Genomic DNA, 968,907 nt, shown 5'->3' with positions numbered 1-968,907 from the left:
TGGAAAAATAAGTATTATTTTTTTACCTCCAGTTTTTTAACTAACTTCCTTGATGTTTCATGTGAAAATAGTCTAAATATCAAAACAACTTCAGGTTATACATCATTATACAGTAATAGTTAAACACTAAATAAAAATGTCAACAAACAAACAAAGTACCTACAAATTATCTGACATAATTAAAATTGCTAAATTAATTAAAATTAATTTTCTCTTTAAAAAGTTACTAATTGTACAATAATAATCATCACTCATAATCCTCTTTCTTAATTCAGTTGTTATCTATTTGAATTGCAGGTTATTGACCTGTGTTTACCTCTTGAAAACTATTCTTCCTCCTTAGAAACAATCACTTCAATTCAATTTTTAGTTTGTCTTTACACAACGTAATCAACTCTTTATTGAATTTCCTCTACCTCTTCTTTCAATATTTACATCATAAATTTCTTTAGTGACAATTCCACTTGGAATTCTCTATAAGAACCAAATCCATCTTAATCTAGCTGGTTCAATTCTCTAAATTTTGGTGTGGTAATCTCTTTTAGTGTTTTAAATCTTCTCTTGCAGCATTTTATTCTTGACATCTTTTTTTCTTTCCTACTATATTTCTTAAATACTACATCTCAATCCTTTGCATTTTACTTTCTTCTCTATTTAACTCACGACTTATGAAAATTATCTGCTTCTATTTCTTAGTAATTCCTAATCTCTAATTTAACTAACACTTTGATGAAATCCTCCTGTATCTGCCCTATATTACTAATTTTCTGTAGGATATTTCCATCCTCAGACATTTCATAATCTAAATATCAAAAACTTTCATCAATTTTTAGTAAAATTGTTAAAATTACTAGAAATATAAAACTAATTCTAATTAATCTGTCAAACTCTTCCCAGTGGATTGGGAACCCAGCTTCAGGTAATGAAGCACATCTACTGGTTGTCGAGACCTTCAGCGCAATGAACTTTACAAAACAACTGTATTGTTTTGCTTTCATTTTTTAAACTTAACATTGTCTAATTCTTTAGTATAATAAAATATGATTATACATTTATTTATAAGGCTGTATGTTGGAGTATTTAATCTTTAATAATAACAATTCTGTGGTAATGTAATCACAGTGTTACAGTCTACTAAAGACCAATAAGTAACTATTAGGTTACAAGTTTCAGTGAATCACAATGAAGACCAGTGAAACTTTAACTGAATCCATTACCATTGTATTAAGGAGGAAATGGAAGCTTGTGTGATATTCATGATTTCAGAGCTGTTATTTAATCAATTATGCTCTTTTTCATAATAGCATTTTCAGTTCACATTATGTATACACTTTCTTCATAATAAAGCAACTTGTTTGAAAGGAAATGAAATACAACACCCTGTTTCGATACTTAAGATCATAGAATGTGTTAGAAACTTTTTTTGAGTAATATAGTTTTTTTGCTTCCTTGTATGAAGTAAAGGAAGTACTATAACCATTAAAGATTCTGGTTTTCACATTGCAACAGAAATATCCATTTTGACCATCCCTGAATCCATTTTGACTAGTTTCGGCATGATGTCTGTATGTACATATGTATCTCACCTAACTCAAAAATGATTAAACATAGAATGTTGAAATTTGGTATTTAGGACTGTTGTAACATCTAGTTGTGCACCTTCCCTTTTGATTGCGCAATCAAATGGGCCAAAAATGGGCAAAAAGCTCAAAATCCAAAACATCTGGATTTTGAACGTTTTCTTAACTGCAGTAAAAATCTCCCTTGTTGAGAGATTTTTAATGATATAACATAAGTTGTACTTAGTTTCATTGGTTCCAGAGTTATAGCCAAGTAAAATTTTAATTAATGAACTATTTGGATCTTACAAGGGGAATGCACATTGGTTCAAATCTGACTTCATACACTTATTTTTTTAACTTTTTTTTTTAATTTAAATATATTAATTTATCAGTAATTATTAACCTCTGGTTGTAAAAAAAATTTAACAATAAATAATAATTCAATAATAACAATCAAAAAAATATGAAAAAAAAATCAGAAATTATTAGTGAAGTAAAATTTTATGTACTTTTCATTTTAATTCAAAAATTGTTACAATTGGAGGTTAAATTATTAATAAATCAATATACTTAAATAAAAAAAAGTTAAAAATGATATTTGCATATGAAGCTGGATTCAAACCGATGTGTGCATGGTTACGCATATGACACGTTTTCACTTACACCACCTATCTACTTGAGCGACATGAAACAAAATTAATATATAAACTAATATAAAATACTGATACGAATACCACAAAAAAATTTGATGCAATGTGGTGTCCACCATAATGTAACTGTGTGTCTGTCCACTTTATTAAAGAATTGGAGGATCGTATCTCACTTTCAAATGAAATAAGTTTAAATGAAGTGCAGCAAAAAATGTGTATATGTAATTTAATAGGCAGGCATACAATGAAGTCACATCCGTGACTACGGGTGACACATCCAAATCAGATTTTTTTATTTATTTTAAGTGCATTAAAAAGTTATAAATTTCATACATGTTTCAGACATTATTACCATAATTCTTACGCAAATATGGCTGTGACAGAAAATGCTAAACTTACTGATAGTTGTACATTAACAAACTTCATATGTGCAAATATAAAATAATCATACTTATGGATTGACATGTGTAATATATAATGAATTTGTATTTTACACCAAAATGCTGCACCTGCTTCATACCAGTAAATATGCGTGTATGAATACCGATTATTATTATTATAACTGTGCTAAACGTACTCTTCGACTGGAATGTTATGATGATGATACTTCAATATACACACATACCAAAATTAATGGAACTAAACTAATCGAAATATATTCGATGAACTTAGTTTTATTTGACAACGAATACTTCAATACTTTTTAAACTGTATAAAATAAACATTATTTAATTTAAGTGTTATTTTCAAATTTTTATTCATGGTATTTAATGTCGTCTACAGATCGTTTGACTCAGTTCAAATTTGTTTGAATGAGTAAAAAAAATTCTTTTTTGATTCATGCCAAAGAAGTATAACTTCTTACGTGTGTACATAAGTCACACAAACTTTTTTTTGTGATAATTTCAATTATTAAAAAGTACTCTTCATGTTAGATATTTGGTATGTTATCTGATTGTTGGAAGTTAATTCAAAGAGCTAATGCTTATAATTAATAACATTTACCACTATATTAACTCTAAAATTTGCCTAATATATATTTTTATCCAATTAGAGAAGTTTGTTATAAAATCACCTGGGCTAGTCTACATTATAAAAGAAAGTAGTATCAAAAATACATGCATTATTAAAATACTTATGTTATAACACATTAGCAATTCAGTTATAAGAAATATTACAGGAGTATAATTATGCTAAAGTATATTTGGATTGATCACTAAGTTAGTTTTTCATGTAGAATATGATATAAATTTAATTAAGAATTGAAATCAGTAAGAAATAGGCACCTTTATAAGGCCTGTTTAGAGTGTTAGAATTTCGTGAAAATTTTATTTACCATCATTTTCACCACATTTTTCTGAATTTTGATGGCTAGATAACCTTTGTAATACCAATAGTAAAAGACAGAGAAATCAAACTAATAAATAATTTAAAATATTGGTATCAGAATAACAACAGTAACAAAAGAGTAAAACAGTGGAATAGATGAGTTAATGAAGAATCAGTGTTTAAAGAGCCACTGAGCCAACTATACTATTTTTCTACACTAGCACAGTAGTATTGAACTAGGTTTCTCATTAATAATAGTTTTTGTAAAATAAAAACAAAATGCACATTCATTAAAAACTAAAAACTAGTTAAATTTTTTTTTATTGATGTGTTTTTCTAATTACTGATAATGCGAAAGTATTTTTCTTAGAATGGACACCAAATTAATTAATCTAGAAAAATGTGTTTTCTAATGCTGTACAACAATTTTTATCAGGAAGTTATCAAAATAAAATAAGCCTTACTTTTTATAAGAAAATGATATTTCGTTATTCTTAAATCATGATGTAATGTCCATGTCGATTTAGATTACTTATATGGAAATGAAATTTATATATACACTTGGTGAATTTAATTAATTCTTGGAGAAGAAAAAGGTAACAACCGAATAACAATTTTACCTCACTATATAAAAGGAATAAGTGTGAAATCTATCCAATAGAGATCATAGTAAAAATCACAACCAATACAATCACAAATATGTATAAAAATCATAACATATATCTGTATGCTTTCTGTTAAAGTAATGACTTAACATTTTTGGTATATGTCAACCTACTAAAAGGGCAATAACAATAGGTAATCTCAATTATATTAAAACCAATTTTAAAATGTTATAAGGCATTGAAAAGTGATTTCTTTCAATACATATAAGTGATCTCCAATAATTCATACTTATATTTAAAAATTGCTTAAAATATCACTTTTAAGAACTGTAATTCATAAAGAAACAAAATGAAGATTAAGGCAGGAGCGAAGCAACATACTTGATTTCCATTTATTGGAATAAAGGCTAGCTGATCTCTTTGGTTGCTTACTTAATAATAATTCTGACAGCACAATAATTTCTAAAGTTAATTTTATTCCTCAATGTGGTTTCATGACAAATTCTGTGTGATTTTAAAAACAAAACAACATGTTTTCATCTGTTATTGATAATATACATATATGTATGAATATACAGCTCCAGTTCCTTTCCCACTTGAGGAATGAAAGAAGAAGATGGAATTAATAATAAATTAATATATTTTGACAATAAACACGAAAACTGTTTAGTTTACCAGACAGAATTTGCTGTATATTGATACAAATAATAAACATTATTGAAAATAGAAATTTAAAAAAATAAGATACTGGAGTAGTAAGTAAAACATGAGAATGTTTTTGTGATAATGTAAACATTATTTTACATTTTGCATTCAAAACCATAAAGATTACTTTAAAAAAAAGAAGAAATATTATACAAAGTTTTACACTTTTAATCACTAAAAGAAAAATAAGAAATTAGTGGACAAGTGAAGCTGTTGTAAATGAAGAAAGAGATAATTTTTTTTATTAATAATCATTTAATAAACACCCAACAAATAAATGCAAGCAACATTCCAATGATAAAATTTTACAAACAACACATTTATTGCTCTTTCAACTTAACACTTCTTTACATTATTGTACAAATATAAAAACAAAATTACTTCATTGGCACTTCTAAATCAACAGCAAATGTTAGCCTAAAAATTATAACAACTTAGGATATTAAAAATATCCTTTTTATTAAAAAAAATCCTTTTTACTAAAAAAAAAGATGTCTTTGGAACATGTAATAAACACATCAAAACATTCTACAAAAAAAATCTGTATTAGAGACAGTAATAATATATCTATTTATCCTTATATTCTTCCACAATAAACCGCATTAAAATTATTATATTAAAAAGCATCACTCTATACAAATTAAGCTAATAAAAATTTTAAAATTCATTTTTTATGGTATTCAAATTTTGTTGTTGTTAGTTAAGTTAGTATACACTAATTTAAAGTATCTAAATTAATTGCTTGTCATTAAATATCACAGATGAACCATTATTTTATACATAATATTAATATAAACTTTACACAAACAACTGGTGTTAATTTCCCTCACATGCACATTCAATTAGGTACGTTATGTATTTATTTATATATTTATTTATAACCATTTTATTATTAATAAGTAGAACACTTTTTTCCAGGATTCATTTTTGATCCAACAGGGCAATTGAATGCTTCTGAAAAGGCTTGAGAATTCATCATTATACCATTCACCCTGTGAAAATAAAGTATAGTTTATTATTTATATATAATAAAAACTTTAAATTTATTATTTAATGAAATTTCATGAATTCAAACTTCATGATGCATACCCAGCCACCTTTGACAGAATAATCACTGAAATTTTCAAAATTGAAAAATTTAGCAACACTTATTCACCAACCTTAAATTATATATGTTTTAGAACAAGTGAAAATCATTGAACTACATTTCTGAACTGGTGATATGAGAAGCATTGATCTATAATTATATTTTAAATTCTATTAATATAAATCACCTAGTACAGAATATTGAGATAAGACATATCTTATTTTGTACTAGGTGGTTTATATTAATAGAAATTAAATATAATTTAAGAGTACAGAGGAATAATATGGATCTTAAAAAGATTAATTTCAGTAAAATAATTATCACAAATAATTATCACTGTTTGGGAGATATATTGTGTTTGCTGAAAGTCTTTATGTGCTTCTTTGAAACCTTAGGATTTGCTTCATGAAAAAAATGAAATTAAAACTTCTTTACCTTCTCTTTAGTAGTAAAGTTGAAAAATAACTATTAGAAAGATTGTGTAAAATATTATAAATATAAAAATGTTAACTGAATTTTGCTATGTTGTGACAGTAGGGAATAATTCAACAAACAGCCTATTTGACAAGTAACCTCGGACCCCTCAATAATTCAACAAACAACTTAAATTATCATATCACCAAAAAAGAAAAGACATGGTGTGACAAATAAGTGAAGCTGTTTGACTACCTTTTTTTTTAATTAGCCAGAAAAAAGGTAGAAATATATATTTAATTACTCATCTTTACAACTTTTTATAAAGACTAATGAGCATTTTTGTAGTGATTACTTTTTCAGGTGAGTTTGTTTTAAAACCATTTAAAAATTATTATTTAATCATAGAATAGAATAGAATAGACATTTGTAAATGATACTTGAAGATATACTGCAGTGTTGTAGCAATCATTTCTGTAAGTGATTTACTTTTTTCATTATTAAGGATACGTTTATATAACTAATTTAGAAATACTCTGTATAAATCTACACATATTTATCAGTTAACCTAGTAAAGTTAAGTTAAATAAAACCAGTAAAGTTTTAAATACAAGTTATTAAAAATAATTTTAATAATAATTTGAAGTGGAAAGGTATCGTAGAATGAAACGCCCTACCTTTTGGTGGGGCTTAGCATCCGATTTATAACTGTATATTGAACTCAGTAAAGAAAGCCAATGAGAATAATTCACTCCATACTTTCCAAATTAAGCCTAATCCTAACAAGAATATAAATTTGCAGAAGTGATTGGTATCTCATTGTCAGGTTGTCAACTGTTTGGTTTTGGTAACTAATAAAGAAACAATTTTACTTACCTTTTCTTTTCGCACTTCATTTTTTGTTGTAAATAATTCTATTTATTGTTTTTTTATCACATCACTGATGCATACATTAATGTAATGTAATTACATACATTATGTGTAGTTAAACAAATGTAATCACATCTGTACAAATCAAAATAGAATACATGCAAAGCTTATTTGCTTCTTATATCTTTTTTAGTATAATGTTTTTATTCAGTCTGTGTGATAGCCATAGTAAATGAGTAAACAATGGATCTTTCATAATTTCTAAAAGATTATGAATGATACAGATAGTTTTATTCTGTATATAATGAAACTATGACAAAATTGTAGGGGAAAAAACAGTACACCTTTTATGAATAGTTTGACTATTCAATAATAGTCAAATTATTCAATAAAAGGTAATCAATCTGACCACAATAAAAGGTAATAATCTGATCACCATCTATCTAATTGCCTGATTTAACTCCAATGGATTTCTTTGTATGGAGTTAAATTAAAGACAGAGTGTTTGTTTCTCCGTTTCCAGAAAATGTTGACGAGCTATGAAATAAGTAAATATTGATAAGACATTTAGGGTTCCAGAAACAAAGGAACCAACTGTATAATCTAAAGGGATGGTAAAAGTCATGCTTTTGTACTCTTGCTTGGTACGGTCAAGGCCTTGCCGCTTAGTGTGTACAAACCTGCTATGGTTTACAAGTAAAACATGTCTATGATTTAACACAAAACCATTTTGTGTTATTTAATCATACCTAAATGATTGTTACTTTTGTTTAGTAGATGTGTTTAGGAATTCTAAGTAATTTAAACTCACACTTAATATCATTTTTCATTGCCATCTACTGGTAAGCACATTAGTAAATCAACAAAAATCTTTTGGTTTCCAAATTTATTGAAATTTGTAGAATCTAAGTAGTAATGAAGAAAACAATTTTGAAAACATTAAAGAAGAAAACAATGATTCAGATTTGTACAGTCTAGTAAGCTCTTCTAATATCACAAGGTGAGCTAAGTAATTTAAAGTAAAAGTATCTAAACTTGTAAAAAATAAAGTTCAAAATTTCAAGACTGCAAAGCTGGAATTTCATTCAAATAAATTAAGAAGTTTTGGGCTTTTGAAGTCATGGGTAAAACAATGATTTGCAGAAGAAAGTTACTTAGTTTTCTAGCCGAATATTAATGGATAATTTTTCACGTATGGTAAATTTATAAAGCGAGGAGTGATGTCTTTTCAGTGATTCCACCAAGTATAATTAACAAGAGGTTTTCTTTGTAGTAGTAACAAGTATTTGCATACTAATTCTTTAGATTATTCATTCCTCTAGTAAAAAAAATCATCATAAGAAACTGGAATTGATTAGAAATTTAAGATTTAAGAAAGGATTTTCATAAATTCACAAAGAATAAAAATTAAATGTTCAATTCTCTCTTGAGTAATTAAGAAATTTGTGATAATTTTCTAGATTAAATAAATCTTAAAATTAATTACCAGGATATCATGTGGAATGTTTCTTAACACAGTTATAGGATATAATAATACCTGAATCTATTTTCTTCATTCACTCCAGCACTTTTTACTCAAAATATTGGAGACGATCTTTATTTGATGAACATTACTTATGGTTGAAAATATTTCAGTAATAGAAAACATTATAAAGGTAAATTCAGTTTAAATGCTAGAAGATTACTGTAGAACTAAGGTTCATGATGTACATCATGCTACGTATACAAAGGAAATCATCAGTTGAGAAGTTTTAGTGTATCAATTCTTACATAGAATTTTAATGTATTACTTTTTAAATTATGAGTTTTATAGCCATAAAAATTCTGTAATTTTCTGATTTTACATTTAACTGTACAAAAATTCATTACACAAAAAGGCACCACACTTAGATAAACATTAATTTTATCTAACATTGAAATTGATGTCAAAATTAAAATTCAGGTAAACTCCTTTTTTCCAAGATATTTTTTGATGATGTTTTTATATACATTATTCTGTCCCTCCATGGGTCTCTGTACAACATTAATCAAATGTTTATATACACTAATTTTATTGCATTTCATAGAAACATATGAAATGCTTAAAAAGATTGCACTTATCAATCTTAAATATAAATCTAATAGATGATTTCATGATTATTTTTATATAATTTACTTCATTAGAGACCTCACTTTAAAAATTCTTCAGTTACTTGGTCAACATACATTCTACCCAGATCTATTAATGTACGGTCTACTGTAGTTTGTTGATATTTTTAGTTGGTTGAAAATGTAAAATTTGGTTTCGAATTAAACCTGGTTTCATACTGGATGGAATCTAGAATATTAAAGACCACAATTTTTTGTGATATTCATAGTAAAAAAAAAAAAAAAAAAGGTCTGTTGGCTACTAGTATGTCTATCTAGTTATGTTGAGAAACTTTTCATTTGATACATCCTTAATGATTAATTCTTTCTATCAAGTTTCCTCTCTGTTATGAGCAATTCAATCTAGAAATTATTCAGACTACTGAACAAAAATATTTTGTTCTAGATTTCTTACCGTTCAGGTGCTGGAGTGTGGAAGTCCTTTTCTACTAATACAATGTAGTCTTCGGGTGACATATCTGTACAGTATACCTAAAAAAAATCAATGAGTAAAATAAAAATTAAATTAAATTCAAAGAAGCAAACAACAAAAAAATTGTGCCCATTTTTTTTAACAAAAACTAATTCTGCTGCAAGAATCAGTTTTCTTTTTCTAATTAATGTAATTCAGTTACCCAACACTTGATGAGAAAAAGGACTAATTTACTTTATTAACTAAAGTAATTTGATTAAAATATTGAGCAGTATTGATAGTATCTTCTCAAGAGTGTATTAACACTTTTATTTCATTAGATGAATTGTTACAATTGGTTTAAAGAATTGAACTTAACTTTCAATTAATCAGTACACTTGAACAATGTTTACGTGCTTCAAAATTTTGATAAACCAAAGCGGCCTCCTCTAGTAAGATTTAAAAAGCAAATCTTTGAGATTTTCAAGTAGAATTGTTATACACTTGTATTTTTACAAGTTAGTAAATTTAAGAATGAATGAAGACTAAAGTAAAAAAAATAATTACTTGTTACACAGTAGATCTTTCTCATTTTGCACTGAGTTAAAAATTAAGCTCTACAATGAAACTAAATTAATAACTTGGAATTGTTGGTTGTAATTGATTATAAAATGTTAGGTGGGGCTAACAACTACTTTATTAGTAATTAATTAAGAACTGTTTCCAGGGTTATCAGGTATTAATCACGAATTGATGACTGTAAAAATTGTACTTCCATTACATCATCACATAAAATTATAACAAAATGGATTCAGAAACAAATGTTGGGCTTAAAGATGGAGTAAAATTTTTAAGATGTCAACTTATAATTCATATAGTTAGTGCGTAACCATTAAATGATAGACTCAAAGCGGTATATATTAGGATTATAAAGGAGACCATGCGACTTGATGGAAATTTCCTCTTTACTACATTTTTCTATCCTTGTCAGTTAAAAATACCAATTTGAAAGAAAAGTTGTTGTACGTATATAATTCTGCCTAATAGCAAAGAATCTTACTGTAACATTTAATAAGAAATGAAAAATGCATTTGGCCATTACTGCATCAGAAACACATGCTTGTTATTGCATCAGAAAAAGTAAACAGATTAAATGATAAAATCTCAAGCTAAAACAAGACTTGCTTCATTTGGTCAATTAATTTAACAAATTTGACTTATATCCACCAAAAGGTTAAAATAATTTTTGTTTATTTAAGAAAAACCTACTCTTTTTCTGCTGTAATGAAGTAGGGAAATTAGGATAATTAGTAAACAATCTTAATTTTTTTCCCCCCTATTACTTTGACTTTCATGCATGTATAACATGTGAATGTTTTAATTGTTTTTAGATATTCTTGGGAAGAATATCAATATATTAGGTGCTTCAAACATAAAATAGAATGCCTAAAACAAGGCTATAATGACAGGATGTTCAATTAGGAATAATATTTAGAGAGATTTGTCGCCCAACTTATGCGCTGCCCTTTTATGAAGCTACCTATAGTTATAATCCTCTTGTTAAACTTACTTATTTAGAAATAGAACAGGTTCAATAAAAAAGCTGGAAACATTAGGTTAGGTTAGTGACATTCAATTTTTTTAATAAGGTAACATATATGTAATGAAACATGTTTTGCTCTTCCTCAAAATGGCAAGAACAGGTTCAGGTTTTTCTGAAGAATACCCTGATCCATCTCCAATATATTACCATGGTGAAGTACAGTGTCTGAATGAATAATATAACAATGAGCTAGACTATCACTAGAGCAATTACAGAACACTCTTCAAAAGGAGTATGAAAGTGTTGAGTTAAAAAGTAACTAAGCTAGTGATAATAAAAAGTACAATTTATCAAATTAAATAAACTTTATGAATTATAATCTGAAAATTAAAACAAAAAATGAAAAGCTTTACAACTAAGTCAGATAATATTAACTAGTAATTAGTATGTGTTACTGAAAAATTCATTACAATAACTGAATTTAATTGTTATATACTACTTACATCAGATTAACTAACATACCTGAGCAGCATGAAGAAAAAATAATTGTTCAGGCTTTAAATTCAGTCCAGGAAGCCTTGGATCACGATGGTTGTCTTGAAGTCGTTGCCAAGTTTCAAATGCAACTTCTAAACCACTAACATCAGCCATATTTTCATTACGTGTTACATTCCAATCAAACTGCAATAAAACATTTAATGGTAGAATTTAAATATTAAGTAATAGAAGTTTAGAGTTACAAGTTAATTTAATGCAGTTTTGCTATATTTTACTTTCAAATTTTTTTTTCTGTGGGCTTAATTAAAAGATGTTGTATACTTCATAAAACAGTGCATTCAGATTGAAAACATCCCACAGATGAAAGAGATCTAAAACAACCTACAGGAAATGATATAGTAAGTAATGTTTGAGCTTTGTAATCAATTCTAGTAGAGTGATTTATGCAGTAGTTTATTTATTACTATTTTATCTCGTATGAACTATTGACTTTCAATAATGACATATCTCTTTCGTACATCAATATATTTTTATAAGAAAAAAGTGATTACCATTTTATTTAGTTTTTAAAACCATCAAAATATTTCTTCAAAAGCCTATACAAAGTTTTATTAGATTTATGATGTAGTAGTAAGCATCAGTTTGTTTTCTTCTACAAGTCAAGAATTAATTTTTAAATCTTAAAAACTTCAGTGATTTTTTATTAGTTATGACTACAGATAATTTTTCTGTATGTATATATAAATGAAATAATATGTCGAACTAAAGATGACAAAAAATTTCATAACTAGCTTTTGCAGACAATGTAGCCATACTAGTAGACAATGAGATACTAGTAAACAAATAGGCATTCTCAATGAATGTGCTGGAAAAGTTGGCTTACAAATTTCCTTCTAAAAAAACTGATTTCATCTGCTTGAAACTGTCCTTAAATGTCCAATTATTAAAAAATACGATGTCTGTATTAAAAAATATGGTGGAATTAGAAGAGCTGTACTTTAAATACCTAGGCAAACCTACAGGGAGAGAGAAAACAGCACAGAATATTCACTTACAAAAACTCTACGCCAACGAGAAAGTCTACGGGAAAACCCACAACATCTACCACAAAAAAAGTTAGTCCATACACACAAAAATCTGGCCTATAATGTGGTAGTCAAACCTGAAACTTTGTGTGCCAGCAAAACCCTCACATTTCACAGAAAAGACAAACTAAAAAAAATTTTGAAAGAAGAATGCGAAATTATGAGAAAGATTCTTGGCCTGGAAAGATCAGAAAATGGCTACAGATTAAAATTGTGGGAAACAACCAAAATACTATTTAATCTTGCAGTAGACATCTGAAGAAGAAGATTACAGTTTTACAGACACATTCACAGACTCCCAACAACAAGGCTCACTCACAAAATTCTGACTTACATATTTACATATTGAAAACCATCCCCTGAATCCAACAAGTCAAAAAGGACCTAGGAAAAGCTCAGACAAATTTGTTGATAATTTTAGACAAAAAATCGTACAGACAAAAGATTGGGAAATGGAAAGTACAGTCAGAGAAAGAAATCTCAAAGAGAACAAGAACAAAGTGGACAGAAGAAAGAGAACCCATGAAGAGAAAATGAGAACCACTTGGAAATGCAGAAAATTGGATTATAATAGCTTTGCATGATCCACCTGGGTCCAATGGCAAATAATAGTAATAATAAATAAAATACTTACAATGAATAAAAGATGTTTATTTAATCTTAATATATATATATATATATATATATATATATATATATATATATATATACTTTTTTTTAACGAGTGAAAATAGCTAAGGCTAGAGGTATAATTCATTATGTTGCAAGAGTCCTTATAAGACAAAAACTAAAGCGGTCTACTAAGGCAATAACTATTTCTGTTAAATTAGGAGATTTTATTTTGTTAAACTGTTAAGTTTTATTTAACTTTAATGTTATTTATAGATGGATAAAAGGTGACTTGGTAAGTTGAACAAATTACTAATGCTTTGAATGAATATTAATGTTTGTGAATAATAATATTAGTTAAAAGTACCTGTTCACAATGCAGAGATTTGCACCTCTTCACGATGCAGAGATTAAGGAGGGAAGAGAACTGAAAGATCAGTGAGAAACGATAAACTGTACATGTTACAGAAAAACTGGTTGAGAAGAGAATGATGGGTGAAATAGTGAGACGTTAGAAGATATAAAGAAGGTACCTAATATTAAAAATGATTAAGTTGGAGGGAAGTAAAAAAAGAACAAGCTAGTAGAACATCCAACATACGTGGAGAGCTGCTGTTATGTGAAAACCTATCTGTTTGATAAAACTTCAAAAAAGAAAAAGAAAATACAAAACAAAAGTTGCAAATAATCTTCTTACCTGAACATCAACAGGTGTACCAAGAAATGTGACCTTTCTATGAAAGGCTTCACCATATTGTTTAGCAACACACTCTAATCTAGCTTCTAGTCTTAGCCGAGTGTTTAAAGTCATCCATGGGTCACGTTCACCATTCACACCATAACCTGCTCCAGTTAAATCGAACCCATGAAGAATTTCATGGCTAAAAATTAATCCTATTGTACCATACTGAACATACAATGGCATATCTGTTCTGAAATAAGACTGTGTCAATACTGCCAGTGGAATAACTGCAAAAAGAATTAATTAAGACCATTAATTAAGACCAGTTTAAAATATTGTTAATTGTAAAATCTATAATATATAGAGTGATTCCAAATTGTTCAGCAATCTCTTGGGAAATAATTCTATAACAAAAAAAAGAAAAAAGTTCATAATTATAAACATAGGTAAGAAAACAGTTTCTGCTTTCTCTGTAAAATTAAACCATACTAAAATATTTGGGGTACAAATCGCAATAATCTAGTAATTAAATACCAAATGTACGATATCTTAAAATTTTATTCTATTTTCATTTATTCACAGTACTATTATTATTAATATTCTAATTCCTTGGTAATATTTAAAATATATATCATATTCAAATTTTACATAAATAAAAATCATATTATGGTAATATAGGGTATTATATTATGTAACTAAGTTATGGGAAGGATATTGCTAACTTTATTTTGTTTAGTCAAACTAGGTAAGCAAGTTTCTTAATACAATTCAAATAAAAATGTTGATTGAAGATGTGAAGAGACCAAAAATGGTTAAAAAACTATGCTAAGAACCAAATACATAAAGAGATGCCAAAGCTTAAAATATTTAGTACAGCCAATCTGAAATATAAGTAATAAAATATTTTCATTTTTTTTACCTATGCTATTCAGAGTGACTTCATAAAAGGCATTAACAACAAAAGGGTACGCCCACCTGAAACAAAATAATAATATACAGAGAATAAAATAACATTTAAACTGTAGATAAGTAATTTAAATATTTTGTTAGTAACATATTTAAATGAATTTTAAATATACATGTTATGTACTTTGTTTTTCAGGAAATAGATATTTTACCAAAATCTATGAAATCTAAGGAAGATAAATTTCAATCTTTTGGCACAAAAGAATGAAATCTTAAATTTAATAATTATGTATTCCACAAACATAACTATTATGTTTAAACATAATATAAATCTTTAATATTTAAACATTTAAATAGAATTCACAGTTTTGAATTGTAGGACATGCAAGATGCAATCCTTCTACTAATCTAAATACTTACATATACAACATTTGAAAGATTTGGGTGGCAATAATTACATTGTATAATTTAAAAATATTTTTTTTTTTTTTCTTATATAATTAAATGAAATTCTGATAATAATAAATTATAAAGATAACAATTTAAACATATCAAACATTCACTGAATAAATCCAGTAATTCAGTAATAATATTTTTAATAATTAATATCTGCAATATAATTAATTTTAGATATAGCTTTATTTCAGTTAGAGTTTTATGGCTAACTACATGAACATTCATGTGTTATTAACACATGAACTTTGACAACAATGTCATTAGCTAGAATGAATAAACTCATTGTATGTATCCACAACTATAACCAACCAAAGACCTGGTTTGGTAAGATTATATGCCAAGAAAGATTTTATTCACTCGTGTGGGAATTACAGCTATTAAATTTCTATGTGGTAGATTTGCACAACCTGTGAACCAGAGAATTATTGTATAAGGAAATAAATGGAGTTACAACTTACAAAAAAAAAATAACCCTAAGCACACAACAGAGAGAAAAAAATGTCAAACGGAGTCCACTGAAAAATCATAACAGAAAATTCTCAATCTTTTATAGGCAACCTGTGATTTTAATATATACTATTTAAATTAGTATGTATAAAATATGAAATAACAGAATGGTGCTTACCTTTTATTATAAAAGTTATAAACATTTATTAAAATATTTTTATTTTGTCTTCAGTTATTTGACTGGTTTGATGCAGCTCTCCAAGATTCCCTATCTAGTGCTAGTCGTTTCATTTCAGTATACCCCTACATCCTACATCCCAAACAATTTGTTTTACATATTCCAAACGTGGCCTGCCTACACAATTTTTTCCTTCTACCTGTCCTTCCAATATTAAAGCGACTATTCCAGGATGCCTTAGTGTGTGGCCTATAAGTCTGTCTCTTCTTTTAACTATATTTTTCCAAATGTTTCATTCTTAATGCATTTGCCGCAATACCTCTTCATTTGTCACTTTATCCACCCATCTGATTTTTAACATTCTCCTATAGCACCACATTTCAAAAGCTTCTAATCTTTTCTTCTCAGATACTCCGATTGTCCAAGCTTCACTTCCATATAAAGCGACACTCCAAACATATACATTCAAACATTTTTTCCTGACATTTAAATTAATTTTTGATGTTAACAAATAATATTTCTGACTGAAGGCTCGTTTCGCTTGTGCTATTCGGCATTTTATATCGCTCCTGCTTCGTCCATCTTTAGTAATTCTACTTCCCAAATAACAAAATTCTTCTACCTCCATAATCTTTTCTCCTCCTATTTTCACATTCATTGGTCCATCTTTGTTATTTCTAATACATTTCATTACTTTTGTTTTGTATTTGTTTATTTTCATGCGATAGTTCTTGCGTAGGACTTCATCTATCCTATTCATTGTTTCTTCTAAATCCTTTTTACTCTTGGCTAGAATTGCTATATCATCAGCAAATCGTAGCATCTTTATCTTTTCACCTTGTACTGTTACCACAAATCTAAATTGTTCTTTAACAATCATTAACTGTTAGTTCCATGTAAAGATTAAAAAGTAACGGGGATAGGGAACATCCTTGTCGGACTCCCTTTCTTATTACGGCTTCTTTCTTATGTTCTTCAATTATTACTGTTGTTGTTTGGTTCCTTTACATGTTAGCAATTGTTCTTCTATCTCTGTATTTGAACCCTAATTTTTTTAAAATGCTGAACATTTTATTCCAGTCTACGTTATCGAATGCCTTTTCTAGGTCTATAAACGCCAAGTTTGTTGGTTTGTTTTTCTTTAATCTTTCTTCTACTATTAATCTGAGGCCTAAAATTGCTTCCCTTGTCCCTATACTTTTCCTGAAACCAAATTGGTCTTCTCCTAACACTTCTTCCACTCTCCTCTCAATTCTTCTGTATAGAATTCTAGTTAAGATTTTTGATGCATGACTAGTTAAACTAATTGTTCTGTATTCTTCACATTTATCTGCCCCTGTTTTCTTTGGTATCATGACTATAACACTTTTTTTGAAGTCTGACGGAACTTCCCCTTTTTCATAAATATTACACACCAGCTTGTATAATCTATCAATCGCTTCCTCAACTGCACTACGCAGTAATTCTACAGGTATTCCGTCTATTCCAGGAGCCTTTCTGCCATTTAAATCTTTTAATGCTCTCTTAAATTCAGATCTCAGTATTGTTTCTCCCATTTCATCCTCCTCAACTTCCTCTTCAGCATCCGTGACACCATTTTCTAATTCATTTCCTCCGTATAACTCTTCAATATATTCCACCCATCTATCGACTTTACCTTTCGTATTACATATTGGTGTACAATCTTTGTTTAACACATTATTAGATTTTAATTTATGTACCCCAAAATTTTCCTTAACTTTCCTGTATGCTCCGTCTATTTTACCAATGTTCATTTTCTTTCCACTTCTGAACACTTTTCTTTCGCTAGTTTGCACTTCCTGTTTATAGCATTTCTTAATTGCCGATAGTTCCTTTTACTTTCTTCATCACTAGCATTCTTATATTTTCTACGTTCATCCATCAGCTGCAATATATCGTCTGAAACCCAAGGTTTTCTACCAGTTCTCATTGTTCCGCCTAAGTTCGCTTCTGCTGATTTAATAATTTCCTTTATAACATTCTTCCATTCTTCTTCTACATTTTCTACCTTATCTTTTTTACTCAGACCTCTTGCGATGTCCTCTTCAAAAATCTTCTTTACCTCCTCTTCCTCAAGCTTCTCTAAATTCCACCGATTCATCTGACACCTTTTCTTCAGGTTTTTAAATCCCAATTTACATTTCATTATCACCAAATTATGGTCGCTATCAATGTCTGCTGCAGGGTAAGTTTTGCAGTCAACGAGTTGATTCCTAAATCTTTGCTTAACCATGATATAATCTATCTGATACCTTGCAGTATCGCCTGGATTTTTCCAAGTGTATATTCTTCTATTATGATTTTTAAATTGGGTGTTGGCAATTACTAAATTATACTTTGTGCAAAACTCTATAAGTCTGTCCCCTCTTTCATTCCTTTTGCCCAGCCCGTATTCACCTACTATATTTCCTTCCTTGCCCTTTCCAATGCTTGCATTCCAATCTCCAACTATTATTAAATTTTCATTTCCTTTTACGTGTTTAATTGCTTCATCAATCTCTTCGTATACACACTCTACCTCATCATCATCATGGGCGCTTGTAGTCATATAGATGTTAACAATCGTTGTCGGTTTAGGTTTTGATTTTATCCTTATTACAATGATTCTATTGATATGCGTTTTGAAATATTCTACTCTCTTCCCTATCTTCTTGTTCATTATGAAACCTACTCCTGCCTGCCCATTATTTGAAGCTGAGTTTATTATTCTAAAATCACCTGACCAAAAGTCGCCTTCCTCTTCCCACCGAACCTCACTAATTCCTATTACATCCACATTTATCCTATCCATTTCTCTTTTTAAATTTTCCAGCCTACCAACCTTTTTTAAACTTCTAACATTCCACACTCCGACTCGTAGAATGTTATTTTTTAATTTTCTGGTGACCCCCTCCTTAGTAGTCCCCACCCGGAGATCCGAACGGGGGACTAGTTTACCTCCGGAATATTTTACCAAGGAAGGTGCCTCCATCATTGCTATATGAAAATGCAGAGAGCCACATTTTCTTGGAAAAAAAGCAGCTGTAGTTTTCCACTGCTTTCAGCTGCGCAGTACTCACAGGATTGAGTGATGTTGATATGGCCGTTGATAAGTCGTCCTGACTCACGCCCCTAACATCTACTGAAAGAGCTCGTGCCCTCTTTCAGGAATCATTCCTTAGTCTGGCTCTCAACAGATACCTCTCCGATATGGTTGCACCTTCGGTCCAGCTACTCTGTATCACTGAGTACTCAAGCCCCCTCACCAACGGCAAGGTCTCATGATTCATTGAGGAGGTTATTAAAATAAACATGTTAAAAAAGTATTAAAATTTTACATCATAATACATAAAATATTTCAAACTGTGAATGTTGCCAAGAAGAAGGCTTAATATATCATTGAAAGGAAAGACTGTAGAACATGTAAAGTCATTTAAGTATTTGGGATGTTTGTTGATTGGAACAACAGTGGTACAGAGAAAATTTAAATGCAGAATACCTTAGGAGAAAAAGTTTTTGAAAAAGTAAAAAGGTTCTTTACTTCAGGAAAGATTTCAGATTCCAGCTGAATCAAGATGTCAAATGATTTAAATAATGAATGCTTGGCTGCCAAATAATCTGCCAATGGTTTCCAAAGTTTATCAAATGCTTGTGGAAGTGTGTGATCATATGTGTGTATGGAATATGGATGCTTGGAATTTAGGAAGAGATACACTTCAATATTTTTGAAATGTAGTTGTGGAATAGAATGAAGAGAAAATGAAATATAATGACAAAAACAGAAATAAGGAAGTATTGTGAAAAGAGGAGATGACCAGAATTTGATGAAGATAAGAAAGATAACATTTATTTATTATCTCAAGTAAATTTATTTATTTAAAAATAAATTTTATTGTACATATATAGCTGACTTTTATATTCTTAAGTAATATATTTTTTTAAATATTCGAACCTGATAAATATTTACGTTTTTTACTGTAATTTTTTTCATTTTGAAACCATGTCCAAGATATTATTTTCAGATTACAGTCACTTCAAAGTCATCTCATGTCAACGTCATTTCAGATCTATGAAGTGGCTGTGTTATTTTACTGTGAATTGAAATAATTAAAAATCAGATTGATGAAATTCTTTATAATTTTTATTTTTCTTCCCAAACTGAAGATTAAATCCAACACCATTCACCCTTGCATAAGTCTTAGGTTTCAGTCTTCTCATTGAATTGTTGTGTAAAGAAATAGTGTGTGACTATTTTTTATTACTTTCACATTGATCTACATGAAAAATATATTCAAAATATCAAACCTATCTCTTCTTAAAACAAAATTCATACTTTCAGATTTTGTTAATTTTTTTATTTAGTTTACACTGCTGAAAATAAATTTTTGTATGTTAAAATTTTTAATGCCTTATGGTAAATAAAATGATCTTGAAAAAAGGTTTCATTTTTGAAAATCTGTTTTAGTTTTATCTTATGAAGAATTAAAAGGAGGAATGAAAAAATCATTCTCCATTGTGAAGAGATAATCAAAAATCTTATTGAACCTAAAAAGTTTTTTTAGTTTTGCTTCACAGAAATACTATAAACTATTACAATATTCTGCAGAATAAAGTAGTGTGAAAGAGAGCAACAGATAGGAAAGTGATTCTTGGAGAAAGGATGTTGGGTTCCTTGACATCTATAAATTTATTGCAAAGTTACAGTAAACAAAGTTAAAATAGCTATGACATGAGAATGACTGACATCTATTTAAATTGGGTAGGAAGAATAAAAAAAGAGCTAGTGAAAGCTTTGAGAACAATCATCAGAAAACCAGACATGCTAGATCAATTAAATCTATTGTAAAGTAAATCTATTATACTTTGACGATTTAATGCTTTGTTATAAAATTTATCTATAATAAAGATTTATTTATTTACTTGTAAATGAAGTGTGGGCAATTACATTTTCTTCTTCTTTGATGAATCTTATAGTAGTTACAATATTTTATTACTTAAAAATACTTTTATGTTTTTAACACTTTTAAATTTGTAATCCTAAAATTAATGTAAAAATAATCAAGTTATAAGAGATTGTTAAGTTACATATAACTATAACATTACATAAGAACAAGATATTCTGTATATTACAAAAGATATTTATTATTAATATTATTAAATTACATCTTTGGTAAAGATTAACTATGGTAGGCATGAAATAAGAAATAAAAAAAAGTAATAATAAAATTAAATACTAACTTTCGATCTGATGGAGCTTGTGTGTGGAAATCAATTGTGAAAGTTCGTAACTGACGATATCTTCTGATAACATTATGGAAGAAATCATTTTGATCCACAGTAATCTGTAAATAATAAATAATTTGACTAAATAAGCACAATTAAAACTCTTGTAAACATTGGTCAAAGACTTAGAATATATTCTTTTTGATAGGGTCTAGCTGAATAGTTAAACAATTTAGTTTGTTACTTCCACTTGAACCACAATTCCAGGAATTGGATGTTTTAGAAAAGCTAAAACGAGTTCTTAAATTACACTTTATTTTCTGAGGTAAAAGTATTTTTTTGTTATGCAACATGAAATTAAATGGATTAATGTAAAACTGATGATCAATATTGCTGGGTAAAATTACTCAGAAATATTACTTGAAGTTATTTTTTGTATTGAGACATGAAGCTATACTCTGAATGAGGTTTTACACCATCTACCATTTATTTTGTCTGTATTTAATTCTTCCCTTTTCTGGTAACCGTGGTTGTAGGTCAGACCCTCAATGGGTGAGGTTCATGCAGATGATGCAGAGACTGTTAGAGATGGTGCATCCTTCAGGGTGACCTTGTGAGATACAACTGTTCATGGACCTGACTTAAAGACTACGTATGTGTTTTCTCTTCACAGGCTGTACAATTAATTTAATGTCTGCAGGCTTCAAACTGCAGACATTAAATATGGGTAAATTAATAATTTCCAAAATATAAATAAAACATAAAATTGAAGTCTTAAGTAGTATTGAAATAATAAGTGATTCGCATATCAGAAATAAAGCTCAGCTTTAGTGATTCCTTTATTAAAAAAATAATTAATATCAATAAATTTATAAACATTATTTTAAACAAATTGCTGCATTAATAACTAGCATTACATAAAAAATTTTATAATGAAAAATTAAACTGTGAAAAAGTAATTATACAAATGAGTTAATCAGATTTTTCACAATAATTTTTTTTTTAAATAATAATTTTAATAATAATTTAATTAATAATAATAATAATAATAATAATAATAATAATTTAATTTAATAATAATTTTTTTTTAATAATAATAATTTTATTCCTGGTTGGAGCTAAAAGGAATACCATGATTTTTTTTTAATTTATGGTCAATGATTTAGGGATTAGAAACGGAACACAATTCTTTAAAAGTTTTTCATCACTTAAGACTAGCATCCCGAAAAATGTAAATAACCACGTAAAGGAATAAGTATTTGTAATGACCAGACTAAAAATTTTTAATTTATTTCTACATCCAAGATTTTTTAAAAATTAATTTTTTGTCATAAAAATTTTGTAATTGGATTACAATGCTAATGTGATATCACATATCTTTTTCATACTGTCGGCTAATCTGAATGCCAAATTAATTTTTTTTTTTAGTTGAGCAGTCAATTTTAACTTTCATTTAATTGATAGACTCATAATGTCAAGAAAACAAGACATAAAAATTGTAATAAAGAGACAATAACTTGCTGGGAATGAGAATAGAAATGTTAAAATAAAATTATCCTACCTTTTTTCGCTGTATGTATTTCAAGATTAAAAAATAATAATTTTCTACATTGCATACACAACAACTAAAACTAATATACATAAAAAATTATTCCTTTAGCACATGTCCTAGGGAATAGTATCCTCCAAATGATTATTTTTTAATACAACATGGATTCTGGCACATAAGAATTCTCTATTCTTAGTATCTTCTTTTATTACCTTTAGTACTTAATTTCTTTTTCTGTTTAGTTCCCAGAACCACCGTAAGGTATTACTTCAGAGGATGCATGAGGATATGTATGAATGTAAATGTAGTCTTTACAGTCTCAGGCTGACCATTCCTGAGATGTGTGGTTAATTGTAACCCAACCACCAAAGAACACTGCAATCCACAATCTAGAATTCAAATCCATATAAAAGTAACTGCCTTTACTAAGATTTGAACCTTATAACTGTATCGTTTAGTAGTGTAGACCTTTAGTATTGTACCAGCATTAGTATATGCCTTGGGATTGTAGTACCTCAATGGAAGCTGAGATATTCTATGTTCTGATGCATCTGATTGTAAAAGTATTTTTTAACACACTTCAGTTCTTCTGTAAGGTTGTTTGTTTTTGAAGAATTTAATAAATTTTTTTTAAATTTATTATTGTTCTTATTATAGAGCTTTAAGATGCGAATTTTAATAAGTTATTATAGCTTGATGAAGAAGAAGAGATGAGGGTCATTTACAAAACATTCAGATTATGGTAGTGAATTTTAACCAGAGGCAAGTGAACCAATTATAGATTCAAATCTATACCAAAACAGAGGTGTAAAAAATAAAAAATAGTATAAGTAAAGAAGTTTAAGCTTTGAATCAAGCCAACTGTGACCACTGAAATGAGGTTTGAGATTCATTAATTATTACTTGGATAAAAGAATTATAGTGAAATTTAATGAGAAAAAATGAAAGAGGGGGATTAGAAGTATAGAAATTATGGATCATAAATCTGTGTACTTATAGAATTGCTACATTTAATTGGCATAAAAAGGTGAAAATCATCAAAATGTATTACAGTTGTGAGTAAATGATGGATCTGTTATGATTATTATTAAACTATAATACACATAGTTAGAAAAACAGTCATAAAATTTCAGAGATATTAAATCAATAACAGATAAAAGTGTTTTTAGAGAGTTAGTAAATTTTTGTAATTGAATGATAACAATAGATCAAAAGCTTGAATCACTTTGAAACAATTTTACCGCTATTCAAAAAAAAAAAATATGGTTAAATATTGGCTTATGAATTGATACTTAATTGATTTCATAATTCATTATTGTACAATTTCTATTTTTATAAATAAATAAAAAATACGTTATAAAAATACAAAATAATGAATATATAAAACAATAATGACAAAAAATTAAAATATAATAGAAAATGTATATGAAAAACAGAACATTTGTACACAAGCACAAGTTCTTATACATGTTGTAGGTGAATTGAAAAATCAGGCTTATTGCAATGCATCTGGCTAACTGGAAAATTACTGGCTAATTAAAAATCAAAAATATAATCTAACCAAATTTAACTTACGCTTGCTTCGCTCGCTAGTTAGATTAGCAAGTGAAGCAAGTGTAGGTTAACTAAGGTTAGAATTGTATTTACAATTATAAGCATAAATGTAAATATATTTCATTTTCCAATTGGCTGGATGCACTTCAATAAGCCTGATTTTTCAATTCGCCTATGACTTATATATATACACGAGGTGTGACAATACAGTAATGAGACTGATGTGAAAAAAATGTTGCTTACCGTTTTAGTCATGTTTAGTGTTGTCTCCTTCAAAGTAGTTCCCCTCTGATTGCACACATTTATTCCAGCACTTCTGCCATTGATGGTAACATTTCTGGAACTCGTCTTCTGTAATATCCTTCAAGACCCTCGTCACAGCTTTTTGAACATCTTGTGTTGTTTGAAAATGGTGTCCCTTGACCGCCATTTTGACTCTTGGAAATAGAAAAAAGTCGCACGGAGCGATATCTGTTGAATAAGGTGGCTGTGGTAGTACTGAAATTTGTTTTGAGGTTAAAAATTGTTGTACTGACAGAGCACTATGGGATGGCGCATTTTCGTGATGCAGAATCCAATTATCAGCAAAGTTGGCACGGACACGAAGAACTCGTTTACGAAGTCTTTCTAAAATTTCTTTGTAGAAATATTGGTTAACTGTTTGTCCAGGAGGCATCCACTCTTTATGAACAATTCCCTTGGAATCGAAGAAGCACACAAGCATGCATTTCACTTTTGACTTTGACATGCGAGCTTTTTTTGATCTGGGTGATCCCTTTGGCGTTTTGTCTCTGGATCGTATTGAAAAAACCAACCTTCATCACCAGTGATAACACGGCTCAACAAATCTGGATTGATTTCCGTTTGCTCTAACAAATCGGCTTCCACATTTTTCGTGTTTCTCGCTGTTGTGTGAGATTTTTGGGGAACATTTTTGCACAAATCTTTCTCATACCAAGATCTTCAGTTAATATTAGACGAACCGTTTCTCGATTGATGCTGAATTCTTCTGCAATCATTTTCACGGATAATCTTCGATCAGATCGTACGATTTCACGCACCCTGGTCAAGTTGACATCTGTCCGTGAGGTTGATGGTCGTCCACTGCGGTCTTCATCTTCAACATTCGTTCTGCCTTCACTAAAAATTTTATGCCACCGAAAAACTTGAGCTCTTGACATAACCTCCTCTCCAAAAGCCTTCTGAAGTTTACCATAAGTTGTCGTCGCGTTTTCACCCGATTTAACGCAAAAATTAATGGCATATCGTTGCGCAATATTTTGCGGCTTCATTTCTGTGACGAGAGACACAAGCACGTGTTCACTTATTACAGCACAACTCACGAGTGAGCAGTTGCATCAATGTGCCGCTTGGACTAGAAGTAGCTTATAGACCAAGGTCAAAGATGGTGTGCCTACGCAAGCTGCAGGATTGCCACATCTTGCAAAGAAAAATCAGTCTCATTACTTTATTGTCGCACCTCGTAAATATATGGGACAGGCATACTACTCTGTGGCACATGCTGATATTAAAATAAAAGCTAATGCTTGTTCAAGGATAGTAAAATAAAACATGTGTGGTAGGATTATATAACAAATTGTTATAGGCATTAGGCATCAACCCTTTTACATACTCATATAGAATAACTAGCAATTTCAACAATATTAATTTATTATTGAACCATTTTATCACGTTACTATTATATATTCTTCCCCATAAGATTGAAGACTTTTCATATGGGATTTTTTAGCTTGTGTAAAATCCCATATGTGACAATTTTCAAGTTCAAGAACTTAAATATCACCAGTCTGTTACCAGGGCCAACCCTAGTGTTTTTGCCACTGTAAGCATACCCAAAAATGCCACCTCCTAAGCTTCAAAGAAACTTAAAATTTAAAAAAAAAACACAGGATTATAAAAGAACCATGTTAACCAGAAAAATTACATATAATTGAATTAAGACAATAATACTAATACAGATTTATGGAAAATTATTTTATTGAAAATAAAATGTTTAATGAGCTAATGACAATGAACTTACAAACTAAAACTAAAACCTTCTATTTTCAGAGATAATTTAAATATACTTTTAAAATATTAAACAAAACTAGTACAATAATATTATTATTGTGCACTAATAAATAGTAAATAATATTATTTTCTAGATTCAAGTAATTGAAATATATGTTTGTAGGTTGCGTTTATTTTTATTTTTTTTTGGAAACTTAATTAAAAAACAAAACAAAATAATAAATATTAAATAATCAAAAACAAGAAATTCAAAAAATAAATAATTAAAATAACCATAAAAACTATTTAAATAAAAAATTCTAAAACCTGTCATACATTTCCTTTATGAATTTTGATCTCCAATGTTGTTTAATATACAAATAAAAATTTAACATAATCTGTATTATTGGGAGACGTAAAGTTTTACTTACTGTTACTAAATGGAACATTTTTATTTTAGATCTTATGAATGTATGTAAATTGTATATCCTCATAACTTGGTTTACTGTGTCTGAAACATCTCATGAAACAAATTTGAATAAAAGAATATCTCAAAAGGATAAAATCTAACAGTGAAACAGGACAAAATCAAAATAAAACCATATTTTATTTATTTCTTGTAGATCATTGCTGTTAACAGATCTTGGAGCTCTTACATTTCAAATGAGTTTTTACATGGAACTGATAGAGCCACTTAAAATAAATTAAACAATTTAAAAAAAATAATAATCCTGTTAATTATTTGCCATAAATATTCTAGTGAAATCAAGCTAACAAATAAGAACTACCAAGGACATTTATAAAACTATAAGAACTACCAAGGACATTTATAAAACTAATATAAATTCAGCGCATTTATTTTAACCAAATTTTTATTTTACAAAGTTTTGACCACACTCACTCACATCCTGTAGAAGACCATCAAGAAACGTTTGATTCCATAAATGTGGCCATGTCATAAAATGTCCACGTAAAGCTGATAATTTTTTTAATGCTGCAGTTCTAGTTTCTCCATCCATCCAAGACAAATTTTCAATTCTTTTTTGCAATGTATCTTTTAGTTTTGCAAACATTTTTTTCACCTGTAAATTTACAATTTGTTAGTTTTCATTAATAATGTAGTACAAAATAAATTATTTTTATATAATTTAAAATCAGAATTTTAACGTTAAAAGAAAGCAACTATTAAAGAAAAATTCATATAAAATTGGCATTATTTATTAAGAAAAGGGACCACTAATGATTTAAAAAAGAACTAGTCTTAAAATATTAGTAAGGTTTTTTGTAGTTCAAATTTCATACTTTAAAATTTCTGATTTTAAAAAAGTTAATCTAATCCTATTTTTGAATCAGAATTATCGTACTGTAAGAAAACTAAGCACTTTTTTGAAAATGCAAAATTACACATGAACAAACAATTGAATATACATGATAATTTTTACTAAATTTTCAAAATCTAACAAAATAACTAAATTTTTAAAACATACCTAACTTTGTTCAAAACAAAGGGCAAAATTGGATTTTGCACTTAAAAGAGCACAACAGTTTACAATCCTGTTTTGGACAAAAATATTTTACAATACTTTTTCTCAACAATGAGAAAAAGAGCTAGATGGTTAGGCAAATAACAGAAAACAAAAAATTTTATGAGCAAAAAGTTTGTAACAAATGAAATAAGAAAGATACAAACTGTAACATCATATTATATATATATATATATATATATATATATATATATATATATATATATATATATATATATATATTTCAGGTCTGAGTCTTTGTAAAGGCAGTTGCTTTTATATGAACTTGATTGCTAGATTGTGGATACTGGTTTTCTGTGGTGATTGTGTTTCAATTACCCAGGAGTGGATAACTTGAATCTGTTCCAAACCACATATTTACTGATACATTTACATTGCAGCTACATCAGATTTGGCAAGCTGGTAGTGGTAATTGCATTTGCCTATACATACCACCCAGACTGAGCAGTAAAAAAAAAAAATAAATAAATAAAAAAAAAATTTATGTATATATATTGAGGCTGATATAAAGGTTTATAAGCATTTATGGTATTGGTATCAGGTTGATCGGTATTTGTTGTAGTTCATTGTTTTTACACCACTATGAACATTCATAAAAAAATTGTGAAAAATATATGAATTGCCATAAAACTAAACATGTGAATAAATATGACTTATGATATTTCGAAACATGATCTTAATTGTTGGAGCTAATTTATTTACATGTAAAAAATAATGAACTAAATTTTGTTTTTGAGTGGTAGTTTTATGAATCACATGTTATACATTTTTATACTATTTTTAAAAAAAACTAACACAAAGAAAGTTTTGTGGTGAATTCTAATTTGTTATTTGTGAAAATTTTAAATGAATATAAAACTTCATGAAAATTCAATGTTAACATTTTTTACATTTCCTTTTACTGCTTAGTTACTTGAAAATCTTATATCATAACCTTGAGGATAGAAAACTGTTTATTTTTATGCTAATACCTAGGTAAGTTTAATTTCATACTGACTACAGATATTAATTTAACAACAGATATTAATTTAACAAGATAAAAGTCTATCACTACTTCTAGTAACAAATTCTGTTTATAAGCTAAAAAACAAATAAATTTTATAATCAATATCTGTACATGAATATAATACATCAAATATTTACTCATTTAATCAATATTTAGCTCTGCAGGTAGATAAATGCTTAATATTTCTAATCTAATTATAAAACATCTATGAAAATTTCTGTCTCTAATTTATAACTGAAAATAGCATTCTTTTGAAAATTCTTTCATCATTTGAAAAATATTACTCATAAACAAATAAATGTTTTACAGTAGATGTGATGATATATTTCTACCTTTTTTTCATGAGCAAACAATAACCAATTTGTCAGCTTTAAAATAAAGATTGTAGGGTTAAATTGCTCTGAGAGAGTTAAAAAGTCAACTACGTGACTTTATATTCACATAAATTGTATTAATACTACTGCTTAGTCACTCTAACTCTCTGATACTGTTAGTTACTCAAAAGAACTTAATATTTTAATTACCACTATATAATTTTTAATTGAGAGAAACCTCAATAAAGTAAAAAAGTAGTTTTCAAAAAAAAATTCTTTAATCTTTTCATAAAAATTCTTTTTTACCATCATAGGTATCTATAGCCATCATAGGTAATCTCTTCATAAGTTCTGGCCCTAGATAAGATGATTTGATTCAATTTGCTTCTTATTAAACTAGTTGAAAATTTAAATTGTTTGGGATTACTAAACATGCTTAACATGTTACTAAAAATGTTCAATTCCTATCTGCTCAGATATTTTCTGTAAATTCATGTTACTTTATATGAACTGTTAAATAAACTTGATGATTAGCCTTAATTTGCTTAATAAAATGCATTCATTCAATTTTTATTTATTCAAGCCTCCAACTTAAGCTATTGGGATATAAGTTTAACAGAGAAGTGTTTTTTTTTTACATTTTGTTTATACTGCATGGTCTAATAAATAAAGCATTTAATCTAAATAATGGTTCTGTTTGGGACAATTTAATGCTTTACAGGTTCTTCAAAAAGTCACAAGACAGTATTGAGAAATAATATCCAACATTAAAAGAACCTTAATGAGAAAGAAACAGTGAGATAGCCTTCCACGTTAATTGGTATTTCCACTAGGCTATAAATATCAAATGCTATCAATCACCAATTTTCAGTTATACATGTTGTCTACAAATATAAAAAAAAACTATGCCTTCACATGTGCTCCATTAACTTTCTAAATTTTCCTCTCATACAAATGTACTTCACACATAGGTGTATAAATAATAATGTTTCTAACATTACAAACTTTGAGTAATAAAATAAATATAAAAAATTACTTTTTTTTTGTATAAATTATTTTTTAAAAAAGATTAATGATAACTTACTCTATTATTAAGATGTTGAAGGAGTTGTGGAGAATATTGAGTAATATAAAGAGCACTGACAGCTTTACTGAACACGCTAACTGTAACTCTTGTACAAAATCCTGGTCTATTATTATCACTCATTGTAGAATTAACAAGCTCATGCAGTATATCAGTTGCATATACTAATAACAATGAGTTATGTACCACTCTGTAAATAAAGAAGTGCAACATTTTTATTAAGGAATGTAACTGAGAAATGCATTTTAAATTTACTTACTAGTATTAAGAATGAACAGAATTCAATGGATACACATAATGATTTTGATTACAATATATGTAATTATATATATATATATATACATTTTTCTAGATGTATTTCCAAAAAAAAAAAAATCATTAATGTTTTTTTATTTCTTTAATCATAAGATTATAAAAAAATCATAGAATTTAAATTAAATTTAAAAGCTGTCAGTTTTCAATAAAGTATTATGTCCCTATACAAAATACCTGTATAAAGTTGGAATAGTGGAGAAAACTGATTACTAAAGTAATATCTATTTTAAAAAAAGTATGAAATATTGATGGAAAGTATATTAATGGAAATAACATCTGTCTGTCGAAGCAACAGTCCTCAATGACTAATAATTTTAATAAACTACTAATACTTGATTTAGGCCCTAGTACAAACTTATGGTTTGTAGCAATTAAAAGAAGTTAAAGGAATGCTACTTGCTCATTTACAACAAAAAAAATTGAAATTTTTTTTTTGAAAACTGCCACAGTAAAAAATTTGATCTCCAAAGAAGTTCAACACTTCTGTCTAAAATGTTCATTTTATATTTTAACATTTTTTCCCCACTTAACCTGCTCTCAGCAGAGGTACCAATATAAAAGCAATAAAATTGTACCACCATGTTTGCCTTGACCATTAGTATTGTCTGCTGCTGATGTAACAGCAAAATTAAAAAAACAAAACAATTCAAAAAAATGTTTAATTTACAAGTCACATGGTACAAACTGCTGCAATGCTTAATAAATGTTTCTTTGGGGGGAAAACTCTAATATTCTAGGTACTGTGAATAAAGGACAAAAATTATAAACTTCCTACAGTTCTCATTCATAAAAGCTGGATTAAGTTCTTGATTGTTTTTTTATTTGTATTTAAAAATTATGTACTTTATATCATTACAATTATTTTGTATCATGCATTTATTAAACTTCTGATTAAGTTTCATGAAAATTTTAACCAGATGAAATATCTCTAAGAGATGATCAATATTACTTGAGTGAAGTTCAATACAGTTAATTTTGCATGTAACGTTTCAAGATAAATATGAGTAGCAAGAAATGTGATAACAGAGTAACTTTAAATAGTACATTAAAACAACAAATAAATATATATTATTATTAACAAATTAACAGATAGTAGAATTTTTAATACAACCAACTACTGTTATTACATTTAATAGGGTCTTATATTTCTTTCATGAAACTACTAATAACAACTTAAAAAAAGTGTTCATTTATTCCAACATATTATTGCAACAATCTCTTGTTAAATAACAATATATGAGGAAATGATATTGTTCACTGTTTCCCCAGTAAATATTGGTTCTTACCTAATTAAATGTTAAATTAATCAGAGGTACATTTACTTCCAAGATTTGAAAAAAACAAATTTATTAGCAGCCGTTATTCTTTTTTTTACATTAATCTCAACAAAATACAACGTAGGAAACAAACATCCATGTGAAGTGAAATAAAAGTCTGGTACAGCATAATCATGCCTTATTACCTTTCTTGGTTACATAATATAGTGACTAGTTTGCTGTTGTTCCAGTAATTTGTTAATATAAATTTCAATTGTTATGTGCTTTATAAAATTTTATTAATCTAAATATACATATAACTTGCTTATTACATTTTTTCATAATATTCACCGACTAAATGTACATACATTTACTATAAATGCACATAATTTATTGTTCAGTATGTATTTCTCAAAAGAGTGGTGACAGCATACAGAGTTTTTATTTGTATTTTCATTATATTTCATTAGTTTTAATTCTATTAGACGATTAGATGTAAAATTAATATTTTTAAAATTACGATTACTAATTTTGTATCTTTCTAATAAAACCTACTCTAAAAAAAATAACTGAGAGAAATAAAAACTGAAGCGAATAAAAATTTTATGATAACATGGAAGGTGCATCATTTTGTTAAAAAAATATAAATTTGGCAAGCCAGTATATAAATTACATAAAATTATAATATTTTACCTTCAGAATAACTGTAAAGAATACACAACCTTTGAACAACAGGTAAACTGTAAGTTAATTGTAAGTAAAACTGTTGTATCATTTAAATATAGAGTGAAATCCTACCAAGTGATTTGTAAAATGAATAAATAATATACTTCTAAGCAATTACTTCAACTAAAGTTAATGGTACCCAGTAAAATTTTACATCCTTAAGAAAAAGAATTCTTGTTCTTTGGTTAATAAAAACAATAATGAAAACTCAGTCCTTTATATTATAATCAGTCTAATATAATTTTTTTTAAATATGTACATAATTGCAATAACTGACTTATGCCAATTTATCAAAACTACTAAAGTATCTGCGCACCTGTTACCTTGTCTGAAAGCGACTTAGAAGTTGACCTAAATTGTGCATATATGTTGGAGCCATTACATATATTGTGTCACTTGCTGTTATATTAGTTGAAAAGACATGTTCCAATAATGGCTTCCACTGGACCTACAACAAAAATCTACTGTCTAATTTCAAATAATTAATAACATTAAAATATCCAAAACTATAAATCTGGAAACAGAAAAAGTGGTTTTTCCTTGAAGTAAGTCCAAATTCCTTCCAAGTGAAGGAAAATTAATTGTAAATATATGAAGCTGAACAAACGAAAGTTAATCAAAAAGGTAAATCAAAAAGGGTTTCTTCCAGATATCTTTTCATGAGAATAAAACAGATGTTAAAGTGGATATTGAAAAAAAATAATAACAAAAACTGTACTAATGGTACTAAAAAGTAAAAGAAAATTTTGTTTTCTAGAAAATTACTTTTAAAAAATTTTCTATTTATGTATGAAAAAAGAAAAGTGTGGGGTTCACTCTCAAATGCAATCATTTTATAATTAGGCTGTGCCCCATGCATTTGTTTTTAGTCATGCATAAATAGAAAAATTTTTTAAATGTAATTTTCTTGAAAGTAATTTTTTTTTTTAATAATTTTAAATAATAATAACAATTATATAATTAATAATAATAATTAAATTTAATAATTAATAAATTTTTTTTAATAATAATTTAAAAAAAATTTCTTAAAAACAAAATTCTTTTTTACTTTTTATTACCATTATTTTGTTTTTGTTATTTTTATTATTATTTCTTTTTTAAGTAAAGCATGTTAAACAATTTTTTTTTGTCATAATTAAATGAAATTATAAAGTTTTACAAAAAACCATTTACATGCAGTTTATTCTATATTATAACCTGGATAATTAGTTTTCTTTATTGTAAATGATACCAGTTATTTTATAACCAAATCAGAAGATTAGTATACAGAAATTGTAGAAGGTAAATTTACATTAGTTACATTAAAATTCGCTTCAACAACCACCTGATTCTATTCATACTGAATCAACAATCAATCAAAATCAATCAGATTGATAGCTATATCTTATCAATTCAGTTTCCTTCCTCAAGATGTTGCTATTGTTTTATATATATAAAATATAAAATTATATAAAAATAATAATAAATATATTAATAATATAAATAATAATAATATTAATATATAATAATATTAATAAATAATAATATATTTTTTGTTTTATAAAAATATATAAAATTAACAATGGAATATTATACTGTCACCCGACTTACATTGATGTGTAAAATTTCACCATAGTATGATGTTGGTAAATGAGTTTAATAAGGTTGCAAGATTTGAGGACATAGTTGAAACATTATAATTTAAAGAAAAGTGTGTAAAAACTAGGACATTGTAAATACAAAATAAATTCAAGTCTTCCAATAGATTTTTTGACCACTACCATTAGCTCAAAAACTTTTCAATTCTAGCTTGATATTTATATTTCAATTTTATTTAAAAATTACTCCTTTTATTATATTTTAATGATTAAATAATAAGATACTCACAAAATTATAGGATTTTTGAAGTTGAGTTAAGTTAAGGTATTCATAAGAATCATCTCTTTGCAAACGATTAGCAAGTTCTTTTGCTCTTGGATATAACTGAAAAAAAAAAAATATATATATATATAAATGCATCGATAAAATTCATGTCACTACATTTGTTACAAATCATTTGTTTAGTAACATACTATAACAAATTAATTACTAAAGAACTATGGCAAATACACTTTATTAAACAAATAAATCCTTTTTTAAGAAATACAGGTCTGAAATTTTGATAAACATGTGTTATACTATCATACAAACAGCTTTTGTTTTTGACTTAAGCAAGCTTTTAAAATTGAACATACTTGCAACCAAACAGTATACATTAACATCCTCCTTCTACAACAAACGTTTTCTTTGCATGTTGACATTTTAACAATATAAGCAGTATAAAATTGCCTTCATATAATGAAAAAGAGACCATCCAAATATAAAATCACTGTTACAGTCCTATCTGAAAAATCATAATATAGAAATGATAACATTCATAAATTGCTTATAACCTTTTTAAAGTACATCCCTCAGTAAACCATATTATGATATTGTATAAACTGAAAGACAGTTTCAGTTGAATGTGTAATAAATAAGTTTTTAAACACATATTATTACAGAAAAAATAATTCTGATAATAAATTTGAGTCCTCATTTATTTTGACTGATAGGATACATAAACTCATCTACAATAAAAATTTGAAGAATTCATTTGGCGTATGCTGTATTGTACACTGATAATGATCAAAACATACTACAAAGTACATACTACAAGCTCCTGCTTATGATTACAGGAGTTATATTTTTATATAATCTCAAAAATTAAAAATTACTGTATATGTGTTTTCTGTATGTAATTTTCACTTGAGTGAGCAACTTACTGTAACAGAGTATTAAGATGGCATTTTGTTTATATTAAAAACCAACCAATTTATTATCTCAAAAGAGGAGAAATATCTTGATACATTATAAGTCAAAAACATTTTTTTTTTAATCTTTCAAACAAACCAAACAGGATTACAACATAAAAATGTTTTTGAAAGTTTAAATAGTGGAGAAACAAACTCTGAATACAAAAATGTATTCAAAAATAGAAGTGAGCAAAAAAAAATCAACATATAATATTTTAATGAAAAGTAGTAATATAAGTACTGGTACTGAAGGTAATATTTCAAGTGTACAACTACTTACACCAGCTGTATTTGTATGATTAAACATTTTATTCAAAATAATAAATTCAAAACAAAATTCCTGTAAGAAACAAGTAACTTGTTTTAATATAATTTATTTATATGAAAAACATTAATAATTACGAATATTTTAGTATAATAATGCAGTTTTTTTCAGGTGGCTAATAAATCTGATGTTTAATTGATTCAACATAAATTTGCAAAATATAGGATGCAATAAATAATTATCACCACTAAATAAAGAAAACCTCTTTTTATTTTAATAATTTTTTTTTTAAGACAAGATACTCAATTTCATTATGTGGAGGCATGATTGCATAAGTATTTAAATTATTATTATCAATTGGAAATCTTCATGTATATTGGTAGTAAGTAGTACAATATCCAAACACTGGTACTCAGATAAGAAGCCTCCTAAGTTTATCTTCAAATTATGAAGATGCATAATTTATTTCATTGCATTACTTTAGTTGTGAATGGGGTGATTTTCAGAGACAGAAAGGGTAAAATATTTACATGAAAAAATTCAATTTGTTGGGAAAAAATAAAGATTCATTCAAGTAAATCTTTCAAGTCTGCTGAAAATTTCTACTGATGGACAGTGAAGATCTAAAATCAATAATAATCTTCAAAAAATAATAGCTTACTTTAGTACAATCTTTTTTTAATATTTTTTTTTTACATTAATTAATTTCTCTGCCCTTCAATTTAATTAACTAAGAATATTTTAATTATGTTAATTACTAATAAATAAAACTGTTCAAACTTAATTAACTTTTTATAATGATGATTGCTGGCAAACTTTTTTTAAAATATTCTGTATACATTTAAAGAAATCAAGATATTTAGTGCTGAATATTTTATTCTTCTTTAAGCTTTAAGCTGTTTTATTTAAAAAAAGTGGTTTTATTTATCCTTTTTCCTTTGAAGAACTAAAGTTTACATTTAAATATAAGAAAAATTATTTTTGACTTATTTTTTATTTAATCTATTTTTAATAGTTTAAATTAGTAACTTATAATATTTTTATTTTTTAAAAAAAGAACATGAGTATATAAACTTTTCATTTTTAGATTGTACAAATTTGTTAATATAATTCATTTCATTAATTTATTTATTCCAGCTTAAATTCTATACAGCAAAAGTATTTTCTATATAGAGAATTCTTCTTTATTTTTTTTTTAACCAAGCTATTAGCATTGGTATCCCTTCTTACTCTAATCTTTCCTTTATAGAAATACATATATATGCTGTAACATCTTTTAACATATATTTTGCAGTAGCAGTTTTATGTACAACCCAGAAAATAGCTAAAAACTATTACATTTAAATTTGAATGTATTTTCTACATGATTTATAAACCACACTACAGAATGACTGCAAATTCATGTACCTATGTAACAGAGATGGAGGGCAACTATATAGCTTAAGGCAGATATTTTCAAAAAACATAAATCATTATTGCACTTGGAACTGTCACTAAGGTTGTTTAAATTTTTTCGTTCTAAGGGAATGAATTTTCAGTCATGTTACAGACTGTAATTCTACCTGGATGGTAAACAGACAGGATAAAGTAGAATTAAGTTTAGTCTTCTTCCCTAAACAAAATATTGTCTTTCTCTGTTTTCAAATCTAAAATATATTTTTACTGTTAACAGGTACCTGCATTCTTATATGCTTTCTTCTTGTACTGCATAGTACAAATACTTATATTTGTAGTATAATAATATATGCAATTATTATTATTATTTTTGATTAAGATTAACATTATAATGTATAATTTTGCTTATAAATTTAAAAAAAAAAAAATCTGATGACACATCAGACTTTCCCATCCCGCGGATTTTTTCTGATGTACGGCTTACAAACACAACTTAGTATAAATTATTTATCATTTTATTTAAAGGTAATATTTCTTGTTTATTTAATTCAATGATTCTAACTAAAGCACGTACGCATATTGTACTTTATTTGCACAGATGTGGCAGTACTAACAGCCACTTTAAATACTTTTTATGCTTTAAATATTATTCATTTATTAAATGCTATTGCTAACCTGTAATGTCACAACATAGCAGATGGCTACAACAGCTGTACTTCAGTGCTACACTAGAGCTCCTTGTGGTAACAGGGGAATACTATTGACACAGTATACTCACTTAGGCACTAGTTTATTAAGAGAATTTTATGGGGTGGGGATGTGATTTTACAAAAAAGTATTTTTGCAGATATTATTGTTAATTAATTGTTAACAAATGTGCCTAAGAAAAATAAGACCTTAGTTAGGCAAAATCTTGAGATACGAGGGCGACCTTGCTCTACAGCCTCACCCCTTTGAGCTTTTTTAAGTTGATAATTTAATGACATCAATGCTCCATATAAAGAAATAATCTGACCAAGTTTGATAAAAATTGGTTCAGCAGTTCTGCAGATATAAAGTGATTTAGAGTGTGATAGCACACACACACACACACACACACACGCACACACACACACACACACACACATACACACACACACACTCATACACGCACACACACACACACACACACACATACACACACACACACACACACACACACACACACACACACACACACACACACACACACACACACACACACACACACACACACACACACACACACACACACACACACACACACACATGAACATCTGGAAAATTTCCATTTGGTTTTTGCATTTCTTAGGTGTCAAAATGTCAAGCTCTGTTGTAAACTGCATATGCCCAAATTGAACCTACTACAATTTTCCCTTCTACAGCTATAGCTCTGCTAAACAGGAAAGTAAAAATGTATTATTTTTTATATTCATATGTTGTCTGAAGACATTTCATTTAGTTTTGATCACTACAATGCATTTCATAGCGTGTACTTCAACAGTACTAACTACATCTGAGTTTATTGATAAAAATATCTACTGTTAAAATCATAATAAAAAAATAAATATTATGTGTATTAACTGAAATTAAACCAACAAAACAGTAACAAATAAGCAAACTTAAAAAGGTTGCACAAGTAATCAACTTTTGTGGAATCTCGTATCATCATTTGGTATGCAATTCTATAATTACATCAGTCAATTATTATTAAAAAACTTAAATTTTAGACAAACTTAAATAATTACTATTTATAATGTAAAAAATTTATTATGACGAACACAACTCCATTGGAAGGATGTAAATTTAAAATGTCATACTTTCTTTTGTTTGTAAACAATAAAGACAAAAATATCCTATCTTACATGACGGAAGTGTCGCCTTTTTCTCTTCTTATTGGTGCTAGTTTTTTTAAGTTTACTTATCTGTTATTGTATTTTGATGGTTAAATTTCAGTTAAAATTGAATTTAATTAATACAGTGGTCAACATGTTGAATTATATGAATTTAGAAAAAAAAAAAAATATATATATATATATATATATTTTTTTTTTTCCCAGATAGATATATGTACAAAACAAATAAACATCTAAACATCATTTATAATGCTTGCCAGCACAAATATATTCACTACAAAATACAGATCTGATTACGTACAACTCATCATTAATCTTATGTGACTTTTTAGTGAGTATTAACACTATTCATACATTTAAAAGTGATAAATTTATGAAAATCTTCTCTCTCTTTAATGTTTTATCTCAATAAATCTTTTTCATAGCTGTGGATCAAGTACTCTTCATAAATCTGAGATGCTTCTTTTTAAAACCATTTTTTATAATCTACAAGGGTGACCTAAAATCAGCTTGTGGTACAGGTTTTTCTTTTAGACGTTGAAAAGTTGATACAGGAAGGTTTTGGTTCTATACATTATTTACTTTGAAATACTTCCAAAAGAATCAAGCAGTACAGCTTTCATTTTGCATGACTATATATTTATATATTTATTTTAATTTTACCACATGAGTGTTCCATATTACCAATTTTGGAAACTCTTTGTATATCATGTACATAAATAAAAACATTAAAATAAATAAAAAATGTCATAACTTTTTAATTACTGAAGGGAGATTTATTAAGTTTAGAGAAGGTTTGTTATATTAATATATTTGTTCTATTTTACATGCTATTGAGGAAGTGGTGTTATGAGGAAATTCTTTATGCTTACAATACAGTCTATTATTTTTACTTAAAAAATTACCTTGCTTAATAAAGAAGCAAACAGAAGAATATTATGCGCTTCCTTGGTTTTTTGTTCTCCAGCCATTGTAGCCGGCAAGAATTTCTGGACAAGTCCTTCCATAGTCAAAAGACGCCGTTCTTCTGAACTATCCTGCACAGATCTGAGGAGCTTTACATTTATTATCATTAAACAGTCAATATTTAAATTATAAATATTACACAGAATATAATGGATCAATTTTGATCGGTTTTATTTTCAATGAAATTTTAAATAATTAGGCAGATTTACTTCATAGTAAATTACAGACTGAAACTGTACAATAGAACATACAAATTTAAAGAATAGCTATTAATTCATAACTTGCTTCACTTAATACAAAAGTTATATTTTTATTTGTTTAAAGGGATGTATATTGGCACATTATTTATTTTTAAAAAAATGCTTGAACATGTTAGATAACTTATTTAACTAATACAGCAAAATTAACAGAATATTTAAATAAAGTATATCAAATTATTGAAATTAATATATATCTGTATAGCACCCAAATTAAATATTTTCATACCATTGTAGGTATGTTAAAACAAATGAAAATTACACCTATACCCAAATATAAACTTCATTCCTGAGAATGCTTAAATACTGAATAAATTATAAAAGATGTAGGTAAAGTTTTATTTACACAGTATAATACTATTTTCAAGTTGTCTTAAGCAACGATAACTGAAAAAAAAAAACAGTCTAATTTTATATTATCACTTAATTCCATAAATAATAATTAACTTACATTATAATTAACAAAAACTTATGAAATTAAAAATTAATTAAATAATTAATTAAAATTAATTGTATATATTATTATTCCAAATTGTACGGCATTCTCTTGGAAGATGATTCTATAGCCAAAAATAAGAAAAAAGTTCATATAGGTCAGAAAACGGGTTTCGCTCCCTCTCTGAAATTATACCGTTAAAAAGATTTTTGGAACTCAAATCGTGGGGGGAGGGGTAAATTTGGTTCTTTCTTATAGTTTTTGATCTAAGAAACTGAATAAAAGTAGTCCCAGACCTCTACCTTACTTATAGTTCAGTAAATGGCGAAAAAGTTCGATTTTTGAAGAAAATTAGTATAGTTACTAAAATTAGTATAGGGAAGTACATGGGGTTGTAGATAAGAGTAAGTATAACTTGTTTATATCCGACTGGACAAAATTTTCGCTAATGGCAGCCGTTCAAAGGTAGTAAAATTCGATATTTCAATTTTGTAGGCAAGGTTAACTTCCTAGGCGAAAAAGTACTGATAAAAGTTATGGGTATATGCAATACCTATAATTTAAGTCCTTAAAAGTTGAATTTCGTTAATTAATTACTGCAGAAAAGCCGAAAAACCGTTAAAAATGGCACAAAAGCCAATATTTATTGCTAAAATAATCTTTTTACTAATTTTACTGTTTTCCTAGAGCTAACTTTTAAAATTTAACTTTGGAATTCCAAGGGCTAACTTTTAAAACAATAAAAATAATAAAAAGATTATTTTAGAAATAAATATTGGCTTTGAAAAGTGGCCATTTTTAACGGTTTTCGGCTTTTTTGCAGTAACTAATTAACGGAATTCAACATTTAAGGGCTTAAAATTATAGTTACTGCATATACCCACAACTTTTATCAGAAATTTTTCGCCTAGGAATTTTACCTTGCCTACAAAATTGAAAAAAACCATCTTCACCACCTTTGAACGGCCACCATTTTGTCCATTTAGCGAAAATTTTATCCAGTCGCATATAAACAAGTTATACTTACCCTAATCTACAACCCCATATACTTCCTTAAACTCTAAATTTATTAGTAAAAAAAATTCCTGTTGACTGGACTATTAGATTTTAAGAAAAACGGAATAAAACACGAAAAAGTGTTTTGTCGGAAATTCAACTTTTTTAGATGTGGATAAAATAACATTGTTAATTTACCAATAAACAAATGAAAATTTCTAGTTAAGATTGTAGAAAATTTAATTCTGGGAAAGTTGATGTAAATAACATTTATTAAAATTAAACACAAATTTTAGAAGTTCAATTTTAATTGGAAACAAAACACACAAACTGGATCGGAAAAGTGATACGAATTTAAACAGAACAATTTTCGAACAACATAATGTAAATGAAAACAAATAGAAAACTTATCAATAACAGAATAAAAGAATAAAAAATAAATTTAAAAATCACATTCTATCAGATTTTTTTTTTAAATTATGTTTTAGAAGGACGTCTTTCAAATTTATTTTTTATAATTTTTTGCATTTGTATGTAAATTGTTCTGTTTAAAATTGCAACACTTTTCCAATCCAGTTTGTGTGTTCTGTTTCAAATTAAAATTGAACTTCTTAATTGGTGTTTAATTTAAATAGACGTTATTTACATCAGTTTTCGCAGAATTAAATATCTGTACAAAATTAACAAGAAATTTTTATTTGTTTATTAATAAAATAACAAAGTTATTTTATTCCAAACCTAAAAAAGTATATTTCATGAAAAATCGTTTTCATGTTTATCCTGCTTTTTATTAAAACCTAGATAATGTAGAGGTCTGGAACCGCTTTCATTAGATTTGTTAGATCAAGACACAAGGAAAAACCAAATTTACTACTCGATTTATACCCCAAGAATTTTTGTACGGTGTAATTTCACAGAGGGAGCAGAAAACAGGGCTAAATGTTCCGCTAGCCGAAACTCGTTAACGGACCGTTTTCTGATCTAAATATGAACTTTTTCTTTTATTTTTGGCTATAGAATCATCTCCCCAGAGATTTCCGTGCAATTTGAAATCACCTGTATATATATATATATATATATATATATAATTACTAACCGTTAAATAAAAATGAGCAGCAGTCTATTACTGAAGAAAAACCTTTATAAAGCATGAACATACATCTTTTTTAATAAGATTTTTTAATATATAAATTGTTTGCAGATTGATAGACCTGCCACAAAAATATTAAAAAAAATTGAGAAGTATCTTAATACACGTACTTTACTTTAAAAGTACAACAGTTACAAATTTGAGATACAGGACATTTATTTAAATCTCATGAAAAATAATCCTTCAAAATTTGAAAAATTCTTGTATAGATTTTTCAATTTATATCAGGTAAAGTAAGGGCTTTGTTATCAGAGTTCTAAGGACAGGTTATTTTAAGGATATTTTCACTTGAAGAACACCAATAAAATATGAAAAACGCTCCTTCAAAAGATAATACTTTGAAATTTAATCAAATTAAAATAAAATTCAATGAAATTTTGAAGATTATAGAAAATAAAAATAACAGAACAAATTTTCAAAATACAATACAGCACACTATTTAGATATAAAAATATAATAAATAATGTACATCATAATAAAATTAAAATACATTTTCTTAAAAATAATTTCTATACATAAATCTGATAATATATATGTATATATATATATATATATATATATATATATAATCTATTTTAAATAATATATTATACACATAAATAATAAATAGCAAATATTCTTGTACCTTCACAACATAGATTAATGTTTGCATTACACTGTACAAACTAAGTTAAAAGTGTGAAGTGCAAGTAAACTTTAATGTAACTAAATACATTATGAGAATAAAGACACCACTACTTACAAAAACACTTTTAAAAGCGACACAGAAAAAAAAATCAATTTCTCAGAAAGATAAACTGCATAAGTAATACAAAAATAAACAAATAACGGCGAATAAATTATATATAAAAAAAGAAATCTAGAGTTCCTTAAAAAAAAAGGAAAATTTAGAATAAAACGTTGTATAAAATTGACAAGCCCAAAAAAACCTTTCAAATAACATCGCTGAAACATTTTTAAATGTGTTAAAAACTGAAGAGGTTAAATTTTAATGTATATTTTATGAAAATCTGATTGTATTTTTCTCTGATTTTATTCACCAACTTGGCTCTATACAATATTTCACTTAATATTAAATAATAATCAAGGACTTACTAAACTGTTATTAATTGGTAATTAAAGAATAAATACAGACATATTTTATTTGTTTTCCATAAAGATAAACAATACGCTTATTAGTACTAATTATTATTATTATTTTTTTATTTTTTAGTAATGTTGATGTACATCCTAGGAAACAAATATAGTTAATTGAAAAGTGAGTACAAAAAATACATTGCCAAAATTTAAACAAACATCAACCTTCAAAACAAAAATTTCTCACTTTAAAACAACATCTTTCTTCCATTTTAATTACCTTGCCTTTGATGAATATCATTAGTTAATTTATTATGAACTAGCTTAAGTAACCCTTTACTAAAAATATTTCGACAAAGAAATCCCATCTTAATAAAACAAGGAAAATCTTCTTCAGAGATTGTTAATAAGTGGAAATTAAATTATAATTTAATCACGACATTTAACCCTCTTAATGGTGGTTTTATGGGAAATTTTTGAAATATGGGAGTAAAAATTTTTCTGGTATGGGAAGAGTAAATATTTTGGATAAAAGTCTGGAAGAAGATTCAATGATTTTGAAAAATCGGATTGCATCCAATTTTACTTCTCTTTGACAATGAGTTAGGGAAATTCCTTTTAAGAGGTAGCTTATTATTTAATGAAAGCATCCCTGCGAGAATTTAGGTTTCTGGCAGTTCCAGTTTTAGGATTCATTATCAAATCTTTTTTTAATTCAACTTTTTAGGAACTTAATCAAAATAATTTTGTTTTTAAGACCTCATTAAGAATTCCAAATTTATTTCTCTCTTACCCACTTTGAAAATCAGAAAATCATTGAATAAATGAGGTCTTTCTCGCACACACACACATCATTTATCACACGGAGGTCCCGGGTTCGAATCTCGATCAAACATGGCATTTTTCATACGCTATAAGATTTCCATTTCATATTGTCTCGGCACAAGCTTCGAGCTTATGTAATAATTAATCATCAAAAATGAAATAAAAAATACATATATATATATATATATATATATAATTATATAATAATATAATATATAATATAATATAATAATATAATTATAATAATATTATAATATATAATATAATATATATATATATATATATATATATATATATATAAAACGTGCGCGCGCAAACAAATAACCTTATCTATTGAAAACGTATAGCTAAAGAAAAATCAAATTTCGTGTAACATAAATAAATAAATTTTATTGTTCATCTAAGCTACTGAGTATTATTACATAGAAAATTCATATTTCATTTATTACCTAAAAATGTAATATAAAACTTAAAAGAGATATTGCTTACTAGTTTGAAACTTATTCAAATATTATGAATGGAATCTTTAATTTGTTATACATAGAAAAGCGGACTGTAAGTTAATTAATCGTTGAGAAGTTTTATCTTTGTTCATTATACATTATTAAAAAAAGGGGAAAATGTAGTTTTATATTACCTTTTTTTTCCTGTTTAGCCCGGAAATCACCATCAGGTATTACTTCAGAGGATGATTGAAGATGATTTGTATGAGTGTAGTTTTCTACAGTCTCAGGTCGACGATTTCTGAGATGTGTGGTTAATTGAAACCCAACCACCAAAGAACACCGGTATCCACGATCTAGTATTCAAAACCGTGTAAAAGTAACTGCCTTTACTATGATTTGAACGTTGTAACTCAGCTGATTTGCGGAGACGCGTTCACCACTAGACCAACCCTGTGGGCTGTATAACGTTTTTTTATTTTCTTCTCCTCTGGGCCGGATCCTGCAGTTAAGTATTACACAGTCCAGGTGAGTATTCTTTACTCTAACGGGCTTTCACGTTCGGCCCGCCGGTCGGATTTCACTTGCGCCCACCTCAAACCCCCAGAGTAGGATCCACCGGGCTCGGCTATGCCGTCCCTAGGTCCCCATTCCAGGAGCCGGGAAATATTACGTATACGTATTTAGGCCGGTTTATTTTCACTTTCACACTTTATCTTAAGGCCTTTTTAAAATGAGCTCAAATTGTATCAAAACGTTACATGTCCTCGACAAACAGAAAAACTATACAACCTGTTTGTAAGATCTAGCTAAGATAATTTTTTTCGATTTTCCGGTTAGGATGTTCTTATTTTAGTTTCCAATATGTATAGATAAATTATAAATTCCTTTGTAAGATAAATTAATTTCTTAAAAATCCGCTTTTGTTCCAACAATGTAAGAAATTAATATTTCATATTACGTTCATTTCCCTTATTTGCTTGGGTGCGACAAAAAATCATTATTTTATCCGTATTCATTACATCGGAACTGATTACTAATTATAAGGATGACGGATGAAATTCAATTAATTTATCAATGAAAGTATTTTATTATTTAAGCGAGCCTAAACACAAAAGCCTATTGTTCATAAAGAAAGACGCTGACTAAATAATAGTCAATTGAAAGAATCTATACGTTGCTGAAATTTTAATGCGTTATATTAATAAATATTTTAAAATAAATTTCTCTAGTTTTCATAAAATTCCTAATGCCGAAAAATTTCTGAAATATACTAATCGTCATAATCAGTTATATATTTGTATATAGAAAACCATTGAATGAAACAGTTTTTACATTAATTTAGTATAGACCATAAAAATAATATGAATGTAAAAAGAAGAAAGTTTAAGTAAGGTAGAATTTTTTTTTAATAAAGACTAATAAAATTACTTACACGGCACATAAAGCTCGCTATGAGTTTCTTTTTAATCTCCTGGACCACCGTTAGATAAGAGGAATGAAAATTTTTTTAGCGTGTGAAAATGCCATGCCATACCGGGATTCGAATCCGGGACTTTCGGATGAAAGGCCGAGATGCTACCACGGTCTCGTACGCTAAAGAAAAAGTGCAAGTGGACCAAAAATACTTTGGAAGGTGTGGATTTGATCAAAGTTTAAAAATTATCTACTTTTTAACATTTTAAAATGCTTTTTAATTTATTTAAACTTTTAATAATAATATTACAATAAAGTTTCGTCATACTTCATCTCCAGCCTCAAAAAAGAAATTTCAGGTAAATTTTTACTGGTTTTACATTTTTCAGTGGAATGTTGTTTATTTTCTTGCATTCAAATAGTAAAAGGAGAAAAATCAAAAAGATTTATTGGAAGGTGATTTTCGTGATGGAGAGAAAAAACTATCGGTTTTTTAATAATTTTTTACATATCATTATTTTTCCACTATATTAGAATAAATAACACAGATCAACAAAAAAAAAAAAAAAAATTGGAACCGAGATAAAAGTAGGTGAATTAAAATGTATTTTTTAAGTTGAATCTTAAAATGAAATCAGTTTTTCGTCATCACCCTCAGATTTTTAGTTATGACCTTTTAAAATATTGAGAAACTTCTTAAACATAAAATACAAAAATAATAATAACAGTTACAATTAAAATTCCTACTTTTATTTTTTCAGACATTTAAATTTATTTTTTTCTTATTTTCCTTTTGTGTTCAGTGAAATCTTCTCTTTTATCATCCAGCAGTAGTCACTTATCATAGATGCATCCCACTGTCTTGATAATGTTGTTCCATTAGTAATATATCTTGGTGGGACTGGATATTTAAAGCCAACTCCACTTTATCTAATACTTTTACAAAATGCTTCATCAGGCCTAGTTTTATGTGTAGAGGTGGTAAAATAACATGATCTGCTTCAACAAGGGAATTGTAGACATTTTCCTATCTTGGGATAAACTGATTTCTTTTTGTTCAGTCTTTAACTGCATAGTATTTATCTGTAGCCTGAGTATCCCACAAACACAAGAAACACATATATTTTGTAAAGCTACTTTGGAGCCGGAGAAGAAGTCCCTACCTCTTTCAGGTCAGCAATGATTCGCCATGAGTATTCATCATACATAATAGCTTTTAATATTTTTGAGATACTTTCAAATGTTTCTTTCATTCCTACAGCATATGTTACCGGTATAGAAGAAAACTTATTCGAGATACGCAACAACATTGCCTTTAAGCTTCTTTTTGATGAATCTATAAATAAACCTCAATTATGAATAATAACATATTCAATGTCCAGTTCAGACATTAATCCTCTAACATCATGGCAGGAACAAAGTAAACAATCTCTTCTGAAGCATTTCAGTAAATATTCGTTTTGATTTATATATACTGAAATGTTAGTGTCCTTGTATAATAAATTCCATTCTTTAAGACATGAACCTAGGAGTTTTGCATGTTGTTTCGAGAAATATAAATCACCAATTAGGTTGCTCAGTTCTGCTTGTGTGATGAGGTTAGGTTCAGCATTTGATTCTTCTGGAATGTAATTAATATCTATTGAAGTTGAGGAGTCATCGGTTGAACCTTCTGGGGAATCAGAAATTTCTTTCCAAGAAGTTTGAACAATCAGAATCGGTAAATCAACACCATGAAATACTGGTCTCAAAGCTGAATGAACATTTGGGTATGCGATACCACTTTTATTGTTTGAATTGAAACCAATAATATTTATTAAGCAAATTAGCAGTCATCGTAATGGTTAGTAGGCTCTTGCCAAATCATAGGTATGTCAAATGGCAAATGCTCTTTTTTTCCTTTTAACCACTGGGTTAGTTTAACATAGCACTTGATGCATGCTATGTGTGGAGTGCAAGATTTATCTTGGTCTCCCAAGGGACAGTCAAAATGATGTAGTTTTCAGCAGATTCGATAATGTAATTCATTGACTTTTCATGGTGAACTCTCCGCGAATGTAACAAAAAATATTTGGAGAATTTTTATGAGTGATTTTTAGTCATTATAAAATTTAAAAAGTTTTAATGAATGAAAGTAAACTGAAATATTACAGAAATACTTTATTATAAAAATAATTAAGTTTTAATTTATAAATACTTAATTACTTAAAATACGAGTACTTCATAAAATTATTTTATCATGGATTGCAGTAAAACACAATGTGAAACACACCACATAAGCGCGCGCGCGCGCGCACACACACACACACACACACACACACACATGGCTTAAAAAATGTTGATGTTCAATAAAATAATATCAAAAGATGTTATTTTAACAACTTTTCATTGCTAAAATCTTTCACTAAATTTATGGCATCGCTTATGAAACAATCTTTATAATATGGTATGATAAGACCACTACAACAACTAAAGAACACAGCAAGTCATACCAAGAGTTGAATTCATACTGAAGAAAATTTCATCATGTTGAATTACTCAATACTTGACTCACTGTTACATATAAAATAGGTCTACAGCATGCATCACAATATAAATCAGATGTGAATAAGCAAACATTCAGATGTACTATCTTATTAGTATTGTTTGTTCCAGAAATGATGAAACAGATAAATTTAAGGGTTTTTTAACCTCCCTGACCACTGTTAGGTATTGCTTCACAGGATATAAGATGAATGATAATTTTTGTAGCGTGTGAAAATGCCATGCCAGACCGGGATTCGAACCTGGGACCTAATGATGAAAGGCCGAGACGCTACCACTCGCGCCACAGAGGCCATACTGGCCTCTGTGTTGTAACTTTATAACGTTTATAAAGTAACTTTATAACGGGGGGTTGTAACTTTATAACGTTTATAAAGTAACTTTATAACGGGGGGTTGTAACTTTATAACGTTACATAATGAATTGTTTTAGAATACATATTCAGATTCAGCATATAAAATACTATATAGAACACCTACTAATCCATTTTCAGTGTCGAATTTTGTGTTGACCGGTGTAATAAATGCCAGGAAAGTATAATAACAAAGTTGTTATACTTAAAAGCTTTTCGTATTACTTAAAAGAACGTATAAAAACAGCAATTAAAAAAACCAGTACGTTTCCACCAAGTATAATACAATATTACTTTTGCATTACTAAAACAGTGCCTTGGTAAGAATGAATATAAATTTCAAAATTTTATTGTATTTGTTAAAATCTCAAACCCATTCCATTGCCGTTCAGGCTGTAAGCATTAATTTAAATAATGAAAAGCTGTAATTTTATTGATTTGCATATAGTAAGATTGAAGCATCTAAATGTAACTTGTTGAAAATTAACATGATTCTTGTTTATGGTTTACTATATGTTAATTTATCTCGCAAAGAATCGATCATCAGAAAAAAATACAATAATTTCTATGGTTAAGAAATTGTTTCATCCAGCGTGTTAAACAAGTTTTAAAACTTTTATGTGTAAACAAGATATAACAATTTTATCCGCTAAATCACTGGTAATGATTCTAGGCTTTAAAATGTAAAACCGTCGTTTAAAGGGGCCCCGTAACGTATTTTTCTCAGTTTCTCGGGGTGTTTGTTTTTCTTTCCGGTACAGAAAGTCAATTTTCATATTAATTAACCAATGAAAACACACATTCACTATGGCAGATTACACTTAACATAAATCTCCCTGTAAGATTACTTCAGTAAAGATCCAATAACAATAGGAATGCCGATAAAAATTTTTCAATGTTGTTAAATCGCAATATTCCATAATTAAAACCAAAAATTTTGGTTTAGTTTTGTGTTCAAACTTTAAAAAGATGGCTTTTCTTTTTAATAACATTAAAATAAACCGAAGTCTATCTGGAAACAATGAAAACGACTATCAGCATATTATTAAATAATGAAAATCATGTGAACACAAAAACTATATGTTTTTCATCGTTAAGACCTATATGTAACAAACATCAATAACGCTAAAGGTTTAACGTGAAACCAGCAATACAATATCAACTTCCGTTAGTCACTAACAAAACGTAAAGCACTAAATTCAAATTATCTAAATGGTACAAATTTCTACATTAAAATATTTATAACACTAAAATTCTTTCATATTTTATGTAAATTTCTTACTAGGTAAAATAAAATCAGAAACAATTTTAAATATTATGTAATTAATTTTCAGAATAACAATATTAATAATTTTATTATGTACAGAATGGTAATCATGTGCCTCCTGTAGGACTGTGTATGTGCATATTAATAACTTCGGTTTCTGTAACCCGTCTATGTACTTCATTTTGAAAACTATCTAGATTAGGATTTTTAATGCTCACAAGAAAATATGTTTCCCTGTAGTAAAGTTAACGTCTAAAAATTTTTTCAGATTCCATTTCAGAAGTTTTATGCGTATAGAACTCTAGAACCTTCCGTGCTTCAGTATTTCTCTCTCTCTCTCTCTCTCTGTATGTTTGTGTGTGTGTTTGAATGCGTGCGCGCGGGCTCGCACACGCTTTCTTACGCGTGCTATTTCTCTTACTTTGTTTCTGGATGAAAATACTTCCTTACATTCGTAATTTTCTGTTTTTCTTAACTATTATTTGTTCATATGAATATTGACAAATTAGAGAAAGACTAACAAAAAAAGTTCCGCTAAAAAACATTTAATAAAATTAAAATCAAACAGATCACTGACATGTTAACTAATTCGAGTTACTTCATGATGTAATTGAACAAATAAACTGAAAAAATCCGATTCAATATAACCTGCAACTGACAACTAAAATTTATTTTATAATAACCTAAACCTCTGGAATAAACAATCCTCAGAAAAAATATATTTCAGTTATTGAACAGTTGTTTTTGCACATTTTTAACATTCCACAATAATATATAAGTTACCGCAATAAAAAACATTCGATTCTTTCTCAATCAATAATTGAACCACTGTTTCAGCGTATTAATTAACTGCACTAATAAGTAATTTTGGAACCATTTAAAATGATTACATTTTATTAATCATACTTACAACAGTTTTTTTATTTATTTATAATTTTTAATTTTATTAAATTACATCACTTTTTCTAAATAAAACCTATAAGCTGATTAACTTAACATATAATTCAGTACTTAGAAATATATTATCAAATAGTTTATTTTAATAAGAGAGACACGATATTTAATGTAAAAAAATCATTCCAGAAATTCGTTAATAATATAATTAAATTTTGAATATTTAATCAAAAAATTAATCTCCCTTGCTTTATGTAGAGATAATAAAAATAGCCTGCTATTTTTTTGGTGGGAAGAACAAATAAAAATTTTGTGCCTTTTTTGTAAAAATTTAACATTTTTACAAAAGTCTATAAAATATATTATATGATATAGAAATGGGAAATGGTACTCTAATTTAATAAAATTCTTAATTTAAATAACATTGTAATTGTTTTGTAACATTTCTAAACATTTGACCACATTACCAACGAAATTTTTCATAGTTCATAAAATTAATTATTGTAATTTATGTCACAGGCTGGCCAGTTTTTTTATCTAAATAAAAAGTTTTATAATGAAGTTATAAAATGTAGTTGAGATTTCGACTAACCCGAAATTTTATATTTGTTACCTTAGTTAAATTTTTTTTCTACGTGGAGGTATTTGCCTTCTTTACATAATTGATTACTTATAGAAATATACTCGTAATTATTTAAAAGTGATTTTGATATAAAAAATGTGTATTTTATTTTTCCAGTTACGATGCATATAACAACAGAAAAACACTGTTACTAAAGAAAAAATATATTATCTTTGAATTTTTGTATTTCTTTATGTTTTGAAGACGTTATGTATATATGTTAGCATATATTCACCAGATACATCACAAACATTTAACTTAGGTCATTAATCTGGGTTAAGAGAAGCTATGACACTTCTCCTAAGTTAGATTTTGTATTAGGGAAATTGATTCCGTTATTCCTTTAATTTAATAAAAAAGACACGAAAGAATATTTAAGGAATATATATTAAAAACTTTATTAAAATATATATAAAACTTTATTAATATATATTAAACTTTTTTTAAAAGTTTTATCTCGAAGAAGGACTTGTTTTAATTAAGATTTTATTTTAATTACATATCTTTTTTCTTATAGAATATAATATTACTTGCTACGTAAGCATAAATAAAATAATCCTTTTGAAAGATATTTGTAATAAAAATTTATAAAGCATATAAAACGTTTTGAGAATTATAAAATTTTCTAACACTTTTGAAATTTGTATTTACCATTTTAAGATAAAATAATAATATTTTACACAGATAATAGCTATGTATAAACAAAATTTACAATGCATTAACAACCTGTCAGATGGAGAATATGAAGCAGACCCTAAAAAAGATGAATTAATGTTACTGGAAATTACAGCCACTGAAAATTTGTATGAGAAGAGAATAGATCGAATAAAAAATCTGAATTATGAATAAATTAAAATTTAAATAAAAAATTATATTTATTTTATGAGATAAATATAATTTGTTTTTTGTTTACAAATATTTTATATTTGTATTATGACTGTAAACCATTAAAAAAAATTAACATTTCATGTAGCCTGACATTTGAACTGGTAAAACAAACAATATTTTTTACTATACTTTACAATATTAATTATAATTATTGTTTAAGACTAATTTTATTCTTTGATTAAAAAATTACTTTACCTTCAAATAAACATAAGCTCGACTTTCTTCCACAAATCTCCGATGGCGAATGTTTATGGAAGATGCATGACTAAAGAGTATCTATAACAAGAGAATTCATAATGGTAAAAAACATTAATATTAATAATGAGATTATTATTAAATATGCAGGTTTTTTAAGATTATGGAAGATTAAATACAATATTAAACATTAAAAAAAATTGATTAATGCAGTTGATTTTTACAAAATAATTATTTCGACAAACCTATCAAATAATAAAAATGGAATTATTGCATCTTATCTAATTCTTTTTATTTCTTTTATGATACTTAATAGTGTAATAAGAAAGGCATGATGCTGTACAATAACAGAAGAATGGTCTCAGAGACAAACCTTAAGTTTAAAGATGGAGTAAAATGAAAAGATGATGTATCTAATGCATATCCTCTGAAGGACAGACTGGAAATGGTAGGTGACATCATGATTATGTCATGTCAGGAATGAAGGGGAAATCTCGATTCAGTATGCATGGCATAGAGTTGAAAATTTCTCACGATCATATCTCTTCTTTATCTGAAGAAACATTACAGCTGCTGTTTTGAAATGGAAAATTTTGTAATAAATCTTTACACATAACTTATTATGCATAATAGTAACGCTTATAAATACAAAATTGAAAAAATGTTGGAAATCAGTTTGGCTACAACTGCGTTACAAACACACAAACAGATAAAATATTCTTGCGTATTTGAATGATAAATGTAGCATTTGTAATTATGTCATCCATAATCATATATAGCCAGATGTTATTCCAATAGTGAATGTATTTTCAGTAAAAAAAAATCAAGAAAATTACTTGGTAAACTTAGGGTAAAAAGTATTCCAAATTCCCATTATTCCAGAGGGCCTTAGATCACCCAATAGGGGTAGTCTATTAACAATTTTTTTTGCAACCCTGTTATTATTCTTATTAAACCTAGTCAAAAAAGTAATATATATTCCCGTATTCCAGAGGGTCTTGGGTCACGCTCAGAAGCAATCTCTTTATTTAATTTCTTTGCATTTTTTTGTTTATTAACAAAACATTATCTGCTACATCTCTCACAGAGATTGGTTTTTGTTGGCCTAACCAAATTTTAAGTAAAGTACTACTAGAAAATGTTAAAGTAAATAAAAGGTAAACTGATTTTTTTTAAAATTTCCCCTCAACTAAAAAGTTTCTCACTTATTTTAATTTTTAATTTTTTAAGTCGACGCCTTATTAAGAATTTATTGTTTTTAAATTTAAATTTAGCATAAATTTCAAAAGGTTGAAATAAAATAAAAAAGAGTTGAAAAATTATTTTTTTTTATAAGTATCAATTTTACTTTTTGTTTTATTGTTGAGGAAAATGGATATTGAACAGAAAATTAAACAAGTATCAACTAAGAGTACAAAAGTTTTTTTTTTTTAATTATATATTTTAACTATTAAAACTATAATAGAACTTACATAACAGCTTAATGCGTCCTGTCAAAAGGGCAACACCTAGTAGATTCACCTTCTTTACTAAGTAATGGATAGTACTATACTGCCTGTGCTATTGGTGTGGAAGTAAAGGTGAGGCAAAGAGTTGCGCTAGTACTTCTCTGTAATGCAGGACGGGAAATGCTTTTCTGGTGGTCTTGGCACTGATAAAGTAAATTCGATCTAGACAACTAGGAGTTCCTAGAACCAATTGGTTATCCAAGAGTGGTAGTTGAATGAGGGACTAAAAACCTGTCTCCGAGAAATATTTCTGGTTATGAAATCTAACATATAGCCTTGGATTGGAAACGGTATTAGAAATGGAAAAGAACATGATATAAGATTAAGACTTTGGAATGTGGGCAGTTTGTACAAATCAGGTGCACTGGGCAATCTGCTTGTCAAAGCAGAGAGATATAAAATAGATATTTTAGGTTTGATGGGTGGGTGATTATTTTTTGATGAAGAATAAGTACATCCTCATGTATGGCAGAGCAATCAGACATGTTTTTGTAATGGCTTTCCTCATACAAAGTAGTGCAAGGAAAAGTATAGAAGATGTAAAATATGTCAGTGATAGACTGTTACTTATGAAACTGAGAGGAAAGTTTAATTCTATATATATATATATATATATAATGAATGAAAGAAAGAAGAGAAAGAAAGAGAAAGAAAAGGAGGTGAAAGATAGTTTTTATAACCTAATGGACAGAACGTACAACACTGTTTCTAATTATATTATAAAGGTAATAGTTAGTGACATGAATGCAAACTGGAAAAGAAAGTATATACATATGAACCATTGGAAGCCATAGTGCCATGATGTGTCAAATGATAATGGCATAAGACTGAGGTACAGTCTTAGGACTGTACCTCAGTCAAAGGAAAAGTACCATGTTTCCAAATAAGACATTCATAAAAGAACATGGAAATTCCCTGAATCGAAAGCTGAAAACCAGATAGACAACACCACCTTAAATAAAAGATGGCAGAGCAATGTAATGGATGTGAGAGCATGTAGGGGCCTGGATATAGACTCGCTCCACTATCTTGTAGTTGTGAAATTGAGACAAAAAATAAAAACAATATAACTAAATGAAGAGAATGTGGAGGAAGATTTGACTTGAATAAGCTAAAAGAAAAAGAACAGTGTGAAGAATATTTCAAAACTTTTCAGGAAAAGTTTGAAGAACAGACAAATGTGGTAGATAATGGCAATGGTACTGATGTAGAGTCACATTGGTCGTGCATAAAATCAGTTATTAAAGTCAGTAATTAATCAGAAAAGACTTTAGGTGAGAAAAGAAGGTCTAAGAGAAATGGTTGGTTTGATAATGATTGTAAGGTATCACACGAGCAAAGAAAATTGAAACAAAATATTTTGTAGAGACAGAAGGAAGAGGATGCAGAGCTATAGAGACAACAAAGAAGGGACACAAAGGTTAGGGATTAGGATGAAGAAAACTGTCTTGAACAGACAGTTGGAGGGTATGGAAGGCAACAGCACTGCAAATAGAATAAGAAAATTTTACAACAATGTCAAGGTAAGGAAAAAAGGCTTTCAACTGAGGTCAAATATGATCTGAAGCCTCAAGACCATAATATTATTGACCAGTAAGGAGAACATTATGTACAGATGACTTCTAGAACCTGCTAAATAAAGACAATTTTGTAATAACCACTGAAACTGAATATCAAACGGTATTAGCAGAGGACAATGCACATAATTTAGGAGAGGTAGCCAAAGCATTAAGTCGGCTGAAGAGTAGCAGGTCGACCCCCGATTCAGACAACGTTTTTAGTGAACTTATTAAAAGTGAAGGAGGTACCCTAAAGAAGAGGGTATATGAACTTATAGTCTGTACCAAACAGTTCCAAAAGACAGGTGAAATGTGATATTGGTACCTACTCAGAAGAAAGATGCAAAAGATGATTGTAACAATTATAGAGGACTTTACTTAAAACTACTACAAAAATTCTCTCTGTCCTGATATTAAGGTGGTTGCTGCTGTATGCATAGGACAGGATTGGTGAATACCATGTTGATTTTAAGAAAAACTGATCAACAACTGACCAACTATTCATTATGCATCAGTTATAGGAAAAAAAGAGAAAAGAAGTCATGCTTATTATTTGTAGACTTTAAAAATGCCTTGACAACCTGATAAGAAGAAGGATGCGGAGTGAAGTGGTGAAGATGGGAGTGCCTAAGAAGCTGGTGGAGCTAACCAAATTGTGTATGAATTAGTAAATGAATAGAGTGCAAATCGAAGGAGAACTCTCAGAATCTTTTGAGATATTGAATGTTACAAAGCATGTTACAAGCATGTTATGTTGCAGTGTATGTACATTTATACTTAACTTGGGTCTAGAAAGTGTAGTAAATGGAATGCATCTAGAGGGAAATATTATCCTGTTGGCTTATGCCAATGATGTTGTTTTGATGGGTAATAATATTATGGAGGTGCACGTTGTTAAGTACACTGGAAAGCAGGGCCAGTGACATGGGCTTAGAGATAAATGACATGAAAAAAGTATACAGTGGTTAGTTAAAGAGGCTCTCACCCTATCAAGGTAACATTGAATGTGAATGTGTCACAGAGTTCAAATATCTTGGAGCCATAATAAACGAAAAAACAGAATAGAACAGAATATGAGGTTAACCACAGATTGTCGAATGCTGACAAAGGATTTTATGCAGGGAATACTATTTTCAAATCAAAGTTTATCTTTAGAAACTCCAAAATCAAAATATACCGCACTATAGTATAGCCAATACTAAAATATGGTTGTAAAACATGGGCTATAAAAACAGATGAACAGAAGTGCAAGGCTTTTGAGAATAAAGTGTGCTAAGGAAGATTTTTGGACCATTGCGTGATTAAGAGGCAGAACAGTGGCGTATAAGGAAAAAAAAAGAGCTGAGAGAGTTATACATGAAATCATCCGTTGTTCAGGTGGATTAAGGTTATGTGGACAGATTATGTACAAAGAGCAGATGAGGAGAGGTATATTAAGAAAGCTTTGCTCATATGAAGAGGCAGAAGAAGAGAAAGATAAAGAAGGAATGATGGAGTAAAGGGAATATTTGAGGAGATCAATGATCAGAATGGAGAGCGGGAGATGGTGTTTGGGGCTACAGAATGAAGGAAACAGGTGAAGGAAACCAAGACCAGAAAGGTTGGTGAAGACAGCAGAGGAGTAATAGCTTAATGTAGTGTAACAATAAATCACATATGTAGTAAATCAACAGAACAAATAAGTTACTCAAACATAGTAGAATAGTTGATAGTTTATTGGGGTCGACTGAGCTCATATTATCCCACTTATTATTTCAGGTAACCTATGCCTGAATAATCAGGAAGTCATTTAAAATTAAACAATGAAACTGTGATTTTGTTGCATATACAAATATTCATCCCAGTTAGAACTTACTTAAACCTTTTGTAACATAACCAATATATTAAGTTTTACAATATTTAGTATATTTACTGTTATTATTTTTTAACAATAAAAATATTTCCAAATAATACAAAATAAATTAATTTACTTAAAATGTGTACATTAAATAAAAATATTACCTATATGGATGGTAAAACAGGAAATAATACTAAAAAACTAATGATCAATTTGGTTTTATTACATTTTTGCCAATAAAGATAGAAAAATATTTTTTTTTTCAATTGGTTTATGAGCATTAAAAAATATTAATTATGTTTAAAAAATATGTTATTTTAAAAATTTGAAGCTTTTAAATATGATATTGTTTTATTTTAGCTATTTTATAAAGTATAATAGTAAAAATTTAAGTTGACTAATTTGATGATGTAATAAAAAATTAACTCTTCCGCTTTGAAAGACTTTTTATTTTCACATGAAGATAGAAATTCTGTACTGAAAACATCTGCTAATAAGTGATGTAAAAAGTCATAACAGTAGCAGGTATGAAATGATGTCATTTCTTACAGGTTGATGTTTACTATTATTAATATTTTTTTTTCTTTACTCTTGACATCAGAATCATGACTAGATTTTGTAATGGTCATGAACGGATAACCTATATTATTTCAGCTATATAAATTAACCCTATTTGTGTATTGCACCTTCTTTATGTATGTAAGAGTACACACACACACACACACACACACACACACACACACACACAGAGACACAGATACCTCATTTTATCTTTTAAGTATTCATTTAATGTATGTATGTAATTTGAATTTATTATATTTAGACTCATTTTACTTTACTTCCCTTTTACATTTAGATTGTACGATTTTGATAAAGCTTTATATTTCGCTCTAGGGTATTAACTGTACTGATACTGGTAAAGAGGTGCATGGTTTTAATAAGAACTACCAAATATAAATGTAATGTACAGACAATATTTCAAACAGCAATGAATTAATTAACATTGCTTGGTTTAATTTCGTGATATTATATGTATAATTGATATAAATCATATTATTAGTTTTAGTTGTAACAAAATGATTTATTTCTTTGATATAATGAATTCAGTTATCACATCAACTTAAAACTAATTAATTATCTATAACAATTCAAAAGGAATGCAGATTGTAATATTAATAATTAAAGGTTTAAGTTAACTATTACAGATAATTAATAGTTAAAGGAAAATCATTAAAAAATCTGTTTTCTTTATTAACTAAAGCATGCTAGTTAAAAGAACTGATATTATCTTAACCTTACTAACAATGTCTCTTCAGTGCTGTCTAATCTTTCTAATAGTTTATAATCTCTTAGATAAATTAGCATTTGAGCCATCTTATATACAAAGCATACATATAACACTAATTTCTGTGGTGAAGAGGTTGCATCTCAATCTTTCATCCAGAAAGCCTCTTGTTCACATTCTGGTTAGGTATAGCAATTTTCATACGCTACAAAATTTTAAGTTCTTATTCCATCCACAAGCCTTTAGATAATGATTAAATCATTAAAAAATTAGTGGAATAATCAGGATGTAATCAAATCTAAAGTCTATAAAAGTAGATTAATTCCAACTCAGAAGCTTCTCAATTTTTCTTGTCACAACCATTATTAAATAAATTTCTGAAATTTGTATTAACTAAAACAATTTCTAGTAATTTAATAAAATATTTATACTTTCAGAAACTGCAAACAATTAAAAAAAAAAAATTGATTTATTTTTTTTGTACATCATTGTCTTTCAATTTAAAAATACTGGTCAGCGAAATTATTTCTAAAAAAAAAAATATGTAATGACAAGGTTATATTAAGCAAAAACCCGTTAAAAAATATAATAGACTTAGTGTTTAAGAATTATCACACATTTTAATACTTACTCAAAGATATATACTTACGAGTTTTCCTTAAAGAAGATATTCTAATTCAATATTTTAATTTTCATTCCTAATGTATATATTAAAACCTATTCAACTTTGTGAGCCATAAGCAGCCTTATTGATAAATGAGATAAGGATGATATGTGTAAGATGTAAATGAGTTATATTCTTGTAGCTAAGTGAAGTCTATGTGGTTAACTGAACCCCAACCATCAACAAACATTGATATGCACTGTCTAGTATTCAAATTTATATAAAGATAACTTACCTTTACTAATATTTAAACTTCAGAACCTTTGACTTCAAAAATTAGCTGTTAAACAAGTGGTTTACGATGATTAGTATACCAATCTGGTCAGCTGGATCAATATAAATACCTTTTCTTTTGGTCATGTCTTAAAAGGTAAATAATCTCTAGCACTATATAAGGAAAAAACGACATCATTTTTCAAGGTTAGTGAAATGGAGCGCTGGGAAGACCTAGGAGGATGTATTTGATGGATAAAAATTTAAATAATACAAATTTAAAGGATGACTCATCAATTTTCAAAAAAAATTACAATGAAATTGTAAAACGTACGGAAAGAGTCTTGCAGATATCATTTCTTTTGCTCAAAAATTTCTGTAATATAAATAAAATTGTTTTTAACAAAACGATACTGATATCAAAAAAGATAAGACACTACATTTTTATTATCAAAATCTGTTATTAACTTAGAATTTTCTTTAAAATAAAATACATGTTAAATATATGTAATAGACAATAGATATAATAATAGATAATAAACAATGTTTAAGCGTTCCATATACTAAGAAAGAGAAGAAAAATTTGTTGCAAAACTCTTACCGGGCCGATTTCATTTATTAAACAATGAATAATACAAATTACATTTAGAGAAATAATACAATTCTTATGATTATTCATTGTTTAATAAATGAAATCGGGCCGGTAAGAGTTTGGTAACAAATTTTTCTTCTCTTTCTTAGTGTATGGAACGCTTAAACATTGTTTATTATCTATTATTGTATATCTATGGTCTATTACATATATTTAACATGTATTTTATTTTTTAAAGAAAATTCTAAATAAATAACAGATTTTGATAATAGAAATGTAGTGACTTTTCTTTTTTGATATCAGTATCGTTTTATTTATATTACAGAAATTTTTGTCTTTTGAGCGGAAGAAATGATATCTGCGAGACTCTTACCGTATGGTTTATAATTTCATTGTAATTTATCTTGGATAATAAATTTACATTACAAAATTAAAATAACTTCATCAAGTTCTGATTAAAAAGCGATAATAAGAATTAGATACACTGAATGGAATTACAAATACCAATTGCGCATAAACTATCGCATTTAAGTGAATAAATTAAATAATGGAAATGACAAAATTGCGTATTTATTTCTTAACAACGTTGAGTCTTTGTTAAGAGTTCTTGGTTATTGGTTTTTCTATTTTTCCACTCTTTTATTGATGTTAGGATGACGATATAAGAACTAATTCGCAAAGTGCCTTGGGAACGAGAATAATGATTTTATTTTAACTGCTGTTAACTCGTAAAACTACTCAGTAAAATGCTGAAACTTCATATTCAAAATAAAACATATTTTATATATATATATATATGTGTGTAAAAGTATATGTAAAAGTATATATATATATATATATATATATGGACACATATTCAAAATAAAATATACATTCATATCTAAAAGAAAATTTTACATATTGGAAATTAGATATGCTAGATTTCCTCGTAGGAAAAACAAATTTTTGTTTAATATAAATTGTAGGTAAACTTTTATATCTGAAAAATTTCGCAATTCATTTATATAACGTTTTCTACATGAATAAAAATTAAGGAAATAATGTGCTTAAAATACGTCATTTATCAAATTTTATGAATTTATATTGGTAAGCAAGGTGGTTTTGAAATCAGCAGTTTCATCTCTTATTGTATGGAGTAAAAGGAATTTCTTATTTAAAAAATAACGAAACATCCGATAATTCACCTGTAATAATTATTAATTAAAAATTTAACTCAAAAAGTCATTAAAAATTTCGATTCAAAAACATGTATTGAGTTGTCACTACTCAACAGATATTTTTAAAGTGAAATTTGTTGAAAATACTTTTTCAACAGTCTATTTTATTCTTTAAAATGTTGATAAATAAAGTTGTAATACTTTCCTGGCATTGGTTATTTACACTTATACAGCGGAAAAAAAATGACACGTGAAGAAAGTTGCCTAAGATTTATTTTTTGGTGTAGGGGTAATTTATAATGATGTTCTATTGTAAAATTAATATTATTATATGTTTAAATAAACCAAAAAGTTTATAAAATTTTAAGTCGGAATGTTTTATTTTTTCTGCTCCTCAACTCCAAAATCACCGTACAAGAAAATGTTTTTGATTTTTCTACGTTTACTATGTTAAATGAAAGAAACTAAAAAAAATCCGCTGAAAAATGTACAACCAATAAAAAGTTACCTAAATTTTTTTTTTTTTTTGAGGTGTAAAGGGGTGAATTATGATGAAAATTTACAATAATATTGTTTTTTCATGTTTAAATAAACCAAAAAACGTATTAAAAATTATTTAAAAAATCTACATTTTTAAACTTGATCAACTCTACCACCCAAAATATTGCCCAGAAAGTTTTTTTTCTGTCACTTGCACTACTACTATACCTAGGAAGACTACGACTAGGAGAAATATGCAATAAACAAAAAAAATAGATATTGTTTTAATTCTTGAGGAAGGAGGCAGTTATGGTAAAAATTAAAAAAAAAAAATAGTCAAATAAGCATGCACGCATGTACAGGTTTAATATAAAACGTATTATTATGTATTAATATAGTGTTAATAAATATGTATTAATATAAAGTGTATGCCGGCTTCCGTGACAGGAGTGGTAGCGTCTCGGCCTTTCACCCGTAGGTCCCGGGTTCGAATCCCGGTCAGGCATGACATTTTCACACACGCTACAAATCATTCATCTCATCCTCTGAAGCAATACTTAACTGTGGAACCGGAGGTTAAAAAAAAAAAAGAAGAAGAAAAGTGTATGTATTAGTTTAATATAAGGTGGGGTTATGTTTGCAAATTTTTGAGGAAATTGACCTCAGAAAACTATCTATCCCATCTCTAGGAGATACTAACCCCAAAGTTTTACGACAAATTGATCCATACATATGAGTCTCTGTACAAAATTTCATCAAAATTGGTGTATCCAGTCAAAAATTGTTTAGTTTCAAATATACCAACACATGTAAATATATAATATTAACAATTAATGAAACCCACCTTACCAGCACATTTATATGAACTCAAGTTCTTTCGGCTTACTTCAAAGCCATTATCAGGAGATAAAATTATTGCAATAAAGTTAAAAATTTAAACGATCACAGTTAAAATGTAAAACAGTCATGACTGTCCGGTCCTACCAGTATACTTCTTTTTTGTTAAGCTTCCGGAACCACCGTAAGGTGTAACTTCAGAAGATGAATGAAGAAGATGATATGTATGAATGTAAATGAAGTGTAGTCTTTTACAGTCCCAGGTCCAACTATTCCTAAGATGTGTAGTTAATTAAAACCTAACCACCAAAGAACACCGGTATCCGCGATCTAGTATCCAGATCCATTAAAAGTAACTGCCTTTACTAGGATTTGAAACGTAGAACTCTCGACCGGTATACTGAAGGAATAAACATCTACTCTGTGGATAAAATGAAATCAAACGGAACCATGTTATCAAAGAGATAATTATTAGATTAAATTACTACTTCTTCATATTTATATTTATTATGTTTTTAAATAATGATATATCGTCTTTAAAAAATGTTCGTTCATTAATTACATTTTTATTATTACAATATATGTGATATTTTTTTCAAATTATAAGTATTAAATATTTATAAGAAATATCTGATTTTCATCAAATTATTACGATTATATATATGACTGTATTCTAATATATGTTTGGTAAAGTTATTGTTTTCTGGTTTATTATTTTTAATGTTATTTATGTGCTCTTTTGCACGTGTGGAAAATTTCCGATTGGTCATAACTACGTATATCATGTCGCAATCCTCACAAACAGGACTGGATACTCCCTGTTTATCAAATTTGGTATCTTTATTATATGATTTTTTTTGTTAAAATTATTATTAATGTATTTAATTAATTTGTTATTAGTAGAATATGGAGGTGTTAATATATTATTGATTGTTGAAAGTAAGGAATCTTCTTCAAGAATCAATATTATAAACAACCATTTGGCTTGGCTGTGGGTGAACCGTTGTCGGCAATCTTGGCCGTTTTTAGAAGATACTTGTATCAACAAAATTCCGACTCAACATAATATACTATTGTATATACGTTATTTTGATATTATAATTATATAAAATGAAAATATTCAAAACGAATCAAATATAATATTAAATGAATTTAATAAAATTGATAAATACATAAAATTTATCATGAAAATAGAAAATGATAATGGTTTGAACTTTTTAGATAAAAAAATACATAATAAAATAGATAAAAAAATAAAAATAGAAATTTATCCTAGACTTTTGTTTTTTGTCTTCAGTCATTTGACTGGTTTGATGCAGCTCTCCAAGATTCCCTATCTAGTGCTAGTCGTTTCATTTCAGTATACCCTCTACATCCTGCATCACTAACAATTTGTTTTACATATTCCAAACATGGCCTGCCTACACAATTTTTTCCTTCTACCTGTCCTTCCAATATTAAAGCGACTATTCCAGGATACCTTAGTATGTGGCCTATAAGTCTGTCTCTTCTTTTAACTATATTTTTCCAAATGCTTCTTTTTGATGTAAACAAATTATATTTCTTACTGAAGGCTCGTTTAGCTTGTGCTATTCGGCATTTTATATCGCTCCTGCTTCGTCCATCTTTAGTAATTCTACTTCCCAAATAACAAAATTCTTCTAGCTCCATAATCTTTTCTCCTCCTATTTTCACATTCAGTGGTCTATCTTTGTTATTTCTACTACATTTCATTACTTTTGTTTTGTTCTTGTTTATTTTCATGCGATAGTTCTTACGTAGGACTTCATCTATGCCGTTCATTGTTTCTTCTAAATCCTTTTTACTCTCGGCTAGAATTACTACATCAGCAAATCGTAGCATCTTTATCTTTTAACCTTGTACTGTTACTCCGAATCTAAATTGTTCTTTAACATCATTAACTGCTAGTTCCATGTAAAGATTAAAAAGTAACGGTGATAGGGAACATCCTTGTCGGACTCCCTTTCTTATTACGGCTTCTTTCTTATGTTCTTCAATTGTTACTGTTGCTGTTTGGTTCATGTACATGTTAGCAATTGTTCTTCTATCTCTGTATTTGAACCCTAATTTTTTTAAAATGCTGAACATTTTATTCCAGTCAACGTTATCGAATGCCTTTTCTAGGTCTATAAACGCCAAGTAAGACACATTAAATAACATTAACTAATTACCATTCATTTCATGTTGGTCCCAAAAGATGGCCGTTTTTAATTCATTGTTATATAGGACCATAAAATACCTCAAACATTATAAAATTTCCTCAAATAAAGAAATAGAAATAATTAAAAACATTGCTGTTGCTAGCGGTTATAATGTCGGTACTATAAACAAATTATATAATAAAATAAATAATAAAATTAATTTAAATAACAATAAAAAATTATTACCTGAAAAAAAGGATAAAATATACATAAAAAGTGAATATACACCTTTTAGTTAAAAAATTGAAAAAAATATATAAAAAAATGGCTTAACACCTTCATATTCTGCTAATAAATTAATTAAATATATTAATAATAATTTTAATAAAAAATCATATAATAAAGACACCAAATTTGATAAACAGGGAGTATACACTCTTGTTTGTAAGGATTGAGATGATATACGTGGGAATGATCAATCGGAAATTTTCCACACGTAAGAGCACATAAATAGCATTAAAAATAATAAATCGGAAAACTCCAACTTTGCCAAACATATATGACCGTATTCATACATTATATGTATGAATACGGTCATACATATAATCATAATTTCATGAAAATCTTAGATATTTCTTATAAATATTATAATATTTTCAATTTGGAAAAATATCATATATACTGTAATAATAAAACTTTAATTAATGAACAAACAATTTTTTAAAAAGGATATATTATTTAAAAACATATTAAATATAAATATAAAGAAGTAATAATTTAATCTAATAATTATTTCTTTGATAACATGGTTCCGTTTGATTTTATTTTAATCCACCAGAGTACATATATATATTCCTTCAGTATACTGCTAGGACCGGACCGGACAGTCATGACTGTTTTACATTTTAACTGTGATCGTTTAAATTTTTAACTTTAATGCAATAATTTTATCTCCTGATGATGGCTGTCAAGTAAGCCGAAAGATCAGGAGTTCATAGCAATGAGCTGGTAAGGATGATTACATTAATTGTTAATATTATTTATTTAACATATCAGCGGTACCATGTTTGAAAAATTAACATGTAAATATGTTCCCTCCTCCGATGAGGAGGGAACATCACCTCCACTTTTTTCTTTTTTTGGGTCCCTGGGTTATGAAACATCGAGAAATGCTAAAAAACCATCACCCATTTTTTGAATGATTACCATATTTTCTTTCTTGCAGAATAGTTCTTACCTATGATGCCATTAAAATAAAAATACTTAGCTTCGGAGTAAGACAATGAACGTCTTTCCTTGTTTAATACTAACTGTACTAGTTTAATTTTAGTGTTATCGGTTCTTAAACTAACATTAAGCTATCTTTTTGGGGTGGTTTAATTAACACGTACTTGGGCTCTCTCTTTTTTCTGTTTAGCCTGCGAAACCACCGTACGGTATTACTTCAGAGGATGAATGAGGATGATATGTATAAAAATATATGAAGTGTAGTGCTATACAGTTTCACGTCGATAGACCGAATCACCAAAGAACACCGGTATCCACGATCTAGTATTCAAATCCGTATAAAAGTAACTAATTGCCTTTACTAGGATTTAAAACTTAGAACTATCGTCTCGACTTTGAAATCAGCTGATTTTCGGTGACGAGTTAACCACTAGACCTGCCCAGTCCAGTACTTGGCCTGGTGAAACTTAAATCCAACACAGTTATCTGTCCACATTTTCACTGTCAGAAACAAAGAATGTACCTATAGATCCTGATTAAATAATTCTGGGGAAAGTGTGTGTTCTACAGGCTGTCTAATTTATCATACGACTCGCATATTCATTCAGCAAGAAATAATTCAAAGTAAGGAAGAAATGAATAACCTAAAATAACATTTAAATTTTTGTAAAAACATAATTTCACACTAAACTACTAACCGTCCCTCTACTAGTTTATTGGCATCTTTCCAACTACCTCTTCTCTGAATCTAAACGCGTAAACACGATGTCTGCACTGTGAAATTTTAATAATAAAAATAATTGGAAAATTATCTCTATAAAATTAAAATAAATTCCACGAGTAAAACTACTGAATTGGCACAAGTAAACTATAAATTATCAACTTGTCCTAATCGTAATAAAAGTACTGAATGTCCTAATAGCTTCGAATTTTTAAATTTAAATTGGCCTAGTTATAAATAAATCTATCTCTTGATAGCTTTATCCTCATAAATAACTTTTAAGCAGGCTAACTAAAATTTATTGCCTTTCAACTTGTTTTCTGAGCTAGTATGTGTATACCAATACACATACTCCTCTATGTATGTTCCTCTATGCTACATTGAAGAAATAAATTTGGATATGCTTTTGCAGTAAGATTAAAGGTAATTCTAAATATACTATCCGTTTAACCTTTTTTATCTAACTGATAAGTATAAAATATGAACCTCTGCATCAAGAACACCGTATCATAAAACGATGCACGTAACGTTCAATTAAGCCAAAGTGAATCTTCTCAAAACATCTTCATCCCGTTCTTTTAAGTTATTGAGTTCTTTTAAGTATATACTGTGGTAGTATATCTGAAATGGTGCATGTAAAAATTTGATGAAGATTGGTAAAGTCGTTCTCGAGTCGCTCAGTTTAAGGTCAAACAAATATTTGAGAGAAGTAAATTAAAAGCGTGGTTCGTTAAGATGCTGCAAGTTGGAAAGTTGACGTTTCTTTTTCTGCAGTATCCATTGTTAGCAATATTTTTGGAGTAACTATTTTTTACGGATCAAAGGTTGGATTTTGTTGTAAACTTTTAGATTAGAATTAGTAGGTACTTTTTCAAAAGGAAAAAAAAAATAACAAAAAGACGACCTTGCCCAGAACTGCGCTAGAGGTTTTTAATTAATTTTTAATTTTATTTATTATTCCCATCTCGTTATTTAGATAACTGCAGGTATAATTATGTTAACAGTTTTTCAGACACTTCTTATTTTCTGACTATTGAAACCTCAAGTTATCTTTTTCTTTCTTTTGACCCCGATTAATAAATTTCTTCCCCTTTTTCCCAACGACTTCCGGCTATGTTTGAAAATCTGCATCAAACGTTTTCTCTTTCAGGCGATGAAATAGGTGAAAAATATTTGTAGTTTTGGTATCACGTGTAGATGACATTTTTTTCTATTGTTATTCAATGTGTAATTGATATAGTGTCATTCATCTGAAACTTTTCTGCGGCTAAAATTAATACTAATGATTTTTTACACACCGTCAGATAAAGTGATCAAAATGATGTTCTAAATTACTGTTCTTTAATCATCAATCGTAATAGTAAATTTTTTCCAGAAGAACTAAAAAAAGAGTTTTGAATGTTCTAGAAATCAAATTAATTTCCTGATTCTGTTTGAATTTCTTAATTATCTCTTGTTAAATTTTTCACCACAAACATTAATTAAAATAATAACGGTAAATTGAAAGATGAATGAACATAGGGAGGTTTACTTTGCTGCAGTGAAGGAAGCAACTTTATCGTTTAGCATGAACTGAAGTATCCAATCCGGTACCCAATCCTAAATTTCCTATGTTTAATTATCAGACGGGCACGAAAAGAACAGAGCCAGATTACCGTTTGTTTTTTCCTAGCGTGTTCATCAATGTAAACCATATACTTGTCGGAAATATTTCGAACAACTGTTATATATTATTCCTAGTGTGGTTAAAACTATTTGCCAGAAAATTTTATTATACAGGTGAAAATATTGGTGTAAAATACGGCGTAGTTGGAATATGATAGAAACACACAATAATATGCTAGCGTGCGAAGCTGCATCATTCAACGTATTTGTTTTCAGAATCGGGATCAGATAGAAGGATATATGTCTTTTCTGGTTGTATAATTTTTATGTCAATCTGTTAAGAATAAAATGCAACCGTAGGCTGGCTTGGAGTGATTCATTAAGACTGGCTTATAACTGGTTTAAATTAAAATATAAATTTTTCAGTCGGCGTACAACGTAGTTAGTTTAAATCGATATGTATCTTTGGTAGATTTTTGATTTCAACAAGAAAATAAAACACATAAGATAGTCTAAAAATGAACAAAAACTGACCTCAAATCTTTTACACTTTCATTTTGGGAATATCATATTTACAACCACAAATTCTACAATCGGAGATCCCGCGCCAAGGCTTTGAGGCTCTTTGCAACAAGAGGAGTTATTATTCCACCCGCAACTCCTACGGAAGCTTGTGTTATAGAGTAAGTACTCTTTCTTTTAAACAGTTAAATTAAAATTATAATATATAATGTGCTGTCGCTACAAATATCAGTAAAAAAATTCTATCCATTTCTTTTTGCTTTAGTTTTCTTTTCTCGATTAGACTTCGTTTCAATTTGCCAGAGGGAGATCTATTTTTTTTTTTTAGTTTAAAGATATTTGAAGACTCAAAGATGAAGAAACAAAAACTACTTAAAAAAATAGTGCTTACATTTGTAGTAGAGGCAAATAGTAAGAGAATAAAAGATCGAGCCCTGTGGCGCCTATTAAACTCTGGTGATTACATTAAAACCTCTTGCATTGAATGAAAAACTACATATACTGTATATGTGTCTGTAACAGGATATTACTCCCAGTAATTTCCAGGTTGAATGTTTTTTAATTTCTGACTTCCGTTTTTCTAAATTATTGTTAGATGTTCCAGAAAAAGTCCGGAGGAAATTAATTTCCGGACTTAATTTCCATAACTTCCTGTAGATCATCGACTCAGTCTATCATATACATAAGTGTATTTATATTTTCATTTCCATGCAAGAAATGAATTTTGAAAATATAGTAATTACATTTTCTGTAAAAGAAGGATATAATTTTGGTGTAATAACTTATATTTAATATTTTATACTTTACCGTTAGATAATAGAATATTTTACCTACGAAATTAAAATTATTTTGCAATTCAAATTAATTATAATATATGTAAAATTTCAGTCAGTGTATTTACATCACATAATGTAAAATTCTTCAGATTTACTTTTATTATTAAATGTCTTCCTAGTTGTATATATATATATATATATATATATATATATATATATATATATAAAACTTTCTTTTTTTTTAAATAAATAAATTTTTTTTTATAACGAAATTTCTCATGATATTTTTTACTCAACAGTGAATGTAATCAACTCGCGCAATATGTTTTATTTGTAATTTATCAAATAATACAAATTGAATCACAAGAAATGAAAAGGGATCATTACGAAAATTACAAAATTAAGATTTGGGAAAATACTCATTAAGAGAGCATGAAAAAATGTTTCTAGCTAAGAAATGGAAGATTAGAAATATATTTAAAGTTCATTAAGGCACATTTTGTAAAATTCTAATTATTAGCTGTAAAGTATTGAGATTATTTTCATTATACTCTACAGAACTATGATATTATTATTAAAAACACACGAATCATGATCCAAATAAAAGAGGTCCTTGTTTAAAATCAACAGTAAGCTATCGGAGAGTTTACATGTTTACATAAACTTTATTCATTATTTTCGCTAGTAGAATGAGCTCAGAAAGCGCCGGTACGTGAATCTCACTTTTTCACTCTTTTTCTCTCTCTCATACTCTCTCTCTCTCTCTCTCTCTATCTCTCTCTCTCTATATATATATATATATATATATATATATATACACGAGCATCCGTCGTATATGCTAGCATCCCGTCGTGGTTTTTCCATGGTTAGAGATCCAGTAGACATTCACCTATGTGTTTTGACGATTTAATTCCGCGATTGTATTACGTATTTCGGTGAAAATTGAATGTCTGGAATACAAATACTCTAAAGTTTGTAAATCGCTACAGAAATATGAATGTGACGATCATAAATGTGACGATGTTTTGATTTAATGATATTCAAGGCCATTTTGATGGCGTACAGTTCATCATTGTAGAACTAAATGTCAGTAATAGCCGGAAATGGGGAAAATTTGTTGTTCAACATTTGTTTATCTTTCTTCACCACTTTCAAGAATGAATTTCGGAAAATCTGTAAATTAGTTATTAGATATTTACTTGAAGATTACACACACCAAAAATCAAGCTGATATCTTCAATTGTTACTGAGAAATTAAAAGAAAATTAAAAATTAAAAGGAAGTAAAAATTTCATTTTTACTTCCTTTTAACCTTTTAACTCGGGATTTCACTAAGGCCTTTCATATTGTACCATTACAGCGTAAGAAGACCATGTATACAAATTTTCATCAATTTTTCTTTAGAGTAGTTTCTGATAGTTGTTGATTATGGATCAGTCACAATACGTTGTTTTATATATTTAGTATTAGCATTCATCCGGCGCGGCTTCCCTCGCGATATCATTACGATTCACCCGCATTATTTTTTTAAATTCCTAACTCATTTATTTATAAATAAAAATTATTTAATTAAGAATATTGATTATAGATTTTCATTAAATCCTGATAAAACGGTTAGGTAAAACAATTCATTAAAAATATAAAAGGAATAGGCAAACAACGAATTGTTGCCTAACGCTTAAATATATATAGCCTTGATTTAGAATATAGCAACTGAAAAGTGCTGTTTGAGATATTTTTATTTTAGGACTTAAACTAATAAACTACATTGGCAGTTTTTTGTGGTGCTAGAATGAATAAACTGGTAGGTGAACTTACTCTATATCAAACCACATAAAATTGTGAGCCGGGAGGAAGTTTGGCAAACTGGAATTCTGGCTGAGACAATTCCTGACCGGTCATGGGGTCTTTCATTTATACCTATGTGGACGAAGAAAAGCTGAAGACCTCTTTTGCTCCTACTATTGGGAGTTAGACACACCGAAACACGTGATATTCTGGTGCCATGATGGGACGAGGAATTTTTTTTTACTTTGGCGTAAGAACAGTTCATTCGCACTACCAATCCGTGGGTTTATCGATTAAGATGGCAATATCAAGATAAATACTGGATATGAGCTCTTTTAAAGTCGTCACTACAGTGCAGAGGCCTTCAGTGAACGAAATCTTTTCTACAGCTTCGGAATATTCTCATCCCTTATTCTAAGAAGTTTAGAAAAACTGGTCCGCAAAAACGAACCCTCTCAAGTGAATTCTTATATTGATCTCAATGATAGTTTGCGCATGTGAGGCAATAAATACGAAGTGGAAATGCACGCCTTAACCTCATCAGCACGAATTCCTTTTAGTGCTACTGGTAGAATTTGTCGAAAGTCTCCAGCCAATAGAATTGTAACCCCAACCATCATGCCCTGAAGAACGCTATTCAAAGCTTTGAGACCACCTTTGTGAGCCGTTGTCTCATCTCAAACAATGATGAATGAACAATTTGCAATCTCGTAAAACTTCGGCCATATTACTTTGATTCGAGATATAACAAAGCGGAGTTTCAGTGCAAGTAAGGTTAAGAGGTAGCTTGAGAAAAGCTTTAACTACATTTAAAAGAATTATTATTTACATTTTTTCAAAATGTACATGCAGGCTAATTTCCAAAGCGGAGCAGTAGCGTTTCTGCCTTTCAATCGGAGGATCTGGTTTGAGTCGTGGTCAGGCATGTCATTTTTTTACGCCGAACAAAAAATTCATTTCATTATCATTGACTTGCAAGTTTTACAGGGTGTCAGCTAGAAAAACGGAATAAAGGAGTTAATTACTGTTGGGCTTTCAAATCAATTAAAGATATTCAATATATCTATTCACTTCGAAGGAACAGATTGCAAATATTTAATTGTGTAAAATAATTTGGAAAGGGCGCTCCTTAACCGTTTTTTTTTCAAAATTATTTTTATATATTCTTTCAGGAACCAATTACGAAAAAAGCTCTTGGAAAGAACGCCAGGTAGGTAAATTAATTGAAAATTTTAAAAAACGTTTTTTTTATAAAACTAATGAATTAACCTTTGAAATGATGACCTTTTGAATGGCTATTTCTGCCAGTCGAACATTGGATATCGTAATTTGTTATGTATTCTAACTTCATTTTACTCGAAGAATGATAAATATTATATAATACTTCGTGGTTCCAACCCTTAGATACCCTTGGCTCAGGTCAGTAAAGGCGAGGTTTAAATAACTACTTATGAGAATCTAAGCAATTTTCAATTGACTACTCAGTAAGTTACAAGTAATGTTGAGTTAGTAAATAAGGAGTAAATATCTTTCTTAAATGTTCGATAAACAAAACTCTGTACCAAAACTTTTAAAAATTTAATCCTGAGAAAATCTTTGTAAATACAATTAATTTAAAGAAAAATTTTAACAAATTCCGTTTAAAAAATAAAACAGACAAACTTATTGAAAAAATTTAATTTTCAAACGAACCAAACATATTAAAAAAATAAAAATAAATAGAAATAATATTCATATAACTGCAGTAACAAAATTCAATCCAGGCAAATAAAGTGGCGTACTCATAATTAACCATTCCTGAGACGTAATATAATATAAATTATTAATTATTATAATATAAATTTCATAATATATAGATATTAAAGAGCAGAACAACAGAACAAAATACTATTTTATATATATTCTGATATACAAATTTCACTTTTAAGGTGCACGAAAATAATTTTGTTGGAGATAATTGTTTGTTATTGAATTTATACGGGTAAGAGCCGAACCTAAATGTGTAAAGACAACTTACGTTTTAATCTCTTACTTTTTAATGTTTTTTAAAAACAAAATCTAGGTAGATTTAAAAAAAAATTATCAATTCCACCAGATAGGTTACACTTTTTTAAACGTTCATCCTACTTTACATTAAATTATTTATTTAGACATCAACAACAGACGTAATGACATCTTTAAATGCATTAAAATGAATTGTGTAATTAATACATATTAAATCATTGTAGAATGAATACTGTGTAATTAATATCATACCTGATTGGTACTTCAACCTGGAATCTGCGAATGAAAAGCAATCGACGCTACCACTATGCCATGGTGATCGGCGGATAACAAAACTTGTAATTTCATAACAGTTAATATTATAGGTAGTATTATAGGTAGTTATAATATTAATATTATAAATAATAATAATTATTATTATTATTATTATTATTATTATTATTATTATTATTATTATTATTATTATTATTATTATTATTATTATTATTATTATTAATTATATTATTATTATTATTATTGTTGTTGTTATTATTCTCAGTAATTTTACTGGAATGCACGTTTTTTATTTCTAAATGTAATTAATTAATCATATATATTGTTATGATGATGTCATTGTGTATGTAGGCTTACCGATTGAGTTCATTATTAGCTAACATAGTATTTCAATTAGAATCAATGCCCACACCAACAAACAATTGTTTATTGGTTCGTACATCCAAGTAGTGGGTTAATAATAGCTTTAAGCCTATATACAATATTAAAGGGAGAATATATGCCGACCGGAACGTTGTGGATAATTTAGTTATTTACCTATTTAGAGAGGTACGTACATCATTGTCTCCACCTGAATAACTCTATTCAATTTATTATTCATACATAGTGAAAAGTTAGTTAATTTTTGTCAATACGTCTGCCCGTCGAAATTACAAATTTATATCCCCAGAATCAAATTTTTATATCTGGGATATAAAAACAGCAACCATAAAACGAACGGTTTAATATTTGAATTATATTTTTTTTAGAAATTTGTTTATTCTTCCTGTGATAATTGCAAACGATAGGGTATTTTACACTCTTCATCCTTTACGTCCTATAATAGCCAATTTCGTTTTTTTCTTACGGTGAAAAAACTTACGTTTTGATGTCGTGGAGAGTTAAAATTCATATTTTTCTTTAACAAGAAGAAAACGGTAAAAGGAAAACAATTCTGGAAGGCAGTAATATGTGGAAGTTTTTTAAAAAAAAAAGTCCTTTATAATCAAAATAAATTTTAGACTTATGGTAGAACATTTAAATTTTGCTGTTGGGGATATTTTTACTAGTCTGCACGTGATAGAAGGTTATGAATAATAAGTATATCAGGATAGATATGTTAGGTATGTTTAATGTTTCTCCTGTAAATCCAGAATGGTTAATCGATTTTAATGAAATAGGAATCCAACAAATTTAGCTCATTTCTGTGAAAGATAGTGGATAAATAAAAATAAATAATGTAAAAATTACCATAAAAAAATATATATAAAACAGAAAATAATTATATATTCTTTATTTTATCTAAAATATCCATCATCAACGTTCATATCAACTGGCTAAAATCACACACAGGTAATTAGAATTCTCCGCAAGGAATGTAATTATTGTAACAGAAAAACGTTTCTTCTAAAAAGCTCACTTAACTAAAAGTTGCATCGGATTATATGTATCACATTTTTTTAACACTAAGTAGAAATAGACAAAAAACCTGTTTCAAAAAACTCAAGATAGAATTTCTCACAAACTGAAAATCCATTTGATGAAGAACTACAGCAATCCTACAGATTGCTTTGTAGTATTCCGTATTTTGGATTTTTAACAAATAATTGATATTACATCGAACCCCCTGAGTTTTTCTGAAATTGTAGTATCAATATTCTCAGTAATATATTTCAACGAAAGTAGAATAGATTTGATTTAGCTTGAAGTTCTTTTTTTGAGATAAAGTTGGCGTCCACTTTATTCCTAGATATGTATAATGATTTACTACTACATATATACTTGTTAGCTTCTTATCTGTACGTCCTTACCAATTTCAAATAAAATTCTACGCTTGCGGATTTTTTAAAATTTATTCATACCACTATAATTATGATACTTGGAGCATTTATTGCAGTTAAAAAATAAAAGGCACTAACCCTCTAAAGGATACCATGATAAAGCATATATTTTAAATAAGAACTTCACCAAAATTACACATCATTTGGATTGCCTTGATGAGGCAGTTATTGGTGTAAAAATATTAACATTCCGATAATTGCATAAAAAATTGTGGCCTTTTAAGCACTTGCATTCACCTAAATATTTCAATATATTGAAACGTTATAAAAATATTGAAATTCTTTCATTTGAATTTTTTTTAGAATAAAAAATAAGAAAGCGAGAATTAGATAGAGGACTTGAAATTCATTTATTAAAACTTAACAAAGAATAATAGAAAATTATAAAGTGATGATGAATTTTTGCATCTTTAATAGTAACAATACTTTTTTCATTTGAGGGTATTAAATAATGTACTGGCTTAAAGACGATTTATTTTTATTGTAAGTGAAAAAGAAAACATGATCTTCACTAATCTACTATTAAATTTGTCTTAACAAACTAATTTATTTATTTATGAAGTCTTTCGTTTGAAAACATAGTTTGAATTTCTTTTTATCATAGTTATTTCATAAGCCCTGATATTATGGTTCGAATCTTGTTTTCAAAAAAAAAAAAAATCGGTCATCATTAATTGCTTTAGTTGTATAACCTATATTTTTAAGGAGTTCTTTAAAAAAAAGAAGAGGAGTTGTTAAACTATGCGACATTGTAGTGGATGATGTTTCTCCCCCAAATTGTCACCACGTTTTCATACAATCATTTGTTTACGCATCAAGCAGATAAGCAGCAAAACTTACAACTGGAAGGAAGTTCCACCCAACATGAAGATTGAATTTAGATCAGCAACATCCTTAATTAATTATTCTAAAACTGATCATACTTCTTCCTAACCAAAAAAATTGTGTTTAAATTTCTCTCTAACAAGATTCCCCACAAAACAAAATTTGACAAAGCAATAAAAAACTTACAAAGTTACATTTTTTCAATACTGACAATTTAGAATGTTTATATACTTACAGTTTATTGGTTTCAAACATAAGAATAACAAGACAAATCATTAGTTATTAATTTATTTTATTTTATTTATTGATTAATTATAGTCATTAATTATACGATTTTTTGGTGTTGTTGATCCCATTAGTAATCGAATTTTGAAAAAACCAAAAATTAATTTGTAAATAACGTTAAATCCAAAAATCAAATTGATATCTCTATTCGTTGCCAAGAATAGCGCAAAATTAATTTGTAATTTTCATCTTAATTCTTTAACTTTTTGGGTCGAGGATATTTTTTATATCTTTTACAAAGAAAAACTAACCTTTGTTCTAATAGTCTAAATAAAATACTGAAATTTGTGTCTTATTAATAAATTTCACGATATTTAATTACTATCCTTAATGTAGGATTGAAATTAACCCACCGGGTTGGCTGCTGAAGCAGGGTCCGTGAACGGCATAGCCGAGCCCGGTGTCCCTGGCCTTAGCGGTTAGAGGCAGAGGCAAGATGAAAATAAGGTAAAGATCCGGAACCGGTGAGCCGACCTGCCATTCCGGAGGTACTGCCGGTGGGGAGGCTCATTAAAATCGCAAGGACACTCCCCTGGGATGAGTGATTGATTGAGCCGGCCGAGGATCAGAAACTACAAAAAACCCACCGGGTTGGTCTAGTGGTAAACTCGTCGTCTGATTTCGAAGTCGAAGTTCTCAGGTTCAAATCCTAACAAGGGTAGTTGTCTTTGTTGGTTGGGTTTCAATTAATCCCACATCTCAGAAATGGTTGGCTTGAATTTGTTCAAGAATACACATTTACCTGTATAGTTACATTACACTGATAACTCGTTAATGACTTTAATCGCTAATGTGACTATAAATAAAAGTATTTAAAAAAGCTTAAAAAAAGGATTAAAATTATGAAAACTTTTTATTGGTTAATTAAAAAAGGTGGCAAAGTATTAATTGTATGACTTCTTCGTCTACGCCGGTCAAATCATGTTTACCAAAAAGAGAATTTTTAAAAATGTTGAAAAAATAAAGTGTAACTTTATGAAAATAATAAAAAGGTTTCTTCTCAATTTTGGGTCCGGAATATAATTTAAATGTTAAATCTACTTTAATTTTAACAGCCCTTTAAGTTATGAAGAAATATACAAAAAAATGTTTAATAATAAGAATTACAAGTTTGAATTAAAAAAACAATATATATTTTTTTAGAGATGAATAACTTTGAAGAAAAAGTTTTCTAAAATATCCATTTATATGTTAAGAAATTTGCTTGAGTAGTATTCTCTAATCTAACTTACCCTACTAGAAGCTAAAATAATAAAAAGAAGATTTACAAAAAAACTTTTTTGCATTCTAAGTCCAGGGTCTATAATTTAAAAAAAGGTTTAGACATTTCCTAATAGCTCTGCATATGAAATATAAAATTTCAAAAAGTTTTTAAAAAATATTTAAACCGAAGAAAGATGGACCAAAAGAACAAAAAACGTGTATTTCGATTTTAAGAGGTGGGGATTGATTTTTAAAAAAAATTGGATTTATATTTGCATCGTAAGTAACAAATTTGCTTTAATAAAAGTTTCCTCTAAAATTCCTCATAAGAAAATCTAAATTGGTTTTCACAATATCCCCCAGTCCCTGAACGAATTTTGAAAAAATAAGAAATTAATATGATCAATGCCAGAAATATTTTAACCAAATTTAAAGAAAATCAGTTGGGTCACTCCTGAGATATAAGGTCAAAAAAGTGTCACATACATATATACGTATGTTTTTTTTTTGTCTAGATGAATTAGTTGAACCCTAAATCGTAAAGATTTGCAAAAAACCTCATACCCCATCTTTGATACGATACCCACACTTTCTCTTTCAATATATCTATTCTGGCTATATTCCCCGGGAAAGTAATATATCTGAAATATTTTTATTATTATTTCGATAAGAAAATAAATTGGAAAGTATGACTAAACATATATTTTTGCTTTATCACCATGTACGGATATACAGTTTAATTTTTTGCTTTAAGCTGGTCAAGTTCATTAACTACACAGCTTATATTTACTTTCTTTCATGAGATAAGTTGGCATAATTTACCAAATATCGGTTGTAGTATGAATCAACATCTTCTGTTAATTTCAAATATTCTAATCGATTATTTTTCGAAATGAAATAATGAATCAAACCTGGAAAATATAAAAAGAATCTGAAAAATGAGTATAGTCCAATTTAGTTAATACATAATAGTTTCATTTCAGCTAACCTGTGTGGCTGAGAGTAGGTTGCGTCTCGGCAATTCGTGTGAGGTCCTGAGTTCGAATCCCAGTCAGACGTGACATGTTTTCATACGTTACTAATTTCACCGGATTAATAACTGTTGATGCCCACTCTTTCATAAGAAAAAAGGATCCATTTACTTAATAAAGCCATAGTATCTTTCATTCAGAGGATTCTTTTGTTATAAAGAAAAAGTAATTTTACTACAGCGATGTATTTCAGCCGCAGTGTGTTTTATTAATAAATTTCATTTCCCCCACTTGACCTTAACAAAAGTATTTAAATTATACAACTAGATTGGACTTTTGTTTCAGTAATTTAATTTAGGAAATTTATCTCTTATCTGTAGCATATTTATTTTTAATTTATTCTATGATTATTAAAATCTGACTTTTATGTATTAGTTGTGAAGCGGTAAATTTGTTTTAGGTTACGTATAAACCCTTAGACGTTAGTTTATTTCATTTGTGTTTATTTTATATTCTGACTTTTTTATTTAGTCGTTTTTTTTTATTTTCTTTTAGAAAGTTATTTTAAGATTATTGTTTAAAATTGAAATCTATTGCTTGAAATATTCTTTACAAATAACTCGAAGTAAAAGTATAAAATCGTAAAAATGCTACCGGAAAAATTCATATAAACATTTCTTTTATCTTTACATTATTAAAGCAAACTGATAGTAATCAGAAAGAAACTTAATTAAATTAAATGAATAACAAAATTTGATTAAAAAAAAGTATTTCTAAACACAGTTATAGAAAAGTTACTGCTAACGAGAAAAAATAATTATTTTTTTCATTTCAACTTCATTCAAGATAGAAACTTTTCTTTCGGAAGTAAACGTTACTCCTTATGAAATTTAGTTCATTAAATTTACTTTCTTTTTTTTTTAAATTAAGAAATAAAAAAATATTGCTGATGAATATTATTGTTTAAAAATTTCACAGTGAACTTGTTGGGCAGATAGTAAACCAATAACAATTTATTAAGACTACTAGAAAAAACTTTGTCAATTATATGTTAAGATAATATTTTACTTTAAAATAATAAATCCAAAAAAGAATGATGTAATCAGAGTCGAAACTATTTTGTTGTAGCGAAATATACCTTCCAAAAATCGGGCTTAAAAAGAAATTCTCTTGCAAATTTGCTCTAAATAATGCTCTCTGAACGTCTATTGAACGTAATTATTTAAGTTACTTTCAATGCAAGGCTTATTTCAAATTTAATTCCAACTTTTTTGTTACTTTTTGGAACTATTATGACCGTAATTATAAGACGCGAGCGCACACATACACGCACGCACACTCCCCCTCCCACAACACACACACACACACACATACATATATATTTTTTTTTTCTTCTGTTTTAGACGTAAAAAAATTTTTACGTTGTTGTAAATGCGTAAATTACTCGAAAAAAGGTCAAAAGTCCAATAACTTTAAAATTATAGTTAGCATTCTCTGACCTCTTATAAGGAGAAAGAGGAAAACTTGGCAGCAATATTGTGTGGTTTCGACATAAAATTCCATAGTTAAAAGATTAAGAGCACTTACATTAGAAGGGAAAGGAAAATAAAAATAAAAAATTAGAAAACTAATAAAGAAGGGATAAAATGCTTACAAAAGAAGGTCGAGTGGTCAAAAAGTTGGATGTTGACCAATACTTTTAAACGATCCTGTTATATATACACAGTATTTCGTAAACTGCTTAAACTTTTAAGCAGAGATAGATGCTAGGAATGGCTTGTAAATAATTCTCAACAATTGATTTTGCCGAAAAGAGGGTTTAAATGGTTTAAACCTGAATAAAACATAATTAAATATAAAATAACCATAATGATTTATTTTAAAAAATACAGAGTACCTTAAGGAATTAAAGAAAAAATAATTGATGTAGCTTGTATTAACCTTAGTTATTAATTTTCTTTTAAATTTGTTTTTTATATTGCACCCTCCGTAAAACACAATTATAATTCTAAAACTATGATATCTGAAAAAACACGTTTGAAATTTTTGAATTTATAAAATAATAAAAGAATTACCTTCATCATATATTTATTTCCGTAACATTTAACTATTATAATTATCTTATTTATTTCGATCACATTTAAGCTTAATTTATCAATGTTTTAACTATTTAAATAAAGCTTAATAAATAACTTTATTTTACTGAAATGAAATATCGTTTTTACTTATATAGATGTATTACTACAAGATTATAATATTTTTTCTTCTTTATAATCTACTTTCTGTTGATCTAAATCATAAAAAAACTTAATGCAGTAAGAAATATATTTTTTAAATTGAAGTTAACGGAAAATATAATTTTAAAACAATTTTAATTACAATAGTTTTTTATTATTTTACATGAAAAAACCATTTTCATTACAAAAAAATAATAATACAAAATAGTACTTAAATCTTTCTAATTGATTGTTTTACAATAATAAACATTTAAATAATTGTCTTAAAGTAAAAAAGTAATTTACAACTATTCTACTATTGTTTAAAAATAGTAGAATAGTTGTAAATTTTAACTGATGTTCTTTTTGTTTAATTGATGTTATATCTTCATTATTTTATAATACCGAAACAATAAATTTTTCTGAATATTTTACTTTAGTCGAATCTTCCGATTACTTTTCATATACTAAAAACTCTCAAAAAATATTGTCTTCTTTATACCTAACTATATATGTGTGTAAAGTTTAATAAAAAGCTATAAAATTAACTTACGTATGGCTTTACTCTCACAATATCTCCCTCTCAATTTCCCGATTGCTTCGGTGACTCGGAAGTAATTTAACATACTTAGGAGATACTGCTACTGTCGTAGAATATAACAAAACGGTTGAGCGACAACATTCTAGTAGAAAATACGACTAATACCTTCCTCCGCTATATTTTTCACTAAGCTCCTTTATGAGTGATTTAAAGTTATAATACATCTGGCAACATTGTTTTCCGTAAGACCAATGCTTTTTTTTAGGATTTGCAAATACTATACGAAAGGGAATAATCAAATAATTTTTTTTTTAAATATTTAAATTATAGATACTGTACTATTGATAATGAAAACTATCACTAGTAAACTATTTTCAATGTACAGAATGATATTAAATTATATGGAAACGGCTTCATATTTCAAAGCTAAGGGATAGTAGGAGTGTAGATCTTCGAAGTTACAAAAATTACTACTTTCTGGTTTGTTGGAAATTTTTGTCCGTCCTCTCGACTCCGCCATATTAAATCAACTATTTTTTTTTCAAACAGAAAGGTGGAGATGATACATGATTTTTAATATACAATTTCACGAAAGATAAAATGATATAACTTTTTTTCGATAAATGCCTTCTTTTTCAAGTTATAAGCAATCAAAATTGCCTAAACAAAAAATCGCAGTAGTAAAAGCCGAGGTAAAACAACCAGTAGTAAATTTTTATTTCCTATTATCTTCAGAGTTAAACATAATAACAAACTTTACATAGTTAATGATGGAATTAATGGCATAAATATTAATAATAATAGCCTTCATAATAATAATAATAATAATAAAAATAATACTACACAATAACTAATAATTTGGAACTGTACTATAAATTAAATGGCTAGGTCAAATGAATGTTTACTTTAATTTTCACAATATTCAGTTAAATTTGATCGGTCTTAAATTATTGAATTACCTAATCAATCCTGTAATTATGTAGATCCGTATTTATTTCTACCTCCTAGTATCCTTCAGTTTTGAAATAAGAAGTCGTTTCAATCTTTAAATACAGTAACACACTGTATTAGACAGTAAAAAAAAAAAACAAAAACCTTTAAAACCATTAGAAAAATATATACACAATATAAAGTAATTAATACGTAAGAATTATTCTAATCATACCATGTAAATATTTTTTTTAAAACTTCCGTTTCATAATCATCTAATAATTTTGAAAAAAGATCATAAATCTATTTAATTATGTTTATCAATTCATTTGTGCTTCAAAACTTGAGAAGGAATTAAGAAATTTATGCAGGTTTATAACAATTTAAAAAGTTTAAATTATTGAAAATAGTCTACTTTTAGGTAGATTTCATAAGAAAGCTACCTATATTAATGGGTACAATGATTCGACTTCCGGAAAATTTCCACATATCTTCGCGTTTTACATCCCCCAGATCACAAAACCAACGCAGTTTAAAAGCTTATATATACATTTATGTATATTTCACTTTCTTGTGGACACGATAACTGCCGTAATTTTGCGCCAATCATTTTTAAATTGATACATAAAATATAACCACGCAAAATCTCGGTCGAGTTCGTTAATGGACAAAATCGGACCATGGGGAGGTGGAAATGGGAGGGCTTTTTCGAAAAAAAAATCACAATAACATTCTTATTAATTAAAATATCGAATTCGTTTAAAGTTCCTGCTATTTTTTGGATAAGAACATAAAACTTATCAAAGTAAAATTTTTGGATATCACCAACCATTGGCCCAGGGGGTGGAAAAAATGAGGTTTCGAGGAAAAAAATCATACCTCCCTTTACAGGCACAGTATCGACTCTGTTTAAAGTGGTTGTTAGTCCCTTAAACATTACCTAAAACCTTTGTCTGAAACAATTTTTGATATGACCAACTCTTACGGCAACGGATGACTAAAATATTGCTGGAATTGTAAGAAGATGGGGCTTGTCGTATGCTAAACATATGAAACTTTTTTCACATGCAACCATTATCGTATTGAGTAAATTTGAAGTTTTTCTTTACTTTAAGGTGAAAATTATTTTTATAACCTATTTAGTATCGGTGAAATCTATCTTCGCCTGACGGCGTACCGAAAGGAATCTTTTATTTAACGTTTATTTAGTCAAGTAACTGGAGCAGGTACATCAGTCGTGTTGTACAGACAGTAGCAGTGTTATACAAAGTAAGTTTTTACCGATGTAAAATTACATTTAAGAGTTCAGCTGCAACGTTTAATTTAGGTCTAATTTGAGAAAATACTTAAAAAAGCCAATTTATCTCCGTTTTAATTAATATATCAGTAACCTTTAACGTTTTAAAAAAATCTGATGTGGATACCACATGCCTTCCTTGTACTCCTGTTAAATTAAATATACACATTCTTTTTAAAATGAAAAGTAAAGAAAATTTTATTTATTAATAACTTCTGATATTTTTTCATATTTTTTTCTGTTACTATTGACTTATTATTTATCATAAAAGTATTTTACAATCAGAGGTTAATAATTATTAATAAATCAATATATAAAATTGAAAAAAAAAAATTTTTTTTAAAAGTGATGAAGTCTGATTCGGATCGATGTGCCTTTCCCTTGTAAGATCCAAATATTTCATTAACTAAAATTTTATTTGGCTAAGTCTGGAACCAGTAAAACTGTACCACTTTTGATATTGTTGAAAAGCACTCAATGAGGGATTATTAATGCAGTTAAGAAAAAGTTAAAAATCCAGTTTTTTTGGATATTGGGATTTTTGGACACTTTTCGATCGGAATCAAAAGGGGAAGTACACAACTAGCTGTTACAACAGTCCTAAATCCAAAATTTCAACATCCTACGGCTAATCGTTTTTGAGTTATGCGAGATACATACGTACGTACGTACAAATGTCACCCCGAAATTAGTCAAAATGTATTCAGGTATGGCCAAAATGGATATTTCCGTAGAAATCTGATAACCGAAATTTTTCGCGATCACAATACTTTCTTTACTTCGGACGAGGAATTAATAAATTATACCCAGGTTCTTTTCTTAGCCCGAAAAGCGATAGTATAAAAACATTTTACCTTCCATGTTATTTTATTTTTAACTTACCGTAACTTTTAACCAGCAAGCAATCGTAGTGAAATGTATTATATAATACATATCACAATTAATTTTTTTTAAAAATCTGATAATATAAAATAACAAATTTAAAAATTTAATTTTCTTATATCCTAGACTTTATTCATATTTTTAAAGAAGATGTAAGAATGCAAGTATTCCCATGATATATGAAAGTCATCTCTTTCATACCTTAAGTCAATTTTACCGTAGACAATGCGCTCAGGGAATATCATGATCTTATTTCAATCCGAAATAACTTACGAACAAAAAGTGGTAGAAAAATATACTTTCTTCACTCAATTCATGTGGGAAATACAATAGTAGAAATGAAACCCAACAACTGCATAACTTTATTTTGAGATATATCTCTAGAAGTCATTTTTTTGTAGCAAGTAGCTTGACTGTATAAATTTCATTTCATTTCAATTTCAGTTTATCTTGCTTATAAAATATAACACATCAAACTTTATTATATATATATATATATATATATATATATATCTTTGATACCTTAAGCCAATTTTACCATGCGCTGCATTGTAAAATTGCGCTCAGGGAATTTCGTGATCTTATTTCAATCCGAAATAAGTTATGAACAAAAAGTGGTAGCAAAATATACTTTCTGCACTAAATTAATCTTGGAAATACATATGAAAAAAATCATAATAGAAATTTAATAAACAAATAATAAACTGCTGGAAGGAAAAAATGCAGTTTTCAGTTAATAATTAACTCATAATATTTACTTTCAGAGCTTTATTCTTAATTATAAATAGTATACATTTCTTAGTGTTATGTATAGTTGCTACATATTGGTGTGATAAGAACCATCATAAAAGATAACACTTAGCAGTAGTTTGGAAACAGGAATAATAAATTATTTTAGTTTTGCTAAATTCAATACGTCGTTCAACTCACACTGGAGATGAAAGTTATTTACACATCTCTGCACTTTCAATAAATTTGGGATGCAATCACACATATTTCTTAACAATAAAGGGACAAATTTTATTTTAGTTAGGGTAAGTGTATGTTTTGCCATCTCTTAAATATCGCTCTTAAAACGAACAAATTTTTATCTAGTGATTTATACACAAAGTTCCAGAAATCATCAGCAAAAAAAAAAACTTTAGATGTCTACTTTATAATAATTTTATCAAACATGGGCCGTTGGTAGGATTATACAATAAAAATAATTTATAAGAACCACTTACCAGCAACTTTTTATATATGTTCAAGTACTTTCGGATACCAAATCCATTTTCAGGAACTCAAAAAACGTTTATATTATTCTTAAAATAAAAAAACTAAAACTCATTCATAGTATGTAAATCGTTATGTAAAATGTACAACAGTGGTCGTCATTTTTTAAAACGTTATGTCGACTAGCGTCCTGTCACAATAAAATAACGGTGGAAACTTTTAATTTTAGTTTAGTTTGGAAATTAATAGTTTTAATTTTTTTTATTTTAAGAATAATATAAAAGTGTATTGAAATCCTGAAGATGGATTTCGTATCCGAAAGTACTTGAACGTACATAAAAAGTTGTTGGTAAGTGGTTTTTATAAATTATTATTATATCTACTTTATTAGATTAGGAAGTTAGGTTAGTAATAATCTAACAGTTATTTATTCCTGTATAGGCGAGAAACAAAATGGGATCAAGGATACTCCCCTGAACCAATCTGATACCAAACTGCCTAATTGAGCTAACTGTATCCGTAATTGTGAAATATTTCTCTTGTTATTACTTAAATATGAAATAAATCAAGGTGTCCTTTGAATCCAACAAAATAATTTTTTATCAGTAATTACTCCAATCAAAGTTCAAAGTACCAAAGTTTTTCGTCACATCAAAAAAAATAACAATATTTGTCTCATTACTTGTAGAAAGTTTAATTTCGTCACTCATACTGCAGAGTGCACAATATACGAGTATGTTTCGGTTTTCTAAACCGAATTCTGCATCCGGTATTATTCGATTAATATTACGTTCCAATATTGTAAGATGAGATGATTGTTCTTTGATTATTGTTAATAAATTTAAAACATGTATGGAACGATAATTAAAAAGGTCTGTAAAATCTTTTTCTTTATAAACATGTACAACTCTACCGACCTTGAACGCATCAGGAATTTTTTTTATTTAATAGACGAAAATTAATGACACTTAGGATTAAGTCAACATTATTTTTTACGAGAGAGTATGATTCCATGAATTCCAGGAGCGGATCCACTTCTGAAACACTTAACTATTACCCAAATAATATTTTTTTCCATTTACCGTATTTGTTAAAACACATTAATTAACTATAATTTTCTTTTTATTTTGTTTTCTTTCCAGTTTTCCTCTCCCTCACTTGACAACATCTTTTTGTAAAATCTCTTTATAATTCATAACCAGAAGTCTTTAAATGTAGCATTACTAGCATGTAAAAGTTAAGTTACAAAAATATGCTATTTTAAAATAAGCTACTAAAACCAGATTTTTTCGGCCCCCAGTCAACGTTACTGGTTTGATTTACTTCAGAATTCTTTTTTATTTTGTGTTCGCTCTACACAATTTTTTTTAATTTCAATTAATAAATTAAGTTATAAAAATTAATAAATAAATTCTAATAGAATTTAATAAATTAATGACGTAAATATTTAATAAATCCTAATTTGTAATAATATAAATTCAATTTTCTTTTCTAAAAGTAAACAAGATTTCCTTTTAGTATAAGACTTTCTTATATACCTACTTTCATTTGGTGTCCATCTGAAATCGTTCACTCCTTTGTAACTTTAAACCTAAACAAAAACTTTTTTCAAAACTGGGATTTTTCCTCTCTAATCATTAACTTTCCCAGTCACCATTAACTTCCTTTTTCACATATCATTATTTTCATTTTATTCTCACTTATTTTCAAATTAAATATCTTTCTTGTCAGAAAATCTTACCATTCATACTTCTTTAACTCATTTTTAGTTTCGGTTAAAAAAACACAATGTTCATAAGCGTTGTTTTGTTCAGGAAAAAAAACATTTATTTAACAACTATATTTTGTCTTTCAACTTTTCACTCCGCTCTCAAATTTTTCTTGTAATTTTTTTATTTTTATTTTGTGTACAGGTTGGACAGTAACAAGAGATAGACTGCAGTAAATATTTACCAAGCTGCTTTCTACAATGGACCTTGCCTTATTCCTATTTCTATCTAATGGAAACTTTATGATTTCTGTAAATTTCGAGTATCCAAATGTATGGAGACGAACTGTTTAACCCGATTTAATAAATTATAAGCAATAGAGAGTTAATTTACGAGGAAACAATCATCCTTTTTATTCAGAAAAATAGTTTATTAAACGTACATTTAAAGAAATGATAGAAACCTACACTGTCGTCCAATATATCACCCTCGGTTTACGCCCTCATACTATAGATTCACAACTATTGTTATTTTTTATTATAAGCAGTATATTTGGTAAATATTGCATTTTTAATAAAACACCTACTTGCATACTTTTATTTGGTGTCCATCTTACATAGTTCACTCTTTTGTAACTTTAAACCTAAACAAAAACGTTTTTCAAAACGTTTTCCTCTCTAATCATTAACTTTAAGTCTATACTAGCCTCTTCTTTTGAATTACGTAATTTAAGTCAGGTTCATATTACAGGAAATCTGTTTTAATAATTCAGTTCTTATTTAACTTTAAACATTTTATTAAAACTCACATAATATAAGACTTTTTCAGCATTTATAAATATCAGGTTTCATAACTTCTTTATTTTATTTCATCCTGCCTTTCAAAATTAAAAAAAATAAAATTACGAGTATTTCCCTTGTACATCAAGCATTGTGAAGTTCAAGTATTTTCCATTTTGTACGCTTTCCACTTAACGTTCTATGTCGATAAAAAATTATCTTTATCAGAATTTTGGGGGCGAGAAATGTCACATAAAGCGATCATTTTTGTCTTTAACTGTGTAACTCTTTTTTATTGAAATAGGATTGTGGTTCTTTTATTGAAATATTAAAAATGATAAATTTAAAAATATAGTTCCAAATACTGTTAACTTATTGCTTATAATAAACTAAAACTTTTTTAGTAAAAAAATAGAATGTTTTATTCATTAGTTATTCATAAAAACAACATAAGGATTCAACTAGTAACTACTTAAAGAAATAAGTAACATGTTACATTAAAAATTATCACTCTTTTCAAATTTCTGGAACAATTTTTATAGAAAAAATATTTTCAAACAGTAAACTGTAATATTTAATGTAATAGTTACTACGAAACTACAACTATGTAGTGACAATAGAGTAAATCGGTTTAGTCAATCCCGAGATACGAGTATAAAGCCAAACGCAGTGCGACACACATACTTACACACGCTCGAACACACATACATATATATACCTTTTTTGTTATAGATGAACTAGTTAGTCCCTAAACCTTAAATATTTGCAAAAAACCCGATACTTCATTTTTTACATGATTAACATACTTTCTCCTTCAATATTGCCAGGAAAGTAAAAGCAGAATTCTTTGAGTTTATGTTAATAGACATAATATCGTAGCAATCTACCGGTAAAAGGAAATAAATTTGAGTGATATGTTTGTCGACCTTTTTGAAATAGATCCAAAAATATTTTTCTTTATCTTATAAGTTAAAAATGTAAATGTAAAATTTCCCCCCCCCCCCTAATATGTACGTTGCAATTGTTCAAATAGTGAACAATAAGAAATTCCCCCCTCGCAGGCACAATGAGATGAGGATATATGTATGACATGTAAATGAGATTTAGTCTTGTACAGACTCAGGCTGACAGTTCCTGAGACGTATGGTTAATTGAATCCGAAACACTAAATTACACCGGTATTAACTGTCTCGTACTCAAATCCGTATAAAAGTGACTAACTTTTATTAGAAATTGAACCTCAGAACCTTCGACTTCGAAAATCAGCTGTTAAACAATCGATTTGCGACGAAGAGTTAACCGCTAGACCAGCCAGGCAGGCTATGTAGAATTTAAAGAAAAAAAAAAATTAATTAGCTATTTCTCTTAATTAGTGTTGTAAAACTGTTTATTACGTAAACGAAATCGGTTTGATACGATGTACAACAGCGTGAATACCCAGGTTTTAAGACTAATAATTACCCAAATAATACATGAAACTAGGTGAAATTAATGTGGGTAAAAACAAAAATCCATGTTTTAATGTGAGCTTAGTGCATTTTGTTTTTGGAGTTGTTTATTTGAAGTTTTGGAAAAATTTGGTTTGGTGCCTTGAAATCGCTTATACCAAAATGAAACGTAAAAATTTGAGTTTTATTTTATGTTTTAAGAATTCAATCGACATTTTACTTATTGATTCAATAAAATTGTAAATGAAACACTCTAAAGAAGTAACGGTTATTAATAACTATGTTTTCTATCAGTTTTTTTCTTTACATATACATAAAGTTTACATTCATGTGTTTGCTTTTATTGGTTAAATTACGGAACAGTATTAATAAAGTTAAAGTAATAAACAAATCTGCGGTACAAATAATACAAAACAACCCTGTTGAAATATGGAAACCATCAAAAATATTGTTCGTCGGGCAAAGTGCTGCATCCACTGTGGCGGAGGACATTTTAGGCAGTTTATTTAATTTTTTGTAAGTTGGTTTTATTGTTTGTTTTTCTATTTGTTATTTTTCTAAAGTATTTAATTATTATTTTTTTCTTAATATTGAAAAGTTTGTTTTGTTTAATCCTAGTTAAAATTTGCCACATTTTGATATGTATTATTTTTAATAAATTCTGAAACACTTACGTTAGTATTTAGTTACTCCATTTTACTCAGAACAAAATTTTCTACAAGTTTTGTTTAAAACTTCTATGATTTTATTACCTATTTAACAAAGTTACTCAAAATATAAAATAACTTATTGTCGACCCTAATCGTTTGCCGTTGACTCCAGATTAAAAAATACAGTTCTGGAATGTATTTTTTTCCTCTTTTTTCAGATCAGATTTCATATAAAACCACTATTTTTATCCTTTAATTTGGATCCCAAATTTCAGACTCTTAATTTTATCAAATGCGCAGAAATCAGAGTGAAATCTTTCGCCATCTGACACTCGCTAACGAAGCGTTTATGAACGTATTTTATGTGTACTTTCTTCTTTATTTTTAGTAGAGAACATCCTGTAAGGTTGTTACATTCTTCGTGAATCACTCTTTTTTTTTATCGTACATTACATTTTTACTCTTAATTATGAACATTTTTAATAGAAGTTTTATATTTTAATATAAAAAGACTAAAATTATTGAAAATAATTTAAAATAAAATAATAATAACACTGATAAAACAAAGTTTAAACATTTTTCATAATATTACGCGTTAAATCACTTGTAATATTACTTCTACTGAAAGATTTCAATAGAAAATTATTTGAAAAGTTTTTAAACAAGTTTTGTATGGTAGTGCTCTTAATTTTCTAAGTTGGAGTCATAAATTTAGCTTTTCCCCGTAGCTTTTAAATTTATTTAATCAAAATAAAAATAAAATTTATAGCTAATATTACACCACCGTAATAATGATCTAAAATTTCAAACTTTCTTTAAAATTATATAAAAGTAAATAAAAATTAATTATTATTATTATTATTTGTATATTATAAAGATAAAATGTATTGGAATTTTACAAAAATTAAAACCAAAATTTACTATTTTTGACAAAAAATTAAATAAATAATTTAATTGAAAATTATCACTATAAACTCATATTATTATTTTTAGCTTTTTTTATTTAATTATCTTTAAAATGAAAATATTTTAATTTTTTTTAAATTTTATTCTTAAGATGTACTTTGTAATATTAAAAAGGAAGTAATTTCAAATTAATTATGTTAAGAGATTAAATTAGCGTTTATTTTGCTAAGGCTTTATTAATAATTTTCACTAACAAAAATTATATTTTCTTCCAATTCAACGCAGAGGAAGTAATTTATTTTTTCTAAGGGAAAAGAGGTCCTGAGGATGAACAGTAAATTAAACCATAACAACATTAAATAGTAATTTAAAACCAATAAAAAATAAATTGAATTTTACTAAAATTCAATCTACAGAATTCTGATTATAAAGATAAGTGCTAAAAAAAGAAACTATAAAATTCTGAATAGTTTTTTAGAGTTATTAATAATCACATCTCTACTATAAAAACAGTGTTACTTCTATAAAATAGTATACAACTTCTTTTTCATTAATTTTATTATTAATGGAAGAAAATGAATACCGATATATTATTAAATCAATTGTAATATTATCCAAATAACCATGACAGCATTCTCCATTTCTTTTACTGTTTGTAATGTTAAATACGTGTAGGTAGCACGTAATTGGAGACTTAAAAGATCAAAGTAAATATCAGCGAGATAAAAACGTAAAACATTACGACACTAATTTTAGGTTCCACCCGGAGTTTCAACCGGAATTCTAACATAAGGTATGGAGGTGTTTTCGTAATACTTGTCATTTTTTATTTATTATTATGTACACGGTAATTTTGAAAATCACTACATAGCTTGGAAGATTGATCACAGTAACAAATAACTGAGAATAATGAAAAGAAGGTAGTTATTTCGCAGCTTTCGACATGTGATAAAGAATGTTTTTTCGTTTAATTTATTACATTAGAATGACACACATAATTTATATGAAATACATAACTGTAAAATGTTAATATTTCAACTGAAGAATGTAATAAAAATACCTACTCAAATTGACAGAAAAAAAGTTGCTTTATATGAGCGTAATGAATTTAATTGAACTGTAATCTCCTCTAACGAACAAACGTATTGTAACAAGATCGGTATAACGGACCTGAGTAACGGATTCCAGCCAATTAAGAAAAAAGCAGTAGAAAATATAATAATGGGAGGAATCCAGAAAGGGGCTAAAAGAAACCCTTTTAGTAAAGGTAACAGGTTCATTAAACAATCGTCTTTTGTAATACTGCCCACTGACACATCTAAACAGATGTTGTTTCGTAAGCAGATTTACCGGACCAGAGTAGAAATTTCATGAGAATGTGTGAGGCCGGACGATATTCTCACGCTTGAAGTCGGGTCCTGTCCTGCAGGTAAAGAAGATAGGAATACTCCAAGGAAGACTAGTTGAAATGAGTTCTGCGAAATAAGTCTAAGCGAGACGTTATGATATCAGCCTGCGAGGAGAGTTCTGCGAAACGTCAGCGAGAGTATTCTGCGAGAAGGTCAGTGAAGAAGCTAATTTCTAGGCGTACACGTTCGACGCGATTAGGGTGACGCTACATGTAATTCCAGAACATAAAAACAAGAAATGGTTCAGTGAGTTACTGTTAGATTACAAAAGAAAGAGATAATGTACTAAACTTAATTCATTAACTGTTAGGGTAGTTTTATTTGTGAACAGTAAAGTTATTTGCAGTAAAAGAACTTTATACTTGTCTTATCTACTATTTGTTAAGAGCTACTATTTGTTTTCTTTGTTATTGTTAATACAAGACTAGTGGTTAAAAGTGTTAAAACTAGCGGTCATGCAAATGTCTTTTTTCAATGGGACTGAATTCTGGTTTTCATTATTTATCTACATGTGAATAAATCCTAACGATTACTTTAAATTCTGTTTTGTATGTAATTTTTTTTTTTTTTTTTTGTTATTATTATTGTGGTTGTGATTACTGCGACTATTATTTGTTTATTATATACATTTGGTATTATTATTATCATTTGCTGTTGTCATCATTATTCTGATTATTATTGTGGTTGTGATTACTATTTTGGTTTTATTATTGTCGTTTACTTTTATTATTACTATTGTCATTATTATTATTGTTGTTATTATTATTACTATTATTAATTTGTCTTGTTTTACTAATGATTTTAAACCAAGAGTTTGTAATGATATAAACATTTTCAATTGTCAATCTCTCAATATCCTGATCGAGCCACGAACACGCGACAATATTAGGGCTGAATAACACGCGACAATATTAGCAACATAGGGCTGAGTAACACTTGCATTGCAATGAACTTGAAAATCTGGCATTAACAACATATTTGAGTCAGGAAACCACTTGATATCTTACTAAACACCAATAATCTTGGTATGGAATATTCTTTTATATTTTTAAGACGTGTATTAGAACGTGATTTTTACTTCACTGGAAATTGTACTTTTACCATGAACATATAGTTAAGTTAATTAGTCATAAAAACATACTGCAAATAGATAAATTAATACCATTGATATTTGATATGGATACCATTGATACCATTTGATATTTGCATTTTTATGAGAAAGATGAACTTAATGAAATGCTAGATCCTAGCCGAGAATTAAACCCGATTCCACTTATATAAAAACATTTACGTTGACCACCACACGTACTGGCTGGGAAAATTTTGATATATAACTATTAGCTGGTAATTTGGTGGTTATTAATACCGCAGTCCATTCAGAATTAATTGAATTTTTGTTTTGTTTCTGGAAAACGTGTAGTTTCCAGACGTATAATCATTTTAAATTAAAGTAATATCTTTACAAAATTAAAAAACGAAATTATCTCTTTTAGTTAAAATACATTTTAATAGGATAATACTGTATGACTACTAATTTCTTTTTAATTTTTTTTTTCGGTTTTATAGCGTCTGAAAATTGCCGATCCTGATCGGGATTTGAATTTAAGAATTTCAAAAAAAAGAATTTAAGAATTATAGAATCTCGAAAGGAACAGAAGCTTATGAAAAAGTGGAAAAAATCCTTTATATAAAAGATATTGTATACATATATATATATATTTATTTATAAGACATAATCTATAAAACCAATGTCATAAAATTTCAGTAAAAGGAGACAAAGAAGGAAAAATGTTTTGAGGCAATAGCTATAACAAAAACCTCCCCGGAAAGAAACTAAATCTAATAAAACAAACTGAATATAAATCAGGTCACTAGTTTTGAAGCCAGTAGAGTTCAACAGATAAATTCATATTTATTATGCCTTTTATACACGAGTACTTACAAATAATTTTTTTTTTTTTTTTTTTTTTTTTAGACCTCTAGAGTATCTAAATACTGTTTTAAAATTTAATAAAAAATAAGTAAATAATTTATATACAAAAGTATAATAATAAAAAAAAACGTGCATCGGTGCGTTTACACACGACGGAAGCGAAGCAATATTATTTGAATTATTAATGGTGTAAAATAACGTATACGCAATAGACACAAATGATAAATGTTTTTATTAATAAGAAATATGAACTAACAATGAAATATAGACCTCTCTCTCACACTCTCTCTCTATATATATATATACACACATACATTTCCCGAATAACCGTAATTTGTTAAATCGACAGTGTATAAGATACATGAAAAAATTAGCTTTCAACCTACTAACAACTAACAAACATCCCGTTTGAATTTTGAAAATCGGACGATTGTTTGCAAAAATATTATAAGAGAATCCCATTTCACCTCCCAAAACAGCGTCCCAGGAGCACTCAGTTTGTTACCAGTTGTTGGTGATGATTGGTCTGACCTCCCACGAGGTATTCACATAACTCATCACTCTAACCTCACACGCAGTCCCCCATGGGAAGCCCATTATTATTGTTAAACAGAAATTTTTTTAATTTATTTAATATTTTATTTAACGTAAAATTAATTCTATTATTTTTGTAATGTTATTCATTCCATTTATTATATTCATTCAGTTCAAACCCAGCTCACACAGGGATAGAAGCTCACTGTTCGCAGTTCATTAATTTAATTCATTAAAGTTTGTGTTTCAACCTTTAGGTGTGGGAATCAGCTAGCGCGTGACGCTTTTTCGTGACGCTCGTTTTTGTTTTTTTTTTCTCAGTTGACTCCTCATCCCCCAACCCTGCGTTAATAAGATTCGCTTCAAAAACTTAAATTTATTATACTTTAAAAATAACATATACTATTATAATATTAATTTACAATTTTATGAAAGTAGTTTATAATATTGTAATTTCTATTGCTTTTATAAAAAAGTTAAGTTTTTATAAAACTTACTTTTTCAAGATTATATTTTTGTCTGTAGATAATATAAATGTAAGCTGTAAATAATGATAAAACCCGTATTATGACTTAGATTACTATTTTGAAATATTTATTTGAAAATAATAGATCTTTTTCACGTAAAATTGGATAGTAAGGAAAAGATTATCTAGTTTTACATATTGGAGGAACTATGCAATATTTTAAGAGCAATTTTTTGCAGTCCTGTTACAAAGTGATATCTTACTGAATGTATACTGTGAATAAATTGTCAATATTTTGGTTCTTGAGATAAGTAGTGTTCGGCTCTGGTCAGTTTTTACCGAATTTTTCTCTAAAAGAAAAATTGTCACTCCTGCTCTTTGTGTTGGACTCTGCAGGATCACACATTACGGATTCTATGTAAAGTGCCAACATCACAGCTAAAGTATATTGTATTGGAAAACCAAAGGTTGTTTTTTACTAATATTGTATCTTACTTCGTATTAATTTAAATTCAATGATAATTCTTTTCTATAACTAACTGAGAAAGCTTGAATATTTAGATAATTCACTTTCAAATTATTTATGCAAAATATTAACAACATACCTTTATTTACCTTCACAGGAAATTTTTCCGTGTGTTAAACGATTTAATTTATTAACGAAGTATTATAAAAGATTTTTAAATGCTTTAGAAATTTTAAATCTCAACTATAGAATAATACTTAAATATATCTATATGTATATATTTTGCTATTTAATATTCTTCAGAAAAGATAAATACCTTTTAAACAAGACAGGTCAACGCTAGTAAAACAAATAATATCGTCATGTCGTTTATAAGTTAAACAACTTCATGTTTATAAAAAAAAATATGAACTTACTTTTATATAACAGATAAAACATTTTTTTTGTTTGTCAGACTAAACATGTATGTTTTTATTAAGATTCTACATATACTACATTAGTAAGATTTATTAAGATGTCACGAACTTTTGTATTCAAAGTTATAATTTCTTTTTAATGAAACCTTGCCGATATAACTTCATTACAACTCAACCAAATACTTTTTTTAATAAAATTAAATATCCTTTCTTGCAAATATAAAATTTTATGAACAATTTAGTTAAAAATCATTTAATTATATTAAACACAATTCTTCTATATTTAAATCTCTTTACCAGTAATTTAATTTTTTAAAAATAATAATAATTTTTTTATTTGTTTAAAACTTTTATAAATTAAATCCTCTTACGTTAATTTAAAATTAAAAAAGTAATAATAATATTTTATTCATTTAAAACTTTTTTTTTACTTGATAATATCGCCACATAAGTAAGCTTGAAGCTTTTGCGTGAGATATGGAAATGGAATTTTTTTGTAGCGTATGAAAAATGCCTGACCATGCCTGACCGGGATTCGAACCCGAGATCTCCGGATGAAAGGCCGAGACGCTACTACTCGCGCCACTTATTACTGTATTATTATTATTATTACTAGTAAATACGATTTATTTTTAATCTCTTTAATCTGGTAGTAATTTATTTAATAAAAAAATAAATTCCATTAATTAGAAACTGTATAATTAAAAAAAAATCCTTTCTTTCCTATAAATTATATTCAAAAGGTTTCACCATATACAAAGTCAAGAGAAGTTATGTGTAATTTCCGGAATCTGAGACAGCTAAATTTAGTTTACATACTTTCTAATGACCTGTATATCTGAAAACTGACCGCAAGAAACTATTTTGTTTGAGGCTTACCATGGAGACAGAAATTAAAGGTCCTAATGAACCTACTTCACATATGAACATCAAAGTTTAGTAACAGTAAATTATAAGTATATATATATATATATATATAAGTAGTCATTCTTGTAATTCACGTTCTGCTGGAATTCTTTGATAATTACATGACAGGAAGGGAATCTAATTGTTAAAATACCCCCTGACAAAACTGTCCACTCCAAAAGAAAAAAGCGAGTATAAATGGAAAAGTGACAGAAGTAACTTCTCTTTGCTATGCAACTGAATGTTATTGAATACCTCATAAAATAAACTATTAATTTAAATACTTTCTCTTCATATTGAACTCAAAATAGTAACTCTGAGAACACGAAATAAATTATTATCAGTTTTTTTAAAAATTCCCCCAATTTCTAATCCCACATTGAAAAATTTCTAGATTTCGTTGCTATAATTAGATTGCAAGAAATTTATCAGTTTAATTATGGACTACTTAATCAGGAAATAATATTTCAAAAGAAAGACAAAGACAAAGCAGATATGGTCTATTTACTAATTAAAAAAGACTTTCAGTTATCCGAATAACAGGAGTGGTTTGATTTTGGATAATGGAAAATTACTATTTATGAGAAATGAAATGTTAATTCATTAAAAAAAAATGTTTTGTCTGAGAAACCAATCCATTAAACGTACATATAAAAATATATAATATAGCTAAAAAAAGTAATAATTATGCCTATTTTAAATAGTTTACATAAATAATTACTTTTTAATGAGTAATTTTGTATAAAATCTCAAAGTTCTTACAGCTTCTAATAATTTTTCAGTTGATAAAATGATCTCTAGAAGAAAGTGCAGAACTGCAGGAGGAAGGAAAATAAATTGTATTAGTTTCGTGGTTGACAGTGTTTATTTTGGGAATACAAGATACGTACAATAAATGATGTCAAAATTAAAAGATAGTGTGGAAGAATTTGATATGAAAACGGATGTTAAGAAAACAAAAGAAGGTAAAATGAACAAATAAAACAATATAGACACTTAAGTATCATGTTAACAGAAAATTTCAAAAGTAACACAAAGAAATGGTTCTACATATTCAGATGGTTAGAATAGAAGAAGCGTTTTATGAAGTGTTATTTTTGGAGTTACTTATGTATGGTTGTGAAATAGGGACACTAAGATAAATACAAAAAGGAAAATTGAAAGTGTTTGAAACATGAACGTAGAGAAAGTTATAGTAAGGGAAGAAACAAAGTTAAAAATAAAGTAATAGTGTGGACAGTGTATATAAACAGAATCATTAATAGAAACATACGAGAGAAGAAGTATTAATTAAAAGAATTGCTAGAGGATCAGTTAAAGGACAAAAAAAGGAGAGGAGGTAAAAATTAAAAATTACAGTCGATGGTTGAAGCCGTTGCTTGATGAAAATCCATATTAACAAAAAAAATTTCAAAAGAAAATAAATATGTTATCTGATTTTCATACAATTATTTAAAAAAACCTCAACAGTTCTTTCGGTTTACAGTACCTTCCTCTGGTATTATAAACGGAATAATATTTTATTCTGTTTATAACACCTGAGAAAAGTACTTGTACTAAAACAGCTGTTACGGTTTATTTTAAAATAATTTTGTAAACATTAAATATCAAAATTATTTATTTTCTTTTTGATAATTGTTTGTTAAGATTTAAATACGATGTAAAAGGAAATTGGAGCTGTTGGATAAGTTACTCTAATCAAACCTTATCTGGAAATCGAGGAGAATGGAGACGGTTGTGATGCAAAGGATCTGCTTCAAGTTACTTAAATATATGATGATGAAAATATATGTTAAGAAAATGTATTTCTAAATAAACTATCTCTCTACAGGAACAGAAAACTTTAAAAAACCTTACACAAAGCACATATTAACAAAAATAAACAACAATAGGCGAAAGAAATCAAACCGCAATTAGACGGGAACTGTTTAAATACAATACAATAATCGATTAGGTTTAAGTTTAATATTGATTATAGTAGACTAAATATATTTCTGTATATTTGTTATAACAGACTACAAATGACCGGAAAGGGAAGCAAAACTGCTGTATATTAAAATTAACAAGGTGATTTGTTATGGAACGGGAAGACAAATCTGCTGTCAATAAAGAAATGACTCACCCCATTATCGGCAAAAATAAATTTAATATTCTGCTTCTATTCCTGTGGTGCAGTTTCGTAGAATACGGCTTATGTCTCCACGCTAAACTCTTGTTATTATTTTTGTTTATACTAGATGCAGTTGGTAAATACTGTATTTACTATGATTTCTTCCATCTTCTTGTGAATTATATAATTTAAAAAGTAAATTTTTCTTCTTTGGTCGTTTCGGATAATCGGACTTCAGATGAACGGGAACTAATATGTGTAATTTTAAGAATTATAAATTACGATATTTTACATCAGTATTATGACTGAGAATCACTGGCAACATATTTTTTAATTATATTTTATAAGATATCTAATATAAAATAAGTAAATTTAATTTTTACTTACATCATGATAAGCAAGTGGATAATGAAGAAGACGGCTAGTATGCGCAAATCTTCTTGGAAGATCTAGAAATATAACAAGTTTTGATCCGTTGTGAAGATCTCTCTCAACGTATGCATCAAACAATGGTGCCCCATTAACTCTTAATAAACGAGATAATAATGTACTTAAATCTTGTGGACCTTGTGAGCTAGGCGGTAAATAACCCCCAAGTTCATCCAGTAGTGTGAACACTAAGGAAACAAATACAGTTTATTTTTTTAATAAACAATTAATTCAGATTTAATAAATAATACACACAATTTATTATTATATATTATTGCTATGGTATGTATAATTAATTCCTTTCATAGGATGTGATTGACTCGAGAAGACTATCAGTTGTAAAAAATGTTGGTTTACAAGTGGGCAATCGGACACAACGAGACATACAGAATTTGCTCTCTATCTCTCTCTTTCTCTCTCTCTCTCTCTCACTCTCTCTCTCTATATATATATATATATATACACACACACACACACACACACACACACACACACACACACACAGTAGGACCCCGATAATTCGTCACCTTAATTCGTTTCATTCACTAATTCGTCACCCCTCTGGCAAATTTGTGATTTTTATTTCAGAGGTACAGTACTGATACACAAAAGTAAGTCAGATATTTTCTCGTAATTACTGTACTAATAAAAAATATTCTACCTGTTTATGCCTACAGCACAAAAATTTACTTAACTGCGACCGATGTTTTTATATGAGCCTATTGCAAGTTATGTTCAAATTACAGTAATTCCGAGAGAAAAGAACAGATAAAATTACTTTACATATCTCTTTCATTCATATAAACATTTTCATTTGGGCACTTTTATCTAAACAGTGTTTACATATTTCTTATACAGTATAGTACTTAATAAAAAATACTGTATTACGTCATTTCCTTTCCGTTTCTGAATATCATTACTGTAGTGAACTTTGCGATGTGTGAGTCAGTTTTTCGTATTAGTGTCGTACCTATTAGTTTACACTGCACTTACGAAGCAAAAATGCCTGGCAAACGTGAAAGTTATAAAGTTTAGAAGTGACAAAAACGTTTGAAATTCTCCAATGCCTGCGTAAGGATGAAAGTGCCGTTAAATTATCACAGGAGTTCGGAATCCCTCGTACGTCAGTAAACGATACTAAAAAAAATGCTGATAAAATAGAAGAAAACTTTTGAGTAAAACGGAAATTACTGACGGTGATGTAAAAACCAGAAAGAGAATGAAAACAGCAGAAATTGCTGAACTTGACAAGGCAGTGTACATTTGGTTTGCACAGAGTCTAGTCAAAGCTTACTTTTAAGTGACTCACTAATTATTGAGATAGCTCTTTAAATGAATGAACGAATAAGATTTTAATGCCAGCCAGGGTTGGTTAAATAGATTTAAAGCAAGGCACGGAATTTTTCAGCTTGCAATTGAGAGCGAAAAATTAGCAGGCGCTGACAGTCAGGTTGTATCTGAATATTGTGATAAATTTAGTTCCAAAATTAAAAGTCTTAAATTTGCGCAGGTGTATGACTGCGACGAAACGGGATTGTCTTGGAAGGCGCTTCCTAACAAAACCTTGGTATCTTCTTCCGAGAGCTCTGCTGTTGGATACAAAGTAAGGAAAGAATGCATCTCTATTCTTCTATGTTCTAACACAAGTGGTTGTCATCGACTTCCTCTATCTGTTATTGGCAAATGAAAAATCTCGAGAGTTTTTAAACATATAAATCGTGTCTTACCGGTGAAAATTTTTCGCAACGATGTACTTGGATGAGACAAGAAATTTTTAGCCAGTGACAAGTCAAATTTTATGTCAGCGACAAGTCCAAGACATATTAGAGAAAATAATTTACCAGAGGAGGCATTACCAGAGGAGGTAACGCTCCTTGCCATCCGGTCGACAAACTGGAAGCACTAGATGGCAATATAATCGCAGTATTTCTTCCAGCAAACACAAGCTGTTTATTCCAGCCTATGGACCAAGAGCTCAAAGTAAGTATGAAGCGATATTATTAAAAATTATTAATGCAAAATTTAATTTTTTGCTAAAATGAATTACAGGTAAAGATTTTTAGAAAGAGATATAATATATAAAGGATATAATATATAATATTGCTGACGCTTGTAGAATCCCGGAAAAAACGATGAAGTTGAACTGCAATAAACTGTGGCTTGACGAGCTACCAGAACCGGAAACTGAAGAAGAAAGTGCAGAAAAAAATTTGAAATCGAAATCCATTATTCCTGGTTTAAATGATGTTACAAATGAGGAGATAGAAGAATGGTAAAATTAGATGACACATATTTAGGCTACGAAATATTAAATGATGAAGAATTTGTTAATCATATTAAAAATAAATAAAATTTAAAGGAAGGTGCCGAAGATGAAGAATTCTATGACAATCCAGTGAATAAAATGAGCGGCAAAGAAGTTGTGGAGATGGATGCTGACGAAATGCATCGAATGGTATTTCGATCAAAAAGAAGTACAGGTGGCGAAGTTAATTGCTATGCGACAAGTTTGTCTATTCGCATTATACAAAGAAAGCAACGTTGAAGTGCAAAGAAAAATTACAAATTTCTTCAGAAAGTAAAATGAAGTGTAAATACGTAAATTTAAATACAGTACCTTTTAGGTTATAGGTTTTGTAAATAGAACTGCTTAAATAACAAAACATACGCCAACAATGTTCTGTAGTTACTTGCGTTAGTCTGACTTACGTATTATAATATTGTATGTGTAGTGATGTTTTTTTAAGTACAGTACAGTATAAACGTAATTTTTATAAAAAAAAAATTGTGTTTGTGAATGGTTTTTACCTACGTAAGTATATTACATGTGCTGTATAATAAAATACTAAATGTTCAGTAGAATACTGTAGTTAAATTTCAACAGTTTTCAGTCTTTTTATGACATGTTTAGTATCGGTGGGGGGGGGGGGTGATAATGATTAGGTCAATACAGCGTTAATTTTTATGTCACCCGACTTTTGTTGCACTATTCGGTAATTCATCATTTTTGTTAATTTATCACCCAATCGGTCTCAAAGGTGACGAATTATCGGGGTCCTACTTTATATATATGAATATTAACTTAAATGTAATTTATTTCAGTTTATTTTCCTCTTGATTAGATAGAATTAATTATAATAATTAGACATATTTTACTTAATAATATTATCTTTATTAATCCCTTGGGTAACTAATCAACTATACAAACCTATACATAAAATACACTACGTTTCACTTAGAATTCTCTAAGCTTCCTCAGGTGGCAACATACATACATCATACAAAATTCTCTTACATACTGTAGGTATGAAGAGTAGTTAATTTATAAGTTATAGTTGATTGGTTAACCCGAGAGATTAATAAAGATAATATTTTTAAGTAAAGTATATATATATTTTTTAAAGTATTTTTATTATATATATATATACACACCAATAAATTATTTTAAAAAATGAGGATAGAGTAATTGTTTTTATGTTGGAGATGGGTAGATCAAGGTCTAGCCTTAATAATTAAATTTTAATATATAATTCGTTTTGAGTTGTAATTAATTAATTACGTCGTACGTAAACACAAATGTAAACGTATCACTATAATTATACAACGTTCGAGAATGAAGGATACTATTTTAGGAGGTTATTTTTGAGTTAAAAGACCTTACGGACATCCTGTTCTGACGAATATAGGATGTAATGTAACTAAATGTAAACTGTGACGTTACAAACGAGGGATAAAACAACCTACTGATACCGACTAAACGAAGCTGCCATCAGATTCAACGGTGGGTAAAATTTCACACGACTCACTCGCTCGTTGAAAAGGTACACTCTGAACAGAAACATCTATTCACAAGAAGATTCAAAACTGCAAAAAGGATGTTCTACTAAAAGCAGTTAACTTACATTAATCGTTTTTTTTTTTTTTTTTTTTTTTTTTTTTTATTAAACTCAAATTTGTTAAATTAATGTAACATCAGATTTTTATTAATATTTTGATTTGAGAATATTTTTTAAATAACTGGTGGATAATACTGTCGTATTTTATTTAATTTAATTTACACGACTGACTCAAATTAAACATAATATATTAAAAATAAATTATAATTATGTATAAAAATTTGTAGAAACAAATTCGGGAGATAATAAAAAATGAACAAATCATTAAAAAAGTAAAAAATGTAAGTTTTTACCACTAATTTTCTTTTAAAGAAAGTAATAAAAAAGCAATATCTTTTATTATTGCTATTTATACAAAAGAAATTCGTTCCCTGAGAAAAAAAATTGAATTTTTATTGTGTACTCTCTAGTTACCACCAAATCAAAACCAAACTTAATTTTTTTTTTCCACCGTTTATTTATAGTTGCATCAATGATAATAGTCATTAGCGACTTAAATAAAACTAAATGATCATAAATAATTAAATAATAAACACCAAATATTGGATAAAAAACCTGAACATGAGTAACAATTGAGTAATAAATACTAGAACACCCCCACTAGTCAACTTTCACTGTGCACACAGTATTCCACAAGAAATCTCACGTAAGCAAAACCGCTAAATTAAGTTCTTTATCCCACTATCGCAGAAAAATCGCAACAGTCTTTTGATGTATTTCTTCCGGTTGAGTGAAGCCTACACATCTGAACCCAGGTTTAATTGTTGTCGAATAGACCCGCACATTGGGAAATTTATGAGAAAGTGATTTACAGACCATTTTACATTGCATTCCTCACTGTTCTGTTGAGCATAAGCAAATAGATAGGTTGGAATTAGCTTTGTGTGTCCAATCCTGAGCCGAGTTAGGATGATTTTGTTTCTTCTTTTGTTTGTTTGGGATAAAATTTTTCTCGAAGATGTTCACCCAGATGCCATTTAAGCCACGGGAGAACTTAACAGTTGGAACTTATTCCACGAGCACGTAGTTTGACACGGACTATTTTCATGAAATCGCCCTCACATGTTAATTCTAATCAAGAGGCCGTTTGTTCCTCTCACTTGGCAGCCTCATCAGCTCTTAAATTAGTTCTTACAATAATATAGAACAACTTCATTTCAATTCAGAGCCCTTTAACCAGTTAAGGTGAAGATGATATCGTCTGTATTTTCCTTTAATTAAATGCGAAAATGTTAATAAATTTTTTTTTTTACAAATGGGGTCAAGAAATTATATTTTTTATTATAAATGTATTCTATGTATAAATATCCAATAATAAACTAATTATTTAATTATTTTAAATAAATAAATTATAATAAAGTATTTTTAAATTAAAATGAACGACACAACATACTAAGACAATTATCGATACTGTTTCACAATTTGGTCGTAGGTTGTTATTACAAAATAATTCTAAAAAATAATATGATAAAAGAAAGCAACTCTGATTATGAATTCAAATATTACAGCGTATTATCTTGCAAAGATGTATTAAAAACAATAAAATTAAAAAAGATTACTTTCATTTGTGCACGTTTTTTTTTTAACTTTCTTACAACCGTATTATTCTACGGATAACATCCTGAAAATATGTCGTGTTTTTAATAACTACTACTTTTCCTTACGTACATAAAAGCTTAAATTTACAAATTTAAATTAAAGAAAAAATATTTGTGTGTATTATTAAAAACTATAATGTTTTATTAGGTAAATATATAACACAATAGATTTAATTAATAATCATTTCAAATTAATAAAATTAATTGCGATGTAAAATAACTTTTCTTAAAAATACAATTATTTACTGATAATATGATAATATGTTTAATATTAATTAAAGCTTCACGACTCACATTTTAAAGAACACATTCAATAAAATAAAACAAAAGATTGAAAGCTGAATTAGATCCAACGGTCTCAAATTAAATCCATTGAGAACAAAATTAATTAACGTCATAAACTGATGAAATTAATAAAATAGTCCACCAGAATTTTTAGGCTTCACATTAAATTAACTTAAAATAATCACCTTGTTAATCTCTTGCCACCCAATCCCTTTTTCTCACGTAACCCACGTTTCCAGAGATTGAAATATTAATCATTACCGGCCATTTATATATATATATACATATATTTAACAAAATCTGGACTAACTGACTCAATGTACCGCTCAAACACAATGTACAGCATACTAGGTAAGTGAATTTTGGATAGTTCATAGTTTTATAACGTAGGCACACACTAAAGTAAAATTTTGAAAACATCCGTCTATAAGGGAATGAAAAGAGAGAGAAAGTTTTTATGAAAATTCTCTAAAATCTCAGTAAAACAGAAGTTACAGTCGTGAAAATATTCATACTTCTTTAAAAATTAAAAAGTAAACATGTTTAAACATTTCTCAAAAATCCTATTTGGTGTTTGTAAAGGTGGAAGGTGGAAGGTGGAAGGTAATGTTTTTCACAAAAATCTTATATCTTAGTAATCGAAGATGTTCCAATCGTGAAAATTGATATTTAAACAATTCTTTTAAAATAAAATTATGCGTAATTCACAAGTTTTCAAAAATGTAATTTGTGGCTGGAAAAGGAGGAAGCAAATTTTTTCATGAAATTAAATAAAACTGAAGTTGTTTCAGCTGTAAAAATTGGTTTTTAAACTTTTCTTTGAAAACAGAAAGATATTTGTTTCACCACGTTTCAAAAATCCAATTTGGAATGGCAAGGAGAGGACTAAAATTTGTATATGCATTTTAAATCTCAACAATATATAATGAATAATGGTTGTATTATAGAAAACGACTCAGATTCACTTCCTTCATCGTTTTATGATTGAAATTTGATGCGAAATATTTTACTTTTTCGCCTAACTATGATTTAAACAAATCTAAATGCAGATACACTAATTTGCCAATATGTCGACCAAAACATCAATCTTTAAGTTATTATAGAATTTTAATAAATATCTAAAGTTTCTTTTAAAAAATTATTCAAGGTACAAATCCGAAATCCAACTGGATTTTTTGTAAACGTATATAACATCTTCTTCTTAAGAGAAACAGTGACCATTTTGAGATAAGATAGATCTATCACAAATACAAGAAATAATGATTTATTGTTGTATCTGAAGCATGAAGGCATTCTGAGTAGCACCAACATTGTTCACGATAAATTTATAATAACCTCTCACCAGTGTTGAGAAAAGAAAAAAATATAATTACGTATCACCATTTGATTTTCTGTGCGTGTTGTGTCCTTATTGTGCATAAATCAAATTTGTTCAACGTATAAAGGAGGAAAAAAATAAATTCATTATTATATATTTAATGTATATCTCGATTATTTAATTTATTCATTGGAAGACTAGTTTTATAGTTTTTATTTTTATTTTTAATGTATCATAAACATATTCATATTATACTATAAATACTTCATGTTTGGTTTATAAATTTTATTTTCCTTTTATAACGTGTTAATTTCTGACGATTCAAATGCTTATAGTGAACTATGCTTGGTTATTTAAAAAAATTAAAATGATAAATTAAACAATAAATAAGTAGAACTTACTTTTAAAAAATCTCGGTAAAATGAAAAAAAAAATAATTTCTTTAAATTTTGAAACATATTCAATTAATCCAATTATCAAAAACTCTTACTTACTTTTTCACCTTTAATAAATGAATATTAAGGAAACATTTAATAACTACTATTTTTTAAATCAGTTTTATTTGTTTTTTTCTATACAGTATTTTATTTTACATTATTTTATCATTCTTTGAATTTTAAATAAGGATAAGACAAAAAACTTAAAACTCAATTATTTTTCTTAAAAAATGTCATTAAAAACAATATAAAATTATTCTTAGTCACAAATAACGTCAACTAACATTAATAAAATTAAATTCAAGGAAATTTCGGATGGTCTGAAAATAAGATAAAGAAAAGTAAAAAGTTTACTTTCTCACTTAAATAAGTAAACTAAAAACAAAACTGGCATGCTGAGAAGCACAAAAAGAAACTTTTGTAAAGTGACAACCACGGAAAGTAAGGTAACTTCAAGTTTTCCCAAGAGATATTACCAGGAAGAAAATGAAAATACTATCTATATGTTCACATAGAAAATTCAAACGTATACATTTATACAAAGAAGAAAGAGAATTGTACGAGTATAACAGAAAAACGTATTTAAACTTTATTAAAACAGTTTATGTAGATTAGCTGGTCTCATGTGATGAAGCTTATTTTAAATACATTTTATTACATCAATTTAATGTGTCTAAGACAATCCCCGCTCACCCAAACAAAAGCTTCTTATAAGTTCTAGAATGCATAATACTGTTAAATGTATTTACAAACAAAGAGGAGTAAATAAAAATAAAATATAAGAAAGAATGAAGCTTTTTAAGAAGTAATAATGTTTAGCTAGCAGAACATTATTGCTGCGATAAAATTTTGAAATAAAATTGTGAATAAATGTATTAAAGATAAAGATTTTAAGTAGAAAATATTAAAAGACGCATAGGATCATATTTTTATCTCTTTCTTAAATTACGGGCCTTGCGTTGTAAATTTAAATTGCCTAGGAAGTTTTGTCAAATCCTGGGCAATAATTTATTTCTCCGCGGTGCTAATATTTTACATATTTTTTAAAACTGTTTTTCGATTTTTTTGTTTGTAGTGGTTGTATGTTTTTGTGTCTTAATAAATAGTTTAAGTTTTTTGTTTTGTATTTATTTTTACTATTTTAGTTTGTTTTGATTTTGTTTTTGAATTTCTACTTTAATTTTACATTTTGTTTTAATTTTTTTATTCTATTGTTTTTTGTACTTATATTTCGTGTTTTGTTTTCCGGGCGTTTTTGTTTAATTTTTAATTGTGAATTTTTAAAATTTAGTTTTGAAACATATACATCGTGTTTGGGCGATGATAACGCTGAAGCGTTTTTCGCCCAGAAAAACCAAATAAAAAAAAACACAGTAATAACTTCCCTGTGTTACTAATAGATAGCAATAGAAAAATTAGGTGAATAATACATTACATATAGCTGGCTAACGGTGTTCCGAGTAAATTCCTCGGTTATGCTTTTTTAAGTTTGACCTGTTTTCAACCTCAGGTCTCTAAACGGACTGGATTTTTCGGCTACCTGCAGGAAATGGAATAATAAACGATTTTGGAAATGGACTCATACCACTCTTAGAGCTGGCAATGTGGTGGCCAGGGTCAATGTTATTGCAGGTGTAACGGAGACCCTTCCGTTGTCCACATGCCCCCTGCGATGGCAAGCATGTAGCAATGGTGCCCATGTATGTCGGTGCATGGGAGCTCTGAAAGCTTCGGTGAGTAGGAGCCTGAAGTCAGTGCAGAGACCGCGCATCCGCTCTCTGCCAGGATATATGCCGGTTCCACCGGAGTACCGGATCAGACCTCCAAGGTTAGTAGCCCTGGAGTGGGGGTGTACCTCGGCGGCTAGCCTTGCTACTGAAGGGATCAACCGTTCATTAATATTGAACAATCAAACGTGGCAGAGGGTGCACGTGAACAGCCTCGTATAGAATCCTCCGATTCGCCACAAGCGAAGAGGAAAAAGAGCAAAGAGTGTGACAAAATCAAGAAAGATGCTGATAGAATCAGTAAAGACTTACGTAAAACCTTATTTGGCTATAGTGTACCAAAGCCAAGATTTTTAATTATTACAAAGGAGAATGGAAACTTCCAAAAAGTTAGTCCATTCTTAATCGCAAGAGAAATTACAAATTGTGCTGGTGGTCCCGTTAAAGAAATTCGAAAGACTTTTAATGGATTGCACGTCGAAACTATCAACGAAGTGCAAAGCCAGAAAGTCCAGGCGTTGAAGAAGATCGGTGAATTTGCGGTTTCTGTTCAACCGCATAGCACACTGAACTCATCCAGAGGAGTAGTTGTTTGTCGCGATCTTCTTAATTGTACAGAAGAAGAAATTGTACAAGAAATGTCGAGTCAGGGAGTGACTCAGTGTCGCAGACTAACCATGCGAAGAAATGGTGAAGTTGTTCCTTCGGCCTCGCATGTTTTAACATTTAATAGGCCGAATCTTCCTGAAAAGGTACGAGCTGGCATCCATCGGCTTGATGTACGAGAATTTATTTCGCAGCCGATGAGATGTTTTAAGTGTCAACGATTCGGACACACAGCAACTAGATGTGAAGCGCAGGAAATATGTATATGTGGAGGGAAAACACCTGAGGGTGACCCATGTAAAGACCCTCCAATCTGCGTTAACTGTAAAGGGCATCACAACTGTCGTTCCAGGAACTGCCCTACATACAAATTAGAAACAGCCATTCAGGAAGTTAAAACGCTTCAGAGGGTCAGTTATCCTGAAGCGAAGAAAATTGTTCATCAGCGTACACCACGACCATCGACTTCTTATGCAGAAGCAGCAGCTGCCCCTTCCACATCTAATATTAATGTGGAGCAGTTGCTTAACATGATGGCACCAAGTCTTGCGACAATGATTGAAAGAATCATTGATTCAAAGATTGAGTCGACTCATCAGAGAAAACAAAGTAAAGATGAGACGGCTCATCCCCGGACTGACGCCGTTGACATGAGAGACGCACCAGCACAGTTTAAATCACCAGCTAAACCTGCGATTATTGAGCCACCAACTGAAGTAAGAATAAAAAATCTTGACTTATCTAGCAAAGAGAAACGGATCACTCCGTCGTCTAGTCACAAGTTTAAAGAAATTGTCACAAGAAAATCTGAATCTGCGGAAATGGAGGTGCAACTTATTATAGAAAAAGCACCAGACGCAGATGAAATAAAACCTGTACCAATAGAGCCTCCAAAAGCACAAAGATCAGCTTCGGTGAGAGCATCTATTTCAGCTGGACCCAGTACTGCGGTAGAGATAGAGTCCAGCACATCCGCCGCGGAGACTGCATCGCTTAATAGTTTAGAATCCCTTAGCAAAGATGCTAACAGCACCGACGAAACTTACATCAATTACGTCAGCCGCAGAACGTCACTGGCATCCGAAATAGAGGAAGACGATGCCATGTCTGAGGCCTCAGATACGCTGTCATCAGAGGTTGAGGCCGTCAGAAGAATGGAAAAACGCAAGAAAGGATGGCCGAAAGGAAAGCCTAGAAAGTAATATTCTGGATTCGAAGTTAGAAGAACGTAAATTTTTGAACATTTTTGATTCATAAGAATGTGAATAATTGAACCTTTTTTTTCTCTTTTTTTTTGAAGTGGGATGGGGCTAATGACCAAAGTAGTCGATGCCCCTTAAAACCTCAAAAAAAAAAAAAAAATAATAATAATAATAATAATAACGTTATTCACGTTATTTATTTAAACAGAAATATTTAAAAAAAAAAAAATCAGTTGGGTCACTAAATGGAGAGAATAATTTTTTTACAAGTCGAACGGACTTTAAATTCAGTCCCTACAAAAAGAACTTGTATTCTTACTAAAATAATAAAAATAAAATAGAAGGTGATAATTATTTTTACACGACTGATTTCGGTACAAAAACAATAGAAACTTTTCTTTTTATTTTAAATTAAAATGTTCTGAAGATATTTCAAAAATATGATAATTAAATTAGATCAAATATTTACTTTTCAATCAATTCCATTCCGTGAGAATATAGCAAAATATAAATTTTCCTTTAAGAAAGAATAACTGTTTGTATTACTTTTACTATTTTAGCTACACTTATTTAATATTAATTTAACCTGAATGATTTTAGCCTTGGTAATGTAAGTATAATATTGCTAAGATTAGAAAAACGTACTTTACTATTACATCTTCTGTACTTTGGTTTATTGTATGATTATCTTTTTCCAAAATTTAATACTGAAACCAGACAGTATGAAATCAAATTGAATTACCAGCGTAAGTATAATAAAATTTTGTAGTTAAACGATCGGTCAACATTATAGAGATAAATAGAGAGGGAGCGGTAAAGTGTCACAACAAAGTGACGCTTTTCACTACTCGTCTCGGTATAATATAAACTAGATTGCCACGTACGTATATCACAATATTTACATATCCAAGTTACAAGTTTCTCCTCTCTTTAGAAAAGCCTTTCTCCCACTCTATTTCCGACATCTAGCCTTTCTCTAACCTATTTACTCCCTTACTCTTTAATTTACCGTAACATCAGGCTTAGCAACTCTTTATACAATTTTAAATCGTGTATTTTATACCCATTATTTCATTACTTTGTAGAAATTACTTTGCATATTTAATCGAATATGCTTTCAGCTTGATTAAACAAATGGAAAATTTTGTCCCTATTTTTTTTATATTTGTTCTGCCGTGAAGCACTTTCATAAATATTATTACATGCGCCATATATAAACTGCGTATATGATTTAACATTAAATATTATTTTATTAAAAAATTATCAATGCTTTATTAATAATTATATTCAAATCATTCAATTAACGTAAACTAAAAGGATGTTATTATTATACTATGTATTTATTCTTTTAGAAAAAAAAACTCATCTTTTCGAGGTATCATCAATTTTTTCTTAAAACAATGAATTTTAAAAATCGTATGTGTTAAGTAAATATTAAACAAAAAGTGATACGTATTTTAAAATAAAATCCCTTTAAGTAGCACATAATTATAAAAGAGGATTTCCTTTTAGCGGAATAGATATAGAGATATTAATTAGTCATTTTATATATTTTACGATATGCTTAAATCTTAATTAGATTGGAAATTTGAAGATGTAGTCCTTAGGTTATTACTTTTTAAAAAGAAGGAAAAAGCCAGGAATTGACAAAATTTCTAATAAATCTTATAATCCGACTTCATGAAAAGAATACTTCTTATCAAAAAAAAAAAAACAAAAAAAAAAAACAAATTTTGAGAGGTTGATTTTTGAAAAAAACGTTTTGAATTATTTATATATGCATTGTAGGTAACGACTTGATTTAATAAAGTTTTCTCTAAAATGCTCTAAAGAAAATCGAAATTGATTTTTTCGCGATATCCCCTTACCGAATTTTGAAAAAAAATAATTTGATCAATGCCCCATGTATGAGCCAATTTAGAAAAATTAATCCTGAGATATAAGGCCAAAAATAAGTACGACGCATACGATCATACGCACATGCATACACATATGTTGTTGTTTTTTTGTCTAGATGTACTGTACTGTACTCAGTTGAGTACTCACAGTGAAGATAAACAAACGTTGCGTTTGTGTGAGTGAGTTCGTCATGATTCTGCTGAGTCACGTCCCGTGTATCAGTGCCGATTTACAACGCGGCCATATCTATATACAACACTAGTCACATAGTAATCAAGTAGTTAAACGTTTATATAATGTTATGTCTTCTCAGTTTTATTAAAACCCTTGATCTCTTCATATGATCACTGTTTTGTTCTCGTATTCAATTTTTACGTTTCTATTACTTATATATTTACTCTGATGTTATTTGATATTATTATAATGACATTTTTTTAAGTTTATCGGAAACTGTAATCCTTGATTTGTCTATACGACATGAGTTATATCATTATTTTGACACCATGTCTGATACTGCCGATAATTCAGCTTGATTGAATGCACGATTATTGATATTCCCTCCGAATAAAAGGTCGTGAAAAAAGCCATTAAGTTGTGCGGAAAAATACATAATTTTTTTAAATGCTTTAAAAGCGAATTAAAGAGTAATACAATGACGTTGATTTCGGATATCGTTAATAAAACCGCTAACATAAATGGATGTTGTGCTGCCTAAGTATACAAAGTGATTCGCTAGTGTTAATCTAATAAGTTACGATCTCCTAAGAAAACAAAACCCTGCAGGTAAATTGAAAAATAGGTGATAATTTCTATAAAAACGGGATTTGTAAAAAAGGACTCGAATTTTATTTTCGAAACGAACTACTTACAATAGACAAAGTGTTACAAAGTTAATCCGTAAATGCTGATAACGACCTACCAAACTTCCGAAGAACAACTTTTTATAAATTTTAAAAAAGTATGAATTTGAAATACGAAAAACCGGGACCGAGAAAGTGTTTTAATTGACAGGGATAATATCATTATACGGCGAAGACATTTCTTTACTGAAATAAAAAAAATGAGGCAAGAAGGCCGTAGAACATATTATATGGATGAAACTTGGGTCAACGAAGGCCACACGAAAAGTTTCGTTTGGAAAGATAAAGCTGTGAGTTCGTCAAAAGAAGCTTTTCTGTGTGGCTTATCAACCGATATTAAGCCTTTATCCATCGGGTAAAAGTAAGTGTCATAATTGCGCATTTCGCCAGTGATGCCGAGTTTGTCAATGATCATCATTGGATTTTTGAATCTAAATCTACAGGAGACTATCATAACGAGATGAACGGCATGTCTTTTGAGAAATGCTTTAGCGACATGTTACCTCTTCTGGAAGATGATTCGGCTATAGTCTTAGTCAACGCCCCTTATTGTTCATGTAAAAAGGAAAAAAATTCCAGCGTGTCTTGAAAAAGAATGATATCGAAATGTTGGTTAGTCCAAAAGGTGTGATTTTTTAAGAGGATGAATTTAACTTTCAGTCATCGCAAAATATTTCGCGTATTTTCCGAATATTTAAAGGAAAACAGTATTTTCAATTTTATACACATTCAAAATAATTTTAATATGTGAAAAATTGATTAGTTAGCAAGATCCAGTGGTAAAACCGAACTTCGATAACCTCCCTCATTGTGAATACAACCCAGTTTGAGCTAACTTGGGACAAATTAAAAGTTACGTACAGCCAGAAAATACTACTTTTAAAATATATGATGTTAAAAATTTATACTTAAAAACCATCGATAAAACGGGCCAGCAGGAGTGGAAAAACTGTATAAAAAATTTAACGAATACTGTTCAACTAATTTGGCAACATAAACAATATTTTGGAAAATTACAATAAATAAATATTTTGTTTATATTTATCAGAACAAATGCGTTTCCTGAAGGATTAAATATTCTGATATCAGAATTTCCCTTTGAATAAATTTGTTTTTTATGATTAATTATTTGAAGAGTATTTTTGTGAAAAATTCTAATAAATAAGAAGAGATCAAGTTAATATAAAGAATGTTCTTTGTAAAAAATTTTAGAATTTTAAACAGGAACATACATTCATACGTTCTCTTATTTTCATAACCCAAAAACGGATCTCTTTAAAGGTACATGTATTTTAAATTGATCCGTAAATAAGATTACTATCCTGGTTATGATAAATTAATCCTAAAAAATTACGTAATAACGGTTCAAAGTGTCTCGCAAGATGCTAGTAAAAACAAATACAATTGGAGAAAATGAACTTTTTTTTATATAACAGCAATATCTTAAAAATTTAATTTAATTTTTTTTTTTAATTTTTGTGAAATTCTTCATCTTATATTAAAAAATGTTATATAAAAATAAAGATTTTAACTATTTCGCATAAGCAGAATTCTGTTTCTTAAATATTTTTATAACTCAAAACAAGATTTATAATAATAAACAGAATAAATTTAGAGCAAATAAACGCATATAATGAAATTTCAAATCTTCTGTTGTGAATTAATACAGCATCAAAAAAAATAATAAATAAATAAAACTGACATATTCTAAGTTTGTTTATTATGAACCTTTTGTATCACACGAATGTAATGACATGAATAATGTAAGCACAATATTACAATGTTAGAATAATAGTGTAATAATTTTTCAAGTTAATTTTCAAAGAAGCCTATTTTTCAGTCGAGATAAGGCAGCATGGGTAATCAAGTTCAACACGTTTATTCTCTCGACAACGTGACTTGAAATAATAAACAGTCTACACAATAAAATACGAAAAGTTATGATGTTTTTGTAGTAGATGCATCTTTTGTACATCTTACCTCACATATTTATAACAAAAGTAAAGTGTGCAATTACTTAGAGACTGTAGAATGTTGAAAAATATTAATGTTTTGATTGTAAAATGAATGAAAATTTCTAGAGAAAGGATGAGAAAAAGGTAAGAGATAAGAAAATAAGAGTAATAAAAAATCTATTCTCATATTTACGTTTCAATTTGTAAAGTTAACTAAATAAAAATTTATAAATCCATTTTCATATATACATATATATATATATATATATATATATATATATATATATATTGTAATACAGTTGAAATCCCTATCGTACATTTGACGTTATGTTTATTTCTATTTCAAACTGTAAAAAATTCATAGTCTCCATGTGTAAATCTCTCTGTATAAAAATACAAGATATTTTTTCCCAAGCAATTTATTCATCTTGCGTTAAAAATTAAAAATTCTTGTTTTAAAGCTTACATTTATTACTTCTAATGGAAATTATTAGCAATGGTAAAACATGCCACTGTAAAAAACCGGGATAAATTAATAGATATTAAGAAGCGAAAGAGTAGCTGAGAGTAACTGAAATAACACAGATTAATCACTTGAATCAGAAAACGGCTATAAAATTAAAGATGCTCAAACTGAGTCCTTTGATCTAGGAGATGGCGTCTACCTATTATCAAAATTCTCTAACATGTATGTTGAAAATATTATCAAAATTGCCCTAGAAGAAGAAAAAGAAATCAATGTACGGAATTGCATTAATTTTCGCAAATGAAAAAGTTTTTTATAGGAAAAAAACCAGTAAATACGACTCATGATTTTAAAATTAGAAGATGCTTTGATAGAATATGGAATGAAAATTAATTTACAAAAAAATGAAAATAGGAGATAATAAACCAATTATTATATGAACAAAAGGTAAAATGGAACAAGTTAAACCGTATAGATGTTTAGGAACCATGTTTAGTAAAAACAAAAAAAAAACAAGAATAGCAATGGTTAAGGATGAATTTAAATAAAAAGAAATAGTTCTAATTTTGTAAGGTGGAAATGAAGCGTTTTATGAAGTGAACTGTGTGGGTTTGAAACATGATACAAAGAAAAAAAGGAAAAAGTCAGAATGGAAGCACTCTAAATGTGATCACTAAGGAGATGGAAGAAGATGAATTGGACAAAAAAAAAGAAGAAAAATAAAGAAGTAATGAGGAGAACACCAATTACAGAAGAAATTAGAAAGAAGAGAATAAAATTCTTTGGCCACCTCTTGCGTTTGAAGGAATCAAGGAAAAGTAAACAACTCTTGGAAAGATTACTAAAGCTAAAAACGCAATCAGTCTGGCTCACTGAGGTGCTTGAAGACATCAAAGAAGCAGGCATTGCACTGCAAGATCTCAGAACAGGATCTGGGAATTATAACAACTTGCCCGGTGTTAAATTTGCAGAAAAGCCTAAAAAGAAAACGGGGACGGTTTGGACAGAGAAACGGAAAAGGGATTTTTCCAGGAAAATGAAAGAGTATTGGAAGATAAGAAAGACTAAACATAAATGACTAATTGGTCCTTCCGGGCCGTAACAAAAAAAAAAAAAAAAGGAGAGTAAATGAGAATAGAAGCTAATAAAAATTATTCAGAGTAGATAAAGCTAAGCGGTTGGAATATATCATGAGAGATGAAGGATTAATCTAAACAGTAAATATAAAGATCAGTAGAGTTCTGAAGGTTCAGAAAAGAGAAAAATATAAAATGACAATTGATCTAAATGGAAATGATGTAAATGGAATAATGACCGACTGAATGGGTCTAAGTGGGGGTGTTAGGAAATGATGCCTCTCACCGATACTATGCAACAGTTACATTGAAGATTATGAAATGGAATATATTAAAATAAAGGAAAGAAAGAATAATTATTGGAGGACGGAATATAAGACGCCTAAGGTTTGCTGATAATAGCCCTGGTGGAAGGAATGAAAGAGTATGGAATTTAAATATATTTAGGAAAGACTAAAATAAAAGAAACAATCGATAAAAAACATTTAGTGGTAAAAAAAATGACGGGAAAATAAAAAAAGTAAAAGAGTTACAAATGTTTGGGAACTATGGTGATAGAAGACTGACTGGAAGAGCGCAATGGAAATAAAACAAAGGATAGCGATAGCAAATGAAGCCTTCAGTAAGAAAAGAAAATTATTACGTAGTAGAAGACTTGATTTACAGTTAAGAAAGAGGTTAGGCAAAAGCTACGTATGAAATGTCTTCTAAGGAAATGAAACACGGACGATGAGAAAGAGGAAGAGGAACTGCAGTGAGATGTCGATATGGAGACGAATGGAAAAATTAAGATAGACGGATAAAGTTAGGAATGAGGAAATAAATGATAACGTCAGAAATGAGGAACAGGATTAAAAAGAAGAGCACTTATGCACAAAGTACAAAAAAACAGAAACTAGTTAGAATATATGGACACAAGAAATGGAATCTTAATAACCGGACTGGAAGGATAAATAAAAGGAGAAAGGAAGCGATGAAGAAGAATAAGAATGAAATTAAAAGATGATGTGAAGATAGTAAACTACAAGGAGACGAAAGAGAAGGCTTGGGACAGAAAGGATGGCGGAGCCGTATCAGGCAAAACACCAGATGATGATGACGATGAAATAGAAATGGAAGTTATCACGATCTTAAAAGTTTTTTTGGAAGCTGAAGAGAGTAGAAAATTGTGGAACAGGCAAATAACCAGACGGTATGATTATTGTAATTAGTTTTGTTATTATTAGTAAAATAAATAAAGAGATTACGTTTGTTTTATCTATATATATATAAAAGTTCAAGTTTTGCATACACAATGTTTAAATGCATTTATTTTATGTATTTTGTTTCATTGAATGTGGTAGCAAATTAACCGATTTCTGGTTTTTTACCTGTTTTCTGCTAGTTTGTATGTTTTTCTACTTATCATGGAATAGCGACTGAATTTATTTTAATATAGTATCCGAAATAAATTTACGGTAGCCCAGAATATAAAAACTAATGGAGCTACTTTAAATTATTTAAAATGTAAAATACCTCCCAGCCCCAACTAATATTTTTTTTCGGAGTTTTATTGTTCCTAGAGATTGCAATTATAATAATCAAAAAAATTATAATTTTCTTTTTATTAAGTGATTACATTACTTACATTAATTCTAAAAATGGAATCATTTATACAAAAAAATTTAACTCTCTCATCTAAATTAAAGCATTTATTACACTTTACCAGTATAATGAGTACAGTTTAAAAAAAAATAAATAAAACCTACGCATATTTTAAATGTGTGGAATCATATTAATAAAATTCTGCCTCCACAAGATCTTTCCGTAGCTGCATATTTTCACTGTTTCTAACTGCTCTGTCCTGAAAGAATTTAGAATCCTTTTCAAGATTAAATAATATATTTTATCATATATACATCAAGTTAAATACATTGTGTTTGTTCATTTGTACTGTACAATTACAAATTTAGTGTGATATTCATAGTAATAAAACTACATTAATGTATTGTTATACTATCATAATTTTTTATAGAATTTAGTGTCTTAATTTAATAATAATTAAGTGTATTGAATTCTAGGTTATTAAGTAAACACGAAAATCTAATAAGTAATGCGAAAATTCCTAGATTGTAACAAACCTGACTGAAAACACAAACAACCTTGGTCAAAGATTACAAAAAATAGAAAGTAAATCTTAAAATCTAAAATAAAGTCTAAACAAAATAATACCTAAAACATAAAATATGTTAAAACTCCAAATAATAACTCTAGAACACCCAACATTTTAACTATCTACGTTTCTCAAACCACGAGACTGAAATATTAAAACAGAAATCAAAGCTAGGATGCTGTCCTACAGCTGAAGACGTATTACATTGAATAAAATCTCTGCCCTACAAAACCAAATTAGGAGTTTAAAAGACAGCACTCCCAAAAATCAGCAGTGAAATATGAATAAAAAGGATGAACATCCAATAAAGGTGATTAAGATATGTTACTAGTTCGCTATAGTATATTATTTGAGACTTTACCAAACTTTTGACTTTTGATAAATTTCTTTTTTTCTTCAAATAAATCAGATTTTATTTTTTATTGGGATACCTTATTTACAAAACAAGTGCCTCCTTGACGGTCATCAGTCAGTTATGTTCATTATTCTAAAAATTGTGCTTGCGATATTGCTAATATAGAAAGACTATTTGCGACTGAATAAACTTTGCATACCAATTGGGATCGTCAGTCATTGTTTTTGTTTTCGCTTTATTGACTGAATTTCGTTGTATAGCCCAATAATTCAATACAGATTGAACGAGATGAACTATTCACAAAAATAATAGATTTAATTAGCAAACCAAAATAATACGACAACCAGTTTATATAACTCCAAGCTATGAGTTCTGTATTATTTTACTGAGGAAAAAACTGCTTTTAGACCTCTGAATAAAACCAACTCGGTTATCTATAGAGATCAATCTATGGGATTAGAACGTATGACCCACATCAATAGACGGCAATTTTGAACGGTCATGAAAATACCCTAGAGTACAGCAATACTGAAGAGTAGATAAGGGAAGATTTACGTCCTTATAGCCCCAACATTATTATACTTCAGTAAATATTTCTTCCACATTAAATAATAATTAAAAGATTACATAATGCTTTACTAAATAAAGAGATTCTTTAATATTTCTAAAACAAACAGTTCGCAAATCTAAAGATTTTATTCATTTACCCTTCTTCGTTAGAAGCTGTTATTCTAATAACTTTAGGTGAAGTAAAATAAATATCTATTTTGACAAATAAAAAAAGTAGAAACCAAAAGACATATCTTATTATTTTTATTATTATTAAAAAAACATCATTAAAATAATATAAACACAAAAATTTGGAATTAAGGAATCAATTTTTTCCACTCTTTTCGACATACATGTATTCATTTAAAAACGCAAATTTAACTTAAATTTTAGATTAACATAGTTTATTAACGATATGTGGTATTTGAATATAATTTTATTATATAATTATTCCAGATTTTATTGTATATCCAACAATGCATATTTTATTCAGACAATGTGTGTTTTCACAGAGGTAACAGAATCAAAAAAAGAAGGAAAGGAAAAAATTAAAAACCAATTTATCTTATATACATATATATATATATATATATATATATATATATATAATGAATGTTTGTCCCGTACGCGTTCCTATACCATTCATCCGATTGTGATGAAACTTTGGTAAGTTATTGTGCGCACGCACGCGAAGGTTTCTGAATTAGTTTGGACCCGTTAGGTGGCGCTGGAGTCGAGATATTTTGAAAAATTGCATTTTTACGTTCCGATTTGGTTATTATTCAGAATATACATTAGTTATGTGAAAAGAGAAATGTTTGCAAAAACAATACCCGCTAAGGTGTCGAGATATTTAGGAAAAAAATATATACTTTCTTCTTCAATATATATAAAAGGGAATGTTCGTATGTGTGTTCGCTATAGACTAAAAAAAACTACTGGATCAATTTACGTGCGGGAAAAGGAAAAAGCCGAAAAAGGTAGAAAGGGAAAAAGGGAAGAAAGGAAATACGGGAAAAGGAAATAAGGAAAAAAGGGAGGAAGGGAAAAGGGAGAAAGGAAAAATTTGGAAAAGGGAAAAATGGAAAAAGGGATAAAATGAAAGGTTAAATTTTGTTCCGTAATGTTCATTGTTATAATGTTTTATCATATTTTCAATTGTGTTCATTTAATTTATAGTATACACTCAAATCTAGCAATAGCGAAGCATATTCGGCTTTGCTAGTAATATTATATAAGATAAATAAATTTTGCTATAAAATTTAGTAGGAATAATACTCGATTTTTTTATTTTATAACATTATTTTGAAAATATTTTATTAAAATCACAATGCCTAAAAACGACAAAACTATAATTATATGTTATTTTTTAAAATCAATCGCGTCGTTTACGAGTTATTTAGCCTCAAACTAGAATTTATAAACTATCTGAATAGAGAATAGTTACGAGTTTCTCTGATAAAACGAGTAACTATTTCCATAAAATTGACATACTCTGATAGTTATATACCGGAATTTTCCTCATAAATAACAGAGGACACAAACCCTTTGATTGTAAGAGGACAATACGAATACGTTACCCCATACTACTAAACGTTACTACCGCAATGCAGCTGTCAACGTGACATTAACAAGAAGGAAAATAAGGAGACGTTATACAATACACACTGTAGGCTATAAATATTATCATTTGAGAAATACCTCTCATAGCCGTAAATAAACGCGTTATGGGTCTATATGGATACATTGTATGTATATGTATATATATATATATATATATATAGAGAGAGAGAGAGAGAGAGAGAGAGAGAGAGAGAGAGTGAGCGATAGAGAGAGAGAGAGCGAGTGAGAGGGTTGATAGGGTGAGGAAGAGTGAGAGAGAGAAAAAGAGGTTATTCAAACAAGTATTGATCTTATTTCTGAATAGAATATTGATTAGACAGCTAGACTATTAGATGTACAACAACATGGTTTCCACAAACCTCATCTTTTATGGTTTCTCTTTCTGATCTCTAAAACGCATGATATGAATCCCTGGGGAAGTTTGCAATTTAAAAGATAAAAAATTTAAAAGAAGCACTGAATAGATATACTAAAACATCTTATAATATGCGATGAACAGACATAACCAACAAACCAACACATTCAAGACAAGGACAATTAAGACGGGTTATTGTTATAAAAACAACGTTTTTTTATAAGTAAAAAAGGTATAATTTTTTTTAAAAATGCCACAGTGATTTACTTATTATTGCTAAGCTGGACCGCATTTTATAATGAAAAATGATTAGTTTTTTTTATAATAAACAAAACTAAATTCAAAATAAAACTAAAATTTTTCAGTTATATAAAAAATTGTGAATAAAAATTTAATTATAAAATGTAGTTTACGGATAAGGATATATTTCAAAACATTTATCCATAATTTTACTAGATAAATATGATAAAAAGTAATTCAATCAATCATATGACGAGTTATCAACTCGTTATGTGTATAACGATATTGTTATAGGTATAACGATATTTTTTTCATTTCTACAATCCACCTATAATCTCAACATTATATCAGAATTAAAATTAAAAAAAGTATGCAGCAAAAAAAGTTGGAATGTGGATGTTGAAAATCATATTTACGTATTATATATTAAGTTTATAATTACATATTATGTTAATTAACAAAGCATATAAAAATTGTTTTAAAAACAGTTAAAACACTTTGAGCTAAAAAAACGCAGTCAACCAATAAGAATTAAGAGTAAACAGTAAAGAAGTGTAAGATAAGAGCCAATAAAAAAAAGCAGGTTAACCGCTTTCCTCTGCTTTTTTCGTTCCCACTCTTTGTTCACCTTAATGTTGGAGAAATCAGACGACATCGTTATATTTATATATAAATTGATAGAATACAATAAAAAAGGTAACAATTTTTTAAAATCATTTCTGACATTTAGCCTATTTGTTATGAGAATTATTTTGCACAATATTCCTGAAACCTACGGATATACAGAACAGTTTTGTAAATTTGTTCATAAGCAGTTTCGTTTCTTGTTCATGTAATGACAAAAACTGTAATTTCTTACAACTTTAAATTGTCAAGCCAGAATATGTTGTTAATTAACGACTAACAAAAAATAAACGTGGCTGGCAAAAAAGACCGGAAATTGACGGTGACGAAATATATGTAACATATTAGGTCATTCCTGGAATAAATCAACCTACTTTCCTTCCTGGTAAAGCTTTAGTCATTACTAATTCTCCCTGCCCAACTGCTTGTTTAATAAATAAAAAATCTGATGTGGACACAACAGGACTTCCTTGTATGCTTATTAAATTGCATGTACACATTTTTTTAAAATAAAAAGTATATAAAATTTTATTTCATTAAAAAAACTTCTGATATTTTATCATACGTATTTTTATTGTTATTATTGAATAATTATTTATTGTATTTTTTTTTTTACAATCAGAGGTTAATAAATTATTAGTAAATTAATTTATTTAAATTAAGAAAAAAGTTAAAAAAGTAGATGAAGTCGGATTCGAACCGATGCGCCTTTCGCTTGTAAGAACCAAATATTTCATTTGGCTATAACTCTGGAAAAAATGAAAATAAGCACCACTTATGATATACCGTTGAAAAGCTCTCAATGAGAACTTATTATTGCAGTTAAAAAAAAGTTCAAAATCCAAAGTTTTTAGATTTTGGGCTTTTTTGGACACTTTTAGTCCAGTCGACTACAATCAAAAGGGAAGGTGCACAACTAGATGTTACAACAGTCCTAAATCCAAAATTTCAACATCCTACGGCTAAACTTTTTTGAGTTATGCGTGTACATACGTACAACGTACGTACAGACGTCACGCTGAATTTAGACAAAATTGATTCAGGGATGGTCAAAATTGATATTTCCGTTGAAATCTGAAAATCTGAATTTTTCGCGACCACAGTACTTCCTGTACTTCAAATAATGAACTAAAAATTTATTAAAATTTTTACTTTTGTTCACGATAACTGTATTCAAACAACTATTCGTTTCTTTTGTTTTTTCATGTCATAAAAGTAATACGAGTATATGATCATTACTTTTTTTATCTTAACTGAACAAAACGTGAACAACATGATTATTTGAATACAATTAGGATAAAAAAGGAAAAAAAGATTATTTTACCAAATTGAATTCTATACAATTTTTAAGTCACTTAACCTGCTTTTAAAAGTAGATCATACTGAATTTATACACGTAAACCTTTTTTTGCTTAATACTGATGTAAAGAAAGTGTTGTTTGTCGTGTTAGTATTCAGCTGTGAAGTTTAATATTGCTTTTAGTCAATGTACGTAGGAATTTTCCTTCTTGTGTTTTCAGAGTGAAATCAACTATTCCAGTACTTTATTTTGTGGGCTTTCGATAGTGCTGAATTACGAATTTGTTATTTTATACTCTTTCATGAAATTTTAATTTTAGTTATTTATACGTTGAAATTAATATTAATGTGTATTGTAATAATCTTCAGAAAAATAAACAAAAGAGCACAACAAAATGCATCAGCAAGCAATAATAAGTTCAGATTAGGAAAAGATTATCAAACATTAAAAATAAATTTGGGTATTAAAATTATAATTAAATGACTGCTAAAAAAGAAGATTATATATAATTAGGGTCTACGTATGTATATAAGATAGTTTCACCGCAGCAGCTCAACAGCCGAACCGATTTATATGAATGACCACGCATTGGAATCCTTACGTTACCGGGAGTGTAAAAGACTACAAAAATTTGTATATATATACATATATATATATATATATATATATATATATATATATATATCTTCCTCTATGAATCATGAGACCTTGCCGTTGGTGAGGGGGCTTGAGTGCTCAGCGATAAAGAGTAGCTAGACCGAAGGTGCAACCATATCGGAGAGGTATCTGTTGAGAGCTAGACTAAGGAATCATTCCTGAAAGAGGGCAGCAGCTCTTTCAGTAGTTGTTAGGGGCGTGAGTCAGGACGACTTATCAACATCACTCAGTCCTCTGAGTACTGCGCAGCTGAAAGCAATGGAAAACTACAGCTGCTTTTTTTCCAAGAAAATGTGGCTCTCTGCATTTTCATATAGCAATCATGGAGGCGCCTTCCTTGGTAAAATATTCCGGAGGTAAACTAGTCCCCTGTTCGGATCTCCGGGTGGGGACTACTAAGGAGGGGGTCACCAGAAAATTAAAAAATAACATTCTACGAGTCGGAGTGTGGAATGTTAGAAGTTTAAAAAAGGTTGGTAGGCTGGAAAATTTAAAAAGAGAAATGGATAGGATAAATGTGGATGTAGTAGGAATTAGTGAGGTTCGGTGGGAAGAGGAAGGAGACTTTTGGTCAGGTGATTTTAAAATAATTAAATCAGCTTCAAATAATGGGCAGGCAGGAGTAGGTTTCATAATGAACAAGAAAATAGGAAAGAAAGTAGAGTATTTCAAAACGCATTGCGATAGAATCATTGTAATAAGGATAAAATCAAAACCTAAACCGACAACGATTGTTAACGTCTGTATGCGTACAAGCGCCCATGATGATGATGAGGTAGAGTGTGTATACGATGAGATTGATGAAGCAATTAAACACGTAAAAGGAGATGAAAATTTAATAATAGTTGGAGATTGGAATGCAAGCACTGGAAAAAGCAAGGAAGGAAATATAGTGGGTGTATACGGGCCGGGCAAAAGGAATGAAAGAGGGGACCGACTTATAGAGTTTTGCACGAAGTATAATTTAGTAATTGCCAACACCCAATTTAAAAATCATAATAGAAGAATATACACTTGGAAAAAGCCAGGCGATACTGCAAGGTATCAGATAGATTATATCATGGTTAAGCAAAGATTTAGAAATCAACTCGTTGACTGCAAAACTTACCCTGGAGCAGACATTGATAGCGACCATAATTTGGTGATAATGAAATGTAGATTGGGGTTTAAGAACCTGAAGAAAAGGTGTCAGATGAATCGGTGGAATTTAGAGAAGCTTGAGGAAGAGGAGGTAAAGAAGATTTTTGAGGAGGACATCTCAAGAGGTCTGAGTAAAAAAGATAAGGTAGAAAATGTAGAAGAAGAATGGGAGAATGTTAGAAAGGAAATTCTTAAATCAGCAGAAGCAAACTTAGGCGGAATAAAGAGAACTGGTAGAAAACCTTGGGTTTCAGACGATATATTGCAGCTGATGGATGAACGTAGAAAATATAAGAATGCTAGTGATGAAGAAAGTAAAAGGAACTATCGGCAATTAAGAAATGCTATAAACAGGAAGTGCAAACTGGCAAAAGAAGAGTGGATTAAAGAAAAGTGTTCAGAAGTGGAAAGAGAAATGAACATTGGTAAAATAGACGGAGCATACAGGAAAGTGAAGGAAAATTTTGGTGTACATAAATTAAAATCTAATAATGTGTTAAACAAAGATGGTACACCAATATATAATACGAAAGGTAAAGTCGATAGATGGGTGGAATATATTGAAGAGTTATACGGAGGAAATGAATTAGTAAATGGTGTTATAGAGGAAGAAGAGGAAGTTGAGGAAGATGAAATGGGAGAAACAATACTGAGATCTGAATTTAAGAGAGCATTAAAGGATTTAAATGGCAGAAAGGCTCCTGGAATAGACGGAATACCTATAGAATTACTGCGCAGTGCAGGTGAGGAAGAGATTGATAGATTATACCAACTGGTGTGTAATATTTATGAAAAAGGGGAATTTCCGTCAGACTTCAAAAAGTGTTATAGTCATGATACCAAAGAAAGCAGGGGCAGATAAATGTGAAGAATACAGAACAATTAGTTTTAACTAGTCATGCATCAAAAATCTTAACTAGAATTCTATACAGAAGAATTGAGAGGAGAGTGGAAGAAGTGTTAGGAGAAGATCAATTTGGTTTCAGGAAAAGTATAGGGACAAGGGAAGCAATTTTAGGCCTCAGATTAATAGTAGAAGGAAGATTAAAGAAAAACAAACCAACATACTTGGCGTTTATAGACCTAGAAAAGGCATTCGATAACGTAGACTGGAATAAAATGTTCAGCATTTTAAAAAAATTAGGGTTCAAATACAGAGATAGAAGAACAATTGCTAACATGTACAGGAACCAAACAGCAACAGTAATAATAGAACAACATAAGAAAGAAGCCGTAATAAGAAAGGGAGTCCGACAAGGATGTTCCCTATCTCCGTTACTTTTTAATCTTTACATGGAACTAGCAGTTAATGATGTTAAAGAACAATTTAGATTCGGAGTAACAGTACAAGGTGAAAAGATAAAGATGCTACGATTTGCTGATTATATAGTAATTCTAGCCGAGAGTAAAAAGGATTTAGAAGAAACAATGAACGGCATAGATGAAGTCCTACGCAAGAACTATCGCATGAAAATAAACAAGAACAAAACAAAAGTAATGAAATGTAGTAGAAATAACAAAGATAGACCACTGAATGTGAAAATAGGAGGAGAAAAGATTATGGAGCTAGAAGAATTTTGTTATTTGGGAAGTAGAATTACTAAAGATGGACGAAGCAGGAGCGATATAAAATGCCGAATAGCACAAGCTAAACGAGCCTTCAGTAAGAAATATAATTTGTTTACATCAAAAAGAAGCATTTGGAAAAATATAGTTAAAAGAAGAGACAGACTTATAGGCCACATACTAAGGTATCCTGGAATAGTCGCTTTAATATTGGAAGGACGGGTAGAAGGAAAAAATTGTGTAGGCAGGCCACGTTTGGAATATGTAAAACAAATTGTTAGGGATGTAGGATGTAGAGGGTATACTGAAATCAAACGACTAGCACTAGATACTAGATAGGGAATCTTGGAGAGCTGCATCAAACCAGTCAAATGACTGAAAACAAAAAAAAAATATAAAATGTAGTAGTGGTGATTTGCCGATTGAAGAACAAACTATAAAGAACTGTTAACTGTGAGCCTCTATTACTGTATGAGCTGGGTTTGAACTGAATGATTCGAATTAATATTCCAAAAATAATAGAATTAAATCGTGCAAGACTAGACCAATCATCACCATCAACTAATAACAAATGGGATGCCCCTGGAACGCTGTTTTGGGAGGTGCAATGAGGTGCTCTTATAATACCTCTGCAAAAAATCGTCCGATTTTCAAAATTCAAACGGGGTATATGCTAGTGTAATACAAAATCACGATGGAACCAAACCAGAACAAAAAATTAACTGATATACTCAGACGTGGACCTTATTATTACATGACTGCTTAAAAAGGAGTGTAATATATTTAGGATGTATGTATGAATATTTTTCCCACGTAGCAGCTCAACGACTGAACTGATTTAGATGTATAACCCCACGTTGGAATCCTTACGTTACCAGGTGTGTCATAAGCTATATAAATAAATAAATAAATATATATATATATAAATAAATTAAAAATATTTGAATAAAAAAAAAAATTATATTTTACAAATATTATAAGAGGTGTGATCAAAAAATACGGTGAATAATTTTTTATTAAAAAAGTAATAAGGTTACATAGAATTCGATTTAATCTTCTTCAAAGTATTGTCCTTGGCTAGCAATGCACTTATCCCAACGTTGACTCCATGACTGGAGGCATTTCTGGAAGGCGTCTTTCAGCTGCTCGGTCGTGGCCCTCTCAATGTCAGCAATGGTGTAAAAACGTTTTCCTTTAAGCACAGTTTTAATTTTTGGGAAGAGCCAAAAGTCGCGTGGTGCTAAATCCGGTGAGTATGGCGGATGTGGACAGACAGGAACACTTTTTTCGGACAAAAACTCGCGAATGAGAAGCGAGGTGTGACACGGCGCGTTGTCGTGGTGAAGAAGGAAGCCATTGGTCCATTTTTCTGGTCGCTTTCTTCGTAAGTCGTTTCGCTTTGAACGGATCCGTACGAGATGTAGCTCTCGAATAGTCATTCGCCTGTTTGAACGAACCATTGTTTCCACTTTTTGCACATCTTCAACTATTTTTGAGGTTACTGGACGTCCTGCACGCTGCTCGTCTTCAACAGACTCATTTCAGTTTTTAAATCGGTCATACCCTTGTACACAGTCTTCAAAGTTACCACATTATCGCTTTACACCGATTCTAACATTTCGTGAGCTTCTTGGGCACTCTTTTACAACTTAAAACAAAACTTAATGGTAATGCGTTGTTCAAAATCCATGTTGCGCGACAGACACGATAAACACAACCTCACTCTAGCGGCTCTGGCAGCTGACTGGCAAGCTCGAACGTGTTACAACTTGTCCCTGCCAGTTGATCACGCTAATGGACAAATTACAGCATATGGATGTAGCGTCAGCAGTTGCCGCTAGAAAAATTCATTCACCGTATTTTTTGATCACACCTCGTATACAAAATTGTCACTCGCACGCTCTTTAATTCTCCTATATTAAAGAGCTACATTTGTCAGGAACGTCATTTTAAGCAGTTGTATTTTTCTAAGTATCGTTTTTGTGGTCTTGTTTTTATTGAATTACATAACTGTCTTGATTTACACATACTACTTAAGTTTTCACTTCCACTTAAGTACAGTAAGTCATATGTTAATTTAAAAATCAGGATTATTTCTTATTTAAAGTAACTATATTAACCTCCTTTCTTTTACTTTATAGTTAATGAAATTACTGTAATATTATACATTATTGGTGTTGACATGTTGAGTAATTTATCTTTTATATAAAATATATTTCAACCAATTTTAATTTCACGACTTTACAAAGTAAATTACGCGGTTGGTGTTAAAAAGAAAAAAGAGAGTTATGAAAAATAGCGTTATGTATTTCAAGTAATAATTTTTTAATTAAAATTCTTTTTATTATATTTATATTATTATTTTTAATATGAAAAAATGTATGAAGTCTGAAATAAATAGAATCGTTGACCGTAAAAACAACTGACATTAAATGCTACAAGAGACATAATTAATTTGTTGCTTATTTTACAAGAGTTCAATTTTATCTTAATTAAACACGTTTATTCGTATTTAAAAGAGCAGTATCTATATAAAATTTTGCATCCATCCACCTATTTTATTACAAATAAATTTAGAAGTGAATTGTTTTGTATTTCATATTTATTAAGGGTTGTCGTAGCTTGCTTGTTTTTAATACATGTTTATTCATTCATTCATTAATTTCCTTTACATCAAAATAAATTAATGACTGCAAACTCATGATTTATAAACTTGACTATAATAATAAACTTTTTAATTAATAATTTCTGTTTGTTTTCTCGTTATGTAGGCTTATGAAATATGAGAATTTTTATAAGAAGTTTACAAAATATTTAATATATTTTATACGTAGTAGAATTCCAAGATTAAAAAAAGTATGTTGTTTTTTTTCACTTAAATGTATTAGATTTCTTTACGCGCAAGAACCCTTTTACTTGTTATCGATAATTTGCAAAATTAACATTTCGAAAAAAATTGAATCGGCCAATCATAAACGGTCTATTAACCGTTTAAGACATTTAAACCGTTTATTAACATTTATTAACCGTTTGAATTTTTCAATACATCTGTTCACATTTGTGTGTTTTTAGTAGTTTGTGAAGTTAAAAAAAATTACAAATTATAGACAGTGAAAAAGGGAAATTTAAATTAAAGGGAAATTTAATTTATGGATATAGCAATAAGCTTAGAATTATGTACCACCTAACCGAAGTGATATAGCGAACGATGAAGCGGGAAAAATTCAATAAGCCATGAAAACGGAAAGCTTGAGTATATTTCCAAGATAGCATAAGCAAATTAGATTAATTCTTACTCTTATAATATACTCTTCTTTTATACGTACTATTATGGCACATGAATAATTTATTTTGTTGACGTCGGAAGTTACTTGGATCAATTAATAGAATACCAAGAAATCATCTCATCTTAAATTCATCGATAAGATGATTACAATGATTATTGAATTAAATACAGTATATTTTTGGGTACCTAAGTCATGTTAAGAGCGTGATTTAATCTGGGAAGGTATATTAATTTACAAAATACACGACTGTGGTCGAAAATTAACCCCCATGATTTACACGAAGCGAAAATTGGAGTCTGGTTCGGTGTGAGAAGAACACGGACTGTGGGCCCAATCTTTTTTTGAAAATATAGTTGAGTTATCGTTACTGTGTTGTTTTAATCAACTTTATTAGTCAGTTAACAGTAATGGAAATCAATCACGGATGGTTCCAATAAGATGGCGCCACAGTCCACCCAGCTAAAAGGTCAAAAATGTCCGGAAATCTCTTTAATGAACAAATCATTTCGAGGGGTTTCTGGCCTGCATGATCGCCCGATCTGACTCTCTCAGATACTTTACATGGGAGGAAGTGAAAAAAAAACCGTGTACTGCAACAGATCACGGACAATTGACGAACTAAAAACCTAATAAAGGCATACGTACAAGTCATTCCAGGATATTAACTGATTAAAGTGTTTAAAATAAATTGAAACGTGTGCAGTGATGTATTGATTTGGAGGAGATCTTTCTCAACACCTTTTTTAAACTATTCTAGCTACTGAATTATCCGTTTCTACATGATAATGAAATAAAAATACAAAGTAATAATTAAGAAAGTTTAGTCATTACACTTTCATAATTCCAGGACACAGCAACTTTCTCTTTATTGAGCAATACAATATGCACACAAACATGTTTTGACATTTTAAAATTAATTCTTAAAATTACATATGGATACGTTTGAAATATTCATTTAGCTTACTAAACACAACATTTGCCTTTTATTTTATTTTAATTCAATGATTTTCACAGAAATTATGTCGTACTCTTTATAATAAACAGTAATTATCAGGAAAAAATATATGTATGTATACATTTAAAAAATAAATACTAATATTACTGAGTATTTAAAATTCAATGAATAATTTTACCGTAGTCAATATATTTACAGATTTGTTTTGTAGTTGATCGGATTGACAGTGAAGGTTTTGAAAATTTGACGAATTCCTATAAACTTTTTAAACATACAATTTGAGAAAACCTCATATCAAATTAAAATGTAAAGTAAAAAAAGTCCATCTATTAACAGCCATTAACAATATTACCGGATAAAGTGTCTTTATGCGTTTACTCACTCATAAAGAACTGACAAAACAAATTCATAACATTAAGTATACTTTACAGCCTTTCTTTCTATTATAATTCAGCTGACTAACAATTAGTCTGCTTCATAATTTTATTTATTTTTTCAATAGGAAAGCAACATTTATTTTTTAATTCAACAATAAAAAATTTACGACCACCAAATACTTGTTTTTAAAACAGAAATTTATAAAAGAAGATATAACAAAATTAAGACAAAGTATTTTATATAAATTTTAAAATATCTACCGTATAGTATCATTTAAATGTCAGAAAATTTACGACTGCCACATATTGGTTTTTAAAGATAAAATGTAAAAATAACTACGTAAGAAGATGTGGGAGAATTTACATGAACTAGTTACAGATGCATTTTATTGAGTATCAGTAGTTTGCCGCTTGAATACATGATTACATGCACCATATGTTTGTGAACATAACAGAAGCAAATATCATCTATCTTTCACAAACTGGATAATAAATTACTCTAAAAAACAGATTTTGTTTACAAGGAAATTTTTTCTAAACAATATTTTTGTAAACTATAATTATAAATAAAAAAAATAAAACGTTTAAAAACCAACAATATTTTAAATATAATATAATAATAATAATAATAATAATAATAATATTTAAATATACAAAAAAAGTAACAAATTTCATTGATAAATTATTTTTTTTTATTTTAAACACCATTTTTCTTATTGAATTAGTGGCGTTCCAATCAAATTTTTATGAAAAAAATTTAGATAAAAATTATATCAAATTTTACTGCTTTCCAGATATACAATTTTAAATCCGTATAAATTCAAATATATATTTAAATAAAAATTAGCGAGAAAATTAAAAAAATAAAATTTAAGAAAATGTGAAGATATTTTAGAAGAATTTTCAACTGAATAAATATAAGAAAATACAACAAATGAACAGCTGACTCACATTCACGCAATACAGACAGAAATAGTAAAGAACGAAAAATAAATAATAAACCAAAATTTATTTATTTATTATATTTAGATTTATTTATTTAGGTCTAATGAAGACAGTAATAAAAATATAAAATGTAATATATATATATATATATATATATATATATATATGTAGTACGTACGTTGTCTTAATTTTGCTATATCTTCTTATATATTTTTTTCTTTAAAAATGGATATATATATATATATATATAAATTTGCAATACAATAAATAAATAAAAACTTGAAATATTGAATAAAAAAATTATTAAGCAGAATGATAAATGAGATATCATAATAGAAGAGATGTCTCGTCTTAGGGCGAACAAAAATTGATTTTAGTGAGGGCTTTGTTATTGTATACGATACGTTAACTCTGCACGTAAGGGTTCTTCGTAAAATAAAAAAAAAACGAAAATAAGTAAAATAAATATACTGTTATGTTATTTCAAGAGGAAAAAATGATATTAATACTGTTGAGGTAAATAAGAAGAATAAAGCCCATCAAAGCGAGTCTTAATTTCAACATTTCACCTGACAATAACATTTCTCGCCTGATAATATTACCAGAATATACCGAGTGTTTCTTTCCTTTATGACTACTCAGTGATTAGATTTCTCAATATTAATCACTCGTGTTCATTAAAATTAATTCTATATTATACCGTAGACATGTCCTAAAGCAGTGATTTCCAAACTGTGTGAGCCGAGGCGCCCCGGGGTTTCGCGGCCTCTTCACAGGAGCGCCGCGAAATATTGTAAAAGCTTCATAATTAGTTCAACCAAGACATTTATAATTATTTATTTAATACTAAAAAAGTAAAGAAATAGTTTTATTTATTTTTATTTCTTACTTACAAGTAGTAACATTTTCATTTAGGGTAGGGCGCCATGGAAAAAATTTAACTGAAAAAGGCGCCACGACTCGGGAAAGTTTGAGAACCACTGGCCTGTGTACTGGCATTAGTAGTGGTACATCATCATAATAATAATAATAATAATAATAATAATAATAATAATAATAATAATAATAATAATAATAATAATAATAATAAATAAATAAAAATACTTTAATTAATATTTCCCATTAATTTTACATCTAAAATTTTTATTAAAAACACATAAATACTTACTGGGTAATAACAGAGAAGTATCTCGTGCTCGAAGACAACTTTCGTAGAAATCTCCAAGTTTCTGAAATGGACCTGACGTAGCTTCTTGTAAAAGATCTGTAAAACAAACAAAAATAATTTTTATATTACGTAGCCTACGTTTAGTGATACAAAACTAAGTAAAACAAGATTTTATTTACTACCATAATATAGTATAACATTGACCACAAAGAAATATAAAATAAAATAAATTGATTTTCGTAAAATAATTAAAAATGTTGCCAAAATAATAATAATAATAATATATTTTATTTTTTATTTATTTCGTTCAATTTACATTTTTATCTCCTAAAATGACACAGCAGTTGGTCAGGGGTTTCCATATAATAATAAATACAGGGTTAAAACAAAAAACAGAAATTGTTCCAATAAAAAATAAAACAAAAATCATAACTTATGATCAATTAACATAAACAAAACAGACAAAAATTCTCCTTATCCTCATAAACATAAATATTGTGCTCTTCAGTTCTTTCCTTCATACTCCTTTAAATTAATTAAAAACTTAGCCAACAATTAAGAATGTCATCCTTCAACTTCTTCATAGAAACGAAATTTAATGTGCCCGCTGACAAATATGAGAAAATCTTTGGGACAAGATTTGACAACATACGATAGCCATACTTATTATGAGGCCGATGTAGAAAACAGCGTATGTTACGAGTTTCATAGTTCATATTCTTTATATTTATAAAATTTTGATGAGTAAAGAAGAGACAGACTTATAGGCCACATACTAAGGCATCCTGGAATATTCGCTTTAATATTGGAAGGACAGGTAGAAGGAAACAATTGTGTAGGCAGGCCACGTTTGGAATATGTAAAAAAAATTGTTAGGGATGTAGGATGTAGAGGGTATATTGAAATGAAAAGACTAGCACTAGATAGGGAATCTTGGAGAGCTTCATCAAATGACTGAAGACAAAAAAAAAAGAGAAAAAGTTATCCATAATAATATTTTGATACAGCAGACCTCTATGTGATAGACGTCTGCTGACTCTATAAAAATCTTGGTTATTTGTTGAAATATGTTTACTGTTATTGGCTTTTACAATAATTTTAATTACTTGTTTTTGAATGGAAAGGATTACATTTAAATTACAATCCTCAGAATCTCCCCAAGAAGTAATACCATATCTTAAGATTGAGTCAAATAATGTGTAATATAAAATTTTTAAAACATAATTAGTGAAACGAAACTGTAGATGATACATTTTGCACTGTACACTACGCAATCGAGCAGAAATAATAACACTAATTTGGTTAAACCAAGTAAAAAATTCATCAGTAATAATACCTTATAATTATAATAATAAGCCTAAATACTAATGCTCGGATTTATAAACTACTACAGGGTAATTGAAGGAAGGTGAATAATTTTTGCAAACAAATACAAGTATGTGTTTAAAAAAAAAAATAATAATAATATTAATAATTATATAATTAGTATGAATAAAACTATTATTATAATATAAGTGCTAAAGGAAGTAGACTGAATATTGGTTAGGGAGCAAAAAACAAAAAAAAAATATTGGAGAACAGAGAAAGAAATATAAGAGAGAAATTGGATAAATGCATCATTTATGATCCTGACAAAGTTACGTCGTTTTACAGGATCTTTGCTTACAATGAATCAAGCTTTATTCTAATGTAGAATATTATATTGATTTGTAGAAGCACATAAGTAATATAACGAAAACATAAATTAACTGACGATACAACAGAAAGGATATAACCAACAAATTAAAAAAAAATTAACTTTAAAAATAAAATATTTAATTTTTAAAAAAATAAACCCAATATAAGAAAGAAAGCACCACAGTTATGTTTATTCATGAACAAAATATATTTAATAAAAATACAGGAAGAGAGAACAAATAGAAAAAAAATCTTTCACTCAAAGAGCAAAAAAAACTTAAGAGAGAGAGAGATGTTGAGAACTGGATTCTTTTTGATGGAGAATTAATCTGTCCAGAAGAAGAAGAAGAAGAAAAAATAAGAAGGGGAAATCAGGAGAAAAAGGGATACAAATAAAAAGAGGTGTAGAGAAGAAATACGAAGAATACAAATAAAAACGAGGGAGCAGGAAACGGATAGGAAATATGAAAAAGAGGGAGAAAACAAAGAAGAAGAATAAGGAAGAGAAAGAGTAAAAAAGTTACAAAAAAAGTAAGTGAAAAAGAGTCAGGTTTCAAGTAAAGAAAGAAAAAGGAAAAAATGTAATTTCCTGATGAAAGAAAAATATTTTTAAATATGTAAATAAATTTAAAAAATTGGGCGTAGAAAAAACTTTTAAAATAAATATTTTAAAAGTTAGGTCAATTATAAATTCATCCTTTTTCTATGATGCTTATCAAAACCAACCAATCTCAATCACAAACAATAATAAAAAAAAAGTGAAGGGGTGTGGGATGAGAGTAAGAAAAAATGAGGTAAGGGAGGCAACTACCGGCAAAAAGAATCGATTGTTAGCTGAACTGAAAGGACGACTCCGAAAATTAATAAACTTTTTTTTATATTACTGATATTTATTTTTAGTGATTCTTACGCAGAAATTATGAGATTTCATGAAAAAGAGATATTAAGAAGTATAAAAACAGACTAAAATATCATTCATTCTTGAATTGATCTATTTTTTAAATCAAAACTTGGAAAGTTACGATACTTGAATTCGAATTATAGGTTACAAAATTAAAAATAATAAATAGATTAGAGCTGGATGGATATGATAGGAACTCGTAGATGGAAAGATGATCAGGATATCCTATTGTATTGCAAAATATTATTTTTGTAATAATTTTTAGGTCAAATAGTGTTTAATTAGTCAAAACAGCAAGATAACTACTTTACTTAGAATATAATCAGAACCCAAGTTTACTACAGTAAAAGATTAACAACAGTAGAAGATTAAGAGATAAATAAAATATATACTAATCAAACATAAAATGGGATATGAGAATTTAATATTAAAGGAAGACTGGATGTACGTTACAGTAAATAGAGGTTGGGACAATAGAAGTATAGTAAAATTTATAGAAAAAAAGAAAAAAAACATCAAAGAACTTGGGATTATACGTATAGCATTTTTAAGTATAAAGTAGTTGAGAAGACCCTGTTAAATATCAAACAGAAGGGAATACAATGGTAATTCCTTCATCATAATTCTTATGTAATTCATGATAAATTACGTAATACATTTTTTAAACGTAACACAATCACTAATTACGATCAATAATACAGTAATTATTAGAGAATTTTTGTTAACAATTAGTACGGCTGTTATCACCTAAAAATAACTTCAGTTTTTTTTTCTTCTTTTATTAAGTGTTCAAATAGAACAATCAAACTGCTCTGAAGAAAAAGAATTTTGAAGCCGAGTTTATCAGGAAGTTGCTATGGAAACCGATTCACGGTTGCCGTTGGTTGGTAAATTTCCTTTCAGTAGCAACCAATATCTCATAACTAATTCATTTCATTAGTTTCCACCTTCTCATGGGAATTCTTTACATAATATAGTAACATATAAATATATAACAAAAAATGTCTATTTAATGACGACAATTCGCTGATAGTTAATTTTTGAAAATTATTTTAGCTTTAAACAAATATTTAATCAAATAACTACAATTTTATCTTTGCTTATTCATCAAGTAAATGAAATGTAATAAAGAATTCAAGTAGTACAATAAAAACAAAGTCCAATGGGGAGATTTATTTAAAAAAATTATGTGTTTTTTAGTGAATTAAAATAGATTAAAAAGAAGTTACATGACGTTCTAACAACTTGCCAGTACAATCAATTCACATTATAGTAAATATAAAGAGAAAAAATGTAATAACTTAATACACTTTTAATGTAGAAAAACCATGAGTCAGTGACTGCTGCCACTTCCTATTAAAAGAAGTTTCTTTGTAATCTATTTCATGCTGGTTTAAAATTTCACAGAATGAAATACTTCTTTCTCGTTGTTTTTTACTTTTATTATTATTTATCTTCATCAAAGAAAACAAAAACTTCTTTCGTAAATTTATTTTATTTACAGAGGATGAAAGAATTTACATAAAATAAATTATAATACAACGTGAATTTAAGAATTTGAAAAAGCAGGAACCTTCTGAAATTTTCACACACTTTAATATTTATATCTCTCAATTTAATCCTGTTATAATTTTACAACTTTCTTTTCAATAAAAGTAAAGTTCAAAATCTATTGCAAATCAGCGCAAATCTAACGCTAGTTAAGGTATTGTAAAATATTATTAACCTCAAATGAAAATATTTTCAGTTATTTGAAATAAAAATTATTGATAAAAATAAAAAAAATTATCCCCTAAAAATTGGAAAATATTTCTTCAACAGTAAAATATTTTTTGAAAAAATAAAATAAATAATGGTGAAAACAAGTAGAACTACAATTTTTAGGGTGGAATAATATGCTTATCTTTGTGATAATGGGATTCTGGGATTTTTCTATCCTGATAATGCTTATTTAAAGAAATTTATGTTGTAAAATTAAAGGGTCAAGAGTTTAAAAATTTGATAAAATTTCAATTGTTACTTCCTTGTACGAAGTAAAGGAAGGTTTGTGATCGCGAAAAATTTTGGTTTCCAGATTTCAACGGAAATATCCATTTTGATCATCTCTGAATCTATTTTGACTAGTTTCGGTGTGACTTCAATACGTACGAGCGTATGTCTGTATGTATGTCGCATAACTCAAAAACGATTAGCGGTAGAATGTTGAAATTTAGGATTTAGAACTGTTGTAACATTTAGTTGTGCACCTCCCGTTTTGATTGCAATTGACTGGAAAAAATTGTCCAATAAAGCTCAAAATTAAAAAAAATTTGGATTTTGGACTTTTTGTTAACTGCAGTAATAAGCCCTCATTGAGAGCTTTTCTATAATCTATCTGATACTTTGCATCATCAGGCTTTTTCCATATGTACATTCTTCTATTATGATTTTTAAACCGGGTGTTGGCAATTACTAAACTGTACTTCGTGCAAAACTCAATAAGTCGGTCCACTTTTATTCCTTTTCCCTAGCCTGTATTCACCCACCTTTCTTTTCCTGCCTATTCCTGCCTTTTCCGATGCTTGCATTCCAATCTCTAACTATTATAAAATTTTCATCTCCCTTTTACATGATTAATTGCTTCGCCACTTTCTCCGTATACACACTCTATCTCATCATCATCATAGGCACTTGTAGGCGTATAGACATTAACAATCGTTGTCGGCTTAGGTTTTGATTTTATCCTGATTCAATCGCTAAGCTTTTTTAAATACTCTACTCTCTTCCCTACCATCTTAAAAGCGTCAAATAAAGAGCAGGCAGAATTAGGTTTCATATGAAACCTACTCCTGCCTGCCCATTATTTGATGATGAGTTATTCTAAAATCATCTGACCAAAAGTCGTTTTCCTCTTCCCACCGAACCTCGCTAATCCTACTACATCTACATTTAACCGATCCATTTCCCTCTTTAAATTTTCTAACCTACCAACCTTTTTTAAACTTCTAACATTCCACGCTCCGACTCGTAGAATGTTATTTTTTAATTTTCTGGTTAGTAGTCCCCAATCGGAGATTCGAACGGGGGACTGACTAGTTTACCTTCGGAATATTTTACTAAGGATGGCGCCTCCATCTTTGTTACAGAGAGCTACATTTTCCTGAGAAAAAAACAGATGTAGTTTTCCATTGCTTTCAGCTGTGCAGTACTCAGAAAATTGAGTGATGTTGAAATGGCCGTTTAAGTCCTCCTGACCTATGCACTTAACAACTACACAAAGAGCTGCTGCCCTCTTTCAGGAATTATTCCTTAGTCTGCCTCTTAACAGATACTTCTCAGATATCGTTGCACCTTCAATCCAGCTACTCTGTATCACTGAGCACTCAAGCCCCCCTCACCACGGCACGATCTCATGATTCATAGAGGAAGCTATATATAATAAGTGGTACTTATTTCACTGGTTCCAGAGTTATAGCCCAATAAAATTTTAATAATTGAAATATTTGGATCTTACAAGGAGAAGACACTCGATTCAAATCCGACTTCATCTCCTTTTTCTTAATTTAAATATATCGATTTATTAATAATTACTAACCCCTGTTTGTATGAAAATTTTTACAATTAAAATTCAAAAAATATCAGATATTATTAATGAAATAAAATTTTATGTATCTTCCATTTAAAAAAAAAGTATATATGTAATTTAATAGCCGTACAAGGAAGTAATGTGGTATACACATCAGAATTTTAGGAATAATAGGAATGTATTTAAAATTAAGATTTCAATCATTTATCAAAAGTAGCATTATTTAAAAAAAAAATAATAATAATACATGTAAATGTATTTAATATCCAAACAGTATCCCTTCAATAATAATATATGTATGATCGTGTATGCGCGTGCGCGCGCATGCGCACACATACGTGAACACATACACACGCGCGTATGTTTGTGTTCATATGAAAATTAAGATGCAAAATGTTTGTTGATAATATGGTAATTCTAGCTAATGGCACACAAACGTTTCGAAAAATTTTAACATCCCTGGAAGAAAAAATGAAATAGTACGGAATGACAATAAATATAGGAATAACTAAACTAGTGGAAGTAAACAACAAAGAGGATTTCGTGGTTAAGACAAGAGAAGGAAGGAAAGAATTACATAAATTTGGGTTCTATGGTGACAAAGGACTGGAAGAGCGCAACGGAAACAAAAGAAATGGTAGAGATGGCAAAGGAAGCCTTCAGTAAGAAGAGGAAATTACTATGTAGTATAAGTCTTAACTTAGAGTTACGGAAGAGGTTAACTAAATATTATCTACAGACTGTCCTGTTGAATAGAAGTAAAGCATGGACAATGAGAAAGAAGGAAAGGAATTGACTTTTGAGATGTGGAAATGGAGAAGGATGGAGAACACTGGACGGATAAAGTGAGGAATAAGAAAGTAATAAGCCAGGATTAAAGAAGAAGAGTATTATGCGGGAAGTGCACAAAAGAAAAAGAAACCTATTAAGACATGCGGTTAAAGGAAATGGAATTTTGAAAACTGTATTGTAAGAAACCGTAGAAGGAGAAAGACGTGAGGAAGAAGAAGGATGAAGTTAATAGATAAGGTGAAGTTTGCAAACTAAAAAGAGGCAGATGTTAATTAAAACAGCGTGGCATGAGGAACCTGCTAAGAGGCATAACACCGAATGATAATGACATGTACATATATCGTATATTTGAAAAATATTTTGATTATATATTTTTTTAAGAATAATATTTTTTAGCTCCATTTGTAGCGTTTAATTTTTAAATAATTTTTTGGGGTAGGAAAGATTATTTATTTTTTATTTTATGGTGGAATAATAGTTTTAGGAATTTATGATTATTATCAAAGAAATGAATTTTTTTATTAAAAAAAAAAATTAATTAATTAAAATAAAATTTATTAATTACTAGCTGTACCTGCCACGCTTCGCTGTGCCACATTGTGGTTGCATGAATGAGGAATGAGAATCAAAACAAACCATACGTTTCATAGAAGTTTAATTTTGCAATACTTGTGGATATACAATATTTTTTTGTTTTTCCACTGTCTACGTAGATATAAAGGCTATCTTGTTTGCCGACTCGGGAACACGCACATACAGTTGTCCATGTGAGAAGCAATCCGCATCTAAATCTAAACCACACAATTCTAAAGATTGACCTTGAGCTTTATTGATTGTGATTGCAAATGCCAATCGAATTGGGAATTGTAATCTTTTAAATTGAAATGGTGTATCGGTCGGGATCATGGGTATTCGAGGAATGCGGACATCTTCACCTTTGAAAGGCCCCGTTAAAATCGTTGCCTCCATTACGTTATTCATCAATTTCTTAACTGCAAGTCGCGTGCCGTTGCACAGTTTTGGCTGATTAATATTCCGCAACAGGATAATTGGCACATCTATTTTCAATTTTAATATGTGTGGTGGCATCCCTGGCAGATCAAGTGAGTTTAAAAATTCCGTTGGATAATTAACTACTTCATCTGCTTCCACAACGGTGTCTATCGACTTATATGTAATTTCCTCACTTTGAATCCTGGATTGAATAACATTATTAAGTTGATAGACATCTTTATTCTTTGCGGCAAGGATAGCTCGTTCACTGAGCCAATCGTGATTTCTATGATTAATTTGAATACTTTTTCGATCAGTTCTTCTTTCGATGTTACTAAATTACAAAAATTATCAGGAAATGATATTCGTCTAGACGTCTCATCGACTGGCAGCTGTCCGTTTCCAATGTCCAGTAACTGTCGTGAAAATACCTCAGCTGATGGATCATTCTGCAACTGGACACGCATATTCGTAGTCAACTGCAATGTACGTACGTGTCGCCACAGTGTTGAATATTTCAGAGAAGCATTTATTTCGTCTGCTGGTGTCGATCGAGAAATTACAGGCAATGTTTGCCTAAAATCTCCTGCTAGCAATATCAAAGCATTCCTGAATGGTTGAACGTTTCCACGCAAATCTCGTAACAATCGATCAAGAGCTTTAAGCGATTTTTTATGTGCCATCGTGCATTCATCCCAAACAATGAGTTTACATTTTTGTAATACTTTTCCCATACAAGATGCTTTGGAAATATTGCACGTGGGAGTCTCGATGATTTGCATGTTTAATGGCAACTTCAGAGCTGAATGCGCAGTCCTTCCACCTGGTAACAATATCGCAGCTATTCCAGACAAAGCAAGAGCTAAGGCTATATCATTTTTTGATCGAACTGTTGCTAGAATCAATCTAATGAGGAATGTTTTCCCAGTTCCTCCTGGCGCATCCAAGAAGAAGGTCCCCCCAACTCCATCAGTTATCATTTGCATTATGCAATCATAAATGCCTTTCTGTTCACGCGTTAATTTGGGAATGTTTGATTGGACATATGACTGAAGATCACCAATGTTGTAACTCTGTTCACGACGTAAATCTACATCAAATGAAGCAATCGCAGCTCGGATGGGTGCTGGCATTCCCAATTGACTAGAACTTTATTTGTATTAGCTAAGCATTTGTCTTAAATATTTATCAATGCTTCGTTGTAAATGCCTTCTGTAAATTCAGACAAAAGTGAATATTTAACATAACAAAGGATTTTTTGGTCATTATGTAGGGATATTATTTTATTTTCTGTGTATTTGGTTATTTCGACTTTTTTTGTTTGCATAGTCTTAAGTCTATCTGGGCTATAAGAAAGTTGGGTGTTTTAATTTATTTACTGTAAGTCATCCCTCTTGGTGGCTTTTCTTTTTGTTTTGGTGTTTTTTTTTTTTTTTTTAATAAAATACAGATGTTTTAGCTGTTAAATATATAATTCAAAATAATTGTTACAAAATCAGTTGTGATTTTGTTTACATTGACAACGGCCATACGGGCTCTTTGTGATTGGGCGTTGTGTTTGACAGCGGCCATCTTGCATTGATCTGATTGGTTTTCCTTTGTTTACATTTCCAAATTAAAAATAGATTGATAAATTTATTAAAAATAGATGAAAACAATCTTTGATGCGGGTTATATATCGTGCTAAAATTTGAGCTCAATCGGTGCAGAACATTTTGAGTTTTTGAAGCGTACACAAACGAACTTAACATTTTTATATATATAGATTTAAAAAAATTAATTAATAAAACTTATTAATTTAAATTTAATTTAAATAAATAAATTAATTTAAAAAAAATTATTTTTAACCTACGAATACGATTAAATCAAGAACTCTTTTTCTTTTCATTTTAGTTCCTTAAATTAAGCTGAATGTATTAATAGAATAATAGTATTAATAGCTTAATGTAACTCTTAAAAGTATTAATTAACAAACCATTTAATGTATTTTATGAATTTAAGTTCATTATAGACCGTTATTATAGAAATTAAGAAAATAATATTTTATTAATTTTTTTTTTTGATTACGTATTTTTCTATTTTATAATACAGTAAAACCCAAAGTTGTGGTTTTGATTTTTGTTTTATGATATAAATTTCAGTACGAATATTTAGGATCCAGTAATTTTAAAACAAAGAGAAATATAAAAATTGAGGTGGAGATCGTTTATTGATAGATAAAAAAACTCTTACCGAAAAATAAGCTTTAAAGCATTTTAATGTAATCTGTAACCTAAAAATACTTTTAAAAACTTAGAGCAGTCAACTTCATTTTAACCTTCTGTTTATATTTAAGGCTTACTGTTAAAATTGTTTAACTAAATAAAAGATGATGTATAAAAACCTAAAAATGTAAAATTAAAAAGAAAGATCAATCTTCAAGGCGATTGTAACATTTTCCAATAACCATTTCATTCACGTAATATCTAATATTAAAAATAATTTTAAAGATCGTAACGAAAATACAATTAAATAATTATTGTCATTGTAATGAATTTTATAGGTATACAGATTTAGATTTATATTAAGTTGGAATGAGTGAAACGTGCATGAATATTTACGATTTGGTAACACATGTTTTCTCCTACTAATCAATAAATCCAAACGTGTGTAGCGTGAATCTTTCAAGTTCGTGATCAATAAATCTTTTTTTTTACATAACCCGCATTTTAAATTTATACTTGCACATACAGATATAAAATTACATAAATTACACCATATTTAGCCTAAATATGTTGGGTGCTGTGTATATAATTACTATGTAGTGTGTTATTAAGCCCTTAATTTTGTTTCATGATTGCGTATCATAGCATATTTCGTATATATTATTTTCCAGAACGTAGTTTATTTCGCTTAAAATACAGAAAACTGTAAAATAATTTAAACTATTATTTATTTTTAACAGAATAATAATCTGATAAGATATCAGTAATTTATATCTGTAAGCAACTAAATAATTATAATATACGCTATTACACTATACAAATTTTCTATTGTGCATTGATTTAAATAAAATATTTAAGCAGGACCACATTTAAGTACTCGAGCAGAATAAATTCACTTTAAACCAAATGAAATATTGACTAAACATATTAAATCTCTCCGATGAAGAATTGGCAAAGTGGTATTACCTTAATAATTACTCAAAAATACACCCATCTTATTACTCATACATTATCAACGTGCTACCTTCGTACTCTGCACATTTCTGGATGAAAAAGAGAGATTTCTGTGAAATTTTCTCAAAAAAAAGTCTGAACACAGTTTTAAGTGGTTGTTTAACATCTGTGTTAAAAAAAATGAACTATTTCGATATATATTTTAATTGATTTAACAAAGAGGCTATTAGAAAAACTATAAGACTTTTCAGCTGAAGAAAAAAGAATAAAAACAAAAAAATAATGACCATGCGGGTTGGCGGAATTAAAGGAGGTTGGTGTTTGAGAATTTATAAGAGAAAATATTGGAAGATTTCTGAATCAAGATAAACACAGTTAAAACGAAAGCGATGAGAATTGAATTTGAGAAATTCAATGACTAACGGAAAAGTAGAGGAGATAAAAAACGGGATTTGTTTAACGAAAAGAAAAAAAATATTAGTAACAACAAAAAGGAATCCGATTGAATTGAGAAAGAATTTTTCCAATTTTTTTTGCACGAAATTCTATCGATCTGAATCATTGCACGATTGTAAAAGAAGAAAAGTCGCTTAATTTAACAGTTTTAAAATACAGTTGCGGGAAAAAATCGAGAAAGAAAATTGAATAAACAAAATACTAGGAAGCACTGAAAAAAATTGAAAAACAGAATTTGATGATGGTGATGAAGAGAAAAAAATCTGGACTTGGGGATATCCTACGAAGTAATTGTTTTCAGCGGAGAAAAAGTAGAAAAAAAAGAGAAAGGAAAAGACAGACCGAGGTACTTGCCAAAATAAAGAAGGAAATAAAAAATTATACTAAGGATAGTGTGAAAGTTTTGTTGAATCCTGCTGGAGGATAAAATTCAAAGAATATAGAATGTTTGACATTGTTCCTTTATGATTAAAGATATCTCTATCCCCAAGAAATTCTGGGCAGGATGGACGGGAATTTAATTTCTATCCAGTTATATCAACTGACATTAAAACAAAAAATACCTGCAATTGCCCGAGAATAAAAATTTCTTTGGTTAGGATTTTTGTTCGTTTATCTACTTTTTAAAATACTGTTTAATAAAAGAGTAGATAAAAAGGTCGTATAAAACGTAACGGTCCGTTTGTTTTTATTTCAACATAATACAAGCTGCTCATTCCCTTTGTAGATGTTTAAATGGAATGGCATTTCATGTAAACAAAGTTTTTCTAACAAAATAAAAGCAATAAAAAATTCAATCACAAATTATTAGCTTTAATGAAGTTGTCATTTGCTTTTAAACTTCTGTAGTTTAGGACTAATTAGTATTTTGATGAAAGCTGTAAATTACAGTTAGTAATTACGACAGAGATAGATAATTTTTCAACTGAAATTACTTTTTAGGATTATATTTGAAACTTAGCTATAAAATAAAATGTCAAACCGAAAAAAAATGAAAGCCTAATTGCCAATATTTTTGATGTCAATTATTTATATTTTAGCCACTATCCATACAGTTTTTTATAAAAGTAAACAAAAAGTTAAAAATCACGGTATTTGTTTTATTAATTTTTTTAAGGTTGTGCGTTTTTTTGGAATCAAGAAAAAATTGCTAGGTCGAGCAGTTTGTGTAACGAGTTCTTCAGTATAGGCTTTCTATTGAAATAAAAGAAGATTAATAAATTGACATTCTCCGTAGTGGAATGGTAACAGCTAAAATTTTCATCCAGGTTCCGGATTTGAATCCCGTTTAGACACGGCATTTTCCTCATTTAGCTTAAAAAACTTTCCTCACAGAAGCTTCCAGCTTACTTAATGAATTTTAATTATAAAAAAAATTACAAAGCGTAAGTAAATATAAAGAAGTGAAGTAACAAATTTTCCCGATAATTTGTTTCAATGCCATTTCAAATTCTTTTTGACTATCAAGGTTATGTGAATACCTCCCATTTTGTGAATAATAATATATGAACTATATATTTTGATTTTATTTCTTTCGGAAGAAATAAATATATATTTATCAGGATTCTATTAAACTTAATTTTTTTAAATAGGAAGGTGGATATGACACTTGATTTTGATTTAAAATTTTACAAAAAAAACAATGGTTAAGGCTTTTTCTGTTAATGCCTTAATTATCGAATTATATATATTCAAAGTTACAATGACGGAAAAATCGTGTTAATAATAGAACGAGGTAAAACGCGCTACAAGAAAATTTTTTTTTTTGCATATCACATCCATAACGCATCGTGACTCACTTGATAACTAAATCAAATTTTCTGATTAAAACTGCTAAAATTAGCAATTTTAATCAAAAACCATGATAATAAAAAAAAACATGATGGCCGCCATATCGGTTTAGGCCTACTTTTTGCAATAACTCTGTTGCTTGTCGTCGGATTTTTACGACTAAGTTGTAGTTTTGTTCACAAAAAAAAATGCTTCATAATTTTGTGATACAGTATAATTTGATAAAAATAATAATTTTTAAGATATTTAAGATTGAAAAATTAAAACGACCGTCATTTTGAAATTTGTCAACGAAGAGTATCGTTATTATTTTCCTATTAAAACATGCTGGTTTAAAATAAACTACAAAATTTAATTACGTTATTTCCATCCGTTGTTGAAAAATAATTTTTTTCTTAACAAACACAAAATGGCGGACAGACAGAAAAATATGCGTTTTCGGACCTATGTACATTGGATATTTTTTTTAAATATGTTAAGTAGAATCACTTCTTAGAGTTTGGCCTCACCTCCTCCTTAAAGAACACTTTGTATATATATATATATATATATATGTGTGTGTGTGTGTGTGTGTGTGTTCTTTATATAACATGTTTCATACAAATCAATTTTGGTAAGCGATTTATGAAACAAAACTTTTCAGATTAATCTAGGATTGCAGAAATAGCTTTTACATTATTTCTCCAAAACTTTTGTTCGTCACTTGAGATGAAATATACGTTAATTATTATGTATCTAATTAAGAAGTAGTGGAAAATATGCAAAATCATTTTTTTAAAGTTTCCTGATTTTTTTTTTATAAATCGAATTTGAAAAGTTTACTTTTATTCTTACCCAAGGAAGTTGACCAAACCCCAGTAAATTATAAAAAGAATACTTAAATTGTTTTTTTTTTTTTTTTTTTTATTGAAACGGAATTGATAATTAATTAAGTTAATTTTTAAATTCAAGTATGAGAAAACCTTTCAATTAACAAAAAAAAATGTAAATATGTTTATTAAAATTTCCTTTGGAAAACCGGTTAACAATAAATAAACTCTTTTCTTTTTTATTAAAACACCGGGTCAGATAAAACTTATTAGAGAAATTAAATTTAATCAAAACTTCTAAAAATTGTCTAAAGATTAAAAGGCGTTTTACATAACGAAGTGCTATCAGGTCAATCGAGTTAAACATTCAATCGAATATTAGATTACAACTGTATTTGATATCTTACAAATTTTTTATTTAACCTTACTTTTTTATTAACGGTATTTTGTTTTAAAGCAATAATTAGAGAATTACATCAACTAAATCAAAAATTATAATAATAATTATGGAAGAATAAATAACAATAATAATACAAAAATTCTCCATTTGGTAAGATTCATCATTTCGAGTTTTAATCTCAGGAAAAAAGTTTGTTTGGATTTGCAACTCTATTAATGACATGTCTGTGAGTGGATAAAGATAAAATATCATTACTAATAAATTATCAGTTAACATATACGAATTAAGTTTGTTTTTCAAGATTAGAAAAAAAAATTAAACAATTTTTTTTTCTTTTAAAATCAATACTTACGACGAATATCAGAATCAATACGGTCTTGCAAAGCAGTTAAAGCCTGATGTCTTCCCCAACCACCACAGGCATATTGATAAAAATCTTTACATGGATCTGTTGTCCGTGTGATAGCTGCTTCCACACGTTCTGCAGCACCTCTACAAGCAAGACTTTGACATGCCGATTCACTTCCTCCTCCACAGGAATCATCATCGTCCTGTAATAAGAAAAGTTTTAATTTTGAGTTATTACAAAATAAGAAATTATGAAAAAATTGTTTTGTAGGGATATAAATTTATAAAAAAATTAAATCTCGCTATTAAAAACCGAGTAGTGTTACTTATCTTTGACCGAGAAGTTACAGAGTACTTATAGCAAGGTTAAAAGTGAGGTTAAAGTAAGGTTTGATAGTAAGGTCTCCAACGTATAAGAGGAAAATAGCTTGTTAATGAAGTGATTATGAGTTAGCCGTTGAAGTTGGTTAAATCCTTAGAAGTGGAAATAATCATGATGTTAATGTGATGTTTGATGTATATTTGATTGGAAAAGGTCACCTGGAAGAATTTTTTTCTTATTGTAACGTCATAGCAACTTTACAATCTGTTCAGCAAGAGAACTGAAAAATAAGTAAGTATCTATTTGTACCAACATTAAGTAGCCACAGACCCAATGATTTGTGACTTAATAATAATAACGAAATAAAATAAATTAAATAGAAGAGTACCCCATAAGGTCACCTAATTAGAACGATAAATCCAATCAAGAATATTGTTTCTCATCAAACTTGAAAAATCACTGATTATGTTATCCAATAAATTGACTGCCATGTAATTTTGGTGCCGATCCAAACGATTTTGATATCGTAGGCTGGCCAGAGAGACTTCCTGTCGAATGGTTTGCAATTTAAAATCATTATATTTGAGGTTATTGCTTATGTACCAAGGTATGTATAGCATTTTTCGCAGTATTTTTGTCTGGTAGCGTTCAAGTATGTCAATATTGGAATTGCTTGATGTAGCCCACAATTCAAGCCCGTAAGTTAAGTTCAAAATGTGTTTATAAATTCATAATTTATTTTCTACTGAAAGCCGAGATCTATGTCATATTAGCCAGTACATACTTTTAAACCTGAGGTTCAACAGTATCCGCTTAGATTTGATATGTTTTAATGAGAAAACGTACCTCTAATAACAACAGCAGTATCGGCGTGTGCATACCGTGCTTTTTTGCATCCAAAAGCAAACTTTTCTCAATATTGTCAAGCGGGATATAAAAAATTTTAACGCGAATTAGTCCTTGTTGAATTATAAAAAACTGAAAGTCAGAATTCTACAGGGGAATATTGTAATTAAAAAATGTAATGAACGGCTTCCTTTAAACTACTCGTATAGAATTAAAGCAGTAAACATAATTGTATCTTTCCTAAACTGAAACATGTTAAAAAACATAATTAATTATAACTTAATACTGAAGAAATGATTTTAAAAAGTGATGAATAAAGTCCATAGGACGAATTAAAAGAGGTATTTGTAAAGTTCAGTACATTAAATCTCAGATAAAATTTTTTCAAGATATTTGAAATATTTAAAAATATTTTCACCAGACTACGGGAAATTAGCTAACAAGAAAGTATTTTATCTAAAATGCTATATGTTTATTTTTTAGTGTTTACTTTGATTGCAACGTAATCGGTCAATGAGATGAGGATAATATGTATGTCATGTAAATGAGTAGTCTTGTACAGACAGGCTGACCAATCGGGAGACGTCTGGTTAATTTAATCCCAACCACTAAAGTGCACCGATATCCACTAACGAGTATTAAAATCCGTGTAAAATCAACTAACTTTTACTAGGATTTGAACCTCGTCGGCCTCCGTGGCGCGAGTGGTAACGTCTCGGGCTTTCATCCGGAGGTCCCAGGTTCGAATCCCGGTCAGGCATGGAATTTTCACACATGCTACAAATCGTTCATCTCATCCTCTGAAGCAATACCTAACGGTGGTCCTGGAAGTAGAAAAAAAGAATTTGAACCTCAGACCCGCTTTTAAAAAGGAATAATTAATTATGAAAGCTATTTACAAATAGAAAAAACCCATAAAAAAAATTTCAGAAAAATTTTCTAGATAATGCTCTGAAATAGATGTACTAGTCTTTATTTTCAGGGAATATGTGTTTTATGAAAGTCATTTTTATTAATTCTAATATAACTTCGTTTATTCTTCAAAAATATTTTCTTAGTAATTAACATTTAAAAATTTTCCAACAAACGATCTTTTTAACCTTTTAGTATCCAACCTTTAATTTCATTTTCCTTGCGTCTATATAGTTCCTGAATTATTTTTCTTTATAGCTTTTTTTATAACAGCTTAGTATCGTAATTTATTATTTAACCCTTTTTCCTTTGATCTATGTTTTTTGTTTAGTTTTAACCTCGCTGTTTATAAATTATATGAATATGTAATTTATTAAATTATATATTTATAATATTAAAATACATTCATAACTTTTATTTATATATTATTATTTTTTTATTTTTTTTAATAAAAGTAAAATTCTAAGAAAAGTTGGAACGGAACAGAAAGTTATAGCAACAAAAATTTATAAAGCGTAAAATTTTTATAACGACATAAGAAGCCTGTAATAAATATTATTAGAGGAGAATGAAGTGAATATTTTAAATGAGAAGTTTAAGATAAAATAAAACATCAAAATCTTTATTGAAGAAGAAAGTTATTAGAGAATGATAGGTTGCGTTAAAAAGTTTGCTTAGGAGCAGTTAGGTGACGAAATGTTTTAAAGTGTTTCATTAAAGACTATAAAATCCTTTAATGGATATTTCCAACCTTATCCCCAATTCCTTTTTTTGTACAAAGTAAACATTTTTATAAAACTTAATTCGGTTCATGAAATCTTAAGTTTTTAAACGTTCAGTGAATAAGGTTGTAAAAATAAATGTATAAAAATAGATTACACGTTTACACATTATTTATATTTAGAAGAATTAAGATTCTAGAAAAATTATTAATAGAATATGTTTTTTCATCTGTTAAAGATGGAAATTTTCAATAAATCATAACTTTATGCATATGTTTTATAAACAGGATTTTTTTATTTAAAAAGGTATATACATGAAAGTTGTTATGGAATTAATTTACTGAATGATGTTTAATATAATAATTTATATACGCGGTAAATAAAAATCGACGGTCCAATATTATGTAACAAGTTTATTTCGCAATATAAAGTAAACGTTAAAAAACATACCGTTTGGTTTATGCCAACTGAAATACGTACAAGCAGAAATTAGGTTCAGAAATATAAGTTTACCAACTGTCTGTATTTGGTTTTAAGGAAGAAATGTATACCTAAAGAACGAACTAGATATTTTAATACTTTGCAAGTTCGATAATATTTTAGGTCATAATAATGTAACATTTTAGAATATTCCGCTAGTTAAAATGAAGTTTTTTTAAATGCTCTTCGCTTTATATAATTATAAATAATAATCAATAGTTAATAAAAATGGATAGTTAAACAGTCTTCATCATTAAATATAAAAATTAAAAATTAATACAATACATAAATAAAACAATAAAAATACCAAAACAGTTAACATTAAAAACTTACAAATGTTATATTCAAAATTTGTATTTTTTTTTTTTTTGTAACACTATTACATAATACAATTTATTTATTCGTCGATTTGTAATTATGCATAATTATAAACAAATTTTATTACTTCAGGCCATAAATATTATTACATTTATAGATATAAAATCAATCGTTTTTTACCCAGGGATATATAATTAAAGTTAGTAGACGGTAAGGGAAAATTTTTTAGCATATTAATGCTACCATGCCTGACACGGCGGGTTTGAACACAAGACTATACAGATAAAACGCAGTCACTACTTCATCAAGTAATCAGAAAAAGTAAACGTAAATATAAACTATAACATTATAAATTTAAATGTTTTGCATTATACTTCTATATTATCGGTTTCTTCATTATTTCTGATCAAATAAAACCCGTCACAGACTAGATATCATCGCATTGCTTTAGCAACTGCTATTCAAATAAAGAATAAAACTGAATTTTTTTTAATGATTATTTTTATTTATTTATTTTTTTACATTAAAATAAACGTTTGTCGGCTAAATCATTACATATAATGAACGTTTTTTTTTTATATGATTCAGATGTGAAATAGCATTTTTCGTGATAATCTTTGCGTTTTATACAAAACTGAAGCAATTAGTCTATTATCTCCATTTGTGTTTATCTGTTTATATGTCACGCAAGAATAGCAAAACCGATTTTAACGTTACAACAGGGTGAATTTATCTTCACTCTTTTTGAAATCTAGGCCGTCTTAAATTAAATATTTACATGGATTATTCCACTAACACTTCTGAAAGTAAACTGTTTTTCAGAATTAATTCGGTCAATGTAATTTTTACTAGGTAAGAATTAAAACATATTATATTTCAAAAAATATTTCCAAAGTTTTTTCAAAAGAAAACCTTTTCTTATAAATAACTTCTTTTAATTAGAAATAATATTTTTCTATTACCTATTTACTCAGGTTAGTTTTTAGAAAGACATTTTTAACGAAAAAGTGAAATAAAGTAAACTTTTTATTATTTTTGTAGGAATAATATTTTGTTATTGAATTTTAAGTTTTTCTTGACAAAAGTACTTTTTTTTTTATTTGCTCAATAAAATGTATTGTAGCAAAGGAGAATAAAAAAACTAACTTTCTTTTATTTGACATGATAGGCATCGACTGCTTTGATCGTTCTGACCTATGAGAATGGAATTTTTTGGGGTATAAAAAATGCCTTACCTGACTGGATTTGAACCCCGGATTTCCAGATGAAGGCTGAGACACTAACACTCCACTATGGAGATCGGCGAGAATCGGAGATCGAAAAAGAATTTTAAAAAGTAAAATAAAATTTGAATTTTTTATTTATTTTAAAGCAAGTGGATGAGTGAAAGAACTGTGAGAAAGATGCGGAAGATAAAGTTGTATAGGCCATAGAGTTAGACCAAGGGGAATGTTGAAGGAGAAATGTAAAGGAAAAGAAATGAAGTAGGTAGAGAGAATGGTGACAAAGGATGAAAATGAGGAAGAATGTAACAACAGATCTTTGATTCACTGCCCCACTCAATAACTTGGACAAGATAAAAAAGTAATCATACGAAAATCATCGGGTTTTTGGATCTTTAGTATTTGTGTATTCCTTAGACATAGACCTGTAAATTAAAAGTTTTGATTGTCATGGTAAAAATAAAAAAACGCTACTAAAATTTGATTAATCATAGCCAAAAAATCTGGAATCTCAAAACGATAAATCATTGAAGGTATAAAAAAATTCATTTTAAATTGCATAATCCATAAATTCTGTATTACTTCTACCTTTATAAGCTGTCGTTATTCTAAATTGAATTATTTATCAGAAAATGTCATAAGAAAATATAAATAATTAAAAATTGTGTAAATATGTACATTTACAATAAACTAACAATATCCCTTAAGATAACATATTATTCCTACAAGAAAAGATTTTTTAAATAACGAAATATTAAAATTTTTCTCTTTTACTACTCTATATCGGACCCATTTTCGTAAGTGTACAGAAGAAAAACATATAAAAGACCTGCGATCATTTCAAAGAGAGATATGAATGAAATGTATATGTGGGTTGTGAAATGTCTAAAATCAATATATTAATACAGTCGGTAACCATTTCAGCACGTAGGAAGACGAGAACGAGGTGAATGAATGCCTATGAAGCTTAATGGTTTTCGATGAGATTGACATATGAATGAGTTTTTTATGTTAGCGAACACGAATGCCCGGCTTTCCCCTATACCAATCATTTTGGTGTAAAAATTCTATCATTGCAAATACAATATTTTATTATATTTTATTATTAAATTCATAAATTAATGATATTACCACTTATCTTTTTTTAATATAAAATATTCCTACATCTAAAGCGAAATGAAATACATGGTGTAAAAAAAAAAATCGGCACGCCGGAAGGCGTAGGTAGATTTCACTGGTGCTAATAGGGGATAAATAATATTTCCGCCTTAAAGTTAAGAAAAACTTCAAATTTACTCAATACGAAAATGGTTGCATGTGAAAAAAAAAATCACATATTTAGCAAATAACAAGCCTCATCTTATAATTCCAGCAATATTTTGGTCATCCCTTGCCGTAACGGCTGATCATATCAAAAAATTGTTTCAGACAAAAGTTTTAGGTAATGTTTAGAGGACTAACGACTACTTTAAACCGATTCAACACTGTGCATATTAAGGGAGTTATGAAATTTTGTCTTCAAAACCCCATTTTTTCCATCCCCTGGGCCAACGGTTGGTGATATCAAAAACTTTTACTCACATAAGTTTTAGGCCCTTATCCAAAGAATAGCAGGAATTTTAAACGAATTCGAAATTTTACTTCATACGAATGTTATAGCGATATTTTGTTTTTTAGAAAAAGCCCCCCCCCCTCGGCATTTATATTAGAATTAGTTTATAATATTTTATAAACTCCCCATTTATATTAAATATTAGCTCCTCCCACCATTTATATTTAATATTAGTTTTTATTATCATCTAATATTTATACAATTATTAATTCAACAATCTTACCTGAAATATTAGAATAATAAATAATAATATCTAAATTATATTATATTATATTAAAATTATATTATAGATAGAATAAAAGTTCCTTTATTACTCTTTAAATAAATGTAAATCTTATATCTAACATTTTTTTTTTTTTTTTAATTATTGAGTTACCATCAACAAAATGACAACAAAAACGAATAATCAGATGTTTCATGAAATTTTATGTGGACACCACATGACTTACTTGTCCGCCTATTAAATTGCATATAAACCTTTTTTAAAAATGAAAAGTACACAAAATTTTGTAACATTATAACTTCTGATATTTGCTCAATTTTTATTTTTATTGTTATTGTTGAACTGTTATTCATCGTAAAAATTTTATTACAATGAGTGGTTAACAATTATTAATAAATCAATATATTTAAATTAAAAAAAAAAGTTATAAAAAAGGAGATGAAGTCTGATTCGAACCGATGTGCCTTCCCCTAAGATCCAAATATTTCATAAATTAAAATTTTATTTGGCTATAATTCTAGAACAAATGAAAATAAGTACCACTTATGATATCGTTGTAAAGCTCTCAATGAGGGCTTATTACTGCAGTTAAGAAAAAGTCCAAGATTCAAATGTTTTTGGATTTTGGGCTTTTTTGGACATTTTTTGTTCAGTCGATTGCAGTCAAAAGGGGAGGTCCACAACTAGATGTTACAACAGTCCTAAATTCAAAATTTCAACATCCTATGGCTAATATTTTTTTTAGTTATGCGAGATACATACGTACATACATACATACATACAGACGTCACGCCGAAACTAATCAAAATGAATTCAGGGCAGGTCAAAATGGATATTTCTGTTGAAATTTGAAAACCGAAACTTTTCGCAATCACAATACTTCCTTTACTTCGTACAAGGAAGGAAGTAAAAATAAATTATTAATATAAATTTCGCATATATATACGTATCGATATATATGCGATATATCGATATATAATAATACAATACGTATACACCTGACCACCACGAGACATGTACAAACGAATCAGGATTTTCCGGTAGTGATCGGAACATTTATACGCATACAAATGCCCTTTAGTAGGGTAGGATATATGGCTTTATGATGAAGATAAACGGGAAATCATTTTATTCCTCACTTTCTTTAATTATAGAATGCTTGTTTATTCTTGAGTGTTATTAGGCCGGTTTTCGGAGTAATTTTGTTTCTCATCTGATCATATAAAAATATTACGGTTCTGGTACTTAACAAAAAATACAATTTTTTCAAATAACGCCGTTTCATATAGGTTAAACTGAATTTATAATAGAATACGAGTATATAACGAGTACATACACGCATCGTAATAACTACAATAAAACAATGGCTTGCCGCATTTAATAAACTCTTTGATATGAATAGTTTAACCTCGCTTCCACATACCTGTATTATAAAATCGATTTCAAATTTCACACTACTCGTTCTATGTATTTCTCAATAATGAACAATGACCCTAAAAATCCCTATTGTTTTGCAAAATGAATTACGTACATAAAAATAGTATTTCATATTATTTTTTATTTATGTTCACAGAAATGTTCTTTACATATAAAATGAGTTGCTTGTGTGTGAACAATTCTAAACAATAAAAAATTACGTTGATCAATTTTAAAACAATCACAAAACATAACACAAAAGTAGGTGAATGAATTTTATAGCAAACCATCATTCTTGATTTTATTTCGTAAAATGATATATAGTTTACTTAAAACAATTCATTACAATGTGACAAGATTTATAGTTTTGGTACTTAAATATTTGGCACTGATCCAAGTTTATTGGACTTAACTTTTGTTATTTTATTGGTGAATGAGTATTTAAAATTAATAATTGTACATATTTGCAGTGTCGGTTGAAATATAATTAAATTAACCATTGTAAGGACGTTTCATAACGTTCTTCGGAGTTTCGAAAATTCATTAACAAAAATTATTTCACTCATAAGAATAAAACAAGTACTGTGCAAAAGAGTACTTCAAATAGTTTTTTCTACATATACTAGGCAGTTAGTAAACCATTTGCTCGCTAGGCGTCGACAGAGAAAATGGCTGCCACGGGAAGCGAGAAGTCGTTTTGTGTGTTAGAATTTCACTTGTCAAAGTCAGTAATTTCTGTGCAACGTGCATTTCTGTTGAAATTTCATAAGAAGCCACCAAGTGACAATTCAATTCGTGCATATATAAACAATTCAGTGAAACTGGTTGCTTGTGCAAGCGAAAATCAACTGGTCGTCCATCAACCTCAGAAGTGAATGTCGAACGTGTGCGTGCAAGTTTCATTTGCAGCCCATCAAAATCGACTGCGGCTGCAGGCAGAGAATTAGGAATTCCGAAAACAACAGTGTAGAGAGTTCTCCGTATTATGCAAACCGTACCATTTTCAATTAATCCAGCGTCCTTCTGATGGGGATAAAACACGTAGGCTCGATTTTTGTTTACAGTTACAGGAAAAGATGTTAGATAAAGATTTTCTAAACAAGATAATTTTCAGCAATGAAGCTACTTTCCATATTAGCGGCAAAGTAAACCGTCATAACGTGCGAGTTTGGGGAACTGAAAACCCACACGCTTATGTGGAACACGTTCGGGATTCTCCGAAAGTAAACGTTTCTTGTGCGATCTCTCGCGAGGCAGTGTATGGGCCGTTCTTTTTTATGGAAACGACAGTAACCGGCATGATATACCTGGATATGTTACAATTATGGCTTATGCCTCAGCTATTCAACGACTTCATTATCCAGCAAGATGGTTGTCCTGCCCATTTTCATAACGAGGTTCAACAGTATCTTAACACAACATTACCTCGGCGCTGAATAGGACGTGCGTCTGAAAAAGACCAATACATTATGCTGTGGCCACTAAGATCACCAGACCTCATGCCATGTGATTTCTTTCTCTGGGGTTACGTGAAAGATAAGGTATTTATCCCACCAATGCCGCACGATATCGCTGAGGTAAAGGATCGCATAATCAATGCAATCAACTCTATCGAAAATGATATGTTAGAACGAGTTTGGCAAGAGCTTGACTTTCGTGTTAATGTGTGCCGTGTCACCAGAGGAGCACATATTGAACATTTATAAACTTTAACAAAAACTGTTTGAGTCTCTGCATCACCTCGTACAACTTTCATTTAGGTAAGTGAAATACTTTTTTTGTACTGAATTTTTGTAACTCCTAAGAACATTATGAAACGCCCTTATATTTAAGGTGAAATATAAAGTATTAAAAAAAAGTATATATATATATATTTTTTTTATTAATTAATTCAGCTGTTCATAAGTGGACTTTACTTTTTTTATAATTAATATTATAACTTGTAAGTAGTGATTATGCTAGTGTATCTGAGGACTAGATATAATATCGAAACGCTTCATCATAATACACATATAATCAATGATCACATTAAATAAAAGCATGTAAGATATTTAATTTCCTTATGTGACTTGAATTTTATATTTTAAAAGTTTAGTAAAAACATAAAAAGCTTAAAACATGATATCTTAACATATAAGCCTAACGGCTCATTAATTAATTTTTTTTTTCGTTTTCAGAACAATTATTATATTAATACCGTAAGTGATTAAACTAAATTAAATAACACTGATATTAAATAAATCATAGAAATACATCATAAACAAATGAAAAAAGTTTCAAAAATTAAGCAAATGTTATTAAAAGAAAAGAGGAAATGAAGAGATGAATAACGTAAGTCAAATGGTATTCTTGAAAGTAACAAATCTGATAGCGAGAAAAAATATAAATATTTAGTTAAAAAAATTATATATGTATATATATCTTATTAATTATTTTATACCGATCATAATATTAAATGTTACCGAATTATGAAATCTAGAAAGAATGAAATTAAATATTTAGAAAAATTTGAAATGTAATTTTCAGATAAGGTGAAAGAAATTAAATGAACAGGATAAATAACTAATTACTTCCTTGTATGAAGTAAAGGAAGTATTGTGACCGCGAAATATTTCGGTTTCCAGATTTCAACGGATATATCCATTTTGACTAGTTTCAGCGTGACGTCCGTACGAATGTATCTCGCATAACTCAAAAACGATTAGCCGTAGGGTGAAATTTTGGATTTAAAATTGTTGAAACATCTAGTTGTGCACCTCCCGATTTTATAGCAATCGACTGAACCAATAGTGTCCAACAAAGCCCAAAATCCAGAAAAATTGGATTTTCGACTTTTTATTAACTGCAGTGATAAGCCCTCATTGAGAGCTTTTCAACAGTATAACATAAGTGGTACCTATTTTCATTGGTTCCAGAGTTATAGCCAAGTAAAAATTTAACTAATATAAAATAAATATTTGGACCTTAGAGAAGGCACATCGGTTCGATAAAATTTCATTTCCTTTTTTTTAATTTAAATATATTGATTTATAACAATTATTAACCTTTCATTGTAAAAAAAAGTTTTACGATGAATAATAATTCAATAACAAAAAAAAGAAAAAAAGAAGTTTTTAATAAAATAAAATTTTATGTACTTTTTATTTTAAAAAAAAATGCGTATATGTAATTTAATAGGCGTACAAGGAAGTCATGTGTTGTACACATCAGATTTTTTTTTAATAAATTGAAAGGAGGAAGAAATATATTACATGAAATTTTATCTGTATTACATAATTTAGAAATATTATAATTAATTAAAAATTTTGGTTTATTTCATGAAATTTTTGGCATTCTATCGGAGGTCCTGGGTTCGAATCTTAGTCAGTCATGGCATTTTTCATATGATAAAAAAATTTCTTTTCATATTCCCACGTATATGTATCTTTGAAAGCTTCCGTTGTGAATAATTTCATAAATAGAAAAAATAAATAAAAAATAATGGCAGGAAAGTATCACTTGGAAAAGTACCACTCAAACTGAAAAGAGGAAACGGTTTTCAAAAATTAATAACAAAAAAGAAGATGAATAGAAATACAAGCCAGAGAAGAATATATGGAATTTTAGTTGATCTGAAGAAAGAAGGAGATTACAAGTAAATGGAAAAACAGTGCAGTAAAGAAAGATAGGGAATGGTTTCATTGAAATTTGTCGTCGGACTGGTTTCAACAATCAGAATGGTAATATCAAGAATCTTCTTGCACTGCAGACCAATTTTCTATCTTTGCATTTTATCGTGTTCAAATAAATAGGATCTTATCCCTTACTTTAAATAGCTTTATAAAGAAGACATGTAATACAAATATTTATTTACATAACATGAATATTAATAAAGAAAACTTAGTAGGGTAATTCAATCAACAAAACTTGGTTAAACAGATGAGGTAGTCTTTCCATGAAATTTAAATTACGTTATAACCAACGATAAGTCGGAAATAACATACAAAATCTTACACTGAATATTAAACGAGTTGAAGTATATAGAGGACAGACTTCCTTTGAATCAAATCAAATTCACTTCTTCTTTTAAAAATAACAGGAATGGAACTAAATAATCCTGGAATATCCAAAATGTAATTTATTAAAAAAAATTAAATTTAAAAAAATAACAAGTTCCGAAAAAATGCCACGGATAGGATTTTTTCAATAAAAACTGAATTTTATAATACTAAGCATCTCTCCGACCAAGCTTTAAGACGTAACTGGAGATAGTATTTTAAAAAATCTGATGTGGACACATCATTTCTTTGTACGCCTATTAAATTACATAAACACATTTTTAAAAGTACATAAAATTTTATTTCACTAATAACAACTGATTTTTTTACATATTTTTTTTTATTGTTAATATTGAATTATTATTTATTGTAAAACTCTTTTTACAATCAGAAGTTAATAATTATTAATAAATCAATATATTTAAATTAAAAAAAAGAAATGAAATCGGATTCGAACCAATGTGCCTTCCCCTTGCAAGATCCAAATATTTCATTAATTAAATTTTTATTGGGTTATAACTCTGGAACCAATGAAAATAAATACCACATATGAAATATCGTTGAAAAGCTCTCAATGAAGGCTTACTGCTGCAGTCAAGAAAAAGTCCAAAATCCAAATGTCTCAAAATTGAAATCCCGCTTTATTTAGAGATCTGATTGTACATACATTTTTGGCCCACTCGATTGCAATCAAAAGGGTAGGTGTACAACTAAATGTTACAACAATCCTAAATCCAAAATTTCAACATCCGACGGCTAATCGTTTTTGAGTTATGCGAGATACATACGTACGTACAGACGTCACGGCGAAACTAGTCAAAATGGATTCAGGGATGGTCAAAATGAATATTTCCGTTGAAATCTGAAAACCGAAATTTTTCGCGATACAATACTTCCTTTACTTCGTAAAAGGATAAATAATATATTTTTTGGTAAATCTGTTTTTAGAAATATTATTATTCTGTGATTTTTTGAAAGCTGGTTATGACTGTTAAATATAAGTGTAAAGAGTATGCAATATAGTAAATATGAAGAGTTAGTAAATATTTTAGTTTAAAAATTTTTCAAATTAGTAACTGATTTATCATATAAACATATCAGCTGATACATTATGCTAAAACTCGTTTTCCTTTACCTTTCTTAAAATTTTTTACGGACTTTTCAAAGTATTACTTTTGGTCTCATGGTTTGTGTTGGGGGGGGGGGGTGAAAATTAATTTTCTTAAAGTTTTGAGATATAAGGAGTACGAAAATACCATTTACTTAAAATATAATTAATTTATATATATATAGGTTCAAAAAGATCAATTTCACTGAAATTTAGATTTGCTGTAGTAATGTATCTGAAGTTGTCCAAGTGAAAATTTGATGAAGATTGGTTGAGTCGTTCTTGAATTACGCTCAATTTAAGATCGAAAAAAATTCGGGGTCACGTTGATTGTGTAGTGGTGTATTTTTTATACACCCTAATGCAGTGAGTCACAGTGGATTTGAAACGACGCTTGTGCGTAGGGTCTACTAGTTAATCGAACGTATTTTATGCGTTGTACTCTGAAAAATTAATGGGTTTCTGACTGCGAAATAGTGAGGGCGTGGAAAACGACAAGTCGGTCTTCCTGTGCAGAACTGGACAGGAGTTTTTTTTTTAAATATTAATCTACAAATTTAGCAAAACTTAACAAAAATTTTTATAAATTCAAGAACTTACAAGCAAATAAGTAGTGGTAAACAAAAAAGTTACCATTAATTTAGTTGAACGTTTTAATTTCAGAAATAGAAAAAAACACATGTAGATCTTTTACTCATTATTAAGAGTATTAATACAAGATATTATTAAAGAATTATTATTTATTATAAAATCCAGTGACGTTATAAAAGCTATCCTATGTTTATTAATTATATATATACTTACCACAAAAAATAAAACAACACAAATAGTTGTACAATTAAAATTAACTTTTATTTTTTTTAACCTCCGGGTCCGCCGTTAGCTATTGCTTCTGAGGATGAGATGAGTGATTTATAGCATGTGTGAAAATGTGAAAATTAAAGCAAACTACAAGTATTAATTAATTTCCATAAAAAGTCATGTTTGTAATGTCGCAAATTCAAAGATTCATATATTAACTCTGATTCGCTAAGGTACAATTATGTAATAATATTAATCCTATTTATAAATTAGATGAAATGATAAAGCTAACATAAATCCATAATTATTCCTATTAGGTCTGTTAAACATAGACTCCGTATTCAAGGATAGCGCATAAATTCTGATGGGTTTAATTTATCTGTTAGACGTATATGCGTAGTGAATTATCCATTCATGACAAAATCTGTGTTCGCACGAATAGAAAGATGCTATATAGAAAAACGTATAGAAAGGTGGAAAGATTTAAAACAGAATCTAAATTTCCTAATTTTAAACTGCTCGAAATTACACATGTACACTCCCACGCACATACACAAATATATGTGTGCGCGCGTCCATGTAAAAGAGGTTTTTTACCGTAGTAGTCAATCAGATTTGTTTGTGGTACGCATCCTACACTCACTAATGTAATTATACCCGCTGTACACAAACTTTTATTTACTAATTATAAAAAATTAAAAATACTAACTTAATGAAGAAACATGAATTTTTTTCATAAAAAACAAGGTAAAGTGAAATATCATTGTCTGTAAAAAAAAGATAAATAAGAAAGAAAGAAAGAAAAAATAAATTAAAAAAAAGGAGAGAAGAAAACACAACAATATCTCGCCCTTGTCACAAAAGGATTATATTTTTGAACAAAAGAAAACTTTTTTGATTGTCTTCTTTTTACACAAAAGGCACTTCACTTTGTGTCTGTGTGTGTGTGTGTGTGTGTGCGCGCGCGCGCGTGTATGTGTGTGTTTGTGTGTTTGTGATAATTAAAAAAACAAAAAAACTTCAATGGGGAAAGTATATTAAAACTTATTAAAATTTATGACTGTATTAAAAACATATTAATTTGTTTTTTATAAACACCTTATGCCCACAATGTTGACAAATATGACAAGTCTTTTATTATAACAAAATACTGAAAACTAATAAACGTGTTATGTTTTAAGTTATCAATTTTATAAATTAATCAATTCATAGAAATATACAGTTTCCTATTAAAATAAACTGAAATATCAAGATGAACGTAAATATAAAGTAATATCCAGTTGCTAAAACATTTTAAAATAAATAAATAAATCTTAATTTCTTTTAAAATAAATATTGTATTTTAAGGTAGGCATATAATTCGTAATAATTTCTCTTTTTACTTGATGAATTAATTCACTACAGAAGCTTGTAAGTGGGAATATGAAAATTAAATTTTTGTAGCGCAAGAAAAATTCCTTACCTCACCGGGATTCGAACCCGTGACCCCCGGATAAAATGCCAAGGCGTTACCACTCCACCACGGATGTCAGCTATATATTTATAATCAAATATTTATTTATAATGAATCACATTATGGAAAATTTAAATAAAAAATAAATAATTTAATAAGTTGACTTTAAAAAAAGAAATAGAATGTACGGTTGGGATTTTGTTGAAAACAAATTAATTAAGATATATACAGTTATAGAAGAATAACGGGAAAGGAAAAAAACGTCACTTAGAAGTAATGCATGTTCCCGCAGTTATGTTATAAAACCTGTGATAGGTTTATAGGTAGAATGAAGTTTAGATGGTTGATTACATTTCTTGGTATATAAGAATATAGAATATATCCAGGATTGATTATCGATAGATCTTATATTACAAATAAGATCGATAGTGTGTAAGCAATTATCCCGGAGGTCAGACTAATACTTGATTACTTAGCTTCTGTAAAACAATTAATAAAAATTATTTACCCAAAAATATTTTTTTTTTTTTATCCAGTTCTGTACAGAGTAGGCCTGAGAGAAGAAAGGCCGAGTAATTCAATCACTTTCTAATAAAAATGCAATATTTTCATCTTTTCAATATGTAGCTATAAAGTGAGATACTAACCCTCAAAATGTACGCATTAGGTTAAAAATAAATCTTACTTTTATTTTAGATTTAATTCCATCATTTTATAGCAGTACGTTTTTAGAAACATCGTAATGAAACTTTAATGTTTATACTAACAATAAAAATGAAATAAACAACAATCAAAATGAAATATGAAATAGAAAATGTTTTAAAGAAGGTTAAAAATGATGAGTACAATAATAAAATAGTAGCAAAAAAAAGCTAACAGAAATTTATTACACTTTCAGTTTATCTCATTAGAAGCATACAACGTTACAGCAGACTAGAGTAAGAAAACGAGAAAAATAGAAAGAGATAAAAAAAGCGAGAAGAGTTTACCAAGTTAAGGGTGAAAGGAGGTTTATGAAGCTATAAGTCTAACAAATTTTATAAAATTACAGTAGGAAATGGAATGGAAAAGGGTAATACAAAATTCTTCCCTTCTTAATGACAGGAAAACTTTTAGATAGAGATGGTTTTAATCTAGGTATTTCTTTACATTTTATTTTTTTAATTTACTTATTTATTTTCTTACAAGATAATTAAAAAAAGACTGTTATGTTTTACATTACATTTTAGAATCTACATTTTATTTCTTCATTAGAAATTAATAGATGCTCTAAAGCAAACCATTACAAAGATTTATTCATTGGTCTGTAACTAAAACTGTAAATTTCCGCGGATAATATCATGAAATACAGGATCCATTTTAATAAATAAAGCAACTTTTCTAATTACAACTACATTCTCAATGGATATTATCCTTTCTTTTTCCTGTTTAGCCTCCGGTAATTACCTTTCAGACCCGGTGGGTCAATTGATATTATCCTACACAAAGCCTAACTCAGCATATATCTATATAATGAGAATCTATATGCTGCCTACTTTGTCGTATTTAAAAATTATTTTTATTCTGTAAGTTCAAAAATCAATTTGGAATGACAGAATGAATTCTGGAAAATTTGTTAGAATTGATTTTTTTTTTAACATTAAAAGAAAGAAACAAAATTTACAGGGAGAAAGGTTAGTTAAACAGTTAGGTCGCAAAATTGGAGAATTTTGATTTCTACCCATTATAACTTTTTTAATTTTATTTTTATTAATCATGGCCGGTTAGTATTGATATATAATTTATTTATATAATAGTTTCCACTTACCAACAATTTTTAATACTATGTTCGAGCGTTTTCGGATTAGTAATCCATTCTCAGGAACATTAATATGTTATAATTATTTACTTCTCATATTATTAATTGTACTAGTTTAAATTTTAAAAACAAAAATTATAAATATAACAATTGATCGTCAAAATATAAAATAATGTAAACGTTATCCGTCATGTCAGTATGAAGGTCTCAATTGTTATCTAAGTTATAATTTTTATTTTTTAAAATTCAGGTTAGTATAATTAATGACATGTGAAGTAAAAATTGTAATTATAACATATTAATTTCCCTGAGGATGGATTACTAATTCGAAAACGCTCGAAAATAGTATTAAAAATTGTTGGTAAGTGGAAACTATTATATAAATAAATTCCATCACTTTTTTGTCAATATATTTCGCGTTGTACATCTTATCATAATGTTAATATTTTTTTTATTTATTTATTTCTTTACAAACATTATAAGTTTTTTGTGACCAGTATGATTTAAAAATCATACCGGCTAGAGTACAATTTATTAAGCCACTTCAAAGTGTAAAAATATTTTTTATCAAATTAATCCTAATAAAATAATTAGTGCTAATTAAAATTAGTGCTCATAAATAATTCTGAATTGTGATCAGATTTAAATTCTACTACAATTCAACATTTAATATTTTCCCAAGTTGCTTCAATTTGTGTATGTGTGTGAAAATTATGAAATAATATTCTTCAAATATTATTTTAATATAGGTTTGTCAAGAAAGAATTTTTCAAGGAATATTTAAAAACTTCCGATTCATTTACTATATCATTTTCTTTGTCAATATTTTTTCTTCAGTTAATTATAATGTAAAAATATAAAAGAGTACGAGATGAGGGTGAACCAATCTCATTTTCGTCATAGGATCTGTATGAGTGTTATTAAAGGGATCAGGATGGTCAGTAATATGCTGTTTAAAAACTTAACCTAGTATGTATTTCTTCTTAAGAAACAAGAAATACAAATTCCTTTTCACCGCGACTGTGTAATTCACAGAATTGCCTATTCACTAACAAGAAAAACTGAGGTAAATTCTATATTCTTTTCATCCGATCAATCAGTCATGCCAAAATTAAATGGCGAGAAAAACGAAAGAAAACGGATTTAACTACGACTAAGGTTGCATGGCTGTTACATATGTCTTTTCGTCTGGAGAAGAGACAGCAGTACGGTCATAAATAGGCGCATAGTAGGCTGTGCGCATTGAACATGTGCGTGTTTTTACTTGCACCGCTGTTTGCCCCTTTTTCCTCATACTTTATTAGCAGGAAATGTTGTACACCTGTAATGTAGCTTTTACTAATTTAGACACCCAAACACTTAAAAAAAACTCAATCCAGGATAATGGAAATTAATAATTAAAACTGAATCACCAGAGAATTTTTTTAAGATAATATTCAAATTTAGTAATTGTAAGAAAGCCAAGAAAAAAAAAAGATAGTCTGTATAAATTAAATTAATACGTATTCATGGCCCCTTGCTGCTGAGGAGCGTTATTATTACAAAATAATATTACAAATTTTTAAAATATAAATATGTAACCTACATGTACATAGGTTAAAAAATAGGAAAAAACCTATTCCATTTCCATCACATCTCACCCCACAACTACGTTGTTTTTCTCTTTCCTTTCCTACCACAGATAAAATGCGTGCTCAAAACCTATTTCCAATCCATCCAGACGTTCTACTGGATGGATCAGCTGATCTTTTATTTCTGCTTGGAATGGCCCACAGATATGTCATCAAGCTCTATCAGACCTTCAAGTGATTTTCCAATGAGTAATAACCTCGGAAAGTTCCTCAATTAAATAATAATTGAAGTTTTTTTGGGGAATTTTCAGAGGAGACTCAAGGTTGAGGTTTGATGACGCTTAATGACATACCTGTTGATCATTTTGAGCAGAATAAAAAAATTAATCAACCAATCCGTCCAGTAGAACTTCCAGACGGACTAGAAATAAATTTTCAGCTCAATTTTTTTAATATATAAGATGGTTTATAAGTTACCAACTATTTCTCTGTGTCTTATGAGTTGTCTTTAAATAACAGCCGACTTGAATATATTTTTTAACTTTTAGAATAAATTACTTAGTATCTATGTAGCCTTTGTTACAGCTACTCGTACTTCTTAGTAAGATAATCCTGCCAATAAAGAGATTAAACAGTTTTCTTTTGTTTTTATAATAATAATAATAATAAAAGTAATTTATTTACCCTTTTAATAGGTGTCTGTCATCTTATAAAGGTAAACTGCAATACGGAGATGTACGATCTTTTTCAATTTTAAACACCATTAACGGCCAAAAACAATCAATATTAATGTTTCTTTAAGGATTTAAATTTTAAATAGCGACCTTTTAAAATTAAAAAAAAAGAAGAAATACAGAAATCATTTAAATGTCAGAAAAAAGGTTCAACGTATTGGGTTATTTTACACGATTAAATTAGTAGAAATATTTTATAAAAACTTTGACATAAATTTGGACTGTTTTTAATGATTAATCTCGTGTAATATATTTGCGAAAATCAATTATGGAAAAATAAATCACAATAAAAGTAGTTACCAAAATTTACGAATTTTAAAAAGAAAAAAAAATTGTGATTAATAATACGGGTTTAATAAAATATTTAAAATATTTTGTTAAAATATATTCAGAACGTAAACTACAAAAAATAAATGTAAAAACAAATTAAGCAGCTCTGAAAAACATTTCAATTGAGACGTAATATAAAAACTAATAACGCCATAAAAAATAGTAGAAACACATTTTTATTTTAGAGCTACTCATACCTACTCTTCGAGGATATAATCATAAATATATCGAATAGACTTTTCGTCGAAATATTATTCGAAGAAGATTTTAGAGTTGAGTAATGAATGTTGTAACGACTATTCCATTACATTACAAGTTAGAAAATGATTGATGATGACAGAAATACGACTTCGTTTGACAGATATGTACGGTAAACTATCAGACAGACAACATAATGGTGGTTCAGAAATATTAATAATGAAATCATTTTTTTCTTACATTTTTTATAAAATTTTACACATGTTAACTTACAATTAATTAAACTTTTCTAGAAATAAATGATTAAATATAAATTATACTATAATTTTTTTGTATTTTGTTTGATATTACTATTTTAACGAATCTCTTACCCTTTCGTTTAAGTAATAAACTCCAACTTTTGATTAGCGACGTTACAGTTACGCCATTTTTTTACAACTCGTAAATAGGATTTTACACTACCATATGTTCTAAACTCGATAGAACAGTCTTTTTAATAATTAAATTCATCGTAATATAAAACTAAAGATTTATACTACAATATTATGTGTAGGCCTACTATGGAAATAGAAAATTTATTTATATTTTAAAAGAAAAAAAGGAAAATTAAAAAATAGTTAAATTATTTTTTTTTCTATGCTAAAATATTTAAATAAATTATTTTTTAGCCTCCAGGACCACGGGGTATTGCTTCAGAGGAGGAGATGAAATGGCAATTTTGTAGTGCGTGAAAAGTTCCATGCTTGCTTGTAAAATATGTCGGCCTCCGTGGCATGAGTGATAGCATAGCATCTCAGCCTTTCATCCAGAGGTCCCGGGTTTGAATCCCGGTCGGGCGAATGGTATTTTCACACGCTAAAAAAAATTGTCATTTCATCTCATCCTCTGAAGCAATACCTAACGGTGGTCCGGAAACAAAACAAAAAATTACGTGCAAAAAATTGAAACCTAGATGACCGATTTGGTTTTTAAAAATCATCCATTTACATAAAAACTGCAAAAAAATATTTTTAAAAATTCTGGCGCAGTTCTGCGTAAAAAGACACTTTTTTTTATTTTATTTTGTAAAATATTTTTTTTTTATAAAATTTTTTGTGCAAGAAATAAAATGAGAAAATTAAAAGAAGTATAATTTTAAAAAAAAATTATTTAATAGTAAAATTAATTTTCTATATATTAGAAAATTAAATTCTTTTAACAGTAATTTGATGAAATAATTAAAAATAACGATGACAACGAATACAAAGTCAAATATGAGTACAAAAAATAGCCAACAAAGTCAAAATAACAAAGAGAATAAAAAAGTTAGAATAACAAAGTCAACATAATTTTAAATTGAGGTTATATTGTTATCAACCTTAAACTGAGAGTAACTGAAGAACGAACATACCAATCTTCATCAAATTTTTACATGCACTTCTTCAGACAAACTACTACAACATAGCTAAATTTCTATCCAATTTATCTATTAGTTTGAAGATTTTTGAGCCACAAAATTTTATCCGTGAATGGTATTTTTCTAATCCTTATATCAAAAACGTATAGAAAATTTAACTTCATCCCCCCTTTCCCACCAAAAAATTAGCTAAATAAATAATAAGGAAATAAACAGTACTTACGAAATACTGGAAATAAGTATTTCTAGCAGGTTGTTTTTTTAATAAGAGTAAAATAAAAAAACTACAAACAACCGCTGTCGAATTCCTTTTATTTCTTTTTTTTTTACTTTTAAGTAATTTTTTTATAAAAAGATTTCAGCGCAATCTTGTATTCCAGTTTATTTCAAATACCTTAAACAGCTTAGTTCTTTATTTCCACCCTTACGGCTATTTAACAACCACACTTCAACCCTTCTATTTAATCTTCATGAGTTGAATTACTTAAAAAAAATTGTTTCAACCTTTCTGTTTTAAAATAAAGATAGGTATTTTAGGGTACCTAGGAAATAAGAGGAAGTCCTTGAATATTTTTAGTTTCCTAAGGCTTCGGATTTAAAAAAAAAACAAAAGAATGATATTAAAAACACTGAAATTAAATGATTATATTTATTCGTTTGTAAGGTTAAGATAAGAACCTTATCTATGTTTAGTAAATTAAATTAAATTAAATGTAATTTTAATCACTTTAAATGTTTTAATTTTCCTGTAATGGAAAATCAGGAAAATTAATGGGAATGCATCCCAACTAAATGATGGTAGGGGGTGTTGTACAGATATCTCGTTTCATAGCATAACGAGACACAAAGGTAAAATCTGACAAGCTTTGTAAGCCGACACCTGTAAATTAACTGCTTATTAGAAACAAGAGATCTAAGAAATAAATTACTATGTTCCAAACTAATTGAATTATTTTACATTACTCTTCAGTAATCAGTTCTCACTGATTTGTAAGAGAAGAATTTTCGATAAAAATTTTAAATAAATTATTACTTTAAAGACTATATCATGTTCATTTTTAAAAAAAATTAAACGCGTAGTTTTTTATTTTTTATAATATTCATCATAACTATAAAAAAACCGGTTTAGTCTAGACGCATTGATTCTTGTTTAAAATTTCGAGAATATTTCCAAGATAAGTCATTTAAATTAAAACATTTTTGTTGCTTCAATATTAATATATTTATTTTAAACGAGATCATAGAAAATTATCTCAACATTTAAAAGAAATTGTTAACAAAAGTTTTTTTTATTTCTTTTATTTTTATTCTCACTTTCTTTTCTAAAATACATCCTCAACTTAGAAATACTGAAAACTTCCTTTTTCTAGGTTGTCGTTTTTTCTGTGAATATTTGTGAAAATGGTTTTACTTAACCTACGTTACAATGAGAGTAACCACAAATGCATCTTACGAGTTGTGCTGTTCTATCGTTTACAAAGACGTACTCAAATCGAGATAATCCTTAAGCTTTTCTATTTTTCCGCAAAAACAAAACGATATATTAGGAAAAGTTAAATAAAATAAACTTTAATAAACTAGTATATAAATAACTGTATTAAACAAAATTAACCACGATATAAGGATTCAATCTTGCATCTTTAGATTAAAATATTTATCATTTAATAACTTAGTTATACAGATTTCCTATCATAACATCTGTAATAAAGTTATTAGCTGTATTTAGATATACTGACCCTTCAGTGTAGCTTAATATTTTTATGTAGTACATAAGAGATTAATTATACAAGAAAATGAAGATATTAATACGAATAATATTTGTAACCACTTAGTAGTAGAGGCTTAGTGTACTTTTTGCTACTTTGTAGGCCTAGAATCTATTCCTGGCTAGATTCTGGTAATGGAAATTTATGAAAATTTCATTCCAGTTTTTTGGCAAGTATACACTTAAATTTCTCTATAAAATATAAATATTATAGAGATTGTAAAAATAAGTACAGACTGATTAACGAAGAATAAAATAAACTTTCAGGAGATGTTCTACTGGTGAAAATAAATAAAGTTCATATAAACATAGATTCGGGAAGGCTTCGTTAGCGAGTGTCGGCTGGAGAAATATAGCTCTGATTTCTGCCTCTTCGTAAAATTAAGCTTCCAAAATTTGTGTCCCAGTAATTACTGGGACACAAATAATTTTTTTAGTTTTTATGTTAAGTAGTGTTAAATACACTACTTTAACATAAAGTAGTGTATTTTTCGGTTCCAATATTTTGTGTTTTTCCCTGATTTTTCAAAAAATACTATAAATACAGTTATGAGACTACTTTTTTAAATTTTAAATTTACTCATTATTTTGGGTCCTGAGAATTTTTTTGAAGCCAAAATTTTCTAGCTTAATTTTACCATTTGCAGAAATCATGACGAAATGTTTCGCCATTTTTCGCGATATTCGTTAACGAAGCGTTTTTGAATTTGTAATTATATGAACTTCCACCAATGAAACATATTCTGCAAGTTTTCTACATTCATCGTGAATCATTCTGAACATAAGTTTATTTAGTCTAAAGATAATAAATAAATCACGAATCACAGAATGTTTTCTAAGTATTATATTAATTTCTCATTTCTTAGGTAAGTTATTTATTATTATAAATAGGCCTACTTTATACCCAATTTTAACTTATTAATTTTACTTGGTATTTTTATAAATGTAGCAAGCAAATTAATAAGGGACTAAGATATTATTAGCGTATATTGTATGCTAATAATGTAATTATAGCATATATATTACAAACTGAGAGCTTTTCCATTTTTCTACATTTATATAATGTTGCTGAATTTTATACTGTTCATTTTATTTTTTTTATATCACCTCGAGGCAAAGTGTAATGTTACTGGAAAGACTAAATAAAATATCAATTTCATATACGTTTCCCCGTTAAATAACTACCATTATCACATGAGCCATTTAACAGACAAGTTGCTGACAACAATGCATTTCGTGAAAATACAACAAAAGGTTGTTGTAAACGAACGAAAAAACGTTTCTAATGGAAAAAAGTATTTCAAAATAAAGTATATGAGAATAAAAATGACTGGAAGAGAATGTGAGTTACTCAATAGGGAAAAATTTCAATATTTAAATGTTTATATATAATTAAAACGAATAAAATCATGCAAAAACACGTATATAAGTGCGTATATATACGTGTGTGCCGTGTAGACGATTTCCGCTGAACTGGCCTAAAATAAAAATAAAACATATTGCATAGAAAAATATAGGAGTCTTAACTATCATACGATATGTAATCGTATAAACATTTTATATGAATTTATTCTTTATTACGACTTTTTGATTTAATAATTTAAAAAATTAGTTTAAACTATAATTTTATGAGTTACAATCACATACATCAACGTTTTTATTTTTATTTTTTTTGTTTTAACTTAAAAAAAATTATAAAACTAAATTTTTGAATGGAGTTTAAATAATATTACAAAAATGTTTAAAGATTTTTACTTTTTAGTTTTACATTAATCAAATTATTATCATACATAGCATGAGTTCATTATTTTTTTTAATCTGGATTTAAAACCCCACATAACAGTTTTGCAGATTTTGCAATTTTTTACACCCGCACCCTTAATTTACCCCCGTACGAGGGGATGTTTGCAAAACTAATCATAGAATATTGTACTGTCACCCGACCTTAGTAACTGTGCAAATTTTCGACTATCGGCGATGTCAGGAAGTATGTTAAATTAAGGATGTAAGATTTGAAAACAAATATATATAAAAAAAAATATTGTGAGTTAAAATAAAAAAAAGTTATGGTGTTTTCAGTAACACTACATTTTGTAAAGACTAAAAAAACCCTTGAGAATTTTTACAAAGTTCAACCCAATATGAAATAAAACTCATTTATTATCCCTTTTTTTTTATTCTTATTATTTTTTTATTGATTCAAATTAATCCTTCTACTACACAAGATACTACATCGAATTTCATGAATGAAGGTCAATAATTTATACTTCATATATAAATCTAAATAAACATCATTATAGATATAGGACATAATTTCTTAAAAACGATTTTAGTACTTTTGGACTCACGGGATCCGAAAAAAACAGCCGACAGAATATGTAAAATTCGGTACCGGTATCCCTTCAAAATAGCCCAAGACTAAATAGCGTATTCTTAAATAATTCAATACTACATGTTCAAACACAGATAAGCTCTGGTGGGGGTCGAAACGATAATTAGAAATTAAAAATAAATTGCTCGTTACTAATTTCTAAGGAAAACAGATTACGAGAAATCCTCGCAAAAAAAAGAAGTGGTTTAAATTTAAAACCAAACATAACCTACGCTCGCTAACCTCGTCTAATTTGCGTTAAGTATACAAATTTTATCGGGGCTTTTTTTGCCGGGCTATCTAGTCTTGGGCTATTTTAGAATAGGCTATTTTGACGGGCCACGGTAAAATTCAAAATGAGTCCTTTTTTATGACAGTGAGTTTTATTCATAAAGATACGAAGGTCCTTCGAAAAGTTCTCAGCCCAACAAAGAAAAACAAGATTTTTCAGAAATTTTTATTCCTTAACGTAGTCATATTTAGATCAATGATTTCCACCATTTTTAATGTCCTCGGTATAATGCGATTTGTCTAATTCTGTAAAATAAGCCATTATCTCAGCTTTGATCTTATCATTTGACGGGAATCTTCAACCATTCTCTTCGAGTAATATTTTTCAAGTATGGGAAGAGAAAGTAATCCCTAGGAGAAAATCCGGCACATATGGAAGCACTTCGAGACGTAGGTCATAGAGTTTGTAAAAACTTGAGGCGTGTGTGGAGACACATTATCTTGGTGAAAAAGAACGTTTTTCCTGCCATATGTGGATGTGGACTAAATCACACCTTCAATCAGTCCAGTAGTAAAGCATTGGAACTCCCCAGTGATGGTCCTGCCTTTTGCTAGATAGTTTATGAGCACGACACCACGAGAATTAAAAAAAAAAACACGTAGCCATAACTTTCTAGCAAATAGACCTTTTTCCTTCTTTGAAGCATATTCATCTGCTTCCACTCATTGCTTGGGCTTTGACGTGTAATGGTTGAATCCATGTTACAAAACATCGATGTATCTATTGTTACAAAACATCGAAAACATCGAGTGTTTTAATAAATCTAAACACCCTTGAGATGTGTTCAGTCGGATGCATTTTTGGTCGACCTTTAACAAACGTGATAAACATCGAAAAGAAAGGTTTTTCATATATAAAAAAACATCGTTTAAAGTGTAGTGGATAGGGTCTATGCAATTTTTACAGTGTGACCAAGCGTACCTTCAATCGGGGATCATTTAATACGGTATTGTGATTTATTGTGACGATTTCGTCAGTCGTAACGGTTTTTGAGTGTCCCGAGCGTTTAAATTCAGCAGCCCATTTTTTACCGTCGAAAATGAAAGGCAAGAATCCTTTAAAATGGAATCTAGCTCATTTTTTTATTTATTGATATTATAACTTTTAAAACAAAGTACTTTATAACAGCTCAAACTTCTATTTTATCCATTTTTAGAAAATTTCAAAAGTTTATTTTACTCGACCGCGATAAATCGAACTAAATCCACGAGTCTGAAATTTGGCTGCATCCCATCTAAAGAATCATACCTGGCAAATAACACAGTCATTTGGTCATACTTGCTCCATCTCTATGTCAGGTCGAAAACTTTTCGAACCATCCTGGTAAAGGTTTAGGTAGTTAGCTTAAAAAGTATTTATTTTGAACATAGTTATCGTTACTGAGAAGTTCCAAGTCTAATTCCCGATGGCTTGGTCTGTCACTTCATTAATCAAACACAAACTTCTGAGAAAATTATTCGGAACAAACGAAAAAAACCAATTGCATATTCCACTACATTTCAAATTATTTATATTTCGAAAATGCAAAATATTATTCTAAACATTTATTTAAATTTTATTAAAACTTATCACGGATTTAGAATATGCAATTACTGGATTTAATCATATTTCTGTCAGAATAAACTTTTACATTCTTAAAATAGTAATGAATCAGTGTATCATTTGAATTTCATAGTAGAATTAATTAAATCTTATAACTAGTTTACTGAGTCATAGTATAGTAGTTCAAGAAACTGTTTAATTCACTCTCTATAATACTGAACAAGATGTTCTAACGTCACAAACTTTGTGATATACTATAAGGCATCATTTTGAAAACTTTCTTCATTAGGGAGAATATATCGGTCTTTAGGCAAAGTAAACAGGCAGTAAATTTTAAAACACAAAATGTCTCCATCAAATGTTTTTTATAACGAATCCTTTTCTTCGTATTATATTACGTATAAATCGATATATAATGCATCGCTGAACTTAGAAAATCATACCCTATACATTTCTGAAGTTATTTATTGCTGTAAATTGTTAGAATAAAAAAAATATAGTAAATCTTATTTAATTATATAAAAAATTATTTTTAAAAATATAATTATACTATTTTAAAATTGTCGGATTATTATCTATTATTTGTATTTTTATAGTTTATAATACGTTAAATAAGACTAGCAAATATAAATACAATTTCGGTCTTTAAGAAAGAAATATTATTTAAGATATATTATGATATAGAACTGTAGGTAACAGGAAACCATTCCTTTCCTCCCATTCCTTACTATACCTGGCATGTTATCCTTGTTATTTAGAGAGCTTTGCAATTTCTTGGGAATGAATTATAACTAAAGTCAAATTATCTAAATGATTATCAAACCAATATATCTATCTGCTTATATATATTTAATTAATTAATTTTAAAAAAAAATAGTCTATTACGTTAACTTATTAACTTGAATAAAACTATTCAAGAAAATTGTTTTCAGGTTTAAGTCTGCTTAAAACTGATGGACCTGATGGATTCATGGATAATGATGATCTACATTAAGATAAGCAGCCAAATATTTCTAAATTTTTATACGTTTTTCCTGTTGGTTTGATACTAACACTAACATGATATAAGAAATAAAGAAAGATAAAATATTTTTCATGGTGTTTCCTTTAAATACAGAAACTCAAATATACGTATTTTCTTATATAAATGTTAACCGAGTCTATTTATTCAATCTGAATAAAAGGAAAATACTATTGTTATTTAAATAACATTATTTTAGAATGAATAAATAAAAGTCTGCTTCAGATAAAAAAAAAACAAAAACATTAGCGTAAAGATAACTTTCTTTTCATTCATTCTTTTACTTTTTTAGAGTTAACTGAATATTATTTTTATTAAATACTTAGTAGTTAACAATAGTAGACAGCTGTTGTTGAAACCATTTTATATTCTAATCTTTCTGATACTTATTATTCTGATACAGTTAACCTGTCAAAAACTGACATTTTTTCTACCTTCTATTTTATTAAAATATTTCCTTGTACTGTTTTTTTATACAAATAAATCTAATCAAAAAATTGTATTGTAACAATTTTTCTAGTTGATTTACTATATAGATTTCTGTTTTACAAATTGTTTAATAATATAATAAAACTTAATGTTTACTGATAATATCGGATTATTTATGAAAATTCTGATGATATAAAACTCCATCAAGAAATTACATTTAAAAATAGTAATAGAAAATCTTTCTTTATCAAGGGTGATTTTTTTTTGTAAAATTTTAAACGTACACCATATTTTTATACTTTCTAATTAAAAATAGTTTAACTTTTTTAACCATTTACAGAAACTATGTCAATGTAGATGGTAAGAATATTGTATCCACATCCCGAAGTAGATAAAATCACTGGAGTGAGATGAAAAGAGTAGAAAATTGTATATTAGTCGGGCTCGGTGCCAGCAAGGCAAAAAAATAAAAAATAAAAAAGGGTGTGTAAGTATTCTAAAGGAATTTTAAAAGCAAAGGGAATATATTTCATTCAGCATTTAAAAAATAGTTATCATTGAAACATAGATTCCAAATATAAAAACGTGCATTTTTTTAATATTTAAAAGAGAGCAATACTTAATAGGTCAACAAAATTAAAGGTCAATAAACTCTACTTGTTTTTTTTCTGGGACCAAATAGTTTTAGGAGATCGTTTTCATCCAGTTGAATATACTAGTGCATATCAGCATGTCAAGCCTATAAAAGCGACTGCATATCGTCCCGATTTACCGGTAATATTCAATTAATGTACGGTAATATTTACCGTACAATTGATACCATTACTCTGCTCACCAAATGGACAGGTTTTGTAATAAATATCATGCAGAATAATAAATTTTTATGGTAGCCATTGCTACACAAATGTGAAGTAAGTTTCTTAGATCTTAACCCACCAGGATTGGTCTAGTGGTGAACGCGTCTTCCCAAATCAGCTGATTTGGAAGTAGAGAGTCCCAGCGTTCAGTTCCTAGTAAAGTCAGTTCCTAGTTATTTTTACACGGATTTGAATACTAGATCGTAGATACCTGCGTTCTTTGGTGGTGGTTGGGTTTTAATTAAACCACACATTTCAAGAATGGTCGAACTGAGACTGTACAAGACTACACTTCATTTACACTCATACATATCACCCTCACTCATCCTCTGAAGTATTATGTGAACGGTAATTACCGGAGGCTAAACAGGAAAAAGAAGAAGTTTCTTACAGAGAAAATTAATTAATATTGCCTGAAAAATCTGGTAAACATCTAAGAAATAAGATTTTATTGATGTTTTTACTTCTTTAACTATTTTTATACTTGATATCTCATAAAATTAATTAAATAGCAAATATTTTTAAAACAATTCAAACTTACTGCTGACATTCAACAAGAAATGAAATCAAGAATTAAAATACTACTATCACTATGAGACACTGGAATAGTTTAAGCAGGGGTATGAGTTCTTTATTTAAAGAACGTATAAAGAAATAAAAAGAAAAGTAATAAATACGGGATCACTTAAAGTTGGAAAAATTAGCAGGTTAAATTAAGAGATAAAATTATTACGTTATTTAGAAGAGGTATCTAGAATATGTGGTTAGAAGTGTAGTGCGGATGGAACGATAAGGAACGAAAAAGAATCGATGATAAATTGATGCAACAAAGAACGTAGAAAAGACAATGTCATTAGACCGAGGAGCTCCAATTAGCTTCAGTATTGAAAATTCTTAATTCAATTAAGTCGTTCGTAAAAGAGTTTCTCTTTGTAGTTTTCGTTTATTAATACAACAGATGCACCTTGTTATATTCATCTTGCAGTTAAATTTGATCTTGACTGAACGCTTGTGTTTTGATGTAGTGTGACACAAATTCAAAATGGCAGCTAGAGATTGATTGTATTTTACCGTGTTGTATGACTAGTAACACAAATAATTACAAATAGTCCGTAAAAAATGTGAATTCTGTTTAGTTTATTGTTAAACTAATTTTTATTGTTTATTTAACTGGTTCATTTTAAGTTAATTTGTATCGGCTAAAATCATATCCCTTTTTGCTTTTCTCTATATTTTAAATTTTAATAAATCGATATACTGTTTAATTGCAATTTTATCTTTAACGTTCATAAATAATCATGTTTTATATTATTATTATTATTATTATTATTATTATTATTATTATTATTTTATGTTAATTATTGAGTATTATTCTTTTTTTAGTAGGTGAAAGGGAAGATTTGTATTACAAGATATAATTTTTCACTTCCTTTTTATAACTGGTTTGAAACTAACAAGTATAATTATATACTATTAAACATGTCTTTTAACGACTGTTTTAATTATCAAACCCTGTGTTCCGATTATTCTGTTGATTTTTTTAATAATTTATTAATCTTCTTTTTTTCGGTGAGTCAGAGGAACCTCATTTACGGGCGAAGTGTCGAACTCGCTAACTGATTCCGCAAAATGTCATTAAAAGTTCGTATGTGTGCCTGCGCCCTACCGATTAAACCTCCTGTCTCACCAACTCCCCTCCCGAGACTGGATCCGCAATTGAGCATTGCACAGCCCCGGGAGGTGCCTTTCAGCTCGGGGATCCAGAGTCACTGTGCATCATAACCCATCGCCCATCCACGCAAGCGTGGACGCATGATAGATCCGCAGGGAGCTGTCGATCACCCCCTAGCTCACAGGTCCTTTTCTTCAACTGATCATAGAACTTTACTACAACTTACTTTGTCTTCTTGATCAGTCCGCTTCCAGTGATCCGGATCTCGGTCTTCTTAGCTCAGGGGTACGAGAGTCCTCCCGCTTCCTCGCTGCCACCAACCCAAGCAAGCCCAGACGAATGACGACTCCACAAAGGGCTGTCTCCTATCATCAGTCCGCTTTACACAGTGAAATACCACATGCGAGGTGGACACCACCACCTCGCCACAGTATGAGCACCCCTCGTCATCGGCTCTCCTCCCTCCCGTACAGGTATGTTCTGAAAGTACCGTGGCCGGTCAGAATTTGGATGAGCCAATAGCTCAGCTCACCAAACCTCTTCCCAAGCCACGTCCTAACAATTGTTGAGTCCACCGGCCTTTTTGTGACATGTTCTACCTCATCTGCCTCTTATCCAACATCGTTTCGAAAGAGCCTCTTTGCCCCTCTCCGTTGTACACCCTTGTCCTGTGGCCCGCCAGTTGCTGCAGAGAAACTACACCAGCGATTACCAACGCAGCATCGGTTGAGACAGAGTTATAAGCCGTCGCAATCCACAGTGCAATTCGTCGTTGCAGCCTTCAAGAAAGTGGCGGTTACGCTCAACCTTCATGGCCCTGTGCCATACCGACACTCCGTAAAACAATACGAAGGGCACAACATGGGCGTAAAGCCGCCGCTTTGAAGTACCAATCCAGCCATAATAGTCAACTGAACCCGGACACTGTCTTCTCAGCTTTTTGGTACACCTCCTTTACATGCCTGGTAAATGACCGACGACCGTCCACCCATATAGCCAAATACTTGACAGCAGGCTAGAGATCCATCAGGTGGCTCCCAACATGAATGTTGGTCGGAAAAAGCTTTCTCCTTCCCGTTACTGCCACCGCCCCCGTACCTCTACCTAAGACTCCACACCTCCTATTGTCTCACGAGCTGTACTAGTTATCTCGTCTTCAGTCTTAGCTGAAGCTAAGCAAGACAAAGTCGTCTGCGAAAGCTGTCGGTGTGACCCCCAGAGGGAAACCCATGCTGAGCACCTTGTCATACACTAAGTTCCACAGATGAGGGCCCAGCACAGGCCCCTGGGGAACACCACACGTCACATTAAATCTTAGTATCTTCCTTCTGAGTACGAAAATCAGAGTTCTTTCGGCAAGATAGTTTTTAGCAAACCGCTGCAGGGATCGCTGGATCCCACTATCACTGAACTCAGCGAATATGGACCCCCATCGGAGAGAGTTGTACGCGTTTGTCACGTCTAAGGTGACCAGCACCGGAATACATCTAGTTTTTCAAGTGCCAGCCGCTGCTCGGTCAGTCTGGTCTACAATCATTCTCACCGCGTCCATCGGTCACCTCTTCTCCCAAAAGCCATATTGATTTTCATGGAATCCTCCATTGGCCTGAACGTCTTCTAGGATCCGGCTCGCAGTCATTCTAAGAACTTACAGAAATTATTTTTAAGGCTTATTGGGCGGTACGATCTAGGACCATCCACTGTTTTTTCTTCCACAACAACACCAACCTAGCTTCCTTCCACAAGGAAGGAATACACCCATTCATCAGAATAGTGTTCATGACGTGCAGGACCGCCACCAGGACCACATCTACCATAATGCTTACTAATTCTACAAGAATCTCATCTGCCCCGGAACTCTTACGAAGCCTCATCCTTCGTCCTGCGCGTAGCAGCTCCTTCATGTTAAAGGGTTCAATCTCCTTCACCTCCACAGAAAATACACAGAAAACGTTTTTCTAAATATTCCATCTACTTTTGCACACATAATCTACAAATCTATTAATGTTTAATAAAAACTTTAATTAAAAATTTTAAATAAAAGGTTACGATGTAAAAGTTCTAAAATATACACGCTACAGACTATGAACACAGTACATAGTATAGTAACCATACTACAACTATTTAAGTTCGAAACTAAATGTTTAAATAACTGAAACATCCATGTTTATCAGTGATTATTTATGATGTCAATTTAGTATCTTCTCTTTTTATAAAAAGTAAACGAAGTAAGACATTAAATTATGTCTCACCCTCTAAGGGACTTACTTAAAAAATATATTGCAAATTCTTTATTGTTAAAGTTAATTTAAAAAAAAATGTGTTTCGTATTTTTACAGAATATATTTAGTTGACAGAGGTATTTCAACGCATACATTATTAAATATTTTTCAGAGAATAACATCTATTTGCGGAGAATTTAGAACCATAAATTTAAACTTATTTTTTTAAATTATCTTTTATTTACTTTAATAAGGTGAAAAAAATGTTTTTTTTATTTATTTTTTTTTTATTATTTAATTTGTTTAAATTACTTTATTTAAAGCCAGTTTTATTTATGCAGTAAATATTAGAAAAAAAACAACAATTTTATGAAAAATTAAAATTCAAAATCATTAATCACAGAAAGTTTGAATAGGATTATTTAATATTTTTGGAGGTGCCGCTTAACAAAAACGGTATTATAATATACCTTTAACTTGTTAAGAAAGAATCTCTAAGAACAATTTCTTAGAATAAGAAATAAGGTACAAATAGATACACAACTTAAAAAAAAATCATTCTACATTACAAACTACTGGATATCCCCTCTTTTTGGAATAATTTTGCATGTTTATAGTTTTAAAATACATTTTAAGAAAAAATTTCATGTAATAATTATTGAAAGTTTTATTTTGGATCGAACAGATCTTGTAGGTTTATTTGGATGGGACAGGTTGTTTTTGGGAATAAAATATTTTTTCTGCGAGGGTATCTACGTCAAAAATTATTTTATGAGAATTTATTTTTGTTACAAAAGAACGGACATCAACAGTTATTAGTCATTAGCCCGTTGAAAATTGGTAGTTATGAAAAGATGCCAAGTTTGACCGAGATTCGAACCCGGAACCTCTGCATGAAATGGCGTAACGCTACCTACTCAGCCACGGAGGTCGACAATATAAAAATTTTATTTAAGTAGAAACTATCATAAAATGGTAAATTATTATTTGTTTCGGAATAATTAGAGGCAATTTAAGATAAAAATTTAAATAGAAAAAATTCTAGTTTTGGAAAACAGCATTAATTAAAGTAAATACTCTTCTTGTATAGTGTTTATATATGTAGAGTAGAAAATCTGATAAACCTCTACAGACCCGTGATCTGTTGCAAGAAATGCGAATTGTAACAGAAAGATCAATTCTGTTTTAAGTGGTTGAGAAACAACGAAATCGTTTAAATTAAGCAGCTTAATAAGTTATAAATTATTAAGAAGCTTATAAGTTTAATTAAAATGTTCTATAACGTAACTCTATTCACGGACCGTTACATGCATGATGTTAAAACGTCACATGATAGAAGTTTTTATACAGGTGTTAGTTAACTTATAGTGACAGAAAAAATATTTAAAAAAATATTATTTGTAGGTGAAAAATAATTTCCGTTGTAACTTGTTATACAGTATGAGCTTTTCCTACTAGAATTAGTAATTTCCTCCCCAACCACTTTGCCTTATTTAAGTTAATGGTCTGATGCACCTCGGCCACTCATGTCATTCTGCCTCTCCCACTTTAAACCACACAATTACATTATATTCTCTCTCTTTCGAATTGTAGCTCGGCAAATTGACCACAAATTCTCTAATCTTTCTCTCTTCCGCACTGTATAATAGTAAAAATTATTTTTACTTTACAGAAATTAAAATGACTTTATTAACTGTTAATGACTAATTGGTCTTCTGTTATAATAATGCTAACACTCAAAACTTCTTTACTTACTGTTCTACCGGGTAATTCTCACCGGGATCTTATCGTATGCTCTCATATTTCCACGTAAATATGAGAACAAAACTTATTCTTTCACTTACATCACTTATTCTTTCATGATTACAACAAAGCTCTTTTATAAAAATAAAAAATAATAATAAAAATTAGCGTATGTCTAATAACCATTATAATAAAATATCATCTTTAAAATCGTCAGCTTGGCTTAACCTAGTTAACAGCTAATACCAAAATTACTTGAATACCTGCAACTAAACACATATACAATACGAAAATTAAAAAATTATGAAGCGATTATTGCATAGTTATTATAATTATTTAGCCACAAAAAAAATAATTTATTTTTTATTAAGTACTTTTTTAATTAAGTTATTTTTACGATGAAGTGAAACAGGACAAAATTACTGAAAAAAATCCCGAACGTAAAACTACGACGCGAAGATGATAAAAAAAGGAAGATTTTTTCCATACATCGAGGTTTTAAAGTCCTTTTTAAATTTAGTCAATTTTTATATAGATATAACTTAATAATTTAAATTCTCTTATACTATTTCGGAAACAAAGACATGGTAGCACTTCGGAAACAAGAGCCGGTAGCCTCTCAGCTTTTCATTCGGAGGTACCGTGTTCGAATCCCTGTCAGGCATGGCATTTTACATATGCTACGAAACTCCATTTCCATATTCCACGCACAAGCTTTGAGCTTATATGGCGATATCAACAAACAAAAGAAAAAAAGATGTATATGTATATAACCGAAATTATACTACGTTGACGATGACTGATATTGTATCACGTTTCTGACACACGATAATTCATCAATAATTCAGTAATTCTGAAAATGTATTACCTGCACACAACATATTAACATAATCAGATTTTAAACAATCAATAGATAGCCGATCGATTTCAATATCCTATCATAAAGAGATAATTGGCCTCAAATTAAAAATAAAATTTACTAAAATTTGAATTATTTTATTTAATTTACTAGTATGTTGTAACAATATTCATTTACTATTACTTTTATACCATTTAAAATTAAAAGAAGACGAATATGTAATGGGTAAAGTAACAAGCTTAACTCGACAGCTGAATGGCACGAATCGGTTATTCCACATTACAGAAATATGATAATAAAATTTCCATCAAATCAAATTGTTTGACGGAATTTTATCAGCTGTCAGTGTTTTGTATACATATAAAATCAATAACCATAGCATTTTAACAATAGACTAAATATAAACAAAAGAAGTAGTTTCCGACTATTTTAGATAAAATATTTTGCGAATATAAAAGTATCTTATAAAATTCCATATCATATAAATCCTTAATACTAATGATATGATATATTTATATATTCGTGTTCAAATTTATAATATCTCAAAGAATTATTAAAAATGTAAAATTACTCCAATAAGAGATCAACAATTGACTAGAACTGTTTAGCTTACAAAAATGATTGATAATGTTTCTTGAAAATTTAATAGCCGTCTGAATTTTATCAGTATGAAAGACAGGCAAATTTATTTCATTTTTGTTAGAAGATTATTTCAAGTACTACGAGCAGTTAGGGAACTAGCGTCACGACAATATACTACTTACTTAAACAATGTAAACTTCTACGAGTAATAATTTCATCCTCTTAAATACACGTTTACTAATTTATCTTTCAAGTATGAGGGTAAAAGATTTTGACATACTGTTGACATTGTCAATATTTGTTTTTTTTTTATTTGTTAGACATTTTTATCATTAATATAAAAAGGTTTTTTTCTAAATAAGTCATTTCTTCCCAAATTTGATTTTCCACTTATTTACAACGAAAAATATAATTATTAACAAAATAACAGAATTATTAACAAAATCTCAATTTTCTTCAATAAAAAATGAAAATAAAATTTAGGTTTTGGCTTCCTTGTACAAAATAAAAGTATTGTGATCGAAAAAAATTTTGGTTTTCAGATTTCAACGAAAATATCCATTTTGACCATCCTTGAATCTATTTTGATTAGTTTCGGCGTGATGCACGTTCGTACGTACGTATTATCTCGCGTAACTAAAAAACGATTAGCCGTAGGATGTTGAAATTTTGGATTTAGGACTATCATAACATCTAGTTGTGCATCTCCCCTTTTGAAAATAAAAAAAAAAATTTGATTTTGAATTTTTTCTTAACTGCCGTAATAAGTCCTCATTGAGAGATTTTCAACGATATATAAGTGGTACTTATTTTCATTGGTTCTAGAGTTATAACCAAATAAAATTTTAATTAATGAATTATTTGGATCTTGCAAGGCACATCCGTTCGAATCAACTTCAAATCTTTTTTTAACTTTTTTTTTTTAATTTAAATATATTGATTTATTAATAATTATTAATCTGTGTAAAAAAATTTTTAAAATGAATAATAATTCAATAAAAAAAAAAGAGAAAATATTAGAAGTTATTAATGAAATAAAATTTTATGTACTCTTTAGTTTAATAAATATGTATATGAAATTTAATAGGCGTACAAGGAAGTCATGCAGTGTCCACATAAGAATCTTAATATTAAAATCCTTAACGTAAAGATTAAAAATTTATTGATTTTACTGTTATGTTTTAAAAATAACCACATTACTTTTAGATCCTATTGTTTGCATTTTAATTCAAATAAGAATAATTCTGTTAAACATTATAATAATAATTTTATAATAGATAGGATTTCTATTTCCTGAATGGAAATCAACTTAATATTCGCTAAACTGTAAAGCACGTCAGAATATTAAAACCACGTAGAGTAATCAGTTAAGTCTACAAGTCGATAATTCAAACTCAGCAGTGTAAGTGGTCCAATCAATTAAACAAACAAATCATATAACATTTTTTATTTTAGTCAACATGAATTTAATCATATGAATAGAAAAAAATTATTAATTTTAAAGTAAATCAATTTCTTTGATCTACAAGAAAATTTTTTATTAATGTTTTATTAAGTTAAATTAATGATCAAGTTTTTTATTATTTTACTATCCTGGTATCCATAGCTCTAGAGCTATGTAGCAGGAAGAAAATATGGTAATCAGAAAAAAAATTGTTTTTTTTTTGCATTTCTCAACGTTACATGATCCATTTGGGGGGAGAATCCCTCCCCACAAAAAAAAAGTATGGGGTAATGTTCGTACGTACGTATGTACGTGTGTTGGGATGTTTGAAGCTTAATAACATTTGAGTGGATAAACCGATTTTGATGAAATTCAGTCCAGAGACTTGTGTGTGTCGGGGGTAATATTTTGGTAAAAGTTTGGGGTCAATATCTCTAGTAGGTGGGGTAGATAGGTGGGGATAGGTAGGGTGTTTGTTTGATTTTTTACTAAGTTCAGTTCATGCGTACATGCGTCTTACCATAAAACAAAATTTTCCCCTAAGTTCCCCCTTCCCCAAAAATCGAAAAAGCTAATTTTTTATTTATTATATATTTAACAATTATTTTTTAAATGTCTTTATAGGCATAGTTGTACAAGAAATTCAATAATAACTTCTGAGACAATATTGAGAGTTGGGGAGCCGATAGAAGGTTTAAAAAATTAGATTTTAAAATTAAAAATAAATGGTTTATTTAAACTTTTAATATTATTAAAACATTAATTAATAAACTTGTACTAATAATTTTATAATAAAACTTAATTATAATTTATCCCTCACCACCTAAAAGAAATCGTAGGCTAAAATTGGTTGAACATTTTTAAGTAGATTTTCTTATTAATATCTTCCATTCAACATAGTAATCGTAGAAAAATCGAACACGTTATTGCAAAGCGATCTGGGGGGAGAAAAAATTTTAAAAAATTATTTTTTTTATTTTTTTTTGGTTTACTTAAACATGTAATGATAATTTAACGATAAAATTTCATCATAAACTAACCAATTCCAGGATAGTATAACTTTATTGTCAGATTTCTTTAGTCCATCTTAAGATTCCATTATCTCACAAGGCAAATTATAGTTCATCAGTAAGTATTTTTCAATTTTTGGCGAACACTTAATTTTGTTATACTTAAGGAACTGTGATCCAAGAAATGGGTACATCATCCATAATCATCCGGAGATCGGGTACCTTTGCCAAAGATAGAGAGAGACCTTATGAACAATTTAAAACCAGCTTAAACAAATTGCTTTTCTTTCAGACATTAAAGAGATTTCTGAAGCAAGGTTCTGGTTTACGTAAAGGGAAACCTCACCTATACTCAGACTCGTGGGACATGTAGAATTATCCAACTGAGCTACACAGACCCTTCGGCTCGATCCCAATTTGAGGATAATATATTTACTAACCTGAACAGAAATTATTAAAAAATAAAGTAGAACAAGAGAATTTCAATGATAGTACAATCATCAGGGAAAGCTTTTTAGGTCAAGTAATATCATTTTAACATAGAGAAATTCTATTTTTTTTTATTTAGACATTTATAGTCGAATGACATTTATTTTCCACCTTTACTGCAGACTATCCGACTACAGGCGAGGTTAATCTTCTTTTACGGATGACACAGCTGTTCTCGTTGTTGATGCCAGCCCTACTATAGCATCAATAGCCTACAATTTGAGTTGGAATTAATAAACAGGTGGTTAAGTACAAGAAGAATACGCGTTAACCATGTGAAATCGAAAAATGTGACATTCACGAATAGAAGAGAACTGCCCGCGAGTCCACCTTGATGACGTAATTCCACAATCTGAGAGTTTGAGGTACCTAGGTCTACACCTCGACCGTCACCTAACATGGAAAGTTCACGTAAGAAGGAAGTGAAGACAACTTGAGATAAGTTCACGGAAATGTACTATATCCGTGAACCGTGAAAGAAACTATATCCGTTTTCATTTGTCCTTGTCTCATAAGCTATTGGTATACTCAACAGTTCTAAAACCTATCTAGATACCTACGGGATCGAACTATGGTGTACTGCGAGCAGAAGTAATATCGAAATGATACAGCGGTTTCAGAATACGGTAGCTAGGTGTATAACAGAGGCTCCTTAAATTACAAGGAACAATGAGATCCAGAATTATTTAGGATTACGGTCCGTGCGGAAGGAGATACAACGATTTGGTTTAAGTGTCCCTAGAACTTCAGGTCTAGAAGGTCTTCAGACTTCGGTCTAGAACGTAGGTACGTTCTAAAGTGTCCTTGTAGAGTCTTAATATGTCGCTTAATATGTACATAACTCGGATCTGCATATTATTTATTATCTATTCGTTTTTTAATTTCAAATTGTTTTATATACTTTCCTTTTGTTTCACTGGTTCGTCTTTTTTTTTCTTAATTCTACTTATATTATTTTACTCTCTGTTGTTCTAGTTATGTTGAGTGACATTTAAAATTATTCATTTTATGAGCTTGTCATTGAAGGTTTTTTATAGTCGTGTGTAATTTTTGAGAAGCTTTACTGAGGACTCCTTATCATGTAATTTGGAATGCGGTCCAATTTACTAAAGGTTTATGTAATGTAACCGTTTGTAAATATGCTTTGAAACAATAACAAAATATACATATAGTCGATAAATTAATGATCAACATTATTACTTTTTGTACACCCTGTAACTCGAAAACTATAGAACCTTAAATTGACAGTTTTGCACACTCCTATAAACTAAAACTTTCATGAAAGGGGTCACTTTAAAAATTATAGTTAATAGATAAAATATTATTCTGCCTCCACTTTAAAAATGCAAGTGTACACTGTACTACTAAAGAGAAATAATTTTATAATACAATTTATACAAAATTCTGACTATAACAATATTATTTAACTTTTTTTTTATAGATGAATGAATTTAAGTAGAAATCGATATATTTCCATAACAGTGTCTTGATGGATAAATAACATTTATTATTCAGCTACATACCTACAATAGTATGTAGCTGAATAGAAGATAATAATTTTCTTTTCATAATCATTTTGAATGAAATGAAAAAAATGCACTCCTATTTAGGAATTGAATTCTATATGAATAAGAAGCCAGCATTCTAACTACTACATAAGCTTGCAGATCTAAAAAAAGTCTATTCATAGGATCTTAGTAATTTTGCATTTGAAATCTTATTTTCTTAGAGTTAAAATGTAAATCTGTTTCACTGTGAAAATTACAATTTTATACAGCATGAAAAGTTATTACATATAGTTTTTCATGTGGCAATGGCAATAAGAGTATAACCTATATTTATATAAAAAATTAAATTTTAAAATTAAAATCTTTTGATAGTTAAATTCTTACCATGAAATAAATTAATTTTAATTATCATGAAATTAAACTTAATTATTACCATGAGAAACTGGAATTTTTATGGGTAAATTTCTTTTAACTTAAAACATTATTGATACTTCACTGAGTTTCAACGCAGAAAAATTATACATACATGATGTTTTATCGTTTGAAGACGCCTCTGGTTTAAAAAAATTTAACTCCATCATACGAAAGGATTAATAACACCAATTTTTTTTTTTTATTACACTGTTTTTACTTATCATCCAAATCCGAACAAAATTTATGAAGTATTTTTATAGAACATTATTTTCATATTTCTGATAAAAATAGTGAAAATGAATGTTTGTGCAAAGTATTTAAAACGTATAAATAGTTAAATTACTATTGTTAATGAGAAAGGAACTAATGTAATCACAAGTAAATTCAAGTATATAAAGGTATGATAACGAAATGTAATACAATTTTTTTCTGATACTGGAGTATATTTTAAACAATTTTGAATAGTCCTTAGTATTTATTTATGAAGCTTTCTTATGTTTTGTTAAATCGTTTTACATGACCAAGTTTTTCATAGGTTCATAGGTTTTTCATAGGCTAATTTTAGAAAAACTAGCAACTATTATGAAGAAAGGAAAGCTCAAGTACGGTTAGAAAAAAGCAAGGTTGTAGTTTTTTAAATTTTTGTATAAAAATGTTGTAAAGGAATTTAAAGAAATGTTAAAAAGTTGATAAAAAAAATCAAAGGAACAAAAAACAAAATTTTTTTAAGGCATGATGGCAAAAAGTAGCGAATCTTAGCGAAAGATTTAATTTAAAAATAAAAAGCAAAGATAATATAATATGATAGTAACGAGAAATAATGAGTTAAATATTAAGTTACAATTTAACAGAAACCTAAGGAACAATTTTTATTTAGGTAGTGCATATAAAATATTTTTTTGAAAAAGTATAGCTTATGAACAGAAAGGAACTTTCTCACATCTAACGTATTAGATAGTTATTAGAAAAACCTTTTGTTAATATTTTACAAGAGAGTAGCATTTTATATCAGCAAAATACAATAGGAAAAAAATAAATGGTAAATAATAATAGGTATGTGAAGTATGTTTAAAAAATAATGAAATAAGTTGATAAACTTCTAAATGATGAGTTGTTGAAGTTCCAAAACGAGTTCAAAAAAAAATCCCTTTCGGTACGCCAGAAGGCAGAGGTAGTTTTCACAGGTGCTAAATAGGAGATAAAAAATACTTCCGCCTTAAAGTAAAGAAAAACTTCAAATTTACTCTTTTAAATAATATTTAAAGAATTAATGACCGCTTGAAACCGTTTCAATACGCTGCCTATTAAGGGAGGTATGAATTTTTTTGTCTTCAAAACCCCATTTTTTTCACCCCCTGGATCAACGGTTGGTGATATCAAAAACCTTTACTCATATAAGTTTAAGGACCTTATCCCAAGAATAGTAGGAATTTTAAACGAATTCGATATTTTATTTAATAAGGAAGTTATAACGATTTTTTTTTTCGAAAAAGCCCCCCCTCCATTTCCACTTCGATGGTCTAATTTTGGCCGTTAACGAACTCGAAAGAGATTTTGGAACAAGTTATTTTAAGGAAGAATTTGAAAGTGATTGGCACAAAACTACGGTAGTTATCGTGTCCACAAAAAAGTGAAATATATATATAAACTTTTGAGCTGACGGTGGTTTTGGGGTATGGGGATGTGAAACGCGAAGATATGTCGGAATTTTTCGGAAATCGAATCATGGTACCCAATACAATAGGTAGCTTTCTAATGAAATTTACCTAAAAAAAAAGAGAAGCCTGTGAAAAACTACAGTAAAGGTACATTGTTGGTAATAAATACTGGCACACAGGTTTAGCTAATTTATTAGTGAAAAGAGAATGGATGATAAAAGTTTTAAAGGAAGGCGAATAAAAAGTAAATTGAATGTATAGGATATTATAAATCCGTTGAGGTTAAAATGTAGTAAGGAATGAAGGAATAATTCAAAATCACGAATAGAATGTCAGTTTTCTTTTCATTTTATTTCCGTTTGTTATTTATATAATAGAATGTTTTACTTATCTAATGTCATACAGAAAATGGATGTCTGATCTGCGTCAGTGTAATATAACGTGTTCTATTTTATGATTAACTCATCACCTAAGTTCTAACCTTTTGAATGAGAGTATTATTCATTATTAATTAATACAAAAAAAAAAGATTTAAATATATTGCAATATAATAACACTTTTAATAACGAAAAATGTTTTGTTTTTTTTATAATAAATTATAATAAATCTTACCCTGAACTAAAAAGATATTTTGTATTTTTTTAGTAATAATATATTTTGTATTTTATTATTTATATTTTAAAGTGGCCACCTAAGTTAATGTTTCCTTTCAGTAGAATAGGACTAATAATAATTAAGAAAGAGGTTGCCGAGTCGTTAATTCAGCATACCCACACGCTGTAAAATGTAATTAAGTCTAAAAGGATTAAACTGAGGAGATTAAGTCATGAATTACATTTACCACACAATATTACTAATTTAATTGATAATCTTCCTTTCATCTTACGTAAAGTTTAAGTTAAATCTGTATAGAGTTATGATATTGAGCGAACCTTATAGTAATAATATCTTGAAAACTTTTAATTACCTTAGAGGGAAATTACTGTATAATAATAGAAAGAACAGAAGACCACGTTTTACAGATAAAATAAAATCTAATCTTAACCATTTTTGGTCTAATTTTTTTTAATTTAAGTAACTATCGATTAAACTTAGTAACTATTTCAAATAATTTATATCATGAAAGTTATTTGTATCATTTAATAGTAAATTAAGAGGATATATTAAGTCTAGTCAATAACTAGACATCTAATAATGATAAATTCTTCTTATTTTTATGAAAAAACAACTTCAAAATTCTCATCAAATAAAGCACTTCATGAATGAAAATGTTTTTTTTTTTTCACTACAGTAAATATGAAATTAATACTGATCTAGTTATATCAGTCAGATTTTCCAGTCGATATCTAGTCATCTATTAGTATTTAAGTTTTTATTTCCATTGATTTCAGCAGTTGCAATAATAAAGTGAAAACTGTTCAGCATTATTATAAAAAAAAGTTTTAATAGTACTGACACAAAATTATAAAAAATTACATGTTTGAAAATTGAATTTATCATGGAAGAACATCGTACATAATTTGTGTACATGAAAAGGTGGTATATTTTATTTTAAAAATTTTGTTATGGTTGACCTGATTTTTCTATTTAAAAACTGTCCTTAGAATAATTAATTGTAAATGAAAGCAATATAGTGGATATTTCATTTGTTTTGTTATTTTCAGCTTAAATAAGGGTAGAATAATAAAAATGAGTATGAATTTTTGAAAATATAAGCGCAAACTATAAGGAACAGCCGAAATTCATATGTTTTAAGTAGGATTTCCCATCACGGCTTCGCCGTGCTGAATGCTTATAGAACTTCAAAAGTCGGATATAATTTTTTAATAATTATTTTTGGGCTGTTGCTGTCAAAGTTAACGCTATTCAAAACTTGTTGGTAAAATTAAATGATTAGATAAAAAATTTGTTCACAAAATAAAATTTTTATTCAAATCAGGTAGTTGAAATGAAGTTGGAAAAGAACTAATTTACTCCAAGCACAGTAAACTCCAGAAGTTTCATTATCCCATATCTTTGTAATTTAAGTAGTTTGCACATTTTAATCATATTAACGTATGAATATTTTTCAAGTGCAGATAATCAATTTCAATGGGAATAATCAGAAAGCTGATTTGAGACCTTACATATTTCTTTCAAGGTTGAACTAGATTTTGAGCCGAGTGTATATGATGAATTTCAAATTTTTCCGACGGCTCAGCGTAAATTTATGTCGTCTACGATCTTAAATTTTAGCATCCCTTGAAGTTTTTGGAGTTCCTAAAACTTAGGAAGAAGAACAAGGCGGAAAATATTAGTACCAAACTGAAAGTCAATTATGTGTATGGTTTATCCTATGTAACTTCAAAGTACATAAAAATCTATGGATGCTACTTTATTAGCGTGAGGATGAGTTCTCGCGGGTTATTTAAGATTTGACAGTGATATTAACTTTATTCAGACATTCTGAAAAAGCCGATATTGATATCGAAATTCAATATTCCTCAAACTATAAAACTTTATTAAATCTAAAAATAGATCATTCCATTTAATTTTAGAATCATAATTTTTCTTTACATAAACTACAATAAAAATACAAATTAATATATTATAGACAATGATATTAAATTTAATAAATCATATAATTAATTACTTTCTGAAGAAGTCGATATTGACATAGACAACGATCAATCGATTAGACGACGGTATTAAATTTAGTAAAATTAGTTCTAGGTTATTTATTTATGATCTTTTTTATAATTTATATAGTAATGTGGTAGATGAAGTTTAAACTGGGGGTCATAAAAAATTCACAAATAAAATTTTTTAATTGGTTCAGTAGTCTTATTATCAGGTTACCAGAAAAAACAAAAAGATGTCTCTTTATGTGGTACTGAGATGAGAAATCTACCTATGCTTGGTAAAATAACTTCAAAATATGGTGATTAGATACGTTTTAATTAAGAAAATGTAACTCCTTGTAGTGCAGGAGTATTTTACGACAGTGAAACAAAGGTTTCTCATTACTGGGAACTGTTTGCTACCATGCAACAGGAACTTCTCTGCTATCGTAAAAAGGGAAAAATTTGCATTTATATATAAAACTTAATTTTAGGTAGAACTGATTGCCAACACTAGTTCTCGCTTTCTATTTATTGAAACATCAGTAAATAGAGTAAAATTAAAAAAAAAAAAATATTGTATTTAGCTACAAATTACAGGTGATGATCCATGAACTTTTCGTAGAAAAAATTCCTTAACGTTATCAAATCTTAGTTATCCAGTCGCAAGGCAAAGAAATTGCAAGGTATTGGACAGTGAACATATCTCCTGTGAATATAAGTACCTTACAAGCAATAAAACTGGCAAAGAAAAACAACCGTATTGATATGTACCAGTATATTCTAATACTCGTATTTCTACCAAAATCTATCAAAAGTAAGTAAAGCGTATATCACGATATAAAGAAACAAAATTTTTATTAAATTTTTCATATAGTTTGTAGAAAAGTTTTTTTAGAACTGTTTACGAATGTATTATATTTGTAATCCATGGTTTCTTTTTTTTAGTTTTTTAAACCTTTAAGTGAAGGAAATCTAAGTATTGTTGTATTAAATGATTTTATTAATTTAATGCATAAAAATTTATACAATAATTGGGATAAAGATAAAATTTTTTTGATTTGATTTTAAAAATAGTTTTTGGCTATCTGGATTACACTAATAAATAAATTGGACCTTCATAGTTTTAAAGTTGAATTGCGATGGAAAATTATAATCTAATCTTACTTAATTTTACTTGGTTATCTTAAATTCCAATTCTGAGTTTTCAATAATACCTTGTGGCATTTATGATAAATTAACAATTTTTTTTAATGATTATTAGAAGAAGCATTCTTCAATTTATTTTTGGTCTCTTCTATTTTTAAATTTCATTAATGAACATCTTCTCAGTATCAGACGAGTAAAATCAAATACTTTCCAATAGTATTCTAACTTTATATTAGTGACAAACAATTATGTAATTTATGTATGTATAATGAGTGAGAAGGTTTTCTGGAATGATGTATGATGGTTCAACGTTAATATATTTGAGACAAATACTCCAAAACAAATTTAATTTTATTTTTATCATCCATAATAAAACTACTTGTTCAGCTTTTAAATATTATTGATTAATATAAAATATAATTCAAAATAATTTTATTTGAATTATACTTATCCTATTAATTAATTAGTTAATCATTAAGAGCAATTAAGTTATATCATCATATTCAATGGTAAACCAATTGATATAGGATATTTTTTTAATTATCTTATTTTAAGTAGGTTATAATATATTAATTAGATAAAATGTAAGTTTTATGGAACTTCTTATTTTTACAGAATTTACTATCAATTCATAAAAACGTTATTCCTTGAAACGGCTTACACGGTAAAAGCAATTGATATCCTGACATAGTAAAAATAGGTCAGAATGTTAAATGTTTTTTTTTTTAGAGGTTTAAGCAAACGTATGTATCACAACACAAGGGTTTTTTTTTAACTTCTAAAATTTTTTTTATTTTTTAAGTAGGTATCCAAAATTGAAGCCGATAGATTTAGCCATTTACCTGGACATTTGACTGTTATTTAATGCTAAGTATTCAACGATAATTTAAAAGACCACGTATAAAAATTTCTTTGAAACATAAATATATTTTACAATTGTACTTCAACAATTGTTTTATTTTATACATGTTTTTAATATATAAAAAAATGATGCATGAAACAATTTGAAATAAAATTAAAAAATAAATAAGTATACATTATTTAATACACTTCATTTATGTGACTGGAATTCAAAGGAGATCACGCAACAATTAAATTGATGTAAAATAAATTGCTTAATAAACCTAGTTCCTATCTGTTTTAAGTCATTAAATCTGAAACAATTACATTAAATTAATGTATGTCAATACATTAGATTTATGAATTGTTTATAACAAGTTGATCATACCAATAACACAATTACTGTTTGTTTAGAATATATTTACGTATCTAATATAAAAAGACAAGTGTTTATAAAATCTATAAACTGTAGCTGAATGCAATAAAATGAATGAAAATATTATATACATATTAAGATATTCGCCTCAAACAACAAACAAAAAATTGTGAAAATAACTAATGAATTTTATTTGGCGGGGTGGGGGAGGCGAAAAACTTTTCACGTTATCATTGCCCGAAAAAAATATATAAAAAAACTAAAACTAGATTAAAACACCCGGATGTGATTTTGTATAGTAAACATATAAATATTTAAAAGAAACAATTAAAAAATAATTAAAAACTAAGCAACAGTAATATAAAAACACAGAATATTTGGGAAAGAGTCCATGACTAACTAAAAAAAACAAAATTAACATCCAGCATACGCCATATGATATACACAGACGATAAGGACCGTATAAATAATCACATTTTTTGAATCAAAATGCCCATCCTTTATAAACCGCGAGACATTCGATAACATCATTGCATTGTTCCCCAAATACTTCGCATATCGCCCCTAGTTTAAACTTGCGACGCAATGCCACATAACAGATACAATACACATGGATGTGGTGCACTGTTTGTTGGCAATCGCAGCGAGCACAAACGGGTGCATATGTTTGCGTCATCAGATATCCATAGTCATAGTGTGCTCTATTCGCAAACGGCAAATAATAACCTCCTCTCGACAATTATTTCTGCATGAGAAGCTCCACGGTGACTCAGTTTTCTTAATTGGACGAAATTTATTACAAGTACTAGCATCCCATTCACTTTGCCACTCATTATAAACTACCCTTTTCAGAAAACAGACAAGCTCGTTCGAAACAACAGGATTGGTGAAAGGAAGCTGGAAACAACTACAGCGCGCTCATTGCCTGAAATTCCAATATAGCTGGGGATCCAGAAGAAACTCACAGGTGAATTATGTTGTGAAATAACACACTGAATCTGACAGACAATAGGGTGTCTGGAATACATCTCACTAATCGCCCCTGTAAGGCACTCATGAAATCTGAGCAGGCAAAGTACACGTCGAAATGTTGGGCTAATAATAAGGCCTTATTAAGGCCTATTTAAGATCTAATTAATAGCACACTGTTTCGCAACAAAAGTACTAACGATGCTGGGAAGGCCAAACATGAATGTTCTGTTGCCAATCACAAAAGCACGACCAACAGAATTAACATTTTTAGAGCCATCCGTGCAAACTATAGCATCAGGATTCACGCTTCTTATAAGATTATGGAATTTTTCTCGTAATTTAATCAGATTTGTGTTCTTCTTTTCATAGGGACGAAAATCAAAGCAGTAATTTACTAGAGAAGGCCGTCAAGGGTGGTGGTAACATGGACCAACAGTAAGGATGGGGGATAATTTACCTTTAGTGCTAAGAAAAGGCGCTGAGCTCTGATGCCTAATGGAGCAGTAGATGATGGCCGTTCTTCATATCGATTAACATGCTGGTTAGATAATACCGCATCAAAGGTTGGATGATTTGGTTGCGCATTAATTCGAGCCAATAGGAGCATATTATTTGTTTTCATCTATTCCAAAGATATGGCTCACCATTGTCCACGTGCAGACTTACCACGGGGCTTGAGCGAAACACATCTGAAGCAAGACGGATAAATGAATGATGGACTGCACCAAGCATCTTTAAACCGGTGGCCCGTGCCGACGAATAAGCCACGCAGCAGTAGTCTAACGGGAATGGACCAGAGCTCGGTAGAAACGCAATATGTATATACGATCGGCACCCCAACGAGTATTAGATAGAACTCTCAGCATATCTAACATTTTTAGACATTTTATCTTAAGCTCCTTTAAATATGTTACTCAAGTCAGTCGTTGGTCAAATCACAATCCTAGAAATCTTACCTCCGTGCAGTATATGTTGTGTTTTGACGCAACCTCTCATCTTTAGCTAACGTTCAATATGCTACGTAAATTAAAAAAAAATCATCTACAAACAAAGCACACATAGTGGATTTTTGCACGCAGTTTGTTATACTATTTATGGCTACGGCAAACTAAGCAACATTTAGGACAATTCCTTGTAGTACTTCGATTTCTAGTATGAAACTTTCGGATTTCGTCGTTCCAACTCAAACTCGAAAGAACCGATTATTGAGAAAAGCTCTGATGAATGCAAGGAGATTCCCTTGTATACTCCATTCATGAACTATATTTAGGACTCCTCTTCTCCATTCCGTGTCTTACGCGTTTTGCAAATCGAAAAATACCGTAATGAGAGGTAAAAAGGCGTTTAGATTAATAGCTTCCAGGGTAACTACGTGATGAAGACATTCGTATGAATGTTTACCTACATAGCAATTAAGCATGGATCATAGGGGCAGAAGGTTAAAAAAAATAAATATATTTGAGAAGTGGTACTATCGACAGATGTTGACTATTACATGGAAGGAGAAAACCTTTGAGGAAGTGTTACGAAAGATTGATGAGGTGTCATATTTACGAAGCTTATTAAAGAAACGGCCGGACACTTGGATGGGGCATGTACTACTGCATAATAGTTTTTACACACCATAATAGAGGGCACATTTGAAGGAAACAATGTAAGAGATAGACCAAGACTAGGGTACATTGAAAAACCCGTACAGGATGTTGGATGTAAAAAATATATGGAAACAGAGAGATCAGCACCAGATGGAAATGCCTGGAAAAAGAAGACTGCTGAAAACCAATCCTAGGATTGATTACAATAAGAAGAGAAGAGAAGATTGTATATTACAGAAAAAAAATTACAGTTTATTATTAATATAAAATGTATGGAACAACAAATAGTTTGTCAAAGAGGTAATACGAATTAAATTACTAAAAGGTAATACAAAGAAGTAAATTACTAATCTATTAACTAAGAATGTAACATCTTCAAATTTACAACGTAAAAGCAAAATTTGTTTAAATTTTTCCGGTAATCGCAATAAATCGTATCTGTTCAGTTTGTCAACACGTCACAATTTTGACGTATTGATTTCACACAAAATTATTCAGATGGTCTCTATGTCATTGCTCGCATTTTTAGCGAATGGATTAATTATTTCCTTCATTGTAACAACCCAAATATCGTTTTATATAAATAAACTTTTATCCTTAGAAGTATTTTTTTAAACAGTAACGTTCCAGAATTTTAATATTACAGTGACTCGATTTACCCAAAAGTTTAACACCATATGTTTAGACCAGTTTCATTGGCTCCATACGGCCATCTTAAATTCACTTGAGATTTGAGATCGTTTCTCAAACATCTATTAAATACTTCTAACCGTCAAATCGAGTTTTTACTTTTTATTTTTATGTCTTTCTTCCAATGAGTCGACGATCCAGTTATACTCCGTGATTTATATAACTAATTTTTTTTTCTGAATAATTATTTATATGAATAATTTACTACATTATTCGATGATTTTTTTTTTTTTTATACAACATAATCTATTTAGTGAAAAGTACTTCACGAAAAGAAAGAAACACAATTATATTTTATTTCATTAAAAAAGAGAAACACTTAAAATGAGAAAATGTAAAAAGAAATAATACGAGTTAGATATGAAAACGCTTGATGAATAGCGACAGAAAAAAGGAAGGAAATTACAAAAAAAAGATAAAAAAGAAAAGGAAATAAAGAACTAAAATTTACAGTGATGAAGTGAGTATGAACTTAGATATTATACTAAAGAGAAATTGATCTACAATTTAAGCAATTTAAATGTATAGCATATAGTATCATCAGTTTAAATGTATCATACATATATTGTATATATTGATATGTATATTTTGTTGTGAGTATGTATATATATATATATATATATATATATATACAAAACATGTCGAGTAATTAATAATCTGCGTTTAGCAAAAGCTAATGAAAATAAATTTATGAAAATTTGTCTACACGATTTTCTTACGGTGTAAGTACATACTACGTAAAACATTTTCTGAAATTTTAATTTAAAGAGTTAAGATTTCACAGTAACAGTGAAAATTTTATTTTTTTAATTTCTCGGTAAAAATGAAGATATCAACTTCAATTTTGTTGTATGTATAATCTTCATGTGAATATCGAAAAAGCAGTTTCTAGATTATTCGAAATTCGACCTTGAAAAGGGTGAAGAAAGGTAAAAATATTTAAACAGCGATTGTAAATTTTCCTTATTTACGACTACACTAAACGAGATATTCACTAAATAGGGGCTTGTAAATACATTTGAGATAAATATATAAATATCATTTTCGGGTTTTTACGAATTACGATTTTTTTTAAGGGGTGCGAGGGTATACGGCTTGGCGGCTCAACCAACACAGTCATTACCATTGTTACTGTATAAGCGACGCGACTGGCTGCACATGCCTCCGGATACTTGATTAAAAAGCAAAATAAAAAAAATTAAAAGACTAAAATAAAAATTAGAAGCGAACTACGGTCATCTCCTAGTGGTACTTGTCGTGTAACGCTAAAAAACTGGGCACATTCATTTTTATCCGTAGGATGGACGGATAACCAGCTATAACTACTATTTTTAAGGTGAAGGCCGACTATTTCGAAACCGGTTTTCTTCAAATTACTCAAAGTTTCAGGTCATGTATTGACAAACTGTTGCTCTAAAGAAACTACAATGCACTGATAATTTTTTTTTTTAATTGAACAGGCTTTAACTTTTATGTATCATTATAATTTTCAAAGCATGAGTTTAATAAACACAGCGGGATCCAAAGGGCAGAAGGCTCTTCCCCTTGGCACTTCGCTCATTTGGCACTGGCTCACTTCGCTCGGAACGTATTCATAGCGGGAGTTTATTTTCTCCCTACTAATTGCAGAACCTTGGCAAATGTCCCTTACTGCAGTGTCTTTCTATTTTATCTAGCGGGTTATCATCTCTTTGTGGTGGTTATAGATTTTATTTGTTTTATTTTATTTATCGACGGATTTCGTGTTTGCGTTCCGGTCCAACTTCGCTCGGTTGAATAGCCCTTGATCACGACGGGAAACGCAAGAAACCAAACAGCGCGGTGAAGCCGTGATGGGTATGCTAGAAATGCATCAAAATAATTAATTAATTAATTTACTGCACAAAACTTTGCATAGAATATTTAAATGTTAATCGAGATTTGTTACCTTATACAATTATTCCCATTGTTAGAGATGGTGCGTGTCTTTTTCAAACAATTTCTCATCTCTCATGTTATACACAGCTATCGATGACCAAATGCGGGAAATAACTGTGTCACATGTGGTTGAGAATTGGGAGGAATTCTCAACTATAACGGAAAAAATTGGGGTCACAACAACTCAAGCTACATGAATATTTCGTTAAAATAATTGGGTAAATGATTTGATTAAATAATTTTTAATTATAAAAAAATAAATAAGTTTGTTATTAAAAAAATATTGCAGATGAAGCCGCATTAAAATCACGACGGGAAAACGCTAGTTTATATATAAAACAACATGTCGTAAGTGATTCATAATCAGCGTCCAACAAAAGCTGCTGAACATAAATTGATGAAATACGTAAACACGATCGTCTTAGGGTGTAAATGGATACTAAGAAAGAATTTTTTTAATTTTGAATTTAAAGAGTAAAATAGAATAACAGTGAAACTTATTAGTTTTAATTTCTCGGTAAAAAATGAAGATATCAGCTTGATTTTTGTTGTGTGTAATCTTCATGTGAATATCGGAAAAGAAATTTCTAGATTTTTGGAAATTCGACCTTGAAAGGAGTGAAGAAAGGTAAAAAATACTTGAACAATGGTTGCAAATTTTCCCCATTTACGATTGCACTAATACCAGATATTCACTAGATTGGGCCTTGCAAATACTCTTGAGATAAATATCTAAAAATCATTTTCGGGTTTTTTTCAAATTTCGATTTTTTAAGGGGTGCGCTGGTGTACGACGCGGCCGCTCAACCAACACAACCACTGTCTCTGTTATTGTGTGTGCGATGCGACTGGCTGCACCTACCTCTGGTTATAAATAAATAAAAATTGATCGCGACAGGAAAAGCAAGTAACCATATAGCGCGGGCAAAGCCGCAACGGGGATGATAGTGTATGCGCGTGTGTGTGTGTGTGTGTGTGTGTGTGTGTGTGTGTGTGTATATATAAAGGAAATACACCAGAAAAAAGATGAGCTGTTGATTTTACGCTTGTGTCAGATTATTATTAGACAGACGAATTTGGGTCAAACCAAAAGGAAAGATAAGTTGTAAAAATATGAAAACTATATAAAAAAAATTTTAGTAAAAAAAAAATAACCAAGTGGAACGTAAAATTGATAAAAATATTTAATTGTATAAATAATAAATTGAGGGTATTTAAAAAAGTTACCCTAATAAAAAAGAATTGATTGAAAGAAACAAGAAATAACCCCAATAGTTTAACTAATAAGTTACAATAAAATATTCAAACTAGACAACACACTTTGACTTTTTTTTTCTAACAATTATGACCCCAACAAAAAGTAATTATTTAAAGAAATAACCCAGACAAGAAAAACTTCATTGAAAAGTAAAAAAAAAAGAAAAATGTTTAATTTATTTAAAATTCAATATAAAGTCGACATGAAAAAAAAATTCAACAATTCACTAATCTTAATTAAATTAGCGTCTATTTCAAAACAACAAAATTCAAAAATATATTACTTGGTCTTTTTAATTATTTATTTATTATTCTTTTTAAATTAATTTTTACTTTCCTGGCATTATATCTCTAAAGCTATGCTGCAACAAGTTAAGTATGGTAATCAGGCTAAAAATGGAATATATTTTTATTTTCATTTCTCGACACTACATGACCCAGGAACACGAAAAAACAAAAAATGTGGAGGGTAATGTACGTACGTATATACGTGTGTTGGTGTGTTTGAAACTTAATAACGTTTGACTGGATATAACGATTTTGATGAAATTCGGCACAGACTCTTGTGTATGGGGAAATGTTTTGGTAAAAATTTGGGATCAATATCTCCAGGGAGTGGGGTAGATATTTTTGGGGTTATTTTTCTCAATACTTTTCAAACATAACCAACCCCTCTTTATACTAAGATCAGTACGAATGTGCATGCTTATCTTACCATTTAAAAAAAAAATTTTCCCAAAATTTCCCCTTTCCCAAAAATCGAATAACGGGGTCTTTGTATTTATTACATATGTTTTAACCGAGTTTAGTTTTATGTCTTCCTAGGCATAGTAGTAGTGCAGGTGACCCAAACAAATATTTTGGTGATAGGGAGGGGAGCCCATCCAAATTTAAAAATATGTTTTTTTTTGTTATTTACTTAAATTTTTTACAATAATATGACAATAAAATTTCATCGTAATTCATCCCACCCCGAAAAAATAAATTTCTGATAAATTTTTATTGGTTGTACATTTTTCAGTGAAACTTTTTTTAATTTATTCCATTTAATCCTAGTAAAGTTTAAAAATCAAAATATTTTCTTGGTAGGTAGAGGTGGGATCAATTTTACAATAAAACTTCATCATAAATTATCTCCAATCCCAAAAAAAGTATCTTAGGTAACGTTTTTCATTTTCATTATATTTCCACTATATAAGAATAAATAAACAATGCCAGGTAAATATTACAACTTTTTTTAAAAGTATAATTAAAAATATGTCAGTCTTATTTTTATTGAAAACAGGCTTAGGGCTTCAATAAATGCTACCTATACATTTATAAAGAAATGTTATAACATTATTAAAGCTAACATAATAAAAGTCATAACATTATAAATGTATAACGTTTAATTTAGGCTTAATAAATTATGCCTATTAAATATTAATTAGGATATTCATTAAAACAGAATATTCCCGTTAATGTGGTGTTTTTATTTCTAATCGGAAAATTCGATAAAACGATATTTAATGTTAGAAAATGACAAAAACAAATAATTTTTTATTCATCATAAATTTCGAATTAAAACGGTTAATTTTACTAAGGTTAGAGTTATATATATTTAAGTTCTATAAAATCTTTTTATTGATATTTGGTTACTGGATAACTTGAATTAAATAACATTATATTCCAGTAATCAAATAAGATTTAATTGAATTAAATAAGAATTAAATATTTCATACATAATAACCTGTATATTTTTATTCTTAGTTAAACAACGCTTGCTTTTCTATAAGTAAGAAAGTCATAAAAAGAGAAATATTTAAATCAAGTCAGAAGTTAAATACTCCTTTCTATTAAGTCACTTATAGTCCAGTATTTAACTGCCAATTCACCGAGACTATGTGAATGAATGAGAGTTGTATGATAATCCAGAAATATCCAAAATATTAGTCGAGAACTGTTAAAAGTTTTCCAGATCAGGATGTGTTCAAATTTATAACGCATGTAAATTTTTGTTAGGTTAAATATCCTTAATGGTTAATTTTTATTTTCAGTGTTAAGGTTTTTTAATTTAATTTTTTAATTTAAGTTATATTTTTTAGAACCAAAAAATGTTGTGCCAGCATTTGCGGTTATTCCTCAGGTTCAAGTTAATTTTTTTAGAATTTAGTCTTATTTGGTTTTAATATTTTGTATTTAGGTGAAATTTATATAATAATTTTTTTTTTCTATGTAAATTTGAATTTAAACCAGGATTAGATACCCTTTTATTCTTAATTAGTAATTTATTTCTAAGGTACTATATTTTTTATAATTGAAATTTAATAGATCTGGCGGTTTTTAAATCTTTTTAGAGGAACCTGTAATTTAAATGATATTCCACGATTTTTTGTACCTTTTTTTTTTCTTGTATATCTCTGTCGTTGAGTGTAATGAAAATTTATTTTCTTTTTCTTTTTAAAGATTTATGTTAGGTCAAGATGCAGTTATAAGAAGGTTATTATGGGTTACATTAATTTTTGTTTTTTGATTTTTTAATTTGATTAAATTTGAATTTGGATTTAGTAATTTTTTTTAATTAATTTTTTGAATTTTGCTCTTAATTATGTACATATCGCCCGTCACTCTCATAAATTGAGATAAGTCGTAACAAAGTAGATGTACTGGAAAGTGTATCTAGAATCAGATTTCGGTTTATTCTTATTTACAATAAGATTTTTTACTGTTCAATTCAGTTGAGTCTGATAGGTTTTTTTTTTTTTTTTTTTTTTTAAATTTTTTTTGTGTTTTTCTTTTTTTTATTTGATTTTTTTTTTTTAATTTAGTTAATTGTACAGTATTGGATAAATAAATTTTATTTTAGAATAATAATTTTTTTTAGTACCTTTTGTATCAGGGTTAATTAATTTTTTTAATTTATTTTTTTTCCCCGAATGGTGAAGATCTATCTTAATCTGTATTTTATTGTAGAATAATTATTTATAAGTTTGGGATTGTAGAAGTTTGGTATTTTATTGTAGAATAATTATTTATAAGTTTGGGATTGTTTCGATATGAAATTCATTTCTTTTTATATCTGGTTATCTGGTAAATTGATTTAATCGAGAATTTCTTTTTGTTAATTTTATTATTTTTTTTCATTTTGAAATTTTATATTAAGGTGGATAAGCTCTTTTTTTTATATAATTTATTTTTTTTCTTTTTCTTGTTGGATTAGAATCTTTCATCATTTAAAGTTCGTTGTAGATTAAATTTAATTTTTTTTTTATATTTATTTTTTTACTGGATTTTAATTAATTTTTTTATTTTTAATTATGATTAAATTAGTAGATTTAAAAATTTTATTTATGAATTAGGCAAAAAATAATTTCGCCTGTTTATCAAAAACATGTCCTTTTGTGATTTATTTAAGGTTTGGCCTGCTCAATGATTTAAATAGCCGCAGTATTTTGACTGTGCTAAGGTAGCATAATAATTAGTCTTTTAATTGAGGTCTGGAATGAAGGGTTTGACGAAAATTATACTTTATTTTTAAAATTTAATTTGAATTTTATTTTTAAGTTAAAAAGCTTACATTTAGGAGAGGGACGACAAGACCCTATAGATCTTTATTTTGTTTTTAATTTTTTTTTTTAGTTTATTTTTTAAATTTTTATGAATTAAATTTTGTTGGGGTGACAAATAAAATTTAAATCTTTATTTTTTTTTTACATTTTTTTATGTAGATTTGATCCTTTATTTTGATTAAAAGATTAAGATACCTTAGGGATAACAGCGTTATAAATCTGGAGAGTTCCTATTGATAGATTTGTTTGCGACCTCGATGTTGGATTAAAAGTTTCTGTGGGGTAGGTTTTACAGTTTTAGGTCTGTTCGACCTTTAAAATTTTACATGATCTGAGTTCAAGCCGGCGTGAGCCAGGTTGGTTTCTATCTTCTTTAAATTTATTCTAATTGGTACGAAAGGATTTTTGGTAACATAATAATTTATTTACTAATTTGGCAGATTTAAGTGCTTTAAATTTCGAATTTAATAATGTATTTTTACAGTTAGTAAATGTTTATTCTTAGTTCTTTTTTTTTATTTATTTTGATTCTTTTGGGTGTTGCTTTTTTTACTTTATTTGAACGCAGGATTTTAGGTTACACTCAATTTCGTAAGGGTCCTAATAAGGTTGGTCTATTTGGTTTATTACAGCCCTTTAGCCCTTTAGAGATGCTTTAAAGTTATTTAGAAGGGAATTTTATTTTCTTGTTTTTGGAAATTATTTAATTTATTTTTTGTACCTATTCTGGGTCTTTCTGTTTCTTTGATTTTTTGATTAATATTTCCTTTTAGTTTTAATTTTGTTGGATTTTCTTATTGTCTTTTTTTTTTTGTTGCAATTATTATTTAAGAACTAAAAACAATTAATGATTGGAAAGTAGAAGTGAAACAGACTGCATTAAAAGTGAAATAATTTTAATTTTAATAAGATTCGATCCATCGATCCTCATCATGAAAACGTAAACATATAACCGTTTTATTATTCTAAAAATTCAAGTTGTGGGTTTTTACTTATGTAAAAAATAAATGTATTTCTTCGTTTTTTATCTTTTATAAAAAGCAATATAATTTGATTAAATAATGTTAGGTCTCGTCCATTAGTACTAACAGCAATTGATTAAGAATTGAATAAGTAAAAAATTAAACAAAAATAGATACTTACAACTAGATGACAATCCTTAAATTTTTCTCCACTAGGAGCGCTACTGATAAGAAATAATACTGGAGATGCAACTAAAAGTGACATGACCAGTAGCATTGCAGCAGTTAACGAAGCTTTATGTACGCTATTATTTCCACGCAACCAGGCACATGGTAAACAACATAACCAGCTTCCAGCTTCTGGGAAAACCCCAGCTCCACCGCCACCAGCTGTTTCTACTTCAACTCCTTCGGGATGGTGATGATGATGATGATGATGAAACGAGTGATGATGTTTCTGATGCTGCTGCGATTGATTCGGTTGTTGTGACTGTTGTGTCTGTTGTTGTTGTTGGGATGCTGTTGGATTGCTGTTCTGTTGTGGTTGTGTTTGAGATTGAAACGATTGTTGCTTCTGCAAACGTTTCTGACCGCTTTCTTCCATAACGGCAAAAAACTGAAAGGAAAACATAGAATTAATAAGAATTATTATATGTTAAAGAAAAAATTATGAAATTTTTCCTAGTCGTTGAAAACATTATTATCCGTTAATAAGTGTAAACTGAAATCAGTTCGGTATCATCAAATTTTGAACCGACAAACGATTTTATTAAAATTTGTATTTGATTAACAAGAATCAATTCTTTTAGGTAGATTTCATAAAAAATTTACCTATTGTAATGGGTACCATGATTCGACTTCCAGAAAATTTCGACATATCTTCACGTTTCACATCCTCCAGACCCCAAAACCACCGTCAGTCTAAAAATTTATATTTACATATATATATATATATATATATATACACTGCGCTTTCTTGTGAACACGATAGCTGCCGTAACTTTGCGCCAATCACATTCAAATTGATACATAAAATATGACTCAAAATCTCGGTCGAGTTCGTTAATGGGAAAAATCGGATCATGGGGGTGGTGATGGGGGGTTTTTCGAAAAAAAATAAATATGGCTTTAACTTTCTTATTAAGTAAAACATCGGATTCGTTTAAAGTTCCTAATATTCTTTGGATAAGGGCCAAAGGGTGGAAAAAATGGGGTTTCAAGGACAAAAAAAATCATAGCTCCCTTAATAGGCATAGGAATCATAAGGAAATCTTGTTAAATATAGCAATAGTTTATAGTCTAATGAGAAAACTTAGTGTCCGTAAAACATGGAAAGTATTGTTTGATACGAGCTCGTACAATTCGAATTCGCCTACCCCTATTTTGCCCCGGTGAAATCTACCTCCGCCTTCCGACATGCCGAAAGGAATTTTTTATCATACAGATCCACGCCTTATAAATTGACAGAAAATACCATTTTACGCTGTTTTAGCTCTTTTGAACAATAATTTTAGCTTTGAATAACGATTTAAATACTATTTATGTAAATAATTTGTAAACTTAATAAATTATAAACTATACGGATTATAAATTATAACTTAATAATTATAAACTATACGGATAAATTATGAACTATACTTACTAAACTAAACTATGATTATAAACTATACTAATTATATATATATATATATATATTTTACATTAACTGATCGTTGAATCTCAATTTTCAGAAATTCTGAAAATTGATTGATATAATAATATTGATAAATATAAATATAATAAATAACATTAATTTAGTAATAATAATAATAATAATAATAATAATAATAATAATAATAATAATAATAATATTGTTATAATATATTAGTCCATAATTTGTTTTGGAAGATGTATCCTGTAAACCATACACTACAAAATTCATAATTAAAATTCCTACTGTAATAAGAATTTTATAATTTCTGTTTACGATTTCTGCAAAAAAGAAGAAAAGAAATTGCAGGAAACAATATTATTAAATTCTAGTAATGTAAGTAGGGCTTAAAATTTATCGCTTTCCCCGCGATAAAGTTGAAAATTATTTTTAATTTTTGCCGTCCGTAATTATTTTATTATCCAAAGAAATCTATTATTAAAAAACTCAAAAAGCAATATTTTGAGCTTTTGAAATTACCTTTTAAAAATCTTTCATTACCATTTAAAATCTTTCACCCACTTGATGAAGATTAAAAAACAGACATAAAAACCTGATAACGTATAACCTTGAGTTTAACTATAATAATTAGGGCATGACCTCTCCTGATCAAATTCTGATACACTTTTACGGATCCTTTTTGCTTAATATTTTAGTTTTGTTTTTTTATATTTAATTTAAGAAGATAATAATAAAACTACGACGTAAAAAAAAATTTTTGTTTAAAATATTTAATTTTTTTTTTTTTATTTCAGCTGATTATTACGAGTATTTAATTAACGTATCATATTGGTATCATTTATGATCCAATTAAATCTATAAATTCATTTACAGAAGTCTATAAAATAAATATATATTTTTTTAAATGTATAATTAAAAAAATATGTATATTAGTGGGTGTAAATAAAAAGGAAAAATGTACGTTATATTTATTTATTTTATATATTATATACAGAGGGAGAAAAAAGGTAGAGAAAGCTAGCTGACAATATACTGGCAACTGTTTTTAAGTACAAAAATATATTTTTTAAACAAACAATACTTCTAATCCATAGGGTTGGGGCGTTTTTTATTTTTACACCATTAATAAACGGAGGATACTTTAATGTTAGAGATATTTTTATATGAAAACGAGCCGAAGTCTTTTATTTGTTTTTTAATGTAAAATACTTTATACAATTTTTTTTTCACCGTTACACACAAAGTTATTCATCCCTGATCGAAATTGAATGCTTTATCCACTTTTTACAAATAAAAATAGAATCAAAGGAAATTATATTTAAACGAATCTGTAGCTCCTTCAATACTGTAACTACATTTTACGGCTTTTTTCTTTTTTATATAAAAATTGGAATTTTATAAAATTGTTATTTTTACTTGATATTTACTTAAAGAATATCAAATAATAATCTACCAGTACCTAATAGGAATTTTACGTAACAATATGTTAGACTTCTTTCTCTACGTTCAAAAGGTGAAACAATTTTTTTTTTTTAAAGTCATCATGCTTACGTAATTGATTGACAGATCTCAGTGATAAGAATGGTAAACAATTTTCAACTTGGACCCAATCTCATTTCCAGAAAATTTTAATTACCAACGTAAAGTTCATAAAACAGTCCAAATTAAAAAAAAATTACAAAGTATCAAATTTTACTGTAACAACCAAGAAAATAAAACAAAGAATTCGTGTAAAAAAAATAAGTGTAAAAAATGGATAAATTACAAATTAGAGAGAAGATAAAAGAAAATATCTATCTATAAAATAATCCCCAAATCTCGATTAAATTGATTACATCCCTAAGTACATGAGTTCTTTTTTTAATAAGGATTTAAAAATTTAATTATAATCGAACTAGAACGGTTCATTAGCGTTACTAAAAAAGAAGAAATAATAACCATAATCCTGCACTAATAAAACTGGAAATATGATAAAAGTTTAAAGACTATTTATTCATCTACCTACCAACTTTTATAACCAGATTGGTCGGTTATTTTATGTTACAATTTTAATGATTTAAAATTAATCTGAATTTCTTAATTAAATCTGTTATAAAAAAACAAACCATTCTCATTGCATTATCTGTGCAATTCATATCGATATTTTATAAATAAATAATTTTTCTATGATAATGACAATGTATTCGTACATGACTCGTCTACGCCTCAACATTTACAAGCAACAAGAGACCAATTGTTAAAATCGGTCTCTTATTACTTGTATCATTAACAACAAAATTAGAGTAAGTACGTCATAGTCTTTTATTTTCATTGTACAATTAAGAGTAATGTTTTTTAATTGAATAAATAATCTTGTAATTTTTTGTCTCAATGAATTGTTTTTGTTTATGGTTAAGTATGAAAAATGTTTAATAACACATTTAAAAAGCCTTTTTCTCACTGATGTTTGTAATTGTATTTATTATTAAATTTTCATTTAATTAAAGATTTTTAATTTTATTTACGAAATTTCATACAGAATTCCAGCAACTTCAGTGAATAAAAATATCAAAAATTTTACAATTTTATAGAAAAAACTACAAAAAAAAGGTGACAACGAAGTAATTATACTTCCCTGGCATTGGTTATTTATTCTTACATAGAAAAATATTACTTAATTATTTATATTATTTATAAAAACAATGACATGAAAAAGTTTAAAAAAGTTTTAAAAAATCGATATTTTTAAACTCTGATTGGCTCCCTCGTCCTCAATATTACCCTCTCAAGTTTTTTATGGGGGGGAGGCACTACTACTATGCTTAGGAAGACATAAAAATTTCGTTTAAGAATAATCCAATAAATAAAAAGACAGCTTTTTTTAGAAAAGGAGGAGACTTTGGGAGTAAATATTATTTTAATGGTAAGAAAATTTTTACACATGTTCTGAGCTTATTATAAAGTAAGGTTACATTTGAAAAGTTTGAGTAAACTGACCCCCAAAGAAACTAAACTATCTATTCTATCCCCTAGAAGTGTGAAGACATCTCCACACTTTGGAGACATCGACCCCAAACTTTTTAACAACAAATTGACCCATATGCACAAGTCTCTGTGCTAAAATCGGTTTAACCCGTTAAAAATTATTAAACTTTAAACGCTCTAACATACGTACATCGTACGTAAGTATGAATATTAACCCCCACTTTTTTTTTGTTCTTTGGTGTCCCTGGGTCATGAAACGTCGAGAAATGCTAAAAATCCCTTACTCTATTTTTTTTACTAATTAACATACTTTCCTTCTTACAGTTATAATCTCTAGATCTATGATGTCAGGAAAGTAGTATCATCCAATTTGGCGCTACCGCCATCCGACCTTAGAATTATAATAATTAATTCATTCTCTTAAAATCAACTATTTATATTAATTTCTGAAAATTAAAATTTTAAATGATTTTGATTTTTCACCTGTAACCTACATTTACAGATGTTAAAAGATTGAACCTCATTAGTTTTCTTTTCTAAAAAAAGATTAATTTAAATTACTTATATTAAATTATACAGGGAAAAGTAAAAAGCAATAAGTTTCAGTAGATGTGCTTCTTTTATTTTTTCAAATCGTAAAAAAATCTGATTAACAATGATAAAGAAAAATCAAGAAATGTATGCACTGTTTGATTAGTGAACAACATTCAAATTAAAGAATAAGGAGGCAGTAGAACTTAGGAATTTTATGAAATAATGATTCTACTCTTTTTCTGATGTTTTGTGTGAGAATGAAAGCAGTATTATACAGTCACTTTCTTTAGTAATAAAATAAAAATTTCCGTACAAAATCTTTACAAAGATTATGTCAAGCAAGAGACTTACACTTTATTTTTATCTGAAATAATTCATAATTATTAAATCTGAACATTTTGTATAGATCGCTAACGATCTTCTCTTACTTTGCTTGTTCCTGTAAATAAAATTAAAACATCTGTCACATGGTATTTGATGAGAAATGTGGTGATAATTCAGATTTAGCTATAAATTCTCTGTATCCCTAACCAGTATATAACAAATTTCAAATAAGAACACTATGCTAAAATGACTAGAGTTTTATTTCCGGTGAAGAGCGAAACGAGCGATAACCTACCCAATATAAAAATGTATGTAAGATAGCTGAAATATTTTTTACTTTTGAAAACTAATGTAAGGAATATTTTAAGGAAAATTATTCTACATAAGTATCATGAAATAAAAACCTCGTGTACTAAAATTTAAAGTAATATGAGATTGGATAAGAAATGCAGGTTAAACTCAAGAAATTATTCGTATTATGACGTTAAAATTATCCTATTTACATCTTAAAATTCATTGAGTTAGTTACTTGAATCAAATTTTTTTAGCCATTTAATCTTTAACCAGTTTTTTATACTTTTTCTCATTACTGATTTTTAACAGTTGTGTTTACTTGCATTTCCTTACTAATAAACTAACCCGATTAATTTAAACTTATTATATGATCTAATAGTAATGATTTATAAAACAGTCAAACATATAAGGTAAAATTTCATAAGAGGTTGTTTTATATCATCCGCGAAAATTCACTCAAATACACAACTTAAAATTACATTGTATGGGAAGACAAGCAAGCTTTTTAAAGCTTATTTTCCTTGTCATTCCTTGTGCCAAAAACTGTCGCGAGGAATTATGCCAAAACTAATAATTACCTGATTAAATGTCACTTTTTTGAAAAATTATGTAAGTAGCACAATAAATCCGGTAACACATTTAAAACAACATCCTACAGCTTACGTTCCCGAGATAATTACATAGGTCAAGTTACACCTCTGAATTGGATATTTTGAGAATTAAATTGAAAACAACAAACCGTTTCAAATAACAAGAATATCGATTGATATTAACACGCACAAATTGAAGTTTATTAACATTTTCAATTACATAAATATTCTAATTTTGTATATCTAAAACACGGGGGTTAAATATCAACAATGACCAAAAAAGTAGACGCTGAACAGCGAAATATCATAATAAATTTGGCTGCCGTGCCATAGTAAGCGTTGTTCGATTAGTATTTGTATGAGTTAATAAAAGTATTATTATCCATAATAACATTTGTGTAATTAATTATTTGAAACATTATACTCGTATATCACATAGCCTTATTTATAGAATTAATCAATTTTCATAAAATTAAGTATCAGTACAGTGATATATTTTTTTAACTTTTAAAGGTTTTATTTTACTTTGTTATCAAATACAGATTGATTTTACCATTAAGAATTATTGTCTGTCTACATCTTAAAAACCATTAATCATATTTACGTGAATATTTATTTGTAAAAAAACTAATGAGAAGGGATGATAAAACTATGTACGATTTTTTAAAATATGCCAGAGGCAGCGTGCCTTTCTTATTCAAAAACAATCTTTTGTCAGTTTTTCATTTATGTAATAACTAAAAAATTGTATATGAGTAATAATTAATGCGGACACAATTTGAAACAATATTTATTTTTAAAACTTTTATTAAACGCTAACTGAAATTCTAAAATTCTTATATAAATATATATATATTTTTTTTAACAAAACCAACTTCAAAAAATCTGCTCTAAAATCTAATATATCTAAAACTTAGAATTTATTACTATTTTTCCCCCTTGATATCGCCACATAAGTTTGAAGCTTGTATGTGGGATATAGAAATAAAATTTTGTAGCGTATGAAAAGTCCCATGCCTGACCGGGATTAGAACCCGAGTCCTCCGGATGAAAAGCTGAGATACAGGATGTCCCATATAAAACGCATCCCAACCTTATATTGGTAGGTATTGAAATAATAAAAAGGCATGAAAATGTAAATGTAATTTTTATTATTACCATCCATCACCTTACATTTAGAGTAAATGTTGGAAGTGGCCGCCATCTTCTTGAATACAAGCTTCAATTCTTTTTACAGCGTTTCTTGCAATCTTTTGTGTTCCTTGTTATTAACAGAACCAGTCTCTCTAAATTTTGCAACTAATTTTAATACTGATGTTTTGTTAGGAGCTGGTTTATCTGGGTACTTATGGCGAAACAAATCTTGCACTGCAACCACTGATTTCGTACCGAAGTACGACTCAACAATGAAAACACGTTCATCTAGCGAAAACACCATCTTGTCTCTAGCAATACACTGAAGTTATGATTGCATTGTTGTTACTATCGGTAGTGTTCTACTGCGTCTTCGCGATGTTCAGATGTTGGACGAGTCCATTTCAGTAACGAGTAAGGAAGTAAGCTTGAGTTTTGAAATTTCATGGATGAGTGATTGATGGGTTGCGTTTTATATGGGACACCCTGTACTATGATACCGCCACGCAGATCAGCGGAGTTTACTTAAATTTAAACTTCTGATCAGTCTGCAAAAACACTGTCTGTATAAGAAAGGCGGCTGGTAAAAAAAAGGAATGCAGAAAAATAATGTGAAGAGCCTGTTACAAGTGTTACTAAGGGTCTCTGAATTGTGGAAATATGTATTAGTTATTTAATGGGTTTTGATAAAAATAAGAAAATAAATTCAGCGAAACGACGTAACGAGAATGCTAAACGAGTATAAACTAAGAATAGTTTTTTTCTACAAAATACGAGAAAATATTCTTAGTGTGAAATTATTTATACAGTATCATTAAATTATTATACAGTATCAGAATGAGATCATTTTTTTATAACTAAGATATACAATAATCCCACTAGCCGATCAGGCTCGCTTCGCTCGCCAGAACGTCTAGCCAGGGAGCTCTGCCTCCTGGATCCTCAACGCGTTCGTATCCTCATGTTTGTGGCAATATTAAATGTTTTACAGAAATATTTTAACAAAAGAACTATTAGTGTGTAGAGAATATTTTTCTGAAGATTTCGGTGTTTTTATATTTAAAATAGGCTTAAGATATAGAATTTAATAATTTTAATAGAAATATAATGTTTAACGCTAGCCATATTGATAACAGGGAGTTGGTTTAGGGACGCCATCTAGTTCGTTTAGTATTATGTGTTCGTGTGAATTTTTGTTAGTTGCCAGTCCACCTGCTGCTATTGGCCCAGAGCGGACCGCGTGATGCGCCGGGTAGCTGCGCACAAACGACTCTCTTCTGCTAAATAAAAAATACTTTTCTTTACTGCTAAATATAATTAAATCCCTTTCTTTTATTAATGAGATTAAATAAATAAAATGAATGGAATGTATGTGGTCTGCACCAATAGCAGTAAAATAAAAATGTGAACACAAATGACAAATAAACCCACGCATTATCATTTTTTTAAAGAGTCCTAAACAATACTGATGGCAAAATAACGAAAAAATCATCAAACCATTCATGTAAGCATTATATTTTCCGTTAAAAAATGTTTCACTTCAGTTATTATGAAAAATTTTACAATGATACCGTTCCAAAGAATGTTCTTTATTGTAGTCTGTTAATTTTTTTTTCTTCATTTTTATCACTTTTTTCAAATTCAATCATAAAAAAAATGTTTAAAACTTTTTTAAAGTTTAAAAAAGTTATTTAAAAATAAAAGCTCTTGTATTTTTAAATAACTAACTTTGTTGTTAAATTGTAAGCGGTGACTCAGTTTTGGCTAGGTGAACAATTTTTTTCTTGTTTGTGACATATAAAAAAAAAATTGTGTGTAAATATTTCCTATGAAATAAAATCTTTTTCGACAACGTTTTGTTATAGATAGTAGATTATTATTTTTTTTAAGATAAAAAATTACAAACTATTTTGCAATATTTAAAAAGTTCTACATTTTAAAATTGCATAAATGCGCGTCAAAAATACAGAAAGGGCATAATAACTGCGTTTATATTAATATTTACGATTAATTATGTGTAGAACATTGTTAATCATATAAATACATAACTTCATTTTTTTTTTAAGTAGTGATTTTGTACATATTTGAAACGTGTGCCAAAAAGATGAAAGAAGAGCGTGTTTTAAGGGATTTGAAATGTGCTTGTAGAGACAAATTAAAACTATGAAATTGATAGAAAGAAAGAGGATAGAAAATTTGAAGAGAGTGAAGGTGGAAAGGAACATTATAAGGATTGTAAGGAAAAAGGATAAAATCTTGGTCCTGTCACATATTACGTAAAAGTTGTCTGCAGACGAAGGAAAAATGAAAACCAAGAGAGATAAGGGTTTGAGAATGATAACATACGTCAATGTAGGAAGAAGTTATAAAAAATGAAGGAAAATGCTCATAACTGAAAAATTATGGATTTCCACTTGACATCTGTCAGAAGATATTCACTGAAGAGAGAAAGAGAAAAAGAGAGAGAGAACTACATAACGCAAAATATTAATTAAACGGTTTGTGGTATATAAAGAATTCGATGTCAATAATTTCCCTGCAGCAATATATTTTCCCCTCGAAGGATAGAATGTGGAAAGATATTTAATAATTATTCTACCTATTAAACATGTACAAGATCCTTTGCCTAATATCTCTAACTAAATAACAAGCCGCGAGGTCTGAAAGTTGTATGTTTCTATAAAAGAATCTACGAGTACTTGGGAATTACCATGAACACAATCTAAGCTTAAAAATCAATAACGAAAAGAAAAGGAAGTAATCAAGTGTAATAAAATCGAAACTAATGATAGGATTACGTGATTTAGAGTTTTTAGATTATAAAACATCAGAGATTGTGTAATGGTAATGCAATTTAACTTCCAATCTTAGTAGTATGGTAGGAAAAGAAAAACAAATTACAGTGATTATTTTTTTTGTAAAGATTTATTCCAATATAAACATATGCTAGTATAGGACTGATTTCAAAATGAAATTTTTGGGCATATTTATTTTTAGTAGTGCAATTTAATAGTTAAAAGTGAACATCAGAAGTAAAATCAAAGCTACTAACAAAACAGTGTCCTCCAAAGTTTCTGAAAATTTAACCCATATCTACGTGGTAATGTCGAAAATGATTAATACTGTTATCAACCTTAATTCTTTTTTATTTATTTATTTATTTCCTTATCAAAACAAAAATAAATAACAAAAATGGTTTTCTGAATAATTTATTAAACAAATAAAAATGTATAATTTCTATTTGATATAATTAATTAATAATAAAATTTAAATGTTCTTTTTTGTGTGTTTTTGGTGGGCGAAAAACGCTTTGGCGTTATCATCGCCCGTAATAAAATATGATAAAAAAACTGCCTTAAAAACTAAAAAATTAAAAACTTACAACTAAAGTGTTTTTAAAAACACTTAAAATTAAGTCACAGCCGTAAAATATAAAATTGAAAATAATCTTAAAACTAAAAACGTAAAATTTAACTAAAATAAAAAAAGTTTTAAAAAAAATTCAAGAGGGGGTAAACAGTTCCTTTTCGGATAAGGGGAAGACTAGAAAATTAAGATAAAAACCTAATCTTAATTAAAAACTAAAATATTAAAAAGCTAAAACTTAACAATTAATAACATAAAATATCACTAAAAAACTTAAAACTAATATTACTAAAAAATAAATAAAACTACTATCACAGGTAAGAAACTTAAAAAGAAAAACAACTATGTATATACACAAAAACCAAATAAAAATGAATAAAATATAACGAGCTCCTAGAGGAGTCTAAAAAGCTCCTTCTCGGACAACAAAAGAAAATAAAAATTTAAAATCAAACACATTACAGTAAAAAAACACATACCACTATTAAAAGGTATGTAAAATACATACATCTAAGATATAAAAAGACCCGGTCCAAAACTTCCTTATCATTGCCCAGGATTTGACGAATGTTCCTGGGGAATTTAAATTTACGACGCAATGCCGCATAACAAATGCAATCCACAAGAATGTGGCGCACAGTCAACTGGAAGTTGCATCGTACGCATGTTGGTGCATTTACTTTTGAAATTAGACATTAGTGTGTGACTCTAGTATGGCCTAACCGCAATCGGCAAAGGACTACTTCCTCTCGATGGAGTTTTCTAAAAGACGACTCCCATGGCAACACAGTGTTTTTAATGTATCGGAGTTTATTATCCACTGTGGCAGTCCAGTCACCTTGCCACTTTTTTCGAAGAGCGTGTTTTACATAACTGCTAAAATCGCATGCAGTAACACGATTGGTGAAAGAAGGTTGACTACATGTGTCCCTAGAGCAGAATCTGCGCGTTCATTGCCCACAATTTCTACATGGCTAGGGATCCAGCAGAAGTTCACTTCTGTCTTCCGACGGTTCAATTGCGTTTTAAATTTCGAGAACAAACGGATATCTAAAATAAAAATTTTCCAAAGCTTGGAGTGCACTAAACGAGTCGCTACAATTGAGGATATGACGATATTTTGGGTTAACGATATTTAAAGCATTATTGATGGCGTACAGTTCTGCAGTAAATATACTTGTAACCTTAGGTAGACCAAACATATAGATTCTGCTATTAACAATAAATGCGCTTCCAACGGTATTATTCTGTTTCGATCCATCTGTGTATACTATTGCGTCTGGGTTTATTCTGGCAAGGATATGGTGAAACGTTTGCTGAAATACGATAGAAGGTGTTGATTGTTTCTTGTATATGGTGAGATCAAAAATAAAATTTATAAGGTTGATTCTCCACGGCGGATACGAACAGGGATACGTTGGAAAAATAGGAGGTATGTCTACATTTAAAAGCTGTAGTAACTGCCGGATACGTACACTCATAGGTGCAGTGGATCGTGGATGGTCCTCATATCTTTGTAAATTAGGATTGGCAAGATCTTCGGTAAAAGCCGGGTGATTCAGTTGCTCTTTAATACGGACAAAGTAAGATGCTGAAAATTGTCACGTCTATTCCAAAGTGATGGTTCACCGCACTCAACATATATGCTAGCGACAGGGCTTGATCTAAAAGCCCCTGTAGCAAGACGGAGAGAAGCGTGATGTACAGCACCTAACATTTTCAGCGCGGTATTACGAAGAGTAGGCGATGCAACCGTAATCTAAACGGGAACGAATTAAAGAATAATAAAATCGCAACATACATGGCCTATAGGCTCCCCAGTTAGTGTTGCTAATAACTCGCAGCATATCTAAAATTTTGGAACATTTTGTTTTTAGTTCTCTGATGTGTTTGACCCATGTAAGACGGTTGTCAAAAATCAAACCTAAAAACTTGATATCGGAAGTGATAGCAATTTTCTTTCCGTTGAGAAAATCTTGCGGCGTAGATGGGTTCCGCAAGCGAGAAAAGACTACACATTTTGTTTTCTCAAGTGAAAATGTGAAGCCGGTCATCTTGGACCAAGCTTCAATGCGAGATATTGTGTTCTATATTAGTCTCTGTGCTGTGGTTATTGAACGGGACGTAATATATACGGAAACATCATCAGCAAACAACGAACATGAAACAGGATGGGTGCACACAATCAGTAATAATGTTGATGGCTATAGCAAACAAGGTGGCACTTAATACACTTCGTTGAGGGACTCCATTCTCTCATTCTCTAAAGTGACGCTACTCGATAGAGAATCTCCAACACGAACACGAAAAGTTCGGTCATTTAAGAAACCTCTGATAAACTCAAGCATGTTGCCCTTTACTAGGGTAAACATACCCTTTACGAGGGTATTTAAGATATCATATCGCCAGGCCGTGTAGAACGCCCTCGTGATATCAAAGAAGATAGCGATGAGGCGCTGGCGTAGCAGGAAAGCGTTTTGAATAGCTGTTTCCAATGACACTAAATGGTCAATGGATGATCGTCCTTGTCGGAAACCACACTGCTCTGGAGATAAAAGGCCATTATTTTCTAAGTACCATGTAAGCCTGCGGTTCACCATTTTCTCCATTACTTTGCACAAGACACTTGTCAAGGATATAGGGCGGTAACTTGAAGAGCTTTCTTGTCTTTACCAGGTCTAAGCACTGGTATGACAATGGCTTCTGATCAGACCGAAGGGAAAACTTGTGAGGAGAATAAACCATTATAAACACACAATAGGTGTTGTAGCGCTGAATTTGGAAGGGTCGAGATCATACTGAGACGAATGTTGCCAGGATCACGGGAAGGTATCACGTAAGTTTTTAAGTGTGTGTGACAACTCGTTGAATGAAAATGGTACGTTTGATTCACCGACCAAATCACTAATGTTGAGCGGTAGTAATTCCGTCTGTATTTTGTACCTATGAAATTCGATACTGTATGATGAAGTGAGAAACACCAAACGGAAAGAATCTGCCAAGTTACTTCCCACTGCAGAAGATGATGTAAGGAGTTCTCCTTCATGAATAAGTCCGAGAATGGATTGTTTTGATGATCTGCAAGTTGTACGGATCTTCTTCCACACAGCAGACGTGAGAGTAGTGCGTGAGATGGTGTCCACGTATTTCCTCCATGACTTCCTATTCCTACTAGCATCCATGAATACTCGACGACATATCGCTCTAGCCTTACGGTATAAATCTAAGTAAGTATTCATTTGTACGCCACGGTTAAATTTGCGCAGTGCCTGTCGTTGATTGCTAATAGCGTTTCGGCAATCATTCCACCAAGGAACAGAATGACATCTTGGGTTTCCCGATGTTTGGCTGATATCTATCAGCCATTCTCAAGTATCATGGACGTAAAACAGGAAATTTGGTCAAGGATGTCTGAACCATCGTCATACTGTGATTGGAAGGCTTTATGGTATCCGTTCCAGTCCGCCTTTTCAACAATCCATCTCCGTGGCCTTCTTTTCACCTTGCTGTCGACAGACCGAAACCAATAATAATTGGTCTGTGATCACTGCCGTGAAAGTCATCACAAACAGACCAATTAAGATGAGGCAGTAAATTCGGTGAGCATAAGGAGAGGTTGATGTTAGATAATTTACCTGATGATAAAGACATGAATGTGTGTGTCCCATTATTCAGTAGACAAAGGTCAAAGTCTTGTCTCGCTCTATTTATCATATTTCCTCGAGAGGAGCAGAAAGGGTGAGCCCCAGGAAATATGGTGGGCATTGAAATCTACTACTATTAACGACGGGGATGGTATTTGCGTGAAGAGTATGAAATTTCTAGAGCGCTGAACTCAGAGTTCGGTAGAGATACAAATTGCATATATGCAATTTGAAGGGGATTTGAAGGGGACCTTTACTGCAACAGCAGGAATGAGGGTGGTTAGTGGGATCCTTGTGACCAACACCTCATTCTTCATGAAAGTAGCAATTCCACCACTCTCTCTACTGTCTACTAGACAGTCGCATCTCTCACAGAAATACCCTCTAAGTGTTATTGGATCTTGTTGTAGAATAAGTGTTTCCTGGAAGCACATGATTAATGGATCATGTGCGTGCGCCAATACTCTAATATCTTCAATGCGGGACCAAATACCTCTAGCATTCCAATGAATAATGTTCATAAAGGTAGTAAGATACAGAAATACAGATAAATATATGAAAAATTAGTTGTACGTGATTCGGTTTTTTTTGTATTTTTGATTTTTTAAAGAACTCCAATGCCCTGGGGTCGGGTGATTCTTGAACCATATCCTCCAGTATAAGGGGTGATGGAGGAGGATGTTTAGTAGAATGGGATGCCGCAGATGACATCCCAGAAGGGATGGTTACGTGGGTTCCCTTAACAGGGAGCTTATTAGATGGCTTACCGCCAGCTGTGATTATTCCTGCCCGTGCCGGTAAAACATTGGGAACAGGAACTTTCATAGGGATCCCACTGTTGGAATCACTAACAGCAACGATAGACTTTTTGTTCATCTTTGTCAGCTCTGAAATAGTGGCTGTTAGTGATGCAACTTGATCAGATAACATCTGTAGAAATATTTGTAGCTCATTGCAGGATCCGCAAGGCTGATTACTTAAATATGTAGGAGCTTGTTTTGATGTAGCGATAGCAAAAGATACGTCTGGTTTAACCAGGTTCTTTGAGTTAATAGTTTTTTTTTATATTCTCTGCGTGCCGCCGGAAAAGATAGTTTCCGGAAAAGATAGAATTGCCTTTTCTTACTTAAAAGTTGGGCAATCTCGGGAGCGAGCTGTATGTGAACCACTGCAATTAACACATTTTTCATATTCTTAGCAGTTAGCATCATTGCGGCCTTCCTTAGCACATCTACCACGGATCTCTGTTTTCGAGCAAGATGATGTAGTGTGACCGTACCCGTGGCATTTAAAACATCGTTGAGGGTTGGGAATGAAAGTTTATACTCAAACTGAAAGATAACCAGTTTTTATTTTTTCCGGTGAGACTGGAAGGTTGAAAGTCAGTATAAGAGAAGGTGTTGGTTCTTCCATTCCGTTTTGCCTTTTCATTATACCCTTCACTTCTACAACACCTTGAGCACAAAGCTCATCAGCTATTTCAGTGACATCTATATCCATAAGATCTCGGCAAAAGATTATCCCGCAACTAGTATTTAGGTTTTTGTGGCATTCCGCACTTATATTTATACTGCCCATATTACAGAGACGTAAGATAGATAGACTATGCTCATCATTAAATGTTTCAATCAGAATCGATCCGTCACGTAATTTTATGATGTTCTTCGGAGAACCGCTTGCACCTGTTATAACTTTGTTTATCAAGAAAGGTGCACACTTTGGAAGGAGCCACGTTTCTGATTATTTCGGTGAACAACGAATCGAATATTTTTAAATAAAATTCATGTCTAATGATTTGTAATTCTCTTCTGTAGTACTTTTATCCACGTCAGACAAAGCTGACCGAGGCCTCTTCACATGACTAGGTTTAATGTTTTTTTTCAGATGAACCAACAAGCATGATATTATTTGTATTTGGAACTGAAATTTTGGTTCCACGAGTACCGGTGATAAAACGGACCACTCCAGCAGAGCGCACGCGTACTGGAGCTAGAGATAAATAAAACTGGATTCGCCCTGATGCCCAGAAGACATCGTTCGAGACTCACTACGTAGATTCATTCACCCATCGGCACGATAGTTCCCTCCTTGGTTTACAGTTGCGTTTCATAAAATCAGCAAAGGGTGTTGTTGTGTAAGGGTATATGTTGCAATTTGTGTAGTATTCTTGGTGTAGTATATGTGTATAGTGTGAAGTGTTCTGCAGCTCAGTGTGTAGTGAGAAGAAGAGCTGCAGAAGCTAGGCCCGTGGGGACGCCAACCCCCAAAGTCTTAAAGAATAAGACTCCCCGTCGGGAACAAATATTTTTAGCATTTAAAAATTTATCATATACATCAGTTATAAAGGATTAAATTTACTCCTTCGTTTATAAAGTTCTGAAAAGGAATTAATATAACTATTTTTTTTTTTCAGAAATGAAGTAAAACCTTCTTCATGAGTGTTGTAAATTTTTCCTATTTTAATAACTACACCTTAAAGAGAAATTGAACAAATTTCTTCCAGGTAATTTAAAACGATAAAAAGTAAGAAAATTTTATACATGAAGGATTTTTTTCAGATGGGATGAAATACTCGTAAACGTTTGTAATAACATTTAAAAAAATTGTTTCCATTTTAGTAAATCCTAAAATATTTTAAGAAGAAATAACCGGAAGTTAGAAAAATTAATAAAAAAAAAATTTTCCTAAGGAGAGATTTTATTTTTTAAATATATAATAATTATTTCTAATTTTTTATAATATTATTTTTACATTATTTTTAACAAACTTAAAAGTAAAAAGCATATTTAATTAATATGCTCAAGTAATATTAGTAGGGTTCTGATTCTTTCAGGATATAATATCTTTTTATAAAACTTATCCACATTCGGATTTTCAAAAATTAATGGGAATCAATCGCTTTCATTTGCAAGCTAAAAATTATAGCTACAGATTAAATTTATTCTGGTGTATAAAGGAAATTAAAAATTCCAAAAGTACGAAACACACAACACACATCCAATACATGCACATGCCTGAAATACTATTTAGAATTATTTCATTATAATAATGATCTTTGAAATATTAACGAAAATTAATATTGCAAGGAATTTGTTTCCCTTTTCATAGATACGAATAATTTTTCCCCAATTATTTATTTAAAAATAACAAAGAGAAGAGTAATAATAAAAGGTGGAAGTGAAAAAAACAATATAAGAGCTTTAGGATAGTGGTTTTACTATTTAAGAAATATTTCTAAGGTTTGAGTTAATGAATAAAAGATAATGTTTAAAACGATTGTAAAAAAATATGAGAAAAATTAGGTTGAAAAATAAATATTTTAGGGAATTTAGAATTGTTATTAAATTCCTTAACAGTAGAAATCATGAAGGTAAACCTAAACAAAAAATATGAAGGTAAAGAAAACAAGAGCCAAAGACTAAAGAAAATATTTGGAAGAATGAATGTAAAAAGTATTAGTAGAACAGACCAGATGCAAAATATATTCTTAAATCTGATGTGGACACCGCATGATTTCCTTGTACGCTTATTAAATTACATATATTTTTTATTACCTTTTTTTTTATTATTGAATTAAATTATTATTTATTGTAAAAAGTTTTTACAATCGAAGGTTAAAAATTATTAATAAATCAAAATATTTAAATTAAAAAAAAAAACGGAAATAAAGTCGAATCGATGTTCCTTCCCCTTGTAAGATCCAAATATTTCATTAATTAAAATTTTATTGGGCTAAAACTCTGGAACCTAAGAAAATAAGCACCTCTTATATCTTGAAATCTCCTAATGAGGGCTTATTAGTGCAGTTAAGAAAATGTCCAAAATCGAAATTTTTTTGGATTTTGAGTTTTTTGGACACTTTTTGTCTAGTCGATTGCAATCAAAAGGGAAGGTGCACAACTACATGTTACAACACTCCTAAATCCAAAATTTCAACATTCTACGGGTAATCGTTTTTGTGTTATGCGAAATGCATACGTACGTATGCATCTCCCTGAGATACGTATGCATCCCTGAATTCGTAAATGGATTCAGGGATGGTCAAAATGGATATTTCCGTTGAAATCTGAAAACCGAGATTTTTTGCGATTGTAAAACTTCCTTGTAACATGAACAGCGCAACATAAAAAGATTAGCACTTTAATTATATAATAAAAAATATTTACGATTAAAATCATATTAGTTATCAAAAATATAATCACATGTATAATATTAAAATAAACATATGAAAATACTAATTAAATAGAATTACTTGATTTAATGAAAACTATTTAGTATGGAATACAAAAAATTCCGGGTATTTTTTAATTTAGTATTATTTCCAAAATTTAACGAAAGTGTAATATTGTTTCTGTAAAAAATCGTTTATTTTTAATAAATGGGTAGCAAATTGTTTAAATGTACGATAAATTATTAGAAATTAAAATAAGGCCATATTAATAATAAAATAATATTAACAATTACAAAGTGCCTTATTAATAAGTCCCTTTGTATTAAATAAATTTTTGGGGTGAATTAAATGAAAACAGTTCTGTTATCTTGATTGATAGACATGGGATATTGTGTTTTTTTTAATTATTTAATGAGATATGCGAGCATAGATTGTTATGATCATTTAGTCCGATTGGAAATTTTTAGTGTATGAAAAATGCCATGGCTGACCGGGATTCGAACCCACGACCTCCAGGTGAAAGACAGAGACGCTACCACTCGCGCCACGGAGGCTGATATTATTATTAATTAAGAATAAGTGGACTATTCAATTTACCAAAGTATACACAACCTAGCTATAAACGCGTCTCCCAGTAAATATTATTAATTTATTAGATATCGTCTACATTATTTATATTTATGGGCGTTTACAATGATTTGACTGCCTATTTTTGAATTTTGAAAACCCATTCCGAATTTTAGCGAGTATTCCAAGAGATGATATACTTCAGATGGGAAAATACAACATCATGAACGTTATGGGTAGGACAAACAGCCTGTTCCATTCCCATAAACTCGACCACTCAGTCTCACAACTGCTCCCTCCATCTCTTCCTCGGCCGTCCTATTTTTCCCATATCAACCGCTCATAATCCCACATAATCCTTTGAATCCTATTTTCATCCATCCCGTCTATATGACTCATCCACTCCTGCCTACGTTTTGCAATCACGCTTCCAATACTGTCGACTCCTAATTGCTGATGTATCGCACCGCTGCCGATATGATTCTTCAATGAATCACCCAACAGTCTACGCAAAAATTTCGTTTCCGTAAATTTAATTCTTCCACTTAGATGTAAAGTAAAAGTCTCAAAACCATACAAAAATGCCTGTACCTCCTTGTTTTGTAAAATTTAATAACTCTTTCCTTCCTTACTTTACCGACAAGAGTTCTTTTGCATGGTACCTAGTAGCTTCTGAAATCTAAGCAGCTTATTATCAGCCAATCTAATTTTAAAAAAGACAGATGGCAATCCAGATAATCAAATGCAGTTACTTGTTCTAATCTCATTGTTTACCACTACGCACGGGTTCCTCACCTACGAAGCCTCACCTTTTTCATCTTAGTAGATATCTGCAAATTGTATGGGTTTAATATGGAATGCAACTTAAACACTGCCAATTGCAAGTTTGCCATTGAATTTTCCAGAACCACTTGATCATCCGCAAACAGCATTGTGTCTAGTTAAACCATTAATCATAAAATGATCAAGTTTTTTGCCAATCCTCAACACTGTCAATGTATAAATTAAATAACGTAGGTGATAACACCTTTTAGGTGACACCCTTTTCTGACTCCTTGATTTATTTCACACATTCTTCTATTAACTTGATCACCCAACTTAACACCAATATGGGTGTTATAATAGAGACTTTGTCTCTATTACACACTTGTCTCTATTATACACTTGTCCTAATCAAGTGTTCTGGGACATCTTGCCATTTTAAAACTTCCTACAGTCTCAAACGAGACACCTTATCAAAAGCTTCTGTGTACTCAATAAAAGCTACTAACATTGGAATATTAAATTCACGGTGTTTTTCTATCAATCGTCCAAGTGCAAATACAAAGTCTATGTATAAGATCTTCCTCCGCGAAATCCATGTTGTTCCTCCTCTAACTTCATTTCCACAATACCTTTTAATCTATTATTATTATTATTTTAACATAAATTTTGTATCTGGCTTTCAACAAGCATCTAACTCCATAATCACAATCTTGCCTGTTGCCTCTCTTAAAAACAGCTATTACCAGAGATTCCGTTCAAGATTCCGGTACACTTCCCGACTTCCAGCAACCATTTAGAAGGAAAGTAATCTCATCATGAATCTCAATTGTGCATATTTCATCAACTCCATATTCATTTTTTTAGGCCCTTTGGCTTTCCTATTTCTGCAGCTCTTTAGTGTATTACTAAGCTCCTCCACTGTCAGACCATTAACATTTGTATCAATATGCATGTTTATGACATACCCTCTCATGAAGTTCATAAAAATTGAAAGTAATTTAACCATCTCTCTTCTGAAATTGGACTAACTTGTAAAGTATTCCTATTTCCTTGGTTCAAACAATTTAAAATTTTATATGTTTTCCCCTGCCTTCGTTAATGTTCAATATCACTCACAAATCGATCCCATTCCTGTCTTTTATATTTTCGTATTTCCTTCTTCACAATAGCCGATCTCCTGCTGTAATCATTACAATTTTCAGGTGATCTGTCCAGGAAATATCTTAAGTAGGCAGCCATTATTTCTTGCAGAAGAGTAGCTTCATTCCAGAACGGAGGGCTTTTCCTACTGCCCTTCTTCTTCCTTTTATCAAGAATTTCTGAAGCTGTCTTTAACAACATAGCTAACATCTCTTCCCATTCTCTATTAATATTACAATTACACGGCATAATGAAGATATTCATCCAACTTCCGCTTGTAATAGTTCCTAATACTTAAATCGTCAAGTAGATTAACTCTAAATGTTTCTTCAGAAATCGGTTATCTAAACGGTGGTCTTTTCCAAATACAAGATATTGCAATTTTTGACCATCAAAGAAGGTGATCAGTATTTTTTGTATCCACAAAAAATTCTTGTATCTTGAAAGGAAGGAAATAATTTACAATTCCATAACAATAATCCACCGATTCCCTCGTGCAACCCATGTATGTATATCCTTATTCGGAAAAAATATTCATGATCTTTAAAGAATTCATCGATACAAACAGCCTGCCCGTTAACATATACTGTCGTCTCTCCATGCCTTCCCATAATTCTGGCACCATTTTGTTGCCTATCCCGGCATTAAAATAACCCGAAATTACAAGGTAATCATTGGAGTTTATCTCAACCATTTTCGAATGAAAAATATTGTAAAACACCTTCAAATCACCTTCCTCTTCCCCTCCTTAGGTGAATAAATCCTAAAACCGTTATAAAACTGTGCCCCTACCTTTAAACGAACATAAATAAATATATAAAAGTGTATCATTAATAAAAAGATAGGAGTCAATATTTTTTTCTAAATTTTCTGTTTATCATTATGGCAACCCTTGCTGCAGCCTGCCACTCCACTATATATCAATGTAACATCTCCAATTTCTTTAGAACCTTTCAGTTTCTTGTTTGTCTCGCATATTACTGCAACAACCAGTCTAGCACTTCAAGCTCTCTCATAACCTCAACTTCCTTATTATTCAGACCACAAATTCCAAACTGCCAGGTTAAATTTATCTTTTTTCCAAAAATCTGCCCTCACTGCCGTTGGGAAAACAATTCCTCCTCTGCCTTTGAGCCCATTGATCCGATTTTTTGGTTTTTGTCTACCCTAAGTACATATTTCATATGAAAAAGTACATAAGTCATATGAAAAATGTCGGTGTATTGCCATAACAGGCAGAAGGGTACTAGACCCCATTGCTGTATTTATGAACGGTAATGTCACTGAGGAGGAAGAGGTTCTAACATCTGTAAGAGTGCCGAAAATATGGTGAGGAGTCTCAACATCATAATGTCAATGCAGAACGCCCCTAGGGCATCCAAGTGCAGACTGTTAACATCAACAATAATATCTTCACTCATGTATGCGGTACCTGTATGGCATCAGGCGATAGACATTGGTTGTAACAAGGAGAAACTTGTCAGAATACACAGGAGGATACTACTTGGCGTGGTGGCCGCTTATAGGACGGTGTCCTACCAAGCACTCTGTGTGCTTGCGGGGGTGCCACCGATCGATCTCATCGCGAAATACAGGGTTGAGAGGTCTAAGGGAAAAATAGAACAAAAGGCCAAAGAGGAAATCAATACTTTGTGGCAAGAAAAATGGACCAATGATGGTGTGGGTCGATGGACTAGGCGGCTCATCCCTGAGATTACACCGTAGGTAAGAAGAGGATACGGTGAAATGGACCATTACTTGACACAATTTTTCTGTAGACACGGTGTATTTAATTATTACTTAAATAAAATAGGCAGAAGGGAAGAAACAACCTGTATGTATTGTGACCAACATGACGATGCGGAGCACACCTTTTTCATGTGTGACAGGTGGGCCGTCTTGAGATTTAATCAGAACATCAATGGATTAACACCTGACAATATAGTGCAATTTATGACTAGCAGTGAATATAACTGGAACACAGTAGCAGATTATGTTAGGCAGATTCTAACCCAGAAATTTGTTGATGAAAGAAGCCAAGGATATTAGTATAGACTAGGGTAGGGAGGACAGCCTCAGCGGGGAGGGCCGACATGCCGAGGTGTATCGGTTCCAATGAACCGCTGAGGACTCCAGGGGCTCTAAGTTAGGAATATTGGAAAAGGAAGATCAGTGAAAAGACCCGACACCACGCCACGTCAAACCAGGTATGGCGTGGTGTCAGAAATGGGCAAATCTAAATAAGGAACTCTCAAAAGAGCTGAACCAGTGGGCCGACCTGCCATGCCGGACGTACAGCCGGTGGGTGGGGAGGCCAATTAGAGTCAAAAGACACTCCCCTGGGTGGCGTAATACCAAGTCGGTTCGGCCCAGCGGAGGTGAGAGAGAAAGAAAAAAAAAAGAAAAAAGTACATATTTTATTTCGCTAGTAACCTCCAACCGTCTGGTTGGCGAGCACACCCCATTTCCAGGGGCGGCAACCGATAACAAATCCAGTAATATCGACGGGGGTGGAATATGCATAAACATAATAAATATTTAATAACGATGACAAGTTTATCACATTATTGAGGCATTTCAAAGAAAACCAATTTGATCAACCCAAGAGAATCTTTTATCTAATAGAAAACCCCAAGATTTTGCACTGTGGGCAGTACAAATACTATCGTTATCATTAATGGGAATTCTAATCACACAATTAACAATGTTACGTCTTCCTTAGGGTACAACGCTACATGCACAAAACTATGCAATTTTACACATGTGGCGAGGTATTACCATAGTTCCTACTTCATCAGTAACAAATTGGAAATTGGAAATTTCTATTAAAAGTAAATAATAAAATTAAGAACCCTCTAAAAATAAAACTGTTTATAAAGTAACTGGTTGTTAAAACAATAAAATATTCTATTGATTTGTACACGTATGTTGGGTACCATATTGCCTATAACTAAATGATTCTAAATTATCTAATACGAGAAACCTCACTCAAGAATGACAAAATTTTCAAAAAATAAAATCCATACTCTTTTGCTAAGGAAATTGAAGTATTTTTTCTTTGCCCTCACAGTTTAAAAGAATATATTGCTGCAATTCAGCAAGTTAACCTATCTAAACTACCAGGCAAACAGCCCCCTAGCGACAACTTTACTTTGTTTACAACAAGCACTATAGAACCAGTTACCATAAAATCATTGCTGCAATAAATGTATCCTGTGGGAAATTTTTCATTAAAATCTTAAGTAACATTAATTTACAATTCATCTGTCTCCTATTCTCACTAGAAAAACGTGATTCTTAACACTAAAACAAAGTCGACTTTAAATTAATAAATTACATTTTTTTTAAACTTATTCAGTTCTTATCTTTTGACTTTATGAAAGTCAGAGCCAAATTAAAAAAAAAATCCCTTTCGGCACGTCGGAAGGCGCAGATAGATTTCACCGGTGCTAAGTAGGGCATAAAAATGATTTTCACCTTAAAGTTGCAAAAAACTTCAAATTTACTCATACAACAATCTTTGCATCTGAAAATATTTCCACATGTTTAGCATATGATAAGCCGCATCTTCTTACAATTTCAGCAACATTTTGGTCATCCCTTGTTGGTCATATCAAAAATTGTTTTAGACAATAGTTTTAATTAATGTTTAGAAGGCTAACGACTACTTTAAACCAATTCGAGACCGTACCTATTAAGGGAGCTATGATTCTTTTCTATCTTCAAAACCCCATTTTTTCATCGAATTTATTTAAATTTTTTGAATAATTATACGAGTCAAAAAAACAAAAAAAAAAATTATGTATACCTCAATATTAAGCTTTCCTTTTCTTTTTTGTAAAAAGCTTATACGCATGATACTTTTTTTCAATTTAAAACAGTTTTTTCTCGTATACAAGCGCACACATACAAACACACACCTATTCTTATACAGAAGTCTACAATGAATATTTAAAACTGTAATTAAGAACATAGGAAAAAATTATTTTCTACAATCAATAAAATAATATGAAATTAATTACATAAAAAGAGTCTTTTGAATAGAATTTTTTTTAAATAAAAGATATCTAATGAATTATATTTTAAAGTGTGCTTTATTTTGCTACAGAATTCATATCCAGGAATTATAAAACTGTAATACAATTCAACAAGATCTCAACATCAGCAACACTCATCGTATTCTCATTCAAATGTTAAAGAGAAAAGCTTTGTATGTGGTTATAATACGGAGTGGTTATGAAAATTTCAATGAAATATTGGATAAAAAAAAACTACATCAGTGCAAACGATGAAACAAAATTTGATGCTTATTATAAAAAAAAAAGAAAAAACAAGAAAATTCATTATTGTATAAATCAAGTTTAATAAAAACATATTCCATTTCTTTTAGCATTAGAAGATAAAATGTACATATTTAAAAAAAAATATTTATTAAAGAATACAATAAATACATCTTTCATATTAAAAGATAAATAGAGAAAAAAAATCATACCAGAGTATTTTGAAGTAGTTAGTAAACAAAATATAGATAGATCACAAATAGATTATATTCCGATTAAAAACAATAGTGAAAATAGTGTTCTTTCTAACTTTGACACAAAATAAAAAACTCACTTCATTTTTCTTATTGAGAGATATTTTGTATCAATTTATTAATATGATATAAGTTTACAATTGTAGAATATCGCTTTTATAAATCAAGACGGGATTTTCATAAAAAAAAGAAAAAAATCAAGTCTTATTTTCGGTACTTGAAACAAAATCCTATGAGGGTTCACAGTCTAAATTTTAAAACAATGAAAACTTTGTATAAAGATGTATGCGAAGCGATTATGCTTTACGCAGCACCTGTTTTAGCGAACAGAATGAGGTATAAAAGCTACCCCAATATTTCTGTTGAAGGTTCATCATCTTCTTTTACTTACTGTGACAAAGGGATGGAGGACTATTTCACGTGAGGCAGTACCAGTTTTGCGGGTGCTAAACCAATTGACGTCCTTGCGTCGGAACGTAGTTACGTTACGAATACGATGAAAAGAAGTCAGGTGAACTAACTGCGCAACGTATTCGGGAAATAAAGGAGGTAGGTTTTGGTATTTGGCAGGACAGGTAGGATAAGGTAGCAGATGGATGTTATACGCACGGTCTCTTTCCAGACGTAAGGACATCAGGAGTCACCTCGCGTATTTTCCAGAACCGGTATGTGACTCAGTTCATTTCGGGGCTTGACGCATTTCGGGACAATCTGGCTTAATTTGGCTTGGCTGACTCGGTCAGTCTCCTCAATGCTTAATATCGGATGATGCTTATCATATGCTGTAAGTCTGCTCAAAATACGAGTTTAGGCGTGCAGAGGTGATCAGGGAGCTTGAAGGTATTGTTTCGAGTCCGGATCTACCAGCTAACTGGAAAGTTAGAGATGAGTGGCGCACTATAGAAAGATTTTTAAGATTTTGGCGCTCGAATGGACTGCAGAAGGTGTTTGGTGTAGAATAGTAGTAGCCTGGGTGGCTAAAAACCTTTTTGAATGCTTTTCTGCCAGAGTAGACGCATTCGGCAATTGTGCCCGGTTGTTATTTGGTATGTTCGTGGGTTAATTGGTAATTTTAGTAACTTTAGTATGGTAGGTTAAAATTGCGAAGTTGCGAAAAACTTTTGAGGGTGTGAGATTAATGTTTTGTTGTAGTTCAATTTGAAAATTTTTATTGGTTATCAGTTTTTTTTTTAATTCGATTTAGGTAAGTTTCAAAAATATCTTTTGTTGATGAGTTTTAACAACGATTTTCACCGAAAATTTCCTTTTTGTTTTACTGTTTTAATTTTACGGTTTTTTGTTTTAATTTTTTTCAAAAACTAATCGTTTTTGAGTTATATGAGATACATACGTACGTACAGATATCACTCCGAAACTATTCAAAATGGATTCACGAATTGTCAAAATGGATATTTCCGTTGAAATCTAAAAAACCGAAATTTTTCGCGATCACAATACTTTACTTCGTAGAAGGAAGTAAAAGAAAATTTTGATTCAATGTGATGGACCCAAAAAGGTGGACAAAAATTTCAAACACACCACAAAGTAGTAATTTGCAACTGTGTAGATTCGCAATAGTTTCTACCTCCTACTCTCTTTCAATTTTGAAATATGAAGTCATACTTTAATATCACCTTGCACATCTGTAGTTAGTTCAAAGCAGTTAATTGATATAATTTAATGTATTGTTCTAATTGTTCAAGTAGTTAATAACATGCAAAATTAGTAAACGAATCTAACATCCAAATTATGAGTAATTATATACTTATAATTATGTTACCCCATAATTCATTCCACCTTTTCCAATACTTGCGTTCTTTGTTACCTCGTAAAACTGTTTCACAAAACTTCGTGACTAAAATATCTGTTTATTAAAATTTTTCCCATATAATGAATTATGCGGCGCTAAATTATAAATGTACTCTTTACTGGAAAAAAAGTTTATTATTTTACTTTTAATTACATTTTTAAAGTATAAATTATATTAGACTTTAAAATGAAATTTTATTTATAAAAAAATCCAAATCCTTCTTTCTGAATGAATCCGCTTCTCGCACAAGCGTTTTTATCGGGACACAGTACTTTTTCTGTACTCAATAGTGTGCACTAAAACCGGTCAATAAAAAGTAATAATATGTTCAATTTTCCTCGAGTTGTTTGATCAATTTTTTTCCGTAATAATTTACTTTTTCTTAAGTAATTACAGCGTACTACGTAAGAGTACTTGAGTTGCATTTCATAAAATATTTTATACTTTATTGATCAAACTGAATTCAATAATGTGGAACCGTTGGTAACTTTCCAAATGCTTGATCTGAACCAGAAGTAATATCAGTAGATTACTTTTGGTTCAGAGTACATTTTACTCGTAAACTTAATTGAGGAATTATATATAATCTCCAAATTTGATTCGATTATATTTCAATTTGCTCAACCTTATTATCTAAATAATTTGTTATTATTGCTTATTATGTTCATAAAATAAAAGGGAGAAATCCGCTTTTAGTGGAATCTAAAAAAAAAAAACAAATATAATCAGGAAAATAGTGTGTAAATAGCCTAACGCAGTGGAAGTGCTTGTCTTTTCTTTTAGAAAGATAAATATTGAAATGCTGCCAAACTAATCATATCGTATGATTTCGGTTTATTATTTCTGTATTCCTATTTGTTCAATTCCAACTAAAAATACATTCACACTTGATAATGTAGACTGTAACAGGGTTTGTACCTTTATTAAGAGTAAAACATATTTTTATTTTCACAAAAAGCAATTTTTTTTTTGATTAACGGACATTATAAAAGAATATTTTATAATATGTTACGCAATTTTTAATACTTGCTTTATAATTTATTGTAATTTTTTCACTAAAGATCATTTCTTGTAAAGCGAAATGCGTATAAAAATTATTATTAAAAAACAGCTACGATTATATATATATATATATATATCATATATATTTATATATATGATATATATATATATACACACATAAATGCGAAAGTTTTTCTGTTTCTTTATTTGTTTGTATCAGAATCACGTGAGAACCAACCGATCGATCTCTTTCAAGTTTTCAGGATAGATTCATGTTATTTCAATGAAGGCGTGTTATCTCACGCCATAGATCATCGAGAACCTAGTCCCCTTGTGAATGAAGTTGTGAATTAGATATTCAATAAAAAAAAATGAATTTATTTAATTCATTATTATACGAGGTATGGCTCATAAATAACGAGACTAATGTTGCTACAGAAGAACTGCGCATGCGCCAAATTCGTACCACCGACAGCTGTGTAGCATGAAGCCTTTTCTTTCGATTGTTGCCACTTCAGTTTCTGCAGGCATATTACTCTGGCCATGGTCTTCGTCTGGATAACATCTGTTTTTTTTATTTTGCCGAAAAAATGATAAATGTTTTATTAGAGCAAAGAATTGTCCTGAAATTTCATATGAAACTTGGAAAAACCGCTACTGAAACTTATCTTTTATTAAAAAAAAGTATATGGCAGTAAATTTGTATCACGTGTTCGGGTTTTTGAGAGGTTTAAGCGTTTCCAGGATGGCCGAGAAGACGTTGAAGATGATATTCGCCCGGGTCGCCCTTCCACGTCACAAACGAATAAAAATATTGAAAATATTGGCAATCTGATGCGATCTAACCGTCGGTCAACTATTCGTGCAATTGCTGAAATTGTAGGAATTGATAAAGAAAAAAATGACCCGAATTATGAAAGAACAAGTCATGAGTTCTTCATCAGGACAACTCACCGGCTCACACGACATTGTCTGTCAAGACATTTCTAGCCAAGTATAACAACCCAGTGTTAGACCATCCGCCTTATTCGACTGACCTAGCGCCATGTGACTTTCATCTGTTCCCCAAGGTCAAATCTGCATTAAAAGGAACAAGATTTTAAACCGTTGAAGCTGTGAAAGAAAAAGCGGTTGAAAGAGCGCGTCATGAAAGAGCTCATAGAAGAAGACTTCTAGCACCTTTTTGAACAATGGAAAATTCGCATGGACCGTTGTAGAATAGAGGAGGGGTGTATACTGAAGGGGATAATAAATAAATATGTATAAGTTTAAAATAAAATGTTTTACAGCATTGGTCTCGTTATTTAATAGCTACATCTCGCATTTCTGTCACCATGACAATGAGATAGGTTGTTAAGTTCTCCTTGTCAGTGGTATGTGTACTTTAGTTACCATATTTATTACTATTGTGTCTTTTGTAATTTTTTTTCAGGTTTATATAAAGCTTGAATACCTTAACTGTTATTTATCAGTATTAATCTCACAACCATGAGGGTAACGAACAATGCGGAGTCGACCTGAATTCTTGGAGTCCAGAGGGTGGAGCTCTTGGCTAATTGGCCGGGCGACCGAAACGACCTCCGACCGAATACTATATATATATATATATATATATATATATATAAAATTTAAAAAAGAGTCTATATTTATTTTTCCACTTTCCATAGTAGGAACGACATTAATCTTAATTACCTACGGATCATATCCCTACTTATCGTACTTAAAACAAATCCATACCAAATATAACTGTACTGTAGATTTTCATAAAACAATTCAATTTTCTGTAATAATTTGAAATATTGATAGCTCCGACTTCACTCCTCTGTTAACTGTATTTAAAAAAATAAAATTAGGAACGCTGCCCAGCTATTTTGATTAAAATTTATTCATCCTTGTTTTTAATATCAATTTACCTATTAATTTTTAAGAAAAAGATTAGAGAATCAAAATAACCTAATTACTTCATTAATTTTTTTTTTTTCATAAAAGTATAATAATTCAAATTTTCTCAGAGCTCTGTGACCATAAAACTACCTATTTATACAACGAATTGAATATGGAGTCAAAGATTAAATTGGCTTCGCTAACTGGAGCAACCGAAGTAAGTAATGGCTTGCATAAAATTTTATTATTTCTATAAAATGATTGCTTATTTATAAATTGCAAATACTAGCCTTTACCTTTGTTGAAAATCATGTTTTTTTTTTAATAGTAAGTAATCACATTTGTAATAGTTTAATGGAAATATTTTTATCAAGGGCCTAAAATATTTAAGAAGTGAATATTTCTTAATATTTTACGAGAGGCATTAAATACAACTGCTCCCAGACTGGTCATAAACCTTTGGGACATGAAGGCAAGCGATAAATTTTAATAACACTCCGACTTAAACTATCTATAAAAAATAAACATTGTTAGTTGTACTTAATCTCCTTTATGATAGTAGTAAATATTAATAAGTGACCTCTCGTCTATAAAGAGGATAATAATTACAGAGAAATGAATGAGGAATATCAAAAAATTGCTCAAGAAATGTTTTCGGTTAAAACTGAGCAGTTTCTGCAGATAAATATTTTTATTAATGATTTTACTAAAATGTCCTTTATGCAATGAAACGGCAAAACTTTCTTACCATAAGAGAGATGGCACCTTAAAATACTTCTAAATTGCTCTATAGCTTAAACTTGAATCACGGCCAAGAGATCAATTTAATATTTAAAATTCTGCAAAAACAAATGAGCAGTTAAGATGTGATGTTTTAACAGAAAGAAGGACACGTACAGTCAGCCTTAAATTTTTATGTACATTGATTCTTTAACTGTGAATATCTTCAATACATTACAATAAATAACACACAAACACACATGCACGCACTCACACGCAAAATGTATATATTTATTTAAATGAAACCTTTACAGTGTATAGTAACAATAAAATAGTACATGAACAGCCTTTTACGTGATAGAATATCATTACTTTTTTTAGGCAAAAGAAGAAGGAAAGAGAGTTACAGAGTGAGAAAGTGTGACAGAGCTGAAGAGCATCGATTGCTTTAACTCGTAACAGCTCCAGGGCGCTTCACTTTGGCTTCGTTCCTCAATCGACTACACTAGTAAGTTTAAAAAGAAAAGAAAGGGTGGTAGGTAACCTTACTTTGTTTTCTTGTCTTTTAATCCTGCTATGTGTTATAAAGGACATACTTTTCTACCTAAAACAGTCTTTAAACCTTACTTAAATTATCTTTTTTTTATACAACATACTGTATTTTTTTTTTAGTTAGAGCAATAACTTCTTTTTTCTTCTATATATACAAAAAATATATATATAAAATTAACTTAGTATATGATATAAAAAACGTATATAGTCATGTAGGAAAATTTAATAAAAACCTTGAATATATTTAACATTTAATTACAAATACAAAAAAATATTACCTGGAGAAATTAGCAAATAAAAAAAGATTGTTTTTTTTTTTAACTCCATCGTCAATAAAAATATGCTCTTAACTATATATAAACAAAATTGTTACGATTATTTTTAATTATTGTTTATATTTATTTGTTGTGATATGTGTACAAAAGGAAACACAGTCTTTTTAGAGCATATTTTATTCTCAGTATAAAAAATGTGCTTTACACAAACAGATCAAACGTTTTCCATCTGAGAGTCGCTTCTGTGTTATTTTTTTAATATAATACTTTACCTAAAGAAGGATGGATTGAGATATTTCAATAAATTTTCTACAAATACTTTAATAAAAAATTAATATTAAAAAAATTCTTAAAAAATATGAATAAATATGGAAATCTTGGGTTTTTAAATTATAAATCATAGCAGTGTCACTACTCAAAAAATATTATTAATAAAAAAAATTGTTACCTAAAATCTTAAATTATAAAAAAAGTAATTTTTAGGATATATAAAACAAAACAGAACAGCGCAATCTCTAGAAAAAATTAATCCATAATAAAGATAAGATAGTTTTATTTGATTCTATCACAATGGGGATCGATATAATGATGCTTTTTACTTTCTTGCACGAAATACAAGGAAGTACTGTAATCGTGAAAATTTTCAGTTTTCAGATTTCAACGGAAATATCCATTTTGACCATCCCTGAATCCATTTTAACTAGTTTCGGCGTGACGTCTGTACGTAAGAATGTATCTTGCATAACTCAAAACCGATTAGCCATAGAATGTTGAAATTTTGAATTTAGGACTGTTGTAACATCTAGTTGTACACCTTTCCTTTTGATTGCAATCGACTGGACCAAAAGGTCAAAAAAGCCCAAAATTCAAAAAATGTGGATTTTGGACTTTTTCTTAAGTGCAGTATAAGCTCTCATTTACAGATTATCAAAACGATAAATATCATAAATCGTACTTATTTTCATTGGTTCCAGTTATAGCTAAATAAAATTTTAATTAATGAAATAGTTGGATCTTACAAGAGGAAGGCACACTGGTTCGAATCCGTCTTCATTTCCTTTTTTTAAATTTAAATACATTGATTTATTAATAATTATCAATAATAAATTTAAACAAATATAAAAAATTATTTATTTTATATTTATTGATATTCAATTACAACAGTAAAAAAAAAAAAAAACAAAATAAAAAAAATCAGAAGTTATTAGTGGAATAAAATTTCATGTAAGTTTCATTTAAAAACAAAAGGTGTATATGTAATTTAATAGGCGTACAAAGAAGTCATGTGGTGTCTACATCAGATTTTTTAACATAGCAGAAAGTATGTTGAAATAAATCAGGAATTTTTTTCCATCTTTATTTTCTATTCCTAATGTGTACGTTGCAATCAGTTCAACTTGTGAACAATAAGCAACCTCATGGCCCAATGAGATGAAGATAACATGTAAATGTAGAATAGACTTGTACAGATTTAGGCCAACCATTTCTGAAACGTGTAGTTAATTAAACCTCAACCACTAAAGTTCACCGGTATCCACTGTCTAGTATTCAAATCCGTATAAAAGTAACCTACCATTACAAGAATCTGAACTTCATAACCTTCGATTTTGAAACTCATCATCAGACGATTTTTACCATTAGACAACAACCCGGTTGATCAAAACAGGATTTTGGAATTTTTTACATTTACAATTAAATATCTAAAATCTCTTTTCTTTTCTTCAGCACAATGATGTTTTAAATACCTATAATTGACATGAAGGACAGAAAGCCTGGAAGGAATTAATCCCTTTTATTCTGGCTGGCACTTTGTAACAACTATCGATGGATAATAATGAAATAATTTTTTTTAATACGTTAAAAAATGCGTTATATGACCTGCAAACGAACCCAGAACCTCCGAATGAAAAGTAGAGTTGCTGCCACTCCTTCACGAAGATCGGCATAGAATTTTACAGTGAAATTATCAGACATTATTAATAATTCATACAATATGCATTACTATCGATGATGTAGCTTGAAATTATACACCAACAGCGTTCGAAATAGATGACATTAATTTTTTCTTTACAAACTTTTAATAGTGTTAGAACTACTAGAATCAATTATTTAAGTTACAAAAGTAACTTTTTCCTACTACATAAGTTAAACTGGCAAATCAATATAAATTGGAACAGTATTGAAATATTGCTAGCAAGATCAATAAAACTGCAGGATAGAAGGCAGAACAAAGATATTCCAAGTGATATTAATAGAACTGTGACAGTGGGATTATATTTAATAAACGGTGAAGGCATGTAATATACGTTGCGGTAAGGATTACTTTAATAAGTTAGGTACGCTGCATTTCAATAATATCTGACATGCATATTCAGCAAACTACTTATTCGACGTAAAATACAGAAAAACATAACATAAAATCTACGAAATTTTAAAATATTTTCACAAAAAGGATGGATCAGCATAAAGATAAGGAGAAAATAGAATAATTATAATTTTTATAATAGCATTTCGTAAAAAAATATAAATACGCGTAATTATAAAATAAAATTAACAAACTGCATTAATAAATCTCAAAAATCGTCAATTTGTTTTCAATACAATTAACTTACTTTCCTGATGCGAGAATGTAACTCTACTACAGAAGATCTATAAGGATGATAATTCACTGTAACACGTCTCACGGTAGAAAAAGCTTTTCTTTCAAGAGTTATATCTTACGAACCCCTTTGAGGAAAAATTACCACGTTAAAACATAATCCTTTACTGTGTAACTTTTTACGTCCTTGTCACTTGTTACGCATAAATGTGTAACTTTTTTTCGCTTCTTTCCCCGGTAAAGCAATTTCATAGTTCTATAAGCTCATTAAGAAATTACGTAAAAAAGAAATTAGTATTATTGATAGATACTATGTTACCAAGTTTGATGTAAGCAATTTAGTTTAAAAAACTTAAGCAATAAAAAAAAGACAAATTATTACATGAAACATAGAAAAAATTTAATAAGACATCCTTTAATATAATTTTTCAAGTATAATAAACGTTAATATAATTGTAAACAATAAGTCTATAAATATTTTTTAACCGATTAAGATTCTCTTTATAAGAGAATTTGATCCGCATGAATTTTTTTATGTATGTTGAAATTTTACCCTCGACGAACGATAATTAAAGAATAACTTGATTTAAATAATCCTTTTTTATGCTGAGGAATCTCATTAAAAAGAATCGAACCGAGACTCTTGTTACAAGAACAGAATAGGAAAGAAGCTGGAATTATTTTTAACGAACACTTTGAAAATGGATGTTTTCGTGAGCCAAAAGGTGGCGTACAAAGTTATGAAACATTTCAATTAGACAAATAAAGGTAATTTAGAAAAGGCATTCAAGATAAAGAATGAATCAAATGTTACAGGAATTTCTGGTATAAGTAAGAAAATTATGAAGCAGATGAGGATAAATTTTTATGGTCATTAGGCCATAAACTTTTATGTTATTTTTAAAAAGTCTGACAACACATTTGTAATACTTTCCTGGCAATGAGCATTTATTTTTATATAGTAGAAAAATAATGATACAAATGAATATAAATCAGAAAAAGTTTAAAAAAGTTTAAAACATCAATGTTTTTAAATATTGATCGACTTTCCCACTCCTAATATTGACCCAAAGTATTTTTATTTTTTTTTGATAGGGTCACTTGTACTCTACTATGCCTAGAAAGACATTAAAAAATCGGTTAAAAAATTAGCTTTTTTCAATTTTTTGGGGAGGGGGAATTTTGAGGAAGATTTAAAAATTGGTAAGATAAGCATGCACGCATGTATAGAGCTTACTATAAAGTGCAGTTATGTTTGTAAACTTTTGGGAAAATTCACTCCAAAACCTCTGAGAATATTCAAAAATTTAAAGTACATAATTGACGTACTTCATCTAAAAGAAAATAGAGTGATTTCAGAAGTGGTACGTCATCAGTTGACGTGGTATGACACTAAAATTTAATAGCATTAAGAAGAGAGTATAATCTTGAATTCTCACTTATTATTCTTAGATTTTGATATATTCATTTAGTACAAATGTTCAAAATTTATAAAGCGGTAGGTACATCAATTATTATTGATACTGGAACAAAGTTTCTTGGCTCAAGAAACTTAAGCCAAGGTGTAACACGAGGATGCAGTTTGTCTCCGACCTGTTTAATATCTATCTAGACGACCTTATTAGGCAAGAGAACTCTAAGGATTGACCATTGTTCCGTTCCACGTCGAGCAGTTAGGTGCTGCGATCTAGTTGGTGCTGGCGCTAACCAGAGGTGAGGCTCATATTCTACGTTAGAGTCCCGCCCAGTGCGATCGCATTTTTCATTTCGTCCGGATGGACAATTAGTGTTAGTTATATTCTACGTAAGAATCCCGCACAGTGCGGTGGTGTTTTTATTTCAGTCCAAGGGGACTCATAGTTTCTTGATAACGTTCAAGTTCAATTATGACTAAAGTGTCATACATTCTTAAGTTTAATATAACTATTGTAATTCAATCAAAATGTCAAGGGTGACAAGAAATTAAACACAACGATTCAAGAAGAACATAGCGTTGCTTCATTTCATTATGTACCATCTCATCAAAAATATAGTCCATACTAGCTCTAAATTTTACCAACCATCTTTAAAAATAAATGATAGGTTGTCTTTTAATAGTATCTTATCTGTTAATAACCTAATTATAATCACTGACTCTGAAGAGAACTTACTAAAGTCCATTTTTCAGAATACTTTTAGAGTTTCTAATTTAATTACGTCTAGTTTAAAGATTAAACTTACGGTATTTTTAAGAAAAACCTTGACATCAAAAAAAAAATGTAATGTCTTAATTACTGAACGGATACAATTTTAAGTAAACTACTTACTTACTAATGGCTGCCGATTAAATTTTGATCGAGAGATTTTACAAAAAATATTGGTAATTTTCAAAGTTTATATGGAAAATTTACATGAACAAGAGGAAAAATGCTAATAAAGATACCTAGATATGATTTTAAAATGTCATAGGATTCCAATCCTCTTGTGCGGTAATGAAACGTAACTCTTTTGAGAAGAGTTAAACAAAAGTTAAAAGCAACAGAAATGCGTTTACGAAAAGTCAAAGATTGCAAAAGAGAAGAAAGGAGATTTATCATAGTCTCTTAAGTACACATATATCAAGTTTATCGTAAGTATGAGTTCACGAATTTGAAAATTGAGGTTGTGCATAGGAAATTCCAACTCTATGTAATATCATTTTATTTCAGATGTTTTACATGCGTTACAGTTATAGTGTGTGTTGTGACAGCCAGTATAAAGCAATAAATTAACGTATCCTTTTTTGCGGAAAGCAATACATTATGCACACAGAGTTTTCAGCATTCAGTAGTATCGGAAACTGATAAACATATGTGTCTGAAAATTTGTCTTTTTCAGTGTGTTTCCATTTTTTATATTTTATAAACAGAAATTCATATCTTAAAGATGGGGATTGAAATATTTTATTAATATTTGTCTTTCGTGTTAAATACGGTAAACAAATTTGGAATTTAAGGAAGTAATTTGCAAGTCTTTAAGGAAAGTGACGATAATCAAAAATTTTACATAAATTGATTGAACTACACTAATAAAAATAAAAAGGAGAAGGTGAATATTTTCCCAACGTAATCCGATGAAACCCGTTTGAAGGATTTAAATCAAATTAATCAATTTGATTTATCTGTAATCAATATTACAGAAGTAATATCATATTTATGGCAATAATAAAAAAATCTGCCAACTATTTTATTCACAAATTCCTTTTTTTGTCAATATAAGTATAAATATAGTAGTACTAGTAATAATAGTAGTAATACGAGTGCTATTTACAAGTACTCAACTTAATTCCTATATCCTTCATTTATTCGTTCGTGACAATCACCAACAATTCCATAATAGAATTATATTGTAATCAATCGGTTAGTTCTGTTGCACGAAGGAGTAAAATAATCTTTTGAATTAAAAAAGTTTCGTAATTTATTTTCTCCTTTCAATTCGTAATATTTCAATTTTTCCTTCTCCTCCATCAATGTACCTTTCACTTGTTTTTATTATAATTTGATTAAAACTTTAATAGGTTTTCTTTTCAGTATTTTATATTTAGTCCGATTAATAATAATGAGGATTTTCATTTAACTATTTAAAAAGATTCAAAAACATTTTAAATGTTTCATATTTTAAAATTACATTCGTCTTATAACGTAAAATCAATATGTGGTTTTTAATTACCTGTTTTTTTGATATAAATTAATTTTACTCGACTAGAATAACTATATTAAAGGAAAAAGTATGATGATCATGTTAAAAATGGGGTATCGGGTTTTTTTTTGGAAATCTTGACGTTTTAATTTTTCCAACGACTTCATCTACACAAAAAAAAAACATACGTATAAGCGTACGTAAATATGTATGTGTCGCACTGCTTTTGGTTTATTTATCAAAATTGAAAAACCTATTTTCTTCAAATTTGGCTAAAATATTTCTACAAATGGAGCGTTGATTATATTATTTTCTTTTATCTCCTTAACGGCGTAGGGTATATCGTGTAAAAACCAATTTTGTTTTTCTTTAGTCATTTTATAGAAAACTTTATTAAAGCATATCTGTTGCAAAAATTTGTTTTCAAAAAATTATACTTCACCTCTTAAAATTGGAATTAAATTTTTTCTTCTATCTCCCTTCAGTTTAAATATTTTTCAAAAATTTTTTGAAAGTTTTCACTAAATAAATAGAACGTCTACAGGAACGATTACTACAAGATATGTATAGGGTGTACATTTCAAGAAAAATGTCTAATTTTTTTTAACGACTTTTTGAAGAAAAGTGCGATATTACTATCGGTTGCACGATACAATTTTAAGGGGAGGGGGTAAAAATGAATTCTCTTTACTTTTTGAGATATGAGGAGTACGAAAATACCATTTTCTTAAAATCGGGTTTCTTTATTTAAATATAGGCCTATGTATAAAATTCTATGGTTCGAAAATTACGAAAAACTACTACATCAATTCCATTGAAATTTAGGTATGTTGTAGTAGTGTATCTGAAGTTGTGTATGTGAAAGAAAATTTGATGAAAATAGGTTGAGTCGTTCTTGAGTTACGCTCAATTTAAGGTGGAAAAAATGTGAGGTTATGTTGAATGGGTAGTGATGTATTTTACAAACGCGCTTATGCAGTGAGCCATAGTGATGAGCGTTGAAACTACTTTTATTTTAGTCTTTATTGAAGTGGATGTTAGATTTACGGAAAATTTACTTAATTTTTTTAAGCTTAACCCATATAGGAATATTTTTATATATAGGTTAATATTTTTTTTTTTTTAATCCCAATATATAGATTTATTAATAATTATTAACCTGTGATTCTAAAAAAAAAAATGTGTATATCTAATTTAATAGGCGTACAAGCAAGTTATGTGATGTCCACATTAGATTTTTTTTGTAGAGTGTTTAATATACTATATATATAATAATAATATTATATACAATCTGTAGTGTAAGCGAAATTAATTCATAAAAAAATTAATGTATTCATAAGATAATGTTTCTGTATTATGTCGTTTATTTTAGTTTTAAAGATGGCTATGACATTTTTAAAACTAAAAGTACTCCAATTTTTTAAATTGGAGTACTTTTCACTCAATTTGGTGTCGTTCATAATTTTTTTTATGGTATCACATGGAGAAATAGTAATTAAAACCATAAAATTATTTTTAATCTTTTGTAATGGTCTATAATACTATTAATTAATGGTTAAAGGAAATATCCGAAGAATTCATATATAAAGGTTTTGTATGTATATGTGTTTTTAGAGAATAAATAAGATGTATAGCATTCCCACATATGACTATATTTGAGCTTAAAATCAGAAAATGATAAAAAAAATTTCCAGATCAAGCTGAAAATTCAAACAAGAATTTTAATTTCAACAATCATCACTAATCCGAACGACACCAAATTGAGTGAAAAGTACTCCAATTTTAAAAATTGGTGTACTTTTAGTTTTAAAAATGTCATAGCCATCTTTAAAACTAAAATAAATTCCACGGCAAGCTTACTTGAAAAAGTAAGGAGTGAAATGGTTTCCTGTTGTCTTATTCTGTGAGTCAAATACGATGACCTATACTAAGTCCGCGGAAGTTAAATTTATAAACTCAGAACTTAGTTAAATTTCATTCTGTTCACGACAGAAATTGCGTGTAGAGTGAGCATTATTATTTTCAGAGAAAGCAATTCTTCAGTAGTATCTTTTATACCTTAGATGATTTACAAGCGTCATATTCCATAAAATGGATTGAGGTAGCAATCGTGAAACAAAAAATTCGTGTAACCCTTTTATATTGTGAATTAATAGATTATGTAGGACTAAACTACTTCTACAAAGTAAACGAAAACAAAATTAATAATACTTGATAAATAAACATTAATTTTGTTTTATATATTTGTATCTACGTTTATATAAAATTCATTAATCACAAGTTATTGACTTATATCAGGATAATAATAGTTTCAAGGCTTTCTATTAAAAAAAAAAAAATACTATATAACATCACTTAAATAAAACCTGCTTTATGTAATCATGAAAATATATCAATACCATATAGATGACTTTAACACATTTAGATTGATAGATTATTTATTAAATATTACAAAAAGTTTTAAAATCTTGCTTTATACTTTTTAGTCATACTTTAATCAAATCAATTATATTATAGTCATACTATAATACACTGCATGAGTTTAATTTAATTAGTAGTCTAATTTGGATTTCAAAAGATAATATCATATATTGAAATTTTATAATATATTTATAAAATATTAAACAAATATTCAATTAAACATTTACTATACAAATTAACGAAATAGTGAAGTTTTTGCATAGTAAAGTTTTTGTTTCATTTAGAAAACCGCCAGGAGCTGTTTGAATGGTACGGAGCCGAGTGAATCATCAGGAGCTGTCTCAACATACCACCCTCCAAAAATCATCTGTTTATATATATATACATATATACATATATATTTATATGAATAATGACGAAATGTTGTCAAATTTGAAACCACAAAAACTCCCACACCAAGTTTTTGTCATTTTTTTATGTCAAATGACTATCGGATTTGTCATCTGCGACCCCAAAAACCCCGCATAGCCGTGTTGCAGATTTTGCAGGTTTTTTTGTTTTTTACACCCACACCTTAATTTACCCCCGTACGGAGGGATATTTGCAAAAGTAACGGTGAAATATTGTATTGTCATCCGACCTTAGTAACAGTGTACAATTTCATCAATCGGCAATGTCAGGAAGTATGTTAAATTACGGATGCAAGATTCGAGGACAAACATGAATAAAAAACTTTTTGCGTTAAAGAAAAGCAAAAAAAAAGTAAAAATATGTAACATGCAAATTAATAGCTGTAATCTTTTTTTTTCTTTTTTAACTCTAACTGCAGACTTTTAGTCGCATAAAAATCTAACAAATTATATTTTAGTCGCAGTACAAAACTATAACAGGAATTAAATTAACGTAGATCTTGTTTACTGGTAGTTTTATGTTAATACCTTCACTAGTTGACTGTAATTGTATTTAATAAGTGAAGATAGAAAGTTAGAAGAGGTACTTAAATTTACCAGTAAGCTTAATTTTATTAGATTACCAGTTTTCTTAACTTTATCTAACATTAGTTTTAGTTCCTACGTTTATTTAAATTTAGTATTAACTTCATCAGATTATATGCGCCTGCAAGGGGTATATATCGTCATTGGCTATTTTATATTTTTAAATAAATAAAACTACTTTTACATATATTATATTATCACAATATTTAAAATATTGTGTGATTTATGTAATGCATATAAGAACAAGAATTCAATAAAAATGCTTTCTCTAAAAGTAACGATATACATTACTTTTTATATATTTTTTTCAACTTAAAGTAACGGCTGTTAGAACATTCTTCATAACTACCTAGTTGTGCCGAATGGTATAATTTAATATCATTTATTTCTGTAAATTGAATTTTATTCAAAAATAAATTTATTACAGTTTTTAATATGTGATTGACGATTGCAACTGTAAGTATTTGAGAATATTGAAATTACATAACAGATTTTTCAATCCAGGACGAGTTTGTCACGTCATATTTCAACGCAAGGTAATGTAATATAATACACTTATTAATTATGTGAATTCAACAGTATAAACGGAATTTATTATTATGATTTTCGTGTATTGGAAATATAATTTTGGAAATATCCTATCTATTAACTCCAGCCGTTTCCTTAAGAATAATTTTTAAAAAGATTTAAAGGTGGTTAACATTTAAAGGGGGTTATCTTTAAAAAATATTTTAATTGGTTAAGCGTAGGCATAAAGAATAGAAAGTTTGATTGGCTTGTACGACAAAAGAGGTTGATCCGGAACTTCATATTAAAAGGAATTCAGTAATTATAAATTTCACTTAGCGAGTGATATTCATGTTTTGCACTTAACACTTGTCATATGCCAGCGCATGGAGTGGACACTTACATGTTAATCATTTTCAAGATTGGGAAAGTATCTAATTTATTATTAAAACTTCAATCAATCAACTAGGCACTTTCACCGATCTTCAGTTAATAAGACATTTAATAAATTTATATATATAGTTGTTCTACATGTAGCGTTACGCATATTAACAGATCGGTTACCAAATTTTAATCTAGTGAAATTCCAAAAGTTAAGCATATCATTTATTTTTTGCTTAATTTTATATATAAATTTAACTCGCCTCTATTTTAATAATAATAAATTTAAATATTAATAGATATTTTTGTATTAAATATGTTACGCTAACCAATTTTTTTATCTATTTTGAGAATACAGTTTTTTACTTAATTACCAATTGCCCATATTATCTTAATATTAGATAATTTTTTTTTGCAAACTTGTCACAAGAAGAATATGGTAGTTCAGAACTGAATAAAATAACCGCATTTTGGGAAATTTGGCGTGCTGATATGTACTCTTAAACTGAGGTAACCCTTAAATTGCTTACCCACATTCGGAAGAGTGGGCCGCTTAGGTGTCCCACACTCGATTATTGGGCGGTGAATCCCACGTAGCTTCGGATTTTCGGGGGTAAAGTAAGACCGTAGTCCCGGTGGGGGATCCCTCCGGAGGTTCCTCACTAGAGGCAAGGCGTAAAGACTGGAGTCCCGGTGGGGGACGCCCTTGAGGTCTTAGAGGCGTGGCATATCACCAAAAGACCGAGTCCCGGCTGCCTAGGAAGAAAGGAGATAAAGTCTGATTCGAACCGATGTGACTTCCCCTTATAAGATTCAAATATTTCATTAATTAAAATTTTATTTGGCTATAACTCTGGAACCAATGAAAATAAGTACCACTTAGATATATCGTTGAAAAGCATTCAATGAGGGCTTGTTATTGCAATTAAGAAAAAGTCCAAAATCCAAATTTTTTTGAATTTTGGGCTTTTGGACACTTTAGGTTCAGTATATTGCAATAAAACGGGGAGGTGCACAATTATATGTTACAATAGTCTTAAATCCAACATTTCAAAATCCTACGGCTAATCGTTTATGAGTTATGCGAGATAAATACGTACGTACAGACGTAACGCCGATACTAGTAAAAATGGATTCTGGAATGGTCAAAATAAATATTTCCGTTAAAATCTGAAAACCGAGATTTTTCGCGATCACAATAATTCCTTTACTTCGTACAAAGGAGTAAAAATTAGACATCTTATCCACTATTCTTAAAATTATCCAAATACATAACCAGTGATATACCAGTATAAATGAATTATCTAATTAGTACAAGAATTTGACTTGTGAGCCCAGAAACAACAAAGGAAGAAAAAAACATCTTTTCCATTTTTGTAAAGGAAGTTATCCAACAACCACCTTTATTGAGGTTTGAATAACACCAAATATCATTAGAAAGTATGTTAGCTACTTAAAAGGTATTAAATTATGTGAAAAGATGTCCCTACTCTTTGAATAAAATTTTGAAATACGGAACCCGTATTGTCCGTGTCCTTCCTGCCCCCTAGACCGTTTATGAAAAAAAGGTATAACATCAATGCCCCATATACAGATTTCACGGTAACTAATTCTATCCAAATCGACCCATCTATCCTGAAGATACCAAGCAAAAAAACAGGACAACATACACTGTGGTATCTTACCGGAACATTTTGCTGCATTTATATTTTTTATTAGAAGGAATCATGAAACGTCAAGATCTGCAAAAACATGCGAAATTTTATCCGATTAGCATACTTTCTTTTATATAGTATACTATATATCTATATAACCGGGAAAGTAAGGATAAATTAACGATACTAATTGATTACTAAGCATTTATTATGAAACACAAAAGTAAGTATTTTAAACCAGGATTTTAGGATAAAAATAAATCTAAAAAATAAAAATATCTGTTGCAATTCTATGCAATTCTAATACAAGAAATAAATTTAGTTTAAAAATGTTTAAACCTCCAATCAATTAATTGCCCAACAATACTAATTGCACGCCTCTTTTAAAGGGTGGATAGTTAAAATTTGTTTTAAGAGGGATAAAGACAGTATGAACCTTAAACCAATCAAACAGATATCGTCGGCTCATGAATATTTAATATCCCATTACCAGTAATGAAGAATGAACCTTACTTGTTGAACTATCAAATGGGATCAATATTTACTAGCCTGTTGGAATTGTAAATGGGTTAATCCTTTTAAAAACTTTTCAATCTTAAGAAAAAAATTTAATTTAAAAAATTTAATTTAAGAAGGAGGATATCTCTTTCATTGATTTAAAGTTCATGGTGCCCTTATCTTTCTTGAGATGTGTTATTTGCTCTAATTATAAAAAATCTGTGCACTGAGTCTTGGAGGTTGGAATTGGAAATTTAATGGTTTTTCAAATTTTTAAATTAAATTTACGTCTTCTATTGGAATTGTTTAGAATGACAATAACATTTTTTTTTTATTTTTTATAAATTTTATTCTTATTCCAAAATCCTGTTTAAAACAATTTGTTATAGTCTTTTGTAAATTCAGTTGTCATGATCGGTTCACGGATTGCTTAGAAACTGATTATTCTACATATCTTTAACACTATAGCGTTCTTGATTGTGGTTAGTATGATGTTTTCTAGAATTTTCAATTTATTTACGTAGCCTTTGTGGTGATTTCTGTTACGGATATAACTATTGGTACTATCGTGTCTTGATTTTGTTTCCAGAGTTCCTTTAATCTTATATATTTTAAAATTTTCTTGACTTCCTTTTTCTGTAGGTAGGAATCGAATCGTAGGGACGGATAGTTCTATGAAGTAGGAGTTCTTATTCTTCTTATCTATTAAAGTAATGTAGGTATATTTCCAATAACAGTTTATTCGGTGAGTAGTGTTCTGTCACAGTATAGTTTTGCTGTTTCATCCTCTAGGATTGATTCTGGGGTGTATTTATAATATTAAATTTCTGTTGTAATTAAACGTAATTTGGTGCGATTTCCGGTGAATAATTTTTACACCTATATCATGTCTTTCTGTATAGTATGTGTTAGTATTTTACAACCTTCGCTTTTTTATTTATTTTCTTTTTTCATTTTTTGTTTTTATAATTTTTCTACTTTAAGTATTGATGATAATTTTTGAATAATCAAAATGATCATCTATGTTTAGATTTTAAGTAATTTTTTTTAATAAACTCTTTTTAAAAACTAATCTTCTTTGCCAATTTATTTTAAATAACCCTTTAATCATATCTCTTTGTATTTAGTAGCTTCACATATTTTAATATGTGAAGCTACTAAATATTAATTTTTAGTATTAGTTTTAATATTATTTTATGTATTTATTATTTTTAATTAATAAATTCCCTTTAAATACTTTAGGGTTATTTTTTTTAATAATTGTATATTTTATTAATTATTAATTAATAAATCACGGTTTTCCTTATCCATCAAGGCAAATGATGAGAGCAGTTCTAGTTTTTATTCATCGAGTAACAATTTTTTTTCATTCATGACTTGAATAATATAATAAATTGTTTTTTATCGATATGAAAAAAGAAGAATTTCTCTAATAAAACCCAATAAATTTGTTGATCAAAATTTATAATATTAGAAAGTGGCTAGTACTTTGAATTTCTTTAAATTTAATGTTTTGTTGAACTGCAAGGAAATAATCTGTGTTATTTAGAGATCTGAAGGTTGTCCACATTTATATTAAAAGTATATAAAATGAGCAAAAAAGTATTACACAAAATTATCAGAATATAGATAATGTGTGAGACTAATTATAAACAGTAATATATTGTTTAACAAAAATTTTGTCTAAGTAAATTATTCCACCAAATTAAACTAACAATGATAAAGTAAAAAAAAAATATAATTTTCCAGGAATGTAAAATATATTTGATACAAAAAATATTCCTGTTTTGGAAAATGTAATAGCCGGGTAAAATTTTATTTAATTAAAAAATACTTTTCCGGATTAATTAAAACTTTAATAAAATTAAAAAAACTTTTTTATAAAAAAAATAAAAAATTTCAAAAATTAATTAATTAGAACTTTTATTTTTAAGAAAAAAAAAGCTTTATATAATCAAGAATTTTATTTAAAACTAAATAAAATATTCATTCGTTTTTTTAGTTAATTTTTAAACAGAAGGAAAAACTGAAAACCCCATTAGTTAAAGCTTTGTTGTTTCTTTTCTCTAGCTTAATTCTAATACAATAATTAGATTTGGTCATGTTATAAAAAAGAGAAGGACGTAAAGCTTTGAATTTTACATGAGTTTATCCTACATTATTTAAAGTTTTAAACAACGAGCCCACACACACGTGCACGCGCACTCACATAGTCACACAAGCACACACATGCACAATATTTGAAGAGTTACGGGATGAAGGCGGAAAAGGGAGAGAAAGAGAAACAGATTTAACCACATTTCTCTTTGGTAGGTCAACTTATTCAGAAACCCCAACCCACTATAATATCCCCTGCATTTACTGTCATTCTACAAGCAAGCCAACATAAGAGAAATGTCCAACTCCATCTCTATACTATTGAACTAAGCCACTCCCCCAACCCTGGCGTCTATCAAGCATTCTCTGAGCTCTATCATTAATCAATTTGACCAATCCAGATTCCGCTATCAATTTTCTTCACAGCGAGAGGCTTTTCTGACTTAACTTTTAATTCTTAAAAAATGTAACTTTTCATCTATAGTGCTGAAAGTCATTTTTTTCTATCTAGTTACTTTTTTTTACAGAAAAATCCTTTTTCTATATTACTGTATATGATTTAAAAATATTTCTCTTATACATCACTGTAATACGTTTTTCTAAACGTTCAAAATAAAAATAAAAAAAAATATATATATATAATTTCCGCATTTATATTTCAGAAAATTATTATTATTATTACAAATAAATTATTTATTGTATTTGTATAAGAATGAGTGAATCACTATGTAACACGTTTCACGTGATATAGCGTTATTTAATCAGAACCCAACGGTCTAGTGGTGTACTTGTCATCACAAATCAGCTGATTTTGAAGTCGAGAGTTCTAAGGTTTAAATCCTAGTAAAGGTAGTAGTTACCTTTTATGCGGATTTGAATACTAGATCGTGGATACCGATGTTCTTTGGTGGTTGGGTCTCAATTAATCACACACCTCAGGAATGGCCTTCCTGAGACTGTACAAGACTTTATTTACATTCATACACATCATCCTTATTCATCCTCTGAAGTAATACCTTACGATGGTTCCGGAGGTTAAATAGAAAAGAAAAGAAAGGTATCATAACCCAAATCTTTAAAAATATGTTTTTAATTAATTTAACGATAAATAGTTATGTATATTATTATTTTTATTTTTCTTGATCTCTGCTTTTTGCGGTGAATCGGTTAGATTTTAGCAGGCAACTCAAAAACTAAATCTACGGAAGTGCTTACTTTTATTATTATAATTCCATTAAAAAGAAGTATACTAAATAATTAATGAAATAAAAAGAAATGTATGATTTTTATTGTTATAAAAATGTTTAACAGATACAAAATAAAAAAAAATTAAATTTCAAAAGGCAACCCCACATAATTAATTCTGGGACAATATATAATTCCTACAGTCTGCTTTTTAAAATTTGTGTTTTATAAATTCAACCATTTGTTTACAGAGATGGCCTCAGTTATGTGAGTGGTATAAAACGAATCTCTTCCCTTCCAACTCCCAATTACTATACTCAATTCAAAACTACACATGATCAGTCACGAATTAATGAAATTCGTGAGCCAAACGTTCAACCTAAATTTAACAAAATAAAAAAAATTTCAAATACGAATTTCAAAAAAAAAATAATTATTGACAAGTAATTTCAGATTTTATGATCAAAAGTAAAGCAAATATGAAAAATTTAACTTAAATAATTTTTAGACCTTCGGTTTCATATTATTAACATCTCGTTTAAAATTAAAGATATTTATTTAGAAATAAAAGGTCTATAAATTTTTTGAACACCTTGAACATTGAAAAAATTCTATTTAGATTTTACATTCATTTTTAAAATCAATTTTGATTTTACAAAGCAGTTTTAATTTTACTACATACAGCATATATTAAAAATATTCATCCGATTTCAAAAGACTTAATTTTTTAAACAGATAAACTTATAATCTTGCGGTAAATTAAAAAATACAAGTTTGAATATGTCATTTTTCTTAAAATTTTCACAAATGCTTATTATGTGTCTCCGGATTCACGGCATAGATTTATACGTTAGTTGAACTCATTCCACACTCGAGCGATCATGTCTGGCGTAACTGCAGCCGTTGCTGTAATTAATTTTCGTGCCAAATTTTTGAGTTCATCACAACTTCCTAGTAACATCTAAGGAACATTTCCCCGTAATACTGTTTTCCATAAAAAGGTACGGATCGTTAAACTTTCCTCGGGAAATGGCGCAGAAGATATTGACGTTTGGTGTGTCCTTCTCTCATGCTCGACTGTTACACGCAGCGGCTCTGTTTTCCATATCCTTACGTTTTAGTGGTTCACCTTTCCGAAGAAAAATAGCCTTGACACTGAATACTAATCGAAAAAGTATCATCTTCTTCTTTCTTGTCGAGGATAAATTCACAAAATTCCAGATGTCTATTACCTATACGGAGGGCTTGTACCAACTGAATTCTTTATGGTTAAAGGATTGAATCCGTTCCTCATATGACACGTCAGATACTCATATGAGAAACGGCTAGCTCTCGGCTGGCACGACGAATCGACTTTCCCGGGCTACGTACAAACCTGTATCGGATGCGCTCAACGTATTAGCCGACACACGGGAACGACCTGCTGATTTCCTTTATACATCCTGTTTCATGAAACTAGTGGTGTCAATGTTAAATATTCTGAGGATTAGGAGGTGCAGTGCAAGAGTACTGTCGACGAAAATCACGCTGAACAATCGTAACGGACCCTCGCAATTGTAGAAGCGGAGATCGCAGAATGCTTTCTGTTGTAAGTTGCCAAATTGTCATACACAGAATCGAGCACGTTATAAGGGAGGCACATACCGACAACAAAGTGAAACTCTTGAATCCCTCTTTTATATATTATATGATTCGTTCGTTAGCAGCAGATGATTGTGTACTTAAATCGTTTTTTAATCGGGTGAACGTTTTTGGTAAGACACAATAGTACACTTTTTTATTCTAACATTAAAGATATATATATATTTTAGAAACTGTAAAAAAATTTAAATTTATTCGTGATCGATGTAGTTTAAATTCGATAAATTTTGATGTATTAACGTTAACCAAACTGTTACTCAGTGACCTATTCTCATACTGCTGTACATTCTTAAAAAATTGATAATACATTTATAATATTTGCATTTTTTTTACCTACAGTTTCTTTACATTTTCACTATAAGTTTACCTGCAATACCTTACTTTACTGAAACCTGTTACAACAGCATCATCTCTAAAAAAAAAAAATTGATAAAGAAAATATTGCGGCGAGTAAAAAAATGGAAAAAAGATGTTAAGTAATGATGTATTTTTTCAGAGTAAAGAGATAAAAAAAGGAGCTGCCCTAATATTCCTGTCATTTGTGTCGCCTATTTAGAAGCTCTCTTTTTACAAAATAGTGGTAAGAGGAATATATAACCTATCAAATAATCTGTTGCTCTAATAGACAATGATTCACACACTTTACATAGTAGTGTCATGTGTCTAATATTTTAATCTAAAAAAAATCTATCTAACCTACATATTTAAATAAAAAGGTTTCAGGTCTTATTGGTTATAAAACCACAAATACTAGTTCAAGTATTTTTCAACCTATAATTATTAAGCTACAACTAACTTTACCATTAATAAAATTACATAATTCTCATATATTTACAATTTTATTTATTTTCTTATTAATTTTTCATACATTTATATTTTTTCTATAAATATTTTCTAATAAATTCATAATTAATCAATTTTTGTTAATTTTTAAACATTCATACCACATATTTTCATAACGAATAAGCTTCAGCAAATAAAAATTTTAATTACGTTAGGTATGGTGACCGTATAACCAATAAAATCGATGCTTTATTTTACATAGAAATGTAAAACATTACTATGTTTAATATTACATAAAAAAAATTTAATTTAAAACCGAATGCATGAGGCAACCATGTACATGCGGAAAAACTAAGAGATAAGAAAAATAAACTGATAGACGTTTGTCATAATTAACTAAATATCGACTATTATTTGCCAATGTATGCATTTTTGTGTAAATGCGCGCAATTAAAATGCCTATTTATTTACTATCTGGTATCCACGATTACATTTTAATAAAAATCTTGTTTTCTTACTAATCTACAGAGTTTAACATACATACACAAAACATTGGTAATTAATCTTAAGCTAAATTTAAGAAACGAACTCAGGACCTGAACTAAATACATAGTTTACTCTACCGCATAGCTACTGAGGTGACTACATTATTAATATCAAAATCTATGTAATCCTTTAATTCTAAATGATACATGTCTACATATGAACATTTCTAAGGACATATCGATTATCAGGATTAAATAAATAATAAGCTGTAAAAAACGGTTTTTAAAACAACATGCAAATAGAATAGTAAAATTAGTCTATTAAATTTTTTTTAAAAATGATGGAATTTGGATTGTTAGAAAAAATCTCATCAGCATATACGAAGGATTATTTTAACATATTTTACTAAAAATAAATATAAAACTGAAACTAAATATAAAATAAATATTAATAAAAATGATATATAACGCAAAATAAATGTATAGAACAACAAATAATTTAAACCAAACAAGTTGTTATACACACAATTTCTTTTTGTGCGCTTCAATTAAAGTGAATCATCTAATTCTATTCTGGTGTTAGTCTTATCGTTCTTAGTTAATGTTATATTCATAAGTTTCCTGTTTATTACTGTAATACCTGTGGAATCTCTTTATACTTTATCATAACAATTTAATTGAAATTCAATACTTATTTAAGTTTATATAAAAACCGAGAACTATGTTCTCGGTTTATTTAAAAGAGATGGAATAAAAGTTTCTATCACATTAATTCCAATAGAATTGCAAATAAAAAGACGCTCAAAGAACTTATAGAATAGAAACTTAAACTAAAAGCATATTTCGATTTTTATATAATAATCAGTAGTAAATAAAAAATAAATTAATAAAGTTATAAATAAATAAAAACTTATTTAAAAAATGTAAAATAAAAATAAATAAAATGAAAAAAGAACAGAAACGTAATTCATGATAACACTGATAAACATAATTTTTGTTTTCTAACATGCAATACATGATTTTAATCGGTTTTTTTGATGCTGAAAATGAATATGAACTCAGAATCCAACCAAAGTTTTTGTAAAATTTTTAAATTTTAATTAAAGGATTTGTTTCATTTTTCAACTTATAGTTAGCATTTTATGCTCCTATATTATTTTTTTTGTTAACTCAACTTTTATTTTTTAACTTTGATAACGTAATTTGTAAGCTATAAATAAACAATGCTAGACAAAGAATTAAATCATATCATAGTCAATATCATGATATCATATCTAATACTGAAGAGTGAGCCTTCATGGACAAGATTAATCATGTCAAACATGTAGCTGAAAACACAGCTGTGTTGTTTGTATTAAACACTGGATTTAGGAATGAATTAATTTTGTTCAGTCTATTGCTGTTTTAAGTTTGTTAACAGTGCAGTGTCATAATGTCTCGAAATTGTGTAAATGATGTGGATGCCTTTTGTTATACTCTGGTGAGTTTACCGTAAAATCAGATAGAAAAAACATTGCACCTTTAATTAAAAATGCATATCATTTATACCTTCAGTGTAAAAGTGGTGATCTGGATATGACGTGGGCTCCTCATATAGTATGCACTAATTGTTCTGGATATTTAAGAGAATGTCTGAAAGGTACACGGAAGGCTTTGCCATGTGGTGTACCTATGGTTTGGCGTGAACCAAAGGATCATGTAACCGATTGTTACTTTTGTTAACAAGTGTATCTTGAATTTCTAAAAATTCTAAACATACTGTAAAATATCCTTCATTGCAATCTGCAATCAGGCCTGTACCTCAAAGTGAAATTATTTCAGTTCCTGAGCCACCTATGAATATATGTTTCGAGAGCAGCGATGAAGAATCAGGCAGTATTGAAGAAGACAACAATGATTTTGATTTTGAATTATCTTCCAATAAGCAACATCTTACATCACAAGGTGAATTAAGTGACTTGGTTAGGGATTTAAATTTACCAAAAGTCATAGCTGGAACATATGTGGTGATTTGAAAGTTACAGCTATATTTTTAGGGATGTAGTTTGGCTATACTACATACATGTGTTTTCTTTGTGAATGGACAGCCAAGCTAAGTATAAATATTATGTCACCAAAGAGTGGAAGAAACGAGACAACTTAACTACAAATGGGAAAAAATATTATTCATGAGCCCTTAGTTGAACCCCAAAAAAATATGTTTACCTCCTTTCTATATCAAGCTAGGACTAATGAAAAATTTTGTAAAATCAATGAAGAAGGATGTCCCGGATTTTTGTACATTAGGCAGAAATTTCCGAATGTAAGTGAAGGAAAAATTAAAGAAAGAATATATGTTGGTCCTCAAATAAGAGAGTTGGTCAAAGATGATGTATTTAACTCAGTATTAAATAATGTAGAAAGTGCAGCTTGGGCTTCATTTAAAGAAGATTGCAAAACTTTTCTCGGCAAACGAAAATCCGATAATTACCACGATATTGTTAATCAACTTCTTACTTCATACAGTGCTATGGGATATAATATGTTTTTGAAAATACATTTCCTCAATTCACATCTGGATTTTTTCCGGACAACCTCAGAGACATAAGTGACGAACACGGTGAACATTTCCATCAAGACATTTCGGTGATAGAAAGGCGCTGTAAAGGGAAATGGAATACTAACATGGTAGCTAATTACTGTAGGACATTAATTCGGGATGTGACTGAGGCTATTTATAAAATAAAAGCATCTGCGAAATCATTCTAACAGAGGTATGGCCATGTAAAATTATACATTTTAGATTTTTTACGATATTTTCCTTTAATTTTTTTTGAAGCGTGATTTATTTAAAACTAAGGATGATAGAAAAATTTTATTTACAGATTTGTAATGTACCCAAAAAAGTAATTCAAGGAATGGTATCACACTTAAAGAAACATTAAAAAATTTTTTTTTTTTGTTTATCAGTATAATAATTCAATAAGTTAGGATAATGTGTTATTAACCAAGCAGTGGAGCAGAAACAAAGTAATTCTGTGACAAAATTCTCAGGAGTATACCGACAGTGCCATCACATGGAACGGGATTCGTAGTTGTTTATTTTTGTTTCCTACTCGCAAATATCGTTTTCTTTTTTTTTTTATAATTAACAATTTTGTGGAAAAAATGGCGTTTTTTTTAGTTTTTTCTTGTACAAGCAAAATTAATGGAGCAATCTGAATGCTGTAAAGGGTTGAATAAAGAAAATAAAAGTTTGAACAAAATGAGCTTTGGAACGACTCGATCTGACCATTAAAACCGGTAAAAATCTAAAAAAAACGGAAAAAAATCATCGTTTTTTCAAAAATTCACAATTTTGTCATTTTTCAAGTTGTAGCGCTGGCCCTTCTGATGTAAGTAGTGATTTATATGTTCTTTATTTGTACAACAGACAGGCGCTGTAGGATAAATAATTTTTGCACAATTGCAATTTAAATTTTTTAATGCACTATCTTGCCGCAGGACTGGATGCTCGGAAGGTAGTCAGATTTCAATTTTCCAAAAAAATTATGAAAGAAGAAATAAAATACTCAAAACGTATATTCTTATTTTGCGTTAAAATACAGGGGAATAGGTGAAAAATGTTCCCGAACATGACCAAAAACGGCCGAGCGCATGTAAGCAGTCGTGGTGGTAGGGGTCAATAATTAATTAGGAAGCCGCGCGCGCCGCACTTTTATTACTATGCGCATATGTGCTGCCCTCATCTGGTGTTGACTTTCCACTACTCGACTGCTTTCACGCGCTCGGCTGTTTTTGGTCATGTTCGGGAACATTTTTCACCTATTCCGCAGAATTTTAACGCAAAATAAGAATGTTCGTTTTGAAGTATTTTATTTCTTCTTTCATAATTTTTAACAGAAAATTAAGGAGAAGAAGAAAAAAAGAAGAGCTGTTAAAGTGGTTACGATGAAGAAAAAATACATCAATTATAATAAATGGAATAAAATACTTGTTTTACATTGTTTAAAATTATAAGCGAATCTTCATTTTCAAATAATTTTAAATCTTTATCACAGTTTTTCATATTTTTTTTAAAAAAATAAATAACTGATTTATTAATTATTTTGTTTATTAGAAAGATAACAAAAGGTAAAATTATTAAATAAAATAATATTTTAATCAAATCTTCTTTAAAAAAAAACCACAAAATTATTCACAACACAAAAGGAAAAGATTGAAAATGAAACCCGCTGTATGATGTCATAAATTTTTACACGCTATTCAGAAGAAGAGTATAGTGATAAAGAGATGAATAAAGAAATGAATAAAAAAGATTTCGTAATGTGATGTGATATAGCACTGATGTATGACAATTCTAAGTAGCTTAGTAACGATAAAATAAGATATTTTTGCACTAACAAGAAAAAAAATTCATTTTTTCAAACGGTTATAAATCATAACATGAATAAAATTTCTTTGGATGGAATCTAACTAGTGAAAAGGAAATGGGGAGAGTAACAAATAGGAGAAGAAATATCATTTGACTCCTTAGGGACTTAGGAATACAATACCTTTGAAAAAACCATGAAACGTTTGAAAAGAAAGTTCTCCGTAATTGATTTTTTTTCTACCATTGTAAATTTAATTTTTTTTCTTCTTTATAATCTAATTTCTACTAATTAATTGCTATATTGATTTAAAAATTCTTTAAATAAAAAGTTCAGTAAATTACTTAGGACCATAATTGATATCAAAATAGTATTCTATAATTTTTTATTATCAAAAGAAAAAATTTCCTTTCAACGAATGTAAAAAAAATCAGACCTTTACAAAACATCAGAGATACTACACATTAGGTAAATTTGATCGTAAAAAAATTAAACAAGTTCAGATAATACAATAGTGCATTGGAATGCTATTCGCCTATTAAATATTTTGTCCTGGTTCCACAAATTTCGCCCCTTTGAGTAAGGCTAGCTTCTAAATCGAATTTGTGTCTAACCATCATGGCCTATAAATCAGCAGTTCTTAAGCTAAAGATTTTTTTCGAATTAAATTAACAAATAATTACAACTATTTTAAATTTCCTGACATTATAGCTCTAGAGCTATGCTGCAAGAAGGAAAGTATGGTAATCGGTCAAAAACTGAAGTACGGGTTTTTCATTTCTCAACGTTTCATGATCCAGGGACTCCCCAAAAAAAAGAAGTGGAAGGTAATGTTTGTACGTTCATATGTACGTGCGTTGACGTGTTTGAATCTTAATAACTTTTTACTGGATAAACCGATTTTATATGAAATTTTGAACAAAAACTCTTGTGTATGGGGCAATTTGTTGGTCAAATTTTGAAAGCAATATCTCCAGGAGGTTTTGGAGATCAATTTTTGCAACATAACTCCACTTTATATTAAGCTCAATAAATTCGTGCATGGTTATCTTACCATTTTTTAAAAAGATTTGACCAAAAATTCCCCCTTCTCTAAAAATCGAAAAAACTATCTTTTTATTAAGTGCATATTTTTTAACCAATTTTTTCATGTATTTCTAGGTATAGCTTTTGTACAAGCGACCCAAAAAATACTTTGAGTTCAATATTGGGAGTGGGTAAACTGATCAAAGTTTAAAAATATCGATATTTTAAATTTTAAAAAGTTTTTTTGGTTTATTTTAACTTTTAGTAATATTGCGATAAAATATCATCATAATTCACCCTTCCCACCAAAAATAAATAAATCTTAGGTAACTTTTTATACATTTTTACATAACTTTTACAATACTTTTTAGTAATTTTTTTTTCCACTTATTGAAAAAATTCATAAAAAATCCAGACACATTACTATATGATATTTTCCAATTATATAAAGTAAAATAAAGTTTTTGTATACTTATGTACATATTTGGAAGGATTAGGGTGTTTGACTTTACCGGACAAAACCTCATCTACAAAATGGGGTCTTCAGTATTTGGCCTTCACGCAGAGCGACTCAAAGCAAATCACACAGAAACTAAGGACTTAGAAATCTAATTCACTACATCTTAAGGACTATTCAGCAACAAATGTTATAAAATCTTTAGGGCATCCTAGAAAATAGGTTAAAAAATAAGAAAAAAAGTGGATATTGAGTAACTGATATCTACTGAAGAAGGAAACATGAAAAAGCCATCCAAAGGAGATGATAAAAAAAAAAAAATTATGGTATGGATACTACGGTTAGCACCCAGGAAAAGAATAAATGGAGGGAAACCGAGGGCAGAGTAGCCAAAAGACCTAGAGCGGGTTCTTCGGAGGAGGAAGAAACCCCTCCTACTCTTGAGGAAATTACCTACAAATTAGGTAATGCAATCACACAATTGAGACACATGACTGGCAAGGGGAGTCAAATTGCAATCAAAGCCCATGAAAGGGAACTTAAAGAAATATATGAAGACTTAAAAAGACTGTGTGAAGAGAAAGCGGAGACATGTAATCAGACCACTCAGACTGAAGGTCATTACATGAAGGTCATAACAGCGAGATGTCGGACATTTTGGATGTTGATCTATCAGACGAGCAATTGATAGAGAGACTGCCCTCCAGATGGTCAAGGTGGGTGATGAACAGGATCACTCAGGTTAACGCAGCAAAACCTGGAGAGGGTAGTTGTCACTTTGTAGACTTGAATGGCATAAGACCAAACAGCATATATGCAGGAGCAACGCCTGGTGCAATGTTTCTTCAGGAATCAACGATACTCGAAGACAGTAAGGTCACAACAAATGGTACAAGATACACAGTCATCTATGACTCCAGTTGCGGGGATAAGGAAATGGCGTCACACGTACTTAAGGCACTAAGAAGAGTAGTGGGTAACTCTGAGTCTTCAGTTTTCGTGATACCAAATGGCCCTCCAGGCATTTTGATTAGGAAAATAGTAATATATATTTTAAGGAAGGGGAAGACCTTACTAAGGATGGTCCTCCCCAATCCAAGTGACAATGCGAGACCAAGATCCAGAACGGCGTCTGTAAGGCGAGGAACCCCACCGGTCACCGAGAGTAAAACCATTGTTGTACAAGCACAAGGGAAAACATACGTGGATCTATTAAAAACTATGAAAGAGAAAGTTAAAGTAGAGGAGGTTGAAGAAATTCTTTCTATAAGAAAGGGTAGAGATGAACAGCTAGAAGTTAGGGTAAGTGGAGTACAGAAGGCAGGGGAGTTTTCTGCAATGCTGAAGGATAGAGCAGGGGATCTTCAGGTCGATATACGTAACAAGGGAGACCATAGAACAGTTGTACACATTAAGGACATGCTTGGAGATACTACGGAAGGTGAGCTAAAAGAGGCAATTGAGAAGGTCCTAGGAACGGGTGAGAGATTTCAAATAACATCTATGAGAGACGAATACGGTAGTACCAAAAATGCTACAGTAATTACTACTCAACGCAGCGCAACAAAGTTAATAACAGCAAGACTGAGAGTAGGCTGGGTTTGCTGTAGGGCATATATCCGCATCGAAAACAAAAAATGTTACCGGTGCTGGAGCATGGGGCATGGTAGAAGAGAATGCAGGGGCCCTGACCGCACCAACTTATGTTTCAACTGTGGTAATACGGGGCATTTCATCAAAGACTGTAGGCAAGCAATGAAGTATCTCGATTGCAGAAGTACAGAACACAGAACTGGGAGTGTGAGCTGCAATAAACATAATGATTAAAATATTATTAAGTAATAATAATAGAAGCCTACTATCAGGAGACCTGACGCTGGAAATAGCCACAAGATACAATGAAGACTTTCTGGTGTCTACGGAGCCTAATGTGTATTCGGCTGCCAGAGGTCAATGGATACCCGACAGGAATGGGGCTGTGGCCATCAGAAGAATACTCGATAGAGTGGATTATAACTTGTACAGCAGAGAAGACGGAATAATAGCTATTGAATTAAGAGACACGATTATTGTGGGTACATACATCAGCCCCAATTGCACTATAGAGTTTTATCAAAACCAGATATTTAACCTACAGCAGATCATGACCAGATCGCGGAAAAGAGTGGTAGTGCTTGGAGATTTTAATTGTAAAACTACTGTAGTGGGTGCCAATTCTACAAATGCTAGAGGTAGAATTCTCGAGGACTTGTTGGAGGTTACGGGTGCGTGCTGTATAAATGATGGGGCTCCTACATACAGCGCAAGAGGTCACCAATCTACAATAGACCTGGTAATTGTGGATAGTAGGTTTAGAGCAGATACCGTCGAGTTTGCTGTCCTTACCGAAGAAACTGGTAGTGATCACAAGGCCGTATTGGTTAACATCAGAGATTGTCCAAGGCGGGTAAGGCAGGATAATATTATCTCTAGATTAACGGATTTCCAGATACACCGGGTGTCAAATAATGTGGCAAATAGGATTAGGGACTGTGAAAACATAGAACCGGAGAAATTTCAAGAAATAATCAAAGAGGAAATTGCTAACATACCGCAGTCCAGTAATAGATATCATCCGGTGTACTGGTGGACCAGAGAAATCGAAGACCAAATGAAAATCATGCAGCGTCACAAAAGAACTGCTCAGAGGTTGCGAGCAAGGAATAGTAACGATGAAGAAAGTCGACGTGCTGCCCAAGACTATAGACAGGCCAGGAAAAAGCTTAACTTTCTCATTAAGCAATCTAAGAGGAATAAATGGCAAGAGCTCTGTAACGAACTTGACACTGACCCTTGGGGGAAAGCTTTTAAGATAATTACCAAAAGGCTAGGTAGACAGGTGCCAACGTTGAGTAAGGAGGAAGCGGAACGACAAGTTAGGATTCTTTTCCCTAGACCTGAAAATCAGAATAGGGAAACAATTGTTTGTGAAGGTGGCAGATTCACAGAACAAGAGGTAAAGGAGGCCATTAAAAAGTTGAAAAACCGGAAAAGTCCAGGGCCGGATGGCATACCTGCAGCCATCATCAAGACTATAGCAGGAATAATACCCTGGGAAATTGTGGATCTGGCTAGTTATGGTCTACAGAACTGTAATTTTCCTGGCTGCTGGAAAGCAGCCAGGACGGTTTTTATACCCAAGGCGGGGGTAAATAATGGATATAGGCCGATTACTCTTATTAATAATATGGGAAAGGTGGTTGAGATGCTGATAGAAGGCAGGCTTAGGGCAGAGCTTGAGGAAAAGGGCTGTCTACATCCACAACAATATGGATTCAGAAAAGGCCGATCTACCATAAATGCCTTAGAGAAAGTTAAAAATTGGGCTTTAAATAGCAGGAGCGGTACCTGGAGGACCAGGAAAATCCCCCTAGTGATAATGCTGGACATTAGGAACGCGTTCGGATCAGTACCCTGGTCATCTATAATTGATGCATTGCATGAGATGCGAATAAGCGAATATCTAATAAATCAAGTTAATCACTATCTACATCAAAGGTTTCTTGAGATCAAAACTTTGGAAGGTAAGGCAGTTTTCCAGATGTTTGGTGGCGTTCCTCAAGGTTCTGTGTGGGCCCAACCTTGTTGAACATTTTTTATGACGCAGTCTTCAGACTGAATTATCCTGAAGGAGTTACTGCAATTGGCTATGCTGATGACATAGCAATCCTCGTTGAGGATAGGGATGTAGATAACTTAGAACGCAAAGCCAATCTGGCATTAGGAATTATAGATGAATGGTTACAAAGAAGCCAACTACAGATAGCCCCAGGGAAGTCCAGTTGTATTGCCCTTTCCGGCAGAAGACCTATTAGAGGTATAAATTTGAATATCAGAGGAGAGCCAATTATGCAAGTCAATGAGGCAAAATATCTGGGGGTCATACTCGATAAAAATTTGAGATTTAGCAGACACATTGATTGATATGTAGTAGGGTCACTCCAATGGTCAAAGCTCTGAGAGGACTCTTCCAGAACCATGGAACACCAAAAATAGAAACTAGGAACATACTAGGAACAAACTAGGAACTGAGGACATACAATTAGTATTAAACGGAATAAAGAAAAATTGAGAAGCGCGCATAGACTTGCACTGTTGAGGGTGGCCGCTAGTTACAGAACGGTGTCCTATGACGCGCTTTGCGTAATAACAGAGGTTCTACCAATAGACCTGCAGATTAAAAGCAGGATGCTTAGATATGAGGGACTACCACAAGACGAGATAGCGGCTCAATTGGAGCAAGAATGGCAGTTGGAATGGTCACGCTCAAGAGTCGGGGATTGGACTAGAAGAGTAATCCCTGATATAGGTAGGTGGTATGGAAGTAGACGCGGAAACGTTGACGTCTATATGACACGGTTATTATCGGGGCATGGATCTTTCGGGCAGTACCTAGCCAGAATTGGAAAAAGGGACACACCACAATGTGTTTATTGTGAGGAAACAGATAATGCGGAGCACACTATATTTGTATGTCCTAGATGGGCTGAAAACAGGAGGGTAATTATAACAAATCGATTAACACCGGATAATCTAATTAATTGGATGGTACAAAATCAAGAGAACTGGGACTGGTTCAGAAGGTTTGCTGGAGAGATCCTGAGAACTAAGGAAGAAGAAGGCGGTAGACTGTGATTAAGTTAAGTAGGGAAGGGTGGACAGTCTCTCCGTGGAGGGCCCGTATGCCCTGGTATGCGGGTTCCTGCGAAGGGGGAGAACTCCAGGGGAGATGGGAATAAAAGAAAAGACCGAGTCCCGGCCGGCGGTGTGTCTCCCTGCGGGCGTCTAGGCGCTTTGTGGGGTGGGTACCGTCGGTTAGAGGCATAGGCGTAAAGACCGAGACCCGGTTCCCAGCGGAGGGGCTGGGGGACGGCATCGCCGGATCTTGGCCCTAACGCGGGGAATTAGAGGCAGGCAAAAAATAAAACAAAAGATCCAAGACCGGGAGGCCAACCTGCCGTGCCGGATGTAAAGCCGGTGGGTGGGGGACGCCCCCTTTGAGTAGAAGGACACTCTCCCCGACTGAGTATACTTAAATGGATATCCGGTCGGGGAGAGTAGAGAAACAAAAAAAAAAAAAAAAAAAAAAGAGAGATGATAAGAATGCCTCTTACGAGTTAGGGTATCCATCCTACCAGGAATTCCTGTATAAGTCGAGCTCTTTCACCCAGGATATAAATCGTGGGTGACTTTGACGTGAGTTATTGTCACTATTGCAATAACGGCAATAATTCAGTTATTGTCATACTGTATTGTGGGAATTAAAATTCAGTGGGTTATTACCATTGATTTTCTGTACAACATTTTATATATCTGCTTCAACAAAATAAATTTCTTCAAACTACTAGAGCCATCAAATGAAACCAGGCTTAATCATCAAAAAGGAGAACTCATATTCAGTCATTATATGACATGTTAAACTATTCAATTCAACTATAATTATTTTTTTTTAAAGAGAGACACGGATTAGTATTGGTGTTAAAAACCAAACCTTATTACGTTTATCCGAGTTAAATCCAGTAAAACTCCTTGTTTTTACATTCTAAAAAATATCACGATAAATCAGATCAATTTTTTTTTTTTAATTCATACGCATCTCTTACACTATCAACTACATAAAAATTAATATCGGGGTGTAAAATAATATGCGTTATACATATTTCCATAGAGCAGGCATTTTCTCGAAAATAGCAGTTTTATTTTCTTTTTTCTTCAGTTGTTTTCTTGATACGGTAAACTGTATTAGCGTAAATATTGATTTCTTGAGATACATTCAGAAAGATAAAATCTGTAATAAAACGAATGATTGACTTTATTTTCCTATAAGATGGCCGATGTAACGTATAAATATATGTTCTATTTGAATATATGTATATATTCATAAAGTATATCTTTAGAATGTTTAACTAAACTATAGGCACTGTTAGATCAGGTTCTGGACTTGCCTGTAGTAGCCAGCACAAAAGTAGAAATGTCTTTTCTTCGTAGCCATCTACTTCTCCTTTGCCTAAAGCCTCTACTTATAAGTAGGAGAGGGAGTAAAATCATATTCTATTAATCTTCTCTTTATTTTATCAATTGTAAGCACCAGTGTATGTATTTATATGAAGAATTTTTACAGTAATCGTACAATTTCACGACCACAACTGCGACATTACTACAATCGTATTAGAAATAGGGAAGCCGATTTACTTGTCTCCAATAACAAATTACTAACCATTTATTAGAAAATATCATTAATTTTTTTTTTTAATTTCAAAACCCAAACTTTCTTCGTATTCCTACAACTCGAACAAATATTATTTTTTTTATAATGCCTGTTTTTGATTTTTTTTTTTTTTTTTTTTTTTTTTTTTAATTACTATAACTAGATTTTTTATCAATCTAAGTTTTTATCATTTATGTATCTTGGTTTCCTTTAAAGAATTTTTATTTATATTTGTATTGTTATATATTCAATTTTTTTTTTTCATAATTTACTTAGCAGTATTGGTATATATTATAAATAATTAATGTGGTTATACTAAAAAGATATTCCCATAAAAAAAAAATAAAAATCTTAATAATAATAATAATAACTTTTCTAAACAGAAATGTCAAAATAAAAATAAAAATTTAAGTTATTCTTTTATAATAAAGCCTAAGAATGCAAATAAATTAATACAATGCAAATTAGGGTACAGGTGGGCTATAAAATACATTCTTTACAGTAATAACATTCAGAAGGTATAAAAATTTTATGCACTCAAGTACTAGCCGTGTTTGCGCTCTTCCGGTGAACGCGCGCGTTCATTTAAAAAATATTATAATATTTTATATTATATTATTCGTTTTGTAAATCCTACAATTATTTGAATATTAGCGTGGTATTACGTAATTAAAAGAATAAAATAAATAAAAAATAAAACCAAAAATGTATAAAAATAATAAATTAGAAATGTATATTATGTATAATAAAATTTAATAAGTAAGAGATTATATACTTATAATTAAAATTAAATTAGTCGTAGAATGAATTCAGTTGAACTCTTCACCTTAGTTGATCCAGATAAGTGTTATTAATATGTGGAGTTGGATTACCAGCATAAGATTTACAAATTTTCATCCTATATACACAATAATTACTAATTATATTATTCGTAATTATCACATAATCTTTTCATAACATCACGATTTCCTTTATTTTATAAAAACTAACTTTAAAAATAAATTCTTAACAAAAAAGTTTTTTTTTTCAGTGTTATAAAATTAAATAACATCGTAAAAACTTCTCCGTGATTTAAGCGTTCCTTGGATGCCAACCAAGAATAATTGATTTCAAAAATGTGTGTGATTTATATGTGTCTAAGAATCACAACAGATGAGTACACAATATCCTGAGAATAGATAGACAATTTAATGGATTCTCAAGTAGAACATATATTCTACAAAAGACAAGTATTTAATTAAATTTTGAGTTCAATTAAACCAACAGATTTAAAAGCAGGAGGAAATTAATATTTTGTAATAATCAAGAATTCATGATTCTAATAAAGGAAAAATAAACATATTTATAATATTTTAATAAATCAACTAATCAGTAGCAGAACTAATTATTATTTTAAGGACCGAGAATTCAATGTACGTATATAAAAACTGTTTTAAGCTGATGACTTGTAAACACTAACATGAAAAGGTCGGCCTTATGTTAAATAGCTGATTAGCTGATATTGAAACTTTTTTTGTTTAAACAAATGTAAATATTTATGTAAACACACACACGCATATATATAAAACAGTAAAAAAAGATACAAATTTATTGAATATAAGATTGATATTTTACGTAAATTCATTAAGAAGGATTTACAGCTTAAACAAAATATTTCCCCCTCCACTAAAAAAAAAATTATGATTTAAAATACAAAGTAGAAATAGCAGTTGATGTTTATAATGTACTTTTGCTTTTAAGGAAAACATTTTGTAATAGTGAAAATATTTCACGTCGAATAAAAATATTTATACTAGATGTTTTTGTCTACGCGCTGCCCGTATTTCTTTATTTTTTTCTTATTAATAAAATATAGCTTTAATTATAATGAAAGTTTCATTGATAAAGAATGGTAATACATAATACCAAATATTTTTCTAACGGTAAAGATAGAGAAGTGACAAAATAATAATTAATAAATTATGTAACTGCTCGTAAAAATGTTTTTGAATATTTCAAATTTTGCATTACGCCGCTGATAAGTTACAGGTGATCAAAATAAAAATGTGAAAAAGATACTAATATGTTATAGAACTCATTAATAGCGTGTTAATTTGTATAGAATACGTTTAAATTACTTAAATAAAAATAAAAGATCACTTGAAAATTACATTTGAAAAATCTTCGAATGATTAAACGCATAATAACTATTTAATTAATTTTAATTAAATATCTTAAATGTTTTGATTCAATTCAAAATGCGCTACCAGAAACGAATAGCGGAAAACCTGCGCGCGTTGGTGGCGCCACTTACCTCTAGAACGTCTCAAAGAATCACCCTCATCACAGCGACGCCTGGGGCAGACTGAGCGTCCCGACGTCTCATCGATCCTATCGATGACAATAACACGCATGCTCAAAAATTTTCAGCTTCCATACTCATTGAAATAAAAGTTGCAATTTAATAAGGCGCTCGTCATTTAAGTAATAACGTCAATTATCTATTCTTGTTCGTTCTTAACATTTATTACTCAATAGTTGTTTTATACTGTGTTCTTCCGGTAATGAGTTTTTAGTTATCGTTAAGTAAATATTACTTCTTTTATTTTTTTTAATAAAGATTATAACTTTAGAATCAATTCCTTTTTAATTTTAATTAGAGAATTAGATTAAAATTTCTATATATTAATTTTTATTTTCAACAGAACTCGTTACATTTAACAACCTAATAATATAAAAACATTTTTTAAATTACCAAAACAGAAGCAACTTTTTTCAAACAGCTTTTGTTCTTGAAAAAAATTGTAAATTTTTTTTAAAGGAAACTGTTATATTAATTATTCCGTACGTAGAGGATTATGTAAAAATCGATTTTTTTCCAACATCATATATATATATATATAAGTAATATATGAAGAGCAACGTTTAAACTTTTTCGTTTATTTTTAATAATCACGAAAACTACCGAACCAATCATTACGAAATTTTCACTGCAGCTTTCTTATGATTCTCGAAATCTTTAACACAGCTTGAACCTCAAAAATTTCACTACTATATACATAAAAAAAAAATGAAAATAAATAAATAACCTAGAATTTTTTTTGCTAAATTTAATGTAGCTCACCGGGGTCTAGTGGTTAACTCGTCGCAAGCTAATTTTAACAGCTCGTTTAACAGCTAATTTTCGAAGCTGAAAGTTCTGAGGTCCAAATCCTAGTAAAAGTTAGTTGCTTTTATATGGATTTGAATATTAGACAGTAAATACCGGTATACTTTAGTGGTTGGTGTTGAATTAACCACAATTCTCAGGAATTGTCGGCCTAAGTCTGTACAAGACTACACTTCATTTAAATGACATACATATCATTCTCATCTCATTTGGTCATAGGGGAGCTGTTTATTGTTCACTAATTGAACAGTTTGCAACGTACACAGAAATATAAAAATAAAAAATTTAATGTGATTGTCTATATCAAAAGATATTGTCTTATCAAATGTGATTGTGCATATCGATCGTTGCCTATGTCAATATCGACTTCTTCAGAATATTATGTGTGTTTTATTAAATTTAATGACTGTCTACTCTGGCAACGTCTCGCAAGAACTCGTCCTCATGCAAGCAAATTAAAACACTGTAGATTTTTTGTATCCTGAATTAAGAAGTTTCATTAGGATAAGTCATAGACATAATTGTCATAAATTCTACTTTTTATTTAGTATTAACACTTTCGTAACGCCTTGGTCGGCGAGGTCACAGATAGCAAGAAGTAGGATTTATGTTCGCAGACAACGTCAATATACACCAGAGCGTTCTCAAAGACTTGAAGAACAACGTATACGCTCGACGCAAAACCGAGTTCAACCTTCGAGAATTACGATAGGTCTCAAATCAGCTTTTGATTATCATTCTAAAATTGGCTATCTGAATTTGAAAGTTATTCAAATAGATAACAGGATTAAAATATGTGACCGTTGCAATGGTTACTTACATAAAAAATGAAATAATGAAACTCTTGGACTTTGCTGAGCTGGGAGCAAAGTAGTTTTCGAACAACCTCAATATTTTACTGATTTCACTAAAAATGTTATTTTGGGAACACATCCTATATATAAACATTTCATTTTATCCGGTAAGTTGTGAACAGCGATAACTCTGAGAGCAACAGCCTACACATAATTGCTAATAACTATTCCAATTTTTGAAGTTCTATACGGTTATAAGCGCGGACGAAGCATCGATGGGGATATTAGTGTAAACTATATATATATACGAGGTGCGACAATAAAGTAATGAGACTGATATGAAAAAAAAAATGTTGCTCTTACCGTTTTAGTCATGTTTAGTGTTGTCTCCTTAAAGTAGTTCCCCTCTGATTGCACACACTTATTCAAGCGCTTCTGCCATTGATGGTAACATTTCTGGAACTCATCTTCTGTAATATCCTCTAAGACCCTCATCACAGCTTTTTGGACATCTTGTGTCGTTTGAAAATGGTGTCCCTTGACCGCCATTTTGACTCTTGGAAATAGAAAAAAGTCTCACGGAGCTATATCTGGTGAATAAGGTGGCTGTGGTAGTACCGAAATTTGTTTTGAGGTTAAAAATTGCTGTACTGACAGAGCAGTATGGGATGGCGCATTATCGTGATGCAGAATCCAATTATCAGCAATGTTGGCACGGACACGAAGAACTCGTTTACGAAGTCTTTCTAAAATTTCTTTGTAGAAATATCGGTTAACTGTTTGTCCTGGAGACACCCACTCTTTATGAACAATTCCCTTGGAATCGAAGAAGCACACAAGCATGCATTTCACTTTTGACTTTGACATGCGAGCTTTTATTGGTCTTGGTGATCCCTTTGAGCACCATTGTGAACTTTGGCGTTTTGTCTCTGGATCGTATTGAAAAAACCAACCTTCATCACCAGTGATAACACGACTCAACAAATCTGGATTGATTTTCGTTTGCTCTAACAGATTGGCTGCCACATTTTTCCGTGTTTCTCGCTATTGTTGTGTGAGATTTTTGGGGACCATTTTTGCACAAATCTTTCTCATTACTTTATTGTCGCACCTCGTATACATATATACATACATATGTTACACAAACACAAGAGCGCGCGCTGCATTTTTTGAGAATACCACTATTCACATAAGTCAACCCCCTCCGGAGAAAATAATAATGGTATCACTCATTGAGCTGAATATCACCTCAATTCTAGCAGGCTTTGTATTATAATACGCAACTTTATATTTGGCTCAGTGAAGAATTCAACAGGAAACCACTACTCTTCAGTTTACCTGGTTATCCCGGCATGGGAAGCTTTTCAGTCATAAGGATATCTATGTCATTTTTGTAAATGTCATTTTTTATATCTATATATATTTACATATAAAACAACATGTCATGAATGATTCATACTCAACGCTCACCAAAAACTTAAGAAGACAGATTCATGAAAATCTGTATATATATATATATATATATATATATATATATGTTCTTACGGTGTAAGTGTACATTAAGAAAGGATTTTTTGAAACTCCAAATTTAAAATGGAGTTAAAATGGAGTAAGAATGAAATTTTTTACAATTTATTTTTGTTTCTCGGTAACAAATGAAGATATCAACTTCATTTTTACGTGTGTAATTTTCATGTGAAATCTAAGAACAATTTCTAGGTTTTTGAAATTACGAGTTTAAAGGGTTAAAATTAATTTTTAATTATTTTTTTAAACCCAACTATTTTTTTTAATTTCTCGGTAAAAGATATCAATTAATTGATTTTTGGTGTGTGTAATATTCAGGTGAATATCTAAAAACCAATTTCTAGATTTTTGAAATTCAACCTTGAAATGAATAAAGAAAGGTAAAAACGTTTTGTAAAATGATTACAAATTTTCCCCATTTCTGATTATACTCAACGAGATATTCCCTAGATTTGGGCTTGCAAATACTCTTCAGATGAATATCTAAGAACCATTTTCGATTTTTTTTTGGATTTCGATTTTTTAAGGGATACGACAATGTTTGGCGCACGCGCCGCATCGTACACTATCGCTACAGCCATCGATTACTTGAAATTAATCAATAATGGTTGCACCTGCCTTCGATTACTTGACTAAAAAAAATTTTAAAAATGTTTTTCTTTTTAAATGAGAAACGAAGTACGGTCACCTCCTTCTGTCGGGACCTACTGCCTGCTGTCAATCCTCCTACTGTCCTTCTGTCGATCCTACTGTCGGTTCCTCCTACTGTTATCGGGTAAAGCTAAGAACCGCACAAAATACATTTTCATCCATACGAAGGAGGGTAATCAGCTATAACTAATATTTTAAGATGAAGGCCACCTATTCTGAAACCCGCATTCTTCAGAGCACTCATAGTTTCGGATCCTCTACTGACCAAACTGTTGCTCTGAAGAAATTACAATACACTGCTATTTTTTATAAACTGAACAGGATTTAATTTCTATTTAAAATAATTATTCTCACAGTTATAAGTTCAAGGAATACAGGGGGTCCAGGTGGCAGAGCCCCCTGGCTAGATGGAAGATTCCTGCTACAAATCCTCTGACCGTGAGGGGAAACACAAGTAGTCATATAGCGCGGGCGAAACCGCGATAATGATGTTCGTGTATATATGTATCTTACACGAGCAAGATACATATATACACGCTCTGCCACCTGGACCCCCTGGCTAGATGGAAGATTCCTGCTACACATCCTCTGACTGTGAGGGGAAACACAAGTAGTCATATAGCGTGGGCGAAACCGCGATAATGATGCTCATGTATATATGTATCTTTTGTTTTATTAAATATTCTTTTTTTATGAAATATTTATGAAAATATAATGAAGTGAATCCACCAAAAAAGAAATTGAAGTAAATAAAAAAATCCTTGAATTTATACGAAAATACCAAAAAAAAGTGAACTGAAAATATAGAAAATGTTCCTCCGAAAATATTTTTTAAACATTTAAAATAAAACTATTTTTTACCACTGATTTCGTGGTTCATTTGATACTATTTATTTTCATAAACCTGAAGAATTGGCAAAAAAAATTATTTAAATTAAATATTAAATTCAAAATTATTGTTAGTGTGATAATTTAAATTAAGGTTATCAGAAACTATCATAGGCTTGGTTTATTCGTTCTAGTGCACAAAGATATTTATTGGAATCAAATTTAAAAAATTTTTTAAATGGTTCAAAAAAATTAAAACTGTAGAATAAAAAAAAAACACAAAGAATTTATATTTTTATCAGTTTAATTTAGTTATTTTTAACTATAAACAACGAAAGACTGGACGATGTAATTTCATTTTAATTCATTTTATCAATCAGCAATTAAATTGTATCATTTAATGAAGTCTCACAAAGAATATATTTTACAGAGAATTTGACGGACCCATAGTAAAAATAGTAAATATTATGGCTTTAATATTTTTCCCACATATTTTTCAATTGAGATTTATTGTGAACATTATGCTCATATAAACTTCATAAAGAAAGGAGAAATCTATAAAGATTTAAAATATTTATATATAAAACTTACTCGTAGCGACTTTATAGTCATAGGACATAAGTCCAATGACTATAATTTGTATTTTTGTGGCCTCATTTATTGAAATAAGCCACAAAGAAATTGGCTCAGTAAATTTGGAGGTTGTAGAGTTTAACTAGACTGACAGACGAATACACATTCAAACAATGAAGATTCATGAATTATAAATCAGTCCCCAGGAAACAGATTTTTTCTTTTTTTCTAGTCGTCTCATATTCTATTCAGTTTTCTCTTTCTCTCTATCTCCCCATTGAGACTGGATACGCCCCTAATCGCATGAAATTGTGATTGATCTCAGGAAACTTATTATTATTCACACTACTGAATAAAAGTGATTAGTATAAAAAATAGTAGAAAATAAAAGTCACATTTTAAGTATTTCTAAAAAAAAGAATCAATTATGAACACTGTAATTAAATCATTATTCTATTCAAAAAATAGTCTAAGATAAGTCACTTAAGTCTAAGGATAAATTATATACATAAAAGAGCAAATTAAACGATAAAAAATAAACGCGTTGAAAATATATATTAATTATTTAAACACAAACTCATGAAGTAATGTTAAGGTAAATACATTAAATATAAAAAATTACTACAAAATAATTCCTAATTCAGTAATCGCTATTGAAAACTATTTTGAGCACATATTTACGTAAACACTGAACGGGATGCAAATTAATCGTGGTGGTTTTTTTGTTTTTTTAATTATTTTTTTCTTTTTTAAATTCGTCAACAGAGTTTTATTGCAATCGCAAAAAAATGTTTTAATTGTATTTTAAGTAAATTATCGGGAAATGTTTTCTAATGGTTGGGAAATTGATTAAAAATGGTAACAGAACCGTAATAAGACTCTTTCTCGTACGCCGAAGTATTGTGATGAATTATACGACAAGGTTCCATTGCCTAGTATAGTAAAATGGATATTGTTATTTTTATTTGACTTTCTTTAACTCAATGTTTTTTTTTCATGTTTGTCCTCAAATCTTGCATCCCTAATTTAACATACTTCCTGACAATGCCTGCTGATGAAATTTTACACAGTTACTAAGGTCGGGTGATAATGCAATATTACTTTTGTTTACATTCCCATTACTTTTGCAAACATCCCCCCGTACGAGGGTAAATTAAGGGTGCAGGTGTAATAATTTAGCATACTTCCTGACATTTCCTATTGATGAAATTTTGCAGTTACTAAGGTCAGCTGACAATACAATATTCCACCATTACTGTCGCAAACATCCCCCCGTACGGGGGTAAATTAAGGGTGCGAGTGTAAAAAATTACAAAACCTACAAAACGGCTATGTGGGGTTTTTGGGGTCGCAGATGACAAATCCGATAGCCGTTTGACATAAAAAAAGAAACAGCGAAAAAGGCGGTTAGAGAAAGCGGGGCAGAAGTATCTGGACAAAAAGAAGATAGATGTGAATAATGAAGCAAAGTGTGCAAGATTAGATTCACATAGCCAATACAAAGCACAATGAAGAGCTGCCGAATAAACAAAAGAACGTGCAGCTCAATTGACAATTCAAAGACAACGCCAATCACAATCCCGTGCAGCAAAGACCACATTTTGATTGAAAATTTGTTTGATATTTTATAAATATATTACAAATTTCAATATATGATGTTGTCTTTTGAAATTCAAATTAACCTACTAACTCATGCAGTATACGATAATAATTTGATTAAACTATGACTAAAAAGTATAAAGCAAGTTTTTAAAAATTTTTGTAATGTTATTTTAAGAATAAGATACTATTTTTTAGTAAAGACTGCGCGTCCGAAATACTAACATAAGGATAAGTTAACGCATTTAATTTTCTAAAGATAGCTCTAGAGGATTTATATTTATGGGCGGAAAAAGCTTAAAAGTTTATTTTAATCATATTCGTTTGATAGAATTTAGCAAAAAACATTAATTTATTAGTTACAAAGTATAGTCGACTCTCTCTCACTAATACATAAGTATATTTTCGCTGGCCTAGTTTTTATTTCGAATTAAATAGTAACTTAAGGTATTGCAGCATAATTGTACTCCTGGTAATCTAGAAGAATTGTGTTTTTAAATGATTTATAAAAATTTGTTGGGATAAATTAATCATAAAATAAAAATAATAAATAATACTTACTTGAAAGACAGAGTAGTATTAAGAACAATTAATTAATAAATATTCAACACTAACGAAACACTACAAAAAAGTATTTGAATCTATGTTTGCAACACAAAAAAAAACAAAAATTAATTTAAAAAATACACCATATCTTGAATGAAATTCCAATGTCTTGTATTTTATATTACTTTCCCGGCGAATATTACCAGAATAGGTACATTGAAAAGAAAGTACGGTGGTCGTGTCAAAAAAGGAATGTCGGTTTTTTCGAAAAAATTTACGTTTTAGGGTCCAAATAGTTCATCAAGACCAAAAACAACATATGTATGTATTATGTACGTACGTATGTACATACATACGTTATACGTATATACTGAATTACATTACAAACTATATATGTACGTACATTCATTATACCTCATGATTGACCAAACCGATTATATTCAAATTTGGCTCATATATATATATATATATATATATATATATATGTGTGTGTGTGTGTGTGTGTGTGTGTGTGTGTGTGTGTGTGTGGCATTGATTATATTTTTTTTTTTCAAAATTCCTTCAGGGTGTGGAGGATATTGCAAAAGCAAACAATTTCGATTTTCTTCAGAGGCATTTTAGAGGAAACTTCATTAAACCAAATTTGTTACCAACAATGCATGCATAAATAATAATCAAAAGGTGAGGGTTGATTTAAAAATAAATCAACCCTCACCTATCAAAATTTAATCATACTTCTTTTGCTCACTCTTCCTTCGGTTTAAATAATTTTCAAAAATTTGTTGAAAGTTTATACTTTATATATAGAATTATCAAGATACGCCTACAACTTTTTAAAATTATAGATGCCGATCTAAAATTTTAAAAAGAAAAAATATTTTTTTAATTTTATTTTTCTTATTTTATCCTTTATTGATTGGATTTAAAGAAAATTTTACTTATGAAAATTTGTTAAGCCTAACCTTTATTTGAATATTTTTAGAAAAGCTTTTCTTAAAAAAATATTTCCCATCTCTAAAAAATGCATATTTTTTTTTTATTTTTTCTCAACGCTTTTAATTTTTATTATTAATAGCCCGTAAAGTCAATACTTAGCCAGTTTTTTTTATATACATTAAAAAACACTAGTAGAAATGCCCTTTTTTTATTATTCTGTATTTTTCAAATTTTCTTATAAATTTCTTTTGTTATTTACTTATTTTAAATTTGTTTCCCTGCATCTGCTGATGATCAGTGCTTAGTAATTAAAACTCTTAGATCTTTATTTATTCATAAAGAGTTTTTTTTTAATTTTCTATTTATGAACTTACAAAAACATAACTTTTCACGTAACAAATTTTAATGTTTTATTTACTTTTTATTAAATTTAATCAAAACATGATCGATAAGAAAAATAATAAACAATAGTTATTAAGTTATTTAAGTTAAATTATTTATTATTTACTTAAATTAACTTATTTACTTTTTATAACATACTTATTAAGTCATAATTCATGTCAGTAGAATATCCGATAGATTTAACTCCTAAATCATCCTTAAAACTGCCGGAATGAAAATACTTATATACATACTTTATAAGAGAAAACAAATTAAAAATGTTTAACTAAATCCATAGTTATAAAAACCAAATTTGAATATAAAATCAAAAACAGTTAGGTAATTTTTTTTACTGAAAATCAAACACGAAGCTTATCAATTAAATTTCTGCATTGATAATCAATGTACCGATTACATTTTTCTCTTTACTCCCAACTCAGTGTACCGAATAAAGTTATTTTATGAATAGTTAGAACACGATACAACTACATTTTCATTCTGTGCATATACAAGAGTCAATATAACAGCATACTCATTACACACAACTACAGAAATAAATAAAAATAGAAACAAAGATAAACAAAACAAAAAATACATGACGTTAACATATATGTATAAAAAATAACTCGAGGAAAACATGTTACATTTAGTAATTTTGTGTTCAGTGTATTCTTTACAACAATAAACAAAACAAAATAAATAATTTCACAAAGTAGATGATCATTTAACAAACAAAATACCCCTGGGATACATAAAATAAACTATTTCCATCGCATAATATTCTACATCGTTCAAACAGGATGCAGTTTTAAACAAAGAGGTAATGATCACGTAAAACACTCCATAACAGCCAACAATTACTAATCACCTCAATGACACAAATCCACCAACGCTGACAAAAACCTTTAAATTCTATACACACATAAAAGTTATTAAACATATAAAAAACAAAAACACAAAATAAAACAAGAGATAAATATTAAAAATTTAAAAACACGACAGTCAAAACAAACATTGCTGACAAACGTTTCTGCTTAATATAAAATAATTAAAGAGCTTGATGGTGACAATTTTGTATATAGTATAACTCTTTTTAAATTTTTTTAAAAATTTATTTAAACATGTATATAGTTTATGACACTCTCGGTCAAAGATTCCAACGCGGAATCATAAATCTAACTCGGTTCAGCCGTTGAGCTGCTACGGTGAAAGAAACATACATACATACATATACCGTAAATACATACACTCCTTTTTGGGCAGTTGTGTAACAAGGATAAAATTCCAATGACCAAAGCCATATTTAATTTAAAAAGGTTCTAATAAATCACCGAAGAAAGAAAATACAAAAAAAGGAAAAAAATAGTGTGTAAAAATGTCAGCAATTATTTTTTTAATAATTAAAATGACTGTTTAAAAACTAATTTATTTATGTCAATATTTTAATATAACATTGATTTTATATTTCTTTAAAATTGTATGGTTATTTTTAATGGTAGGTTTTTAAATCCGTTAAAAAATTAATAATTCTGTGTGAAAAATTATACTTTCTGTAAACAACTTATAAAATATAATTTATCTGCGAAGCCGCAGTGAATTAAAAAAATAAAAAACAAAATGTAAGTTATGATGGTCAACAACAATTTCCATTTTTTTTTTAAATTTCATTATACAGGCGTTCGAAAAATGCTGTGTACTGGAATTACAGAAGTACTATGACATAATGTTTTTCGTTATTACTTTGTATTTTTATTTCATTATTTTAATGAAACAGATATTACAATAACTGGAATAGTTTGTAAAGGGTGCTGAAAATGACGTCTTCCAACATCAATGTAACTCTGCACACGTTTCAATTTTTCAAACACTTTAACCAGCTGATATACTGGAATGTCTCGTATGTATGCCGTAACTGCGGTTTTTATTTCGTCAATCGTGCGTGGTCTGTTCCGATACATTGCTTGTTTCGCTGTCCGCCACAGAAAGTAAACTGGAGGAGTCAGATCGGGCGATCATGTAGGCCATAAACCTCTCGAAATGATTAGTTCACCAAAGACATTTCGTAAAAACGTCATTGACCTGATAGCTGTGTGCGCTGTGACCAAACGTTGTTTATATATTTGATTTATTACAATTTTTTTAATTTGGGTGGGTGGAATGCAGGTGGATAGTGGATGGAAGGCGGGCGTATGGTGGGTGGATAATGAACGCTGAGTAGATGGATGGTGGGCGGTTAGTGGGTAAATTGTGGATGATTAGTAGGCGGTGGATGAGCGGTTAGTAGGCGATGGGCGGGTGGTTAGTGGATGGATATTAGGCGGAGGGGAATTCCTGAACAAATTTAAGATATTTATTATACGCATTGATTCATCATAACAAGACTCTCCGTTGTCAAGCACTTAAAATATTTAATAATGTACACGATTTTGTGAAGAAAGAAGCTATAAATTTAGAAACATAAGAAGATGACAAACATTTAATACGCATTCAAAAATGCGAAGAAAGAACCGCTGCAGCTGCAGCTTATGGGATTTCAAAATCATAAGTTCAAAAACTCGGAAAAGGAAAGCAGGATCTTCTCAAATCTAAATTACAGTTGTGTTCATTCAGCACACCAAAAAAGTATAAACAATATTCAAAACCAGTTAGTGGATAACACAGTTCAAGGCATTGTAAGATGGACAGTTAACGAGTTTCACGCAAAACATAATGTACTGCCTACATTAAATAAATTAAGCTAAGAACTTCAAAAGAGTGTTCAATTTAAAGGTTCTAGAACTCGTGAACGAGTTAGGCTTTGTGATGTAAAACTGACAAATCAGGAAACTTTTGATTGAAAAAGAAGACATCTGATGTAGGAGGATAGCATATTTAAGAAAAATGGCCGATTGCAGAAAAGAAAATTCTTCGATTGTTTATTTGGGCAAATAGCATATTTTAACGTCCCATTCGATGACAAAATCGTGGTCGGTTGCCCGTGATGCAGAAGTAAAAGTGCCAAATATTAAAGGTGATCGGTTAATTATAATCCACGGTGAAGGAGAAATGGGGTTCATTCCGAACGCGATGTAAACTTGGAAAATGAGTTCAAAAAGCGGTGACTATTACGGCAGCGTCAATAACAACAATTTTATGAAGTGGGTATCAGAAAAATTAATTCCTGGTCTCCCGCCCAGTCCGTGGTTGTTACCAATAATGTGCTACACCACAATTCACTTCTTGTGAATCCTCCGAATTCAAATGATACGAATAGTACCATGATTAATTAATTGGTTAGAAAAGAACAATATTCCGTTTAATAAAGCAATGTTAAAACCACAACTGTATAGAAATTCAAAAATGAAGTACCATTTTGATGATCTATTAAAATAAATTCGAGCATCATGTTCGGCGACTTCCACTTTACCATCCCGATTTAAATCCGATTAAGATGGTCAGCTCTGAAAAGATATGTTGGTAACATATAAAACATTATAACAATAAAACAAAATTTTTAATGTCAGATATTAAAAAATCCCTTTCGGCACGCCGGAACGCGGAGGTAGATTTCACCGGTGCTAAGTAGAGGATAAAAAATATTTCCACCTTAAAGTTAAGAGAAACTTCAAATTTACTCAATACGACAATGGCTGATTGAGAAAAAAGTTTCACATGTTTAGCATAAAAGTTCCATCTTCTTACAATTCCAGCAATATTTTGGACATCCCTTGCCGTAAGGGTTGGTCACATCAAAAATTGTTTCAGATAAAAGTTTTAGGTAATGTTTAGAGGACTAACGACCACTTTAAACTGATTCGATACTATGCCTATTAAGAGAGGTATGATTTTTTTTTATCTTAAAAACCCCATTTTTCCACCCCCTGGGACATCAAAAAACTTTATTTAAATAAGTTTTAGGACCTTATCCAAAGAATAGTATGAACTTTAACCGAATTCGATATTTTACTTAATAGCAATATTTTGTTTTTTCAAAAAGCTCACTCATTTCCACCCCTATGCCCATTCCATCCGATTTTGCCCGTTAACAAACTCAACCGAGATTTTCGGTCGTTATATTTTATGTATAAATTTGAAATTGATTGGCGCAATATTACGGCAGTTATCGTGTCCACAAGAAAGTGAAATAAATACGTGTGTGTATATATATATACATAAACTTTTGAACTGACGTTGGTTTTGGAGTCTAGGGGGTGTGAAACGCGAAGATATGTCGAAATTTTCTGAATCATGGTACTCATTACAAAAGGTATCTTTGTTATGAAATCTACCTAAAAATTAGTGGGGAAAAATGAATACCATATTGCAATCATAAATATTACTATTCACAGTCCCCCAACTGCATTTAAATATTTTCGTTGAACAAAATTTTCTTATCGATATAAGAAGACCTGATGAGAACATTAGGCAACCTTAAATGTCTGCTATTTTTGCAACATGAAAAATATATTCAAACAAATTAAAGTTGTCTGAAAGTTGATTAGCCACACATTATTTTATTTAATTAAATATTGCATGATGTTTAGTCTTTTATTTTCATACCTTGTTTTCTTTTCTTAGTTCGATTCATTGTTGTTTTTTTAGTTAAATTTTTTTATTTTTTTATTTTATGGCAGTGGTTTTTTTAATTTTTACAATTCTTTTTATTATTTAATACTTTTTAGTGACCATCGAGAAAAATTTACGATTGAAAACTTACTGATATAACGCATTCGACGTACTGAGCCATAGCTAAACTTACAGATTTCTCAAGAGATTGAGTTCTCGAGACTTTTTATCGCGCGGATCCAACAGCAACTATCCAAACAACTAATGGCTTTTGTATCCAAACAACTCTCTAGTTGCCTCACGCGACTAAGTGCTACGTAGGCCTAGTCCCTGGCAAAGATGTGAGTGCTCAGATCTACGACAGCTCTATCTAGGAAAGTTCCTTGTAGTTTATGCACTGACACAGCCCAGCACAATATTAGTAGCAGCAAACGCTGTTCCACTTTGCCCTGTTCCCTAAAGCATCAAATTCGACAATAGTGGGTTCAACCTGATGCCGACAGCATTACCTCTAATCGTACTGTCATCAAAATCTACAAGGACCGTTGTCCAAGGATTGTTGTGGTAGCTCGCCAGGCTTAAGCTGGTTTTGGCGTAACGCAGGCCACGCGATTTTTCTGAGTATATCGGTTAATTTTTGTTCAGGTTTAGTTCCATCGTAATTTTGTATTATATTAGCGAATGGATTCGGGGATGGTCAAAATGGATATTTTCGTTGAAATCTGAAAACCGAAATTTTTCGCGATCACAATACTTATTTCACTTCGTACAAGGAAGTAAAACATGTCTTGAAAAATCATCTTTAATGAGTGAATCTTCCAAAAACGTCCAGAATAACATTGAGTTTTACACTATATTAAATAGAGTAAGAAGCTAGTACAATCGCTTCTTGTAAATTCAGATCTGTTTCTTATTTTTATAGATGTGGTTTTGTGTGGAGTATTTTGAATTGACAGTATTGTATTCTGATAGACGTCTGAGATTAATAGAAGTTCTAATTTAGATTATTTTTCCTTGATAATCTTATTAATTGAAATAACTAGTAATGTTATTAATTGAAATAATGAAAACATGTATGTTCTTAAAACACAAAGTGTAGTAGAAAAACTCCTATCTTTACCGCTTGCTGAAATAGCTTTTTTTAATTTTGAATAACTGTATTGAAGAAAATGAAATAAAAAAATAATAATAAAATGATAATGGTCTGTTCTTAAATTTAATTATCAGTAATTTTTTTTAGTGAATACTATCAATTATCTGTTTTGCAACACTGATAAACCTGGTTATCTAAGACTAGCTTTTCTTTTGTTAACATGTATTAAAATCATTTAATCCAGCTTGTAAAAATACAATGTATACCTGAAAATAGTTTCACATGAATGAAATTGTTACTCTTATGATATATTAGTATGAATATTTTTATATGTTCTCAGATTTTCAACAAACTGGTCAATGTCATAATACATTAGCAATAAATACATTTTTTCATCATACAAATTAATAGTATATTACAATTATTTCAATTATATAAAAATTAAAAAATGAAATAACATTTTTAATAGTAAAATTTATATTATACGTCTTCGTAATTTGCTCCAATAAACAGTAGATGATTATCTACTTTTGGTATTTTAACTAACTCATACATTATCAATCTAATAATTGATTTAATCCTCACCAGCATTAAAATCAGAAGTTATAATACATCTGAACAACACTGGAAAGGTATTATAGGTGTAAAGTAATAGATTAGTACTTTTCTCTTTGAAATAATATGGCTGCTTGTTAATAAAGTATTTGATGATTAACTAAACATTTACAAACCATCCATTGACTACGTACTGATAAGCCATAGGATTGATAAGCATGAGTCAAGGATTAACTAATAATAATAATATTACAGTTCAAAACAACCTTACATAAATAACATTTAAAATTTAAGATATTATATGATTGTCAAAAAATATGTTGCACAGTAAATGTAATCTCATAATCTGATTATATCAGATCTATTCACTTGTTGTAACAGCTACGTTAAGATACATTATTAGAGGTTATACCAAACTTCTAACAAATTTTTCAATATAATCCATCCAAAAACCATTTTTTCAGTCTTAAGATTTTATAGTTTAACTTTCAATTATCCAAACTCTAAATTTGATGATCTCAAACTTTGAAGATCTCTAATTTGATTTTATATGTGACCTACACAATACCTTATCTTTTAAATAATACCCTGATTTTAGTGTAACTCCTGAACTACATGTAATACTAAGTAAGTAAAAATATATATTTGTTTATGAATGATTTATATTTGAGAAACACTTTCTAATATTTCTTAATGTCTTTAAGTTTATAATCAGAAAACAAGGATACTCTTATAAGTTGATAAGAAAAATGCGAAGGGAACAGGTAATATTACAAGTAACACATGTACTTTTATGAGCAGAACAAAGTATGTTTTGGAAGTTTCCTTTTGTACACTTTATTTATTGTTTATGAAACTGTTACAAAAGGTATTATAAAAAGATACTTATTTTCATTATAATTTTTATAATAGCAGTTTTATAAAATACAGTTACATAAAGTATTTAAATAGTTTTTAAAACAAGCATTCGTTACTGTAGTTCTCATTATACTGATATAGTTTGAATTAAAACTTTTGTCATTTAATCAGTGAACAATATTAAAATTTAAATTCAACATATCAAAATTACTCAAAGACGGGCATTATTGGATTTTAGATATCTCTCTCTCTCTCTCTGGTTTTACACTTTCATCTTAAAACAATAGTTTTAACAACTGATGAAAGTAAAATAATGTACACAATATTATGATGTTGGAGCTATACAATACTATGATTCAAGAAGTCTCCTTGTATTGTTCTAATTTGCTTTCCGCCCAGAAATTATTTCTGATGGCAACTTTGTTTTGTAGTTTACTTTTGTCTTCTTACATTTTTATGATTACTTACCCCGCTATACATATAATTATTTTTACACATGTAAGGAAGGTTGATTTGACCCGATAAATCAACCTATCAATCAATCTAGTAAAGCTAGACTTTACTAGATTGATGTCTTTGGTCAAGATATCAATTTTTTGACAAAATAATAATTTTGTGAATAGTAACTTAAAATGATTTATAGATGTTGAACATAAAACAATTAATTCCTTAAGAATGCAAAAAAAATCTTGAAACCACATTCTATGTGATAATAAAACTCAGATGAAAGGGTGACAATAGTTTTACATGCTTCAACATAAATATTAATGTTATCAGGATACAGATCATCATCAAGTATCTGAGTATTAATTTTTCACCGCCTACAATATATATATATATATATATTCATGAAGGTGAATGAAATATAAATAATAATTTTTTTAATAAATTTATTGATTAATAATATACAAAATTCTTACCTTCATCATTTCTCTATATAGTCTTCTGCACAATCAACATGCTTTTGCCAACAATTTGAAAGCTTGAATATTACTTGTTTATAAAAGGTTTTGAGGACGAGTCGTCAACCATTAGCACATGTACTCCTCGATGTCTTCGTTGATTTCAAATCATTCCTCTCCAAGCAATTCTTTCAAGGGTGCAAATAAAAAATAGTCACAGAGGTACAAATCTGGACTTTAGGGAGGGTGGTCAAGGGTTTCCCAGTGCATCTTTTCCAATTTTACCCTTGTCAAAATTGTAGTGTGTGTCCTGGCTTTGTTATGGAAAAGAATGACATATCTGATGGGCATACCCCATCTTTTGTTTCAGTATGTGGCTTTTGTTGACTGTAGCAGCTGGCAATAGTAAGCCACATTCACCATTTGTTAACTGTGGAGAAAATCAATGAGTAAAACTCCCCTTGAGTAAAAAAAAACATTGTAGTAAGAACTTTTCAGGCTGACAGATGGGTTTTGGCCTTTATACTTCCTTCGCCACTCCTTACTCACCATTTTTGACTCCAGAGTGTAATAATCCTGTGTCTCATCACATGTGACGATGAACTCAAAAAACCATCGCCCTTCTTGGCAAAATCGATTCAAAAGTCTCTCTCACAGATCTATAACCTCACCTCTTTTTGATTTTCGATGAACAACCTTGGAACCCACTGAACACTAATTTTTCTAAAGCTAACATGACCAGTGATAATGGATTGAGCACTACCATAGCTGACGTGATTTCTTCAATAGTGAACTGGCAATCACCTTTAATAAGCTCTTGAACGGCACGGATGTTGTCAGCCGTGAGACTTGATCTTGAGCTTAGATCATAACTTTCGTTTTCTACACTTTCTTGCCCACCCTTAAATTATGTGGCCCATGTATACACTCGGTTCTGGGACAAAGTAAGATCCCCAAACTATACCTTTAAACGAGTTAAAATTTCCGCGGATTTAACACCTTCATTAGTTAAAGACTTTATGATTACACGTTGCACAACAGACAATGGAACCTCTTGCTCACTCATGGCTGTACTGATGACAGAACAGAGCAAAGGAGCTAACCAAGCAGATTCCCCCTTTCTAACATACCAAACATTAACCCCCCATTCTGCCATCTAGCTCGGAACTGCTTGCTGCATAGAATAGTTAAAATTACCATTTGAATTTGATTCACCTTCATACATACAAAATTATATGTAAAATTTGTGAAATAGATGATCTAATATTATGTTATTAAATTATCTGAATTACTTTAACAATGTTTAAGTTTTAAAAAAATCTCTTCATTTAGTTCTAAATGTTGGATATTAATCCAATTTTCAAAAACAAATATATTAAATGTTTAAATCACCAATTTGGAGAAATTCTTGCATGCAGTCCCCTTATTCAACTGGTCTCAGATTTGACTCTTGGGAAAGGGATTTAGTATATTTCAATATCATAAATGATATTCACCTTGTACATTATCCAGTTTACATTAATTATATATGGTAATTAGATTAAACCAATAAAGTAATAAGTCTATTGCAATTGTGTAATTAATTAAATTATTAATTTTACAGGTTATTTTGATGACAGTTTAATATCTTCTTTACTGAGTGATAGGACAATATATTCTTCACCTCTGTTAATGTATGAAGTAGGTTTTCATTTTCATGCATTAAATTTTTGGTAACTATATATCTATTCAGTCACAAGCCATGTGATTGCCAGCAAAGAGTTAACTTTAATGTCAAACATATAACAATAGTAAAATATATATATATATATATATACAGTTATATATGTCTAACTGCAAAATTACAGATGTTATGTGACCCAATTCAATAATAGATATTTAAATAAATTTTTTTTAACAAATTTACTTTTCTAAAATTTTTGATACCTTAAATCTTATTAACTGTTGTAGTCACTGATTACTAAAACCCTACAGCGTGCAGTAATTCTACTGAAGATAAACTTCATAAACCTAATTTTCAATGCTAAATGAAAACTGATCAATCATATATGATTTTAACTATTTACTGTTCATCATTACTTCACATCATATTTGTTTTTGTTATTTTCCTAACCTGAGATATATCAGATATTGTAGAAAAATCTGGTTCGATAATACCATTTACTTCAGTTTTCTTACTTCTAAATTTAATTTTTCAAAATCTTATTATTTCACATCTATTGTACCACAATTTATTAAAGGAAAAGGAATTTCTTCATACAACCAAATTACAACTATGTTAGTAAAAATAATAGCTAGTAACTCTTCTATTAAACAGGATATGAAAATCTAAAATTAATTATTTACCTTAAACAATGAAAAATTTAAAAGTAACTCTGATAGTTACTTATATAACTGATAGTTAGCCACAGATAATTAATAAAATTCAATACAAATAATTCTATTATTCCATAAGATTGTGAATATGCGTCTCTTGCACCTAAGATTAATACACCTAAAATTTAATGTATAATTTTTTTTTATGTTTTTTTTTTATATTCTGCTATATATCTGCTACATATTTTTTATGTTATTATTATTAGTCCTAAAAAAAATTCTCTCAAGTTTTCCACGATGACTGTAATAGTGTGTGACCTATCTAAAACATTCATTAGCTCTAATTTATAAAATAAATCTAGATTTGCCTAAATAAAAACTAAATATACATAATTTTACAAAAAACGTCTAACATGAAACTGGGGTAGTATTTACTATAGTTTTAAAAGCTTTATAGTGCTATCAGCTGATAAGTAACAATTACTGTTACCTTTCTAATGTAAAATAGTAGCCAAGTCACTTAACTATAGTGCTGTACAGGAATCATTTTGTAATGGATTACTACAGTCAAATGTTTGTCTAACTTAAAAATACAAAAAGGTAACAGAAACTAGTAATATCTTCGGGCTTCTAGTATCTAAATAATTTTGCTGGTCACCACTTTTTTATGGTTTCCAGTTAATGCTACATTCTGACTAGATGACTGTGTAATGTAACACAACTAAATTAGTACAGAATCTATACAAGGAAAAGGTTCTGATAGTATATGACTATCACTTATTTAGTACTGGTTCATACACTCAGGATATGTATGACTTAATAAAATGGGGTTTGCATTATTAACACTTCTATCTTTACTTCTTTGAACGGTGACTTTACCTGTGTCAAGTTAATGTACAGTCAAGTACAGATTTGTATCTTTTATAAATCAAAATTTTATTTCCTAAATGTTCAAGATGATATAAAAATCCATAATGTTTTTTAATGAAATAACATGTCATATTTTCCAGGATAAAATGTTCATATTATTCTCAAAATTTCTAAGTAAGTTTCAAAGAGATTTTATTTATTAATTTGTAACTTTAAAAAAATATGCAAAAAATTTCCTTTCAGAAAAGTACAATTCAATAATCATTATGTGTAAGTAAATTTGCCAAAATATCAAATTTCAATTAAAAAAATAGACGATCCATTTTAACTTTATTATGACAATTTTTCAATAAAAAGAAAAAACCTTATTGTTTTTAAGTGTATGTCATTATACTTATTTACTTCTGAATAAAAAATACCTCTTTGAAATTCAATAAAATAAAAAGAAATTGCTTGGTTTTAAATCACATCAACAACTTCAACAATAAAAGATTTCTTGCCGACCTCCATGACCGAGTAGAATAGTGTCTCAGCATTTCATGCGGAGGTCCCAGGTTTGAATCCTGATCAGGCATGGTATGTTTTCATATGCTACCAATTTTCACTGAGGTATGACCGTAGCTGTTGATGCCCTGCTCTTTCATAACAAAAAAAATAAAAGATTTCTTGATACAAATTGACATTTTTAATATTCTTAATTTGATAAATAAGGGAAGATTTTTATTCCATTTTTCTAACATTTAAATGATGTTTTAGTGTCTTTGTTGACAACCTATCAATCAGAAAGAAAGATATTTCAAATATTTTTCAAGTAAAATATATCTGTTATATATATTAAATCATCTTTAAAAATAATAATTTTTTATTTTGTGGAATTTTCAGTATTAGCAAAAAAAAAAACAATTTGACTGATATCAACAACTCTAAATTCAAATCTGCTAAATTAATTTTTTTTTAGACTATAACTTACTACAAAATTTAGTACATTTGGGCAAATTTTAATGCAACAAACGGTTGGTGACATCAGTATTTTTTATTCAATCTTTTTTAATTAAAAAATAAAATGATATATTTACATAATATTTTACCAAAATTTTAAAATTGCAGTTATTTGAAATTTTAATATTTTGTGAACATATGCAGAGTGTTATAATATTCTATAAGTGTCAAGTGTATAAAATTAGATGTTTTGACCTAAGTATAAATGTAACAAAAATAACTACAATTACGATCAAATTGAAACTAAATATACATTTTACATACATTTATATGAAGTCATGAAGCCATGAAATGCAGAGTACTAAACTGAATTAGAGTTCACTGAAAACTAATTGAAAGTTCAGGATGTGTTTATTGGAGCTTTGATTCCCCCAATTACCAACAAACAAAACTCAGCTCACAATTCCCTTTTATAACTTTGAACGTAACTATACTACATCTATTAATGTACTAAAATTGAATTATTGTTCTAAACAAAAGAAATTTTTTTATTTGTTTTTAGTAATTAAAAAAGACATACAGGAATACTAAAACAAAAATTAAAATTTATATGGTAAAATACTTTTTCTACAGTAATTTTACAAAAATCTATCCAATTATAAAATAAGAATTTCTCTAATTAAAAGTTGCATTGACATTAAATTTCATTCAGTTTTCCCTTAAAGTTTATTTAAAGGAATTTAATTAAAGATACTTGATTAGTAATTTTTTTTTTTAAATTAAGAAAAAAGAGTACAAAAATAAAACATTTAAATAATCATCTAAATTTACACATAACTTTAAAATTTGTATTCCAAGTTTGTTTAATATAAGAGTTTGTAGAAAACCTTTCCACTTAATCATAGGATACTACAAATTAAAAGTGTTCTGATCTGGAAAAAAATGGTTCATTGAAGTTTTTAATTCAAAATATTTTGTAATAAGGCAAAAATTAGGAGTATTTCATAAAATAAAGCTAAGGCAAATGATAATTAACACAAATAAACGATTTTGTAGAACTAGGTCAACAACCAAAAAATATACTAAGAACAATGAAAAAAGTAAACAGTTAGAAATGGATTAAACATTTCTGTTGACCATAAGTTATTATTGAAATTCTGGTACGTTAACGACAAGTAATCTAACTGGGATTCCCTGAGGATAGAGATCTGAGAATGAAATTGTATCACACCTAAAACACGCAAACTATGGCTGAAAAAATAAAAGGTAAAACATGTTCCGGCAAAAAAAAAATAGTAATAATAATAATAATATAAGAGTGAAAAATATCCAAGGTAATAATATGGATAGATAATTTGTTTTCAGTGATAAACAACATGTGAACGAATACTAAATTTCCAAAATTATAGTTCAGGTATCTCCTGGGACAGAAAAATCTTCCTGTAATCTGCAATATAAAGAATATTCACAAGCTTGTATTTTAAATTTGATAATTAATTTCTACTTAATGGTCTAATATAAACTGGACATTTTAAAAATCAATTATCTGGAAAAGTTAAACAGTTATTCAACTATCATCAAGGCGTCAAACTGATTCAAACAATAAAGCAGTATTTACCTTAAACAGTAAATATATAACATAAATCAAAGCAAGAATTAAATTTACTAACCATGTATCTATATTTTTTAAATAGTTTTATTCAATATATTTTCATTTATTCTCTAAACAATTAATATTTACTCACCTTTATTTTATCTTTTAGCTATTGTTTATTCTTAAGTTAGTTTGTTACTTGTTTTCAAAGAGTTAATACCCTTTATTATACATAAAGGCAATATATGAGGTCAGTTCAGAAAATAACAGACCTTTTTAATTACACAGCATGGAGATCCTCAGTAACCAAATGTTCTTGGATTGTTGATATCTCGTTTAGTTTTTGTGTTATTGTTATTTGAGTGCAAGGATTTCTGGTGTTAGTAGCGATTTTTGTAATGTACAATTTTTTGATGATTGAACTTTTGTCTCAATTTCATCGTGATAAACCCAGCTTTCTCATCCCGTTATGATCCTTTGCATAAATGTTTCATCATTATTGGCTCTGTTTAAAAAGTTGTTAACAAACGTCCACTCTTCTTTCTACAGTTTGGTCAACAAATGAGGAACAACAAACTTTGCTGCGATTAGATGCATGTTCAATTTTTCAGTCAACGTCACGGCATGATCTAATTGTGATGCTAACCTCTTCTCCAAGTTCTCTGATGTCATTTGGGGATTTGCACACACCAGATCATTGATTTTCTGAATGCGGATGTCATCAGTTGAAGTCAAAGGCCTTCTTGGTCGAAGGCCATCTTCAATCATCTGAAAACCAATTTTAAATCATGAAAATCATTATAACATTACATATGACCCAGAGCATTGTCTTCTGGTTTTTGACGGGGTTGCCCTCATTGCATACGTTGACGATTTGGCAAGCTCATTGATGGGCCCACAAAAGATGTAGTGGAGGAAAAAGTGAATAGGGCCATAAGACAGATAAGCATGTGGTTGGCAACAAGTGGGCTATGACTCACTCCAAAAAATCGCAACTCGTGGTAGTGGCAGGCCGACATAAGATTAGAAGTATTCAAGTTACAGTCGATGGGGTTCGACTAGAAACAATGCCCTTTGTGAAATATCTTGGAGTATGGTTCGATCAAAATGGGCTATATAACTGGCACCTCAATAAAGTATGCAGTAAAGCAGAGCAAATCGTTAACGCTCTGAATAGACCAATGGGTACCAAATGGGAACCCAGAGCATATAAAAGAAAGCTTTTGATGATAGCAGTGACTTCTATATTCAGAGATGATCAAAATGGATATTTCTGTTGAAATCTGAAAACCAAAATTTTTTTGTAGTAACAATACTTTCTTTACGTCATACAAGGAAGTAAATACAGATATAAAAATATTATTACAGGATATTTTAAACATTATTGGAGAAGATGGGAAATAGTTTCTTTTTAAATCCTATATACACAGTTATGTTGACTGTAGTAATCAGAAAATGATCAAGAATCAATTTTAATAGTTTAATACAATTTTTTCTTCAGTTATAGCTGAACGAGAAATAGATTACCTTATAAGTGATTATGATTTCAATTTAATCTGATCTTTCAATTTTTAAAAATAAAACTTCTTTCAGTTTGTATTTTTTTTATCCTTATGACATAACTCTGTTTTTTGTAAAAATATTTTATTATCGTTTCTGTTATCCGAAGTCTGCGGTCATGAGAATTAATTAATTTTTGTATAGTTTTGTTTTTATTATCCGTTAACACATTTGTTAAATTATTTTCATTCTTTATAAAATAATTAAATTTTCTTCATATAATTTCTACTCTGTTTTTCATGAGTATTTCACCTAAACATCTGAGTAAAAGTTTACTTATAAAATAAATATTTACTAAAACATCTCTGGTAATTGGTGCAGTAATCTTTAAACCAGAAATATTAACTATAATTATTATTTTTTTATAAATTATCAGTCAAAAGATTAATCAAGAAAAATGAACTAATGATGTAAATAATAAATTAAGCGACTTATTATACTCTGTAGCATATTTGATGACAGCATGTAGCAAACCACTAAACATAGTATGTCACTTTTGAATATATTGTAATGACATCATTTTTTTTTATAATTTCCAGACAAAAAACTACCTCCACATAATTATTATAACATAAAAAACATCATAGTACAAAAAATTCACTGGCATCAGGGGTCAGTTTTAATAGAAATGGTAGTTGTGATAAGTTAGAAGAATTAATCTTCAAGATCAAACTCTTCACTTCAATCTAATAGATAACACTAAACACAGATTTGAGTAAGTTTTAAAATATTATTTTGTGTTCATGAAGCCCCAATAGTTATTCACACTTTATAGAATCCAGCCTTAAAAATTACACCTTTTTTGAAAAAAAATAAATCTTATAAAGCATTAACTGATAAAAGTTATTAACCACTAATAAATACCAACAGTGACCAATGACACTCTCATTTTCAAGATCCTCAATTCCAAAGACATCCCAGATAAGTTACCAACCTCTAAATAAAGTAAACTTATAGTAAAAACGCAGTTACTATTTATCATACTATTACAATATGTGAACAGAAAGTTTGACCCTCGCCAACTGCTGTGTCTATACTATATTCATTAGCTTATAGAGTGAAAAATAAACAAACGCTGAATGTGCGTGAGTGAGTTCATCATGATTCTGCTGAGTCACATCCCATGTGACTCAATCAGTGCCAATTCACTAGTCATCCATATCTATATACAATATAATCATTACTCAAATATTATCACCATATAATTAGTCATATAATAGTCATGTAATCAAACATTTGTATAATGTTACGTCTTCTCAGTTCTAGTAAAACCCTTGATCTTTTCATATGATGACTCTTTTGTTCTTGTGTTCAATTTTTGTATTTCTGTTACTTTACTTTAACATTATTTAAAATTAATATAATGCAATTTTTTTTTAATTTACTGTAACGTGAGCGTAGTGTATTCCTAGATTTGTGTCTATATGACTTAGTTATACCGTTATTTTGACGTGTCTGTATCAGACACGAATACAGATGAATCTGTATTCATCTGATAATAATGGACAATTATTGATGTCGCCTCTGAAAAAAGCCACATAAAAGGCCCTTAAGTCATGCAGAAAACACTTCATTCTAAATGCTTACAAAAGATAATTAGAGAGACCTTCAGCAACCATTTATTATTTCTTATTTCTATTCTTTTACTTAATTTAATTTACCCTTTCAGTAAGTAAATTAATGTAATTTACTAATGATCAATTATAAAGTTTATCTACAGTCATTTTTTTTTTATTTTAGCACCTTTCTTGCTAATAAACTTCATAGGTTGTTTTTATTTTAAGCAGAATAATGGGTACATAGTCTAAAGTTTTCCTTAAAAGATTCTCTGCACCTCACTCACTTACTGCTAAAATATCTCATTGCAATTTTTTTGCTGGAAATGCATTCTATCAAGAAGAATGTAAAGAAAACATTTTTAATTAAATTTTTTTTTGTTCTTTTCTAATTTTAAATGGAACATTTAGACTACATTGTTCTTTCATTCTAATAAAAGAACAAATTTTTCTCTGGAAAAAATTATAAACAAAACTATCTTAACATTATATTCATACTATTGCTATTTATCACCAAGCTTATACTAAGTTAATCTTTCAGAATAACTTGAAGCGAATGAGCTCAACAATTTGTGATAATGGTTACAGCTCATATGAGGTCTATTCTAAAATTGACTTCTGATTAATGCATGAAAAAGGTTTTTATGCGTAAGTCACCTACCTAATTGCATTACTTGTCGACATAGTTGCTACCTACAAATATTATTTAATTTCATTTGAAAACTCAGAAATTATAAAACATGTTTATCAAACACAACTGTACAATTATTAAGCATCACCAACTCCCTCTTCATTGTGCATAACTGTGCAACCTTCTTCTATCAGTGAGCACTTACAGTGGTGTCACTCATATCCAAAGAATATAACATAATCGTTGGTGGATCATGATAGCATTGTGTTCTAGTTGAACAAAACTAATACACATTTGGCGTGAACATCATAGCAGCTTCCATTTTTTTTTTGTCAAACACTGCTTTACCAGTACTTAACAGAGTGGATGATGTGCAGTACATAACAAAATTACAGATTACCAATGGATACTCAGAATGTACTGTACTGTTATGGTAACCAGTTTATTTTCGACAAGGAATAGGAAGAAGCATATTTTGGAATAGCACTTAAACAATTTGAAAGAATGCCTTTAACTAGACTGAAAATTCAATTTGATGAAAAGTCTCACATATAAATAAATCACTAATGGTTTATATTTATTTCATAACCTTACTAAAGAATGCTATTTATAAGGCCTACCTACATTTGACTTACTTCATAACAACTGTAACTTACATTGTAACAATAAACTGACCATCATTATTTATTTATCTCGTTTATCAATAATTCACACCTAAAATATTAGTATAAATGTAGACTATATTTCTAACAGAAGTATTTTTTGACTTGATCATTTATAAACAAAGTTTTCATTAACTGACATGCCATGTACCTGACCACTATTTGCCCTAATTGATGTAGAGTCTACAGAAAATATTTTTTTTTAAAAGCTTTAGTAATTAGTTTTTCTAAGCAATTTTTTTTTTTTTAATAATACATACCTTTTAATTTTAAAAAGTTCAAATGCATTAAAATTTGTAATAAAAGGTTTACTGTATTTGGGTCCTATTAAATTTTTTTAATGAAAACACTATTTACTGAACATGTATTACTTTAAATAAGCAAGGTAAGAGCTGTGAATGATTTCATCATTCTTCTCAATAAAATTCCATTTTTCTGTCTTTTTAATATCCTGAGCCTAAGGTACGCATCCGTGTGCATTCCTACAGATCTGCCACTGCTGTAAACAAACATATACCAAGATATTATCAATACTTTCTGTATTAAACAAAATTGTAGATTTTCAATAAGATTAAGAATAAATTATAATTAATTAAGTATATTATGAAACACGACAAAATAATTTTCTTTTAATATCTCTAATTACCATGCAATAAAAAAATTATAATTAGGAACAATAAAATTATATATGAAGATACTAGAGAATACTTCAAACTTTATTATAATTTATAATTTTATCAATAACAATCATTATGATTGTACTATAATACAATAAATATTTACTCACTATAATATTTATATATTTATATTATATATAATATATATATATAAGTACCTACACATTATGATAAGGTAACTTGCACCGTCACTGGTCCTTAGTTGGTAGTGCTTTTATGAGGCCTATTTACATTATTTAATTCACACAAGCACATATTATAATTATTATCATATAATATGTGAAGAATTGGTGAATATTTAAAACATATGTATATTATTAAGGACTGTATTTTTATATATATTTTTTTACATTTCTGAAAAATTTAAAAAAAGGGACACAAATATGAATAAATTGATTTTTATGGAAAAATTAAAATTAACTTTTATGAAAGCACACAAAACTTTGTATTTTTTAAATGCAATTAATAAGAAGAAATATTTAATTTTATACATAAAACAGATTTAAAACATTTATGATACTGCTTTTTCACTAAAAACCCTTTTTAAAAATTGTATCATACAAATACAGTGAAACCTCCTATTACACACACTATTGATTATAAAATAAATCCCTCTTAATATAGTAAAGTGATTTATTGCCTACATTTCATGATGTGTAATTCAATATCAGTAGTACTTCATCAATTCATAAAATGACACAGAATGTAAAAATATATAATGAAATTAATATCGAGTTAAATTGCAAAACATAACTGAAAGGTGTCTTACATTGCTTATAATGTAGCTAAGATGTAAAGAATAACTGTTAAACAATAAAAATATGATCCAGAGAACAACCTTGTTTGTTATATAGATTTATTTCTTCTACATAATTAATGAATTTCAATGAAAATTTTACCTAAATATTTGGTGAGAAATTGATACAAGAGCTAGAATTTTACTTTAATATATTCTCTAAAACAATTTAGACAAAGATGTATCTGAGATGGTTAGTTATGCATTCAAACCTCATTAAAATAAAAACTGAACTAAAAATGTGTGAAGAATGAATAAGTGTGAAGTATCAAATATTAATTATTGAAAATGATATGTCTATTATGTTTTTGTAATTTTATTTAAAAAAATTAAAATAGTATCTTGAGCATTAGTTATATAACTGAAAAATTTATTAAATACCTTTATTATTCATTAAAAGGAGAATTCACTGTAATAATAATAAATTTTATCATTAAAAATTTTGTAAGCAGTGATCAGTACAAGAAAACGTGTTTTCATTCTAGCCAGCTATAAAAATAAAATTATTTTTAATTTGTGCAGAAATTTGGACCCTCTGATTAGAAAGTAGTTAAAAGATTTTGTAAACAAACTAATCTTGGCGCCCGCACCATATCGTTTGTTTCTCCTAAGTTTATAATATTATTGTTATTAAATAAATCAATATATAAAATGAACAAAAAAATGTATTTTTAACAAAATTTAAATATTATTTATTTAAAATCATGTTATAGTCATTAAAAGGTAAGTTTTAGTGTATATAGATTATATAATAAGTTCATGCAATACCAGCTATCTACGTTTTCTATGTAAAAGAGACTTCTTATAAATTATTTACAGAAAAGTGAAATTTTAAAAATAAGTAATATATTTTATTTTAAAAACCAGTTTTTTTAATTTATTTTTAAATCTAAACATCAACTATTCTTAGACACAGAGCTACAATATCCTATTATATGTTGAGTGAGGGAAAGTCAGCTAGTATTTATAATTTTAATATATATTAATGTTAGCTATGTAAAACATACATCATATCTAATTTATTAAATTAGTACTGAAGAGTTTCAATTAAAAAAGGTTTATTAGGTAGAACACAGGAATATTAGAAAATATAAAATAATATTAAGTAGGACTAATAGATACATACATTATTATGAATCACAATGGCCGAAATTAAATATTTATTATTTTTTTTAAATTAACAAAATATTTAACAGAAAAAGTTAATAAAAATAATAACAGCATTTGTATAAATTTCAAGTATATAACATTAAAAAATAATTCAAAAAGAATTAATACAATTAATTTAACTAATTTTAAAATCAATTAAAATAATATAACTACACAATAATAAAAATAGTATTATTTTAACAACATAAAACACACTACAGTATTTTTATAAACAATGATGACACCAATAAAACTATTAATAACAATTTTATGTTTCATAAAATTATTCATCTATACTTTTTTTTAAGAAATATTATTAAATTATTTTTAAAAAAAAGTTTATTTTGTGCAAATACTGTATAAAAATAAATTTTCTATAAAAAAATGTTTAACACTGCATAATAAATGCAGGTAATACTTTTATTGGAAATTTTAATTTATATCCCATAATAAAAAAATAAATTAAAAATTCATACAAAAATGATTTATTTATATAAATATATATAAAAGAAAGTATATATTTTCTTGAATCTAACGCAAAATAAAAAATGAATAATAATAAATTCTCTTAAAAAGTTGTTATAATTAATATATATATATATATGTGCGGTAAACACAAGTATTAATTAAATGAATGAAATTTATGCAATAATTTTGTCCCTGAATTTGGTTTTTAAAACATTACATAAAATATAATGTTAAAATTATTAAAATTCATTTCATATAGTGCGATTGAAATGGAGATTTTTTTTTATATAAGTTGTTCTGGGATATTTTATAAGCAATGAAAACCTGGTATGTGACAATTCCACTTAAGACATGATATTAAACAAAATTTATGAGAGAAATTGAATGTTAACAAAAATCAGTTCAGGGTACATCAATGACCTTGAATACTCATGACATGTACCCTAATTTTTAAAACTGTTTTTTTTTTTAAATTTTCACATTAGATCCAAGAAAATACTATAATTTAAATAAATAATAACTACATTTCTAAAAAATAAATATTTTTTTATATTTAAATAAAATAAAAATAAATCAAGAAATGATAAAAAATGAATATCGATGTAAAAAAATATCTTGCCAATAGTGGTAAACATAAATAAAAAGTAATGATATACATGTGAACAGTTATTTTATATTGATGTATAACAAATCCTAAGTATTGATTGTATATATAAAACTAAATAGCATGAAGCAGTAAACCAGTGTATCACATTAGTAGAAACAGTTATAATAGCTATAAGATTAGCATTGTCAATGCAGACTGGGAAACATATGGAAAGATACTTGAAATATTTCTTCAAACTAAGGAAAAATTTTAATATTTTTTCATACCTCCACTTTCCGCATATCCATAATTGCAATAAGTTTCAAATTTCCTTATCATAGGTCCTTATTAATAGTATGGACTTACCATAAGTCCTTATTAATAGGACTTATTCAGTCCTATTAATAAGAACATAATAACATCATCAAAAAATTCCTCCCAACAGGTAATAATTAACATTTACTAGTATTGACAAGTTTTTTTTTCAAACAATATTGTAATAAAAAAATCAGTATGTGAGCATTTTAAACATAAGTATAATAAATAAATAATAAACATAGGTATAAAAGATATATTGTGAACATAAAAAAGCTTACAAAATAAAGTCTTAAAATTTAATTTAAAAATAATAATTTTGTTATAATAACAAACATAACTATTCAAAAACTAATAGTAAGCAAATATTAATGGTTTGATTAAAAATATTTGTTTAAAAAATAAATAATGTGTTTTAAATTTTAATGTACTATATGTATTTTTTTAAATTTATTTAGGATAATGATACATATGTTATTAATAAACTGAATGTATTAAAAGGGTCATTTTTTGTACATCTAAATTTAAGCTAAGTTTTGCAGGATATGTTTTTAGAATAATATGACAATTATTTAATTCTACTTATTTTATACTTTTTTAAATTTATGTGTATAAAATATTTAAATAAATATAGTACAATAATTTCAACACATTTATTTATGAAAAAAATTAGTTGTAGCTAAAATATATGTGATCACACTGTTTGACTATTAATTTTTATAATTTTCAATATAATTAAATTTTTTTATTTATTTATGTTTAAATTTCCTTCATACAAATGTACTTATAAATATATGATGGTATTATTCTAATACAAAGTTTCATTAAATTTATTTTATAGTCAAAATGTTAAAATTTTGATGTGTTTTGTATGAAATTTATTTTTATTTTTTTTTTAATATAAAATTAATAAAACAAATTATAATAAAATACAATTAATCAGTTTTAAATTGCATTTTATAGAAATAAAAATAAAATAAATATATTTCTTTTAATACATAGGCTAAGTTTAATATTATTTTTATGTTTATAAAATTATTTTTTTTTTGTTTAATAAAATATAGAAATAAAAAAATTTAGCAATCACAATGGAAATATTAAATTGTACTTTTTGTGATTAATAAATAGCCTATTTATTTATCTTAATACAAAAAATAAAATTTCATTGCATTCTTAAAATTTTATTTATCTACATCATTTTATATACTACCAAAGCTTTATAATAATTTTTAAATCCATAAATGCTGTCAAAACTAGAGTCATAATTTACACTTCAAAAGTATCAGACTGAATGGTCATTTGATCTTGAAAATGCTACCATTTACAAAAGCATTTGCATTACTGGCTAGGTGTTTTAAAATTAAAATATGTAGCAACACTCAAATGTTCCAAAAATGTACAAAAAAGAAAATGCTCATGCAAAATGACTAATGCAATTGCTGGAAAAAAATTAATACAGTAATATGTACTTTCACCACACAACAAACAACAGTAATTAATTAGCCAGGAGATTTATCAGTCCACAAAAATTTTTAAATGACACTATATTATATCATTAACTAAATTTGTAAATATAACATCATTTATTGTGAAAAGGATAAGAAATTTTATTTCATCATCAGTAAAAAAATGATGCTATTAGTAATCAATCACAGTAAACCTAATTGCTATTGGTGGAAACATTGGATTACAGAAGTCGAATTTGATTATAGAAGTAATTGGTTGACATCCATATCTGGAATAGCAAGAATGTTTATGAAGAGAAACAATTATTTAACTCAAGTTTATTTAATGAAATATCATAAATTATGAATTTGTCAGTTCAAGAAATATGAAAAATATCTTTCTAAACATACTAATAACACTCTAATCCTTCTATTGATATTAATAATACTACTACTACTACTAATATAATAATACAATCTAAACCACATAACAGTTTTCTTTCTTGATCACCAAATGTAGTTTACATGTAACTTTACCTCCAATATAATCTAGTTTAAACTTATTTTATAAATAAATATTATGCTGGATAAATTTATATCTATTCAAAATAGCATCGAGTATACCTACTTATTCTACGGCATTTATAGAATGGCAACATTTATATCTTTAACTGGGAGTTAGGATTATTCAATTCATTTTACAGACCATTAAAAATTTCCGAGAATGGTTAAATAGTTTTTGGATCAACAGATGGGAAAGTGAGATATATAATTACTGGTTCAAAAAAAAAAACAATTTTTGACATCTTGGGTAGATTTATAACTATCCATAAGTTACCATTTCACAAGGCCAACTCAAAAAAACTTTTATTGTAGAGATCCATGGAGTGTGAATGAAATTTGTGAAAAATGTAAATTACTATTTGTCATCTCTGTACAAAATATAGTCAGTCAAATGTCTGAAAAGTTCAACTCTCCTTTTGTTCACTTGCTACTTAATGAAAGCAAGATATGCATTATTAATTAACTAATTATTTTTTATTAATTAAGTTTCATGCAATTAATCAACATGAGTAATTACATAAGTTATTGACCAATGGAAATATTTATCAGATGTCGAAAACTATGCTCAGTCACTTGAGAAAGAAAATGTCTAAGTACTTATTGCTAGAATGCAATTAAATAACCTTTTACACAGAAGGAAGCATAAAAAAAGTTCACATCACCATCTGTTGTTTAGAGAAAAGACTTCACTTTGGACTAAACTGTAAGAATTTCTGAATGTAGGGAGAGAAGGCAACAATAGAGTAGTTGGACAGGTTTCTGGATTCCAATTAACCAATTTCTTTAGGTTTATTTAAAAACCAGTTTACAAAAGCAAGTCACAAATAGCACAAACTCATCCATTACCTATTTGGAGAGGTGTGGTAAATCTCAAGAGAGGCATTGTAGATTTTAGTGGAGCATTAATATAATTGATTAGCTAACTGTCAATGTGTGGAGGGAAAATACTTTACGTACTTTGTGTGAAAATATACAGGAAAGATTTGAACAGCTTAACTGCTTACCACATATTAGAGATCACATAATAACATGATAGATTAAATTTTAAAATAAAGGTATAAAAACAGCATGTTACAATATTTTTTAAAATTATACTTATTTTTAGTCAAGAAATGTTAAATACTTTGATTAAAATTTTCTAAATTAAAGAAATATCAACATATTTTGTTGAATGATTACTTTCATTTTGTTTTCCTGAATGTTTAGTATCCTGATTTAAAATTGTGAAGTAGGCTGCTGAAATTTTCACACATTTCACAGGTCATAAATTTTATTACAGGCTAGATAGTTATTCCTAATTTCACCATATATTTTTTCACTAAATTACACTTTAGACTTAGACATTACTTAATTGATGTTTTATATTTAAAATGAGTTGGCCTGATTTGCTCATCCCAAAAATACTCCATGGAATAAAGGGTAAATTTATCCATACATTAAAAATATGTTTTACTTTAGTTAGTATTTATAAAATGAAAAATTTTCAATTTTTGTCAGTTTTAAAGTTATTTAATGATTTGGAACTTTTAGGGATGCACTGTATAGAATGAAGCTGCAGATTTATAACCATTTTACAAACATGAGCAACATATTTTTATTTTTTTTTTATTTTCAACATTAGTTAGTTAGATAGTAGAAAATAAACAATGATAGTGTTATGAACAATCACTGAATATTCAACGAAAACTAACTTCTACTTCTAAGTAATTCATGTAAATAGGGTATGTTCCTTCAATATAGGATATGATATTAAAACTACAGTACTAAATACTATCAGACTGGGAAGTCAACTAAATTCCCAAATTCCAGAATAACATATGCTTCATTAAATTCTTCAAAAATGAAGATAAGTACGACATGCATTTAAAAAGAAACGTATAAATTAAATTAAAATTTGTAATCTAAAAAAATATTTACATTTCATAAAAGATTATTTTAATAACTAATTAATAAATTGATTTAATAAAACTATTATCTTGTAAAGTTCAATTTAATGATTTTGGAATTCTTACAATTAATAGCATTTATAATTACAACTAAATTTTCTTTTACATAAAATGATGTTTAATTAAAATAATTTTAGTGAGTGTAATTATTGTTTATCAACCTTAATATATAATACTGCAAAATAAAAATGTGAGGTGATATGCTGACCACATTTCATACCTAAACAATTACAGATGACATTTTTTTGATGCAGGTTGACAAAATTGTTTTTCCTGAAATTATTGTCTCATAAGACTTTTTATTTTCACATACTCTGTGCCAATTTAACTTATTAAAAGATAGCAAAAATAAAGTATTAAATTTTAATAAATCCTTCAAAAAATAATTTGAAATACATGTAACCTCTTTTAAAATACTTAACAATATTAAACATTTTGTATAAAAAATTGTTTAAAAAATATTCTTCAAAGAAACACTATCAACCCATCTTTGTACTTATTTATTTCCTGAGTTTTATATTAACAAAACAATTATCATTATCGTATAATAGTTTAGGTGCAAAATGTACACATACTAATTAACATTTGGAGAAAACTCAAATTAATCAGTATAAAACAAAACAGTTTTTGATTACGTAATTTTAGGCCCTTCACATTACGCTATCACAAACTGTTTTATTACATGTAGAATATTATTTCTGTATTTAACTTAAAACTAATAAAATATGCACTAATACAATTATTTTTAAATTGCATTGACTCTTAATTTCAATAGCAAAAATTTATTTGGGATAGATTTACTGTAAATTTTCCAGATCCTAGAAGGAAATCAAATTCAAGAACCTCAATGTTGAAAACAAGCACAATACTATGAGTAAAGTTTTGTGGTTAGTAATTTTTTTCCATTTTGAATAAGATTTTTTTTTAAAGACAGCTTGTTCTCAGTAATATTTTATAATAAAATTTTGAAATTTAAACACAACTTGATTTTTCACTTTTTAAGTAATGCACATAATTTCAGAATTTTATTCATAAAATACATGTATCATAACTTATTTATTTAAACCATAATTTTATAAATAATTTTGTCATGCAAAGAAAGAGAGATCCATTTTATCCAGAAAACACATTAAATGGAAATTTTATTTTAAAAAAAAATTCTACAGAAAAAATTCACAGTATTTGAAAATAGATAGAAAGAATTACAATTAAAATTTTAAAACTAATGCAATTAAACTCTGCAAAAAAATTACGAAAAACAAATTTATTTATAAAACTTGAGAAAGTTTATAAACGTACAAAACCTGGAAAAGGAATTAATTTCTTAATTATTAATAACTGATATTTCTTTATTAATTAATTATTATACACCATAATACAGTTGTGACACATTACCATGATATCTAATATACAAAATAATTTCATTTTGAAACAATGTACATTTAGTTAAAATGCATACTTTCTTCATATAGCATTTCATTGACAATCTTAAAAAAGTAATTAACCTGACAAAAAATGAGATAACTACAAACCTATGCTCAGTTTTTTCTAAATTTAATCCATCCAATTTTGTATAATTTTTCCTTATTTTATTATACTGATTCAGAACAAATTGTAAACGTCAATTAAAATTTAGCTGTTACTCTAATTAGTTTTAACCAAATTACATTCAATGAACCCCAAAAAATAAAATATTTATTATATGAACTAAATCAAATCTTAAGGGTCGTTGCATTACATGGACATTGCTATCACTTCTTTTTCTAATTATTTTTATATTATAAAATTTTTACTTTTCAAATGTTAACAATCAATTTTGGAAGCCAATATTCCTTAATACATCAAATTTTTTTTAAAGGGTCAGTGTTGAGGATGGTGTATTGTCATGTAGTAAAATTCAGGTTAATAACAAATCTGAATTAATGAAAGAAAAGTTTACTTGTTTTAGCATAATATATCATTGTAGCTGGCTTCCATGGCACGATTGGTAGCGTCTCGGCCTTTCATCCGGAGGTGCCAGGTTCAAATCCTGGTCAGGCATAGCATTTTCACACACACCAAAATCATTCATCTCATCCTCTAAAGCATGCCTAACAGTGGACCCAGAGGTTAAAAAAAAAACTAAAAATATCATTGTAATGAGCTCCTTGAGACGTATTTTTTTATATAATCCTACTTTCCTGTTTGATAAAATTGTATGAATGGTTTATCATTCATACAAGAAATGCTAAAATCTACCACAATCAATCCCAAAATTAATCCAGACACAAAATTTGATTCATTCTTTTGAATGATTTGCACACAATCATTTGTGTCCTGACACATGACTGAATACATTTTATCATGAGAATGTTCAACTAGTATCATCTTTGATTTGGAAAATCAAGTTTCATCAATTTTCACAACACATTATTTTCTTATAACGAAAAAAAAATGTTTGAAATGTATACATTTTGCATGAATTTTTGTCAACTGATAATTTGATTCCCATAAAGCTAGATTTTTTCCCACCTATACAGCTATTGCAATATGTAAAGCAAAATAAAAAATCACAACTTAATAACAAAACTCAAAAATGTAATATTAGAAGATGTAAATTAAATCAAATAATAACATAACCAAATTTGAATAACAAACACTTTTTTTGTGTTTGTTCTTCTGCTTATAAATACATAAATACTTAAGTATTGCTTAGTATTGTGTAACGTACTACATAATACTTAAGTCATACTTATATTTATACTTTTCATAATGGTACTGAAATTCATTTGAACAAAATCTAGTAGTAACTACACCTTTAACTTTATTTACTATTATTTTGAATATTTATTATTAAACAGTTCATATGTGATGATGTTAAAAAACTGCTTTAAAATATTTTTTTTCTTTAATTTATCTAGAATATTAATAATTTAAATAATAGAACTAAGATTTAGATTTTAATAGATTAGAATTAGAGTGAGATTTCATATTCTGTATAATACACATAGTGTTACAGTAACATTCCTCTATTACTAGTAAAAAGTATATATGTTTATAGAAATTGGTATTACTCAGCTAACAGATTAGATACTTAGCATCATATAGTGCAGTAGTCACCATAGCATTATCCACTAATCTATCATTTTTCTTCTTTTCATTTTTTATTTGCCTGTGACATCTTATAGACAGATAGCATCTTCAGTTCCTTATTGTATTTATCTATAATTGTTGCATTTTTTTTACATTGAGAAGGAAATATATATTTAATTAATTTATTTTGTTCATTTTAATATATTCTATAATAAATTACAATTGATAATGTTCAATGTAATTTGAAAAATTACCAGTTTTATTGAATTATATTATTTCTCAAATATCTTCTATAAAATTTTAATTTTTAAAAAAAGTTAAATAAAAAATTTCAAGCAAGGTATATTTCATTAGATTTAATATACTTCTAGCTATTAAAATTTAGTACTACCTTTTCTGAATATGACCATTTCTTCAGTTAATAATGTGTCATAAGATCAATCAAAAACTTGCACTGAAAATCAATGATTTATGGTTTATAAACTGTATTGTTAATGGTGTGTGGGTGTTATTCAATCTGCATATTCTTTTCATTTGTAAAATATTTTTCATATTTAAAAAAGCACTATAAAAGATTCTTTAAATTCTAATATTAATATTACAATAATAAAATAAAGTATATAACATAAGTTACAAAATCTATATTATTTATTTGGTTTCAAATTCTTTCAAGCTGTCTTCAACTTACTATTTAAAAAATTTATCAAATAAAAAATAGAAAGGATAACAAGTTAAAAGCAGAAATTACAAAAGCAGCTATATCATTTACCAATACCAATCTCTATGCAACAAAATCATGTCCTTTCCTCTAAAGAGTGTAGCAAGTGTGTGCGTAATTATGAACATATTCTTTGTTGATTAAGAGTATGTAACACTGTAATGATAATAAAGTTCAAATAAAATGTTAATTAAGTAGTGATTTATAAAAAAAAGTTTTCTAACAAAACAAAAGAATTTATAGATATATATGTATATATTTTATTTGATGTGATGTTAAAAAAAAGATAATATGTATTATATTGATATAATAAAAATAATAATATGTTATAAATCTAATCTCATTTAAATACACCTGAAACAATGTATATATAAAAACACATAACTTATAAAACATCAAATAATTGATGAACAGTTTTAGTACACATTATACTATTCTTTAAATTTTATTTCATAAATTTTCAGATATGAAAAATACATTTTTACCTTTAGATATTTTATTTAAATACAATATACTCTAAACAAAATGCACTCTAATTACTGATACATCATAATATCTATCACAGTTATCATTCCTTTGAAAAAGATTTACTATTTTATATATATATATATATATATATAATATTAATAATAATAATAATATTTATAAACTAATCTACTCTTCTACATTATTAAAACATAATTACAGAAAATTTTTTTACAATGATTAAATTACAAGATTTTTACTCGTTATCTTAACAAGACAATAAATAAATATGTACTGTATTTTAAGGTAGATAAAACTAAGAATGATATAAAAATGAGGTTTTTTTATTTTTCTTTGCAAATCATAGAAAACTCAGTAAAATTATGAAAAACCGTGTTTTTAAACAAGATGAACTAGTCAAAAAATTACAAACAATTTTATTGATATGGTTATATTTGTTATTAGCAAATAGAAAGCACATTATAGTTCATCAGTAGGCCGATTGCCTATCTAAAAATATTTATTACTGGAATATTGATAATTTTCCATCCCTATTACATTAATACATCAGTCATATAAGACTGTAATAATTTTTAATAAACAAAATACGTCCTCAATTTAAAAACAAGCAGTTAGTATAATTTTTTTTTTTTAAATCATGCAGGGAAGAAAATTAAAATCATCTACAATTTATACCCAATGATAGGGAATAACAATTACACCAATCTCAATCTATTTACCAAATAGTAATTTTTCATAAAATAATTTCAATTGCATTATTATTATTTAGTACTTTCTAACCAATGTTAAAATAATATATTTTGCACTTAATATGAGAGTTTATAAATTATGATAAAACACTTATAATAAAAAAATCATCAGAAATATTTTTAGCATAGATAATTTTAGTAATCATATTTAAAAGAAAAAGTCAAATGATCAAATAGTATTTTCTTTATTAACTGACCTGTTATGTTACATTGATATTTTTAAGTTAATATGTTGATGCAAGCAAATGAAGAAATTTTTAAAATTTATAAAGCATTTGGTAGTATTAAATGATAATTTTAGGAATTTACTTTCACCATTCACATTTTATTCCGTTCTTCATGCGCTTTTTTGACAATGGCAAGCTTTGAATGCGGATCAGACACTGGTAGTTCACTGTAAGGTGGCTCTCGGGTACCATGTAACATTAATGTCCACTCTTTGATAAAACCAGATTGAGGTACTTGAGAATTAAATGTAACCTACAACAAATTTATTTCAACAGTAATAACTAATTTATATTGCAATGTATTGGCTTTTAGTTTATTTATTAATTTTTTTTATAAAAGTATTGGTAAAAAGATACACTTACTAATGCTAGCTCTCAGACCTTATGCTAGTGATGTCATGTTTTTACTTTTCTTTATTAACATATAACATACATGAATGTATGTAATAGGACAATTTTAGAACATGTGCCATAAAAGAAATACAGTAAAATCTATGGAATAGCAAGTAACAGCCAAAAAATATATCTACTCTTTTTATTTATCCATAATTTAAAGAAGGCCTGACAAATGGTTTATACAACTCTAAATAATGACAAACTTTCATTTATACTGCTCTTACTAGAACCTTACATACGTATTGTATATAAATATAATATGATGAATTAGTTAACAGACACAACAGCAAGAAGTACAATACAATTAAAAAAAAGTTTTCATTTACTATGCTCAGTACAAACAAATTTCATCTGCATCAATGTTGTTTTGCAATGCTAGAAATGGGTGAGGCATAAACAAGCTGATAAGTTTTTAATTACAGTTGATCACCACATTGTTGTCGAGCACCAATTTTACAATGATTTCTGGATAGAACACTGTTAGGAATCCACCCGTAAAGTAATGGTCTATATCAAACCATGTGTTTGCCATAAATTTGATGTTAAAAGAAACTCCATTATAACCATTAATCTCAGAGATATTTAATATGCAAGAAGACCCTTCTAAAGACTCTTGTTATTGTGAGTTAAAAAATAAGATATTAAGAAGGGTCAGTGCATGATTTAAAACCATCATCTCGACGTTCTGTATCAATCTGTACATCTGAAAATCTAAACTGTGTACAAACAAGGTCAGCTTGATGCCATCCCATTCCACTTGGCATATCTTCTTGAAGTCTTTCTGTACAGTGAGTTAAAAATTCATTCAATAAAATTCAGGTTGATCATGAGTTAAAAGAGAGAGAAAGAAATAAAGCAACAAGTTAACTTTTGCAAATAGTTTTGGCATTGATGAAAAGAAATGTCAACGTGCTTGATTATCTGGTAAAATGTCTGATAAAGCCTATTTTCATTCAAACAATTTTGTAAATAAGCAAAACTGTTGCTATTGGATAGAAAAAATCCTTTGGGAATTACACTTAAAGTCATTAAAAAAATCAACCACACGATGTGCTGTGACTTTACTTCAAATTATATTGGAATTTTCTTTTCGAAACACACAGTGTTGTTTCTGTAATGATCAAAAGTATAGAAGCTACTGTAAAATGCTGGAAAATTTTTACTGGACCAATTTCTTGATTACATATCAATGGGTGAAAGGTGCATATTTTAGTTTCAACAAGATGAAGATATCAATCACTTACAGCCTCTAAATACTAGTTTATATTAAGAAGAATGTTTCCTAGGTTTCTTAATACTGTGACATCATCAGTTGGTTAACCAGATCTCTAAACAGTAAATCTTTCCTTTGGAGATATTTGAAACCCAAGGACTACAACACATTTCCAGCCAATGTCCATGAACTGAAGAAACACATTCATGAGGCCGTAGATGACATTCCACAGGACCTCTTACAAAGAATCATGTATTCTCTCCAGATTCATTAGAACACTGTGAAGAAAATGATGATGAACATTCAATGGTGAGCAAATAATGTTTTTTAAAAATTAAATTATAACAAGTTAAACTTCATTAAATTGAATACGAGGGACGATCAGAAAGTAAGTTACACCCCCTCTATGAAACAAACTTATACACATAAGAAAATTTTTTTTACTGAACAAAAAACTACATATTTTTATCTATTTTTCTACATAATCACCAAGATTTTCTAGACACTTTTCATACCTTGTGACAAGTTTTTCAGTTCCACTCTCATAAAAATTTCATTCAATTTTCTTCAGCCATTTAAGGGTTGTTATACACATTCAACAGAATATTGAAGAAAATTGACAAAAAATAAACTTAAAAAAATAAATACCTACTTATTTTAAAAAAAGTTCTTTTACAAATTAGTTTAACTGAAATAGAGTTGTTATTTTGTCTCTTCTGCTTTTTTTGTCTGGCAAGATAATTTTTAAATGTGAGAAATTAAACATCATGCTGCCTTGAAATCAGATCTCATTTTTTATTCCAATAAATTTTTTACAGATGCAACACATTTTATCACTTGTGTATAAGATGTAATCTTTGGAGATCTCAATTACTATAAACTTGAGTGTAAACTACTTTATTTTGTTATGTAGTGCCATATGTAAAATCTATAGGATCTCCACTTTTTTTTACACATGCTTGTTAACGTTAACACAGATCTGTTTGCTTCTACGTTGTAACTTAGACAACCAATGTACTGCATGGATAAATATCAATGTTACTTATGCTTTATACACAAGAAACTCTTGTCTATAAACCCTAAATTAAATCATAGAACAATCAGTACTAGAGGTAGTTTCACATTGATTTGATACACTACGTACTAATATTAATTTATAGCTAATGATGAATTTATGGCTGTAGCTGCTTAAAAAATAAGTCTAGTCTTCACTTTTATTTCAATAGCATTCCCTGCTATGGGAATTTTAAATTTGTATATGTTTTCATATGATGCAGAATAATATTCATATTAAGAATCATTTTAAAAAATAAATATTTTTTGCATTTGGTGTTAAATTAAATAATAAAATGTTACAGCTATAAAGTAATCTTAACAAAACAATGGATTTCTCTAATCAAATAGCAGCATCTCCACCTCCCTGGAAAGATTTCAGATTTAAATTCCACTCAGGTTTGGTATTTTTCATATATTAAAAATTTATTTTATCATCTCATGCTTCTTACAGTGAACATATCATTTAAATTAAAAATGTAATACAGAATATTTTACCTCAAGAGCCCAAGTTCCTTGTGGATATTCTCCCCAAGTATGTGTTGTCATAAATGGCCATTTTGTAAATCCATCCCGATGATCATCATCATTGACTCTCCTACTCAGAATCATGGATCTGTAATAAATAAATGTTCAACTTTGAAAAGAAATTCATCAAATTAGAAAATCGAAGATTTTTAAAATACTCGTATTAACAAGAAGAATCAGTTACACTTAACATCACATACATACTACAGGATGTAAAGAATAAAGAAAATGAATAATGGTGCCATAGAACAAATCCAAGGATTGAATAAGGTGATGTAAAAGACTGACAAGTGAAAGTAGGTTCATGGGAAAATCTTTAAAATGCTACATCTAATTGATCACATTTTAAGGGATTTAATGGTTTATTTATTTTGTTAGAAGAGGGTCATGGGGGATATCTACACAAGAGTATGATAACTGATGAGCGGTGTGAGTGTATATAGATAATAGATAGTTAACAGAAACTATGTACGTATAGATTTTAAGTAATAATTTGCCAACCTCCATGGCAGATATTAGCTTGTCTGACTTTCATTCAAAAGGTTCCGGGTTCGATTCCAGTCAGGTTTAGAATTATTCACAAGGTGAAAAATTCATTTCTCATTATAGAAAAAAAAGAGGAGAGTAGCAGCCATGATTGGGCATTAGCAAATAGTTAATTAAAATAAATAAATGGAATGAGTTTTTAACAACTTTTATATAAAGCCACAACTGCATTGAAATCACATAAATTGACGTTTATACAATGCACAGTTAAAACTTTGTTAATGACTATCACACACTACTGTAGTAATGCTATTAAAATTTCATGATACAGACTTGATGGAACAGAATTAACTCATAACCAGAGTTGTAATTTTATAACAGCCATAAGTTTTGATTTCCCACTTTTCCGTAACTTAGACAACAAATGTACTGCAGTTTGAAACAAAATTTTGAAATGTGCATGCCTAATTTGAAACAATGGGTGTCTGTGTAAAGGAAGAGTATAGAGGACCAAAAGGATCTGAAGAAAATATTGAACGTATCATGGAAGTTTTTCTGTGAAGTCCTAAAAAATCTATTGGGAAGGAAAGCCGCGAACTAGCAATAAAGTAATGACAGTGTAAATGTTTTAAGGAAATGCTTATATATGCATCCATAATGTTTACAGCTGTTATGCTTTCAGACTACTCTGTATACGCCAACTTCGCAATTGAATTGTTACAGCATGAATAATGACTTTATTGATCATATTGTACTTCGTGATGAGTCAAAATTTCATCTTAGTAGAAAATTAAAATGTTATTTGTGTTATCACCCTACTAGTATCTGAGGGGTCAGTAAATCCTCATGAACTCTTAAAATGTAAAAGGAACTTGACAAAATAAAAAATGTTTCCTACACAATATCACAACAGCAAGTTTACAAGCCATTCTTTTTCAATGAAGTGAGCCTACAAGATATTATTTATTTGGATGAGCTGTGTGCATAGCTCTTTCCTTAACAGCAAGATGGAGTGAAGAATTCTATTTGGCAATAATATGGTGCGCCTCCTGACTGGCAGAACTCTGTATGGGATTACAGAGTTGAATGACATTTTCCTCAACCACTAGATTGGTCAGCATGCACCCAATGACAGAGCTTGTTTGCAGTGACCTCCAAGATCACTCAATCTGACCCACATTATTTTTTTCCTTTGGAGTTTTATAAAGGATCTTGTGTATGTGCCTCCTCTGCCAATGATCTACCTGATTTGAGGTACAGAACTGAAGCACCTGTCACATTTATTATTCCAGACATGTTGGTTAAAGTATGGGACAAATTCTCCTTTCGAATGGCTTTGTGCAGCATAAAAATATGTGCTCACATTGAACACTTCTAGGGAAAAACTATTTAATAAGAATTACTCTTTCATTTTATTTTTGATTCAATACTGTAAATCAATATTAAGAGATATTAAATAACTTTAAACCCAGACATTCTTTTTTGTTCATCCTGATGGGAATCAAAGTAAAAAATTTAGCCATTCCTAACAAGATCTTTGACTGACCTTTGACTGATCTTAGACTGAATAGCTACTGGATAATAGCTGGGTTATTTTATTCTGTAATTTAATAACTATGTTTCAACAAACTGTAAAACCTAAATTTTAAACTCGCTATACATACTCTCATTATAGAGTTGCTAGATTTTTTCTCAAACTAATATATCGTCTCCGATGTTGACATCATTGCTATGAATTCTTTTATATTCTCACTGATTGATAATAAGTACAGAAAATAGAGAACACTGAATATGCTCAACAACAGTGAAACTCATTCATCAGTAAAAAACTAGTAAATGGTAAAGTAGCACACTAATTTTTATAAGTAAAAAAATAAAAATAGACCAAAGGAGACCTAATGAGAAAAATTTCAGCTTGCTTATGAAAACAAATGTGAATGCTGCTAATAAACATTAACTAACACACAAGTTTAGAATTTTGAGAACCCTTAAAGTTATTAAAGAATAAATAAAATGCAAAAAAATATTAAGTAAAATGGTGAATATATTTAAATAGGATTAAGAAATAATTACTGCATAGATGTATTTTTACAATTTGTAATTAAAAATCATATTCATTAAATATTTTATTAATAATTCAATTCATTATATTTTATTTAAATTTAAGTTAATTAAGATTTTTAATTTTAAATGTTATTAAATAAATCTGATACATTAAAAAAGGTTTTACTGTTTCTTGGTTAATCAGCAGAAATTTTATTTTTAATTAATTTTTAATCAATAAATTTATTAATCATATACTAACACAAAACTAAATTCAAAACATATTTTTATAGCAGCATATAATATATATATATATATATATACATGAGTATTAATTTTTTGAACATTTAAGAAGATCCACCACTATCTTATATTTAACAAAAAATTAAGTTTCTCTTTTATATTTATCGACTACCTTGGTCTATTATATAATTTTTGACAAACTGAAAGAACTTTAGCCATTCTCCCACACACATGTTAAAATATATTTGTTTGTTTATTTTTACAACTAAAGTACTTTCAATCTCTGGAAAATAATCATATTAAATATACTGGTTTACAAAAATTAAATTAAATTATATATAATATACACACACATAAATTTTATATATATATATATATATACACACATACACACACACACACACACACACACACACACACACACACACACACACACACACACACACACATTTTAATTTTTATTTTAATTTTACCATTAAAGTACAGTCATTACCGAGGATCCAGGATCTGTGAAAGTACTTCCATGGTAAAATTAAGGTAAGATAACATATATCTTATCTCAATATTCTGTACTAGGTGTGTTATATAATTAGAATTTAAAATACAATTTAACGGTACAGAGGAATAATATGAATAATAAAAAGATTAATTTCAGTAAAATATATGTATAAAATGCAGATAGAATGTAAACTGAGCATTGAATTATCAAAATAATATTCTACATTCAAACTTAATTGGAAAATAAACAACTCAAATTATAGATCGGCTTGAAGAATTAAAAGCATTTACACAGAAATGCTAATCAATTAGAAGATAATTAACTGTTTCACAATTCTGTCTACCCAACAGTAAACTGTTAAATAAACAATTTAATTTACAAGAATCCTGGTTAATTCTTGTTTTCTTCTGTCAGCTTGATTTTTTCTTACGTTTTTAATTAAGAAAAATGCTGACTTAATCCCTTTTAATTTCCTCTCATTCTCTCATTTTCTTGTCAAACGTACTTTATCTACCTCTTGTTTCCATTCAGTGCCAGCTGTTTTTTTTATTTATTTTTTTATAAGGACCATTTAAAGCTTTCTTTTTCTTTTGAATAGAATTTATCATTAATTTGGAAAATAATTAACCTGAGAAAGTGTTTATATGTGTCTAAATTTTCTTAGAAGGTAAACATTATTTATTACACCAATTGTCAGTTTTGCAAATTATTTTATCAGCACTACTCTAATCCATGTGTCTGGCCATAACAAATTCAAGATTAAACAGTAATAATTTCAGCAATCTCTAAATTCTAATTTAAAAAAAAAAAAAAAAAACATTTGTTTTTAGTGTAATTATAGAATTACCAACTGAACAAGTGGAATCCTGCAAAAAATGATTCTTGGTATTAATTTGGTAGTTTAACTGATCTGTTTATTGTGTTTTGGTTGTTTAAGTTTTCATTTAACATTAAATTCATTAGCACATTGGTCAACATGAAATATTGATGAATTATTTGATCTTCAAAAAATTATACACACACACACACACACACACACACACACACACATATATATATATATATATATATATATATGAGACTTACTTATGACACTGATTTAAGTATATGAAAAGATGAATATACCATATTCCTGATAAGAAAAACAAAGTCACAAATATGTTTACACTATCAAACTGTTACAGAAGTAGCTGTGCAAGAAAAAAAGGGCTGCCTGTGCTAGAAAAATGCCACGGCTTTCATTTGGAAGATTCTGGGTTTGAATCCTTGCATGGTATTTTTTGTATTCTAAGGTTTCATTTAACATCATGAAACTGTAAATGGGTGTTGGTCTTTTGTCTGTACAGTAAATAAATAAGGCAGTTCAAAACTTTTTATCAAATAGAAGTAGCCAAAACATTTGTTTTAGCATTTAGTTAAAATTATGGCTATTGGTTTAGTTATTTGTTCACTAATGTCAGTGTTTTAAACCTTTATTTTAACATTTTACAACTAAATATTTTTTAAGATTTTAGTCATGCCACAGCTATGGTCTTTACACATGGGCAATATAAACAAATGGCTGTGTGTAAAGTTTAGAAGTTACATAGCACTTTTTAAGCAAACAAAACATTGTAGTCAAACAAAACATTACTGTATTATGTTCACAGCAAATTAAACAATAACATTTGTGCATTTTCCTCATACTGTTAGTTATCATATCAAATAACTGAAAAGTTAATATGATAGAAATGTACAGATAGTTAATGGAATTGTGATCTACATGTATATCGGTGAGGTAGAGTTGATGTACTGTTACACTCATCAGTGAGATGACTTTCCTAGATCACCCTGTTGTTCTACCCATTCCTTTATCAATGATTTATTTGAATTCTAAATGACATTCACTTTTATATTTTTTTCTACAAATTTATACATTTTTACCATTAATCTAAGATTATTTCAAGAAAATGAGAAAAATATGGAGAAGCTACTGAAAAAAAATAAGCTTATTATTTTATATCTGTGTTTGTAGAAAATGGATGTGCATTAAATGAATCAAATAACTGAAAATTATAAATGTATTATTAAAAAGCTTTCACATCCACCTAAAATTTTTTGTCTTATTTCTATAACCTATTACTTTAAACTAAAATTTGTGTAAGTACGTTTAAGAAGTATTTTGTTACAAATAATAATTTTAAATACTATTGAAATTTATTTTACAATGGAATGTTTTTACCACCAATCAGAAGAGTGGAACATATTATAAAAACACACATAAGTAGAATTCAGGTCACCATGACGACATTATTGGCAATAAAAGTGATAATGTAACAAATATATTACAGATACAAGCCATCATTCTATAAATAATAAATATCCACTAAACATATTAAACTCACCATCATTCTCATAAATAAATGCAAACTTCTTTTTTTATGAACCATGGCACTTTGCATTAGGATAATTTAAGTTGTAATTATTATTATTTCTACCTTGGTGGTACTAAAAAAAAATATTACTAGCTTAATAAATTTTTAAAGAAATATAAATGTAACTTATCGTAATAAAGTAAGTAATTTTATAAATTTACCTGGTACCCATGGGTGATGTTAAAAATAGTTCTACATCTCCTCTTCTTGTGGCATTCAGTGTTATAACTGCCTGTACATGTTCCAAATAGTTTACTTGTGTTTCAGTACCTTGACACGCATTTGTTTTGATTTTCAACTGGACAGATCGACTGCTAGGAATTTCCCTGAAATAGTACAACTAATATAGTGTATTAACTTCACTTACATTATAAATGAAAGTGAACATTTTATATATAATTATTTATCATGATCTACCGGTACAACAGTTCAAATCCACAAAAAATTCTATCCAAAGTTTTATTCTGTCAATCTTCAAGATAAAACCATTAGTAAAAATTACTTTCATAATTTTTCAAGACAAGAAAAATATACAGTTTGTGAGTTAAAACAAAAATAGGTGGCTGTGAAGTTCAAGGGGGTTATAAAGAAATAAACATTCTTCTTAAGAGAGGATTATGTTATCCTTCATTTAAATATAAAATTACAATTATTAGTCAATACTGGAAGGACAGGTAGAAGGAAAAAATTGTGTAGGCAGGCCACGTTTGGAATATGTAAAAGAAATTGTTAGGGATGTAGGATGTAGGGGGTATACTGAAATGAAACGACTAGCACTAGATAGGGAATCTTGGAGAGCTGCATCAAATCAGTCAAATGACTGAAGACAAAAAAAAAAATTATTAGTCATCATGTGTATTAAAATACTCTTAAATAAAAATGTTAAGTAAAAAAAACTTTAAAAAATTTTTTTTGAATAAAATCAATAATTATATTGAATTCTATAACTGAACTTTTTGAAGGCAGTGTACAAATTGAAAACAAACAATACCATCAATTTATGAAATCTTAATTAGCTGGTAACTTCAAGTAATTGAAATTTAAAGACATACTAAAAATAGGATTTCCAACTGTTAAAATATACATTTTAAAGTTTCATTAGTTTTTCTTAATTTTATTTAAATTTTTTTAAATATACAATGTGATATATTTCACATGGTAAAATTTTTCATCCAGAAGCTTAATGCTTATAATATGAATTAATCTAATTCATATGTTTAATTTGTTTATTAGTTTATTCATATTATTTATCTAATATGAATTAGTTATACATATATTTAAAATATCAGTAGTCCTACAAAAAGATAATACCTATATGAAAAAAAGTTTCATACAAGAAACAAAAGGGTAAGAAATCTGTGTCTTGATAAAGAATTTAGAAGGATCTCAGATTCTTCTGAAAGTAAGACTGTTACTAACTAGACTAAAACCTTGTTTTTTGTAGTAAACAGTCCAACTCTCAATCTTCTTTAAGAGTGGTAAGTCTTCCACCATGTTGTGCAGTCTTGAACCCCAGCATTTCAAATGGTTTCATCCCTACTCAAAAAAATGTATTTCAACTATGAGTAACTTTTTGGGGTTGATGCAGGTAAATCATCTTTTTATTATCTGGAAGTAGTTGACAACAATACAAACAGTAAACTCTAGAACTTATTACTTAATAAACAAAATGGAAAAATTATGTAGCTGCTGAGTACAGCATTCATCCTTCACTGTTCATTTAATACAAAAATATAAAGAATGAAAGAATAAATATAATGATAAACAAAAAAGATAACATAAAGATATGAAGATTCTCAAGATATATTACATGAAATCTAATTTACCAAATATTGTACCAAACAACACATTTAACTGTAAACAGCAAAAATTTACAAATGGATGTTTATATTCTTTTTTAATTAATTTTAAATTTATTTTTTCTCAAAAACTTCAGAACAAATGTAACAAACTTTATTGTTACATTTAATTATATAATCTCTTTTGGTCTGTCATTACATAAGTTTAAATTTTAAATTAACATTGTCACTGACAGCCATGGACAAGCCAAAAACTATTATTAACATTCAAAACTTCAAGAAATGCAATGACATCATACCATTTAAATCTTCCTGAGAACCGGCCAAGCATCTATGCACACAAACATACACACAGATATTCTGTTTCATGCGTATAGATTGGAGAAACACTTTAACTTGAAGATAAAAACAAACAATTTAAAATATGAAATAATACGATTGAAAGAACAGTAGAAATATATTTTGTTTTTGGTAAGAATATAATAAACATGTTATGTGAATATTAGGTGTTCCTCTGTGTATGTACGTGTTTGTGTGTGGTTTTGTTCAAAATAACTGAATTCTATACATATAATGAGAAAAGTTTTCACTTATGTTATGTTTCTACCACTTACAATAATTATTACCAGAGCGGAAATATGTCAACTATGCTTTCATTGAAGTTATGGTATTCAAATAACTAAACATGAAGTCTATCGCACAGGATGCATGTGGTCAGGTAAGTTAAGTAAGTTGCTGTGATAGACAAAGTACATTTAATCTGTTTCCAACTATAGCAAACAGAATGAGAAGTACAACAAACTTCCATATCCTCTTGTCACTTGTAACAAAACTGTTATGCCACCTCTTATAATTAATCAAATGACATTTACTCTATATACAATTGTGTATAATGTAATGCTCAACAAAAATTAATTATCAGTAGGCATTTTCTATATGGCACAGATGAAAAGTAAACTGAATCACAATGAATAGAATACCTTTATTTAATTAACAATATTAACAAAATTTAATAGAATTTTTCAATTAAAATTTATAACTTATTTTTTGTACTGCCTACAGTTTTTTTGCACTTATATATTCTATTAGAGTACTGTCTCAAGAAGCGTTCAATTATGTTAAAAATCATTCAGTTTAATCCATTATTAAACTTGTTATTAAAATATAAACAATGTTTCATAATCAGACTAATAATTTCTTGTTCATAGGTTATATTTTTAATAAAATATAATATATATTTAATTTTCAAGTTTTTGTTTAGTAGAGGTATTCAATTTTTATCTACAAAAGATGGAAAATGATTTGGCTTATTGTATAAGCAACGTATCATCATGTAATGCAGTTGTTGATACATGTTTTTCAACCAGACACACACACTTCCAATTTAGTGTTCACTACAATTAAAGTTGAAGTGTTTCCATGGTTTATGTAATCATGGTTTTTTACAAGAAACATACTATGCTGGAAATAGTAAACTGATTAGTAAGTTAATTGATAGCCTAACGAAGAATCTAGATTCAAACAAGAATATGAGCAGTAACAGATTCTGTGTATAAAAAGAAAGAGATTCTGTGTATAAAAGATAGATTTTTTAATATTTTTATATTTTATGTTCACAATATAATGATAAGAATAGATAAGATAATAATTATAAGAACAGTGATGAGATAACAAAGATCATCATACATTACACTTATTCTGAGACAATTCAGTATCTCGTAGCTATAAGTAATATTATTAAACAACCCTGTTTCAATATTTATTCTATAATACAATATGGTATCACACTGTTTAATTTTAATTCACAAAAACTACCCTATCTTGCAAAAACTGATTCAGAAAAGAAAGTACAGATTTATTTTTAAATTAAAAAAAATAATTAATATTTTTATTTTTATTAATGCATTGAAAATTTTCAAATAGAAAGAGACAGAAGGATATAAACCTGAATCGATTGATGAAAGAAAGGCAACAGCAAAAGAAAAAATGAAAACCTTTTGAGAAAAGAAAAAGAGGTCAAAAGTATACAAACGTGATTCATAGTAGTTAAAACAAAAAGATAAAATGTACTGAAAGTGTATAATACAACTTTTAAAATAGAGTTGTTTTTAAAATTAAATTTTTGTGAAAGTGAACAAATTAATGATACCAATAAATAAATGTGGCGTACGGTTATTTTTACAAGCAGTATTCTATTATCATTTTTACATTGACATTCATATTAAACAAATGAAAGAATAACTTAAATAGCAATTTCATCTGGAAGTCCCAGATTCAAATCCTATTCAGCATAGCACTTTTCAAACACTACAAAATTTCCATTTTCATATTCCACACACAGTTTCGAGCTTACTTGGTGAATTAAATAAAAAAATAAAAAATATATATATATATATATTTATATACTTTATTTCACATACATACATATGTAAGCTAACCTAATGTTTTACCTGTTAATTATTTGACAGAATGTTGTGTAATGATGAAGGAATAAATATCAAAATTTGTCATTAACTAAAACAGTAATAAAATGTTTGAGATATTTATTTAAACTAGCAAAACTTCTAACCAGCAAACACGTTTTTTTACTACAATACTTTACATAGTTAGAGATTTCACAATATATTAACTACAAGGGCTATTTAGAAAGTTTTTGACCTGACAAAAAAATACAAGAGTTTCTTCTTTTTTTTCAATATAATCAACCATGCAATGTGATACATTTAATGCATCAACACTGTTCAACATTTAATACCCTCAGGATAATGTGATTTGTCATACTCTATAAAAGAAGTGGTTGGCTCAACTTCGACCTCATCATTTGAAGTGAATCTTGTCTGGGTAGCCATTTCTTCAGGATTGGGAAGAAAAGATAATCCCTGGGAGTCAAATTTCGTGAATATAAGTGCATGCAGAAGCACTTTAATGCATAGGTCATGGAGTTTTGCAGCAACAACTCGAAATATGTGTGCAGGTACAATATTATGATGAAAGAGCACTTTATTTTTTGATAAAATGTGGATGTTTAGGATGAGTAGCACCCTTCAATCGGTCCAGTAGTAAACCATAATACTTCCTGGTGATGGTCCTGTCTTTTTTCACGTACTCTAAGATCACCACATGACAAGAATCCCAAAAAACCATGGACTTTACCTGTAAATGGAATAGTTTTCATTCTCTTTGGCACACTTTCACCTGCTTTCACCCTGTTTAGACTGCTTGGTCTCAAGTGTATATTGATGAATCCATGATAACTTCTTAATATAAAATCTCAAAGAAACTTGGCAAAATTGCATTTAAATAAATCTAATCATCCTTGAGAAGTGAGTTCACTCATATACATTTTTGGTCGACTGTTAATAGATGTGGCACCCATTTATCTTTCACACCCAAAACATGTAAAATGTAGTGGACATGGTCTAGAGATGTATGAATGTCACCCAGCTCGTGTACCTTCCATTGGCGATCATATAAAATGACATTGATATTTTTGGTTTTTAGCAATTTTTGAGCATCCCAAGTGTTCATCATCATCTTGAATGGATGTTTAACCATGTTAATTTAAACCATGTTTAAATTCAATAGCCCACTTTTTTTTACCTTCAAAAACAAAGAGAAACAATCTTTTAAAGTGGAATCTAACTCTTTTTGTATGACCATCAGGGTTAAACCTTTTTACAACAAATTATTTTATAACGGATCAAACTTCAATCATCCATTTTTCAGAAAATGTCAAAATGTATTTGCTCGATCGCCACAAACAAGCAACTATATGTATTCATCTAAAACACTGCAATGCAACACACCCACTAAAGAATCATACTTGACAAATATTTAGCCAGTTTATCATAACTGCACTCTTCTCTGTGTCCAGTAGAGAAATTTCACAATAACCCTGGTATTTGCAATACACTTAGTTTTTGTGCACTAATAAATACTTTCACTTCTCTATATCAGGTTATTAAAAAGTCAAGTAACTAAATAGCAAACTTAAGAAAATACCAGTTCATAATTTATAAAATTATAATTGTCGAATAAAAATTTTGCAAAAGTACAGCACTTTTTACAACACAGCCAGAAAACAACACCACCTGGCTTATGAGACCTGCATAAAATGATTACTGAGGTCTTTTATTTAGACCCACAGTGTCTTTATTACAGGAAGTAACTTAAAACTGTAATTGGATAAATAATACCAAGAGATAGTCTTAAGTATTTCTAGATCCAAGTGTGTTGGGGCAAAAACAAGCACAGCTGTTTTTAAGTTCAAGCTATAACGCACAGATTGTTTTATTAGTCAAGAAATAGTAACCACTTGTTCCAGATGTCCAACCATCAAAGATGAAAGATTTTTAGATAGTTTTCCTGCTTAGTCATTTCAAAGAAATTTTTTAGACAGTGTTTTAAAAACTTTAAAATGTCAAATTTCCATCCATACCAGATTAATGTAAAACATACATTTCATGTGACTGAAACAAAAGCTTTCTATGTAAAAGTGATGGGCAGAAAGGATGTAGGGAGTTAATTCACTCATTAAAAATGTTATTTCTGTATTAAATAAATTTTATTTTACTGATGAAACTTGGTTGTACCTAAATGAATAATTAAGTAGGCAGAACAGTATCTTTGGAAAACACAAGGACTACATATCTGCCATTTACAACATTTGAAAATCAGGGCTTGGTGTATCATATGAAATTAGGTTTTTATGCAATTACTAATTCTATTTTTTTTCGTAGTGACAACAACATATGAACATTAACAAGAATTTATCATGGACTTCAGTGAAGCAGCTAATGCTGCTTCAAGCTGTCGTTTAAAATTTATTGACTGCTCTAGAAAATGGTCAGTTTCAGAACCTTTATTAGCTGCCTGGCTTGACAAAAAATTTGGTTTACAGATTTTAAGTGTAATTCACATGCAACTTCTTCTTCATTTTTGTCTTCATCTTCCAGAGTAGGTAAAGGATGTGTTATCAGCTCTTCAAGTTCTTCTTCTGCGATTTCTTCCTTGTCACAGTGCATCAGTTCCTGAACATCTGAAGCATCAATTTCAGTGAAACTTTACCTTGAATTTTACATGCTATTTGAAAGATATTGTTCACAATTTTATCAGCAATTTTGTTTTCTTAGTTTTTTCAGTTTTCATTTTTTTCTTAACAATGTTGGGCGCCACAGATTCTACCAGCATGCAATTGATAGCTGATGGTTTAATTCCATCAACTGACTCCTTAATGTTTGCATTGTAATCTGCAATGGTGCGATTTTTCCACCATTGACTCACAGTCAATGAATTATCCACCTCTGTTTCACTACTTATCAATCCACTGAAAGTATGCTGTAAATAATAGGCTTTGAAAGCAGCAGTGATCCCTGATTCATCCAAAGGTTGAATCAGAGGTAATGTGTTTGGTGGCAGAAATAACACTTCTACATTAGGGTGCAAAAATTTTACTTCTTCTGGATACCATGTAACATTATCAATTAAAAGAACTTTATATAGCAAAGATAAGTTCAACATGTTTCACAAAGAAATGAAACTACTCAATGAAAAGAGATGCTGTTACTCACGTTTTTTGGTTTGATTACCATAAAACTGGAAAATGATTTTTATTGTAATCTTTTAACACCCTTGACTTTAACGATTTGTAAACAAGACTTGGTTTCGGCATGATGTCACCAGTAGCACTGCAGCAAAACAAGACTGTCAGACAATCTTTAAATTTTTTATTACCTGGAGGTGATCTTCTCTTTTTTTAATAGAAAGGTTCATGAAGGCATCCTCTTCCAACATGAGCCTGCTTCATCTGCGTTAAAACCTTGATCCGCTAAACAAAAAGGTTATGCAGTTGTTCTGGAAATAAGCGCACTGCTTCATGGTCAGCTGATGCTGCTTCTTCATTTATGCTAACATTGTGCAGTGCAAGGAAAACCATTTCTTGAAGTTTTCAAGTCTTTGCTAGCCTTTACTAGCAGAAAACATAAATATATTGGCCCCACTTTCATTGTCAGATTTAACAAAGTGGTCATACAAATGTCATGTGCTTTTTGCCAAAAAAAAGTGTTCTAAGGTACTGAGAAGTAACTTTTTTTGCATAAATTCATAAATTCAAAGCTTTACCAGTCTTTTTAATGTTTGTGTCATGACATGCAGACAATGAGAACCCTTAATTGATTGAGAAGAACCTACCATTACTCTTGTTCGTAACTTTTTTCTTTATGTAATAAACAGTTGATTCATTAACATTAAACAGTTTTGCTACTGAAGCTATGCTTTCACCACTTTTCAGTTTATCAACAAGATTAACTTTCGTAATTAGAGGCATAACTTTTTGTTGTCTTTTCTTTTCGTTGTTTACTTTGGAGATTTTTGTTTAATAAAAACCAGAGACTTCGTAACAACTAAAAAAAATAACCGTGACATGTGTCTTGGAACTTACTAAAACTATGCATAAAAAAAATGTATCTGCTCAATATCACAGCTACAACTTGCTGGTTGGTTGTTTTTACTGTACGTACTGAACTTGAGAAAATGGCATAAATAGCCGACGTGCCAAGTGAATCAGTTTGCAGATGAATCAGCATTGGCACCAAGACTGTTAACAGCAATGGAGCAGTGGCTGGCAATGCCTTTATTGTCATAATTAGGCTACAGATAAAATAAACATTTATACAAAAATATACACATCACATAGGTGTTGTGTATATTTTTTTCATCTATTAGGTTCTACTATTGTTAAATAAATGTTTATTATTTAATAAACTATCCTGCTATGCTGATAACCTCTTCCCAAATACAGCTGAAAATATTGTTTTCAAATGATAAAAGTAGTACAGTAATAATAAAACATTTGTTAAATTCTGTACTAAATGTTAATTCTTAATCTATTAAGAATATCTTATCTTAATTATATCTTATCTTATATCTTATTATCTTAATTATATCTTATCTATTTGCACATATACAAGTAAATTTCACTCTTTAAAAAGATGGATGAAGCAAATGCGAATAAGTAAAACCATGAATGCCAAATCTGCAAACAGCAAGGGACTACTGTATTTTAGATTTATTCAAAGAAAATATGAATTGTTGAAAAATATGATAGAAAATCCTATAAAAAGTTGAGAAAGTGAAAAGAGATACTCAAAAATAATTTTTCACTATTAAAAATGAATGCTTTTAAATTATTAAGCTTTTAAACTTAAAAAGTTAGTTTAAGCCTTGACCCTCAAGAAAGCCTCAACCCGATCAATATGAGAAAACATATTAGAGTATTAATTAAACATGATAAGTACTTTCAGCATTTGTATTGTATGACTCATACTTCACCAATATAGCTCAGTTATCAAATTTTCAGTAGTAAATACATAATTTAAAAAAAAGGGAATACTCATGAACACTCCAGGGAAAATAAGAAACATTGTTATGTTTTTCATAGATTTTTTAAACAGACTTTTCACAGATGCTGCAATATATGACCATTTCCTGAGACTTCCTGGTAATTAAGTGTAGTACTAAGTTCCAGTTTTTCAGGCTGACATTTATACCATCTTAAGGTTGTTCACTGGATCTTAAGATTAATACAGTCAATCTCAATACAACTCCATAAATATTATAATTTTATACAATTAATAGATTATACATGTACATTCTTATTATTATTGATTAACAAGACCAATATAGTGAAAGGTGTTGCAGAAAAGTAATGCATCATTACTCCTAGAAATGTAGCCTTTAACATCCTCTTCATGTTGGTTAAAAACAATTGCTATGAGAATTATTTGCAGGCATTTTTGCTCTTCCATGCTACAACAGAGTGGAACCAGTCTTGGCACCAGGATATCAAGGCCCAATGGAAGCTGAAGCATTTGTGAAGGAAAAACTTTTCCCTGCATAAATCGTAGAACTTGTTCGTTTTAATTGCTTACTAGTGACCAGAATGATGGTTTTTGAGTGAGGCAATACACACGCACTCGAAAAATTTACAAAACTATTCAATTTGACAGACTCGGAGAAAAATACTCTGGGAATGGTGTTAAGTGACATAATGGAATGTTGCCGTTAAGCCTCTGTAAGACATCCTGCTGTAGCAGAAAGTTCACAAGAAAGGTTTTCCTTTTTCATTACCATTTTTGGATCTAACTGAAGACATCTTTACCAAATATTTGCTAAGGCAATGCAATTTGTAAAACTAGTCATGAGTCTCTCTGATCAGATTGCAAAAGACCTCATATGTGAGGTCTTTAAATGAAAAACTTCCACAACTTTTGACCTTGTTTTTCCAGGAGTGTGTACATTCCTGATCATATATGAAGGTTCAAGAAGTCACCAGTCGTAGAACTAAACGGGCTTAGTTAGATAGTCACTTCATAAGGATTACTCTTAATGGTTGAAATGACTTTGCAGACTGCAAAGCCTTTCCCTTATAAATAAATATGTTCATTTAATATTTTTTCAAACAAAAATGATTTCTCATTTAAACTTCAGTGGTCATTTTTTATACCTATATAAATAAAGAAACGCAGAATTTTCTATAAAAGTTGCTGGAAGTTATATAAGTTAATTATAATAAGCAAAGTAATTATAATATGTTGCTAAGAATTATATGATATCATTAAAAGCAAAATTAATCAAATTTAATCTTTATTTTTAAAACAATTATCATCTATTTAAAAAAAAAATGAATTTCAAAGTTTATTACCATTGAAGTTTTTAATTTCAAAGTTTTATTTTTGATTTAACTATGTTAGAAAAAAGTCACTTTTCAAAAACAACAAAACCAAAATATTGAAAGAGTATTCCAATTAAATACCTGATTTCATTAAAAAGCTATGATGAATGCATTAAAATTTAAACCATGTAGCTAGTTATTCTAAATAAAAACAAAGAGTTTAGTCATTCAGTAACACAGATAATTCAGAGAAAGCATATTGATAATCAATCATTCACTACAGACAAAACATTACATACAGATACATCTGCTACCTACTTAATAATAAATATGCATTTCAAATTGAAACACAAATGCTTACTACAATCCCCTTTTGTGATACAAAACAAAGCTAATAAAGCTCTTTGTAATCATTAGAATGCCAATTGTTGATGCGTAGAAGCATAAATCAAATTTACAATTTCACAGCTACAAACCAGAAACTTCTCTACAGTACTAAAGATGTTTGTTTTCATTGTGCTTTGTCGCTTTTCTCATATATTACTAATTTATGTAAATACGAATTACAAATAAACACATGGCTTTGTTAAAAGGAGTTTATTTAATATTTTATACATTATCTAACAATAATTAATGTACAACTCATACAACCACTTCCTTTCACTCATAAATGTGCATGTGCGTACAAACATACATCTTGCACCACCTCCACCATACAATCTATGTTTTAATTTCGTTTGTTGAATATATTATCTCCCTGAACAATTAAATATCTCATTCAAACTATAATCCATTAAATACAACTAATATGAATAGTTATGCATCATTATCATAACAAACTATATCAATACATAAACTTAAATGTATTTTATATATAGCTTAGATTAACTTAATTGTATTTTAGGGTTAAATTACTGGTAGTGTAACCTTTCATATTATGAGGATAACTGTTTGATCTTAAGATGTTTTACTCACAGTTAACTCCCCATTGTCAGTGATACTTCTATTGTATTCATTCTCATTGTAATTTTTATTAATGTTTAATAATCTTTACTTTGAAATCATATAATTTTTATGCTTCAAACACTTTTAATTTAGTCTATTGATCAAAACAATAACATAACATTTCTCTTACGGGTTGAAAAAGTGTACAGTAATGTATTGTTTTGGTGTAAATAGGATTATATTAATTTGCTGCTACACATTCTTCAACTGTTTTTCTTATGGTAAACATGCTTGTAAAGCATTTAGTACATAAGCAATACTAACTTCAATTAGTTTCTTTCAGTATAACAATTTATTGGATCAGTGAGGAAGATTACAGGGAAGAATTTTTATCCTTCTTCTTTAAAGCTCTGTTACGAGATGTTTGTAATAATGAAAATGGCTATGATATTTTTGGAATGACTTTTGTAATGTCAGGTCACCTAAGATTTTTTTGATTATGACAGCTAGCAGACATGAACATGCTCAGAATACCTTGTAGCACAAGTATCAATTTGTCCACATTTTTATTTTTTACTGTTTTAAATAATTATTACAAAATATTTTTTAATGTTTTCTCTTTGAATAATTAAGGAATAAATAAGGTCTATTTGGAATAGTAAAAGTTCTACATTATTAATGGAGAAGTAGTTAATTATAATTATAGACTTAATGCAAATGCCAGAAACATTCTACAGCATTACTGGAAGATTGTATTCAATCTAAAATAATGAATAAAAAACAAAATTGTGAATAATTTATTTCAAATATATATTTTTATTAGATTGTTTCTAATAAATTATGATCACAGTAATGAAAATAAAAGTTACGTGAACTATGAGAAGAGAAAAAATTCTTCAGCCCTAACTCTAGAAGTTTTTGCTGGTTCTACCTTTATTATCGAAAATAAAATATTTAAGTTATACTCTAATAATAGAGGATTTAATTTTTTTTAATATATTACGTGCATGTGCTCACACACACACACTATATATATATATATATATATATAACACATATCAACATAGTTAAAATAAAATTATAAGCCAAACATAACTTACGTAACATCCTGAACTGTACCGCCCTGACAATGGTATCTAGCTGGCACTGTTTTCCACTGTTTAGCAAGAGCTACCATTGCTCCAGCATCTAACACGCCAAATCCAAAAAGATGATTGAATTCCAAACCAACTCCATTCATTGTCCAATGAAATCGACCTTTGGCATCAAATAATGAATTTCTTTTTGATGTTAAAACAGTAAGATGTTGAACATCCCTCCATGACAGTTGAGGGCTGTAGACACAAAAATTATACATTTTATGAATACGATGTGTGTAAACATTTTTACAAATTACATTTTTTTTTTAAGTTTATTATAACTCTGTTATTTAAGTGAGCTGTTAATAAAAATAACTGTTTAGTTATTTTTCTTGTAATATTAAAGGAACTTGATCTTAATCTAGTTTATATTAAAACATATAGTGACTTTTAACACATTGGCGCAGTACTAGTTACGTATGTTCTGTATGAGTATTTAAGAAGAGAAGTCCTGTTCTTCTTTTGATTTCTGTGCAGCAGATGTATTTTTCAGCTAACCTCATTTATTTTTTTATGTCATACTTAAGATTAAAGTAATTCTTAATATTAAATTCTGATTTATTATTAAATTCATACTGGACCTGAATGAGCATCATTTGAATATAAAATTCACAGATAGTTTTATCAATGACTGACAGTATTAGAAAAGGCAAAGCTTACAGGATACAGGTGTCGTGTAATACATCAGTGGAAACACAAATTCTGAACAATTGGAATATGTATTCCACAAAAATTACATCCATTAAAAAGAATACCACAGAAAATATGTTACTTAGATTTGAGTGGCTACAATTAGTGTATTTATGTCAGGAATTCAGGTAATACTATTCTATGAATGATTGGAATCAGGATAAAATCACATGTCGAAAAGTAAATAAGTTTGCAGCCTACTTAAAGGCAATATTATCTTAAAATAAAAAGGTATTTTAGAAATATAATATATATCAAAAAATATGATCAGTACATTTTTCATATTATGTTTCATTTAGGTCTCCAATATGAAACTAAAAAAACTTATTTTCCCATGATATCTTAGCATTTATTACTTAAATGAAGAAAATTAGTTCATTACATTATTATTTGGGGACCATATAAAAGATATTAAATTGATTTAAGAAATGAGATGTCAGATTAATTTCTTTTAATCTTCATTGAAACTAAGATTATAAGAATTACATTATTATTTGGGGACCATATAAAAGATGTTAAATTGATTTAAGAAATGAGATGTCAGATTAATTTCTTTTAATCTTCATTGAAACTAAGATTATAAGAAATACCTCCCTCTCCGGAAGAAAAACAGTTTTCATCATTTATAGATTCAGTATGTTACCTAAAAGAATGGATATTGAAAAAAGTACTAAATAAAATTTTAGCAAGCTTTACAAAGAAAAATGTATTTAAATTCTGAAAAAATGTTCCATTCCCTAAAAAATTAAATCTTATATACAAATAATAATAACTTTATATTTTTAAAAGTAATAATAATATTCTAGATATCTTTTTTATTCTGTAGTAATATAGAGTAATAATTATATAAGATATTGTTATTTAATATTTTATGCATTCAATATGTAACATCTTATGATAGTGCAAAAAGTAAAATTACAATGTGTAATAAATTCCAGGCACTGACAGAATGATAAAAAGGACTGCTTGATATACAAAAAAAGCATGTTTTACAGCCAACCAGACCTTTTTCTCCTTTTTACTGGCCGAGCTTGACATATTTTAACATTCAGGACAGTCTGTTCGTTTATAGTGTGACCCAGTGGTTCATAACACTATCGTAAAATGTTTTACGATAGTATATTACGTACACTTTTTTATTTATTTATATATATATATATATATATATATATATATATGTGTGTGTGTGTGTGTGCATGTATTTCCCAAATTTTAGAATGCAAGGTATAATAAACATACTGACAATCAGAAATTAGCACTAAACAGTAAGCACTAGAAATCATCATCAAAGAATCAAATGAACAGTGGTGACCAATCTACTATAAGAAATGTAATTAATTCCGTATTTATTTCTGTAATTAATCCTATGTATCATTAAGTCTATACTTTATGAACTTCAAAAGATGGTACAGTATTATTCAAATTCAATTTATATTGTAGATTTATAATCAACTTATAGATGACATCAGATAATTTATACATTTTACTTCTCTTAACATTATACAAAATAATAATAATTAGACTAACTCAATAAAAATTAAATTTTGTATTAACATTTTTAAGCTAATAAAGATGTATGATATAAGAAATATATTTTACATCTACAAGAATACACTTTTTGCTAGTTTTGTTTTCCATGCAATTAAAATAGGGCTGATGAACAACAGAAAGCATGCACCTAGTTCATAAGACCCATGATATTTTATCAGGCAACTTATGTGTCTGTTTAACTCTGTTTACAGTAATACAGTCACCAGTCTATTTTTTAATGTGAAACCTGCACCCTTTTTTGTTAGTATCAAACCTGATGTACATAGCATCGGTATTATCCTGATACACCATACGATAATCTGATATTGCTGCTCAAATCTCACTGTAGATCATGGAAATTTTTTTAGTAAATACTGTTCACCCATCACTATTTCCAAATCTACTTAAAAAATTGTTTTCAGGCCTACAGTTAACATGAATTAATATATTAAAACAATGAAGAAAAACTGCTAAAACATTGATAAAAGAATTTTGAACAAATAAAAACCTTAAATTAAACCATTTACATTGTGCCAAATAAAATATAAATAACTATACTCCAGATTTCATAATTCTTAACAATTATATAAATTTAAAAAAACCCCAAAAAAAACAATTCTCTCATTAATATGCATATATTCATATTGTAGTTTATCCAAGATAGAAATAAAACAATCATTTAACTTCTGAATCCAGTGCCATGAACTTATAATGTAATGTAATTAAAAATATGTAAATATAAACCAAGTTATGCTGTACTATTTTTCTACTAGGAGATATCCATTATTATATCATCTATTATTAAACTTAAAATTTATGCAAAAGTTAAAGTTTGAAACCATTTCACTATTTTACACAACCCTAATAGTTCTTAAAAGTTTTATTAAAACTTTGTTTAGCATAAGCCAATATGTTTTACTATAATAAAAAACTTTTATATAAAAATATTCACACTTATCCTATACCATGAGTACAGATGTGGGAATTAAAAAATACAACAGAAGAAATGTTCTTGAGTGGCTATTTTCTATTTAATAACATTTTATATTATATTAAAGAAATAAAATAAAGCAATAAAATATATTAAATAGTACTTTAATGAAGTGAAACATTTAATGGCCCAATATAAAAGGATGCATTAACTTCCCTGTTGATTAATAGAAAGATCAATGGAAATTAAATAATTTCACTTCCATCTCTAAATGAACTGAACTTAAATACACAGTAAGATTTTGTGTTGAGAAAATAATAAATTTACGCACCTGCAGTTCATTATAAGAAATTATATTTGAAAGGTAAATTTTAAACAGAGTAAAATCTGATCAATGGAATTCTGGTTTTTCTAGCATTTTGTTTTACAGAATAAAATATTTAAATTCTAAAACAATCCCATATAAAACAATAATAGAAATGTCCAGTTATATTTTTAAAAGGAATAAATTCACTTTATGGAATCAATAACTGGATATTTTCTTCTTTTCTCTATTTAATAATATATTATAAGTAATATTACAAGATCACTGCCATTCTAAATAGAGTAATTCATGAACATGAGTTTACAGAAGTAATTCAGAAAGAAACTGTTCGTCCAGGATTCGCTTAAAAGTGATGTTGAATAAAAACTTTGATAATTAAATCCAGAATAACAGCAGTTTGGTAAACTACCATTTGAAGAATAAGAATTAGAAATCATGAAAAAACTTGAAGCACAAACTGAGGAAGAAAAATGAGAAGGAATTAATAATGACCAAGGTACCAACTCAAAAAATGATAAATGGTTATGAATTAAAAAATGTTATTAAATTCTAAAAAATTCAATAAATCTTGTGAAAAGTTTAAGTACAGTGCCAAAATTTCAATCAGTTTGATTTTTTATGAATTTTTTTTATAAGTTTTCATTAAGTTTCACAAAAAACAATCAAAGCTGAAGATTTGGCCAGTTTTTAATTGGTTAACATTTTTATTATCACCGCTTACTTATTTTTAGTGTTTATTTAACGTTTAAAAAAGCAATGTGGTAACCAGATAATTAAAGAATCACAATTATTTTAATACTACACAAGAAATTTATGAGGAATCTCATAAATCAAGGCTCAATCCAGGTCAACCTTGAGATATTCACAGGTTATTTTCATGCCAAAGCAATATAGTTTATATAGTGGCCTACTGAAGCAGTCAATCATTTTAAAAAAGAAAAAAATTGTTTAGATAAAAAATTCTATTGTAAGTTAATATGATAAATCAATATTGTCGTAAATGAAATTGTCCTTATTAAATATTAAACCAACTTTCACCAAAATGTTATAAATAAACAATATCAAAATCTGTTTCTAATATAACCCTCTTGTTTAATAATATAATTTTGTGTTTATGCCTGAACTTGATCTAATATACTTAATCTGAATTAGTTTCTGGATTAAAATGTATTATATATGGTAAATGTCCTAGCTGGTCTGATGGATGAACATTGTTGTTAAGTTTGTAATTAAACTTCATGTCATTAACAGCAGGTTTACAAAATTTACAGAATTAATTACAGTTATTTTCCTTTACCTTAATTAGAATATAAATCGGATCTTAAAATATTTATTGTGACAGTGGCTGCTGCTAACTGATAATAGTCAGATATGTATTTACTTGCAAAAAAAAAAAAATGTATATGAGTATGTGTGCGTATATGTATATAAATATATATATATATATATATATACATAACACAATTAACTAGCTACTATACTCTATTCCCTTAGAACAATAAATAGGTGTGTTGAATCCTACTAAATGCCTTCAAAGAAAGAATGACAACTAACTCCTTTATATTCTGTTTATCCTGGCTGGTATCTGTAACAGTTGATAATGGATGACAAAGAGATAAATTTTTTAAAGAAAGAAATAATAAAGATTTAACAGATATTTTTTTAAACTACAATCATGATTTACAAAAGGAAAAAGGAAAAGATAACCAAGGAAACACAGAGTTTGTCTGCATACTTTGTTAAAATAATATATACAAAGGGTAGTAAAAGAAAAGTTAGTAGCATTTGCCCAGATCATGTTTTACAGAGATATTTTTATCACTGCAACACTATTATACTTAAATTTCCCCAGCTGTAATAATTTTTTGAATCTGACAGGAACAGTTGATCCATTATTATTTACAAACATGTAGCATCAAATGCAAGTAGTGTCCAAATTAGAGGTCAATGCAGAGATTTATTTTCTGTGGCAAAGAAGTTTTAACCTACTGAAATTCATCTTAATTAGAATGAAGTATACTACAATGGTACAAATTGTTCAAAATTGACCGCACATATATTAAGGATTATTACTATCAGAAAAGGCCATCAACTTATAATAAATGGTAAATAAACATATTTTCATAAACATTCATTATACTGTCATTTTATATAACTGGAACTATTATACTGACTATCCCTCAAATATGTAGTATTATAAAATTTACAAAATTAGTTTTCCAACATACGTAATTTTTTTTTCTTCTATATTTAGAATTTTCATAAAGATCCTAGCTTCATCAGATCATTCAGGGAAATTATGTTAAAAAAATAGTTAAAATAATAGGTACTCTAAAAGTATTGAGCCTTTTGTGCATGAAGTAGCGTTAGCGTATTCTGGCAAAAGTCAAGGAAGACTGGGATGTCAGCAGTCACGACATCACCAGTGACCTAAACATCCATCTCCTGGCAACAAAATGAACTCGATGTTTGGGTGCCACAAGATCTGACTCAGAAAAATATAGTAGATTGAATTTCTAACTGCAAATCTCTACTGAAACGTAATGAAATCGAGCCATTTCTGAAGTGGTTGATCACAAGTGATAAAAAGTAGATAACCTACAACAACAATGTGTGAAAAAGACTGATCAAAGTGAGGAGAAACTTCACAGTCTGTGGCAAATCCCACACTGATGCCCAGGAAGGTTATGCTGTGCGTTTGGTGGGAATGGAAGCGCATCAGGCATCACAAGCTGCTACTACCAAGCAGAACGATAGACTCAGACCTGTACTGTTGACAATTAGCATGATTGCACCTAGCAATTCAAAAGAAATGGCCTGGACTGGTCAACAGAAAGGGTGTTCTATACCATGCTGACAACGCCATGCTGCATACATCTTTAACAATCTGTCTGAAAATGAGAGAAAAATAACAATAACAGTGATCTGAAGTGTGCTGCTAAAGAAGCTACGTTTTCATATCCACTGCTAGATACAAACTCAGTTTCAAAACGTTAGACTGCACATCTAAACTGGTTAAAAAGTTATATGACCCAAAGTTTTCATCTGCTAGAACCAAAACTGAGGAAATTATTGTTTTTTATATTAACGTTTTTTCACCATTTATATTTGATAATGTGTTGCGTTCCAACATTGGATAGCTCAAGAAGTGAAGTAAAACTTCTTCCGATTGTTGTAAAATATTTCAGTCTGAAGGAAAGAATTCAAGTTAAACTTTAAATTTTGATTAATTGTCAAGTGAACTGCTCAAATTTTGAATCAGTATCTTTTGCAGTGTGTGAAAAAATACAAACTTGAAAATTTGGTTTGTTATACTGCTGATACGCTAACAGTAATTTTGGTGGTGTTAGGAGAAAAGTTCAAAGTTCAGAAAAGTTCAAAGTGATTTAGATAGACCTATTTTAGGAACTGATTGTTCAGCACACATTGCACACAATTCAGTACAAATAGCATGTGATTCTCTACCCCTGGACATAAAAGTTATTGTTACAAAAATTTATAAATATTTTCATATACATGTACAGTAAGAGTAGTGAAACTTAAAGATTTCTGTGAATTTGTGGAAACAGATTACAGAAAAGTATTATCTCATAGCAGCACAAGATTCCTTAGTTTGTTACCTGCTATAGAAATTGTTTTTCCATTTTTGATGGAAAAAAATATGTCTTTAGACAAATGCCCAAAATTTTTACTTTATTTTTTTTTTAAATCTGGAAAGTGAACTGTTTTTAAAATTTTTATATAGTACTCTACAGTTATTTAATAATGTAGTTCTGAAATTGGAAGCTAATTCTATCAGAGCAACAGAAGCATTACAGACATATTCTGAATTAATTTGTCAACTTCAGGAAAGAAAAACCCACAAATTTATACCACCTTCTACCAAAGAGTTGCTGTACTCTCTAAAAGAAAATAATGATGTTCAGGAACAAAAATTCTTCTCAAATGTAGACAATTTTTATAATTCTAGTATCCAATATTTAGAGTTGTGGAGAACCAGTTTTGATAAAGTTAGTAAGTTTCAGTGGATAAATTTACAAACTGAAATTGTCTGGTCTGATTTAGAAGAGAGTACACAAGTTGTTAATGAAATTATAAAAGATTCCATAAATACCGATGACCTATTTGATGAATGTACATTGTTGAACCGGTTAATTAAAAACCAAAGGGTAGGTTGTGGTTCAAGTTCTGAAAACGTACCAGATACTATTGAAGAGAAGTGGAAAGCAATTTTTAACGTGTTTCAAAAGACTGATATTTCATGTTGCAATATTTCTAAAGTAGTTGAGTTTGCAATGTCTTTGCCTGGGACATCTACTCCAGTTGAGAGAGTTTCTTTTTTCAATTACAGGGAGCATTTGGTTTGCAGAAAGGGGAAGACTTTCAATATCTACTGTTAAACATCTGCTAAATATTAAAATTAATTCAGAACTTTCTTGTTGTGAATTTTATGATGTAATTAAAACAAGCAAACCATTTCTGAAAAAAGTCATGTCTAGTGAAAACTACAACTGAATAAATAAAGTTTAATATTTCAGTAAACTGTGAAGACTTTTCAATAATTTCAAAAGTATGTCCTGGGTTGGACCCAAAAAAAATATGTTAAGCCTAAATAGTGCACTTTTAAATTAATCTATTTAATTAATTTTTATGAGGTTTCCTTTGGAAACCACTCCTCCTCTTCACCCAACCTTAATGTTGAAGTATGTAAAATTCTTAAATTCTATTCCACGTCTCGAAGTTTTTTTGGACAGTTTATACTCAGCTTTGCACTTTTCCTTCTATTTTCTCTACAGGGTTCATCTTGTGCAACATCCAGCAACTGTCTGCCATCATCGTAGTAGTCCATTTTCCTTGATACCTCTTTTACGTTTCTTTTATGTCTGGATGAAATCTCTTCGCTAATGGCACCAAGATTTTCAAGAAAATAGTTCACATGTGAATTTAAGAAGTGAACCTTCAAACTCTGGGAACAGCCTAAATTGTTGTACTTCTGCAGCATATTCTCAACAATTGATTTGAAGTTTGGATCCTTTTTATTGCCCAGAAACTTGGTTACTTCACCTTTAAAGGCTTCTCAGGCTTCTTTATTCTACAACTTCCATTTTGTCTCTAAAACATTACAATCTTTAAAAGGTTTTCTAATGTCAGGACCAGTAAAGACACCCTCTTTTAGTTTGGGGGTTGATAAGACTGAAAATTTGTCACAGATGTACTTAAAACATTTACCTTCTTTTGGTAAGGCTCTGACAAATTGCTTCATCAAGCCTCACTTGATATGCAGAGTTGGAAGGAGAACTTTATTCAGATCTATGAGAGCTTTTCAGAGCACATTTTAGGTTCCAGGTTATAATGAAGCTCTTTTTGGCCAATCTTTTCTTATCAATTGATTTTCTCTGTCTTTGCTATCCCATTCTCAAAAAATACAAGGAAACTTCCGTCCAAGAAGCATCAATATTAATTATTTTGAGATTGCTGCATATTATCCATTTATGATTTTTGTATTTAATTTTATTGAGAACAAATTCCAAATTATTGTAACCCTCTTTTAAATGGAGAGAATCTCTTACAGCTATTGATGGAAACATATTCCCATTGTGAAGAAGCAAAACTCTGTGGCTTCTTTTGGACAATTCTATGAACAGTTTCCAATTAGTACTTTCATACAGAATGTTAAATCGAGTCAAAATTCCACGTATATCAGTGCAGAAAACTAATTCTCCTTTTTCTGAAAAGTATGGAAGAAATTCCTTTTTTCTGTATCCTCTTCTCTGGACTGTTGTGGAACATGAAAATGTGGGGTCAGCTGCTACCTGGTTCTTCTGTTTAAGCTTCGAACCAGCAATTCTGAATTTTCTTTGGTCAGATATAAGTCTTGAACCATATCATTTAGTTCAGACTGTGAATAAAGATCTGGTGCACAGCTACCTCCAGATTCGTACTACTTGATGTTATCTTCATTTAAATCACTTATGGAACTGTCAATTTCAGGTAATTTTTGTGGTGGAATTGGCACTGGTACGTCTGGACCATGAGGAACTGGATGTAAAGTGGATAGCATATTTGGATAGACGATTCTTTTTTTTTTCTTCAAATTGAAATCATAAACACATTGAATTAAAGTAGCAATTAATGTTGTGATTTTGTGGATCTCAACACCATTGGAACTCCAAGTCTGAACGCTTCTTGTTCACTCTTTGACCACCATCTAAGTCCTTTAATATATTGTAGCAAACATAGTGGGTACCCAAGTTTTGTGTTGATTTCCTACTTTCACTCTGAAATATTTGAAGTACACTTGTCAAACAAAACTTGTTATATTTCTTTTTTGTCTTTCCATTATTAACTCAACACCAATGTAAAAACAAAAAATCTGCAGAATTTTTATAGCCTCTTGAATCCATTTTGAAAACAGAAAGTTTGCTTTATGACCTGAAAATACACCACCTTTATGGCCTAAATATATTTTCCACAAACAAAAACACATTTGATCATTGAGGACGGAAAAGAACTCGATTTGCGCATGCTGATGGTTGAAACAGCATTAATAGTAGTTGTATGGTGCATGAGTGGTCCAGATAGCTGTCAATAAACATGCTACATCTTGTTAAATCTTGTCACAACCTGTTGGCCTAGCTGTCAACTCCATGCACTCACTGAACAATGGAGAGCCAACTCTCCCATCATTTCATAATCTTCAACTCCCCACTTGCTCCTCTCCAGACCACTCAACTGCTTAGCTATAGGAATGCATAAAGCCGAAAAGTTAATATATTATATTAATTTATTATTAAAAATAGTTTTATGTGTATTTTATAGTATCACATTTTCGCAATTTTTCAACTTTTTACAAATTTTGAAATTTCTTTACATATATTTTTTGAAAATTCAAATAATTCATTAACATATTCATATTGATCACTGTGCTAATATTTAATATTTGTAATTAATATGGTTAGTTTAACTTATATATTTACTGTGTTTTGTATATATATATATATATATATATATAAAACAAAACTAACCATATTAATTACAAGTATTAAATATTAGCACAGTGATCAATACGAGTATGTTAATGAGTTAATTGAATTTTCAAAAAATATATGTATATATTGCTTTTATATTTCATTGTTCTCTTGAATTGTCATCATAATATGTACAGTATTTATTTAAAAGCATCTTTTAAAAAGTGTCTATATACATATATATTTTTTACATATAAAATGCAGATATCAATGAGTTTCAATTTTTATTTACATTTTGAAATTTCAAGAATATAAGGTAAAAATATTTGTATATAAATAAGTTTTGTTAAATTAAAATAAATTTTGTGCAATATCTAAGAATATAAAGTATTCTTATATTCCACTCCACTGAGTGCAAAATTATTCTTATAGCTCAGAGCATTTATAAATAGATATGTATAAAGGTAGGGGCCAGAATATATATGAAATCAGAAAATTCTGAATGTGAAAAGTTATTGATTATTAATAATTGTATGCAATAAAATCTGAAGTTCAAATAACTTGAAATTTACCTGAAAAATTGCTGTGCAAGTAATAATGAAATTTAATTCATAAACATGTTTAACTCAATTTATCTCAGTCCAAACATTATCAGTGACAAAAAGAATTAAACTTAAAAAAATAATCTAAAATTCCTAAAAAAGTGGAAAATCAAAAGTTTACTCCTTTAATGCCTCTACTGTAGATGTTCATATAGCTGATTTTTATAATTTTATATTAATATATATGAAAATATATAAATATATATATGAGAAATAATCTACTAGCATAACAAAAACATTTCAAGTGAAATGTTTTTAATACTTTTAATACTGTTTAATACTTTTATTATCTGAAGACCAGTCAGGTTTAATGCAAGTTTAAAACTGTTACTATCGTTATTTCTTAAATTTCTCCTTATCCTTTTAAAGTTTATTCCTACTAAACCAACTGAATTGGTGATCAGTGATAAACTGATATTATAGATGTTCTGTGATGATGCTGTAGACCCTGGTTCACCCCAATTAAAGGTACAGTTATTTTTAACTGGTTTTCAATGTTCATGTTATCAATATATTCCAATTTCTGGGTGTCACTGCCTCTGTAATGGTTATCCTCTGAGACTGGAAAAGTCCAACTAAACGACTAATTTAGCTATCAACCATTTTTGAGGTAGAATAACCTTAAACAATTTTTTTATATGTAATAAAATATATTTTATATTTTACACGCAAATGTATATATAATATACATGCACAGAGAGAAAGACACACACACACACACAGAGAGAGAGAGAAAGAGAGTGTGAGAGAGAGAGAGAGAGAGTGTGTGAGAGAGAGAGAGAGAGAGAGAGAGAGAGTGAGCAAACCATAGAAATGTTTGTATGACAACTGTTTCAAATTTTACTTGCTTTTCAATGTTAAAGCTGAAACTGGCAACATAAATACCCTGCACTCCAGTAAGTAAATCACAAAAAAAAAATTCCAGTCAAAAATCTAGGACAAGAACACTTGCTTAAAATTTCAAAAAAAGAATCTGTAAAGTTGTTAAAAATTCTGTTTAGATAAATTTTAAATAAATTTAGAATTTTTTGCTAAAAATCTTCCTCAGATAGTAATCATAGAAAAGCTATTTTACATAAAGAGGAACAATAGAATCAAAATTATCAGAACAAAATGAAAAAGAAAACTCTTCAAACATTAAATGATATTTTTTTACATTTACTGAGCATATAAAAAGTTTCATCAAAAAAGTAAAAAGCTTAATTTTCTGTCCAGTATTTTTTTTCTGCTACATCTCAGGTTCATAGAGGTGAGTAAGTATAAATATATAAAAAAAAATTTGCCAAATGTGGAACATATTTCAAAGAAAAATAAAAAAAGATGCAGTTATTTTAGTTGTGTAAATGGGTTTGTTTATTAAAGTAAGTTCACTTCCTCCTTCATTCAAACAGGTTTTAAATTCATGCATAATCCTGTAAAAATGGAAAAACAAATACAATTTAAACATATAATGTAGTAATTTGATAATGCTCATAAACTAAAATAAAACAGCTTTTACTTCAGATTTTGCATAAAAAACAAAGCTAATGTGAAAATTTATACTAGCAAATCGTTACGAACAAACAACACTTTATTTATATACATATTTTACAGATGCAACTCCGTGATTTGAATTCATACTGCGTTAGTTAATTCATTAAGAAAAATGTATTTTTAATTGTGAAATTTTTGATAATAAATTATTATTGTATACATATATATATCAAGAACTGTCTATCCTATTTTGGTAAATGAAATATTTAAATAATATTAGCTGAATTTTATTCATACGATTTATTCAGCAACTCAAAATTTTGAATCATGAAAGATGACTATAAAATACAACCTGTGCTTAATTAAGATTTATACCTCACAATTTAATGGTTTGTTTGAAAATTTATTACAAAAACCCTTCCTTAAAGTTAAGAGAAACAGTGGTAAAAGGATTTCCAGATCAAACCAATGGTTTCTGAATTGTAAATGTATTTATTTATTAACAAACAAGCATATATTCTGATTAATAAAATACTCATAATGTTACTGTACTACTAACACAGTTTTTGGGCATCCAGTAGTCAGAATAGAGGTGTTCTCACCCTGTTTTAATTTTTTATACATACTAGTTTTCTAGATTTAAAACAAGAAGAAAAATAAATTATAAAATCTGGAAATAAATATTTTATAACATTCATTTTTCCCAAAAGAAAATAATGGAGAAATAAAAAAAATTGCATACACAAAAATATTATAAAAAGTAATATATTTTCAATCAATTTTCTACTTTTGGTAAAGCTGAATATTATTTTAAGCCACAAGAAAAATCAATAATTTAGTTTTTAATAGGAAACTGCAGTTGTTTGTTTGGTTTACTGAAAAAAAAAATACCACGTAGAAAAATAGAAAAACATATACACATCCATGTAAAGAAAAAAAAATTATTAAACAAAAAAAAAATTACTGCCTCACCGAAATAGTTCTTTTTAATAAATTTTGCAAATAAAATTATTTCTTTTTTACATTGACTTAAAATGTTTCCAACTTTATTGGGTTATCTAATTTCTAAGCATATTGTTTTCCTATTGTCAATACTTTACTACCATAATATGCTGAATACAAACATTACATATAAACATATGAGTATATATAACAATTTTTTTTTAAATCTTACAAAACCAAAAAAAGTATCTAATAGAAGCAAAATTTTAATTTTTTTTTTAGAATACAAAAAACTTATGACAAGAAATACTTACTTTGCTTCCAAAGCCAATGCAAATACTCCAGCTGCTTCTGGTGCAGCTGCTGATGTACCAGAATGTGTAGTTGTACATTTTCCATATAAATCAGTTGTAGCCTGCAAAAAAAATATAAATTAAGAAAATTTAATATAATTAAATACAGAAGAATAGGATAACAAAAATATTTTAAAATTATACAAAAGTATTAAGCCAACAAAAGTATATAATATATATAATAATGTATATACTATATATATTATGGTATATAGTATATTATATAAGTACATAATATCTTCTGAAACAATCATAGGCTTTTACGCAAGGCTAATACACTTTTTAGGATGAAACCAGAAACAAAGTAGGTCAGTTATTATTGTTAGATAAGGACAAGAGGAGTAAATTTATATATTAAGTAAATAATTTGTCGCTCACTCTTGCTAACAAGCTGAATTTGTTTTTATAAAATACTAGTTCAGTATTAAAAAATTATAAAGTAGTTAGTTAAAATACTTGGTTTTTATAAAACTAATATTCCATGATGTTTAACGTACATCATGGAAGAATCGTTGTGCAATGTATGTAAGCTGTTATAGCTATTGTTTAAAAATTTCAGGAGGATGATTTTAAATAAATAATCTATAATATCAGTTTATCACTGATCACTAATTCAGTTGGTTTAACAGGAATAAACTTTAAAAGGATAAGGAGAAATTTAAGAAATAACGATAGTAACAGTTTTAAACTTGCATTAAAACTGACTGGTCTTCAGATAATAAAAGGAAAATGTGTGTTCTCACGTTGTTTGATATTTTCTAAATAAGGACTTAGATATGTGTTCACTTGAAATGTTTTCGTTATGCTAGTAGATTATTACTTATATATATATTTACATATACATATATACATATTTATATATTTACATATATATATATTAATATAAAATTACAAAATTCAGCAATATGAACATCTACAGTAGAGGCATTAAATGAGTAAACATTTGATTTTCCACTTTTTTTAGGAATTTTAGATTATTTTTTAAAGTTTAATTCTTTTGGTCGCTGATAATGTTTGGACTGAGATAAATTGAGTTTAAAAAGTTTATGAATAAAATTTCATTATTACTTGCACAGCAATTTTTCAGGTAAATTTCATGTTATTTGAACTTCAGATTATATTGCGTACAGTTATTAATATTCAATAACTTTTCACATTCAGAATTTTCTGATTTCACATATATTCTGGCCCCTTCCTTTGAGGGAACTCTGCTATGCCCTCGACAAGGATATCTGGGGAGACGGCTACAAAATTGTAACCAAAAAAGTTTGGTAGGCGGCGTCTTCCCGTTCTCGACAGGGCAACGCTATTGAGTTACGCAGAGGCTCTCTTTCCTAGATGCGGCGAGACGAACCGCGAGGAAATAACTACCACTGACATCCAACGCGCACCACAGAAGAGCGCGTAGTGGTCAATTGTAATATCAAGCGGGGTAAGAACTTTAGCTTGGATGGCGCCCGCACATCGAAGTGGAGGGTCTTGTCTCATGTGGTGGTCTCGAAAGTACTGTATGGATTCCCAGTTGGGTCATTCGCGCTGCAGAGGGGTCAAACACGTACAATTCTTAGTCATATTGACAGAACTATCTCCCTTTGGGTATGCTGCGAGTACAGGACAAACTCAGGCGATTCCGGCAGAGTAGTGGCCGGACCTGCGCCCCTGGATCTCCTCGTTCGGTAGTGAGACGAGTTGTACAGGGGGAGTGAGTAAGGCGGATGCAGAGGCATCGCTTGTCTGCAGATGGTAGGAGAGATGGGATCAGTCAACAGACGACAGATGGATCCAAAGACAATCCCGGATCTCCAAAGATGGGTGTGCCGAAAACACGAGGTACTAGGGTACAAGTTGTCCCAGTCCCTTACCGGTCACAGATGTTTCAAGGCATACTTGTGCGCGCAGACGCTGAGATCCTTCGCGGATTGCGATTACTGTGGGGAGGAGGACACCGCGGAACACTCGGTGTTGCTGTGCCATCGGTTCCTGCAGAATAAGGAAGCATGCAACATCTAGAATAGGAGAATTCGGCGTGCTTACCCCAGAGAACATCATTGGGTCTATGCTACAGACCAAACGATCGTGGCACGCGATGTCCACTATGATCCCGACAAGTACAAGGCGTGGGACCAGCAATGGAGGGGCGGATAGAGGCAAGACATGGGGTGCTGTGATAATACCGTAAGGTGGGCCCCCCATCCCATGTTGCAGAGGCGGAGATGGTTTTAATGGGAAGGCTTGCAAGAGAGAGTCCCACGGATAGTACTATGGGGTATGAGACCACATGCTGCTTATAAAACGTTTCCTCTAGTCCAAAAAAACCATTAACAAATTATTCTGGAGAATTAATATTTTTATAAGAAAAATGTAATACCATTAATTGTGGAAGGATTATAATTAGAGTCTTTATAAACAAAAATATCAATTTGATTTCATAAAGTTTCAAATATAACGTCAATGTTATCTATCAGTAAAAGAATATTCCAATATACCTTTGTGCATCACTTAATTACTTTTTATTATTTTCTAATAGTTTTATTTATGATATTAGCAAATAAACAATGTGATACTAGATAACATAGTAACTAGTATCAAGGGATTAATAAAATGTTTAAAATAAAACGAATGTTCCTTCTCGCTACATAATATGACTGTTTAGTAAGGTTTAATGAATATTCATGAGTTTTTTACTCCTGGAATAACAATGAACAGTTGCAAATTTTCTTCAGCTTTTTACCGACAAGATTAAAAGTGTTTGCCAATAGAACCGCATACTTTTATCATTATTTATTCCATGGATTATAATTTTATTTATTATTTTAAGAAAAAAACAAACAAATACAGAATGTGTACAAAAAGAAATTTTGTTTACACTTCGTATATAGCAGTAATAGGATAAATAAAAAATTTATTACAATTAACTCAAGCTAAAATTTTTACAGTTTCAGAAATTAAAAAATTATTTTTTACGATCCCTTTTCACAATCAACAATATTTACCTATGACCAGGGTTTTTAATATGCGTTGCAATTTTTGAAACAAATTATCCTACATTAAATAATTTCTGAGACTTTCTTGCTATATAATAACCTGTGTATAATAACAACAAAAATAATAATAAGCTGCACATCATTCATTATAAGAGTTAAACATTTTGTAAACAAAATGCTGTTTTACCATAGGTTACATCGAAAAATATGCCTCATTATCTGATGTTAACAACTATTATAGTTCATTAGTTACTGTAGATGACTGCAATAATTTACATTCAACAATGAATTTAATATGATACAAACACATAAGATCATTCTGTAATTTTATACTCTATATTACATTGATTTACCATATAGAATTTTTACTTCCTTCTACGACGTAAAGAAAGTATTGTGATCGCAAAAAATTTCGATTTTCAGATTTCAACGGAAATATCCATTTTGACCATCCCTAAATCCATTTTGATTAGTTTCGGTGAGACGTCTGTATGTACGTATCTCACATAACTCAAAAACGATTAGCCGTAGGATGTTGAAACATTTAGGACTTCTGTAACATCTAGTTTTGCACTTCCCCTTTTGATTGCAATCGACTGAACCAAAAGTGTCCAAAAAAGCCCAAAAGCCCAAACAATTTGGATTTTGGAATTTTTCTTAACTGCAGTAATAAGCCCTCATTGAGAGCTTTTCAATGATATATCATAAGTGGTATTTGGATTTTGGAATTTTTCTTAACTGCAGTAATAAGCCCTCATTGAGAGCTTTTCAATGATATATCATAAGTGGTACTTATTTTCATTGGTTCCAGATTTATAACCAAATAAAATTTAAATTAATGAAATATTTGGAACTTTCAAGGGAAGGCACATCGGTTCGAATCGGACTTCATTTCCTTTTTTTTATTTTTATTTAAATAAATTGATTTATTAATAGTTATTAACTCGTGACAGTAACGAAATTTTTACAATAGATAATAATTCAATAATAACAATAAAAAAAAATATGAAAAAAGTCAGAAGTTATTAGTGAAATAGAATTTTATGCACTTTTAAAAATGTGTATATGTAATTTAATAGGCATTATTTCATATGTGCATATGTGCATTTCTGGTGAAACATCTGATTATTTAATATTAATTGAAAACTATAATTTAGAATCGTATTATTTTTGGATCTTCTAGTTTAATTTTATTTAATTATTCTGGAATTTCTTTTAATTTTATCCACATTAAAGTTAACTACAGAGTGACTGAAAAACAGAGCCTCTAAGAACAACATATACACTGAGGCATACAAGCTCAATATTTAATAAATTGCAAAAAATTCTTATCTTTCAGTTCATTACTCCTCTGATATTGTCGGACAATATTCTTCATAAGTCGGAGTTGATCATTATTTCGTTTATTTGTTTTTTGTTGTCAATCATTTAATCGCTCTTTGGTTTGATATAATTGTTCTGATCTTAATTTGTGTACACGTTCTTTAATTATCGGATTTTTTTTCTTTATATCCATCATCCTCTCTTAATCTTTTTATTCTTTCTTTGTTTTAACGTTTTCTTCCTCTTTATATTTATCATCTTCTCTTAATTTTTTATTATTTCCTTGTTCTTAACATTTTCTTCCTCTTCATATCTATCTCCTTGTCGTTTTTTTTGAGATATATTTCTTCATGTTATCTTTCTTTTTCCTGTATGATTGTTTCTTTTTCATTTTTGATTATTCACCAAATAATTCAATAATAAAAACTAAATATTTTACACCAAGGTCGAAATTAACAATTGTAACCAGTATACAGGAGTTCACTAAACGGAATAGTTTAATTATTATTAAATTTTATTTATACGACACACCAGAAATCTGAAAATTTTGTTAATCATCAACTCACGAAGATATAAATAATACTGATCTAGTAATACGAGTAATAAAGGGACTTTTACTCTATCCTAATATTTCATGTAAGATTGCTGAGTAATAATTGTATAAATATTTGATGTTAATAAAAACTAATATTTCAACATTTCAACAATTGTACAACAGTCCACTTTGTTAAAGAATTGGAGGATAGAATCTCACTTTCAAATGAAATAAGTTTAAATGAAGTGCAAAAAATAAGTGAATTTTAATTTAATAGGCGTACAAGGAAATCATGTGGTGTCCACATCAGGTTTTTATTATTAAAAGAAAACGTACTTGATCGCTCTTAAACTGAACTGAATTGCAAAGTAACATTTTATACAGATTTAAAGCAGTGTTCAACCAAGAAAAATAAGAACAACGTTTAGTGGAACAACCAATGGGATTTTCTTGAAAAACTTATGCCTAATTTTTACTAAATCAATTGAGAAAAAGATTTTGTTTAATAACAAAATTCTTGAAATCAGATACCATAATTAAAAAATATGTCATCTAATAAAGTATGAGCAGTTTATATTACGTTGGGTACATCTGGAAGTAACTGAACAGCTAGACAAGATTAGCCTGATTTCATCAGTCAAATATATGTAACTTCAAAAAAAAAAAAAATGGCTTAATTCCATAGATATTGGTAGATATACAGGTACGAAAGGACAGCTTTTTTTCAGGAACCCTCAAAACTTTAAAAACCTGCGGAAGGGACGATCGGACGTCACCACTTCCTCCTGTTTCAAAGCTAAAAAAACTGTCAAAATTAAAAAAATAATGTTTTTTTACTATCTGTAAATTTTTATTTTAAGTAGTACTTACTGATAAAGAGAAACGGTACTAAAATTTGTAGACATTTGCCACTAAGGTAATTTTTTTCTTTCATCGATAAATGTAATTTAGTAATTAAGACTGAACGATTGAGCACGGGAGTATATGTAAAAAATAAAAAAATAATTCCAACTACTAGCGGAATTCTCTCCCAGAATCTTTCACATGAAAATCTCTTTATATATAAATCACACACCACGTGGACAAGGTTTTTGTGTGGATAACTAATAAAAGTAACTATAATTTTTCAGAAAATATTATTCGAACTGATGAATTCATAAAGTTTCAAATTTAATGATTTTTTTTTAATTTTAATTGAAAAAGAAGTCGAATTTTGTTCCAGCTGTAACAAAACTTTTAACTTAATTAAAAACTTTTTGCTGATTACAATTGTAGACTACTGTATTTATTTAATTAAATGATTTTCTTTTCGTAAAGTAAATTTTCTTTGAACTCTGTTATTATTTCTTTGAATTCAATTAACACAATATTTATTCGATTTTTAAATTAAAAGAATACTTCAGATCAATTAGAAATGATCAGTTTTTATTATATAATTAATTTTTTAATGACCTTGTTTTTTCTTCGTTTTTTTTCTTTTAGAAATTTTCAAATGTAGGAGAAGGCAAGAGCCGTCAATTAAGAAATTGACTCATTTTTTTTCGCAAGGAAAAATTCTTATGGTGGTTCCTTCGTAAATTCTTCCAGATGTAACATCAGTCGAAAATTTTTTTAAATAAAAATTAAACGGTCATGTAGATTATTTAAAAATACCCTTTTCATACCAGTCAAAAATTTCTTTCAATAAATTATAAAAAATATAACTTACGTATAACGCCTGAAGACTGTTTAATTCAATGAGTTTAAATTGTTTTAATATAATTAATATGGTATTCAGTACAATAGTATTTGTAAATAATAATCTAGTTATTCGATAAAATAGATTGGCAGAATAAAAAAGAATACAGAAGGCAGCTTGATAATTTCGTTGCATCTACAATATATATTGGCGAGCGTATATAGAAATTTCACGTTTTTATTATTTTTAAACATGACTGTTTTATGAATTAAATATCGGGTAAATTTATTGGTAACTGATAATAAAACACAAACTTAAAAGCTTAGCTGCCGACCACAATGTCTTTATGCTTCACATAAAATAAAAATCTTTATTATTTATATATATTTAGATTTTTTGTGTTTGTACCGTAATTACGCAATATTGAATTGGTCAGCTGACGTTATTGTGATATTTAAATTATTATCATGCGAAACACGTTTCGAAAATTGGTAAAGAAAAAAGCCAATACTCAATGCACCCATTTCAGACATCAAGACTCATTCCAAACTATAATAGATCACTCTTGATTGTTAAGGGTTTTCTTTTATATTCAATTCTATTTTTAATCAACATTTCCTAACCTTTTCTATTTCCTGTAAATGTTTTTTGTTTTAATACAGGATTTATTTTTTTAAATAAAAATAAACTTAATAAAAATATAATACCTAGCTCATAAAACCTATTAAAAAGTAAAATATAGTATTTTTCTTTTAATTTCAATTTTAACTTTCAACTTTCAAATTTTTGCTTTAGTCAGTAAGGATTACTTAGACGTTAATGGTTGTTTGATTTTAGTTTGGTAATGAATTAAAAAACTAGTCGAAATTAAAAAAGAAAAATTGCATTATTTTTTATTTATTAATATTATTTTTTAAAGCGGCTTTGTTTCTTCAAAAGTTTGTTTTATTGTAAATAATCGTTTATTAATTTAATTATATGAAGAAGTACAAAAGGAGCGTATTCAATTCAACGTATTAAATTTACACAATGAAGAAGGTTGTAATTGAAAGGAGGTTGTTTCTCTCGGTGTGATTCTATGTGCACCTTCGCACAAGTTATACTTTGACAAAAGACTAAAATGGAATAAAAATATCGGTATTAAATGTGAAACATTTTGTAAGAGATTTAAACGACTATATCAACGAACATTTCTGTAAATTTAATTATATAAAATATCTTTTGTGACCTATTTGAAATTATGCGGGTCAAACATAGAGCTGTGTGTAAAATCATTATTTATTACACACTTCAGAAAAAAACTATGCAAAAAGCAAAACTGATTTATAAACCGATGTAAATCTAACAAAATTATTCATGATTACCTCTGCAAATCCTATTTCCATGACATATTCCTCAAATTATACTTTTTAGTCGTTTATTCTATCCATATTAATCCTCTAAGAAACTAACTAAAGTGACGACACGGTAGAGATTTTCAAATATGAAATAATAAGTATTCACCGCTAACAAAAAAATTAATCAAAAATACTCCGGAGATTTTCGTATGGTACTGTTTTCCACACATGGTCTTCCACATTAAACATCAATGTTATCATTCTCATAATTAGCGCATTAACCAGTTATTAATAAAAGCAATTGTGAATTTATTTTTAGGTAGATTTCATAAGAAAGCTACCTATTGTGATGGATACCATGATTCGACTTGAGAAAAATTTCTACATATCCGCTTTCACATCTCCCAGACCCCAAAACCACCGTCAGTTGAAAAGTTTATATATTTCACTTTCTTGTGGACACGATAACTGCCGTAATTTTGCGCCAATCACTTTCAAATTGATACATAAAATATAACGACCCAAAATCTCGGTCGAGTTGGTCACTGGGAAAAATCGGACCATGGGGATGGAAACGGGGAGGCTTTTTCTAAAAAACAAAATATCGCTGTAACTTTCTTAAATAAAATATCGAATTCGTTTAAAATTCTTACTATTCTTTTGATTAGAGACTAAAACTTACCTAAGCAAAATTTTTGATATCACCAACTATTAGCCCAGGGGATGAAAAAAATGGGGTTTCGAAGACAAAAGAAGTCATACGTCCCTTAATAGGCACAGTATCGAATCGGTTTAAAGTGGTCGTCAGTCCTTTGAACATTACCTAAAATCTTTGTCTGAAAAAATGTTTGTTATGACCAACCCTTACGACAAGGAAATATCAAAGTGTTACTGGAGTTGTAAGAAGATAGGGCTAGTATGCTAAACATGTGAAACTTTTTCACATGCAACCACAAGTCGTATTGAGTATTGAGTAAATTGAGTCGTAATGAGTAAATTTGAAGTTCTTCTTAACCTTTAAGGTGGAAATTATTTTTTATCCCCTTCTTAGCAGTGGTGAAATCTGCCTCCGCCTTCCGGTGTACCGAAAGGCGGAGGCAGATTTAATGGCATTTTAATTAAAATTCCATCGTGAATTCCTTGAATATAAAAGAACATCACTTTTCTACTTGTGGGATCTTCCAGTTTCTGGTGTAAAATCTTCTACTATTTTTATTACTATTTTTTTCCTTCTTCATTCTCTTATAAATGATTCGAAATTGTTATATTTACGGCTTACCAATCATTGCCGGTTTCCTCAGAGTCGCAAATATTTTTTAATTTTTCGCCGGCAGAAAATGAACGCAAACATTTTACCCAGTTCATTTTTACCAAATTGTTAAAAGTATAACCTGAACGCGCAATCAATCTTTATTCTACTCAACAGATTAAATGCTCAATTTCATCGAGACTACAAATACAGCAAAGTATGAATCACCGACAAACAGGCAATTACATTATTAATAACGGATGACTCAAATTTTATAGCTGATATGTAATACCACGATGTGTAATAAAATACCGGTATAGGTCTCTACTTGGAAATTCCTGCTTGTCACGCGCAGTTATAAATTTCATGACTAGACAAGAGTTGCGCGTCTCGTATGTAAGCAAATACGGTAATATTTACACACATACCCACATGATCCTAAATTTCAGAATTTTGCATTAAACTGTTCCTTAGAATAAATAAAAATTTTGTATATATATTTTTTTCAGTTTAGGCCACCTATTGACCGCTTGAACAATTTTGCATATGGTCTTTAACCTTTTTACTCCAGTAATTTCTCTTTTATGTTTTAAGTGAAGCAGTTTTCTTTTTTTCAGACCACACCATATTGACTTGTGTATTAGTTCTTGAGACTCACTGAAATTCTTGATTTTGTCTCGAAATGTATTCCGGTCTTGTGTTTTTTCATTGGTGATGTTTATTTCTTGCACATCTTCTACGTATTACATCTTTAGTGTACTACGTCAATTTTTAAGACAACGAAGTAGTTTCTTTTTTTGAAATCATCACTAAAGCCATAGTTTTTCCTTTCACGCTATTTATTTAAATTTAATTTAACATAAAAAATTAATAAAATTGATTAATATAGAGCTAGGATGTTTAGGTTACCGAGCGAAGCTAGCGAATGTTACGCTTAGTTAATTTATATCTATAATTATATACATCAAACGTTTGCGTTATTGTTAATATAATCATATTAGGATTTTTGTAAACATTTATTTATTATATAAATATAATTTAACCATACATAAGATACACTCGCTTCGTTCGCTAACTTTGAATGATTAACACAGTAATGTTTTGTGTATTTAAATAATAATAGCATTTTTTTTCAATTATTTTATTTATTATTTAAATAATCAAACCATTTGTTTTAATTAGTCGAGGTTAGCGAGCGAAGCGGGCGAATGTTACGTTTGGTTAATTTATATCTATAATTATAAACAGCAAAGTTTGAGTTATTGTTAAAATAATCATTATATCCCCACTTTTGTAAACATTTACATTTATTTCATTCAAATAATTTAAACAAATTTCAGCTACGCTCGCTTCGCTCGCTAACTTTGAATAGTTAAAATAGTAATGTTTTTAGTATTTAAATATAAAATGCATTGATTATTACAATTAATTTATTTATTATTTAAATAATGAAAACATTATTGTTAATTAGTCGAGGTTAGCGAGCAAATGTTACGTTTGGTTAATTTACATCTATAATTACAAACAGAAATGCTTATATTTTTAATATATAAAATATGTTAATGTATATGGTCGACGGGCTAATAAGTTAGTCCGTTGTATTTTTTTCAATTAAGCTGCTATTAGTTATAACAACTGGGGTAGACTAGTGGTTAACTCGTCATTGTACATCAAAGTCGAATCTTATAAGGTTCAAAGCTTATTAAAGGCAGTTACGGTTATTCGGATCTGAATACTAGATCGTGGATACCGGTGTTCTTTGGTGGTTGTCTATATATTTACCGGAGAAGTTACATTACACTGATAAACCGTTAAATCATTAATTGTTAATGCGATTATAAATATAAGTGTTTAAAGAAAAACAAAATTTGTTTAATTTTTGGAATCAATTGATCAGTGACATCAGAGTATATTTGATTATACAATACAAATAATAATCTTATATATATATATATATATATATATATATATATATATATAAATTAATGTTTGTTTGTTTGTCGTATGCGTTCCTATACCATTCATCCGATTGCGATGAAATTTTGATGAGTTGTTTTGCGAATACATAATCATTGTTAAATAGGTAATAAATAAATAAAAGTTTTCAAACAGGGCTTTTTTAGAATATGAATTTATTGTATTATTTTATTTAATTTCAATGTAAACTTAAATAATTTTACATTCTGATTCTATGTATTTTTTTTGACTTAATTTTTCAATTTATTTTTATGGTTTTTTTTATGTATCATACTACAAAAACACGTATTTTTATTTAGTTAAATATTTTATTTTAAATTAGTTCTTTTATTGATCATTCTATTATAATGATATGAACTCGCGGGTAGCGCTCAAGGCGTCTTTTGCTACTTGCGTCAAGGATAAATATGTTGAATAAAATTATATATGTAATTTTCAATTGACAATAAATAAAATGAAAAAAATAAATAAAAATAAGACTTGTAGAGAATTTTATTCAGAGAAAAATGGTACATAAATATAACTGCTCTAACACTCATTTAATCTTTCAAAAGGTATTAATAGATAGATATATTAAGTCGCTTTTCAAGGAAACCTTTTTAAAACCTCACTCGATAATCTGTAAAAAAGTTCTGATCTTTTGTCGTACAGATAGTATCGACCACCTTTTTTTTTGGAAATAAAATACAAACTTTTTTCACATGCAAAGCGATAACCTAGCATAAAAAAATGTACATGTATACAAACATTTGAAGAACAGTTATGGAAAATCTCAAATAAAAAATAATAATGAATTGTAGTTAAAAACAAACCAACGTTAAAAACGGGATTAAATAAAATACTATGAAATTGTTTTTTAAAGATGAATTTCTCTCTTCGTAATGAGCTCAACACTTGCGCGTTTGTGCGTGAGAATATTATGTGTCTTTCCTAAGTATAATACGTAATACAAAGAGGAATATTTATTGTACAGTACGTGACTAAAAACCACAACTAAATCGTAACAGAAAGGATAGAGAAAGAACAAAACTCTAATCGGCAGAGGACACGGAAAGGACGGTTCCAAGAAAAAAAAATTCGATAGGAGTTCTTATCAGGGTAAAACGAGAAAATGAGTGAACCAGAAAGGAAATAGCCAGACAATTCGGAGCTGATTCTAGGAAGAAAGTGAATAAAAGTGGCACAAGACACTCATATAAATAAATAGTAGTGAAGAATAGCAGTGGCCTACATCTACCGAGCGTTGTATAAAAGTTAAAAGGAACGGGAAGAAAAAGAAGCTGAAAAAAGAAGCCCCATAACTTCTGGATTGCGTTCACTATACCAAACTCAATTTAACGTGAACACCACACTAAGAGTCATTCTCAATCACTTACATGAAACAGGTAGTGGTGTAGTAAGAAGGGACAGTCTATTTTCTCTCTTTTTCCACTTAACTTCAGTTTCACCCACAATCAGAGTATTTCCCGATAAATGTTTCCGCCTAACACTGTCATTCTCTTATATCTTATCTTTCATTTAATAAAATGTGTCATTTATAAATTAAAAGCTCAAAATTAAATCATTTTCAAATTTACTGATGGTATTATAATCATGACATTTTTATGCAGTTCAAATTTTTTAAAGTTTTTTTATTTTTAAGCAGTCTAGGAAAATTATACATTTACAGTAGTTTTTAAATAAAAATAACAATAATAATATCGGTAGTTGGAAGACAAGTAATCGTGTAAATGACGCGCATAATACCACAACTCGTCAACTTTTACGAAAAATTCAAGTACGAGATATGTAACCACGTGATACTAAATACTACAAATCACGAAATTTATTTGTTAATATTGCACTCGTTTTCAAACCTTTCTGTTTATTTAATTCTATTATAAATAGTAATTTTTTATATTATTTTATTTTATTAAGAATTCTTTAGTTCTAAAATATATTGCTGGAGTAAAAACGAATAGCTGAGGATTTTTTAAAATAAGATTTTCATTAAGTTCATTATTTTATCTTAATAGGTTAGCGCATTTGCAAATTTAACACATTTAGCACTCTGTAACATCGGACCTCCGAAATTACAGAATACCAAATGCGCACAATCACACGTTTCATTGGCACATATTGATAAGATTACTTTACAATTGAAATGAACTAATTTAAAATATACTATAAAAAACATCTAATAGGTGGTGAAGACTAACAATCGGTTCTTCCCAATAAATAAATGGTTCTGCTACCATTTTGAAAACAAAAATTTTGTAAAAAATCTCTACGTCGTTCTGCCTAATAGCAAAGAACCTTAGTATTATTCCATAAAAACCGGGAAATGGATTTGGTCATAATCACCTTTAAAAGCACACACCAAATGAACCGCCAATAGAGTTAAAGAAGGGCTTCGGTTTGTTCGACCAAGTATTATACTCGTACTTACATCACTTACATCAAATATTAAATTACATTTACTTACAAACAAAGGTAATAATGATTAAAAATAAATTTATCAAAAACCGAAACTATCTAGTCATTTACGATGCGGGCACTGAACATTGTTCGTACTGTCTAAGGAAGGTTATGCAACGGCGTAACCAGTGGAGATACAACTTGCACAGCTCTCAGCAGCAGAGGCTTGGCGACGGAAATTTCCTCTCAGATTTTCCCTTACTGCCTAATAAATTTAGTGGATATAATAAATCCACGATTATATATTGAGTAGTGAATATATTAAATATACATATCATTTTTATCTGTATTTATAAAGTAATATTCATCCGACATGGTTTAATTGACTTAATTCGTGCGGGACCAAATCAAAACAACATGCTATTCTTTTTTTTACAAGTCGAAGGGATTTCAAATAATGCTAGGTTTTGCGTACAGGGTCATGAGATGTCTTCCGTTAAGCGACATGGAAGATAAATGGCGTTGTGCAAAGGCAAGTTGGAGCAATTCTGCTCGTTTAAAAGACAGTATGTGATTACAATCCACAGACTAAAATTGGAAGTAGTGTATATTTCCTGTACGCTTGGTTTATAGAATAACCAGTTTTTGAAAGAATTTGGTACGGCTAATGCTGTAACCGATTAAAAAAAAACTTTGTACGGGGACGTGTTACTCCGTAACCCAGTAATAACAGGCTGGAACTGTCTGAATGTGTAGATAAAGAAGAAAATACAATGTGGGGACGGTTTACTCAGTGGCAATGGGTGTTTGCAGAAATTTTCAGAGAAATAAAAGAAGTTTTCGTAAATACGGTTCTCAATCGAATAGTCACGTTACTAAGTGTTATAAAGAGAATCATTAAAACTGGAACAAACATAATTTCTGACAGTTGACGGAAGATAAATTTAGTCCACATGTTACAATTTTACGCATCAAACTGTTAATCACGCGATTAATTTTCGAGATTCAATTCCCAACGCGAATACAAATACAACGAAGAGTTTTTGAGCAGCAACGAAAAGACTGAATCACAAGGAAAATGACACATCGAGATCTACAATGGACTCCTATTTATGTGAATTCATATGGCCCCAACGTAACATCGACAGTGACCTGTTCGATCAAATTTTTCAGGGTATAGCCTTGTTGGCCTACACAACAGTGAATTTAAGTAAGACTTACTTTTTGCTATTACAATAGCAATTTAAGAAATACGTCCGCTTTCGAAATAAGACCCAAAATTCGTTTATCTTCGGACGATTCGTTAGTAATTATTAATGAAAATAGACAAAAACGTTCTGAAATTACAGCGTCACTAACATTTTAGCATTTTAAGGTTAACCCTTTAACCCGTTAATTATGTTGATGATTAATACCTTCTAACTGCGTGGATTATTTTGATAATTGACAGCCGATCGTGCTCTTGAATTTTAACTGCATGTATTTCACTTCATTTTCATGATACCAGAAGAAAGATTTCAATATAATTACATAACTTAACAGCGTAATACTACGGCAAAACGCGTTAAAGGGTTTATAATAAATAATTCTTTTATCACCTTAAAACCATAAACTCAAACAAGAAAATAGTTCATATATTACGCCAACACCGGGTGTAAACGGAAACAAAACTAAGCTCTATTACCAAATTTTTCTTCAGAAAAACTAAACTAAAATAAAAATATACAACAGGAACTCCGCAAATCTGTAAAAAATCACTAAAACGCTCGTATACGAAAATATAGCCAAGAAACTACAAACCAAATGTGTATGAAACTCAAACTACGGAACAGCTGAAAAATTTTGTTTCTTTCAGACTTCATTATTATTCATTGTATAATAGTAATTATAAAGATAAAATATTTTAAACCGTACTACATTTAGTCTAAGGTCTCTTAGTACAAATTGCAGTTGTTACATTGTAGAATCTGACGGCATGACATAATGCGTAATATTACGGCAAAATGCATTGGGATGCAATACGTAATAACACGGCAAAACGCGTTAAGGGGTTGAAATTGAAGATTAGTAAACACTTTACCTTCCTTTCAGTCATGTAAACCGCAGTTAAAATAGTGAAATAGAAAATATTATTTCTACATTGCAAAAAAATACTTTATGTAAGTATCTAATTATTATGCGATATCTACATTCAAAACAAATATTGAGAAATTACATTTTACTCGAAATCTTAAGGTAGGTACTAAGTTTGACAAAATAATACGTGTTCAAGTGAGTTTAAGTGTTTAAATCCATAACAGGGTTCAACTACTGTTTTATAAATAAGATACTACTGTATCTTTTTTACACACTTCATCTTAAACCGTCACTGATAGGATACGTACTGATTAAAAAAATACTTTAAATATTATTTAGTACACTTGAAATATACGTTACCATTTCAATTTACGGTATAGAGAACTCCATCATTACAAACCATATGGTTTTATAATGAAGTTTAACATGAAAACGTTTTTTGTACTTTTATCATTCTCCTAATGATTTTAGCAATTTTATTACCTTTAAGTATTTTCATACATACATTGCATTAAAAGATATCTTAAAGGATTTTAATAAATAAAATAACAATATTCACATATAAAGAGCAAAACAGTAGTAAAATTAATTTTCTAGATCATACTATTGTAAAAAAGGATAATAAATTACAATTTAAAATGAAACAAGTGTAATTATTCCTACTGAAGAAAACAATCAGTAGACTGAAACTCGTCCCACTTCAGCTATTTTATAAGTTTATTAAATAATAAAAATAATTTATCTAACGACAAACAAAAAGAAAATAAAGTAGAAGAAATAAAATAGAATCAGAAAACATTCACAACATAAATCATTACAAATTTGAAAAAAGTTGTTTCATAACAGTAAATATTTTTACTTCTTGGCATCACGGATTTAGAGCATTCGATCCAAGTGGGCGGTAACACCCCCTTTTGGGCGCTGGAGAACTTCAGAGGGGGCGGTAGAAGGCCCACAGAAAACTGGGGAGAAAGCACATCAGATTCATCCTTTATATTAATGTAAATGTAATTTTTCAATTGAAAGCTTTGTTTTAATTACTGTATTGTTATATTGAATATGCTCTCACTGTTGTTATCTAACTATATAGATACAACTGTAATTTTTTTGAAAGTAATTTTAATAAAAATACTTGATTATACATATGATTAAATATGCGTTTTAATTGCTCTCATTTAAAATGTAAGTTTCAACTTAGAAATAGGATATGCCACGTTAAAAACAATAATCGTAATTGCTGTTTTTAAAAGAGCATCTTAAAAACAGCAACTGCAATTATTAATTTTAACAGATGGTAAGTTTAAAAATTTTGGAGACGCTAGAAAAGTTTTGGTTCTCAATGTGGGCGTTGGGTGAAAAGGTTTGAGAATCAATGACCTAGAGTTGGAAGAAAAGTCAATCAGTCAAAAATGAGGTATGAGTTTTATGCATTTCTTGACGTTTTATGACCCAGAGACCCCAAAAAGAAAAAAAAAAGAATAGGGAGGTAATGTTCCTTACGTACATTTGTATGTATGTGAGTGAGTTGGCGTGTTTAATATTTAAAAACTATTCACTGAATAAACCGATTTCGATGAAATTTTATAGAGGGAACTGACTTGTGTATACGAAGTGCGACAATAAAGTAATGAGACTGATTTTTCTTTGCAAGATGTGGCAACCCTGCAGCTTGCGTAGGCACACCATTTTTGACCTTGGTCTATAAGCTACTTCTAGTCCAAGCGGGACATTGATGCAACTGCTCAGTCGTGAGTTGTGCTGTAATAAGTGAACACGTGTTTGTGTCTCTCGTCACAGAAATGTGGCATAAAATTTTTAGTGAAGGCAGAACGAATGTTGAAGATGAAGACCGCAGTGGACGACCATCAAGCTCACGGATAGATGTCAACTTAACCAGGGTGCGTGAAATTGTACGATCCGTGAAAATGATATTATCGTGATATTATCCGTGAAAATTATTGCAGAATAACTCAACATCGATAGAGAAACGGTTCGTCTAATATTAACTGAAGATCTTGGTACGGGAAATATTTGTGCAAAAATGGTCCCCAAAAATCTCACATAACAACAGCGAGAAACTCGGAAAAATGTGGCAGCCGATCTGTTAGAGTAAACGGAAATCAATCCAGATTTGTTGAGCCGTGTTATCACTGGTGATGAAGGTTGGTTTTTCAATACGATCCAGAGACAAAACGCCAAAGTTCGCAATGGTGCTCAAAGGGATCACCCAGACCAAAAAAAGCTCGCATGTCAAGAGTGAAATGCATGCTTGTGGGCTTCTTCGATTCCAAGGGAATTGTTCATAAAGAGTGGGTGCCTCCTGGACAAACAGCTAACCGATATTTCTACAAAGAAATTTTAGAAAGACTTCGTAAACGAGTTCTTCGTGTCCGTGCCAACATTGCTGATAATTGGATTCTGCATCACGATAATGCGCCATCCCATACTGCTCTATCAGAACAGCAATTTTTAGCCTCAAAACAAATTTCAGTACTACCACAGCCATTTTATTCACCAGATATCACTCCGTGCGACTTTTTTCTTTTTCCAAGAGTCAAAATGGCGGTCAAGGGACACCATTTTCAAACAACACAAGATTTACAAAGAGCTGTGACGAGGTACACAAACACGTGTTCACTTATTACAGCACAACTCACGACTGAGCAGTTGCATCAATGTGCCGCTTGGACTAGAAGTAGCTTATAGACCAAGGTCAAAGATGGTGTGCCTACGCAAGCTGCAGGGTTGCCACATCTTGCAAAGAAAAATCAGTCTCATTACTTTATTGTCGCACCTCGTATGAGGCATTGTGATGGTAAAAGTTTGGGGTCAATATCTCCAGGGAATGGGAGGGTTTTGTGGTGCTCAAGTTTTACAGAAATTTGTAAACGTAACCCCACTTTCAATTTTTTTTTTAAATTCCTCCCTTCCCCAAAAATCGAAAAAAACTATTGTTTTATTAATTGCATATTTTTTAATCGATTTTTTTTTTTAATGACTTCCTAGGCTAGTAGTAGTGCAAGCGACAAAAAAAAATACTTTGGGGACAAGAATTGCCCTTCAAAGTATTTTTTTTGTCAAAAACTTTCAACCAAGAGCCAATAAAAGTTGAAAAATATCAATTTTTAACTTAAAAACCTCTTTTTGGTTTGTTTTAACTGTATAATTTTATTACAAGTTTAAATAGTAAACTTTTATCAATAATATTGTAAAAAAATTTCATCATAATTCCCCCTCCACCACAAAAAAGAAATCTTATGTAACTTTTTATTGAATGTACATTTTTTAATGAAATTTCTTTTACTTTTTTCCATTTAACGTAGCAGACATAAATAGATAAAAAAATTATTATTGGAAGGTGATTTTGATGGCGGGGAGTAGAAAAAATGAAAAAGAAACTGATTTTTTTTAGGATAAGTTTACACCTTTAGATTTAAGCTTGGGATGAATGAAAAATATTGTACACAAAACAAAAATACATTCTCGTGAGGAATTGAATTAATTGTCCGCATTATGGATGCGGCTTAGCAACTTAAAGACAGTCCTGAAGAACTAAAAAAAACAACAAAATCAGTACAGAAGCGTGCCAAGAAATGTTTTGAAAACTGTAGTAATCTTTATTTTACAATTGTTATGTAATGTCCAGTTTTATTAAAATTTTTTAACAGTAATTTTGGGAACTATTTTATTTAATTTTTCAGGTCAAAGACAATAAGAAATCACAAATTCTGTCCTTTATTAACGTCCTTAAATCTTCAGTACCACCTCATTTCACTGGGATAGCTGAAATTCGAGCGAAATCTTTCAATAGACGTAACTCGCAAACGAAACATTTTAAGACATATGTACTTTTTCCATTATTTTCACGAGCAGAATAGGTTATGAACGTCCCGGGAGAACTTCGTGATACAATCTGTATAAATAATACAACAAAGTTTCAACTTGTAGAATAAAATTATTTTTTTTTAAATTAGCAATAATCGTATAAAGTATTAAAGAGTATTTTATTTTAAGGTTTTAGTATAATACTAAAACAGATCAAAAAAGATTTTTACTAAAAAAGTAAAATTTCTAATTTTATATCTAACATCATAATATCTTATTAAGAACATTAAAAACATTTGGTTACCAAAGACGTTTTCTAATCGGCCAAACCGCAAAAATTATGCTATGAAAAAGATGTGCAATATATTGTATGAGTTGACCGGAGAAGCCGGGAAGAAAGAAATTGGAATAAAAAATGAAATTCAATGCAAAATATATTCTTACCAGTAAAAATATGTAAATATAGAATAAAATAACAGAAAGGTTGAGATTGTACTAATGAAATTATATTTAGAATAATTCCTGAAATATGAAATTTCCAGTTGCATAAACACAAATAAGTTTCTTTATAAAATTCCAGCTTGGGCATGAACAAATATTCATTTATTTATTTTTTTTTTTCAGCATTTCATTACTGAATATACATATTTCATTAAAATCATCGCTTTTATATAAAAGTAAATGTTACTTTTTTCATCCAGTTATACGAAAAAAAATATATATACCGAGGAAATAAAATACATTAAATTCTTAAACGTTTTTTGTTACACATAAATTAATATATTTTATATAAGAGTTCTACACACTTTATACTTAATTCAATTAAACCTTTATACTTTAAAAAAAAATGTATACTTTATTCAAAAAAAAAAGTACATTCTATTGCGTGGTGAATTGCGATTAAAAATGAAAGATCAAGTCGCATATTTAAATCACAGAACAAACATGAATTTATTATTTATATAGAAATGTCCAAAATGCAAATGGAGTAAATTTTTTTTTCATTTATTTAATACTATTTTTTGTTTTTCATTTTTAAATACACATTTTTATACAGTATAAATATTGTGAATACTCCATTCATCTTTTCGTATGAAAATATATTATAGAATATCTTGTTAATGATTATTTCAATATAGCACAACTGAATTACCAGAAATTGAAATTCTAATTCTATTTATAATATTTATAGCATACGTTTGTAGGAATACAACCATACCCGCCATGAGTTTTAAATAAATGGCTATTGTTACTTCCATCCAACCAGAATTTATCATCTAAATAGACTGCATTTAACAAGTCAGTTGCAGCTTCATTATATTATCATAATCATCTGATTTTTTTTTTTTTTATTATAAAACCTATTTCATTTCAAAAAATAAATATGATGCCTTGTTATAAATTGTTATTCCACACTTATTCCTTAATTAATGTACTCATATTTTATTACGAATATTTTCATTAAAATAACATGAGCATATTGCAAAAATAAATCATATATACGAGTAATATATAGAAAACCAAATCCGCGTGAATAATTAATGTTTTCAGAATAAACTGTTTAGCAAATTGCATCCTACCAGCAGAATATAATTATTTATTAAAAATAATAGTTATAATAATTAATTATTAATTAATAATAGATTAATTAATTAATAAAAATTATTTAATAAAATTTATTAAAGGTGGTAAAATATGTATCTACAGTTTTAATACTTTGAATTGTGATTTTAATTATACATATCATATAATTAAACGTTGTTATTGAGAAGATAACTCTAAAAAAGCATTAAATAATAGTTAATAAACAAAACCAGTAAGTGGGAAAAATTAATTTTAATAAATTAATTAAGAATATTATTTTGTCTTCAGTCAAAATAATCATGGAAACTATTAAACGTTTTAACTTTTTTTTTAGTGTTTCAGTATTTTTTTAATTAAAAAAATTTGTAACTTTTTTAAAACAAATTAACTATTTAAAAGAATTTAATCATATATCGTTGACTACGAAAGGAAGGGGTAGTCTGTTCGGCTGGTACACATGTTTGTCTGTATCCTTATAATTTCAGATAAACTAATTTTCATAAAATATCAAACCTAACCTAACCCTCCAAGTTAGTCTAGTGGTTAAATTCGTCAACGCAAAATCAGCTGATTTTCGAAGTCGGGAATTCTACGGTTCGAGTTCCAGTAAAGACAGATGTTTTTATACGGATTTGAATGATAGACTGGGGATACCAGTGTTCTTAGGTGGTTGGGTTTCAATTAACCACACGTCTCAAGAATGGTCGACCTGAGTGTGTTGCAGACTACAAGTTTACCGTTGCATTTACACTTACATTGCACTACGTCAGGCAAGCCGATACCGGTAATTACATTTGCCTATATACACACATTCAGACCTGGCAGGAGCTAGAAAACTAGTTAAGAAATATAATAATACAGCAAACCTATTACTTTAAATTACGTTAATAACACTGGGTACGTAACGTTATGAAGAAAAGTATATACATATATATTTGTTGGAGATCATTACACAATAAGTATTCCAAATCCATTTGAAACTTAAGTAAGGTAACGGTATCAATTAAAATTTCTTGAAAACATGATTTCACAAAAATAAAGCTTAAAATATGATTATGATTTAGTTCATAATTATGTAATTGTATTTTTATTTTTTTTTCTAAATAAATCTTAAGGTTATTTACAAATATAACATGAATCTATCTATCTATCTATATATATATATATAGTTTTCATATATATATATATGAAAACTTTTCTCACCGTTCAGTCATAACATCAGAACGGTTTATCCGATTTTAATGAAACTCGTTGATCTGGTCTTAGTTGATTTCAAAATCTTGAAAGAGTATATACATTTTTTATAAATTAAAAAAAAAAAACAGAATCCTTCTTACTCATAATTTTTTCCCCCAATTTCCAATATCAATTAATTTACTAAATAAAAAAAATGATTTAATGAAAATTTGATTTTCATTAAATACTTAACTCCATTTTTTAAAGAATATATTCCATATACTTAGAATTCTTTTCATAAATCGTATGGCTGCCTTCATAATTATATTATCTCTTCTATCAAAGAGGAAAACAATACACTTAAAACGATATTAACCATAAAATGATGAGATTTATTAAATCGGGTTTCTGTAAAACGATATTGGTTATTGGCTTTACAAACAATAAATAATATTTTGAAAATTTTACAATTTTGAGAGAAAAAATTTGTTAAAATTCAAAATTGTTTTGAATATTCAAATTAAAAAAAAAATATTCTCTGAAACCTTATTTATGTTGTTCTTTTTTATTGTTCTTTTTACTTTGTATTTTGCCCAATACCATTATTAACTGTTATTTTAAAATAATTTTCCACGGCTTATTTTAGTTTATTTTGATTTTCAAATTAATTTTTTAAATATTTTCATTATTAATTTTACTAAACAATAGCATACGAATGTAATGTTTTTTTATTTTCATAATGTTTTTTTTTTTTTTGTAATCTACCTACAACACCAAGCTTTAGAAGGGAAAGTATTGTAATCGGTCCAATTTGGGTATATGCAGTTTTCACCGGATCTTGATGTTCTGACACCTAAGGAACCCAAGAAACACAAAAACCGGATGGAAATTTTCTGGATGTTCGTATGTACGTTGTATGTTCAGTGTAACCCTACACTGATATCTCCTTAAATCTAAATCCCCTTATATCTCCAGAACTACTCGACCGATTTTAACCAAACTTGGTCATATTATTTCTATATATGGGATATTGATTCCATTAAATTTTCAAGGTAAAAGGTCAAGAGGGTGAGACTGTAGAGGAAGGTCACCCTGATTTCACCTAATTAAGGTTTTATTTTTATTAGTTAAATTTATTAAGAATTCAAAAATAATATTTTCCAAAAAAGTCTTGAAAAATCGCATCCCCATCCCAAAATATTCTCTAAATAAACTAGCGGTTTAGTGGGTATACTGCGTTATTCATACCTCCTCTCACCACAAGAAGCGCTAGTGTAGACTGACGTACAGCTGCTGTAGTCTTCTGCTATGTTATGACGTCACAGGAGAGCGGTAAATTAAATATATAAATAAACAATATTTAAAGGGTAAAAAAGTATTTAAAGTGGCCGCTAGTACCACCACTCCCGCGCGAATAAAATACGGTATGCGCGCGCTTTAGTTAGAATCATTAAATTAAATAAACAAAAAATAATATATTTAAATAAAAGGATAAATATTTTTAATTTAATTGTGTGTGTATGTCGCGGCTTTATGTGAGACACGTAAGCCGTGCATCTGAAGAAAGCCGCGTGACGGGAAAGTCCTACAACTGTGTTGTCAGGTTTTTTAAACTATCTTTTCAAATTAAATAGATCTAAAATTATTATCTTTCTAATATAATAAAATCATACTAAAATATGAATTTGAAAATTTGTTTGTAACTTAATAACGGAAAAACAGCTTTGTTTGTCGTTAATCACGCAAAAAGCAGCACCGATTACGATAAATTTTTGTATCTTGTTCTTTTTTGAGACATATAAGCTACAAAAAATCTATATTTATGTTAATTTTTCGAAGAATGTGAGAAATTATTCAATTTAAAAGTTTTTAAAAACTTTATTAACCTGTGAAACGTGTAAATTTCTTCATTCAGCTAGTACTACAGTGCATGTATCTTTTTTTATTTTCTCTCTTTTTTGATTTAAATAATTTACCTTTTTTCTGAAAAAATTTTTATTTAACACACAGAGTTAGATTTAAACAATTTTGATTCTTTTTTACTATGAATTTAATAAATATAGGTTAATTTTTATCTGAATCATTTCTCGAATATGAGCAACTATTTTTGAGGGACGGAGGCGAAGGCGGTTGTTCAGTTGCATTCATTTTTTTTTTTTAAATTGGAAATATTTTAGAGAATGGTAGTAAGATTGAAACTTCGAAAAATAAGAAAAACTGATTAGGTTAATTTTTATAAACTGAGTTAATATAATATTTTGATATAGTTTTTTTTTCAAAATAAAATAATAAAATGAATATTCACTGATGAAAAAGTTAAAATTTTGTCTGCATACTAAGAGTGACAATGGAATTAACTTGTTTGTGTCATAAAATATTTATACTAAAACAAATGTCATAACAAATTCAGGTCATAAAATAACTTACTTTGACCCCCTTGAGAACTTCATTGTATATTTCAGACAAGTTATTATTTCCAGACAAGGTATTAGGTAATAAAGTATAAATTAAACTCCAAATAAGTACCAAAATAAACATTACATTCCGCTCCTGCAATTTACATTAGATATGCAATATAATTTAACTTAATTTCCTGAACAATCGCAGAAAAAGTTTTACATCGAAACAGACAAAAAAAAATCTATAAAAAAAATTGTATAAATGTTTAACAATAAAAAAAGAAAAGTGCTTAAACAAAACTCAGTCCAATATAAAAAGTTATTTTAATACCATCCTGACTTCACAGAGGAAGACATCCTCTATGTGTCGGTTTCGGTCACCTCGCCATTCCCTCAGTACCCAACCCTTATGGGCTTTACCAGAGGTCATCTTCAGTACCACGGCAATAACATCTTTCAGTCAAGCCTCAGCCAGGATGCCACCGATGCGAATGACACAAGCGACATTTCCGTCAGCGTACTACTAACTAATATAAACTCTAAACAAAACCTACATACCCAAGTTTCAAACAAGACTGAATGACTTTCTAAGAACGAAGGAAGTGAACTCTATCTACTCGAAAGGTAAAAATGAGTTCGACAAATCATAAAACGCAACACAAAAACAATAAAAAAACGGTCAAAATCCGTTTTATGCCCACAACGCTTCTGTAGTTATTTAGTTCTTAGATGACGCTACTGAAACGCTATATTGAAATAAGAAAATAAATAAATAAAATTATAAATATAATCTAACCAAACTTAACCATCATCACTTCGCTCGCTAATCTCCACTAGCTAGTCAAGGTTAGCGAGCGAAGCGAGCATATGTTAAGTTTGGTTAGATTTCATTTATCATCTTATAATCATTTATAATTTCATTTCATTTATAATAATTTTTTATTTCATTTATAATTTCGGTATTAATTAAATAAAAATAGTTTCATTTATTCTTACATTAAACCATTTATTCATTTTCAATATAACATTTCAGTGACGCTATCTAAGAACTAACTACAGAAGTATCGCCTGCGACATTAATACCATAAATCTGGTATAGCCTCCATAAAAAGGACATTTTCTCTACAGTGTAATATTAAAAAATAATATTAACCCCCACAATCTTTCTTTAACCATGTATTTTTTTTTACAGAAAACTACAATTGTTTGTTAAATTATTACTAACTCGAAAGATAAGTTGAATATTCCGTTTTTTAGAGCGATTTTTTTTTTTTAAAGTTAAAGAGATGAACTATAAGATCTGTCCTTTCAGGATATTATATTTTATTTTATTTGTGTTTTCTGTTGGGTTTTTACTTGTTTTTAAAGGAAATATATTCAGCTACGTCTGGTCTTCGATAAAATTTTTTTAATTATAGTAATGAATTCGGAGGCGTTCTCCTTCCATAAAACAGATTTTTTTAATTGATTTACCAGAACGAATGCGTTATTAATTTACGTTAGAAATTATTTGGGTGTTGGAAGTAGAAATTAATAGCAATTGGTGGCCGGATTACTCAGTCAGATCGGATGACCTAACAATACTATGAAAACCAAACGGTTAATTGTGGCTGAACCTGTCACATAATAAGATCTAACAAATGTGTATTCAAGACTTTTTTTTTTGGGGGGGGGGGGGATTTCATATACTATTATACTAAAGGTTAATTTAAAACTTTTAATAATTAGCAGCTGATAAAATTAGAATACAAATATGAACTAAAAATATGAAATACAAATATAATAATGAAAATAAAAAATGAAATAAAAATAAAATATAATATAATAAAAATACAAATATGAATATGAATATGAATATAAATACAATAATAATACTAAGAATCTTCGTACATAGACACCTAAAGATAAATAACCAATAGTATTAATTTTAATATTAATCGTTGATGTTACATTGAAGCGGCTACATGAGAATTACATTAAAATACCCCAACTACATAACAACAATCATATTTCAAATTCAGAGATATTATTACAAACTATATAGTCATATTTTATGTCAGACAGTACGGTTAAGAGATTATGACAATGTAACGTCTGCAATTTATAATGTTACATACGCGAAGCATTCGGATATGAAAAGCAATTCAATTGATTACAAGACTATAAACAGTTGAGACCAAGTGACATAATACGATGACAAATTATATAGAACGTAAGTAGCTTTATAAACTGATCTGCATAACATCATTTTAATGATAATGAAGAAATGTGTAAACATATGCAATTACAAGATATTTATAAGATGAAAAATGAGTACAATGTTTATCGGAGCATACAACATATTAAAACTTAAGATTGTATATTCAATCGTATCATTAATTGTTTTTTTTTTTTTGTAAAAAAATAGTTTTTTATAGAATATAACGTGAAAATATACTAACAAAGATAAGTAACACCATAAAATAATTATTGAATATGAGATTAAATGTTATAATTGTGTTAATTAACGGGAATTACGTCGAACCTGAATTTATTCTCTAATTCGGGGTGTGACGGAATAGTTTATATTTCAGTGGGTTCTCCTCACGCCACTCGATTCAGATTATAGAAAAATAAGCTTCTCTAGGAAGTATGAACCCATCCTTGTCTGGCTTTTATTTCTAAAGATAAATCAGGTTTGTCTCAAGATTTATGGTAATTAGCATAAGTATATCTGAGACAAGATATATTAAAATATTAAATAATATTAACAATTAATAAAATCCACCTTACCAGTACGTTGAGATAAGCTCTAGATGTTTCGGTTTACTTGAAAGCCATCATCAGGAGTTAAAAATATTACATTAAAATCAAAAATTAAAAAATTATAAGTTACAATGTATAAACAGTCATGACTGACCATCCTAGCAGTATACTGAAGGAATATACATGTACTTTGGTGGATTAAAAAAAAATCAAACGAAACCATGAAATCAAGGAGATTATTATTAGATTAAATTATTATTTTTGTATTTACGAGTATATTTTTAGTATATTTTTAAATAATATATCATCTTTAAATATTTTTAATTCATTAATTAAATGTTTATTATAACAGTAAATAGATATGTTTCTAAATTAAAAGCATTAAAATATTTATAAAAAATATCTAAGATTTTCATTAAATTATTATGATTGTATGTATGACCTTACTCTCTTATATATTTGGCCAACTTGGAGTTTCTGGATTTTTATTTTTAATGCTATTTATGTGATCCTTTGCACTTATTTGCGATTTTGCACAATTTCCGATTGGTCATATCAATCATTGGTATATCATGTTGCAATCCTCAGAAACAAGACTGTATACTTACTCTTTATTTATCAAATTTGTTATCATTATTAATGATTTTTTTTATTATAATTATTATTAATATATTTAATTAATTTATTATTAGTAGAATATGCAGGTGGCATGCCATTTCTTTTTTTCAATTTTTTGACTAACATGTGTATATTCAATTTTTATGTATATTTTATCTGGTAATAATTATGTATTGTTATTTATATTAATTTTATTATATAATTTGTTTATAGTACCAACATTATAACCGTCAGCAACATCCCAACCCAGTAGGGGAAGACACACGCATAGTGACGTTCCGGTCACAACCCCCCCCCCCCCGTTCTTTACCATGTTGGGCTTTAACGGGAGTCATCTATCGCCCTCTCACTTATTACATCTCATAGTAATAAGCCTGGCTTCGTTGGAGTGCCACCGATGTAAATGCCTCGGTAAACATTTGCATCGGTGATTTAATAATTCAGCTTATTGCCTTCGCTGAAGGCCTCGTCCGGACATCTTGAATGTCCTACATCGTATCCCTCTGAACTAGCTAACAGAGCTCGCGGATGCGCGAACGCCGCGCCTAGTTTTACTTGTTATGAGCCAATTTCGTAATTCGAGGCAAAATAAACACAACATACCACCAAACATGTTGATCGCAAAAACGAAATTTAGTCCTAGTTCCCTTAGTGAACTCAACTTAGTTCAAACCCAAGACTTAGGTTAAATTATGGACTCCGGCTGGTTCACTAGGAAGAGGCGGACAGTACTTCTACTCCCACTCGACTCCATCGCAGAGTCCCGACATTCACCACATAAACCATCGTCGAGATGCCGCTACACCTCACGGCTGTATGGTGTCGCACGCCCATCGGCAGTGCAGTCGCCATCCCGCCGTCAGTGTCGTTTGCTCAATCTAATCTGCCCTCGTCAAAACGCCGCTACACCTCACGGCTGAATGGCATTCCACGCCCATCGGCAGTGCAGTCGCCGTTCCGCCGACAGCTTTTACAATTGTAGTCACCTCTTATCTAACTAACCGTAGCTCACCGTTAGCAACAGCAATGCTTTTAATTATTTCTATTTCTTTATTTAAGGAAAATTGATCATGTTTGAAGTGCTTTATGGCTCAATGAATCAAAAACAGCCATCTTTGGGACCAAAGATGAAATGAATGGTAATTAATTATTGTGTTATTTAATGAATCTTTACAATATATTTCTAATTTTATTTTGTTATCTATTCTATTATTATGTGTTTTTAGATCTAAAAAGTTCAAGCAAATTTTATGTATATCAATTTTATTAAATTCATGTAATATTATATTTGATTCATTTTGAACATTTTCATTATATAAGATTTTTTTTTTCACCTCCGGAACTACCGTTCAGATATTGCTTCAGAGGATGAGATGAATGAAAAGTAGCGTGTGGAAAATGCCATGTGTGACCGGGATTCGCACCCGAGACCTCCGGGTGAAAGGTCGAAACGCTACTACTCGCGCCACGGAGATCAGCCTCATTATATAAGATTATTTATAAGTGTCATCAACATAACGTTTACACAATAGTATATTATGTCGAGTCAGACTTTTATTAATATAAATATCTTTTAAAAACTGCAAATATATCTCTGCCATAATTGCCGAATACGGTTCACCCATAACCAAGCCGAATGTTTGTTAATAATATTGATTGTTGAAAGTAAAATTGTTGTGAATGCAGTTAATTCACAACATATTTTAATCATATTAATTAATTCGTTTGTATGATATTTATTTATTTCATTATAGTTAAAATATTTTTTAACGACAGTTAAAGTTTTACTTATGTCTATATTAGAATACATATTACAGATATCTAACGACATGCATTTTGCATTATTGTTTCTGTTAATATAACGTAATATATCTATGATATTATAACCATTTTTTAAATTTTATGTGTTATTTAATTTATTTTTTTTAAATATTAGCTACAAATTTGATTAAAAAATATGTTGGTGAATTTGTAAAATGGTCTTACGGGTGTGTTAGTTTTATATATTTTTGGTAAAGTCTTCATAAAAGGCGCACAGTCATTAATATTTATTATTATTATTTTTTTTTCATCCGGTATAATATATTTAGATATATTTATTAAAGTTTTTGATTTTGTTTTATATATATTTGTGGGATTTTTAAGTTTAGTAAAATTATAATTTATAAATTTATTTGTTTTATCTATATAATTTGTTATATATTATATGATGACGGGTGTACCTGTTTTAATCAGCTTCTACTATGTGTGCTTTATCATTAATTAGTTTAGTTTTAACAATTTTTTGTGTTTCTTTGAATTCATATTATTTATATCGTCCTTTATGGATTTATTTTTTTATATCATAATTAATATTATTTATTAAAGTAGATATATTTTTTCTTATATCTTTGTCATGAATCTTATAAATGTTATCTGCAATATCAATTATTGTTTGTTTCGTTATGTATATTATTTATCTTGTTTAATATTATATTTATATGCATATGTTATCATATTTCCTTTAGTATACTGATAGGACCGGACAGTCGTGACTGTTTACACATTTTAACCTATGATTTCATAATTTTTTACTTTAACGTAATATTTTTAACTGATGATGGTGGATTTCAAGTAAGCCGAAAGATTTAGAGCTTATCTCAACGTGCTGGTAAGGTGGATTTTATTAATTGTTAATATTATTTAATTAATTAACATCAGCGGTACCATGTTCGAGAAATTAATATTAAAATATATTAAATATATATTTATTTTATTATATTAAAATATTTATTAATTCATCAGTAATAAACTGATCCGAACGAGGTAAAAATATTCCCAGCGGTTATAATTTGGAAGAGCGCCTACAACCTTAAAGGTTAGTCTTAGGAAGCTACTGCTTGTCACGTATCAATGGTTCACTTGTCACGTATCATTATGAACCATAAACTCCAGGAAAATTTTTATCCTTCAATTTTTTCTTGACTTGTTTAATTTCTGAAAGGATCTGATCATTTCTTTACGAGGCGTCTTTACTGAATTTAATGGAACCTGCGACGTCTTTTCACACTTGACATTGATTGGCTAGTTGTTGGCCTATTTCTACGATTGTCTGACTTTTGGTTCCTTTTTTTTAGTCGGGTGGCTATATAATAACTGAAATCTCTGTGTTTTTTTAAAAACTGATCGTTTTTTATCCCTGTTAAGTACCAAACTCTAATGTTGGGCTTATATCATCTTTATTCATTGAAGAAATTTCGGGGTTTATATAAGTTTTTTAATCTGTACGTTTCCCTCAGTACCATCACATTAATGAACATAACACGATCTACTCAACCAATTTATTTTACAACTAATTATGACATTTTGGTTATTTTCTTACGACAAAAATCGATTTCACTTCAATATATAAAGATCAAACTCATTTACTAATAACCACATCTTATTTCCTATATTTATATGAGTAGATGACTAGATAATTTAGGCTTTGATTAGATAATTTAATATGGCAAAAATATTCATAATAATCGATTAATCGAATCCTTTGAAAGTTTAAACGAATTACCTGATCAGGCGAATCGATTTATTCAGTGAAAGAGTTAATCAAACGAAGAGATAAATAAACAATGACGAAGTGTCAACTTTTCCATTTTACTTTTGCTCGTAATTTTTTTTTCTCGAATAACGATAGGTATTTTAATCAAACCTTTCACTTAAAGATAAGTTTTAATTAATAAAGGTTAAGAACAATTTTTTTATTAGATTTATAAAGACAAAATAAAAAAGTAATTTTGTTTAGTAAGAAATAAAGCTACATTAAAAAAAAAGTGAAAAGAGAAAACTTTTATATTAAAAATCTGATGTGGACATCATACGATTTCCTTGTACGGCTATTAAATTACATATACACATTTTTTGCTGCACTTCATTTACACTTATTTCATTTGAAAGTGAGATACGATCCTCCAGTTGTTTAATAAAGTGGACAATTACACAACTGCATTGTGGTGGACACCACATCGTATCACCTTTTTTTGTGGTGTCCGTATCAGCATTTTATATTAGTTTATATATTAATTTTGTTTCACGTCGCTCAAGCAGTTATTTGATGTAAGTGAGAACTTGTTGGATCCGTAACCATGCACACATCGGTTCGAATTCGACTTCATATAAATTTATTTTTTTTTACATTTAAAAATATTGATTTATTAATAATTTTAATATTAATTTAATAATAATAATATTAATTTATTAATAATAACCTCTGTAAAAAATGTTAAATAAAAATGAGAAGTCTATAAGATTTTATTTCCCTATTAACTACAAATTTAATTTTTTTTTTTTTAATTATTATTATTGAATTATTATTAAATTAATATATTTAAATTTAAAAAAAAGTTAGAAAAGTATATGTATGTGAAGTCTGACTGGAACCAATATAGCCTTCCCCTTGTAAGATCCAAATAATTCATTAATTGAAATTTCATTTGGCTATAACTCTGGAACCAATGAAAAATAAGTACCATTTATCGTTTAAAAGAGCTCAATGAGGGCTTATTACTGCAGTTAAGAAAAAGTTCAAAATTAAAAATTTGGATTTTGGGCTTTTTTGAACACTTCTGGTCCAGTCGATTGGAACAAAAAAAGGGAAGTGAACAACTAGGTGTTACAACAGTCCTAAATCAAAAATATCACCATCCTACGGATGCTAATCGTTTTTGAGTTATGCGAGATACATACATACATACATACGTAGGTACAGAAGTTACGCCGAAACTAGTAAAAATGGATTCAGGGATGGTCAAAATGGATATTTACGTTGAAATCTGAAAACCGAAATTATTCGCATTCACAGTATTTCCTTTACTTCGTACAAGGAAGTAAAAAAGAACGAAATTGTGAGCAATCATAGCGGATAAATACAATAAAAGATGAATGACTGACTACTATTCAACATAACAGAAGTAAATTTTTTCACGAAATAAAATATTAAAAAAAAAAAAAAAACAATAAATTACTTATTTTTTTACAGTCCTAAAATATTTACTAAAGAGAAAACTGTTAAAAATAGAAAACTTATTAACGTAGTTTATATTAATAAGCATTTTACGTGTGTTTTTCTGTGTATGTCACATTTGATGGCAATTATGAATTCATCAACAGTTTGTCGGTGGTATTAATCGGTAATCGTAAAGGAAAAAATAAATTAACTAGTATTATAATTTCCTGCCATTTGTTATTCATTCTTAAATAGTGGAAAAATAATTAATTATATTTAAAAAAACTTTCCTAATTTTTTTTTGTGTTGGGTTTTTGTGTTAATTTTATTGTAAAATTATTATTATATGTTTAAATAAACCAAAAGAAAATTTGAAAAATTAAAAAATCTATATTTTTAAACCTTAACCGGCTCTTTCACTCTCAATATTTTTCCAAAGTTTTTTTTTTGAGTCAGTTGCACAATTATTTTAAAAAATTCTGTTAAAAAATACATTATATATAAAAAAAATACCTTTTTCGTTTTTTTTTTTGGGAAAGGAACCAAACTTTTGGGATAAATTAAAAAAAAAAATGGTAATATAAGTATGCACGCATGTTCTGAACTTAATATAAAGCGAGGTTATGTTTGCAAACTTTTTAGAAAATTGACCCCCAAAAAACACGCACGTATGTACGAACATTACCCTCCTTTTTTGTTTTTGGGGGTTCCTGGATCATGAAAGGTCAAGAAATGTAAAAAAAAAAACCTATACCCTATTTTTTGACTAATAACCAGTTTTTCCTTCTTGCAGTATAATTCTGGAGCTGTGATGCCAGGAAAGTAATAGGTTCGATTCTCAGAAATGACTAAGATATTTTAAAATAAAATTATAGCGCTCTATTCCAAGTAATAAGATCAGAATATTTTTGTTTTCCTAAAAGTTGGTAGAATTTTCTAGAATATATTGAAAATGATCAGTATTTAGGTTATGAAAATATATATATAACACATTAATAAAATGCATAAATAAAAACTTACCACACCAGTGTTGGGATCTTTAGCGCCATTGCTAAACGTAGATGCGAGCGTCGATGAACAACTCTCATCGTAATGTGCATTCTGGCCATCATTAATTGCACTATTGATTGAAATGGTCCACATGCTAGCAGCGTAACCATCACAATTACAGTCATCATCTTCACCCCCATCACCACTTGCCCAAACATAAATGTTGCCCAACTTATTACGGCCCTGCAACAAATAAAAGAAGATAATTACTAATAAAAAAAAAAAAACATTTTTTTCAAAACAGGAACAGAAAAACAGAAATAATTGGAGTGAATTAACTGCAACAAGCTTTCTTTGTCTAAGATATACGACGTATTTTAAAACAACGCATTCCCTACAATATTTTTCCCCCAACAATAATTTGTAAAACATTTTTTGATTAAGTGATGCAGCGGAATTTTTAGTCTGAGGTATCTAAAAAGTACCGATTTTCATCACTCAATTTCTGAACAACTGCATTTTAGAAAAGTATTACAAAAGTAAATGTTTCATACTGCAGACTACATCTCCTTTCCATTACATAACAGTAAGAGTACCACTGACTGTCAATAAAAACACCGGTAAATAAAAAAATTTATTTTTTCAAAAAGAAACTTTGTTATTCGATTTATCAAAGTATATTTTTTTTAAATTTAAATTCTGGAAAATACAAATATTTCAGAGTAAAAATAGGGATGATTTTTTAAAGTTTAATGAGTGACCGATTAATTTTAATTAAAATAATAAGATTAAATAATTTTTAGAAAAAACTTTTAATGACAAATGCTGTTTGTTGCATCTGAAAAGAAAATGGCAGTGTGAAGGACTGCCACCCAACATTTGATTTGGTTTACCATGTTTTAAGGTTCTACACATCATTTTTTTGTAAATTGAAAATTGTTAATTTTATTAAATGTAATTAAATTTTGTAATTACATACTTTAAATGAAAAAATTGTAGTAACATTTTATTTTATCTAAAACAAACCAAACACTTTTCTGTAAAGTTTTATATCTTAAAATTCGTAAAATACGAATTCAGTAAGGAACATAATCTAAATTAAAATGAAATAGCGATTTCACCTTTATGATGAAATTCGTACTAAATATAACATTAATATTGTCGTTTTCATCCCTTCTCAAAATAAAAAAATTGTATAATCTGAAAAAAAACTTTTTCTAATGTGACGTTGCAGTCTGTTCAACTAGTGAACAATAAGCAATCCCCCCTGACGGCCGAAAGAGATGAAGATAATTAAATATGAATGACATGTAAATGAGGTACAGTCTTGAACAGACTCAGGCCAACAACTCCTGAAACGTGAGGTTAATTCTACCCCAACTATCAAAGTATAACCCACCGGGTTGGTCTAGTGGTGAACGCGTCTTCCCAAATCAGCTGATTTGGAAGTCGAGAGTTCCAGCGTTCAAGTCCTAGTAAAGCCAGCTATTTTTACACGGACTTGAATACTAGATCGTGGATACCGGTGTTCTTTGGTGGTTGGGTTTCAATTAACCACACATCTCAGGTATGGTCAAACTGAGACTGTACAAGACTACACTTCATTCACACTCATACATATCATCCTCATTCATCCACTGAAGTATTATCTAAACGGTAGTTACCGGAGGCTAAACACGAAAAAGAAAGAACCATCAAAGTATACTGTTTAGTATTCAAACCCGTATACAAAAGTAACTAATTTTTGCTACGATTTGAATCTCAGAACCTTTAACTTCGAAAATCAGCTGTTAAACAGCTTAATTTGATAAAGTGTAAATACCCTAATTTCCTATTGCGTCAAAAAATAAAAACATTAAACCGTATGAAGGTAAATATTTTTTCTTTAATAACGATTCAATGAAAAAAATTCTTACTTTTACTGCAAGCCAAATCAATTTTCTTAAATGTAGATTTTATATTGCAACAGATATCAGAAGAATTTTATGGCTGATAATTTTTTTTTTAAATATACTTTAGTGTTAATTCCTTATATTTCCTTTATTTTAATAACGAAGTTATAATACGTTAAAATTGGACTACCAAGAAAGAATGCGAAGAGAAAGTTACTTTTAATGAGCAATTATGTGTATTTTTTCAAGTTTCTCTTCAAATAGAATGAAATTTTCAACAAAAATAAGGAAAACAATTTTTTATGCGGTATTAATATATAATTTTATAATATTACATAAACTTTTGTAATATTTCGTAACGTATGCTGAAGATAATTTACTATATTCGAACACACCGGGTTGATCTAATGGTAAACGCGTCTTCGCAAATCAGCTGATTTCGAAATCGAGAGTTCTAAAGTTCAAATCCTAGTAAAGGCAGTTACTTTTATACGGATTTGAATACGAGATCGTAGATACCGGCGTTCTTTGTTAGCTGGTTTTGATTTTCAATTAACCACACATTTCAGAAATGATCGACCCTTAGACGGTACAAAACAACACTTCATGTACACTCATACATATCATCCTCATTCATCCTCTGAAGTAATAACTGACTAAACAGGCTAACAGCTAAACAGGAAAAAAATAATTTACTGTATTCGAAGTTACTTAAAAGCAATATAGAGAATAAATATTAATAGTAAAAAGTAGGACTATAAAAATATTAGAAAATAATGAAACATTTCATTACTTCATACGTAAAGCAGACAGACGAGGAAAAAATGCATAACAAATATTTTTAAATTAAAGATTATTACCGAATGAAAATTTGGAAAATTTAATGGAATCAAATAACACATTAACTTCTATTTAGAAAATAAAGTATTAAAATTAATCAAAAACTCATTTCAACAAATTATTTAATGTCATATTGGTTAACTCCCTAAAAGGGAGGTGATTAAAATTGTTTTTGCAGAATTTTCTAGATTATTCGTAGTTTGTTTCAGAATTATTTTGAAGTAAATAATAATTTTACTTATTCTCTTATAAATAATGAACTTTGTTTAATAGTACTGTTATACAAGAATTAAGAAGCATTCTATTTGTTAATATATAGAGTTATTTTAATATTTTCTGCGGCTGACAGAGTATTTTGTTCTAAATTATTATTAAAATAATAATAATTTTCATTGGTGATTACACATTACCTGTGATTGAGTCTCTTAGGGATCTGGGAATTATATTTGATAGAAATTTTAGTTTTGGCCAGCATCTTCAATTTGTTTTAAATGCATATAATAGGGAACTGGGCGTTATAAGACAAAAAATATTTTTGGAGTCTTGAAACAAAAAACTATTACGCCTACGGAAGAAGTCACCTTGAGTACACTATACAGGTCTGGACTCCGTTCACCAACTATATCGGATGCACCAGTTAAGAGTTACTGCAAAAAAGGTTTTTATGTATTTGTTTTTTAAGGTTATTAATGAATTCTGTACCCATAGTTTTACTATATCTCAGTTATGTTCAACATTAAACAATAGATTTTCAATTCAAACGTGAATTATTGCAATTATTAATGTTGTGTAAGGTTATTAATAATTTAATCGGCTGTTCGTCATTTTGAAAAGATTTGTATATTTTATGTGCCAAAGTTAACTAGAAGTAGATGTTTTCGTTTGTTATTCCCGGATCCTAAATCTTGCAGTATGCCAATTCCTCATTAAATTCTGATCTTAAACTGTTCAATATTGTGAGCTTAATTAACAGGAATATTGATCTGTTTAATGATAGTTTGTTTAAGTACAGACGTAGGTAGGTGGAAACCTATGCACTGATTTAGCTAGTTGTGTTTTTTTTCTTTAAGTGGGCCGTCCCAACATGTTTTTTAATATTTTTATTTATTTTCTTAGTTAATTTTTTTAAATTTGTTTTCATATATTATTTTTTCTGTAAATACTTTAGAGAGAAACTGCTGCAATTCTTCTAATGTTAAGAAGATATAATTGAGATGTATATTTTGAATATTGAAGGTCGTATTTGACTTTCATCTGTATTTACTAGTAAATAAATATGTAATCTATTCTAATTAATAATTTACCTTTACACATAATGTATTCTTTATTTTTAGTTTGTCTCAAAAATACAAAATCTTTTGTTTCTTAAAAATAAATTAGTATTAGTAATTTTTCTAGTATAATTAATCGCAAGATTTTCTTCATATTCTTTACTCAGATAAAATGAATAAAAAGATTTACAATTGAAATATTATAAAATAGCTGATCGTTCTGCCCAAATCTTCTGCCACAATTCTGTCGTCGCAAGTAAAACTCTAAAAACGGTAAGCATTAGATCGAACGAAATGGAAAAATGATAAATATATCTTTTGTATTACTTGTTAGTCGATGTTTTCAGTCTACCGATGTGAAATTAAAAAGTATTCTAAAATTACGAAGTTTAATTGTCGCGTGTTACATCATCTTGACAATATAAATATACTTAATTTAGGCTGTATACTTTTTCATATTTTAAATCGCCTTTTTTTTAATAAAGTCTTTGCTTAATTAGTTACTTCATAAAATAACGGTTTTTAATTAAAATTTAAAAAGATAAAAACATACATATGCAATATAAGCTCACACTTCTATTACTATAAGGATTATAGAAGAACAGCTGCAAAACCATATGAAGTATTGGGATTATATGCAATAAATTTCTCTTCGCTGTAAAATGAAGGTCATAAGAAAAATATAAATTTTTATACAGCAATAAAGTAGCGCCAATAATGTCACGTTAAACATCATCAAGAAAGCAATTGTGGTCAAGATCTGTCAGTAAAGAACTTTATAGCGAAATTATCCGGCCACAATATTTCTTAACTATTATTAGATAAACGCGCGCGGGCGCGCACATCAAAACCTCAAGGGCAAAAAAAATAACCGATGAAAAACACATAATTTTTGAATCAACAAAAAAAGAATTGTTAATTATTTCTCATTCGCCTTCATCATTTTTAAATCATAAATTATTACATAAACCCAGATTCACTAAATTTAAACCACTCGGTTATTTATCAGCCACATAAAGATTCACAATTAATTCGGAGTTTCTTCTTAGCTGAGAAAAATTTGCAAGAATATATCTTCACAAAAGAAAACATTTAATAAAAATTCTCGCAACCTTTATCCAAGTACATTTTTGTATAATTCAATAGTTATTTTCGGAGCTAATTTTATATATATTGCAAAAACACTTGTCTGAACCGTCATGTTTGCACGCGAAGCTTGCATAAAAATTCGTCGTAGAAACTTCTAGCTGCCATTTTAGCTCGAGGATTTATTATCAAAATTTAATTACGTCACAAAGTAGTCCAAAAGTAGTAAAAAGTTTCGAATATTTAAAAAAATTAATAATCTTCCTCGGAGATTAACAAATAAAACTAGACCAAGAAAAGTGAATTAAAATCGGTTAATATAGTCAGAAGTTACTGATCAACATAAAAGCATATTCTGATCGAAAATACTCGTATATACAACTTAAAAAACTATAAAATGCCTGAAAATTAAAAATAAAGAAAGAAAAATCAGACAATTATTAAAGATTTACTACAGTAAAATTTAAAATACTGAATCATTTTTTATCGAGGTTTGGAAATCGATTTTATTTATATTTTTAAAATTTTTTTTATTATATAAATATTTTATATTTTATTTAAGGTCTACCCTACAAAAAAAAGAAGCATTTTCTGAAGAAAAATTCTAAAAAAAAAGAGAAATATACATCGTAACAAATACGAGTACAATAAAATTAATAAAATGAAATAAGTAATTACTGAGGTAAAGCTATCCTATATAAAAAGCATGAGGTAAAGCTATCAGCAGTTTGGGAATATGTACTATTTTTTAAATTTCCCAACTAATTTTATATTTTTACGTTAAAAAAGTTTAAATACAAGGAACATTTAAGAAGATGTTTATAATAATTTTAATTTTTAATAAATTATATTCAAATTGTATCGGTAAACATGTAATTTTTTGGCTAAGAAACTTTCATAAATGTTATCAGAAAAATTTTCAACAGGAACAACAAAGGAAACTCTTTTAAATTTAAAATAGGAGGGAAATATTCTCATTTGATCGTGAATAAGGCTTAAACGTACATCAAAATAAACATATTACGAGAAGAATTTCGAATTATTTTTTTAAGTTGGTTAAAATATTCATATAATAAAAAAAAATGTGTTTTAGTTCCATTAAAAAAATTTACAGAAAATTAATTACAAAAAATAAAGTTTAACACTTTCGTAGATACACTTTACGTTAGCATCAGGAAAAAAATTATGAAGAGAATTTAGTTTTTTCTTATTTTATCAAAATAAATTGAAGGTGATGGAATTAGCTGATAGTATAAACTAACTGCACAATGAAGCGTTCAAAAAATAGAGAAAATAGAAACGTTTTCAAAAATGTTTAATAAATTTAAATAAAATTTATGTGCAGTAGAGGTTATGTTCTCTGTTATCGACCTTAAATTGATCGTAACTCAAGAACGATTCAATCAATCTTCATCAAATTGTCAAATGTACAACTTCAGGTACTCTAACACAACATATCCAAATTTCAATGAAATTGATCTAGTACTTTTGGAGAATTATGAACCACAAAATTTTATACACGAGTGTTATTTTGGAGACTTTTGAACTAAAAGATTGAATATATGAAAGGTATTTTCGTACTTCTCATACCTTAAAAAATAATAAAGACTTATTTTTAATCCCCAATTCCACCATGTAAAATGTAAAACTGCACATAAAATTTATGTGCAGTAGAGGTTATGTTCTCTGTTATCGACCTTAAATTGATCGTAACTCAAGAACGATTCAATCAATCATCATCAAATTGTCAAATGTACAACTTCAGGTACTCTAACACAACATATCCAAATTTCAATGAAATTGATCTAGTACTTTTGGAGAATTATGAACCACAAAATTTTATACACGAGTGTTATTTTGGAGACTTTTGAACTAAAAGATTGAATATATGAAAGGTATTTTCGTACTTCTCATACCTTAAAAAATAATAAAGACTTATTTTTAATCCCCAATTCCACCATGTGACCAAAAGAAATACTTCAAACTGAGGTTATGTCGTCTGTTTAAAACTTAAATTCAGGATCAACTCGACAAATCATTAACCTTTCACATGCACAACTTCAAATTCACTGCTACAGTGAATTTTAATTGCTCTAAACAGCTTTAAAGTTAATGGTATTTTCGTTCCTTCATACCTCACAACGTAAATAAAATTCATTTTCATCCCCAATTCTATCAAGAGATCGAAAGTAATACCATACTTTGCTTCGAAAAGTCTCTAAGAAACATGATAGAATTTTAAAAAACAAAAATGTTTAACATAATAACTACAAATAATAAATAAAGAAAAGTGTAATACAAAGATGTTAATTTAATTATATAATAGAATACAGAATAAAATAACGGTATACCAACAACGTTTGAACAATAAGTAATCAACAAACTAAATGCTACGAAGCTACAAATTTTAAGGAACTCGAATGAATAAACTAGTGAAAAATCTTATTATTTCATTTCACCACCAAATATTTGTAGTTTTTCTTCATAATATGTGGCAGTAAAGTTATGACAGCAGTTTGTAACCGTCACGACCAGTCAGTCTGTGTTGTTTCAGCTGTACTTGTAACTCTTCATCCCGTATGATGATACCAAAGGTTTTATTAACTTATTTCATACAAATGTAACGAAAAATGAATTACAAATTCCCTACTTCTAAACAACGATGAGAAGAAGTATCACTACATATCTTTATACAGTTCATATCTATAATATAATTAATGAAAATAATATAATTTTGTATTTCTCCGATAAATTGGTTTTAATTCCATAGACTAATTTTTTTTAATTTATCGATAGTTAAGAAAAATTATAAAATATATTGAATAAAACACTTTAAATAACAGAAAATAATTTACGTTTTTAAGTAAAATATATTTTCTCTGTCACACCGTTGACTACCGTGACGTAATAGTATAAGTGATTCTAATCGCAACTTAGGGTAGCGATTACAATCGCTTATTTGAAATGAATTTTATAGCGTGAAAAAAAACTTCAACTGACCGATATTTGATAATTTATTTTATTTTTTAAAAAAAAAGGAAGGTTCTGGATTCAAGTTCCAGTAAAAAAAATCAATTAATTTCTCATAAGCATCTGTAATTGGGGTTAATCTGTAATTAAAGAAAATTACTACGCAAATATTAATTTAAATAAATTATTTATACAAAATAAATGTTCCAAGAAAGATTTTTAAAAAAAACATACAAAGAACAATAAGAAAAAGAAAAACAACTGAACTACAAATCCAAAACTCATAATTGTACATATACAATATACACAGACTGTATCACGAATTTTTTCCGGGATTATCATAAACTATTCAACTTGTGAAAATTTAATGGGAAAAGTGCATATAAACATATGTCCTAAAATGCTTCGTTCGCGAATTACGGCTAGTGAAAGATTTCGCTAGGATTACATCTACCCCGGTGAAATGAGGTCGTACTGAAATTTTTAGGACGTTAATTAAGCCACAGAATTAATGATTTCTTATAATTTTAGACCTGAAAATCGAATAAAATACGTTTCACAACCGTTCTTCAGTACCTTTTTAGAGATCTTAGAGTGAAAAACAAAGAATTGGGGCAAGAAATCCTGTTTTTATGTTTGACGTAAATAACTTTGTTAAATGGGAAATAAATACATAAAACTTATAAAGAAAACTTGTATATAATTTAATTTTGAACAAAATGGTGTAAGATAAGTTGAATAAATAGAGAAAAGTTAGAAAAATTAGAATTTTATTTAGAAACAGTACATTACTACACTTGTTAGAAAAGAACATATTTAGTGTAAACAAAAACCTAACTCTTTTTTTGTGAAAAAACAAAATTTAATATTAAAAGTACTATTAAAAAATTTAAAAAAGATTAGAAATTACAAAATAAATTGTAAAATAAAAATTACTTAGATAACATATTTTTTATTAATTATAGAAGTACAATAAATTATTTGAAAAATTATTATTTCAAAGTTGGTAATAAAATAACAGCAGTTGATCAACAATGCTCAATAATGTATTAAAAATCATTCTATCAGATACATTAAGTAAATCGGATACTGTGAACGTGCCGTCGTTAGCAAAGATTTCTGTGAATTTTAACTTGATCGGTTTGTCGTTGAAGTAATGCGGTACTTATTTAGAAGAGTAACGTTGGTATGATATTCTTTTTGGGTATCTGTAATGGTTGGTCATGCTACAACTGCTGCAGAAGAATATGAAATACGTTTTCCGAATCGCAGGATTCCAGATCCCAAAACAGTAAGCGCGACTTTTCGCAATCTTCAGGAAACAGGCTTAATACCTAGTACTCGTACCAGCAACGAACGATCTCTCCAACACGTCGTGTTATCGATGAAATTATTATCGACGCAGTTCAGTGCATTGTAGGCGTCAGTATATGACGTCGTTTTTAGCAGAACGGAGTTTCGCATTCGATAGTTTGGAAACCACTTACACAAAATAAGTTTTATCCGCATTAGTAAACAATCAGTTCAACATCTATGCCCAGAAGACAGTCGCCTTCGTTTGGAGTTTTGCAACTAGTGGAATACAAATCGACAGCTCTACAAGTTTTTTTCTTTACCAACTAGGCAAATTTCACTCGAAATGGCGTCAAAAACTTACGCAATGAGCACAAATCGGCAGAAGTAAATCCTAGAAGGAAGGCATTTTTCTACACCGATTTAGCGTTAATGTATGGTGCGACTTATTCACAATCAACTGTTTAGACGTTAATATTACTTATGGTTTAAATGCTGAGGTATACTTGCACTTTCTTTAAGAATTGCCGCAGCTGCTTGAAGATGTTCCTCTGGCACAGAGGCACAAAGTATACTTCCAGCACGATGGCGCGCCTCCTCACGTTTCTTGTTTCATTTCCTCTCACTTAAATCACCATTTCCAAGAAAGATGGATCGGTCATGGAGGTCCACAATCGTGACCACCAAGCTCGCTTGTTCACCTTTACATTTTTGTGTCTTAGGATGGATGCAAAATATTGTATCCACAAAAAAATTCATTCTCGTGATGACTTGTCTACATTATGGATGCGGCTGACCAAATTAAGGACAGCCCTAAAGAACTAAAAACAGTACAGAAGCGTGCCAAGAAATTTATTAGAAATGGCAGGTTCATTTTTGAAAATTTAACCGTTGTACTTACTCTTAGTGTACTGTTTTTAATAAAATACTATTTTTTCTAACGTTTCTTGGTTTATTCAACTTATCTTACACCAGTTTGCTTAGAATTAAATTCTTTACAAGTTTTTTTTTTATATGTTTTATATGTTTATTACCCACTTAACAAAGTTATTGTTCGTCAAACATGAAAAAACAGTTTTTAACCCAATTTCTTGGTTTTAACTCTGACTTCTCAAAAACTACAGCAGAACGATTCTTAGACTCATTTTATTCGATTTTTTTAAAAGCCCGTAAGAAATCACTAATTCTCTTCTTAATTAACGTCCTAAAAATTTCAGTACGATCTCATTTAACCGGGGTAACTGAACTCCGAGCGAAATCTTTCACTAATCCAAACTTGCAAACGAAGCATTTTAGGACATATGAACTTTTTCCATTAAATGAGTAGATTAGGTTATGAAAGTTCCAGGAGTATTTCGTGATACACTCTGTATATGTATACATATATATATATATATATATATATATATATATATATATATATACATATACAGAGTGTATCACGAATATATATATATATATATATATGTATATATTTAGACCAGAAGACTAGATGTAAATTTTATACTTGAGATACATTCATGATATCAGAATTTGCAATGAAAATTTTATTTATTATTTATTTAAATAATAAAACACAAATTCGAGTACATCTTTACTGTGGTAATTAAGCTAAATCTCAGGCAGTAAAAGAATTCTATAGTCAAATAGACAAACAAGACGATAAAACAGTACGCTTTCTCAAAATATAACTATTTATTTTTTTTAGCAACGTGTCTCTGCACACGATGAATGGGAAAAAGTAATAAACTGCCTTTCATAAATTTTCTCAACTATCTCATATCATTTTCCCTCTCTCTCTCTCTCTCTCTCTCTCTATATATATATATATATATATAATAATTATTAAAAAATAATAATTATTATCCAATTCTTACATTTAAAAAAATAGAACAATGTAGTATTTGTTAAACTTTATGAGCCTAACCACGCCATTGTCATCTTACTGAAAGCAGGGAGATGACGGTTACATCCAGCACTAAAATATATGTCAGTATTTTAGTTTTGCTCGTAATTTACACAGAAACGTATTAACATAAAAAGATATACAATCATTTCTATTTTGCTTAAGCTGACAATTTTATATATATTTTTTTAAAGGAACAACTTTTATTTAATAACCCCGTTAAACTATTACGAACCTGATAATATTATTTTTAGAGTAAAGAAATAAAAATATTTTAGGTCAATTAGTTAAAAAAGAGGATAAAAACTAACTGAAGTTAAAAAACTCATTTCTAAGGGTGTATTTCACCCATGTTTTTAGGAAAATGGGTGCAACCTACTTGTTAAACAGAATTAGAAAAACTATCCTTATCATGATAAGGGCTTATTTAGAGAAAAACAACTTTTGAGGTTTCAAGTAAATGAAACAAAACTGTTCATCAAGTGGCGAAAAAATGCTTGGGCAACGGAAAAAGCTCCAGAACTGGTTACATTATATTCGAATTCTGGTTCAGTTAAAATAATTAAAAGTTTTAGATTGCTCTGGCAGGTCACGCGAATGGGGAACGAAAGAGTCGCTGGTAGGATTTTAGTTGGCAGACCTAATGGAATGAAACCATCGAGTATACCTAGACGATGATGGGAAGATATTAAGTATGATCAGGAGTAAATAGGATGTATAATTGGGTTGGGTTGACTGAAGATAGGGAGAATTAGCGGGTCTTTATAATTGCGGCTATGAATTTTGGAATTTCTGAGGCTTTGCAGTAAGTGAGTGGAAAAAGCAATTGAGAGTGAATTTAAAAAACATTTTCTAACGTTATGTTTTCGTATAGTATTGGCTTATTGGCAAGTTAAAATTCCTTGCATTAAAAAAACTTTTATGACGATCAATGTATTTAAAAATAGCGCAATGTTCCCCAACAACAATTTTTTTTTCAAAATGTAATAAATTCAAAATTTAATGAAAATCTATTTCAGGTTACTTTATTAAACCGTTAGTATGATAAAAATAGATACCACCACACATCCTTACACAAAAATTGCCCCTACTAAGTATAAACACCTACGAGTTTTTTAATAATTTCCTTTTACATTAATCGTCTGTAGATTACTTTTTTTCAGCCAGTCTTTATTTTACCTTCTACTGACTCAACAGCGATTTTTTAATCAACCTGTCTTGATATATCACAGCCAAATAACTTTCCTATTTTGAATTGTTCTGATTAACTTCTATTCTCGGTTCTCTCTTTTCATTACTTTTTCAATTTTTTCTCTTTCTCTTGACCACTTATACCCAAGCAATTTAAAACGTTGGAATATATAAACATTGGATAGAGGTATTATATTTTTACCCACAACAATAATATTTACCCCCCAGTTATACATTGTAGAGTTGAGATCGTAAATAATCACACCCAATAAATATATAGGTAAGTATTTTTATTAGTTACTCAAAAAAAAGAAGAAAATTAATGATCAACTCCTTCAATTACCTTATAGAAACTGAATAAAGAAAATTATCAATATATTACCTTTTTTTGTCGACAGAGAGCGGTATAGTAAAGAAATGAATAAAATGAGATAAGAAATCAAATAAACTCAAATTATTCTTCAATATTAATTTTTTTAATATAATGTTACAGATAGTAGAATATTTTTATTGATGATATATAAACTAAAATTTATTTTTAAACCAAATTAAAAAAAAAAAATGTATCGAAAAAATTAATGAAACATAAAATGTAAAATAAAACTTTCCTAGATTTATAACCAACTGAAATTTTTCAAAATTATATTGCGACAAGTTTTAATTTCAAAATAAATTAATTAAAAAATGCATGCTTTTTTTACGTTTCAGTATTCGTGAAAGTTTGAGCGACAAATATAAATATAAAAATTGTATGAGGGCGGAAGGTGGAGGAATATGTTTTTACTACATGACAAACCACTCAAGGGAAGTCATATTCGTATTTGAATAACTCACCCATACATACAGCTCTTTTATAATGCGTTATATATGAACTGAGAATATATTTAGACTATCATTCAGTTATAAAAACTACAGGGAATACTAAAATAGATAAAACTGTGATGAAAATTTTAATTGTTCTAGCAATATTCCATTTAAAAATTAAAAAAAAAGTTGTTTAATAATTCAGTTGATGGTGAACAATATTTATAACTTACTTTTGTATGATTATAATTATAATATACGTAAGACAGACACAATATCAAACCATTCATTCATAGTGTATAAGACTGCTATTAATATAAAGTAAAAGATACTTTATTATTTGGTGTTAATAAAGGATACTTAGAATAATGCAGTACATTTGCGATGTAAATGTTCATCAGTAAACAAATAACTGTTAGGGATTAGCTCCTAACCTCAACGTTACATTAAAAAAAAAAAACAACTTTAGAGTTCAAAGAAAAAAATAAAAATAAACTCATTTGAAACAAAACATTAATTAAAAACATCCTTTGTCAAGAACGGAAATTTCTTTCCTACCAATAAAAAATCCAGACCAATCGCTCTATTTTCCATTCCCGTTTCTACTATTATTAATGTTCAATCCCTTTTCAGTTGAAAATAAATGTGCGGACGGTACCTCTGAACTCGCTAAAAACGCTTATTACAGCCATCATATTATTATTCATTATAACAAAAAAATTGTTTATAATATTAGCTTAATGTACAGCGTAGGTGCAGAAATAGGTACCATTTCTTATGTTTTTTTATATTATTTTAATTTACTTGCCCACCGGGCTGGTCTAATGGTTTACTCGTTGTCGGAAATCACTTGTTTTAACAGTTTATTTTCTGTGAGTTCTGGGAATTCAGAAAATTTTGAGGTTCAAATCCTGTAAAAATTAGTTACTTTTATAGGATTTGAACACTATTCAGTGGATACCGATGTACTTTGGTGATTGGGCTTCAATTAACCACACGTCTCAAGAATGGTCGAATGGTCGGTCTGAGTCTGTACAAGACTATACCTCATTTACGTTTCATATATATATTCTCATCTCATTGAGCAGTGGGGTGCCTTGCTTACTGTTCACTAGTTGAATAGATTATACAACGTACACATTAGGAATAATTTTAATTTACTTAGCTGACGTACGTCAGCTTTCCATTACTTAAAACAACACTTTCAATAACATCTGCATTTTTTTAATGTTGTTTATTACAAATATTTTAGTTGTTTTACTACACATTATGCTAGTAATTTAACCAGAAATCCTAAAAAGGATTTTTGAAGGAGAACTGGAAAATAAGGGATTCTGTAAAAGTTCGAACAATTAGGTACAACACCACCACCACCATCTAGCCCAACCGCTTTCAAAATACATGATAAATTTGATCAGACTGCGTTCATCTGTAATGTGGGAAAGAGTGGTCTATCAGTCACCAATAATGAAATGTTATTGCTCAGGCCTTCGGGCTTCAAAGCCCGAAAAACTCATAGAACCACTGGTGAGTTGAGAATTGAACGCAGATCTTTATTTATCTGATGCAAAGTTAAGGTTCGAAAATGTCTCGGCCAAGATTAATGCTTCAATTGTTAGAGACTGATTCGAATCGTCGTTTACAACATTTTGAGGTATTTTTAAACGAAGAAAATGGTGGTTATTCGAAAAATTGTTTGGTCCGACGTAGCAAACTTTAAACTGTTCAGGGTCAGTTAACAAGCATATTTATGTCTTATTTAACAAAGATCCCGGGCGTATCAATTGAGAAGCAGCTGAATCAATCTGGTAAAGGAGTTCATGTAAAGGAATTGTGCGACCTCTCATTTGCAGTGCAACTTCAGACCAATACGTGTATCTTAAACAAGCTGAATACTGTAGTTTCATTTTCAACAAGGGGTTTCTATCAACTATACTCTAACTGTGCGGGACTTGATCACGAATTTCCCAACAGGTGAAAAAATCGGTGAAGATTAGTTGAATGTTCTCTGTAAGAACAGGAGATAGAACGCCTGATCTTATCGTAATAGATATTTTTCTTTTTTGGAGGTTATTAAAAATAAAGTATTTACAAGAAAACCACGACATGATTCAGTTCATTCGAAAAGCATGTCAAGACGTCGATGAAAACAAAGAACTTCGTAGAAAAGTATATGCTTGAACACAAAATCTAGAGTACAGGAGGGCGCGAATGACGACCGCACACAGCTTGAATACTCAAGAAATTGTTTTTAAATCGCAATTTCTAAATGAACCTTATTATACTTAAATTTTATTTACTTTTTATTTGCACGTAATCATTGATCAAGATTATTATTATTAAATTATGCCAATATAGCTTTTATACTGAAATATTCAATACTTTAAATATGTTTAAATGGTGTCAATTTTTTAATAAGTACATTTAAAAGAAAATCTCTTATATAGCAATCAATCTTGTAAAAACATTTGAAAATAAGTAACAATACTAAGAAATCATTATGTCTTACAACCAGTATTATACATACGCAACTTAGTACCATTTTTTCCACGGTACGCCTAATTCTTTCAATAAAAAAACAATTCCAACTTGTTTCCTTAATATTATTATTTTTTTTTTGTCTTGTTTAACCTCCGGGACCACCCGGAGGTTGCTTCAGAGGATGAGATGAACGATTTGTAGCGTGTGTGAAAATGCCTGACCGGGATTCGAACCCAGGACCTCCGGATGAAAGGCCGAGACGCTACTATTCGCGCCACGGTGGCCGGCAGCGAGTTTAGTATTCTAACTTCAGGTTAACATTCCCTCAATTCATTATCTTTTAAGAATATTAATTTCCAACAAATATTTTGTAAAAACAACCTTTATTTTTGATTTGTGTTTTTAATTAGACATTAGGGTGTTAAAACAAGATACTCGGCTAACATGAGAGCGTTAGATCTCATTAACACTGAGGTTTTTCGTATATCTATGGGTTTTCGTATAAATCGTAACAAAATAACAAAATAAAAGAATCATTCCGAAATAAAAATTAATATCATGATTTTACAGGTATTTTATGAACATAATTATCCTTTATGAAACGGAACATTCCCTATCTAAAGAGAAAAAGGTCTAAAATATTTAACTTATGGGCATAAAAACAACTGCTACGGGCATTTCTTAAGTAATAAAAGCAAGTTAAAAATTAAAAGTATATTACAGTATAAAAAATAAATTGAAAAAATAGATAAAGTAAAAGTCTAATTCATTAAGTCTAAAAGTTGAAAGAAAGACTATCAATTTTTAATAAAAGACTTATTTTTTTAATTAATATTTAAAAAAATATATTGAAACTATATATGTATTACGAAATGCATAATTAAAGATATCCTTACTTTTACCTCTAACATTTTAAGTGTTTTATACTGAAGTATCGCCATTTACTGTAAACACATACAACAGGAATAAGATTTAATTCGCTATATATTGTCAGATAAAGTACAATTACGGTGAACAATAATTAAGAGACGTAAAACAATAACTCGGTATTAAACAAATACTCAAGAAAAAATATTAACGCATTCCTTGAATTGTAAGAGTTTTATTACATTTACTAATAATACAATTTAAATTAAAAAAACTTTGTCGCAGTAGGTGCGCCAGAAGAGCGGATTCTCGGATTTAGTTAAGGAAGAAAGTTGCACTGCTGTAATGGTTTTTGAAAATAATACTGCTTTCGGTGTTTTTTATTTCATGTTACGTTAGTATCACGCATTCTTTTATAATACTGTTAAGATACTGTTGTATTGTTCCAATAAATACATTATACTTGTATATCTGTGTTTTTTCTTCTTCCTTTTCACATAATTGTTGAGTTGTAACCGCATCAATCGCTTAACACTGATACTTGCCAATAACCGACTCTGATACTTTTACCCACAATTTGTGTGGTTTTGAAGTCGTGCTCACAAAAAATAAAAGGTTCAAAATGACCCAAAACAATTAAAACTTCAAAAATGATTTTTTGGATCCAATCACTTTACTTCATACCACATCATAATTTAGATTATTGGGAAACTAAAGTACTATAGCGAAACTAACTCGCACCTGGCGGTGCTCGTAAAAATGTGATTTTTGAATTGGAATCATTGCCAAACCAGCTCGTACCTGGTGATGTTCACAAAAATTTAATTTTCGCTTTCTAACATGTCACTTTTCAAGTTAGGAAAAGCAAACCTGAAAAAGAAACTAAAAATAAAGTTTTTTTAACTTACTCTGGTTTCTGTGAAACGATTCGCTAAAAATTAATAGGGTGTTACTTCTACTAACTTCGGTTCCTATGAACCGATTCGTTTGAGAATCAATAGGACTCTATTCCCAATAGATTTAAATCAACCCACCATGATTTAATTTAAATCGGTTAAGATTTGCCTCCAGCAACACGGATGAAAAATTAAATGTATAAAAATAATGCAGAATTGTGTTCAGGAGACTTTAAAACGTTAAGAAAAGTGGGTTCCTCCTCCTCCCGAAAACCCCTTGATTAATCTATTCAGGGAAAGTAGCGATTCTACAGTTTCTTTGGAAATCCGCAAAAAATCTCTGAAAACAGTTTTCCAAAGTAAACAAAATTGTTTTTAAAAATAAAATTTATTTGTTCAATTTTGGTCATTTAATAATTTTTGATACGATGCCCACGCCAAATACTTCAAATGCTCAATCTGAATACGATGGAGCGGATTTCCGTTTGAAATTCCAAAATACTTACAACGAAATTTTGTTTTAAATCTTTTAATGGCCATCAAATGGTTTTTTCCAACCTTCAGTTTCAGCATGCAAATCACAGAACATGGCTTCAGGTAGAGTAACGTAGTGCGATAATTTCAAAATAATTTTTAATACAAGTCATTTACGACTATTCACTTTATATATATATATATTTCTTCTATCCGAGTGTATGTGACTGAACTCCTCCTAAACGGCTGGACTGATTTTGATGAAATTTTGTGTGTGTGATTAAGTTGATTCGAGAATGGTTTAGATTCACAACGTGATCCGATAGAAAATATTTTTTTAATTTATTTATTTATTTATGTGTTGTTGTTGTTGATCTTGGGATGGTTAAGGTTCACAACTGGATCCGGTAGGCAGCGCTGCAATCGCGTTTGGAATTGCACGCTTATTGAGAATATTATATTATTATTTATTGATTATTTAAATAAATAATTACGTTTAAATAATTATTACGTTTTAAAGAGTAATTAAAAAATATACATTGTGCAAATTTGTAAGGTGCAGTATTGAAGTGGGTATTTTACATTATTTTTCATGAATTTTAATGATGTATACACATGATTTCATTAACAATCAACTTAACCTAAAAATTTTAATTGTCAGTTCTCATCTGATTCTATGCAACTTATGAAGTATTGAACTGCTCTTTGAAATAAAAATGTAAGTTTGAAAAATAAATTATAACATTTATAAAATTAAAATATAAGTTACTTATAATAATTATAGTTAAAGTATATTTAAAAAATTTAAGTTATAATTTTTGTAGCTGATTAATTTTGTAAAAGAATTTCTAAAATTGTTTTTAATTTACTTACATAAAATTTGGTAAAATAGATGTTAAAACAAAGAATTAGAAAATAATTAAAAAATGAGAGAAATGATAAAAATTTTTACTAAAATTTTAACTACATTGCTTTTTTTTTACAGTACTTTAATTTTTTTTATTAATTGATTAATTAAGCTATCACAAGTTTATGAAACTTCAAAATTATTAAATAAAAAAAAAAAAATGTAGGAGGTACTTTTTTAGAATGATATTAAGAGAAAATTAGCAGTAATGTGGATTAAAATTTATTAATTACACTAATTATTAATTTTACGACGTACACGGCATACACAAATAGTCCATAACCGTCGGTTAAATAGAACTGCAGAAGATCAATTGACGGACAATGTAAATTTAAGAGACCAGGTTGTAAACGCAGGTGCAAATGAAAGTAGGGGCCATCACAATGAACGTCTTCGAGCTAAAGTATCGAGACAAAGAGAGGCACGTCAACGAGTCACCGACACACACAGAGCACATGGTCGACAGCGCGTGCAAGAACGTCGCGCATTGACACGTGGATCACTTCACCGTTTGCGTTCGAATATGAGCCGGAACTAGACTATTCTACACATGCACTAATTGTCATCGGCAATGTGGTCAAAGAATGCCAACACTGTCATGCATTTAAATACAAAGGTGAATCGGCCGGTCTTTGATGCGCATCGGAAAAGTTTCACTTCCACCATTGAATTCACAGCCAGAACCACTGAAAACACTATTGGTTGGAGCCACATCTCAATCGAAATTGTTTTTGCATAAAATTCGTAAATTCAATTCTTGCTTCCAAATGACAAAAATCGTTCAGAATGATGACGGTCGTAATTTTGAATCAATATTTAAGATTCAGGGCTAAGTGTATCATCAAATTGGTTCTTTGTTCTCAATGCCTGATTCCGATCCAAAATTTTTGCAAATCTACTTCATAGGCAATGAGGAGCAACAAATTAACACACGCTGCCGATACAACCACATCGAGCAGATGGAGGAGCGAGAAATAGTGGCAACTTTGAAAACGTTTTTGCGTTGGCAATTGCTTCATCAGGCGTTGCAGCGACATTGCTTGATGGTGGGCGGATTGCGCATTCAGCACTCAAGTTGCATTGAACATTCACACAAATCAAGACGCAATGTGTAACATAAAGAAGCATTCAGGCACGGTTGAAGTTTTGAGAAAATGCAAAATTATTATCTGGGATGAATGCACTATGACTTACAAGCATTCACTTGAAGCTCTCTATAGAACGCTGAAAGATCTCATAGGTCGAGTTGTGATAACTGTACGCGTGGTGGTTTCAGGTATTTTAAAAATATATATTTTTTTTTTACATATTTTTACATCAAAACGTTCCAAACAATTTATAGTTTATTTGACAATTTTTTTAATTTTTGGATTTATAATGTTTGAACAGGACAACGTCTGTCGGGTCCGCTAGTATATATATTCAATAGAAGAAGGACGATATAATAGCTCTAAAAAAAATAATAAAAGTAATTAAAAAATTCTTCTTTAAAAAAATATGATAAAAAAAGATAAAAAGTTTTTAATATTTAAATAAGTTTTCCTCTTTTTATATATTTTTGTTCTCCTGATCTATCTAGTACTGAAACTTATTCTTTAAGAAATATTTAGTCCTCTACAGATTAATTGTCTCTCTATAAAAAAATAAGAGTTTTACATTTACCTTAAACAATCAGCTTCACTAAAAATCAATTAATTCGTTTCTTTTGTGAATTAAGAGAACTCATGCGAGAGAAAACCCACAATTATTACAACCATAAAAAGGCATATATCGAGCAATACACAAACAAATTTCATTTTTATATACTCGTAAACATTTTACATACGAATTTTATTTTTTCAGGAAAATTGTAATTTAAAGAACATACTCATACATACTCATACATTTTATTTTTAAATAATAAATTATGAATATGAAATAATATTTAATATTTAACTTTGTATTTAATAATAATATGTTAACTCCACTGATTATAATCCATGTATATGATAATAAGAACCGCTCGGGGCTATATGAAAATTTATGTTGTGTAAGAAACGCGTTACTTAATGTTAGTTTAAACTACAGAAGGAGGTTTTCATCGAAAGTTTCAACATTCTCGATGTAGCATATTATAAAACACGTAAGGTTGTCAAAACTTTAATACCTTTAAAATAAATGTATGAGTTATTCATTCAAAAGTTACGTAATGAAATATTCATAACCTTTCAGCTATTGCATTAAAATAATAATAATGATAAATATGTAAATATTAACAAGTCATACGAATATTTAAATTATAAACCGTACTGAATAGCAATATAAAAAAAATTTGAATTTATTCTAATTTATTTCAGAATTACGATGTTATATGTTTTACATCAAGTAAATAATAATCAATGGTGGTATCTATAAAAGATCAATAGGTTATAAATGTGTTATTAGTAAGGCAAAATAAGACTATTTAACAAATATAAATTTTTACTAGAAATTCTAATTGTATTAAATATGCCTAATTGTAATAGAAAAAGGAAAAATTATAAGAACTTAATACCTTTAAGCTCTGTAAGAAAGTTTCTGTATTCCTATTAATTTAATTAAAGGTTCTCATTCATTTTTACAGCTGACGATGAAGAAAGAAAAAAAACAGGATTATATATTTTTTAAATAGCGGGTTTTACGCTTCTTGTAAACTGAGTATTGCGGAAACTATGTATAAGAGCATAGTTAAGGTACATGCGTATTTTATATCATTCATTTGTTACGACACAATATTTCATTTTTCTAAATTGATAAATCTGATGAATTAATTCAAATCCATTAAGAACAACTCAAATTTGTAAGCTAAGAGATGATTTCTAAAATTATGATGATATAATTGTAATATTTAGAACGCGTATCGCCAATGAAACTCTAAAATCAATCTTTTTACCCTCTGTAATTTTTTACGTTTTTCTTTACCCCTTCAAAAAGGAAAACTTTGTTAAGTCAGAACATTTGAAAAATCGAAATTTTTTATTCATTAAGTGCAACAATCTATCCAGTAACCAGGCTCATCGCTGGGCCTTTCAAACTAATGTTAGAAAATTTTAAATTTTCAACCTTGGTCTCAATTATTTAGTTAAAAAAAACCGCTAAGATTCACAAAAAATTTCCATTCCCTAAAAGTGAGCTGTTCAGCAGTACAATAATCGGACAGTTAGTTATATGAACGGCCGACTTAGAGCAACTAGTGATTTATGATTTAGTAAATTATGTACGGAATAATACAGTGATCATACCATTACGTATTAATAATAAAAAGTTAGAAAAGAGGTTCCACTTACATCCTAAAAAAAAATATTTTTCCTTACTCAAAGCCAATAAGAGAAAAAAATTAATTGAACTGACTGATATATGACTAATTTTCCAACTTTTTAAACAACTAAAAAGCGGAAACTGAGAATGTTAATTTATTACTGAGCAACGATAATTCGAGGTAATAGTTAATTAAGGGAGTTTAATCTCTTACAATAAAATCATTAGGTTTCTAATTTAGTTTTAGTTGAATGAAGAAATTTTACTTAGTTGTTAATTTAGCGTGTATTATTACAAAGCAAATTTTTATTGTAATGACGACTACAGTTTTAAAAAGGGCTTAACCGCGAATCTATAAATATTCTTTAGTTATTGAGTAAATATTTAATTTCTTCTTTCGGGAAACTGTATATAATTATAGCTATCTTGATTCTATAAGAATTAATTTTTTAGCGGGTGAAAAATTGCCAGGCTTGACCGGGATTCAAATCTAGAACTTTGAACATCCAGTCTGAAATGAATAGAACCTACCTTCTCAAAAGCATTTTGGAGTTAATAATCCAGTACAAAATCCGGAACTATTATATAATTAATATTACTGTAACGAAGAATTAATCAAAAAGTTTCAAATTTTTGAGTTACAAATAAAGAATATAATAATTATTTTAGAAGGACAAATATAAAATACATTTTAGGATGAATGTGTGCGTATATATATATATATATTTATATATATACTAGCAGAGCCGGCAATGCTTCGCTATTGCTAGATTTGAGTATATATATATTTATACATTAAATGAACACAACTGAAAGTTTGAAAAAACATTAACAAAATGAACATTACGGACTTCACAAAATTTAACCTTTTCTCTTTCTCCCTTTTTCCCCTTTCCCCATTTCCATTTTTACCTTATTCCCATTTCCAATTTTCCCCCTTTCCTCTCCCATTTTTCTTTTCCTTATTTCCCTTTCCCCTTTTTTCTCTTTCGTCCTTTCCGTTTCCTTTCCCCATTTTCCCTTTCTTCCCTTTTCCGATTTTACCCTTTTTTTCCGCGCGTAAATCGATCCAGTAATTTTTTAGTCTATAGCGGACACATACATCGGAGACATTGAAATGGAATCGTAAAATATTTGCGTGTAATCGTAAAGCAACACAGCGTGTGTTGCTTTTACGTCCGACAGATAGCACTGTTTTTCAAGGAAGCATGTTTTTACCTGTCACAGGTGTGACATCTTAGGTGTATAAATATTAATAGTAGGTATATTATAAAAACACGCGCGTATTCGAATGCAACGATACGTCAAAATTTCAAAGCAATCGGTGAAGAACTTTCGGAGATTTAAGATTTTGAAGAAACGAATACTTACATCTTTATTTATACAAGTTTCTTTTATTTATATAAGTTCTATTTACTTAATCTCATAGCTCTTTCAATTACTCATAGTATTATTAAGAAGTCTATAAAGCTGCATTATTTCTACTTTATACTTATTTATTTTCAAATTTATTTAACCTACTAGTAATTTTAGAAATTTCAAAAATCTTTTCATATATTTCGAATTTTCGCTTTAAAAGGAAAAACATCAATATTAACAGTGATTCAACAAATTTATTTATTTTTTAATTACTCTAAATTCATCCTTAAATTGTTTTATTGTTTTAACTATCTTTAAAAAATATAGAGTAATGCATTGTTAATTTCATACATTTCCATTAGAAACATTCATAGTTTAAATTAATTGCAGCTACTAATTAGATAATAGCACGCTGAATTACACCTTATTCTTGGCAAAATTCTTTTCACTTAATGTCACAGACTTTTCAATCGCTCACTGAATCATATCTCTAATTGAAATTATTTATAACGGTTTTTTTTTTAGTTAGAAAAGAAAAGTTAAATTCTGGCAATTATCTCATAGAAGAAAACGATAAATTCGGTAATACTTAAGTACAATTTGTGTATTTTATAACAAACACAAAGTAGTCGACCTTCGTATCAGAATGGCAGCATTTCAATTTTTTATTCAGAAGAATCTACGAAGATTCTTCTCATACATTCGAATCCCGGTTAAAGCCTGACCGACATTTATCGTACAGTACAAAATTCATTTTAATCATAAAAAAACATCGGTTTAATATTTGCTGGTATGAAATAATTACATTTAAAAAAAGACCATATCTTAACATAAGACATTCTGTATTAAACGACATTGACGTAAGTTTTCTTGAATAAAATTATAAAAGCGCTATAAAACACGTCAGTTTAAAAAGATCTAAAAGCTACAAAAAAAATTTCAGTAAAGGGTAAATGTGACTAATTTGTCAATAAAAAAATGAATATATTATTTTCTCCGTTAATAATATCAACTTCATTTACTTATGTTAAGTCATGCAGTTCAATTTCTCCTCTCGCGATCATCATTCTATATGTTATCAAAGGTGAACAAAATAAAACTGTAACCAATAGAAAATTATATTACAACATTAAATTGTTTGTAGTCTGTATGCAGACTTCAACAAATATAATATTGCTTATGTATACACAGATAAATAGTAGGAATTTATTTACTATTTACATTAACTCTTTAACTATTTACACGTAAAGTTTAGAATTGTTAGGGATAACCTAGGTATGTAAAACTTGTTTATTAATACTGAATAATTACAGATTTACGCTCTCATTTGAATAAATTGATGGATCATTATGATTTCGACAAATCAAACATTATATATAGCCTATTATTTGTGAATTTAAACTGGGTTTCTGTTATTTGTTAATAGCAAATTTATCTTAACTGTTTCCCCTGCTGAGTTGAGGTAATATAATAAATATGAAACGCATTGTTTCTCAACAGAAATGGGTAATTTAATTTGATTCTTTATACTGTCGGTTCCATCAAAGCATCAAAGGTAAAGTAGAACTATTATTTTTGCAATCTATGAGAGTAATCATGTTTAATATACATCCAGTCACTTAACAAGAAAATTGCAACATAGGTATTATTAATAATCAAAACGTACAATAATTACGTAGAAAAAAATTGAGAATAGAAAAACACACACACACACACACATATATATATATATATATATATATTTGTTGTGTGTTTTTCTATTGTTTTTATATATATACATATATTCCCTATCATCCTCGTCGCGGCTTCGGCCGCTCTATATGGTTGCTTCTGTTTCCTGTCGCGGTCAATTTTTTTTTTAATTTTATGTTTTTCAGTCAAGTAACCGGAGGTAGGTGCAGACAGTCGTGTCGCACATGTAGTATGCAGTTCAATTTCAACGGCTGTGTTGGTTGAGCCATTACGGTGTACACCATCCCATCCCGTAAAAAATCTAAATTCAAAAAAAACGTGAAATGGTTTTAAATATTTATCTGAAGAGTAATTGCAAGCCCAAATCTAATGAATATACAGTCGGAAATTGGGAAAATTTTCAATCATTGTTCAAAATATTTTTACTTTTTTCAGCTCTTTGAAGATTGAATATCAGAAATCTAGAATTGGGTTTTAGATATTCACATGAAGATTACACACGTCAAAAATAGAGCTGATATCTATATTTGTTACCGATAAATTAAAAAAATAAATAAATTTTCATCCTTTAAACTTGGAATTTCAAAAGATCCTTTCTTAGTGTACATTTATACCTAAAGGAGAACGTGTATACAAGTTTTCATCAATTTATCTTCCGCATTTTTTCTGGGCGTTGATTATGAATGACTCAATACATGTTATTTTTTATATAATTAATTTTTAAGCTATATAAATAGTAATTTAAAGATAAATGACTATTCTGATTTGTAATTTAATTAAAACTGTAGCTTTTTAACATTTTTTTTTTTTGACAATAGCATAGTTTTATTTATAAAAAAAGGTGTTTTAACACCAGCTACTGTACGCCTTATCCACTTTTAATTAAATGGACACACACATGCACACGCGTATGGTGATTAATTTTAACTTAAAAAATAAAATTTCCCAAAAATCATGACGGTAGAAAGCCAACTTTCTCTAAATCAGAAACAGTGTTTCAATTTTCTTTACCTAATTTTCGAAGAAATGTACGGCATTACTTTCGGTCGCATGCGTGAATGAGTGAAAATGAATTTTCTTTATGCTTTGAATTATGAGGAGTTGGAAAATACCATCCACTTAAATTGTGGTTTCCTTATTTACTTATAGGCCTATCTGTAAAATGTTGTAGCTCAAAAATCTCCAAAATTATTATATCAATCACATTGAAATTTAAATATGCTTTAGTAACGTAACTGAAGTTATGCATATGAAAATTTAATGAAGGTTGAGTCATTCTTGAGCTATGCTCAATTTAAGGTCGAAAAATTTAAATGGTGGAAGTTGGAAGCGTGGTTCGTTATGATGCTGCCTGCAAGTTGGAACGTTGATGTTTCTTTACCTGCAGCATCTACTGTTACCAATATTGTTCGGCATTACTCAAAAGGAAACAAAATATCGAAAACTCGGTCTTCTTGCGCAGAACTGCGCAAGAGCCTTTTTTATAAATATTAATAGTTAAATAATTTAATCTTCATACAATTTTGAACATGTTGAGAAAAAAAGATGTAAAATAAAAAAAAAGCTGCTAAAACTTTACAAAAATGAGATCCAAAGACCAATAACCCCAAATCATTTTGAATATTTGCTAAACAGCGATAATAAAGAGTAAATAAATTATATGTTATTAAATACATATTATGTATTATTAAATTATGTTGGAAAAAATTCAAAAAACATTTGCAGGCGATATCACAGCCTGAAATTGTTACAGAAGTTACAAAAGTTAAAGGTTATTTTTTTAAATTATTCAGGTTTAATTTTTATCAAAAGTGTATCCATCCGAAATCAAACAAAAGACGTAAAAAAAAATTAATATCATACTACGGAAATAGATAAGTTTTTAAAACTTATTAATCAACAACTAAATTAATATTATTACGTATTAAAAATTAATTTATAATATATGATCTTTTTTCTTTTGATTTTTCGTTGATTGATTGAAAGGAAATTTCGAACTATTTCTGTAACAAGAGATAAATATTAAAAATTAAAAAACATGACTGACAAAAAAACATTGCTGAGAAACATTCGTTGTTCTTTAATATAGTATAATTACTAGGACAGGATAATTAAAGAGCGTGCCGGTGACAATTACGTATACAGTATTTATATGTAGTATAATTTTTATCAAATTACTTAAATTTATTTAAACACACACATACACACACACACACACACACACACACACATATATATATATATATATATGTATATATATTCAGGTAGGCTATATATATCCAACAACACTCCCGGTAACATAAGGATTCCGATGCGGGGTCATACATCTAAATCGGTTCAGCCGTTGTGATGCTACGGTAGAAGAAACATACATACATACGCCCTAATACATTATATTCCTTTTTTGGACAGTCGTGTAAAAACTGTGTCTAATATTTCAATTTTAATTCATTTAAAATTACTTACTCTTATTACCGTATATGGATGGCGATGTATCTATTTAATGAAAATTGATATAGCCACTTTTAAATGAAACAGGCACAAATAAATATACCTTCTGCATACATAATCCGTCACTTGCATGTCGGAAAAAATAACTTTTTAATCTTTCCGTAGATATATTTATATAATTCAGTAAGGTAGCCTGAAATGTAGTTTTTTTATTTTAGTTGGGGTTCTTAAAAATATCTTTAAGTTCGATTTATAATTATATGTTTACTATATAAAAATAACGTAAAATTGTAGTTTATAGATTCATAAGTCTAATAAAAGTAAGAACTGCCAGTTCCAAATCCCTTTTGAAAGCCAATATCTGGGTTATCTTTATCACAAAATAAAATGTTATAACTGCAGAAAAATAGTTCCAGCGATTTACTTCAGTATAATACTATCAAGATTAAAAAATAAAGAAGATGGTGTAAGAGCAAAGGTTTTATAAATGAAAAAAGGTTACAAGATGTAGGCCAAGAAATAAGAACAATCGAAATAAAAGAGGTCATAAGAACGATAGAAAATACTGCAATCGAGTTAAATGGGATTGCATCCGATATCTGGGGAATAAAATACAATAGAAAAGCTTTAATTTTGGATTTTCATCCAATACTCAATATATTTACTATACTATCACTCTGGATTAGGATGCTTCCAGTGAGTGAATCATTCGTTTTTTTTTTAGAATAATAAAAAAATTTAAGTAAAATGAAATGTAAACCAAATAATATAATACGTTACTAAAACTGATATAGACATTAAATATTGAATAATCTGTTAAAAAAAAAATTATTTGTTTGAGAAAGTTTTTTTTTATATGTATACGACTTTAAATATATATATATAATCTCAAGTATATATATATATATATATATATATATATATATAGAAATAAAATATTACTTTATTATAATTCCAAACGGAATTAAAAATAAAGAAATAAAAAAAAAGAATTCTTCCGCAGTTCTACGCAAGATCAACTTTGCGTTACTTTATTTTGTTTGAAAAGGTGTAACAAGTCATTCTAATCTAAAATTTTATATAAAAAGAGAAGAATAATTAAACAGATTATTATTTTTTTTTTTTAATATTAAATTGTATTTTCTGATTATAACAAAATTAAATTAATTATAATCGTAATTTAATGAAGTTATAGGAAAAAAATATTTTATTTTATTATACAGTGTCCCACGAAGAAACTTCCATGACATGTTCTACTGGTGAAAATAATCAAAAAGATTCATAAAAAATAGGTCTGGAAACGTTTTATTTTCGAAAAAGGCTAGCTAAACATTTCGTCCGCATTTCAGCTCTTCGAATAAAACGATGCCCTACTGTAAATTTTTGGGATCCAAATGAAGCAATTAAGTTAGTGGTTGCTTATGTAGTTTAAGCTGGGAAATAAGATTAAATATGTCCCAGAACTGCAACTCCTGTAGTTTTTAAGATATCCGACGTAAAACACAAATTTCGGTGTCGAAAAACAAGTTATTTTTAGGTTTGCAGTAGAATAGCTTTGTTAAATTACTAATAAATGCGAAAGATTTAACAAAACTTGTAGAGAATTTAATTCCGAAAAAATTAATGCAAATATTGCCAATAAAAAGCAAAAAAAAAAAAAACTATTAAAAATCGGGTTTTATTGACGAAAACTAGATAAAAATTTTATTATACATCATAAAATCTATAAATCATTCAATTTAAAAACAACATATACTACACATAATAAAATCATAAATTTTATAAATAACAAGAATTCAAGTAAAATTTTAAATTCTAGCGACAAACATAATTTAGATAAGCATGGTGTATGTAGCTCAAAATAAGAGGATTGCCATTTGGAGTATATCGGTATGACTATCGTTCATTTTCTACCAAAGTCAAAGAATACATCAATTGTACATAATAAAGGGCTATAAAGATCGTTAAAATCTTGCAAGACATATCTTGGAAACTAAACATAGATATGATCCCGATAAATTTATGGAGGTATTAGATTATTCCAGTAATTTTTATAACTCTAGTAATCTTGAGAAATTTCACGTATTTAATACTAATGATAAATTAATTAACGAACAGATTCGATTCGAGGATGATATTTTGTACCTGCAAGTGGTAAACGACAATTGTTAGGTTGGCTAACTTGACTATCTGCCTTCCCCAGTCCACAATAATCATAACAAACAGTGACATATATACAAAAGAGACGTTATTTTTACTTTATTGACAATCACTTGCTATGAATTTTTTGATTGATTTTACTTATAAATTTTATTTATACTTCGTATTTTAATATTAATTTAAATGGATAATTATCCTCCTGAAGATGCTGAATAACTGAAAACATTAGAGGAAATATACTAACCGATTGGTAAGGTGATTTCAATATTATATTTAAATTATAATTTACCAACGGTCTCATGCTTAGAAATGTCAATATATATATATATACTTACATAAAATCATCTGTTGCATTGGTGGAACTCTACCTCCAATTGTGTTTAACTAACCTAATAAATAAAATATATATAATAATAAATAAATATATAATACGAAAGGTAAAGTCGATAGATGGGTGGAATATATTGACGAGTTATACGGAGGAAGACCTAGAAAAGGCATTCGATAACGTAGAATGGAATAAAATGTTCAGCATTTTAAAAAAATTAGGGTTCAAATACAGAGATAGAAGAACAATTACTAACATGTACAGGAACCAAACAGCAACAGTAACAATTGAAGAACATAAGAAAGAAGCCGTAATAAGAAAGGGAGTCCGACAAGGATGTTCCCTATCTCCGTTACTTTTTAATCTTTACATGGAACTAGCAGTAAATGATGTTAAAGAACAATTTAGATTCGGAGTAACAGTACAAGGTGAAAAGATAAAGATGCTACGATTTGCTGATGATACAGTAATTCTAGCCGAGAGTAAAAAGGATTTAGAAGAAACAATGAACGGCATAGATGAAGTCCTACGCAAGAACTATCGCATGAAAATAAACAAGAACAAAACAAAAGTAATGAAATGTAGTAGAAATAACAAAGATGAACCATTGAATGTGAAAATAGGAGAAGAAAAGATTATGGAGGTAGAAGAATTTTGTTATTTGGGAAGTAGAATTACTAAAGATGGACGAAGCAGGAGCGATATAAAATGCCGAATAGCACAAGCTAAACGAGCCTTCAGTAAGAAATATAATTTGTTTACATCAAAAATTAATTTAAATGTCAAGAAAAGATTTTTGAAAGTGTATGTTTGGAGTGTCGCTTTATATGGAAGTGAAACTTATCTGAGAAGAAAAGATTAGAAGCTTTTGAAATGTGGTGCTATAGGAGAATGTTAAAAATCAGATGGGTGGATGAAGTGACAAATGGAGAGGTATTGCGGCAAATAGATGAAGAAAGAAGCATTTGGAAAAATATAGTTAAAAGAAGAGATAGACTTATAGGCCACATACTAAGACATCCTGGAATAGTCGCTTTAATATTGGAAAAAACTTTAGAAGGAAAAAATTGTGTAGGCAGGCCACGTTTGGAATATGTAAAACAAATTGTTAGGGATGTAGGATGTAGAGGGTATAGTGAAATGAAACGACTAGCACTAGATAGGGGATCTTGGAGAGCTGCATCAAACCAGTCAAATGACTGAAGACAAAAAAAATAAAAAAAATAAATAAGTAAAAAAATACATAACGGTCAGGTAAGGTGGAGAATCATAAGAAATATGTTATCTGGAGAAGTTAACAATTTTAATGATTATATTTTAATTTGTAATGCCAACTATCAAAAGATAATGAAATATATACATTCAAATATATCTCCGTGGCAGAATGGTAGCGTCTCAGTCTTTCAAGTGGAAGTCCCAGGTTTGAATCCCGGTCAGGTATGACATTTTCATAAGCTAAAAAGTTGCCGTTTTATATTCCCACGCACAACTTTCAAGCTTATATGGAAAATTAATTATTAATAAAATAAGACAATAAATTCTTCATTAAAAGAGTTGAAACCACAGAATCTTAATTTTAAAATGTCTAAAGATAAATAACATTATCTGAACTTTTATTTTTTCCCTACAGATCTTTTTTCAACAAAATTCAAAATAATCGAGAAAATGAGAATTATTTTTTACCAAAAGAAGATATGAAGAAAAACAGTTCAATCCTGGTTCATTACTAAAAGAAAAAATTCCGTGCTTTTTTCTTTGAAAATGGTTCAGTTGTTTTTTAATCAACTTTTACAAATCAGAAATATTCCACAACCGGCAGGACATAACCGGAAAGAACAAAGACCGACCGCAAATATTTATTCACTGTCTAAAATAATAATGTATAAAGAAAATAATTTTTTCTAGAAAATATATCTTTTTATCCTATATAACATTAACTTAGATTAAAGGTAATGTGCTCTTACATACAACGTAGAAATTCTTAGCTACGAAATTAAGGATTAAAATCTGTATCTCATCGCTTAGTTTAAATTCGGTTTCTGCGGCATTCCTCTAGTTAAGACAAACACCACAATAAACCTTTATATCTAATCCACTGTAAGCAACTACCGTAATTAATTTCTCAGTAAATGTTTACAATACATTGCAGACACTTCAATTCCAAAATACAAAACTAAACAATTAACTATTTGCGTACCCTTAGTCTTGTTAGATTACAATTTCATAACCGTTGATATTATATTGCAGACATTATATTGCAGAACTCTATAAACATTCCAATTATAATCTATGATTCAAATTAATTTTTTTTTTCTTTTTTATTATAACGACGCAGCAACTTTACAATCTGTTCAGCAAGATAATTGAGCAATAAGTAAATAAGATCTATTTGAACTAACATTAAGTAGTCACAGACCCAATGGCTGGTGACTTAAAGATAACAACGAAACGAAAGAAATGAAATAGAAGAGCACTCCGTAAAACGAGACCATAAAATCACCTAACTGAAACGATAAGGCAAACCAAGAATATTGTTCCTCAGCGATCTTGAAAAATCACTGATCGTGTTTTTCAATAAATTGAATAATAATTCAATTACCAAATAATTCGGGTGCCGATCCATACGATTTTGATAACGTAGGCTGACCAGAGAAATTTCCTGCCGAACGGTTCGCAACTTAAGATCATTATACATGAGGCTATTGTTTATGTACCAGGGTATGTGTAGCATTTTTCGCAGTTTTTTGTCTCTTAAAAACTTGAACAAAAAAAATTAATTAATAAAAAAATATGTAAAAACAATTTTTAAACACCATTCTTAAATTAAACGCACTAAAAGGTAAAAAATAATTACAGGACGGTATCTCAGAATGGATTTGACAACAAGCTTTGATGATGACATGTAAGATTATGTAAAAGTCATACATTCAAATTAAAAATTTGATTTTTTTGCCAATTTCTCTTTATGCATGATGAATGGCCTAAAGAGTGGGGAATAAAGATTTGTACTTTGACATGAGCTCCTCATTCTTTACGCCATTTATCATGGATAAGAATAAATTGTCAAATACATCAAATTTTTAATTTGAAGCTATGACTTTCACATAATCTTACATATCACCATCAAAGCTTGTTGTCAAATCCATTCCGAGATACGTTCTAAAATAATGTTTTACCTTTTAGTGCGTTTAATTTAAGAGTGGTGTTTTAAAAACTTTTTTACATATTTTTATTTTTGTTTTCTACTTTTTAATGCATTTAATATGAGTGGTTTTTAAAAAGTTTATTTTTATATATTTTTTATTTTCTACTTTTAATCTTCATAAGTTTATACTTCACAGCTGCACTAGCGCACAGGTTTGAGCGATCTTTCGAAGTTTTCATGCCTCCCAATTTCCAATACCGCAGACAAGAGCGGCTTTAAAAGTTCATCTATCTTAAAATGTGTACACTCATATACACTTCAAACACCACAAATCTTAGGTTTCTAGGCTCACATATTAAAATTTCTCACGCATTCTACACTGAACCAGTCAGTAACGTCGATCAATACAAGAAAGAAAATTCCGGATTTCCAAACTCCAGCCATAATTTAACAAAAGTTGCGGGATATTTTTTTTCACCGTGCATGTGGTCGAGTGTTCAAGTTCTGTCGGCAGCAAAATTACTTTTTTGAAACTTTTTGAGTTTTTGCAATTTTAAGGTGGTTATAATCCTTATAATCTACGGGGGGGAAATGCGTAAGATGTGGTTAAACTTGAGAATTAGTTTGACAACCTTAAATTTTTCAGAACGGTATGGTATTTCGCTGTTTTTACAAAATATACGTTTTAGAACTTATGCTGATCCTATACCTTAACCAAAATTCCTCTGGGATTTTTTAAGTTTATCCCTTAAGTTTTAGGTAATAAAAAAAATTACAAGCATCTTTTTTAGCTAGTAAATTAATATGATTCCTTAAAGAAATAAAAAAGAAACTAAGTCTACAACGAAGATTTTAATACAATTGAACCAGGTGGAATTTTTTCATGACTACTCTTACAAAACACAACCACATTATTCAAAACACGAAATTCTCTTTAGTATTCATTTTAAATTCTTAAAAGAAAGCAGCAGATCTATGGAAAATAATTTTGGATGGAGGTTTTTTTATTTGTTTGAAGTGTATTTTCAATTATTTACCTATAGATTTTCCCTTTGAAGTAAGACATTCCATAAATGTATCTACAATTTAAAACATATCTAGAATGTGCCCATCAACAAGAGTAAAATAAAAACACAATTTAAAATGGAATCAATAGTCTGTACGAAAACATTAAAATGTTAAACAATTATCTAAGAAATCGAAATTATTGGTTTTGTGAAGGTTAAATTCTGGAAAATTTTGTTGTAATCTAATACAAACAATTTCATTTCTTCAATTAGAAAAAAAAATTGGAAAACACAAAATGGAATAAGTATCTCTGGAAAGTATTTAATATTAGAAAAGAGTGGAGGAAAGAATAGAACCTTGAGGAACACCAGTTTTAATTATAAAAATATTCATTTCATTCTCATTAAAATGTACGAATGTAAGGAAAGAAATATAATTAAAGAATTATATGTAATTACGTAAAAAATGTTATAATTATAACATTGTATTTTTAATAAGAGATCTTAATGTTATTGAGAAAGTTTTAACCCAAACCTTAGGATATAATCCTAATATAATCCACATCTCAAAAATATATGGTTGAGAAACATTGAAATTCTTTATATAAGCTTATTCAACTAGTAAGATCAACAAAGAAATAGTATAGAAGTTTTATAAATTTAATTAAGCTCCCATTCAAAACTATTGATATTTTATTTATACCTAATCAAAATCTCCTTCTTTCATAATATATTTGCGTTTTATCCCGCAATTGAAAACAATTACGTATTCAATCTTAAATTCTGAACATCTATTCACTTGTCTCAAAAAAATAATAAAATAGTTTTCGCAAACGTTGAAAAATGAATTTAGTCATATTTAAAATTTCATTGAAATATAATCTAATTTTTAATATTTTCATATTATTTGCACGAACGCTACGAACCGTCTTTGGAAGAAGAATTTTGCAATTTATAGTCTAACGGGTGGATATTACAAAAATATATAGCTGCATAAGCATTTACGAAAATTATTATTCGAAAATACTTCCCCATAAAAACATATAGTTAGGTTTTACGCGGGATCTCTAGTTCTTTTTGAGTAAAGTGTATGTTTTTCATTTTTTTTGAATTTAGCTAAAGATATTAAAAGGTAAATTTAAAATTTTAAAATCTTAAATATGTTTCCTGCAAAGAGGATGCTTTATTTAGAGCCCCTGCCCACTTTTTCGTCGAACTGTGTATATTTTTTTTCAAACAAACGATATATTAAATTAAAAATATGAAAAGAAAATAACTAAGGTAAATGCGAGACAAGTCATCGTAAATATTATTTGGAATTTTAAAACGGAGCTCTCTTTCTGGTCATGCCGAAAGGATTACTAATAACCGAAGGGATGTAGATGAATCGGTTATTATTTAATGAAAAAGCAAAAGTTGAAAAAAAGTGGGGTATTCTATTTTCTTAACGAATTAATTCTGCACGGAAGCTTACAAGAAGCTTGTATGGAAGCTTACAAGTAAGCTTGAAATACGGAAATGGAACTTTTTTAGCAAATGAAAATGCCACGCCTGACTGGGATTCGAACCCGGAACCCCCGGATGAAACGCCGAGATGCTACCAATCCGTCAGGGAGGTCGGCGGAATATTATTTATATTAGCCCAAAATAAATTTTTGAATGTATAAGGACAAAAAACAAAATTCTACTTTGTTTAATGTTAACGAAATAATATATATTACTAATGTATTAAAATTAGAATACAGAAAGGTTACGAAATTTAGAAGAGACAATACCGATCAGTCAAAAACCATCATCTGCTGGATGCTGGACTATAGTAGATATTTTATGGCCCACCTGTTTAGGCTTATGTGATGTTTCGAATTTGTATCTTTTTAATATTCTAAACTTTCTCTTTTTCATATTGATATTGGATATAATTTTAATATGATGTTATTATTTGATTTTAATATTGTTTTTAACAGTAATTCTAATTTCTGTTTTTTTGGGGTTTTTTTTGTATAAGATTATAATAATCATGTAAAATACTATTTAACATTATAATTGTGGCAATAAAATAAAGGTAATTAAAAAAAGGACAAATTATTAATTACTTTAATTTTTTATATTAAATGTACGTTAGCTAATTTGCTTATTATTACATTTTGAATTTAATATTTGTATTTGACTCTAATATTGACTCTCACATTAATTGTAACTTTCTATTCTTTGTTACATAAAATCATTACAGAATATTTTAATGTTTGCTCATTCTAAATGTAATTTGATTTTTTCATTCCTGTTGTTTATTAACATTTTACATAATATTATTTCTCATACTAAACGTAATATAAATTTTTTTTCCTATAAAATTACTAGATTATAATAATACTTTTAAATATTACAACATTATAATTATGACACTATCACAATAAAAGGTAAAGATAATTTCAAAGTTTATATGAATGTAATGTTTGTAGTTATATTATGACTTTGAAAAGATATATATGTAACGTATAAATTATTAATTATTTTAATTTTTAATATTACTAAATGTACGTTTGCTAATTTGTTTTTTCTCTCAAATAGCTTTTAAGCTAGAGAAATAGAATGTATTGCAACGTAAATAAAAAATAAATACTCCTACATAAATGTAGGAGTATATTTATAAAAGAAATTATTCAAAGGCGTATTGAATAAATCACCGCTTCCATTTATCATATTAAAATGATTATTTAATAATCGATGCATATAATGGATTATACATTTAAGTAATAGAAACTTCAACCCGTTTTAAAACCCACCAAAAATAATTCTATTAAATGTAATAAAATTCAAAACCCACTTAATAAATATTAATTTTCCATAATATCTTAATGAAAAAAAAAAAAATTCATTTCGAATATTTCTATTTATTTTAATAATATTATGTTATAAACTAAATATTTTTATAACTGGAATATATATTATGGTACATTATTTTATTTTGTATTTTATTACTGATATTTTATGATACCGTTAAAAATATTAAAATTTCCATTGATTAATAACCATTTGAAAACTCAATACAGATGTGTTTTTATGTTATTAAAAAAAAAAGATTGTTTATAATAATTGAAAACTCACCAAACTCTTACTCCTAAAAAGTTAAGAAATATAATTTTTCTGCTTGTCAAATTGACCCTCTTAGTTTATCAACAATGGAATCATCCTCTTAAATCAATTTTGACCGGTGCATTTGTAAAATTCATCCTTACATACTTCCAAAAAACTGTAATATTCAGTAAATACCAGCGGCTGTCTTTAACAAGGATATCCTGCCGAACACCGAAAAGACTTCAGAACTGATAATGACAAAAAAGCTCAATCTAATAAATAAAAATTTTTCGATTATTTTAAATGTTTTGTTCAGGAACCTTTTCAATATTTAGTGCTAAGAATGTCTGACGCGATTTCAGGAATTTCTATAAAATTTGAATGGAAGTTACTTAAATCAATACTCGACAATAACATAAAAATTAAATTAGAAATTATTTTGGAATAAATAAAAAAAAAAGCTGACAACAAAGTTGTAATACTCGTACTTTCTTGGCATAGGTATACTTTATTTAGTGGAAAAATGATACAAGAAAATAAACCACAAAAAATTTAAAAAATCGATATTTTTAAACCTTGATCGGCTCCTCACTCCCAACATTGCTCCCAAAGTATTTTATTTAGAGTCACTTGCACTACTTTTATGTCTAGAAGGGAATAAAGAGATATAATATGCAATAAATAAAAAAGATAGCTTTTTTCGATGTTTGCAAAATTTTGAGAAAATTGACCCTGAAAAACTATCTACCCCATGAAAATGCTGATCCCAAAATCTTACCAACAAATTTCCCCGTATATACGAGTCTCTGTACAAAATTTCATAAAAATCGGTTCATCCAGTCAAAATTACTAAGCTTTAAACACAACACACGTACATAGGTAAGAACATACCCCCACTTTTTTATGTTTCTGGGGCCATGAACCGTCGAGAAATAAAAAAACACTCACATCCCATTTTTTGACTGATTATCATATTTTCCTTGTTGCGGCATAGCTCTTGAGCTATGATACCAGGAAAGTGAAAACACGCTTCATTCAATAAAAATAATAAAATTTCTTAGTTGAAATAAAACAAAAGATTATTTCATAGCGACCAAAAACGTTAGAATAAGAAAAAACCAAATAGTTCTAACTTTATGACTCCTATTCTAATTTGTATTTTTTAGATGGTTAATTCATCGCAAAAATTATAACTACAAGTGTGTTTGAGATATAAAGAAGCACGAGAAAATGAAAAATACTAAGTACTACCGCCATTTCTGATAATTATAAACCCCACCTAATAAAAAAAGAATTTGGTTCCTTCACGGGAGAATAAATACGGGTATGGATATTCTTTACGTATGATGTACGAAAAAGTATTACTATGTAATTACCCATTCTGTAATTAAAAGAAAATTTATTGAAGGCTTATGTTATTTATAAGAACTTGAAATTATATAAATTTAGAATAACTTAAAAATGTTTAATTGGTAACGAGTAAACAAGTAAATAACGAGAAAAAGACATTTAAATTCCAATAATTTACTTAATTCTGTTTACCTTTTCTAGTTCATGCTTTTACTCTTTTAAAAACATAATCTAAATTATAAATATCAGATTCAAGCATAAACTAATTTAAAAATGATTTTATTCTGATGGATTGCACAAGTTTTGTAAACTATTCGAATTTTAATTAAACTCATTATTCTAAATGGTTAGTACGTAAAATATGTCATAAAATGATTTAATAAAAATGATGTAAAATCATTTTAAAAAAAAATTATTTTACATGGCATATTTACGAGTCTTATAAAAAGAATATCAGATGAAATAACGTACATTTTTTGTAATAAAATATTAATTCTATTTATTAATATACACCTTAAAATATAAATTTTAGTAAAACAAATGAAAAATTTATAATAATATTTTAAATATAGATTAAGTGATCAACGATTTGGAAATTTTTACACAGATGTCAATATTTTAACATATACGTAAGCACCCATTTGCGCGGAATTTACTCAAATCAGATTTTTCAATTTAGTAAGTGGAATATGTATATATATATATATTCCACAATTTTCTTATGAATGGTTATTTATCTCTGTAGTGAAATCATCTACAAATATATTAAAAAATAGATACATGAGTAATTTCGAAGTCAAGAGAAAGTTTTTTGCTGCAACAATAAATTCGATGAAAAAATATAAAACAACCGCATAATTTAAAAACAGATTATTCTGAAAATAAATTCGATCTATACGAATTTAAAAATAATAAACAAAATTAGTAACTGTGAGTTTAAATTAAATGGCTCTAGAATATGTGTGTTTTATTTTAATGACTCTTTTTCTTTTTATTATTTCCTAAAAACCTACTGATTAATAAAATAAAGATTTAATTTATTCAAAATTTCTTGAATTTTAATTTATCCACTCAATTTTAAATTGTAATAAAAATAAAGATAATTAAAAACAAAATATTGTTTTAATAAAAGTAAACTTCCATCAATACTGGAAAAAATAATAAGTACTAGATGGTCAGGTGAACTAAACGTAAAGGAATTTTTTTTTAAGAGAGTGGTAGGTAGAATTTCATTAGACATTTACTGGAAATATTAAAAATCTCTCAAAGTCTGTTATTTCTCTTCTTTCAATTGAAAATACCAAGGTTTTCATTATTTTTACTTACTGCCTTACGAAAATCTTTTTTATCTCATCGGAGATTTTTCTTTTAATCATCTGTTTGTGGGTATTTAATATTAAAACACTTTAAAATCAGTGATTTATTATTTAAGTAGATTCAAAATTTTAAGGAAAGTGTATGGGTGATAGTCTGCGTAATAAAAGATATTAATAAACTTTTAACCGATAAGCCACAAAAATGAATTATGCATTGAATTCCAATTTTCATAATTACAACTGAACAGCATTAAATAGCAAGCGATTTTGCTATGAACTGCATATTTAGACGGACATTAACGATTTTCTCATTAACTTCACAAAATTTTAAATGAATACCGTATGTTTATACTGGCCTTTATCTCTATGTACAAGCCACTTTATTATAGCTTTAATTAGTATTGCTTTATATTAAATCTATATGAATATTAAAAGCAAACATGCCCGTGTGCACACTCGCTTCCCACTCCCACAGATATGCGTCAATGTAATCAGAATGAATGGAGGGATTTTAACTTACAACAGTTTACGTAATATAATTCTTTCATTTTCAGCGCACGAAATAAAATCGCAATAAAACAGAAAGTACGTGTATGTCAACCAGAATTTTTCTTTATTTCGAAGCTAAAAACATTACATTGTTTTCGAAAAACAATATCATTTTTATGCATCCAAGGCTTTGCTTGACTTAGCCAAGTCTGTGAACAAAATGTGAATGACTCTTTCGAACAAATTACCTTAATTCCACTAGCGTTGAATATTTGCTTTCAAGTCATGAATCGTTAGTGATTTGTTGCTGTATACTTGTAACTTAACATAACACCAGAGAAAAAAGTCTGAGTAAGCGAAATCACACACGATCTTGGTGGCCAATTGACATTTAGTGAAATTATCGAATCATCAAACCCAATAACTAATTTTTTTCAGCAGCTGTGGGGTTTGTACCATCATCCTGTTGTAATCACATCTCATTCAAAACAAAATTTTCCAGATTTGCATACAAAAAAATCACGAATCATAGCTCTGTAGCTTTCACCATTTATTGTAAAAGCATCTTGTTCATTTTCTAAAAAACAAAAATAGCCCACTGATGCCATAAGCCCATAATGTACACCAAACAGTGATTATTTTTTCGGATGTAATGGTTGCTGTTGAATAATTTGTGGATTGGAATCATCTGAAATACGGCAATTTTACTCGTTTACAAAGGAATCAAGCCAAAAATGAGCCTCATCTGAAAAGATGATTTTTTTATGAAAATTTCGATAATAAATTTTTATGATTCGTATTGTTTGTTGAGGCGAGTAGCGTTCATGATGATTTGTCATAAACTGTTGAAAGCAAATGACGCTAGAAAGATTTAAAAAAAAATTCATTCGCCACCACATTCTGTCAATTTTTTGCGCCCAATTTGAAAGACCCCTTATTTACACAGGTATGAGTATTTTTACATATTGATTTAGGAAATAGATTTTCTCTTGAACGCTTTATTATAAAAAAAAAAAAAAAAATAGTTATAGAAATGTCAAAGACTAATCCATAAATCCATGGAGACTAATCCATGGTAATCCAGATCACTATCAAAAATATTAAAAATTACTACGTACAATTCGTAATACGTAAAATTAGAAAGGATTTTTCATTTAATTTGCCACTATAATAAAATGGCCGATATTTGATCGGCCACTTTGTAAAATATATCCGATTTAAGTGAAATCAGTTATAAATTAGGGTATAATGTGAACCTAGCATTGTTGGTAATATATTTTAATACGTAACCACTTATAAAAACAAACTTTAAATATAATTAAAGGAAATACTTTTACAGGTTGTTAGAAAATTAAAGAAAGTTTTACACACACACACACACAACTGAATATGAATAAACGGTAGAAAGAAACAGAAGTGTACAATTAATTACAAAAACATTGTTTTATTTAAAGTTTGAAATCGTTATCCTTCATCATGAACCCAATTTCAATTTTTTAAATTGCAATGAATGTCATGTGGTGTATGAAACTGAAACCATTTTTCCGAATATTTTTTTCGTCTGGTTAGGGGAGTAATCCCATTTACGGACAAAGTGTCGGGCTCGCTAACAGGTTCCGCAGATGTTACGGCGTATGTAGCCTGCGCCCTACCGATTAAACCTCCACCTCACCTGCCCGCACTCCCGAGGCCAGAAACTGCATTTAAGCATTAGTCAGCCCCAGGAGGTGCCTTCGAGCTCAGTGTGTTCCGAATACTTACTTATATTTAAAATACCAATAAATAAAAGCTTTTGATTAAATTTAAAATAAAATCCTTAAAATAGGATTCTAGTTCACTTTTCGATCTAATATAGATACTTTACAGCTAATCTGAAATATGGAACTCATGGATAAAAAGATGGAACATCATTTCCCCTTTAGCAAAGATTATATATGTTGCCATAATTGTAACGGTTATAGGGAGGGACCTGATAAGAATCGCAAATGTCTCCCAAGATTGATATACGAGGTGTATGAGAAAAGTAATGAGATTGGTAACGCTGCAAGCGATCTGGCAACTCTATGTCTACCGGTCTGTGCTAGACCGGTTTGTTCATCCCTTCCACATGCTCAGTACGAGATTCAACTCCGTTAAGCCAACGCATTATTTTTGACAGCGCCATCAGTGAAGTTGTGTTTTACAAAGGTGTCCTTGAAAGGCTAAGGAAAAGATCGATTCGCATGAGACCAGACATTGCAGACAAGTGGATGCTTCTTCATAACAATGCCCCGTGTCACACGGCCATTTCCATCAGGAAATTTTTGACCTCAAAACGCATTCCTACGGTTCCTCAACCCCCCACCCCCCACCCCATTGACCTGATTTGAGTCCTTGTGACTTTTACCTTTTCCCAAAATTGAAAATGTCTTAAAAGGACGTCATTTTGGAACTCTGAAGAACATTCAAAAGACTGTGACCGACCAGTTAAAAGCCCTACCCGTTGAAGCCTTCCAACGCTGCTACCAGGAGTGGGAACAACGACTCCGCCGGTGTATATAGCACTGAGCTTAATATAAAGTGAAGTTATGTTTGCAAAAGTTTAAGAAAATTGACTCAAAAAGCTAATCTACCCACTTGGAGATACCGACACCAAAATTGTACCAAAAAATTGCACCATAAACACGAGTCTCTGTACAAAATTTCATCTTAATCGGTTTATCCGGTAAAAGGTTATTAAGCTTCAAACATGTCAACCACGCACGTACGTAAGAACATTAACCCTCACGTTTTTGTTTTTTGAGGTCCGTAGGTCGTGAAATGTCGATAAATGCAAAAAACTCCGTACCCAATTTTTTGACTGTTACCATACTTTTTTCTTGCAGCACAATTCTAATGCCAGAAAAGTAAAAATTTATAAAAATTTTCCGATTTCATTAAATGATTATAAAAAAACAAGTGTTAGTAACAAAAACAGGAAAACCATGTTTTAGATTACATAATCTCTTTTGTTCATTTAAAATAAATTTCACCACAACGATTTTTTTACATAGCTTATATAAAACTGTTTTTAGGAATTATTTCTTTCCAAGACGGCATCCATAAAACAACTTGAATAACGCTATCATGTATGTTTTATTTGATTTTTCCTAAAACTCCGTACCAACAGCCTATGATACATTTAAAATCGTTATTCAGATTAAACAGCTTTTATATTTAATAGGTCCACTAAAGGTTTTCCACGTTACAACAGCCTTTAAAATAAATTAATTGCTCTTGACTACGTGTGCTTTCTCTTTCGCAGAAAATTAATAATACGTATCAAAATTAATTTTAATTACTCAAGTGATAAAGTAAAGCGTAATAAAGTTTATTACGCTAATCTTCTTCATTTATATTAAACATGATTATTATCTTTTTGTACGTAAAACCTCTCATTAATTAAAGATAACAGATTTTATAGTCTACGTATCATTGCACCTTGCATAATTAATCAGAAATAATAAAAAAATTAAATCAAATAAAGGCCAAAATATTATTCTAAATTAAAAACAGACAATTAATATACATAACAATTAATTTATATATATTTTTTCCAAAATATATTAGAATTATTATTTTACATTTTGCCTCAACGTAGGAGAAATTTATATAATGTTTAATTTCTTAAACGAAAGGAGTATTTAATTTGTTATTTTACTATTTAAAAAAATATTATTACGTTTGTGACAGTAAAGCAAAGAAGGTAGAAGAGATAGGATTCAGAGTTATTTTTACTTCCTTGTACAAGGAAGAATTGCAATTGGGAAAAATTTCGGTTTTCAGATTTCAACGGAAATATCCATTTTGACCATCCCTGAAACCATTTTGACTAGTTTTGGCGTGACGTCTGTTCGTACGTATATATCTCGTATAAGTAAATAACGATTAGCTGTAGAATGTTGAAATTTTGAATTTAGGACTGTTTTAACGTCTAGTTTGCATCTCCTTTTTTTAACTTTTTTTTTAATTTAAATATATTGATTTATTAATAATTATTAACCTCTGGTTGTAAAAACGTTTTTATAATAAATAATAATTCAATAATAACAAACAAAAAAAATTTAATAAAAAATATATGTAATTTAATAAGCGTACAAGAAAGTCATGTGATGTCCACATCAGATTTTTTTCTGAAAATAATCATGTTCATTATAAAGTTAAGTCCCTGTGGTGTACAGTGATATTACAATTTGTAAATCCGAATAAAACTTGCATTTAGGTAGATTCGCTTTTCTGTTCTGCAACAATACATTTGGTTCAGTAAGAATGAGCTCGAGAAATCAATTCACTAATTCCTTTCCTTCGTATGACTGGAATGAGTTGTTTATTATTATTGAAAGTGACTTGTGAGTCATGTCAGGTCACCTACAATTTACGGTTAAGGTAACGATACTTAACGACTGAAATTGTTAGGGATAGGATAAAATGATGTAATGGGATTAAGAGCGCCGACTCCAGATTAAATGGGATAAGGACAGGGCAAAGAGAAAGAATTTTAAAACCAAGATATACATTAATATAGTCTAGTCGGGAAGCTCCGCCGCCCGGACTCCGGCTGTGTTCGTTATCTTCATGGTTGTGTGAATAAAACAAATTTCGAAACAAATTCATTTGAAAGGCGTTGGTGTAGGTTCTTATATTGTTTAGAAAATCTCTGGATTTAGGATGCTTCAAGTATTTAACCTTTATTTAATATTTTTAGATTGAAGTACTTTATTTTAATAAAAAGAAGTAGGAGGAAAAATTAATTTGTATTTTTTTTTAGTGGCTCTATTTCATCCACGTTAGTGCTTTGTCACTGTTTTTTGTGAACGAGATTCATCGGCACTATTGTCATTGCTTTCTCTATCATTGTCAGCTATTATAAATCTTTCGGTTTGCACATAGGAAACTGTCTATCTAATCAAAATTTTGTTTTATTTTTAAGTTATGACGACAATACAGCTTCTAATATTCTGTCACCAGCTAAGGATTTTTTTGGCTATTTTTTTATAACATTTTGCGGTGACATATTTTCTTCCGTAATATGGCTTATTATTTTCCCTAAATTAGCTCAATCGGGTTCTGGTTCAGGATGGTACGGTACCAATCTTAATAAGTTGTGACTGTGATCCAACAGTATTTTTTCAAAGTAGTACTCTTCATAGCGAAGTTCAATTAATCGCATTAATTATTACAGTTTAGTTTTTAAATATTTGTTGAGCATGGAGTATTTTTGCTTTGTTGCCATTCTAGCAGTTTTTATTTTCTGCAATTTGAATTAGACGTTTTGGACAGTTTTACGTTATGATAGTGAGCACTGCCAATTGGCAAAACTTAACAACGTGGAAGATTTGAAATTAGTCTTTATTACCACCCATTTTTTGTAGTCCTCAACATTTCTTCCGTTTGTCCTTATTTCATGCTCAAATTAAAAATTAAAAATGCATTCGTTATATCTCCAGCAGAACTACCGGTGAGCATCAATGGTGGCTGCGATCCTTTAGATAAGGGATTTCTTGTAGCCATTAATAGAGAAGTATCAGTCCAACTGCATCTTCCTTCTTACGTATGTAGAATAAATCGTCTGAGAAAATAATTGGTCTTCCTCTTCGTCTGCAAATCTATATTTGTTTTGTTAATCGTTTGAAACGTATATCGCGTTTTTTCACAGAAATTTTCATATTATTTTTAATCTTCTTCTATTTAAAACCCGTATTCCTCAAAATTTTCTTAAATTTTGAGAGAACAGATCCCAGATAAGGGATCTGTTTACAAGATTAAAAGTAATTTCTTTAACATCGGCAAATGTTTTATATCGTATATACAAATTACATACAATATTTCTTAATGGACATTTGAGAAAAATTATCGATGTTAAATCTCTTACTGATTCTTTTTTAATCTATGGGCTAGCTGAAATTCTCCATTACTGTTACAACTTGACGTACAATTACGTAAGGGGTTTCTTGTAGAAATTAATAGAATCATCAATCCAACTATATCTTAGTTGGACAGATATGTCGCAAAGGTCAGTACGCGAACTGTAATTTTTGATCGTAATATTGAATTCATTTTTATTTTATTTTTTTTTGTAAAGGGTTATTATACAGCTGCTTTCACTTTTTAAAGCAATTCTTCGTTTTAAATTTCGATTACATTTAGGATTTTGAGGCATTGTAAAGGTACGCCTGAATGAGAAGGTAATAAAATCATTAACAAAAAAATTGTTGGTGATGAAAAATAATGTTCATGAAACACCGAAACGAAAACACGACTGCAACAAAAAACTTGCTACACACGATATTTTATCGCAACACACTATCCCTTTCGTTGAACTGTTAAAAATACCAACATTCTTCAGGTAATTTAGGTAGAACTAGTGCACATTTATGTGTTTAAGCTTTTTAAACTTTGTCAAACAAAATTAATTAAAATTGAAATAAACAGAACTTCGTTTGATTTTCAATTCTTTTTTTTTTGTGTATCGAACGCAAAGATAACATGAAAATAAAAGGGATCTTATCAATTATTTATAGACTATTTCTATTTATAAAGAGTAGTAGGAAGATCACGCTCGCCCTTAAAAATTAAGTTACTCGCCTACGAACGAAACTCATGTTAGAAACTATCGTGATATTTTAAAAATAATTTATCGATATAATAAATACAATACCAAAATAAATGTCAGTCTATAATTTTTCTTTATCTTAGTTTTCTTTTCTTAGTTGTTATTAAATAACAACTTTGGAACTATAGTGGTTTCTCTACCAAAACTTGTTATAATCAACGAAAAAAATATTATTACACGAAAATTTCGCTATAAAATAAGATACTTTCTCTGTTTAAACTTTACTGTTTAGCAAATGATGAATAAATTAAAAAAATATACGTTTAAAAACTACATACTCAAAGTTCATTTGAAATATTAGTAAAAAGTTGTAAAAATTTATTCAATATTTTTTTTTTTTTATATATATTTAGTTAGGTCAAACGGTTCGTCTCAAAGATATAAACCCACAAACGTTCTAATAACAAATCTGCTACAATCACTGTGGAATAACTTATAATTTGTTTTATAAGCCTGTGTATTTTAAGTGTTTCTTGTGGTGTTAGAAAAATTTCATTATTAATTATTTAATTTTCGCTTGAGAATTTGTTTCAACTTGATTAAAATGTTATTAATTAATGTTAATTTTTATATTAATATAATCTGAACACTAATTTATATCTAATTTTAATATTTTCATTAAAATTAATGTCAATTAATTGAAAAATAGTTAACTGCTATCTCAGAATATAACTAAGTGAAAAAGTAAGGAAATTGAAATCCGTAATATTTCCAACAGATTTAGAGTTTTCTAACTTATTACAATCTAGAAATTTATTATAACCTAGATTCCCTATCCTTTCTTCATCTTACAAAAACTAGTCAGGCAACCGCCTACAGACACCATATGCGACACCCTCCGCGAAGGGAATACATTGGACCTTCCATGAAACTAGCCCCCGCCCACCATCAGGTGCACTCCTGCTAGCCCGAAAGACCATCAGTGAACGGACTCAAGGGGAAATGCATCAGGATAATCTCCCATGGAATAACCCGAGTAAACTTTTTTTCACAAACACGATCTACAAATGATCGGAATGCCCGATCCCAGAATCTGGCCATCTTAAAAACAAACTAAAAGTTTACATATATCCGTCATTAAAAATTAAATACCCGCCAGCAAAATAAAAATCTCTAACAGCAAGGGATGATCTTCATGCTCTGCAATAAATAGGAGGTTAAAACATCCCCGATATCCTCGCGTTCCCTTCCCTTCTGAAATTCGATATTTTTTTTTTCAATTTGACTTAGATAATCACTCATCAAAGTCCTTTCTTTAATAACACAGAGTAGATTAGGACCAAGTTATTTGCATACGATAGTAAATGAAGGATTAAACCTTTATAAAGTGAATATTGAAATAAAATTTTCTTATAAATAAAAATATCGAGAAATCTTAACAAAAGGTAAGAAATGTAAAAAGGTTGATTATCCTGGAAAAAAAACTGTAGACATAAAGCGAAGGAATTTTGGATGAGGAATAAATTAGAACAGTGGTTCTCAAATTTTCCAGTCACGTGGACCCATAATTCATTTGATACGAAGGTCCAGCAATTATTAGTTTTGTAGCATTTACAAGAATAAATAAAATAACTTATTTAATTTAATTAAAATAAGTAAATAAATTAATATAGTCATCTTAAAATAACAGAAGCAAGTAAATGTAATAAAATTATAAATAACCACACAATTTAACGAATGAAATTGTTTGTTATGGTTAAACTGAATTATCTGTTTTAATAACCAAACATTATTGTGTCTTATTTCAAACAAAATTTGGTTTCTTGTAATTTTTTACCGACTTTTAGAAGAAAAGTACGGTATTACTTTGAGTGGAGAGGGTGAAAATGAATTTTCTTCCAATTTTGAAGTGTGAGAAGTACGAAAATATCATTCATTAAAATCGTGATTCCCAGATTTCCATATATATATTTAGGCTTATGTATAAAATTTTGTGGCATGAAAATCTAAAAAACTATTACATCAATTTCATTGAAATTTAGATGCTATAATAGTGTATCTGAAGTTGTGCATGTGAAAATTTGATGAAGATTGGTTGAGTCATTCTTGAGTTACGCTCAACTTAAGGTCGAAATAATTTGGGCGGGGCAAGTTAAAAGCGTGGTTCGTTATAATGCTCTAAGTTAAAACTTTGACGTTTCTTTATCTATAGTGTATTGGTAGCAATATTGTTATTTTTATTTTCTATTCTACGTTTTTGACGTGTTAATTCTTTTTTATGCATCAAAAGTTTTTTTGTTTTTGTATGATTTTAGATTAGAATGAGTTGATACTTTTTCAAAAATAAATATAATAAAACAACGAAAACTGCGCAAGAGTATTTAAACTAGAAACAGCATAAAAATTACAAATAAATTGTATAAAAAAAAAAATCAATGTTTCAGTGCTTTTTCAGTAAGTTATTTGTACCTAATACACAAAATTCAAGAAGTGCTGAATCGTACAAACGTTATGTATGAAAAATAACAAAATAATTCTCATTTTTAAATACAAAATATTGTCTAACGAAACAAATTATTTTATATTATATTTTGAAAAATTTCTGTTCCGCTTACTTAGACATTCAATATTAATGGAATAAATGTACAAAATGCATAAATTATATACATGTATAATTTAATACATATATTAATTTTATTAATGTGCTTGGTTCACCTAGACACTTTTCAGAATCGTTGGGACGATTTCATGGACCCCATTTTAAAAATTACTATTACTATCATCAAAAGGAACAACGAAAGGAAATTCGGAAAAAAGAAAAATCAAGTTTTGTAGACTATAATTTGAAAGAACAAAATAGAAATGTCAACGTTAAAAGGAACAAATACTCTTCTGTATTATTGAGGATCAACTATAATCTGCAAAGCAAAAAATGTAAATAAGAGACGAGTTATTTTTAAAGAGATAGTTGATTTATATTTCAAATTTTACTAACGTATTAAATCTAAAGGTAATTAATTACATAGATTTCTTTTCACTAGTAAGACATAACTTATCGATTAAGAAAGATATTTCTGAAAAAATATCATTAATCAGTGGTAAACAAGAAAAAAATCGTAACTAATAACCGTGAAATTTGATTTGAACATAGAGTACGAGTATAAAAAGTAAATAGTGTATATGTATGATTTAACAAATTGATATTATGCAAGAAACCTTGTATTATAATAAAAAGTATAACTTTACAACTGTAAAAAGTCTGTAATAATTTTAACAAGGTTTTTAACAAACTGGCAGAGATAAAATAAATTTTCTGCATAACTCTAGGGGGAATAAAACATTTCATTACAGATATATTAGAAAAAAATCCCAAACTATATAGCTGATATTAAAGTTGTAAAGAAGTTGAACCGAGATAAATCTGAGTTGCGTATTTAAGTTAAAAGCGACTTTAAGCAAAGGTTATTCCCTTTTTCATGAACTTAATAAATACTAGCTGCTCAGCCCGGCATTGCTTCGCTCTGCTTTTCGAGGCATAAAAGGAAATTCAGTTTTTGAAAACCGGTTTATTTAACGTAATCTTGTAAAAATCCATAACTTTAACTTTACTTATAAAATTCACTAAAAGTTTATAAAATAATTGTTTTCCACACAACCTATGAGTACAAGCAAATATGCGGTTTTTTTATGGTCTTGAACATTTTTTCAAGACAAGATTAATTTTTGCGAGCCTCACATTAACTGCGTATTACAAAAAATTACTGTAATTAAAAGTTTTTTATTATTTGTTTTCCAGTACTTTAATTATTCATTTCGATTTCTTATTTCTACTTCATAATTTTAACATTAGCCCTTGTACTGTAGCAAATGCGCTGTTTGAATTTGTAAAATTGGTCATACCGTCTTTCAGATATAACTGAATTTCGGAATAAGAGAATGACCGGACAACCGGATAATCGAGAGTTTAAAAGAAAAATATAAAAATCACTCTCTGCAATAAATAGAAACTTTTTGCCGAATTAGATTTTTTTTGTATACCTATGGAGTCCTTAATCTTTCAAAGAAATCAACTCCGTTTATATATATATAAAATTTTTTTAATGCAATATTAACTTGTTGAGGATCTTCTAACTACTCGATGAATAATCAATATTAAATGAAATCAGAAAAGGATAAAGGATAGTCAAAAGAAACAATTTTTTAGTTGTATCATAGTTAATTTGAGTAATTACTTTATGATTATAGTTCATTATTTTACGAGGAAAAACAATCACATAAAAAAATTATATTAATATATATTTCTTTAAATATAATATAAAATATATATTACAAGTATAAATAATAACAAGTACAAGTAATAAAAATATAATAGTATAACAACTATATATCTGACCACCACGAGACATGTACTAATGAATCGGGATTTTCCGCTAGTGATCGGTACATTCCTGTGCCTGTTATCTGAGCACATTATTACTTATGTAGTACGGAATGACATCACTCGGACTACTGATATTTTATACGCTAAGCTAAGGAGGACGGTACACACACAGACAGACAGAACACATAGAAATACGCTTTAGCAAGTTAGGATTGTGATACTTATGATAATGTATCATTAAAAATAAAAACGTGTCAACGATTTTCCATGAATTATCGTTGTAGAATATTGAAACTGATGGATGTTAACCGCAGTTATAATATATATATTTTTTTTTATATTACTATTTGAAGAAAATAAATTTTGTAGTAATCAAGAAAAGTCTCTGTTAATTTTTCGGACATCTCCAAAGATAGATCTATATTATTCACTATTCGTGAATGCAAAGGACTAAAAAATTACTTTTTTTAAAGACCTAGGTGCTTCACGAAATGTTATTAAAGGATGCACTACTAAAGTAGATAATGTTGTTACATAAATTTATATTCAGATTAATAAAAATAAAATAAAACATTAAAAAACTGAAGCGCCTGTCTGTACTTGGAAAATTTTGAAAAGTATAAACATTTCTTTCTACAATTCTTTAACAATTTCTTTAACAATTCTTTAAACATGTCTTTTAACAATCAAATTTATGTAGAAGTGAATTTTAGAGTCAATTTTTGTTAGCTGTCTGTTATTTTTGTAACATTGCAATTTCAAAGCAGCCTATTTTTTAGGGTAGCATCCCTTTATTTGACATCACATTTTTTTTATTAAAGCAAGATGGAACAAAATTAAAAGGGAAATAGTTAACAATAACCTTTCTTTATAATTTACGCCGGGATTCCGCCCAGTTTTGATATAAGATCTTTTGTTTTCTTACTTTTATGTATTATTTAGAAAAACTGTCACAAAGATATAAATTAAAATCTACATAATTTAAGACAAATTTTATCTTTAACACCAATCGAAATCTCGGCAAAGGGTACCAACACACTAATTTTTTTAAATATTTTTCATTGATTTTCATATTTATTTTTCACTAGCAGACCCGGCAAGGCTTTGCTATTGCTAGATTTGAGTGTGTGTATATATATAAATAAATGAACACAATCGAAAGTTTGTTAAAACATTAACAAAATGAACATCACGGAACTTTACAAAACCTAACCTTTCCCTTTTACCCTCTCACCCATTTCCTCTTTTTCATTTTTTCCGTGTCCCCTTTTCCCCTTCATTCCCCCATTTCTACCTTATTTCCCTTTACTTTCCCCATTTCCCCCTGTTCTTGTTTCCGTTTCATTAAAAATGATCTTTTATCTTTTCTCCTACCCCCTTTCCATTTCCTTTTCGCGGTGTTTTCTTTTTTCCATTTTCCCCTTCTTCCCTTTTACCTTTTTCGATTTTTCCCTTTTTCGGCCATTTTACCCGCGCCTAAATCGGTCCAGTAGTTTTTTAATCTATAGCGGACACACATACTGGAAACACTGAAATGGAATCGTAAAATATTTAGTATAGCGTGTGTTGCTTTTACGTCCAAAAGACAGCGCTGTTTTTTTAAAAAAAAAGCATGTTTTTACCTGTTACAGGTGTGACATCTTAGGTGTATATAAATAGTAGGTATATAAAAACACGTACGTGAAAAAAAATAATGAATGTAACGTTGTGTCAAATTTTCAAAGCAATCGGTGTAGAACTTTCGGAGATTTAAGATTTTGAACAAACGAACATTTCATTTTTATTTATATAAAAATAGGAAAATAATTAATTAGCAGGTGCATATGTAACAGCATTAATATTTTTTTGTATTGAACGAAACAATAAAGGTTTTGTTTGGAGAGAGGAATAAAGCCTCTCTCCATGAGAAATTGTTTCATATATTGTCTTACATAAGTTCATGATCAAAATCATGAACAAATTAATTTCACTACAATTTCTAACAATGCAAAAACAAAGTACAATATTTATTCAACCTTTGAATCAAAAGTAAAATCCACTTCTCACTTTTGAATTATATTACAAAAGGCTCCAGTTTTAAAAGACATATATGTGTAGGAAAAATGCACAGATTTGCAGATAGTGTTAGATATGCATCTAACGTTTGCATATAGAATTGATGATTTTCCACATAGAATTGATGATAAAGAATAACTTTAATCATTATAATAATTTAAATAAAAATGATAACTACATACATTTGGTTTCTGTTTATATATTGACAAATGTAATAAAATAATTCTTAACAGAATTCGCTTGTTGAAATCTATTTCTTAGTAAAATATGAGCTCCACTTCTACATCAAAGAATAAAATTAAACTTTTCGCATATTAATCGCTTAGAATAATTTAAAAAGAAAAAACAAATTAAAATAGGTAGATAGCAGCAAGTAAACGAATTACGAGTATATAAAATGTTTAAATATCATCCAAAACACATACACACACGCACGCGCATACACACTCCCCCTTTTCACAGCTCTTCCATCCTCCCGCAAACCATCCCTCTCTTTTTCCCTCCATCTCTCTCAATCGCTCAAAACACATGAACGCATGCACACCACACACACTCTCGCCCTCCCTCAAATCCCCTCCTATCAACCTTCACACCCTCCCACATCACTCCCACCGTTCCTTTCATCCCACCCTCTATCCTTCTTTCACTCTACCTCAATCACTCAAAGCACAAACGCGCGCGCACCCTCTCACTCCCTCCCTCTTCCCCTGTCACACACTATCACTCCCTTTCACCTTCTCTCACGCTCAGTCTCTCTAGTAAAATTATTTCAATAATTTAACCGGAAAAATAAAATCTAATGTAAAATGAAATAAAAATTTTAAATAATTTTTTTTTTTTTTTTAATGAATAATACATCACAGGAATTCTGAAAACAAATGGATTTATTTTAGCGTAAGAAAAATGCAAAACCTGAACGGGATGATCTGGATAAAAGGAAAAACTTGATTTTTAATCCGGAGCATAAGAAGAAGCGGATTGATAGTATAAAAAAGGCAAATTTCTACAAATAAAAAAATTTTTATAGGAAAGAAGGAATCATGTTAAATGTTTTTACTATAACATATTTGGCTTTTCAAAAGGAGTTGGAAAATGTAAACGAATCGCTCAAAATATTCGAAATTTGCAACATAAATAACCTAGTACAAATACCATAACGTATTGCTGACAAAATGAAAGTATCAGATGAGAAATACAAGTCGTTTATTTACGAAAAATGAATAATATATGTCACATTCTGGTATTCTGGTTTTTTATCCGGGGACAACATTTCTTTTTAGTAAAACTGTTTTCTATTTTTATGTAATTATCATAAGTTAATATCATTAATTGTTTTACATGTTTTTCAACTTTTTCCATTACAAGTTTGTATATAAATATTTAGTCATTTTATCCAATGGCATGGTTATGATCTGATGTTTAATGAATAAAAAGATTCATCTATATGAATCTATGAATCTATATGTATCTATACGAATAAAAATATTGCGTAAAATTTATTTTTGTTTTTAGCACAGTTAATGTAATCGTATAACATTAATATTGTATTCGATATTAAAATATCCGAAATTTGTATAAACCGAATATTTTATTAAGAATTAGTAAATTTTTTTCCAAATCCTAAATAAATTTTTATATTTAAGGATGGAAATGAAAATGCTGTAAGATGTAAGTTGAATTAAAAAGGTATTTTTGATTATGAATTAGATTATATATATATATATATATATATATATATATATATATATATATATATATATTATTTTTTTAAACACCAAATGCAATAAAGTATACTATAAAAATATCACTATATTATAACATTAATTATTAAAGGCAAAGAAAAAAAAAAATAAATTTAGTTAATAGCAAATTGACTATAAGGTTGTAAAATTAAATAAATATTGAATACCTCATTTACACCACGAACTATGGCTCTCATAGTCGCATTTCGTGGTCCATCCACAGTCTTTCCATCATCAGTAGGACCCCAAGAAGCGCTGTAGATATCAATTAAATTCGGTTCATGACCCATAGAATTCGCTTCAATGAGATCTGTCATATAAGGTTGATCTAACATACGTATACCTGAAATGCACAAAAATGAAAGTAAATTATTTACTACAACAAATTCAACAACAAAAATTAAAAACGAACAAATCACAGTAGGTTTTATTTAAACAAATTTGAACACTTGTATTTTAACGTAATCAAACCCGAGACCAGCGAATGTAGACCAGCCCATGTGTTGGCTTATTACTTTCATTGAAGAGTATATAATTCAATGTATATATTCAGTCGCCACAAAATTCACCAGATGGGTGTGGGTTTTTATTAAAGAAGAGTGGTGTATCTGTTTTCAAGTAATTCTTTATATCAGGATGAAACACAAAACTTATTGCAGTATGTGTTTGAGTAGGTCAATCAATGCAAACCTTTGACCATTAATGTGCAACTAATATCTCGAGAAAAGGCACTCCCGATAGGCTGGGGAAATACGGATGAGATGAACATACAATACCTGAAAAGCACTGTAAAATAACTTTTTCGTGAGATTATTTATTAGAACGTTTGGACGCCCATCTGAGGGTTGAATGTCTCCGTTTTAATAACTCTCTTCTTAAAACTTTGAACTGTTCGATTAACTAAGTCTTCTTAAGTTTTGGTTAAATGGACCAGTTCCCACATATTTGTATGGTTTGGTGGGGATAGTCTTGTCTAACGACCTGTCCAAGACTCTGTTTTCTGTGAAGTAACTACACAACATACCCAACATAGGACTAAAGTGGTTATCGAATAAAATATGATCACGCCATTTCTCCCAATACATACACTCATACGTTTTTTATTTTATTACTGCCCTACATTTAAACAATCGATTATTAATTAAATATAACTGACTGGGTCCAGATCGAAGTGTTAGGCAAGGATTAGATTAACAAATTATTTTTAAAAAAATTGTCTTTTTCTGACACTGTTCAATATTTACGTTGGAGATATGAAAAGGAATATATTAGAGGAGGAAATATGTATAGAAGGAAGAAAAATAGGATACAAAAGGTTAACGAACAGACCGTTAAGCAATTTTATGTTAAAGTAAAAAAGATAAAGAAGGTAGCAATGATGAATGATTCTTAGAATGCTGTCATCTTCAATATTACGTTACTTATTAAATGTTTATAGAAAAGAAAATTACTTTTTATATAAAATACATCAGCCCACAAGTTTACTGATAAGTAGGAATTATATTTAACACTACATATTTCATCTGTGTTCAAACAGAAATCTTGTCGGTAAAAGTATTTAATTTTCTGTTAGCATTGTAATATTTATTTATTTACAGTTCACACAACAGGCTGTATGCTGAAACACAATTTAATGGTTACATCAACTATCAGGCTGGTCGAGTCTCAGTCAGATTATTAATAAAATCCCAATAATCAAAATAAACAGTTAAATACAAGAATTTAAATAAATAGTTTAAAAAGTAGCGATGCATCAAATAGATAAATTTGAATCCAGGAGAATTTCAGAACAGATAAAGCAACAGGCTGACTGACAATTGCAGGATATTTCATATTTACTTCACACCATAAATATTCCTACGTATCAAAATAGTTTCCATTTTCTCGTAGCAAAAAGAATAAGTAAATAAAACGTAGTTAGTACGGGAAAGCATGTGCATGTATCACATTGCTGGTGTTGGAAAATCAATATACCCTGTCAATAATAGAATGGTGTACAGCAGAAAAAGGTTTAGGTGTTATACCCAACGTGTGTTCCAATAAAATACGTTTTATAAGAAAGGTTTTTAAAAAAAACACACTTTTCCTTTTTTTTAAATAAAAAAAAATTCAAGCAGGTGTAAAACAAAATCAAAACCACTTCTGTTGTAGTTTAAGGGAAATTAAATGAAAAATTTAAGACCTGAGTTTTTTACTGAAATATAAACAAATATTTTAAAAAATATCTTTTTTTTTAGAAACAGGATTAAGTTATTCGTATAAAATCAGAAAAGAATATAACTTCCCTAAAATTAATTAATTTAACAAGGGTGTTAAAAATTATACTTTTCAAGTATAATTATTTATAGGATTTTAATTAATTAAATCGGTTACGCTTAAAATCAAACGAGATATAATAAACATTTTATAGCGCACATACTCTACCTGTATATTTACTCATGCACAAAAATCGCTCTTTCCATAAGCCTATACATCTTTGTGAGATATTATTAAATGCTATTATTATTTAATCACAAACTGCATAAAAAAGGTAGGTAAGAAAGCTAATAAATCAATTATTGTTGAAGAAATACCATTACTAAATCTCTGCACAAGTCAGAATTACTTTAATTTTAATGATAACTACTGTTTTACTAGAAAAGAGTTTAACAATAGGTTGATCTTTCAGCTTTTATTTTTTAAGTGTTTTTGAAATATTTGAATAACTTAATAATTACCAGCATTCAAAATACCCGCAAATTATAATTAGAATAAGATATTTTAACGATATTTTAATAAAATATAAATCACTTTAGATTCCGAGTCACCAAAATTACAAAATTAAATATTTTCCATAAAGAAATAAAATAATAATAAAAGTAAATTAAAATTGATTCTTTATCGAAAAAACAATATTACAACAATTAACAAAAAATCAATCCACCTTTATCACAGAAAAAAATTATTATAGCATAGATTAATAGAATCCTAAATTATATAAATCATAATGTTTCTGTTAAATTAAGAATTTAATAAAATATATAAAAAATAAATATGGTAACTATATATAAAAAAAAACCATGAATTAATTATTAATTAATGAACATCAGTTTAAAGGTAATAAAAAAATAAAAACATAAAAAAAACAAATTTTTAAACGTATATAAAAAAATAAATGAATTCTCAACATTAAAAAACAAAAAATAATTTTTAAGCTCCTTTAAATAATACATTAATTTCTTTAAAAAATAATCTATAAAATCTGCTTTTAAAACAAAGTAAAAATTAAACAAAAGAAGTAATAACATAAATCTTATTTTGTTATTTATAATAAGTTATTATAAAACTATAAAACATAATGACAGAGCAAAACTGTAAAAAATTCTACCTACGTAGGAATAACAAGTAGAAACGTTCAGGAAAATTTAAAGCCGGCCTCCATTGCGCGAGTGGTAGCGTCTCGGCTTTTCATTCGGAGGTCCCGGGTTCTAATCCCGGTAGGGCGTGGCATTTTCATACATGCTACAAATTATTCATCTCATCCTCTAAAGCAATACCTCGGTGGACCCGGAGGTTTAAGAAAAAAATAGGAAAATTTAAAAGAATCATAAAAATGTGATAATTAGGAATGTCCTATTTTACTTATCCTATTTTTAAAAAAATTTATCAATGAAAATTTAATAATCGAGCAAGTAAAATTTGAACACGCTGACCAAGAAAAATAATAATTTTAATTTAAAAGATGTGTAATTCATAATTTAAAATATACTTAATATTTTACCAAAGTAAATTTTATTATCTACCAATATTATGCAATTGTAGCAGAAAATTAATTTTATTTCAATGAATGGGTTAGCAAACAACCATCATTATAATTTTAAAGTTTTTAATCAATTTCTAGTTAAAAATAAAATGTTCTGAAGAAGTAGACGTGTCTGTGAAAATAGTCAAGAGGAGATTATAAAAGAGAAAAAAGGATTACTTACTTAAAGTTATAATAATTAATTTTTATAAAATATTTATGTTAACTTTAAATTTCAAAATATATGATATTTAATTAAAAGACAAACACTCCTTTTAATTGTGCATTTTCTTACACCATACTTCTCAGCGGTAAGGAATATTCCTCAGCTTGAATATTCAGGATAAAAGTATTAATTTTACTGAGTACACTTATATAACTAATACATTATCAATTATTTAGCGACTGTATATCCTAGTTAAGGATAAAAAGCTGGCTGTTAATCAATATTTTGTAACTCCCCAGAGCTGCCTAATTTTCTGATAGCTATCGATCGTTCAACACCAGCTTTTGAATCACTTGAACCAATAAAATGCGTAGATTAGTCATCAACTAAAATACAGGAAATTATTAACCGATACGTAAATTTTATATCCGTGACAGAGATGTTATATATCTTACTATATTTATTTTTTTAAAGTATATTTTAATCTAAATTTCCGTATACAGTTCATATGTCCTGAAGAAGGAGAAATTTCTACGAAAATGAAAATGTAAAACAAAATTTAAAAAAAATAATAATAATATATTATAAAATAATATATAATAACAAATATATAAGGGAAAAAACTATGTCTTTTTTTACATATGTTTTCTACTGCTAGGGTGCCATTTGCTTATTTAAATTAAAATACTGTATTTTTTTATTAAAATCAATATTCGCAATAATTTATTACTTTATACAACAATCCGGAAGTTTTCAGCTTTCTTGGTATGGGACCTGTTGTCAGTTGCGTCCCTGTTACTTATAATTAATTTATCGGTGTAGCTTGTTACATCGCAAGATCAGCGGGCCAGTATGTGTTGTTAATCAGAACCCAATAACAGAATGGTGGACTGGCAAAGCATCGAAAATTACAGTATTAAAATATAATTGGTTCGTCCGGGCCTCAAACTATTCCCTACCCGCGCGAAAAGGCTAGCAGTAACTATTTACTTCAAAGGGCGATGTACATTCATCTTAGTTTAATTTAACTTTACAACCAAACCATAATTTAGAACAGCCATATTTTTAACTCATAATTTTATACAAGAGGCCACTGAAATAAAATACACCCACCCCAAAAAGTAACGGGAGAACAGAATGTCGCACAACGCGACAGATGCTGCCATCCTTGTAGTTTCATTCCCCTACTAGTCCCCAACTCGTCGGCTCCCTCTCATTTTCTGTCAGTCGTTATAGTTATACAGCCGTGAACGCCTACTATGTTAACGCGGGATGAAATTTATAATTGAATTTCAACAACGTGCAATGATTCATACTTCAGAAGCTAGTAAAGTGAATACTGAGGATGACCCTCGTAATGATTGAACAGTTTCTGCAACTGATAAGCAGAAACAAAAGAGGATGAATGAATTGATTCAAAATAACCATTGGATCACAAAACAACGCTACCCAGACAGGCATATTGAAAGAACATGTGGACACATTATTGCATAACTGGGCTACCGAAAAATCTATTCGCGGTGAGTACTACGTAAACTCAAAGAAAAGAAAAAGCAAAACGAAAGAAATGTTGTGAAAAGCTTCTGGAAAATTATTGTGACAAGGAGATAATTTCCTTTTCAATATTGTGACGGTAAACGAAAATTGGGTTCACCAATACGATCTAGAAGTACATGCTGTTAGAGCATGGAATAAGGACGATGTCGTTCGACACAATAAAAAAAGTTCAAAACCAAACCCTCTGAAAAAAAAAACACTCTTTACACTGTTTTGGAGGTTCTAAATATGTGTTCGTGACCCTGTTTACTGTAAATTCTGTGCGACACGTAGAGAAGTTAGTACCTTAGCAGACGTGTTTGTCGTGGTAGAAATTCCACGAAGCCGATATTTCTACAGCACGATAATGTTCGGCCACACGTATCGCGTGCAACCACGAAAACTCATCTGGAAGTCGAAATTTGAACCTTTTCCACACCCTCAATAATCATCAGATTTGACACCCTGCGATTTTATCTTCTTTCCGCAATAAAAGGGGATATTTAAGGGTAATCATATCCCCCGGATGAAGAACTGAAGGTCGTAATGAAGTCGAAGATCATGGAAAGACCGACAGCATTCATAATTAACGGAATCTGAAAACTGGTTCACCGTTGAGAGAAATATGTAGCTGGAAATGGTGACTACGTGCAAAAATAAATTTAAGTTTTTACAAAGGGAAACTGAGCTCTTTTAGTAAAATAAAAAAGCAAATAAAATACATCAAACTTCAAAAAAATAAAAATTAAAATGTACAAGGATCACAACCAAAATTAAAAAAAAATACCAACACTCAAAATTAAAAATACATCAACAACACGATTTATAAATAAAGTAATTAATCCGAACAAAGAGAAACTAAAACCATCTTCCAATTCTTTGTCGGAAATTAAATCGTTCTTTGTAGGAAATAAAATGTACTTGTATGACACATGTTTCATTTGCAATTTATGAACAACTGTAGATTACATTTCATTTCAGCTAACCCTTGGAAGTATATATATATATATATCCTTTCTTTTCATAATATTTTAAACAATAAAATAATTTTTTAATCCACCTACATAAAATATTGTGTTATTCGTACTAGAGATAAAAAGTAACCGAATATATGTTTTTGATAAATGTTCATTATATGTCAGAAGTTGATGTAATATTAAATGTGCGTTAATTGATCTGTGTGTTATAATGATGTCATCGACTGAAATCAATCCCGAGTTGCCTAATTAATGTATAGGATGATTGTTAACAGAAGCTATTATTAATTAAACTGTTTACGTAATTGATTGAAACTGAACTGTTTATTTGATCACCCACAACATTCTACTATAAAAAACCAAATACTTAGGTTGCATTCTCCTTCCAATTAAAACTTTTGAAGGACGAGTTGCGCACAATAAAAATCACAATTGAAAATGTTTTTTTCTACTGTAATTCAATTGCAAAATGTTTCAAGGTTATTATTGTCAGTAATCTATACTAAGAATACTTTTAAATTATACAATAATTAAATATTAAATATTAAAATAATTAACTAATTATAAAATCGTTTATATTCTCATTTTAATTACTGACAATCTAAGAGTAATTGTTTTGTTAAACTGCATTGTAAATATTGTCACGAATAGATTTACTACAGTGGGACACCGATTATCCGAACGCATATTTTCTGGATGTTCAATTATCCGGACTAGTACAACAAAACTAGGCGTTTTAAAAAATAAAAATATAACATAGTCAAAAAACCAACAAAGCTATCTTTCATCAGAAAAAAATATTTTATTAATTTTTGTTTTTACTGAGGTTTCTAATTTACTCTTTTTGGAATTCGTATAGTACAAAATATACGTAAGTTTAGGTCTGAAGTTAATTAAATTTAAGTTTGAGTTAGTTAATAATAAAATTAACTTCTGAAAATATTGATGGAAATACATTAATTGATCAAATATCAATTATAATGTAATGACTAGCGCACAGGGCCACCACAGGAAAAACCACATGATATTTGTCTTTCGCTATGGACTGGTTAAAGCGTCAAAAGAATGCGATTCAACAGATATTTTTTATTTAAAATGATTGCATATTCTTGCAGCTTATAAAAAAAATCAACATTAAATTAAATACAGATTACAGATTTTTTTTAAGAAGAAATGGTGTTTTTAAAGTATGTTTGTGACTACTGGCTGCCGTTAAGTTTTACTTTATTAAACGTACTTTTACTTTTTACTTTATTCCAATTTAAAATTTTTTTTTATTTTTAGAAATTATACTTTTTGTAACAAAAGTAAATTACTTCAATTCCTATTCAATACATATTATGTTTTTCTTATACTTTTTTTAATAAGATTTTTAAATGAAATTTTTTATAAAACAGAGGGTATTTAATTTTATCTCAAAGATAATTTTTTTTTTAAATTCTGATTATTTTTTACCAAATTTCCACTCATACATTTTTTTTTTTTTTTGTATTACTGTATCCATATTTATTGCACCGTTGTATGTTCCAAAGTATCTTTACAATTTTACTGAAATACATTTTTTTTATATATATTTTTTCGTCTTTTTATGAAGTAATATCCGTTAAACATTAGAATGATATGTACAGTATGTATGATAATTTTTTTTTTTAATTTTCTAATTATCCGGATTCCGTCTTGCAATCCGGATAATTGGGATTTTCACTATATTTATTATTTTACTCCCATTCGTATCAAACTTTGCCTAGCACAGTCTCCATGTCAATAGATTATGGATGTAATTGATGTTTTAATTTTGTTTATACATTTTATTATTGTTGCAGCAACAATCACTTGTCCTAAACGTATACTCCTTAAGGAAAAAAAAATTTAGTAATGAAATATTAAGTTACGAAATTAAAACAAAAAAGTAAAACAATTAAAAGTAGCAAATATTTTTTTAAGAAGAAAAAGTCCCTTTCGAAACGCCGTAAGGGTTGGTCATATCAAAAATTGTTCAGACAAAAGTTTTAGGTAATGTTTGGAGGACTAACAAGTACTTTAAACCGATTCAATACTGTGCCTATTAAGGGAGGTACGATTTTGGTTGTCTTCGAAACCCTATTTTTTCCACACCTTGGGCCAGTGGTTGATGATATCAAAAAGCTTTACTTAGATAAGTTTTAGGCCCTTATCCAAAGAATAGTAGAATTTTTAAACGAATTCGACATTTTACCTAATAAGAAAGTAATAGCAATATTTTGGTTTTTCGAAAAAGCCTCCCATTTCCATCCCCATGGTCCGATTTTGCCCATTAACAAACTTGACGGAGATTTTGGATCGTTAAATTTTGTATATCAATATGAAAGTGATTGGCGTAAAATTATGGCAGTTATCGTGTCCAGAAGAAAGTGAAATATATATATAAACTTCTGAACTGACGATGGTTTTAGAGTCTGGTGGATGTGAAACGCGAAAGTATGTCGAAATTTTTCGGAACTCGAATCATGGTACTCATTACAATAGGTAGTTTTCTTATGAAATCTACCTAATAAAGCAAAAGAAAACATACATTGAAATAAAATAATAGGGATAATGAAAAAAAAAAAAAAAAAACAATAATGGGGGAGTTGGATGACCATAAATGAGATGATAATAATATCTACAAACGAACCAAGTTTACATACGTTTATTTTTTTTTCCATAACAAAATACAACGCAGCTTTTACGGTGAAATCAGCAAAGACAAAAAAGTTTAAGCGTACAAACTAAATTAAAGAAACTAAAGTAAAAAAGTAATTATTTAGTAGTAAATTACCAGCTATTTTTGATTCATAGGCGACACCCACTCCGCATACCCCATTGTCACGTGCAGCTGCAACCTCTCCAGCACATCGTGTTCCGTGGCTGTTAACAATTAAATACAGCAGTATAATAAAATGTATAAATTAATTTAAAAAAATACAAAGGTTTTATGAATACTATTACGTTACAAACAAATGATTTACTAATTACAACTCAATAGTACATATTTCCTTTTTTCAAAACAATTTAATTAACAAAAATATACCGAATTCAATTAAATATTTTATATAAACCTAATAAAAAAAAAAAATAATTGGATTTTTTAACCAATAAAGATTCATATACCTGACGTCCAGTATAAAATAAATAAATATAGGCTATAGAAATTTCCAATAACAGTGGAGAGATAAAAATGAATCTCCCGGATGTGAAACTCCATTAGGTAAGCCTAAACCCTACATCAGTATAGTATGACAGGAATATAACAGTGAATGGTTTTTTAATACAATTTTTTTTTTTTAAATACCATTAGTATTTTTACTTGTGAATTCTATTGTTTAAAATAAACACGCAGTGTATATCAATAAGTTTTTGTTTGTACATTAAATATTTCAATATTTCAAAATGATTTTTTCCACAATCTTATCAAATGAAGGTGTGACATGTTTATATACATATATATATATATATATATTAAATATCCACATAAGCTTGAATATAGAGAATGGATCGGGAGGAAAATGAAATAATTGGGAACTGATTCTAGAGCTTGAAATAAGGAAAAGGTTCATACAAACATACATCCGAAAACGATTTATTATTGAAAAAATTTCGTCCGGATTTTAGTTCCTGTGGTAAAATGAGGTCATACTGAAATTTTTAAGTCGTTATAGAAGGGATAAACTTGATGGTTTCTTAGGCTTTTTGGCCGGAAAAAACGAATAAAGCAGGTCCCAGAATTTTATCTCCGTAGTTTTCATGATCCTACGTAAAACAGAAAAATTCAGCGACAAAAAGCATATTTTTTTAGGTTTGAAGTACAATAACTTTATTAAATGACTAATAAATGCGTAAATTTTATTTAAGAGATCTTACTCCCTTAGTTTATTATCTATAAGGAGGGATTACATCCGAGGTATGCGAGTAAAAAATAAACACACGTAAAGAATTGATCGCTCGCAATCTCACTGTTGCCCACATCAAGAAACGCAAAGTTATTATTACGTAGGCGACAGAAAATGTAAGAAAACGAGTTGAAAAATGTATCGAAGTGAATGGTGGAATATTTTAACATTTATTGTAAATTAATAGAGTATAAACCAAAGTGAGCATGTTTTTTTAAGTAATATTTTAATTTTTAACAGGTCTAAATTTATTGTACTAAAATCAACTGTTATTTTTTTAATATTTTTATTTATAGTCCCATAAACAACTAAAGTCATTAGTGACTTATCAGTGTAATGTAACAGTGATTACGTTACACAGATAAATTACCCGTAAATTTGTAGTATTGAACTACTCCTGAGTCGTGTATATAATTAAAATTTAACAACCAAAGAAAACCGGTATCCACGATCTAGTATTCAAATCCGAATAAAAGGAACTACCATTATTAGGATTTGAACCTGAGAACTTCGACTTTGAAATCTGCTGATTTACGACGACGAGTTTACCAAAGATAAACCCGGTGGGTTGTTTCTAATTTTTACAAATTCATAACATTTTCCAGTTTTGTTTTTAATAAAAAAAGTGATTTTTTTGTTTTTATTTTTGTTTTTCATAGATTTTATTACATCAACTTTCTCAGAATTAAATTCTATACAAGTTCTGGTAATAAAATTTATGCATTAATCATTTAACAAAGTTACTGTATTTCAAAAAAAAAAAAAATTGTTTTTCGTCTCATTCAAACATAAAAAATCATCAATTTTAGCCCTTATATAACGTTTTAAATATTTTATTATGTCCTCATTTAATCGCGGGAACTGAAAGCCAGGCGGCATTTTCGCTAGCCGTAACATATGACGTTTTCGGTCATATGTTTGCAGGAAAGTTCACCACTGAAAAATTCAAGCTGTAAAATCAGTCCCCAAATTATTTCCCTTTTCTCCTAAATCAACCTGTATACATAAACTATTTTTAGGTCCTTGTACGAAGTAAAAAACATCTAGTAGCGCACCTCTCCTTTTGATTACAATCGACTAAACCAAAAGTGTGCAAATAAGCTCAAAATCCATAAAAATCTGGATTTTGGATTTTTTTAAACTGCAGTAATAATAATTTTCATTTTTGATTATTCACCTAATAATCCAATAATAAAAGCTGAGTATTTTACGCCGTAAGGTCGAAATTAACATTTGTAACCAATATACAGAAGTTCATTAAACGAAATAGTTTTATTGTTATTAAATTTTATTTATACGACACATCAGAGATCTGAAACTTTTGTTAATCATCAACTCACAAAGATACGAATAATACTGATCTACCAATACGAGTAATAAAGGGAATATCCTAATATTTCACGTAATATTGTTAAATTAATAATTGTATAAATATTTTATATCAATAAAAATTAATATTTCATCAATTGTGTATCTGTTCACTTTATTAAAGAATTGGAGGATCGTATCTTACTTTCAAATGAAATAAGTTTAAATGAAGTGCAGCAAAAAATTAATAGGCGTACAAGGAAGTCATGTGATGTCCACATCGCATTTTTTATTTTATAAATATTCATCTGATCTAAATGAAACCTTATATATTATTATAATTAATAATATGCTATAAATTTAGCAAATAAGAAATATATTTCTACTGAAAACTGATATAAACTTAATATTACAGATAAACTTAACACAGAATGATTAATAAAATAAATTGAAATTAACTTAAACCACTGAAACGAAAATACGACTACAATAAATACAAATTTTACTACAAACAATACATATACGTTAACAAAATATACAATGATTCATACATAAAATTATTTATTGAATAATAATAAAAAAATTCAATAAATATTTTATTATCAAACAGATTGAAGACTAGATTGTGAAAATGAAATAGATGACGAATATAATTCATGGATGAATGAGCTTGCATTTGAATGTAAAATTTTAATATTTATATCATGTATTAGAGCTGTAAACAAAATTAAACAAATAAATATATGTTTTCGATAAACTTATAATTAATAATACCAATACATTATTGATCTAATTAAAACGACTTTTTCAAAATATTTGAGATAAATACAAATTAAAATAAATTAAAAACAAAAAATTAAACTCATATAAGTTTATTATTTTAAAGGAAATTTTTGAGTAATACGAAAATACATTTTTTTTTTGCTTCATTCAGTTGGTAGCATTACAATCTTTGTAAACATACAATTTAGAAGTATAAATTTGTCTTAAATAAATGAATACATTCTCTGAATAGTGACAGCAAGAAAACAAAAAGGGCTGCAAATGACAAAGCCATATAAAGTGATTGTTCAAAACAATCACTTTTTTCACCGATTGTTAGATTGTATGTTTATTTTTTTCCAAATTAACGTAGTTGGAATTCAGTTGTCTTTTTACCGATTGGAAAAATGATAATGTTAAAGAATTTTGAAGACGTTGGGTAATGGAATTTGGAATAAGTAAAGAATTAGTGACAAGCGGTCGTGGAGAAGAAAAACCTCTACCGGTCACAGTAGAGGTTTTTCATTTTATATACGGGTCTTTATTTATATATATATATATACAACATGTATTTTATAGAATACGTATAAATACTTTTTTTTTTTAATTTAAAGGAAAAGTAACTGCACTGACATTAACATACGTTGGCTATTTAAATAATAATCCCCAAAAGCTATTACATTTTAACTTTTTAACTGATTTTAGTGCTATGATTTAAGGACAAGCAATGCATATATTTTAAGAAGAATGATAAGGTGGATGAAATGATCCTGTAGGTGGAAAAATATCAGACTCTAGCCAGGAATTAAACTAAGACCGGCTAATTAAGAAGTCAGAATGCTAATCACTACACCGATCGTTCAACACATTTCGTATATTCTTATGAACGCACACACATCTCTTTAAGGATAAAGATTTTTGAAATGAGTTAATCACTTTTCTTGTGTTTCATTTATCTATTCTCTGCTTTTGGGGAAATAGACAATCTGCATCACATTAAATGTAGTTCAATAAATTAAATACTTAATATTAAAGTTATTAAAAAACATTAACACAAGTGAATGGGTAAGAGAGTGGGTAAGAAAGAATGGAACGATAAACAAGTGAGAAAGAAGCGAGGTGAACTGAGTTCCAAGCGAAGTGCTAGTTCACAAGAGCTTAGGGACAAACAGTCGACCATTTAATCTAGGCAACGCCAATTTCCATTTTTTAGTCCAAAAGAGGACTAGAAATCCAAGCGCCAAATCAAGTAATAATCGCGGTTCTTATGCCGCGGTTATAGGACATAGTACTCGTGATGATCCCGAAGACAGATTACAGAAATTGATTTCCAATATAGTTTCTAGTTCAGCAAATTGGAAGCCTTATAGGCTTACTTAGCAAGATGATAGTCAAAATATGTTAATGGCCAGGTTTAATGCCCAGATTTTTTTAGGATAGGAACAACCGATGATGTCTTATCGAATTCTTTATAAGCAGCGCAGTGTTCCAGGTAGCTATCATAAAATTACCTAATTTCAGTAATGATCTTATCCAAGTGACGATTGAAATTTTAGACTCTCACAGGCCTCTCGTGCTATCAGCAGTCTACAGTCCTCCCCGCCATACGATCACGAGTGAATTATTCTCCGAGTGTTTTGCAACACTGAGCCGGCTGCATCGCGGATGGAAAATGGAGTGCTAAACATGTTCATGGCTCACGAATATAATAACTAGGGGTCGAGTTTTAAAGGATTTTATCATTAACAGCGCTGGAACTCTCGATTTTGAAATCAGCTGATTTGGGAAGACGCGTTCACCATTTTTTTTACCAAGCCAGTGGGTTAAGGTTCCAGACCAACTGGAGTTTTACGTAACATCCGGTATATCTCTGTGTATAATTTTGTAAAGATTAGATACGCTTCCACGTCAGATCAGTCACCTGTTCTCTTCACTATAAGCACGCTGGTAATTAGAAAAAATAAATCCCTTATCCTACACAAGAGTAGGCAGACTGGGAGTCTTACAGGATGCATCGAGGTTGAACTAGTCGTACCCATTGAGTTCAAATGTTCGGGTGATATAGACTATGATACCTGACCTCGGTGTTATAGGAAGCATCCTGACGCTCAACGCCTGGGGAAAAGAACGAATGGCAAGGTGAAGCAGATTATCCACAAGAAATCATGGATCTCATTTCAACCAAGAAGCGGCTCAAAAGGAGATCACAAAGATACAAGAGACCAGAGGATAAGACAACTTTAAACAGGGATCCTTGGAGAATAAAATGAGTCCTAAAGTGTTTCAAGAAGGAGAAGGTCAATCGAGCGAAATCATCTCACGTAATATTCACGATACGAAGAGGTAACTGCCAAAGAAGCCATTCCCCTGTGAGCTGAAAGAGTACGGCAATAAAAATATTATTCAGCGTTTCCAAAATAAATTTTCCAGAAGAATTACACGGACGGCACGGTCCGTAAAGAAGGAAATTCACAATTACTTAGGGTTACCGTTTGTTTGAAAGAAGTCGATTGATTAGCAATTAATTTCTGGCGATTAAATTGTATTGGGCATGTATTCGACCTAGGAACCTAATAGGTTCTTAAGTTGTTCATTATTAATGTATTTATGTTTATGATCATTTATGTTTCTAATGTTATTTGTTTTTATATTACTATTTTTCTTTATGTTGTAGTTTGTTTCGTAGGATTAGACTCTATGATTTCTAATTCATTACTGACTGTATTTTATGAATGATTATGCTAACTTTGATTTACATTCTTATGGTACTCTGATGTCTGGAATGTATTTAAGGTGTTTCAAGGGAAAATCCTTTGTAATTTGATTACTGTGATGAAGTTTACTTTTGGTTTCTAATCTACGAAACCGACTGTAAATATAATTTGAGATAAAAAAATATTAAAAATGTTTTTTTTTTACTGTTGAAATAACGTTTTCTATGCGTTATGTACGCGTAAAAACATAAGTTGAAATCAATATGAAATTTCGCTGGATTGTACAAACTTGAAGCTGTCAATAAATAAATTTTAAGTATTATACACTAATATTTTATTTATGTATTACTGTTATTCACTTTAATTGTTATTGAATCATAAAAAAAGAAATACTATTTAACTATAAATGTGTATTTTTATTTTATTATCAGTAGGAATTTTTTACGGCTTTTTCAGGTACTAAAAGCATAAGCTGTGCAGCAGTAAAACGATTATCCGAATTGTTTTTTTGTTTTTTTTGAAAAATGTATAATTGATGTTCAATTAAAAAAAAAAAAAAGATTCATAATATAAAGAATATTACATACCGGTGTGAAAAAAAATATATAAAAAGGTAATTGCTGTTTTTCTTATTCGACCACATACTAGGAAAAGTTGTAATGTATTTAACTGTTACGTACATTTGTCTTTTTCCTTCTACAGCTTCACAAATTCAACCAATTACCTATCAATTTTTATTTTATTTGTTTTATTACAATCAACTTCAGGGTTCATACATAATAAATTTAATTTTCTTAAACCTATTTTCGATAAGATTTAACATATATATATATATATATATATATATATATATATATATATATATATATATATATAACAACATATATATATAATTATAACATCATGATACCATAATCCTAATTATCGTATGACACGTTAAAATACCATCGGAAGTTAACTGCAACGTTTCTTTTTTAGTTATGTAAAGGTTTATTGCGATGTGCATTAAAACAATAATTAAATTAAAGTCTAAATTAAATAGTAGATGGTTTTTAATTGTAATATTTACTATAACTTACATTGTATTCCTTACATCCTAAATTTACGTTTAATCTGAAATAAAAATTATGATAAACCATTCGTACAAACCGATAACGTAATACTTTTTAGCTTTCATATTTTAATGGTTTATTTTCAGAAGGTTTTGTCAGCGGAGAAGAAATCTCAAGCAGGACCCGACCACCCAAACAATACTAGAACGATGTGGAGGAGGATGAGGAGGAGGAGAAGTCCGAATGACACCATGAGGGTGAGGAGGAGAGGAACGGACGCAAGCCACCCGAACGACACCAGGACAGACAGGTTAAACCATTGCACCATCAAATAATTTCATATCGTGTGATAGAAATGTCTTTTATATCATATTCAGTAACATTGGCGACGGTTTTATTGATAATAATATATGTTTATAACTAAAAGAAATCTGGCAAAAAATTGGCTTAAGAAAACTATTAGTTATATCGTAGTTCAATAAATTATAGGTTAGAAAATTAAATTTAAAAAAATTATATTTAGTTTACTGGCCAAACATAAATAAAAAAAACGTTACTCTTAAGTTTCGATGGTATTTTAACATATATATATATATATACACGAATATTTTTAAAAAAATATCACTGAAAATAAATTGAAGAAAATTATTATTAATTTATAATATATAAATCCTCTCAACACATGTAATAAAATTTAAAAAATGTGACACAAAAATATTATTGGCATACATTCAGAAAAAAACGAAAAAAACAGACAGATTCGATCAAATTTAACAATGTTCATAAAGCATTAGTTGACATATTATTTTTAAATTATAGCCTGAAAAAAGAAAAACATTATATAAAAAAAAAATTACAAACTACACCACGAAAATATATTGAATGAAAAAAATGTGGACACGTTAATACTCACTATATTGTGTTAATTATTTTTCTTTTAACCATTACAATAATAATAATTAATCAAAATATTCTTGTTAATTATAAAAAATTGATTTTATTATAATAGTTTTTAAAATATTATATTGTTGTTAAGCAATTAATTTAAATAATTAAATTAATAAACTAAATTGTTCAATTAGTAAATTAATTCGTTTATTTACTGAATATATCATTGTGATAACGAGTTTTGAGTATTAAAATGCTAATAAAGAATTGTTAAATGAAATAAAGTTTTTGCTGTAATAATCTGTATTAAGCCGGTCAAGCCATATCAGCTTGACAGATCAAAATATTGCCACCGGTTGCCAGGTAAATTGTATGTTATTTTGTCATTTATTCCGAAATAAACATAGCTGGAATTTAGTTGTCTTTTTACCGATCGGAAAACTGAGAACGTGAAAGAGTTTTGAAAACGTGGTTAATGGAATTTGGAACACCACAACCGCCAACGAGTGCAATAATTGCAAGAATTCACTACATGTTTGAAGTTAATGGGAAAGTGGAAAATGTAAACAAGGAGCGGCCGGGGAGAAGAAAAACATCTACGTGTCATGAAAAAGCTCCTTTACCCTTTAATAATAATAATCCACATATTTACACGATCCCCAAATAAAACTCTCAAGCATTAAAAAAAGGCAGTGTTCATAGATGTGAAATAGTTATTAAAAACCTTTTATAATACAAAACCTGAACTTTGACTTTAGGAAATTACATCCTGATTACATTTTACATTAGAGATTCTTTTTAAATACACCAACTAAAGGTTTGGTAAAACGAATTATAAAAATGATGAATATACTCTTCTTTTTTTTATAATGGAAAACATGCATCCGTTGTATAGTAGAAATGAATTATTTGAAAATTTTATTTTAAGCAGACGCAGAGATCTGTTGAATGTACATGTAGACAGACGCTACTATTTCGTTAATAGCGTCTGCCTCAAACTCTTATACTCGCTCAATGGATGACGTGAATAGGATTTCGTAACGCATGAAAAGTATATTATGAGAAATTTTTCCATCAACTTGAAATACTCATTAAACTACACAACATTGTTCAAGAAGATTTTTAAAGTTAAAAATGAAAATTACGGGTTTTCTAGATTAATCGTAAAAAAGCAACAAGTCATAGTTATCTCTTCATATACTAAATAATAGAGTTGGAAAAAAAATTTAATTTAATGTAAAATGAAAATGATGCAAATGTTAATGAAAACTAATGTAAATATAAATTATCGAATGCAATTATGTAATAACTAGTAAATAATAAATAACATTAATATTACATTATTATTTATTACATAATAAATTATGTAATAACTAGTGTGATAAATTCTAATACAGCAAAAAAAGGATTTTACTTCTTATAATAATAAACAAACAAATAATTTCCTCTATTAGAAAATCTGTTTTTATAAAATAGAAAAAATCATTATTAATTAATTAATATTAAAAAATTAAAATTTTTAACATCGTTGGGACAAATTATTTCATAAACCACACCGTTAACACTTAAACCGCATCGAAAAAAGACACAAAATTTTAACAGAAAAAATGTACAAAAATTAAGAATTGTGTCAAATCATATAATTAATAACATCGTAACAATCGAAAACGTCTTTATCAATATTTGATAAAAAATATTTGATAAAGACACCACATGACTTCCTTGTACGCCTATTAAATTACATATACACATTTTTTAAATAAAATTATTTAAAATTTTATTTAGTTAATAATTAATAAATCAATATAATTAAATTAAAAGAAAAAAGAGAAATGAAGTCGGATTCGAACCGATGTGCCTTCCCCTTGTAAGATCCAAACATTTCAATTAAAGTTTTATTTGGCTATAACTCCGGAACCCATGAAATTAAGTACCACTTACGAATATTTCCAGATATAGTTAGTTACAAACTATTATATATTATTTTTATATTTATTAAACGATTAATTAAAATGAGACTTTTACAGACGTTTACGAGAAAACTGTTTTGAGAAAATATTACCTAATTTTGAACTAAATTTTAGAGTAGCATCATCATAATAAAATACAATTAGTCTCTTTCATAAAATTCCAAAATTTTTCTGAAATCATTTAAGTGGTTTAATGGCAAAAGTCAACAGTACACAAATGCATTCGTTTGTATTAAAAAAAATATATACTTATTTATCACTGAAGATTTTCAAAACTTTAACATTAATAAAAAACACTTTAAAATCACGTTATTTTTACGATTTCAATAATCTTTTTTTAAGCAATCTAAGCTGCATTTTGCATTTATTGTGGATAAAACTTTCCTTCCATCAATTAATAAAATTTTTAAATAATTAACCTTATCTTTTATGATATGTCATTTCTTATTAAAATAAAACAATATTAAAAAAGTATTCAAAAAAAGTACAATATTAAAAAAAGTACTTCGTACAAGGAAGTACGTACCCCAAAAATTTCGGTTTCCAGATTTTAACGGAAATATCCATTTTAACCATCCCTGAATCCATTTTGACTATTTTCTTCGTGACGTCTGCACATACGTATGTATCATGCATAACTCAAAGACGATTAGCCGTAGAATGTTGAAATTTTGAATTTAGGACTATTGCAACATCTAGTTGTGCACCTCCCCTTTTGATTGCAATCATCGACTTGACCAAAAATGTCCAAAAAAAGGGCAAAATCCAAAACATCTGGATTATGATCTTTTTCTTAACTGCAGTAATAAACCCTCATTGAGAGCTTTTCAACGATTTCTCACGTGGTACTTATTTTCATTGGTTCCAGAGTTGTAACCAAATAAAATTTTAATTAATGAAATATTTGGATCTTACAAGAGGAAGGCACATCGGTTCGAACTCGACATCATCTTTTTTTTTAATTTAAATATATTGATTTGTTAATAAAAAAATTATTAACCTCCGATTATAAAAAAAATTAACAATATAAAATAATTCAATAATAACAATAAAAAAATCATAAGTTATTAGTGAAATAAAATTTTATGTACTTTTAAAAATGTGTATATATAATTTAATAGGCATATAAGGAAGTCATATGGTGTCCACATCAGATTTTTTCTTTTACGTAATAAAAAGTTAGCACACATAAAATTTCAGCGCCCGTGAAATAATTTCCATACGAAAATATGCTTAACCTAAAACACCACAAATGTCAATATTTTTGAAGCATTTCTTAAAAAGTTACATCTCAAAAGTATTTAATTTCCCTCAACCACATTAATAAAAGTTAAATTAAACTTATCTCCACTAAAAAAAAAAAAAAAAAAAATAGTAAAAAATTATAAATTTACTGCATAAATTTCATTGTTAGGAAGTGAAATATTTATGACATTCTGAACTATTCATATTTTGGGGGGGGGGTGGAGAAAATAACTATTCATATTGTCTTTTATCTCGGTTATAATAGTTAAAAACTGTTCCACCCTGATAATAATCCATTTAGTGAAAAACAAACAGAAAAGATCGATTCGTTAAAACAACAGTATATAATTTTACAAAAAGTTGTTTGCTTTATTGATGAGAAAACCTTTTAATTAAAAAATTCCAATAATTTATTATGACCTAAATAAACAACACATTAGAAATCAACTTTCGATAAGTAGAATTCAAATTTGAGGTAAGACACTTTTCTACGATTCCTTGCTCTTTTAAATTTATTAATTTAAAAAAAAATTATTAACTAGTAGAGGACAATTTAACTAATACATCAAATAATATGATTTATGTTAAATTGTAACTCATTTGTAAAAAGAATAGAAATTTAAATAAATATCTCTATAGGTACAGAATTTTCCAATCGATATTATTAATACTGGTTAAAGTTTAGAAAGCGTAATCACGTAGAGGCGCAGTAGTTCTACCTGAGGTTTTTGATTTAGTATTTGCACTACCAGTAATACAGAGGAGAGAATAGTGTACACGAAAGGATGTCATACGCAACAAAGATCCAGCCGCCTTTTTGCACTGTTATTAATTTTGAGTTAATTTTCAAGTTCTCGAAAAATACGAGTATATTTCAATATTTCCTCATTTCCATGTTATATGCACAGTATTACTGAATAAAAAAATACCAATTTTTTTTTTTACTTGCTTTTCTTTAACTCACAATGGTTTTTTTCGTGTTTGTCCTCAAATCTTACATCCTTAATTTAACATACTTCCTGACATTGCCGATTGATGAAATTTTGCAGTTACTAAGGTCGGGTGATAATACAATATTCCACCAATACTTTTGCAAACATCCCCTCATACGGGGGTAAATTAAGGATGCGGGTGTAAAATTGCAAAATCTACAAAACGGCTATGCGGGGTTTTTGGGGTCGCAAATGACAAATCAGATAGCCGTTAGGCATAAAAAAATGACAAAAACTTGGTACGGTCTTTGTGGTTTCAAATTTGATAGCATTTCGTCATGAGTCATATATATATATATATATATATATGATTTTTGGCGGGTAGTATGTTGAGACGCAGCTCCTTAATTAATTATTTAATTAAGTAAATGAAATAAAAACTTCTCAATTTCGTTACTTTATATAGTAAATGTTTGATAAAAAATTTGTTTGATATTTTATATATACGAGTATATCACAAATTTCAATATATGATGTTATCTTTTGAAATCCAAATTAACCTACTAATTAAACTCATGTAATGTACGATAATAATTTGATTAAAGTATGACTAAAAACTATAAAGCAAGTTTTTAAAAATTTTGAAAACTTTTTATAATATTATTTAAACTACCTTGTTTATTCACGGTTTCCTTCTTTATGCCTCGGCAAAGATCTATCCGCTTATTAAGACAAGGAGTATCTTTAAACAGTCAAAACAAATGTACAATAGTGACCGATTACTAAAAAGTACTTCAAGAAAATAGGCACTAAAATAGAGAAATTTGTGCAATTCGAAAGGTTTACGGTAGCTAACAATGGTAACGTAAGTAGTGATAGCACTGATGAATCTCAATCATCAGCTACACAGACAACAGCGGCACAAATTACATGAAGAGATAGAAAGCTAAATTAAAAAAAAAAACAATACTACTATTTTTTTGTTAAAATAATTAAAATAAGGAAATTAAAGCATTCAAACCTAAAATTAAAAACATTAAATAAACTTAGCACATAAAAATATTTTAAAAATAGGATAAAAACGTAAATAAATAAAAATTCCAATATCACGGATAACAATGGAAACTAATATATACTCCTTACAATCATGTACATGTAGCGTTTGCTGATATTACTTGTGCCTCGCTAACGGTCCAGCAATCCATCCCAAACCTACATGTCAACTGATGTTTTTAAAGTAGATAAGTAATCTTAAGAATATCGAACCGGAAAATAGAAAACATGAGAAAAAGATTTTAGACCGATAAAAATGATTCCTCTCTATTACATAATATAACTGCTGGCAAATGACAACAAATTTAACAAATAACAATTACTTAATTAATTACAAAATGTACGGTAAATTAATTAAAAATCCAATTTACTGGTGTTAATATAACTAATTAGAATTATGTAACGGAATACAATTTCAGTAAAAAACATTGAATGTTAACTGAATAAAGCAATTTATAGCAGATAATCCATAGCGTCATTTACACCTGTTAAGTACCTGTGTAGAAACTAGAAGAAACAGCAAGGTATTTATCTTTAGCAACTTAAATAATTATTATAGCAATCCTTGTTTCTTTGGCGCTCTCAGGCGAGTTTTTCACTTTCGTCTAAAAAAAAGATAAATAGAAGTAAGATTTATTGTTCCAAAGAGACAGAGTAAGTTTACATTTTTCATCTAATTTCAAAATAAATGTAATTATTATCGAACATTTAATAAACATATTTTTTAAACTGATTTATATAATCTCTATTTTTCAATCCATTCTCATAAACTAACACGAGATTTCTTTATTCTTAACCCCTCTTTTTTAAATTACAAAACGATTATTAATTAAATTACGATTTTTCCACAATTTAAAGAATTCTAGGTAGATTTCATAACAAGGCTAACTATTGTAATGGGTACCACCGACTTACGGAAAAATTCAACATATCTTCGCGTTTCACAACCCCCACACCCCAAAACCAACGTCAGTTCAAAAGTTTAAATATACATATATATTTCACTTTCTTGTGGACAGGATAACTGCCGTAATTTTGCGCCAATCACTTTCAAATTGATAAATAAAATATAATGATCCAAGATCTCGGTCGAGTTCGTTAATGCACAAATTCGGACCAGGTGGAAATAAGAGGGCTTTAAAAAAAAAAAATATCGCTATTACTTTCTTAAGTAAAATATCGAATCCATTTAAATTTCCTACTATTCTTTAAATAAGGGCCTAAAACTTATCTAAGTAAAGTTTATTGATATCGCCAACTACTGGGCCAGGGGGTGGAAAAAATGGGGGTTAGAAGACAAAAAAAAAATCGTACCTCCCTTAATAAGCATAGTATCGAATCGGTTTAAAGTGTCGTTAGTCCTCTAAACATTACCTAAAAATTTGTCTGAAACAATTTTTGATATGACCAACCCTTACGGCAAGGAACGACTAAAAGTCTCCTGGAATTGTAAGAAGATGAGACTTGTCGTATGCTAAACATGTGAAACTGTTTATCACTTGCAACCACTGCGTATTGAGTAAATCTGAAGTTTTTTTTAACTTTAAGGTGGAAATCTTTTTTATCCCCTACTTAGCACTGGTAAAATCTACCTCCGCCTTCCGACGTGCCGAAAGAGATTTTTTCGTTTTAAGCAGAAAAATTGCAAAGAACAGATATCGTAAGAAAGATATTAAAATAGACTAGAACAAAGGAAGAGATGTTTGATTAGAAAAGTCCTTTGATATTAACTATTTATTAAAAAATCAGAATGAATTTTGAAATCTTTACAAATAGGGTTACAATTTACTACACTTTTAAACAACATAAGAGTAAAAAAATAAACCATAAAGAAAATTTTAAGTATTATTATTATTAAAGAAAATACTACGTTTTAATCTAAAAATAACATAAGAGTTTTTTTTTAAAAAGAAGAGATTTTTAATTCTTGTTGGCCTCCTTACATAATACACAAAATTTTGTTTTGTAATCATATGTATTAAAGGAAAAGCAATATAGAATAAAATTTCGTGAAATTTTTTCACATAAAAAAAATTCCATGCAAATGAAAGTTGCCTCACATCAACATTAATCGAAATAAACGTTTGTAAAAACAATACGTAGAGAAAAACTTTTGTAAAAGGTTAAACATTTTTAGGAGAAATAATACTCACCCGTTTAGATAAGCTTATTATTAATTCATAAAATATTCTAGAATAGAAGGGAAAAATGAATACATACTAAACAACTGAAAAGCTGCTTATAATTCATATTAATTTTACCAATTCCTGTAAATTTTTACGTCACTGTTTCTGAACTTAACAGGACGAGTCTGCCAATTTATATTGTTTATTTTAAATTATATTAATGTAATATCTTTTTTAAAAAAATGTCAAACGTTTATTAAAATCCGGTAATCCTGTTAAAACAGTTCATTAAATTCAGAAATTTAATTATTATCAGCACGGATCCAATCAACTGCCAATAAATTATATCGACGTGAAGTGTATAAAGCTAAAAGCAAAGTAGGGAGAAGACTGTAACTAGAGAGTTCCAATGTGACCTTCAAATCTTGTTACCGGACTGGAGAAGAGAAGTTGTGGGGGTGAAATATACGGTTAGAGAAACGAGACGGCCTCTTGTCTCCCTAGGGATTCCTGTGCAAATTGATTCTGTTGGAACCTACAAAATCTGAATTATCAACCCGTATTGTGGCAATCTTTGATTCAAGATGAAAATTCAAAAAGATTCCCCCGTCATAACATAATTTGTATTAAATCAAATAATTCTAGAATAAAAAATTATAATTTACTGATTTAAAATTTAAGTCTTTAATTTTATTAAGTTTCGTAGTTAATAAATTAGACTTTTTCGCTGAAAAAAATCCAAGGAATAACACGTAAAACTTTCATTTTAATATTAAAAAATACAAATTTTATATATTTTGCGGATATCCGTCACCATCGTGGAAAAACTTGAATATAGTAATACACAAATTGTTCGTTTTTAAAAAGACTTCTAACTTTACAAATAAAAATCATAACGGTGACAAAGAAGTTTCATCTGGCTTGCTCCCGCGAGACTTTTAGCTTCTTTATCTCCTCGATCATTCAAAAAGAATTGAAATACTGCGGTCTTTTGAACTGTTACTTATCATAACAGGTTCTACCGTCAATAAAAACAAAGAATTCAACAACGTTAAGAAATGGTGAAAATAAATTTGAATCATTTTGTTCGTAGGGTCTCCTAGCCCCATCACTTTATTTAAATGTTAAAACAACTGAACCGTTTTTTAACAGTGTATTCTGTAACTACAGGCCAGTAAAAAAAAAATTACATTTTTTTAGAGTATTCTGTTTTTAAAAATATATCTATAAATTTTAAAGATGAAAAGCATAATATCTGTGAAGTTATGAGTCAAAGTATTAGAGGCACAAGTAGAATTTCAGAACGTCATGAGTGACCTGGTGTATCAAGTCTATGCTCACTTTTGATAAGGTTTGCAGTGCTATATCATGAATACACCAATTAAAATGAAAAAATTTATTCTCCAGAAACTTCAAAGTATAACATACATTGTTCTGCTTTTGGATGTACAAGGTTTAAATTTCTTTCCTTCTTCTTTCCTTGTTATCCTTCCTCATAAAACTCCACTTAATAATAGTGTAGGAAATAAATTGAAACCGTTCTTTTTAAAAGCTATTCTGCACAAAGTTATTTAATTTTAAATATTCAATTTCACTCATTAAAATCCAAATGCTCTTAATCACATCAAGGGATTCAGTTAGAGATTAACAAGTTTTTTACTACAATTTTTTGTACTCCAACGGGTATAAAACGACATATGTAATTCAAGCGCTCTACTAAAATCGTATGCTCACACACGTAATTTTATTTAATTACTTAACTTAATCAAATGTAATTAGTATCTGCTAATGTAATTCAGAAAAAATGACCATTGGGCGTAAAGTATTCAAGATTATTTTTATTTTATTTTATTGGTCACAATTTTTATGGAAATTTATTGCTTGAATTAGTGATTTGTATTACAATGGCCACAAGCTGTTTGAATCCGTATATTTTCCACTACTAATAAGTATACCAAGAAAAAAAATCTGTGTACAACACAAGACTCCTTGTACGCCTACTAAATTACATATACACATTTTTTTAAATGTGCATAATATTTTATTTCATTATAAGTTCAGATATTTTTTCATTTTTTTATTGTTATTATTAAATTATTTTTACAATCAGAGGTTAATTATTATTAATAAATCAATATATTTAAATTAAAAGAAAAGTTTAAAAAAAGGAGATGAAGCCTGATTTGAACCGATGTGCCTTCCCCTTGCAAGATCGAAATATTCCATTAATTAAAAGTTTATTTGGCTATAACTCTGGAGCAAATGAAAATAAGTACCGCTTATCACATATCGTTGCAAAGCTCTCAATGAGGATCCAATTTTTTTGGATTTTGGGCTTTTTTGGAAACTTTTGGTTAAATCGATTGCAATCAAAAGGGGAGGTGCATAACTATATGTACAACAGTCCTAAATCCAGAATTTCAACTTCTTATGACTAACTGTTTTTCAGTTATGCGAGATACATACATACGTACGTACAGATGTCACGCCGAAACTACTCAAAATGGATTCAAGGATGATCAAAATGGATATTTCCATAAAGTTTGAAAACCGAAATTTTCGCGATCACAATACTTCCTTTACTTCGTACAAGGAAGCAAAAAACTGGCAAAGTATTGCCTGACTTTCTCTTTTAAACCGATCATGTTTCAATACAATATCTTGCACATTTTTCTCATTTTGCAATTCAAACATTAAGGATCTGACAATAATTTCATCTTTTTAAAATTTTTTTTTTAATTTTAATCTTAAAAATTAAACGAGTCAGCCAAAATAAAAAACAAAACAAAAAACAGTGTATATTATTTAGAGATAAGGTAATAAATTTTAAGGAAGTTTTTCTAGAAATATTCATATATAGGTTAAGCTTAACAAATTTGCTTAAGCAAAGTTTTCTCTAAATCTGGAAAGAAAAGAGACAACTTTAACGGGTCACGAGAAAGTTTTCTCTTTCTTGTAATCCCTATCAATAAAGGCTAAAATAACAAAAAAGGAAATTTTCCATAAACTTTTCCTGGTAAGGGATCTATAATTTTTAAAAAATTGTAGATATTTCTAGTTCTGTATATGAAGTATAGACTTTAAAAAACAATATGAAACATATCTAAACCGAAGGGAGATAGATAAGCAAAAGAACAAAAGTCTTATTTATACAGAATGTATCACGAAGTTCTCCCGGGACTTTCATAACCTATTCTACTCCTGAAAATAATGGAAAATGTTGACATTGAACATACGTCCTAAAATGGTTCGTTTGCGAGTTACGGCTAGTGAAAGATTTCGCTAGGATTTCAGCTACCCTGGTGAAATGAGGTCGTACTGAAATTTTTAGGACGTTAATTTAGGAACTAAATTAATGATTTCTTATGATTTTTGACCTGAAAAATTGAATAAAAAAAGGTCACAGAACCGTATCTGTAGGAGTTTTCGATAAATCTGTGGTGAAAACAAAAAAGTTGGGGTAAAACAATGTTTTTTTTATATCTGACATAAAATAACTTCGTTGAGTGAGTAATAAACACAAAAACCTTTTAAACAGAACTTATAGAGAATTTAATTCTTAATAAAATGGTGTAAAATAGATGAATAAAACAAGTAGAAAAATTCGAATTTTATTTATAAATAGTACACTAAAGTGCACTACACGTACAATTTTATAATAAATGTTCAAAAATAATCCTGCCATTTTCAACACATTTCTTGGCACGCTTCTTTACTACTCTGTTGCTCTTTTTAGTACTTCAGAGCTGTCCTTAAGTTGCTCAGCCTCATCGATAATGCTTACAATCATGTTTTTCTTTTGTATACAATATTTTTATCCATCTCCAAACGAATAAATCTGAATGTGGACCACCACGACCGATCATTTTTCAGGGAAATGATGATTTGAATAAGTGGAAATGGCAAAACTGAAGTGGGGAGGGGCGCCATCGTGCTGAAAATATATTTATCGTCTCGGCGCTAGAGGAACAACTTCAAGCAGCTGCGGCAATTCTTCTTGAAGAAAGTGCAAGCAGATCTCAGCATTTAAGAAACCAGGTACTGTGAACAGTCTAAACAGCAGATTGTGAAGAAGACCGCACCATATATTGATGTCAAATTGGTATTGAAAATTGCCTTCTACCGGTTTTTGTGAGGATTTACTTCTGCCCATGTATGCTCAATGCGTAAGTTTCTGACGCCATCACGAGTGAAATTTGCCTCGTCGGTAAGTAAAACATACTTGTAGAGTTGTCGATTTGTATTCAACCAGTCGCAGGACTCCATGAGAAGCGGACCGTCTCCCGGGTGTAGAGTTGAACTGACTGTTTATGATAAGGATAAAACTTGTTTTGGTAAAGTGTCCTTCAAACTATCGAATGCGAAACTCCGATCCGCTATGAAAGACGTCGTGTACCGACTTCCTGTATTGCGCTGAACTGCATCGATAATAATTTCATCAATAGCAGCGTAGTATTGGACAGATCGTTCATAGCTGGTAAGAATTATAGGTAGTGAACCAGTTTTCTGAACATAGTGAAAAGTTGCGCTAATTGTTTGTTTTGGGATCCGGAAACCTGTGATTCGGAAAACTTATTTCATATTCTACAGCAGCAGCTGTAGCGTTACTATTACATACACCCAAAATGAATACCATATCAGCGTATCTTTCTGTTGTAAATACTTACGACATTACTTGGAAAAGTTATCCTTTTATTTATTGAATTTTTTAAGCGAAATATTCTTTGTCTTCCTAAGCATAATAGTAGTACAAATGGTCCCAAAAAGCTTTGAAGCAATATTGGGAGTAGAACAGCTGATCAAAATTTAAAAATATCGATTTTTTTAATTTTATAATAATTCAATAATTTAATTTAATTTCATAACTGAAGAATAAATAACCAATGACAGGAAACTAAAGAATTTTGTTGTCAGGCTTTTTTTAAGGTCCTCCTTACTATAAGACAGTTTTTCTAAAATTCAAATGAGGAATAAAAATAAAACTATTGAAAATTTCCATGATATTTTAATTAAAATTATTCCTAATTTATTTGTTTTTTAATCAAAACGAATACTATAATACTATTTACATCATATAGATATCTGAGCTTATACTGAACAAGATTATCCTAAATCCAGAATAAATCCTACCTTCGTTATTTCATATTAGTTTTCAAAATTAAATTATACAAAGAAAGAGCTATATTAAGCGGCAATTAATAAAAAGTCGTAAAGAAAAAAGATAGAAAACCGTTTATAAATCAAGAAGGTAATCTTTTAAAACTACATTTTGATTTAAATAACAAAATTAAATTACGAAGTACAATTTAATTTATTAAACAGTTTTAAGGTGAGACTTACAAATCGGTGTTTAGTTAACCTTTCAACGTTAACGTTTTCAATTAAATTAAGTAATTATATTTTCACGAGAAAGATATAACGCAATAGATTTTAAATATTTATTTATCTATCGAAACAAAAAATCGTTTTTGACAAACTGAAATTTTGAAAATTTTTAAGGAATTATTGATTCTTTTAAATTTTTTTATGAAAGCATCTACAGAGCTGTATATAACCTTTGTTCAAGATATTGCAGATTAAATGGAAGATACAAAGCAGGAATAGCTGTCATGATAAGTAACCCTTTACCCATTTATTTGTATTAGAGTGAATTGTTTCAACCACTAGTTTCATGAATAGCAAGTACACGGAACGTAATAAATATTCAAAAATATCAGTTCCCATTCCATTCCACGAAGATCGATTATAAGATATTTCACAATAAAAGATAAGAGATTTCTCTAAAACATCGATGGTTATCACGTTTCGAGCCTAAATATATTCGAGCCAACACGGAGGGTTTGGGAGGTAATATCCTTGAAAAATTAGGCTTTTTCTTGGGGAAATCAAATCTCTTTCGTCCATACTTTTAGTGATATTTTGTAAAAAAAGAAATTATGTTTTTTTTTTTTGTAAAACTAGGTTCCAAAGATTCACCATCATAAAAAAGATTGTTTCTTAAATAATTCGTATCATTCCTTTTCAGTCCGATTCGATTCAACTTCTGATCGTCGATCACTAAGTACAAAGATCTTATCATTTAACTAGTATGATCTTCGAATTGGCTGTTTATAAACAATCTGTCACTTTTCTTAACACGATGAAATTCTTCATGTATCGTGAACAATGTTCGATTCAAAATCTTTATGACCGATTTTTTTTGGGGATTTAAGGTAACATAGAATGGATTTAAGACTGGCCAATATATAAGACTGGCGGCTTACGTGGCGCGAGTGGTAGCGTCTCGGCCTTTCACCCGGAGGTCCTGGGTTCGAATCCCGGTCAGGCATGGAATTTTTCGCACACGCTACAAAGCATTCATCTCATCCTCTGCGGAAAAAATTCATCTTAACTGCGGACCCGGAGGTTAAAAAAAAAAGTCTGGCCAATATGATTTGCCAATTTTTGTAAACTTTCCTTGGCAACATTTAAATTATCTCGCCGCCATTCATTAAGTGTGATTTTTACAGATCGGTTTGGTTAATCGCTGGTAAAAAATTAAATTAATCTATAATTTAAAGTGTTGCAAATCCGACCTTCTTTTCTCCAAATCCTTGGATAAAAAGGATAACTCTATACTATCCTAAACATTTTAGTTAATTTAATAATATAAGTAATAATGGAAGTAACGAACATAAGTAAATAAATAAAACTTATGTCCTATATCTTTAGCATTGAATTTTATCTTAAAAAACGTTAATTAATTTGATTGAAATATCTTTGTAAATTCTCAGTAAAAATGGATAAAGATAACAAAGTATGGTAAAAACTGTGTACGTTTTTCTCATTTACCGTTTATAATTATAATAATTACTAAAAGACAATCATAAATTATTAATTACCAATAAAAATATAAATTGAAAGATTTATATACAAATTTAATTTATTAAATATGAATTGAAATATTAAAAATGTAAATAATTATGAAACTTTTAAAGTGAGAAATCATTAATTATTTAGAAATAATTAAAACCCTACAGACAATTAATTAAAACTTTTTGTAAACAATTAACTTAAAAATTATTTCTTTAAATTTGTATACATTAGATACAAAAAGTTAGTACGTAATTATTCAGATAAAAGTGCTCTTTACGTTATGAAGTATATAGGTATTTATAAAACAGCTAACGACAAACTTCCAAACCAAATCTACATATTAGATATGTTTTTCTGATTTGAAGATACGTATAAATAAATTAATAAAGTTACTTAACCAATTTTATTTTTAAAAAAAGTCTAACCTCAATTAATCTTTAAAAACTATTTAGACATTTTAATGTAGTTCAGTCTACTCGACTGTGTTTCGTTCAAATATATTTTACAAATATTTGAACGAAATATTTGTGAAACCCAAGGTAATTTAATGATTCAATGATACATCCAGTTTTTCGTGGGTAGATTCAACTCTGTTAAAGGACTTTTTTTAAGGAGCAATTATTACATCATATAACATTATTGAGAACACGAAGCATATCGTAAATCTGAATCTAATTGAACGATTGACATTCTTTTTGCTTAATAAACTTCTCACTTTTGTTAAGGATGCTCTGATAACTCTTCTTTTATTAATTTCTCGTTACAATCCTCATTAATCAACACTTCTGTATATCTGTACTCATTCGACTGGCTTGTTGTTTATGAGGATAGCCTTGATAATGTCTAGCTTAGCGCCATGTTCTTGGTTTTTACGATCAATTGAAATCTTTCAAATCAACACAGAATTTATTCTCTCCTTAAGATGCTAAAGATTGATACCGTAGAAATTCACATAGCGGAATATTATTTATTGTTTTATCATAATTACAACTGAAAGTAAAGGTTCATTTAATGTTTAACTGAACCCGTAGATTAAGAATAAACCCTGAAAAGCAATAGTGTTGGAATGTATATAAATATATTCCTATTTTACTCCTTTCTTCTTTTGAAATTCTCTTTCGACTATCGACAACAGAACTGGTATGATTGGATGCAACTACAGCTTCTTAATTATTCGAACGTTCCTAGGATCGACATCCAACATTAAAGACTTAAATCATAAACTCGGCGTTACTATCTGAAATATGAATCAACATCATCAGGAAATACTGCTTATTTAAAAATTTACTGGATAAAGATTCCACGGATCACAGTAAAAAAACTACAAACATCCCATTTTCTATTAAATCTAGTAATGAAATCCTTCTCTTTCAGCTGACAGCTAACGTAATGGAAGTTCATTCTTGGGTAATGAATTCACCACGTCAGTCACTATATTTACTTCGGATCAATATCAGAACTTTTATACAGAAACGTTCTATAGAGGTAAGGTCCATACGAAACCCACCGGGTTGGTCTAATGGTGAACGCGTCTTCTCAAATCAGCTGATCTGGAAGTCGAAAGTTCCAGCGTTCAAGTCCTAGTAAAAGGCTTGAACGCCCTTTACTAGGGCGTAACCTAATACCTAACTGTGATTCCCGGAGGCTAAACAGGGGAAAAAAAAGATCCATACGATGGTCAAAGAACTAGACTAGTTCTTTGTAATATGTTACCGTTGTTTTGTTTTTTAATCTATTACAACAGTTTTAAAATTTTAAAACAATCCGGATCATTTAAAAGTAAAAATATTTGTATCATGCAATCGATTTCTAAGTCTATTTAAGTCCCCATGTTCTGCAACAGGTTACCGATGACCGCAAGTTAAATTTAATTTTATTAAAATTTATTTTCGAACGTTACCAGTAAGAAACTTGAATAATGATATTATAGTAAAATGGTTTAGGGTAACACCAACGAGTGATAGATATTTTAAATGTACATTAGGAGTTCTCAATCCCTTGCTGCCGATGGTGTGCAATACCTCTCCAAAGGCAACTAATAATATTAATAATTGTCCAATAATATGCCGCCTTGGTTCAATATCTTTGTTACGTTAAATTATTCTTTAACCCATCGGGTTGGTCTAGTGGTGAACGCGTCTTCCCAAATCAGCTGATTTGGAAGCCGAGAGTTCCAGCGTTCAAGTCCTAGCAAAGCCAGTTATTTTTACACGGATTTGAATACTAGATCATGGATACCGCTGTTCTTTGGTGGTTGGGTTTCAATTAACCACACATCTCAGGAATAGTCGAACTGAGAATGTACAAGACTACACTTCATTTACACTCATACATATCATCCTCTGAAGTATTATCTAAACGGTAGTTATCGGAAGCTAAACAGGAAAAAGAGAGAGAGAGGTTTAATTATTCTAAATACTTTATTATTCACTGGTTTATTCAAATAGATTAAAGTCTTTATTTCGTTTATAATATAAATTATTTTTATTATGATCTTTGAACTTGTAATTCATATATAAAACATTGTTGTATTAATTTATTATATATTCGTAATAAACACAGTTGAGTCTTTGAAGTATGGAACAAGACTGACTAACAATAGAGCATTAGAAAAATTCGTTTAATAAGAGAAACAAAAAAGTGAGAATTTATAGAATAAAAAAAGAGTAGAAATTTATAAAGAGTAAGAAAAAAGTGAAAATGTTTATTTCTACAAATAAAAAAGGAGAAATTAAACCTGAGCCTTAACAATAATAACAACAATTTCAGAAAGATAATTTTTCTTTACATTTATAATTCTCTTTATTTAAAAATAATTACTCTCCAAATAACATTTTTAACTACTTCATTATACTTTTAAAAACTGATTTCTCATCTTTTTTTCTGTGGTCAACTACATTAGCCACTTCTGAGTAGATTGAAAACGGCCCAAAACATGAAAAATTTTTCGGTACTACAAAAATGAAAGTACTACGTTACTTTCTAAGCAAATATTACTCGTCAAAGTACAGAAAGCCTAAACATATAGATGCATAGTCGTTCTACCCGGGGTACGTGAAGTAATGTTGGTACAACTACTAACACAATGCCTATTGTGACAGGACGTAGTAGATAAGAAACCACTCGCCGATCAAACAATGTACCCACCCACTGTGACAACTAAGCTTTCTAAATTTTGACGAGTAATAGTAAAGTATTACCCTATAAATTTCATTTGAAGAGCACAAACTAGAAAATGTTTCGTATAATTCAGAAAATTCAATAAAATTTAAAACTTAATTTTCGGTCACCGTAAATTTATTTCACACGAATTGAAGAGAATTAGAAATTTATTGCATGAAAAAAAGTATGAAAGTATTTTCCAAGTAGATTCGGCTAATTTTTACATGAAAAAAGGATCTTATAAGTTAATAATATGCAAGAAGTAGCACACAGATAAATCTTCAGGAATTACCGTACGTATAAACGGTCATTCAAATAACTAACAGACCTGTAATATATTACATATACGAGGTATACCTCGTATTTGAGGTTCTGAAAAAACAACTTAATTATTTTAATTTTTTTCAAATTTATCGCTCTTTATTAAAGAACAAAAAATACACATGATCTCTTACCGAGTACAAATGAGAATCCTGACAAAAAGAACTGTAAAAAGTTCAGTCAAAAAAAGAACTGTAAAAAGAGTCAAATTCAAAGAATAAAAAAAAACTCAACTCATATACACACAATATGTTAACATTGTTGTAGATCAGCAGTTGATCAGTATCTCTTCTATGAAGTCACAAGATGGAGGATTAAATCTAAATAAAATACAATCACTTAGGATCAGATACAATTGGTTACTCTAAGTTTATTAAATCCATTATGCCGGCAATTTTCTGCAGTATTGTACACAGCTTATTCAGTGGAAGTGTAGTTTAACGGTAAAATAAAATACATTGATTTTTAAATTGGTAATAGTTAGGTATCAACCAACAACCAACAAAGTTGAATGTATTAAGTCATCGTCCACGCTGGAAAATATTTAAAGATGAAATATTTATTGAAAACTACACAATATGATACAAAATGAGGCAAATGGTACATTAAAAATAATAAACAAACTTTTGAGAATCGTTTCGAGAATTCTGATAATTATTTTAAAAGTATATCAGCGTAAAACGTATGCAAAGGTAAACATTTGCACAATTACTTTTGTTTATAATCTTTTTCTCTATATCACGGCAATAATATTTTACTTTCATTCAACGGTAGGAGAAACTCTGTTTTTACTATCAATTGTAAAACAAACAATGACTTTCATAATGAAAATTTTACTTTGAGCAAAGGGATATACAATAGCAAACATCATACTATACACATAACAAAATTATGAAGGAGGATTAAGTTACTAAGCAAACGGTAGAGACCTCTAACTGTTAATTTATTATTTGTTTAACTTCATGTTCGTACGTTTCAACAATAAAAACTGTAGGATCAACAAAAACAGCTAACGGAATATTTTTCGTGTAGTCAAACAGAAATGAGTAAAATTCAACATGTAAACTTTAAATTCACGTTCAATTGTTTTGTTTACGAAATGCACAGTCAGCCTGTTCGTACCTTGGGCTTGTTCTCGCCTACTCTATTCATTACCCACTCAACAACCACCTACGCATACGCACCTACGTTTATATATTAAGAATTATGAACTTACAGAATTTTATAATTCACTTCATAAAAATAAATTATTCTTATAATTTCGGTATTAGTCGCTGTTAAAACACTTCTAGGTGACCTATGCCTTTTATAGGGAACTCGGCAAAGAAAGAATGTAGAACAGAAAAAATGTTTATCTTTGGACGGTCTTTTGCGTACTTCACCATATGTTATGATTATCTGTATCCTTTATTCTAACATTACGATAAAAAGCCTTACCAATCACATAGAAAGCAGCTTCATCATCAAACAATGACATTCGATTCTCGGCAAGGATTTCATGCCTTCCATCTATTTGATCCATATCATCTACATCATTAAAAATGTGTAGCAGAATATCAGATGCCTTAAAAATAAAATAAAGGAACTTTTAATCTTATCATATCAGCCCCAAAACTCATACCGTTTATCTTTGTCATCGCCAAATAAAAACCTGCCCAATTGTAACCTATGTAGTTAAAATGTAAATGCTTGAATTAATAACGCGTCTAATGTAAAAGTTTGATTTGGTTTTTGTAATAAATATCCTGAATTTCTTCTGAACGGCCGTGACCGATTGCAGTTCAATATATAAAAAATATTACTAAGCACGTTCTAACCTTAATTTTTTTTTATAATGACCAACCAGCATTTCAATGAAATTAAAACAAACTGTGTTCATTAAATGTGCACATGTAATGAGTGTGTTAGTCACAAACGGACTAGGCAACACTAAAACGTAAAAATGTACAATCAACTATACTATAAAGATCAGTAAGGTATTTTTAATTTTCTTTACAAAATTAATCTATAAACTCTCTGTATTTAAACTTAGTCCACGCTTAGTGAGAAGGTCTTTTTTGAAAATAGGCAAACACTTAAGATTTTTTTATAATTTTAAATAAATTCTTACAGTTATTGTAACGTAGAATACCGTATTTATTTATGGATGTATTCTTGTATTTAGACGTTCAAAATAAAAGTCTTTGTTACGAAACAAATCTCTTTTTTTCAACCATCTTTGAATACATGGTGCTCAGATCTTTGCTTGCGCTAAAAAATTCGTAAAGTTTTCCAGTCAACACTTCTTCCGTATAATCATCAATTCCACATACTACTCTTCTGAACGTACATTTAATTTTAATTTAAAAGTTCCTTACAGAGAAAATATTGTACAAGAGCTGACCGGCCGGCAATATTTCACGAAATTGCCGACCGACCGGCAACAAGAGCCCTTATCAGATGTCTGGCAAATCCACAAATTTTATTCGAAGATTGAAAAAAGTTAGAGATTCGTTGTTAAAAACTTAATAAATGCCGAGAAGTCGACCGATTCAGTTCGGGTGAATCCAAACTATTTCCGGCGTTTTGAGAACTGATTCGGGTTCTCCATCCAAAACTACAGGGGAGTCGTCTTTCGGGAAATTTCGATTGAAACATCGAGGCGCCCTCCAGAGGGGGTCTAGATTTAAAAATATAACGCCGAAAATACGTATAAAAATATACAAGCAGAAAATTGTAAAGGGGCTTGTTTGTAAAGGGGCTCGAGGTCCGTCGATTCACGCAACTTGAGAAAGTGAGAGTTGCGTTAGAGAAAGGGAGAGGATGAATGAGTGAGGGGGTGATAAAAATACGCCCATCTGAATAGATAAGTTACTCCATCGCCCGTCCACCTGATTATTTTTTTAAATAACCGTTTTTATTTCACTGATCTTCATTTTATTTATTTTCATTAAAATTCATTATAAAACAACGTTTTTCAATATACTCGTATTTTTACACCTGCGTAATTTTATATGTTTATTTAATATTTTGTTGTAACATTTTGTTTTTGTGCACTCTGGTACAGAACAGATTAAAAGGAATTAAATACTATCTGCTGCTAATTTTCATAAAACTATAGAAAATTAATTTCTCGTTTAAAACAAATAAAGCGACGAACATAACTTCAACAGCACTAATACGTTAGTAGCTGTTGAAGAAAAATTTGTAGGAGAAATACATATTGAATTAAAGTCGAGTTTTTGATAATTAAAATACATTATAATAAACATTAAAAAACAGCCTAAAAATTTCCTACACCAATTAATATGTAAAATAACATGCAACAATACTTGTAAACCGTACTGTAACAATATTTGTGCTGCAATGAGTGCACTTCATGAACATAAATCTACAGATTGGAAACGATTCACTGATTCTTCGAAAATTAGACTAAAGGCTGTCCTTTTGCACATCAGCAAAAAATGTTCTTCTTTGCCTTAAGATTATATACTAACATGAAAGAAACATATGATAACATTAAAATCTTGTAAGAAAAAATTCAGTACAAGTACTGTTGAACTATACTCGTATGTTGCGATTTAATAGTAATTGCGTTTTTAACGTATGTGCAGATCGGTTATCCTGAAATTTGTTACTTTTTATGCGAATGAGAAAGCAAGGATAATACAAATCATTATCAGAAAGGAATCGCCAAAGCGTGAAGTACTTATGCCTGGACCAAAAAACATTGTACATCCACTGCTAGTTAACTCGAAAGTAATTCTTTTACCTCCACTTCATGTAAAATTAGGGATTTTCAAAAATTGTTTAAGCCGATGAATAAAAATGGTGCTGGATTTAATTATTTGGAAGAAAGATTTTGTCATAATAGTGGACACTAAAATCAATAAAAATAATTTTATGCATTCCCAAATACAACTTTGATTAGAAACGGACGATTCAAAGAACTGTTAAGTCAAGCGAAACTGTCAGTATGGAGGTCATTCAAATGTGTTGTACTGTAATGGTTTGTACAGAAGTACAAAACCTTTCAAGAAATCATAAATCGTATACAACTATAGTTGTATGATTATTATAGTCATGCAAATACATGGGGTGTTATATGTTGCTAAAAATGTATTTATTTCCTGACAATCTCGGCGCCATCAGTGATAAGCAAGAGAACGCTTTCAGCCTAAATTTCAGTCATGAAAACCGGTATCGGACACTAAAGAGAAAGTATTCAATATGCCATACACAAAAGGAATAGAACTACCACATTTTAAGCAAGTTGAGTTCCCTGCAGACATGTAAATTCTTAGATATCTTTCAAAGTTTAGATATGGATTACAAAAAAAAGGCGTGTGAAAAAGAAAATTTATTTAATATTTGAATTAATCGGGAAGAGTTCCATCAGTATCATATATTTTGTTCCTTTCTTTTCCTAAGAAAAGTTTAATTTTGTTATTCAGTGTAATTAAATCAACGAGAGAATCGTTAAATAAAAATACTATGTCCATAAAGTTTTAAAATAAAACATATATTTACTTCCAGTCAACTTTATTAAAAAATAAAATTTCAAGAAATATACAGCCTACCCGAATCCATATTGGTAGTATCGTATTTTACAAACAGAACACTTAAAAATCCAATTTTATTCCTATAATTTAATTCTAAGTCAATAAATTACAGAACATGTTACTCTTACAACAAATATAAGTGATAAACAACGGAGACACAATAAAATATAAACTTTATAAGTTAGTAAGTCCATACGCAAAGGTCACGGTTAGAATCAATATTTACTCACTCTGTCTGTGAAGCGTTGTAAGAAAATTAGAACAGTACTCAAACAGAAACAACTACAAGTTGTGAAACCAAATGAATATAAACAATGAAAACACAATGAAAACGTAACCGTAACACCCAATCAGGATACAGAGGGTGAATGAGTGAGAAAGAAATATTTGATTGAGGGAGAGAGAGAATTTTCAGATCTTAACGTGTTGAGAAACAATCCATTGAAAGCATTTACAAACCATCGTCGTGATGGTTTTGTATAATTAAACGACTAATTGCTAAGTTCCACTCGGTTTAGTGCAAGTAACGTCGAGTGTATTTACGTAAAACATTCCATTTCTAAGTTAATTTCAGAGAAACTGAACTTCATATTAAATTAATACTACTGCTTTTAATTATTCCTACTACATATTAATTCTCTACTTTTATACAGGATTATATATATATATGTAACATATATTTATTGGTCAATTTAATATATATGTGTAACAATACGTACAACAAGTACATTATATAACTATATATATATATATATATATATATATATATATATATATATATACGATGTCTATAAATAAAGTAATGAGACTAGTTTTTTTTTTTGGCAGCCAAAGTGGCAACGCTGTAAAGTTACTAGTAAACATATGGTTATATGAACAGCTGATTTATATCAGGTATTAATATGTTTAGTCTATTGTTGCCACGTGAGACATGAACAAACTTTTCATGAAACGAGTTTTTGTTGTGCGTTACAAAAATAAGCGATATTAATTATGAGCAACGTTGTGCAATCAAGTTTTGTGATAAACTCGGTGAGAACGCTACTGAAACTTTTTCAAAGTTGAAAAGGACTAATGGAGATGACGCTCTGTCACGAGCCCAAGTTTTTACGTGGTTTAAAGATTTTCAGATGGTCGGGAATCAGTTGCGGACGATCCACACTCTGGAAGACCGTTAACGTCAAAAAGTGACGACAATGTTGAGCTAATCAGAAACTTGAAACGGTACGACTGGCGATTTACTGTCAGAGTTATTACAGACAAATTGAATTTGAAGCGTAACATACTTCATCAAATTTTGCCAAACGAATTGGACATGAAAAACGTTTGTACAAAATTGGTCCCAAAAAACCTGACCGATGAAGAGAAAAACAAGGTGGAAGTGTGCAGTATTGATCTTCTAGGGCGAATTGAAACCGATCCTGATTTTCTAATTTTGTAAAAAATTTTATTACTGGTGAAGAATCTTAGATATTTGAGTACGATCCAAAAACAAAGTGCCAGAGCAAGGAGTGGAACACTTCAAACTCACCACGTCCCAAAAAAGGAAAAATGAGCAAATCAAAAATCGAAGCCATGCTAATTTGTTTCTTCGATAGTAATAGCATTGTCCATAAGGAGTTTTGCCTGCAAGACAGACTGTAAATCAATATGTTTACCGAGAAATTCTTGAAAGACTGCGGAAAAGAGTAGCCCGCGTGAGACCAGTCATAAGGACAACTGGATGCTGCATCATAACAATGCATCTTGTCACACTGCACTCTCAATTAATGAGTTTTTGCAAAGAAAACATTCTAGTAGTTTCTCAACCACCTTATTCACCTGACTTGTCCCTGCGACTTTTTACTGTTCTCGACTTTAAAAAACACCTCAAAGGATGCCATATCGGAACAGTAGAAAAAATGTAAAAAAATGTAACCGACAATCTAAAGGACATTATAATTTCTGAATTCCAACATTGCTAAGAAGAGGAGGAGAACCGTTTCAAGCGTTGCGTGGCTTCCCAAGGGAACTATTTCGAAGGTGATAGAGTCACCTATAGAGAAGGTGATAGAGTGGATTGTAAATAAAAAGTTTTTCTGAACCAGTCTCATTACTTTATTTACAGACCTCGCATATATACATGATTACACGACGAATTACAACTAAACGACGAAAAAGATTACCGTATTTATTCAAGTACCACCCCACACAAATAAGTCCCGAACCACGATTTTCCGGAACGAAAATCTAAAAAGAAAATCGAGTATATACCAGTATTTTAAAGTAGAACAGATATGATAAAATAAATAATAGGAAAATATTCAAAAAGTAAAGCAACTAATTCGTTGAATTAAATTGGATAATTAATATTACATTAATAATGAATTCAGAATCAGTGGGTCAGTAAAACGAAAAGAAAGTATCATGTTGAAAAGAATCATTTCAATACACTTCTTAATATGGGATTTTATTTTCAATTTATCACTCTCACTGTCAATCTCTGTAGAAGAGTTACCGGTAGTCTCCACGTCGCTCGGCCAAACTTGATCGTCTTCACTACCATCAAGTTCATCAGATATTCCGCATTTTTTTAAACTTTTCCTTACTAATTCCGTGGAAGTACCTTCTCAAGCATCTTTTATCCAAACACAAATCTGGTTAAAATCTGGGATTTTGATTCTTCCTGTAGGCGTGAGAAAGTAATTTTCATAAGCCATCCATTTACTGTGTAGTTGTATTAATGCAGATTTGAACGGTTTATTAATGCAGACATCTAGTGGTTTCTATACAGATGAAAATCCGCCAGGGATTATTACTTTGTCTTTCATACCCTTTTTAAAATTTCTTTCACTTTATCAGTCGTATGCCCCCAATAACTATCCATTACTAGCATAGCGGTATTTTTTTTAAGTAAATCTCCTGGTAACTTTTACCATTCACACCTGATCAAATCTAAAATTAAGGTTTCATCCATCCAACCTGATTCCTTTGCTCTGATAATAACTCCATTTACCTGTACGATAGGAAGAGTTTTTCTTTTAAAACAATGTACGGAGGTAATTTTGATCCATCAGAAGTAATGCAAAGCATAACACTACACCTTTGTTTTTCATTACTACCAGTGCGAATTGTAACAGTTTTTTCACCTTTTTTGTTTACGGTTTTGTGAAATGGCATTTCAAAATATACGGGGGTTTGATCAGCGTTCCTATTTGAGAAGGCAAATAGCCTTTATCTCTTCTAAGATTTATTAAGTATTTGTGAAAATGTAATATTTTTTGTTCATAATCGTCTGTAAGTCGTTGAGAAATGGTCGTTTTTCGTCTTATTGACAAATCATTTCGTGCAAAAAATCGTGTTATCCATCCACGGCTTGCTTTAAAATCAACTTTATTCAATGATTTAGCGATTTCATGAGCATATGATTGACACATTTCTGTCGTGACAGCATAATCCCATTTCCTTTTTTCCATAACAAACTCATACAATTTTTTTTTTCTATATCTGTGTATTTTGATTTTAATCCACGAAAAGCCGTTTTATTACCATTGCCTTAAAATAAATTACCGTATTAAACTTTACAAGATAAACTAAACAGAAAAAATGCACATAACCCGTCCAGATATACAAACAGTACAATGACTATGGCGAATAGACAAGACGACGATGGGTAACTGATACTGTTACTGTAGTGACATTAGAACCGGTTGCAGCCTATACAGAATGAATCAGTTTTATAAAAATACCGTAACTTCGCTCCTATTGATAATATGAATAGGATGTTAATAATTAAGGTTGTATTCTGCATTAGGAACATCCGGTATTTATAAACGAAAACCTAATGTAGCTATATCTGAATTAATTTAGTTCTAAATTAATTCAGTACTTCTAAGAAAACCTTTACTTTAAATAAATTATTCTGGCTAATGGCTATGTTTCAAGTAAGCCCCGCACCCTTATATTTTCTCTCCAACTCCAAGAAAAAAAGTGCGGGGCTACTCGAATAAATACGGTATTTACAAATATTATAAATATAAACAGCAGCATTTAATTCTGTATATACAAAAAATACCCTTGAACTTTTTTTATTTTTTTTTGGGATATTTCCACGTATCACAGCAAATCCAATGACGGGCGAGATTCTTCGTTTAAAAATCCTGCACCAACATTGAAAAATTTCAAAACCTGTAGTGACTTTTTATTCCCGAAGGAAAAAATGTTTAACCCCAAATATTTCAGCTGATTTATGTGAATCATTAGTCAGGAATATATCCATCAGTACGAAAATTTCCAAATTTTGAAATATTTTACGAATTTTTCTTACAATAGCTGCCGGTAATTGGGCTTGAACTTTCATCTTAGAATAAATCATTCGTTTTTACCACCCTCTCACTGCTTTTCGTTATCCTTGATCCGTTATTCTCAAATTTCGATTTAACAGATGAAATTTGGTCCAGTTAGGTCTATATTGAAAATTTCGAAATCTGTACAGCTTGACATCCTCAATCAGTAATTTTTGTGGACCGACCAAGGGATTTAGTTTGCTTTTCGGCCAACAGCTGAGGAATCTATCGATAAAACCAATCATCCAAGAAATAAAATGCAAAAAAATACTTTTACGCTAACGCAATCTTAAGCTGGCCGATTTTTTACTAGTAACAAAACAAGGAGTATTCTAATAAATAATACACAAACGAATAAAATTTGGTAAATGATCAAAATGTTTTGAATTTTTACCAATTGTTAAACCAACCATACATGATGAGTATGGTTGAAACCATACTCATCGTATAACACGATAATAGCCATCAAGTAATACGATTGTTGGAGATAGATTCACCAAATATATATATATATATATATATATATATATATATATATATATATAATATATATATATATATATATATATATATATATATATATATATATATATATATATATATATGTATATATATATATACTAGTAGAAATTAAGTTAAATTAAAACTCTTTTGATATTCAAATCAATTCATTTAAAACAAATCATACTAATAACGTACCCTTCAAATTATGTTCACATCATTATGGATTATGTGCACCCCTATTCCTGTAGATCATTGATTCTCAAACTTTTTCGCCCACCGCCCACATTGAGGATCAAGAATCGCCCCTAAATCTTTAAACTTACCATCTGTTAAAGATAATAATTGCAATTGCTGTTTTTAAAATGCGCTCTTAAAACAGCAACTGCAATTATTGTTTTTAAACGTAGCATATCCTGTTTCTGAGTTGAAAACTACATTTTAAATGAGAGCAATTAAAATGCATATTTAATCATATTTGGAAGCATTTTTATTAAAATTACTTTCAAAATAATATAATTGTAACTATATAGTTATATATAGATTAGATTAGTTATATATAGTTAAGATTCTTACTTCCCTTCCTCTTTTTTTTTTTTGTAAAAATAAAATAAAACTATAACTGTCTAGTTCTTCTTACTCATTATAAATTAATTGAATTTCTCTATACTCAGCTGGCCCTCTAACAGCTGATATTTTACGTGAATATTATAACAATGCGTTTAATTTTCTATTGTTCAGTATAGTACCAGCCATCAGAGACTCGACAAGCTTTATAATATGAATGTATAATTAATTAATATACAATAATGTGAAATGAATAAAATAGAAATATAAAGATTATAATATATTATAAAACATAAACTAAATAAAAAATGTTATTCATTTTATCGAATCAGAGAATAATCAAATGTTTAGAATAATTAATCCTAACCGAGGTAATAAACCAAAGCAGACGTTGTTCAAAGATATAACAATAGTGATATAATATATAATATATAACAATAGTGATTTTTAATATAAAAATACAATAATTAAAACAAAGCTTTCAATTGAAAAATTACATTTACATTGATGTGAATGATGAATCTGATATGCTTTAACGAGTTTGTTAATACCAGGCTCGAATTTAATAAAGGAGCTGTAAGTCGCCGCGTCCGGTAGCATGCAGCCAATTTCTGTATTTGGTTATTAGGACATTGCTACAGCATTAAATCCGCAATCAGATAAATACGACGATGAGAATGCTACCAGAAATCGTTGAATAATCAACCAAAATCCAGAGGACATTTGAGGGATTGGCTTTTGCAGCCAAAATTCTTGGTAGCCGTAGATAATTTTCTTATTTTTTTCTTTTAATTAGCCATCGACTTCTTAGACCGCCTGAACGCCCCCCATTTTCTGTGGGCCTTCTACCGTCCCCCTGAAGGCTTCCAGTGCCTACAAGGAAGCCTAATCGCCCACTTTGAGAAAGAATGCTATGGATGGTCGACAATTCATAACTACAATATGATTCAGTAAGGTTTAATAAATAAAGGAAACCTTAATTATATTAGAAAATAATTATATATTAAATAGATGACGTCAAAAAAAAAAAAGGCTATTCCATTGATAAAAATAAACAAACTACTCCAGTATTTCCTGCAAAGAAAAAGGAATCCTTAGGAAAAGCCTTGATCCGATTAAAATGACAAAATTAATAAATAAAGTTGTAAAAAGTTGGTGACAACCCGTATTAAAACTAATAATAATAATAAAAACTAATAATAATTATATGAAATAACAGTGTTTTATATATGAATATAATAAATAAAATCAGTTCAGAATAAAATAATTTTAATAGAGATAAGTATCATTCATTATTTTACGGCATTTAATTACACAACGAATGAGTAAGAAGAAAATGCAAGCTTATGTAATTAGAATTATTTAAAAATGTATTAACAAAATAATTTTGCTTCAATAAAAGGATATTTATTATAATTTTAGATAAACTGATCGTAAAATCGATACCTTAAGTCAGCGTTTCTCAACTTAGAGGTCGCAACACCCAACAGGTGTCGCGAAATTAGCCTACAACTTTACACGTAAACAACAATAAAATCATTTTATGAGGAAAAAAATCATTTATTATAAACATTTTACTTACATTTATAAATACACATTTAAAGAAAATAAATTAATGAGATGGTTGCGTTTGTTTTTCATTTAAAAGTCTCTCCGTTTGTGAACCTATGTTAAAAACACAAAAAAGCAAATCGTTTCAAGTGGCAAAAAACAATTTCTACATAGTTAGTTTTTAGCGCAACCATAGACAAAAATCCTTTTTCACAGCGGTAAGACGAGGTGAAAGGGATTAATATTTTCAATGCTTCTGTAACTAAATTTCCATATTCACTTCGACTAACAAGCCAAAATGTATCTAAATCTTCAGATGTGAAATGTAGTTATAAAGTTTTACCGGCAGAATGAGCTGGTCATGAATCTCAACCGGTAACTTAGCAGCTACAACAAGGTTTTCAGGAAATGGATTCAAAACACATTTTTTCGAGAAATAATTTTTATCTTCCCGGATATACTCCACCGACTCAATTTTTTTTAATGTTCGAATATAACGCTCTCACAGCGAATATTATGCAACTAGACCAAATTACAAGGAACACATACACATCAAGTTGGAACCTGTAAATTGCTTATGGATACTTCATGCATGCATGTTCATACCCGTCGCTATCAACGCAGCTAAATAGTTTTAACTAGATTTCATTGGGTTAGGGTTGGGGTGTCGAGAAATACTCATTATAACTATTTTTTCCATTTTTGGGGATCGTTAAGCTAAAAAGGTTGAGAATCACTGCCTTCAGCTGTAAATAAACTTTAATATCAATAAATAAAAAAGTATAAAAACACGTTTACGATCATTTTATTTATTCGGATCAAATAAACGATCTTGAGCGAAGCCTTAAAATTATTCCAAAGATTCAATAGTTTTAGTCAAAAACAGGATTATTGGAAATAGCTCCACTACTATTGTGCAAGCTTGGACCGGAATTGCAACGGTGCCATATTTGTCGTTTCATTAGCTACTCGGGATTGTTCTACGGCAACTAATTACAACGCCGACCGTGTTAGGATTGCCTGGATCAAATGTCAATTCAGTCTAATTGCCTAGTGAATTTAACATAATTATTATTCTTTAATCAAGCCATTTTATAAGATCAAAGAAATTATTAGCGTTCAACAACTCTCCAAAATTTACAGAATCTTCTACTCCTGCGGTTGCGCAATAATAAATTTCACGACAGACTATGAATATCGTAAATCAAATTAATTTACTAACCTCACGTTACTTTTACTTTACATCAACGACCTAAATCAACCGTTATCCCAACATCTTAGTCACAGATCACAGTCAAATACAGATATATCTGTATTTCAACTGATTCATATATTCTTATTTGAAAAATAATGCAAAAAAATATTTTTTTCATCTTGTATGCGTGATTTCTATGCTTCATAACTTCTGTGGTTACAAAATATATTGTTTTCTCCAACCAGTTTTTCTGCTACTGCCGGGTTTGTATGATTGTAATCTCTTTCATCCCCCACTCTCTCACCAACTCTCACTCACCACCATCACTCACTCCGCTCTCTCTCTCTCTCTCTCTCTCTCTCTCTCTCTCTCTCTCTCTCTCTCTCTCTCTCTCTCTCTCTCTCTCTCTCTCTGTGTGTGTGTGTGTGTGTGTGTGTGTGTGTGTGTGTGTGTGTGTGTGTGTGTGTGTGTGTGTGTGTGTGTGTGTGTAGGCAAATCTAGTAAACGTGTAGTCTGGAAGAGACTCAGGTCAACCACTCCTGAAACGTATGGTTAATTGAAACCCAGCCACCAAAGAAGACCTGTATCCATAGTCTATCATTTAAATTCATATATAAGCAACTGCCTTTAAAGGACTCAAACCTCAGAACTCTTGACTTCAAAAATTAGCTGATTGTGTTGACGAGTTTAATCACTAGGATAACCCGGCGGTTTTTATAAAATACTAGTTCTACCTGCCACGCTTCGCTGTGGCACATTGTGGTTGCATGGATGAGAAATGAAAAACAAAACAAAGCATACGTTTCATAGAAGTTTAATTTTGCAATACTTGTGGATATACAATATTTTTTTGTTTTTCCACTGTCTGCGTAGATATAAAGGCTATCTGGTTTGCCGACTCGGGAACACGCAACATACCAATCCGCATCTAAATCTAAACCACACAATTCTAAAGATTGAACTTGAGCTTTATTGATTAGATTGCAAATGCCAATCGAATTGGGAATTGCAATCTTTTAAATTAAAATGGTGTATCGGTCGGGATTATGGGTATTCGAGGAATGAGGACATCTTTACCTTTGAAAGGCCCCGTTAAAATCGTTGCTTCCATTACGTTATTCATCAATTTCTTAACTACAAGTCGCGTGCCGTTGCAGAGTTTTGGCTGATTAATATTCCGCAACAGGATAATTGTCATTTTTTGATCGAACCGTTGCTAGAATCAATCTAATGAGGAATGTTTTCCCAGTTCCTCCTGGTACATCCAAGAAGAAGGTCCCCCCCAACTCCGTCATTTATCATTTGCATTATGCGATCATAAATGCCTTCACGCGTTAATTTGGGAATGTTTGATTGGACATATGACTGAAGATCACCAATGTTGTAACTCTGTTCACGTAAATCCACATCAAATGAAGCAATCGCAGCTCGGCTGGGTGCTGGCATTCCCAATTGACTAAGAACTTTATTTGCAATAGCTACGCACTTGTCTTCAATATTTATCAATGCTTCGTTGTAAATGGCTTCTCTAAATTCCATGCTCATATTGGTATTTTCTAGGCGTACTCTATGCAAAATATCCTCAGCCATATGCGATCGATATCTTTCCCATAACTCTGTGGAAGATGAAGGGAAGCAAGCGGTCAATATAATTGGGAATAATGCGCGAATTTGGTTTGGATGTGCAGTGTTGCACGCGTCATTAATACATATATCCCACTGTTGGTCATTTTCTAATAAATTCAGAGCTTGGTGAAAGGCGCAGCTCAATCACGACACGATCACACAAAAGTACCTCGATTAAAGTGAATATTTAATTCAGATTGTATAATAATCTGAATCAGATGCAAGTGGATACGTTTTTTTTTTTTTGTTAATAAACAATGTAATTGGGAACAGGTATTGTTTCACATGTGACTGCGGTTGTCGTTAGCTAGTATGGCGAGTGTTCCCCTCGCTTCCGGCAGATGGCGCGGTCACTGGTACACAACTGACCGTTAAAAAAACTGTTTTCTCGCGGTCGCGGATATGTGACTGATGCGAAAAATAGATAAAAACAATCTTTGATGCGGGTTATATATCGTGCTAAAACTTGAGCTCAATCGGTCCAGAACATTTTGAGTTTTTGTAGCGTACACAAACGAACTTAACATTTTTATATATAAAGATTTGTGGGCTGCGAAAAAAAGCCCTTAAATCGTGCGAAATAACACATCATTTTAAATGCTCACAAAAGCAGAGTAATGCTTACAAATTACAGAATAATCAAACGGCGTTGATTTCAGATGTTAAAAAACTGCTAACGTAAGTAGAAGTTGTGCTGCTTCAGTGTACAACGTGATTCTCGAGTATGAATCTACTAATGAATTACGGTCTCCAAAGAAAACAAAACCCCGCAGGTCAATTGAGAAAAAGGTGAGAGTTTGATAAAAACGCGATTCGTAAAAAAATTACACGAATTTGAATTATTTAGAAATAGTTTAGCGGTGTATTATGTCCTTTGGAAGAGAATTCGGTTGTCTTCGACAACGATTGTTATCATTAAACGAAAAGAATTCCAGCCGTCTTATAGAAAAACAATGATATCAAAATGTGGCTTAGTTCAAAAAGGAATAATTTTTGAAGAGATTTGAGTTAATGTTCAATCATTGCAAAGGGTTTCGCGTATTAAAAGTAATTATAGTCCGTATAAAATTGGTTTGATACACAACGCCATATTGTTAAGTCGTGTTTTTATTCGGCTCCTAACGAATATGTTTGCCGGCCTCCGTGGCGCGAGTGATAACGTCTCGGGCTTTAATCCGGTGGTTCCAAGTTGGAATCCCGGTCAGGCATGGCATTTTCATACGCTATAAATCATTCATATCATCATCTGAAGCAATGCATAACGGTGGTTTCTGAAGTTAGAAAAAACAACAAAAAAAACGAATACTTAGTTGTGTGGTTTCAGTGTTACTATTTGTGAATTTTGTTATTTGCTTTTACATAGCAAAGAACGCTAAATGACCAAAAAACGATTGTTTGGTAATATATATGTAAAAAATAACCTAACAAAGGATTTTTTGGTCATTATGTAGGGATATTATTTTGTGTGTACTTGGTTATTTCGACTTTTTTTGTTTGCATAGTCTTAAGTCTATCTGGGCTATAAGAAAGTTGGGTGTTTTAATTTGTTTACTGTAAGTCATCCTTCTTCGTGGCTTTTCTTTTTGTTTTGATGTTTTTTTTGTTTTTTTTTTAATAAAATACAGATGTTTAGCTGTTAAATATAATTCAAAGAAATTTGTTACTTAATCAGTTGTGATTTTATTTACATTGGCAACGGCCATACGGGCTCTTTGTGATTGGTCGTTGTGTTTGACAGCGGCCATCTTGCATTGATCTGATTGGTTTTCCTTTGTTTACATTTCCATCTGATTTATTAGCCTCTTATTTATTAAAAAACTGTACAAAGCCGTACACAAACCCAACTTAATATTTTTATATATATAGATATATTTAATTAAAATTATGACTTTTATGTTTATTCTTCAAAAAATTTCAGTTTTATACATAACAGTTTATATATATTCAGTTATATGTATTAAGTATATATATAATATCCAGTTTCTGTTCATTTCTAAACCATGGTATCATTTAAAAACTTTTTTTTCCAATAAAGACCAATTATACAAGCTCGTCCGGAAAGTTCTCGGTCTGACAGAGATGGCGCAATTATGGCAAATAACTATGATATTTGTTAAGTGATATCCTTTAGATGGTTTGTAGCAAAGTTTTAGACGCTTACATTTAGTTGCTTGTATATAGCGATTGAGTAAAACAATCAAGTTTTGACATTTTCTGAAGAAAAGAAAAACTTGAATTTTGAACTGTTATAAAGTGTTTTATTTTAAAAGGTTTAACTCACAGGGTTCAACACAAAAAATTATATTCCACATTACCTTTACCTTCGTTTTCAATTGTCAAAAAGTGGGCTACTCAATTTTAACGTAGTTGTACATCCATTAAAAATGATGAACCCTCAGTATACACAAAAAACGCTGCTATCGACGAAATCGTAACGAACATCTACAACACCGTATTAAATGATTGCCGACTAAAGTTTTGCGAGCTTTTTGACACCTCAAACATTTCGATAGACCGTGTCCACTACATTTTATACGATATTTTGGGTGTGAAAATGCCTTCCACTCGAAGGATGCCGAGTTCGTTAACACTCGACCGAAAAACGCATTCGACTGAATACTTCTCAAAGGTGTTTAGCATCATTTAAACACAATTTTGCTAAGTTTCTTTGGCATTTTATAACAGAAAATGAAACACAGATTTACCATTACATGCCAGAGACCGAACAGCAAACCAAATATTGGGTAGACAGCAGATGAAAGATTCCCAAAGAAACCGAAAAAGGTATGGCTACAATTTTATAGAATCCTCTTGGTGTAATGTTCAGGTCCTGGCTTATTCCTAGTGGAATAAGGTAGGACTTTCACCACGGAGTTATAGGATTTACTACTGGACTGATTGAAAAATGCTATTCAGGTTAAACGTCCACATTTCGCCAAGAAAAGTTTTATTTCACCATTACAATACGTCCGCACATATTGGTTTGTTGCCGCAAAACTCTACGACCTTCGCTTCAATGTATACTTCCACATTTCCCAGATTTGGCTCCTATATTCCAAACTTGAAGAAATGGCTCTCTGTATGAAGATTCATTTGAAATGATGACATCAAAGCTGAGACAACAGTTTATTTTGTAGAATTGGACAAATTGCTTTTTACACTGAGGGTATCAAAATGTTGAAAAGTCATTTGTCTCAACGTATCGAATTATATAAGGTGACTGCATTGAAAAATAAAAACAAAAATTGCTGAAAAACCTTTTTTTTTTATTTTGAAAGCTGAGAACTTTCCAAATTGCACTTGTATAATAAACATTTTGAAAAAATTACGTCAGCAATAAAATTTTTATAATATTTATTATTAAAACGGAAAATAGAATATTCATAATTTTTAAATAGATTTGTGAAATTGATTTTTAGGTAGGAAAGAATAAATTTTACAAAATAATGTCAGTTTAACTTAAGGAGTTTTCTTTTATTATCACCAAAATATAGTATCATTTCAATTTCATACAGTGTCAGACGGACTAAATACATTATCTGTCCCCACGTATTAATATTAATTACAAGAAAATATTAATGTATCCATTTCTTACATTTCTTTTCAAAAATAATTTATGCAGCAGGATATAGATATTGCGATATGTGTATTTAAATCGATACATTTAAATTCCGAGATAATTTATTAATCTTATTTGAAAATTAAATATTATTTTTTTAAATATATCTATAAAATAGGTTACCGACGTAATCTCTTTTAACTATAAATTTTTTGTGTAGTTTTTATAAAATTTTTTAAAGAAAAATATAAAATAAACTCATAACTGATCAATCAGCTAGCCCCCTTTTTTCCACAATTTAGTTTATTTTCGAGTATATTAATAATAAATGATATAAAAATAAAAAAGTACATCACACATTATAATTCTTATAAAAAAATTATACTATCTAATTCTTTAAGTGTTTGTGAAAGTCCAGAATGAATGAATTTTTTAAAACGGATTATATAAAAACAATAGCAATCCAAATGAAAAAATTAATTAATTTTTCAAAATAAAAATTCACTGAAAAGCTAAAATAATGCGGTTTATTTACTTTTTATTTAAAAAAAAAAATATATCAAGAGAGATAGATCTGAATCGAAAATTGAAATTCAAAATGAATTCATTTCATGAATATCAGATCACTGAATAGTCGTCAAATGGTTATATCTAAGCCTGCGGTAACCTTATAAATCGGATTTCATACCACTTTCAGAATTATGTAAAATAGTAAGCGTAATATATAGACAACCATTCAAAAACTTTATTAAAATCAGTTATTTAAATATCATCGTTATATATCTATCAAAATATACAGTAAGCGTCAGTAAATTTAACTTCTAAAGTAATTCATAAAATTCGAATTGCAATATTTTTTTACATACGCAAAGATTTATATAAGTAAACATTTATCATATCATCCACGTACGGTCATGCGTGCTGCATTAAAAAAAAAATACATATAAAAGTACTTTCTACGTACTTTATTATCCAAGATCAAGTATCACGAAAAAACGAAACATTGTTAATAGAAAATTAATTTAAAAGATTCATCTAAGGTGAAATATTTTTATTATAAAATATAAGTGTTGCTGTAATATATTTCAATTACTTTACTTAAAAAAGGTAAAATAGAATCAGAGCAATGGATGATATTTAAAGATCAAAGAGTTAGGAAATAATAATACCGTAAAAAAACTTTTATTTAGAAGTAATGTATTGTTGAAGAAATATAACTTATCAAACTAAAACTTAAAAGGATAAGAAGTTAAATGTTTAACTGTAAGAATCAAAAGCACGTAAGATTAAAAATAAAACAAAAGTTTTGTTTTAAAACTTAAAACTGAACAGAAAGAAATATTCTATACGTAACTTGTCTTTAAAAGGGAAAAAGAGAAAGAAAATAGAAAGAAAAAACTGGATAAAGCAAAAAGTAAAAATACTTTCTAAAATTAGTACCTCACCAAGTTTTTATACCAATTTCTCACAGAATTTTCCTCCACTAGTTGTTGAAGTATATTTAATCATTACGTGATTAAATTTTGAAAAGAATTTTTTTATGATCTGTTATATTATTAATACTGAAATTAAATAGATTCTATGTTTTTTTATATACGCGAGACAGAGTATATTATAAAACAAATCTTAGGTTGTATCAGATTACAGCTAAAGAATTTTCTGCAATGCTATAACTATTCCAATTTTCATAAAATAGGCATAACGTAGATGTATATGTATATATGTATATATAAAAATTTTAATAAGTAAAAACATACTTTGCTTAAATGTTTATTAGACACATCGTCTAACATTAAATTTAAAGTGGAAATATCTCATCCTTTTGGAATCAAGACAGGAGTAGGGCAGGGGGACGGAGTGTCTTCTCTTCTCTTTAGAGTAGTCTTGGAAAAAGTCATAAGCGAATGGAGGAAAGCTTGTCAAAAGACCTGGAGCAAGTCAAATTGGAATATGCGTGAAATAATCTGAACACGATTGCCTGGTTTTTGCAGATGATCTCGCCCTCTTGGCAGAAAATATAGAAACGGCAGAACAACAATTAAATGTTGTACACGGAATGGCCAAAAAGGCAAACAAAAAATTTCTACAGAAAAAACAGAGTACATAACTTCAACTTCAACTATTAAGAATGCACCAAAATTGTTACGCACAGAGCTCAGAAGAATTAAGAAGCGGAGAAAATTTAGGTGAAGTAATCCAACTACGTAGAATGAGCACACATCATCAGGATTAACAAGATTCTAAAATTCTATGGCTTAATGAAGGACGTATACAATAAACGGATCTCAAGGATGGTACTCCAACCATTCTTGATAAACGGAAACCCGACCAAGAGTTTTATACGCGGTAGAATGCATAGCTCTGGCCCAAGAGGAGATAGATAAACTGGAACTTGTTGAAAGACAGAAATTAGATAAAATCACGGAAGTAACATGTATGGGAAGACGCATTCTACGGACGTCTGACAAGAATGGATTCAAAGAGGCTTACGAAGAGAATTTTTAACAAGTATAATGGTTCAAGCAAGTTAAAGAGGACCTAAAGGTAGCAAACATAAATGACGGATTCAAATGACATACGGGTGCTCAGAAAAATATCTTAGAATTCAAAAGGACCTTAAAGGAGAAGAAAGGATGCGCTAAACTAAAGCGGTCGGAAGAAAGAAGGAAGCGCCACAGTGAAACAATGGAGTATTGGAGAGCTAAAAAACTAGCCAGAAGTTCTATAAGGAACTACAGTGATCGATGTCAAAAAAAAAAATTATAAGCATAGTACAATTAAAGTACTGCGACTTTCAAAGATAAGAGAATGCAGACAACCAAATAAGAGCGCTTGGGAAAGAAATATTCAAAGACCCAGGTAACATTCGTTCAACGCGAGTAATATAAAGTGGCTGAAAACTGCAGGGCAGCATTTCGGACGCTAATCTGGGATATAATTATAAGCAAAAAAATTTTCAAAAAACATATGTCTGGAAACGTATTGTTTTACAGTTACAGCTAGCTAAATAGGATAGTTTCCCCTGGTTTCTCTTCTCAGATCAAAATAATAATACTGAAATCTTTGGTATCCTAATTTAGGAAAAGATTTGAAGATTTTATATATTTTTAACAAGAAAAATTTAATGAAAACGGTTCCAGAAATTTATCTTAAGCAATTTCCCGAAAAGTGTTAGATAAACGAACATTTTTTTAGGTTTAAAATTAATTAACTTTTTTAAATTGCCAATAGATAAATAAACAACAAATTATAAAGATAAATTTCTTAAATATAGTTTCCGCTGATATGATCTAATAAAATTAATAACAGTCGACTGTGCGGACATAATCAATATACACAATATATTAGAGTACATTGATAATATCCGTATAGTCATGACTGTTATTTTATTTTAATCTTGACTTTATTTTGTAATATTTTATTTCACCTGACGATAATTTAAGAACCGAAGAATCTTGAGATTTTATATTTTAACTGCTGATGAGGTGAATTTATTAATTTTAAATTATAAAAAACTGAATTATGGGAAAATCGTATAAATAAAGTTAACAGAAAATAATTACAGGCTTCATTAATTTGATTTTAATTTAAAAAATAACAGATCGATTAAAATTTTTAACAGACAAAAATCGTCTTCATGATGCTAAAGAATTGTTGAAAAAATTTAATTATTGATCTCAAATTATGTAAACCAGAAAAAAACAAAGAATACTTTAAGGTTAAATGGCTGTGTCTATAAAATTCGTCTCTATCTTGGGAAATGCTAAAGATAAAATTAAACATATTGAAACATCAAGCGTTTATAAATTGATTTGTAGCATCAATAATTGTAATTTGGGATAGGCAAAAAACTAAGAAAGTTGGATCAAGAATAAAGGAGCATTTCGCTCATTATAGAAATGGAGGGCCACATAAATCGGCTAAACCCTGCATGAAAACTAGCCACAAAATTAGTTTATTGGAAAAATAATTATAAAAGATGTACTAATCAACAGGAATTTGACAGTAAGAAGCAGCTTCATTGTTAAATAAATTTGGCGGATTAATACAATAACATGTTAATTTTTTTTTTTATATTCTTTAGTAAAAGTTTTCAGTCATAAGAACATTAAACTGTTATTCCTTCCCTTAAGATTTTCTTCGTGGGCGGGCAATTCTATTCGGTTGGTTTAAGATTCGTGTTGGCTTTATCATTCTTGAGATAGATTTTATCTATTCAATGTGTGAAAGAGGCGAGCGCTAAGTTGTGTTCAACAGTATGGAGGCTAGACAAAAAAAAAAAAAGTATGAATTGGAGGTTTAAATATTTAAGATATTTTTTAATTAATTTTCTTTCTAAAGTTTTAGTTAATAGTAGTTTTTTGTTCTTGAACTCTTGTACAAGTTGTTTTATCATTGTTCTGTTTTGTACTATTTCTTCAGATATATTCATTTCTTTCAGGTCTTTTGAACCTCTGAAGTTATTTTTTTGTAAAAGTTGTTGAAGAGATTTGTTATGTGAGCTTAATATCATTCAGTCTTTGTTTTTTTCCTTACTGATGATTATTGTATAACAATTGGCTATTCAGGTTTAAATTTTAAGATTAACTTTATTTTTTAATAGTCTTTGGAATTTAAACTTTTTTTAATTTTATTTTGGTAACCGTTTAACATAACTCTCCATTTTTATCTATTAATGATTATAAATTTATAAGGAAGTAAGAATTTTATTAAAAATTATTTGCCACAAACCTCTCTTTAATACTACCTAGGCTTTGAACAGAAAATTATGATACCATTAGAGAGGACAAAACGATCAGACGATGACGTATATGAACAGGGAAAAGTATATAAAGGAAAAAACAGCAGCCACTAATTTATAAAATTGTAACAAAATGAAGGAAACAAAATTAAGTCATTAGTAAACAAATTTTTGAAAACGTTTTATTAAATAAAGTGGCAATTTATATGGATTTTAAAATAATTGGTTATACTTTGAAACACTTCATTAAATTTTTAAAGTCATTTATGTCAAATAAATAAAAAAATTCTATATAAAACTTTCATAATTAATAACTTAGGATTAATAACAATATTTTATTCAAAATTGATATTATTTATTGAAAATAATTAAAAATTCTGTCAAAGTAACTTAGTATTAACTGCTTAGAAAAAAAATATTAATTTTATTATACTGAAGCTTACATTTTACGGTAGTCTTATTTTGTCTTCTTTCTAGCGCTTTCTTCATATAGCGAGAGAATCAGTCGATAAATAAAATTTTAAAAAACACTATATTTTTTCTACAATTTGAAGATAAAAATAAATTATCAATAAAAAATGCAAGTTAAACAGATAACAAATGTAAGGCATGGCATCATAATTCTTATCAGAAATAACTAAAGCTACCATGAAAGAGTTAACTAACATATTTAAATAATAATAAAAAGAAAATACAAATTTTTAATGACATATTTTCGACTGTGACTTTCATGAAGCAATCAACAATATGAACGCTCTCTCAAGAATTTGTTTTTAAAAAGTACTAATCAAGCACAATTTTATTAAAGTAGTTTATAACTTATATTAAGATAAAATTCATAGATTTATTAAAAGTATAATTAAACAATTAATATTAGGTATTGATTCTATTTTATTAAAAAATTACGAGAATATATATAAATTTTTAATTGGTGAATACTACAAGCTGAGATATCGAAACGGTTCAGTTAATTTAAATCGCAGTTAAGATTACGGAAATTGACATACGAAAAGACATTTCAATCATTTCAACAATTTCCGTAATTTTCAAAACGGGTTAAAAAGTACTGTTAAATCAATAAATAATTCCAGTAACGGAAATTCTGAAAGTGAAATTTCCAGTCTTAATTTTAGTGAAATGATTAATTTAATGTAAACGAAAAACGCTATAATTTCATATATAAGTCCGAAGGTTATTTTGATTATTTTTATTACACGCTAAACCAAAGTATTTATATATCATTGCGTAAACAGGCGTAATAAGTTGCTTGCTTGTTAATAAACAAAGAATATATGATAGTTCCTACGGGTTACTATTAGCACAGTTAATTGAAAGAACATAGTTCATTTTTACTTCAATAAATCAGCAATTGCAATAAAGCTTCAAAGAAAACCAATAATCTGATATAGAATTAGAATACGGTAAGTATTGTGTCAGCTGTTTAAAGTCCAATATCAAAAAGTTCATATAAACATATTAATATGCCTTAAAATACTTCGTTTGCGAGTAATAGCTAGAAAGCCGAAATAACGCTCCGCTTTCAGCTACCCCGGTGAAATGAAATCGTACTTATATTTTTAGGATATTGAGGGGAAGAATTAGTTATTTCTAATGGTTTTTGACCTGAAAATTCAAATAAAATAGATCCCAAATCGTATCTGCAGTAGCTTTAGAGAAGTCTGGGGTGAAAACAATGTAACTGAGAAAAAAACACTGTTTTTTTATTGACGTACAATAAACTTTGTTAAATAGGTAATAAAAACGTAAAATACTTAAACAAAACGTGTAAAGAATTTAATTCTTAACAAAATAGTTTAACTAGGTAATTAGTCTATAGTTTAACAAAATAGTTTAACTAGGTTTCATTGGTTGTAGTTTTTTTTTTTGGGGGGGGGGGTCGCGAAATATTAATTATAATTTTTTTTTTTTTTACTTTTTTGGGTGGGGGAGCTAAAAAGGTTGAGAATCACTGCTCTAGACTAACATACTTGTTAGTCCTACGCCACGTTCACAAAGGAAAGTAAAGAATCTCTTATTATTCTTCATACCAGAAGAATTATACTGTTTGCATTTCAGTACGACAAGCAAATAACATTTATCACTATGAGTAACACCATCTGTTCATCATAACTGAAAATTTATGTAAAATCATGATTCCTGATTTATCGGTCTTTTAGAACCGCAGCTATTTTATATGGCTTTATGTGTTTATAACCAGAAACACTGAACTGGTAGTGTACAAACATTTTAAAAGCACAACTTAAATAGTCAAGTTCAAAACGGAGACGGAGACGATCGACTGGAAGCAGAATGAACGGGTAGAAAACTAATATCAGGTTTCACCATCAGCATTAGCAAACGATACCAGTTCATTTCTTCATCATCCTACTCTCATGCATATTTGGATCTCCAACATTGCTTGGCAGATTTATTCTCTTTTCAGTAGGAACAAACGCATTATATATATTTATTCAGTAGAAAAGTCTGTACTTAAAAAATCTTAAAAACGAACATTTACTATATTAACCGACCAGAATACAACTTTATCACCCAAAAATTAAAATCATATTAAAATTAAGATACTTTGTTATGAATTAAAAATAATACTTAGAATCTGTAAAACAAAAATTAGATATGATTTAGGTAGAAAACAAGAGCCTATAAATTATTCATAATACACGCTTTAAATTGAAATTTAATGCGGTCAGATTGGAATTAAATGGTTTGATACTAATTGCAGAGCAATATTTTATAAGCATACAGAACCATAAAAATTTGATTTTTTATGGATTTAGTTGATTTTCGAACATGTCTGAAGCATTGATGAAATAATATTATACAGTGAAGAAAATTTAGAGTGTACAATTTTATTTTTTATACGGGCTAAACTGTTTCAGATTACCAGAAAAATTAATATTAATATAATAACTTAAATTTCTATCTACGGAATATTCTGGTAGATGGGACTTAATTAAAGTCACTGACACTGTAGTTATTGACATGATTTATACCAGACTCGGTAGAAAATCAACAACCCAGTCATATTATATTATTATAATAGATCAGAAAAATGAAAATTATTTAAAATAAATTATTTTTAAATCTTCTACTTAAATGTAGTATCAAAACATAATCTAGGAAAACCGGTTTAATAGGATCTCTTTAAAATATTTATCAAAACTAGGTTACATAAATGTACAATTACAAGAGAAAATAATTGCAAATAAAAAATATCTATTTTTTAATAAATAAGGTAAAATTTATTTAAATAAATTTTACGTATATGTAGGTAGCGCCTCGGCATTTCTGCGGAGGTCCCGATTTTGAATCCCGGTCAGGCATGGCTCTTTTCTTACGCTACCAATTTTCATCGAGCTAATGATTCCCACTCTTTCATAACAAAAACGTTTTTTTACATAATTTCAAATAAACTTATTAATTGCATTACCTTGCATTCAAAACAAATTTGCTTAATACTTTAAAGAAATAGTACGAAACCAAAATATAGATGGTAACTCATGGCTTTATTCTACGGATTTACATAATCCTCTTATAATTAAGTCCATCAAAATTAAATTTGAACAAAAGGATACGTATGATGACGTAATTGAACATGTAAATACTATTTATACTTACATACGAGTATATTACAAAATAAATGATATAAGATATTCATAATTCTCAATTATTATCCACGTGTGTGTGTGAGGGGTATGAGCGGCGGTGTGTGTGTGCGCACGCGTTATTGTATAACTTTTTAAATCACGTTATACAAAAATTCCATGAGCTACTAAAGGTATAAATTAGGTGTAACAAAAGTAATTTTTTTGCAGGCAAAATTTAGCCAGTTTTTCTGGATATGTCCCTAACAATATACTATTAAAGTGTAACTATTACAGAAATCTAGCAACTGTTGGGAAGTTTAATTAAGATTGGTTGAGGCGTTTAGGAGAAAATCCGTTTTCTTACTTAAACTTTCTACTCTTAATTGAAATAAAAAAAAAAAAAAAATATTGGTTTGTATCCAACTGCTAGGGCCGTAAAATAAATATAACTTAGAAGGGAAAAGCTCTCAAACATACCTTATAAGAAATATAAAAAACCTTTAAAAAATAATAATAAAACAAACTTAAAAAGAATCTATAAATAGTAAAGAATTTATGTTTATTTCTTAAATTTCTGAACCATTATTTAGCGTCGTCTTGAAAAATTAGAAATTTAATAAATTAATTTTTAGTTTTACTTTAGATATAAAAATAAATATATTTCATATCTTTTAGGTTTATTTTAATTCTAGATACGTATAGACCTGGAAAAACCCGTAGTGCTTGTAAGTAAACAAAACATTCGAAAGAAATGTAATGATGTCAAAGCTGCGATCTGATAAAAATAAAAATAGTGGATTGTGGAGAAATTACTTTTAGAGATTGGTAGCAAATATGAAGTAAGACTCTAGAAGCGGGTGAATATCTTTTATTTATTTATTTTTACATTAAATTTTCAACTAATATTTTTAAATTTTCCAACGAATTATAAGTAATTTTAGAATTAAATCAGTGAACACTGATATATCGTTAAACAGAAATAATTTAATAACAAGCAATGATGACTACAAGAAAAAACACCTTAAATTGTCTATATAAATGAAGTATAAAATCTTTTCGTTTTAAAAAAATCTAAATTAAAATTTAATAGCTTTACCTCGGCATCACCATAAAAACCTCTTAAACAAAATACAAAACGAACTACGCAAGTCAATCTATTTATTAAATAGGCAGGCTTTACACACATAAAACGAATACCGTACGTTCATTCGAAGCAAATTGAGACTTACACGTTTTTTTAATAAGTCCATTTATTAGTACATACATATTGCACATTGATTTTACTACGAAATTGGACGCTATAAAATTTGAAAATAAAAGCAGCACAAAAACTACATAAAAAAATTGTTTTATAAGATATTAACTCCTCGTCGTCACAAATCAATTAACAGCTGACTTTCAAAGTTGAAAATTCTGAGATTCAAATCCTATTAAAAGTTAGTTGCATAATATTCAAATCCGAAAGGATTTGAATACTGGACAGTAGATACCGAGTACTTTGGTGGTGCTGGTTCAATTAACCACACGCCTCAGGATAGGTCGACCTGAGTGTGACCAAAACTACTCCTCATTTACATGCCATACATATCATTTGGTCGTAGGGGTTGTTCATTAGTTGAACAGATTGCAACGTGTATATTACGAAAGAAAGACATTACTATACCGTAATTTCCAAAACCTCTGAAATTTAGAAATGAAATATTTTCATAATCCCAATCTTTAATTATCTAACTGTTCTTTATTATAAACTTAAAAGATTAAAATAATTTACGTATTAAAATTCAGTAGACCCGTAAAAAACAATTACGGAAAAAACTTACGCGTTTCTCTAGATACAGTCTAAAAACAAAGACGAGTCATTAGAAAAAAACGATCTTCTTTTAGTTGTTACTATAGGGGTAAAAATTCTCCAAAGTTTACAGTAAATGAAGCACCAACTCTTTAATAATTTTTTGTAATAGCTAAATAGAAAAAAACTTTTTTTAAGAAATGTAAAAGTTGTAAACAGTAAAGTTGTACAAATAAAGTTGTATTACGTTAATTCAAAAGCCTCCGTGATATTAGATGCAGCTTTATTTAATGAGATCCTGTAGTCAACCGGATTTCTTTCTTATGAAGTTAAAAATAAATTTTCATTAAAGTATAACCTAGGATTTTCTAAGCCAAATTTGTCCATCTATCAACAAATGACGATCTAAAGATAAAAATAGAAGACTAATATTATTTAAATTAGCCTATTACAGCTTATATTCCAATTTCCTACCTTCCATATAGTAAACTATTAACTGCTGTACTATCTAGAAGGAAACGAAAGAATTACTATTTAAAGAATAAAAAATTGAAAGCTTAATATTATTAAATTTTTTTTTTATAAGAAGGATTTTCAGCTTTTCCAAACTAAAAGTAGAAAACCATATAGTACGTCACATTAAAATTTGTACTACAAGAATTCATTAGTTAATATAAAAATGAGCCGATTTAATATTATCAATTCTGAATTTACCATAATTTAAAATATTAAATGTACTGAAATCATACCTGGCTGTAATAAATGGTCTTTAATAATTCAATTATTACTTTGCTAGGCTTACAATGACAGTAGTTGATCATGCACGTGTATTAAATAGATATCACGTGTGGCCATACACTAACAACAATTAGCGAGTTCTGCTAAAAAGAAGTCTTTTCATTAGATTTCATTAATGAAAAGCAGTTACAAAAAAATCAAAGAATAACGGTTATACATATATTTTTCTCTTCATTAACATTTTACTTAAAAATAATAAGTGTTCTGCGCAAAGACGGGGTTTCACATGGCTACCCTCCATTCTGCTCGATTCTGTGTCATCCTTTTCATTTTATAGTAACTTTCTTCCCTTTTTATATTGTCTACCATTTTCATTCGACCCCCACCTCTTGCTTTCCATTTTACATATCAATATAAATTCGACTGCTTTTGAACTGAATTAAACAGGACAAGATTTTGAGTTGAATAATACTACAAAATCATAATCTATGTAAAAGTAAAGCACGACTATCGTTGATCCTAAATCTTAGTTTACATAAATTAAAAACACAACGAACAAAACCAGAACAAACGTAACTACTAGAGTTAAATATATACTACATGTTTTAAATTAAAACACGAAATTGGAATTTTTTCTCTAAATACTTGTATACCAATAAAGCCATTTTTACGACCAATTACATTTCATTAAATTTCTAGAAAGAAGTTAATAAAACAATAATATAAAAGAAAATGAAAAGAAAGACGTAAAATTTGTCTTACCTGTTAAACCAGTCATCCGTATACCTGGGGTAAGGATATGCATCGTTACTACTAAAATCATAACTCGCTCTCGCATTCTGTAATAGAAAAAAATTAATTATTATGGTATTAAAACAATTTTTTTTTATAAATTCTTCAACTAAAACTATTTCAACAGGTTTTCAGAAAGCCGGCAATGAATTCCTAATTTTCCCGGCTTCACAGGTCAAGTTATGCAATTAATTTTTGAAAAACCTTTCTGGCAGCCAGAAAGTATTTTCAATTCAATAATTTTCCCTTCTAAATGAAAAAGAAAATGAAAAAAGGGTGAAAAATGTGAAAAAAGAATTCATAATATTGGCTACTTTTTGTAAAAAATATATTATGTCATCTTTTAGCGAGGAGGTAAACATTAAATAAAACGTTTTAGTAATTTGTAATCTTGATAAAAAAACAATTTTTTTAAGAAAAATCTTTTGCTAAAGTGCCCTAGAAGAGATTTGAAACTTTACTTCCGCCATAACACCCCCACTCATGTTTCAATCTTTTTCAAAAATGTAAACATTCCCCCTCTTAAGGTAGTACCTGTTTACCAAGTTTTTAATCATTTTTTCTGTTTAGCCTCCGGAGCCACCGTAAGATATTAACTTCAGAGGATGAATGAGGATGATGTGTATGAATGTAAATGTAGTCTTGTACAGTCTCAGATCGACCGTTCCTAACTCACCAGATTGGTTTAGTGGTGAACTCGTCATTGCAAATCGGCTGATTTCAGAAAGCTGATTTAAATTAACCACACATCTCAGGATTGATCGACATGAGACTGTACAGAGCAATTCATTTACATTCATGCATATCATCCTCATTCATCCTCTTACGGTGGTTTCGGAGGCTAAACAGAAAAGGAGAGAGAGAAGTCGACCGTTCCTGAGATGTGTGGTTAATTAAAACCCAACCACCAAAGAACACCGATATTCACGATTTAGTATTCAAATCCGTATAAAAATAACTGCTTTTACCAGGATTTGAACTTTACAACTATCGTGTTGAAATCAGCTGATTTGCAATGACGAGTTCACCACTAGACCAACCCGGTGAGTTTGCCTACAAAATTTGAAGAAAATCATTTGACGGGGTCTAAGAGTTATAAGACCAATAACAGGCCAAAATTTATACGTGCATACGCACAAACGTCCGTCTAAAAAAAAAAAATAGATTTTTTTGACTCGGGAACACTGGAATAGAAATTTTTTGCATATTACCTACGATTTATTAAAATCCATTTTTGTTTTCCTTAAATATCTTACTTAAGGTACATAACTTAAAAAAAATTATTTTTTTTTACTAATTTTTGTACTTTCCGTTACCGTTACAACTGCTGTAGCTGCATATTTCTATATGCCGAAGGAAATTAATATATAACTGGATAACTGGGGGACTGATATAAAGTCTCTATTTGATAGTTTACATTTAATAAGAAACGGAATTAAAAGTTAAAAATGAAAAATATATTTTTAATTTCATAAAAAAATAGGAAACATTTGTTTAGAATTAACACACTTCTTTAACGTATCTTGCAATAACTAATCTTGCTTTTTGAATCTAACTTAATGTTTTACACTCACTAAACACACTTCGTTATTTTTTTTGACCTCTCTGGCATTGCAATGCATAATAATTAACTGTTAAAAGATCTTTGGAATTTTCTTAAAATCCGCTCGCAATTGTTATTACAGTTTCACTAGATTTGATTTACTATCATTTGAACACGAATCTGTTATGTAAACCTAGCATTTATATTTAATTCTGGATACAAAAATCATTATTTATCGATGTATTAGTCGCGTTATTTTTGAGGATTAGTTTTGAGGTTAATAATAATAATGTTATCTTCATATTAACTTTAATAAATCAAGGGTAGTGTGACTAAATAGAGAAGAACAATTAGTTTTATATCCCACAAAAAATCTGTATCAGATAGTAAATAATCGAACACTATTACAAGGAAGATAATTAATTCTTACCCAAAAACCATAATATTTAAAATACAATATGAGTTAGACTACAAATAAAAAGTAAAAATAAATAAAAATAAACTATAAATTAAGTTGCATTAATAAAAATAAAAAGTATTAAAATTACTTCGACTCAGAAATGCTAACATATTCTGAAAGAGAGCCGTTTTTTGTAACAAATATTTGTTTTCTTTTCAGAAATATTATCCATTATTGAAAAGAGGAACTTTATATGCACATCATAAGTTAGTCAAGCATTTTAGACGTGTTATATCACTAACACATTAGTGTTCTCAATGTCTGCAAATGTAAACTATACCGCCGTTTTGATTTAACATTGTGATAAAATATTACGGAGTAAATTTTAAGCAATTTATAAATAAATACGTTTCTCCAATGCAAGGATGTAGGAATATAGATTAATAAATATTACTGACAAAAACTGAGAGAAACCACACTAAACACGCGTACGCGCGCACACATACATAACACTGGTATTCTTTTGCACGCTACATCGATTCGAAAATATTTTACATGTTTTGATAAACCACTGGGTTTATCGATTAATTAAAAACACATTATTAGTTAAAATTAGTTTTTCTTTCTTTTCTTTTCATGATCCTCACACATCACAAATTGAAAAATTTACCATTTCATAATGATGCATCTGAAAATCATGTATTATTGACAACGTATTACAAAATACTCGTATTTTTTTAAATAACAAAACATAATAAAATTTTCAAAAATATGAATTCACACAAAAACATATTTAATTATATAACAGCGATTTACAATATCTACAAAGTAACAATCTAAATAGAGTGGAAATAACAGTGATCTTTCTTTTAATGACAGTTTTACAACAGCAGCGATGAAATGAAATTGACTCATCGGGGGTATTGTATCATCAAAGTTGGAAATAGTTATCGAATGGCCTTTAGGAAATACCTTTATGACTGTATCAACGTCGTCACGTAAACAATTTAAAAGTATTACGTAATTGAAAGGCTTCTATGTAAGTGGTCTAAAACAATGTCTAGTCAAGAAGCGGATCGCTGTTAATGGGGTGTTGCAAAACATGGAGCTGGCTTTCTGGAAATTAAAACAGTTGTGAGTCAACGCCGTGTGACTAATCCGTAACTTGGGAAATACCTTCTCCTAACTGTTTATTTGCGGTGAACATTGAAGATATTATTTGAAGGGATTAACATCACCTGCATTTCTGTGAGCTTTGCATAACGTATAGTATTATATTTATTTAACTCATTGAAGAAGGAAACAGTTTCAATTTACCTAATGGTATACAGCAATGATTCCCAAAGTTTGCGCCGCGAAATATTGTAAAAGCTACATAATTAACTGAAGCGAGACATTTATAATGATTAATTTAATGTTAATAAAGTAAAAAAATAATGAAGATACACGAGTTTTATTTTTATCTCTTACTTACGAGTAGTCATACTTTTACTTAGGACAGGGTGCCATGGAAAAATTTTAATTGAAAAAGGAAGTCGCGACTAGGAAAAGCTTGGAAACCACTGATATACACCACTGTATCGTTGATTACACAAGTGGTTGGGTGTGTATATTTTAAGCCCCACAGCCTAAACGGCCGCGGCAACCTGACACAAGCCACGGACATTCTCAAAGGTAATCATTCTAAAGAATAACATACGTATACCATACCAGAGTTACAAAGGCAAACGAAAAGTAAAATAGTTTCTCGTTGTCTTCTCTAAGGTAAACATACTGTTGTACACCAGGAAGCTGAGCCCTTAAGAGATGTAGGTTAAATTTCGCCACACAAGTAACAATTTTACTGTGTTTACTCTAATTACAGGCGATAGAAGGAACATTAATCAATACTTTCAGAGAAACAAACTCTCATTAATAAAACTTCTAACGCTAGGTAGTTTACATGCTTCAAAAATAAAGACAGAAATAGACATTCTCTTTCATTTTTTACAGTTGTTTCCCTTTCTTATGTGAACTAGGAATTAAATTATCTCGATAAAGTCAGATTAGAAATACAAGTAGAAATACAACAGCTAACTTAAACTAATAATACAATTTTATAAAAGAACCCTGTAAGTTTTAAGTATAACGTTCGTTTTAGGAACCTTAATTATTGAATTGTCATTTTTGTAAAAAAAAATTTCTATTAGATTAAATATTATTAAATTAATATTACATAATTAATTATATCTACAAATAATATTTCCAGCATCTAGCCAGAAATCAATCCTGGGACATTCAACAGGAGGTAACAATTCTATTGTCTATGCCATCGTGATTGTCAATTCAATATTGTGATTGTATTCTTTTTCAAATGATTTAATAATGCAAATATTATTATTTTCTATTAGTTCAATGTAACTGGTTTTAATTTTTCGTTTATTTTCAACGAATATTGATTATTTTATTCTTCTTTTATAACTGGATGAGTTTAAACTGTTTCATAGTCATTATCATTATCAGTTTACAAATGGATCTTTTAAAATATCGAAAAATTTATTTTTAAAAGTAATAAGAATAACTACTTTTCTCTTTTACGATATGACATTTAAAAAAGTCTTTTGTTGTATTTTGTTAATTTTAAATCACATCAACAACTATTATTACCGATTACGCTAGAGTTGATAAGTTATAAATTTTTCATACTCTACTCTGGAGTCAAACCCAGGACCTTGAATGTAGTAGATATACACGATACCACCTGCTCAAAAGCGATCAGCTTTATATTTATTTTTTAACATATTTCATTTTATTCATTAGTTTTTATCTAATTAATTAGTTTTTTATCTCCGCACTGAATGCGTAAGTAAAGATATTAACGTTAAAAAATTGAAAAAAGAATTTATTTGATTACCTAAATTTATTTTATAAAGTGTCTCTTTAAATAAGTTTTTTAATTTGATTTTAGCGGATTATATTTTTATTTGTATCTTTATATGGATCTGCCGACCTGACAAACTAATATAAGTAACCTCTATTATATTTATAAAAATGAATTTTTTCTGAGTAAAAAAAAAAATCAATTCAATAAACATCTTTATTGAGATATATAGAGATAAGGAAAAAAACAAAGTCTGTGGAATGAGAATTAATAACAGTAAATCAAAAGTGAGGGACTGTTCCGAAATTACGTCATGTTTTATCTCATTTTAGACCCTCACACACACCGATATTTTACGTCATCATTCTTCGTAGAAACCTTCCTTTAGTAATTTTACCTCTTTATATTATAGGACTGCAAAAATTCCGACAGATATCTTTTTCAATAATAACGCTATAAATATAATTACGCGTGAAGTTTACAACGTGACATTTTGCTTTAATAACTTTTCAAATTTTTATCAATAAATTTGTTAAAATAGTTTTTAAAACCAAATTTATTTTTCAAACGAAAAACTTTTGCATTAATCTTGAAGTATATATTTTAATGTATGCTAAGAATTATTATAAAATATTCATAGAAAATGTTTTTAAATGAATATCTCAAAAAATGGTCTTAAAATAATAAAAATTAAAATGAAGTGATTTACAACTCTGAAGTGTTTCAGTAATTCATTAACTCAATTACATTAAAATATGATAATTTTATTTAATATTGAATCCTGTCGCTTGTAAAGCAGCAGGATTCAATATTCAAAATTTCTTCCTGCGGAATAATTTAATTAAAACAAAATATCGTACTTCTACCTATATATGGCTACTTTCTGGAAGTTGAATAATTACCATAAACAAATCGGTCTACAGAAGTCCTTTTTTCATCCTTTTTGAATAAAATAAAAAAATTACTTACTGGATTTTTTCAATATAATGAAATTACCCTGAAATTGCCCCCTCCCCTGCTAAATTTAGATTGGAAGGGTCAATAATTAGGAAGATATTGAGAATTACGTAAATGTATTTGTGTATAGATACAGTTACAGATGTCTCGTATTAAATGCAGAATATTTTACATAAATTACTCCAGCTATAAAAGGCAATTTTTTTTTTAATAAAAGTGTACAAAGAAGATAATTCAATGACAGGATATCGATAAAGAAAGAGCTACTTCTGCTTGTCAGATATCTACATTGCAGTCTCAAAAACTTAAAACAAAAGAAAAGTACTTTTTCAATCAACATTCCATTAATGTTCGTTCACCAAACCGGAGAAGTGTAAACAACACTCAATCTCTACCAGTTGATTGAACAATTTTTATAAAGTCTTTGTAAAAAGAACAACTAGGGAGTTTCAAGCAGGAAGGAATTGTCTAGCTTAAAAAAACTGCATCAAGAACTTGAGACTGCTGTCGATTTTAAAGGTAGTAAAACTACTGAAAGAGCACGTTTCAAGTAGATAAGACTAAAAATAACAGAAAACGTTTCACTTGGTAAACGGATGCTCAGTGGAGAATTTAATATCTAGAAGCAACTATTAATTATTTATATAATCGTTTCCACTTACCAACAATCTTTAATAGTAATGTTCGAGGCTTTCGGATTATTAATCCATCCTCAGGAACAATGATGTGTTATACATTATAATTATTTACTTCACATATCATTTATTACACTAAATTGAATTTTATAAAAAATATAAATATAACAATTGATCGTTAAAAAATAAAATAAAGTTAACGTTGTCCGTTATGTCAGTATGAAGATCTGTATTTCATAATGAGCATTACCTTCATAATGATACGATGGATAACGTTAACTTTATTTTACTTTTTGACGATCAATTGTTATATTTTTATAAAATTCAATTATTGTAATTAATGATATGTGTAGTAAATAATTATAATGAATAACACATAATTGTTCCTGAGGATGGATTAATAATCCGAAAGCGCTCGAACATTACTATTAAAGATTGTTGGTAAGTGGAAACTATTATATACATAATTTATATATTAATACTAACGGGCCGTACTTAATAAAATTAACTATTAATTACAAAAAGCTAATTTTCCACATATTTATTCAGACGAATCGTATATTTTAACCTTATATTCAATGAAAAAGTCCTGTTCTTATTATACCAATGAAAAAAGGACTAAATGATCGTATAACAACAATTCACGTTAAATAAAAATGCAATATCAATCTCACGTTAATCTAGAAAACTAGTAAAAGTAGCAGTGATAATCGTTACATCATGTACGAAAAACGTTTTTGAACTGGAAATCTTTTAAATTAATTCCCAAACTTCCTTCACAGTTAACGATTGTTGACGATAATGCCACTTATCTCAACTCACTTCTTGATAAAGTTCTCAATTTTAATTCTGACCGCTATGGTCCAAAAAATTCACAATATCGGTGCCTGGAAATAAACCATATTCCATACTTCGAAAATGCTAAAACCATATATGGTTTTATAGTTTCATGAACTGCGGTTTTATAGTTTCATAATTATATGAGTTGACCAAGTTACATAGTACTACACGATAATAATATCACTTTAATGAACTCTTACAAAAATATGGACATCGGGTTCTTAGTTTTCTGCCTTATCATTGCGATTTAAATTCAATCGACTTAATATTTTCATAAGATTGTACATACATAACGCATGTATCATCAAACATAGACATATAGCTAGTCATAAACAACATTTTCGATGACAAATATTCAGAAATTAATTGAGAATAGAAACAATACAATAAGATGAAAAATTTAATTTGTCAAAAATTGTTCATTTATTACTAAAAGTAATTACGAAAAAAACACGGATGCTGGAGTACAACGTTACGGAAAAGGGTAGTATAATACTACCCTTTCAAAGTAATTGCATATCAGAGTACCTTCCTCATATAGCGAATCTTACACATTTGCCCACCGCATTATATACCATTTAAAACTTATCTCTAATATGTAATACAGCATTGGAAACTTCTGTAATTAAAATTGAGCAAGGTTTTTCTTCCTTAACACAACTGTACGAAAATACGATGTAATCAAGAGATTGAGTCATGGCCTACACAGATCGGCTTTCCATCAATTTTGAGTTTGTTATAAAATATACCGTAAATTAATGTCACCCATAAAAACAAAAAATACGTTTTACGAAAATGATCAATGCGATAGAAAACAGTTATTGATTGTAAGACAATGAACAAGTTTCACATTTTATATCTCCGATATGAAATATGATATACGTGTCATATGATATAGATATGAAAAGAGTCAACAGGAATGTCAATAAAATTTAGATCATATTTCGCTTTATAAATAAGGCATTTAAAAACAAAAGGCCGAGGATGGTTGGATGGCAATGTACGTTGTAATAGGAACACTTTTTATGATCTGAGAATAAACATTAGTTTACTCTCAGCAGTGCAGAGTAGTGCAGAGGACAGCACAACTAAGGAAAATAGAAATACTGAAATTAAATTTTTAAAAACCAGTTAAGGGTGAATCTTCAAAAATCAAACCGTAATAATAACATTTAGAAGGAATAGGGATAAAAAACTACCCTGGTAAATATATAAAAGTACGTAGAAAAAAATCCCTTTCGGCATACCGGAAGGCGGAAGTAGATTTCACCGGAGCTAAATAGGAGATAAAAATATTTCCACCTTAAAGGTAAGAAAACCTTTTAATTTACTCAATACAACAACGGTTGCATGTGAAAGAAAGTTTCACATATTTAGTGTACGACAAACCCCATCTTCTTACAATTCTAGCAATATTTTAGTCATCCCTTGCCATCAGGAATGGTCATATCAAAACTTGTTTTAGGAAAAGATTTTAGGTAATGTTTAGAGGACTAACGATCACTTTAAACCGATTCGATACTGTGCCTATTAAGGAAGATATAATTTTTTTTGTCTTCAAAATCCTATATCAAATCGTATATCAAAAAACTTTACTTAGATAAGTTTTAGGCCCTTATTCAAAGAATAGTAGGAACTTTAAACGAATTCAATATTTTATTTAATAAGAAAGTTATAGAGATATTTTGTTTTTTTCGAAAAAGCTCTCCCATTTCCTCCTACATGATCCGATTTTTCCCATTAACGAATTCGACCGAGATTTTGTGTCGTTATATTTTATGTATCGATTTGAAAATGATTGACAGAAAATTACGGCAATTATCGTGTCCACAAGAAAGTGAAATAAATATATATATATAAATGTATATATAAACTTTTGAACTGATGGTGGTTTTGGGGTCTGGGGGATGTGAAACGCGAAGATATGTCGCAATTTTTCGGAAGTTGAATCATGGTTCCATTACAATAGGTAGCTTCTTGTAAAATATCCCAAGTACACCATATTTTAAAGAATGCCGATTGATCGGTTCCCGATTAGATCCCAATATTATCGAGTAGAGGGTGAAAAAAATTTTGTAGGATTACAAAAAAAGAAAAAACGTTGGACATAATATCTAATCTGTGCGCGTTTAAAGAAAAAGTGAGATATCATTAATTATGTAACTTACAAAAGTCATCCGCAAATTACATTACTCTTTTACAATAATAAATACGAGTAAATCCTCCAGCATGCCAACTGGTAGATTCATAATATAAAAGTAACGTATTTGGATTTGATAGGGATTTATATTCCCAAAATGTAAAAAACGATTCCAAAATATAAATACATATTAATATATATATTTTTTTAAAACTTTTAAAAATGTTATCGATGATTTATGTATTCAATATTTACTATATACTATTACCTTATTTATATGAAAAATATCACGCTACAGTAATCAATACGTTGTATATAATACTTTAGCAAATACTGAAAAAAAATCTCACAAACAATATTAATTAAAAGAAAACAAATTTATTCATCCCACCAATACGTTTTATTGACAAAAATAAAATTAAATAAATTCTCAAAAAAAAAAGCCATTCCTACTATTTTACATAAATGATTTTTGTTGACGACTTTGTAACTATTTAATTAAATATATGGGAAAAAAATCAAAAGATAAAAGGAAATTTTTATCAATAAATTTCTGTGAAATAAAACATGAAATTATTTGAAATATTTTTTAATAAAACTGGAGATACTAGGCATAGGAAAGAAAGAGTAATAACAAAAAAGAGTCGATCGCCCGTAAAAACTCTTTGCTTCAGTGTGGACAGAAGTGACCTTTACTGTTAGAACTGATACAGACTCCAGATTTTTTTTTTATGTATAAAAGGTTAAAAAAATAAAAAACTGTACATACTAGATATATGCTTGCTAGCTTTCTATATACGTGCAAGTACTTTTGATTTTCGGTTCAGAATATATATATATTTTAACCAACCTTTGTCTCTTGTTTTTTTTTTAATACTACTCCTCAACCACGTTTATTTTTTTTTTATAAAACGTAATCAAATCAATACGAATGCAGAATATACTGATTTATATTCAGAACACTGCGCTTTTTTCCTATTTATTTAGTTAAATTAATTAAAAATGAAGAACGCAAAAAAATTAATTACATCATAAAATTCTACAACATACAAATAATTCTATATTATTATAACTTATGAAAATTTTAATGTTAAATAAAAATAAATTAATATAATATATTATTAATAAACATATACTTTACAAGTTTGGTTCATGGATCGGATAAAAATAAAGTCTCCTTTCCAATTTTCATTAAAATTTTTCAAATATCCCTTTCAATGATCTTTACAATTACTAGAAGGGAAAAAAGATCGAATCACAAAAATTTAACTCGTTATTTCTCAATCGTTCACAAACGAATTATTCTCTTGGTTACCAGCTTCAATTATACCCTTCATTATCGATCCCGACTTAATGATAGTAAATTTTCTCAAATGAATTTGTATCTTTTCTTTAAAATTACAAGTATTAATTAAAGAATTAAAAGAAAATGACAAAAGATCCTCCAATCAATCATAATTATGATACTCCTTTTAAACGGTTAAAGATTTTACTCCTCTCCAATCATAATTATAATCTTTGATCGAAATAAAGAAGAAATTAAATTAAATATTGGATGTAAATATACTCATTTTCATATCAGTTTTTTAAAAATATATTTCTTTCAAAAGAATTTAATAGTTACCTGGTATATATCGTATACACAACGGGGGTACAAAAAAGAATATTCTGTTTTTTAATATATTGTATATCTCTTGGCTGATATCCACAGAATTGAATTAAAGGCTAGAAACAAAGAGCAAAAAGGATTAGTTTATGCGTATGGCTGATTCCCAATCGTTCCGCTTGATAGCTCTACTAAAAAAGACGGCGACTCCTGAACAGAAAGCCTTCTTTGCTTTGCAGTTTCGTAAGAGTGAATGTGCAGTTATAGTTCAACGTACGTTCCGTAGAAAGTTTAATTGTTATCCTTCGAGTTATATTAACAATCGTCGATGGCGTAGTTTGAAGCGACCGGATATTTGTGTAAAGGAATGAGACCGGAACGACCGAGGCCATAGTGAGTGTTTACTGCGTATCCTAACAAATATGTTACGAAGGTTAGCCGCGAACTAGCGATATTGGTGATGACAGTTGGAATGTTTTAAAGAATCGCTAATAAATGCGTCCATACAGTTTACAGCTGTAACAGGCTTTGAAAATTACCGACTATGGTGTGAGTGCCGACTTCGCAATCGAAATGGGGCAGCATGAAAATAATGAATTTCTTGATCGTTCTGCGTTTAGAAAGGAGTCAACATTCCATTTTAGTGGCAAAGTTTACATCCTGACCCCGTAGGGGAAGACACTCTCTATGTGGCAGTTTCGGTCGCCACGCCACCCCCTCCATACCATGGGATTTAACGAAGGCGATCTTCAGAACCTCGGCAAAGGCATCTCTCAGCCTCGTTCTTGCCTCAATCAGGATGCCATCAATGCGAATACGACAAGTGATATTCCCATCGGGGAACTACTAGGAAATGAACTCTTTAAAACAAAACACATCTATGTCGAGTCTTTAATAAGACTGAGTGACATTAAGGAACTGAAATTAATAACGGAACTACCTACCCATAGGTTAGAAGTTGAGTTCAACACGCAACCATAATAACAAAACAAGAAATAAAAATAAAACAAAATACTACAAAAACATCAAACCTTATAACACAAGAACAACAACACCAAAACACAAGAAAGACAAGGGGAACCCTAAATTCCCTCGGCAATCCGTTCTCATGCCTTTGGAACTTATAATGATTACCCATTCGGCCCGGTTTTTCCAATTCTCACAGAGATCTAATATCGATCCGACAAATAATCTCCGTGCGCATGGCATAAGTTTGTATTCTGCTCATTTGTAAATTACATGGTATGCGTCATCTAGTTGTCCACAACCTGGACACACACCTGAATCCACCGGGCCAAATCGCTGGAGTCTGCCTTGGAAGATGCCATGAAATAAATTGCGTCACATACTTTTTAGAGTGAACCCAAGGGACGTTCCACATACCAACAACGTCTGAGAAGAGATCATGCGAATAACGCCCACCCTCTGCCTCATCCCATCCGGCCTGTCATAAAGCATTGGCATGCCGTTCTATCTGGCGAATTTTTTCTGAAGTCAATTCACCTGACTTCCTAGCAACATAACACTGCTGCTTTTTTGACGCAATTAAATCTATCGGTTTCACACCTGCAATCACCAAGATTGCCTCCCTTGAAATAGTACTGTAACTTCCCGTTACCGTTAATAATACAAGGCGTTGAGCTCTTAATAATATATCCAGATAGCTTTTAATTTTTAGCCTATCCGCTGAAACAGGCGCCGCATAATTGCCTCGCTCACGTCCTTATACAGCATTCTCATAGTCTTAAAATTAAGACCCAATCATGATTGACCACTCGTCAAATACCAAAGAAGGCACGACATGCCTTCTCCGCGACGTAATTATTTTAAAACTTGATAATATTTTATACGAAGGCCTGACATCGAATCACGAACCTGACGCCTCACTGCCTATCGGCTTTTAAGAAGCATCATAGTGGTCTTCTCCGGGCTGAACGTCATTTTATGTTGATGACCCCATAACTCAAGTATCCTGCATGCCTGGTGGCCCAGAATTCACCTCTCTCCGCAAGCTTCCTTCGACCAGCAAGAGAACATCGTCGACATAAGCCACGATGAAGAAGCCGCAGAAGGAAATCAAACTTCAGAACCCACAGCACTGGACCCAACACGCTGCTCTGAGGACAACCCTTGGACAGCATCTTGCCTACCTCATGCCTGCTCTCGCGGAACAACACATCTCTATGCCTGAAGTAACTTTGCATTACTCACAAAATTACAATCGTGAAAAAAGTTAATAATCATTGTCTGGCGTCAGAGAACCCCCCAACATTTAAAATGCAAAGAGGCCCACCAAAATTAAATTTTTTATGCGAATATCCCGGCCAAGTTTACGGGCCAATATATCTTACCGAAGCAAACGTAATAGGAGTTGTTTATTTGTACATGCTGCATCATAGCTCTCTCGTCAACTGCAAGTTAGATCTGAGAATTTTAATTTGGCAACAGAACGATCTCTACAGTCGGTTGGATGTTTTTAGCGTAAAAAAAGGTAAAGAAAGAGATCCAGTTTGTGTGATTTGCTTCTAATTAAGGTTAAACTTTCCAAATTTTTATTAATTTTAGTAGAGAAGTTAATTTTAGAGGAGTTATTAATTTTTAGAGGAGTTTATTTTAGTAGACGTTATTTACATTCATATATACAATCATCTTCTCAAAATAAAATTCCCTAGAGTGTTAACTAGAAATTTTTATTTATTTATTGGTAAACTAACAAAATTATTTTACTCTAAACCTAAAAAACAGTATTTTTCGAAATAAACTTTTGTATTTTACCCTGTTTTCCTTAAAACCTAAGCGAAAAAGACTGAGACGTCTAAATAAGGTTCTAAATTTACGTCTCGATTTGTACCCCGTGAATTTTAGTACGGTTTAATTTCACAGAGGGAGCACAAAGCAGGGCTAAATGTTTTGCGAGCCGAAACTCGTTAACAAACCGTTTTCTGACCGACGTTTTATGAACCTACTTCTTATTTTTATCTCCCAAGAGATATCCGTGCAATTTAGAATCATTCTATATATTTGTATGGAAACGGAAAAAAAAACAATTACAATCTTGTTTTGTAAAGTTCTTATTTAACTACTCGAAACATAGTAAAGTAGTTATTTTTCAGAGTTTGGCAAGAGAAAATATACCCCATAACGATTTAAAATTTCCAACTTTATTTTGAGCAAAGTAGTTGTAAAATAGATTTTTTTTTTTACATATATATTTTCTTTGATCAACTGCCAACTTTGCTTTTCTACAGATACGTAAGGGACACATGCATTTCCCATAAATTTTTATTTCGATTCTTTTTCTTGTATAATGTTAACGATGTAGATAATATTACATGTAATTCCATAAATTAGCTGTCATTTTAAATAAAACACAAGTTTCCTATGTCGAGTTAATTAGGAAAAGTAAGAAGTGAATGTTAGTTTCCATATTCATTTTCAGTGATACCAACAGCTTGATAAATCCACTAAAATGAAATAAAATTCACCCCTAAAATCAATAGCTTCACTCCGATCACCAAAGGAATTACCTACAAAACGAAGATTTTTTTTTATACTAAAAACATAAAGATAACTTTGGCTGATACCGCGTGCCTCCAATGTTTCATATGCATTACACATACAAAAAAAATGAATAGATGAGAAAAAATAACCGATATAATTTTCTTTGGGAAATATCTAATTTTACATGTTAATTCCTCTCAGTATAGGATATTTTTTCTTGTATATATTGTAAACTAGTTCAATAATTATTTCTGAATGGAATTTTACTTTGATGCATTGATGCTTACCGACGCATTGTTACTTTATACTAACACTTTCTTATTTTATATTTTTAAACAATAGAGTTTACATAAAACAGGGACTGCAATCAAAGTTTAAAATGTGGTATTACAGCTTTTTTTTTGTTTTTTTAACGGATTACTATTATTAAAGATACATTAAAGGCTCCATATTCTAAATTAACCCGAGAAACAATTGTTTTTTCTTATTTTACTTATTTACTTGCTGGTTTTATTTTTCCATGAAATTTTATAAATTTTTAAGGAAATACCCACTTACACCTACCATAGGAACTCTTTGCGTCTAATAAAAATAGACTATCCATAATACAACTTCACTATTTACATAGGTAGAAAGAAATATATTTTTATTATTATAACAAAAAATGGGAAATTAACAAAATGTTCGTGTTTAATAAAATAAAATGTTAACAAAAACTTCGCATAAAATATTCAAATATACTGTATATATATATTATTTGTTTCACTATAAATGTCTATCAGCAATCGTGTAATGTGTTTTATACGAGCAGACAGAATAGTTCGGTTGATTTAATCGATACTGGTTTTGGCAAACCACACAAACCCATTATCTTCATTCCAGTGGTTAATACATGCACTTATAATAACATATATTTTATCCTTATCTATTCTACATTAGAAATATTTGATTTTATGACAAATGTATATTACACCCTGATCGATTTTTAAAGCAACAAGTATAACATCGCGTACACAGAAAGATAATGCTTAGTTTTAAATCGTGTACCTCATCAGTTTAGATCCATAAAAATTTAACAAATAGGTAACATTAAAGATTGTATTTTTCAAAATTTTATAATATACAAAATTGTAGAAGATTATGAAGATATTTTATGAAATATCCAGCTCTTAATAAATTACAAAAGTATTTAAACTTAGTACACTGTTCACGTACTTTATCAAGATCACTACCAAGTGAAATATCCACGGCAGTATGCATTTCTCGTATACCTTTTTCTAAGTTATAAACGTTTCAACCTTCTATTTCAAGGAGGTTTAAGGTTTTAAAATATACATCGTATCTTCATTTTCAAGGTACATAGATGGTGAAACGTTTATTTATAGGAAAATTACAGCGCTTATTTAGTTTAATAGTTAAGTAAGTCGACCTCCTCATTATAATACCTTAAAATTAAAAATGTTAATTTATTTATCTAGATAAATATGTCTGTTACTAGTTCTTACTACTGTTTCAGTTATAATAAAAACAAATAAAATTAATTATCAGAAATTTTTGTAATTACGCTTTAATTATTGAAGACACTTGAAGATTATTTTATGAATTGAGGTTATGTAATAAATCGGTTATTACCATGTTCAACTAGCGTAATTAGAAATTTTAAACTTCATACAGATGAATAAAAATAATGGAAACTTTAAAATTGTGGAAAACAATTAATTTTGAAATAATTTCGCTGATTTCTTCTTTTTTTTGGTGTCATTGCAAGATAATTGTATGGTCTAAGGTTTAGAGGCAGGTTATAAACTACTGCAATAACCACACAACCACTGTGTTTAACCACACAAACTTATAAATAACTATACTAAAAGAAACATAAAATGAAATTTACGAGTATTGTAGACACGAATAAAAACGATGAAATTTTATACATATATGATAATAAAACTATTTATTTTTCTTTTAGATCAATACAGAAGAGGTTTCCTCACTGAATTTAATGCTCCCTGAACTTTAATTGGAAACAACAGTTGTCACCACGTCCTGCAATAACCCAATTTAAACTGCGGAGTACTTACAACACAATATGTTCCAGGTTGTAACAACAATAAGGTAAATCTATTCGAGGAAGTAGAAACAGCTGCAATGCGTCAAATTTATATCTAACTATATCTTTTTAAACAAGTAATCCTACAGCCTTTACTTAAAATAAAAAATATCTTTTAATTTTTTACAAATAAAAAAACAGTATGTATTTTTATAATGTGAATAAAAATTATTTTCTATCTATTTTTTTTATATTTCCTTCTTTCTAAAAAAAAATATTAAATTAGCAGAATTCTTTTTATTAATTCTTTTTTTTTTTTAGCTACTAAAGGCTACTAAAGACTACGTAAAGCTAATAAAATCTTTTAAAAATAGCTCATGAAAGATGAATTTTGTAATCTTTGAAAAATTTTGAGTCAAACCGGAGTTCGAACCCAAAATCGTTCGGATGAAAGGCAGAGATGCTACCATTAAAACACGTAGTTCGACATAAATAAATCATGAAACTACGAATGTAAAAATTGCACAGTTAACTTGGTGTTATTCTTAATTAAACTTATAATTTATTTTACGATAATTTGGTAAACGAAAAATCGTAGAGCATACAATTAATTATTATTATTAAGTTGATTTAGATAATCAATGTCGAGTGAAACAGGCTTTACTACCGCTACCTTAAATTTATTCAACAGTTACAATGTTTCTGATTTTAAAACATGTTTACTGTCTGAATATTATTTTCTAAAACATCCTTAATTAACAATTACTTGTTTTATAATTTTCAAAATAAATAGAACATTATATCCGGACCTTGAAAACAATTTTGAGTTTATTCAGAATTAATTTACAAGCAAGTTTTTAATTAATCGATAAAAAAAATTGAAATTTGTTATTAAACTAGGACAAAGAAAAAATCTGCCGAATAAATTTGTAAAACTTTACCGTTCAGAACTTAAAATTAAATCCCTCCCTAATGATAACGTTAAAAATTACTTTTGCCCTTACAAACTTTCTTATTTATTTATTTAAATAAAAAATAATAAAAACAAACTTATTGATTGATTAATAGCAAACAAAAATTCAACTCGATTATTAGGTATAATAAAATTTAATTAGAACAATTCAAATTACAATATTTTAGGTTTTAAAAATCTTTCTTTTAATTTACTACGACTAAGATTAGAAATACGTACACCGTGAAAGTACCTCGTATAGAATAAATAAATAAACAAATTTTCATGTCTCCGGTATTGAACATGAAACTTAAGTCTCTGGCATTTACATTTAGAAATCTCACTCGAGGATTGGGTTGTATAATCCACAAGGTGAATTTTTCTACCTTTACAAAGTTTTATTTAGAGGAAAATATTAAGTAAAAAAGTTAAGTACACTAAAAAAAAAATCAGAAAATGTTAAATAATTCGATTTTCATGTAAGGTAAAGTGTAAACTTTTAACATTATCCTCTAAATAAGCTTCAATTGAAAAAAACTTTTTTTTTGGTAAATTAAAACTTGTACCCGATTAAGATTTTTATTAAAATCAACGCGCTTTTGTGTTTAGCAAACGACAAGCCCCATCTTCTTACAATTCCAGCAATATTTTGGTTATCCCTTGCCGTAAGGGTTGGTCAAATCAAAAATTGTTTCAGAAAAATGTTATAGGTAATGTTTAGAGGACTAACGATCATTTTATCCGATTCGATACTATGTCTATTAAGGGAGGTATGATTTTTTCTTCGAAATCCCATTTTTCTCACCCTGGGCCAATGGTTGGTGGAAATTTACTTATATAAATTTTAGGCCCTTGTTCAAAGAATAGTAGGAACATTAAACGAATTCGATATTTCACTTAATTAGAAAGTTATAGTGATATTTTGTTTTTTTTTAAAAAGCCCTCCTCCCCCCATTTTCACCCTCATGGTCCGATTTTGCCCATTAACAAACTGGACCGAGATTTTGGATCATTATATTTTATGCATCAATTTCAAAATGATTGGCGGAAAATTACGGCAGTTACGTGTCCTCAAGAAAGTGAAATATATATATATATATATAAACTTTTGAACTAACGGTGGTTTTAGGGCCTGGGGATTGTGAAACACGAAGACATGACGAAATTTTTTGGAAGTTGATTCATAGTACCCATTACAGCAGGTGGTTTTCTTATGAAATCTATCTAAAATTAGCACGATTAAAAATACAAAACACAAGTTATTGGAATAGGAAAAAAATTGAATATGGCATAGAAATAAATTAAATTATTTAGAAAACGTACGTAACGGTTATTGATATGGAATTTCATTTCACAACAGTCTGAATATACTGTAATTATGTAGTCATGCGTGTACGTAATAATCATTATTTCATTCCCAAACCTCATTCAAAACGTATCAGACATTCCAGAATTAATAAATATTTAGTTTATGTATTACAGAAATACCACAATAGAATTATATTAATATAATAATAATAATAATAATAATAATAATAATAAAAATAATGATGATACAAACTGCAATATATTACCACTAAAATTTTTCTTAACTGTAAATTTTAAACATACATTCTACAATATATTTCGTAAAATAATATAATTAAAGAGAATGTTAAAATTTTATTTAGAAAATTTTAATAAAATAAATATATTACAAAAATGTATGCAAATTAAATATATTTAGGCTATATTAAACCGTATGCGTAAATTAAGTGATCAAGATTTTAACGTTAAAAAAGTTAAAGATATAAAAAACCGACAGTGAAGTAAATTCATAATAAATTACGTCGGTGGATGTATGCGGAGAAAAAAATAAGCTACTAAAGATAAATTATCAACTAATACAATCAGGTAGGGCGCATTAATTTTGTCACTTTTTAAATAACGGTAAGTATAAAACAAAAGAGTAAAACAAAAATTCCAAAAAGTATTGAATATGACAAAATATTTTATTGACGTTCACTGAAATTATAAATAACTTATTTACACGACTGAAAATTGAAGGTAATCATAATTATAGAATTATCCGTAGTGGAGTTCAACATAGCTACCAGCAATGTTATATCTGCATAACTAAAATCCTTCAGCGGCATTTCAAAACGCATACTACAATATTTGGGAAAGTTATGTTAAGCACAGAATTTCATGTAAATTAATACAAAATAATTACTCATAACAATTTCCAGAGTATGTAAGTTTTACATATTCTTAAAATATTCGTTCAAAAAGAGCGAATACTTTTGGACGAATATATTCTCCCCCATCTGATAAAGCTAGAAATAAACAAATACAGAAAAAATAAATAGCTAGAGTTTTTATTTAATTAATATTTTATAAAATATAAAAAGAATTGTTTAATTTTATTTTTTAGAAATTTTAAAAATGTGAAATTCTTTGATCCATAAAAATGTTCGAATATATATGATTTTTTATAACGCATTATTTTTATACTTACATAAAATTATCTACCACCATTTATTAGTGAGGATTTATTTATACACACGTATACATGTATGTGTATATATATATATATATGTATATGTTGGTTGGCATACATGTATATGTATATATATATATATATATATATATATATATATATATATATATACTAACTGGACAGGACTCGTTTCGCTCACTCTTCCCGTCTAGCCAGGAGGCTCAACCATCGCTGGACCCCCGCTATGTTCAATAGCTTCATGGTTGTGGGAATAATTTACAAACGAAGTCATTTGAAAGGCGCTGTTGTAAGCTTCTATTGTATTCTTTGTTATTGTTTGTTGAACTCAACTCTTTACCTTTCGGGTAGGTAGTGGAGTTCAGTTCCTTATTTTTGTTATTCACTCTTGTTTGAGACTTAGTTCAGATGTGTTTTCTTTTCTTTTCTTGAGAGTTCATAACGATAGTACACATGTAGGTAGGTACACATGTTGTACACATGGGAATGTCACACGTGGCATTCGCATCGGTGGCATCCTGACTAAGGCAAGCACAAGGCTGAGAGATGCCTTTTGCAGAGGTTTTGAAAATGACCACCGGTAAAGTCCATAATGGCTAAGTATGGAAGGAGTGCCGTGGTGACCGAAAGTGTCACATGGAGGATGTATTCCCCTACGGGGTAAGGATGTAGGCTCTTATATAGTTCAAAAATCGTTAGATTTAGGATGGTCTCCATCAACAGTGCTACAAGTTCGGCGGTTCTTGAATTGGAGATAAATGAACCTTTCCTGAAGCACAACATAACCTTTTTGGTTCCCCCTTTCCATATCAGAGCATAACAATAAACACACGTCTATCGTGGTTGCCAATATGTTCATGATCGGCGTATTTAATTTTTACATTATAGGTAAAACCACGTCTATCCTTATGCGACCATGGTAGCTGGCATTGACATCAATATGAAGTCGTGAGGAAATTAACTATAACTTGCGTTACAAATTTATTGCAGCTTGTGTCTGGGCGTAGCGTTTTCGGTCAGCACCTAACCTATAATCAACCCACCGGGTTGGTCTAGTGGTTAACGCGTCTTCCCAAATCAGCTGATTTGGAAGTCGAGAGTTACAGCGTTCAAGTCCTAGTAAAGCCAGATAATTTTACATGGATTTGAATACTAGATCGTGGATACCGGTGTTCTTTGGTGGTTGGGTTTAATTAACCACACGTCTCAGGAATGGTCGAACTGAGAATGTACAAGACTACACTTCATTTACACTCATACATATCATCCTCATTTATCCTCTGAAGAATTATCTAAACGGTAGTTACCGGAGGCTAAACAGGAAAAAGGAAAAAGAAAAGCTAACCTAGAATCACGCACTTCAGTTGTTTCAGAGGACGAGATAATCTCATTTTTTTAGCAAACTAAGTAATAAGGAAGGTTATTTCTCTAACTTGAAAGCATATATCTCAAGTTAATACTTGTAGATATGAAGCATGCAAAATTGTTGTTGTTGATCATGGTAAATATAAAAGATTCAGTATATTTCTTTTAAAAAAAAACCAATAGACAAAAACTTCCAAAAAATATATATATTTTTACTATAATGGTAATGCTGAAAAAAATTCCAATTCAAAAATGTTAAATAATTAAAAGTCTAATTTTTAGCAGTATTTTTTATTAAAATAAAATTAGAGGAATTATTTCTAATTTTATTACTTTATCATTATCATATATATTTAACGAAACTTTTTATTTCGCTGTTTATTAAAAAAAAAAAAAAACAACGATAAAACCAAATTGAATTATTGTCATTGAAACCGATTTAAAAATATAAAGCAAAATTAAATGTTGACACTCAATCTCACAAACAGAATTTTATAAGTAGCATTTTGTACTTTTTTTTAAACAAACATGAAAAAACTGGAGCAAGCGGATGCTCTTCTGTTGCTTATCACTACTTCATTCTGACTAGGTCTTTTCCACTTTATACTCAAACCACTCCTCCATCCATTCTCTCTTTTCTTTTCATCATTGACTTCAGATTTGTGAACAACAGACCGCATATAATAAATGTGCGTATACGCACATAATAAGTTACAGATGAAAAATTAAGTTTAGGTCACTTATCATTAAACCATTACTTAATTTTTCAAGTTGAAAAAGTAATTTTTAAATGATTTAAGTAATTTTTACAATATTAGTTTTTTCAACTACATAAAATACAAAATAATCAACACAAAAGGAAGAAAATCTTTGTTATCTTTAAACCGTAACATATTTTTTTTTTTTTTTTTTTTTTTTTTTGACATAAAAGGTATAATAATTATTTGAATATATTTTTAAAATCACTTCTATTTGTATAACAGCAGGGATTTTATTAAGCATATTAGAAACCGAAATAAACAAAGGAAATCTGATCATAAAATTACATATAAAAAAGAACCACATTCCTAAGGCATGTAATTTTCTTTAATAGAAATAAATTTTAAAATATCCAAATAAAAACAATTAACCATAAAGTAAGTTTTAGATTTTACAATATATGTTTATTATTACCATTAAGATAATTATCTATTAATTTTATTTTTTAAAGTAGAATTTCATACTTTTGGAGCTCGAAATATTGATATAAATTAGAATTTTATAAAACCTCATTTTAGGGACCTTGACTGAAAAATTTGTTTCGTTCCATTAATTTTGGCCGAAAGTAATTATGTCAACTATTAATACTCACTTTTTTTATTATTATTTCACCATCTAAGTTCGAAGTTTTTACAGTGAGAATATGAGATAGAAATCTTCTATGTATGAAAAATTCTATGTCTGATTCGAACTCGGACCTACGGATGACAAAAGAAGACGCTACTACTACGCCACGAAGATCAGGAGAGATTATCGTTTAATTAAAACGATAAACAGTGCATTTTATTTTCATGCAAAGAATTTCCAGGGGACTTAATGGGTCGTTAAATTCCCTTTTTACTTTACTTTCCTGGCATAATAAATCTAGAGCTGTGCTGCAAGAATCAAAGTACGGTAATCAGTCAAAAAATAGGGGTATGGGTTTTTTGCATAACTCGACGTTTCATAATCCACGGACACTAAAAGAACCAAAGAAAGTGGCGGGTTATGTGCATAAGAGGTACGTACGTGCGTTAGCACATTTGAAACTTAATAAATTTTGACTGGATAAACCATTTTCATGAAATTTTGTTCCAAGACCCACCCGGGTGTATGCGGGAATTTGTTGGTTACATTTTTGGTCAATATTACCAGGGGGTGGCGTAGTTTTGTGAGATAAATTTTCTCAAAATTTTGCAAACATAAACCCACTTTATATTAAGCTCAATTTTAACCTTTAAAAAAAAACTTTGCTACATTTTTTAACCGATTTTTAACTCGGTTTTTTAACAGATCGTTTTTAAATGTTTATTGGTTTATTTATATTTACAATGATAATTTTACAATAAAGCTTATTAAAAGTTTAAATAATAAACTTTTAGTAATAATATTACAATAAAATTTCACCAAATTCACCCCACCCTCAAAAAATAAATCTTAGCCAACTTTTTTCATGTACAAACCATTTTTTATTATATAAGAATAAATAACTAATGCCAGTTAATTATTATAACTTTGTTGTCAAATGTTTTACTACGAATTTTTATTTCTTTCAATTATACTTTTAATACTGTATAAATTTTAAGCTAAAAACGTCATTAGATCAAGGGGAACAAATCAACCTAAATATTTTTACTGAACTATTTTATCTATTTTTCAATTGTATTTTACTATTGTATAGTTTAGTCATTAAAATTTAAATAAATATCCTATATAGTGTTTGAAATAAAAACGTTGAAAGGCCAAAGCTGGGAAAGTTATACAACCTTTATCCGATGTTTTCTCTTTAACAAAATGAATGATTATTTTGAATATTTTTTCAAACGTTCAGTAGTTTCACCATCAAGAGTAAAATTTATTTACAACGAGTCAACCCTAATGTATTCGCAAAATGGCTTATTATTTGATGCAATATTCAAAGAAAAATATATATTTAATTATGCAAAAGAAATACATAAAACACATTATAAAAAATGATTCAGGTAATGAGAAATTATAAAATTTGTGTTAATAGCCCCGGGCGAGCGTCAGCACTGAATAACTTATAGAAGTCAGCTCACACAATCTTATCATTTAATTATCATGGTTACTTGGAGTGGTGCGCAACGTGATTTTAACATCAAAGCTTTTTATAAAAAATAATGGCAACGAGAAGACTGCGCGTAGATAATTTCACCACTAGTTTAATTTAGGACGCCACAATTGGGTACTGACAGCACATGAAATTAACATATGGCTTCTTCATTTTGAGAAAACAGGTTCAGAAATAAAAAGGAATGTGGACCGTTCGTATGTCAGAAAACCTCGAGACGATTCGAGTTACTGTCATAAGTCCACACCGATCAATTCATCGTCATACAGTGTTTGTACACTTGCATGTACTGGAACTGTTAAGATACAAGTCTCCGAGTATTATTGTTGCAGAATTTGCTTTACCATCCGTGCAGGTTGCAGATCATCCAGAAACTGATCTTATAATGCGCCAACAATTCTGTGAACAAATGGTTTTAAAGATAAATGAGAAGAATTACTTTGTTAACAGTGGATGTCGAACAAAGCATATTTTAAAAAATTTTTCGGTTTATATTTCTGTTTTTTGAAGATTTTTTATAATTAATTGACCACAGAAGCTTGCACGTGGTAAATATGGAAACAGAATTTTATAGCGTAAGAAAAATTTCATGGCTGACCCGGATTTGAACCCGGGATCCCCGGATGAAAGGCCGAAACGCTACCATTCCGCCAGGGAAATTAAAAAATTTGTTAATAAACAAAGTTTTAATTTTTGTAGACAACAGAAACCCCAGCTATAGGATAACCATGTGATATGCTGTGTCACCGTACAGTACGATAGAACCTTATTTTTTTGAAAAGGAGGCCTCACAACTATAGTCATATTATACCGATACGTTACCCTGCTGAAAAGCCTTTGGGTAAGAAGTACAGAAATATCCACAAATTATCGACAACCTTTGGTTTCAACAAGGTAGATTGAAATCCATGAATATCAATCGATGGCTGCTGTACGCCAATTGTTTGGCAACCGTATAATTTTGAGAAATGAAGATGTCTAACAGATGTTCTGGTTTGTCGTGTGAGAAGTCTTCTTGTAGGGGCACCTAAAAAGTAAAGTGTATTGTAGACGACCTGGTACGACAGAAAAACTAAAATTAAAATTCGCGAACAGCAATTTCTGAAAATGCTGCAGAAATATTACATCGGACAATGCATACATCGTTTCACTACGAGACTGCAGTTAGGTCTACGAAAAAACGGACTTCACCTGCACGATGCGATCTTCAAAAAATAAATTTTGTGTATGTATTCATAAATGGCAAGTTTTTTTTCTATATTTTAATCTTATAAATTTATTTACAATAGTTTTTTCATAAGAATATTTAATTTACAAAATTTCCCATTTTCTTGAATCACTCTGTATATATTATAAACAGACGGTGTATAATGTGCTGAAGACAGCGCAAGAAAACTTAGGATACACTTCATTATTATGCTTGACCCATTAGTATGCTTGTAAGGAATGAAATTTTCAATGTATAAACAACATCTGGGTTTACTGAAGAAACAAGTAACAGGAAGGGAGGATCAGTGTACGTGATGTTCTTACAAAACTCAGAACGACATGACGCAAGAAAGTCTGAACGATTACATCTAAAAGGTAAACAAGAATTTAGTTCAAAACCATCGACCCGGAAAGAAACTGCCAGACGGTTCAAGATTCCGCTTATATTACGATATAACATTAAACGATACGTAAATCAAATATTTATTACCAAGAATTAACCGCTAAATTTTATTATTGCTGCAGTTATTTTCGGTTAAAGATTAGTTGTCATTTATAGATAAAATAAACAAAAGTCGATTTCAAATAAAATGTGAGAACACGAGTAATAATTTTCAAAATCAGATTTTTTTAAAGGTTTCTGAAAAAAACCAGTGCCACGTATATAACATTATTTGAAAATGAGAAAACACATTTTATCGCAGAATTTATTAAATTCTAACGATTTTTAGCAAGTAGAACTAAAATACACATAAAGAACTGTTTTTTTTATTTGTGAATAACTTAAGTTTACAATACGAATAGAATGTAAAGGCAAGCTGTAGTTCAAAAAGGAGCAAATAAGCACATAAAGAAGCAAAAACATTTCCTTTGTTTTTTTATTTTCTAAATAGAAGAAGCACTAAAAGAAAAATATGAGGGATATAACGTTTCGAATTGCAAAATATTCTAATTCCCTGCTTACATTATTATTTTAGCTGAAACTAGGAATGACTTAGAAGAAATGATAAATATACGCATTCATTGTTATTAAAGAAATCCAGTTAAACATAAACACGAGGAATTGTGACTTACAGAAGGTGGGAGAAGGTTAGTTGACAAAATACTTTTGAATTTATTTCAGATTTATCATCCTGGCCTCGTAGGGGAAGACAACCGCCTTGTGACGATTCCGTGCGCCGCATTAGCCACTCCGTTCTTAGTCCTGATGGACTTTACCGGAGCTCATCTTCAAGAACTTAACACCTGAATATATATTTCAGTTATCAGAGTGGCCTATATCAGGATGAAATCGATGCAAATGCCACAAGCGACATTCGCTCAGTGAAATTACCAATCTACATCATCTGTCGAAAAATAACATTCAACCAATCTAACTATTATCAAAGCTTTGATAACAATTAACGAAAAAAAGAGCTTGTAAATGAAATCATAATCTTACACCCACAAAAATTATTTCAATATCGCAATTCAGATCTACTTTCCTAAATTTTTTTCCCACCACGAACCGCATCCAATTGTAATCGCCAAGCTTTGCCTAATCTGACGGAAATACACCCAAATGGGTCCCTAGCCATCCGGGCTACTAATCTAAACTATACCAGCTCCCCAATTTTTCCGAGCATCAAAAATCTAAAGAATTTCTCGACCATACGCCATTCCTCCCTTCCAATTGGCCCACAAATCCAAACTTGAGCCAACACCCTCAAGCTCTCGAACCACAATTGCACCTCTTAACTCGTATTTCGAGCAGAATTTTCATCCCTTTTTTACTGATTTAATAAAATTAAAAATGTTTTAAAATTCCTATTTTTCAACGCTAAATTATTTATCTGGTTGCAATTTCTTTGTATAATTATCATTAGAAGTTAGTGTAGAATGACAGTTTAAGAGTAGAAAGCGAAATCAAAAGGTCAAGAAGAAATGAAGAAAAAAGAAGTTTGAAGTAGAATCATGTAAACAGAAGGACAACGCTGTTGTCACACATAATAAAGCACCCAGGTTTCACTAATTCGATTTAGGAAGGAAATGTAAAAGAAAAAACAAAAATAAATACTAAAATATATGAAGAAGATAACTGAGGATTTAATATATAACAAGTAAACTAAGACTAAGAGACAAGCGCAGAATAGAAAATAATGGAGAAGAGCATTAAACTAATCAATCAATTAAAGACAAGAAATGTACTACATACGTAAAAATGTATGTACTAAATTTAAACTATGTACCGGGATGTACTAAATAAATTTCAATATTTAATTACTACTATGTTCCTTTAAAATGCTGAGATTATGACTGTTTATCGATTAAGACTAATCTAGTTACACATTTATTTATGATTTTTAAATAAATTTTTTTCTTATCTATAATTTTTATAATTAAAATTTATAACATTTTATTTTATTATTATTTTTATTAACTTTAAATTAATAAAAATAAGTACTAAAATATTTCAATAAAGCATTAACATTTGGATAAACAACAAAACAAGTGATGAAGAGGTAGTATTGTCGCAATAATGTTGAAATGTTAACCGAATAAATTATGAACAAATTAGAAATTTTGTTTAAAAATTTCAGAATAGGAGAAAATTTCAAAGATTCAAAAAATTATGAAAAAAGATGACAAAAACCGATTTAAACAATTACATTTTTGTCTGTCACGTACAAAATTCTATCAGAAGTCATTAAATAAAATTCAACCGATAGTTGAAAGAGAATTACACGATTATAAAAAATGGCTTTCGACAGACAGAAGTTGTTGAGAAAAAATTTTCAATTTATATTTTAATTTTTAATTTTTTATAACTGAATTTATAGTTAATTTCGTAGACTTCAAAAAGGCATATGATTCAATACACGGAGAATATTTTGTTAAAATATTGCAAAAAATTTAAACAGATACGTACTGTTAAATTTTACGCGGGATTTCCAAGCCGTTTGAAAAAAAATTGGAATGAGTCAAGGCGATGGTCTCATTAATTTTGTTCAACTGCGCTCTGGAAAAAGTGATTCGAGAAATTCAGCAGGAAAATTTAAACAATTAAGATAAATGAAAATTTAAACTAAGAACAAAATTTAAATCTTAAATGTAAACATTTGCTGATGATCTAGGAATTTCGGTAAAAAAAATATTAGGCGAAAATCAAAATAAAAAAAAATAAAAATATGCAAACAAAATTGATTTAAAAATTTTATACGAAAGATCAAAATGGTTTTTCTATAATAAAAATAGAATTCAAAAAATGAAAATTTCAGACCGAGAATTGTTCAAAAGAGTAAAAAAAAAAAAATATTTAGGCGAAATAATTAACCCAAATTTTTCAGAAAAAGAAAGAATAAAAGCCAGAAAATAAAAAAATTGGAAATGGCTTATCAACTTTCAAGAAATGTTGACAATAAAAAAATCCTTAACCAAAAACACCAAAGTGAAACGCTATTGAAATGTATTTTATCGGAAGCGTTACATTAATGCAGAAGGTCAACAGAATTTCACAGGAAAATCTAATAAATTTGAATAAAGGAATTTTATGAAAATCCACGTCCCAAAACTTGAACATAAAATTTATAAATAATGAAAATAGTAAAAATTTACCAAAATCCATACAGTGAGGAAAAAAGACTCTGTAAGGTCAGATATAGAACAGATGAAACTAGATCAACAAAACAAATATTTAACTTCCCTGGAAGAATCCAAAATGAGCTGAATCAAACTAATAGAAAAAGGTCTAAAATTATTAAAAAATAATTTTCGACAGGCAAACTTTCAGAAAATTAGTTGATGAATCTAAATTTCTAGGGAAATAGAAAAAAGTGAATGGACCGAAGAAAGGAGACAAACGTTTAAGGAAAAAATGGACGAATTTTTAAAATAAAAACAATCTCCGTGGCAGTGTTAGCTTCGCGGCCTTTTATCCGAGGTCCCGGATTCAAATCTCGGGCAGCATGGCATTTTTTATACGTAAAAAAATTCCAATTTCCACGCACAAGCTTCAACTTTGTGGCGAAATCATATCAAGCAAAAAAATAAGTCAGGAAATGCGTGCGTGAGCCGTAGGAGGTCTGACCGCAAAAATATAAAAATAAATATAATATTACTTAATAATACATTAAATTTAAATTATTACTTAATAATTTAAAGGGATTAAAGGGAAAGTATTAATTTAATTAATACTTGCTTATTTTTTCCCATATTTCTTACTTTAATTATTCCCATTTATTTTTCAAACAAAAATAGGCTATAAGTATCGGATGATATTTACCCAAGTCACCTTAATTGAAGATATAAAAATGAATTGAGTTTTTTGTAATAATAACAGAAAGTAATATCGAAATTTAAATGAATCAGTTTACAACGAAATATTCAAATAATTATATGTTTAAATAGATAAAAATACAACAGACTTATACACCAACAAACAGTTTTATAAATATCTTTTCTATACTTTATATTTGTGTCTTTATAACGGCATTCAGTAGTAATATTATTACAAATTGGATAGACCACAGAAAACGTGGAACTATCTGATTTTCCCTGATTCTCAGACCTTGCATTGACCTCAAATACAATTTCTTCTTTATGATGTTCAATAAAAGAATGTAGCTAGAGTTGTGTGTTCAACGCAAACAGTAATAGTACTCTTTTTTATTTTATGAAACACGTGTCGCATAAAATATTTCATAGAAATAAAAATGAAAAAAGATAAATTATAGAGAACTGAAATATACTGCGAAGGTTATTTATATAAATAACATCGTAGAAGGAAGATGCAAATAAAGAAATAAATAAAATATACGGTAAATTGAAATAAAAATTCTTTTACTGATATCTCCAGTTTTTTACAAAAGATACTACTACCATACTATTACTACTATTTGATAAAAAAAACAAAAAAAATCACGAAGATATTATTTGAAAATGTGTAATATAAGTTACACATTTTCTAACATGCCCCGTTCAAATTTTTTCGAGCTTAAATTGACCGTAACTCAAAAAAAGCTCAACCCAATCTTCATCAAAATTTCACATTCAGACCTATAAGTAATTATATAAATATAAGGAATTTAGGTTAATGGAATTTTCGATTTTCGAACTCGTAGTACTTCAAAACATAAATAAAATTCATTTTACCCCCCCCCCCCCCAGTTTAAACCATGTGGCCGAAAGTAATACCGTATTTTTCTTCGAAAAACCTGCAAAACAAAGAATTAAAACAGATTTTGCTGCTTTCTCCCGTCATTTACGTATAGGAAAGAATATTAATTCTTCAGTAAAAGAGACGAAATTACAAAATTACCTGTAACCATATTTTACCTTAAAATCATTAACCTTATTTTCCGATTAAATATTTTTTTATTTAAAAACTAATTTATTTACTACGATTAAAAAATTCCCAAATATTCAATCCTATATCAAGTTACTTTATCATAAATTACTTTAAAATACCTTTAAGTAATAATACTTACGATACTGAAAAAAACATTCAATAAAGTTTATTACCAATCTCTGAGATAAATGAAAATACTTCCATTATGATAACGTTTAGGAAAAAATTAAAAAAACTTTTCAATAGCTTAAAAAATAAATAAAGTTATTTAACTACCGGTATTTTTAGAAGTGGTGGTATATTACCTCCAGTCTTTCGTAATGGCTAATAAAACCATATTCTGGAATATCTTAATCAGAAAAAAGGAAGAAAATAATAATTTATAAACTGAAAAACTAAAAGAGTCAAATGAAAGTTTGAAAAACTGAAAATTTAAGTCGGAACGATTATTTAATTTTTTTTAATTCTAAATTGTGTTTCCGATGATATTATTTCAAGATAAATTTTAAAACGGGTTGAAGTAAAATTTTCAGAAATTTTAAACCCTTACGACTTATAGCAACCTCATCCTCCGATCTACTAAAAAAAAAATTAAAATATGAAGTGGACACCACTTGATTTCCTTGTACGTCTATTAAATTATATGTACACATTTTTGCTGCACTTCATTTAAACTTATTTCATTTGAAAGTGAGATAAGATCCTCCAATTCTATAATAAAAATGGACAGTTACACAACTGCTAAAGTAATAGTTTTTATTAACATCAAATACAATTAATTCAGCAATCTTACCTTAAATATTAGGTTAGAGTAAAAGTACCTTGATTACTCTTTAAAAAATTTTTTTACCAAATAATCCAATAATTATAACTGCTTATTCTACACCGTAAGGTCAAAATTAATATTTGTAACCAGTACACTCTTCACTAAACGGAATAGATTTATTATTATTAACTTTTATTTATGCGACACACCAGAAACCTTGTGCATATTATGCATAAGTGAAAAAATTTTCAAAAATCGGTTTAAATTGAATACAATTCAAAAATGTATTTTATTTTTCTGTCATAATTAAATAAATTGATTTTTTTTTTAATAAATATACAATTTTTTTAAGAATCTGCTAAGAAAATCCAAAAATAATACGATTGTAAATTATAATTTTCAATTAATAGTAAATAATCAGATGTTACACCAAATTTATTACATATACACATATGTAACGCCTACTACATTACATTTACACATTTTTAAAATTACACATTTTATTTCACTAATAATTTTTTCATTTTTTTTATTATCATTGAATTATTATTTATTGTAATTTTTTTTTTACAATAACGGGTTAATAATTATTAAATTAATATATATATATATATATATATATATATATAAATTAAAAAAAGAAAAAGTTAAAAAAAAACGAAAAGAGATGAAGTCTGATTCGAACAGATGTACCTTCCCGTTAAGATCCAAATATTTCATTATTAAAATTTTAATTTTAATTTTGACTGCAATCAAAAAGGGAGGTGCACAACTAGATGTTACAACAGTGCTAAATCCAGAATTTCAACATCCTATTTTTCAGTTACACGAGATACATACACATATACATACAGACGTCACGCCGAAACTAGTCAAAATGGGTTCAGGAATGGTCAAAATATTTCATATTTCCTCTGAAATGTGAAAACCGAAATTTTTCACGATCACAATACTTCCTTTACTTCGTTTGAGGAAGTAAAAATGAATAAAATCAAACAACTAACGGAAATTCCGGGGTACTTCAGCAGCTGTATTACAGTATATTTTTATACTTTAAATTAAAAACCACGCTAATAATTAATACTGAAATAACCGTGAAAAATCATTTATTGGAAATTTTCATACAGAAAGTGTTGAGCTTTGATTTAAAATTCTTAAAAAAAAAATTAAACCAAATGACAGTAATTTTTGTCCTCTTGTAACATTTAATAGAATGACTACGATAAAAAATACAAAACGAAAAAAAATAAAAAATTTCTGGGAAACGTGAAAAGAAACAGATTACTGCGTATAAATAGAATGAATAAAAAAATTTGCAAGTTATACGATCTTTATTTTTTTTTTTTTGTAATGAAATTTTTATAAAGCATTTAATCTAAATATAAGTAATTACAAATAAAGGATAATAAATAAACAAATGGTTGTAGTATCTTCCCCAACCATCTGCAAACAATCAAAGAATATGTGATTACATTTGAAAACTCAATTATTTATTATGATTCTAAAATATTGCAAGTAATTTCAACTAAGAGATCCTTCTTGAATCCTTATCGAGCCAACTCTGTTCAGCAGAGTTATTTAATAAACGTTCTTTAGAAGGTTAACAAAGTACCCAGAGATATTATTTTTTAATACTTCAATCTTTACTTTCAGAGTATTTGAATATATACTTACATTATTTTTACCTGTACATAATAAAATGATAATTAGAGTCATCCCTGTGCACGTATCACGCAAAAACTACTCAACAGATTTTAATAAAACTTAGCAGGTTTATAGCTTCCTTTTTCCTGTTTAGTCTCCGGGAATCATCATCAGGTATTACTTCAGAGGATGAATGTGGATGATATGTATGAGTGTAAGTGAAGTGTACAGTCTTGTACAATCTCAGGTCGACCATTTCTGAGATTTGTGGTTAATTGAAACACAACCGCCAAAAAACACCGGTATCCACGATCTAGTATTCAAATCCGCATAAAAGTAACTCCCTTTACTAGGACCCGAATGCTGGAACTCGCGACTAAATACATTGTGGCATAAATACGTAATAAAATATACATTTACACTGATATAGTACACTTATAAATAGGATTGTATCAGTACTGCACAATGTATTTAATAATTAACTTATCAATTACTAAATTTAAAAAACAAGTTTAATAATTATTAGTGATTCCTTTGGGGCCTATCTTGCAGAGCAAAGTTTTTCGAAGGAAGGTGTTATATTACAAATAGACAGTCTGAGATCTTTTTCTGTAACCGAAATCTATATTTTGTACACTTTGGAATCTTCGAAACATTGAACGAGCAACATCAATGCATATTCCGACCCAATTTTTCCACTCTATGTTTGCCTCATTTATAAAATCATTTAAGATAGCAAAGAATGCGAATGCTGTTTCTTTGAATTCTATTGGTTTGCAGAAAAGTGGTTCTTCTGCTGCTAACATACCACCACAAAAATCGAACATAGGCAATGAAACAAGCATCTTAATTGCTATCTGTTGCCTCATCAAACTGAACTGAAAACAATTTGCCACGCAGCTTCCCGAAAAGCTAATGATGTACATCTTCAGACCTCACTAATGCGACGGGCAACAGCATCATTTGATAGAGGTACGGACTGCAATTGTTTGGAAAAATTATCTCCAAATATAGTTCCTACAATATCAATTACAGCTGGCAAAATAAGCTCTTCACCAATGCTGTGAGGCTTTTTACAACTGGTTATTTTATATGAAACTTTGTAAGAGACAAGTAAAGCTTTTTCATTCACAGACATAGTTTTTTTTTTTTTTTTAATTATGTTTGCTTTTCATATGATTTTAATTTTAATTTAAATAATTCTCGGAGTTCATTAACGTACTCACTATGAAGCGTTTCCGTATGCCGTTTAAGTTTATTAGATTTCATTTTGCCAAAAGTTTTGAGCAAATTACACACAGGAGCCTTTCTTTTTCATTTACTTCAGTACTGGTAAACCCAAAATTTAAGTATTCTTAAGAACATTTTCTTGATTTTATTTTCGGAACCTCGCTCGTCTGTGCACGTGTTGATACTTCACTATCGTCTGATGCTCGCTTACGTCTACTTAATTCTGCACACACACTTAATTACGCCCACATGATTTTACTACATGATAAATCTACTGCCAGGAATATATTTATTACGGTGAATTGCAATTAACACGTAAATTACAACATACATATTCACAATAGATTCGATAGCGATAGAAGGATAGAATCGACTGAGACTGTCTGGAATTGAACGAGGTCCAGCATTTAAACACGTTTGCGTAGACAGACGGTCGCGTAGAAGTTCCAGAATGTTAGAGACAAATCGGAACTTCTCGCGAAGCCGCGAGAATATCCGTTATGGTGGACGAAGACAGAGAGCAATAGAGAGGAATCGATTCTGGTTTTGTCAATGCAGCGGATCGGTGTTGGCAAATATCAATAAATTTACTTATTATTGGTAATTTTTAAGGTTTGTAATTAAGGTCACAGTGTAGCTTTAGCATCAAAATACTCAAAACACATTATTATTCTATACATTGTTATTGCATGAGAGGGGCGCGATGGAAATTATGATTGAAAATTGGGTCGCAAATACTAAAAGGTTGAGAAACGCTGCTTTAGAAGCTAGGTTATTAGAATTAATACCAACTAATTACCAGTTAGAATTACCACCATATTCCTAATGGAGACAAAAATATTAAAGATATTCATTGAAGAGAAAAAATTATTCCTTTTACTTCATTACATTTCTGTTACCACGGTAAAAGAAAAGATTTCCCACTTCAGATCTATATACTGTTAAATATTTTACTATAAAATTATTATTACTGTAATCAGCTTAAATTACGCGAACTTAAATTAAGTTTCGCGAACTTTTATGGGTTTTGATTACTATTTTGGCTGTGGATATTGAATTGTCAAAATTTAAAAAAAATATGCCTTTAAGAAAGAGAATTAATTTTTTTTTATTATTCAAGGTCTGCTAAAAGAATGATTGGTCCTCTGAAACAGTTGAAGTGTGCGCTACGCCCAGACTCGAGCTGCAATAAATTTGCAACGCGAATTGCAGTTAAATTCCTCACGAGTTCATATTGATGTTATTGCTAATCTAAAATGCTCACATAAGGATAGAAGTGGCTTTGGTTGTAACGTACAAATTAATTATTTAGATCGTGTACAAACTGGAGCCATGACACACTTGTGATCATATTGTCATGCTCGGAAATGGAAAGGGAAACTAAAAAGGTTATGTTCATCTACAGCACGAGTGTATCAGAGTTTCTACGTCAAGAACACGGGAAACCACTGGAGGAAAAAAAGAGCTTTTCAGGCTTTACTTGTTATTTTCTCACAACCATGAGGATAACGAACACAGCGGGATCCAGGGTGCTCCCTCCATTTGACTAGATGGAAAGGGCGCGCTAAGCCCCTGACCGATTGTTATTTTTACAAAAAAAAAATGACCGGCTAGTTATACTTTAATTTTTATTACAAAATATAGGTTTTATTTGAGAGATCAGCCAAAATAAATCTATACTTATCTTATCATTGTATATACATTAACCGGATGTGTCTTGAATTTTCCCTATCTTAATTGTGGGATAATCGTGGTATACTCAACCTACGTAACTGAACGTTTTGTAAGATCGTGTGACAATTTCTCACAGTAAACATTCTGTGAATGTTGATACTCAGACTTTAAACGATTTCGCACAAATTTACTTTAACCACATTCAGATATCACAGAAAGATATTCTAACCTTTAAATACTACGTAAATAAAATACAGTATGTGTACTGTATAAATTAAAATTATTCTTTATGTGTAGAAATTAAAAAATAAACACAAAAAATTTGCTAAAACAATACTGGCAGGAAGTACCAGATGATTAATCTTTGCAGAATTGTCACAATATGGTTGGGGAGATCAGTAAGATGGTTGAACACAAAAAAGGACCAGAAAATTGAAATCAGATTCCACTAAATTTATTGGATCTTGGCTTACAACTAAAAAGAACGCTTTATAAAATTCTGGAAACTATAAAAATGACACCTAAAACACAAACAAAATGAAAATATAAAAGTACACTTAAAAATACTTTTAAGTTATCAACTTTATCTCTCTCTCTCTCTCTCTCTCTCTATATATATATATATATATATATATATGGAAAAAATAATAATACAAACCCCAATCACTTTTTAAAGGATTTTTTAAATTAAAAAAAAAATTGAATAAGTAGAACCAAACCTCAACGTAGGTATAAAAATATTTAAGAAACAAAATGCGCATAATAGATTCGGTCATTTAACAAATTTACAACGTGCGTGAAAAAAACAAAAAAACAAAAGAAAATGGTAGCAGATCAAATTTTCTAAATAATAAATATTTCAAAAATTATTTTAGTTGTATATAATTAATTAATTTGGTACATTATTTAATAAAGGATAAACATGATATTAGCCATTACTTCCTCATATTTCGTGATGGAGAGAAAATTAATATAAAATGAATTTCAATAATTAGTAACGTTATATGTACGCTGCTATATGAGATATTTTAAATTTCGATGTTCGGAGTACAGTGCATTAAGGTTATTAAAATACGCTTACATAAACCGAGTCAGAGCTCTTTGTGTGATTAACTTAATCCATTATAACAGTTAGAGAGCTTAGCTACAACTCATTAGGAATTGAGTCGATCTCCCCCTTTAGAACTTCTAATATACACCGTAAACTGTTGGTCCATATATTGTACGAAGGACCTAAATATAACGGTTGATAATTCTTAGTTCTTATATAATAATCCCTCGCGATCGAGAACGGATGCTATTTTAACGTACACTTAATTATGTTTACAATGAAATCTATTATAATTTAACGGTAGGATTATTAATTACAGTATAAATCGCCTAATACCCGTTTCCTACATAATCTACATAATGGATAATTATATTCTGATTAGAATTAAATATGTGTTCACTTATTTGAAATGCCTTTAAATACATAAATTAATCTCGTTACATGGGTATAGAAGAAAAAGAAAAACTTTACAAACCCCCATTGTAAAAATGTAATTGAGTATTATATGGCCTACGTATATGTGCGAAAGTATCTATACTAACAACTACCAGCGATGGTGATTTCCAAGCAATCGTATGAAAATCGGTAAATTCAGTATCGTCTATGATAAAAAAATCAAGTGAATGAAAAATATGCATTTATAAAGGAAGAAATTGACTGACCATTTCTTTTTTTAAATTCCGTCAATTTTATTAGAATCACTCTACCATTCATCGAGAAGTTCACAACGAAGAAAATACAAATATAAAATTTATTATTTAGCTTTATCTTGAATTCACGTCGTGGCATGCACCAAACAAAAATTATGACTACGATATTGATGAACAATTCCATGATCTATGTATTAAAATAAAATGGAAATTTAAAATCTCCCCATCCAGGGTAATGTTTAAAACTATTTATATCCTCACGACGATGAAAAAATATTTACAAGCTTTTAATATTGATTTTTTTTAAAATGTTGAAATCTTTTAATTTTAAAGATTAAATTTAGCTTTTACTGTATTTTAAAAATACATTAGAATCTTTTTAAAAACAACTCAAATGACAATATTTTGAATTATTTAGAAAAAAAAATTAACGTAATAAAGGATTGAAAAATATTTCCATTCTAAACCGCCTCATACAAAGGAAAAAATTCAAATCGATAGATTGAATAAGTACAAAAAATTTATATTATCCATTTTATAAGAATGGGATAATTTTTAAAATAAACAAAAAGTTGAATAATATGATTTCTAGCATCCGTTCGGCGGTATTATTTCTTGATAAGCAACAAATACGCCACGAGTAAAATTTTAGTAGATGCGCACTATTTCTATTTGTCATTTATTCCTAATTATCCTTTTCCAATCCCTCTTACGATTAAAAAAATAAATACACAACAGATGATACTGTCGATAAAAAATCAATACACTAATTTTATATCTGTAGGTTAAAACGCTCTGGAGATTCAAGGAAACAAGTGCCAACAAATATTACCCGTATTTATATATAAGCCCTACAGAATATTTTAAATGGATTTTTTAGCGGATTTCCAAAGAATTTACGCCTGATTTTCGAAGGTTGTGCAAGTGAGAAGGAACCAACTTTTCTTTACGTTTTGGAGTCTCCTGAACACAATTCTTCAAGTCTATATGCTTATGAATGTATACGATTTTTGTCAACTCTACCGAACGCAAATCTAAACCGATTTTTATGAAACTTGGTGGGGTGATATAAACCTACAGGGAGTAGTAGCCCTATTGCTTTTAAGCGAATCGGTTTACACAAACTGGAGTTAGAGCCAAAAACGGAGCTTTTGGATACATTTTCAGTTTTTTTCGTTCTACTGAGCACAATTTTAAACCAATTTTGATGAAACTACGAAGAATGATTTAAACTTAATAAAAATAGAACCCTATTGATTTTCAAGCGAATCGGTTCACAGAGACCGGATTAGTGGCTAAACACTATTTTTCTGGGTATCTTCAAGGTTTTCATGTTGTAACTTGAGAAGGATAACATAGTAGAAAGTAAAAATTAGATTTTTGGGAGCACCACCAGGTGGGAGCTAGTTCCGCTATAGTTTTTCAATAATACAAAATTATTTGAAAAGTTATTTTTTAATCGATAACAATAATTTTCGATCTAATACAAAATGCAAAGTGGAAGTGTTAATATAATGCAATTAAATTAAACAGGATCCACTACAACAGTCTCAGAGCGGCGAAACAAGTCGCGGATGGAGGTGCATTTTTATTCTACATATTTCAGATGAGACAGTATGCGCATTCCAATTTGCATACTTGTTCGTTTGTTCATTGTTTTTTTTTTCAGAGATACTGGCCGTGATGTTTGTCCCGAAATACTTGATTTGATACTTTAGAGATTTGATCGTTGTTGATTCGAATAAGCTCGGGACAATCTTTAATTTTTGTAGTAAATTGTATTTTTCATAAGAAACATGGAGATCAGTTTTAACTGCGATTCTTTGAAGGACTTCGAAGTGTGGGTCTGCGATTTCTGTTTTCAATTAATACAATGATTTTATAGGCGAATTGAGATATCTGATGTTGAGATTGTGCTTTTAGTATTCAAAATGAGTTTTGTTAAGGAGTTTTGGGTAGGAGAGTAAGTTTTCTGAAGGTTTTGGACTGAAAGTTCCCTTTTCGATTTTAAAGACAGACTTATTTTGTGAGTATTTAATTTAAACAACCTATAAAGAGAGAAAAATACGGAAACCTAAGTTACAGATATTCCAACGCTGTATATACATACAGTATAACAATTGTAGATGCTTGATCCATAATAATTTATAAATACAATTAAAATAAACATCATTTACTTCAAGAGTCGTTCAATAAATTTACCGTTTGTTTTCAAACAAGATATGAAAACAAAACTTGTTTAAATTTTAAGAAAGGAAACACTTAAAAACAGGTAAATAAACTTACTAACGGTAAACAAACTAATTTAAAAATAATTCCATATATTTTCCAGCGGCTATCGTAATCTGTATTAGGATCTCATTAAGTGGAAAGTGTAAACGTCTATTTGTTTTTCATCGTTACAAAAACAAACAACACTTTTGTAGTTTTCTTTAGACTACAGCGAATGGTTGAACGTAATTGTTCATGATGCGTTTAAAAAAAATTGATTAATTAGAAATAATACGAATATAATTTAAAAAGTGTACGGTATAATAAGAGTTATATTTATAAACAGCAGTAGAAATAACAATAGAAAAAAATAGTAAATGAAGACAAAGTATAATAAACACTACGACACGGATGAGTAAAAAAACCGAAATACAATATGCTGACAACATAGTAATTAAATGTAAATGAGTCATTCCTCTAAATTATTTATTTAATAGAAATAAACATACTATAATGTTTTTCGAAACAAGTCGATTAGTCAGTATACTTCCCGCAGATTAAGTTAACTTGGGTACGATGTAAGCGGATTGCAATATATACTGTATGAGAGAGTTCATCGTATTTCACAGAAAAAACATTATTACTCGCGTACAAAAAAAATGGGAAAGTATAAAGATAAAAAAATCATTTATGTAAGAGTATATATTGACCGATCGAAATAACTCATTTAGAAAGGAAAAAAAATATTGCCTGGACTTTTATAAGTGGAAATTGTAAAGGGGCTTATAATAAACGTAAAAAAAATAAATGTGTGAGCGGGAGTGGTGGAGGGTTGATTTGGGGGGTTGAAAAATGGTATTATTGCAATATCCGGCAAAATTTGTGGTTAAGACACAGAAAGGTATACTTTCACCAAGTTTCGTCAAAATTAATTTTTTTTTGGAAATGAAGACTAAAAAAAAAAAAAAACAAAAAAAACGAAAATTTTGTGGTTATGTTAAAAAGTTATCTACAAAAGTTGTAGATTTTTGCATGATCTTCACTTTTGTATTGGACAAATTTTTTTCAACCACACAAATCACCCCTCCGTAACCTCCGGTCACGCATTTATTATTTTTACGTTTATTTTAAGCTCCTTTACTATTTCTACTAATAAAAGTTCAGGTAAAATTTTTTTTTCTCTTAGTGTAATTTGGTTGGACTAATATAACTATTTCCGAGAGAAAATACCACCCAAAGCTGCTAATAGTTTGTATGGAATAAAAACTAAAAAGACAAATAAATGGTAATTATATTTTCATAATGTAATTCCTGAACTTGACAAATTTCTATATTATAAAAAACAGGTTTTTTTTATATCTGGAATGTTAAAATTGACGTAACTGAACATAATTTCAAAAGTAGAAGCTAAGTAACATAATAATTTACATAGCACTAGATAAATTTATTAAACTCAAAGTAAAAATAAAATATTAAATAAATAAAAAACAATACGGTAAACTAAAGTAGAATTCAAAATTTTATTCATCTTAACGTCAAAATATTTACAAAACAAATTATGATTGACTTGACAGTGAAAACCTATATTCTCCCACCACTTGTCACTCCAATGTACGGTCATTTACACGAGTTTAGAGTTTTAAAATAATTAGGACGATCCTCTCGATGCCACCAATGTAAAGTTTAAACACCGATATCTTTTTACGAGAATTCATATATTTTTTTTTTTATAACCGGTGGTAATTCATAGGCAAGTCGTTTTTGTATTGGTATTTTACAAAATGTCCATTGAAACATAAATAACTCCAAAAGGAGCCAACAATAACTAGTAATATGTATTTAAAAAATGTATAAATCTATTTAACAAATGTATAAATTAGATTAATTAATTATGGGGTTAGTTAATTATGGATGAATGAACATGCTGGGAACTATCTGGGAAGGTAGGATGAGCGTGAATGACGAAAAACATGCAGGGTGAACCTCGGGCATCATCAACGATTTTAAGTAAAAGCGGATTGATGGTGATTCGGCATCTCAGAAACGGAATTGATTTTTCACTTTGTTTTTAGAAGATTTCTTCGTAAGATTGTCCCTTGAAATTTAGACTACAGCAATACAAATGCCCATTAGGTAACGCACATGCGTTAATGGAAGACCATAAAAAAATTCGAATGGAGTCTCTGGTAGAATTTTTGGTGCGTTATACAGAAAATAATGAATTCTTCAGTTTGAGTGCCAGCGATAAAACTCAATTTCACCAGCTATAAAACTGAAATTTTGAACCACCAGATTCCGAACCTTTTTACATTTTACTTATTTCTATCTCTCTCTAAGAATCTCTATTTTACTTATTTCAATTACTTCACCTGTAAAGTATTTCCATCACATAACAAGTAGAGTTAAATCAAAATATTTCGCAAATATTATTCGAAAATAAACAAAAGCGCGTGAATAACTATCCACAGAGTTTATTTAAGTACTCAAAGCGTGAGAAAGATTTTAAAAAAATATATCTTATTTTAAAATGTGTACTCCTACAGAATTACAACAGCGGCCAAAAGTAAATTTACCTGTTCAAAAAAAGGTTTTCATAGTCGGTTATCGCGTGATTACTGGTCGTAATTATAGGGCGGCTATAATTGCAGGGTCATAGTAGGCACATAAATATTATATCGTGTAGAATTAAGAAATCTGGTTTAGATTTACAGCGCTACGACTTTAAGGTCGACGTAGATTTTGTCTTACTATTGATTTCTGAGTTAATTTTTACAAGATAAAACAGAACTGATATCTATTTTTACCCTAAACGGAACTACCAACAAATCCTTTCATTAAAATTAAATAATCTTATAAATAACCTGAAATAGATAGGTAAATATTATATAGTTTCCGCTGAAATTACAGTTAAATATAAATAAATAAAATGCTGATCTCCATGGCGAAACGGTAGCTTCTCGGTCTTTAATCCAGAGGTCCCGGGTTCGAATTCCGATCAAGCATGGCATTTTTCATACGCTACAATCTCCATTTTCATATTCCCGCGTGAAAGTTTCTTTGTAAGCGTCTACGGTGAATTAATTCGTTAAAAAAACAAGCCCAGGAGAGCTCTCATAATCATAATGAAGAAACTAACGGATATCCACAAATAAATGAAAGTGCGCCCATAAAAACTGAGTGTTTCTAGAGAGAATAATCGAGAGGAATGAATCCAGTAAGAGGCGAACAGTCGTACTTTCCGATATATTTTCAGGATGTGAAGTGATTAATTTCATTGCATATAAATCAAATATATAAAACAAATCTAAGATATGGTTTGGTCCATACGCAGCTAAAAGCAATAAATAATATATAAACTTATTTTCAGAAAAAATATATTTCTGACCTTTTTACTTCCTTGTACGAAGTAAAGAAAGTAAGGAAGTAATGTGATCGCGAAAAATTTCGGTCTTGATATTTTAACGGAAATATCCATTTCGAGCATCCCTGAATCCATTTTGACTAGTTTCGGCGTGACGTCTAGACATACGTATCTCACGTAACTCAAAAACGATTAGCCGTAAGATGTAGAAATTTTGAATTTATGATTGTTGTAACACCTAGTTAGTTGTGTACCTTCCTTTTTGATTACAATCAACTAAACCAAAAGTGTCCAAAAAAAAACAAAATTCAAAAACACTTGGTTTTTGTACTTTTTCTTAACTGCAGTAATAAGTACTTATTGAGAGCTTTTCAACGATGTATCATAAGTGGTACTCATTTTCATTGGTTCTAGAGTTATAGACAAATTAAATTTGGATCTTACAAGGGGAAGGCACATCGCTTCGAATCAGACTTCATCTCCTTTTTTTAATTGTTTTTTTAAATTTAAATATATTGATTTATTAATAATTTATTAACCTCCGATTGTAAAAAACTTTTACGATAAATAATAATTAAATAATTAAAAAAAAATATGAAAAAATATCAGAAGTTATTAATGAAATAAAATGTTATATACTTTTCATTTACCTCCGACTGTAAAAAACTTTTACGATAAATAATAATTCAATAATAAAAAAAAAATATGAAAAAATATCAGAAGTTATTAATGAAATAAAATGTTATATACTTTTCATTTAAAAAAAAAAAAAGTGTACATGTAATTTAATAGGTGTAGAAGGAAGTCGTGTCGTGCCCGCATCAGATTTTTTATTTTATAATTAGATATTCTGTCATCCTCTTAAAAAGAATACAATAAAGGTAACATGAGTGTAATTCCTCAAATGCAATCACTGAGAGAATACCCCCGAGAGGTCATCAAAAATATTAAAAAAATTAAATTCATAGCATGAATATTAAAAGTTGAATTTTTTTTTTTGCTTTAGAGCATAAATTTACAACCGGTTTCTCTGACGAAACCATAAGTACATAATATTTTTAAATATCCCAAGAGAGAGTGCTGTCTAATGATGACCCCCCCAAAGAAAAATAAATGACTATAATAGCAGTAAACGTAATCCACTCATTATGTCAAAAGCACTATCATCACTGAGTTCTATAACTTGTTCAATCTATGGACCACATATGTCCAACACATTCAGTTCGTATGCGATGCTTTTTATCAAATAGAAAATTCTCATGCACATATGAACAGGTAGATAAAAGAACGAATGGAGATTAAAATACAGACATAAATAAAATCTGAAAAAAATAAGCGAACATAGGTAAATGCAAATCAAGAATACGACAAACAGTTACAGCAGTCAAACAACAGCAGTACAATAATGAAGATAAAAAATGCTAACAGAAGCAGGTAATTGCACAAGATGAAAAAAGCGTCAGAAAACAAGATCTTGCTTTGTGTATTTAAAAAACTGGAGCACACCGAAAAGCTTTCAACACCAAGGATAAAAGGATTGAGTTTATCCTATTAATTGATTCCCTGTTATAGGGAATAGGTAAAAAAAAAAAAGGGTGTCACGAGTAACACATTAGAATCACATTAGAGTAACAAATCTCAGAATCTTAAAATGAAAATTTAAGAGATGATCATACAGATTATGAAATATGAAATTGATGTTTGAAATGTAATAGAATGGACTATAAAATTATAGTGTGGGAAAAGTCGTCAAAGATGGCTTTTTTTCCTAGTTCCATCTTTCAGTATTTGTTTGCTAAGTAGTTGTATAATATTCACATGAAGGACAGCATATCAATACGTATCAAGGAAATCACTTAAAAACTATAAACTTTACAGTACCGTTAAAGGTTAAAGGGAGTATTAATGCCTCAAAAGCCAGCAGATAGTCGTAAAATTTAAAAAAACACCAGTAAAATCGATTTTAAAACTGATCAGAACATTTTGAAGTTTAACATAAAATAAATTTTTTAACAAATTTTATCGTGAATATGGTTGTAATGCCTTTATCATAACATCTACTCAAGTTGACATATAATCTTAACAGTATAAAAGCAAAACATAAAATTCGTAGCGTTAAAGAAGCACCTTATTACTTGAAGTAAATATTTGAAATAATCCGATGTAATCTTATTTTATTCGTACAATGATTTTCAATGTTGTACAATGATTTTTTTTTGTACAAATAAAGTAAATGATATTCAAAGATTTTTATATACAAAACTTTCATAAAACTTTAATGATATATTTTTTTTACAGCTATTTTTATAACTTTCCTGTTGCTCTGAAACTAATAAAATTTTTGTTATTATATGACCGCCTCGGCTTGATATACTAGGAAGGAAAGTTACCTGAAGCTGTACTCATAAAATTTGATGACCAGACTCTCGGTCTTATAAAGAAAGATGTTGATGGTTACGTAGCCGTTTCACCAGTTTGTACAACATTCCACGAGACAAAGGGATACGGAGGTATCGAGCGCAGAATGCTACCTCTAATATTAAGCTGGACTATAACTGTTCACAAATTCCAGGGTACAACTCTTTGACAGGGCAGAGATAAACCTCAACAAGAACATGTTTGCCAAGGGGCATATTTATGTCGCTCTTAGTCGAGTTAAAACTTTAGAGGGCAACGCCTTGGCTGATTTGGCCCCAAATAATTTATTAAATAGACCACATGATGAGAAAGCTAACAGAAATTATGAGGTTGCGTAACCTATACAATTTATAGGTTTCATTATTGCGAGTAGACATTTGGACAATGTTAGCGAGTACCTGGTTAAAAAAAGTTTTTATAATACCTAGAATATTATTTATTGGAAAATTGTAATATTTAACTCGCTTCATGCAGGAGATGTCGGTTGGAAGCTTGTAGTATGACTATTTATTTAATATTCCAAAACAAGAATTATTTATTTTATTATATATTATCGCATAATATAAATATTTATATTATTTTGCAATTAAGGATAATACACTTTTTTTTCGTTTTTTATATAAATATTAAACGTAGGTTTAACAACTATATGATGTTTAGAGGAATGTAGCCAATAAAAAAAGAATGATATTTTTAAGAAAGAAACGCCGTGAATGGTTCCACGAACAACGATAATATAGATTGTTATTAATATCCTCATCATACAGGGAACAGAACAACAAGGTATTGGTGCGATCGGTCAGTGGCTAAGGGTGTCCAGCCGTTCGTTTTTTTGGTATTATTCCTAAGATTATCATCAGATTTGGTTAAATGTACATGGGACCATTCCGAAAACACAATATTTCGATTAAAAAAAATTATCAAAATCGGTTCACTAGCACCAGATATACTGCGTAAATACAAAAAAATATATATATATCGAATTGATAACCTCCATTTTAAGTAGGTTAAAAAGAATAAAATTATGCATTTTATCAAGAAAAAAAAATATGGAAAAATATGGACACAAAATAAGAAAATTCACCGACCATTTTGATTTGTAAATTTTTTTAAAGATTTGATGCAAACATCGTTTTGATCAAATGTTTTTTCACTGTCAGTAAAAGTTTTTCTGTACTTTTTAATAAAAAAAAATATTTGAATTTAATTAATGCACCTTTTTGTCTGAAATAAAATAAAATCTCAAAATTTAAATAAAAATAAATACATTTTTTAATGAAATATAAAGCGGTTATTTATTCCCTGGCTCTAAAATAATAATGAAATTAACTAACTAATAACAGATGTTAAATGAGTGAATAAAGACCGTTATGCGCAAATGGAATATTTGGAAATTTGTAGTAGCAAATCCTTGACTATACGTTTCAGAAAAAAACTGAAGGCAAAATGAGTACAAATGAAAAAAAAAACAAAATTAGATTTTTTAATCATACTTCTCATTTTTTAGTACAATTAGAATACAGTATTTCTAATACAATCTCATTTTCTAATACAATATTTTATTTAACCATAAAAGATAAAAAAAAAAAAATACCTGCAAAAGACAATTAAAATTAACGTCCTTTTTTTTAATAAATGGATTAAAATTTTGAAGTTTAATTTTATTTTATTTGGTTAAAGGAAATCAGGAGGTTTTCTATTTATACAGCGACGCAAACATTCAACGTAAAACGTCTATAAAATCACACTGAAACATACGGGCACCAGAACAGAAATTTGTAGCGTAACGAAAAGGTCTACATCGTCCTGCCTTAATAACTCTCTATTAGTTTCAGAGACGTAAAGGTGGTTTATAACTTACATGGTTAACTCGCCTATACGACTTTGAGTTTGCGGCACTGGTGAGCGTGTTGGCAAGGATGAGGCACATCGCAGATCGGCCAAAACTGACGCTCTCGCTCATTTCCATTCACGACTTAGACGTGATAGCGCGGTGATTCGTGAGTTTGTGCTTATAGTTTGTCGAGACTGATATATTTCAATAATAATAAGTATATTTTTGACAATATTTATGAGTAAAAAATTAAAGTAAACGTGTAAAGAAGTATAAAAATTCAATATGTCAGCCACAGCCCGCGCAAAATCAAGCCGGAAATATAAATTAGGCATATCGTTGGAAAGGGGAGGTTATGGGTCACGCACACGTACCCCAATGTCCGGTGCTGAACGAGCGATACTGTTTCGGGAGCGTCGCTAAACTGGCACGGCGCGCTCAGTGAACGATGTTGACGACACGAGCACCTCTACCGCTAATTATTATGCCTTATGTCTCTTACTTCTCATATTACAGACCAATTTTGAGCAAAATTGTCGTCGCATATTAGACCAAGTAAATATCATGTACCATTTAGTATCTGTTTTATATTAAAATTAAATTTAGTTCGCAGTCAATATCGCTTTTATTTCAATCCAATACACTCGCTAACATACAGACCGACCAATTTATATGTAGAGCTGGCCGAATGAAGGAATTAAAATTGTCCATTGGAGACTTTAGTTTTGATCAAAAAAAAAAATACGATGGTGGCTCTCCCATTTAAATCTACAGGTAAATTCGTCGGTCTGTAGCTCGCAGGAACTTCGTCCAAGGTCTGTAACATTTCATGTTAAACCAACGGCCGCGCGCCCCGACACAGCTCCATCCGATTTTTTTCGTCTACTTCGGTCGAAAAACATACTTCTTTTTTAGCGCCATGAAATACTTAAATATGATCTTTCTTTCTTGGATTGAAAGTATAAGTACTGGATGTAAGTAAAAATAAAATGCAATATATAAAAATAATATAGTTTCTTAAAATATAGCTAAATATAGATGTTTAAATGGAATATATATTTTCACAGAATGCAAATGTTATTTCAGAAAAAAGGAAATAAAGATGAATTTTATATTACAAAATAAGCACGAATAAATATTAACATTCATGTTCATACAGCAAGCTACACAAACATTTAATGTAATACAATATTTTACTAACCAATTAGTTTTACTAATCGATTAGTAATTTTCTGATTAGTTTTACTAACTTTACTTAATCGCTTGCAAATATTAATATATCTGATTTTAATTTAGCTACAACCTGAAATTTACTCCAAAGAATATCGTATTTCAGTGCTATGGAAATATTATCCTTCGTAGTTATTTTCTCTTAAGTAAAAATTACTTAGAGACAAAAACTACCTCGATATCCTACAATCTTTAAAATTATTCATTTTTTGCGATTTGTAAAAAAATAGCTTGAACTATCTCAGTACGATCGTTTATTTCACGGAATTTTTTATTTACCGTTAAGTGATTGCTACCTAAATATTAGATTTTGATCGTTTTTAAGTAAGGATTTTGTTAATAATACGAGTATGTATGATCTTTTACTTTCCTACTATCATGTCTCTAGAGCTATGCTGCAAGAGGGAAAGTATGGTAATCACTCAAAATATAGGGTATGTTTTTTTTTAATTTCTCCATGTTGCACGACCCAGAAACCCTAACAACCAAAAAAAACGTGGGAGTAATATTCGTATATATGTATGTGTTAGCGTGTTTGAAGCTTAATAACTTTTGACTGGAAAAACCGATTTTGAATAAATTTGGTACGAACTCGTTGTATAAGGCAATGTTTTGGTAAACGTTTGGGGGTCAATATCTCCATGGAGTGGGTAGATAGTTTCTTTGCAGTCAATTTTCTCAAAACTTTGCAAACATAACCCCCGTTAATGGAAAAGTACATGCGTACATTTCTATTGAAAAAAATGTTGCCCCACATTCTCGCCTTCCATTATTAATCAAAAAAAATTATTTTTTTTATTTATTGCATATTTTTAACCGAATGTTTTTGTCTTCCTAACCATAGTAGTAGTAGTACAAGTGGCCCACAAATGAATTTGGGGGCAATACTGGCGTGGGAGAGCCGTTCAAATTTAAAAATAACAGTTTTTTTTAATTTTTTTAATGTATTAATATTTTCCTACTTTAATAAGCTTTATTTTCAGCTAAAATGTTTTTTTTTTTTTTTTTTAAATAAAACGTACATTTTTTCACTTTGTGGTATGTTACATGCCGGTTATCGAAAAGAAAAAAGAAAAACGTTTAATGAATTAATACACTTTTTTACTGTGCGATAAACCCAATAGTTAAAAAAATGTTGCTACCACTTTATTCAGGGTTATCACTAAATGAAAGATAAGTATCAAAAATTATTTTTTTGATATTTGTGAAGTGAAAAAAGAATCTTCTTTATGCTTATATAATTCTGTGTAAAAATTTTGACGTACGTAATATTGTTTCGTACTCAGTATTATCTCCTAGTGTTCCAAGATACAAGTATCTTATAACCATTAATTAAATTATGTCGAGTCGTGTATTATTTCCGATCACGAAAGTTCAAAACATGAGAGTTTTCCTTTATAAACACTGAGAACGTATAAGTTAGGGATGTAAAATATTTGAAATATGCTTTATGTAATAAAGGACGATCATTTTCTAAATATTGGGTTTCATTTCGGATCAATAGGCAATTGTTAATTATTGTGTATTGCAACTCCACAGAATTATTAGAAAATGACAAGAGTTGACGAGCGTGCAAAGTTAATTTAATTTAAAAACCAAACCATTTGTAAACTATTTAACCTTTTCAGATCATGTAGCCTTGGAATTAGTTATGCGCGGCGTCAGTTTTAAAACGCTGTTACAAAATCATTTTATATGGGATCTAAGTCGGTTATTTCACAAAAAATCAGTTTTATTAGACAATTTGAACGACGTTTATAAAATGTAAAATGTTTTATTTAGACTAGAAAGAATATGACCATTTTTTTCTCAGAAATGCGCTTGTGTGTGTGTGTGTGTGTGTGTGTGTGTGACTTGTGTATTATAATTGCTATGAGAATTACGGATTTATTTATTATTTTAAAAAATAGCTTATCTTAGCGGCAGCATATCGATGTATTGAAACACATAATAAATTATGATATACAGCACACAAAAAAAGAAGGAATTTGTGGTCATAAATACGTCACTTTTACTTGAGGTCTATAAATATATTTTCTGACAAATGATATCGGTTAAGTTGTAACACACATCGATTCGTATTGAATAACAGTATATAGTAAAAATGGTTTTTTGTCAATCTGAATAGCCTTTTGAGTGGTGGGGATTTTTATAAAACGTAGTTTTCTGAATCTACTTTCACTTATACTAACATATGTTACTAACTGTGATTTATGACACAGGTTTTTCATCATAGTTTGCCCAATTTTCAACCGATTTGCTTGAAAGTGTTATTTTTAAAACACTTTGTGTTTCATAAACACAAAGCAAAAAAAATAATTTCGCTAATAAAAAACGCGGTAGAAATGCACAAAAAAATTCTGCAATTAAATTATCGTAATTTTTGTACTGTTTCAATTTTTTTGTTGATACAGGCATAAAAAATATTCAATCGTAACGATTTTTTTTCAGAATCTGTTAAATCTCTTTAATATACTCTAATTTTTTGAAATTTTTTTTACAAGAGGGTAGCATAAGACTATGAAGGGAGGCAATCAGATATCAACATGTTTTCGCGGAGCCCTAATCAACCGCGGATCATTGTGATGGGAAAAGGTTAAAAGAAAAAGTACTGATTTAAATACTTTTTCATTTTTAAGACGTAATTTTTTCAATATTAAATATTCAATAAATTCAGAAAATCAGCTTTCATTGGTACCGCTCTTATGTATAATGTTTTATGCAACACAGCCGTTTGGAAGGAGATGTAAAATAGCTGATTAATGTATCTCTTTCTATACAGGAAATAGCGCATTACACCGAGTAATTCAAAAAGGAATTCACAACTTAAAGCAAATAAAAATTTAGTGATAACTTACAGATTCGGTTGAGCTCTCATTTCATAGAAAAGCACATCAAGTTTATCACCCAATATTCACTTTGGTTCGATATGATTTCCATTTATAATGAGATATATCTCCCACTGGAAGTCGATTTCATCCCAGACTGTAGCCAGCACGTCGGGCGTTATCTCTGTAGGTGCGGCATTAATTCGAAGTCTTAACTCAACAAGATCAGCAAACAAAGGTGGTACATAAACCAGATCTTTAATTAAACTCACAATAAAGATTCGAGCGGGGTCAAACCTGGAGAGCGAGGTGGCCTTGCAATTAGACCTTCACGACCAATTCACCGACCCGGGAATCGAGTATCAAAAAAATCTCGGAATTCAGAGGGTAGTGAGGTGGTGCCTCATCTTGCTGATAGCAATGGCGTCCAGCTTGGTCATCATTATCATCTAACTGTGGAATTAGAAAATTGTGAAGTATGTCCAGATAAACGATACCCAATTTCGGTTGCCTCCTGGAAGAAGAATTTTGCCTCCTGGCAAAGACAGTCTTTGTTTGCTTAGAACACAAAACACATTGACCTTAGGGCTATCACAAATATGCTGCAAAGTTTCACGAACGTTTCCGCTAGCCCATACGATTCTATCCATTATTTCCACACAAAACTGCAGCCGAGTAACTTTGACGTCAATCTGTAATGTACTGAACCACGGTTAATTTGTAAGTTTTCAAGTGTAAGCGTTTAAATAATACGCGCCAAACAGTCATTTATAAAATGCCAGTCTCACGTGACGACGCCACGTCGAGTTGATTTCTTCGGACTTCGTTCAAAGCTTTCTCTAATTATTCCACACCAGCTTCAGGGATGCGTGGGCATCCTGGTGATTTTGTTTATTTAACGGAACAATCTATCTCAACGAAGGTTTGTTGAGTAAATTGTACGCTTATTAGGAAGTTCTCCCTACCTTACTCTCTACGAAAATTACATTGAATTGCAGTTGCTGAATGCAAAATCGTGAAACCAAAACAAACAGCGAGCACGTTTCGCATCAGTAAACGTAGCTATCCATTTTTAACAACACTGGTGACAGCCCTGGTGGCCAAATTCGTTACTAATGGACTACATGAGTCAAAATTTGATGTGTTTTGCTATGAAATGAGGCCTCGCTCGAATCTGTAAGTTATCTAAATTAATTTTTATATGTTTTTAAAGTTGAGAAGTTTTTTTGGAATTACCCAGTATACTAGATTTGTTTTACTATAGAAATTTCATATTTTCTCCATTATTTATTCGTGATTAACTGTTTGAATTTACCAAAATTTAAATGAAATTCAAATAAATACTTTTTTTAATCTAGTTTTGTTCCATAAATAGTAATTAGCAGAGCTTATTTAGAGTCATAACAAAGATAATTAATCAGATATAATTAAGTCCAAAAGAGCCACCGAATAATTACAATTATACTTATCGTGAAAGTTATGTTAAAGTAACGTAAATTTAACAAATTAATTCACAGGTAATATAACAGTTTAAAAATTAAATCATTATAAGTTTTGTTTTAAAATAATAATTATTAATTAATTTGTTAATAAATAAGCAGGAATACGATAAAAATAAATTATTGATTGTACAATAATTGTAATAAATATTCTAAATAACGTTAAATGAATTAAGAATTGTATAACATAAATAAGTAAATATGACTAACATAAAACTTTATGTAAGATAATAAAAGGCATAGTTATTTCTTCGGAGAACTTAATCGTTTAAACGATAATTTATTTACTCGTATTCTATCTTGCGTGAAAAGCCAACTATAACGGTAACCCTGATTAATCCGAGCAATCAAAATTTACTATTATTCTACTGTTTTAGAGCCAGACAGTGATTCAAAAATATAAAGAAATAAAAACACAAAAACAGCATTTAATTAAATCAAAAACAGAACATAAATGTTAGTATTCTAAAAGTAATAAAAACAATTTTAGATACATCCTAATTAATATTTTTTATATCCTATTTTTAGTTGAAATATGCATTAAAAATAATGTAAATAATTATATATCGATACTGGCGGAAAGCCTAAGTAAACTAAATGAAATGCTTGATGACTCAAATGAAACTTGCGAAAGTCAGGATATGAGGATCACTAAAAAGAAGACAAAATGTACGGTATTACGTGAAAAAGAGGAGTGGATTCTGAGGATTGATTTAAGATAGAAAGTGAAGTTTTAGAGCAGGTGAAGAAATTTACTTAGGAAGCTTTATAACTAATGACCTGACTTGCACTGTAGAAATTAAAACAAAAACATCAAGAAGTAAGTAGGCATTTAAGTAAGTAGGAAGACTGCTGTGTGGTAAGTTAAACAAAGCGTTAAGGAAGAGATTACTGGAATGTTTTATATGATGCTCTATGGAGCTGAAACTTGGACGATGAGAAAGGCAGATAGAATACGACTGAGGCTTTTGAGATGTGGGTGTGGCGCAGAATGATAAATGTCAGATGGTAAGATCATATAATAAATGAAGAAGTATTAAGAAGAATTAGAGAGAATAGGAAAATGCTAAATGTGATTAAATATAGAAAAAGGAACCGGCTTGGACATTGTATGAGAAGATGGTGTTTATTAATGGATGCGATAGAAAGCTTGGTGAATGGAAAGAAAGGAAGAGGAGGAAAAGATTTCAAATGATGGATGGGATTATGGAAAAGGAAAATATGCTGAAACAAAGAGGTTAGCAAAGGATAGAACAAGATGGAGAGCAGCAGTAGTGACAGGACCTGCCCTAACGGCATAACACTATGAATGAATGAAATTGTATACTGTAACATTAATAACTTCTGTCAAATAACATTGTTACATCATATATATATATTATTGGTAAAAAAAAAATTCGTATCACTGTTACTATGAAAATGTTACCCTTTTTTTAAGTACATGAAAAGTTTGAGATACAGTGCATTATCTGAACATGTATTCAATTTTTCGAATTCAAAATATTTTAATAAAATACTTACGTAATTGTATTTCAAATCTGGATGCATATAGTCCACCCCTGTAAAATAAAAATAGAAAATATATTAAAATGAAGTGTAAGTTAAAATATTACAGGATAAAATTAGACAAATAATTAAATGTAGATCATAAAACTAAAAAACTTTTATTTATCTACTAAATAATTCAAAATGTTGTCTAAAATTAAACACAAGTTATCACGAATAGTTATACGAAGTAAGGAAAACACTGAAAAAGAGAGCTAGAATATGTGTTATAAAATAAAAAAAAAGAGAAAAGTAAACATTTTAAGGTCAAACGTTATAAGAAAACAGTTGTTCATTATCCGAATAAAATTTTAAAATACGACTTTTATTTCACATAAAATAGTTGAAAAGTAGTATCAAAGTATTAGATTACCTTGATCGATTGTTTTAAAAGGTCTTGTTTAATATCTGAAGCAACATGGTATAGATTACAGACATTTGATAATTTTAGAATTTTCTCCGTTAATGTTATTTTTAACTGAACTGTATTTTTTTCCTTTATATCTGTTACATAGATGTAGGTCTTTCCTGGAAAGGAAAATAATAGGAAAGTATAAGAAATAATAGAAGAGTAATAATAGGAGAATATAATACGAGATTATTATATTTTCTTCGTGTTTTCAAACAATTATTTATATAATTTAATTAGTGGTTGTTAGCTTTGTAAAAATTACTTTTTGTTCTCATAGAAATTAAACATTTTTTTTTAGTCTGTCCTCTTATATCCCAGTGCTGCAACCATTCCCGTATATAAGTAAATAGAGAGAAGTTTGGTCACCCCCTCTCTTCGTTCCTATCTTTCCAGAGACAAGTAAGATATAACCCGTAAAATAACGAATGTAATTACGGGTAGCATACCCGAATGCTCGCTAAGCCCCCTACACTCCCATAATATGTTTTCCAATGTACACGTGTCGGCGGAAGGAACTCAGGAATTATTTCTTCCATCAATGACGAATGAAAATTGCACTATAACCTTTGTTAAAAAAGTTTATTTTACAAACGAAACTTCTGCATAAGATTTCAAAAAATATTTCTGAAAAAAAAATGTTTCGATTATATCGGATTAAAATTATTATCCTTATTAAGTTTTTGTTCTGGATATACCATGAATAATAAAAGAAGTATAAGCTCTAACAAATTGCTACAAAAAGAAATTGCCAATTTACGAAGAGTCCACTGATAAAAGTTAAAAATTTCACAATTTTTAAATGTCATTAAAAAATTTTTAATCAGTCCCCCACCGGGATTAACTATTAAAAGAAAAGTCATTAATAAACTGAGAAGGTGAAGTAAAACGCTCAAAAAAGATCATGTAAAAAAAGATCATGTAAAGATCATGTAAGATCATGTGTTATCTTAGCCGAGTAACCGTAATGCAGTAGTTTCTTTAAAAACATATTTCATCGTATATGAGCCAAATAAAGGCTGGTATATATTTTGAAATGATATCTTTATGGACCTAAAATCATGTATTTTCAAAGAAAAGTAAAACTTTTTCAATATATAACATGAGGATTTGTTTACGTTATTGATATTATAGAGATGACTGGCCAATATCAGCACTAATAGTGGTATCCTACATATATAATAAATATCAGGGACAAATGGTTACTTACGGATATTACTTATTAAAATTATGTTTTTTTTTGTAATATGTATTTTAGAAAATAAATAATCATAAGTAATAACTAGGTTCCATTTTATAACGGTACTAGGACTAGTAACAAAGTTAAAAATTAAAAAAATCAGAAGTTAAAACAACCTTTCTAATTATATATTTTATCTCCGTGAAATAAATTTCTATTGAAAATGTAAGTGATGTAACATAAATTCATTAATATGTAAATTCGAAAACAAATATATTATCTGGTAGGATTTACATATTTATTTATACATTTGCATATTGCTTGTGATTAAGAAATAAATTCAGGACCAAATATCTAACCCCCAATATGAATATAGTATGAATGTCACCGATATAACTGCGTTGGCATTAAAGTTATCGGTTAATTTATGAGTAAATATATGTTATTTATTTGAATAAAATAACGACGGATTTCATATATTTGAAATATCTGTCTACGAAGAAATGTCCAGATAAAATTACTAAATCCAAATTAAACGGCAATTTTTATTATTATACAATGATTATCTACATGTAAATGTTAAAAATAAAGAAATATTTAATTGTCAATTTAAAAAAAGAAATAACACTTAAGAAAAACTACAAAAGTAACATTTCTGTCGGTTTATTAAAAAAAACTAATTGTTGACCAAAAGGTGAGAAGAACCATTTTCGGAAAATCAATCGAACTGTAAAGTTGACTCCAGATATTTAAACCATAGAATTTCCAATTAATCCAAGTTACCGGCAAGCTATTTATAAACGGTTTTTGAGGGGTTTATTAATTTTTAATAACCAATTAGCTTTATTTTTTTTCTTTCTTTAGCACAGCTTTCTTTGTGTTTTAAATATGTGATATAATTTAAACACCAAAAAACTACTTTTTTTCTAAAAGTTTGAATTGAAGTCATGAAATGATGAAAAATTTACAGCATAAATAATATTTTCCTTTTAATAATTATAATGTATTCATGATGTTTCTTTTTTTTTAATATGCTAAATAGAACAAATAGCAAATGTGTACAAAAACTTGATATAAGTGATAGGAGAAGCAGACCTCACCTTATGTCACTTCAATGATAAAAAAATTATACATCTTTTTTTCTAGTTTATCAGTTTCGTGAAATACAATAATTAAAGGCATACATATTCTAATGCCTTTACAAACTACATATAGAATTACAGGACAGGTTTAAATAAACAGTTCATTAATCTTTACATTTCATCAGACAAAGATATTCATATATCACTAAGTGTAACGCTGTAATGTGATAAGGGAGAAAGGTTAGTGAGATAAAAATAACTTTAGAATTATTCATTTTATGACTTGTCAATAGAAAAATAATAAAATTGTAATCAGTAGATATTAAGGTATCGTAGCTGCTTCAAATGAAAAGTATTAAAGGATACATTCATTTAGCTATTTTAATCGAGTGGGTAAATTTTATGGATTTGTCTTCATTGTAATACAACGTAAATCCTAAGCTCGATTTCCACTTATACTTGGTATTTTCCACTAAACATTTTTCGTTTCACCACCTACGTAAAAATTTAATTTATACAGAACTGAACATGAAAAAATACAATCAATAATAAATGCAGTGAAAAAAAAGTAAGTTACGACTTATAAGAAAAACATTTTAATGATTTCAACAGAAAAATTTCCATTATTCACAAAATTTCTCGCTGAGAAATGTGTACCAATCGTTGATCAGGTGTTTGCTACAAGTTATATAAAAAAAATAATGGACATTTAATGCATGATAAGTAAAACTAATAAAAATTGTTGCCGTACGATTTTATGACCGTAACTTCAAAAACAAAAATGTTACGTATCGGTTAAAATGCTAGGGTTAAAGTCATTCCTTTGAAAACTGTTGATTGTAAACGAGGAAAAAATATTACACAAAATTCATATGTAAAAATTTTGTATGTATATCAAGAGAAATTTTTTATTCCAAGTAAAAGCATCTTTTTTTTTTGTTTTTTATTATTTTTATTCTTTTCATGAATAACAGTTTTTATAATGAAGTTTCATATATCACATTAAACCGGAGCAAAAGCAGTGAAATTCATATAGATTGAATTTTTCAAAAGTTTAAACTGAACTGCAATTCAATTGGAATTCTAAAGTACAATTCCAGCCTTTTTTCCAGGGAGAATAACTAAAAGTCCAACCAAACTACATATTCAGAAAGAAAAATTGCAATTAGAATCTATTATCCATACAGGATCAAAGTTTCTTCTATCTTCTTACTGGAAGTACTTAAGATGAGTAGTAGTATGAAAAAAAATCAGTGTTGCCAATATTATGTTTTATTTTTTCCGCTAATATGCATCCTAAAGTTACACTTACGTGGATGCTAAGCTACTGAAATTTTATAACTTCAACTTAATAAGCTAGTTTAGTAAGAAAGCTTTTCTAAGCACAGATTTTTTTAATCCGTATCATACAAATTTATTGTCGAATGTTAAATAATATAAAATTGAATAAACGTTTAACGTATTAAAAAAAAATGAAATAGAAAGAAAGTAATAAATAATTCTTACATGAATCGATTTATATGTTTAATCAAAATATAAAATAAGGAAAAGTAGGCTGAAGTACAGAAAAGAGTCGTGCAAGAATTAAGTCTATACCTAGTCTATGGACGAAACAATATAATAAAATAACTAAAAAGAAAAACTGAGAATGGAAAATGAAAAGAATCCAGAAAATTTAAATCTTAAAATTCATTTACGATATAGTATTTCTGCTAAAATTAGGTATGGTAAGAGATAACGAATGGTGGGATTCATTGCTAATGGAAAAAATCAATTTGAAAGTAAAGAGTAAAAGAGCGATGCAATATGATAGAATAGACGACAAAGGAGAATTAAAAATTAAGTTTAAAAATACACATAATAGAATTCACAATCATTTTTTTATTTAGGAAGTAAAATTATAGAATGGGAGCAGTAGTAAAAAAAAGGTATTGCTGAAAAAGGTAAAAGCTGACTTGAATTACGACAGGCGAGGTTTTGCTCAGAACTAGTAAAAAAGTGACTTAGGAATTAAATAAAAATTAATAAAAACATTTTTTTTATGTAATATTGTAACTAATTCATGACAACGAAATATAAATGCCAGAAAAAAACAAACATCAGATTCTTTTTTGAGAATTTGTATGGGAACAGAATGGCGAAAATTCTCATGTAAAAAGAAGTCGTACAAAATAAAAAAGGATTTAAGACAAACTGAAGAACAGAAAAAATCGTGGTAGGTTCTTGAAAAAGAGAAAGTAAGAAAATAGAGAAGATAAAATCAGTAAAGAAAGAAAAATATAAGAATATCCGAGGAAGATAACTGAGAACACATTGTGAAAGAGGTATGTATAGGATAACTGATTGGTAGAACATAAAAAGGTATGGAAATATTTATAAAATTAATAAACGAGAAAAAAATCAAAAAAAGGAAACAAACACATGTGCGAAAGTGATCAAAGTTTGACGTGATGTGAAAGGACGGACGTTAGAACCCAGTCGCCTGAATGACCACCATCGAACTTAAAATAATCTATATATATTTTTCTGATAAACATCACAAATATTAATCATATGAAAACTACTGCGCAGAAGATACTTTAGATATTTTTTAAAAAGGCAATGACGGGAGAAATAATAATAAACAAAATAAAAAATCTTTATATTTGCTAAAATAGTAATGTATTTCTTGATAGAAGGAAAACTTTTGACCTTTTAGGGGTTTCAAATTAGAATAAATTTAGTAGAATGTTAAATATTCCAATTATATGATTTGAAAATGTATATCAAGCTTCCAGATAGCAGTGAACCAACATACTCGTACATTGTTCCAATTCAGACCTCAGTAACTCGTGTTAATGGGACTGGTTCAGTTCTTGCGTTCGTTATAAACGCAGAAACTGAACCGATAAGTTGAGATACGACATTAAACTTGATAATATTACTAAAAAAAAAATTATGAATTAAAGATGTTTTAAATGGTATAATAAATTTATTGTTTATAAGCTTATATATATAATCATACCGATAGGAAATACAACAGCAAGCAGTTTGAAAATAGGCGTATAACATGTTGACCAGTTAATAAAAATGAAATCGCCACTGAAAAATCATAAACTTATTTATAAATTGATCCTGATACGCAATATAAAATGTTTCCTATAATTCTTATGCTATGTGAAATCTATGGAAGTTGTGCAAAATTAACCGTTCGACATTATACTAAATTTATAACCTTTTTATACAATCTTACTTATTTGTTTTTGATTCGGTGTTTAATTAGTTGTGCTTTTTGCAGACCTACATCACACATAATAAAAACAAATGGCATTTCAAAACTTTATTCGCCCGAATCCTATAATTTAAAATTTTGTTAATTGTAAGATAAATATTTTTTCAGCTGAAAAAAAATGTGCAGCAACTTTGAGGAAATATAATGTAAATAAATTCGTTATTCATAAACCCTTATTAAGTGTAGAGGCTATCTGTATAATGAATTGTTTTACAATTGTACTAATTTGTTACTTTATGCTATATATTCCCGCTTTTCTTAACACGTAATAGAACTGGGATAAAACTGGCACCGGCTAAAATCTGAGAGTATTAATTTTTACAATATAGCATCCCTGTGATGCGAGTGAATGTGTCACATATGGTTTACCTACCCTCGAAGAGTTTGGCGTAATATTGATTTACATAAACATACTAGTTTTAGTGAGAAAACCGGACACGTACTACCCTCACTCCTTACTTTCTCTTGTAAGCCTGAAACGGGATGGTTAACCACTCTATACTGGAGGGTGGTAATACAGTATTTTGGATTGACTTGGTCTCGTATCTGATTTACTAAAAACGTATGCTTATAGTACTTAGTAGACAAGAGAATTCTTACCAAACAAAATAGAATAAATTATTCTGCATACCGAGTAAATTATTTTAAATAAACGATTTTGTATTGTAAGAAATTATTTTTTAAATATGACGTATAAAATATTTACAAGACTATACAGTATCTACTTAAAAATTCATAAAAAAAAAAAATGTAATGAACAAAGCTTCATAAAACAATGCCTATCATTCGTGGCAGAGTGGTAGCGTCTCAACCTTTCATCCGGAGGTCCCGGGTTCGAATACCGGTTAGGCACGGCATGTTTCGTACGCTACAAAATTTCCATTTCATATTCCCATTACCTATGCACACACTTCGAAGCTTTTACGGAAAATTCTTCTTCTTGTAGTGATCGATCCTAGGATTTGTTCGCAGCAACCTTCCTTCTTCAGGTAGTTTTATCGTGCTAATTTCTTTGTTTCCATGTACACTTTACACCCAACACTCTGTATGGTCTGTTCAATATACCCTAATCTTGGTCTTCCTCTTGCATTGTTTCCTTTCACTGTGACTCATATTATATTATGCAACATTTTCGGTACCCACCTTGCACACAATTTGTGATATCCGAGCTTTTCTGAGACAATCGTGTAGATAGAGGTGAATCCAATATGCGGAAATTCATCAGCCAGAGCACTAATCGTCAATCACCGATCACATCGCAGTTTTCGGTTCAACGATTTCGTCGGACTGAATACTAAACCTGCCACTCCGCTCTTCGTCATGCACATCCGTGCAACCATTTTTATAGTTTCGACACAATTGTGAAACCTTCAATCACAATTGACCTTTCCTTCACTCATAAATGCAGGGCGTACACTAGGCACAACTCGCGATGAATTTCAGCAGCGGAAGATCCTTTTGCACACAAAAATCGAATCGCAGCGCACACTTCACAACTGGCGGGAGAAACGATTGTCGCGGACATTGCCGTCTGTATTCACCGGCAGGCAAACGACTACCAAATAAAAAACAAGAACTGCAGTGGTTTCGTAAATAGCCGATAGATGCCTCTGCATGCAAGAAACTGTGTTCAGACCCGCTAATATTTAAATATAAGCCGACGGGTCTTACTTTACGAATATGCTTCATATTTCGGAATATAGAATAGAAAAAATACACTGAAAAAAGTGCAAAGGATGTCATTATTTTGGATCTATATTTTTTTTAATTTATGTCTTATGGATATACCACATGTATCTATGGATATTATAGTATCATAAACCATATTTTAACACGATATGAAGATATGGTATCATAGGGTAATTTATGGCAGTACCTTATGATACAACCATATGAATATAAGAGAATAACAGATAAAAATAGTGAAATCTAACATTAAAATTTAAATTCGCAAAACAACGAATAGTCATATATATATATATATATATATATATATTTTTATAAAAATTAATACTAATCAAAATAAACAAAATTCGTATATGTAATATTTTTAACAAATTACTAAGAGTTTTAAATTTAACGTCACACCAAATATTATATTTTTTCTTATAGAAAATATTGATTCTAAAAGTCACGTATAAATAAGATTGCCCTGATAGTAATATTTGAAAGTAATTCAGCAGAGAATTGAACGTGACTGTACCTTACAACATGCGAAATAACATCAAAAGGTAAAGAAATATAGCAATACATCAGTGTTCTGTCAATTTTTTTTTCCGAATATAAATATCAATTCAATATTTTATATCTACAATTTAGGACTAGATTTCGTATGGAAGAAACGTGTTCTTATTAACAATGAGTATAATAATTTTAGACATTAATTTTTTTAAGGTTAAATTTGTAACCTACTTCACGGTTGAAGTTTCGTCAATAATTAATATAAAAAATAGATTCATAACCTAAATTTTCTTTCTGAAATAAAATTTAATTTTTAATTGAATATGTTAAAAGTACTGAACTTCATTCGAAACATTTAAAAGTTAATACCGAAAATATTTCATTTTTCTAATTTATTTGATTTTATCAATATATATTCCATCAAATTGAATGCTTTTTACGAATGAGTTTTATAATATCAAATATATTTCGTGGATTTATTTGATTATTTTCTTTCGATAGGTGTTCACAAGTAACAAATATTAACAGTTCTTTATACGATATCCTTTTTTTTACAAACTTTTAGCATGAACCTATTATTACTCTTAGGAAGTAAACATTTTTATGAAATTAAATTTTTTCTTAAATAAAATAAAATAAATATTCTAACCATATTATTAATTATAATGATGGTAATTTTTGTATTTTATCAATTAATTTTTAACAGATTTGCATGAATTTTTAAAAATAATTAAACATATAAATATAATATAAAAGCTCATAAAAATATTTGTGTAACTACTTATCAAGTATAATATAGGGTGTAGTGTGTTTGAAATCATCTTTACATTTTATCGATAAATTATTTACAGTGTAATATAAAAAAATTTGATGAGGACATCAAAAAACTTCTTTGTTCAACTATTAAATTACATATACAAATTTTTTTCTGCAGTTCATTTAAACTTATTTAATTTGAAAGTGAGATACGAACCTCCAATTCTTTAATAAAGTGTAAAGTTACACAATTGCATTGTGGTGGGCACCACATTTCATCACTTTTTTTTGTGATATCCGTATCAGAATTTTATATTAGTTTGTATATTAATTTTGTTTCACGTCGCTCAAGTAGGTATGTTGTGTAACGGGAACGTGTCGGATCCGTAAGCATGCTATACATCGTCTGGAATCCGACTTCATATTCATATATTTTTTTTTAACTTATTTTTTTAATTTAAATATATTGATTTATTAATAATTATTAACCTCTGTAAAAAAATTGTTAATTAAAATGAAAAGTACATAAAATTGTATTTAACTTCCGATTTTTTTTCATATTTTTTTTCAATCGGAAGTTAATAATTATTAATAAATCAATATATTTAAATTTAAAAAAAAAGTAAAATAAAGGTGATGAAGTCATATTCGAAACGATGTGCCTTTCCCCTTGTACGATTCAAATATTTCATTAATTAAAATTTTATTTGGTTATAAATCTAGAACCAATGAAAATAAGCACCACATATCGTTTACATTTATATGTAAATTTTTCTGTTTTAAAATCGTATCACTTTTTTCGAACCAGTTTGTGAGTTTCGTTTTTTATTCAAGTTGACCTCAAATTTTTCTTTAATTTTAATAGACGCTATTAGATCAATTTTTTCAGAATTAAATTCTCTACAAAGTTAACTAGAAATTTTCATTTGTTTATTGGTCAATTAACAAAGATATTTTACTCCAAACCTAAAAGAGTGTATTTTCCGAAAAACGTTGTCGTGTTTTACACTGTTTTTCTTAAAACCTAAGTGAGATAGAAGTTTGGGACAACTTTTATCCAATTTCTTAGATCAAAAACCATTAGGAAGCACCAAATTTACCCTTCGATTTGTATCCCAAGTATTTTAGTACGGTTTAATTTCACAGAGGGAGCAGAAAACACGACTAAATATTTCGCAAGCCGAAACTCGCTTGAAGAAAGAAATAGTTCAGAAAACTAACCGTTTTCTGAAGTATTTCTATACTGAAATTTCTTTTCTTATTTTTCGCTACAGAATCAACTCCGGTAAGATTGTGTACAATTTGGAATCACCTGTATGATTTACGGGTATGTAATAGTTAATATTTTCTTTACCTGATTGTGTTTTACAATTTCTTTTGTATTTTAATATGAAAAAAAGTTCGATTACTTTTTTAAGACATTAGCAAAATTTGTTTTGTTTAATACTACTTCTTTAACATTAAAAACACGATTTTTAACAATAGAATCAATTACGGGTGCTGAGTATTGTGGTACAGATCTTTTTTGTTTTGTTTTATTCTCAACATAAAATAAAACAAATTATTTTTTTCTTCAGCACTAATTATCAATCTATATTACCAAATTATATTGATTACACAATGTTGCACTAATATCTCAGAATAAAGTTTATACAGAATTAAAAATATTCTTTAGAAAATCTTTAATGATTTTACAAACGTTAACCATGTTTTTTATCCAGTTGTTTACTAAAGTTAAACATATTTTTATCCATTTTTTTTTTTATCTTCATGGTGATTCTCTAACCTAGTGAAACAGTATAGCAATAATAAAAAAGGATTTAAATTTTCAACTGGTCGAGCGCACAGTTTTCCTTTGATGTTGGATTTTTTTTTTAGAAGAGTTAATTTCAAAGCTATGATAAAGGATTCAGAAATTAAATTGGGAAACGAAAATTTTAAATAATTCATCAGCTGAAGTGGCCATTTCATCTTTCTGTACTTGTTTTATTAACAAAAAATCTTACTTAAAAAAATTCTGAATTTTTTCCTCCAATAAAAATTAAATGTCATCTTATAATAAAAAAGTTAATTCTTTATTTTACATTTATTGTAATAAAAAAAAAGAAGATTTATCTGTTATAACAATAAATTATACACTTACTCTGGTTTCAAAGTTCTCTTATTCAACTTTCATAAATTGAAAAATTTATGAATTTTTCGTCTGGCCGTACAATTTTTCGTCTGGCTCTTCTATTTCATTATTAAGTCACAAGCCGCTGGATCTGTGGCAGCTTAATATTAGTTCAAATACTAACTTATTTACTTATTGTTCATTTATCTTGCTGAACAGATTATAAAAAAGTTGCTGTGTTGATACAATAAAAAAAAAAAAAAAAAAAAAAACTAAATTGTTAGTCTCTGATGTTATTTATACATTGTATATACGTATATATATTCATATCAGAAAATTATTTACATTTTATTTTTTATAAAATAAAAATACGTACATAATTCTCACCGTATTTTTTTTCTATACTGAAATATATAACCGTAGAAATTTATCTCCTACATGTATCTTCTCCTTTAATGTAAACTTTACGTGAAACACTTCTGTGTTTTCATTACCCAAGGGCTACATTTCAAACCGTTATATAAACACAAAGTGTACTCGCTCTAACTTTTGACACAAATTATTTGGTATCTGTTCTACAAGTAGTTTATTATAAATAAATAATATTCCATCAAAATCAGTGAAGTAGCTAATTTGGAATTACATGAGAATAAACCAACATACCGATACCCCACTCTTGGAAAAATCGGGTAAAAAAAACAAAATGAGAAGAGGATTACATTTTATAAATTAACTTAAGAAAAAATGTTTACTTAAATCTGGTTAATAAAAAAATAATTTTTATAAATAGGATTCAAACTTCTTAGTCTAAAATATATGATTTGCAATTAGTACGGACTAATTACAATACTATTTAGAATAAAATTTTAAAAACTATTATTTAATACAAAGTGAACACATTATAGTCATCTTCAGGCTACAAAATCGCTTTATCAGAAAATATATATTTCTAAAAAAAAATATATATATATATTACCTTATTATTGAAAATTCGTTTTTAAATTTAAAATTCCAACTTTTTAAATTCTTATCAATTTATTTAAATTTTAAAACTTCCGTTTTCTACTGCAAAATTTTCCGTTTATTGTAACCGTAAATCAAGTAACTAAGCTTATGTCCCTTTTTAATTATTTTATATGTAGTATGTTTTTGTCTAAAATAGTTGTCAAAGAAAATGATTAAACTTTTGTAACCGTAACTTCTGCAATTCCAACCATAAACTTTTGTAACGAAATCAAACCACAATTTATAGATAAAAGAAGTTAAGTTATGCTTAACATTTATAAATATTAAAAATCATAAATATTTAATATAAAGTACTTAAATTTTAATTAAACGATGTAATATAAGTTATTAAAAGTGTATTTGTAAAGTTTGATCCGGTTTTTCATTTGAAAAGTTTATAGTTTTAAATAAACATTTTAATCACAGTTTCAATTAAAAAACGGATATTTTATTAAACAGCATGTTTCAATAATATTATGCGAGACCTATCGGGAATAGGTAAGCCGAAATAATTTTAATATTAATTTATTTTTTAATTATGAATCTAACTGCAATCAATGTTCTTAAAACCAATGATTTTAGAGTTCTAGCCTGGTAAGGACGTATAGAGTAGTAAACAACACAAAAATAATATGAAAAATCTTGACAAAAAAGTTGTAATACTTTCCTGGTATTGGTTACGTATTCTTACACAGAATGTATCACGAAGTTATCTCGGGACTTTCATTACCTATTCTACTAGTGAAAATAATAGTAAAAGTTCATATATCCTAAAATGTTTCGTTTGTGAGTTACGGCTAGTGAAAGATTTCGCTCGGATTTCAGCTATCCTCTTAAAATGAGGTGGTACTGAAATTTTTAGGACGTTAATTAAGGAGAAGAATAACAAATTTCTTATGGTTTTGAACCTGAAAAATCGAATAAATTAGGTTCCAGAACCATATCTGCAGTAATTTTGAGAAATCTGAGGTAAAAACCAAAACTGAGGTAAAAAACTATGTTTTTTATGTTTGACGAACAATAACTTTATTAATTCGGCAATGAACAAATAAAACGTTCCAACAAAACTTGAACAGAATTTAATTCTAAACAAAATGGTGTAAAATAAATCGAATAAAACATAGAAAAGTTAAAAAAATTCCAATTTTATTTAGAAACAGTACGGTTTATAATAAATGTTCAAAAATGAGCCCGCCATTTTCAACACATTTCCTGGCACGCTTCTGTACTTCTTTTGTTGTTCTTTTAGTTCCTCAGACCTTTCCATAATTTTCTCAGCCGCATCCATCATGTGGGCAGTTAATTCCTCTCGAGAATTATTTTTGGTATTCATACAATATTTTTTTATTCATCCCTAAACACAACAAATCTAAAGGTGTTAGATCAGACGATCTTGTTGGCTAGCAACGCCGACCTCCACGATTAACCAATTTCTTTTTTTAAGGAAATGATCATTTAAGTGAATAGAACAGCACGAGAAAAGTGGAGAAGCGTGCCATCGTGCTGAAAGTATACGTTGAGTTTCAGGGCTAGTCAAGTAGCTGCGGCAATTCTTCTTGAAGATAAAGTAGATCTCAGCATTTAAGAGGCCAGGTAATATGAACGCCCAAACAGCTGATTATATAAAATTTAAAACCAAAAAAAATTACCTAAGATTGTTTTTAGGAGGTAAGGTGAATTATAATTAAATTTTATTCTAATACCATCCATTATTAAAAGTTTAACCAAAGAAAAAGAGATATAAAAAATTCAAACAATCGAAATTTTTAAATTTTGATCGGCTTCTCACCTCTCACCAAATATTGCCTCCAAAGTAATTTTCTGTTTTTTGGCCGCTACTACTATGCCTAAGAAGACATAAAATAATCGGTTAATGAATATGCAATAAATAACAAGAATAACACTTTCGATTTTTTGAGTGGGGGGATTTTAAGACAATTTTTTTTATGGTAAAATAAGGATGCAATCATGTACTGAGCTTAATATAAATAAATTAGAAGTACAGTTAAAATTAATCAAATAAATATTCTTCCATCCATTTTGCTGGCATTCTAATAGTTACTAATAAGTAAATGTTCAAATTGAGTTTTGTTAGTTTCGTAATACGATCTTGTTATTCAGTTACCGCATCAGTAATTACCGCAATTAATGTACACGCAAAGGAATTAATTAACCTTCCAATTTCACTACACGCCTTCATGCATAACTGTTGCATTTTTAATTTGTCTGATGAAGGTAGTTTAGTAACAAGTATTACCAGCGCAATAGTTCATAGATTAGCAATTCATTAATGTGTTTGTTTAGTAAAGGTTTACTACTAGGATTATTAGTTGCATTTTTGTTACTTAAATCAGCTTTCATTCATATGGTTGGATAAATAAATCCAAGTAATTAACATACAAAGATGAAAAATATTGATTTTTATTTGACTAACATTTAAGTTAAAATCTCTGTATATCGCATAAAATACAGTAATTATATTTTCTGTGCGCTATTAAACACACAAAAGTTTACAAAATTTAATGTAAATTACGGTGTTAGATATTAAACTTTTATTTGTTTCATTAATAAACAGGAAATAATCTTTGTGAAATATTATTACTATCGTGAATTTCCATAAAAAATTAATTGTTCCGATGAAATCTTGCTACAATATTTCTACTTCTTAATATAATTAAGTTTTATTCAACAACTAAAGAATTCGTATTGTATTTAACATACTGTCACGTGTTCTCGGCTCGATCAGAATATTGAGAGACTGTCAATTGAAAATTTTTATATAACTACAATTTATTGGTTCAAAATCATATGTAAAACTAGACAAATCAATAATAATGGCAATAGTATTAATAATAGTAAACGACAATAATAAAATAAGTAATAAAAATAGTAATCACAACCACAATAATAATCAGAATAATAGTAATAATAATAACAGAGAACAAAAAACATAGCTCAATAATAATTAGAATAATGATATTAATGGCAACAATAAACAATAATAACATCAAATGTCAATAACCAACAAATAAGCATAAATGTCAATAATAATAATAAAAAGAGATTATATACAAAACAGAATTTTAAATAATCGTCAGGATTTATTCTCAGGTAGATAAATAATGAAAACCAGGATTCAGTTCCATTGACAAAATATATAGCATGCTCTCTTGTCTTAACACTTTTAACCGTTAGTCTTGTATTAATAACAATAGTACAAGAGATAAGAAAAGTATAAAGTTCTTTAACTTCAAATATCTTTGTTCACAAATAAACACAGTTTGCGAATGAAATTTAGTACATTATCTCTTTCACTTATAGTCTTACAGTAACTCACCGAACTATTATTCGTGATGTTACCTTTAATCACGCCAACTTAACTGATTCGCAGACTTCATCTCGCAGACTCACACTTGCAGATTCTCCTCGCGGAACTGATTTCTAACTGGTCTTCCCCGGCGTACGAGTATTTATACTCAAATCCTCTTCACCTGCCGGACCGGACTCAACTCGAAGCGTGAGAACGATCGACCGAGCCCTTTCGTTCCCATGCAATCCAAACCTTGGTCCGGTAACTCTTCTCACAGAACAATATTTTGTTTATTGCGTGTCAGTGGACAGTATTACAAAATACGATTGTTAAACGGACCTTTACTAAAAGGCTTTCTTTTAGCTTTTTTCTGAATTCCTCTCAATATAATAATGGGAGAAATTCAGAAAGAAGGTATTATATTATTACTATATTTTCTACTACTTTTTTCTTAAGCGATAGATCTTCTTAATCGGTTTTTTTCTTAATCTGTTACTCAGGTCCGTTATACCGGTCTTGTTACAATATGTTTATATCACCAGCTGTTAAAGTATATAACAGGCAAAAAGTAATTCTTTTTTCTGTAGTTTTATATTTTTTTTACTACTATTTTGTTGTTTTGTACTACTGAATACTTGGAGAGCTCCCTAATGAAAATAAAAATTTTTTTTTAAAATATTTTTAGAAAATCGTTTTATTTAATACGCAACACAAAGTAGCAAATATTAAGGCATCAAAATATTGAGATTAAAAATAAAGCGTGTGGAGCTTCTATTTACAAATAATAAAAAAGACTTAAACATTTGTTGAGAAGCATTAACTTAACGCCATTCATAACCATCTGCGTCCTAATTTTTAACGACATAAAACCAACATAAATTTTAAATAAAGAATTTTACTTTTTAAAACTTTTAAGTAAAAACGTTCTTTTAAAAATCTTAATCTTTTTAGTTAAGCGTAAAATATGTATGTAAAATAAATCGAATCTTTTAATCCTATAACATCACATTTCTATGGAGATTTTTTTCTTTTATAGCGTGTATTATTCATTAAATTATTTCATCATCATAAGGGACAGAATATCTGTCTCCAATCTATAACTTTAAAGACCCTGATAGCTTCCACTTTCGTTTAAATATCACTAACTAACAATTACCCAATGTAAATAGAAACCGATTACCATATTTTATGCAAAATGTTAAATGAATTGAATGATCGGTAGCGGATGAAGATTTTATCCGGTGAAACTTAAATAAGAAGAGTAAAAATTAAATAAAAATCTTTTTTTTATTAAAAAAAAAAAAAAAAAACCGTAATGCTCATGTATGTATTATGTTAATGTTTTGAATCCTACTTTACTTATTCTCTATTTTCTTTGTGGTAGTTCTTGAATTAAGTCGTTGACTTAATTACTTTTTATTAAATCTAGGATGGTGGAATGCAGAATAAAAAAAATCCCTTTCGGCACGCCGGAAGGCGGAGGTAGATTTCATCGATGCTAAATAGGGGATAAAAAAAATTTTCACATAAAAGTTAAGAAAAACTTCAAATTTACTCAATACGACAATGGTTGCATGTGAAAAAAGGTTTCATATGTTTAGCATACGACAAGCCCATCTTCGTAGAGTTCCAGCAAAATTCTAGTCATCCTTTACCGTAAGGGTAGGTTATATGAAATATTGTTTCAGATAAAAGTTGTAGGTAATGTTTAGAGGACTAACGACTACTTTAAACCGATTCGATAATTGCCTATTAAGGGAGGAATGATTTTATTTTTGTCATGAAAACCCCACTATTTTCCACCCCCTGGGCCAATGGTTGATGATATCAACAACTTTACTTAAATAAGTTTTAGGCCTTAATCCAAAGAATAGTAGGAATTTTAAACCAATTTTATATTTTAATTAATAAGGAAGTTATAGCAACTTTTTTTTTTCTAGAAAAAGCCCCCCTATTTCCACCCCCCCCCCCGGTCCGATTTTGGCTGTTAACAAATTCGACTGATATTTTGGAACGAGTTATTTTTAAGGAACAATTTGAAAGTGATTGGCGTAAAATTACGGCAGTTATCGTATCCATAAGAAAGTGAAATATATATAGAAGTATAAATAAACTTTTGAGCTGGCGGTGGTTTTGGGGTCTGGGGGATGTGAAATGCGAAGATGTCAAAACTTTCCGAAGTCGAATCATGGTACCCATTACAATAGGTAGCTTACTTATGAAATCTAGCTAAAAGGGAGTTAACATTTTATGGAAATGTTACTCAAGCGTGTTATTTGTTTTTTAACTTGTAAGAAAATTACTTCTAAAAATAATAATACTACTTAAAACCGTTTTCAAACATTTTCCCACCCCCAACAAAACTGAGAACTTTATCACTTTTATAACCTTTAAAATAACAATATATCAATCAGTTTCGTTCCAAAAACCGTATCTATTCATTTCAAAGGTAGAGGCAATTCATACTTCGTTATTAAATATTGTAATTTGAAGAATCTCTTTGACTTACAACCGTTTCAACTTATCCACTAAATATTTTTTTTTTAAATTATTTATATTTAACTATAACGTTAACAGTTTTCAAACCTGTTCAAGGTTAAGTTCAGAAAAAATATTCAGTATTTAAGAAAAAAGTAAAAGATCACTCCATTTTATAACGTATTACTGTTTCACTTTATCAACCAGAAATTTTTTATTACTTTTTTAAAAAAATAAGTTGTTAACAAGAAAGAAATAGCTTTTACACTTTATCACAGAAAAATTCTTAGTTCAAGTTAAACAAAGATTATTTAAATAAAGGAGAATGTTATCATTATTTCCGAGATAGTTTCCGATATATTACGACACTACTAAAAAAAACGAGAGAATTTCTTATGGGTTGAATTGTACAAATTTTAACAATAATTTAAAAATTTAATAAACCAATTAGAAAAATGTTCATTATTTTTTTCACTACATAAAATTTAAGAAAATAGTAAGAATTAGTAAAAAAAATAAAACAGTTTTTAAACAGTACTATAGAAAAGCTTAGATTTTAATCTTGATTTTAACTAACACCCTGATCTCTGATGTCAAAAGATCCATGTTCAAGTTAAAATAAAAGTTATATACTTTTATTTATTGTAATCTCAATGTACCATGTATTTTTATCTTTTAGGGTTCCATTAACCAACATTAATAATACTGCTTCTGGAATAGTTAAACCTGATAAATATAATCGACAAGTAATATTATCTTAATTTTAACAAAAAAATTGTTTTAGTTTTGAATAACAGTGAATTGGACTTTTCCATTAACAAAACCTAATCATTTTATTTATTTATTATTAATAATACTTGCAGTAATACATGTAATGGAAAATTTTTATTGCTAAATATTAGTTTATACAAAATATTATTCACGTTCTGATTAATGGTATTGTTTGGCAGTTAAAGTTATTACAGGTAACAAGAAAGTTTCTTTTGAAGAATATTTGGTCACCACTAAGATAACTATTGTTGACTTGTACGTAACTGCATAAATAAATTCATGTGTATATCCTCAAATTCAATCAATTTAGAAATGAGAAATTCTTTCTAACAAAACGAGAGAGAAAGTAGTACATGCTCGTTATATCATAGCTGTTAGATATATATCATACCTATCAATACCTATTTGATTACCTTCTGAGGGAAGTCTGTATGAGAAAGACAGTTTTTGCTCATTAACACCATATGTAGTTTTCTAACATTCGCTTATGCAGTACAATAAGTAGATTTGAGGTAAAAAAAAAAAAAATTAATAAATATTACAGTTATTAATTTTGTTACAGTGACAATAATACGTCAAAATATTTAATAATACCGGATTGTCTAAAAGTTAAGAAATTTACAATTCGAAAAATGTGAAATTGGATTAACATTTTTAAAAAAGTTTTATCATACGTTAAATTATGTCAAAATTTCAAAATTCACAATAAATATGTGATTCACGAGAATAGAAATACGACACCGGTATTAATAAATAGAGAAATAATAGAAGAGTGTAATTAAGAAAATATACCGTGTATGTGAGTGAGTGTGTGTGTGTGTGTGTGTGTGTGTGTGTGTGTGTGTGTGTTGTGTGTGTGGGTGCCCACAAACTCAATACAAAAATTTTAGCAGTTCAATAACCTCCGATTCAATCTTATTCTTCGATATTTAGGTGCAATCTCACAAATTGAAATACATGTTAGATTACGTGGATAAAATTAAAACTTATTGAAAATAAAATAAAGCATAACTAAGAGAACAGACTATTACTATTTTAAGAATATTTAAACAATTAAATAATTATACTAAAAAGTTATACTAGGATACATAGTTCGTACCTACTAAACATGAGACAAAAGATGCACTTTATCAATATAAGGTAGCGCACTTAGTTTGTTTATATTTTTCTACAGAAAAAGTAAACAAATAAGAAGTGACTGTACCACTCTAAAAAGAGTGGTACAGTCACGTCTACTGTAAGTATACGATTAGGTCATGTCTAAATCCTTATCGTAAATTACATACTATCAAAACTTTGGAATAAACAAAAATCTTTATCTGTAGTGCAAAATCGATTTGTTTGCTACTCTGAAATGTTGAATTTTATTTAAAAGAGTTAATGAATGACAAATTATAACGTATTATTACTTCATAAAAATAACAGTACAGGTTTTATGGAATAGAATCATTTTAAAAGAAGATGGTAGTAAAGTGCTTATATTAAAATCTAAAAAAATAACAAAATAAAACTATATGTAATAACATAACTGGTAGTAGTACTTCTAAAACCAGCAATAAACACGGAGAATTACATAATTTAATTATAAATGATAGAACAATATTGATTGAAACTACTGCATTAAAAGAAACCCCGAGACGGTGTATTCATCGCGAAAAGTTATTGTAAATGTGATGTTAGATTCATAAAAGTTTTGTTTATTAATTAGCTTGTTTGATAATAACCTTTATATATTTATCCTTATTATTTTATGCAAGATTACTTAAGGAAAAAGTTGACAATTTAACCTGTTCCCATTGTCTTCTTCACAAAGCCGATTATACTACCGCTTATCAGCAAATCATGCATTCTGAAGTACATACAAGTGATATTCTGAATTTCAAGCAATAAAATTATTCCGCTCAATATAGTAACTTGAAATGTAATCGTACTTCATTTAATTTATATTCATCATACGCATAAGAAAGTTGGAGACAAATAATATAAAGAGACAAATTACTGCACCTCTTTTTATCAAGAAAAAAATTGTATAATAAATACTGTTTCTAGTACGTAAGGGAATAATAATTGTTACAAAAAGATAAGATTACAGCTTAACTGGTTATTCAGTCCGCATACTCTCCTCTACCTCTTTCTCATCTTTTTTTTATACTCGGTTACTTCATAATTTCTTTGATTATTTCACATAAAATTAAGATCATAAAAAAGTTATAGTCATTACGCGTTGTAAACATTTTCGATTAAATTAACATAACATGAAGAGAGGAGAGTAGGATAAATCCGCATTTAACAATAGAAATTAATTGTAAGTACTTGTATTCACATCCCTCCAATCGAATTAAGACTTCTGCTTTGAATTAAATTAATTATGATGCGTCACTTATGAAGCCAAATTCAAAGAATAAAGTATACATCCAAGTTGCTAAGCAGTAAAAAGAAGAAACAGTAGAAACTGCAATTATATTTCTGTAACTTGGAATTTATAGAATTCAATAAAATTGCTGCATAAATCTACTTAAGCTTCATAAATGTTAATTTTTATAAAATATTTTAAATTGAATTTTTCAGGTGGTAATAAATTTACTTAGTCTACCGTTCGACACTGGTAGTAGAAATACTGACTGTTACAGGAATGAGTAAGTGAGAATGAGAAAAGAGAAGAAAAATTAAGATCACAGTATAAAATTACTTACCGGTCTGAACTACTACCTAAACAAAATCTAACAAGACCAATACATATTTAAAAATAATACAATTCGATTATTAATTTTTAAAAAAAAGTTAAAAAAATTTAATTTTATATATATTTTTTTTCAAGTCCGAGGGTTGTAAAATTATTTATTTTTTTCACCTCCTAATAAAATAAAATGATTTTATTTAATAATCATCAACTACACCATACTTCATATAGCATTAAATTTACCGCATAAACATTTATTTGATAAGATAACAGTAAAATTAAACTACATTTATTTATTAAATAAATTGAATAAAACTTTCATTACATCAGTTTAGATTAATTTTCTTTTAGGAAGCCATATACTTTATACACTAATCGACTCCCTCGATTCATACTTATGTGTTACTCCTTAGTTGTATAAAAGAAGAACGAATAAACGGTTCGTTTAACAATTAAATGCAAATAGTTTAATTAGAATGTAAGCCCAACTTGATTGCTTTGACTACAAATTATTTAACTGGCAAGTCTATTTTAACTAATGGTATACAGTAGAATTAAATAATCTACATTAATTACAAAATAATAGAACGGATTTCTAGAACAATTTAACTAAATAAATTTATTTACAATTAATTTTATTTTATTTCTGATATTTTAAATAACATTAGGTATTAGTTTGAACGATATTTATTTTTACAATTAAGTTGTTGAAGTTTAGGATTTAAGTGAAAAATCTACTTTTTTATTTTAGTTTTTTGCTCGTTTTATTCAAAATTATATCACTCTCCTCGAATTGTGGCTTACATGTTGGAAAATAAAAATATACGGAACAAAATCAAAGCACGTCACGTTTACCATTCTCAAAGAACACTGTCCTCCTGTTTCTATCTTCAATGTTCCGATTCCGAGATCTCAAAACTGTAAATATTTGGGTTTTCATCTTGACCGACGACTTACTTGGGCGAAACATATCAAATCTAAGCGGAAACAGCTGGATCTCAAATCAAAAACATGTACTGGCTGATACAACATAGATCTCTCGGCTTTCAGTAGAAACTAAATTATTGATTTATAAATCAGTTTTGAAACCTGTTTAGACTTACGGGCTTGAAATGTGGGGTACGTCATGTAACTCCAGTATTGACATTCTTGACCAGACAAAAACATTGTGAAAAATGCTTAACATACCCTGATACATAAGCAATAGCCTTATATACGAGTATAATGATCTTAAGTTGCGAACCGTTCGGCAGGAAATCTCTCTGGTCAGCCTACGGTATCAAAATCGTTTGGATCGGCACCCGAATTATTTGGCGGTCATTTTATTGAATAACATGATCAGTGATTTTTCAAGATTGCTGAGGAACAATATTCTTGGTTTGTCTTATCGTTTCAATTAGGTGACTTTATGGTCTGGCTGTAGGGAGTGCTCTTCTAATTCATTTCTTTCGTTTCGTTGTTATCGTTCACCAGCCACTGAATCTGTGACTACTTAATGTTAGTTCAAATAGATCTTATTTGATTATTGTTCAATTATCTTGTTGAACAGGTTGTAAAGTTGCTGTGTCGTTATAATAAAAAAAAAATTTACTATTGTTAAAGGTAATACAAAAAAAAATATATATATATATATATAAATTAGAACTAAAGGTCATATTTCAAAAAAGTTTCCATATTTCACAATATAGTTTACAAAAATATATCTTATAGAGAAAATTAAATTAATTATATTTCAATAAAGTAATTTCTCACTGAAATTACTTAAGTAATATTTTCTTGGTAAAAAAAAAAAAAAAAATGAAATCGTTCATTCATGTACATGATTTTCCTGCTCTTTACAGAATATGTAAGTAATAAATTGAACCATAGGAAGGGGTGAAATTAATGGGGTGAAATTCGCTGTAAAGGATTGATGTGAGGTAATTACTTTTAAAAGGTACATTTACCAAAGAAATTCACGGAACGTTAGTTGTATATTTAATTTATACTGTAGTGAAATTATAAATTTTTTTTTGAAAAAGCATTTTATATTATAGAATGTAATAAAGTATTTAAGATTATAAGTAAATTACTGTGAACGAAGCACAAAAGTAGCCCTGACCTTGGCCGGGTAACTACACGGTACTGTAACTGCCGGTTGAGAGCTGCATATTCTAAATATAAATTTAATTAAATAAATATATTCCGCAACAAAATTATTACGACTTCCATTATTTTTATTTTTATTAATACAGTATTATTAATTTAAAACATTATTCCCCAGAAATGATTCACACTGTTTCATAAATGTAATCAAAAATATATAATATAGTAATCAATATTTTGTTATAAACTCATCCATTATTATTACTATAATATAAATCAAATTGTAATGTTATTGCTGTCTTGCATGATATCAGGGGTTTTAACAAAAATGAGTGGGTTTTAACTAAACTGTGATTCATGAATTAAAAATTTTAATTTTAAAAAATTAATTTTTTTTTTTATGTTTAATATAGAAGGTTTTGATGATAACTGAAACCACTTAGATTAAATATTTAAAAATGTAACCTAATCTGACATAAATTCGCTTTTACAATAAAATTTTGTTAATATCGTCATAAAATAAATTTGTAAAGTAAAACCGGAGACCCGGTGGGGGGCACCCTTTGGTTCCCTCATTAGAGGCATGACGAATGATTAAAGACCCAGTTCCGGCTACCTGGGAGGGAACTTTAGCTCCACCCCTGCCGAGGTAGTCTGAGGAGATGGCACTCCCTGGAGCTGTGTACAAGCTTCGTCGCGGATCCGGCTCCAGGGGGGTATAAACATAGAGGAATGATAAAAAAAAAAAAACAATAATATAATGTAAAAATAAAGTACCGTACGCTCACAAATTAATGAATACAGCTGAAATAATAACAGGAACTGCGGAAGTAAGGATAGATCCAAGATCCAGGGCTATCTTCGTTCTTCCCGGATATTAAATAAGATGTGTACAGAAGGAAGAATTATTTACAGCTTTTTAAATAATCGAATATAAGATTTTATATAACCGTATGTCATTGTAATCTTTGCGCGGAAGAGGGAATAAAGGAGTAAAAGAAAGCTTTGAGGATGATCCTAGAAGAAAACAATCAGAATAATAGCATTCGATGATACTTTCAATTTTTTATGGACGCTAAGAATGGTATTTGGACAACATAATAAATATGATTGTTTCACTGCCAAAGGAAAAATTCAATTTAAAAAAAAAAAAAGCTGATAACAAGGTTATTATACTTCCTGGTATTGGTTACTTATTCTTACACGAGTACAGTGAACAAAATAATGAATCGTAAAAAAAGTTTAAAGAATTCGAAAAATCAATATGTTTTACTTTTTTTGGTCTCCCTGTAAAATCCCCTCCCAAGTAATTTTTTGATTTGTTTACGTTTACTCTAAATGGAAAAGTGAAAAAAAATTTATTGAAAAATGTACAACAAATAAAGAGTTACAATAGATTTTTTTTCAGGAATTTTTTTCAGGGTGAATTATGATGAAATTTTATTGTAATATTATTATTCAAAGTTTAAATAAACCAAAAAGAGTTTTAAAAATCCCAAAAAATTATATTTTTAAACTTTGATCGGCTCCCCTACGTCCTCCAATAATGGCTCTAAAGTACTTTATTTTTTATCGTTTGCACCACTTCTATGCCTAGGAATACGTAAAAAAAATTCGGTTAAAAAATATGAAATAAATATTTTTTTTTTAATTTGGGGGGAGAATTTGGGGAGAATTTTTTTTTAATAGTAAGATAAGCATGTATATTATGTACATGCGTATTAGTTATCATCAAAACCTTTAATGTTAATTGTGTAAATACCAAAGAAATTAATGCTTTAAAATTTTAATTTTTAACTCATGAGCCACGCAGTTTAGTTAAAACTCACTATTTTTTTTTTAAACCTTGATGGCACGTAGACTGGTAAATAATATTACAATTTCATTTGTTATAATAGTAGTAACGGATGAGATATCATACAAAATTAATTATTATATTATGTACTTTTTATTATATTAACAAGTATAAAAAAAATGTGAATTTAAAGCATTCAGAAAAATAATGACCCCAAATTAATATAAAATGGGATTACGTTTGATAAAATTTTGAGAAACTTTACTCCAAAGAAACTATCTACTCCACACCTTGTAGATATTGACCCTTTACCAGCAAATTAACCCACTGAGTTTCTGTACCAAATTTCACCGAAATCGGGCTATCAGTCAAACGTTATTAAGCTTCAAACACGCCAACACACGTACCGGACATTACACTCCCAATTGTTTTTTTTTTTTGGATCCCTGGGTCAAAAACGTCGAAAAATGAAACCGATACCCCATTTTTTGATTGATTACCATACTTTCCTTGTTGCAGTATAACTCTAGAGCTATGATGCTAGGAAAGTAATAGACAAGAGTAAACAAAAGTTAATTTAACGTGTCAGAGGACAATGATATAATTTTCCTGTCTTAAATATTAATTCAGAAGAAGACAGTACATTAAAAGTCGCAGACTTTTGTTTTATATAAAACAATATAATTATAAATAATAAACAAAATAAAGGAAAAGTTAAAAGCAGACTAGCGTTACCCGAGAGAACTTTCATACGGAAAATAAATCTGCTGATATTAAAATTAAATATAGAAATTAGAATATGCTACATCCATTTTCTGGAAATAACATACTGAAATCTGGTGTTTCAAGACAATTGGATAAATAGACTACGAATTGGGGAAGAGAGATATAAGCTTGTGACATATAACAAGGCATTCTTAACATAGCTGATTGATTGTAAAAGAAAGTGTCGATGGCCAAACTTCTAAATGATACAAAGATACAAAAGCCAAATATTAGAGAAGCAAGATTATGCTATCAATGGAGACGGTCCTGTCATAATAAATAGATTGAGCAGTTCAAAATTAATTGTTAGTGCGTGAAAGTCGCCGACACTGTTTCCTTTGTTTCCTTTGCTGGTTAAACCACCAGGGACAAAGAATATTTTGTATTGTTTTCCTATGCCCTATGGTGAAGTATTAACATACTAATTAAGATATAAAAATTCATCGTAACGTTACCCAGAAGTGCGATGAAAATTCAAACAAGTACGCACAATTTGCGTTAATCGTAGTGGTAACTTGACCGAATTGATAATTTTTTCAAAGCTTTTACGTCTACTTTTCAGATCTTTAGAATGTTTAGCAGCAATTTCCCCTTCAATCAAATGATACTGTTACATTTCAATCGGAATTTTTTTTAGCCTCCGGGACCACTGTTAGGTATTACTTCAGAGGATGAGATGAGATGACAATTTTTTAGCGTGTGAAAATTCCATGCTTGAGCAGGATTCGAACCCGGGACCTCCGGCTGAAAAGCCAAATCGCTACTACTCGCGCCAGGGAGATCAGCATCAATTTCATTTTATTTATACCTGCATACAATATACTTTATTCATTTTTATTATGTTTTTTATTTACATTTGTTTTGCAAAATGTATTTTGTTTTTTAATGACATTTTTGTAGGTCTTATGTTTTAGTCTCCTGATTACTGTGATGAAATTCATTCCATTTTATTTTGTTTTAAACTTTTAACTTATGTAATTGTGTTATACCATCAAAAAAAGGGAAAAAAACGTTTTATTCCATTCTGTTTTCGGTTTGTTTAATTCTTTTGTTCGGGTTCTTTTTCCCTTACATCTTTAGTGATGATTATTTTCTGACAATTTTACAAATTCAATTTTGGTAACTTTTTTGTCTTGGGATTCCTACAAAATTAAATAATTATGTTACTCCAGATTCTAGAGAAATACTATTTATATATGTTTGGGTGAAAATGAGCTTTATTTCACCTATGAAAAAATAAAAAAATACCGTTTTAGTCTAGAAAGTCATGGTTGCGTCTGTGTAAAAAAAAAGAGAACCCATTTCATCAGTATCTTTGTAAATTGTATTTTCTCTTCAATTTCAGACTCTTGATTACTTTCATGGAATTTTCCATTCCATTTTATTTCGTTCTAACTTATATATGTATGTTAAACCAACAAATTCTATAATTGGTTTAATTTATTGTTCCTACTTTCCACTGTAGACCGGTGTCCAAATAGTCACCACATATTTTACGAGAAATAAATTTTGTAAAGGTGGAAAAATGCCTTCCATTTATAATGTATTGTGTATAAATTAATTAAATTAATAAAAATACAAACGAATTAATTTTGAAAGTATGATTTTTCTGTGAGTACTAAAAAAACTTCTTAATAAAATAACATTGTTATACAAGACATTAACTAGTAAGGTTTAAAACTAACAACTCATTGGTATCCATCAGCCCGCTAAATCTCATTTTCCTACAAAAAAAAATATAGAATAATTTCTAAAAATTCTAGGCTACATTATGCATTACTGAATATTTATTTTCTTTTAACAAATACATAGAATTTTAATCTGACACCAGAAAATTTGCAAAACAAGAAGTGATAAAAACCGTGTTAAAGGAAAATTTTTCCCTGTTAATGTACAGAGAACGTCTTCAAATATAATAAGATTTACAACTCAAGACATAATAATAAAAAGAATACAATTATTATTTAATGTAACAGAAAAATAGCATACAAAAATTTATGAAAATACAAGATAATTTTAAATTATACGACGAAACTTTTAACTTTTTTTTTAGTATTAAAAGAACTTTTTGAATAGACTATGCATAACATTATAGTTAGACAATATATTCAAATAAACAAGAAAAAAGAAAGTTATGAGAGAAAAAAATTCGTCAATAACATTACTAGTCAAAAGTTACGGCAAGTTTTAGTAGAGCAAATTAAAATAAGCAATGCATATAGAGAAGATTGTAAAGGAATCCAACAACAAAGAAAGAAGAATTTAACAAAAGATTACGAAACTTTCTTTTTTAAGCAAAATACAATCAAGTGAATAATTTCTACTTCATTAAGTTTTCTTTTTACGTTTTTACATTAAACCTTTTTATATTACTGCTATTTCGTGTAATAAATAAAAATTTCTAATGGATTTTTTATATCGCTGTTACTATATATGTAGGCCAATTTAATTACTTAATTTTTTCAATAACTCAATACGGATAAGAAATTCCAAATAATAATTAATATTTACTGATTTTTTTGAAGAAAAAGTATTTTATGGTAAAACAAATCGAACGTGTGTTAAAAGTATTCATAAATCAAACATATTCACAACCGAGAACCAAACCATATTTCTAAACCAACAAAAGATATAAGTTATACTACGAGTATTTCTGAATTTTGAATCCGAGAGATGAAAACACAAATGCTAACGATTTACAGGTACTTATATGAATTTCCATCCAAATTACTGTATTAATCACTATAAACCTATAACCCATAAGTCTTCAAAGGCGCGCCTCAACACCCGGCAGGCCAACTACCCGATTCTAATTGGCCCATCGGACAGAAGCTTGTCCGCCAACACGGCCGGCGCTACCCGGGTGACCACTTGCTTTGCCCCAAATGCCGGCCGCATGAATAGTATATCTAGTGAGATCGATTCCTCTGTAATCTGACGAAGTTCCTTTAGGAACTCGTCCTTCGTGGTGAGTACATCCACGTCCTTAACAACAACATGGAGCCTTCGACCGCCTCTTCCCGTCAGAGCCATAGTGGCACCATCTGCCTTTTCGGCGATGTCCTTGCTCAATTATTCAGCCACACCACTATTAGCTCGCACCCGGAGATGTAGGTCCTCCCCCTGCCTCTTTCGTGCAGAGACGACCCCACCCTCACCCGGCGACACTGCCTCATTGACAGATCAAAGGAGGTCAGCATAGGTCTTACCTTCTTCCCTAATCACCAACGTTGTTGTCGGCGGACCCACGGGTGTTTCTTGTTGCTCTTTAACAACAATGACGACGGTACTCGTGAAAGACACACATAATGTTTCTTCTCCACTCGCCTACACATGTACTCCACGGAACGTCGTAGAATTTGCCCAAGCCGAGCCGAGGGTCCACAAAGCAGACTACTCGATCCTGTCTATCTTGGATCACTTGCAATACGGACCTGCAAATGATCGAGGCTACGTCGCAGTCCCCAACTGTCGAATCAACCACTAAAGCATTGTCACGTTCAATTTTCTTAACATCTGGCACCGTTGGTATTATACAATTTATATAAAAACAGAGTATCCACTTACCAACAATTGTATTGACTACCCACTGTCAGTACTCACAATTTTTTGTAAGCGGATACTATTTTTATATATAAAGCATAGTCAGTCGGGCCCACATCAACTTTACATCTATTGTCCAATCCGACAATGTATAGTTAAATCATTAATATTCCACCTAAAACAAGTAAATAAACCAAAATCCACTAGCGACTTAATTCGGCTGGTCCATTTACTTTATTATTTATTTTTGTAGTTTTGCTTTTATTTTTGATTTATTTCAGCAATTTTTTAACCATCACTTAAGAAGTATGAAAGTGAGATATTATTTTTCTTAATAAAAATTAAACTACATTCGTTTTGTTTTTATAAGTTTTCATGATTCCTGAGCCCGTAGGCCGATTTAAAAAATTCAAGTTTTTTTTATAATGTTATATACTAAACTGTGCAGTTAAATTTTTAATACTTTAGGGTTTTCATTTATGTACGGAAGCGAAACAAAAAATATTATGATTCATTTAATCATAAATTGGTATCTTCCTACACAATAAATAAATTTATATGATTTCAGGCCTTATCAATATTAATATTAATAATATTAATATTATTTCAGGCCTTATCCTATTAATTACAATTAAGATTTCGTTTAATACATATTGTGATTTTTCAGATTTTCATAAATACTGAAACGATTTCCATCATTCAAATTTTTGAGAAATGTTTGAGAATTTTCAGTTTTAATCATTTTAAAATTTTATAATATAAGGAATAATTGTTGTTTTAATTAGAAAAAATACAAATATATTTTTTAATATTAATATTTTGGTCATTATCAGAGAAAAAATTATCCTGTATTGTTATAATCTGAATCATCGATGTCTTAAATTTTATTCTTTAATATTCTTATTATTACATTGTATCTTAGCCCACCGTCGGCATATGACATAAAAGGGGATTTTCTATAAGTTCAGTAAATTTATTCCTCTCCTTTCCTATTTCAAATTTCTATTTCAAATTCAGTAAATTCATATTCAATATTTTTCATTAGTCTTCCATTTCATGAGCTCTTTGTTCAGAATGTTGTACGAGTACTTCGGCCAGGATTGTATAAAGGTTCAGTCCAGCCCCCAGCAACGATTTAAAGTAGTTCGTCAAATCCAAATATAGCTCAGTAATACCAGCTAACAGGACTTGTCCGGTGCAATCTACAATGATGTGAAGAGTTACTTCTGTGTGTATATATATATATACTTATATATATACACACACACAAACACAAATCTTTAAAAGTATTTTCTTTTAATGTAAAAGGATCAGAACCGAGTTAAAGGCATGCTAATTTTATTTTTCTTTTAGGACAAAATTAAACTTAAAAAGTATATTCTTTTATTAAGTAAATCATTTTTTTTTTAAAGAATTTTATAAATTAAAAAAAGATTACTTTTTAAATATTTTACTTTATTGGAACAAGGGGATGTCCACCCATATGCATTTCATGATGATATTATTTTTTACGTATTTTATTTCACTATTTTTATAATAAGAACTTATTCTACGCAAAGAACAGAATATAAAATATTTATTTATGTAATTAATAATGCGTATAATGCAATCTATAAAAAGTATTTGAACAAATTCTGTACAAAGAAATAATTAGTTTTCGAAGAGTTATCTTACAAATCATTTACTAGGATAAAACTCATTGTAGAAATAACATTAAATATTTTTGTTTTTAAATTATTATTATTGAAACTTTATATTTATTCAAAGAGAACCTGATTGAATTAAGGGAAATTATACATAAAATTTACCGTGTTTTTTTAAACCTTTTCACGTTTCACAATGTTTTAAAAGAATATATTTAAAATATTACATTAATTGTATTTCAGAAAGAGTTTTATAAACCATTTATGTATGTAAAATTGTTTCGATTCAAATAGTCGGTTTTAATATTATTGTTACTCCATTTATATTTTTTAATTTATTCATTTTTTATAACTGAACCATCATGTACTTCTATTGTTAAAGTCAAAAATATCTTTTTTTTATATAAAAAAAAACCAACTATATTAAAACCGACCAACGAAAAAACTTTAATACACTTTAGAAAAAAGATAAAACTCTTTTCTAAAGTGTATTAAAATACTTATTTTATACATATAAGCATCTACATTTCTATATATTTTAAATTGCATTACTGAGAAACGTGACAAATAACACGATCCTTTTTATAATCATTTTCCATAATTTCTACAAGCTGTCTTCAATTAAATTGAAATGCATCAATAAAACAGAAAGAATACATTTTTAATATGATATAAAACTTAATTTTTTGAATAAAAATATTAATGCTTAATAAAATACAACGCTTCAGAAACAAGTCTTTCTTATTATAAAGAAAAAAATATTTTATACCAAGCTTCAATTTATTTTTTTTGTCAGGTAACTGAAGTTGACAAACTTCTTTATGTTTTCTATTCTGCGCTAACCTCTTTAACTTAAAACTTCTACATCCTTTGTACTTAATTATTTGCTTTATAAATTATAATATTTCTTTTATACACTCAACACTTACTTTTAAAATAACACTAATTAACACTGGATTTCTTAGCACTGAATTATGTTCTTAAATTAACCCTGCTAACCTTTTTATAATTCATTTAAAATCACTTCACAGCTGAAAATAAGCATAAATTTTTCAAAAATTATAAATGTATTGTACAGTACTAAAAGGTAATTTTTATAAATTTATCAATGAAAATATCAACTTTATATTTCATCAATAAAAATATCAACTTTCATAAAATCCTTTTCTCTGAAATCTTGCCTTTTTCTCTCCATTTCATAGGTCTTCAGATCCCTTCAATTGAACTTTTATTAGTTTATAAATTACGTGTTAGATTCATTTCGAGTTTGTCAACTTTTCAGTAATTAAATCAATACTTTTAATATCATTTTTGTTGATTGAATAAAGTTTAAAATATTTTCATGTTGTATTTTAAGTGTATTTGTATATATATTTATGAAGTTTCTTTTATTTCATTATTTAAAACCAAATAAACATAGATGGTTTTATACATAAATAAAAGAACGTAAAACTTTATGATGAACTGGAGGAAAGTGAAATTTATACATAAATTTAGTAAAATGAAGATCAATTCTGATGAACCATGATGTACTAAAAACTTTGTCAAGGTAAGTGCGTCAAAAGAGCCGATTTCCGGTTTTAGTTAAGAAAGAATGAGTTTTGAGAAATAACTTGCTTTCGGTGTTTTATTTTGTACTTCATGTTGTTAGTATCACGTGTTCTTTTATAATACTCCGAAGTATTTTTGCAATAAATACATTATAATTGCATAATTTCTTTTTGTTTCTTCCTCCTTTTCACATAGATTTGAGTTGTGATTGCATCAATCGCTTAACAATGCTACTTGCCAAATCCCACTTTGATACTGTTACTCATAATTTGTGTGGTTTTGGAGCCGTGCTCACAAAAAATAAAAGGTTCAAATTGACCCAAAACAAACACAAAACGATTAAAACTTCAAAACTGATTTTTTTGGACATCAACCTCTTTCCTTCATATCAGATCACATTTTAAATTATTGCAAAACTAAAATACTATACCGAAAAACTAGCTCGCACCGGGCGGTGCTCACAAAAATCTGATTTAGGCTACATACTTGATGTTCTCGGATCATTCGAAAACCACCCCGAACTTGGTGGTGATCGCAAAAATCCAATTTTGGCTTTCTAACATGTCACCCTTCAAGTTACAACATTACAACATGAAAAACCATGAAAACGTACCCAAAAATCCAGATATTTGGCTCTTACTCTGGATACGGTAAACCGATTCGTTTGAAAATCAGCACGGCTCTATTTCCCGTAGGTTTACATCACCTCACCAAGTTTTGTTAAAACCGGTTAAGATTTGCGTTCAGTAGAGCAGACGAAAACATCTTATACATATATACTTATGAATGTAAACATAGCAGAATTGTGTTCAAGAAACTCCAAAAGTTAAAGAAAAGTTTGTTCTCCCCGACCGAAAAATCCGAGCAGGCACAGGAGCGATTACTACAATTTTTTTGGGAATTCACAAAAAATCAGGAGTTATTGAATTTGATTCTAAAAAGAAGGAAAACAAAATAAAATAGGAAGATAAAGATTCCAATAAATAGATAATTGAAGATACGGTATATAAGAATTATGCTACGCGAAGAGATTGGCATAGAACGTGAAGGCACGAAACAAGCTTGACGAATCAATGATTGAAAAAAAGCTAGCGTTGAAAGATTAAGAATGTTCTCTTTCGTAGTATATTGTTTGTCCAACGAACTCTTTCTGCAGTATCGCCTTATAAAACAGTATTGCACCACTTTAAAAATTTTAGATTTTAATATCTTTGTTGAACATAAATTTCAGTAGACTACATTACATAACTGAACATGAAAAATTATTCTGCCAATAATGACTGAAGCCGTCCCAGTGATAAATTCGAATATTTTTTACCGACTTTTCGACGAAAAATACGGTATTATATTCGGTGTAACGGGGGATTGGGAGGGTGAAATTGAACTTTCTTTAAGTTTGATGTACGAGAAGTACAAAAATACCATTCACTTAAAATGTATTTTCCATATATATTATATATATATAAGACTATGTATAAAATTTGTGGCTCAAAAATCACCAAAACTATTACATAAATTTCATTGAAATTTAGACATCCTGTAGTAGTGTATCTGACGTTGTGCATGTGAAAATTTGATAAAGATTGGTTGAGTCGTTCTTCAGTTACGCTGAATTTAAGGTCGACAACAGACAACTTAAGCTCAATTTGAGGTATTTTTTCGATCTCGCTTAACGAGATAGATGGGTGAAAATGAACTCTCTTTACATTTTCAGGTATAAGGATTACAAAAATACCATTCATTTACAAAATTTTGCGGCTCATAAATGTCAAAAACTACTGGATCAATTTCATTGAAATTTAAATATGTATACAGCGTAATCTAATTATTTTAATAGTTTATTTCTAATCATGTTCTGTTCATATATCTTGTTCTTTGTATGTTGTTTCTAGTCTATTCTGGTCAACGAGTGACAAATTTTATACGCTCTATTATCTTGATCCCAGACGACAATATTACAAAAAGAATTTTACTTAATAAAATAGATTACTCAATCTGCTTTATTGTGCAAGGAATTATATTTTAATTTCAAGTGTTTATTGTACTGTTATATTTGTTTTTCAAATATAGGTTATAAAAAGTACTGTGATACATTTCATTATAAAATTTTTCTTAATAAAAATTTATTTAAAAATATACTAAATATATTAAATAAATCTGAATATTTTAATAAAATGAAAATTTTGTATAAAATTTATTCAAGAATATCACTTAAGAAGCTTTTATAAACATAAAAATATGTAACTGCATAAACAGTTAGACAATAAAACAATAGTCATTAAGTAATAAAAAGAAGAACATTAAAAATAAATACTAAAGTAGAATTTAAAAAAAATTAAATGAAATTTAATTTAAAAAATTAACAAACAAAAATTAAGAACTAAAACAAAGATTAACTACCACATCAAAAATTCAATCTTTATTTAGAAAAGAAATGTGCGAGTGTGTGTGTGTGTGTGTGTGTGTGTGTGTGTGTGAAAAATATTATTTTCCTTAGAAACAAAACCAACAGAATCACTTTGACGTCCTTCGTTAAATGTTCTTTTGTTCATTAATTTATTTTTATTTAGTCTTTTCTACTGTTTTATAATTTCCTTTCGTACTTATATTATTTTTTTATTTGTTCCTTTATATAAATTAAAATTAATTCCTTTACGGTAGAAATTCGTTTGATTAAAAATTTCTTATTTTTACAAACGGTTTTTTAGAGCCCTTCTTAGCTACTTTCATTTCAGTAACTGTTCAGGTCGTCGTTTCTTTCTTGATGTATGAAATTTCTAAAAAAATAATATTTAATTTTAATAGGTCGTTCTTTCACCATTAATAATTATTAAAAATTACTTTTTTACGTATATCATGAGACTTACTCGACTTACTTAATTCATGAGAATTACTGTATTATGAAATATTAATAAATTAAAATTTTAGTACACTCTGTTCTTAATATGTAAGTTACGACTTGTTCAACTTGTAATCAACAAGCAGCAATCCCGTGGCTCAACGAGATGAGAATGATATGTATGGAGTGTAAATGAGCTGTAGTCTTTTACAGGTTCAGGCTGACCATTCCTGAGACATGGTTAATTGAACCACAACCACCAAAGAACACCAGTACCCACTGGATAGTATTCAAATCCATATAAAAGTAACTTACCTCTACTAGGATTTGAACCTCCGAATCTTCAACTTCAAAAATCAGCTGTTGCTGAACAGTGGATATTAAAATATTTTGTAATAAAATTAACAATTTCAGTTTTCAGTTTGGGGGGGGGGGGAAATAGAAAGAATTATGTAATATTTAATACTAACAAATGAAAACATTATGGATGAAATACTAAAGATTACTAAAGCCATCAATTTAAAAAAAAAGTTTTACAAATTTTTATCAAAACGTTTATTAAGAAATGAATAAACGAAAATCTTAATCTGATTAAGATAATGTGTATAAATATATACATCATTATATGAATTTCGGGTAATTTTTGAAGTTATTTTTGGAAATTATAATCAAAAGTTATAGATTGAAAATAAATAAAAGAAATAATTAAACAGAAATAAATCATGTTTTAATAATGTTTACAATTTTATAAATAAGACTTCCTTATGTAAAATAAAATTTTATTTCTCGCTCAAAATATATAGATACGGCCAAGAACAGAAATTAAATAAAGCAATAAAATTACAAAATCCTTGAAATAAATGAAAAATTTTAGGCGAAAATTAGTTAGGGAAAATAATTAAAAAAGTTTTAATAAACTTTTGTTTTTGTCTGTTCCTTTACAGTAGTTTTTGTTTTCAACAAAAATTCGTACTTCAAGAACGAATTGATATATTCTGTGTAGATGTCAGCCAAATCGATTCTCTTTGAAAAAGAGTCAAATTTTTATTTAAACATTTCTAAGTGACAGCGATTTTAATATTTAAATCATTAGTATCTTTTTTTTTTGTCTTCAGTGTTTTGACTGGTTTGATGCAGCTCTCCAAGATTCCCTATCTAGTGCTAGTCGTTTCATTTCAGTATACCCTCTACATCCTACATCCCCAACAATTTGTTTTACATATTCCAAACGTGGCCTGCCTACACAATTTTTTCCTTCTACTGACCTTCCAATATTAAAGCGACTATTCCAGGTAGCCTTAGTATATGGCCTATAAGTCTGTCTCTTCTTTTAACTATATTTTTCCAAATGCTTCTTTCTTCATCTATTTGCCGCAATACCTCTTCATTTGTCACTTTATCCACCCATCCTTACTCCGATTGTCCAAGTTTCACTTCCATATAAAGCGACACTCCAAACATATACTTTCAAAAATCTTTTCCTGACATTTAAATTAATCTTTGATGTAAAAAAATTATATTTCTTACTGAAGGCTCGTTTCACTTGTGCGATTCGGCATTTTATATCGCTCCTGCTTCGTCCATCTTTAGTAATTCTACTTCCCAAATAACAAAATTCTTCTACCTCTATAATCTTTTCTCCTCCTAATTTCACATTCAGTGGTCCATCTTTTTTGTTTCTACTACATTTCATTACTTTTGTTTTGTTCTTGCTTATTTTCATGCGATAGTTCTTGCGTAGGACTTCATCTATGCCATTCATTGTTTCTTCTAAATCATTTTTATTCTCGGCTAGAATTACTATATAATCAGCAAATCGTAGCATCTTTATCTTTTCACCTTGTACTGTTACTCCGAATCTAAATTGTTCTTTAACATCATTAACTGCTAGTTCCATGTAAAGATTAAAAAGTAACGGAGATAGGGAACATCCTTGTCGGATTCCCTTTCTTATTACGGCTTCTTTCTTATGTTCTTCAATTATTACTGTTGCTGTTTGGTTCCTGTACATGTTAGCAATTGTTCTTCTATCTCTGAATTTGAACCCTAATTTTTTTTAAATGCTGAACATTTTATTCCAGTCTACGTTATCGAATGCCTTTTCTAGGTCTATAAACGCCAAGTATGTTGGTTTGTTTTTCTTTAATCTTCCTTCTACTATTAATCTGAGCCCTAAAATTGCTTCCCTTGTCCCTATACTTTTCCTGAAACCAAATTGGTCTTCTCCTAACACTTCTTCCACTCTCCTCTCAATTCTTCTGTATAGAATTCTAGTTAAGATTTTTGATGCATGACTAGTTAAACTAATTGTTCTGTATTCTTCACATTTATCTTTTTCTTTTCAATCCCTGCTTTCTTTGGTATCATGACTATAACACTTTTTTTAAGTCTGACGGAAATTCCCCTTTTTCATAAATATTACACACCAGTTTGTATAAACTATCAATCGCTTCCTCACCTACACTGCGCAGTAATTCTACAGGTATTCCGTCTATTCCAGGAGCCTTTCTGCCATTTAAATCTTTTAATGCTCTCTTAAATTCAGATCTCAGTATTGTTTCTCCCATTTCATCCTCCTCAACTTCCTCTTCTTCCTCTATAACACCATTTTCTAATTCATTTCCTCCGTATAACTCTTCAATATATTCCACCCATCTATCGACTTTACCTTTCGTATTATATATTGGTGTCCATCTTTGTTTAACACATTATTAGATTTTAATTTATGTACCCCAAAACTTTCCTTAACTTTCCTGTATGCTCCGTCTATTTTACCAATGTTCATTTCTCTTTCCACTTCTGAACACTTTTCTTTAATCCACTCTTCTTTCGCCAGTTTGCACTTCCTGTTTATAGCATTTCTTAATTGCCGATAGTTCCTTTTACTTTCTTCATCACTAGCATTCTTATATTTTCTACGTTCATCCATCAGCTGCAATATATCGTCTGAAACCCAAGGTTTTCTACTAGCTCTCTTTATTCCGCCTAAGTTTGCTTCTACTGATTTACGAATTTCGTTTTTAACATTCTCCCATTCTTCTTCTACATTTTCTACCTTATCTTTTTTACTCAGACCTCTTGCGATGTCCTCCTCAAAAATCTTCTTTACCTCCTCTTCCTCAAGCTTCTCTAAATTCCACCGATTCATCTGACACCTTTTCTTCAGGTTTTTAAACCCCAATCTACACTTCATTATCACTAAATTATGGTCGCTATCAATGTCTGCTCCAGGGTAAGTTTTGCAGTCAACGAGTTGATTTCTAAATCTCTGCTTAACCATGATATAATCTATCTGATACCTTGCAGTATCGCCTGGCTTTTTTCAAGTGTATATTCTTCTATAGTGATTTTTAAATTGGGTGTTGGCAATTACTAAATTATACTTCGTGCAAAGCTCTATAAGTCGGTCCCCTCTTTCATTCCTTTTGCCCAGCCCGTATTCACCCACTATATTTCCTTCCTTGCCTTTTCCAATGCTTGCATTCCAATCTCCAACTATTATTAAATTTTCATCTCCTTTTACGTGTTTAATTGTTTCATCAATCTCTTCGTATACACACTCCACCTCATCATCATCATCATGGGCGCTTGTAGGCATATAGACGTTAACAATCGTTGTCGGTTTAGGTTTTGATTTTATCCTTATTACAATGATTCTATCGCTATGCGTTTTGAAATACTCAACTCTCTTCCCTATCTTCTTGTTCATTATGAAACCTACTCCTGCCTGCCCATTATTTGAAGCTGAGTTAATTACTCTAAAATCACCTGACCAAAAGTCGCCCAAAAGTTCGCCATTAGTATCTTAATAACAGAATATTCAAATTTTATTCTTCTATTAGCTACATAATAACAATTCGTTTACTGAAATGCAATTTCAAATAATCTTAAATTTTCAAATTTAAAAAGCGAGAAATAAACACTCTAAACAATCAATATTGAACAAGTTTTTATTATCTCAATTAAATGTTCGTTCTTTCCTTTAAGGATTTTGTTAAAGGATAAAAAAGAAGACTACAGACTCAAAGTAAAACAAGAAAAGCTTTTATACAGAAAAAAAAACAGCAGCACGACTAAAATATTTCCTATAGAAATTAGAAATAATCTCTTCGAAATATTTTTATGGAGTGTACCAGTTTATGGCAGTGTAACGTGGACATTAGATAAATCAGAAAAATATGAGACTTTATTTTGCAGTATGTGACGATAATGATCCGATTATATAACTTTCCAACTTAGTAACAAAACGTTTATAAGGGAAATAAAATAAAAACAAAGGAAAATTCTCATCAGAGGATCTTCTGGCATCTGCGTTAAAACTACTTTGATTTATTTAATAATTAAAGAAATTAGAACGCATGTAACGACGACGTAAATTAGAATACATAAGAAAATATTGGATAAAGGAAAAGTTTCTTTGTATTTTTAATGAAAAAGTAAAACTTTTTTTTTATATTTCGAATAAAATTTATTTAAACTAAATATGTACCACCTATATTCGATCACCTTTTGTCATTTTTGAGGTAACATCATATTCCCGTCACTGTAGAAATTCTGTGTTTTCTGGACCAAAAACTACGATAAATGATTTTCATAGGCCTCCTTTTAAGCCAAGTTTACACCATTAAGAGATTTCTGCAGAGATGGAAACAAATGGTAATTTGACGGTGCAGGGTCCGGATATACGGTGGATGTATCATCAAAATTTCTTAGCTAAGTTCTCTTAATTTTCAACGGTTGGCCAAAGATATAATTGTCGTGATGGAAGACGACGAATCTCCTATTGATCAAATCTGATCGCTTTACCACTATCGCTTGGCGTAATTTTTCCAGTTGACAATAAAGGTTATAATCCATCGCCTAACATAGCTGTAGCAGTTTAAAGTAAGCAATTCCTTTCCGATTCCACAACCCACACGCGCGCGTGCGCCAGAATCACTTTTCTTGGCTTTGCTATTCTAAGGTTAACCTTGCTACGACCACCATATTTTCTTAACATTATTGTCGTACGTAATCCATTTTTCATCTCCAGTGATGAAACGCTTGAAAAATAGTTCGATTTCGTTCCGTTTTAACAAAGATTCGCCGAAGGAAATTCGAACCATTAAATTTTTCATTCTTAAATCATGTGGCACTCAATATCAAGTTCTTTTTGTTGTATCCAGTCTCTCTCAGACAGTTTAAACTTTTTTTAAACTGTTTAAACTTTAAACTCTTTTGTCGTCGATGTTTAGTTCGTAACTAATATTACGATTGTTAATGCACCGTTTCATTTGTTCAAAATTCTTCAAAATTTTATTAAGACCAGGACAATTGTCGACGGAGTCAGGACGGCCATTTGGCTGACATTATTCCATATTTAACCTTCTACACTGTACTTAAATATTATTATTACTATTAAATTAAAATATTTTAACATTCAATGTTGTTAAATATATTACAAATATATAATTATCATATTATTAAACATTATTGACAAAAAGTGAGTTTTTCTTTATTAAAATCCGGCTTTTATGTGACACACTTTATTAGTAAATAATCAAAATAAAGATAAATTAATCAACATAGACTTATAATTTAAAAAACTAACCGGTAAAAATATAAGATAAACTACAGTTTTAAGTAAAAAGTAAGTCTTAACAATTTAAATAAAACGAACAAAGTTTGTAAGAATTTTGCTGCGAGATTTTAAGCCTGAGAGAGAAAAAAGAAGCGCAATGCTTTTTATGGTTAGGTAGACCGTCGTCAACTTCAACTAAGCTGTTATAGGAGACGTAATCGGTTTACTAGCTGTTTGGCAGCACCGCAACACTTAAGAAGAAAACTTCAATTCGGCTTAAATATCTCTTGAAAATAGGGGGAAAACGGCACCAAGATCTTACTTCTTTTTATGTAGCCAGAAAACTTAAAAATAATTACCTTCTTGGAAAGATTATTTTTAAGAAAAAGTTTGATTTAATTTCAAATAAAAAAGTTTATGAATGTCATAACCAAAAATTTGTAAATGAATTTTAATAGTCTCTTCTAAAAGTACAATAGTCACGAAAATAAAACAAGTATTCCGTATTATAAGGTCTGTAAATAAAGACCTAAAAGGTCTATGAGGTCTGTAATAAAGGCCACCCAACACTTCAAACGGTTTTCCCACTCTTCACAGCAGTGTTGGAACTCAGAAACCGGAATATCCTTCAGATAGTCGGTTACATTTTATTTATGGTTTCTACTGTTCCAAAAAGATGTAATTTGAGGTGTTTTTTTAAAGTCGGGAAAAGAAAAAAGTTGCAGGAACTCAAGTCAGGAGAACAAGATGGTTGAGAAACTACAAGAATGTTTTCCTTTGCCAAAACTCATTAATTGAGAGTGCAGTGTGATAAGGTGCATTGTCCAGTTGTCTTTGATGGCTGTTCTCACGCGAGCAACTCTTTTCCGCAGTCTTTCAAAAATTTTTCTCGGTAAACATATTGATTGTAAATCAATGTGTGATTTGCTCATTTTGCTTTTACGGGACGTAACTGATTCCCGGCCATCTGAAAATGCTTTAAACCACTAAAAACTTGGGCTACTGACAGAGCATCATCTCCATACGCTCTTTTCAACTTTGGTAAAGTTTCAGTAGCATTCTCACTAAGTGTAACACAAAATTTGATTGCACAATGTTGCTCATAATTAGTATCACTCATTTTTGTAACGCACAACAAAAACTCGTTTCACGAAAAGTTTGTTTATGTCTCACGTGGCAACAATAAACTAAAAATAATAATACCTAATATAAATCAGCTGTTCATATAATCATATGTTTAGTAGTAACTTTACAGTGTTACCACTTTGGCTGCTAAAAAATCTAGTCTCATTACTTTATTTACAGACCTCGTACACTTACCAGGGAAAGGGAGTGAAATACGTTCCCTTGTTTTCTTCACTTAGCATTATTTATTATTGATATTATAGAAGTAGAATATATTAAACTACGAATACGAAAAATTCTACCTATTGTATATTGCTTTATTTATACGATAATCATTTTTTGTAATGTCATCACTCTGCTACGTATGGTTACCTTCAATAGAAGGCGTAGATCAACCATATTATTATTAAATACCCAACAGCTATTTCCATCTGACCGATCTATACCACTTTTTGTTTTTTTTTTAATTTTCCTTACTACTGGGCTGGTCCTGCGCCGAAGCATTGCGCAGCCACAGTGGATGCCTTGGCCTCTAAGCCCCAGGGAAACTTCATGAGATACGGTTATGCCATGTATGCCACACCCAAAAGCCCTTCCTAAAACACAAAAGTATTGTAGAATCATAGGCTCAGAAAACAAGATTACGACAACAATCGGAATGCGATATTTATTTTGTAGACATTTCGAATGCTCTGATTTCTGTTGAGTAATCGATTTAATTTCGTCTCAATTCATTAGAGTGAGAAATCTGAATAGCTGGTACAATCTAAAAACTATTCCTCAAAAAAAAAAAAAGTGTAGTTAGACATCCTTAAACAAAAATATTCCTCTTTGTGCATCAAATTCGGTTTATTGATTCTCTCAAGTACACAAAAAAGTAATTTTGAAGGGAAAAATGATTAAGATTCCTTTTTTCCAAATGACTTAAGAAAGATTAAACCGAAATCAATCCCGTGGTTGAATTAAATTGAAAATTCTTCATGAAATTAAAAATAATTATTCACTGGAAATGCAATCATCTAACTTTAAATGTGGATAAAACCGTTGTTTCTGAGGTAAATATAACATTGTTGATCGCGTAGATAGAATTCCCATCAGTGATAACGTTAACATTTCTTTTAACCATAAAGCGAGATTTCTGGGGGTTTTATTAGATACAAGTTCTCATAGGATGATCAAACTGATTTCTTTTATAGCAAAATTGAGCCGTATTCTTTTACTCGGAAGCGTTTAATAAAATGCTGAACATGCCATCATTATGAAATATTTATTATGACTATTTATATCCTTATAATGTTTCTATTGTCTTTTTTAATAAACTGCTGTACAATTTTAAAAATCTTCCCACAAATTTATTTAAAATACAATTAAAAGATCTTTTATTACAGTGATGATGAATTTCAAATAACATTAATTGAAAAAAAAAAATACTTCATCTGCACCCCACTTAACGTATAAAATATAATTTCACGAGAATTCATTTATAAAGTATAAGGTCATCTCTTGTGCCTCTAAAAAAATCCGCACGAGTTTTTAAGGTAAGAAATTTGGCTTTCATATTATTATATGACGCCCAAAAATATGAATCGTGTAGGTTTATATTTAGAAAATTAAATATGTAAACATATCCTTAAATCTATAATTATGAATGTATAATGCGAAAAATTATGCTCATTTAACGTTATAGAGTAACAAATATCTATCCTTATCAAACCGGACAACGGTTTTCATGTAACTCAACACAGTACTTCGGCTTGCGAGAAAGAGTCGTATCTAAAAATTGCTACTACCGTAGCAATTTTTAATAAATTGCCGAACTATTTAAAAAATCTTCACGCCAATTTACTTAAAGTATAATTACAAAATTTTTTTTGACGGAAATAATATTATTCAGTTGATAAATTTTTAAACAATACTAATTACAAAAAAAAATTATCTTTATCCTATTCAATGTGTACCAAAAAGCATGTGCTTAAAATAATTTTCAATAGCAGCTTCCAAATTGTGACTTATTTTGTAGTAACTTATTTATATTTAATGTATTTACTTTTAAATTATTCTATGAGTTTGTAGGTAAATAATGTAGACTTTAATCATATCTTTTTTATTAACTTATAATTTGTGTTTTTATATTTATAATTCATCTTATGTTGACGTGATGTATATAAAGTATTTTTAAGTACAGGTCGGAATAAAAATTTATTTATTATTTTTCTCAATATGTAACCTGTAATACAGGGGACTTAAAACGTTTTAGTAACAAACTTTTTACATCATCACTGCCCGAGTTTAATACTTTATTTGTATTAATCTCTTTAATTATTACAGGTAAATCAAAAGCGTAAATCTAATTTACAGATACAACATAATCTGTAGTTATTCAATATTTTATAAATAGACCGTTGGAGAGAAGTAATTATTTTTAGAGGCATTTATAAATTTTAAGATAAAAACAAATTTTTTCTGCAAGCGACATATTATATAATAAAAACAAACAGGCACAAAATTCATAAAAATAATACAAACGAAAGGATAGTTGGCGTAGACTTATATGTTTACAAAATTAATTAATGTATACAGTAATAATATACGTAGAAACTGTTCGGACTTAGGTTTCTTTAATTTTTAAATACTCTTTACATATTCATATTTTGTTATTATTGTTTAGACGTTTGAACTTTAATGTATTAAATAGGATTTTTAAATTTAAATATCTTCGGCTTCGGTCGGATTTATTCGGATATTTACTGTGCACTCGGCTCCATTCGTATGCATTCGATTGCTGACGATTCAGCGGCTCTTCACGCGTCACTCGGCTTCTTTCAGAGGCACTCGGCTCCTGACGATATCACTCGGCTCCTGACGAAGCAGCGGCTCCAGCAACATTATTTAAGTAAGTCCATCGTCATTCTTTTGGCCATTAATTACTCATTCTTCAGGCGTCACTCTTGTTCTGTTCCAGCCACTCGCAATTATAGCCAGTCGCTTTATACTTGTACAATCGCATTCAGTAACATTTCCGGTTCATAATTCAATTATAATAAACTTTTAATAGTATGTGAATAATTCATTAATTATTTCAATTATATTAAACATTCGGTTAATACATACAAAAACGTATATTCAAATATAATAAAGAATTGTTAACATCAATTATGACTTTAATTATTTAATAATCAGCTCCAAACTTCATTTCTTCGTACAGAAACTATATTTCAACGAACGTATCATTTACATTTATATTAATATATATATTGTATACATAATAGCGTAATATAATATCATTGCAATATATATATATATATATATATATATATATATATATATATATATATATATATATATATGTACAGAAGTGTCACCTTTTTAAATTTTTTTTGTTACTTTAAAAATATTTTACAGAAGTAAATCAAATTATTTAATGCCACAAATAAATTCTAAAACCCAATTTGTCGGCAAATCAAAAAATATTAAATCCATGGTAAGGATATTAAAAAGAATGAAAGCTGAATCCATCATTCTGATATGGAGAAAAATTGTTCTACCGGAAAAACCAACAAAAGTCTCTTTTGAAAATATATCTTGAATGTAATGAGTGACGGCGAGATAGATATTAATATCGAAAGAAGAACATGATATTTCCTTCCGTATATTTAACTTCTGTTTTAGAAAAAATGAAAAGGTTGAAAAATAATCTTTTTTCTCTCTAAAATCATCTATTTATAAATAATGAAAAATCTATATCGTCAAGGGTTTAAAGAAAATTCTATTTAATAATAACGAGTTTTTTTTCATTCATTATAATGATTTCTGTTGATATTTATTTATTCAACCACGTACACGCCCACACACGGAGAACTGAACTTCTTTACGTATTATGATATACGAATCTTAAAAAATTCTATTATATGTAAAACGCAATAAAAATCAAATATTAATTTATCTTAACATCGTTTGTTTTATTTATAATACAAATAGATATGCAAAACCTTATTAAAAATACGCAAAAACGAATTCGAAGATGAGAAACCTTTATCAAGAAATCTTGATAAAAATAAGATCGCAAATTTAGAGAGAAAAATTAATAAATAAAGATCCTGCTATAGAGTGAGCAAAGGTTAATTAGAATACTTTAAAGGTTAATTACTTACACTTTTTTAAAGACAAAAAAGTTTTTATATAAAACTGAATTTGCTTTTATTTAGAATCTACTGACATGAATTTTTAAATTATTTTTTCCAAATGAGGTGTAATCATAATAAGGGTAATTTTCGATGACACTTACCCATAGAAAAAGTAAGCTTTATATATATATATATATATATATATATATATATATATGTATATATGTATTAATATTTTTTTATTGAATCACCCTTTCACTACTAGAAAATGTATTTAATCCGATTGTTATTTTTTCCTAGATAAGATAATAATTAATTTCCGGCAGTCTTAAAACGACTTGTCAGGATTTTATACTTTGTAGCAACTTTTTGTTCAATGAGCTAAGCGTATTATCATTTCACACATTTTTGACTACATTTGTGATACTTCAAACACAAATCCTTAGCAAAAGATTATAGTTTTCATACTTTATACAAATAATTTTAATCTAATTCAATAAATGTATGAAAAACATTTCTTTTTACAATTATAATTTTTATTAGAAGTTTAATATTTTTTAAATAATAATAATAAGAAGAAAATAATTATAATTTATTTAAGTAAGTGAAAAAACAATTTGTAAAGTTACAATATGTATGGAACATATGAAATATTCAATTAAATCTTTCTTAGTTAGCTAACACTAAGAATTCGCAATCGCTGACTTGTAATGATAAAAATCATTAAAAGACTATTTCCAAGATGCAAAATATAAATAAGTTTGTTTTTTATTTTACTATACTAGCTGCAGGGCGTGCTTACGGCGCGTTTCCGCAGCTAGACCCTCCAGGCGAGTTGCCCTGGCGGCGGCGTCTAACCTTCCGACAAAATATCAATGAATTCTAAATGGATAATCGGTAATACTTTCAGTATCGATTTATTTTTATCGAGAATAATTATGTTTTAAGATCTGTTACGAAATTGAATGAATGAATTACGGTAGTAAAATTTATTAATTTATTTTATAATTATTGTTGTTATTGTTTATAAACATAAAGAGAAAATCTTATGATTATTTGACGGGTTCAATCATGTAAGCATGGTCGTTCTTTTTGCTCGTATTTGTTGGTGTTGCTTCTTCTTACTTATTGTTTATAAACATTTAAGAAAAAAAATCATATGATTTTTTGAGGGGCGAGTATGTTTGATCATGTAAAGATGTTCTCAGTTAAGGGGGATGTACACACAGGCAGAAAAAAATGATATTTAGTAGGGTAGAATATGTTGCAATAAGAGAAATGATGAAATGTATTTGTAGCACGACTGACAGTAGAAGACATATGAGTTTAAATAACTATAATTTTGTAATTATCATTTAGAAAAAAAATCAGTATATACGACACTAAAGTATTTTCTGTTTTACATTTTATTAAAAATTCCTTTAACCCTTTAAAAAGTAAGAAGCGGATATTGAAAGATACGGTTAAGCCGTTTTATTTTTAAATCGGCAATTTTCAGTCATTACAAATTTAAGAATAAATTTTTAAAAATGTATTAATTATATCTTAAAGATCTACATATCAAGTAATGCGAAAATTTTTTATACATAATTACGATTTACAACAATAATGATTATCGTTGTAAATCGCCCCCCCCCCCAAAAAAAAACTAAACCAGAAAAATTTTAAAGAATAGCGAAATAGATTAATTTAGTTTAACTTATTGTTTATAAATTGAAAAAATTAAGTTTAATTGCTTTTTTATTTATTTGTTTCATTATAGTCGTGTAAGACAAATAAACATCCGATCAGAAGAATCCCGCAGTCAGAAATTATATGGTTTCTTTTTTTCACAATATTATTTACTCTTTCTAAAGAAGAATTGATGTAACTTAAGAAATATAAATTATTTATCTTATTTTCTTTGTTAAAAATTACATTCTACATGTTTATTTATTTAACAATTTTTTCCAACACGAAAATTTTTATTATTTCATTACTTAAAATTTTAACAACAAAAATTATTAAATCAGCTATATTTTCTTGAGAAGATAGTAGTAACCAGAATTAAAAGATAAAAAATTTATTGAAAAATTAAAATGGACATTCTCCGTAAACTATATATTTAGCAAATCAAACGTAGAACAGTATGCTACACATTACATACTGGTAGTGACAGACGTGATGAGCAGGCGGTATGAGTATTGAATTAACAATCTACCTTATGGTCTATATAATAAATTAAACACATGCACACAAGGAGTGCGCTTATATGATAACAAATGAAGGTGAGTAATAATAGAATTGCTGGATCCAACATACAATACAATTGAATTTAATCATATCAAATTAATAAGATTATCTCAAAGAAGAAACAAGCTTTGTTTTAGTTTACGTAATAGTATTAAGGAATTTGCTATAAAATCATAGAATCGTTTGATGTATATACATTCAATTACTTGTTTATTATACTACCTTTTATCTCTTTATACGGATTTCAGTGAACTATATTTATTGATGGAATTGTTTGAAATTATAAATTTAGTTTAATTATAGTTTTATAATATGAGACAAATAACTTTATTATCACTTTAATTTTCAAACTAGTAAAAGATTATTCCAAAAACATATTAAAAGAAAAACTTATTTTTAATATCAAAAATATTTAAACACAAAACCAAAATATGCAGGCTATTAACTTCAAAAAATACAAACTATAGTACTTGAAATCTATGTAATCTTTTCTAATATAATACAATTTTATCGGATTTACTATTACTTATAAACATTTTAAAATAAAATACGTATTTACTTTAAAGATTTTTTTGGAAAATAATTTTCATAGAATATATTTAGTAATCTTAAAAATAAAATTACTAATCGACTGGGAAAGGATATATTTTATTTTATACATGATGGATATATAAACCAACAAAAACTAAAAATAGAAAACTACAGAAAAGATTTGAAATGAGTTACACAAAAAAAAAAAAAAAAAAAACGGAGGAAAAATAAATATGAAGTGATACAATAAAGAATTTTTAAAAAGAATACAGAGAAAATCCATCTACTGAATGTTATTAATAAAAAGGAAAACGTTTTCTACGTTTTTAAAGATTCTACGTTTTCGTGAAAGATTTTCTTCGTTTTCTACGGATTTCTACGTTTTGAAAAAATAAATATAGAGAAGGGTAAAAATAAAATAGTATGAAAAAGATTGCAAGAAGAAGAAGGCTCAACCGGTTCAGGGCTAAATTCCTGGATTTTCAAAGCGTCTGATTTTATATATCATCAACGTAAAAACGTTTCAGATTTTATAAAATACAGTTAACACTTGACGATGAAACATCATATAATGACGTGGTAAGATAAAATCAAAAAATACTCCGACTAAATGAAGTAAAGTATTATAACTTGCAATAAAGGAAAATATTTCGTTAATTTTATTTATAATTCTATATAAGTGATCCAAAAAATTTTCAAAAGTGTTTACTATCCGGTATTGATATCCTTCTATTATGTTATCACCGGAGATTACATAATAGATATTGAAAACATATTTAAAAAATAATTTTCTCTAATTAAATAATAACCATGAAAAATAATGAGATCTACTATTTTCCACTAGTAAACATAAAAGAATTAATAATATTAAGAGACAGAATTTGTTTTTAACAACTCGGGTAATACTTCGATAACCAACGTATACGTATGATAGTGCGGGAAACAATTTCTCGCTTTGTTGCTTGCTGCTAGACTCAAAAATTTCAATTTTTTCAGTTCCGATAATTTTTGATTGATGATTTTTTTGCCGGTAGACAAGCAGGTAACAACCTGCATGGTTGTTAAAATTAAAGTTACACAAAATCTAGCTGCAACAGAAGTATCAATTACCTGAGGCATATTCTCATATGCCTCAAGTAATCACTGTAATCACTCAAGTAATCAAGTAGTCACCGGCTTTGAGAAGCCAGTAGCTGAGTTGTATACTTCTCAGTACGCAATCTCAACACACAACGTAAATATATATCATTTATAAGTAGCTAAAATTATACAATTACAGGAAATATATTTGAAAACACCATCTCATTAACAAACGTAAGAAAATTCCAAATTCTAAATAATAAATAACAAATGGAAGATCGTGGGGATAAAGGTTGCAGATTAACTGAATCCAGTGTCTCTTCGCTGAGGGTTAGAGGCTCGCACAATAAAAAAGATCCAACCGGCGGGTCGACCTGCCTTGCCGGACGTACAGCTGGTGGACGAGAAGGCCCGTTAAGAGTTAAAGAACACACCCATGGGCTGAGTTACACTTAGCTGTGGGTCTGGCTCAGCGGAGGGAAATAGAAATTGGAAGATCTGAATTCATTAATTATTCTTACCTTTACATAACAATAATAATAACGAGTTAACCTGGAGACGTCTGGTAATGAAAAAATAAGAATATATAATAATATATATGAACTTACCGTCATCCATGATAGCAGTAGTAACATTTTTACCGGTAACACCTTGAGCCCAGGCAGCTTCAACATTCAAATCCAACTTCGCCTTTCCACCATTTTGACCGGTGTTTTTAAGGTACCATTGAAAAGGAAAGTACGGATCGGTTGGATCTCGCTGAGGTTGCATATACGGAACAAGATTTTCAACTTTAAGCGGTTTATATCCTCGTTTCACTCTCTTAAATCCTGGCATTTGAACAGCAGTATGGACCTAAAAACAAAAAGAAACAGATCATTCATATTAAAGATAAAAATGTTTAAACTTAAAGTTTGATGTAATTCATCAATAGTAAAATGATAAAGTAGATGCAATCCTTTTTAAAATTCAAAAATCCAGTTTTAGAATTGGTTTACCGTAAATTAAAAAATTAAAAAAAAAATCAGTTTATAATTTATTTTAGAGAAATTTTCAATTTTAAAATTTGAAATAAAATCTGATACTGAAATGTTTAATCATTATCCATATCATCGTATGATATTACGAATTATTTAGATTATGGCTCCTGTCAAACTACACCCGTATTTTTTTAAATCGAACACTAGATTTTTCTCGATAGAAATCAAGCTTCCTAATAGGCTTACTTTTTAGGCATGACATTGTCGGTATATAAAATTATTTATATATAAATAAAATAAATTAAAATTCAACCTTACCAACAATTCGCCTGTGATTTTCGAGTACGTTCGGTCATTCAAGCCAGGAAAGGTTTTCTTCCAATTTAAAAGTACTAAATTAAAATTAACATAAGTAGACTGAAAAGTTATAAAATATTAAAATCATAACAACCGGTTGTCGTAGTGTAAAAGTAAATACGTCTGTGATTTAAGAAAGTCGCAGTTGTTATCAACAACAGCTGATAGTTGATAAGAACTGCGACTTTCCTACATAACGGACGTAATTACTTTTACACTATGACGACCGGTTGTTATGATTTTAATATTTTATAACTTTTCAGTCTACTTAGGTTAATTTTACTTTAGTACTTTTAAATTGAAAGAAATCTTTTCCTGATGATGGTCGAATGACCGAAAGTACTCGAAAAACACAGACGAATTGGTAAGTTTGAATTTTAACTTGTTTTATTTATATATAAATATTCCTAATAGGTATTAGATGAAGACATTAAAACATCACTCTACTGAAACGAGTATAAAATTGGCAAACCGCGCAAAGAAATTTATTTGATACAGTGCAGAAGTGCGAGATGTTCATTTACAAGTCATATGTAAATGAACGAACGAGAGAAATATGTTAAGAAGTATAGCAATATTTTTCAAAGCCGAGCTGTTATCTTTCTCCATCGTTAAACTTTAAAATATAATGGAATAATTTGTTACGAATCAATTACGAATAATTTGTTCCCTACTCAAGTTAGAATATTAAAAATTTAATTTAGTTAATTAAATAAGTAAAATAGAATTTGTCTACAGTTTTGAAATTTTAATCCTCCGTATGTAACAGTTATTGACATATAAAAAAAATTATGTAAATTATTTTTATTGATATAAGTAATAATAACTTAGCTGTATGTTAAATAAAGTAAACGACAAGTCATAACTAATTTAGACTGACTAACAAAAAGAGTGATCGACCTTTCCAGTCGAGTACAACTAAACTTAGCTTGAAACGCCCTGTAATTTCACACAGATGTATGAGATTAATCAATACAGAATGGAAATCCAGGTAGCAACTGATTCAATTACAAAACGTAAATCATTCCAAAACCCTTTAGATTATAAAAGCCAGTACCTTCCTTTGTTATTTTCAAAACTATATTCCTTTATTTTAATTTCATGTAAAATTGAAATATGCTAATAAAAACTGAATGATTGCATAAATCAAAAACCATGAAACTTTTAATTAACAATATGTAAACAAAATGTATCGTGATTTGCGTGTTTTATAAACTAATTTAAATCCGAAAAGGTAAACCGGGATGTACGAGAGCGCGTGCACCGGTATGTGTAGATTAATATGATTTCTAAATCAACCTAATAAAAACTGTTTTAATAATTTTTATAATCAATCTAACTCACCGGTCCAATTATATTTGTTTTCAAAAATTAAACTTCATTTCTCAAAACTACAAATACTTTGAATAATCACCGTTAACTCAAACGTATACTTTCCCAACTGAACACAAAGTTTGCACAAAATATCCAAAAAAATATTTTACAAGAACAGTTAGAAAATTGAAATGTTTCTGGATTGTAGATCATTATAATGAGCAACAGATTCTGTTATATTAAACAAAATAGCTATTTCTCTTCCAATTTCTATTACGATAAATAAGCTAACCAATTACTTTAGATACCTCTAAACAATCTTCAGAGAGGATATAAGGAATTTTGGTTACCATACAGGCGCATCTAGTTATCTTTCAGCTAAAAATAATATTCGCTCCCGGATTATACTAAAAATTAATTTGATGCGATTAAAATAAGCGAACCAGTGATTATGATACTAAATATTTCTATTAAGAGTGTCTAAGCTGCTTTTTACTTCCTTATACAAAGTAAAGGAAGTATTGTGATCGCGGAAAATTTCGGTTTTCAGATTTCAACGGAAATATTCATTTTAAACTATCTCTGAATCCATTTTGATTAGTTTCGGCGTGACGTATGTACGTATCTCGCATAACTCAGAAGCGATTAGCCGTAGGATGTTGAAATTTTGGATTTAGGACTGTTGTAACATATAGTTGCGCACCTCCCCTTTTGATTGCAATCGATTTAACCAAAAGTTCCCAAAAAAACCCAAAATCAAAAAAATTTGGATTTTGGATTTTTTAATTGCAGAATAAGCCCTCATTGAGAGTTTTTCAACGTTGTATCGTAAGTGGTACTTATTTTCATTCGTTCCATAGTTATAGCCAAATGAAATTTTATTTAATGAAATATTTAGATCTTAGAAGCACATCGGTTCGAATTCGAGTTCATCTCCTTTCTTTTTTAGCTTTTTATTTTAATTTAAATATATTCGTTTCCTAATAATTATTAACCTCTGATTGTAGAAAAAAAATTTACAATAAATAATAATAATTCAATAATAACTATTAAAAAAAACGTAAAAATATCAAAAGTTATTAATGAAATGAAATAAAATTTAATGTACTTTTCTTTTAAAAAAAAAAAAAGTGTATATGTAATTTAATAGGCGTAACAGGAAGTTATGTGGTGTCCACATCAGATTTTTATTTATTCTTTTACTAAAGAATACATTAATACATACGTACGTTCAGGCGACAACAACCAAACAAAAAATAATTATTTTTTAATTCGATGTTCAACTATAGAAATGCCAATATAGTTGATGTTTATTCCTTTTGATAGATTTTACTTGGTATTGTTATTGTGACGTGATGTTTGTAGACTATGTTCTCTATTTGAATATTACGGTGTTCAGAACTTGGCGAGCCGTATCCATAAACTAAAGATATAAAAGAAAATTTTACTTTTTCATAACCTTCCACCACTATCTTTACCACAATCATAAATGAAAAAAGAGATTTTAGTAAAAGTGTTTGTTTCAAATGAATACGATAGAAAATCAGGAAAGAATATCACTCACTGGAATTATAAAAATCACGCCATTATTGGAACTCCTTAACTGGGTTACAGTCCGAGTTGTACCAAACTGAGATGAGAATTGATAAACGTAATTAATGATAATTATAGATCCTCAATCTTTGGATAAGAATATACAAAATAATAATCGTTTATTGTAAGGCGGATATCAAGTTTTGGGATAAGATCAAGATAATATGTATAAATATAACAAAAATAAGTACATATTATATTGACTAACTTTAGCCTTTAGACTTATTAAATGATATTTTAAAAGAATGAAATGTTTTAAGGAACTTGCCGTTCGATTATGATTTAGATTTAGTTTATTAATAATTATTTTTAAGCACACTAATAAGGTATTATGTTGACGAAAATATCAATCGAAATTTATATCTTCGTTAATAATTGAAAAATTTCATTATATTTTGTTTCTATGGCGTCAATTCACTAAACATTTGCATTTTCTACCTGTAGATTCATCTAGTTAGGAATTATTACTAATTCCTACCCGTCAACGAGCAGTAAAGGGAAAATCATGTTGAAGCACTTGGCGTCTATAAAATCAATAGAACGAACGATTATGTATGTACAGATATCTATGAATTAACGTACTTAAGGAAAGCTAAACGGAGTTACCGATGAAGTACTCATGAGCCACTGACTCATATGCCTCAAGTAACTATTAGCAACATGTTTCATCCAGATATACGGTGATAATTACAGCTACGGAATTTGACTTCAGCGATCTATGAGAAAGATATTAAGTGCGGCTTCGGTCGCTGGTGATTTCTATTTCAACGAGGAAAGGGTATAAATACTCTCTAATATCATTACTCCTAACATTAAAGTTAGCTATTATTTTAGCAATTTTAAACGTTTGATTGTATTTGACTTCTACTTTGGAACAATTCTATATAAGTTAGTCTTTACCCGTATTTTATACTAGTTTCCAGCATTTACCGCTGGGATCCAATTAAAAGTGTTTTCATGGTACAAACATTAAATACTTTGTTAGAGGCAACAATGTCAATTTATACAGACATAAAATCTATAAACCAACATATAACAAACTTAGTCACGATGGTAGACTGAGTCAAGCTTTGAATTTTAACTTTTCTAATGAAATGAATTATTACGTTAATTAACAATTACATTGTAATGAATTTAATTTAAAACTAATTTATAATACTAATAACTTATTATAATAACATTATTAATTTAAACTTAATTATTAGCATTATTATAACAATGCTTATTATAATAATTACTATAATTATTCAATAATTATAACTTATTATAAGACAAACGAAGTTATCCCGAAGTAAATAATCTCTTAGTTAGAAAAAAAGAATGTAGAGGAAAAATAATAAGTAAAATTGTTTAATTTGAAATAAATTTAAAAAAAATTGCAGAAATTATATTTGAAAAAATAATGTGTAAATGATTTCAAAATGATTAAAATATACTTCTGCTTATTAGAAGTTCCGATCAGATAAGTTACAATCCATTCATGCAATGTGAACAGCTGTTTGATGAAAATTATTAAGAATACATATGAGAAACGTTCAAATAATAGACTTTAAAAACATACGATTTGTAAATTGTACCTTTCATGACGATCGAAGTTGGTAAAATTTGATAAAAAAAATTAATATTATTAAACGTCTGTTGATTATTATGTTATGTTGATATTATTAAGATCTGTTGATTTAAGTAAACTGATTTAATTTAAATTTGTAATGCTTAAGATTTCCTCTATTTTGAATCTCAATATTGTACCAATAAACATTAAAATATAAATTTAAAAAAACTGGCAAAGGATTGCCGGTCAAATTATGATCACGAAATTAATCATTAAAATTTCCAAATTTCGAATAAAAATATTTTTGATTTTAGGGGTTTCTTTAATCTGCGTGGAAAATTTAGGAAACATTTATTTATAACAAAGTGATCCGAAATATAAAAAGAATTCATTTAAAAGAGTAGTGTTTAAAAATGTTGATAAATAAAGTATAAGTTTTATGAAAGTAATAAAAAAAAAATTGCTTCTAAATTTTGGGTCACGAATATAAACATATGTGCTAAAGCTACATTAATTTTAACTGTTCTTTAAGTGATGAAAAAAACGAATCTTTAATAACAAAGTATAGAGTAGAGCAATATATATATATATATATATATATATATATATACACATTAAAAAGAAATATATATATATATATTTTAAAAGTAGGTAATAAATTTTAAGAAATATTTTTCAAAAAATATTAATACAGGTAAAGCTTAACAAATTTCTTTCAGTAAAGTTTTCTCTAAATCTAACACTCACTTCAATAGAGGCTAAAACAAGAAAACGAAATTGTCAAAAAACCTTAACTCATTTTCAGTCCAGTCTGTAATTTAAAAAAAATTGTAGGCATTTCTTGATACTGATTTACTGGTTTTCACCAGCTCATGTGTAGCAGTGCCGACGTGTTTTTATTCTGGCTCTCGATAAGTTTTCGTTTTTTGAGTATTTTGGTTTTAGTGTTCTTGATTTATTTTGTGTTCTTCTTCGTTTATTTTTAGTTTATAAAGTGTTTCATTTGCCGGCCTCCGTGGTGCGAGTGGTAGAGTCTTGGTCTTTCATCCGGAGGTCCCGGGTTCGAATCCCGGTCAGGCATGGTATTTTCACACGCTACAAAAATTGTCATTCATCTCATCATCTGATGTAATACCTATCGTAGTCCCGGGGGTAAGAAAAAAAAACGTTAGTTAGACTAATTTTATTTATTTCAATAGCGTGTTGCTATGGACGAGCTCCAGGCTCTTTCCCATAGCAACGGCGATTCATCAAATACAAGCAACTACATGTTACCTCACGTGAACCCTGCCCTATCAAGTAACGGAATACGCAAGCTAACCTGTTCGGACAGGGACCCTAGAAAGCCGGCGCGGCGTACGTTAATTAGAGATGACATTGTCAACATGGGCGACGTATCTATCACGAGTGGACAGTGAAAGTGACATTACAGACCTTAGAGTGTAGAGTGATCTTAAGTTACGAACCGTTCGGCAGGAAATTTCTCTGGTCAGCCTACGGTATCAAGATCGTCTGGATCGGCACCCGAATTATTTGGCGGTCAATTTATTGGATAACACGATCAGTGAGTGATTTTTCATGATTGCTGAAGAACAATATTCTTGGTTTGCCTTATCGTTTCAATTTGATGACTTTATGGTCTGGCCGTAGGAGTGCTCTTCTATTCCATTATTAAGTCACAAGCCGCTGAGTCTGTGACAACTTAATGTTAATTCAAATACACCTTATTTACTTATTGTTCAATTATGTAGCTGAACAGATTGTAAAGTTGCTGTGTCATAATAAAAAAAACCTAAAAAAAAAATCTTGAAATTCTTGAAAATATTCAAACCGCAGGGAGATAGAGCAAAAATACAACAAAAAATATACATTTCAATTCTAAAAAATGGGGTTGATTTTATGAAAAACTTTTTTTGGATTATATGTACGTAGATTGAAGGTAACTACTTTAATAAAGTTTTCTCTAAAATGTCTCTGAAGAAAATCGAAATTAGTTTTTTGCGATATATCCCCACGCCTTAACAAATTTGGAAACAAAATGAATATGATCCACTGCCTCATATATTTGAGCCAAATTTGAAGATCAGTTTAGTCAATAAACCTGATAAACCTGAGATATAAAGCCAAAAACAGAGCGATAAATATACGCACATACAATTACAGGTTTTTTATTTTTTTTATATAGATGAACTAGTTGGAACCTACAACGAAAAGATTTGCAAAGAACCCCATACCTATTAACATGATCACCATAGTTTCTCCTTTAATAAATTCTATTAATTCGCTTCTAGCTTTATTCGCCAGGAAGTAATATTCAACAAAACCAAAATTCTTCACGAAAGAAATAGGCAAATGTTATTAAATTTTTATTTCAAAGTCTACCTGGTTTTATAAATCAGTTCAGCTAATTACCATAACGTTATCAACTGTCATTTAAGTATATTTATTTCTAACGTACTTTTTAAAAAAAAAAAAAATTATTATAATAATATTGATGAGAAATGTATTTAAAATAATATTAAATAGAAAATTACAGAACTTTTTGAAACCGCTCTGGACTTGAGAAATTCAGCTATTGGGAAACAAAAACTTAAAAGATTTTACTACGGCTTCAAAAAATAAAATCCTGAGAAACATTAACCGTTTCCTCCTATTTAAAAATTAATTCATTTGAATAATTTTTTTAATTTCAACAACTGGATAGATTTTTTTTACGGTTTTAGAATGGTATATTTATAGATCGTGATCGTTTAGTTCATGCCGATAAATAAAATAAACATTCTAGAAGTAACCAACTCTTAAAATGGTAGGATGCATCGAGTTCTATGGATATTAATAAAAAATTCTGCGCAAGAAGACTAATTTTACGTTATTTTATATATAAATGTTTTTTTTTAATAACAACCCATTCTAATCTAGAATTTCATAAAAAACCTTTGATTCATAAAAAATAAGTTACACATCAAAAACACATTACAATAAAAAATTTTAAAAATCTGATGTGAACACCATATACTTCCTTATACGCCTATTAAATTACACATACACATTTTTTTTAAATGTAAAGTAGATAAAATTTTATTTCATTACTAACCTGTGATATTTTTTTCATATTTTCATTATTGAATTCTTATTTATCGTAAACATGTTGTTTACTATGAGAGTTTAATAATTATTAATAAATCAATATATTTAAATGAAAAAAAAAATGTTAAAAAAAGAGATGAAGGCTGATTCGAACCGATGTGCCTTCACCTTTTAAGATCCAAATATTTCATTGATTAAAATTTTATTCGCGCTGTAACTCTGGAACCAAGAAAAATACGTACCACTTATGATATACTGTTGAAAAGCTATCAGTGAGAGCTGATTACTACAGTTAAGATAAAGTCCAAAATCCAATTTTTGAATTGAAAACTTCTTTAGGCGCGTTGTGTCAGAATATTTTTACATAAGAATTACATGGGACATGGAAAAAAATCGCTGACTCGTAATCAAAATCTGTAACGTAACGCAAGACGCTAAGACGCTAAGCATATATATATATATATATATGAAAGAGAAAAAGGCATAGAGCGAGAATATATATTATATATATATATATACGCTTATATCAGTGTGTAGTGTAATATGTAGTAGCAGTGGATGGGGAGGAAGAAAAAACTGCAGGCGATTCACAATAATTCTTCCTCTCTATCACTCTCTTTCTCTCTTTCATTATACATGCCCATTCACGCGTATACGTATAGATTAGTATACGGTAAAGATAGACTGTGAATTACAGTTAGCCATCACGTTGCTTCTCGGTTTTGCTTGTATACATATACACATTGAAATGTTTGTTTATTATATGTCAAAGTGTTTGTTTATATGAAATATTTCAGTACGTACTCATAATAATAAAAAATAATAATTGTTTAAATTCAGTGTAAGGGTAACATATTATAATATTTGTAAAGAATACTGGATAAAAAATTGAATACATCAAATACATTTGATGTACTCATTTTTTTATTAACATGAAAGTAAATATTTTGTTATTGTTACCAATAATTAGGAAATAAAATTAATTTAAATTTTCTTGTTAATATTTTTCAATTCATTGTATTATCATTTAAGTATATGTTTTAATAAAATAAAAACAAGTTAGAAATTGTAATATAATCAAATAAACCACTAATCGGTATTCATTATTTGAAGTTTTCACTTCTGTTGGCCAGTCCCGCGACTGCCATTTTTTTTACTTTGGGCTTTTTCGGACATTTTTAGTCCAGTCGATTGCAATCAAAAGGTTAGGTGCACAACTAGATGTTACAACAGTCCTAAATCCAAAATTTAACATCCTACGGCTAATCGTTTTTCAGTTATGCGAGATAACGTACGTACATAAATAGCATAATCAATATTGTACCATTATTAGTTATTTACAAAATGATATAACATTTATAATAACATGCTGTAATAATTTTTTTTTATAAATAAGATAAATTTATAAAAATAAATTTCAATCAATATTGTAAGATTTTTATTTAAATTATCTCATGTCAAAAATAATGAAAAAAAAATTTATTACAAAAAGTCGAAACCAAAATTTGAATATTAAAAAAGATAGCCACAGGGAATTATTTTTTATAATTTATCCAATTAAATAACAACCAAGAGAATTTGAAGGATGATTGAGGTTTTAAATGGCCACACAAAAAATTAAAGTAAATATTTTGTCAGGTAAAAAATATTTAAAACATATTGGATTTCCCGGAGGGCAGGAAATAAATAACATATATATATATATATATATATATATATATATATATATGTTATTTATATATGATATATATATATATTATTTATATATATGATATTTATATATTTATATATATATCAGTCCTATCTTGATCAAAGAATGGAATACTTCATTCATAATCGATTATTGATCAACAGTAATGAAATGAAAATTAAAACCGATTAAGAAATAAAAAATAATATTAAAATATGTAGATGGTAATAGGTTTAGTAAAGATTTCCTTGATATGTTATGAAAAATTTTAAATGTTTTTAGTATTATAAGTACTAAGTTAATATAAAAAAATAAATATAATATGATTTAAGTTAAAAGCATTATTTTACGGTACCGTTAAAAAAAGACAACGGAAGGAAATTCTTTTATAATGTTTAACGTATGAATATTCGCTGAAGTGAGGAATTGTTTGTAAAGAAATTTAACACTACAGATAATTTATTAAATAACATAATCAATATTGTACCATTATTCAATATTTACAAAATGATATAACATGTATAACATGCTGCAATCATTTTTTTATAAAGAAGATAAATTTATAAAAATGAATTCCAAATAAATAAAAAGTAGTTTGTTTTAAATCTTATCTCACGTTCTTTAAAACATTGACGTTTTATCTCCATAAAGAATACTTCTACTAAAAATACCTGATAAAAAATACAAAAGCAAAGAACTGTAAAAATTTTTTTTATTTGTCATACGTACCCGATTGCTCAGTAAATAGCACAGTTTGCTAAGCTAATGGTACGAAATTTAATATCTTCAAAGGTTTACGTACAATTTTCAAAGATAAATGAACCTTCCAACAATAAAATGGGTTTGTTAAAAAAGGAATAAAAAATAAAATGTTATTGCTATCCACTGTCACTACGTAAGTTTCAATATCTCAGAACAACAAAGTAAAAATTTCAAATTATTAAACATATTTCTTTAGGGATGCTGTGTTTCTAAATGTCACTTATTCCTTATATTTCAGAGAACATTTATAATAAAACAAATCCCTTTCGGCACGCCGAAAGGCGGAAGTAGATTTCACCGGGCTAAGTAGGGGATAAAAAAATATTTCCATATTAAAATTAACAAAAACTTCAAATTTACTCAATAAAATAAATGACTTAATATTTTAGCTAATACCAAAATATAAAGTTTATTGTGACCGCCCTTTTGAAACCTGTATAGGTGTTACACTGTATTTTTTTATTTATAAGAAAAAGTTGGAGGAATAAATTAGTCTACTAAATATTATAAAACATTCCTAAATCCAATCTTGAGAAATAGATTTTTCTTTTAAAAAAATACAAAATGGTGGAAAGAAAATAACTGAGGGGAAACCGCCAAGTTTTCATAGAAGATATTTTGTCCATTTTGATATGCAGTATTCTAAAATGAATAGGGTGATAGCGATATATTAATATTTGTTCATAATTTTTTTCCCATAAGACAGAAAGTAGAGAAAATCAATACTGATTGTAACATAAAACGTTCTTTAAATTATTTCTAAAATTTATTTAAATATAAGTAGATTATAAATTCAATATGCCCGTATATTTTTGTATCGATGTGTATGCGTGTTTATGCGCGCGCGTTTGTGTGTGCGTGCCGTTAACAGTGAGAATGACAGGAATGTTATTGTACGTTGATATAACAATATAATAGAACCAGACAACCAGTAAACTGCTAACAAAATGGCGCAACAGCTTCGATATTCACTACCCTCCACAAGCATGCTGTCAAAACAATGCTTAGCCAGGGTAAGGATAAATTTAATTATACATACGAAGAACAAAAATTATTTTTATTTTTTCTTCATAAAGATGTAAATTTCATATAAAATAAAATGGTTGACAAAAAATATTTATGAAAAAAATTTATGACAAAAAAATATTGATTCTTGGTAAGTAAATAACCATTACTTATTTTTCGACCTATATTACAACAATAGTATAATAATTTTTTCGCCTTTATTAAAAGTTGCGAGAATGGGAATCTGATTCAGAAAAAAAACCCTCGAGGAAATGTTTAAAAATTTTATTTGCTCGAATTAATGTAACTTTAATTTTTTTTAAATTTAATCGGAATTTGTAAAAGTAAAACAAAAGCGACTCATTGAGATTTATGAGCTATGAGCTCCGTACTAAATTTCAAGGAAAAGAGTATTTGATGCAAAAATTATTATACTTTTTTTGCGATCAATTACTTTTCGTAAAATTCAAAAATAAAATTTAGTAATTTTATTTTGGATTAGACTTGTACGTAATTTTATTTTGGATTAGACTTGTACGTAATTTTATTTTGGATTAGACTTGTACATGGCATTATCCGCATGATGTATCGTCCACCAAAAAAAGGATAAGAATTCTGTAATATTTTTTATTGAAACTTTACTAAATCATAAATAAATCAAAGCCGCAGTAAGCCCATGTGACAAAGGAGCGATTCAGACAGAGTATGCAGAATCATGGATCAAATACTGAGATTAATTGTTGTTTAGATATTGTTCTTACTGCTATTTATCATCTAAAAACCATATTAAAGATTTAATATACAAATATGGCATCCGCTATTTCACAATCTTTATAAAGGCAGCAAATAATATCCAATGTTATCCATCTTCGTAAGGGGGAACACAATAACTGAAAAAATGTTACTGAAATATGAAAACATGTCTACAAAATAAATAAATTCTATGTTAATCTACGAAAAAGTCTAAAAATGTATATAAATTAAAGTTTGCTTATAGATAATTTAGAAAATGCATCTTCAAAAAAGAAAATATCAAAGAATTTAAACGTTTCTGATCAAAAAAGGGCGCAGCCGGCAATTAAACATTTATCTGGAACTAAAGATTGAATTATTTTTAAAAAACCAAACCTTGAAATAAGAGTCAATTTAAAGTTCAAGGTGTATGGTAAAGTTCAAGGGTGAGGTGTCCCGCTCCAGTCCTAGTAACTTAAGGTAATTTTTTTGTATTATGCACGAGAAAATCGCCTGGGGGATTAAAATGAAACACCTGGTGTATGTGTATATATATGTAAATAAGGAAACCACAATTTAAGTGAATGGTATTTTCGTAATCCTCATATCTCAAAATATAAAGAAAATTCATATTCATTCCCTCTCGCACTATTCGATGGAAAGTAATATACATTTTTTTTTCTCGAAAAATCGATATAAAAAACATGACCTGTTAATGAAAACATCCCAAACATTGCTGGAGACCTCAGGAAGTGGACAATAACTTTACAATTTTCCTTTGTTAAAACTTATGTCAAACATTGGTCGGGCAACAATTTTTTAACGGATCAATGAATCTAGCTCCTGATGCAACATTGCACCAATTTTTTTTTCTTTAAATACGCTTTATAAAATTATGTGCCACATATCCTAGACCAAATATTTTGAGCCCACCTCTACAATATCTATATAAAAATGGGATAAGTTGATTATCGGATAAAAATATAATAATTACGCCCTACTTAAGTGCTACAAAAGTTAACATTTTTCATCTTCAACTATTATTTAACGAGGACTAAAGTGACTTTTTGAATAGACTGTACTTGTATATATTTTATAAATAAAAACTACAACTGGAAAGTGTTATTTATTGAAAGAAAATGAAGATTTTACTTCCTTATAAAAATAAAAGTATAAATTAAAAAATTCAAATTTTTATTGTTCACCATCTCCTTTTTCCTCTTGAATAATAAAAACTGTTAAATATTGATTAATGTAAAAAATTTTCGAAATAGATTTTGGAAACTGGATGAAGTTATCCGTGGCCCACATACAACTTATTATACAGTTCCATGTTTTAAGTATGTAACTGTTTTATGCTTAACTGTTTTATGGAGGTTGCATATTGTAAACAGCTTTAATTAACTAATACGATATATTTTATTAATTTTAAGACTTCTATAAATTTTTGGTTGCTGTAATTCCAAAATTAAAATCTTTAAAATAATAAATAAATTGAATAAATATAAATCTGAACACTAACCAAAAAAATACAAAATAAAAGACGAATAAAAATTATTAAGAAACAAGAAATGCTTTTGCAGTACACAAAATAGTAAGACGCAAATTTATATATTAAACCTTATTTTGTGTGTGGTTCCTTTAATTACATTAGCAAAATTAAAAGTGAAAATTGAGTAATAAAGAATTTTTTAACCTTTCAAAAATGTACAGAAAAATTTAAATCTTAAGTATATAATATCACATTCCAAATTTAATCATTCCAAAAATAATGTATACCAATTTCAAAATTGTTGACTTTACCTTTTTACTTCAAATTATTTCGAATTTTGTAATTCATGTAATATAATAAATTATATTCATAAAGTATGAAATAATACACAAAAAATAATAATTAAAACAATATTTTACATCTAATAAAACTTTATAAAAAAAAAATTATGTCATATTTATTAATTAAAAATTAGCAAAAATAAAATCACTGCCAATCAAGCGCAAATATTGTTTTGGTAAAACATAATTTTTTACAGATTAGTGATCATTTTAACGAAACATAATAATTCTGTAACTGTATTATATAGTAATCAACAATTAATTAACAACATATAGAATCAATTCAGATCATTTACTTAGCTTGTTAATCCTTTTATTTAAGTACGATGTCAATTTGGCAAAAAAGATCTACATTAAAAATAAATTATAAACATTTTTTACAAATATTCATGCATGAGTAAAAAAAATCCCTTTCGGCACACCGGAAGGCGGAGGTAGATTTCACTGGTGCTAAGTAGGGAATAAAAAAAATGTTCATCTTAAAGTTAAGAAAAATTTCAAATTTATTCAATAAGGCAATGGTTGCATGTGAAAAAAGATTCACATGTTTAGCATACGACAAGCCCCATTTTCTTACAATTCCAGCAACATTTTGGTCATCCCTTGCCGTAAGAGTTGGTCACATCAAAGATTGCTTCAGACAAACGTTTTAGGTAATGTTGAGAGGACTAACGATCACTTTAAACCGATTCGATACTGTGCCTATTAAGGAAGGTATGATTCTTTTTTTGTCGTTGAAACCCCATTTTTTCAACTCCCTGAGCCAATGGTTGGTAATATAAAAAAAAATTTACTTAGATAAGTTTGCCCTTATTCAAAGAATAGCAGGAACTTTAAACGAATTCGATAATTTACTTAATAAGAAAGTTATAGCGATATTTTTTTTTTTTCAAAAAAGCCTACCGCTCATTTATACCCCCATGGTCCGCTTTTGGCCGTTAACGAACTCGACCGAGATTTTGGGACGAGTTATGTTTAAGGAACAATTTGAATGTGATTGGCGCAAAATTACGGCAGTTATCGTGACCATAAGAAAGTGAAATATAATTATACATATATATATATATATTATAAACCTTTGAGCTGATGATGGTTTTGTGGTCGGGGGGATCTGAAACGCGAAGATATGTCGAAATTTTCCGAAAGTTGAATCATGGCACCCATTACAATCGGTCGGTAGTTTTCTTATAAATGTGCCTAAAATTAATAGTATTTGCCTTTCAGTGAATATTTTCGTATTACTATAAAGAATATTTAACAATATCTTGTTCATATTGTTAAATATTCGTATTATCTTCATATTCGTTATATCTTGAAGTATCTCATACGCGGACTATACTGTGATTCTAGGCATAGAAAGAACCTGGAAATTAGTACAAAAAAAAAATTTATGTATAGAAAAGATTGGAGGAGATCGGTTGGCTGCAAATCGCTTGTCACTGCAGATAAAAAAAAAAAACAGTCTTTATGACTTTTAGCTTACATGAAGACTCCCTTCCCGTTAATATTGAGGTTAAAATAGGTAAATTATGATTAGAGTTGAATCACGCAAATATTCACACGCAAATATGTTTAGATTCACGCAAATATTTTGGATTACAAAATGAAATGGGATAAGTATATGGAATTAATCAAAACCAAAGCCAAATACTTATTGTATAAACTATCAAAAGTAACAAACGGGCTGACTTTACAAGTCATATGTTATACTTTTTTCCATAATGTTGTTAATTATGGCATTGTTCGTTGAGGTGGAGCATACAACAATGTAAAAGAAATGTTACAAAATTGAAAAATAGAATTTTAAAGAATATAACAAAGAAACAAGAAAAACTTAGTCTTATCTTTAAATTTAAAACAATTTTTTTATAAATGAAACATTATCTACCACTATAACGAAATAAAATATTATATAAGCAACCCACTGGAAAAACAAGAAATAAATCTACCTTGCTGCCAAAAATAAGCAAAACTGTATATATTCAAAAGCAGATCGACTTCACTGCTGTAAGTTGTTTCAATCGGTTAGCAAATATCAAAAAAATATGAACATAGTGGGAAAATAAAAACAAAAATACAGTTAAAAGAGGGTTAAAGAATAATAATAATATAATTTAGAAGATGTGTATTACATTAGATACATTTTGAAGCACTATTAAATATTTGTAAAACATTTTAATTACTCTACTAAAAATAATAATTGTTGATGTAATGTCTTACGTAAGTTAACATGAATTTTTTTCAATTTAATTTTTATTTTGTGTGGTTTAATATTTTAGTAGTTATATATTATTACACTCCTATTTATGTTATATAAGAGTACATATCAGGCTATGTTCAGGTTATGTTACATATATAGGGAACTTATACACATTATTCACACACTGTATTAACTACTGAAAATAATAAATAAGTATATTTCTCATTATCAATTTCATAATATCTTCCATTTTCATATAAAAGGGAAGAAAATTATTAATGGACAAAGTTAAGAAAGCGTAAACACATAGTTCTATCTAGGTTGTCTGAAGTAATGCTAGTCATATTGCTAGTAATGCTATCACTAGCAATTCAGTGATCCGGCCTCCGTGGCGCAAGTAGTAGCGTTACGACCTTTTATCCTGAGGTCCCGGGTTCGAATCCCGGTCAGACATTGCATTTTCACACACTACAAATCACTCACCTCATTCTCAGAAGCAATACCTAACGGTGATCCAAAGGTTAAAAAAAATACAGTGAACGAGATACAGTACCGCGACAGGACTTCGTAGGTAGCAAGAAGTTTGTCGCTGATCTAGAAATCCAAACCCATTCTACGATTAAATTAAACGTTCTAAATTTTGACAAATAACGCCATTACTTTTATACGTGTTTTTTCATTCATCACACAAGAATGGTTCAACCAATTACAACGAAACATTTTACTATAAATATTCTTAATCATTAATTAAATTTAGTCCTAAAATATAAATCCTACAAAATTTCCTATAATTTTCTACAAAACATTTTTTAATTTCTTAACTGGTTACCATTCATATAAGAAAGATCTTTTTTTTTCTTTAATCCCAAAATACAACAGAACAAATAAAGATATTAGAAGATTAAAACAAATCTACAAATACTTTTTGAAAAAATCTGATTGGGCACCACATGACTTCCTTCTACGCCTATTAAATTACTTATACACATTTTTTTTTTTAAATGAAAAGTATACAACATTTTATTTACAAAATTTTATTTCATTAATAACTTCTGATATTTTTTCTTATTTTTTTTTTATAATTTTTATTATTGAATTATTAATCATATTTTTTTTTTACAATTAGAGGTTAATATTTATTAATAAATCAATATATATACAAATAAATAAAAAAATTTTTAAAATGAGATTAAGTCTGGTTTGAAACGGTATGCCTTGTAAGATTCAAATATCTCATTAATTAAAACTTTATTTGGCTATAACTCTGGAACCAATGAAAAAAGTATCACTTGTGATACACCGTTGAAAATCTCTCAATGAGGACTATTACTGCAGTTAAGAAAAAGTCTAAAATTCAATTTTTTTTTTTTTTATTTTGATTTTTGGACACTTTTGGTTCATTCGATTGCAATCAAAATGGGAAGTGCAAAACTAGATGTTACAACAGTTCTAAATCCAAAATTTCAACATCCTACGACTAATCCGTTTTTGAGTTATGCGAGATACATACGTACGTACGTAGAGACGTCACGCCGAACTACTCAAAATGGATCCAGGGATGGTCAAAACGGATATTTCCGTTGAAATCTGTAAACTGGAATTTTTCGCAATCACAATACTTCCTTTTCTTTGTACAAGGAAGTAAAAATGCATTTAAATACGATTCATACAGAAGCGCTGTAAATCTTTGATTAAAATCAACAAAGGCATTTTAAAAGAAAATAAATTTTTAAAGAAAATGTGTGAAAGAACGTTACAGTTAATACGAGTTAATACTCGTATTTGTATATATACTAGCCGCTCAGTGCTCACTACGTTCACCCTTTTCGTTTAGCTACGGCGCGGAGCTCCCTGAACCTCCTCTGTGTTCGTTATACTCATGGTTATGAGAATAATACTGATAAATAACAATTTAAGTACTCTGATTTTACAAACAACTGAAAAAGAAACTAAACTACAAAGGCAGAATAGTAGTAACAATGATAACTTAAGTACACAGAATTTTGACAAGGAAAACTTTACCCTTCAGAAGTTAGGGTTTCAATATACGGTTCAGAACCTCTCTTGAGAATGATACAAATGTAACCTGAAAATTTGAAAGCAATCGGTCGGTTGATTCTCACGTGATGCTGTTGCAAACGTACAGACAGACAGAACCCGTCACAGACTTTTGTATTTATATTTTATACATACTCGTATATATGTATATATTTATTCCGTCCCCCACAAAGTTCTATACCTGTAATTTAAAAAATACAAAACAATAATCGAGAAGAGATTGGCTTTCGTAGGCCACTTTTTAAAGAACATTCTCCACTTTTATTTAGAAAAAAAAACTAAGAGTATATTGTGATAAAGTTAAAATAAATTTATACAAAAAAGAAATAGAAATTCAGGACTTAACAAAATCGGGTATTAAAAAAGATAATATTAAAATAAATTTCGGAAAGGAAGATTTTTACCAAAAAAAAGCTCCAAAAAAATATAGTAATAACAGAAGAATTCAGATCAAAAAGGTCAGCGAGTGATCGAAAAATTACTGAAAGAAATAGGAGAGAAAAGAGAAAATTGTTAAATGTGGTCCATAGTTAGTCGAAACAAAAAAGAAATGTACGTATGTTTATAGTAATAAAAGCCTCAAAAAATATTTATTAAAATTGGAGATACAAAAAACCATTGTATTTCATATTTTAACGTACAACTAACTCGACGGCAGCTATAAATCTTAACAAAATGTAACGTAAAACAAAAATAAAAAACTAAACTCGTTTCGTACGTGTTTCCCGAATGAATATATTTATGTAGTTTTTCTAAGCCAGCCAAGAAAATACTGTGTTATTTACAACGAAACGTCAAATGCACTTGGAAGACAAGCTTCGGTTAACAAAATATGAACTTGTCAAAAAAAAAGAATGTGAGCAACACGTATTATACTCCTACGTATTAAAATGAAAACGTGCAATTTATATAAAATTGTAGCATGTGTATTTTGGAGCAGTAAAATGAATAAAACGATAAAAAAAGGCAGAGGCTGTAAAATACTTATTTACGTCACAATAATATAAAGTACCATATAAATACAAATAACGTATAACTGTTTAATGCAATGATAAATTCCTATCAACACATTATAAAGGTTTTTAATAAGATTACTAGTAAACTTCACTTCATCTTAAAAGCAGCATCGTGTTCTGAAAAATGTTTTAAAATTGTGAAAGGGTATACGGTTTACTGTTCCCTCTAAATATTAGTTAATAAAAACAAAAATCGTAATTTTATTTGAGTATTTCATGAAACTAACTGCAATTTTATAAAATTTATTAAGAGTATTGTCTGCTAATTACATTAAAATATAACCTGATAAAAATACAAAGATTAAAGTTTAAAAAAAAAAAGAACAGCGTTATTGCTAAATTCCACCGTTCATGGGGTATTCACTGCACTTACTTCAAACCGGTGTAGTCAAAATCCACAAAAAAATAATTAAAAATAAAATCCAACAGCAAAATTAATCAATAAAAAAATCGGGTGGGCTGTGTCGGGGCGCAAGGCCGTTGGTTTGACGCGAAACGTTACTTGCATGAAGTTCCTCTGAGCTACAGACCGACCAACTTATCTGTCGAGTTAAATAGGAGAGCCACCGTCGTATTTTTTTGAACAGATCTGAAAGTCTCAGATGGAAACTTTTAATTCCTTTATTTGGCCAACTCTACAGTTAAATTGGTCGGTCTGTATGTCAGCGAGTGTATTGGATTGAAATAAAAACTAAACATCAACTGCGTACTAAATTTAATTTTAACATAAAACAGACACTAAATGGTACATGATATTTATTTCGAAACCATTCGACGACAATTTTGTTCTACATTGCTCTGTGATATGAGAAGACACACAAGGCACAAGGTAGAAGTGCTCGCGCCTTCAGCGTCGTTCACAGAGCGCGCCGTGCAACGCTTCCGAAACAGTCTTGCTCGCTTGTCACCGGACATTGAGGTACCTATACGTGGCTCATCACCTCCCCGTTCCAATTACATGCGTAATTTATATTTACAGCTGGCTTTTGCGCGGGCTGAGGCTGTCATATTGAATGTTTATACTTCTTTACATATTTACTTTAATTTTTTAAATATAAATATTGTCCAAAATACTCTTGTTATTGCTTAAATCGATCTATCTCGACAAACTCTAACGCAAACAATATCTAACACAAATATAGAATCACCGCGCTATCACGTCTAAGTCGTGAGCTACACTGAGTGGAAATGAGCGAGAGCGCCAGTTCTGGCCGATCTTCATTATGCCCTCTCCCCGCCAATCCGCTCACCAGTGATGCAAATTCAAAGTTGTATCGGCGAGCTCAACATGTAAATTATAAAATGACACCGCATTTAAGTCTCCGAGACTAATAGTTAGGGAGTTGTTAAGGTAGGACGATATAGACCTTTTTGTTACGCTACTAATTTCTGTTCTAGTACCCGTATATTTCGGTGTGATTCTAAAGACGTTTCACTTCAATAATCTTCATGAAAGCTTAACCAAAAGTTAAGTGTCATTCATGTAATGTTACCAAGTTGGTAACATTTTCCCCTAACAGAATTATTCATAACTCTTCATAACATAATTATACTTATTTAAAATGTACAAATGTTGGATGGAGAGGTTGTACAAATCTGTGCATTAAACCAGGGATTTCCAGGGATTGTACCCTAGATACACATACGTTTTAAAATATCCGTAAGGGGCGGGCACCATCTATTTTATCAAAGAAAATTCATGGTAGGGTATAGTTAATAATACAAAAAAATTATTTATTTCTATATGTAACTTAATTATTGAAAATGTAAAAAGAAACATTATTTAAATTCTTACAGTAAATGAATACGTACAAATTTATATAAAAAAAAAAATTATAAAAAACTTCAATCTCAAAGTCGTCAGTGCGGTATTTGAGATTGCATTTCATTGGCCAGTGCCTCATGATCAAGATAATATAATTATATTCCTGTTAGTAAACTATCATGAAGATCATCAGTGAGTCAGGCTCTATATTTTGATTTTATGGCATAAAATGGTTAGAAAATTTGTGTGTAATGGAAAAATAATTTTATTCTGTAAGCTGCTCTTTTTAAGAACGGAAAACTTTCTCTGTCCTCTAATTCCAGAAATTCTCATTATTCCAGGTGTTACTTGTCAGACCGCTTTGTTAAAATTTGGCGTGTCGCTTTACATATCTTCCGTGCAAAAAACATCCAATTAGGATGAATAGTGTAAAGACGTAAATTGTAGAAGTCGTAAACAAAATACAAGTTTCGCGGAGCCTACCAAAAAACGTACCAAACGCGTTGGTGTCGCATATAGGACTCAATATTCATGAACTGTTGTCACTTCTGCCAACGTAAAACACATTAACAATTTATTAACCTAAACAATTATTGCCAAAACAAATGTAAGATCATTTCGTGTGCCGCTCTGTATATATGGATATTTGCCGGTTGAAGCACAAACTTTAATGAACTGAATTAATGAATTGTAAACTCAAAGTCCCTATCATCATGTGAGCTGAGTTTGAACTGAATGATTCGAATCAATCGAATGAATAATATAATAAAACTAATAGAATTAAATTTACGATAAATAAAATATAAATAAATAAAAAAAATTTCTGTTTAACAATAATGAGTTTCCCGTTGGGACTGCGTGTGAGGATAGAGTGATGAGGTATGCGAGTACCTAGGCTAGAGCGATCATACAATCAACTGATAACAAACGGGGTGCTCATGGAGCGCTGTTTTCGGAGCTGCAATGGGGTGCCGTTGTAATATCTCTGCAAACAATCTTCCAATTTTCAAAATTCAAACGGAATATTTGTTAGTACGTTGAAAGGTAACTTTTGCATGCATCAGGTACACTCTCGACCTAACAGATCACGGTTATTCGGAAATGTTATCTAAAACTGAAGATTATTTAAATTAAAAATTATTTATTAAAACGTGTAAATAATAAATCATCCGTTACGGTGTTACACTTCTCATTCAGGCCGATAGGCGGTGAGCCGCTTAAATTCTTATGTTCCTTTCTTATAGCGAGCCGCTCCCAAGATATTTTTCAATAAAGGTCTTATTGAAATTGAAGACAACAAATTGTAAACGATTGATAATCAATGGAAAGCAAAAACTACTGAAGATAAACTGATGAAAATTTGTAAACATCTTCTTCTTACGGTGTAATTGCACATCAAGAAATGATTTTTTTGAAATTCTGATTTTAGACGGGTAAAGTGGAGTAACAATGAAATTTACCAGTTTTTAATTTCTCGCTAACAAATGAAGATATCAGCTTGATTTTTTGTGTGTGTAATCTTCATGTGAATATCTAAAAAAAAAAAATTTTACGGTTTTTGAAATTCCGAGTATCAAGGGTAAAAAAGGATTTTTGAATTTTTTTTTGAAACCCTGCTATTTTTTTAAATTCTCGGTAACAGATCAAGAAATCAACCTGATTTTTTATGAGTGTAATCTTCATGACAATACACCAATTTTCGGATTTTTTAAATTTGACCTTGAACGGGGGAGAGAAAAAAGGTAAAAAATATTGAACAATTATAATTTTTCTCAGTTCTGGCTATTTTTTTTTTTTAGTCTTGAGTCATTTGAATGGTTTGATGGAGCTCTCCAAGATGCCCTATCTAGTGCTAGTCGTTTCATTTCAGTATACCCTCTACAGAGGGTATACTCCCTACACAATTTGTTTACATATTCACATTTACCTAACATTTACAAATGTTAGGTAAACATCCCTAACAATTTGTATTACATATTCCAAACGTGGCCTGCCTACACAATTTTTCCCCTCTACCTGTCCCTCCAAACATTAAAGCTACTATTCCAGGATGCCTTAGTATGTGGCCTATAAGTCTATCTCTTCTTTTAACTACATTTTTCCAAATGCTTCTTTCTTCGTCTATTTGCCGCAATACCTCTTCATTTGTCACTTTATCCACCCATCTGATTCTTAATATTCTCCTATAGCACCACATTTCAAAAGCTTCTAATCTTTTCTTCTCAGATACTCCGATTGCCCAAGTTTCACTTCCATATAAAGCGACACTCCAAACATACACTTTCAAAAATCTTTTCCTGGGATTTAAATTAATTTTTGATGTAAACAAATTATATTTCTTATTGAAGGCTCGTTGCGCTTGTGCGATTCGGCATTTTATATCGCTCCTGCTTCGTCCATCTTTAGTAATTCTACTTCCCAAATAACAAAATTCTTCTACCTCCATAATCTTTTCTCCTCCTATTTTCACATTCAGTGGTCCATCTTTGTTATTTCTACTACATTTCATTACATTTCTTTTGTTCTTGTTTATTTTCATGCGATAGTTCTTGCGTAGAACTTCATCTATGCCGTTCATTGTTTCTTCTAAATCCTTTTTACTCTCGGCTAGAATTACTATATCATCAGAAAATCGTAGCATCTTTATCTTTTCACCTTGTGCTGTTTCTCCGAATCTAAATTGTTCTTTAACATCATTAACTGCTAGTTCCATGTAAAGATTAAAAAGTAACGGAGATAGGGAACATCCTTGTCGGACTCCCTTTCTTATTATGGCTTCTTTCTTATGTTCTTCAATTGTTACTGTTGCTGTTTGGTTCCTGTTCATGTTAGCAATTGTTCTTCTATCTCTGTATTTGAACCCTAATTTTTTTAAAATGCTGAACATTTTATTCCAGTCTACGTTATCGAATGCCTTTTCTAGGTCTATAAACGCCATGTATGTTGGTTTGTTTTTCTTTAATCTTCCTTCTACTATTAATCTGAGGCCTAAAATTGCTTCCCTTGTCCCTATACTTTTCCTGAAACCAAATTGGTCTTCTCCTAACACTTCTTCCACTCTCCTCTCAATTCTTCTGTATAAAATTCTAGTTAAGATTTTTGATGCATGACTAGTTAAACTAATTGTTCTGTATTCTTCACATTTATCTGCCCCTGCTTTCTTTGGTATCATTACTATAACACTTTTTTTGAAGTCTGACGGAAATTCCCCTTTTTCCTAAATATTACACACCAGTTTGTATAATCTATCAATCGCTTCCTCACCTGCACTGCGCAGTAATTCTACAGGTATTCCGTCTATTCCAGGAGCCTTTCTGCCATTTAAATCTTTTAATGCTCTCTTAAATTCAGATCTCAGTATTGTTTCTCCCTATTCATCCTCCTCAACTTCCTCTTCTTCCTCTATAACACCATTTTCTAATTCATTTCCTCCGTATAACTCTACAATATATTCCACCCATTCTGGCTATATTAAACAAAATATTCAGCAGATTTGGACTTGAAAATACTCTTCAGATAATTATTTAAACCCCCCGACTCACTGCTCTTGAATGCAGACGAGCCACGATGGCCTAGGCAAGAGGGCTACCTCCCGTCACTATACGTGCCACGCTTCGAGACTCCCATATATAAATAAATGAAACTACCTCTTAGAGACTCTTTATCACAGCTTTAAATTTTTCACTTTTACAGACTTCTAAGAAGTCCACTGGCGTGTAAAAATGCAACTGCTATCTTTTCTTAATTTCCATTATCCAGATCAACAGTAATATCATTTCTAAGACGGAACCTCTTTCTGAGGTCCTCATATATGGCGCACTGTTCTATTAGATGATTGACTGTCAGTGTTTTATTACAAATACCGCACATTGGTCTCTCTTCGCCGGTTAACAAATATGAATTTGTCAATCGCGTGTGACCGATTCTAAGTCTGGTCACAGCTACTTGTTCTCGGCGAGTCAACTTCACGTCGCTTTTCCACTTATATGGAGAAGTTGTAACTGAGTTTAATTTTGTATTTAAACTCCTCCATTCAGTATTCCACTTGTTTTTAACTACGTCAGTTAGACAGTTTTTAACATCTGCCACTCTTACAGGAAATGCATCCAAATCATCGCAGACTGTTGCCTTTCTGGCAGCTTCATCTGCGTTCTCATTACCTGTAATACCAGCATGCCATGGAGTCCATACAAATACGCATCGCTGTCCTCGATGATTTAAAACGTATAAAATAGACAGGATGTTTGAAATTAGCTCATCCTTAATTTTTTTGTTCCAAATTGCAACAAGTGCACTTAGAGAATCGGAACAAATTAGCACTCTTCGCAATAATGTTCTGTGAAGCGAAGAGCTTGCTGAATGGCAGTAAGTTCTGCCGTATAAACACTGGCCATATCTGGCAGTTTCCAACAATGGGCTTCTTCTCCATTTACATATATGGAGCATCCAACACCATGTTCGGTTTTAGAACCGTCAGTATAAATTCTAATATGTTCTTCTTAACTACTGATATAACAGTGAAAATATATCAAATTAATTAAAATAATTTTAAAAATATTGTAAAAGTATTTAAATTTTATTGAAATTTAAAAATAATTTTAACTGGATAAGTGAAAAGTTTTTATAGAAAGAGTTTTCAATATGAAATATTGAACTTTTATGAATAAACAATCATACATACTGTTGCGTCATGTAACAGTATGTTATTTGATAGACACATGACAATGTGTCTATCAAATAAACTTGAAAAATATTATTTACCATTTGTAAAACCTGAATAGTAACTTTTATAAAGTCCCAATATCAGAAATGATATAGTATTCTTCTTCTTTTTCTTTAAACAGGAAATATATTTATTTACTTTTTTGATTTTATATATTGATATATATTTTATATATAATTTAACTGACACTAAGTTACGAATTTTCTACGTAGAGTTTTATAAAATTTAATATTTTCTTTATTTAATTTTAGATTACATATATCCACAAATAAGGGACTAATATAAATTCAATCCAGCAAAAGAAAATTAAAAAAAAAGAACTGTAAAAAATATTTACATGTTTATAGAAATTTGAAAAGATTTACATAGTTTTTTAATGTGGAAATACTTTTTTTTTAAATTATTAAACTTATGATAAAACATTTTACTAAAAATAATATTTATCTATTTTTTTTTAACATATCAATAACTTTACGAGTAAGAAATCGGCGTCATATAAACAACAATTACCCAAAAATGTACTAACTCTTAATTAGGCAGTGATTTCATAAATATTTTTAAAATTGATTTTATTTGAATTTCAGTGTAAATTTTTTAGTCATACTTTTATTTCAAATAATAATTTCTTAATTTTATTTTTATTTGGTCAATCCAGTAAAACAAACAACGCTTTTATTTATTAAACACTCGATCGTAAGAAATAATAAAATGAGATATAATTTTATAAAATAAAAACATAAATAGAGAAAAACGCTAGGAGAGACTATTATTACTTTATGAAATCCGGGATTGTGTATTATATTTATTGGATTCTGATAAAAATTACGAAAAGATAATGTAGGAAAACGAAGTAAAAGTCTGATAATCCCTTCTCGAATGCAGGAATATGTATTAAAATTTTTACCCGAAATTTTAACGATTTATTTTTTGCTTCGATGAATTTCTTTACTTTCCAAGTAATTATAACGTTAAAATATATACTTTAAGTACCACAATATTATCAATTTGATATTTTAATATTATAATATGACATTCGTATGATTATGTTAAATCAAAAGCGAAGTAATTATGACGGTAAACGAAAAAATATCTTCAAACTGTCAATTAAGATTATCTATTTTTGTTTATAAATCTTTCCACTTAAAACAATATGGAAAAATTTTACAGCGTTTACCACAGCAACTTTTTTTAAAATATACAGTAACAAGTCATACAAATAGATCCATATGGTAAAGAGATATACGTAAAAAAAAATTAGATACTTGCCGATTTGAGAATGTCTTCCTTTTATCGAAACTGGCTAAAAGAGGTTGTTTAACATTCTGAATTGTTTAAATTATTTTTTGCAAAACTTGACTTTTTATATTCAAGAATTGTAAAATATAAATTTTGGTTTTTTATTTATTTTTCTTCTTTGAAGTAAAAACGAAACAAAATATTTTCTACAAGTAATACTCTAATGATGGAAAATGAAATTTCAATCCCCCGTAAATATATATTCAAGGAAATTATTAATGATAAATTCGTAAACCGTTGAATACATTACAACGAAATCTAATATACCTAATTTTAATACATTAGACTATATATGAATGTTAACTTTAATGTATATATCCATTAAGTGCACGCGTACAAGAGAACGAGAATACTGTACAAAGGAAAGTACATCTGCTTTAAGTAACTAAGTTTTATCTTATCTCTAAGCGTGTAGACTAGCACAAGAATATATAAAATTTAAATTTTATACCTTGCACTTCTAACGCCTTAATACATTCCTATATTAACATATATGAATATCTTCAACAGCATTATGCAAATTAACCGCTCTTCTCATTTATTAAAATGAACTAAAACCTCCCTTGATTGTTAATTTATGAAGAAACTATTACATTCCGTAATTTTTACGCCAGCTTTATCCACCACAAGTAGTTTTTTCAAGATCGTTTAAAATAAATAAATAAGTTAATTATTATATTTTTAATGGCTCATGTGAACGACCTAATTTTTACAAAATTACGAATTTTATTAAGCAGAGAATAAGAATAAGTAAAAACAAAAACACAAACATTAGCATAAACAGGGTAACGATAACAGAAGAGCTATCGTTGTTGTTATGAAAATATGACCTCAGATTTAAATCTGAGGTTATAAAAATACTAAGAATTATCCATGTTTTTATTAATTTTCAATATCAAATGAAAATAAAATCCCTTTCGGCACACCGGAAGGCGGAGGTGGATTTCACGGGTTCTAAGTAGGGAATAAAAACATTTCCACCTTAAAGTTGAAAAAATTTCAAATTTACTCGATGCAATAGTTGCATGTGAAAAAAATTTTTCATGTTTAGCATAAGACAAGCCCCATCTTCTTACAATTCCAGCAACATTCTGATCATCCATTGCCATAAGGGTTGGTCATATCAATAATTGTTTCAGAAAAAAATTAAAAGTAATTTTTAGAGAACTAATAACCACTTTAAACCGATTCGATACTGTGCCTATTAAGGGAGGTTGACTTTTTTGTCTTCGAAACCCCATTTTTTTCACCCATTGGTGAAAAAAATTTTTTGGCCGAAAATTGAATGGCCAAAAAAATTAAATGATTCGATCGTTGGTGGTAGCAAAAATTAAACTTAGATAAGTTTTATCCAAAATATAATAGGAATTGTAAACGAATTCGAAATTTTACTTAATAAAAAACTTATAGCGATATTTTTGTTTTTTAGAAAAAGCCTCCCCATTTCCACTCCCATGGTCCGATTTTGCCCATTAACAAACCCCACTGAGATTTTTGGTCGTTATATTTTACGTATCAATTTGAAAGTTACTGGCGCAAAATTACGGCAGTTATCGTGTCCACAAGATAGTGAAATATAAATATATGAACTTTTGAACTGACGATGGTTTTGAGGTCTGTAGGATGTGAAACGCGAAGATATGTCGAAATTTTCCGGAAGTCGAATCATAGTACTCGATACAATCGGTAGCTTCATTATGAAATATACCTAAAAGTTAAACGTGTATCGAAATAACATTACAATTAACATTGTAAAAGAATTTTATTTATCTTAGATATTAATCAACATTACTTAGTATATTAATAATAAATTTAAAATAAATAATTAACTTCAAACACAGACATCAAAAAATAAAATGAAAAAATCTATTTAAAAAATCTCGTTTTTCTTTTCAATCGGTGCTTCTTCAGCACCTTAACGCTCTAATATCATTAATTTTAATGGTTTTTTTTTAAATTAATTAAAATTTTGAAAGTTTTACTTTAACATACAGAACGAAGCCCATAATGAAAAAATTATTTTGGAAGAAACCTGTCTTTTTGATTAAAAAAAAAAATATATATAAAGAAACAACGTTAAGTAACTATATCTGAATATGAATTTAGTCTGACCGGAATATGGAAATATGATTTTTCATAAAGCTTCGTCTAAAAAGCTTTGAATATCATAATAACTTAGACGTTTTATAAGATTATGCTATTAAAATTCAGTATTAAGTAATCATAAAGTAAAATAATCAGTACTCTATTTTATAATTGTTTATGAATATTCTGTGCCTGATCCTATTCAATTTTTCCTTTCAAAAATCTACCAATACGTATACAAGAAGAACCTTATAACAAGATATATTCAAGAGGAACTTTATATACAAAATAAAACTTTTCCCAAGCTGAACAACTTTGTTTAAAACTCATCATCCGAGATGCACATGTTTTTTTTTTTTTTAATTTAAATTCCCGTAGGGAATTTATAATATAATAAACAAATAAATACATATATTAGAAAACTCCAGATATTAATAAAAAAAGTAAATAAAAATAGTATTTTTTTTTAATTTTAAAAAAGAGATAATTATGAAAATAATGAAAAACAATTTAATTTTTGAAACACGTACTTGTTTGTTATTGACTTTATTTACATGAATTTTCGCAGAATTAAATCTTTTACAAACTTTGTTGGAGATTCTAGTTTTTTTGTTTAACTGAAAATATTTTTTTTTTTGGATTTCAACAATTTTCTTGAAAAATAATATAGTTACAGAACTGGATCCTATTTTGTTGTTTTAGAATAAAAACAGTCATATTTAACCACTAAATTTACCCTTAATTATTTCAAGAATATAAATATAGTTTTATTTTACTCTTAAAGCAGAAATCAGGGCGAATATTTCACACCTATAACTTGAAAATAAATTGTTTCTGGATATATGTTTGTAGGAACTCTTTTAATTACATTAGTTAAAAAAAATCTACTCTAATTACTTTCGTGAATTAGTCTATAAATATATATATTTAAAAACCATAAATGAATATTTCTCCGTTGGATGTTATAATAAAAACAGAAGCACAGAATATACAGATCAGAAATAAATCACTATGTAGATGGTAAAAATAAATACAAATACACATATAAAATACTTAATCTCAAATATTCTATTTTAATAAATCTTCAGGTAAATCAACGATTATAAAATTTTACAATATAATAATTATTGATTGCATAAAACAAAAAAAAAAGATTTGTGTTTTGTTTGTTTTATGTAATAGTTATTGTATTGTAAAATTTTATATAGTGGTTGGCTTATCTGAAGATTTACGAAGATAGAATATTTGTGATCTAAGTATTTTATATGTATTTTTACATTTATTACCACCTACATAGTAATTTATTTGTGATCTGAATATTTTTGTTTATATATACATATATAAACAAAGAGATAATTATGAAAATAATTATTTTGTAATAATTATTACATATTCTAGTGAAGTGATAGCGCTTTGTCTTTCATGCTATAGGTTCCGCGTACGAATTCGAGTCAAAAGTTTTCATTATTCTTTTCATAAATAAATTACATCATATTAAAACAAGGATAGGAGGTAGCTGTGATTAACCGGTAGCCTGTAGTTGCCAAATGAGTAAACAAATAAATACAGACCAGAATTATTAAACCTTTCGAATCCCATATTCCTAGGAAACTGAGATTTATCAACTTAGTGGACTTAGAAGTTGAACTTAGATTTTAGGTATTCTATAAATCTTATTACAAAGATTAAATAAGGGGACTGAACATACCAAAACAATAGTTCTGTTTTTTCAACTGCTAATCACCGAGAAAAAAGAAACTACAAATTTATGAATTTCACCTAAAAAATTCTTAATATTTAGTAATATTCTTAAATTCTCGACAAATGAAAGTTGTTCTAACTCGAATAATAAAATTTCACAATCCAAATAACAGTTTGTCGATTGATAAAATGCTTCATATTGGTATTTGAAGGGAACTGGAAAAAGAACAGTTAAAACTTGTTGTAATAACTGGTAAGGATTTCAAAAGGGTTCGACAAAGAAATGAGCAAATATAAATCCACAAAATTAACATTTAATAAACTTTTTTCAATACTCATATCTCTCTATATAAAAAAAGTAATTAAATAAGCTGAATTTCAAATAAACTATTCCATAGTGTACAATTTATGACAACATTTTTTACGAAATAATAATAAAATTAAAATAGTCGAAAAAGTGAAATAAATAAAATATCAAAAAATAATAAAAAAGATTTGCAATTTCATTGCATGTTACATGTCAAGTACTATCATAGCTAAACGACATAAAAGTACGAATTAAGTTCAAAGGTATAGAAAATACTTTAATAAATCCAAATTTCCAGTAACTTACGTGAAATTTCAAACCATTTAACTCAAAATCAACTCTCTGAAATATATTTGCAACTTTCTATACCTATTTTTTTTATAATGACACAGATCATATAATTATAAAAATGTGATGTGGACACCATATAAATTCCTTTAAATCACATAATTAAATAAGCCTATTAAATTACATAAATTTTCTTAGAATCAAAGATTAATAATTATTAATAAATCAATATATTTAAATTATAAAAACGAAAGTTAAAAAAAAGGAAATGAAGTCGGATTCGAAACGATGTGCCTCCCCCTTTTACGACCCAAATAATTCAATTATTAAAATTTTATTTGGCTACAACTCTGGAACCGATGAAAATAAGTACTACTTATGATATATCGTTCAAAATCTCTCAATGAGGGCTGATTACTGGAGTTAAGAAACAGTCCAAAATCTAAATTTGTTGGATTTTGGGCTTTCTTGGACACTTTGGTCCAGTCGATTGCAATCAAAAGGAGAAATGCACAACAAGATGTTACAACAGTCCTAAATCCAAAATTTCAACCTTCTACGGGTCGTTTTTGAGCTATGCGAGATATATACGTACGTACTGAAGTCAAGCCGAAACTAGATAAAATGGATTCAGGAGCGGTCAAAATGGATACTTCCGTTGAAATCTGTAAACCAAAATTTTTCGCGATCACAATACTCCTTACAAGGAAGAAATACTGCTATTAAATGATAAAATACACTATTATCTGAGAAGAGTTATATTAACATTATTAATTTAATGTTCTTCTGAACAATAACAAATTAAATGTATAAAGTTTAAATATAAAATATAAACAACAATTTTGATAATAAATATCAAAACCCTCATGAATATAATATTGTTACGGGTGATATCAATTATTCAAGCAAAATTTAACGAAATTATTAACGGTCAATGGAAAGACCATAACTGTGGCTAACCAATCCTTCTTAATTTAATGAGATATTGTTTCTGACCTACATAATTTTAATTTGATGATGCCAATATTATTTTCAAATCTTATGCTACTAAGTATGAAAGGATCTTCCAAAATTATTAGTCAAGGATATTCATCTAGTTATGCCTAGGCTTAATATAATAAATGATGATATACAGTATAACAGCATTAAAATAAAACGGTTATCAGCCGATGACCGTTTATATATAAGAGAAAAAGAATCAATACATTGACTAAAATAACGTAGTTGTTTACAGACCTTGAAAATTTAATCTCCAAATAGGTTGGTGATACTCTTATTTTATGTAGATTATTTGGGATTGGGAGGGAGATATTTGCCATACTTTTTTTGTTTAATTACTGATAAAGGATTTTAAGAGAATACTGTTTCTGAATATGTCATGGAAGAGCACATGCAACTAGAGAAAATTATCAATAAAAGGACAAAATTTTGATAAGGTTTCATAGATCAAGCTTTAAAGTGGTGGGCATTATCTACAGCAATTTAAATTAAATACTGTTTGATAAAAAATTGGTCAGGGATGTGATTAGGCGGAATATATTGGATTTATAGAATATAAAATAGTATTTAAAATCAATAGAATTACTGTTTTGTTCCTAAAGTTGTAGATGCAGATTGGAAATCCCGCTAATAACCTTACTGCATTCATTCTTATTCTTCATGCCTTATGGCAATGGGGTTTGATCCGGTTACGGACTGAAGAATTCTATCGATAACCAACTTGCATAGCTTTTCGTAGTAAGAAGTAAAGATATTGTAGAAAGAAAAACGACTACTATTACAGATAGTAGCCTAGAATCAATAAGAGTGATTGGGATAAAAATGGATATGTTCCTACCGTTTGAATCTTCCAAAATATAGGTAGTTAAATGTTTGGAAACATACTTTATCAGTATTGCTAGAGAAAATACACTGTGGAATAACGATCTGGATTAATAGGTAGCAAGATAACCTAATACAATTATAAAATTTTGTGAAATTATTTTTATGGTAGTTTAAATCACATAAACACTGAAAATTTTTTGTATAAATTTTAATATGAGATACTTATATAACGTTTGCAAGTTTGCATACTAATATTATTATCGTTTAGTTCCTATTGAAAAATCCTTAACTTATCCCACGTTAAAGAATTATAAGAGACTGGTAATCAAATAAAGTTTGGTTACATTTAAAGTTTGTTAAGTTATTAGTTTGCAAAATACTTTTTTTCTTTTAATCTGAACTTCTACGTTATATTACATTTAGTTTTCAACTTCTATTTAAAAAAAAAAATGATAGGTACTTAGTTCGAGCCTAATTTTTGGTTTATTAATTTTTATTTATTTTATTCGACTTTTTCCACGCTTTTTGTATTTATTTATATTTTTAATTTATCTACTGATGATGATTTAAAAATTGAAATGCATATCTTTTTAAAGATACTTATCCTTTGTGAACGGTTTCAAAGAATAGATTAAAAATAATGGTTGAACTTTTTCTATAAAAAACTTTTATGCGGAAATAAATATTTTACTATTTAAAATATAAAATATATTAAACATAAAATATTTACTAAATAAAATATATATTTTATTTTTAATTTTCTAAGCATTTGGCACCGATGGTATTAATACAATTATATAAATTAATGTTTCACTTACCAACAATTTAAAAATATATTTCCAAGTACTTTCGGAGTTGCTGCTCCATCATCAGGGATTTCTTGTAAGATGTTAATTCAAAATTCATATTTCATATGTATAAATAATTTATTTAAATTAAAATTGTTACGTTCATAACAATTTACAGAAAATACACTGGAAAAATATAGTTAAAAGAAGAGACAGACTTATAGGCCACATACTAAGGCATCCTGGAATAGTCGCTTTAATACTGGAAGGACAGGTAGAAGGAAAAAATTGTGTAGGCAGGCCACGTTTGGAATATGTAAAACAAATTGTTAGGGATGTAGGATGTAGAGGGTATACTGAAATGAAACGACTAGCACTAGATAGGGAATCTTGGAGAGCTGCATCAAACCAGTCAAATGACTGAAGACAAAAAAAAAACGTTCATAAAAGTCGGTTGTCAAGAAGTAAAAATAATTTATACGTCAATAAGACTGTAACGTCATGTCCATAAGATGTTTACGACTATTATGAACGTAAAAATTTTAATTTAAATATATTTATACAAATGACATATGAATTTTGAATTAACATCTTGTAACAAATCCCTGATTTTGGAATAGTAACTCCGAAAGTACTTGGATATATATTTTAAAATTTTTGGTAAGTGGAACTTTATACAAATATTTTACGTTTATAAATACAAAATAACATTTTATAACTGGTATACATTCAATTAAATAAAAAAATTATTTTTTATGAAAAAGTAAGAAGAAAAAATTATTGGAAAAAACAGAATACATTTACTTTTTTAATGCGGTTCACTACTGTACGTAATCTTTGCGTAAAAGTGTAACGGAAAATTGATTACTGGTATGATTAATTACTAATCCCACACCGACGTCAACCAGGTACTATTAATCCAGTCTAGATTTATAGATCACCTACCCTTCTACACAAGAAAGGAAAAGACAAACCATTGTGTACACTGTGCTCTCAAAACACCCAACTATTTGCAATTCAGGTCAACGATTCCCAAGAAAATACAATTAATCGGACCCTCATGACTACCTATAATTCAGAATCAATAAATGTAAATGAATTTCTTAAGGAATATTTCTCGTAAAAATTCACGTTAGATTGAAAAGAATTCTCTAGTAAATTTCTGTTATTTAGCATTCACAATCCATTTAACGGATAGAATTTCAATATTCTGAAAATAAAACATACTCAGATAAAACAATTTTGGGTTAAAAAATTAAAAGATTACAATTCGATTATATAAAATTACAATTACTTAAAATATTAAAGTAAGAATGGTAAATTTTGAAAACAAACCCGGATAAAGGGTGAAGCTAAAAACATATTTTTAAAATGAAAAAAAAAACACTAAAATAAAAACAAAAGTAACTACAATAAAAACAAAATTTGTCCTATGTCCTTCATTCATACCATAAAATAAAATATATAACATATTTTTTCTTAATTATCATCAAATATGAACTGATTAACTTTGCATTGCGGTGCTGAATCTCCTTAATGAATTCCTATTAAAAAAAATTTTAAGGGTAAAAAATGTTTTTTTTTGTAAAAAATTTGGCGAGAGAAAGTTTTAAAAAGAACGAACAAGGTAGGTGGAAACGACATTTTATTATAGCAATTCATGAAAGTATATCTAATAGGAAAAAGACATTATGTTTAAAAGAAAATTTTAAAATATATTCCATGCAACGTAGATAAAAGTTGATAGACTACATTTAATACAATCTACCACTTATATATATATGCATAAAAATGAATGTTTGTTCATTTGTCCCGATGTGTTCATAGCACTCATCCGATTGTGATAAAACTTTGGTGAGTTGTGCGCACGCCCGCGAAGGTTTCTAAATTAGTTTGAACTCGCTAGGTGGCGCTGGGGTCGAGATATTTCGAAAAATTGCATTTCTGATGAGACTCTTGGCTCATATGCAGAATATACATTAGTTAAGTGAAAAGAGATATTTTTGCGAAAAAAAGAACCCGCTAGGTGGCGCTGGAGTTGAAATAGTTAGAAAAATTGTATTTATGGACCGATTTGGCTCATATTCAGAATATATATTAGTTACGTGAAAAGCAAAAACTACATCCGGTAGATGGCGCCGGTGTCGTGATATTTACAAAATAAACAAACAGACTTTCTTCTTCTATACGATAAAAGATAATGTTCGTATGGGTGTCCGCTATAGAATAAAACCTACTAGACCGATTTACGTGCAGGTTTTTGCAAAATTTCCGTGTTGTCCGAAGAAGGTTTAAAGCTATTGAAATCCTTGATCTGACCAGGAGAAAGAAAGTAAGGGGTAATTTGAACCACTGCTGTGTTTAAAGAGTAGTTTCAATTAAATCCGATACGTAGTGCTGTTGTTTTGCCAGTTGGTTTATTTACATTCTGACTTTTATAAAGTGAAAGGTTAAATTTTGTGAAGTTCCGAAATGTTCAGTTTCTTAATGTACTATCAAACTTTCAATTGTGTTCATTTAATCTATATATATATATACACTATATACATACACTCAAATCTAGCAACAGCGAAGCACTGCCAGGTCTGCTAAAGAAAAATAACTTTAAAACGTCAAAAAATTGAAAAAGGCAAAAGTTAGAACAGTTTATTAAACTCTTGAACAAGAAGAATTTATTGATAGTGGTACTTCAAAAAATATTTAATGGAATTATTTCCATAAGAGTTTCGAATTTTTTTACTACATGCAATTAGAGGTATATAGACAATGCGCCCATCAACTTCCCACTCACAAAAAGAAAAAATTAATTAATAATACCAGCCACTTTTAACGCAAGAAAACTACAACACTTCAGTTTTAAAACTAAATCAGCTAATTTCAAGAATATCTTTTAATTGTATTTTCAAAGTTCGTGATTAACCTTTTCTACGATCTTAAAAATCTGTCGTCGTACGTATAAATTAATAAAAAAAATTGCAATTTTGGATTTACGGGATCTCAAATTGTAAAACGTTGTAAAAAGCCAAGTAATCATTTTCTGTGTTGTAATATTTCCCTCATAGTAACTTTTGTATACTATAATAACGGTCGATATATACATATATATATATATATATATGAGATGTTAAATGAGATGTTATGTATAATAAGATGTTAAAGATAAATCTGTATAATATATGAGAAAATAGGAATAAAGAAGATTTATGTCACCATTACAGCTATTGTCTAACTAAATAATTTTAGAGTGTATACTATAAAGTCTATCAATTTATTGCACTAGTCATTTTAGTGCAATATTCGCACTGACATACAGACAGACAAACATTCATTTGACAGACAAGCATACAGACAGACAAACATTCATGTTTGTCTGGGTGTATGTCTCTTATGCCTTCCTAAACCGTTCATCCGATTGGGATGAAACTTTGGTAAGTTGTTGTGCGCCCGCCCGCGAATATTTCTGGATTAGTCTGGATCCGCTAGGTGGCGCTGGGGTCGAGATATTTCGAAAAATTGTATTTATGGTCCGATTTGGCTCACACTCAGAATATATATTAGTTATGTGAAAAGAAATATTTTTTTGCGAAAAATGGAAAAGAGAAAGAGAAGAAAAGTAGAAGGGAAGATGGGAAGAAGGGAAAAGGGAGAGGTTAAATTTTGCGAAGTTCCATAATGTTCAGTTTTTATAATGTTTTATCAAAATTTTATTTGTGTTCATTTAATCTATATATACCCAAATATAGCAGTGGCGAAGCATTGCCGGGTCAACTAGTATATATATATTTATATATATAGGCTACTTACATCAATGTATTTCAGAGATTATTTTATCCAACATGTTAATGGAATTTAGCAAGAAAATTATGTTATAATTAATATAGTTATATAATTATATAATTATAAATAATCACGATACCAAACTAACGATAATTTTACTGTATAATAAGATGTTAAAGATAAATCTGTATAATTTATGAGAAAATAGGAATAAAGAATATTTATGTCACCATTACAGCTATTGTCTAACTAAATAATTTTAGAGTGTATACTATAAAGTCTATCAATTTATTGCACTAGTCATTTTAGTGCAATATTCGTATTCGTCGTATGAGGAAAGAAACCGGTCACCCTTACTTACGTCTTAATTTATGTGTTAAGTTCTTTGGCACTGACCAAGTTTAACGTAGCTTGCAATGGTAGCATTGATTTAGTTAACCGATGACCATACATACGGAAAATATCATAACAGTTACAGAAAATGTTACGATTTAATTTAAAAATGTTTAAGTCCACTAGGTTAAATACAATTAACCTGTAATTTTTATTTGAAAACTCTTTATTATTATAGGTGTTTCACAGCTAAAAATATAACAGGTTGCGATATGTTGTAGGTGTCTTCCTTGGAATGAGAAATTCAAAACGTAATACATACGAAAGGAAAAAAAAAATAACAGAAGCAGAAGCGGGGAAAAATCAGTACTGTTGCTTCATAGTTACAACATGGAGAAGAATACCAAAATTAAAAGATTACCTAGTACTACAAATTAGATTATTAATTAGACTCACGTACCTGCACTAAATTTCTCTCCAAAATAAAAATAATAGCAAACTCTGTTGTTAAGAATGAAATGATAAAGAAAAAGAAAAGCTCTTATACTGTCTATGAATCAACGAAGGAAATAAATAATGCGAGAAACAAAACAGTGTTGTGATATTTTTCAACAAACCTCCGAAAAAATGAAGATATAATAGCATACTTAAGTATTATATTTAAGATTAGGGAAGGATCAGAATTTAATAATATTTTAGTTTTTTTAAAGAGACAATAAAGATGAATAAAAAAAATTTGAAAAACTACCAACAAAATTGTTTAATTACAATATTTCCCAGAAGAAACATCATTAAAACCTGAAAAATTACAGTTTTTCAGGTTTTCAGGATGATGGATTGGAATTCATCATCGATATAAAAACCGTAGGATGAAAACAGAAAGCATGATTTTTAAGTGTGACCACCAAAGGAATCAGTGAAAGTGGAAACATTAACACTCTGAAAAAAAAGTAGAAATGAGATAAAATAACCAATAAAACCTAGAAAGGAATAATGGTCAGACACAAATAGAAAAATTGCTTAAGGACAATGAGGACAGTGAAACACACGAATTTTCCAGACAGTTTGAGTGGGACAGCTAAGAAAAAAGAGACAATGACCACTTAAGTGCAACTGTTTGTAAGTACTGTACATCTCCACTACTTAGCAGCCAACACGCAACTGTAATACTTACTGAATACATGGGGAATGTAGATATTTGTTATATAATTGTTTTATTAGGCATAATAAGTGGTAAATTTTTATTAGTAAAATATTCAAAAATTGAATTTACATGACACTAAATAAATTCGGATATTACAAAATATTACATTTTACTCATAAGTTCGTATGCATCCTTTATGGGTAGACTTTACAGTACGTGGTAAAATATCAAAACTGTATTAAACTCAATTTTACAGATTATATTTTAGGTAATCTATTGTAAAAGCTTTAAAAAAATTGATTAGCCCGATGTATATTTTAGTGTTAGACAAATTATAATGTAAATTTTAAAAAAAGTCATATTTCTGGAAAATCAATGTTTCCTAAATCTTTTAAAAATAATAGTTTACTATATATATATTTCTCGTAGAAAAAAATTATTGTATTCAATTAAAATTAGTTCCGCTTTTCTATTAATTCCAACTGAATTTAATTATTTTTAATTAATTCCAAATTCAATTTCCAATTGCATTCCGAAAATTTTTCTCTAAGTTTTCAATGAACTCCGAGAGACTTAATTTACATATAAATCGCTCCAGCAGTTTCTCGAATATTATATACAGTAAGATTTCAACACTAACGAAAGATTTCATATGACAAGTTTATATAACAAAGATAGAAATAACAAAAAATAAATATTTTTACACAGAAAATAGTATTTTTTTTTTTTAATTAATTTTATTTCCTTTTGTTTTTGAATATTATCTCCGTTGAATACTTTCGAACAAAATTCTACTAATTCCAATATGTTTTTATTAAAAATTATATTTTATTTAGGTATTTTATTATTAAGAATTATAAGCAAAACTAAAGCGTTAAAATTTTCGAGGTAGAGATTCCCACAGCCGTAGAAAGAAAAGGAATTGTAAGTTATTACAAAAATCCAAAAAAGATCATTACTTTAGTACAGAAATAATTATCAAAATTAATCCGTTAACTTAGAAAATATATTAGTCATAAGTGTGTACGAGTAATATACACTAAAAATTTCTCAAAATGATTGGTTTTTTAAAACGTATTTAATGGCCCTAAAAGATCAAATAAACTAAAAAATATAAAATATAAATTTTCAAGTGAATTAGAGAAAAGAATTTTCGCAAGAAAAGGAAAAAAGAATTCTCACAAGGCAGAGATAGAAATATCGAAGATCTCTGCATTGCTGAACTGAAAGTACAAGCATCTAAAAGAGATGCTAGATTTTTTATTGAATATTTCTGCTATTGCATTATGAACATTTTTATTCCCTTACAGTAAGAAAATTCCTTTGGCTAATACAATTACTCCCAATCGCCTTTTATCTTTTCTAGTGCTAAATATTATATGTATAATATATATATATATATTTTATCAAATTAGATGTTTACTAGTAATATTTTTTTAAATTTAAAAATTAATATTGCGTTAACGAGACAAATCTATAACCAGAGTTATACTCGTACATCAATTATTTATTACTCATTCAGTAGGAAACGTCTACCTACATAGATATCTAACTTAATATTCGATTTTTTTCAAAATTTTAAAAGTAAATTAACAAGTTTTTCAAATTATACAACATTATATAAATATTTTTCTAGTCTACCGTGTACAAATACTTTAAAAACAAACAAAAATTAAAGTAATTTAGAAGAGTTGTAACTTCGATGAAACGTGCCGTAAGAGATATTTCTTTACCTGTCTTGGAAGACATAATAGTAGATTAATAATTTTTTTATTATTTTAAATATTATATTATTAACTATTATTATAAAAGGTCTTCCTCAAATAATTAACGATGGAACACATGTTCCGAAACGCATCATTGTAATATACATTTCATCACTCACAGGAGTTCAAAGAAAAGTCATCAAAAGTTATTTGAAAAAAAAAAAACTTTTTACATCCAATTTACTTACATTAAAAATTATTTAGACGCGTATTTATTTTAGAAATGCAGACAGTTTTATCGATTCAAAAACAGCTATTTACCAAAATAGATTTGATATGGAATGGATGTATAGCGGAGGAATCACCTTCGGGATAATTGGAGAATCAAAGTTCTTCTACAATACATATTTCATTTCAGTATTCTTGCAGTAATCAATAATTTCTTTGGACTCATTAAAATAACAATAACCCTTCTCTTATTTGTAATTCTGAGAAGGTTATCAAGAACAGAAAAATCCAGAAAATATGTAAAAGCTAAAGACTGTTAGAAAAATTTCTACTTCAATCAATTAACCGTTCCTGAGATACCTGAATGATCTATATACAAATTAGTAGAAGTAAAGAAACAAAAATCATAATAAAAATAAAATTACTAGAATAAAAAAAAAATCAACTATTTTTTTTACAAACACAGTCATCATAACTACACTTAGTAATACAATTAGTGTGTACGAATAATGTACACTTGAAATTTTTTACAAAAATCAACACACGAATTTTTAACGTAACTTACATGATATGAGTTAGAAATATTAGCAATCCCTTCACTACAGAAGCTTCCCTTACCTCAAAAAGTTTACAAAACTTACACGTCATAACATTATAAAGTTTTCTTTAAAAAAATGCATCAAAGTAGCAAAACTGTTTTACATACGAGGTGTGTGAGAAAAGTAATGAGACTGACTTTTTACTTAACAAAGTTTTTATTTTTTTCAAACAACAATATTATCCCCTTCAAAGTAGTTTCCTTGAGCAGCTATACACCGGCGGAGTCGTTCCCACTCCTGGTAGCAGCGCTGGAAGGCTTCAACTGGTTTTATCTGGTCGGTCACAGTCTTTTGAATGTTCTCCAGAGTTCCAAAATGTCGTCCTTTTAAGATATGTTTCAATTTCGCGAAAAGGAAAAAGTCACAAGGTCTCAAATCAGGTGAATAGGGGGGTTAAGGAGCCGTGCGAATGCGTTTTGAGGTCAAAAATTCCCTGATGCAAATAGCCGTGTGACACGGGGCATTGTCATGATGAAGCATCCACTTGTCTGCAATGTCTGGTCTCACGCGAATCAATCTTTTCCTAAGCCTTTCAAGGACACCTTTGCCAAACACTTGATTGACAGTTTGTCCTGGAGGAACAAATTCTTTATGCATGATACTCCTACTGTCAAAAAAGCAAATCAGTATGGTTTTGATCTTTGATTTGCTCATTCGACATTTTTTCGGTCGAGGAGATGACGGAGTGTGCCACTCTTCGCTTTGCCGCTTGTTTCGGGATAGTACTCAAATATCCAGGATTCATCACCTGCGATCACACGATTGAAGAATTCTTGGTCGTTGTCAATCCTCTCAAGAAGATCAACGCACACGTTTCTTCGATTGTCCTTCTGTTCCGTTGTGAGGTTTTCGGCACAAATTTCGCATGTCCAAATCGTCTGTCAAAATTTGATGTACGGTGAAAATGTTTAAATTTAACTGTTCACTCATCAGTCTTGTTGTTAAACGACGGTCTGATCGTACAAGAATCCTCACACGCTCAACGTTTTCGTCAGATTTTGAAGTTGAAGATCTCCCTGAGCTAGGTTGATTTTCAACGTGTTCTCGGCCTTCCAAAAATAATTTGTGCAAGCGGGAAGCTTGTGCTCTTGATAAGCTATGTTCCCCATAGGCCTGTCCCTTTTAAAAGATCACACTCGCGGATTCCCCAAGTTTAACACAAAACTTGATCGCACAACGTTGCTCTAAATTCCGATGCTCCACTTTCGTAACACGCAACAAAAACACAACTTCACTGATGGCGCTGTCAAAAATATTATGTTGGCTGAACGGAGTTGAAACTCGTACTGAACATGTGGAAGGGATGAACAATCCGGTCTAGCACAGACCGGTAGGCACAGCGTTGCCAGATCGCTCGCAGTGTTACCAATCTCATTACTTTTCTCACACACCTTGTATACTCTTACATGTAAAGGAAAAAAGAAAATAATAAAGAAATAAGATTAACCAAAATTTTTGATAATTAAAAATAGCGCTCGTCACCGGTAGGTTGATTGTTTTTATAATCTATATCTTATGGATATATTTCGGCCGTAAAACAGGTACAAGGAATAAAGAAAATAAAAAATTTTACAGAAAACTCTTAAAGAAGGTTCTCTTTTGCGTTGAATATAAGTAGTTGAATCCGAACGAAAAAGTAGTAATTCATTTTATTCGTATATTAATAATCATCTAAATTCGCAGCTTAAAATGTAAAAAATTCACGTTCGCTGTTTACATGGGAATATAAACTACCCAAATATAATTTATTAAACGAATACAGATTTATGAAATTATAACCTCCAACTAATTGGATAAATTAGCAATTAATAAATTACGCTTAAATTGCGTGATTATTAATGCAATATTAACCAACAAACCGAATGTGCTATGGCTAAGCTAATAAACTGAATACATAGTACTTATAAATTTAAATACATCCAACATAATAAGCAGGAGAAATAAACAGGAATTCGATCAACAAACTAACAAATTGTTATTAAAATTCATTACAAACTCATCTCCCACGCAATAACTTTTTCTCTAATTTAATTACAACTTTAAGTGCAAATTCACGGAAAACACAATTCTGATGTGAATTTTCTACGTAGATAGATAAATTGTATATAAAAACTCACTCATAATAAAGAACAAAACCAATGAAACAAATTTTATCATTAATACATTAATTGCACCAGTAATCATAAATTTATCAATGCATATATATATATATTTAAGAGATGTTTGTCAAAAAGTTGTAGTGGACAGTCTGGACCAGCAGTTAAAGTAATTTGGATTTATTAATCTAAATATTTACGTTCATCTGGAAGTGCCTTGAACGACAACAGTTATTTAGGTATTTTTTATTCTAATTCTAAAATACCGCCTAATTCTAATACCACTTGTTTTGTAGTGTTTCGTAAATACTTTTTATTTTTCAATTAATATTATTTATTAACATTTCTTTTTTTTTTATAAGCATTTATTTGACTTGCTTTAGTTATAATCAAATCTTGCAGCTGCTATTTCTTTTGATCTATCGTATGAAAATCAATGAAATTTGGTACACGTATGTAACTTCGATGACAATACAGCACTACGGTATCGGAATTTGATATGACCCACACCACGCCCCCACGCGCTACCCCTTCGCTAAATTCATGCGTTTAGTTGAAAATTTTCATTTCTCACGAACTATCGTATGAAAATGATTGAAATTTGGTACACAAATGTAACTTCGATGTGTAAAAATAAATATTTTTACTTTTTTTAGTCTTAAAAAAATACAAAAAAAAATTACAAAAATATATTTAATTACATAGAAAAAAATATTTTTTAAAAAAGCTTTTATTTAACTAATATTAATATTAACATTAATAAAAAAGGAAACAAATTAGAAAAAGCCTCTAAAAAGTAAAAAAAAAGGATTAAATAAAATTGAGAATTTTAAACAAAAAAATATATTAACATATATACAAATGCACTGAAAAGTAAAAAATAAATTATATAAATATCTAATAAATAACAAATAAATAAATGTAATACTTATTAAATTTTAAAATTAAAAGTAATGAAAATATTTAGTTAAATATTTATCTGTAATAAAATAATTCAAGTTTTAATTCTTAGTTCAAATTTGCACCGAGATGACCTTTAAGGGTTAATAAGATTAAAAATAAAAATTAAATTTAGAAATCTTGCATAAAGTTATTATATTTTGACGGTAATCTGAAAAACTGACGGAAAGAGTGCGTTCTATTTGGCTTAGATTACAAGCAGAATTCGAAGATGAACTTCAACTATGTGAGAACACGTACAAAGAAAGCGAGTGGGTGCATTTTCCCAGATTGTTACTTGTAGCTAGTCAGTCTCAACTGGAGAGGTTCCAGCAGACCTTTCCGCCTCCTCGCGTCTTTATTAAAAATGAAAATGAAGATTAATTGTTGTAAAAATAAATGTTACATTGTTTTAAATAAATTATAAAAACTGCGCCACGCTTTTATTTAACTAAATATTTTCATTACTTTTAATTTTAAAATTTAATAAATATTACATTTATTTATTTGTTATTTATTAGATATTTATATAATTTATTTTTTATTTTTCAGTGCATTTGTATATATGTTAATATATTATATTTTTTTGTTTAAAATTCTCAATTTGATTTAATTCTTATTGTTTACTTTTTAGAGGGTTTTTATAATTTGTTTCCTTTTTTTATTAATGTTAATATTAATATTAGTTAAATAAAAGCTTTTTTAAAAAATAATTTTTTATATGTAATCAAATATATTTTTGTAGTTTTTTTGTATTTTTTTTTTTTTGATGGTAATTTCTTTACTCTAGCCAAACGGGTTTTAGAGCGAAATCTTGTTTTCCTTGATATCATTCTACAAAATACACATCTTATTAGTAAAAAAAAAATATTAATAAAACATGCACAAGATAATTATCACAAAAAAATAATTTATCTAATAAATAAAAATTAAAAGTTTCTAACATTCTTGGCAGTATCGAAATTAACCCAAACAAAAAATCATACAATAACCCTCTACAAAGATTCAAAATTATAAACTAGGGAAAAAATACCTTCTCATTTATTGCTAAGTCTACACGTATGATTAGTTGTTTTTTATTTTTGTAGGCAATCTATAATAAAAAAATACACCAAGGAAATTTCGTGACAACGGAATGTTAACTCTAGGAACAGTCGCAAAGCAGAAATATCTTATAATTTAAATAATGACAGATTTCCTAGTCGCCTAAACAGCTAAGTGTCCGTATATATATATATATATATATATATATATATATATATCAAATGTACAATTAGATATACATCAAATTGTACATTTGATATATCTCAATGGAATACATAATAGAAGTTTCTTAATAAAATTCCATTTTTATCATCATCAGTGTTACTGCGTGTGTAAATACACGATCGCGCACTCACAATAACTGAAGATGTTCAAAGTGGGTACTTAAAGATCTACCTTTCTTGAATTGAGGGGAAAATAAACACAACAAAAATGTTATAAATCATGTCTATTCCGTCCATTTTACCGTGTAGAATATCAACAATCATTCTCATTCAATTTCAATAAATAAAAAAAATATATAAGCCAGTTAGGCCCGATAAAGCCGGTAGTTCCTTCTCTCAGCTGACACATTAATCAGATGCGAATAAACGGAAAGTATAACTTTTCCATGGCAACTGTCTCTTACTGATTATTATGCATTATATACCCACGATGGAATGGAGACGGTACATGCGTTTGGGGTAAGAAGCTGTGTGTTTGTGTGTGTGTTACCATTTTCCTCAAAAATTACTGGCCCGATTACGATGTGGTTTATTGCATTACATAGGTACCACTTCGCAGCAGGTTCTTAGATATGTTTTACGGTTATAGGCCCACGGTTATAGGGGGTGCTGCAATAGATGTATTTCTCTAAAACGGCTGGGCCGATTTTGATGCGATATTTTCATTACATAAGTATCACCTCAAAGCAGGTTTTTAGTTAGATTAGTTTTGTTGTTTCTTCAAAACGGCTTCGTGGGTTTTTTTTAATTTTTAATTTTATCACTTGTTTTATGTTTAGGAGAATATTTTTGAGAACGACTAACCAGTTATGTCGGTATGTCGGAACTCTGCTTTCATCTGACGTTTCATAAGCCAAGTATGGCTGAAGGTATCACGTACCCCGCGAAGAAACATTCAAAAGTTCGATTAGGTCCTAGAAAAATTATATAAACCTTATAAGCAGCGTTAATTTTCGATAAAATAATATGTCTGACAACAGGAAACATATGCTAAAAGAAAACCTTAATATAATAATTTAATAAATGATTCTAAAGCAAGAATAAATTCTAATAAAGCCAAATTTAATTATGCATAAATATTTTTCGTTCAAATAAAATTTTTTAATAATCTTTTTCAATCTGTTGCGTTCAGTTGTTATCTAAAAATTTTCAGTGTTCAATGTTTTGAAATTATATTTTCTATTTTCTCAGGAATTATAAAAATAAATTTCTTTTAAAAAGTTAATTTCTTTTTTCGGTTTAGAAATAAACCGAAAACTTAAAATAATATATTGTGAATTCTTGGTTTATGTTATTTAACAAAAGCAATAATAATATTTTAAGCTACAGACAATTTTTTGACTTGATTTATTTACATTTGGAGCTACGTAAAGACCGGTAACGAACCAGAAGGAGACTTCGAAAATTGACTGGAAATAATGGCTAATTGCTCTGAAGAATGTTAAATATAAAGTCGGTGAAAGGAAATAATAAACAGATATTAATGGAACGTCACTCCCCAATAATACAGCTATAAAAAAATTTCACAATTCCAATTACGGACGGTATATTCTTTCTGTAAAATAATAGCGCATACAAAAACATACCACTCTCTATAATGCACCTCTATTTTATCACGTAATTACATGTATGCTAAAACTTTTAAAACAATTTCACTATACGTGACAAAAAAAACTTACATTGTTTGTTGTATATGGTTAGCTGTATTTGTACATGTATCATGTATAATTTGTATCACTTTATGTTTGTATTGTGTTTTGTACTGATTATTTAATGATCACATGTAAGAATCTGTATTGTGTTTTCAACTTAAGATCTGTAATTGTAGTATGATATGACGTATGATTGTGTGTGTGGGCGATCACCCCCTACCTGATGCAGTGCGTTATTAGCTATGCCATGGAGGGTGGATAGCCAGGGGTGGAGGTTTAGTCGGTAGTGCGCAGGTATACACACGCTCTTCCTAAAACCTAGCAGGACCTGTTAGCGACCCCGACACTATTTCGGTATCTGTAAAATGGATTCTCCACCTCAAAAAAAAAAGAAAAAGATATACAACTTAACTAACTCACAATTATCCATTAACGAACTCGACCGAAATTTTGGGTCGTTATATTTTATGTATCAATTTGAAAGTGATTGGCGCAAAATCGTGTCCACCAGAAAGTGAACAAAAAAATAAAAAATAAATATATATATATATATATATATAAACTTTTGAACTGACGGTGGTTTTTGGGTTTGGAGGATGTGAAACGCGAAGATTTGTCGAAATTTTTTGGAAGTCGAATCATGGTACCCATTAAAATAGGTAGCTATCTTATGAAATCTACCTAAAACACATGTAATTGATAGATGGAAAGAAGAGCGAACCAAAAGTATATAAAGGATGTTGAGCTATTCTAATTGAACAATATTTTACAGAAAAATTAAATAGCATTAACCAAAAAAAAAAACAAAAAAAAACAATACAACAAATAAATATTCTCCATAATAATGTACACGCAAGTTTTGCCAACCATTTATAATAATAATAATTTTCTGATTACAGTAATCTCAAAACTAATCTACATAATAAAGTTTCACAAACTATAATCTAAACACCAGCAAACTAAACAGCGCAGTAAATAAATCTAAACAGTTGAATTTATTCTTAAACACACAACACTGATGTATAGGATGTCCACAAAGTCTTTCCATGATTAAAAAAATTTATTGCAAAAAGCTATTACAGTTACAGCTGTGCTGTTTGTGACAAATGAAACAAAAAATTAAGTTTTCTTACCGTGTCAATAAACGTCAACATTTGCGCCTTTTGTCACTCGTAGAATGTCCAACCGATAATCAATTTCACGCTACGTGTTGGTCAACACTTCTTCGGTAACACTAGCAATAGCTTCAGTTATTCTCCGTCTAAATGTGTCCAGATCAAATACGGGTTTCCATAAACTCTGTCCTTATCATAACCCCAGAGGAAAAAATCTAAGGGAGTTACGTCTGGTGATCATGGTGGATAGGGAGTGGGACCGTTGCGCTCAGTCCATCATGGAATGATTCATTCATAAAATCACGAACTAGTAATCCCCAATGTGATAGTGTGCCATTCTGCTGGAAAACCGTGCAAGATTGCAAGTCATTTATTTGAGATATAGCATATAGTAATGTGGTAAGTGTTGCAGCATATCCAGGTAAATGTTAGCTGTTATTGATTTCTCAATGATAAAGAAGGGACCAATGATTCTGTTGTGCATCAAACCGCACCGCATATTCACTTTAGAGGAATTTCTAATTTTTCGCTGGTAAAGTACAGATTTTCTGAGCTCCATATTCTTACATTATGCCTTTTTATTTTCCCTGAGGTGTGAAAAGTAGCCTCGTCTGAAAAACTCACACGCTGCAGGTACTCATTGTCGTTATCAAACCGTTGCAAAATCTCGGTCGCAAAGGCAATACGACGAGAGCCGTCATCTGGCTGTAGATGTTACTATATCTGAAATTTATACGCGTGCAAGCTTAGTTTCTTGTGTAAAATTTTGTGCATTGTTGATCGGAAAATCCCTAGTTCACGTGATGCACGAAAAGTAGATTTGGAAGGGCTATGCAGTAATGCTTGCTGCACAACCTCAACCTTCTCTTAACTAACGAATGGTCGCCCTGTTCGCGGAAGGTCGACTAAATTTCAATTCTCCTTAAACTTTGCATACCCCGTAACGATATAATTTTGCTATCAGGTGCTGGTTGCCCGTATTTCTTTCCAAAATTTCGCTGCACATTAATCGGTAATTTCGACTAGTGATACCACAACACACATACGCTTTCTCCGGGATGCTATCAGATGCTGGCCGTTTGTATTTCCTTCCAAAATTTCGCTGCACATTAAACGGTGATTTTGACTAGTGATACCACAACACACATTGCGCTTTCTCCAGGATTGACGGCATTTTATAAAAAAATTGATCACAGTGCCCTCTACTCTGCCTCTACCCTCAACAAACCAATATAAAAAAATTTCATAATTTTGACTTTCTTTGCCATAAAATGCACAGCTGCAACTGCGATAGTTTTTTTGTAATAAATTTTTTTAATTAATGAAATACTTTATGAACACCTGTGTATTACAGGTAAAAAAAACAAAATTATTTATTTTGCGATCATATTTTGCATTATTCAGTGTTATTCTCAAAATTTCAAATTTCACTGCTGACATGTGTTGCTGACATTTAAATCTGTTCGTGCAAGGTTTTGTTTCGATTCAGTTTGGTCATTATTTATCTAATTTTTTACTGCCCGATGTCATTAATCAAAAAATTATAGTGTGAAGAATGATAAACTCGGCTACTATCGGTTTTAAAACTGGGTCAAACCTTTAAGAATAAATCACTAGATAACAATTTTGTATGTAATCTGTCAATGTTTAACTAAACTTATAATGAAATGTGATCGGTTAAAAGAAAATTCTTTTGAGAATATTTCAAATGTATGAAGATGGTTTTAAATAAAATTGAATTTGATTTTTTGACCCTAAAATCCATAACTACTTCGCGCGCATTCAAAAATTCGAAGTAATCTCATTAAAATTAGTCTATAGATTAAAAATTGGATTTCTATACAATTTTAATTGAACATTGATAAAAAAATATTCTAAAAGTATATGTAATACTTTAAATTCAAATATGTTTAAATTGAGCTGTTATAATTTTTTTTATAGCGGCTTTCCGCAATTAATGATCTGAAAAACACGCAAGTTAGATAATCGTTATCACGGAATTTTTAGTGAAATGCACTGCATTTTGTTAGCAGCAAAAAAATTTTGATGATTACACTGATTTTCGCTTCAACTCAATTTGTCTCATTCAAATAAAAACTACGGTGAACTTTTGACAAACACGAATCAATTTAACGCAACAAACAATTACTTCAGAACGGAGTATACAATAATACTTAATATGTTAAGACAGAATTCATTACAACCATGGATGATCAGAAAGTTAACCTACAATCCGGATTTATAACTAATACGCACAGTAGACTTCTTATAATTACAATTACAGTAGTAATAAATTACATAAATGTAGTCTACTTAAGATATTTTTTCAATATTCTTAGATTTATAGTTTTAACAGAATGACAATACTTATGTAGACTAAATTTCTCAAATAAGATAAACTTTAAAATATATTGAAGAATTTGTACGTACCAAAAATACCGAAAACTCTTAGTGCTGTCGAACTTGACTGCATTCTGTGAATATATTCCCAAACTAGCGCGCAGAAAACATTTAAAACTTTCTGTATGTTAACTTCATTTAATTCAAGAAGAACTTTTTCTCATTCCATCATTCATACAAAGATTAAATCGTTTGAATTATTTCGCTAAATATTCTAAGGAAAAGGATTTTTTAAATTTAATAACTTACAAATTTCTTACATTAAGAAGTTGAAACTTTGTTATATATATTTAAAAAATATATAAATATTTGATATGAAATGCTATATATTTATTTGTTATATGTTTTATCTAAGACGATTAAAAAAAAAAAAAATGGAATAAATGGGATTTTTTAAAAACTAAACTTAAAATGGAGTACATTTTTACTTTACTAAAAACTTTAAAACGAAATATATTCATACATCATTTATTTATTGAATTTACATGAAGTTACAAAAACAAACTTTATCCTGTAGGGGGGGCAGTAACGGATTTTTCTTTAAACTTGATAACGCAATTTGGTTAAATATTCAACTTTTAACTGTTATTAATATTTATATTATTTAGTGTATTACGATAATACGTTTTAATGGATTTATCTGTCAAGTGACAAGACAGAACAATATATAGAATATTCATGTTAAAACAAAATTGGGGAAAAAAGTATAATAAATTCATCTTGGTTGTATCCCAAGATAATTGTTTCGCTGTGCATATTCGTAACCGGTTCTCTCATTTCTGTGGTGATAAAGGATGCGCTTGGGATGTATAAAAAGTAAACAGAGCTCTGTAGCTGTTCCCAAATTTATTTAACTAAATTGAACCTGAACTTCAATATAGAAATTTATGAACATATCAAAAAAAAAGATTCTTGTAATATAAAATGTCATGTAAAAAAGATGATGCAATAGTACTAAATCTGTTTTTAAAAATCATAACACAAACAGTTCCAAACACAACGTTAATTAAACATAAGTTTGATTGTTTATTTTAATTTCATAATTAAAATGGTTCAAAATACATCTGTATTCTTGGCTGATCATTTATTGAAAAAAATAATATTATACCCACTAATAATAAAGTGGGTTTATTTTCCAGAATTATTATTCTGAAAACAATACATATTTTCAATAAACTTAAGATAATTTAATAGAGTGCAATGTTGATCATTGTTTACAAATCCCCATCACACAACAACAATAAACTTCGTCCTTCTGGTGGGTGGGAGACTGCACTACTAAAAAAAAGCAACCAATTTTAAGTACCATAATCCTAATCATCTATTGTTATAATTTCAGAATATACTTTTCTATAAAAAATAAAAAATGAATAAAGACTCAGATTACAAGTAACTCTTGACCTATTTCCATACAAAAAACAATTATAAACTCACTAAAACGTAAAGTGAAGCACAATCACTTTTATTTCTAAATAATAATGAGAAATAATCTTGGTTTAGAATCGACAATAAAACAATTAGAATCCTACACTAAAATTATTCTTTTTTCAAGAATAAAATAAACAACCCTTCCTGCATGTTCCCTTCGCATATCTATATATATAAAAATCAATGTTTGTTTGTCTGTCTGTTCCAACTTAACTCGAGATCCACCGGACAGATTTTTGCACACCTACAATTTAAAGCCCTGCGGTGAACATAGGCTAATTTTTTTGGACCTCCGACATAACGGTTGCGAGTTATCGGCGTTAAAGTTACTTTTTTCCATTTTGACAACATTGGATTCATTTGTTCGCATGCTTTAAAAATTAAATTTCATGTGATTTTAGTTTGTTTTTTCAATTCGATGCGGATTCGAGTTCCAATTTTGACGACACTTAACGATTGTGTTAATAGCAAAGTACTTTTTTGTAGATTCTTTATACTGCTGGTAGGAGATTTAATTCAGAGGTGGCAGAGAAATTAGGTTTTTACAATGGCCGAATAGTATGAAATTATTTTTAACGTAGGCTATCAATTGTTTTCATGCGATTTGGCGTTATCGAGTTATACGTGTAAAAGTTAATTATTTACAATTTTGAATTTTTGCATTTATTTGTTCGTATGCTTGAAAAGTTTAATAAATAGTTTTATGCAGTATTCAATTTCTACACAATTATCCAAACTATAAAGGCGTTTAAATTGAGTCCCAAAGTTTTCAGTTACAAAATTTAGGTTGAAAATTTATTACAAAAGATAGCTGAGTAAAACTGAACCCTAAGTAAGAAACGTATTCTATTTATTTAAAAGTGATTCATGTAAAAAAGTTGAAGTTATTTCTCCAAACAAAAATTGAAGTTACTGTATGCAAACATTAGAAGGTGGGGGATTGAGGGGGTTTCCCCCCTCAGTTAAAAAAAATAAAAAATCACGTTGTTTTTTTCCAAATTATCTACCGAAAATGTTTTCACAGTTGTTATATGGGAGTTATTTTTTGAAGGGGGTTTGGGGGCGCAGCCCCCATGTTGGTAAATTTAAAAAAAATGGATTTTCTGTTACCTGATAACGTATCTAAAGTACATGAAATTTTTTCTAAAAACATTAAGCTCTTAACTTGGAGTAAAGTGGATAACGTTAAAAATTTTCCAGTTGAGAAAAGAACTTTGGAAACCTGGAAAACCAAAGCGCCGAGCGAAGCGAGGCATTCAGCCCAGTAGTGAAATGCAATACTTGAGTATGAGGGTTATGCCTTTCTGCAGGTAGTCTATAAGTATCGTACCACGAGAATTAAAAAAAACCGTAGACATATGTAGGAAAATCCGTTCATCTGTAGGAAAAGACACGGGTCTTTTCCTGCAGATGGATCCGCTGTCGTTCCAACTAACCGTTATTCTTTGGCGCACCTTCACCTGTTTTCAACCACTGTTTAGAACGGCTGTATGGTCTCTGGCGTGTAATGGTGAATCCATGTTTTATCTGTTATAATCAAACTCAGGGGAATAGAGTTTAAATAAGTCTAAACAGCTTTGAGAAGTGTTCAGTCGAATCCGTTTTCGGTGGACTGCTAACAAATGCGGCACCCATCGAGGTGACAACAAAACATCGTGAAAAATGTAATGAACACGATTTATCGAGATGTTTGCGATGTCAGCAAGCTCACGTACCTTCAACCAGCGATTTAATTATGGCTTTGTGAATTTTTGAAAGGATTTCGTCGATCGTAGCGGTTTCTGGACGTCCCGAGCGTCGATCGTCTTGAATGGAATTACGACCATGTTGAAATTCAACAACCTGTGGTTTTTAGCGACGAAAACCAAGCGCCATAATCCTTTAAGTGAGATCTTAACTCTTTTTGCATATCTGTAATATACCCGGGTTAAACCTTTTAAAACAAAGTACTTTATAAAAAATCGAACTTCAAATTTATCAATTTTTCAGAAAATGTCAAAACTTTATTCGAGTGCTGTAAATATGCTACTAAACACACGCGTCTGAAACTTTTCAACATGCCACCTAAAATATTATACTGAATAAATACATCATAGTCATATAATCAACTTGCTTTCTTCCCTATCCGGCTTTCCGAACGACCTTAGAACATACCTACGTAACAAAACGTTTATTACAAAAATTTCCATTCTATTACGTAATTATTTTTCGTAATTATATTTTACTGAATTGCATAGCTGGGAAACTTACTTTAATGATAGTGATGATAAACAAATTCTTCAACAATGAATGATTGGGGATCAATATTTAATAGCTTATTTGAAGTTCGAGTTTGTAAAAATTCTTTTGAAAAAGTTTCTATCATAATAAATTAAACTAATATTTCTATTCTTAAATTTGTTCATGGGCAAGGATATTACTTAGATTGTTTTAAGGGTCATGCTGTGTTTATCTACCTTGAGGTAAGTTTTATCTACGCAACCTATTAAAGAAGCGTACACTAAGTCGTGGTGGACAGTCTTAATTGTAGGTTTAAGATGTTACGATATTTTTTATTTAAATTTACAGCTACTCTTGAGATTGTTTAAACAACAATAATTATTTGTGAATTTCCTCTTTAATTTTTTATTCTAATTCTAAAATTTCGGACAACAAACTTGTTTTATAGTATTTCATAAGTACTTTTTATTTTTCAATTAATATTGTTTATTACCGCATTGTTTTATTTTTACATTGTTTAAATTTTCATACATTTTAGTATATGTATAAGTACACAGTGATTACTGATGATGGAATTTTAACGATTAAAAATCGGATTGTCATCATAGGTTTGGATTTTAAGTAAATGTTTTGTGGAGCGAAATCTTTTTCTCCAAATGACCTCATTAACCGAACAGCAAAACCTTTTGTTAGAGTTTAAACCAACCGTTTTAAAATTAATTCTTTATTTCTTTTCATAAATTAATCAAATAACAGACTAATTAATTTTAAAATGTTTTTGTAATAAAACGGGTTAGGCATGTTGTTTAAACAAAGCTCATTCACCGTCATTTGTAAAAGACTGTTTTCATCATTAAAAAAATACAAAACAAAAAAAATGAAGACTTACCGCATTATTTTAAAAAGTCATTAAATTATTTTTAAGTCAGAAATAACACCTACGTACATATCCACACGGATCAAGTAAATTAGAATTATCCGCTAATTATGCTTTGAAAATACAAATCCTAATCATTTAAGCTCATTAAATTTAATAGCTTTAATGAGAATTTAATTTAAAAATAAAATAAATGTTTATTCAAATTATAAATGTAACTGCGATTTTTTTCCGAACTCGGGTTCTAAGATTACTAAAACACGTTTAAAATACTATCAACATATTTAAAACTTCTGCTTACCGAAGATGATTAACATATTCTTTAACTACTTGTTTAATTTACTCAATTACTTGTTTAATTTTCATTAATAAAAAAAATAGATTTGATTTTTCTCATAAATAAATGAATTAATTTTAAACACACAAAAAATAAAGAAAGAAATATATAATACTATCATATATAATAAACAGTACGTACATAATAGTAAAACGGTAAATATAGTGTGATTAAGGAAGAAAGGGAAATAATTTGGAAAACAATTTTAGAGCTTGAAATAAGGAAAAAACTCATATAAACATAAGTCCGAAAATGCTTTGTTATCGAATTGCAGCTAGTAGAAAATTTCTTCCGGATTTCAGTTTCCCCGGTTAAATGAGGTCATATTGAAATTTTTAGAGCATTATATAAGGGGTAAACTTGATGGTCCCTTTGGTTTGTTGACCTGAAAAATCGAATAAACAGGTAGAACTGTATCTCCCGTAGTTTTCATGATATCCAACGTAAAGAAGAAAAAATCCATGAAAAATAGTTTTTTTAGGTTTGATATACAAAAACTATGTTAAATGACTAATAAATGCTTAAATTTTATTACTAAAACTTGTAGAGAATTTAATCCTGAGAAAATTGATGTAATAAAGTATATGAAAAAATATACCACATTTATTATTAAAAACAAAACAACAGGATAATGTTATGAATTTGTAAAAAGATACAAAATAGCTGTTTTTAACATAATAAATTTATACCTTTAAATATTAGGTTGGCAGCATTAGGGCGTCGAAATTAATTTGAATATTACTTATTGTTATTATAAAACTGTGGTTGTTTGTTAATAATAAACGTTAGGCGGTTTAGTTGTTTCTGACATAATTTTGATTGTGTTTAATTATGTTTGTAAATAAAATTATGTAGTATTTTTGTGTTTGTTATACTTTATCTGTACCTATATTTTCCAACTGAATCTAACTTTCCGTTTTAAATTTGTTTTTAAATATACAGCGTCTCTTTACTCATGCAGAATATGCTGATATGATTTTTGTGTACGGATTTTGCGATGGAAGTGTTCCAGCTTCGATGGAAGAATAAGAATGTAGTTCCAAACGTAAAGTATTTTATAGAATTTTTAATAATCTTCATGAGAATTATACACTTCCCAGCTTTCATGTTTCATCAACATGATGAAACATGAAAGGGTGATGAAAGGGAAAACATTTTTCTGGTGTAACACATTAGTCTTACAATCCTACACGAACATGCGAGAAATGTCTACACGACTCAACATTCCACAAAGTACAGTATGGAGGACATTATATGCTCACAGACTGCGTCCTTATCATGATCAGAAAAGACAAAACTACCAGCTTGGTGACCATGCCAGACGACTGCAGTTTTTTCAGTAGATTAACAATAATTACCACTTAATTTCCTGTTTCCGTACAAATCTACTTTTACCGTAATAGCGGTAAAAATAAATGTAAATTTCGTGTGTGCGTGAGACATGAAATTCACATCTGTGATCTGAAGAAATCCCACATGCTGTAGTTGAATGAAATTTCCAGCAACGATTTTCGGCGAATGTTTCGTATGACAAGATCAAGAAGCAATTAACTGGCCCGTTCATACTAGAACAACGTGTTACGAGAGAAATTATCTAGAATTTGTAAAAAGATTATTTCTTGCAGTGTTTGAAATTTCTCATTGGCGAAACGAATTGAAATGTACTATCAACTTTATGGACCACCAACACATTTCACGAATGAAATAAGACAATTCTTAGATAAAAAATTTACTGGTAAACGAATTGGACGTAGAGAGCCCAATGAGAGCCCGAAGAGGACGGTAGATTGCCCAATGAACGGATTTTACTTCCTTAGATTACTGTTTATGGGGATGGATGAAATGCGAGATATACCAGCAAAAATGCGTACTAACCTAATTGCGTACCAACCTAAATTAAAATTAAAAGTATTTTGTTTTTTTCAATAGTCTATATTTATTGTACTAAAATAATAGTTTTTAATTTTTACAGATTCATAACATTTTTCTTTAAGTTCTATTCTGTTTTGTTTTTAATAATAATTTTTTTTTTCATACACTTTATTGCATCAATTTTCTCAGAAGTTTTGAAATAGAAAGATTTACACATTTTTAGTCATTTAACAAAGTTATTGTACTTCAAATCTACAACACGTGTTTTATAACGCCTTTAAAATTCATTAAGACCTCATTTAACAGGTGAACTAAGATCCAAGCAAACTTTTTCGCTAGATGTAACTCGATAACAAAGCGTTTTCGGATACATGTTTGTATGAACTTTTTTCCTTATTTTAAGCTCTAGAATCAGTCCTCATACTATTTTCCTCTCCTGAATCACTCTGTATATATCAGTAGTTCTTTGAACAGATTTGTTCATTTTGAACTGAGTTTAAAGAATTGAGTTTTATAATTAAATTGAATTAAGTAAAAACTAAAATAAATTACAAAACGGAATTGTCGATCTTAATTAATATTGGAAGGTTCAAGCAGTGTAATATCTACTTGAAGAAGATATTTTTGATGTAACTTCATGTTTTTTTGTTGTTTTTTTTAATACTTTCATATAATTTTTTTTTTGTAAATAAGGTGTTCTAGATGAAAATGATAAAAAGTAACTTTATCCAAAACCAATATAAGATTAAGTAGACAATAGTATACGGATAATATACTATACTGTAATAAAGAAAAACTCTCAAAAAAAACAAAAAGTTACGTTTAAAGATGGAGTAAAATGGGAAATACTGAATACTGCAATATGTAATCGCTGAGAGACAGACTGAACAGATAGGAGACGTCAAGAACATGTAGGTGAAATAAAAGAAAACCGAACATTAGCGGCTCATGAAGCAAGCAGTCTAAGCTAAATAGAGTTTTCAGTATCTTGCAAAGAGAATTTTTATGAAAAATCTACTTGGTTCGATCGATAAATAAGTCTAAGTGCGTATGTGTGTGTATATATATATATATATATATATATATATATATATATAAAATGTGTGTGTTCCTTTCACACTGTATACACAGTTTACAGTGTAAAAGGGTTGAGAAAATATTGAAGAAGTACGAAATTTCAAAGAAGTTAAGATAATTTGACTAATGCATATTTTTTTATCTTTAAAATATATAAAATTGAATCTTAACATATTTATAAAAATATAAATCTTTTTTTATAATAAAAAATATTAAATATATCTTTAAAATTTATATAAAAATTATCCCCTACTGCATAAAGAGACATTGTAATATATTAATTACCACATTTTTTTCACACATTCTATTTTTTTCTTATTCTTTTTTACGGTTGTAACGCCGTAAAAAGAATGAAAAAATGTAAAATGTACCTATGGCAGTACTCAAAGTCACTTTCTCTAAGAGTAAAGATGATCACTTTACGTCAATCCTTATAGCAAACAGAGTGAAGGTATGAGTTGTAGAGCTGAATAACACCTGTATTTGTGTAGATTCAGTACACTGATATACCGTAGTATATGTATCGGTGAAGAACAAAATGAAAACCCCACTTCATTTAATTTTTTCAAGCAAGATTGGCATAAATTGCGGTATTTGATATACACAAAAATTCATCATCTGAAATACTTATTAAATAATATTAAAGGAAAATGTATGCTCTTTTTTTTTGTCTTCAGTCATTTGACTGGCTTGATGCAGCTCTCCAAGATTCCCTATCTAGTCCTAGTCGTTTCATTTCAGTATACTCTACATCCTACATCCCCAACAATTTGTTTTACATATTCCAAACGTGGCCTGCCTACACAATTTTTCCCTTCTACCTGTCCTTCCAATATTAAAGCGACTATTCCAGGATGCCTTAGTATGTGGCCTATAAGTAACAATTGAAGAACATAAGAAAGAAGCCGTAATAAGAAAGGGAGTCCGACAAGGATGCTCTGATTGCTTTAATTTTACATTTCTGTCTCTAAATAATGTTAATCACAAAAAAGCATTGTATATTATTTTTTAAATGGTATAATTGTTATATTAACATTATTTTTATAATTACTTCCAAACGTTTAATATTTTCGACGTAAATAAACTTGAAACACCTTTTTCAATGAAGCACATTAAGGTAGAGAAATAGTTTGCAACCTTTATTACGGGAGCTTTAGTAATAAAGTCTGGTGAAATCTTCAATCTGACTACTTAATCACAGGATGAAATACTCTTTATTAAGTATCACATCATATCGCAATTATTAAGTGTTTATTAAATATCACATCGTCCTAATTTTTAAAATAGTCTACTTGTTTACAAAGAACATTTTTTATTTCCTTGTATAACGTAAAGGAAATATTGTAATCGCGAAAAATTTCGGTTATTAGATTTCTACGGAAATATCCATTTTTACCATCCCTGAATCCATTTTGACAAGTTTCGGCGTGACGTCTGAACGTACGCATAACTCAAAAACGATTAGCCATACAATGTTGAAATTTCGGATTTAGGACTGTTGTACATCTAGTTGTGCACCTTCCCTTTTGATTGCAATCGACTTGACCATAAATATTCAAAAAAGGCCCATATCCAACAAATTTGGATTTTGAACTTTTTCTTTACTGCAATAATAATCCCTCATTGAACTTTTCAACGATATATCATAAGTGGTATTTATTTTCATTGGTTCGAGAGTTACAGCCAAATAAAATTTTAATTAATCAAATATTTGTATCTTACAAGAGGAAGGCAAATCGGTTCGAATCCGACTTCATTTCCTTTTTTCTTAAATTTAAATATGATTGATTTATTAATAATAAATTTAATTTTATTAAAAATTATTTAACAAATTTTTACATCAAATAATAATTCAATAATAACAATAAACAATTAAAAAATAAAAAAACTGAAAAAAAATCGGAAGTTATTAATGAAATAAAATTTTATGTACTTTTCATTTTAAAAACATTTATATGTGTAATTTAATAAGTGAACAAGGAAGTTATATGAGTCCACATGAGATTTTTTATTTTTTAAACGTTTCTCGAGAACACACTTATTTAAAAAGATAAGCGAGAAGTTAATATAATCGAATAGATAACAATTCTCTAATATACCGTAGAAAAATAATTAAATTTTAAAATGTTTTTAAACAATTCCATTTAAAAATGTTTGAAAATGTTCAATAACTCTGCTTCTCGCTATTTTACGTTACAATTAATATTTTTATTAGGTATATGGTTTAAAAATATACGCAATGTATTTGTAGTTTTTCATTTATATTATTACTTTTTTTAAATAGACTTACACTTGGTAAGAAAAAATAAGACAAATACGTACAATGTAAATGTAGAAAGTAATCTTCCGTCAGAAGGATATTAGAGTACAAAAGTTCAAGGTTAAGTTTAAATCTCATAGAAAATGAAAGGGTGAGTTAGCAAGTAAATGGTAACGGAGAGGGGAGTGACGAAAATGGAAGATTTTGACATAGACAAATATTGGTTTAACGTGGTCGATTTAGAGAATGGGGTGTCTTTATACTTGTAACGTTAACATTAATATTAGAAATTGCTATTCGGGCGAATGAGTACTATTAATTCACATGAATAGATGCATCAGTGCGAGTAATACCTGTAAGGGTTTCTGAATAAACAACTGGTACTCGTACAAATTGCAGTACTTAAGACTATTCAACCGGCCGTTATAGATTTATAGTAAAACTAATACTCAAAATTAATGACTAAATAAAACTCCAAACTAAATTTAATAAAGATTATTGTTAATTTAATAAACAAATCTATAAATTAGCTTGTTCTATTTATCACAGTTTATACTCATTAAAACAGTACAATAATCAAGAAGTGATGTGCAAAAAATATTAAGAAAAAAAAAACGGTGCTTTTTAACACTGTAGCTGATTAGAATCAGCCCTCGTATTGGATTACCAGAGCATGATATTCTTCATGCATTATTCCTCTTGTAATACCACATTATCTCTTTTTCTTTCTGTACGGTTTAAAGGTACGGGATCTTATAGCAATCCTGCTTAAAAAACTTGTAAAATGTGAAATTCTAACACATTATAAAGTAACGACCATGTTGATCGTTATCCGTAAAAGAAAAAAAACAAAACCATAAAGATGTATCTCAGCTGTATTGAGAGCCCAAAAATTAATTCTAGCTAGCTTATACGCTCCAATAGTTTAATTAAATAATTAGGATTATATTAGCAGTTAATACAACATTCAAAATACGTATTCCATTAACATACAATTATCAAATTCTATTCTCAATCAAGAAAAATAAAACTAATAGCTACGGAAAGCATTATAACATCATGATACTTCAGATTTGATCCGCATATTTTTATAGATAGATTAGGATATATTATTATATTAAGTAGCGTGACACTTCGACTTATATTAGCGTTGCTGTGAACAGTGGGTCTAGCTAATTTTGTCTAATTTAAAAAAAAAATTGAATTCTACAATGAAACTGACTTAACAGGTTGACTGCCCTGAGTAGAGACCGGATTAAATGCATTTGCATTTGCATATTAAGCCCATTCTTACCAGTTATAGCATATTTTCCTTAAAATATTGTCATTTTGCATATTTTTGCTATATTTACAGTATTTACCAAAAAATACTGTAAATATAGCAAAAATATGCATATGTGAAAATAGACATATGTGAAAAATTAACAGTTTAAACCTGAATCTCCAGGGGAAAATAAACATTTAGCTGAAACGATTAGCTCTATAAAAACATTCAAGCCAAAATACAGTGGATAAATAATTTGTGAAAGAATTTTTTTGTAGACTTCCCAAGGATAAAAAAATGATCGGTGAAAATAATTTTCACCTAAAATTATTTATCACTCATCTTAAAAAACGTTTAGAACAATTTAAAAATAGATTTCAGCAATTTACCATTATAGAACCCGTGGCTACATTTTTTTGTAAATCTTATTACTGCACGAGTAGACATTACTAAAATAGCTAAATTTGTAGCAGAACTTCTTCAAGAAGAAACATCGAAAATTGAAAAAGGGATTTTCAGTTTTCAAAATGACATAATTTAAAATCTCACTATACGGATGAAAATTTTTGGAATTTAGTTGACCATAAAAAGTATAATCTTTGGAAAAAAGGAGCCTACAAAATCAAATGCTGTTTTGGTTGCACATATTTGTGTGAATCTTTATTGTCCACCATTAATATTATCTCAACTTACTAATGCCAACCTACGATTAGGATTGTAATCTTACACTCCCAACTATAAGAAATTATCAAATGAAATGCACTGTCAAAGATCACACTAATTCGACTTTTATAATAAATATATTTTTATTTTATTTATTTTTATTCATTTTGTTTTTTGTGCAACAGAACAGCTTTACAAAGCCTTCATATGTTGCACAGTATTACATGAAAATATATACAATAGTAACAATATCTATAAACAGTTATAAGTAACAATTCATATATAAGTTAAAAATACAATATTTAAATACATAAATATCAATATACAATAATAAAAATAAATTATAAATTTACAACATTGGAAATAATAATTAATGTTTAAGTCACTATTTACAAAAAGTTTACAAAAATACATTAATTTCGTTCAATAATATGTTATAATAAATATATGTTACAATAAGATATGTTTTAATAAAGGACATAATATTTTTTAATTTATTTTTTAATTCAATTGCGTCCGCCACTATTTTTTTTGCAATCTCAAATGGTCCCGCGCCACAAAAAGGTTTAGAACCCCTGATCTACACGTACTTCGTCAGTTACAAAATTCACAAACTAAGGATTTCTAAGCGCACAATGCACAGATTGTATAGGCCTGACCACACTCTATATTTTTGTAAGACTCTAGCACAAATTTCCTCTTCTTCTTCGATGTACGTTTCATAAGGTGAGTACAAAAATGTACACAGTAAACGATTATAAAAACAGGGATGAAATGGTATTTGAAAAAAGAAATTAGAATAACTGTTATTTAAAAATAACTGCTACATTAATTTCTGCGGTATACATGAAGTATTATAAAGATCACGTAAAAACATAAACTAGTGATATACTGTAGACAACTGATCTTAGACAATGAGTCGATCAATAAGTTTTTAATGACATTTACTACAAGCCATCGCAATGCTGTAGAATATTTAATCATATTTTTATACATAAATATCGATTGTTCGTAGTATAATAAAGTTTATCTTAAATTATTTTACTGAATTACTTTTTCAGCTTAAGAAAACGAAAATGCCAGTTTCTACGGTCTATCGCCAGATTGTATGTATGCTATTAATTCTACAAGAAACTGAGTTCTTTGTTCTCCAGTTAAACGATTGATAGATTTCAATAATATTTCTGAAAATGATTTGCAATTTAATAAGGATAGCAAGAGTTCTGTCGTGTATGCGCCTAAACCAATTTTATCATAAGGGTGTTTTTTTAGATTTTCTCCATGTTAGTTTTTAAAATAACCATTTCTTACTGAAATAGGTATCACTTGGAAAGTAGCCGATAACTAGAAAATTATCAATCAGAAAACGGTATAAAAGGGATAGAATTAAACCATTAATAGGATAAACTTAAAATTATTTCGTACGTTTCACAGGCATAAAGTTTATTACAGAAGACAAAGAGAATAGTTATGTTTAGCGTTTCTCTTAAGTATTTTGAAGAAAACATTTCAATATAATTAAATTACATACTTTAACAAAAAATTGATTTGATAATCAATTTTTTTGGGGTAATCTCTTCGATCTCGGAGCGAAATGGTAGCGTCTCGGCCTTTCATCCGGAGGTCCCGAGTTCGAATTCCGGTCAAGCATGGTACTTTTCATACGCTACAAAATCCCAATTCCATATTCTACGTACAAGCTTCTATGTAATTTCATCAACCAAAACATAAATAAGTAAAATAAGATCTCCCGTGTTTTTACCTTTGTTATGAAGCGAGTTATTAATTCAAACGGTCTAAAGGTCTAAAGCAAATGCTATAATCAACTATCTTTTTCTGAATCTGTATTATATGATTATTTTTTATTACCTTTTTATATAATTTTATTTTTAAATACTTGTCGATTTGCGTGTTGTAATTTGTTACATTAGTTATTTAAAAAAAGATAATAATAATTTTACATCCCCAACATTGTATCTTCAATCCAAATTATTTAAATTTATTTCAGATTTTTGAAAAAAATTTATTTATAAATGTTGTCTAAATTTAAAAAATAGTTTTTATTTATAAGTATGGTAAATCTACAGTCTCTAATATTTCAACTCATATTTTTTTTAAATATTATTTAAAAAAAAAAGAAGATATTAATTACTTACACCTAATTAAATTAGCATAACTTTTATAGGTCAACTTTATCAACAGAAAGTGGAAAATATAGAGATTTTCTTTCTTAAACTGCAATAAATGTAAGAAAATATATAACTTCAAGGAAGGGAAAAGTAAATAAAAATGTCTTATATTGAAAAAAAAGTCGGTTAAGTGAAAAATAAGTAAAGAACATAAATCGAATAACTGCAAATTGATATTAAAATTACTTGGTAGAGAGAAAATTGTTCAATATAAGGCTAAGACCGAAGAGGGTGAAAGAGAATGAGAAAAGGATGTTTCTAAAGGAGTTCACTTTACTTTTAAAATTAATGAATAATTCTTACAAAACAAAAATTGGAAACGCGAACTCAGATCATTATAGTGAAAGAAGATTTTTTTATAAACTTATGAATCAAGTACATTCTGAACATTATTAGAATAATAATTTAACTAATTAGTTTATAATTAAAAAAATAAAAATATCATATTTATAAATTAATCATGATAGAAAAAAACCAAAAAGAATTTTTAATTAAAAATGATTTTAAAAAAAGAAACGCAAACTAAAATAATTACTACGTTGTAAAAAGAAAATTAATATAGACAAACATTTCAAGGCAATTAAAAAGGAATAAATTCTTCAGAATAACTTTACTATAAAGTTTTTTATATCATTTCTATCATAAATTTACAACGGTTACGTATTCTTTACAGTAGAATACGATCTCATTTTAATTTTTCATCAAAATTAACTGTTCATCTTAACAATAAGAACAGTCGCAAAAAATTTTCTTTTCGAATTGGAACAAAATAACCACAGAGTATTTTACAATAATATAATTTTATTTTATAATACATGCAGCAGAACATGAATTTAAAAAAATCTGATGTGGATACCACATGACTTCCTTGAGCGCCTATTAAATTACATATTCACATTTTTTTAAAGTGAAAACTACATAAAATTTTATTTCATTAATAACTTCTGATATTTTTTCACATTTTATTTTGTTTTACTGTTATCTTGAATTATTATTTATCGTAATTTTTTTTTACAATCAGAGGTTAATAATTAATTATTAATAAATCAATATATTTAAATTAAAAAAAATAAAATAAAAAAAATGTTAAAAAGAAAAAGAGATTAAGTCTGATTCAAACCGATGTGCCTCTCCTTGTAAGATCCAAATATTTCATTAATTAAAATTACATTTGGCTATAACTATGGAACCAATGAAAATAAGTACCACTTAAGATATGTCGTTGCAAAGCTCTCAGTGAGAGCTTATTAATGCAGTTAAGAAAAAGTTCAAAATCCAAATTCTTTTGGATTTTGGGCTTTTTTGGATATTTTTGATTCAGTAGATTAGTAAGTGCCACGTTCCGTCGAAGCCATTTGGCGACAACTTCAACAATAATTGGAGATTAATATTTAAGAGAAATAAACATCAAAAAATTCTTGGAGATATTATGACAATTTTAGGTGGAACTCACATGTAGTAAATGTGACAGCCAAATTGCTAATAAATTATTACTTATTCTTTGGAAAGTTTGACCACGATCAAAGCTGCTATTCATTTTATATTACTGTGCCTTTAGTCGATCCTATGCTGATTTTTTTCTACAGTTATATTTTTTAATTTAAAAAGTTAATTTCTTTTTAATTGTTTACATTTTCTGGGCTTTTCTACAGCAGTTGCTTGATAATAATAAACAGAATCTTAAATTAATAGTTCTTAAGATTAAATTCGTTGTATGTAATATAATAAAAAATCTTGCGCAATTTTGTGCAAGGACTTTTCGTTAATTTAATTTGGTTTTAATGTTTTTTTTTTTTTTTTTTTTTAATTCGTTTTAACATTGCTAACAAGAAATACAGCAGATAAAGAAACATCAAAGTTCCAAGCAGCAGCATTATAACAAACCACGCTTCTAACATGCCCCGCTCAAATTTTTCGACCTTAAATTGAGCGTAACTCAAACAATCTTCATAAAATTTTTACACGCATAACTTTAGATATATTACTAAAGCATGTCTAAATTTCAATGAGATTGATTTAATAGTTTTGGAGATTTTCGAGCCACAAAATCACGCGAGCGCGCGCGCACGAACGCACACAAACCCCCCTCCTACACACACACAAATATATATATATATATATATTTAATATAATATAAAGAGGAAAAAAGTTTTTTGGTCGGGATAAACAAAAAACTACCTGATCTGTTGCTACTAAATTTTTACCCGTTTTCTTGACGGGTATCCAAAAATCTGAGAAGGTTTTTGGATATATTTCATCCTGAAAAAATATAGATATATATTTATATACGTATTAATGTAGTAGTGGAAGTTCGCCATTTGAAGCAAAACTTTAATGAATAGAATTAATGAACTGTGAACAGAGTTTAAACTGAATGATTCGAAACAATCGAATGAATAATATTACATAATAATAGAATTAAATTTACATTAAATAATCTATCAATATTTCATCTCGAAAGATCTCTAAATATTTATACATATATATATATATTTGCATTAATGGAGAATTGCCAGTTGAAGCACAAACCTTTATGAATTGAATTAATACATAAAAAAACAAAAATTGACCGCTACGGGAAACGCAAGTAACCATTTAGCGAGAGCGAAACTGCGACGGGGACGGGGAGTTAGTATATATATATATATATATATATATATATATATATATATATATATATATATATATATATATATATATATATACAGTGTCCCATATAAAACGCAACCCTACCTTATATTGGTAGGTATTGGAATAATAAAGAGGCATGTGTAAATGTAAATGTAATTTTTATTATTACCATCCATTACCTTACATTTAGAGTAAATGTTGGAAGTGGCCGTCATCTTCTTGAACACAAGCTTCAATTCTTTTTACAGCGTTTCTTGGAACTTTTTTCAAAGTTTGTGGCTGGATATTTAATACAGCTTGTTCAATATTGACTTTCAATTATTCAAGTGTTCGTGGTTTGTTGCGGTAGGCTTTTTCATTGAGGTAACCCCGTAGAAAAAAATCCGCCGCAGTCAAATCTGGAGATCTTGGTGGCCACAAGCCTCGACCGATAACACGATTACCAAAGAATTCCTCAACGAAATCAGAAGTTGAACCTGCGTAGTGCGATGTCGCACCGTCATGTTGTAGCCAACAGTGTCTGTCTTCCTCTTCCAAGAATGCAATGAACTGAAATAAAATATCCTGATATCGTTCTGTTTTTCGTGATAAACGTGGGGATTTTCAGCACTCCAAATTCTACTGTTTTGGCTGTTTACGTAGCCATCCAAATGAAACCATGCTTCATCTGTGAAAAATAACGAATCCATAACATTACTTCCCTCACGCAGAAATCGACGAAACCATTGACAATATTGTAGCCGTTTTTCTTTGTCGGGCTCAAGAAGTTGATGAACCGTTTGAATGCGATAGGTTGTAATTGTAATTGTTTGGTCGCCCGATGAACAGTTGATTTAGACAAATTAATTTCAGCAAACAAACGTCTGATCGATTTATTTGGCGAGGCGAGGAATCGGTCTTTGATTTCAGTGACTGTATCTGTATTCAACACTGACGCAGATCTTTTGTGTTCCTTGTTAACAGAACCAGTCTCTCTAAATTTTGCAACTAACCTTAATACTGATGTTTTGTTAGGAGCTGGTTTATCTGGGTACTTATGGCGAAACAAATCTTGCACTGCAACCACTTTTTTCGTACGACTGAAAATGAACAACCACTGAAGTACGACTCAACAACGAAAACACGTTCATCTAGCGAAAACACCATCTTGTCTCTAGCAATACACTGAACGTTATGATTGCATTGTTGTTATATCGGTAGTGTTCTACTGCGTCGCCGCGATGTTCAGATGTTGGACGAGTCCATTTCAGTAACGAGTAGGGGAGTAAGCTTGACTTTTGAAATTTCATGGATGAGTGATTGATGGGATGCGTTTTATATGGTACACTCTGTATATACTAAGTAAACCACAATTTATGTGAATGATATTTTCGTACTCTTCATACCTCAAAACGTGAACAAAATTCATTTTCACCCCCAAATCACAGTGAAAATAATACCGTACTTTACTTACCATTCCAAACACAAGAAAGATTGCTCACACAATTTTACCTGCTTGTTGGGAAATCTATAATAAGGCACTAAGAGTGAAAAAACACAAAAGAAAATATCTTAACTAGTAACCACCGTAAGAAATATACACGCTATTTACAGTGGAATCAAATTATTGAACACCAATCGCAATGAACATATATCAACCGTGAATTATATTTCCCCTTCTTCTTAAATCTATTAAATTTGAAATTTTTAATTTATACATATGATTAAAAGAATAATCATATGACCTACTGGGTCCTGTAATTTAAATGTAAGATAATTTTAACTAGTAAATATTCTTAATAATAAATAATATTCTATATTATTCTTGAATAATATTAGAAGTTCCAAACAATAAAAAAAATACACGTATAACTTGATGTAACAGATAGAAAAAAAATACAAAAGTCATTCTTAGAATGAAAAACTTTTCACGTGATTTCATTATTTAGTAATGGTGCTGAATTTAAATGGCTTTTAGTGAAAAGAGTGGAAGTAACAAACTTGTTATATAACAAAACCTTAAGAATAATAAAAGAAATACTAACTTCTACTGCAAAGTTGTATTCTGAAACAACAACGTAAAAAATTAAATAGATAACAATAAATTTAAGTGCAGAGAGTTTTCTAGAAGGAAAAAAGAAAAGAAACTGTGGATAAAAACTAGTTTAAAAAAAATCTCCTAGAATGCTACAAAAAAAAGTCGATGATTATCCTACTGTAATCGACAAAAAATTTGTTATTTTAAATATTTGGGCTAAATTCTTAAAAATTGCCACAAATCGGAAACAAGTAATAGGTATTGAACCGAGATAAATAAAATCGGTCAACTATAAATCATTTATAACCGTGAATTATTTATTTCAATTATGTTTCTTATTTAAAACCATTCGCTAAATTAAAAGCAAAAAATAATAAAAATGTTGTAACATAAAGAGAAATGTAAAATTTATCACGAAATGCATTGTCGATAACAAGTTAAGTTTTCTCGGCAATTAAATAAACCCATTAATTAATTAATTACAATAATACTATCCTTATTTAGTACACGTAAATTAGTTCAAAGAAGTACTTACGTATTAAAAAAATCGGACTGAAATCCTACTTCCAGTCCGTCTGGGCGTTCTAAAGGACGGATCGGGCTGATTTTTTTTTATTCTGCTCGAAATGACCCAGATGTCATCACGCATCATCAGACCCCAAACTTGAGTCGCCTCTGAGAAATCCTCCAAAAATCCTAATTTATTACGTAACTGAGGAAATTTCCAAGGTTATTACTCATAGGAATATCACTTTGAAGGTCCGTCTATGCTTGATGCCGGCCATCCAATCAGAATTTTAAAAAAATCAACCCGATCCGTCCATTAGAACCCCCAGACGGACTGGAAGTAGGTGTTGAGCATACATTTTATCTGTGGTAGGAAAGGAAAGAGAAAAACCAATGAGTTGAGGTTTTTAGCCGATTTTTTTAAAGTATATAACATTATTTTGTAATAAAAACGCTGCGTTTCGGCAAGGGACCACTAGTATTTAATAAATAGTATTTAATAACCAGTTGACGTGTAGAAAGAATAATTACACTAATAACAATTTTGACGTAATCTTAGAAATATTAACAAATTTATAACACGCTAGTAGTTATATCGAAAAATCTAGTAAGACTTTCCCGAACGAACATTCTTATTATTATACATTGGGTTACATAAGTCTTTAAAGGATTATTTTTATGTTTTAAAGTTCCCTTAGGTCAGGTGACTATTATTTATAGGCCGATCAAATCAATATTCACATATTACGTTAATCATAATCTAGAATTTTATATGACGTTGGCTCGTTTTCAATATCTGTTACAATTAGAAAGTTACACATATGTCAAATTTTAATTTTTTTTTAAATCTGTATGTGAGGCAAATGAATTTTTTATGGTTTAATAAATCTCTCTTGCGGGTTCTACATACGCTAAGTTAGTATTTAACTAATTTGTCTCATGTTTTGGGGGTTTTAAGGTATGTTTTTATTTCAACTGTTAAAAAATTAGTTTTTCCACCATTTTAGAGTCTTACACTTGATTTAAAAAATTGATATTTATATATTTTATGCGTTTTAGTTAATATTATATTAGTGCGTTTGATAAATTTGATAGCTTACATCGTTATTATGTTTGCATAATGATTATTACATTCTAATTTTAGCAAACATTTTGAGGTGAACCCGGCGGCCGATCGCAGTCAATCGTGTATTTTTGCAATCCTCTAACGATGCTTAATCCGAATCCGAAATCAAAATCCGAGACAAAAAGTTTCACACACACACACACATATATATTGAATTAAACAACAAACTGTTAGTTCATTAAAAATAATACCAAAATATGAAGCGTTATGAACAGAAATAATAATAGAAGGGCGTTACAAATACTTTTATTCATTGTTGGGAAAACCTAAAAATATTGGATTATATTTTCTTGGTAAGGAACTATATTGTTTTAAAAAATTTGTTGACTAGAATCTGAACCAATGTGCAAGTTGTTAAAATTTACAAAAATAATTTGTTATAAAGGCCGTTTATAATTACAATAGTGTTTATTTTTTATAATTTTATATACAGAAATTCTTATAGAGCAACGAAAGAATTTGAGGATGTTCTATAAGTAAAATTAACGGAAAAAGTTCATATAAACTTGAGTCTAGAAATCGTTCATTCTCTAATTATAATTTCTAAAATATGTTACCCTTATTTCTTCTTTAGGATAAATTAAAATGAAATGAAATTCTTGGAATTAATAAACTCATAAATACTAAGATAAGGTGTAATTTTCATGTCAATATATATTTACATTTATATATTTTCATTTATAGATTTTTGAAATTTGACTCGAAAGGTGATGAAAGATAAAAATGTTTTTAACAATGATTGTAAATTTTCCCAATCCCGACTGTTGTAAACGAGATATTCAGTAGATCTGGGCTTGCAAATACTCTTCAAATAAATATTTAAAAACCATTTTCGGTTTTTTTTTTAATTACGATTTTTTTAAGGGGTGCGAAGTTATACGGCGCTGTGGCTCAGCCAACACAGTCACTGCCACCGTCAGTGTATATGTGACTGGCTGCACCTGCCCCCGGATTCTTGATTAATAAACATAAAATAAAAAGATTGATCGGAAACGCAAGTAAACCATATAACGCGAGCGAAGCTGCGACGGAGAGCTAATAACCTATAAACCCGAAAATGTTTTTAGAAACGTTTTGCCATCATAACTTTATAGAAAGTTCTCTCTTTTGTTAGGTAATCTTTGTTATGATATTTTATACTTTTTGATGCGTTTGTTCTGTAAAAATGAATACATCAAAATCATTTGTTTTTAAATTTCTAAAATTTAGTTACTTCAGGTAAATTTCTTACTAATAGGAAAATTTCTTGAAACGTTATTTATATTAAATTGAAGTAAAAATATTTTTGTGATTAGTTCATCATATAAGGTGAAAGGTTACGAGTGGGAATATGGAACTGAAATTTTGTAACATAAGAAATATGAGAAGGCTGACCGGTATTGTATTAGATGGGTGATTCTATTTGTACGAATAAAGCTAGAGGTAAACATTTCCTAAATTAATTATTTCAGAATGATAATAACAGAAAATAACAAACAATTAAACCCATTTTATATTAAAATCAATACAGATTCTTATTACAAATTTAATTTAGTGTGATATAACCAATTAACCAATAAGGTAATCGTTACTTTGCAGGCGCTATAGGATAAATGAGCTTCTTCATTACACAAAAAGCCCACGTGACTTCTACAGTAATAATGATTCTTTCTTTACTGAGAAAAATGTACGCCATATTGTGAATCAATATTAGTAAAAACAATACAGTACAAAAAAGGGAATTTTTTTTCGATAATTAATATCAGCAAAATAAAAAATAAAATAATATGATATAACTTACAAGAGGATCAACTTTAAGACGACGCATATGTGGAATGCTGCGTCTGGTACGTGCATGTGGTAAAGAACGATGGACGAAGTGGAATTCATGTTGTGAGCCGAGTACCTGAAAAAAAGATTACAATTAAATATATATATATATTAATAAAAATTATTTAAAAAAATGAAAATCCACCTTACCAGCAAATTAAATGTTTCTCGATCTTTCAGTCCTTAGATTATCGCCAGGAGAATAAAATAACATCATAAAATAAATTCAAAAAATTAAAATGATTAAGCACTCATGACTGTTTGCGAATTATCAGTATACTGATTTGAAATATAAAGTGTAATCTGGTGCAATAAAACGAAATCAACGGGAACCGTGTTCTAAGAATATTTTATTTAATTAAATTACTTTTTTATATCTATATTCAGGGCATGTTTAAACAATTTATAATCTTTAAAAAAATTTTATTCATTAATTAGTTTATGATTACTGTAAATGTGGTATTTTTCTAAATTAGATATATTATAATAATTATAAGAAATGTCTTAAATTTTCATAAATGTATTTGGATTGTATGTACGACCATTGCCTAATAATACATGTTTAGCAAAGTTAGAAATTTCTGGTTTATTGTTTTTAATACTATCCATGTTCTTTTTCACGTATAGAGAATTTACAATTGGTCATATCGATATATATATATCACATCACACTCTTCACAACCCAAACCATATACCCTTTGTTTATCAAAGTTAGCGTCATTATTATATCTTATTAAAATTATCATTCATATATTTAATTAATATATTATTTGTAACATATTCAGGTGTTATGTTAGTTTTTTATACAATTTTCCAATTTTTTGACTAAATGGAGTGTATTTATTTTTTATATATATTTTTTCGTTTTTATCTGGTGATAATTTTATATTGTTAGTAGTATTAATTTTATTATTTATTCAATTGTATAATTTATTTATAGTATTAATATTATAACCATTAGTAATAACAATATTTTTAATTATTTCTATTTCTTTGTCTAGAAAAACTTTATCAACGGAAACCTCTTTCTTTTTGTTTAGCCTCCGAAACCACCGTAAGGTATTACTTCAGAGGATGATACGTATGAATGTAAATGAAGTGTAGTCTTTTACAGTCTCAGGTCGACCATTCCGGAAAAGTGTAGTTAATTGAAACCTAACCACCAAAGAACACCGGTATCTGCGATCTAGTATTCAAATCTGTATAAAAGTTAACTATTTTTAATAGGATTTGAACCTTACAACGCTCGACTTCGAAATCAGCTGATTTGCGATGACGAGTTAACCACTAGACCAGCCCGCCCGGTGGGCTTTATCAGCAGAAACCGTGTTTGAGAAATTGATTCTTAAATATATATAATAGAAATAATACATATTAAATTGTAACATCTTCTGCTTGATCATTAATCTCGTAATATTATAGTATTATAAAATTTAATAGACATTTTAAGTAAAAAATCCACATTAAAGTTGATTATTACCTTGAATCACCAAATTTATGAAAAAAGGAAATTATCTTTAAAAAAAAAACGTAATTTCTAACGGCGGAATTCTCCTTTCCAGTATTAAATATGGAATAAGGACTATTCAAATTCTAAATTAATCCTCTTTGTTTAATAAACTGGTATGACAATACATTCTTTAAATGTTGTAAATCTAATATTCATATCATATTTATTAATTTATCTGTCTTTTTTTATATTCACTAACAATTTCTGACAATTTTATAAATATTTTTAGAGTTTAAAATTAAATACGTATGTTTTAAAATTGCTAAATTACATTAATATTCATATATAATAGTACGTTGATTTTCCTTGCCTAGTAAGAACTCATAACACACTGTTTTGCAGCAGAAAGGATCATATTTATTTATCTTAGTCTTTCTTATGACTATAACGTATGTTAAGTACTCGTTTTACAAAGTATACCATTCAAAATTGCTTTCTCGTAGAGTATATTATTTTCATCAGATAAATAAAGTCTGTGGTAAACACTACGAACGGTATCATTTGTAAGGTTGAATATCACTTGTATTCTGGTAAGTTTAAGGACGATGAAATGTAACTGTATGTTTAGATAACGGGGGAAAAAATGTAATCCTCAAATTTCCTTATTTTAGAAAATAAGTATGTCATTTTCTAGTATGATTTATTTTTCAAATCCTAATAGCACTACTTATGGCTCTTTAAACAAAAATACAAATATATAATGTTAATTTACTAATTAATTTTATTTTAATTATTTCTTAACATTTCTATAAATATTTCAGTTAAACGATAAGTTATTTTAAAATGTTATAACTATTCACGCACAGTATCAATATTAAAACCTATGATAAATATTTTATCTAATTTAGTCGATCTTCTTGGTAGAGTGACATTTTTCACAGACTACAAACTTCCATTTTCACATTCCCTCGAACAAACGTGTTTATAAGCTTCTGCGGTAAATTAATTCACTAGTCGATGTTCTTTTCCCGTAGTCGTATTTGGTTAAGAAAAAGGTTATTTTTGAATTGGAGGAAACGTTATGTTCTTCGCCATTTTATTTTCTACAAATACAATCCTCATACGGCAAACATCATTTGTACGGTTCAAATAAATTGATCGTTTGATACATATTTCCCGAAAACCCGTCAAAAACTTTCCCGAAAACCCGTCAAAAAATTTCCCGAAAACCCGTCGAAAAGATCAAAAACAGAAAAACCACCAATAATTTTTACAGCTCCTACAACCGTTTAATTGATTTAAACCAATTTATAACAAAATTAAGAACACACAGTATTAAACATATAAATGTTTAGTAGCTTTGTGGGGTCATTAAGATAAAAGTAAAATACAACTTTTGACTCCAGTATGTCATTGATATTGCAATACATAAACGTTTTATATAATTAGATAAAAAATGAATTTATTAATTTATCACATTTTAGGTAGATTTCATAAGAAACCTATTGTAATGGGTACCATGATTCAACTTCCGAAAAATGTCGACATATCTTCACGTTTTACATCCCCCAGACCCCAAAACCACCGTCAGTTCAAAAGTTTATATATATATATATATATATATATATATACACACGGCATTATTTATATATATTATTAGTATTTAATATATATATCTATATAATTACGGCAGCTAGTGTCCACAAGAAAGTCTTGTGGACACGATAACTGCCGTAATTTTCCGCCAATCACTTTCAAATTGATACGTAATGTATAAAGACCCAAAATCTAAGACGAGTTCGTTAATGGGCAAAATCGGATCATGGGGGTTAAAATGAGCGGTTTTTTCGAGAAAAAAAACAAAATATCGCTATAACTTTCTTATTAAGTAAAATATCGAATTCGTTTAAAGTTTTACTATTCTTTGGATAAGGACCTAAAACTTATCTAACTAAAGTTTTTTGATATCACCAACCATTGGACCAGGAAGTGGAAAAAATGGGGTTTTGAAAACAAAAAAAAATCATACCTCCCTTAATAGGCACAGTATCGAATCGGTTTAAAGTGTTTGTTAGTCCTCTAAACATTACCTAAAATTTTGTCTGAAACAATTTTTGATATGACCAACACTTAGGGCAAAGGATGACAAAAATGTTGCTGAAATTGTAAGATGGGGTTTGTCGTATGCTAAACATGTAAAGTTTTTTCACGTGCAACCATTCGTATTGAGTATATTTGAAGTTTTTCTTAATTTTAAGGTGGAAATCTTTTTTATCCCATACTTAGCACCGGTGAAATTTACCTTTGCCTTCCGGCGTGCCGAAAGGGATTTTTTAATTAATTTCGTTATCAAAATAATTGTATTTAATTACTTAAAAATTTTTTTAATTTAATACTTTAGTAGTATGCAGCAATTTCATATGTTTGTTTTTTAACACAGTCTGTATGTTTTACATACATTTATATTAATATTATTTTTTTTATTCTATACTATTTTTAAAAAAAATTCACTCTATCGAAATTTATTTCATATTTAAAAGAAGATGAATGCAAAATATTTTTATAAACAAGAAAAAATAAAGATATAAATAAAAACTTAATATACTACCCATAAACTTTATTTACAAAAAGAAAATATTCAAATTACTTTTAAAAAACTAAATGTAAAAATATATATTAAACAGAAATATAATTAACAGTTAAATAAGAAAAACGAGAATAAAATAACTCTCAGCATGTACGATAGGTATTGCTGCAATAAAAGAGGAAAAGGTAACATGAAATGAAAGAATTATTTTAAAAAAAGTTATATCGCTGACATAATTTATTCAAGTAATTTTGTCGTCAGCTGCTGAATTTATTGCTCTACAAGCAGATAGAATTGTGCTTAGAGAGAAGAAAAAACCTTATTTAAAATGTATTCTTCTAGTAAGAAAAAAAAAAAATGTAATAAAATTTCATCATATTTTCTTTAGATACGATCGGTAAATCCTGTGTTAATAGTCATGAATATTTTTATAAAAGAAAAAACAGTACTACTTAGAAAATTTAATTCCGCAATATATAAAGCACATATTACATATAAAATAGTAAAATGTATTTTACTCCATTGAATAACGGGAAACAATTCCGAATAAGCGTAATCTGTTTAATTAACAATTCTTTAAAGGTTTTTATTTTTTTACTTTAATGTTTTCCTGACTAACTGGAGAGATGGAATATATAATGCGTTGTTTGACACAAAAAGAAGTATATTAATTTTGTTGCTTTACCGTATTCGTACATTGTGTTTATTTATTTATTTTAAATATAGCCTAACTGAGATGTAAGGACACTAATTGGACTTTTTTCTCTGAAGTAATGGTGTTTTTTTATATTATAGCGTTCATCTCTGTAAATAAAAGAGTAAAGATGTCACTTGCATGTGTGAAGACATAAGCTTTTCTTTAAATTAATACTACCATAGGATTCCTAAAGTATAAAAATTTTAATAGATCTACATCTGATTTACGATACACTACAAAAGTATAATATAATTATATAGTTAATTTTACTATTTTCTCTCCTCAGGAGGCAAATATAATATTAATAATATTTATCATATTAATATTTATATTTGTTGACGATATTATTATGGTATTATAATATTAGGTAGATATTATAATATTATTGTGGTATTTATAAGGTAAATGTTACCTTAAGTAAGATTTACTTAAGGTATTAGAGCTCTGCCCGCCATGACGAATCATAATTGGACCGCCATAGTCTACTGTACGTAGAATACTTCTTGATGGAAGTGTTCCATCTTTTCTGATTCTTTCTTTTTGTGTTTTAAGTGTGCGAATATATAATTCCTCAGAATTAAGGATCGTTTGCCCAGTTACACTGGTAATTGAAAATTTTAAGATTCGAGTCCTCGTAAAAGCAGTTTCTTTAATATGGATTTGAATGCTACACTCTGAATACCGATGTTCTTTGGTGGTTGAGATTGAATTAATCATACGTCTCAGGAATGGTCGACCTGACTCTATTCCAGATTACATTGTTACCGACACATTTACATCGCAGTTATGTCAGGTCTGGTAGCGGTAATTACATTTGCCTACACACGCACGTACTCACGCGTGAACATATACACACAAAGACCCGGTAGTAGCTGGAAAACTGGTTAGAGAAAACAAAAACACTTGTCATATTTAATATAACATAAAAAAAGCTAGTTTCATGAGAAAAATAAATCATTAACAGAATAAAATTCATTATCAATTAAAATTATCTTTAATAATCTTTTGAATAATATTTCATTTCTTCATTCTTTTATACTGTAAGTTTTGAATTAATTTAAACCCCGTACATGAAGAGATCTTTCGAAATAAATTTCCATTGCCCTTTTTTTTTTTTTTTTTTTTTTTTTTAATATTCCTACCTACTCCTCTGGAACGGATCTACAATCAAGTTTGACTCGCGCCAGAGGAGTGTCCTTTACTCTAGCTCGCCTCCCCGCCCGCCGGCTGTATGTCCGGCACGGCAGGTCAGTTCACCGGTTAGCTCTTTTATTTCTTTTATGGATATTCATCATACACTGATTACTGAGAGTCCACCACCCTTGTTCTCTCAGCAACAGTCACCCCTATTCTTTAATCTCTCTCTTTTTTTTTTTATATGATATCATACCAACCCAACCAATTAGTTTAAAACTTAAGCCACGGAGTCCTCAGGTTTCTTCACCTCTCTGCCCATCCACGCAAGCACGAACGAGCATGAGCTCCACCTTCAGCTGTCCGTCATCACAATCGAGCAAGAGCACCACCTTAAATTACCCGTCAACAACAGTTACCTTATGACAGTTTTCAGTATCTTTTAACAAATTTTTATAAACTTATAATATAAGAAACACAACGTTTAAGAATCTATAAGTTCCTTCACCACTTATCCGATAAAACCTACAAACCAGAGCCCTATCATCAGCTTCCCCTCAACAACAAACAATTTCTTGTAAGTTTTCAGTATATTAATACATTTTTATACATATTTTATAATTTTTTTTTTTTTTTTTTTTTTTTTTTTTGTGTAAACCACACTCAAAGCTATATCTCAATACTGCCCATTCTCTCAAATATTGACAAACGGAAATTCCACCTACGACAAGCCGTCATCAGCGAGCGGTTTCTTCTTGACGAGCTTCCTCATCTTTCTTCTTTATAACTGCGGTTATAAACGACGAGATCACATTAAAGTTATCCTCGTTAAGTAGCATTTTATCCACCACATTCTCCGTAGATAATGGCCCTATACGTCTTACACAGGATTGCCTGCTTTCAGTCCAACGGTTACATTCAAATACTACATGTTCAGGGGAATCATATGCCCCACAGTAAGGACAGTTGTTGTTATCTACCCTTAGTCTTGCACATAAATAGGACCTGAACGACCCATGCCCTGTAAAAAATTGCGTTATCCAGTAATTTGTGTCCCCGAACTTCCTTTCTATCCATGGTCGGATCAAAGGTATCAAACGATGTGTCCATCGATCCGTGTTGGCTACATCCCAACGATGTTGCCAATTACGCAGCATCTCTTCATATTCTTCTTTAGAAGGTTGTCCACGTGCTATATTCACTCGCATCTCCGCCAGTTGTTTAAGCGGAGGAACTCCTGCAATTACGAGTACTGCCTCGGTGGAGACTGAAGAATATGCGCATATCACTCTTAAGCCCATGCGCCGTTGAATTCCTTCAAGGGCTCTTCTGTTCTTGTCGGCACGCAGAGCTCTTTCCCAGACTTGTATACCGTAAAGTAAGATGGAATTAACTACGTGAGCGTAAATCTTACGCTTCGCAGTTCTGGAACTCCTCCTCTTGTCAAGCCAGATCCCTAAATATTTGGCTGAAGTCTGTTGCTGGACAAGATTACCCCCTACTCGGATTAGGATGTCAGATATTCTCCTACGCCTGTCATGACTACGTATTTTGTTTTACCATGCGAAAGTTTTAAGCCTTTAGTGGACATCGAGACTTCTGCCATTCGTATCGCTACGTTTGCCTTCTCCGATACCTCTACTTCAGTTTTTCCAGTAACAACCAAGGCCAGGTCGTCAGCAAAAGCCACTGGGAAAACACCCAGAGGATAACTCAGCCCGAGAATTCCGTCATAGACCAGATTCCAAAGGAGTGGCCCCAAGACAGAGCCTTGAGGCACTCCACACGTCACTTTGAAGCGGAAGCAGGATCTACCCTGGTGACAAACAACAAACCTATCCTGCAGGTAATTCTGGATAATTCTTCTTAGGTATCCAGGAACATCCTTATCTCTCAACGCTTTTAGGATCGCATCCCATTTCAGCGAATTAAAAGCATTGCTCACATCAAGCAATATCACAATTGGTATCTTCCTGGTGCGCCAAGTACCCGATGCCGGTTCGTCCACCAGACGCATAACTGTCTTAACAGCACCCACCGTAGAACGCCCCTTACGGAAACCAAATTGTGCGTTAGAAAGGCCACCATGTTCTTCAATCGCATTTTTCAGCCGCAATTCCAACAATCTCTCTAGGAGTTTGCAGATGTTATTGATCATGCATATAGGTCTATATGCTACTTGTAAGTCATCGGTCCCCGGTTTCTTGATAAGGGCCAACCTGGACTCTTTCCATTGCATTGGAATACAACCATCTCTCAGGATCTTATTCATGATATTAAGAAGCTCTGCAGGCATCCTCTCTGCTAATATTCTGATTATCTCGGCTGGAATGCCATCTGGCCCGAGTCCCTTATGTAGCTTCAGTCTTTTCACCGCCATTAATAGCTCACTAGCGTCAAGAAGTTCAAAGTTATTATCCACAATCTCTTCCCGAATAGGATCCGCTTGCTGAGGAAATAATTCCTTAACACGATGGATCTTATCATCTGTTAAGGCAGGTAATCTCTTCCCTAACTTGTTGGTAACAATTTTAAAACCCCTGCCCCATGGATCAGCATCTATATCTTGACACAGTCGCTTCCAGCAACTGGCTTTAGCCCTTTTAATTGATGCATTATATGCATTCCTTGCTTCTACGTATACCTCACGCGCAGCATCCCTTAATCTAGCATTCTGCCTACCCGATCTTTGGTAGGCTCTTCTTGCTTTCCATGCTGCCTTCCGTAGTTGTTCCAAATCAGGCGACCACCAGTAAGCATTTTGCTGCCTCCGGGGATAAACTAAGACCCCCGCTTTTCCGCATTCCTCTTGAACTTGTTCCACAAAGTCTTCGGGGGACAAATCGCCAGCAAGTCTTAGGATTATTCTGTCCCTAAACCGTAAGCATCCTTTTTTGGAGACGATCAGCCTTCCCGACATTACACAAATTTCCCTGGATCGGGACGCAAATGCTATAAATAGATGGTCCGATAAACTCTCTTTATTAATAATCCTCCAATCAAAGAAGTCGTTAATATCAGTACTCGTTGTAAAGGCTAAATCTATTGCCGAACACGACATTCGTCTACGGAACGTCATATCTTCACCGTTTATACACGTCAGACCTAGTGTATTAACATACTCACTCAGGTGACGCCCTCTTAGACTGTTTACAGTTCCCGCAAATTCGGGACTTTTGGCGTTAAAGTCTCCAGCTATTAAGACTTTACGACCTCTATGCCTCATAACTTCTCCTGCAAGATTTTCTAGGAATACTACAAAATTATCTATTCCCGCATTTGGAGAATTGTAGCAAGAAAATACCACGATTTCACCGAGGTCGGCCCATATAAAACCGTCACTGCTGCCACTGCTAATTATAGGGATCCCAGACACCGGAAAACCAATAGCTGCTGTCGTTATCGTATCCACTAGCCATCCTGTTCCAGAAGTAAGATCATAAGGAGGTTCCGACACAAAAATGACGTCTGAGCGCTCCGTCAAAGCGGTGTCCCACGATAAAGCCAATGACTGTCGGCTCCTATTGCAATTGATTTGTAGAAATCTTATTTTGCAACAGTACACCGACCGGTCCTGTGGCCCTCCTTACCACATAGCATGCACGTTGTCAGGTCTTTACATTGTGCTCTGTGATGACCCGCTTTTCCACACCCGAAGCACAGTTGCGTACGGTCCACACCCTTGCAGGTAGCAGAGACGTGGCCGAAAGACCAACATCTAAAACATCTTTCTTCCGGTTCTCTTATGTACGCTCCACAATGAACCCAGCCGATGCGAACCCGTCTTTCCGTTAATTTTTTTGCGGCCCGGAAGTTCGTGATTACGGTGACGTTTTTAGTTTCACCGTAAGCTTGTCTTATTGACGATAATTTAAAGTCTTCGTCCTCACCAAGTACTCGCGATAACGCAGTGGTTATTTCTTCTTCTGTTGTATCCATGGCTATGTCCTTAACATGTACCACCGTCCGCCTGCTTTCACGTGACCTGAGATCAATTTTAAGATCAGCCGCATTGGTTTTCAATAACGTTTTCAGCTCGGCAGCTTTCGTTGAACCTTGGACCCGAATATATAAATCATCATTTACACCTTTCTTTAGTGAGAAAATATCACCCACTTCTTCTTGTAACACCGAAGACTTGACAGTCCGTAATAAATCCGCGTAGGATCTTCCCTGCGCTTTAACAATAACAGTACCGCTATCAGTTACCGCGGGTGTAGTTCTTAAGACCTGTTTTACTTCTTGACGTCCTTCTCCTGGTCGGACATAAATCTTAATGTTTCCCTCCTGTTGATGAAGCAAGTACTATATAATCTTGCGTAAGCTTGTCCCGAATTTGCCTCCAGGAAGAACGAAAGTCGGCACTGCAGAACTACTTACAACTCTTTTCAAGGCAGCTAATATCGTCTTGAGTAATGGCTCCTCATGCTCCGATGAGTCATAAAATATTGTATATCGCGTAAATTGAATCGTAGAAGCATCACTACACATTATAGTAGAGATATCTTGCTTTATTTCACCTGGTTTCGCTTGGTACCTCCTAGATTCTTGAACGCTTTTATTTTTCACAATGTCATGAAAATGACACGTGTCACTCTCCTGTGGATATTCCTCTAGTTGTACAAGACGCTGCAATAAATCAATAGGCCATTTCCTATGTAGGAGGCGTATCAGATCATCGTCCGATGTTATATCCGCCATTATGTCCACTACTTGACTTTGGTGTGACAATTCAGTCTGAGTCGGAATCTCATTACATTGCTTCGGATGTGAGAGCTCATAAAGAGCCCTCACCGAGGTTCCTAAGTCTTTAGCTAATTCAAAAATCTTAAAAGCGCATTCTTTAATTTCTTTCTTAGTATTAGTGCTTTCATGCACTAATTTCACTAAATTTCCAACTTCTTTCATCAACTGATCAAAGTCTGTGCCCTCGGTAGAATCACTATCTGTGCTAGCTTCAATCTCCTCTAGTTTACGTTTTTGAGGCTTATCACCAAGGGCCTCCCTTCTCTTGTCTCTTTGTGGAAGTGGGACCGTCCGTACACTAGGTGTAGTCTGCGGAGACAGGCTCTCCAATTGGCTCACAGACTGTTCCTGCTGCGATACTTCCATCCTAACAGGGGAACGAGCCAGTGTTTTTTTTAGGTTTAAAACATTTGTCAGCCATCTCACAATTCAGTAAAAGCAGATAAAATTATAAAATATTAAAAATCTAACTCTCAACTCAATCCCAATTAACTTGATACCCCACTCACTATAATCGGAGGGGGTCCAATACGGGGGCAGGGGGTCACTTACTAGAAGCAAAACTAATAAAACTAGGTCATATATAACAAGATTAAACTTGACTTCTATTCCAGTAACTTATAAATTAAAATATTTATATACTAACACACTGCATGTTAATAACACACACACAAATGCAGTTAAATGTAAATAGTTTACTCACTACTATACACAAGTAAGTAACACGCACAGTCTTAATATAATAAAGTAGCTTAATATTATATTTATAGGTCTCTTATCAAGAGATAACGCAAACAAAAGAAATAAATTTAACTCTGTTCAAGCCACAATAGCTTATCACTGTAAGCTATTGTTATTAAAAATATAAAGTAATTATAGATAACAATTTATATTAAACACCTGCATCCATAATAATGTAGAAGCAAGCAACTCTGAACCTTATTGAAACTCAACACAAAGTTTTATACATTGCCTTACTCGATGTTAATATCACACTTATTTATTGTATTATGATTATGGATCTTAAGTATTTTTTTAAAAATTATGTACAACTTCGAATTGTCAATAAACCTAACGGTAGAAAAATATAGGGTAATTTCTGTACAGAAGAATTGAAAGGAAAGGAGAAGTGTTCGGAGAAGACCAGTTACGTTTCAGGAAAAGTATAGGGACAAAGGACGCAATTTTACCGCTCAGATTAAGAGTAGAAGGATGATTAAAGAAAAACAAACCAACATACACACCATTTATAGGCTTAGAAAAGGCATTTGATAACGTAGACTGGAATAAAATGTTCAGCATTTTAAAAAATTTAGAGTTCAAGTATACAGATAGAAGAAGAATTGCTAACATCTACGGGAACAAAACTGCAACTGTAATAATCGAAGAACATAAGAAAGAAGCCGTAATAAAAAAAGGAGTCAGACAACGATGTTCCCTATCCCCGTTACTTTTTAATCTTTACATGGAACTAGCAGTTAATGATGTTAGAGAACAATTTAGATCCGAAGTAACAGTGCAAGGTGGAAAGATAAAGATTCTACGATTTGCTGATGATATAGTAATTCTAGCTGAGAGTAAAAAAGGTTTAGAAGAAACAATCAATGATATGGTTGAAGTTCTACGCATGAAAATAAATAAGAACAAAACGAAAATAATGAAATGTAGTATAAATAGCCATTGTTAGATATTAATATAATTTATTTTTTACTTTTCAGTGCATCTTTATATTTGTTAATTATTATTATTATTATTATTATGCTTTTACGGCCAACATGGGACCACTTAAGTCAATTTTAGTTGGATCTTTTCTGAGAAAAGCGTGTTATTTTACTCTTTCGAGCTGCCCAGTATTTCTTCATCCGTTCAGATCTTGCTTTCTTTTCTTCATCCGTAAACACCCTCTTCGTTGTATTTTGTCGTTTGTCTGTCTTTTGTTTAAATCTAATGCTTTTATCTTTTAGCTTTGTAATTTTTCCAGTTTTATTCTGTAGGTCAGTCAGGGAAATTCCCAATTCTTTCATATCTTCTCTAATTTCTTTGATCCATCCTACTTCTAGCTTTTGGAACCAGAGCTTTTCAATGATATTTCTTGACAGTCTTGTTTGCGGTGTCCTTAAGAGATGACCGAAGAAAGAGATTCTTTTTTTCCGCATAGTATCAGTAACAGTTTTTAATAATATTTATATCTGAATATTATTGTTTGTTCAAGTTTGTTAATCTTTTAACATTTAACACACAAATTTTTCAATCTAAGAGTATATATCATAATATACCTTCACGAAACTTATGGACATATTTATTTCAAGATAAATATTTGTCAATGCTTATCATTATCATCATCCCCGAATGATTAATTGCCCTGAGAAAAGTCTCTTCTACTATGTCCTACTCCATTCTCTTCTATCACCAGATAAACTTTTAAAATCCATGTAGCTTACTTTTATTTTACATCGTCTGTAATTTTTTAATTTTATGTCCTCAAGTTTTGGAAAATCTGCTACTCATGTTTTAGCACTATTGTAATTAAACCTTTCACTCATTATATGTTCCATCCAGTTAGTTAGCTTTCTTATTTTAAATTGAATTAACAATGGTTACGTAAAGAAACTTTAGAGTTAACATTTTCATTTGACATATTAATATTGTGATTTATGTGCCAGTTAATTATAAATTTTTTTCTATATAATGGTCAACATTAAACAGAATACGAACTCAGCATGGTAGGTGCAACTATTTCCTGTATAAATGGGGTAAAACACCGACGCCCCTTTGCGAGTGTGGTGAAAATCAAACTGTTAAACACATCACAGAAGTTTGCCCTAGGACAGCTTATGAAGAGACTCCTGAAGATTTCCTGATGGCGACTCCAGAATCAATAGCTTATATTAATTTGTTAGATGTTTTTTTGTAATTTTTGACTGTAACTGGTGTTGTGTCTTGGTGCCATACGCTAAATAAATAAATTTGTGATTTATATGCCTGTTAATTATACATCTTTTCTATATAATTTTTTTTTTAATACGGTTATTAATCAATTCTGTTTAGATACATGAAGTGATTGTAAATCAGCTACCTCGAAGTTCAAAATAATTTACATTTTTGTAGGCTTAATATGCTGATTTACAACAGGTGTTAGGGACTCGGTAAACATTCCAAAGAAAAAAAATTTCACTTCTAGCTTTCTTGTAATAAGCCTAGCATGAGATCCATTTTATTCTTTAAAGTGGTTGTTATTTATAGAAGTTAGAGTATAAAACCGGTCAATTACAGCACATCACTTAATGTATATTATTGTCTTCAGCGCCTAATTTTTTATGGCTTAGACTTGAAGTTTAATATGTATTTATAGACTGGAAGGAATATGTCAATAAAATAAAGCCATTTAAAGAAAATAATTGACAACTATGAATTCATTTACTTATCACAAACAATTTTATTTAATATTGGATGTGTTAAACAAAATATCGATATGAATTTGTATAATAAAAAATCATATGTAGGCACTACATGACTTCCTTATACGCCTACTAAATTACATAATCGTATACACATTTTTTTTTTTAAATTAAAAGCACATAAAATTCTATTTCATTAATAACTTCCGATATATTTTTTTTATTATTATTGGATTATTATTTATCGTAAAAATTCTTATAAAATCAGAGGTAAATAATTATTAATAAATCAATATATTTAAATTTAAAAAAAAAAAAGAGATAAAGTCTGATTCGAACCGATATGCCTTCCCCTTCTAAGAGCCGAATATTTCATTAATTAAAATTTAATTTGGCTACAACTCTGAAACCGATGAAAATAACTATCGCTTATGACATATCGTTGAAAATCTCTCAATGAAGGCTTATTACTGCAGTTAAGAAAAAGTCCAAAATCCAAATTTGTTTGAATTTTGAGCTTTTTTGGACACTTTTGGTTCATTCGATTGCAATCAAAAAGGGAGGTTCACAACTAGATGTTACAACAGCTGTAAATCCAAAATTTCAATACTCTACGGCTAATCGTTTTTGAGTTATGCGAGATACATACGGACATACGTACATACAGACGTCTCGCCGAAACTACTGAAAATGGATTCAGGGATGGTCAAATTGGATACTTCTGTTGAAATCTGAAAACCGAAATATTTCACGATCACAATACTTCCTTTACTTCGTAAAAGGAAGTAAAAATGAATAGTTTCATTAAAATGGATGTTCTAGACTAATAATTGTTTGAAAACAAAATTCACGATATTCTAAATAATCCTGAATTTATTTTAATAAAATTTTATAATAGTATGCTAATCATTACTTCCTATGGTTTAGCAAATGAAACTGAAAACAAACGTGCATGATATTTAACTGGAAAATCTTAAACGAAGAAGTTGAACATTATATTACTACTATATGAAAATAAATTAAAAAAAAAAATTATTTCCGAAAGGTTAATTTTACAAACCGGTATTAAAATGTACGTCCTTTCTCAAATAATCAGAATAATTTAGACGATAAAAATAAATTTTTGCAAATATTAAGATATAATACGAACCTATAGCATGTTTTCACTCGAATAAGTGTTGTCACATAATTTAAAATTAATGACAAGTTTTAGCTATAGATTACTAAACTGTTAATCAACAACGGATAAATTTACAGACTCTTATTAAAACTGAAGAGAGGGTGTAATATTACGTATATCCTTTATGAAAAGATTTAATAATTATATTGATACCGATAAATAAATAAATAAATAAATTATTATCTCTATTATATTATATAATAAAAATTGATTAGATCAAAAATGATCAAGATACATATTAAATGATAATGTGATTGTAATAATAAAATGATTTTTTTAAATCAATCACTGTGTGTATACAACAAATTATTACTACTATCTATTATGCAAGATATTGTCGCGTGTTCGCGGCTCGATCAGGATATTGAGAGATTGTTGGCAATTTAGAATGTTTATATAATTAAAGTATATTGGTTTAAAATGTTCGAACTACAACCAGGTAAATTAATAATACTAACAATGATGATAAATACGATAATGTTATAATAAGTGACCATAATAAAATAATTAATGAACACAAATATTTATAGTAATTACAACCACAGTAATAGTTAGGATAACAGTAGGTAATGACAGTTACATGACATAAAACATAATGTAGTCAATACAGTAAGCATGACATAAATCGGAGAAAAATACATAACGTAATCAACAAAGTATAACAATTAAAATATTACAAATCAAATAGTGATAGTAATATCAATAATAAATAATAAATACAGATTACATATCAGACAGAGTTCAAAATAAATATTCTTTCGGAATTTATTCCAGGTATTAAACAGAAAACTAGTATTCAGACCCATTAACAAAAAACCCGCTAATCTTAATCCTTTTCAACCACTTCTAGTCTTATATTAACAAATTACCGTACAGTGTTCGCTTGCAAATACCTTAACAATCTAACCTAACAGTTTATAAATGAAGTCTATTGCATTATTTCCTTCACTTATACACTCAGTTTTACTGTAACTCACCGATAGTATTTACGGTTTACTGGAATTACTCGTGGCGTCATCTTAATTAAATCAAACTGGATAGTCTCCTCGCTGGACTGACCTCTCGCAGACTCACATCTGTGACTTACCACGCTGGACTGTTGTCGTACGTCTCGCTAGATTGGTTCGCAGAACTCTGCCGATCTCACGATTCCACACAACTCGCAGCCTCTCCTCGCTGAACCTCTCGCAGAACTGCCCTTGCGGGACTGACGCCGTAACGCCTCGCAGACTGGTTCTAATAGAACTCTTTCTTTAGCTGTCTTATTCTGACTATTTATAATGCTAGCCTCTTTACCTGTCGGACCGGACCTAAGTCAAAGCGTGAGAACAGTTGACCGAGGCTTCTGTTCCCATGAATTCCAAACCTGGTCTCTTCTCACCGTACAACAGGTGTTCCTTGAACGTTAGCGGGCAACATAACAAAGGAAGATTGTTAAACCGACCTATACTTTACAAAAAGGGTTCTTCTTTTTTCCCCTTTCTGAATTCCTGCAATTATTATACTTTATATTCATTACTTTCATAGTAGTTGGTAGGAATCCGTTACTCAGGCTCGCTATAACAGTCATGTTACAATATATATATATATATATATATATATATATATATATATATATCTGTACCTACAAAATAACTTGTCCTAGTTGATTGATTCATGAATGAGCCAAAAAATGAGTTGAAAATGGCGAGCTCTTTTTTGAACATTTATTAACTGGTTAAGTATAATGCACTTCGGTCTAGTATACTGTTTCTAAATAAATTCGAATCTTTCTAAATTTTCTTTCTTTTATTCAACTTCTGTTCAATATTTTGTTCAAAATTAAATTCTCTAGAGTTTTTTTTGAAAGCTTTTGTGTGTTTATTACCCATTTAACAAAGGTATTGTACATCAAATATAAAAAACGAGCTGGATGTTTTATCCCAATCTATTGGTTTCCTGTAGTGATTTTTATTTCTCAAAAACAGTTCTGCGAGCTAATTTATTCGATTTTCAAGGCAAACCCTAAGAAATCACTAATTTTTCTCCTTAATTAATGTTCTAAAAATTTCAGTACGACCTCATTCACCGGGTAGATGAAATCCAAGCGAAATCTTTCACTAGTCGTAACTCGCAAACGAAGCATTTTAGAACATACTTTTTACATTATTTTCATGAGTAGAATAGATTATGAAAGTTCCGGAGAACTTTGTGATACATCTGTGAGTATATATATATATATATATATATATATATATATATATATACGTTATCCTTAACGATGATTATTTTTAAATAAACAATTTTTAATTTAATATACCTAATAAATTTTACAGAAATAGATATACAATCTATTATTTATATCAATTATTATTAGATATTTCTTTCAAGGAAAATTATTATAAAATATTTAAATGCATTCTAACAAACAAAGTGCAGAATTAAAGAAAATTATATAAAAAGCAAAGGCTTCAACATACTAAAGATTCTCAGAATTAATACACTGAAAAACTTTCATTAATATCCGACCATTTTCTGCGAAAAATATATTGTTATAAATTTTCCAGAATAAAAAACGTGACAAGAATTACAGAAGCGCTTATGGTGAAGCTGGAAATTGTACATAGTAGGCCTACACATGTTACAACATGCAAATCAAAATGAATACCGTCACTCAGTGCTGTTCAGTTTTATTTTCATGTAGATATTCAGCAATTAATGTACGATAACGATTAAGTACACTAAATAATGGAATCAGAAATTACAGCAGAAAGTAATTATTCTTAAATGTTAGAACAAAATAAAACTACTTTAATTAATGAGGTTAAACCCCACTCACTTCTTAAGAAGTATTAGAATTTTCGAGATTACTGTCATCAGAATCACATCGTAATCGTCAATGTCATTTTCACTATCTTGAAGAAATAATATATGATACCATAGTATTGTCAATTATGTGTTCTTGTCGCATACGTTCGACTTCTATTTCCTTAACTTTATCACATTACACCTTCCAATATTTTCATTTATTTCAGCCACTTTATTTTCACGTAGCCTTTGAGCATTATTGTTATAAAAAGTTACGTTATGACTTGCTATGTGTCCTTTAACTTCTGACCAAACCATCTCGAGAGGAATTAAATCCAGAGGTAGTCTGAGAACGTCATGCCCTTTTTTGTAAAAGTTCGTCAAACACATAGACATCCTGACCCAATAAGGGAAGACACCCTCCATGTGACTTTTTCGGACGTCACGCCATCCCCTCCATACATAGCCCTTATGGGCTTTACCGGAAGCCATCTTCAGAACCTCGGGAATGACATTTTTCAGTCAGGACTCAGCCAGTTTGCCACCGATGCGAATGCCACAAATGACATTCCCATCGGTGTCCTACTAACATAAACTCCAAACAAAACACATCTAGCCAAGTCTCAAACAAGACTGAATGACTTTCTAAGAATGAAGAAACTGAACTCTAGCTACCCGAAAATTAAAAATGAGTTCGACACACAACAAATCGTAAAATGCAACACAAAAACACTAAAAAAGCATAACAATAAAAATAAGTAATTAACATAACAGTAACATAAAACATAACAAATGAAAAGCAAACAAATCTATAATCAAACAGAAACAAAAACACCAACAATTTAACAATCCATAAAACAGAATAACAATAAAACCAAACATAAACACAAAGAAAGAACGTCCAAGCGGAACATCACACCCATTCAGCAATCCTTTCTTTCGCCAAATATGTAATAAAACATTCTACGATCAACCATTCATCCCGGCTTTTCCAATTAACACAGAGATAAAGTGTCGACCCGATAATATCAAGCCGACACACTGAGATTTCAGTATCGAAGAAGAATGACAAACAGAATGCTTCTGCAACCATTTTATCACATCTTTTCTTGAACTGGAAATCGGTGATTTTTCTAAAACGGCATTGTGATAGGGTGTGATGTCAAAGATTACTAAATATCTCTTCTATCCATTTTAAGTAATTTTCCGCTTTCATTTGATCTCTGTAATCGCCACTTTTTAAATTTGTTTGCCAAGTTAGTAAGGCATTTGTTAAAAAATCCACTTCTCCTCCGACGTGCACTATAAATTTGCTGCCCTTTGAAAAAGGAATTTTCAGCCGTCACCTGAATCACGACACAACAATTTAGTTGTAGTGCGAGAAGATAATATATACTCGTATTACTCGTCGGGGTACACTATCAGCCTATTTTCGGTTCTAAATTTTTTTATGTCTCTAAGAAATTGAATACACTTAAACCTAAGTCATATCGCTCAGTGAAAACCTCCTGTTATTTCGGTTTTTCTCTATCTAAAGCCCAATATGTTTTATTATTATTTTTCTGAAACTCGGCTCTTTTCCTGAATAATCAATGGCATCATTAAAAACTAACATTATCGTTTTCACCGTTGGCAGTTGTTTATGAATTTCGTAAAATTCATTTATAGTCTGTCTCACCAAACACTTGTCAAAAGTCATTTAATCTCGTTGCAGGCTTTTCTCAAGGTTTTTATTTTATTGGAGTAGAGAAAGAAGTCTCCGTCGGATTTTAGACTACTTTTTCTAGAAATAGCTTTTTCTCTTTTCTCACACTTTGGACTTGGTATCGCGATACTCTACACGCAGCTGCTGTTCTTTCTTTACATTTCTTGATGTGAATCTCCTTTTTCTGATTTCGGAATTCCACCACTTTCTTGTGTCATAAACTCATACACACTATTTTATTATTTCCCGTTTCAGTGTTTTATTTTTTACGATAGACTCAAGTTCACTCATAATTATAAAAAACTAAAAATACAGAACTGATTATAAAACGTGAATACTTCATCTTAGTCAAAATTCGAATAAAAATAAATGGAATTTGCACAAACGCTCAACAAAAAAAGGACAACTAATTAATTGGATTATACTTAAACACTCAATAACGTAAGCTTATGTGGATAATTATTAAATTTTACATTGGCCTGGCTGTATTTTAAAACGATCAGAACATAGCAAATATTATATCAATATTGTTTCTTGATATGATTCTAAGAAAAGTGGCTCATTTTCTGAGTTATAATACTTGGGTAGACCGTGTTTATTTTTACAATAAAAAAACCTTATTACAAACTATTTAATCTTATTACGAACTATGTTTTTATATGGCAGACAAATGTAATGTTAGTTAATTTATCATTTAACGTTTGTCTTCTGACGGAATTATAATACTTGATGAAAATTAGACCTACATTTTTATAATATTTAAAAATATATCATAACATTTCTTTTTATGGCAAAATACTCATTTATAAAGGATAAACAGCAGAATTAAAAAATATTTAAAAGTAATCCATAGTACCAACCAGTAACAAAATAATTTGTATTTACATGAAAGCAATTTGCTTTTCCGCCTGAAAACTAAACTGAATGTGTTCAGTTTGAATAACAGGCATCGTTGTAGTCCAAGCTTCAAGATTACTGCTGCACCTATAAAAGTATTATAAATAATCCATACTTAAAATTATATACAATGTATGTAGGCCCTTTTCGTATCCAATAAATTTCGCTATTCATCCAACTATTAAATCTCATCATCTTACCTAACTATTGTATTACTGATATCTGAAAAACTGATAACCGGGTTTTGATAAACGAAAATCCAAAAGGAAATGTAGAATATTTTATAAATTTTACTAGCGAATTGTATTTTATTGTACTTTTATAAGTTATACTTAATTTAATTCGTGACTTAAAACATCACTACTCGAAAAATTGCTATTTCAATTACAATAAACTATTGATAAGCTATAAGTTAAGAGAGGATAGTGAAGTTGGGGAGATGCCAGTGGGAAAGCTCCAGAAGGTGGCTAACTAGGGCAGACAGAGACTGCTGCCACGACACTCTGAGGTCACTGTGTTTTGCTTAACAGCGAGGACCGGTTGCGTTGAGGGTGTTTAAAAAATATATATAGCTCTAAGTTAAAGACAAATTATTAATAAAAATTATGAAATTATCCAAAAATATTTTTGCTTAAAAACTTCCTTTCACTCACATCTTAAACTATTCAAACTCTTTCTGTAGTTCCTGAGATTTAGGCAAACATTGTTACTTACATATAAATAACCATATAGACAGACTTTGTGTACAATTATTTTTTTAATTTTATCTGTTTTTAAATACATCTTTAAAAGAATATTTGGAGTTGAAAGATTTTTGATTATTCTGATATTTTTGTTTGCTCTAGTTTGGATAAAAAGCTGTTACGATGAAGTCATAGATAATCTTATCGTTTGATTCCCACTAGGAGACGGAACAGTTGTTTCTGTCATAAAACAGTGGGAGACTATTTATCAAACTGTTTCTCCCTTTTATATTTTACTTTTATTTTAGTACTCCATTTTCCACAAAAAAATCTTTACGTAGAATACTTCAGTGTCTAAAGTGATGATCTGATTTTAGTTCTACAGAAGACGTTTCTGATCGGTAATATTGATAAATAAAAGATTGTTTGTTTCTTTTTTCTAAAACATTTTAAAACTTGTAATATTAAATATTCGGTCTTAGATATAGAACTCTAAATTTATTACATTGTCTGTTACTTTGAGGAAAGAAATAATATGTTAAAATCTATTAAAAAACACACGGTTTGGAAAAAATTGAAGCAAATTAAAGTAAATCTTTGATAAATTATTTCAATACATCAACTGAATAAGTAAAAATGATGTGTATTGGGAAAGAACTGGGGAGGAGGAAATTATAACACATGGGATTCTAACCTAGCTATTCGTCTTTGGTTAACATTTAAAAGTTTTATGTAAAAAAAAAAAAAAAAAAAAAAAATCAATCTAAAATACAGTGTTAACAAAATGTCGGAAAATATACCCGTTTATCTGCAATTTTACCTGTTTTCAAGCAAAATTTTTGCGTCTTACTTTCTTCATTTATAACAGTTTAAGTTGTATCTCAAGTGTTCATCAATCGATTTGAATTAATGAATGTCATTTTATTCACGATAAAAGACTTAAGAATTTACCTAATAAAATATAATTCGACAGAACTAATATTTACGTAAATATTGATTAAAAAAATTAAATGAAATTCTCAAAGGTTGATAATTCAAACTTATTTATTTTGCACCAGATATTGTTGAATATACTCAACACCATTTACTCACCAAATTTTATTAAAATATCCGTTCTTGAGAATGTTCATTGAAAACAAACCCAAAATGGTGAACAGAGACAAAATGAAGTGAGATATTGGATTTTTCCCCATGAACCGACACGACATGAACATGGAATTTTTTGTTTACATTTATGTCCCGAATTAATACCTTACCCTTTGGTGAACACAATCCAAGTTATCCTGTCAAGGAAAACAATAAAATCAAAAGATAGAAAAAAATATTGTCGGTTTCGGGATGTTTTCTTGACGGATCAAGCAAATAAGGGATATGTAATGGCAAAGTTTCACTTTGACATAAGATGAAAACAGTATAGAAATAATCTTGAATATATTCCAACAACTAATTTCAATTGACTTAAAATTTAAATAATTTAATCAGTACTTTCATCGTACAGCTTCAATTTTTTAAAGTCAATTGTCAAAGTACATTCCATTTCGGAAAACGGGCTATAATATGTACCCTTGCAATCTCGTGTTTATAGTTAGGAGATTACCAAAGGAATAACAGACGTCTAGTTGAATGTTAAGCATTTCATTCAGACATGTATGCATGTTATTACATCAAAGGTGGAAGTATTCTTTAACGGGAGTCAAAGCCTGTTTTCAAGCTTTAGGGTAGTTTATTTCTAGATGAAACGCAAAGGGTTACAATATATTTATTGTACAAGTACGTGCTAAGTTTACTGTATGTTATAGAAGTTAGAGGTTATCATACAGTTAAACTGCTTTATAAAGTTCTGTACCTACAAAGCTGCAAGTTTAAGAAATCATTTTAAAAAGGATTTCAGGCTTCTAAACTTCTCTCTCGTACGAGATATAAGCGTTGAAAGAGACAGAATGCTACGATGATTACAAACGTTTAGCTGCAAATTGTATACTGAATCAGCGAATTCAGTCGACCAAACAATTCCCCGCCGATACCGTAGAAAATGTGTATAAGATCCCTCACCATACTCAACGCAATTTTCATAGTTTTAATGAGAATTAAACTAGTCTTAAAAACTGTTTTCCAGTAATTTTCTGCACCGATTAGTTAAACTTATTTTATCTTGATCTTAATTTATTTAAGTGGATTTATATAATAAGGCAAGTCGCAGACAAATAAGCCATAATAAATTTGCGTGTTTTTACGTACCGGGTGCTTTTTTACAAATCCGGGGACTACTTGTCATATTTTCTTATACTTAATCCGTTCTCCACTGGATAAATACTACCGGGATCTCTACAGCTCATGGCCTTGCCTATGGTGAACAAGTAACTTATACATTTCCTAAATACGTACGCATATATATTATTCGTACATAAAAGCAAACGTATACGAAAAAGTAAGCACCAAATTATCTTAAAAAATAGGAATACTTAGGAAACAGAATTGAAAATAGTAAGACATTTTTTACTAAATAAAAGGCGAATAATATAGCAGATGATATAATCAAACAAATTATTCTATTTAACCGATTATAAATATACATTTGAACTACACAGTGATTAAAATTAAAAAAAACAATATAGACTAATTTACTTTTATATATATATATATATATATAATAGAGAGAGAGAGAGAGAGAGAGAGAATATATATATATAGAGAGAGAGAGAGAGGATATATATATATCCTATGTGATACAGTACGTATATCCTACCACGATCATTTACCCACATCAATGGTAACAAATTACCCAAAGACAAAATTACACGATATAAACAGTACTGCTAATCAACATACTCTCAAAACAAATTATTAATGCTTCAAATAACATAAATGATTGCACTAGAGAGAAGGAAGGCATCTCTTTGTGTATGTCAAATATCATCATATGACTCTTGACTTGATAAAACACAAAACAAACAAATAATTTATAAGACACCCAGACATCACAAAGACGCCAAATACTAAGCTTAACACAAATATAAAATTATAAACATTAAAATATATATATATATATATATATAAATTGGTCTTTGAACTTTATTAACACGGGCTTAAGATAAATAACTTAATTAAATAAAATATAAATAAGCGACAAAGAACTTTTCAATTTATTCTGTGCATGGTATCCTTACACCCTATTATCGTAAATTTTTTCTCAAAAGTGATAAATGGCAGCAATTTGAGATATAAATTAAAATTCACACTTTTCTTTTTTAGATACTTTAAATGATGAAATTATGTTTACGGCATGAAATAATGTTTTAATATTTATTAAATAACGCCTTTTTTAAATCTAAAATCATAACTAAAATTTTTTCACCTGTAATTTTAAATATTTATTTCAAATGAAATTAGAAAAGTTCATAACCGAATTGATCGTTTTTAAAATTAAACTTTAGAAGCATGATCAATTGTTTTTTTTAAATATTTTTTTAAGTATTGTTTTACTGGCAAATTGTACATGAATTAACATCTTTTAGAATAACAGAAACATTTTCTAAATAAATTAAATTACAATTAAAATTACACTTAAAAATCCTATTTTCATATTCTCTAATTATTCTAGAAATTATTTTCATAGAATTATAATGCACATATTAATATGCATTAACAAGCAGTAGTAGTTTGGTCATGTTTAAATTCTTTTTACTGTATTATTTTTGAAACCACCATTTTTCTTTGTCTTAGTATTCTCTTAGATCTTCCCATTTTATTTTTTATGAAAATAAATTACAAAAAAAAACAGTAGAAAAGATTTTAAAAAATAGATCAAATGAAATGACTTTAAATATGTCAAATTATCATCATATGATTCTTGACATCATACAGCACAAAACCAGGCAAATAATAGACACTCATACATCAAAAAGATGCTAAATATTAAGCTGTACACTGATATAAACTTATTAAAAGAATTATTTTTTAAAAATAGTCTTTGAACTTCATTAACCGGCTTCAAATAAATATTATTTAATTAAAAAAAAAAAAAAAGTAATAAAGAAACAAATCGTAGATTTTCAAAGAAAAACAAAATATACAAAAATAAAAAAAACATAGACGAATACTAATCTATTCAATAAGCAGCTAAATGAAACACCAACCAGCAAAACTGAAAAAAAAACTTGCCTTTCCCGTAGAGGTCAATCTTTTTATTTTATGAATTTTAGTCAAAAACCAAAGGCAGGTCCAACTAGTCACACATATAGTAACAGTGGCAGTGGTTGTGTTGGTTAAGCCACAGCGCCGTACAACCTTCGTACCCCTTAACAAAATTGGGATTAAAAATATTCGAAAACGGATTTTAAATATTTATCTGAAGAGCATTTGCAATCCCAAATCCACTGAATATCTCGTTTTCTATAGCCGAGATTAGGAAACTACAATCATTGTTCAAAGTTTTTTTTTACCTTTCTCTACCCATTTCAAGATGGAATTTCGAAAATCTAGAATTTGGTTTATTGACATGAAGAATACACCCACCAAAAATCAGGTTGATTTCTTCATTTGTCACAGCAAAATTAAAAAAATAATAGGGTTTAAAAAATTCAAAAATCAATTTTAACCCTTAAAACTCGAAATGAAACTAAAAAAATCTAGAAATTGGTTTTCAGATGTTCATAATCAATCAGTTCAAATCCAGCTCACCCATGATAGATACTTACAGTTCACAATTCATTAATTCAATTCATTAAAGTTTGCGCTTCAACCGGCATATCTTTAGTACTACACATATATAATTTTTTTTCGAGATGAAATATATCCAAAAACCTTCCCAGTTACGGCAAGAAACACGGGTAAAAATTTAGTAGCGATAGATCGAGTAGTTTTTTTTTTTTTGTCCCTAACAAATAAAACGTCTTTCCTCTTTATACGAGGGACGGTCAGAAAGTAAGATACACCCCCCTCTATGAAACAACACATTTATAAAACAATTTTTTTTTTTACTGAACAAAAAATTGCATATTTTTATCTACTTTTCGACATAATGACCACGTTTTTCTAAACACTTTTCATACCTTGTGACAGGTTTTTAATTCCACTCTCACAAAAATTTCGTTCAATTTCCTTCAAATATTTAAGGACCGCTTCCTTCAGTTTTATCATCATTAGCGAAACGCTCCTCTCCCAGGTCTCGCTCGAGAGGAACTAACACGTGGTAGTCGCAAGATGCTAGGTCAGGGCTATAAAGTGGATGAGACCACACTTCTCACTTGAATTTTTGCAGTAACTCCTTTGTCACATAAGCTGAATGAGGAATAGCGTTGTCGTAAAGAAAAACGACCCCATCGCTCAATCTTCCGGGTCTTCGATCTTTAATGGCTTACGCAATTTTTTTAGTCTCACAGTAACATTCGGCATTGATTGTTGTTCCTCAGGGCAAATTCACTGTAAACAACTCCCTCAGAATCGAAAAAGATTGTCGGTATAACCTTTCGAACGTGTGAGGATGTTTTCAGTTTTTTCGGCTGTAGCGAACTTTTTTGTCTCCATTCATGTGATGCTCATTTAGGAGTGTAATGAAGCACCCAGCTCTCATACCCTTGTGATGTTTTATTTCAAAAACTGTGAACCAGGCCCGGAATAACGTTGAGAAAACAAGAGCAGACGCAAAACGCTAATGTTTGTGGTTGTCGGTCAACAGATGTGGCACCCAACGTGCACACATCTTACGGTAACCAAGCTGATCGTGAATAATCGCAAACACAATACTATAATTGATATTAAGTTCACTTGCAATCTCTCTGATTTTAATGCACCGGTTACTCATTCACACGTTCCGCATTGCCCGTCGTGTTTGGAGTTGAAGGACGCCCAGCACGTAGTTCGTCACTTACATCTGTTCTTCCGTTTCTGAACACCATTTTGTGATCATGCGGCATGACTTACATTCTAACCGTATACCTCAACAATTTGGCGATTAATTTCAACAAAAAAGCGACTTTTTGCCAATAAAAATCGGACTACTAAACGAAACCTCTAGAGGACACGCCATATTGACAACGACACTACACACGTACTGAATGTCGTACAGAACTGCTGCTGGGGGAGCGTGAAGACAAGAACATAACCAGTGCTGCCACCACAAGACATTAATATATCCCTTTCAGTTCAAGAATACGGAAAGGGTATGAGTAACTTATTTTTTGACCCACCTCACGTATAATAGTATAGATATAATGTATTATAAAAGATTGAGAAAACAAATTAGGGCTGATCAAGGAAATTATTAGCACCGGGACAAGTTCTTGCTACTTAAACTGCAGAAGAGCAGAAATCCTATATGTTATCAGATTAACACAAATAGACAAAGTAATAAATAATTTGAAAGAATCTATACATCACACCTATGTAGATAGGAAATTAAAGTTAAACGTATTTAAAACAATGAAAAAAAAAGTGGAAGAAAAAAGTAAAAATTTATTTATTAATTTTAAATGTAAAATTATATTATGTAACAATATATTATGTAACTATTATCTGAACGTTAAAAAAGTAATAGTTTTTTTCCCTTCAGTAATATAACATACAACTTATCTATTAAAAAATAATATAGATAACTAAATACGATCAAGTTGCAACATTCTGTTAGAACTCATTGGATACATGGAAAAACATGGGAACTGATGAATTTCCACGTATAAATCGGAAAAAAAATCAAAATTAAATAAAGTAATCCTTTCCTATTCGTGTAGATACGTAAATTTACTTTAAATAGGAAAACTTACAATCGAGAAACTTCAGTGTTAATATTACTTCCTTAACAACATAGATTCCTTTTTAATAGGAAGTTAATTAAAATGTAATGAACGTATTGAGTTCCTTAACACACAAAGGTTATTTTCTAATTTATTCCCATAGCGAGAACGTTTGTATTACTCGTGATACATTCTAACTATTTCACTATATTGCTTGCTAATGAACATTCATCATATAATAGCAACTTATAAATTATTTAAGAATTATAATATAGTTTAATAACAAAATTTACGTATTCCTTTTTACTAATGTAAATTATTAGAATTACATTAAAGTAACTAATTTCAATCCGTTGCTCGAAAAAAAGTCAATTTTTGTACATTTCTTACTCAGCGTTACCTACTTCTTTAAAGATTTTTTTTACGGTCACTGCCATTTCTAAATTTTAATTTTCATACAAGGGATGGATATAAATGGAAGAATTTTAGAGACAACTACCTCATTAATCAGAAAAAATATCAAATTCATTACTAGTTCACACACTTTAATCATTTTACAACGATTTGTTTGTAGTTTGCAGTTATTCATGTCTCTCGTACTACGATATTGTATTAGTAATTAATCCTGTAAAATACTTTTCAGTAAGCTGTTATTTCCTCGTACATATCAACAGGATTCATAAAAATAAATCAGTATCAAAAAAATAAACAAAATACAAACTCTTTTTATTATTATCCAACACATTCAATTGTCTGTTACTTAAGTAGTAATCTGTTTAATTTCTTTTAAAATCAAATTCTTTAATGATTGATGCCTTAAAATATGGCCAACAATCTATTAAAATATACTTGGACAGTATCAATAAAAATAACTGTATTATTTTTATCATTATTATTATAAATCGGTGTTAGTTTTTATAATATATATATTTATAATGATTTTCTAAATTAATTTTTTTAAGAATTATATTCCTCTACTAGTATATAAATTTAAAGAACTTGATAAACCTAAGTACAAAACAATAAATAAAGTAAGATGACACTTTTCTTATTTTATCATATATACAAAAACGTTTTCGCGAATTTCTCGCATCCTCAGTTGCAATTCATTTCTTTAAATTGTTCACGTCGAATTATATAATACACATAAACGTCAAGAATAATATTTTTTTTTTATAAACACAACAAAAACTTTGTTTATATATATATATAAATTATAAAAATCAAGAATGTAAATTAAAAAATTGAAATTAAAATTAAATATTTTTTAGCACTTCAAATCAAAAATTAAGAATTACATGTATAAAAATATGACGTCAATTGATAAAAACATTAAAATTAAAATAAATAATAAATAAAGAATAAATAAAAAATAAATATACGACGACCATATGTCCGACCATTACTGACAGTACTGTAACATTCGCTAGCCAGACCAAACGTATATTTATTCTATTTTAACTTATTTATTTATTATTTATTTTAATTTTAATGTTTTTATCAACTGACGTCATATTTTTATGTATGTAATTTTTAATGTTAAGAAATATTTAAATTATTGATTTTTATAACATATTTTTTTAAAAATTAACAAAGTTTTTATTATATTTTATATATATATTAAAAAAATGTATATTCTTGATAATGTTTATGTGTAATATGTAATTTGACGTGAACAATTTAAAGAAATGGATTACAACTGAGGATGCGAGAAATTCGCGAAAACGTTTTTGTATATATGATAAAATAAAGTAGTGTCATCGTACTTTATTTATTGTTCTGTACTTAGGTTTATATATATATATATATATATATATATATATATATATATATGTGTGTGTGTGTGTGTGTGTGTGTGTGTGTGTGTGTGTGTGTGTGTGTATAAAAGTAAAAAAGTAAAAAAGTGACAATTTACAGATAAATCAATAAAAATAAATAAAACAAAAACCAAAAAAAATATACAACTTCAAAATTATATATATATAAATTATAAAAATTATTAAATAAAAGAAAAGAAAATGTTTTAAGCTAGCACGAGAGAAGCTGATGAGAATATTTGAAAAATGTAGCCCGGTAATTAATTACCATACGAGAAAACCAAATTATACAAATAAATTAATCGCTAAAGGGGGAATAAAATTAGAAATCCACGCTGATATCTTTATCTGAAACTAGTAAAACAATAAGTTCAGTAACATCGTCTCCACTGGTACACAGCCGAGGGAAAACTGACCTTTCCGACACAATTTTTCTGTCTTTTAGAGATTACTTTAAACAACTTATTTCTCAGTACATAAAAATCTACGACAAAATTAGATTAGGGAAAACTAAAATAAAATATAAATTTAAAATAACGACGAAGATAAATACCGTTTACCGATGTTTGTATGTCGAATAATATCAAAGATAAAATGGTTTTACAAATTGAGTAACAGTTCTTAAACGGTTGAAGATATAGATAAGAAATTTAAAGGATAATAAGTTAACAGAATGCGCTACCACGTGTAAAAATTTCATTGCGATTGATGCAGTCGTTTTTAATGGAAAGCGATCAAATACAGAAAACTTAGAAAATAGTGTTTTAATTCTCACCACAATAATCCACAATAATGTACTTTGAATAAGTAGTAAAATTATTACCGTTTAACACCATTAAACGAAAATAAAAATTATCTAAAAGTTCATATGATGTTTTTTCAAGTAGGCTGGATAGTTTTTATTTCATAAATCTTTAAACTTCAGTATAAAACATTCTACGTCAATAGTAGTTCTTTTTACAAGCTACTGCCATTAATTTATTTAGTAACCCAATTTAATTATCTTACCTAGATAAAATAATTTAACTTATTAATTTATTTTTAATTAAATTTTTTATTTTCTTTAATTTTTATTAACCCAATTAATTTCCAACATTATTCAGTTACGTCACGTTTAAAAGCCTTCATTTCCACTTTTATGGCTTTCTTGTTTTCTGTTCTTGCAGAAACAACACGTTATAAAAGTGCTGATTAATTTTTTTTTTTTTTAAATTATAATTTCTAAACATTGTTAGATGCCAGCAATATTTTTTTTTTGCATTTAAAAGCTTCTTTTGGTTTATGATAACCTACTTTTAATAACTTTTTTTAATTATTCCTTCCTTTGTAATTTAAATATTTAAATTAAGATTCTAAAAGGTCTGTTTAGATTGAGTATTCTATTTTGAAGATTTAGATTCTTCATTATCAAACTTTCATTAATTTATTTTCTTGTACTCTTATTTACATTGAAATTAAATTTCTCCATTGCGTTAAATTAATATCATTCCTTACTTCTTTTTATTTTGAATTATAATCAAAATATTATCATCAGTGAATGAAAAGATATTATTATTATTTTTATTATATCATTATTTTTTTTAATATAGCTGTATTGATCCAAGGTAGAATATATAAAACATAATACAATTTTAATTTCAGTATTTCTGTATTGCAACAGTTAACGAGCGCAAAAATAAGTTAATATAAAATCAAAATTACCGTAATAAGATACATTTATTAGCGAAATGTTTGTAAAACACCAAGTTCTATGTTACAAACAGGAATACAATAAATTGAAGTCGCTTAATTATAAAGGTTGAATATCAAACTTCAAACTACAATAAACGGCCTTAGAATAGAACGTATTCTATAGCGTCGAATTTTTCCTTTGTAGTAAAAATCTATTGTAGTATTGAAGAGACGCCAAGCAAGCGTCAATAGACACCTACGTAGATGCCGGAATAATTTTTTTTAGAAAAACCTGACAATTTACTTCTCGTCAAGGTACCTTAAAGATAAAAAAATAATAATAATAAAAGGTTTCCAGTAAAACACATAGTTCCATAAAATTTTTAAAAAGCACTTTCTCATTAAAGAAGAGCGAAGTCTTATTAAATAATGAATTACAGTTGTTTCAAAGGAACGAAGTAAAATAAAAGTAACAGTAAAAAAATTAAATATTTCAATAGGAGACTCATTTTAAATTTAGTATAATAAATAAAAATTAATTATTATTATCATTAGGAGTTATTGAATTAATATACTTTTTAATAAACTCTTCATTTTATGTCTTTAATTAGTTAACTAATTAATGACTTCAAAAAACTAACTAAAAGTAATTAAATAAATTAAATTTTGATGAAACTATCTAATTAAAAATAGGAGGGAAAAAAATAATAAACAAAAATATTATTACTTCCTAATCGATGTCTAGCTGAACATTTTTTGAATCGGTTGGATATTTCCATACGGCAAACAATTCCGTAGCGTTCGAGACTATTATTTTAGCAAGATCCTAAGGCTCTTCCTAGATAGCTTTTTAGTATCTGGATAAGAAGTTTCTTATTTTTCAGAACTATAGTATTTGAATTGACCGATACAAAAATACAAAATCAATGATAAATTAAATGAGTTTCATCGTAGCTGAAGATATTTAAATTCTCGAGAAATTTTGGGCGGGATTGATTTCTATTGCATCATGTGTGTAAATTATACATAAAACTTATAAAAGTTTTTGCTTTAATTTTATGCCCATATCTTTCTTAATAATAAGGATAAAATCAAAACCTAAACCGACAACGATTGTTAACGTCTATATGCCTACAAGCGCCCATGATGATGATGAGGTAGAGTGTGTATACGAAGAGATTGATTAAGCAATTAAACACGTAAAAGGAGATGAAAATGTAATAATAGTTGGAGATTGGAATGCAACCATTGGAAAAGGCAAGGAAGGAAATATAGTGGGTGAATACAGGCTGGGCAAAAGGAATGAAAGAGGGAACCGACTTATAGAGTTTTGCACGAAGTATAATTTAGTAATTGCCAACACCCAATTTAAAAATCATAAAAGAAGAATATACACTTGGAAAAAGCCAGGCGATACTGCAAGGTATCAGATAGATTATATCATGGTTAAGCAAAGATTTAGAAATCAACTCGTTGACCGCAAAACTTACCCTGGAGCAGACATTGATAGCGAACATAATTTGGTGATAATGAAATGTAGATTGAAATGTAGATCAGGTTTAAAAACCTGAAGAAAAGGTGTCAGATGAATCAGTGGAATTTAGAGAAGCTTGACGAAGAGGAGGTAAAGAAGATTTTTGAGGAGGACATCGCAAGAGGTCTGAGTAAAAAAGATAAGGTAGAAATGTAGAAGAAGAATGGGAGAATGTTAAAAAGGAAATTCTTAAATGAGCAGAAGCAAACTTAGGCGGAATAAAGAGAACTGGTAGAAAACCTTGGGTTTCAGACGATATATTACAGCTGATGGATGAACGTAGAAAATATACGAATGATAGTGATGAAGAAAGTAAAAGGAACTATCGGCAATTAAGAAATGCTATAAACAGGAAGTGCAAACTGGCGAAAGAAGAGTGGATTAAAGAAAAGTGTTCAGAAGTGGAAAGAGAAATAAACATTGGTAAAATAGACGGAGCATACAGGAAAGTTAAGGAAACTTTTGGGGTCCATAAATTAAAATCTAATAATGTGTTAAACAAAGATGGTACACCAATATATAATACGAAAGGTAAAGTCGATAGATGTGTGGAATATATTGAAGAGTTATACGGAGGAAATGAATTAGAAAATGGTGTTATAGAGGAAGAAGAGGAAGTTGAGGAGGATGAAATGGGAGAAACAATACTGAGATCTGAATTTAAGAGAGCTTTAAAAGATTTAAATGGCAGAAAGGCTCCTGCAATAGACGGAATACCTGTAGAATTACTGCGCAGTGTAGGTGAGGAAGCGATTGATAGATTATACAAACTGGTGTGTAATATTTATGAAAAAGGGGAATTTCCGTCAGACTTAAAAAAAGTGTTATAGTCATGATACCAAAGAAAGCAGGGATTGAAAAGAAAAAGATAAATGTGAAGAATACAAACAATTAGTTTAACTAGTCATGCATCAAAAATCTTAACTAGAATTCTATACAGAAGAATTGAGAGGCGAGTGGAGGAAGTGTTAGGAGAAGACCAATTTGGTTTCATGAAAAGTATAGGGACAAGGGAAGCAATTTTAAGCCTCAGATTAATAGTAGAAGGAAGATTAAAGAAAAACAAACCAACATACTTGGCGTTTATACACCTAGAAAAGGCATTCGATAACGTAGACTGGAATAAAATGTTCAGCATTTTAAAAAAATTAGGGTTCAAATTCAGAGATAGAAGAACAATTGCTAACATGTACAGGAACCAAACAGCAACAGTAATAATTGAAGAACATAAGAAAGAAGCCGTAATAAGAAAGGGAATCCGACAAGGATGTTCCCTATCTCCGTTACTTTTTAATCTTTACATGGAACTAGCAGTTAATGATGTTAAAGAACAATTTAGATTTGGAGTAACAGTACAAGGTGAAAAGATAAAGATGCTACGATTTGCTGATGATATAGTAATTCTAGCCGAGAGTAAAAAGGATTTAGAAGAAACAATGAATGGCATAGAGGAAGTCCTACGCAAGAACTATCGCACGAAAATAAACAAGAACAAAACAAAAGTAATGAAATGTAGTAGAAATAACAAAGTTGGACCACTGAATGTGAAAATAGGAGGAGAAAAGATTATAGAGGTAGAAGAATTTTGTTATTTGGAAAGTAGAATTACTAAAGATGGACGAATCAGGAGCGATATAAAATGCTGAATCGCACAAGCTAAACGAGCCTTCAGTAAGAAATATAATTTGTTTACATCAAAAATTAATTTAAATGTCAGGAAAAGATTTTTGAAAGTGTATGTTTGGAGTGTCGCTTTATATGGAAGTGAAGCTTGGACGATCGGAGTATCTGAGAAGAAAAGATTAGAAGCTTTTGAAATGTGGTGCTGTAGGAGAATGTTAAAAATCAGATGGATGGATAAAGTGACAAATGAAGAGGTATTGCGGCAAATAGATGAAGAAAGAAGCATTTGGAAAAATATAGTTAAAAGAAGAGACAGACTTACAGGCCACATACTAAGGCATGCTGGAATAGTCGCTTTAATATTGGAAGGACAGGTAGAAGGGAAAAATTGTTTAGGCAGGCCACGTTTGGAATATGTAAAACAAATTGTTGGGGATGTAGGATGTAGAGGGTATACTGAAATGAAACGACTAGCACTACATAGGGAATCTTGGAGAGCTGCATCAAGCCAGTCAAATGACTGAAGACAAAAAAAAAATATTTTTTAATATTTTAGTAATAATATTGTTTATTAACCCAGTACCGAGTTGAAACAATGTACATAATGGAAATATTGTTTTATAAAACAAAGAGTTAATTAATTTTTTATTTTAGAATATATTTCCAAGTCTTTCTTACTTTGTAAAGTGTGTAAAACACCTGAAGAAAAGATAAACTAGTCAAGAGTACATTCCCTTAGAGTAATGATGATCACTATAGAGGCAGTATCCGTAGTAAGCAAATGAAGGTATCATTTTTATTGCTTAATATATTATAATCAAGGAAGAAGGTATTAAAAATCATTACATTTTTCAATTACTCAATAATTACTCAATTACTCAGTAAGCGCAGCACGGTATGATTGGTATCTTAATGCTATAGAATATTAGACAGTAACTTCGTGATTTATATGAGGCAGTTTACACCCTTTTAATAGAAAAGAAACAACAAAAATTAGTCGCCCGTAAAACGGTTTTTATATTATAAAAAATTAAACAATTTTATAAAATTTTTAACTAAACTAGTTTTTTATGTTTTGATTAATACAGGCAAGCTTCAATCATTTTTAAAGTGAATAAAAAAATTATTATTTGTAATTTTCGTTAAACTATAGTGCATTAATAAAATCTCCGAATATATTTAAGTACGTTTCTAAAATTGTTAAAAAATGTTGCTAGAAAGAAAGAAAAGATTGACTTCTACTTAAAAGCTTTTTATTTTAATATTCCTTATTGAAAAAAAACCCTGCACAATCGGATTATTTTATTGCTGATTGTTTAAAGTAATGCCAATTTTTGTCCTCTGAATTTTCTTCCTTCGTTTTTAATATCCAATTTATTTATTAAATTATTATAATTTTATCTCATCCACCTCAAAATTATTTTTTTTATTATCGTAGCACTTCTAAAATAGTAAATTAATCTACTAATTTTATTTATATCAAAAAATCAAAATTTAACACTTAAGATGGCGAAAAACAAATTTTTAAGAAATTTATATTATGAACTACCTACCTTCAGCCTTAAAATTACCTATTTTAACTCAATAAGTTTTAAAACGAATCAATCCTATTTTACTAACAAAAATGTTCTATTGTTACATTTTACTCAAAAACTATATACGAAACGGTTTTGAAAATTTAAATTATATCCAAAAACCTTCTGCCATAAATTTATAACGGTTTACTTACTGAAGATACGTTTTAGCAACAAAAAAAAACCGTAGAAAAAAAATTAAAACAGATTTTATAAAATTAAAATAGAAGGTTCTAATTTCCTTTTGTAAAATACGAGTTTTTTTAAGTTTCATAACATCAGGTTTAGGAAAACATAATGACTTAAAAAATTAAATATAAAAAATAGCAAAGAATATCTTATTTTCTTGATGAAACGTTGTTATGGTTTATTCTATAAGTATGCACTTTAAAAAACCTTCAAAAGTTAAACAAAAAAAATTATCCAACATTCACGAAGAACTGGTTTAAAAATTTCAAATAGTACCCCTACTAATTTGGAACTATTTTTTTTTGTAATTCACAACATTTTATTAAATTATTTAAGAAGAAAAGAAAGTATATTAAATGAAAAATCAATTTTGGATCGTTTCATTTGTTTGGTATTTTAGACAGAAAATGGGGGTTTGTTCCACAACTTACTTACTGCTGCCATGTTAAATTGATTATATTAATATTTTTATAACAGAATATTATGGTTAATATTAGAGTTGGATTCTTACGGTTTAAGAGCCACCTGTATCCGACGTATTAGTAAAACATTACTACAGGTAATCCTTATGACAGGTAATCCGCCATATAACTGGAGTTTTAGATTATTTCGACGGTTGTACCAATATAGAAATCGCTTACTTTAGCACTGTGGTTCTAATAATTTTAGCTATCAATACGAACTCACAAAACAAAAATTACAGTGAATGAAGTTTTCATTAGAAGCTGTTTCTTAAACCAACAGTATAATCCTTAAATATTAATTTTATTAATAACTAATTCAGTTTTATTTTTATAAATGTTCATCAAATATTTTCAACAATAAATGTTATATGAAATGTGATTTTTTATTTACGGTAAAATTTATACATTTTCCAAAAATAATAAACAGAATAAAGTAAAGCTTAATGTATACTGTTTATAAAAAAACAATCACTAAAATTAGTTTAAAAAAATCCTTTCGGTAAGCCGGAAGGGATTTCACCGGTACTAAGTAAGGGATAAAAAAATATTTCCACCTTAAAGTTAAGAAAAACTTCAAATTTACTCAATACGACAATGGTTGCATGTGAAAAAAGTTTCACATGTTTAGCATACGACATGCCCCATCTTACAATTCCAGCAACATTTTGGTCATCCCTTGCCGTAAGGATTCGTTATATCAAATATTGTTTCAGACATAAGTTTTAGGTAATGTTTAGAGGACTAACGACTACTTTAAACCGATTCCGTACTGTACCTATTAAGGGAGGTATGATTTTTTTTTAGGTAGGTGATATCAAAAAACTTTACTTGAATAAGTATCCAAAGAATAGTCGGAACTTTAAACGAATTATTTTACTTAATATGAAAGTTAGAGATATTTGTTTATTCAAAAAAGCCCCCTATGGTCCGATTTTGCCCACTAACGAACTCGACCGAGATTTTGGGTCGTTATCTTTTATGTATCAATTTAAAAGTGATTGGCCCAAAATTACGGCATTTATCGTGTCCACAAGAAAGTGAAATATATAATGTATGTAGATATTTAATATATGCTATGCAGTTAGACAAATTATATTAACTTAAATGAAAAGGCAACCCTGAAATAGATAGGCCAACTTGAAACCGACAAAGCGATTAATTATTACAGGTTAAATTGCTCCTCTGTATGAATTAAAGCGATTCTAATGCTAATACATAACCAGAACATTTACAATAATATTAAAAAATAGATTATTTTTTATTTACTAATAAATATTAATATTAATTCATTACAGCTACATTAAAATTCATTGTGTAATTATTCATACTTAAAATTTGTTTGACAAAATATAGTTAAAATACTCTGCATCAGCAGTTCCCAAACTTTTTTGACTAGTTAAGCACTTCTTGGAATCAATTTCTATAGCGGAATCCACCAGGATTCCGCTATAGAGAATTTTCCACCAGGATAAGTAATGGTATTTAGAAGTAGTTTTTCGGAGGAGGGAGAGGAAGAGAGTATAAAAAGTAAGGGAATGTAAAGGAACAGAAATATTCATTTAAAAAATTGCGCAGTGTCCAAAAAGTGTGAAATTTACCATAATATCTTAATTTATTCTCCATTACCACCACCATACACATGATATTGTCAAAATTTAACCGTACTTAAAAGTCCTTCAAAAGTTCAATATAACAAACCGTTTGCGTTACAACATATTTTGCAATATCAATAAGAGCAAAAAGTAAAATTCATACAATAAACTTAGTTTCTTCAAATTAATCAGTACATTCGATTCAGGTTAAATATATTACTTGCTATTCGAAATAATGTATATTTTAATACAAATTCATGCGTATAAGTCAAATATACGTGTCAAACTGCATTTATAATTAAATTTTATTTTTATTATGAAGTTTCGGTTAGCAGAATCTACAGCATAATAAAAAAATAATAATTTAATAAAGGAAAATATAGTTAAATCTCAAAGTTTATAAGATTCAATATATAATGGTAGCATTTCTGTCTTTTTCCCTGAAAGTTTCCCTGTTTAAAACACAGATAATTTTTGTTTAACATATGCTCAGCCACACATCTTAAGATTTTCTAAAAGTGAATTATTCATAAAATATATATATATGAAATTAGCTTTAAGGGAAAACTTCTCCATCTGCTCCAAGTATTTTTTTTTCTTTTGAGAATTCGGGTATCGAGTGCTTCGATCCTTTTTCTCTGTACCAGAATGGATCCTCCGTTAAAGCCACTACTGGCTATGAACGGAGGGGGTGGTGTAGCGACCGGACACGCTACGAAACGGGATCTTCTCCTCTCGGGGGGGAATCGAGATGTACCAGAATGGAAATTTGTAGCGTATGAAAAATGCCATGCCTGACAAGGATTCGAATCGAGGACCCCCCGGATGAAAAGCTGAGACGCTACCACTTTACCACGGAGATCGACACTCTTCCTATTTTCTTCTTTATTTATATAATTAAATATATTTCTTCAAGCACATTAGGTATAGAATTTTCCGGCCTCCGTGGTGCGAGTGGTACCGTCTCGGCCTTTCATCCGCAGGTCCCGGGTTCGAATCCCGGCCAAGCATGGCTCATTTACACACGCTACACAATTGTAATTTCATCTAATCCTCTGAAACGATACCTAACGGTGGTCCAGGAGGAAGGCTAAAAAAGTGGTAGCGAATTTTAATATAATTTAAAAAAAAAAATAAAGTAAAAACATCGATGAAAAAAAATTTAAAAGTAATTTACGTCGTGTCAGACTGAATGCTTCAAAGACAGAAGTAAAGAAATCAGACATGAGGAATCGACTTCATCGATTTAAACCACCCACTCCACAATAGCTACATGTAGTCGTTGAAAGGAGTGTCACAACTCACACATGAGTTTCGTTATAAACCAGCTGATTCACGGATCCGAATTAATTAATTTATATATATAATTAAAGTTCCTTAAGGCTTGACATAATTAAAGATTTGAACGTCCTCCTGTTTTCTACAGTATATAAAACGCACATATATATATATATATATATATATATATATATATATATATATATATATATATATATATATATATATATATATATATACATGATGAAAAGAAGAGGTTGAGTTATCTTTCCGCCACCCAAAGTAAATTCCTAAACCCTTTTATAGAAACTTATTATAGTACTTAATTATTTAACTCCCTTCCACTGTCAGGAACAAGTGTTTCTAAAAGACGTAAACAAGAATAATATCCGTAAATTAAGCAAATTTTCAAGTGATAATTATAAAATCGATTAACAAATACGTATAGGTTATTATCTTGAGTAAGAATAGAAATAGTGTGTAATTCAAAAATTAAAACCCAGCTAACTACTGGGTAATCTAAGTTACAACATAATTACAAAGAAAAAAAATTTTTTCGATGAAACAACCATAATATTATTAAACTATAATAAGTTGGATTAAAATATTAAAAAATAATATGTTAAAAATTAAAAAAGAAATAAACTCCACTCTAAAGAAGACTCCAACTCTAAAGAAAACTTTGGCAACGAAGGAAGTCTTATTTATTACCTGATAATATTTACTTAGACTACAAAATTAATTTCATTATTCAAAACTCTATTCAGAAAATTAAAAGTAACTCTAAAAAAATGAAACTTTTTTTGTTTGATAAATAATTCACGACATAGGTACAAGGCTTCAGCATGGAAATATGAAATTAAAAAATTGTAGAGTATGAAAAATATCAAGCCTGATCGGAACACGAACTAGAACCTTTCAGATGAAAGACGAAGACGCTAACACTCCGCCACGTTAATTTGTCTTCAACTTTACGTCTAGGTAATGAAACTCATAAGAATAAGTTTTTCAAAAGATTTCTCAAACACTGCCTAATAATAATTCGTTTCATATTAGTCTTATTAATTTAGGCGTTATTTAAAAAACTGTTACCTCCCATTTCTAGATATCACTCATTTTACACAATAATTTTAATTAAAAGTAAAATATATGTCTGAATAAAATACTTGTTAATTTCTTTTTTTTTTAGAAAAACTATGTTATTTCGAAGTAGAATATAAATTCCGTACGTTTATTTTCTCAAAAAAATATTCTAACGCCAACAATATTTTCATTCATCTGTTTACCTATGTTTTTCTACAGAGAAAAACAACTTGCATATTATACGGAAAGCTTACGCAGTTACTAAACAAACTCAATCAATTTCTTTATTAGTAAAAATAACCAATATGATTCTATTAAAATATAAAAACTGTAACGGAAAAAAAAACAAATACAATAGTTTGTGACAAACAATACGAAAATATTTTCCATTTTTATAGAAATAATACAAATATATTTTTATTCCTAGCCCCATATAAAACATTACGTAACAGCACACAATATCTAAAAATATGTTAAAAGAGTTGATACCGCTTTTACCTCACTTAACCAAATGAAATGTAAATAACATGAAAACAATGTCGATTCTCTCTCTCTTTCTCTCTTTTACCCCTCCTTTAACAAATAAAATAGAGATAAAAGGCTGAAAAGTTTTACCCGTAAAATTAGATTAGGTACATCTAAAGAAAATGTGTGTGGCTGAGGTTAAAAAATGTGACCTTTGAGAGTACGTCTGACTGAAATCTGCAGAGATGTGGTATGACAATTTCTTTGTTTGAAAAAGAATAATCCATTTGTTTTTTACGTGATCTTAAAGCTTACTGTCAGCGTACAACAATATTTCATTAAAAAATAAAAAAGCTAAAACTGCCGAGTGTTTGACCCTCAAAATTTTCTGATTTCTAGTACATTAAATTTATTTTTTTTATTATAAAAAAAATAACACTACCATACATTTCCCAAGATATCAAAAGAATTTTATGTTTTGTCGAATAAAATAGTATAATACGGAAATGTTATATAAAAGATGGCCCCAAAGTCACTATGCGTTTAAATATGAAAAATAAAATACTGTTTTATAAGTATTAGCTTGTAGTATTGGATATATTGTACTGATTGGATTGTAATAAAAAACAGTCTACCACTGTATATCGACAATTATAGAATAATCTTGATAATACTGAAAACGTTTACTTATTCAGGATGACATTACTACCTATAATAATTAGGCTACCGTAGGGTATGATAACACTAATGAAGTCTTAATGGCAAAGCGATTAAACGAGGTTTTGTAGAAACGCTATCTAGGTCATTGGACCTGATGTTATAAACGTTTACTCCTGAGTGCAGTGAAAGAAAAAGTATAAGCTGTGGAACCAAAAACGCTGGAAGGACTAAAAAAGAAGCAGTTCAACTAGCATTAGGAGAAAAATAAAATTATGTCGAATATTACGTAACACAGGGTTGGTCTAGTGGTGAACGCGTCTTCGCTAATCAGCTGATTTCGAAGTCGAGAGTTCCAACGTTCAAATCGTAGTAAAGGCAGTTACTTTTATACGGATTTGAATATTAGATCATGGATACCGGTGTTCTTTGGTGGTTGGGTTTCAATTAATCACACATTTCATAAACGGTTGACTTGAGATTGTACAAGACAACTTCTCTTATACTCATACATAACATCCTTTGAAATAATGCCTGACGGTGATTCCCGGAGGCTAAATAGGGAAAAAATGTTAATATTACTTAAAGTAATTTTTCTCAATATTCTACAACGCTTGCATTGATTTATTTATGTAGAAGGTAATTTAAACGAAAATAATAATTCAAGTAACTAAATTACACGGTTATTTTTATCAGTTTGCTAGGAACTTTAGACCACCAGGTATTTAATAATGTTTGAAAGTAAACAATACACACTTCGAATGTATACCCGAAATCTAACGAAATCCCACAAATATAAATAATTAAAATTAGAAAAAAATTTTAGTCAAACTAAAAAAACAACGAATTCTCTCAGTAAACATTTTTTATTCTTCATGTTTTATAAAAAATAATAAAACAATAAAATGTTCCATATGGTAGAGGATAAACATATAGTGAAGACATGAACGCAGTCAACTTATAAAATTATAATTTTCCAATCGTGATTATTGTTTTAAATACAAGACACCCGTGCTGGAAATTTTTCTAGGTAAAACAAAATCGATATTCATATGTTATAATTATTTATTTTTATAAAGAATTTTAATCCATAAAATTTATATTGAATTAAAAATAAATTAAAGTGTAAGAAATATATTAAATTAAATTAAATTTATATTAATTAAAGTTTCAATATATTTCTTTTAAAATCATCAAAATATCATATTTATATATATGTGCATCACTGACATAAGTATAAACTAATGTAATACAAAAAATTAAACTTAGAAATTAATACCATAATAATTTTTGCAAAATTAAAACAGTACAATGAATAAATAATTTACTGGACGACTTTATAAACAATTTAACGGATATAATTAAAAACTATAAAAAAAAGGCGGCAAAGTATTGCATGACTTTCCGGACTAATACTTTGTTTTTTTATTGATTATGATGATTAGCAGAATTAGATTTAAAAAATAAAGTATAACTTTATTAAATAATGAAAAATATTGTTTCTAATTTTGGGTTTGGAATTTAATTTAGGTGCCAAAGCTTTTCCTTTATTTTTTCGTGTTTAGCCTCCGGGAATTATCGTTCAGATATTACTGCAGAGGATGAATGAGGATGATATGTATGAGTGAATAAATGAAGTGTAGTCTTGTACACTCTCGGTTCGACCATTCCTGAGATGTGTGGTTAATTGAAACCCAACCACCAAAGAACACCGGTATCCACGATCTAGTATTCAAATCCGTATAAAAGACTTTACTAGGACTTGAACACTGGAACTCTGGACTTCTAAATCAGCTGATTTGGGAAGACGCGTTCACCAGGAAACCAACCCGGTGGGTTAGGTGCCAAAACTACTTTAATTTTAATAGTCTTATAAGTGATAAAGAAAAAACAAAATAAAAAAAATTAAAAGAGTTAAAGCAAAACAAAAATGAAAATAATATATATTTTTTAAAGAGAATCAATTTTAAGCTAAGTTTTCCTAAAAATAATCATATAAAGGTTAAAACTTAACGAATTTGCTTAAAAAGCTTTCTTTAAATCTACCACCTCTTTCAATAACTTTTCTCCATTTTAGGCCGAGGTCTATAATATAAAATAATTAATTGTAGACATCTGTTGAGATAGCTGTTCAAATGTATAAACTTTCAAAGAATTTTTGAAAAATATTTTAACCGAAGGGGATAGAACAAAAAAATAAAAAGTATATTTTCAATTTTAAGACGCGGGGATTGATTTTTTGAAAAAAGGATTTTGGATTTTTATATATGAATTATAAAAACAAATTTTCTTTAATAAGGTTTTCTCTAAAATGCTTCTGAAGAAATTGGGTTTTTCACGATATCCCCCACGTTAACGAATTTTGAAAAAATAAATTAATATGATCAACGTCCCATTTATAAAAATATCTGAGCTAAATTCCAAAAACGTAATAAGACCGATAAAAAATAAGTAATAATTCAATCGAACTCAAAACGACATGAACAATTTTACTTATTATTTGAAATCTACAAAATTAAATTAATGATTGCAATAACTTTTATATTGGAAAAATAATCTGATGTAAAAAAAAAAAATAATAATAAAGTAATGAAAAATATAAAAATACAAAAAAAAATATATTGGAAAAATAATCTGGTTTAGAAAAAGATGTTAAGAGCTGTAAATACATTATTAAAAAGAAAGCAGTGAATTTTCCAATGTCACAAAATATATGATTAATGAAAGACACATTTTAAGAATTATAAATAATATTTTTGAAATACTAGAAATAAATAATGAAGAAAAAGAAATAAATAAATTTAGAAATAAATATGTACAAAATAATAAGAAGCAGATACATGAAATCAAACTGAACAAGTTATCAGATCTGAAATAATTAAACAATAAGAAAAGAGATGCAACATATTTATTCTGGATGTTACTTGGTAATAACGAACGTTGTTAATATATATATTAAAGGCACTATTTTAAGTCTATTATAATTACTCTTATCGTTTAATTGATAATTTAATTTTATGTACATTGCATTTTCACACAGATTATCAGGAAATTAAATATATCCAAAGCGGTAAGGAACCTGACAGTTATATAATTATAATTATTATATGTAATTATTTCATTATATAATAAAAAAAAATTTCTATAAAATTCTGAACTCAATTATTTTTTTGTTTGCTACATTGATTAAATTACTGGTTGTAACTTCTTATAACTAGAGTAAAATGACAGAGTTACGAAATAGAAAATAGGATTTTTATAAAATAGACTTAATCTATTTGTTTTGACAACAATCAAGTACATTTAATGGAAGAAAAATATTTTCTAAAAAAAAAAACGTAATAAAATAATGAAACATTTAATAGCTAAGACTTTATAGAAGTACTAGTACTTTTCAAATCCCCATAAAAACGTAGTTAATACCCACCTAAATACGCGACTGCACCACACATACAAATTCAAACACACACACACAAATAGTTATTTTTTGCTAGCATATTAAAAACTACTGAATATTTTTCATCCAGGAACATTTTCCACGAGTCCCCAGGGTCGGGGACTCCTGGCGGAGCCATGAGGAGCTAAATCAGACCTACCGATCCCTTGCTAGTCGGGGATCCCTTCGGGGGTTCCCCATTAGAGGCAAGATGGGGGAATGTAAGACCGGTGGGGATCCTTCTAGGGGTTCCTCAATAATGGAAAGGCGTAAATACCGGAATCCCGGTGGGAGAACCCTTCGGGGTCCCATCATTTGAGGCATGGCGAATGATCAAAAGACTGGGTCCCGGCTATCTGAGTGGGACGGACCTTGAGTTCTGCTGCGGAAGTTTGAGGCGATGGCACCTCCCCGGGGAGTTATACTTATGCTCAATTGCGGGTCCGGCTCTGAGGGCAGGGTAAACTAGAAAAAAAAGTAATATATATATATATATATATATATATATATATATATATTTATATATAGCAATATATAAGATATTTAGAGAAATAATATAATATATTTACAGAATTGCCAATCCCTTCATTAAAAATAGTTTATGAAATTTATTCAAACCATTCATTATAAGATTAAAAGTAAAAAAATTGACAAAAACTCTGATTTAAACGTTAAATGATTTCTAATGTATGTATAGATTACATTAATATCCTAACAGTATAAACAAACACTGATTTATATATATACACACACACAGAATTTTTTTTTATGCATTTGTCAGTGTTTTTTAAGTCAGGATGCTTCACAAAGTATCTTAATAATTAACTGTTCCTCTATATTAATATTTTATCTCAGAGGCATACACCATAAAACAGAGGAAAGTAGAAAATTAGAATTGATTGAATTAATTATTTTGTTTTATTTTTAGAAGATTTAAAAATAAAAAAAATGTTTAATTATTTTACTTATAATTTAATCGGTAATTTCATATATTTGAGACTATAATGAAACCAGAATTTCTTGAAAAAAGACAAATGAGTCCTAATATTTACAAATAAATTATGAAATAATCTACATTATTTTGCACAGGCCAAAAAAATTAAGAAATACTATAAATATGTAATAGTATCATAAAATACAGACATTATAGCATTCTTAATGTTAATTAAATTTATATTTAACCATCTTTAGCTGTAAATATCTCGTGAAAATTCTTTGAGTTTTATTTGCAAGCGTCAGCGAAATGAAGGCGGGCAATGAAAAACAGTCATCTAAAATCTATTTCATAAACTTATCTACAAAACGGGAATAGTCAAAATGTGTAATATTTAATAGGTACAATCCTAAAATAAAAAACAACATTCACTGGTATTTAACTCAATGAAATAATTTTAGACATACACTAAAAAAAAAGTAAATAAATTAACATCAATTAGTAAATTTCTGTTACAAATGTAGAGAAGTAAAATGTTTTTAGTATTCATATTATGGTTTTGGATAGATGATGTCTGGTACAACAGACCGGAACTTCTCGTAACCCTATGAACACAATATTTGTTATACGGTCTGGTATTAGTAAAAAACAATTAGAATACTAACTTCATAAAAAAAAAAACTGCACACATTATTACTTATAAACTACGTAATGTGAAACAACCAAAACTTCCAAGATTACAAGAACAAGCACACAAACATTTCCTTTCATAGCATAAGAACATACCCCCACAATCAGATGAACAGTGATCTGCATGAATCAAGATACCAAGCGTCATTCCTTGATATTTGTTCCCCCCCGCCCCTATTCCAGTGGACCGGATAAGCACTCAAGCATGACTCAGTTCCGGGGCGTGTGACTCTAACAGGCCTCCCCGCCTGCCAGCAGTAGATCCGACATGGCAGTTCGGCCCACCGATACTGGATCTTATTTTAATTTTCCTGCCTTTAACTTCAGATATTTGTATTAGATGACTTTTGTGAATATAATCTCAAGCACTTCTGTAATCTCTTTATGAACAGGCAATATAAATCAGAGATATAACCAGTAAATTCGTGTCAATACAGGAAATTCTGGATAGATATGTTTCAAATGATCCAGCTGGCTATCAGTAATTCAATGAAGCAATGACTCAAGAGAACTATTTTGAGTTTTACCCGCGCCAAAGAAAGCAAAGCAGTTTAGGAACGTGACCAAATTCACGCTCATCGCTTGCTTCGATATTCGCGAAGTCCTGCATTGTGAGTTTACCCTAAGAGATTTGAATGTCAGTAGAAGTCTAAACAACATTCAAATGAAGCGTCTGATAAGAATACACATAGCAGACGACCAGAACTGTAAAAATAACGGATACTTATACAACTCCGAATACCAAACAGAAGGTTTTTTGCCTGCAACAAGATGGTCACTTAACAATTCTAGTACTCATCGAAGTTTTCATCCACGCAACAGCCTCATCTTTTCTGACATGAAGCTTCACACTTTCGAATGCTTGAAACGCATCAAGTACTGGACTACCTCTAAAAATATTCTAACTGTGGATGCCACGCAATTAACGCTGCACAAAGGAGCCAGTTCAAAAGGTATAATAGACACATTTATATAGGGTACAGATTTCTTTTAAACCTAGTTTCAGAACTTTTTAATTTCTTCTATAGTACGCTTATAACATAATTTTCAAAAAAGGGGAGAGTCATACCAAAAAGTTGTATAAGTTTAGCATTAAAATTCTTACTGCATGTTTTACGTATGTAGATAATCGATCTTACAGTAACAGGCTTATCAGAAAACACAATCTGAATAGATTTTTTTCACATTAAAGATGAATTTTTACATATTTACAGCGAGTTTTAATTGTTTGATTATTACCTATCAATTAACGAAATCCATTCATTACAAAAAATTATTTTTTCTTTTAAATGAAGTAAGTTATTAAAAAAAGCGACTTATGATAAAATGTGGTTCGGTTTTTCGTTTTAAAAATTGTAATTTTTACAAATTACTCTCATTTCTGACCATCATAAACAAAACAATAACGTTATTAATTCATTAATAAATATACACTATTGGTAAATAAATCTCCTCAAGTTAATACTTAAATCATTTTATAATATATTATGAATAATTATGAATATCTCATTGTCAAAATGTGTCAGACGAAATAATGAAAGGATAACTAACTATACCAGTCGTTAACACCTTATAAAATAATAAAAAATTTAATAACAGTCATATTGAATAAATATCAATCAAATTATAGCAACGTAGATCATATATTTAACTATGAAGATAAAATTTTTAACATAGATAAAACTTTAATTGCAGAACTTATCAATCCGCCGTCATAACCATCATAGTTTTTTTTTTTTTTTTTTTTTTTTTTGTTATATTATTAAAAAACCTGGAAATTCACACATAAATTTAATAAAATTAATTCTTGTAATATCGATTTAATATTGAAACACTTTTTTTTTTAAGCACACAAATCAAAATAAAATAATTTTTGTTCATATATTTTTCTTTTGTACAGAATAAAAAAAAATTCGTTTCTATCAGTTTTGTTCCGTCTGATCTTCGCTCAAGGAAGGAAGAACGACAAAACTAAGTTTAATATAACTTGTAAGATGATAATGTAGATTGAAATATACTGAATAAAGTTTTGCACATTTTACCCTCTTGCCCATCTGGAGTAGGACTTTATTACATCCCCCTTCGTATAGAAATCAGCATTTTCTATTCTATCATATTGAAAGTATAAGCCGCTTTTAGTTGGAATACGTAAAATTATTCATCAAAATAGAGTTCACCAGTGTAATCGCCAACTCGAATAACTATTTATTTTATTTCGTTTTTATTTCATTTAATTGTTTATTTTACAAATATTAGTTACTTATAGTTTTTATTAAAATTAACTTTTCAGATTTCCTTTTTTCTTTTTTTTTTAATATAACGACACAACAAGTTTACAATCTATTCAGCAAGATAATTGAACAATAAGTAAATAAGATCTATTTGAACTAACGTTTAGTCACAGACCCAGCGGCTAGTGAGTTAACGATAACAACGAAACGAAAGAAATGAAATAGAAAAGCACCCCGTACATAAAGTCACCTAATTGAAATGATAAGGCAAACCGAGAATATTGTTTCTCAGCAATCTTGAAAAATCACTGACCGTGCTATCAAATAAATTAATCGCCAAATAATTCGGGTGCCGATCCAAACGATTTTGATAACGTAGACTGACCAGAGAGATACATAAGGCTTATGTACCAGGGTGTGTAGCATTTTTCGCAGTGTTTTTATCTGGTAGCGTTTAAGTATGTCAGATTTACTAATCAGTATCACAGATATACTTTGACTACATTTTTTTTTTTTATTTCAGCAGATTATTATTTACGCGATTAATTTATTTAGGGCAAACATACCACTTTTAAAATTCTATGTTAACAAACTGCACTCTGTAATATATTTATAAATCACTAAAAAAGCCTAAACTCTACGATATTACATATATTTTCTAAAAAGGATCAATATTAATAATATATTTTTGACCAAAATCAACCAGGTAGGAAATTAAACAAACTTTGTTGATATCTGCCCAATTCGGATAAATTATAAACAGTTTATTTTAAAAAAATCTTAAATTGAGTGGGAGTAAAATGAATTCATCTAGAGCGAAAGTAAAAGATAAGGAAAGTACCTCGCGTGTGGTCGTACAGAGTAGGGGATATAAGCACAAAAATTAACATTAAATAGGACAAAATCACAAAAAAGCATTTAGGAGAAAAATACAGTTCAGAAATACATATCAGAACCACAATTATTCACCGCAGAAAAAAGATGGCAACATCGCATTTAAAAAAAAAAAACGTTTTATATATCATGGAGTGGTTTTTCGCTCGAAAATTGTAAGCGTAGGCGGGAAATCCTTTATGTCATCGTATCAATTTTGCTTCAGTTTAACCAGATTCCGTTTTTCTTTTGGAGCCAGTAATTTCATTGCACTACTAAAATTTCACAAATGCTTCACTTTGTAACACATTCAAATATTGAAGAAGTATACAAATAAATTAGTTTTTTGAGTGGAATAATGATTTGAAATGTCGATGAAAAGTTTCTGCCCCATTTGTTGTTATCGGCAACCCCTCCATCAGTAGGCTCAGTGGCCTATACACGACGGAAGAATTTGGAGGAGTAAATATTTGTATCTACAGAGTAAACCAAGAAATCAGTAATACATTTCTCATTTGTCGGTGTGCTGGAAAAAAGGGGTTGTAAAATTAATGTTCAAGGAGGGCGACAAGGAGTTGTTAGTTCATCGTATCGGCCTCCGACGTTGCTACCGGTTATCGGCAAGATCTTTAAGAAAATGTTGTATCTTCGTATAAATGAGAGGTTGGCCTCGCGTGGGTTGCTGATGAAAAAGCAGTGCGGGTTTCGCCCCGGAAAAGGCACTGAGGATGCCATACTCCATTTGATGAGTGCGGTGTTGGCCAGTGAGGCGGAATATGTCTTGGGGGATCTTCCTAGACATTTCCGGAGTGTTTAACAATCTTGGTGGCTTTCTGTGTGGTGAGGATGCACTGAAAATTAACTGCAGTTGAAAAGTTACTTCAGTCATCGGGATGTCCTGCTCCGCGAGGGCAGCCATGAAGTAAGGAAGACGCTGTCTAAGGATTGTCCCCAAGGCAGTATGTTGGGTCCCCTCTTGTGATTGATGGAGTTTGACTCTGTTCAGCTGAGGATGCCCAGTGGATGTCTTGCTGTAACCTATGCGGACGACGGGCTCCTGCTGGTCGAAGGATGCTTGCGGAGGGAGGTCGAGCTCAGGACCACTCGTGCATGCAGGGTGCTTGAGCTGTGGGCTTATCAACACAAGATGACTTTCAGCCCGGAGAAGACAACGATGATGCTCCTCAAAGGCCGTTTTTCGGAGTCGGTGAGTTCGACCGTCGAATTCAGACTATCCAACAAACTACACTCAGGTTCAGAAGTACCTCGGGGTGTATCTTAATGAGAAGTATCAGTTCAAGAGGGACCTTCAATACATCGCAGAAAGATTTGTAGTGTCTTTTTTGGAATCCAACATGTGATCAATCCGGATTGGGGTCTCAATTTTAGGATCCTAAGCATCCTGTACAAGGGCGTGTGTGAATCAATTATGTTGTATACTGCGCCAGGATGAAATTCCGTTGTTATAGAGATATGTTATTGAGGGCCTAACGACTATTACTGTTGACGGTAACGGGTAGTTACCGGACGGTTTCAAAGATGGCGGTGTTGGTGATTGCGAGTGTAAAACCGGTTGATATTCTACCTTTTTAAGAGACAGGAGTGGTATGTTGCTAAGGTGTTGGATGAGTTAACTTCCGAAAGCTTTCGGAAAATCATGCCACATGGTTATGATATGAGGCAGGCTAGATGAGATAAGACTATTGATGGACGATATAAGCACGATGTCTTCCCAGACATTAGAAGCTTGCAAGGCGCCTCATGGGTATCCCCTAACAAGTACGTAACTCAGTTTCTTACCGGCCACGGGGCCTGCAAGAGTAGACTGGTTGGGTTCGACCTAGTGGAATCGGGTCTGTGCTCGCAGTATGGGGTGTAGAGCGATGCCTTCCATGTGTTTTTCCGCGATTATATCACACGTAAACTCACTTTACCTTTCGGGTAGGTGATTCGGTTCCTTCGACGACTATAGTTTTCAATCTTACTTGAGATTAGAGATGTATTTTGTTATTTTTATTAATCGTTACACCGATGGAAATGTCGCTTGTATCATTGGCATGAGCGCATGGGCTGAGGCGACTGAGAGATGTCATATGCCAAGGTTTATAAAATGACCTGTGGTAAAGCCCATCAGGGCTAGGTACGGATGTCTTCCCCTTCGGGATCTAGGACTAAGGTAATTAGTTCCGTATAAGCATCCGGTATTTCTGCAGGTAGTAGGAAATGTAAACCAAAAAACGATTTCAAACAGCGACTCGTTTCGTTATTGTGATAGCAACAGACATCGCGCAAACCTAGATTTACAATTTTTCTGTAAAAAGACTGTCCCAAATGAAATCTATACCTGCGAACTTGGGATGTCAGGAAAACAAATTTAACTGCAAGATGCGCACTGCACTCAAAATCTAAAATCACTGTATTACATTTTAATTGATTACACCGAAGTTTATTTATAAAAGACCACATATTTTCGTAACTCTCGTGGGCTTTAAACAGAAAGTATCTTCCTTTGTAAAGGATATTTGTATATAATTTATGAAATAGTTTTGGACAAACAAAAAAGGCCGTCGGCTAATATCACTTGTTGATTGTTATGCAGAAATTTTATGTTAATATCGCAGGTAATTAATACGTCAGTATTCTATTTTAATCATCGCAACGTTAAATGATTTTAATAAACTTTAAGATAACATGAAATATCTTCCTTGTTCATCCCGATTTGAATATGCCCAAAAACACAAATCATTTGTGCATTTGCCCTTTTATATTCCTGATAGAATTTGTACTTATGTCCGTCACCGGATCGTATAGGGGTCATTGTTTTCAGATTAATACAATTTTAGATACAGTATCTATAAGAAGAAAATATTTTTTTTTATAAATCTAAATTTAAAATTTACATCAAACTTTGGTGGAAAAAACTTTTAACAGCTGCTCCAAACACCACTCACTTCCTCTGAAATAATATTTTATGATCTTCTTCTCCATGAAGAAATTTAAAAAGAATCTTTGTCTTGGTGAACGTATAATATTTTTGACGGCAATAATACTTTTTACCAAAAGATATCAACAGAAATAAAAAATAATTTGTTCAATTTTCCTAGAAAACATTTATTTAAAATTTTTAATGCAGGCTTTCCTGCATTTAGAAAAGAATTGTTTTTTCTTTCTTTTCATTAACCTACTGTAGCGAAAAATAATACTGTAGCGAATAATAAAGTAATACTGTAGCGAAAACTTTTAATTACATTTTTTTGGGGGGAAAGGTTTTAAAAAATGTATTAGAAAGTTTTTACTGATTATTGACGAGGATTCTTATTTGGAAAATCTTAATTTATTCAGATAGCTGACTATATACATAATTTATTGAAATTGGAACAAATTTCAAGCATTTTATACGAATTACCCACTGTTCATCCGCGAGCAGAACAAATTTTATGCATTTATGTACTCGAACCTGACAAAGTTAAAATAATGCATCTTTTAAAAAATGGAATCTCCAACATTTTTATTTCTTGACAATTTGACAACACTTATAAAAAATGTTTGATTACATATACAATATGTTAACGTGTACTTACTTAACCTTACAGCGTGTTTAATAAATTTTTATAAATAAGCATATAGTTTTATGTGACAGATATTGAGTTAGGGGAGATAAATTCTATTAAATTTTCTTTAATTCCACATAGTAAGGAGTATAATAATGGCAGTTATTTTTTTGGATTAAATGGAAGTTTTACTTTATGCAATATTTAACCGACTAAAAAATCTAACACCACTGGGACAATTTTTTCTCTTTAAATAATTCCACTCGGAAAATCTAATTTTACGATATCTAGGTAAATATTTTCATGGATAACCCAACTTGTTTAAGCAGAATCATCACTTAAACAGACGCCTAGGTTAGGTTTACATTAGGCATTAGACTGAGACTAACGAACGAGTGACAGCGGAGTTGGGAATTAGCCGATCAGTTTGCCTGAAATAAGAGATTGATTCCCGATATTAAGATGCGGATCGAAAGAGAGCATGACGAGCTGATATTTAACATATTTCTGGTTATCGGTGTTTTTAAGAGTACTTGGTAAAAATAAAAAAGATTATCTCACCTAGGCGTAAATACTGCGATGACATTGACTCGTCTCACATCACACACCATATTTAGAAGTAACTGATACAGAAGAGTAATGTCAAAGAGTGACTGACAACATTCACGCCGATAATGTGATAGCTGTAATGTTACATAACAACCAGAGTTGTGATGTTGCGTCCAAAATGATACGTAATATTATATGGAAAGAGATGGAAGAGGAGATAGATAGAATTTCATTATAAAAAATCGTTAGGAACGGGGATGGCAGTCTGCGAGGCTAGTACACAATGGAATTCACACGAAGAGAGATGATTGCTGTGGCATGATGATGCCCGCAGAACCTCGATGGGTTTGAGGCGTGGGGTCTACACTGTGGATGGAATGAAACAAGAGAATGAAATGCTGTGATTATACGGTAAGTTAGGCCTGGCATCCCTTTTTCTAAAGGGAGAGGGATATTAGCCCGCAAGGGTGAGTCCCACACTACCATAGGGTTCGATACTACATGGTAATTATAAAGATTCCCTTTCCTCCGACGAAAAAAGGAACGTTAAGGACCACCTCCCACTTATTATGAGGAAGGCTAAAAATATAATGCACGCTAACTCATAACTCGCAAATAAAAAGATAGTCAAACGAATAAAGAATAATCGTATATACAAAATACAAATGTAGAAGATAGTCAAATATTTCATAAAAACACATTTTATTTCTAAAAAACTTATACATTAAGTTCTACGTAATCATCATTTAGAGTTACATATTTCTTCCAAAGATAAACATATTTTCTCATTCCGTCAATGAAGAATGATGGCGGTCTTTCGTTGATCCACGAACACAGTAAATCATCCGTGAATACCCTTAATATCCCTCTTTCATTGCGGAAAGTAGTGAAAATCACAGGGCGCCAAATCTGGTAGTGTTGAGTGTATGGAACAGGTCGAATTTAAACTTCGCAAGAGCCTCATCGGCTGCATGCTATGTGTGGCTGAGTATTGTTGTGCTGCAGAATATCGGCACTATGGATTTTCGTACATGACACACACATCTTCTGTGGTACATTAACTTCTCTATACATCGTACAGCAGCATTTACAGTCGTCTCGTGTTTAAAATTGCAGAACACTGTCAAAAGGTTTTTTTTTAATTGGAGAGTTGCGTTTTGAATTCTTTTTATTATAGCGAACTGTAGTGTTATATTCTATGCTCTGCCGTTTTTCTTCTGCATAAAAATAAGCCATCGAAGTTTCATTTCCGTCATAATTTTGGAAAGGAAGTTCGTCACGATAACCTTCCTGAAACTGTTCAGAACATTCCTTTTATTGTTTTTTTCTGTGATTTGGAGTGGCACGCACCGCCTCACAAATTTATTCGCCTCTTTTTGACAGTTCTCATTATTCACAGAAACTGTTTGACCAGAGCGAGGTCAATCCTCAATAATCTGTTTATCTGATGCAAGAAAATAAATTGACCACTTATTCACAGTAATCAACAATTTTTTTCACAATATATGGCTTTTAGACAACGTTGAATATCACGATCGTTCACTTATTCCGTTGTAAAAATATGTAATCACTGTCTTGTTTTTTTTACACTGACATAGAAGTCTCAATTCAACTTCAGTTCTCCATAAGAATGACGACAGACAGAAAATGGGAGGTGGTCGTGAGTCAAGAAGTTTTGGAACGTTAGTAATAAAAAATGGAACTTTAATATGGCAGAACATGTCGCTTTGTGTGACATTTTTTCCCTGTTAGGTTCCAGTGTGCATTAGATTTTAGCCGTTCCTCATGGGATGGGCTAGTGTTTCATCTCTTTTTTTGTGGATCCTTAAAAATGCATTATACTATAGTAATAATATTACGAATTTTGTCATTCATGAAATCGTTATTTTTTGATTCCTTGTACAAAGGAAAGGCAGTATTGTGATCGCGAAAAATTTCAGTTTTCAGATCTCAACGGAAATATCCATTTTGCCCATCCCTGAATCCATTTTTACTAGTTTCAGCGTGACGTCTGTACGTACGTACGTATGTATCCCACATGATTAGCCGTAGTATGTTGAAATTTTGAATTTAGGACTGTTGTAACGTCTACTTGTGCACCTTTCTCTTTGACTGCAATAGACTGAACCAGAAGTGTCCAAAAAAAGCCCAAAATCCAAAACAATTTGGATTTTTTACTTTTTCTTATCTGCAGTAGTAAGCCCTCATTGAGAGCTTTTCAACAATATATATAAGTGGTACTTATTTTCATTGGTTCCAGAGTTATAAACAAATAAAATTTGAATTAATGAAATATTAGACCTTACAAATGGAAGGCACAAAGGCTCGAATCAGACTTCATCTCCTTTTCTAAACCTTTTTTATTAATTTAAATATATTGATTTATTAGTAATTATTAACCTGTGATTGTAAAAAACATTTTACGATAAATAATAAATCAATAACAACAATAAAAATAAAAAGAGATCAGAAGTTATTAATGAAATAAAATTATATGTACTTTTCATTTTAAAAAATATGTGTATATGTAATTTAATACATTACATATACCCTACATTATTGACAGTTGTTCGGTTGAAAAAAATATTACAACAGCGTCCGCGTTCAATTAACTTTATTTTATAGTCTAGTTTTTATATATTAAGCAATATAGGATTTTTTCTAGACAAGAAATTGTGTAAGAGTAAAAACAGTTTTTGATCCCAAGTATGAAGTTAAATGTTAACTTCTACGCAAATTCCTGCAAAGTCAAGACATTTTGTTTCCACCTTATTTTATTAGTAATAAAATTAGAAACAAACAGTTATAGCTAACACAAAATTGTATTTTCTAAAAAATCTTCTTTTTTTTTAATAAGATGAAGTAATAATAACGAGTTGGATATTAACTCATAATTCAACTACTAAATATTTTTTATAGAGAGTAAATCAGGATAAAGGATAATCTTTAATTTCATTATTACATTAAAATAAACAAAACAGTTTTTTTATTATCACGTTAGAATAAAATATATATTCAAAATTTTTAAATATCTACAGTACATTTCTTTTAGTATAAATTTTTCAAATTATTTAAAAAAATAACAAATATCTACTAATGGTAATGATAATTTAAAGGTTTCATTAATTACAAAATAATGAAAATATTAAATAGAGAAAAAAAGACAAAAAAGATAATTGATGAAACTGCACAAAAAGACGTAAAAAAAGAAGATATTAAGAGCCATAAATTATTGTGTTCAACTGGAAAGAATTCGTAACAGACGTAAAGAGAAAAAAAGAAAAAGGATAGAAGAAGAGCACTAAACGACAGCAATTAACTTCCAAGAATTTGAGGGGGTACATTCTAAGAAATGTTTTTTTCAGTAGACACATAGAAATACAAAGTAACGAACTGTACAATCCTTTCAAGTGACCATTACAATTATTAAGTAAAAATTATTTCCAAAATTCTGCAAGCAATTTTGTCGTTTTATTTTTAAGATAATATTCATTACGTGCGTAGGCAGTGTATATATGCCTCTGTATGTTACATATAAGAAAAATCCGATAATTTGAATAAAAATTAAAATTACGATTCTCTTTGTATTAAAAATCGTTATTCGTGATACAGAAAATTTACAAACGTTATTTAAATATAATCTAGGAATAAATTTTAGTCTGGAAAATAAGAATTAATGAAAATAAATCACAAGAAATTATTTATATTCTATACAAAGAAATATACATAGTACATAAACACAAAAAAACCAACAAAAAATAAATAAATTCTTATAAAATATTAAAGTCAACAATTCCCGAATGAAAATTTAATCACATTATACCGTAAGAATAATTACTGCATTCTTAAACCGATAGTAGATCATATACTTCTTATAATCTCGATAAACATAAAAATAATAAATTACCTACTTTCAAAATTTCGAAAATAAAACCATAGAACAAAAATCCCTTTCGGCACGCCGGAAGGCGGAGGTAGATTAGAAAGTTAAAAAACTTCAAATTTACTCAATACGACAATGGTTGCATATATTTTTGTGATGTATAGTTAAGTCTAAAACCAAAACTCATAAAAAAAATTAAAAGAAAACCCTAAATAAATCCAAATTACAGTTCTTTTCACTATAACAATACAAAAAGGTTTCATTATAAAATTTTGGAAATAAGAACAATATACATGTATTTCGTAAATAATTTTGCTTATTTGATTAGGGTATATGCCTTAACGTACAGAATTCTTTATAAAACTATTCTTTTTTAGTTTGTAAAGAAAAAATTCAAGTTCTTTATAGTTTCCCATATTTTTTCAACTAGCATTCATGAATGAAAAATAAAGAGAAAGAACAGAAAATAAAATATTGTAAGATAAAATTTTAGGTTGTAGAAACACAAAAAAAAGACAATTTTTTTGATATATCTTTACAGAAGAATAAACAGAAGATAGAAAAATATTGAACAGATGGACCTTGAATTTATAAATTTATCTTTAAAATAAATAGACGAATGAAATTTCCAGGAAAATAGAAAATGTAATATTTATAAAATAAAATATTAATACAGAAGATAAGAAGAAATCAAAAATTAAAGTAATTTATTATTTAAGAAATAACCAAAAGACGATGTACAGAAGGTATCAAAAGAAAAAACTATAAACGAATAAAATATAAATATAATATATATATATATATATATATATATATATATACATTTTATTATAAAATATAAATAGAAAGTATAAACGAATAAAATATAAATTTAAAAATTGGAAAGAAATTCGTAAATATATTTATACAGCGTAGGACTTCATGGTAGCAAAACATGAAAAATAAGATATAGAGGTGAAAACGAACAACTTTTGAAACATAATCTAATAAGAGAATTTTGAAAATTAGGTGGATTGATAGGTATTGAAAATGATTAAGGTCAGAGAAAGCATAATATAGTATAAGAATCATAAAACTACAAAACTTAGAAATACCAGAGGGAATACGTCAAAGCTATTTAAATAATCAAATGCAATGCATTTCAAAACTACATACTGATATTTTTTAAGTGACAAATTTATGTAATTCTAATAAAAGAAACTTCTGAATTTTGAAATAAATCGATCAAAATTAATTAAATTAAATGATTGAAGATGTTTAAAAATTGCTCAAAATATATTTATCTTCCTTTCATAAAAAAAAAATTCAAAAAAATTAGATATATCAGATTTTAAAGGTTTTAATTTTAATTAGAATTTCTGCAGCATATATTGTAAGAACATTAAAAAATTTTCATTTTTTGAAAGATAGCGTTTAGGGCGTTCAAGATCAAAAATTTGTAAAAATTAGCAAATAACAATAGCAATTTTTAAATTAGAAAAAAATAAATCAAGCGATTACCATGATCCAATGACGAACAAATTTTCCATTAACTGTAAACGGAGTGAAGGTCTCATCCACACTATACTTGAAAAATTAAGTCAAAATACAACAAAAATAACGTAATCAACGCCGATTTGAAACTAAAGAACAATCATTAACCAGCTTCAAGCAGTGGTATATTATTTTGTACTCTCTCAATAAGCTCGGAAATGGAGTTTTAAGGTGTATTAAAAAACCAACTAAAGAAAAATACTTATAGGCAAAGAGTTATATGACCAGATTGGATTCAGGTGCACAATCATATATTCCAGTGCCTAGAATTAGAGAAGACTTGCAATGTAGAATAAATAATTATGGCAAATAAAAAATGCGTTTAAGGTGACTGATTATAATTTATTGTATAAGAAATATTGCGTTTGTCGGTAATTCAAATAAGTAATTATAATTCTAGTCTTACCGTCCACTTTTAACTTCTTTCCGGAAGAGCATATCGAAGTAACGTTTTTCCAGTTCAAAATATAAAAATAGATTCTAAATTGAGCATGCATTTTAATAAGATTGATGTAAGAAAAAATTTAAAAAAAGCTTCAATAAAAAGTTTATAAAATTCTCTAAAAAAAGGTTGTTGACCTGTGAGCAAAATATTTTCGCTTCCATCATTAAAAAATATAATATCTTTAGAAATAAAATATTTTAATATAATATTTTAAAGATTATTAGTAAGTAATTTATCCATATACAACTCACCGTTTAATTATTATTATTATTATTATTATTACATACACACGAGCGCGCGCACATAAATTATATGCATATATTTATTTATATATAATTTCCAACTCTTTTCAATTTGCTTTAAGGAAGGCACGTATAAAGGTTCACCACTTTTTCAAGTTCATAATTTAATTTGTACTTAAGCAAAAATATTCTAAAATACAATGAAAACCTTTTCAGTTAATCTAAAAAAAAAAAATCTGACAACAAAGCTGTTGTATGTTCCTGGCACTGATTATTTCCAGTGGAAAAATACCGACACAAGGCAAAAGTTTAAAAACTGTTTAAAAATCGATATTTTTAAAATTTTATCGGCTCCCCCATCACAATATTGCCCTCAAAGTACTTTTCTAAACCACTTGCACTACTACTTGCTTAGAAGAACATAAAACAATTCGGTTAAAAGATATGCAATAAATAAAAAGGTCATTTTTTTCGATTTTTAGGGAATAATAGAGAAGTTTTTTGACTGTGAATTAATTCACCAAAGAAAAGAATCATTTACGTGAAAGATGGAATTTTTAACATATGAAAAATGATATGCCTAAATGGGATTCGAACTTGGGACTCCGGATGAAAGGCTGAGACGTTACCACTTCGTCACAAATGTCGACAATTTGGAGCAATTTTGTTTGTTTAAATAGTAAAATATTTATTTAAATGTATTTACGCATGTATCAAGCTTAATATAAATTGGAGTTGTTTGAAAAAGTTTGAGAAACTTGATCCGCAGGCCGTAGGATGTTGAAATTTTGGATTTAGGACTGTTGTGCACCTCCCTCTTTGACTGCAATCGACTGAACCACAAATGTCTAAAAAAAAAACCAAAATCCAAAAAAAAACTGTATTTTGGACTTTTTATTAACTGCAGTAAAAACCCTCATTGAGAGCTTTTGAACGATGTATCATAAGTGGTACTTATTTTCAATAGTTCTGGAGTTATAGCCAAATAAAACTTTTTTAATTAATGAAATATTTGGATATTAGAAGGGGAAGGCACATGGGCTTGAATCAGACTTCATCTCCTTGTTTTAACTTTGTTTTTAATTTAAATATATTGGTTTATAAATAAATATTAAACTCCGACTGTAAAAAAAATTTACGATAAATAATAATTCAATATCAACAATAAAAAAACATGAAAAAATATCAGAAGTTATTAATGAAATAAAATTTTTGTACTTCTCATTTTAAAAAAAATGTGGATATGAAATTTAATAGGCATAAAAGGCAGTCATGCAATGTCAACAATTTTTTTTGGGTCCCTGGGTCATTAATGTCGAAAAATGCTAAAACACCCATACCTCATTTTTGACTGATTATGTGATTTCCTTCTTGCACCACAGCTCTAGAACAGTAATACATTTATTTTTTGATCATACTTTTACAGATAAATTTCCATATAAACCGCCGAATCTGTATTTAAGAAAATATCAAATTGCATAAGTCCTTGTATTGCAAATTAACCGTGATGTTATATTACCGTAAGCAAATTTGACCAATACCTTGAGTCGTGATGTTATATTACCGTAAGCAAATTTGACCAATACCTTGAGTCTCTAGACAATGTACAAGAATGGACGAATTGATTTTAAGGAAACTTATAGAATTACTTATTTGTAATTGAACTATTAATTACATTTAGAATAAAAATATTGCAAGGGGGTTTACATATTTTTACAAAACAATAGTTTTTTTCACCCACATAATTAATAAGACAAAAACTATATTTCATAAAATTGATAATTAAACTTTTTCAGGAAGAAAATTAGAAATTACGAACAGAAAACCTGATTCATTTTCTTAAGGAAATACGTTGCTTAATATAACTGCAATTAATCAAGTAATTTTATATATAATCAATCAATTTAACCAAGTCTTTATAACGTAATTACTTTTTATTCAGACAAAATTTGAAACGGATAATTATTTTCCCATTCAGAGAAAAATAAACTTAATCGATTAATAAATGAGTTTATAGTTTGATAATAAAACAAATTTAATTGTATGAAAACGGAAACTAAAATGGATTTAACAGATTAATTTAAATAATAAATGTAACAGAAGAGTAAAAAATTACATTTGATTAAAACGACGTAATATTCATTGGAATGTTTTGACATATCATCATCATCAGTCTTATAGAATAAATTTTATTCACAAAATAATTGCAGTATACCAAGGGTACAATACGAAGCTAAATTTCAAATTAGTTTATTAATGAATAAGTAATGTATCATTATCTATAGTTAATCGATCAAAATGTTATATTATTAATTAATTAATTAGACCGGATCAATTATGAAGTAATGTAATTTTAATCATCCATTATCTTCACCATCAATCGGAAAGCGTATACGTTCAGATATAATCAATTATCATTATTACATAATATCAGTAATTAGAAGGTCTGAAAAATTAGCGATAGAACACGGTTTTCTAATCCAATAGTTTTAAAGTTCAAATACGGTTCAGACGTTTTAAAATTCGTAACGTAATTAATTAAAAATCCTGCACTGTAATCGCTATCTCATTGTAATCGTTTGAACATTTTTGGGAATCAGTTGAGTGATGTTAACCTTCTTTTCAACTCACCCAGGAGGTTTAGTCGGTAGGGCGCAGGCATACATACGCACCTTAGTAACATCTAGCGGAACCTGTTAGCGAGCCTGACACTCGGCCCGTAAATGGGGTTGCTCAACTCACCGAGAAAAAAAACAAAACCTCCTTTTCATAATATTTTCTATGAAGGCATGATCAATGTATCCACGATCATTTTGATGGTGAGGAGACAAAGATTTCAAACTCGCTGCTATCGTTCAAGATTTCTTCTGCTGGCAGCTTCAACACTATGTTTATTTGTATTAATACTGAAAATTTTGATTTATTTTCTAAGCTTAAAATTTTTGTAACAAATTGTATGTAATGATGATAAATAAATAATGATAAAATAAAATCCTCATTACCGCCCTTCCAAATGGATCCTAAACATACTTTGTTCCAATCTAAAAATCAAGCCGTTTTTTTTTTTTGTTTTTTTATCTCTTTCAAAGTAAATCAAAATTTACTATTAAATTTAACAGTAATCTAATTACTCTTTAATTTTAAGTAAAATAATGAAATATGATAATTAGTACTTAGTAAAGTGAGGCTGCTGTCATCAATCAAATGATTATTTTCCACTTTACATAAAACATAACAATTTTCTTAGGACAGAAATTAAATTTTATTGGTGGAAAACGTTATTACTCGTCTGATCATCTTGGAAACATATAAATACACAAAATGGATTTAGTGATAGCACATCTGGGATTGTAGAGACATAATCTCCAGTATAATAATATTTAATTATAATATAAAACATTATTTACGGTTACTAATAGCAGTAAAATCAAAATGATTATTTATTTTTACAAACATATTGCTACGTAAAAAACAGTTGTAGGTATAAATGCGCAGTTACGAACAAGATCAATGTAAATAAAACCGTATGAATATTTTTATACATGAAGGAAAAAACGTTTACGATCAAAGATATAAAAAGTAATGATAAATATCGGCAAACATATATTGGAGGCTAATACAAAATTTTCATCTCGACTAGTTATATCTCTTTACGGAAAACATTATTTCCGTTACACTCGTTGAAACTTATAAACTTTTATTATAACTTCCGGATATCAAAAACGTGTTACTCAACTTTCACGTGGTATAATCTAAATATAGGAGTAGTTTATATTAGAAACCTTTGTATAACCCCCCCCCCCAAAAAAAAAAAAATTCTCTGAATAATTTATGTCTTTTATTTTATTAGGAATCTCACGGCTATTACCTGTTGCATAATTTTTAAAAAATTGTATGATCCAGTCAAAATTTATTTTCTTTACTCAATAATTTAATAAAAAAAAGTAATGAAACATAAAAATCTAGAAATTTGAAAAGGAGTAAAAACTAATATAGTTTGAGAAAAAATAAATTAGCATTTGATTACATTTATACGATTTTGGTGACCCTTTAAGGGGAAAACTTACTAATAAATAAAATAATGTAAAAAACCCGTATAATATTAGTAACGAATATAAATAAATTTTAACAAGGTATTTCAGCTGTAGGTGAAAGATAGTTAGGTTCTAAACAGAAATTGTAAATCTGAGTACGGTTGCTCTTATTGGTCTGTGATGTTCATGGGTCGTTTAATGCCACGTTCTTAGATACCCTGGTGGTACCAAGAGGCAAAAAACATTTTTGCTAACCATATTTAGAATACGACTAAAGTGATCGTTGTTACAGATAGCAATAGTTCTACTAAACCCTATGAATTTTTTTTGTACTTGTTCCAAATTACAAGTTTTTTTACATTATATCTATGTAATGAACTAACTTCCTTTACTCAGCAGAGGCGGTGTATATAATGTTTTTCTAAACGGACGGATTAATTTGTTGCTTTACACAATTTGTTCCAGTTTTTCATATGACTATAATATATGGAAAATTCCCGAGGTAAAATACACCCAGGTCAGAACTTCTTTCTCTGAGAGTAATAATATTCACTACTACCAATCCCTTCGGTTATTAGTGTGAAAGTTTTGCTTGCAGAGCTGAATATCACGATATTTTGGTGGTTGTGGCATGCTGGATATCCAACATTATATCTGCCTAAATAAAGAAGGCAATGGGAAATTACTTTACTCTTCATTTCCGCTACTAAGCCTTGCGAGGATACTTGTAATTCTTTAGTGTGGTTATTTTACTCTCACGGATGACTTATTTTACAACCGTAATCGTTATGGCACTTTACATACAAACAGTGAACTGATGTAAATAAATAATAACATCAGAGGAAATACAATCGACTTGATTTAGGATTGTATTCTTCTAAATACAATTTCAAATATGTACTTACACCCAACGTTCGAATGTGAAAATTATTATTTCATTAAAGATGATCGGAATAAAGATATTAAGAACAACGAATTTATCTTTCAATCGTCTGAGCTTTTATCTTGTGATTCTCCACTTAGTTCAGGATCTCATTTTGTTCAAGCAACAAATCCGACAGTTTACTCAAACGAGGGAGCAGCGCTAGTTCAGTTTACATTATGCTATAAAGGAAAATAATCTTAAAAGTGATAAAGTAATAATTTCACTTTTCTCAGAGAAAGAAGAGTGTCGTATAAAATTTAGAAGCACATATATATATATATATATATATATATATATATATATATATATATGAGGTGAAAATGATGAAATAAAAACTTATGAACAGGTAATGCAACGTTACAGTTAAGCACAATACATCAACACACAAAACGGAGTACGTGATGTTTAAAGAAAGTAAACATTTGGAAAGTTGTCAACTCTTCTAAGAACGTTCATTCATCAACGCCTTCTTCCATCAATTACTCCATATATATATAAACATGGCATCCAACCCATTCCTCAATACTTCCAACCTTAACTCAAGACACGATACTTACATTTGCGGTTTTATATCAGTTAATACAGCACGTCAACTAATATTTAAAGACATACTCAGGACGGGTTCGCGCGCACTCACACACAAATATAATTTATTAAAAAACTTTTAATAAAAACATTTCGAAATTTTGTGTTATAGAATTTCATTAAATTATGTAAAACTTATTAAAATGTCTGTCAATCAGTCTATAATAAAAAAAAAAAACATTTGAACGTTTTTAATAGATGTTTGATATTAAATTAAATGAAAATGTTCGTTTTCGTTAAAATTATTGAAAATTGTGCGTAATGTAAACATTTTTATTTATTAACTTATATTATTAACGAGGAAAAACCGATATATTCTTATGTGCGTTATGAATTTCATACTTGCCGTACAATTTCTTCTAAGTTAACAATACAATCATTAAAACTTATCTGTCAGTAACATTTTTAACTACAAAACACGTGGCCACTTAAAACATTTCATTTCCGCAGGGACACTGGAGTTTGTTCACCTTCTATTTGTACTTACCTTTTTTTAAAAATTTTCTTTAATCCTCTATTTTGTGATGCACCTTCACAAAATTTCTTCTTTCTTATCTCAATAATAACATTTATGTCAGTGCAAACATGACTCACTTCATTCCCATTTTTATATATTTTTCTATCTTTTCGAATTCCCATTTTATCTGCTACACGTATATTCATTTCCCATTTATGAAGGAAGGATTCTTAAATTTAACTACTAGATACAGTACTAGATATAGCACTAGATACAGGTTAATTTTTAACACGGTTTTTATGTTCCGAGTTTTAAAACTCATTTGATTAATATGTAAAAGTGTTGCGTACTTTATAGATCAAAATATTTAGTCATTTTTTACTTCCTTGTACAAAGTAAAGGAAGTATTGTGATCGCGAAACATTTCGGTTTTCATATTTCAACGGAAATATCCATTTTGACCAACACTGAATCCATTTTGACTAGTTTCGGCGTGACGTATGTACTTTTATATGTGCGTATGTATCTCGCATAACTCAAAAACTATAGGATGTTGAAATTATGGATTTAGCACTGTAGTAACATCTAGTTGTGCACCTACGGTATTGATCCAATCGAAATTAAAATTAAAATTTTAATTAACGAAATATTTGGATCTTACAGGGAAGGCACATCGGTTCGAATCAGACTTCATCTCCGTCTGCTTTTTTTTAACCTTTTTTTTCAATTTAAATAAATATACTGATTTAATAATTATTAACCCGCGATTGTAAAAAAAAAATTGCAATAAATAATACTTCACTGATAATAAAAGAAATAAAATTAGAAGTAAAATAAAATAAAATAAAAATATTAGATTTGGTGAAACACCTGATTATTTAATATTGATTGAAAATTATAATTTAGAATCGTATTATTTTTGGATTTTCTAAAAAAATTCTTTCAAAAATTGTATATTTATTTTTTTTAAATCATTTCATTTAATTATTTGACAGAAAAATAAAATACATTTTTGAATTTTATTCAAAGTGATTGTTGAAAGTTTTTTTCACTTGTGCGTAAAATGCACAAAATTTCTGGTTGTATTTCAGATTTCTGGTGTGTTGTATAAATAAAAATTAATAATAATTAAACAATTCCGTTTAGTAAAATCATCTATTCTAGTTACAAATATTAACTTTGACCTGACGGTGTAGAATGATCAGTTTTTATTTTTGGATTATTTGGTAAACAATTTATTTAAAGAGAGTAATCAAGGGACTTTTACTCTAACCTAATATTTCAGGTAAGATTGTTTGAATTAATGATTGTATAAATATTTGATGTTAATAAAAACTAATATTTTAGCAATTGTGAAACTGTCCATTTTTATTAAAGATTTGGAGAATCGTGTCTCACTTTTAAATGAAATAATTTTAATTGAAGTACACCAAAAACGTGTATATGTTATTTAATAGATGCACAAGGAAGTCATGTGTGATCTTCACATCAGATTATTTTTTTTTTTAATAGCATTCGAAATTTTATAATAATATGATTTTGTTAAAATCACTCTTAAATTAAAATTTAAAACATAATTTGTTAAAAAGATTAAGTTTTATCAATGTATAATTAATATAAAATAATGTATAATGAATTAATTTATTATAATTAATGTATAATGTAAATATATATATAAACTGAATAACTCATGGTCCTAAAATACATTCTCAGAAAAATATAATCTAATTTTTTTTTTTTTAGTCGGATATTTGTTTTTTTTTCCCTTTCCTTTATTTTCTATTTTTCTTTGTTGTATTTTAGCTGTGAGACTAATCGTTATAACAATTTTTTTTCTGTAAGATTTTTAATTCATTGACCTGCATGATGCAATGCAATTAAATTTTATAACAAAAATTCCACACCCGTCTTCTTTTTAAATACAAAAAACATACTTTTATATATTTTTCAAACTAAATTAAAAGACAACCTGACTTCAACAAATAAAATCGATATAAAAATTTTAATATTGTAGACATCACTTGATCAAACCCCATTAGTAGGGATTTACGCTATTCATTTTAAAATTAAGAATCGTTTGGATTTATTTATTAACAAAAAAACCTGAAACTTTTATTTAAATCATGAACGTAGCTTAACTTTTCTGTTATTATCGGTTTGTAACACGCTATTGAACGCAACAGAGATTTTTTTTTCACTAGCATTTGATCAACTATATCGACCGTTAATTCCATCGACTGGGAGATGAAATCAGGGATTTGTTTTTAAATGATTAAAAAAACATTCGTCCAGCTGAAATTCGACAGCCGGTTGAAGTGTTCCGAGATTGTGATGAGGCCTTATAATAAACCAAAAGTATAAAATAACATAATTTTAACCTTGATGTAAACTTAACTAAACTCAATTAAATTTCACTTAATGTTATTTGCACCGTAAGTAATGTAATATGCACATTTACCAAAATTCACACGTTAATCTTAACCTTACTTAATTTGGTGTTAAGTGAATCTAATCTCACACAAGTTCTTAATTTAATTTCACTAAAACTAAATTATTAAGTCCGAGAATAATGTATATTACAGTATTACAGCGCTGAATTATTACATTTTTGGTCAGGGTGTTGTGTAATTTACAAGGGAAGTAACTTGGGTGAAAGGTTTTGCGATGAATAATTTCAATTTTAACGAATAATTTACGTCTTAAATAAGGTATATTTGAAATTTCATTAAAATCAGAGGTGAATCTCATTATATCTAAGGTATACAATTGTATACCTTAGATATAATGAGAGTATACCTTAGAATACCTGAATCAGTAAAAATATTAATTAGTTTGAATTTTTTTTACAGGTACTACAATAATTTTTTTTATATCTCAAATTATATTTACAACTGGGTTTCGTAGATTAAAAACCATTTTAAGACAATTAAGTTATGAAGAGGTTCCCTTAAACGCCTTAATTAAATCCTAGACTGGACCGTTCAGATAAGTTTGTGTTCAAAGACTAACTGTATTATTTTTTGTAGATATCTATGCTTTCGACATCACAAATAATTGTTTACTACTGAAAATTTTAACATAATAGACGGTTTTGGGCACGATCGACTATTAGTTCATACAGACGCAACACACCCACGATTCCATAGATAACAATCGGAGGTGGTTTGAAGGTCTCCTTCTCTTATGCTTCAGTGTTGTTTTCCTCCATCGATAGGTCCTCGTACTTTTTCGACAGATTTAATCATTTTTGACGTCACTTGTAGTATGCGTCGTTCACGGCTTACGCAGTACGGAACAACGGTTTGCCATGATAGAGACCCTAATTGAGCATCTAGATCCTCGATGCTACCTTCACTGTCCGAGCCATTTAGGTCTCTACCTGATGTCAAAGAACCACGTTTTCTACCCGAGGTAGTTCTACCAATCATAATATCGATTGTGTCAAATCGGGGTTGTAATCTGATCCACGCTTCACTAGGACATGAGTGAAACCCACACACTAAATAAAAATAGACTCTTACCAAAATTAATTTTAAAATTTTACTATAGCAAACATAACACAACTGTCCACGAATCACTATACTGTTCATACACTCTCTTACAAATACGAATATAACTTAAAAAGAAAACCAATTTCTATATATATATACCTCTATCACAAGAAACAGGTGATAGTATCATTACAATATAAAGTATCTGTATAATACATTTAATGTATTTTTGACTGAATTTTAACAGATAGAAAAATAATATAAATTTGTAGGAGTAAACTGAGTAATTTGAACATTTTAGTAACATAACTGCCCGCTTTTTATATATATATATATATATATATATAAAATGAACATTTTAGTAGAAAAACGATTCTCAAGAACTAACAATGTATGGTAAATGTTAAAGATTTTTATCGCCTTTAATAGCAATATCAAAAGACAAACATAATCACTGGTAATTAACCAATATGATTAACCTGAGAATATACAAGCTAAACAACACTTATATCGCTCATAAATTGTAATAATTTTACGGAAAAAGGTGTACTAAACCATTATTTTATGGATAATAACGGTATATTTGACGCATCTGGCAGATGTACTATAAAACCGATTAGGTGAATAAATAACAGACCGCAACAAAATTCTTTTCCGTATACTTCATAACCCTAAATAATGATGATAAGATTACTAATGCAATTATAAGTTAGTAAAACTAATTACAAAAATTATTACTTACGTTAATTATTGAACGATAATCAAATTTGATAACTAGAAAAACATTTTAATTTTAGTACCATATGTTTGTTTATTTAGTTGATAAAATTTACAACCATGATATAACATAATTCTCAAAACAATTAACAACAAACGGGAGAACAGAAATCTAACCGTCTCACTACTGCACTCTTGTTACAACACAGCCGTCTGCGTACAGAAACATTTAACTTGTAACGGATCGCGCATCAGCTAACAGCGACACTACTTGTTCAACAATGACGCAATTATTACTAACAAAAGTGATGTAAACAACTAACGCCAAACATTTTTTATCTGATCTATCAACCCTAACGCAAAATACAAAACAAAAAATATTTTATTGTTTTCGTCGATTTTATTCTTTAAGTGAAAAGTTTTTCTGTCTTTATTGAGATCCTAAATTGCAATTTTGTTTTTAACAGAGTATTAAATATAAAAAAGATATTTTATTGTATTGTCACTATTAAAAGAAAACACTTGTTTATAAATAATTAGAAATTGTAATAACTAACAGGAAGGTAAAAAAAACACGTTGTAGATTATATTTTACAAAACATGGGTGAAAAAAAATGAATTTAATATTATTTTAATGCTGTTCTTTACTACATGATTTTTAACTTGAATTTATTTAGAAATTAAATATAATAACTGTGAAAAATTAAGTATAAAATATACGTAGCTTCTTTTACGGTTTTTACGGATAATGAAAACTCAACGTTTAACATCGTTAAAAGAAAGTATAAAAAAATAGTTTTCAGTACGTAAAAATAATGTTTCGTTTAAATATTTTTAATCGTCAATTTTAATGTCACGACTCTGAAAAAAAAATTTCAGTATCAGCGAAGAAAGGAACATTTTTACATTGAGCTATATAATGTAATAATATTCTTAAGAAACTTACACAGTTTGATCATTTTTTTAAATATCGTTTTATTTAAATCGCATCAACAATTAAATTCCTTAGCCATAGTAGTTTAACTTTAAATGTACTGGTAAACGTGAAGTCTTCAACAGACTCAAGCCGACCATTCCGGAGGTATGTGGTTAATTAAATCCCAAACACCAAAGAACACGGGTATACACGATCTAGTATTCAAATCCGAATGCTACCTTTACTAGGATGATTCATCCTCTGAAGGATGAATACCTTACGGTGGTTCCGGAAGCTAAACAGAAAAAGAAAGAAAGATGAACATAATATAAGAGTTTTACTTTCCCGACGAATATAGCTAGAATATTAAAGGAGCAAGTAAGGTGATCATGTTAGAAATAGGGTATCAGGTTTTTGCAATTATTTACGTTTAAAGGTCCAACTAATTCATCTAAACCAAAAAAACATATAAGCATACGTACGAGATGTACATGTGTCCTACTTCATTTGACTTTACATTTAAGAATTGACCAAACCAATTTTCTTCATACCCGGTTCAAATATTTTTATGTATAGGACACTGACCATATTCATATTTTCAAAATTTAAGGGAGATACGGCGAAAAAATCAATTTAATTTTCTTCAGAGGTATTTTTAAAAAAAACATTATTAAATCAAATTGTTACCTACGAAATAAATATAAATAATCCAAAAATAGATTCAAAAAATCAACCCCCACCTCTTAAAATTGAAATATATGTTTTATTTTTCTTCTTTCGCTTTAATCTTCCTTTGGTTAAATATTTTTTCTTTTTTTCCTGTTTAGCCTCCGGGAATTACCGTTTAGATATTACTTCAGAGGATGATATGTATGAGTGTAAATGAAGTGTATTCTTGTACAATCTCAGTTCGACCATTCCTGAGATGTGTTGTTAATTGAAACCCAACCACCAAAGAACAACGGTATCCACGGTCTAGTAGCATTTAAATCCGTATAAAAGTAATTGCCTTTACTAGGACTTGAACGCTGGAACTCTCGACTTCCAAATCAGCTGATTTGGGAAGACTCGTTCACCACTAGACCATCCCGGTGGGTTTTCGGTAAACATTTGTCAAAAAGTTTCTGAAAATACACACTTCATATATTTTCTATATATATTTTTTTTTAGAGGCTCCGGACCTAAATTTTAGGATCCAATGGAACCTAAAATGGAGAAAAAGATTTTGCAACGACAAACCTGTGTAAGATGTTGCATAAAATGATAATTTTATAATAAAACTTCATCATAGATTGCGTTCAATCCGAAAAAGAGATCTTAGATAATATTTTGCATGTATCATTCATTATTCTTCCAATATTTAAGAATAAATAACCACTGCCACAAAAACACTACGACTTTGAGATTTTTGATCAAATTTTGTTGTCAAGTCATGCAATACTTTTATCTCGTTTTATTTATTGGTTAAAGTAGATTTAAAATAAGATAGTAGAAAAACATCTATTGTAATAGATCACAATAAATACATTCTTGATAAATCTAAAACTAATGTGTGTTATGAACACATGAGATAACTAAACATTTCTTCTTCCATATGATTAATGATTGTTTACAAGTTTCTAGACACATTTTTTCTAATAATTTTTTTTCGTAAATTATGGGATCCAAGAAACAAAATATACATTTTCGTTATACATGAAAAGCTATATTTCATTATTCTGATGCAACATTTTTTAAGCCAATAGGTTAAATTGAGGCACTGTTGAGTTCTTTTAGGCTCAATATAGCTGTTACAAAACTACCAGTTTTTTTACCTACTACTCTAATAAAGTCAGTGTTTATGCAACAAAGTACAACATGTAGACACCGTGGACGTAGATAAGCACGCAAAAAAAAAGCATTACTTCAAAGAAGTCTGAAATTTTATAAATAAAGTAACACTATCATTTGGACAATCTAGATGTCATTAGAGATGCAGTAACGAGTAAGAGTTATTTTTGTTTTAATCAATAATTTTAGCTATTACAACTGTTCGCTAACAACGGCCGCAAAACCTCAGAGATTAATTAGTATAAATTACAGTGATAGATAATATTTTTTGTAAGCTTGGATTATCCATAGCTAAATTATTTCAATTATTAGGGCTTCATTTTAAATATTAAAAAAATTTTGTTGCGGTTTAAGTATTAATTTAGTTAGGTTTAATTGTTTACATTTTTTGTTTTTATTTGTTCCATCATCTTGAAAGAATTACGATGATGACAGTTTAAGAATTGTGTATCTAATTATAGATTTTCATATTTTTAATACATTTTTAAACGTTTTTGTTATTTTATTAAATGTTAATATTTTATATAAATGTTAAACTTATGCGCTTTCAATTGAAGTCTTGAGAAATGAAAACGCATTTAGTTACACGCAATAAAGACTAACGACCGTATGTAAGTCAAAAATAATTGAAATGATTAGTCTTGATGAAGAAATAAGTGTCCCCTCTGATTCCCTAATGATCCCACTTATCCACAGTACTGTAGTACTCTTATACGAAATTTGTGTCACAAGCACACTTTAATAGATTTAAGTTAGCATTTATTATAGCCAAACTTTCTTTCAAATGTAAATTTCATATATTCATATAATTCATACAAATTATTTCGTATATTCTGGTCAATTTTAGTTTTTTTTTTTACTATGCATTTATAAAACATTTTATTGATGTTATATACTACGGTATTATTTTCAACTTTACACTAATTTTTTAATTCCGAAATTTTTAATAAATCCTAGATCCCAAGAAGTTCAAAATCCTAGTAGTCCAGATTATGAACTGGAAGAGGATAACCATTTTTTATTAACACGAAAAAATTAAACCGACTACATTAATACACACAAATATATATATATATATATATATATATATATATATATATATATATATATATATATATTAACAGACTTCATCTCCTGTTTTTGAACTTTTTTTCTGGTACTTTGTTTTTGTTTTTTTATTTAATTTTTTGCAATAAATAAACAAATATATATATATATATATATATATATATATATAAAACAAAAATATTTAGATTAGTTTTTTTTTTAGATAAACAATGACGTTTTAATTATAAAAAAAAAAAAATATATATATATATATAATTAAGACGAACTGTTGTTCTAGTAGGAACTGCTCACAACTGTGACAGAATATTTATTGTACAAGACTTAGAGATTGTACACTTTAAATACCCCTTTCTTCATCTAACGAATTTATTATTATCCTTCGAGAACATCTGTTCTGAAGAATTCCATGAAGAGAAAAATAAACTTCTATTCATTATAGGTAAAAAAATGTTTAATATTATTTAGTTTCTAATCCTAACATGTAATTTTTAATAATTCTCTTCTGTCTTTAAAGTTTTAAGTACAAGCTGTATAATTATAAGACTACACGCTTACACTTTTATACATAACATGATTTTATAACAGCGAACGACTCAAGAGTTATTATTCATTTACTAGTTAATCAATCTTTACTTCCTTGTACAAAATAAAGGAAGTATTACGATCGCGAAAAATTTCGGTTTTCAGATTTTAACGGAAATATTCATTTTGACCATCTCTGTATCCATTTTGACTAGTTACGGTGACGTACGTATGTATCTCGCATAACTCAAAAACGATTAGCCGTACGATCTTGAAATTTTGGATTTAGAACTGTTATAACATCTAGTTGTGCACCTCCCCTTTGGATTGCAATCGACTGAACCAAAAGTGTCCAAAACAGCCCAAAATCAAAAAACAATTTGGAGTTTGGGCTTTTTCTTAACTGCAGTAATATGCCCTCATTGAGAGCTTTTCAACGATAAATGATAAGTGGTAGTTATTTTCATTGGTTCTAGAATTACAGCCAATAAAATTTTAATTAATGAGATATTTGGATCTTACAAGGGGAAGGCACATAGGTTCGAATCACACTTCATCTCCTTGTTTTTAACTTTTTTTTTTTTAATTTAAATATATTGATTTCTTAATAATTGTTAACCTATGATTATAAAAAAAATTACAATAAATAATAATTCAATAATAAAAAAAAATTTGAAAACATATCAGAAGTTAATAATTAAATAAAATTAATGTACTTTTCATTGAAAAAAAAAAATATGTATATGTAATTTTATAGGCGTACAAGGAAGTTATGTGGTGTCAACATCAGATTTTTTTGCAGAATTTTATAAAAAAATACATTGCAATATATATATATATATATAGTATGTGTGTAAGCGCGTGCGCGATTTAAATGTTGAAGCTTACTTTTTTCAAGCGTAAATTTTTTAAATATAACCAATTTCTAATTTTCTTCTAACTTCGGATGGTCACGTTTTTTTTTATATACATTATATAAAAATTTTATTTTTTTAACAAAAAATTTAAGTTTAATTTTTTTTCAGTATACCCGGAATAATAAAAAGTGAAAATTTATTTGCATTAGTCAATTAGTTAAAATTTTTTTAAATCAAAATTTATCTTTATTTTCAACTAATGTAAATAAAGTATACATAAATTGTTAAGAAAATTAGATAATTTCAGTATTCGGGTTGCAATTTCAAGTTAATAAATACGCTACATTTTATATGGAAATTAGATTCTGTATATTTTCGAGGAATACAAAATTAGCATGCAAACTAAGGGTAAAATATATGTACTCGTACATAACTTACGTACAGTAAAATTGTACGAATGCTTTCGGTTTAGTTCTAAATTTATTCATAAAAAAATACTACAACTCATAACAGAAGTGTAAAAACATTTTGTTTTCTACTATAAATAACAGAAAGATTAAACAGCTACACCTTCAGCGCAGGTGTGTTAGCAGAACTAATTTGACCACTAACCGACATCACCTTCGAACGATACGATACGTTGACGAACTACGATGTACGTTCAGTACATTTGTTACATTTCAACAACCGTAGTACGTATATAGCAAAGTAATCCAGATTAAAATCATACAACCTGAATAATAGAGGTAACACTATTTCATCAAGTAAAACGTCACAACTCATCACGTGACGTAATCATGTCATTAATTTTCAACCCGCCAACTTGTTACCTAACATATCACAACATTTATCTAATTCATTTATACCGAAAATATCATTTCACAGCTGCGTGCATTTTTACTTTATAATATAAAATATATGAAAAGCAAATAAATAAATTAAAAATCGTTGTTGCAAAAATTTAAAAATAATTAATCTCATTAAAAAAAACAACTTTTTGAAACTTCAATGAAACCAACTTTTTTAAAAACAATGGATGAAGAATGTATTATTAATTATCATTGTTAGTAGCTGTTTTCATAAAGAATATACTTTTTAACGATAAATTCACAGTGTAATTTTATGTATTTAGCCACTACCACTTTTATATTTTCTTTATTATCAAAATGCTATGTAATTATGAACTCAATGATAAATCATACTCTCCGGAGCAAGAACAAGTTCCATAAATTACTAGACGGGCCGGGCTCTGCTTCCTGGACCCCCAACATGATCGTATCCTCATGTTTGTTAGAATAACATTTAACAATAACAATAACAGAAACACATTTTACTGATATTGTTCTCTTATTTTTATTTTTTTTGTATTATAAATGATCACAAAATATTCTTTCATAAAATTGTTTAATGTTTTATTAGCATTTTCTCCGCGATGAACATATTTCTGTGATTTTTTAGCTACAGTTCCATTTATCGAACCACCACTTATGGAACCAAAAGTGCACCTCAATAGACATTTTCAAGGAGAACATTCCTCAATTTTTTTTTAATCTGTACTCAATAGCGCTTGCGCAATAAGTCTTTTCGGTTTACGGCCTTAATATTGGGTGTAGAAAGGTTGTAAAAACTTCAAAAGTTCCTAAAAATCGAGATTTATCAATGTCCTGAATTTCATTTTTATATGTTTCGTATAAAAACAAAACATTTAAAATCTTTGATAACCGATAACTTTAAATACCGATCGACATGTTTTTTATTTGGCATATCGATAAATAACTAAAAATGAATATTTTGGCTATTTCAGAAAAAAAAGTTGTGTAACCGTATTTGTGCTATAGAAATGTGAGGTTTACTGCCGCATGAGCAGTTACATCAAGAAAAAAAACATAAAAACCACCCTTGCAATAAATAGAGACTTTTTGCCGAATTAGATATTTTTTGTATACCTATGGAGTCCTTAATCTTGCATTTCAAAGAAGTCAACTCCTTTATATATATATATATATATAGAAGACATGAATATACATAACGGGATAACTGGATGATCGAGAATATATCTTTTGTATCAAAAGTTAGTCCTTTTACTGCTAGCAAATACACTGTTAGAATTTTTTAATTGATTGTACCTTTCTGGAGATACAAGTAAATTTCGGAAAAATAACGGATAACCGAATGATCCAGCGTACATCTTTTATATGCAAACATTAGCACTAAACATAGTAAAAAATAAGCCGTTTGAATTTTTAAAATTGGATATCGTCTCGTAGATATAACTAAATTTCGGGATAAGAGAATGACTGGACAACTGGGTAATCGATAGTATAAAAGAAAAACTAAAAAACCACCCATCCATGCAATAAATAGAAAATTTTTGCCGAATTACATTTTTTTTAAATCAACTCTTTTTTAATATATATATAGATATAGATGGATAGAAGATGCAGACGGGAAAATTTTCTATTAAGAAATATTTTAAACAAAAAAAAAAAACCGTAATATAGAAAAATAATCAAAATTTACTAGATCTACTAATAGTCAAAGGAAATAAATGTTTCATAGAATATGTAGGCTTTTTTATCTCAATAAACAAGTTGAAAATAAACCAAAATGAGAGAAATTAATAAGAAAAACTTTAAAAATTACAAAAAATGGAAAATACTTCTACGAAGACTAGTACATAACTGCCTGAGTAAAGAAGTATAACGAACGATTCTTAAGCTAATCGTTAACTCAGAGCTTTTTACCAATTTAGAGATTCAAGTTTATAAAAAATTATTTTCCAATCAAATTCCACCAAAAAGACTTTAAATAAATTAAAAATAACTCAAATTTAAATTAAAAAAAAAAACGAGGTAAGCAACAACTGCTTTAAAATAAGTTTCAATATTTTTTTTATACTTTAAGTCAAATTAATAATAAAAATATTTTTTTTAAAATGACAGGATTTCGTCAATTGATAACAGTTCATTTGTTATATCTTTCATTATTATTTTTTTTTAACTTAAAATTTCTGTTGACTTACTTAATTTTGTTATAAAATTAAAAAAGAGGAATAATGAATTAAAGAAAACACGGTTTTTGTCCTAAAAAAAATTATAATTATCTTTTGGTGAAAGTATGAGGAAAAAAATGAAAAAAGGCTTGAAAATTAAAATAGAATTTCATGTGGAATAAAAATAGAATAAAACTGTTCTCCGAGAATATTTCTACCTGCTTTTTTATATTTCAATTACCATATAAATTTACTCAACTGTAAGCAAAAAATTAACATAAAATATGCAAGAAGTAATTTTTAACGAATTACTCTCGCAGAGTAAAGAATACACATAAGAGAAATAATCTCACTTAAAAATAACAAATGAAAAAAAAGTATATATACGTTTATATAAATATAAAAAAATATTTTAAGAAACGTGTTCAGTTTAGAATGAATTCTGCGTAGAAGTTACTAAACTAGTGAGGTATAATAAAAGCTGCGATGAGGATTATGATATTGACGAGTCTAATAATTAAAGACACTAAAATATCTTAACTTTATTGGACAATGAATCATAAGTACGGTAGTTTCAGTTAATCACAGAAATTTATTACAAAATATCTCTCGCACTGAAAGCGTTATTACAGCAAATGGTTTCGGGGGGATGCGAATATTATTTCCAGCAATTTCACTAGTTTTTAAAATAAACTGCAGACTACATATAAAACTCTCCTTTAAGATAAGTGTAATTAAATAATTCACTGATTTATTTGGAATAAAGATTCCCCCTAGCACCCAAAGACTAAGAAAATTTAACTAGCTAAAGGTCAAAAATTAACCTCGTTCAGTTACAATAAAAATTGCCCATCAGTAAATACAAAAATAAGACACTACAACACAGTTATAAAACCAGAAACCACTTAACCAGCAGAAACAGACAGACAGACTCCAGAAAATCGAAAGAAGAATTGTAAGAACCTGCTTCAATAATAAATACCAGAAAGAAGGAAACAAAATTTTCCTTCTTCTCTTGTTAAAAGTAACATTTAACCGCTTAGGGATTGTTAATTAAAAAATACATACAACATAGTTTTTCTGAGTAGTAAGTGTTTTACATCTAAACAATAAATGTAATAAATGTCAGCTTTACGTCAATTCTTATACGTACAGATGTATAAGAATTATTTTCAGATAATACCTAAAAGCATAAATCCGTAAATACGTATTAACATTCCGTAAATGTATTAATATTTCAAACAATCCCAAGCAAAAGACGAGCAATGGGGAATTATGTTACATAATAATAATGGCATGAAAGCTTTAAATCAAACAATGTATGTACTTAGATACAACACAAATTGTTCAACAGATAATGCTTAGCAAAGCAGAACAGGAAGTAACACTCAGCATTACCATCAGTACAACAATGCACCACGATAATCCTGCTCTCTACTTCTGAACTTCCATTTTAATAATAATGTTTAACTTTCTTTAGGTAAGATATATATATACATTATATGTATTTACAGTGTAATAAATTTTCACGGAATAATACTAAGCTTGAAAAATAAGCAAAATGAAAATATAAAAAGACATATTGTTTATAGCCATGAATAAAATAAATGTTCTCTTCGTCGTAAGAAACAGTATAATACATTATTTTCCAAGCGAATGTATTAAATAACGCATCACTCTTTTCCATCGGTCATGTAAAACATTTCTAAACTTCAAAGTTCATTTATTTTTGCGCTAGTCAAATAATTTCAATAATTTTTTTTAAAATCAACATTATTTATACTTATGAATATAATACATAAATAACTGAAAACAAAAAAAAAGGTTGTTAAATAAAATTTTACAGCTATAAATTAATAACTAATTTTAAAAATCAAATACAGAGTACGCTGAATAGCATGACGAAACGTGAAAACATTTTAAAATTATTAAGACACAATTACTAATTAATGAGACGTCTTTTTAACAATCTTTTTGAACTAAATACAGCTCTTTTAGTAAAATATATTTTAGCAATATTATTAATGGCTTCCGTCCAATCTTTTTCAGGTGAAACTGATACATAATATCAAACATTTAGAAGTAAAAGTTCAATAAATTAAAAAAACTGATTTATATTTTCACCCACAACGAATCGGAGATGGTAAATGCGTTTGAGGTAAGAGGTTGAGTGTATGTGTGTTACCATTTTCCTCAAAAACGACTGGACCTATTTCGATGTAGTGTTTTGCATTACGTAGATATAACTTCAGAGCAGTTTCTTAGACATGTTTTACAGTTATGCCACCAAGGAGCGCTGTAATAAATGTGTTTCTCTAATACGCTGGGCCAATTTTGATGTAGTTTTTTGCACTACATAGGTATTACCTCACTGCATTATCCAGGTATCATCTCAGAGCAGGTTCTTAGATTAGCTTACGGTTATAAGCCGGTACTGCAGTAGGTATTTTTTTTTAGAACAGCTTCGTGGGTTTTAAAAAGTTTTAATTTTATCACTTGTAATAATTTGAAATTAAGAATTATGATAAAAGTATAATTTGAAATATTTATTTTTTTTATATTTATTTGAAGGAAAATTAAAAAACAAATGCCAGAAATTATTTTAAACAAATGACATAGATAATAAGGTGCGAATATACGTCAATTAATGTAACAAATTTTTGTTATTCTCTATAAAAAATGATTGTATATGAAAATAGATTTTATATAAATTAATGTTTACCGTTTTTTTGTTACCATTTGAATAAAGATTATATTTAAAAAAAGATGTGAACAAAATTAGTATCATTCACACAAACACACAGATATCATATTCTCTAAAAATATTCAAAATTTATTCAGTACTGAAATTTTATTTACACATATAATAATAATTTATTGAAACTTGAGGAGTTTGACTTAAGTTGACGAACTTAAGTAATTATACGCATAAATTTAGCTAACTTAAAACATAAGATAATCAGAATCTTCTTTTAATTAAAGAAATAATAAATTAATGAAATAAAGAGTTTGTCAACAATGGAACAAATAATACAAATGAAACTTACAAATATCGCACTGACGCAAAGCTAAATTAGAAGGATTACTCTTCCAAACAAATGACAACTTAATCACATATTCATGACAATTTAATCCCTTCAACTCCTATTTTCAGTTACCGTAGAAAATATGCCAGATATTATAATAGGTCGGAAATGTAATTATATTTAAAAATAATTCAATTCCACCTTTGTAATAAAATATCTCATTAATTCTGATAAAAAAGTACAACTGAAAATGCGATTGGTTAAGCAGGATAAATTAGACCGGCTAATAACTTTTTGTACGATACCCGGAATACCATATAACCAAATTTACCGAAACTACAGCGGTCCTACTCATCCCATCTAAAATTCGGATATTAAAAGAAAAATTAAATTAATCTGGACCATTTTATATCTCTTTGATTCTTACGAGCGAAATATATGTAGCCCATCCGCTTTTTGTAATTAATCCAATCGAATAATGTAACGAATTAGAAATAGACCGCGGGCTGAAAATAAAAAGTAGAAGTATTATGAAAAAAAGAGGGAAAAGGAACATGATTTTGAGGCTGTAAATGAATTAGTGACGAAATAATAGATGCGGGGAAAGAAAACAGGGTATATGAGCAACGATACATGAGAAGAATAGAAAAGAGTGAAAAAGTAGAAAACGGGTAAGGGATTCTTCACTGCGCACTCCTCTTCTTGAGCTTGAAATGGGAAGAGACCTGCCCCTTGTGCTTACTTCGGCATTTCTCCTCTAGAAAAGGAATAAGCATTAATACAAGACGAAAACAAAAGGAAAAATAGTGTAATCGGTAGGAGATAGGAAAGAGAGTTAAGGAAAAGTGAACATGAGACGAAGAATCAGAAAAAGGAGCAGTATTGACAAAGAATGAATTTTTTTACCAAAGTAAAATAAATAAATAAAACAGGGGAATTATAGAAAAATAAGAAAGGGATGACATGAAAGTGAGAAAAGAGTTCAAATAGGTGATGAATTATAAAAAATAAAGCGAAATAAAAAATATGATTTTTTGTAACAATAAAACTAAATGCAAATGAGAACAGGCACACGCATGAAGATGAATACAAATGAAATATTTCCTCATTAATATTTTTAAAAAAATATCCGACGTATTAAATTATGTAATTTCATATAGCTAAACAATTCAGTCAAAAATAGTCTTCTGCGTTTGAATATAAATATAAATGTATTGTCATTTTAAATGAACTGGTAAGGAAAGGATGCTCTTAAAATCGAGTTCAAGGGCAACCTAAAGGAGCTTAATATAAATTCTTCCAAGCTACGTATTAATCTTTCAGCGGAGAAATTAATCTTTGCATCATATAACGCCCTATTCCTTCACCAAAATTACCCAACCACTCATCAAGATAACGTGTCGTAATAACTAATACGAAACAAGAGTAATTTTTTAGATTAATGAAATTTTTTCATTAATAAATAACATCGCTCTTTTTTTTTAATTTATTATTTAAACGCGAAATAATTATCTAGATCTATCAGAATTTTATTCACATATAGCAACAACAAAAATTATAATGAATATATACTCGTATATATTTATATTTATTTATTTATATATACAAGTTTTATTAAAGCTTATGAATGTTAAAGCGCATTCGTGTTCAAATTAATCGAAAAACAAAATCTTTTCAACAACAAAAGCTCTTTTTTGAATATAATTTATTTAATTCTTTTCTTTTTTTTTGATTGATATCTTTTATCATTTTAAGTTCGTTATAAATTCGCCGGATAAAAAATTTGATTTAATTTATAAATCATCGATTATTAATTTGAAATTTCACAATTTTAAAAACATATTCTGTGTCGGGAACGGAATGAGTTGACAATTATATAAAATCCTACAACTGTGAGTTGTTTATGATGCACGACTTACACAACATACACACGAAACTAAATTTAAAATATTTATCATTTTATTTAAATATAATAATTTTTTCGTTTATTTAATTCAGTTATTCTAACTAAAGCACACACGCATACCGTATTTAATTCGTGCAGTTGTGATGGTACTACCGGAGACGGTTTACACTATCTAAACTAATGTAATTTCACAACTTACATACAACAAATTTCGCTTTTACGGTTGGCAGACTGTTGTAGCCGCGAGGTTTAACGCACCAGGTATCGAGTCAACCAGGCGATCAAATTCGATTCCCAGCCAGACCGAGTTATTTTTTTTACTCTTTAAATATTATTCATTTACTTAATTCTACCGCTCACTTGTGACGTCACAACATAGCAGATGACTATAACAGTGGTAGTACGTCGGTGCTACCAACCATTGAAATATTACCTAAATTAAATAAAATAATTAGTTAACACTTAAGTGTATAAAATAATTTGGTTGCAACCCTGTGGAATTTCAAATTTCCCGGTCCAAGAGGAGGAGGAAAAAGGATATTTCCCAGAGGGAAAAAGGGAAATTCGAAGTTGTCTAACTGCGACACTAGGGCTACTCGTGGTAAAAGGGGGTACTTTTGACGCAGTACGTCCACTTAGCCATTAGGTTAGAGCATTATTTAGGGTGGGGAGTGCAATTTTTCAAACTTTTTTTGCAAATATTGTTATTTTTTAATTGATAACAAATGCGCCTAAGAAAAATATGACATTAATTAAGCGAAATTTCGAGATACCTAAGGTGACCTAGCTCTATAGACCTCTTGACCATTTAAGTCGAAAATTTAACGGCATCAATGTCCCATTTTAGAAGTAATCTGATCAAAATCGGTTCAGAAATTCTGGAGATATAAGGTGATTTAGAGGCTAACACCGAACACACCAAACAATCATTAACAATCGGGAAATTTTCATCCGGGTTTTGGGTTCCTTAGGTGTGAAAACGTGAAGATGTGGTGAAAACCGCATATGCCCAAATTGGACCGATTACAATACTTTCCCTTCTAGAGCTGCATCGCTATCTAGATGAGAAAGTAATAATTATAACGTCATACAATAAGGTAACACTAATAGTAATTAGTTCAAATCATTTTTGTTCCTAAATGATTTGGGAATACCGTTTAAAGATTTTAAACATCTAACGCTTAAGCAAATAAATCCCTAATTATTGCAAGGATATTCAGGGTTAGAAGACTATAAGAGCTGAAATTTATCAAAAATAATGCTGGAACTTCATTTATTAAGCCCAAAACGTTTTGAATGACCCAAATCTTAACGAAACTCCAAAAATGTCCCATTAAAAACCCTAGTAAAGTCATATTATATCTCGTGTAAGAATACATGGCCAAATCTTAGGAAAATAATTGAATGCTCCTAATGGGCATAATGAATTTAGAATTATTTTTCAAAATCAGAAATTTTTTCAAGAGGAAACCCAATATGTAGTTTACGTACACAATCCGATAAGTATATACTCCTGAAAGGAACATGTTTGACATCCAAGGAAACATAATCCTCTTTCCGGGATAAATGTTCTGATTTGATAAGTTACGTTTTGTGTGTTAATAATGTCAAAAACTGAACTAAAAGAACTAGAAAAGAATAAAAAATAAAGCTTTTAAACTGATTGTTTGACCGTTGTTCTAAAATTCAAATCAAAGACAAAAAGTTCAAATTTAAAATAACTAAAAGAAATTATTCAAAATATTCGTGTCGCGCTTGATGGCAGCAAAATACGGACTGTAGAAAGCCTGAGTCAACTCAGTTTTTTTAAAATATGTTGTCTCAGAAGAATACAGAAAATTAAATGGACCAACAGTTCTAAACGAAGAGATTTAAAAGACGAAGTAAATAACTGAGAATGTTATAATAAAATAATTTACAAAGAAAATCTAACTAATAAACTGTATCTTGAAGCATCTGGAGTTACTTAATCTTAAAGCCAAAGAACGTTTAAAATTATTAGAGACACCAAATATTAATAAACATTAACCTTTATATTTAAGGATATACGAATTACCTAATATTCAGAATGAATTTATCAGAAGATAACAAAAACAGAAAATAACTGATGTTAACAAACACTTAAAATAAGTGACTTTTCGAAAACAACAGTGACAAAGTTTTTCTTTAATGCGTAGTTTTGGTAGAGTTTTTAGGTAAGATTAGATAAGAATAATCTGAGGTGATATTGTAAGGTATAATATGCCTTTCAAGGCGCTAACCACTGGGAAGTAGCTGGTAAACTGAATGAATGAACGGTATTCGTTTACATCATGAGCGATAATACTTGCCTTGGTAAGACACCCGAGTCTATTATTACTCGTAATATTCCTGGATAATCAGAAAGAATATAAACTAAAATTATAAAGAATTCTATTTGTAGACAAAAGATATAAAATTTTAATTTACATAAATTTAATATTTTTGCTTTACTTCAAAATTTAAAAAAGAATTCACAATATATTACACTCTAAGTTAAGCGAAAAGATTTTGTAATCAGAGTTAACGCCTGAATGCATTTCAGAAAGCTGCAGTTGGAACGCTACCAAAGTTTACAAATGTTTTATAAAACACTAACATTCATATGTTTCTTCTGACTGTTAGCAAGAGAAATATTCTTTACAGAGAGAAACACCATGATGTATACACAACTTATCAGTTTTAACACCTTTTACAACACCATTAATTTACAATATAGCACGCGGTACATTAAAATACAAGTAATAACATTATTAAAACAAAGTTTTATTTAAACACCACGTATAACTCAGAAAAACGTCGTATTTAATAGAAATTATTTTTACATTGTAATTTAATGTTTTTCTCGTTATTATACAAAAAAAAAATTATTTTTTTAAATTATACCTAGTAAATTAAAAACAGATAACATAATACAATCATGAAAAACATTTTTTATTATATTCCATTAATAATTAAATAACAAAAACTATTTAAAGTTTTATGTAGTATTTAAAGTAAGGTCGAGGAAGATCTTGTTAAAGATCTTACTAAGCAGGATCTGAAAATCCTTCTTCTAAATGGAGGAAGGAGATTTTAACGAGAACAACCGTAAAAGCAGGTCTGCCAGCGTGTGACGGGTCGGACATCGTCACCGTGGTAGATCTTGCCCGCTGTAAAGAGAAAACCTTCACTAATCGTGTTATGCCACCTCTGAATGCCATGAATAGGGCGGGGAAGCTCAAGAAAGGCAACGTTTATACATTGTGGTCCTCGGTTGTCGTCGATGACGAAGCCGAGTGCTCACAGCCCCGAAATTGTGAACTCGTGGTAGATACTGATGATGGTGATGAGGAGGTCATGGAGCTTTTAATGGACGGTCTGGAAAAGGCAAGAATGCAATTGGAGGTACACTCCCTGAAGTCATTATCGGAAACAAGGTACTGATTCCGCTAAGGAAATGGCTCGAAAGAGAAGGGAGGCGCAGTAACAACCAGTTTTCTCTGTACACTAGCCGTGATATAGGGACTGCCCAGCCACCTAAAGGCAAGGACCGTGTGGCGACCGTCTTCCACACCGTGTGGAGACTGCGATAGTCTCTTCAAAGGGTAGGGGATACGCCGACGTACTTGGCAATAGTAAATGGGCAAGTTGTGCCCATTTACTATTAGGAAGGATATGGAAGGAAGGAATTAAATATGAAATTCCTCCAAATTAATGTTAACAAAAGCATCCCGGCACACGAGATGATGCGGCGGGAGACACGGTGCCGGGAGACAAAGAGGTGGATATAGTGCTCATCAGCGAGCAGAAGTGGAAGGAGTTGTGTCTGCAATTGGGCAGGGACCCTTAAGGAGACGCCTACAGTATTGTGACTAGTAAGTTTGGTAGGTCTCTTCCCATTCTGCCGGCCGAGGTTCTGAAGAAAGTGGTGGAGGAGCTGATCACGGTCAGTGAGACTGTGACCAGAGCAGAGTTAGTTGCGAATGACATCAGGCGTTTCACTGTGGATGAGGTAGTCTCTTCGGCGGGCAGGCTCAGTAGCGGTAAAAGCCCAGGGCCTGATGAGGTACCAGCTGAGGTGATAAAGGTACTTGTGGACGTAGCCCCTCGGCTGGTCGCGGACCTTATGACCGGTCTTTTGTTCTCCGAGCGATTCCCAGTAGAATGGAAAAGAGCGAGCCTGATTTTAATTTTAAGAAGCCGGGTAGGTCAGTCGAGGAGCCTGCGCCGTACCGTCCCATTTGTCTGCTTAAGGCAGGAGGAAAACTTTTTGAACGATTACTACTCTCGAGGCTTGAAGAGGAGATCGTGGCCAGCGGCGGCCTTGCGGATAGTCAGTACGGCTTCCGTCAGGGCAAGTCGACTATTGATGCGGTCTCCAAGGTAGTTGGTATCATTAAGGAGGCAGTGAGCGGCACCCGTAGAATTAGGATGATCCTGGGTCTCATATTATTTGATATCAGAAACGCGTTCAACACGTTGCCGTGGGGCCTCATAACAGAAGCCTTGGAGAGGAGGAGAGTCAGTGACTATTTGAGGAGAATTCTTCACGACTATCTTAGTAAGAGGGAGATAGTCGATGATTCGAACGGTAACGTGGTAAGAAGAGTGGTGACCGCGGGCGTGCCGCAGGGTTCTGTTCTTGGGCCTTCATTATGGAACTTGGCCTACGACCCGGTTCTCAGGCTGCAGCTGGCTCAGGGGTCACATACCATAGACTCTAAAATGCTGTATGGCGTTGCGGTGTGGGAGGCGGGTCTGTACATTGCCTGGATATCCTGGAGCAGATACGAAGAAGAATGGCGATACGTGTGGTCTTAGCCTACCGTACCGTTTCGTTTGAGGCAGCTATGGTCCTTGCCGGGCTTCCTCCTCTCGACCTGCTAGCCAAGGAGAGAAAGGAGAGGAAGGAGGGCAAGAACAGAAACGAGACTAGGCAAGATCTGTTGGACTGCTGGCAGAGTAGACGGGAAGATTCCCAAAAAGGGCGATGGACAAGAATACTGCTCCCCAGCGTCCAAAACTGGGTGGATAGAAGGTTGGGGGAGCTGGACTTCTATCTCATCTAGTTCTTTAGCGGGCACGGGTGTTTTAACTCCTATCTCTTTGAGAGGGGGAGGAGAGACACCCGTTAGTGCGTGTATTGCTCGGCAGCAGTCGATTCTCTTGAGCACACGTTTTTTGTGTGCCCTAGATGGGAGCTTCTGAGAATGCAGGTAGTCCAAGAAGTGGGTCCCATCTCCCCGGACAGTATTGGAGAGACAATGCTAAGAAGTGAGACATCCTGGGCTGTCGTGGCCACGTTTATCAGGGCAGTCGTGAAAAAGAAAACTGAGGAGGAGGCAAGGTTTTATCCATAATTACCAATAAGGTTGACGGTAATAGAAATATGTTGAGTCGCAGACTGCTATTGAAGTCACGATACATCGATGATTTACTAGTTTTGTGATTTCACTTTTATGACAGCATTCTAGACGTGTTGTTGGTACGAGTGAGCTCGTAAGGAAGCCTACTACACATCTCGAAGTAATGCCTGGGGGTGATTCCGGGATGCGTAGGGTTACTCCAAAGGGGGGTGGTTTTAGTCAGTAGTCTGTTGATGGCGGTTGGATTGGACCACCAGCAGGAGTCCGACACTTCGTGCGTAAATGCATTTCCACTTCCGTCCCAAAAAAAAGAAAAATTATTTATGTATGTATACATATATATATGTGTGTGTGCGTGCGTGTGTGTGTTAGTCATCAAACATAGAAAAAACTAAAAAGTGGCATAAATAAATAAATTTATACCATAATAATCATTCTAAATAGTAAGTTATTCTATGCTAGTCTCAGAACATGAAATGAACTTCGTCATGACCTGAATATACTACTATACAACAGCACTCAACTCACTGAAATTCAGCTGGTATTCAGTCCTACAAAAGACATCCTCACTCTTATTCACTAAACACTTGAGGTATTGTAAAAACCATAATTGCTTCTGCTTTTTCAGAGCAAACTATTACCTCCTGTATTTCAAGCGATACAGTCATAAAAACACTGGGAAAATCAATAAAAAGAGGTTTAAATAAGGTAAAAAATGACAATTACAGTTTTATATATAAAAACACCTATATTATTGTTTGGAATAAAAAGTAACAATATTTTTATAGTCTCTGGTATAAAGTCATAGTTTAATCTATAAAAATTACCTTTTTTCAAATAAAATACCCTTTCAAGGATATTTAAAGAAAATGTAATTACACTTACTAAATAACATTAGTATTAAGTAAACTAAAAAACGTATTCTCAAAAACATTCTGTATGAACGAAATAAGAAAAGAAAATTTGGTATCTATTTCTGAAAAGTGAGCAACATAAAACCGAACCCAACTGATATGATCAGTCGAGCACACATGTACATCGATGCCCAGGGTGGTCGTTTTGAACATTTTTTGTAACAATAAGGTTAATAAATGCAACATTTAAATTACGTTTTATGTTTTTTCTTATTTAATTTATCCGTATCATTCATAAAATTTAATTCCAACATAACCTACCGATTCTGCAGCAGTTACGTTACGGGCTCGGTTTTATGTTGCTCACTGTATATGACAGACTATACGCATAATTACATTTCAGCCAATAGTCTTATCAAAAAAATCCAATAACAAATCTAACGATAATTTATGTCATCGTGTTGGATGAGAGAGGTTTCCACCATTTCTGATCAGCAGTTCTAAGATAGTACATGATTTTTCGTTTAAATCCAGTCAAAGGTGCTTTTAATTTTAACATGATTTGAGTACTCTGTTTTATAAGTATAGTTTGGTCATTAAGAAATAGTTGATACTATTTCACGGGTATTATTAGCGGAAAACTGAAAAAACTACTAAAATGTAACTAGAATTACGGCTTGTTGTGAAGAAGTGTAATATAAAAGTAAGCTGACAACAATGTAGCTGAGCTTTACCGAAATTTGGAAGAGACTTAAAAAACCCAATGTTGTCAACTTTCTTAGCCTACTTATTTCTTACTAGCCACATTATTAAGGGTTTTTTTTTTTAGTTTCTGTTATTAAATATGTTAAATATTAAATATTGTTATATTCATTTAACCTTTGATTATAGGCCCTGGTTAAGTGAGGAAACCTTTTTTAACAGAATCTCTATTTCAATTAAACAGCGTGTTTAGATTATATCAAATGGTTTCTTTACCTTTTTAAAATGATTCAGCAAACATATTAAATTTTTACGATTTTGTTTTTTACAAGTGAACATTTATCAATTTCTTTAAAGTAATTAAACTCTCATTTTTTAGTTTCTCTTATTTACACAAATTTTCTATTTCGAAAAGAAATCGTCAATGAAAGACGTCACTGAGTTTTCACCTGAAAAAAAAAATTTCGTTGAATGTGTTTTACTCAGGACTAGTAAAAAAAAATCCTTCTGTTCCTTGCTTTTGCAAATGTATGATCTCCTGATAGAAAGTTTATTCACAAAAATTCTTATCAGAGCAATTAAAAAATTTTTAGCAGAAAATAATAATAGTGGCAAATTCTTTTGCTAGATGCAACAATGATTATTGAAGAAATATAGGCTCTTCTATTTGGACTTCTGAAGTTGACCAATATTCAAGTAAAACTTTAATAAATATTCAAACGAATTTTACGAGCATATTTAATAAATATGCTTATAAAAATTGAAGGCGTAATATTCTTTGTTTATTTAATGCACGACTTTTACAGAAAAATCTGTACACCTGAAAATTAAGCACTAGTAATTCTGTGAACAGTAATTTGTACATCGATCAATTTTTATTTAATTTAGAAAAACTGAGCTATAAAACAAAATTAAATCAATAAAATAAAAATTGAAATTCATTACAATTCGAAAATTTCGATCGTACTTGATCATACGAGGTTTAGTAGTCTCAAAAAAACCTCAATTTTGTAGCAATATTCTGTTTCCAGGGACACAGAAAATCAATGACTGATGAATGTCAAGGAAGTACTCCACTGCCTTGTGAATGCAGTACTCATCAGGCGTTCCAAAGAAAAATAGTAAAAAATAACTTTATCGAATGCTGTACAGCAATAACAGAATTGTCTCAGAAACAAATTTAGGATTAAAAAGGAAATAAAACATTAATGAGTAAAAAACCTTATGTATAGACGTTGAACGGAATCCAGGAAATTATGGGTAAGGTCAGATTTCGTCTTGATTGGAGAGGAAACCACAAGCCCAGCTAGATATTGGTTGCTACATAACTTTCCCTCAAGAAAGTCACTTTCCTCTCTATCTAGGAAATATAATAATCCCCATTCCAAAATTATCCCTAAATCCAAAATATCAACATTAGACGGCTAATCGTTTTTCAGTTATGCGAGATATATATTCGTACGTACAGACTTTATGCCGAAACTAGTCAAAATGGATTCAGAATTAGTCAAAATGGATATTTCCGTTGAAATCTAAAAACCGAAATTTTTCGCGATCACAATACTTCCTTTACTTCGTACAAGGAAGTAGAAATAAGTGAACAAAATTTTAATTTACTAATGTGAAATAAATAAAGAGAAAAAAGTGGTATAAGTATTGAGAATAATTTATAATAAAGTAGATATAACTGTTTCATGTAAATAAAAAACAGTTGATAGATGTACAAGTTTTAGGTCATCATAATGCACTCCCACTGTTCAAGCGGCTCCACTCAGCGTGCCATTGACTCTTATTTCATTAGCTCGTCTGACGTATCTAAAAGAGAAACTACATCATCAATTATGCAAAATTCCATTTGAAGTTAAAATCTGAAGTAAAATTAACATTTGATGTTATCCACAAACGTATTAATATATTATACTACTTTCTCTCGGTTCACATAAACCTTTACAGAGGAGATATAAAAATATTCTGTGTAAATAATTTACTCGCTAAAGCATAAAAAAAATTGTGTTAGAAATAGTAATTTTTTTGAAAAAAGTATCATTAAATGTTTATTTTACGATGACATTTTTTTCCGTTGTCACAGTAACTACCCTTTAATAAAGTTGATTTTTCATATCTCCTTAAAACAACTCATTCATCACTTTACAGTTTAATAAAAAAAACTTTGGTATTATTTCCATTCAATCACTTTCCATCCTTCCTTCCATATAAATTTCTATAGTCCCAATAATGTTTTTCTTTCTTTTTTTTACTAAAATACTGTCACGTTTCATTGGTCTTAATCCTCGTGCTTCCATTCTATTTAATGAGAATATCGTAAAGTGAGTCTGTAAGTTACCTATTTCAACATCTGAAAAAATAAAAGAATGCACTGAATCATTCAGTAGAAAATTCTTTGAACGATTGATTTTACGATAGCTATTTTTGTATTAGTAACTGCCATTAACCGGCTGAAACGCACTGCCGGTAAATGCTCTTGATCTCCTTCCTTTTAATCACAACTTCACAGATACTGAATTCAGTTGTTCTGAGCCATATTGTTATACTGCTTTATGATTGTGAAAAAATGTAACAAGACATGCTGAACAACTTGCCATGCCTTTTACTTTCTTGTAGTGAAAAAAATATACAAGCGCGCGCGCACACACACACACACACATACACACACATATATATATATATATATATATATATAAAGCAAAAAATTCAGTTACATTATTTTTATACCACTTGCTCAAAAAATTTTTTTACAATTTTGATTCCATTTTAAGATTTTTCATGAAGTGATCTTCAGAATAAATTTTTCCATTTGCTACACACAACAAACTGAAGTTTATTGATTTACTGAAAAAAATAAATAAAATTTTAACATGAATGAACGGTTTATTTTAAAAACACTTTCAATTGCTCTTAACATATTTTTAAAAATCTGTATTTACTGACTAGTCAATAGGAAACTTCGTCCAGTTTAAACTCGAGATTTTAGTATTTCGTCTGTTGCGTTTTTAACGAAGTTCTTACATTAAATATCATTGCTGTCAGGTTGAACGACGTATATTTAAAGATTTTTTATCAAACTTTTCAGTTTAAAAATGGCGGCCAATCTTTTGTTTTGTGTTAACAAAATTTAGCATTCTATTTTAACAACCTTTTCCAAATTTTCCTTTTTTACATCTGTCACTGGCATTTGCATCGGTGGCATCCTGATTGAGGCAAGAACAAGGCTGAGAAATGTCTTTTACCTCAGGTTTTAAAGATGACCTCCGGTAAAGCTCATCTGGGGTAGGTATGGTAACGTAGTGACCGGAATCGTCACATGGAGGGTGTCTTCTCCTACGGGGTCAGGATGTAGGACACATAGAATAATCAACTTCTGGCTAGTTTTTTAGTTTTCCAATACACCTTCATTCTTTCACTGTGTCGCTTCCTTCTTTCTTCCGATCACTTTAGGTTAGCGCATTCTTTCTTCTTCTTGATCCCTTTGAATTCTGTCTTTTTAAAATCCGTCACGTTTATGTTTGCAAAGTTTAGGTCCCCTTTAACTTGCTTGAATCATTTAATTCGTCTTGTTACCATTACAGTCGTCAAAACTTTTCTTCGTAAGCCTGTTTGAATTCATTCTTGTCAGATATTCGTAGAACGCCAGCCTTCGCTTACGTATTGCTTCCGTAATCTTATCTAATTCCTCATTCTTCCTTCATTTCCACTATCGTGAGTTTTTCTCGGCCCTAGTTTTTTCCTTAGTATCCGTCTTTCAGAAAGTTCCAAATTACCTACTTCTCCTTGGTTCAGAGCTACGCATTCTGCCGCGTATAAAACTCCTGGTCGGATTCCGTTGCATAGCGCCTGATCTTGCTCATCCTTAAGATCCGTTTCCTATCGTACATATTCTTCGTTTGACCATAGGATTTTAGAATGTTATTGATCCTGACCATGTACGCTTCCTTATCCATTCCAATTGTTTGAATAACTTCATCCAAGTATCTAAATTTGCTCGTCTTCTTAATCCTTCCGAGTTCTGTCCATACAATTTTGGTACTTTCTTAATATTCGGCATATTCTCTGTTTTTTCTTTGAAAATTTAAAAGCCTTCCTTTTTTGGCCGTTCCATGTAGAGCATTTAGTTATTGTTCTACCGTTTCTATACCTTCTACCATGAGGGCGAGATAATCTACAAAAGCCGGACAATCAATGTTCAGATTCTTCCTCGCATATCCTATTTTCACTTACTTCAGGCGTTTATTTTGGCAAGCTTGCCTCCATTCTCTAATGACCTTTTCCAAGATTACACTAAAGAGAAAAGGAGACAGTCCGTCCCCCTGCCTAACTTCTGGCTTGATTCCAAAAGGATGAGATATTTCCTCTTAAATTTAATCTTGGACTTTGCGCCTGTTTGTGTCTGTCTGCTTGATGAGGTTTATTAGGTTAAGTTTGGGTTCTGTCCCAAATTCTTTAAGAAGGTTAAACAATGTTTTCCGGTAAGCTGATTCGTAGGCCTTTTTAAAACCTACAAAGCTGATCACTATTCTCTTGTTCGCAAAGCTGTATTTCCTGATGATTATTTTTGGGCGAAAAATCCGTTCTGCACTAGATCTCCCTTTCCTAATTCTATATTGATACTCTCCAATTTTTTAATCAATTGGAGAGTATATTTTCGTAATTTTATTTTTATAAAAAAAAAAAACAGAAACAGATTTTTATTTTTAAAAATCAGCAAAACATATTTTACATTTTGTTTATAGATTGCTAGCTGATAAGAAAAAATTAGTAAGTTAATTACTAAAATGGTAATAATGTAAGATGAATCATAATTGTAAATAAAGCTTAAAGTTTTAAATATTACATTAAGATTGTAAGTTATCATTCATTCAACGAATAATAAAAAATAGAACAAAAAAAATAAAATAAAATAATGTTTCTGATAATGCCAAAAATAGAGTAAGAATAATTTTTGTCATTGTATAAACCTTCCACAATCAATTAAGAGCGACAATTCGTTTTGCACATCACTTTACTTGTTAAACCATTAAACAATTTGATACAGGTACGCTATTCTTGATACTTCAAATGTTTATTAACAGCCATACTTTTAACGTAATTATGACGCAGCATAAAAATAAAAATAAAAAAAAAGGTATTTGTACAATTTTATTTGTAATTCTGTAAAAAAAGATCTAATAAAATGCAGTAGTACCAAATACAGTTTAAAAAAAACGTGAGGTTTAACCAATCTATAAAAGTCATTAAACAAGGCGATTAGCAGTTGGTACAAAAATGTGAACTGTGTGGTTGCTCGCTGATTAAGCAAGTTACACAGCTTAGGTTCTCGTATGTGAAATTTAATCGTTTTTTATCGTTTAGCAGTAACTATAAAATAAAAGTAGTTTTAGAAATTATTGCTAAGTTTCTAAAACCTATAATGTAATTTAGTACTGTTACAATAAAAATAAACGGTACATAAAAGAAAGCATTAACTGAAAAAAAAATTGTACAAATGCAAAACTCAAATTTTTTACTATAGTTAAACAATTTAAATCAAATTGATGAAAGATTAAAATTAAACCTAAAACCAAGCGGTAATTTTGAATTCAAGTACAGTCGAATCTTGTGAACTGTATAGCTCACTGAAGCTTCCTTAAAAATTTTTGGCAGAAAAAGCCCTCCAGCTGATGAATACAGAACAAGATCACTGTTATATTTTTTTTTAAATAACCTAATTTAGCTTCCTGTTCCAAGATTGGCAAGCTAGGTGGGATGCGTCCACCAAGAAAAGGTGGACGCACCGCCTTATCGCGGATATAAAGCTCGTGGACCAGTCGGAGGTTTGGTGAGGTGAACTACTGGCTCACGTAATTCCTGACCGACCATGGGGTCTTCCGCGCCTACCGGTGTGGTAGGAGGAGGGCGAATGACCCCTATTGCCCTTACGCGGCGACCCGGATACCCCAGAACGCGTGGCGTTCTGGTGCTCGAAGTGGGATGATTACCGCCTAGCTTGCTCGGCCATTACCGGATCGCTCAGCATGGAGAACATCATAACCACCATGTTGCGGAGCCCCAAGAGTTTTGATACCATTGCAGGGTTTGTGGCGAGGGTTCTTCAGGAGAAGGATCGGGGATGAGGGACAGCCCTCTGCGGAGCTGCCGTTCGCACGTGTTTGCACGAGTGGGCGGTAGCGATGAGGCGCGGGGACGCTCGCACTACCGAGCGAAAAAGTCCGAGTCCCGGCGGGGATGCCCCTCTCAGGGTACCCCCGTTAGAGGCATTGGCATAGAGACCGAGTCCCGACTCCCGGAGTGGGGATCCAGGGACGGCATAGCAGGGCCTGATGGATCCTATTCTGGGAGTTTGAGGCGGGCGCAAAGTGAGATCCGACTGATGGGTCGAGACGTGGAGGCCCGTTAAAGTAAAGGACACTCCCTAGGCTGTGTAATACTTAACTGTAGGATCCGGCCCGGGGGAGAAGAAAAAACCCTAATTTAGGGGTGACTTTAAGAAATTTCGTTACATAACTGCAAAACAATTACGCTTCTAAATCCAGTTAGTGGTTAATCAGTTGTAATCGATAGGAATCAATTTACAACACGGATTTTGATGAATGATCAACAAGTATTCGATATTGATCTAATAAAACATAAACTGGCTTAGAAAAAGATTGTTATCGAGATGTGAACAGGCTATTTTTAGTTAAAATTTGATATCTTGTTTAATTAAAAGTGTTTTAAATAACTTAACGTTATTTAAAAGTATAAATTAACTAGTTAATTTGTATTGATTATTACATGATTGATATTGTATAAAATAATACTGGTAGAATAACTAAATTGCAATGTAACTGTTAAGTAGTAATTTTAAGCGATAAATGTGTTAATTAAATAGCAGATACATTACTGTAATTAATACGTAATTGTTCAATTTACACGCGCGATTGTACCAGGTTTTGTAACTAAGATAATTGTAATGAATTGTTATTTATTTAATTTATTTGACGGAAAAAGAGCTCATAAACCCTAATGTAATTTTAACATGTAAATAATATTGTTTCGATTAAATATAAGCGGTTCATTTCTTCTAATATCCCAAAAATCAGACAGATGTAATATTCCTGTTTATGAGGTTTTAACTCTATCTAAAATAAAGATAATATGCAATAGTATTAACTTGAAATAAATCCTGTTGAATAACAAATGTACTTCATTTAGTTTTCTATCATCTTTTAAGCAAATATCTACCACAAGTAATTAATTATTACTCTCTTTTGTGTTAAATTATAATTTAAATATTCCAACGAAGAACAATTTAAATATTATCTTTTAAATAGTGATTATACGTAATTGAAATCCGGTTACTTTGTTGAAATACATTAATAATTGTTTGTAACTAATTCTTTGTTGTATTTATTATTTTTACTTTTTTTAAATACATTATGTTTAACAAAAATATGTTATTAATTTTTTGCAGTAAAATCTGCAAAAGTGAATTAAACTTCCATAATTATATATGATCGTAAATTAATTATTTGTTAATTTGTCAAGTAATACACGAAAAAACCCGTTAACGATTATATGCTGTTTCATAATCACATTTTGTTAGATAAGTATTTTAGAATAATGAATACAAAACGAATCGACCATTATTACCACTCTTTAATGTTTTATATGTTTAAACACTAACAAATTTAAAATATAGTCAATATTTAGCATATAACGAGACAATATGTCACCTCAGCACAAAATTAAATTTAGCTTTCTGACAAAAATTCAGAAGCATAATAACTAATAAATTTTTGCTTGCCTGTCCTCTACGAACTATTTGGTCCCTTTTTAATAGATAAATACGATTATACGGTTACAGATAAATACCTACTCTTAACGATCATATAAGATAAAAAAATCTTTATATGAATATTAAGTAATAAAGTTCAGTCCATCCTAGTCAGTGGACTAGGATATTTTTAACAGACTAGGACTATTTTTTTTATCTTATACTCGTATGATCTTTAAGGGTACGTATTTATCTGTAACCCAATAAAACCTTGATAATTATATAAGCTTGTTCTATTCCCTTTAGTGATAAAAAGTACGGTACGGACTACACAAATCCTAATTTGAAATTCAGAATCGAGACAAGGCTGTATAATCTCGTTACTAATCTCTTAACTCGTAACTAATGACTCTCTCTTAATCTCGTATTATCTCGTAACTAATGACTTGGCAAATTTCTAATTAACTACTCATTTAGCTCAATAAAAATTAGTTTTACAGAAGATCTCGGGAAGCAATGCGTAGCAACAAAATTTATCTCAAAACCACATGAAATTATGAACAAAAGGAAAGCCGACTGCAAGTTGCGGAAAATATGCTGAAAAGTGCTGATAGTGATCCTGATTTTCTGAAAAAATAATAAATGGTGAAAAAAATGGATCTACGGCTATGATTCTGAGAAAAAAGAACAGTCATTCCATTGGAAAACTTCAAATTATCCCCGGAAAAAGAAAGCCAGGCAATCACGAAGCAATGTGAAGGTCATGTTGACAATATTTTTTTATTATCAAGGCACGGTTCAACACGAATATAATCCTCAAGGTTAAACTGTCAATATTGAGAAATACGTAACTGTTCGTCTAGTAAGGTTGCTGTTCAATACAAGAGACCACAACTTTGAAAAAATGGCGATTAGAAAATTCATCACAACACTCCAACCCATGTATCATAATTTAACCAGAGATTTTGGCAAAACGGACGGGATCGTACAATTTCAGCAGGCACCTTACTTATCAGACATAGCCCTCTAAGCTTTGGCTCTTTCCTAAGACTAAAATACGGCTTAAAAGAGACATATTTGGATTGAGAAGAAATCCATTAATGAAATAAGACAAGATAACTGATAGGCACAATGAAAACGACGTTGTAAAATGCTTCCAACAATGGAAACATCGCTGAGATAAGTATGTTACATCAGAAGGAGCGTACTTTGGAGGGAGAAAATCATTGCCACCTCCATAAATAACTGTGTATATATATATATATATAGCTCCACTGCAGAAAAAAAGATAAATACAAGTTTTAGTGTCATCAAGCGTAACTGCTCAAATAGCAGCACCCCAATTTCAACACAGTAGTGTTAGAAAAAATCTAAAAACGAAGTAGCGAGATAAGAAGTTTCAGAATTTTCAAATGGATAGAGGTACTTACCAAGTACCTTGGTAAGTACCTACAAGGTACTTGTAGGCAATATTACCAAGAGATTTGTGAGATAAATTTATCTAAACAAGCACTTCTAACGGAATAAGATTTAATTTAGGAATAAAAAACCTTTGAGCACGATAAATTCCCACAATTAAGCACTTTGCATTTGAAGCGGATAAAAATATCGTTTTTTTATGTAAACAAGAAAATTATAAAACGATTATATAAGAACCACATTTTTAGACGTTAGAATTGCTTCTGCTTGAACTGAGTAAACTTCATATAATTTTTTTAAGTGTGTTTGCAGTATTTACATCGTTTTTGAGTTTTCAACAAAGCTTAAACGTTTAGTAGTTTTAAAACGTAATCGTTTTCTCATATACATATTCATGTCAAGTAATAATATCTAAGCTGACATCGTCTAATTTACCAAATAAGGAAAGAAGACTACTGTGAAATTCCATTTAAAGAAAACCTATAGGACGAAAAAATTAACAAGTTATAGGACAGATTCCCTTAACTATTTATTAAGTTTTATAGTATCTATAAAATATTGCTGCTTCCTTCCAAAAATATTCTTTCGAAATATAATCGGGAAAAAGCTAAAACACCTTTTTTTTGTTTAAAAACTATCAAAAGAATGCAGTTATCAGGAAAAATGTAAACTTCAATCCAGTATTTAGTTATTTTCAGTAATATAAGAAAATCATTTCGTTAAATATGGCTTTAACCACTAGTATTTATTCCTTATTGCACGTCCTTTTATTTGAGAAAAGTTACTCTTTCAAATGTTCCAAGGTGTTGAAACAAATTTTGCTGTAAATGAGGTGCAGTTTATAGTCTTATCCAAAATCCTACAAAGATTTTAATTAGGTTCATGCAAAAATTAAACGATAAATATCATAAATTACAGAAAGTTTCATATTTTTATGATCTAATCATTTTATTTACTATTATTTTTTAAACGCTCCATCACACTAATGGATAAACAGGCCCTTACCTATTTAGTTACTGTTAGGTTTAATATCTTGTTAAATCAATCAAATTATATTATTTGAATTAAATTACGGCTACTACAGATGAAGTCGGAATGAAATTACTGCGGTATCGTAATAATTAAGCTTACAGCCATTAATAAGTAGTATATAACCTAAAAATATTAATTACGTAGAAGTTAAATTTAATGAAATTTTTATTTACTTATTAATCAGAACTTACTGTTATTTTTCACTGAACATATATTCAATGAAATACTGAAGTTATTTTACGATTATTAAATACAATTTTTTATAATTAATTTCAGTTTTTAGAAGCTGAAGTATATTTTAATTTTTTATACTTAATTTTAATTATACTTTTTGAAAACAAATAAACAGTTAATACAGCCGACATCAAACAAACTAAAGAGTTAACTAAAGAGTTATATGTGAGAGTACGTTATTTGGAGAAAGAGTAGAAATTTATAAATAAAAAGTGTGGATGTAAGAACCAAATGAATAACTCCAGTACATAATAGTAAATCTCTTAAAGAGGAAGGTTTTATGTGTATATATTTTAGACAAATAATTTTTCCACGAAAGATACAGTAATTTATATGAATATATCTGCAATAATTTATTTAAACAAATGCGGGTTTTTATTACATTTTTAATTAATTAGTTTTTTAATACATTTATTATTAAATGTATTAAATTATTAATACAATTAGTATATTTACTATCTATATTTCCAATCTCTTGTAAATGTAAAACACAACAATTATTACCTGTAAGTTTTATACAAAGTAATTATATTATTTTTATAGAATTCATAATCTTTTACTTCATTTTTTTTTCTAAAAGACAACTCTTCTGCTCATACAGTAAAAGGGGTTAGATGAGTAATAAATCTAATCGTTCATTATTTTGCCAGGAGTTAAGTATTTTATTCCACTCTCATATGATAAATAACTTTTCCATATATGCATAAAAACATTTATTTTTTTAAATATCAATTTTAATACCCAGTTAATAATCATACCAGGAAACTAAAACTACGACATCTCTTTAAGAATTACTTCATAAAAATCAAAATCATATTTTTTTCTTAGCCTGAAAATGAATCATTAAGACAATATTCCAATAATCCTATACCCTACTAAAGGGTATGTGTGTCCGTCCCGCTTAGCTTAGCATCGGAATGTACCCATCACTAGCGGAAAAATCCCGATTCGTTAATACATGTCTCGTGGTGGTCAGGTGTATACTTGTTATATTATTATATATCGATATATATGCAAAATATATATTAAATATATTCTTTTTATTTATGTGATTATTTTTCTTCATAAAATAATGAACTATAACCAAAAAGTAGGTACAGAAATGTACCGATCACTAGCGGAAAATACAGATTCTTAATACCAATTTTTAGAATTAAATTTCTAATTTAACTTTCGTTATATCAATTTTCATCAATCAAAAAAGAATATTTTTACACAACAGGTAATCAATTTTGGATACTTAATAATCCCATTCCGAGACATCGCCCGCCAGGGCAACCCGCCCGGAGGGCGTACCTTAGGCACGCTTCAGCAGCTAGTTAATTATAGAAAAGCATAAAATTGAGCTTTCATTACAATAAATATAAATCTGTCGGATAGATTTATAAAAATTTTTTTATGGATTTTGATTTTTAGAGAATTATTTCAAATTTTGATAAAATACCTAAAATGTTGTAATAATATGTTAAGGTGAACCCGGCATCCCATGTTATAGTTGCAGAGAGGTTTCAGTGGGTTGAGCCACAAGAAAGAGCTCCACACTACCATGGGGATCTAGACCTCTCCTCCGACGAAAAAAAGTGGTAAGATCATATTTTATCAAATTTTTGATAAAGATTATAAAATCATCTCTATGTTTAAATTGATTCTGATGATTACAGATTTTGATAACGCAGATGTGAATTGAGTGAAAAAAACAAGATTAATCATTTTCATCAAAAGAAAGAGAGTTTTTGTTGATTTCTGTGAAGCTAAATATTAAGAGCAAAAATATTATTTTTTTTTATCAGAATTCAACATTGTACTAAAATTAAGAAAACATCCTCTCTTAAAATGTTTATACCAAAACACCTTTTTTGCAAATTTAAATCCATGTTACCATTAATAAACATTATTTCTATTAAGTAATCCATTAATGTTTTATGCTTTTCCGATATCTTTATTACATCCCCAAATATACCTAGTCTACTGAGACTAGAAAAAAAAACTCCACATAAAGGTTTATGAATATATTCCATACAGCAGTTTTCAAATGTTACCAATTTTTTAAATATCTAGATGAATAATAGAAATAGAAAAATAAAATAAATAACGGCTAGCAGATGGGTAACTAGTCCTTTATGTAGAAGAAAATATTTTTTGTGTGTTGACAAATTACACTGTTATAATTGCAAGAATATTTCATTAAAGTAAAAATGAAAATAAACGAACTTTAAAGCTTATCAATAAACACTGAAAATATAAATGTCTCATCTGTATTATGTATTATTCTATAGATTTAATATTACTTATGATTTATAAGCTACCCTTATTTTTCTTATGGCTATTGACGCTTGGTTGCATCAGTAAACAGACGATACGTAAAGAAATCTTTTGGACACGATGAACGGGTATATTAATCCACCCTTGCGGTAGAACGGAACGTCTAGATCAGTTTCAAATATAATTGAAAGAGATTGTAGTGTATTTATAGACTATTGGTTTTGCTTTTATAAATAACAATTAGGTATTAATTCCAAGTCAGTAAGCAATGAATATTTTCCTGTAATTATAACAAAGCAATTAATTATGTAACAAAATAATTAAGTAAATAATTAGGTATAACATTTGTTCATTCCACTTGATAATCAACCAAGTTAAATTGTTATATTTAATTTAGAGCTGTATCAATTCAGAATCGTGTACTAACTTTTATTTGGCATATTAAATTAAAATTCTAATTTTCTACAGGAAAATATTTCTTGATAAGCTTCACAATTTTTAATACTTGTAGAACATTAAGCTTTTAATAAAATTTCATTTAAAACCCCACCCACTTTATTTATTTATTTGTTAAATGTCATATTAATGTGTAATATACTTTTATATTTTTACTTCCTTGTTTGAAGTAAAGGAATTATTGTGATCGCAAAAATTTTCGTTTTCAGATTTCAACGGAAATATCTATTTGACCATCTCTGAATCCATTTTGACTAGAATCCAAAAAAATTTGGATTTTGGACTTTTTCTTAGCTGCAGTAATAAGCCCTCATTGAGAGTTTTTCAACGATGTATCAAAAGTGGTACTTATTTTCATTGATTGCAGGATCCTAACCACATAAAACTTTAATTAATGAAACATTTTTATCTTACAAGGGGAAGACACATCGATTCGAGTCAGTCTTCATCTCGGTTTTTTTTCTTTTTTGACTTTTATTAAATTTAAATATATTGATTTATTAATAATTATTAACCTCTGAGTGTAAAAAGGTTTTACGATTAATAATAATTCAATAACAGTAAAAACAATAAATAAATATCAGAAGTTAATAATGAAATAAAATTTTAAGTATTTTTTATTTAAAAAAAAAAATGTATATATGTAATTTAACAGGCGTATAAGGAAGTCATGTGATGTCCACATCAGATATTTTTAGATACAAAATATGATAATTAATCTTCAGTAGAATACAAAATATAATACTTTAAAAGATATCAAGCTTTAATAAATGTATTGTTTTTGTAAGCGTAGTTTCTACTTTCCTATCTAGCGCTATAGCTTAAGAAGTGAAAGTATTGTAATCGGTACAATTTTGGCGTATGCTGTTTTCACCGGATCTTGATGTTCTGACACCTACAGAACCCAAAACAACCGGATAAAAATTTTCCAGATGTTCGTATGTTCGTGTGCATGTACGGTGTCACCATCTAAATTACCTTATATCTCCAGAACTACTGGACGGATTTTGACCAAACTTTGTCTGATTACTTCTACAAATAGGGCATTGATGCCAGTAAATTTTCAACCTAAAAGGTCAAGCGGGTGAAGCTGTAGAGCAAGGTAACCCTGAGAATCTCGAGATTTCGCCTAATTAAGGTCTTATTTTCCTTAGGCACATTTCTTAACAATTAAAAAATAATATTTGCAAAAAACGTTTTGCAAAATCGGACCCACACTCCAAAGAATGCTCTAAATAAACTAGTGGCTAAGTGGGTAAACTGCGTCAGCAGTACTCCCTCTCACCAGGAGGAGTGCTAGTGTAGCACTAACGAACAGCAGCTGAAGTCGTCCGCTATGTTGTGACGTCACAGGTGAGCGGTAGAATTAAATAAATTAATAATATTTAAAGTGTAAAAATGTATTTACAGTGGCCTTAGTACCGCAATAATCGCGCGAATGAAATACGGTATGCGCGCGCGCTTTAGTTATAATCATTGAATTAAACAAAAATAAATATTTAAATAAAATTATAAATATTTTAAATTAAGTTGTGTGTAAGCCGTGCATCAGAAAAAGCCGTGTGACGGGAAAGTGCTACAACTATGTTGTTAGCTTAATTACAGATAAGCTTATATAAGGTGAAATTTGCAATTAATTATCGCAACAATGTCATTAAAGAATAAAAGGAGCAAAAGGAAAACAAATGATTTGACGTAAGGAATGATAATACGTCGTAATTTTGATAGTTTTTCTTTTACATAACGGAGTAAATTTTATACTGAAAACAGCAAAAAAGATTAGCAAAAAAAATAATATAGAACTAAATAAAAGGGGTAGGATCTGTTTTCGCTAGCCCTGAAATTTATCGTTTAGTTTACCGATGGAACCAGTAGATGGAATTAATCAGCAGGTTTTGACGATCAAGATCCGTAACTTATATTATTCAAGTAATATATGTACGTTAAGTTAAACCCGTGAAATTGCTAGACAGAATAAACTTTAGAAAAATGGGAGAGGAGAAGAGTACTGAAGTTGAATTATACATTTCATAAAACATATGTTAGATTCTAGCCTACGTATTCTAAAATGCCCTCACACCAGTTATTGATATAAACGCGTCGACCTGTTATTAGAATACGTAGTACCGTTGCTAAATAAACCGTATTCCTTTCATTTACTTTCTCAAAATGATGAAGTAGAAATAGATCCTTATATGATACAGCTTATATGACACAATGATGAAAGGAAGCACATAGTGTTTTTATTTATAGCAAAGCGGGACGATGCACATCCCAATCATCACATGTCATGGTCATATCTAGTATATGCATACTGATATCAATTTTTATTTAAATTCTGAAACGGTTTAATTTACAATAAACATTTGAAGTAGCTTATATATTATGTAGATAGGTTAAATTAATTTTTTAAATAAATTAGATGAAAAAATAGGAAAATATTATATTATTTGATCAAGCTTGAGTACGGTTTAAGAGGGAAAATTTTTTATTACTCCCGGCTGTAGCGATATAAGATATTAGGTAACTGTAATTATAACGGGAAAATATATATGTAATTCGGTCAAAAAAATTGGGTTTTTCTAAGTTCAGTGCCTTAAAAAGACATAAAAAAATACAAAATACAAAAATAGATTTAAATAATTTATATATGATCTGCGAAAATAATTTTTTTATTCCAATACCAGTCCAAAAAATCTATTTTTCAGACGGATGTTTGTGCGTATATATGTTGGGGTGTATTTGTCTTTAAATCTGAACCCCGTTGACCAATTTTCTGTAAACTAAGTAAACAGGTACTACCTTTAAGGGAAAAAGAATGCATAATTTTTTTGCAAAAAATGGAAAAAGGAGTAGGGAGGTTTTGGCCGAAATAAAATTTCAAATCTTTGCTAGGGCAGTTCAGCATTTATTTATTTTTTCAAAGTTTACATTTTTTATCACGATCACACACTGTCAACATTGTTTCTTTAACACATTCATCCCAAAAAATGGCTATATATTTTTCTAATTTACCTATATGTATTTTGTTTCCGAAAAAATAGTTAATGGGAGTCTTTTACTACTATATTTTTTACATCAATGGGCCTTCAAATCTAACAAAAATTTGTTTTCCATCCAACTTTATTAATAGAAAAAATATTTTTTTTATTAAAAAAAATGTTTTTTTTAAATTTCTTTTACATTTAAATCTATTTTCTAGTTACCTACTGCATTTAAAATGTAAGAATCTTAATTTTTTTATAGCTGTTACTCTTTCGTATTTCTTGAAAAAAAAAACATTTCAAAAATTTTCCGCCTTCCTAGAAAATTACAACTTTATTTAGATTATCTTTATATTTTGTTTTTTTTAGATAATTCTAAATTTTTTTTTTTTAATTTATTACCACTATTTAGGGATTATATTCTTAAAGATTAATTTTACCCAAATGCTTCTCCTTGAATATGGGAGCCCCAAAAAACTAGAAAAATGTTTTTCGCAATTCAAAATACTCAAAACATATTATGTTAAACGATAAAATAATTTAATACTCCCTCTAATATGGTGTTAAAAAAATTTAATTTTTTTAATTACATTTAGATTTTAATATAGTTAAAATTAATTTTAGTGAATATTTTAATCATTAAAATAGTCCCTAGATGCAAGAACCAATTTCCAAAAAGGCGGAAATATTCATTTTCCGAAACTGTAACGTTAATATACTAATATTAAAAAGTTTGGTTATTACTTTATTTTATTGAGCATTTTGCCTTAAAAAATTAAAATTAAAAGATTTAAATATAATTAAAGAAGTAATTTTATACTTAATTTAAAAATTAATAATATAAAAATTTATTTCGATGCGTGCATCGTTAAAATGTCGATGAATAAATTTCTGAAGCTGGCTAACCGAATATTTTTGGTTAATACTTTGTAACATTGTACGTCGCAAAAAGAATTCATAATTTTGGTTATTGTTTTTTTAATAAAAATGGATTATTTCATCATAAAGATACAAACAGGAATCAAAATGAGTGAATTACATAATCTGACCGGCGTAATTATGTAACACAGCCTTACATAACTCCTCAGCAAGATTTAATCCCTCAATAAGTGTTTAGATTACGCAACATCGTTTAGTAAGATAGTGTAATTAAAAGAGCGATTTACAGAGAAGCTTGTGATAATACTACCAATTTTTAAATAATCTAAATCTAACAGTTGGAATTATTGCAGAAGCAATCGATCAATCGAAAATTTACGTAAAAAAACTTAAGAATTTTGTGTAAAATTATAAAACTATGTTAATGTTGTTAAAAATAAAAAACTAAACAATTTTCGACGTTATTACAGTACCTATGCAGCTATATTTTAAAATTTACATTTTTTTGAATGAAATACAGATAATGCTCTAACCATGTGATTTCAAAAATCACTGCTCAGAACATGCACTCAAATTAGAAAGAGAAGAATAAGATTTCTTGACTTATCAACAATTAATAAAGAAAACAATATATATATAAAATCTAAAACTGATATTATAAAAACACTCTATTCAATAAGCTTTCTCGTTATTGTCACTTTCACCGCAACGCTACCGCCGAAAGAAGTTTTATCACGACGATTTAAAAGTTTGCCAGAATTATCGTAAATACATGAACTACACGAATATTATTATTATTAATTTAATAATACCAACTGAAAGAGTAATGAAACATGAATCCCTACAGAAAACTTAGTTGGACAACTTCCTACATAAAACTACCCACTTAAACATAAATTAAATAAATGTTTAGTTTACAAATTCCAGAAACTTTCAATTAAATATAACTTTTCTTTGTGTTTCCTACAGCCATTATAATCCTTTTTATCACCTAATATTTACTTCCTTTTTGTTTCCCGAGCTTAAACAAACTGATTATTCATTGCCTGCTGAACTTTATACTGCAGAGAACCACGATTTCCTTTAAGTGACCAAACTTTACAAAATATTTCCTTCATAAATATCTTAATCATAAGGACAGACATTTTATTTTCCTTTTACTGACCCTTTTTCACTCTTTTCCGTTGGACATATATTCAATTCTCCACAAATTATTTCGTTTTTTCAAACTCCCTATTTAAAAAAAAAGACTATGAAATAGTTCTATATCAGGTATTGTTTAATTTTTTTAACGAAATATGTTCACACAGTATCGAATAATCATATAAATTAATATAAAAATATAAAACTTTTATTTAATTTAATTAATTACAATTTAAGAAAATAATTTTTAAAAATAAGAAATTTTTTAAAAAGCAAACAAAAAACAAACTAAAAAAGTGGTAAACTTTTACCACGGTGTAAAAAGGATAAATTCATTATTAATCACAGTATAGCACATTACCAAAAAAAGGTCACGTTAAAATTTACAGATCCATAATGATTTGTAACTAAATCTGAATGCTGGTGGTACGGGTAACTGGTATAATCTACTTTAATGGTCAAATCGTTACAGCATTATCAGAACGATTTCATCACTTTATTTCGGAATAATAGTAATAACTGTAATACTCTGTCCTATATTATAATCCCGTTGTTCTGAAATAAACACTAATAAACTGCCGAACAAATATTTGTTAACAATTTGTTTTAAGATTATATAATTTCAAATAAAATTAAATTACAATATATATGAAAATTAATTAATTAATAATGTTAATAAAAAAAGACTGATAATATTCATTTCCACCCAGATATTGTGTGATGAACAGACGTGTAGGACTGAACAGATACTTTAGTGGGCTTAACGTTCCGTTACGGTATTTGTCTAAGTGAAGAAGGAAACTGGAAAACATTTCATTCTTCACATTTTTGCTAGTAAGCCTAGCATGACATTTTCTTATTGTTGAGAATCGCTAACCAATCCTTTGGATGTAACTTGAAACTCATGTCAAGACGCCTACAACGAACGATTATTTTAGCACCGAACAAACACAAAAGTATATATATATATATATATATATATATATATTTGCATACCACTGTGGGATATATATAATATTTATATACACTGATTCTTATATACTGTTATAAATATGAAAAACCAAACAAAGTAAATAAAAGGAAAAATAAAATAATAATAATAATTAACTAAAGTAAAAAGTAATTGTTTTCAAAACATCAAAATTTGTTTATAAATAAAATTGCCTATTTTCGTATAATGTTATTTGGTTTATCTATTATTTTCACATAAATATATTTAAGGAGAATTTATCTTTGGTAGCTTTAAATTTAATTTTTTACAGACTTATCGAAGAAAGGTAAGGTATTACTTTCGGTCCTATAATGGGATTAAAGGGTGAAAATTAATTTTCTTTACGTTTTGGGGATTGAGAAGTACGAAAATAGCATTTAATTAAAATGGAGTTTTCCTTACACACACACACACACACACATATATATATATATATATATATATATGTACGTATGTTATATATATTATAACGCGCTTATGCGTGAGTGCCAAACATGAACGAGTTGAAATATGCTTGTGTGTAGAGTCTAATGGTTAATCGAAAGTGTTTAGTACGTTGTACTCTGAAAATCAGTGCGTTTCTCACTTCGAAATAGTTAGGGCGTCAAAAATGAAAAAATTTCGCAAAAAAACCTTTAGGTTGAAATTCTATTGAATTACACCACCATAATTGATGTTGTAATTATGTCTGTTTTCATGTCCTCCACTTTACATTCAATTCGATGAAATATTAATTGTTTTTATTTATTGCTGAATTTAGTATTATAAATTACTATCAAATTAAGTAACAATTTTCCCAAAATAATGAACCAAATAATTATGAAACAAAATTACAACATCAGTTTTGTCCCATAACTCGAGTATTTCTTAACTGATTTAAAATAATAATATGTAGTTTTGATCGAAATAAAAGACCATAATATTTTAGCAAATAACATAAATTTTGATAAAATTAATATTTTTGGAGATATAACGGATTGGAAAATAAACATGTTGGCCATTTTGTAATTTGAGAAGGTATTTAAGTCCTGATTTTTTGCTAATTTTAAAACTTTATTACCAAGACGCTTACCAAATATTAATGTGATTCGTCTATCCGAACTTGAGATATAAATTATTATATAAGAATTACAGAATGACGGACAGGGGAAGAATAAAAGAGAGATTGCCATTTTTCCTAAGGATTTTTTTGTTTATTTTTACAAGTAGAATCCGAAAAAGTATAGCCAGCACACAATTTTAGAAACATTCTGTATATACACTCACCTTTATAAACCACGCTGTAATAGATTGAAGTTTACTGGTTCTAGACTCTCGTGATTTGTTAACCTTTCGTGCATGAGTAGAGATTTCTTCTATTATCAATTTATTAATAGAAGTGCTCATAGTTTTGTATATTTAGCGATGTTGGACATGTGTCAAAGTGAGTTTACGATAATTCCAAGTATATTTGGCTGGAATTTCTTGAGATATCTAAACATTCCAGAGACTTAAGGTACCCTAGAATTGTATGCCAAGTCGGATTAAAGATTGTTTTTGTATAAGTAATGTAATATTCACTGATAATTTTTATAATTCATTTAAAATAAACGGGTGATAAACTAACTGACCTGTAAAAAGAAATGAGTTGAGATTATTTAGCAGGATAATAAATCACTGTAATCGGAGGCCATTTTCAAGTACAGACATCGTCGTCTACAATATTAATTAATAGTAAAGCTTTGTTTAGAAGTTCCTGCGTAATTTTTCTCATGATTGGAATTAAAGAAAAGACAATGTTTTCTTTTGACTGAAATGGTTTCTAATAATGTTTTTCATTTCCGATAATTAAAATATTTTAATTGGAAGAGCCTTTTAAAATGGGAAACTAGGTATTCATCGACTTTATTTTCATTTTTGTGAGTAAATTAAGGTTGAAGTAAATTCCATCGTCTTTTACATTTGTCAGAAAGGGTATGAATAGTAGTAATACACATTTAATAACTACCCACCTCTCTGATTTACGAGTAAAACACAAAATTAATAGAATTAATCACTTCAGTACACAAGCTACCACAATCTAATTAATTGAACTTAATTAACATCGTACTTTATATCTCGGTGTTCCCGAGATATAAAGTAAAATATGCATCAACCAAAGCATATACAAAACTGACATAAATAAAGATCTTTTAACCAACTGTTTTGAATTTTTGACTCAAAGAACTACAAAAATCCTGCGGGAGTGAATGTTTTTACAAATAGTATATAATTAAATTTATGAGGTTACTATTAAAAAAGGTAGGAATAACAAATATATTAAATTAAAAATTTGACGAAATTACATAAAGTATCCTTTTAAACAAGCTATTGCGTAATAGGAAGATTGAAAGAATAGGAAAACTAGCTTCCCTGGTCACTGTTCAGCCAATCTACGAGTAAAATAGATAATATTTTACTCGTAGATTACAGAGTCAAAGATTGCAGAAGACCCCTGGCCCCCATCTCGATTGAACTCGATGGCCGTCCTATCTGTTGCTCGACCTCCGTAATCTACTTAGGGGTCTGGCTAGACAAGGGAGGACGTTCTCGGTACACGCCAGGAAGACCTTGGCGAAGGCCGAACGTTTGGTAAAGGCGCTAAGCAGACTGCTGGGTAACATGACAGGTCTACGGTTCTCTTGGAAGAAGATCTACGAGCATGTTATCAATTCGGTGTTCCTTTATGGAGTCACAGTTTGAGGATGTGCTCTAGAGAAGAAATCGAATAGGCGCGTTCTGGAGGGAGTCCAACGGCGGGTAGCCTTCGGATCATATCGCCTTCATCCCAGTTTGAACAGAGACCACATTAATGATTGCTGGGGTTCCCCCACTTCGCCAATTTGCAGTTATGCGATGTAAGGTCATTCAAAGTGAAGACAGGATAACCGCACAACAAGATATGATCCGAGAATGACAAAGGAGGTGGGACCAGTCTTCAACAGGGCGTTGGGCACTGTCTAATCAAGCACGTTGCGCCGTGGATTGACTGTAGATTGTACATCTTAATTACTGGTTGACACAGTTTTTGACGGGACGCGGTGTCTTTCGGTCACATCTCTTCTGGCGGAGGGGAGCAGCAATCTCCGAGTCTTTGTATTGCAGGGATTACGATTCTCCCCACCATGTTGTGTTCAGGAGTCGACAATGAAGAGTTGAACGAGTCCTCTGCGAACAGGTAACTGAACCGCTTGATGCAGACACCATTCCCTGTGCATGCTCTCTGGGACTGATAAGTTCAGGGTAGTGTCTTGTTATGTGACCCAGATATTGCAGCGCAAGGACAGGCAGTGATGATGGGGTAGCGAGAGGTTGATGGACAGCCCCCTGTAGAGTCGTTGTACGTCTAGGCTTGCCCAGATGGGTCGATCTTTGTAGATAATAGCTACCGTTATAGACAACGAAATTAAATTTAGTAGAAGTTAATGGTATTTATTTATTCGTTTTCTGTTTAATTAATTATTATTCACGTAGTAGTGAAATTGGTGAAGTTTAAACTGTGGTAAACGTTATGGGATCATAAGAAAGCTATAGTTAAAATTTCGTAATAATTAGTTCAATAGTTTTCGTATAATCGGGAAGAAATGAGAAAGACGTCGCTTACATAGTATTGAGGTATACCGTTAAATACGTAAAAATTTCCTATTATACTCATTACCATTAATATCGGTGGGTTGCGCGCGCAGCATACAGTCCCCGCCGTAGGATCTCTGTTCATACACATATATGCTCTCACACATAGGCTGTTTAAAAGAGTAAGCAATGTTTGCTCACTGTGTAATTTCTGTATAGTTCATAGCGTACACGTACACTGCACAGCGAAAGCAGGCACTGTTTTCTCGGTAACTTATTCACGCGAAGGAGACTTGTGTCATAATACGGGTGACAAGGCAAGTACATGCTATCGTCAGGCGGTAGGCAAAACCGACAATCTAAATAATGAGTATAGCAGTTTAATTTTATGAAATTTAAAACACTATCAAAGTTTAGAATTTTTCTTAGCAAAATGTATCACTAAACATAAATTTATTTATTTATTTACTTTTTTCTACCAATCAGCGAAAGAGTAACATGTTTTTTGTCTTGTGTTTGTATGAAACGTTGCGACTTCCTAACTATAGTAAGACGTACTGATTTCTTCAAATAACGTATCAATTTTTTTCTACTTAATCTGTCAATGAAATAGCATAAACAACGATTTGAAGAAATTTAGAATATCATTTAATATTCTTAAATGGACATATTGTCAAATCTAGACTACAGAATTTTTTCGCAAAAAAATAATAGTTTTATTTTTATCCTAAAAATATTCGTTATATATTTACTCGTTATATCATAACGAGTATCAGGTGCGTTAAAATAATTTAACAAAGATTTGACTATCTGCTACATTTTATAATTTTTAATAGATTTTTGATAAAGGTTAACACAATTAGACTCAAAATGTAAATAAGTTTTTTGATAACATGAAAATATGTAGTTTTCTTAAAAACTAATCCGGGAGAAAACCTATAAAATAAAAGCGGTCAAGAACCATTTACAAAAAATAAAAATTTTTAAATAGAAACTTTTAAAAATTGCTAAAAATTAAAGTATTTGATAAAAATAAATAAAAAAACCAGAACAAGAAAAATAAATAAATAAAAATTATAAACAAAATAAAATCGAAACTAATAAAGTACTCCAAAAATATCTATCTTCTTAAAAACTAATACAAACTCTATTACCTATCTCAACAAACTATAACAAAACAAAATAGAGTTTGTCTATTAACAAACACTATTTTAACTATTTTAAAATATGAAAGGCAGTTTAATAATAAACTATTATTATTTCTTTTCTTTTATATAACAATTGATTCTTCTACTAATGCTAATAAATTACCGGTTTCTTTTTTAAAATTAGAATTTCTAATAAATTTATTTTATGACCTGTTTTCCATCAACTTTGGACCACGACTAATTTCTCTGGCGTTTTTCCTTGTAATACCTTAAATGCTTATTTATCATGGTTTCAATTATTTTTTTTAGTTTGCTTTGCTTTAAGATTAAAAAAAAATACAGTATGTTAGTGTATACCAGACTTCACGTTATACACGTGATTACAATAATTTTATTTAGTTAACAACTGCGAGCTAATCCTCACAATTACAGTTACTTGTGAAAAATGAATTTTGTATCGCATAAAAAATACCAAACATATTTAGGATTCGACTAGAACCTTAATGATAATAATACAATTTTTCCATGTTAAAATTAATAACAAAATTGTTTAAAAATAACAATTTTGGACGATTTAAAAAATGCAATTAACGTAAATAAGTATATAAAGAAGGGAAGATAACAGCGAATATATATCATTCGTAAATATAATACCGCTAGACATCGTTGGGAAAATATTCTACCAATGATATTATAATATTTAATACAAAAGGTTTCAATAGAAATCATGTAGATGCGTTAACCAGATTCATTCCTTTTCCTCTTATCTTATGATAATAAATTTCAGGCATGCACCTGTTTACAGACCTAGAGGGTTTCCTGCAACCAGTCTGTGTAACTTAAAATTTCAAGGAAGATATTAAATATAATTTCCCAAAATTAAAAATAAAAAAAATTCACCAAAATTTCCAACCAGATTTCCCTTTTAGTAACAGATAAAACTTGAAAGCAAAGTACTATCGATTAAGTTAAGTAATAAATAGTAATTTGATTAACAATTAATAATTGTTCTCGAACTAATGTTCGAGCGAAAAAGGAGGAAGTTTTTTAAAGATCTTTAAATATGTTTTAATTATATTAATAATTTAGGCAGATAGATTTGGAAAAAACTGATCTCAATTTTAGAGAATAGCGGCTTAAGAAAAATATTAAGTTTTAAACGACATGAACGAAAATTGTCCTTTACCTAGAAAAATTATCACTTCCTAAAACAGCAATTTTTAAGATACCTGGATCAGACATTGGTTAACAGAATAAACAAGAGCTTTATTTTAAGAACTCAGGCTAACGTTTTGCGTAATATTCTGTGTGTATATGAATCAATGAATACTAAAATATAACACTAAAAATATAATTTTATTGAAAGAATGTTCGGCTGGAAAATATTAGACCTCGCACTTATTCGTCAATGAAGTGGGTCAGATAGATAAAATCGATCAGCAGAAATTTAACGTAGGCTGCAATTGTACGTAATAATAGAAATTCTATGTCATTTGCAGGAATACAGTACATGAGCGTCATTTTATGTTTAACTGAACGGATTCAGCAACTGCATTACACAAACACAGATGTAGTTACATAGTGAATAAATATGGAAATAATGTTATTTTGGTTGTGAGGGTAGCGTTTAATGTCAAGCTTGACAATATGAGTTATGAGATATAAAATTGTCAACCATTCATTTTCCCTAAAAGCTACGTAAATTATGATCTAAAAAAAGTGCTATTTTACGGTTTATTGTCGTAAACGAACGAAAAAATTTAGTTCAATTCTGGTATTGATCAATTCGTATTATATTACAAGAATTAATGTTTAATATATGGGCCAGCTACACACCATTTATATAAGCTCATCAAATTCTTCAAATTTACTTTTTTCTTACCTCAACCTCGTTTTAATATTTAAATCGTACAACTTTGCATTATCTCATATTTAGCGCATATAAAACAATCAATCAAATCAACTTTATTAATAACTATTGGTTTTTTGTAACTTTACAAAAAAACCTCTTACAGAGTAGCAGCAGCGATTCCTCCTTTCATCCTATAAAACTATTATTCGAATTTCAGTTATGCTTAGAACTTTTTATATGTTACAAAATCTATCATTTATTCTCATAAAAAATGAAAATAATAATTAGCTCATGCTGTGATTGCTTAGTCCCATACTTAAAAAAAATGTGAGTTTATATGAAAACGCCATTATCAAGATTTATGCCCAACATTTTTATAACATTTATTTTATCTTTAATTTAATTTGTTTATTTTATTTGTTTCATAACATAAAGAAAATAACATAATATCTCTTAATTTCAAAGATCTTTTAATTTTCGACTTATTAAAAAAAAACTCTCCCTTATATAATGGGAATATAACACTTTGCCGTAATTACTCTCCTCTGTCAGTAAATATTTAAAACCTAACATAAGGTTCAATTGGTAACCATTATCAGAATACGTGACCGCTTTTCTCATTAAAACCGATAATATTACTTTTTTATCGAATTCTAATGGATTTTAGTTTATATTAAATTTTATCACGACGCAAATAACGAAAAAAATGTAGACTAATATTAATTTGTTGTCTCTGTAAATTGAATTTTAAATATCGAAAATTTGTTTGGTTTTCTTTTTTTTTTAACAAGTTGAGTATCCTGATAGATAAAATAAAAATTTCTGGTCTGATGATCAGTAACACAAATTATCGTTTTTAACCATTTTTAACAAAAAAATTTAATCACAAAAATTTTAATACAAAATATTTACTGTTAATTTTTAATTTGATATGATCAATGATCTTGACAGATTAGTTATTTAATTATAATAATTATGACTTTTACGACAGATTTTTTTTTTCTAGCATAGGTTTACAGTTAATGGAATATATTCATATTCCTTTAAAAATAATCTAATTTTATATTTTCCTAAAAATGTAAACTTATCAAGATATTTAAATGTTGATTTCACCAAATATATATTCTCCCAATCGTAAATTTCAGTAAATAAGGAAATAAATATTTTCATTTTCTTTTTACGTTCTTGTACGAAGTGCAAAGGAAGTATTGTGATCGCGAAAAATTTCGGTTTTCAGATTTCAACGGAAATATCCATTTTGACCACCCCGGAATCCATTTTGACTAGTTCGGCGTGACGTCTTTACGTACGTATGCATCTCGAATAACTCAAAAACGATTAGCCGTAGGATGTTGAAATTTTGGATTAAGAACTGTTGTGCACCTCCCCTTTTGATTGCAATCGACTGGACCAAAAGTGTCCAAAAAAGGTCGAAATCACAAAAAAAATTTGGATTTTGGAATTTTTCTTAACTGCAATAATAAGTCCTCATTGAGAGCTTTACAACGATGTATCGTGGTACATATTTTTATTGGTTCCAGAGTTATGGCCAACCAAAAGTTTTATTAATGAAATATTTAGATCTTATAAGGGGAAGGCACATCGGTTCGAATAAAATTTATCTCATTTTTTTAATTGAAATATTTGTTAATAATTACCCTCTGACTGTAAACATAATTTTACAATAAATAATTCACTAATAACAATTAAAAAAAAATATGAAAAGATATCATAAGTTATTAATGAATTAAAATTTTATGTACTTTTCATTTAAAAAATGTGTATATGTAATTTAATAGGCCTGTAAGGAAGTCATGTGGTCTCCACATCAAACTTTCTTTTTTCATATCTACACATGTTTATCTACTTTATATGTAAGGAGGGAGAAGTACAAGGATGACAGCAAAACTTAACAAATAGATTTTTTAATCTAATCGGTAATACAATATAGATCATGTTAGGGACGACTAGATACGCTACTCCATTGATTAAAGAGAAGATCACGGTTTTAAAGAAAACCGTAATAAAATCTTGATCAAAGCAGCACCACAAAGATCAAAATTAATAATAAAGTAAATAATTGATGTGATCAAAATTCCTATCAATTATTTAAATTACAAACTCATGAAATAATGTTAGAGTAGATATGTGAAGAATCTAAATACAAAAGATTTAACAAGATTAAAACAGGTCAGAAGGCGTTAATAAAAATTATTTGAGCACATATTTATATATACGTTGAATGGAGATGCAGATAATTCATGATTCCTATTTAATTTTAATTAATAACATTATTTAAAAAAATTATTCATAACTAATATTGGTTTTATGAAAGAAAATCTTTTAACTGTACTTTAAAACCATATGTTTAATAGTGAGAAATTTGTTTACATACTGCCATTGATTTTTTTTAGTTTTTCTGTTTCAGTATTAATCAATACAATATGTGTTGATGGATATCATGAGTTAACAGGGTATTATTTTATATATTTACTTTTTATTATTTGGTAAGTATTTTATTTTTCTCAGTGTTAAATCGATCTTTGGTTTACCTATTTCCCCCGGTGAGGGTTTCAAATATGGATCAGCTTTCGGCTGGCCCATCGAAGAGAATGTGTGTCGACAACCAGTAGTTCCGGCGTAACGTCGTCTAGAAAGCGAGGATCCAAGAAAACAATCTCGACAAAAACTTATCGGAGACAATTTTGTTTTTCATGTACCACGTATCAAGTGTACGTGATTCCCACGTATCAAGTGGTGATTTACTCCTATCGAATAGTTTTCAAGATCTCCCAATGAAAGAAATTAACGTGGAAATCAATCGAAAGGACGCAGTTAAGCCGCCGCCTACAGTCCAGTGTGGCATCAATGATATTACGCGGATGTACGAATTGATCGAAATAGTAGTCAAAAAATGCGACTACAGTATTAGAGTATTCAGTCCTAAACAACCACGTACTGTTTCAAAGGATTTGGCAGCTTACAAAAAGAAAATTGACTTGGTGAGGTAACACCAACTGATCGGCTACACCTTCACTAGGTAGGATGAAAGAGCCTTTTGTAACATCCTGAGGAACCAATATTTCTTTCTTCCAACTGAGCCTATCAGAGAAGAACTTGAGTGTTACGGTCATGCAGTTGATAGCATAGTTAACTCGAGGCATCGAATTAAAAAAGAGGCATTATCAACTTTCTTTAATAATCTTGAGCCAAGAGATGACAACAAGGAGGTATTTGGGTTAAAATATTGCCAATTAAGGGTTGTCATTAGGCGCCTAGAAGATTTCCAGGGCTGGTCCAGTGACACGCTGTCAACAGTACGGCCATACGCGAAATAATTGTATGCGACCTTATTGATTTGTGAAATGCGGTGAAGGACATAGGACTATTGATTGCACTAAAGATAGCAACAGTCAAGCTGTTGGCGTGCTAGGACTATGTAACACAGTGAGATAGCGCGCATCCAGCAAACTACCGGGGATATAGAGTTTATATAAAGATCATGGAGAGAAAACAGAGAAAAAGGGTTACATTGGCTAGGAGAATTACTACTACTATTGGAAACCGAGATAGGCAGACTACCTCCTCCAATTTGGATAATGCAACCTTCCCATCGTTAGGCCGGAAAATGAGTGGTGATCCAAGCACATATTCTTCAACTCGTCCAAGATCTTACGTTGTGGCCGTTGGTCATGACGACCAGAATATTTCTGAGGACAAAGTAGGTAAGCTAACATGAAATATATAGTTCCTCGTGCAGCAAATAGGAAAACTATGCTTACTGAAATAATGAGAAATCTTACTGCTTAGTGAATCCTAAGACATTGTCTTGCTTTCGGAAACGCATTTTACTGATCGAAGTTTCCTTCGTAATCGATGTTATTCTATCAAATGTAACAACAATCCCGATGGCAGAGCGCAGGGAGGTACCACGGTCATAATCAAAGACGTCACAAGATATCATAAGCTTCCTGAAAATAGAACAGATCACATTCAGGCGATCTCAGCAGTGATCCAGGATTGGCTTGGGCTGCTTGCTGTCAGCAGTATACTGTCCTCCACAACTCATGACAATTTCTCTGATTTATTCACAGGTTTTGGTTCACGTTTTATTTTTGGCAGTAATTGAAACGCTAAGCATCTAATTTTAACTATTTTAATTATAACGAACTTCAACAACAGGCAGGGCTATGAAGGACTGCATTATTAGCACGCATCTGAATGTGATTTCTGAGATATAGCCTACCTTCTGCCCGTGAGATCCAAATAAGATCCCTAACTTGTTAGACTTATTCGTATCCTCAGGGATTTCGCGGTCACACACTGAAGTTGATAACAACTACGATTCCCTGTCTTGGGGCCCATATTATACTCTATCTTTACCGCAGATCTTTCGACTACAGACGAGATTACTGTCGGTTCCCTTGAGGATGACACAGCAGTTCTCACTGTTGACGCCAGCCCAACTATAGTATAGAATAGTCTGCAATTTGAGTCGGATTTAAACAACAGGTCGTTGAGTACATGACGTATACGCGTTAAACAGACAAAATCGAACAATGTGTTACTCACAATGAGTGACAAGGTGGACTGCGATCAACTGATCGCAGGAAAGGCCCACTTAGTGGAAAGTTCATATAAGAGAGAATAGAAAACAAATTGAGATAATTTAAGGAAATGTTCTCGTGATGGGCAGATCTCGTTTGTCCTTGTATAGTAACCTACTATAGTAACTCAACTCTAAAACCTATCTGTACCTATAGGATCAAACTGTAAGGTACCACAAGCAGAAGCAACATCGATATCTTACATCGGTTTCAGAATAAGCTGGCAAGGTAGATAACAAAGAAACCTTGTTTTTCAAGAAACAATGAGATACAAAATTATTTAGGATTACAGTCCGTGCGGGAGGAGATACAACGTTTCAGATCAAAGTACGAACTTCGGTTTAATTACCACATAAATCATTCGACGGTGAACCTAATAGACAATGGAGATGACGTTAGAAGGTAGAGCAGATTACACGCTCTAGATCTTAGTGTCCCTATAGTGTCGTAATGTTTTTACAGTAACTTCGGCTGTGAGTATTTTGTAGTATCTGTTGAATTTAATTTCAAATTCGTTACATTTATTTTTCTTTTTTCTTTACAATGCTTCATCGTTTTTTTTTCTTCTAGTAATTACATTATCTTATTTGGCTCTCTATTGTTCTAGTAGTGTTGAGTGTCATTAATAATTGTTAGTTGTATGTGCTTACCATAAAAGTTTTTTTAATACATGCGAGTATGATCCAATTTATTAAATATTTATGTAAATATCACCGATTGTAAATAAGCTTTAAACAATAAAAAAATTGTATTTTAAATAAATCTGCAAGAAGGTTTATTAAATGGTGCAATAATTTATTGGAAAATTCAATAGAAACATAATAAGACCCTTTCTGGTACGATAAAGGGATTATTCAGGTACTCTCGATAACTCGAATCCCAAGAGAAGAAGAAATTATAACTTCGAGTTTAGTATAGTTTGAGTTATGTATGTAGAATTATGAAGGATAATTTTCAATTATCCTTCATTTCTTTACTTACAGAGGTTATAAAGAATTTCGGGAAAAAAAATTTATATGAGAACACTTTGAGATACAGAGGTAAAATCGTTTGTGCTGTACTGTATTTTCTTATATAAAATACAAACTTACAGGTATAAGTACTGTTCTGTACATTAAATGATTATAAAACAACTTTAAAATTTATTAATAGATATTACTGTTACTGTGAAAATTAACTTATAAAGAAATAAGTTTTTTAAATAGGTAAATTGGAATAAATAATAAACACAGTAATGTGCATTATTGATTTATACTAAAGTATTTAACCTTTGCTTTTGGTTACTAGCAACGTGTAAGTATATTATGTTCTCAATATAATCAGCAGAAAATCACTCTCTGGAATTTATTAGTTTTTTCAGAATTGTAGATAAAGTGCTAGATGGAATCTAAACTCAGAAGCAATGTTTTTATTCCGTGCGTTCACTGCTGTGGCTATTTTTAAAGTTATCTTCGATAGTTAAACTGTTCACCTGTTTTTTAACACTCATTGCACCGTATTTAACTTCAAAAGCTGCACACTGCACAACTGTTGTAAAGAAACTTAACAGGCCAAACACGAGGACAATGATCTCGCACAAGTGAGAACACACTACAATGACAGTTGTCATTGCAGAAATCGACAAGTTACAATACGCTTGTTTTCCAGAATAGGGATTCAAGTTAGTCATGTTCCACGGCAAAAACTTCGAGATATAGAGGTAAAGTTCCAATAGTAGAGGTAACGGTGTGTAAGTTTTCTAATTAGACTTTTTTTCTAGTTATAAAGGTAATCATTTGGTCATTTCGACAGGTAAAATTTTTTTTCAGTTATCTACGATTATTTTTTTAAGGTAGGCTTTTTCAAGAGAAACGACAAACATTGGCGTTATCAGGGATTTTGATTTATTAATTTTGTGTTAGCGAGTCGACTGAAATGAATTGCAAAAAAATAATCATGTTTTCTGATTTTATGAAGGCGGATAGTAGTTTTTTAAAGAATAAGTGACTATATTGTTTATCAACTGAAATAAATGCAGTGACATTGCCCAAACACTACACCACACATTTTTTTTGTTACTTCTATCATGGAACCCGATCTGCATACTAATATAAACGTAGTCCCAAGGGAGAATCAGAGGGAATTATTTACTCTTCTTCAGCCATTTCGTACGGAAAATCTTCATCAACATCGCGGACAACAAGGGCCATGTCCATTCGGTCCGCAACGTAGTCCCCATGAAGTTATCTGGAGAAAGCACGTAAAAATCTCACCAACATGCTTCCCTATGCTGCAGAAACCAGTCGCACGCGAACACCGTTCTGCAGTGTCCTTTTCACCGCAATAGCCGCATTACGCAGAGCGTCTCAACGTCCGCGCACACAGATATGCTTTGAAACACTCGTGACCGGTAAGCAACTAAGCCAACCGAACCCCACTCTCTGTGCTTGTGATGTAGCCACCTCTAGAGACCCAAAATCAGCCTGTGAGTCCATTTGCTCTTCGCCCCGATACCATCTCTTTTGTCACCTGCGGATACGTGATGTCAACGGTGAACCAATAGCAGAAACTGATAAGCTGAAGTACCTAGGCGTTACCTTTCAGAGGAACGGTTCCTTCACCGAACATATAAACGAAGTTTGTAACAGGACTGACAGAATGATAAAAGGTTTAAATATCATTATGACGAACCAAAGAGCGCCTAAGGCGTCAAAAAGAAGGGTCATAGCGTCTTCGGTAATATCGTCTATGCTTTATGCGGTGCCGGTTTGGTAGATTTCAGTGCAAGTAAAGAAAAACCTGTCACGTATGATCAGGACCCATAGGAGACTGTTGCTTGGATTGATTTCTGCATATAGAACGGTCTCTTATGAGGCTTGTGTGTGCTCGCTGGAGTCCCACCGATTGATTTATTGGCACTTTTAAGAGTTGAAAGAGACCAGGGAGTTGGAATTCACGAATCAAGGCAGCGGCTAATGGCAAAGTGGCAGGACAGGTGGAATGAGAATGGCCCTGGAGGTAGAACAAAGAGACTCATCCCCGATATTAAAAGCTGGATATATAGGAAGCATGGGGAAGTGAATTTTCACCTGTCACAATCCTTATCAGGGCATGGCAACTTTAATTTTTACTTGCACAGAATCGGTAGAAGAGCATCGACGGAATGTATGTATTGCGATCGCGAAGATGATGTTGAGCACACATTTACTGACTGCCATAAATGGAGAGAAGAATTAGTAGACATCGATCTATCATCTGATGGTAACGGCAGATTAATTAATCACATGTTGCAGAGTGAAGATGCCTGGAAGAGGGTTGATTCAGCTATTAAGAAAATATTAACGCAGAAAAATGAGGACGAGAGGAGATTGGGGTTCTGATCTTAGTATAGGGAAGGGCGGATAGCCCCAGTGATGAGGACTGGCATGCTGAGGTGTGCCAGTTTCGATGAGCCACTGGGAACTCCAAGGGTTTTCTTGATAGGAAAGATCAAAGAAAAGACCCAATCGTCACGTCAAGACAATCATGGTATGGCGTGGCGATATATATAGATGGGCATATCAATAGACTCAAAAGAACTGACCGGTGGGCCGACCTCCCATGCCGGACATACAGCCGGTAGGTGGGAAGGCCCATTTGAGTACAACAGGCACTCCCCTGGGTGGCGCAATACCAACCAGTCGGACCGGCCCAGGGGAGGAGTCAAAAAAAAAAAAAAAAAAAAAGTCCGGCCACTACGCCGGAACATCGCCCGAGTTTTTATCCTGTACCCGCAGCATAACCGCATAGATACAACCCTGTACACTCGGTTAAGAATCCAGAATGCTGCTTCGTACAAAGGTTGCGAGAGCATCACCAGAGTCAAGATCCTCCGCTTCGATGAGCAGGAACCCTTCTAAGATAACATATTAGACAACCATAAAGCGCTTAGATTAATTAATCTAAAACAAAGATTATAGTAATCCGAAATCAAAGACTAAACTCTTAAAACAAAATATTATTAGAAACCTGTTAAGAAAAAAATATTAAACAACTATCGTTGTGTTTAATTTAATTATTAATATACTTAGTATTATCCGATTACTACAAATGAAACAGTAAAACAAATAATTATGTTCAACTAATAATTAAATAAAATACATTTTGTCTTTTAATGCCTACTTTCCCATTTTTAAGAAGACTTATTTAGTGAAATTTTTAGTTGGAAAATATTAAGCGGTGAAAAAAAAAACAAATATATGAAAAAATGTCAGAAGTTATTAATGAAATAAAATTTGATATACTTCACAATTTTTAAAAATTTGTATATGTAATTTAATAGGCGTACAAGGAAGTCATGTGATATCCACATCAGATTTTTTTTTGTTGATAGTCATACCATTCTCTTCAAACCATTTTTTCTATTTTTAATAAAACTAATATAATGACCTTCACGAATCGAACACCCGTGATGTAATATTACACTTTGAAGAGTAACTCTCAATTTTTACATATCCGTGGACACACTTTTTATATTGTTATTATTAAATGAACTTTTCTTTTATTTCCCCATCAATTAGTTCAAATATTTCTAATTGTAGAATAAAGACTTTACCAATCGAAGTTATTCCTGTCCTATGTGACAAATCTTTGTTACCACATTTGCAACACTTTCCTAGTATTTGTGGTTTATTATCATCTATAATCTCATGTAAACTAATACTTTTATATTTTTTTTTAATGAAGTGATGGGAATTAAAAAATCCTGTTTCATCTTCAGTACTTTCATTTACATAAGAGCATTTACTATTAAGACAAGCTGAAGTATATTTTCTTTTAGATTTTATTTTTTCAAGTATATTATCAAGTTTGTGTACGCTACCTAGTACTATCAAGTACTGCACGATTCGTAAACCCACCTTTTTGAGGAAAAAGTACATATTCGAGTCCCGTGGTTCACCAAATGGAAGAAAAAAACGTTGTCTAACAAAATTCGAGGTAAATTTTGAAAGTATTCTTTATTACAAATCTAATTGAACTGAAATATAATGTTTTCATGCTTATTTTTTTTATTTTTTCCCCATTTTCATTTCACTTTTAGTTAGGTCATATTTAAAACTGTAAAAATAGTTCATTGACTTTGCCGTGCCACCCAGTTCTGCGGACTCTTACCGGCGAAGTTCTAACGAATTTCTTGATATTTTCAAAATTAAAATAAACTGGATAGAAAAGTATAACTTTATTTCATTGTTATTTAGAAATAATAAAGGTCAAACATGTAATTTTGTACGAAAAACCCTCATATATTCAAACATGAGCTTACATGAAATAAAAACATATATTTAAGCATAAAAAATACATATATTTTATTACTCATTATAATATAAATGAAAGCAGCATGCATAGCTGAACGACACAGATCAGCAGTACAGTACAAAGCACCCCCTTTTTAATCGTTAAACATTTTATAAAAATGCAGTACCATCTACCACCGTAAAATATAATCTCATAAATGTCATACATGCTGATGCTATTCGATGTTTTACAATTATAATATATTTTATAAGCAGTAAGTAATAACGATATATTTGAAGAAAGAATTATATTTATGCATATTGCACCATAGAATGAAAGAAAAATTTCCTAAAGGTTCATCATAATTGATATAAAATCTAATTTTACCAGTGATTTCGTAAATGTATATGTTGATTGAAAGAGAAGCCTTTTTAAATACATATTTAAAACGATTAAAATTCTTTTTATTTTCATCAAATCCTTTTTTAATTAAAAAAAGCAAATAACTGAAATAAATTCAAAATAGAGCAATTTTGTCATCAACCAAGGGAATAGCTTAAAGGTATATTTTTACATTAAAAAATAGTTGCTGATATCAATTACAGAGAACAGAATAATATGAGATAAATAAATATGTATGAAAATTAAAAATGCATGAATGAATATTACATTTTAAATAAAAATTAAATAAACAAAACTTCTAGTAAACCGGATAATGATGAAATTAATTACATGTTACATACATAATATATATATGCCACTGCCTCTAATTCCTCAGAGAAAATAGTTAAAAACGATCAACTATTATTCTAAATTATTTTTCTTGATTTTCACATAAATAATTTTATTCAATTTCGATTAAATTTCTTTGAAATCTTTGCTGTTAAATATGTTCTGGAAAGCTAATGATCTCCTTAGGAGAAGACCGTCTTGTGACGATCCCGGTGGCCACACCCCCCCCCCCCCCACCGCTCAGAGTTCTGATGGGCTTTACCGGAGGTCATCTTTTAGACTTTCTAAATCTGATAACAAATTGGAGCCAGCAGTTTTGGTCACTGTTCGGATGCCACCGATGCAAATGCCGCAACAGGCAATTCCATCTATGTATTTACACAACTTACTTTCGCCTTTGCATGGCTTCTTTCAACCACGACCACCTACCATAATTTACAACCCTTCTAGGGTTTAGATTAACCGATTCAAGGAAACGAATTAGACTATGCAATCAGATCATACTTGATTGAGTCGTTTAAGCACTAAAACTGTTTGATAAAAATTTATTTTCTAAAAATTTGGTTCAAATATTTCTACATACGATCAAATTAATTTTTTTTTCAAAATTCGTTAAGTGAGAGGATGGGGATGTCGCGAAAAAGCCAATTTCGATTTTCTTCAAAGTCATTTTAGAGAGAATTTTATTAAAGCAAATTTATTACCTACAATGAATGTGCAAATCACATAACGTTATCCTGTTGATTTACATAACGTTATCCTGTTAATCTTAACCCATATATGAATATTTTTAGTAAACTTTTTAATATTCTTAGAAAAATATTTTTTATAATTTATTTTCCACCTCTAAAAAATATATATTTATTCTGGTTTTTGGTTCTAAATCTTTTAATTATTATTATTAATCGCCGGTAAAGTCATGCAATATTTTGCCAGCTTTTTTATTAAACAAAGAGTCCACATTTACATGTTAAGTGCCGTACAACGACAATGGTGTAGTCAAGAGTTACCAATCCCAAATCGCTCCCAAAAACAACATAAATACTGTCAATAAAAACAAGCATCTCATCCCAAACTTAATAGAAAATGTAGGAGTGAAGAGTTTCCTTTTTTTCATTGAATCAAAATATGTTACTCACAACATATTTATTCCAAGTTTACTGAAATGTAAATGATATTCAGTTGTAAAAGTGATACCTTTAGTCTACTTACCACCACAAAGAACTGATTATGTACTGAAAATCACTACTATCAGAGAAAGCAACAATGACTGGTGCCTCTTATACTTCAGTTGCATTACATACGCCAAAGTCGTACGGAGATATGGAAATATTTAATATATAAAATATCAATCCACAGTTCGTATACACCGGCATCAAAGATGTAACGACTTATGTTTGTAAACTGAAAACTCGTTCTGAGTTTTTGAATTAGCCACAAGATGTTACACATTTAATACTAATGGATAGGTATGCATAATAAATATTTAATAATATGGTTAAGCTTACAAAGTGATTGAAACTGTTAAAATAAAAAAAAAATAACAGTTTTATTTTGTTGCAAACAAAATTTTTATCGTATTACAAAAATTATCTTAAACAAGACTTCAAATCATTTTACAAAACGGGCAATAGATATATTAATATTACAATTAAAGGAAATCCTATCCACCCGATAATAGAGGTACGTTTATTTAAGAACAACATTGCAGCCATATTTAGAATTAATTACAATTTAATGAATGATTTTTGAATTCGTAATAAGTTTGTCATCGATGACGAGAATACAATGTTAATGTGTATGGCCTAATATTGATGAAGATAATAAAAAAAAGCTGGCAAAGTATACTGCATGAATTTCCCGGTAATTAATTATAAAAATTAAAAGAGGCGAAAAACAAAAAAAAAAGAATATATATTTTTTAGAAATGGGAAATAAATTGTAAGAAAAATCTTTCAAAAAATAACCATATGTAGGTTAAGCTTAATAAATATGCTTAAGTAAAATTTTCTTCAAATCTAACATCCCCTTTTCATAAAGGCTACAATAAAAAAAAAAATTTTAATAAATTTTTTTCTGCATTTTAGTTCCGGGGTTTAAATTTTTAACAAAATATAGACATTTCTTTATAGCTCAATAAATGAAGTATAAACATTCAAAAAAAAGTTTTAAATATTTAAACCAAAGAGAGATAGTGCAAAAGAACAAAGAAACATATTTCAATTTTAAGAGATGGGGCTTGATTTTTTTAATTATTTACATATGCATTGTAGTAATAAATTTCCTTTAATAAAGTCTTCTCTGAAATGCCCTGAACAAAATTTAAATTGGTTTTTTCGCGATTAAATGAATTTGAAGAAAAATTAATTTATCAATACCCCATTTATAGAAATATTTGAGCCAAATTTGAAGAAAATCGGTTTGGTAAAATCCTGATATACAAAACAATGCGATACAAGCACTTTTACGTAAGTACGCACATAAATCCATATATACGTAAATTTTTCTGATATAGATGAATTAGTTGGACCCTAAAACGTAAAGATTTGCAAGAAATCCATATCCCATTTTTTACATGATCACGATAATGTACCTTTTATATAGCTATTCTAGCTATATACGCCGAGAAGGTAAACTATAAAGAGCAAGGAAAACAGGATACAGCTTAAGTTATATCCCTAATCTAAACTTTGAAGTGAGAATCTTAAATTTTTTGAGTTTTCTTATTAAAAGATAAAAATTACAACAGCCGTCTATTTAACTGAAAAGGTATTACTTTAAACAGTTACAAGCGGCTACTCTGATTTCATAATCACAAAGTTCTTTCACTGGCAAAAAGTCCGGGATTTAAGCGATCAATCTAAGGTCAAATAATAATTATCATCCTTCAACGAAGAGATTAAACATATATAACGAAATGTAAATTTTGGCAGTAAACTGTACGTAAAATCAGCAATTTTCTTAATATACGAATAATTAAACTGCTATAGTGCAGTGTAATTTCATATATTTCATCAAATCAGTTTCATTTAAATAAAGACAACTAGAAATACTAATAACCCAGGAATTTGAAATACAGAGTGATTCAAAGAAACGAAAAATTTTTTTAGAAAATGAATTTTATTTCATTTAATTGTACAAATGTTGCCATTTTAGGATACATACATTTTAGTTTATTTTTTAAAAATGACATCTTGCAGGTGACCTCCTCTTTACGTAAACACTCACGAAATCTCTTCGTTAAATTGTTCATGGTTTGACGTAACATCTTAAATGGAATTTCCGCAATTGCTTCTCGGATCTTTGCCTTCAGTTCTTCCGTTGTAGCAGGTTTACTGTGGAACACTTTGCTTTTAAGGTGACCCCACAAAAAGTAATCGCAAGCTGAGAGATCAGGCGACCTGGGAGGCCATTTAATTGGCCAACCTGGGAGGCATTTAATTGGACAACGTGTCATTTCGTGAAATGACACGTTGTCCAAACAATCGGCGTACAGCTGCCATCGATATTCGTGCAGTATGTGACGTTGCTCCGTCTTGTTGAAACCAGGCTGTGTTAAGAATTGGTGGAAATTTTTGTTGTTGTTCCACAACAAATGTTTCAAGCACGGCTACGTAACGAGCCGACGTCACTGTAATCGCAAGACCGTTGTCATCCTCAAAAAAATAAGGGCCTATAACACCGTAAGGTAACATAGCACACCACACGGTCACTTTCTGGCTGTGCAACGGACGCTGGTGTAGCTGCGTAGGATTTTCTTGTGCCCAGTATCTGAAATTTTGCTTGTTAACAAATCCACTGAGGTGGAAATGCGTTTCGTCTGACATCCACAGTTCGTGAACAAACTCTTCGTTATCATTTATCTTCTGAAGCATTACATTACAGAATTGTGCTCGCACAACTGCATCGTTTGGTTTCAGTTCCTGGACGATCTGCAACTTGTATCGATGGTATTGCAAGTCCTTTGCTAACATTCTTCGAACACTTGAACTATGCAATTGTAAAGATGCTGAGAAACGACGGATTGACCAATGTGGACTTCGTGTGACAGCATCTTGTAAAGCTTGAACATTCTGTGGTACGGACGGTTCACTCACGGCCTGGAGGTTTCTTTTTCTTTGCCGAACCAGTTTCCTCAAAATTAGATATCCATGTTCTAATTGCATGTGCTGATGGAACACGGTCGTGCCGTCCCAGATTAAAATGACGGCGAAATTCTCTACGCGCTTCCTCCACACTGTCATTGTTTTTGTAAAACGCTTTGATAGCAAATGCACGTTGCGCACCACTCCAAGGATCCATGACAACTAAATGGCAGGTTAGGTTAGAGAGGCTGGCGCCACTTATCAAGTGGTACCAATCGCCCACGACTACCAACACAACTTTCAAAATTTCCCGTTTGTTTGAATCACCCTGTATTTCCCATCTGTACCGTCTAAACGTTTAATTCATCTTCCTAATCTTGTGATTGTACATATTCAGATTAGTTAAAAATGGAAAATCAATACACAGCAAAATTCAAATTATCTATAAAATTATAAAACAGAAGTTTATTGCTCAGAAAAATTTGATTTAAGAAATTTTGTAGTAATTTATTATAGTATGTTAGTAATTATGCAATTAGTTTGATAAATAACAAAAAAATTCAAAACGTTAGAGGAAGATCGATCACAGCCATACAACACAAATTTTTCATGACAGCAATCTGAATGTTTCTAATCGTATAACCGTTTTAACCACGTAAATTAAATAGTTCCCGATAACCGTTCTTTCATCTTCGTATAAATACGCGCAGAAATTTCGAGTTATATCACAAGATAAATTACATTTATCTTTGTAACACCAATATTATTTGGCTTTTGAAATTGTGTAACGAAGATAAAAAATGATTACAAAATTTTTATCTCTGTCTGTCATGAGTAAAAAATTATGTACTTTACTCACAGTGATATCAAGAAATTAGAAATAAAGTAGTAAGCATAGATATAACTTCATGTCTTCGTTTACCAACTATTTTTTGTTAATTGTAAAAGCAAGATTCATTATTTCAGAAAAAATACAGGGAACGTAAATTATTCAGCGCATTTTAAGGGTTAATAAAAATCGAAAAAAACAATGAAGTGCACGTTGGTTTTTCAAACGTTACTGTGCACAGTAGATACTAGTTGCTGATGACCTTGAATAGTCACGCCGGCGCGATGTAATGACAGGGGGGAGAGGATGATCGTCAGTCCGTGCAGAAGAAAGCATTGAGCGTACTGTGGTTGACAGCGGATCTGTTATTACTGTTCGTAGACGTTTTCGTTTAGATTACGGCCGTGATCCTCCTAATAAAGACTCCAATAAACGTTGGTATCAGCAGTTTAAGGATTCAAGAAGTGTAGTACACAAAAAAGATGCGGGAGACCTCCCATCTCGAAAAAGTTGTAGGTGAAATAAGAGAAACAGAGAAACCCGGGTAAATCGATTTTTCGTGGGAATTTAGAACTGAGAATACTGCAAACAACGATTGTGAACTTCTACACAAGCGCCTAAAACGGCATGCATAAAATTCAATCGAAGCACGGAATTAAACATGACGATAAACTTCACCGTCAACTTTTTGCAGTGGACATTCTTTATAAAGTGAACGAAAATATTGCGTTTTTATAAAATCCAATCTTTTCAGATGAAGCTACCTTCCATGTTTCTGTCACGTTAACAGACTTAACTGTCGGATTTTGTGTAGCGAGAACCTCATGCCTCAACAAACACAACGTGATAACCAGAAAATTAACGTTTGGTGTGCGTTGACTGCTAATGAAGTGATCGGACCATTCTTCGTCGCCGAACCAGTTATTAGCGCTAATCATCAAGATATGTCACAGGAGTATGCATGCACATCACCAGATGTATTAAATCGAATTATTTTTAGACAGATGTTATGTAATTAACAATGAATTAGTGTGTTATTGTTAACACATTAAAAAAAAAAAAAATGATTCTTTTTGTATTGAAATAAAGGCGAAATTTCAGAATTTTTATTTTAGACAAGCAACAACAACTGCAATGACAACAAGAAATATAGTTTATGTGAAATTTTACGATAGCTGACACGTGACATATGCTCTAAAACAAAGCACTCTTTTTCTCTCATCGTCATCGTCAAACCCATACCAAATTCATCAACAACGTCATACAATACTTGTGAAATAGAAAAAAGAAAAATGTTTGTTACTCTTTCCTCCCACTAGAAGTCCTATCTCCTTTTTATAGTGTCACAGAAACCGTGTAAAAAGCTTTCTTTTTATTCCTTTTTTTTATAAAACTCTTATTATTTCTGCTGAAGCTACATTAGTTCTTTCAAAAAGATGCAATTTTTAAAAATAATAAGATATATTTATTTAAAAGTAAAGTTTAAAAAAAATCATTAGATAAAATAAAAAAATATCTAATGTAAAACTAACATTTTTATAAAACATAAATAATCAATTTTAACACATCGACTTCCCTAAAAAAAAGCAAAAAATCATATTTTGAAATTAAACGAAAGTTACAGATTAATTGTACTAGAATTAATAGGGAAGTGTGATCGCAAAAAATTTCGGTTTTCAGATTTCAACGGAAATATCCATTTTGACGATCCCTGTATCTATTTTGAATAGTTTCGGCGTGACGTCTGTACGTACGTACATACGATGTACGTACGTATGTATCTCGTATAACTCAAAAACGATAAGCCGTAGGAGGTTGAAATTTTTTATTTAGAACTATAGTAATATCTAGTTGTGCACCTACCCTTTTTATTGCAATCGACTTGAACAAAAATGTCCAAAAAATCAAAAAAGTCTGGATTTTGGATTTTTTCGTAACTGCAGTAATAAGCCCTCATTGAGAGCGTTTTAACGATATATCATACTGGTACTTATTTTCATTGGTTTCAGAGTTATAGCCAAATAAATTTTAAATTAATAAAATATTTTTATCTTACAAGGGAAGGCACATCGGTTCAAATACGACTTCATTGGTTTCCTTTTTCTTTAATTTAAATATACTGATTTATTAATAATTATTATCCTGTGATGGTAAAAAATATACAATAAATAATAATTCAATAATAACAATAAAAATAAAAAAATATGAAAAAAATCAGAAGTTAATAGTGAAATAAATTTTTATGTATTTTTAAAAACGTGTATATGTAATTTAATAGACGTACAAGAAAGTCATGTGGTGTCCACATCAATTTTTTTAATTTTTATTTTAACGCGTTAAAGAAAAAAAGAGTTTATTACTAAGCATTTGACACCGTTGGTATTAATGCAATTGTATAATTTAAGTTTCTACTTGCCAAGAGTTTAAAAAGTGTAAATCCTAGTACTTTCGGAGCTGTTACTCCATCTTCAGGGATTTTCTAAAAGATGTTAATTTAAATTCAGATAAATAATAGTTTTTAAATTATACTGTTATGTTCATAATAGTCCATCGTCAAGAATAAAATTAATTCGTACGTCAATAAGATAGTAACGTCAAGTTTGTAAGATGTTTGCGACTATATATGTTTGCGACTGAGTAGTACTTAAATTAAACAAAAAAAAAAAAAGAATTGTGTATAACTTCCCCAAAAAGGTTTTTTAAATTTCAAACGAGAGTATCTTCCGCCAACTTTCATGGACATTTTTTTTAATGATTTTAATTATCAGTGCTTGTTTTTAATTTCTCGTCGGTTCTAAAATCCGATATTATAAAAAAATTTAACAAGTATAATTTTATACAAAATCACAAAAAAACATGTCTACAAAAATTGGCGGAAAGTACTTTCGTTTGAAATTTAGAAAAAGGTTTTTGGGAAATTATACACAACTCTTTTTTCTTTAACAAGTTAAAATAAAAATTTAAAAAAGTTTCACAAAAAGGAAAACAACTTTATTTTTTATTCAATTACTTTTTTTTAACTAGTATATGCAAAAAAAAATTATTTTTTTGTCAAAAGGGGAAGATCAATTGATAAATACTTTAAATTAAGAAATGGCAGAATTACCAAGATTTCAATTCTGTAAATTTTTGTCTAATTAAAATAAGTTTATTCTGAATATTTGGCTGAAATAGGTTGTGTCATTCATTCGCAATCATACACACAATAGAAGACAAAAATTGATAAAATGAATACACATTGAAATAAACGAATAATATTAAAAAAATAAAAAATTCAGTAAAAGTAAAAAGAAATATAAATACAAATTTTCTGAATAAACACACAGCGTTCACTAAGAAAAATTACATTAGTCATCTACTTTGAAAATCGTAGGAAGAGAAAATTTTCCATTCCATCCGTATAGAATACGCACTAGCAGTTAAACATAAGTTTACCCACCAGGTTGGTCTACTGGTGAACGCGTCTTCCCAAATCAGTTGATTTGGAAGTCGAGAGTTCCAACGTTCAAGTTCTAGTAAAGTCAGTTATTTTTACACGGATTTGAATACTACATCGTGGATGCCGGTGTTCTTTGCTGGTTGCGTTTTCAATTAACCACACATCTCAGAAACGGTCAAACTGAGACTACACAAGACTACACTTTATTTTCACTTATACAAATCTTCCTCGTTAAGTATTATTTGAAAGGGAATTACCGGAGGCTAAACAGGAAAAAGAAAGTTCAACATAAGTTGTTTTAAATAACCTTGAGAACTGTTTACCGGAATTTAATATATAAAATTACATTAGGTTTTCTTTTTTATTTCACTCGCGGAAATAAAATAAATGAATTGTATAGAAGTTCAGAGTTAACACTGAATAAGGAAAGTTCATATGAACTTTAAATTAGATTATGATAAAAAAACATGCAAAATTAAACCTAAAATTAAGATTAAACATGCAAACCAAGATATAATTAAATATTGCATCTATTAATCGTTGAATAACAAACGGTATAAAATCATATTATACTACCATGTAACAAAATGGGCGGATGTAAATTGCTCAAAAAACATTAATGCAATTTTTGGAATAATATTAATCAATCAAAATAATTAAAATTTTAATCCGGCGGATATAAATTTTTTATTTATTTATTTATATTTTTTTAAATACTTTCTGATGAAAATGTTTCGGGCAATATTTTAGGGAAACAGGTTAGGGAGAGTTAAGGTTTCAAAAGGAGAAATGAATTAAATCGTAATTTAATGAATGGGATGGTTCTGCTCCCTCAAGACCCATATACTACCGACAGATAAACATAAATATGAATACAATACAAAAAAGTCCCACTCGCCTTTCATTCCTAAGGAATGAAAGATTTATGATTTTAAGACTTCATGCAACATTACCATAAATACGAAATTTTCAGAATTTCTTACAAATATTAGTGATTTATGTAACAACGTCCTATAATATTATCAGTCATCGATTAGCAGCTTTTTTCAGCATCATAAATAATCGATTACTGTTAATACATATTTCCCGAATAAAAATTCTACCTTAAATATTAAAAATGTCTCTATTGTTTTGTGACTCTATTGCTTTTTTCTGACTTTAATATTAGTGACTTCACTTGGTTAACTTTAATCTTTTATTTTTTTTGACTTTATTGTTTGTTATCCGTCTTTGTTTTTGTTAAATAAATTATTCGTTTGTATCTTGAGAGGTGAAGCAGATTATTAATATTCTATTTGAAGTGGGCAATCTTTGGATGGTCTCTTGACACGTTACACTTACCCATAAATTTAACTTACAGTCTCAATCCTTTTACCTACTGTAAAGATAAATTGCTTAAAATAAAATTAACGAAACTAATTAAGTAATACATTAAAATTTTAATAAAGAAATCTATAACAGATAATGAAATAAGTTAATCGGTATTACGTTTTTTTAGTTCGATAATAAAATTAAAGGGAATGACCACTATTTAGATATTTAATAACGTTTTGATGTCTAAAGAATATTGAATTTTGATAGCAATATCGACTCTTCATGGTACGTATTTTACTAAATTTAAGTTCATTGTTTAATCCGCCAGCGACCCGCGAGAACTCACACACGCGAGTAAAATAAGCACTGTAGATTTTTATATCCTGAACTACGAAGTGCCATCAAGGTAAGCCATACTGCATAATTGGCATAAATTCGAATTTCAATTTGGTATTAATATTTTCATAAGCCCTAGGTCGGCCTAACCACAAATAAGGAAAACTTCTAAGATTACTAGAATTTATGATCGTATACAACGTGAATTTTCGCCACAGAGTTCTCAAAGTTTTAGAGTTCTCTTACTGTATCTTGTGTAATGAGATTCTGTTTTACTGAAAAGTTATTCATCAGAACTAATCTATTTCATCTGGAGAGTTGTGAATAGCGATAACTTTGAAAGCAATAGCCCCGAATAATCACAAAAAACCTACTTCCAACTTTTAAAGATTTAAACGCATATAACGCGGCCAGAGCCGAGAAGTTGGATGCTAGTTTATTTTTTAAATATATTATTTCATATATATTTACGAGTATATCTGAGATACCTACTTTGAAAGATTATTCTACGTAAATTAAAAAAAGTATTATCAATACATTTATTAATTCTTTCTATTAATTAATTATATTTAATATAGCAGATATAATTTTATAGTGAAACTAGCTGTAATAATGGGCTTCGCCCGGACAAAATTCACTCTTTCCTGCCACTGAATTCAATGACAAAATGTTTTCATATACAATTTTTCTTTCTATTATTTCTAAATGTTAAAACGTACTGTGGTTGATTAAAACACGAATTAAAAAATTACTTTCCAGGAAAATGAAAATAGACAATAAAAACAATACTTTCACTGTGCAAAGATATTTAGTGCAATACAGTTCTGAAAAATCGCGGTGACAGAGGTAATGTCCGCAAGGGTAAAAAGCCTTGTCTTGCATGGCGACCAGGTCTGCGAAAATGACATTACACAATATCAAAACAGATTTTTAAAAACGTTAGTTTTTAAATTCAAGTTACCAAATTTATGTTTGAATAAATCAAATATTTGATTAAAACAACGTTTTGTTTTTTGAAGTATGTAAACGTTGTTGTTTTATTTTTAATATTGTTTTTCTTCTGGTCTTATTTTACATTTAGCATGCCGCATAGACGTTTTAATTTTTAAGGTAAATTTTAATTGTTAATTTTTAATTACTTACTATAGTAATTTTGTGTCCGGACGCTGATAACGACACCTCGTTGTGCGCCCAGAAAAAAAATCAGGCATAACAGCAGATGATGATTATTATTTTTTTTTTTTGTTACGGCCTCGAAGGACCAATTAGTCATTTATGTTTAGTCTTTCTTATCTCCCAATACTCTCTCACTTTCCTGGAAAAATCCCTTTTCCGTTCCTCTGTTCAAACCGTCCCCGTTTTCTTTTTAGGCTTTTCTGCAAATTTAACACCGAGCAAGTTGTTATAATTTCCAGATCCTGTTCTGAGATCGTGCAGTGCAATGCCTGGTTCTTTGATGTCTTGAAGCACCTCAGTGAGCCACACTGGTTGCGTTTTTAGCTTTAGCAATCTTTTCAAGAGTTGTTTACCTTTCCTTGATTCCTCCAAACGCAAGAGGTGGCCAAAGAATTTTATTCTCTTCTTTCTTATTTCTTCTGTAATTGGTGTAACGACCTCATAGATTTTATGGTTTGGGAGTAATCCCCACTTTCCTTCCACCAAGTTTACCCCACCAATACAGGTCCTTACGATCCTTCTTTCTATTTTGGCTAATTTTTCAGTTCTCGATGCTATCTTGATGTGACCCAGTGTTTCATTTCCATACACTACTACCGGTTTGATCACCGTATTATAGTGTCTTACTATGGCTTGTTTGGAGATGCATTTCTTGTTATAGGTGTTTCGTGTGACCACTTGTGTCCGTGTGCTCTTTCTTGCCAGGCTATTTTCTCGTTTAGATTCCATGTGATTGATTCACCCAAATAATTAAATTATGATACTATTTTAATTCTGCGACCATTGATTTCCAAATGTTTCCGCTGTGTCTTTCTAGTGAACATTGCTTCTGTCTTCTCGTACGAGATCTGAAGTCCAATTTTCGCTACGATAGAGGACAATGATTCTATCTGGTGTTCAGCCTCTTCCTCTGTTTCTACAAGGAACGCTAGATCGTCTGCGAAGCCAAGGCAGTTAAGGCTTACGTTGTTAAAAATACTTCCAATTTTTACTTTCTCTGGATTTTGTTCGTCACATGATATACTCTAACGTGCAATTAGACAGTAATGGTGGCAATCCGTCTCCTTCCATGAGACCAGTTTTTATGTCAAAAGGTTTCGATATCTCCCCCCCTGAACTTCATCTTCGACCGGGTGCCCGTCATCGTAAGCTCCAACATTTTCACCAGTTTTGGGTGCAGCCCAAAATTCCTCAGAACCCTAAGCAGAGATGGTCTATGGATACTGACATATGCCTTCTTGAAATCCACAAATGTAATGATTAAGCCCTTGCGTCGCAACTTTGACATATCCATAATTAGTTTTAAGGTGATAATTTGTTCTGTACAACTTCTTCAGGTTCTGAATTCCCCCTGATATTCTCCTAATTCTTTCTCCAATTGATCCTTTATACGGTTATAAAGTATTCTAGAGAAGATCTTGTACGTACAATCTAATAAGGAGATCCCTCTATAGTTGTTTGGATCCATCTTATCGCCTTTCTTGAATAAGGAGTGGAGATTGCTGTTGACCAGTGGTCTGGAAGTCTCTCGCTGTTCCAAATTTTAGTAAGTTCCCTTTGCAATATTTCTAAGATGTTAGGTGCAGCGTATTTCCAATGCTCGGCAACTGTTTGGTCTTCTCCGCTCGCCTTATAGTTTTTCATTTCCTTAAGGGCTTGTTCGACCTCTTGTAGAGCAGGCGGAGTTAATTTTGATTGCTCTGTTTTCACTGGTGTGTCCGTGTCAATTCTCAGGAGTTCGTCAGGCTCTTCCGCATTTAAAAGCTCTTCGAACGTTTTGGCAAGGATTCGGGCATTTTCCCTATTGCTGTGTGCTACCTTTCCTTCTTTGTTCTTAAGCATTAACGTTGATGCCTGGTAACGTTGCAATCGCCTTTTGAAGATGATTATTATTATAAATACAAAGAAAAAATATTTTTTGTTATAGAAACACTTGAATCAGGACATGTTCATCCTTCTGAACAGCAGCTGATTAAACAACATCCCAGCTCTTTTCCATCAAAGAAACGAAAAGTTAAAAATGTTGAAATATTTACAAAAAAATGTCTACTTATTCGAATGAAATTGTATCCGAAATATTTAACCTGTTCTTCGTAGAAGTACTTCTTTGTTGAAGTTTCTGTATGGCATCTGATACTTTTGAATTTAAATACTTAAAAAAGCTTTTAAATATTACTTAGTATTCGGTGAACCGTTTGTGATCATTATTCGCCTTAAATATATTTAAAAATTCGCCACCATTAAAAATTATAAGCTCTTCTATTTTTTTATTTCTTAAAACTTATTTTATTTATTCTCTTTACATAATGCGTTTATATAATCATAATGGAAAACAATATTATTTGGCATTAAGATTATTCATACGACAAGGGAATTAATTATTTTCTGGGTAATAATTTCAAATTTATCGGAAAATGATAATGTAAAAGTTAATAATTTTGTTATTTAATCTATGGAAATTGAAATATATGTTTTTTTATAAAATTTTTACTAAAATCACTTTAAAACAGAAGATTTCATATCAAAAGAAATCATGGCTGCCTCGGAACATATTTAATAAAAAATGTTTAACAGTGTGAATTAAAGCTACGACCGCCAAAAACAGTTAGGGTCATTAAGTAACGGATGACATTTCAGTTCATTGACAAACTTTTGATATTACGTATTGTACTATGTAAACAATATGTTTATGGTAAATAAAGTGTACTAAAGGTCAAGTGTCTCTCTCTCTCAACATATAAATATATATATATATATATATATATATATATATATGTAGAGTGATATTAAAGTATAGAAACGGCTTCATATTTCAAAACTGAGGGATACTAGGAGGTAAAAACAAGTACAGATTTACAAAGTTACAAAATTACCACTTTGAAGTCGAATTTTTTTCCTACATCTTGGATCCGCCATATTGAATCAAACTTCTTTTTAATAGGTCGACATGTGACAGATGTATAATTTTAATATAAATTATTACAAGAAAAACTTGGCGAAAACCGTTTCTCAATATATCCCTTCGTTTTCGAAATATAAGCAATATATCTTCGTTTTCGAAATATAAGCAATAAAAGTTGAAAACAGAAAAATCGCGATAGTAATAAAACATAGGTAAAACGTTCCGTAGTAAATGTTTTATTTCGTATTACCTTCACAATTACATCCAATAATAAAGTTTAAACAATTAACGTTTGAATTAATGCCTTCACTATAATAACAATAACTAATAATTTGTAATATTACTACAAATTAAACGATAGATCAACTTATAATATTTACTTTAACTTCTATAAACTTAATTTAAAAATTTAGTAAATTTTTTCGATCCGAAACTACTTAATACAATAAATTTTGAAAGTATATAATTCTTCAAGAAATGTTAAAAATTTTTCCTTTGTACAACTTGTCAGTAGGCTAAAGTTAAGTACTGTCGATAACTAAAATAATATCTGTTGATAACTTGTATGATATTTGATATTATACGAGCAGATTCGTCGATTATACAACTATAAGTCGTCGATAATCACAAGTTTTCTTTTCTATGTAGTATGTTAATAAATAACCCCAAAAATAATCTAAAGGAGGCAGATCTGGAGAATTGGCAGTCCAATCTTTGGCTCATCTAGGATCTCTCCGATGATCTGGAAATGTTTTATTTAAAATTTGCAATGCCCTTAGATAATAGTGAGATGGCGCTCCATTTTGCCAAACCATAAGTTATTTAATTATTGCCTTCGTAAAATTCACATTGAAAAAACGAAGCCGTATTTTAATGCATATATATAGGTATTTTTTACAGAGAAAATACTCATACTTGTTAATGTGCAATAAAACTACTGATTTCATGAAACGTAACATGTATTGAACGAACATCAAATGTTTACTTGCTTTTCTTTAACTCACAATGTTTTTTTTTTTCATGTTTGTCCTCAAATCTTGCATCCTTGATTTAACATACTTCCTGATATTGCCGATTGATGAAATGTTGTACAGTTACTAAGGTTGGGTGACAATACAATATTCCACTACTACTTTTGCAAACATCCCCCCCCCCCCCGTACGCGAGTAAATTAAGGGTGCGGATGTGAAAAATCACAAAATCTGCAAAACGGCTATGCGGGGTTTTTGGGGTCGCAGATGAAAAATCTGATAGCCGTTTGACAAAAAAAAAAACAAATAATATATATTTATAAGATTTTTGATATTTTATAAATATATTAAAAATTTCAATATACAATGTTATCTTCTGAAATCCAAAATAACTTATTAATTAAACGTATGCAATGTATGATAATAATTTGATTAAAGTATGACTAAAAAGAATAAAGCAAGTTTTAAAAATTTTTTTAATATTATTAATCATCTCAACAAAATTTCATGTAAAATAACGTTAAATTGTTTGCTCTTATAACGTTAAAATAAACTATAACGAAAAGCAATTATAAAATAATATATATATATATATATATATAAAACAGGCCTATTATAAATCAGATTATTTAGTATCTAACTTTTAATGTAAGTTATAAAAGCTCCACGTATATATCTAGGGAGGTATCCATTTAAAGTTTTACTTGGTTTTACACCGCATCGCATGCAGCACATGTTCTCATGTTATAAAATCGTAATATAAAACATATAATGTCTAGCGTGTCTAAATACTAAATAATATTAAAATCAATAACTGCCAGTAGCAATAATAATAAAAATTACTCGCGAAATGAAACGTTTAAGAATATTAAAAGAAATAAGTGATAATAGAAATCTACGTACATAAAACTGTATAGCATTTATAAAATCCAGCCTTATATATATATATATATATCAGTGTTTATAACATTTTTCAATAATTAAAAAATCAAAGTATTTCTTCAAGCAAAACTCAAATTAAATTAAATTTTACTTATTACTTACTTTAAATTTTTAAATCTTTTTAGTACATATTGCCTCTCTAAAATACTGGAGAAATCAGGAAATGCCTTATGGTCCAGATTTCGAGAAAGGGAATTTCTGAACTTTCACCTCCCCGAGAAAAGGGATCAACGATTACGCATACTGCTTATAGTAGTATGTGTAATAATTAAATAATTTTTATTAGAGACTTATCTAGTCTTTGTAGATCTACTAAAAGCAATAGATAAGGTCGATAGAAAATTACTTTGGAAAGTTGTTTTTACACTACACTCGATTACTGTTACCAAAAGCTTATATAATAGCACTGTCATTAAAATGGCCAATGGCAATAAGATTTTACAAACAAATTTAATGTTTTACACAAAGGTTCAATAACACTGAATTTATTTAATTTATGACATCAATATTCTACGAAAATAAGTATCACTTGTTATTCATATTGCTGACAGTTATTTAAATCAGTTATTATTTACTGTTAACATGGTCATTTTAAGTCACAGAGAAGATGAATTGCAATATAGTACTTCTACATTATTCAAATCGTCTAGAGATTATAATTGTAAAATCTGTATTGAGATGACTAAAGTTGTAGCGTTCAAAGGAGCAGAGCCAGTAAGATCGAAAATTTACTTAAAAACACTACCCTTCAATAAGTAAATTCTTTTATCTATTTGAAATGTATTCTCTCTTTTGTTATGGACGAAAATACTTGTAATAAAACTAATAAATTTAGAAATGTTTAACGAATTATAGACAAAAATTTAAGGAAAAAACTCAGTTAAATGTGTAGAAGACCGTCGCTGTACCTTCTGCGTTATATGGTCATGAGGTTCCCCGAACACGTGGGGATCGTCCTGGCGCAATGAGGTCATGGGCACTCCGGTCTCGGTGCCCAATGGCATCTTGCCGCCTCTACGGAGAAGACTGTATTCTGTTTGGTAAGTGTTGATGTGTCCATCTGCTGGTCGTGAGTTGCGTGTGAGTTCGTGTGGTGAGTGTATGTGTATGATTAATTGATGTGATTGTTTCGGGTGTATATCGTGATTTTGTTGCCGTGTTACGGTTTTGTTGTACTGTGTCTGTTTGATTCGCGTGTTACATTGGTTGTTGTTGGAAGTCGGGCATTTTTGTTGTATGTGGGCGTGATTTTGATCCTTGCGTGGGCCTTGTACATGCTGTGTTGTCTGTGTTTGACTGTTCTGATTCGGTGTTCTTAGTGTGAGTGCATGATTGTTGGGCGTTTCTTGTTTTGATTATGGTGACCGATTGTGAGTGTGGGCGTTTAACCCCTCCTGAAGTAATTCCACATAAGCAGTTTCCAGATGTGGAGGTTTAGTCGGTAGTCCGCAGGTATACGCGCTTAATAACAACTTGCGGAACCTATTAGCGATCCCAACACTGCCAAGGGGCCCGTAAATGGGGTCCTCAACCTCTTTAAAAAAAAAAAGGTGTAAAAGAAGGAATAGATTTCGTAAGAGAATGTTAGAAGAGACTTCAATATTTCTTCCATAATTGATGTACAACAAATTATAGAGAAAGTTTTTTTTTTGGGTGGGGAGCGAAAAACGCTTACGCGTTATTATTCCCGTAACAAAAACAACGCAATATTACAAAAGAAAACATATTTCAATAATTATTAAATAGTCGAATACAGATGCAAGACCTTAAGGAATAATAAGATATTCGATAGCATCCTTGGATGTTAGCTCTTAATTTAATTTACGACGCAATGCCGCGTAACACACCCAGTCTATAAGGATGTGATGTATCATTAGTTGGCAGTTCCAACGAACAGAAACGGATGCGTAGGTTTGATCATTAGGTGTCCGTGTGTAAAATTAGTATGCCCTATTCGTAAACGGCAAATAATAACCTCCTCTCTAAGGATATTTCGGATTGAAGAGCTCTATGGCAGAACTTTTGAACTGACGGTGGTTTTGGGGTCTGGGGGATCTGAAACGCGAAGATATGTGGAAATTTTTCAGAAGTCGAATCATGGTACCCATTACAATAGGTAGATTTCATAAGAAATCTACCTAAAAGAACAAGAAACCGAATTAATATAAGACTAAAATCCTAAAAATTTCGTTAAAAAGGCACTTATTCTGAAAATATAAATAAAAAATTATTAACACAAGTAGTAGAAGAATGTTTTATTATAAATGTTTTCTACTTCTTTTTTTCATTAAAAACAATGTAATGTTAAGTACTTACACTTTTATTAAAAGAAATTTTAAATGAAAATAAATGTCACAGTTTTATAGAACTTAAGAAGAAATTACAACGTATAGTAATGACCGTTGAACTTAGGTTAGCAACAAAGTAATAGTATTAATATGTCCTCAATTTAAAACCAAGGATAATAAAATAAAACTGCTGAAAAAGCTTAGAAATTCATCTGAACTTTAATTCCTTATAATGGTTGAATTTGATTATTTCTTTATTGTTTAATTCAAGATAATTAAATTTTACTCATTCATACTTCATTTAAAATACAAGAGTACAATTTTAAATATACATTATGTTACTAAATAATTGTAAGAATCATATCCATCAGCACTTTAAAATAACAAAATTTAATAAAACTACATACATATTCTTAACGTTGTTGGCAATTTAATTATTTATTATACTGAAGCCTTTTAACCACAAAGCTCATCGTCAGAGAATACAATTTATAAAGCTTCAAGAATTACAGATGGTAACAAAAGCTTTCAGTAACTCTCCTTCTAAGCACTCATTTTGGTTATTAAAAATTGTATTATTTTATAAATATAGCATTTCTCTACTGAATCTGAAGAAACACTTCTTTCTTTATTATTAAGGTCTATATAGAATTTTAAGACATTTCTTTAGCGCTGTAAATTTCAGTTTATACATACATTTATTCTGTTTGTTGGAGAAATCAATTAATCGGTTCGTTACTTTTTTGTATTTCTATCTTTTAACCTCAAAATGAGAGAGAGAGGTTAGATTTAATACCATATTTTAACTGTGTTAATCTTCTAATCTCAATGTTAAATTCCAATCATTGTTTTCCTCTTCAGTTTTTACCCTTACACATCCCTTTGTTACCAAATTAATTAAATCAGGATGTCTTAAAACGTATTCCACCAACCTAATTCGTACCTTTACAACATTTTACTACAAACCTCTGTTCTATTTAACTTATTATTATTTCGTATTTAATTAGTTATTTTAATTTCGTATTACATTTAACAACCTAACTTTAACAACCTTTAAATTTCCATTAAATTTCAGATGCCACATTCTTTTACTTCCTGTTATCAATTTTTATATATTTTGAATGATTTGAATGTAATTTTTACTTCCTTGTTTAAAGTAAAGCAAATATTGTGATCGCGAAACATTTCGGTTTCCAAATTTCAACATTCTACGGCTAATCTTTTTTGAGTTATGCAGAGATACATACGTACGTACAGTTGTCACGCCGAAACTAGTCAAAATGGATTCAAGGATGATCAAAATGGATATTAACGTTGAAATCTGAAAACAGAAATTTTTCGCGATCCCAATTCTTCCTTTAATTCGTACAAGGAAGTAAAACACAACCAAATTTATTATTATTTCTTCATTAAAATAACGTTTTTACTTCTTTATACTAAGTAAATGAAGTATTGTGATCGCGAAAAATCTCGGTTTTCAGATTTTTAACGGAAATATCTATTTTGACCATCCCTGAATCTATTTTGACTAGTTTCGGCGTGACTACGTACGTATGTATGTGTAACTCAAAAACGACTAGCCGCAGGATGTAGAAATTTTGGATTTAGGACTGTTGTAACATCTACTTGTGCACCGCCTCTTTTGATTGCAATCTACTGAACCAAACGTATTCAAACAAGCCCAAAATCAAAAAACAAAATTGAATTTTGGACGTTTTCTTAACTGGAGTAATAAGTCCGCATTGAGAGCTTTTCAACAATATGTCATAAGTGGTACTTATTTGCATTGCTTCCAGAGTTATAGCAAAATAAACTTTTAATTAATGAAATATTTGGTTCTTACAAGAGAAGGTACATTTGTTCGAATCAGACTTCATCTCCTTTTTTTTTAATTTAAATAAATTGATTTATTAATAATTATTAACCAGAGATTGTAAAAAAAATTACAATAAATAATATTTCAATAACAACAATAAAAAAAAATCAAAAGCTTTTGATGAAATAAAATTTTATGAACTTTTCATTTTAAAAAAATGTGTAAATGTAATTTAATAGGCGTACAAGGAATGTGTTATCCACGTAAGAATTTTGGGAAGGGCGGGCGGTTTATGTTTTTGAAATCGTTTTATTTAAAAATAAAATTGAAAATAGTATTCATACTAAAAAAAAAAAAAACTAACTGTACTGCTATGTTAATAAATGTTTTGATCTTCTACAAGATTTTTAATAAGATGAAATGGATAAAATGCTAAGTTTTATTATGTTTTTAATTTTCCGGAAAACTGAATCAAGATATCTCATAATTTTATTTACGTTCGTTTGTTCTTAACTATAAGTGAATTTTTTTTTTAATAATATTTGTTAGAACTAACAGAATCTCTATAATATTAATAAAGGTTGGTAACATATCAAGTAATCAGGATTTATCCAATATTTTTCTTCGTAATAATACTTTCTCTTCGGGAAAAAAGCAACGGAAAGAAAAGTAGAGAATACACCAACATATTTTAAAAACGATGTGAGAGATGTAGAGCTGAAAAAACCATATAGCCAAATCTAAATTATACTCAATGAATAGTAAACTAATCCACTATGATTTTCAAAAGAATGCAGATATTTAAGGACAAATCAGTAAAAAACGAATTGCAAGAAATTTACATACAGGTCTATTACTTTTAGTTTAGATTCTCCTGAATTGATCAGTAGTGAAATTTTGCAAAGATTATGAAAATTAATTACCTGGGATCAGATTAATAAGTTTTATTATTGTGCTTAAAGAGCATATACCTAATTTTAGCCTCTTCTGTAAAACAAATCGGACGTATTCACGGGAAACATTAACAGAACATAAGTGTTTTTTTAACATCCACAAAAGATTACATCATATTCATCTTAGTTTTTATTTGAGCTCTTATTCATTTTTTGAAATAGTTTTTTTTTCATGTATTAGAGGTTCCAGAAACCTTATATCATGTCACAGTATTTTTCAAATCCACTATTTTATGCATGTAAACCGGGTTCTGAAGTTTAATTAAATTCTTATTTCAATCTGATTTGCCTCGATTTGCTTTGGGAATTCAGAAAAAGGATTTCACTTAAGCATACACTTTCAACCGTATATTTCTGTAATAAAAAAAGATATATTGTAGTAGAAGGAAGAAAATTCGTTTCACATTTGACATTGCATGTACGATTACAAATTGGTGTCACTAAAGTAAATTTAACAAACATGTCGTATAGACTTCACCCAACATATAAAAGATGAATAGAAGATAAATTAAGAATGCTTTTAAAGAATATTGAAGAATCCATAAAAGTTTTTAGAGCCATCATAAAAAAAGATTACAGAATGAAAAGGTGCTATTTGTAACTATTTTATAAGAATGAAAAGTTCTAAACTAAATCGTAGAATTTATTTTATACAACTAAATATAAACAAGTTATAAAACAAATATCTAACAATAAAAATATACAGAAACTTATTTACTAAAGTTCTTAAAAGAAAAAGAAAAAAAAACATATAGTAAACTTTTTACGACATAAACAGGTGAAAAAAGGATGAAGGATGCAAATGTTATCTCACAAAACAAAACTAAATCTACACCATATAAATAGATATGTTAAAAAATAAAAATATGCATATCTTCGAATACATTAAAAAAAAATTAAGCCCTTAATCATAAAGGCCTGTTTCAAAAAGAATAGTAGATGAAAATTTTATCAACCAAATATAAATATCTGAATATCAGTTTAAAAGAATATATAAAATAAAAAAATAAACGTGTTTTATTTATTTTTATTAAATTTTTAATAAAAGAAATGATTACAATGAAATAGCCTCGCTATTTTTAAAAGAATCCACGCGCTTTGTTACATATTACGTACACCCACTTTGGTCTAAATCTATCCAAAAAAAAAGGCAACTAATTCAAATTTTTTGAATAAAACTTAGGCGTAGTTAATACAAGATTGTATAAATATCTTTTATAAAAATCGAATATATATATAAAATACGATATACGCATGCAAAAAAGAACAAAAAGAGAAATTGCAATGTCTGTCATTGGATGACATACGAAGGTTCAATTTTGCGGTGCCGCAGCAGCTCAATTAACACTGCCACTGTAACAGTATGTGCGAAGCAACTGACTGAAACTGTCTCAGGTTACTTGACTAAAAACATACAATAAAAAAAAACGTTGACCGCGACGGGGATTCTGGTACGAGTATAATATACGTTAATTTAAATTATATTTTCCTCTTTCAAGCAACAACAGACTAACCGCTCAATTACAGACTCTGAGAGAAGAATTTTTATGGCGTGTGAAAAATATCAAGCCTGACTGGGTTTCGAATCCAAGACCTACCTGGATATTAATATTAATATATTATCTGAGATATATATACGAGAATATAAAAACGATTATGTTTTTTGCCGATATTCAACTTTGCTGAGGCCAAACCGTTGAACAAGTCGAATCCGAAGACCACTTGAAGTATTTGAAATTAGATTTTATAATAAAAGGTGTTTTTGTTATTTTCGAAATGACTTTCGGTAATCAAAAAAAAAATATCTTTAAAGATGTAACGATGTACGGTGCGGCTCATCCAAACACAGGCAATATACTGTTACTGTGTATACTTCGTGACGCGCCGCGACTGGCTGCACCTGCCTACGATTACTTGACTAAAAAATTAAAAATTAAAAAAATGAGAAACGAATTACAGTCACCTGATACAAAGTACGGTGGTTGTCGGGTAACTAACAACCGTGCAAAATACTTGTTTACCCATACGAAGGACGGGTAACAAGCTTTAACTATCATTTTTAAAATGGGGCCGATCATTCTGAAACCCACATATTTCAGATCACGAAGTATCGAGTCCTGCGCTGACCAAACTGTTACTATAAAGAAAATTACAATACTGATAGTTTTTATACGTAAATTGAACAGACTTTAATTATTATTTATCAATATTATTCTCACAAGCATGAGAATAATGAACACAATGAACACAGCTAGACAGGAAGGGCGAGCGAAGCGAACCCTGATCAGCTAGTAATAAATATTTATTTTAACCTGTTAGCAGATATCTTTAGTAAAATCTTCTATTGAAATATTTAAAACAACCTATAATTAAAAACTGCGTTTGAACGTATCGGTTATAGTCAGTTAAATAAATGTGTTAAAAAGCGTTTATATATGTTAATAACTTAGGAATATCCTATGTTCTAGGATGAAGGGTTAAAGGATAAAAAGGAGTAAATTAGCGTGCTACTAGTCGTCACGTTACATGCATTAAAGCCAAAAGCCAGCGTCTATCAACAGAATATCATTCTACTGATAAAGAACATTAGATGTTAAGATATATATATAAAGGCAAAGAATATAACTGTATTATATTAATTAGAAATGCTAACGGTTTTTTTATAAGCGTTAAAATAAATTTTTTAATATAATATTACATCGCATAATTAAATTTACATTAAACTGAAAAAAGTACAAATTTACATTTTATATAGTTACTGTTTTGTGCTTTTTAATTATCTTTTGAAGGTAGTCTTGAATTTTTTTAAATTAATTTCATTTAAAATTTTGTTTTGTTAAATACGAAATTATTATATCAACGCATTTTGGTTAGGTTAAAAAAAAAGCTTTAGAAAAACACAAAAGGAACTAAGAAAGGCAAGCTTAAAATAATAAAAAAAAAGAATAAGACAATGATATACTTTATTCCAGTTTTCTTTTTAACATGCATTTATAAAAAGCTATTATGAAATTGAATTAAAAAATTTAAGAGTGGAATATAACATGTCAACAGAAAAATAAAGCTAAACTACTAATATTATTCTTTAATTAAAAATAAAAATTTATTACAAAAAATTTAATAAACTTATTGCTAGGAGAAAAATTTAATTTTAAAATTAAAATAAATAAAAAAAGAAGTAAATGAATGGTATGAAAAAGAATTTTCACCAGTTAAATAAAAAGCTATCAAAAGAAATCAGCAGTTGAAAAATGTTGTTACTCAGAAAAAAAATTATAAAAGACAAAGAAAGAAGTATATCAAAGACATACTAACAAGAAAGTCATTTTAACAAAATATATTTTTTTTAACTTTAAATATAGATTATGAAATTCCGAAGAAATTCATTAAAATATTTTTATGTAATATAGGTCACTCTTTTGTATGGAATATACTACCTTATTTTTAAAATTTCTTTGATACACCACTTAAAACTGAAACTTAAGGACAAGGAAGAAAAAATAAACGATTTTGAATTCTGCAAAATTACATAATCTCTCAAAACAGATTAATAAATACAAAAAAAAAATTATATTTCATTTAAATCATTACTTTTTTACTATTTGAAGGCAATTACCAAAACTTGGTTTTCAGTTGTAACTAATTTACCTCAGGCAATCCCAAAGTAATTATCACATAGATAGATGCATAAACCAGTGCTGTGTATTTAGAAGAGAATAAATAACCAGCGTTACCCTATAAGCACCGCAACCAGTAATTAAGCTTACTTTCAAGCACCATTCTGATACAAATATAGTGATTATTCAAGTAAATAGCGGAGGGTTTCTTATGTTTTATTACATTTAAGAAGGATGAATGGTTAAAGGATAAAAAAAGGAGTAAATTAGCGAGCTAAAAGTTGTCTCATTACACATATAAAAACCAGTGTCTAGCAGTAGAAAAGCATTCTAGTGATGAAGAACTTCAATCGATAAGATTGCTCTAATATTTTTGTTTTCGTAATGTAGTATTTAGTTAATCGGATTTCGTTAAGATCTTCCTTCTTATCAAGGATGTAAGTGTTATATATTCAAATTACCACGAAACATATGATTATATTACGACCATCACTGAATTTATATGTCCTTATTGTAATGGGGTGCGTTAGCGATAAAAGCTATTAATTATTATTAATATTATTCAATTAGGATATCTACTCACGATAATGGGAAAAATCCTGATTTGTCGATATTTACATTTTTTTTTTTTTAAATAAATAAAATCAATATCGTAATGAATTATTAATCTGTGGATAATTCGAAGGTACGATTATTGGTATATTATTATACTTTTTTCTTTTATTTTATTTTTAATACAAAATATAAACCATTCAAATATATTTAACCTTTTAACATAACCCACTTATGTTAAGTTCAGTACATGCGTGCATATTTAGCTTAACATTTTATATGAATATATTCCCCAAAATTTCCTCCCTGCCCCAAAAATCTATCTTTTTATTTATTCCATATCTTTTAACCGATTTTTTATGTCTTCCTAGATATAGTGATAGTTCAAGAGATCCAAAAAAACACTACTTTGGGGTTATTGGTTTAATACTTTGATCAATATTGGTGGTGGGGAAGCGATCAATGTTTCAAAATATCGATTTTTTTTTAAATTATTCAAAACATTTTTTGGTCTATTTAAACTTTTAAACTAATAAATTTCAATTTCATAACTATATTAAAATAAAATCTTATCATAACTCACAACCTCTCCCCCCCCCCCCCAAAAAAAATAAATCAGGTAATTTTTTATTGGTTGAACATTTTTTAGCGGATTTTTTTAGTTCTTCTATTTAAAATAGTAAACGAAAAAAATCAAAACAACTTTCTTTGAAGGTGATTATGTAGGTGAGGAAAAAGAAACATATAAAAATACCGATTTTTTAAGGTTTTAAAACTGTTTTTGATTTATTTAAACATAAAACGATAATTTTACAATAAAACTTTATTATAAATTACCACCCTCCCAAAAAAAGAGAAATATTAGATGACTTTTTCCTTTTATTTAAAAATAATTATACATTATTTTTCCACTATAAAAGAATTAATAACCAACGCCAGGAACGTATTACAAATCAAGGGGAAAAATTAATTTCTGAAACATTTTGTGACATTATATTAAAACTTCATACACAATCTTATAACTTCAAATTGTAATGAGCTAAAACCAATGAAAAACGCTGTATAAGTCTAAAATATCGTATAAAACAAATTTACTCTATATTTAAAAAAAAAATATTTTATATACATACACACACTTTCCTGAATAGAAATAGTGGAACGTTCACACCTTATTATGGATGATGATGGTGTTCTTACTGACTTTTCGAAGAAAAGTACAGCATTACTTTTGGTCTCATTGTGGGAGTGGGGGATGAAAATGAATTTTCTTTTCAGGTATGAACGAGTACAAAAATACAATTCGCTTAAATTGTGATTTCCTTATATATTTATGTATTTCTAGGTCTACTTATAAAATCTGTGGCTCGGAGCTTTCCAAAAACTACCAAATCAATTTCGTTGAAATTTAGATATGCTGTAGCAGTGTATCTTAAGTTGCGCACGTGAAAACTTTATGAAGATTGGTTGAGTCCTTCTTCAGTTACGCTCAATTAAAGGTCAAAAATCTGAGGGGGGCAAGGCAGCAAACATATAACTTCATAATATATATTTTCAAACAACGAAAAATAAATCTTCTTGCGCTGAACTGCGCAAGATTTTTTAATTTCCCTCTTGCCAAACTGACCTCCATTTCCTACATTCTCTTTGCACAAATTAACTTAATAAACTAATAATGAAATAAGTTTGTGTATAAATGTGGCTCACCCAATTTAACAAAGTAGTTGAGAGCTAGACAGAATTGAAGAAAATGACTATTCTATAAGAATATCATCTATTCTATACGGTTGATCTAGCTTACGACAACTCTTAGTATACAGATGGAATAATATAGCTTCATTTTAAACCATTAAAACTCAATTTCATTTAAAACCATCAAAATCTTGATATATTTTAATGGTATTTGATCAAAAAAATAAAATCTTGATTTACTTAATCAGCAATAGTACATAAATTGTGAAAAAGGAGATATGTTGCACTCCATCAGTATTTATTTATTATTTTATTGAAAATTACGCCCTATTAAATCAAAATACTATACAAGTATCATGTTTATCTTAATTTCTGTCTGTAATCCTCAAGAAAAGTTTTATTTTTTAGCTTTATATTATTGTCATTCTACAAGTAAACAAGAAAATAATTTAGTCAAAATTTAAACTTAATCTGAAAGCTATAAACGATCATTTTTTGTCGATATTAAGTTAAAATATTAGGATGACAATTAAAATACAATGAGACTATGATTATCAAATGAAAAATGAGTACGTAAAAACGATCGAATTTATGTGAATTTTAAAAACTGGAATGAAACTAAAGTATTATTAAAGCATTTAAAGGATTAATTTTATACATATATATTTCAATTAACAGCTTATTTCTTTAATTAAAACTCCGAAATAAATGTTAAAAGAAACTTTTACTTTCTACTAATAATAACGACAACTACACTTAAAGTTAATGGAAAATGTAATTTAATTTTAATCAAATGTTTCTTGTCTTATTTTTAAGTAAGTAAATAAGTAACAATCAAGGTAAGAAACTGAAAAGGCAGAAAACTTTAGACAAAAAATAAGCTCATACTTCGTCTTAGATAAAAGTTTTTATAAATAATGTTATCACTTCTGTAAAAGTTACAACAATTATTTTAAATATTGATGTAATTATTTCAAACTTTGTTAAGTTATTTATTCAGAAACAGAATTATTAATAATGACAGTCTATTATCAAAAAGCATCTCCATCATATTTTCTGGATGTGGAGAAGAACCGACAAATAACTAAAGACTCAGTGTTGCCACTACATTTTTAATTATCTCTTCAATATATATATATTGAATTACAGTCAAGCCGCCAAGTACAGAATTAAAGAAACATTCTTACCTTTATTTCCTTTACATTACAGCGCTTTCGGGCATAAACCACACATAGTAATGTTTTCTGATTTATCTTTATTTCCATTTACATATTTAATTACCATGCAACATCTTTACACTTGATTACTTTTTTATAACTTTGATTATAGAGAAAAATATAAAAAACCTTAAACATTTACAGAACATGCATTTGTTCAGTCAAAAAAATTTTTTTAATTGAAAAACATCTACTAAAATTGTAATTAAAGTTAAAAATTTTTGGAAAAAATTATTTAAAATTTCTTTCCATGTTGTTTTAAATGATAGTACAGTACTCAATTATAGCGATATAATTTAAAGGAAATATAGGTAAGAATGTTTCTTTAATTCTGTACTTGGCGGATTGGCTGAAATTCAATATATGTAGGTAAAATTTACGTACAGAGAAATTATGGACTATAAAAAGATTAAATTACATAATTAATAAAGATTAATTTAAATAAATATATATTAATTTAAATATATATATAAATAATTATATTTATATTAAAATACTGCATTTTTTTAAGAAACTACTTCGGCTAGTAGAATTGATAAGGTTATCAGTGGGAAGAAATTTTTCACCTAAACAATGAAATATAGCACACCACTCACCCGTTTTTACTACGAAAGATTAATATTTTGATAAACAATTCTAATAGCTGAGTAATTTAACCAACAATAACCTTGACAAAAGGGCCCAAATAATTCAGAAATATAAAATAGGTTAAAATAAACATGAATCACAGAGCTGGTACGATTACAAGCCTCGTAAGCGTAACACAAAATACATATTCACTGATCCGAAAGGATTTGATGTTGAGGAGGAGGATGAGGAGGAGGGTCAAAAAAGAGGGAAGAGGGCAACAAATTAATGTATTTCTTATATTTATAATGTTATATATTACAAATATTTATTAAGTATTCATATTTAATAATTTATTCAGTAAAGCCAGAATTAATAATAAAGTAGGAATTTATCATTGAACTAAGCATTTAGTATAATTTTTAAATAATACAGAGTGTCAAATAATTTGCTGCATAAGCAAACTGTTTAATTTACTCAACAAGCTAACATTCAAACAGTGCTAAAACATTTCTAGGTAAAAGAGAAATGAAAATAATATAGATCTATTTGGCTTTAAAGTGTCATGATTATAAATGTTGTAGATTTAAAAGGATCAAAAATATTATGATAATTCTATCGCTTAAAATAATACAAGTTGGTAATCATTCGCTATATTTTGGTTTGAAAATGAATATTTTGTAAATGTAATAATTTCGAAAATAAACCAAACATTATCCTTAAGGAATCCAAAAGAAAGTTTTGAAAATTACAAGTTCGATTAAAATCAAAGCGACGTTTTGATAAAGATATGTACTTCAAACATTAAAAATTTGAAAATCCGGAACTATACTAGAAAAAAAAATTATTAAAAACTCAGAACATCGAGGTTTTAAAATAAAAATTCTTTAAAATTTCGTTTATTTGCGATTGAAAGCAGTTAACACACTAAACAAAAATTTATTTTTACGTCAAATCTTATAGCTGAATAAACTACAAACTTATAAACTTCCTAGAGCTTGAACAAACAAATTATTTGTAAAGAGCTAAATTTTTTTTATAACGGTTTCATCTGATCAATATCCAATCTATCATCAACGATAGATGAGTACGAGACGGTCTAAAACGTAATTAGATTGATTTTCGCAGGGAAATTTAAAGTTCGCAAAATGGCAGTACATTCTGCATGCACACAAGCACCCAGATGTGTTTTCTACTTTCCGTGTCAGTCTCAAGTTGACGATCACCGATACTTTATGACTGGAACACCAGTCATAAAGTATCGGTGATCGTTCATGTAAATTTGTGATCGCCTATCAAGCAAAGAATATCCATTAATCTTAACGCGATTCAGTTCTGTGTCCGTTTAAAAAATCAACTTTCGAAACTCTACGAAATGTTGAAAGAATGCTGTCATTTAAGAGTGTGTGTGTCACAAGCAACATGTTTTTGTTAGCATGCCGCATATTTGGCCGTCGAGAGAGCATGTAGACCGGGCACCGCGGTTAATGACGTCACAGTGAACAAAGTGGCACATCATTCGAGAAGATCATCGTATTGGTGTGTGGCAAGGGAACTGCTACACATATCAAAAAGCAATGCACACAATATTCTGAGCGAGCGGATGCATATGAAACGCATTGCTTAACGTTGCGTTCCTTAACGCCTGAATGAATGGACATCACGTATTTGTCTCCTAAAAATTGTTTACTCGCAAAGAGAAGGAAAGAACACGCTCTTTGTACAATGTGATAACCGTTGACCATTATGACCATGAGATGAAACAACAAAGCTCTCGATGGAAGTCAACTTCTTCACTACTTCCGAAACAAAGCGAAAGCTGCACGCAGCGCGATTAAAGTAATATGATTATAATTTCTGATCAGGATTCATTTATCAACATTAGGTACCTAGAGGGCCGATTGTAAACCGGTACATCAGTAAGCTGAAGAAATCTCTGATTAACTTCAGAAAAAAACGTCCTAGAAAAAATTGATGAACGTTTGTTCATCAGGATAATCCGCACTCCCATTTCACTCAGATATTCTGCGAAATTTTTAATGGAAGAAAATTGTTACGATCTCTCACCCATCATAAAGATCAGCTGGAAGTAGCTCCGTGCGACTTCCGGCTGTCCCAGAGGTGGAAATTTACCAGAAAGGCAGAACTTTAAGATGAGTCTAGAACTAGTAAAACGCGAAATGCAAAGCGTTTTCTAAAAACGACCTAAAGTTCGTGTTTAAAAAGTGTATCAAGCGCTGGAAGCAGTGTGTTGCACTTAAGGGAGACTATTTCGAAAAGGAGCATGTATATAGATTTATAATAAATATTTTTCAAACCTCAGCTGTTGCCTCATTATTTTTTTGGAACGGCCTCGTATTACATTGCTAATTTCTTAAAATATCTTGCGATTCTTGTTAAATTCAATAATTTTCCGACTGATAAATTTTATTTAGAAAACAGTGCCCAACGATAATCTATTCTAAATATAATTTTATTGTTGATTTCTATAATAATGTAATAGCTGCAAATAATTTCTGTAAAAGCCTTCTGTATTAGTGATGACATAACTGTTCTCTCATTGGTAACAATATAACTACAACTGAATATTGGTAAAACGTGTATGTATTCAAATCTTCGACGGCTACGTAAGGGTATTGCTTCTAAACAAAATATTTTAAGTATTTAAATTATTCTCAGGTCAGATCAAACCGCTAACCACGTTAATTTTGACAAATAAACCCCAACGAAGTAGGTAAATTTACAAAATTTAAAAAATAATTATAATATATAATTTCAGCATAATGAAAAATAAAATAGATTGTTATATTTTAAACGCTGCTTTTTTTCGATTTGGCCTCTAGGGACCACGCACACATAAAGTCAAACAGAATTATTCTGTTTGTTCTTCCAGTATTCTCTCATTCTGTTACTTTGTTCTCGTTTTCTTTCTTCAGTGCATTTTATGCCTGGTCTTTTGGCTTTCTCTGAGAGTCTACTGTGTTTTATAAGTTTTCAAAATTGATCTCGGTCTGGTACTGTGTTTCCCTTTATGATTTATTTTTTAATGTTTATCAACTTCCAAAAACCATGTGAGTTTAATTTTTTCTGCATTCAACTATCAAAGATTTGTTTATTCAGACTTTGTGAATCCATTCTGAAGAGTCCGTAAAATTGTAATCTTCTTTTTCTTATTGTAATGTAGATTTTATTTCTACAAATTTTGTTTTCGCTTTTGAGTTTGTAGATTCTGTTTTTAAAGTTTGTGCCGTAAATGTTTCATAGGATTCTTTTTTCCACTTTGAAAATTTCTTTATCTGAAAATGTTTGGAGACATTCGCCTGGATATAGGGCTTCGGGTAAAATGACTGTGCTATAGTGATTTAATTTAGTGTTATAACATAGTGATTTTTTTATTGTAGATGTTTCTTGTCAACCTTCAAGTTGACAAGAAACATTAGAGATTAATTTTTTTGACTGGTATTTAAATTTAGGAACTCTTTGAATTTCTTGATTTTTTTCTCTTTGCTTTCTTTATCGTTTGTGAACTATTGAGTTTTTCGAAGGAAATTTGTAGCATTCGTTTAATTTTTGCATTATAGTTTTGCTTCTTGACTCTTTTTAGCAAAGGTGGCCACATCTTTTGCAAATACTAGCAGTAGTGTGTTTACTTTAGGTCCTTTGTTTCTAACAAACAGGATGTTTGCGATATTTAGTTTCACAAGTTCTTTGGTCCATTCTCTGATCTCTTTTTCCAGCACACAATTGAAGAAGAATGGGGATAATCCCCATTCTTCTACCCTGTCCACCCACACTGTCCCTTCTGTCCCTTCCACCCTGTCCCACTCCTGTTTTCATTTCAAAAGGGTCGGATAGTTAGCCCTAGAACTTAACTTTGGACTTTATGTTTGTTAGAGTTTGTTGAATTATGCTTATTTTTTTCTCGTCTATTTTGAATTCTTCAAGCGTTTTAAAGAGGGATTCGCGGTGTATGAAGTCGTATGCTTTTTCAAAGTCAACAAAAACAGTTATTCTTTTGGGGTTTCTTATTTTGTGATGAATTTTTCTATGGTTAAAAATTTGCACCGCCCAGCTTTGGTATTCCCCAAGTTCTTTTTTTATAGTGGGTTATACGCGGTCAAGTAGATTTGGACAGTATTTATAGGGAAGTTTTGGATAGTAATTTTAGAGCTTTTGAAGGCAGTGAGATTCCTCTGTAATTGTTTATATCGGTTTTGTGCCTTTTTTATTAAGTGTGTAAATTAAGGCATTTTTCCATTCTTCAAGAATTTTCTTGGTTTCCCAAATTTCATTGAAGGTATTCTCTAGTATTTCGCTTAGTTCATCTTTCGCGAATTTAAACATCTCTGCAACTATCGAGTCTTCTCCGTTTGCTTTTTTATTTTTGACAGATTTAATCGCGTTTTGTATTTCTTCTTTGGTTGGAGGTTTAGATTTTGAGGTGTTTTGATTTTGGGAATTAAAGTTAAAGTTAATGCTGCTTCAATTATTATTTATTTACTTTTTTCACTTACGTAAATTTTATTTATGAACCGATTTACTAACGGTAAACAAAATATTGCGTAAATAAATTATCATAAAAATTTATACAAAAAAAAAAATTTAAATAAAATATTTATTGAATTATAAGGTAGAACTGCTTACCACAATATGTAAAAACGAACTTTTTTTGCCGAATTAATTCACCAACGAAGCTTTAAGTCTTATACGTGTAATATGGAAATGGAATTTTGTACCGTATGAAAAATCCCACGCTTGACCGGGACTCGAACTCGGGACCCCCGGATGAAATACCAAGACCATTTTTTGTAAACAATAATTATAAGATGACTATAGACTTAAATTATAGCAAACCAGAATTTTATAACTGATTTTATTAAAATAAATCCCAGGAGGATTTTAAAAATAAGAAAACTTTAATAACTTTTTAACTCATCTTATAAATTTTAAGTTTAAAACTATCCCGCATTATCTAATATTCTGGGTTAAACTATTTTATTTTTAAAGGAACTTTGTAAACAGTATTTAATATATAAAAAAAATAAATAAATAAATAAAAGACAAAACTAAGTAATAAACTATAAATCATAGAAAAAAAGTTATGAGATCCCAAAATATTCTTTCTCCTTTTCTAAGATTTACTATGAAAAAATAAAAAAAAAAGATTTAACACCTATTTATCACCACAATCTTTAACCCTTTATATTTCATTCAATATTTTTATCACTTACACACATGAGAAGATCTAGTGTTATTTCACACCATAATTTATTTACAGTTTCAGAGAAATTTATATTTATTAATTAATTTGAATCAAAATATTAGAGTTATATATGTTTAAAAATAATAATATATGGTGTCCGGAAAGTCTGGAAACAGCTTAATTACAGAAAACTTAGTGTGACTACGCTACCAGAATTAATGTAGTTGATTACTGTATGAAAGAAATTATTCTATGTTTGAAATTATTGTTGGCCATCATGGATCCACCATATTGAATTCACTTTATTTTTTTAAAATGGCATGATGATCATATTACACGTAACTTCAATGCAGATCTGATCGGGTAAAACTTTAGTGAATCGATAGCTTTATCTGTATTTTAGATATTAACCGATAAACTGTCCAGATCGGGGTAAATGGCCGTCTCCAACCATCATTCAAGACAAATATTTTCGGTAAAAAGAGGCATAGTTACAGATAATTGCAATTTCATACTAGAAACGATTCTGCAAACAGTTTTCAAAAATCCTTTCTCGTAACTTAATTATTCGAAATTTATCATTACGAAATAAGATAACGAAATTTCTAACTAGAAAAAGCTGATTTACCGTTATCGAATACAGTAGTGATAGATTATACCACTCAGAATAGTTTCTTTCATACAATAACCAACTAGATTAATTTTGGTAGCGTAGTCACACTCAGTTTTCCATAATTAAGCCGTTTTCAGATTTTCCGGACAACTGTGATGTATATTTACTCCCGCGCGCCCGCGCACACACACGTATATACGAGGGTAAGTCAATTATTATCCGCAATTTAGTTATATTTTTTTTATGCTGGTAGTACTGTCGTGTTGTGTAGATGCCGCATGAGTGGTTTAATTGTTGTTGTCTGTGCAGGTTTTATGCTGCTAGGTTAGTTCCATTATCGCTGCCCTGCCGTTAACCATGGCTGCTCCGCTTTCTGTTTGCACCAAAGAAGAGTAACGTTCAGTGATCCGTTTTTTGTGGTCGGAAGATGTATCAGGGGCCGAAATTCATCGAAGACTTTTGGTACAGTACGGGAACAGTGTGATGCCGCAACGGAGGTGTCTACGAATGGATTGAAAAGTTCAAAAATGGTTGCACAAGTGTTACGCACGACGAAGGAGCCGGACGACCGTTTACTGCCATAAATGAGGAAAACATTGAGCGCGCACCTGACATGGTTTTTTTAGACAGACGAGTAACTATGGATGAAGTGGGACATCGTCTGCAAATTAGTCACGGTTCTGCCTACGAAATCATCCACAACAGACTTGGGTTTCATAGTCTATGCAAGATGGGTCCCAAAACAACTCACACAGTTGCATAAACAAACGCGCTTGGACATCTGCCAAAAACATTTGGATCGCTATGGTAAGACGGGACTTCTTCTTAGATAGAATCATCACCGGTGACGAAATACGGATCCATCATTACGAGCCGGAAAGTAAACGGCAGAGTATGGAATGGAAACATCCAAATTCGCCCTGCAAAAAAAATTCAAGACCCAACCGTCCGCAGGAAAACGGTTTTTTGGGACTCACAAGGTCCAGTACTGGAACATTATGAGGAAAGGGGCAAGTAAGATGCTTACTGCCAAGCTGAAGCCTGCAATTCGAAGCAAACGCCGAGGACTGCTGTCGAAAGGTGTTGTGTTGTTGCACGACAATGCCCGTCCACATACTGCTGAAACGCTCCAGAAACTCAACTTTGAAGTACCAGCTCATCCTCTGTATAATCCTGATCTTGCCCTTTCTGACTACCACTTGTTTGGTCCACTCAAAGAGGCATTAAGGCCGTCGATTAACCTTGAACGAAACAGTGAAACAAGCGGTGCATTCCTGGCTCGCAGCTCAACCGAAAACCTTCTTTTATGAGGGCATCAGGAAGCTTGTGCAACAATGGACCAAGTGCGTTGAAATGCAAGGGGACTATTTTGAAAAATAATGTACATGTATGTTTCCTATTTGTATTGCAATAAAATTTATAACTACATTGCGGATAATAATTGACTTACCCTCGTATATACATGTTAATATGTGATGTTTGATGTCTTTGGAAATAATGAATACGATATTGGTAATATAATTAAATTGTCTATCGCTAAACCTTCCGAAATCAATTATGATCGACAAATTCGTCGTTTACTTTATTTAATTTTTACTGTTAACAACAAACAACAAATTTGTTAACTTAAGGAAAAAATGAACTACTAGGACTAGTAATACAACTTTTGGTACATGTATGTGAGTATACATGTGTATATATATATATATATATATATATATATATATACGGCTAATAGTCGATGCTCCTCTTAACTTCTGCACTGATCGGTATTTTTAAGGAGGAAAATTTTTGTTACATATAAGTCATTCTTCCTAGTAGAAAGAAACCTTACAGTAAAATTTCATAAAAATTAGAAAGCATATTTGACCTTAGCCGCGTCATAAACACATGATTCTGATTTAAAATGTAGCTTCGTTCGATGAGTGCCACAAAAGTTTACTAAGGTCAATCCATTTATTCAGAAAGTTATTTTAATAAAAATTTATTTGTTTACTATACAGTAATGTAAGAGAATGAAGTTGCCTACGGGGCCTAAACATCTGTTCTGATCTTTATACAGGTAACAGCTACAAAAATATTTCAGTTGTGCTAAATTGGTTTTTTGTATGGAACCAAATCTCTTTTTTGTAATTTTGTATAAATATTATTACGGGACATCTACTTGCCAATTTTAGCATGTATTTTAAATTTCAACAAGATTTTATGGTATTAGAGTTTTAGGGGTGCACAAAATATTACAATGTAAATAAAATTCGCATCGCTCGTCTTAATTTTTAGTTCTATTCCCCATTAGCGAGAACTATTGATGAACATAATCGAGAAATAATTAATCACAATCCACCAGCACATTACGCGAAAAAGTTTACCGAATTATTTTCTTAATGAAAAATAATAATAAAGAGAAATTAAAAATTATTTTTTTTTTAGATTATTAATCACAAAATGAATCGAAAAATATAGAAAAAAAGAAAAACGTTTTCAAGGTACAATAGTACAGCACAAAACTGCTACGAATAATACATCTTATTAGGAACAAACAAAAGTTTAAAGTTATAGACGTTCTTTATTTATTTTGTTCTTACTTTTATATAGGTTTATATTTTTCATATAAAGTATTACATTTCTTTTAATAAATATTACAATGAGTTTCTAATACCTTTACTTTACATACGAACGCACACCTTTTTCCATTACGTAGTATAATAAAAGCTTTTAATATCAAATGAACAGTGGTTAACATGAAAAAGAAAGAGCCGAGTATCTTTTACGAAAAAGAGAGAAAGCAATTTTTTTTTACGACAACATTCTTTTCGCGTGCAAAAAGAAACAAAAACAGAATGCTGTTGTTTGAAGTCAAAGGGACGAAATAAGATCTTTTACTTAAAAATATCTCATTCTAGGAAGTAAAAAAAAAGTTCCATGATCCGACTTCTGCAGGTAAAGTGTTTTTGTAACTATTTGTATATGTTTTATCTCAACTCACTATCTATGTGTTTTATGAAGATGAATTTCATGTTATATTAAAATATATTCACTTTTTTTAACAAAAATATTACATTAAAGCCATAAATTTTAATACACAAAAAAAAGAAACATATCCATTCATGTAAAGAGCTTACACCAAGCTCCATAAATCATTTGGAATAATCCTTAACAATTTATATAACTGATAGATTTGTCTATAAAATCAATAAATTAAATGTACCTTTTTTACTGAAAAAATTATTCACATTTATTTTACTTTTTTTCATACAGTTCATGAAAACATAAATTAATTCGAAAAATGATGTCACAGTTTATCAAGAACCGTAGTAAATGTTAACTATACATAAGAAAAAGTAAATAATGGTAAAATGTATTGTTCAGATATTTTTATAAAATAAATAGTACATATTGCAGATATATATATATATATATATATATATATATATATATATATATATATATACATATATACTGATTGACAATGATTGATGGTAAACCACTTATATTCTTATATATAGAAAAAAAAACCATTGTAATTTTCAGACCATATCAACGTGTGAATTGTATATAAAATATGAACTAGCTAGGAAAACGAATCAATATTACTATAATCTGTACAGCTAGTCAATTTTTATAAGCCTAATTATATAGGTATTAATCGAAAAATAACCCATCATAATAAATTCTAAATTAATGTTTCTAAAAAATTCATTTTTTATTTAGCTAATAAAAAGGCTATTAAAAAATTTGCAAAGAAATAATAAGTTATTTGACCTAGCTACATTGGAACAATCCTAATTCTACCTTATAAAATTGGTCAGATATTGAATTTTGTTATAATTTTAATAAAAACCACAAACCCAGAACTTTTAATAATAAACTACAACGGTTAAGAAATTCGACCCCTATAGCTGTTAATTTAATCGCGAAATACACTCGGTTAACACAATGGCTGCAGTACATTTTTTAAATCGTTCAATTTTCGTGCGTTATAAATCCATATGGTCTGGTATTCGTGTTTTCACTGGTGCATTATAGGTCACCAGTATTTTGTAAGCATTTGCCCCATATAATCCTGCTAACACTCCATCATTGTTAATACTATTTGTGTTACTTAGAAATGTTACTCTACAAATATCTATCTAGATCAAGAAATGAAGATAAATTTTATCTTTTTTTTCCAACAACCTAAGACCTGTACCACCTTTAAAAAAATGAATTGTATAAGTTCTATTTCATATATTCCCATTGAAAAGTATAAAAAATATAAATATGAGTTAATCTTATTTTTATAAAAAGTCGATTTGAAATATAGAACGAATCATGAATATTGTTTATAAAAAGGTAATTAAAAAGTTAATAAACTGTATCGATGAGAAAATATATAAATTGAACAAATATAGCAAAAATTAAAAAAATAAATAAAAATCACTGTAAAAATATTTAAAAACAACCCGGTCAAAGCTTCGCCCGTTAGACCCCCGATGGGTTCGTTATCCTCATGGTTGTGAGAATAATACTGAAAAAAAAACAATTAAATCCTGAAAAGCTCTCTTGTCCTCCAACATTTCCCTCGTTCTTGACGCAGAAGCTCTGATACATCTGTATCGACGAAGCTACAGCTCGGAGTCTGTGCGTAACGCTCTCTGTCAGCAGCTAACCGAAATCACACACTTCAGCTGTTTCAGAGGACCAATATACTTTCATGTTTTAGCAGGCTGAATAATAAGAAAGATTACTTCTTTTTCTTGAAGCCATTCTTTTTTAACTTAAAAAAAAAAAATTTAAGAATTTTATAATTCGCTAATTGTGCCAATTTAATTTACTACCAATAACTAATAATTAACTACCAATAAGTAAAAATAATAATAAAATATTAAATATTTTCCAGATATTCTTTAAAGAAAAAATTACACATATTTCATTTTTGTTACCATGGTGACAAAATATAATGAAATAAAAGGTTAATTTTCTCTCTTCAATGAATATCTTCAATATCATAATCCCATTAGGAATATGATGATAATTCTAACTGGAGACGATGACCAAGCCTCTAAGTCATAAATAAGTTAAGTTTTATTAAAATTTGTTTAATAGTTTTTGCGCGATGCACGCACAGTTTATAGTTATCCTAGTTATCGTTTTATTATATGTACAGATACATAAATATTCGAACAAAAAACGTACAAAAATATAATTCGGCGAAAAATTCAACGAAAATAAAATATCCAAAACATAAAATAACAGAAAAATTACTTTATTTTAAAGCGTTATTTATTATAAAGCGTTATTTTAAATAAGTTATTACGCAAAATTTATTTTACAAATGTATATCACAATAACATCAAAATAATCATACAGAATAAATAATAAAATCCCTCCTCCTCAATACTGTAATAAAAAGGTTCGTAGATTTCTTTAACTAAAACAAAAGGAAAACTGATATTAGACATCATCTGACAATATTTTATCTTTTTTCCAAATATATTTTGAAAATATTTTATTAAAAAATGATGGGACTATTTTTCATAATAAAAAGTAAAAGTTGCAAAAATATATAATCCTTGAATTTTTATAAAATTTGTAACAAAAAGTTACAATAATATAGAAATTAACCAATGAATTGACATTACTTTCTGTACTGCGAAATACCTAATGCTTTAAATACGGTTAACCCAAATTTTTTTTGGTATTTAATATAAAAATAATAATTTGAAAAATTCTAAATTTGCAAAACTCATGTAAATTTATTAACGCAAAATTTTTTAAATTAACACATATTTTAAGATTTCAAGATTTTTATAGCCAAATCAATTATACATTGATTTGCGGTAAAATTTGGTTGTCCAACACAATTCTTTACGATATGTATTAAATCCAATATGTAATATTTATTTAGTATTATAATATATCCAAAATATTCAATCAGAAACTAAATAAATTTATTTCTGACATGACCTATGTAATGCATAATAATGATGTGGTCAGTTAAAGTATTGTAACAAGACCTGAGTAACGGATTACTGCCAATTAAAAAGAAAGTATTAGAAATAACAAATGAAAGGAATAAGCCCAATTTTCCTTGTGTTAAAGTAGCTGAACTTCTGTGTTGTCTTAATCTCATGGACAGTTATTTCCTGTTTATAAATAGGAAAATTCCTGCCTCTTGCAGAATGGTGTCCATGACATCCCAACCCCGTAGGAGACCCCGCCTTGTGACGCTTCCGGTCGCCAACCCCCTCCCTTCTAAGAAGTGTCCATGACAGTTTATACAGACAGGAGGATCCTTGCACGGGTCATCCGGATATAATGGTTCACCACTCGCGCGCGCGCACACACACACACACACATCTGCTTCCTTGCACAACGAGCCACCGTATGTCCGAATCTCTAATACTCAAAGCAACGCAAAAGTGTTGGGTTAAACGGACGCAAATCGAACCTGTGAAAATCAGTTTTTATCTTCTCCGGACACTTTGGTTTATAAAAATTAGCACATATGATGAGAAGGTTGTACTTCCCCTTTCCGATGCATGTTTAAGCGATGGTACGCAAGAACACCTTGTTCATGCAGTTCATCTACTATCTCCTCTTCTGTCCAGTTTAACAAATCCCTGCAGACGACAACGCCCTTTAAGGTGTTCAATGTACTATGGGGAAATACCGCAATATCCATGCATCCGATCTTCTTTGAATTCAATAGTCGCAAAGATTGAGGGTCGTTGACAGTTTCCACAAAGAGCCCAACTGTAGTTTTCCGAGTCTCTTTAACCGGTCCATCAGCAGCTTCCGTGATGCCTGAACTATCACGAAAGGACTAGTTTTTTTAAAAGTCACCGTTTTTCTTCTTTATAATCAAATAATTTTGTACTGAACCATTACTCTTCGGTCTAAACTTACGAATTTCCTTCTTCCTTTCCAGATCTATAACGTCTTCTTTATCGCTAAATTCTACGTACTTCCTTGTCTTCGCTTGCGAAAACAAACAAAGGCTCTCCAGAACGAGGGTTTTTACGTGAACCCGCTGCTACGGAAGATGTGGATGTTAAGTTATCCGTAAACCCAAATTATGCCAGTCATGATGTCACTTGGTGAAGACGGAGAGACGGTTGGGCTTGCCCCGAATCATTGATCCTGCCTGGGTTGCTCCAGTCAGCCGCCTCCTACAAATTTAGCCCGGGCCGGGGAATCAGGTACTGCCTGACCTACAATATCGACACCGACATCCCAGGACTCGCACGTAGCAGTAAGGGCTCCGATACCCTTACCCATGGGACAATCCCTGTCAAGGACCGAAGTGAACGACTCACGCTGGACAATGCTAGACTTCGGTAGATCAAGCTCACAGCAGCCCACTGTCAACCCGTCTCCACAACCGAGAAGAGTGATGGGCACTCCCCGTCCCCTCTCCGCCAAACGTCAGCAAACAGATCACGGCCATGACTCTCACCCCGCCGCAAACAGCGAAACCGAGAGGAACAACTGCAACCAGCTCGGACAGCTCGGGACTTCCAGTCCAGTACTCCAAAGAGAGTTCCTGAGCAAGACCATTTCCTCGTTGGCCGACATAAGTGCAGGTACCGAAGTACCGTACAAAATACACCTGCCCAACAGAAGAGAAACTGAGGGAAGAATAAGACGCCTCACCGTAAATGCTCGTATAGGATATACGTAATCGAAATTTCCCAAATCCCTGGTAGTAGCAAGTTTATATTACAAGCTTACACAAGGGGTTCTCCAACGGTCCTAAACAACCGACAAAAATTCTTTTTGCGGTATCTTGTCCAATTCAAACGCCAATAATTCTAGTCGTAGCCGATTTCACGATAACTACCAAAGCACTGATACAGGACAAAGAAGAGAGATTCTTTCGTAACCGACTTCAGATACCGGATTTAAACGTAAGTTCCCTGATATCCTGCAACCAAAAACCGAACGGTAAATATAATTTTTAACAGGTTCTAAAAAAGCAGAGAATCTTTAATGCTGTAACTATTCTTTGCATCAAGTGAACTAAATAAATTAATAGGTAATTTTAAGTATAATCGTTTATCAATCATATTCCTTATTTACTTATTCTACAATTCAAGAATTAAAAAAAATAAGCGGTTGAGATATTAAATATTTCATAGGATAATTTTTCTTATATCAAAAGAAAATCACATTAATAAATTTGTTTCAATAAAAAATTTATAGCCAAGTGAATAGATATATAATTTTTTTAAACAGAAACAATGTTGAATTTCATAGATACTTGAAAATTCTTTACTAAATCCAAAATTTCTTTTAACAAGTAAATTCTTTTGAATAAGATCTTTTATTCAAAGAATTTACATCAATAAATCATGTTCAAAACTTTTAGGATAAAGTTCTTTTGTAAGCTGTTTAGAAACTTCATCCCGCATATCTTAAAGAAATTTCGGATTATTTTCTGAAAAGTTTTCAAAATGGAATTCACAATGAAATCAAGTTACAAGTTTAAATAAAATATTAGAGAAAGCATGGTATAATGTTTCTATTTAGTGGCTAAATCTTACCATATCTTTTGCGAACTTAATTTATAAACTGCTTAAATCTGTATTAAGATTAATTAAACAACGTTTCATAAATACATTTTACATATATATATATATATATATATATATATATATATATATATATATATAAACAAAATATATCACGAACTTCTCCCGGGACTTTCATAACCTATTCTACTCGTGAAAATAATGGAAAAATTTTACATAAACATAAATTCTAAAATGCTACTTTAGTGAGTTACGGCTAGTGAAAAATTTCGCTCGTTTTTGGCTACCCCAGTAAATGAGTCTGTACTGAAATTTTTAGAACGTTAATTAAGGGGCTGAATTAGTGATTTCTTATGGTTTTTAACCTGACAAACTGAATAAAATAGATCCCAGAACTAGTATTTATAGAAATCCCAGAACTAGTCTTTGAGAAATCTCGGGTGAAAACCAATAAATTTGGACAAAAACTTATTTTTCATGTTTGATGTACAATAACATTGTTAAATGGGTAATTAACACAAAAAACTTTTATACAAACTAATAGAGAATTTAATTCTAAACATAGTGGTGAAAGATAAGTAATATATACAAAGAAAATTTTACCATTTTAAGAAAATCTCAATAATTTAAGATCACGCCGCTTGCAGCCAGTGTCGTTCGAGTTTAATATTTTAAGTAATTTACCTTCTAAATAGATCTGTATATACAGAGTGATATTAAATAATGGAAACAGCTTCATATTTCAAAAACCTGAGGGATTTTAGGCCGCAGTATTGAAACAAATTGTAGGACATATGATAGATGCCTAATGTAAAATCTTTCGAAAAAAACTATGGCGGAAACCGATCTTCGATAAATGCCTTTTTTTCGAGTTAGAAGTAATTAAAATTTCGAAAACGTAAAAATTGCGATAGATATAAAACGAGGTAAAACGTTCTAAATTAAATACATATTGAAGAATTAGGATGTAGTGGTTCAAATCTTTGTTGTTTAATGCAAATTTTATTATTATTATCTCCAGTTATTCACTGAGCTTTCAGATAATAATGCATCCGTGAGAAAAATAAGTGAAACCGAAAGAATTTATTATTGTGAAAGTGGTAATTATATGTGTTTGGGTCATTCATTCAAAAATTAACTGTTCAAATCTGTAACCGGATATAATTCTGAAGGTATACGAAGTAAAAAAGTTGCTACGGGGAGTTATACCTGGTTTTATTACTAAAGTAATTTTTCTGTTCATGCAATTTCGACTTCTTATAACTCGAAACAAAGACATTTATCGAGAAACGTTTTCACCTCGCTTTTCTTGTAAAATTTTACGTTACAATTATCTATAGCAACTTTCGTAAGCATAACTCGTTACCCTGCTAAGGGAAGATTTAACAGGGCTTCTCAAGAACTAAAAAGGTTAATTCGGGCATTTAAGAACACTTCGTTTCAATCTTACATTGAGAATATTTCTGATGAGCAAGCTTCTGGGTACACCTTATGGAAAGCTGCGAAGTCGTTCAGAAGACCCCTGCAGTCTACTCCACTTCGTAACATTGACGGAACGTGGGCGAGAAATTTTCAGGAGAAAGCGACCTTATTTTCTGGACACTTTTCCATCGTATTCCAATCTAATAATATCGAAATAGATACAGAGGAGATTGGAAAAAACTCCAATTATTTGGCTTCTCCTTTCCAAATGTCCTTGCCAATTACGCGCTTTGCAGTACACGAGATCTCTTCAGTAATTAACGATGAAATAAATCCAGCAAAGGCGCCGGGGTATGATTTTATCATAGGTCGGGTTCTCCAGGCATTACTTCGGCATGCGATACACGCTTGGTTACTTTGATTTTTAATGCTATTGTCTGAATTGATCATTTTCCTGGTCTGTGGAAAATTTCACAGATAATTGTAATAGCAAAATATAACATCTTATCACGTAAAGACCCGACAAATATAACATCTTATCAGCCTATCAGCCTATTTCCTGTGCTCTCTAAGGTGTCAGAAAAGCTCTTTTTGAAAAGACTAAAGCAGTTCGTGGACGATCAAATTCCGGCTCACCAATTTGGGTTTAGGGAGCAACATGCTGCTATGGAGTAGGCGAACGGGAATGTTAACGTTATAAATCATGCTCTAGACGAGAAACAGTGCTGTTCACCGGTTTTTCTCGATGTCAGTTAGGCTTTTGACAAGGTTTGGCATGCAGGGTTGCTCTATAAACTGAAAAAGGTTTCACCGCATGTTTTCAACGTAATGCTAAAATCTTACCTAGAATAAAGGTGTTTTCAGGTTAAGCATGGAGAGGTTTTTACGGTTTTGTTCCTTATACAATCAGGGGTACCTCAAGGAAGCGTTCTCCGACCCATCTTGTATGTTCTGTTACGGCTGTCTTGCCAATTACGGTAGATACATCAGTTGCAACGTTTGCTGACGATACTGCACTTCGTGCTATCCACGAAGATCAGGCTACTGCGTCTCGTTTTGTTCAGGATTATATCACTCTGCTCGAATAGTGGCTTACATGTTGGGAAATAAAAATAAACGAAACAAAATCAAAGCACGTCACGTTCACCCTTCGTAAGGAACACTGCCCTCCTGTTTTTATCTTCAATGTTCTAATTCCGAGATCTCAGGACTGTAAATATTTGGGTTTTCATCTTGACCGACGACTTACTTGGGCGAAACATATCAAATCTAAGTGTAAACAGTTGGATTTCAAGTTTAAAAACGTGTACTGGCTGATAGGACGTAGTTCTCGGCTTTCAGTGGAAAGTAGATTATCGATTTATAAATCAGTTTTGAAGCCTGTTTGGACTTACAGGTTTGAATTGTGGGGTACAGCACGCACCTCCAGTATTGACATACTTGAACGCTACCGGAAGAAACATTGCGAAAATGCTAAACATACCCTGGTATATAATAAGCATCAGCTTCATGTATAATAATCTTAATTTGCAAACCGTCCGGCAGAAAATCTCTCTGGTCAGCCTACGGTATCAAAATCGTTTGGATCGGCACCCGAATTATTTGGCGGTCGATTTATTGGATAACACAATCAGTGATTTTTCGAGATAGCTAAGGAATTATTCTTGGCTTGCCTTATCGTTTCAATTAGGTGACTTTATGGTCTGGCTGTACGAAGTGCTCTTCTATTTCATTTCGTTGTTATCGTTAAATAATCAGCCGCTGGGTCAGTGACTTCTTAATGTTAATTCAAATATAGATCTTATTTACTTATTGTTCAATTATCTTGCTGAGCAGATTGTAAAGTTGCTGTGTCGTTATAATAAAAAAAAATTATTTTACAATATTGATATAAAAATTCAAAGTTAATAAAGGTAATATAAGGGATAAATAATATTTTTACAATCCTGGTATCATAGCTCTAGAAATAGTTCTAGAAATATCTTTCTGCAAGAAAGAAAGTATGGTAATCAGTCATGAAAATGAGGTGTGTTTTTTTTTTTTATTTCTCGACGTTCCATGATTCAGGTATGCCAAAAGACAAAAAAAAGTTAATGTTCGTACGTACGCATACGTATATTCGTACGTATTTTCTAAAAAATTTTCAAACATAATGCCACTACATATTAAGCTCAGTACATGTGTGCATACTTATCTTACCATTTTTTTATTTAATTTTCCCCAAAATTACCAGCTTTTTCAAAAATCAAAAAACTATCTTTTTATTTATTGCATATTTTTAACAGAATTATTTTAATGTCTTCCAATGCATAGTAATATTGCAAGATCCAAAAAAAAAAAATTTGAGGGCAGTATTGGAGAAAGAGAAGGCGATTGAATTATAAAAATATCGATTTTTTGAATTTTTCAAAACTTTTTTGGGTTTATTTAAATTTTAATTAGTATTGACGATTTTAAAAATATTTTTTTTTGTAATAATATTACAGAAAAATTCATCATACGCTTCACCCTTCACCCAAAAAAAAATAAGCCTAAGGTAACTTTTATTGGTTGTACATATTTTGGTGGAATTATTTTTAGTTACTTCCATTTCACATAGTAAACGTTTTTTGTGGAAGATGATTTTGGAGGTGGAGGAGCAAAAACAATACCGATTTTTGAATTTTTTAAACTTTTTTTTTTTTTATTATTTAAACATGTAATGATAATTTTACAATAAAATTTATCATTAATTTCTCCCGCCCCCAAAAACGATGATCTTTGGTAACTTTTTTCATGTATCATTATTTTTCCACTTTATAAGAATAAATAATCAATGCTACGAAATTTTACAACTTTTTTGTGAACTTTTTTTTTTAGATATAAAAAATGGACATACATATATTACCTATTAAAAGTAAAAATCATGTTATTATTATTATTATTATTATTATTAGTAATAAATTTCAAACAGAATAACGATTCAATGTAAAACCAAATCCATCACCTTGTATCAATATTACCTTCATTTGTTTATCAAGTTCAGAGTTATTAATTAATAATTATATATATATAAAAATGTTAAGTTCGTTTGTGTACGCTTCAAAAAGTCAAAATGTTCTGCACCGATTGAGCTCAAAGTTTAGCACGATATATAATCCGCATCAAAGATTGTTTTCATCTATTTTTAATAAATTTATCTATCTATTTTTAATTTGTAAAGTTTTTTAATAAATAAGAGGCTAATAAATCAGATGGAAATGTAAACAAAGGAAAACCAATTAGATCAATGCAAGATGGCCGCTGTCAAACACAACGACTAATCACAAAGAGCCCGTATGGCCGTTGCCAATGTAAACAAAATCACAACTGATTAAGTAACAAATTTCTTTGAATTATATTTAACAGCTAAAACATCTGAATTTTATTAAAAAAAAAAAACAAAAAAAAACACGAAAACAAAAAGAAAAGCCACCAAGAAGGATGACTTACAGTAAATAAATTAAAACACCCAACTTTTTTATAACTCAGATAGACTTAAGACTATGCAAACAAAAAAAGTCGAAATAACCAAATACACAGAAAATAATATCCCTACATAATGACCAAAATATCCTTTGTTAGGTTAAATATTCACTTTTTTCTGAATTTACAGAAGGCATTTACAACGAAGCATTGATAAATATTGAAGACAAGTGCTTAGTTAATGCAAATAAAGTTCTTAGTCAATTGGGAATGCCAACACCCACCCGAGCTGCGATTGCTTCATGTATATCCACAAGTATTGCAAAATTAAACTTCTATGAAACGTATGCTTTGTTTTGTTTCTCATTTCTCATCCGTGCAACCACAATGTGCCACAGCGAAGCATGGCGGGTACAGCTAGTATATTATATATATATATGTATAATGTAATAATAATACCTAAGAGTAATTGTAATACTTATTACAATAATAGTAATAATAATAATAATAATGCCCTGAGATAGATAATCCCCACGTCCGGAACACAACATCTATGTTCCACGTCCAGGGCGGCAACAGCTGTACTTCGTACATTACATATAGCTGGCTAACGGGGTTCCGAGTAAATTCCTCGGTTATGCTTTTTTAAGTTTGACCTGTTTCCAACTTCAGGTCACTAAACGGACTGGATTTTTCGGCTACCTGCAGGAAATGGAATAATAAATGATTTGGAAATGGAGTCATACCACTCTTAGAGCTGACGATGTGGCGGCCAGGGTCAATGTTATTGCAGGTGCAACGGAGACCCTTCCGTTGTCCACATGCCCCCTGCGATGGCAAGCATGTAGTGATGGTGCCCATGTATGACGGTGCATGGGAGCTCTGAAAGCTTCGGTGAGTAGGAGCCTGGAGTCAGTGCAGAGACTGCGCATCCGCTCTCTGCCAGGACATATGCCGGTTCCACTGGAGTACCGGATCGGACCTCCAAGGTTAGTAGCCCTGGAGTGGGGGTGTACCCCGGCGGCCAGCCTTGCTACAGAAGGGATCAACCGTTCATTAATATTGAACAATCAAACGTGGCAAGAATCCTCCGATTCGCCACAAGCGAAGAGGAAAAAGAGCAAAGAGTGTGAGAGAATCAAGAAAGATGCTGATAGAATCAGTAAAGGCTTACCTATAAGTCTATTTGGCTATAGTGTACCTAAGCCAAGATTTCTAATTATTACAAAGGAGAATGGAAACTTCCAAAAAGTCAGTCCATTCTTAATCGCAAGAGAAATTACAAATTGTGCTGGTGGTCCCGTTAAAGAAATTCGAAAGACTTTTAATGGATTGCACGTCAAAACTATCAACGACGTGCAAAGCCAGAAAGTCCAGGCGTTGAAGAAGATCGGTGAATTTGCGGTTTCTGTCCAACCGCATAGCACACTGAACTCATCCAGAGGAGTTGTTGTTTGTCGCGATCTTCTTAATTGTACAGAAGAAGAAATTGTACAAGAGATGTCGAGTCAGGGAGTGACTCAGTGTCGCAGACTAACCATGCGAATAAATGAAGTTGTTCCTTCGGCCTCGCATGTTTTAACATTTAATAGGCCGAATCTTCCTCAAAAGGTACGAGCTGGCATCCATCGGCTTGATGTACGAGCATTTGTTCCGCAGCCGATGAGATGTTTTAAGTGTCAACGATTCGGACACACAGCAGCTAGATGTGAAGCGCAGGAAATATGCATATGTGGAGAAAAACATATGAGGGGGGCCCATGTAAAGACCCTCCAACCTGCGTTAACTGTAAAGGGCATCACAATTGTCGTTCAAGAAACTGCCCTACATATAAATTAGAAACAGCGATTCAGGAAGTTAAAACGCTTCAGAAGGTCAGTTATCCTGAAGCGAAGAAGATTGTTAATTAACGTACACCACGACCATCGACTTCTTACGCAGAAGCAGCGGCTGCCCCTTCCACATCTAACATTAACGTGGAGCAGTTGCTTAACACGATGGCTCCAAGTCTTGCGACGATGATTGAAAGAATCATTGATTCAAAGATTGAGTCGACTCATCGGATGGAACAAACTAAACATGAGAAGGCTCAATCTCCGTCTGACGCCATTGACATGAGAGACGCACCAGCACAGTTTAAATCACCAGCTAAACCTGCGATTATTGAGCCACCAACTGAAGTAAGAATAAAAAATCTTGACTTATTTAGCAAAGAGAAACGGATCACTCCGTCGTCTAGTCACAAGCTTAAAGAAATTGTGACAAGAAAATCTGAATCTACGGAAATGGAGGTGCAAGTTATTATTGAGAAACCACCAGACTTAGAGAATATAAAACCTGTACCAATAGAGCCTCCAAAAGCGCAAAGATCAGCTTCGGTGAGAGCATCTATTTCAGCTGGACCCAGTACTGCAGTAGAGATAGAGTCCAGCTCATCCGCCGCGGAGACTGCATCGCTTATTAGTTTAGATTCCCTAGCAAAGATGCTAACAGCACCGACGAAACTTTTATCAACTGACGTCAGCCGCAGAACGTCACTGGCATCCGAAAGAGAGGAAGACGATGCCATTTTTTTTTTTTTTTTTTTTTTTTTTAAGGGCGAAAAACGGTTGGACGTTATCATCGCCCGGAAAATAAATAAAAGTAATTAAAATTGTTACATAAAATTAAAACTTAAAACTACTATCACAGGAAACAAAATCCGGAATGGGTGTAAAGGGCCCATTCTCGGATAACAAAAACACTAACATGTAACTTAAAACTACGTTAAAAACTATCATATTAAAAATAAATAAAACTTAAAACTATTATGTTTAAAGTCTTACAACTAATATCACAAAAATCTTACAACTAATATCACAGACAAATTTAAAAAACAAACAAAAAATATGAATATATATATATAAAAAAAAAAAAAAAAAAAAAAAAAAAAATAAATGATGCCATGTCTGAGGCCTCAGATACGCTGTCATCAGAGGTTGAGGCCGTCAGAAGAATGGAGAAACGCAAGAAAGGATGGCCGAAAGGAAAGCCTAGAAAGTAATATTCTGGATTCGAAGTTAGAAGAACGTACATTTTTGAACATTTTTGATTCATAAGAATGTGAATAATTAAACCTTTTCTTTATTTTTTATTTTTTATTTTTTTGAAGTGGGATGGGGCTAATGACTAAAGTAATCGATGCCCCTAAACCTCAAAAAAAAAAAAAAAATAATAATAATACTTTAGAGTAATTGTAATACTTATTACTATAATAGTAATAATAATAATAATACTAAGGAAAATAAAAACATTCGACAAAACTGTTAAAAAAAAATTACTGTAAAAATAAAAAAGTGGGATCTAGACGGTGACTGTTCAAGTCAGTATTTGTACCTGGCGAGCAAGCCATGGAGCTGAAGTAGGCAATAGTCCATTTTTTCCGCGTAAATGATCAGGCAGCGGGAAACTTCTGAATGTTTTACAGAATAAAAAACATAAGTTATAAATAGCCGTAGTAGTTTGGTGGATGAACTGAGTTTTAGATTTAAACAAAGAAGATAAAATGTTATGGAAACGCGATTCCACAGTTTATCACTGACTACGACAAAAAAAAAATACAAAATAAAAAAATACTTTGGTCTTTTTTTCACGAGCAGAGTATTTGCGTTGTATAAAGTCGTTTTCAGTGCTATTTTTGAGATGGTCGTCCAGTGTGATTGGCTACGACAAAAGCTTCCACTGTAGTAATTATCGCCACTTACTCTTAATATCACCAGTCTAGATTATGCTAGTTATATATATATATATATAACTATTTAATGATACGTAGTCAGAAAATTGCAAGTTTATTTGTTAATTTATCTTAATATTATCGTAATGCAGAACTGCATCTTTTAAAGATTTTAATTTATTATCGGTTCCAACGAATGAAAGATGAATAAATGACAATATATTTTTGTTTTTTTCCTGTTTAGCTTCCGGGAATCACCATCAGGTATTACTTCAGAGAATAATATGTATGAGTGTAAGTAAAGTGTAGTCTTGTACAGTCTCAACTCGACTATTCCTGTGATGTGTGGCTAATTGAAACCTAACCACCAAAGAACACCAGTATCCACGATCTAGTATTCAAATCCGTTTAAAAGTAACTCCCTTTACTTGGATTTGAACGTTGGAACTTTCAACTTCGAAATCAGCTGATTTGCGAAGATTCTTTCACTACTAGACCAATCTGGTGGATTGACGGTAATATCTATATATACATATAAAACAACACGAAATGAGTGATTCATAATCAACGTCCAGCAAAACCAACTAAATTGATGAAAATTTGTATATATAAGTTTTTCTTACGACAAAAGTAGACACTAAGAAAGGATTTTTTGAAATTTCAAGGTTAAAGGATTAAAATCAGGTAAAAATGAAATTTACAATTTCTTTTTAATTTCTCGATAACAAATGACGATATCAACTTGATTTTTCGTGTGTATAATTTTCATGAGAATATCTAAAAAAATTATTTTCTAGATTTTTTGAAAAAGCCGAGTTTAAAGGGTTAAAATGGACTCTTGACATGACATGGACTTATGTTTTTTTTTTTTTGTTTTTTTATGGATTTACTTATTATGGGAGTTCCTTAAAAACCCGTATCATGTGCTTATCAAACGATTTACTTATGGTTCCACATAAGGAGCAGATAGTAAAAATACTAGATCTGAAGCAAAGCAAAAAAAAATTATTATTTTTTAATTCGTGTTTTTGTAAAATAAATTAAATACAATAATAATAATTAATTAATCAAATAAGTGAATTATGTTAACATTTGATCTCTAAAGTTAACAATCAATCAATGAACTAGATAAAAAAATATCAGTAAGATCTACGAATGGTTTACAAAAAGGAAAAAAACATTTACAACCCAGCTACATCATACAGAATGTAAAATGATATCCTTTGAAGTAAAAAAAGAATTTTTTTTAAAGTAGTAGATCACAGAGAAAAAAAGCATTACTATTCTAAAACTGAACACAAGAATTTATCTTACAGCGATATACCTGATCAAAATTTCGAATACGATCAAAGTTCGAAATGAAAAATCCTTTATTAAATTTACATTCAAATACGAAGTACATTCTTCCAATACTCATGCATAAACATGAAATCGTGTGTGGTTTATTTATTTCAGAAAAATGAAAGAAAGTTATACAAAGCTGATTGATCCACGTTCTATCTAATATAAAGGTAGATAGAAATACATTGGATACAGCAGGGAGGTTGATTGGAGTAGTTGATTCATTTCTTAACGTGTATGAACTAAAGCGAAAGAGTGATAGAAAGTATAAAGAAGATAAAAGTACGGGAAAAGTAAATATAGAAAGAGAGCACTTAGACAGAAACTCCCAAATAGCTGTTACTAAGAGAAGTATCTTGTTTAAATAATTTTATATTAAAGCAGAAACATTCCCTGTGTAGATATGCTACAAGAAAACATCCATTAAAAAAATTATTTCCGGAATACGGTTTAACAAAAATTTCAAGTTGAAGTAAAATAGTAATTAAGTAAAACAGAATAAACTCATTATTAGTGGTAAGAGAGAATTATTTAATTTAAGAACCTAAGAATCAAAATTATTCTTTAATATTTGTCAGACATAATTTTCAAATTTGAAAGGATTCTTAAGTTGGTTATACTGCTTCATACTAATGAATATAACAATTGAGACCTTCATACTGACAACAGATAATGTTGATTTTATTTCACCTTTTGACGATCAATTGTTACATTTATAATTTTTGTTTTTAAAATTCAATTAGTATAATTAATGATATGTGAAGTAAATAATTATAATTATAACACATCAATGTTCCTGAGGATGTATTACTAATCCGAAAGCGCTCGAACATACTATTAAAGAGTGTTGATAACTGAAAACTATTACATAGATAAATTTAATAAGTAACATCAAACAAATGGCGTAAACATCTCCAAAAACATTCAAAGCTTAACAGAGAAGATAAGAAGTGAAATGGTTTTGTACTTCATCGAATCATTATTTTCATTGACTCGAATATAATATTACATGTCACTACACAAAGCTCTCACAAGCTCCGGTAATATTTAGATCTAAAAGTTACACTTTCACTCTCCAAATCAGAATTGATTTACCAAGTTACTTAAAAATCAGAACTAAAAAATCTTACTTTTAAAACTATAACCTATTTAGAAAAATAAGGAGAAATTTATTGTAGTTATTTTAACGTGACCACTTAAGTTATCATTAGAAAGGTCTGTCCCAGTAATTTTTATTAACTTGAAGAAAAGATGAGGTTTTACTCGTACTATATCGGAAAAGGAAAGGGGATTATTAAAAATTAAAAAATGTATTAATAATTGAATTATTTAGGTATTAGGAGATTCAGTTTTTACAAACAAATATATCTTAAAACATACTCTTATTTGAGGGTAGAGTAAGTAACCCAAACCCGATTAATTGGTGAGTTGTAAAACCAAAATTCTTATAAACATCTTTTTTTTTACCCACGTCGTAACGGAGACGGTATATGCGTTTGGGGTAAGAGGTTGTGTTTGTATTTTCCTCAAAAACTACTGGCCCGATTTCGATTTTTTTTTTAGCATTACATAGGTATCACTTTAGAGCAGGTTCTTAGACATGTTTTACGGTTATAGGCCACAAGGGGGCGCTGCAGTAGATGTGTTTCTCTAAAACGTGTGGGCTGATTTTGATGCGGTTTTATCCAATACACAGATACCACCTCAGAGCAGGTTCTTAGATTAGTTTTACGGTTATAAGCCAGGGGGCGCTGCAGCAGATATGTTCTTCAAAACGGCTTTTGAATGTTTCTAAGTCTTTTCGTCGTGGGTTTTTTAAACTTTTTAATTTTATTTTACTTGTTTGTTAATAATGGATAAACTTCTATATAAAGTAGAAGTTAGATCATAAAATAAAAAATTCTATAAAAATTTTCTTGTTTATACTTACAAACCGAACTACATGAAACCTTAAAATTAATCACGCACGGAACTGTTAGTTTTTTGTTTTTTTTTTTATTTTTAATCGCCTAAGTGTGGCATCGACATAGGAACAACTTAACATACTACAAAATTAATGGAACCAAATAAATTATCACTATCAAAAAGTATTTTTGTTTCATTTTGAATTTTTTAAAAGAAAAGAACACTGCACTTACGTAGGACGTAACCGAAAGCATTCTTCTTTTTTCTCCTAAGACAGATCTCCTATGAAACAGTAATGAAAGGTAGTAAAAGTATTCGTATATATACAAGAAGTATACTTTGTAAATAAATTCAAAGATAAACACGTTTCTTGAAGTAAGAAATTTCATGTATATTTATACAAGTGTGTATGCTTAACCGTAAATGCAAACCGCATACAAGCTGTATTTCAAAATACTAGCGATTACATTACAAACACCATTCCTACAATAATAAATACATATTAAATATTATAAAAAAGTAAATATATAATTTTAAAACAGTATATGAAAATGAACATTCACCATGAATAAGAAACAACGAAAATAAATTAAATAAAAAAGGTTTTAATTAAAGTAATAAATAAATAAATAAAATAATAAAATGGAATGTTACAGATGTCGCTTAATATTACACCGGACAAAGAATTTTCCTAAATTTAACCTATTTTTTGTAGAGAAAAAATCTACAAATGAAAAATATAACAAACTCATCTGGCAAAGAGTAGTAGTAGTAGTACGTACAATAATCATAACCCAGAAATACTAAAGTATGATTAAAAACCTCGGTTCGCAGTACCAGTAAATTCTATGTTTAAAAAGCTTGGAGCTTATACTGTTGACAGAAGAAGAAACGGGGAAAGAGAAATCGATTATGGAGAGCCAGAGAGAAAAAGGGAAAGAGATAGATGAAGAGAGAATAAACAAAAGTGAAGTAATGAAAATCAAAGATAAGGAAACGAATGGATGAACACACAGAGAAATATTCATTTGATGTTAATTAAAACTTTAACTACAGTAAGTAATGTAATATCAAATGCACGGCAGCGTAAAAATAAAATAAGCGTTGCTAAAAACCCCCTAAAACTCAGACAAAAACTTTTAAATGTTCTATAAGATAAGCAAACATTCTGAGTAAATTCGGTATTCAAGCGACTACTCGGTATTCAATAAATAAATACGATGGATTAAATTTTAAAACGTGTAATATATACATACACAAACACTCACATAAAATACACATATATTTTTTGTTTTATTTTTTTATTGAGTATTAACATTAAATTAATATACTTTAAGTCCTATTAACTACTACTACTACTACTATTACTACTACTACTACTACAGTTGTAGCAATTACGTGGGAAATGGTTAATTATAAATTTTCCATATACTAGTCGAAAATAGATCCCGGAACTTTTAGTGTAGTATTATTCACCTTACCATATATATCTCTGACTTGGTAAATATTTTAAATTATATTATACCTTTACTTATTTATCCTATAACCTTCATTACAGAGATAATTAAATTAAAACTCTTCTCGTTTTTTTTTTTTTGTTTTTTTTTCAATTAAATCAATTGATTGATACGTATGGATAGCATAAATTTAATTAAAATAAAAAATAATAAATTAGGATAAAAAAGTATAACGAAAGATGAATAATATTAAAAAAATATTAAAATAAAAGTAAACAATATACCAATAAAATAATGTTTAAAAACATAATAAAACCGGCTTCAAAAAATTCAGCAACATAAAGATTATGATTTTAATCTTTTTTTTAATAAAAACAAGAATACTAAAAAAAAAGACATGATGAAACAGTAACGAAAATAGTAGTATAATATATTTTACGACCGGTATATGCAATTCCTCGAGGGTCACATCATTGGTGAAAAGATTTGTAGTTTGTCTACCATGATAATGACGAAAAATAGAGGATGTTGTACCTCTGTATTAAAAAAAACTTTTTTGATATTGATTTTATTAAATTAAAAGCAATCATCAATCAGTTAATCAAAATACAATTTTCTATGACTTCAGAAATGATTCTTTTTAAACAGGTCTATGTAATACATTAAAAATCCGGATATCGGTAAAAGTATTTCCAAAGTATAAGTTTGATTAGTGAGTTATTAATATTTATTATTTATTATTTATTATTAATAATAATTAAAATAAATAATTATCTATGTTTGTGTTCAAATGACATAAATATTTAATTAAAATTACGATCAGTTTCTAAGTTTCGTTAAGTTTGCCGAATTGGAATTCAAATAACCGTGTGTTGTGTACGGTATATTTTATTACATCATTTACCACAGTAAGTTCATTCTTATTACTGTTAGTTGAATAAGTGATAAAAGTTGACAACATAGTTGTTATACATTCCTTGCATTGATTATGATGAATTTTTATCATGAATTGTGTTGAAATTTTATTGTAATATTATTATTAAAATTTAAATACGCTAAAATAGTTTTTAAAAGATTCAAAAAATCAATATTTTTACACTTTGATCGGTACCCGTACCCCCAATATTGACCCCAGAATATGTTTATGGAGCCATTTGCACTAATACTGTACTAAGAAGGGTATAAAAAAATTAGGTTAAAAAATATGCGATAAATAAAAAAATACCTTTTTTTAAATTTTAAGGGAAAGGGGTGAATTTGGAAGCAGCATTTTTTATAAAGTGATAAAATAAGCATGTACCCGTGTACCGAGTTTAATATAAAGTGGGATTATGTTGCTCAATTTTGAGAAAAGTAACCCCAAAGAAATCATCTACCACACGCCCTGGAAATATTGACTCCAAATCTTTACTAACACATTGCTCCATTATACACGACTTTGTGAGCCAAATTTCATCAAAATCGGTTCAACCAGTCAGAAATTATTAAGCTTCAAGCACGCCAACACACGTATGTACGAACATTACTTCCCCGCTTTTTTTTGGTTTTTCTGGGGTCCCTGGGTCATGAAAGCCGAGAAATCTAAAACCCATATCCCATTTTTTGTCATTACCATACTTCCTTCGTGAAGCGTAGCTCTCTAGAACTATGATGACATGAAAATTCATATATCTAGACAATTATACATATATCTATGTACAATTATAAGTAAACAAAAATAAAAGAAAATGAAAATTGAAGTTACACTTCTACCACATACGAGTAACATAATTTTATCTGAATAATTCAACGCCTAACATGTATATATGTATACATCGATAAAGCAGAAGGTAACTTCTGCTTTTCATGTTGTGATAACACCATGTTGTGACTTCCTTGTACGCCTATTAAATTACATATACACATTTTTTGCTGCACTTCATTTAAACTTATTTCATTTGAAAGTGAAATACGATCCTTCAATTCATTAATAAACTGGACAGTAACACAATTGCTAAAATATTAGTTTTTATTATATAAAAATAAATACAAATCAATACAAACATTTATACAAATATTAATTCGACAATCTTATCTGAAATATTAGGATAGAGTAAAAGTCCCTTTATTACTCTTTAAATAAATGTAAGTCTTGCATCTATCTAATATTATGTTTTTTTTTTAAATTACTATGATGTAACCATCAACAAAATGAAAGCAAAAACGAAACAGGAGACGGCTACTAAATTTTATAGCGATATTTATTATCAAGTAGATTGTAACAAACGCATGAATAAAAAAAATACGATTCTAAACTGTAATTTTCAATTAATATTAAATAATCAGATGTTTTAGCAAATCTGATGTGAACACCAAATAACTTCCTTGTATGCCTAATAAATTACATATCCCTTTTTTGAAGTACATAAAATTTTATTTCACTAATAACTAACTACTGATTTTTTCATTTTTTTTTTTATTGCTATTATTAAATTATTATTTACTGTATTTTTTTTTACAATCAGAGGTTAATAATTATTAATAAATCAATATATTTAAAAAAAAAAAATGTTGGAAATGAAGTCGGATTCGAACCGATGTGCCTTTCCCTTGTAAGATCCAAATATTTCATTAATTAAAATTGTAGTTAGCCATAACTCTGGAACCAATGAAAATAAGTACCACTTAGATATATAGTTGAAAAGCTCTCAATGAGGGCTTACTGCAGTTTAAAAAAAATCCAAAATCCAAATTTTTTTGGATCTTGGGCTTTTTTGGACACTTCCAGTCGAATGCAATCAAAAGGGGAGGTGCACAACTAGATGTTACAACAGTCCTAAATCCAAAATTTCAACATCCTACGGCTAATCGTTTTTGAGTTATGTGAGATACATACGTACGCACGTACAAACGTCATATCGAGACTAGTAAAGATGAATTCAGGGATAGACAAAACGGATATTTCTCTTGAAATCTGAAAACCGAAATTTTTCGCGATCACGATACTGCCTTCAATTCGTACAAGAAATTGAAAATATGAGACTAAATAGATATAAAGCAGAAATAGCGTTTACAACGAAACTATAACATATTTTCAGAAGAACAATAGTAAAAATAACAATTTTAATTAAATATAAATTTAACACTCATTGCTAAATTTCTGTAAAAAAATAGACTTATATAGACACTAACGTTACATAACCACGATTTTCAACTAGACAGATTTTATTAAAACTCCCTAGTACTCAGGTATATTTTCTTCAACTCCTCAGTTGTAGAACAGATCTAGGTTTTCGTTCCCAAATATTTTCATCTCATACAGCAAACAGCGCGTTACTTATTTATAAATAGGATGAATGAGTTGACCATCGTGTTTCGTTTAAAAGAACGAAACCAAAATGTGGATCCATCTTCAGACAATCTTATCCTACGCAGGTGCTTTTAGAACAATCTATAAAAGTCCAAAAATCTTCATCTTTCTCCAGCAGCCTCATAATCATCTTTAAGCTTACGAATTGCATACCCCTAATCGTCCTAATCTTCCGCTATTACAATTTGGTCATCTGCGAAATACAATGTGAATATCTTCTCTTCATTCAAAGGGAATCGCACACTCCTACACTTTTTTATGACAATAATCAAAAATTTCTCTTTTATATTTTCTAATAATTTTTCCTTTATGAATGTAATAATAATAAGTTAATAATATGTTTTTATTTAATGTGTCTGAATAATTTTTTTTTTCGGTGTTTTTATGTATCTGTTATAAAACTGCATCCGTTAAGACTGCATCCGAGTGATTTTGATAATTTTCCGGAAATCAAGCACTGCAGATATTCGTTAACTTTAGTATTTTATTAAACTTCTCAGGTTTTCAAAAATGCATTTTCTTTGTACCAAAGAACTGACTTGAGAACAACTTAATTTCAATGTTATAAAACTGTTATTACATGGTGAAGACACTCTTAGATAAAGTATAATCTTGTTTTTAATAAAGGTCATTACCCTAAACCATTCATACGATTGGTAACAATTTATCATGTAGCAACTCTATCAATTCAAACAAATCCTGTTATTGTTTGGATGTAAATAAAACTTTTACCCTGATTATTGTACTATGATATTGCTAAAATCTAAAAATGAATTAATAAAAAACAAGAAATTACTTAAAAAGTCTGAAAACAAAGTATAATACATTCTTGACAACGGTTATTTATTCTTATATATAGTAAAAATAATGAATTAAATATTAATGAATTATACATAATAATTATATATATTATTATATAACATTAATTAATTATATATAGTAAAAATAATACATGAAAATTATCAATATCCCAAAGTAAAAAAATAAAATATCTTAAATTAAATTATCATGTATTTCAAAAACCGAACCCCAGCCCCTGGAGATATTGACCCCAAACCTTTACCAACAAATTGCCCGATATGCACGAGTCTCTATATAAAATTTCATCAAAATCGATTCATTCAGTTATTAAGCTTATAACACGCCAATACACGTACATACGTACTAACATTACTCCCCCACTTTTTTTCCTTTTTTTGGAGTCCCTAGGGTCGTGAAACATTGAGAAATGGAAAAATCCCCATACCCAATTTTTGACTGATTACCATACTTTTCTTCTTTCAGCATAGCTCTAGAGCTACGATACTAGGACAGTAAAAGAAAAGAAAGCATTAGAAAAAATTAGGACTACACTAATAGACATCTCTCACTAGTAATCCATTTGATTACATTCCGATTTTTTTTTCCTCGTTAATTTTTAATTAATCCCAGGTTTTAATCTTACTTGAACGTTTCAAAACAGTAAATGATCAAATGGAGTAAACAAATAACAGAAAGAGATTGAATTACCTATTACTTTAGACAAAGTCATTGAGGTAATCCCCAATTTGTTAGAGAGGGTAGATTTAAAACAAATCAATAGTTTCTATGTTAACCAACGATAAGAAAATCCAGATTACATGTCCGTAGAGTACGTGCTTTCAGAACAACACGTTCTTCAATCGAATAATTCAAAACCGTTCATGCATCCTAATTGTTAGTTATGAAAACATGCACGTGTAACGTACACTCAAATTATATTTAACTATTTTTCAATTAGTTTATATCTTATTAAAGAAGTTTTTCTTAAACATTTAAGCAATTTATGACTGATTTACATCCGTTTTTAATGAGACTGACGCTGCATACAGAACACCAGTCATAAAATTAGCGACCAGAAATTATAATGAAATAATTAAAAACAATTAGCAGTTTATTTTTGACTTAACCCTTAACCCGTAAGAAACATTTTTTACTCATTAATCATCTTTTAATTTTTGATGATGACATCAAAAGTTAATGGTTAAATTTGTTTCATTCAATAATGTTATTTAGAAAATTAAACAAAGGTAAAAAATAATAATACAAATAATTACATGGGATCCTGGATAATACAATAAATGGTGTCCCTTTAGCCACAAGCCACAATTTATAAACGGGTTTCTGCGGTTCATCAGTTCGAAGAAGTTAAATAACCCTGGATGAAACTTATACGAAAGGTGGAGAGATCGTTGGTTAATGTTCACACCGAACAACTCAACACTTGGATTTTGGAAAAAAATTGTCGCTATATATAAGCACCCATCTCCATTATAAAAACGAGATTAATACCCGAGCTCCCAAAGGTAATTTTTATTTCAAATAAGAAAATAAATAAATACAAACAAGATAGAAATAAATAAATATTTTATTATATAAATAAATCAAGATTATATGTATGTAAGATTTAGATATGAAGAATTAATTCACCAAGAAAAGAGACGAATTTCCCGAGGGAACCCGACTGCAATTGAAGCATGTCTCATAAATTAAAATATTATAACTCAAATTCATGTACTCATAACTGTCGCCCACTTTACCCAGTCGTAATTTTATTGAGTCCAGTAATCTCGTAACCGTATCACCTACTTTCGGTTAACGATAAATGAATGATATGAATTAATTTCTGTAGCCAGCCTGAGAGATGTATTCGGATTATTGGGTTTACTTCAGCCAGACACCAATTTAAAAAAATATACGTTCACTTTCCTATCTCTCTTTCTTGCTATATATATATATATATATATATATATATACACTCGAGTGTTTCATTTTAATCGCCCCAAGCAATTTTCTGGTAAAGTACGCACAATACAAATTAACAACATAAACAAAATTTACTCAGATTGGAGAGCGACACCTCCAATGGTGACCATTGGTTTGAGATTGATCATATTTCAAGGTCAACACAATTTTTCAAATGGAATGACATATTTTTGACTGCACCAATGAAAACAGCAGACAATTTTACATTGGAATATGTAATCACACATGTGATCTTGGGCCTTTTTTGAAGGTCATACGGCTTACCATCAGATATAGTGTTATTCGATACTGTAAAGCCATTTGTATGCTCTTTCCCATCGTTTACGAGATAAATGGCCTGGAATATAAATATTCCAGGAATATTGTATGACTTTCAAAAACGTGTAACTCGTATAACAAAATCTCCGAATTACAGTATCTCTGATGGTTAACAGTATGACCTTAAAAAAAGGTCGAAGGTCATATTGTGACCACATATTTCAATATAAAACTTTCTGATCTTTTTATTGGTGAGGTCAAAAGAAGGTCATTCCATTACAAATAATTGAGTTAAACTTGAAATAACGGTCAAGGTCAAGTCAAAACCCAAGGTCACCATGGGTTGTCCCTCTCCAATCTGAATAACTTTTGTTTAGGTCATTCTTTTGTATTGTGCATAGTTTACGCGAAAATCGCCTGGGGCGATTCAAATGAAACACCCTGATATACATACATACACACATATATATATATATATACATCAAAACGACAGGAAAGTTCAGATATAACGACTCTTTCTGGTTCAAAATTTACTCAGATTGGAGAGCGACACCTCCAATGGTGACCTTTGATTTGAGATTGATCATATTTCAAGGTCAACACAATTTTTCAAATGGAATGACATATTTTTGACTGCACCAATGAAAACAGCAGACAATTTTACATTGGAATATGTAATCACACGTGTGATCTTGGGCCTTTTTTGAAGGTCATACAGCTTACCATCAGATATAGTGTTATTCGATACTGTAAAGCCATTTGTATGCTCTGACTGCGTCAACGGCGAACCTTGTGGTATGCCATCTTCCAACATTCTTTCAGATGAATATTCATTGTTGACACGTACTTGGAAGGTACGGTCATTCATATAGTTGCTGAGCAGATCGTGGCAATACTGGCAGATTGCCACGAATGCCCCATTCATGTATCTGGAGCATTATACCATGACGCCAGGTCATATCGAAAGTCTTCTGAAGATCAAAGACTCCGACACAATGTTTCCTTGTAATAAAGCTGTTATATATAATGTTCTCTAAGTTGATCGTTTGATCGGTGGTAGAATGGTATTGTCGAAAACCTGCTTGATATGGTGATATCAGGTTTTCTTTTTCTAAAACCCAAACGAGTCCATTATTAATCATTTTTTCGAGTATTTTTCCCATAGCGCATGTCAAGGAGATAGGACGATAGCTATTGCGATCTGTTAAATTTTTATTTTTCTTTGGTACTGGAACAACATGAGCTTTTTTCCACTGCTGCGGGTACATTCCATCCCGCATTTGATTATACAGTTCTAATAGTCTGCGTTTTGCAGTGGTATTCAGCTGCCTGATCATATTATAATGGATTTCATCCGGACCAGCAGCTGTGTTGCCTGCTTTCTCCAACGCTTTCATGAATTCTTCTATTTTAAATGGTACATTATATGAGTAATTATACTCAGTACGGAAATTTAGTAGACCCTCAAGTTTTTCTTTTTTCGCTCGAAAATCTTCTTCGTAGTTAGCCGTTTTGCTGGATTTTTCGAAGTGAATGGAATCACTGGAAGATAATCTGCAATTTCGTTCGGAGTGTCTTTAACTCCACATCTTGAAGGCTAGTTATGGGAGCAAAATTTTTACGCCCAGAAATAGCCTTCACTTTCCTCCAAACGTCTGATGCAGTAGTACTTCTGTCAATGGATGACACGTATTGCTGCCAGGATCGTTTCTTCGAGTCTATCATGAGATGTTTTGCATACGCCCTGTATTTCTTAAAGGCAATAAGATTTTCTGCGGTAGGACGTTTCTTAAAGGCGTTATACGCACTTTTATTTCTTTTTACTGCTTCACTTACTTCATCGTTCCACCATGGAACGAACGGGTTTCTTCATAAGTTTCCCAGATGTTTTGGATCTTTTGTATCAAACATCCATGAGCTCCAACGTCCAATCGGAGCAAAAAACTCCGAAAATTTGTTTTACATATTTAATTGAAGAGTATTTGTAAGCCCAAATCTAGTGAATATGTCGTTTAATATAGTCGGAAGTGGGGAAAATTTGCAATCATTGTTCAAAATATTTTACCTTTCTTCACCCTTTCAAGAGGTCGAAGTTCGAAAAATCTACCGACAGATTTTTAGATATTCACATCAAAACTTAACAACACACACCCAAAATCAACATTACACACACCAAAAATCAAGTTGATATCTGCATTTGTTACCGACATTTAAAAAAAAAAGTAAATTTCTACTTACTTCATTTTAATCCTTTAATACAAAATTAAAAAAAAAAAAAATACTTTCAAGTGCGTACTTACACCTTAAGAAGTACGTGTATACATATTTTCATGAATTTATCTTGAATAGGTTTTACTGGGCGATGATTATGAATCGCTCACGACTTATTATTTTATAATTTTATTATAATATTTTATAATAATTAAAAATTATTTAATAGTAAGTATTTAAACGTAAGAAAGTAAATAAAAGAAAATACCGGTGCTTTTTTTAGGATATAAAAAAGATAATTACTTTTGAAAACAAACTAAATTAGTGTTCCTTCTGTTGCGAATTCAAATTACCGGAATGAATATAAAGAAACAATGTTTAACAATTCTTAAATAATTTCCGATTAAAAAGTACTAAAATATTACCCTTTAAGATTCCACAAATAGATTTAGACAGAAAGTCGTCGTTTAAATAACATTTAAGAAAAGATATATAAAAATCTTAAACTCATTCAGTCAACTTTAAATAAACATTTTATTCATTATAGCCCCTGGTAAAGAAACGACAATAAAGTAAAAAAAAGAAAAAAGTAATTTATATTTACGTAACTTGATAAACAGCCTATTTACAATTCTATAGAATACGAATTTAACGTTGCTCATCCTTCACAGTGAAAAAAACCATGAATATTTTTGAATCATTTAAAAAGAATAACTTTGAACAAAGTTTAGAAAGATCAATAAAAAGAAGGGGAATATAACCTCCCTTAAGCCGACCTACTTCAAAAAATTCACATAAAAAAATAACTACTGTATAAAAATATAAATTCATCAAGTGAAACAGTTTTTACAAACTCATATGTTTTTATAAAAGTGATATAACCCTTCTTCCATTTAAAAATATTATCATTTAATTCAAATTTATTTAATTTAATATTTTAATTCGAAAGTTTGTAGCGATTCTGTCCGTTTTCAATAGCTTCACGCGAGAACCAACCGACCGATCGCTTTCAAATTTTCAGGATAATTCGTGTTACCCATACAGGAAGGTTGAAAGCCATAACAGTAACGCCGTCTGGACTTTCGGGGTTACTGTGATGGCGTTCCTTCTGGGGTTCAAATCCTAGTAAACGTTAGTTGCTTTTATACGGATTTGAATTCTAGATGCCGGATACCGATGCTCTTTTGAGGTTGGGATCCAATTAACCACACGTCTCAGGAATGGTCGGCCTCAGTCTATATAAGATTACTATTCATTTGCATGTCATACATATCATCCACATCTCATTGAGCAGTGCGAGGGTTTGCTGATTTTTCACTAAACTGATTGCAACGTACACATTAGGAAAATAACAAAAAAACAGATCGAGACCAACTCGTGGCATCAACCTAATATCATTTTTGATTTCATTTTTCGACATAAAGATAATGGACTATGCGTTCTACAACATTCGATTTTCATTTCTCTAACTTGATCCCTACCCGAAACAGAGTATTGTAGAGTAATGGAAAGGGGAAACAGAAGGGATACGTTCGCCTACAGCAGTAGCGTATCAGAGCTTCTATGTCAAGAACGAGGGAAACGTTGGAGGAAAGACAGCTTTTCACGCTTTAATTGTTATTTATCACTATTATTGTTAAAACCATGAAGGTATCGAACACATCGGGGATCCAGCCTAGGCGTGAAGAGCGATCAAATCGAGTCAGGACTCGATTTGATCGCTAGTACTGAATAAATAAAAAGCGAGTAAACTTTAGAGTCGGTATGTGTTTGTCTAGTTCAAGATATTTTCAGAAACTTCATCAATCAATCGTGATGAACAATTCTCTAAATAGCATAATGATATAGACAATCTTAGTTTGATATTAATTTACTAATTACATAAAGAATATTACAATATAAAACTTTCATTTCGAACGTTAATTTTGAATTTTTTTATACATCACTCACCAATGCTTACCATGGGGTAAAGACCTACGCGACACCAATAAATTTTTAACGTATGATCGTAAGGCAGAATAATCATTATAACTGGCTGTAGTAGAATTTATTGCGCTAATTATACCTCACGAATTACAGCTGTATGGCGAATAACATATTCGCTGGAAGGTGTCTATGTAATTTCTACAATGTAATAAACAGAAGCATAAACATTTTTTTATAAGAATTTAATATTATATGGTAGAATGAACAGATTTTATATTTGGGATATTTAGTAAGCTCCCCTTAGAGATAAGCGAGGAATATTTGGAGATTACTATAACTTTGAGAAAGTTATAGATAACTACAGGATAACAAAGACAACAAAGGATAACTAAGTACGCCTTTATTATCGAATTAAGATTATGGCACCGTTAGTTAACTGGATAAATAATTTTGAATAAATATAACCGATAGCTTTCCGTTTCAAGTACTATATATATAATTTTTTTATAAAATCTCACCCAGGTCGATACGTACGTTTAGCATTTTTCTTTTCTCTTTAGCTCATGTAGAACAGTATCTTTGTAAAGTTTTTACATTTTCAATTAGTAATATGACAAGAATTTAGGATGTATTTCCGTTTCCCCCCATTAATAATTAGATTTTAAATTATCGTCAGCGAATATAATATAAAATATATTAGACATCTCTTAAAAATAAAATAACAGTTCAATTTTATCCGTTAACTGACATTAAATACCCTTTAGAAATTAAAGGCCGTAACAAATTTTCTAGAAGCGAAATAATGAAAATATTTCTACTTAAATTATCTTTTAACGATTGAAATTAGCGTCATAAATTATTGGAAATACGCGATGGAAAGAGATTCTTTTTTTATAACTCTGCAATGTCATGTTTTCCTTTTGTTGATGGTTACTTCATAATAATTTTTAAAAAAACCATAATATTAGATAGATATAAGACTTACATTTAAAGAAAAATAAAGGGACTTTTACTCTACCCTAATATTTCAGGTGAGATTGTTGAATTAATAATTGTATAAATATTTAATGTTAATAAAAAATAATATTTTTAGCAATTGTATAACTGTCTACTTTATTAAAGAATTGAAGGATCGTATCTCACTTTCAAATAAAATAAGTTTAAATGAAGTGCAAGAAAAAATGTTTATATGTAATTTAATAGGCGTAAAAGGAAGTCATGTGGTGTCCACATAAGATTTTTATAAGTATTTATATATTATATACAAATAAATACTAGCAGAAGAAAAAATGAAATAAAATATTTATATTAAAACATTATGGTTAATATGATTCAGCTTGAAAGTGATTTCTATATTTATAACCATAAGATATAAAAATAAATAAACCTATTTTTAGATCCTACAGAGCTAGTAAAAAGAAAAAAAATTCATTTTTAAAATATAAAAAATTCTGATTATAACCGTGATAAAACTAAATTAGGATCACCAAATTATAAAAAGATCAAACTGGATGGGCTGTTTTACAATTTTTTTCAGTTTACTTATATGAAAAAAATAGACATTTATTTTTTCCTCAATTTTTCTATGAAAAGATGCAAACATTCCGCGGTGCAAACAATAAAAAATATACCACACACACTCCGACTTTGCGCATCTCAATTCTAACTACCGTTACTAAATTATTCACAATGAGTACGCAAGTCTCTCAACATATTTACCAACCTTTGATCTATCTCTGTTTTCACTATCCTACCGTATACAACGACATAAAGATAAAAGATTTCCAGTAGTGTAATTCCATTCTCTCTCTTTTCTCTCCCACAAAACAGTTATGCTTTATGTGCCAGATAAGTCCGTACTTCATGTAAGATAATCGTTTTTCTTCTCCTATTTCACAAAGCAATTATACTGGATTTGACACGTCACCGTTCTACAGTACTGTAACTGTGTTTCTGCTCGACATAACAGATCTATTTTCTACAAATAACAATCACCTCACTGTCACTAACCTATCTGTTTAGTAACTTTTTACTCCATCCCTTAACTATATCTATTTCCTTTAAAGTACATTCCTTAACTCGCGTTATTGACTACGCACCTCGATAAGTATGACCGAATCAGTAATTTCATGTTAAATATAATATGTTAGTAATATCCATAGAGAATATACATATTGTTAAACAGTAATTTCTAAATTATTACAAGATTTGTAACACAATTTTGCATTAATCTTTATCGGTTATGTTTTCAATTTATATATTTAAATATTTAACGTCTTCAGAAATAATATTAGTATTTACAAAATTAAGACTAAAATTTTCAATTACGATTAGACATTAATCTTTTATACTTTCACAAAAAGCATTAAATAAATTCTACAAACCGAGTGGATATAATCACTTATCAGCTATCTAAATCTAAAGAATCCAGTAAAACTGCTGTGCCAAATTCTTCAGAGCCTCGATTGTTTATAAAAAGAGAATTCCTCCGTTTAAAAATCGTATGAAAATGAAATGTAAAAGATTTCAAATAATACCACTTTTAATTGTCAGTAATACTGTTCTTCGTTAACGAAATATCCACTTCTCTTCAAAAAAATACAACTTGAAACAGAATTGTAGTCGAATTGGAAAACTAATAATTTTCCAAATTCTTCGATTAATCAGTATTCGAAATTATTTTTTGTTTTAGAAGGATTAACTAACTGTATTTAAGAATATAATCTGAAATAATCAAATAAATATCTATACCCGACGAAAAGAAGCCTCATCGGGATTCAGTCACAGAATTTTGCAGATGAAAGGAAGAAAAGACAACCGCTCTACTACTAAGGTAAGCGGATTCATAATACATCAGCAGCCACGAAAATATATCATAGAATAATCAGAAAGATACTTTTCATTTCACTTAAGTTCTATTCGGCTGTTTTATTACATTTTTATAAGCAAACAACATAAGGTTGAGTTTAATTCGATCTAATTCATCGCAAAAGTCGATAAAAAAAAGAAGACATTTAAAATTCTGTTTTTTCCTCCTGTTTTTAATCCCGGCAATTATAAATCAATACAAATAAATTATTGCATTTACACAACTGGATTAATAATATACAGTTGGTTAGAGACGTAAAATAAAAATTTTACAATTTACAATCATGGAAAAAGAATTCGATCGTGTGATATGGCACAAAATAATAGAAATATTAAAAAAAAGGAGTAGATTAAAAACAAAGAAGATAAATTAATTACATCTGGATCAGAAAACAGCTACAATAAAATGGGAAGAAGAAATGAGTACATCCATCTACGACGAAGAATAAGGAAAGGATACAATTTATCTTGTTTAATAAATAAAATGAAGATATGATAAAAATTCTCTAGAAGAATAATGAAGAGATTAGCTTTGGAGGTAGGAAAGTAAATTGTATAAGATTGGGAAATGGTATGGTATTTTTAGAAGATGTAGCGCAGGAAATTTAACAGATGATTTCAAAATTAGAGGACAATATAACAACAGAATACGGAATTAAAATATACGTTAAGAAAAAAGTAATAAGGATAGGAAACAGAATACAACTAAACCAATGTCTATACAGAAAAAGGATTAAATAAGACGAAACAAATAATTAATTACAACGTTAAGAGAAGGTTCCAAAAAGAAAACTAAATAAAAATTAAAACAGTAACAACTAAAAAAAAAAGAAGATTTAATGAAAAAAAAACCAGTTATAATAGAAGTAACAAATGAATTATTATTGTGTTTGAAGAGTACTTCTGAATCGATGTAACATCAGCACTAAAAAAAAAGGGAAAAGATAGCTTGGAGGCATTCGAATGTGTGCGTAAAGGAGCTTGGAAAAGATTAAATGAACAGAGTGAAAAAATGTTGTAATAATGACAGTGTATGAGAATAATAATAGTTTAATTAGAACAACTGAAAACGTGAAAACTAAAAGAATAGGATTTATAAAAGGAGAACAGTTGATTAAAACAGTAATAGAAAAATCAGTACAAGGTGAAAAAATGTTGTTGATTAAAAATTATAAATGAGTTAAAAGGAAATAGGAATTATTTAGTTATACGAGTACATAGAAAATAATATAAAGATGAACACGATGCAACAGAACTGCCTCAGGGTAGATAATAATCATTAAATGATGACGATGAGAAATAAATTAGGGTTACTTGTGAAAGAGACGTAAACACGAAAATTGAATTCCATAATTCTGAAAGACTTTTTTACCAAGGTCTAAAATTAATACAGATAACAGTAATTAATAACTCTAATAAAAACATTTGAATGAAATAAAAAATGATTCAGATACATTTCACTCGATTTGATATCTGATTTACATAGTTTTGCTTTAAATGTCCCACTACAGTTGTGTAATTTTGTTAGCAGTTAACGGTAATGAAACGCTATTTAATTTAAGGTATGAATAATTTGTTTTCTTATTGCAACCTCGGAAAAACTTCAATAAATATATTTTACAGAGAAGAACGGAAATTGTCTAACGTATATTTTTGAAAACTGGGGGAATTTTAAAAACTCATAATTTATTAAAAAAAATAATAATAATGATAAATAAACTTACAGAAGTATATGTTCGTATACCCATCAATACTCTTTTCGCCAGACATAAAAGAAATCGCTTACCGCCCTCTTTTTAAAAAAATTTGGTTCTCACGTACGTTACATATAGTTATGGCATAAAATAAAGGAAATAATAAAAAGTCATGAAATATATTGAAAGATAAAAGATAACTAACGAATTATACCTAAATCAGAAAACTGCTACGACAATAGGGATCTGATATAACGTAAAGTTTCGCTACTCTTAAGAAATGCTTAAGAAAAAATTTTAAAACAAAAAAAACTGATTTTTTCCTTTTAATTTTTTCATTGTGAGTTCTATTTCTAAAAAGAGAAATGGAATAATGAAAATTTTACTCTTGCTTATATTTTAGCTAATAAACAATAATAATTTCAGAAATTTTATTAGAAGTAATATGATTGGTTTGTTTTTTTTTATTTCATAAACTAATCCTCTCTCACTATTAAAAAATTGATTTTTGTCTAAATTTTTTTACTTGTCTAACTTCTGTTTCAAAAATTTATCCGCTTGATTTTTTCAAATTATTTTTCCCCTAATAATGATAATATTTTTTAGACCTATAACAACGGTTGAGGATACATTTTTAACAAATTTTTCAATTTACCCCAAAAAACTGAAGTCAATAAGAATACGTGAATTCAGTTAATTTAATTACGTTTTATGATAACTTAGACAGAACTTTATAAATAAACTGAATTTATCCTAATATATATAAATTTTTCATAAATTTTTTATAAATTATTTTTTATATATAAATATATATAAAAAACTTCTTTCCTTATGATAACATAATTTAAGTCGTATGGGAAATATTAAGAAATAATACCCAAACAAAGGAAAAGTGTAAGAAGAAAAACAGTTCTGGTTGTGCAATCTGTAGTTGTGTGATATGATATCGAATGTTGATCAAGTGACATATTTCGAGTAGCAGATTTTTAAATTCCGATCTCCATGAAAATTGTCAAACACAAAAGCGAAGATGACATTAGAAAAAACAAAAAGAAAATCGTATAGGTAGTAATAAATTTGTCTTAAGGATTAAATTTAAAATTCTAAGTACATTTCAGGAAAATTCAGCAACAATTATGCCAACTTTAACGTCTAATAAATCGATTCTTTCAAATAAAAGATATTAAACTGACTTAACTGACTGATAAAATGTTTCTATTTGGCTAAATAGTTGTGTTATTAAACAATCTTTTTCAAGAATTTTAAAATTAAAATTCTTGTATAAATTGTAGGCCGATGGAGCTCAAAAACAAAAATCCCTTTCGGCACGCTGGAAGGCGGAGGTAGATTTCACCGATGCTAAGTAGGGGGATAAAAAAGATTTCAACCTTAAAGTTAAGAATAACTACAAATTTACTCAATACGACAATGGTTTCACATGTTTAACATACGACAATCCCCACCTTCTTACAATTCAGCAACATTTTGGTCATCCCATTACGTAAGGGTTGGTCATGTCAAAAGTTTTTTCAGACAAACGTTTCAGGTAATGTTTAAAGGACTGACGACCACTTTAACCGATTCGATACTGTGCCTGTTAAGGGAGGTTTATTTTTTAAAAACGAAACCCCGTTTTTTCCACCCTCTGGGCCAGTAGTTGGTGATATCAAAAAACTTTGCTTACATAAATTTTTGGTGCTTATCCAAATAATAGTAGAACTTTAAACGAATTCGATATTTTACGTAATAAAAAAGTTAAAGCGATATTTTGTTTTTTTTTTAATTCCCCTCATTTCCACGCCCATAATCCCATTTTGCCTATTAACGAACTCGATCGAGATTTTGGGTCGTTATATTTTATGTATCAATTTGAAAGTAATTGGCGCAAAATTACGGCAGTTATCATGGCCACAAGAAAGTGAAATATATATATAGATAAACTTTTGAACACATGATGGTTTTGGGGTCTGGGAGATGTGAAACGCAAAGATATGTCGAAATTTTCTGGAAATCGAAACATGGTACCCGTTAAAATCGGTAGCTTTATTATGAAATCTACCTGAAAAGAATAAATGAAACCCAAAATATATATATTAAAAAAAAAAAAAACACTTTTTGCGCAGAACTGCACAAGAAGACCGACTCCGATGCCCTACCAATCTCAGTCAGAAACACACTGATTTTCCGAGTACAACGCACTACATACGTTCGATTAAAGAGTACGCGCTATACATAAGCATCACGTAGTAAATCTCTCACCACTGTGACTCACTAAATAAGCGCGTATGAAAAATTTACTACTACACATTCAACATAACCTAAAATAGTGGTTATGTTGTCTGTTGTCGATCTTAAATTAAGCGTAACTCAAAAACGACTCAACCAATCTTCATCAAATGTTCACCTACACAAATACAGATACACTACACTAAAACACACTACACTAGTGTAGTGTAGTGTACACTACACTACAGATACAGCTTACCTAAATTCAATGAAATTGATCTAGTATTTTTGGAGATTTTCGAGCCAAAAAGATTTTATACACAGCCCTATATAAAAGAACCCCTAAATTAAGTAAACGGTGTTTACGTATTCCTCATACGTGAAATGAAAATTCATTTGTAAAATTCTTTGTTTTGTAAAGAAAATTCATTCTTCCCCCCCCCCCCCCACCCACTACTACCTCCATGTGACCGAAAGTAAAACGTACTACTTTCGGTAATACCGAAAAGTCAGGAAAAATAAAAATACGCAGAAGTAACAATATTTTATTGTCAGAAATGGTAAATGGTAAATGGCTTATGATAAATTTTGCGTTAATTAATTATTCCTAAAAATAAAATTATCAAATTTTAACGTACAAAGAAGCTTTTTCATTAATGGAATTTAAATTTTTATTAATTAAATCTTACAATATCATCAAAATAAACCACAGGAACGAGTTGAGCAATGCGATAATATAAAATTATTAAAATTAATATTACACTCTGAACAATCTTATGAATTACATTATAAATTTTATGGAGGAAAATTTACAGATCGTGGTAATCTAATTCAGATATTTTCTATACAGAATGAAAATTGATGAATTTGAATTTTAAATTGAAAAAGAGATTAAAGGAATGATAATAAATTCTAGAATTACTGAATTTATAAGATAAAGGCGGACAAAAAGGATTTGAAAAATGTTCCAAGGGAATAGGAAGAGCGGCAAACATCAATAAAATGCAAGCTTGCGTGATTGATGAGCCGCATAAAATAAGGTATGTGAAACGACCAGTACTGTCAAGGCTACGGTCAGGGACTTTTTTTGTTAATTCAATGATTCATCTAGAAACTTTTTTTTAACTCTTTTTATCCTTTTGAACGTATAATATATATATACATATATAGCTCAATAGCTCCTCTTTATCAAAGAAGAAATGACTTTTCTACGTAGAAATATTAATTCAGTAAAAACTGTAATGAATGATTATTATTTATCACCATAGCGACAAGCGTATTATTAAGCAAAATAAATTCTAACTTTTCCTACGTAAAATAAATTTACTAAATCATCTACACAGAGTTAATAAATATGTTATAACATCGAAATGTGGGCGTAAGGAAAACTAGAAAATAAAAGAGTTTACTGTTTTTTAAACTGAAAAATTTAAAGTAGAACTTGAAAAATAATTTTTTAATACTCCACAATTTAGGTCATCCTAAGTTAATTAATTTAGGGAGATACTCTTCACGTAATTACTGATGAACTTAATCAAATTAACTCACTTCATATAACCAAAAAAAAAAATCGAGCGAAATCTTATTTTATTTCCCAACTTTTTTTTATTATAAAATATGCAATTTCATTACGTTTTTAGGTTCTATCATTAAAATAAATCTAACAAAGGATTGCATGACTTTTTCGGTTAATAATAATACACATTAAAAGAGTTAGAGCAGAAAAAAAAATATACGTTTTAAAAGTGGGGAATAAATTTTAATAAAAATTTTCTAAGATATTCATACATGGTTTAAGCTTAACATATTTGCTTAAATAAATCTTTTTCTAAATCTAACTCCACGCCATCAATAAAGGTTAAAATAAGAAAAATAAAATTTTCAAGATTTTTCTACATTTTAGGTCCGCAGTCTAGAATTTAAAAAAGAATAGAGACATTTCTTGATAACTCTAAGTATAAACTCATTTCAAAAAATGTTTAAACCGAAGAGAGATAGCACAAAAGAACAAAAGAAATATAATTCAATTTTAAGAAGGGGGGATTGATTTTTGTAAAAAATGTTGTTTTTTTGGAATACTTAGATATATGCGTTGTAGTAACAAATTTGTTTTAATAAAGAGTTCTCTAAAATGCCTCGAAGAAAATCAAAATTGTTTTTTTCGCGATGTCCTCCCCCCTTAACGAATTTTGAGAAAAAAAAATATTATCAACATCCTATATATAAAAATATTTGAGCCTAATTTAAAGAAAATTGGTTCGGTCAATCCTCAGATATAAGGCCAAAAGCATTGCAACACATATACGTACGCAGATTCAGATATATTGATGCGTGTTCGCGGTTCGATCAGGATGTTGAGAGACTGACAATTGAGAATTTTTATATAATTACAATTTATTGGTTTAAAAGCATGAGTAAAACCAGACAAATCAATAATAATAAGAATAGTACGGCAATCATAAAACACATAATAAAAAAAGTGTAGTAATCATAACCACAATAATAATCAGAATAATAATAATAATAATAATAACAGACAATTAAAAAAAAAAAACATTCTACAATAATAATTAGAATAATGAAACAGTAAACAATAACAATATCAAATGATAATAACATGGACAATGCTGAGCGGCTCCGTAAGGAGATTGCGGAGAAGGTAGATGGTGTTACTACGGTGTTGGGAGGTAGGCGGGTCCATGTCCTTATTAAGGATGTCGATACCTCAACCACAGAAGAAGAGTTCATGAGAGATCTTCGTCGTGTTACCGGTGACTCTGTTACGATTGATGTCCTTCCCACGTGACCTTCCTACGGGGCCACTTAGGTAGTGACGCTAGCTTTGCCACCCATCCTGGCAGATAGATTGTTACACGACGGCCGGGTGCTGATTGAGTGGGTGGCCTGCAGAGTAATGCGCCAGTCGCTGGAAGAGCAGTGATTCCGTTGTTGGGATACGGCACCGGGCGAAGCTGTGTAGTAGTCCTGACAGGACCGGGCAATGTTTTAACTTCGGGGAGGTTGGCCATGTCAAGATGAAAAGCCCTCTGCAACGTTTGCCCACGCTTTGGGGAAGGCCGAGGTTGCAGAGATGTATACCGGAAGTGAGGTGTACTCGCTATGGAGCATAAAATTATGGTGGCTCCGGCGCAGGATAGCATCGTCCAGAAGGGGTGGAACGCTCCGCCGTCTCTTCACCGATCAGTGGACGGGGACTCCTGACGGAGCCATGGGGGATAAATAAGACCGTAGTCCCGGTGGCGGATCCCTTCGGGGGTTTCCCATTAGATCAAGACGGGGGGGGGGGGGGAATGTAAGACCGTAAGTCACATCGCAGACTTCATCTAAGACACACATGCAGTCACTTCGCAGACTCTCCTCGTAGAACCAATTTTTTTAACTGGTCTTCTCCGGAGTATTTATACTCCTATACTCTTTATCTGCCAGACCGGACTGAACTCGAAGCGTCAGAATGTTCGATCGAGCCCTCACATTTTCCCATGAAATTCGAACCCTGGGTCCGGTTAACTCTTCTCACGGTACAAACATTTGTTTATCGTGTGTGAGTGGAGAGTTTGTGGACATTTGTTTATTGTGTGACAAAGGTTACCATTGTTAAACGGACCTGTTACCTTTACTAAAAGAAGTTCCTTTTGGGCTCTTTCTGGATTCCTCCCATTATTTTTTACTACTTTCTTCTTAATTGGCAGGAATCCGTTACTCATGTCCGCTGTACTGGTCTTGTTACAATATACGCGTATATTTTTTTGACCTAGATGAACTAGTTGGACGCTTAAGCACAATAATTTGCAAAAAAGAATCCGATACCTCATTTTTGACATGATCACTATAATTTCCTGTTTAATGTAGCTATTCTAGATACATTGGGAAAGAAAAAGATAATGATATCCTTTTCGATTGATTTTTAATTTTTTTTCGTAAGAGGCACACAAATGGTATTGACACTTGCTGTATATGTAGTACCTGGCATTTGTACAAATACTATAGATGATACTCATCGTAGTGAAGTTCTTGCTCAGATCAGTTCGAGTATGGGGGTTTTTCGATGTTTGACTGGTTGCTTGATGAATGGAGAGATATATACACTCCTACGTTTCCAACAATTGGACGGTTGTGAAGCTACATATATAAACAATGATGATAAATTTACAAATTGTATAAAAAGGATTTACAATAATTTGTTTTATTTCGGAATAAAATTCCATAATCCGTTAATTTTTCAGCATCTTAAGCAACACATAATAACGTTATTTATTCAATTCCAATATACGAAAATCATCTATTTTTATTTCACTCGTTTTATAAATAACACTCGCCATTTCACTACCAAAACCATAGTTATAAAATTTCAATCCGCTTTGTTGCCTGGCCTTCTTCCCTAGAATTCTATTATATAACACAACTTATATTAAATATCCCAATTTCTAGGTCGCTTCTTGACCCATATCAAATACTAGTAATATTTTGTACCTCCAATAATTAAAAAGATTTATTTGTTCTATAGTGTAGTCTTTCCGTACGAATTTTATCATGTTTTCGATTTTTCAGGTGATACTTTCATGCCAAAATCATACTTTTTGTATTTTAAATATAAACCGCGTATTATAACCAACTTTCAGAGTCAAAAAATCATTACGGTATCGCTTATCCACGTATATAAATTATATTTGTAATCATGGTTAACAGAATGAGTTGAGAATTATTAGGATTATAGCGCTATTAGAAGTAAATGTTTTATTAAATCAGCGCTTATTACAGGTTTAGTTTTCCTGCAAATTCAATAATTTTTTGAGGAATTTAAAAAAAAAAAACGCTGAATACTACTACTTAGATGCCGATTAATAAAGTTATGAAAGTACAAACAAAACTTAAATTGTAATAAATATTTTAATGAAATTAAATTAATGATAATATTATTTTTAATTAATTTATCAAATAATAATAATAATTATATTTACTATTTATATTTATTAATTTCTCAAACATGGTACCGCTGAAATATAAAATAAATAAATAAACAATTAATATAATCCACCTTACCAGCAAGTTGATACGTTCTCTAGATCTATCGGCTTACTTGGAAGCCATCATCAGGAGTTAAAATTAATTAAACTCTACAAATCATAGATAAAATTTAAAAACAGTCATGACTGTGAAGCTATCCTACTACTAATAGGACCGGAACAGTGATGACTGTTTTTAAATTTTAACTATGATTTTTTAAACTTTGACTTTAATGCATTAATTTTAACTCCTGATGATGGTTTCCAAGCCGAAAGATCTAGAGAACATATTCGCTGGTAAGGTGGATTATATTAATTTTTAATTTATTTATATTTATTATTTGTAACATAAAAAATACAAAACAAGAGCTACTCCTTTAAACTGTTATTGAAACACTGGAGAAAACACTAAAATCCCGTTCATAAAATATTTTACTTAAAATTTGAAACAATTTCGATTGTTAAACAATCGAATAATAAACAAAAATAAAAAATGTAATTAATTAATGAAAAAATAATCAAGTAATAATAAAAAATATTAATTGAGAAATAAACGATAATTATGAAACATTATAAATTCGGTATCTCTAACAGGGTTTATAGATGAAGAGTAAAGAAATAAACTGTTTTCATTCAATAACTGTGAAAGCGTCAGTATAACTGTGAAAAATCTAAATTATCTGAGTTGGACAAGTTCAGTTGTTTAGAAGATTTTTTTTTTTTTTTATTTCAATGAGGTTGCCTAAACAACATTTGTTTATATAATTTTTTTTAACGTCGTTTCATAAACATTATGAAATACCCGATTTAAAGTGTTACGTTAGTAGTGTTTATTTGACAGCAATTTATATTTATTATTATATGCTTTATTATTTTTTGTTTTATTTATTTATATAATATTAAATACATATATATATATATATGAAGATTTTTTAACAACGAAAATGGCTTTTTAATTTCAAATTTTAAGAAAAATTTTTCTGTTAACAGTTTTAAGAGTTTCTTTTCTTCCAATTAATAGTCTTTTTTTAATTAACAGTATAATTAATTTTTCTAATTAATTGTCTTTTTTGGCAATTAAAGATTCGAAATTATTTTATTTCAATTTATATACTTTTATTACATAAAATTTCTTCTTCTTTTTTCTGTTTAGCCTACGGAACCACCGTCAAGATTACTTCAGAGGATGAATGAGTATGATATGTATGAGTGTAAATGAAGTTTAAGTCTTATACAGTCTCAGATCGACCATTTCTGTGATATGTAGTTAATTGAAACCCAACCACCAAAGAACACCGGTATCCACGATCAAGTATTCAAATCCGTATAAAAGTAACTGCCTTTACTAGGATTTGAACCTTAGAACTCTCGACTTCAAAATCAGCTGATTTGCGAAGACGCGTTCACCACCTAGACCAACCCGGTGGGATTTATTACATAAAACTATTTTGTTCAAACAACTTGTTTACTTAATCTTCATCCTCCACACATGAGAAAGTTTATTTCTAATAATAATAAAGTAAAATATTACTTTTCGTTACAATTTCATTATTTTATCGCAACAAAAACTATAAAATTAGTAACAAGCCTAATAAATATTTTCTAAAAACCAATTTAAAAAATTATTCAAAAAAAAATTAGGAAGATTATTTAACCAGATAAAAATAGAATAAATAATATTTTACGTTCATACATAAGTAATTATTTTGTCAATACAAATTACTCTCACAAATAAGCCCAGTCAAGCGTTGAACATATATTAAAAGCATGTTTGCAATCAATTATTTATTCAAACCATAAAAATGAATCTCTGATGGAGCCATAAATATAACATCGCAACATACTGGCAGTTAATAATAATAATAGTAATGATAAAAGTAATAATAAAACCAAATCACTTTCGTTTAATTTTACGACTTTAATAAACAAATTACACTGTTATTTAATTATTAATTAAGGTTTAAATTAAAAAATCATTAATTAAGGCTGGTTAAATTTAACCCACTCGGCTAAAATCAATATTCAGTTTTAGTAAAAAATAAAAAAATTATAATTAATCTCTCTAGTGGAATGATAGTCAGTCTTCCATCCGGAGGTCCTGGGTTCGAATCCCGGTCAGGTATAGCATCTTTCACACGTTACAAACGTCAATTCTCATATGGAAAAATGACCAAAGCAGTCGATGGCCGTTACCTCAAAAAAAATTTAATTTATGTAATTAAGCGTTTAAGGACAGCTGTAATAACTGATTTCCGTTCAAAAAGATCCTAACAAAAAAATACCTTAATTTCTTTGTAAACGGTGTTACTTAATAATATTCATAACTTTGTAGCTACCACTCGAGAACGAAAATGTATACCACGTAAGAATATTATAGCTGCATTAAAAGTTATAGATTCATAATTAGACCAACAACTGAGAAAGAAGTTAAGTATATACAATTACAAAAACGGATTAAAATATTGTAATGAGCTACTGTTTTCAGGTTCCTCGGAGTTTCAATGAAAAGATCATTTACCATTATGAAAGTTAAGATAGCTGTCTTCATTTGACCCGGCTATTCATTCAACTGGATATATCGATCGATAATAGCTATTAGATATTGCCAGTTATTAAAATTATCACGAATTATATTTTAATAGCGTATTCATAACTCAGCTTGAGACATCAAAAGTAACCCACCGGGTTGGTCTAGTGGTGAACGCGTCTTCCCAAATCAGCTGATTTCGAAATCGAAACTTCCAGCGTTCAAGTCCTAATAAAGGCAGTTACTTTTATACGAATTTGAATACTAGATTGTGGATACCGGTATTCCTTGGTGGCTGGGTTTTAATTAAGCACACACCTCAGGAATGGTCTAACTGAGATTGTACAAGACTACACTTCATTTACACTCAAACATATCATCCTCTGAAGTAACACCTGAACGGTAATTCCCGGAGGCTAAAAACAAAAAAAGAGACATTAAAAAAGTAAGTAATATAGCATTATGAATTTGACTAGTTCTTATGCTATAACTATTGATCATAGATCGACTCCCGTAAACCAGTGTGATTTAACTAGATATTGTGAATAACTAGATATTTCTTTACAAGTGGTAAAATTCGAAAAAACTAGTCCGATGTGAATTAAGATTTCTAATATCTGTTAGATTATAAGGCTACCAGCTTAGATTTCTATCAAATATTTTTATGTCTGCATTCAAAAGAATGATCTGAATTCAAAGGATTATTAATTAACCCTACATGTACTCCACCTTTTCACAATATTTTATACATATAAATAACTGTCGTTTCTCCCTTTTGTCCAAAAAGTTCTGGATTTTAATCGCATGTAGGCTTAGCATTTTTCATACACTAAAATATTAATGTTTCATTAAAAATTATAACTGGGCACTTACCCTGTTTCTGCTGAAATAAATAAGTAAATTTTATAGCAAAAAAAATTAATTAATACATTTTATAAACGTATATTAAATTAAAAGTATGTAAATTTAATTGCGTACTTTTCAAGTGCTGATCTATATGGTTACAAAATTACTACTTTATGGTGTGTTTAAAGTTTTTATCTGTCATCTCGGATCAAATTTTGTAATTACACATAAATTCGATACTACGGGGAGTTTTACCTCGTTTAATTACTACAGTAATTTTTCCATTTTCGTAATTTTGATTGCTTATAACTCTATAACGAAAGCATTTATCGAAAAAATGGTTTCCCCAACGTTTTGCTTGTAAATTGTTACGTTAAAATTATGTATCATATGCCAACCTTTCGATTTAAAAAAAAAATTGATTTAATGTGGCGGAAAAAAATTTCAAATATATCATAACAGTAGTAATTTTGAAACAATATAAATCCGCACTTGTTTCTACCTTCTAGCATCCTCCGATTTTGATATATGAAACTGTTTTCATACTTTAATATCAGCCTGTATATCTAATATATTAATCATCTGAGCTAACTTTTAAGTATGTTAACTAATTTATAAATATTCATTTTCATTTTTCATAAGATTTTCTCGCTTATTTATATTTAAAAATAATATTTAATGTCAAATAATACTTTGTAACCATACCACTTTTATCTTTAATTCATTTTTCCTGTTAATTTTTGAGTGTAATTTTTATAAATAAGTTTATATAATTTTTAAGATATTATATATATATATATATATATATTAAAAACATTGTTGCCATTGCCACAGAGTTCAAGTATACCTAGTTATTTTGGGTATATTATATGAACTCAAAAGCTATATTTTGATTTTGGTCATTTATGTATACTTTATTGACTTCGATTTCTATATATAAATTGAAGTTAATAAAACAAATATTATCCAGAACAAATCTTACTTAAATACATTTGTCCGAAAAGAATAGATAAGACCAAGGGAGTTATACTGAAGCTATTGATTATATTTCTTAAGAGATTTATTTTTTTTAAATGTGGTCGGGAAAACATCTATTATATAGTGGGTCAAAATAATAGTTTTTATAAGTAAATTTTATATTTGCATTATCTCAGTTTTTTGTTTCTCTGAAACCGCATTACATCGGAAAGGACCAGTAATATTTCCAATCCAGTAAATATTTTATTCAGTATTAAGATAACTTGTTTGCATTAAGTGTTTAATTTTATAATAAATAATTATATATTATAATGTTTTATTTTGAATTACAGTTACCGTAAAGGTTTTCTAAATAAATAATAGTTCAAGAATACATTGAATACGTACAGTACGTTAATATTAACAACAAATAAATAAAATTTTTATTTAATATAGAATGACGTCTCGATAGATCGATTAAATATTAATCTGCTGTGACTTTTTTTCAAGCGTCGTTTTGTTCACGATTAAGTATTCTCTCGCTGTCTTCCCCTTCCTCTCTCTCTCTCACTGTTTGTGTGCCTCTGCGCGCGTGCGTGAAAAAATTGTGGCGTTGTTGGACTAATTGACTAATGACGACTTGGGAATAAATATATATGAAGGTGCTTATGATTAACTTGAAAGAGATGTTAACGATTCGTGGGCGACCTTTGGCAAAGCAATTATTGAACCGTGAAAGCTAAAGTCCGTGTAGCAAAGCATTCATCAACCTAAAAAATTTCAAAATTGGAGGCATAATTTCTAATTTAGGTAAACCAGTAAACTTGTATTATTTATAATTCAACTAAGAAATTCGTCTAGATAACAAAAAATTCTGAGGATCTGTATTAAGTTATAGTAAACCTTTTTGAGGTAAACGTCTAATTACAAAAATAATTTTTTATGTATAAAATTTTCAATTATTTAAATCTTTTTCTCGTATATCTCAAGAACTCTAATTTCTAACTTATTTAAAGTGAATGATATATAATTTCTTTTCTTTTCTTTTAATTTCAACCCGGTTCAAATTAAATTAATTTTTGTATGAGTATATTTCTTCATATATCGTCTGTGAAAAGAAAAAAATATTTTAAAAGTTTCTATATACGCCCGCAGATACATCTATTTGCATGCTACACTCAGAGAGTAATATTAAAGTATGGAGACGGCTCCATATTTCAATACTGAGGGATAATAGGAGGTAGAAACAAGTTCCGATCTACGTAGTTACAAAATAACTACCTTATGGTGGTTTTGAAAATTTTGTCACCATCTTGGATCCCCGAACTGAATCAAACGTTTTTTGTTTTTTTTTAAATAGGAAGGTGGTCATGTAATACATGATTTTAATGTAAAAGCTTAAGAGAAAAACAATGGTGAAAACCGTTTCTTGATAAACGCCTTCGTTTCCGAGTTATAAGCAATCAATTTTGTAAAAACAGAAAATTCAGAGTAATAATAAAACAAGGTAAGACGCCTCGTAGTATCCAATTATTGCATCCAATAACAAACTTTAAACAATTAATGTTGGAATTAATGGTCGAAATACTAAAACCAGCCATCACAATAAAAAGTAACAATAATAATACAAAAGAACTAATAATTTGGAGCACTAATACAAATTAAATGGCTAGGTTAATTGATATTATTTACTTTACTCATCATAATATTTAATTTTATAAATTAGTCAAAATGTGTAATGTGTTTGTGTATGTGTATGTGCATGTGCATGTATATATAAAGCCAATACAGGATCACACACGCTCAAGCATAAAAAAATATGCAAATTTCCTTGCTGAATTTAAGGTTTTCGCCAAAATAATTTTTACTAGAAAAAGAAACTCATTATGCTATAGCATTTAAAATGACTAGAATAATAATTTTTAATCTTATTTAATTAAAGCCATTAGTAAACATTATAAAACTTACAGTTAAAGAAAAGGTGCCAATAATATTTTATTGACTTACTTTTCTAATAAGTTTATTTAAAATAAGTTTATTTTTAAATATATATGCATGAAGAAAAATCTTTTTCAATTTTTTTTGTATCAAATATTAATTAAAACCATTTCTAAACCACAAGCGTTCTTAACTTTAATTAAATGAAGTTACTGAACAAACTAAAATAACTATAAAAGATTTTGCACGTTAAAATTGGTTGAAAAGAGCAATTTCTTTGACTTTAAATAACCAGCCCATCTGACTTATTTAATATTACTTCACATCTCGTTTTTTTTCTATTCCATTTACTACAAGCTTCAACTATCTTTTTCATTATTAATCTAATATTTGTCTTCAGTACTAAAACTTTTGTAGTCTAAGTTTAGACCAAAATTAATTCTTAAAATTAATTAACCTAGATGTTTTAACGTATGAATTGCAAAACTATTAATTTTTTTTTAATTGCAATAATCTACCTTAATCTACTTTCTTCTAATTAATGTTAAAATCTCTATGTTTTGAACTTAATTAAATCGAATAACTTTTTCACATTTTCTTATGATACCGCATTTCACAGTCTTAACTCTTTCTACACATTTTAAACTCTTTCCATTTTGAAACAGTGCGAATAAAAAAAAAAATGCCCTGATTTCAAACAAATATATTTCATAATAAAACTACGTTACCAGACAAATTACATACTATTCAAAAATGTTTAAAATTTTCCTTATCAAGTTATAAATAAATGTTCTACATGTCCTCCATATGCTGCACGGAAAACATCGAGACGATAGTTGAATTTTTCTGCAACGCGTTGCAACAGCCTTCTGTTATAGAAGTTACTGCAGCTGCGTTTTTGTTTTTCAACTCTTCCAAATCAGCGGGTAATGGTGGAATATAACCATTTTATTTTACATATTCCGACATGAAAAAGTTACAACGTGTAATGTCCGGGGATCTTGATGGCCAAAGGTGTAGTGGTAATATTGGGTTCCCATACACTTTATCAAGTGTTGAGTCAATGTTTCATTTAGAAACTTACGAACTTGGCTTAGAAACCACCGATGTTACGGGCCCTATCTTGCAAAAATGAATCCTTTAACATCATTTAGTTATGGAAAAATCCAGTCCTGCAGCATCTCAATATAAAAATGATCTGTAACTGTGTTTCCTTTAAAAAAGAAAGGCCGTACATTTTTGTAAACGAAACCACACAAAAAACATGAACTTTTGGTAAATCTCGCTCCTGTTGTATAATCCCGTGCAGACTCTCAAGTCCCCCTATATGCGAATATTATGATGCAAAACTTCACCGCTTAAATGAAATGGAAATGTTGCTTTATCACTAAAAATAACTGCGGTAGAATCAGCTAGACCGCATCACAGAAATCTTTGTTTTTTTTTTTTGTCACTTACACGAAGAGCTTATACCAATTGTAATCGCTACGGTTTGAAATGCAAGCTTCGTCTTAACACAGGCTAAACTGCCATACGACGAATTGCAAGTTTTCGTCTAGCGCGACGAGTGAACTTTTTCGTTGTATAATTTTCTTTTAAGTGCGTTTCGCCCTGGACTCTTCCTCTTACATAAATACCCGGATTCTTCAAATTATTTAAATCAGCAACGAATGTTGCGAGCCGATAGTTAATCGATCCTGAAATGCTAAACCGTTGTTATGACTCTGTGTCGCTAAATTGTAGAAACAAAACCCTTTCTGTTGCAAAGACACCATGTTGTTTACATTTATAACTGAGATTAGCGTGCGTTTAAGCGCTAAAATTGCAATCTGAAGGCCGATATTTGAAACTAGGACGCGCATTTTCAAATGGTACAAAATTCATTCACCAACTACCCGTGGCTGCAATAAGTGTATGTATCAGTTTTCCTTTTCTGTATATAACCTCTCATTATTCCCACTAGTTTGCTTCTAGGATCTTCATCAAGTCGTTAGTAATTTTATTAAAAAATTAATTTAAAAAATCTTGGCATTTCATTAGTTTTTATTTTTGTTTATTTTCAAATTAAATTATTTACTAGATATTATTCGATTCTTTTTCATCACATTTCTTTAAAAATTAGATTTTTATTTTGTTAAAAATAATCAATAATAGGCCTTTATAAATCTTACTTCTTCATTGTTTCTCGAAACGTTTCTAGAGTGCTACTCCAAGAAAATAAATATTATATATATTCTAATTACCAATTTCATTTTAATGTAAAGATATTACACTTATTAATTGATACTTATAAAACAATAATAGATTAAATAAAAAATTATTCTTAATAATATACAATACGGATCAATAAAAATACAAAAGTCAAAATTAGAACCAGTTTAAATAATATCGTAAAGAGTATTGGTAAAATAAAAACGGAAATACGATTTTGTATTTATTTTCTGCCACATAACATAACTTCTCATATAATTTATTTTTCAAGTTTCCATTTTTATAACAAGCACAGATTATACTTCCAAATAATGACGTAAATTATTGCTGACAATTAGCACAATAATACTAAATGTCAAATAGGAAAAAAATTTAAAACTGCATGCAAAACCGTAATATTTCGAAAAAAGTATGAAAAATTTAACAACTCATAAAAATTAATAAATAGATCAGCGTGAGAAAATAAAACTACGCTTTGATAAAATAATTTTTACTAGACTCATTTCCTAAATTCTTAGAAGTATGTTTGTAGAAGTCTAAAGGAAGGGCTTTCCCTTTCAGAAATTCTTTCAAATTTTTCGAATCCTGAAAATATCTGAAAGAATATTTAAAAATTTAAAGTCGTAATTTATTTATTATTTTATAAAAGTGTGTTGTTTGCTTAAATTAAAATGTACGGAAAAATACGGTCATAATAATTTTGAAAGTTAATTTCCTAACTGATATAAGAAACAAAACAAAATTAAATATTAGAAATAAAAATAGAATCAGGTATCAAAATTTAGATAGTCTGGTTTACAAAAATTGTAAATATAAAAATTAACAGTTTATTCAAGTTGTGTAAAAATAAAAGTAAACTACGTAATAAATTAATGCATTTAGGACTAAACAATGATATTAAAAAAAAAAGTAAAAACGTCAGTGGGTGTATTGTACAGGAAAGGGATTTAAGAGAAAAAATTTCAAATGATTTAAAACAATACAAGCACAGTATAGTTATCTATTGTGGCTGCGCAAGGAAAAGTTATACGGGTTTTAATAAAACGCGTATTTAATGGGGCAAGCAGTTGTGAACAACGCATGCGTTGAACAAGTTACTACTCGCCTAAAAACATCAATCTTTATTTTGCTTCTTTGTGTACGCAACATATTGCCTTGAATTACCAATAAATGAACTAGCATAATTTAGGAGAGACAGAGAGAAAGAAAGAAAAAGGGAGTTTGATGGATTAATACTGACATTTGTTCTCCTATTCGTATAGCAGAGACAGAATGCTATTTCTTGTGCAAATACAGATTATAATTTGATGTAAAAAATTATGTTAAACAGTTAAAAGTAATTTATAAAAATTATTTTTTTAAATATTTTGATTTTTCATGTATCCAAACTAAAATAAAAAGGACAAGGTTTGTATCTGATCATAACTGTCCTTTTATCGGGTACTAATTTTATTTATTTATTGAGTCCTATATAATTCCAACATTATTTTTACTTATTAATATAAACTCTGACCACTTTTTATTGTTTAATTTTTTATTTTGTGATTCTGCTATGAACAAGGTTTCTTAAAGTGTTCCTTGATCCTTCCAAATAAATCTAAGGCAGTTCTTTCGTTACTTTCAGAGTCTCATACAATACCAACATAACTTCGTAGTTGCTTAACTACGCACTGATCTGAATAAAATATGTTTATTTAAAAATCAATTCTACCTCGGCATTGTGAGGATAATATTTTAAAGCAGAGGGGACTTATAAATAAACGCAGAGACGAAGAAATTAATTATCAGAATTTGATTGATGTACTTGTAAAATAAAACGAGAAAGGGAGTAATAGCCAGTTACTATCGTCTTCCAGACAGATAATTGTGTAATATGAAGAAGGAACATAAAAATTCGTAGTTGTATATTTCCAAATGAAATAAAATATCTATCTCTAATATGATTTCTCACATCTAAAATTGTTAATATAAAATATTTCGAAAAATATTCCAATTTCAAATTTATATCTGTGGATATCTATGCGGGACGTGCGGTTTTTTCTTTAATATAATAAAAACAAAAAAATAAAAAATACCTGCAATTAAATTATCATATTATTATAATACATCACAATCTTATAAATTCTAAAACGGGGTAAAAATTGAATTATTCTTAGGTGTGATAAAAAAAAGAGTAACGTATGGTAGGCTACTGGAGTATCTTCATAAATATTTCAAAAAGCCAACTGTAAAACCGGCTATTTTGTGAACGTTATATTCTATCGATAAACATACCATTAAGGAATGTTTTCTCATGATATCTTTAAATATTATGCGATCATTTTTAAATTAAATATTTATGGTACAATAGAATCTTTACATATTTTATGTGAAACAGAGTGAGAAATGGATTATTTATTCTTCTTTCTATTCTGATAAAATTCCCTCGAGTGAATACAGTATGTAATCAACTGTACTAGAAAAAAATATTTATAACAATTATTAACAATAGAGTTAAACGGTTTATAAAAAAATTGTTTTTTTAAGCTTTGAATTTTCTTATAGCCAAACTAAAACCAAAAGGAAAAGATTAATCGGATAAAGTAGTAATTGTATAGTTCAAATCCGTTTAAATGTGTAATTATAGATGTGAATTTTATTTACCCCTGACTGTTTTGGATAATGAGGTTAACTTAATCAGGAATTACTTCAAGGATGATTGGCCTGAGAATCGATAATAACAAATGAAAAACTTAATTATTTTTACGATATACTGAATAACAGTATTACTTTAATATATTCATAATTACTCTTTTTCTTCTTCACTTCTCGATTTTGGCCTCCCTGGACTCGTAAAATAACTTTTCATAATTTCATTTCCTTTCTTTTTTCCAGTATTCTTTCATTGTCTTACTGGACAATTACTTTTCTTCCTCAGTTCACACTCTAAACGTTTTCTTTCTCTCTTGGAAACCCTTAAAAAATTTAATATTTAAATTTTATTTTTATCTTTTATTAGGCTTTTGTAATTTTCATATCCTACATATCCTTCCTGACAGTTTTAAACAATTGTTACTTACATATTGAAATATTCTACTTGTTAGTCTATTGTGGTTCATCCAGATCTGGTGTCCGTAATACTTGATTCGTCTCTTTCGAATGGTATCTGTTAGTTTTTCCACGCGTAGATATAATTCTTAGTTATGTCTTTTTCTATATTCATTTTCTTCTTTCGTAAGCACCAATATTGTTCTTAAAATTTTCCGTTATTTCTTTACATTTCTTAAATTCCTCTTTCTTGTTCAAAGAATATTCAGACGCACAGAGAACTTCTGGCTTTATTTCAGTACTGTAATATCTAATTTCAGCATTGATATATATATATATTGATCTTACGTACTGTACATAATTTGTCATTTGGTAACCTCTCTTCATTTATTCACTCTTATTCTGTTTGTTTCATTGTCTAAACCATTGGACCGTATAATTTTCTCTAAATATTTAAATTTCTTAATCTTATTTATGCTATCAAATTTTGTGTTAAATCTTCTTGATGGCTTTTTGATGTTTGTTACGTACTTCAGTCTCCTCAAACGATATCTAGAAACCGGTTCTTTCCGAAATTTCCTTTAGTAGATTGATTCGTTCTGTTGCGTCAGTGGTGCTATCTGAAAATATAGTCCCAAATCGTCCGCAAAAGCGAAGCAATTAATTTCTAAATTTTCTTTTTATATTCGATTCTTATTTTATTCAAACTTTTCGTTTTTATTTCATTTTCCCATTCTCGGATTACCTGTTCTAAAACAGTATTGAATAGGACTGGAGATAAGCTATGTCCTAATCTCACACCTGTCTTGATGCCAAAAAATTTAGATATCTTTCGTAAAAATAGGTACAGATATTTAGGAGAAAATTACAGTTACTCTAATACTTAAAATATATATATATAATGCAATTTAATTTAAATTTTAAGTAATTATAATTTTTTCTGTGAAAAAATATTCGCAGTACAATGTTACATTGACAATCACTTAAAAATTTTAAGTTAAAAATCCAACCTCTTTTTAGAACACAAAATTCTCTGATAACAATACAGACTATATTTCAGATAAGAACAGTAAGAAAACGCCTATTATTTGTGATGAAAATAATCCATGCTCCAACTACTTTCAAAAGAGGTATTTTAGAAAAGAATGATACAAAGGTATTATATTCTTTCCAGTTGAAGAGAAAAATCGCCCTACAATGTTCTCACATAACTGATTACGACGTAATAAAAATTACATCATATAAATTCAGCACCTAAATCTTATTAATCGTATAATTTAATTTTAAATATATTATTTATTATAAATAAATAATCATCTAACTTATTAAATTATATTTAATCAATGTAAGATGGTGAATAAATTTTACGAACCTTAATAGTGGAAACAAGGTAAGACGCAGTTTAAAAAAGAACCGAAGCTAAACAAGTAACATCGATTTAAAAAATAAGAACTATTTACAATTCTGTTAAATCAGTTTACGAAACGAAGCACTCATTTTCTTGAAAAATAATTACACATAAAATCACAATTTCAAATTGTTTTATTTTGAAGAAAATTTCTTTTAAAATATTATAAGGTATTCTCTCCGCTTAATTTTTTTTAGTCATACCGAAACAGTTTGTAAAAACACCAATCTTATTTATTTCACTGCGGATAATTATTTTTATATAATGAAACATAAATTTTAATAAAACAATTAGTATAATATTAATTTATTTTTAATTTGAAGTTTCTAAGTTGTAGATTGTAATATTTATTCACGGTTAATAATTGAGTGATTCCCCCTCCCGAAAAAAGAACATAAATCTATATAATAAAGAGCCCCACCTCTCATTCTGTTATAAAAAATTAAAAACGTAAAGAAATTTCAGTACTGAAAAATTCAATTAATTAATAATATAAAACAATCAACAAGTTTTTCATAGAATAATATTTTCCTCTTATATTGATATATTTCAAAAGGAAGAAAGTTTGTCTCCCACCAGAGTAAAGCAATTTTTATTATTTACCTGCCAAGGACGGATTTAAAAAAAAAGAATTAAAACAAATAAAAGTTTAAATAAGTTTTGTGGAAAACACTTAACGGAACTTTTACCGAAGATTTCGTTCCTAATAACAAATAAGAACGGATAAGCGAAGATTAGGTAATTCAGTGAATCTTAATAAAGGATTATATTTCATCCCATATAAACAAAATTTATTCATCTGCAGAAATATTAGAATAATTCCAGTATCAAAACCCCACCGAGTGGGAACTTATTGTATTTTCTTCCTTAATTAAAAAAAAATCCCTTTCGGCACTCCGGAAAGTGGAGGTAGATTTCACTGGTGCTAAGTAAGGGATAAAAAAGATCTCTCACCGTAAAGTTAAGAAAATTTTCAAATTTACTCAATACGACAATGGTTGCATGTGAAAAAAGTTTCACATGTTTAGCAAACGACAAGCCCCATCTTCTTACAATTCCAGAAACATTTCGGTCATCCCTTGCCGAAGGGTTAGTCATATCAAAAAATTGTTTCACACAAAATTTTTAGATAATGTTTAAAAGACTAACGACCACTTTAAACCGATTCGATACTGTGCCTATTGAGGGAGGTATGAGTTCTTTTGTCTTCAAAACCCCATTTTTTTCACCCCCTGGGCGAATGGATGGTGATATCTCGCTATAAGAAAGAAAACGTTTAAGTGTTAAAATGGAAATTATTACTTAAAAAATAATTTTTAAAAATATCTATATCTTTATTATAATAAATTGTTTATTAAAATTTAGTATTTAAAAAAAGATAAAAACTATTTACCAAAACGTTTATAAATATATTTATATAAGAAAAGAATGTAACATCGAACTTCATTAATAAACTTTACTCAAGGTACAATATTTTATAACAAAACAACACGAAAAAAATATTTAGTTTATATCAACAATAGAAGAATATTAAAGTGAACAGTGAAATTTCATTAAGAATATAATAATAAAACAATAATAATTTCAAAGAAACGAATATAAATATGCCAATTAAATTTACATAGTACAGCGTATAATATTATATTAACACACTAACTTTTATTTCAAAGAAAAACAATCTTTAACAAACAAACCAATTAAAGGAAAATCTGTTCTACAGTATTTTTCTTCTTCATTATAAATTACTTTTTATTACATTTTTAAATGTAATCAGAATAAAATTTATTCCGATTGTTATAAAGAACTTTTCAATTTAAAATACTGATTTTAGATAACAAAAACATTACAAAGGGAAACACGAATAAAAACACAGTTTTTGTAATTTTTCTGGAGATTTGAAAAAAAAAGCCATCCAATAAATGAAAAATAAAAGTAATAAAATAAAAATAAAAAACTATCCAGTAAAGTAAAAAATAAAATGACAGAGGAAAAAATAGGTTTTTTATAATTTTCAATTTTAACCACATATTACTGTTTTGCAGTAAGTCTCTACCTATCTCTTTTTTTCTCAATTATTTCACTACTCCCTCAAAGTTAGTATAGATTTTATAATCACTGATTTGTGAAAATCAATTTTCATTTTTAATATAAAAAAATATTTGAGATTTTATAAGACGACGTGAATAATAATGAAAATTCTGAATCTGTCACCGAGAGAAAATAGTAAATACAAGTTACATAAATACAGAAACAGGGAGAAAGGATTTAATAAATACCAACAAATCCATAAGTTAACATAGCAAACTACATTTAACAAAAAACAACGCTTGTGCATACAGTTAAATAATTATTTAATAATATATAAATCACTTTGAAATAACTACATTTACGTAAAACCGTACTAGATTTTAGAGCGTAAATAAATGATAATTAAATATAGATTCATAATACTATCCTATAACAAATCGATTACAATCGAATTGAATATTTAATATTATCATTGTACGCACGTACATTAAACAGAAATTCTGTACTAATCGGCAATCTGATTTACTTAATTGTAATGCAAGTTTATGTTTATACAAAAGTAAAATAATCAATTGTTTGACATAATATTTCTCAGTACATTGTACAAAAAAAAACCTTTCTACAGTACACTTATTTTGAAGTTCCATTCAAATGATAAGTCTACAGCTTCTCAGTTTGAATTTTTTATATTGAGTTTTTTAAAAGAGAATTTTAAAAAACAATGAAATTAAGATAAAAAATATCAAGATTCGTTGTGATCTTCCAGTAGATTTATATAAAGCAGTGTTTCTGAACCTGTGGGGCGCGCCGCCCTTGAGGAGCGTGACAACACTAAATGGGGGGCGCGAGCACATCAAATTATTAATTTACTGAAGGGAAAGCAAAACAAAATACATTCCGACATAATAAATAATAAAATACACATTTACACTGATCTAATACCTTATAAATAGTATTGTATCAATACTACACATTGTATTTAATAATTAACTTAGCAATATAAATTAAAAAACATTTAATAATTATTAGTGACTCCCTTGGGCCAGTATTGCAGGGCAAAGGTTTTTGAAGGAAACTTTAATATTAGAAATACACACTCTCTTTTTCTATATTTAGCTGAGATTTATATTTTATCTTCAAAGCAGCCACCGCAGAAAATCCTGTTTCGCAAAAGTAGGGAAACCGTAATAGTATACAAATGCTCTTGATTTCATTGTAGAAAACTCATCACCTACCCCTGCAAATTCATTCAAAGGGTGATTTATTACTATGTTTTGCCTTTGATTTCGCCAGTTGCCGTGAAGTCTATAAAGATTTTTTCTTCGGCGGTTGAGAGCCCTTCGGGGGGATTTTGAAATGCATCCCAAACCCAGTCGTAACTTGATACCAAGTTGTCAGTATAAAAATACTATTTAAAATTCTTTGCCGTCATAGCTAAATGATTTTCAACGGTTATAAAAACAACTTTCACATATTGTTCTTCGCCTTGTAAGTTTTAACACATTCAACCGCATTTGCAAACAATTGTAGGTTTTTTGCTTTAAATTTCTGCTTCACAACTCCAATTTTCTGCAAAAAGCATTAACTTTATCACTCAGATCCAACGTCTACGTATTTGCTCCTTGGAGTTGAAGATTCAAAGTATTTAATTTCTCGAATATGTCGACCAAGTAGCTAGATTCCATCACAAATTAACCATCTCGAAACTTGACTTCCGGTCGGTTTTCCTCTTCTAGAAAAATGGCGATTTGATCTCTTAATTCATGAACACGTTGCAAAAATTTCCCACATGATAACCACCTTGTCTCGCAATAAAATAGTAACGCTGAATGTACTACACCCGGCGTGTGGTCAATCCTGATTGGGGTCTTAATTTTAAGGTTATGAGTATCTTGTATAAGGGCCAAAAGTTTTGAGAAAATAACAAACCAGGCCTTTTTTCTTCATTTACTTCAGTACTGGTAAACCCAAAATTTAAGTATACTTGAGTATTTCCGAAACCATGCTCATCAGTGCACTTGTTACAGTTTCAATATGTCTAATACTGGCTTGCGCCCATTTAAAATTTTATCCATGAATCTACTGCCGTGAATAATTAATGCCGTGAATTGAAATTAATACGCAAATTACAACACACACATATACGATGGATTCGATAGCGATAGAAGGATCGACTCGACTGAGACTGGCTGGAATTGAACGAGATGTTCTTATACATTTACGAGATGCACTTATACATTTTTGAGCGACGTTCCAGAATTTTCGAGACAAATCGTTTTATGTGTCTAACAAAGTAAATCTCACCGTCTCATCTTGTATGTTCACAAGAAATAAAAATATTTAAATATGAAAATCGGTTTTCAGAAACGGAAGTATCCATTTTGACTAGTTTTGGCGTGACGTCTACACGTACGTATCTCGCATAACTCAAAAACGATTAGCGTTAGTATGTTGAAATTTTTATTTAGGACTGTTGTAACATCTAGTTGTGTACCTCCCCTTTTGATTGAAATCGACTGAACCAAAAAAGCACAAAATCAAAAAAAAATTGGATTTTGGAAATTTTCTTACTGCAGTAATAAGCCCTCATGCGAATTTGTCAATAATAATCATAAGTGGTACTTATTTTCATTGGTTCCAGAGTTATAGCCAATTGAAATTTTAATTAATGAAATATTTGGATCTTTAAGGGGAAGACACATCGGTTCGAATCAGACCTTCATCTTTTTTATTTTTTAAGTTTTTTTATTTATTTTTTTTACCTTTTTTTATAATTAAATATATTGATTTATTAGTAATTATTAACCCGTGACTGTAAAAAAGTTTTACAGTAAATAATAATTCAATAATAATAATAAAAAAAAAATATGAAAAAAATCAGAAGTTATTAATGAAATAAAATTTTATGTACTTTGAAAAATGTATATATGTAATTTAATAAGCATTATTACATATATGTATATGTAATAGAGCTGGTAAAACATCTGATTATTTAATATTAATTGAAAATTATAATTTAGAATCGTATTATTTTTGGATTATCTAGTATAATTTCTGTTTAATTTAATTTATTTATTCTTGAATTTCTGTTTAATTTTATCTACATTAAATTTAACTACAGAGTAACTGAAATATAGATTCTCACAAGAACAAGACATACACTGAGGCATACATGCTCGATCTTCAATAAATAGCAAAAAATTCTATCTTTTAGTTCATTACTCCTCTGATATTGTGTCCGACAACATTCTTCCTAAATCGGAGTTGATCATCATTTCGTTTATTTTTTTTTTTTTGTTGCCAATCATTTAATCGTTCTTTGATTTGATATAATTCTTCTGATTTTAATTTCCGTATACATTCTTAATTTGTGTATTTTTATTGTATACATAAAGTTCATGTTTACCTGGACTATATAAACTTCATGAACTTTACATGTACTTCATGTTGTGTACATTATCTTAATTTGTGTATTATTATTGTATAATAATAATTACTACCTCAGATTGTAAAATAATCTGTACAAAAAATTAGAATTCAATAATAACAATAAAAAAAGAAAAAATATCAGAAGTTATTAATGAAATAAGGTTTTAGGTACTTTTCGTTATTAAAAAATGTGTATATAATAAATTACATACAGTCGTGCATTACATATAGTCATACAAGGAAGTCATGTGGAGTCCACATCAGATTTTCGTTTTTTTAATTCCTCCCATTCAGAAATATAATTAAGTTGTAATAAATTTTTTGTATAAATTTATTATTTATTTTCATATATGTATCATACAAATCCAATTAGTATTAATAGTTTTTTTTGTTTTTTTTTTTTTTTAATAGAGAATTCACTTTAAATAATCGAGAGTTTTAAAACTGTATTTTTACATCAAAATTGCATTAGTCGTAAAGCTAAATACATCCACTTTTAAACGAAATAGCTTACGACTCGTATATTTTAAAAATATAAAAAGAAGCGATACGATTAATCATTGTTATTTTTAAAAAAAATTAAATAAAATAAATTTAACGACAAAAAATATTTCTAGAATGATTAATTTTCCGTTAGCCAACTTGTGTATTTAAATACTATAAACATGGCTTACATTACATTACACGGTAGACCTATAAACAACAGTAACTTTGTCAGAAATAATATTTTCTTTCCATTTGCAAATTCCAAAGCAATACAAATACAGTCACACGATAGAAATACACTTAACACACGTCAATTTATTCATGTGTACACACAATCAGACTTTTTAAAACTCAATGGGCAAAGTTATTATTGAAACCGTTCGTAAATTTTTTTAATAAAAAAAATCCAGCGCTTGCTGAATTTTAATTATCATAAAATAAAACAGAATTTCTGTTTACTATTAATGCAGTAAATGTGAACAGTAAAACCACATTAATTAAAATCGTTTTCGTTTTACATTTTTCAAATAGCATTAATTAAATAATGAATTTATTTTTCGTTAGATAAATTCACATTATACAAAAGGTGATTAAGTTTATTTAACCAGTAGGTTCACGTATGTAACTTATATTTTTTATACGCAAATAAAATTTTAGCAACTCAATCCTTTTTTTGTTCAAAAAATAATAATAGAGTATTATTTGTTTGTATTTACAAAAGAAAATAAAGATTTAAATAATGGACAGCTGTAAGAGTAACAGCTTGTAACAAACTTAGTCCTTATCTAAATATACTTTTTTTTTTTCTATTCCTAATGTGTACGTTACAATCCACTCAACAATAAGCAATTCTATGAACCAATCAAATGAGAATGACTTGTGACGTGTAAAAGAGGTATATTCTCGTACAGCTCAGACCGACCTTTCCTTAGATCTATTGGTTTTAACTGAACCCCAATCACCAAGGTACACCGTATCCACTTACTAATATTCAAACCAGTATAAAAGTAATTTACCTTATTAAGATTTGAACCTCAGAACCTTTGACTATGAAAATCAGCCGTTAAAAAGCTGACTGTTCTTACCACTAAATTAACCTGTAGGTTTATTATACAATAAATACGATTTTATTTCTTTTTGCTTACTCACTTTTATCCTATTTTATTTTATTTTAAATATAAAAATACTGTGTTACATAATATATAATAATTAACGACCACAATAATTTCATTTAAGCACATTTTATAATTATTTAATATAGCTGCGTAGACTACATAGAACACAAGGTACTACAAAGGATAATAACAATGTTAAAAGGATACGGAATGAAAATAAAGAATAGAATAGAGAAATAGTGAAAAGAGATGATATAATAGTCTAAGATTTAAAATCTAAAGGAAGAATAGAGCAGGCTAACAAGAACAAATATAATTAAAGAATAGAAGGAACAATGAAGAAATAAAAATATGAGTAGTACTGAGAAAGGATGCGTTTAACAAAAGGTAAAGCTTACAGCAAAGTAGTTTGGATCAAGTTAGAAAGAGAGGATAAAAGCTATCGAGATGTATGTTTGGGGGAGGATTAAAGAGAATTAAAAAGGGAAAACGAACCAGGAATAAGGGTCTGATAATTTTTATTATTTATATATCCGTGGAATGCTTAAACATAAAATCCAGAAACGAATGGGACGTGCAGTAAAAGGAAACCGATAATAATAACAGTTATTTAGAATATAGTGGATGGTGAAAGAAAAAAGAGTGATTAAAGGAAATAAAAGATGTTAAGAGAAGAAAAATACGTTAACAAAGAGTAGTCGTGTTACTAGAGCGTTTGGAGGCAATGATGGGGTAACGGACCAGCCACTTGGGAGAACATAACATATATTTATATATATATATATATATATATACATTGGATAGATAAAAAAATTCAAAAATATCTCTTTAGGTTGCCTGAATAAGGAAAATTTAACATAAAACCAAACGACCCAGAACGCTCAGTTGTAGACATATATCTGTACTTCTTTTTTTTTTATTATTTAAAAGTTCATTTCTCAAATAGTTATTAAGTATATGTGTTTAAATAAAAAAACTTGAAACCAATAAATAAATATAGAAATTTTACGCTCAAAATTTGGATTAAAGAGAATTAAAAAGGGAAAACGAACCAGGAATAAGGGTCTGATAATTTTTATTATTTATATATCCGTGGAATGCTTAAACATAAAATCCAGAAACGAATGGGACGTGCAGTAAAAGGAAACCGATAATAATAACAGTTATTTAGAATATAGTGGATGGTGAAAGAAAAAAGAGTGATTAAAGGAAATAAAAGATGTTAAGAGAAGAAAAATACGTTAACAAAGAGTAGTCGTGTTACTAGAGCGTTTGGAGGCAATGATGGGGTAACGGACCAGCCACTTGGGAGAACATAACATATATTTATATATATATATATATATATATACATTGGATAGATAAAAAAATTCAAAAATATCTCTTTAGGTTGCCTGAATAAGGAAAATTTAACATAAAACCAAACGACCCAGAACGCTCAGTTGTAGACATATATCTGTACTTCTTTTTTTTTTATTATTTAAAAGTTCATTTCTCAAATAGTTATTAAGTATATGTGTTTAAATAAAAAAACTTGAAACCAATAAATAAATATAGAAATTTTACGCTCAAAATTTGTAAAATTGTAATTATTGTAATCCTTAAAATTAGCAAATCATTTAAGAAAACTATTTTCATAATATTCTACTTTAAGCAAAATGGAATCTAATCTATTCAAATTTCTGAATTCCGGAGATAATCACAACAGCGGTTCAACATTCAAATTTCAAAACACAAAAATATTTCAGTCCAAAAAAATATTTACATGCCAGTTTTCATCTCTCCCATTACGAAAAAACTATTTTCAACAGATTATTCTTTAATATCAAACATCCTAAGGATTGAAATCCTTAAGATTATCCTTTTGGATCAAAATGATTTTTCAAATAGACGTTGAAAGTGTTAGTAAATTATGCATTTTTTAAAAATAATGTTCGCATTTAACAAATGTTAATAACCCCTTTTTAATTATTTAGCTTTGAAACTTTTTATCAATATTTCAACATATTTTTTATTTTATTAAAACAAAACTCGGGATATAAGAAGAAAACTGGCAAAAAAATTTAAGTCGTAAAAAATGTTATTAAAAAAATTCAAGTATTTTATCTATTTATTAAAAAAAATTATTAACTTATTTGATAAAAAACTTAAATGTGAAATAGTCTACTCTAAATAGTATAGCTCTTTAACCTTTATCCCCTGGTTATTCAGTTCTCCTTTTTATGATTCTAGCAATCTTAAGTGGGTAAAAGCTCCTAAATTAGAGATCACAAAATCTAATGAATTATTTAAGAACCATAAAAAACTTAATTTTTTTTTTTTTTACCGGATAAGTTTTGTATTATTATCAACAACGTGATATATAAATAAGACATAAAGAAACATAATATGAAAAAAAAAATTAAATTTATTATAAGATAATATGTTTTGCAGTAGAGCAAAATATAAGAGTAACTAATTTAGTATTTGAAAAGTTGTTAAAGCTAAGCTACTACAATCAAAAATAAAGTAAAAAGAAATTACTGGTGTGTGTCAAGAGTAGAACCGTTTAGAAAGCTTCTGTCTTATTAGACACTTCCTTTAGTTCAATAAAACGACTAAGATATTTCAATTTCAGCTAGAAACTGTCTTTCATTGTGATAAAAGTTTACCTTTACCGAGTTTTTAACATCAAAAGCAATTTTGATAAGAAAATTCACTAATAATACGGTGCAACAGTTTCAAAAAAATATATACTTTATTTGAAGACGTGATAATAAATTTAATAAATCCATCATGTTTTAATATAATAATTTAAATTGTATAATTTTATTTAATAAAAAAGAAGAAAACGTTAAAAAATACATTAAAAAAAACTTCGATTAGTACAAGTTTAACATAAATCTTTTTATAAACACCGAAATGGTTTTGACTATGAAATTTAATTATATTTCATTAATAAAAAAAATAAATAAATAAAAGACAACGATTATATTACTAGATTTTGTAACGATTTTGAGTAAGAATTCTAATTAGATTAATTACCTCACAATTATCAAAAATCTACAGTGGCCTCTTTTTTTAATTATATATTTATTCATTTTTTTCGTTTGATACAGTTCTTTTTATTCCTTTCAGTTTACATTTTAAATTACATATTTATTTTAATAATTCTAACATTTATCCTCCAACATATTTTTCTTATTTTGTACAATTCCTTCCGTTGCTGATTATAGGTGTATTTATTTATAGAAAGAGATCATCCTATTTCTCAAAGAAACTTATCGTGAAAACTATTTTCTCCGATTCACATCAAAATGTCTTTATTTCGAACTTTATCAATCCGTTTTATTTTCAACATCTTACAATAACATATTTCAACAGTTATAATTCTCTCTCTTTCTACGTACCCCCTAATATGCGTATCTCAATGTTATAAAGAAGTATATCCTGCAGTATATATATTTTTTTACCTTCTGTAATGCTTTATTTACAATCGGTTCCTCCTATGTGAAACCATAAATAAATTGTATAATAAACAATTATATGAAGGAGGAGCATCTAGTGATATTCCTCGAAGAATATAAATAACTACGTATGAACATATATAACAAATAAAATACGAACAATTAAACAATAGATAAATGTTTTAAAATAAAATAATTGGAAAATACCATAAGTATTTCACTAGCTTATAAGTATTTCCCTACGTTAACCACGTAACCACGGCGCTTCAACAAAACACCTCACTAGTTTGTCCTGAAACCGATATATGATTTCAACATTTGACTTGCGCTTGCCCTATCCCATAGTTTGACGCCCTATGTCCAAGATGGTTCACATGTGTATTTAGTCAAGATATAAATTTCGAGCTTAGACGTTCAATCTTCTCACGAACATACACGATCCCCACGTAATTGTGGATCTCATTATTCCTCACGAATCAGGCGATTCCGTTGCATTCCTAAGTATTTTATTCTGGAACCGCTGGAAGACCTCTAGTACGAAATTTCTTTGTAATTTCTAAATCTGTTTTCGATAAGAACAATCACTCAATAAAAATACAACTTTCTTGAGCTAGATTACTTTAAATTTCTTCCTTTTATGGTCTGTTGTTTGTAATTAAAAAAGAAGAATCAAATATAATTTGGTAATAGTTAAACTTTATAGATTTGTTTTCCTTTAAATTTTTTTATATACAAGCCCGTACAATCGGTTTCATTTTTGTAAGAATCTTAAGTAATAACAAATACATACACGTTAAAAAGGAAACCCCAATTGAAATTCCTCTAAAATTATAAACTAGAACTATTATAGAACAGCTGAGGATGAACATAGTTTTAAAAACTATTATATGAATAGAAAACAATAACAAGAATTTCAAAAATTAACAGATTGATAAAAAACTTAGAAAATAAACAAACAAAAGGATATTAAAAATGAAAGTGAAAACAGAAACATTGAGGAAGGGAAAGAAGGATTGATTAATGCACAATGATCAGCAGGTGTAATCACGCTACGAGTTACTAAGGTCCAGGACGTGGAGCCGCTTGTCTTATAACATCCTCACCGTTGTCTAGAAGGTTTAACGCTAAGAGGTTAACGTGGTCATTTAGCCGAAGTTCATATTTCAAACTGAAACGCCGTATTTCTTACTTGACGTACCATAGACCCAAATATTCGTGGATCTTACTGTTCTTAACAAACTACGGCGCTTCTGCTATACATGTCCCTAGTTTGTTCTGAAACCGCTGTATTATTTCAACATTAAACTTGCTTGCCGTATCCCGTAGTTGGACGCCATATGTTCATACCGGTATCCAAACAACCGAGTATAAAAATAGCTTATCAGACTAAATAACTCAGACATGTGGCTCGACTAAACTTGATTAACCCTTATCTTCCGTTTAAGCAGCCACCTGCTTATTATAATTAATTCGGAAAATAAATGTAAAAATATAAATAATAATTGAAAAAAGTTTAGAAAATAAATGAAAAACTCGACAACGAAAGGGGAGAAAAAAATTTAAGATTTGCTGGTGATGTTCAATTGTGAAAATCATAATGTAAATTTAAAAGATTATTTTCTCTTTAATCTTTAGTGTAATAACTTCTGGTGTACAGTATACAGTGCAGAAATACTCTAGTAATATACAATAGTATATTATATTCATCATACTTCATTTCTTTGTTTTATTTTTATTATTTATTTTCAAATTAAATTACATCCCGATTAATTAATTCTTTTCCCACTGATAATTTTCTTCTTTTGTTTTTTATTGTAATTAAAGTGGCCTGATTTTTATTTAAATTTAAAATAGGCACAACTAAATATATTTTTTAATTTCGTAAAATTTTAAAGATTTTATTCAATTGACCTGAGACTTATAATTTTTCCCCATACACGATGCTTTCTCTCAACCCAAATTAATATTCCATCATATGTTCTACTCGTATTTTGAATGAATAAAACGTAAAAGTAATAATAATATTATATGTATGTATAATACAATACTTTTAAATTTATAATTGTATAATACATATATAATAGTATAATATTACACATATAGTGATGATAAAATACGGAAATGACTTATTATTTAATAACTGAGGGATACTAGGAGGTCGAAACAAGTGCGGATCTACACAGTTACAAAATTACTACTTTACATAAACTTTTTTTTTTTTTTAATACAAAGATGGACGTATATGCGTATAATTTAAAAATATATATGTATGAATATATTTAAGGTAAAATTTTAAAAAAACCTTGATTTTCTGCTTATAAGTTATAATTGTATAAAGTTTGTATTCAATGTAATTTTGAAAGTAAAACGAAATAAAAAAGTTACTACGGGACGTTTTACGTCGTTTTATTACTACTGAGATTTTTCCGTTTTTACAAATTTGATTGCTTATAACTAGAAAACGAAGGTATTTATCGAGAAACGGTTTCCGCTTTCTCGTAGTGTTTTACATTAATATCATGTCTACCTTCCTATTTAAAAAAAAATGATTTAATGTGACTATTCCAAGATGGCGGAGAAAAATTTTTAACACACCATAATGTAGTAATTTTGAAACTATATAGATCCACACCTGTTTCTACCTCCTAATATCCCTCAGTTTTAAAATATGAAGCCGTTTTCATACTTTAATATCACTCTCTGTATGTAGTATGTAAATATATATACATCTGCAGGGCGTATATAGAAACTTTTGAAGTATTTTCTCTTTTTACTGACTATATATGAACCAAATAATCATACAAAAATTAATTTAATTTGAACGGCATTGAAATTAAAAAAGAAGAAATTTTTATATATATATATATATATATATATATATACTTTAAATCAGAAATGTATAGACTAATCTTAACAGACCCGAATATGGTTTCTTATTAATATTCTTTTTAGAAGTAAATCGGGAATGATTTTAACTGGATTAGTTTTGTAATACGCTTTTTGCGTATTTATAATGTTTTTAAATATTTTTAATTATTTAAAATTCCGTCACCTATTATTTTTTAAATGTATATCAACTAATCAAACTGCCGTAATAAAAGTTTTTTTTTAATGATCAATTTCGAAGAGTATATTTCTGTACACCTATCTAAATAAAACCCTAGAAAAGGCTAATATCTATAAGCAGATAAATTTTTCCAGAGATACAAAAGTTGACGTTAACGTTGGCACTCACTTATTTTTATTATTTAAAATTAAAAAATTAAAAATTACTTTACCTAAAGCAACTTTTTTGAAGGCTAGGTACAAGTTAATTAAAACTCCGGATAAAATTAAAAAATATAATTTAGAATTAAATAAAAGAATTTAAAACGTTTTTTAATTTAATAATTAAAAACATATTACAGCAATATAAAAAGTATACATATTAAATTAACTATCTGATTACTCCCGGTAAAAAACAACACAATAAAATTAACAAAATAATAAATTGAAAAATAATGACTAATAAAAAGAAAGAAGAGACAATAAATTAAAAGCAATATAATAACGTTAATTAAACAAATCGTTGAACAACTTTCAATGTAAAATATTAGTCAATTAATTATCAACAATCAAATAAACATCATTAGGGTAACAAATCCCTTCCTCAATTAAAACCGAATTGTTTATCTAACTATACTCTTACGCAGAAATTAGTAAAACGTACAAGAGACAGATAAATAAATAAACAATTACCCGCCTGATAAAAAGAATGACACAGCAGCAGCAAGTGATTTTTTTCCAGGCTCCGCGATTAGTTAGCGAGATACATAAATTTCCCGCTATCCTTGCGTTCCGATTCGACAGATATTTAACAATTAGATAAATGGACTATTTTTAACAAATAAAACCTCCAAACATTAAGATAGTCAACATTAAAGTCTCCCGAAGACGAAAATTAACTTCCACTTAACCAAAACAGTAGGTAAATAATTTATTTTTTTAACTGAAATAAATACAATAAATGATATTTATATAAATTGGTTTTTTTTTTTAAATTTTTTTTTATGTAAATCGGTTCATCAATAAAATATGTTAATCAGAGATAGACGTGTGATGGAATTTTCATACCTTTAAAAGTTTTACTACATTAACTTTTTTTTTAACAGAAAATAATTAAAATGTTTTTTTCTCATAATTTCCTTATTTGTTATATACGGCAATTACAGAAAAATTAAGGTATGTAATCCGTGTGATAATCGAAATAAGAACTGTAAGTTATATAATCTTTGCACACAGTATATAAATTTCTTATGAGACGACACTAGCCTATAATAATTCAAAACTCGTACTTGGTAGTAGCGTCAACCGTTTTGGTTATTTTAAGGGAGTTTAAAAAATGAAAAAAAAAGTGGCTTTATATTTATTCGTTGAGATAATAAATAAATCTCGTTGATAACCGCGATGCAAATGAAATATAAATTGATTGATAAATAATATTTTAAAAATTAATACAAAAAAGGATTTTAAAACTTTTGTAAAGTTAGATACGTATTAAGTAAATAATTAAAAATAACTCATTGAACAAATTTAACATTTCATAGAAATATGTAAAAAATATTACGTACTAGCTTTTACCCGCGGCTTCGCTCGCGGGTAATATTGAAATGATATCCTGGCTCACCTTTACTGAAAATTAACGGGTACTGCAAAGCATCATAAAATTTATGAGTAACGGCTACGCGTTTCAGCGTATTATCATGTGTCCGTAACACTATGTCTCGGGCATGGGCCACCATACTCTCAGAGATACAGTACTGTATCTCTTTCGACTTCTTCAATAAACTGACAACGACGGTTTACTTCAATTTCTTCATCACCCATAAAATAAATGCACCTCCAAAAATTTATGCTGTTCATTATCTGCTGGAAAAAGTGATCCAATTTGATGATATATATGTCCTTGTACAATAAAAGTTGGTGAAAATCCGGGCATTCTTATCACTTTATCTACTCCAAAGGACGTCATTTGGAAGCAAGAGTTATACTTTCTGATTTTACTTAAAAATTGCTTCGACTCATCTGTAACACTTAAATTAGAATTTTCAAAGGCTCCTAAGGTTCACCAAGTAAAGGAAGCGAAACTTTACCACTGGAACAGCACATTCCAGCAGTTTCATCTTTCCATTTCAAAGCATCGCAATGCTGACATTTTCTATTCATTGAGCCAATACCAATTAAAGAATGCTTATAGTATTCAAGTGAAGGATCATATTGAAATCCAGAATTATTAAATACAGACCAATTGTTACGCATGAAATGTCGACGGCCCGCGATTTGCATTTCTGCATGAGCGATTCTTCTCGCCTGCGATTGTTCTGGAGTTTCTCTCGCTCTTATAGCTACCTGCTGTTCAGCTTGTCTTTCTAAACTAATTTGTGTTTGAATCGGCGTTTCAGCTGCTCTTAAGGTAGCTTGGCGTTCAGCTTGCTCATCTAACCTTTCTTGTCTCTGAGAAGTTGTTTCACAACCCTAAAAGCACATTGTCGCCTCGCTTGTTGTTGTCGTCTTAGTTCTTCGTGAGCGGAAGATTCTTGAGTTCGAGCAACTTTTGCCGTCCGGGCCCGTGATGAATCCCTGGACAGGTTAGATTTGCGCTTCCGAGGCATTTTAGAAAAAAAAATGAGTAAAAACTTAAAATAGCGTTAGAAGTAAAACAATAAACAGGCACCTAACCTCAACAACTGGAAAAGTTTTAGTATTGCTTAGAAGTGACAGAGGAATAACAGTAAATATAGAAGGATTCGAAACAGCAGAAGCACTATACTCAATTAAATAGTGATTTGACCGTCGGTATTACAGTGTTGGATTGGTACTTTATTTCATTTACTTACTGGAACGCCAGATGGCGTTGAATTTGGTCAAATTTTTTGTCGGGCGATCATACCTACCAATAAAATTTTTTTTACTCTCCCGAAAAAATATTGTTTTTTTTACTAAAAAGTGTCCTATGTCCTTCGCAATACCTTTGAAAATATGTGTACGAAGTTTCATGATGATCGGTTGAGTAGTTTCTGCGTGAAAGCGTAACAAACAAACTCACATTCACATTTATAATATTAGTAAGGATGATTGCGCTGAAACAAAACAAAGAGAAAAAGTTGTTAAATTTTCTTTATATTATGATAGAGTATAATGTTACCGAATGCCACCAACCTACCACCTCTCGAAGAACAACGTTCCTTCCTCTTGACAGCACACCCCAATACGTACATAATTGATAAACACCAATAACCGGAAAAAATAACAAAAATTACTCTAAGATTAATAATATTGCAGATTTTATTAAAAATAAAGTGGTATGCTTTTAACAATAAAAATTTGTATATTACCGCGTAAGGAACAGATCCGATTAATTACATATCATAATAAACAGAAAACATATTTAAAAAGATTCTAATCTAAGACGACCCATTTTTAATGAAGCCTGATTAAAAATAATGAGATTAATATAGTATTACATAATAGGAGTGAATTATATAAAAATATAAGCACATGAAACACAATTTTTTATAATGTGTCACATCCAAATAGAGAGATCTTAAAAATATATATGACAGAAAATGATCATCAATGGTAGGAGTTAATACTGAATTACACTGAAGAGTTTTTAATAAAAAAAATAAAATCCCGTTTTATTTTTTAAAAAAAAGTTAAATTTATATACATTTATTCAAAATATCACATACCTTATTAAATTACATCAATTTTATTAGTATTTTTTTATAATTATCTACATTTCTAGCCGGACATGAAAACCAAACAAAAAAAAAAACATAAAATGGAAGGTAATCGATAACAAACTTAATAACCTGTACTGCATTTTAGAATACAGAGGAAACACGATAGAAAAAATATATAACATTCGTTTAAAGATAACAACGAAAACAAATCACGTAAAATTAAATACGACGTAACTTTAAATATCAATTCTATTCAGACACCTGTCAATGCTGTAAAAAAAATTGAACATTGATGAAATATTTATAAATTTTCCGGAGCTTTTCAAGAGAATTTTTTTCTCAGGATTATGCAAATTGATTTTCAGTTACAAAAAATTTAGTAGATTACATATAAAAAATTTAATGAACTTTATTTACATGAATAAATTTTAATTAATGTTTTATTTCAGAACATTAACAAACAATAAGAATACATTGTCGTGTAAAATGATAAAATATAATAATAATATGCGTTAAAAATAATAATAATTTTAATCAAAATATTCAAAAATAAAACGTGTAATTATAAAAGGAAAATGAAACATAACAAAATTAACATTAATTTTCCATTTATCTTTGACTATCTTTTATATGTAAGCTGATAGGTAAGCTAAATAGGTTGATTATGAACAGTTAAAATTTCATAACGAACCGTAATCTTCATTTTGCTAAAAGTAGGATAAATTTTAAAAATTTCTTACTTAAAAAATCTATAAAGGGACAGTCTAATAATAAAGGACAGAATACAGAATCACTCTTTAGAAAATCAATTAATCAGAATACTCTTCAGTAAATCTATTCTGAGAGCAAATGTTAAATAAGAAAGAATATTTTAGGTTACGAAGATTAAAAGAAGAAAAAATAGAAGAAAGCTCAAAAATGTATAAAATAAAAGAATTTTAAGCAACCGTCAATTATTTTTTCTTTCTTTATCCGTATCAAGAAAAATACACTGTAGAAATTTAAAATTTGGTAAATAAAATTCCTTAGTGCAGAATTAAAATAAAAAAATTAAATTTTTAATTCAAATTTACATTAAAACCATTTTTACCTAATAGAATCAAATAATCAACCATTTTTTTACCGACTTTTCGAAAAAAATACTGTATTACTTTCGGTCGCACTGTGGGATTGGAGGGTGAAATAGAATTTCATTTACGTTTGAGGTATGAGGAATACGAAAATACCATTCACTTAAAATGTAATTGCCTTATATATATATATAGAGGCCAATTTATAAAATTTGTGGCTCGAAAATCTCTAAAATTATTTGATCAATTTCATTGGAATTTAGATATGCTGTAGTAGTGTATCTGAAGATGTGCGTGTTATAGTTTTATGAAGATTTGATGAATCGTTCTTGATTTTGAAGGTCGACAAAAGACAACATAACTTCAATTTGAGATTACGTTGAATGTGTTTAGTGTATTTTTATTCGCGCTTATGCAATGAATCACAGCGGTGAGCGAGTTGAAATTTGATACTTGTATGTACGGTCTAATCGTTAATCCAACGTATGTAATACGTTGTTCACTGAAAATCAGTGCGTTTCTAACCGAGATTAGTGAAGGCATCGGATACGAAAAGTCGGCCTTCTTACGGTAAAACTGCACAAGAGTTTTAATACAGATCGTTTGGAAAGCTGCTGTACACTGGAATTACGGAAGTGTAATGACCAAACTTTCTTAATTATTACTTTATATTTTTAGTTCATTATTTTATTTAAAAAAATATTAAAATTACTAGAATACTGTAAAAAATGTTGAGAAAAATCTCCTCCAACATCAATACAACACTGCACACGTCACAATTTGTTTTCAAATACTTTAACCAGCTAATGTACTGGAATTTTTCGTACGTATGCCGTTATTACGGTTTTTAGTTCGTCAAGCGTGCGTGATCTGTTGCGATACACTGTTTGTTTTGCTGCACTCACAAAAAACGTAACCTGGGGGAATCAGATCGCGTGATCGTGCAGGCCACGAACCCCTCGAAACGGTTCGATTACCAAAGACGTTTCGTAAAAAAATTCATTGACTTGTTAGCTGTGCGCGTTCTGGCGCCATCTTGTTGGAACCAAAGGTGATTGATTTCCACTTCCGTTAACTGACTTTGTTAAAATTTTACAATAAAGATCACTATTAACTGTATTTTCAAAAAAGATTGGCCCCACAAAGAGCGTTCTACTCGTACCGAACCAGAGTCCAATTTTCGTTTCGTGTAACTCATGGGGATTAGTTTTCGACCACAGTCGTGTATTTTGTGAATTAAAATACCCCCCAGATGAAACCACGCTTCATCTGTAAAAAAAACGCCTTGCCGAAAATACCTACGGAATTTAGTGAATAAAAAGTTAAAAATATTGACAATAATTTAATCTTTTGGTAGTATTATAATATAGTCTTATGGTATCTGTAGGTTTCGGTTCTCGAACAAACATTACTTTATAGGGGAAAGGTTTTTTCAGTTCTCTTCTTACAGTTTTACGTGCAGTAGTAAGGTCGATATCTTGTTTCTGTGCTAACTTACGCATCGACTTTGATGGACTTTCGACCGTAGCATCCGAAATATCAAACAGCTTCTGTTCGTTTAGTTTAGGTAGTTTTCCATTTCATAAGCGTCAACAGAGCCTTTTTTCCCGAAATTTTTCGATAAGTTTATAAAGGGCAATGCGGTGACGAACAGCAGGAAATATATGGAAACTTTTCAGAAAACTTGTGCCTCTTTAAATCAGTATACTGGTCATCATCACGAAAGATGTGTTCAACGAGAAAAACGCGTTCCTCTACTAAAGACGTTTCTCGCAACTACTGATCCGATAAACGTAGCACGTTCAATCCTAACTCAACAATTGACGTTTTGGTTTATTACGCCAAACGAAACCACAGGGCAACCAACCTAACGCCGAAAGAACAGAATGCACCACATAATTCTAAAGTGTAGTGCAGAGCGATTTTCCAAACGCGCTGTATTACAGCCACGTAAATTGAGTTTAATTCAAACATACTTTTTTATATTTTTACAATAGAAGTTGTGCACGTGAAAATTTTATGAAGATTGGTTGTGTGGTTCCGAGTTACGCTCAATTTAAGGTCGACAACAGCCAACATAACCTCAATTTGTATTATTTCTTTGGTTGCATAGTGGGATTGGAGAATGGAAATGAATATTCTTTACGTTTTGAGGTATGAGGATTACGAAAATAACATTTAAGTATAAAATTTAGGTTCGATTATTCAATCAAACCAAAATTTTCTTGATAAAAGGCAAAAAAATCATTCAGTTTAAAGGTAAAAATTTAATATTATTTTCCATTATTCTAGGAAAATGATAACATATCTAATTGGTATTATTTATCGATTCTAGGTGACCCTATAATTTTTAAAAGGCTAGTATGATTATCATAAATAGATACAGAAAGATCGACATAATCATCTTAATAACACTCGGATTATAAACAACGAATTTGATAAAAACAAAATAGCGGTTGGTTGTCCCTCCTTTTCTAAATAGCGAAAAAAATACATTTTTTTTAAACTTCAGTTGTATCAATTAAAGTTGCTTTAAAAAAATCTCATAAATATCTTTTTATTACATTTAAATTATAAACAGGTGTTATTTAACGTTAGCGCCATGCCAAGCTGTAGAGGTGAAGCAATTTGTTTAAAAGATTATTATTTTTATTTATTACTGTGAAGGCTGTATTATTAGTATTTGCTCCAATAATTCATATTAACTGTTTAAAATGTGTTATTAGATGTAATTCTGAAAGTAATACGTAATGAAAAAGTTACTATGGCGCGTTTTACCTCGTTTTATTGCTATAGCGAGTTTTTCGTTTTTGCAATTTTGCATAACTCGAAAGCAAAGGTGTTTATCGAGAAATGATTTTCGCCTCGTCATTTTTTTTCTTGTAAAATATTACATTAAAATTTACCTTCATATTTTAAAAAAAACGTTTGGTTCAGTATGGATGATTCAGAATGGCAGACAAAAACTTCACACACCATAAAAAAGTAAATTTGTAACTATGTTGATCCGCATTTGTTTGTATCTCCTAGTAATTTTGAAAATATATGTGTACATTTTTTTTTAAAAATAAAATACTAACTTAGAATAATGTAATTTGACATTAATAATCTACTACAACCATCTCTAGATAAGAGTCTGTCGGCAATCATTTTGGTTTTCAAAAAATCTTAAAAAAGTGATCTTTTCCTTCATTCCTAATAAACATTATTTATTTACACCTGTATTATTTAAACTTGAACTAAATTCTATTTCCAAAGGTTGCGATTCAATTATATCCTGATCTACTCAATGTTTTGCTTATTAAAAGAAAATAAAGTATGACCATCAATTACATACTTTCAGTACATGAAAAGAAAATGTTCGCCCAATAAGGGTGGGCAAACTACTTTTTGTTATACACCGATCCATTACTAGAAAGAGAGCAAAAAAACGTGTAACAACTTCCAAGACCATAAACAACAATAAAGATCACGTATCATGTGGAGTTCTTGTAGTCGATTTTATTTATTTGCATCCAGGTAAAGCCGTTTTAGTTTATTTTTAGGTAAATTGAAGGAATAAAATACTTAGTTTTCTGAAATATTTTATTAATAATTTTCTCTCTTAATTTTTGTCTGAAAAAGAATAGTACAAATAAAAGAAATTATAATGAACACCAACGATAACACACTTTATGAATTAAAGAAAAGTTTTAACGGGAAGCGAAAAATGAAATAAATTCTAAATTTGAAGAAAATCAAAATGTAATTCCGAAAAAGTAATTTTGAATAAACATAAATTACAAAAAAATGTTGTCGCAGCAAAGAATGTGTACTGCAGCCAAAGTTGGTCCGATCTATTACAAACGGAAAATAACTTAATAAAACAATCATTTATATAAATGTTAGACGTAATTAAACAGTGAAAATTTGTTCAAGTATGTTTAAAATGTAATATTAATAAACAACAATAAAATTTTTTAAAACTCTAAGAATGTACAGAGTTGATCAAAATACTCTGGAGCTCATTAAACCCTCTCACAAACAATTTCTAAAATTAAATTTATGAGAAATAAATTGAGCAAACCTTTTCTACACACAAAAGGATTGAGACAAGGTGATGGGTTATTACCGATCCTATTCAACTTGGTTTTGGACAAAATAATTAAAACCTTTTAGCAGATGAATGATCCTTCGAAAATCGGATCTAAAAACCGAAACGTCAAATAAGATGCCTAGCCTTCCCTGACAGCTTAGCTCTTTTATCTGAAGGAAGAAGCAGTAGCACAAATATAAAAGCAGAAGGCATGAGGAGCTAAATTACTACCTTACACAGCTCCTAACTGGTCACGGCGATTTTGGAGCTCACCTGCACAGATTCCGCCTATGTGCAGGCCCTGGGTGTGTCTACTGCGGGGAAGTAGATATCCCAGAGCACACCTTCTTCAACTGTGGAAAGTGGGTGCCACTAAGGAGAGCCCTCGGGGTCCTCCAACTGACTCCAGACAATATGCTGGAGTATATGCTCACGGGAGATAGAGAGTGGCTTGCAGTACGAGAACTAGCCACAAAGATTCTGCGAGAGAAGGAGCACGGTGGACACCTGAACAGATAGTGAGAAGCAACGGGTACAACCATGTATAGGGTGCCATGGCTGACTCAACTAAAATGAGGAGGCGAGGCTCCCCGATAATAACATGCGGACGGTGCAGCAGAACACAGAAGACCAGCAAAAACCTCAGGAAGTGAGGTGTAGGATCTCGGACTGGAGAGCGAAGGGAGGACAGACAGTCCTCTATGCAGAGCTGACGTTCGTTCGTGCTTGCATGGATAGGCGGCAATGATGATGTACGGGGCCTATGAACACACTGAGCTCGAAGGCCCTCCTGCGGCTGACTAATGCTTAAATGCAGTTTCCGGCCGCGGGAGGAGGACTGGTGAGGTGGAAGTTTAGTCGGTAGGGCGCAAGCTACATACGCCGTAACATCTGTGGAACCTATTATAGAGCCCGACACTTTGTCCGTAAATGGTATTACTCCCCTAACCTGATGCAAAAAAAAAAAATAGAAAATTGAACAGGACTATGCCAAACAGCAGGTTTACAGTTACTCCTTACCAAGACGGAAATCACGACTAACGTCAAATTATTCATAGAAATAATAGTAGGAACTAAATACGGTTAAATAAATGCCATTTACCGCTTTATGTACCTAGGAGAGATTATAAGCAGTACAGGAATAGATAACGCATCAACTGAAAATAGAATATTAAAACTGAAGAAAGAAAACTTGACTAAAACTAAAGAATTTTAGATTTATCAAATATCAAAGATTTATTTATTTAATCTGTTTGAGTCCAAGCTGTGGAACATTAAAAGCAAATTCAAGTTACCTGAAGCAAATGGAAAAGAACCTGCAAAGGAAGGCTGAGAGAATAGGACTATTGCGACAGTGATAACTTCCGAACAATAATTTGCGGTATAATAGTTCTTGTGACTGAAAAAAAAATGGACAGATGAGTAAAAACGAAACCCTATCGAAAAAATGAGAAACGCATTGAAGAAGAGAAAAGAAGCTAGTAAGAAGTGATATTTGAATCCTTTTCGATAAATGAACAACATTCAACTCAAAAATTATTTTTTTTTTACATCCTCGGTGATAAAAAAGGTTTTACAAACTTTTTTCATTGTAATTGGGCATCGTGAAATCAATTTAAAAAAAAAACAATTTTACCTTCTCAACTTACGCATATTTAAATGACAATAAAAAAATATAATATTAAAAAACAAAATTGCAATAGAGAAATATAAGCTAAATGATGTTACTGACCAAAGGCAGAATCAGCAAAATCTCTGAATACGACACAGACCTTTTAAATTTCAGTCTGTTATTATTATTTTTTCTAAAATACATTGTTTTTTGTTTTATAGACCCTTGAATAAGCACTTTTTTTAACAAAATTAAATTAAATTTATTTTTAAAACAATAATAAAGTTTAAAAACTCTCCGAACGCTGTTTGTGATGTTATTTCTATTTTGTTTAACAGTAATGTGAGGTACAATTATTTTCATTACCTATTTAAAATAAATAATTCCTTTAATTAAAAAAAGTAAAATTATTATTTCTTATCTATAAGAAAAATAAATGACTACAGTGGACCACTGTAAGGCCGTAAAAGCAAAGAGAAAAAAATTCATCGAATATTCAGCAGTAATAGTTGATCCAGCTTCACAAGGATTCTATGAAAAATACTTACAGGAGACCCTAAGGGCTGAAATAATGGTATGAAATATATATAATTATGTTGTACTTAATAATAAAAATTGGATACTTTCTTTTAAAATCATCCGTAGAAAGAATTTCTTTTTAAAAATCTGATGTGGACATCACATGACTTCCTTGTATACCTATTAAGGTACTTATACACATTTATTTTTTAAATGAAAAGCACATATAATTCTATTTCATTAATAACTTCTTCGTTGTTATTGATTTGTTATTGTTGAATTATTATTTATTGTAAAACATTCTCTACAATCAGAAGTTAATAATTATTAATAAATCAATATATTTAAATCCAAAAAAAGGAGATTTCGAATTTAAACCGATGTGCCACCTTCCCCCTATAAGATAAAATATTTCATTAATTAAAATTTTATTTGGCAGAACTCTGGAACCAATGAAAATAAGTACCACTTATGATATACTGCTGAAAAGCTCTCAATGAGAGCTTATTACTGCAGTTAAGAAAAATACCAAAATCCAAATGTTTTGGATTTTGGGCTTTTTGGTCTAGTCAATTCCAATAAAAAAAGAGGGAGGTGTTATAACAGTCCTAAATCCAAAATTTCAACATCCTACGGCGTTTTGAGTCAATCGTTTTTGAGTCATGCGAGATACATACGTATATACGTATGTACAGACATCACGCCAAAACTAGTCAAAATGGATTCAGGGATGGTCATAATGGATATTTTCGTTGAAATAAGATAACCGAAATTTTTCGCGATCACAATACTTCCTTTACTTCGTTCAAGGAAATAAAAATCATAAAAGAATGCAGCTCCAGTAAATATCGTTTAGCACGTCATTAAATAATTACGTGTTAACTAAAGGTCTTCTTGTTTATATCAATTTTTTCTCAAAAATTCACATAAAAAAGACAAATTCATAGCACAAACCCAGTAAAGAATATACTAGCATATTTTAAATATACTAAAAATGAAACGTTTATAAAGACAGAATAGCAAAGACAGACGCTGACAAAGATGTGTAACTAGAGAAGTGTTACAAAGTTAAACAATTATCATAAATCAAAATTTGCAAAAATCGTGAACGTTTTGACGGATATTTTAAATAAATTGTGTTCATTACAAGAAAAATTACTATGAAGGTTAGACATTTATGTTATCTATCTTCCTTGAGATAATCATATTACTACACATTATAAGAAGTAAAAGAGGGATGTGGTGGCTACATTACCAACTATTACTAGTAATTAGGATTAGTATCCTTAGATAAATATTAGTTAATATATATATATATATATATATATATATTTATAAAAGGTATATCTATGAATGCAAGTAGAAATACACCACTTGTAGCATTCCAAAAGTATCGGTTTTATGAATAATGGTCGTGGCAGAGAAGTACCGTCTATGCCTTTCGTCTGATAGGTTCTGGGTTAGAATCCCGATTAGGCTTGGAATTTTTCAAGCTCTATCAAAATGTACCTTTCATCAGCGGCTGTAATTAGACGATTAACCTGTAGCTGCCAAAAAAACAATATACATAAAATATATTTATTTTATAATAATTCATTTATTTTAAAATTATTCAGATAATATAAAAGATTATTTATGAGAATAGCACATGAAGAGTCTATTTTTATTGGAAAAGATACTAGTTTTCAACAAAAAAAATAATTGTTTTTTAATTTTGAATATGGTTTAATTATTTAAAAATTTCACTTTGTGCCAAAACGATAATTTAAGATTATGTGTGAATTAAAATTAAAACCACATACATCGGGAAGACTTTATAGAAAACTTATCAATCATGTTTGAACCACTGACTCTCAAGAAGATTATGAGAAAAAAAATTCATCATCAGTTAATTTGCAAAATAGGGTCAAATAAAACTACTCTCTTGAGCTTTTCGTTTACTATGTTTTTTTAAAAAATTGTGATTTAAGTGTTTATTGGTGAAATAAAAAAGAGTTTCAGACCTTTTCTTTTTTCGATGCGGTAACTTATCCCCTCTCACTACTTTTTTTGACATCAATAGTTATTTTTTTAAATAACATTTTTTTATGCAAAACAAGATCTGGATTTAAATGAGTGTTTTTATCGTTTAATGGCTTTTCAAGTTTCAGATCAGATCATATTCGGCAAAAAACAGTTAGTTAAATGGTCTTCAGAAATTAAAAATTATATAATATTACTAATTCATTTCAAGTCCTAAATAATTTTTTAGCATTGAAGAAACAAAGAGGACTCACACTACGAAAAATATTTGATGAATCTCGAAGGCTAACCGTCTAGCATTTCATTTTTTTCTTGAAAATCAATGAAATATAATTTGTTCTTTCTCACATTAATTTTGATGGGAGTGCTGTATTTTGATGGGAGTGAAGGAAATATATAACGGGGATGTAAATTCAAAAACGTAATATTATTTGTAAGAAAATATAATTAATAATACTAAACTGTTTTTATGAATACAAACGATTTTTTTTTTAAACAGATGAGTAGGTTGTTGTAGATAGGCAAGAAAGCGAGGACTAATTTAAAATAAATGATTAACGGTTGTAATGAGCGGTTATAGTCGTCTAACTCTCAAATTTTTCGTATTATATTTTAGTATTATTATTAATAAATCAATATGTTTAAATTAAAAACAGGAAAGTTAAAAAACAAAAGCAGATGAAGTCTGATTCGAACCGATGTGCCTTCCCCTTATAAGATTCAAATACTTCATTATTTAAAATTTTACTTGGTTATAACTGTGGAGCCAATGAAAATAAGTACCACTAATGATACATCGTTGAAAAGCTATCAATGAGGACTTACTACTGCACTTAAGAAAAAGTCCAAAATCCAATTTTTTTTTTATTTCGGCTTTTTTGGACACTTTTGGTCCAGTCGATTGCAATCAAAAGGGGAGATGCACAATTAGAAGTTACAACAGTTCTAGATCCAAAATTTTAACGTTATACGGCTAATCGTTTTTGAGTTATGCGAGAGACATACGTACGTACAGACACCAAACTAGTAAAAATGGATTCAGGGATGATTAAAATGGATATTTCCGTTGAAATCTGTAAACCGAAATACTTCGCGATCACAATATTTCCTTTACTTCGTACAAGGAAGTAAATAACTTTTAATAGTTTTTAAATCAGCGATATTATAATAGAAAAATAAAATGCAAAGAACCAATATAATTTCTAGGAAACCTTTTCGAAAATTTACAGCGGTATTGGTTAACAGATCCTAGCAAAATGGAATTATAAGAAAAAACTCTCCAGCTGCGTATATCCATCTAAATTTTATAAAACGAGATAAGATCTTATCCCATTTGGAACCATTATTGTTACGAGTATATACAATTTCATTAAACAGATAAAAAAACAGCTACTTAAAAGTTATTTCGTCTTTAAATTTTAATCTATAAATTGCCTTTCAGTCCTGTAAGAAGTTGTAGCTCGGCTATCTTAACAGTTATGCAAATTTCAGTTGAAGAATTAAAAAGTTGTACTTGTGTAAAAAAAATTATAGAAAAAATACACCAAATTTAAGATTTTATAGATATTTTACAATTAATTTTTGAAATTTACTATATACTTATAAACATTTAATTCATATTTTTCTAAAACAGGAGAAAACGATTTATATATCCGTCCAGCAATCGTAGTTACCAAATTTTCTAGTTTTGAAAGCCAAAAAAGGATAAATATACTTTCTTTATAATTTATCATTTTTTGATTATTCTCCAATTTCGCTTTCTTCTCTTGTTAAAACAAAATTCCTATAAACATAAATTCGGATTTTGATTGACCTAAATAATTTTTACAAAATCATAATTTTGGCGAGAAATAAAAACTGGGGGATATTTAAAGTCTAATAATTCTTTATGCCATCACCAACTTTATTTCGTAATCCAAGCTACTGCAAAATTCAAAATACTTCACAAAACGATCTTATTTACTGTATCCATTGTGTCTGGATGGCACAGATTTGTCTTTACATGTGGGAAATTAAAAATGCCGAAAATCAGTTATTTTAACTACTATAGGCTTCCCTATAGTAGTAAACTTCTGGTTACCATTTTGCTATTGATTTCTAATTAAATAATATATCCTGGTTTGGCGACATTATGGTACCGATATTATGGTATCCGACTTGTGGAACCGATTCAACAAAGCCACAAACGATATCCGGAAAATATTATTTCTGTATGGTATATGAATCAATCAACCACACCAGGTATAATTTAATTTGAAGAATTCTAAAAAAACAAGAACAGATGTGATTCAAAATCTGATTCTTTGATATTTCATTTCATTTTCAACTGCATACATTTAGTTTTTTATAGCCTATTTCTATTTCCCATTAGATCAAATAATTATGTAAGCAAAGATCAAAGTCGATTCTTTAACGCTATCATTATCCTTTTACTGTACAAATTTTACAGGTTCAACTGCAATAAATTTGCTATGGTCTGTGTAATGATAAATTAATCCATTATTCCAATAATCCAAATTAATGAATATTAAATTAATTATTCAATAAAGAACTATTTAAATTAACCGGTCTTAGCGATCTAATAAATCAAGCATCTAAAAGGATAATGTCATATATACGTTACATACAAAAAAAGAAATCAGAAAAGAAGTATAGAAATATCCAGTGAAAAGATAGCATTTACAGCGGTAGCATCAACTGAATGACAATTACATTAGATTGTTTAAGGCAAGAGATAGAGATGTGATTGAGAGAAACCCGAAGTATATCGGTGTGATGGTGTCCGTCCGCATGATTCTTAGCGATACTTTTTTGTATAGCAATCAAGAAGAAGGCTTCCTTCATTGGCAATTTACCCCACACCAGTTGTTGGATCATGTACAGGGTTTCCCTCTCGTAAGAGTTAACTGACAACAGTTCTCTTTTAACAAACTCTCTCCTCCCACTGTATTTTCTCTTCCTCTAATATTTCTAACCCACGCGTTTATCTACTACAAATAAATTACATTTATTGGCTAGCACGATAAACAACAAATGTAAATTGATTTATCTCGTTTTAAACCCAGATATTTTATCTTGTTATATGTACAATAATTTATAATATTTAGTATGTACATATTTACTTCCATCGAAACCGCAATTTATTTTATAAAAAAAATCTACGAACGTGAACATTTTATCAACCGACTTATAGTTTCATTACTTTTATCGTTTTTTTAAATTTAGTGAACTTTTATACCAAGTGTAAAATGATTTATTTTGTTTTAATTTCAGCGCATTTAAAATTAAACAATTTCGACAAAACCTCAGTAACCATTCATTCTAACTCAAAAATATTTTTACAACTGTATTTATTATTAACATTGCATAATATGTTTTAGAAAAAAATTTGTCAAAATAACTCCACTATAGTCGGTTTCCGGAATCGAATCCCAGACACGACTGGTTACTTCACGCATTAGAAACTTAATTTCTTTAATAAAATAAAATCAAAAGACTATAATTGGATGTCAGTATAGTAAACTATTCTTAAATATATATGTATTATATATTGGCTAAAATTAGATTAAAGTAGTCACAACTGATAAAAAAGAATCCTTTTCGGCACGCCAGAAGGCGGAGATAAATTTCACCGGTGCTAAGTAAGGGATAAAAGATATTTCCACCTTAAAATTAAGAAAAACTTCAAATTTACTCACTACCGCAATGGCTGCATGTGAAAAAGTTTCACATGTTTAGCATACGACAATCTCCATCTTCTTACAATCCTAATAAGGGTCATCCCTTGCCGTAAGGGTTGCTCGTATCAAAAATTGTTTCAGAAAAAGGTTTAAGCTAATGTTTAGTTTAAAGTGGTCGTTACCACTTTAAACCGATTCGATGCTGTGCCTACTAAGGAAGGTATGATTTTTTGTCTTCAAACCCCTATTTTTTCCACCTCCTGGACCTATCTAAGTAAAATCTTTACTTAAATAGGTTTTAGGTCCTTATCCAAAGATTAGTAGGAACTCTAAAGGAATTCGATATTTTACTTAATAAGTAAGTTATAGCGATATTTTGTTTTTTCGAAAAAGTCTCCCCCCCATTTCCACTCCTAAGCTCCGATTTTACCCATTAACGAACTCGACCGACCGAGATTTTCGGTCGTTATATTTTATGTATCAATTTGAAACTGATTGGCGCAAAATTACTGTAGTTATCGTGCCCACAAGTGAAATATATATATAAATAAACTTTTGAATTGACGGTGATTTTGGGATCTGGGGGATGTGAAACGCGAAGATATGTTGAAATTTTCCGCAAGTCGAATCATGGTATCCATTACAATAGGTAGCTTTCGTATGAAATCTACCTAAACACTACAGAGATTAAATTAATTAACGTAACGAAAAATGTAAAATAATTTTTTTTTAAGAAAAACCCTTTTTCATCTTTTTTTGCTATCATTTACTACTTTACTTTTATTTACTACTAGTCGGTCAGGGCTCACTCATTCTTCCTGATTAGACTGGGCACATTGTGTTCCTTATCCTCATGTTTCTGAGAATAATACTAATAAATAATAATTAAAGCCTATCCAATTCATAATTTCTTCAGAGCAAAAGTTTGGTGAACTCAGAACTCGAAACAGTGATCTGAAGTATACGGGTTTCAGAATAGTCGTCCTCCATCTTAAAAATAGTAGTTACAGTCAGCTACCAGTCCTTCATAGAGTATAAAAAATATTTTGCACCGTTGTTAGCGTTATTCGAAAAACATCAAGAGGAAGTAATCTTACTTCGTTTTTTAATTTTTTTTTATTTTATGGTTTTTAGTCAAATCGAAAGCAGTTGTCGCGGTGCGTCGCGTCGCGTCGCACTCGTAGTAACAATGGGCAGTGCACAATACACGGCGTCGCACCTTTAAAGATACTTTTCTAGATAAACAAAATAGATATAGAAAAAGAGAAACACCATTTTTTGTAGAAAATTTAATATCAAATACTGCAAGTTAGTCAAAATGCGTAACCAAATGGTAACGGAAATAATCCTATGTTCTTTCTAGGTAAAAAAAACTAGTTCATGCAAAATTTCAGTTCAATTGGTTGAGTAGTTTTTGCGTGAAACAATAGCAGACTTACAAATAACACTAGTTTTATATATATATATATATAATGTATAATCGTATATATATATATATATATATATATATATACATCAGATTTTGGAAATATATTAGTATTTCCTAATATGCTACAAATTTTTCAATTTTTTTTCGTTCCTTTCTAGATCGATATAACTCAAACTTCATCTACAGGTAAATAGTTCGGTCGCGCCAATATTAAGAAATTTTAAAAATTTCTTTAAGAAAGGTTAAAAAATCATATTTCAAAAAACGAACAAATTTGAAAAAAATTCTTTAAAAAATGTTTAAACTTATTGTTTTTTCTCTTTATTAATCTTTTGGTTAGAAAGAAATTAATGACATAAAATAATTAAATTTTGTATACTTTTAATAACTTTATTTTCCATTTAATTTTTAATACAATAAGATAAATTTTTTCCCATATTTCCTATGCTTTTTTGGGCGATACCAACTGCTTTTAATGCAATAATAATAACAAAGAGTGAATAAGTAATACATGAAAGTGCAAAATAAAAGTTAATGATAAAAACAGATTTTCTTTTTATCAAAATAATATCATGAATCTGAGAAAAATAAATCACAACTTAAGTCAACGTTAAAGGTAATGCTTCTTTAACCTTTTTCACTGAATAAATAATAAAAAAAAAAAACAAAAAAAACGGTTGTAACCAAACTAAGAAGAGTAGTTTGATATTTTAATATTTTTGTAAAAATATTATCATAAGAGCATTTGACAAAGCGTAATTAAATCTAATCATTCATTTTTTTATGGTAGTAGTTCCTTTTCGAGTCCAAATGAGGACTGAGGGCTGCAAAAGCGTAACCTTCTGATGGTAACCGCTATTGCTATAATTTTATATCCTACACCGATGTGGTGCAGTGCATTAGATAAGAAAAGGAATGTGAAGCGATTGACCTTATTGCAAAGGAGAACCACATTAAAGATAACGACAGCATATTGAACGGTGTCGGCAGCAGCGGCGAGTGTGTTGGCAGGAATGCCTCCTATTCATCTTATAGCCCAACACAGGAAAAGAATATTTGAGGGTATGATGAGAGAGGACGCTAAAACCCTCCTATGGCAAGAGTGGCAGGGGGCTTGGGATAAGTCACACACTGGAAGATGGACACGAAGAATGATACCGCGATTAGAGCCGTGGCTGGGGAGAGGTCATGGTGATGTGAGTTACGTTGCACAGCTTCTCTTCGGGCATGGAAAATTTGGTGAATACCTACACCGATTTGGGAATCGAGAGATGCCCAACTGTATATACTGTGGCCTGGAAGATTTACCATCATACATTTTATGAATGACAGATGGATCGGATGTAAAGAGAAAACAGGACTTTAATGGACAACGTCCGAAAATACTGTAAGCTACAAGGGGTGGTAGAATGGAATGCTATAGACGGTGTGGCCACGGAAATTCTTCAGAAGAAAGAAATAGTTTCGTGACTGGAGCAGGTAACAGCAAGTAAAAAAAGATAACGGCAAGATGCAAGACCGAGTCCCGGTTACTGTGGCGGGGCCCGGAAACGGCATAGCCGGGCCCGGTTATCCTGCCTCAGTGATCTGAGGCCGGCGAATGAGGTGAATAAAAGATCCCCCCCCCGCCACGGTTGAGTATTGCTTGAATGCCGATCCGACCCAAAGGAACAGGAAAAAAGTTGTTCCTTTTCGACTTCAAAAACTAAAAGTAATTAGTTTATTTCAATCCCCAAAGTACACTTATTACACGACTGGAAGACACAATACGAGGATAAGATTATGATTACGAAATTGAAAGAGAAATGAATAAACACAGAACTCCATAAAGGGTACTAAGAGCTTTGTCAATTTTAAAATTACAGTTACTTAAATACAAATTTTTAATAGTATATTATGATTATTAACAAATATTTGTCGTATTTATTTTTACAACTGCATTACAATATAACAAAAATAGCAAAATTAAAAATAATATAAATTTAAAATATATATATAATAAAAGTAATGTGAGGTTCAATTAAAAGATATTAAATATATAATTCCTCATCCGATTTTAAAGGATATTACGGAAAAGGTATTGAATAAATTCAAAAGGGCTAATGAATGACTTCACGTACAAAGCAACAAAACTAAAAGCATATGTGCAGCTTATCATGATTGTGCTCAAAAATATTAATTCTAAAAGAAAAATTAAAAAAAAAATAATATAATAATTTAGATAAAGAATCAAAGATAATGACAGAGTAAGGAAAAATATTTACAAGTCATAACTTATTCATACGACTAAATGTAAAATAATAAGATCAAAAATGAAGTAATATCAATAATAATAATAATCAGTTAAAAATATGGAAAACATTAATATAGAATAAACACTGGAAGGATGAAATAGCGATGGACACTTCGGAATATTTTGACACAAATAAATAAGAATACAACAAATACTATTGATGACTTTAGAGTCAACTATAATTTAATTATATTAGTAATAAACTATTTATTAATCCAAATGGACTTACCTGAAAACAAATTTTATAATAAGCAATCAGTTCCTTCATGGGTATAACATATGCATACTCATTGACGTTAATAATTATTGTATTTAATAAAATAACATGTAATTCTATAAAGTTTTTTTTTTATATAAATCTAAAAGTATTAAATTATTGAAAGAATCGCTTTCAATTAATAAATTCTTTTCTTCCAGGGGTTCTTTTGGAAACAATTACTTCACATTAAATTCATATTAGGAAATAATTATTGCTAACAACGCTAGCCTATTTAACAGCACTACCGGTAACTCCACTGAAGAAGACTAATTAGTTTCTAAAGATCCTTAGGAAGAAAAAATTCTATTATTTTGAAAACAAGTTATTTAATAACCAAAGTAAAAGTGTTTTATATTTCATTATCCTGTTCAATTTACCGTTTTTATTTAAATATTTATATTAAATTTTATACTGCTCCACCTCCCCAGTAAATGAAAATCGGTTATGCAATTCCCACAGATATTAGTAAATTCTTTTTTTTTAATGATGAAATTACTTAACCGATACATCACAAAAGCTTTTGAAGCTTGCACGTGGGAATATGGAAATGGAATTTTGTAGCGTATGAAAAATGACATGCTTGGCCGGGATTCGAAATCGGGACACTCAGATAAAGGCAGAGACACTATCACTCGGCCGTGGAAATTTATTTCTTTTAACTACCTGTTGTCCTTTTACACTTGTTTCGCACATAAAGCATCTGATTAAAAGCGACAATAATCAGAAAATATTATCTGAAAGTAATGATGTTCATAATGCAGCAGTTGGAATATGAACAGAAATAAGGTTCGTTTCAAGGTTAAATATCACCTTTATTTCGGTAAGCAAGGCGTGCTGATATGCATTGAAGATATGAGGAAAACGTTTTATTCTTCACTTTAGGGAAAGAAACGGGTAGTTTTTTTTTTCTATTTCTGGGAGTAATTATTATCTCATATCGTCTACTAAATATTCAACACACTGTAGAAAGACAATGGAAATACACTGTTTGATATGACTAAGAAAAATTTTACGTAAACGTTGTAATCATCAAATGTAAAAATCAGCAGCTGGATCCTAGTAATCACTTAATAGTATTTAAAACTTGTTTCAAGTTTTTCAACTATTTCGCATATAAAAATTTACATTTACTAAAGCTTAAAAGAATTCACGGAATTTTTAAAAATTTCAAGAATAAACTGTCTGATATGTAGCAGATACTTTTCAGTATTAAAAATTTGGAACACTTACCCTTCCACTAGGAAGAAAGTATTTTTTTAACTGGAAAAATGAACCTAAGCTATAGATCAGGTGTGGCCAAACATTAGCTTTTAGGGGCTACTTTTTCCATAAAATATAATCTGCGGTCGACTATGGATATGGGCAAATAATTTTAAAATTTTAGAAGATAATTAAAGAAGTCATTATATCGCCGATTTAAATTGCAAACTTCCACTTTTGGTCAAAAATTACATTTTCACACTATTAGAAAGAGAAAAACACCTTACATTGGCTATGAAACACCGCTATTATGCACCTATTTAATTGAAATCACGTGAAAAGCAAAAAATTTATGCGTTTTAAGAAAGTTGTGCAAAATATGCTGAATATGAGTTAGCAGGTTTGCAATTCTAAGCCTACGATATATTTTTTATTTTATGAATTCAAACAATATTTATTAAAATTTTAAAAAATACAATGTTAAGAAATAAATACGAACAAAACATATTTTTTAGTTTATGAATTCCAACAATATTAATTAAAATTAAAAAAAAAACAATGTCAAGAAATAAATACGAACAAAACAAATTTTAAGCATACAATTTTTATTTGGATGAAACTTGGCATTGCATAAGAGCAGCAAGTTTCTCAAAATTTGGCTAATATGAACTTAAAGCAATTCTTAAGCATGACTCTAAATGTAGATCCGTTATTTGCGATCGCTGTTTTGTTTTGATCGCATTCATATAAGAAAATGCGGATTCACATAAATATGTGGAGCCAAAGAAGGCATTGAAACGAGCAACAATTGTCCAAATATTTGGATATTTATCTTTGCTTATTAGTTTCTAAAAATTGCTATCTGAAACCATTGATTTTAGATTTATATCGCATTTAATATTTTGTATTTCTTCTACTAATTCTGCTATATTTGTAGTATTAAGAAAATTGTGAAGTTTCTGTGCAAGACTTTCAACGTCGATGTCATTAAATGGGTAAGATAAAAAACAGGCAATATCTTCAAGTTCACTTAGTTTGAGAAATCTTCTATCAAATTCATTTAGAAGCATTCCAATAACATCAGCATATTTGTCGTAAGCAACAGTCTTGTTATTTTTAGATTCATCTGCCAGATTTTGATAGTGTTTTAAATCACGACGCTTTAGTTGCATTGCAAGCATATTTAATTTTTCCTTAAATGACTTCAAAATGCTAATCATATGTATTATTGTTTTACCTTTACCCTGTAGTTGCTGATTTAATTGGTTTAATTTTTCAGTAACATCACAGAAAAAAGCAAGATCGAGAAGCCATTCTTGATCATTTAATTGCGGATATGAATCACCTTTAGATTGTAAATATGAGGTTATTTGTGGCAGAAGTTCTCTAAATCTTGCTAAAAATGTAGCATGACTTAACCATCTTACATCAGTATGAAGTAACAGTTCATTGTGTTCTTCACCGCATTCATTCAGCAAAGCGCGAAACTGACGACGTGACAAACTTTTAGATCTTATGGAATTTACAATTTTAAACGCAACATCCATAACATGATTGAATTTTAACACTTTTGAACATAATATTTGAGTATGTATGATACAATGATAGTCAATAAAATTTGGAATGTCATCATCACCTTTACACAAAGCAACGAAGCCACTTTTGTTGCCAATCATTGCTGGAGCCCCGTCAGTGGTTATTGATACCAACTTGCAGATTGGAAAATTTGTTCGTGCAATATAATTTTTAAATAAATCAAAGATATCTTGACCTCTTGTGCGATCATGCATTGGAATAATAGTTAATAATTCTTCTGTAACCAACATATCATCGAAAACCATTCGAATAAAAACACATAATTGTGCAGTACCGATATAGTCCGTAGATTCGTCAAACTGCAGTGACAATACAACGCATTTATTAATGTTTTCATGTAAAATGTCTTCAAGATTTCGGCTCATTCCTTCTGTTCTACGCATAACTGTATTTCGCGATAACGACATATTTTTGATTAATGTCATTATTTCAGATTTATTTTTAAAATTCTGAAACAATTCTTCTCCAGCTTTAATGAATGCCCCTTTCCATATTTCCCCATCTTGAAACGGTTTGTTGTGTTTAATCAAAGTTTCAGCAACTTTGAATGAAGCAATCGTAGCTGTCTTCGAATTTGTATTGTATTTTAAAAAACTATTTTGTTGTGCAGTTATTTGTGCCTTCAGTTGTTGCACTTTTGTTTTTCTTAACGGAGTGCCACGTGGATAATCTTCTTCGTAATTTTTATGATTTGTTGGATAATGTCTTTTAACGTTTTCTTTCTTAGACAAAGCTACTGTTGCATCGCAAATAAAACAGATACATTTATCTTTCATCATAGTAAAGAAATAATCTTCTTCCCATTCACTGTGATAATGATACGTTTTTGCCTGCTTGTACTTGGATTATTCATTCTAAAAGAATAGGGTTAAATATTATTTTAGAATTTACCTACTAAAGATATTATTACGGAATATTTAAAACAATAACTAACATACTTACTTCTGTTCGCTATCACTGATTGTCACTTCAATGGCTGTCACTTTACTATCTAACTCTCTAACACACACTGATACTGATATGCGCCCTGTCTATGTTCGCTACAGAGAAAAAGCAAGTTGAGACACACGGCCACACAGCTACCAACTAGCGCCGACAGAGCGCGTTCAGTATTACTACATTGTTTATCTTATCAGGATAAATATAAACAGTATGTATGTATGTTTCACAAATAATTTATTATTGTAAGATTAAATTATAGAATTAAGAATTTCAATCATTTATTTAAGTTAGAACAAATTGTTCAACTTTGGCTTCGCGGGCTACTTTTAAAGCCTTTGCGGTCGACCGCGGTCGACTTGTTGGCCATCCCTGCTATAGATCAATTAAATGTCTTGATACCGGTGTAAAGTACCTTCACTAGGTTAATCCTGTCCGAAATCGCACTCCTTCCGACTTTAACCATGTACACACAGCGTCATCTTGTATTACATATAACAATCTCATTAAAACATTACGTATAATTCTATTTCAATGTTTTCAGACGATATGCAAATATATACTGTATGTATAAACATAATTCCGGTTAAAAAATGATGGATAGTCTATTGCTAACTAGTTGTTTTGTTTTCTAAGAAAATTTTATGAATAGAACTTTTATTTATTATTTTATATAAATTTTAGTTTATTAATTTTATGTTTTAATTTTTCCTTTTTTAATAAAATTTTACGATTTAATATTAGAAACTAGAATAATAGAAGCTATTAACACGAAGCATCTGCATGAAGATTTTAATCACCATCGTGAAGGATTTTATAGCATTTAATACACAATAATAGAACTTTATTTATTTATTATTGTATTCCTTTTTGTTTAGCTTTATTGTTTCTTCATTTTGAGCTAATGATAAATTCATCCCTTTGTTTTTATTTACAATTCTGGTTTTAATATTTGTTTATTCATTTCCTTTATATCGTTTTCTTTTTTTATTTAACGGTTTTGATTTTTTGTAGTTATAACTTTAGGCTGTTTTCAAAGAGATAAAAACGCTTTTAGAATATTAATACGGAAAAAATATTTTAAAAATTCATTGAAAAATAAAATTTAAATTAATGGATAAAAGAAAGAAAAGAAATTATACGATAAAAGATTTTAAAACAATTCACAGAAAATAAAATATACTTTTAACGTATTTAATAAATAAAAAGAAAGATATCTAAAGATACCATTATAAAGATCAGTTTGAGATAATAGGAAAAAAGAGCATTAAAGAAAAAAGGAAAAGAAATGAAAAAAGTTCAAGATAAAAGTAAGATAGAAGATCACAGTTAGAAAAGAAATGTATGAAGGGAAAAGAAAAGTAACGATTTCTGAAATCTGAATCTGAAAATACAATGAAGCTTCTTTGTAAGGACCACCACCCTATGTCCCACAAGATCAACTATCTGATACTTTTTCACACTAAATTGACACTGCAGATATTCACTACTTATTCGGTTTTTATCGATTATTTTTTTACGCGCACAAACAGACGTATATTCAATTGACTTTTAGAGACATCTGGTAATTATGGTTGAAATTAAATTTCATTTAAAACGTATAATCAAAGAAAGCAAAAATTAGCATAAAATTTATTTTTAAATTTTAAATTTAAATATTATTAATATAAATTGCTCTGAGTTCTTATACTCGGAAAGGAACACCCGTAAAAAACCTTAAAAGAAATTCTTCCAACAAATTTGATATTTTCAATTTTTGATTCCTATCTTTAGCTATTTATATTAAAATCTACTACTAAATCACTTTAAAAAAAATACAAGAGGTGGATTTAGTTGCAATTTTTATTTATTAAAATTTTTTTAAATCTGTTTTTTTTCATCAGGCACAATTAACTTAAGTAAATTAAAAATAATATGAGTTTATCCGTTCGAAATTTTAACAACCGGTTTCCACAAATGTTTTTTTTTTTTTAGTAAAATATACTTTTATGTCTTGAAATCTATAATTAAAATGCATCCAGATTTAATAAATACTGGAAAAAACCTGCCTCCACCTAAAGAAGATCAAAGGTTAACATGAACATTTTAAATAAATGTTTTAACAATTCATGCAGAACGTATAACATAATAATAACGTTTTGTATTAATCTTAGTAGTTTTCTTTTTTTTTATTTATGGTAACATAATGAAAAATGAAATTTAAGCGACTAAAATTTTGAAGAATTAGATTTCAGTCAAAGGAATATAAAATTCCCTTTAATTATTTTATGCCAACACATTGTTAAGATTTTAATCAGGTAAAATTAATTTTATAATTTTAATTAAAATCGTACTTAATGTGAACACAAAATATAATTAAGATAATTGGCAAACGTGCTTCGATTTTAGATAAAATGTTATCCTGGGTTTTATCTTTCGTGAAAATACGCTGATAAACATTCAGTTCAGTAACATGTTATACAGATATTAAACACACGTTATAAATAAAATGCTGTAGGTCTTTAATTCCTTTAGGTATTTAAAAGTGGAAAGTTCAACAAAAAAATTACGATCACTCTTAACAACTGATAAAATTTAAAATTAGTTCAGAACACGAATAAGTAAATCAAAAATATCTGATCTGAAGAAAATAATTATTTATGTCTGTAATACATACTAGCCGTAGGTGTTGTAACTTCTAGTTGTGCACGTCTCTTTTTGACTGCAATCGACTGGACCAAATTGTCCAAAAAACCCCAAAATCCAAAAAAATTTGGATTTCGGACTTTTTATTAACTGCAGTAAAAGCCCTCATTAAGAACTTTTCAACGATGTATCATAAGTAGTACTTATTTTCATTGGTTCCAGATTTAGCCAAATAAATTTTAATTAATGAAATATTTGGATCTTATAAGGAAATGACACATTGATTCGAATCAGACTTCATCTCCTTTTTTTTAATTTAAATATATTGATTTATTAATAATTATTAACCTCTGAATGTAAAAAAACTTTTACAATAAATAATAATTCAATAATAACAATAAATATATATATATATATATATTAATATAATATATAAATATATATTATTATATATTATATAATATATAATATATATTATTAATATATAAATATATATTAATAATATATAAATATATATTTATATAGATACAGATCTGAAAAAAATTGATAAAATTTTATGTACTTTCTATTTTTAAAATGTGTATGTGTAATTTAATAGACGAACAAGAAAAGTCATGAGGTGTCTACATCAGATTTTTTTTCTTACGTTACAAAATTATTTGAATTACGTAAGAACCCGCTTCAGGTTATTTAGTTTACCAGAAATAAGAAATCACAATCAAAATTTCGAAATAAGTAGTTTCAAAAGTTTTATAAGCTTTATTATTTATTCGATTAATTATTTTCCAAAATTAAATTGTTGTCTCAGAAAAAATATATTAAGATATTTTTTCCTAATTAAAATATTTTTCTAAAAATTATTTGTTTCGCCAAATCAAAACTTATAGGTTTTGGTTTCTATTCGACTGTTTTTATTTTTAAAAATAAAGATTTGAATTTTTTTTATAACTCCGGATGAGTAATTTTAAAAACAATTTTTTTAAATAATTTTTGTTTTTAAAATTAACCTCAACCTTTTAAAAAGAATTAAAGTACGTTTATTGTTAAAATTGGGGTTTTATGAGATTTACCGAAATTTATAAGATCAAACCAAAGCAATATAAATAATGAACGCAAAGATATAGTGGGGAAGAAACATATTCAAAGTATAAAATTATGATAACATTTAAAAGATATGTTTTTAATCAGATAGAGAGATAGTCTTCTGAGATACTCTCATAGAAATTATATAGAAAGATAAGAATTTAAAGGAAACACTGGATAAATGAATGATTATATCGAAAAAAATACATAAATATTCAAAAAGTAAACTGTATTTCATTCACTAAAATGAAAAAATGAGTATAATCTACGAGAAACTGGATTTTATAAAAGCTCGTATCGTTATACCTATCTTAAAAAAACCATTCAGTTTTATGGTCAGAAATGGAGAAATATAGCGTTCATGGGTACCGGTAGAGTAAAGATAATAAAAAACACAAAATAATACTGCATTGAAATAAAAAGTTAAAAATACTCTGTTTGATAAACCTTGACGTGTTAAACAAAGAAGGGTGTTACTAAATAAGAGAAAAACGAAATACGAAAAAGTTTTTTAAAAAAAAATACCACAACGGTAAACAACAGAGAATTGCAATGAATGTTTGCATATTATCCTGATAGGTTCCATAAAATAAAATAAATGTTCATGAAAGACAATCAAATAATTTGTACCTTATAAAGTTGTAACTTAATAACATTTTTCGTACTTTTTCTTGATTTATAATTTATAATTTTTTCATAACCGAAGTTTTTATATATTCGAATTTTTAATATTTAAAATACGACCGAATCAACATTTTTAATTAATCTGAGCTTTTAGATAACAGTACAAAGTAAAACAGATGGGAAAACTTATCATTTAGATCAAAGCGAAACCTGTACTGCAAACGTATATGAAAATTTACATCTGTACTGCCGCATGATAAGCAATTATATATTATATATTATATTTATCATGTTACATTTTATAATTAAGCACTTGGACTTTGAACGATATTTAATTTTAATTATTAAATTATATTTATTACAGGTTATAATGAATAACGACGTAGAGTAACGGTTAATTAACTGGATTTGTGGCAGTACGTTTAGCAAATCGATAAAAGCTGGTGCAATAAATATTAATCGTAAATGGCCTAAAAATCTAAAAGCTAAACCGCAGTAAAAGATACGTCTCATCGTAGTAGACGTTTACGGTTTAAAAACAAAATGCAACTTTACTAAATGTGTTAAACGACACCAACCGATTATAATTTTTTTAAGATTTAATAACGGGGAGGTATCTAACAACTGACATAATAAACTTACAATAAATGAACAATTGGATATTTCTATACACCTCTAGACCAATTCCATTTCATATTTCAGTAAGCGTAAAAGGATCATTTTTTTTAACAAACCAAAAGATTGATAGTTCAACAAAAGAAAAGAAGAGGTTCATATATCAAGTTATTCAAAAAATAATTATTTCCTTGTATGAATACGAGGAAGTATTGTAATCGCGAAAAATTTCGGTTATCAGATTTCAACGGAAATATCCATCTTGACTATTCCTGAATCTATCTTGACTAGTTTCGGCGTGACGTCTGTACGATGTATCTAGCATAAATCAAAAACGATTAGCCGTAGGATGTTGAAATTTTGGATTTAGGACTGTAGTAACATCTAGTTGTGCACCTTCCCTTTTGATTGTAATCGAAAAGTGTCAAAAAAAGGCCAAAATTCAAAAACATTTGGATTTTTTACTTTTTCTTTGCTGCAGTAAATAGTTCCCACTGAGAGCTTTTCAACGGTATATCGTGTGGTACTTATTTTCATTGGTTCCAGAGTTATAGCCAAATTAAATTTCAATTAATGAAATATATGAATCGTACAATGGGAAGGCACAATGGTTTGAAACAAACTTCATCTCCTTTCTTTTAATCGTTATTAAAAAAATGTATTAATAATTTAAAAAAGCTTTATTAATAACATAAGAGATTTATTAATAATTATTAACCTCTGATTGTAAAAAATGTGTATATGTAATTTAATAGACGTACAAGGAACTCATTTGGTGACCACATCAGATTTTTTTTAATTTCACACGGGGAAAAATAAGTATCATTTGTCGGTATTAACAAATTAAATTAAAATTTATTGCTTCTCAAAAACGTGAGGATTTATTGAAGTAAAAATTTAGGAAAAAATGTTAAAAATTATTCGCTCTCCAAGTACCTTTTTTAGAAATGTGCTTCTAAAATATATTTTCTGAGTTACGGCATCGACAGTGTTGTAAGTGCAATAATGTAAATCGTGCCCGTCTTAAAGCGGTTAGGAAACCTATAACTGACCTATTCATTAGTGGTCGAATATGGCATTACATTTACATATTTATATTATATTAGTTAATTTTATATAATATTGTTTCCGTAAAATTTATCAGGTTTTTAAGTTTTATCATTTTTGAACACGTTAGTTTTGGTAAATTATACGATACTAGCCGATCAGGGCTCGCACGCTCTTCCCGTCTAGCCTAGAACCCCGCTGTGTTCATTAACCTCATACTTGTAAGAATAATGCTGATAAATAACATTTTAAGCCTGTTCAATTTATAAAAAACTATCAGTATATATTGTGATTTATTCAAACAACAGTTTAGTCGGCACAGGACTGAAAACTTTAAGAGATCTGAAGTATGCGGGTTTCACAACAATCGTCTCCAACCTTAAAATTAGTAGTTATAGCTGGTTACCCGTTCTTCGTACGGGTAAAATAAGTATTTTGCATCGTTCTTAGCGTTACCCGACAACCACCACGAGGAAGTAACCGTAATTCGTTCTTTTTATGTTTTTAACATTTTTTTTTTTGTTGTGATTTTGTGGACAACATCTAAACAATTGACTTGTATACTATATTTACAGCTTTTCTCTCTGGAGTGTACATACACAGATTGTTCCCACAGGAGACTCCGCAGCAAGCCACATACTGTTGCCCGTGCGAAGCACTGATTCTGCAAGTGGAGACCTGCCACATACAGCGTCTTCCCTTGTTTCTTATTTCTTGTCATCGAATAAGCAAATTTAAAAGAAAACTGGATGCGTTTAAAGGTGTAGTCCTAATAAATTTACGCCGTACACTATTGCACATTTAAAGCTACTTTTCTCGATAACCTAATGATATATCGTAGAATGTATCGTAAAATATGTTCGACGATAGAGGGTATATATATATAAAGAATATATCGTGGAAAAACTTATCGTAAAAATTATTTTCAAATATTGCAAGTAGTTTCTGAATTCCATTTGAGCCAACGGTTTTACCATAGTAAAGTTGAATACAATCCGGTTGCCATAGGCAAGGAACACAATCCGGTCGTTACTGCAAGTCACCATCTGTACAAATGGTGAAACATTTCGTAAGAAGAACCTTATCTTTTGTCCAGGTACAAAACCAAGTACGAGTACATGTAAAATTTCAGCTTAATCAGTTATTTGAATAGTTTTTGCGTGGAAAAATAATGGACTCACAGAAACCAGTATATATACACACGCGCGCGCGCGCGCATATATATATATATATATATATATATATAACGGATACAGAACGATATTCTTTTTTACGACTAACTTATCAGCTAACTAAACCGTAAATCCATTTCACTGAATCAGATTTATCAATCTCCTTAAAAAAACACTGAAAATTATCCGAATTTTTCAAGTGCGTATTACTCCTACCGATTTAGTTACACGAAACTGGTCTGTCTGTAGAAAGGCATAAATAAATATTAAATGAAAATTTTTAAGATTTTTACAGACATTTCTCCTTTAAACAACACTTTTCTTAACCGCATGCTTACAGGAAAACATAAGCATAAAAGTCTGATAACGATTCAAAGTTACGTTCTGTTAAAAAAGTAAAAATAGCGATAAGAAACGCTACGTAAAATAGTTCCGCATCTAATCATATCATACTCCAGGAAAAATCTAAATAAGACCCGGTTAACAAATTTGCAAACTTTTTAAAATAGCTCAGAGAATAACGGTGTACAACCACAAAAGTAACAAATTATGCTGAGGCGACAAAAGTTTTAAACTAATATAAGTTTTCGATTCCTGTTAATTGCCGCTGTTGCGATTAGCACATGTTTAAAAAGTATGAGAATAGAATTTAAATGTTTCTAGTAGACTCAAGAAACATGCGGCTAAAGTCGCGTTCCGGGAAAGTCCTACAATTGTTGGTTGTTTGTGATGCAAGGCTCATACACGCGCGTACACACACCAACACAAAAATCGTAATTTAAAATATTTATTATTTTATTTAAAAATAATACTTTTTCGTTTATTTAATTCAATGATTCTAACTAAAGCGCACGCGCATACCGTATTTTAATTTGCACGGGTGTGACGGTACTAGCGGTGACGGTCGGCACTAAATAAACAATACGTAACTTACACAGAACAAATTTCACTTGTACGGTCGGCATTGAGGTGTAGCCTGGCGGCTACACCAGTACCAACGTAGCAGGTACCGAAGTTAACCGGGTGATCGATATCGAGGTCCAGCCAGACCGTTATACTTTAAATATTATTCATTTATTTAATTCTACCGCTCACCTGTGACATCACAACACAGCAAAGACTACACAGTATTTTTCTGGGTGAAGGTGCGATCTTGCAAAAAAATTTTTTGTAAATATTGTTATTTTTTAATTTTAAACAATGATGCCTAAGAAAAATACGGCCATAATTAGGCGAAATCTCGAGATACTGAGGGCAACCTTGCTCTATAGCCTCACCCCCTTGAACTTTTAAGTTGAAAATTTAATGGCATCAATACCCCATATATAGAAGTAATTTGATCAAGTTTGGTCAAAATCGGTCGAGTTTTCTGGAGATAGAGGGTAATTTACAGGCCAACACCGAACACGGTACATACGAACATTAACATCCGGAAAATTTCCATACGGATTTTTGGATTCGCTAGGTGTCAAAAGAGTCAAGATCTGCTGAAAACCGCATATGCCAAAATTGGACCGATTACAATATCTTTCCTTTTACATATATATATAATGCTATCTAGGCGGGAAAGTAATAAATACTCATGCTTGCGTAAAATAAATAACTCACGCTAGCGAGAACAATAATAATGATAAATAAAAATTAAATCCTGTTCGATTTATAAAAATCAGTGTATTTTAATTTCTTCAGAATAACAGTAAAACTTCTTCAGAGCTTCGCTCGCGAAGTACATAATCAGAATGACAAACATAAATTATTACCAAAATGTTACCAAATCTCGTAAATGCTGATTGAACAGCGGTAGTATAAAACTTTAAAAATATAAAAAAACAATTTTTACCCCTTAAAACATTACAATTCAAAAACCCCGAAAATGATTTTTAAATATTTATCTGAATAATATTTGCAAGCCCAAATCGACTGAATATCTCTTTTAGTCGGAAGTGGGAGAATATTTGCAATCATTGTTCGAAATATTTTTACCTTCCTTCAACCATTTCAAGATCGAATTTCGAAAAATTTAGAAATTAGTTTTAAGATATTGACATTAAGTTTACACATACTAAAAATCAAGTTGATAACTATATTTATTATCAAGAAATTTAAAAAACCCGATTTATTTTTTGTTTTTTTTTTATTCCTTGACTATATATATATATATATTTATTCATTTATTTAAATTCACTATTTTCTACTGCTGTAAGTTTAGTTAAAATCATTTCTGAACAGAAGCAAAAGTTAACATACTTAAACTAATTTACCGTTAAAAATGCAGGAATAAATTCGTTACCAGTATTTTATGTTAGCACATTCCATTTTTTCCACACTACGTGAATAGAGTTATAAAAGAGAATTTTATTTCATTTTTAACAAAATATACGAACAAAATATTATTCAAACATAAAACTAGTTATTTACTCGATTCAATAAAAAACTTTTGTAATTAAATCAAGAATAAATATTAAATTTAACTTTAAATTTAACAAATTATTCAATTACTCATGTAGGCCGATTTACTTTATTTACGAAAGGTCAAATCGTGCGTGTACACAATCTCTTAGTAAGTAAATTTAATTTAAAGTTATAAATTTTCTTTATCGTTTCATTTATCATTATGAGAACCCATAAATAATCACCTGAATTTAAAAATAAGTAGTTATAATACTGCAAAGTTTCATACGTAAATGTCACACCAAATAATAAATAATATTTCTACGTTAAATATACACATAAATTTTACATATTACTAATAATAAAAATGAAAAATTATTTTATTAGTAAGTAGATAAATGTAGATAACTATACTGAGAGATATTAAAGAATGGAAACGGCTTCATATTTCAAAAATGAGGGAGGCTAGAAGGTAAAGTAACTCCGGATGTGCACAGTTACAAAATTGCTACTTTATGGTACATTTAAGATTTATGTGCGCCATCTTGAATCTGCCTTATTAAAACAATCCTTTTTTACTTTCTTGTACGAAGTAAAGGAAATATTGTGATCGTGAAAAACTTTGGTTTCACGAAAAATCAAAAAAAATTGTATTTTTGGAATTTTTCTTACCAGCAGTAACAAGCCCTCATTGAGAACTTTTCAACGATATATCATAAATGGTACTTATTTTCATTGGTTCCAGAGTTATAGCCAAATAAAATTTTAATTAATGAAATATTTTGATCTTACAAGCGGATGGCACATCGGTTCGAGTTCGACTTCATTTTTTTTAACTTTTTTTTAATTTAAATATATTGATTTATTAATAATTATCAACCTCCGACTGAAAAAAAATATGAAAAAGAATCAGAAGTTATTACCCAAATAAAATTTCTTTCATTTTAATTCAAAATTTGTTTAATAATTATTAATAAATCAATATATTCATCCGGAGGTCTCGGGTTCGAATCCAGGTCAGGCATGGCATTTTCACAAAATGCCATGCAGTGCCAAATGCTACAAAAATTTTCATTTAACTCATCCTCTAAAATAATTACCTACTGGTCACGGAGATAAAAAAAAATTAAAAATAAAAATAAATCAATATATTTAAAAAAAAAAAAAAAGTTAAAACTTGTTAGTACATGTATATGAAAGTTAGTACATGTATATGAAATCAGATTCGAACCGATGTGTGCATGGTTACGGATCCGACACGTTCTCACTTACACCACATATCTACTTGAGCGACGTGAAACAAAATTAATATATAAAATAAATTTTATATAATAAAATATATATAAAGGCTGACACGGACACCACACAAAATTGACGCAATGTGGTGTCCACCACAATGTAATTGTGCAACTGTCAACTTTATTACAGAATTGGAGGATCGTATCTCACTTTCAAATGAAATAAATTTAAATGACGTGCAATAAAAAATGTGTAAATGTAATTGAATAAGCTACAAGGGATTCATGTGTTTTCCACATCAGATTTTTTAAATAATCTTACGAAAAAACGACGGCAAAACCCTTTCACGATATATGGCTTTTTTTCGAGTTACAAGAAATCAAGTTTCCACGAAAAAATCGCGGTAGTAATAAAATGAGGTAAAATGTCCCGTAGTAACGTCTTTTATTTCGTAATACCTTTTTAAATGAATTAATGAATTTTTGTATTTTTAAATGAAACACTTCCATAGAAGTGCAGCCATAGAATGGCTCGCCAGGTCTCCAGATGTGTATCCTCTAAAATACTACTTTTGGGTTTACTCAAAACATAAAGTATACAAAATAAAACCTGTAAAAATTGAAAACTTCAAAAGGTGTATAATTAACAAATTTGAACGTATAACACCAAATATGAAACAAGTTATAAACGGATAGATATTTCTTAAGGTTAGCAGCTCGGCCAGACTGTAGAGGGGATAAACCCACCGGCATGGTCTAGTGGTGAACGCGTCTTCCCAAATCAGCTTATTTGGAAGTCAAGAGTTCCAGCGTTCATGTCCTAGTAAAGTCAGTTATTTTTAGACGGATTTGAAAACTATATCGTGGATATCGGTGTTCTTTGGTGGTTGGGTTTCAATTAACCACACATCTCAGGAATGATCGAACTGAGACTGTACAAGACTACACTCATACATATCCTCATTCATTCTCTAAGTATTATCTGGAAGGTAAATACCGGAAACTAAACAGGAAAAAGAAAAAGGCTACAGAGGGGAAACATTTTGAACATTTCTTCTAGAATGGTATGCTTTCAAAAATTATTGTTGTAAGTAATTTAAGACCGAAAGCATTAAATAAATCTTAAAATTAAAAATTTTGATAACTTATATAATATCAGTTGACCTAGCCGTTTAATTTGTAGTAGAGTTACAAATTATTTTGTCTGCTGTATTAAATCAAACTTGTAAATGAGATACATGATTTTAATGTAAAACTTTATGATAAAAACGAAGAATAAAATCGTTTTTCGATAAATACCTTCGTTTTCTTGTTATAAGCAAAGTTGCAAAAATTGGAATATCGCGATAGCAATAAAACGAAGTAAAACGCTCAATAGTAAGTTTTTTTTATTATTTCGTATTACCTTCAGAATTATATCCAATAACAAACTAATTAAAGTTATAATTAATGGCCCAAACATTAAATTGAAAATATAATTGCCGTAGTTCTACTCAAGCACTATTTTTTGGGGTTAAAAATCCACTCCGTCTTTTTTTATAATTTCAATATTGTCACTTAACGAATGATGTCATCCATAGATTTAATAAATTCAAAATGTATTAGAAATTGATTTAGTAATGGAATTTTTAAACGTATAACGTACGGTGTAATGAGAATACTTAAAAATGTTTATGGTTCGTTTGACTTATAATTTATACTCATCCGGGCATCCAGCCAATTTAAGTGTACAAAATTGCACTATCATTATTATCTTCTTTGATAATAATTAAACCACATATTAATTTAAAACATTTATACAATTTTGAGTATTGTTAAAAAATTCGGCACGAAAGAAAACGTTTGTCTTTGTAGAGCTGCAAGTAACAAATCAAAATTGATATGAAAAATAAATTCAATTTTACAAATCGGTTTTTTCTGCATCGTTCTTAAAAGTTTCGATTTATCTCAAGAAAATCATTAAGAATTATGGTAAACTATACATTATTAGTACCTCACTTTAGACTTTTTTTTAACCAACGTGGTTAGGTATTACTTCAGAGGATGAGATGAATGCAAATTTTGATAGCGTGTGAAAATGCAATGCCTGTCCGGGGGATTCGAACCCAGGACCTCCGGATGAAAGGCTGAGACGCTACCATTCGCCGGGACCTCACTTTAGACCTGTTTTTCTGGAAGCGTAATTTCAATTTTCAGTAAACAAACACAAATAATGAATTAAACTAAACGGTTACTGAAATAAATTAAAAAAACAAGATTAAGTTCCAAAAACCGTTTACAAAAATTTACTTAAAATCTAAAACTGGTTGGTTCCTTCAGACTTTTATTTTTTTAGGATCTATTTTTCGACGGAAAAATATATCCTACCGAAGAAATCATCTCTTTTAAATATATTTTTAATACAACATGAATATATAAATTTGACGAATTTATATAAAAATTTTACTTAATCAGAAAACTGAGCAAAAAACATCTACAGTTAAAAACGATATATTCTTTTATTTTTATTAATTTATTTTTATACTTACTGCATTAATAGTTGCGATATAAACTTATTAACTTACATCTACTTAAAACAACTATTAAAAATAATTATTTATTAATTTATAAAGTTAATAATGCATTTTTTAATTTGCACTGTTATTTATACACTTCCTTTTCTCTGTGATTTCAAAACGATTATTTTTTAAATATCGGATTATTTTTTGCCGATTAACCAGCAAACAACAGACAATGTGAAATTTAAAAAAATAAACAATAAAATATCTAGAAAAAAAGAATTTCAAATACAAATACATGATTCGCGCGTGTTATAAAAGTTGATTTATAACAGCATGAAAATCCAGAAGCAAAAGCTTCTGGATTTTTGAACAAAGCCTAAAGCTTACCCCCGCAACCGATAAAGTTAATCAAATCAATTTGTATGAAAAAATACACACAAAAAGCCGCAATCCTATTACTTTTTTTTACATTTTGCTTCATTTTTTATAAAAGATCTTTATTATTCTTTGTTTTTACTGAAAAAAAAAAAAAAACACAAATACGGTATAAATTTTCGCATCCTTTGTTTTGCCCACGCTTTCTTATTAGCATGTTTGTTAAAAAATCTGATGTGGGCACTACATGACGCCTATTAAATAGGCGTCATATGCATAGGCGCATATTAATAGGCGTACACTCCTTGTACGCCTATTAAATTACGTAAAATTTTATTTTACTAATAACTTCTGATTTTTTAATTTTTTTGTTGTTATTGAATTATTATTTATTGTAAAAATTATTTTACAATCGCAGGTTAATAATTATTAATAAATATGTTTAAATAAAAAAAAAATGTTAAAAAAAAAGGAAATGAAGTCGAATTCGAACCGATGAGCCATCGTAAGATATTTATAATATATCGTAAGATATTTATAATATTTTGATCGTAAGATCAAAATATTTGATTAATTAAAATTTTATTTGGATATAACTCTGGAACCAATGAAAATAAGTACCATTTATGATATATCGTTGAAAAGCTCTTAATGAGGGCTTATTAATTCGCTTAAGAAAAAGTAAAAAAATCGTTTTTGGGCTTATTTTGATTTTTGGAAATTGTTGCTCATCGATTGCAATCAAAAGGGGAGGTGCATAACTAGATGTTACAAAAGTCCTAAATCCAAAATTTCACCGTCCTACGGCTAATCGTTTTAGAGTTATGGGAGATACATACGTACGTACAGATGTCACGCCGAAACTAGTCAAAATGGTTTCAGGGATGGTCAAAATGTATATTTCCGTTAAAATCTGAAAACCGACATTTTTCACGATCGCAATACACATAAAATAGAAAAAAATTAATATATATTTTGATCCTTCAATAACTTCTAAGAATAATTCAATAAATATTAGTATACGTGTAAGCCAATTAATATATACGTATTACATCAATAACTTTCCTAATTATATTTAAATTGTTGGTCAATTCAGAAAATAAAAATATACACGTACAAATAAGATATATACGTTATATGTACCTGTAATAAAATAAACTATTGACTATGAATTTAATTCGATTATTCCTATACTTATTTATCTTTTACTTAATAAATAAAACTACAAATTATTTCTACAACTACAATAAACTTTTCGTCCGATTTACTGTCGGGCGATAAAAAATAAAATAATAAATGAAAGTAAAAAAAGTTAACCGCTCAAGTTTATCTAAATTGTATAATTTAATAAACTAAGAAAAGTTTTTAAATAATTTTTCGTAAATGATTTTCAACGAGTACGCATAAAAATATATAGGTCATATTAAACCCAGTTAGAATAAACCTCCCGTGGGTACATCCCCACCATAGTAAGTAGATGCCGGTCACAAGAAATTTTTAACCAACTTACCGACTATGTACTAGTATCATGCATATTCATAACTTAGTTTGAAAAAGAAATAAGGAAGGAGAGAAAAATCGATCCTGCTCAAGAATTTACCCTTTTGAAAATATTTTTTTAACGTAAAACATTTTAGACAACATAAATAAATATATCTACAGTATGATAAATAAATGTAAAGTGTTTGTCACAAAAATTGGGCAAAAATGTTTACAGTTAAGTATATACTTTCATTTCTACACACACTGTATGAATAGTTGCAATAAAAACTTATGTACGTTTTTCTTTCTTTTTTTTATGAAATGTACAGGCATTGACTGCTAAGATCATTTAAACCTAATGGAAATTTGTAGCGTATGAGAAATGGCATGCCTGACCGGGATTCGAACACAGGACCTCCCGGTGAAAGGCTGAGCCGCTACCACTCGCGCCTAGGAGACCTCCTTGTACCTAAAACAATACTACTTAAATATAACTAATTATTTATTAATTTATCCATTTTTTACGATAAAAAATTAATTTTGTAGCGTGTGAAAAATTACTAAGCCTGACTGAACCAAACCTCAAAATTATATTATTTCTGGCTACCATCGCAAAATATTAGCGTCTTTACTTTCCATACGGAAGGTTTTGAATTCGAATGCCGACCAGGCTTGGAATTTTTTACACGCTGCAAAATTCATTTCTAATTATTAAAAAAAAGAATGGAGGATATCTATACTTGAGTGTAGGGCTACAATTATCGGAACGAGAATAAATAGATGATTTACACATTGGAATATGTATATATTTCAATGGTTCGCAGGTCGTAGGTTCACGTTAAATTAATAATAATGAATTCAGAAAAAACGATTACGTAAATTATTTTATTAATTTAAAAAAACCTTATTTAAATTTTAATTAAACATATACAATAGCTTTAATAATATAATTAACCATTTTTTTCTTAACTCAATCTATAAAGCCGGAAAAAATTCTGACTTTCTTTATATCTGAATAAAAATAAATTTAAGAAAATAAATAACCAACCGCAGATAATATAGAATTCTTTTAATTATTTTCTTCTTAAAATGACCACACATTTATAGATTAATTATATTTTATGGCATTAAACATTAAGCGTAACAGGTACACCATTCACAAATCACACATGTAATTAGGACGACTGAAATACATCTATAAAAAGCAATACGTTTGAAAAGATTTCATATTGTAACCGAAACTATATATGGTATAACACAGTTTCGTAGTTGATTATGTTACAAATAAATAAATATCCGCAATTTTATTTTATACGTATATTCCAACCAAGAAAGTAGGTTATAAGGTAATAAATGACATTTATTAATAATTCTAAAGATTTGCAGAAACATTTTAAGTTAATATTTATTTAAATTTTTATATTTTTAAATTATATAATCTTGCATAACAAAACCAAATTCCCGATACATTCATCATTTTATTCATATCGAGCAAATAAATTTAGTTTATATGTAGCCTCTGAAATATGTTACAATATGTTTTTCAAAATTTACTTCATCGTACTTAAAAACTAAACTTATTATTATAAGTATCACTATCATTATTATTATTCCCCTTTGTTAAAGAATTAATAAATCCTTCACGAAAAATATTAATGCAGTATAAAAAATAAATACTCATAAAGAACAATTATATTTTAAAAACTTTTTTCAGAAGTAGTTTAAAAATAACGCTCAACAATCAATTAAATTTCCTTATTATAATGAAATTCACGCACAATCCTACGATATAATTTATTGTCATTTAGAACCGTACTTAAAATAGTTCTAAAGTTACTATAGGTTTAATATTATATTTATTTTTAAAACTATATTACACTTTTTTAGTAGTTATAATTTCTTTTTTTTTACCAGCTGTATAAAAATTTGTAGTAAATATTTTCTTTCGATAAAGATAATCTCATATACAATATATATATATATGTGTGTGTACGAACCGTAATATTTCAAAATATAACTTAGAATTTTATGCTATGTAATAATATAAAAATACATATAAAGAAAAAATGGTGCTTTATATTTTTTATTGCATTAAAAAAATTGTAATAAAATTATAAAGAAATATATCATTTCTCACACATATTTCAGGTGTATTTATAGATTACAACAGAATTAATCTCCCTGAATTCAAACGTTTTAAAACATTTTTTTACGTTTTAAAACGACAATACGAGGACAGCTGACAATATTTGGAAGGGGTTATGTGAGCGCGTGTTACATGCGGTACTATAATAAATGCTATGGTGGTGACGTGTGTATCATTATATTTTCGATAAGAACAAAAAGCGTTAAAAAACATGTGACTTACGGGTCCTAGATTGTCAAACCCCGTACGTGTGGCAAGTTGATCGGCTGCTTCTCTTCCAGGTGTACCATGTAGCCTAACCAGGAAACTGTTGGTGAAAACCTCGGCCGAAGCCACGCTGAGGATGACCAGCAAGCCGGGCCATCTCTCCATGGCTCCTCTCAGGACACGACTGACGACAATGACGTCACTTACATCGATTGCACCCAAATATGGCTGACACGGTCGCGCGCACGCGCTGATTTCTTATTCACACAAGGTACAGTCCGTTTTAAAAGTTTATGGGTCGCATCAAGTAGTGTACAGTCCTCTACTACGCCTTTCAAAAACCGGCAAATTTTAAAAAAGTGCTTTGATGTAAAAGAAAATATAACATATATGAAGGTAATTACTACATACAAATTTCGGGTGCGACGAAAATTTCAAAAAACAACATAGAATATATTGAATAGAAAACTATCATTAAAAATATTTTTTTAACTTTTTTTTAACGTAAAAAATTATATAAATAAAATATAATACGGATTTAAATATAATATACCTGTTGAATAACGACAAAACATCATCTACTACATACAGTTAACGATGATTAAAAAGCAGCGACACACACGTCATACAAATCAATAGCCTCTTCATTATCATAACCTGAAAACAAAACATAACCTAAATAAATAACATGTTTCAGAGAATGTTATGTAAATAATATACAGTACTCTATGTTTATGATAATGACTGTACTCGACATTACAATGACAAAAAAAATGTAATTATATAAAAATCGATAGCGGTTAAATATTCAGTCAACAATGAAGAAAAAACAACTAAGAAACAATAAATTATTTATATAATCGGGTTAAAAATTTAAACTTTAATATAAGATATATTTTACATTTTTCTGTTTCGCAAAAAGACTTAACATAATTACAGTCTTAGAATTCATTCCTGACCAGCACCAAACCGACCAATTTTATCACCAAACTTATAGTAGTTAAATTTTATTTAGAAGAATTTTTGTTTTTCTTTTGTCATCAGTCATTTGACTTGTTTTACGCAACTCTCCAAGATTCCCTATCTAGTGCTAGTCGTTTAGAAAAAAATTAAAAAAAATCATTAATTTCATTTACTCGTTAATTTGGATGTAGAAATAACATTTTTATAAACAGAATTATCATGATACAATAATATTTAATATTGGTTAGGACACACACGTCAAAATATTATAAACTATTTATTTATCACTAGTATATTTTTTCTTTAGTCTAACGATCGCTTAGACTTTTCGATAGTTAGCCATCATCCTCAGACTGGTTTTATGAAGTAAAATTAGTTAAAAGTTTTAAAACATTTTATCATGTTAATGCTTCCACTTTCAGTATAAAATCTAAATGTTCTCACTTAAAACTGCTCAATTTTATACATAAATAAGCATTAATATGTTAAATTATTTTAATATTTTTATGTTATTATTAATACATTTTATCTCTGAAAAATTGCTAAACACGTAACTGAATTAAAAAACAGAAACTTCTATAAATTAAAAAAAAAAAACAATTGAAATAATTTTAAAATTTTTGTTTTGATATTGTGGTGCAGGAAATAGTCTACTAAAATATATCAACAGCAAGTGCGAGCGCCAGCGCGCACACACATAAACAACATGCCACTCTATAACTTATTAATTCATATCTTCCGAATACTTATTAGTATATAGAAAATTTGCAAGCACGTTTGCTTCTTGTTCTAGATATCTTGCAAAAACAGTTTTAAAAACAATTTAATCTTGAAAGAATAACAATAGGTATAGAATTACGCTGTTTCCTTCCTTTCTAAACAAAAGCAAAAATAAAACATTATTATTTCATCTTTTTTATTTTATTGTTTTACTTATTATTCTTTCTGTATAAAACCTTCACATTTTTTATGCTTAATTGGGCGCATATTTTTATTTTCCCACCTAGTGCTACAGCAGAGCAATAACAATAGAAGGGAAAGTATAGTAATCGGTCCAATTTGGGTATATGCGGTTTTCACCGATTCTTTAAGTTTTGACACCTAAGAAACCTTATGGCTCATTAGCCAAGGTATCTATTGGTTTGACTCCGGCTACAACACAGACTGCCTCTGGCGAGACTGTTCCATAACCGCTTATAAAAGCCAGCAAGAGGAGTCGCTGGGCCTGTAGCAAAATTTCCGCGTAACACCTAAAAGCCAAGCGGTGAGCCCAGACAGGTGCAGCATACAGCATAACAGCCTCACTGGCACCTTCGTAAAGGATACGCATGGTACGGTAATTCAACCCCAATCGGGATGAATGACTACGGATTCCATAAAAAGCATCATCGGCCTTTTTTGCTACATACTGAAGATGTTCCTTGAACCTAAAATTCTCATCAAGGATAACACCCAGGTACTTTTGAGCCGTAACGTACCGAATGGGAGACCAGCCATCCGAACCCAGATTCGTCGGAGGCTGCCAATCGGCCCTTAAACAACATCACTCTAGTTTTCTCTGGGCTGAAAATCATCTTAAGTTGGAGACACCACAGCCGGAGTGTCTCACAAGCGTGAGCAGCTCGGAACTCTACTTCGTTACGCGAATCCCCTTCAATCAGCAGCAGCGCGTCGTCAGCATAAGCCACACGACAACCACATGGTAACCTCAAACACCAAAGGAACCCAAAAAACCTGATGAAAATTTTCCGGATGTTAGTACGTACACGCGCACGCGTGTGTGTTCTGTATTAGATGTCGCACTCTAAATCACCTTATATTTCCAGAACTACCCGACCGTTTTTTACCAAACTTGATCAGATTACTTCTATATGAGGGGTTTTGATGTCATTAAATTTTCAACTTGAAAGGTCAAGGGGGTGTGACTGTAGAGCAAGGTCACCCCAGAATCTCGGAATTTCGCCTAATTAAGGCCATTTCTTTCTTCAGCACATTTGTTAACAATTAAAAAAACTATATTTGCAAAAAACGTTTGCAAAATCGCATCCACGCTCCAAAACATGCTCTAACTAGTGGCTAAGTAGGTATACTGCATCAATAGTACCCCTCTCACCAAAAGAAACGCAAGTGAACGACTGACGTACAGCTCCTGTATGTCTGCTATGACGGTAAAAACGTCACAGGAGAGCGGTATAATTAAGTAAATGAATAATAATTAAACTGTAAAAAAGTATTTAAAGTAGCCGCTAGTACCGCCACACATACGCGAATGAAATACGATATGCGCGCGCGTTATAGATAGAATTACTGAATTAAATAAACAAAAAAATATATTTAAATAAAATAAAAAATATTTTAAATTAAGTTGTGCATGTACGTGTGTGTAGATCAGAAAAAAACCGCGTGGCGGGAAAGTATTACAACTGTGTTTTCAACTTTTTTCTAGTTGTACTAAACAAATCACAAATCCAATTATTTTTAAACGATTACACCGTGGGTTTAAAAATACTTTTAAAAAATATATAAAAAAGAAGTTTTTTCCAACATTCTCTTCTCAAAGAAACTCACCCGATACAGCAGTCACTGCAGCTAAAAAGATATCTACACGGAGGTTCTAGTATCATTACAATAATATGTTTTCTGTATATCTGTACTGTGCGTATATCCTCAGCCGCACAACAAAAAGAGATAATTCTTGAATGTTTTTGTGTCCCGTCGAAATGGAAAGTATGAATATTTCCACGCTGATCTTATGTGATAGACACAGAAACAAAGAGTTTTAGTTTATTTTTTCATTGCACTCGGAAGAGTGCTGTTTATTTGTTGTAAAATGGAGTGATGTGTACTATTTAAACAAATTTCTGAGTATTTATATCAATTATTTGTATGCGAATATTGATAATAAAATAGAAACAATAATGTGGACCTCAAAAACATTTTAAAGCTAATAGAATATTTTTAAGAAAATACAAAAAAATAAATTAAAAAAAAGATGGTTTAGATAATTTATCCAAAAAAATTAATTAAGATTAACAAATTCATTAAAAAAATAAATTAATAAAAATTCCAGATTCGCCCTGAATATAAAGAATGCACAATATCTTTCTTATTTCTTAATATTTTTCACAAGTCATACTAATCCAGTTCAGTAACGTTGTCTGTATATACGAGGTCTGTTCAGAAAATAACCGAACATTTTTAATCACGCGCCAAGATATATATCTACTGACGTGCGGTTGGCAGTAATATGTCCGCATAAACTGTAACCACATATATATCCCTGTAACCACATGTTCTTGGATTGTTAACATATCATTTAGTTTTCGTATTATTGTTATTTGAATGCAACATGTTTACGTATTAGTAGCGATTTTTGTAATGTGCGATTTTTTTATGATTGAACTTTTGTCTTAATGTTGTAGCCGTAAACTCAGCTTTCATCTCCTGCTATGATCCTTTACATGAATGTTTCATCGTCATCAGCTTGTTCAAAAAGTTGCCGACAAACGTCCACTCGATGATCTTTTTGCTGTTCGGTCATCAAACGAGGAACAAACTTTGCTGCGACTCGATGAACGTTCAATTTTTCACTCAAAATTTCATGGCATGATCCAATTTAGATACTAACCTCTTCTGCAAGTTCTCTGACAGTCAATCGGTGATTTGCACGCATTAGATCGTTGATTTTCTGAACGCGGGTGTCATCAGTTGAAGTCGAAGGTCTTTCTGGTCAAAATTCATATTCAACTGATTGACGACCACTAGTTAAATCGTGAAAACCTATCTAACATTGCGTAAGACCCAGAGCATCTTATCCGTAAGCTGTTTTCAAAATTTTAAACGTTTCTGTGAAATTTTTCCCCAGTTTCACGCAAAATTTTACGTTTTATCGTTGATCCCGAAAATCACACATTAAAAAAATCGCTACTAACACTTAAACATGATGCACTCAAATAACAATAACACGAAAACTAATCGAGATATCAACAATCTAGAAACATGTGGTTACAGAGGATGGTATGCGAAACACAATGCTGCCAACCTCAAGTCACTAAATACCTCAGTTGACGCGTAATTAAAAATGTTTGGTTACTTTTGAACAGATCTTGTACATATAATACATCATGTGTCTCCAGAAGAGGTATAAGCTTTTGATTTAGTATCATTCGCTCATTCCTCCACCGATTCTATCGAAAGTTTACAAACCTTTTAACGAAGGTTCTAAAAATATTCTGTGAAAAATTTTCTTCTAGATTTTATAGAAACAAAATGGCGGCTTTCAAATAAAAATATCAATTTCAGATAAACCATATTTTTATTCATTAAAAGTACCTGGTAAAAATCATTAAAAGCAGATGATAATTAGAACTAGAATAATTAAAAAAGTTAGATAATTGATATGGTCATGACTAATTATTAACTTCTTTTATTCAATTTGAACAGCTATTTAACAATACAACATCTGTTTTTAATCATTTTCTGTATATTTACTTGTATATTATTTGAATTTTGTACCGGCAAAATTTAAAATCTTCTTTTTTTTAATCGTCCATGAAAGACCATCCGTCTTGAGATAATAACCTAGAGGTAATAATAATAATAAATAATAATAATACTCTTACCATTTCCATTACTGAGAAGAAATCCAAAATTACCATACCCAGGAAACTGTTTGAAATTTTCAAGATTTCATTACCAAATTTCAATATTTTATAACTTTTTCAGCTTTTTCTCGATTCCAAACGAAATTTTCAAAATTCTTTATCCTGTTCTATCTACTTATTTGTATTTCAGCAGACTACTTTTATCCGTAACATCCTACAGTATTTTTAGGCATTTTTAATCTTTACATATGGTTTATGTTTTCTGAAAACTCTGGTTGAGGAATTAATTTCAACTGAATGAATTTTTAACTATCGATTGTTATAATGATAGGAATAGAAAATCTTACAAGTAAGTTGTATTAGTTACTTAGCAATCGTTTTAGATCGCTTTATATAATCTATCTCAATATTTCTTATCACTGTAAAACGTATAAAACATAGAGGCAAAAAAGATACCATGGAGAGAAAGAGACAATCTCTTAGACTATTACGACTTTATAATATTTTTAAATTATGTAAAAACGCTGTATCTAATTATAATTTATTTCAAATAACAAATTTATCTTCACCAAGTAAAGACGTCATCCATTGATCATAATTTATTTGTTTCCTTCTTATTTATAGAGTAACAACTTACTTTTTATGTAACAAAATTCAATTACAGCTAATAAATAAAGCTATCTATCACAAAGAAAATGGGGAAATTCTTCTAGAAGAAAAAGATTGTGGGCGTATTTGATGGAGAATAGTAATTACTATTACTTTTAAAAAATGATAATAATAAAATAATTTAATTATAAATAATCAATTTACCTGTTAACCACCATTATCAAAACAATTAAATAATTTTTAATAATAAATTAAATAATAATACACAATGGTAAATTAAACATTATTAAATTAATCTACTTTAATAATTAATTCGATAGTAAAATAATATTAAAATATTTATAAAAAATATTTTATAATGCAGTATAATAAAATATACAAAAATAGTTCCTAATAATAACAGTATTTTAATAATAGTTTATAATTGTTTCAGTAATCATTTTTACCTCTTAGTAATCAAAATATAAATGTATAACTACTAATCACAAAAAAATTGCAATATAATATCTCTGTTAATACTTTTTTTAAAAATTCCATTACAGATATCTCTGAAAATCTCTAAAAAATAACTTACGAATTAATAATTTTAGGTACACAATAATCAAAATCCCAATGGGTAGAGATGATGTTTGTGTGAATCTAGCTGTCTGGCTAGTTTCTCCATTATTATTTTTATTCTAAATTCTTCTTGTATTTCAATGTATACTGATATGAATCAGAATATTCGACTGAATTAATAATAGAAAGCTAATTCCTTATCATTTTCCCTATTTTCCTATTCCTGGAATTGATCTTAAAGATAAAACAATTTTTAATAATACTTGCATCTCATATCACTTACTGTTATAACCGAAACAGTGATGGTTTATAGTAATGAGTTAATTCGTAAAAATTATTTTTATCAAGAATTTTAACATTACAGGATGAGTAATACAGAAGATTCACTTCTACTTCAATAAATAGTTTTAGGAAGGAAAGAAATAGCACAGACTTAAAAATCATTCACTTTTAACTCGATTATGAAAATAGTATGTACTCATAGTATCATTGGCATATACTAAATAGGCAGCTGTTTACTGATTTTCCCAAATATTCTTTCACACTTAACACCTCTGTAATTCAATTATTTTATGTAAGAAAATTCATGTTATCTATTTTTTTTTTTTACATTCCGTTTCCTTTTCTATTAATAAAAAAGAATAAGCATTATTATTTTACTTCCGGAAAACAAAATAATTTGGAGGTAAAATACCCCTCTGTTCGGATCTCCGGGGGTGAACTAATGAAGAAGAGATTGTAAAAAATATACAGTGATCATGAAATTCTTCCAAGTCGTTTCGTGAAATGTGCATTTAAATAATATGGTTAGCTTTCTCTAACCAATTTTCCAGTTAATGTCGGGTCTGGGTGTGTGTGTGTGTGTGTGTGTGTAGGCAAATGCAATTACTGGTACCGGCTTGCTAGGTCTGACATAGCTGCAGATATAGGGCAATGTAAGTGTAAATATACCGGTAAACATGTAGTCTGGAACAGACTTAAAGTCGACCACTCCCGAGACGTGTGGTTAATTTAAATCCTACGAACAAATAACATCGGTATCCACAATCTACCATTAAAATCCGTATAAAACCAACCGCCTTTACAAGGACTTGAATCTTAGAACTCTCATCTTCGAAAATCAGCTGATTTTGCGATGACGAGTCTCTATAAATAAAATTACTAGGCATTTAATTAAAAACAAGAAATTGTTAGGTTAAAGTTAGATGTAGTGAGTTTTAGCGAAATGAAATGGAAATATTAACAAGATTTTTGTTCAAGAGTACACAAACAAAAAAAAAAAAAATGGAAATTTAAAAATAAGTGTAATAATCAAGTATAGAAAAGAGTGTTCAGTCATTTTCAAAACAGGGAAAGAATTATTTTAAACAGGACAGATTCAAAGTACAAATTAGTAATTGCAAACACTCTACTTAAAAATCATAAAAAGTATATATAAGCGGGAAAGACCAAAGGAGTTACATGAAGATATGCAGTAGGTTATATAACTTGTTAAACAGAGATTTCAGAATAAAATTACAAACTCCAAAACGTACCCGTGAGCAGACATTAATTCTGATCACAATTCAGTAATGATTATGAGTACGTTGAAATTTAAAAAATAAAGAAATGAGGATAAATGAATAGGATTCTAATTAAAAGAAGCGGTAGAAAATTTTGAAAAATAAAAGAAATCGTTTGAATATTGGATAGAAAGCTAACTTTAGAAAATTATGAAAAACGAGAAATGTACTAAACAGGTAGACGACCGAAAAAAATATAAAAACGAAAGAGCTGATGAAGTAAAATATTGTACTGACAAATTAGAAATGAAATTCATAGGAAGCATAAAATAATAGACGATGACAAGTTTAAGGAAAGGTGTTCTGAGGTAGAGAAAAATATTATTACTGGAAGAGTAAGTGTATAGAAAAATAAGAGAAAGCTTTGGGGAAATAAAGCCAAAATGTGTTAGTAACAGAGATGCGAATGGAAAACCTTATTAGAAGGATAAGAAAGAGACGGCAATACGAAAATTGTTTAGAGGAGAAAACGTATCCGATAAAGTATTACAGGAGAAGAAAAAACTGATAATTTCAGAGTAGATTTTGTACTATGATCTAAAGTTGATAAAGCTCTGAACGATTTAAATAAAAAAAGAATTGATGATAAATAATCTGAATGCCTACACTGTTTGAAAAAAGTAATCGATTAAACTTCAATATACATTAAAGCTTTACACATTAAGAGAAAGCCGGAGCAGATGCGAAACCTACCGTACCATTAATTTAACGTTTCACGCATGAAAACACTTATCAGGAAAGTAACAGGCACATAGAACAAGAGAGAAATATGATTAGCGGAACGGCCTACCGTTGCGATAATCATATTTAATCGTATTAGCACTTATGTACATATGTATTTACACCTATGTAGCAAATATAAAATTAAGAGAAAAATAATAGGATAGTTTGTAGATCAATAGCAAATGTGTGGTATAATAAATTAACACCAGTTCGGTTTTAAAAAGAGCATGGGTAGATGAAGAGGCCACTCTGGTCCTCTTTTAAGCACTTATATGGATTTTGGAAAAAGATAGGCTTAAAAGAATAATACTACCTGTATGAAATTTTAGGAGATTAAAAATTTTAGGGGGAACAAGGTATTTGATATCAACATCTTAAAGAAAACTACACTGAATTATAGGGAAAAAACTTATAAACTATATGAACAAAAATTATACAACAGTGATCAAAATGGAAGACGAAGAAGTGAAAGCTCTGATTCATAAAAAGGACAAAGTTATACAAGCAGCTCTCGATAATCCGACATTCTTTACTGTTTAGTCCGACACCTCCAGTAATCCGACATGTTTCGTCTAACTGATGAGGCAATGCCACTATTATTTTTTTTTTTTTGTTTTACTTCCCACTTTTATGCATGCCGTCACAACTAATAAATCAGAGAAACTCCACGGCCGAGTGTTGAACATTATGTTTTAAGTGAGTATTCCACGGCCGTGGTTACGTGAAATACTCTAATAATTTACAGCTAGTACTTCTGATCGTCGCCGACAACGTGCCCGGAATTAAGTCTGGAGTTGAGTGTCTGTGTATGGCACTGCCGGCTAGCGACTTGTATAGTACGAGGGTCTACATACGGTATTGAACTTCTTACTACACGTCTCAGTATCGCATGATCGTGTGCCGTGTTTAGTTTTCATATTCGTTTTACCGTGTCTTGTTTTCCTTAAAGCGTCCATTTTTCCGTATCGTAAACGGTATCCGAAATTCATTGTTTTTAGTTTTGAAGATATCGAAACCGCAAAAACGTAAGCGCATCACGCTAAGTTAATTCAAAAAGCAGAAACTCTTAAAAGCACTGACAAAGGCGAAAAAGCTGATGACGAAGCTTCACTGTACGGAATTGGACGTACAACGATTTATGACTCGCAAAAAAATCAAGTAAAATAGATAAATTTGTAAACGATAATGACAATGGTAAAAGCGATCGGAAAAATAAAAATCTGGCACGTTCCCGTTGATGAAAGATCAACGGGAAAGTTTATGCTTGGATTATCCAGGAATGTTCCAAATATACTCCTCTTTCTGGTGAAATTATCAAAGAAAAGCTTATAGAGAAGCATAGCTTTCAAGAAATGACGAAGAAAAACGATTTCCGCGCTAGTGACGGGTGGTTCGACAAATTCAAGAATCGCTATGGAATCCGTTTACTAACCACCACAGTTGAAAAAATTTGTTGTTATTTTACTGCCGTCGAGCCATAAAAAAAAAATTTATAAAGAGTCCAAGAGTTGGGTCGTGGTCCTGATCAGGTTTATAATTACGATGAGAGTGGATTATTTTGTAGGCTGCTACCGAAATAAACATTCGTTCATTGTGCTGAAAAGAGTGCTCCAGGTCATAAAATATCGATTAACAGAATTGCGTTTATGCCTTGTTCAAATGCGAGTGGTACCCGTAAACTTAAATTGCTTGTAATAGGCAAGTCCAAAATCCTAGGGCTTTTAAAAACGTAAAACTTCGTGTAAAATACAAAAATCCAAGCCGAGTGTGGATGACTTGTCATCCGATAAGCACATTTTAAATGGTTTAATGAGCAATTTGTGTCATCTGTAAAAAAATTCCTTAAATAAGGACAGTTATCAGAAAAAAGCACTGTTACTTCTAGACAACTGTATGGAGCACCCAGATGCGGAAGAGTTAGAAAGTAAAAATGGATTTATCTTCGTCTTATTTCTTCCGCCAAATGTTACGGCTATCATTCAGCCGATGGATCAAAATGTAATCCAGATGGTTAAAACAAATTACAAAAAGAATCCAGTGTATAGCGTGATGAGTAAATTGAAAAATAAGCACATTTTAAAATGTTTAAAAGAAATAAGTCTTAAAGACGTCGTGTTTAATCTCGCACAAATATGGTAAAAGATTCCTGCCAAAACAATAGTGTGCTCTTGGAAAAATTTGTGGCCAACTCATCCTCTATTACATTTATAAGAAAATCGCAAAAAACCAGTGGAAAATGAACAAATACCGACGAAACCCGAAACTAGTTTTTTCAGTCCTGATGCTGAAAGAAACGACATTAGGGAGTCGCTAGCCCAACTGTGCAGTCACAACGACTGACACAAGACGGCGTAAATGAATGGCTGACCGGAATTTAAGATGAAAATTATCAATTGATGACAGGCAAGGAGATAACACTGATAAACCTAAGTTTTGTTTCCTTACATAAGATAAATTATTTTAATCTGTTTTTTTATGCTGAAAACGAATATGAACTCAGAATCCTTTATATCACACACTATTTTTGAAAAATGTTTAAATTTTAATTAAAGGATCTTATTTTTATTTTTCGACGTATAGTTAGCATTTTATGCTCCTATATTGTATTTTATTAGCTCATTTTTTATTGTTTAACTTTGTTAACATAATTTGTAAGCTACAAATAATACAATACTAGGCAAAGAATTAAATCATATCGTAGTCACATATTATGACATGATATCTAACACTGAAGAGTGAACCTTCATCGACAAGATTAATCATGTCTGTGCAGGACAAAACATATAGCTGAAAACACAGCTGTGTTATTTGTATTAAGAACTGGATTTAGGAATGAATTAATTTTGTTCAGTCTTATTGCTGTCTTAAATTTGTTAACAGTGCAGTGTCATAATGCCTCGAAATAGTGTAATTGATGTGGATGCCTTTTGTTATGTATGTGGTGGGTTTACCGTAAAATAAAAAATAAAAAACATTACACCTTTAATTAATAAAGCATATAATCTGTACTTTCATTGTAAAATTAGTGATAGGATAAGAGGTGGGCTCCTCATATAGTATTCACTTGTTCTGTATATTTAAGCGGATGACTGAACGGTACAAGGAAGCCTTTGCCATTTGGTGTACCTATGGT

At 29.3% G+C, this 968,907-nt stretch overlaps 2 protein-coding genes and 1 long non-coding RNA gene across 4 annotated transcripts; 1 reads left to right on the top strand and 2 right to left on the bottom strand.

The window, feature by feature from the left end:
* Positions 1 to 5,111: 5,111 nt before the first annotated feature.
* On the bottom strand, positions 5,112 to 296,110 carry Nepl16 (Neprilysin-like 16). Of its 2 annotated transcripts, none has more exons than XM_075365303.1 (17): positions 296,059 to 296,110; positions 209,948 to 210,382; positions 150,487 to 150,685; positions 135,593 to 135,688; positions 100,933 to 101,162; positions 53,419 to 53,499; positions 39,996 to 40,127; positions 34,613 to 34,708; positions 33,070 to 33,194; positions 30,450 to 30,639; positions 27,407 to 27,583; positions 21,404 to 21,507; positions 15,098 to 15,153; positions 14,194 to 14,465; positions 11,827 to 11,985; positions 9,765 to 9,841; positions 5,112 to 5,843 (listed from the first exon to the last, which is right to left on the bottom strand). In XM_075365303.1, exons 2-17 carry the CDS (start codon positions 210,368 to 210,370, stop codon positions 5,744 to 5,746), a joined length of 2,517 nt encoding a protein of 838 aa, XP_075221418.1. In that variant the 5' UTR covers positions 210,371 to 210,382; positions 296,059 to 296,110; the 3' UTR covers positions 5,112 to 5,743. The 2 variants fall into 2 exon arrangements, with proteins under 2 accessions (XP_075221418.1, XP_075221417.1); XM_075365302.1 differs by lacking the exon at positions 296,059 to 296,110 and adding an exon at positions 274,967 to 275,009.
* On the top strand, positions 116,740 to 179,093 carry LOC142324479 (uncharacterized). The gene is made up of 3 exons (XR_012756303.1): positions 116,740 to 116,901; positions 160,734 to 160,887; positions 178,885 to 179,093. It is a non-coding gene; the product is annotated as an uncharacterized LOC142324479 (long non-coding RNA).
* An 18,772-nt stretch (positions 296,111 to 314,882) lies between the features above and the next one.
* On the bottom strand, positions 314,883 to 956,951 carry amon (prohormone processing protease amontillado). The gene is made up of 13 exons (XM_075365301.1): positions 956,771 to 956,951; positions 682,830 to 682,934; positions 608,977 to 609,223; positions 558,236 to 558,273; positions 503,581 to 503,657; positions 448,582 to 448,670; positions 439,492 to 439,667; positions 384,080 to 384,292; positions 350,140 to 350,240; positions 336,326 to 336,559; positions 323,972 to 324,136; positions 318,096 to 318,213; positions 314,883 to 315,188 (listed from the first exon to the last, which is right to left on the bottom strand). Exons 1-13 carry the CDS (start codon positions 956,918 to 956,920, stop codon positions 315,027 to 315,029), a joined length of 1,875 nt encoding a protein of 624 aa, XP_075221416.1. The 5' UTR covers positions 956,921 to 956,951; the 3' UTR covers positions 314,883 to 315,026.
* Positions 956,952 to 968,907: the final 11,956 nt, after the last annotated feature.

This window comes from Lycorma delicatula, chromosome 5 (genome assembly GCF_047948215.1).
Source record: "Lycorma delicatula isolate Av1 chromosome 5, ASM4794821v1, whole genome shotgun sequence".
Taxonomy (NCBI): Eukaryota; Metazoa; Arthropoda; class Insecta; order Hemiptera; family Fulgoridae; genus Lycorma; species Lycorma delicatula.
The sequence above is the reverse complement of the archived record's forward strand: the minus strand, read 5'-3'. Positions and strand labels throughout refer to the sequence as shown.

Coding starts and splice junctions, on each gene's coding strand:
- Nepl16 (XM_075365303.1), bottom strand. CDS start 210,370: ATGGAAGAAAGCGGTCAGAAACGTTTGCAGAAGCAACAATCGTTTCAA. Junction 34,709..39,995: donor TTGCTTCTTTATTAAGCAAG/GTAATTTTTTAA, acceptor TTTTTTTTTCAG/TTATATCCAAGAGCAAAAGA. Junction 11,986..14,193: donor GTACACCTGTTGATGTTCAG/GTAAGAAGATTA, acceptor GTTTTATTGCAG/TTTGATTGGAATGTAACACG.
- amon (XM_075365301.1), bottom strand. CDS start 956,920: ATGGAGAGATGGCCCGGCTTGCTGGTCATCCTCAGCGTGGCTTCGGCC. Junction 439,668..448,581: donor CTATGAATCAAAAATAGCTG/GTAATTTACTAC, acceptor TGTGCATTTCAG/GTATACGTATGTTAGATCAA. Junction 315,189..318,095: donor AAGGAACTTGGGCTCTTGAG/GTAAAATATTCT, acceptor AATTTGTTGTAG/GTTACATTTAATTCTCAAGT.